Raw genomic sequence first — 988,993 nt, 5'->3', positions numbered from 1 at the left:
TGCTCCCTATGTACAAGAATATATCTACTATAATACTGCCCCTATGTACAAGAATATAACTACTGTAATACTGCTCCTATGTACAAGAATAGAACTACTATAATACTGACCCTATGTACAAGAATATAACTACTATAATACTGCTCCTATGTACATGAATATAACTGCTATAATATTGCTCCTATGTACAAGAATATAACTACTATAATACTGCCCCTATGTACAAGAATATAACTACTATATTACTGCTCCTATGTACAAGAATATAACTACTATAATACTGCCCCTATGTACAAGAATAGAACTGCTATAATACTGCCCCTATGTACAAGAATATAACTACTATAATACTGCTCCTATGTACAAGAATAGAACTACTATAATACTGCCCCTATGTACAAGAATATAACTACTATAATACTGCTCCTATGTACATGAATATAACTGCTATAATATTGCTCCTATGTACAAGAATATAACTACTATAATACTGCCCCTATGTACAAGAATATAACTACTATATTACTGCTCCTATGTACAAGAATATAACTACTATAATACTGCCCCTATGTACAAGAATATAACTACTGTAATACTGCTCCTATGTACAAGAATAGAACTACTATAATACTGCCCCTATGTACAAAAATATAACTATTATAATACTGCCCCTATGTACAAGAATATAACTGCTATAATACTGCCTCTATGTACAAGAATATAACTACTATAATACTGCTCCTATGTACATGAATATAACTACTATAATACTGCTCCTATGAACAAGAATATAACTACTATAATACTGCATCTATGTACAAGAATATAACTACTATAATACTGCTCCCTATGTACAAGAATATATCTACTATAATACTGCTCCTATGTACAAGAATATAACTACTATAATACTGCCCCTATGTACAAGAATATAACTACTGTAATACTGCTCCTATGTACAAGAATATAACTACTATAATACTGCCCCTATGTACAAGAATATAACTACTATAATACTGCCCCTATGTACAAGAATATAACTACTGTAATACTGCCCCTATGTACAAGAATATAACTACTATAATACTGCTCCTATGTACATGAATATAACTGCTATAATACTGCTCCTATGTACAAGAATATAATTACTATAATACTGCCCCTATGTACAAGAATATAACTACTATAATACTGCCCCTATGTACAAGAATATAACTACTGTAATACTGCTCCTATGTACAAGAATATAACTACTATAATACTGCCCCTATGTACAAGAATATAACTACTGTAATACTGCTCCTATGTACAAGAATAGAACTACTATAATACTGCCCCTATGTACAAGAATATAACTACTATAATACTGCTCCTATGTACATGAATATAACTGCTATAATACTGCCCCTATGTACAAGAATATAACTACTATAATACTGCTCCTATGTACAAGAATATAACTACTATAATACTGCTCCTATGTACAAGAATATAACTACTATAATACTGCTCCTATGTACAAGAATATAACTACTATAATACTGCACCTATGTACAAGAATATAACTACTATATTACTGCTCCTATGTACAAGAATATAACTACTATAATACTGCCCCTATGTACAAGAATATAACTACTATAATACTGCTCCTATGTACAAGAATATAACTACTATAATACTGCCCCTATGTACAAGAATATAACTACTATATTACTGCTCCTATGTACAAGAATATAACTACTATAATACTGCCCCTATGTACAAGAATATAACTACTGTAATACTGCTCCTATGTATAAGAATAGAACTACTATAATACTGCCCCTATGTACAAGAATATAACTACTATAATACTGCTCCTTTGTACATGAGTATAACTACTATAATACTGCTCCTATGTACAAGAATATAACTACTATAATACTGCCCCTATGTACAAGAATATAACTACTATAATACTGCTCCTATATACAAGAATATAACTACTATAATACTGCTCCTATGTACAAGAATATATCTACTATAATACTGCCCCTTATGTACAAGAATATAACTACTATAATACTGCTCCTATGTACATGAATATAACTACTATAATACTGCCCCTATGTACAAGAATATTACTACTATAATACTGCCCCTAGGTACAAGAATATAACTACTATAATACTGCCCCTATGTACAAGAATATAAATACTATAATACTGCCCCTATGTACAAGAATATAACTACTATAATACTGCTCCTATGTACATGAATATAACTGCTATAATACTGCCCCTATGTACATGAATATAACTGCTATAATACTGCCCCTATGTACAAGAATATAACTACTATAATACTGCCTCTATGTACAAGAATATAACTACTATAATACTGCTCCTATGTACATGAATATAACTACTATAATACTGCTCCTATGTACAAGAATATAACTACTATAATACTGCTCCTATATACAAGAATATAACTGCTATAATACTGCCCCTATGTACAGAATATAACTGCTATAATACTGCCCCTATGTGCAAGAATATAACTACTATAATACTGCTCCTATGTACAAGAATATAACTACTATAATACTTCCCCTATGTACAAGAATATAACTACTATAATACTGCCCCTATGTACAAGAATATAACTACTATAATACTGCTCCTATGTACATGAATATAACTGCTATAATACTGCCCCTATGTACATGAATATAACTGCTATAATACTGCCCCTATGTACAAGAATATAACTACTATAATACTGCCTCTATGTACAAGAATATAACTACCATAATACTGCTCCTATGTACATGAATATAACTACTATAATACTGCCCCTATGTACAAGAATATAACTACTATAATACTGCTCCTATGTACATGAATATAACTTCTATAATACTGCCCCTATGTACAAGAATATAACTACTATAATACTGCTCCTATGTACAAGAATATAACTACTATAATACTGCTCCTATGTACAAGAATATAACTACTATAATACTGCTCCTATGTACATGAATATAACTACTATAATACTGCCCCTATGTACAAGAATATAACTACTATAATACTGCTCCTATGTACGGGAATATAACTACTATAATACTGCCCCTATGTACAAGAATATAACTACTATAATACTGCTCCTATGTACAAGAATATAACTACTGTAATACTGCCCCTATGTACAAGAATATAACTACTATAATACTGCCCCTATGTATAAGAATATAACTACTATAATACTGCCCCTATGTACAAGAATATAACTACTATAATACTGCTCCTATGTACGGGAATATAACTACTATAATACTGCCCCTATGTACAAGAATATAACTACTATAATACTGCTCCTATGTACAAGAATATAACTACTGTAATACTGCCCCTATGTACAAGAATATAACTACTATAATACTGCCCCTATGTATAAGAATATAACTACTATAATACTGCTCCTATGTACATGAATATAACTGCTATAATACTGCCCCTATGTACATGAATATAACTGCTATAATACTGCCCCTATGTACAAGAATATAACTACTATAATACTGCCTCTAGGTACAAGAATATAACTACCATAATACTGCTCCTATGTACATGAATATAACTACTATAATACTGCCCCTATGTACAAGAATATAACTACTATAATACTGCTCCTATGTACATGAATATAACTTCTATAATACTGCCCCTATGTACAAGAATATAACTACTATAATACTGCTCCTATGTACAAGAATATAACTACTATAATACTGCCCCTATGTACAAGAATATAACTACTATAATACTGCCTCTATGTACAAAAATATAACTACTATAATACTCCTCCTATGTACAAGAATATAACTACTATAATACTGCCCCTTTGTACAAGAATATAACTACTATAATACTGCTCCTATGTACAAGAATATAACTACTATAATACTGCCCCTATGTACAGGAATATAACTACTATAATACTGCCCCCTATGGATATGATTAGTTGGTATGTATTTTGTTGAATTGTTTTTATGTTACAGAAGTTCTTTCAGTGATTGTCAGTAATCTGGACTTGTTCTGTTAAGCAGCAGACTAGAATTCTTGTCGTCTTTGTTCCATTAGTAAATATTAATAAGTATGCCAGGCATTAACTAGAGAGATTCCAATCACATCTGATGAAATCCGCATCTTGTTGACCCCGCTGAGGTGCCACCTTCCATTCAGCCTTTCTGTAGAAGCCTCTTGAATGTATGCTGCGCTGGAAGCCACATACGATGAGGAACGTGTGCCTAGCATTTTAATGGCACACTTATGTTCAATGACTTGTTTGTTCGGATTCATCTGTCTACGTACGGTGTCTGAGCAGAGGTCTCCAAGGAGAGAAACGAGGTAGATGGTAGTTGTGACAACCAGAAAATTGCATATAATGCTAAATAATATCCTGAGAAAAGGCTTCAAACCTGTCATGAATGTCATAAATAAAACATACCGTATGCGGGGCATACCGTGTGGTCAGGTTCTCCCTTGTGTCAGCATTGTGTCACTGTTATTAAAATGTTACTATCTGCTATTTTCTGGTGTCAACATTTTTCATCTACATTGTTAGTGGCCAACATTTAGGCCAAACAACAAAATGTAAACATCTCTAGTTCCTCATAGCAATAGTTAAAATGTGTCCTTCATATGTTGAAAGCTCAGTAACGTAACTTTTTAGGGTCCAAGCTCTATTTTTTCTTGAAGCAAATGACCCCTTGTAGGCCAGTGCCTACAACCAGCAATAACCCCCTGAGATCTACAGTTTTTGTAGGCTGAGGCTCAGAGTGCCAACATTTATCTTATTATTTTATGTTTATAGTAAGTCATTGTTTTTAGTAAAGATGATCCCCACTAAACAAAAAACTGTACAGTCTCAATTTTTTTTCATATATAAAGCCATACTGACAGGACTAATACAGCTAACCTGTGGGTCATGCTTCCCCTGCACACTTGTATGAGGGTTAGGAATGAGTTATCTACCCATCTGTAGATATCACAGACCATACTGCCACTGAGTAGCAGAAGTAATGTCTAAAGCATAAAAAGTTAACACACTGAGCTGCTGTGAAATGCTGAGTTTTGGGAACCGTACAGTTAGCAGTAGCATGTCTGCCCATGCCACCTTTGTGTCTAAAGAGATTGATAGAGAGTTCTGCTGTAGTTTTGCTCCAGCTAAGAAGGATTTGCAGACAAGCAGCAGGCAGAAACCATAAAGAAGCCCAGATCAAAAGCCAGCAAGTAAGGTGGGAATAATATTTTCCCATTGACGAGCCTGCCTAACGGACTACTTAGGGCCAAAGAAGAGCATGCAAGAAGCTCCATCCTGAACTGCAGTTTCTGTTGTTTGCCCAAGAAAGAAGAATTTATCATACCTGGATGATAGAGCCATCATTGCACAGCGTGAGGGAAAGATGTCATTACTTACGGGAAGCAAAGAGGCGTATTCCCGTGAGTGACGATTGTTTGCACCAACAGGGCAAAGATTAGCTGCCATAAGGGAAGTGTCAGACGGCCGTATAACTTGGACAGGGATCACAACGCAATGTTTGGACTGTCCAGTGGTTCTACCGACCCAAGCATGACAGCTGCATAGAAGTACATGCTATCTTGCTCGGGACGGGAGATCCACCTGACAGTCCAAGAGTAGCGATCCCTGTCCGAGTTATACGGCCATCTGTATCTTCTGTTTGAGTGAATGTTAGATACAGCAAATGGGAGTATAAAGGTTGTCACGGGGTCCTACTCCGGTATCACACAATCAACAGAGCGAGAGATGAGTGACCAGTCCCAAGAAACTTTATTACATGCAAACCAAGAGGTCCATAAAACAATCTCTGAGGATGAAATAGTCTAGGAACACGGATACAGTACAGTACCGGCATAAATGCTACGGAAGATGAGATCGATATGGACGTGCGGCTCCAGATACGTCTCTGTATAGGGCTCCTCCAGCAATATTTTCCAGTTAATCTTGGTTTCTCCAAGTCTCTCTGAGGTGCTGGCCTTAGCATCAGCATCCCACAAAGGATTGATCTTACTTGTCTATCTGCCTCCTCAGGCCCCCTCCTTATATTCAGGGGTAGGCAGACAGGTTGGATGGTTTCTACGTCACTCCATCATTGCTCCAATCCTTCTGTATGGTAGTGAGGTCTGGGGCCCAGTCTCATACCCAAACTGGTCAAAGTGGGACGCTGGACCGACAGAAATATTCCACCTAGAGTTCTGCAAGCATCTTCTCCAAGTCCATCGGAGCACATCAAATAGCGCCTGCCGAGCAGAGCTAAGCAGATTCCCACTACACATCGCAATAAAGAAGAAGGCACTGTCAATCAAGGCTCATCTACAAAGTAGCAGTCCCAGCTCCTACCATCACAAAGCCTTCCTACACCAGGAAGCCCCAGGAAGCCTCCCAAGAAAAAGTACCCAAAGCCAGTCTGACCAAGCCATCAACCTACATGGCCTGACAAAAGGTGAAATCCAGAAGACGGTACACAAAGTCAAAGAGGAATATCTCAGCATCTGGAGGAACGACATAAACAAATCCAAGAAACTGAAAATATACCAGAATCTACAGAGGGAGTACAAACTGGCCCCATATCTAGAGAAACTAGAAAACCCCAAAGATCGACAGATCCTGAGCCGATACAGACTGAGCGCCCACAGCCTACTCATTGAATCCGGGCGGCACCGACAGAACTACAAGCCCCGAGAGAGCAGACTCTGCCAGCAGTGCCCCCAGGAGACCGTGGAGGACGAGGCCCACTTCCTGCCGAGGTGCCCCAAATACTCCGCAGTGAGGGACACTCACTTCAAGAGACTGTCTGGTCTCCTCCCAGACCTCACCTCCATGGAGGAGGAAGAGAAACTGCCGATAATACTGGGGGAAGAGGAAAGTGCAGTGGCCGTAGCAGCGGAATATGTCAGTGCCTGCCACAGACTAGGCGGAGCCTGATATGTCATGGACTCCTGTACCCCACCCTGGACATGTCCCTATCCCCGACTAAAGAGCCTGATATGTCATGGACTCCTATACCCCACCCTGGAAACATCCCCTATCTTCTAAAAGGAGTCTGATATATCCTGGACCTCTATATGCCTCCCTCCCCCACCCCCGTATTTTTACCATATGCTTTGGCAATGCTAACGTGTACTTAGTCCTGCCAATAAAGCTCATTTGAATTTGAGGTCCCCTAGGCCTGGGAATGGTGATTCAGAGATCAAGGCACTATAGGGAGGTAGTGTTGAGCATTCCGATACCGCAAGTATCGGGTATCGGCCGATATTTGCTGTATCGGAATTCCGATACCGAGTTCCGATATTTTTGTGATATCGGAAATCGGAATCGGAAGTTCCCAGTGTATGGTTCCCAGGGTCTGGAGGAGAGGAGACTCTCCTTCAGGCCCTGGGATCCATATTCATGTAAAAAATAAAGAATTAAAATTAAAAATATGGATATACTCACCCCTCCGGCGGCCCCTGGACCTTACCGATGTAACCGGCAGCCTCCATTCCTAAGAATGAGGAGTTTAGGACCTGCGATGACGTCGTGGCTTGTGATTGGTCGCGTGAGCGGTCACATGAGCGGTCACGCGACCAATCACAAGCCGCGACGTCATCGAAGGTCCTAAACTCCTCATTCTTAGGAACGGAGGCTGCCGGTTACATCGGTAAGGTCCAGGGGCCGCCGGAGGGGTGAGTATATCCATATTTTTTATTTTAATTCTTTATTTTTTACATGAATATGGATCCCAGGGCCTGAAGGAGACTTTCCTCTCCTTCAGACCCTGGGAACCATCCAGGATAGCTTCCGATACTTGTGTCCCATTGACTTGCATTGGTATCGGGTATCGGTATCGGCGATATCCGATATTTTTTGGATATCGGCCGATCCCATCCGATACCGATACCTTTGAGTATCGGAAGGTATCGCTCAACACTATAGGGAGGTGATTTGCAGCATTTGGAGAGCAGAGGGGTCATGAGTAGACAGACAGGAAATGTCAGCTCAGCACAGGTTCATCAAGAGGCATGGGCACATTCAGGCTGCAGATGGTAACTGAGCTAATTCAATTATCGTACCTATTGTAAGGTAATTAAGACTCTAGAGAAGACGGGGAATGCACAGAATGATACAGCGGAACAAGACAACACTCCTAAAATCAGTACAAAATGAACATAGACAGAATGATACCCCACACACCATATCACAGCATCACAGAAGTTGTCACCACTGTTAGCTCATTATTATATATCAACTGCCTTCCTCTGTTCAAGACTGTTATATCTTAAAGTGGCTTCCGTAACCATCAAGCTCTTTGCCTCCCAGTGAGTAAAATTCATTGATTGTTGCTGGCGTCTTTCTGCATTGCTTTTGCCATGCCTGAGTTGGGAGACCACTTAGTCCAACAAGGGCGAGTGTAATGTAGGACTCACAAGCTTTTTTCAAAAGTGAGCAGGGAAAAATGGCTCCTAGCAACTTAAACACTTTTTTAAGTAAAAAACATAACTTACTCCTGGGCATGGTTTCTTCCCCTCTTACCTCCTGTACCATCCTGGAAGAAACACTTTTACTCTCCAGGAGGCTTCCTTTGGAGAAAAGGAGTATGCAAAGTGGATGACTTCTTATGGTTGGTTGTACGTAACTCATTGACTTGTGCATGATACTTAGAAGCTAGTGAGCCATTGTGCCAACGATGGAATTCAAGAGTCCAACACAACAATAATGACCAAAACCAACTGTACTTTGTAAGCAATGGGAGACATTTTTGTTCTATGTGGTTTTGGCTCCTTTTTCTTCAGATCAACTGGTCACATAAAAACAATCCACTCTAAAGTTAAATTTGGATGGTGTTGTCTTCTACTGGATCTAAATGGATTCTTCTGAGTCCTAACATTATAATTGACCATGAATGTATGTTTGGTGAGAGATCAACTTTCGGGACAAAAATAAAGTGACACGCACAGCAGCTCTTCTATTTGCATGGCTATAAGGCTTTAGGGTCGCACCTCCACCCAATCAAAGAGCGATTACCTTCTATCGGAAAAACCCATCAAGTGCTAATTTTTCGGCAACCCCTTCATGGTGCAGGACTTATTAATTGTGTCAGGACCAGGATCTTATTATGGACTGCTCCCATCCTGACTGGTAAATGAAACTCAATATCGGTGGATATTTTTTCCATTGTGGTGACAATTCTTGTTCATTCGTCAACTTACCAAGGTAAGAATTCCTATCTCTCTGTACAATACACACAACACTCTAAATTGCACGGTAAATAAAATGGACTCATCGAAATCAAATTAATTTCAGTTTCATTGCAAAATGCTAAAAAATTCATTGGAGCTCAGTTCCAGCCTCAGGTCGACAAGCGTATTACAGGGACAGGTGCCAGGAGTTGGCGAGACGCCTGGTTGCTGTATCTCTTTTTCCTGGACATTGAAATTATTTTTTTTTGTTTTCTTGCTTCCCGTCCTTTGTTGATGTGCCAACTGTCTAGGGACTCACATGACACCTGGTGCCAGAACAGATCAGCTGTATGACAATGCCATTCTGCTTAGTGTTTATTCTAGAGTTTGTTATTCATGAATTTTTCCATTCCAAAATAGTTTTTTTAAAATAAAACATTGACTTTTAGTGCACTCATGCCCATCTGTTGGCTCAAACTCAAAGCAAAAAGCTTATGTCAAGTTGTGACTAGACTTTCTTTCACTTGGGGCTCTGACCATGGAGAGTGGCTTGTTGGCTTCCCCTGTATTCAGGATTTGGATCACATGCCCTCCATTATTTTTAAATCCAAGTTGCTGAGATTGGTAGCTTTATTAATCACAAACAGAACTGTGATGATGCAAAGCTTTGCCATTTAGGACAAGAGGGGTTTCATCCCCCTTCATACTATTTTCAAGGCCCCTGGGATGTTTCCCAATAATCCTTATTTTCTAAAGAATAGTTTGGTTTTCTCTGCTTTTCCCACCTAAGCTAAGGATTTTTTATGAGGGTATGTCTTGGCAGCTAGTTTCCACCCAATTGCATAGAGAAAGGAGAGGAGGAAACCCTCATGTCTCTGTGCGCTGTGTATGGGAGACAATATAGTGGCTAGTCTCCATCCACTAACTTAGAGATATGATAGCAGAAGTCCCTCACCACTATGTGAGGTGTGTAGGGAGAGCAGAAATCTCTCATGTCTGGGTTTGCTGTGTACAGGAGACATCGTAGCAGTTAGTCCTCATCCATTATGTGAGCTGTGCACCAGAGGCATTATAGCAACTATTCTCCACCCACTAGTTTAGAGACATGATAGCAGGAGTCCCTCATGCTTATGTGAGGTGTGTAAGAGAGACATTATAGCAAATATTCTCTACCCACTAGCTTAGAGACAGGAGAACAAGAATCTCATGTCTGTGTGTGCTCTGTAGGAGAGACATTATAGCAGCTATTCTAATCTCCACTCACTAGCTTAGAGACAGGAGAGCATGAATCTCATGTCTGTGTGTGCTATGTAGGAGAGACATTACAGCAGCTATTCTAACCTCTACCCACTAGCTTAGAGACAGGAGTACAAGAATCTCATGTCTGTGTGTGCTCTGTAGGAGAGACATTATAGCAGCTATTCTAATCTCTACCCACTAGCTTAGAGACAGGAGAACAAGAATCATCTCATGTCTGTGTGTGCTCTGTAGGAGAGACATTATAGCAGCTATTCTAATCTCCACCCACTAGCTTAGAGACAGGAGTACAAGAATCTCATGTCTGTGTGTGCTCTGTAGGAGAGACATTACAGCAGCTATTCTAACCTCTACCCACTAGCTTAGAGACAGAAAAGCAGGAATCTCATGTCTGTGTGTGCTGTGTAGGAGAAACAATATAGCAGCTACTCTAATCTCCACCCACTAGCTTAGAGACAGGAGAGCAGGAATCATGTCTGTGTGTGCTGTGTAGGAGAAACAATATAGCAGCTACTCTAATCTCCACCCACTAGCTTAGAGACAGGAGTACAAGAATCTCATGTCTGTGTGTGCTCTGTAGGAGAGACATTATAGCAGCTATTCTAATCTCCACCCACTAGCTTAGAGACAGAAAAGCAGGAATCTCATGTCTGTGTGTGCTGTGTAGGAGAGACATTATTGCAGCTATTTTCCACCTAAGAACTTAGATATATGAGAGTCGGAATTCCTCCTGTGTAGGAGAGACATTATAGCAGTAAGATTATAGCAGTAAGTCTCCATTTACAAGCTTAGAAACAGGAGAGCAGGAATCCCTCATCCATGTATGAGGTGTTTAGGAAAGTTATTATAGCAGCTAGTCTACACCTCATAACTTAAAACTAGGAGGGCAGGAATCTCTCATGTCTGTGTGTTCTGTGTGTAGGTGACATTATAGTAACTATTCTCCACCCACCAGCTCAGAGATAGGAGAGTAGGAATCCCTTTTGTCTGTGTGTGCTGTGTTGAAGAGACCTTATGGCAGCGAGTCTCCACCTACTATCTTAGAAACAGGAGGACAAGAATCCCTCTTCTCTGTGTGAGGTGTGTAGGAGAGTCTTTAGAGCAGCTAGTCTCCACCTACTAACTTAAAGCTAGGTGAGCAGTAATTTTTCATATCTGTGTGTAACAGGCTGGGTGGTGGAACCTCCTTGCCGAAGATCAGGGATGATCTGGAGGGGCATGACTAGGAGCCTCACCCAATCTGACTACTGATATGCAGCAGGGTACGGCACCGAGATCCAAAGAGAGACAAGGGAGGTGATCCAGGGGCTACTCCAGGACTGACCTAGGGTAGATGGCAGCTGACCCCCTAGGAATGAGTAGCTGGGGCAGCCCAAGGGAATGTCCAATAGATGCAGGCAGGTGGAGTAAGATGACAGGTACCACAGATGCAGATGGGACCGGCTGGTGAGAAGATGGGCCCTGACAGGTGCAGACTGGATCGGTAGATAGGAAAGCTGGTGGGCACGGCTGGTAGACAGACTGGTGGGCACAGCTGATAGACAGGTTGGTATTCAGGAATACAAGCACTGGGACCGGAGAACTGATAGTAATGTTAAGAACACACTTACAACATTGCATGGGCAGCTCCAACCTGATGGAGGTGCCTTAAATAATAAGTACTCCCCAGCCATTGGCTGGGTACACTTTAAGATGGTATGTGCTATCCCATCATTAAGAAGCTGGGACTGCACATGCACACCCTAAGCACTGTGCCTGGGGATCTGTGAGCAGTGTGCAGACCCCAGGCAGCTGCAGGAGAAGGAGGACGAGGTGCAGGACCGTGACAGTGAGTATGTTGGCACCTCTGCTGGGGGAGGTAAGCGCAGAACAGAGGTGCCGGAGACTAGGCAGGAGGTGGAGCAGGAGGTGCATGGCTGTGGCGGTGAGAGCGCCAGTGTCTCTCCCATGAAAGGGAATGCAGAGACACCAACATTACACTGTGTATAGGAGACATTATAGTAGCTATTCTCCACCCATCAACTCAGAAACAGGAGAGCAGGAGTGTCCTATATATGTGTGTTCTGTGCAGGAGAGACATTATAGCAGCTATTCTTCACCTAACAACTTAGAGAGCAGGAATCCCTCTTGTCTATGTGCTGTGTTGGAGAGACGCTATGGCAGCTATTCTCACCCTACTAGTTTAGAAACAGGTGAGCAGGAATCCCTCATCTCTGTGTGAGTTGTATAGGAGAGTCTTTATAGCAGCTAGTCTCCACCTAACAACTTAGATCTAGGAGAACAGCAAACTCTCATGTTTGCGTATGCTGTGTATAGGAGACATTATTGCAGCTAGTTTCCACCCACTCTCTTCAAGACAGGAGAGAAGGAATCTCTCACTTCTGCGTGAGACATGTATGGGAGACATCATAGCTGGTAGTCTTCTAACAACTTACAAAAAGGAGAACAGGAATCCCTCATCTCTGTGTGTGCTATGCATAGGAGACAATATAGCAGTGCGTCTCTACCTACTAGCTCTGAGACAACTGAAAATTAGAAATAGAGATTGTAGAGGTAAAAACTGGAGAAAAATGCAAGTCATACAAAGGCCATAAATAGTGTTATTCCTCATGTACTGCTTATTCTGAACAGTCACCGAAAAATGTTGGTCTGTATGACATTGACTCATAATTTTATAGGTGAAATCCCCCTTTCATAAATGTCAGGAGACCAAGTTATGGGCATTACTACATATCTGTTATCACATGTTACAACTAAGTCCTGTATAATGATGGTAATAGAAGTTACATTACTTTTCTAAAGACTTCTTCATTTTGGCATGTGGCATGCTGTTGATTCCACCTTTCTAGAGGTGTAATATAACTAGAGCAGAACATAGAGTGGAAAAATTGCAGCTCTGTAAATTAATTCCACAGTCATTAGCACGTGAAAATTCACATAATTAATGCTCTTTTTGTATAGTATTAATTGCTGTAACTGGAAAAAAAATAGTGAGAACCAGCCGGGAATAGGTAAACGGTAGCATCGGCCCTAGTGTGCCTTTTATTACCATGGTATTTAAAGAAGTTGTCCAGGTTTGGGATAAAACTACGCAGTCACCCTATGTGACTGCAAACTGCAGAACCTTGGTGACAGCGAGGCAATATTTTATTTTATTGTTATCTAACTTTTTTATCCACTCTTTATATAGCGCTAACATATTCCGCAGCGCTTTACAGGTTGTACACATTATCGTCGCTGTCCCCGATGGGGCTCACAATCTAAATTCCCTATCAGTTTGTCTTTGGAATGTGGGAGGAAACCAGAGTACCTGGAAGAAACCCACGCGAACATGGGGAGAACATACAAACTCCTTGCAGATGTTGTCCTTGGTGGGATTTGAACCCAGGACTCCAGTACTGCAAGGCTGCAGTGCTATCCACTGAGCCACCGTGCTGCCCTAAGCTTGGTTCTGTTACATTATTTATTTATCATATGTACATTGTAAGCTTAGTTCTGTCACCATATCTATGTAGAAAGCTTTTTTCTGATACTTATCTATGTAGTAAGTTTGGCTCTGTTCCCGCATCTATGTAGCAAGCTTGATTCTGTTATTAAATCTATGTAGTCAGCTTGGATTGTTTCTGCATCTATATAGTTAGCTTCATTGAAGCATGGTATCTGCACAGTAATCTTGGTTCTGCTACTTTATCTATGTAGTAAGCTTGTTGTTGTTACAGTGTCTATGTATTAAGCTTGATTCCTGTTACTTGTATCCATGTAGTACGCTTGATATTGGTACTGTATTTTTATAGAAGGCTTTATTCAGGTACTGTAGTAAGCTTAGTTATGTTAACATTTCTGTGTAGTAAGCTTGGTTTTGTTGCTGCATCTATGTAGAAAGGTTGATTTTGTTACTGTATCCATGTAGTGAGTGTTACACCCGGTCTGTTTACTGTACCTCCAACAGGTCTCCATCGGGACTCTCGCTCTGTGCCGGCTTCACGCTGTCTGGACCCAGCCCCCATCCCTCCTTCCTCTCCTGCTTCCTGGCCTGCGGCCAGCAGGTTCCCTGGCAGGGTTCTTAGGTCGCACGCGCACTCGCTCCCGGTCTCTTAACCCCTTCCCGACCTGTGACACAGCGTATGCGTCATGAAAGTCGGTGCCAATCCGACCTGTGACGCATATGCTGTGTCACAGAATGATCGCGTCCCTGCAGATCGGGTGAAAGGTTTAACTCCAATTTCACCCGATCTGCAGGGACAGGGGGAGTGGTATTTTAGCCCAGGGGGTGGGGTGGCTTTGCCCCTACGTGGCTACGATCGCTCTGATTGGCTGTTGCACTTTCAACAGCCAATCAGAGCAATTTGTAATATTTCACCTATGAAAAGTAGTGAAATATTACAATCCAGCCATGGCCGATGCTGCAATATCATCGGCCATGGCTGGAAACCCTGATCTGCCCCCCCCCCCCCCCCACCGCCACCGATCTCCTCCCCAGTCCTCCGTTCTGTCCTGTACTCCCCTCCGTCCTCCTGTCTGCTCCCCCCATCCTCCTGTCCGCTCCCCTCATGCTCGGATCCACCCCCCGTGCTCCAATCCACCACTCCTGTGCTCCGATCCACCACCCCCGTGCTCCCCCCCACCCCTCATACTTACCGAGCCTCCCGGCATCCGTCCGTCTCCTCCATGGGCGACGCCATCTTCCAAAATGGCGGGGGCATGCGCAGTGCGCCCGCCGAAACTGCCAGCCGGCAGATTCGTTCCATGTACATTTTGATCACTGTGATAGGTTTTATCACAGTGATCAAAATTAAAAAAATAGTAAATTAACCCCCCCCCCTTTATCACCCCCATAGGTAGGGACAACAATAAAATAAAGAAAATATTTTTTTTTTTTTTTTTTTCCACTAGGGTTAGAACTAGGGTTAGAACTAGGGTTAGGGTACGTATTCTGGTCTTCCGGTCCTCTGCGGATTTTTCCGCAGCACATTTGATAAATCCGCAGTGCAAAACCTGTTGTGAATTTGGATTCTGGGCTCCCCCGGTGGCTACTGGTGGAATTGAACTGTGTCTTCATCTTCTCTGTTCACCTGTTCCCATCAAGATGTGGGAGTCGCTATATAACCTTGCTGCTCTGTTAGTTGCTTGCCGGTCAACAATGTTATCAGAAGCCTCTCTGTGCTTGTTCCTGCTCCTAGACAACTACTAGATAAGTTGGACTTTTGTCCATGTTTGTTTTTGCATTTTTGTTCCAGTTCACAGCTGTAGTTTCGTTACTGTGTCTGGAAAGCTCTTGTGAACAGGAATTGCCACTCTGGTGTTATGAGTTAATGCCAGAGTTTTAAAGTAATTTCTGGATGGTGTTTTGATAGGGTTTTCAGCTGACCATGAAAGTGTCCTTTCTGTCTTCTGCTATGTAGTAAGTGGACCTCAAATTTGCTAAATCTATTTTCATACTACGTTTGTTATTTCATCTTAATTCACCGCCAATACATGTGGGGGGCCTCTGTCTCCTTTCGGGGTATTTCTCTAGAGGTGAGCTAGGACTAATATTTTCCTCTGCTAGCATTATTTAGTCCTCCGGCTGGTGCTGGGCATCTAGAATCAACGTAGGCATGCTACCCGGCCACTGCTAGTTGTGCGTTAGGTTTAGTTCATGGTCAGCTCAGTTCCCATCTTCCAAGAGCTAGTTCCTATATATGCTGATGCTATGTTCTCTTGCCATTGAGAACATGACAGTTTGACCGGCCCACTAAAGGGTTAAAATCCTTGGCTGAGAAAGGAGAGAAATAGGAAGTCTGCTGAGATTTATTTTTTTTTTTTCCCTCCTTCTAATCTTTGAATGGCTCTGTGTCCACCTGTTTGTAATGGATCTTCAGAGTGTAACTGCAGGTTTGAATAATCTCGCCACGAAGGTACAAAATTTGCAAGACTTTGTTTATCATGCACCTGTATCTGAGCCGAGAATTCCTTTGCCGGAATTTTTCTCGGGGAATAGATCTGGGTTTCAGAATTTTCGAAATAATTGCAAATTATTTTTGTCCCTGAAATTTCGCTCTGCCGGAGATCCTGCACAGCAGGTCAGGATTGTGATTTCCTTGCTCCGGGGCGACCCTCAAGACTGGGCTTTCTCATTGACACCAGGGGATCCTGCGTTGCTCAATGTGGATGCGTTTTTTCTGGCCTTGGGGTTGCTTTATGACGAACCTCATTTGGAGCTTCAGGCAGAAAAAACTTTGATGTCCCTATCTCAGGGGCAAGATGAAGCGGAAATTTACTGCCAAAGATTCCGTAAATGGTCTGTGCTTACTCAGTGGAATGAGTGCGCCCTGGCGGCGACTTTCAGAGAGGGTCTCTCTGATGCCATTAAGGATGTTATGGTGGGGTTCCCTGTGCCTGCGGGTCTGAATGAGTCCATGACAATGGCTATTCAGATCGATAGGCGTTTGCGGGAGCGCAAACCAGTGCACCATCTGGCGGTGTCCACTGAGAAGTCGCCAGAGAGTATGCAGTGTGATAGAATTCTGTCCCGAAGCGAGCGGCAGAATTTTAGACGGAAAAATGGGTTGTGTTTCTATTGTGGTGATTCTACTCATGTTATATCAGCATGCTCTAAGCGCACTAAAAAGCTTGATAAATCTGTTTCCATTTGCACCTTACCGTCTAAGTTTATTCTATCTGTGACCCTGATTTGTTCTTTGTCATCTATTACCACGGACGCCTATGTCGACTCTGGCGCCGCTTTGAGTCTTATGGATTGGTCCTTTGCCAAACGCTGTGGGTATGATTTAGAGCCTTTGGGGACTCCTATTCCTCTGAAGGGGATTGACTCCACCCCATTGGCTAATAATAAACCACAATACTGGACACAAGTAACTATGCGTATTAATCCGGATCACCAGGAGATTATTCGCTTTCTGGTGCTGTATAATCTACATGATGATTTGGTGCTAGGATTGCCTTGGCTGCAATCTCACAACCCAGTCCTCGACTGGAGAGCTATGTCTGTGTTGAGCTGGGGATGTAAGGGGGCTCATGGGGATGTACCTGTGGTTTCCATTTCATCATCTATTCCCTCTGAAATTCCTGAGTTCCTGTCTGACTATCGTGACGTCTTTGAAGAATCCAAGCTTGGTTCGTTACCTCCGCACCGAGAGTGCGATTGTGCCATAGATTTAATCCCGGGTAGTAAATACCCAAAGGGTCGTTTGTTTAATCTGTCTGTGCCTGAACATGCTGCTATGCGAGAATATATAAAGGAGTCCTTGGAAAAGGGACATATTCGTCCATCGTCATCTCCCTTAGGAGCCGGTTTTTTCTTTGTGTCAAAAAAAGACGGCTCTTTGAGACCATGTATCGATTATCGGCTTTTGAACAGAATCACTGTTAAATATCAATACCCATTGCCGTTGCTGACTGATTTGTTTGCTCGCATAAAGGGGGCCAAGTGGTTCTCTAAGATTGACCTTCGTGGGGCGTATAATTTGGTGCGAATCAGGCAGGGGGATGAGTGGAAGACCGCATTTAATACGCCCGAGGGCCACTTTGAGTATTTAGTGATGCCTTTTGGTCTTTCTAATGCTCCGTCAGTTTTCCAGTCCTTTATGCATGATATTTTTCGCGATTATTTGGATAAATTTATGATTGTGTATCTGGATGATATTCTGATTTTTTCGGATGACTGGGACTCTCATGTCCAGCAAGTCAGGAGGGTTTTCCAGGTTTTGCGGTCTAATTCTTTGTGTGTGAAGGGTTCTAAGTGTGTTTTTGGGGTACAGAGGATTTCCTTTTTGGGATATATTTTTTCTCCCTCTTCCATTGAAATGGATCCTGTCAAGGTTCAAGCTATTTGTGATTGGACGCAGCCCTCTTCTCTTAAGAGTCTTCAGAAATTTTTGGGCTTTGCTAACTTTTATCGTCGATTTATTGCTGGTTTTTCGGATATTGCTAAGCCATTGACCGATTTGACTAAGAAGGGTGCTGATGTTGCTGATTGGTCTCCTGACGCTGTGGAGGCCTTTCGGGAGCTTAAGCGCCGTTTTTCCTCTGCCCCTGTGTTGCGTCAGCCTGATGTTGCTCTACCTTTTCAGGTTGAGGTCGACGCTTCTGAGATCGGAGCTGGGGCAGTGTTGTCGCAGAAAAGTTCTGACTGCTCCGTGATGAGGCCTTGTGCCTTCTTTTCCCGTAAATTTTCGCCCGCTGAGCGGAATTATGATGTTGGGAATCGGGAGCTTTTGGCCATGAAGTGGGCTTTTGAGGAGTGGCGCCATTGGCTTGAGGGGGCCAGACATCAGGTAGTGGTATTGACTGACCACAAAAATTTGATTTATCTTGAGACTGCCAGGCGCCTGAATCCTAGACAGGCGCGCTGGTCATTATTTTTCTCTCGGTTTAATTTTGTGGTGTCATACCTACCGGGTTCTAAGAATGTTAAGGCGGATGCCCTTTCTAGGAGTTTTGAGCCTGACTCGCCTGGTAACTCTGAGCCCACAGGTATCCTTAAGGATGGAGTGGTATTGTCAGCCGTTTCTCCAGACCTGCGGCGGGCCTTGCAGGAGTTTCAGGCGGATAGACCGGATCGTTGCCCACCTGATAAACTGTTTGTTCCTGATGATTGGACCAGTAGAGTCATCTCTGAGGTTCATTCTTCTGCGTTGGCAGGTCATCCTGGCATTTTTGGTACCAGGGATTTGGTGGCAAGGTCCTTCTGGTGGCCTTCCCTGTCACGAGATGTGCGAGGCTTTGTGCAGTCTTGTGACGTTTGTGCTCGGGCCAAGCCTTGTTGTTCTCGGGCTAGTGGATTGTTGTTGCCCTTGCCTATTCCTAAGAGGCCTTGGACGCACATCTCGATGGATTTTATTTCAGATCTGCCTGTTTCTCAGAAGATGTCTGTCATCTGGGTGGTGTGTGACCGTTTCTCTAAGATGGTCCATTTGGTTCCTCTGCCCAAGTTGCCTTCTTCTTCCGAGTTGGTTCCTCTGTTTTTTCAAAATGTTGTTCGTTTGCATGGTATTCCTGAGAATATCATTTCTGACAGAGGGACCCAATTTGTGTCTAGATTTTGGCGGGCATTCTGTGCTAGGATGGGCATAGATTTGTCTTTTTCGTCCGCTTTCCATCCTCAGACGAATGGCCAGACCGAGCGGACTAATCAGACCCTGGAGACATATCTGAGGTGTTTTGTGTCTGCTGACCAGGATGATTGGGTTGCTTTTTTGCCATTGGCAGAGTTCGCTCTCAATAATCGGGCCAGCTCTGCCACTTTGGTGTCCCCGTTTTTCTGTAATTCGGGGTTTCATCCTCGATTTTCCTCTGGTCAGGTGGAATCTTCGGATTGTCCTGGAGTGGATGCTGTGGTGGAGAGATTGCATCAGATCTGGGAGCAGGTGGTGGACAATTTGAGGTTGTCCCAGGAGAAGACTCAGCTTTTTGCCAACCGCCACCGTCGTGTTGGTCCTCGGCTTTGTGTTGGGGACTTGGTGTGGTTGTCTTCTCGTTTTGTCCCTATGAGGGTCTCTTCTCCTAAGTTTAAGCCTCGGTTCATCGGCCCGTATAAGATATTGGAGATTCTTAACCCTGTTTCCTTCCGTTTGGACCTCCCTGCATCCTTTTCTATTCATAACGTTTTTCATCGGTCATTATTGCGCAGGTATGAGGTACCGGTTGTGCCTTCCGTTGAGCCTCCTGCTCCGGTGTTGGTTGAGGGTGAGTTGGAGTACGTTGTGGAGAAAATCTTAGACTCTCGTGTTTCCAGACGGAGACTCCAGTATCTGGTCAAGTGGAAGGGATACGGCCAGGAGGATAATTCTTGGGTGAATGCATCTGATGTTCATGCCTCTGATTTGGTTCGTGCCTTTCATAGGGCCCATCCTGATCGCCCTGGTGGTTCTGGTGAGGGTTCGGTGCCCCCTCCTTGAGGGGGGGGTACTGTTGTGAATTTGGATTCTGGGCTCCCCCGGTGGCTACTGGTGGAATTGAACTGTGTCTTCATCTTCTCTGTTCACCTGTTCCCATCAAGATGTGGGAGTCGCTATATAACCTTGCTGCTCTGTTAGTTGCTTGCCGGTCAACAATGTTATCAGAAGCCTCTCTGTGCTTGTTCCTGCTCCTAGACAACTACTAGATAAGTTGGACTTTTGTCCATGTTTGTTTTTGCATTTTTGTTCCAGTTCACAGCTGTAGTTTCGTTACTGTGTCTGGAAAGCTCTTGTGAACAGGAATTGCCACTCTGGTGTTATGAGTTAATGCCAGAGTTTTAAAGTAATTTCTGGATGGTGTTTTGATAGGGTTTTAAGCTGACCATGAAAGTATCCTTTCTGTCTTCTGCTATGTAGTAAGTGGACCTCAAATTTGCTAAATCTATTTTCATACTACGTTTGTTATTTCATCTTAATTCACCGCCAATACATGTGGGGGGCCTCTGTCTCCTTTCGGGGTATTTCTCTAGAGGTGAGCTAGGACTAATATTTTCCTCTGCTAGCATTATTTAGTCCTCCGGCTGGTGCTGGGCATCTAGAATCAACGTAGGCATGCTACCCGGCCACTGCTAGTTGTGTGTTAGGATTAGTTCATGGTTAGCTCAGTTCCCATCTTCCAAGAGCTAGTTCCTATATATGCTGATGCTATGTTCTCTTGCCATTGAGAACATGACAAAAACCGCTGCGGATTTATCGCAGAGTCACTGTTTTTTCTGCGGATTTCACTATGGTTTTACAACTGCGGTTTTCTATTGGAGCAGTTGTAAAACCGCTGCGGAATCCGCAGAAAGAAGTGACATGCTGCGGAATGTAAACCGCTGCGTTTCCGCGCAGTTATTTCCGCAGCATGTGCACAGCGTTTTTTGTTTCCCATAGGTTTACATTTAACTATAAACTTGTGGGAAACTGCTGCGGACCCGCAGCTGCGGAAACGCTGCGGATCCGGAGCGTTTTCCACAGCGTGTGCACATAGCCTTACAATTAGGCTATGTGCACACGGTGCGGATTTGGCTGCAGATCCGCAGGGGATTGGCCGCTTCGGATTCGTAGCAGTTTTCCAACAGGTTTACAGTTCCATGTAAACCTATGGAAAACCATATCCGCTGTGCCCATGGTGCGGAAAATACAGCGCAGAAACGCTGCATTGTATTTTCCGCAGCATATCAATTCTTTGTGCGGATTCCGCAGCGTTTTACACCTGTTCCTCAATAGGAATCCGCAGGTGAAATCCGCACAAAAAACACTGGAAATCCGCGGTAAATCCGCAGGTAAAACGCAGTGCCTTTTACCTGCGGATTTTTCAAAAATGGTGCGGAAAAATCTCACACGAATCCGCAACCTGGGCACATAGCCTTAGGGTTAGGGTTGGAATTAGAGTTAGTGTTGGAATTAGGGTTAAGATTAGGCTTGTGGTTAGGGTTATGGTTAGGGGTGTGTTGGGGTTAGAGTTGTGGTTAGGGTTGGGATTAGGGTTAGGATTAGGGTTGGGATTAGGGTTAGGGTTGTGTTGGGGTTAGGGTTGTGGTTAGGGGTGTGTTGGGGTTAGGGTTGTGGTTAGGGTTATGGCTAGAGTTGGGATTAGGGTTAGGGGTGTGTTGGGGTTAGTGTTGGAGTTAGAATTGAGGGGTTTCCACTGTTTAGGCACATCAGGGGTCTCCAAACGCAACATGGCGCCACCATTGATTCCAGCCAATCTTGCGTTCAAAAAGTCAAATGGTGCTCCCTCCCTTCCGAGCCTCGACGTGCACCCAAACAGTTGTTTACCCCCACATATGGGGTACCAGCATACTCGGGAGAAACTGGGCAACAACTATTGGGGTCCAATTTCTCCTTTTACCCTTGTGAAAATAAAAAATTGCTTGCTAAAACATCATTTTTGAGGAAAGAAAAATGATTTTTTATTTTCATGGCTCCGCGTTGTAAACTTCTGTGAAGCACTTGGGGGTTCAAAGTGCTCACCACATATCTAGATAAGTTCCTTGGGGGATCTAGTTTCCAAAATGGGGTCACTTGTGGGGGGTTTCTACTGTATAGGCACATCAGGGGCTCTGCAAATGCAACGTGATGCCCACAGACCATTCCATCAAAGTCTGCATTTCAAAACTTCACTACTTCCCTTCCGAGCCCCGACGTGTGCCCAAACAGTGGTTCTCCCTCCACATATGGGGTATCAGCGTACTCAGGACATACTGGACAACAACTTTTTGGGTCCAATTTCTCCTGTTACTCTTGTGAAAATAAAAAATTGCGGGCTAAAAAATAATTTTTGAGGAAAGAAAAATGATTTTTTATTTTCACGGCTCTGCGTTATAAACTTCTGTGAAGCACTTGGGGGTTTAAAGTGGTCACCGCACATCTAGATTAGTTCCATGGGAGGTCTAGTTTCCAAAATGGGGTCACATGTGGGGGAGCTCCAATGTTTAGGCACACAGGGTCTCTCCAAACGCGACATGGTGTCCGCTAACGATTGGAGCTAATTTTTCATTCAAAAAGTCAAATGGCGCTCCTTCTCTCCCGAGCCCTGCCGTGTGCCCAAACAGTGGTTTACCCCCATATGTGAGGTATCACTGTACTCAGGAGAAATTGCCCAATAAATTTTAGGATCCATTTTATCCTGTTGTCCATGTGGAAATGAACAAATTGAGGATAAAAGTAATTTTTTGTGAAAAAAAAGTACTTTTTCATTTTTACGGATCAATTTGTGAAGCACCTGGGGGTTCAAAGTGCTCACTATGCATCTAGATAAGTTCATTGGGGGGTCTAGTTTCCAAAATGGGGTCACATGTGGGGGAGCTCCAATGTTTAGGCACTCAGGGGCTCTCCAAACGCGACATGGAGTCCGCTAAAGATTGGAGCCAATTTTTCATTGAAAAAGTCAAATGCCGCTCTTTCCCTTCCAAGCCCTGTCGTGCACTCAAACAGTAGTCCCCCCCCACATATGGGGTATCAGCGTACTCAGGACAAATTGTAAAATAACTTTTGGGGTCCAGTTTCTCTTTTTACCCTTGGGAAAATAAAAAAATTGTTGCTAAAAGATCATTTTTGTGACTAAAAAGTTAAATGTTCATTTTTTCCTTCCATGTTGCTTCTGCTGCTGTGAAGCACCTGAAGGGTTAATAAACTTCTTGAATGTGGTTTTGAGCACCTTGAGGGGTGCAGTTTTTAGAATGGTGTCACTTTTGGGTATTTTCACCCATATAGACCCCTCAAACTGACTTCAAATGTGAGGTGGTCCCTAAAAAAAATGGTTTTGTAAATTTTGCTGTAAAAATGAGAAATCGCTGGTCAAATTTTAACCCTTATAACTTCCTAGCAAAAAAAATTTTGTTTCCAAAATTGTGCTGATGTAAAGTAGATATGTGGGTAATGTTATTTATTAACTATTTTGTGTCACATAACTGTGTCGTTTAACAGAATAAAAATTCAAAATTTGAAAATTGCTAAATTTTCAAAATTTTAGCAAAATTTCCATTTTTTTTCACAAATAAACTCAAAAATTATCGACCTAAATTTACCACTAACATGAAGCCCAATATGTCACGGAAAAACAATCTCAGAACTGCTAGGATCCGTTGAAGCGTTCCTGAGTTATTACCTCATAAAGGGACACTGGTCAGAATTGCAAAAAAACGGCCAGGTCATTAAGGTCAAAATAGGCTGGGTCATGAAGGGGTTAAAGAGACAGCGTGCATTTTGCAAATGTTGCCTCTAACCAATGGCGTGGGTTTATCTAGTATTTCTAGCCCTTCCACCATAGGGAGGGCGCTGGAGCAACAAGTATCCACTGTTGCTAAACTTCCGGTTCCTGTTATCTTGCGCTTCTGTTTCTGAAGTATCTGCAAGGAACTCCGCTTACTCTGTCTGTCTCCACAGATCCTCTTCTACCAGTTACCCGGTTATTCTGGACTGCATCCGCAGTATCTATGCTGGACCCGTCTAGTCCTGCCAGGCCGCCAGCCTCAATTCCGGACCACGCCAGAACTCCCGGTACCAGCCTCTACTCATACACCCGGTATCCTCCAGTCAGCTCTGCAACACCCGCTAACCCTGTTGGTCCATCTGTTCCGCTGGGACAGCCGCCACGAGTACAGGGTCTAACTGAAGGTAGCACCCGTGTCCTCCAGGCATTCCATTCTGTCCCTGTTCGAGGGGACTTACTACGGCTGTCTGGGGCTCATGCAGTAACGCCCCCTTCGGAGCCCCCTGGACTGTGGTCTAGTGGTTCCACATCTAACCTTAATAAATACGAATGTGAACTTCTACATCTGTGCCTCCGTTTCCATTCGTTACAGTGAGTTTAGTTCTGTTACTGATTTTATATAGTAAGCTTATATCTGTTATTATAATCTCTGTTTAATAAACTTAGTTTGGTTTATGTATCTATGTGATAAGCTTGGCTTTAGCACCATATCTTGGTTCTTTTCCCGTATCTATGTGGTAAACTGGGTTCTGTTACTTTATTTATTTGTTATCATATGTAAGGATAACTAAAATCATCCAACTTCAGCTCATAAGTGATCAAAAAAGAAGCTGATTTCTTTGATACCATACACTATGTTCCAAATTATTATGCAAATAACATTTTTCTCGGATTTTCCTAAATGGTCGGTGCAAATGACAGTCAGTCTAATAAAAGTCATCACCGTTAGATTATACATCGAATTCTATTGCGAAACCTCCCAATGATAACAGTATAATCTCCAAAATCAATAAAGACTCAAAATGCACTGTTCCAAATTATTAGGCACAGTAGAATTTCTAAACATTTGATATGTTTTAAAGAACTGAAAATGCTCATTTGTGGAATTTGCAGCATTAGGAGGTCACATTCACTGAACAAAAAGCTATTTAACTCCAAAACATCCCAACAGGCCAAGTTACATGTTAACATAGGAACCCTTCTTTGATATCACCTTCACAATTCTTGCATCCATTGATCTTGTGAGTTTTTGGAGATTTTCTGCTTGTATTTCTTTGCATGAAGTCAGAATAAACTCCCAGAGCTGCTGTTTTGGTGTGAACTGCCTCCCACCCTCATAGATCTTTTGCTTGATGATAATCCAAAGGTTCTCGATAGGGTTGAGGTCAGGGGAAGATGGTGGCCACACCATGAGTTTATCTCCTTTTGCCCATAGCAGCCAATGACCCAGAGGTTTTCTTTGCAGCATGAGATGGGGCATTGTCAGCATGAAGATGATTTTGCTCCTGAAGGCACGTTTCTGCTTTTTATACCATGGAAGAAAGTTGTCAGTCAGATACTCTATATACTTTGCAGAGGTCATTTTCACACCTTCAGGAACCTTAAAGGGCCCTACCAGCTGCTTCCCCATGATTCCGGCCCAAAACATGACTCCTCCACCTCCTTGCTGATGTCGCAGCCTTGTTGGGACATGGTGGCCATCCACCAACCATCCACTACTCCACCATCTGGACCATCCAGGGTTGCTCGACACTCATCAGTAAACAAGACTGTTTGGAAATTAATCTTCATGTATGTCTGGGCTCACTGCAATCGTTTCTGCTTGTGAACACTGTTTAGGGGTGGCCGAATAGTAGGTTTATGCTCCACAGCAAGCCTTTGAAGGATCCTACACCTTAAGGTTCAAGGGACTCCAGAGGCACCAGCGGCTTCAAATATCTGTTTGCTGCTTTGTAATGGCTTTTCAGCAGCTGCTCTCTTAATCCGATGAACTTGCCTGGCAGAAATCTTCCTCATTATGCCTTTATCAGCATGAACACGTCTGTGCTCAGATTCAGCTACAAATCTCTTAACAGTACTATGATCACGCTTAAGTTTTCGGGAAATATCTAATGTTTTCATCTCTTGACCAAGGCATTGCACTATTTGATGCTTTTCAGCAGCAGAGAGATCCTTTTTATTTCCCATGTTACTTGAAAACTGTGACCTGCTTAATAATGTGGAACATCATTTTTAAGTAGTTTTCCTTTAATTAGAATCACCTGGAAAACCAATTATCACATGTGTTTAAGATTGATTTCAGTGATCCATTGAGCCCTGAGACACAATACCATCCACGAGTTAATTTGAAAAACAAAACAATTAAATCTTTATGACACTTAAATCCAATTTGCATAATAATTTGGAACACAGTGTATATTATGACCCTTCTTAAATTCACTTGTACCAATGATTGACATTGACCATTTATCATCCAATCCCGTAGGCAGGTGATGAATTTTAAAAGTGTGAACATGCAATAATATTACATATAACATCCAGATTTTTATTAATATTTTTATTTTTATTAATATGTAGCCATATTAATTGGTTTTATTCATCTCATTAGGTCTGTTATTATCTTATCTTGTGTTCCCAAGTAAAAACAAAAAAATAAACAAAATAAAAAATTGACATGAATTATTCAGGACTGGTAAGTGGGAAACATTACTGTTTTCGTACACTAAAACTGAATGAAAATAATGCAAATTAATAATGACAAATGCCTCATAACAAACCCAATAGAAATGAATGGGCTGCAACGACTGACAAAAATGATCTGAAGCATCCTTCAGCTAAAGCTTTTCATACAATTCTATAACCACAATGATTCTTACTAATTTTTGTTTTATTTTGCCTTTCATTTATGTTATTACAGAAAAATACAAAAATCTCCTGTCGCCTTTCCAATCTTATTATGCTTGTTTAATGAGCTTCAATGTATAAAGAGACTCAGCGCATAGACCCAGTACTATAAAAAAACTCAATATACTTTGCATTTCTGCTTTTATTAAGATTTCCTTTTTTTATTGCATTTATGTTTCTTTATTTTAGGCCTATAGGTTTTCTTCACCCTATTGTGCGCTGGCGCATTTTCTGCTTTTTCATTATTTTTATTTTATTTTTTCTTCAGATACATATCAGCATGTTGTTTTGCCATAGCAAAGAAACCCATACAACTAATTTCTCATTTCTAGCCTGCTACAATAATACAACTGTTCCTTTAATACTTTAATGTTTTCAAAGGCGGCCTGCTGTGCCGATGTATTTGAATTTGTGGATATAGGCGAGAAGGAGAAATCATTTTCTGCTTTTGGAAATTCTCATCTATTCCACCTGAAGCTTGCAGACTTGTTTTATAAAGAACACAGAAAGAACAAAGCTCGGCCTCGTCTTATTGAGCGTGTGGTTTTATTACACACATACAAATTTAGCTCAGCTGCCAGTCACTGACCCAATATCAGAATATATAAACGGGGGTCGAGATAGATTGCCATCCGGGAACATGGTGTCTCTTAAAGGCAAACACGTTCCATCTTGTTTACTTGTGGGCAGATGAGGTAGCGATATACAGAAAACTATGTGAACAGTACTGTGCAAAAGTTTCAGGTAGATGTGGAAAAAATGCTGCAAAAAATAATGCTTTAAAAAAAAAGTTTATTTTTAGAAACTATTAACAATGGACAGCAGTGTGAGCAGCCTCATCTTACCTCAGCACCCTGGTATCTCTAGTATGGCATCAGATAGACATGGTGGACAGCAGTGCAAGCAGCTGCCTCTTACTTCAGGAACCCTGATATCTACAGTATTAGATCAGATAGACAGGGTGGACAATAGTGTGAGCAGTCTCTTCTTACCCCAGCATCCGTGCTATCTCCAGTATTAGATCATATGTACACGGTGGACAGTAAAGTGAGCAGCCTCTTTTTAACTCAGTAATCCTGATATCTCCAGTATTAGAAAGACAGGGTGGACAGCAGTGTGAGCAGCCTCTCCTTACCTTCGCACTCTTGGCATCTCCAGTATTAGATCAGATAGACAGGGTGGACAGCAGTGTGAGCAGCCTCTTCCCTCAGCACCCCTGGTATCTCCAGTATTAGATAGACAGGGTGGACAGCAGTGTGAGCAGTCTCTCCTTACCTTCGCACTCTTGGCATCTCCAGTATTAGATCAGATAGACAGGGTGGACAGCAGTGTGAGCAGTCTCTTCCCTCAGCACCCCTGGTATCTCCAGTATTAGATAGACAGGGTGGACAGCAGTGTGAGCAGTCTCTTCCCTCAGCACCCCTGGTATCTCCAGTATTAGATAGACAGGGTGGACAGCAGTGTGAGCAGTCTCTCCTTATCTTCGCACTCTTGGCATCTCCAGTATTAGATCAGATGGACAGGGTGAACAGGTGTGTGAGCAGCCTCTTCTTACCGCTACACTCCTGGTATCTCCAGTATTAGACAGCGTGAACAGGAGTGTGAGCAGTCTCTTCTGACCTCTACAATCCTGGTATCTCCAGAATTATATTAAATAGGGTGGACAGAAGTGTTAGCAGCCTTTTCTTACCTCAAATGTCCTAGTATCTCTAGTACTAGATCTGAATATACCCAAGCAGTACATCTTCCTACACATGGGGGGACGAAACTTCCTACTGCACACGACCACAGACAACTGTCTTGACATTCTAGTGTAAAGGTACCTTCACACGAAACGACATCGCTAGCGATCCGTGACGTTGCAGCGTCCTGGATAGCGATATCGTTTCGTTAGACACGCAGCAGCGATCAGGATCCTGCTGTGATGTCGCTGGTCGCTGAATAAAGTCCAGAACTTTATTTGGTCGTCCGATCGCTGTGTATCGTTGTGTTTGAAAGCAAAAGCAATGATACCAGCGATGTTTTACACTGGTAACCAGGGTAAATATCAGGTTACCAACATACCTCCCAACCGTCCCGATTTCAGCGGGACAGTCCCGCTTTGGCACCGGGGTCCCGCTGTCCCGCTTCGGGCATTTAAAATCCCGAATTTGCGGCCGCCGGTGAAGCCCCGCCCACTTCCGGGACGTAGAGACGATTAGGACTAGTCCCGCACTCCGGGCGGGGTCAGTGACGTAAGCGGCCGGCATGATCACACTCTGCAGCCTTTGTTTAGTAAATCTGGGCCAGGAGATCGGGGAAGGAGGGACCAGCTGCGTGCGCGGCGCCGACTCCAGCCTGGTGTCTCCCCCACCACGCACCGCAACGCGCATGCGCGGGAATCTGTGGTACGTACCCGATGCTGAGGCGCAGAGTCTGGTCCTTGTGTCACTCGGAGGCGGCAGCGGCGTGTGAGGGGGAGGGAGGCGGTCATCATTACCGGCACACACCGGCATGCATTGTGTATGGCGGATAAGGGGCGGCAGGGAGAAGCCTGCAAACCAGATAGTGCAGTGTGTCCATGCACCTCTCCATCCACAGGTAGCACTGTAACACCTCTAACAGTGCCAGCCAGCACCCTCCTAGTGCCAACCTGGCTGTGGGTGTGTGTGTGTGATGGCTGGGTGTGTGTGTGATGGCTGGGTGTGTGTGTGTGTGATGGCTGGGTGTGTGTGTGTGTGTGATGGCTGGGTGTGTGTGTGTGATGGCTGCGTGTGTGTGATGGCTGGGTGTGTGTGTGTGATGGCTGCGTGTGTGTGTGTGATGGCTGCGTGTGTGTGTGTGTGTGATGGCTGCGTGTGTGTGTGTGATGACTGCGTGCGTGTGTGTGTGATGGGTGTGTGTGTGAAGGCTGCGTATGTGATGCATTTGTGTCAAAGCTGCATGTGTTTGTGAGCTGCGTTTGTGATGCTGCGTGTGTATGTGTGATACTGTGTGTGTGATGCTGCATGTGTGTGAGCTGCGTGCGTGTGTGAGCTGTGTGTGTGCTGCGTGTGTGTGGGCCGTGTGTGTGAGCTGTGTGCGTGTGCATGTGTGTGAGCGTGTGTGTGTGAGCTGCGTGCCTGTATGTCATTATACAGTATGGAGAACTGTGGCCATTATACAGTATGGAGCATCATGTGCGGTCATTATACAGTATGCAGCATCATGTGCGGTCATTATACAGTATGGAGCATCATGTGTGGTCATTATACAGTATGAAGCATCATGTGCACCCAGCATACAGTATGGAGCATCATGTGTGGTCATCATACAGTATGGAGCATCATGTGCGGTCATTATACAGTATGGAGCGTCATGTGCGGCCATTATACGGTATGGAGCATCATGTGGGGCCATTATACGGTATGCATGCCGTCATTATACAGTATGGAGCGTCATGTGTGTTCATTATACAGTATGGAGCGTCATGTGTGGCAATTATACAGTATGGGGCATCATGTGCGGTCATTATACAGTATGGAGCGTCATGTGTGGCAATTATACAGTATGGGGCATCATGTGCGGTCATTATACAGTATGGAGCATCATGTGCGGTCATTATACAGTATGGAGCATCATGTGCGGCCATTATACAGTATGGAGCATCATGTGCAGTCATTATACAATATGGAGCATCATGTGCAGCCAGTATACAGTATGCAGCATCATGTGCGGTCAATATACAATACGGAGCATCATGTGCGGTCATTATACAGTATGGAGCATCATGTGCGGCCATTATACAGTATGGAGCATCATGTGCGGTCATTATACAGTATGGAGCATCATGTGCGGCCATTATACAGTATGGAGCATCATGTGCGGTCATTATACAGTATGGAGCGTCATGTGTGGCCATTATACAGTATGGGGCATCATGTGCAGTCATTATACAATATGGAGCATCATGTGTGGCCATTATACAGTATGGAGCGTCATGTGTGGCCATTATACAGTATGGAGCGTCATGTGTGGCCATTATACAGTATGGAGCATCATGTGCGGCCATTATACAGTATGGAGCATCATGTGCAGTCATTATACAATATGGAGCATCATGTGCAGCCAGTATACAGTATGCAGCATCATGTGCGGTCAATATACAATACGGAGCATCATGTGCGGTCATTATACAGTATGGAGCATCATGTGCGGCCATTATACAGTATGGAGCATCATGTGCGGTCATTATACAGTATGGAGCATCATGTGCGGTCATTATACAGTATGGAGCATCATGTGCGGTCATTATACAGTATGGAGCATCATGTGCGGTCATTATACAGTATGGAGCGTCATGTGCGGCCATTATACAGTATGGAGCGTCATGTGCGGCCATTATACAGTATGGAGCGTCATGTGTGGCCATTATACAGTATGGAGCGTCATGTGTGGCCATTATACAGTATGGAGCGTCATGTGTGGCCATTATACAGTATGGAGCGTCATGTGCGGTCATTATACAGTATGGAGCACTGTGTGGCCATATTTTTTTGTTTATAACTATTGTATATGAAACAGTGTGATCAGCAGTGCTAAATGGGTGTAGTTGGGACGTGGATATGGGTGTGACTAATTATGAATGGGTGTGGTCAGAGGCGTGGCCTAAAATTTGCCGCGGCGCGCTTCGCGCGCCGCTAACTTTGTCCCTCTTTCCCATCTTCAAAAGTTGGGAGGTATGTTACCAAGCGAAGGCCCGCGCTTAGTAACCCGATGTTTACCCTGGTTACCAGCGTAAAAGTAAAAAAAAAAAACAGTACATGCTCACCTGCGCGTCCCCCAGCGTCTGCTTCCTGACACTTACTGAGCGCCGGCCCTAAAGTGAAAGTGAAAGCACAGCGGTGACGTCACCGCTGTGCTGTTAGGGCCGGAGCTCAGTCAGTGTCAGGAAGCAGACGCTGGGGGACGTGCAGGTGAGTATGTACTGTTTGTTTTTTTTACTTTTACGCTGGTAACCAGGGTAAACATCGGGTTACTAAGCGCGGCCCTGCGCTTAGCAACCCGATGGTTACCCTGGTTACCCGGGGACCTCGGCATCGTTAGTCGCTGGAGAGCGGTCTGTGTGACAGCTCTCCAGCGATCAAACAGCGACGCTGCAGCGATCGGCATCGTTGTCGCTATCGCTGCAGCGTCGCTTCGTGTGAAGGTACCTTTACTGTCGACATTTTAATCCTATAGTGATTATATAGACAATGCAGTTGTGATTTAGTGATTAAAAGTATTTAGGGATTTATTTATGAAGACAATTTCTTAATTAATTTTATTATTATTTCCAGAGAACCCATTTAAGAACTCCAATTTCTCAGAATACAAATTTAATACAACATTGCAATATGCTTGAAATTGTTGCCAGGCTTCAATTCATATAGCAAACATTGTTCGGCCACATATAGTATGAACATCTCCTATGTCAGTCGTTGAGCAGAGATTGACTGATAAGGTTTCTTTGTTAGGATCTCAGGTTTGGCATCAAGGAACCCTCTGCAAGTCTGAAACTGATTAATTAAAGAAAGTAATGAAAGAATACTATGGAGCTTGTCGATTGCTTCCCGTTGGTTCTGGTGTTCAGTTGAGCCTTTACTCAATTAGCAACTATCAAAACTTCTCTATCTAGTGGATAATTTAGGGTCATGCTCTGGTGCCTCCCTTGATGCTTTTCTTCGACAGTTTTCTAGTGTTTTCCAACATTGTTATATTGGTAAGTGTCCATCAGCTCGATTACTTACTCTTGAGGCTTTTCCTATCAACACACCAATGGTTGCTTTGTGTTCCTTCCAGGATAGAGGAGCTACTCTTACACCACCTCATCCTTTTCGTGTGTGGATCACTTCCGCTACCATTTATGCCTGGATCAATTCTAGAGAACTGCTCATGACGGTGGTAAGTTGTGGGTGAAATCGCCAATACATGAGAATTTTCTTTCTTCTTCATTGCTATTTTGACTTATTTATAAAAATTTTCTGCATTTTTTTTTACTTTGACCCCTTCTTTTCATTTACAGTTGATTATCCGATGGTAATTGCTGTCAATTTCCCTCAAATCTCCCCAAAAACAACAGATTTGAAAAGGAATATGTCGGCCGCCTTGGCTACTAGAGATGAGCGAATCCAAACTAGGTGTCTACAGCTGAACTCCGAACACGGAATTCTCCCGAGAAAGAGGGAGAGACGGATGGAGAGGGAGATTGATTCTGTGGGGGCACTCTGCTTTTTTGGCAGCTCCTTAGCCTTTTCTACGATCATTTTACAGCACCAAAATTTGAGTCCCCATTGATTTCTATGGGGTTCGGGTTCAGATTGAAGTTTTGAATCCCAGAGTTCTGGTACCCACACCAAACTTTGGACTTAAGTTCAGTTGAACCCGATGAACCCAAACACTTACATTTAGCATCATGACCACCTTCAGCCACCTTCTCAAGGTTTACAGTAAAGCCAATGTAAAATTGGAGTATAATTTGGTGCAATGACGAGAAAAACAAACAAAAACAAAGAGAAAATCGAAATCCAAACAAACTACACACCCAAGCATATCAAGCAGACAACTAAAATTAAAGACAACGTTGACACTTGGAGTTGTATAGTACAATTTAATGCTACTTTCCAAAAAAAAAAGGGAAAAAAAGAAAATTAAAAATTTTATTCATGAGATCTTCAGTTTTTAAAGGAAAAAAAATAGTTTGGGGGAGCAGATGAGGGGTAACTTAGTTATGATAAAATAAAACTCTGTTGACTTAAGATGAAGCAAATTTGCAATATATCGTGAAAGCTAAATTATATCTCATCTTGTAGAAATTGTCTCAGACAGACGTCAAGAAAAGGTTCGATGACCTGTTGAGGAATACAAGCACTTCAGATGCTTGGGAGGGGACACCAACTTAGGAGAGCCATGTCCTTCATGGTATGACGTTGTCCTTCAAGAGATGAATCCATCCATGATATTTACACATCTTCACCCCTACCAGCATCAAGAATGTAGAAAATAAGAGGCCATATAATGCAGAATACAGTTTCCCAATCTTTTATATACTTTTCTTTTCTCCTGCGTATTATAGGATTTAGGAACATCATCTCAACAATTTCATCCAAAAAAAGTTTTTTTGTAATTCACCCGAAGTTACGTTCATCAAAAATCTTGTCCTTGTGCTCTGTCGAGTCCCAGTAGACATTTGTGCATTATCTTAGATGCTCCTTGGGACCCCACAGGCACAGCTGGCACCAAGACTTCGCCAATATTCCAGACGAGTCCAGGGGACTGCCACCCGGCCTTCCAAAAACTGTCTGAAAATCAAGTCCGAGACTCAAAAAGACGTTTCCTTATTATTTCAAAAGACGATAAAAGAAAAGAAGGACTTTTAAGATTACCATGAACTAACATAAAAAAATAGAGAAGACACAGTTTTGTTTTTCTCCCAGAAATTTGTTTTCTGTTTTTTTTTTTTTCTCGTTTTTTGCTTTTAGTGTAAAATGAGACACTCTCAAACGTTTTCAGATAAAGATTTGAAAAAATAGAGTGAAGAGCAAGGAACATCCACCACCGATCAACTGGGAACTGGAAGATGGGCCGAGAGAATTGAAGACTTCAGACTTGATTTCGTTGGATCCTACCAGGAAGGGTTCCTCCTTTGAAACCTTAGGGAAAACATTTTTTAATTATTAACCATAGTGCTACTACTAATAATAATAGTAATACAAACTACTTTGTGACTTTTTTAAAGGGCCAGAATGAAAATCTTTTAGAAAAGGTGTTTCTTCTTGGATATTGGTTTTGGTCGTAGACCCAAACTTTGATTGAAATGGTTGTCCAATAGTGGAAAAAAACATATTTAAATACTTTATCAGGAAACACTGATGGGTCCCATCAGGAGGACACTTTATGATCAGATTACTGTCAAGGGACTTCTCTATTCTGGTAGGGTTTAACAACATAAAAATACTTATCTTTAATATGTTATCCCAACTTGACACATGCTTTTCCTACGCCATTTTAACCAATATAGACCTATAGGAGGAGTGAGTCTCCTGATTGGGCCCCCGCTCTTTGAAGAGTCACGTACATGGGTCCCTATTCAATTGGAACATAATATATGTATAGGAGGGTTTTCTACCTCTTTAAGTTTACATAAATAAGAAAAAGCCCATACTTATCGATCCCCTGCCAATTGACAGCTGCAGCCAATGATTGGCTGCAGCAGTCGCAAGCTGACCACGATTGAAAAGGACAGAAGATGGGAAGGGAATCAATAGGTGAGCTTGTGGTATTATTTTTTTTTACCACCCGGGGTCCATATGTAAACTTTAAATGGTTGGGTAAATGTAGGATAAATGTATGTCAGCCCGTTTCTCTCAATGGTATCTTCTGGAATAGCCTTCATGGATACCATGGGCCAGGACACCAATAATCTAGGATAGGATGGTCCAGAGGGGTTTGCATACTTACAGCCATTAGGAATGTGATCTCTTGCAATAAAGTAAAAAATAAGAAAAAAAAAAAACCAATGGTTTTGACTCAAATTCCATGCTTCTGTTATGTGTCTCCATGGTAACAGACTACAAACAAAACTGGTGTTGTCAGATCCTGCAGTCATGTCTTATAGAATCTACTTTTGCAAGTAAAATTAAAGGAATATAAAATGGAACAACTATTCAATTAGTTTTGATTAAAAAATGCCCCTTTTTTTTGCTACATCTCCTACACAGATCTTTATATGTCTCCATAGTAATCCTGGATATAGTCTGACGTGATAATCACTTCTCCCGTCCTCTCTTCAACTGGATACCAAGAAAAGAGAGTAGAGGGAGACAAACCACATGTGACTGTGGGTTCAGAGTTTTTGTTGCTTGTTACCACGGAGACACATTTCTGCGCATTGGAGCTGTATACACAAAACTATAGGTGATGAAAACTATTTATTTAAGTTGCCTGTTTTACTTTAAATGCATTCGAGATATATAAATCCACCACTAATCCTATGGAGTCTTACACCCATCCTCTTACCTTTGTGGGCTGGACGTAGACATTGACACTTTCCTTTACTGCAGGGATAGAGGCATTGGCATATTTTTCCTCCTTATGCCCAGGGGTTGTAGAGGCCATGGACGGATTTAATGCCAGATTTAGATTAGTTCCATTGCCAAAAGCATGAATAGAGTTTTCTATGAAGCAAAAACAAGTTAAAAAGTCATAATCGATTTACCGGTACAACAAGCTACAAAAGTTACAACTCTATACAGAATAACATACTCCACAAAAAACGAACGCAGCTCCCAGCCGAAGCGATACGAGCCAGTGTTTTATTCTGAGCCGTCATTAGCCAGCTCGTAGGGAAATCAGTTTTATGCGAGATCAGATGTTCAGCTGCGGCGGTGGATTGAGCGGCTCACCGGCGATGATTGCCCAAGTCAATAAAGAGGCCAATAATTGAATCAAAAAGGCAAATGCAGAACATTCATCATTACCTTCTCCAAACAGACCTGGAGTGCGGAGACCTCCACACAGCTGCTGCCCCATCTAATGTCTGAGCTCACCAAAGTTTTATCAAACTTTCCAGACTATCAAATCAATACGTTTGCCCACCAGCCACAACGGGGCGACCTTTCTTTGATTGGACCCAAACTTTTATTTTTTATTAGACGCACATCTGAGGATAGTGATTGTCTCCTTAGTTAGCACAGCTCTTCTCGCATAAGGTTGTTTTTAGCTAGAGCCGTATCCTACCAGCCCTTTATTTTTATAGGCTTCTGGCCCGGCAGAAGTAAGTCTGATAAAAAAAAAAAGGCTAGGAACCCATCAGAAGAAAGTTCGCCTTGTTGTAGCTGGTGGGCTCATACATATTGACCAAGCACATTAATTTTATAAGTATATTCTCTATGGCTTTATATTTCATTTATTCAATGTTTGTACATAACTACAAAACTTGCCGCACACAATGTGCTGCTGCACTTTTTGGTATATAGTATATACAGTATATAGACATATAGTCATGGACAAGACTGTTGGCACCCCTTAAATTGTTCCACACATGTTTATTCCCTTTGTGTGTATTGGAACAACACAAAAAAAATTGAGGGGAAAAAAGGCTAATTGGACATAATTTCACACAAAAGCCCCCAAAATGGGCTAGAAAAAATTGCTGCCACCCTCAACTTAATACTTGATCAGCCCCTTTGGAATAAATAACTACAATCAATCGCTCTCTATAACCATCAACAAGCGACTTCTCCCATTAGCAATTTTAAGATCTCTCCACAGGTGCTCAATGGGATTTAGATCCGGACTGATTGCTGCCACTCAAGACCTCCTCAGCGCTTTGTTTCCATCCATTTCTGGGTGCTTGTTTAAATATGTTTGGCGCCAGTGTCCTGCTAGAAATCCCATGACAAAGGACACAAACCTAGCTTTCTGACACTGGGCACTACATTGCAACCCAAAATTCTTGGGTAATCTTCAGATTTCATTATGCCTTGCACACAGTCAAGGTACCCAGTGCCAGAGGCAGCAAAACAATCCAAAAAACATCTTTGAACCTCCACCATATTTGACTGTAGGTGCTGTTTTCTTTTTGTTGCAGGCCTCATTCTCTTTAGTAGACAGTAGAATGATGTGCTTTACCATAAAGCTCTATCTTGGTCTCTTTTGTCCAAGACGCTTTTCCAGAACACTTTTGGCTTGCTGATATGCATTTTGGCAAACTGCAGCCTAGCTTTTTTATGCCTCTATGTCAGCAGTGGGGTCCTCCTTGGTTTCCTGCCATAGTGTTTCACTTCATTCAAATGTTAATGGATAGTTTGCGCTGACACTGATACACCCTGAGCCTGCAGGATAGCTTGAATTTCTTTAGAACTTGATTGGGGCGCTTATCCACCATCTGGACTATCTTGCATTGCAACTTTTCATCAACTTTTTTCTCTATCGTCCACATCCAGGGAGATTGGCTACAGTGCCATGGGTTGTAAACTTCTTGATTGTGTTGCTCACTGTGGACAAAGAAATATCAAGATCTCTGGAGATTATTAATCTTGTTTAACAATTTTGGTTCTCAAGTCTTCTGACACTTGTCTTCTCCTCTTTCTGTTCTCCATGCTTAGTGTGGCACACACAGACCCACAATGCAAAGATTGAGTCAACATATCTTCGTTTTATCTGGTTTCAGGTGTGATTCTCATATTACCCACACCTGTTACTTGCCACAGGTGAGTGTGAATGAGCATCACATGCTTGAAACAAAGTGGTTTACCCACAATTTTGGAAAAATGGCAACAATTTTGTCTGGCACATTTTGGTAGTTTTGTGTCAAATTATGTCCAATTTGCCTTTTTTTCTCAATTTTATTGTGTTGTTCCAATACTTAGTACAACTCCAACCTTGATTTACTTACATTTGCTAAGATAAAGGAAGCTGATTGTTGAGAACCTCATATTAAAACCCCCTTGACTAGACATCTGGAACTTTTCTGGAAACTTACGTAGACAGATGTTATTTGTGAAGAAGTGTAGGAAGTTCTCACACTCCTCCTGCCGGTTTCCACTTGTGTTACATGTGCACCAGGGGGCCACACTTGAAGATGAGTTGTCCACATAGTTGGGTGTGATAGGACTACCTGTAAATACATTTACAGACAAGGAAAACTGATGAGTACAATATTGTGACATTACGTATGCTAAGCATAACACATACTATATAGTGTTACTACAAGAGATACTACATCATTCACTCTCTATAGGACTGGTAGATATAGCGGAGTACAGTGCTCCAGTATCTTTGTCAATTCCTCATAAAATGAGTGGAGTCACCATGGCCAATGATCCATTCAAACTGCCAGTGAGCCCACCAGTGAACAGACACTTTCACCTGTCATTTAAGAAGTAAATGTACATTGGAAGTGTTGAAACAAGAGGAGTGGAGTGAAAGAGGAAGCAGAAGAGAAGAGGAATGAGAGGAGGTGTAGAGGAATGAGTGGGAAGTGAAAAAGGGACACTACAGGTGGAAGAATGAGCGGAGAAGTGGTGGAAGTAGAGGAGAAATGGAGTAACAAGGGGAAAGGTAAAAAAGTGAGAGGTGACATAGAGGAAAGAGAGAAGAGATGTAGGATTGAGAGGGAAAATGGAAGAGTAGAAGGAAACCAAGGAAAGGTAGAGGATTGGTGAAGAAATGAAAAAAAAGGGGGAAGAATGATAGGATAGGAGTAATTTAGTTAACTGAAGAGAAAGTTAAGAACAATTACAAAAGTGAAAGAGCGAAGTGGAGAAATGAGAGGGTAACTGAAGAACTGAGAAGTGAAGGAATGAGAGGAAAAATAGGGGAACTACAGAGAAGAAGCAAAGGAAAAGTAAAGTAATGAGGAGAAGTGGAAGAAAAAGAGTTGACGTGGAAAATAAGACAAGAGGTGAAGGAGAGAGAGAAGTTGAGAAACAAGAGGATAAATAAAGGAATGAGAAGAGGTGTGGAGGAATTAGAGGAGAAACTGAATAAGGACAGGAGAAATGGAGGGAAGAGAAGAGGGGGAAGACATACAAAGAAAGGAGAAATTGAAGAAAAGTGAAGGAACCTGAAGAAATATCCAGGAATGAAAGGAAAATGGAAATAGAGTAAAGAGAAGAGACACAGGAGAACTAAAAGGAGAACTAATGAAAAGGAGAACTGCAGAAATGAGGACAGAAGTGGAGAAACCAGAAAAGTGAAGAAAGCAAGGGGTAGATGGAGGAACAAGAGGATGTGTTGAAAAATTGGAAAAGATAAGTTGGAGAAATAGGAGAAAAAAGTGAAGAATTGAGAAGATCAAGAGGAACCAAGCAGCAGAGTTGATGATTGAATTGTACTACATGTTTGGAGAATGTTATACCAGTATTTAGGAGAGAGGATGAGAAATGGTAGACATATTTTGGATTTTTGTGGAAAAGCAGATGTTTTTATGTTGGAGAACATGATCAGTCCAGAACAGGCTCGGATAGTAGTGGTCAGTATGACCAACTGGTCACACAAATCAAGATCTTGTGTGACATTTCCTGAAGAAGGGGTCATTGAGACACCGGAAACGCGTTGAATAAACCACCATTACTACCTCATCAAGCTTTGCGCAGAAAATGTCCACACACCTCCAATACATTTTAATATATGGCCGGTTACCGTCCCGTGGATCTGCAGCAGCCGACAATCTGAGCGTGTGTTTCTCATCAACAAGGTGAGCCGTTTTATTGAAATATACTATCCTTAGTCTGAGGGATAAGATCCTATTGCGCTTTTTTTCTCCTTCTTGAAACACAAATCAAGATCTTCGGTATTCTTTTAGAGACCATAAAAAAAATCCTCTCTCTTACCCCCTGGATGAGGATGTGTCAGATACAATGATAATTTTGTAGCAGTACTGTGTCATCATATATTTCCTTATTATCTTTTTTTTCCTAAGCTATAAAAAATAAGGTTCAAGCTTGTCCCTCAACATCTACTGGAAATCAGCACCGAATACCTCATTACATTCAACAGGGTCTAAGTAATTCATGCATCGCCTCAAACTGCGTGCACCACTAGTGCCAGGGCCGAGTCTGACAGCAGCCGTTGTTTCCGGCCTGGGGTTGGACTAATGGGCCGCTCGTATCAGAGTAGATTATTAGCTCAGACACATCCATCCTGCAGGTGATTCTCAGTGTGGTGAGCATCGAGTCACCTACTTGACATCTTCTAGTCCCGAACAAGTAGTGAAAGTTTATCCTATGGAGCTGCATGATGAGAAAACTAGGCTGAAATACAGCAGTGGTCATTAAAGAAAGATGAAACCCACAGCAGGGGCAAACTAGGCGCCCATCTTGGTGCTATGTCACGTCAACGTGCCATCCTCGTAGCATTGAGGAAGGATTCTCTGCCACCCGGGAGATTTGCCAAGGCCGAACTGTCCAAACGCACATACAATGGGAACGTGGACAGGGCACAGTTATGCTTCACAGCTGAAATCATACATTCTCTGTGAATGTTTTTAAAAAAAAGTTTTAAAGTTGGAAGTTTGTGTATTCCTACCCATCTCTAGCAAAATGTGGCAAGCAAAATCGCACCCAAAAGTGGACATCTTAGGAGCCCTCCTGGGCTGACGTATTAGAGTTCACAATTTATGTGTGATAAATTTTGATAATTATTCAGGAAGTTGATGTTTCTCCTTATCCATCTATATATAATATATAATTGTCTAAGGGGTACTTCCATCTGTCCTTCTGTCTGTCTGTCATGGATATTCATTGGTCGCGGCCTCTGTCTGTCATGGAATCCAAGTCGCTGATTGGTCTCGCCAGCTGGCTGTCATGGCTGCCGCGACCAATCAGCGACAGCCACAGTCCGATTAGTCCCTGCCGTCAGTGCCCGGCGCCCGCTCCATACTCCCTGCAGTCACCGCTCACACAGGGTTAATGCCAGCGGTAATGGACTGAATTATGCCGCGGGTAACTCACTCCGTTACTGCCGCTATTAACCCTGTGTGACCAAGTTTTTACTATTGAGGCTGCCTATGCAGCTTCAATAGTAAAAACATCTAATGTTAAAAATAATAAAAAAAATAAAAAATCATTATATACTCGCCTTTCCCGCAACGCTCCGGTGACCACTCCATGCAAGCGGCAGGTTCTGGTGGCAAGGATCGTATGCGAGAAGGACCTTCCATGACGTCACGGTCATGTGACCGCGACGTCATCACAGGTCCTGCGCACCTGCGCAAGAAGGACCTGCCATGATGTGACGGTCATGTGACCGCGACGTCATCACACCCTGGGACCGGAAGCTGCCGCCTGCACCGCACACAGGCGACAGAACTACAAGGGGCCCTCGGAAGGTGAGTATATGTTTATTTTTTATTTTTTAACCTGTGACATACGTGGCTGGGCAATATACTACGTGACTGGCCAATATACTACGTGGCTGGGCAATATACTATGTGGCTCTGTGCTGTATACTACGTCGCTGTGCAATATACTATGTGGCTCTGTGCTGTATACTACGTTGCTGTGCAATATACTATGTGGCTCTGTGCTGTATACTACTTCACTGGGCAATATACTACGTAACTACGTAACTGGGCAATATACTACGTGGCTGGCCAATATACTACGTCACTGGGCAATATACTACGTAACTGGGCAATATACTACGTGGCTGGGCAATATACTACGTGGTTGGGCAAAATACTACGTGGCTGGCCAATATACTACGTGGCTGGCCAATATACTACGTGGCTGGCCAATATACTACGTGGACATGCATATTCTAGAATACCCGATGCGTTAGAATCGGGCCACCATCTAGTCCGTCTATAAGCATGGAATGACACGTTACCTATAATCCCCGTGTACGCCATCAAACAAGCGGCGTGGTTCTCCCGCGCACATCCGGTCACAGACTGCGCGGAGGGCTGGCAGTCCAGTTGGAAGGCAGCTAACCGGGATCTGAATGGAGAAAATAAGAATTATCAGAATTATGGGCTGTAAACATTTATTACTTATAGTCATAAAGATTTATTATTGCTTTCCCAATGTGTCAATAAAAATATTATCTGTCCGTGATTTTTTGATAATGTGTCCAGAAAAAATAAAAAGTTAACTTGGAAATCCTGGTCCAAGGAACCAAAAACATATAAAAATATTTGGGCCTTGTTTATCAAAACCGTCTAAAAAGAAAAACTATTTTGGTCACCCATGGCACCCAATCAGAGCCCAGCTTTCATTTATTAAACAGGTCTGATGAAATGAAAGCTGCGCTGTGATTGGTTGCTATGGGTAATTAAGATGGTTGTGCTTTTACACGGTTTCATAAATCGTCAGCAGCCAGGCCGGACGTCTGTCATCCTCACACGTCTTGTTCTGTAGAGTAATGTCGGCCCCAAAGACACATCCTAAACGCGATGCTGTATTTATAGAGCGTGGTGCTGATATATAGATCCAGCCAGGCGCCATACATAAACCACGGCCTGGGCTGTAATAGCAGATGCACAACGTCGACCACCGTGTCATAAAAATACATCTCCTCAAAAATGAACAAAATGAATGTGGTCCGCTCAAATTTATAAAAGATTCCAGTCAGCTGCTTCTCTAGCGATATATGACCACAATATGGCCGCCATCCCAGCTCTCCAAGAGTCCATGGGCGTTTAGTCATGCTGCGATACATCCTATGGCTGTTTTATGAGGTAGAGATGATACAAATGAATCTGCATTTGGCGTAGACATCATGTGGGCAGTGAACTAAGCAGCTCCATACAGCGCAGGGTGCCGACTGTGCCGTACAGCCGACACCTGAGTCTAAACGCTATGCATGATGATAGGTTAACCTGCCGCAATCAGAGCTCTTAGATGCTGCTGTCGTTCATGTCAATGGCCTCTAAGAGGCGCTAAAGGAAGGGGGAGATATCCCTTATGATGTCCATTGGACTCCTATCACAACATGACTGCTGCTATGGCATCTTGGAGGCCTACTGAAGAACCCCATGTCTGCCATGTTTGAACACCCATGAGGTTCAGCCTGCAGTATTGCAGTGTATTGTACAAGTGATCACCGGTGCAAGATCCCAAGACAAAGACAGGAAAAAAAATGTAAAAACATTATTAAAAAAATAAAATACTTCATGAGTGACAGTCTGAACTACTAAAATATCTAAATACAATGACTGCCAACATGGAAAAAAGAGAAAAAAGCATTGCTGTTTCATGGTCACTTTGCTTCCCCTGAAAAGCTGAATAGAAAGAGAGCTCAAAAATTACTCCTACAAATCAAGTGACCGACAAAAAAAAACAAACGTTATAGCTATTAAAAATTGAGGCAGTAAAATGGAAAGTAAAGAGGGGTCCAAGTGCCGACATGAACCTGGAACAGGCTCTGAAGCTGTGACTGGCCTGGGGCACGGGGCCGTATATCATTCTGTCTCTTCCTGAGGTAATTCCATGCACAAATAAGCTTTCCATATATTTTCATAGCTCCTGTAGACTACAATGGACAGAGATGAGAGCCAAGGAAGGAGGAGACCCCAATTCTTCTGATGGGAGTCCCTGAAGTAGAACCCCCGCCTATCAGACAATAGAGGCATGTATCTCCTATGCCATTAGACTGGGGCAAACTGGAGCAATCGGATAATGTGACCCTCGGAACGTTCTACCGTCCTAATTAACTATGAATCTTCCTCCTTTTAGAAATTAAAAAAAAAAAGAAAAGAAAAATCTACAACATTATAAACTTAATTAACATGTATGGTAAATTCCGGAAAGAAAACAAAAATCAAAACCCATGAATTGAAGTAATCTCGCATCCTATAAAAAACAGTACGCCACGAAAAATAAACAAGCCACCATACACCTCTATTTATGGAAAAATAAAAAAAGTTACGAGTCTGGCGACACAAATAAAATTGTCTACATTTTTTTTCACCACTAAAACATAAAACAAAAGTTTGGTATCGCTGCAATCGTCCAGGTCATTTTTACTGCAGAATGAATGCCATAAAAACAAAACCCAAAAAACAACATCAGAATAGCGTTTTTATGAACATCTCACCATACTTGGCATTTTTATCCTGTTTTTCAGTACAATGTATGATAAAAAATGAATAGTGTAACTCAAAACTACAACTCATCATTCATAAAAAAAAAATCATATGGCGGCGTTTAACGGAGGAAAAAACAAAAACGCAAAATTGGAAAATGGTCATGATAGGGAAGGGTTGATTAACTGCTCAAGCGATGTTGTTTATCATCTTTTGATTATGTCATGGGAGTTATACTTAATCAATATCTGTCAGAAAGATCAACTTACCTACAGTACAGACCAAAAGTTTGGACACACCTTCTCATTTAAAGATTTTTCTGTATTTTCATGACTATGAAAATTGTACATTCACTCTGAAGGCATCAAAACTATGAATTAACACATGTGGAATTATATACTTAACAAAAAAGTGTGAAACAACTGAAATTATGTCTTATATTCTAGGTTCTTCAAAGTAGCCACCTTTTGCTTTGATGACTGCTTTGCACACTCTTGGCATTCTCTTGATGAGCTTCAAGTGGTAGTCACCGGGAATGGTCTTCCAACAATCTTGAAGGAGTTCCCAGAGATGCTTAGCACTTGTTGGACCTTTTGCCTTCACTCTGCGGTTCAGCTCACCCCAAACCATCTCGATTGGGTTCAGGTCTGGTGACTGTGGAGGCCAGGTCATCTGGCGTAGCACCTCATCACTCTCCTTCTTGGTCAAATAGCCCTTACACAGCCTGGAGGTGGGTTTGGGGTCATTGTCCTGTTGAAAAATAAATGATGGTCCAACTAAACGCAAACTTGATGGAATAGCATGCCGCTGCAAGATGCTGTGGTAGCCATGCTGGGTCAGTATGCCTTCAATTTTTAATAAATCCCCAACAGTGTCACCAGCAAAGCACCCCCGCACCATCACACCTCCTCCTACATGCTTCACGGTGGGAACCAGGCATGTAGAGTCCATCCGTTCACCTTTTCTGCGTCGCACAAAGACACGGTGGTTGGAACCAAAGATCTCACATTTGGACTCATCAGACCAAAGCACAGATTTCCACTGGTCTAATGTCCATTCCTTGTGTTCTTTAGCCCAGACAAGTCTCTTCTGCTTGTTGCCTGTCCTTAGCAGTGGTTTCCTAGCAGCTATTTTACCATGAAGGCCTGCTGCACAAAGTCTCCTCTTAACAGTTGTTGTAGAGATGTGTCTGCTGCTAGAACTCTGTGTGGCATTGACCTGGTCTCTAATCTGAGCTGCTGTTAACCTGCGATTTCTGAGGCTGGTGACTCGGATAAACTTATCCTCAGAAGCAGAGGTGACTCTTGGTCTTCCTTTCCTGGGGCGGTCCTCATGTGAGCCAGTTTCTTTGTAGCGCTTGATGGTTTTTGCCACTGCACTTGGGGACACTTTCAAAGTTTTCTCAATTTTTCGGACTGACTGACCTTCATTTCTTAAAGCAATCATGGCCACTCATTTTTCTTTACTTAGCTGCTTTTTTCTTGCCATAATACAAATTCTAACAGTCTATTCAGTAGGACTATCAGCTGTGTATCCACCAGACTTCTGCACAACACAACTGATGGTCCCAACCCCATTTATAAGGCAAGAAATCCCACTTATTAAACATGACAGGGCACACCTGTGAAGTGAAAACCATTCCCGGTGACTACCTCTTGAAGCTCATCAAGAGAATGCCAAGAGTGTGCAAAGCAGTCATCAAAGCAAAAGGTGGCTACTTTGAAGAACCTAGAATGTAAGACATAATTTCAGCTGTTTCACACTTTTTTGTTAAGTATATAATTCCACATGTGTTAATTCATAGTTTTGATGCCTTCAGTGTGAATGTACAATTTTCATAGTCATGAAAATACAGAAAAATCTTTAAATGAGAAGGTGTGTCCAAACTTTTGGTCTGTACTGTACCAAATTGCAAATAAGAGCATGCAGATCTTAAAGTTAACTTCATCAACCTCTTTAAATTGTCTATCTGTTGCTGCATTCCCGAGAAATCAGTTGTTTAATTCATAAGACTTTAAGTGCTCTGGGTGTGACAGAGCACTTCCCGAGCCTCTGCCTCCCGAGGTCTTTTCCTCAACTAGCACTAACCTTTTTAGTTAAATTAATAACTCATTGTCTATATGAGCTTAGAGGATGTTAAGTAATCGGATTATGAGCTGATAATCAAACCAAAATGGCTGGTGCGTGACGGGCAAACAACCTTAGGAGGCAGTGGCTTGGGAAGTGCTCTGTCACACCCAGAGCACTTAAAGACTTATGAATTAAACAACTGATTTCTCAGTAATACAGCAACAGATAGAAGATTTAAAAAGGCTGATGAAGATAACTTTAAGATCTTCACGCTATTATTTGTAATTTGCAACCTTTGGGGGTTTTTTTACCTCAATATCAATGGTATCATAAGTGAAAATGAGCAACTTTGTAATATATCTTATCAGAGAAATCTGCTTCTTTCTCCTCCCAGATTGATCTTTATCTCTCAATTTATGAGTACAATTTGTAAAATCTGTTTTCAGAGAAGACACTTTCCTATTTCTGAGATATGAGATTACTATTGGTGCTCATAAGATTCTATGGAGGAAAGAGCTAGAGGCAGACAAGACACAGATGTTCTGTTGGACGTTCTCCTAAAGGGACAGTTACAGTTCTTCATAGAACTTTATGAGCACTAATCATCTCCTATCTCAGTAATGGGAAATTCACTGAATACAGATTTTACCCTTAAATTGAAGCTTTTGAGAATGACTGAACAGCCAAGGAGGAGAAAAAAACAGATTTCTCTGATAAGAAAGATTGCAATTTTTTTTTATTTTCACATGATGAAAACGACAATTACACTTTAAGTGCGCTGAGCACTTAGTGCCTCATTTGCATATTAATTTAAACACTGATTTTTCAGCACTGAGGAAACAGACAGCAGGTATAAAGGTGTCAATGGATTTAGCTTTTGGAGGGGAAAGGGAGGCTGCTCTTACTAACAAATTCCCTTTAACACATTTATTGTAAAAATTAAAATAACCTACATGACTTTTCTATTTTATTTGTCTTTGTTTTATCTAATGGGGGATTTTTTTTTGTCTAATCTCCACCATTAGAGCCTCAATATGGTTATACGTTGGAGATTGGAGCTTTGTCTGATCTTCAACATTAGAGCCTAAATATGATTACACGGTGAAGATCGGAGATTTGTCTGATCTCCACCATTAGAGCCTAAACATGGTTATATGGTGGAGATTGGAGCTTTGTCTGATCTCCACCGATAGAGCCTAAATATGGTTATATGTTGGAGATCAGAGCTTTATCTGATCTCCACGGTTAGAGCCTAAATATGGTTATATGGTGGAGATTGGAGCTTTGTTTGATCTCCACCATTAGAGCCTAAACATGGTTATATGGTACAGATCAGAGCTTTGTCTGATCTCCACTGTTAGAGCTTAAATATGGTTATACGGTGAAGATTGGAGCTTTGTTTGATCTTCACCGTGGAGATCACAGCTTTGTCTGATCTTCTACATTAGAGCCTAAACATGGTTATATGGTGGAGACCATAGCTTTGTCTGATCTCCACCAATAGAGCCTAAATATGGTTATATGGTGGAGATTGAAGCTTTGTCTGATCTCCTCCGTTAGAGCCTAAATATGGTTATATGGTAGAGATCAGAGCTTTGTCTGATCTCCACTGTTAGAGCTTAAATATGGTTATACGGTGAAGATTGGAGCTTTGCCTCATCTCCACCGTTAGAGCCTAAATATGGTTATACAGCGGAGATCAGAGCTTTATCTGATCTCCACGGTTAAAGTCTAAATATGGTTATACGGTGAAGATCGGAGCTTTGTTTGATCTCCACCGTTAGAGCCTAAATATGGTTATACGGCGGAGATCAGAGCTTTATCTGATCTCCACGGTTAAAGCCTAAATATGGTTATACGGTGAAGATTGGAGCTTTGTTTGATCTCCACCATTGCAGCCTAAATATAGTTATATGGTGGAGATCAGAGCTTTGTCTGATCTCCACCGTTAGGGCAGAACTGTATATCACTGCCGGTTTGATGCTCCTTTTTGCGCGACCACAGTAGCAGCAAAGCTTGCGTGGTTCAGCTACTGCCACAAACCTCTTCACTAAAATTCTAGTGGATAATGTGAAGGTTTTGCGAGTCTATTCCAGAGGACGGCAGGTTCACGCAATCACTCCAACCATCCCTGTGTATAAGCCCCCATCTGTACTGTGTTAGTCAATGCTACTCATGGACAAGAAAGGATAGCTACATTACGTCTCTTAGGTCTCTTCAAATCTACTGTCAAGAGATCTATGACATGTTCCACGATGGATATTGACTTGCTGCCTCCAGTACTCGCCTCACAATCACTCATGGTCGTTGCCATTATGAGTCTTGTAGCGTATCTAAGTCGAGGGTTTATTGGACTTTAACTCAAGGACCTTTAAAATCCCCTCGAGAATATTAAATGTCAGGAGCTAAGTGATAATTAAAAAGCATGGCTTTTCACTCCAGCTCACGTCTGTTGTTGTAGGACCGGGGTGTAGCTTTGCAGGCAGGACGTGCTGAGAGTTGTACTTATTGAGTTGTATAAATCTGATTATCAATATTAAGAAAAAGATATATAGATTTTACATTTAAGTTTTATGCAGTTTTACTGAACAATAGGAGAGAAGAGATAAAAGTTGATGTCTCATCACCAGAAACTCTTTTAATATGGCTTACTAGGACTTATGGGCATTCCCTGCCCGGGATCCCTCTCCATATGCCAGCGCAAACAACCCTTGGTGGTTGACCTTGTCCATCTACGTATGTCCAACTGAATACTACAGGGGAAAAGACCAGTTGAAACGTTTCACAAAATATTAGCTGTTCTCTGGTGGCTTAAAAAACAAAGCTTATCTTGGGGGCCATACTGTACAATCGGGCGGTATGAGGTAGAGTATTTATCTATGTATTCAGGTCCATAAAGTGAAACTATGGATTGTTTGAACATCTAAACTTATTTTTAGAAATATTTATGCAACGATAGCAAAGTAAATCTCTGTTCTGCCCCACTAGGTTGTACTGGCCTGAGAAAGGACCACAAGATTCCTACGTCAATTACCTATGAAGGAGCCCAAGCAGAAAAGAACTGATGACATGATGCAGTAGGTGGGTCCCCATCAAGATACCTTGGTCTGGTATGTCTGATCATTGGGACATTTGAGCAGCTTCTATCAGCGCACGAGTGGAAGTTGCCCACAGCCTCTGAGTCAGTCCTACTTATCCTAAGCTCCAGTCAAGGGACAACTGGATGATTTCCAATGTCATAGTTTCAAGGTTGAATGTAGACATAAGTCCCTCAAGTTTAACCCATACTCTAACAAATTGACCCAGAAGAAGTCAAAAAACCCAATGACACAGATGCTATTTGTTCTATATTATGGGAAAATTTCTTTCCCAACTCCACATACAGAATCAGACCAGTTCCCTGGATCAACGTTCCATCACAAAATCTAGTGCCCATAACCTGTAAAACTATATTTTCCAAGGAAGTCATCCAGGCCTCCTTGTACTTGTTTATTAAAGCTCAAACTAAGCTCAATGAATCACATAGAAGGTAGTGGATAGACAAAGATCAATATGGACCACAAACGACCCAAGGGCCTTGTGTTGATCTTCCCTTCCATGGTCTTTCCATACAATTTAGGACAATCACCCAATTTGCAATTGCTTAAAATGTAGTTCAGTTGGGGACAAGGGTCTCACCAACAGGTGTTGAACCAAACAAAGCTTGGCACCCTTTCTCCATGGGCCCCATACTAGATGTACATTCTGCTACTACTGTATGTATAACAATATAGACAACAATTTACAAAGAACCAAAGAACAAGACATTTTCTGGAATGAAGTAGCTTACCTACAAATGTAATCGCCCTTGCAAGCGTCTAGTGGGGCGAGGCAGTTGGGCTTCTCTTTTGACTCATAAGAACAAGCCGGAACGATGGTTTGCCGCCTCCGCTCCGCACAGGCAATGTCTTCACAAGGGCAGAAGAGCAGTTCGCTGGTATACTCAGCCGGGACTCGGTCAAAAAACTTCCTCAAGGCCTTGTGACACTTGGAACGGTTGCAAGAGTCAGTCCGTGGCATGGGACGTATGCACAGGCCTACATACTCTGTTCGTAACTTCTGGCAAGTGGGGTCCACGTTGCAGGCTTTTGCCGCATCAAGGCAACGATTCACTTGTGTGACTTCATTCTCAGACCCTGGAAAAAGTGATAACGTAGAAACTGAGAAATGGCGCAGTGAATGAATTACGAGAGCGTCAGTAATGCGGCCTCATGTCAAATTAGAAGATCTCAAAATGTGCACTTCACGTCTGGTCCACAAAACCCAGGTGTGACTTTCTTTCAAGGTAACCACCATTTAAGCGCATGAAACTTAAGTTGCTTTGCAGTATACTGCCTCTCCACATGACACAGACCTGACTTCCTCTCTAGATAACCACCATTCAAGCACATGAGGTTTGAACTGCTTTGCAGTATACTGCCTCTCCACATGACACAGACTTGACTTCCTCTAGATAACCACCATACAAGCAAATGATGTTTTAACTGCTTGGCAGTAGACTGCCTCTACACATGACACAGACTTGACTTCCTCTCTAGATAGCCACAATACAAGCAAATGATGTTTGAACTGCTTTGCAGTAGACTTCCTCTTCGCATGACACAGACTTGTCTTCCTTTCTAGATAACCACCATTAAAGCGCATGAATGAAGTTTGAGCTGCTTTTCAGTAGACTGCCTTTCCAGATTGCACAGACTTGATTTCCTGTCTAGGTGACCACCTTTTGAGCACATGAAGCTTGTAATAGACTGCCCCTTTTTTTCAAGGCGTACCTAGTAATTTGTCATTAAAATATTTTATTTTTTCCCACTAGAATACAATTATTTACGAAAATTCATCATGAGTGTACAGCCAAAAGGAAGAAAGGAAATAACAGCTTAATTGTATAGATGCGATTTTCCCATATTTGATATTTTATCTAACTTCCAAGCATTTGAAAAGTATGGGATCCCGATGTACAGTCATATTGGGTGGCGACTGCTGAAATCACCCCCCCCCCTTGTCCCATTAAAAATAAAACAATTTATAAAAAATAAAAATACACATATTTGGTATCACTGCATTAGTAAAAGTCTGATCAATCAAAATATAATATATATATACCGATCGGTAAATGGTGTAACAAAAAACAACAATAGAAATGGCAAAATTTCATTTTTTTTAGTCGCCAAAATATTGCAATAAAATGTAATAAGAGGCGATCAAAACATCATATCTACTTCAAAATGGTATCAGTAAAAACATCAGCTCGAGGTGCAAAATATAAGCCATAACTCAGCGCCATATCCCAAAAATGAAAACTTTACAGATTTTGATAAAATGGCGACACAAGCAAATTTCAATTTTTTTTTTTAAATAGATGCATGTTTGGTATCTGCGTAATTATACGGACCTTGGGAATCACATTGCCAAATCAGTTTTACCATACAGTGATCGTGGTCAATAAAAAACCCAAAAAACAATTGTGGAAGATTTGCATTTTTTTCAACACATTTGGAATTTTGTTTGTGCTTTCCACCTTTTTCCAACCACATGAAAAAATGAATGGAGTTATTCAAAAGTGCAACTCGTTCTGCTGAAAACAAGCCCACATATTGCTATGTGGATGGAAAAATAAAAAAGAAGAAAGGGAGGGAAAAAAAAAAAAAAAAAAACCCCTGAAGTTGGCCTCGGCGTTAAAGGGTTAACAGGTTCTTTGTTTTCCTGCATGTTAAACTATGATGTGGTCTGTGGTCATAAATCAACTGAGAAAAGTAAAAAAAGGAGAAAGATGAAAATAGTTACAAACTCTGTCATTAGACCTTCAGAACAAGATCACTGGAACACTGACAGATTCTCTTTTAACCTGTTCTGCAGTCAGCAATGGCTGCCTCAACAAAGAAGCTATAGGAGGCGAACGATGCAAAAATGTATAATGAAACCGAACTACAAGTGTAGTGAAATATGTATAGGTATGAATGTATGTCTAGCAGTAATTTAACATTTTAACATATGTCCTGAGACTGCAGGTCTCACAGGGGGTCACATCATATGTTATCCTGAGAAGGCAGTCTGCTGTCTCCAATCTCGCCAGGGGGTCTTGCTAAGAACCAGGAAGAAGGGGAAACGATTCACACCTTCTGGCCCTTTTAAAGAGAGATGTCAATTACAGCCTGACACTATCTATCTATGAGAAATGTTACACAAAGAGTTTCAGAGAAAATAATATATTCATTGGTGGAGCGGCCATGGTCCAGTCAAAATCCAGCAATTATAATATTAACCTGAGAGGCTGGTCTAGAAATTTGACCTCCAGGTTGACTCTATAAATTAGGCCTACACACAAAGAAAGATGTTCACATGTGAGGGCATCCTGGAAGCCGATGTGATCCATTCCATATTTCTCCCTCCCTCAGGGACAGAGAATCAGAATGCAAAGTTTGATATTTCTGTAAGTTTTCTCCCTTTATTTTTATAACTGTTTTTGCATATTTGTATGTCACTTTTCATTCCTATATTTTTATACCCTTTTTATTGTAAGCACTGTACCTTTTCTATTAAAGCTTAAAACTTTAATAAGTCTGAACATCGATGCTCTAAAGAATCCATAGCCTTAAAGTGTGTGAGCCGTATGATTGGCAGACAGTAGAAGTAATATTTCCGGGACTCATCCCCCGTGTGTTCGGTGACTGGTGGCAGCGTGTATGAGCGGGTGTGTGGCCTGGGTCGGTGTGTGATTTATGTTCCCATTACAGCATAGGACAGAGGTTGAATGCTGGACTGAGAGAGAAGGGATAGATTAACCCTTGCAGGCGCAACCCCAGTCACGTGCTGAGAAGCGGGTACGTGACAACAAGCAGCAGAAATCTTGAGAAGGTTATATACAGAACCACCATCAACATAAAAAAATGTAATAAAGTAGCTTGTCGTAGACAAAATTTAAAATCCAGTAAGACATCTCCGGAGAGGGGACATATCACCCTCACATTGAACATATGGGATTGATTATGGTTCGGGAGGTGAGAAAGAGCTGACACTTCAATCTCCATTGAATTAGGACTTATGGAATTAATTATATGAGGAAGAGAGAAACTAATTATAACTGGGGAAATGAGAGAACTGCTGAAGTAGGGGCCTCCTGCAGTGACCAGGTAACTACAATAGGAGATCTATTCTGGGGAAAAAAAGACACCTGGCCTGGGGATTCATTTATGGGTCTTAGAAGAAGGGGAAAAAAATGAAAATGCAAAAAAGGAAATTGGTCATGTCGGGAAGGGGATAAAATAAAAGGTGACATTGACAAGGGCGTTCATTGAGAGGAGCGAAGCAAATGGAGAAGTGGATGTCTGATTGGCCTGTATAAACGATCGGTGGAGGCAGCTAGTAGTTCCTTTTGTTATTGTGGTGTTGGTAGCAGGGGCTGACTGGCCCAGGTGGCAAAGAGGCAAATGCCCCCCGGGCCGCTCCCCCAGCTGCTGTTCAGGGCCGGCTGCCTGGTGGTGGCTACAGCCACACAGCAAATTGTGCGCAGCCATGTCTGCTGTACTGTGACGCGGCCGGCAGCAGACACAGCCGCATCACAGTCAGCGCACACGTCTGCGCTGGGGCCAGGAGCTATGCTTGGCTGTCACCTTGATGGCTGCGCAGCTACTGCTCCCTTCATGTTCTCTATACTTCCAGGTTAGGTGTTGGGCATGCGCGATGGCATCCTCACGCACTCGCCGACATGACCTGGATGCTAGAAGCAGAGAGGCACTGCAGGGGAGCGACTGGTGAGGTAAGTATGAAGAACTTTTTTGTTTTCTTTATAAAATAAATTTAATGGTGGGTAACTGCAAGTGATGAAGTGGGAGGTGTAAGGTGACTGCACATGATGGAATTTGGGGGTTAAAAGAGACTGCACATGATGGAGTGAGGGGGTAAGTGGGGCTGCACATGATGAAGGTTGAGTGGGGCTGTACATGATGGAGTGGGGCTGCACATGATAGTTTAGTGGATAAAGGAGACTGCACATGATAAAGTGGGGAGAGGGGCTGTATGATGGAATGGGGCTGCACATGATGATGTGGGGGTAAGGGGGATTGTGCATGATGAAGGGGATTGGGGCTGCACATAAAGTGGGGGGTAAGGGGGACTGCACATGATGAAGTGGGGGGTAAGGGGGACTGCACATGATGAAGTGGGGGTAAGGTGATCTGCACATGAAGTGGGGGGTAATGGGGACTGCACATGATAAAGTGGAGTGTAAGATGGACTGCACATGAAGGGGGGGGGTAAGGGGGGTAAGGGTGACTGCACATGATGAAGTGGGGGGTAAGGGGACTGCACAATCGAGAACGGGACTGCAGGACTGCACATGATGAAGTGTGCCTGATGTGGGACTGCTCATGATGAAATGGAAGAGGGATAGGGGGCTGCAAATGATGAAGGGGCACTGCAGATGAAGTGAGGGGGTGATAGGGGACTGCAATGAATGAAGTAAGGGGACTTCAAATTAAAGTGGGGGGACTGCAAAATGATAAATTCAGTGTGAGGGACAGGGGACAGCAATTTAATTGAAGGTGGGGGGTGGGGAGAGCAAATGATCTAGGGGAAGAACAAATAATTAATTTTAAGGGTGGGGGAGTAAATGATGTATTGAATGTGGGGTAGAGCAGTTGATAATGAATAGAGGGTGAGAGAGAAAGACATGACAATGAATTGGGGCGGGAGGGGCATGTAACTATAATGAATCGGGGTTAGGGTTAGAGTGGTAGGTACATAGTGGGGGGTGTTAAGGATGAAGTGACTGGTAATGAATTGGAGGAAAGAGTACAGGTGCGAATTAATTTATATATTAAATGGGGAAAGTGGCTATTTATAGTTAGTGGGTGCACAGTGGTGGATTATAATTTATATTTGGAATGGTCAGTTAATAATAATAGTTATAATAATTTTATTTCTATAGTGCCAACACTTTACATTTTAGAGGGGACTTGTACAGACAATGGACATTAAGCATAACAATAAACACATAGATCAACAGATACCAAAAGGAATGAGGGCCCTGCTCGCAAGCTTACAATCTATGAGGTTGCATAATAACCAATTATATATTGTTTGTGGGTGCACCTCTGTATTCAGATGTCTAGTGTACACCATGTTCCAAATTATTATGCAAATTGGATTTAAGTGTCATAAAGATTTAATTGTTTTGTTTTTCAAATAAACTCGTGGATGGTACTGTGTCCCAGGGCTCAATTTATCCCTAAAATCAATCTTAAACACATGTGATCATTAGTTTTCCAGGTGATTCTAATTAAAGGAAAACTACTTAAAAATGATGTTCCACATTATTAAGCAGACCACAGGTTTCAAGCAATATGGGAAATAAAAAGGATCTCTCTGCTGCTGAAAAGCATTAAATAGTGCAATGCCTTGGTCAAGGTATGAAAACATTACATATTTCATGAAAACTTAAGAGTGATCATCATACTGTGCAGAGATTTGTGACTGAAACAGAGCACAGACAGAGTTCATGCAGATAAAGGCATAATGAGGAAGGTTTCTACCAGACAAATTCATTGGATAAAGAGAGCAGCTGCCAAAATACCATTACAAAGTAGCAAACAGTTATTTGAAGCTGCTGGTGCCTCTGGAGTCCCTCGAACCTCAAGGTGTAGGATCCTTCAAAGGCTTGCTGTGGTGCATAAACCTACTATTCGGCCACCCCTAAACAGTGTTCACAAGCAGAAATGGTTGCAGTGGGCCCAGACACACATGAAGACTGATTTCCAAACAGTCTTGTTTACTGATGAGTGTCGAGCAACCCTGGGTGGTCCAGATGGATGGAGTAGTGGATGGTTGGTGGATGGCCACCATGTCCCAACAAGGCTGCAACGTCAGCAAGGAGATGGAGAAGTCATGTTTTGGGACAGAATCATGGGGAAACAGCTTGTAGGGCCCTTTAAGGTTCCTGAAGGTGTGAAAATGACCTCGGCAAAGTATATAGAGTTTCTGACTGACAACTTTCTTCTATGGTATAAAAATCAGAATTGTGCCTTCAGGAGCAAAATCATCTTCATGCATGACAATGCCCCATCTCATGCTGCAAAGAATATCTCTGAGTCATTGGCTGCTATGGGCATAAAAGGAGATAAACTCATGGTATTGCCACCATCTTCCCCTGACCTCAACCCTATACAGAACCTTTGGAGTATCATCAAGCAAAAGATCTATGAGGGTGGGAGGCAGTTCACATCAAAACAGCAGCTCTGGGAGGCTATTCTGACTTCATGCAAAGAAATACAAGCAGAAACTCTCCAAATACTCACAAGTTCAATGGAGGCGAGAATTGTGAAGGTGATAACAAAGAAGGGTTCCTATGGTAACATGTGACTTGGCCTGTTAGGATGTTTTGGTGTTAAATAGCTTTTTTGTTCAGTGAATGTGACCTCCTAATGCTGCAAATTCCACAAATGAGCATTTTCAGTTCTTTAAAACAGATCAAATGTTTAGAAATTCTACTGTGCCTAATAATTTGGAACAGTGCATTTTGAGTTTTTATTCATTTTCAAGATTATACTGTTATCATTGGGAGGTTTCTTCAATAAAATTAAATGTATAATCTAACGGGTGATGACTTTTATTAGACTGACTGTCATTTGCACCGATCATTTAGGAAAATCCGAGAAAAATATAATTTGCATAATAATTTGGAACATGGTGTAGAAGAAAGGGAAAAAGTGAGGAATGTGGTCTGGAGGCCGTGCTCTAGGTAACTGTGTTATTTTATGCAGAGATGAGTCCTGGCTGGAAGAAGTGATGGCAGTCTGTGCTGGATGAAAATGAAAAGCAAAGATGAAGGACTTCAGCTAGAGACGTCACTAGTGAGTCAGTGTATTACCTGTACACTGACACTACACTGTATACTATATACAAAGCTCCTGTGTATAATGTCACTGGCAGTGGTGATCACTGTATTACCTGTACACTGACACCTTATACAGATCTCCTGTGTATAATGTCACCAGTGATCACTGTAGTATCTTTACACTGACCGTAAATACAGAGTTCCTGTATACAATGGCACTTAGTATTGTGCTTTATTAAAATTAATGATCAGTATTGTAGTATACAAGAAGTAAAAGGTGTACACTCCCTGACAGAAGTAATGTCGCTTATCCATGTTATGTAAATAAAAGCTTATAACCTGATGTTAAATTCATCCATTGGTTGTATAAATTATTCTTTTGAAAGCTGAAACCTTCCAAAATGTGGTTTAGGTTAAGAAAATAAATTGACATCAATGCAGAAATATTGATTAGTTAATGGACACAGAATGGTCAGATTTTAGCAAGACAAAAGTTTTGTCGCCTGGTCATATAATGCACCCAATCCTAGTTTACATCCTCACCTGTGCTCAGTAAATGATTGGTTATTTAGTGCGTGTGTATAAAAAGAAACCCCGCTCCCCAGACCTTCACTTGAACTGCAACTTAAGCTCTGACAACATGCCAAAAATCCACCCTGCGACCAAAGCCTGAATTATCAAGAGGCTGAAGACCAGATCCACTGCAGAGGTGGCGGGCACCTTTAATGTGTCTCAGCGTCAAGTACAAAGAATTAAAAAAAAGATTTGAAGAGACTGGAGATGTGTTTGACTAGCCCAGGTCTGGCTGACCCCGCAAGACAACTCCTCAGGAGGAACGTTTGTTGGTTAGAAAATCCAAAGCAAGCTCCTCTTCCACAGCAGCAGAGCTCCAACAGGTCTGGTCACCTCAAGTCCCTGTGTCAACTAAAACAGTTTCTAGGATTCTGTCTCAAAATGGCCTCCATGGTCGAATCAGTGCCCAGAAGCCAGCACTAAACAAAAGGCAAATAAAAAAACTGTGTGGCATCTGCAAACTCCCACAGCCTGCTAAATAGATGGACCTGGAAAAGTGGCAGATGGTGGATTTCTCTTCAGTAGAATTACACCACAGCTGCCACAAACACTGCAGGAGACCTACTGGAGCCCGTATGGATCCAAAATACACCCAGAAGACAGTTACATTTGGTGGTGGAAAGATCATGGTCTGGGGTTACATTCAGTATGGGGGTGTGCAAAACATTTGCAAGGTGGAAGGCAATATCAATAGCCTAAAATATCAAGCAGTATTAGCTACCTCTTATATTCCAAATCATAAAAGAGGTCATTCTGCAGCAGGATGGTGCTCCATCTCATACATCCATCTCTACAACAAAGTTCCTCCAGGCAAAAAAGATCAAGGTGCTCAAGGACTGGCCAGCCCAGTCACCAGACATGAACATCATTGAGCATGTTTGGGGTAGGATGAAAGAGGAAGCTTGGAAGACAAAACCAAAGAATCTAGAGGAGCACCACAACTTCATTCACCAATGTTATGCAACATCTATTTGTATTTTAAGTTAATTATTTGTCTGTGGGCAACAAAAATTTTGTCTTGCCAAAATCTGACCATTCTGTGTCCATTAACTGATCAATATTTCTGCTTTAATAACAATTTATTTTCTTAACCTAAACCACATTTTGGAGGGTTTCAGCTTTCAAAAGAATAACTTATACAACTAATGGATGAATTTAACGTCAGGTTATAAGCTTTTATTTACATAACATGAATAAGCGACATAACTTGTGTCAGGGAGTGTATGGTGGCATCATTGGTCTTTGTATAGAGTGTAGTTTCATGTAGAGGTAATGGTGATATTATAATATTATGCAAAGGTGTCAAACTGCATTCCTCGAGGGCAGCTAACAGGTCATGTTTTCAGGATTTCCTTGTATTGCACAGGTGATAATTTAATCACCTGCACAGAATGATTCCAGCACCTTGTGGAATGCTAAGGAAATCCTGAAAACATGACCTGTTGGCGGCCCTCGAGGAATGCAGTTTGACACCTCTGATATTATGTATTCTCTGTGTAGTGGTGTTAGTACTAGGCACTGTGTAGCTGTATTGTTGTGTGTATGTTTGTAAGTAAGCTCCGTTATGGCACCATATCTAAGCAGTAAGCTTGGTTCTGGTACTCTATCAATGTAGTAATCTAGATTATGGTACTGTATGTATGTCGTAATCTCAGTTCTGCTCCAGTTTCTATGTAGCAGACTTGGTTCCATGTAGTAGACGTATTAAGCTCGGTTCTGCTCCTTTATCTCTGTAGTAAGCTCGGTTCTGCTCCCATATCTCTGCAGTAAGCTCGGTTCTGCTCCCATATCTCTGTAGTAAGCTCGGTTCTGCTCCCTTATCTCTCTAGTAAGCTCGGTCCTGCTCCCTTATCTCTGTAGTATGCTAGGTTCTGCTCCCATATCTCTGTAGTAAGTTTGGTTCTGCTCCCATATCTCTGTAGTAAGCTCGATTCTGTTCCCATATCTCTGCAGTAAGCTCGGTTCTGCTCCCATTTCTCTGCACTAAGCTCGGTTCTGCTTCCATATCTCTGTAGTAAGCTTGGTTCTGCTCCCATATCTTTGCAGTAAGCTCGGTTCTGCTCCCTTATCTCTGTACTAAGCTCGTTTCTGCTGCCATATCTCTGTAGTAAGCCCTGTTCTGCTCCCATATCTCTGCAGTAAGCTCGGTTCTGCTCCCATATCCTTGCAGTAAGCTCGGTTCTGCTCCCATATCTCTGTAGTAAGCTCGGTTCTGCTCCCATATCTTTGCAGTAAGCTCGGTTCCACTCCCATATCTCTGAATCTAGTAAGTTCGGTTCTGCTCCCATATCTCTATAGTAAGCTCTGTTCTGCTCCCATATCTCTGTAGTAAGCTCTGTTCTGCTCACATATCTCTGTAGTAAGCTCCGTTCTGTTCCCATATCTCTGGAGTAAGCTCGATTCTGCTCCTATATCTATGCAGCAAGCTCCGTTCAGTTCCCATATCTGTGTACTAGCCTGTTTTTAAAGCCTGTTATCACTGCTACTTTAATGCAGTGGCCAGATATAAGCAGGGAAAAGGAGGGCCACCGCAACTCGAGGGCCACTGCCTTGTGATTGCCCCCCAGGCTGAAAATTGCCAGCCAGCCCCTGGTTGGTAGTGACTGTACTGGGGTATATATATATGTCCCATGCGCTGGGATCAGAGGTTTATACATCATACGCTCACTGTGAGTTCCCCAATACCTGGCCTAGTAGTGTAAGGAGCCGGCGCCTCGTCTTTCAGACAATTGTGTAATTGCACTGACAATTGGAGGCAGCGGAATGGGGTCCCCTGACGAATTGGTGGCGGCGGTGGGATTTGTGTGGTCTCCCCCTGCTGTTATCCTTCACATAGCTGAAGACTCATAATAAGAGTCTATAATGCAAGTCTAGTCGGGTGATTGAGTTTATTAGCACGTTTTTTCTCTTGTGTTATTTCATAGCTCTTTATCACAGATTATTTAGATGGATCACACACACCACATAAATAAAACACAGATCTGCAGACAAACCGCAGTTATTTCATTCGGTGTGAAGAAACATTTCAGAAGGTGTTTCTGCAGCTTGCTTGGAGGGACTTTCATGAAGCTTCCACCAGGCAATCCTTCACGGTACCATATCTATCTTCAGCAATAAATGAATCTCGTTTTATATTTTGCAGGAAATAAGATGAAAACAATAGAAGTCATTCTCATTTAAAAAAATATCAACTGTGGCAAAAATGTGTCCCTTCCGTGTCATCCCTCCCGCAACTGTGCAGTCACTTCTTACATGCATCCAGCAAGCTGTCCTTCCCCACAATCCAAGATGGACGGGCATCTAATGCAGCGTAAGAGGGACCAGCTCGCATTTGTTGTATGACATGTCCGTAGGGGCAAGCATGGACAATATATAACTTCAGAACTTCTCTACTCCTCTTCTCGAACCTCCTTAAAAAGTTTCAGATAACTTTTGAGATGTCCTACAGATATGGCGATTTAGATAATAATATCTTCACAGATCACTTAATCGAAAAAAGCAAAGGTTTCGGACAGACACTGTCTTTCCTCATGCCTTTAAAAGGATATGGACACCTTTTTATTTGCCTATATGCAAGCATTTTGGACTACGAATAATTTTTGCAATTATGTGTTGCATTAAAATTTTTGCATCGTTTGCCTTCTATAGACTATTGTGTTAAACAGTCTATTGCTGGTTGCAGAATGAGTTAAGCAGCTTTTCCAGGCCTAAAAAAACAAGCCCAAAATTATCCCGGTAATGACTTCCTGTGTTACCTGTATTTTTGCTATTTTTTTTTAGCTCCCCTTCAGCCATTCTTGTGGTCTGTTATGGTCTATATTCTAAACTTCCTGCCAGCTATCCCTCTGTGCCTAGGTACATTTCCCAAGAGGCAGAGCTATTCTGTCCCACAGTCCAGATACTCCCATCCTCAGTGTCCGCCCATTCCATCGACAAAGCACCATCTTGAGACTCCTATACAGTCTCAAGATGGTTAAATTTCTGCCCACACAGTTTTTCCTATCCTGGTATACGGTACCCTAACACTCTCCTGCCATCTGTAATGTTCCAGATGCTGACACTGCGGCAACCCAGAACTCAAACAGCCTTAAAAGCCAAATGGTGCAACATTTTTAAGGAAACCTAATTGCAAAAAAAAATGTTTTGCCTTCCTCTAGTGTTAGGGTCGTGACCGACCCGTTTTAGGTTTTAAATGCATACAAATTCTACATACATTTCTTTATTGCATCAAGACTTTTTGACTTTTTCAGGAACTTATTTTAAAAGAAAATACAATAAAATAAAACTATTTTACTAAATTGTAAAATGCTCTTATTAAAATTATAACATTTGTGTTGTTGGGGTCAATTTCGACCCAGGTCTAATGTAAGAGTAAAAAAACAATAATAAGTACCAAAACTGAACTCATAAACACAATATAAACCAACAGCCCACAGCCAGCTCTACCTCCAACAACTTGAGTTAGGGACATGTCCAGGCATGTATGGCCAAATCAGCTTAGAGTTGGTACTTTGCAGAGTATACATCTCCAGTTTACACATGCAACAATGAGGAGAAGATTTGATGTAATCCAAATTCTGGATTATATCTTAGATGATAATGAATCAGAGGACACACAGCAGCAAACTGATACAGATGAACAGGTTTCTGAGGAGGAAGATGATGTGGAATATCAACCGGAAGACACAGACAGTTCTGATCAGACTGATGAGGAGGTCACTGGTGCTGAAGCTGCTCCTGCTGAAAGATTCAAATCCAAAAGTGGCAAGATCAGTTGGAGCTCAGTACCTCCAGATGTACATGGCAGGGCAGATGCTGCAAATGTCATAAAAATGACCCCTGGGATCACAAGGTTTGCTGTGACAAGAGTAAGTGACATCAAGACATGTTTTGATCTGTTTATGCCATTGTCAATAAAAAAAAGTCATTATTGCTATGACAAACCTTGAAGGAAAAAAAGTCCACGGCAACATGTGGAATGACCTTCATTATGATGTCCTGGATGCCTACATTGGTGTTCTTCTCCTTGCTGGAGTATACAAATCCTGCAAGGAGGCCACTGATAGTCTCTGGGATGCATCGACAGGCAGGAATATTATCCGGGCAACAATGTCACTTCAAAAGTTTAAAATGATATCAAGAGTCCTCAGATTTGACAACAGAGACACCAGAACAAAATCTGACAAACTTGCTCCCATCAGGGATGTTTGGAGAAATGGGTGCAGCTCCTTCCACTGATGTACAACCCAGGGCCAGAGGTGACAGTAGACGAACGTTTTCTCCCTTTCCGCGGAAAATGCCCCTTCCAGCAATACATGCCAAGTAAGCCAGGCAAATACGGCATAAAAATCTGGGCAGCCTGTGATGCAAAAACTAGCTATGCATGGAATCTACAGATTTACACAGGCAAGTCTGCAAGCGGCATCCCAGAAAAAAAACAAGGAAAACGAGTAGTCCTCGATATGACTACTGGACTGCAGGGTCACAACATTACTTGTGACAATTTTTTTTACCAGCTATGACCTTGGACAAGAACTTCTCAGGAGAAAAATCACCATGGTGGGCACAGTGAAAAAAAACAAACCTGAGCTGCCCGCTGAATTGTTGCAGATGAAGGTTAGGGCTCCACTTTCCTCAAAGTTTGTTTTTACAGACACCACCACTGCTGTTTTATACTGCCCCAAAAAACGACAGAATGTGGTACTGATGTCCACACTTCACAAAGATGCAGCTGTGTCATCAGGAAGTGACAAAAAGTCCAGAATCATCCTGGACTATAACAAAAACAAAGGAGGAGTGGACAACCTGGACAAGCTGACTGCCACCTACACTTGCCAGCGAATGACTAGGAGATGGCCAATGGTTGTATTTTACAACATCCTTGATGTCTCAGCATGCAATTCATTTGTGTTGTGGACCCACATTCACCAAGGATGGAATTCAAAGAAAAAAAACAAGTGGAGGATGTTTCTTGAGGAACTAGGAAGATCCCTTGTCAAGGCGCACATTGACCAAAGGGAACGAGTGCCCCGAGACCCAGCTGCTGCAGCCTTGGTCCGACAACTCCAGAGCTCAACAAGTGCTTCGTCCACACCCACAGCAACACAAAGAGCATCATCACCAGCATCCTCCTCAACCAGGCCTGCCTCAACATCAACCACAACAGCCACAACCCAAGTGAGACCACCTGATTCTAAAAGAAAGAGGTGTCAGGTCTGCCCTAGCAATAAGGACAGAAAGACAAACACATCGTGCTTCGCCTGCAAAAAATACCTCTGCAAAGAACACACAAAAAGTGTCACTTTTGGCCACACATGCATCTAAATACTAATGCATCTAAAAACTAGTACTTGATTTCTGTTGATTTGATTGCTTGATTGATTGTTGTTTGTTTATTTGACCTAGAAAAGCTACTTTTTAATATTATTGCTATTAATGTTAATATAATTTTCATCTTTTATTTGTATTAAAGTTCTATAAAAAAAAAAATCTGTTTTTTGCCTTTTTCATAAAGTAGTTAGATATGGGTCAAAATTGACCCGTAACACCATAGATGTTAATAATATAAAATATATATATGTATATGTTTTTTACATTTAAGAAATGTGTTCTAAAACCCTTCACTAATAGTCAGGTAATATAACAAACTTTTTTAAGTTTATATTATTCTCTTGAGGTTCATTTGACAATATTTTTATATTGAAAATGAAGGGTATGCTCTCAAATGAAAGGCCCAGGGGGCCACAACAAAAATATTAAAATCAATCCTTCCATGGATGAGAAACCCTAACAAGGTAACTAAGAGGTAAGAAACAAATTGGATCATAAATAACTGTTTTTAGGGTATCCTAGGGGTGATTTAAGGTAGGGGTCAAAACTGACCCGTTAACATAAGAAAGAGTAACAGAAAGCTAACACTAGGAAGGTTAAGCACTTAGTAAAACAAACAAACGTGTTTCCAAAGGTGTCCAGAAGATCTTCTCTTTTGTCTCTGCAGATGAAAGCGTTTTTGCCTCAATTTTAATGATAGGTGAGGGCTAAGCCCAAAGCTCCATATTTTAGTACTACAGACAGTGTAGTGTACCTTACTAAGGTGGAAGGGCAGCACCAAAACACTCCTCTTCAGGTTTCAAAACATGAAACATTTGGAGATAGCTCAATTTGTTTCTTAGTGTCACTGATCTGCTGTGGTAAGACATCGGAGGACTTCTACCGTAGATGTACACAACTTCTCCATTTGCTTCGCTCACTTCAATGAACATCCTTGCCAATGTCACCTCTTCGAAATTTTATTGAATATTTGATTTTATCCCCTTCCCGACATGACCCATTTCCGTTTTTGCGTTTTCGTTTTTTTCCCCTTCTTCTACGACCCATCATTTTTTGGTCCACATTGCCATATGAGGGACTTGTTTTTTTCGTGAGGAATAAGTTGCACTTTTGAATGACACCATTCATTTTACTACATAGTGCACCGGACAGTGGGAAGAAAGATCCCAGGGTGAGCAAAGTGCAAAACCCCTCCATAATTCTCACATTGTTTTCTGAGAATTGTTTCAATGGCAAACATTGTATGGTAAAAGTTACCTGACAATATGATTGTCCTTGTCAATACAATTAAAAGGATACGAAACGTGTCCAGTATTTTATTATTTTAGTAATGAAAAAAAAAAATCGGACATTTGTAAAAAAAAAACAAAAAATTACAAAAAAATACTTTGATTGTTTTGCCATTTTCCAAGACCCATAACATTTTTCATTTTTTGGCTGATCAGGGCTTATTTTTTGTGAAACGATACATCCTTTTCGTTGATACAATTTTGGGATAGATATGACATTTTGATTGCTTCTTACAGCATTTTTTGTGGTGTTGCAGTAAGAAAAAAACCCACAATTTTGACATTTTGATTTTTTTTCTGTTTACGGTCTATCTCTTAACTGATCAGGCAATTAATTTCATATTTAGATAGATAAAGCTTTTCTGGATGTGGTGAAACCACGTGTGTTTTTAATTTTTTTAATATATATATATATATATATATATATATATATATATATATTTATTTAATTAGGGAAAATAGGGGTCATTTAAACTTTATTTTTTTTTTATTTACCTTTTACTGTATTTTGTAGTCCCCTTGAGGGACTAGAACCTGTATTTGTCTGATCTCTTGTGCTATAGACATCAATATCACAGTATTGCTGAATATCTAAAAAATCATGCAGCTATCATCAACTTTTGCGTAAATCAACTTTTTGTGTTCAATCTACAGTGCTTTTGTAAACATTTTTGTCAATTTTATTCCATTACTATATTAAAAATAAAAAATAGAAGTCTTTAGACTCTAACCTATTGTTTAACGAAAAACACACGTACATTAGCTGCGATGAACAGACTCCGACCCTTTTGTCTTGATCCGTCTGATGAGCGTGTGCAAAGCTCATTGTGAAGGGAGAAGGAGGAGGTGAGCTGTGACATCTCCTCCTGTGATTGGTGGATCCTGTGTTATCAGCTGTATGTAGACGTGTTATCCATCATTATAATCCTGCCTCTGATGATAATGAAACTGCTGAAAACTCTTCCTGAACACAGCCCCAGTGGCCATTATGAAAATTGATACATCACTCACTAATTTTGTTTTTTAAATATAGATTGTGATATTAAAAAAAATGCTAAAAATGTGTAAAACAAAATAGATGTTACACACAAAAAAAGATACTTTCCTGATAATAGCTTAGTTTTTGGACCCCAATAACAAGAAAGTAAGGAACACCTAAAACATTTTGCAATTGGTCTGTTTTTCCCGCTATCGTTCTTTTTTTCACAGCCGCTCACTATTCAACATTTCAAGCTTTATTTTCTCAGGAGGTGTCAAAACTGTTGGGGTCAGTGTGACCCAGAGCTTAGCTGTTAACCCATTCTCAATCAAGTTTGGACAAGCTAAGCTCTTGTTTACTGCCAGACCACAGTAAATAGGCACAAGTCACGTTTCCTCTGTTTTCCTGCACCGTTTCGTCTCTGTTGCCTAGGGTACATTTAACAGGAAGAGCAGCAATTGAAGTCAAGCTATTTTGTGGGACGTCGAGCTCTGTAATTGAACTCCTAATGGTTTGAAGTAAGAAAAGAACATTAAAAAGGTTGGCAAAGTAGTAATCATAGTGGTTGTCAACAAAGTGTTCAGCGGAAACGATGGCTATTTTAACCCACTTCGAGTCCTGACCCGACGCACTACTATGTGCCATATTATACAGAGATCGTCTACATCAAACAGTTCTTAAACTGCGAGCACATCTTCCTCTTTAGTATGTAACATTCCAAGGGTTCTCATTCTGTCCTAATCAGTCCTCATTTGTAAATCGTTAACAGCAGACACTACCAACCACCGCTGCATATTCCGGGTTGTGCAGCAGAGGTTGCCAAACAACTTCCTTCTCTCTAACAAGATCGTCTTCCTGCTCTTCTCACCCCTGCACTTTTTACCTTAATTTTGGTAATTCTGAGGCCCCGCTACTCCCTTCTCCTGACGGGGTGACTATAATACTATCCCCTAAATTCAGGACATTGATGAGTAAGGAAACTAAGCTCCTATGATGCCAAAAGGAAATATCATTTGTCCGCTCAGCCCTGCGGTGTGCACCCACATCTGGCTTTCAGTTATTTAAGTAAATTGCTATGATAAGAGGTGAAAGAAACAATTGAATGCAAATCAAATATGTGTTTAATATTTAGGAACTTGCTGAAGCCGGTGAATTTGAACAATTTGTGATAGCCTGTTTATACACTGCAAAAAATTGCATTGCCCTGCATCATCTTGGGCAGTGTTCCCCATAATCCTTGCAGCTATCACATCACATGCTATAGCACAGCCAATCAGGAGGAGTTACCATAGCCTGTATAAAAGCTGCGACAGGGAATGCAGCAGCCAGATTGTGGTGAATCGGGATAATGAAAGGACATCACAGCTTAGCAATAGAGATACGCTCTGCTGTTCATCGTTTTTGGGAGTGTACACCCTACTGGAGGTGGTCATTCAGACGTAGAAGAATGCGTCTGAGTGTCTGCCTCCGGTAGGCATTTACGCCCCAAAATGATGAACAGCAGAGCGCACGTTCGCTCTGTCAGCACCATTATAGTTTATGGACTCGTCTGCGAATATGTCTGAATCTCGTTTTTCAGGGGGTTTGGACGTAAGCCCCACCGAGTCCACTGCTTAGTAATCAAAATAGGTAGTCACACTGCGAGCCGGCCACAAACTGGACAAAATACTTCCTGTCAAAGTTTTTCCAAAATGTTCTCCATGGGATAAAAGTATGTCTGCATCTTACAAACAGTACACCACTTTAGTGAAGGGATGACGCCACTTAAAGGGACTGCGCATTGTGTGGGGACCCCCCTACACTCCTCCAGGAAATATCTCTTACTACTATTTCCAGTCTTCCAGGAATCAGTCCAATGGTGAACATTGCTTGCAGAGTCCGTGGACATCTCGAGCCGTGGAGTATCGGACGGACATCTCGAGCCGTAGAGTATCGGACGGATGAGCTGGCGCGTGCAATCATTCTGTTTTTAGCATTGTATAAAATCATTTTTTACTAGAGCAATTTTTTTTTCCTGGAGCAAACCCTAAGAAAGCGCGGGACAGCTGGTCACCTAATATCTTCATCCATCATAAGAAGATTCCTTAGTGCCTGCTCTTCCATGTGTTGCCTGAAAGGCAGTGTTCGCAGGACATAAATCCTCAGCCTCCTGCATAAAGGGGGCTGCACATGGGGCTCCTAAGACCCCCCAGGGATGAGGGTTGATAATTGAAAGCATGTGGTACATAGGCAAGTGCTAGGAGGATCTTGGCTGACTTTGTACTTTAAGGTTGATGTCCTCCCAGTATTTGCTTCTCCAGCTCACTGGGTGGCTCGCAGAATGAATTTTCATAACTCTCCAGAGCCCAAATTGCCAGTGGTTCTGGCCTCCTACATGGTGGATTTATTGTTCTTCCTGTCAGAGCTGGGCCTGAGTCTGATTCTGACATCCCATAAGCACAGAATGAAATTAGATTATTCATGTCCTAACACAGCACGATATGGAGCATGCAGAAAACAGCCGTAGTATTTCCATAAAAGCCAAACATAGGCAATTCTACAAAAAACATCAAACTGTTCCAATTATACTTCCAAATGTATTAATATGAGAACATGCAGCACAGAAATCCTCACAGATACATTTTAGAGCCTAGCTCGCGGTAAGCTAATTTTTTGATAACAGGTAATAATAGATAATGATGTGGACTTGAAAAGAGCATGCTCAAAGTAAGACGATGATTGGAAGGTCATAGACAGAGAATAAATGTCTGAAACATGGTATATAAAAGCAGAGATAAAAGTACAAGCCTGCAACTGCTGTAATACTGCCCCAGTTGTACTCAAAAGTTTAGACACCGCGGCAGAATTTTTGCTTTCTTGGCCTTTTTTCAGAGAATATGAATGATAACACCAAAACTTTTCCTCCACTCATGGTTAGTGGTTGGGTGAAGCCATTTATTGTCAAACTACTGTGTTTTCTCTTTTTAAATCATAATGACAACCCAAAAGATCCAAATGACCCTATGAGCCCTATATACAAGAATATAACTGCTATTATACTCCTCCCTATGTACAAGAATATAACTACTATAATACTGCCCCTATGTACAAGAATATAACTGCTATAATACTGCCTCTATGTACAAGAATATAACTACTATAATACTGCTCCCTATGTACAAGAATATAACTACTATAATACTGTACCTTATGTAGTAGAATATAACTACTATAATACTGCCTCTATGTACAAGAATATAACTACTATAATACTGCTCCTATATACAAGAATATAACTACTATAATACTGCTCCTATGTACAAGAATATAACTACTATAATACTGCTCCTATGTACAAGAATATAACTACTATAATACTGCCCCCTATATATAAGAATATAACTGCTATAATGCTGCACCTTATGTAGAAGAATATAACTGCTATAATGCTGCACCTTATGTACAAGAATATAACTACTATAATACTGCTCCTATGTACAAGAATATAACTACTATAATACTGCCCCTATGTACAAGAATATAACTACTATAATACTGCTCCCTATGTACAAGAATATAACTACTGTAATACGGCTCCTATGTACAAGAATCTAATTACTATAATACTGCTCTGGTGTACAAGAATATAACTACTGTAATACTGCCCTTATTTACAAGAATATAACTACTTTAAAACTGATCATATTTACGAGAATATGATTAATATAATACTGCCCCTATGTACAATAATGTAACTTCTATAATACTGCTTCTATGTACAAGAATATAAATTCTATAATACTGCCCCCATGTACAAGAACATAACTACTATAATAATGCTCCTGTGTACAAGAATAAAGCTACTATAATACTGCCCCCTATGTACAAGAATATAACTATTATAATACTGCCCCTATGTAGAAGAATATAACTACTATAATACTACCCCTATGTACAAGAATATAACTACTATAATACTGTCTCATATGTATTAGAATATAACTACTATAATACTGCTCCTATGTACAAGAATACAACTACTATAATGCTGCTCCTATGAACAAGAATATAACTACTATAATACTGCCCCTATGTGCAAGAATATAACTACTACAATCCTGCTCCTATGTACAAGAATATAACTACTATAATACTGCCCCTATGTACAAGAATATAACTGCTATAATGCTGCTCCTATGTTCTAGAGTATAACTGCTATAATACTGCCTCCTATGCATAAAAATATAAATACTATAATATTGCCTCATATGTACAAGAATATAAGTACTATAATACTGCCCCATATGTACAAGAATATAACTACTATAATACTGCCCCCTATGTACAAGAATATAACTGCTATAATACTGCTCCTGTGTACAAAAATATAACTACTTTGATATTGCCCCCATGTACAAGAATATAACTACTATAATACTGCTCCTATATACAGGAATATAACTACTATAATACTGCTCCTATGTGCACAAGTATAACTAACTACTATAATACTGCCCCTATGCACAAGAATATAACTACTATAATACTGCCACAATGTGCAAGAAAATAACTACTATATTACTGCCCCTATGTTCAAGAATATAACTACTATAAAACTACCCCTATGTACAAAAATATAACTACTATAATACTGCTCCTATGTACATGTACAAGAATATAAACAACTATAATACTGCTCCTATGTACAAGAATAAAACTACTATAATACTGCCCCTATGTACAAGAATATAACTACTATAATACTGCCCCTATGTTCTAGAGTATAACTGGTATAATACTGCCTCCTATGCATAAGAATATAACTACTATAATACTGCCTCATATGTACAAGAAAATAACTACTATAATACTGCCCCTATGTACAAGAATATAACTACTATAATACTGCTCCCTATGTACAAGAATATAACTACTATAATCCTGCCCCTATGTACAAGAATATAACTACTATAATACTGTTCCTAAGTACAAGAATATAACTAGTATAATACTTCTCCCTATGGACAAGAATATAACTACTATAATACTGCGTTTATGTACATGATTATAACTACTATAATACTGCTCATATGTACAAGAATATAACTACTATAATACTGTCCCCTATGTACAAGAATATAACTACTATAATACTGCCCCTATGTACAAGAATATAACTACTATAATACTGCTCCTATGTACAGGAATATAACTACTATAATACTGCTCCTATGTACAAGAATATAGCTACTATAATACTGCTGCTATGTACAAGAATATAACTACTGTAATACTGTCCCTATGTACAAGGATATAACTACTATAATACTGCTCCCTATGTACAAGGATATAACTACTATAATACTGCCCCTATGTATAAGAATATATCTATGATAATACTGCTCCTATGTACAGGAATATAACTACTATAATACTGCTCCTATGTACAAGAATATAGCTACTATAATACTGCTGCTATGTACAAGAATATAACTACTGTAATACTGTCCCTATGTACAAGGATATAACTACTATAATACTGCTCCCTATGTACAAGGATATAACTACTATAATACTGCCCCTATGTATAAGAATATATCTATGATAATAATGCTCCTATGTGTAAGAATGTAACTACTATAATACTGCTCCTATGTACAAGAATATAACTACTATAATACTGCCCCCTATGTAATATAATATAATTACTATAATACAGCTCCTATGTACAAGCATAACTACTATATTACTGCCCCTATGTTCAAGAATATAACTACTATAATACTACTGCTATGTACAAGAATATAACTACTATAATACTGCACCTATGTACATGTACAAGAATATATCTACTATAATACTGCTCCTATGTACATGTACAAGAATGTAAACAACTATAATACTGCTCCTATGTACAAGAATAAAACTACTATAATACTGCCCCTATGTACAAGAATATAACTACTACAATACTGCCCCTATGTTCAAGAGTATAACTGGTATAATACTGCCTCCTATGCATAAGAATATAACTACTATAATACTGCCTCATATGTACAAGAATATAACTACTATAATACTGCCCCATATGTACAAGAATATAAGAATTATAATACTGCCCCTATGTACAAGAATATAACTACTATAATACTGCTCCCCTATGTACAAGAATATAACTACTATAATACTGCCCCTATGTACAAGAATGTAACTACTATAATACTGCCCCTATGTACAAGAATATAACTACTATAATACTGCTCCTATGTACAAGAATATAACTACTATAATACTGCCCCTATGTACAAGAATATAACTACTATAATACTGCTCCCCTGTGTACAAGAATATAACTACTATAATACAGCTCTTATGTACAAGAATATAACTACTATAATACTACACCCATGTGCAAGAATATAACTACTATAATACTACCCCTATCTACAAGAATATAACTGCTATAATACTGCCCCTATGTACAAGAATATAACTACTATAATACTGCTCCTATATACAAGAATATAACTACTATAATACTGCTCCTAAGTGCAAGAATCTATCTACTATAATACTGCTCCTATGTACAAGAATATAACTACTATAATACTGCCCACTATTTACAAGAATATAACTATTAGAATACTGCCCCATATGTACAAGAATATAAGAATTATAATACTGCCCCTATGTAGAAGAATATAACTACTATAATACTGCCCCTATGTACAAGAATATAACTACTATAATACTGCTCCCCTATGTACAAGAATATAACTACTATAATACTGCTCCTATGTACAAGAATATAACTACTATAATACTGCCCCCATGTGCAAGAATATAATTACTATAATACTACCCCTATGTACAAGAATATAACTACTATAATACTGCCCCTATGTACAAGAATATAACTACTATAATACTGCCCCTATGTAGAAGAATATAACTACTATAATTCTGCTCCTATATACAAGAATATAACTACTATAATACTGCCCAGTATGTACAAGAATATAACTACTATAATACTGCTCCCCTATGTACAAGAATATAACCCTCACCCACAGAACCTCACCGTAGTATGACCGCGCATGTTCCCCCCAGTAATGCCTGGAGCCGTGGTGCTCCATCCTTCACCTCTGGTGCCAACTATACTGGCCAGTCGTTTATACAGAGAAACATGGTGCATTTCTGGCACAGATGTGCCAAGGAGGATCTGCCGGACAGGAGGTTTGTGGTCAGGGAGCTCCTGTGCCGCCAGATGGAGTTTGCGGCAGTCAGCATCTTGGCAGTAATCAATCTGCCAGACAGGCAGGGCTATGACGTCACCTTTAAGCTCATGACTGACCTGGACAGATTCTTGTCTAACTTCCCCAAGTTTAGAGACACGGAGGGCTGGAGTAAGTTCAGCTTTACTTCCCTCTCTAAGCCAAACATGGTTACCGTAAATGTCATCTTCTGGAATGTCTGTTACCCCGCAGGATATTGCGGTGTGGCTCCAGAGGCATTGTGACCTGGTCTCTGACTTCACCAAAAGCAGAGACAATGATGTTATCTGGACAGGAGGTTGGAGGGTCTTGGTGAAGCTGCACCAGTGCAATAACGTCACTGCCCACTTACCCAACTCCTTCTTTATTGGGAGGGAGAGGGGTGTGTGTGTTTCTACCCCGGGCAGCCCCGTAAGTGCTTTAAATGTGGTGGGAAAGGTCACCTGGTGAATGCCTGTACTGTGGTGAAGTGCAGCCTGTGTGGGGAAGTCGGCCATGTAGCTGCAGACTGCCAGAACATCAGGTGCAAACTCTGTGGGAAGATCGGCCACCCTCACAGGGATTGTCCAGATGCTTGGCACAATATCTGTAAGGACTTTCCTGATGAGGATTTGTTGGCAGGGGCAGAGATTCTGGAGGAGGCAGCTTTACTGTCAGGGGAAATACTGACCAGACCGGAGGTCCACCAGGGGTCTACTCAGCTGACACCAGAGCAGCAACGTTCAGAGGGGAGTATGGAGGTTGTCCCTCAGGAGCAGCAGTCACAGGAAGGCATTACTTCAGTACTACCATCTGTGTCTGAAGGATATAGCAATAATCAGACTAAAAGGAAGAAAATGGACAAGACCTCCCGTAAACCTGAGAAGTATGATAATGGCCCAGAAGCCAGGAGGAAAGTCCAGAGTTCTGCAGGGGTAATGGTTGTATCCAATAGGTTTGATGTTCTGTCTGAGTCTGACGGTGATTTTGAAGATGACCTTAAAAGAATTTACGCAGAGTGTGATAGGGACGTAGAGAACTGTCCTCCGCCTAAGCTGAAGACCTTACCTGAGGGCACTCGGCAAGAGAACATAGCCTTAGGCTAGGTTCACATTGCGTTAATGTGTGCACGCTAACGGACAGCGTTGCACGGCGAAAATGTTGCAATTAACGCCGTGCAACAGGTCCGTTAGCGCACCCATTGACAGCAATGTGAAGTTTCCCTGTAGCGCATCGCTAGCGCCTGCCTTTTTCGGCTCGCGCTAGCGATGTGCCGTTCTTCTGTGGCGCACCTCGGACACTGCTTGCAGCATCCGCGGCGCGCCCGACGTCCGTTCCCCGCTCTCGCAGATCGGGGATCTGCGAGAGCGGGGACGTTAACGCAACCCCTAACGCGGCCCCTAAATAAACATTGCGTTAGCGCAATCCGCTAGCGCTAAACGGATTGCCCTAACGCAATGTGAACCTAGCCTTATACTGTCCTAATGTCACAGGTTGGAGAACTGTATATTTGTGTTCTTTGTGTTTGCAGCTTTCTTTTCCTCACCGTCCCCCCTCCCGCAGTGCAGTGGTATGGTCCAGGTTTGTTTTTGCTACATTGTATCATTATGTGATACACTGAATCCTCTGGTACGGCTGGATTATATGACGCTGGATGATATGGTCTTTGTGTGGATCATCTCCACATTTGGAGCAGGACGAGCTGTAGGATGAGGATATAATTACCTGCTGTGATGGACGCCAGCCTCACATAGTCAAAGCCCCTCACGAATGATTCGTACGGTGAACTCTCTAAGACACTTACACCTGAAAAAAAAAAAACAGAGAGAAGCCGAGTTACTGCCTTTTCCTATTGTCAGTCCCTTCTGGTATCGTCTCTTACAGTCTCATTATTTTCGCTTCCCACAAAGGTAACATTTGACCAGCAATTTCATGCGAAACCGACCCGACTGAATGATGCCCCGCGGAAGGGAACATTATGGCGGAAACTTGCAAAGTGCTCCCCGGCATCATTTCACTTTATGGGAAGTTTCTCCGCTCTTGACAGGAAAAAATATTTATTCAAAGCCAACTCTGAAAATGAAATGTTTCAATTTCCAATTTTTCATCTTTGATATTTGCGAGCTGTAATGCGGCGCGTGGCCTCAGACCTCGCACACAAACCGCCGTTCCCACCGCTATTATTTGGCAATAAAAAGTCATGAAAAATGTGCTCATTCAGCGCTGGAGCGGATGCCGACATCCATGCTCGTTTTTCTTTGTAACTTCACTCACGAGCCAAAAAAGTCCATGCGACTGTACGTAATGCAATATCCATCGTTCTCTTATGTCGCACCCAAAAGCCAAGCAAGGACAAGGGGAGGGGAAGAGTAGGCAGCTGCCTAAGGCACCATGGCGAAAAGAGGCATTTTATGAATTAATACAAAAAAAAGAGCTTAAAGAGAAATTATAGATCATGCTACATGGAATTGTGGTGCACATCAGCAGCTGCTCACATGTGAAGGGTGCGGGGCTGTAGGTAAATGGGGAGCATGTATGGTAGGGAATGGGGCAATTAAAGGGAATTTGTCAGCAAGATTTGACCACCAAAACTATATGCCCATGTCGCTCTTTTAAAGACAAGTCCAGCAACACCTTTACATGGCCAGTCCTTTACTCCGATACTGAAAAAATAGCATTAGAATTTATATAAAAATGAGGCTGAAGGACTATGGTAGATCTGAAGCCTGTGTCACTCCAGCTCTATTCCCACCGAGAGCAACTTCCTCCCGTTTTTCTTTTACTCTTCAACCTAAGGGATACCATGTTAATAACTAATGATCCCTGAGTTTTCTCCATCACAGGCAAGTTCAGGCAGAGTTTACATGAAAGGAGTATATCAAATAGCTCCCTTTATCTCAGCTTCTCAGAATCAAGGATGGTCAGGCCTGTGATTTAGGAAGCTGATGTCATGCTGCTGCAATGCAGGTAAGTGCAGGCTTCACTAGAAGGCAGTTAGAGGAAGCAGGTCTGCAGCTAAACAGAGCTAACCTGAAGGAGCAGTGAGGCTACCACAGGTGGCAGCAGAATAGTCAAACAAGCCGGGTCAAATCCTAGAGTGTAGTATAGTACCAAAGGAGTAAGCAAACTCGCGGTCTGAAACAAGCCAGGGGGTCCGTAATGGTAAGGAGTGGATAAGCCAAAAGACAAAGGACAGAAACAGGTCAGGATACAAGCCAAGTCAAAACCAGGGAGTCTGCACGCTAAAGGGAAACACTGAGTCAAGATGGGAATACGGGAAAACAGAGACATGGTTTCAGACAGCAAACGCAGCTGGACAAATCAGAGCAATCAGAGTCAGCTACAGCAGCACTAGGCAATAACTATAACTGGCATCGCCTGCAGGAAGCAGGGGCGATAAATAGCCAACCTGAGCCCAGACTGAGGCTGGAAAGGTTAACTCTTGACATGACCAGACCGGGAAAAAGGAAAAACAGGACTCAAAACCCGGTCTGGATCATGACAGCTGAGCTATATAGATCTTCTTAACCATTCCCAATCCATGACATATATATCTGCTATGGAGCAGGTGTAAGGTGAAGGCTCAGGAGTCAGGAGCTGAGCCTGCACCACACAGAACAGGTGCCGGCTGTGTTATACAGCTGCTGCTAACAGCAACTAATGTTCTGATCTCTACTGTTTAACCACTTAAATGTTGCAGTTAAGCTCTTAAGTGGCATAATACTGTTGGGGCATTCGTTCAAGTGTCCATTGCCCTCCTATGCAATAAATAAAATGATTTATCCCCAACAGCAAATGCCGTAAAGAAAAATAAAAAGCCAGAATTGCTGTTTTTTGTTTTTAACATTTCCATAAAATATGAAATAAAAAGTGATTGAAACGCCTTATATGCCTCAAATTGGTATCAACAAAAAAGTCAGCAAAAAAACAAGCAGCTCAAGTAGCTCCATCGACCAACACTAAAAAAGTTACGGGTATCAGAACATGTAGACAAAAATTTATACTTTTTTTTTTTTTTACAAAGTTCAAAAATTTTGTAGCCACTAAAATATTTTATAGAAAACTAAACAAGTCTGGTATCACCGTGATCACACTGATCTGGTGAATCATGGTGCTCAACAAATTATGTAAAGATAAAACCGGAAAAAAAACAATGACAGAACTGCTCATTTTTAGTTATTTGATCCCATAAATTAAATTTTTGCCTATATTTTTCTCACTTCACCAACTTAGAATGCTTAGTGCTGATTCATCACACACAAATTAGATTGCAAAAATATTTTGTAATGTAACAAAATAGTGAAAAAAGCCAAGGGGTGTGAATACTTTCGCAGAAAAGCCCGAGGTATACAGCTTGCTACAGCGTATCAGAGATTTCTCTTTTGTAGCAAAGTCTGCACCAGCGCCCATTGGATGCTGTGAAGGCAAGGTTTTATTGTCTGCATCTTGTAGATCGTGTCCTCACCTGACATACACGTGTCCGCTACTTCATTCCACCAGAGACTTTTTCCATAATTTGTGTCATATGGGGCTGGTAGCAAATAGCTCCGGAAAGCCGTGCATGTGTTTTTGGCTTCCATTATTATTGCTGCCATGGTCTATTACTTGTGATATTACAACAACAACATTTTTTTCGGAGCAGTTAAAATAGACAGAGAACAGCGCGTATTGATTACAGCGAGCAGCCGGCTACACAACAAATGATCGAAATAAATCATCGCTGCGGGAAGGGGGCACATTGATGGAGCGACAATGGCTGATTTAGAGGAAAATTTCCCTTTTTTTTTTTACGCTCCAATATTTTGGTCACCCAATGATACATAAAATGTCCATCCGGAGTTGTCTGCTACAGGGCGTCCGAGTGTTAGACTGGGGATTACCATCATTCCAGGCCGTTCTTGATGTGATGCCCCAGGGTCCTGATCGTCACAGTAGCATTGCTTTCCTCACATCTTACGCTTGAAGGCAAGAAGGGATAACTGTAACCAGGTAACCACAAGCATGCAACACATTCACACTCCAGGCCACCAAGAGGAGCTTTTGATCCTATTCACTAGGTGACTCCCTATACTGTATATATATGGTAGTCTGTAGGGAAAGTGAGAGAGTTCTTGCCAGGAAACAGACTGGATCAGTCTGAGGCAGAAGAGGGTTTACGGAGCTGTGTAGCCGCAGTGCAGCAGTTCCTGGAAAGAGACATTCAGAAAGCCGAATACATTGCAGTGAACATGCAGGAGAGCAAAGCACAGGAGAGGATACCAGGGGGAGACCAGCCCCAAGCAGACTGCCTCCTTCTGAGGCGCAGAAACCGGTAGCCGCAACACTGAGGATCGTAAGGCCCTCCACGTATAACATCAGAGACCGGCAGAACAGCTGAATTCCACGTTCCCTGTCCGCCTTAGTAACCAGGAGGCACGGTGACACCCTTAGAGGCTGTGGCGTGTGCTAGAGTCCCTATAAACCGCTTCAAGTCTCCAGTCATACGAGTCATGTCCTATCCTATATGGAGGACAGAGAGAACAATAGAACACCTGTGAGGACCTTACTTGAAGCCCTAGGCAGTAAGGGACTACAACACCACGTGCTAGAGGAAGGCTTTGATTTCCACCTGGCTAAGGGGACTCGTAACTTTCCTACAAGCCAGCCAGACCCTGCCTGCCCTGTGATCTGGTGCCCTGGACTGTGGCTGCCTGAAGACTTCAGTAAACCAGGTAAAGAGACTGCAAACCTGTGTCCTCGTTCTTCATTGCACCACTCACCATCTTCCATTTACACCCTGGGGAGACACTTCACCTGTGGGAAGTCATACCATCTAGCTGCCATAACATCACCCCAGAGGACCCCTTAAAGCAGCATCGGTCCCCACTGACCGAATACCACAGGTGGAGTCACGAACATAAACTTTATTCCCTTTAAAGACCTTCCCCTTTTACATGGGCACCCTGGGCCACGGACTGGGTCGCAGCCACCGTGACATCTCCCTGTGAAACTCAGGACCCGGTACCGAGTACCCCAAGGCCCAGGCGGGGCGACTCATTTCCATTATCCACAGTTGTAGATGCAATCAGTCCCATATATAAAGCGTCCAGGTCTGCAAACTATATTTTTAGGCTGGTTCAGTAATAATTATTCCATTCTGGACCGGCAGTGTACATTCTATCCAGTGCTATATAATATCAGACCTCACAACTTTGAAAGGCAGGAAAGAGGGACACATACCGCACCGTGCATGTACCGCGCCGCAACAATTTTAATTTTAAGTAGTCTCTTCCCTAGATTACTTGCTTTTGTTTGTTAGGTGGGGATTCACTTTTATAGGAGTGAGTGAGTGAGGGAGGGTGGATGAAAGGCAGGCGGCTGGGTGTTCACTGGTGAACTCTGTATTACATATACACTGACACTATATATAGAGCTGCTGTGTATAATGTCACTGGTGATCTCTGTATTACCTGTACACTGACACTATATACAGAGCTCCTGTGAATAATATCACTGGTGATCACCGTATTACCTGTACACTGACACTATATATAGAGCTCCTGTGAATAATATCACTGGTGATCACCGTATTACCTGTACACTGACACTATATACAGAGCTCCTGTGAATAATATCACTGGTGAACTCTGTATTACATATACACTGACACTATATATAGAGCTGCTGTGTATAATGTCACTGGTGATCTCTGTATTACCTGTATACTGACACTGTATACAGCGCTCATGTGTATAATGTCACTGGTGATCACTGCATTACCTGTACACTGACACTATATTCAGAGCTCCTGTGTATAATGTCACTGGTGATCTCTGTATTACCTGTACACTGACACTATATACAGAGCTCCTCTGAATAATATCACTGGTGATCACCGTATTACCTGCACACTGACACTATATATAGAGCTCCTGTGAATAATATCACTGGTGATCACCGTATTACCTGTACACTGACACTATATACAGAGCTCCTGTGAATAATATCACTGGTGAACTCTGTATTACCTGTACACTGACACTATATATAGAGCTGCTGTGTATAATGTCACTGGTGATCTCTGTATTACCTGTACACTGACACTGTATACAGCACTCATGTGTATAATGTCACAGGTGATCACTGCATTACCTGTACACTGACACTATATTCAGAGCTCCTGTGTATAATGTCATTGATGAGTCACTGTATTACCTGTGCTCTGACACTATACACCATACACTTTATACAGAGCTCCTGTGAATAATGTCACTGGTGATCACTGTATTACCTGTACACTGACACTATATACGGAGCTCCTGTGTATAATGGCACTGGTGAACTCTGTATTACCTGTACACTGACACTGTATACAGCGCTCGTGTGTATAATGTCACTGGTGATCACTGTAGTATCTGTACACTGACACTATATACAGCAGTCCTATGTATAATGTCACTGGTGATCCCTGTATTACCTGTACACTGATACTATGTACAGAGCTCCTGTGTATAATATCATTGGTGAGTAACTGTATTACCTGTACTCTGACACTATACACCGTATACTATGTACAGAGCTCCTGTGCATAATGGCACTTATGGTAATTAGTATTTTGTTTTTTTATTGATGATTAGTATTGTAGTATTCCGTCACTATATGGTGGTAATATGTGATCTGGTCATGGTGTGGTGGTATTTGTTCCCTGTATGTAGCATTATTCAGTCACTATGTGTTGGTAATATGTGGTTTGGTCATGGTGTGGCGGTATTTATTTATTCCCTGTTTGAGTCATTATTCAGTCACTATGTAGTGGTAATATGTGGTCTGGTCATGGTGTGAAAGTATTTGTCCCTTGTATGTTATTTATGGTATGTTATTATGTGATATTATTTAGTCACTATGTGGTGGTAATATGTGGTTTGGTCACGGTGTGAAAGTATTTGTACCTTGTGTGTTAGTTTTTGGTTACTAGATGATGGTAATATGTGGTTCAGCCGTGGTGTGCTGGTATTTGTCTCTTGCATGTGGCATTATTGGTAATTTTAAAAATGTATGTGAGACATTCCCTTAAAGAAAAATAAATAAAAATATATTCAAAAAGAGTACTGGATATTTTAAGAAATGTTTAATAGGTTAGAATAGAGCCCAGCCAAAAGAGTCTAGCTTGGCGTGGTGGTGGTTGAAAAATCTTTTGGCCAAAACAAAAGCTCCTGGCTGTGTATGTCATCTGATGTTCGATGGGAACTGTTAATGTGTGATTGACGAAGTGCAGAAGAGAAGTTTTTCAAGAGTGGGTGGTGGGATTGTGGACGGTTCAAGGGGTGGAGGCGGAGCTGGAGTGGAACCTGGGCAGAGTCTTAAGGGGACCCGTTTAGGACCCGTTGAAGCGCAGAGCGCGAAACGGCCGTTGTCTGCACTCTCCACATTGCTCCCGAGCCTATGCTTTTTTATCCATGAAATAAAGACTTCCACTTTTTTTTTGGTAACGGTGAGTGCCTTCCTTTTTCTGAATATTTTACCAGTATGGGGGCCTGAAATTCCTGGTGGAAGTCCTGCTTCTGTATCTTTCTATGGTGGTTTGTGCTCATTTGTAGTTTTGGGGCTGCACAGACTTCAGCCATTTGTTCTGTAATCTTCTGACCACTGTTAGTTTTCTATTCTGTTCTTATTTCTAGTGAAGTCATCACATTGTATTTCAGGCCCTCTGGTAAAGTAATATTGTTGCTAGTAACAACTCTGTTTTGGGTTTTAAGATTCTGTAATTTTTGCAAATATAACTGAATTCGGGAAAGAGGTCATGAAGCTGTGACATGACTTAATAAAGTGGGGACTAGATTTAATGCAGCATCGTACAGTATAAGAACAAGTGGACACTACAAGCAGTTTCATTAATGCTTTCCAGATGCCTGTGACCAAGAGGTCCACGATTTGCTTGGATACAGTCATTGTGTCCATGTCTGCACAAACTTACTTATCCTTAGCCATTACAAAAACAGATATCACCCACTTTCTGTCCAGGATAGCACACCTGTTACCTTTCAATCTTACAGAGAGTTTGTTAGCTGTAATACACTTTGCGGATTACAATCCTCCTTCTAGACTGGAAAACATACAACAATTTTGCAGATGATGCAAAGCTAGGAGGGATAGCGAACACTAGAGAAGACAGAGAAAGGATTCAGAAGGAATAATGGGCAGCGACTAATAGAATGGTATTTATCAAGGAGAAATGCAAGATTCCACATCTGGGCAAGAAAAATGAATACTACATCTATAGAATGGGAGGAATAGAATTAAGCAACAGCACGTGTGAAAAAGACTTGGGTATCCTAATAGATCACAGACTGCACATGAATCAACAGTGTGATGCAGCAGCAAAAAAGACAAATACAGTTCTAGGATGTATACAGCTCAAAAAAATAAAGGGAACACTTAAACAACAGAATCTAACTCCAAGTAAATCAAACTTCTGTGAAATCAAACTGTCCACTTAGGAAGCAGGACTGTTTGACAATCAATTTCACATGCTGTTGTGCAAATGGAATAGACAACAGATGGAAATTATTGGCAATTATCAAGACACTCAATAAAGGAGAGGTTCTGCAGGTGGGGACCTGTCATGATCTCTGCAGGCAGAGATCATAGCAAGCCTATAGAGGGACAAGCTCTCGGAAGATGGAACTATACTGACCATGAACTAAGCCTGCCGCGCAACTAGAAATAGCCAGGTAGCATTTCCTATTTATCGCTAGATGCCCAGCTCTGGCCTAAGACCTAAATAGCTAGCAGAGGGAAATATAAGACCTGGCTCACCTCTAGAGAAATATTCCAAAGAAGACAGTAGCCCCCCACATATAATGACGGTGAGTTCAGATGAAACAACAAACGCAGCAGGAAAATAGTCTTAGCAAATTTGAGGTCCGCTTACTAGATAGCAGAAGACAGATAGTATACTTTCATGGTCAGCAGAAAAACACTAACAAAACACCATCCAGAGATTACCTTAAACTCTGGCATTAACTCATAACGCCAGAGTAGCAATCCCTGATCAACGAGAGCTTTCCAGACACAGTAACAAAACTTCAGCTGTGAACTGGAACAAATAGGCAAAACAAAACATGGACAAAAGTCCAACTTATCTAGTAGTTGTCTAGAAGCAGGAACAAGCACTGAGAGGCATCAGATAACATTGTTGACCGGCAAGAAACCACCAGAGAAATGAGCTTAAATAGCGACACCCACTACTGATGGAATCAGGTGAAACAGGAAAGAGGATGACAAGTCCAATTCCACAAGCGGCCACCGGGGGAGCCCAGAATCCAAATTCACAACAGTACCCCCCCCTCAAGGAGGGGGCACCGAACCCTCACCAGATCCACCAGGGCGACCAGGATGAGCCCTATGGAAGGCACGAACAAGATCAGAAGCATGAACATCAGATGCATTGACCCAAGAATTATCCTCCTGGCCGTAACCCTTCCAGTTGACCAGATACTGGAGTTTCCGTCTGGAAACACGAGAGTCCAAAATTTTCTCCACAACGTACTCCAACTCACCCTCAACCAACACCGGAGCAGGAGGCTCAACTGAAGGTACAACAGGTACCTCATACCTGCGCAATAACGACCGATGAAAAACGTTATGAATGGAAAAGGACGCAGGGAGGTCCAAACGGAAAGAAACAGGATTAAGAATCTCCAATATTCTATAAGGGCCGATGAACCGAGGTTTAAACTTAGGAGAAGAGACCCTCATAGGGACAAAACGAGAAGACAACCACACTAAATCTCCAACACAAAGCCGAGAACCAACACGACGATGACGGTTGGCAAAACGCTGAGTCTTCTCCTGGGACAACTTCAAATTGTCCATAACCTGCCCCCAGATGTGATGCAATCTCTCCACCACCGCATCCACTCCAGGACAATCCGAGGATTCCACCTGACCGGAGGAAAATCGAGGGTGAAACCCCGAATTACAGAAAAACGGGGACACCAAGGTGGAAGAACTGGCCCGATTATTGAGGGCGAACTCTGCCAATGGCAAAAAAGCAACCCAATCATCCTGGTCAGCAGAGACAAAACACCTCAGATATGTCTCAAGGGTCTGATTAGTCCGCTCGGTCTGGCCATTAGTCTGAGGGTGAAAAGCAGATGAAAAAGACAAATCTATGCCCATCCTAGCACAGAATGCCCGCCAAAATCTAGACACAAATTGGGTACCTCTGTCAGAAACAATATTCTCAGGAATACCGTGCAATCGGACAACATTCTGAAAAAACAGAGGAACCAACTCAGAAGAAGAAGGCAACTTGGGCAGAGGAACCAAATGGACCATTTTAGAGAAACGGTCACAGACCACCCAGATGACAGACATCTTCTGGGAAACAGGCAGATCTGAAATAAAATCCATCGAGATGTGTGTCCAAGGCCTCTTAGGAATAGGCAAGGGCAACAGCAGTCCGCTAGCCCGAGAACTACAAGACTTGGCCCGAGCACAAACGTCACATGACTGCACAAAGACTCGCACATCTCGTGACAGGGAAGGCCACCAGAAGGATCTTGCCACCAAATCCCTGGTACCAAAAATTCCGGGATGACCTGCCAATGCAGAAGAATGTACCTCAGAGATGACTCTGCTGGTCCAATCATCCGGAACAAACAGTCTATCAGGCGGACAACGATCCGGTCTATCCGCCTGAAACTCTTGCAAGGACCGCCGCAGATCAGGAGAAACGGCCGACAAAATTACTCCCTCCCTAAGGATACCTGTGGGTTCAGAATTACCAGGAGAGTCCGGGTCAAAACTCCTAGAAAGGGCATCTGCCTTAACATTCTTAGAACCCGGTAGGTATGACACCACAAAATTAAAGCGAGAAAAAAATAAAGACCAGCGCGCCTGTCTAGGATTCAGGCGTCTGGCAGTCTCAAGATAAATCAAATTTTTGTGGTCAGTCAATACCACCACCTGATGCCTAGCCCCCTCGAGCCAATGGCGCCACTCCTCAAACGCCCACTTCATGGCCAAAAGCTCCCGATTCCCAACATCATAATTCCGCTCCGCGGGCGAAAATTTGCGAGAAAAGAAGGCACAAGGCCTAATGACGGAGCAGTCGGAACCTTTCTGCGACAACACTGCCCCAGCTCCGATCTCCGAAGCGTCAACCTCAACCTGAAAAGGCAGATTCACATCAGGCTGACGCAACACAGGGGCAGAGGCAAAACGGCGCTTAAGCTCCTGAAAGGCCTCTACAGCATGAGGGGACCAATTAGCAACATCAGCGCCTTGTCTGGTCAAATCAGTCAGTGGTTTAACGACATCCGAAAAACCAGCAATAAATCGGCGGTAAAAGTTGGCAAAGCCCAAAAATCTCTGAAGACCCTTAAGAGAGGAGGGCTGAGTCCAGTCACAAATAGCTTGCACCTTGACGGGATCCATCTCAATGGAAGAGGGAGAAAAAATATACCCCAAAAAGGAAATTTTCTGGACCCCAAAAACGCACTTAGACCCCTTCACACATAAAGAATTAGACCGCAGAACCTGAAAAACTCTCCTGACCTGCTGGACATGAGAGTCCCAGTCATCAGAAAAAAATCAGAATATCATCCAGATATATTATCATAAATTTATCCAGAAAATCGCGGAAAATATCATGCATAAAAGACTGGAAAACTGAAGGGGCATTAGAAAGACCAAAAGGCATGACCAAATACTCAAAGTGGCCCTCGGGCGTATTAAATGCGGTCTTCCACTCATCCCCCTGCCTGATCCGCACCAAATTATACGCCCCACGAAGATCAATTTTAGAGAACCACTTAGCACCCTCTATACGAGCAAACAAATCAGTAAGCAATGGCAATGGGTATTGATACTTAACAGTGATCTTATTCAGAAGCCGATAATCAATACATGGTCTCAAAGAGCCGTCTTTTTTTGAGACAAAGAAAAACCCAGCTCCCAAGGGAGAAGAAGATGGACGAATATGTCCCTTTTCCAAAGACTCCTTTATATATTCCCGCATAGCAGCATGTTCCGGCACAGACAAATTAAACAAACGACCCTTTGGATATTTACAACCCGGTATCAAATCTATGGCACAATCGCACTCACGGTGCGGAGGTAACGACCCAAGCTTGGGTTCGTCAAAGACGTCTTGATAATCAGAGAGGAACTCAGGGACTTCAGAGGGAATGGACGACGAAATAGAAACCAAAGGTACGTCCCCATGAATACCCTTACATCCCCAGCTCAACACAGACATTGCTCTCCAGTCCAAGACTGGGTTGTGAGACTGCAACCATGGCAATCCCAGTACCAAATCGTCATGTAAATTATACAGCACCAGGAAACGAATAATCTCCTGGTGATCCGGATTGATACGCATGGTTACTTGTGTCCAGTATTGTGGTTTATTATTAGCCAATGGGGTGGAGTCAATCCCCTTCAGAGGAATAAGAGTCTCCAAAGGCTCTAAATCAAAACCACAACGATTGGCAAAGGACCAATCCATAAGACTCAGAGCGGCGCCAGAGTCAACATAGGCGTCCGTGGCAATGGATGACAAAGAGCAAATCAGGGTTACAGACAAAATAAACTTAGACTGAATGGTGCCAATGGAAACAGACTTATCAAGCTTCTTTGTACGCCTAGAGCATGCCGATATAACATGAGTAGAATCCCCACAATAGAAACACAATCCATTCTTCCGTCTAAAATTCTGTCGCTCGCTCCTGGACAGAATTCTATCACACTGCATACTTTCTGGCGTCTTTTCCATAGACACCGCCAGATGGTGCACCGGTTTGCGCTCCCGCAGACGCCTATCAATCTGAATAGCCTTTGTCATGGACTCATTCAGACCTGCAGGCACAGGGAACCCCACCATAACATCCTTAACGGCATCAGAGAGACCTTCTCTGAAAGTTGCCGCCAAGGCGCACTCATTCCACTGAGTAAGCACAGACCATTTACGGAATTTTTGGCAGAAAACTTCAGCTTCGTCTTGCCCCTGAGATAGTGCCATCAAAGTTTTTTCTGCCTGAAGTTCCAAATGAGGTTCCTCATAAAGCAAGCCCAAGGCCAGAAAAAACGCATCCACATCGCGTAACGCAGGATCCCCTGCTGGCAATGAGAAGGCCCAATCTTGAGGGTCACCCCTGAGCAAGGAAATCACAATCCTAACCTGCTGAGCAGGGTCTCCAGCTGAACGAGACTTCAGGGACAAATAAAGCTTACAATTATTTCGGAAATTCTGGAAGCTAGCTCTATTCCCTGTGAAGAACTCCGGCAAAGGAATTCTCGGCTCAGATACCGGAGCATGTACCACAAAATCTTGTAAATTTTGTACTTTCGTGATGAGATTATTTAAACCCGCAGTTACACTCTGGAGATCCATTATTGTCAGGTGCACACAGAGCATACAGAGATTAGGAGGAGAGAGAGAAAAAAGACTGCAGCAAGGCAGACTGGAGGAAAAAAAAAAAAAAAAAAAATTCCAGCAGACTTCTTATAACTCTCCTTTCTCAACCAGGGTCTTTAACACTTTATTGGCCGGTCAAACTGTCATGATCTCTGCAGGCAGAGATCATAGCAAGCCTATAGAGGGACAAGCTCTCGGAAGATGGAACTATACTGACCATGAACTAAGCCTGCCGCGCAACTAGAAATAGCCAGGTAGCATTTCCTATTTATCGCTAGATGCCCAGCTCTGGCCTAAGACCTAAATAGCTAGCAGAGGGAAATATAAGACCTGGCTCACCTCTAGAGAAATATTCCAAAGAAGACAGTAGCCCCCCACATATAATGACGGTGAGTTCAGATGAAACAACAAACGCAGCAGGAAAATAGTCTTAGCAAATTTGAGGTCCGCTTACTAGATAGCAGAAGACAGATAGTATACTTTCATGGTCAGCAGAAAAACACTAACAAAACACCATCCAGAGATTACCTTAAACTCTGGCATTAACTCATAACGCCAGAGTAGCAATCCCTGATCAACGAGAGCTTTCCAGACACAGTAACAAAACTTCAGCTGTGAACTGGAACAAATAGGCAAAACAAAACATGGACAAAAGTCCAACTTATCTAGTAGTTGTCTAGAAGCAGGAACAAGCACTGAGAGGCATCAGATAACATTGTTGACCGGCAAGAAACCACCAGAGAAATGAGCTTAAATAGCGACACCCACTACTGATGGAATCAGGTGAAACAGGAAAGAGGATGACAAGTCCAATTCCACAAGCGGCCACCGGGGGAGCCCAGAATCCAAATTCACAACAGGGACCACAGACCACATCTCAGTACCAATGCTTCCTGGCTGATGTCCATCACTGCACAGAACACGTCCAGTGGTTGCAGCTTTACACCACTCCATCCGATGCTCGGCATTGTGCTTAGTAATGTACGACTGCATGCAGCTGCTTGGCCATAAAGCTCCCGGCAGGGACCCAGTGTTTGTGCTGATGTTATACCAGAGGAGGTCTGGACTCTACAGTTATAGGGGCAGCAGACCGTTGATGACTTTTCTGCCCTCTGCTCCTCAGCACTCGGCCCCCCGCTCTGTAACATTACGAGGTCTCCACCTCATGTAGCTCCTTCCACTTCTCACTAATATCACACTCAGGTGATGGGGCAAGAAATGTCATGAACAGACTTGTTCCCCCGGTGGCTCCTATTGCAGGACCACGTTGGTATCTGAGCTCTGCACCTCCGGCCGCTCTGTCACAGGTTAGTAACAGCAGACGAGGGGCCGGAGGTTATACACCAGGGGGACGTGGGGGCTAGAGGTTATACACCGGAGGGAACGTGGGGCTGGAGGTTATACACCGGGGGGACAAGGGGCCAGAGGTTATACACCAGGGGGATGAGGGGATGGAGGTTATACATCGAGGGGCTGGATGTTATACACCGGGAGGGAGGGGGTGATGAGAGGCTGGATGTTATACACCAGGGGGGTGAGGTGCTGGATGTTATATAACGGGGGGGCTAGGGGCTCTATGTTATACACCGGGGATGGGGGATGTTGGAGGCTGGAGGTTATACACCAGGGAAATGGCTATAGAAAAAAACAGAATTGCATGTTTAAGCCGTGTGGCGAGTACTTTTCTTCGTATAGTGTATATAATGTCCAGCGCTATATACAGAGCAGTGTTCAGGGGTTGTCCGGCTGTGGTACCCCCACCAATCAGGTAATGACAGCCTACCTTACACATAGGCCACCAGTGTATAGTCCTGGACATCCCCTTTAATACTCAGAGCAGCCTTAAATACACTCTCCCTGGTGGAGAACTGGGGTAAAACATCCACTTTGTGGCGCACAGTAGACATTTGCTTCTTTATCATCAGTTTACATAGATTCCGCTCTGCTCCGTCTGATAACCGAGGGCAGTGCCCCCCGTGATTTTTGTGGGGGTCTCGGCTGCACACTGACCTTCCATCAGGGTGTGGTGAATGCTCCAGTAGATGTTGAGGCAGTTCTTCTCCTTCTTCATCCCTCGCTTGCACTTGCAGCCGTGCAGCTGGCTGGACTGGAGCGCGTCCACGGTCCGCTTGCACTGGCTCTTGGCATTGGGTGCCAGCTTGTTGGCGCCGTTCCCAGCTATGCACTGGCGCAGTGTTCGTAGATTGAAGCTGCAGCTGGGGTTGTGCTTGCACGCTTCTCCGGCTTGTAGACAGTCTCTGCTGGAGGATGTGGCACCGGCTGTCTTGTCTGTGGGGGAACAGAAATAGAAATGAGCTGGAGCTATTATGCAAATATTAAGCTTTCTTCTTATAATAATTCAGCAGTAATACACCAGTGGGAACAACTGCGCATATAAAGCAGCCTTCAGATGCCCGTCTGCACAGTCATCAGGTTTTATATGCAGAATTTTCTATGGAATAAAGTCATTTAGGAAAATGTTAGCAAAATAATAGTAAAAAGTTCCCATTCCTTCTGCTGCCACCAGGGGGAGCTCATTGCATGTGGAAAAAATGATTTCAATTTGAGATGTATGCGGTGAGCACCCTCTAGTGGTGGCAGCTGGCAGACAGTATTTAAAGGGCGATTTCCTAAATAATAATTTATCCCTATTCACATAGGGGCCTCCGCTCCATTAATTGTCTATGGGATTGCTAGAGAAAGCAGAGTGCAGCATAGACAATGAATGTAGTGGAGGCCGAGCATGCGCTCCTCTGATGCAAAGACAAGATCTTGTGTTGCGGGACCTTCACTTAGGATCAGTGAGGTTCCCAGGAGTAAGATCCCAGCAATCAGCAGGTCATCACCTATTATACAGAGAGGGAGATGAGCTTTATTAAATACCCCTTTAATTATATAACTCATTTTTATTTTATATATGATCCACAGATTCTTTTGGCTTCAAAAGTGCCTCCGAAAATCTCAACAAAGCCTGTCTGTTCAACCGCACATTTATTATTAACTACTAAGCCACCAGGGACATTATTCATTGTCCACTAATCCACCAGGGATATTAGGTATTATCCACTAAACCACCAGGGATATTAGGTATTATCCACTAATCCACCAGGGATATTAGGTATTATCCACTAATCCACCAGGGATATTAGGTATTATCCACTAATCCACCAGGGATATTAGGTATTATCCACTAATCCACCAGGGATATTAGGTATTATCCACTAATCCACCAGGGATATTAGGTATTATCCACTATACCACCAGGGATATTAGGTATTATCCACTAATCCACCAGGGATATTAGGTATTATCCACTAATCCACCAGGGATATTAGGTATTATCCACTAAACCACCAGGGATATTAGGTATTATCCACTAATCCACCAGGGATATTAGGTATTATCCACTATACCACCAGGGATATTAGGTATTATCCACTAATCCACCAGGGATATTAGGTATTATCCACTAATCCACCAGTGATATTAGGTATTATCCACTGAACCACCAGGGATATTAGGTATTATCCACTGAACCACCAGGGATATTAGGTATTATCCACTAAACCACCAGGGATATTAGGTATTATTCACTAATCTACCATGGATATTAGGTATTATCCACTGAACCACCAGGGATATTAGGTATTATCCACTGAACCACCAGGGATATTAGGTATTATCCACTAAACCACCAGGGATATTAGGTATTATTCACTAATCTACCATGGATATTAGGTATTATCCACTAATCCACCAGGGATATTAGGTATTATCCACTATACCACCAGGGATATTAGGTATTATCCACTAATCCACCAGGGATATTAGGTATTATCCACTAATCCACCAGGGATATTAGGTATTATCCACTAAACCACCAGGGATATTAGGTATTATCCACTAATCCACCAGGGATATTAGGTATTATCCACTATACCACCAGGGATATTAGGTATTATCCACTAATCCACCAGGGATATTAGGTATTATCCACTAATCCACCAGTGATATTAGGTATTATCCACTGAACCACCAGGGATATTAGGTATTATCCACTGAACCACCAGGGATATTAGGTATTATCCACTAAACCACCAGGGATATTAGGTATTATTCACTAATCTACCATGGATATTAGGTATTATCCACTGAACCACCAGGGATATTAGGTATTATCCACTAATCCACCAGGGATATTAGGTATTATCCACTAATCCACCAGGGATATTAGGTATTATCCACTAATCCACCAGGGATATTAGGTATTATCCACTGAACGACCAGGGATATTAGGTATTATTCACTAATCCACCAGGGATATTAGGTATTATCCACTAATCCACCAGGGATATTAGGTATTATCCACTAATCCACCAGGGATATTAGGTATTATCCACTAATCCACCAGGGATATTAGGTATTATCCACTAATCCACCAGGGATATTAGGTATTATCCACTAATCCACCAGGGATATTAGGTATTATCCACTAATCCACCAGGGATATTAGGTATTATCCACTAATCCACCAGGGATATTAGGTATTATCCACTAATCCACCAGGGATATTAGGTATTATCCACTAAACCACCAGGGATATTAGGTATTATCCACTAATCCACCAGTGATATTAGGTATTATCCACTATACCACCAGGGATATTAGGTATTATCTATTAATCTACCAGGGATATTAGGTATTATCCACTAATCCACCAGGGATATTAGGTATTATCCACTAATCCACCAGGGATATTAGGTATTATCCACTAAACCACCAGGGATATTAGGTATTATCCACTAATCCACCAGGGATATTAGGTATTATCCACTATACCACCAGGGATATTAGGTATTATCTATTAATCTACCATGGATATTAGGTATTATCCACTGAACCACCAGGGATATTAGGTATTATCTATTAATCTACCAGGGATATTAGGTATTATCCACTAATCCACCAGGGATATTAGGTATTATCCACTATACCACCAGGGATATTAGGTATTATCCACTATACCACCAGGGATATTAGGTATTATCCACTAAACCACCAGGGATATTAGGTATTCTCCACTAATCCACCAGGGATATTAGGTATTATCCACTGAACGACCAGGGATATTAGGTATTATTCACTAATCCACCAGGGATATTAGGTATTATCCACTAATCCACAAGGGATATTGGGTATTATTCACTAAACCATCAGGGATATTATGTATTATCCACTAAACCAGCAGGGATATTGGGTATTATCCACTATACCACCAGGGATATTATGTATTATCCACTAAACCACCAGGGATATTAGGTATTCACCACTAAATTAGCAGGGATATTAGGAATTATCCACTATACCATCAGGGATATTATGTATTATCCACTAATCCACCAGGAATATTTGGTATTATCCACTAAACCACCAGGGATATTAGAAATTATCCACTATACCACCAGGGATATTATGTATTATCCACTAAACCACCAGGGATATTAGGTATTATCCACTAATCTACCAGGGAAATTAGGTATTATCCACTAATCTACCAGGGATATTAGGTATTATCCACTAATCCACCAGGGATATTAGGAATTATCCACTATACCACCAGGGATATTCTGTATTATCCACTAATCCACCAGGAATATTTGGTATTATCCACTAAACCACCAGGGATATTAGGTATTATCCACTAATCCACCAGGGATATTAGGTATTATTCACTAATCCACCAGGGATATTAGGTATTATTCACTAATCTACCAGGGATATTAGGTATTATCCACTAAACCACCAGGGATATTAGGTATTATCCACTATACCACCAGGGATATTAGGTATTATCCACTAATCCACCAGGGATATTAGGTATTATCCACTGAACCACCAGGGATATTAGGTATTATCCACTAATCCACCAGGGATATTAGGTATTATCCACTGAACCAGCAGGGATATTAGGTATTATCCACTGAACCACCAGGGATATTAGGTATTATTCACTAATCTACCATGGATATTAGGTATTATCCACTAATCCACCAGGGATATTAGGTATTATCCACTAAACCACCAGGGATATTAGGTATTATCCACTAATCTACCAGGGATATTAGGTATTATCCACTATACCACCAGGGATATTAGGTATTATCCACTGAACCACCAGGGATATTAGGTATTATCCACTAATCCACCAGGGATATTAGGTATTATCCACTAATCCACCAGGGATATTAGGTATTATCCACTAAACCACCAGGGATATTAGCTATTATCCACTAATCCACCAGGGATATTAGGTATTATCCACTATACCACCAGGGATATTAGGTATTATCTATTAATCTACCATGGATATTAGGTATTATCCACTGAACCACCAGGGATATTAGGTATTATCTATTAATCTACCAGAGATATTAGGTATTATCCACTAATCCACCAGGGATATTAGGTATTATCCACTATACCACCAGGGATATTAGGTATTATCCACTATACCACCAGGGATATTAGGTATTATCCACTAAACCACCAGGGATATTAGGTATTCTCCACTAATCCACCAGGGATATTAGGTATTATCCACTGAACGACCAGGGATATTAGGTATTATTCACTAATCCACCAGGGATATTAGGTATTATCCACTAATCCACAAGGGATATTGGGTATTATTCACTAAACCATCAGGGATATTATGTATTATCCACTAAACCAGCAGGGATATTAGGTATTATCCACTATACCACCAGGGATATTATGTATTATCCACTAAACCACCAGGGATATTAGGTATTCACCACTAAATTAGCAGGGATATTAGGAATTATCCACTATACCATCAGGGATATTATGTATTATCCACTAATCCACCAGGAATATTTGGTATTATCCACTAAACCACCAGGGATATTAGAAATTATCCACTATACCACCAGGGATATTATGTATTATCCACTAAACCACCAGGGATATTAGGTATTATCCACTAATCTACCAGGGATATTAGGTATTATCCACTAATCTACCAGGGATATTAGGTATTATCCACTAATCCACCAGGGATATTAGGAATTATCCACTATACCACCAGGGATATTCTGTATTATCCACTAATCCACCAGGAATATTTGGTATTATCCACTAAACCACCAGGGATATTAGGTATTATCCACTAATCCACCAGGGATATTAGGTATTATTCACTAATCCACCAGGGATATTAGGTATTATTCACTAATCTACCAGGGATATTAGGTATTATCCACTAAACCACCAGGGATATTAGGTATTATCCACTATACCACCAGGGATATTAGGTATTATCCACTAATCCACCAGGGATATTAGGTATTATCCACTGAACCACCAGGGATATTAGGTATTATCCACTAATCCACCAGGGATATTAGGTATTATCCACTGAACCAGCAGGGATATTAGGTATTATCCACTGAACCACCAGGGATATTAGGTATTATTCACTAATCTACCATGGATATTAGGTATTATCCACTAATCCACCAGGGATATTAGGTATTATCCACTAAACCACCAGGGATATTAGGTATTATCCACTAATCTACCAGGGATATTAGGTATTATCCACTATACCACCAGGGATATTAGGTATTATCCACTGAACCACCAGGGATATTAGGTATTATCCACTAATCCACCAGGGATATTAGGTATTATCCACTGAACCACCAGGGATATTAGGTATTATCCACTGAACCACCAGGGATATTAGGTATTATTCACTAATCTACCATGGATATTAGGTATTATCCACTATACCACCAGGGATATTAGGTATTATCCACTGAACCACCAGGGATATTAGGTATTATCCACTGAACCACCAGGGATATTAGGTATTATCCACTAATCCACCAGGGATATTAGGTATTATCCACTGAACCACCAGGGATATTAGGTAATATCCACTGAACCACCAGGGATATTAGGTATTATCCACTAATCCACCAGGGATATTAGGTATTATCCACTAATCCACCAGGGATATTAGGTATTATCCACTAATCCACCAGGGATATTAGGTATTATCCACTGAACCACCAGGGATATTAGGTATTATCCACTAATCCACCAGGGATATTAGGTATTATCCACTGAACCACCAGGGATATTAGGAATTATCCACTATACCACCAGGGATATTATGTATTATCCACTAATCCACCAGGAATATTTGGTATTATCCACTAAACCACCAGGGATATTAGGAATTATCCACTAAACCACCAGGTATATTAGGTATTATCCACTGAACCACCAGGGATATTAGGTATTATCCACTAATCCACCAGGGATATTAGGTATTATCCACTGAACCAACAGGGATATTAGGTATTATCCACTGAACCACCAGGGATATTAGGTATTATTCACTAATCTACCATGGATATTAGGTATTATCCACTAATCCACCAGGGATATTAGGTATTATCCACTAATCCACCAGGGATATTAGGTATTATCCACTAAACCACCAGGGATATTAGGTATTATCCACTATACCACCAGGGATATTAGGTATTATCCACTAATCCACCAGGGATATTAGGTATTATCCACTGAACCACCAGGGATATTAGGTATTATCCACTATACCACCAGGGGTATTAGGTATTATCCACTAAACCACCAGGGATATTAGGTATTATCCACTAAACCACCAGGGATATTAGGTATTATCCACTATACCACCAGGGATATTAGGTATTATCCACTAATCCACCAGGGATATTAGGTATTATCCACTGAACCACCAGGGATATTAGGTATTATCCACTATACCACCAGGGATATTAGGTATTAATCACTAATCTACCAGGGATATTAGGTATTATCCACTAAACCACCAGGGATATTAGGTATTATCCACTATACCACCAGGGATATTAGGTATTATCCACTAAACCACCAGGGATATTAGGTATTATCCACTGAACCACCAGGGATATTAGGTATTATCCACTAATCCACCAGGGATATTAGGTATTATCCACTATACCACCAGGGATATTAGGTATTATCCACTGAACCACCAGGGATATTAGGTATTATCCACTAATCCACCAGGGATATTAGGTATTATCCACTGAACCACCAGGGATATTAGGTATTATCCACTGAACCACCAGGGATATTAGGTATTATTCACTAATCTACCATGGATATTAGGTATTATCCACTATACCACCAGGGATATTAGGTATTATCCACTGAACCACCAGGGATATTAGGTATTATCCACTGAACCACCAAGGATATTAGGTATTATCCACTAATCCACCAGGGATATTAGGTATTATCCACTGAACCACCAGGGATATTAGGTATTATCCACTGAACCACCAGGGATATTAGGTATTATTCACTAATCTACCATGGATATTAGGTATTGTCCACTAAACCACCAGGGATATTAGGTATTATCCACTAATCCACCAGGGATATTAGGTATTCTCCACTAAACCAGCAGGGATATTAGGAAATATCCACTAAACCACCAGGGATATTAGGTATTATCCACTGAACCACCAGGGATATTAGGTATTATCCACTAATCCACCAGGGATATTAGGTATTATCCACTGAACCACCAGGGATATTAGGTATTATCCACTGAACCACCAGGGATATTAGGTATTATTCACTAATCTACCATGGATATTAGGTATTATCCACTAATCCACCAGGGATATTAGGTATTATCCACTAATCCACCAGGGATATTAGGTATTATCCACTAAACCACCAAGGATATTAGGTATTATCCACTAATCTACCAGGGTTATTAGGTATTATCCACTATACCACCAGGGATATTAGGTATTATCCACTGAACCACCAGGGATATTAGGTATTATCCACTAATCCACCAGGGATATTAGGTATTATCCACTGAACCACCAGGGATATTAGGTATTATCCACTGAACCACCAGGGATATTAGGTATTATTCACTAATCTACCATGGATATTAGGTATTATCCACTATACCACCAGGGATATTAGGTATTATCCACTGAACCACCAGGGATATTAGGTATTATCCACTGAACCACCAGGGATATTAGGTATTATCCACTAATCCACCAGGGATATTAGGTATTATCCACTGAACCACCAGGGATATTAGGTATTATCCACTGAACCACCAGGGATATTAGGTATTATCCACTAATCCACCAGGGATATTAGGTATTATCCACTAATCCACCAGGGATATTAGGTATTATCCACTAATCCACCAGGGATATTAGGTATTATCCACTGAACCACCAGGGATATTAGGTATTATCCACTAATCCACCAGGGATATTAGGTATTATCCACTGAACCACCAGGGATATTAGGAATTATCCACTATACCACCAGGGATATTATGTATTATCCACTAATCCACCAGGAATATTTGGTATTATCCACTAAACCACCAGGGATATTAGGAATTATCCACTAAACCACCAGGGATATTAGGTATTATCCACTGAACCAACAGGGATATTAGGTATTATCCACTGAACCACCAGGGATATTAGGTATTATTCACTAATCTACCATGGATATTAGGTATTATCCACTAATCCACCAGGGATATTAGGTATTATCCACTAATCCACCAGGGATATTAGGTATTATTCACTAATCCACCAGGGATATTAGGTATTATTCACTAATCTACCAGGGATATTAGGTATTATCCACTAAACCACCAGAGATATTAGGTATTATCCACTAATCCACCAGGGATATTAGGTATTATCCACTGAACCACCAGGGATATTAGGTATTATCCACTGAACCACCAGGGATATTAGGTATTATCCACTATACCACCAGGGATATTAGGTATAATCCACTAAACCACCAGGAATATTAGGTATTATCCACTAAACCACCAGGGATATTAGGTATTATCCACTATACCACCAGGGATATTAGGTATTATCCACTAATCCACCACGGATATTAGGTATTATCCACTGAACCACCAGGGATATTAGGTATTATCCACTATACCACCAGGGATATTAGGTATTAATCACTAATCTACCAGGGATATTAGGTATTATCCACTAAACCACCAGGGATATTAGGTATTATCCACTATACCACCAGGGATATTAGGTATTATCCACTAAACCACCAGGGATATTAGGTATTATCCACTAATCCACCAGGGATATTAGGTATTATCCACTAATCCACCAGGGATATTAGGTATTATCCACTATACCACCAGGGATATTAGGTATTATCCACTGAACCACCAGGGATATTAGGTATTATCCACTAATCCACCAGGGATATTAGGTATTATCCACTGAACCACCAGGGATATTAGGTATTATCCACTGAACCACCAGGGATATTAGGTATTATTCACTAATCTACCATGGATATTAGGTATTATCCACTATACCACCAGGGATATTAGGTATTATCCACTGAACCACCAGGGATATTAGGTATTATCCACTGAACAACCAGGGATATTAGGTATTATCCACTAATCCACCAGGGATATTAGGTATTATCCACGGAACCACCAGGGATATTAGGTATTATCCACTGAACCACCAGGGATATTAGGTATTATTCACTAATCTACCATGGATATTAGGTATTGTCCACTAAACCACCAGGGATATTAGGTATTATCCACTAATCCACCAGGGATATTAGGTATTCTCCACTAAACCAGCAGGGATATTAGGAATTATCCACTAAACCACCAGGGATATTAGGTATTATCCACTGAACCACCAGGGATATCAGGTATTATCCACTAATCCACCAGGGATATTAGGTATTATCCACTGAACCACCAGGGATATTAGGTATTATCCACTGAACCACCAGGGATATTAGGTATTATTCACTAATCTACCATGGATATTAGGTATTATCCACTAATCCACCAGGGATATTAGGTATTATCCACTAATCCACCAGGGATATTAGGTATTATCCACTAAACCACCAGGGATATTAGGTATTATCCACTAATCTACCAGGGTTATTAGGTATTATCCACTATACCACCAGGGATATTAGGTATTATCCACTGAACCACCAGGGATATTAGGTATTATCCACTAATCCACCAGGGATATTAGGTATTATCCACTGAACCACCAGGGATATTAGGTATTATCCACTGAACCACCAGGGATATTTGTTATTATTCACTAATCTACCATGGATATTAGGTATTATCCACTATACCACCAGGGATATTAGGTATTATCCACTGAACCACCAGGGATATTAGGTATTATCCACTGAACCACCAGGGATATTAGGTATTATCCACTAATCCACCAGGGATATTAGGTATTATCCACTGAACCACCAGGGATATTAGGTATTATCCACTGAACCACCAGGGATATTAGGTATTATCCACTAATCCACCAGGGATATTAGGTATTATCCACTAATCCACCAGGGATATTAGGTATTATCCACTAATCCACCAGGGATATTAGGTATTATCCACTGAACCACCAGGGATATTAGGTATTATCCACTGAACCACCAGGGATATTAGGTATTATTCACTAATCTACCATGGATATTAGGTATTATCCACTAATCCACCAGGGATATTAGGTATTATCCACTGAACCACCAGGGATATTAGGTATTATCCACTGAACCACCAGGGATATTAGGTATTATCCACTATACCACCAGGGATATTAGGTATAATCCACTAAACCACCAGGGATATTAGGTATTATCCACTAAACCACCAGGGATATTAGGTATTATCCACTATACCACCAGGGATATTAGGTATTATCCACTAATCCACCAGGGATATTAGGTATTATCCACTGAACCACCAGGGATATTAGGTATTATCCACTATACCACCAGGGATATTAGGTATTAATCACTAATCTACCAGGGATATTAGGTATTATCCACTAAACCACCAGGGATATTAGGTATTATCCACTATACCACCAGGGATATTAGGTATTATCCACTAAACCACCAGGGATATTAGGTATTATCCACTAATCCACCAGGGATATTAGGTATTATCCACTAATCCACCAGGGATATTAGGTATTATCCACTATACCACCAGGGATATTAGGTATTATCCACTGAACCACCAGGGATATTAGGTATTATCCACTAATCCACCAGGGATATTAGGTATTATCCACTGAACCACCAGGGATATTAGGTATTATCCACTGAACCACCAGGGATATTAGGTATTATTCACTAATCTACCATGGATATTAGGTATTATCCACTATACCACCAGGGATATTAGGTATTATCCACTGAACCACCAGGGATATTAGGTATTATCCACTGAACAACCAGGGATATTAGGTATTATCCACTAATCCACCAGGGATATTAGGTATTATCCACGGAACCACCAGGGATATTAGGTATTATCCACTGAACCACCAGGGATATTAGGTATTATTCACTAATCTACCATGGATATTAGGTATTGTCCACTAAACCACCAGGGATATTAGGTATTATCCACTAATCCACCAGGGATATTAGGTATTCTCCACTAAACCAGCAGGGATATTAGGAATTATCCACTAAACCACCAGGGATATTAGGTATTATCCACTGAACCACCAGGGATATTAGGTATTATCCACTAATCCACCAGGGATATTAGGTATTATCCACTGAACCACCAGGGATATTAGGTATTATCCACTGAACCACCAGGGATATTAGGTATTATTCACTAATCTACCATGGATATTAGGTATTATCCACTAATCCACCAGGGATATTAGGTATTATCCACTAATCCACCAGGGATATTAGGTATTATCCACTAAACCACCAGGGATATTAGGTATTATCCACTAATCTACCAGGGTTATTAGGTATTATCCACTATACCACCAGGGATATTAGGTATTATCCACTGAACCACCAGGGATATTAGGCATTATCCACTAATCCACCAGGGATATTAGGTATTATCCACTGAACCACCAGGGATATTAGGTATTATCCACTGAACCACCAGGGATATTTGTTATTATTCACTAATCTACCATAGATATTAGGTATTATCCACTATACCACCAGGGATATTAGGTATTATCCACTGAACCACCAGGGATATTAGGTATTATCCACTGAACCACCAGGGATATTAGGTATTATCCACTAATCCACCAGGGATATTAGGTATTATCCACTGAACCACCAGGGATATTAGGTATTATCCACTGAACCACCAGGGATATTAGGTATTATCCACTAATCCACCAGGGATATTAGGTATTATCCACTAATCCACCAGGGATATTAGGTATTATCCACTGAACCACCAAGGAAATTAGGTATTATCCACTAATCCACCAGGGATATTAGGTATTATCCACTGAACCACCAGGGATATTAGGTATTATCCACTGAACCACCAGGGATATTAGGTATTATTCACTAATCTACCAGGAATATTTGGTATTATCCACTATACCACCAGGGATATGAGGTACTATTTATATTATATATAATATGTATATTTTACAGATATAAAAATATATAGAATTAAAAAGAAAACCAAAATGACGAGTTCCTGTAATCTCCGGTGACTTTACCGCCATGCATGTAAATGAGGGCATGAATTATGCATGAGCCCAGTGCTGGCAATGTGGAGGGTGGAGGCAGATCCTAATCCTTGGATGGCAGCGCTGGGGTGTTGGCGCCTCGCTCATCCTGCCGCGCTCTGTCCACAGAACACACCGGCAGCGCTAACGTCTGACCACTTGTGACTGTGATGCATGAAAAATGTATTTTTCCCCCAAATTGAAGCGGCCGCTTCTCTCTGTAAAACTCTCCCGAACGATCCTCAATTATAAATCCGTGTTATTACTCGTCAGAGTCAGGCGTCTAATTGACCCCGATGGGATAAGATTACAGATGTAGGGAAGAGGAATAATAGAGGGAATTTATGGATCCAAAGCCTGGAGTCAAATATCAGAACTGCGGCCGAGCAATGAATCACATTGTACTGAACCGGCAGAGGATTAATCACAAGAAATAAAAAGAACTAAAATATATCCAAACTATACTGGATAATGAAGCCCCGCTGCGAAAGATATCAATCCACACTAATCAGAAATGCACAAACTCTCCTTATAACAGCAGTCTGCAGCCCCCCTATAACAGCAGTCTGGAGCCCCCCTATAACAGCAGTCTGGAGCCCCCTATAACAGCAGTCTGGAGCCCCCTATAACAGCAGTCTGGAGCCCCCCTATAGCAGCAGTCAGGAGCCCCCTATAACAGCAGTCTGCAGCCCCCTATAACATCAGTCTGGAGCCCCCTTATAACAGCAGTCTGGAGCCCCCTATAGCAGCAGTCTGGAGCCCCCTATAGCAGCAGTCAGGAGCCCCCTATAACAGCAGTCAGGAGCCCCCTATAACAGCAGTCTGCAGCCCCCTATAACAGCAGTCTGGAGCCCCCTATAACAGCATTCTGGAGCCCCCTATAACAGCAGTCTGGAGCCCCCTATAGCAGCAGTCTGGAGCCCCCTATAGCAGCAGTCTGGAGCCCCCTATAACAGCAGTCTGGAGCCCCCTATAACAGCAGTCTGGAGCCCCCTATAGCAGCAGTCTGGAGCCCCCTATAACAGCAGTCAGGAGCCCCCTATAACAGCAGTCTGCAGCCCCCTATAACAGCAGTCTGGAGCCCCCTATAACAGCAGTCTGGAGCCCCCTATAACAGCAGTCTGGAGCCCCCTATAGCAGCAGTCTGGAGCCCCCTATAACAGCAGTCTGGATCCCCCTATAACAGCAGTCTGGAGCCCCCTATAGCAGCAGTCTGGAGCCCCCTATAACAGCAGTCAGGAGCCCCCTATAACAGCAGTCTGCAGCCCCCTATAACAGCAGTCTGTAGCCCCCCTATAACAGCAGTCTGGAGCCCCCCTATAACAGCAGTCTGCAGCCCCCTATAACAGCAGTCTGCAGCCCCCTATAACAGCAGTCTGGAGCCCCCTATAACAGCAGTCTGGAGCCCCCTATAACAGCAGTCTGGAGCCCCCTATAGCAGCAGTCTGGAGCCCCCTATAGCAGCAGTCTGGAGCCCCCTATAACAGCAGTCTGGAGCCCCCTATAGCAGCAGTCTGGAGCCCCCTATAGCAGCAGTCTGGAGCCCCCTATAACAGCAGTCAGGAGCCCCCTATAACAGCAGTCTGCAGCCCCCTATAACAGCAGTCTGCAGCCTCCTATAACAGCAGTCTGCAGCCCCCTATTAACAGCAGTCTGGAGCCCCCTATAACAGCAGTCTGCAGCCCCCTATAACAGCAGTCTGCAGCCCCCTATAACAGCAGTCTGTAGCCCCCCTATAACAGCAGTCTGGAGCCCCCCTATAACAGCAGTCTGGAGCCCCCCTATAACAGCAGTCTGGAGCCCCCTATAACAGCAGTCTGGAGCCCCCTATAACAGCAGTCTGGAGCCCCCCTATAACAGCAGTCTGGAGCCCCCCTATAACAGCAGTCTGGAGCCCCCTATAACAGCAGTCTGGAGCCCCCCTATAACAGCAGTCTGGAGCCCCCTATTAACAGCAGTCTGTAGCCCCCTATAGCAGCAGTCTGGAGCCCCCTATAACAGCAGTCAGGAGCCCCCTATAACAGCAGTCTGCAGCCCCCTATAACAGCAGTCTGGAGCCTCCTATAACAGCAGTCTGCAGCCCCCTATAACAGCAGTCTGCAGCCCCCTATAACAGCAGTCTGGAGCCCCCTATAACAGCAGTCTGGAGCCCCCTATAACAGCAGTCTGGAGCCTCCTATAACAGCAGTCTGCAGCCCCCTATAACAGCAGTCTGCAGCCCCCTATAACAGCAGTCTGCAGCCCCCCATAACAGCAGTCTGCAGCCCCCTATAACAGCAGTCTGCAGCCCCCTATAACAGCAGTCTGGAGCCCCCTTTAACAGCAGTCTGCAGCCTCCTATAACAGCAGTCTGGAGCCTCCTATAACAGCAGTCTGCAGCCCCCTATAACAGCAGTCTGGAGCCCCCTATAACAGCAGTCTGGAGCCCCCTATAACAGCAGTCTGGAGCCCCCTATAACAGCAGTCTGGAGCCTCCTATAACAGCAGTCTGCAGCCCCCTATAACAGCAGTCTGCAGCCCCCTATAACAGCAGTCTGCAGCCCCCCATAACAGCAGTCTGCAGCCCCCTATAACAGCAGTCTGTAGCCCCCCTATAACAGCAGCCTGAAGCCCCTTATAGCAGCAGTCTGGAGCCCCCCTATAACAGCAGTCTGGAGCCCCCCTATAACAGCAGTCTGCAGCCCCCTATAACAGCAAACTGTAGCCCCCCTATAACAGCAGTCTGGAGCCCCCCTATAACAGCAGTCTGGAGCCCCCTGTCACGATATGGTAATAAATATCATAAGTTAGTTTTCTTGCTAGCATGCGGGGGCTAAACCCCCCCTCTCTCTGGTTCTCTTTCCTTCCCTGTGTTTCTATCTGTCTGTGTAGAAGAGCTTGCCTTGTGGGGGAGTTTTATTGACGGAAGGTATTTACGACGGTCATAGCTGCAAGGGAAATTTGTGTTAGCAGGAACTGTTAGAGAAACTTCTAGAATCATGAAAGTCTTTTGTTCCATTTTTGTAAGATATTACGCAAACCGTTTACGTTAAAAACACGAAAATAGATGTTCTTATTCTCTCTCGGTGGATCTATCAATGACTCTAATCACAGGCTTGTAGCTCCCTCTGGTGAAGAAGTAGGGATTGCTCTGTAAATAATAGGACATATTTGATCTCATAAGAAAGCTCATGTTAATACAAGCTGAATGCTGGGTGTGCTATGATTCTGATATGTACTGGAACGGAGTTATAAGCATTAGACCAATTTGTATTCAAAGTACTCAGACTGAAAGGTAGGAGGATCTGGAAAAGCCAGCCCTTTCTGTGATGTCACTAGCTGTAGGTCTTAAGTTTGTGGCCAGATCCCCAGCTCCTTCTTCTTGTCTTTTCCTGTGAGGCCTGAGCAGCACGACAAATGAGCTGGGATGTCTGGTTGCCTGCAATGCAATGATCTGAGAATATGTGAGTGTTATCTTTTCTTCATTTAATCCTTTTATTTTCATAATTACCTTGTACATATTTGCAATTGTCTCATTTGTAACATCTTTGTAAAATATTTTATAAACACTGCCTAAAAATCATTTATGGGGTATACTCTTTAATACTAGTTCGTTCTTCCTGCCCTAAACCGTACCCTGTCTCTGAAGGGAATTACGCTACTGTTTTGGGTTAGCAGCCGAACCCGTTTAATCGGCACTGGTGGCAGCTTACCGTGTGCCGGCTGTTGGGGGGTCACTGTAGCGACTGCGGCTTGATAATTATTGTTCCTGCCTGAGTGGGAGTAGTTATCGCGTTGCTGTAGTGCGCCCAATAGCCAGTACATAGCAGGCAGCCTTTCTGGCGACTAATCACCCTAGGTGCAGTACCTAATCTGACCTGAGAGAAAGGGGGGCGCCAGAGAGCTGCAAGGGTTAAGTGGAACTGCAAGCGGGATATACACAAATCCCTGCAGTTCATGGTATACTGAAGAGCAGTGGGATACCTAAAATAAGCCCCTGCTGTAAACAAGAGGTCAATAGCCTCGTGTGTGTTTTTTCATCACATTGTGGCAGTGGAGGGATAACTAGGATAAGCCCCCTGCACATGTGACAGCCGGCTGCTGGTCTAAAGTCACCCCGATCCGTGACATATTGTGGGCAGCGGCTAAGGGATCTTGACAGTCACGGTGTGAATCGTGACAAATTGGTGGCAGCGGTGGGATAATTTGTCACGATTCACACCGTGACTGTCAAGATCCCTTAGCCGCTGCCCACAATATGTCACGGATCGGGGTGACTTTAGACCAGCAGCCGGCTGTCACATGTGCAGGGGGCTTATCCTAGTTATCCCTCCACTGCCACAATGTGATGAAAAAACACACACGAGGCTATTGACCTCTTGTTTACAGCAGGGGCTTATTTTAGGTATCCCACTGCTCTTCAGTATACCATGAACTGCAGGGATTTGTGTATATCCCGCTTGCAGTTCCACTTAACCCTTGCAGCTCTCTGGCGCCCCCCTTTCTCTCAGGTCAGATTAGGTACTGCACCTAGGGTGATTAGTCGCCAGAAAGGCTGCCTGCTATGTACTGGCTATTGGGCGCACTACAGCAACGCGATAACTACTCCCACTCAGGCAGGAACAATAATTATCAAGCCGCAGTCGCTACAGTGACCCCCCAACAGCCGGCACACGGTAAGCTGCCACCAGCGCCGATTAAACGGGTTCGGCTGCTAACCCAAAACAGTAGCGTAATTCCCTTCAGAGACAGGGTACGGTTTAGGGCAGGAAGAACGAACTAGTATTAAAGAGTATACCCCATAAATGATTTTTAGGCAGTGTTTATAAAATATTTTACAAAGATGTTACAAATGAGACAATTGCAAATATGTACAAGGTAATTATGAAAATAAAAGGATTAAATGAAGAAAAGATAACACTCACATATTCTCAGATCATTGCATTGCAGGCAACCAGACATCCCAGCTCATTTGTCGTGCTGCTCAGGCCTCACAGGAAAAGACAAGAAGAAGGAGCTGGGGATCTGGCCACAAACTTAAGACCTACAGCTAGTGACATCACAGAAAGGGCTGGCTGTTCCAGATCCTCCTACCTTTCAGTCTGAGTACTTTGAATACAAATTGGTCTAATGCTTATAACTCCGTTCCAGTACATATCAGAATCATAGCACACCCAGCATTCAGCTTGTATTAACATGAGCTTTCTTATGAGATCAAATATGTCCTATTATTTACAGAGCAATCCCTACTTCTTCACCAGAGGGAGCTACAAGCCTGTGATTAGAGTCATTGATAGATCCACCGAGAGAGAATAAGAACATCTATTTTCGTGTTTTTAACGTAAACGGTTTGCGTAATATCTTACAAAAATGGAACAAAAGACTTTCATGATTCTAGAAGTTTCTCTAACAGTTCCTGCTAACACAAATTTCCCTTGCAGCTATGACCGTCGTAAATACCTTCCGTCAATAAAACTCCCCCACAAGGCAAGCTCTTCTACACAGACAGATAGAAACACAGGGAAGGAAAGAGAACCAGAGAGAGGGGGGGTTTAGCCCCCGCATGCTAGCAAGAAAACTAACTTATGATATTTATTACCATATCGTGACACCCCCTATAACAGCAGTCTGGAGCCCCCTATAACAGCAGTCTGCAGCCCCCTATAACAGCAGTCTGGAGCCCCCCTATAACAGCAGTCTGGAGCCCCCCTATAACAGCAGTCTGGAGCCCCCTATAACAGCAGTCTGGAGCCCCCTATAGCAGCAGTCTGGAGCCCCCTATAACAGCAGTCAGGAGCCCCCTATAACAGCAGTCTGCAGCCCCCTATAACAGCAGTCTGTAGCCCCCTATTAACAGCAGTCTGCAGCCCCCTATAACAGCAGTCTGCAGCCCCCTATAACAGCAGTCTGTAGCCCCCCTATAACAGCAGTCTGGAGCCCCCCTATAACAGCAGTCTGCAGCCCCCTATAACAGCAGTCTGGAGCCCCCTATAACAGCAGTCTGGAGCCCCCTATAACAGCAGTCTGCAGCCTCCTATAACAGCAGTCTGCAGCCCCCTATAACAGCAGTCTGGAGCCCCCTATAGCAGCAGTCTGGAGCCCCCTATAACAGCAGTCTGGAGCCCCCTATAACAGCAGTCTGGAGCCCCCCTATAACAGCAGTCTGGAGCCCCCTATAACAGCAGTCTGGAGCCCCCTATAACAGCAGTCTGCAGCCCCCTATAACAGCAGTCTGCAGCCCCCTATAACAGCAGTCTGGAGCCCCCTATAGCAGCAGTCTGGAGCCCCCTATAACAGCAGTCTGGAGCCCCCCTATAACAGCAGTCTGGAGCCCCCCTATAACAGCAGTCTGGAGCCCCCTATAACAGCAGTCTGGAGCCCCCTATAACAGCAGTCTGCAGCCCCCTATAACAGCAGTCTGCAGCCCCCTATAACAGCAGTCTGGAGCCCCCCTATAACAGCAGTCAGGAGCCCCCTATAACAGCAGTCTGCAGCCCCCTATAACAGCAGTCTGGAGCCCCCTATAACAGCAGTCTGGAGCCCCCTATAACAGCAGTCTGGAGCCCCCCTATAGCAGTAGTCAGGTCACAGGCAGTTGCGCCCTGCCACATATAGGCAGAAGTCGGTACTGCATCTCATCCCCATTCCTAGAATGGAGCGAGGCTGCAGTACCGCAGATATCCACAGACAGTGGGGGCGGTGTTTCTTGCACCCATTTGTGTCGGACCGTTCCTCTCACCCCATCAATCCCATCACAGGATGTACATGGCCGATGTGGCCGTCGCTTCCTTTAGTGACTGAATGAAAATAATCCACCATGATTTCTCCCACATCATGAACACCATTTAAACAAAAAAAGTCTAAATTGCAGGATTACTGCTTTATTGTTCCCTTTCACCCTCCTCCTCCCTCAGGAAGACTAAAAATTGTATGGAAGCAACAAAAACTGCAACTTATGCAAAAAAAAATGCAAAAAGTAAAAAAAAAAAAAAAAAAAAACCAGTTCAAAAAACAAAAGGGAACAACCGTCCGTACCCTGCGTGGTGGAATGTGGAGGCGCCTGTAATCCCGGGATGGCGCCATTCTTCAGATTCAGCCACAGAAATGCTCTAATGCAAAAAAAAGGGTCCAAACCTCCCAAAATAAGTGCTGAGAAGTGATTCCTGCGCATCCAGCTCTGCAGGAACGGAGGCGACGAGCAGGCAGAACGCGGAGCGGAGACATCCGATTATCAGCCTGGATCTGCCAGCTCAGCAGGGTCCATTAAATATGGAGGACTGCGCCGGCAGACAGCGCACACGAGCCCGCCAGCGCCACTCACACTCTTAATTATATATCTGTAGAATATTAATTATGTATACCTGTACACAACTTACTGAAGAGGAGCCTCCTGCGAGCACTGATGAGATCCGCGCTGTTTACTGTTATTACTGCCACCATAAGGTGTTCTCACAATATTTACACATTTAATTCACTTAGAAACTCTTGTTTTTTTCCTTTGGAAACATGACTCTTTAAAGCACCTTTAAGCACCACCCCTGCCTAACAGCCATGCTTAATCGATGCCCCCTACTAAAGAGCCGCACCTGCCTAAGAGACGTGCTTAATCAATGCCCTCTACTAAAGAGCCGCCCCTGCCTAAGAGACATGCTTAATCAATGCCCTCTACTAAAGAGCCGCCCCTGCCTAAGAGACATGCTTAATCAATGCCCTCTACTAAAGAGCCGCACCTGCCTAAGAGACATGCTTAATCGATGCCCCCTACTAAAGAGCCGCACCTGCCTAAGAGACATGCTTAATCAATGTCCTCTACTAAAGAGCCGCCCCTGCCTAAGAGACATGCTTAATCAATGCCCTCTACTAAAGAGCCGCCCCTGCCTAAGAGACATGCTTAATCGATGCCCCCTACTAAAGAGCCGCACCTGCCTAAGAGACATGCTTAATCGATGCCCCCTACTAAAGAGCCGCACCTGCCTAAGAGACATGCTTAATCAATGCCCTCTACTAAAGAGCCGCCCCTGCCTAACAGACATGCTTAATCAATGCCCTCTACTAAAGAGCCGCACCTGCCCAAGAGACATGCTTAATCAATGTCCCTACTAAAGTGCCACCCCTGCCTAACAGACATGCTTAATCAATGCCCTCTACTAAAGAGCCGCCCCTGCCTAAGAGACATGCTTAATCAATGTCCCTACTAAAGTGCCACCCCTGCCTAACAGACATGCTTAATCAATGCCCTCTACTAAAGAGCCGCCCCTGCCTAAGAGACATGCTTAATCAATGCCCTCTACTAAAGAGCCGCCCCTGCCTAAGAGACATGCTTAATCAATGTCCCTACTAAAGTGCCACCCCTGCCTAACAGACATGCTTAATCAATGTCCCTACTAAAGTGCCACCCCTGCCTAACAGACATGCTTAATCGATGCCCCCTACTAAAGAGCCGCACCTGCCTAAGAGACATGCTTAATCAATGTCCTCTACTAAAGAGCCGCCCCTGCCTAAGAGACATGCTTAATCAATGCCCTCTACTAAAGAGCCGCCCCTGCCTAAGAGACATGCTTAATCGATGCCCCCTACTAAAGAGCCGCACCTGCCTAAGAGACATGCTTAATCGATGCCCCCTACTAAAGAGCCGCACCTGCCTAAGAGACATGCTTAATCAATGCCCTCTACTAAAGAGCCGCCCCTGCCTAACAGACATGCTTAATCAATGCCCTCTACTAAAGAGCCGCACCTGCCTAAGAGACATGCTTAATCAATGTCCCTACTAAAGTGCCACCCCTGCCTAACAGACATGCTTAATCAATGCCCTCTACTAAAGAGCCGCCCCTGCCTAAGAGACATGCTTAATCAATGTCCCTACTAAAGTGCCACCCCTGCCTAACAGACATGCTTAATCAATGCCCTCTACTAAAGAGCCGCCCCTGCCTAAGAGACATGCTTAATCAATGCCCTCTACTAAAGAGCCGCCCCTGCCTAAGAGACATGCTTAATCAATGTCCCTACTAAAGTGCCACCCCTGCCTAACAGACATGCTTAATCAATGTCCCTACTAAAGTGCCACCCCTGCCTAACAGACATGCTTAATCAATGCCCTCTACTAAAGAGCCGCCCCTGCCTAAGAGACATGCTTAATCGATGCCCCCTACTAAAGAGCCGCCCCTGCCTAAGAGACATGCTTAATCGATGCCCCCTACTAAAGAGCCGCCCCTGCCTAAGAGCCATGCTTAATCAATGCCCCCTACTAAAGCGATGCCTCTGCCTAAGAGCCATGCTTAATCAATGCCCCCTACTAAAACACCACCCCTGCCTAAGAGCCATGCTTAATCAATGCCCCCTACTAAAGCGCCGCCTCTGCCTAAGAGACATGCTTAATCAATTCCCCCTACTAAAACACCACCCCTGCCTAAGAGACATGCTTAATCAATGCCCCCTACTAAAGCGCCGCCCCTGCCTAAGAGACATACTTAATGCCCCCTACTAAAGCACCGCCCCTGCCTAAGAGCCATGCTTAATCAATGCCTCCTACTAAAACACCACCCCTGCCTAAGAGACATGCCTAATCAATGGCCCCTACTAAAGCACCACCCCTGCTTAAGAGCCATGCTTAATCAATGCCCCCTACTAAAGCACCGCCCCTGCCTTAGAGCCATGCCTAATTAATGCCCCCTACTAAAGCACCGCCCCTGCCTAAGAGCCATGCTTAATCAATGCCCTCCACAAAAGCAACAACCCTGCTTAAAACCATGCTTACTCAACGCCCCCTGCTAAAGTACCACCCCTGCTTAATCAATGCCCCCTACTAAAGTACCACCCCTGCTTAAGAGCCAAACTTAATCAATGCCCCTTACTAAAGCACCACCCCTGATTAAGAGCCAAACTTAATCAATGTCCCCTACTAAAGCAACGTTACTGTTTAATCAATGCCCTATACTAAAGCACCGCCTCTTCTTTTGTGAATGGTGGATACTGTGTTATCTACTGTATATAGAGGTGTTATCAGTCATTGTACAGGAGGAGGAGGTGAGCTGTGACATCACCTATTGTGAATGGTGGATCCTGTGTTATCTACTGTATATAGAAGTGTTATCAGTCATTATACAGGAGGAGGTGAGCTGTGACATCACCTATTGTGAATGGTGGATCCTGTGTTATCTACTGTATGTAGAGGTGTTATCAGTTATTGTACAGGAGGAGGAGGAGGTGAGCTGTGACATTGCTTATTGTGAATGGTGGATCTTGTGTTATCTACTGTATATAGAGGTGTTATCAGTTATTGTACAGGAGGAGGTGAGCTGTGACATCACCTATTGTGGATGATGGACCTGTGTTATTTACTGTATATAGAGGTGTTATCAGTCATTGTATAGGAGGAGGAGGGGAGCTGTGACATCACCTATTGTGAATGGTGGATCCTGTGTTATCTACTGTATATAGAGGTGTTATCAGTTATTGTACAGGAGGAGGAGGTGAGCTGTGACATCACTTATTGTGAATTGTGGATACTGTGTTATCTACAGTATATAGAGGTGTTATCAGTCATTGTATAGAAGGAGGTGAGCTGTGACATCGCTTATTGTGAATGGTGGATCCTGTGTTATCTACTGTATATGGAGGTGTTATCAGTTATTGTACAGGAGGAGGTGAGCTGTGACATCACCTATTGTGAATGATGGATCCTGTGTTATTTACTGTATATAGAGGTGTTATCAGTCATTGTATAGGAGGAGGAGGGGAGCTGTGACATCACCTATTGTGAATGGTGGATCCTGTGTTATCTACTGTATATAGAGGTGTTATCAGTCATTGTACAGGAGGAGGAGGTGGGCTGTGACATCACCTATTGTGAATGGTGGATCCTGTGTTATCTGCTGTATATAGAGGTGTTATCAGCCATTATACAGGAGGAGGAGGAGGTGAGCTGTGATATCACCTATTGTGAATGGTGGATCCTGTGTTATCTACTGTATGTAGAAGTGTTATCAGTCATTGTACAGGAGGAGGAGGTGAGCTGTGACATCAGCTATTGTGAATGGTGGATCCTGTATTATCTACTGTATATAGAGGTGTTATCAGTCATTGTACAGGAGGAGGTGAGCAGTGACATCACCTATAGTGAATGGTGGAACCTGTGTTATCTGCTGTATATAGAGGTGTTATCAGTCATTGTACAGGAGGAGGAAGAGGTGGGCTGTGACATCACCTATTGTGAATGGTGGATCCTGTGTTATCTGCTGTATATAGAGGTGTTATCAGTCATTGTGCAGGAGGAGGAGGTGAGCTGTGACATCACCTATTGTGAATGGTGGATCCTGTGTTATCTACTGTATATAGAGATGTTATCAGTCATTATACAGGAGAAGGAGGTGAGCTGTGACATCACCTATTGTGAATGGTGGATCCTGTGTTATCTACTGTATATAGAGGTGTTATCAGTCATTGTACAGGAGGAGGAGGTGAGCTGTGACATCAGCTATTGTGAATGGTGGATCCTGTGTTATCTACTGTATATAGAGGTGTTATCTGTCATTGTACAAGAGGAGGAGGTGAGCTGTGACATCAGCTATTGTAAATGGTGGATCCTGTGTTATCTACTGTATGTAGAAGTGTCATCAGTCATTGTACAGGAGGAGGAGGTGAGCTGTGACATCAGCTATTGTAAATGGTGGATCCTGTGTTATCTACTGTATATAGAGGTGTTATCAGTCATTGTACAGGAGGAGGAGGTGAGCTGTGACATCACCTATTGTGAATGGTGGATCCTGTGTTATCTACTGTATATAGAGGAGTTATCAGTCATTGTACAGGAGGAGGAGGTGAGCTGTGACATCACCTGTTGTGAATGGTGGATCCTGTGTGATCTACTGTATATAGAGGTGTTATCAGTCATTGTACAGGAGGAGGTGAGATGTGACATCACCTATTGTGAATGGTGGATCCTGTGTTACCTACTGTATATAGAGGTGTTATCAGTCATTGTACAGGAGGAGGAGGTGAGCTGTGACATCACCTATTCTGAATGGTGGATCCTGTGTTATCTACTGTATATAGAGGAGTTATCAGTCATTGTACAGGAGGAGGTGAGCTGTGACATCACCTATTGTTATCAGCTGTGTATAGAGGAGTCCTGTCTCTGAGAATAATGAATATCAAAAGACTCACAGTCACTTCCAGAAAAGCAAACAGCTACAGTATGTACAGGTAATTACTAGGAGTCGCCATCTCTATATATGACCCGCTAATAAAGCTGCACTCTGTAGTGCTATAACACGCAAACATGAAACATATGAAATCTGAACTGCATTACTGCTATAGATAATAGGATACAATGTATGTGCTAGGTATTCTCAGTCTAGAGCAGTAATGCAGTTCAGATTTCATATGTTTCATGTTTGCGTGCTATAGTGCTACAGAGTGCAGCTTTATCTGATGATAATGAGCCTCCAACGTCTTCCTGGAAGTATGAAAAGAGAAGAGGGGTCGAAAAAAGTCTCAGTGGTCACTGTGAAAATGTCAAAACTTTACTTTTTTTTAATTAAAGATCATCATGACCTAAAAAATAATTATCAAAATAAAAAAATAAATTTTAAAAAAAACTAATTTAACCAACAGATCACGTTTTGATGATAGCTTCATCATGTCGGGAGATGTTTATGTTATACGTGTCTGTTTGTCACTACCTAGTGGTCGTTATTATGTGAACTGCAGCCTCAATATGGTTTAATTAAAATTTCCAGATAATGTATTATATCTCTAATGCGAGAAATTGCAGATTTTTTAACGAGATTTGCAGAAAGTGAAGGGTGCCAACCAGTATGGAGCCATATGGGGGCAGGATGGAGACATATGGGGAGGCATGATGGAGACATATGGGGGAAAGGATAGGAGGATATACTGTATAGGGGCAGGATGGAAACATATGGGGGGCAGGATGGAAACATATGAGGGAGAGGGATGGGAGGATATATGGGGGCAGGTTGGATGATATGGGTCAAGATGTAGACATATGAAGGGGCAGGATGGGAGGACATATGAGGAGTCAGGATAGGAGGACATGGGGGTGCAAGATGGAGACACATGGGGCCATGATTGGAAGATATATGGGGAGCTGGATGGAGACACATGGGGACATGAAGAGAGATCGCATGGGGGGTAGGATGGAGACACATGGGGCATGGTCTGGTCATGGTGTGATGGTATGTGTCCCTTGTATGTGCTATTACTTGGTCACTATGTGGTTATCATATGTGGTCTGGTCATGATGTGGCGGTATGTGTCCCTTGTATGTGGTATTATTTGGTCACTATGTAGTAGTAATATGTGATTTGGTCATGGTATGACAGTATTTGTCCCCATATGTGGTATTATTTAGTCGCAATGTGGTGGTAATATGTGGTCTGGTCATGGTGTGGTGATACTTGTCTCTGTATGTGGTATTATTCGGTAATTATGTGTTGGTAATATGTGGACCATTCATGGTATGATGGTATTTGTCCCTTGTATGTGGTATTATTCAGTCATTTTTTGCTGGTAAATATGTGGACCGAATATGGTGTGATGGGATTTGTCCTTTGTATGTAGTATTATTGGTCACTATGTGGTGGTAATAAGTGGTCTGGGTATGGTGTGGCAGTATTTGTCCCTTGTATGTGGCATTATTCAGCCACTATGTGGTGGTAATATGTGGTCTAGTCAGGATGTGGTTGAATTTCTCGCCTGTATGGTATTATTCAGTGACTCTGTGGTGGTAATATGTGATCATGGTGTGAGTATTGGATATTTAACAAATATTTAATAGGTTATAGTAGAGTAGGGCATGGCCAAAAGAGTCTACCTTGTCATGGTGGTGTCTGAAAAAATATTTTGGACAAAAGAAAAGCTGCTGACTATGTATGTCATCTGGTGATGGGAACTGTTATGACCCCAATGGCAGAGGGTCTCAGAATTTAGTACCAAGTCTGCAAACACAAAAAACCAGCTCATAGGGCAGTGGTAACTAAGCTGACCGTATACCTGAACCTAGCACCACAAATAGCAGCAGCCGGGGAACGTACCTACGTTGGTTCTAGACGTCTCGCGCCAGCCGGAGAACTGTTATGGTTCTCAATGGCAAGAGAACATAGCCCAGCATACATAGGAACTAGCTCTTGGAAGGATGGAAACTTAAACTGACCATGAACTAAACCTGCCGCACAACTAACAGTAGCCGGGTAGCGTAGCCTGCGTTTTATCCCTAGACGCCCAGCGCCGGCCGGAGGACTAACTAATCCTGGCAGAGGAAAATATAGTCCTGACTCACCTCTAGAGAAATTTCCCCGAAAGGCAGACAGAGGCCCCCACATATATTGGCGGTGATTTAAGATGAAAATGACAAACGTAGTATGAAAATAGGTTTAGCAAAATCGAGGTCCGCTTACTAGATAGCAGGAAGACAGAAAGGGTACTTTCATGGTCAGCTGAAAACCCTATCAATACACCATCCTGAAATTACTTTAAGACTCTAGTATTAACTCATAACATCAGAGTGGCAATTTCAGATCACAAGAGCTTTCCAGACACAGAAACGAAACTGCAGCTGTGAACTGGAACAAAATGCAAAAAACAAACAAGGACAAAAGTCCGACTTAGCTGGAAGTTGTCTGGTAGCAGGAACATGCACAGAAAGGCTTCTGATTACAATGTTGACCGGCATGGAAGTGACAGAGGAGCAAGGTTAAATAGCGACTCCCACATCCTGATGGGAACAGGTGAACAGAGGGGATGATGCACACAAGTTCAATTCCACCAGTGGCCACCGGGGGAGCCCAAAATCCAATTTCACAACAGTACCCCCCCCTCAAGGAGGGGGCACCGAACCCTCACCAGAACCACCAGGGCGATCAGGATGAGCCCTATGAAAGGCACGGACCAGATCGGAGGCATGAACATCAGAGGCAGTCACCCAAGAATTATCCTCCTGACCGTATCCCTTCCATTTGACCAGATACTGGAGTTTCCGTCTGGAAACACGGGAGTCCAAGATTTTTTCCACAACGTACTCCAACTCGCCCTCAACCAACACCGGAGCAGGAGGCTCAACGGAAGGCACAACCGGTACCTCATACCTGCGCAACAATGACCGATGAAAAACATTATGAATAGAAAAAGATGCAGGGAGGTCCAAACGGAAGGACACAGGGTTAAGAATCTCCAATATCTTGTACGGGCCGATGAACCGAGGCTTAAACTTAGGAGAAGAAACCCTCATAGGGACAAAACGAGAAGACAACCACACCAAGTCCCCGACACAAAGCCGAGGACCAACCCGATGCCGGCGGTTGGCAAAAAGCTGAGTCTTCTCCTGGGACAACTTCAAATTGTCCACCACCTGCCCCCAAATCTGATGCAACCTCTCCACCACAGCATCCACTCCAGGACAATCCGAAGATTCCACCTGACCGGAGGAAAATCGAGGATGAAACCCCGAATTACAGAAAAAAGGAGACACCAAGGTGGCAGAGCTGGCCCGATTATTGAGGGCAAACTCCGCTAAAGGCAAAAAAGCAACCCAATCATCCTGATCTGCAGACACAAAACACCTCAAATATGTCTCCAAAGTCTGATTCGTCCGCTCGGTCTGGCCATTAGTCTGAGGATGGAAAGCAGACGAGAAAGACAAATCTATGCCCATCCTAGCACAGAATGCCCGCCAAAATCTAGACACGAATTGGGTTCCTCTGTCAGAAACGATATTCTCCGAAATACCATGCAAACGAACCACATTTTGAAAAAACAGAGGAACCAACTCGGAAGAAGAAGGCAACTTAGGCAGGGGAACCAAATGGACCATCTTAGAGAAACGGTCACACACCACCCAGATGACAGACATCTTCTGAGAAACAGGAAGATCCGAAATAAAATCCATCGAGATGTGCGTCCAAGGCCTCTTCGGGATAGGCAAGGGCAACAACAATCCACTAGCCCGAGAACAACAAGGCTTGGCCCGAGCACAAACGTCACAAGACTGCACAAAGCCTCGTACATCTCGTGACAGGGAAGGCCACCAGAAGGACCTTGCCACCAAATCCCTGGTACCAAAGATTCCAGGATGACCTGCCAACGCAGAAGAATGAACCTCAGAAATGACTTTACTGGTCCAATCATCAGGAACAAACAGTCTACCAGGTGGGCAACGATCAGGTCTATCCGCCTGAAAATCCTGCAAGGCCCGCCGCAGGTCTGGAGAAACGGCAGACAATATCACTCCATCCTTAAGGATACCTGTAGGTTCAGAATTACCAGGGGAGTCAGGCTCAAAACTCCTAGAAAGGGCATCCGCCTTAACATTCTTAGAACCCGGTAGGTATGACACCACAAAATTAAACCGAGAGAAAAACAACGACCAGCGCGCCTGTCTAGGATTCAGGCGTCTGGCGGACTCAAGATAAATTAAATTTTTGTGGTCGGTCAATACCACCACCTGATGTCTAGCTCCCTCAAGCCAATGACGCCACTCCTCAAAAGCCCACTTCATGGCCAAAAGCTCCCGATTCCCAATATCATAATTCCGCTCGGCAGGCGAAAATTTACGAGAAAAAAAAGCACAAGGTTTCATCACGGAGCAGTCGGAACTTCTTTGCGACAAAACCGCCCCAGCTCCGATTTCAGAAGCGTCGACCTCAACCTGAAAAGGAAGAGCAACATCAGGCTGACGCAACACAGGGGCGGAAGAAAAGCGGCGCTTAAGCTCCCGAAAGGCCTCCACAGCAGCAGGGGACCAATCAGCAACATCAGCACCCTTCTTAGTCAAATCAGTCAATGGTTTAACAACATCAGAAAAACCAGCAATAAATCGACGATAAAAGTTAGCAAAGCCCAAAAATTTCTGAAGACTCTTAAGAGAAGAGGGTTGCGTCCAATCACAAATAGCCCGAACCTTGACAGGATCCATCTCGATGGAAGAGGGGGAAAAAATGTATCCCAAGAAGGAAATCTTTTGAACCCCAAAAACGCACTTAGAACCCTTCACACACAAGGAATTAGACCGCAAAACCTGAAAAACCCTCCTGACCTGCTGGACATGAGAGTCCCAGTCATCCGAAAAAATCAGAATATCATCCAGATACACGATCATAAATTTATCCAAATAATCACGGAAAATGTCATGCATAAAGGACTGAAAGACTGAAGGGGCATTTGAAAGGCCAAAAGGCATCACCAAATACTCAAAGTGGCCCTCGGGCGTATTAAATGCGGTTTTCCACTCATCCCCCTGCTTAATTCGCACCAAATTATACTCCCCACGGAGATCTATCTTAGAGAACCACTTGGCCCCCTTTATGCGAGCAAACAAATCAGTCAGCAGTGGCAACGGATATTGATATTTAACCGTGATTTTATTCAAAAGCCGATAATCAATACACGGCCTCAAAGAGCCATCTTTCTTAGACACAAAGAAAAAACCGGCTCCTAAGGGAGATGACGAAGGACGAATATGTCCCTTTTCCAAGGACTCCTTTATATATTCTCGCATAGCAGCATGTTCAGGCACAGACAGATTAAATAAACGACCCTTAGGGTATTTACTACCCGGAATCAAATCTATGGCACAATCGCACTCCCGGTGCGGAGGTAATGAACCAAGCTTAGGTTCTTCAAAAACGTCACGATAGTCAGACAAGAATTCAGGAATCTCAGAGGGAATAGATGACGAAATGGAAACCAAAGGTACGTCCCCATGCATCCCCTTACATCCCCAGCTTAACACAGACATAGCGTTCCAGTCGAGGACTGGGTTATGAGATTGCAGCCATGGCAATCCAAGCACCAACACATCATGTAGATTATACAGCACAAGAAAGCGAATAATCTCCTGATGATCCGGATTAATTCGCATAGTTACTTGTGTCCAGTATTGTGGTTTATTACTAGCCAATGGGGTGGAGTCAATCCCCTTCAGAGGTATAGGAGTTTCAAGAGGCTCTAAATCATACCCACAGCGTTTGGCAAAGGACCAATCCATAAGACTCAAAGCGGCGCCAGAGTCGACATAGGCATCCGCGGTAATAGATGATAAAGAACAAATCAGGGTCACAGATAGAATAAACTTAGACTGAAAAGTGCCAATTGAAACTGACTTATCAAGCTTCTTAGTACGCTTAGAGCATGCTGATATAACATGAGTTGAATCACCACAATAAAAGCACAACCCATTTTTTCGTCTAAAATTCTGCCGTTCGCTTCTGGACAGAATTCTATCACATTGCATATTCTCTGGCGTCTTCTCAGTAGACACCGCCAAATGGTGCACAGGTTTGCGCTCCCGCAGACGCCTATCGATCTGGATAGCCATTGTCATGGACTCATTCAGACCCGCAGGCACAGGGAACCCCACCATAACATCCTTAACGGCATCAGAGAGACCCTCTCTGAAATTCGCCGCCAGGGCGCACTCATTCCACTGAGTAAGCACAGACCATTTACGGAATTTTTGGCAGTATATTTCAACTTCATCTTGCCCCTGAGATAGGGACATCAAGGCTTTTTCCGCCTGAAGCTCTAAATGAGGTTCCTCATAAAGCAACCCCAAGGCCAGAAAAAACGCATCCACATTGAGCAACGCAGGATCCCCTGGAGCCAATGCAAAAGCCCAATCTTGAGGGTCGCCCCGGAGCAAGGAAATCACAATCCTGACCTGCTGAGCAGGATCTCCAGCAGAGCGAGATTTCAGGGACAAAAACAACTTGCAATTATTTTTGAAATTTTGAAAGCAAGATCTATTCCCCGAGAAAAATTCAGGCAAAGGAATTCTAGGTTCAGATATAGGAACATGAACAACAAAATCTTGTAAATTTTGAACTTTCGTGGTGAGATTATTCAAACCTGCAGCTAAACTCTGAATATCCATTTTAAACAGGTGAACACAGAGCCATTCCAGGATTAGAAGGAGAGAGAGAGAGGAAGGCTGCAATATAGGCAGACTTGCAAGTGATTCAATTGAAAGCACACTCAGAACTGAAGGGAAAAAAAAAATAAAAATTTTCAGCAGACTTCTTTTTTCTCTCCTTTATCTGCCAATTAATTTAACCCTTTGTTGGCCGGTCAAACTGCTATGGTTCTCAATGGCAAGAGAACATAGCCCAGCATACATAGGAACTAGCTCTTGGAAGGATGGAAACTTAAACTGACCATGAACTAAACCTGCCGCACAACTAACAGTAGCCGGGTAGCGTAGCCTGCGTTTTATCCCTAGACGCCCAGCGCCGGCCGGAGGACTAACTAATCCTGGCAGAGGAAAATATAGTCCTGACTCACCTCTAGAGAAATTTCCCCGAAAGGCAGACAGAGGCCCCCACATATATTGGCGGTGATTTAAGATGAAAATGACAAACGTAGTATGAAAATAGGTTTAGCAAAATCGAGGTCCGCTTACTAGATAGCAGGAAGACAGAAAGGGTACTTTCATGGTCAGCTGAAAACCCTATCAATACACCATCCTGAAATTACTTTAAGACTCTAGTATTAACTCATAACATCAGAGTGGCAATTTCAGATCACAAGAGCTTTCCAGACACAGAAACGAAACTGCAGCTGTGAACTGGAACAAAATGCAAAAAACAAACAAGGACAAAAGTCCGACTTAGCTGGAAGTTGTCTGGTAGCAGGAACATGCACAGAAAGGCTTCTGATTACAATGTTGACCGGCATGGAAGTGACAGAGGAGCAAGGTTAAATAGCGACTCCCACATCCTGATGGGAACAGGTGAACAGAGGGGATGATGCACACAAGTTCAATTCCACCAGTGGCCACCGGGGGAGCCCAAAATCCAATTTCACAACAGAGAACTAACTAACCCTAGAAGGGAAGAGATAGACCTTTCTTGCCTCCAGAGAAAAGACCCCAAAAGTTGGATACAAGCCCCCAACAAATAATAACGGTGAGGTAAGAAGAAAAGACAAACGTAAGGATGAACTAGGTTTTTAGCAAAGAGAGGCCCACTGACTAATAGCAGAATATAGGAAGATGACTTATACGGTCAGCAAAAACCCTATCAAAATTTCCACGCTGGATATTCAAGAACCCCCGAACCGTCTAACGGCACGGGGGGAGAATATCAGCCCCCTAGAGCTTCCAGCTATATCAGGAATCACATTTGGTACAAGCTGGACAGAAATAAGAGCAAATGCAAATAACCAAAAAATAAGGAAGCAGGACTTAGCTTATTTTGCAAGAACCAGGACCAGCAGACAGGAGCAAACAGAAAGGAACTGATTACAACGATGCCAGGCACCAGACTGAAAATCCAGGAAGCTTAAATAGCAACACCCCTGGACTAACGAGCCAGGTGGGTACCAAGCTAGAGAAAGAAGCCCAAAGTGTCATGTCGCTAGTGACCACAAGAGGGAGCCAAAAAGTCCAATTCACAACAGTATCCCCCCCTTAAGGAGGGGTCACCGAACCCTCACCAAGACCACCAGGACGATCAGGATGAGCAGCGTGAAAGGCACGAACTAAATCGGCCGCATGAACATCAGAGGCGACCACCCAGGAATTATCCTCCTGACCATAGCCCTTCCACTTGACCAGATACTGAAGCCTCCGTCTGGAGAGACGAGAATCCAAGATCTTCTCCACCACGTACTCCAACTCGCCCTCAACCAACACCGGAGCAGGAGGCTCAACAGAAGGAACCACAGGCACAACGTAGCGCCGCAACAAAGACCTATGGAACACGTTGTGAATGGCAAACGACACCGGAAGATCCAAGCGAAAGGACACTGGATTAAGGATTTCCAAAATCTTATAAGGACCGATGAAGCGAGGCTTAAATTTAGGAGAGGAGACCTTCATAGGAACAAACCGAGAAGACAGCCACACCAAATCCCCAACACGAAGTCGGGGACCCACACCGCGGCGGCGGTTGGCAAAACGCTGAGCCTTCTCCTGTGACAACTTTAGGTTGTCCACCACATGATTCCAGATCCGCTGCAACCTATCCACCACAGAATCTACCCCAGGACAGTCAGAGGGCTCAACATGTCCCGAGGAAAAACGAGGATGAAAACCAGAGTTGCAGAAAAATGGCGAAACCAAAGTAGCGGAACTAGCCCGATTATTAAGGGCAAACTCAGCCAATGGCAAGAAGGTCACCCAATCATCCTGATCTGCAGAAACAAAACACCTCAAATAAGCCTCTAGAGTCTGATTTGTTCGCTCCGTTTGGCCATTAGTCTGAGGATGAAAGGCAGACGAAAATGACAAATCAATGCCCATCTTAGCACAAAAGGATCGCCAGAACCTGGAAACAAACTGGGATCCTCTGTCAGACACGATATTCTCAGGAATGCCATGCAAGCGAACCACATTCTGAAAGAATAAAGGAACCAGATCGGAAGAGGAAGGCAGCTTAGCCAAAGACACCAAATGGACCATCTTGGAAAAGCGATCACATACCACCCAGATGACAGACATGCCCTGAGACACCGGAAGATCTGAAATGAAATCCATGGAAATGTGTGTCCAAGGCCTCTTCGGGACAGGCAAAGGCAAGAGCAACCCGCTGGCACGAGAACAGCAAGGCTTAGCTCGAGCACAAGTCCCACAGGACTGCACAAATGACCGCACATCCTGTGACAAGGAAGGCCACCAAAAGGACCTAGCCACCAAATCTCTGGTGCCAAAAATTCCCGGATGCCCTGCCAACACCGAGGAATGAACCTCGGAAATGACTCTGCTGGTCCATTTATCAGGAACAAACAGTCTGTCAGGTGGACAAGAGTCAGGTCTACCAGCCTGAAATCTCTGCAACACACGTCGCAAATCCGGAGAAATGGCTGACAAGATTACTCCCTCTTTATGAATACCAGCTGGCTCTGAAACTCCAGGAGAGTCAGGCACAAAGCTCCTTGAAAGAGCATCAGCCTTCACATTCTTTGAACCTGGTAGGTACGAGACCACAAAGTCAAAACGGGAGAAAAACAATGACCAACGGGCCTGTCTAGGATTCAGGCGTTTAGCAGACTCGAGATACATCAGATTCTTGTGATCAGTCAAGACCACCACACGATGCTTAGCACCCTCGAGCCAATGACGCCACTCCTCAAATGCCCACTTCATGGCCAACAACTCCCGATTGCCAACATCATAGTTCCGCTCAGCAGGCGAAAACTTCCTAGAAAAAAAAGCACATGGTCTCATTACAGAGCAACCAGGGCCTCTCTGCGACAAAACGGCCCCTGCCCCGATCTCAGAAGCATCCACTTCAACCTGAAAGGGAAGTGAGACATCAGGCTGGCACAAAACAGGTGCCGAAGTAAACCGGCGCTTCAGCTCTTGGAAAGCTTCCACGGCTGCAGGAGCCCAGTTAGCAACATCAGAACCTTTCTTGGTCATATCCGTCAAAGGTTTAACAACGCTAGAAAAGTTAGCGATAAAACGACGGTAGAAGTTAGCAAAACCCAAGAACTTCTGAAGACTCTTAACTGACGTGGGTTGAGTCCAATCATGAATAGCTCGGACCTTGACTGGGTCCATTTCCACAGCAGAAGGGGAAAAAATAAACCCCAAAAAGGGAACCTTCTGTACTCCAAAGAGACACTTTGAGCCCTTAACGAACAAAGCATTCTCACGCAAAACCTGAAACACCGTCCTGACCTGCTTAACATGGGAGTCCCAATCATCAGAAAAAAACAGAATATCATCCAGATAAACAATCATAAATTTATCCAGATACTTCCGGAAGATATCATGCATAAAGGACTGAAAAACTGAAGGAGCATTAGAGAGCCCAAAAGGCATCACCAAGTACTCAAAATGACCTTCGGGCGTATTAAATGCAGTTTTCCATTCATCTCCTTGCTTAATGCGCACAAGGTTGTACGCATCACGAAGATCTATCTTGGTGAACCACTTGGCACCCTTAATCCGGGCAAACAAGTCTGACAACAGAGGCAAAGGATACTGAAATTTAACAGTGATTTTATTCAGAAGCCGATAGTCTATACAAGGTCTCAAAGATCCGTCCTTCTTGGCCACAAAAAAGAATCCCGCACCAAGAGGGGAAGAGGATGGACGGATATGCCCCTTCTCCAGAGACTCCTTGATATACGAACGCATTGCGGTATGCTCAGGTACAGACAGATTAAATAATCTTCCCTTAGGAAATTTACTACCTAGAATCAAATCTATAGCGCAGTCACAGTCCCTATGAGGAGGAAGAGCACTGGATCTGGACTCACTGAATACATCCTGATAATCAGACAAATACTCAGGAACTTCTGAAGGAGTAGAGGAAGCAATAGACACCGGCGGGGAATCACCATGAATTCCCTGACAGCCCCAACTTGACACTGACATTGCCTTCCAATCCAAAACTGGATTATGGGTCTGTAACCATGGCAGACCCAAAACGACCAAATCATGCATTTTATGTAGAACAAGAAAACGAATCACCTCCCGATGTTCGGGAGTCATGCACATGGTAACCTGTGTCCAAAACTGCGGCTTATTTTCCGCCAATGGCGTAGCATCAATACCTCTAAGAGGGATAGGATTTACCAACGGCTCAAGTACAAAACCACAGCGCTTGGCAAATGACAGATCCATAAGACTCAGGGAAGCACCTGAATCCACAAACGCCATAGCAGGGTAGGAAGACAATGAGCAAATTAAAGTCACAGACAAAATAAATTTAGGTTGCAGATTACCAATGGCGACAGGACTAACAACCCTTGTTAGGCGTTTAGAGCATGCTGATATAACATGTGTAGAATCACCACAGTAAAAACACAACCCATTCAGACGTCTATGATTTTTCCGTTCATTTGTTGTCTGAATTCTACCACATTGCATTAAATCAGGTGTTTGTTCAGACAACACCACCAGAGGATTAGCGGCTTTGCGCTCCCGCAAACGCCGGTCAATCTGAATAGCCAGCGCCATGGAATCATTTAGACGTGAAGGAATGGAGAAACCCACCATCACATTCTTAATGGCTTCAGAAAGGCCATTTCTGAAATTTGCGGTCAGAGCACACTCATTCCACTGAGTAAGCACAGACCATTTCCGAAATTTTTGGCAATACACTTCAGCTTCATCCTGGCCCTGAGAAATAGCCAGCAAGGCTTTTTCTGCCTGAATTTCAAGATTGGGTTCCTCGTAAAGCAACCCGAGCGCCAGAAAAAATGCATCAATATTTGCCAATGCCGGATCTCCTGGCGCTAGCGAGAAAGCCCAATCCTGAGGGTCGCCCCGCAAGAAAGAGATAACAATTTTAACTTGCTGAGCTGAGTCTCCAGACGAACGAGGTCTCAGAGAAAGAAACAATTTACAATTATTCCTGAAATTCCTAAACCTAAATCGGTCTCCAGAAAACAGTTCAGGAATAGGTATTTTAGGTTCTGACATAGGACTACTGGTAACAAAATCTTGAATGCCCTGCACACGAGCAGCAAGCTGATCCACACTAGTAATCAAGGTCTGGACATTCATGTCTGCAGCAAGCTCAAGCCACTCTGAGGTAAAGGGGAGGAAGAAAGAAAAAAAAAAAAAAACTCAGAATTTCCTTTCTTATTATCCCACTTCTGCAATGCATTAAACATTCACCTTTGGCCTGGCATAATGTTATGACCCCAATGGCAGAGGGTCTCAGAATTTATTACCAAGTCTGCAAACACAAAAAACCAGCTCATAGGGCAGTGGTAACTAGGCTGACCGTATACCTGAACCTAGCACCACAAATAGCAGCAGCCGGGGAACGTACCTACGTTGGTTCTAGACGTCTCGCGCCAGCCGGAGAACTAACTAACCCTAGAAGGGAAGAGATAGACCTTTCTTGCCTCCAGAGAAAAGACCCCAAAAGTTGGATACAAGCCCCCAACAAATAATAACGGTGAGGTAAGAAGAAAAGACAAACGTAAGGATGAACTAGGTTTTTAGCAAAGAGAGGCCCACTGACTAATAGCAGAATATAGGAAGATGACTTATACGGTCAGCAAAAACCCTATCAAAATTTCCACGCTGTATATTCAAGAACCCCCGAACCGTCTAACGGCACGGGGGGAGAATATCAGCCCCCTAGAGCTTCCAGCTATATCAGGAATCACATTTGGTACAAGCTGGACAGAAATAAGAGCAAATGCAAATAACCAAAAAATAAGGAAGCAGGACTTAGCTTATTTTGCAAGAACCAGGACCAGCAGACAGGAGCAAACAGAAAGGAACTGATTACAACGATGCCAGGCACCAGACTGAAAATCCAGGAAGCTTAAATAGCAACACCCCTGGACTAACGAGCCAGGTGGGTACCAAGCAGAGAAAGAAGCTCAAAGTGTCATGTCGCTAGTGACCACAAGAGGGAGCCAAAAAGTCCAATTCACAACAGGGAACTGTTAATGTGTGGTTGGTGAGGATGTGGTGCAGAAAAGGAGTTTTTCCAAGAAAGAGCGGTGGGACTGCGGAAGGCTTGCGGGGTGGAGGAGGAGCTGGGGTGGAGCTTGGGCGGAGGCTCAAAGGGGCCTGAAAATGTTGCCGGTATGGTGCCACTTGGGTGTCTTTTATTTGAAGGGACGTGGTGTAATTCCCAACCTTCGCCTGTAGTGGCAGTGTAGATTGTAAGCTCCTGGGGACAGGGATGTGAGGTATGATGATCAGTACAGCACTGTGGAATAGGTTGGCGCTATGGTATATAATCACAGGTGGATAATGGCTGGAGTGGGTCTAATTGGCTTCATCGCGAGGACCCTAAGTGGAGCCGTCACAATGTCATCTCTCACCTCCCTTCTCTTTTTTTTTGGTGAGGTCCTGAAGGGACGTGGTAATTTCTCATTCGGGAAGTGCTATGTAGGCTGATAGTTTGTCTTTGTGGGGCGGCCGGCACCTCCGGGGCCATTCTGTCGTGCGGCTGGTCTGACATTCGGAGTTATAATTGGATCTGCTGTGCTCGGCTCGGGAACAATGAGAGGAACTCAGTCTGTAGCGATTGATAACATTGCTGGCGCCGGCGCTGTCACACAGGTACAGCACGTTCTGCTCATTTCAGAGCCTCACATTGAGAAGATAGAGGGCATGCTCAAAGAGAAACGCTCGGCCCTATGGAGGAATAGAAGAGCCGCCGCCAAGGTCCCTGGGGTCAAACTGGCCACATCTACAGGGGTGAAAAGCGTCCTGCGGGCGGGTGATGTAGGGACTTTGTCTGGGCTGGATATTAACCATGCAATGCCCAGAACTACCTCACCAGATCCTGTAGACCCAAACAGAGTTATACTATTATTATTATTTTTTATTATTATTATTCATTTTTATAGCGCCATTTATTCCATGGCGCTTTACATGTGAAATACGGGTCAAATATAGACAAATACATTAAACATGAGCAAAAAACAAGGCACACGGGTACATAAGGAGGGAGGACCCTGCCCGCGAGGGCTCACAATCTGCAGGGGATGGGTGATGATACACTAGGAGAGGGCAGAGCTGGTTGTGCGGCGGTTCAGTAGGTTCAGGATCACTGCAGGCTGTAGGCTTGTCGGAAGAGGTGAGTCTTCAGGTTCTTTTTGAAAGTTTCTATGGTAGGCGAGAGTCTGATGTGCTGGGATAGAGAGTTCCAGAGTATGGGGGAAGCACGGGAGAAGTCTTGGATGCGGTTGTGGGAAGAAGAGATGAGAGGGGAGTAGAGAAGGAGGTCTTGAGAGGATCGGAGGTTGCGTGTTGGTAGGTACCGGGAGATCATGTCACAGATGTATGGAGGAGATAGGTTGTGGATGGCTTTGTAGGTCATTGTGAGGGTTTTGAACTGGAGTCTCTGGGCAATAGGAAGCCAGTGAAGGGCTTGGCATAGGGGAGAGGCTGGGGAATAGCGGGGAGACAGGTAGATTAGTCGAGCAGCAGAGTGTAGGATGGATTGGAGTGGTGCCAGAGTGCTAGAGGGGAGTCCAGAGAGTAGGAGGTTGCAGTAGTCGAGGCGGGAGATGATAAGGGCATGCACTAGTGTTTTTGTGGTGTCACGGTCAAGGAATGCGCGGATCCGGGAAATGTTTTTGAGTTTGAGGCGGCAGGAGGAGGCAAGGGCTTGGATATGTGGCTTGAAAGAGAGGGCAGAGTCGAGGATCACCCCGAGGCACCGGGCGTGTGGCACTGGGGAAAGTGAGCAGCCATTGACATTGATGGATAGGTCTGGTGGAGGGGTAGAGTGAGATGGGGGAAAGATGATGAATTCTGTTTTGTCCATGTTCAGTTGTAGAAAGCGAGCAGAAAAGAAGGCTGAAATAGCAGACAGACAGTGCGGGATTTTGGTAAGTAAGGAGGTGAGGTCAGGTCCGGATAGGTAGATCTGCGTGTCATCAGCATAGAGATGGTACTGCATACCGTGGGATTCTGTGAGCTGTCCCAGACCGAAGGTGTAGATGGAGAAGAGTAGGGGTCCTAGAACAGAGCCTTGAGGAACACCGACTGACAAGGGGCGAGGTGAGGAGGTGGTGTGGCGGAGGGAGACACTGAAGGAAGGCTTGCGGGGTGGAGGAGGAGCTGGGGTGGAGCTTGGGCGGAGGCTCAAAGGGGCCTGAAAATGTTGCCGGTATGGTGCCACTTGGGTGTCTTTTATTTGAAGGGACGTGGTGTAATTCCCTACCTACTATATATATATACTGTATATATTATATATACTCCACAATACATGCCACATTTTGTCTTTCATTTACCTTCCCCCCATAAGCACAATAACTTCTAGGCAGGATACAAAGACTAACTACTATAAGTACACATCATTTTACTTTCTATTGCTCATCTCCTTCCTAAATATAAAGTTAAACAGCTTTCTGAATAGTCTTCATTAAACGTTTTCTACCATTTTTCCAATGTAGACTATCTGCAAGTCCTTAATCTGGCCTAGAATGTCATTATCCGATCCTTCAGTGCTCCAGGTTCTCTGTCTCTGCTCTCCATCTCCTTTTTCTCAGTATTTGAAATATCAGCAGGGACAAGGCTGTACACAGATCTCCAAATGCAGAGAGAGGAGAAAGCAGCTACAGTCTCAAGGAGGGTAGAGAAAACAGGCATTAAATAAGTATTGGAGAGGAGTAGAAGCTGTACTGATGTATGAACTAATGAAGACAGCAATACCCTGGATATACACAGCCCAGACATCCAGCCTATATTACTGGGAGAGACACAAAGATCTCACATTCCGCCTATATTACTGTGAGAGACACACAGACCTCACATCCAGCCTATATTACTGTGAGAGACACACAGAGCTCACATCCAGACTATATTAATGGGAGAGATACACAGACCTCACATCCAGCCTATATTACTGGGAGAGACACACAGACCTCACATCCAGACTTTATTACTGGGAGAGCCACACAGAGCTCACATCCAGCCTATATTACTGGGAGAGACACACAGACCTCACATCCAGCCTATATTACCGTGAGATACACACAGACCTCACATCCAGCCTATATTACTGGGAGAGACATACAGACCTCACATCCAGCCTATATTACTGGGAGAGATACACAGACCTCACATCCAGCCAATATTACTGTGAGAGACACACAGACCTCACATCCAGCCTATATTACTGTGAGAGACACATAGACCTCACATCCAGCCTATATTACTGGGAAGGACACACAGACCTCACATCCAGCCTATATTACTGGGAAGGACACACAGACCTCACATCCAGCCTATAGTACTGGGAGAGACACACAGACCTCACATCCAGCCTATATTACTGAGAGAGACACACAGACCTCACATCCAGACTATATTACTGAGAGAGACACACAGAGCTCACGTCCAGCCTATATTACTGGGAGAGACACACAGAGCTCACATCCAGCCTATATTACTGGGAGACACACAGAGCTCACATCCAGCCTATATTACTGAGAGAGACACACAGAGCTCACATCCAGTCTATATTACTGGGAGACACACAGAGCTCACATCCAGCCTATATTACTGGGAGACACACAGAGCTCACATCCAGCCTATATTACTGAGAGAGTCACAGAGAGCTCACATCCAGCCTATATTACTGTGAGAGACACACAGACCTCACATCCAGCCTATATTACTGGGAGAGACACACAGACCTCACATCCAGCCTATATTACTGTGAGAGACACACAGACCTCACATCCAGCCTATATTACTGTGAAAGACACACAGACCTCACATCCAGCCTATATTACTGGGAGAGACATACAGACCTCACATCCAGCCTATATTACTGTGAGAGACACACAGAGCTCACATCCAGCCTATATTACTGTGAGAGACACACAGACCTCACATCCAGCCTATAGTACTGGGAGAGACACACAGACCTCACATCCAGCCTATATTACTGGGAGAGACACACAGACCTCACATCCAGCCTATAGTACTGTGAGAGACACACAGACCTCACATCCAGCCTATATTACCGTGAGAGACACACAGACCTCACATCCAGCCTATATTACTGGGAGAGACATACAGACCTCACATCCAGCCTATATTACTGGGAGAGATACACAGACCTCACATCCAGCCTATATTACTGTGAGAGACACACAGACCTCACATCCAGCCTATAGTACTGGGAGAGACACACAGACCTCACATCCAGCCTATATTACTGGGAGAGACACACAGACCTCACATCCAGCCTATAGTACTGGGAGAGACACACAGACCTCACATCCAGCCTATATTACTGGGAGAGACACACAGACCTCACATCCAGCCTATAGTACTGGGAGAGACACACAGACCTCACATCCAGCCTATATTACTGGGAGAGACACACAGACCTCACATCCAGCCTATATTACTGTGAGAGACACACAGACCTCACATCCAGCCTATATTACTGTGAGAGACACATAGACCTCACATCCAGCCTATATTACTGGGAAGGACACACAGACCTCACATCCAGCCTATATTACTGTGAGAGACACACAGACCAAACATCCAGCCTATAGTACTGTGAGAGACACACAGACCTCACATCCAGCCTATATTACCGTGAGAGACACACAGACCTCACATCCAGCCTATATTACTGGGAGAGACATACAGACCTCACATCCAGCCTATATTACTGGGAGAGATACACAGACCTCACATCCAGCCTATATTACTGGGAGAGACATACAGACCTCACATCCAGCCTATATTACTGGGAGAGATACACAGACCTCACATCCAGCCAATATTACTGTGAGAGACACACAGACCTCACATCCAGCCTATATTACTGTGAGAGACACATAGACCTCACATCCAGCCTATATTACTGGGAAGGACACACAGACCTCACATCCAGCCTATATTACTGGGAAGGACACACAGACCTCACATCCAGCCTATAGTACTGGGAGAGACACACAGACCTCACATCCAGCCTATATTACTGAGAGAGACACACAGACCTCACATCCAGACTATATTACTGAGAGAGACACACAGAGCTCACGTCCAGCCTATATTACTGGGAGAGACACACAGAGCTCACATCCAGCCTATATTACTGGGAGACACACAGAGCTCACATCCAGCCTATATTACTGAGAGAGACACACAGAGCTCACATCCAGTCTATATTACTGGGAGACACACAGAGCTCACATCCAGCCTATATTACTGGGAGACACACAGAGCTCACATCCAGCCTATATTACTGAGAGAGTCACAGAGAGCTCACATCCAGCCTATATTACTGTGAGAGACACACAGACCTCACATCCAGCCTATATTACTGGGAGAGACACACAGACCTCACATCCAGCCTATATTACTGTGAGAGACACACAGACCTCACATCCAGCCTATATTACTGTGAAAGACACACAGACCTCACATCCAGCCTATATTACTGGGAAAGACATACAGACCTCACATCCAGCCTATATTACTGTGAGAGACACACAGAGCTCACATCCAGCCTATATTACTGTGAGAGACACACAGACCTCACATCCAGCCTATATTACTGGGAAGGACACACAGACCTCACATCCAGCCTATATTACTGGGAGAGACACACAGACCTCACATCCAGCCTATAGTACTGTGAGAGACACACAGACCTCACATCCAGCCTATATTACCGTGAGAGACACACAGACCTCACATCCAGCCTATATTACTGGGAAGGACACACAGACCTCACATCCAGCCTATATTACTGGGAGAGACACACAGACCTCACATCCAGCCTATATTACTGTGAGAGACACACAGACCTCACATCCAGCCTATATTACTGTGAGAGACACACAGACCTCACATCCAGCCTATATTACTGTGAGAGACACACAGACCTCACATCCAGCCTATATTACTGTGAGAGACACACAGACCTCACATCCAGCCTATAGTACTGGGAGAGACACACAGACCTCACATCCAGCCTATATTACTGGGAGACATACAGAGCTCACATCCAGCCTATATTACTGAGAGAGACACACAGAGCTCACATCCAGTCTATATTACTGGGAGACACACAGAGCTCACATCCAGCCTATATTACTGGGAGACACACAGAGCTCACATCCAGCCTATATTACTGAGAGAGTCACAGAGAGCTCACATCCAGTCTATATTACTGGGAGAGACACACAGAGCTCACATCCAGCCTATATTACTGTGAGAGACACACAGAGCTCACATCCAGCCTATATTACTGTGAGAGACACACAGACCTCACATCCAGCCTATATTACTGGGAAGGACACACAGACCTCACATCCAGCCTATATTACTGGGAGAGACACACAGACCTCACATCCAGCCTATATTACTGTGAGAGACACACAGACCTCACATCCAGCCTATATTACTGTGAAAGACACACAGACCTCACATCCAGCCTATATTACTGGGAGAGACATACAGACCTCACATCCAGCCTATATTACTGTGAGAGACACACAGAGCTCACATCCAGCCTATATTACTGTGAGAGACACACAGACCTCACATCCAGCCAATATTACTGGGAAGGACACACAGACCTCACATCCAGCCTATATTACTGGGAGAGACACACAGACCTCACATCCAGCCTATATTACCGTGAGAGACACACAGACCTCACATCCAGCCTATATTACCGTGAGAGACACACAGACCTCACATCCAGCCTATATTACTGGGAAGGACACACAGACCTCACATCCAGCCTATATTACTGGGAGAGACACACAGACCTCACATCCAGCCTATATTACTGTGAGAGACACACAGACCTCACATCCAGCCTATATTACTGTGAGAGACACACAGACCTCACATCCAGCCTATATTACTGTGAGAGACACACAGACCTCACATCCAGCCTATATTACTGTGAGAGACACACAGACCTCACATCCAGCCTATAGTACTGGGAGAGACACACAGACCTCACATCCAGCCTATATTACTGGGAGAGACACACAGACCTCACATCCAGCCTATAGTACTGTGAGAGACACACAGACCTCACATCCAGCCTATATTACCGTGAGAGACACACAGACCTCACATCCAGCCTATATTACTGGGAGAGACATACAGACCTCACATCCAGCCTATATTACTGGGAGAGATACACAGACCTCACATCCAGCCTATATTACTGTGAGAGACACACAGACCTCACATCCAGCCTATATTACTGGGAAGGACACACAGACCTCACATCCAGCCTATATTACTGGGAGAGACACACAGACCTCACATCCAGCCTATATTACTGTGAGAGACACACAGACCTCACATCCAGCCTATATTACTGGGAGAGACACACAGACCTCACATCCAGCCTATATTACTGTGAAAGACACACAGACCTCACATCCAGCCTATATTACTGGGAGAGACATACAGACCTCACATCCAGCCTATATTACTGTGAGAGACACACAGAGCTCACATCCAGCCTATATTACTGTGAGAGACACACAGACCTCACATCCAGCCTATATTACTGGGAAGGACACACAGACCTCACATCCAGCCTATATTACTGGGAGAGACACACAGACCTCACATCCAGCCTATATTACTGTGAGAGACACACAGACCTCACATCCAGCCTATATTACTGTGAGAGACACACAGACCTCACATCCAGCCTATATTACTGTGAGAGACACACAGACCTCACATCCAGCCTATAGTACTGGGAGAGACACACAGACCTCACATCCAGCCTATATTACTGGGAGAGACACACAGACCTCACATCCAGCCTATAGTACTGTGAGAGACACACAGACCTCACATCCAGCCTATATTACCGTGAGAGACACACAGACCTCACATCCAGCCTATATTACTGGGAGAGACATACAGACCTCACATCCAGCCTATATTACTGGGAGAGATACACAGACCTCACATCCAGCCTATATTACTGTGAGAGACACACAGACCTCACATCCAGCCTATAGTACTGGGAGAGACACACAGACCTCACATCCAGCCTATATTACTGGGAGAGACACACAGACCTCACATCCAGCCTATAGTACTGGGAGAGACACACAGACCTCACATCCAGCCTATATTACTGGGAGAGACACACAGACCTCACATCCAGCCTATAGTACTGGGAGAGACACACAGACCTCACATCCAGCCTATATTACTGGGAGAGACACACAGACCTCACATCCAGCCTATTGTACTGTGAGAGACACACAGACCTCACATCCAGCCTATATTACCGTGAGAGACACACAGACCTCACATCCAGCCTATATTACTGGGAGAGACATACAGACCTCACATCCAGCCTATATTACTGGGAGAGATACACAGACCTCATATCCAGCCTATATTACTGTGAGAGACGCACAGACCTCACATCCAGCCTATATTACTGTGAGAGACACACAGACCTCACATCCAGCCTATATTACTGGGAGAGACACACAGACCTCACATCCAGCCTATATTACTGGGAAGGACACACAGACCTCACATCCAGCCTATATTACTGGGAGAGACACACAGACCTCACATCCAGCCTATATTACTGTGAGAGACACACAGACCTCACATCCAGCCTATATTACTGGGAAGGACACACAGACCTCACATCCAGCCTATATTACTGGGAGAGACACACAGACCTCACTTCCAGCCTATATTACTGTGAGAGACACACAGACCTCACATCCAGCCTATATTACTGGGAGAGACACACAGACCTCACTATAAGCCTGTATTGCTAGGAGAAACACTCCCATAAGAGAAAAGTCTGAAACGTAGATCAAGATGAAAACTGTAGATCGTGGGGGTCTGAAAATTAATGAGGTAATGAAATAGCAGACTGAAATTTAGTACAACGGTTTACACTAACATGTAGAAAAAACGCAAAAACAACCCTTTTTTAGTCTCAAATTGTCTATAGTGTTTAATTCTTTTTCATCCTGACCATCATGGTTTATGAATAAAATGCCAAAAGAGCAGTAAAGACTGATAACGAGCAGTAAAAGAAGGAAGTGGCAATGTAGATGTATGTGGAATTCCTGCTCTTGGGCTAGATATGAGACAGGTAGATATGAGATAGATGGATAAAAGTGAGGCCCCATTCACACATGTTGATGTTTACGGTACTGGAAACACAAGTACCGGTATTTTCTTTGTGTCCATGTGTGTATGTGTGGGTCGTTCATATGCCACACTGCACTATACAAGTCCTGGTGACTGTGAAGAGTGGTGATGTCTGAGTGTATCATGAGCTGGATTTGGGGAACGTCGTGGTTGACTATGTAGGATCTGTGTGGGACCTTTTTTTTTTATAATAAATTGGTGAACGAGGGACGGTGTGTTGTTTTTATTTCACTCTTTTTATGTTTTTCAGGTTTCTTTTTGTGGACTATGTCAGATTCCCTATACTACATTCTAGTATTTTTTGTGTGTGTGCTTTTATTTTTAATTACTGTGTTAGTAATTGGGGTGTCTGATAGATGTAGGGCTCGATACCCTCTGTATTTTTGGACAATACACAGCTGACATCAACCCCAAGCCCCATAACCTCGAGTGCCACTGCAACAGGGCAAATAAGAAGAGAGAATGCCCCATTACCCCGAGTGCCACTGCAACAGGGCAAATAAGAAGAGAGAAGGCCCCATTACCCCGAGTGCCACTGCAACAGGGCAAATAAGAAGAGAGAAGGCCCCATTACCCCGAGTGCCACTGCAACAGGGCAAATAAGAAGAGAGAAGGCGAAGCGCCAGAATTGGAACATCTCATGTGAGGCACTAATTCTCAGGTGGCTGAGGGCTGGTATTTTTAGGCTGGGAAGGGCCAAATAACTAGAGACCTTCCCAGCCTGATAATATCAGCTCTCAGCTGTCTGCTTTACCTTTGCTGGTTAACAAAAGTAGGGGGGTCCCCATGTGACAACACAGCATTTTATCTTAATTAACCAGACATCTATTTTCAGTATGCCAGCAGAAATAGACTCATCTGCATGTTGACTTTTGAATTTATGTTTTCGATGAAAAGAAGAAATGTCAGCACTCACCCAGTCTGCAGGTAAAACAGTCCATGCCTATTTTCTTAAAGGGCACCTGTCACCCCGTTTTTTCGGTATGAGATAAAAATACTGTTAAATAGGGCCTGAGCTGTGCATTGCAATAGTGTAGTTTGTGGACCCCGATTCCCCACCTATGCTGCCGAAATATGTTACCAAAGTAGTCGTTTTCGCCTGTCAATCAGGCTGGTCTGGTCAAAAGGGCGTGGTGTCTTCCCCCAGATTTTGCTTAGTTTTCCGTTGGTGGCGTAGTGGTGTGCGCATGCCCAAGGTCCCGAATCCTCTGCCAGGGGATTGAAAAGAGCGCGATGTTCGTTAATTTCATTGGTGATTGGTGGGCACGGCCATCTTCCTTTGGCCGCGCGTGCGCAGAAGCGGCGCTCTGCTGGCCGCGGCTTCAAGAAAATGGCCACGGGATGCCGCGCGTGCGCAGATGGATATGGCGGCGGCCATTTTCCTGAAGCCGAGATGCGAACTCTGCTTCAGGAAAATGGCCGCCGCGATATCCATCTGCGCACGCGCGGCATCCCGCGGCCATTTTCCTGAAGCCGCGGCCAGCAGAGCGCCGCTTCTGCGCACGTGCGGCCAAAGGAAGATGGCCGCGCCCACCGATCACAATGAGAAACCGAACATCGCGCTCTTTTCACTCCCCTGGCAGAGGATTCGGGACCTTGGGCATGCGCACACCACTACGCCACCAACGGAAAACTAAGCAAAATCTGGGGGAAGACACCACGCCCTTTTGACCAGACCAGCCTGATTGACAGGCGAAAACGACTACTTTGGTAACGTATTTCGGCAGCATAGGTGGGGAATCGGGGTCCACAAACTACACTAGTGCAATGCACAGCTCAGGCCCTATTTAACAGTATTTTTATCTCATACCGAAAAAACGGGGTGACAGGTGCCCTTTAACATCCTGGACAATATCATAAAGTGTGGTAGTGCTAATATTGCAAATACAGGTGCAGGGATTTCAGAAGAAACCATGAGACATGGTGGACAATGACCCTTTCGCACTTCACTAGCACTTCTACAGGTCCATAAATGAACAAAACCTGCATTTGTTATATTAGATCTACCGCACTTTATGATATTGTCCAGGATGTTAAGAAAATAAAAATGGACTGATTTACCTGCAGACTGGGTGAGTGCTCATTTTCCTTCTTCTCCCTGAAAGCTTAATTTATGTTTTGGATCTTGCACCACCCTGAAAAGTTCTGTGCATGAGGTTGTGAAATGGCTATATGGGTCATTCAGACACTAAAAAAGCTTCAGAAATTGGTGCCTTGACATTCTTCTGTACATATTTTGAATTTATGTGTTTCTTTCTGGTTGGTCAAGAAAACACAGACTTTTTTTTGTTTAAACCTGTAACATTGACTTGAAAGTTGACATTTGATGTAACATATTGTACTGTTATCCTGGATGACCAGAGACGCAGGATAATTGAACATGATGTTTGCTAATATGTTGATTACACATTGTCCAGGCCAGCTAGCTTGCTGACTTGCAAAACAGAGGAGTAAAAACTATGCAAATACATTAAATAATTAAACAATATGGGTTGATCTCGTCACCATTCTTTCCTTTTACCTCTGGATGCTGGTTTGAAGGACAGTTATTAACTATAAAAAGAGGATATATGCACCTCTGTAACAGATACCACAAGATACAGAAATGCATCCAGACATCCAAAGAACCAGAGACTCTTTACTAGAGAGCAGCCAAGACATCATGGCTCCATCACGAGGGAAACAGATTTGTCATTCTACAGGATGTCAGCTTAGGGGACCATGGCCCCAGCTGAAAGAATACAGATCTGCTCCACTGACCATCACTGAACCATGGATACGTTAGATGTAGTTAGGATTTGGACCCACCAGTCACCTGAGCCCCATGGGTACATTTGTGAAAGCCAGGAATGGGACCTACTGGTCACCTGCCTCCATGGAGATGTTTGGAGAAGCCAGGTTGTGACCCTCATGGGGGGGGGAAGAGATTAGCTGGACTGGCTGGCATGAGACTCCTAGTCCTGTGATGATAATCTCCTGATGATAAAACACTCAATATATTGAAGGTACATCAAGCAGCCCAAGTAAGTGACACAACACTGGAATCAAGGTCTCTGTCTCTACAACAAGCTGCTCTCCGATTAAATAGTAAAGACCTGCTGACAGATTCCTTTTAAAAAGACTCAATTGCTAAATTAACTGAAAAAAACATACAAAAAACAAAGGAGAATATAAAAAAATACAAATAGACAAGTGAACACAAACAAAATAGATTTTAAAAAAGGGTCAATATTAAAAGGAGAATTAAAAACACCAAAAATGAGACAAAAAAGGTGCAAATGACCATAAAAAGTGACTTGGGAAGCTCAGTTATAGGCTGGGATCAGTTCCCGCAGCTGACGGAGGGTTTTGCCTGATTCCGTCCCGGCCGTGTCTCCGTCCGCGATCTCCAGGTACGTGGGTGATTTACGTCTGGGTTGTAATGGAGCGAATGACTTGTATTTAGAAGCGGCTGCTTACTCCAAGCTCAATAATCCAATGTGCAGATGAGGCTCGTCTCTTCTCTCCGGCGGAGGCCGAGCACGCGCCTTAGATCTATATTATGCATCACAATCGCTCAGCTACATAAAGAGAGAGGATCAATGTCGCGCCTTCATCCGCACACAACAAGCTCTTGGATCAATGTCGCGCCTTCATCCGCGCACAACAAGCTCTTCCCTCCAAGTGATATTCTTTGCTAAATACAGAGCCATTTTAAGTTCCATTACAGCTACCAGGAGACTCGGATTCGCCCAGTGAAATCGTCTCTGTCTTCCCCAGGACTGACAAGATAATGCGGGAATATCAGCCCATAATTCACCTATCGCCAATACACCGCCCGCTCTCCGGAGCCATGATCACATGATTGACTGTGTTACCGCCGGACTGCTGCAAAAACGCTGCCGAAAAATTACATTCAGGGGATTACTGCCAGGTAATGAGGAGTAATATATCGGCAGCGGAGCAGACTGCATGGCAAACACCCGAAACGCCATCTGTCTATATAAAAGTAGTGTCTGCCTGATGCAAAACTACAGCTATCAGCAGGACTGACTTCCTCTGACCGTAGTTTTGCAAAAGTTGGAGAGCTACAGAGGCACCGGTGATGAAGGGCTTTCTCCTGGAGACCACCCGCCCGCACGCCTTATCATGCTTATGAATATTGCAGGGTCACAAATCCTCCACATGAACTATGAATTCCGGCACCTGGGATCATCGAGACCTAGACCCAAAGCAATTAGAAATGGCAACCTTAGGGTGGGAGCTACATAAACTGCACCTACAGTAATTAGTGAAGTAGCTCCTGTAAAGCAATAATGTACAAAGTAATGTCTCAGTGTAAGGTGGATGGACACACAGTGATGTCACAGTACAGGGATAACACACACAGTAGTGTCACAGTACAGGGATAATACACACAGTGGTGTCACAGTACAGGGATAATACACACAGTGATGTCACAGTACAGAGATAATACACACAGTGATGTCACAGTACAGAGATAATACACACAGTGATGTCACAGTACAGAGATAATACACACAGTGATGTCACAGTACAGGGATAATACACACAGTGATGTCACAGTACAGAGATAATACACACAGTGATGTCACAGTACAGGCATAATACACACAGTGATGTCACAGTACAGGGATAATACACACAGTGGTGTCACAGTACAGGGATAATACACACAGTGATGTCACAGTACAGAGATAATACACACAGTGATGTCACAGTACAGGGATAATACACACAGTGATGTCACAGTACAGGGATAATACACACAGTGATGTCACAGTACAGAGATAATACACACAGTGATGTCACAGTACAGGGATAATACACACAGTGATGTCACAGTACAGGGATAATACACACAGTGGTGTCACAGTACAGGGATAATACACACAGTGATGTCACAGTACAGGGATAATACACACAGTGATGTCACAGTACAGGGATAATACACACAGTGATGTCACAGTACAGAGATAATACACACAGTGATGTCACAGTACAGGGATAATACACACAGTGATGTCACAGTACAGGGATAATACACACAGTGCTGTCACAGTACAGAGATAATACACACAGTGATGTCACAGTACAGGGATAATACACACAGAGATGTCACAGTACAGGGATAATACACACAGAGATGTCACAGTACAGAGATAATACACACAGTGATGTCACAGTACAGGGATAATACACACAGTGATGTCACAGTACAGAGATAATACACACAGTGATGTCACAGTACAGGGATAATACACACAGTGCTGTCACAGTACAGGGATAATACACACAGTGATGTCACAGTACAGAGATAATACACACAGTGATGTCACAGTACAGGGATAATACACACAGTGATGTCACAGTACAGGGATAATACACACAGTGGTGTCACAGTACAGGGATAATACACACAGTGATGTCACAGTACAGGGATAATACACACAGTGATGTCACAGTACAGGGATAATACACACAGTGATGTCACAGTACAGAGATAATACACACAGTGATGTCACAGTACAGGGATAATACACACAGTGATGTCACAGTACAGGGATAATACACACAGTGCTGTCACAGTACAGAGATAATCAAGTAAAAAAGGCAGCACACTGCAGCGCTAAGACATGCAAACATGAAACATGAAAACTGAACTGCAATACTGCACTAGAAATATGAAAAATGAGAGCGTTTAGCGCATAAAAATGGCCAATTTTATGTGTACCTGATAGCCCCTTTACGGCATCTCTCATATATCAGGTCCTACGCCTGCCTACCTCGCTGAGAATAAACGTCTCCATGTGAATAGGTACCTGTGAAAACCTCTTCCTACTTACTTGACTATATATGAGTTGGTTACTTTAGGTTCAGCACCTGTTCACACTTAGTCTATGTATGGATGTGACGGTCAGTTTTTTCAAATACAGTACAGAGATAATACACACAGTGATGTCACAGTACAGGGATAATACACACAGTGATGTCACAGTACAGGGATAATACACACAGTTATGTCACAGTAGAGATAATACACACAGTGATGTCACAGTACAGAGATAATACACACAGTGATGTCACAGTACAGGAATAATACACACAGTGATGTCACAGTACAGGGATAATACACACAGTGATGTCACAGTACAGAGATAATACACACAGTGATGTCACAGTACAGAGATAATACACACAGTGATGTCACAGTACAGGGATAATACACACAGTGATGTCACAGTACAGGGATAATACACACAGTGATGTCACAGTACAGAGATAATACACACAGTGATGTCACAGTACAGAGATAATACACACAGTGATGTCACAGTACAGAGATAATACACACAGTGATGTCACAGTACAGAGATAATACACACAGTGATGTCACAGTACAGAGATAATACACACAGTGATGTCACAGTACAGGAATAATACACACAGTGATGTCACAGTACAGGGATAATACACACAGTGATGTCACAGTACAGAGATAATACACACAGTGATGTCACAGTACAGGGATAATACACACAGTGATGTCACAGTACAGGGATAATACACACAGTTGTGTCACAGTAGAGATAATACACACAGTGATGTCACAGTACAGAGATAATACACACAGTGATGTCACAGTACAGGGATAATACACACAGTGATGTCACAGTACAGAGATAATACACACAGTGATGTCACAGTACAGAGATAATACACACAGTGATGTCACAGTACAGGGATAATACACACAGTGATGTCACAATACAGGGATAATACACACAGTGATGTCACAGTGCAGAGATAATACACACAGTGATGTCACAGTACAGAGATAATACACACAGTGATGTCACAGTACAGAGATAATACACACAGTGATGTCACAGTACAGAGATAATAAACACAGTGATGTCACAGTACAGGAATAATACACACAGTGATGTCACAGTACAGGGATAATACACACAGTGATGTCACAGTACAGAGATAATACACACAGTGATGTCACAGTACAGGGATAATACACACAGTGATGTCACAGTACAGGGATAATACACACAGTTATGTCACAGTAGAGATAATACACACAGTGATGTCACAGTACAGAGATAATACACACAGTGATGTCACAGTACAGGGATAATACACACAGTGATGTCACAGTACAGAGATAATACACACAGTGATGTCACAGTACAGAGATAATACACACAGTGATGTCACAGTACAGGGATAATACACACAGTGATGTCACAGTACAGGGATAATACACACAGTGATGTCACAGTACAGAGATAATACACACAGTGATGTCACAGTACAGAGATAATACACAGTGATGTCACAGTACAGAGATAATACACACAGTGATGTCACAGTACAGAGATAATACACACAGTGATGTCACAGTACAGAGATAATACACACAGTGATGTCACAGTACAGGAATAATACACACAGTGATGTCACAGTACAGGGATAATACACACAGTGATGTCACAGTACAGAGATAATACACACAGTGATGTCACAGTACAGGGATAATACACACAGTGATGTCACAGTACAGGGATAATACACACAGTTGTGTCACAGTAGAGATAATACACACAGTGATGTCACAGTACAGAGATAATACACACAGTGATGTCACAGTACAGGGATAATACACACAGTGATGTCACAGTACAGAGATAATACACACAGTGATGTCACAGTACAGAGATAATACACACAGTGATGTCACAGTACAGGGATAATACACACAGTGATGTCACAGTACAGGGATAATACACACAGTGATGTCACAGTACAGAGATAATACACACAGTGATGTCACAGTACAGAGATAATACACACAGTGATGTCACAGTACAGAGATAATACACACAGTGATGTCACAGTACAGAGATAATACACACAGTGATGTCACAGTACAGAGATAATACACACAGTGATGTCACAGTACAGGAATAATACACACAGTGATGTCACAGTACAGGGATAATACACACAGTGATGTCACAGTACAGAGATAATACACACAGTGATGTCACAGTACAGGGATAATACACACAGTGATGTCACAGTACAGGGATAATACACACAGTTATGTCACAGTAGAGATAATACACACAGTGATGTCACAGTACAGAGATAATACACACAGTGATGTCACAGTACAGGGATAATACACACAGTGATGTCACAGTACAGAGATAATACACACAGTGATGTCACAGTACAGAGATAATACACACAGTGATGTCACAGTACAGGGATAATACACACAGTGATGTCACAGTACAGGGATAATACACACAGTGATGTCACAGTACAGAGATAATACACACAGTGATGTCACAGTACAGAGATAATACACACAGTGATGTCACAGTACAGAGATAATACACACAGTGATGTCACAGTACAGAGATAATACACACAGTGATGTCACAGTACAGAGATAATACACACAGTGATGTCACAGTACAGGAATAATACACACAGTGATGTCACAGTACAGGGATAATACACACAGTGATGTCACAGTACAGAGATAATACACACAGTGATGTCACAGTACAGGGATGTCACGATTCACACCGTGACTGTCAAGATCCCTCAGCCGCTGCCCACAACATGTCACGGATTGGGGTGACTTTAAACCAACAGACGGCTATCACATGTGCAGGGGGCTTATCCCAGGTATCCCTCCACTGCCACAATGTGATGGAAAAACACACACGAGGCTATTGACCTCTTAGTTTACAGCAGGGGCTTATTCTAGGTATCCCACTGCTCTTCAATATACCATGAACTGCAGGGATTTGTGTCTATCCCGCTTACAGTTCCACTTAACACTTGCAGCTCTCTGGCGCCCCCCTTACTCTCAGGTCAGATTAGGTACTGCACCTGGGGTAATTAGTCGCCAGAAACGCTGCCTGCTATGTACTGGCTATTGGGAACACTGCAGCGATGCGATAACTACTCCCACTCAGGCAGGAACAATAATTATCAAGCCGCAGTCGCTACAGGGACCCCCAACAGCCGGCACACGGTCGCTGCCACCAGCTCCAATTGAAGGGGTCTGGAGCAAACCCCCAAAAACAGTAGCGTAATTCCCTTCAGAGACAGGGTACGGTTTAGGGCAGGAAGAACGAACTAGTATTAAATAATATACCCCATAAATGATTTTTAGGCAGTGTTTATAAAAATATTTTACAAAGATGTTACAAATGAGACAATTGCAAATATGTACAAGGTAATTATGAAAATAAAAGGATTAAAGGAAGAAAAAGATAACTCACATGTTCTCAGATCATTGCATTGCAGGCAACCACACGTCCCAGCTCATTGGCGTGCTCAGGTCTGTCCAGGAAAAACTCCAAATCTGCCTCCTGAAAGTCTCCCAGCAACTTAAAACCTGCAGGCTGTGACCTCACAGAAAGGGCTGGCTCTTCCAACCCCTCCTACCTCTTCAGTATCACTCACTGGGCATTAAATATATCTGATGCCCGTAACTTCGCCACAGAACATAAAATAATCGCACCATACCCATCACTCATCTCGCAGTACCGTGGGCACTCCGACGAGACCAAACAAGTCCTATTTGTCACGCACACTGACTGAGAAATCCCTACTTCTTCACCAGATGGAGCTACATGCCTGTGATTATAGTGATGCGTAGATCCTCCGAGTGTGATTATGACGATATATTTTGGTGTTCGTAACTTAAACGGTTTGCATAATATCTTTCAAAAACAGAACAAAGGATTTTCATGATTCTAGAAGTTTCTCTAACAGTTCCTGCTAACACAAATTTCTCTTGCAGCTATGCTAGTCGTAAATACCTTTCGTCAATAAAACTCCCCCACAAGGCAAGCTCTTCTACACAGACAGATAGAAACACAGGGAAGGAAAGAGAACCAGAGAGAGGGGGGGGGGTTTTAGCCCCCGCATGCTAGCAAGAAAACTAACTTATGATATTTCATACCATATCGTGACACCTCCCCCTTTTGGCGTGCGCTACGGCGGCAGGACCTCTCGGTATGCCTCCATGCGCACCTCCGTGGGTTCACCCTGGCGGGAGAGTCCATCTGCATTACCATGCTCTTTGCCCGCTTTGTGTTTAACGGTGAAGTCAAATTGCTGAAGGGCAAGGCTCCAGCGTAGCAACCTGCCATTGGTTCCACACATGGTGCTTAGCCAGCGCAGAGGGTTGTGGTCGGTCACCACGGTGAAGGTGCGACCGTACAAGTAGGGCTGCAAACGCTGCAGGGCCCAGACTATGGCCAGGCACTCCTTCTCGATGGTGGAGTAGGCCACTTCCCTCGGCAAAAGTTTCCGGCTCAGGTACAACACGGGGTGCTCTTGGTCCTCCGAGTCAACCTGGCTGAGCACAGCACCAAGGCCAAACTCACTGGCGTCAGTCTGTACCAAGAACGGTCGACTGCTGTCGACGGCTTTCAACACAGGGGCGTTGCACAGTGCTGTTTTCAACGCCTGGAAGGCCCCCTCACAGCCATCTGTCCAGTTGACGATGTGGGGTAGCTTCTTCCTGGTGAGGTCCGTCAAAGGTTTTGCCAGGCTACTATAGTGCTGCACGAAGCGCCTATAGTACCCTGCAGTGCCCAGGAAGGACATCACCTGTTTCTTGTTCCTGGGAGTGGGCCAGTTCACGATCACGCCCACTTTGTCAGGCTCCGGTTTTAGGGTGTTTCCGCCTACCCGGTGCCCCAGGTAGTGAACCTCCCTCATGCCCATCTGGCACTTTCCCGGCTTGATAGTCAGGCCTGCTTGGTGAATTCGCCCGAGCACCTCCTCGAGATGCTGCAGGTGTTCATCCCAGGAGGGACTGAAGATGGCAATGTCATCTAAGTACGCCACAGCGTACTTCTCCAGTCCCTGAAGCAGGAGATTGACCATCCGCTGGAAAGTGGCAGGGGCATTCTTCATGCCGAAGGGCATGACCGTGGACTCGTACAGTCCAAAGGGTGTGATAAAGGCGGACTTCTCCTGCGCCTCGGGGCTCAGGGGAATCTGCCAGTATCCGCGACTCAGATCCATTATTGTCAGGTATTCTGCGCCAGCTAACTTCTCAAGCAGCTCCTCGATGCGCGGCATTGGGTGCGCGTCAGAGGCTGTAATGGCGTTGAGCCCCCTGTAGTCCACGCAGAACCGGGTGGTCCGGTCCTTCTTTGGCACGAGAACTACAGGTGAGGCCCACGCGCTCTTTGACCGTCGAATCACCCCCAGCTGTAACATCTCATCGATCTCCTGGCGCATAATCTGCTGCACCTGGTCAGAGATTCGATAGGGTGTTCGCCGTAGTGGGGCGTGATTCCCGGTGTCCACCTCGTGGACGGCTAACTCAGTCCGTCCAGGCCGGTTGGAGAACACGACCCGGAAGGGTTCCAGCATGGTTTGCAACTGCAACCGCTGTGGTTCATCTAGCGAGGCGCTTACCTCCACGTCCTCAATGGACCCACGGGCCTTGGCTTGGGCCAGCATGTCCAGGAGGGTGTCTTCCTCCCCGTCTTCGGGTAAGCTGCAGACCGGTAGGACGAAAGGTTCACGTTCGTGATGAGCCTTCATCATGTTGACGTGAAAGGCCTTTCGCCTACCCCGAGTGTGGTCAAGCGTGACCACATAGGTGACCGGGTTGAGCTGTTGGTGGACGACGTACGGGCCCTCCCAGGCTGCCTGAAGCTTATCCGTTGGTACAGGAACCAGCACCCACACCTTTTGACCCACGTGGTAGGTCCGCTCCCGGGCGTTCTGGTCGTACCAGTGCTTCTGATCAGCCTGAGCCTGCGTCATGTTGTCATGCACCAACTGCGTCAAGGTCTGCATCTTGTCACGGAAGCGCATGACATACTCCACTATGGACACTTCAGAAGGGTTCGGCTCCTCTTCCCAGGATTCTCTTATCAACCCAAGGGGTCCCCGTACAGGAGCTCGAAGGGGGAGAACCCCGTCGAGGCCTGCGGAACCTCTCGGTAAGCAAATAGCAGGTGTGGGAGGTACCGCTCCCAGTCGCGCCCTTGTGTCTCAACCAGCATGCGTAGCATCTGTTTGAGGGTACCATTGAAGCGTTCACACAAGCCATTGGTCTGTGGGTGATATGCACTCGATACCAGGTGCTTCACCTGCATTTTCTTACAGACAGCCTCCATTAGGTGAGACATAAATTGGGTCCCTCGATCAGTAAGCATTTCCCTGGGAAATCCTACACGTGAAAAGATGGCCAACAGGGCATCCGCCACCTTATCTGCCCTAATTGACGACAGAGCTACTGCCTCTGGGTACCGGGTAGCGTAGTCTACCACAGTAAGAATATATTGCTTTCCAGAGCTGCTGGGGACGGCCAGCGGGCCCACAATGTCCACCGCAATCCTCTGGAAAGGCTCCTCTATCACTGGCAAAGGGATCAGGGGAGCCTTAAGAGCAGGCCCCGCCTTCCCCACTCTTTGACAGGTGACACAGGAGCGGCAGTAGTTTGACACATCTGTCCCCATCTTAGGCCAATAGAAGTGTTGAGACAGCCGGGCCTTAGTTTTGCTGATCCCCAAGTGTCCAGCTAGTGGGATCTCATGGGCAATCCGCAACAACTCACCCCGGAATTGCTGCGGGACGACCAGCTGTCTTTCCCTCAACCACTCCTTTTGTGATTCTCCGGGTACTGTCTCCTGGTACAACCTTCCTCCTTCCCAGAACACCTTCTCCTTATCAGTCTCGGAGAATGACGTCCCGGCGAGTTGTCTCAAACTCTCTAGGCTCGCATCTGTGTGCAGAGCGGCCTGAAACTCCTGGCTAGGGGAAGCCAGAAGCGACGTCAGGGTCCCTTGCCCACGGGAGCCCTCTGGGACCTGCACTGGGTCCACCTCTGGTTCAGTCACACTGATGACTGAGGAGGGTCCGGAAGGCAGACAGGTATCTGCGTTCCGGGCACTCTGACTGCGGGTGACAGCAGCTACGTAGGCTGTCTCCCCGGGGGTTTCTACAGACCCATCAGCCGACGCTGCTATGGGCTCTACCTCCCCATCCTCCCCCATTACCTCAGGAGCATTGCTACTTAGGGGCCAGTTACCTTCCTCGGTGGCACTGGTCAATTTCATGGCGTCACCTGTCTCACAGTTCCCATGTATCTCCCCATTTCTTGTAGCACCGACACTTGCCCCTGCTAGGGGTTCCTCAGCCGTCTCACTCCGCAGAGCAACGTGGCTGAGCACTCCTGTACCTATGGACACATCAACTTTTACAGAAACATCATTATCAGATACAGTTGGCACAGGTACAACATTTTCACCATCAATCCTAGGGAAAAATTGGTTAGCAGATGCATCACTACAAGATAAAGCATGGTCAGGTAACACATGCGATTTCCCATCATCATCATCATCATCATCATCATCAGGGTTAACGTTACCCTTATTAGCAGATTGGGGAGGGGTGTCAGGGACGTAGTATGCAAACAACCTCCCCAAATCAGTCCCCAACAAAACATCAGTGGGCAAATTATCAGACAGCCCCACTTCTTTCACCCCGCTCCCGGCACCCCAATCAATAAAAACCCGGGCCATCGGTAAGGGACAGCTGATGCCCCCAATCCCAGTGACAGTTAGGGTTTTCCCCGGAATGATTTCTTCAGGGGCCGCCAGTTCGGGTCGGATGAGGGTTCGTTCAGCCCCGGTGTCCTTGAGGCCGGTAGCAACACGACCTCCCACAGTGACGGGCTGTACGTTGTCACACACCCTCCCAACCACACCACCCACCAAAAGAACGGCTGCATTAGGCCCTGGGGCCTGGGATGAGGGGTTCTTCTGCTTGGCTTGACATTGGTGACTGAGGTGTCCAGTCTGCCTGCAGTGGTAACACTGGCGAAGTTCGGTGGTAGGCCTGGTGCTGTTGGCCACGGGGACAGGACCTCTGGTGTGTTGGCTGGCAGGCGTACCGGCGTTGGCTGCAGGCTTACCCCCTCTCCAGCTGGTGGTGACTGGCTTCCGCACTTCCGATCTACGGTTGGCCTCATAGGCATCGGCAATCTGCGCTGCTTTCGTCACATCGTTGGGTTCTCTGTCCATCACGAACTGTCGCACTTCAGTTGGGCAAAGACGGAAGAACTGGTCTTTGATCATCAGGTCTCGCAGCTGTGCAAAGGTGGTCACTGACAGTCCTTGGGTCCACTGGTCAAAGTGGGTCCCCAGTCTATGCACCACATCACTGTAACTGTCGTGTGGGCCACGTAGGAGGGTCCGAAACTTTTTACGGTACACCTCGGGTGTAAGCTGGTACTTGGCTATCAGAGCCTGCTTGATGGCCTCATAGTCACCATCTTGTTCTTGAGGGAGGACAGCAAACGCCTCCAGAGCTTTTCCTCTCAGCCCTGGTGTCAGGTACCGTGCCCATTCTTGTGTAGGCAGCTGGTACTGTCTGCAGGCCTTCTCAAAGGCCCGCAGAAACGTGTCCAAGTCCCCATCCTTTTCCATAACAGGAAAGTGGTCGGGCCGGGGCTTTGGTGTCTGAGCGCTGCTGGATTCACGGCTCTGGGACGACCCCTGCATTTGCAGTTGGGCCATCTGCAGCTGGTACTCCCGCTGCGCTTGGGCCTCTCGCTCGGCTCGCTGGGCCTGGGCCTCTCGCTCGGCTCTCTCAGCCTCTCGCTCGGCTCTCTCTTGGTATTGCTGGATCAGCTGCAGACGTCGGTCCAGGTCATCTGCGGGGCATTGTTGCAGAGCCAGCTGCAGGAGGAGGTCTGCACCCCCCTGGTTGCCAGTAGGGCCCGTATTCAGTGGTTGGACCTCTGCTGCAGCACCATGCTCGCTTGTGCCGGCTTCTGCGGCCTCTGGGCTCTGGGGCCTGGCTTGGTCTGCTTCACATTGCACCAGTTCAGCGACCATTTGAGCCTTGGTTTTGTTTGTACAGTCAATCTGCTGTGACATGCACAACGCCATAAGAGTGTCCTTGGACTGCTTCTTATAAAACGTTTCTCCCAGCACAACCATGGTTGCCAAATAAAAGATAGGATAGAAAAACGAAGAAAAAGGGAGGGGATAATTACCAGTACACAATTGTCTCACAACTAATAAACACTGAGTTCGTTCTCCAAACTTATTTGCGCAGAGTTCTCGCAAGAAGTTTCTGCAAGTTTTTAGTGAGAGGAATGATTGCTCAAACCAAATCACTAATGCTCTAATATCCCACCGCCTTGCCACCAATATGTCACGATTCACACCGTGACTGTCAAGATCCCTCAGCCGCTGCCCACAATATGTCACGGATTGGGGTGACTTTAAACCAACAGACGGCTATCACATGTGCAGGGGGCTTATCCCAGGTATCCCTCCACTGCCACAATGTGATGGAAAAACACACACGAGGCTATTGACCTCTTAGTTTACAGCAGGGGCTTATTCTAGGTATCCCACTGCTCTTCAATATACCATGAACTGCAGGGATTTGTGTCTATCCCGCTTACAGTTCCACTTAACACTTGCAGCTCTCTGGCGCCCCCCTTACTCTCAGGTCAGATTAGGTACTGCACCTGGGGTAATTAGTCGCCAGAAACGCTGCCTGCTATGTACTGGCTATTGGGAACACTGCAGCAATGCGATAACTACTCCCACTCAGGCAGGAACAATAATTATCAAGCCGCAGTCGCTACAGGGACCCCCAACAGCCGGCACACGGTCGCTGCCACCAGCTCCAATTGAAGGGGTCTGGAGCAAACCCCCAAAAACAGTAGCGTAATTCCCTTCAGAGACAGGGTACGGTTTAGGGCAGGAAGAACGAACTAGTATTAAATAATATACCCCATAAATGATTTTTAGGCAGTGTTTATAAAAATATTTTACAAAGATGTTACAAATGAGACAATTGCAAATATGTACAAGGTAATTATGAAAATAAAAGGATTAAAGGAAGAAAAAGATAACTCACATGTTCTCAGATCATTGCATTGCAGGCAACCACACGTCCCAGCTCATTGGCGTGCTCAGGTCTGTCCAGGAAAAACTCCAAATCTGCCTCCTGAAAGTCTCCCAGCAACTTAAAACCTGCAGGCTGTGACCTCACAGAAAGGGCTGGCTCTTCCAACCCCTCCTACCTCTTCAGTATCACTCACTGGGCATTAAATATATCTGATGCCCGTAACTTCGCCACAGAACATAAAATAATCGCACCATACCCATCACTCATCTCGCAGTACCGTGGGCACTCCGACGAGACCAAACAAGTCCTATTTGTCACGCACACTGACTGAGAAATCCCTACTTCTTCACCAGATGGAGCTACATGCCTGTGATTATAGTGATGCGTAGATCCTCCGAGTGTGATTATGACGATATATTTTGGTGTTCGTAACTTAAACGGTTTGCATAATATCTTTCAAAAACAGAACAAAGGATTTTCATGATTCTAGAAGTTTCTCTAACAGTTCCTGCTAACACAAATTTCTCTTGCAGCTATGCTAGTCGTAAATACCTTTCGTCAATAAAACTCCCCCACAAGGCAAGCTCTTCTACACAGACAGATAGAAACACAGGGAAGGAAAGAGAACCAGAGAGAGGGGGGGGGGTTTAGCCCCCGCATGCTAGCAAGAAAACTAACTTATGATATTTCATACCATATCGTGACAAGGGATAATACACACAGTGATGTCACAGTACAGGGATAATACACACAGTTATTTCACAGTAGAGATAATACACACAGTGATGTCACAGTACAGAGATAATACACACAGTGATGTCACAGTACAGGGATAATACACACAGTGATGTCACAGTACAGGGATAATACACACAGTGATGTCACAGTACAGGGATAATACACACAGTGATGTCACAGTACAGAGATAATACACACAGTGATGTCACAGTACAGGGATAATACACACAGTGATGTCACAGTACAGGGATAATACACACAGTGATGTCACAGTAGAGATAATACACACAGTGATGTCACAGTACAGAGATAATACACACAGTGATGTCACAGTAGAGGGATAATACACACAGTGATGTCACAGTACAGGGATAATACACACAGTGATGTCACAGTACAGAGATAATACACACAGTGATGTCACAGTACAGGGATAATCCACACAGTGATTTCACAGTGCAGGGATAATGCACACAGTAATGTCACAGTACAGGGATAATACACACAGTGATGTCACAGTACAGAGATAATACACACAGTGATGTCACAGTACAGGGATAATACACACAGTGATGTCACAGTACAGGGATAATACACACAGTGATGTCACCGTACAGAGATAATACACACAGTGATGTCACAGTACAGAGATAATACACACAGTGATGTCACAGTACAGAGATAATACACACAGTGATGTCACAGTACAGAGATAATACACACAGTGATGTCACAGTACAGGGATAATACACACAGTGATGTCACAGTACAGGGATAATACACACCGTGATGTCACAGTACAGAGATAATACACACAGTGATGTCACAGTACTGGGATAATACACACAGTGATATCACAGTACAGAGATAATACGCACAGTGATGTCACAGTACAGGGATAATACGCACAGTGATGTCACAGTACAGGGATAATACGCACAGTGATGTCACAGTGCAGGGATAATGCACACAGTGATGTCACAGTGCAGGGATAATGCACACAGTGATGTCACAGTACAGGGATAATCCACACAGTGATGTCACAGCGCAGGGATAATGCACACAGTAATGTCACAGTACAGGGATAATACACACAGTGATGTCACAGTACAGGGATAATACACACAGTGATGTCACAGTACAGGGATAATACACACAGTGATGTCACAGTACAGGGATAATACACACAGTGATGTCACAGTACTGGGATAATACACACAGTGATGTCACAGTACAGGGATAATACACACATTGATGTCACAGTACTGGGATAATACACACAGTGATGTCACAGTGCAGGGATAATGCACACAGTGATGTCACAGTACAGGGATAATACACACAGTGCTGTCACAGTACAGGGATAATACACAGTGATGTCACAGTACAGGGATAATACACACAGTGATGTCACAGTACAGGGATAATACACACAGTGCTGTCACAGTACTGGGATAATACACACAGTGATGTCACAGTACAGGGATAATACACACAGTGATGTCACAGTACAGGGATAATACACACAGTGCTGTCACAGTACTGGGATAATACACACAGTGATGTCACAGTACAGGGATAATACACACAGTGATGTCACAGTGCAGGGATAATGCACACAGTGATGTCACAGTACAGGGATAATACACACAGTGATGTCACAGTACTGGGATAATACGCACAGTGATGTCACAGTACATGGATAATAAACCCAATGATGTCACAGTACAGAGATAATACACACAGTGATGTCACAGTACAGAGATAATAAACACAGTGATATCACAGTACAGGGATAATACACACAGTGATGTCACAGTACAGGGATAATACACACAGTGATGTCACAGTACAGGGATAATACACACAGACAGTGATGTCACAGTACAGGGATAATACACAGAGTGATATCACAGTACAGAGATAATATACACAGTGATGTCACAGTACAGAGATAATACACACAGTTATGTCACAGTACAGAGATAATAAACACAGTGATATCACAGTACAGGGATAATACACACAGTGATGTCACAGTACAGGGATAATACACACAGACAGTGATGTCACAGTACAGGGATAATACACACAGTGATGTCACAGTACAGGGATAATACACACAGTGATGTCACAGTACAGGGATAATACACACAGACAGTGATGTCACAGTACAGGGATAATACACAGAGTGATATCACAGTACAGAGATAATATACACAGTGATGTCACAGTACAGAGATAATACACACAGTGATGTCACAGTACAGGGATAATACACACAGTGATGTCTCAGTACAGGGATAATACACACAGTGATGTCACAGTACAGGGATAATACACACAGTGATGTCACAGTACAGGGATAATACACACAGTGATGTCACAGTACAGGGATAATACACACAGTGATGTCACAGTACAGGGAAAATACACACAGTGATGTCACAGTACAGGGATAATACACACAGTGATGTCACAGTACAGGGATAATACACACAGTGATGTCACAGTACAGAGATAATAAACACAGTGATATCACAGTACAGGGATAATACACACAGTGATGTCACAGTACAGGGATAATACACACAGACAGTGATGTCACAGTACAGGGATAATACACACAGTGATGTCACAGTACAGGGATAATACACACAGTGATGTCACAGTACAGGGATAATACACACAGACAGTGATGTCACAGTACAGGGATAATACACAGAGTGATATCACAGTACAGAGATAATATACACAGTGATGTCACAGTACAGAGATAATACACACAGTGATGTCACAGTACAGAGATAATAAACACAGTGATATCACAGTACAGGGATAATACACACAGTGATGTCACAGTACAGGGATAATACACACAGACAGTGATGTCACAGTACAGGGATAATACACACAGTGATGTCACAGTACAGGGATAATACACACAGTGATGTCACAGTACAGGGATAATACACACAGACAGTGATGTCACAGTACAGGGATAATACACAGAGTGATATCACAGTACAGAGATAATATACACAGTGATGTCACAGTACAGAGATAATACACACAGTGATGTCACAGTACAGGGATAATACACACAGTGATGTCTCAGTACAGGGATAATACACACAGTGATGTCACAGTACAGGGATAATACACACAGTGATGTCACAGTACAGGGATAATACACACAGTGATGTCACAGTACAGGGATAATACACACAGTGATGTCACAGTACAGGGAAAATACACACAGTGATGTCACAGTACAGGGATAATACACACAGTGATGTCACAGTACAGGGATAATACACACAGTGATGTCACAGTACAGGGATAATACACACAGTGATGTCACAGTACTGGGATAATACACACAGTGATGTCACAGTACTGGGATAATACACACAGTGATGTCACAGTGCAGGGATAATGCACACAGTGATGTCACAGTACAGGGATAATACACACAGTGATGTCACAGTACAGGGATAATACACACAGTGATGTCACAGTACAGGGATAATACACACAGTGTTGTCACAGTACTGGGATAATACACACAGTGATGTCACAGTACTGGGATAATACACACAGTGATGTCACAGTGCAGGGATAATGCACACAGTGATGTCACAGTACAGGGATAATACACACAGTGATGTCACAGTACAGGGATAATACACACAGTGATGTCACAGTACAGGGATAATACACACAGTGATGTCACAGTGCAGGGATAATGCACACAGTGATGTCACAGCACAGGGATAATACACAGTGATGTCACAGTACTGGGATAATACACACAGTGATGTTACAGTACTGGGATAATACACACAGTGATGTCACAGTGCAGGGATAATGCACACAGTGATGTCACAGTACAGGGATAATACACACAGTGCTGTCACAGTACTGGGATAATACACACAGTGATGTCACAGTACAGAGATAATACACACAGTGCTGTCACAGTACAGGGATAATACACACAGTGATGTCACAGTACTGGGATAATGCACACAGTGATGTCACAGTACAGGGATAATACACACAGTGCTGTCACAGTACTGGGATAATACACACAGTGATGTCACAGTACAGGGATAATGCACACAGTGATGTCACAGCACAGGGATAATACACACAGTGATGTCACAGTACAGGGATAATACACACAGTGATGTCACAGTACAGGGATAATACACACAGTGATGTCACAGTACAGGTATAATACACACAGTGATGTCACAGTACTGGGATAATACACACATTGATGTCACAGTACAGAGATAATACACACAGTGATGTCACAGTACAGAGATAATACACACAGTGATGTCACAGTACAGAGATAATACACACAGTGATGTCACAGTACAGAGATAATACACACAGTGATGTCACAGTACAGGAATAATACACACAGTGATGTCACAGTACAGGGATAATACACACAGTGATGTCACAGTACAGAGATAATACACACAGTGATGTCACAGTACAGGGATAATACACACAGTGATGTCACAGTACAGGGATAATACACACAGTTATGTCACAGTAGAGATAATACACACAGTGATGTCACAGTACAGAGATAATACACACAGTGATGTCACAGTACAGGGATAATACACACAGTGATGTCACAGTACAGAGATAATACACACAGTGATGTCACAGTACAGAGATAATACACACAGTGATGTCACAGTACAGGGATAATACACACAGTGATGTCACAGTACAGGGATAATACACACAGTGATGTCACAGTACAGAGATAATACACACAGTGATGTCACAGTACAGAGATAATACACACAGTGATGTCACAGTACAGAGATAATACACACAGTGATGTCACAGTACAGAGATAATACACACAGTGATGTCACAGTACAGAGATAATACACACAGTGATGTCACAGTACAGGAATAATACACACAGTGATGTCACAGTACAGGGATAATACACACAGTGATGTCACAGTACAGAGATAATACACACAGTGATGTCACAGTACAGGGATAATACACACAGTGATGTCACAGTACAGGGATAATACACACAGTTATGTCACAGTAGAGATAATACACACAGTGATGTCACAGTACAGAGATAATACACACAGTGATGTCACAGTACAGGGATAATACACACAGTGATGTCACAGTACAGGAATAATACACACAGTGATGTCACAGTACAGGGATAATACACACAGTGATGTCACAGTACAGAGATAATACACACAGTGATGTCACAGTACAGGGATAATACACACAGTGATGTCACAGTACAGGGATAATACACACAGTGATGTCACAGTAGAGATAATACACACAGTGATGTCACAGTACAGAGATAATACACACAGTGATGTCACAGTACAGGGATAATACACACAGTGATGTCACAGTACAGGGATAATACACACAGTGATGTCACAGTACAGAGATAATACACACAGTGATGTCACAGTACAGGGATAATCCACACAGTGATTTCACAGTGCAGGGATAATGCACACAGTAATGTCACAGTACAGGGATAATACACACAGTGATGTCACAGTACAGAGATAATACACACAGTGATGTCACAGTACAGGGATAATACACACAGTGATGTCACAGTACAGGGATAATACACACAGTGATGTCACCGTACAGAGATAATACACACAGTGATGTCACAGTACAGAGATAATACACACAGTGATGTCACAGTACAGAGATAATACACACAGTGATGTCACAGTACAGAGATAATACACACAGTGATGTCACAGTACAGGGATAATACACACAGTGATGTCACAGTACAGGGATAATACACACCGTGATGTCACAGTACAGAGATAATACACACAGTGATGTCACAGTACTGGGATAATACACACAGTGATATCACAGTACAGAGATAATACGCACAGTGATGTCACAGTACAGGGATAATACGCACAGTGATGTCACAGTACAGGGATAATACGCACAGTGATGTCACAGTGCAGGGATAATGCACACAGTGATGTCACAGTGCAGGGATAATGCACACAGTGATGTCACAGTACAGGGATAATCCACACAGTGATGTTACAGCGCAGGGATAATGCACACAGTAATGTCACAGTACAGGGATAATACACACAGTGATGTCACAGTACAGGGATAATACACACAGTGATGTCACAGTACAGGGATAATACACACAGTGATGTCACAGTACAGGGATAATACACACAGTGATGTCACAGTACTGGGATAATACACACAGTGATGTCACAGTACAGGGATAATACACACATTGATGTCACAGTACTGGGATAATACACACAGTGATGTCACAGTGCAGGGATAATGCACACAGTGATGTCACAGTACAGGGATAATACACACAGTGCTGTCACAGTACAGGGATAATACACAGTGATGTCACAGTACAGGGATAATACACACAGTGATGTCACAGTACAGGGATAATACACACAGTGCTGTCACAGTACTGGGATAATACACACAGTGATGTCACAGTACAGGGATAATACACACAGTGATGTCACAGTACAGGGATAATACACACAGTGCTGTCACAGTACTGGGATAATACACACAGTGATGTCACAGTACAGGGATAATACACACAGTGATGTCACAGTGCAGGGATAATGCACACAGTGATGTCACAGTACAGGGATAATACACACAGTGATGTCACAGTACTGGGATAATACGCACAGTGATGTCACAGTACATGGATAATAAACCCAATGATGTCACAGTACAGAGATAATAAACACAGTGATATCACAGTACAGGGATAATACACACAGTGATGTCACAGTACAGGGATAATACACACAGTGATGTCACAGTACAGGGATAATACACACAGACAGTGATGTCACAGTACAGGGATAATACACAGAGTGATATCACAGTACAGAGATAATATACACAGTGATGTCACAGTACAGAGATAATACACACAGTGATGTCACAGTACAGAGATAATAAACACAGTGATATCACAGTACAGGGATAATACACACAGTGATGTCACAGTACAGGGATAATACACACAGACAGTGATGTCACAGTACAGGGATAATACACACAGTGATGTCACAGTACAGGGATAATACACACAGTGATGTCACAGTACAGGGATAATACACACAGACAGTGATGTCACAGTACAGGGATAATACACAGAGTGATATCACAGTACAGAGATAATATACACAGTGATGTCACAGTACAGAGATAATACACACAGTGATGTCACAGTACAGGGATAATACACACAGTGATGTCTCAGTACAGGGATAATACACACAGTGATGTCACAGTACAGGGATAATACACACAGTGATGTCACAGTACAGGGATAATACACACAGTGATGTCACAGTACAGGGATAATACACACAGTGATGTCACAGTACAGGGAAAATACACACAGTGATGTCACAGTACAGGGATAATACACACAGTGATGTCACAGTGCAGGGATAATACACACAGTGATGTCACAGTACAGAGATAATACACACAGTGATGTCACAGTACAGAGATAATAAACACAGTGATATCACAGTACAGGGATAATACACACAGTGATGTCACAGTACAGGGATAATACACACAGACAGTGATGTCACAGTACAGGGATAATACACACAGTGATGTCACAGTACAGGGATAATACACACAGTGATGTCACAGTACAGGGATAATACACACAGACAGTGATGTCACAGTACAGGGATAATACACAGAGTGATATCACAGTACAGAGATAATATACACAGTGATGTCACAGTACAGAGATAATACACACAGTGATGTCACAGTACAGGGATAATACACACAGTGATGTCTCAGTACAGGGATAATACACACAGTGATGTCACAGTACAGGGATAATACACACAGTGATGTCACAGTACAGGGATAATACACACAGTGATGTCACAGTACAGGGATAATACACACAGTGATGTCACAGTACAGGGAAAATACACACAGTGATGTCACAGTACAGGGATAATACACACAGTGATGTCACAGTACAGGGATAATACACACAGTGATGTCACAGTACAGGGATAATACACACAGTGATGTCACAGTACTGGGATAATACACACAGTGATGTCACAGTACTGGGATAATACACACAGTGATGTCACAGTGCAGGGATAATGCACACAGTGATGTCACAGTACAGGGATAATACACACAGTGATGTCACAGTACAGGGATAATACACACAGTGATGTCACAGTACAGGGATAATACACACAGTGTTGTCACAGTACTGGGATAATACACACAGTGATGTCACAGTACTGGGATAATACACACAGTGATGTCACAGTGCAGGGATAATGCACACAGTGATGTCACAGTACAGGGATAATACACACATTGATGTCACAGTACAGGGATAATACACACAGTGATGTCACAGTACAGGGATAATACACACAGTGATGTCACAGTGCAGGGATAATGCACACAGTGATGTCACAGCACAGGGATAATACACAGTGATGTCACAGTACTGGGATAATACACACAGTGATGTTACAGTACTGGGATAATACACACAGTGATGTCACAGTGCAGGGATAATGCACACAGTGATGTCACAGTACAGGGATAATACACACAGTGCTGTCACAGTACTGGGATAATACACACAGTGATGTCACAGTACAGAGATAATACACACAGTGCTGTCACAGTACAGGGATAATACACACAGTGATGTCACAGTACTGGGATAATGCACACAGTGATGTCACAGTACAGGGATAATACACACAGTGCTGTCACAGTACTGGGATAATACACACAGTGATGTCACAGTACAGGGATAATGCACACAGTGATGTCACAGCACAGGGATAATACACACAGTGATGTCACAGTACAGGGATAATACACACAGTGATGTCACAGTACAGGGATAATACACACAGTGATGTCACAGTACAGGTATAATACACACAGTGATGTCACAGTACTGGGATAATACACACAGTGATGTCACAGTACTGGGATAATACACACAGTGATGTCACAGTACAGGGATAACACACACAGTGCTGTCACAGTACTGGGATAATACACACAGTGATGTCACAGTACAGAGATAATACACACAGTGCTGTCACAATACAGGGATAATACACACAGTGATGTCACAGTACTGGGATAATGCACACAGTGATGTCACAGTACAGGGATAATACACACAGTGCTGTCACAGTACTGGGATAATACACACAGTGATGTCACAGTACAGGGATAATGCACACAGTGATGTCACAGTACAGAGATAATACACACAGTGATGTCACAGTGCAGGGATAATGCACACAGTGATGTCACAGTACAGGGATAATACACACAGTGATGTCACAGTACAGGGATAATACACACAGTGATGTCACAGTACAGGGATAATACACACAGTGATCTCACAGTACTGGGATAATACACACAGTGATGTCACAGTACTGGGATAATACACACAGTGATGTCACAGTGCAGGGATAATGCACACAGTGATGTCACAGTACAGGGATAATACACACAGTGATGTCACAGTACAGGGATAATACACACAGTGATGTCACAGTACAGGGATAATACACACAGTGATGTCACAGTACTGGGATAATACACACAGTGATGTCACAGTGCAAGGATAATGCACACAGTGATGTCACAGTACAGGGATAATACACACAGTGCTGTCACAGTACTGGGATAATACACACAGTGATGTCACAGTACAGGGATAATACACATAGTGCTGTCACAGTACAGGGATAATACACACAGTGATGTCACAGTACAGGGATAATAAACACAGTGATGTCACAGTGCAGGGATAATACACACAGTGATGTCACAGTACAGGGATAATACACACAGTGATGTCACAGTGCAGGGATAATGCACACAGTGATGTCACAGTACAGGGATAATACACACAGTGCTGTCACAGTACTGGGATAATACACACAGTGATGTCACAGTACAGGGATAATACACACAGTGCTGTCACAGTACAGGGATAATACACACAGTGATGTCACAGTACAGGGATAATAAACACAGTGATGTCACAGTGCAGGGATAATACACACAGTGATGTCACAGTACAGGGATAATACACACAGTGCTGTCACAGTACAGGGATAATACACACAGTGATATCACAGTGCAGGGATAATGCACACAGTGATGTCACAGTACAGGGATAATACACACAGTGCTGTCACAGTACTGGGATAATACACACAGTGCTGTCACAGTACTGGGATAATACACACAGTGATGTCACAGTGCAGGGATAATGCACACAGTGATGTCACAGTGCAGGGATAATACACACAGTGCTGTCACAGTACAGGGATAATACACACAGTGACGTCACAGTACAGGGATAATAAACACAGTGATGTCACAGTGCAGGGATAATGCACACAGTGATGTCACAGTGCAGGGATAATGCACACAGTGATGTCACAGTACAGGGATAATACACACAGTGCTGTCACAGTACTGGGATAATACACACAGTGATGTCACAGTGCAGGGATAATGCACACAGTGATGTCACAGTGCAGGGATAATACACACAGTGCTGTCACAGTACAGGGATAATACACACAGTGATGTCACAGTACAGGGATAATAAACACAGTGATGTCACAGTGCAGGGATAATACACACAGTGATGTCACAGTACAGGGATAATACACACAGTGATGTCACAGTGCAGGGATAATGCACACAGTGATGTCACAGTACAGGGATAATACACACAGTGCTGTCACAGTACTGGGATAATACACACAGTGATGTCACAGTGCAGGGATAATGCACACAGTGATGTCACAGTACAGGGATAATACACACAGTGCTGTCACAGTACTGGGATAATACACACAGTGATGTCACAGTGCAGGGATAATGCACACAGTGATGTCACAGTACAGGGATAATACACACAGTGATGTCACAGTACAGGGATAATACACACAGTGATGTCACAGTACAGGGATAATACACACAGTGCTGTCACAGTACAGGGATAATACACACAGTGATGTCACAGTGCAGGGATAATGCACACAGTGATGTCACAGTACAGGGATAATACACACAGTGTTGTCACAGTACAGGGATAATACACACAGTGATGTCACAGTACAGGGATAATAAACACAGTGATGTCACAGTGCAGGGATAATACACACAGTGATGTCACAGTACAGGGATAATACACACAGTGATGTCACAGTGCAGGGATAATGCACACAGTGATGTCACAGTACAGGGATAATACACACAATGCTGTCACAGTACAGGGATAATAAACACAGTGATGTCACAGTACAGGGATAATACACACAGTGATGTCACAGTACTGGGATAATACACACAGTGATGTCACAGTACAGGGATAATACACACAGTGCTGTCACAGTACAGGGATAATACACACAGTGATGTCACAGTACAGGGATAATACACACAGTGCTGTCACAGTACAGGGATAATAAACACAGTGATGTCACAGTGCAGGGATAATACACACAGTGATGTCACAGTACAGGGATAATACACACAGTGCTGTCACAGTGCAGGGATAATACACACAGTGATGTCACAGTACAGGGATAATACACAGTGCTGTCACAGTACAGGGATAATAAACACAGTGATGTCACAGTACAGGGATAATACACACAGTGCTGTCACAGTACAGGGATAATAAACACAGTGATGTCACAGTACAGGGATAATACACACAGTGCTGTCACAGTACAGGGATAATACACACAGTGATGTCACAGTGCAGGGATAATACACACAGTGCTGTCACAGTACAGGGATAATACACACAGTGATGTCACAGTACAGGGATAATACACACAGTGCTGTCACAGTACAGGGATAATAAACACAGTGATGTCACAGTACAGGGATAATACACACAGTGATGTCACAGTACAGGGATAATACACACAGTGCTGTCACAGTACTGGGATAATACACACAGTGATGTCACAGTACAGGGATAATACACACAGTGCTGTCACAGTACAGGGATAATACACACAGTGACGTCACAGTACAGGGATAATAAACACAGTGATGTCACAGTGCAGGGATAATACACACAGTGATGTCACAGTACAGGGATAATACACACAGTGATGTCATAGTGCAGGGATAATGCACACAGTGATGTCACAGTACAGGGATAATACACACAATGCTGTCACAGTACTGGGATAATACACACAGTGCTGTCACAGTACAGGGATAATACACACAGTGATGTCACAGTGCAGGGATAATGCACACAGTGATGTCACAGTACAGGGATAATACACACAGTGATGTCACAGTACTGGGATAATATACACAGTGATGTCACAGTACTGGGATAATACACACAGTGATGTCACAGTACAGGGATAATGCACACAGTGATGTCACAGCACAGGGATAATACACAGATTGATGTCACAGTACAGGGATAATGCACACAGTGATGTCACAGTACAGGGATAATACACACAGTGCTGTCACAGTACTGGGATAATACACACAGTGATGTCACAGTACAGGGATAATACACACAGTGCTGTCACAGTACAGGGATAATACACACAGTGATGTCACAGTACAGGGATAATAAACACAGTGATGTCACAGTACAGGGATAATACACACAGTGATGTCACAGTACAGGGATAATACACACAGTGATGTCACAATACAGGGATAATACACACAGTGCTGTCACAGTACAGGGATAATACACACAGTGATGTCACAGTGCAGGGATAATGCACACAGTGATGTCACAGCAAAGGGATAATACACAGATTGATGTCACAGCATTAGTATAATTAATAAACAATCATGTTTCAATCAAATCTGCTGCGTTGCCTGAATTATCACTTTGCACCAATATTGCTGCTCCCAAGAATGAAGAGGCCGGTATGACTGCGCAGGGCCAGGGAATGTAGGAGAAGCCGGCAGTCACACGGCTCAGAGGAAATCATTCCTTTCTCTACAAGCGGCGGTTGAATGAAGATATATTTCAGGAGGATAATCACTTGTAGTGGGCTAATCGCCCGTGTGCAACTGCGCTTCCTGCGAGAATTACCCCAGAGCGTTTCATAAATAAATATTGACTTTTACATCAGCAGGGAGACCCCAAACGGTCGTATGGACCTGACTCGTGCCATGTAATGGTCAGTGAACTATGACGGATCTGATCTCCGCTAGATGACTGTTCCCCGCCTGCTCGGCCTCCTGTCCCGGTGTTTTACATCTGCAGCAGAGGACGATGCTGAGAGCTGCTCCATCCACTGATTATATGGAGAAGCGTCCTTGGGAGAGATACGACGGACCATAACATTTCCGAAAGAATTCTAAGTCATGTTTGTAAGATCTGCTTCCGCCCTTATAGTCTTTATAGCTTCTTCTTAGGTAAACAGGGAACATTATGAGATTCCATAGGATTTTTTTGGCCTTTGTTTATTAAAGAAAATTCTGGAACAAAAAGTGCGAATTTGCATTTAATTCAAATAAACAAACTTTTCTACAGAGCTTTTTTCTTCGCCAACATTAACCTTAGAGTTTGAGATCCAGGCAATGAGGTTTCCATATGTATGTAGCACCCTAAGATGCCCCAATAGGTGCCAACAAAGCCATACATATCCCCTAGCATGCCAATGGAACGGATGGCACAGAAATTGCCCCATAAAGTGTCAAAGATGCCCACGAACAGTCAATAGTCTCAAAAGTCCCAAGTTTGCTCTAGAAAGGACTTTGGAGAGGTGTGTTACGCTAAAGTTCCCCAACATGGGTGGTTTTAATGTTTTTTTTTTTGATGTTCCTAGGCAGGTTGGTCCTAAGTCTTAAATTATTTTAAGCCAGTGCCTGCCACACAAGTTCTCCTGAGCATAGCCCAAGTTGTCCCAGTATGGACATCCAATGATCTCCAGTGTGGTAACTCATATAACAGGTTGATGAAGGTCCTAAATCATGAAGACCCAGCTAAAAAGACCCTCCAACTATGTACAATAGCTTTATTTTAATACTTATAAAAAAGGGGGCTTCTTACGTTAGGGATATAGTGAGGGTGAGTTAGGAAATCTAGGCCTATTCAGGTCTAAAACTTACCCTACCTTGCCGCGGAGGTAGGCAACCTAAGATTGCGATATGGCGCCCCCGCTCACCATCGGCTTGCCCTCAGTGACCCAAAATATAACGCACCAATAATACACCTAGAATATTGTGAAAACAAGAAAACAATATTCAACGGATCAAAACCTCACATATCAAAGGCCACTAAGATGACCACCAAATGGCATATCTTATTACTGGTATATATAAGAGCCATCAGAATATATAAATCAGCCAAATCCACATATAGGGGAGAACATAAACTGAAATGCCCAAGCTGATACATTGGGCAAGTGTCCATCCTACGATATTCAGACGCAGCTATCAGATGCCTATGCAGCGCCCCCACCCGCCGCAGGGCTGAAGGGGGGTACCCGGTACCGGGCCTCTGAGTCTCTCTGTTCTGGGGTTGTCACGGTGGCTAGACCCGGTCCGTGGCCCTGCCTGCGCGGGGGCGTTCAGTGAATGAATGGTGGTAAATGGTGGTGATGTTGCGGTGCAGTGTAGGTCGTAGTAAATAACGAGGACACCAGGTTGCAGTCTCTTTACCTCTTTACTGAAGGTTTTAGAGTCCTCAGTCCAGAGCGCTGTCAACAGGGCTGTCAGAGACCGGCCGGTCCAAAAGCACATCAGGAGTTCCCCTTACAGGTGGGAATCAGTGTCTACCTTCTAGCGCTGTGTGTTGTAGTCCTTCCCTGCTGAGCTCCCGGGATAGTCCTCACAACTGATTCTGTCTGTCTCTGATGGTCGTTCTCTCCGTCCCCCAGATGATATGGTAGGATGCACCCGTATGACGGGGTAGGCCTGGAGTTCTTCCGGGACCCTAGAGTCGCCCCTCTCCCACAGCTGCCTCCGTTGTCTGCTTAGGTGATTTGTGTGAGACAGCCAACCTATAATTGGCTGTCCGGCCATGGTTTGCAGTAGTACTTAGAGTCTCTTACTTGCTCGGCGTTCCGGCCACCGACTGTTTGCGCCTCAGAAGGATGTTGCATCGGTCTAACAGCACGACTCCTTCTGGTCCTAATTCCTCTTTACTGTATTCCCGTTGTTCACTGGTTAGTTCTGCTCTTAGGAGTCTGCCAGGATCCCATTCCTGACAGGTCCTCTCACTAGCTCTTCCCAGTTACTTCTCACCACTCTTCCTGTCCAACCCCCAGTTTTACCAGAGTGTGAGGAGTGGCCTACTAGATAGAACCACCCCCCCTGGTGGCCGGAGTGTGAAGTGTAGTGTGAGTGTTATCTGGTCAGAGAAACTCCTTTAGTGCAATCAGACGTAACATCATTCCCCTTAGTGGCAGAGCAACATTACTGCAACGACCAGGACTCTGGGGCGCTGCACTCCCCCCCGGTTAAATCCAGTACTACCGGACTGGGAAAACAAGAACAACAATACATGTTAACAGAAAACACACAAAATTTTGAAATAGCATATACAATTAAACATAACAGTGCTTCCCTTTATGGGAGGTGAGGACTCTTGAACGTTGCGAAAGTTAGGTCATGCACAGTTTATGACTCTCAGTTCAGTGGTTGAAACAGCGGGGACCCCGGGTAAACAAAGGGGTCCCCTTTAGAAGTTTTTGGAGCAATTCACCGTCCATTTTAAAACCTGTAACAAAAGATATACATACAAACATTTTCAACTAAATAGCAGCCCTCGCTAATACCTCCAAGTTTTGTAGCGGAGGGGAGTTTGATTTTGAGTGCTGCGTGTGGACCTTCGCAGCGCAGGGGTTGCTATTGGCCTAACAGGGCCCGCTATGCTTGCTACCGCTGGTGTAGTGCACTGTCTTCTAGCTACACTTCTAGTGAGTCTGGGTAGCACTGGCAGGCTGGAGCTCTCAGGGCTGCTGCTATCAACAGTGGGTACAGCAGATTCACTGATAGCAGAGGGAGGATTTGCCGGTTCAACGGTTGGCATGGCATCTTCAGGTAGGGCTTGTTGAGGTTGCGGGGCCGGATGATCTGGTACCACCATTGTTTTTGGCGGGTCCGGCTGTTGAAACGTTAGAACAGGTACCACGATGGCCTGATTTATCTGAGTCCAGGACTGGGGAAAGTCACCAAGGACGGTATGGATCATCTTCTCCTTTTCCACCGGCGGGGAGATTCCTGGGGCCGTGTCCCTCTCTCTCAACTTATCGGGGCAGACCTTAAGGTGATCCCGGGATACCGCTGTCGAGGTCTCCCCTCTGTCCTTGCTGATGAGACAGACCTTCGTGTTGTCGAAATCGGATGGCAGGATGGTATACGGTTCTGCTTCCCATTGGTCATCGAGCTTGTGTAGTCTCCTCTTTCGTTTAAGTACTTGCTCACCAGGTGACAGGGGAATCGCAGGAGCGTGCTGGTTGTAGTCCCTTTCTTGTTTTTGCCTAGCCTGGGCGAGACTTCTTTCCACGCACTCCTGTACTTTACGGTACCTTCGCTGCCTTTCTGCATCCCAATCTGCATCCGGCGAGGTATCTTCGGGGACTAGGACCCCCACGTCCAGATCAACGGGTAACTGGCTAGGCCTTCCCCTCATTAGGTACGCTGGAGTACAGTTGGTGGAATTTACTGGGATGTGATTGTAGATATCCACCAAGTCAGGCAACTTTGTCGGACACAGGTTCCGTTCCTCTATGGGCAAGGTCTTCAATAAGTCGATCACCACCTGGTTCATCTTTTCGCACATCCCATTGGTTTGAGGATGGTACGGCGTGGTTCGGATCTTCTTACACCCGTACAGTTGGCAGAACTCTTGGAACACTTCTGCTTCGAATGCTGGTCCCTGATCGGTCAGTACCTTCTCCGGGTAGCCATGGGGCCTACAAAAGTACTGCTGGAAGGCCTTGGCGGCAGTCCTGGCCGTTAGATCCTTGACAGGTATAACCACCAAAAATCTGGAGTAGTGATCTACGATGGTAAGAGCGTAGATATAGCCTGACCGGCTAGGTGTCAACTTCACATGATCCAGCGCGACCAGTTCGATCGGCCGTTTGGTGATGATAGGCTGCAGGGGAGCCCGTTGGCTGCCACGGTCCTTCCTGCGTAGGCTACATGGACCGCACTCCCAACACCACTTCTCAATGGCTCTCTTCATGCCAATCCAATAGAACCTCCCTCAGAGTAGCCTCTCTAGCTTCCTCCATCCGAAGTGTCCGGCTCCATCGTGATAGGCTCCCAGAACCATTGGCGCATCTCGCCTTGGCACCACTATCTGCCACACCAATTCATGAGTACGTGGGTCGATGCTCCTCCTGCACAGCTTGCCATCATGGATAAACAGTTTGCTTTTCCCCTTCCACAGCTGTTGGGTTTCCTGTGGATCATCTGGGCCGGGATGCAACCCTTCCTGCGTCAAGAGCTCTTTCACCCGACGGACCGCGGGGTCACCATCCTGAGTTTCCGCCCACCCGTGATGGGGCAGGGGATTCAGCGTGGCATCCGGTTGGTTCCTGTGCCTGTTCTTCACATGATGAGAGTTCTGAGTGGCTTTGGGGCGATGGAATGCAGGCAGCTCCACCTCTTCAAGTGCCTCCGGGTCTTCTCCCGTTTCTGGCAAATTGGGCATTCGGGACAAGGCATCGGCATTGGCATTCTTGTGTCCTGCCCGGTACTTGATGGTGAAATCGTAGTTGGACAGCCGGGCCATCCACCGCTGTTCCAAGGCCCCGAGTTTGGCAGTATCCAGATGCGTTAGCGGATTGTTATCCGTGAAGACGGTGAATTTCGCGTAGGCCAGGTAGTGTTTGAACCTCTCTGTCACTGCCCAGACGATGGCAAGGAATTCCAGCTTAAAGGAACTGTAGTTGTCAGGGTTTCTTTCCGTGGGACGGAGTTTCCTGCTGGCGTAAGCGATCACCCTTTCTTTGCCTTTCTGGACCTGGGACAGCACGGCTCCTAATCCCACATTGCTGGCATCTGTGTACAGTACAAACGGTTGGTCGTATTCGGGGTAAGCCAGTACCTCTTCTCCCATCAGTGCCGACTTCAAACAAGTGAAGGATCCCTCCAGCTCCTCGTTCCAATCAAAGGGGGTGTTCCTCCCCTTGGTCTTCTTTGGTTGGCCCACCAACAGGTTTTGCAAGGGTGCGGCCTTCTTGGTAAAGTCCTTAATGAACCTCCGGTAATAGCCTACCAGCCCGAGGAACTGCCGGACTTCATGAAGGTCACTGGGCTTTGGCCAGTCCTTGATCATCGTGACCTTGTCGGGGTCTGGGGCCACTCCTTCAGCGCTCACCACATGGCCCAGGTACTGCACTTTAGGTTTCAGCAGATGACACTTGGACGGTTTCACCTTTAAGCCAAAGTTGGACAGGGCTTCAAACACCTCGGCCAGGTGCTTCAGATGGTCTTCGTAGGTCTTAGAGAAGACAATGACATCATCCAAATACAGCAGCACGGTTTCGAAGTTCATGTGTCCCAGGCAGCACTCCATCATCCTCTGGAACGTCCCGGGAGCATTGCACAATCCGAAGGGCATGTAATTGAATTCGCAAAGACCCATTGGCGTCGTTAAGGCCGTCTTCTCTTTGTCCGCCTCCGCTACAGGAACCTGCCAGTACCCACTGGTGAGATCTAAGGTAGAGAAGTAATTAGCAGATTTTAAGGCAGCCAGAGACTCCTCTATCCTGGGCAGTGGGTATGCGTCCTTATGTGTAATGCGATTCAACTGCCTGTAATCAACACACATCCTCATTGTACCATCTTTCTTTTTAACAAGGACTAACGGAGCTGCCCAGGGGCTACAGCTGTCTCTCACCACCCCAGCCTCCTTCATTTCCCGCAACATGTCCTTGGCACACTGGTAATGAGCTGGGGGTACAGGGCGATATCTCTCTTTTATGGGTCGGTGATCTCCTGTGGGGATATGATGTTGGATCCCTTTCACCTGCCCAAAATCTAAGGTGTTGTGAACTATATTTCTTGGCTCCCTCTTGTGGTCACTAGCGATATGGCACTTGGATTGTCTTTCCCCAGATTGGTACTCACCTGGTTCGTTAGGCCTTGGGTGTTCCTATTTAGACTTCCTGGATCCTCAGTCTAGTGCCTGGAATCGATGTAATCAGTCCATGCCTGTTTTCTCCTGTCTACTGGTCTCCTGATTTTTGCAAGATAAGCTAAGTCCTGCTTTCTTATGTTTGTTTATTTGCTTTGCTCTCATTTTAGTCCAGCTTGTTCAAAATGTGATTCCTGATTTTGCTGGAAGCTCAAGGGGGCTGATATTCTCCCCCCACACCGTTAGTCGGTGTGGGGGTTCTTGGATATTCAGCGTGGATATTTTTGTAGGGTTTTTGCTGACCGTATAAGTCCGCTTCCTATTTTCTGCTATTAATTAGTGGGCCTCTCTTTGCTTAATCTAGTTCATTCTTACGTTTGTCTTTTCTTCTTACCTCACCGTTATTATTTGTTGGGGGCTTGTATTATAACTTTGGGGTACTTTTCTCTTGAGGCAAGTGAGGTCTTATTTTCTCTGAAAGGGTTAGTTAGTTCTCCGGCTGGTGCGAGACGTCTAGAATCAACGTAGGTACATTCCCCGGCTGCTTCTAGTTGTGGGCTAGGATCAGGTATACGGTCAGCCAAGTTACCACCTCACTATGAGCTGGTTTTTGTGTTTGCGGACTTAGCATAAACTCCTGAGATCCTCTACCACTAGGATCATAACAGTATTCCAGGCCTTAGTGAATATTTAATGCATTGCAGAAGCGGGATTAAAAGAAAAGAAGTTCTGAGTTTTTTTTTTTTTTCTTCTTCCCCTTTTTCTCTGAGTGGCTTGAAGCTCTGCTGCAGACATGAATGTTCAGACTCTGATTACTAGTGTGGATCAGCTTGCTGCACGAGTGCAGGGCATTCAGGATTTTGTTACTAGTAGTCCTATGTCAGATCCTAAGATACCTATTCCTGAGCTGTTCTCTGGAGATCGAGTCAAATTTAGGAATTTTAGGAATAATTGTAAATTGTTTCTATCTTTGAGACCTCGTTCGTCTGGAGACTCAGCTCAGCAAGTTAAAATTGTTATCTCCTTCTTGCGTGGCGACCCTCAGGATTGGGCTTTCTCATTGGCGCCAGGAGATCCGGCATTGGCAAATATTGATGCATTTTTTATGGCGCTCAGATTGCTTTATGAGGAGCCCAATCTTGAAATTCAGGCAGAAAAAGCTTTGCTGGCTATCTCTCAGGGCCAGGATGAAGCTGAAGTGTATTGCCAAAAATTTTGTAAATGGTCCGTGCTTACTCAATGGAATGAGTGTGCTCTGGCCGCAAATTTCAGAAATGGCCTTTCTGAAGCCATTAAGAATGTGATGGTGGGTTTTCCCATTCCTACAAGTCTGAATGATTCTATGGCTCTGGCCATTCAGATTGATCGGCGTTTGCGGGAGCGCAAATCCGCTAATCCTCTGGCGGTGTTGTCTGAACAGACACCTGACTTAATGCAATGTGATAGAATTCAGACTAGAGCCGAACGGCAAAATCATAGACGTCAGAATGGGTTGTGTTTTTACTGTGGTGATTCTACACATGTTATCTCAGCATGCTCTAAACGCCTAACAAAGGTTGTTAGTCCTGTCGCCATTGGTAATTTGCAGCCTAAGTTTATTTTGTCTGTGACTTTAATTTGCTCATTGTCTTCCTACCCTGTTATGGCATTTGCGGATTCAGGTGCTGCCCTGAGTCTTATGGATTTATCGTTTGCCAGGCGCTGTGGTTTTGTCCTGGAGCCTTTAGAAAATCCTATTCCTCTTAGAGGAATTGATGCTACGCCATTGGCGGAGAATAAACTGCAGTATTGGACACAAGTGACCATGTGCATGACTCCTGAACATCGGGAGGTGATTCGTTTTCTTGTTCTGCATAAAATGCATGATTTGGTCGTTTTAGGTCTGCCATGGTTACAGACCCATAATCCAGTTTTGGATTGGAAGGCTATGTCTGTGACAAGTTGGGGTTGTCTGGGAATTCATTGCGATTCCCCGTCGGTGTCTATTGCTTCTTCTACTCCTTCTGAAGTTCCTGAGTATTTGTTGGACTATCAGGATGTATTCAGTGAGTCCAGGTCCAGTGCTCTTCCTCCTCATAGGGACTGTGACTGCGCTATAGATTTGATTCCTGGTAGTAAATTTCCTAAGAGACGATTATTTAATCTGTCTGTACCTGAGCATGCCGCGATGCGTTCTTATATAAAGGAGTCTTTGGAGAAGGGACATATTCGTCCATCCTCTTCCCCTCTTGGTGCGGGATTCTTTTTTGTGGCCAAGAAAGACGGGTCTTTGAGACCTTGTATAGACTATCGGCTTCTGAATAAAATCACGGTTAAATTTCAGTATCCTTAGCCACTATTGTCGGACTTGTTTGCTCGGATTAAGGGTGCCAGTTGGTTCACCAAGATAGATCTTCGTGGTGCGTACAACCTTGTGCGCATTAAGCAGGGAGATGAATGGAAAACTGCGTTTAATACGCCCAAAGGTCATTTTGAGTACTTGGTGATGCCTTTTGGGCTCTCTAATGCTCCTTCAGTGTTTCAGTCCTTTATGCATGACATCTTCCGGAAGTTTCTAGATAAATTTATGATTGTTTATCTGGATGATATTCTGTTTTTTTCTGATGATTGGCATTCTCATGTAAAGCAGGTCAGGATGGTGTTTCAGGTTTTGCGTGATAATGCTTTGTTTGTGAAGGGCTCAAAGTGTCTCTTTGGAGTGCAGAAGGTTTCCTTTTTGGGTTTTATTTTCTCCCCTTCTACTGTGGAGATGGACCCAGTCAAGGTCCGAGCTATTCATGATTGGACTCAACCCATGTCTGTTAAGAGTCTCCAGAAGTTCTTGGGTTTTGCTAATTTCTACCGTCGTTTTATTGCTAACTTTTCTAGCGTTGTTAAACCTTTGACGGATATGACCAAGAAAGGTTCTGATGTTGCTAATTGGGCTCCTGCAGCCATGGAGGCCTTCCGGGAGCTGAAGCGCCGGTTTACTTCGGCGCCTGTTTTGTGCCAGCCTGATGTCTCACTTCCCTTTCAGGTTGAAGTGGATGCTTCTGAGATCGGTGCAGGGGCTGTTTTGTCGCAGAAAGGCTCTGGTTGCTCTGTGATGAGACCATGTGCTTTTTTTTCTAGGAAATTTTCGCCTGCTGAGCGGAACTATGATGTTGGTAATCGGGAGTTGTTGGCTATGAAGTGGGCATTTGAGGAGTGGCGTCATTGGCTCGAGGGAGCTAAGCATCGTGTGGTGGTCTTGACTGATCACAAAAATCTGATGTATCTCGAGTCTGCTAAGCGCCTGAATCCTAGACAGGCTCGTTGGTCATTGTTTTTCTCCCGTTTTGACTTTGTGGTCTCATACCTGCCTGGTTCGAAGAATGTGAAGGCTGATGCTCTTTCTAGGAGCTTTGTGCCTGACTCTCCTGGAGTCTCAGAGCCAGCTGGTATTCTGAAAGAGGGAGTGATCTTGTTGGCCATTTCTCCTGATTTGCGACGTGTGTTGCAGAGATTTCAGGCTGGTAGACCTGACCCTTGCCCACCTGATAGACTGTTTGTTCCTGATAAATGGACCAGCAGAGTTATTTCCAAGGTTTATTCCTTGGTGTTGGCGGGGCATCCTGGGATTTTTGGTACCAGAGATTTGGTGGCTAGGTCCTTTTGGTGGCCTTCCTTGTCGCGGGATGTGCGTTCTTTTGTGCAGTCCTGTGGGACTTGTGCTCGGGCTAAGCCTTGCTGTTCTCGTGCCAGCGGGTTGCTTTTGCCCTTGCCCGTCCCGAAGAGGCCTTGGACACACATTTCCATGGATTTCATTTCAGATCTTCCGGTGTCTCAAGGAATGTCTGTCATCTGGGTGGTGTGTGATCGTTTTTCCAAGATGGTCCATTTGGTGCCCTTGCCTAAGTTGCCTTCCTCTTCCGACCTGGTTCCTTTGTTCTTTCAGAATGTGGTTCGTTTGCACGGCATTCCTGAGAATATCGTGTCTGACAGAGGATCCCAGTTTGTGTCCAGATTCTGGCGATCTTTTTGTGCTAAGATGGGCATTGATTTGTCATTTTCATCTGCCTTGCATCCTCAGACTAATGGCCAAACGGAGCGAACTAATCAGACGCTGGAGGCTTATTTGAGATGTTTTGTTTCTGCGGATCAGGATGATTGGGTGACCTTCTTGCCATTGGCTGAGTTTGCCCTCAATAATCGGGCTAGTTCCGCTACTTTGGTTTCGCCATTTTTCTGCAACTCTGGTTTTCATCCTCGTTTTTCCTCGGGTCATGTTGAGCCTTCTGACTGTCATGGGGTGGATTCCGTGGTGGATAGGTTGCAGCGGATTTGGAATCATGTGGTGGACAACTTGAAGTTGTCACAGGAGAACGCTCATCGTTTTGCCAACCGCCGCCGCGGTGTGGGTCCCCGACTTCGTGTTGGGGATTTGGTTTGGTTGTCTTCTCGGTATGTCCCTCTGAAGGTTTCCTCTCCTAAGTTTAAGCCTCGCTTTATTGGTCCTTATAAAATTTTGGATTAACTTAATTAACCCGGTGTCTTTTCGTTTGGATCTTCCGGTGTCGTTTGCCATTCACAATGTGTTCCATAGGTCTTTGTTACGGCGGTACGTTGTGCCTGTGGTTCCTGCTGTTGAGCCTCCTGCTCCGGTGTTGGTTGAGGGCGAGTTGGAGTACGTGGTGGAGAAGATCTTGGATTCTCGTCTCTCTAGACGGAGGCTTCAGTATCTGGTCAAATGGAAGGGCTATGGTCAGGAGGATAATTCCTGGGTGGTCGCCTCTGATGTTCATGCGGCCGATTTGGTTCGTGCCTTTCACGCTGCTCATCCTGATCGCCCTGGTGGTCTTGGTGAGGGTTCGGTGACCCCTCCTTAAAGGGGGGGTACTGTTGTGAACTATATTTCTTGGCTCCCTCTTGTGGTCACTAGCAATATGGCACTTGGATTGTCTTTCCCAAGGTTGTTACTCACCTGGTTCGTTAGGCCTTGGGTGTTCCTATTTAGACTTCCTGGATCCTCAGTCTAGTGCCTGGAATCGATGTAATCAGTCCATGCCTGTTTTCTCCTGTCTACTGGTCTCCTGATTTTTGCAAGATAAGCTAAGTCCTGCTTTCTTATGTTTGTTTATTTGCTTTGCTCTCATTTTAGTCCAGCTTGTTCAAAATGTGATTCCTGATTTTGCTGGAAGCTCAAGGGGGCTGATATTCTCCCCCCACACCGTTAGTCGGTGCGGGGGTTCTTGGATATTCAGCGTGGATATTTTTGTAGGGTTTTTGCTGACCGTATAAGTCCGCTTCCTATTTTCTGCTATTAATTAGTGGGCCTCTCTTTGCTTAATCTAGTTCATTCTTACGTTTGTCTTTTCTTCTTACCTCACCGTTATTATTTGTTGGGGGCTTGTATTATAACTTTGGGGTACTTTTCTCTTGAGGCAAGTGAGGTCTTATTTTCTCTGAAAGGGTTAGTTAGTTCTCCGGCTGGTGCGAGACATCTAGAATTAACGTAGGTACGTTCCCCGGCTGCTTCTAGTTGTGGGCTAGGATCAGGTATACGGTCAGCCAAGTTACCACCTCCCTATGAGCTGGTTTTTGTGTTTGCGGACTTAGATTAAACTCCTGAGATCCTCTACCACTAGGATCATAACACTAAGGGGTGTTTGCTGAATACCTGCTCGTACTCGTGTACCACCCTGTAGGCCCCCTGTTTTTGGTGAGATGGGGTAGAGTCAGTGCCCACATGCAATTCCCGACACCAGTCTTTCGAGTGCTCTGCAGAACCGTTGTCCTCCGCCACGTTTGACGGGACCAAGGGTTCAGGTGTCTGTATCACACTATTATTAACAGTGAACAATTTGGCGAGCGTGGCATACTTAGTGAGGTGAACCTCTTCCTCCCCACAATTGAGGACACGTACGGGCACTCTCCCCTGGCGAACGTCGACCACCCCCCGGGCTGTCAGAATAGTAGGCCTATTGTCTGAATATATGGGTTCTACCAAGGCCTGGTAGTCCTTTCCCCTGAGGCCTATGGCTGCCCGACACCATATTAACATTTCACTCCTGGGGGGTATCGCGATGGGGTTTGAATCACTCACAGTGACACGACCAATCTCACCCCCAGTCAGCTCTACCTGCTGTCTCTGCATCAGAGCTCTGATTTCCTTCTGCAGGGCACGTTGCTCACTGTGGCCAGCGGTTTCTGCCACCTGTTGCAACAAAACAATAACTTCTGCAAGACAATTTTCTATAACATTAGTACCAAGAGTCATCATGGGATTACATTCTCGACGATCAATATCAACAATCACAATCCCTTGGGCTTTCAATTCCACCCGCCCCACCTTGATGGTGACCTCCTTATACCCCACTTGTGGCAACGGCTGACCATTACTGGCTATTATGGTGAAATCATCGTCAGGGCCACGAGTAATATCGGTGTCCTCCCAATACCGTTTATAAAGCACGTAAGGTATAGTCGTCACCTGAGAACCGGTGTCCAGCAAAGCGTTCAAGGGGATTCCATCAACCACTACAGGGAGAACTGGTCGTCCTCCAATGTATTTGGTTCTCCAATGCTGCGGGCCTGACCGTCCTACTCCTGGGGGTTGGCCCTTTGCCCCAGGGGTTGCTCGTTTAAAGGACAGTACCTTGCAAGGTGGCCCACCTGGTGACAGTGGCGGCAGATGGGTCGTCCGTCCTGGTGGAAGCGATCGTCGTTCCGGCCTATGGTTGGCGGAGTCCTCCTCTGTCGCATCCAAGGGACATCCTCTGGTCTGGAGGCCAACTGGATCTTCTCCTTGGGGGCCTCCTGTAGGGACTGCACCATCCGGGCCAGGGCAGCAAAGCTCTTGGTTAGCTCCTGCATCTGGAGGCGAAGTCCTGCAGGGGAGTCGTCCTCTAGGCTCTGGGCATCGGTCTCGGCGGCGACTGGGGCATCCGACGCCACCTCCTGGTGGTATGTGAAAGCGGGACGCCGGGGAGGTGCTGCACGGCTGGGCTGTCGCTCCTGCAATGCCTGGATAGCTTTATCTTTGAATTGCGCGAAAGTCAAGTCTGGATTTTGCATGGCCAGGAAGTGCAATTGGCCCCGCTGGTGACTGCACAGGAGCCCCTCAATGAACCGCTCCTTCAGGAGTTTATCCTCATCCTGCATGCTGCCGGGGTCACTCTGCTTAATGGCATGCATTGCCTCCTGGAGATTAAGGGCATAGTCCCGTAAGCTATCCTGCGGTCTCTGTTTGCATCCATAGAAAGTCAGTTTAATTTCTGTAGCAGTGCGAGTATCGAAGGTGGCTTTAAGCTTTGCAAAAATCTGTTGTGCAGTTCCCTTATCCTCGGCGGGCCAGGACTTCAATTCTCTCAGAGCCGCCCCAAAGAGTTGGCCGATTATCATATGAACATTCTGAGGCTCTGTCAGGGGATAGAACTCGAGCAGGCTGCAGAGCCCTTCCTTAAAGTCAGTGAATGTATGCGACTCCCCAGAGTATCGTGGGAGCCAGGCCGCTCCGGGCAGGTACGGCATAGAGAAGGGCATTATGGCTTTTGTGTTAGCGGCAGCGTCCGACTGGCTGAGGGGAACAGCGGGTTCTGCGGCAACCGGTGGTTGTATTAGGGCCGCGGCTTCGCCCGCTGCGGGGCCCGGAGGTGCCCCTGCGTCCCCGGCTGCGGCCTCTTCCTCCGCTCCTCCAGACTCGGACATGGCTGGCCTTTTCTCCACTAACCTGCTGGAGATCGGGGTTCCTCTTCCGGGATCGGCACGTTACCACGCTTTCTCGCTCCGCGCTTCTTTTGGCCGGTTCCGCCCACCAAGCTGAGGCTCCTCCCTCCGCACACTGCAATGGCGAATCGTGGCGGGAACTCCTGGCGGCAATTGTCAATGCACAGTCTTTGCAATAAGTTACAGTCCAAGCACAATAAATCACAGTTCCAAGGCACACATGACCCGATTCTTCAGGCTTAAGTAGATCCTGTTCGTGACGCCAAGTTTCTGCAGCGCCCCCACCCGCCGCAGGGCCGAAGGGGTTACCCGGTACCGGGCCTCTGAGTCTCTCTGTTCTGGGGTTGTCACGGTGGCTAGACCCGGTCCGTGGCCCTGCCTGCGCGGGGGCGTTCAGTGAATGAATGGTGGTAAATGGTGGTGATGTTGCGGTGCAGTGTAGGTCGTAGTAAATAACGGGGACACCAGGTTGCAGTCTCTTTACCTCTTTACTGAAGGTTTTAGAGTCCTCAGTCCAGAGCGCTGTCAACAGGGCTGTCAGAGACCGGCCGGTCCAAAGGCACATCAGGAGTTCCCCTTACAGGTGGGAATCAGTGTCTACCTTCTAGCGCTGTGTGTTGTAGTCCTTCCCTGCTGAGCTCCCGGGATAGTCCTCACAACTGATTCTGTCTGTCTCTGATGTTCGTTCTCTCCGTCCCCCAGATGATATGGTAGGACGCACCCGTATGACGGGGTAGGCCTGGAGTTCTTCCGGGACCCTAGAGTCGCCCCTCTCCCACAGCTGCCTCCGTTGTCTGCTTAGGTGATTTGTGTGAGACAGCCAACCTGTAATTGGCTGCCCTGCCGTGGTTTGCAGTAGTACTTAGAGTCTCTTACTTGCTCGGCGTTCCGGCCACCGACTGTTTGCGCCTCAGAAGGATGTTGCCTCGGTCTAACAGCACAACTCCTTCTGGTCCTAATTCCTCTTTACTGTATTCCCGTTGTTCACTGGTTAGTTCTGCTCTTAGGAGTCTGCCAGGATCCCATCCCTGACAGGTCCTCTCACTAGCTCTTCCCACTTACTTCTCACCACTCTTCCTGTCCAACCCCCAGTTTTACCAGAGTGTGAGGAGTGGCCTACTAGATAGAACCACCCCCCCTGGTGGCCGGAGTGTGAAGTGTAGTGTGAGTGTTACCTGGTCAGAGAAACTCCTTTAGTGCAATCAGACGTAACATCACTCCCCTTAGTGGCAGAGCGACATTACTGCAACGACCAGGACTCTGGGGCGCTGCACCTACATCCAGTGAAATCAGACACTTAGACCCTCAACGTTTGAGGGAACTCCTCAAGCATAATACTTATAGTCTATAGATAATACTTATCATGTGTATAATACTTATAATAAATCTAAAAGCATGTGGATGATACTTATGGTGCGTTCATGCTGCAATATACATTCCCAATTCCCATTATCTCCAGTGTGGTGCAGTAACTAGTGGTGTCTCCAACTTGATTGCATCAGTAGATGAGCGCCCCCCGAGGAAGCAATATTTGCGAAACGCGCGTCGGGGCTCCTCTTCCCGCATACTGCCACAGGGTGGGACTCTGCGTGTGCCTACAACTTTTTTACTCTTTGTAAGTATAATACGGCCCTACTTATGTATCTCTATGGGATTCTTTCCGGTATATCTGCACACGTGTTAAAGACTAACATAGGTATATGGGGTTCTTTTGCCACATATGTTTATGGGATTTTTTCCGGTATATTCGCACACATGTGTTGAGATTAATATAGATACATAGGGTTATTTTGCTACACTGTATTACGCTGAGACACTTTATTTTTATCTGTCTGCTACTTACATGCACACTCTCTGTCCCTTGTACCTGCTCTCCACCTGTGAGAGAATATCTCATTGCTGCTAGACCACTTATTGGATCTGTGTCACCATGAATACTTTATAGCATTATATTTATTTTCTTTTTATTTATTGGATACCTTGCTGTGGCACACCTCCTTCTTGTTCTTTCACTCTGTTATTTAGCAGGTTGCATTTGTATGCGGCACTAGTGTTGCCTCTCTTCTGTATTATTATTATTTTCTTATTATTTTGTCTCTTTATGTATTTCATTTATACAATTTGCTTATTGATGTAATGGTTTTCAATAAAATTGTTATTTTTAGCTTTGATGTCCATTTTTCTTTTGGTTTATTGCATCAGTAGATGGTGGAAAAATGCAGTTTAACCCGGGCGTTGGGTTAATCAGTTTTATTATCATAAAGGCAGTGAGCTTGGGAGTTTCATCACCCTCACAAGAAGAAACAGGGAGACATGAACAGATGTAGATAGCAGTGGGTTTACACATCTCAAAATTTCATGGTGTGCTGGCAATCTCCTCAGCTGCACTTCCTTCTCTCTGGTGTAGTCACTTTCTCAGCTCACACTCACAGTGATAATCACTTCTTATGGCAGCTTGTCTGGACCACTGAGCCTATTCGCATCCACTTCCTTTCAGTTAACCACCCAGTCCTTCACACATAGGAACCGGTCTGTGAGCCATCCCTGGCGTAGCACTTCTCTTCACACTTTTCCGGCAGCTTAGAGATTCCTCTAATATAGCTTGTGTATGCTCCTAATCCTTTTTGGTGGGTTTACACTGTACCTACTGTATCTGATTGATGTCTTCTTTAGCCACAATGCTGCCTGTGGTGTGGAAATCTTTGCTCCTATAAAGGAGGTAGTCTCACATGCAGGTTGGACTAGTCTCTTCCATCTGAGGAAAACAAAACCAACTGTAGATCAGGCTGAAGCTCCTTTATGCTCCTTTGTGGTCCTCAATAAGCTCTGGGCTAGTACAATGTACTATTGGAATATTTGAGTGCACCCAACAGGGTAAAGCATGGAGAATTTACAAGGGGTTGCCATGATAACATTCAGAGTCATGGCAACTAATCTCAGACCGACTTTATTTTTCCTGCCCGTAAAATCCGAGCTCTGATCATTTGCTGTGGGCCAAGCTTAAAGCATAAGGCCAATGTTGTCCTCTCTATTTTGTAGTGTATGACAGTATATGACAGTGTATGAGAGTATATGACAGTGTATGACACTATAATACATTGTATAGTACTATATTACTATATATGACAGTGTATGACACTATATGACAGTGTATGACGGTGTATGACAGTTGTGGTAGATCGGCTCACTCAGCGGCACTCGGAGGTAGACACAGGAAATGTTGTCTCTTTAGATCTCTCACTGGTTTATTAAGGGTGCTGCATAAGAATTGGCAAAAATAAACAAGGCCTTTCTGGCCTAAGGAAAAAGCAAAACATAACATACAGAACAGTCGTGTTGTTGCGAAGGTCGCTCGTTCAGGAAAAAAATCAACAAAGGTTTAGCTTTCCTTATCAGGACACATAGCACTGGAGTTCCCCTCTCCAGGATTACTGAACCCTGAATACCTCACCCTAGGGTGGAGATATTGTGGGCAGCTTCCCACCTGCTGTTTAGCTGTCCACAAAAAACTTATCCTTAAACATGGCTGATTAACCCCTCTCAGCATTTAGTCTGCTGGAGCAAAACTTCTAGGTTTGAAATCACTGAGGCTAATAGCCTCAGTGAAACATATTTCCACTCCAGTACGATGCCAGTGACTTTGTCTCATATCCTCAGCCCAAAGCCTGGGGTTGTGGCACCTTAACTAACTAAACAGGGAAGTCTGGACAGGACATCTGCATTACCATGTAGCTTTCCCTGGCCTGTGCTCGACATGAAAACTAAAGTCCTGGAGCGCTAAACACAAGGGCATTACTCCCCTTCCTATCCCTCATCTTTCCAGGGACACATGATCTGATACTAGTCTGAGCTTCCGGCCTAACAGGTGATACCTCAGCGTGTCAATTGCCCATTTGATAGCCAAGCACTCTTTCTCTACGATGGCATAGTTCTTTTCAGAGGAGGAGAGTTTCCTACTCAGGTATTGGACTGGATATTTGTTCCCATCTATTTCCTGGGACAACACAGCACCCAACCCAACCTCGGAGGTGTCCGTCTGGAGCACAAACTCCTTAGTGAAGTCGAGTGCGGCCAAGACTGGCTGTCTTCACAGGATGAGCTTTAACTCCTGGCATGCCATCTCTGCTTCATAGGACCATTTGGCCATCAACAAATTTGTGCCCTTAGGAAGATCAGTCAGGGGGGCGGCTGTCATGGCTCAGGAAAAAAAAATCAACATACAATGGTTTAGCTTTCCTTATCAGGACACATAGCTCTGGAGTTCCACTCTCCAGGCCTACTGAACTCTGAATGCCTCAGAAGGACAACTATTTATATCCTAAACCACACCCTGGGTTGCAGATATGGTGAACAGCCTCCCACCCACGTAATAGCTGTCCACAAAAAAACCCAGGCCTTTAACATGGCTGATTAACCACTCTCAGCACTTAGTGTGCTGGAAAAAAGCTTTGAGGTTTGAAATCACTAAAGCTTAGAGATGGGCAAACCCAAACAGTAAAGTTTAGCATCCATTCCTTACCAAACACCTAGTGTTCGGGCACGCATACCTAACACGATCTTCAACAGAAAGTTCATGTTACTGTTCGGTTTCAGCCCCATGAACACCGGGTGTTTTTCGCACTGTCATGTGCATGACAGTGCGGCAAACACTGCTTCTGATTGGTGGTAATAACATTAGTGCCATTAAGACAGCTGCGGTTCCCATGCTATCAAATGACAGCATGAGCAGGCAGCTGTGACCAGAGGTATAAAGTTTACTTCTGGTTACTGTTGTCGGCTGATGGGGCTACTGCTCCCAGCAGTCTACGCTTGCAGCCGCTAATAACAGCGACAGCAGGTGGTGGCTGATGGGAGTATTCATCAGCTGGCGCCTCTGCTGTAAATAAATAATTAAAAAAATAAAAAAACGGCGTTGGTTCCCAGCATTTATGATAACCAGTCAGGCAAAACTCACAGCTGGAGGCTACAACCCTCAGCCGTCAGCTTTGGCAAGGATGTTTATCAAGGTTAAAGGGGTCCCCAAGCCAAATTTCTCCCGGTGAACTCACCGCTACACCGTGAGACTTGTTCTCATTGTGCTAGCGGTGTTCACTGCAGTTCAGAGTCCTGCCTGGAAATGCAGCCTCAGTGACAGGCGGTAACCTTTATGACGTCATTGCTAGTCACTGATGCTGCGCTCGCAGCACTTCATTTATCAGTGGTTCTCAGCCTGGACGGTCGCATCTTGGCACTGTTCAGGTTGAAAACTGTTTATCCCCCAGACATGGATTACGGCATGGGACAGAATGATAGACAAGTGAAGGATATTGCTGGTTTTTTATTTTTGCTTTATTACAGTAAATGAGGGCTTCAATGAAATGTGCGTTAGGTGAGTATGGTTTAATTTAAAATCATTAAAGAAGCCTCTGTCATTCTTTCAATTAATAGACTTTATTCTAGCTGACGCCTCTATTGGCACCGGACAATATAAAGCTCAACCCCACAGATATGATGCGCCTTTTCTGGGCAGCTGCTGGCTGCTGTTTTTAGGCTGGGGGTCAATATCCATGCCTGAGAATTCCAGCCCCCAGTTGTCTGCTTTAGCTTGGCTGGTTGTCAAAGTGTGGGGGGGACCCAATGTCGTTTTTTAAAATTATTTATTAAAATAATTTAAAAAAAACAGCAAGGGGAACCCTCTATTCTTGATAACCAAACTTGCTGAAGCTGACAACTGAGGGTTGCAGCACCTGCTGTGAGTTTTGCCTGGCAGGTTATCAAAATTACAGGGGAGCCCACAACATTTTTTGTCTAAATTATTTATTTACAGTGCAGGCTTTGGCTGATAAATACTCCCATCAGCCGCTCATGCTCTCACTGTTATTAGCAGCAGCAGGTGCCGGCTGATGGGAGCTGTAGTCTTATCAGCTGACACCAGTGACTGGAGGTAAACTTTTTACCTCCGATCACAGCTGTGGGCTCACGCTGCCATTTTACAGTGTGGGAACTGCGGCTATCTGACTGGCAGTAATGATATTACTGCAGATCAGAAGCAGTGTGGCAAACACTGGATGTTCAGGCCCCCATTCAAATGAATGGGGCTCGGGTTCGGGTACTGTTATGGAACCCAAACCTGAACTTTTTGTAACTGTTTGGCTGAACCCACCGGGCTCGAACATCCAGGGGTCCGCCTATCTCTACTGAAGATAATAGCTTCAGTGAAACATATCTCCCCTCCAGTACTTTGCCAGTGATTTTGGCACACAGTGTATGATACTATATGACAGTGTATGATATTATATGACAGTATATGACAATGTATGATAATATATGACAGTGTATGACAGTTTATGACACTATATCACGCCATATGACAGTGTGTGACACTTATATTACATGTTTGGAGCTTAGCGACACTTGGATGTTGTAATTCTGGTTACCATGGTTACCTGCACATTTTTCTTCGCTCTGCAGCACTTATGATAATATTTTCTGTAAATTCTAATAGAAAACACATCATAGCAGTTCAGATCTATTACAAAAAGTAGCTGCCACCACCAATTGTTTATACAGGCTGATTGGACACTTGTTACAGGTGGTGTATGGCTTCATGGGTGCGGTTTATAGAGCAAGAGGAACAGAGATATTACATTTTATATATGTAATCTGGAAAGATAGTCAGTGTTTATAAAATATACACAAGATGATACAATTTGGGAACAAAACAGTATGATATATACAATTACATAAAATAAAAAAGAATGGTGTAAGAAATGTATTAAATCTGTATCTCGTAAATGGCTTAGAGGTTAGCAAAGGGAATCATTTTGATTGAGAAAATGGACAGAACCCACAGTGAACTATGTCTTCCAAAGACTGACAACTACCCAAACCTAAATGCTGCTTTTTATCAGCTCAAAGTTATGCCCACATACATCCCCTTGATGAGCTCATGTGGGGGCTGTTTGTGGGATGTGCTAGGCCCTTCAGAATTTTATGAGATCCTCAATTTACAGGATATCTTCACCCCTGGGGATTGCAGGTGATACATATTGTCATCATATTTTTTATCGTGATTTTATCTTTACATAGAGACCAAATATGAGCTGGGTAGCCTCAGCTATCGTACTGTTAATAAGTTGGATGGATTCTGGTGGACTTTCAGTGATGTGAGTGAATGTGCTCTAGTTGTCTTTTCCCCAGCTGATATCCTGTTTTAATCATGTGTCCCCGTCAAGAGGTCTCTGCTTCAAAGGAGATAGGAGTGTCAGTTATTTCCCTATTTCCCCTGTGTTAATTGCTTTCTCTGTTCCTAGGTCTAATTAAGGTACCTTCACACGAAACGACTTTGTAACGATATTGCTAGCGATCCGTGACGTTGCAGCGTCCTGGCTAGCGATATCGTTTAGTTTGACACGCAGCAGCGATCAGGATCCTGCTGTGATGTCGCTGGTCGCTGAATAAAGTTCAGAACTTTATTTGGTCGTCCGATCGCCGTGTATCGTTGTGTTTGACAGAAAAAGCAATGATACCAGCGATGTTTTACACTGGTAACCAGGGTAAACATCGGGTTACCAAGCGCAGGGCCGCGCTTAGTAACCCGATGTTTACCCTGGTTACCAGCGTAAAAGTAAAAAAACCAAACACTACATACTCACCTGCACGTCCCCCAGGGTCTGCTTCCTGACACTTACTGAGCCCTGCGCTTAGCAACCCGATGTTTACCCTGGTTACCCGGGGACCTCGGCATCGTTGGTCGCTGGAGAGCGGTCTGTGTGACAGCCAGGGCCGGACTGGCCATAGGGCACTTCTGGCAAATGCCAGAAGGGCCGGTGCCAGTGGTGGGCCGCTCAATCCGCCGCCCGCGCCATCGCATTCAACTATACCGGCGTATAGACGCCGGTACAGTTGAATGCAATGATGGAGGAGAGAGCGTCTACAGACGCTCCTCTCCCATCATTCCCCGCTCTGCCTCTGACACTGCGGGTGCGCGATGATGTCATATCATCGCGCACCTGCTGTGTCCCGGGCAGACTGCAGCTGCTGAGACAGGAGCAGGAACCAGGAAGCAATGCTGGGCACGAGGAGAGGTGAGGAGAGTTTTTTTTTTTTCTGGACTGTGGGGCCATTCTCGGAGGAGGTGAGGGGAGGAAGAGAAGAGATGTGGGCTGTATATAGTTCTCTGTGGGCTGTGCTCTGTGCTGTATACTGCTGTGGGCTGTATATAGCTCTCTGTGGGCTGTGCTCTGTGCTATATACTACTGTGGGCTGTATATAGCTCTCTGTGGGCTGTGCTCTGTGCTGTATACTGCTGTGGGCTGTATATAGTTCTCTGTGGGCTGTGCTCTGTGCTGTATACTGCTGTGGGCTGTATATAGCTCTCTGTGGGCTGTGCTCTGTGCTGTATACTACTGTGGGCTGTATATAGCTCTCTGTGGGCTGTGCTCTGTGCTGTATACTGCTGTGGGCTGTATATAGCTCTCTGTGGGCTGTGCTCTGTGCTGTATACTGCTGTGGGCTGTATATAGTTCTCTGTGGGCTGTGCTCTGTGCTGTATACTACTGTGGGCTGTATATAGTTCTCTGTGGGCTGTGCTCTGTGCTGTATACTACTGTGTGCTCTGTGCTATATATAGTTCTCTGTGGGCTGTGCTCTGTGCTGTATACTGCTGTGGGCTGTATATAGTTCTCTGTGGGCTGTGCTCTGCGCTGTATACTGCTGTGGGCTGCATATAGTTCTCTGTGGGCTGTGCTCTGTGCTGTATACTACTGTGGGCTGTATATAGTTCTCTGTGGGCTGTGCTCTGTGCTGTATACTGCTGTGGGCTGTATATAGCTCTCTGTGGGCTGTGCTCTGTGCTGTATACTGCTGTGGGCTGTATATAGCTCTGTGGGCTGTGCTCTGTGCTGTATACTACTGTGTGCTCTGTGCTATATATAGTTCTCTGTGGGCTGTGCTCTGTGCTGTATACTGCTGTGGGCTGTATATAGTTCTCTGTGGGCTGTGCTCTGCGCTGTATACTGCTGTGGGCTGCATATAGTTCTCTGTGGGCTGTGCTCTGTGCTGTATACTACTGTGGGCTGTATATAGTTCTCTGTGGGCTGTGCTCTGTGCTGTATACTGCTGTGGGATGTATATAGTTCTCTGTGGGCTGTGCTCTGTGCTGTATACTGCTGTGGGCTGTATATAGCTCTCTGTGGGCTGTGCTCTGTGCTGTATACTACTGTGTGCTCTGTGCTATATATAGTTCTCTGTGGGCTGTGCTCTGTGCTGTATACTACTGTGGGCTGTATATAGTTATCTGTGGGCTGTGCTCTGTGCTGTATACTGCTGTGGGCTGTATATAGTTCTCTGTGGGCTGTGCTCTGTGCTGTATACTGCTGTGGGCTGTATATAGTTCTCTGTGGGCTGTGCTCTGTGCTGTATACTGCTGTGGGCTGTATATAGTTCTATGTGGGCTGTGCTCTGTGCTGTATACTGCTGTGGGCTGTATATAGTTCTCTGTGGGCTGTGCTCTGTGCTGTATACTGCTGTGGGCTGTATATAGTTCTCTGTGGGCTGTGCTCTGTGCTGTATACTGCTGTGGGCTGTATATAGTTCTCTGTGGGCTGTGCTCTGTGCTGTATACTGCTGTGGGCTGTATATAGTTATCTGTGGGCTGTGCTCTGTGCTGTATACTGCTGTGGGCTGTATATAGTTCTCTGTGGGCTGTGCTCTGTGCTGTATACTGCTGTGGGCTGTATATAGTTCTCTGTGGGCTGTGCTCTGTGCTGTATACTGCTGTGGGCTGTATATAGTTCTCTGTGGGCTGTGCTCTGTGCTGTATACTGCTGTGGGCTGTATATAGTTCTCTGTGGGCTGTGCTCTGTGCTGTATACTGCTGTGAGCTGTATATAGTTCTCTGTGGGCTGTGCTCTGTGCTGTATACTGCTGTGGGCTGTATATAGTTCTCTGTGGGCTGTGCTCTGTGCTGTATACTACTGTGGGCTGTATATAGTTCTCTGTGGGCTGTGCTCTGTGCTGTATACTGCTGTGGGCTGTATATAGCTCTCTGTGGGCTGTGCTCTGTGCTGTATACTACTGTGGGCTGTATATAGTTCTCTGTGGGCTGTGCTCTGTGCTGTATACTACTGTGGGCTGTATATAGTTCTCTGTGGGCTGTGCTCTGTGCTGTATACTACTGTGTGCTGTATATAGTTCTCTGTGGGCTGTGCTGTATATAGTACTCTGTGGGCTGTGCTGTATATAGTACTCTGTGGGCTGTGCTGTATATAGTACTCTGTGGGCTGTGCTGTATATAGTACTCTGTGGGCTGTGCTGTGTATAGTACTCTGTGGGCTGTGCTGTATATAGTACTCTGTGGGCTGTGCTGTATATAGTACTCTGTGGGCTGTGCTGTATATAGTACTCTCTGGGCTGTGCTGTATATAATACTCTCTGGGCTGTGCTGTATATAGTACTCTCTGGGCTGTGCTTTATATAGTACTCTGGGCTGTGCTGTATATAGTACTCTGGGCTGTGCTTTATATAGTTCTCTGTGAGCTGTGCTGTATATAGTTCTCTGTGGGCTGTGCTGTATATAGTTCTCTGTGGGCTGTGCTGTATATATTACTTTGTGGGCTGTGCTGTATATATTACTTTGTGGGCTGTGCTGTATATATTACTCTGTGGGCTGTGCTGTATACTACTGTGTGGACTGTGCTGTATACTTCTACATGGGCTGTGCTGTATACTACTGTGTGGTCTGTGCTGTATACTACTGTGTGGTCTGTGCTGAATACTGCTGTGTGGGCTGTGTTATCTACTACGCGAGCTGTGCTATAGTATGCAGGCTGTGCTGTATACTATGCGGTTTGTGCTATATAATATGCGGGCTTTGCTATATACTATGGGGAGTATATTATATTCTATGGGGGAGGCCATGTTATGTACTATGTGGCTGTGTTATATACTATTGTGGGGGTATATTATATTCTATGGGGGAGGCTGCGTTATATACTATGGGGGGCTGCATTATATTCTATGGGGGGCTACATTATATATTATGGGGAGGTGGGCTGTATTATATTCTATGGGGGTTACATACTCTGGGGTGGCTGCATTATACTCTGTGGGGTGGCTGCATTATACTCTGGGGTGGCTGCATTATACTCTGGGGTGGCTGCATTATACTCTGGGGTGGCTGCATTATACTATATGTGGGCTGCATTATACTGTATCGAGGACTATGGGGAATACGTTATACTATATGAAGAACTATGGGGTGCATTATACTATGGGAAGTGAATTGTACTACATGGATGACTGTGGCGGTGCATTATACTATATGAGTGTAGGAGTGTATTATACTATGTGGAGGACTGAGCAGTGTATTTTAATATATGGAGGACTATAGGGAGTGTATTATACTATATGGAGGACTATGGAGCACATTATAATATATGGAGGACTATGGGGTGTATTTTACTAAACAAGTAAAATGCTGCATATTCGGATTGTTTTTGCTGGAACAAAAAGCCTTGTTGTCAGCAGCACATTGCCAGTGTAAACTGTAGATGTGCTGCTGAAAACATGATACTGTATGGTGATCTGTTAGTGATCGTTCTGTCTCATCATTATTCCTCAGCTGGTGGAAAGAGGCCGGGAAACAAGCGTTGAACAACTTCAGTATTGTCGATCAAACTCGTTTAGCGGCCTGAACTCAGCGCTTGTAAATACAACAGAAAGGCTTCTGTGTGATGTGCAATATGTTAGCATTTGGGGACCCATTTTAAACTTTGCCTAGGGCCCCACTTTGCCTAAAACCGGCCCTGCCTACAAGTGTACAAAGATATTATACAGTCACCATGTGACAAGTGGGCCTGTGTAACTTCAAATGCCAGGGCTGAATTTTAGTCCCAGTCCGGCCCTGGTGACAGCTCTCCAGCGATCAAACAGCGACGCTGCAGCGATCGGCATCGTTGTCGCTATCGCTGCAGCGTCGCTTCGTGTGAAGGTACCTTTAGTCCCACTTCAAAAAGGAGATCTTCTCCAGCTACAAGTAGTTTTCCTTCTTCCCATTTGTTGAATGTGAGGTAGAGGGGAAACATGTCCCCTCACTGGAGAATGTCTTACAGATTGTAATCTTTCTCTATGACAACCATCGTTTCTAAATGAAGCACTCCACTCTAGTTTCTTTGTTTTGCACATATTATATTGGCACAGCATCAATATTCTATTCTTGTCATATATTTAACCCCATGTCAGTTAAATCAAGGTGCCTGCCTACTCGTCTCTACTATGCACAGTCGACTTGGCTATTTCAAGGTGCCTGCCTATATCTTCATCTCCACTGAGCCATGTGCCATCCTGTATATCCAACTCTGCTGACCCACGTGCTATCTTGATCCACATGCCATCCTGTATATCCAGCTCTGATGATCAATGTGCCATCCTGTATATCCAGCTCTGCTGATCCATTGGCCACCCTGAATATCCAGCTCTGCTGATCCACTGGCCATCCTGCATATCCAGCTCTGCTGATCGATGCATTATCCTGCATATCCAGCACTGATGATCAATGTGCCATCCTGTATATCCAGCTCTGCTGATCCATGTGCCATCCTGCATATCCAGCGCTACTGATCCATGTGCCATCCTGTATATCCAGCTCTGCTGATCCTCGTGCCATCCTGTATATCCAGCTTTGCTGGCCCACGTGCCATCCCGATCCACATGCCATCCTGTATATCCAGCTCTGCTGATCCATGTGCCATCCTGCATATCCAGCGCTACTGATCCATGTGCCATCCTGTATATCCAGCTCTGCTGATCCTCGTGCCATCCTGTATATCCAGCTTTGCTGGCCCACGTGCCATCCCGATCCACATGCCATCCTCTATATCCAGCTCTGCTGATCCATGTGCCATCCTGCATATTCAACTCTACTGATCGATGCACTATCCTGCATATCCAACACTGATGATCAATGTGCCATCCTGTATATCCAGCTCTGCTGATCCATATGCCATCCTGTATATCCAGCTCTGCTGATCCATGTGCCATCCTGCATATCCAGCTCTTCTGATCCATGTGCCATCCTGTATATCCAGCGCTGCTGATCCATGTGCCATCCTGCATATCCAGCTCTGCTGATCCGTGTGCCATCCTGCATATCCAGCTCTGCTGATCTATGTGCCATCCTGAATATCCAGCTCGGCTGATCCACATACCATCCTGATTGACGTGCCATCCTGTATATCCATCTCTTCTCATCTATGCGCCATTTTGCATATCGAGATCTGCTGATCCAAGAGCCATCCCAAACCATGTACCATACTGTATAGCCAGCTCTGCTGATCCATGTGCTATCCTGCATATCCAGCTCTGCTGATCCACGTGCCATCCTGTATATCTAGCTCTGCTGATCCACATGCATTCCCTTTACATCCTGTAAATAGAGAGAGAAACTTTGGCCTAAAGTCTAGTCAGGTACCAGAACCCAAACTTCCAAGGGGCACTCATTCTTACTTATAAGTAAAAAAAAAGAGAAAAAAGCTAGAGTGCTTCTTTTAGTGAGGAGACTGTACACTTTTCGCAGAGGCCCTTTGCTCTCAGTGTCCGTCGTCAGTGATGTCTCCCATACACAGCACACACAGTTTTCCTGTCTCTATGTAGCATATTTTCAATTGTTGATCTGATTCTTGAAAGGAGGCAAGTACATAGAGCGTGTAGCTACATGGTGGTCACCCAGGTGGGAGGTCATGTGCTCACCAGGTAACCTGGATTCACATGTAAGAGGGTGGTGCTGTTATGGACAATAAGGAACATGATGTCACTTTAAGAGGCTGCACCCCCTTTTCTGGCGTGATGGAATGTTCTGCTTCTCCCCTGCAATAATCATTATATTGAACTAGTCCGTGTAGAGCCCAGGTGTGGATCTGGAGCAGTGTGTGTGAGCTGAGGCTGCTGCAGAGAGGACTTTTGTGCTGATAGCTGAAAGAGAGAAGAGCTGTGTCCTGATATAGTTGCAAAAGAGCCATGAAGATACAGAGAAAGGGATGTACAGTTTCCAGGGGCATCCCTAGGATCCAGAAGCAAGGAGAAGACCACGTTTCACAGAGCTGACAGAAAGCCGTGCGCACCACCGTATTAGACTGCTGGGGGCCCCCCTGGGACTGGACCTGATTCTCCAACATCACCGTGAGCCTGTTCCTGTTTGGTGCACCTGTTAAGGCCTAGTGTAGGCTTCAATAGTCAGTACACGGGAGCCGAGTGGCCTGCTTAGTAAAGGCCAGGGAGGTATACGTAGAGTAGCATCATCACTTGTTTGTTGTTTACATTTGCTTGTTAGACATATTTTGAGTCTGTAAGGCTATGTGCACACTTTGCGGTGTGCTCTGCGGGTTCTCCCGCAGCGGAATTGATAAATCTGCAGGGCAAAACCGCTGCGGTTATCCCTGCAGATTTATCGCGGCTTGTTCCGCGGTTTCCGCTGCGGGTTTCCGCCTATACTATTGATGCTGCATATGCAGCAATATGCAGCATCAATAGTATAATGTTAAAATAAAAAAATTGGTTATATACTCACCCTCTCTGACGTCCCAATCTCCTCGGCGCTGCACTCGGCGGTCCGCTTCCAAAGATGATGTGCGAGAAGGACCCTTCGTGACGTCACGGTCATGTGACCGCGGCGTCATCACGGTCATGTGACCGCGACGTCACCGCAGGTCCTGTTCGCAGATCAACCCAGACCGGACGCCGCGGGCAGCGCTGAGAGGTGAGTATAACATGATTTTTTATTTTAATTATTTTTTTTACACCCAAATATGGTTCCCAGGGCCTGGAGGAGAGTCTCCTCTCCTCCACCCCGGGTACCACCCACACATTAACCGCTTACTTCCCGCAACGTGGGCACAGGGCCATGTGGGAAGTAAGCGGTTCAATGCATTCCTATGGGTGCAGAATCGCAGTGATTCTGCACAAAGAAGTGACATGCTGCGGGTTGTAAACCGCTGCGTTTCTGCGCGTTTTTTCCCGCAGCATGTGCACTGCGGTTTGCGGTTTCCATAGGGTTTACATGTTAATGTAAACGCTATGGAAACTGCTGCGGACCCGCAGCATCAAAATCGCCAGGGATCCGCGGTAAAAACCGCAAAGTGTGAACATGGCCTAATAGCTGGAGCACTGTGCTATTTTACGGAAAAGATAAAGTTTATTACTCTTGTAAATTGTCTTTTGCCATTGTATACCCCTGTTTGCATCTTCCTCATCCAATTCATTCCTTGCCCTCCAATAAATCTACCCTTTGTTGTTTGCACCTAATCTTGTGTATAGTAGTCTTCCTGCACCGTGGTTGTCCCCGTCCATCGCTTCAAGTGGCGCTGTGAGCAGGGTACTGTCACCAAGATGGAGGCAGCAGACAGCAATGGCGGGAATGCTAACGTTAATGGAGATGCTGTGGGCATTGGTGGAACCCCTGCTGGTCCACCATATTTAGTGTGCTACCAAAGTTTGATGGCAAGAATATGCCACTGTCCGACTGGGTGTCCCGGCTGCAAAGCACCCTGAAGATTTATAACATCAGCCAAGACCTTGAAGTGACATTGCATTATCTGCCCTAGAGGGAGAAGCCCATAGAAATGTCTGCCTACAACCAGTACCCTGAAGGAGCTAGTGAAGTTCCTGGAAGAGATCTACGGTGAGACTGCTAGCGCCAGACACCTTCGCGCCAAATTTTTCTCTAGGCTGCAGCGGGAAGAAGGAATTTCTCAGTATGCAACAGCACTGCAAGAAGTGTTAGCAGAGGTGCAGAGAAAGGAGGCGGATGGATTTGACGGCATGGGCTCTAAAGACCGGATACTCCGGGAGCAATTAATTCTGGGACTGCACAGCACATCACATCCTTGAGGCGAGCACTGTCAGAACGGGTCCGGGCAGATCCGGCTCTTACGTTTTGTCAAATCCTGGTGGAAACAGTGGCCCGAAGTAAAGAAGAGAGCTATGCGTCTGGGGTGATGCGTGTCCAGGGCGCCAATACCAGAGGGGACCTAAACCATCAGGAGGTGCTGGTCCAGGTGGTGCAAGACTTGCAGCGGTCCCTTGTCAATGTGCAAGAGAAACTGACCCAGATGGAGCGAACAGTGGGAACTACAACAGTCTGACCCACCGTACTCATGCAACCATACTTCAGCCCGACCGATAAGGGATCAGTGGGAGTAAGCCCCCTCCCATCAGGCATCGGAGGCACGAGGACAGGCTCGAGGTACCCCCGGCGAGGAGGAGGCATCCAATGCTGGGAATGTGGAGGACGGGGGCACCTTGCCAGATACTGTTGGAACTATACTCAAGGCCAGCGGAAGCCGCCGTTAAACTACCAACCCCTGCAGTAGTGCGGCACTCTGCGGGGGAGGCGAGGAGAGAGGCCGCTCCATATCATAACGAACATTTGATTGCTGGGAGCCCCATCCTACGTGCTGAATTCGAATGAGTTCTAGTGGATTGCCTGATAGATACCGGGTCAAAAGTGACAACGATGCCAGAAGCGTATTTCAAGCAGCATTTCCAGGACCTGGCCAAGCCAGAAAAAGAGACATTGATCCGGTTGTTTGCTGCCAACCAACAACCGATCTCGGTCACAGGGGTCATGTGGATGAATATTCGAATCTGTGGCAAGAAGTTGGGATAAAAGGGATCCTGCTAGTCCCTGAGCCTATCAAGGAAGATGTGCCTGTAGAAACTATAGTATAGCTTCCAGTGGGGACTCACCACAACCTTGACGGGATGAAAGTGGTTGTTCAGCCTGTGGCAGGTGGAGGAGTGGACCAAGAAGTCATGATAGCTCGTACAATAGCTGTGGTCCAGAGAGGACATGTCCCCATAAGAGCTTTGAATGTGGGCCCCGGGGAGGTCACCTTGCCACGAGGGACAGATCTGGCCCTGGTGTACCTACATAAGGGTGAAGTGGGGAGTCAGAAGATGTCTTTATCACCGAAAGAAGGCATGGGGTGGACCCTAGCAGTTGCTGCTGGGGCCGAAGAGACGCCATCCCCGGAGTGGAGTTGACGGGTCATCTTTGATCAAATGGAAGTGGATGTGAAGGCTCTGGGCCCTGAGCATGTGCAAGCAATAGAAACTATGCTGTGGGAAAATCAGGCCGCACTTGGCCGTCACACCGAAGATTTCGGCTGTACTGAAGCCATCACACATGAGATACGGACTGGGGAAGCTCGTGCAATTCGAGAACGATATAGGCAGATCTCGCCTAAGATGTATCAAGAGGTGAAAACATTACTGAGGCAGATGCTGGATTCGGTAGTGGTGCAGAGTAGTCAGAGCCCTTGGGCAGCCCTGGTGGTGCTCGTCAAGAAAAAGGATGGGACCATCCGGTTCTGTGTAGATTACAGGAAACTCAATGCCTGCACTGTTCGAGACTCGTATCCGTTGCCCCGCATCGAGGAATCCTTGACAGCGTTGGGGAAAGCCAAGTACTTCTCCACCCTGGACCTAGCAAGCGGATACTGGCAAGTAGCCGTGGCAGAGAAAGACAAAGAGAAAACCGCCTTCATCCTCCCTATGGGGCTGTTCGAGTTTAACCGGATGCCCTTTGGGCTCTCCAATGCTCCAGGCACATTTCAACGGCTGATGGAAAAGTGTTTGGGAGACTTAAATTTTGAGGCTACCCTGATCTATCTGGATGACATCATTGTCTTTTCCGCCTTATTCGAAGAACACCTTGCCCGGCTTGGACAGGTACTCGGAAGACTGCGGGCTCATAACCTGAAGGTGAAGCCAAAGAAGTGCCACCTCTTCAAGAGAGAGATCGAGTACCTGGGCCACATAGTGTCACAAGATGGAGTTCTACCCTCACCAGAAAAAGTGGCTGCTATCCAGAAGTGGCCAGTCCCTCGAACATTGAGAGAACTCCAGGACTTCCTGGGACTCGCTGGGTACTACCGCCGGTTTGTTAAAGACTTTGCGAAGGTGGCGGGTCCTCTCAATGAGTTGCTGAGGGGGACCGCTGGAGTGCCGAAGACTCAGCGCATCCCCTGGGCACAGGGACAAGACGAGGCCTTCCAGGCTATAAAGAATGCCCTTACTTCAGCCCCGATTTTGGCCTACGCAGCCTTTGATCAACTGTTCCTGTTGTACACAGATGGTAGGCTTCATGGACTCGGTGCAGTACTTTCTCAGAGACAGGATGGACATGAGAGAGTCATCGGGTATGCCAGCAGGTCCCGGCGAGACAGCGAAAGAAACCCTCACAATTACAGCTCCTTCCGGTTAGAGCTCCTGGCCCTGGTGTGGGCCAAGACAGAAAAGTTTGCAGGCTTCCTGACAGGTACCAAGATTCAAGTTCGAACAGGCAATAATCCCCTGGCCCACCTTGAGACTGCTAAATTGGGGGCCTTAGAACAACGGTGGGTGGCTCGCCTAGCCAAGTTCGACTTTACCATCCGTTATCACTCTGCTACCGAAAACGCAAATGCTGATGGGCTGTCAAGTGTGACTGTGGAGACTCCAGTGGGGGATCTTGATGAGCAACTCGAAGAGGAGGAAACCCCAGACTTTCGCAAGTTTAAGCCCCCAATGGCTGCAGCCCAGTCAAGAAGGGAGGCCTGCTCATTACCCCGATCCCTGGGGAGAACCAATGAGGAATGGGGACACGTTCAGGATGAAGACAACGGGTTGAGACAGATGAAATGGTGGGTAACTCAAAAGCGGAATCCTGGCAAACAAGAGAAAGATGATCTGGACTCTAAAATCAGGAGTGTGTTACATCAGTGCTATATCGTAAGAGGCAACAGCCAAAAGATATGGAAGTAAGGTGGCAAGTTGTCATCCCAGGAAGAATGGCTCAAGAAGTAGCTAAAGAAGCCTACGAATTTGGAGCGCACTTCGGCCCCACAAAGACCTACCAATGGTTACAGCGGTATGTGTATTGCCCCCGGTTGGAGTTTGTGGTGGAAGAGGTTTGCCGGCAATGTCGAGTATGTGAACTCATTAAGAGTATTGAACAGTGGGCACCCATCCAGACCATACAAACTAAGGAACCACTAGAAGTCTTGATGATCGACTATCTCCTCGTGGGACAGCCGGCCCGGGGGCTGCAATACTGTTTGGTGATGACTGATCATTTCTCTAAGTTCGCAGTAGTCACTCCAACTAGAGATCAGACTGCGGAATCGGCGGCGCGAGCCATCTGTCAAGACTTTATCCAGGTGTATGGGTGCCCAATGTGCATCCACTCCGACCAAGGCGCATGTTTCCAAGGCAAGGTGATTGAAGAATTGTATCGTATGTATGGCATCGAGTGGTCCCGGACCACCCCTTACCACCCTCAAGGCAATGGAGCTTGTGAACACTTCAACCGAACCTTACTTCAAATGCTGAGAACGTTGGAGGAGGATAAGAAGGCGAGTTGGCCAGACTATCTGCCGGAATAGGTCTGGACCTACAACAATCGGGTCCACTCCACCACGGGTTATACACGCTATCTACTGTTGTTTGGAAGAGCTGGATGAGAGATCATTGAGCTGAATTTGGAACAGCCAGAGGAGCTGATGGAGCGAACTGTCACCTCATGGGTGAAAGAGCATCGGCAACGATTGCAAACGATACAGCAGTTGGCGGGTCAGCAGCTGCAAGAAAAAGAACATACGGGCCGCAAACCGACTCAAGAGTTACCGCTCCAACCTGGAGACCGAGTATTAGTCAGAGAGAAACGCCCCAAGGGAAAACTAAGTGAGAGATGGGAAGTACAGCCGTACAAAGTTATCGAGCGAGTGTATGCTAATGGCCCTGTCTACAAGGTACAGATTGAGACTGGGGCATCCGCCCCTAGAGTACTTCACAGAAATATGCTGCGGCCTTGCCGGTCTGAGGTCTGTTCTACACCATTGTCGCCTGAAGGCGCTACTCCACTTCCTGAATCTGTCATGCCTGATGGTGAAATCGATGATGAGTGCTGGACCGTCCCTGACACAGTAGGGGGTCCTCAGCCACACAGAGACGGTAATCCCATGGATGTACCAATACCGCCATGCGAGAATGAGACCAGACAAGAGCTCACAATGTCTCCTGCAACAAGTGTTCCTCTGGAAGATAGTCAAGCCTTGCCTGACAGCCAAGAGCTTCGGAGATCACAGAGATCTAATGCAGGGGTTCCACCAGTCCGATATGTAGAACAGTGTGCACTGTCTGTTTTTACACCTTTGTTGCCTCCTCTATAGGTGCTGTTTCTGCATTGCACGTTCCTCCATTACACTTTGACCCTGGTGCTGTGATGGCCGAGGACGACCATCATTAAGAAGGGAGGCATGTAAGAGGGTGTTGCTGTTATGGACAGTAAGGAACATGCTGTCACTTCAAGAGGCTGCACCCCCTTGTCTGGCGTGATGGAATGTTCTGCTTCTCCCCTGCAATAATCGTTATAATGAACTAGACTGTGCAGAGTGCAGGCGTGGCTCTGGAGCAGCGTGTGTGAGCTGAGGCTGCTGCAGAGAGGACTTTTGTGCTGAAAGAGAGAAGAACTGTGTCCTGATATAGCTGCAAGAGAGCCATGAAGATACAGAGAAAGGGATTTACAGTTTCCAGGAGCATCCCTAGGATCCAGAAGCAAGGAGAAGACCATGTTTCACAGAGCTGACAGAAAGCCATGTGCACCACCGTATTAGACTGCTGGGGGCCCCCCTGGGACTGGACCTGATTCTCCAACATCACCGTGAGTCTGTTCCTGTTTGGTGCACCTGTTAGGGCCTAGTGTAGGCTTCAATAGACAGTACACGGGAGCCGTGTGGCCTGCTTAGTAAAGGCCAGGGAGGTTATACGTAGAGTAGTATCATCACTTGTTTGTTGTTTACATTTGCTTGTTAGACATATTTTGAGTCTGTAATAGGTGGAGCACCGTGCTATTTTACGGAAAAGATAAAGTTTATTACTCTTGTGAATTGTCTTTTGCCATTGTGTACCCCTGTTTGCATCTTCCTCATCCAATTCATTCCATGCCCTCCAATAAATCTACCCTTTGTTGTTTGCACCTCATCTTGTGTACAGTAGTCTTCCTGCACCATGGTTGTCCCCCGGCCATTGCTTCACACACACCTTACAGAATATACAAAATAGCTGAGAAATATAATGGCTGCTGTGATATAAGAATGAAAGTGATGGATCCCACTTCTTTTTAGATAAACTGCTTTATTAAAAGTTTTCAGTTTTAACTTTCTTTTCATGACAAGGTCCTGCCGACCACGTCAATAAGTCCAGCGTCTTCATTAAGGGTCACTGCAGAAGACGATAGAGGAGTGGACGATGCGGATAATGAGCGCTGGTGTATTATATGCCCGACGGAGAATAATTATAATAATGAGGCTCGAATCCAACCCACAACTTCTGCTATGTAATGTAAAACACACTTCTGAAATCATCAGTCATTTGTGACTCCGCACACAATAAAAAAAAGCCTGAAAAAATGCAGAAAGGCAAAAAGTACCAAGAGCAGAGGATAAAATAATGTCTATAGCTACAGAGGTCGATATCTGTATAATGGCGAGAATAATGACAAGGATTACTACAGAGTAAAACAAAAATGATAATACATAGATATATAACAAATAGATAGATAAATAATAGATAATAGATCGATAAGAGATAGATAAACAGATAGATACAGTTGTGCTCAAAAGTTTACATACTCCGGCAGAATTTTTGCTTTCTTGGTCTTTTTTCAGAGAATATCAATGATAACACCAAAATTTGTTCTCCACTCATGGTTAGTGGTTGCATGAAGTCATTTATTGTCAAACTACTGTGTTTTCTCTTTTTAAATCATAATGACAACCCTAAACATCAAATTGACCCTGATCAAAAGTTCACATCCCCTGGTGATTTTGGCCTGATAACATGCACAGAAGTTGACACAAATGGGTTTGAATACTAAATACTAAAGGTAACATCCTCACCTGTGACCTGTTTGCTTGTAATCAGTGTGTGTGCATAAAAGCTGAGTGAATTTCTGGGATCCAGACAGACTCTTGCATCTTTCATCCAGCCACTGACGTTTCTGGATTGTGAGTCATGGGGGAAAGCAAAAGAATCGTTAACGGATCTACGGGAAAAGGTAGTTGTACTGATAAAACAGGAAAGGGATACAAAAAGATATCCAAGGAATTGATAATGCCAGTCAGCAGCGTTCACACTGTGATTAACAAATGGAAAATCAGAAACTCTGTAAAATCAAAACCACGGTCAGGTAGACCAACAAAAATGTCCACAACTGCCAGGAAAATTGTTTGGGATGCAAAGAAAAACCCACAAAAAACATAAGCTGAAATACAGGACTCTCTGAAAACTTGAAAACTATCGGTGTGGCTGTATCAAGATGCACAATAAGTAGGCACTTGAAGAAAAATGGACTGCATGGTCAAGTCTCCAGAAGAAAGCCATTACTGCGCAAATGCCACAAAGTATCTCACCTACAATATGCAAAACAGCACAGACACAAGCCTCAAAACTTCTGGAACAAGGTCATTTGGAGTGATGAGACCAAAATTGAACTTTTTGGCCACAACCATAAACGTTACATTCAACAAGGCCTGTGATGAAAGAAACACCATCCCTACTGTAAAACATGGAGGTGGATCACTGATGTTTTTGGGATGTGTGAGCTACAAAGGCACAGGAAACATGGCCAAAGTTGAAGGAAAGATGAATGCAGCACGTTATCAGCAAATACTGGAGGCAAATTTGCACTCATCTGCCTGGAAGCTTCACATAGGACATACTTGGACATTCCAACATGACAACTATCTAAAACACAAGGCCAAGTTGACCTGTCATTGGCTACAGAAGAACAAAGTGAAGGTTCTGGAGTGGCCATCTCAGTCTCCTGACCTCCGTATTATTGAGCTACTCTGGGGAGATCTCAAGTGTACAGTTCATGCTAGACAGCCCAGCAATTTACAGGAACTGGAGGCTTTTTGCCAAGAAGAGTGGGCATCTTTACCATTTGAGAAAATAAAGAACCTCATCCACAACAACCACAAAAGATGTCAAGCTGTCATTGATGTTAGAGGGGAGAATACACAGTATTAAGAAATGTGGTGTGTGAACTTTTGTAGATAATAGATAATAGATAGATAATAGATGATATATAGATAGATAATAGATTATAGATAGATTATAGATAGGTATTGATGGATGATAGATTATAGATAGATAATAGATTATAGATATAGATAGTGTGATGCAGTGACCCCTGTGGCAGCTAGGGGGCACTGTGTGTGCTCCTTGGGATATGCAAGGAGGCATATCTGTTGTTATAATGGGGGTGAAACAGTGATTAGCAGAATTGTGAGTGGCCGATATGTGTCGCAGAGGGAGTCTGCGTGGTAAGTCTGATGCAATGTTGTTGTTCTGGGACCTGTAGTCCCTCAAGAGTGTGTATTTGTATGGTGTAGTTGTAAGGGAGACGTACTAGGCTAGTTGTGTAAGATGGGCAGGACAAACTAGCCACACATCCACACTCCCATCCAGGGGAGTGGTTAAGGGTATATAATGTGACCAGGGTGTGGGTCACATGTTCCCGTGTGGTTCCAGTGGAAGGTCCTGGAGAGCCTATGTGTTGGATCTCCTGGGAGTAGGAATCCTGAAGAGCATGTGGTGGGGCTTTGGACCTGGTGGCCTGGGGTGTTGGACAGAGGTCCTGAATAGCACCTGGACAGGCCACATGCTTGTGTGTTGGGAGGCCCTGGGAGTAGGACCGGATCCCTGAATAGCACACTGGACAACCTGTGTTGGATTTCCTGGGAGTAGGAGTTCTGAAGAGCACATGGTGGGGCTTTGAACTTGCTAGTGGCCTGGGGTGTTGGTCTGACGTCCTGAATAGCACCTGGACAGGTTATATGCCTGGGGTGTTGGACGAGGTCTTGAATAGTACCTGGACAGATCATATGCCTGGGGTGTTGGACAAGGTCCTGAATAGCACCTGGACAGGTCACAGTGCGGTTCATGTGTTGAAAGTCCTGGAGTAAGAGTCCTGAGGAGTTCATGCTGGTGTGTTGGGAGGTTCTGTGAGTAGGACCGGATCCCTGAATAGCGCTCAGAAAGACTCTGATTCTGGATGGTCTATGTTGGGGAAGCTACCGTCCTTCGGTGGGTCTGGACTGACTAAGATATGCCGCCCAGGCAAGTTGGTGATCCCTGTGAGGCAGCTTTCCCAGGAGAGAGGACTGACGAGGAGTCAGCTGGTGGAGAATGTGCTCCAGTCAGGTACCTATACAGACTGTTGGTGCTTGTGATGTTCTATGAACTGTGTGGTGTCCCACGGCAACTGAACGGAGTGAGGTTCAGCGTGTTTAGAGACCACGACCCAGTGTCATATGCACTATATGTGACTTGGGACATTGGTGAACTGTACGGCGTACAGACACCCATGGTAACTGGGCAAAGTGAGAGGTCCAGCATGTTTAAATTCCGTGAGTCAAAGCCGTAAATGAAATGTTTAAGACAAAGCTGCAAGTTAATATCACCAGTTGGTGCCTGTTGTGTTTCATGAAAAGTATATAATGAACTGTGCATAACCCGGTTTATGACACTTTAATAAACCGCACAGACTGTGTTTAAGCGAAAAATCGTGCCTGACTACGTTAATCCCGTGCCAAGCGAGTGTCCCCCAATACACTCAGTGAGAGCAATCTTACAATAGGTATTGATGGATGATAGATTATAGATTGATAATAGATTATAGATAGATTATAGATTATATATAGATAATAGATAGGCATTGATGGATGATAGATTATAGATGGATTATAGATAGGTATTGATGGAGTGCTGTATCAGGTGACACTGTCTCCTCTGCAGCCTTTTGTTCAGGCCACGTAACATCTGCCCAGATAATTGCTTCGAGCTATTATGAAATAATTATACAAAATTCTCAGTTTACATCACACATTTTCTGCGCTCAGATGCAGGTTCTGTAATTGGCCCAAATCCCCCGAGTGCACAAACATGTGTAGGTTTCCAGTGCATTCCCCTAATTAGTCACAGTAGCTCCAAATCTAGCGGGTGTTAGTATTCCGAGATGCCGCGGAGCCTCCATTACAGATACCGCGCTGCGCTGACATACAGAGCTGAGCAGAATCACTAATGTCCACGCCACGCAGACCACGTGTGATAGGACCTGGGGATGAGCCACCATCGCTGACCCGTATAGTCCTGGAGCAGGAGATATCTCCACCATCACAGAATAGGAATAAGCTGAACGTGCAAATGACTGTATAGGGAAATTCTTGTAATCCGGCATTAATAGGACTAAGGGGGTGCTGAAATATCAGATCTACTCAAGATATTTTTGGAAATAATATAATATTAGTACGCCATGACAGGAGCCACATAGACATTAATCAGGGGCAGGTAATGTCCTTCTCAAAAATACATTGATCGAGCTGATATAGTATATTTATCTAGAAAATGCATGACATGAGAATAGTTTTTTTTACTGAACAATATATATATATATATATATGTGATGATAATTACACACTGCACTTCATGGGGGTCTACTTCATCCTCCTAGTGCAAGGGTGGGCAATTCATTTTTCCAATGGTGAGAGACCGTGACTGCTGTGAAGGGCTGAACCAATAGGCTGAAATTAATTCTACTCAATATTAATATATTATAATTATTATATAATTGATAATTATATTAATATTTATTGTATCACTTAATATTGAGCAGAATTTAGTATGCTGACATCCCTCTATTATCGTTTTAACCCGAGTACAGCCCCTTCTGTAAATCGTATGAGCCTCCCAAAGCCCCTTATATACTGTAAGAGCTCCCACACAGCCCCCCTATATACAGCATGAGCCCCACACAGCCTCCCCCATATACAGCATGAGCAGCGCGCCACGGCAAATTTTAGGCCATACCTCTGACCACACCCATTTCACAACTAGTCACACCCATATCCACACCCCAACCACACCCATTTAGCACTGCTGATCACACTGTTTCATAAACAATAATTATTAAAAAAAAATGGCCACACAGTGCTCCATACTGTATAATGGCCCCACATAATGCTTTGCACAGTATAATGGCCCCACATGATGCTGGGTACAGTATAATGGCCCCACATGATGCTGCGTAGAGTATAATGACTCCACATGATGCTCCATACTGTACAATGGGCCCACATGATGCTCCATACTGTATAATGGCCTCACATAATGCTTTGTACATTATAATGGCCCCACATGATGCTGGGTACAGTAAAATAGCCCCACATAATGTTGGGTACAGTATAATGGCCCCACATGATGCATAATGCTAGGCACAGTATAATGGCTACACATAGTTACCCCACCCCCATCATTGCCTTCTCCATCACCACACACACACCTACACACACACACACCTCACCCCGCTCCCTCGCAGCAGCCGGCAGCTTCTTCTCCCGCGGCGCTGAATATCAACCAGCCGCGCCACACTGCTAACTGCTCACGTCGCTGCAGCTTCGGTACACCACTGATAAAGACCTCTACATGTCTCCTGTGCCAGTCAGTGTCAGAGCGAGGGGCAATATCTGTTCCTATCCAATACAGTTAGCGATCACGCAAGCAGTTTAAAGCGGTGTTACATTTGGTCTGAGGCCATGTGGGAAAAGGAGGATCCCGGCCGGGACAGCGGGACAGAGTCTCAAAATTGGGACTGTTCCGCTGGATCCGGGACGGTTGGGAGTTATGCACACGCGACTCCGCTCTGCCCACATACACGGCTCCGCTCCGTACACCTCGTACACATGCGGCTCCGCTCCGTACACCTCGTACACATGCAGCTCCTCTCCGTACATCTTATACACCCTTTGCTCTGCTCCGTACACCTCGTACACACTGGGCTCCGTTCCGTACACCTCGTACACATGCGGCTCCACTCCGTACATACCGTACACTTCGCACTGTACACCTCATACACATGTGGCTCCACTCCGTACACCTTGTACACATGCGGCTCTGCTCTGTACACCTCGTACGCATGCGGCTCTGCTCCGAACACCTCGTACAAACCAGGCTCCGCTCTGTACACCTCATACACACGCAACACCGCTACGTACACCTCATGAACACATGGCTCAGCTCTGTACACGTCATGCACACCGGGCTCAGCTCTGTACACCTCGTACACATCCGACTCTACTCTGTACACCTCATACACACGCGCCTCCGCTTTGTACACCTCGTACAAACGTGGCTCCGCTCTGTACACCTCGTACACACAGGGCTCCGCTCCATACACCTCATACACACATGGCTGTTACATCAAAACTGTAAACCCCTCCTAACCCCACACATAAACTTACCCTCATCCAGCACCACGACAACCAGCACAGCAGAGTCCTGCATACACTGAGCCCCCTGATGTGTCCCCTGACTCCTCCCCTCCTGTGACCTCATCACAGGTCCTGTGCGCACAGAGCAATCATCCGAAGTTTCCCAACGTCTCTTAGCAACCAGTCGGTGAATGCATCACAGTCAGTGCAGTGCGAGAAAAGTAAGGTTCCGGCCGTGACCGCGGGGCAGACTCACAAAATCGTGACTGCCCCCCTGGATTCGGGACGGTTTGGAGGTCTGCTAATATTGAAACATTTAACACACACCAAAATATGGGCAAAAATGTGTGACTTCTTGTGATTTACAATGCTTTTGCCAGCTTTCAAAAGTGGTTGTGGTTAGCTGGGCAAATGAAGCTTAGCGGTCTGGTCAAGTTTATGAAGTGCAAGCAAAAAGTTACAAAGAAAAGTCACAAACTTTCTCCAGTATAAATAACAAGAATTTACATTTAATGAAAGCGTCAATTAACGGTGACACATCCACAAGGAGCAGAGGCATAAATCCGTGTGTATGGGATCCTCACATTACTGAGGGTCTCCCACTAGACACAGATCCCCCCAGATACAGGACATAGGAAGGGGCAGATACTCCCGACACCCGGTACTGGAGATGAGCGATATTACACATACGTGACTTGTGTCGGACGGCCATGATGCTGTCTCAGCGCCTGTTCTGTGGGATCTATCACTTTCTCATTAGTAGACGTGTAACAATTAAGCCACCATGACTTCTGCCTCCAGATAAATAAAAAAACTCTAGTGATGAATGGCGGAGGCGGGTGGATGCAGCATTAACAGACAGACTAGCGATATTAATATGTTTTATAAAGCGCCAGAACAGATGGCGGCATTGTGCGGTGGTTTAACGACAAAATCTCATTAACACTTTAGCCATAAATTAATTTCACAAATTCTATAGAAGGCGAAAACTTGTAAGCTGGTAGAAAGTTTATGTTTCCCTATTAAAACAATGGCCTAGGAGAAAATGAAATGGGCCGTTATTATTGTGTCCATATTTGCCACCTGGCAATTTTTCTCCCACTTTTTATGACCCTTGGGCCAGTTCCTTTCTCCTTGTTTGCTGACAATTCCTACAGTTCCTTTGAAAAATCAGAGATAGTGGATGGGACAACCGGTATAGGTCCCCTGACTCTAAGGGCCCCATAGCAGGTGCATATTATATACATCTTGACTCTTGACATATGTATTGTGGACATCCAATATAAAAAATATTTTCACAGCTTTAATCACTTGTGTACAAAAATGAACTGATTTCCTGATGGGCCTGTTCCAGTACCTATAGTGCTGGCAGAACACTAAAAAAAAAGATGATCTGTAGAGCAAGGCCATATTTGCAGCATAGAAGACACTGTAGGGCGAAATGGTGCAATATGGGACAACAATTGCACTAGAATTGCCAATTCAACCATTATCAATTTACCTATTTTTTATTTTAGTATTTTTTTGTATTTATTTTCAGGTTTTGCAAAAAAACATTTTTGGGAAAAGGAGGGATTGTAACCTTTATCAACATGTTATTCTTCACTCTTTTTCAGTTTTAGTTGCTGTTGGATAACACAGCTGATGAATCTTACTTTAGGATGTAACTGGAGAAACCACAAAACTTCAACCCAGAAAAGTTAACGTTTTGCAAAGTTACCCTTTAATAAACTGTAAAATGCTGTGAAAAGTTTCAAAAAGTTGTTTCCGATCCAGTTTGTAAGGATTGTTACCTGCACCAACCACACAAACTCCAGCCAGACTTGTGAAAGTCAATTACCCAACCACAGAGTTACAGCGTAGTGGTAGGAAAGCTCGATCCTGCTGCCCTCATCCCCTACAACAAGGAAAAACAGCTGTGTGCACCAGACTAATCTGTCCGGGATCCATCCTGATTCTGCTGCTCTGTAACTTGACATCCTCTCATTTTCCGTGGGAAGTTCTGTATTATCAGCACTCTGCATGCACTATAGGTACCGGAACTTCTTCTCATCCATCTCCCAGCATACACAGCTATTATTCAATTGGTTGCTTACACTGGAATTAAAACGTAACCGTCACTTTAACTTTTGTTTCATAAATCAATAGTACATGAAAATGAGCAACTTTGCATTAGGTCTTTGTAAGAGGATGGTGCTGTTATGGACAGTAACACGCTGCCACTTTAAGAGACAGCACCCCCTTTTCTGGTATGTGGAATGTCTTGCTTCCTCCTGCTATAGGCTGTGAAGATGAACTGCCCTAGTATTAGAGAAGGAGTTGAGCCTGAACTGTGTGTGTGAGCTGAAGCTGCTAAAGAGAACTTTGTGCTGTTTGCTACAAGGATGGTCACACAGCCTGGGACGGAGTGTACGTGTGAAATTTACAAGACTTTTCCGGGTACAGCAAAGGTGGCTGTTCTGTGCTAGCTCGTGAAGCCACAAAGATACTGAGAAAGGGACTTACAGCTTCCAGGAGCATCCCTAGGATCCAGAAGCAAGGAGAGGACCACGCTTCACAGAGCTGACAGAAAGCCGTGTGCACCACCATATTAGACTGCTGGGGGCCCCCCTGGGACTGGACCTGAGTCCCCAACATCACCGTGAGTCTGTTCCTGTTTTGTGCACATGTTAGGGCCTAGTATAGGCTTCAGTAGTCAGAACACGGGAGCCGTGTGGCCTGCTTAGTAAAGGCCAGGGAGGTTATATGTAGAGTAGCATCATTATTTATGTATTGTTTAAAGTTGCTTGTGAGACATATTCTGAGTCTGTAATAGTTGGAGTACCGTGCTATTTTACGGACAAGATAAAGTTTATAACTCTTGTAAAGTGTCTCTTGCCATTGCATACCCCTGTTTGCATCTTCCTCACCCACTTCATTCCTTGCCTCCCAATAAATCTACCCTTTGGTGTTTGCACCTCATCTTGTGGACAGTAGTCTTCCTGCACCGTGGTGGTCCCCCGGCCATCGCTTCAAGTGGCACTGCGAGCAGGGTACTGTCACCAAGATGGAGGCAGCAGACAGCAATGGTGGGTCAACAACCGCAAGAAAAAGAACATACGGGCCGCAAACCGACTCAGGAGTTACCGCTCCAACCTGGAGACCGAGTATTAGTCAGAGAGAAACGCCCTAAGGGAAAACTAAGTGAGAGATGGGAAGTACAGCCGTACAAGGTTATCGAGCGAGTGTATGCTAACGGTTCTGTCTACAAGGTACAGATTGAGAATGAGGCATCCGCCCCTAGAGTACTTCACAGAAATATGCTGCAGCCATGCCAGTCTGAGGTCTGTTCTACGCCATTGCTGCCTGAAGGCGCCACTCCACTTCCTGAATCTTTCATGCCTGATGGTGAAATCGATGATGAGTGGTGGACCGTCCCTGACACAGTAGGTGGTCCTCAGCCGCACAGAGACGGTAATCCCATGGATGTACCAATACCGCCATGCGAGGACGAGACCAGACAAGAGCTCACAATGTCTCCTGCAACAAGTGTTTCTCTGGAAGATTGTCAAGCCTTGCCTGACAGCCAAGAGCTTTGGAGATCCCAGAGGTCTAATGCAGGGGTTCCACCAGTCCGATATGTAGAACAGTGTGCTTTGTCTGTTTGTACATCTTTGTTGCCTCCTCTATAGGTGCTGTTCCGCATTGCACATTCCTTCATTACGCTTCAACCTTGATTCTGTGATGGTGGAGGACAACCATAATTAAGAAGGGAGTTATGTAAGAGGGTGGTGCTGTTATGGACAGTAATATGCTGCCGCTTTAAGAGACAGCACCCCCTTGTCTGGTGTGATGGAATGTCCTGCTTCCCCTGCTATAGGCTGTGAAGATGAACTGCCCTAGTATTAGGGGAGGGGTTGAGCCTGAACTGTGTGTGTAAGCTGAAGCTGCTAGAGAGAACTTTGTGCTGTTTGCTACAAGGAAGGTCGCACAGCCTGGGATGGAGTGTACGTGTGAAATTTGCAAGACTTTCTGGGTACAGCAAAGGTGGCTGTTCTGTGCTAGCTCGTGAAGCCACGAAGATACTGAGAAAGGGACTTACAGTTTCCAGGAGCATTCCTAGGATCCAGAAGCAAGGAGAGGACCACGCTTCACAGAGCTGACAGAAAGCCGTGAGCACCACCATATTAGACTTCTGGGGGCCCCCTGAGACTGGACCTGAGTCCCCAACATCACCGTGAGTCTGTTCCTGTTTGGTGCACCTGTTAGGGCCTAGTGTAGGCTTCAATTGTCAGTACACGGGAGCCGTGTGGCCTGCTTAGTAAAGGCCAGGGAGGTTATATGTAGAGTAATATCGTTATTTGTGTATTGTTTAAAGTTGCTTGTGAGACATATTCTGAGTCTGTAATAGTTGGAGTACCGTGCTATTTTACGGACAAGATAAAGTTAATAACTCATGTAAAGTGTCTCTTGCCATTGCATACCCCTGTTTGCATCTTCCTCACCCACTTCGTTCCTTGCCTCCCAATAAATCTACCCTTTGTTGTTTGTGGAGCGCCCCCACTGCCGCAGGGCCGAGGGGTACCCGGTACCGGGCCTCTGAGTCTCTGTTCTGGGGGGTGGTCACGGTGGCTAGACCCGGTCCGTGACCCTGCTGAGGGGCGTCCAGTGAAAGTGTGGTAGTGAGGTTGCGGTGTGGTGCAGGTCGCAGTAAATAACGAGGACACCAGGGTGCAGTCTCTTTACCCCTTTACTGAAGATCTCTGAGTCCTCAATCCGGAATACGGTTCACCAGGCTGCGCAAGTCCGGCCGGTCCGATGGCACCTCCAGAGTTCCCGTTGCAGGTGGAAATCTGTGCCTTCCTGCTTGCGCTATGTGTTGTGGTCCTCCCCTGCTGTGCTTACGGGATAGTCCCCACAACTGTTGTGTCTGTTTCTCGTGTTCCCTCACAACTCGATTAGATGATATTCTGCTAATCCGTCCCTCCCGGTGTTATGGTTTGGAGGCACCCGTATGACGGGTAGGCTCGGAGCTCTTCCGGGACCCTAGAGTCGCCCCTCTCCACAGGTTGCCCCCTATGTCTTCTTAGGTGATTTAGGTGAGACAGCCCGCCTGTGACTGACTGTCCTGCCGTTGGTTTGAAGTATTGCCAGAAGCTATATATAGAAATACTTCCTCGGCGTTCCGGCCGCCGGTTGTGCGCCTCAGTAGGATGTTGCCTCGGTCTTACAGCACGACTCCTACTGGTATTCTCCTTCTTGCTTTGATCTCGTTTCTCACTCAGCACAATATATCTCGCTTCTGATCCTTTCTTAGGGCACCGCCGCTATGCTGAGCAGGCACGGTCCCGTGACGTTCTCTCTCGTTGCCAGGCCTCTGTCAGGGTCCCAAACCTGACAGGGACCCTACCGAATCTTCCCCCACAACACCCTCTGCCACAAGGTGTTGCCTGGTTCCAACCCAGTCAGCTTTCTCCCTAACTTCCTGCCTGACCCCCAGTTTTACCCACCAGGTGAGGAGTGGCCTAATAAATAGCACCCTTAGCTCCCCCTGGAGGCCCGACTATGAAATGTATTGGTGTATGTGATACCTGGTCAGATGAACTCCTTCAGTGCCATCAGACGTACCATAGCCCCCCTTAGCGGCGGAGCATCAGTACTGCAACGACCAGGACTCTGGGGCGCTGCATTTGCTCCTCATCTTGTGCACAGTAGTCTTCCTGCACCGTGGTGGTCCCCCGGCCATCGCTTCATCTTATCAGAGAAATCTGCTTCTGTCTCTGCCAGAATGGATCAGTTATTATCAATATTCATGGACATGGCAGTTGCTCTGAATACAATTCTGTGCAGGAGGGAGAAGCTAGAGGCAGAGCTCCTCCCTCCTCCGCATAGCTAAATAGAATCTTATCAGTAGCAGCTGCCATGTCCTATCTCAGTAATGGGATAGGAGATAAAGACCCTCCCCCACTTCCTTCAGAGAGATAAAGACCCTCCCCCACTTACTGTAGAGAAACAAAGATCAGTCTTTAGCCCCTTCATGACCCAGCCTATTTTGGCCTTAATGACCTTGCCGTTTTTTGCAATTCTGACCAGTGTCCCTTTATGAGGTAATAACTCAGCAACGCTTCAACGGATCCTAGAGATTCTGAGAGTTTTTTTTCGTGACATATTGGGCTTTATGATAGAGGTAAATTTAGGTCGATAATTTCTGCGTTTATTTGTGAAAAAAACGGAAATTTGGCGAAAATTTTGAAAATTTCACAATTTTCACATTTTTAATTTTTATTCTGTTAAACCAGAGAGTTATGTGACACAAAATAGTTAATAAAAAACGTTTCCCACATGTCTACTTTACATCAGCACAATTTTGGAAACAACATTTTTTTTGCTAGGAAGTTATAACGGTTAAAATTTGACCAGTGATTTCTCATTTTTACAACAAAATTTACAAAACCATTTTTTTAGGGACCACCTCACATTTGAAGTCAGTTTCAGGGTTCTATATGGCTGAAAATACCCAAAAGTGACACCATTCTAAAAACTGCACCCCTCAAGGTGCTAAAAACCACATTCAAGAAGTTTATTAACCCTTCAGTTGTTTCACAGCAGCAGAAGCAACATGGAAGGAAAAAATGAACATTTAACTTTTTAGTCACAAAAATGATATTTAAGCAACAATTTTGTTATTTTCCCAAGGGTAAAAGGAGAAACTGGGCCACGAAAGTTTTTGTCCAATTTGTCCTGAGTATGATGATACCTCATATGTGGGGGTAAACCACTGATTGGGCACACGGCAGGGCTCGGAAGGGAAGGAGCGCCATTTGACTTTTTGAATGAAAAATTGGCTCCAATCTATAGCGGACACCATGTCGCGTTTGGAGAGCCCCCGTGTGCCTAAACATTGGAGTCCCCCCACAAATGACCCCATTTTGGGAACTAGACGCCCCAATAAACTTATCTAGATGCATAGTGAGCACTTTAAACCCCCAGGTGCTTCACAAATTGATCCGTAAAAATGAAAAAGTCCTTTTTTTTTCACAAAAAAATTCTTTTAGCCTCAATTTTTTGATTTTCACATGGGCAACAGGATAAAATGGATCCTAAAATTTGTTGGGCAATTTCTCCTGAGTACACCGATACCTCACATGTGGGGGTAAATTACTGTTTGGGCACATGGTAAGGCTCGGAAGGGAAGGAGCGCCATTTGACTTTTTGAATGAAAAATTATCTCCATCGTTAGCGGACACCATGTCGCGTTTGGAGAGCCCCTGTGTGCCTAAACATTGGAGCTCCTCCACAAGTTACCCCATTTTGGAAACTAGGCGCCCCAAGGAACTTATCTAGATGCATAGTGAGCACTTTAAACCCTCAGGTGTTTCACAAATTGATCCGTAAAAATGAAAAAGTACTCTTTTTTTAAAAAAAAAAAATTTTTAGCCTCAATTTTTTCATTTTCTCATAGGCAACAGGATAAAATGGATTGTAAAATTTGTTGGGCAATTTCTCCTGAGTACGCCAATACCTCATACAGTGGGGCAAAAAAGTATTTAGTCAGTCAGCAATAGTGCAAGTTCCACCACTTAAAAAGATGAGAGGCGTCTGTAATTTACATCATAGGTAGACCTCAACTATGGGAGACAAACTGAGAAAAAAAAATCCAGAAAATCACATTGTCTGTTTTTTTAACATTTAATTTGCATATTATGGTGGAAAATAAGTATTTGGTCAGAAACAAAATTTCATCTCAATACTTTGTAATATATCCTTTGTTGGCAATGACAGAGGTCAAACGTTTTCTGTAAGTCTTCACAAGGTTGCCACACACTGTTGTTGGTATGTTGGCCCATTCCTCCATGCAGATCTCCTCTAGAGCAGTGATGTTTTTGGCTTTTCGCTTGGCAACACGGACTTTCAACTCCCTCCAAAGGTTTTCTATAGGGTTGAGATCTGGAGACTGGCTAGGCCACTCCAGGACCTTGAAATGCTTCTTACGAAGCCACTCCTTCGTTGCCCTGGCGGTGTGCTTTGGATCATTGTCATGTTGAAAGACCCAGCCACGTTTCATCTTCAATGCCCTTGCTGATGGAAGGAGGTTTGCACTCAAAATCTCACGATACATGGCCCCATTCATTCTTTCATGTACCCGGATCAGTCGTCCTGGCCCCTTTGCAGAGAAACAGCCCCAAAGCATGATGTTTCCACCACCATGCTTTACAGTAGGTATGGTGTTTGATGGATGCAACTCAGTATTCTTTTTCCTCCAAACATGACAAGTTGTGTTTCTACCAAACAGTTCCAGTTTGGTTTCATCAGACCATAGGACAATCTCCCCAAACTCCTCTGGATCATCCAAATGCTCTCTAGCAAACTTCAGACGGGCCCGGACATGTACTGGCTTAAGCAGTGGGACACGTCTGGCACTGCAGGATCTGAGTCCATGGTGGCGTAGTGTGTTACTTATGGTAGGCCTTGTTACATTGGTCCCAGCTCTCTGCAGTTCATTCACTAGGTCCCCCGCGTGGTTCTGGGATTTTTGCTCACCGTTCTTGTGATCATTCTGACCCCACGGGGTGGGATTTTGCATGGAGCCCCAGATCGAGGGAGATTATCAGTGGTCTTGAATGTCTTCCATTTTCTAATTATTGCTCCCACTGTTGATTTCTTCACTCCAAGCTGGTTGGCTATTGCAGATTCAGTCTTCCCAGCCTGGTGCAGGGCTACAATTTTGTTTCTGGTGTCCTTTGACAGCTCTTTGGTCTTCACCATAGTGGAGTTTGGAGTCAGACTGTTTGAGGGTGTGCACAGGTGTCTTTTTATACTGATAACAAGTTTAAACAGGTGCCATTACTACAGGTAATGAGTGGAGGAAAGAGGAGACTCTTAAAGAAGAAGTTACAGGTCTGTGAGAGCCAGAAATCTTGATTGTTTGTTTCTGACCAAATACTTATTTTCCACCATAATATGCAAATAAAATGATAAAAAAAACAGACAATGTGATTTTCTGGATTTTTATTTCTCAGTTTGTCTCCCATAGTTGAGGTCTACCTATGATGTAAATTACAGATGCCTCTCATCTTTTTAAGTGGTGGAACTTGCACTATTGCTGAATGACTAAATACTTTTTTGCCCCACTGTATGTGGGGGTAAACCACTGTTTGGGCGCATGGCAAGGCTCGGAAGGGAAGGCGCGCCATTTGAGTTTTTGAATGGAAAATTTGCTCCAATCATTAGTGGACACTATGTCGCATTTGGAGAGCCCCTGTGTGCCTAAACATTGGAGCTCCCCCATAAAGGACCCCATTTTGGAAACTAGACCCCCCAAGGAACTTATCTAGATGAATAGTGAGCACTTTAAACCCCCAGGTGCTTCACAGAAGTTTATAACACAGAGCCGTGAAAATAAAAAATAATTCTTCTTTCCTCAAAAATGATTTTTTAGCCCGGAATTTTTTATTTTCCCAAGGGTAACAGGAGAAATTGGACCCCAAATGTTGGTGCCCAGTTTGTTCTGAGTATGCTGATACCCCATATGTGGGGGTAAACCACTGTTTGGGCGCACGGCAGGGCTTGGAAGGGAAGGCATGCCATTTGGCTTTTTGAATGGAAAATAAGCTCCAATCATTAGCGGACACCATGTCGCGTTTGGAGAGCCCCTGTGTGCCTAAACATTGGAGCTCCCCCACAAGTGACCCAATTTTGGAAACTAGACCTCCCAAGGAACTAATCTAGATGTGTGGTGAGCACATTGAACCCCCAAGTGCTTCACAGAAGTTTATAACGCAGAGCCATGAAAATAAAAAATAATTTTTCTTTTCTCAAAAATGTTTTAGCCCGCAATTTTTTATTTTCCCAAGGGTAACAGGAGAAATTTGACCCCAAACATTGTTGACCAGTTTCTCCTGAGTACGCTGATACCCCATATGTGGGGGTAAACCACTGTTTGGGCACACGTCGGGGTTCGGAAGGGAAGTAGTGACGTTTTGAAATGCAGACTTTGATGGAATGCTCTGCGGGCGTCACGTTGTGTTTGCAGAGCCCCTGATGTGCCTAAACAGTATAAACTCCTCACAAGTGACCCCATTTTGGAAACTAGACCCCCAAAGGAACTTATCTAGATGTGTGGTGAGCAGTTTGAACCCCCAAGTGCTTCACAGAAGTTTATAACGCAGAGCCGTGAAAATAATAAATACGTTTTCTTTCCTCAAAAATAATTTTTTAGCCCAGAATCTTTAAATTTTCTCAAGGGTAACAGGAGAAATTTGACCCCAAGAGTTGTTGTACAGTTTCTCCTGAGTACGCTGATACCCCATATGTGGGGGTAAACCACTGTTTTGGCACATTCCGGGGCTCTGAAGTGAAGTAGTGACGTTTTGAAATGCAGACGTTGATGGAATGCTCTGCATGCATCATGTTGCGTTTGCAGAGCCCCTGATGTGCCTAAACAGTAGAAACCCCCCACAAGTGACCCCATTTTGGAAACTAGACCTGCGAAGGAACTTATCTAGATGTGTGGTGAGCACTTTGAACCCCCAAGTGCTTCACAGAAGTTTATAACGCAGAGCCGTGAAAATAAAAAATCATTTTTCTTTCCTCAAAAATAATTTTTTAGCTCGCAAATTTTTATTTTCCCAAGAGTTACAGGAGAAATTGGACCCCAAAAGTTGTTGTCCAGTTTCTCCTGAGTACGCTGGTACCCCATATGTGGGGGTAAACGACTGTTTGGGCACACGTCAGGGCTCGGAAGGGAGATAGCACCATTTGACTTTTTCAATGCAAGATTGGCTGGAATCAATGGTGGTGCCATGTCGCGTTTGGAGACCCCCTGATGTGCCTAAACAGTGGAAACCCCTCAATTCTAACTCAAACATTGACCCCAACAAACCCCTAACCCTAATCCCAACCCTAACCACAACCCTAACCCCAACACACCCTAACCCTAGTCTTAACCCTAATTCCAACCCTAACTCTAATTCCAACCCTAACCCTAAGGCTATGTGCCCACGTTGCGGATTTGTGTGTGGATTTGTCGGCACCGTTTTTGAAAAATCTGCAGGTAAAACGCACTGCGCTTTACCTGCGGATTTACCTCGGATTTCCAGTGTTTTTTGTGTGGATTTCACCTGCGGATTCCTATTATGGAGGAGGTGTAAAACGCTGCGGAATCCACACAAAGAATTGACATGCTGCGGAAAATACAACGCAGCATTTCTGCGCTGTATTTTCCGCACCATGGGCACAGCGGATTTGGTTTTCCATAGGTTTATGTGGTACTGTAAATGTGATGGAAAACTGCTACCATTCCGCAGCGACCAATCCGCTGTGGATCCGCAGCCAAATCCGCACCGTGTGCACATAGCCTAATTCTAACCCTAATTCCAACCCTAGCCCTAATTGTAACCCTAACCCTAATTGCAACCCTAACCCTAATTCTAACCCTAACCCTAATTCTAACCCTAGCCCTAAGTGCAACCATAGCCCTAAGTGCAACCCTAACCAAAAGTGCAACCCTAAGTGCAACCCTAACCCTAAGTGCAACCCTAAGTGCAACCCTAGCCCTAAGTGCAACCCTAGCCCTAAGTGCAACCCTAAGTGCAACCCTATCCCTAAGTGCAACCCTAAGTGCAACTCTATCCCTAAGTGCAACCCTAACCCTAAGTGCAACCCTAAGTGCAACCCTAGCCCTAAGTGCAACCCTAACCCTAAGTGCAACCCTAACCCTAAGTGCAACCCTATCCCTAAGTGCAACCCTAAGTGCAACCCTAACCCTAAGTGCAACCCTAACCCTAAGTGCACCCCTAACCCTAAGTGCAACCCTAACCCTACCCCTAACCCTAACCCTACCCCTAATGGAAAAACAAAAATAAATATAATTTCTGTATTTTATTACTGTCCCTACCTATGGGGGTGATAAAGGGGGGGTTTATTTACTATTTTTTTTTATTTTGATCGCTGTGATAGAAGCTATCACAGCGATCAAAATGTGCAGGGAACGAATCTGCCGGCCGGCAGATTCGGCGGGCGCACTGCGCATGCGTCCGTTATTTTCCAAGATGGCGGCGCCCATGCGAGAAGACGGAGGACACCGGGAGGGATACCGGGACTAGATAAGTATGGGGGGGTGCGATCGGACAGCGGGGGGGCGTAGGGGAGGACGGGGGAGGGGCGGAGGGGAGAGGAAGGCGCTTAGGACCGGACAGAAGGGTAGGGAACACTGACGGCGGCTGCAGATCGCCGCCGCCAGTCGGTGGGGGGGGCCAGATCGGGGTCTCCAGCCATGGCCGATGCTATTGCAGCATGGGCCATGGCTGGATTGTAATATTTCACCAATTTGCATAGGTGAATTATTACAGGTTGCTCTGATTGGCTGTTTCACTTTCAACAGCCAATCAGAGCGATCGTAGCCACGGGGGGGTGAAGCCACCCCCCCTGGGCTGTAGCACCACTCCCCCTGTCCCTGCATGTCGGGTGAAATTGGAGGGTGAAATTGGAGTTAACCCTTTCACCCGGCCTGCAGGGACGCGATCCGGCCATGACGCATATGCTGCGTCACAGGTCGGATTGCCACTGGTTTTCATGACGCATACGCTGTGTCAAAGGTCGGGAAGGGATTAGAGTAGGAGGGCTGCCCCATTTCCTGTAGATAAAGACCCACCCCCACCCCTTGTAATTGGAGTATCTGTCCCTAGAGACTGAAATCACTTGACAACAGGCAATGGACAGCAAGTGAAATAGGGAGGGAGTTCATAGTCCTACACCTCGGACACTCAGAGTCGGCACGCAGACCCGCTCTATGCAATGCTTCCGGAGATTTGTAGACTCTGTGAAGCTCCAGGGACATTTAACCGATAATTACCCGAGAGCATCATGAATGTTAGCACTTCACCCTTTACCAGCAGGTGTCCAGAAATATTAGGCATTAAATACTCTGATACAGTAAGTGTAATGGGAGAACTTTGCACTTTTCTTCTGATTGCCCCCAATGCACATTAATCACCCTGCATGCCTCCTTGGAGTGACTGCAGCCGGTGTTAGGATCAGGGCTGCAGCTTTCCATCTTGCAGCCAATAGGGAAATCACATGTGTATATCTGGGGACGGTGAGCGGGGAAAGACGCGCCATTTATCACCATCTGCAGAAGTGAAACTTTTCCTTCTCCTTGTTATTTAATAGAACGCCTTGATTTGAAGTGATCTAATTTTACACCTCCTCCAGTGCAAATTCAAAGAGCTGCTAAACAATGGCCATTACGGGATGATTTATGGCACCACGACGCTCAGCAGATCCCGGGTGGAGGAACATATCAAATGCTTTTCTGATTTCAGGACCGAGGAAATGTGATTCAGTCGCAACAAATCAAATCTCAGCCGCCATGAAGCATCAGGGAATATACAGGATAGCTCAGTATATAGGATAGAGCAAATCTCTGCATCTATTGGCTGTGACCTCTCACCTCTGAGGTTAAGCTCAAGATCAAGCTAGATGAGGGTCCTCGGGTTAATCTTAAAAACGACGAGTCATTGGGTCAAAAGTGACCAGTTTTAGCTCCTATTCCCTAAGCTCCACAGAGTATTCTGTTTTTTGGTACCAGAGATACAGGTCAGTGTATTTTGTGCACATTTATATGGTCTTTTCGAAGAGGAAGTGGCTCACAGGCTCCTCTGGGGCGTGTCCTTAGGCTGCTCTGCATAAATTACCCTGTGAGCCACGTCTCCTTGCAACACACCATAAAAATAGCACTAAACGAAAAGGCCCATATCTTTAGAACCGTATGACGGTGTAAAAAACCCCAAAAAGACAGAATACTCAGCATTCACCTGGTGACCGCTCTTCTTTAACTTTCTTGAAGAGCACTCTTCATTGTGTATAGTTATTTTCTTATGAGAAAGGACAAACATCTGGAAAATAGAAAATAGAGACATCAAATTGGGACTGGTCTCCAGAAGTTGTAAGACCAAAAACCTCCCCTAACATTATACTTGTCAACTTTTACCATTGACTGTCTGGGAGATTTCCCCTTGTGGTGTGCCCATGGCACTTTTTATAGGCCCTGCTCTTCCACCCCAGTTCCATCCATTGGCCATCCATGTCCTCCACCGTGTCTCCCTTCCTGTCATCGTGCCCAAGAAACCTACCAAGAATCATTCATTTTTTGAAAGACTTGCACCTGAGTTATTTGTCAATTCTGTTTGAAGTTCTCCCATTATTCCATGTTTGGGGAGAGTTGCCGATAATGCTCAAAATGTAACCCAAGAAGGAACCAACTTGGACCTGCCAACATTGGAAGAGAAGCAGGAAGGAGATAAAATGCCACCCACCACCATCATAGCCAACGGGAGGTCTGCCACCTGTTCCTTTAGCTCTATGGTAGCGATGTGGTCTAGAACTCTTTGGAACAAATGTTAATGTGCTTGTCAATGCCTTGTAGGACAAATGGATGTCTAAGACAGGGGTCTCGAGACCCCACTCTATTGCCCAGAGCAGTAGCCATGGACCCACTGTGGAGTACTTAGTAATTCACAGTTTCCTCTCTTAATTTAATGGGTACAAGGTAATACTAAAAATTAAAAATGTGTGTCTGCCGATCTCTCTACAGTGATATCACCGGCCATATTCAGGTTCTGGACCCAGGGGGGTAATGCAATGCTGGGTTCATCAGAACAAACTAGTGACACTCTTCAATGCTGCTTTCTTCTGAAACATGGACGAGGGACGGCCACAGGATGAGGGGTACAGCAGCAATCAGCAGATACCCACAAAGATTAGATAGTGTAATGTGAATATTTACTAACCAGTTTATAGAACACAGGAAAAGATGGCAGAGAAAAAGTGTATACGTGACACAATGACAGCAGTAATTCTAAATAACACCGACTAAGACTATATGCATGTACACCTAACCAGAATTAACAATTGTATGTGAGCAAAATACAATGCAATTAACCCTTTCTATGCATAAATCAATAAAACGATAGTGTTGTGCCAGTACTTTAGTAATCACCTACTCGGAGCACTTTTCGGAGTGTCTCTTACAGAAGAGGCCTTTTCTCCTAACTAACTGGACACAGTTAGGGTTAGGGTTAAGGTTAGGGTTAAGGTTAGGGTTAGCGCACATATATACGTCCTGACACCAAGTCGAAGGGTCCATGCTGGGCTGAGTTCTGAATAATCAGTAACGCCGTCTTGAAGCTTTTAGGAAATGCAGCTCTTTCCAATGCAGGGCTTCCCTAAGTCCTTAGAGAAAAGTCCTTAGCCCAAGATGCTGTGTACTTGGTTGTCCTCACCGAGTCTTCTCATGTCAAGCCAAACAACGTGTCTCAGAGTCACCAACAACAGATCCAGAGTTGCACTGCCCTATTCAGACTTTCTCCAAGGATTACCAGTTTCATTACCACCCGGACTCTTGCTCCACTCCTCCCAACCACCCACCAATCGTCAATATCTCCCCCCGCGCTCCAACTCTGGACTCTCGCCGCTACCCTCTACTGGCCAGATCATATATTACATCACAAATTTCCAACAAAAACAGTAAACTGTGATTAACCCTTACATTTCTTCTATTAGATGAGGGTCTTAAAGGGGACCTTTCCCTTGCCACAAATATCTAACTTTTTACCTGGTGTAAATGCTGCTGTTCTCTTGAATCCGGCATTGTTTTTCTCTTGTTCCTGCGTCTCTCAGTTCATGAGATATGGCCCCTTCTTCCCTCTATATAGATCTAGTCTTGTTGGCCAAGTGGGTGTTGCCCTTAACTCGTCTCTGTAGGCATCTTCCTAAGGACCACGCCCACTTGGCTTACAAGACTAGATTTATTTTGAGGAAAGAAGGAGCCATTTCTCAGGAATGGAGGGGCGCAGGAACATAAGATAAACAACGGCGGATTCAGGAGAACAGAAAAATTACATATTTATGGTGACAGGTTCTTTTTACCTAGCCCCGTCAATAACATCTTCGAATCTACACAATTTCTTTATGTAAGTAATTTCATGCGATTTACCCTATGACATACCTAAGATGCACTGAAACCAGCTAACTGTGTGCATTCATAAATTATGCAAATTAATTTCCTTGCTGATTAATTATTTACCAGGCATTATTACTAATTCTAAGTTTCTGCAGTTAGTTCCAGAAGTAACTAAAAACAGAATATGGCGCGGAGGACGCGGCCGGAATGGATAAGGCGAGAGCCACAAATAATTTATTAAGTCTGGGTGTTTATTTCTAAATGATGATGTGATTTGTGTGGCGCCGCTGATTTTTGTTGCCTTGTTAGTAGCGGTTTTATAAGGAGTGCGGCATTAATATAAATGGCTTGTACTCCCAAGCTCGAGATGAGAGCTGTCAATCACGGCCTCCCCGGAGTTCGGTCTGCCAGGTTCCTATGTAATACAGATGTAGCGGGAGATCAATATTGATCATGGGAAGCAAACATGAATTAATCGCTCGTAGTAAAGAAGTCTGTTTAAAGTATAATGGGATTGTGCTTGTCACTTACAATATGTGTCATTATTACACTTGGCGAGATGAGACATTGTCGTCTCCGCGTCTGCCCGTCCCTTACGCCTTCTGATGTGTACAATGTAAGATATCTCATTTAATCCTCCCACCATGGCCCTGTGCATTGTACGGCCTTGGTATGTGCCCTCTTTAAATTACCTTCAGTCAACAGAGACTAGCTTCTGAACCACTTTCCACAATGGGATTCCTATGTTTTCTGAGCGGCTGAGTCACCTAGGACTGTGATTGTAAACTATCTATGTCATTTCTATGAAAGCGATGCTAAGTGTATATTATATACCTGATTTACTGTATGGTATGTCTCTTAACACTCCAAAGTCTCAGTGTGTATAGTATATACAGCAGTCTCGTCATATCTTGAGATGGATACAGCTGAGTCACAGTGTATCCTATATCATGTATACAGTAGAGTGTCGGTGCATCCTCTATGATGTATATACAGCAGTCTCGTCATATCTTGAGATGGATACAGCTGAGTCTCAGTGTATCCTATATCATGTATACAGTAGAGTGTCGGTGCATCCTCTATGATGTATATACAGCAGTCTCGTCATATCTTGAGATGTATACAGCTGAGTCTCAGTGTATCCTATATCATGTATACAGTAGAGTGTCGGTGTATCCTCTATGATGTATACACAGCAGTCTCATCATATCTTCAGATGTATACAGCTGAGTCTCAGTGTATCCTATATCATGTATACAGTAGAGTGTTGGTGTATCCTCTATGATGTATATACAGCAGTCTCATCATATCTTGAGATGTATACAGCTGAGTCTCAGTGTATCCTATATCATGTATACAGTAGAGTGTCGGTGTATCCTCTATGATGTATAAACAGCAGTCTCATATCTTGAGATGTATACAGCTGAGTCTCCGTCTATCCTATATGATGTATACATTAGAGTGTTGGTGTATCCTCTATGATGTATATACAGCAGTCTCGTCATATCTTGAGATGTATACAGCCGAGTCTCAGCGTATCCTATATGATGTATACAGTAGAGTGTCAATGTATCCTATGTGATGCAAATGTAGCAGTCTCTAAATCCCCTATGTGATGTATATATAGCAGTCTCAATGTATTCGTTGTTATGTACCGTATACCGCAGTCTTGTTGTATCTTGTTATGTATAAAACCAAGTCTCAGTGTATCCTATATCATGAATACAATATGTATCGAATACAATAGAAAAACAGAACTTAATATTTGGTGCAGAAACCTTTGTTTGCAATTACAGAGGTCAGCTGTTTACTGCAGTTCTTGACCAAGTTTGCACACACTGCAGCAGGGATTTTGGCTCCCTTCCTCCATACAGATCTTCTTCAGATCTTTCAGGTTTTGGGGCTCTCACTGGGCAACATTGAGTTTCAGCTCCTGACAAAGATTATCTATTGGGTTAAGATCTGTAGCCTGGCTAGGCCTCTCCAGGACCTTGAAATGCTTCTTACAGAGTCACTCATTAGGTGCCCTGGCTCTGTGTTTCTGGTCATCGTTATGCTGGAAAATCCAGCCACGACCCATCTTCAATGCTCTTACTGATGGAAGGAGGTTGTTGGCCCAAATCTCGCGATACATGACCCCATCCATCCTCCCTTCAATATTCATTCTCTCCTTTGCAGAAAAGCAACCAAAAGTATGATGATTCCCCCACCATGCTTCACGGTTGGGACGGTATTCTTTGGGTTGAACTCATTCTTCTTTTACCTCAAAACATGGTGAGTGGAGGTGATACGAAAAAGTTCTATTTTGGTCTCATCTGACCACATGATCTTCTCCCATGCCTCCTCTGGTCAATGGCGAACTTCAAATGGGCCTGGACATGTGCTGGCATGAGCTGGGGGACCTTGTAGCCCTGCAAGATTTTAATCCATGACAGTGTAGTGTGTTACTAATGGTAATATTTGAGACTGTGCTCACAGCTCTCTTCAGGTCATTGACCAGGTCCTCCCATGTAGTTCTGGGCCGATTCATGACCTTTCTCAGAATCATCCTTACCCCAGGAGGCGAGATCTTGCATGGAGCCCCAGACCGAGGAAGATTGACAGTCATCTTGTGTTTCTTCCATTTTCTAATAATTGTGCCAACAGTTGTGGCTTCTCACCAAGCTGTTTGCCTATTGTCCTGTAGCTCATCCCAGCTTTGTGCAGGTCTACAATTTTGTCCTTGGTGTTCTTAGACAGCTCTTTGGTCTTGGCCATGGTGGAGAGGTTGGAGTGTGATTTAGTGTGTGGACAGGTGTCTTTTATACAGGTAATGAGTTCAAACAGGTGCAATTAATATAGGTAGTAATTAGTGTTGAGCATTCCGATACCGCAAGTATCGGGTATCGGCCGATACTTGCGGGTATCGGAATTCCGATACCGAGATCCGATACTTTTGTGGTATCGGGTATCGGTATCGAAACAACATTAATGTGTAAAAGAAAGAATTAAAATAAAAAATATTGCTATACTCACCTCTCCGACGCAGCCTGGACCTCACCGAGGGAACCGGCAGCGTTGTTTGCTTAAAATGCGCGCTTTTCCTTCCTTCCGTGACGTCACGGCTTCTGATTGGTCGCGTGCCGCCCATGTGGCCGCGACGCGACCAATCACAGCAAGCCGTGACGTAATTTTAAAATACTGAATGCCTAGAAGGACCTGAAAATTACGTCACGGCTTGCTGTGATTGGTCGCGTCGCGGCCACATGGGCGGCACGCGACCAATCAGAAGCCGTGACGTCACGGAAGGAAGGAAAAGCGCGCATTTTAAGCAAACAACGCTGCCGGTTCCCTCGGTGAGGTGAGTATAGCAATATTTTTTATTTTAATTCTTTATTTTACACATTAATATGGTTCCCAGGGCCTGAAGGAGAGTTTTCTCTCCTTCAGACCCTGGGAACCATCAGGGATACCGTCCGATACTTGAGTCCCATTGACTTGTATTGGTATCGGGTATCGGTATCGGATTAGATCCGATACTTTGCCGGTATCGGCCGATACTTTCCGATACCGATACTTTCAAGTATCGGACGGTATCGCTCAACACTAGTAATAATAGTGCAGAGTAGGAGGCTTCTTACAGAAAAACTAACAGGTCTGTGAGATCCAGAATTCTCGCTGATTGGTCGGTGATCAAATACTTATTTCATGCAATAAAATGCAACTTAATTGTGTAAATATTATACAATGTGATTTTCTGGTTTCTATTTTTAGACTCTGTCTGTCACAGGTGAAGTGTACCTATGATAAAAATGACAGACATCTCCATTCTTTGTAGATGGGAAAACTTTAAAAAATCAGCAGTGTATCAAATACTTATTTTCCCCACTGTATGTACAGCAGCCCCAGTGTATCCTATGTGAAGAATACAGCAGTGTCAGTGAATCCTGTGTGATATATTTACAGTCTCTGTGACTTCTATGTGATGTATTTGCAGCAGATTCTCAATGTCTCCTCTGTTATGCATACACAGGAGAATCTCAGTGTGTCCTGAGATGCAGCTTCAGCCTGTATCCTCGCCTCCTGCTGGTGATAAGTTTCTCCTGCCAGTTCATAGTGTTGTGAATCTGCATCTCACCAATATACACTTTAGATTTGGCACGCAGCACTTACCTGCTAAATTGCTGCTCTCTTATATTATGTTTTATACAGTAGATATAAAATATATCCTTAAATATATATTGTATTACATTGTTTTAAAGCTAGCATAGATGGGCTTTGTATGTGCTGTAATGACCGGAGTATCAGTGCTTATTGCAACCTCGGTGTCTTCCTGTACTCACTTCCTACACCACTTTATTTTAGATGGAAAACAATTCTCGACAATGGCAAAGCCTCCCTCACTCTGCGCGGCAATTACTAATCTAATTACCAGATACAACAATACAATTTTATTTGGTTTCAGCTTGTAATACAGCAGCTTTATACGGTCAGAGAGACGGAGCATCTGTCAGTAATGCGGTAAAGCATTTACTTCGCAATTAGTAACACTTTCCTATCCAGGAACAGTATCATAGAGCAGGAGCTGTGCAGAGAACAAGACCAGACCTCCGGGTAACGCATTTAGGCTGAGGAGGAAGCCCCCTCTGCCACTCGGATTATACAAGTAAGTGATTTAATATATTGGGTCGCATAGTAATCTTTCACGTTGGGAACTTTTGGGGCTTTTTTCAAACTTTTTTCAATCCTCCTTAGATTAGGTTCATATATCATAAATGAAATGTCATAAATAAAATGATAAATATGAGAGGTGTAGCTAGATAAACTGCATGGGCATGAAGTGTGGCTGGTGGAGACCCCCAAGGTCCCCATCGTGTAGTGTAGAAAAGCCTTAGTCTGTCACCTTCCATGACTAGTAGTTGGAAGTGATAGGCTTTAGGACACACGTACAATGACCCATCGAAGGCCAACCATGGGGCACCGAATTTGACAAATGGTGCAATATTATGGACTGGCTGGTGGGAATTTTTAGACCTTCACGACGGGAGGGAGTATTTTACATCTTTTCGTTCCATTGCTAAACCCATCTTTAACACCAAGGAGAACTTGAACCAGGGTAGATATTGGTGTAAAACGATATTGTTGCTATTGGTGTAAAACGATATTGTTGGGTTCCATGTCAAAACCATTAAAATAGTAGACAGAGTAGATACATTACCTTGTAAGACTTGTGTTACTATGATTTTTTCTAGTATTGTACTTTGACTCTTGATGTGACCCACTTGGCTTGACATCTATCCTGCGCTCCTCTCAACTGTGTTACCCTTCTACCTTCTCCGACCCTTGGCCTAACCACGAACACTTAGGCCTTAAGTTCTGCTACTGCAACTGTAATGAAGTCCACCCAGTGTGGCCAGGAGATGTGGACCAACTTGGTGATAACGGATTTGGTTTAGGGCTGAAGGAACGTTGAGCTCTATACTCTTTATGTCCATGAGATGGAATGGACTTTCCCAAAGGTCTCCATTAGAACCAACGGGTAGCAAGTAAATGGAAAAAAAAACTACACTGTGGTGCAAAGGCTTGGGCAGTGCACAGGGAAAATGCATGCCAAACCAATGCCAAATTGAACAGGAATAACATAACCAAAAGAACAAGAACCGAATATAGCTTATTTCCTATAGCCAAAGATGACGGCGATAACTGTACACTGTAACTCAGGCAGAGTAGTGTTATACAAGAGGACATTGGTCAGTAGGGATTGGTGGAATAATGGCAACCATTATTGGTAACCATATCTTTTATGGTTCATTTTCATCCTTGTTTGACTTTATCCATGGAAGCCAGACCAGATCAAGGCATTTAGGACTAGATGAGTATCTCAAAGCTCTCCCAATCCTTAGTAACATTGGTGATTTGATGAATCTGTGCTGTCCAGTTAGTTCTTTTCCTAAGTATTGTAGGAATCATATCATTAGACATGTTGACATAAGAACCAAGCTCTTTATTAGCAGAAGTAAACATGTATACATTTCACAATATTAACTTTCTATGAGCCTATGAGATCTGTTCCTTAAAATTGTAATCCCGCCTCTGAGGAACGTCGAGCTTTAATAATGTCTAATTTTTTTGATCACCGACAATTAACGCGCTTTCATGTTTAAGTCATTTTCCATCACCCCATGAATTTATACAAGGTCCATAGAGCTGATACAATGTTTTATCGATGTCACCTGAGATTGCGAGAGTGCCACAATTAGATGAAGGTACACACCAATTTCACCGTCATTTCCAGAGAAGGGCTTGACTATTAGACGTCTCATTAAATGCCGATGGATGTGTCAGCGGTGTAATGGGTTATGACTAGAAAATTTATGAGGTGATGTCAATAGATCTGAAATCTCACTTGACAAAGAGTGAAGACTTGTTAACGTGGAGCTGACATTTTACGTCAAGGTTTTGTTTGAAGAATCAAATTGGTCAAATCTCTAAAAGATTAAATAGACGGCAACTATTGATCCTTATAAAAGGAGCTGTCATTGGAGGACAATCTGACATCTGATCTTCTAAAATCACGATTTTCAGGTTCCCGCTTGCACAAATTCGCGATATGAGGTGACAGATATCTCTCACATGAGTGACATGACGGAATGGCTGTCATGTATTCATTACTAAATACGCAGTTTCCAATTTCTCAAAATACAAAAGTAAAACCCTGACAGGATGCCATTGACATAGCAACGACTGAATGAACACCTATAGTATAAACGACTCTTGGATGAATATCGCAAAAACAATTTTTTATTCCAAGCCGATCATCTCAAGTGAATTATTTGGGACATGTCAAGCCCATAGCAAAGGTAAGAAAGCAATCATGATCTTCAAACTAGTGATGGTGTTGGAAGTTCTTCCATATCACAGAAGAACCATGAAATTAACTATGGATGCATATTTTTTTTATGAGGTGACATAACCCAATGATAACTGCTTTCTCGTACTCACAACTGAGTGAGTGCCACAAGGCCAACAGTCATTATTGACCAATTTTTAGGCAATACTCAAGTTTCGGAAGCAGATACACTGAGTGGCCACTCTTTTAGAGACACCTGCCCTTCATGATTGATGCTTTTCTGTAGGGAAATTAGACATGTGAACCCAGAGTGCAGCGTAACATCAAGTGATCAATTTTCATTGGATCATTTTCAGGGTAAAAACACATAAGAATGGAAAAATCAAGGGATCTGGGCAACATCGAATGACACTGGTCTAGGGCAGGGCCAGGATTATCATAAATTTCCAACCTCGTGAAGATTTCTCAAGCCGTGGTGTAAAGAGTATATCCAGAAAGGAAAAACAACCAGAGAAAGGGGATTCTCTGGACGGAAACAACTCATCAATGAAAAGGGTCAGGGAAGAATGTGAAGAATGGCTTTGATGAACATTTATGGGCACGGATAGGCAATAACTGCGGACAGCCAGGTTCATCCTTTCTAACGGAAACGTAAAGGAAAGACTGTATTGTGCAAACTAGCGCAAAAACTGAAGGATTCACCAATGGAATCCAGGCTGCACCTTACTGGTGGGAGGTCAGAATTTGGAGAATAATTAGTTCTATGAATGGTTAACCCATTACTGACAGGGAGAGGGAGTAATGGTGGAGGAATGGGTTCTCAGCATACCCTGGATCCTCTGATACCTGTGGATGGATGACCCCTTCCTGTAAGGCTAGTGGAAGTGAAGTGATGGTGAGGTAAGGTTTTCTTGGCACAACTTGGCTCCTACGATACCTGTGGTTGGATGACCCTTTACTGACAGGGAGATGGAGTAATGGTGGAGGAATGTGTTCTTGGTGTACCGTGGATCCTCCGACACATGTCTGGTTAGTGGAAATGAAGTGATGGTCAGGAAAGGAATCAATGTTGCACCTTGCAGGTGAGATGTCAGAATTTGGAGAATGGACTCTTTCTGTCAAATGTTTTCAGTTCTGTGAATGGTTGACTCATTCCTGACTGGGAGCTGGAGTAATGGTGGAGGAATGGGTTCTTGGCTCACCCTGGATACTCTGATTCCTGGGGATGGATGACCCATCCCATTGGGCTCTTGGAGTAGTGGTGTGGGGAATGTTTTCTTGGCACACCCTGGCTCCTCTGATCCCTGTGGATGGATGACCCATCCCAATGGGCTGTTGGAGTAGTGGTGTGGAGAATGTTTTCTTGGCACACCTTGGCTCCTCTGATCCCTGTGGATGGATGACCCATCCCAATGGGCTGTTGGAATAGTGGTTTGGGAAATGTTTTCTTGGCACACCCTGGCTCCTCTGATACCTGTGGATGGATGACCCATCCCAATGGGCTGTTGGAGTAGTGGTGTGGGAAATGTTTTCTTGGCACACCCTGGCTCCTCTGATCCCTGTGGATGGATGACCCATCCCAATGGGCTGTTGGAGTAGTGGTGTGGGGAATGTTTTCTTGGCACACCCTGGATACTCTGGTACCTGTGGATGGATGGCCCATCCCAATGGGCTGTTGGAGTAGTGGTGTGGGGAATGTTTTCTTGGCACACCCTGGCTCCTCTGATCCCTGTGGATGGATGACCCATCCCATTGGGCTGTTGGAGTAGTGGTGTGGGAAATGTTTTCTTGGCACACCCTGGCTCCTCTGATCCCTGTGGATGGATGACCCATCCCAATGGGCTGTTGGAGTAGTGGTGTGGGGAATGTTTTCTTGGCACACCTTGGCTCCTCTGATCCCTGTGGATTATTATTGGATAGTAGAGCTTATGGCTGACCAAGTATATCCCACCATGGCAGCGGTTTCCTATATGGCAGAAGAACAATTCACTATGCCAAAGGGCTGTATAGTCATGGATCATGGATTTTCCTTACGTTCTCGGCCTTTACAGTCCCCAGATCTTTATCCCAGAGTATCACTAGAGTTAGAAAGAGCTGTCCTGAGCCTGTCATACGTCCATCTGTTAGAAGCACGGTTATCCTCATGGGCGCCTATTCCTTCATTATCTAGTGCAACCTATGACATCATGAATGCAGATGTGAAGACCAAAGGAGGTCCAGTGCTCTACTAAACGGGGGTCTCAGATAAAGTGGCCATTCACTTTACATATCCACCAATCAAGTTTGCAATATATGTACAAGGCAATAACGACGACATACTAAACCTGGCTCTTAGGTTCAATCATACAATCCTTTTGCCTTAGAGGGACACAACACTTACCCCGTTACATATCTACTTCTTACACGCACTGTAAACTGTGAGGCTTTCGGGCTTTGTGGATGAAATACAGATAGTAACATGCAGCCAAGCTCTTTCCGCCTGCACGCAGCCATAACCAACCTTATTAGCATGACATGACCTTCAGATGCGGGAATGTTTGTATCTAATGACTTCAGGCATATTCTTCCTAACTTTTGCATTAATGCTACCTTGTTATCATCAGTTCTGCAAATAACTATGGACAACTTTTCTGTTATTTCACACTAAGGGCAGAAAGATTGGCCGTTGATGGTCTTAAGACCGTTCATTTATAGCTTTATTCTCAGAATTGTTTCTATAATCATAAGGTGAAATAATGCTATACACTATGATACATAGCAACTAATAATATTAAGAATGAAAATTATACAGTTTTTCATTTCAATCTCCCCAGATTTCAGAAGGTGAAGATTCTGAAGCAATTCTGTAAACTGTTCTGTGTCCAGCCATTAAACAAAGCAGCTCTCTCTTCCCCTCTCGCAGCAGTACGTAAAGCACCACCATAGTCCCAATCAAACCCGTATATACAGTATATATGTCACTTGAAAAGGACTGTTTAGATTGGCCAACAATTGGAAGACATGGTAAATCACAATTATCAGACGGTTTATACAGGCACACAAGCGCTCGACGAATAAGCAGGCGTAAAAATCATCGCAGCAAACCTTCCTGTGTAAACAGTGGATGGATTTTGTTGACTTTTATAAACAGGTCGTTAAAATGTAGTCACAGTGTATAACTGGAATGAAGCTGAAAATGTCCCGAAATGCTAGTCATTACCCCTCGCAAAACCTGCCGATATCATTGGGAGCAGCCGAAGGTCTAACATGAATGGAGACCTCCAAACTCTTCCCCCAACAGGTAATGTATGTGGCTAGATGTTGCAAATTTTTATTTTCAATGATTGATCTATTTGTTCTCCAAGACATAAGCCACTGATCGAGGACTCTAGAGGAGAATGAAGAGTCTGCAGGCAACAGAAGAGTCTGAAGGAGACTGAAGAGTCTGGAGGAGACAGAGGGGTCTGGACAAGAAAGAGAAGTCTGGAGGAGACAGAGGGGTCTGGAGGAGACAGAGGAGTCTGGGGGAGACAGGAGTCTGGAGGAGACAGATGAGCCTAGAGGAGACACAAAAGACTGGAGGAAGGAGACAGAGGAGTTTGGAGAAGACATAGGAATCTGGAAGAGACATAGGACTCTGGATGAGGCAGAGGGGTCTGGAGGAGACAGAGAGGTCTGGAGGAGACAGAGGAGTCTGGATGAGACTAGAGTCTGGAGGAGACAGAGGAGTCTGGAGGAGGCAGAGGAGTCTGGAGGAGACAGAGGGGTCAGGAGGAGACAGAGGGGTCTGGAGGAGATAGAGAGGTCTGGAGGAGACATAGGAATCTGGAGGAGACAGAGGAATCTAGAGGAAACACAGGAGTCTGGAGTAGACAGAGGAGTCTGGATGAGACTAAACAGTCTGGAGGAGACAGAGGGGTCTGGATGAGACTAAACAGTCTGGAGGAGACAGAGGGGTCTGGAGGAGACAGAGGGGTCTGGATGAGACTAAAGGAGTCTGGGGGAGACATAGGAGCCTGGAGGAGACAGAGGAGTCCAGAGGAGACAGAGGAGTCCGGAGGTGACAGAGGAGACTGGAGGAGACATAGGAGTCTGGAGGAGACAGAGGAGTCTGAATGAGACTGAAGAGTTTGAAGTAGACAGAGGAGGATGGAGGAGACATAGGGGTCTGGGTGAGATAAAATTGTATGGATGAGACAGAGGGGTCTGGAGAAGACATAGGAGTCTGGAGGAGACAGAGGGGTCTGGAGGAGACAGAGGAGTCTGGAGGAGACAGAGGGGCCTGGAGGAGACAGAGGGGCCTGGAGGAGACAGAGGGGTCTGAAGGAGACAGAGGGGTCTGAAGGAGACAGAGGGGTGTGGAGGGGACAGAGGGGTATGGAGGAGACAGAGGAGTGTGGAGGAGATAGAGTGGTCTGCAGGAGACAGAGGGGTCTAGAGAAGACAGAGGGGTCTGGAGGGGACAGAGGGGTCTTTAGGAGACAGAGTTGTCTGTCTCCTAAAGTTGAAAAGTCTGGTTGAAGAGTCTGAAGAACACAGAGGAGTCTGGACAAGATAGAGAAGTCTGGAGGAGACAAAATCGTCTGGAGAAGAGGGTTCAGGAGGAGACAGTGAGGTCTGGAGGAGACAGAGTGGTCTGCAGGAGACAGAAGGGTCTGGAGGAGACAAAGGGTTCTGTAGGAAACAGAGGGGCCTGGAGGAGACAGAGGAGTCTGGAGGAGACAAAGGAGTGTGGAGGAGACAGAGTGGTCTTCAGGAGACAGGGGTCTAGAGGAGACAGAGTGGTCTGCAGGAGACAGAGGGGTCTGGAGGAGACAGAGGGGACTTTAGGAGACAGAGTGGTCTGGAGGAGGTTGAAGAGTCTGAAGGACACAGAGGAGTCTGGACAAGATAGAGAGGTCTGGAGGAGACAGAATCCTCTGGTGGAGACAGGAATCTAGAGGAAACACAGGAGTCTGGAGGAGACAGAGGAGTCTGGATGAGACTAAAGAGTCTGGAGAAGACAGAGGGGTCTGGAGGAGATAGAGGATTCTGGAGGAGACAGAGGAGTCCGGAGGAGACAGAGAGTTCTGGCGGAGACAGAGGATTCTGGAGAAGATAGAGGAGTCTGGAGGAGACAGAGGGGTTTGGAGGAGACAGATGGGTCTGGAGGAGATAGAGGGTTCTGCAGGAGATGGAGTAGTCTGGAGGCGACAGAGGAGTCTGGAGGCGACAGAGGAGTCCGGAGGAGACACAGGAGTCTGGAGGAGACAGATGGGTCTGGAGGAGACAGAGGAGTTTGGCAGCTTATCTCTCATAGATAACACAGGAGTGGTTACCCGAGCTGAGTGTTCCTGTGTATGAGGGACGGTCGTTCAGGCCCTCTCCTATCTAGTATGTATGGGGGGCTTTAGGCCGTTAGTTGTAGCTAGGGCAGAAATAGTGTTTTTCGCAGTGATATATATGGGGCAGAGTTGTTTGTTGGTGCCCCCTTTTGTACTCAGCCCCCTTTGTACTCAGCCCCCTGTATCGGGGTGCACTGTCACCTGTGTCCTCCTTTCAGCTGTGAATAATCTTTAGTTTCTGTGTTCTGTCTACAGAATAAAAGCCGGCGCTGAACAGAACCCAGAATCGCCGGTGTGAATACATTTGCATCCTCTTTTGAAGCCCAAGGATCCTTCCTAAGTAACGCGTTGTATCGCAGCCATCATCCTCACTAGCTGCCAGCAATGAAGCTATAAAAGAAGCCCTGAATGCAGAGTATTGATCTGACAGGTGTGACGTCCTCCGGCACAATGCGGGAAGGTCTTCCCTAGGTCACGCAGTGAGGAGTCGCCTACGTGGCGGCACAATATGCGGCCTCCATGGCGGACACGCTTATTCATCATCAGTCTATTTGTACCGGTACAGAACAATGGTCGTTGTGAGAACAAGTGCAAGTGATACTGCGAGGACTACCTGAGCCGATCTGTAGATATACTATGAGAACAAAGTGCTGGAGGGTGGGAGGCAGCACTCGCACCTGGGGGGTCCAAAGACCACACGAAGGATAACAGTCATGTCCATTTACACAAAGCCTATAGAAAAGCATAATCTTGCAGCCCTCGTGCCATTGCATTCTGCCAGCACTATGGGTGCTGGAACTTCCTTCCCGAACTTTCTTTGGTCTTTAATAATAATCTTTATTTTTATATTTCACTAACATATTCCGCAGCGCTTTACAGGTTGCACACATTATCGTCTTTATTTAATTGCTTGTTGGCAACTGCAAACCCATCTTGAGGTTTCCAGTATTTACGGAGGCTCTGGTGATAACCTTTTACCTATAATTTGTAAACATATATACACTACACAGAGGCGAGAGCGAATCTTCCATATGCATGTATTCACGAGCGCAAGACAGCCCCTCAGGCCACCCTTAAAAATACCTTCCCCAAAATCCACTTCTGGCAACCCAGTGAGCGAGCGCTGCTCCGGAGAACTGCCTTCTGCATCCTCCATCTCCTTATGAATCAGTGTTAACCTTTTTTGTGCTGCAAATTTATGCACATTGCCGAAGCTAAATACAAAATGCTAAAAAAAAAAACAAGAAAAAAATATTAAAAAAAATATCAGATTAATGTATTCGCTGCCAGACAGGTGTCCTCACAGCAAATCTTTATTTGCACCTTTTAAATTATTCCTGTTGATTAACACATTTGAAAGATTTGAGATATATCTATATATTTTTTTTAAATGTTATTTTTTATTTTATTTTTTATTTAATTGAATGCATATAGGCTGAAACCTATATCTTTATCTGGAAAGGTGGCTGCTTATCTGCGCTTTCCAGGTTGCCTTGCTGAATTAGTAACTCGCCTGATTACCCCGCCAGGGAAGGCGCTATGGTGCTATTATAAATGTCACAGGAGACGGACGAGGATGGAGCGCGGACGGCCCCGGAGTCTCTTGACAGCAGCCAGATGGAAAGTAGTGCGGAATAATGATAAACCTATAGATTGGTGTGCGGCGCGCGTCGGTGCCTCCATTCACGACACATGTCGCAGAGATTACACCCTAATGCACTACAGAGATAATAGGTTTGCAGAAAGAAGTCATTATACTTTCTATTCACCGCGTCCTTCCATGGAAAACTCTTAACCATCATTATAACTACTAATTTTTCCTCCCCTCTATGAGTACAGCGAACGCGCGTCGCCTCCCAGATGCAAGACATTGATTTCCCTATTCACTCCAAACAATTGCAATTTTTTTGTTCTTAAAAAAGATACAATTCGTTAAATAAGATCCATAAAGAAAAAACCTTTTGTCTTTTGTCTGTTGCTGCTCGCTGAGACTTCGGAGGCCGTTTTTCTTCGGTTGCTCCTTTGGCCGCTGCTTGAAGCTGTAAAAAAACAAAAAAGAATAATATTTAGCAAAGCTACCTTTTTTTTTTACGAAGGGTCAGTTAGCTAATAATATGGATTGAAGCAGTGTAATTGTTGTCATCAGTGATACAAAAAAAAAAAATCATTTTTTTCTTTTTGCAAAAAAAAAGAAGGGAGGAAAACAAGAGTGCGGTCTTTATGTGACGAGACAAAGTGCTATTTGCAACCCAGCAGCACATTCAGGTATTGTATGGAGCTAAACGTATGGTTCCAGCGCTGAAAAGGATAAAATGCAGCTGAAATGTATATACTTTTGTCATTCGGCACTGCAGGGTTATATAGAAGCGCGCGCAGCGGGTCAGAAGTACAATGAGCCGCCGGACTGAAATACTCAGCACGGAGCACAGACGTATTCAATAAAATCACACATTTACATTTATGGCGATTAATTAAAATCGGGACGTGGACCGCATGGCCGAAGAGACAAGGTTTCTTGTGTTCACATATTAAAAAAAGTACAGATGAGCAATGTTTGTTCAGTCGCGTGTGTGTGTTCTGCGACTGTGAAGACAAAACAGAACTCAGGAATTGATACTTTGTCTCTCGTCATAAAACGGGAAACAAAACGCAATGCGTATCAAAACTCCGGCCAAAAAATGATGCGGGTGCTGGAAGTAAAATCCGGAAAAATTGGGGCAGCTTGAGAGAAGTTTTGTAGTAACGCGCAGGGAAAAAGGACGGAGAGGATTGGTAAGGAAGCCATTGTGGACGAGTGACTATAGGAAAGCAATGAGCGAAGGAAAGGAAGTAAAATCCAGAAAAAAGGGGCAGGAGAAAAGGGTAACAAAGCAATGCGGGGTGGCACAGTGGTTAGAACTGCAGCCTGGCAGCGCTGGGGTCTTGGGTTCAAATCCCACCAAGGACGACAGTTTGTATGTTCTCCCCGAGTTTGCGTAGGTTTCCTCCCACATTCCAAAGACATACTGATAGGGAATGTAGATTGTGAGCCCCAATGGGGACAGCGATGATAATGTGTGTAAAACGCTGTGGAATTAATGGCGCTATATAAGCAAAGGTAACAGGGCAGAGGTAACAGGGCCATACAGGGCAGAGGTAACAGGGCCATACAGGGCAGAGGTAACAGGGCCATACAGGGCAGAGGTAACAGGACCATACAGGGCAGAGATAACAGGACCATACAAGGCAGAGGTAACAGGACCATACAGGGCCGAGGTAACAGACAGGGCAGAGGTAACAGGGCCATACAGGGCAGAGGTAACAGACAGGGCAGAGGTAACAGGGCCATACAGGGCAGAGGTAACAGGACCATACAGGGCAGAGGTAACAGGACCATACAGGACAGAGGTAACAGGACCAAAAAGAGGCAGAGATAACAGGGCCATACAGGACAGAGGTAACAGGACCATACAGGACAGAGGTAACAGGGCCATACAGGACAGAGGTAACAGGACCATACAGGACAGAGGTAACAGGACCATACAGGGCAGAGGTAACAGGACCAAAAAGAGGCAGAGATAACAGGGCCATACAGGACAGAGGTAACAGGACCATACAGGACAGAGGTAACAGGACCATACAGGACAGAGGTAACAGGGCTATACAGGACAGAGGTAACAGGGCCATACAGGGCAGAGGTAACAGGACCATACAGGACAGAGGTAACAGGGCCATACAGGGCAGAGGTAACAGGACCATACAGGGCAGAGGTAACAGGACCAAAAAGAGGCAGAGATAACAGGACCATACAGGACAGAGGTAACAGGGCCATACAGGACAGAGGTAACAGGGCCATACAGGACAGAGGTAACAGGACCATACAGGACAGAGGTAACACGGCCATACAGGGCAGAGGTAACAGGACCATACAGGACAGAGGTAACAGGGCCATACAGGGCTGAGGTAACAGGACCAAAAAGAGGCAGAGGTAACAGGACCATATAGGACAGAGGTAACAGGGCCATACAGGACAGAGGTAACAGGACCAAAAAGAGGCAGAGATAACAGGACCATACAGGACAGAGGTAACAGGGCCATACAGGACAGAGGTAACAGGACCATACAGGACAGAGGTAACAGGACCATACAGGACAGAGGTAACAGGGCCATACAGGGCAGAGGTAACAGGACCATACAGGACAGAGGTAACAGGGCCATACAGGGCTGAGGTAACAGGACCAAAAAGAGGCAGAGGTAACAGGACCATATAGGACAGAGGTAACAGGACCATACAGGACAGAGGTAACAGGGCCATACAGGGCAGAGGTAACAGGGCCATACAGGGCAGAGGTAACAGGATCATGCAGGGCGGAGGTAACAGGGCCATACAGGGCAGAGGTAACAGGATCATGCAGGGCAGAGGTAACAGGGCCATACAGGACAGAGGTAACAGAGCCATACAGGGCAGAGGAAACAGGATCATGCAGGGCGGAGGTAACAGGGCCATACAGGGCAGAGGTAACAGGATCATGCAGGGCAGAGGTAACAGGGCCATACAGGACAGAGGTAACAGAGCCATACAGGGCAGAGGAAACAGGATCATGCAGGGCGGAGGTAACAGGGCCATACAGGGCAGAGGTAACAGGGCCATACAGGGCAGAGGTAACAGGGCCATACAGGGCAGAGGTAACAGGACCATACAGGGCAGAGGTCACAGGACCATACAGGGCAGAGGTCACAGGATCATACAGGGCAGAGGTAACAGGACCATACATGGCAGAGGTAACAGGACCATACAGGGCAGAGGTAACAGGGCCATACAGGACAGAGGTAACAGGACCATACAGGGCAGAGGTAACAGGACCATACAGGGCAGAGGTAACAGGACCATACAGGGCAGAGGTAACAGGACCACACAGGGCAGAGGTAACAGGACCACACAGGGCAGAGGTCACAGGACCACACAGGGCAGAGGTAACAGGACCATACAGGGCAGAGGTCACAGGACCATACAGGGCAGAGGTCACAGGATCATACAGGGCAGAGGTAACAGGACCATACATGGCAGAGGTAACAGGACCATACATGGCAGAGGTAACAGGGCCATACAGGACAGAGGTAACAGGACCATACAGGGCAGAGGTAACAGGACCATACAGGGCAGAGGTAACAGGACCATACAGGGCAGAGGTAACAGGGCCATACAGGACAGAGGTAACAGGACCATACAGGGCAGAGGTAACAGGACCATACAGGGCAGAGGTAACAGGACCACACAGGGCAGAGGTAACAGGACCACACAGGGCAGAGGTCACAGGACCACACAGGGCAGAGGTCACAGGATCATACAGGGCAGAGGTAACAGGACCATACATGGCAGAGGTAACAGGACCATACATGGCAGAGGTAACAGGGCCATACAGGACAGAGGTAACAGGACCATACAGGGCAGAGGTAACAGGACCATACAGGGCAGAGGTAACAGGACCATACAGGGCAGAGGTAACAGGACCACACAGGGCAGAGGTAACAGGACCACACAGGGCAGAGGTAACAGGACCATACATGGCAGAGGTAACAGGGCCATACAGGACAGAGGTAACAGGGCCATACAGGACAGAGGTAACAGGACCATACAGGGCAGAGGTAACAGGACCATACAGGGCAGAGGTAACAGGACCATACAGGGCAGAGGTAACAGGACCATACAGGGCAGAGGTCACAGGACCATACAGGGCAGAGGTAACAGGATCATACATGGCAGAGGTAACAGGACCATACAGGACAGAGGTAACAGGACCATACAGGGCAGAGGTAACAGGACCATACAGGGCAGAGGTAACAGGACCATACAGGGCAGAGGTAACAGGACCATACAGGGCAGAGGTAACAGGACCATACAGGGCAGAGGTAACAGGACCATACAGGGCAGAGGTAACAGGACCATACAGGGCAGAGGTCACAGGATCATACAGGGCAGAGGTAACAGGATCATACAGGGCAGAGGTAACAGGGCCATACAGGGCAGAGGTAACAGGGCCATACAGGGCAGAGGTAACAGGACCATACAGGGCAGAGGTAACAGGACCATACAGGGCAGAGGTAACAGGACCATACAGGGCAGAGGTAACAGGACCATACAGGGCAGAGGTAACAGGACCATACAGGGCAGAGGTAACAGGGCCATACAGAGCTCAGCTAACAGGACCATACAGGGCAGAGGTAACAGGACCATACAGGGCAGAGGTAACAGGACAGAGGTAACAGAACCATACAGGACAGAGGTAACAGAACCATACAGGACAGAGGTAACAGGACCATACAGGACAGAGGTAACAGAACCATACAGGACAGAGGTAACAGGACCATACAGGGCGGAGGTAACAGGACCATACAGGGCAGAGGTAACAGGGCCATACAGGGAAGAGGTTACAGGGCAGAGATAACAGGACCATACAGGGCAGAGGTAACAGGGCCATACAGGGCAGAGGTAACAGGACCATGCAAGGCAGAGGTAGCAGGACTATGCAGGGCAGAGGTAACAGGGCCATACAGGGCAGAGTTAACAGGACCATACAGGGCAGAGGTAACAGGGCCATACAGGCAGAAGTAACAGGACGGGGCGTTTGCCATCAATAACCTATGGAGTCTGCATCCTCGCCTCATGGGGGCAGTGATGGGGAAGTGACCAGTATTCCTAGGGCTCCAGACGCCCCCATATGTGCCCATACATCTCTGTATGCGCAGCCCTTGAGCTGTGATTTTGGCAGCGAGTCCTGGCCGGCGCGGATCACCTTGTTGGGTTATATATGGCCTCCTCGCTTAATAACCACAAACCGCGATTCTCCTCTGACGACGACTAAGCTGAAAGCCTCTGTCTGATATTGGAGTCACATCTCAGCTTCCCACAAATGTGACTTTCAGGCATGGCCGCTGCTGCCGCTCGCCTCCTCTCTATGCTCCATATAGTTTAGCTCCTGGTTTATGATTCCTCTTAGTCAACATGTCAGAGATAGGAGGACGGACGCATTACCGGCATTGATTGCCTTTCTGCAGATTCTTCCTAAAATTACCCTGCCCCAGCTGTTCCCGGTGCGGCCGGTGTACAATTTCACCGTCGTATGTTCAATAGGCAAAAGCAAAGGCCTTGGGTGTCAGTTTCCGATGACCTCTCTCTGCCTCTCATTACCGAGCAGCTCCCATTTTTTCGGCAGATTTTTCCAAGATTGAACTTGATGGACCTAGGTCTTTATTCAGCCTAGGTAACTATGTCATTGGGGGAATTTACAGGATTAGATTTGCATGGACTCAAAACGGCGAACGCGGTTCATGAATTTTGCAAAGTAAAAAATTGTCTTAAATTTTCTCTTTAACCTTTTTTTGTGTCACAAAGATATGAAGACAAAGATGGGAGAGAGTCAAATATGCTGTCCCTAAAAATAATGCCAAATACACAGTATAACCAAAAATTGTGCAACTCAGAGTCCCTAAAAAAGTGCCGTATATACAGTATCCAAAATACAGTAGTTAATGCGCAATCCACAAGAAGAGTGTTGTACACACAGTCCTTAAGAAAGTGCCAAAAGCATCACAAAAATAATGCCAAATACACAATATGCCAAAATATTGGCACACATACAAAACAGTGGCAAACACAGACCCTATAAGCAGTGCCATGTACATAGTCTTCCCATATGCCGTAATAAAGAAGCAATCACTAAAAATAGTGCCGTACACACTGTCCTTAAAAATAACATCAAACATACAGTATTACCAAAAATAGTGCAAAACACAGACCCTAAAAAGGTGCTGCACACAGTCCTCATAGTGCCGCACACACTGCCATTAAAAATAGTGCCAAACATACAGTATTGCCAAAAACAGTGCAAAACACAGACCCTAAAAGTGCTGTAAACAATCCTCATAAATAATGCCGTACACACTGCCATTAAAAATAGTGCCAAACATACAGTATTATCAAAAACAGTGCAAAACACAGTCCCTAAAAAAGTGCAGCAAACAATCCTCATAAATAATGCCGTACACACTGCCTTTAAAAATAATACCAAACATACAGCATTACCAAAAACAGTGCAAAACACAGTCCCTAAAAAAGTGCTGTACACAATCCTCATAGTGCCGCACACACTGCCATTAAAAATAGTGCCAAAAACAGTGCAAAACATAGTCCCTTAAAAAGTGCTGTAAACAATCCTCATAAATAATGCCGTACACACTGCTATTAAAAATAGTGTCAAACATACAGTATTACCAAAAACAGTGCAAAACACAGCCCCTAAAAGTGCTGTAAACAATCCTCATAAATAATGCCGTACACACTGCCATTAAAAATAATACCAAACATACAGTATTCCCCACAATAATGCTAAACACAGTGTTCCTAAAATAGTGACGAAAACAGTCCGAAATCGTGTCATACACATAGTAACCCCCAAAATGATATTCCCAAATATAGTGTTAAACACACAATCCTCATGTATAGTGCCGTACACACTGCCCCAAACTAAAGGAGCAACATTTTTGCGCAATTTTTGTTTTACGATATTTCAAGGTAATTTACGCCAGAATTAAACTGCTGTAACACTTAGGTGAATCAGCCCACTGCAGAAAGATGCTGCTGATGGCAACTGTGTTTTGTCACCCTCCGACATGTTCTGTGGTGGTCCACGGACTATGTGCACTAGCCCTCCCAGCAGGGTCGGACTGGGGCACCGGGACACCGGAGAATCCTCCGGTGGGCCCGCCCCCAGCCCCTGCCTCCCAGGTACTCATCATCCAACCTTACAAGTAGTTGGACATCAGTGTACTCAGTCTCTTCCACTTTTGGATCAGGGGCAGGTGGATGGGCCACAGAACCACAGCCAGTGGAGTCATCAAAAAGCAGAAAGGGCTGCTGCATGACCTGGGCTCAGACTGCTTGGCTGCATTGCAAGGGGCTGAGGTGGAAGCCAGGTGACCATGGTCCTGAGGTGCCAACTCGGCAGGACCTGGAGGACAATCTCACCCATCCAATCTAACACTGCCTCATCATGGTCTGATCTCACTATTCGTGTAGCGGTTCTCGGCCCTACGAATGGACGCAGAAGGTCCTGTCACCTGCGTGCTCCAGAGGAAGGTGTTTCATTTGTTCACATTGCAGGCACATGATGACCATGTCCTCTCCCTGCAGCAGCTACACCACCACTACCAGCAGCAGCTACATCACCAGCACCATGGCCATGTCCATGTTCCCTATTTGAAGCTCTCCTCATTTTTGGAAGTGGTTTTTAGGCACACTACTTGCACAGAGATGGTGACAGAGTAGAATTGTTTTTAGGCACAATACTCTAAAAGAGATGGTTGCAGAGGATAAATATTTTTTAGGCACACTACTCGTACAGACATAGCGATAGAGTATAATTAGATTTTTAGGCATGGACGCAACTTTCACATGCACAGTGGATGAGTATTTTTATATTTTTAAGCCCACTAATCATACAGACATGGCTGCAGAGTACACAGAAGCTTTTTGGCACAGTACTCCCACAGGCAGGGGTGCAGAGTACACACAAAGGGTTTGTGGCACAGTACTGTCACAGTCAGTTTTTCAGAGTACATACAGAACTTTTTGGCACAGTAGTCCCACAGGCAGGGGTGCAGAGTACATACAGAGGCTTTTTGGCACAGTACTCCCACAGGCAGGGGTGCAGAGTACACACAGAAGCTTTTTGGCACAGTACTCCCACAGGCAGGGGTGCAGAGTACACACAGAAGCTTTTTGGCACAGTACTCCCACAGGCAGGGGTGCAGAGTACACACAGAGGCTTTTTGGCACAGTACTCCCACAGGCAGGGGTGCAGAGTACACACAGAAGCTTTTTGGCACAATACTCCCACAGAGACGCGTGAAAACGGCACACACAGAGAATTTTTTGTGGAGTACACACACACACAAGCCCTAATACTTTCCCTCGCTCCAGCTGCTTCTTTTACCTACAGTAATCAGAGCAGAATGGTGGTGGGACCCGTGATACAACATTTAAACAGGCCAGGTCACATGGTGCGCTGACCAATCACAGCCGTGCCAATACTTGGCCTGACTATGCTGGCTCCAGAAGTGTCAACAACCCAAAGGCTTGTTGATTGGCTGCACTGCAGCCTTTCAACAAACTTTATTCGGCATCCGAACCCGAACAGTAAACCGTACATCAGGTAAAAAGTCAGTGTGCGGAGTTCAGTAACGGAACCGAACCCTGAACTTTACAGTTGGGGTTCACTCATCACTATCTAAATCCTCTTCCGATTCGGCTGTTTGGTTGTTGCAAGAATTTTCCGTATAATCCGTAAAGTTGGTGTTTAAATGTAAAAACAGCAATGATTAAGACTCCGGTGATTCTCAGCAGAAAGGACGGTGTTCAGTGTCCTAGAAATCTATTACGAGGATCTGCTGAATCAGGCTCGTCATCCCAGCGGAGGGAATCTAGAAAACAGCAGCGACCCCACAGAATAGATTGTAGACTAAAACGGATTTTTGCTATTGACTTTCATTAAAAATGTTGCTCCGTTTTTGTTCTATAGTCAGTGTTGCACTGTCGATTGCGGTCTTTACTTGTCTTTTTCGGCTGATTTATGACCAGAGACCACATCAAAGTTGAATGTCCAGTGATGCCAAGAGCCTGTAAAAACCAAATGTGCAACATTTATAATTAAACCCAATAGCAAAAATGATTTTTAGCCAGAAATACATATATTTAAGCCCCAAAAAAGCCTAATTACATTTTTTTCCGCTTTTTTTTCTGAGCACAGCTGATATGAAAGAATCAGCATCCTTTCTGCATTTCCTTCGCTCCTTTGGACACGTGATTATATATGTTTGTGGGACATGTACATAAAATAAATCCTTGACTGGAGGGCACCGGTGGCCGGGTCTCTCTCCCACATGAATCCCTTATAGGGCCGGGGGATGGGCAAGAATAGGTTAAACGCGGCTTTGTACCAGGCGCCATTTGCAGCTTATGAGCGGCTTCCCGGACATGTAGCGAGTTATTATCACCCGGACCAGCTTGCTAGAAAATTTTTTTTTCCAATCCTCCCCCTGAAATTGCCGGCTAACGAAGGACTTTCATAACTTGTATCAGCGGCACAATATTGGAGGGAGGATTAAAAAGAGGTAATCACATTCTTTGTTTTATACCTTCAAGATGAAGAATAATCTCCTGGAAGATTCGTCTGCCCAATTCTATACTTTCGGAAAAGCAGATTTCTCATTTCCACATTTGCATACTTTGATGCGGTTATCAGAAATGTAGAATTACAGGCGCAGCGAGCGGGAGGCCCAGCGTCACCACAGACGTGAGGAATTGGCCGAGAAGGCGCCTACCATCGAGGCCGGCTGCTCCAAATCACCTTCCCTATGGCTTATGGAGAGAAAGCCGAGGAATGACCAGAGGGGCATGTGCACATGGGAAAGGCCAGAAAATGGGCCCTGGGTGACAATTAATGCGATTTTCACATTAAACATATAAAACATCATAAATGAATGCTTATATTTCCACAAAATTCCCAGACAATACCGCCATTCACTGCTCAAATAATGTCACCATACAGTATATATACCGTATATATATAATACAACCATATAGTGCCCACAAATACTGCCACCAAATGCTTAGATAGAACTGCCTTATGTAGTGTCCAAATAATACTATTTCACAATGCCAGTATATACATAATACAACCATACAGTGACCATATAATACTGCCAACAAATGCTTCAGTAGAACTGCCTTAAAGTGTCCAAAAAACTACTATACAACTACTACATAATGCCAGTATATAAATAATGGAAAAATACAATGACCATATAATACTGCCAACAAATGTTTAGATAGATCTGCCTTACAGTGTCCAAATAAAACTACTATACAACTACTACACAATGCGAGTATATAAATAATGCAACCATACAGTGACCATATAATACTGCCAACAAATGTTTAGATAGATCTACCTTACAGTGCCAAAATATAACTACTATACAATGCCACATAACACCTACATACAATATATAAACAATAAAACCATACAGTGACCATATAATACTGACAACAAATGCTTCAGTAGAAATGCCTTAAAGTGTCAAAAAAAACGACTATACTCGTACAACTACTACACAATGCCAGTATATAAATTATAAATAATGCAAAAATACAATGACCATATAATACTGCCAACAAATGTTTAGATAGATCTGCCTTACAGTGTCCAAATAAAACTACTATACAATGCCAAATAATACCTACATGCAATATATAAATAATACAACCACACAGTGACCATATAATACAGCTAATAAATGTTTAAATAGAATTGCCTTAGTGTGCAAATAAAACTGTATACAACTACTGCAGAATGGAGTATATAAATAATACAACCATATAGTGTCCACATATACTGTTCATATAATACTCCAAACAAACATTTAAATAAAACTGCCTTTTTGTGTCCAAATAATACTACTATACTATTACAATTGATACCTACACACACTATATAAATAATACAACCATATAGTGCCTGTCATGGCACTGTTGCAGGATATCCCGGGGCTAGGGTTTCCTTGCCAATCCCTAATGCTAGGGGTGCCCTAGCTATCCCTGCTCAACAGATTATTTCTGATGGTGAAGACATCGGGGCCTCGTGCCTTGCTGAGCTCCTAAACCAGCCATTATCTGTCCTCTTCCCCACCCAAGAAAGTGGGGAATTGTAGTGTATAAGAATACACAAACAAGACTAACAAGGGAAGGTGTACAGGGATAAATGAAAATACCAATCATACAAATATGCACTCACAAACAACAAAAGTAAGTAAAGGAAAAAAACAAATAGGAAAGATGAGGATATGCACACAGACAAATCACCAAGCAAGTCTTCTGAACAACACTCCATACATCTCCTCAAACAACCAACACCTCCAACTACAGAACCAGATAGTATGAAACTAACACTGGCAAGTATATATAGCAGAAGAGAGTGGCCAACACTGAACAGCTGAGACCATTAAAGCAGGAAAGCTCCAGGAGCTCTCAACTGGACAGATTAACATTTGCAATGCTAGCAGAAACTTGCACTGTTTATTATGATGGTGAAGTGCTTCAAATCGGTCCAGGAGTAGAAGAAATCAGACTGCGTGGTCTTCTGGCCCCTCTCCATCGTGGTAAAGCCGTGACAGTGCCCACATAATACTAATGTTTGAATAATACTGCTATACCATACCAAGTAATTCCTCCACCCAGAATGTTAATAATAGTACCATAAAGTGGCCACAAGCTTGTTCTGATTGGCTACTGTTTAGAAGCAGAAACTCACAAGAATCAGGGAACAGATCCCTACTCTACTTGTTTTACCCAAGTGAATGCAAACTAAACTGATAGCGAGAAAAAGAAGACTAGCAGGTATCTGCTGTGCAAAAGTCGAGGAGGTGGTCAGGATGGAGTTCCCCTTTAAGTATCCCTAGAATTTGATGTTGGGTTCCCTTTTAGACCCACTTTCTCCAGCGTTTCCAACCTGCTCTTATTCTTCAGCTCCGGTGAGCACAACAACGTGGCAGTAGACGATATAAGCCAACAATGCACTCGCAGTGTTACACGGGCCGGCGCCTCTGTCTGCTGCCAGTCTGCGTTAAAAGAACACAAACAGCTAAAAATTTAATAAGGTGCTATACATTTAATTATTGAGCACTCACAGCCCTCGGCAATCTCTCCCTCCAGACCACAAGACATAAAATATTCTTCACCGGTTTGACCTCAGGTTTGCAAATGCAGACTAAATGCCAGCGTAATATATGAAGCAAATAATAAAATGGAAGATAAGGGTCCTGGCAAACCCAACTCCACCGATCCAGCTCACTACACCTTCAAGGAGTCCTCGGGGACCGATTACAGTCCTGGATTTACAGATACAATACTGGGGCTTATTACTGCTCTCCCAGGGCTATAATCTCTAACAATCAATATGGAGAAGTACGGGGTACGGGAGGGTGGTACAACCCCTATGGAGGCGAAGCAATGAGCCCCAGCTCAGGGGGGACTAAATGAGCCACACATATGGGCCATTGGGCACCAACCTTCATAGATGCCATGTGCCAATGATGGATTGTCCCTTTGGCTAGAGGAGAGGGGCCACAATCACAACGTATCATCCAATCTACTTTTGGGATTGGGAAGGGGAACAATGAATCAAGGACATTTCTGAAAATGGGGCAAAGTTAACAAAACTGTCTAATTACTTAGACAGTCCTAAATTACAGCAAATGTATCAGTGTCTAATTTTAAGACTTTCTTAGGGCACATGGAGACGTCCGTGCAACATGGTCAGATAATGGACCTGCCATGGGACTCAGCTTCATATAATTCCACGTTCCGTTCAGGGGACCCCCGACCAGCCCATGTGTTGCGATCCGTGGTCTGACCATGTTGCATGGACGTCTCCATAAACCCTACGTCTAAGTTTCCACCACTTATTAGTTGGCTTTCTTTGTGTCGCATGTCCTCTTTCTCCACTAGCCAGGTCCCTTTTTAGCTTGGCCACGTAAACTAGTTGGACAAGTCGTAAAAAGTGTCTAAAACACATCCAAAATATGGTACACATGGCATCAGTCACAAAAGACAATTTTTTTTGTTTGCCCAAAATATGTCTGGTGCATTGAACTTGATAAATATTCCCTGATATCTTACTGGTAGAGATACCATAATGTACGATACATTCGATTCGACTGCCAGGACCACCAGTGATCCCAAATACAAGGGATCTGAGAACAGGTGGTCATGCAGGATCACACTCCATGACAGTCTATGGGAGATATATATGTTGCTATAAAAGAAGGATGATGGACGCCGGTCTCAGCAATCAGACGTTTCCACTATATCCTGCCGATACATCTTCAAGGTCAAAAAATGCCACTTTGTCATTTTGGATTGTCTGTCAGTCTTTGGAATGTGGGTGGAAACCGGAGAACCCGGAGGAAACCCACCAAACACGGGGAGAACATACAAACTCCTTGCAGATGTCGTCCTCGGTGGGATTTGAAGCCTGGTGCTAACCACTGAGGCACCGTGCTGCCCATAGACCGATGCATATTTGGATAAATAGATAATTTGATATTAGATTTAAAGTTGATGGATAGACTAAATATTAGCGCGAATCTTTTGAAATATGAATTCGACAACTTCAGGAAATTTTTCCAAAATTTTTTACTTGCAATGAATCAATCTAACGATATGTGTCTCCCAGGACTGCATCCAACTCCTTTCAAAGCTCTTTAAAGCAAGCACAGCCTAAGTAATGTCCAAGCGACCTCCGAATATATGGCTATGGGTAAACGGATGGTAACTAGAGATGATCGATTGGAATCATAGGAATTCCGCAGCTGCTAGACGGGAACCTAGCGAAACGCCTTGCTCCTTCTTGAATCTTCGGGACCTTGTCTAATTTGTAAGTCTGGCGTGATGTCGTCATTGCCTATAATGTTGCGTTAGGCCCACAGGTAGGATGCGGTTCGCAGGCCCACAGAATACTGATGTCACCGCGGGAAAAGTTTCTCGTGAATCCAATCAATAATTTCCAATTACCGTCTCTTTACCCATAGTCAAATATATGGAGGTCATTGAGACATTACTAGGGCTGTGATTGCATTAAGGAGCTTGATAGGAATTGGATACAGTCCTAGGAGACTTCAGAGTGCTCTAGACATCTTTTCAGGGCAGTTGGAATACTTTCAATCGATTTGACAAACATTAAATTTCTTGGAAAAATGATTTGCTCATAATAGTAACCGTTCTTCATTGCTTGCTGTCAAACACTATCTGTACAGTTTGTTCAGTTTTTGTTATGACTTTCTTCACCTATTTCTATTACTGAGCTCTGACGTCCTCCCAGAATTCAAATTCACCCCTAGAGTGGCCGCTGCATTCCGTGCCTCGGCTTTTATACTGGCTGCGATAGCCATTTATCATGCGATACGATAGTTGCAAGGCATTATGTGGAAACCTAATCTGTAATATACCATAAACATACAAATATCTATAAATGTGGCTGTTATCGACTGTACACAACCAGCTGCTCTAGATAATGCGGATATCACCGTGGTAGCAATCTGATGGGATTTGCTCAGTAAAGTGTTCCCGTCCTCAGTCTCCAGACATGAAGGGCTTTTAAGCATCGTCCTCCGTCTAAAGTATGTGTAAATTATGCTTGTAATCACAGCCGCTCTATGCGTTGCTTTCATTGACTTAACCGCGCGCTCGTTCTTTACACGGAAGGTCTGTATTAAAAAGCAATTAGAAAGTGAGTGTAATGTATGTGGCCATATATTCCGGGGAGATTCACGACACCACTGCTTTTATGATTTCACGTTATTCTGACCCTGAAAACCTTTTTGCAGCCATCAATTCCGCGCTTCAAAGAGCCACCTCTGGATTACAGGATGAATGGCCAGATGAGAAAATCAATGCAGGCAGAACACAGCAAGGTGGATGGCACTAATCTTCCCAATGTGACACCCGCCTGACCTCACCCGTCCTCTACGGAGCCCACACACGCTACTGGCATCTGTTTCCTGTGGCAGTTCCTCAGGTGCAGGCCCAAATTCATGGGGAGTCTCAGGTGGTCATTTAGTGGGTTCCTGCAGTGGAAGCCTGTCATTTGTAGTTCTACAACCTAATCAATGCATAATGAGAAGTTCTGCAACTTTCTATCATACTTTGTGTCCATATTACACATACACATATTACACACATACCATACACACTGCACTGTACATATTACACATATAAAAACATACTATACATACTGTACTGTTCATATTACATACATACCATACATATTATATTGTAAATTTTACACATGTACATATTACACATACATACCATACATACTGCACTGTACATATCACACATATACATATTACACATACATATTCCAAAGACATACTGATAGGGATTTTAGATTGTGAGCCCCATTGGGGACAGTGATGATAATGTGTGTAAAGCACTGCGGAATATGTTAGCGCTATATAAAAATAAAGATTATTATTATTATTATTATTATACATACCATACATACTGTACTGTACATATTACACACATATATACACTGCTCAAAAAAAAAATAAAGGGAACACTAAAATCCCACATCCTAGATATCACTGAATGAAATATTCCAGTTGTAAATCTTTATTCATTACATAGTGGAATGTGTTGAAAACAATAAAACCTAAAAATGATCAATGTAAATCACAACTAATATCCCATCGTGGTCTGGATTTGGAATGATGCTCAAAATCAAAGTGAAAAATGAAGTTACAGGCTGATCCAACTTCAGTGGAAATGCCTCATGACAAGAAAATGATGCTCAGTAGTGTGTGTGGCCTCCACATGCTTGTATGACCTCCCTACAACGCCTGGGCATGCTCCTGATGAGGCGGCGGATGGTCTCCTGAGGGATCTCCTCCCAGACCTGGACTAAAGCATCCGCCAACTCCTAGACAGTCTGTGGTGCCAATAATTTCCCTCTGTTGTCTATTCCATTTGCACAACAGTATGTGAAATTGATTGTCAGTCAGTGCTGCTTCCTAAGTGGACAGTTTGATTTCACAGAAGTTTGATTTACTTGGAGTTAGATTCTGTTGTTTAAGTGTTCCCTTTATATTTTTGAGCAGTGTATACATATTACACATACATACCATACATAGTGTACCGTACATATTACACACATGCATATTACACATACATACCATACATATTGTACTGTAGCCGCTGGACGAGACCCAGAGGGTGGGAAGTAGGTGGACATGACCTGGGCAGGGAGCAAGTGATAATATGGGGAAAATTGGAAAAGCGGGGGGGTCAGAAACGAGGGAGGGGAAGGGAGGGGGGAAGGAAATGACATAGGGGAAATGACAAGGGAGAAGTGACATAGGCAGAGGGGGTGTCGGGGGGAACAAAAAGTATGCGGGAGGGGTCATAGTCCTTTGTTACCCAGGACGTCCGGACAGCACGTCCTGCCCACCCACCCCTGAGGAGGAGAGGAACGACCGGGTCGCAGTGGCCGCATCAACGATGTTAATAATGATGTTAATATTACCATATACATGTGGGGTTATTTTGGCAGTTACCTTTTAAGCCCAGGGGAAGGGCAATCCGTCGCCATGGTTCCCTGGAGGTTTTTCCTCTCCTGACTGGCGGCAGATGGCTCTTCGTGACACTCAACGTAATGATAATTTGAGCATTGGTGGGTCCTCCAAGCTGGCAAAAAATTTAAGGAATGGGGGATTCTTGCATTGCGGGGATCCCGTTTGTTGGATGGTTATGGGTTGTTGGTGGTCTGGTGAGACTTGGGTGATACCAGACGAGGCAAGTCAGGGTCACATTATTATGAGACCCGGGGGGCCACTCGACATTGGAGGTCGGGTGCCCGGTAACGATGGTTGGGTACCCGACAACGGTAGTCGGGTACAGGTCAACGATGTGGAGGCAACCTCTTCCATTGATTCATCGACCTTTCCAGAGTCATGTACATATTACACATACATACTATACACACTGTACTGTACATATTACGCACATACATATTACACATACAGTACAGACCAAAAGTTTGGATACACCTTCTCATTTAAAGATTTTTCTGTATTTTCATGACTATGAAAATTGTACATTCACACTAAAGGCACCAAAACTATGAATTATCACATGTGGAATTATATACTTAACAAAAAAGTGTGAAACAACTGAAATTACATCTTATATTCTAGGTTCTTCAAAGTAGCCACCTTTTGCTTTGATGACTACTTTGCACACTCTTGGCATTCTCTTGATGAACTTCAAGAGGTAGTCACCGGGAATGGTCTTTCAACAATCTTGCAGGAGTTCCCAGAGATGCTTAACACTTGTTGGCCCTTTTGCCTTCACTCTGCGGTCCAGCTCACCCCAGACCATCTCGATTGGGTTCAGGTCTGGTGACTGTGGAGGCCAGGTCATCTGGCGTAGCACCCCATCACTCTCCTTCTTGGTCAAATAGCCCTTACACAGCCTGGAGGTGTGTTTGGGGTCATTGTCCTGTTGAAAAATAAATGATGGTCCAACTAAACGCAAACCGGATGGAATAGCATGCCGCTGCAAGATGCTGTGGTAGCCATGCTGGTTCAGTATGCCTTCAGTTTTGAATAAATCCCCAACAGTGTCACCAGCAAAGCACCCCCACACCATCACACCTCCTCCTCCATGCTTCACGGTGGGAACCAGACATGTAGAGTCCATCCGTTCACCTTTTCTGCGTCGCACAAAGACACGGTGGTTGGAACCAAAGATCTCAAATTTGGACTCATCAGACCAAAGCACAGATTTCCACTGGTCTAATGTCCATTCCTTGTGTTCTTTAGCCCAAACAAGTCTCTTCTGCTTGTTTCCTGTCCTTAGCAGTGGTCTCCTAGCAGCTATTTTACCATGAAGGCCTGCTGCACAAAGTCTCCTCTTAACAGTTGTTGTAGAGATGTGTCTGCTGCTAGAACTCTGTGTGGCATTGACCTGGTCTCTAATCTGAGCTGCTGTTAACCTGCGATTTCTGAGGCTGGTGACTCGGATAAACTTATCCTCAGAAGCAGAGGTGACTCTTGGTCTTCCTTTCCTGGGGCGGTCCTCATGTGAGCCAGCTTTTTTGTAGCTCTTGATGGTTTTTGGAACTGCTCTTGGGGACACTTTCAAAGTTTTTTTTTGTTAAGTATATAATTCTACATGTGTTAATTCATAGTTTTGGTGCCTTCAGTGTGAATGTACAATTTTCATAGTTATGAAAATACAGAAAAATCTTTAAATGAGAAGGTGTGTCCGAACTTTTGGTCTTTACTGTACATACTATACACACTGTACTGTACATATTGCACATATACATATTATGCATACATACCATACATATTGTATTTTACATATTACACATACATATTACACATACATACTGTACTGTACATATTACACACATACACACTACACATACCGATTTCACATCCTTTACTGCACATGTGCCAGGCTGAGGTTTTGGCCATGAGAACCTGCCTACAATATATCTTGTGTGGGCGTCTTCATATGTAAAAGAAAACTTTTCACCGTAGCTCAGAAGCCGCACTCTAATTAGCAGGATTTCTGGTTGTGTAACGAGCCAATGATAAACAGTGACCTCAGCCATTGGCCCTCCTGTGACTTTAATGAAACCATTGCCATTCTCCATAGAGATAACCTTCCCCCCCACATATAAAGCACAGCGCTGATTATTAGCTGCCATTGCTTCGTCTCTTCCCACCCCACAACATGGCAGCAGGCGACCGTTCAGTGTGTGATCATCACACTCATCTTCCTTCAGGGCTTCTGATACCATGTGGCCAGTGTCATGTATATATGGTGTATAGGGGACATCTGGTCGCGATGTGGGTGGTCTGAGATCTGAGATGGATGGATTAGAGAAGTTCCTTCAAACTTTTTACAGACTTCCTTCAGAACTTTCTTTTGCAGACATATACATCTTGTGACACTTTCCTCTTGGACTCTACGCCTACGCCATTAGTTCCAGGATACATTAAACTCCTAAACCATCTCGTGAAGAGCGCTCTGCGGATATTTCCACCCATCCTATAGCCGCGCACATGCCGTGATTGAAGCGATGACAAACAGCTTAATGAGGCCTAATTAAGAGATGGATTCGCTTTGCGGTGGATGAAGCGCTCATCTCTGAAGATGCAATTAAAATGTCCCTTTTTTTTCTGTACAACCTTTCGCTCTTCAGTCAGACTCGGCGGACGCGATTATACATTGTCTCCATCTACTGCACCTCACCAAAGACAATCAAGGACTAAATTACCGCCAGTCCTAAATTGGGCCGTACAATTACATTTCATTTGCATCCCATTGAAGCCGTCCATATATGTTCTCTGGTCTCCTCGTCATATAATGGATGCGAGCGTGGAGTCTGCTCGTAGGATGAAGATCTCTTCACATGCCATTTCCTTAATAGCCACAAATGAGGAAGTTGTTTCTGGAGAGGAAAACTCAATGAGGCGGCGGCTAAGGACTGTTTTCTTCCTAATCTTAGCCAGACTGTGCGTGTCTCCGCCGTCCTCCTGCAGCCATCTTCCGTACGTGTGCGGACCGTCTTCCTGGTCTTCACTTTTATATCTCTTTTATGCTATCAGCTAAATAATTCCAATTGTGTCCGGAGTCTCCCGGCCCTCACCATCGACCTGCAATTACCATTCCTCGTGTTACGGCCGCCCTCCGCGACTCCTGAGTCTTCACCTACTTGGGATGTAATGTGGCGCCATGGTGTTCTCTTTCTTCTCTTCTTTTTTATTCTTCCATTTTTCTTCCTACTATTTTCTTCTCATATTTTCCCTTCCTTATCTTCTATTTGTTCTTGTCTCTTCTCTCTTTTATGTCCCTTTCCTTCCTTCTTCTCTATTCTTCCTTCTCTTCTCTCCCTTTATTCTCTTCTTTCTCATCTTGTCTTCTCATCTTTCTTCTCTTATTTTCACTTCTTTCTTATCTCTTTCTCTTTATCTCTTCTCTTATCTTTCTCTTCCTTTCCTTTGTTCTCATTTTGTCCTCCTATTCCTTTTAATCTTTTTCTCTCATCTCCTCTTCTCCTTATTTTCTATCTCTTCTCTCTGTTCTTTCTTTTCTTTCTCACCTTGTCTTTCCTTCTATTTTCTTCTCTTCCTTCCCTTCTCTTTTCACCCCTTCCTTCTCTTTTCTTTTCTCACCTTCCTTCTCTTCTCTTCCCTTTTCCTTCAATTCTCTATTCATCTCCTACATTCTCTTCCCTTCCTTCTCTTCTCTCTTCTTCCCTTCCATCACTTCTCTTCCCTTTTCCATTTTCTATTCATCCCGCCCATTCTCTTCTCTTCCCTTCCTTCTCTTCTCTCCCCTTCCTTCTATTCTCTCTCTTCTTTCTCAAGAAAGGCCGTACTGGGCCCCTGGCCCTCAAGGGAGGCCAGCATGACGGGGTCACAGGGGAGTGAATTATCCTAGGGAGATTTTAGGCATTTTAGGGGTTAATAAAAGTTGGTGCAGGCATCTTTTGAATATGGGGTGAGGGCGGGGTATAGAGGATGCTGGGTGACACGGGGGGCGGAGCATAGGTAGGGGAATCAGTGAAACCGCCATTTTGTGGCATTAACACTTACCTCCCCTTCGTGAGAGTGACCGAAGCTCCCACCCTCCCTTCTTTTTGTTTGTTGCTTGCATTAAGGTTATACTGGTTAGGGTGTAAGGTTGAGGAGGTAATTCTGTCATAGCAGGGAGGCGGGGAGGGAGGTCCTCGAAGTTGGTAAAAGGGGGAATGGCGGATTGTAGGGGGGGATCTCTAGTGGTCCTGGACTCCCCCTGAGTGGATTGCGAGTGGATGGGGTTGATCAGCCCGTGGAAGGGTTGATTAAGGGGCGTGGTAATCGGTTGGTTTGGCCGGGCTGGTCATTGTTTGCCGCCGAGCTGGTGTGTAGCAGATGGGGGTAAGACTAAGGGTACCGTCACACATTGAAATTTCCATCGCTACGACGTTACGATTCGTGACGTTCTAGCGATATCGTTACGATATCGCAGTGTCTGACACGCAGCAGCGATCAGGGATCCTGCTGAGAATCGTACGTCGTAGCAGATCGTATGGAACTTTCTTTCGTCGCTTGATCACCCGCTGACATCGCTGGATCATTGTGTGTGACAGCGATCCAGCGATGTGTTCGCTTGTAACCAGGGTAAACATCGGGTAACTAAGCGCAGGGCCGCGCTTAGTAACCCGATGTTTACCCTGGTTACCAGCGTAAACGTAAAAAAACAAACAGTACATACTCACCCGTCGGTGTCCTTCAGGTCCCTTGCCGTCTGCTTCCTGCTCTGAGTGCCGGCCGGAAAGTGAGAGCAGATCACAGCGGTGCTGCGCTCTGCTCACTGTACGGCTGCACTCAGAGCAGGAAGCAGACGGCAAGGGACCTGAAGGACACCGACGGGTGAGTATGTACTGTTTGTTTTTTTACGTTTACGCTGGTAACCAGGGTAAACATCGGGTTACTAAGCGCGGCCCTGCGCTTAGTTACCCGATGTTTACCCTGGTTACCCGGGGACTTCGGCATCGCTCCAGCGCCGTGATTGCAACGTGTGACCGCAGTCTACGACGCTGGAGCGATATTCATACGATCGCTGCGACGTCACGGATCGTGCCGTCGCAGCGATGAAAATTTCAATGTGTGACGGTACCCTAAGCCTGGAGGCCAAGGTAAAAAATAATTTGCTTATCTGCAATGTTTACCTTGATGCTTCGAGGACCACCACTCCCTGGGGGGGGGGGGGAGATATTGTTACGCTGTTGTATTTTAGGTTTAATAAAAGGCGGCTGTGGCCATTTAATCCAAATTTGGTTTTGTGTCTTTATTTGAGGTCTTATATCTCATCGAGGTGGGGCTTTCAGGTCAAAATATTTATCGTTTAAATACCAAAGGGGCATTTAGGTTGGGGAAGGCGATCACGAGTCACGTGTACCCCCTACGTCATGTAACCCCTTCTCTTCCTTCTTTTCTCAGAATGCCTGTCTGTATTACTATGCACAATGTATCTATGTATAATATTTGATTTATTTATTCATCCTTGGTTGGCACCACATAAAGGTCAATGTGACAGCCAGCAGCTCAGGCACCAGTGCCAACAACTACCTCTTTGCCCCTTATAGCTGCACTCCGCACAACCAATTCCCCAATTTACTGAATGATTCGTGACTGCTACAAGGAATGAGCAAACACCATAATTAAAAATTGGGAGACCACCAATCTGAATTGAAAAACAGCTCCCCCTGGTTCACAGGTCGTGCCTGGTATTGCATCTCAGCATTATTAAAGTGAATGGAGCTAAGCTGCAATATGCAATATCACCCACAACCTGAGGACAGGAGCGTCACTGTGAAACTGGCACGGTTTTCTAATTCAGGACAATCCCTTTAAATTCGAAGTGCTATTAAATCCCTTATATTGACTGTCCCAGTATTCTATCATGAGCAGCCATTAACACAAGGCTATGAGCGAAGGTAACAGAAAGTCTACTTAACCCTAACGTGGCCTCAATCTATAGAATGTAAGAAGGCAGCGCCGCGCTATTCATCACTGTCACCGGCCGCGCGCACCGTGCGGAGATATCTCTGATACTCGCCGTATAAACCGCCTGTTAGTTTTCCTTTATGCAGATGCCCCTGATTGGCGTACTGGTCCCGCTGCGCGGCTGGGAACGTTTCCATGTACCGCAGCTTGTTACAGGAGCAATCTTACAAGGCAGCGGCCACTCCCTGGGAATCATGGACCCGGCGGATCCGGAGATCAGATGTAACAGATGGCATCAGCGGTATCTGCGCGTCTCGCTGCGGTTTTTATAAATTACGACTCTTGGAAAAGAAATATAATCACAGAATGGGAATATTTTTGATAAATGCTGAATAAACGCCATCCACTGTAATAGATTATAGGGCTCTATTATACCGCGGGGGTTTAGCTTTGTAATCATGTCTCTCTCCTTATTGTCTGATTATAAGAAGTAATAATATAGCGGACACTGTGTGTAAATACAATATATATATATATATGTGTGTAAATACACATGAGCCCAGAAACGCAGCAGCATCCGGCGCATGTGCTCTACATGCGCACACTGCACATGCCCTCTACATGCGCACACTGCACATGCCCTCTACATGCGCACACTGCACATGCTCTCTACATGCGCACACTGCACATGCTCTCTACATGAGCACACTGCACATGCCCGCTACATGAGCACACTGCACATGCGCTCTACATGCGCACACTGCACATGCCCTCTACATGAGCACACTGCACATGCGCTCTACATGCGCACACTGCACATGCCCTCTACATGAGCACACTGCACATGCGCTCTACATGCGCACACTGCACATGCTCTCTACATGCGCACACTGCACATGCTCTCTACATGCGCACACTGCACATGCTCTCTACATGAGCACACTGCACATGCCCGCTACATGAGCACACTGCACATGCGCTCTACATGCGCACACTGCACATGCCCTCTACATGAGCACACTGCACATGCGCTCTACATGCGCACACTGCACATGCCCTCTACATGAGCACACTGCACATGCGCTCTACATGCGCACACTGCACATGCTCTCTACATGCGCACACTGCACATGCTCTCTACATGCGCACACTGCACATGCTCTCTACATGCGCACACTGCACATGCTCTCTACATGCGCACACTGCACATGCTCTCTACATGCGCACACTGCACATGCTCTCTACATGAGCACACTGCACATGCCCTCTACATGCGCACACTGCACATGCGCTCTACATGAGCACACTGCACATGCACTGGATACCTCTAGACTCATAGCAGAGTCTAGTAATTTACACGCACTTTTCAATAAAACACTATAAACCCACCATATAGTGCCAATATAACACTGCTCTATAGAACCTGTTTAATATGGTACCCAAATGGAACCTGTGTAACATTGCCATATGGTGCCCAAATATTAGGTCACATTCCAAGCGCTCTCAAGAAAATGTAGTTTTTACAAATATTTTCACCATATACTGCTGGATTGCTTTAGTTTTTTTCCTGAGTTTCTTGTCCTAAGGATTGTGCTGGGTAACAAAAGGATTTGAGCAGTTGCACAGCTTGCCACTCATGCAGAGATGTTTGAACGGTGCCAAAGTAAGAAATCGAGGGTTCTTATCAGCACCTGGCAAAGATGGGCAAACGCTGATGCCCCGTGGTACTGTTGTCTGCAGTTTCTACATGCTTTGTTTGGTTGGAGATGGGGGTCTTCTCTGCAAAATAACACTGCTCACTGCATGCTTCTATATACTGTTTATTTGTCAGCTTCTTTTTTATTTTTACTAAGCCTTAATCTCAGAACCTGCAGTATGGACGCTAGAAACACAAAGAAGGTCTTTGAAGGGTGGCCAGCTAGGTAATTACCCAAATCCTTTTGTTACTTAGCGCGATCCTGAGGACAAGAAATCCAGGAGAAAACTAAAGCCATAGTTGTGAATAATTTTGAGGATTTTCTCTGCCCGGAAAAATAAAATCTCAATAGTATTTTTTTTTACCCACAGGTATAAAATAAAAGTATATCCAGCTATAGCTTTTTATGTAAGTATGAGGAATAAATGAAAGCGAAAACACTAAATTTACTAAAAAATAACATTAAAAAGCAAAAAACAACACTTAAGTGTAACACATTTTAATAAATAAATTGTGTGGACAAAAACAAGCCCTTTTCAGATAATTAAAGGGTTTTTCCACCTCTAGGAACATTTTTTTTTACTTAAATGCATGGATTTTGGGCTAAAAATAATTTCAGTGAATGTGTTTCATGAAACATTTGTTTGCCTTCTATATCCCATGTGTTGCCGACCGCACCATGAGTTCCATGAAAACCTATCAGTGAGCTCATTCTGATGGGAAAAAGTGTAACTCTTGTATCTGTCTTTTTCTGAGCTCCTCTCAGCTTATCGATGAATATTGACCGCATCAAAGTTCAACGTGAAAAGAAACAAAGATTCTGTGAAACCCGAATGGTGCAACATTTTTAATGAAACCCAATCGCAAAAATTATTTCTGTTGAGACCTAAATACATTTTTTGAATAAACAAAAAATTTACCCCAAATGTGGACAACCCCTTTAAGGGCAGCGGCATTTAAAAACTAGGATGTGACTATTCTAAGAGATCGGACCCCAGAGCCTTGTCAGCACCCCTCTCCCCTTGAGTGACAGTCACCCCTTATGTCTACATGTAGGGAGAGACCTGTCAGTCAAGGGGAGAGGGGCGGGGAGAAGGTTCTGGGCTCTTGGATTAGTCATGATAATCGCATAGTCCTTGTCTGATGTTTTCTCAGAAACTTCTCTTCTTTTTTTTTATAAAAAAGTACAAAATACAGAATATTTAAGTGATTCCGGAAAAGGAGAAGAAATCTCTCCTTCCTAATACACAGATCTTCGGAAGTGTTTATATGTGGCTATTGTTACAGTATGATCTGTGCCACATTGTAAAGTTTGAGTGGGAGGGACCAGAACAAGTCTGTGCGGCCCAAAAAGGCAGTTTATTGTACAGCAAAACTTTCTTGTGGCCGCGTCTTTTGACGTGGAATTAAAAATGGGATAAGGCCGGCGTCACACTTGGCGTAAGACAATACGCCACGTATTATACGTCCGTACTACGGCCGTAATACGGAGAAATGTTCCCAAAATAGTGATCCGTAGTCAGGGTGTGTCAGCGTATTTTGCGCATGGCATCCTCCGTATGTAATCCGTATGGCATCCGTACTGCGAGATTTTCGCGCAGGCTTGCAAAACCGACATCTAATGGATTTATGTGCTCAAATGTTCGGGAAAACATATATACAGTATATATATATATATGTCATTGTGACACATATATATATATTCTGTATTTAGATTTCAATCAGCGCGATATCTGTGAACAGCCGGTAATTCAATTGCCGGCTTCTCATTTCTCCTTCACAAACCCGACAGGATATGAGACATGATTACATACAGTAAACCATCTCATATCCCCATTTTTTTTGCATATTCCACACTACTAATGTTAGTAGTGTGTATGTGCAAAATTTCAGCGCTGTAGCTGCTAAAATAAAGGGTTAAATGGCGGAAAAAATTGGCGTGGGCTCCCGCACAATTTTCTCCGCCAGAGCGGTAAAGCCAGTGACTGAGGGCAGATATTAATAGCCAGGAGAGGGTCCATGGTTATTGGCCCCCCCGTGGCTAAAAACATCTGCCCCCAGCCACCCCAGAAAAGGCACATCTGGAAGATGCGCCTATTCTGGCACTTGGCCACTCTCTTCCCACTCCCTGTAGCGGTGGGATATGGGGTAATGAAGGGTTAATGCCACCTTGCTATTGGAAGGTGACATTAAGCCAGATTAATGATGGAGAGGCGTCAATTATGTCACCTATCCATTATTAATCCAATTGTAGGAAAGGGTTAAAAAACACACACACATGATTGAAAAGTATTTTAATGAAATAAACACAGCGGTTGTTGTAATAATTTATTGTTCTCTCAAATCCATTTGCAGGCCCTCGCTTGGCAACATAATAAACGCACAAGATACATACCTTCTGATGTACTGTCAGGTCCAACGATGTAATCCATCTGAAGGGGTTAACTAATATTACAGGCAGGAGCCCTGCAAATGCAGCTGTGCTCGTGCTTGTAATTCCCCTGCGAATGAATGAAATGTAGGTCATTGACCTACATTTTATTCATTCGTGGTGAGGCGCCCCCTGGTGGATGTCCTCATATGACCTGGAGCGTGGGAAAAAGTTCCCAGGCTGCAGTTCATGAGAACATCCACCAGAGGGCGCCTCACCGCGAATGAATGAAATGTAGGTCAATGACCTACATTTCATTCATTCGCAGGGGAATTACAAGCACGGAGCACAGCTGCATTATAGCAGGGCTCCTGCCTGTAATATTAGTTAACCCCTTCAGATGGATTACATCGTTGGACCTGACAGTACATCAGAAGGTATGTATCTTGTGCGTTTATTATGTTGCCAAGCGAGGGCCTGCAAATGGATTTGAGAGAACAATAAATTATTACAACAACCACTGTGTTTATTTCATTAAAATACTTTTCAATCATGTGTGTGTGTTTTTTAACCCTTTCCTACAATTGGATTAATAATGGATAGGTGTCATAATTGACGCCTCTCCATCATTAATCTGGCTTAATGTCACCTTCCAATAGCAAGGTGGCATTAACCCTTCATTACCCCATAGCCCACCGCTACAGGGAGTGGGAAGAGAGTGGCCAAGTGCCAGAATAGGCGCATCTTCCAGATGTGCCTTTTCTGGGGTGGCTGGGGGCAGATGTTTTTAGCCACGGGGGGGCCAATAACCATGGACCCTCTCCTGGCTATTAATATCTGCCCTCAGTCACTGGCTTTACAATTCTGGCGGAGAAAATTGCGCGGGAGCCCACGCCAATTTTTTCCGCCATTTAACCCTTTATTTTAGCAGCTACAGCAACCAAATTTTGCACATACACACTACTAACATTAGTAGTGTGGAATATGCAAAAAAAAGGGGGATATGAGATGGTTTACTGTATGTAAACCATGTCTCATATCCTGTCGGGTTTGTGCAGGAGAAATGAAAAGCCGGCAATTGAATTACCGACTTTTCACGAACACCGCTGCGTATTTCTCGCAAGTCACACTGCTGGTCCGTGTGGAATCCGTATTTTTCTCGCCCCCATAGACTTTCATTGGCGATTTTTTTGCGCAGTACGCTGACAAACGCAGCATGCTGCGATTTTGTATGGCCGTAGAAAGCCGTATAATACTGAACCGTAATATACGGCTAATAGGAGCAGCCCCATTGAGAATAATTGTGCCGTATGTAATGCGAGTTTTACGGACGTAGTTTCTGCGCTCTTACGTCCGTAAAACTCGCCAGTGTGACGCCGGCCTAAATGAGTTATAAAGTCAAGTAATTGCTACAGTCACAAAAAAAGAAAGAGAGAAAAATAGAAAGAAAGAGATAAAGAAAGAAAAAGAAAGAAAGAGAGAAAGAAAAAAAAGAGAAAGAAAGAGACTAAAAAAGAAAGAGAGAACGAGAGAGACAAATAAAGAAAGAGAGAAAGAGAAAGTAAGAACTTGAAAGAAAGAGAGACAAAGAAAGAAAAAGTGAGAAAGAAAGGAAGAGAGAATGAAAAACAGACTAAGAAAGAAAGACAGAAAGAAAGAAAGAAGAAAGTGAGAGAAATAAAGAGAAAATGAAAGAAAGAAAAAAGAGAGAAAGAAAGAAAGAGAAAAGAAAGAAAGAAAGAATAAGAAAAGAAAGAAAGCCAAACCACACGAGTGACGGAGAGAATATCTGTCTGTCAGATCTTATGTAACGAGTTTATCTTGTAAGTAGGGACACTCTGCAGCGATGTTTCGCGGTAACATGAAGAAGGCGCCGGTACAGTGTGAATGGCGGCACTTGCCGGGTGGTTTTCTCCACATATTGCGGCACCGGAAAGTTTTGCATTTGAAAAACAATCTGCGCCCAGCACATATTTATGATGCAGGAGAGCAGCGTCCACCATTAATCTTCATTTGAAAAATACTAGTGTGACAGGCGGCTTATTGAGCCAATATATTAACCAGTCAGTGGCGATAAACCAGCCAGCAGGTAGAGAACACCGTACGTCACGCACACTCCCCATCTGACAGCCTCCTGCATTACAGCACTTATGTCCCTCTATGGCAAAGGACTATAAACATAATGCACAGAGGAGGCCAACATATACCGGAGAGGAGCACACAGCTCTTATTACATCAATGCATGCAATAGGCGAGTAAGAAAACTAAAACCTATATTAAATAATGACAGGAAAAATAATAATAAAAGCTTAAGTGATTCTCTGCATCAAGTGATTTTACAACTGGGAAAATTTAGGGTCATTCAGTTTTGGGCATCCTGTTCTCAGTAACACCCCTCTATAACCACATTACTCTATTAAATATTAATTACCATCCAGTGTTATACTGCGGTGGATCAGTAATGTCTGTACACAGTGACTGCACCAGCAGAATAGTGAGTGCAGCTCTGGGGTATAGTACAGGATGTAACTCAGGATCAGTAATGTAATGTATGTACACAGTGACTGCACCAGCAGAATAGTGAGTGCAGCTCTGGAGTATAATACAGGAGGTAACTCAGGATCAGTAATGTAATGTATGTACACAGTGACTGCACCAGCAGAATAGTGAGTGCAGCTCTGGAGTATAATACAGGATCTAACTCAGGATCAGTAATGTAATGTATGTACACAGTGACTGCACCAGCAGAATAGTGAGTGCAGCTCTGGAGTATAATACAGGATGTAACTCGGGATCAGTAATGTATGTACACAGTGACTGCACCAGCAGAATAGTGAGTGCAGCTCTGGAGTATAATACAGGATGTAACTCAGGATCAGTAATGTAATGTATGTACACAGTGACTGTACCAGCAGAATAGTGAGTGCAGCTCTGGGGTATAATACAGGATGTAACTCAGGATCAGTAATGTAATGTATGTACACAGTGACTGCACCAGCAGAATAGTGAGTGCAGCTCTGGAGTATGTAAATAAAGAGAAAAAAAAAAAAAAAGATAGACCTGACAGAGTGGGAGTCACCACCATATAGATGTAAAATATAAAAAATAACAACCTTTATTGAACACTTATGCAAAAGACAGCACATTTAAAAACATTTAAAAAGGGATCAAACATATCCCTGAACCAAACAGCCTATAATAAGGCCTAAGCACCGCACCTCCTAATGAAGGGTTAAATACACATGCCAAATACAGTGAACAACGAACGACCATATAACTAGCACAATTGCTACAGATAAACTGTCCCCATGGTCCAAATACTGGCTAACGGTGCCTGTCAAATAACAGAAGTGTCAGCACCCCATGATGGCATACAACCTGAAAAACAGCAGTAATAAACATAATCCATAAGATACAAACTATACAGAAATGCTGTGACCATACCAGGATTAAAATACCCACCAAAGCGGGAGAGACCGGTGACCCAAAGTGTAGGAGCAGGCAATGACCCGTAGAACCCAGTCCTGAGCACAATAGCATACAAGGGCATGTGTACCCTAACATAGGTGAGTGCGGGCAACAGACACCCAACGCGTGTCGCCACACAGCGGTGGCTTCGTCAGGGGTGATGTCTGTGTGTGCTGCCTTCTGCTTAAATAGCGTGGCTGCAATAACTTACCGAGTGGCAGCTGTGTGAGCGGGCGGACCGCATGGAGAAGCCAGAACGAAGTTCCTATCAGCCGGGCCCGGCTTGTATTTACTGCGCATGCGCCGGCGTCCCAGAGCGGAAGTGTGCACTCTGCTCTTGGTTGCCGTAGCAGCGCATAAACAATCTACAGCGCTTGCGCAGAGTGAGAAGAATGGTTGCCGTAGCAGCGCTTAAACAAAAATGCGATTGCGCACCGGTGACTTGTGGGCTTACCAAGGCTGCGCTGAACAATGGTGAACAGCGCTAGCACAGAAATGAAGAGATGGGAAAAAGGGGAAGGGGAGAGGAGGGGAGGGGAGGAAAAAGGAGGGGTGAACATCACCATGAGGAATATGCCATAATAATGGAAGCAATAAGCAAAGGCTGCTCCAAGCTGCAGAGTAATAATAATGATGCTGTGGCCAAAGTAAATACATGGAAGACCTAAATCATTAGCAGGAAACAGTACAAAACCTTATCATGCATTACTTGATACCTTGTGCTTAACTATTGCTAGTACTAAAGCCAAACTCTGTAGAGTAGGTAATCTATGGCTTTCAAAAAGGAAAAGCATGAACCCTATCCTATACTCATAAGGGGTTTACAGCTGTCAAGGGCATTTATGCCCTCAGCACACAATACAGTGGAGTGTAATGTACGATAGCCCTAACGCTGACATCCAAAAAAGACCAACGTTGACCCTGTCCTATATTTGAGAGAAATTTACAGAATCCAAAAGCATTAATGCTCAAAGCACCCAAAACAGTGGAATATGATATACACTGGCCCCAAAGGAAACACATCTCAAAATAACTAAAATAATTAAAAAAAAAAAAAAAAAAAAAAAAAAATATATATATATATATATATATATATATATAAATAAAATACAAAAATACACAAAAAGAGATGTATCCCTTAACATGGGCTATTAATCAAACATCCATGGATGCAAGGCATAAAGAAAAACCAAAGCTGTATATACAGCTAATTGTCCCTTTTACTGTTTGTAAAAACCAGTAAACAACAGGTCTTCATTGATACCAAATGGGACGACACTGTTTAGGTCAAAGATCCACTTGGATTCCCGTTTTAAAAGTTCAAGGGTAACATTTCCACCTCTCATATTCATATTCAATGCTTCAAGTCCTAGAACCTTCGTGCCAGCCCAGTGCGAATGATGTTCATCCAGATAATGTGTTGCCACTGACGTAAGGGTTTTCCCCTTAGCCTTGTCCCTTTGCGCTGTAGTTACATTGGATAGATGTTGTTGTGTACGTCTCCTGAGCTCCTGCGTGGTTTGGCCCACATAGATTTTTGGGCATGGGCAAACCAACGCATAAATCAAGTTCCGGGACCTGCAATTAAAATAAGTCTTGGTAGGGGTCTGTGAAGACAAAAAAGGCACCATAATTTTCTCATCACGAGTGGTAAAGGGGCAAATACTGCAGTTACCGCATGGGAAAGTACCCCTAAGCCTAACCCCTCTGCCCAATCTAGTGACAGGTCGTTGGAAATGGCTATGGCTCAACTGGTCCCTGAGGCTCCTGGCCCTCCTGGCCACCAAACTGGGTTGGGGGGCGATGTGGGGAAGAAGTTTGGACTCGCTTTGCAAAATGCCCCAATATTTAGACAGAATCCCTCGTAGGTCCTGCCACTGATTGTTAAAAGCCGTGATTATGCCAAGCGGTCTATCATTGGTCCTATGCCTACCTTGTAATAGACTGTCCCTATCGCTATTCTTGGCCTCCGAGAAAGCACGGGAAATTACCCGTTTAGGATAGCCCCTTTCACGGAACCGTGTGGTAAGTTCACGGGAATGTCTAGTAAACTCCCCCTGTTCACTACAATTCCTCCTGACTCTTAAAAATTGTCCCTTAGGGATACCAGTTTTTAGATGTATGGGGTGGAAACTGTCAAAATGGAGGAGGCTATTTGTAGCCGTGGGCTTCCGATAAAGGGTTGTCCGAATTTGCCAAAAACAACGTCATCAATATAACGGAACCACTTCATGACATGTTCTGCAAAGTGTTCAGCCTTTAGTTCTGTCCCTTAAGTCCTATGTCAAGGACTCTACATCCCTCATCCTACAACTTCAGGACCTCGAGATCCCACCAGGGGCATGGCTCGTCACACTTGATGTTGAGTCGTTGTACACCTGTATTGGACACGATTGGGGCGTTGGAGCTGTATCATATTTTCTGGACCTGAGGACCACGGGAGACAGAGGACATGAGTCATTCATCTTGGACCTATTACTGTTTGTCCTGGACCAAAACTACTTCACCTTTGATCGTGTCTACTACAGGCAAGTAAGGGGCACCGCCATGGGGGCACGTTGTGCCCCTGCGTATGCCAACCTCGCCTTGGGTTGGTGGGAAGCCACAAGGGTATACTGTTCGGAACACTTTGCAGAACATGTCATGAAGTGGTTCCGTTATATTGATGACGTTGTTTTTGTCTGGACAGGCACTCAGGAACTCTGTAAGGACTTTGTGAATACCCTTAATGACAATCCTTGGAATATCCGTCTCACATCTAACTATTCTCAAACGGAGATTGACTTCCTGGATTTGAAACTACAGGTGAGGGATCGGCAAATTCGGACAACCCTTTATCGGAAGCCCACGGCTACAAATAGCCTCCTCCATTTTGACAGTTTCCACCCCATACATCTAAAAACTGGTATCCCTAAGGGACAATTTTTAAGAGTCAGGAGGAATTGTAGTGAACAGGGGGAGTTTACTAGACATTCCCGTGAACTTACCACACGGTTCCGTGAAAGGGGCTATCCTAAACGGGTAATTTCCCGTGCTTTCTCGGAGGCCAAGAATAGCGATAGGGACAGTCTATTACAAGGTAGGCATAGGACCAATGATAGACCGCTTGGCATAATCACGGCTTTTAACAATCAGGACCTACGAGGGATTCTGTCTAAATATTGGGGCATTTTGCAAAGCGAGTCCAAACTTCTTCCCCACATCGCCCCCCAACCCAGTTTGGTGGCCAGGAGCCTCAGGGACCAGTTGAGCCATAGCCATTTCCAACGACCTGTCACTAGATTGGGCAGAGGGGTTAGGCTTAGGGGTACTTTCCCATGCGGTAACTGCAGTATTTGCCCCTTTACCACTCGTGATGAGAAAATTATGGTGCCTTTTTTGTCTTCACAGACCCCTACCAAGACTTATTTTAATTGCAGGTCCCGGAACTTGATTTATGCGTTGGTTTGCCCATGCCCAAAAATCTATGTGGGCCAAACCACGCAGGAGCTCAGGAGACGTACACAACAACATCTATCCAATGTAACTACAGCGCAAAGGGACAAGGCTAAGGGGAAAACCCTTACGTCAGTGGCAACACATTATCTGGATGAACATCATTCGCACTGGGCTGGCACGAAGGTTCTAGGACTTGAAGCATTGAATATGAATATGAGAGGTGGAAATGTTACCCTTGAACTTTTAAAACGGGAATCCAAGTGGATCTTTGACCTAAACAGTGTCGTCCCATTTGGTATCAATGAAGACCTGTTGTTTACTGGTTTTTACAAACAGTAAAAGGGACAATTAGCTGTATATACAGCTTTGGTTTTTCTTTATGCCTTGCATCCATGGATGTTTGATTAATAGCCCATGTTAAGGGATACATCTCTTTTTGTGTATTTTTGTATTTTATTTATATATATATTTTTTTTTTTTTTAATTATTTTAGTTATTTTGAGATGTGTTTCCTTTGGGGCCAGTGTATATCATATTCCACTGTTTTGGGTGCTTTGAGCATTAATGCTTTTGGATTCTGTAAATTTCTCTCAAATATAGGACAGGGTCAACGTTGGTCTTTTTTGGATGTCAGCGTTAGGGCTATCGTACATTACACTCCACTGTATTGTGTGCTGAGGGCATAAATGCCCTTGACAGCTGTAAACCCCTTATGAGTATAGGATAGGGTTCATGCTTTTCCTTTTTGAAAGCCATAGATTACCTACTCTACAGAGTTTGGCTTTAGTACTAGCAATAGTTAAGCACAAGGTATCAAGTAATGCATGATAAGGTTTTGTACTGTTTCCTGCTAATGATTTAGGTCTTCCATGTATTTACTTTGGCCACAGCATCATTATTATTACTCTGCAGCTTGGAGCAGCCTTTGCTTATTGCTTCCATTATTATGGCATATTCCTCATGGTGATGTTCACCCCTCCTTTTTCCTCCCCTCCCCTCCTCTCCCCTTCCCCTTTTTCCCATCTCTTCATTTCTGTGCTAGCGCTGTTCACCATTGTTCAGCGCAGCCTTGGTAAGCCCACAAGTCACCGGTGCGCAATCGCATTTTTGTTTAAGCGCTGCTACGGCAACCATTCTTCTCACTCTGCGCAAGCGCTGTAGATTGTTTATGCGCTGCTACGGCAACCAAGAGCGGAGTGCACACTTCCGCTCTGGGACGCCGGCGCATGCGCAGTAAATACAAGCCGGGCCCGGCTGATAGGAACTTCGTTCTGGCTTCTCCATGCGGTCCGCCCGCTCACACAGCTGCCACTCGGTAAGTTATTGCAGCCACGCTATTTAAGCAGAAGGCAGCACACACAGACATCACCCCTGACGAAGCCACCGCTGTGTGGCGACACGCGTTGGGTGTCTGTTGCCCGCACTCACCTATGTTAGGGTACACATGCCCTTGTATGCTATTGTGCTCAGGACTGGGTTCTACGGGTCATTGCCTGCTCCTACACTTTGGGTCACCGGTCTCTCCCGCTTTGGTGGGTATTTTAATCCTGGTATGGTCACAGCATTTCTGTATAGTTTGTATCTTATGGATTATGTTTATTACTGCTGTTTTTCAGGTTGTATGCCATCATGGGGTGCTGACACTTCTGTTATTTGACAGGCACCGTTAGCCAGTATTTGGACCATGGGGACAGTTTATCTGTAGCAATTGTGCTAGTTATATGGTCGTTCGTTGTTCACTGTATTTGGCATGTGTATTTAACCCTTCATTAGGAGGTGCGGTGCTTAGGCCTTATTATAGGCTGTTTGGTTCAGGGATATGTTTGATCCCTTTTTAAATGTTTTTAAATGTGCTGTCTTTTGCATAAGTGTTCAATAAAGGTTGTTATTTTTTATATTTTACATCTATATGGTGGTGACTCCCACTCTGTCAGGTCTATCTTTTTTTTTCTCTTTATTTACATGGTTCAGTTGTTATAGACCTGGGTTGAGTCCCACTGATCGTGGTGCCCCCACTGCTTTGTCTGATGTACAGCTCTGGAGTATAATACAGGATGTAACTCAGGATCAGTAATGTAATGTATGTACACAGTGACTGCACCAGCAGAATAGTGAGTACAGCTCTGGGGTATAATACAGGATGTAACTCAGGATCAGTAATGTAATGTATGTACACAGTGACTGCACCAGCAGAATAGTGAGTGCAGCTCTGGGGTATAATACAGGATGTAACTCAGGATCAGTAATGTAATGTATGTACACAGTGACTGCACCAGCAGAATAGTGAGTGCAGCTCTGGGGTATAATACAGGATGTAACTCAGGATCAGTAATGTAATGTATGTACACAGTGACTGCACCAGCAGAATAGTGAGTACAGCTCTGGAGTATAATACAGGATGTAACTCAGGATCAGTAATGTAATGTATGTACACAGTGACTGCGCCAGCAGAATAATGAGTGCAGCTCTGGGGTATAATACAGGATTTTACACAGAATATGTAAGGAGGTGAAATAACAAAATGACACAGATTTAGGATCCTCTCTAGAATGTGAGATTCCTTACACTTTCATTCCTCTTAGAATCCAATCTAAGTGAAGTCGTTAATAATCATGCACACAGCGGAGGTATGACGTGCGCTCTGAATCTGTGACCCTGTAACGGGCCGTATCCAGCTGAAGATTTCTATTTGTATAATGGCTCCTGGATTATTTGTTTTCTGCTCTGCATCTTGCGGTTGCACATAAGCAGCGTTATCTGCGGCACAAGAAGCCACGTAAACGTTCATTTTATAGACTTCTAAATACATGAAATGGCAAAAAAATTGCAATATTTAATTGCTGTTTGATTTTTTTTCCCAGCAGCATTAACATGAGGACGGGCAGAGCAATTTTCCAATTAGATGTCGTCTCTCCTTCTTCTAATGAAATTTCTGTAGGTGTCACAACATTTAATTAAAACAAGATGTAAAAGCCCCTGCAGGATTCTTATGGTGAATTGTAACATTATACCCAGAGTTCACGGAGCAATTTTGTCATGTTTTCTGCGGTGCGACGCTGATAAAGGGCTATAAACAAAACATGATTCTTACACCTCAGACAATAAATGCTGGGCCACTAATTTGTTATTCCCAGGTCTTTGGCTATTTGGGTCATGCATTACTTAATAGTCAAGTAATAAAACATTTATATCCTGCAAGTGTTGGGAAGATAGAAGAAAAAAGAACAGGCGTGGAAATTATGGGACGCTCAGGTGCCAGGGCAGAGACGCCTTTAGCTCCTCTGCTATACTAACGTCTATGAGCCTTTAGGCTCCTTACAGTATCAAGGTAGAGCGGCCTTTAGGCTCTTTCAGGTACCAGCCTAGAGAAACTTTTAGGTCCCTTTAAGTATCACGTTAGTGAAGTCTTTGGGCCCCCTGAGGTACCACGTCAGTTAGAGAGGTTTTCAGGCCTCCTCAGGTGCCAGAGTAGAGAATATTTTAGAACCTCTCAGGTACCAGGGTGGAGAGTCATTTAGGCCCTGTAATGACACAGCATTTCATCTTAATTATTCAGATGTCTATTTTCAATAAGCCAAGAGGCATAGACTTTTACCTTTATGTTTACTTTTCTTGTAGGTTGAATTGAAATTTGCAAATTGATAAATGGTTGCCATTTACCTCTTATATCAGCTCCTACAGTTTATTGCACTGTTATCTTTGCAAAACAGGGATGCAGAGTCACCGAACAATGATATTTGCTTACAGTATATGTTGATTACACATTATACCAGGCCATGCAGTTTGTTGACTTGCAAACTTTGAAAGGCAAACTAAATAATCAAACAATGTGAGTTAATTTCATCACCCCTTCCCTTTGACCTGTAAATAATGGCTTAAAGAAAAGTTGTGAACCAGAAAAAGGGGCTATGCCTCTGTAACAATGTACATCCAGACATCCAAAAGATCCAAAGAACCAGAGACTCTTTACAAAACCACAGCCAGGAACTCTACAGCATAGCTGCTAGATTATGGCTCCATCACGAAGGACACAGATTTGACATTCAGGATGCAAGTATAGGTGACCACGGCCCTGGCTTAAAGAATACAGATATGCTCCACTGACCATCTCTGAACCCATGGATACGTTTGGAGTAGTCAGGATTTGGACCCACCAATCAACTGACCAACATCGATACGTTCGAGAAAGCCATGATTGGGACCAACCGGTCTTCTGGCTGCATGGAGATGTTCGGAGAAGCCAGGTTGTGACCCTCCAGTCACCTGACCTAGTACCTCAATGGACTGTGAGGTTCCTAAGCTTGTGTTTACCTCCTCTCTGAGCATGCCGCAAGTGGGGGTAGTCGGTCCTGGAAGCTCTGAAGCAACAGCTGCTCTTATCTCAGCGAGTCAGCAGAATGGTAAGATTCTGTAATTTTGAACCATCTTGGGTATTTTGCTAGGACTGTTCTATGTGATATTTGCCTGTGTTGCGGTTCAATAAAGTATTACCATACTGTTTTACCTCTCACCCTGAGTAGTATGAGTAGCATTGCACCCACGGTAAAGGGAGAGTGGGATAATCCCGGTTCCATTCTGTTTCAGCTAGCGGACTAGAGCTCTGTTGACCCCCAAGTTTCCACAGGTCCCTTTAGGTATCAGTGTAGAGTATCCTTTAGGTGGGCACACTCATGTACTGGGGTAGAGAGCCCTTTAGATCCCTTTGGGTACCAGGATAGTGATGGCTTTTTGGCCCTCTCTGATATCAGCGTACAGAGTGATTTAGGCTGTTTAAATATCAGGGCCTTGAAGCCTTTGGCCCACCTCAGAAACTGGGGTACAGAGCCGTTTAGGACCCTTCAGCTGCCAGGATAGTGAATCTTTTAGGCCCTTTCAGGTAGCCTTGTGGAGAGTCATTCAGGCTGGTTTAGGTATCATGGTAATGATTCCTTTAGCCCCCCTTGGATACTTGGGTAGAGACCCCTTTAGACTCTCTCAGACATCAGTGTAGAGAAGCTTTTAGACCCTTTCAGGTTTAAGAATAATGATGCCTTGAGTGCCCCTCAGGTACCAGATTTGTGATCGCTTTATGGCCAATCAGGTCTTGGAGTTGAGACTCATTTAGGCCAGTTTAGTTATCAGGGTTGTGATGCCTTTAGGCCCCCTCATGTACCAGGGTAGTGATGCCTTTAGGCCCTGTCAGTTATTGGAGTAAAGAGCCCTTTAAACTCTCTCAGGTACCAGAGTAGAGAAGCCTTTTGGCCCTCTCGGGTATAAGGGAAGTGAAGCCTTTAGGGCCCTTCCAGTATCAGAGCTCTGAATCATTTAGGCCCCCCCAGGTACCAGGATAGTGATATGTTTAGGCTCCATAAGCTACCAGGACAGCAAGTCCTTTAGACTCGCTCAGGTGTCAGAGTAGAAAAGCCTTTTGGGCCTTTCATGTATTGGGGTATAGAGCCTTTAAGCCCTCTCAGGCGCTGAGGCAATGACACCTTTAGGGTCCCTCAAGTACCAGTGTTGAGAGTTATTTAGGTCTGTTTAGGTATCATGATAATGATGCTTTTAGGTCCCATCAGGTACCAGGGTAGAGAGAACTTCAGACTCTCTCATGTATGTGGGTAGAAAAGCTTGTAGACCCACTCAGGTACTGGGGTAGAGAGTCATTTAGGGCCATCTCAGGTACTTGGGTAGAGAGTCATTTAGGGCCATCTCAGGTACTTCGGTAGAGAGTCATTTAGGCCCCTTTAGGAATTAGAGTAGTGATGTTTTTAGGCCCCATCAGGAACCAGGTTAGAGAGCCCTTTAGACCCCCTCTGCTACCAGGGTAAAGAGCAAATATTGAACATCCATTTGAAACAATAACCACAAAATGTAAGAAGGCGAAGACGTGAGTGCAGATGAAGTACGGACCCTGAAAATAATTTAAAAATAATTTATCAGTCATTTGATCAAGAACCTTAGAAGAAATCTGAAGCAGTGAGCATACAAATACAGATGATGCCCCTGGTAAGATTTAAAATCCGAACCCAGTTCCAAATGGGAATTCTGCCAACCCGTAAACTCTTATACTACCCATGAAAGAAAGGGATTGTTAATATGAGCATACTTCTACATAGGCATGTTTCTAGAAAGGACTAAGGATTACAATGGGCTGAGCCTGAGCTGGGCTTGTACTTATGTACTGGAGCGCTGCTGTACAATGTGAGAACCAAAGCAAGAGACAGGAGGTGGATTTTGGACTACCGCAGGCTCCAGTGGGCAACACACCCAAACGGGAGTCACTTGGAAAGACTTATGATTTTGAAGACCACAAGTGGACGTTCTAAATTAAGACTGTGCTACGAGGTATCTTCATCACCCATCATGATGTAAGATATTTACTGGACCCATTTATAACTGGTGGATAATTTCGATGGAAGGTCAAAATTTTGTAAAAAATTGGAAACCCAAAATGAGTGTTGTCCAGTTATAGTTTATCCTGCTACCAGTCCATGGCCTAAATGACCACACATGGGGCAGGGGCCAGGACTGGTGCTGCACATTACACCCTTCTACCTCATTTTTCAGTGCATCATTCCCAGTAATAATAAATTCCTACAGAAATCCGTAATAAAAATAAATTAACCCCGGAAGGCGATAAGGAATATGTTGAAAATGGCTATTTTCTATTCCTGTTTTGTGAAGGAAGAGACGGATACGTAAGGCTCATTTTAGTTAATTCAGTCTGAAGACGGCGTGGAGAAGTGAGGTAACCCTTCAATACATCTTCTTTCTCAGCGTTTAATAAGCCGAGGAATTTCAGATTGGTTTTCTCGACCCAAAGTGCTTTGAAGTAAATATAATGTGATGCTATTTCGTAATATAGAAAGCAAGCAGAGCAATCAAAATAAATTTCTGGCAGAGAGCGCAAACCATTCCCGTTATCAAAGGACTTGTGAAATGAGTTTTCAAAGAGCCGTGCGGGGGATGGGGGGGTCCAGAAATTAAACTGCTAATCTCACTTGTCTCTCCGGTCGTAAGCATGTGTTTTAAGCGCAAATTGTTTTATTTAGCAATTTTACATTCCAAACAGTAGTAAAAATATGATTTACCACTTCTTATCCTTGCTACATCGAACTTGATTCAGTCGTCCCACCTAACATAACATATACTGTAATAGGGTGTAGAAGAAGGGCCTGCCTACAAAAGTCAGAGAACGTCCACCCAAGAACATAATGGATGGTGTTTGGTCCAGTATTGGACGCTGATTAATTTCTGAATATTAATGGATTTTTTTCTCACTCTATATTTATTCAAGATAATAAAATAAAATCTGAAAACATTTTTTATAAATATTCATGGGCAGCGTACTGAGTTGTTACTGATTTCAATCCATTACCAGTACATAATCAGCTCCTAAGCTCCCCGTAGTGGTGCCTCCAGATAGAATGTTCTAATTAAATCTGGCTTGTCCTAATTGCCAAAGTGGCCATTTTTTCTCTTATATTATTCCTGCGGCTCCACTGATTATTTTGTTTTTTGTCTTTTTAAAATCCGCCCTATGGTTCCAGAAATATGGGCCTATTTATTTCTTGCTAATTCCTATGGAATCTCGGGGGCGTGTCTTTGGGCTCCTCAGCATTGTTACCCTGTGGGCCACGCCCTCTTGTAAAGACTATAAAAATAGCATTAAATAAAAAGCCCTATATCTCTGGAATTGTATGTCAGATTTAAAAAAAAGAAAAACCCTAATACTCAGGGGAAGAGGGGGAAACACATAAAATCAAAAACTTGCTGATTTTTGACCTAGTGACAAGGCCCCTTTAAACTTGGAAATCAGCTCCCTGTCAAAGCTTGGGCTGGGCTTATGTTTATGCAGAGGACCCAATATGAACCAACAAAGCAAAATGATGCTTTAAAGTTTTTTTTACCAACAATGGCAAGCTATCCCCTCAAACCTCTGTGAAACCTGCAGAAATCAGTATCAGAAACTTATTCCCTCTCCTATGGATAGTGCTTCATTTGTGATTTGTGTCTCTGTATGAGACAAGTAGAGCTCTGCCTACTATAAAAATATAACATTAATAAATGCTCCTGGACAACTTCTTCCACGCCCCCAATGCACTTCTCACCTAATTTGCATATGTTTCTAATCTAAATTTCTCATGACTGGCATGTCAGATCTCTACAAAATAGGGGCTGCTGGTGAGAGACAATGAGACACAAATCTGAATGCCCCGTTGCCGCCATTCTTGATACTACTTTGATTAAATTGTGAGATGAAGACCACTGTGAGGATTAAAAAATGCAGTGAAAATAATTTACCGTATATATTTTTTATAATATTAAAAAAATAAAAAAATAAAGGAATTAAAATCTAATATATAAAGCTGAATGTGTGTGTGTATGTATGTATGTCTGGGATTGGCATCTGCACCGTCGCAGCTACAGCCACAAAATTTTGCACAGTCACACGTCTGGACCCAGAGAGCGTCATAGGCTATGTTGTGAGGCAAAATTTTAACCCCGCACGTTCCAATTCACCAAATAATTTTGCCCCTATCTACATAATGGGGAAAAAGTGAAAGGAAAAGTGTTGGGGGCAAATTGACAGCTGCCAGATGTGAACAAGGGGGACTTAAAGAGTGAGAGCGATGGCGCCAAAGAGTATATACCGTACAGTTGCTAAGGTGGGGCCCCAACATGGGATAATCACCACACCACCATGGGGATATGAACACACACACAAAATGCGCCACACACTACCACGTGCTTGAACACATATACCACCCTCAGCGCACATTTCACCACACATACACCAACCTCGCTACATGAAAGTCGAAACACAAAAGTCGCCGCTCAAAACTCGCCACGCGCAAAACTCGCCACATGCAAAACTAGGCTCACGCAAAACTCACCTCATGGAAAACTCGCCACAAGCAAAACTTGCACACGCGGAAAAATTGCCACATGCACAAAAGTTGCAACACATGCAAAAGTTGCCTCACACAAAACTTGCACATACTCAAAAAGTACCACAAATGTACCATATAGGAAATATGGCAGCTGTCAGTCACATGACCTGTCTATTACGTGTATGTGTGAGCTAATATATACTGCCAGGGGGGAGGGCTTCCTGTTGGCTGGGGATTTATCAGGCTGTGAATTTAGCTTACAAATAGTGAGGTAAAAATACTGAGCAAATAACTTGTGAATGAGGTCTAATACAGGAGGAGATGACATACAGGTATATACTATATACAGGAGGAGATGACACACAGGTATATACTATATACAGGAGGAGATGACATACAGGTATATACTATATACAGGAGCAGATGACACACAGGTATAAACTATATACAGGAGGAGATGACTTACAGGTATATACTACATACAGGAGGAGATGACTTACAGGTATATACTACATACAGGAGGAGATGACACAGGTATGTACTATATACAGGGGAGATGACACACAGGTATATACTATATACAGGAGCAGATGACACACAGGTATAAACTATATACAGGAGGAGATGACTTACAGTTATATACTACATACAGGAGATGACTTACAGGTATATACTACATACAGGAGGAGATGACACAGGTATATACTATATACAGGAGAAGATGACATACAGGTATATACTATATAAAAGAGGAGATGACATAAGTATATACAGGAGGAGATGACATACAGCAGGTATATACTATATATAGAGGAGATGACATACAGGCATATACTATATACAGGAGATGACATACAGGTATATACTATATACAGAAGAGATGACATACAGGTATATACTATATACAGGAGGAGATGACACATAGGTATATACAATATACAGGGGAGATGACATACAGGTATATACTATATACAGGAGGAGATGACACATAGGTATATACAATATACAGGAGGAGATAACATACAGCAGGTATATACTATTTACAGGGGAGATGACATACAGGCATATACTATATACAGGAGATGACATACAGGTGTATGCTATATATAAGGGAGATGACAAACATGTACATACTGAGGTGAAAATGAGAGGTGTGAGGTGAAAATGAGAGGTGTGAGGTGAAAGTGAGGGGTAAGGTGAAAATGAGAGGAGTGAGGGAAAATAGTGGAGTGATCGGAAAATGACAGATGTGAGGTCGAAATGACAAGTGTTAGGGGGGAATGAGAGGAGTGAGGGGGAAAATAAGAGAAGTGAGGTTGCTATAACTAACCACAGATATTTACTATGCCCAGGCAACGCCGGGCTCTTCAGATAGTAATAAATAAAAAAAAGTCTGATCAATTAAAATATGAAATTACCGAACCAGTAAAAATAAATGCTGTAAAGAAATTATAAATTGATGTGTTTTGGGTCACAGCACCCCTTTAAAAAATTACAATAAACAGAGATGAAACATCGTATGTGCCCAAAAAGTGATATAAAAAGTACAGCTCGGCACTCGGCAAAAATCACAAGCCCTCATTCAGCTCCACTGACTGAAAAATAAAGAGTTACAAATCTCCAAAAGTGGTGATACGACCAATTTGGTTTTTTTTACAAAATTCAGATTTTTTTCATGCCCAAAAATAATTAAAAAAAGTTCAACAATCATACTGACCTGGAGAATCGCATAACCAGGGTGTTTTCACTGCACAATGAAGGACATAAAGTCAAAACCCAAAAAACAAGGACTGCTCTGCATTTTCTATATTATTCACAGGGGGCGGAAAGGAAGGAGGCTGGCTTTTCAGACCCAGGCCGGACAAGGAACAGCAGCTCCTTGAAGACCTGGGCTTTGAAAAACCTTCACCCGACCATCTGCGTTGGAGAAAATGGAGATATCGAATAACCTAGAATAACCTAGAACAGTGCAAAAAGGGTGAAGGTCACAGGCAAAGAGGTCATTCAGGCTGTTATATGGAAATCAGGGAAGAACATTTCCATTGACACCAGAACCCATCTCCGTATGTCCCATGAGAGCGGCAGCCGCGTTACTTGTCCTTTATAGGACGTCACCTTTAACGAACAAAACACAACGAGATACAAAAATAAAACTGAATGATAAAGAGAAAGTCAATAAAAACCGCCAGAGGCAGATGAAATTATCCTGCTGACACTCACCAGTGACTACTAGCAGCTCGCACGATCAGGAGCTGTCAGGACCCCATCAGGAAGATTACAGCTGAGACAGCGCTTTCTGTGCACGTCCTGCCCTTGACGAGAGATGTTCTCATCAGTTCGGGTCCTGGGTGTAGAGCGCGCTAAATGGAGACTTAACTCAACTTCGTGCTGTCTTATTACTAACCATTTCTGCAGACGCCAACAAAAGTCGCGTCTTTAGTGCTCCATAGAGTAGCCATATAGCCACTTGGCCAGTGCCAGCATGGATGATGATAAGAGTGGTCGACAAAAAGAGAGTCTCTGGGCAGGGGCATAAATAGGAATCATGGGGCCCCAGGGCAGAAGCAATAAGAGGGTCACCTCCCACCACACAAAAATAATAATATGCAGCAGTGTCACAGAAGAACAAAGCACACAACATTGCAGCTCTTGCCAAGTCATTTTGTTCCTATGGAGGCCCCTTAGTGTTCCCGCGGACTAGGAAAACCCTTTTATGGCTCTCAAAGAGTATGATGCCAATAAAAGTACCGCCAAAAAACAGTAAGATACCCCCCACATGAACTCCTCCACAGTACCCTCCACATGCATAAAATGATAACCCTACAATACCCCACGAAAATATGAGACTCCCTCAGTGACTCCAACACAGTATGATGGCCCCCACAGTCTCCCACACATGGTATAATGCCCCAGAAATAGCCCTCCATACAGTTTGATTGCCTTGCATATAGCATAATGGCCCTCCAAATAATATAATGGTCCCAAACCCACCACAAAGTATGATGGTCCCCAGACACCATTCTACACAGTATGATGGCCCTCACACAACCCTCCACATAGAAAAATGGCCTCACACAGCCCTCCACACTGTATTATGGTACATACACAGTATAACTGGCCCCCATATAGCCTTCCTTAAAAGTATAATGACCCTTAAATAGACCTCCAAATAGTAAAATGGCTCCCACATAGCCCTCCAAACAGTATAATGGCCCTCACATAAACCTCCAAATAGTATAATGGTCCCCGCATAGCCCTCCAAACAGTATAATGTCCCTCAATTATACCTCCAAATAGTATAATGGCCCCGCATAGCCCTCCAAACAGTATAATGGCCCTCACATAGACGTCCAAATAGTATAATGTCCCCCACATAGCTCTCCAAACAGTATAGTGGCCTTCACATAGACCTCCAAATAGTATAATGGCCCCTACATAGCTCTCCAAACAGTATAATGACCATCATATAGACCTCCAAATAGTATAATGGCCCCACATAGCTCTCCAAACAGTATAATTGTCCTCACATAGTGCCCCAAAAAGTATAATGGCCCCACATAGCCCTCCAAACAGTATAATGGCCCTCACATAGACCTCCAAATAGTATAATGTCCCCCACATAGCTCTCCAAATAGTATAATGGCCCCCACATAGCCCTCCAAACAGTATAATGACCATCATATAGACCTCCAAATAGTATAATGGCCCTCACATAGCTCTCCAAACAGTATAATGGCCCTCACATATCGCCCCAAAAAGTATAATGGCCCCCACATAGCCCTCCAAACAGTATAATGACCATCACATAGACCTCCAAATAGCATAATTGCATTCAAATAGCCCTCCAAACAGTATAATGGCCCCCACATAGCCCTCCATAAGGACTGTTATTGATGATGGCACCAGCAGAATAGTGAGTGCAGCTCTGGAGTATAATACAGGATATAACTCAGGATCAGTACGGGATAAGGTTGCTTTGTTACTATCTTTGTACTTATCCTGTGTAACACATTGAATTCTCTGGTTTGAAGAGACCACGGGGAGGTGCAGAATAAATAACATAGACCTGCACTGGTATACTGCATTTTAGAGAACCCATCAGACCTTCTCCGCTTCTCGCCCCTTGAGGTGCGGTGACCCGGCCATCTGCTCAAGCTCTTGGCAAACACTTCGCTTTAGTGTATTTTGCGGTAGACGATAGATACGGCGACATGCTGGACATGTAAAGGCTTTTATTATTAATCAGAAAACAAATAAGCTAAAAGCTTTCTGGTCGCTTTGTAATAGTCCGAATTCAGTCACTTAATATGGACTGTATGTAAAAACGCTCCAATATTCCGGCAGGAATCTATTAACGGATAATGTTTTATTAGGCCAGCAAGAACAATGTATTCACCGCCGCTGTAACTTGTGCCATATTGTGTCTGCGTGGAAGAGCACTTAGTATGAACACGGATTAAAACATTTCAAAAGGGTTATTATCTGTAGAGGAAAACAACATGTAGTAAGGCCAGTGGTTCAGCGAGAACTGTATGGAAGATGGATTACTCGCACAATAAAAATGCTTTGAAAAAAAAGATGATATATTCTATTTTACTCTTCTCAGTAATATGTTGAGCTATTAAACATATGAAGCTTTCAATATGGTACACTAAAATCTGTAGAGCTTTATCTTACAAGACAATGTGTCCAGGACTGCCACAAGGAATTTCAGGGCCCCATACTTGCAACATTTTCGGGGCCCCCTTGAGACTCCGCCCAGGCTCCAGCCCAGCCCTGCCTCCACCCCTCGAACCTTCCACAGTCCCACTGCCCACTCACAGAAAAACTCCACATCTGCCCCACATTCTCACCAATCACACATTAACAGTTCCCATCACCAGATCACATATACATAGCCAGCAGATTTTGTTTTGGCCAAAAGATTTTTTAAGCCGCCACCATGACAAGGTAGACTCTTTTCACCGACCCTTGTCTACTCTAACCTATTAAACATTTGTTAAAATATGCAATACAATTTAGGTATATTTTTATTTATTTTTCAATTTTTAAAATGACCAATAATATCACATGCAAGGGACAAATATTACCACACCATGGCCAGACACCATATTACCACCACATAGTGACCTATAATACCACATACAAGGATCAAATACCACCATACCATGACCAAACCACATATTACCACCACATAGTGACCAAATAACAGCACATACAATGAACAAATACCGCCACACCATGGCCGGACAACATGTTATCACCATATTGTGACTGAATACTACAATACTGATCATTAATAAAAAACCACAATACTAATATTACCATAAGTGCCTTTATACACAGGAGATCTGTACTTAGTATGCAGTGTCCTGGTACAGGCAATACAGTGATTACCGGTGACATTATACACAGGAGCTCTGAATACACTATCAGTGTACAGGTTTTACAGTGATCAATAACATTATACACAGGAGCTCTGTATATAGTATACAGTGTATAGTGTCAGTGTACAGGTCTCTAGGTGAAGTCCTTCATCTTCACTTTTCATCTTCATCCAGCACAGACTGCTATCACTTCTTCCAGCCAGGGCTCGTCTCTGAAAATAACACAGTTATCTTGAGCTCCACTTGCAGAACACATTATTTATTTTTTTCCCAACTTCTACACTACACCAGATGAAGAAGAAAGGAGACAGTGTCGCTCTTCACAGTAACAGGACCACCGCCCATTTAAAACAGTATCCTCAAAAAATAAAATAAATACATCACTGCAGTAATAATATCCCTTAATTAGCCCCTATGGTAATAATATCCTCCATCCTGGCCCCCATGTGTCTCATTCCTGGCTTCAGCCATATGTTCTCCCATCCTACACTCATGAGTATTCATTCTGCCCCATTTGTTGTCCCATCCTGCCCCATTTATCCCATGATCCTGCCCCATCTGTCACATGATCCTGCCCCATCTGTCACATGATCCTGCCCCATCTGTCCCATGATCCTGCCTCATCTGTCTCCATCGTATCTTTGCTGACCCATGATCCTGAACCATGTGTCTCCATCCTGCCCCATGATCCTGCACCATGTATCTCCATCCTGCCCCCTGTGTCTCCATCCTGCCCCATATTCCTGCCCCATCTGTCTCCACCCTGTCCCATCTGTTTCCATCCTGCCCCTTGTCTCTATCCTGCCCCATGTCTCCATCCTGCCCCCCTGTGTCTCCATCCTGTCCCGTGTCTCCATCCTGCCTCATGTCTCCATTCTGCCCCCTATGTCTCCATACTGCCTTCGTGTCTCCGTCCTGCTCCAGGTGCCTCCATCCTGCCCCGTGTCTCCATCCTGCCCCCTTGTTTCCATCCTGCCCCCTGTGTTTCCATCCTGTCCCCGTGTCTCCATCCTGCCCCCTGTGTTTCCATCCTGCCCCCGTGCTTCCATCATGCCTCCGTGTCTCCATACTGCCCCCCCTGTCTCCATTCTGCCCCCATGTCTCAATCCTGCCCCCGTGTCTCCATCCTGCCCCGTGTCTCCATTCTGCCCCCGTGTCTCCATCCTGCTCCCGTGTCTCCATTCTGCCCCCATGTCTCAATCCTGCCCCTGTGTCTCCATCCTGCCCCTGTGTCTCCATCCTGCCCCATGTCTCCATCCTGCCCCCGTGTCTCCATCCTGCCCCCGTGTCTCCATCTTGACCCGTGTCTCCATCTTGACCCGTGTCTCCATCCTGCCCCCGTGTCTCCATCTTGCCCCGTGTCTCCATCCTGACCCGTGTCTCCATCCTGCCCCCGTGTCTCCATCTTGCCCCGTGTCTCCATCCTGCCCCCGTGTCTCCATCTTGCCCCGTGTCTCCATCTTGCCCCCGTGTCTCCATCCTGCCCCCGTGTCTCCATCTTGCCCCCGTGTCTCCATCCTGCCCCCGTGTCTCCATCTTGCCCCGTGTCTCCATCTTGCCCCGTGTCTCCATCCTGCCCCCGTGTCTCCATCTTGACCCGTGTCTCCATCCTGCCCCCGTGTCTCCATCTTGCCATGTGTCTCCATCCTGCCCTGTATCTCCATTCTGCTCCTTGTCTCACATTCTGCCCCGGGGCCTCATTCAACAAAAATAATAAAAAACCCTTTCTCCTTACCTGGCCACACTCCAGCGCTGACGTATTTCAGGTATTTGAAGCGCGTACTCGCTGGCAAATAGCAGTGACGTCATACGCCGGTAACCTGAGCGCTGATGTCAGCTGCCTGCCTCCGATTGACTGGCGGCTTTTAACTATTGCCGTGCGGGCAGCACAGCAATACAGATTAACCGAACCTGCGTCTCAGACACAGATTCAGTTGCACCAGCAGAAGCCTGCCGCTGGGGCCCGATGAGTGGAAGAGAGGGGGACCAATGCGGGACCCCTCTGTTCATTAAACCCCATATGCCAGTCAGAGCAATAATGCCCTGATGGAGGCCCTGAATGGATCTACTATAATACTGCACTTTATATACAAGAATAGAACTACTATAAGACCGGGGTCACACTAGCGTTGAATATGGACGAGTGCTATGAGAGAAAACATCGCATAGCACTGGGACCAGTGTTAAACTATGGGGCAGCTCACATCACAGCTTTTTTTCTCGGGCGTATTTAGCGTATCAGTGAAATCACAGCATCTTGCAATTGGACATGTATATCGCCCAAGTCTCGCCAATGCAAGTCTATGAGTGCGAGAAAAAAAAAAATCGGACACCACATGGAGCTTTCGTCTAGCTTGTGACAAATACGCACACATTTTCCTCATTTCAGCCCATTGAGCCATTAAATTCAATGGGGAAAAGCAGTGAGAAATGTAAAGTCATACGCATGTAAGACGGATAAATGGGTGCGAGAAAATCACATCATCGCATTGCAAACGCTTTACATACTGATGACACTCGTGCGACTCTCGGCCTAGAAAATCGGACCAATTTTTCATACGTTAAGTGTGACTCCGGCCTAATACTGCTCCTATGTACAAGAATATAACTACTATAATACTGTCCCTATGTACAAGAATATAACTACTATAATACTGTCCTCTATGTACAAGAATAAAACTAATATACTACTGCCCCTATGTACAAGAATATAACTACTATAATACTGCCCCCTATATACAAGAATATAACTACTATAATACTGCCCCTATGTACAAGAATATAACTACTATAATACTGTCCCTATGTACAAGAATATAACTACTATAATACTGCCCCCTATATACAAGAATATAACTACTATAATACTGCCCCTATGTACAGGAATATAACTACTATAATACTGTCCCTATGTACAAGAATATAACTACTATAATACTGTCCGCTATGTACAAGAATAAAACTAATATACTACTGCCCCCTATGTACAAGAATATAACTACTATAATACTGCCCCCTATATACAAGAATATAACTACTATAATACTGCCCCTATGTACAAGAATATAACTACTATAATACTGCTCCCTATGTACAGGAATATAACTACTATAATACTGCCCCTATGTACAAGAATATAACTACTATAATACTGTCCTCTATGTAAAAGAACATAAATCCTATAATACTGCTCCTATGTACGAGAATATAACTACTATAATACTGCCCCTATGTACAAGAATATAACTACTATAATACTGCTCCTATGTACAAGAATATAACTACTATAATACTGTCCCTATGTACAGGAATATAACTACTATAATACTGTCCTCTATGTAAAAGAACATAACTCCTATAATACTGCCCCTATGTACAAGAATATAACTACTATAATACTGCCCCTATGTACAAGAATATAACTACTGTAATACTGCTCCTATGTAAAAGACTATAACTACTATAATACTGCTCCTATGTAAAAGAATATAACTACTATAATACTGCTCCTATGTAAAAGACTATAACTACTATAATACTGCTCCTATGTACAAGAATATAACTACTATAATACTGCCCCTATGTACAAGAATATAACTACTATAATACTGCCCCTATGTACAAGAATATAACTACTATAATACTGCCCCTATGTACAAGAATATAACTACTATAATACTGCCCCTATGTACAAGAATATAACTACAATAATACTGCCCCCTATGTACAAGAATATAACAACTATAATACTGCTCCTATGTACAAGAATATAACTGCTATAATACTGCTCCCTATGTACAAGAATATAACTACTATAATACTGCTCCTATGTACAAGAATATAACTACTATAATACTGCTCCCTATGTACAAGAATATAACTACTATAATACTGCCCCTATGTACAAGAATATAACTACTATAATACTGCTCCCTATGTACAAGAATATAACTACTATAATACTGTCCATATGTACAAGAATATAAGTACTATAATACTGCCCCTATGTACAAGAATATAACTACTATAATACTACTCCCTATGTACAAGAATATAACTACTATAATACTGCCCCTATGTACAAGAATATAACTACTATAATACTGCCCCCTATGTACAAGAATATAACTACTATAATACTGCTCCTATGCACAAGAATATAACTACTATAATACTGCTCCTATGTACAAGAATATTACTACTATAATACTGTCCTCTATGTAAAAGAATATACCGGTAACTACTATAATACTGCCCCTATGTACAAGAATATAACTACTATAATTCTGTCCCTATGTACAAGAATATAACTACTATAATACTGTCCTCTATGTACAAGAATATAGCTACTATAATACTGTCCCTATGTAAAAGAATATAACTACTATAATACTGTCCTCTATGTAAAAGAACATAAATCCTATAATACTGCCCCTATGTACAAGAATATAACTACTATAATACTGTCCCTATGTACAAGAATATAACTACTATAATACTGTCCCTATGTACAAGAATATAATTACTATAATACTGCTCCCTATGTACAAGAATATAACTACTATAATACTGCTCCTATGTACAAGAATATAACTACTATAATACTACTCCCTATGTACAAGAATATAACTACTATAATACTGTCCTCTATGTAAAAGAATATACCGGTAACTACTATAATACTGCCCCTATGTACAAGAATATAACTACTATAATTCTGTCCCTATGTAAAAGAACATTACTCTTATAATACTGCCCCTATGTACAAGAATATAACTACTATAAAACTGCCCCTATGTACAAGAATATAACTACTATAAAACTGTCCTCTATGTAAAAGAACATTACTCCTATAATACTGCTCCTATGTACAAGAATATAACTACTATAATACTGCTCCCTATGTACAGGAATATAACTACTATAATACTGCCCCTATGTACAAGAATATAACTACTATAATACTGTCCTCTATGTAAAAGAACATAAATCCTATAATACTGCTCCTATGTACGAGAATATAACTACTATAATACTGCCCCTATGTACAAGAATATAACTACTATAATACTGCTCCTATGTACAAGAATATAACTACTATAATACTGTCCCTATGTACAGGAATATAACTACTATAATACTGTCCTCTATGTAAAAGAACATAACTCCTATAATACTGCCCCTATGTACAAGAATATAACTACTATAATACTGCCCCTATGTACAAGAATATAACTACTGTAATACTGCTCCTATGTAAAAGACTATAACTACTATAATACTGCTCCTATGTAAAAGAATATAACTACTATAATACTGCTCCTATGTAAAAGACTATAACTACTATAATACTGCTCCTATGTACAAGAATATAACTACTATAATACTGCCCCTATGTACAAGAATATAACTACTATAATACTGCCCCTATGTACAAGAATATAACTACTATAATACTGCCCCTATGTACAAGAATATAACTACTATAATACTGCCCCTATGTACAAGAATATAACTACTATAATACTGCCCCCTATGTACAAGAATATAACAACTATAATACTGCTCCTATGTACAAGAATATAACTGCTATAATACTGCTCCCTATGTACATGAATATAACTACTATAATACTGGTCCTATGTACAAGAATATAACTACTATAATACTGCTCCCTATGTACAAGAATATAACTACTATAATACTGCCCCTATGTACAAGAATATAACTACTATAATACTGCTCCCTATGTACAAGAATATAACTACTATAATACTGTCCATATGTACAAGAATATAAGTACTATAATACTGCCCCTATGTACAAGAATATAACTACTATAATACTACTCCCTATGTACAAGAATATAACTGCTATAATACTGCTCCCTATGTACAAGAATATAACTACTATAATACTGCTCCTATGTACAAGAATATAACTACTATAATACTGCCCCTATGTACAAGAATATAACTACTATAATACTGCTCCCTATGTACAAGAATATAACTACTATAATACTGTCCATATGTACAAGAATATAACTACTATAATACTGCCCCTATGTACAGGAATATAACTACTATAATACTGCCCCTATGTACAAGAATATAACTACTATAATACTGCCCCTATGTACAGGAATATAACTACTATAATACTGCCCCTATGTACAGGAATATAACTACTATAATACTGCTCCTATGTACAAGAATATAACTACTATAATACTGCCCCTATGTACAGGAATATAACTACTATAATACTGCCCCTATGTACAGGAATATAACTACTATAATACTGCCCCTATGTACAAGAATATAACTACTATAATACTGCTCCTATGTACAAGAATATAACTACTATAATACTGTCCATATGTACAAGAATATAACTACTATAATACTGCCCCTATGTACAGGAATATAACTACTATAATACTGCCCCTATGTACAAGAATATAACTACTATAATACTGCCCCTATGTACAGGAATATAACTACTATAATACTGCCCCTATGTACAGGAATATAACTACTATAATACTGCTCCTATGTACAAGAATATAACTACTATAATACTGCCCCTATGTACAGGAATATAACTACTATAATACTGCCCCTATGTACAGGAATATAACTACTATAATACTGCCCCTATGTACAAGAATATAACTACTATAATACTGCTCCTATGTACAAGAATATAACTACTATAATACTGCCCCTATGTACAGGAATATAACTACTATAATACTGCTCCTATGTACAAGAATATAACTACTATAATACTGCCCCTATGTACAGGAATATAACTACTATAATACTACCCCTATGTACAAGAATATAACTACTATAATACTGCCCCCTATGTACAAGAATATAACTACTATAATACTGCCCCCTATGTACAAGAATATAACTACTATAATACTAGCCTCACTGTTCTTGGATATAGTCAGTATAATTTTCTCCACTATGTGTAAGAAGTCTTACTTCCATGTTAATATGCCTGTGTGGACCAGATACAGTAGGAACGGGAGCTGTATCCTCTGATTGTTGGGGTTTGTGTTATCACATCGGTTTTTCTGTCCCTCGTCACTTTGTTGCAGGTCAAAAAGGAAATCCAATTTCCTTTTATAAATGTCTGATTTATTTTCTTGCAGCTGTCTTGCTTTGGTCTTGAACAACCTCTCCAGTAGATGAATGATTTGCAGGTGTCCTCCGCTCATCACGTACATATTGTAAGGTATTTTTCTTTTAGTGGGAACATTTTATATTTCCAGGACCTAATGTGTTTTCTTCTCTGTATGCAATGTCTTAGCGCATCAGCTTTACCATCTAGAATAAAATGTTTTCCTATATCTTAACCCATGGTCAGGTCAGCGTATGAACTACAGCTTCGTCTCCTGAATCTAGCTCAAGAACGCTCCTCGGATTGGTCGTATATGCTACTGCTTAGCACCCAATATATTGTATGGCAATTGTCTCCTACTCCTAGAAGCCACAGTAATATTTCTGCCCCTTCCACTGCTGTTGGTTATCATTTCTGGATCTTATTCAGGGATAGTTCTTAGTTTGGGAATGTTTTATGTGCAGTTTTAAGCTTTAGACCTTCATAGATTTAGAGAAACAAATAAACAATTTTTCACTATAATTGTAATGGAGATGAAATCATAATATATATATTATCCCAAAACAATCCAATTAATGGAAACTGGCATATAGCTTTCCTTAAAAATTTCCAGGCCAGTAATTTTGCCGTTGTAAAACCTGTGCAACTGCTTCACATAGCTGACTGTCCTGATGCTTCTGGTCAGATCTAACAACAAACTGCTCCCAGCTTTGATAGCGGCTGCCTTGTGTTCACTGGAGCTCCTGAAGGTGGAGTCAGGCTGGAGCTGCAGGTAGCCACCAGGAATTACTCCTGGGCAGTCCCCGCTACCGCAGATGTGGATACGAGGGATTTGTGCTCTGGACGGGGACACGGGAGCAGAGTCACAAACAGAAAGGATTCCGAGACTGACGGACAGGACTGACAACGTGGACTTCGGTGTTAGGGTCTTGGACAGACACAGGTCTCGGGAAACGGTTCAGGTACCTCCGACGGCTACATGGTTCAGGTACTGCCAGAGCTGCTGCAGGGTCATGTATACACTGCTCAAGACTACGGGGACAGTACAAGGACAGGGAAATAATTTACACTAAAGAAAGTCCCCTGTCGACATATAGTTGGACACAACAACTAGCACTAAATAACTATAGGGGGTTGCCCAGTCACCTCCTTATTGGGGAGGGTGCCTTTTATACAAGACGCCTCCCAGCTGTTGGCGAGTAGCGTGGGGATGCTGCCACGGCCGGGGTGGTGAGTACACTGGTGTCCCCACATGCAGGGAGGAGGGGGACCATACGATGGCGCCGGCAATGAGTGTTCCAGGGCACAGTATGTAGCGTGGTTTGGGCCCCTAGGGTCTTTTTATGGTTACAATCATGTTTGCTGATGACGCTTAAAATCAAAATTTCCAACATTAACAGACACCCAACACTTCTGTCAACAAGTATGATAATAAAATCGGACATGCTGCACACCATTATACTTTTTGGGAGTGAGCAGGTTTTTGGGCGCTGGAACAGCAGTGATTTCATATTGATATTCCTGATTCTTGCTCCCAACAAAAAGAGTGCGGCCTGGAAATGACAAGTGGCGGGAATTAAAGCCAATGTTACTTTCCTTTGCTTTGTCATCTAAGCCTCTTGAGGAACAGTAAAAGGTTTTAGAAGTTTGAGGCTCACTACCGCTGTGCCGTAAATTAGGCTGAGTGACGTTCAAACTGAGCATTTCAACTCAACACATTACCTTAAAAAAAGATTATTTTTTTTAAATTTTTTAAATCAAAATGACGTCAAATTGTCCTCAAATTCTTTCAATGACAGTTGTCAGTGCCAAAAGTGCGCACTCGATGGAAAGTAACACCATGTGCAATTTTGTGCGTTGCCTTTTTATTATACTTATAATAAGTGTGACTTTGTATTCCCTTGTATAGATTTTATTAATCTGCGGAACCGTCATCTGCTATCTACCAAACAGACATAACTATTAGATAAGTATAAAATAAGACTGAAAAACGTTACAGGGAGCAGGGACGTGTCGTTGATAGCAGGAGCTAGTCTATGTGAGCAGGGGTGTGTCTATGACAGTCGAGGCATGTCTATGTCAGCAGGGGCGTGTCTATGTGAGCAGGGGTGTGTCTATGTGAGCAGCGGTGTGTCTATGACAGCGGGGGGGCGTGTCTATGTCAGCAGGGGCATGTCTATGTGAGCAGGGGTGTGTCTATGACAGCGGGGGCATGTCTATGACCAGAGGAAAGTCTATATGAGTGGAGGTGTGTTTATGACAGTGGGGGCATGTCTATGTCAGCAGGGGCAAGTCTATTAGAGCAGGGAAGTGTCTATGACAGCAGGGGCTAGTCTATGTGAGCAGGGGTGTGTCTATGACAGCGGGGGCGTGTCTATGAGAGCAGGGGCAAGTCTACTAGACCAGGGGCAAGTTTATGAGCAGAGGAAAGTCTATGTGAGCAGGAGTATGTCTATAACAGCAGAGGCAAGTGTACAGTATGTAAGCTAGGACAGCAGAAGCAAGTTTATGTTAACTGGGCAGTGTCTATGAAAGCAGGGGTAAGAGTATGTAAGCAGGGGAGTATTTATAAAAGCAGGGGTAAGTGTATGTGAGCACGGTAGTATCTATGACAGCTGGGGTAAGAGTATGTGAGCAGGGGAGTATCTATGAAAGCAGGGGTAAGTGTATGTGAGCAAGGGAGTATCTATGAAAGCAGGGGTAAGTGTATGTGAGCAGGGGAGTATTCTCTGAAAGAAGGGGTAAGTGTATGTGAGCAAGGGAGTATCTATGAAAACAGGGGTAAGTGTATGTGAGCAGGGGAGTATTCTCTGAAAGAAGGGGTAAGTGTATGTGAGCAAGGGAGTATCTATGAAAACAGGGGTAAGTGTATGTGAGCAGGGGAGTATCTATGAAAGCAGTGGTAAGTGTATGTGAGCAGGGGAGTATCTATAAAAGCAGGGGTAAGTGTATGTGAGCAGGGGAGTATCTATGAAAGCAGTGGTAAGTGTATGTGAGCAGGGGAGTATTCTCTGAAAGCAGGGGTAAGTGTATGTGAGCAGGGGAGTATCTATAAAAGCAGGGGTAAGTGTATGTGAGCAGGGGAGTATCTATGAAAGCAGTGGTAAGTGTATGTGAGCAGGGGAGTATCTATAAAAGCAGGGGTAAGTGTATGTGAGCAGGGGAGTATCTATGAAAGCAGTGGTAAGTGTATGTGAGCAGGGGAGTATCTATAAAAGCAGGGGTAAGTGTATGTGAGCAGGGGAGTATCTATGAAAGCAGGGGTAAGTGTATGTGAGCAGGGGAGCATCTATAAAAGCAGGGGTAAGTGTATGTGAGCAGGGTAGTATCTATGACAGCTGGGGTAAGAGTATGTGAGCAGGGGAGTATCTATGAAAGCAGGGGTAAGTGTATGTGAGCAGGGGAGTATCTATGAAAGCAGGGGTAAGTGTATGTGAGCAGAGGAGTATCTATGACAGCTGGGGTAAGAGTATGTGAGCAGGGGAGTATCTATGAAAACAGGGGTAAGTGTATGTGAGCAGGGGAGTATCTATGAAAGCAGTGGTAAGTGTATGTGAGCAGGGGAGTATCTATGAAAGCAGGGGTAAGTGTATGTGAGCAGGGGAGTATCTATGAAAGCAGGGGTAAGTGTATGTGAGCAGGGGAGCATCTATGAAAGCAGGGGTAAGTGTATGTGAGCAGGGGAGTATCTATGAAAGCAGGGGTAAGTGTATGTGAGCAGGGGAGTATCTATGAAAGCAGGGGTAAGTGTATGTGAGCAGGGGAGTATCTATGAAAGCAGGGGTAAGTGTATGTGAGCAGAGGAGTATCTATAAAAGCAGTGGTAAGTGTATGTGAGCAGAGGAGTATTCTCTGAAAGAAAGCAGGGGTAAGTGTATGTGAGCAAGGGAGTATCTATGAAAGCAGGGGTAAGTGTATGTGAGCAGGGGAGTATCTATAAAAGCAGGGGTAAGAGTATGTGAGCAGGGGAGTATCTATGAAAGCAGGGGTAAGTGTATGTGAGCAGGGGAGTATCTATGAAAGCAGAGGTAAGTGTATGTGAGCAGGGGAGTATCTATGAAAGCAGGGGTAAGTGTATGTGAGCAGGGGAGTATCTATGAAAGCAGGGGTAAGTGTATGTGAGCAGGGGAGTATCTATAAAAGCAGGGGTAAGAGCATGTGAGCAGGTGAGTATCTATGAAAGCAGGGGTAAGTGTATGTGAGCAGAGGAGTATCTATGAAAGCAGGGGTAAGTGTATGTGAGCAGGGGAGTATCTATGAAAGCAGGGGTAAGTGTGTGTGAGCAGGGGAGTATTTATAAAAGCAGGGGTAAGTGTATGTGAGCAGGGTAGTATCTATGACAGCTGGGGTAAGAGTATTTGAGCAGGGGAGTATGTATGAAAGCAGGGGTAAGTGTATGTGAGCAGGGGAGTATCTATGAAAGCAGGGGTAAGTGTATGTGAGCAGAGGAGTATCTATGAAAGCAGGGGTAAGAGTATGTGAGCAGAGGAGTATCTATAAAAGCATGGTAAGTGTATGTGAGCAGGGGAGTATCTATGAAAGCAGGGGTAAGTGTATGTGAGCAGGGGAGTATCTATGAAAGCAGGGGTAAGTGTATGTGAGCAGGGGAGTATCTATGAAAGCAGGGGTAAGTGTATGTGAGCAGAGGAGTATCTATAAAAGCAGTGGTAAGAGTATGTGAGCAGGGGAGTATCTATGAAAGCAGGGGTAAGTGTGTGTGAGCAGAGGAGTATCTATAAAAGCAGGGGTAAGTGTATGTGAGCAGGGGAGTATCTATGAAAGCAGGGGTAAGTGTATGTGAGCAGAGGAGTATCTATAAAAGCAGTGGTAAGAGTATGTGAGCAGGGGAGTATCTATGAAAGCAGGGGTAAGTGTATGTGAGCAGGGGAGTATCTATGAAAGCAGGGGTAAGTGTATGTGAGCAGGGGAGTATCTATGAAAGCAGGGGTAAGTGTATGTGAGCAGGGGAGTATCTATGAAAGCAGGGGTAAGTGTATGTGAGCAGAGGAGTATCTATAAAAGCAGGGGTAAGTGTATGTGAGCAGGGGAGTATCTATGAAAGCAGGGGTAAGTGTATGTGAGCAGAGGAGTATCTATAAAAGCAGTGGTAAGAGTATGTGAGCAGGGGAGTATCTATGAAAGCAGGGGTAAGTGTATGTGAGCAGGGGAGTATCTATGAAAGCAGGGGTAAGTGTATGTGAGCAGGGGAGTATCTATGAAAGCAGGGGTAAGTGTATGTGAGCAGAGGAGTATCTATAAAAGCAGTGGTAAGAGTATGTGAGCAGGGGAGTATCTATGAAAGCAGGGGTAAGTGTATGTGAGCAGGGGAGTATCTATGAAAGCAGGGGTAAGTGTATGTGAGCAGAGGAGTATCTATGAAAGCAGGGGTAAGTGTATGTGAGCAGGGGAGTATTCTCTGAAAGCAGGGGTAAGTGTATGTGAGCAAGGGAGTATCTATGAAAGCAGGGGTAAGTGTATGTGAGCAGAGGAGTATCTATGAAAGCAGGGGTAAGTGTATGTGAGCAGGGGAGTATCTATGAAAGCAGGGGTAAGTGTATGTGAGCAGGGGAGTATCTATAAAAGCAGGGGTAAGAGTATGTGAGCAGGGGAGTATCTATGAAAGCAGGGGTAAGTGTATGTGAGCAGGGGAGTATCTATGAAAGCAGGGGTAAGTGTATGTGAGCAGGGGAGTATCTATACAAGCAGAGGTAAGAGCATGTGAGCAGGGGAGTATCTATGAAAGCAGGGGTAAGTGTATGTGAGCAGGGGAGTATCTATGAAAGCAGGGGTAAGTGTATGTGAGCAGGGGAGTATCTATGAAAGCAGGGGTAAGTGTATGTGAGCAGAGGAGTATCTATGAAAGCAGGGGTAAGTGTATGTGAGCAGGGGAGTATCTATGAAAGCAGGGGTAAGTGTATGTGAGCAGGGGAGTATCTATGAAAGCAGGGGTAAGTGTGTGTGAGCAGGGGAGTATTTATAAAAGCAGGGGTAAGTGTATGTGAGCAGGGTAGTATCTATGACAGCTGGGGTAAGAGTATTTGAGCAGGGGAGTATCTATGAAAGCAGGGGTAAGTGTATGTGAGCAAGGGAGTATCTATGAAAGCAGGGGTAAGTGTATGTGAGCAGAGGAGTATCTATGAAAGCAGGGGTAAGTGTATGTGAGCAGGGGAGTATCTATGAAAGCAGGGGTAAGTGTATGTGAGCAGGGGAGTATCTATGAAAGCAGGGGTAAGTGTATGTGAGCAGAGGAGTATCTATAAAAGCAGTGGTAAGAGTATGTGAGCAGGGGAGTATCTATGAAAGCAGGGGTAAGTGTATGTGAGCAGGGGAGTTTCTATGAAAGCAGGGGTAAGTGTATGTGAGCAGAGGAGTATCTATGAAAGCAGGGGTAAGTGTATGTGAGCAGGGGAGTATTCTCTGAAAGCAGGGGTAAGTGTATGTGAGCAAGGGAGTATCTATGAAAGCAGGGGTAAGTGTATGTGAGCAGAGGAGTATCTATGAAAGCAGGGGTAAGTGTATGTGAGCAGGGGAGTATCTATGAAAGCAGGGGTAAGTGTATGTGAGCAGGGGAGTATCTATAAAAGCAGGGGTAAGAGTATGTGAGCAGGGGAGTATCTATGAAAGCAGGGGTAAGTGTATGTGAGCAGGGGAGTATCTATGAAAGCAGGGGTAAGTGTATGTGAGCAGGGGAGTATTTATAAAAGCAGGGGTAAGTGTATGTGAGCAGGGTAGTATCTATGACAGCTGGGGTAAGAGTATTTGAGCAGGGGAGTATCTATGAAAGCAGGGGTAAGTGTATGTGAGCAAGGGAGTATCTATGAAAGCAGGGGTAAAAGTATGTGAGCAGGGGAGTATTCTCTGAAAGAAGGGGTAAGTGTATGTGAGCAAGGGAGTATCTATGAAAGCAGGGGTAAGTGTATGTGAGCAGGGGAGTATTCTCTGAAAGCAGTGGTAAGTGTATGTGAGCAAGGGAGTATCTATGAAAGCAGGGGTAAGTGTATGTGAGCAGAGGAGTGTCTATGAAAGCAGGGGTAAGTGTATGTGAGCAGGGGAGTATCTATGAAAGCAGTGGTAAGTGTATGTGAGCAGGGGAGCATCTATGAAAGCAGGGGTAAGAGTATGTGAGCAGGGGAGTATCTATGAAAGCAGGGGTAAGTGTATGTGAGCAGGGGAGTATCTATGAAAGCAGGGGTAAGTGTATGTGAGCAGGGGAGTATCTATGAAAGCAGGTGTAAGTGTATGTGAGCAGGGGAGTATCTATGAAAGCAGGGGTAAGTGTATGTGAGCAGGGGAGTATCTATGAAAGCAGGGGTAAGTGTATGTGAGCAGGGGAGTATCTATGAAAGCAGGGGTAAGTGTATGTGAGCAGGGGAGTATCTATGAAAGCAGGGGTAAGTGTATGTGAGCAGGGGAGTATCTATGAAAGCAGGGGTAAGTGTATGTGAGCAGGGGAGTATCTATGAAAGCAGGGGTAAATGTATGTGAGCACGGGAGTATCTATGAAAGCAGGGGTAAGTGTATGTGAGCAGAGGAGTATCTATGAAAGCAGGGGTAAGTGTATGTGAGCAGGGGAGTTTCTTTAAAAGCAGGGGTAAGTGTATGTGAGCAGAGGAGTATCTATGAAAGCAGGGGTAAGAGTATGTGAGCAGGGGAGTATCTATGAAAGCAGGGGTAAGTGTATGTGAGCAGAGGAGTATCTATGAAAGCAGGGGTAAGAGTATGTGAGCAGAGGAGTATCTATGAAAGCAGGGGTAAGAGTATGTGAGCAGGGGAGTATCTATGAAAGCAGGGGTAAGTGTATGTGAGCAGGGGAGTATCTATGAAAGCAGGGGTAAGTGTATGTGAGCAGAGGATTATCTATGAAAGCAGGGGTCAGAGTATGTGAGCAGGGGAGTATCTATGAAAGCAGAGGTAAGTATGTGAGCAGAGGATTATCTATGAAAGCAGGGGTAAGGGTATGTGAGCAGAGGAGTATCTATGAAAGCAGGGGTAAGTGTATGTGAGCAGGGGAGTATCTATGAATTCAGGGGTAAGAGTATGTGAGCAGGGGAGTATCTATGAAAGCAGGGGTAAGTGTATGTGAGCAGGGGAGTATCTATGAAAGCAGGGGTAAGAGTATGTGAGCAGAGGAGTATCTATGAAAGCAGGGGTAAGTGTATGTGAGCAGAGGATTATCTATGAAAGCAGGGGTCAGAGTATGTGGGTAGTGATATGTCTATTAAAGTAGAGTTAAGCGTATTCATGTAGAGATGTGTCTATGAATGCAGGTATGAGTGTATATGAGAAGGAGCATGTCTAAAAAAGTAGAGGTCAGTGTACGTGAGCAGGGGCGGGTCTATGATAGTAGGGTTAAGTATTCATGCAGAGGTGTGTCTATGAATGCACGTGTGAGTGTATGTAAGCTGGGGTGTGTCTAAGAAAGCAGGGGCAAGTGTATGTGAGCAGGGACGGGTCTATGAAAGTAGGGTTAGGTGTATTTATACAGAGATGTGTCTGAATGCATGAGTATGTGAGCAGGGATGTGTCTAAGAAAGCAGGGGAGAGTGTATGTGAGCAGGTGAGGTCTGTGTAAGTCATGCAGGGGTGTGGCTATGAGTGCAGGTGCGAAGGTAAATGAGCAGGGATGTGTCTAAGAAAGCAGGGGAGAGTGTATGTGAGAAAGGGTGCATCTATGATCTCAGCAGTGAGAGCACGTGAGCAGGGGAGTGTGTATGAACATGGACGAGTCTATATATCACTTATGGGTGACTGTGTAAAGCAGGACTATTGTCGCCAGACAGCAGCTGATTTAATCCTTATCTACTTGACAGCTATTGACCTCACAGCACTAAAAGTCAGAGTTACATATGTGTGGAGAGATAGTGTGGTTCTCTCACTGTACCTGATTGGTTTTTAGTTGACCTATTTACCTTTCTGTTGTCATCATCATTTATCTAGTGACTGTGTATCAAAACTTGGGTTTAGCCTTTTGTGGATTATTGATCTGTTCTTTAGACCAAAGGTCTACTTAATGTACCCTGATGAAACTGCCAGTTGCTGTAGAAACACAATGCAACTAGGATTTTTTGACATATGCACTCATACCTTTACGCGGACCTATTGGTATACATTTATCGTAGCTTTAGTTACATCATGCGCCTCTGAAGTAGGGTTTGGACCGAGTTTGTAGCTGCTTATGTCATGGGGAGCACTATGACTTAACTGAGATAGGAGTAGTACCCGATAGAGTAGAATAGTACCCCATAGAGTAGTAAGCTATAGAGTAGAGTAGTACCCCATAGAGTAGAATAGTACCCCATAGAGTAGAGTAGTAAGCCATAAGTAGAGTAGTAACCCATAGAGTACAGTTGTTTCAAACAGAGTAGAACCCCATAGAGTAGAGTGGCAACCCACAGAGAAGAGTGGTACCCCATAGAGTAGAGCAATATCCCATAGAGTACAATAGTAACCCATAGAGTAGAGTGGCAACCCATAGAGTAGAGTAGTACCCCATAGAGTAAAGTAGTACCCATAGGGTAAAGTAGTAGCCCATAGAGTAGCACCACATAGAGCAGAGTAGTAACACATAGAGTAGTAACACATAGGGTAGAATAGTACCCCATAGAGTAGATTAGTACCCCATAGAGTAGAGTAGTAAAACAGAGAGTAGAATAGTACCCCATAGAGTAGAATTGTACCCCATAGAGTACAGTAGTACCCCATAGAGTAGAGTGGCAACCCATAGAGTAGAGTAGCACACCATAGAGTAGTAAGCTATAGAGTAGAGTAGTACCCCATAGAGTAGAATAGTACCCCATAGAGTAGAGTAGTAACCATAAAGTAGAGTAGAACCTCATAAATTAGAGTAGTAGTAATAACACACAGAGTAGAACCCATAGAGTAAAATAGTACCCCATATAGCAGAGTAGTACCCCATAGAGTAGAATAGTACCCCATAGAGTAGAGTAGTAAGCCATAAGTAGAGTAGTAACCCATAGAGTACAGTAGTAACACACAGAGTAGTACCCCATAGAGTAGAGTAGTAATCCATAGGGTAAAGTAGTAGCCCATAGAGTAGCACCACATAGAGTAGAGTAGTAACCCATAGAGCAGAGTAGTAACACATAGAGTAGTAACACATAGGGTAGAATACTACCCCATAGAGTAGAGTAGTAAAACAGAGAGTAGAATAGTACCCCATAGAGTAGAATTGTACCCCATAGAGTACAGTAGTACCCCATAGAGTAGAGTGGCAACCCATAGAGTAGAGTAGTACACCATAGAGTAGAATAGTAACTCATAGAGTAGAGTACAACCCCATAGAGTAGAGTAGTACCCCAAAGAGTAGAGTTGTACCCCAAAGAGTAGTAGAACCCCATAGCGTAGAGTGGCAACCCATACAGTAGAATAGTACCCCATAGGGTAGAGTAGTACCCCATAGAGTAGAGTAGTACCCCATAGAGTAGAGTAGTACCCCATAGAGTAGAGTAGTACCCCACAGAGTAGAGTAGTACTCCATAGAGTAGAATAGTATCCAATAAAGTGATCTTATTTTAGGAATAGCAAAAGATTTGCCTATTATAATCTCATTGACTGTGGGTTTGGTTTTATTTGTTGACCAAAGAACCAGGAAAAGCTCTTCAGAGCTTTAAAATTGATAAGGATAGCTAAAAAAATTTCAAAAATGTGCTTAACATGGTTCCATAATTTCAACTACATTCTCCATTAAGGACTTGTCTTCCTTTATAAAAGTCGATGCCCCCACATTCCAGAGCCTCATAATTTATTCCTGTATCACCCCAGCTTTACTGTATACCTTATATTAAAAAAAATTTTTTGAATTTCTCAGACTCTGTTATGTAATGAGCTTCAAACTGTCCAAAGGGCGTCTCCGGCAGTGCTCCTCACCAACTCTCTACCTTGGAACACTGATCGTCCACGTGGTCTGATAATGTCTCACTAGAGCAAAAAGTCTGCGTTTGTGGAGGCTTGAGACCGTACTGGTGGTGCGAATGATGTAGAAGATGTTATTAATGTCAACCATGGGCGGAGAGGTGGATTAACAAGGCAGAAAGTTTGGCGACAAACATGGTCCATAGATAACCGTCAGACCGTTCAGTACTCATCATAATACCTCGTTGGCCAACTTCAAGGATTTTTTTTTTTTAACTTGTTCGGAATAGATTAAAAGACAAAAGAAAGAATTTTGTGCCCACCGATTTTAAAGGATAAACCTGACGATAGGTTCCTCTTAAATGTGTCCTGGATGACCATCTCATGCTATGAAGGTCCTGGTGCTGGGCACATCCTAGGAAGACCAAGATGAAGTTTTGATTTTTTTTTCCAATTTCTCTTAGGGACCAAGTACGTTTGAAAACATCCTCTACTGAACTATGTGCAACCAAAGATTGTATCACCCTCGTTGGCCTGCGGTGAAGCACCAAACTCTTGAGCTGCTGGACTCCTATATTTTTTGCAGGAGAACATGGAGCAATTACAACCCCCGAGGAACTCGTTTGTAATTTGGACGCAGTATTTGTGTAGACAACATTATTATAAAGTCCATTAGAGACATGATGGAAAATCCATTTACGTTGGTGACTCGTAAAAAAAAGTGATTTCTAGCCTTTTTTAAAAATAATTGTCCTCTCTATATTTTCGCGACCTTTAATTAGTTATACTAAAGTCATTACCAAGAAAGACCTGATGGCACTAAACCATCTATTGTTGTTTTTTTCTCCTCTCTCTCTTAGCAAAATTATACTTTATTAGCATACTGTGTCGAGCTGGGAATATAATAAAAAATGAATATACCTCCCCAGACTGCTGGGGATGCAAGATTTTTAACATCAGTAATATACGTCTCCTTGGAGAATGAACGGTGTATACTAAAAGTAATTTATAAACCCTCGAGAGGAAAGTGGGAGAAAATCTATCTCTATGGGTCCGAGCCAAGACACCCAAAAGAGATTAATCTATTGCGATGGGGATTTTTTTTTTCCTCTTATTTTTTTTTTCCTAGAATATAATAATCCCCAATAACCTGATTTATATACAACGCTATAACTCAAGTGGAGAATTCTGTTACCATCATAAAACATAAATGTGATACAAGCACTTACAGAAGCAGAATCTTGGAATTTAATTACATCCTTCGCATTTCATAGGGAACATACGTAATTATTTATAATGCAGCTAAATGATATTCATGGCTTTAATATTAAAAGAGTGTCTGCTGCAGAACAATTTCACATTTTAAATATGTTTTCGGCTCCTTTTTTTTTTGCTGTTTACTTTTATTTTTAATGGTTTTTTGCCTTTTTTTTGTGCACGGAAGCGCAAGGTCTATGGAGAAACGTAGGGTTGTGGAAGATATAAGATGTTTACTGCAAATTTTGCATTTTGCTGCTGCAGTCGTTGACCCCAGAGCCTTCACCTTGTGCCCTATCGTACGTTGGGGAGTGATGGGAAGTGGAAGACACACTCTTTGAATAAACTAATCCAGGAAAATGGAAGCAAGGTCAACCCAAGAAGACCATTTTCTTATTCAAACAAACTTTACATAAATCAAAAGTACCAGCGAATGTAAGAAACTTTGTAATATATCTTCTTTCTCCACTTATGAGCCCTTTTCTCCATCTTGGCTTTTAATCTCATCATTTACATTGAAAAAAAAAGCTAAAATTTAACTTGGTCAAAATAAAATGGCATGCCAGCTTCGTGAACGGTCAGGATTACAGCTGCCTACTAAAGAATACAGAGAGGGGAGGAGCAGAACGAGAAAGACAGAGGACTAGATATATAGTGCTGCATCTTCTAGTGTTTATCTCACACCAGACCTGAATTTACAGCTACACTGCTTAGTATTGCTGTATAATGTCCTATATGCTTCTGAATTCTCATTAGTACTTTATCTCAATTAAAAGCTGGATCAACAGTAATACTGGTCAGTACTGCTGTACAGTGTCCTTCAATCTACTGCCTTCTAGTACAGGTAAATATTTTATCTCACCTTGGTGATGGATTCACAGATACACTGCTCAATATTGTTGTAAAATATCCTTCATGCCTCTTCTTTTCTAGTAAGTATTTTATGTCACCCAAGTGCTTGATCCATATTACTAATACTTAGCACTGCTGTAAACTGTCCTCATTCTTTTATTGTACTATTTTATCTTATTTTATTTCACATAAGTGATGGATCCACAGTAATACTGCTCAGTACTGATGTACAATGTCCTCTATGCTTCTGTCTCTAGTACAGGTAAGTATTTTATCTCATCTTGGTGCTGGAATTGCAGCTACAGTGCTTAGTACTGCAATAAAATGTCCTTCATGCTTCTTCTTTTCTAGTAAGTAATTTATCTCGCACATGTGCTGGATCCACGGTAACACTGTTCAGAGCAGCTGTATATTGTCCTTCATGCTTCTGATTTCTAGTACACGTAAGTATTTTATCTAATCTTGGTGCTGGATTCAGAGCTACAATGCTCAGTGCTACTGGATAATGTCCTTCATGCTTCTTAACTAATAAGGGTTTTATCTTATCCAAGTGATGGATCCACAGTAATACTGCTCTGTACTGCTATATAATGTCCTCCATGCTTCTGATTTATAGTACAGGTAGAAATTATATCTCACATTGGTATTCGGTTTACAACTACACTGCTCAGTACTGCTTTATTATGTCCTCCATGCTTTTGCTTTCCAGTAAGTATTTTACATAATCTGAGTGGTAGATTCACAGCTCCACTGTTCAGTACTGCAGTATCATGTCCTCCATGCTTCAGCTTTCCAGTATTTTATATCATGTGAGAGCTAGATTAACAGCTACACTGCTTAGTACTGTCACATAAAGTCCATATAATGTCCTCCATTCTTCTGCTTTCCAGGAAGCATTTTATCTCATTCCAGTGCACGATTCACAACTACACTACTCAATATTGCTGTATAATGTCCTCCATGCTGCTGCAGTTTGTGAGCATGTGCTACCTAGAGACAGGAGAGCAGGAATCCCTCATGTCTGTGTGCTGCTTATGGGAGACATCATAGCAGCTATTCTACACACACTAGCTCACAGACAACTGAAAATCTATAATATAACGCTGGGAGCGTCACTCTGTCCGAAGCCTCTATAGACTGCGCAAGCGCCGGCGCAGTCTGGACCGCACAGAGCGACGCTCCCAGGAGATCGCGGTATGCGTAAGCGCTGAACGCACACCGCGATCTCCACCGGACAAGCAGGGACGAGCCAGGAGGCGGAGGGTGAGTATACTTACCTGACCCGTTCCACCGACGCGCTTCCGGGCCGTGACTGTCCCCCTGCTCCCGGAATCGGCGCCTGCGCAGTCCGCGCTTTCCGGCGCCATTTTCTTGAAGACACATTGCAGTGTCTTCAAGAAAATGGCGCCGGAAAGCGCGGACTGCGCAGGCGCCGACTCCGGGAGCAGGACCAAGAAAATGGCCGCACCCAGCACAGCCGCCGCGCCCAGCACAGCCACGCACAGCCGCCCACAGCCACGCACAGCCGCCGCACCCAGCACAGCTGCCCACAGCCACGCACAGCCACCCATAGCTACGCACAGCCGCCGCACCCAGCACAGCCGACCACAGCCACGCACAGCCGCTGCACCCAGCACAGCCGCCCACAGCCACGCACAGCCGCCGCACCCAGCACAGCCGCCGCACCCAGCACAGCCGCCCACAGCCACGCACAGCCGCCCACAGCCGCACCCAGCACAGCCGACCACAGCCACGCACAGCCGCCGCACCCAGCACAGCCGCCCACAGCCACGTACAGCCACCCATAGCCACGCACAGCCGCCGCACCCAGCACAGCCGACCACAGCCGCCGCACCCAGCACAGCCGCCCACAGCCACGCACAGCCCACAGCCACGCACAGCCGCCGCACCCAGCACAGCCACCCACAGCCGCCGCACCCAGCACAGCCGCCGCACCCAGCACATCCGCCGCACCCAGCACAGCCATGCACAGCCACGCACAGCCGCCTACAGCCACGCACAGCCTCCCACAGCCACGCACAGCCGCCCACAGCCACGGACAGCCGCCGCACCCAGCACAGCCGCCGCACCCAGCACAGCCGCCCACAGCCACGCACAGCCGCCCACAGCCACGCACAGCCGCCGCACCCAGCACAGCCACGCACAGCCGCCCACAGCCGCCGCACCCAGCACAGCCGCCCACAGCCACGCACAACCGCTGCACCCAGCACAGCCACCCACAGCCGCCGCACCCAGCACAGCCGCCGCACCCAGCACAACCGCCGCACCCAGCATAGCCACGCACAGCCGCCACAGCCATGCACAGCCTCCGCACCCAGCACAGCCACGCACAGCCGCCTACAGCCACGGACAGCCGCCGCACCCAGCACAGCCACCGCACCCAGCACAGCTGCCGCACCCAGCACAGCCGCCCACAGCCACGCACAGCCGCCGCACCCAGCACAGCCTCCCACAGCCACGCACAGCCGCCTACAGCCACGCACAGCCGCTGCACCCAGCACAGCCGCTGCACCCAGCACAGCCACCGCACCCAGCACAGCCGTCCACAGCTGCCGCACCCAGCACAGCCGCCCGCACCCAGCACAGCCACGTCACATACAGCCGCCCGCACTCAGCACAGCCACATACAGCCGCCCGCACTCAGCACAGCCGCCCGCACTCAGCACAGCCGCCCGCACTGATGGGGGCGCAGGATGGAGCAGCACGTGATAGGATGGGGGCGCAGGATGGGAGCACATGACAGGATGGGGATGAGGATGGAGCAGCACATGACACGGTGGAGCAGCACATGACAGGATGGGGATGCAGGATGGAGCAGCACATGACACGGTGGAGCAGCACATGACAGGATGGGGGCGCAGGATGGAGCAGCACATGACACGGTGGAGCAGCACATGACAGGATGGGGGCGCAGGATGGAGCAGCATATGACAGGATAGGAGCAGCACATACCAGGATGGAGACCATATTCCAATATAAATGCTCGCCACCCGGGCGTAGAACGGGTTCAATAGCTAGTTAGAAATATAAGCTGCAGAGTGGAAAACCGGTACACCATGCAGGAAACAAGACATATAAAGGGCAGAAATAGTGTAATTCCCCATTGCGGTGGATTGGCTCACTCGGCTGCTCACAGAGTAGGCACAGGAACGTTTCTTGCGCTCTACTGGTTTATTTAAAAGGAACAGCATAAACCAGTGCAAAGTTCAGCAAAATAAATACGACCCTTCTGGCATAATGGGAAAACAAAAGATAACATATAGCACAGTCCATGTGACTGTGGGGATCTGTTTACTCAGGGTAAACAACAAGGTTCAGCTCTCTTTCACATAAACATGGCACTGGAGCTTCGTCTACAGGTACACCGACCACTGAATGATTCAGAAGGCTGACTACCTTCTAAACCACACCCTGGGGAGGAGACATGGTGAACAGCCTCCCACTCTCTCTTCAGCTGTTCACTAAACCTAACCCTAACATGGACAATTAACCCCTCTCAGCACTTAGTGTGCTGGAACATTCACCTAGGTTTATATCACTGAAGCTAATAACCTCAGTGACACATATCTCCCCTCCAGTATTTTGCCAATGACTTTTGTCCCTCCAGGTACATGCACACGACAGCTTATTTTGAGTAAGCAAAATTTTTTAGGCCAAAACTAGACCCCTGTACCGGAGCGGAGCTCTGTGGTCACCCGCCATGGCGACAGTAACATTGCTAAGCATCCACCCAAACACATTTAATCAGTGATACATCGACGAGTCTCAAGCAGAATTACTTGGGGAAACTATTTGTGCTGGACATTTAACCCTTATATTTCCCTTGATTGTTAAGTCCATTGTTATGAGTCCCCCGCTATTCTTTCATTTTAACTTTAATATTTGCAAAAATGTAAATCCGAATCCTGAAAACATTATTAAAGAGCGTCTTGAATTAATCATTAAGGAGAATGAGATGAATCGGGGGCCCGCTACTCGAACACAAGTTGAGACGCCTCTTTCATGTGGAATCTCTGATAAACGCCATTGATCAGGTTACGCTCAACTTCTTTTGAGATGAAAATTCTAAAGAAGGTTCAATAGGCCTGAGAGCGTGGCATTCACTGGGGATAAAATGAATCAATCTGCACCGCCGAAGCTTATTTTCTGCTCCCCTCAGATTATATGAATCCTTTTAGAAACGCAGCCAACTGCAAGTCTCCATTCTACAGTGGTCTGAAGAACGGGAACGGGCGAACTCTTATCCCTCGCTGCGAAGAATGGAACCTCATCATCTCTCTTCTACATTTTCATTTCATCTTATTATTTCAACATATTTCTGCTTTTCCTGTTCCAACGCTGCGATGGTGCCCCCCACCTTAAGAAAAGTACTGTACCCTGCCAAGCATCGCCTTATGTCCTGCACTGCACTATTCACAGAAAAACACGACTTCCTAAGATCCCATAGCTTTTATAAAACTACAACTCCCAACATACTCTGACAATGATCGTTGAGAGGCACGCAATATCGGAGTGTGCACCGCACACCTGTAATACCTGACTGTGCACCGCACACCTGTAATACCTGACTGTGCACCGCACACCTGTAATACCTGACTGTGCACCGCACACCTGCAATGCCTGATTCTGCACCGCACACCTGTAATGCCTGACTGTGCACCGCACACCTGCAATGCCTGACTGTGCACCGCACACCTGTAATACCTGACTGTGCACCGCACACCTGCAATGCCTGACTGTGCACCACACACCTGTAATACCTGACTGTGCACCGCACACCTGCAATGTCTGACTGTGCACCACACACCTGTAATACCTGACTGTGCACCGCACACCTGCAATGCCTGACTGTGCACCGCACACCTGCAATGCCTGATTCTGCACCGCACACCTGTAATACCTGACTGTGCACCGCACACCTGTAATGCCTGACTGTGCACCGCACACCTGCAACGCCTGACTGTGCACCGCACACCTGCAATGCCTGATTGTGCACCACACCTGCAATACCTGATTCTGCACCGCACACCTGTAATACCTGACTGTGCACCGCACACCTGTAATGCCTGACTGTGCACCGCACACCTGCAATGCCTAACTGCACCGCACACCTGCAATGCCTGATTGTGCACCACACCTGCAATACCTGACTGTGCACCGCACACCTGTAATACCTGACTGTGCACCACACACCTGCAATACCTGACTGTGCACCGCACACCTGCAATGCCTAACTGCACCGCACACCTGCAATGCCTGATTGTACACCACACACCTGCAATACCTGACTGTGCACCGCACACCTGTAATACCTGACTGTGCACCGCCCACCTGCAATACCTGACTGTGCACCGCACACCTGTAATGCCTGACTGTGCACCGCACACCTGCAATGCCTGATTCTGCACCGCCCACCTGTAATGCCTGACTGTGCACCGCACACCTGCAATGCCTGACTGTGCACCACACACCTGTAATACCTGACTGTGCACCGCACACCAGCAATGCCTGACTGTGCACCGCACACCTGTAATACCTGACTGTGCACCGCACACCTGCAATGCCTGACTGTGCACCGCACACCTGCAATGCCTGATTGTGCACCACACACCTGCAATACCTGACTGTGCACCGCACACCTGTAATACCTGACTGTGCACCGCACACCCGTAATGCCTGACTGTGCACCGCACACCCGTAATACCTGACTGTGCACCGCACACCTGTAATACCTGACTGTGCACCGCACACCTGTAATGCCTGACTGTGCACCGCACACCTGCAATGCCTGATTCTGCACCGCACACCTGTAATGCCTGACTGTGCACCGCACACCTGCAATGCCTGACTGTGCACCGCACACCTGTAATACCTGACTGTGCACCGCACACCTGTAATACCTGACTGTGCACCGCACACCTGCAATGCCTGACTGTGCACCACACACCTGTAATACCTGACTGTGCACCGCAAACCTGCAATGCCTGACTGTGCACCGCACACCTGTAATACCTGACTGTGCACCGCAAACCTGCAATGCCTGACTGTGCACCGCACACCTGTAATACCTGACTGTGCACCGCACACCTGCAATGCCTGACTGTGCACCGCACACCTGCAATGCCTGATTGTGCACCACACACCTGCAATACCTGACTGTGCACCGCACACCTGTAATACCTGACTGTGCACCGCACACCCGTAATGCCTGACTGTGCACCGCACACCCGTAATACCTGACTGTGCACCGCACACCTGTAATACCTGACTGTGCACCGCACACCTGTAATGCCTGACTGTGCACCGCACACCTGCAATGCCTGATTCTGCACCGCACACCTGTAATGCCTGACTGTGCACCGCACACCTGCAATGCCTGACTGTGCACCGCACACCTGTAATACCTGACTGTGCACCGCACACCTGTAATACCTGACTGTGCACCGCACACCTGCAATGCCTGACTGTGCACCACACACCTGTAATACCTGACTGTGCACCGCAAACCTGCAATGCCTGACTGTGCACCACACACCTGTAATACCTGACTGTGCACCGCACACCTGCAATGCCTGACTGTGCACCGCACACCTGCAATGCCTGATTCTGCACCGCACACCTGTAATACCTGACTGTGCACCGCACACCTGTAATGCCTGACTGTGCAACGCACACCTGCAATGCCTGACTGTGCACCGCACACCTGCAATGCCTGATTGTGCACCACACCTGCAATACCTGATTCTGCACCGCACACCTGTAATACCTGACTGTGCACCGCACACCTGTAATGCCTGACTGTGCACCGCACACCTGCAATGCCTAACTGCACCGCACACCTGCAATGCCTGATTGTGCACCACACCTGCAATACCTGACTGTGCACCGCACACCTGTAATACCTGACTGTGCACCACACACCTGCAATACCTGACTGTGCACCGCACACCTGCAATGCCTAACTGCACCGCACACCTGCAATGCCTGATTGTACACCACACACCTGCAATACCTGACTGTGCACCGCACACCTGTAATACCTGACTGTGCACCGCCCACCTGCAATGCCTGACTGTGCACCGCACACCTGTAATACCTGACTGTGCACCGCACACCTGCAATGCCTGACTGTGCACCGCACACCTGTAATACCTGACTGTGCACCGCACACCTGCAATGCCTGACTGTGCACCGCACACCTGCAATGCCTGATTCTGCACCGCACACCTGTAATGCCTGACTGTGCACCGCACACCTGCAATGCCTGACTGTGCACCGCACACCTGCAATGCCTGATTGTGCACCACACACCTGCAATGCCTGACTGTGCACGGCACACCTGTAATACCTGACTGTGCACCACACACCTGCAATACCTGACTGTGCACCGCACACCTGCAATGCCTAACTGCACCGCACACCTGCAATGCCTGATTGTACACCACACACCTGCAATACCTGACTGTGCACCGCACACCTGTAATACCTGACTGTGCACCGCCCACCTGCAATGCCTGACTGTGCACCGCACACCTGTAATACCTGACTGTGCACCGCACACCTGCAATGCCTGACTGTGCACCGCACACCTGTAATACCTGACTGTGCACCGCACACCTGCAATGCCTGACTGTGCACCGCACACCTGCAATGCCTGATTCTGCACCGCACACCTGTAATGCCTGACTGTGCACCGCACACCTGCAATGCCTGACTGTGCACCGCACACCTGCAATGCCTGATTGTGCACCACACACCTGCAATGCCTGACTGTGCACGGCACACCTGTAATACCTGACTGTGCATCGCACACCCATAATATCTGACTGTGCACCACACACCTGCAATACCTGACTGTGCACCGCACACCTGCAATGCCTAACTGTGCACCGCACACCTGCAATGCCTGACTGTGCACCACACACCTGCAATACCTGACTGTGCACCACATACCTGTAATACCTGACTGTGCACCGCACACCTGTAATACCTGACTGTGCACCGCACACCTGTAATACCTGACTGTGCACCGCACACCTGTAATACCTGACTGTGCACCACATACCTGTAATACCTGACTGTGCACCGCACACCTGTAATACCTGACTGTGCACCACATACCTGTAATACCTGACTGTGCACCGCACACCTGTAATACCTGACTGTGCACCGCACACCTGTAATACCTGACTGTGCACCGCATACCTGCAATGCCTGACTGTTCACCGCACACCTGTAATACCTGACTGTGCACCACATACCTGTAATACCTGACTGTGCACCGCACACCTGTAATACCTGACTATTCACCGCACACCTGTAATACCTGACTGTGCATCGCACACCTGTAATACCTGACTGTTCACCGCACACCTGCAATGCCTGACTGTGCACCGCACACCTGTAATACCTGACTGTGCACCGCACACCTGTAATAACTGACTGTGCACCGCACACCTGTAATACCTGACTGTGCACCGCACACCTGTAATACCTGACTGTCCACCGCACACCTGCAATGCCCGACTGTTCACCTAACACCTGCAATATCTGACTGTGCATCGCACACCTGTAATGTCTAATTTTGCGCCGCACACCTGCAATGCCTGACTGTGCACCGACACCTGTAATACCTGACTGTGCACCGACACCTGTAATACCTTACTGTGCACCGCACACCTGCAATATCTGACTGTGCATCGCACACCTGTAATGCCTAATTTTGCGCCGCACACCTGCAATTCCTGACTGTGCACCCACACCTGTAATACCTGACTGTGCACCGACACCTGTAATACCTGACTGTGCACCGCACACCTGTAATACCTGACTGTGCACCGCACACCTGCAATGCCTGACTGCACCGCACACCTGTAATACCTGACTGTGCACCGCACACCTGTAATACCTGACTGTGCACCGCACACCTGCAATGCCTGACTGCACCGCACACCTGTAATACCTGACTGTGCACCGCACACCTGTAATACCTGACTGTGCACCGCACACCTGCAATGCCTGACTGCACCGCACACCTGTAATACCTGACTGTGCACCGCATACCTGTAATACCTGACTGTGCACCGCATACCTGTAATACCTGACTGTGCACCGCACACCTGTAATACCTGACTGTGCACCGCACACCTGTAATACCTGACTGTGCGCCACACACCTGCAATACCTGACTGTGCACCGCACACCTGTAATACCTGACTGTGCACCGCACACCTGTAATACCTGACTGTGCACCGCATACCTGTAATACCTGACTGCACCGCACACCTGCAATGCCTGACTGCACCGCACACCTGTAATACCTGACTGTGCACCGCATACCTGTAATACCTGACTGTGCACCGCATACCTGTAATACCTGACTGTGCACCGCATACCTGTAATACCTGACTGTGCACCGCACACCTGTAATACCTGACTGTGCACCGCACACCTGTAATACCTGACTGTGCGCCACACACCTGCAATACCTGACTGCACCGCACACCTGCAATGCCTGACTGTGCACCGCATACCTGTAATACCTGACTGTGCATCGCACACCTGTAATACCTGACTGTGCACCGCACACTTTTAGGGTTTACATTCTGTTCAATGAAGATTTGATCAGGAAGCTTTAAAAATCCAGCCCTGTAAATGGCAGCCAACATGTGCATGAATACACATCAGCCCTATCTGGTGACAGCAGTTATGTGCAACATTAATAAAAACATTGCTCTTCCAAACTTTTGCCCTCCATCACATATAGCGGCACAGATACACTGTATACTACCCGTAATAATACCTGTTATCATAAATGCAAAGTGGGGCTCGATGGCGGCTCAGTGTGGGGCCAGTTATATGTGCAGTAATAGCAGCTTCTACTGGTGACAATCACATGCCGCCATTGAGCAGAGTGATCATTTCTGAGATAAATGTGGAGATTCCTTACCACAGTGTCATCATTTCCTTCTTCTGCTCTTTGCTGCTTATTTATGGGGGGAAAAAAATCACTTTTGCTAAAGTTGGTTTAATAGAACAAGCAGAAATCGTGGCCACACGTAATAATGTGAAATGTGTCAATACTTAGTCCCTAATATCACCCAGTCCCAATCTGATCTTCAGTTGGTTTACAAAACCTTTTGAGCTCCTCTCTGGCGGCTGCGCATTACACAAACCGCCCACTGATTTAATTAGCAGCTGGGTAATACTTTCCTTTTACTCTGGGGCACTGCAGGGAAATGAAACACCTAGGGGCCGATACATCAATGTCTTTACAGCTGAAAACCGATATCAACCACTTTGAAGATTCACAAAATTTTGTGCAAAGAATCTGTGACTTTTGATGACAGCTTTGCCAAAATTGGTGGCGGTGGGGAAGAATTGGGGCAGAACTGTCAAATTCATGGAACATGGAGACATTTTTTACACCAGAAATGTTACACCAGTCTAACACCTTACAGAACCCACAGCATACTGGTAACACCCAACAAGACATGAGATACGCAGTATTCCCGTACACCAAACAGGAGAAGTGGACCTCGTGCTATCATGGGTGCCTCATCATGTGGTACTAGATGGGATGCTAGAAGGATATCATCTTCCTCGCATGCTGACTACTAGAGTCAGATAAGTACATTTTTGCCTGATTTAGTACTCCTGATGAACCTTAAAGTAAAGGCGAAACGCGTCGAGAAGTTATGGTAATTTCTATAAAAACAATGACGGCTTCATTTATGTATCTTGGATTTCTGACTGTATTGGAACTAGCCATGTATTATAATGTATGGGGAATGGCTTCTGATAGGACTAGGCTAAGACCTGGCTGTCTGACACATGGTATTGGCACTGTCTTTTCTATTACTTAATTTGTTTCAATACCGGGCACTTGGCACTTTCCTTTTAGTGTGATATGCTATCTCTGATGCTGTGATTTGTGCTTTACATGGATTTTTATCTGTTTATTGAGCCCTAACTCTCATTTGCGGCATTATAGGGCTCTATAGGGTGAGAAGGACGAGACGTCGCCTTGTGGGGGCGCCACATGCGCAGGTTTAGGGTGCCATACAAGGTAGGATAAGACAGTGTGTTGTCAGGATAAGGTGTTAGCCCCCTCTAATTCATGTCTATTCATGTTGTTAGCTTTTCTCAATATTTTTAATAGCAATAATTAAAGTTATATTTTTAAAATATTTGATAAGTGCATATTTTTCTGTGAATATTTAAGACTTGACATATACCGGGAAGACCCCATAAGACCTTCTGTATTCTGGTAACAGCCCACAAGACCTACCATGTGCTGGGAGCACCCCACAAGCCCCACAGTATACCGGTAGCACCCCAGCAGGTCCTGACATATACTGGGAGAACCCCACAAACCCCACAGTATACTAGTAACATCCAACAAGACATAACATATACCAAGAGCATCCAACAAGTCCCACAGTATACTGGAAACACCCTACAAGACCTACAGTATACTGGTAACACCCTACAAGACCCACAGTTTACTGGGAACACCCCACAAGGCCCACAGTTTACTGGGAACACTCCACAAGACCCACAGTATACTGGTAACACTCCACAAAACCCACAGTATACTGGTAACACCCCACAAGACCCACAGTTTACTGGAAACACCCTACAAGACCTACAGTATACTGGTAACACCCCACAAGACCCACAGTATACCGGTAGCACACCAGCAGGTCCTGACATATACTGGGAGTACCCCACAAGCCCCACAGTATACTAGTAACATCCAACAAGACATGACATATACCAAGAGCATCCAACAAGTCCCACAGTTTACTGGAAACACCCCACAAGGCCCACAGTTTACTGGGAACACTCCACAAGACCCACAGTATACTGGTAACACCCCACAAGACCCACAGTTTCCTGGGAACACTCCACAAGACCCACAGTATACTGGTAACACTCCACAAAACCCACAGTATACAGGTAACACCCCACATGACCCACACTATACTGGTAACACCCCACAAGCCCCACAGTATACTAGTAACACCCAACAAGACATGACATATACTAGGAGCATCCCACAAGTCCCACAGTATACTGGAAACACCCTACAAGACCTACAGTAGACTGGTAACACCCTACAAGACCCACAGTTTACTGGGAACACCCCACAAGACCCACAGTATACTGGTAACACCCCACAAGACCCACAGTTTACTGGTAACACCTCACAAAACCCACAGTATACTGGTAACACCCCACAAGACTCACAGTATACTGGTAACACCCCACAAAACCCACAGTATACTGGTAACACCCACAAGACGCACAGTTTACTGAGAACACCCCACCAGACCCACAGTATACTGGGAACACTTGACAAGACCCACACTATACTGGTAACACCCCACAAGACCCACAGTTTACTGGGAACACTCCACAAGACCCACACTATACTGGTAACACCCCACAAGACCCACAGTTTACTAGGAACACCCCACAATACCCACAGTATACTGCTAACACCCCACAAGACCCACAGTTTACTGGGAACACTCCACAAGACCCACACTATACTGGTAACACCCCACAAGACCCACAGTATACTGGTAACACCCCACAAGACCCACAGTTTACTGGGAACAACCCATAAGACCCACAGTTTACTGGGAACACCCCACAAGACCCACAGTTTCCTGGGAACACTCCACAAGACCCACAGTATACTGGTAACACTCCACAAAACCCACAGTATACAGGTAACACCCCACAAGACCCACAGTTTACTGGTAACAGCCCACATGACCCACACTATACTGGTAACACCCCACAAGCCCCACAGTATACTAGTAACACCCAACAAGACATGACATATACTAGGAGCATCCCACAAGTCCCACAGTATACTGGAAACACCCTACAAGACCTACAGTAGACTGGTAACACCCTACAAGACGCACAGTTTACTGGGAACACCCCACAAGACCCACAGTATACTGGTAACACCCCACAAGACCCACAGTTTACTGGTAACACCCCACAAAACCCACAGTATACTGGTAACACCCCACAAGACGCACAGTTTACTGGGAACACCCCACAAGACCCACAGTATACTGGTAACACCCCACAAAACCCACAGTATACTGGTAACACCCACAAGATGCACAGTTTACTGAGAACACCCCACAAGAACCACAGTATACTGGGAACACTTGACAAGACCCACACTATACTGGTAACACCCCACAAGACCCACAGTTTACTGGGAACACTCCACAAGACCCACACTATACTGGTAACACCCCACAAGTCCCACAGTTTACTAGGAACACCCCACAATACCCACAGTATACTGCTAACACCCCACAAGACCCACAGTTTACTGGGAACACTCCACAAGACCCACACTATACTGGTAACACCCCACAAGACCCACAGTTTACTGGGAACAACCCATAAGACCCACAGTTTACTGGGAACACCCCACAAGACCCACAGTATCCTGGGAACACTTGACAAGACTAACAGTATACTGGTAACACCCCACAAGATCCACAGTTTACTGGTAACAACCCACAAGTACTGGGAACACCTCACAAGATGCACAGTATACTGAGAACACGCAACAAGACCAGCTGTGTACCGGGAACACCCTTGGAGATGCTCAGCCTCTGACCCATTCATCCACATATCATAATTTAGTGCTGGTCACAATCGCTCTGATCCTCACTCTTGTCCATTTTTTTTGTTTCAATGCATCATCTTCAAGAACTGACTGATCACTTGCTGTCTATGTTTCAGACAGGAGCCGACAACAGATAATATTAAAGCCAGCTCTGAGAGAGTTTCAATGTTATGGATGATGAGGTGTACAGTATATTATGATGTATGTGAGAATTCCCTGCTGAGAAGGTTTCCTGTCTCCGTACTCATCAGGCAGAGGAGCAGATCCTCTAAACATGTGGATTTAACAAAAGGGAATGAGGGGATTGGAGGGTCGAGTGACTTCTCAGGAGTTTACGAGTCCATGCTTGAAATCGAATATTGGAGACTGTACGTTAGAAGCTGTCAATGAACGTTCCCTTGAGGGACCGACTTCAGTATTCGGCCTCACATTTTCTACGGTTCAAAGGCTTTTGGTGAGAATGTGTTTGATTTGATGTAACCTATGCTAATAAGCTGTGAGAATGGAGGGAGTGAGAGCGCTCCATCCCCGAGGTTATGGAGGAACGACGCCATGTCCATATTCTAAGGACTGTAGAACGTCAAGTTTAGTGAAAAGCTCAGCGAGCGTCATGATTATACGGTTACAAGCTTTTAAACGCCACACGATCCAATTGTGCCCGTTTTAGTCCTCTGCCTTTCATGTGGACTTTAAAGCTGCTTATATAATGTCTATCATATTACCAATTGATATAATAACTGCCTTGTGCCTTTGCAGATTTTTTTTTTCTTTCACATCAAAAAGGTGTCGAAGGCAGAGAAATTCACTAAGAAATACACAACCCCAGGCAATCACGTAATAAAAAGTATCTCACTGAGAATTGTTGGAATAAGCAACTTTTCTTTCTTTGTATCTGGTGGCAAAATAAAGGCATCAAACAATGAGTGCGGTCCCTGGTGGACCAAGAGCAAAGCTCAACTCCTGCATCAACTTCAACATTATCAGCTTATTTGAGAATTTTGGAGATTGAGCCAAGTCAGTGTCATCCTGTAACATAGATACTAAATTGTGCATAGTCCTACACTGACCGTACACAACCAATGAGGTACCATCACCTTCCAGGGCCAATCACAAGTACATTGACATTTTCCAAAAATGGTGGTTGATCATTGACTGTCGACCATGGGCATAGCGTCAGGCTCTTGGTCATTTATGGCGGTCTTCAATGGATTAGGGTATTTGCAGTCCTTTAGGGTCCAGGGACTGGGTGTGACTGCTTCCTCGGCATTCCCTTTAGTTATTCTCCTGGCAACTCCGATGATGCTTGTCCCATGGATGTATTTAAATGAGATGTAGCTGGTACTCACCAAACATGGCACCGGTAGTGTTGTCCCTTTTCATAACTAATTTCTGTTACACATATGTCCCGGCAATCTTGGTCTCTGCTTCCTTCTCCAAGGTTTGTTGCCCGGATCAAAAACATAATCTCTGTAGACCTACTTGAGGTCCATTTAGACACATACCTGTGTCTGGGGATTGAAACTCCACTGTTTCATGTTTGGTTTGCTCCATTATCTGTGCTTGTTGTGTTGTGAATATCCCTGCTGGGTTCCAATCCATCATGGTGTTCCTGAGATTCTTGTATGTGCCAAGTCCTTGCTGTCTACTTGCCTACCTGCTCTCTGCACCAATGCCTGGGGTCTGTGTGCCCACCCAGATCCACCTCACCCGGTGAGCCTAACAATTACTCATTTAAGACCTACTTCCTGAAAAGCATCTCTCACCAACAAAATATCCATTTCAGGAGTGGCTTTTCTAAGCTCGCCCCTATTGAGCCCGGTTTTGTGATACTATCCAAGCAAAATCGGGACTGTAATAAAGAATGCCTGTAGCCACCTCGGCTCTCCGTGAAATCATCCATTGTATCATGTTGGCCTGACCCTGATTAGTATCTCAAAGCTTTGCCGGTGGCGTTAACACTGGTGGCCAATTTAAACAGGAAGTCAACATCCAACCCTCACCAGCACATTGAATGGGGTTTCTGATTAAGATAAGTTACGTGATCATTTGGATAAGTGATAATTATCTGATCGGTGGATGCCCCACCACTAGGACTTGCACTAATCAGCAGGTAAGGCAGCTTTTACAGTATCCCTGGCTGGGAATTTTTATCCCCTGTACAAGATGGTTTGCAAAGATGCATTCCCGGAATGAATGGAGTGTAGGTCAAGCATACGCACTTCTACTCCTTTCACACAGGAATAAAAGTTTCCCATTCACCAATCAGTGCGAGTCCCAGTGGCCAGCCCCCACTAATCAACAAGTTATCCCCTATCCTTGATAACTTGTTTTATCTGGACAACCCCATTAAGCTACATGCCCATTTGTCCCACAAACCATGTTGCCAAGTGGAAAGAGGTTACTTGAAGTGTCCATGTATACTCTTAAAATGTTAGACACAACTTGTAGACCAAGAATGATTCTGTTTCTAAAAAAGAAGACTGTTTTTCCTAATCTCACATGTTCAGTATTTGTGTATGTGTTCGGGACACATGGCACATAAACATCACAACTCGCACCCCAACGCCCAAGTAGACAAAATGAACTTTATTCGTACTTGCAAGTTTGAAAGTTATTCCCTATCCATAGGATATGTGCCAACTAAATATTACTGAGTGTCTGCACTGTTCCCAATAACTGGGGCTCAGAAGATTCACATGGGAATAGGGCAGTGGTCAATCAAACTTGGCTCCACTCCTTTCATTCTTAATGGGACCACCGGTGAAAATATCCGAATGGTGGACTCAGCTGGCCCCATAAGAATGAAAGCACATGATCGACCACTGCTACATTCACACGGGCTCTTCAGTGCCTTGGTTCTCGGGATCTGTGGGAGTTCCAGAGCTCTGACCCCCAGCGATTAGGAAGTTAACTTCCATGGGCAAGGGATCACTTTCACCTTGAGAATACCTCTTTAAATATGATTCTATGGCATTTCCATGTCTTTCCTTTAGGAGCGATGTCTATCAGGGTGTAATAGATATTGTTCATTGTGTGTAGCCAAACTGTGTAGTCCTACAATGACCATAAAGAACTAATCACGAAAAGACAACCATTCTCAAAAATGGTCATTGATTGTTGAGGCTTGGTTACCAGGATATCCCTTACTGTCCCCCAATGCCACCGTGTTCACATTCTTATTTCCTGCACTTCTTCAAATTCTGTCCCTTTCCTTTCATACACATATAAATATTCCTCGTGGTCATATGCAATAAAAAAGCTGCTTCCTTCCTGTGTCGCCTCCTCATGTTTTCTGCTGCCACAGTGGGTGGGCCAAAACAAGTCTGTATATCGTGGAGAGGCAGTCTACTGTCCAGCAGAAACAACTTCCTGTGACTACTATAAGTAAAAAAAAATAGAGACTTCCCAGACAAACCTCGAATGGATGAAGGTAAACCTGGGAGACCTCCACAGAGGCTGAGATACCTTGAAAAATAAAGGTCTCACTCGAAGACCCTCCTCAACTGGAGAATGGCTGACGGCCCCTTCAAATCAGCACACAGGGGTCTTGGGAAGGGTGGAAATGAAAAAAATTGAAAACAAGAGGTTGTGCTCTTCAAGTAAGCTTCTTTTAGGACTAGAAGGACAACGTAAAGGAGGTTGCCATTTCCAGTGTTCTTATCGGGCAACAATTTTCCTGTTTGCCCTAAAGAAAAAATAGCCGGGGGTTACAAAGTGTTAGACTCCTAAATAGAAGCTTTTACCATTCTGCTCCTCATCAGGCTCACGTCGTCATCTTTTCCCCAGACAGGGGCACGTCATACATTTCAATCAAAATCTTCCCCCCACTCGTGCAAAGAAATCCAGAGTGTTGTCATCAGAAAGCTTTGTTACGTTAGGGGTTCTCCTCTGACCCTCCATTGGGTATTAGAGGGCAATTATTAATAATGTTGGCAGAGCTGACAAAGTTTGTTACTGGCGAAGCCGGTGAATGATCACACCGGGATTCCCATACTAAGCTGCGGGGACCAATATCACCGCCACACACTGTAACGCACACGTGGGAAATTACGAGAGGCAATTAGTTGAAACGTTGATGACAAAAAAAATTAGTCATTTACAAGGTTGCGTTTCCAATGCCCATGTGTCGTGTCAGGGTTAAATGTATCTGCATTAATAAAAAGTCTCTCATGTACAAGAGAAAGGGATGAGAAAGAAGGAAAATGTATAAAATAATTAATAATAAACTAATTTTCTTACTGAGATGAGATTAGAATTTAATCTGATGGAAGAACTATATAAGATAAATCTCTGTTTGTCTCATGCCCCTCGTTCCTCCTCCTGGCTGCAGCAGGAGCCTCCCCCCTTTCTGATCTTTGCGCAGTATCCATTTGCTAGGATACTCTGACACATGGACATTAAAAAAATGCAATAAAAATAAAGCATTTAGAATAATTAAAGTGCTTCTTAATACAACAGCTGAAAAGCTGGGACTGGCGTCTGGCAATGTCAGGCTCCTTCGCAGGTCACAGTGATAATATACCGCCATCGCACCATTTGGTAAATTGTTCGGAGACTTTGGGCCGTTCCGTTGAATAATACGCTGGATATTTTTCCTGCTTTATAGCTCGTCAGAAATTTCCATAGTGTGATTAGGAACTTATGAGAACGACTCTCAGTGGGAAATTGCGCACTTTGCCAATATGCTTCTTACTTACAGCTCGGATATTTATTCTAGTTTACATATAAATTAATTTTGTTGTGCTTTGGGTAAAAAAAACAACAGAGAAACAAACCATTTTTTTTCCAGCACAGAAGCTGAGCAATATTCCAACGTAACTAAGCGTGAGTACCGAGACGCCTGTCCTACTTAGCAATACCATCGCCTCCTGAAGCTCCCCGTCTGCACCACAGGTAGAACAACCTTCAGCTTCCAAGGGAGAAACCTTTTAAAGTACCACTAGATAGAACAACACGGGGAACAGCCTGAAAACTATTCATTGGGACAATTCTGAGATCCCCCGATGCCATCGTAATATATAAAGTATAAACGTTGCAAAATTTGACATTCAAAAATTTGTGCAAATCTGTACTGGAAAATATACAATAACTCCAAGTTTGGGCTGTCAAGTGGAGACAATTTTGGACCACGGGCAAATAAAGAAAAGAGCACCCTCTCGGTTGTGATCTTGGTGCCATCTCAGTAGGGGTCAGGACATTGCTTGCCCTTTCATACTTTTTGTGTCGTGATCCTGATGCTGATCATCCTTTTCCCTAATGTCATAGACCCAATGACAAAGAGTCGTTGACGTCACTCAAGGGAAGGAGATGGGTCCAGTCTAAACTAGGATGTACGTCTACAAGCCAAGAGTTTCTACACGCTAGTCATCTTTGGTACCCAGACTATTGGTTGGTTATTAATATCAGATCGGTAGGGGTCTGGACAACAGAAGGTCCATAATGCAGTCCATTTACCTGGTCTGTTGGGGTGTCCAGAATCAGACTCCAAAGAATAGACGAGTATAAAGGTACTGGATAACCATGTTTTGTGACAGTGACATCAAACTTGAGACGATCTCTATGACCCACTTACGGCATGATACACGGGCATCGTTCATACCCTTTAGGTAATACTTCCTTAGATTCATGTACCATAATATGACAAATTCTTAATTTTGGCACCAAGTCAACCATCAAATTGATGTTTGGTTCAGCAGAACCTCTGTAATCCTGTGTCTTCCGGTTATGATAAGGGTCTCTGAAACCAGCCTGTGGGTATCAGGTTGTGATCCAGATGTCCAAAGTTGGAGGAGGCATGATCAAGCATGATTTATTTTTTCCACTGTTGTTTTTTTTTGGGCCAAAGGAAGTATTAAAGGAGTTGTCTTTTGGTTATGAAGCAAAACTGACAATGAACTAAACACCACACATCCAGCTCCTTGAAAGCTCATACATTCCTCAGCAGTGATCACTACACTGGAAATGCTGTATTTCGTGTTGACTATTGAATGAATGGTCCTCAACATTGGCAGATACAGACAGAAGAGGTCCTTGTGGAAGAACAATATTTGGGCCCTTTGTAGCTCAAAATAATGCCCAATTCCACCTGCTTAGGATGTAGAAGTGGGCCGCTTACCTCTTCGGGCCCTGTGCAGCTGCTCAGGATGCATCAATGATATGTTTGCCCCTGGCCCTCAATATAATAAATGAATAGGCTGCCTATGCCTGCCAAAGTGGATGCCACCGATGCTGTATGACATCTGTATGTCCAAATAGACAATATGAAATGTTGCCATCTCATTGCGAGAGCCCCTTTAATAATAGCAGCACCCAGTTACAGGAAGCTGACTGAGATCTCGATGATGTGTTTATTATACACGGAGATGACTTTTCATTGCAATTTACAACGCTTATGACAAAGTCTAGCGCTCTCACAATTGAATGCAATGTCTTTTCTAATTAAAACTTTTCTGTTCCATTTACAGATTCCGAGTGCTAAAAGTGGGAAATGATGTTTTATTCACTATGAAATGAAGTGTTGCATGTGATTTGCACAATATAGTAACCTCATACAGCTAAATCTCCATCCAAATGTTAACCCCAACCTTTGAGAGCAAACTCTCCACAAACTATAAACAAAAGCAAAACTTTCCAGCCAAGTCTCAGACCAACTCTCCACCAACTCTCCATTCAGCCTTCAGCCTCTCTACTTAAGTTTTTACCCAACACAGCCCAAATCTTCATCAAACTCTCAATCCATGCAAAATTCAGTAAAGTTTTCCACCCAGTCTCAGCCCAATTTTCTAATATATTCCCCCATATTCTCCATGTAAGTTTCAGCCCAAGTTTTTACCCAACTGTCCATCCACGTTTTGGCACAACTCTGTACCCAACTTTCCACACAAGATTCAGCCCAACTCTTATTCTCCTTCCCTTTCTGAGTCCAACACTCCATCCAAGTATCAGCCCAATGCTACCAAGTTCTCCATAAAAGTCACAGCCCAGCTGTTTTCCCAACTCTTCAACCAAGTTTCAGTCCAACTCTGAACCTAACTTTCCACTCAAGTCTCTGCCCAATTCTGCATCTCAGTCTCAGTCCAACTCGTCACACATTTCTCTGTTCAACTCTCCATCCAAGTCTCAGGTCAACTCTACCAATTTCTCCATGTACAGTAAGGCTCAGCGACATGTATTCCCCTTAAAAAATAGCCTTTATTAATACAAGATGCTCTAAAAATACCAATTTCCCGGTGAAAAAAACAGAAAACCAAAAAAGATCCAAATTGTGCACCTAACCTAGCATGTAACCCTACGCTCTACTACTGTCGCTTCCTGGCAGTGGAGGTTGGCACCCTGATAGACAATTTTGGCGCCCCCACTCAACGGCGGCTGTCCCCAGCTCACCCTGTCAAATAACTAATACACTAAAGGTAGGAAAACAATGAGCATATAAAAGAGATGTCCAGATCTTTGCACTTTGTTTATGGTTAGACCCGGTGTTTCTGGAAATTATGGGGGCGGCTCCTCCACTGGTGGGTTTTCACTGGCCGGTGGTTTTTATTCTTTAGTATAAAGACCTTCCCCGTTTGGATCTAATCAGGTCTGCCCAGGCATCAGGGCACCTGCATCAATGCATCACTGGTTCTTATATTGCTGCCTCCTGATGAACCGTATTTCGGGGAACCGCGTCGAGGCGATTATTTGGAAGCTAAGTGTTTTATTTGGGGCCATCACCCTCTCTTTGCTATCCATGAAACCTGATATTGACATTTAGACTGTACATTGTTAATATTTTGCTATTGTCAGGTTGGTATCCTGCCTGAGGCTTACTAAGGCTGTTTTGTACAGTCTGGTATGTATTTTTTCATGAACCAGACTTTTAATAGTAGGTAATTTTTTATCTCCCTGTGTTACTATTGTCCTTTATGCATCTATCTGCATTCCCAGATAAGGTTGATTATACCTGTATACTTGGTGATTAGCAGATGGGATGCTTTGAGCTAAATTAGTTATATGTTTATAACAGTGCTCAGATGCAATATATGTATAACTATTGTTTGATATAGGACAATACATGGGGGTATATTTGTGCACCTAGTTTTGTTTCTCTACACGTTGCTTCATCTCTTTTATATGCTCATTGTTTTCCTACCTTTAGTGTATTAGTTATTTGACAGGGTGAGCTGGGGACAGCCGCCGTTGAGTGGGGGCGCCAAAATTGTCTATCAGGGTGCCAACATCCACTGCCAGGAAGGGACAGTAGTAGAGCGTAGGGTTACATGCTAGGTTAGGTGCACAATTTGGATCTTTTTTGGTTTTCTGTTTTTTTCACCGGGAAATTGGTATTTTTAGAGCATCTTGTATTAATAAAGGCTATTTTTTAAGGGGAATACATGTCACATAGTCTATAATTCTTCCCTACTTTAATCGGTATTTTCTAGAGGTTTTGAACAGTAAGGCTCAGCCCAACGGTTTACTCAACTCTCCATCCAAATCTCAACCTAACTTTTCATCAGCTCAGTCTCAACCCAATTTCCCACCAAAGCTTCAGCCTATTACTTCATCTAAGTCTTAGCCTTACTGTTAACCCAATCCTCCATCTACGTCACAGCCACCTTATTTAACCCAACTCTTTACATGTTCATTGGAGGCTATAGTCCTTGGTCGAATCCTCAGCCCAGCACTCCATCAATTCTCAACCCAACTGTCCACTCAAAACTAAGACCAACTCAATATAAATGTCTCCATTTTTGTCATCCCAATTCTCCATCCAAGTTTCAGCTCAACTCTCCACTCAGCGGCGGTGAGCCCACATCAAAGTCGCGACATGTCAGCTGTTTTGTACAGCTGACATGTGCGCGCAATGGCGCCAGGTGGAATCACGATCCACCCGCCGCTATTAACTAGTTAACTACCGCTTCCGGCCATCGGGCCGGAAATGGGTGCATCGCCAACCCCGTCATGTGATCGGGGGTCAGCAATCGGCATAACAACCAGAGGTCTCCTTGAGACCTCTATGGTTGTTGATGCCAGCTTGCTGTGAGCGCCACCCTGTGGTCAGCGTTCATAGCAAGCCTGTAATTCAGCTGCATAGGAGCGATCTGATGATCACTCCTATTTAGCAGAGCCGATCCAGTTGTGCCAGCTCCTAGCCTCCTATGGAGGCTATTGAAGCATGGCAAAAGTTTAAAAAAGTTTTAAAAATAAAACAATTAAAAAAATCAAACATACACATATTTGGTATCGCCGTGTTCAGAATTGCCAGATCTATCAATTAAAAAAAAGGATTAACCTAAACGGTATAGCGATAAAAAAATTCAAAAGGCCAGTATTACGTTTTTTTGGTCGCTGCGATATTGCATTAAAATGCAATAACGGGCGATCAAAAGAATGTATCTGCACAAATTGGTATCATTAAAAACGTCAGCTCGGCACACAAGAAATAAGCCCTCACCCGACCCGAGATCCCGAAAAATGGAGACGCTTCGGGTATCGGAAATGGAGCAATTATTTTATTTTTTTAAGCAAAGTTTGGAATTTTTTTCACCACTTAGATAAAAAATAACCTAGACATGTTTAGTATCTATGAACTCGTAGTGACCTGGAGAATCATAATGGCAGGTCAGTTATAGCATTTAGTGAACCTAGCAAAAAAGCCAAACAAAAAACAAGTGTGGGATTGCACTTTTTTTGCAATTTCACCGCACTTGGAATTTTTTTCCCGTTTTCTAGTATACAACATGGTAAAACCAATGATGTCGTTCAAAAGTACAACTCGTCCCGCAAAACATAAGCCCTCACATGGCCATATTGACGGAAAAATAAAAAAGTTATGGCTCAAAATGCCCCCCCATACGTTTACGTACACCTTCGGGCACTACATCCAACCCACAACAGATTACTCATATGTTCCAACACCAACTTAGGCAGTTATATAAGGTCTCTACCACTATAAACTCAGAAACGTTAGATGCTTTTTAAGATTCTACCCCCCCCTCCCAGCCCTTAGCTCTAACATGATCGAACTCCTAAATCAAGCCATTACTCCTAGTGAAATAGAACTAACTATTCAGCACCTGAAAATTAACAAAAAACCAGGTCCCGACGGATTTACGGCTATTATAAAAAATACGCATCGGTACTAATTCCCCACCTCACTAACTACTTTAACTCTTAAAGGGACGGTAACAAACCAGGAGGAGCCTCTTTAATGGCCGCTATATCCATGATACCAAAACCCAACTCAGACCACTTACTCTGGTCTAATTATAGACCAATATCCCTTATTAACGTAGACCTTAAAATCAGTGGCGTAACTACAAAGGTATGGGCTCCGGTGCGAACTTCCAAATGGGCCCCCCCCCCCTGCAGCCCTGCCATACAACTCAATGTAACCCCCATAGAATACAACGCAGCCCCCCTCATAGTATAATGTAGCCCCTCCATACAGGGGCAGTGAGAAAGACACAAGCAAATGGTGACGAGGGGGCAGGGGAGAGGGCACAAGGGGGCTAGGGGAGACAGGCACAAGGGTAACATAGGGGGGCTAGGGAGCAAGGAAGACGGGCACAAGGGGACACATGGGGGCTAGGAGGCAGGGGAGAAGGTTACAACGGGACTAGTGGGCAAGGGAGACTGATACAAAGGGACAAGGGAGACTGACACAAGGGGACTAGTGGGCAAGGAGCCTGACACACGGGGCACACGGGGACAAGTGGGCAAGGGAGACTGACACAAGGGGCACACAGGGACTAGTGGACAAGGGATATAAGCACAAGGGGACACGGACAAGTGGGAAAGGGAGACTGACACAAGCACAAGGGGACAAAGGAGACAGGCACATGGGGACACACAGGGACTAATGGGCAAGGGAGACTGGCACACGGGGACAAGGGACACAAGCATAAGAAGACAAGGGAGACAGGCTCAAGGGGACACACGGGCCCCTGACCTGCCAGGGCCGCTTACAGCGGCGACCGCTGCGAATGTGGTAATTACGTCCCTGCCTCACACACACACACACTACAGATATCACACACACACACTACAGATATCACACACACACACTACAGGTATCACACACACACTACAGATATCACACACACACTACAGATATCACACACACACACTACAGGTATCACACACACACACTACAGATATCACACACACACACACACACACACTACAGATATCACACACACACACTACAGATATCACACACACACTACAGGTATCACACACACACTACAGATATCACACACACACACACACTACAGATATCACACACACACACTACAGATATCACACACACACACTACAGATATCACACACACACACACACACTACAGATATCACACACACACTACAGATATCACACACACACACACACTACAGATATCACACACACACACACACACACACTACAGATATCACACACACACTACAGATATCACACACACACTACAGATATCACACACACACACACACACACACACACTACAGATATCACACACACACACACTACAGATATCACACACACACTACAGATATCACACACACACACACACTACAGATATCACACACACACACACACTACAGATATCACACACACACTACAGATATCACACACACACACACACACTACAGATATCACACACACACACTACAGATATCAAAAACACACTACAGATATCACACACACACACACACACACTACAGATATCACACACACACACTACAGATATCACACACACACTACAGATATCACACACACACACTACAGATATCACACACACACACTACAGATATCACACACACTACAGATATCACACACACACACACACACACACTACAGATATCACACACACACACACACACTACAGATATCACACACACTACAGATATCACACACACACACACACACACACACACACACACACTACAGATATCACACACACACACACACACCAGCTCATATACACAACTCACAATCCCCTCTCTGGTACAGGGGTGGCTGATGTAAATCAGCTGCAGCTTCTCCTGACTAATCGGCTCTGTCCCGCACCTCCCCCCTGCTCTCACCTTCTGTCCCGGGGCTGCAGAGCAGAAGCTGACAGTCTCACCATGATGACTGGAGCTGCTTCCTGTCTCTCACGTGCCCCGGCTGCCCCCTCCCCCTAGATACGCCTCGGACTGTTGCCGTGCAGGAGGAATCTCCTGCACTGCAACATGGTGTTGGGTGCTTCTGACCTGTCGGGCCCGGGCCCCTGACCTGCCGGGCCCGGTCACACTGGCGACCCCTGAGACTGCGGTAGTTACGCCCCTGCTTAAAATACTAGCTAAAAGTCTATCTCAGCGGTTGAACTCAGGTTTGGGAACTCTAATACATAGAGATCAGGTAGGCTTTGTTCCTTATAGACAAGCCTCAGACAACATACGGAGGGTCTCCCACCTGCTGCACCTCTGCAAACAGCGCAACATATCAAGCATGTTACTGTCACTGGATATTAAAAAAGCCTTTGACTCCATTTCTTGGCCTTATCTGTTTGCGGTCTTGCGGAAGTGGAAGTTCCCCGACCACTTTCTTTCTTGGATTCACGCTCTTTAAAGCTCCCTATCCGCTTACGTACGCTACAACGGCTTTTCCTCTGCGCTTTTCCCCATTAGTAGAGGCACTCGGCAGGGATGCCCTCTTTTGCCCTTATTATTCCTTTTGGCATTCGAACCATTGGCTATTCATCTTCGCCTCAACGCTAATATACAGGGTGTAAAAATAGCGTCAGTTTCTCACAAGCTCTGTTTGTTCGCAGATGACATGCTACTTCTTCTATCAACCCCTCAGACATCCTTGCCGGCCCTACTTCAAACCCTTAGTAATTTTGAATCTATCTCCGGTCTGCAGGTTAATTCTTCAAAATCTTATGCCATGAATATATCCCTCCCTTCACCTATTGTTTCCCAGCTCCAACACAACTTTCTATTTCAATGGGCCACTAACCACCTGGACTACCTAGAGGTGAAACTGACTGCCAGTTTAGACTCCCTTTATGCAGCCAATTATCCTCACATGCTCCGCAAACTCCGTCTATTACTTCAGTCATGGGAGAAGCTACATCTCTCCTGGCTCGGCCGGGTACGTGCACTAAAGATGACCATTCTCCCCAAATTACTTTACTTATTTCGTGTCTTGCCAGTCCCTGTCTCTTCACACTACCTCAAAATAGCCCAACGATTAGTGGATGCTTTTGTTTGGAGGGGTGGCCTCCCCAGGGTTAATAGAGCTACCCTCTACAGTCACCGTTTGAAAGGAGGCTTGGGAGTTCCCAATCTTTCTAAATATTACAATGCACCCCAATTGGGGCAACTGACCCTATACCACGCCTACTCTGAACCCCCACTGTGGCTATCTCTAGAGGCCCCTGAATTTCACTCAGGTACCCTCGGCACTCTACTATGGATTCTCCCAGCCCAGCGTAAACACATCTCGAATCCTATTATAACGCACTCTCTTAGGATTTGGGACTCGTTGAAATATTCCTCGTAGCCAATCTCACCATTTTTACCCCTCGCCCCCCTTTGGGGCAATCTCCAGTTTCCCCCAGGCATGGAATCCCTTAGGAACTTTTGTTTATGGGTCACTGCAGGGATAACCAGAGTCCACCATCTTCTTAACGTCAACGGGATTATTCCATTCTCAGTCCTGAGTGAAAAATATAATTTCCCCCCGGGAAAGGTATTTCGCTATCTACAACTTAAAAACTTTGTCAACTCGTTACTAAAAAATTCTACCCCTCCCTACTCCTTTACTCCCTTCGAACAAAAATGCCATCAAAATCCACATGCTCCAGGTACTATATCTCTCTCTCTCCTCTACTTGCATATCAACTCCTCCTCTCATAGGCGCTGCTTAAAATACACTTCTCGCGGGAGTCCGACACTGGTTCCACCTTGACAGATTCGGAGTGGTCCCAAATTTGGTCATCCTCTACTGGAGGAATATTAAATACCCTTATGCTGGAAACTAACTATAAGGTGTTAACCCGATGGTACCTGACCCCAGCCAGAGTGGCGAAGGCAGTCGCCAACTACTCTCCAAATTGCTTTAGAGGGTGCAATTCTGCAGGAGATATGTTCTATACATGGTGGCTATGGCCCTTTGTACATAGATTTTGGATCAGAATCTACCATTTGGTTTCCTCTATAACAAATATAAACCATAAAAAAAACCCTTGGGAGGCTTTACTTAACAAACGCATCCCCAATATCCCTAAACACACTCAAACCCTCATTGCATTCATATTCCTGGCAGCCAAACAAACCATAGCTTTGGCATGGAAAAAAACATTTAGATTTAGCTGCAGTTAAAAGACGCCTTTCTTGGTATTTGATCAACGAAAAATTATCTGCCATACTTACAGATAAAGTCGGTAAATTTGAGAAAATATGGCTTCCCTGGGCGGAGTACGCCAGCCACACCCCCTTTGCCACACCGGTATTTCATCTAACCAACCCAGATCCCCCTGATTCTGATTGAATCATTAACGATAATTGGACACAACATACCCCCCTCCTCGGGCTTCCCTCCTCCCCTCCCTTGCCTCCTACACTGTTGTTAGTTTGTTTGTTTGTCAACCGTTTACATGCTCTCTTATGCATATTGCAAATACAGTTCTGTATTGTGATTTGTTATCACCTTATTTGTAAAATGTAAACTTTCAATAAAAATGTATTGTTCAAAAAAAAGTTATGGCTCTGGGAAGGAGCGGAGCGAAAAACGAAAACGCAAAAACGAAAAAGCGCTGCGTCTTGAAGGGGTTAAGTCTCATCATTACTTTCCTTGTAATTATCAGCCCTGCTCTTTACTCAACTCTCTAGACAACTCTTAACTCAACTCCTTCCACAATCATTGGAGAGTTTAGCTCTTGGACCACTGTTCGAAACTCCTGGCATATCATAAGTTCTTTAAAACAATAATGTCAATGGCATTTCCTAAGAAATGCTTGAGGATTCCTTGTCATGAAAATTCTTGACTTGACCTAAGGGGGATCAGGTGTTAACTAAATGATATATCTTACTCTAGGCAATATACGGGAGGTCAAGGGAGGCCCAGATCTTTGGCCTGGTACTAGTTTTACAGGACCACTTTCACTTCAACAAGCAATTCCCTAACATTGGTCAAATTCTCCATCAAGGTTTCCAAGGAATTATTTTTACAGTAGGCATCTGTTATATGTAGGCAGGTTGTAGGAAGAGGGATCAACTCAAACACATGTTAGTAATTAGTAAGTCATTGAAATGTAGCAAAACAAAAAGAAAATCAGATTTTAGGACCAAAGAATGAGCATATAAATAGTAAATAATCCCATCATGTTCATTCACCTCTACGTCCCCCGCTACCTCCAGTGTACGGGTTAATACATGTGTTCTATATACTTCTTAGGTGGATTTAGTTTTCCACTTTGCTTTTTCCAATATATGTATAATTGCAATATATAAATGCAATAAAACTCTTCAGCAGTATGTAATTTCCAAGGGATCGTGAAGATAATTGTACCTTGCTTTCATATGCGTACAGGAGAGAGCTGCTTACGTTGTCTGTTTCTAGCATGCTGGGATATACAATTACCTCTCCGTAATTACACAGCATGATGTGCTACGTTGAGTATTTGCTCTTTTATTAAGTACTCCTAATTACATTGTGCATAATGGGCACTGTACATTTCCATGTGAACATTCACATTAGTTGTATGATTTTACCTGAGCTTAACATGGGAACGTGGAGGAATGGCAGAAGGAGGAGTTAGGCTCCTGTCATACTATGTTTCTGCCAAACGTTTGTGGCTCCATCAGAGGCTTGGGTCTGGGATTTGTTGGAACCCCTGAGGGAGACGGAGTCACTTTGTGCTCCATCTGGGCCCATGCAGTACAGATGTGGCACAAATCATGCTTGCGGACTGGGCATAGATGAAGGACCTCTGCACCCTCGCTTTCATATTGGATGTACCCTTCCCTTCTTTTAACCAGCTGTTTCACAACCGTAGGTCCACACCTGTCAGTCACCTGCCAGTAAATTAACAATCGGTATTTATTTGTTGAGATAGTGTGGCTGGAACACAGAATTAGCACAAAAGATTTAGAGTCTGAAATGTGGACCGATGTCTGGACCACACTATTAGCAGAAAGGATTTCGATTCTGAAATGTGGACTCTCCTCGCTGCACCACATGATTCGCACAAACGATTTAGATGCTGGAAGGTCGATTTCACACAAGATCCTATCTAGTTGATCATACTCACAATAAACCGCCTAGCTAACTATCTGACTACTTGCCGCAACAGGAGCAGTCTCTCTGCTCTGTTACACTGACAAAATGTCACAAAAACAAGATGTCCGCTTTTTATATGGAGTAGGATATGTGACTTCGGTACCCAGTGACAGAAGCCCTTGCGTCTGGACGTTGTGGATAATTGTGATTTGTTGCTTGAATCTCCACACATTATGTTAATAAAAAAATAGAGTCAACCTCTACTCTGACATGTCTCCACGTCCACCCCTCATCAAACAGGTCCCCCTGTCCCCCGGCTTATCATACATCACCACTATCCTAGCCAAAGTCCTGAGTGGAAACTCAATCATTTAACGAACTTTGGATGAATTTTGATGATTTTGAGGAAAATGCTCGGGAATCCAAATCCGAATCTGCCGAATTTGAGAGCGGCAAATGTTTTCCAGACAAGTTCACTCATCTTTACGCCCAACCCCTTGAAATAATCTGACTCACTAAAACAAACCCTTTGGACCTGTCTAGACTTGTACAAGATCGATCTTCCTACAGAGAGTTCATCCATCAAGTCACCATGGCTAGGGATTGAGAAGACCGTTAGAGGAAAATCGGCAACTTCAAATGAATGGTGGTCTACCTAATGCTTAGATGTACCAGGGGTGCTCTAACTCACTGTTCTGAGTAAAATGCCCCTATATGACGCCTTGATATGGAAGGGCATTTATTTGAAGGTTTATACTATATCGTCATGCATACCATGACGTCTCCATTTTGGACTTCTTTACCCAACATGGCAAGTCACCTGAGAAATAAAAGATATGTAGGAAGTACCTAGAAATGTTATCTTTTCCTCTATTACATAAAACATTGCCCATTTCGCTCCCCTTTACTTTCTGGGGATATATCACGACATTGCTACAAAATAAAGGCTTCAAAACAAAATCAAAGAAATCATAAATACTCCAAGAAAATAAAATAAAAAATCTTTTATATAACCGAGAAATTGCTTCTTCCTTGCTGTCATAGTTGCCGTTAGAAGCCTGTCAATCGCATTTGATCCACTCTGTTAGCTGGAAAACTTTATAGAATCTTCGGTTGTTGGGATTTTTTTTTTGCTTTGCATGAAAAGAAAAAATGAGATCAAATCTTAATATCAGTCTTTCTCCATCACTTTTTCAGACAATGATATATATTTTATTGGAATTATTTCCTGTCCTGCCATTTGTCAGAACTTGGGCATTTTGTGCTTCTGCACCACCGCTATGAATGAATAATAGATGTGCGCTTATAGTCCGATGGAGTTTAATAAATGCCATTATGCATGCAAAAAGGTCGGCATTACTGAAATATTCTTTACTTAAGAGTTGGCTTGCGAGGATCTCTGACCTTACTGCTGCTGTTTTACTGAAGTGTTCACTTTTTTTTATATTGCCTAAAAGCTTTACTTGGCTTGGTTTTTTGTTGCATTTATTCAAAACATTTTTATGTATTTTTTAGTTGTTTTGTTTGACTCATTTTGCATTTCATTTATAATATATTTTTTAAATCATTTTTAGTTATTTTGTTTTTACGTCTTATGCATATTTATTTATTGTATTCTTATTTTTTTAATTTAGCTTTACTCATTTTGAACTTCTTTACTTTATGCCTTTTTTATATCTTTTATTTATTTACGTGTAAAATATTTATTGCATTCATGTTTTTTATTTATGTCGTTTTACCCATTTTTTATTTAATTTGTTTGCAATATTTTATTTTTTATCATTTTTATTTTTATGTATCATGCACTTATAGTTATTTTTCTTTATTTTTCTTTATTGCATTTATGTTTTTATTTATAAAATTTAACTCATTTTTAATTGCATTTATTTGCAATAATCTTTTTTTATATTATTTAGTTATTTTTTTGTACTATTTATATTTAGCCTTTTTATTAATTGTATCCATGTTTTTTATTTATTTACTTTTACTCATTTTTATTGCATTTATTTACAATATATTTTTATTTTAATTTGTATGGGATTTTTGCCATGTTTGTAAATTATTGATCATTTATATAATTCATTTTTTTATGTATTTGGTTTTGCTATTTATTTTTTCATTAAATTCACTATAAATGTATTTACATTCTTTATGTATTACACATTTAAAATTACTACCTATTTTTCTATTCTATTAATTTTTTAAATGTAGTTATCTTCATTTTTAATTCAATTTACAGCTGGTGAAAAAAGTATTGAACACGTCAACAATTTTCTAAATAAACAGATTTCTAAAGGTGCTATTGATAAGAAATTCTCACCAGATGTCAGTAACAACCCATCCAATCCACACAGGCAAAGAAATCAAACCATAGATTTCAATAAATTATTTTTTAAAATACTTCATACAAAAGCCTTTGTTTGTGATGACAGCTTCAAAACGATTCCTGTATGGAGCAACTAGTCGCAGACATTGCTCAGGTTTTGCCCAAATTTTTTATTGTTTTTAATCTGTATGAATTTGTTTTTTTTTGCATTACTGAACTAAAATTTCACATTTTGGGATATGCCTGTTTAAGCATAGTTTATTTTCCTTTTTTTAAATACCTTAAAGTGAAAAGTTCTCACAGCTCTCTGGGTTCTCCGGCCGGCAGTCTATCACCCGTCTGATGAAACAGAGATTGTTACTCGGCATTTACCACATTCTGAGTTTTTTTCCACCTAGCACAGAAGCCATCACCCCATGTACTAAATCACCAGAGCTGCCAGATTGATTTGTGGTTTAATTAACCTTTAGTTACAGACCCCCCCCCATAAAAAGACTTTAATGAGCAAGAAAAAGACTTTTCCTTTAACTTTGTGAAGTTTTCTTCCAGTATTAGAGATTGACCTTTTGTCCTGCCCTTTGTGGCTTCTGCCGAGGTGACTTTGTGATGTATGTCCAATGTACAATTTCAAGACAAGTACAATGTCTTTCATTTATTTTTTTCCTCTCAAAGTTAAATGAAGTAAATTTTTTACTATACTAGAAGGGACACTAGTAGGAACAGAAGAAGGGCAGAGTTGGACTAATTTTAGTGCCTAGAAAATTTAATCAAATGACAAGACGGACTACACTAATGGGCCAAGGAAAATCTACGCAAACATGTAATAGGCTAGTCAAAGCAAGATGGGTTGACTATAGGCAACTTCCATAAAGAAACATAAGTGTCCACAAACATATTGGCTCCGGGTATTTGAAGAACATCTTCAGATGTAACGTTCCACCAAAGACTGTCTAATCAGTTTTGGGGCAGAAGCAAATATCAGATATCAATATATTGTACAGTATATTGATTTACCATGGTGGGTCTGGACAGGAAGTCTAAGTGTAGTGCCACTATCAATATGAAGGAAACTTGGGAAGATGCCAAGGTTCACTGAACTTTGGGGCCCAAGAAAACCTAAGTTGTTTGACTAAGGAAAACTATTATTAAGAAAGTCTGGTGCCCACTAACATACTGGTTATACAAATCTGAAGAACACTCAGAGATGCAAAGCTACACCCAACCTTGTGTTAACAATCTTGGGTAGAAAATATATTGTTGGGGCTAGCGGAACGCACCGAGTAAATAAAGATGTTTTTATTGATATTGGTGAGTTCGCAGCCCGGGGTCCACCGTGCAGGAGTACCTGCTGCTAGCAAACGGCGGCACTATATGGCGGTATGGACTAACTCAGTTAATTCACCGAGTAGCCGTGAAAGCAAAGCACTGTGCCCTGTTAGGCTTCACAGAGGCACAGGCTAACTGCCCAAACAGAGAGCAGTCAGTGGTCACACATGCACACAAAACTCCTCGCTGGAGGTGCCAGCATTCTAGGGGCTTATTTCAGCCGGGTCCCTGAACACACTCTCACGTGACCACACTGGCGCAAAGCACATAACAAAGAACAATACTAGCGCATGGCCGTGCGGCCATGCGAACCTTAAATAGTTGCAGCATGTACAGGACCTTCCTAGAAGGACCAATGAGAGGCTGCCACAGAGCGTGAGCACCTACAGGACCTTCCTGAAGGACCAATGGCCTTAGCTGCAGTATCTGATCATGTGACCCTCGATGTCCACTGAGAGATCTTACTCTGGGCATGCTCAGAACGAGAAAAGCAGGACTTAGTCCCAGAAGCGTCTGCTCGCCGCTGCCCTGCACTGACTTCAATGGCAGAAGCAGGAAAGGCAGCAGTAACTCTTTGTACAGTCAGACTGAGTGAGACGCTGGCACCGACGTCTCCGCTGAGCAGGCTCCACTGCGGCAGGAGAAGAATGGGAGACCGCAGCGGAGATGGCCCGAGATTCCCCCTGTGCAGAGGCAGGAACGCGACCCCTAACATATATGACATGTGTTTTACTTTTCTCATTTTAAGACATTTTTATGTTTTTAACCAAATTTTTCCCAAATTTTGGGGTATTTATAAGGAGTAACTAAATAGCTAGCTGGCAGAAGGTCAATCTGAGAATAATGAACTCCGTTAGTTGCAATGGACATGACTTGGAAAACTAGGAGTTGGACCTAAGTGTTGACTCTGTTGGTAACAGCCGACAGTTGGTATTATTAGAATTGTGAAATGTTTGGAGAAGCATCATCAAGGTAGAGTTAATTCACAATGAGATTAAAGCAGAAGGTCAGGACAGGCGGCAGAAAACAATCAGGATATGATACTAGCCAGCTCAGTAACAGCCAAAAGCTAACTACCTGAACATCACCCAGGATTTATCAGCAACTACAAGAGCCTTTTAGCTTAGGAGTGGAGTGATGGGAAAGGTTCTTTAGGAATTCTGAGTCAACAACTTATTAGATGAAGATGATGCCCAAGGTCTCACGATAACCCTTTAAGAAGATAGGAGTCAATGCATAAGTGCCCTAGCATCAGCAGTCAGGAGAAGCCAGCGACTAAATAAGAAGTGGCATCAGGAAGCAAGAAGAGGGTGAAAAGAAAGCTCACATATATACTGGGGAAAATAGGCAGCAGTGATGGCCAATGAGCATGGCCATAGCTACTCAAAAGTGACTACTTTTGGAAATTTATCCATGGGCATTGTAAAAGTTGAATGATTAAAGAATGTGTCCCATGTAAACTAGTAGATGCTGGCAAGTACGGACTGGGGCAGAAATTCAGCCCTCGCATTTGAAATCTCACAGGCCCATGCTAGCCCCGTCCCCAAGAACCAGATGGGAATATATGACTAATATTCCCCAGGATGGAAGAAAGTTAAATTTTCAACAAGACCAATATTTCTAATGATACCCGTGGCCTGCTGGGGTAAGTGACTGAGTCAGCGACTTTGTGCTCCGTCAAAACGCTTAACAGTATGGGGGCCTTGAGAACACAGATTCTGCTAACAATGTAGCAGACAAGGTGGCCCACAACCCGAAGGCCCTTCTGGCATTTGCCAGAATTGCCAGATAGCCAGTCTGGCCCTGGATGCAGGTGGTCTTCAGAAGGTGGCCTAAAGAAGAAGAATTCTTCAAAGATTTCCATAAATTGCATAAGTATCACAAGTGTGTCACGCCAACGTGGGAGATCTGGGTGGTAGAAGATCACTGCTTATTGTGGATTGCAGATCTTCCATTTAGCCTGTGTTTGGATCCCATATTAATTTAGTTTGGTTTCCTTTGGTGCTCAAAAGGTTAATGACCCTTTCTATGCTGGTCAGAAACATCCAACTCCATTTCATTTGTTTCTGATCAGGTCATTAACTCTTCCTATAAAACCTGGCCAGACCCTCTCTGTCTTTGTCCTGCCAGTGAAATGTCTGCTTCTTTGCTCTTAGGAGACGCTGTGTTGAATAGGAGATCGTTGTTGCTATTGTAGATTCACCTTCCTGTGCTGTGTGCTAAAGCTAAGTGTTTGGAGAGAACTTGTTGTGGAGTATTCTGTTGTATGTGTATGTTTATCTCTTGGTCCCTTTTCCTGTTTAGTCTATTCCTCCCTATCTCTTTCCTCCTTCCTATTGTTGGTTAGTGCTTTTGAATGATAGAGGGTTTCTTTTATCCCTGTTTTGTCTAGTGTGTCTTGTTCACATTACATTTCTGTCCCAGGCTCCAAGGAGTGAGGGAGGAGAAAGACCAGGGATTAACAGGATCACAGTGAGTTCAGAGACTCGGGCCTCTCCACCATCAAGAGTACCCCCGGGATAGGGATAGTTAGGTTCCCAGTTCCAGGGACAGTTTGAGGCCAACCTCTCCTAGCTAAGACCGTCATAGTGTGACAATAAGTTTTTGCATAAGTTCATCAACTGCAAAACATGATGATGAAGTCAAGTTGAACTATGGAGGAACTCTGTTCTTGGACCAGAAACAATTAAAACAAAGAAAGGATTCAAGAAAGTCTGGCATTGTGAAGAGGTAGATAACGTGGGACGAGTGGCCTCAGTGTTTCCTTACGCTCTGATCAGTAAAATAACCCCCTGTAGATTCATTGCTCAATGAGAAAATGATCAGGTTATTTCCACCATTGAGGTGAAAATCTCCTTAACACTTAAGATTTTTCGAACTGCTTTGTCGCAAACACTTATGTTGACCTCACATTGTCATTCTCCCAGCAGAATTATAATTTCTTACAGATCTTGACAATAGCGAAGGCTCAAAACAGTGTTGGAGAGATCTCGCCAAATGTCAAGATGTTAGTGCGTTATTCAGCAACATAAACTCATTATTATCCAGTATTTCTTCTCTACACACATGGCTTGTAGCCAAAAAGCTGAACACACGTCATACTGATATTATTAGACTGTGTCCATTGGGTTCTTACAACAATCATATTCTGAAGTGATGATAAGAATCATCAAAAGCATCAAAATCATCATCCATTTATTATGATACAGGCCAATTGTCCATTCATTACAGTACAGCAGTGGCTTGTGGTAAGGGAGAAGGTCATACAGCAGAGGTTTAGATCAGAGTCCTGTTATGTCTCAAGCTGAAAAAATCCCAGAGATTGGTATATGATGAAGATGACCATGTATGTGATATTGATGTATGATGGAGTTTACCACATGCCACAGATTGGTTTATTGAGGAGATGACTATGCACCACAGATTGGTGTATCACGTAGATGACCTTGTTCCAGAGTTTGGTGTATCATGGAGATGACCACGTGCCGGAGATTGGTGTATCATGGAGATGACTGTGTTCCAGAGATTGGTGTATCATGGAGATCACCGTGTGCCAGAGATTGGTGTATCATGGACATAACCATATGCTATTTATTGGTGTATCACCTTGTGCCAAAGATTGGTTTATCAAGGAGATGACCATGTGCCGGAGATTGGTGTATCATGGAGATGACTGTGTTCCAGAGACTGGTGTATCATGGAGATAACCATATGTTATTTATTGGTGTATCATGGAGATCACCTTGTGCCAGAGATTGGTTTATCAAGGAGATGACCATGTGCCGGAGATTGGTGTATCATGGAAATGACCATGCAAAAGAGATTGGTGTATCATGTAGATGACCATGTACCAGTGATTGGTGTATCATGGAGATGACCATGTGCCCGAGATTGGTGTATCATGGAGATGACTGTGTTCCAGAGATTGGTGTATCATGGAGATCACTGTGTGCCAGAGATTGGTGTATCATGGACAAAACCATATGCTATTTATTGGTGTATCATGGAGATCACCTTGTGCCAAAGATTGGTTTATCAAGGAGATGACCATGTGCCGGAGATTGGTGTATCATGGAAATGACCATGCAAAAGAGATTGGTGTATCATGTAGATGACCATGTACCAGTGATTGGTGTATCATGGAGATGACCATGTGCCCGAGATTGGTGTATCATGGAAATGACCACATGCTGGAGATTGGTGTATCATGAAGAGGACTATGTGACATGGATTGGTGTATCATGGAGATGACCGTGTTCCAGAGATTGGTGTATCATAGAGATCACCGTGTGCCAGAGATTGGTGTATATTGGAGATGACTGTGTGCCAGAGCTGGGTGTATCATGGAGATCACCGTGTGCTAGAGATTGGGGTATCATGGAGATCACCATGTGCCAGAGATTGGGGTATCATGGAGATCACCATGTGCCAGAAATTGGGGTATCATGGAGATGACCATGTACCAGAGATTGGGGTATCATGGAGATGACCATGTACCTGAGATTGTTGTATCATGGAGATGACCATGTACTTGAGATTGTTGTATCATGTAGATGACTATGTGCCCAGATTGGTGTGACATGAAGATGACCTTGCTACAGAGATTGGTGTATCTGAAAGATAAACATGTGACAGAGATTGGTGTATTATCAAGATGACCATGTCTCACAGATTAGTGTGTCATGGAGATGACCGTGTACCTTAGATTGGTGTATTATGGAGATGACCATGTGCCATAGATTGTTGTATCATGGAGATAACCATGTACCTGAGATTGTTGTATCATGGAGATTACCATGTTCCATAGATTGGTGTATCATGTAGATGCCCATATGCCCATATTGGTTTGTCATGAAGATGACCTTGTTACAGAGATTGGTGTATCACAAAGATAAACATATGACAGAGATTGTTGTATCATGAAGATGACCATGTCCCATAGATTGGTGTGTCATGGAGATGACCGTGTGCCTGAGATTGGTGTATTATGGAGATGACCATGTGCCGAAGATTGGTGTAGCATGGAGATGACCAAGTAATAGAGACTGGTATTTAATAGAGAGGACCATGGCCTTGTACCGGAGATTTGTAAATCATGGCGATAACCTGAGTTTGGGGTATATAAAGTGACTGTGTCTGTGGTCACCTGGCAGTGCTATATTTGGCTTCAATGAGTAGGCTTTGTGATAGTTACCTTGACTAATAGGACCCAGGTGAGCACTAATATTCACCCTTTTATCCCTGTACAGGAATGTGTTCCTACACTGAGGCCCCAAGCTTGAGTCCACAAAGTAGCTGCTGGCTGGTGGAGCAGGCTGTCAGGAAGCCCAAATAGCCGAATCACAACAAGGGGTACATATAAGATAAAATTGTCAATTAAAAGAAAAGTCAGTGAATGGGCCAAGGAGTGAAACAGAAATAAGCACTGGGTCTTCATGAGCAGAGCACATAAATGTGGAGCCAATGATCATCATTTATAACTGACAGCGAGAGACAGAGACTCAGGAGTTTAAATTAAGGACTAGGCACACAGCAGAGAGACCACACAAGACAATAAGAATTAACCCTCAAGCTCCCTTTCTGCATGGCACCATAAGTTTTAGGGGATAAAAAAAAGAACCGTTGCATTGTTGCCCTGCATCAACAGGCTACAGTACCATGGAGATTACCATATACCAAAGTTTGGTGCATCATGGAGAAGACCATGTACCAGAGATTGGCTTATTATGAAGAAGACCATGTTTCAGAGATTGGCGTATCATGGAGAAGACCATGTATCAGGGATTGGTGTATCAAAAAAGCCCTGTGCCGGGCATTGGTGTATGATGGAAATGACCATGTACAAAAGATTGATTTATCATGGAGATTATAGTGTACCGGAGATTGGTGAATTAGGAAGATGACCATGTACCGGAGATTGGCGCATCATCGAGATGACCATGTGCCAGAGTTTGGTGTATCATGTAGATAACTATGTAATGGAGATTGGTGCATCATGGAGATGATCATGTGCCAGAGTTTGGTGTATCATGGAGATGACCATGTACAGGAGATAGGTGTATCATGGAGATAACCATGTGCCAGAGTTTGATTTGATGTATTATGGAGATGACCATGAGCCAGAGTTTGGTGTATCATGCAGATGACCATGTGCCAGAATTTGGTGTATAATGCAAACAACCATGTTCAGGAGATTGTCGTATCATGGAGATGATCATGTGCCAGAGTTTGGTGTATCATGGAGATGACCATGTGCCAGAGTTTAGTGTATCATGGAGATGACCATGTGCCAGAGTTTGGCATGTCATGGAGATCACCATATGCCAGAGTTTGATGTATCATGGAGATCACCATGTGCCAGAGTTTGGCGTGTCATGGAGATCACCATATGCCAGAGTTTGGTGTATAATGCAGATGACCATGTGCCAGAGTTTGGTGTATCATGGAGATGACCATGTGCCAGAGTTTTGCGTGTCATGGAGATCACCATATGCCAGAGTTTGATGTATCATGGAGATCACCATATGCCAGAGCTTGATGTATCATGGAGATGACCATGTGCCAGAGTTTGGCGTGTCATGGAGATCACCATATGCCAGAGTTTGATGTATCATGGAGATCACCATGTGCCAGAGTTTGGCGTGTCATGGAGATCACCATATGCCAGAGTTTGGTGTATCATGGAGATGACCATGTGCCAGAGTTTGGTGTGTCATGGAGATCACCATATGCCAGAGTTTGGTGTATAATGCAGATGACCATGTGCCAGAGTTTGGTGTATCATGGAAATGACCATGTTTCAGAGTTTGATGTATCAGGGGATCATTATGTACCGCAGATGGGTAGACAATCAGGATTCTCATATCCCAGTTACCAGAGAGTAACGTATGATGGAGGTGTCCATGTACTGGGGAATAGCACACTATGGAGAGAACAGAGGCCATAGATTGCTGTGTTGTGGGTATTTCCTGGCTGGTGCCACCATGGATTTATCTAGACATTGCAGAGATAGAGGCTATAAAACTATGAAGACAATGAAACGCTGTGACAGAGTTGACATAATAATTGGTGCTGGAAAATCAGCACGGAAAACATAAGGAGCTTATCGGATTAACATTGCTGGAATATTTTTTTTTAGTAGACCATTTATATACTGTACCTCTGAGCATCTGCGAGAATAAACCGAGAACGTATCTACCCACAGGAACGAGCATGGCTGCCTGCGAGAGAGCACTCTATGGAGAAAGAGACTCATTACATAGTCACAGGAGACTACAGGACCACCAGACTGTCTGATCTCACCGTACCGGAAATCAGTCACCCGAACAACGAACGGCCATATCACCGAGCTGTGCCGCTGCAGCTCCGTAGTGTCTGTACACAGTGACTGCCCCAGCAGAATACTGAGGGCAGCTCTGGAGTATAATACAGTAGGTAACTCAGGATCAGTGATGTAATGTATGTACACAGTGACTGCACCAGCAGAATAGTGAGTGCAGCTCTGGAGTATAATACAGGATGTAACTCAGGATCAGTAATGTAATGTATGTACACAGTGACTGCACCAGCAGAATAGTGAGTGCAGCTCTGGAGTATAATACAGGATGTAACTCAGGATCAGTAATGTAATGTATGTACACAGTGACTGCACCAGCAGAATAGTGAGTGCAGCTCTGGAGTATAATACAGGATGTAACTCAGGATAAGTAATGTAATGTATGTACACAGTGACTGCACCAGCAGAATAGTGAGTGCAGCTCTGGGGTATAATACAGGATGTAACTCAAGATCAGTAATGTAATGTATGTACACAGTGACTGCACCAGCAGAATAGTGACTGTAGCTCTGGAGTATAATACAGGATGTAATTCAGGATCAGTAATGTAATGTATGTACACAGTGACTGCACCAGCAGAATAGTGAGTGCAGCTCTGGAGTATAATACAGGAGGTAACTCAGGATCAGTAATGTAATGTATGTACACAGTGACTGCACCAGCAGAATAGTGAGTGCAGCTCTGAGGTATAATACAGGAGGTAACTCATGATCAGTAATGTAATGTATGTACACAGTGACTGCACCAGCAGAATAGTGAGTGCAGCTCTGAGGTATAATACAGGAGGTAACTCATGATCAGTAATGTAATGTATGTACACAGTGACTGCACCAGCAGAATAGTGAGTGCAGCTCTGAGGTATAATACAGGAGGTAACTCAGGATCAGTAATGTAATGTATGTACACAGTGAGTGCACCAGCAGAATAGTGAGTGCAGCTCTGAGGTATAATACAGGAGGTAACTCATGATCAGTAATGTAATGTATGTACACAGTGACTGCACCAGCAGAATAGTGAGTGCAGCTCTGAGGTATAATACAGGATGTAACTCAGGATCAGTAATGTAATGTATGTACACAGTGACTGCACCAGCAGAATAGTGAGTGCAGCTCTGGGGTATAATACAGGATGTAACTCAGGATCAGTAATGTAATGTATGTACACAGTGACTGCACCAGCAGAATAGTGAGTGCAGCTCTGGGGTATAATACAGGATGTAACTCAGGATCAGTAATGTAATGTATGTACACAGTGACTGCACCAGCAGAATAGTGAGTGCAGCTCTGGAGTATACTATAGGATTAGTATAGGATAAGTAGTGTAACACATTCATAAAATAGCTCCTCGTCTTTATGATATAATATAAACATCTTGTGGTAATAATCCGTATTCCTTGTCTCCTGTATAATGCCGTTTGCTCCAGGTAATATCCGTATACAGGGCATCCTTGCTCCGCACACGCACTCTGTAATTAGCACATTAATAATCGTGCATATTTGGCTTTTTAGCGGAGTAATTAATGACCTGCGGAGCTGATGGCTGTACTTATGTAATGACGCTGCGGGATCCTGTGGAATATCGGTGGTGACCTGAGCGTAGACGCTCCATGTAACAGGACGGATTGAGGAAGGGTCCGTGCTACCAACATGACCCACAGGAATAATCATGGGTTCGGTGTGGACTTCATTAAAAAAAAATGGTATGATAGCGCAGAGTATTTAAGGAAATGTCTCTTTTCTGCTTTTTTTCCATTCCTATGCAATCATTTCTAATTTGGAGGCCCATGAATAGCACTAGTGGGAGGTTACAGACTGAGGCTGGATGGAGGCCCGTGCAGCACAGAGGATTTCAGGAGCAGACTATATGCTATATATTTTTGTTATTCCCAGTGTAGGAATGTCCCCGTGAAGACGGCACAATGTTGAGAAATGATTTAATCTTTGCTTCTGCGTAACATTTTGGGGAAAGTCAATAGTAGGAGAAGTCGTTCCACCGCCCCGTCCTCCAAGGCTTCATCACGGCATCGGCCCTGACTATGGCAATCAGCGAAAGGTTAGCGGCTGCAGACACATACGTCTCTGTCAGCGGCTGCCAGCACCGATGCATCACTCCCGGCCGCCGCCGCCGCGGCTCAGCTACATCGCTTATACGAGCCGGATTTCAGATTTGAGTCAGGTCCTAAGAAACACCTTGTGTCCGTCAGTGCTCTGCATCCTAAATACGCGGCTCAGCCTGGGCGCCATGACTTATGGCAGGGACCCCTGCCATCACTCATCACTGAGGACGCCGTACCGGGAAACTGCTTCACCCTGCGGTACGGGGATCATGGCTTCTGTAAGGCTCAGCCTTAATTGATAAAATAATCCTACAGAACTATCTACGTTACATTGTAGCGAATGGCAGCATTCCAAAATCATATTTTGACCAAAGGAAAGCAATCACATTATGAGCAGAGGAGATGGGTTCCTTACAGTCACAGCAATTACATTATGAGCATAGGAACAGGGTTCTCTACAGTCACAGCAATCACATTATGAGCAGAGGAATATGGTTCTTAACAGTTACAGCAATCACATTATGAACATAGGAGATGGGTTCTTTACAGTTACAGCAATTACATTATGAGCACAGGAGATGGGTTCTTTACAGTTACAGCAATCACATTGTGAGCTTTGGAATAGGGTTCTTTACAGTTACAGCAATCACGTTATGAGCATTGGAATAGGGTTCTTTACAGTTACAGCAATCACACTATGTGCATAGGAATAAGGTTCTTTACAGTTACAGAAATCACATTATGAGCAGAGGAATAGGGATCTTTACAGTCCAAGCAATCACATTATGAACAGAGGAATAGGGTTCTTTACAGTTACAGAAATCACATTATGAACATTGGAATATGGTTCTTTACAGTCACAGCAATCACATTATGAACAGAGGAATAGGGTTCTTTACAGTTACAGAAATCACATTATGAACATTGGAATATGGTTCTTTACAGTCACAGCAATCACATTATGAGCAGAGGAATAGGGTTCTTTACAATTACAGCAACCACATTATGAGCAGAGGAGATGGGTTCTTTGCAGTTACAGCAATCACATTATGAACTTTTGGAATAGGGTTCTTTACAGTCACAGCAATCACATTATGAGCATAGGAATAGGGTTCTTTACTGTCACAGCAATCACATTATGAGCATAGGAATAGGGTTCTTTACAGTTACAGCAGTCACATTATGAGCATAGGAATAGGGTTCTTTACAGTTACAGCAATCACATTATGAACATAGGAATAGGGTTCTTTACAGTCACAGCAATCACATTATGAACATAGGAATAGGGTTCTTTACAGTCACAGCAATCACATTATGAGTAAAGAAATAGGGTTCTTTACAGTTACAGCAATCACATTATGAGTAAAGAAATAGGGTTCTTTACAGTTACAGCAATCACATTATGAGCATAGGAATAGGGTTCTTTACAGTACAGCAGTCACATTATGAGCATAGGAATAGGGTTCTTTACAGTACAGCAGTCACATTATGAGCATAGGAATAGGGTTCTTTACTGTCACAGCAGTCACATTATGAGCAGAGGAATAGGGTTCTTTACAGTTACAGCAATCACATTAAGAACATAGGAATAGGGTTCTTTACAGTTACAGCAATCACATTATGCTCAGATGCAATATCAATACACAATCTGTGGATGGTCATGTATAAAGTACAAACGGAGTACACCACCGTCACACAGACGTCACCATAATAATGAGCCAACTTTGGCCAAGGCAGAGGTTCTTCCTTGTGCCACCCCTCTATAACACCACCTAGATATGCCCGCATTACAGAGATCTGCAGCAGGTGCCCCCACCTCTCAATTATTCTGAACAGTCTGCGGGGGCGCGCGCAGGACCACGGTCATGTACCGGGTCAATAGGTGGCGTTATTTACCGGGAGGATTATTATAGGACATGGTCATGGGCATGGTCATACGTGTCTTGGGGGTTTCTGAAGGCAACGCTTTCTTCTAAGAGGATTGCATGTGTATGATTGGGATCAGCACCATGGACAGTGCAGGAAAGAAGGGTTAGGCATGAGCAGGAAGCGCAGATCTACCAGAGCAAGGTGTGAACTGTCACTGGTGATCACCTGACATCACCGAGCGCATATGTAGGTGACTGAAATACGAACTATCAGGCAGAATAAGACCGGGCGAGGCCACACAAGAACATACAAGGCGATCAGTGCAAATCTGCGACCGATCCCTGCACAAGAATAACGCTGTCTGCAATCAGGAAAGTGCTTAGAGATTCCATATTGCCTGTGACATGCTACATGCACCTACACATGATGTGGGTCTATAGCCTCTCCTGTGCCTCACACTGGTATCTGTAGTTCTCCTGCGCCTCACACTGGTATCTGTAGTTCTCCTGTGCCTCACACTGGTACAGTATCTGTAGTTCTCCTGTGCCTCACACTGGAATCTGCTACTCCTGTGCCTCACGCTGGTATCTGTAGTTCTCCTGTGCCTCACGCTGGTATCTGCTACTCCTGTGCCCCACACTGGTATCTGTAGTTCTCCTGCGCCTCACGCTGGTATCTGCTACTCCTGTGCCTCACGCTGGTATCTGCTACTCCTGTGCCTCACACTGGAATCTGCTACTCCTGCGCCTCACACTGGAATCTGCTACTCCTGCGCCTCACACTGGAATCTGCTACTCCTGCGCCTCACACTGGAATCTGCTACTACTGTGCCTCACACTGGTATCTGCTACTCCTGTGCCTCATGCTGGTATCTGCTTTTCCTGTGCCTCACACTGGAATCTGCTATTCCTGTGCCTCACACTGGAATCTGCTACTCCTGCGCCTCACACTGGTATCTGCTACTCCTGCACCTCACACTGGAATCTGCTACTACTGTGCCTCACGCTGGAATCTGCAGCATCTCCTGTACCTCACATTGGAATCTGCTACTCCTGTGCCTCACATTAGTATCTGCAGAATCTCCTGTACCTCACATTGGAATCTCTATTTCTCCTGTGCCTCACACTGGTATCTGCTACTCCTGTGACTCATACTGGTATCTGCTACTCCTGTGCCTCACACTGGTATCTGCTACTCCTGTGCCTCACACTGGTATCTGCTACTCCTGTGACTCATACTGGTATCTGCTACTCCTGTGCCTCACACTGGTATCTGCTACTCCTGCGTCTCACACTGGAATCTGCTACTCCTGTGCCTCACGCCGGTATCTTCTACCCCTGTGCCTCACACTGGTATCTGCTACTACTGTGCCTCACGCTGGAAACTGCAGCATCTCCTGTACCTCACATTGGAATCTGCTACTCCTGTGCCTCACATTAGTATCTGCAGAATCTCCTGTACCTCACATTGCAATCTCCATTTCTCCTGTACCTCACATTGGTATCTTCTGCTCCTCTTTTTTATACTGGTATCTGCTACTCCTGTGCCTCACACTGGTATCTTCTGCTCCTATATTTTATACTGGTATCTGCTACTCCTGCGCCTCACACTGGTATCTGCTACTCCTGTGCCTTACGCTGGTTTCTGCTACTCCTGTGCCTCATGCTGGTATCAGCTACTCCTGTGCCTCACACTGGTATCTGCTACTCCTGCGCTTCACACTGGTATCTGCTACTCCTGTGCCCTACACTGGTATCTTCTGCTCCTATATTTTATACTGGTATCTGCTACTCCTGCGCCTCACACTGGTATCTGCTACTCCTGTGCCTTACGTTGGTTTCTGCATCTCTCACAAGTTGGAATGATCAATGTAATGACGTTTTCTGACACCATCTATCCACATCGTCCTCATCCAGTGTTTATGATGACATCATAATGATGTCACATCTCTAAGTTCATGTGTCTAAGTTCTTCTTTGTGACCAAGCCTTTTCTAATCTTCAGCCTACTTTAGTACTTTAATGATGTAACCATCTTAAAAGAGTTGTAAAGGAGGATAGGTCACAACTTTTCTGATTGTTTGGGGTCCGCCTCCTGGGAACCCTACCGATTCCGAGTAAGGGGCTCAGACATGCGTGTAAGCCTAGCAAACAGTTAGCAGCAACTGCTCCACTGAAGTGGTGGATTTCAGAGCCTGTTCTCAGGATTGGAGGGGGGCCACACAGTTATCCTGTGGAGAGGCGAGAACTTGGGTCAAACCCTTTAAAATAGCAAAGAACATAAAAAATGTACAAAAAAATAAACAAACATCCCAACTCTGACTCTTTTGACCTCTGCCTTTTCTTTAGATTCTTTTTGTCTTATTTTACAATTAGAACTGATAAATATATGGAGAAATCATCTGTATGCACTGCAGGAGCTCAGCTCTGTCCTCCCTCATCCCTACTGTCTAGTGTGTGGCTGTGAGACAACTGCCTGCAGCAGGAGCCTCCCCCTCTGTCCTGTGCCCAGCTGACAAGGGAATATATTGGTAATATCATTAACCCTGTGTTCTCTGAAGGATTTCTACAAGACGGTTACAAGAACATGCAGAAAACCCTTCCCATTCATCTATGTGTCGAGCGTGGTCGGATCATGTCCTGGTTACTTTATTAGGCTACGTTCACATTTGCGGTCGGCGCCGCAGCGTCGGGCGCCGAAGCGTCGCCGCATGCGTCATGCGCCCCTATATTTAACATGGGGGCGCATGGACATGTGTCGCACTTGCGTTTTGCGCCGCATGTGTCCCTGCGGCGCCCGCGTCCGGGCGCAGAGGACGCAGCAAGTTGCATTTTTGCTGCGTCCAAAATCAATGAAAAAAAGGACGCATGCGGCGCAAAACACAGCGTTGTGCATGCGTTTTGCTGCGTTTTTGTTTGCGTTGTGCGTTGCGGCGCCGACGCTGCGGCGCACAACACAAATGTGAACGTAGCCTTAGCCATTTCTAGTAACATTGTTACGGTACTGCTTAAAAGTTTGTGAACCCTTCAGAATTTTCCATATTTCTGAGTATATTTGACCTAAAACTACATCAGATTTTCACAAAATTCTTAACAGTAGATAAAGAACCAAATCTAGCAAAGGACTCAAAAATATTCGACTTTGTCAATTGGCTATTGAGGAAAATGATCCAATATCACAATGATGGCATGTAAACGTTTTTGGTAATTGTTGATTATTCCTGCACACTGTCATGATCCAGGCCGGGGTTTGTTTCTTGTTATTCTCTCCCTGGTCTGGTCATGTGGGGGTTAACCTCTGCCTCGTTTTGGGTTCTGTGTGGCTATTTCTGTCTGCTGTGGCCTGCAGACCAATGTCAGTGATAGTTCATGCTCCCAGGCTAGAGCAGCTGACCCCTTGATATCGTGTTTTGGTCCTCTGCCCGTTTACTCTGAACCTGTGATTTCCATTCCTGCCACCCTGTTATGATCCTTAGTGGTTGAGGATCACAAATACTCCAGCTAAGTAACATACATAGGACAAGCTCTAGGGAGGTGGCAAACTGGACTGACCGCAAATCTGAACCTATCCAAACAAACTAGAAGTAGCCGGTGAACTTGCCTAAAAATCCTAGACGTCTCGAGCCAGCCTGAGGAACTAACTACCCCTAGAGAGAAAGAAAGACCTCTCTTGCCTCCAGAGAAATAATCCCCAAAGAAATAGAAGCCCCCAACATATAATAACGGTGAGGTAAGAGGAAGGCACATACACAGGGGTGAAAACAGATTTAGCAAATGAGGCCCACTAATACTAGATAGCAGAAAATAGTAAAGGGGTCTGTGCGGTCAGTAAAAAACCATTACAAAATATCCACACTGAGATTTCAAGAACCCCCGCACCAACTAACGGTGTGGGGGGAAGAAACTCAGTCCCCTAGAGCAACCAGCAAGCGAGGAAATCACATTTTAGCGAGCTGGACTAAAAACATAATAAATGCTGATAATCAAAACATGATCAAACAAAAACTTAGCTTGTCTTGGAGAGACTGGGAGCAAGGTAGTCACAAGGAATCTGAAGAGCACTGAATACATTGAGAGCAGGCAAGGAACTGAGTATCCAGGTGAGCTAAATAGGAAACCAACCAAGGATAATGAACCAGCTGATGCTGCCAACCTGCAGAAAGACAACACTACACAGTACCGCTTGTGACCACTAGAGGGAGCCCAAAAACAGAGTTCACAACACCACCCCCCTTGTCTTAGTGTTCTCTCTCTGTTCTTGGACCTTTTGGTATGTGACCCGGCTTGTCTTCTGACCTAGTTTACTGTCTCTCATCTCAGCTATATCTGCCCCTGTCTGGTCCCGACTTCTGGCTTGTATTTGACCACGTGCATTGCTGTGACCTCTGGTACTTCTTGTCCTTACAGTTTCTGACTCGGCTCGTCTGGCCACTCTTTCGCCACTAGGTGTGCTGCTGCTCAATGGTGTTATGCTGTGTGTGCAACCTCTCTTCCCTCACCAGCATCCCCTGGTGGAGGTTGCGTTATACTGCACTGCAGCAGCATTACACACATCAGATGGAGGAATTTTAGCCTATTCCTCCCTACAAATTAGCTTCACCTGTGTTATTTTGGTGATTTTCTCTACGAACCATTCCCGGCACTGCTATAATTGTTAATTGGGGTCCAATTCTGATTAAAAACCTGATAGTAAGGGCGGGTGACATATCCACAACTGTCTGGATAGACGCACATATTTGTATACCACCTTTATGATATTTCCACCCCTACACACCTGTCTCAGTTCCATCGCCAGTCAATGTATTTTTTTTCCTGGTCACTAGCTCTTTCTGGTAAACCAGCACACACCTGTGATGTCACAATCCAGCTCAGGTGGCTGCAGTCTGCCTGAGTATTCAAGTAATACTGCACTCGGCCTAGACACAAGACAAACCCAGCATTGTATCGCTGGGCTCAGCTATAGCTAAAGGCTTATCTGCCAACTTGGCTTTGCTATTCCAAGGTGCTGTCTGCACAGTCGGTTCTGCTATATCAATGTACCTGTTCGGCAACATGGATCTTCTGTTCCAGAGTTTGCTATATAAAAGGTATTTTCTACCAGCTATTTCAAGATTCTGCCTGCACACTCGACTTCGCTATTCCAAGGTGCCTGTCTGCCAACAAGTGAGGCTGTGTGCACACGTTCCGGATTTCTCGTGTATAAAAATGCGATAAAACCGCGAAAAAAATACATCCATTAAGCATCCTATTAATAGAATGCAATCCGCAATTTTTGTGCATATGTTCGTATTTTTCCGTGAAAAATGCATCGTGGAAAAAAAAAGCAGCATGTTCATTAATTTTGCACATTTTTTGCGGATTTCCTGCTATTTAATGCATTGCGAAAAATCCGCAAAAAAACAAGCAAAAAACGAATGGGTATTTCCTGCGGAAAAAGTCCGGTTTTGTTCAGGAAATTTCTGCAAATAATCCTGACGTGGGCACATAGTTTAAATCTGTAGTTTGTATTTGAAAAAGGTCTTGGTGTGAGCCAGAAAGGTGCAATAAAACTGCCTTCATCTACCACTTCCTGCACCAGCATCTTTAATTTCTAATACCTATCCTCCTATCCACTATCCATTGTCTGCCAACTTGGCTTTTGCTATTATAAGGTGCATTCCATAAATCTGGCACAATTCAGGTCTGCTGTTCCAAGGTGCAATCTGCACACTCAGATCTGCCCTTCCAAGGTACCTGTCCACACATCCAGCTCTACTCATCCTCACTGTTCCCCCTGACCTATCTAGTTCCGCTGCATCGACGCCTCCGGTCTGTGCTGCTCTTCGTCACCTATGAATTAACAAATCCACCCGAACAGGTAAGCAATAACGCAAATTACATTAAAGACCCCAATTTTCTAGCAGTAGAAATTTGATACGGATGAATGGAGCATAAATAATGGATGACAGAGTTTAAAATTTTTTTTTCATAGCTTGGTCATCTCAAGCCTCCCAAAAAAACAGGTATGAAACCAAAGTCTATGGGTTTCTATCACCCCCGATGTATGTGGAAATCATTCCCGTAAAATGTTCCCAACTTCCAGAATAATGAATGATTCCGTCGTATCTATTGTGGCAGTAAATCAGTGAGTTCTGGATGGGGGATTCGTCTTCGCAGTCACTCGGCTCGTTAAATCGAGGGCTGTTCTGGAGGCTTTGCACGCAGACCCATCCATTGGGACTTCATTGTACAGCATGCAGAGCCGGTTCTGCGAGACGCCGCCGCGCGCGCTTCGGACGACACAAAGCAATATACTGTATCCCATCCTTCCACAGAGCAAACAATTCACCATATGTTCCGTAACAGCCGATAAGGCTCGACATTTCATAATGACGCTTGCCCTTGAAGTTTTAATTTTTAGTGGAGTGTGCGGAGCCTACGGGGAAGGAAACGGAAGCTCCGGGACACCACTGGAGCGCTCCTCCTCAATAACCTCTTCGCTATAAACGACGGCGCTCTCCACACTTTACAAACTGCCGGGAAAATTAGAAAAATAGGCTTTTTAAGATTCAATTTAGATTGGGACCGTCTGTAATATGTCGTAATAATGGGAAGATGATCCTTAACGGAGTTCATGGACACAGACGACACTGAGGGGAGCACCGTGCTCCGGTCCCCCTGTATGTGCCACAATGGAGAGCTGCTCATTAGCCGTGCCCTCTGCCGGGCCCAGCGAGTCCATGAATGACAAGACCATCCGTCCACAGCGGTCACAGCAGGGGCAATATACAAAGCTGCCCATGGTGACAGCTGAAGTCAGGGGGTCAGGACCTGCTCCTTCTCTCACCCGCTCTTCTTTATGCCACCCTCTTGGTGAGCATCCATGGGCTTATATATTGGCTTCTAAAGTCCCCTAGGGATCATGCACACAGTCATATTACAGGTTTTGCATGGAACCATAACAGGAGCCATATATAATTCATACAGTGTGGCACTGGCATGAACTATTATGCATGCTCCATACACTGCCATAGAGTCTCCATACACTGCCATACAAGATCCATACATTGTCGTACAGGCTCCATACACTGCGGTACAGGCTCCATATATTGCCGTACAGGCTCCACACACTGCCATACAAGATCCATACATTGTCGTACAGGCTCCATACATTGCCATACAGGCTCCACACACTGCCATACAAGATCCATACATTGTCGTACAGGCTCCATACACTGCCGTACAGGCTCCATACATTGCCGTACAGTCTCCATACACTGCCGTACAGTCTCCACACACTGCCATACAGTCTCCACACACTGCACTACAAGATCCATGCACTGCCACACAGGTTCCATGGACTGCCACACAGGCTCCATACACTGCGGTACAGGCTTCATACATTGCCGTACAGGCTCCATACACTACCGTACAGGCTCCATACACTGCCGTACAGGCGCCATACACTCTACACCCATCTTTTCAAGAAAGCCTACAGCCTGCAATAACCATTCTGCCGCCTCGCCATCACCAGAGCCGCCGCCTCACCATCGCCAGAGCCACCGCCTCACCCCCTACCTTCTGCCTCTTCCCCACTATCCCATATATATATATGGTGCTATATAAATAAATAATAATAATAATAATGCACTGCCATACAGGCTCCATACACGGCCTTACAAGTTCCATACCACACACTGCCATACAGGCTCCACACACTGCCATGCAAGAACATACATTGTCATACAGTCTCCATACACTGCTGTACAGGCTCCATATTCTGCGGTACAGGCTCCATACACTGCCATACAAGATCCATACATTGCCATACAGGCTCCATGCACTGCCACACAGGCTCCATACACTGCCATACAAGATCCATACCTTGCCATACAGGCTCCATACACTGATATACAGGCTCCATACATTACCGTACAGTCTCGAAACATTACCATACAGGCTCCATATATTGCCATACAGGCTCCATACACTGCCGTACAGGCTCCATACACTACCGTACAGGCTTCATACACTGCCGTACAGTCTAAATACACTACCGTACAGGCTTCATACACTGCCTACAGTCTCCATACACTACCGTACAGGCTCCATACACTGCTGTACAGGCTTTATACACTGCCATACAGGCCCTACACACTGCTGTACAGGCGCCATACACTGCCATTGAGGCTCCGTACACTGCCATACAGGTTCTATACACTGCCGTACACGCTCTAAACATTGCCTTACAGGCTCTGTACACTGCCGTATAGGCTCCATATGGAGCGCCCCCAGACGCAGAGCAGCGGGGTACTCGGTACCGGGTCTCTCAGTCTCGGTTCTGGGGATGTCACGGTGGCTTGACCCGGTCCGTGGCCCTGCGAAAGGGCGTCCAATTAAAGGTGTCGGTAGGAGTCTGTCAAGTGTTTGTGACGCCACCTGTGGTGTTCGGTCAGGATGACCGACGCTGCTGGGGGTCCGCTGGGGTGATGGAATGGCAGCTAGATGGTGTACCTTCCCACAGGTGAAGTATGTCCCCAGGGCTTCCCAGTAAGGTAGATGATGATGGTGTAGATCGCAGTAAATAACGAGGACACAGGGTTGCAGTCTCTTTACCTTTTACTGTAGACTTCGGCATCCACAATCCAGAGCACTGCAAACAGGGCTGGCTGAGACCGGCCGGTCCGAAGGCACATCCAGAGTTCCCTTTACAGGTGGAAATCAGTAGCCTTCCTACCAGCGCCTGTGTGTTGTAGTACTTTCCTGCTGAGCACCACGGGATAGTCCTCACAACCTTTTGTATCTGTTCCTGATGTTCTCTCTCTCCGTCCCCCAGTGTGGATAGGACGCACCCGTATGACGGGGGTAGGCCTGGAGCTTTTTTATAGGGACCCTAGAGACGCCCCTCTCCCACAATTTGCCTCCGTTGTCTGCTTAGGTGAATAGGTGAGACAGCCAACCTAGAGTTAACTGCCCTGCCGCGATCGGAGTAATGCGTAGAGCCAGTACTCCCTCGGTCTTCCGGCCACCGGCTACGCGCCTCAGAAGGATGTTGCCACGATCTTAGGGCACGACTCCTCCCGGTATTATCTCCTTAGTGCTGTGATCTCGTTTCTCACTTCTCCACAATATACTTCGCTTCTTGCCCTTTCTTAAGATGCCGCCGCAAGGTAGTGCAGGCGCGGCTCCGTAACGATCTGTCTCTTGCTAGGCCACTGTCAGGATCCCACCCCTGACAGGGACCCCCCTGAATCTCCCCAGCAACTCCCTCTCTCACAGGATGTTACCTGGGCAAAACCCAGTCAGCTTCTCCCTAACTTCCTATCCAACCCCCAGTTTTACCAGAGTGTGAGGAGTGGCCTAATACATAAAACCTTTTGCTCCCCCTGGTGGCCGGAGTGTGAAGTGTAGTGTGTGACTGTCATACCTGGTCAGGTGAACTCCTTTAGTGCAATCAGACGTACCATCACTCCCCTTAGTGGCAGAACGACATTACTGCAACGACCAGGACTCTGGGGCGCTGCACATACACTGCCATACAGGCTCCATACATTGCCGTACAGGTTCCATTCATTGCCATAGAGGCTCCATACACTGCCATACAGGCTTCATACACTGCCGTACATGTTCCATACCACACACTGCCATACAGGCTCCACACACTGCCATGCAAGATCCATACATTGTCATACAGGCTCCATTCACTGCCCTACAGGTTCCATACATTACCGTACACTCGCCATACACTGCCGTACAGTCTCCATACACTGTCACACAGACTCCACACACTGCCATACAGGCTTCATACACTGCCGTACAAGCTCCATACACTGCCTTCCATACAGTAACATCATAGATGAGCACATGATTTGCAGCTTTAGAAGGAACTAGAATCCAAGAAGCTTTCCCATCAAGAGAAGGGGACAAGATAAATCTTTGACACATCCATCACTGCAGACTTTAATATGAGAAGCTTCACTACTGCCCTTCCTGAGCCTTCCACACAGTGACATCAAAGCTGAGCAGATGATTTGACAAAGAACTAGAAGCTAAGCAGATTTTCTATTAATTGAAGGGGTCAAGAGAAATTATCAAGACTTTATTGGATGGGCATCAAATGGATTTTTGCATTGAGCTGGTTAAGAACTAGCAAGTGTCTAGTCCACACGGGCGTGTGTCCAACAATACAAGCGTTCAAGGAGCAGAAAATGAAGACTCCAGACGACAATCAGCGCCTTGTGGGGATATAAAACCGAGATGACTGTTTTTGTGTTGTAATGTAATTACCAAGATAAAGCTGCCGAAGAATCTGCTCATTAACTGGAACTTTACTGCCAATTAGAAGCCCGGAATATGTTCTATTAGACGTGCGGCGTCTCGGAGGCCGCGGCTGCTGCGTCTGGTGCGCTCCGATGTGGCTGTTGTGCAATGTGCGCCTCATATTGAGACAATCATCTCGCTCATAACGGCCCCGGTGACCCCAGAAGTCTGGACAGTTTTACAGTCGCCCGGACGAGTTTTGCACAGGACGGGCGAAACATCACTGCTCGGGGGCTAATTATACCAGCACTTTCCATAACTTTTCTATGCAGTGATGGCGTTTTTCTTTTTTCTTCTTGTTTCTGATGAACCCATTTAGGATAACAGCAGACAAGAGTTAATTTAAGTGATATTTCCATCCCTTATGATAGGTCATCAATAAACACACCAATGTCCTTTCCCTACGAGAGGTCATCAATAAACACACCATTGTCCTTCCCTTACGATAGGTCATCAATAAACATACCAATGTCCTTCCCTTACGATAGGTCATCATCAATAAACATACCAATGTCCTTTCCCTACGAGAGGTCATCAATAAACACACCAATGTCCATCCCTTACGATAGGTCATCAATAAACATACCAATGTCCTTCCCTTACGATAGATCATCAATAAACACACCAATGTCCTTTCCCTACGAGAGGTCATCAATAAACATACCAATGTCCTTTCCCTACGAGAGGTCATCAATAAACACACCAATGTCCTTTCCCTACGAGAGGTCATCAATAAACACACCAATGTCCTTCCCTTACGATAGATCATCAATAAACACACCAATGTCCTTCCCTTACGATAGATCATCAATAAACACACCAATGTCCCTTCCTTACGATAGGTCATCAATAAACACACCAATGTCCTTCCCTTACGATAGGTCATCAATAAACACACCAATGTCCTTCCCTTACGATAGGTCATCAATAAACACACCAATGTCCTTCCCTTACGATAGGTCATCAATAAACACACCAATGTCCCTTTCTTACGATAGATCATCGATAAACATACAAATGTTTTCCTTACGATAGGTCATCAATAAACATACCAATGTCCTTCCCTTACGATAGGTCATCAATAAACACACCAATATCCTTTCCCTACGAGAGGTCATCAATAAACACACCAATGTCCTTTCCCTACGAGAGGTCATCAATAAACACACCAATGTCCTTCCCTTACGATAGATCATCAATAAACATACCAATGTCCCTTCCTTACCATAGGTCATCAATAAACACACGAATGTCCCTTCCTTACGATGGGTCATCAATAAACACACCAATGTCCTTCCCTTACGATAGGTCATCAATAAACATACCAATGTCCCTTCCTTACGATAGGTAATCAATAAACATACCAATGTCCCTTCCTTACGATAGGTCATCAATAAACATACCAATGTCCTTCCCTTATGATAGATCATCAATAACAGATTGATTGTGGTCCGACACCTGGCACTCCACCAATCAGTAAGGATTAAAAACAGAACAGCACCAGACACTGTGCAGTGGTCATTCTCGGTACTGCAGCTCAGATCACAGTACAATGATAGCTGAGCTGCAGCACCATGTTTGGCCACTAGATAGCGTATGTCGCTGTGGTGCTGTAGCTCCATACCCCAGATATCTGCTGTGGGGGAGGGGGGGGGGTCGGACCCCCACTAATCAGGTAGATCTCTGACCTAAACAACCTTCCATTAATCCTTAAAATACAGCACAGATTTTGTAATCTCTTTACTCTAGGAGTCGTTTTGGCTCTTTGGAAACAAGTAATTTCCTTTACATCTGTTGAATGCTGAAAAAAGGTGTAAACATATTTAAAGGGGTTGTCCACCACTCAGACAACCCCTTTTCAATTACAATATTCCCCCAAAAAGAATTTAAAAAAACCCTTATACTAAACTCCGGCGACGGCGCCATTCCATCAATGTCGAGTGATGTTTTTGTGCCTTGTAGCCAATCAGCGGCCACTTCACTCTCACTTCCTTTGGACAAAACTGACATTTGATGGAAGTGGCTGCAGGGCTCATGTGACATAAAACGTCACTCAAGCCATGGGAAACCTGTTGTCGAAATTGCTGGAAGGACGGCAACCTCGGAGGTGAGTATAAGGCTTTGTCACGCTGCAGCACTGCAGGTAAATGCAAACTCCACTAAATGGCAGCAGAGTGGAGAGAGGTCTGGAAACCTGCTCAGAGCAGATCAGCAGAACTGCAGCCAGGCTACCACCAGGTAGTAGCAGAATAGTCAGGCAATCCGGGTCAATACCAGAGAGTAGCGTAATACCAAGGGGAATCCCAAACACAGAGTCAAAGCAGTGCCAAAAGGTCAGTAACGGTCCATAACAGAATTACCAGAGGGAAGAGACAGAATCAGGTCAGAGCCAAAGCAGAGTCGAGTACCGGGGAGTCCAAACACAAAGGGAAACACAGAGTCGGGGTGGGAAGAGAGGAATAAACAGATACAGGCAAAGACAGCCAAACTCAGCAGGACATTTAGGGTCTCACAAGAGCCAGCTACACTTGCCGTAGGCAGGAAATCTAACTAGCACTGCCTGCAGGATGCAGCGCAGAGAAATAGCAGACCTGACACCGGAACGAGGCAGAGAAAGTTAACCCCTGACATGACCAGACCGGGAAAGGAGAGACAAGACCCAAACCTGGTCTGGATCATGACAGCGTTTTCTTTTGGGGGGAGGGAATATTGTAATTACTAAAGGGTTATCCAAGCAGTGAACAACCCCTTTAAGACCACATTGGACAAGGCATTAATAAACCCACTAAAGAAGCTTAGTTTATCTATCAGCTTTCCTCTTATCTCTACTTATACCAAGATGACCGTTGAGACCTTTGATAGAAAACCCCATAATCTTATGATACTCTGTCGGGAGATGATTATGCTCTATGTGTCAGTATGTGGCCACCCAGTGGTTGTGATGATAATTGCGCTTTATCTGTCTTTTTTTAGCATGTCACTAATCATGTTTAGCATTTGTATCTTGAGAAATTAGAGTTCTATAAAAGGTGAGGATGGAGTCATTAGCATCTCAGGAACTTTTAGCCATTTTTCTAATTCCTACGTATTCGTCGAAGGTGGTTTCCAGATACATAAAGATCTCAAAGATCAACATTCGTGTTCAACTTTAGACGTACAGTAAGGAAACCAATCAATATGTTTTCCATTTCTCGATGAGAAGGAGCATCTGACCGCATTTACTTCTACGGAATCCAAACTTTCAGACCATGTGGTGTAAGCCACATCCAGAAATAGCCCCACTCTATCACCAGAGCCCCCCATATATAAATATAGAAGGTGACATTGGGAATCTGGAGATGTCTGAGCCGCAGGAATCCATTGACGATGCCAAAGAAACGAGGCAGCTCCTGACGAACGTCTCCGCGGCCCCCGCTGCATACATAATAGATCAATAAAAGCTTATTTACTTATGATAAACACACATCACATCAGTATTTTCCCCCCAGCGGTGGCAGTCTTGGAGTTGATGAGCCGTATGTTTTTCTGTTCTTTAATTTCCTGTCTTGGAGGATTTTTATGGTGACAGTGATGTGCCGCAATGAGATATATGGATGATTATTTAAGAAAATAAAGTATGCCATTACATTTTTGAGAGCCCTTCTAAGAAATATCAGCTGCTCCTCTCTCGCTGGGCCTACACTACCATCAATGGTTTCCTATGCTAAAAGCATTATCCTGCCCCCCTCTTTCCACACAACAAGGTAAAACTGGTTTTGGTGCACAAACCAGACTAATATGTCCAGGAACTATCCTGATTTTTATGCTCTTTTTAGTGGACAGTTCACCATTTATTCATCTGCATTCTGCCAGCATTATAGGCACTGTGACTTCCTTTTCCTAATCTTTTAGCATGTATTGCTCCTACCATTGTTCAAGAACTTACTGACCAGATACAATTTCTGATCTACAGGTTTGGGAGCATTTGGGAAGCAGTGACCATAACATGTTAATCTTCAATTTTATTTTTCAATCAGACATTCAAAAGGGGAAATGACAAAACCAAGAACTTTAGGAAAGCTGATTTTAACAAATTAAGAGAAAAGCTTCATCGTATAGACCTGGACAACGTCACGGTAACTGGGAATATCAAACATAAATGGGGCATGTTTAAGGATATACTACTAGAATCCTGTAGAAAACATACCCTCTGGTAATAAAATGTCCAGGAATAAAAAGAAACCATTATGGATAAATAAAACACTACTAAGTTTAGTAACACAAAAACAAAGAACATTCAAAATCCTGAAGGCCAAGAATACAGAAGTAGCATTTCAGGGATATAAAGATCTAAGTAAGAAATGTAAAAAAGAAATCAAAGTTATCTACAGAGAAACAAATCGCCAACGACATTAAAATAAATCCCCCAAATTTTTATAAATGCATCAATGCCAAAAAGGAAAAAATAGATGATATCGGCCCCTTAAAAGATGACAATAACAAGAGAATCACAGAGGACAAAGAAAAGGCTGAGATATTAAACAGGCACTTTTCATCAATGAACTGTCTGTTCCAGGGCTCATTCAACAAGGCAAAAATCAAAGTTCACCACCTGATATAACTAGTCTAACACAAGAAGAAGTACGCCTGCGTCTGAGCAAATTAAACATTGACAAATCCCCCGACACAGATGGCATTTATTCACGGATACTGAGGCAATTGAGCTCAATAATTGACAGACCACTGTATCTCATATTCTTAGACTCTCTTGTAACAGGCATGGTGCCAGAGGATTGGAGGAGGCTCACGTGGTACCAATATTTAAGAAAGGTAAGAAGGTGGATCCGGGCAACTACCGTCCGGTAAGCCTGACATCAGTAATGTGCAATGTTTTTGTGTGCATTATAAGAGATGACCTGCAGAGATATTTTGCAGAGAATAATATAATAACTGACAACCAGCATGGATTCATGAAGAATAAGTCGTGTCTAACTAACATGTTGGGTTCCTATGAGGAGGTGAGTGCAAGTCTGGATGTAGGTAACGCGACTGATGGGATTTATCTGGACTCTGCAAAGGCATTTGATTCAGTTCCACATAACAGCATTACACTGAAGCTACAGAGGCAAGGACTGGGGGAAACTATGCAGAGGGGTCAGGAATTGGCTAAATGACCAGAAACAAAGAGTTGTCATAAATGATACGTTCACTAAATGGGATATAGTCAGCAGTGGGGACCACAGGGATCTGTACTGGGAGCAGTGGGGACCGCAGGGATCTGTACTGGGAGCAGTGGGGACCTTAGGGATCTGTACTGGGAGCAGTGGGGATCGCAGGGATCTGTACTGGGAGCTTTGGAGACCGCAGGAATCTGTACTGGGAGCAGTGGGGACCGCAGGGATCTGTACTGGGAGCAGTGGGGACCACAGGGATCTGTACTGGGAGCAGTGGGGATCGCAGGGATCTGTACTGGGAGCTTTGGAGACCGCAGGAATCTGTACTGGGAGCAGTGGGGACTGCAGGGATCTGTACTGGGAGCAGTGGGGACCGCAGGGTTCTGTACTGGGAGCAGTGGGGACCGCAGGGTTCTGTACTGGGAGCAGTGGGGACCGCAGGGATCTGTACTGGGAGCAGTGGGGACTGCAGGGATCTGTACTGGGAGCAGTGGGGACCGCAGGGATCTGTACTGGGAGCAGTGGGGACTGCAGGAATCTGTACTGGGAGCAGTGGGGACTGCACGGATCTGTACTGGGAGCAGTGGGGACCACAGGGATCTGTACTGGGAGCATTGGAGACTGCAGGGATCTGTACTGGGGCAGTGGGGACAGCAGGGATCTGTACTGGGAGCAGTGGGGACTGCAGGGATCTGTACTGGGAGCAGTGGGGACCACAGGGATCTGTACTGGGAGCAGTGGGGACCGCAGGAATCTGTACTGGGAGCAGTGGGGACCGCAGGGATCTGTACTGGGAGCAGTGGTGACCACAGGGATCTGTACTGGGAGCATTGGAGACTGCAGGGATCTGTACTGGGGCAGTGGGGACAGCAGGGATCTGTACTGGGAGCATTGGAGACCACAGGGATCTATGTAGGACCGATTCTTTTCAAACTCTTTATTAATGACGTTGTGGATGGGATTGAGAGTACAGTATCAGTCTTTACTGACGACACCAAACCATGTAGGATATTAAAATCTCACCTTGACATTACAATACTGCTAAACGATCTGAATAAGATGTCTGATGGGAAACATGAATGAATATAAATGTAAAGTAATGCACCTGGGATGGAATAATCCTTTTGCTGCATATACATTAAATGGGAGCACACTTGGGACTACAGAACATGAGAAGGACGGGGGATTCTGGTTACAGGTAAGCTGAGCAGCAGTAATCAATGTCAGGCAGCAGCCGCAAAAGCAAACAAGATTTTAGGGTGTATAAAAAGAGAGCTAAAATCCTGCGATCCCAATGTATTATTACCCCTCTTTATAGGTCACTTGTGAGGCCACATCTAGAATACGGGATCCAGTTTTGGGCTCCACATTTAAAAAATTACATTCAGAAATTAGAGTCAGTTCAAAGGCAGCAACTAGATTATTACAAGGGATAGAGGTTTCTCATATGATGAGAGGTTGGAAAAGTTGGGTTTGTTTAGCTTAGAAAAAAGACGCCTCAGAGGGGATCTCATTTACATGCATAAATACACGTGTGGTCAGTACAAAGGACGGCACAGGACTTATTCCTTCCGAGTACCATACTAAGGTCCAGAGGGCACTCATTACGAGGGGAAAAAAGGTGATTCCGGCATCTAAATAGGAAAGGGTTCTTTACAGTTAGAGCAGTCAGTCTGTGGAGCAGTCAGTCTGTGGAATGCCGACCACAACAGGTAGTAATGGCCGACACTATAACAACTTCTAAAAAAGGGCTGGACGATTTCCTCAGTAGACATAACATTGCGGGTTATAGTTAATTTAGTGACAAAATGAACAATTGGTGGAGAAAAGTTGAACTTGATGGACCTAGGTCTTTTTTAATCTATGTAACTAAATGCACATTTCACTGATCTGCCTGTATTCAGTGTAACAGACAGGAGAGCAGGAGCATAGAGACAAACTCCTGCTTCATGTAGCAAGATAAAGACCAACCCCCACTTCCTGTAGAACGGCAGAGACCTGCCCCAATCCCTGTAGAGAGACGAGTACCCCTCCGCTTCCTGTAGAGAGACAAATACCCCCCTGGTTCCTGTAGAGAGACAAATACCCCCCGGTTCCTGTAGAGAGACGAATACCCCTCCGGTTCCTGTAGAGAGACGAATACCCCCCGGTTCCTGTAGATAGACGAATACCCCTCCAGTTCCTGTAGAGAGACGAATACCCCCCCGGTTCCTGTAGAGAGATGAATACCCCCCCAATTCCTGTAGAGTGACAAAGACCAACCCCAATCCCTGTAGAGAGACAAATACCCCCCGGTTCCCGTAGAGAGACGAATACCCCTCCGGTTCCTGTAGAGAGACGAATACCCCCCGGTTCCTGTAGAGAGACAAATACCCCTCCGGTTCCTGTAGAGAGACGAATACCCCCCGGTTCCTGTAGATAGACGAATACCCCTCCAGTTCCTGTAGAGAGACGAATACCCCCCGGGTTCCTGTAGAGAGACAAATACCCCCCCCCCGGTTCCTGTAGAGAGACGAATACCCCCCGATTCCTGTAGAGAGACGAATACCCCCCCCCGGCTCCTGTAGAGAGACTAATACCCCCCGGTTCCTGTAGAGTGACAAAAGACCTGCCCCAATCCCTGTAGAGACACTAACACCCCCTGGTTCCTGTAGAGTGACAAAGACCTGCCATAGTCTCCACAGAGAGACGAAGACCCGCCTCTGCTTCTTGTAGCAAAACAAAGATCTGCCCCAGTTCCTGTAGAGCAACAAAGACCCCCTCCGCTTCTTGTAGGGAGACAAAGACCTCCCCAATCCCTGTAGAGAGATGAATACCCACCCCTGCTTCCTGTACAGCAACAAAGACCCACCACAGTTCCCCTAGAGAGATGAAGACTCGCCTCCACTTCATGTAGTGAGACAAAGCACTGCCCCAATTCCTGTAGAGAGACAAAAACCCACCCCTGCTTCCTCTAGAGCGACAAAGACCTGCTCCAATCCCAGTAGAGAGACAAAGACCTGCCCCTGCTTCTTGTACAGAGACAAGGCCCTCTCCCACTTCCTGTAGAAAGACAACAACCCACATCCAATTCCTGTAGAGACAAACACCCACTCCTGCTTCCTGTAGATAAACCAAGACCCACTCCTGCTTCCTTAGAACAAAGATCAAAACAAATATCACAAAATGTCTAGGCCGAGAGGGACTAAATCCCTGCTCCCTACGTAGATGCATGTATGTGGCCAAAAAGACCATGGGTGTTAAACTCCCAAAATATATAAGCAACTAGAGAACATGGAGTGAAAAAAACACCAATAAATTGAAAAGATAAAAAACAATACTTTATTAATACATGTAAAATCTATAACACAGGCCCAAACATAGGGCAAAAATACAGAAGGGAAATGTCCGAGGAACCTGCTAGTCCAGCAGGTAGTCAGGACCAGTAATGTGTCATATGTAGATAAGTATGGCAAAATCTGGACCAAAGGAAAAAAGGGGGGAAGAAATAAAACAGGGGTAATCCTGAATGCTCCAACACCCGGGTTCTAAACAAGGGACTCCTACAGATGCTGCCAAGACCAATAAGATCCCAAACCCCCCTTAACAATCCCAGTGGACAGCCATCACTTACCCATAATAACTGGTAATAAAGGTCCTCCTGCTGACCTGCTTTCCACTCCTGCTTCCTGTAGATAGACCAAGACCCACTCCTGCTTCCCGTAGATAGACCAAGACCCACTCCTGCTTCCCACAGATAGACCAAGACCCACTCCTGCTTCCTGTAGATAGGCCAAGACTCACACCTGCTTTCTGTAGATAGACCAAGACTCACTCTTGCTTCCTGTAGATAGACCAAGACCCACTCCTGCTTCCTGTAGATAGACCAAGACTGTTGTGAATTAGACTTTTTTGGCTCCCTCTTGTGGTTACTAGTGATATGACTCTGGGATTTCCTTCCCTCAGTTTGCACCCAGCTGGGTCGTTACTTCAGGGGTGTTGCTATATAAACCTCCTGGAACCTTAGTCCAGTGCCTGGCATCGGTGTTATCAGACACATTCTGTTTGCTCCTGTTTGCTGGTCCTGGTTCGTGCAAAATTAAGCTAAGTCTTGCTTCCTTGTTTTTTGGGTTATTTGTTTGCTATCATTTTTGTCCAGCTTGTACTAAATGTGATTCCTGACCTTGCTGGAAGCTCTAGGGGGCTGGTGTTCTCCCCCCGGGCCGTTAGACGGTTCGGGGGTTCTTGAATTTCCAGTGTGGATATTTTTGATAGGATTTTTTGCTGACCATATAAGTTATCTTTCTATATTCTGCTATTAGCTAGTGGGCCTCTCTTTGCTAAATACCTAGCTCATTCTTATGTTTGTCTTTTCCTCTTACCTCACCGTTATTATTTGTGGGGGGCTTCTATCCAACTTTTGGGGTATTTCCTCTGGAGGCAAGAAAGGTCTTTCTTTTCCCTTCTAGGGGTAGTTAGCTCTCCGGCTGGCACGAGACGTCTAGGATCAACGTAGGAACGTTCCCCGGCTGCTGGTATTTGTGGTGCTAGGATTAGTTATATGGTCAGCCCAGTTACCACTGCCCTATGAGCTGGTTTTCTGTATTTACAGACTTAGCATTATTCCTGAGACCCTCTGCCATTGGGGTCATAACACAAGACCCACTCCTGCTTCCTGTAAATAGACCAAGACCCACTCCTGCTTCCTGTAGATAGACCAAGACCCACTCCTGCTTCCTGTAGATAAACCAAGACCCACACCTGCTTCCTGTAGATAGGCCAAGACCCACTCCAAGACCCACTCCTGCTTCCTGTAGATAGACCAAGACCCACTCCTGCTTCCTGTAGATAGACCAAGTCCCACTTCTGCTTCCTGTAGATAGACCAAGACTCATACTTGCTTCCTGTAGATAGACCAAGACCCACTCCTGCTTCCTGTAGATAGACCAAGACTCACACCTGCTTTCTGTAGATAGACCAAGACCCACTCCTTCCTGTAGATAGACCAAGACTCACACTTGCTTCCTGTAGATAGACCAAGACCCACTCCTGCTTCCTGTAGATAGACCAAGACCCCCTCCTGCTTTCTGTAGATAGACCAAGACCCCCTCCTGCTTTCTGTAGATAGACCAAGTCCCACTTCTGCTTCCTGTAGATAGACCAAGACTCATACTTGCTTCCTGTAGATAGACCAAGACCCACTCCTGCTTCCTGTAGATAGACCAAGACTCACACCTGCTTTCTGTAGATAGACCAAGACCCACTCCTTCCTGTAGATAGACCAAGACTCACACTTGCTTCCTGTAGATAGACCAAGACCCACTCCTGCTTCCTGTAGATAGACCAAGACCCCCTCCTGCTTTCTGTAGATAGACCAAGACCCCCTCCTGCTTTCTGTAGATAGACCAAGACTCACACTTGCTTCCTGTAGATAGACCAAGACTCACACTTGCTTCCTGTAGATAGACCAAGACCCACACCTGCTTCCTGTAGATAGACCAAGACCCACTCCTTCCTGTAGATAGACCAAGACCCACTCCTGCTTCCTGTAGATAGACCAAGACCCACTCCTTCTTCCTGTAGATAGACCAAGACCCACTCCTGCTTCCTGTAGATAGACCAAGACCCACTCCTGCTTCCTGTAGATAGACCAAGACCCACTCCTGCTTCCTGTAGATAAACCAAAACCACACCTGCTTCCTGTAGATAGGCCAAGACCCACTCCTGCTTCCTGTAGATGGACCAAGACCCACTCCTGCTTCCTGTAGATAGACCAAGTCCCACTTCTGCTTCCTGTAGATAGACCAAGACTCATACTTGCTTCCTGTAGATAGACCAAGACCCACTCCTTCTTCCTGTAGATAGACCAAGACTCACACTTGCTTCCTGTAGATAGACCAAGACCCACTCCTGCTTTCTGTAGATAGACCAAGACCCCCTCCTGCTTTCTGTAGATAGACCAAGACTCACACTTGCTTCCTGTAGATAGACCAAGACTCACACTTGCTTCCTGTAGATAGACCAAGACCCACACCTGCTTCCTGTAGATAGACCAAGACCCACACCTGCTTCCTGTAGATAGACCAAGACCCACACCTGCTTCCTGTAGATAGACCAAGACCCACACCTGCTTCCTGTAGATAGACCAAGACCCACACCTGCTTCCTGTAGATAGACCAAGACCCACTCCTGCTTCCTGTAGATAGACCAAGACCCACTCCTTCTTCCTGTAGATAGACCAAGACCCACTCCTGCTTCCTGTAGATAGACCAAGACCCACTCCTGCTTCCTGTAGATAGACCAAGACCCACTCCTGCTTCCTGTAGATAAACCAAAACCACACCTGCTTCCTGTAGATAGGCCAAGACCCACTCCTGCTTCCTGTAGATAGACCAAGACCCACTCCTGCTTCCTGTAGATAGACCAAGTCCCACTTCTGCTTCCTGTAGATAGACCAAGACTCATACTTGCTTCCTGTAGATAGACCAAGACCCACTCCTGCTTCCTGGAGATAGACCAAGACTCACACCTGCTTTCTGTAGATAGACCAAGACCCACTCCTTCTTCCTGTAGATAGACCAAGACTCACACTTGCTTCCTGTAGATAGACCAAGACCCACTCCTGCTTTCTGTAGATAGACCAAGACCCCCTCCTGCTTTCTGTAGATAGACCAAGACTCACACTTGCTTCCTGTAGATAGACCAAGACTCACACTTGCTTCCTGTAGATAGACCAAGACCCACACCTGCTTCCTGTAGATAGACCAAGACCCACACCTGCTTCCTGTAGATAGACCAAGACCCACACCTGCTTCCTGTAGATAGACCAAGACCCACTCCTGCTTCCTGTAGATAGACCAAGACCCACTCCTGCTTCCTGCTTCACTTATGTTAAAGAGATAATGAACGATCTCCACCTTATTGTAGAGAGACAAAGACTCACTCCTACTTCTTGTAGAGAGATATTTACCCATCCCCACTCCCTATAAAGAGACAAAGACCTTCAGCACCTTCCTGTAGAGGGACACCTTCTCTGCTGCTAGAGACCGATTACCCTTGGCAGCAGGCAGGTAACACCGATGAGAGTAGCCGGCAATTTGGACTGACTTTCCAGGGGTACGACAATATAATTGATATATAATGTGATTTACAGATTGGCTATTTATTAAATTATCTATGGAATGAGATCAACTTGTCTGATATTATTGAGACCATTGATCTAATATGAGCTGCCTCCATCGATGGTCTCCACAAAAGTTGTAATCACTTCCTTTGTGCTTAGTCTCCCCGATGTCTAGTCATTACCTAATATGAGCTTCCCCCATACTTACGTGACCCTACGGCAAAACGTTGCCTATATGGCATTTGTTGTGCTTATTTGATATACCCCATAATGGCTGTGATGGTCTCGCCGGTGGGGAGCACTAGAAGGAGGCTTTCATATAAATACTTTTCTCATGTATTTCCATTCTGCTCATGTACTACGCATTTACAAAAACTAAATGTATGAGCTAGTTATGCCATTGGCGAACCAAGCCAAGAAAATGGTCAGGCTTCAGCAGATTTTCATATCCCTGAATATAAAACTCTTCTTCCCCACAAACTGCATAAAGCAGCTAAATACACAACACGAATCTTCAAGTCTCCCAGCTCCTTCCTCGTGATTTAGGTCATGCATTTCATAACTGGAGGTTAAAATTTACATCTGTGCTCATGATGTTTCTAGGTGTCAGATGCGATGTCACAATACTCACTTGATTAACGCAATTTCTTTAATGAACATGGCCACAAGTAAAAAACATAATTCGTTATTTCAGCATTATTCTTTAGCGCACATCACGCCTGAGCGCTGACGAGCGGACGAAGCCGCATCAGCCTTAACTCTTTCTACCTAAAACGCACAGGCTGTACTGCACCAGGTCAGATGAGTTCAATAGCGCCAATGATAGTGCTAGTTGTACTGCCTCTCCGCATCGCCCCTAAATAAAGTGCAGATAATACAGTCTCTCACTGTAAATAAAGAAAAGGCACAGACAGTACTGCTTCCCTGTCTCTCCCTGTAAAAAAAACCCCATAAGTTACATTTAGTACTGCCTCTTCCTGTAAATAAAGAAAAGGTACAGATAATACTGCCTCCCTGCATCACCCCTAAATAAAGTGCAGATAATACAGTCTCTCACTGTAAATAAGGAAATGCACAGACAGTACTGCTTCCCTGTCTCTCCCTGTAAAAAACCCACAAGTTACATTTAGCACTGCCTCTTCCTGTACATAAAGAAAAGGTACAGATAATACTGCCTCCCTGCATCACCCCTAAATAAAGTGCAGATAACACAGTCTCACTGTAAATAAGGAAATGCACAGACAGTACTGCTTCCCTGTCTCACCCTGTAAAAAACCCACGTTACATTTAGTACTGCCTCTTCCTGTAAATAAAAAGGTACAGATAATACTGCCTCCCTGCATCACCCCTAAATAAAGTGCAGATAATACAGTCTCACTGTAAATAAGGAAATGCACAGACAGTACTGCTTCCCTGTCTCACCCTGTAAAAAACCCACGTTACATTTAGTACTGCCTCTTCCTGTAAATAAAAAGGTACAGATAATACTGCCTCCCTGCATCACCCCTAATAAAGTGCAGATAATACAGTCTCTCCCTGTAAATAAAGAAAATTCACAGATAGTACTGACTCCCTGACTTTCCCTGTAATTAAAGAACAAGTACAGATAATACTGCCTCCCTATAAAGAACAAGTACAGATAATACTGCCTCCGTATAAAGAACAAGTACAGATAATACTGCCTCCCTATAAAGAACAAGTACAGATAATACTGCCTCCCTATAAAGAACAAGTACAGATAATACTGCCTCCCTGCCTCTCCCTGTAATTAAAGAAAAGGTACAGATAGCACTGCCTCCCTATAAAGAAAAGGTACAGATAATACTGCCTCCCTGTATCGCTCCGAAATAAAGTGCAGATAATATTGTCTCTCCCTGGATAGTACTGCCTCTCTGCCTCTTCCAGTTATCAAAGAAAAGGTACAGACAGCACTGCTTCTCTGCATCTCCCTGTAAATAAACACAAGGTTCATATAGTACTGCCTCCCATTACATAAAGAAAAGGTACAAATAATACGGCCTCTTCCTGGATAGTACTGTCTCCCCCTGTAAACAAAGAAAAGGTACAGCTAGTACTGCTTCCCTGCCTCTCCCTGTAAACACAATGTACAAATAGTACTGCCTCTTCTTGTAAATAAAGAAATGGCCGGAGCAAGGCCGCCCAACCCCCTCACCCAAGGCCTGAAGCGGAGGCCAGCATGACAGTGGGTTGGAGGTGGGTATTTAGGGAAATTTAGGGGAGGGAACTATGGAGAAGGGTTTTATGGGTCAGTTGGGGGAGGGGCCTGGCAGTTCCCGCTCTCCGAACCCTGAAGCAGCAGCACGTACCATGTCGGCGGTCGATAGGGTGTTGGAGAGCCTCAGGGCTGCGGCCGCCTCGCACCCTGATGGCTGGTTGGAGGCACAGGTTTCCGGTATCCTCGGTGGGGGCGCAGTGGCGACGGCTGCTGCGGCTCCGGAGCGGCGGTCATGGCGATGCAGGCCCCCGGACAGGCTGTCACCTGATACGGCTCCCAGGGCCCTCCGCAGGCGCAGGAGCCCCTCAAGGGACCCTCCAGGCCGGGCGCCGGTGAGTAGCATGGCCAGCAGGCCCCGGCCTGGGAGGAATCCTACTGCCGGGCGGGCGCCGGCAGCGGCTGCTAGGCCTCTGCCTCGTGGTAGAAGGGGGGCGGAGCCAGCGCGCGCCGGACGACAAGCAAGGCCCAGCAGTGCGGGAGGCCGCAGCGGCGATGCTCCTGTCGCGCGGCCTGCCTCTCCAAGCCGGAGCATCGCGGGAGGCACAGTACGAGCGGACAGCTCAGGGCAGGCATGTCTTGGGCCGGTTCTGTCACCATCTGCAGGGATTTACCCTGCGCAGTTCAACGCCAGCGGCGGTACATCTGGGCTGGCATTGGGCGTTCAATGGCACTTGGCAGGTGCACCGGGATCGTCCAGCACTGCAGTGGGAAGTGGATTGGCAGCATTTTCTCCAGCGGCGGTACCAGACCGTTTGTCCGAGGGGCGAAGAGCGCAGCAGGTTTCGCTGAGGCCGGATGGCGCGTCGGAGAGACGTCTGGAGACCAGCAGTCCGGCTGGAGGGGTCACAGCCTCCTCGCAGCCTGGTGAGTGTTTGTCTGTGTTTACTCCTTGTTTGCAAAATGTTTCCGTACCGTTTGCTGGTGGTGCGGGGGATAGTGTGTCCGGTGTGGAGGCGGTTAGCGGGTCTGCGTTTGCGGAAGGTGCTATTGTGCGTGCAGTGCTAGATAACGTGCAGGCTTTGTTGGCTAGGTTGGATAGAGGCTTGTTTAAGCAGAGGCAGCTAGCGGCGTGGGTAGCCCCTTGCGGGCCCTCTGTGGGTATGGCAGCATCAGTGGCGGTGCCAGCGTCTCCGATTTCTGTGTCGGTTCAGACGGAAAAGGAGAAGGAATGCAGGGTTCATTTGGATGATAGGGCTCATGGTGAGGTTTTCGTCTGTTTTGAGGGTCTGTTGGGGGCCCATCTTAAGAAAGAGGTGAAAGAAAAGATTGGTAAGGATGAATATGTGGAGATATTTTCGTTGCTGCCACTAGAGAAATTTCATTTGGACAAGGGCAAGAAAGAGGACAGCAAAAAAGAGGAGGAAGAAAAACGGAGGTGGCGTTTGATACCGCAGACATTTTCCAATTGGCTTCAAGCGTTTGTGATATTTGCCAGTGTAATTGCTGAAAAGGCGCTAGAGAACAGCGCTGGTTTATTTTGTTATATGGATTCCATAGGTGAGGCCTATAGGGTGTATGGGGGGCAAGCGTGGCTCAGGTATGATGAGCAATTTAGACAGCGTAAGGCTATTCGGCCCGCCATCAGATGGGATCAGAAGGATATCGGTTTATGGTTGAGGGTCATGGCACAGTATAAATTTGGGCATTCCTTTCAAGGGGGATCCGGAACCTCTGCTCAGTCTAGCCAGGCCGGCGGGTCCGGTTCCTCGGCCCATTCGAGTAATTCAGGAGAGCGTAAGCCAGGACTGTGTTGGCAGTTTAATGAGGGTCAATGCAAATTCGGGGCCAACTGCAAGTTTAAGCATCTCTGCTCCCACTGCAGTGGTTCCTCCCATGGGGCCGCAAAGTGTTTTAAAAAAGGCAAGCCCAAGTCCGGGGCTGGTAATTCCCAAGGGGGTGACTCCGGTGAGTTTGTAAAAGATGGCCCCGTATCTAGGTAGATACCCCGATAAGGAAAAGGCTGAATTGATATTTGAAGGTTTTAGGGATGGTTTCGTGATTCCGGCGCCCAATTTTGTTATACCTCAAGGGGTTAAAAATTTACGTTCGGCTTTATTGCACAGTGCGGTGGTCACTGAGAAATTAAGCAAGGAAGTGTCATTGGGACGTATGGCAGGCCCGTTTGAGGTGGCTCCGTGGTCTGATTTGGTGGTATTGCCCCTGGGCGTCGTGCCCAAGAAAGAGCCTGGGAAATTTCGGCTTATTCATCATTTATCCTACCCGCGGGGGTTGTCCGTTAATGATGGTATTGGGAGCTTTGGCAGGTGGTATTCGAGACGCTGAGGGTTTGATTCGGTCGTTGCTGGCTCCTAGGACTTGGGAGGCTTATCAGGCAGTGTGGTTGTCTTGGGAGGGTGTATTGGCGGCAGGGCATTTCGGTTCGAGTGCTCAGGATCAGGTGGGAGCGTTGTTATCCTGGTTAAGTGTGGGGGCATCTGAAGGGTGGTTGGTTGCAAAGGTGTCTCGTACTATGGCGGCCTTAGCATTTGGTTTCAAATTAAGAGGGCAGAGGGATTTGTCCAAGGTCTTTTTGGTAAAACAGGCGGTAAAGGGTTTTCGTAGGTGTCGTGGTCTCGGGGATGCTAGGCGGCCGGTTTCTTTTGCTTTGTTGGAACAATTGGGAGGGGTTTTACCTTTGGTTTGTTTGTCAGATTTTGAATGCCGTTTATTCATGTTGGCTTTTTCGTTTGCCTTTTTTGGGGCTCTTAGGCTGGGGGAGCTGGTGTCACCCAGTAAACATGTTTTGGGGGGCATTTTAGCGAAGGACGTGCTGTTGTCTTCCGATCGGGTGGAATTTTGGTTACGGAAGTCAAAAACTGATCAGGAAGGTCGGGGCCGGAAGGTGGTTTTGGGCAAGGTAGCTTGTTCGGCAATGTGTCCGGTGAATTGTTTGGCTAGCTTTGTTAGCCTGGGGTCTAGTAGGGTGGGAGCTTTATTGTGTCATGCAGATGGTACCTTTTTGTCCAGATATCAATTTACGGCGGTCTTCAGGAAGGCAGTGCAATTACTGGGGTTGGACAGTTCGTGCTTTGCGTCCCACTCTTTTCGGATTGGGGCGGCAACCGAGGCCGCAGTGGGCGGTTTGGGGGCTGAGGACATTCGCCGTATTGGTCGGTGGCAGTCCAATAGGTACCGCAGTTATGTTCGGCCGCATCGGGTAACCGCTGAATGTTAATGCCTTTGTAACTGCTGGTACTTTTGTTTGTCGGTTTGCTGAAGTGTTTCTTATTTTCTTGTTTCAGGGTCTTCGCCGGTATTGGTGTGGATCTTCGGCCACTCGTTCGTTCATTGGGGAGCTTTGCGCGCCGACATGAGGAGAGAGGGTAGACAACTTGGTTTTGATCGAGCGGTGGCTGTGGTTCGGTGGCTTGGTTTCCGGGGAATGCTCTGGAACAGTGTTTTAAGGGAGGTGCACAACAGCGTGAGTTTGGACAGGGCACCGGATTTTTTGGTTTTGCATGCTGGGGGGAATGATCTGGGGATGCGGCCTTTCCGTGAGCTGGTGAGGGACATAAAGCAGGATTTGTTGCGGCTGTGGGTATTGTATCCCGGCATGACTGTTATTTGGTCGGAAATTGTGCCACGTACGCGTTGGCGGAATATGCGGTCTTGTGTGAAAATTAACAAGGCTAGGGTGAAGGTAAATAGGGCGGTGTCGTCCTTTGTGTCCCGGAATGGGGGAGTGGCCGTTCGGCATTTCGAACTGGAGAAGGGGGAAGGTGGTTTTTGGTTAGCTGACGGCGTGCATTTGAATGCGGTCGGTAGTGATCTTTGGGCTTTGGGCCTACAAGAGGGTGTCGAGAGGGCCATGGCTTTTCGGTTTGGTGGGGTCTTGGGCCTTTGAGGTGTTCATCGGCCCTCGTTGTGGCGGCTGGGGGGAGTCCTTGGAGTTGGTGGAAAATTGGTTCGGGGGATCCGTTGGCTTATCGGTCCCCTGTTTTTTCAGAGTTTAACTGGGTTCGGATCTGGTGAATTGTGGTGGGGACTTTCGGCTAGTGTGGCCGAATCCCCGGGTAGTTATCATGAACAGTTAAACCTTTGAGTTTATTGGTGCTCCCGAGCCAGGGTGGTAACGGCTGGGAGTAATTCTGTGTTTACTGTTATGTTCACAGTTATTGTATGGGTATTCGCCAGATTCTTTGTAGCTTCAAGGACTCCTCCTAGTAAAAGATAGTGTCTACATTGTGTGTAATTATTATTTATTTGTTGTGTTAAAATAAAAAGGCTGCTGTGGCCAAGTTATTCCAAAAGTAATTATTGTCATGTGTTCTTTGCGTGAGTTGGAGTGTGGATGGGGGCTGGGGTGGTAGATGGGGAGGTGGTGATAGGTGGGTTTTGGAGGGAGACAAGGGGGGTTCACCCGGGATACCCAAAGTATCGACAATGCCATTGTCATGAAAAGGTACAGATAGTACTGCCTTGCTGATTCTCCCTGTAATGAAGATTGGTATAAATAGTACTGCCACTCTATAAATAAGCTTGATACATATAGTACTACATCCCTGCCTCTCCCTGTAAAGAAATGGTGCAGATAATAAGGCCTCCCTGCTTCTCCCTGTAAATAAAGATAAGGCACAGATAGTACTGTCTCTCTGTCTCTTCCTATAATTTAATAAAAGGTACAGGTAGTACTGCCTGTAAATAATATTAGTGCAAGTATTACCGCCTCTCTATCTCTCCCTGTAAATAAGATTGACTCCACTGCCTCTCTGTAAATACAATTGGTACAGATTATGCTGTTTTTCTGCCTCTCCTTTTAAATAAGATAGGTACAGATAGTACTACCTCCCTGTCACTCCATATAAACAGAATAGTTTCAGGCCATGTGCACACGTTCAGGATTGTTAGCGTTTTTTTCGCGTTTTTTTCGCTATAAAAACGTGATAAAAACGCGAAAAAAACGCTAACATATGCCTCCTATTATTTACAAGGTATTCCGCATTTTTTGTGCAAATGTTGCGATTTTTTCCGCGAAAAAATCGCATAGCGGAAAAAAAAGCAACATGTTCATTAAAAATGCGGAATTGCGGGGATTCCGCACACCTAGGGGTCCATTGATCTGCTTACTTCCCGCACGGGGCTGTGCCCACGATGCGGGAAGTAAGCAGATTATGTGCGGTTGGTACCCAGGGTGGAGGAGAGGAAACTCTCCTCCACGCACTGGGCACCATATAATTGGTAAAAAAATAAGAAATAAAATAAAAAACAGTCCTATACTCACCCTCGATGTCCGGCGCTGTGTTCCCGCCTCTGTGCTGCACGCTGGCTGGTTCCTGTAGCTGGTGTGCGCTGAAGGACCTCGCCGAATGACGTCACTGTCCTGTGATTGGTCGTGAGCGGTCATGTGACCGCTCACGTGACCGGACCGTGACGTCACGGAAGGTCCTGTGCGCACACGCCAGCTAGAGAAAGAGGAACGGACGCCGCTGAGGAGATGTCTGGGTGAGTATAAGCATTTTTTTATTTTTTTTATTATTTTTAACATTCTATCTTTTACTATTGATGCTGCATAAGCTGCATCTATAGTAAAAAGTTGGTCACACTTGTCAAACGCTATGTTTGACAAGTGTGACCAACCTGTCAGTCAGTTTTCCAAGCGATGCTACAGATCGCTTGGAAAACTTTAGCATTCTGCAAGCTAATTACGCTTGCAGAATGCTAAAAAAACGCGAAAAAAACGGAAAAAAAACGCAAAAAAAAAAATGCGGATTTCTTGCAGAAAATTTCAGGTTTTCTTCAGGAATTTTCTGCAAGAAATCCGCAACGTGTGCACATACCCTCAGAGTTTGCTGCCGCCTTGTCTTTTTCCCCTCCCAATAAATGATATACAGAAGATAGATTGTACTGCTTAATTTCTTATCATTCCTTAAATTATGCAGGTACAGATAGTACTGCCTTTTCGTCTTCCCATGTAACTGATATAGGTACAGATAGTACTGCCTACCTGTTCTCTTCTAGTAATTGATACAGAATGGGTACAGAAAGCATTGTCTCCCTGTTCATCTTTGAAACTGATGTAGGGACAGATAGTTCTGCTTCCCTGTCTCTTCTTGTATATGATGTAGGTACAGATAGTACTTTGTCTTTGTCTCTCCATGTAAATGATAATGGTATAGATGGTACTGTTTTGTCTCTCTGTAAATGATGCAGATACAGATAGTACTGCATCCTTACCTCTCTCTATAAATGTAGAAATTATGTAGATACAGATAGTACTGCCTCCTAGCCTCTCACTATAAATGATGTAGCTACAGATAGTACTGCCCTCTTGCCTCTCCCTATAAATGATGTAGATACAGATAGTACTGCCTCCTTGCCACTTCCTATAAATGATGTAGATACAGATAGAACTGCCTCCTTGCCTCTCCCTATAAATGATGTAGCTACAGATAGTACTGCCCTCTTGCCTCTCCCTATAAATGATGCAGATACAGATAGTACTGCCTCCTTGCCTCTCCCTATAAATGATGTAGATACAGATAGTACTGCCTCCTTGCCTCTCCTTATAAATGATGTAAATACAGATAGTACTGCCTCCTTGCCTCTCCCTATAAATGATGTAGATACAGATAGAACTGCCTCCTTGCCTCTCCCTATAAATGATGTAGCTACAGATAGTACTGCCCTCTTGCCTCTCCCTATAAATGATGTAGCTACAGATAGTACTGCCCTCTTGCCTCTCCCTATAAATGATGCAGATACAGATAGTACTGCCTCCTTGCCTCTCCCTATAAATGATGTAGATACAGATAGTACTGCCTCCTTGCCTCTCCTTATAAATTATGTAGATACAGATAGTACTGCCCTCTTGCCTCTCCCTATAAATGATGTAGATACAGATAGTACTGCCTCCTTGCCTCTCCTTATAAATGATGTAAATACAGATAGTACTGCCTCCTTGCCTCTCCCTATAAATGATGTAGATACAGATAGTACTGCCTCCTTGTCTCTCCCTATAAATGATGTAGATACAGATAGAACTGCCTCCTTGCCTCTCCCTATAAATGATGTAGCTACAGATAGTACTGCCCTCTTGCCTCTCCCTATAAATGATGTAGCTACAGATAGTACTGCCCTCTTGCCTCTCCCTATAAATGATGCAGATACAGATAGTACTGCCTCCTTGCCTCTCCCTATAAATGATGTAGATACAGATAGTACTGCCTCCTTGCCTCTCCTTATAAATTATGTAGATACAGATAGTACTGCCCTCTTGCCTCTCCCTATAAATGATGTAGATACAGATAGTACTGCCTCCTTGCCTCTCCTTATAAATGATGTAAATACAGATAGTACTGCCTCCTTGCCTCTCCCTATAAATGATGTAGATACAGATAGTACTGCCCTCTTGCCTCTCCCTATAAATGATGTAAATACAGATAGTACTGCCTCCTTGCCACTTCCTATAAATGATGTAGATACAGATAGTACTGCCTCCTTGCCCCTTCCTATAAATGATGTAGATACAGATAGAACTGCCTTCTTGCCTTTTCTTATAAATGATGTAGATACAGATAGTACTGCCTCCTTGCTTCTCGCTATAAATGATGTAGATACAGATAGTACTACCTCCTTGCCTCTCCCTATAAATGATGTAGATACAGATAGTACTGCCTCCTTGCCTCTCCTTATAAATGATGTAGATACAGATAGTACTGCCTCCTTGCCTCTCCTTATAAAAGATGTAGATACAGATAGTACTGCCTCCTTGCCTCTCCTTATAAATGTAGATACAGATAGTACTGCCTCCTTGCCTCTCCTTACAAATGATGTAGATACGGATCGTTCTGCCTCCTTGCCTCTCCCTATAAATGATGTAAATACAGATAGTACTGCCTCCTTGCCTCTCCCTATAAATGATGCAGATACAGATAGTCCTGCCTCCTTGCCTCTCCCTATAAATGATGTAGATACGGATCGTTCTGCCTCCTTGCCTCTCCCTATAAATGATGTAGATACAGATAGTACTGCCTCCTTGCCTCTCCTTATAAATGATGTAAATACAGATAGTACTGCCTCCTTGCCTCTCCCTATAAATGATGTAGATACAGATAGTACTGCCTCCTTGCCTCTCCTTATAAATGATGTAAATACAGATAGTACTGCCTCCTTGCCTCTCCTTAAAAATGATGTAAATACAGATAGTACTGCCTCCTTGCCTCTCCTTATAAATGATGTAGATACAGATAGTACTGCCTCCTTGCCTCTCCCTATAAATGATGTAGATCCGGATCGTTCTGCCTCCTTGCCTCTCCTTATAAATGATGTAGATACAGATAGTACTGCCTCTTTGCCTCTCCCTATAAATGATGTAGATATAGATAGTACTGCCTCCTTGCCTCTCCCTATAAATGATGTAGATACAGATAGTACTGCCTCCTTGCCTCTCCTTATAAATGATGTAGATACAGAGAGTACTGCCTCCTAGTTTCTCCCTATAAATGATGTAGATACAGATAGTACTGCCTCCTAGCCTCTCCCTATAAATGATGTAGATACAGATAGTACTGCCTCCTTGCCTCTCCTTATAAATGATGTAGATACAGATAGTACTGCCTCCTTGCCTCTCCCTATAAATGATGTAGATACAGATAGTACTGCCTCCTAGCCTCTCCCTATAAATGATGTAGATACAGATAGTACTGCCTCCTTGCCTCTCCTTATAAATGATGTAGATACAGATAGTACTGCCTCTTTGCCTCTCCCTATAAATGATGTAGATACAGATAGTACTGCCCTCTTGCTTCTCCCTATAAATGATGCAGATACAGATAGTACTGCCTCCTTGCCTCTCCCTATAAATGATGTAGCTACAGATAGTACTGCCCTCTTGCCTCTCCCTATAAATGATGTAAATACAGATAGTACTGCCTCCTTGCCACTTCCTATAAATGATGTAGATACAGATAGTACTGCCTCCTTGCCCCTTCCTATAAATGATGTAGATACAGATAGAACTGCCTTCTTGCCTTTTCTTATAAATGATGTAGATACAGATAGTACTACCTCCTTGCCTCTCGCTATAAATGATGTAGATACAGATAGTACTGCCTCCTTGCCTCTCCTTATAAATGATGTAGATACAGATAGTACTGCCTCCTTGCCTCTCCTTATAAATGATGTAGATACAGATAGTACTGCCTCCTTGCCTCTCCTTATAAATGTAGATACAGATAGTACTGCCTCCTTGCCTCTCCTTACAAATGATGTAGATATGGATCGTTCTGCCTCCTTGCCTCTCCCTATAAATGATGTAAATACAGATAGTACTGCCTCCTTGCCTCTCCCTATAAATGATGCAGATAGTCCTGCCTCCTTGCCTCTCCCTATAAATGATGTAGATACGGATCGTTCTGCCTCTTTGCCTCTCCCTATAAATGATGTAGATATAGATAGTACTGCCTCCTTGCCTCTCCCTATAAATGATGTAGATACAGATAGTACTGCCTCCTTGCCTCTCCTTATAAATGATGTAAATACAGATAGTACTGCCTCCTTGCCTCTCCCTATAAATGATGTAGATACACATAGTACTGCCTCCTTGCCTCTCCTTATAAATGATGTAGATACAGATAGTACTGCCTCCTTGCCTCTCCCTATAAATGATGTAGATCCGGATCGTTCTGCCTCCTTGCCTCTCCTTATAAATGATGTAGATACAGATAGTACTGCCTCTTTGCCTCTCCCTATAAATGATGTAGATATAGATAGTACTGCCTCCTTGCCTCTCCCTATAAATGATGTAGATACAGATAGTACTGCCTCCTAGTTTCTCCCTATAAATGATGTAGATACAGATAGTTTTGCCTCCTAGCCTCTCCCTATAAATGATGTAGATACAGATAGTACTGCCTCCTTGCCTCTCCTTATAAATGATGTAGATACAGATAGTACTGCCTCCTTGCCTCTCCTTATAAATGATGTAGATACAGATAGTACTGCCTCCTTGCCTCTCCTTATAAATGTAGATACAGATAGTACTGCCTCCTTGCCTCTCCTTACAAATGATGTAGATATGGATCGTTCTGCCTCCTTGCCTCTCCCTATAAATGATGTAAATACAGATAGTACTGCCTCCTTGCCTCTCCCTATAAATGATGCAGATAGTCCTGCCTCCTTGCCTCTCCCTATAAATGATGTAGATACGGATCGTTCTGCCTCTTTGCCTCTCCCTATAAATGATGTAGATATAGATAGTACTGCCTCCTTGCCTCTCCCTATAAATGATGTAGATACAGATAGTACTGCCTCCTTGCCTCTCCTTATAAATGATGTAAATACAGATAGTACTGCCTCCTTGCCTCTCCCTATAAATGATGTAGATACACATAGTACTGCCTCCTTGCCTCTCCTTATAAATGATGTAGATACAGATAGTACTGCCTCCTTGCCTCTCCCTATAAATGATGTAGATCCGGATCGTTCTGCCTCCTTGCCTCTCCTTATAAATGATGTAGATACAGATAGTACTGCCTCTTTGCCTCTCCCTATAAATGATGTAGATATAGATAGTACTGCCTCCTTGCCTCTCCCTATAAATGATGTAGATACAGATAGTACTGCCTCCTAGTTTCTCCCTATAAATGATGTAGATACAGATAGTTTTGCCTCCTAGCCTCTCCCTATAAATGATGTAGATACAGATAGTACTGCCTCCTTGCCTCTCCTTATAAATGATGTAGATACAGATAGTACTGCCTCCTTGCCTCTCCCTATAAATGATGTAGATACAGATAGTACTGCCTCCTAGCCTCTCCCTATAAATGATGTAGATACAGATAGTACTGCCTCCTTGCCTCTCCTTATAAATGATGTAGATACAGATAGTACTGCCTCTTTGCCTCTCCCTATAAATGATGTAGATATAGATAGTACTGCCTCCTTGCCTCTCCCTATAAATGATGTAGATATAGATAGTACTGCCTCCTTGCCTCTCCTTATAAATGATGTAGATACAGATAGTACTGCCTCCTTGCCTCTCCCTATAAATGATGTAGATACAGATAGTACTGCCTCCTTGCCTCTCCTTATAAATGATGTAGATACAGATAGTACTGCCTCCTTGCCTCTCCTTATAAATGATGTAAATACAGATAGTACTGCCTCCTTGCCTCTCCCTATAAATGTAGATACAGATAGTACTGCCTCCTAGCCTCTCCCTATAAATGATGTAGATACAGATAACACTGCCTCCTTGCCTCTCCCTATAAATGATGTAGATATAGATAGTACTGCCTCCTTGCCTCTCCCTATAAATGATGTAGATACAGATAGTACTGCCTCCTTGCCTCTCCTTATAAATGATGTAGATACAGATAGTACTGCCTCCTTGCCTCTCCCTATAAATGATGTAGATACAGATAGTACTGCCTCCTTGCCTCTCCTTATAAATGATGTAGATACAGATAGTACTGCCTCTTTGCCTCTCCCTATAAATGATGTAGATATAGATAGTACTGCCTCCTTGCCTCTCCGTATAAATGATGTAGATACAGATAGTACTGCCTCCTTGCCTCTCCTTATAAATGATGTAGATACAGATAGTACTGCCTCCTTGTCTCTCCCTATAAATGATGTAGATACAGGTAGTACTGCCTCCTAGTTTCTCCCTATAAATGATGTAGATACAGATAGTACTGCCTCCTAGCCTCTCCCTATAAATGATGTAGATACAGATAGTACTGCCTCCTTGCCTCTCCTTATAAATGATGTAGATACAGATAGTACTGCCTCCTTGCCTCTCCCTATAAATGATGTAGATACAGATAGTACTGCCTCCTAGCCTCTCCCTATAAATGATGTAGATACAGATAGTACTGCCTCCTAGCCTCTCCCTATAAATGATGTAGATACAGATAGTACTGCCTCTTTGCCTCTCCCTATAAATGATGTAGATATAGATAGTACTGCCTCCTTGCCTCTCCCTATAAATGATGTAGATACAGATAGTACTGCCTCCTTGCCTCTCCTTATAAATGATGTAGATACAGATAGTACTGCCTCCTTGCCTCTCCCTATAAATGATGTAGATACAGATAGTACTGCCTCCTTGCCTCTCCTTATAAATGATGTAGATACAGATAGTACTGCCTCCTTGCCTCTCCTTATAAATGATGTAAATACAGATAGTACTGCCTCCTTGCCTCTCCCTATAAATGATGTAGATACAGATAGTACTGCCTCCTAGCCTCTCCCTATAAATGATGTAGATACAGATAGTACTGCCTCCTTGCCTCTCCCTATAAATGATGTAGATATAGATAGTACTGCCTCCTTGCCTCTCCCTATAAATGATGTAGATACAGACAGTACTGCCTCCTTGCCTCTCCCTATAAATGATGTAGATATAGATAGTACTGCCTCCTTGCCTCTCCCTATAAATGATGTAGATACAGATAGTACTGCCTCCTTGCCTCTCCTTATAAATGATGTAGATACAGATAGTACTGCCTCCTAGCCTCTCCCTATAAATGATGTAGATATAGATAGTACTGCCTCCTTGCCTCTCCCTATAAATGATGTAGATACAGATAGTACTGCCTCCTTGCCTCTCCCTATAAATGATGTAGATACAGATCGTACTGCCTCCTTGCCTCTCCTTATAAATGATGTAGATACAGATAGTACTGCCTCCTTGCCTCTCCCTATAAATGATGCAGATACAGATAGTACTGCCTCCTTGCCTCTCCCTATAAATGATGTAGATACAGATAGTACTGCCTCCTTGCCTCTCCTTATAAATGATGCAGATACAGATAGTACTGCCTCCTAGCCTCTCCTTATAAATGATGTAGATACAGATAGTACTGCCTCCTTGCCTCTCCCTATAAATGATGTAGATACAGATAGTACTGCCTCCTTGCCTCTCCTTATAAATGATGTAGATACAGATAGTACTGCCTCCTTGCCTCTCCCTATAAATGATGTATATACAGATAGTACTGCCTCCTTGCCTCTCCCTATAAATGATGTAGATACAGATCGTACTGCCTCCTTGCCTCTCCTTATAAATGATGTATATACAGATAGTACTGCCTCCTTGCCTCTCCCTATAAATGATGTAGATACAGATCGTACTGCCTCCTTGCCTCTCCTTATAAATGATGTATATACAGATCGTACTGCTCCTAGCCTCTCCCTATAAATGATGTAGATATAGATAGTACTGCCTCCTTGCCTCTCCCTATAAATGATGTAGATACAGATAGTACTGCCTCCTTGCCTCTCCCTATAAATGATGTAGCTACAGATAGTACTGCCCTCTTGCCTCTCCCTATAAATGATGTAGATACAGATCGTACTGCCTCCTTGACTCTCCCTATAAATGATGTATATACAGATCGTACTGCCTCCTTGCCTCTCCCTATAAATGATGTAGATACAGATAGTACTGCCTCCTTGCCTCTCCCTATAAATGATGTAGATACAGATAGTACTGCCTCCTTGCCTCTCCCTATAAATGATGTATATACAGATCGTACTGCCTCCTTGCCTCTCCCTATAAATGATGTAGATACAGATAGTACTGCCTCCTTGCCTCTCCCTATAAATGATGTAGATACAGATAGTACTGCCTCCTTGCCTCTCCCTATAAATGATGTAGCTACAGATAGTACTGCCCTCTTGCCTCTCCCTATAAATGATGTAGATACAGATAGTACTGCCTCTTTGCCTCTCCCTATAAATGATGTAGATACAGATAGTACTGCCCCCTTGCCTCTCCCTATAAATGATGTATATACAGATAGTACTGCCTCCTTGCCTCTCCCTATAAATGATGTAGATACAGATCGTACTGCCTCCTTGCCTCTCCCTATAAATGATGTAGATACAGATCGTACTGCCTCCTTGCCTCTCCCTATAAATGATGTAGATACAGATAGTACTGCCTCCTTGCCTCTCCCTATAAATGATGTAGATACAGATCGTACTGCCTCCTTGCCTCTCCCTATAAATGATGTAGATACAGATAGTACTGCCTCCTTGCCTCTCCCTATAAATGATGTAGATACAGATAGTACTGCCTCCTTGCCTCTCCCTATAAATGATGTAGATACAGATAGTACTGCCTCCTTGACTCTCCCCAGTAGCTTCTGTCCATGGTGACTTCACCAGCACTGGATGATCAGTCCTTTACTGTGACAGCAAACTAAATACTCAAATCCTTATCATTTAATTAAGGGCCGTGCGGTGACATCTGTCAAGCAACATGAAGATGACGGTGTTACACTGCGATGTCGCATCTCGTGATTGTCAATGACAGACATTAGGTCACATTAACCCATCACCTGCTGGGACCTCTGCACAAAATGCTGATAATAATGGGTCACCTGCGACTTTCCCCTGTAGACTTCAGGGTAAGTTGTGTGTGACCCATCTGTGATGTGTCTGCCATCGCTTCCGCATTAGTACCTAGGATCTAGAAATCCTAAATCTGACATTTTGCTTGAGACGGAGAATCCAATGTCATAAAAGGGTTAAACAAGAGGAAAAAAAAGAAGTCAATTCTGCTGCACCAGATACAAGTCTGTGCGGCCGGATCTATTCATGTATGATCCCTCCTGTGAAGTGTGGATCCTCGGCAGCACCTTCCCGCGGCCTAGGGCGCGCAGGTGGAGACAGATGTCAGCCCCAGTTCTGGCGCTCGGGCTCCGTCCATGTTTCTTTAATCTATTGTGTATCTCAGTGGTTCTTCTTCCTTTCTCCTCGAGGTCTCGGAGCGGTGACATGAAGCTTTCATACATGTGTGAGATCATTTACAAGTTCCCTCGCTGTGCGGTATTTATGAATCCAATTAATAGTGCATGAGATGCTGATAAACAAGATAGCGCCCTGATCTCACAGCAGCATCAGCACCGCATCAATCCATTATTAATGGCGCAATGGAAGATTACACACTCAATAAATGTCCGCCGCTCCCATCGTGTAGGAACAGGACTGCCGTGCCGCAAGTTATCTGATCCCCAAGCCTGCAGAGGAGCAGACATAGAAGACAGGGTAACGAAGCACGGGGTAACGAGGCACGGAGTAACGAGGCACAGGGTAATGAGGCACAGGGTAACGAGGCACAGGGTAATGAGGCACAGGATAACGAGGCACAGGATAACGAGGCACGGGGTAACAAGGCACAAGTCACAGGGTAACGAGGCACAGGGTAACGAGGCACGGAGTAACGAGGCACGGAGTAACGAGGCACAGGGTAACGAGGCACAGGGTAAAGAGGCACAGGGTAACGAGGCACGGGGTAATGAGGCACAGGGTAACGAGGCACGGGGTAACGAGGCACAGGGTAACGAGTCACAGGGTAATGAGGCACAGGGTAACGAGGCACGGAGTAACAAGGCACAGGGTAATGAGGCACAGGGTAATGAGGCACGGGGTAATGAGGCACGGGGTAACGAGGCACGGAGTAACAAGGCACAGGGTAAAGAGGCACAGGGGTAACGAGGCACGGGGTAACGAGGCACAGGATAACGAGGCACGGGGTAACAAGGCACAGGGTAACGAGTCACAGGGTAATGAGGCACAGGGTAACGAGGCACGGAGTAACAAGGCACAGGGTAATGAGGCACAGGGTAACGAGGCATGGGGTTACGAGGCACAGGATAATGAGGCACGGGGTAACAAGGCACAGGGTAACGAGTCACAGGGTAATGAGGCACAGAGTAACGAGGCACAGGGTAACGAGGCACAGGGTAACGAAGCAAGGGGTAACGAGGCACGGGGTAATGAGGCACAGGGTAACGAGTCACAGGGTAATGATGCACAGGGTAATGAGGCACAGGGTAACAAGGCATAGGATAATGAGTCACAGGGTAATGAGGCACAGAGTAACGAGGTACAGGATAACGAAGCAAGGGGTAACGAGGCACGGGGTAATGAGGCACAGGGTAACGAGTCACAGGGTAATGAGGCACAGGGTAACAAGGCACAGGGTAACGAGTCACAGGGTAATGAGGCACAGAGTAACGAGGCACAGGATAACGAAGCAAGGGGTAATGAGGCACGGGGTAATGAGGCACAGGGTAACGAGTCACAGGGTAATGAGGCACAGGGTAATGAGGCACAGGGTAACTAGGCACAGGATAACGAAGCACCCAGTAATGAGGCACGGGGTAACGAGGCACAGGGTAACAAGTCACAGGGTAATGAGGCACAGGGTAACGAGGCACAGGGTAACAAGGCACAGGATAACGAAGCACAGGATAACGAAGTATGGGGTAACGAGGCACGGGGTAACGAGGCACGGGGTAACTAGGCACAGGGTAAGGAAGCACAGGGTAATAAGGCACGGGGGCAACAAGGCACAGGGTAACGAGGCACAGAGTAATGAGGCACGGGGTAATGAGGCACAGGTAAGGAAGCACGGGGTAACGAGGCACAGGGTAACGAAGTACAGGGTAACGAGGCACAGGGTAAATAAGAACAGGGTAACGAGGCACAGGGCTATGAAGAACAGTGTAATGAGGCACAGGGTAATGAGGCACAGGGTAACGAGGCACAGGGTAACGAGGCACAGGGTAGCGAGGCACAGGGTAACGAGGCACAGGGTAATGAGGCACGGGGTAATGAGGCACAGGGTAACGAAGCACAGGGTAACGAGGCACAGGGTAAAGAAGCACGGGGTAATGAGGCACAGGGTAATGAAGAACAGGGTAATGAGGCACAGGGTAATGAGGCACACGGTATCGAGGCACAAGGTAATGAGGCACAGGGTAACGAGGCACAGGGTAATGAAGCACAGGGTAATGAAGCACAGAGTAATGAATCATAAGAAAGCACATTTTAAAGAAGCACAGGTACTGAAGAACACGGTAATGAAGCACAGGGTAAAGAAGCACAGAGTAATGAATCATATAAGAATGAACACATTGTAACGAAGCACACGTACTGAAGAACACGGTAATGAAGCACATGGTAATGAGGCACAGGGTAGTGAAGCACACGGTAATAAGCCTCATTTGCAATGAATCAGTCACTTTCTTTCACTAGGATGAACGCTCCTGACTCTGCAGACGAGGAGGGAAGCACTCAGTCATCAGCTGCACCCGGCTGGCTTCCACCAGTGTGCTTCCTACGCTGTAGTCACCTTCCTCATCATCTTACAGGGTTGTTCCCATCACAGACATTTATGGCATATCCACACAAGTGGTCCTGCTCCTAAGTGCCCAGTGGACATGCCATACATGTCTGTGGTGGAAATTCCTCTAAAGCGTATTCAGAAAAAATTCCATTTCCTCTTTTGTTGATTCTATGATTTCTTGTGCTGGACAAGCGTTTAGAGAAAATGGGCACTGGGTAACAAGAATACCAGCTTCTGCTCTGGACGTGGACCCTGGTAACAAACATAGCGGAGCAGAGAGCCAGGCTCCCAGCACCACCATTGTCCCAGTACGGCTGTAGGCTGTTTCTGATCTGCATAGCTGACATTCACATCTTCTTAAAAAAATTGCTCAATTGATCCAGTAGTATAAAAAAGGCACAAAAAATGGTTGAACCCAACAGCACAAAAATCAAATAGGCCGAAAAGAAATATCTGCTGCACTCCCAAGCTGCATGGTCTGTGGCTTCACAAAGGTCCATGCAGGTCTGAAACATGTTATCTGGGAGAGCAGAGGATATTTCTTTCCATCTTTGGTGTTCAACCATTTTTTGTGCCCTTTATACTTAATTCCTGGGCCGTCTTGCATCCTTTGCTATTTTGAGGTCTAACCACAGATTCTCAATGTTGCTCAGATCAGGGGACTGTGAGGGCCATTGTAAAACCTGTTGAGGCCATCTATTGTGGATTTTGACGTGTGTTTAGGATCATTCTCCATTTGTAGAAGCCATCATCTTCCTCTTCTCACCTGCCGCTTTTTTTACAGATAGTTTTAGGTTCACATGAAGAATTTGTTGAAATTTTGTTGAATCCATTCTTCCCTCTATCCATGAAATATTCCCCGTGCCATTAGCTGCAACACAATCACAAAGCATGATTGATCCTCCACCATGCTTAATGGTTGGTAAGATGCTCTTTTACTGAAATTCTGTGCCCTTTTTTTCTCCACTTTCAATCAGTGTGGCCAAAAATGTATATTTTACCCCCATCGGTCCACGGGACTTAGTTCAAAAATGCACCAGACTTGCTTGGATGTTCTTTTGCATACTTTTGACACTGAATTTTATGGTGAGAACGCATGAGAGGTTTTCTTCTGATGACTCTTCCATGAAGGTCATAGTTATGCAGCTGTCTCTGAACAGTAGAACAGTATATCGCAACTCCAGAGTCTGTTAAATCTTTCTGAAGGTCTTTGGCAGTCAAGCGGGGGTTCTGATTTTCCTCTGTAACAATCCTACGAGCAGCTCTCACTGAAATTTTGCTTGATCTTCCAGACCTTATCTTGACCTCCACAGTTTCTGATAACTACCATTTCCTAATTGAATTTCAAACTGAGGAAACAGCAACTTGAAAATGCTTTGCCATCATCTTATACCCTTCTCCTGCTTTGTGGGCCTCCACCATTTTTCATTTTCAGAGTGCTAGGCAGCTGCTTAGAAGAACTCATGGCTGCTGCATAAGGTTAGAGGAGCAGGGAAATTTGCATCACCTGGCCTTTCCTAACGATGATAGTAAGCAAGCCATAACTCTAACAGGCTAATTAAGGTCTGAAACCTTGGTTAGTTATTTGAGCACCCAAATCTCCAAGGGTGCGTAACCTTTTGCATCGGACCATTTTCCTTTTTGTAATTTTAAAAATGTAAAAGATGAGAATATATAGTTTTCCTAAAATATAAATGCATGTGTATGTGGCAGCCCTGCCTGTGGGATCTGTGGGGGGCATCATATTGTGTGTGTGTGTGAGCCCCAATACTGTGTGTGGGGGCCCTCATACTCTGTGTAGGCCTTCATAATGTGTATAGGGGGATGTGGGGTAATTATTCTACATATAGGGGAGCGGAGGAACCATCATACTGTGTTGGGGGCACGTTACAGGAGGTATTACACTGTGATGAGTGTTTGTGGCAGCATTATCAGTTTTTGAGGAGGCACTGTGGTGTCATCATACTGGGCATGAGCAGGGTGTCATCTTGGGTGGAACTCACTGGGGGTATCATGCAGTTCGGGGGCATTTTTCAGGGCATTATATAAAGGTGTATGTTAGTGGTGAACAAGTCTAGGGGCTTCGGGCATAATTAATGCACAATACGTGTCCCTCCACCAAATATTTTCTTTGCAGAGGGGGAGGAGAGGATGTTTGCGGAGGGGTCCCGTAACTTCTAAGAACACCACTGGATAGATACATATGCTGGTCCCACCTCACTAAAAGACCACCATCCGTATCCAGAGCAGATTGCTTGCTGTAGAGAGTCTATTCTATGATATTCTATGAGAAGACCACCCCTGGATGACCACCATATGGAGCCCTTTTCGATGGTGGTCTCTTGTGCTGATGAAGTCACGGGCGGCTGCTTTCTGCACCGCTCTCTCCGCTGCTCTCTCTGCACCGCTCTCTCCACCGCGCTCTCCGCACCGCTCTCTGCGCCGCTCTCTCTCCGCCGCTCTCTGCACCGCTCTCTCTGCACCACTCTCTGCGCCGCTCTCTCCGCCGCTCTCTCTCCGTGCCGCACTCTCTCCGCCGCTCTCTGCACCGCTCTCTCTGCACCACTCTCTGCACCGCTCTCTCTGTGCCGCTCTCTCTCCGCCGCTCTGTCTGCACCGCTCTCTCTCCGCCACTCTTTGCACCGCTCTCTCTGCACCGCTCTCTGCACCGCGCTCTCCGCCGCTCTGCACCGCGCTTTCTGCACCGCGCTCTGCACCACTCTCTGCGGTTCTCTACACCGCTCTGAGCCGCTCTCTGTGCCGCTCTCTCTCCGTCGGGCTCTCTCTGCCCCGCTCTCTCTCCGCCGCGCTCTCTCTGCGCCGCGCTCTCCCCCGCTCTCAATATTCCCTGTAAATTGTATGAGAATGCTGCTGGAAACAATGGAACCCAGGTAAGGCGGAGAGGAAATTGGAAGCAGGAGGGTAATATATTTTATTAACCCCTCCATTCATCTTGCTTCCTGTGCTTGTCGGCTCCGTGCAGCAGTTGCTCAGGCAGCGGATGAGGAGCGCGGCCGCTGACAGCAGCAATGCACCAGGGCATCAGCTATACTGAGCAGATATTAGACCCCGGGAACTGGAGCGGTCGATGCCAGGAGCAGCCGCCGGCCTCCGCACATCTTATCTCACACTCTCTGCTGCTTACAGTTTACACTTGGCCTCCGAGGGGAACGTTTCCCGACATCGCTCATTTTCTGCTAGATCTCGGCCGCGTTCACAGGTCCCGTCCAGATAACGAGTGACATCGCAGTGATCGGGCCGTGGAACCACCAATACTAGGAATCTAGGAACATCTCCTATCATTTCTTTAAGGCCGGGGTCACACTAGACCGTAATACGGACGAGTGCTATGCGATAAAAAATCACATAGCACTCGGCCCAATGTTAACCTATGGTGCAGCTCCCATCATCCGATTTTTTCTCCACCGTATTTCGGATCCGAGGGAACTCGCAGCATGCTGCGATTGTCAGCGTATCTCGGCCGAGACTCGCCAATGCAAGTCTATGGGGGCGAGAAAAAATCGGATTACACACGGACCATGCGTGTGCATTGCGAGAAATACACAGCGGTGTTAGTGAAAAGCCGGTAATTCAATTGCCGGCTTTTCATTTCTCCTGCACAAACCCGACAGGATATGAGACATGGTTTTCATACAGTAAACCATCTCATATCCCTTTTTTTTTTGCATATTCCACACTACTAATGTTAGTAGTGTGTATGTGCAAAATTTCAGCGCTGTAGCTACTAAAATAAAGGGTTAAATGGCGGAAAAAATTGGCGTGGGCTCCCGCGCAATTTTCTCCGCCAGAATGGTAAAGCCAGTGACTGAGGGCAGATATTAATAGCCAGGAGAGGGTCCATGGTTATTGGCCCCCCCTGGCTACAAACATCTGCCCCCAGCCACCCCAGAAAAGGCACATCTGGAAGATGCGCCTATTCTGGCACTTGGCCACTCTCTTCCCACTCCCTGTAGCGGTGGGATATGGGGTAATGAAGGGTTAATGCCACCTTGCTATTGTAAGGTGACATTAAGCCAGATTAATAATGGAGGGGCGTCAATTATGTCACCTATCCATTATTAATCCAATTGTCTGAAAGGGTTAAAAAAACACACACACACACACACATGATTTAAAAGGATTTTAATGAAATAAACACAGCGGTTGTTTTAATATTTTATTGTTCTCTCAATCCATTTGCTGACCCTCGCTTGGCAAAATAATAAACGCACAAGATACATACCCTCAGGTGAACCGTCACGTCCCACGCGGTAATCCATCTGAAGGGGTTAATTATTTTACAGGCAGGAGCTGCGCTAATGCACTCGCTCGTGGTTGTAATCCCCGGGTTAATGAAGGAAAGCTGAGTGATCTGTACTCACATTGAGTTGCGGTGAGGCGCCCTCTGGTGGATGAACTCATATGAACTCGAGCGTGGGAACTTTTCCAAGGCTGCAGTTCATGAGAACATCCACCAGAGGGCGCCTCACCGCAACTCAATGTGAGTACAGATCACTCAGCTTTCCTTCATTAACCCGGGGATTACAACCACGAGCGAGTGCATTAGCGCAGCTCCTGCCTGTAAAATAATTAACCCCTTCAGATGGATTACCGCATGGGACGTGACGGTTCACCTGAGGGTATGTATCTTGTGCTTTTATTATTTTATCCAAGCGAGGGCCTGCAAATGGATTGAGAGAACAATAAAATATTAAAACAACCGCTGTGTTTATTTCATTAAAATACTTTTAAATCATGTGTGTGTGTGTGTGTGTTTTTTAACCCTTTCAAACAATTGGATTAATAATGGATAGGTGTCATAATTGACGCCTCTCCATTATTAATCTGGCTTAATGTCACCTTACAATAGCAAGGTGGCATTAACCCTTTATTACCCCATATCCCACCGCTACAGGGAGTGGGAAGAGAGAGGCCAAGTGCCAGAATAGGCGCATCTTCCAGATGTGCCTTTTCTGGGGTGGCTGGGGGCAGATGTTTGTAGCCAGGGGGGGGCCAATAACCATGGACCCTCTCCTGGCTATTAATATCTGCCCTCAGTCACTGGCTTTACCATTCTGGCGGAGAAAATTGCGCGGGAGCCCACGCCAAATTTTTCCGCCATTTAACCCTTTATTTCAGCAGCTACAGCGCTGAAATTTTGCACATACACACTACTAACATTAGTAGTGTGGAATATGCAAAAAAAAGGGGGATATGAGATGGTTTACTGTATGTAATCATGTCTCATATCCTGTCGGGTTTGGGAAGGAGAAATGAAAAGCCGGCAATTGAATTACCGGCTTTTCACAGATATCGCGCTGAATGAAATATAAATACAGAATATATATATATGTGTCTCATTGACATATATATATATATATATATATATATATATATATATATATATATATATATACTGTATATATGTTTTCCCGAACATTTGAGCACATAAATCCATTAGATGTTGGTTTTGCAAGCTTGCGAGAAAATCTCGGCATACGGATGCCATACGCATGTCACACGGATGTCACACGGATCATTTGATGCGAGGAAATCGCATCCTCGCACTGCACACGGATCACTGTTTTTGAAACATTTGTGCGATTCTCGGCCGTGAAAAACGGACCGTTTTTTTATACGTTAAGTGTGTCCCCGGCCTAAGAAGGATTGTCAATTTTTCTTTTTACTTGCCCAATAATTTTGGCAGTTGGGTTTTAGTAAAATGTTTGCCCCATTTTTCTTCTCTAGCGTCTGCACTTTACTGTCTATTGCTGGCTGCAGATTGAGTTAACTGAGAATCCATCAGTGAGCTCCTTCTTATGGGAGAGTCCTTTTCTGAGCTCCTATCGGCTGATAATTACCCACTGAACACATCGAGGTTGAATGTGCCAGGAAACAAAGAGTCTGTAAATGTTGGGGCAAACTTTATAATGAAACTGAAAACTAATTTTTATCTTTATCTCCGAGCTCTAGGAAACCCTAGAACCTCAAGATCGGACCCGCAATAATTGCATGTGTGGCCTCGGCTCCATTCATTGACAAATAAAATAACTGAGTGCTGTGTGCAGCAGTACCATAGACAATGAATGGAGCGGAGGTTGCGAAAGCGAATCTCTCTGGTCCCTAAATCTCGGGATCGCTGGGGGTCTCAGCAGTCAGACCTTCAGTGATCATTATGTTTCCCCCTGGAGATTTTTCAGCTTTTCGGAGTTTACACTTTTTCTGACGCAGAGGATGATTATGGCCTTTTCAGAAAGCCATTCTTTTCTAGGTGAGAAATCGTGGCCACCAGATGATTGGTCCTAGTCAATTTGTCCAGGTCTAATCCATGGTGTCGGCTCATTCTCCGAGGACCATTATCTTCTCTTATTCTCTCCTTTTTGATATAAAAAAAAAATCCTGAACAAAAGACTGTGGATGAAAGGCTCCAATGACTTGTAGTAAAACTGACGTCTACCAGGGCTGAATAGGAGGTGTCAGCCATCGCTGCAGCTGGCGGCGCTCCGCCTGCCTCCTGACGGGGTGATCAGACATGAAAGCACTGGATCCATCAAGGGCCACCGGCTCCTGACGCCCCTTACAATCCCCTTCGTTCCCCGACCACCGTGTTTATAAAGAAGCACAAACCGGCGACGGCGGACGGCTCCTTTCTTCTGCCATCGCCTCCGATGCTCCTCTATGTAGTCAGGGCTCCTCCTCATCTTTCTCCTACAACAAAGCATCCCGAAAATCAAATGTTATCTGAAGACGCCACTTCTGCCTGGCACACCTAACTCCCACCCGCTGTCATCTCAGCCGCCGAAAATCACGGCACTCTGCCGGAGTACAAGGATAAAGGCAGATTAAATAGGCATCTCGGGGGGTCACCGGTGACATTACCAGCCCGGGCTCTGTGATATTCCTGGCCCTGCATCACAGGACTGTGCAGACACGGAAATCATACAGACGGAGGCGAGATGTGGAGAAGACCGGGGAGAAACCAGGGAATGTCAGAAAGGGGCAAAACCACGGCAGATAGCAGGACCGAAACCTCGGAAATACACAAGGACCGACTCAGGGGTCAATTACTATTTGTGACGGAATGATTTGCGATATCTCTCACCATCATCTCTATTTACAGTGGATATGGAAAGTATTCAGACCCCTTTAAAGGTTTCACTCTGTTTTATTGCAGCCATTTGGTAAATTCAAAAAAGTTCATTTTTTCTCATTAATGTACACTCTGCACCCCATCTTGACCAACTAAAAACAGAAATGTAGAAATTTTTGCAAATTTAATGAAAAAGAAAAACTTAAATCTCACATGGTCATAAGTATTCAGCCCCTTTGCTCAGTATTGAGTAGAAGCACCCTTTGAGCTAGTACAGCCATGAGTCTTCTTGGGAATGATGCAACAAGTTTTTCACACCTGGATTTGGGGATCTGCTGCCATTCTTCCTTGCAGATCCTCTCCAGTTCCGTCAGGTTGGATGGTGAACGTTGGTGGACAGCCATTTTCAGGTCTCTCCAGAGATGCTCAGTTGGGTTTAGGTCAGGGTTCAGGCTGGGCCGGTCAAGAATGGTCACAGAGTTGTTCTGAAACCACTCCTTTCTTATTTTAGCTGTGTGCTGAGGGTCGTTGTCTTGTTAACCACTTCCCGACATTTGACGTACTATCCCGTCGAGGTGGGGTGGGCCCCCATGACCGCCGACGGGATAGTACGTCATACGCGATCGGCCGCGCTCACGGGGGGAGCGCGGCCGATCGCGGCCGGGTGTCGGCTGCATATCGCAGCTGACATCCGGCACTATGTGCCAGGAGCGGTCACGGACCGCCCCCGGCACATTAACCCCCGGCACACCGCGATCAAACATGATCGCGGTGTACCGGCGGTACAGGGAAGCATCGCGCAGGGAGGGGGCTCCCTGCGGGCTTCCCTGAGACGATCGGTACAAGGTGATGTACTCACCTCGTACCGAACGTCTTCTCCCTGCAGGCCCCGGATCCAAAATGGCCGAGGGGCTGTATCCGGGTCCTGCAGGGAGCACTTCCGGGTCGGAGCAGGCTGCAGATGAAAGCTGCAGCCTGCTCCGATGAAAGTATGATCGCAGATCTGATAGAGTGCTGTGCACACTATCAGATCTGCGATCTGTGATGTCCCCCCCGGGACAAAGTAAAAAAGTAAAAAAAAAAAAATTCCACATGTGTAAAAAAAAAAAAAAAAAAATTCCTAAATAAATAATAATAAAAAAAAAAATATTATTCCCATAAATACATTTCTTTATCTAAAAAAAACAAACAAAAACAATAAAAGTACACATATTTAGTATCGCCGCGTCCGTAACGACCCAACCTATAAAACTGGCCCACTAGTTAACCCCTTCAGTAAACACCGTAAGAAAAAAAAAAAAAAAACGAGGCAAAAAACAACGCTTTATTACCATACCGCCGAACAAAAAGTGGAATAACACGCGATCAAAAAGACGGATATAAATAACCATGTTACCGCTGAAAACGTCATCTTGTCCCGCAAAAAACGAGCCGCCATACAGCATCATCAGCAAAAAAATAAAAAAGTTATAGTCCTCAGAATAAAGCGATGCCAAAATAATTATTTTTTCTATAAAATAGTTTTTATCGTATAAAAGCGTCAAAACATAAAAAAATGATATAAATGAGGTATCGCTGTAATCGTACTGACCTGACGAATAAAACTGCTTTATCAATTTTACCAAGCGCAGAACAGTATAAACGCCTCTCCCAAAAGAAATTCATGAATAGCTGTTTTTTGGTTATTCTGCCTCACAAAAATCGGAATAAAAAGTGATAAAAAATGGTCACGTGTCCGAAAATGTTACCAATAAAAACGTCAACTCGTCCCGCAAAAAACAAGACCTCACATGACTCTGTGGACCAAAATGTGGAAAAATTTTAGGTCTCAAAATGTGGAGACGCAAAAACTTTTTTGCTATAAAAAGCGTCTTTTAGTCTGGTTTCACACTTGCGTTTTTATCTGCATGCGTTTTTTAAAAAAACCGCATGTGTGAAAAAATGCATGTAAACGCGGTAAAACGCATGCGTTTTTATAGAAAAACACAAGAAAACAAGAAAAAAACAAAAAACCCTAACCCTACCCCTAACCCTACCCCTAACCTGAAATACGTGGCACTGAAATACGTGGCACTGAAATATACGTTTATATACGTATATACGTATATAAGTGCCACGATATTTCAGAGGCCACGTATTTAAGTGCCACGTATTTAAGTGCCACGTATTTAAGTGCCACGTATTTAAGTGCCACGTATTTCAGTGCCACGTATTTCAGTGCCACGTATTTACGTGCCACAAATACGTGGCACTGAAATACGTGGCACTGAAATATCGTGGCACTGAAATATCGTGGCACTGAAGTATTTACGTGCCACGTATTTTTCAGTGCCTGAAATACGTGGCACTGAAATACGTGGCACTGAAATACGTGGCACTGAAATACGTGGCACTGAAATATCGTGGCACTGAAATACGTGGCACTGAAATACGTGGCACTTAAATACGTGGCACTTAAATACGTGGCTCTTAAATACGTGGCTCTTAAATACGTGGCTCTTAAATACGTGGCACTTATATACGTGGCACTTATGACTGTCAGAAAATGTTCAGTAAACGGTTAGGGGTGAGGTTAGGGGTAGGGTTTCAGGTAGAATTGGGGAGTTTCCACTGTTCAGGCACATCAGGGGCTCTCCAAACGCGACATGGCGTCCAATCTCAATTCCAGCCAATTCTGCGTTGAAAAAGTAAAACAGTGCTCCTTCCCTTCCGAGCTCTCCCGTGCGTCCAAAAAGGGGTTTACCCCAAGATATGGGGTATCAACGTACTAGGGACAAATTGAACAACAACTTCTGGGGTCCAAGTTCTCTTGTTATCCTTGGGAAAATAAAAATTTGGGGGGCTAAAAATCATTTTTGTGGGAAAAAAAATATGTTTTATTTTCACGGCTCTGCGTTGTAAACTGTAGTGAAACACTTGGGGGTTCAAAGTTCTCACAACACATCTAGATAAGTTCCTTGGGAGGTCTAGTTTCCAATATGGGGTCACTTGTGGGGGGTTTGTACTATTTGGGTACATCAGGGGCTCTGCAAATGCAACGTGACGCCTGCAGACCAATCCATTTAAGTCTGCATTCCAAATGGCGCTCCTTCCCTTCCGAGCTCTGTCATGCGCCCAAACAGTGGTTCCCCCCCACATAGGGGGTATCAGCGTACTCAGGACAAATTGGACAACAACTTTTAGGGTCCAATTTATCCTGATACCCTTGTGAAAATACAAAACTGGGGGCTAAAAAATCATTTTTGTGAAAAAAAAAATTAATTTGTATTTTCACGGCTCTGCGTTATAAACTGTAGTGAAACACTTGGGGGTTCAAAGTTCTCACAACACATCTAGATAAGTTCCTTGGGGGGTCTAGTTTCCAATATGGGGTCACTTGTGGGGGGTTTGTACTGTTTGGGTACATCAGGGGCTCTGCAAATGCAACGTGACGCCTGCAGACCAATCCATTTAAGTCTGCATTCCAAATGGCGCTCCTTCCCTTCCGAGCTCTGTCATGCGCCCAAACAGTGATTCCCCCCCACATAGGGGGTATCAGCGTACTCAGGACAAATTGGACAACTTTTAGGGTCCAATTTATCCTGATACCCTTGTGAAAATACAAAACTGGGGGCTAAATTTCATTTTTGTGAAAAAAAAAAAAAAATTATTTTCACGGCTCTGCGTTATAAACTGTAGTGAAACACTTGGGGGTTCAAAGTTCTCACAACACATCTAGATAAGTTCCTTGGGGGGTCTAGTTTCCAATATGGGGTCACTTGTGGGGGGTTTGTACTGTTTGGGTACATCAGGGGCTCTGCAAATGCAACGTGACGCCTGCAGACCAATCCATTTAAGTCTGCATTCCAAATGGCGCTCCTTCCCTTCCGAGCTCTGTCATGCGCCCAAACAGTGGTCCCCCCCCACATATGGGGTATCAGCGTACTCCAGACAAATTGGACAACAACTTTTGGGGTCCAATTTATCCTGATACCCTTGTGAAAATACAAAACTGGGGGCTAAAAAAATCATTTTTGTGAAAAAAAAATAATAATTTTTATTTTCACGGCTCTGCGTTATAAACTGTAGTGAAACACTTGGGGGTTCAAAGCTCTCAAAACACATCTAGATAAGTTCCTTAGGGGGTCTACTTTCCAAAATGGTGTCACTTGTGGGGGGGTTTAATGTTTAGGCACATCAGGGGCTCTCCAAACGCAAAATGGCATCCCATCTTAATTCCAGTCAATTTTGCATTGAAAAGTAAAATAGCGCTTCTTCCCTTCTGAGCTCTGCTATGCGCCCAAACAATGGTTTACACCCACATATGGGGTATCATCGTACTCAGGACAAATTGCACAACAACTTTTGTGGTCTAATTTCTTCTCTTACCCTTGGGGAAATAAAAAAATGGGGGTGAAAAGATCATTTTTGTGAAAAAATATGATTTTTTATTTTTACGGCTCTGCATTATAAACTTCTGTGAAGCACTTGTTGGGTCAAAGTGCTCAACACACATCTAGATAAGTTCCTTAAGGGGTCTACTTTCCAAAATGGTGTCATTCGTGGGGGGTTTCAATGTTTAGGCACATTAGGGGCTCTCCAAACGCAACATGGCGTCCCATCTCAATTCCAGTCAATTTTGCATTGAAAAGTCAAATGGCGCTCCTTCCCATCTGAGCTCTGCCCTGCGCCCAAACAATGGTTTACACCCACATATGGGGTATCAGTGTACTCAGGACAAATTGCACAACAATTTTTGGGGTCCAATTTCTTCTCTTACCCTTGGGAAAATAAAAAATTGGGGGTGAAAAGATCATTTTTGTGAAAAAATATGATTTTTTATTTTTACGGCTCTGCATTATAAACTTCTGTAAAGCACTTGTTGGGTCAAAGTGCTCACCACACATCTAGATAAGTTCCTTAGGGGGTCTACTTTCCAAAATGGTGTCACTTGTTAGGGGTTTCAATGTTTAGGCACATCAAGGGCTCTCTAAATGCAACATGGCGTCCCATCTCAATTCCAGTCAATTTTGCATTGAAAAGTCAAATGGCGCTCCTTCCCTTCCGAGCTCTGCCCTGCGCCCAAACAATGGTTTACACCCACATATGGGGTATCGTCGTACTCAGGACAAATTGCACAACAATTTTTGGGGTCCAATTTCTTCTCTCACCCTTGGGAAAATAAAAAATTGGGGGTGAAAAGATCATTTTTGTGAAAAAATATGATTTTTTATTTTTACGGCTCTGCATTATAAACTTCTGTAAAGCACTTGTTGGGTCAAAGTGCTCACCACACATCTAGATAAGTTCCTTAGGGGGTCTACTTTCCAAAATGGTGTCACTTGTTAGGGGTTTCAATGTTTAGGCACATCAGGGGCTCTCCAAATGCAACATGGCGTCCCATCTCAATTCCAGTCAATTTTGCATTGAAAAGTCAAATGGCGCTCCTTTGCTTCCAAGCTCTGCCATGCGCCCAAACTGTGGTTTACCCCCACATATGGGGTATCAGCGTACTCAGGACAAATTGTACAACAACTTTTGGGGTCTATTTTCTCCTGTTACCCTTGGTAAAATAAAACAAATTGGAGCTGAAATAAATTTTGTGTGAAAAAAAGTTAAATGTTCATTTTTATTTAAACATTCCAAAAATTCCTGTGAAACACCTGAAGGGTTAGTAAACTTCTTGAAAGTGGTTTTGAGTACCTTGAGGGGTGCAGTTTTTAGAATGGTGTCACACTTGGGTATTTTCTATCATATAGACCCGTCAAAATGACTTCAAATGAGATGTGGTCCCTAAAAAAAAATGGTGTTGTAAAAATGAGAAATTGCAGGTCAACTTTTAACCCTTATAACTCCGTCACAAAAAAAATTTTGGTTCCAAAATTGTGCTGATGGAAAGTAGACATGTGGGAAATGTTATTTATTAAGTATTTTGTGTGACATATGTCTGTGATTTAAGGGCATAAAAATTCAAAGTTGGAAAATTGCAAAATTTTCAAAATTTTCGCCAAATATTCGTTTTTTTCACAAATAAACGCAAGTTATATCGAATAAATTTTACCACTAACATGAAGTACAATATGTCACGAGAAAACAATGTCAGAATCGCCAAGATCCGTCAAAGCGTTCCAGAGTTATAGCCTCATAAAGGGACAGTGGTCAGAATTGTAAAAATTGGCCCGGTCATTAACGTGCAAACCACCCTTGGGGGTAAAGGGGTTAAACTGTTAAACTGTAAAGCGCTGCGGAATATGTTGGCGCTATATAAATAAAGATTATTATTATTATTATTATTATTGTTGGAAGGTGAACCTTCGGCCAAGTCTGCGGTCCAGAGCACTCTGGAAGAGGTTTTCATCCAGGATATCTCTGTACTTGACCGCATTCATATTTCCTTCAATGACAACCAGTCGTCCTTTCCCTGCAGCTGAAAACATCCCCATGTTGATGCTGCATGATGCTGTCACCACCATGTTTCACTGTTGGGATTGTATTGGGCAGGTGATGAGCAGTGCCTGGTTTTCGCCATACATACCGCTTAGAATTATCACTAATAAGGTCTATCTTCATCTCATTAGACCAGAGAATCTTATTTCTCATAGTCTGGGTGTCCTTCATGTGTTTTTAGCAAACTATGCGGCTTTCATATGTCTTGCACTGAGGAGAGTCTTCCGTTGGGCCACTCTGCCATAAAGGCCTGACTGGTGGAGGGCTGCAGTGATAGTTGACTTTGTGGAACGTTCTCCCATCTCCCTACTGCATCTCTGGAGCTCAGACACAGTGATCTTGGGGTTCTTCTTTACTTCTCTTACCAAGGCTCTTCTCCCACGATTGCTCAGTTTGGCTGGACGTCCAGGTCTAGGAAGACTTCTGGTGGTCCCAAACTTCTTCCATTTAAGGATTATGGAGACCACTGTGCTCTTAGGAACCTTGAGTACTGCAGAAATTCTGTTGTAACCTTGGACAGATCTGTGCCTTGCCACAATTCTGTCTCTGAGCTCCTTGGCCAGTTCCTTTGGCCTCATGATTCTCATTTGATCTGACATGCACTGTGAGCTGTGAGGTCTTATATAGACAGGTGTGCGCCTTTCCAAATCAAGTCCTATCAGTTTAAAGGGAACCTGTCACCTGAATTTGGCGGGACCAGTTTTGGGTCATATGGGCGGGGTTTTTGGGTGTTTGATTCACCCTTTTCTTACCCGCTGGCTGCATGCTGGCCGCAATATTGGATTGAAGTTCATTCTCTGTCCTCCGGAGTACACGCCAGTGCAAGGCAATATTGCCTTGCGCAGGCGTGTACTCCGGAGGACAGAGAATGAACTTCAATCCAATATTGCGGCCAGCATGCAGCATGCAGCCAGCGGGTAAGGAAAGGGTGAATCAAGCACCCGAAAACCCCGCCCATATGACCCAAAACTGGTCCCGCCAAATTCAGGTGACAGGTTCCCTTTAATTAAACACAGCTGGCCTCCAAAGAAGGAGTAGAACCATCTCAAGGAGGATCACAAGGAAATGAACAGCAGGTGACTTAAATATGGGTGTATGAGCAAAGGGTCTGAATACTTATGACCATGTGATATTTCAGTTTTTTTAAAATAAATTTGCAAACATTTGTACATTTCAGTTTTTTTTCAGTCAAGATGGGGCAGAGTGCACATTAATGAGAAAAAATGAACTTTTGGCTGCAATGAAACAAAGAGTGAAAAATGTAAATTGGTCTGAATAATTTTTGTACCCACTGTATCTATCAACACCCATACTACAAAAAAGAGAAAGAAAAAGCAGCACTAGCAAGCAGTAAATAGAACACGGCTGCCAAGTCTTCCAATCATATACCAACCCTCCATATAATGGAGAAAAATGAAGACAACAATCCTCTTTAGAAAATTATGAAGATGATTTAAAAGCCCATAATGGCGTGTAGCACCATTTCGGCTCCAGGTGTGAGTCTTTCTCAGGCTCTCCTCCCAGTCTCTTGTATAGACTCCATGTCTGCTTTCCATCAGATAACCCACTTTAATCACCTGTTCACAGCAGGGTCGCAGCTTAACAAGGGTCATAGGCAGTGTTAGAGTGCTAGCTCTTGTTCCCTTCGATTTATGAAGCCGTGCTTCAATCTTGAATATGAGGGTGACACGTCCCCTCTCCAGAGACAGCTTTATAGATTAATACTTTCCTACCGTACATTTATGGCCGATAAAAATAATAACAAAAGACAAGTCTTCCTCCCTGTGGAGGAAACGTTCCAGTGGTTGATGTGTCACCGGTGATGTATCAGCTCCTTATCTTCTTATCGTATTATGTAGATGAAGATTTTCGCAGGATTTATGTGACTTGATGAGCACAAGCCCTTATCATCTTATTATAAATTCCTGCGCTCACGTGCCCCGGCTGAGCCTCCACTTATCTCACCTGGTGCTGCTGGAAACTGGGGTTTGGTCAACTCCATGGAGAATCAATTAAAACTAAAGATCAATATTATCTTTACATTTGTCCTAGAAGGATACATTTATGTTTTCCTGAAAATATGGAAAGAATCTACTTTATATTATCTGGGCATTATTGTGTAACTTTATACAGTTCTGTAGATGTAACCACATAACAAAACTAATAGGGTGAAATAAAGCCCCCAATATTCGCACCCCCGAACCATACATCCAATGGTTGTGGAAAAACCCCTGTAATCAGGGACAGCTTTACTCCTCCTGGCACAGTGAGAGCATGATACTTTGTATCTTTCCCAGTTACATTGTATAATGCCCACCACTATCAGCCCCCCAGTAATCATAATGCCCATCATTATTAGCCCCCAATAATCATAATGCCCACCATTATCAGCCCCCCAGTAATCATAATGCCCACCACTATCAGCCCCCTAATAATCATAATGCCCACCACCATCAGCCCCCAGTAATCATAATGCCCACCACTATCAGCCCACCAGTAATCATAATGCCCATCATTATTAGCCCCAATAATCATAATGCCCACCATTATCAGCCCCCCAGTAATCATAATGCCCACCACTATCAGCCCCCTAATAATCATAATGCCCACCACCATCAGCCCCCAGTAATCATAATGCCCACCACTATCAGCCCACCAGTAATCATAATGCCCACCACTATCAGCCCCCCAGTAATGATAATGCCCACCACTATCAGCCCCCAGTAATCATAATGCCCACCACTATCAGCCCCCCAGTAATGATAATGCCACCACTATCAACCCCCCTAGTAATCATAATGCCCACCACCATCAGCCCCCCAGTAATGATAATGCCACCACTATCAGCCCCCCAGTAATGATAATGCCACCACTATCAGCCCCCCAGTAATGATAATGCCCACCACCATCAGCCCCCCAGTAATCATAATGCCCACCACTATCAGCCCCCAGTAATCATAATGCCCACCACTATCAGCCCCCCAGTAATGATAATGCCACCACTATCAACCCCCCCAGTAATCATAATGCCCACCACTATCAGCCCCCAGTAATGATAATGCCCACCACTATCAGCCCCCAGTAATCATAATGCCCACCACTATCAGCCCCCTAGTAATCATAATGCCCATCATTATCAGCCCCCCAATAATCATAATGCCCACCACTATCAGCCCCCCAATAATCATAATGCCCACCACTATCAGCCCACCAGTAATCATAATGCCCACCACCATCAGCCCCCCAGTAATTATAATGCCCACCACTATCAGCCCCCCAGTAATTATAATGCCCACCACTATCAGCCCCCCAGTAATCATAATGCCCACCACTATCAGCCCCCCAGTAACCATAATGCCCACCACTATCAGCCCCCCAGTAACCATAATGCCCACCACTATCAGCCCCCCAGTAACCATAATGCCCACCACTATCAGCCCCCCAGTAACCATAATGCCCACCACTATCAGCCCCCCAGTAACCATAATGCCCACCAGTCCACATTCCTCGCCCTTATTTTTGTTTTTTCTTTAAATAAACGGGAGTTCCAATGTATCCTAACAAAATTAAAAAAAATACAAGAAGAAGAAAACAGAATATGTTATCAGCTCCACTGATAATTTTTATTTTATTTTTATTATTTTTATTTTTATTTTTTTTTACATTTTTCATAAAATGTTAAATAAAAAAATACTGGCAATATTCACAGTCTGATTTTAGACTCCTGTTTGCTGTTTTTCACATTTTCCTCAATAGATGGACTCAGAGGAGGCTCTAATCTGGGCAAAGGTCAATGTGAACGGACCCTGACATCACCTATTGTAAATGATGGATCCTGTGTTATCTACTGTATATAGAGATGTTATCAGTCATTGTACAGGAGGCGAAGGTGAGCTGTGACATCACCTATTGTGAATGGTGGATCCTGTGTTATCTACTGTATATAGAGGTGTAATCAGTCATTGTACAGGAGGAGGAGGTGAGCTGTGACATCACCTATTGTAAATGATGGATCCTGTGTTATCTACTGTATATAGAGATGTTATCAGTCATTGTACAGGAGGAGGAGGTGAGCTGTGACATCACCTATTGTGAATGGTGGATCCTGTGTTATCTACTGTATATAGAGATGTTATCAGTCATTGTACAGGAGGCGAAGGTGAGCTGTGACATCACCTATTGTGAATGGTGGATCCTGTTATCTACTGTATATAGGTGTTATCAGTCATTGTACAGGAGAAGGAGGTGAGCTGTGACATCACCTATTGTGAATGGTGGATCCTGTGTTATCTACTGTATATAGAGATGTTATCAGTCATTGTACAGGAGGAGGAGGTGAGCTGTGACATCACCTATTGTAAATGATGGATCCTGTGTTATCTACTGTATATAGAGATGTTATCAGTCATTGTACAGGAGGAGGAGGTGAGCTGTGACATCACCTATTGTAAATGATGGATCCTGTGTTATCTACTGTATATAGAGATGTTATCAGTCATTGTACAGGAGGAGGAGGTGAGCTGTGACATCACCTATTGTAAATGATGGATCCTGTGTTATCTACTGTATATAGAGGTGTTATCAGTCATTATACAGGAGGAGGAGGTGAGCTGTGACATCATCTATTGTGAATGATGGATCCTGTGTTATCTACTGTATATAGAGGTGTTATCAGTCATTGTACGGGAGGAGGAGGTGAGCTGTGATATCATCTATTGTGAATGGTGGATACTGTGTTATCTACTGTATATAGAGGTGTTATCAGTCATTGTACAGGAGGAGGAGGTGAGCTGTGACATCATCTATTGTGAATGGTGGATCCTGTGTTATCTACTGTATATAGAGTTGATATCAGTCATTGTACGGGATGAGGTGAGCTGTGATATCATCTATTGTGAATGGTGGATCCTGTGTTATCTACTGTATATAGAGGTGTTATCAGTCACTCTACATGAGGAGGAGGTGAGCTGTGATATCACCTATTGTGAATGGTGGATGGTGGATCCTGTGTTATCTACTGTATATAGAGGTGTTATCAGTCATTGTACAGGAGGAGGAGGTGAGCTGTGATATCATCTATTGTGAATGGTGGATCCTGTGTTATCTACTGTATATAGAGGTGTTATCAGTCATTGCACAGCCGGAGAAGGTGAGCTGTGACATCATCTATTGTGAATGGTGGATCCTGTGTTATCTACTGTATATAGAGGTGTTATCAGTCATTGCACAGGCGGAGGAGGTGAGCTGTGACATCTGCTATTGTGAATGGTGGATCCTGTGTTATCTACTGTATATAGAGGTGTTATCAGTCATTGCACAGGCGGAGGAGGTGAGCTGTGACATCACCTATTGTGAATGGCGGATCCTCTGTTATCTACTGTATATAGAGGTGTTATCAGTCACTGTACAGGAGGAGGAGGTGAGCTGTGACATCACCTATTGTGAATGGCGGATCCTGTGTTATCTACTGTATATAGAGGTGTTATCAGTCATTGTACAGGAGGAGGAGGTGAGCTGTGACATCACCCATTGTGAATGGTGGATCCTGTGTTATCTACTGTATATAGAGGTGTTATCAGTCATTGTACAGGAGGAGGAGGTGAGCTGTGACATCTACTGTATGTAGAGGTGTCAAAGACATGAACAGTCTACAATTTTAAGGGTAGGTTAATTTTAACATTGAGAGATAGAATATCAAGAATAACACCCAGAAAATCACATTGTATAAATTACGGCACGGAGCACGGGGGAAGTGATTTTCTCCATCCGGTGGACCAGAGATCCCAGCTGATTAGCTCTTTTCATGCAGTGTCAGCTGCTGGGCAGAGATGGGACCGGACAGAAACCCAGCGCCGCTCGCTTCCTTGGTCAGACAAGACAAACAACATCACTCCCATTATTTCTCAGTTTTTGTCATCTCTTACGGTCAGACGTGTTCTCTGTTTCCGCCATTGATATGAATTGATACTGTAAAGTCGGTCGTCTGCACTTCTAGCATTCGTGTACCACGTGGGCTGTTATGTGGACGCAGAAAAGACACGGAGGTGACTGTGGGAATAATAATCCAAAGACGGTCAGGGATGAAGAGATACAAGAGGGAAGTGTGTGACTGGGATGGGTGACCGGGTGACTTGTAAGTGCAGCAGGTGCCAATGATGCCGGACCGTCGTTCACGGGGGACCAAATGTCACGGTGGATCGACTGTCAAGGAGGACCAAATGTCAAGGAGGACCGGCTGTCATGGGGGACCGGCTGTCACGGGGGATCGGCTGCCATGGGGGACCGGCTGTCACGGAGGACCGGCTGTCATGGAAGACCGGCTGTCATGGAGGACCGGCTGTCATGGAGGACCGTTCTGTCACAGGGGACCAGCTGTCATGGGGGACCAGACTGGATGTCAGACCAAGGTAGCACAAACATTACTCAACTCTGGCAGCGTCCCATAGTCTTCAAAATGTCAGACTATGGATACAACTTTTTGTTCAAAAGGAAGAACAGCTCTGGAGCGCAAACTGCTGCTATTCTAAGAGACCATATACGTTGCATCATATCTAGCACTTTTGGGAAATTAATGACTTCTGCTGATTGCGTCATTGTGCAGAATCGTAGGGGAGGTGGTGTAGACATTGTGGAATACAGACAGTGACATGATGTGAGGAGGGAATGTAAAGAGTGAGATGTTGTGTTCCCAGCAGTGCAGAGGATTTCAGGAGAGGAGCGTGCTGACTGTTTAGGGGGCAGTGACCCGTCCTCTCATCTGATGATGTTAGTGAGGACAGTGCGGCTTGTGGCAGTGACATGATGAGAGGAGGGAATATAAAGAACGAGATGTTGTGTTCCCAGCAGTGCAGAGGATTTCAGGAGAGGAGCGTGCTGATTGTACAGGAGGCAGTGACCCGTCCTCTCATCTGATGTTAGTGGGAACAGGGCGGCTTGTAACTTAGACAGTGACATGATGTGAGGAGGGAATGTGTGACATGTGTGGGTACAAGGCGCCAGCAGCACAGAGTGTTTCAGGAGAGGGGTGCAGTGATTTTTCTGGGAAGAAATGAACCAGTTCCCTCACATGACGTAATTTAGCACAGGCTGGTTCTCACTGGGTTTAGTGAGGAGAATTCAGACGAGGGGATGATCCTAGCCCGACAACAGAATGAATGACAGATTCATGGTGGAAAGAGCAGCAGTCTCAGAAGTATAATTCCCAGCAGCACAAAGTATTTAAGTGTGCTAATCTTTAGAGAAGTAGCTACTTGTCTGCTGATGTAATGTTAGTGAGGACGAGGGGCTGTGGGTGACAGGAGCAGTGCTAGGACATTATAGAAGCAGGGCCCGCAGCAGCACAGAGTATTTCAGCAGAACAGTGTGCTGATCTTAGAGGAGACAGTGACCTGCCCATCCGTACAAGGGAATACTGATGGTAGGAGTAGCAAGGTAACCAGCAGCACAGAGTATTTCAGGACACACGCTCTCATCTTTTTGCTATATATTTTTATTAAAGAGGTAATCATGGCGGAATCCAGTGAGCGGACGGTACCGGGGAGAGGCCGTGGAGCAGACGGCGGTGTGTCGCCCACGTGTCACACACAAGACTGGGGGAACGAGGCGCAGTTTGTGTCATTTCACATGTCTTGAGTCCTTCAGAAAATCCCCGGCACCGGACCCCCATGTCATAATTCCTGCCTGACACCTATCTGCGCCGTCTGTCAGTATATATGGCCGCCGGGCTAATGTCCCTCATCATCAATATCCCGAGTGGGGCAGACGATGACCCTCGCAGGGAGAAGGACACAATCGCTTCCTCGTCTCTCCACAGTGACAAATGGCTCCTGAGACCACACATGGCCGAGTCTTCAGAAGACCCTGCCGCCATCACCGTTCCAGGGTCAGATCCAGCTGCTCCCGTATCTCCGCCATCTTCTCTCTATCAGGTCTCTTATTTCCTGAGGAACATGTCTGCTATCTGCGTGATGGATTATGGAGGTGGAGAACGAATCTAATCCAGAGCGGGGAGGAATGACACGGCGTCCCATCGCGTGTACACTGAGCCGCCACCGTGTCAGCACCAGTGATAGCAAAAAGGTGCAAACATACAAATGAATGCTGCAATACCAGACAAGGCCTGTGGGCCAGGGGGCGCTGTTTCTTAACAAAATTGAAGGTTCCTTAATTTAATATTCCGTTGCACAACCTATAAAGGAGATCACTGCAGACTAATGATTTGTGTAATTCTCGGCGAGACTTCTGCCCCCATCCTCAACAGGTATTTTGTCCGCTCCTTGTGATCAAAATGGGCTACAGCCCCGAAGACCTTACACTTCTGAATAACATATGCAGCTGTAGTAACAGGAGCGTCAGGCCGTGTGGACACGTCTTATACCCTTACCTGTTTACCTATCATTTCCTTTCTCTCTCCTCGGCTTTCTTTGCTCCATATTCAGTGTGGCGCACACCATGATCCCAAACAGCACAATGACTACTTTTCACCCTTTAAATTTGCAGACGGACTGATTACAAGACACACCTGGTATAACATGTCCTTAAGGTCAAATTATTTTTAGTCTATTCTACCAGTACCAGGAAATATTCATTAGATTTTCTTTTAGTTTTCTATCGAATTACAATTAAAAAGGATAGTCTGTGTCATTAGCTGATATTCAGCAAATGTAAAATGAAAAAGACCTCACTTTTGTTTCAAGTTATTTCAGTGACCATTGTGGGTTTTTCTCACTTTATCATAAGGTACCAACAATTTCAGACCCTGTACTGATCCCTGCATTACATCCTGTATTATACTCCAGAGCTGCACTCACTATTCTGCTGGTGCAGTCACTGTGTACATACATTACATTACTGATCCTGAGTTACATCCTGTATTATACTCCAGAGCTGCACTCACTATTCTGCAGGTGCAGTCACTGTGTGCATACATTACAGTACTGATCCTGTACTGATTCTGAGTTACATCCAGTATTATACCCAAGAGCTGCACTCACTATTCTGCTGGTGCAGTCACTGTGTACATACATTACATTACTGATCCTGAGTTACATCCTGTATTATACCCCAGAGCTGCACTCACTATTCTGCTGGTGCAGTCACTGTGTACATACATTACATTACTGATCCTGTACTGATTCTGAGTTACATCCAGTATTATACCCAAGAGCTGCACTCACTATTCTGCTGGTGCAGTCACTGTGTACACACATTACATTACTGATCCTGAGTTACATCCATTATTATAACAACCCAGAGCTGCACTCACTATTCTGCTGGTGCAGTCACTGTGTACATAGATTACATTACTGATCCTGAGTTACCTCCTGTATTATACCCCAGAGCTGCACTCACTAGTCTGCTGGTGCAGTCACTGTGTACATACATTATATTACTGATCCTGAGTTACATCCTGTATTATTCTCCAGAGCTGCACTCACTATTCTGCTGGTGCAGTCACTGTGTACATATATTACATTGCTGATCCTGAGTTACATCCTGTATTATACTCCAGAGCTGCACTCACTATTCTGCTGGTGCAGTCACTGTGTACATACATTACATTACTGATCCTGAGTTACATCCTGTATTATACTCCAGAGCTGCACTCACTATTCTGCTGGTGCAGTCACTGTGTACATACATTACATTGCTGATCCTGTACTGATTCTGAGTTACCTCCTGTATTATTGCAGCGCCCCAGAGTCCTGGTCATTGCAGTACTATGGCTCCGCCACTAAGGGGAGCTATGGTACGTCTGATGGCACTGAAGGAGTTCATCTGACCAGGTATCACAGACACCAATACATTTCACAGTCTGGCCACCAGGGGGAGCTAAGGGTTCTATGCATTAGGCCACTCCTCACATACTGGTAAAACTGGGGGTCAGGCAGGAAGTTAGATTAGAAAGCTGACTGGGTTGGAACCAGGCAACACCTTGTGGCAGAGGGTGTTGTGGGGGAAGATTCGGTAGGGTCCCTGTCAGGGGTGGGATCCTGACAGAGGCCTGGCAATTGGAGAGAACGTAACGGGACCGTGCCTGCTCAGCATAGCGGCGGTGCCCAAGGAAGGATTGGAAGCGAGATAGATTGTGCTGAGTGAGAAACGAGATCAAAGCAAGAAGGAGAATACCAGTAGGAGTCGTGCTGCAAGACCGAGGCAACATCCTACTGAGGCGCACAACCGGCGGCCGGAACGCCGAGGAAGTATTTCTATATCTAGCTCCAAGCAATACTTCAAACCAACGGCAGGACAGTCAGTCTCAGGCGGGCTGTCTCACCTAAATCACCTATGCAGACTTGGGGGGCAACCTGTGGAGAGGGGCGACTCTAGGGTCCCGGAAGAGCTCCGAGCCTACCCGTCATACGGGTGCCGTCCCAACCATAACACCGAGAGGGACGGAGGAGAAGAACATCATCCGAACGAGTTGTGAGGGAACATAAGAAACAGACACAACAGTTGTGGGGACTTTCCGTAAGCACAGCAGGGAAGGACCACAACACATAGCGCTAGCAGGAAGGCACCGATTTCCACCTGCAAAGGGAACTCTGGAGGTGCCATTGGACCGGCCGGACTTGCGCAGCCTGGTTATCCGGAATCCGGACTGAGGACTCAGAGATCTTCAGTAAAGAGGTAAAGAGACTGCAAACTGGTGTCCTCGTTATTTACTGCACCGCACCACCACAACCACCGTCCTCACCTATCATTCACTGTACGTCGCCTCCCCACCAGCAGGGTCACGGACCGGGCCTAGCCACCGTGACAACCCCAGAGCAGAGACTCAGAGGCCCGGTACCGGCTCCCCCTCGGCCCTGCGGCGGTGGGGGCGCTACATTATACTCCAGAGCTGCACTCAATATTCTGCTGGTGTAGTCACTGTGTACATACATTACATTACTGATTCTGAGTTACCTCCTGTATTATACTCCAGAGCTGCACTCACTATTCTGCTGGTGCAGACAGTGTGTACATACATTACATTACTGATCCTGAGTTACATCCTGTATTATACTCCAGAGCTGCACTCACTATTCTGCTGGTGCAGTCACTGTGTACATACATTACATTGCTGATCCTGATTTACATCCTGTATTATACCCCAGAGCTGCACTCACTATTCTGCTGGTGCAGTCACTGTGTACATACATTACATTACTTATCCTGAGTTACATCCTGTATTATACTCCAGAGCTGCACTCACTATTCTGCTGGTGCAGTCACTGTGTACATACATTACATTACTGATCCTGAGTTACATCCTGTATTATACCCCAGAGCTGCACTCACTATTCTGCTGGTGCAGTCACTGTGTACATACATTACATTACTGATCCTGAGTTACATCCTGTATTATACTCCAGAGCTGCTCTCACTATTCTGCAGGTGCAGTCACTGTGTGCATACATTACAGTACTGATCCTGTACTGATTCTGAGTTACATCCAGTATTATACCCAAGAGCTGCACTCACTATTCTGCTGGTGCAGTCACTGTGTACATACATTACATTACTGATCCTGAGTTACATCCTGTATTATACTCCAGAGCTGCTCTCACTATTCTGCAGGTGCAGTCACTGTGTGCATACATTACATTACTGATCCTGTACTGATTCTGAGTTACATCCAGTATTATACCCAAGAGCTGCACTCACTATTCTGCTGGTGAAGTCATTGTGTACATACATTACATTACTGATCCTGAGTTACATCCTGTATTATACTCCAGAGCTGCACTCACTATTCTGCTGGTGCAGTCATTGTGTACACACATTACACTACTGAACCTGAGTTACATCATGTACTATACTCCAGAGCTGCACTCACTATTCTGCTGGTGCAGTCACTGTGTACATATATTATATTACTGATCCTGAGTTACATCCTGTATTATACTCCAGAGCTGCACTCACTATTCTGCTGGTGAATTCATTGTGTACATACATTACATTACTTATCCTGTACTGAGCTTTTTTGTATACTGTGCATAGGCAGAAAGCTGCCAATCAGTGGAGTGGCAGAGTTACACAAAGCAGGAGGACTAACTGGCAGGAGACACCTTGTCTTTTAGTGAATCTCCATCATTGTTTTTACTGAAGCCATACTCTGCAGACCGGTAAGTGACACATTGCTGTAATCAGCATCTCTGCCCCTACGTCAGATTACATCACACAAACCTGCCGATAGATTCCCTTTAAAGGGCCAGTCTCTCTTAGGAGTAGACCAGTTTTTTCACCCCTCTTACTGCCTTCTGTTATTGGATATAAAGCTCCATCGCCCCAGCTTCACCTTCCCCCTTTCTTACCTCCACTTTTTTAGTTAGAACATATCCACACGTGCTCCCACCATCCTCCATGTGGCCATCACTCATCATCAACAGGTCCAATATTATCAACCACTTGGTTCAGGGTATTACTTTCCCCTTTGGGCAGACTTCTTATCTCCTGCCCAGGACCACATGTGACATCTTGATAACTCTGATCTGGGGCCATGACTCTTCTATTTTACTCCTCCCTTCTCCAAATCTATGACTCCCCCATCTTACAAGTCCAGTTCCTTGGATAAACCTTGATTTTTACCCGTTCTTCAGACCATACATCCAAGCCCCAATCACCAATTGACTTCTATTTCATCTCTTGATTCTGCCTTCTTTAACGCCAAGGTCAACAAAAATGGTAGAAGGAGAGTAGAAGCCCTCAAAGCGAGGTCCACAAACACATGGGATGACGAGTAATTTGAGTGGTTCAACCTCCATGGAACTTCGATTGCATCAGTCCTTCTCCCCAACATCAGTGCTGGACGGACCCCATAAATGCTCTTCCACCTTGGGATTGGAATATCCAACATGTCTATGTATCGTCGATGGTCATTGTTGAGGGCCACTTTGGTCAAGTCTTCAGTTCTTGGAGAAGGTGGTGGTGGTAAATAATGATGGAGCTACCAGGGTTGTAGTGTGCAGAGAACTCACAGACGGATCCTGGTGCCCAAAGGGGTCGCCATCTTCCCCCATATAGGTGGCCCACAGCAGATGGGTGGCCCCTTTACTGACTTCATACAAGGGCCCAGAACTTTCCAGATGTCCTACAAACACCAATCAGGCTGCAATGTTTTCATTCTTTGAAAAGTTAGAGTTTAGATTTTTAAAGATTTTTTTTCTTCTTAGAAATTAGTTTTAGGAAATGTCCTTTTCCCCTGATGGGAAATCTGAGCGCTATGACCTCCTGCGTGTGACCGGCCGCCAACGTTATGGCGTCTACCCTACAAACGCTGCCATGATGAAGGGGCTAAGAAGGAGCAGAATCCCGTCTCCAGCTGTGATCTGCACACATTTGTCTCATTTATTGCCGCCTCTCGGCCATTCTGAAGTAAATATAATCAGCGGAGAGATTTAAGGATTACAAATATTGAACAGGTCGCGCGATCTCACACAAGGCATCCCATAAAACGGGCCGGCGAAATGGGAATGGTAAGTAGCCGCGCGCCTTCTAAGGCCGGGGACGAAGATAAAACGGACGGTCAGCTCATTTACCACATGGAAATATGGAGATGGGATCATCAGAGAAAGGAGCAAACGTGACGTAAAGGGCACGGAGATGTGAGGATGACGAGGGCCGGGGGAAGGACGGCTGCACGGGAGGCAGAGGGGTTCTGGAGGCTGAATGCCTGGAAGCCATCGCTGCCTGCGAGAACAGAGACAACAATGCCGAGTTATCGTGTAATTATGTGTCATAGAAGGGGAAAGGGCTATGGGGGCTGCACAGGTACAGGAAAAGGGGATATAGGGGCTGCACAGGTACAGGAGAAGGGGCTATGGGGGCTGCACAGGTACAGGAGAAGGAGCTATGGGGGCTGCACAGGTACAGGAAAAGGGGATATGGGGGCTGCACAGGTACAGGAGAAGGGGCTATGGGGGCTGCACAGGTACAGGAGAAGGGGCTGCACAGGTACAGGAGAAGGGGCTATGGGGTCTGCACAGGTACAGGAGAAGGAGCTATGGGGGCTGCACAGGTACAGGAAAAGGGGATATGGGGGCTGCACAGGTACAGGAGAAGGGGATATGGGGGCTGCACAGGTACAGGAGAAGGGGCTATGGGGTCTGCACAGGTACAGGAGAAGGAGCTATGGGGGCTGCACAGGTACAGGAAAAGGGGATATGGGGGCTGCACAGGTACAGGAGAAGGGGATATGGGGTCTGCACAGGTACAGGAGAAGGGGATATGGAGGCTGCACAGGTACAGGAAAAGGGGATATGGAGGCTGCACAGGTACAGGAGAAGGGGCTATGGGGGCTGCACAGGTACAGGAGAAGGAGCTATGGGGGCTGCACAGGTACAGGAAAAGGGGATATGGGGGCTGCACAGGTACAGGAGAAGGGGATATGGGGGCTGCACAGGTACAGGAGAAGGGGCTATGGGGTCTGCACAGGTACAGGAGAAGGGGCTATGGGGTCTGCACAGATACAGGAGAAGGGGCTATGGGGGCTGCACAGGTACAGGAGAAGGGGCTATGGGGTCTGCACAGGTAAAGGAGAAGGGGCAATGGGGTCTGCACAGGTACAGGAGAAGGGGCTATGGGGGCTGCACAGGTACAGGAGAAGGGGCTATGGGGTCTGCACAGGTACAGGAGAAGGGGCAATGGGGTCTGCACAGGTACAGGAGAAGGGGTAACGGGGTCTGCACAGGTACAGGAGAAGGGGCTATGGGGTCTGCACAGGTACAGGAGAAGGGGCAATGGGGTCTGCACAGGTACAGGAGAAGGAGCTATGGGGGCTGCACAGGTACAGGAAAAGGGGATATGGGGGCTGCACAGGTACAGGAGAAGGGGATATGGGGGCTGCACAGGTACAGGAGAAGGGGCTATGGGGTCTGCACAGGTACAGGAGAAGGAGCTATGGGGGCTGCACAGGTACAGGAGAAGGGGCTATGGGGTCTGCACAGGTACAGGAGAAGGGGCAATGGGGTCTGCACAGGTACAGGAGAAGGGGCTATGGGGTCTGCACAGGTACAGGAGAAGGGGCAATGGGGTCTGCACAGGTACAGGAGAAGGGGTATCGGGGTCTGCACAGGTACAGGAGAAGGGGCTATGGGGTCTGCACAGGTACAGGAGAAGGGGCTATGGGGGCTGCACAGGTACAGGAGAAGGGGCAATGGGGGCTGCACAGGTACAGTGGAAGGGGCTATGGGGGCTGCACAGGTACAAGGGAAGGGTAAAGGGGTCTGCACAGGTACAGGAGAAGGGACTATGAGGTCTGCTCCATCCCCTCCTGTACAATGACTGATAACACCTCTATATACAGTACAGCAGATAACACAGGATCCACCATTCACAATAGGTGATGTCACAGCTCACCTCCTCCTCCTCCTCCTGTACAATGACTGATAACACCTCTATATACAGTAGATAACACAGGATCCACCATTCACAATAGGTGATGTCGCAGCTCACCTCCTCCTCCTCCTGTATAATGACTGATAACACCTCTATATACAGTAGATAACACAGGATCCACCATTCACAATAGGTGATGTCACAGCTCACCTCCTCCTCCTGTACAATGACTGATAACACCTCTATATACAGTAGATAACACTGGATCGACCATTCACAATAGGTGATGTCACAGCTCACCTCCTCCTCCTGTACAATGACTGATAACACCTCTATATACAGTAGATAACACTGGATCGACCATTCACAATAGGTGATATCACAGCTCACCTCCTCCTCCTGTACAATGACTGATAACACCTCTATATACAGTAGATAACACAGGATCCACCATTCACAATAGGTGATGTCACAGCTCACCTCCTCCTCCTCCTCCTGTACAATGACTGATAACACCTCTATATACAGTAGATAACACAGGATCCACCATTCACAATAGGTGATGTCGCAGCTCACCTCCTCCTGTACAATGACTGATAACACCTCTATATACAGTAGATAACACTGGATCGACCATTCACAATAGGTGATGTCACAGCTCACCTCCTCCTCCTGTACAATGACTGATAACACCTCTATATACAGTAGATAACACAGGATCCACCATTCACAATAGGTGATGTCACAGCTCACCTCCTCCTCCTGTACAATGACTGATAACACCTCTATATACAGTAGATAACACAGGATCCACCATTCACAATAGGTGATGTCACAGCTCACCTCCTCCTCCTGTATAATGACTGACAACACCTCTATATACAGCAGATAACACAGGATCCACCATTCACAATAGGTGATATCACAGCTCACCTCCTCCTCCTGTACAATGACTGATAACATCACTATATATAGCAGATAGCACAGGATCCATCAGTCACCATAGATGATATCACAGCTCACTTCCTCCCCTTCTCTGCTGCGCCTCATGCCCAAAAAATGTTCCCACAAAATAAAATACAGATTACGATATAATATCCAAAAGAGTCTATGTGATATATTCCCATGAGGATTCCGTCATTCACCGGTTATATAGTGATACAGCAGATAACAAGTCAGCACTAAAGTACTGAGAGTTAACCAAAATAAAAGTAATGATGTTCGTGGTATAGGAGGGTAGTGACGTGGGTGGAGTCCATGGGCTGCGACCACCGCTAATAACTACACAAAGGGGAATCTATCAGCAGCTCCATTTATACTGAAGGGAAGCTCCAGATGGAATTGTATGTTATTACTCTGATGAGGCTCCTCGGGGGTGTGGCTATGGGCGGAGCAGATTTGTCACGTGACCCAAGTGCTTAGTGTTAAGAAGATTTAAAATCCGTCCATGTCAGTATATGAAATCTTAAGACAATCCTGGCTGAGTAATGGCTACAAGGTCTGATGTAGGATCTCTCCCTATCACACATTTCCTGTAAGTGATCCCATCCCCCCCGTCCTAAACATATTAATTAGTTGAGGTCGGGACATAATTGAGCTACAGCAAATTAGCATGAAAGTTCCTAATCAATATCCATCCAACCTGTCAGACGCTATTGACTGGCGCCTCGGCCTTCAGCTAATTGTGGGACAACAAGCCGATAGCGGGACCTCGAGATGTTCCCCCTGGGGCGGGGAATGCCCCGCTGAGCCGGCAAAGTCCTGTACTGCGGCTCCATTCTGCCATCAAGCTTAATGGCAGTAACGATAAATTGTAAATGTATGTACGCCCTATCATGATGATGAATGGAGCCCCCGACAGGAGCCATAACTAATAAATCACCAATGGCGGCTAATACAAAAAAAGAACAGAATGTGGAGACGACATAAATAAAAAACTTATAGAAGTCATCGTCCATGTAGGAGAAACGCCCGTCTGGTACAGGATGGCTTGTATCAAAAGGGGGAAATAATTCACCCGCTCCTCAGTCTGGAAGGATTTCTGAAGCAATCTTCAAGAATTATGGCACAAACCGGACTCTCCTGATGGAGAATCGGACGGCCGTAGATCAAGTGGCTCACCTTTAATCTGCTTGATCTCCTTTAATAATAGGGTTTCTATACACCAGTATCAGACCATAACCTGCTCAGTAGTACCAGTAATAGTACTGTACAATGCATATGTAATACCGCCATATGTATGTGTATTATTACATCCAAATAGTATCGCAATAACCAGCACCATACAGTGCCCACATTATATTGTCATATGAAGTCTATATAAAAGTATTGTACGTTGCTACGTAACACTACAGAAAACGGTATTCTACTGTGCCTAGTTAATAATACCGCCATATTGTGTATTATTACATCCAAATAGTACTGCAATAACCAGCACCATACAGCGCCCACATTATATTGTCATATGAAGCCTATATAAAAAGTATTATACGGTGCTACGTAACACTACAGAAAACGGAACTCTACTGTGCCCAATTAATAATACTGCCGTATACTGCACACATAATATCACTACACAAAATATGACCACAAAGTGACAACAGAGAGCTGCCGTGTAAGCACATCATATCAGAATACAGACAATGACCATAAAGTAATCTCATATTCCTGCCTTATAGTGCACACCCTATATAGACCATTGCTGCGGCTGATTCTGCTACTAGGCCGGTTATTTGGGAACTAACAGTGAGCACATGGTGTATACCCCCTGATTCCAATGCATGAAATATGTGTATATACCCCGGTACGATCACTGCCAGCTCTGCAATAACAAAAGGAACTACTAGCTGCCACCACCAATCGTTTATACAGGCCGATCGGACACTCGTTACATGTACTATATGGCTTCAGGGGTGCGGTATACAGAACAAAAGGAACAGAGATATTATATTTTATATATTTTATCCAGAAATATAGGCAGTGTTCATAGAAATATACCAGATGATACAATATAGGAACCAAACAGTACAATATACAATTACATAAAATAAAAAGGGATAACCAAAGAAACTTACTAAACATTGGTCACAGAAATGGCTCAGAGCTTAGCGGAAGGAACCACTCTGATTGGGAAAATGGCCTGAACCCACAGCGAACTATGTCATCCAAGGACTGACAAAGACAGTGACCCAAATTTCACTTTTTTCAGCTCACTGTTACGCCTACATACCTCCCCTTGGTGACCTTACATGGGGGCTGTTTGTGGGATGTTCTCAGCGCTTCACACTTTTATGAGATCCCCAACTTACAGGATACCTCCGCCTCTGAAGGTCCAAGGCATTAGATATTGATGTCATATTTTTTACTGTGATTTTTACTTTTACATAGTGATCAAACATGGTCTGTTCACATCATCTATAAGAACGTTATTAAGTTGGAGGCGTTCTAATGGCCCCACGGCAATGTGAGTGAATGTGTCATGTCCATCCCTTCGAAGAAAATGTATCTCCCATAATTATCGGATCGATACAAACCCCAATATTCCTATCTGACCACTGGCGCAGAACCGTCTACCTGCGGATTTTTTTTTATAAAAGGCTGCTCCCTCCTTGCAACAAAGCAGGCCTCTGCAAATCTCTACCTTTGTGTCAACAAAGCTCAATCTGGCTGCCTTTTTCCTGAGCAGATATCCTGTTTTAATCACCTGTCCAAAGCAGGAGGTCTCTGCTTCAAAAGAGATATTTCAATTTTTATTCAATATTTCCCCTGTGTTAATTGTTTTCTCTGTTCCTAGGTCTAATTAATCCCACTTCAAACAGGAGATCTTCTGCAGCTACAAGCTGTTGTTAGGGATGATAAGTGCAATTGTTCTTTACTCAAGTTTTCCTAGGATGCTCGGGTATGCACCGAGTATCGCGGGTGCTCCAGTGGCATGTTCAAGTACCCACGGGGATTGCCTGACATACACTGGCTATCCCCACACATTTTGAGGCTGTCTAACAGCTGCAAAACATGTGGGTGCAGGTACTCAAACATGTCACTCGAGCACCCGCGATACTTGGTGCAAACCCGTGCACCCTAGGCAAACCTGAGAAATGAGCACGAGCGCTCATCACTACTAGTTTTCCCTCTTCCCATATGTTCTATGTGAGGGGGACTGGTCTTATGGATTTTGATTTTTGTCTTTGACACTCTTATATAGTGCACTCATAATATTAGTATGCACAGCATGACCATACTGTGCTCATATAATACTGCCTTATAGTGCACATATCTGTATACAGACAATGACCATACTGTGCTCATATAATACTGCCTTATAGTGCACATATCTGTATACAGACAATGATCATACTGTGCTCATATAATACTGCCTTATAGTGCACATATCTGTATACAGACAATGACCATACTGTACTCATATAATACTGCCTTATAGTGCACACATAATATCTGTATACAGACAATGACCATACTGTGCTCATATAATACTGACTTATAGTGCACACATAATATCTGTATACGGACCATGACCATACTGTGCTCATATAATACTGCCTTATAGTGCACACATAATATCTGTATACAGACCATGACCATACTGTACTCATATAATACCGCCTTATAGTGCACACATAATATCTGTATACAGACAATGACCATACTGTGCTCATATAATACTGCCTTATAGTGCACACATAATATCTGTATACGGACCATGACCATACTGTGCTCATATAATACTGCCTTATAGTGCACACATAATATCTGTATACAGACCATGACCATACTGTACTCATATAATACCGCCTTATAGTGCACACATAATATCTGTATACAGACAATGACCATACTGTGCTCATATAATACCGCCTTATAGTGCACACAAAATATCTGTATACAGACCATGACCATACTGTGCTCATATAATACTGCCTTATAGTGCACATGATATCTGTATACAGACAATGACCATACTGTACTCATATAATACTGCCTTATAGTGCACACATAATATCTGTATACAGACCATGACCATACTGTGCTCATATAATACTGCCTTATAGTGCACACATAATATCTGTATACAGACAATGACCATACTGTGCTCATATAATACTGCCTTATAGTGCACATGATATCTGTATACAGACAATGACCATACTGTGCTCATATAATACCGCCTTATAGTGCACACATAATATCTGTATACAGACCATGACCATACTGTGCTCATATAATACCGCCTTATAGTGCACATGATATCTGTATACCGACAATGACCATACTGTACTCATATAATACTGCCTTATAGTGCACACATAATATCTGTATACGGACCATGACCATACTGTGCTCATATAATACTGCCTTATAGTGCACACATAATATCTGTATACAGACCATGACCATACTGTACTCATATAATACCGCCTTATAGTGCACACATAATATCTGTATACAGACAATGACCATACTGTGCTCATATAATACCGCCTTATAGTGCACACAAAATATCTGTATACAGACCATGACCATACTGTGCTCATATAATACTGCCTTATAGTGCACATGATATCTGTATACAGACAATGACCATACTGTACTCATATAATACTGCCTTATAGTGCACACATAATATCTGTATACAGACCATGACCATACTGTGCTCATATAATACTGCCTTATAGTGCACACATAATATCTGTATACAGACAATGACCATACTGTGCTCATATAATACTGCCTTATAGTGCACATGATATCTGTATACAGACAATGACCATACTGTGCTCATATAATACCGCCTTATAGTGCACACAAAATATCTGTATACAGACCATGACCATACTGTGCTCATATAATACTGCCTTATAGTGCACATGATATCTATACAGACAATGACCATACTGTACTCTAATAATACTGCCTTATAGTGCACACATAATATCTGTATACAGACCATGACCATACTGTGCTCATATAATACTGCCTTATAGTGCACACATAATATCTGTATACAGACCATGACCATACTGTGCTCACATAATACTGCCTTATAGTGCACACATGATATCTGTATACAGACCATGACCATACTGTGCTCATATAATACTGCCTTATAGTGCACACATAATATCTGTATACAGACCATGACCATACTGTGCTCATATAATACTGCCTTATAGTGCACACATAATATCTGTATACAGACCATGACCATACTGTGCTCATATAATACTGCCTTATAGTGCACACATAATATCTGTATACAGACCATGACCATACTGTGCTCATATAATACTGCCTTATAGTGCACACATAATATCTGTATACGGACCATGACCATACTGTGCTCATATAATACCGCCTTATAGTGCACATGATATCTGTATACCGACAATGACCATACTGTACTCATATAATACTGCCTTATAGTGCACACATAATATCTGTATACGGACCATGACCATACTGTGCTCATATAATACTGCCTTATAGTGCACACATAATATCTGTATACAGACCATGACCATACTGTACTCATATAATACCGCCTTATAGTGCACACATAATATCTGTATACAATGACCATACTGTGCTCATATAATACCGCCTTATAGTGCACACAAAATATCTGTATACGGACCATGACCATACTGTGCTCATATAATACTGCCTTATAGTGCACATGATATCTGTATACAGACAATGACCATACTGTACTCATATAATACTGCCTTATAGTGCACACATAATATCTGTATACAGACCATGACCATACTGTGCTCATATAATACTGCCTTATAGTGCACACATAATACCTGTATACAGACCATGACCATACTGTGCTCATATAATACTGCCTTATAGTGCAGATAATATCTGTATACAGAGCATGACAATACTGTGCTCATATAATACTGCCTTATAGTGCAGATAATATCTGTATACAGAGCATGACAATACTGTGCTCATATAATACTGCCTTATAGTGTACACATAACATCAGAATACACACAATGACCATACTGTGCTCATAATACTGCCTTATAGTGCACACATAATATCTGTATACAGAGCATGACCATACTGTGCTCATATAATACTGCCTTATAGTGCACACATAATATCTGTATACAGACAATGACCCTACAGAGCTCATATAATACTGCCTTATAGTGCACATAATATCCATATACAGAGCATGACCCTACAATGCTCATATAATACATATATTATAGTGCACACATAATATCTGTATACAGACCATGACCATACTGTTATCATATAATACTGCCTTATAGTGCACACACACATAATATCTGATTACAGACCATGACTATACTGTGCTCATATAATACCGCCTTATAGTGCAAACATAATATCTGTATACAGACCATGACCATACTGTGCTCATATAATACCGCCTTATAGTGCACACATAATATCTGTATACAGACCGTGACAATACTGTGCTCATATAATACTGCCCTATAGTGCAAACTCAATATCTGTATACAGACCATGACCATACTGTGCTCATATAATACCGCCTTATAGTGCACACATAATAATATCTGTATACAGACCATGACCATACTGTGCTCATATAATACCGCCTAATAGTGCACACATAATATCTGTATACAGACCATGACAATACTGTGCTCATATAATACTGCCTTATAGTGCACACATAATATCTGTATACAGACCATGACCATACTGTGCTCACATAATACCGCCTTGTAGTGCACACATAATATCTGTATACAGACCATGACCATACTGTGCTCATATAATACTGCCTTATAGTGCACACATAATATCTGTATACAGACCATGAACATACTGTGGTCATATAATACCACCTTAAAGTGCACACATAATATCAGTATATAGACCATGACCATACTGTACTCATATAATACTGCCTTATAGTGCACATAATATCTGTATACAGACCATGACCATGCAGTGCTCATGTAATACTGCCTTATAGTGCACACATAATATCTGTATACAGACCATGACCATACTGTGCTCATATAATACTGCCTTATAGTGCACACATAATACCTGTATACAGACCATGACCATACTGTGCTCATATAATACTGCCTTATAGTGCAGATAATATCTGTATACAGAGCATGACAATACTGTGCTCATATAATACTGCCTTATAGTGTACACATAACATCAGAATACACACAATGACCATACTGTGCTCATAATACTGCCTTATAGTGCACACATAATATCTGTATACAGACCGTGACAATACTGTGCTCATATAATACTGCCCTATAGTGCAAACTCAATATCTGTATACAGACCATGACCATACTGTGCTCATATAATACCGCCTTATAGTGCACACATAATATCTGTATACAGACCGTGACAATACTGTGCTCATATAATACTGCCCTATAGTGCAAACTCAATATCTGTATACAGACCATGACCATACTGTGCTCATATAATACCGCCTTATAGTGCACACATAATAATATCTGTATACAGACCGTGACCATACTGTATTCATATAATACCACCTTACAGTGCACATGATATCCGTATACAGACCATGACCCTACAATGCTCATATAATACCGCCTTATAGTGCACACATAATATCTGTATACAGACCATGAACATACTGTGCTCATATAATACCGCCTTATAGTGCACACATAATATCTGTATACAGACCATGACCATACTGTGGTCATATAATACCGCCTTATAGTGCACATGATATCTGTATACAGACCATGACCATGCAGTGCTCATGTAATACTGCCTTATAGTGCACACATAATATCAGTATACAGACCATGACCATACTGTACTCATATAATACCGCCTAATAGTGCACACATAATATCTGTATACAGACCATGACCATACTGTACTCATATAATACTGCCTTATAGTGCACACATAATATCTGTATACAGACCATGAACATACTGTGGTCATATAATACCGCCTTATAGTGCACACATAATATCAGTATATAGACCATGACCATACTGTACTCATATAATACTGCCTTATAGTGCACATAATATCTGTATACAGACCATGACCATACTGTGCTCATATAATACTGCCTTATAGTGCACATAATATCTGTATACAGACCATGACCATACTGTGCTCATGTAATACCGCCCTATATTGCAGTTGTGTCACAGGACTTTATATGTTGTATTCTGTACAGTGTTACGGGGGGCAGATCTCTGTGACATGTCACATACATGTATCCGCCACACACGTGGGCAGCACAGGGATAGAGCAGAGGTGAGCGTCGGCTGATGATGGGTCTCGACATTGTGTGAAGCGAGACTTTAATCCCCAGTGATAGCAGTGATACAAAGCTATAAGGCGCCATAAATACCGCACTGTTTATTACACGTATTCTCATTATTCTCCGCCGCTGTGTACAGTGTATATCAACTCTCGCACATCGCAAATCACCACAAATTGCTGCCCTGACAGGTTCTCCGACTGATACTTAGATTAGACAAGCATGAAATTGCACAATATTAATATGTTTAGCAGCATAATAAAAAGCACAATCTTATAATACAAAAAAATAAATATTAATACAAAATAATGATAAAAATATAATAAACACAAGACAATAAAAAACACAATCATAATAAAAAGCACAGTCTTATAATAATAAAAAATACAAAACAAAAACCACAATCATAACAAAGAGCACAATGTTATAATAAAAACAACAACAACAATAATACAAAATATTAATGATAAAAATATAATAAACACAAAATAATAAAAAAGCACAGTCTTATAATAAAAAAAATAACAAAAACCACAGTCATAACAAAGAGCACAATGTTATAACAATAACAACAATAATATAAAATAATAATGATAAAAATAAAATAAACACAAAAAATAAAAAATACAATCATAATAAAAGGCACAATCTTATAATAATAAAAAATAATAATATAAAATAATAATAAACACAAAATAATCAAAAAGAGTCAGAATAAAAGGCACAATCTTATAATAATAAAAAATAATAATACAAAGTAATAATAAAAATATAACAAACACAAAATAATAAAAAATCTCAATAAAAAAATGACAATTTTATAATAAATAATATCAAATAATAATTTAAATATAATAAACTGAAAATAAAAAACGCAGCAATAATAAAAAGCACAATCTTATAATGATAAAAAATAATAAAAATATAATAAACCCAAATTAAAAAAGCATAATCTTAATAAAAAACACAATTTTATAGTAAAAATATAAAATAATAATACAAATGTAATAAACCGAAAATAACAAAAATATTATCATAATAAAAAATGTATTTGAAAACATATAATAATAATAATATAAACACAAAATAAAAAACACAATAATAATAAAAGGCACAATTATAATAAAATACAACATATTAATAAAAATATGATAAATGCAAAGTAATAAAAAAACTAATCATAATAAAAGACACAAAACGACATTAATGCAACTTTTTTAACTTACAATAATAATATAATAAACACAAACTTAACAAAAAAATAAAAACACAATATAATGAAAAAAGCACAAAATAATATTAAAAACAGTGTTATAATAAAAACCACACAAACTAATACATAACAACATGAAAACAAAACAAAAAAAAACAACAAACAAACAATATAATGAAAAGCACAATCTCATAATAGGAATCAATACATTATTGACTATTCTGACTCCATGAAGATCTGAACTAGACCAAATACAACTGTAGCAAACCCTCAGCTGTGGGAACTATTGAATATTCTGAGACTAAATAAAAGTTGCCCAACTTTTGTCTTTACTTTGTGTGTTTGCTTTTAACCAGCTCTGCACTGCAGAGTCTGCGCACTGTCTTCAGGGACTAAAAATCTGATACAAAAACTAGCACTTCTCACAGCTGAGGGTTTGTTTCATTGTATCAGATGTAGATTATCCTCTGTGATACAAGGTATCAGTGCTGAAAACAAAGGATCAGACTGTTCACTTCAGATGAGCATGGTCAACACTCTGCTGGATACACGTAAACAAAACCTCAGCTCTGAGAAGTATTGCTTCGTTTAGGGCTTGTTCACACATAGCGTTTTCAGCCAGTCCTCCTGTAAACTATACACATGATGAGCACTGTCCTCGTTACAATGTATCAGTGCTGGTAAAGTGCAGGTGCTAATAATGTGCATGATCACTGGAGATTTAGAGGACTGGATAAAGCTTTTATGGCATCTGGGGGACATTATACCAGGAAGGGGCCCAGGATGGGTGAAAATGTTATAGCATGGGGACCAGAATGGGGAAATTATTTCCATAATGGTCCCAGAATGGGGGAGATTTTACAAGAAGGAGCCAGGAAAGGGGACATTATTACTGGAAGGGGCGCAGAATCTGGTAGATTACTACAAGAAGGAGCCAGGATGGGGGGGGGCATCATTACTGGAAGAAGCCCAGAATATGGGAGATTATAACAAGAAGGAGCTAGGATGGGGGGCATTATTACATGGGGGGGTGAACACATAGGTCTTCACATAATTTAGAATGCTACAAGGGCCCATAAATCTGACAAACATGCAGGAGGAGCCCAAGATGGGGCATTATTACTGAGAAGGGCCCAGGATATGGGAGATTATTACAAGAAAGAGCCAGGACAGAGGGCATTATTACTTGAAGAGGCCCTGACCAGGGGAGATTATTACAAGAAGGAGCCAGGACAGGAAAAATTTATTATATTATAATAAGGAGCCAGGACCGGGGACAATATTACATGACAGTGAACACATGACTTAATAGGACCTAGAATGATATAAGGGCCCATAAATCGGACTAACATGAAGCTGAGGGCCCAGGATTGGGGGATTATTACTGGAAGGGGCCTAGAATGGGAGAGATTATTACAAGAAGGAGCCAGGTTGGGGGGCATTATTACTGGAAGGGGCCTAGAATATTGGAGATTACTACAAGAAGGAGCCAGGTTGGGGGGCATTATTACTGGAAAAGGTCCAGAATGAGAGAGATTACTACAAGAAGGAGCCAGGATGGGGGGCATTATTCCCGGAAGGAGCCCAGAATGAGAGAGGTTATTGCAAGAAGGAGCCAGGATGGGGGGGTATTATTACTGGAAGGGGCCCAGAATGAGAGAGATTATTACAAGAAGGAGCCAGGATGGGGGGCATTATTACCAGAAGGAGCCCAGAATGTAGGAAATTATTACAAGAAGTAGCCAGGATGGGGGGCATTATTACTGGGAGGAGTCCAGAATGTGGGAAATTATTACAAGAAGGAGCCAGGATGGGGGCACTATTACCGGAAGGAGCCCAGAATGAAAGAGATTATTACAAGAAGGAGCCAGGATGGGGGGGCATTATTACTGGAAGGGGCCCAGAATGAAAGAGATTATTACAAGAAGGAGCCAGGATGGGGGGCATTATTACCGGAAGGAGTCCGGAATGTGGGAAATTATTACAAGAAGGAGCCAGGTTGGGGGGCATTATTACTGGGAGGAGCCCAGAATGAGAGAGATTATTACAAGAAGGAGCCAGGATGGGGGGCATTATTACTGGGAGGAGCCCAGAATGTGGGAAATTATTATAAGAAGGAGCCAGGATGGGGGGCATTACTACCGGAAGGAGCCCAGAATGAGAGAGATTATTACAAGAAGGAGCCAGGTTGGGGGGCATTATTACTGGAAGGGGCCCAGAATATGAGAGATTATTATAAGAAGGAGCTAGGAAGGAGGACATTATTATATGGGGGTGAACGAGCATGTCTTTGTAGGATCTAGAATGCAACAAGGACCCATAAATCTGACCAACATGCAGGTGGGCCCCGAGGTCAAATTTTGCACTGAGGCCCATTGGACTCTAGTTACACCACTGGATAAAACTGTAGCAAAATCTCAGCTGTTTGAACCCCTGGAATTTCACAACGTTAATAACAGCAGAGGAAGTAAAACACAGAAAAATTGCAGACCATATGAGGCTTAAAATAAGTGTGACTTCTCACAGCTGAGGGTGTGCTGCATTTGCACCCAATCAAAACAAATCTCTGTAAGGCCGGTTTCACACGTCAGTGGCTCCGGTACGTGAGGTGACAGTTTCCTCACGTACCGGAGACACTGACACACGTAGACCCATAAAAATCAATGCATCTGTTCAGATGTCATTGATTTTTTGTGGACCGTGTCTCCGTGTGCCAAACACGGAGACATGTCAGTGTTCGTGGGAGCGCACGTATTACACGGACCCATTAAAGTCAATGGGTCCGTGTAAAACACGGACCTCACACGGACGTTCTCCGTCTGGGGTCCGTGTGCGTGCAGGAGACAGCGCTACAGTAAGCGCTGTCCCCCCCACATGGTGCTGAAGCCGCGATTCATATGTTCCCTGTAGCAGCGTTTGCTGCATAGAAGATATGAATAATAGTGTTTAAAATAAAGATCTATGTGTCCGCCGCCCCCCCACCCCCTGTGCGCCCCCCCGCTGTCCTGAAAATACTCACCCGGTCCCTCGTTGGCTGTCACTCCTTCCTCTCTGCCCCGCGCCTCCTACTGTATGCGGTCACGTGGGGCCGCTCATTTACAATCATGAATAGTCGGCTCCGCCCCTATGGGAGGTGGAGCCACATACTCATGACTGTAAATGATCGGCCCCACGTGACCGCATACACTAGAAGCCGCGGCCAGACCAGGAAGCAGCGAGGGAGGCGGGTAAGTATTTTCAGAACAGCGGGGGGGCGCACAGGGGGTGGGAGGGCGGCGGACACATAGATCTTTATTTTAAACACTGTTATTCATATTTTCTCTGCAGCAAACGCTGCTGCAGGGAACATATGAATCGCGGCTTCAGCACCCACCACACGTGTGCCGCACGTATGGCCTACGTGAGTTCCCAGGCACACGGACACGGATAACTCCGGTACCGATTTATTCCGGTACCGGAATTATCTGGACGTGTGGGACAGCCCTAAGCTAGCCAGCCTGGACTCCAACTGATACATGTGATACATGGTCGCAAAGTTTTGTATCACGCCATGAAAGATGAATACACTCTGCTCATGCCTGACTGGCTGAGCCGGAAAACCTTTGTGACAAACTCTCAGCTGTGAGAAGTACGAGTTAGGTCTTTGTAGAACTTTTCCATTCTATAACTTGATGTCAAACTTGCCCGGCATTAATATTTTAACCTTCTGTCTGCTGTGATACAGTAACATTCTGCATTCGTTCTAGGAGTCACTGATCCGGTCCCTAGCGGCATAATTATCTCGCTGTATGGAGAAGGTGTGGCGGCACTGATGGCGGGGGGCTCAGCGGTCGTCCGCATGGTTCACTGCCCGCCTGCCATGCTTACAGTCTTTAATTATGAGTCGGCTGAGAATTAACGTAACGAGTTGATGAATTAATCAGGAAGCGGAAAGCTCCGGGGTGAATGTTTGTTTGTTCATGTGTCATTCGCAAAAAGGCGGAAGCATTGACAAGGAGCCAAGGTCTGATAGTCCCCGTCCCCCTGGGTGCGGAGCATTGTTCTTAAAGGGAAACTTCCCCTCAATGTATAAATCTGCTGAGAAAACGTCCAGATAAAAAAAACATTCATGTGCGATTTTTCCGCCTTATTATCAAATCGCAGGAGCCGCAGCGATCAGCTGATCACGTTCCAGCCTCTCTTGCCCAGCCAAAATCCACTATGGTCAGTGTGCTGGGATGGTGGCGTCACATGATGGGTCGTTTGGACATGTTGTACAAGAAACAATGCAGAATGTGCTGTTTGTTAGTAAAAAAAAGTTTTGCAACTCCTGGGGAATTTACTGAGTGAGAACCAAAATTTATTAGGTCTCACACTGAAACAAAATGGTACGAAGCTGAAATGATATAAACCACTGGCACATGGGGCACTATTGGGTAGTGAAATGGGCGAACCCAGAAGCTGAAAGGCCAAGCTAGTCCTGGTGGTCCAGGAATCAGGGCAATAATTTGCATATAAAGGCTGATATATCATAGGTGGCCAGGGACAGAGAGGCAGTCTCACAAATAAATATGTCTGGACTGATCCAATGTAACAACACCTCAGCTCTGACTGTAATGCTCTTTTTTTGAAAGCAACAAAAAACATTATCTGGCCAGGAAAATGACCAAAACTTCAACAGAACAATGTAAACCCCAATACAAGTCAATGGAAGATGTCGGTCACCAGTTGAGTCCCTTGTATGATGGATGTGGTCCCGAGCCTAAGCTTCTGCTACATAAAGTAACCCTATTCACTGACAGCAAGCAGATATGGTTTGGAAAAATAGTCATTATATCTATACAGGAAGTGGTGTGGGCCTTTATTTCTATACAGGAAGTGGTGTGGGTCTTTATATCTATACAGGAAGTGGAGTGGGCCTTTATATCTATACAGGAAGTGGTGTGGGCCTTTATATCTATACAGGAAGTGGTGTGGGCCTTTATATCTATACAGGAAGAGGTTTGGGCCTTCATTTCTATACAGGAAGTGGTGTGGGCCTTTATTTCTATACAGGAAGTGGTGTGGACCTTTATTTCTATACAGGAAATGGTGTGGGCCTTTATTTCTATACAGGAAGTGGTGTGGGCCTTCATTTCTATACAGGAAGTGGTGTGGGCCTTTATATCTATACAGGAAGTGGTGTGGGCCTTTATTTCTATATAGGAAGTGGTGTGGGCCTTTATTTCTTTATAGGCAGTGGTGTGGGCCTTTATATCTATACAGGAAGTGGTGTGAGCCTTTATATCTATACAGGAAGAGGCCTTCATTTCTATACAGGAAGTGGTGTGGGCCTTTATTTCTATACAGGAAGTGGTGTGGGCCTTTATTTCTATATAGGAAGTGGTGTGGGCCTTTATATCTATACAGGAAGTGATGTGGGCCTTTATTTCTATATAGGAAGTGGTGTGGGCCTTTATATCTATACAAGAAGTGGTGTGGGCCTTTATATCTATACAGGAAGTGGTGCGGGCCTTTATACAGGAAGTGGTGTGGGCCTTTATATCTATACAAGAAGTGGTGTGGGCCTTTATATCTATACAGGAAGTGGTGTGGGCCTTTATATCTATACAAGAAGTGGTGTGGGCCTTTATTTCTATACAGGAAGTGGTGTGGGCCTTTATATCTACACAGGAAGTGGTGCGGGCCTTTATACAGGAAGTGGTGTGGGCCTTTATATCTATACAAGAAGTGGTGTGGGCCTTTATTTCTATACAGAAAGTGGTGTGGGCCTTTATATCTATACAGGAAGTGGTGTGGGCCTTTATACAGGAAGTGGTGTGGGCCTTTATATCTATACAAGAAGTGGTGTGGGCCTTTATTTCTATACAGGAAGTGGTGTGGGCCTTTATATCTACACAGGAAGTGGTGCGGGCCTTTATACAGGAAGTGGTGTGGGCCTTTATATCTATACAAGAAGTGGTGTGGGCCTTTATTTCTATACAGGAAGTGGTGTGGGCCTTTATATCTATACAGGAAGTGGTGTGGGCCTTTATTTCTACACAGGAAGTGGTGTGGGCCTTTATTTCTATACAGGAAGTGGTGTGAGCCTTCATTTCTATACAGGAAGTGGTGTGGGCCTTTATATCTATACAGGAAGTGGTGTGGGCCTTTATTTCTATATAGGAAGTGGTGTGGGCCTTTATTTCTATATAGGAAGTGGTGTGGGCCTTTATTTCTTTATAGGCAGTGGTGTGGGCCTTTATATCTATACAGGAAGTGGTGTGAGCCTTTATATCTATACAGGAAGAGGTTTGGGCCTTTATTTCTATACAGGAAGTGGTGTGGGCCTTTATTTCTATACAGGAAGTGGTGTGGACCTTTATTTCTATACAGGAAGTGGTGTGGGCCTTTATTTCTATATAGGAAGTGGTGTGGGCCTTTATATCTATACAGGAAGTGGTGTGGGCCTTTATATCTATACAGGAAGTGGTGCGGGCCTTTATTCAGGAAGTGGTGTGGGCCTTTATATCTATACAAGAAGTGGTGTGGGCCTTTATATCTATACAGGAAGTGGTGTGGGACTTTATATATATACAAGAAGTGGTGTGGGCGTTTATTTCTATATAGGAAGTGGTGTGGGCCTTTATTTCTATACAGGAAGTGGTGTGGGCCTTTATTTCTATACAGGAAGTGGTGTGGGCTTTTATTTCTATATAGGAAGTGGTGTGGGCCTTTATTTCTATACAGGAAGTGGTGTGGGCCTTTATTTCTATATAGGCAGTGGTGTGGGCCTTTATTTCTACACAGGAAGTGGTGTGGGCCTTTAATTCTACACAGGAAGTGGTGCGGGCCTTTATACAGGAAGTGGTGTGGGCCTTTATTTCTATACAGGAAGTGGTGTGGGCCTTTATATCTATACAGGAAGTGGTGTGGGCCTTTATTTCTACACAGGAAGTGGTGTGGGCCTTTAATTCTACACAGGAAGTGGTGTGAGCCTTTATTTCTATACAAGAAGTTGTGTGGGCCTTTATTTCTATACAGGAAGTGGTGTGGGCCTTTATTTCTATACAGGAAGTGGTGTGGGCCTCTATTTCTATACAGGAGGTGGTGTGGGCCTTTAATTCTATACAGGAAGTGGTGTGCGCCTTTAATTCTATACAGGAAGTGGTGTGGGCCTTTATTTCTACACAGGAAGTGGTGTGGGCCTTTATTTCTATACAGGAAGTGGTGTGGGCCTTTATTTCTATATAGGAAGTGGTGTGGGCCTTTATTTCTATACAGGAAGTGGTGTGGGCCTTTATTTCTATACAGGAAGTGGTGTGGGCCTTTATTTCTGGTAAAATGTTGATTAAGAAGAACTGCTTTCTTAATCACAGTAGATATCCAGTGGTTTGTGCACCATAGTAACCTATTAATACATGTAGGATTTCAGGTCACACAACAAAGACAACCAATAGATTTGTACTGTTTTTTGGTACATAAAGTTTCACGTAAAGTTTTGTGGGAATGAGGGCAGCAGCTTTATCCTAACCCTCGTTCCATCCTGAAAACCTCCTCCACTGTCGGCACAGGACTGCAGTGACAGAGCTTTCTGCACAGCATGGCGGTCCAGACCTGAGCCGTGCACACTCTGCATTATATCCATCCCCGGTAGAACATTTTCTCAGTTGGATGGAATGAGACATCAGTGAATGTTTTTCTTTCCAGCTGATTCATCAAACATTAAGATATTCCGGCGGTTTGATGAATCAGCTGCGCTGAATTACATAGCGTGAAACCTTGCAGAAAATTTTACTCTTTCATGGTTTGCCACAATGGAACGTTCTCTTAGTCACCCAGTGACAGATTACGCTGTGGATACGGGGTGCTTAATGACAAATTAGTGGGAGGCAAAAGAAATGTTTGATGATAAAATGCTCTGAATCACCAGAGAACATCAAAGTGTAGACGCCATCGTCTCCTCAGGTGCCCATACATCTCAGATCACTGTCAGCTGATCGCTCATCAGCCGAGGGCTACTTCTCTGGACTCCCACAGACACATGCAGGATCGGTTCAGCCGAATGTTTAACTGTTTCCAGTGGGAAGAACGGAGTAACTTCTCCCCAAAGACCAACGGTAAGGTGCCCTCACGGGCTCTGCAACCAATATGCAAAATATCACCCGAGAATCAGTTTGCAATGCATGCCATGCATCCAACCCAGTTGCCAAGATTTTCCAGTGCCGTCCTGATTATTCACAAGATGGATGCAAAGTATTCACAAATCAAGTGGGTAAAAAGCCACCCAAGTGATTTTCAGGTGCCCCCCTGGTTATCACTACAGTGGAACACATTGGGCTTTTAAAGTACTGGGTCATCTACATTGGCCATTTAACACCCAACTGATAAAAAATAAGAACAAAACCTACAATTGATCCTTGCCAAAAAGCCGACCAGGAATATAGTGCCGAAGCAGATATGGTATTTTTTGTGACTTTTAATAGTTAAAAAAAAAAAAAAGTGAAGAAGAATCATGAGGAAAATACGATGTCTCGATTTACAATTGGGAAATACTTTTGTGAATATCAACGGTAAAGAACATGAAGATCTTGACCCAACTAAACCAAAGTTTTTACTTGGATCACCAAGGTGAAATGTTCACTTATTCTTTACACATGAAGAAGCCATAGCGCTTGGAAGCGTACAGGATGACCCAAAAAAATGAGATGGATGGGACTATGACAAATACCGTTGAGAGCCAATACAGAAGAAAACAATTTTCCAAGGGTCCTCAGGGAAGACACTAACCGACTGCTAGAACTTCCAACAAGTATGATCTAACACCCGCACCATGTTACAGCAATTGAATGAATTTTTCCCTTCAGCAGAGGTGTGTGATTAGCAGCCAAGGTCCGGGTAACTATTGGTTCCAAGAGGGAGAAGGATTTCTGTTGTGAATTCCGCTCTTGGGCTCCCTCCGGTGGTTATAAGTAGCATTTTTGTGAATTCTGCTCTTGGGCTCCCTCCTGTGGTTTTGAGTGGTATGGCTGCTTCTTGGATTTAGCATTAGCAGCTGTTCTCACTGATCATCTTTCTGGCTCGGCTATATTAGTCTGGCCTTATCCCTAATTCAATGCCAGTTGTCAATTGTTGAGCTTGGAGTCATGGCTCTCTGAGGATTTCCCTGCCACTCTGACCATTTCAGCAAAGCTAAGTCCTTGCTTGTCTTTTTGCAGTTCACTTGTTGTGGACTTTGTTGTTTGGCAGTTTCTATGTTTTGCTCATTTGTCCAGCTTATCAGTATGTATCTAGTCAGCTAAGCTGGAAGCTCTGGGCAGCAGAGTTTGCCCTCCACACCTTTAGTCAGGTGTGGAGATTTTTGCATTTCTCTGCGGTGGACTTTTTCTAGTTTTTTACTGACCACACAGTTTTCTGTTCTGTACTAATTCTGTCTAGCTAGTAGTGGCCTCCTTTGCTAAATCTTGTTTCATACTACGTATGTCATTTCCTTCTCCTCTCACAGTCATTATTTGTGGGGGGCTGTCCTATCCTTTGGGGATTTTCTCTGAGGCAAGATAGCTTTCCTGTTTCTACCTTTAGGGGTAGCTAGATCTCCGGCTGTGACGAGGTGTCCAGGGAGTGACAGGAACATCCCACGGCTACTGCTAGTGTTGTGTTAAGATTAGGAACTGCGGTCGGTATAGTTACCACCTGCTCAGAGCTAGTCGCATGTCGCTCCTTAATCACCAGACCATAACAGATTTCGCTCTATAACAGAGATGCAAAAATCAAGAAGGTGCTTGAGCTAAATGCAAAGACCTTCTACAGCCGGATCCAGGATCACTGTCTGTCACACCTGACACACCAGTGACAATATGATTGCATCCTACACAGGTTCTCACCACCCAAAATGTGTGAATCTACCAGGTCTACAAGAGATTGGACCAACCAGGATGGTCCAGTGTCCAAGGACACCATAGTTTTTACATAGTCAATGTTTTTGGATGAGTCACCACCCAATAGTGATGTCCCAACATGTACAAGAATAAATTGGACAGATGGTCTTCTCTTTAATTGCCCCACACCAGTTACAGACAGACTTTATGGTTGAATCCTACACAGGTTCACACCACCCAAAACGTGTGGACCTACCAGGACTGCAAGATATCAGATCAGCCAGAGATGGTCCACTCTCCAAAGGAACCATAGCAGTTGCACAATCCATCTCTATAAGACTGCCTGGAGTATTTTTTTTAAAGAAAATGAAAAAAAAAAAAACTATAGCATTAACCCAATATTTGTTGAAATCATTAAAAAAAAACTAAACTACATTATGAGAAACCTCGTGGAGAACACACGTACAGACTCAGCCGATCTCTGCACTAACACATTTTAATATTATGGACACCTCTTGTTGAATTGCAATGGCCAAAAATGAAATACTGCCCCTTTTAATGTCACATTAGCATCAGAGCCTTGTAAATGTGCTAATGAGCTGAGACGAAGGCCTCCGTCCTGTTGTTAGATCGCCATTTACAAGCAGGAAAGATGTTGGAGGACACGCCGGTCATCCTTATAAATCTACATCTCAATTAATGGACCGGATTGGGTTTCTCTTTATCGCAGGCTGTTTTTGGTGCAGTTTTATTCGCTTCCTTCGGCCATCTGAGTGGTCTTTATGTGCAGACAAATTGTAATCAGCAGCTTTTCAGGCTTTGATTTAATCTTAACATTGCCGAATAAAATCAAGAATGCCGTGTAGTCCAGACACCTGCCCGGGATGCACCTGGACTGGAGCTGAAATGTACAAATGGAGTCTTCTTTATGTATCGATGTGGTAGCTTCATGCAAAGGTTAGCCACCTACATGAAGGGATAGCCGCTTACACCAAGAGACAGCCACTTACACCAATGGATAGCCACCTACATGAAGGGATAGCCACTTACACCAAGAGACAACCACTTACACCAATGGATAGCTGCTTACACCAAGGGATAGCTGCTTACACCAAGGGATAGCCGCTTACACCAAGGGATAGCTGCTTACACCAAGGGATAGCCACTTACACCAATGGATAGCCACCTACATGAAGGGATAGCCACTTACACCAATGGATAGCTGCTTACACCAATGGATAGCTGATTACACCAAGGGATAGCTGCTTACACCAAGAGACAGCCACTTACACCAATGGATAGCTGCTTACACCAAGGGATCGCTGCTTACACCAAGAGACAGCCACTTACACCAATGGATAGCTGCTTACACCAAGGGATCGCTGCTTACACCAAGAGACAGCCACTTACACCAATGGATCGCTGCTTACACCAAGGGATCGCTGCTTACACCAAGAGACAGCCACTTACACCAATGGATCGCTGCTTACACCAAGGGATCGCTGCTTACACCAAGAGACAGCCACTTACACCAATGGATAGCTGCTTACACCAAGGGATCGCTGCTTACACCAAGGGATCGCTGCTTACACCAAGGGATCGCTGCTTACACCAAGGGATAGCTGCTTACACCAAAGGAGGCCAACATCCTGAGTGACACATGTCACCCGTCCAGTATTTTGTCAGTGACCTGCTTACAATATATATATATCTCCATAGATCATTACAAAATCATTTGCCCATTTTGAACAATAAACATGATGTATGACAGCAGTCAGTCACCAGTCAATTGTACAGTGCATGTTAATAGCATCTGTAGGTACAGTACAGACCAAAAGTTTGGACACACCTTCTCATTTAAAGATTTTTCTGTATCTTCATGACTATGAAAATTGTACATTCACACTGAAGGCATCAAATCTGTGAATTAACACATGTGGAATTATATACTTAACAAAAAGTGTGAAACAACTGAAAATATGTCTTATATTCTAGGATCTTCAATGTAGCCACCTTTTGCTTTGATGACTGCTTTGCACACTCTTGGCATTCTCTTGATGAGCTTCAAGAGGTAGTCACCGGGAATGGTTTTCACTTCACATGTGTGCTCTGTCAGGTTTAATAAGTGGGATTTCTTGCCTTATAAATGGGGTTGGGACCATCAGTTGTGTTGTGCAGAAGTCTGGTGGATACACAGCTGATAGTCCTACTGAATAGACTGTTAGAATTTGTATTATGGCAAGAAAAAAGCAGCTAAGTAAAGAAAAACGAGTGGTCATCATTATTTTGAAAAATGAAGGTCAGTCAGCCCGAAAAATTGCTAAATCTTTGAAAGTGTCCCCAAGTGCAGTGGCAAAAAACATCAAGCGCTACAAAGAAACTGGCTCACCTGAGGACCGCCCCAGGAAAGGAAGACCAAGAGTCACCTCTGCTTCTGAGGATAAGTTTATCTGAGTCACCAGCCTCAGAAATCGCAGGTTAACAGCAGCTCAGATTAGAGACCAGGTCAATGCCACACAGAGTTCTAGCAGCAGACACATCTCTACAACAACTGTTAAGAGGAGACTTTGTGCAGTAGGCCTTCATGGTAAAATAGCTGCTAGGAAACCACTGCTAAGGACAGGCTACAAGCAGAAGAGACTTGTTTGGGCTAAAGAACACAAGGAATGGACATTAGACCAGTGGAAATCTGTGCTTTTGTCAGATGAGTCCAAATTTGAGATCTTTGGTTCCAACCACCGTGTCTTTGTGCGACACAGAAAAGGTGAACGGATGGACTCTACATGCCTGGTTCCCACCGTGAAGCATGGAGGAGGTGTGATGGTGTGGGGGTGCTTTGCTGGTGACACTGTTGGGAATTTATTCAAAACTGAAGGCATACTGAACCAGCATGGCTACCACAGCATCTTGCAGCGGCATGCTATTCCATCCGGTTTGCCTTTAGTTGGACCATCATTTATTTTTCAACAGGATAATGACCCCAAACACACCTCCAGGCTGTGTAAGGGCTATATGACCAAGGAGGAGAGTGATGGGGTGCTACACCAGATGACCTGGCCTCCACAGTCACCAGACCTGAACCCAATCGAGATGGTTTGGGGTGAGCTGGACCGCAGAGTGAAGGCAAAAGGGACAACAAGCGCTAAGCATCTCTGGGAACTCCTTCAAGATTGTTGGAAGACCATTTCCGGTGACTACCTCTTGAGGCTCATCAAGAGAATGCCAAAAGTGTGCAAAGCAGTCATCAAAGCAAAAGGTGGCTACTTTGAAGAACCTAGAATATAAGACATAATTTCAGTTGTTTCACACTTTTTTGTTAAGTATATAATTCCACATGTGTTAATTCATAGTTTTGATGCCTTCAGTGTGAATGTACAATTTTCATAGTCATAAAGATACAGAAAAATCTTTAAATGAGAAGGTGTCCAAACTTTTGGTCTGTACTGTATAACAGCAATTATCAACTATGGGGGCATTTTTTTTTACTTGAGTGCATTTGCCTTCTATAGCTCTTGTACTGCATCGTCTATTTCTGCTGCAGGATGAGTACGCTGAGAATCCGTCAGTGAGCTCAAGAGTTATAACTGTTTTCCTTTTTCTTCTGAGATTCTTGCAGCTGATTTATGACCAATGAAAGATCAGCTGAACTTTTTGATCAATCGATTGAGAGAAGCATAGAAGAAGGAAAATGAGAGTCATAAACGCTTGTGTGAGTGATTACTTTCTGATAGTTGGACAGATAACTCATTCTGTAGCAAGGAATAGACATTGCAACATGGAGGCTAAAGAAAGAAAATGGTGCAAAATGTACAATGAAACTCAACCCCCCAAAAAAATTAAAAGTAAATAATAAATAATATCCAAAACGAGGTCCATAACCTTTAATGCTCACAAATAAGCCACTTGACTTCCTTCCTCTCTACCCTCTTCCTTACTTCTTTCCACGTTTTTCCATTTTGTATCCATTTCCTTCTTTCTTATAACATTCCTTCCTTCTATTTTTCATACCTTCCTACTATTTACTTTCTCTCTTTATTCCTCTTACCTTCTTCCTTACTTTCCTTCATTCACTCTGCTTACTTCTTTATTAAGTTACTTGTCTTTATCACATTTCTTTCCATCTTTTTCCCTTCTTTCCTTATCTTTGATCCTTACTCCCTCCCTGCCTCACTGTCCTCCCCACTCTTCCACCATCTTTTCCTTTCGTTTCTTTACCTTACTTCCCTTTAATTTTCTTTCACTTTCTTTACTTTTTTCTTTCCTTCTTTCTTTCCTTCCTTTCATTCTTTCTAGTTTAATATTTTGCTTTAATTCTTTTCCTTCCTTCTTTATTACTTTGCTTCCTTACATTCTTTTCCTTCCTTCCTTCCTCTCATTCTTCCTTTAGTTTATCACTTTGCCTCCTTGCATTCTTTTCCTTCCTTCCTTCTTCCTTGCATTTATTACTTTGCTTCCTTACATTCTTTTCCTTCCTTCCTTCTTCCTTCCTTCCTGTGTTTATCACTTTGCTTCCTTACATTATTTTTCCTTCCTTCCGTCCGATTATCACTTTGCTTCCTTACATACTTTTCCTTCCTTCCTTCTTCCTTCCTTCCTTCCTTCCTTCCTTCCTTCCTTCCTTCCTGTGTTTATTACTTTGCTTCCTTACATTCTTTTCCTTCCTTCCTTCTTCCTTGCGTTTATTACTTTGCTTCCTTACATTCTTTTCCTTTCTTCCTTTTGCTTATCACTATGCTTCCTTATATTCTTTTCTTTCCTTCCTTCCTTTCTCTCATTTTGTTTTATGTTTAATAATTTGCTTCTTTACATTCTTCTCCTTCCTTCCTCTCATTCTTCCTTATATTTATCACTCTGCTTACTTACATTCTTTTCCTTTCTTCCTTTTGCTGATCACTCTGCTTCCTTATATTCTTTACCTTCCTTTCCTTCCTTCCATTCTGTGCACTTCCTTTCATTCTCCTATCCTGTAGGCCCTCGGGGGCGGCTCCTGCTGGGCAAACATTTGACAAACTGACCATTGATTGCTATAGCTGAGGAATGGGCTGACGAGGACATATTCCTGGGTGCTCCAACATACCACTGTTTGGCTAGCCGTTGACTAGAGCTAACTCTCTCCTTGCCCCGGGTGAGGACTACTTATGACCGTGCCCCGTTGAACGTCATTGGTCTCCTCATTATGTCCCATTCTACTGCTAACGTTTCCCAATGCCCATGGGCTTTCCTTCATGCACCTGAGTGTCCTGACCTGATTAAAACCATACACTAGGTGCCTACCATACACTTTTGGACATTTCGTATATGTGGTGTGTACGTGAACTTTACAAGGTGTCCTCCTATGTAACTTTTGTGCAGCGACTCTTAAAAGACATGTCTCTGAGTTTTTCGAGCTCTTAAATCTTTTATTGCATTAGCAATGAATCCTTCTACGGCTACGACTGTCAGCGCCTTGGCTGGAGGCCATAAACGCATGTCGAGGAAACGCTACTTCTGTTTGGATTTCATTCTCCATCAAACATGAAGCTTCATAGAAAAGTCATTTAATTACATGATGGAACATAAGATAGGGCCCCGCAGGCAGCCAACGCTACAAACTTACCCAAACACTTAATGGGATTTTTATTTTTGATGGGGCTATAGATTTCTGAAACACATCAATGTAGCTCGGAGGTGAGAGGAGCAACGACAGAACCTCGGAAACATATGAGGCAATTCACGAGAAGAAGTGAAGGAGAAGATACACGCTGAAGGTGGGAAAAGTCAGTTTTGGACTGATGTCTGGAGACTGGATGATAAAACTAAGGGACATTTCCAAAAATGAGAAGAACGGCATGAAGAAGTTCAGATTCGCCAACGTTTGCGATGACTTGTAAGATGTTTTGGAGATACTACAGCCTCAACTAATGGCCACCGTCGGACTGACTATAGGACTTGTCTTCACTTCACGGAACCAAAGCGTAAACCCTCATTGTTATGGAACAATAATAATTTTAGAACCCATTAAAAGTCAATAGAAAATTGGAAGAAGTCACTTGGGGCCAGTAATGAAGACAAGAGTCCCGGTGAAGAAAAGGACTTTTGGATCCAAGATAAGATGTTTATCCCTTTCATACCCAGTAATTCTCCACTTGCCACTTTCGTATTTTCCTCCCATTCTTCCAAAAGCCATTACTTTTTTAATCCTCCTGCCGTACGAGGTCTCATTTTCTTGGTGGGACGAGTTGTTTTTTTTAATGACACCAATACTACACAATATAGAAAAAACTGGAAAAAAAATCCAAATGCAATGAACTGGTGTAAAAAAAAGAAAATACAATGACGCCGTTGCTGATTTGCATTTGTTTTAAGATGTTCATTGTCGGGGTCACATGATTCTCCCGGTGGGTACGATTATGGCGATTCCAAACTTATAGGGGCTTTTATTTATGTTTTAGTGGTTAAGAAAACAAAGAGAACTTAGTAAAAACTCCAAAACAACTGGTTTGTGGCGGCATTTTATGAGACACGTAATGTGTTTTTTCTGTCCATTGAATTTTTTGTAGTCTTGTTTTTTTTTGTCTTTTTTTAATTGATTACATTTTGGGGCATTTACAACATTTTGATGACTTTCTATGGGATTTCTACTTTTTTCTTTACGGAATTTACCATACAGGGCAAATAATTCCAATAATTTTATAATTTGATGGATCGGGAGTCTCCACGTAGGTTTATAAGATAATTCCAATACTTATGTAGCCTATGTATATATTTTTTTTAAATTTACTTTTATTTTTTAGTCCCCTTAGGGGACTTCCCATCTCAAAGATCTTATCCCAATATGTAGCAGGGATAATAAAAATAATATTACCAAATACCTCATATTAGCAATGTAGTATAGTTCTTCTGATTAGCTATGTCTCTTTCCTCATGTGCATTCATTGCAGGACTTTAGGTATCCATGGTTATGACCACTGGAAACTCACTAATTCACTTTCTCAGTGTTCGTAACCGTGGATACCTAAGGTCCTGCACATGAGGAAAGAGACATAGCAAATCAGAAGAACTATACTACATTGCTAATTGCAGGTATTTGTATTATGAAATTAAATTACTAATCCAGGGTATCCATCAAATACGAAAATCATAATAGACCCTGTGGATGGTCTTCACAGGAGGACCAAGATGGCAGCAATGGGAGATTTTAGCCGGCCCCCATCTCCCATGGCATTCCCTGATGTTGTGACGTGGGAAGTAGAACGATAGATACCCAAAATGGCGTCACAACCAGATCGCGAACCTTGCAGAAACTGAGAGCAGCATTTAAGGAGGACTTGTTACTTGGTCAAAAGTGACACTTTTACTCCTATTTTATGCCTTATAGTTTTTTGTTTTTTTTAAATTCGCCATACGGTTTCAGATATATGAGCCTTTTCATTTAGCGCTCATTTTTATGGTCTTTCCAAATGGGTGTCACTCAAATAGAATAATATTTATATTAGGGTCATAATATTACATATCGTGCCTGTGCATTATCAAACCAGTGCACATTCTGTAGACAACAAAAAAATATATATTTTTATTACTGGGGTTTTAGTTTAACATTGTCCAGGTTTTCTCTGCACTTTAATCTGCTCTCAAAATGGTTAATAATTGATCAATATTCATCCCCATAATAAAGCATGATGGAAGCTCAGCTCTGCTTTATCTGATAGGTTTAATGATAAGCATGTTCACAGGTTCAAATAAAAACCAGCAGAATAGTGAGTGCAGCTCTGGGGTATAAGACAGGATGTAACTCAGGATCAGTAATGTAATGTATGTACATAGTGACTGCACCGGCAGAATAGTGAGTGCAGCTCTGAGGTATAATACAGGATGTAACTCAGGATCAGTAATGTAATGTATGTACATAGTGACTGCACCAGCAGAATAGTGAGTGCAGCTCTGGGGTATAATACAGGATGTAACTCAGGATCAGTAATGTAATGTATGTACACAGTGACTGCACCAGCAGAATAGTGAGTGCAGCTCTGGGGTATAATACAGGATGTAACTCAGGATCAGTAATGTAATGTATGTACATAGTGACTGCACCAGCAGAATAGTGAGTGCAGCTCTGAGGTATAATACAGGATGTAACTCAGGATCAGTAATGTAATGTATGTACACAGTGACTGCACCAGCAGAATAGTGAGTGCAGCTCTGGGGTATAAGACAGGATGTAACTCAGGATCAGTAATGTAATGTATGTACACAGTGACTGCACCAGCAGAATAGTGAGTGCAGCTCTGGGGTATAAGACAGGATGTAACTCAGGATCAGTAATGTAATGTATGTACACAGTGACTGCACCAGCAGAATAGTGAGTGCAGCTCTGGGGTATAATACAGGATGTAACTCAGGATCAGTAATGTAATGTATGTACATAGTGACTGCACCAGCAGAATAGTGAGTGCAGCTCTGGAGTATAATACAGGATGTAACTCAGGATCAGTAATGTAATGTATGTACACAGTGACTGCACCAGCAGAATAGTGAGTGCAGCTCTGGGGTATAATACAAGATGTAACTCAGGATCAGTAATGTAATGTATGTACACAGTGACTGCACCAGCAGAATAGCGAGTGCAGCTCTGGGGTATAATACAGGATGTAACTCAGGATCAGTAATGTAATGTATGTACACAGTGACTGCACCAGCAGAATAGTGAGTGCAGCTCTGGGGTATAATACAGGATGTAACTCAGGATCAGTAATGTAATGTATGTACACAGTGACTGCACCAGCAGAATAGCGAGTGCAGCTCTGGGGTATAATACAGGATGTAGCTGAGGATCAGTAATGTATGTACACAGTGACTGCACCAGCAGAATAGTGAGTGCAGCTCTGGGGTATAATACAGGATGTAACTCAGGATCAGTAATGTAATGTATGTACATAGTGACTGCACCAGCAGAATAGTGAGTGCAGCTCTGAGGTATAATACAGGATGTAACTCAGGATCAGTAATGTAATGTATGTACATAGTGACTGCACCAGCAGAATAGTGAGTGCAGCTCTGGGGTATAATACAGGATGTAACTCAGGATCAGTAATGTAATGTATGTACACAGTGACTGCACCAGCAGAATAGTGAGTGCAGCTCTGGGGTATAATACAGGATGTAACTCAGGATCAGTAATGTAATGTATGTACATAGTGACTGCACCAGCAGAATAGTGAGTGCAGCTCTGAGGTATAATACAGGATGTAACTCAGGATCAGTAATGTAATGTATGTACATAGTGACTGCACCAGCAGAATAGTGAGTGCAGCTCTGGGGTATAAGACAGGATGTAACTCAGGATCAGTAATGTAATGTATGTACACAGTGACTGCACCAGCAGAATAGTGAGTGCAGCTCTGGGGTATAAGACAGGATGTAACTCAGGATCAGTAATGTAATGTATGTACACAGTGACTGCACCAGCAGAATAGTGAGTGCAGCTCTGGGGTATAATACAGGATGTAACTCAGGATCAGTAATGTAATGTATGTACATAGTGACTGCACCAGCAGAATAGTGAGTGCAGCTCTGGAGTATAATACAGGATGTAACTCAGGATTAGTAATGTAATGTATGTACACAGTGACTGCACCAGCAGAATAGTGAGTGCAGCTCTGGGGTATAATACAAGATGTAACTCAGGATCAGTAATGTAATGTATGTACACAGTGACTGCACCAGCAGAATAGTGAGTGCAGCTCTGGGGTATAATACAGGATGTAACTCAGGATCAGTAATGTAATGTATGTACACAGTGACTGCACCAGCAGAATAGCGAGTGCAGCTCTGGGGTATAATACAGGATGTAGCTGAGGATCAGTAATTAATGTATGTACACAGTGACTGCACCAGCAGAATAGTGAGTGCAGCTCTGGAGTATAATATAGGAGGTAACTCAGGATCAGTAATGTAATGTATGTACACAGTGACTGCACCAGCAGAATAGTGAGTGCAGCTCTGGGGTATAATACAGGATGTAACTCAGGATCAGTAATGTAATGTATGTACACAGTGACTGCACCAGCAGAATAGTGAGTGCAGCTCTGGGGTATAATACAGGATGTAACTCAGGATCAGTAATGTAATGTATGTACACAGTGACTGCACCAGCAGAATAGTGAGTGCAGCTCTGGGGTATAATACAGGATGTAACTCAGGATCAGTAATGTAATGTATGTACATAGTGACTCCACCAGCAGAATAGTGAGTGCAGCTCTGGGGTATAATACAGGATGTAACTGAGGATCAGTAATGTAATGTGTGTACACAGTGACTGCACCAGCAGAATAGTGAGTGCAGCTCTGGAGTATAATACAGGATGTAACTGAGGATCAGTAATGTAATGTGTGTACACAGTGACTCCACCAGCAGAATAGTGAGTGCAGCTCTGGGGTATAATACAGGATGTAACTCAGGATCAGTAATGTATGTACACAGTGACTGCACCAGCAGAATAGTGAGTGCAGCTCTGGGGTATAATACAGGAGGTAACTCAGGATCAGTAATGTAATGTATGTACACAGTGACTGCACCAGCAGAATAGTGAGTGCAGCTCTGGAGTATAATACAGGATGTAACTCAGGATCAGTACAATATACTGTAAGTATGATATTTCTTGAATATACAGAATATGTCCTGTCCATGCCGTTGTGTTATTTGCAGTGTGATTGATAACACAGGTCAACAAAAAAAAAAAATGTTCCAGTGTCCAAAATATTTTAATGAATTTAGGGTATTTTTGGGGTGCTGATTCTGAATATGCTATCAGTTTTGCCAGATTGGCTGAAGTTTTTGACATTTTTGGTATCTTATTTATAGCACTTGTTGGTAAATGCGACGCATCATCTCATTAATTTCTTTGGATTAGTACTTGAACTGAGCAGTTCTCAATATAGTTTTGTGTTAATTAGTGTTCTAAAAGTTTGTTCATAGCTTGATTTTTGCACTAACTTTATGTTGTTGTCTGTTTTCCAGTGAAAAGCATGAACTCATCAAGAAGAAGTTGTCTTAACGATCCAGACTCATTCTGTTACATTTGTGGTGAATACACACTGCCAAAACATAGAAGAAACATAACAGACTTCGTAAAAAAAAGTGTATTTTGCCTATTTTGGGGTTATGCTTGGGGACCAAGACAAGTTTTGGGCACCACACATAGTGTGCAAAGCATGTATCGAATTATTACGAAAATGGAGCAAAGGACAAAGAAAAAGCTTCAAATTTGGTGTTCCAATGGTGTGGAGAGAGCCAAAAAATCATCATGATGACTGTTATTTCTGTGCAGTGCAAGTGCAAGGATTCAATAAGCATAAGAAACGAAAATGGGAGTAACATGGAATCTGCAAGAAGGCCTGTCCCTCATTGTGAAGATGTGCCTGTACCTGTGTTTACCATAAATAACAGTCTTCATGATGATTTCATGCTTTTCACTGGAAAACAGACAACAACATAAAGTTAGTGCAAAAATCAAGCTATGAACAAACTTTTAGAACACTAATTAACACAAAACTATATTGAGAACTGCTCAGTTCAAGTACTAATCCAAAGAAATTAATGAGATGATGCGTCGCATTTACCAACAAGTGCTATAAATAAGATACCAAAAATCTCAAAAACTTGAGCCAATCTGGCAAAACTGATGACATATTCAGAATCAGCACCCCAAAAATACCCCAAATTCGATGAAATATCTTTGGCACCAAAAATGCTGTTGACCAGTGTAATTTGTCTTCACCTCTTCGGTTTCCCAATCACATAGCTGCTTCCTGTATAATATATTGCCATGGTAAGGCTGTGGCATTGACTGCCCCTCTGCCTCCATATATCATTGGTTCCCATAATGCCACTCCAGGATGTGCCCGTATATCAGTCATCATTGGGGGACATTATGCCGCCATCAGACGCTTCCTATAAACCGCTGGCAGAAGAGTGTAAAAGGAAAGGTGCACTTGTTTATTATCCCATTCTGGGCATGCAGCTGCCTTTATGACCAGTAAAACCAGCGGCCATAAAAGAGATGGAAAGGCTTTGTCTTCAGACTCCGGACAGGTAAAAATGTCTGTATGGCGCTACATACCGGCAGCGGCTCCGTGCTGATAAAACTAATATCTTCAAGCAGACATTTACTACACCTGATAAGGTTGGAAAGAGCGCATCCATTAGATGCAATGACCCCCGGCCCTTTCTGCGCCTTTTTGCTTTTTGGTTGACTCCCCGCCTTTTAAGTAACACTTAAAGAGGATAAAAGCTCCCTTCAAAGCGCTGATGTACCTTCTACAAGATAAAACTCTTCTGCTGTGAAATTATAGGTTGTCAATTGTCGATGCAGACGAGGGAAGGCTAGAAATGACCTGTCACCGGCACATCTAATAGCCTCCATTGCAAATTATAACAAAAGTTGACAGCAGAAGCTGAATCTCTGCCCGTTACAAGGTGTCATTAGCCCGGAGCGAAGAGAGAAAGTTTTTCTTATCATCTTTGAGGGTTTTTTTTTATTTTTTTTTAGGTCACATTGGACCAAGTAATCTAGAAACAATGATTGTATTGAGCTGTAGAAATACAAGACCTCTTCAAGTACTGCTGTAAATAGGTGAAAAAAATGGCTGGGTCCATAAATTATATTAATAGACTATAGGTCAAGAGAAGAATGCTGCTCCGGAGGAGGAAACTTCGATGTGTGGCATCACCAATGAACCACTGTAGACTACGGACACATTGTAATGCTAGCAAGTCTTAAAAGGACTGCCCACGAATATTTGTTTAAACCCCTGCTGCAACTGATTGGCTGCAGTGGTTATGTATCACCCCAGCAGAAGAGGAAGTGAAGAAACAAGCAGGGAACGGAGGAATACAGAGGAACACCAAGGGATCAATGTGTGAAGAGACCGGTGGGGAACCTGTGCAGCAATACTGAGGAGCACCAAGGGATCAATGCTGAGAAGAGAAAGTGAAGAGACCAGAGGGGAACCTGTTCTCTTCAACATATTCATTAATGACCTGGTAGAAGGTTTACACAGTAAAATATTGATATTTGCAGATGATACAAAACTATGTAAAGCAGTTAATACAAGAGAAGATAGTATTCTGCTACAGATGGATCTGGATAAGTTGGAAACTTGGGCTGAAAGGTGGCAGATGAGGTTTAACAATGATAAATGTAAGGTTATACACATGGGAAGAAGGAATCAATGTCACCATTACACACTGAACGGGAAACCACTGGGTAAATCTGACAGGGAGAAGGACTTGGGGATCCTAGTTAATGATAAACTTACCTGGAGCAGCCAGTGCCAGGCAGCAGCTGCCAAGGCAAACAGGATCATGGGGTGCATTAAAAGAGGTCTGGATACACATGATGAGAGCATTATACTGCCTCTGTACAAATCCATAGTTAGACCGCACATAGAGTACTGTGTCCAGTTTTGGGCACCGGTGCTCAGGAAGGATATAATGGAACTAGAGAGAGTACAAAGGAGGGCAACAAAGTTAATAAAGGGGATGGGAGAACTACAATACCCAGATAGATTAGCGAAATTAGGATTATTTAGTCTAGAAAAAAGACGACTGAGGGGCGATCTAATAACCATGTATAAGTATATAAGGGGACAATACAAATATCTCGCCGAGGATCTGTTTATACCAAGGAAGGTGACGGGCACAAGGGGGCATTCTTTGCGTCTGGAGGAGAGAAGGTTTTTCCACCAACATAGAAGAGGATTCTTTACTGTTAGGGCGGTGAGAATCTGGAATTGCTTGCCTGAGGAGGTGGTGATTGCGAACTCAGTCGAGGGGTTCAAGAGAGGCCTGGATGTCTTCCTGGAGCAGAACAATATTGTATCATACAATTATTAGGTTCTGTAGAAGGACGTAGATCTGGGGATTTATTATGATGGAATATAGGAATATAGGCTGAACTGGATGGACAAATGTCTTTTTTCGGCCTTACTAACTATGTTACTATGTTACTATGTAATACTGAGGAACACCAAGGGATCAATGTGTGAAGAAACAGGTGGGGAACTTGAGCAACAACACTGAGGAGCACCAAGGGATCAATGTGTGCGAAGAGAAAGCAAAGAGACCGGCGGTAAACCTGAGCAGCAATACTGAGGAGCACCAAGGGATCAATGTGTGAGAAGAGAAAGTGAAGAAACCAGAGAGGAACCTGAGCAGCAATACTAAGGAGCACCAAGGGATCAATGTGTGAGAAGAGAAAGTGAAGAGACCAGCAGGGAACCTGTGCATCAATACAGAGGAGCACCAAGGGATCAATATGTCAGAAGAGAAAGCAAAGAGACAATAGGGGAACCTGAGCAGCAATACTGAGGAACACCAAGAGATCAATGTGTGAGAAGAGGAAGTTTAGAGACCGGCGGTAAACCTGAGCAGCAATACTGAGGATAACCAAGTGATCAATGTGTGAGAAGAGAAAGTGAAGAGACTGGTGGGGAACCTGAGCACCAATACTGAGGAGCACAAAGGGATCAATGCATAAGAAGAGGAAGTGAAGAGACCAGCAGGGAACCTGAGGAGCAATACACATGAACACCAAAGGATCAATATATGAAAAGAGGAGGAACCCGAGCAGTAATACTGAGGAGCACCAAAGGATCAATGCGTGTGAATATGCGAAGATACCGGCGGGGAACCTGAACAGCAATACAGAAAAGCACCAAAGGGATTAATGCAAGAGAAGAGAAAGTGAAAAGACCGGCGGTAAACCTGAGCAGCAATACAGAGGAGAACCAAGGGATAATGCGTGAGAAGAGGATACAAAGAGACAGGCGGGAAACCTGATCAGCAATACAGAGAAGCACCAAGGGATCAATGGGTGAGAAAAGGAAATGAACAAGTCAATGAGGAACCTGAGGAACCATACAAAGCAGCACCAACGGTTCAATGCATGAGAAGAGAAGGTCAATAAATTGATGAAGAACCTGAGCAGTAATAAAGAGCAGCAACAAGTCAGCAATGGATGAGAAGAGGAAACTTAGAGACCAATGGGGAACTTGAGCAGCAATACAGAGGAGCACCAAGAGAACAGTGCGTCAGAAGAGGAAGTGAAGAGACCGGTGGGGAACCTGAGCAGCAATATAGAGGAGCACCAAGGGATCATTTATAGTGTCCATGCACATAAGGACAATGTCAGCTCATCATCTAATAAGTATGGGAGGGATTAGACTTTCCACCTATGTCAGATGTCAGGAATAAAAATAGTTGGGTATCTTGAATTTCACTATTGCCAATCCTTTTATTGTCATGTGGGACAAGTCACCGTCAGACATGTCTGGCAGCAGCTTGTTCCCGTTTCCCTTGCTGAGGACACATGTTTGCTTGGCGGGGAGTTATGGCAATTTGCAGAATGAGTGTCTACAGCTAATCCCAACTGTAGAAATATCGAAAAAGACAAATCCAGATTGATAGAAGCAGTAGATATGCCAAGATGATTGCCTTGATATCTCTAAGACTTATTTGTGTTATTTTTCATGGCATTAACATTCGGCCATTTGGAGTGATGAGAGAGTCCACTCCCCACCCACCAGCATATAAACTGGCCCTTACGTCCAAAATTAAAAATGCTAAATTATCATCCTCTTAATATAGTGCACTGTGCACTTACAATTGATCATTTTGCCTTTCTACTCAGATAATTCTTCTCTTTTCTCTACTCTATGTAGAAACAGAAAGTCTCTTGTCCCTACATGAGTCATCCCTCTCTTCAGCTTCTGACCTGGCTGCTCCCTCCACCCTCTGCCAGGGACTTTTGCAGTGATGACTCATACAGGGAAAAAAAGACCTCCTGTTTCTACATAGAGCGTAGAATTCAGAAAGTAAGTTTTTAATCACATGATGTCACCTAATGGAAATGAGAACAATTAACTGGGTAAAAAGGCAAAATGAGCAATTGTAAGCACACAGTGCTTTATAGTATGATGATTGCATCATATTTAGAGGATAAAACCTTGATGGAAGTGTTTTTTTTAAACATGTCTTGAAATTACTTTTTAATCGAGTGGACCCAAGCTCACAGTATATAAAAATCCATAAAATTAAAAAGTCTCAAAAATGTCAAAAAAAATGTTCAAAATATTTTTTAAAGTCAAAACTATTACATATTCCAAAAATAGGTCGTTTCCAAGTATTCTCCAATGCGAAAAGAAACGTTTTGACTTTTCTTTGATAGCATCAACCGTGATACATTTCTTTGCTAAAGTTTACGATGAAGTCAGGACTCAAAGAAAATCAAAATCAAAATAAAACGCCTCAAAAAGTTAAGTTAAAAATATACTCATTTATTTTCATGTTGGGTGAAAACTGTCTTTTCTCAAAAGACTGGTTGAGTATGGAGTCTTACTGGCAATGCTCCTATCTTGGCAGTATAACCCATTGATAGCTAGCTTAAGTCAATGTCTATCCCTTTACCGAGCCTTGTACATGACCAAGGATATTAGATAAGCCAGACACCCTCTACAGACCGTTGTTTCGGATAGTTGTCCCACACCAGTCTAGGGCAGGATTTGGCTGCTTAAGTGAGGTTCCCTTGATATAGCTTTCAGAGGGACCGACTTACGAATACCAACTGAGAAGACCAACTTCTAATGAAAAAAAAAAGTTTTGGGAAAAACAACCAAATAATATCTTAAGAAGACCAACTGAAATAACAACCAAATCATATCTCTACTATAGAAGGAAAGAAACTTCAGCCGTTTTCAAAAATACCAAAGATTGAAATGTTTCTCCCACTTCACCAGTCCTTCAAATACATGCCCTTTAGGACACTCATCTTCAGTAAACACCATCACTACTGGCGGTCGATTCGACCTTGTTATTTACTAAGTAATAATCTAGAGATAATGGTGGCTCTTCATGCCTTTCCACCGATGGCGAAAAATACATAAAATGGATGGTTAGCATTGAAAAAAAATGATTGACTACACATACCCTCTCGATAAAAATCCTCTAACGCTCGAAAGCCAAAGTTACTCTACACGAGAGGCCATTTCACTGTTAACTTGACGACTCGGGATCAATGCCTCCAAGTTTCTTTATCTACATCAGAAACCAACTTTCAAGAGACGAAGAAGAGAGGTCAAAGGTTCGAAGCCTATCGTTTTCTCCTAAAAGCATATGGGCTACAAGCCCCGATTCAATCAACTCCCTCACAAAGGTCATATTAGTAATGGAATTACAACATGTCTTCGAGTCAACGCAGTGTGAGAAATGTGTCACATGGATTGTGTCGTTATAGCCTCCCGATCACCCTTTTAATGCTTTCAAGGTTATAAAAAGCTTTCATACTTATCATGTCACTTAAGAGGCAGAACCAACAATTTAGTTTAACTAAAGACTATGATCGGGGAAAAAAAAAAAAGAAGATGTCTACTGTTTAATACAGGAATCCAGTTCTGGTGGGAAAAATTGTAGCCGAGAGAAGACAGGGAAGCTGATTATGCCTTAGATATAGGGATGTGGGGACGGTATTATGTAAAGCTTGATTGACACTCGGAGGGTATTACGGAGAGGGGTCTAATGGAAGACAGAAAACTTGGCTCTGTTGTACTGAGGCAGTAGAAGAGTTCAAGACCAAACGAGCGTCGATCGATGAGACAACTATTAAATCGATGGCCGTTTAAAGACCCTTTTACATGGGCGAACACAAGCTATACAGGAGATTCTTTTATATATTTTTTTTCATTCCTTGTATCGTATGATATATTTATAATTATGTTGTTGACTTTTTTTTTTATTTTTTTACTAATTTTCCTCCCTAAAATATTTTTTCATATTTTCACATCACCTTTTATATATTTCTTTCAACGTGTATTAACTCCGTCTCAATATTTTGCCAATGCCACTTCAGTAATTATTTTTTTTTTACATTTTTCAAATTAACTGGAAAAATCAGCTGCCCCAATATTAATTTTTTTAATTTTTTTTTTTACTTTTTTATATTGATTGTTATAAGTAGGATAATGTCAAATATGTATTTTTTCTAACTCTCACATTTTATTTTATTTTTTGTAAGGGTAGGATCACTCGATGCAATCGATCTGTATTTTTGGGGCTCAAATTTTCTGAAATTATGGTTTAAACGCTACATTTTAGCAACGGTTTTTGAAAAGTGTGCTAAAATTTTAAGAAGTTTGAAACAAAGTGCTGCAAAAAAATTCACCGAGATCGTATTTTTGTGAACTTAGTATTTTTTTTTTTTAATTAAAATTTTTAAATCAATTCGATTTAGATATTTCTTTTTGTGTTCCATTAAGAGATCTGAATTTCACACCACTTCAATAATATACTGCAGAACTTCTGTATTACCTGCTGGTGTTCTACTAGAATGAGCAAGGTTTGACAACATGAGAAATGAGGGAATTTCAGATGAGCAAATTTGCCAAAATTCTAATTTACAAAATTGCACAAATTATCCTAGGAACCTTGATTCCCAGGAGAGTTGTTCAACGTGAATTGAATGTTCTTCTTCATGCCCTAGGGTCTCCAGAGACCCAAAAGCATAACAGACGTAAGATGAGAAAACCCCCCCCCCCCCACCATACTCACATCACCGCTCACCTGTCCGAACGATTCGCTGCTCCCCGGTTGTCTGGTTTTCCAAACCTCCGTCATGAAACATCTCTGACCCGATGTTCACTCTAGTTCAAGACTTTCCGCAAGACCCAGGAAATCCCAGCTCAGAATGAACACCAAGATGGAGGTATGGAGAAACAACACAGAGCAGGGAATAGCCAGAGTTGTGAGTGGTATGTTTATTGTTGCTTTTTTAAACTTTTGCTGGCCCTCCAGTGTTCAGAAAGATTTAGCCGAATTTGTGAGGATCAAATTACAAAAATAAATTTTCATTCTCCGGAATGGCGATTTTTGTCAAATTCAAGCAGAGTTCACTTCCACTTGAAGAAATCTATAGCAGGTACAAATTGACATATTGTCAGGGTAGACCTGAAAGCCTTTGTAAACTCTTTACACTATGTTCCAAATTATTATGCAAATGATATTTTTCTCGGATTTTCCTAAATGGTCGGTCCAAATGACAGTCAGTCTAATAAAAGTCATCACCCGTTAGAGTATACATCAAATTTTATTGAAGAAACCTCCCAATGATAACAGTATAATCTCCAAAATGAATAAAACCTCACAATGCACTGTTCCAAATTATTAGGCACAGTAGAATTTCTAAACATTTGATATGTTTTAAAGAACTGAAAATGCTCATTTGTGGAATTTGCAGCATTAGGAGGTCACATTCACTGAACAAAAAAGCTATTTAACTCCAAAACATCCTAACAGGCCAAGTTACATGTTAACATAGGACCCCTTCATTGATATCACCTTCACAATTCTTGCATCCATTGAACTTGTGAGTTTTTGGAGAGTTTCTGCTTGTATTTCTTTGCATGAAGTCAGAATCGCCTTCCAGAGCTGCTGTTTTGATGTGAACTGCCTCCCACCCTCATAGATCTTTTGCTTGATGATACTCCAAATTTTCTCTATGGGGTTGAGGTCGGGGGAAGATGGTGGCCACACCATGAGTTTATCTCCTTTTATGCCCATAGCAGCCAATGACTCAGAGGTATTCTTTGCAGCATGAGATGGGGCATTGTCAGCACGAAGATGATTTTACTCCTGAAGGCACGTTTCTGCTTTTTATACAATGGAAGAAAGTTGTTAGTCAGAAACTGTATATACTTTGCAGAGGTCATTTTCACATCCTCACGAACTTTGAAGGGCCCTACCAGCTGTTTCTCCATGATTCCATCCCAAAACATGACTCCTCCACATCCTTGCTGATGTTGCAGCCTTGTTGGGACATGGTGGCCATCCACCAACCATCCACTACTCCATCCATCTGGACCATCCAGGGTTGCTCGACACTCATCAGTAAACAAGACTGTTTTAAAATTAGTCTTCATGTATGTCTGGGCCCACTGCAACCATTTCTGCTTGTGAACTGTTTAGGGGTGGCAGAATAGTAGGTTTATGCACCACAGCAAACCTTTGAAGGATCCTACACCTTGAGGTTCGAGGGACTCCAGATGCACCAGCAGCTTCAAATAACTGTTTGCTGCTTTGTAATGGCTTTTTAGCAGCTGCTCTCTTTATCCGATGAACTTGCCTGGCAGAAACCTTCCTCATTATGCCTTTATCAGCACGAACACGACTGTGCTCAGATTCAGCCACAAATCTCTTAACAGTAAGATGATCACGCTTACATTTTCAAGAAATATCTAATGTTTTCATCCCTTGACCAAGGCATTGCACTATTTGATGCTTTTTGGCAGCGGAGAGATCCTTTTTCTTTCCCATGTTACTTGAAAACTGTGGCCTGCTTAATAATGTGGAACATCATTTTTAAGTAGTTTTCCTTTAATTAGAATCACCTGGAAAACTAATTATCACATGTGTTTAATATTGATTTCAGTAATCCATTGAGCCCTGAGACACAATGCCATCCATGAGTTTATTTGAAAAACAAAACAATTAAATCGTTTTGACACTTAAATCCAATTTGCATAATAACTTGGAACACATTGTAAGTGCCATGACCACCCATGGTTATGTTGTGGGAACCAATAGAGTGACACAGTAAACCTCATACTTCTGTCTAACCACTTAAGTGCAAAGAGTATTTCTGACCATGGCATCAGCAAGGCTATACACACATGATAAAAGTTAAAGCAGAATGCTGATCATCATTTAGAAACAATGACCATAATGTAATTGTGTGTGGGTTGGATGCACAGCTACACTGGTTATTACTGCTGTATAATGTCTCCCATACTGCTGCTGTTGCTTGTGAACATGTGAAACATAGAAAAAGGAGAGCTGGAATCATGTCTGCTTGTGTAGTGTTTGGGAGACATCATAGCAGTTACTCTCCACCCACTAGCCTAGAGACAGGAGAGCAGGATTCCCTCATGTCTGTGTGTGCTGTGTATGTAAGACATTATAGAAGTTATTATCCACCCTCTAGCTTAGGCATAGGAAAGCAGAAATCCCTCATGACTGTGTGCAGTGTTTGGGAGACATCATAACTTTTGCTCTCCACCCACTAGCTTAGAGACAAAAGAGCAGGAATCCCTCATGTCTGACGGTGAAGTATTTGGGACACAGGAGACATCATAGCAGTTACTCTCCACCCACTAGCTTAGAGGCAGGAGAGCAGAAATCCCTCATGTCTATGGGTGCAATGTTTGGGAGACATCATAGCAGTTACTCTACACTCACTAGCTTAGAGAAATGAGAGCATAAATCCCTCATGTCTATGGTGCAATGTTTGGGAGACATCATAGCAGTTACTCTCCACTCACTAGCTTAGAGAAAGCAGAGCAGGAATCCCTGGTGTCTGCGTGTGCAGTGTTTGGGAGAGATCATAGAAATTACTCTCCACCCACTAGCTTAGAGACAGGAGAGCAGTAATCCATCATGTCTGAGTGTGCAGTGTTTAGGAGACATCATAGCAGCTAGTCTCCACCCTCTAGCTTAGAGACAAGAGAGCAGGATTTCCTGATGTATGTAGGTGCAGTGTTAGGGACTCGAGAGACATCATACTCTCCACCCACTAGCTTAGAGGCAGGACAGCAGGAATCCCTTGTGTTTCTGTGTGCCATATATGGGAGACATCATAGCAGTTACTCTCCACCCACTGGCCCAGAGACAATTGAAAATTTGAGATAAAGTCTGCAGAGGGGAAATCTGGTGAAAATGATGTAGCCTACAATTCATACTATGGCCGGTCCTCATGTAATTCACAGCTTATACTGAAAAGTCACCTGAAATGACAGATACGTTTTAACTAAATGAAATGCTTGAAATACAGACTGCAGTAAATATCCTGATTTACATTCAGCTAAGTATCGACTCTGTAAAGGCCAAAAAAGAAAAAAGTAAAAAAAGAGACTTTTTCTTGAGACGCCAAAAGTCCAGCAAAAAGTATTAAATTATACACTAGAGATTGTAAGAGATTGGAGGAAAGTCAATAACTTCTTCATCTTTATGAACTTTTCAACATAAAAAGTGCTAAGCTCGGGGGATTGCAGCTGCACTATAACATGAACTTAGATGTGAATGTGTTTTGAGAGGATTGGATTTTTAATGATAGCCACAGAGTGTCTACAAAGTACACCGAGATTAGAAGAGCAGATCGAGTTTATCTGATTGTTGGCTCCAACCTACAGGTAAAATAAAGAACACAAAGATCCGGGAGAGACAAACTCAAGTTACAGTAATGCAAGATATTCACAATCTTTTTCTAGTAGCCATTAGGAAAAGGTTAAATCTTCTACTAGGGAATTAGTAGATAAGAGACCGTTCAATTATTTTTTTGGGCACCATATATTGCATTTTATTTAGGGTCATACTGCTGGGAACATTTGTGTCCTAGACTGCCCACATTACAGTTCATATCTGGAGGTTCCAGCAGGAATTTATTCTTTCGGAAGTTCCAGTTGACATTGCCGAAAACCTGTCGAGGATCAAGGCTAGACACATAGTATGGACTGCATTTTTCAGAAAACCAAACCTGCCCAAATAGTGTCATCCAGTGCCCAGATAAAGCCAAAAGGACTCTATGGGCATAGCGCTAAAAAGTACCAATGAAGGTCAAACATGAGTAAAACAATGCCCAAAGAATGCCATAATTTACTATATCCAATAATAAAAGGTTTGAGGCGCACCTATCATTTCAGATGACATTTCAAAATAAGATGTTCTGAGTGTACCTGAGGAATAACAATATTTCTTACCATTTCATGACTTATACTGCATTTTTCACCAGTTTTTCACTCTGCTGGTTCTTTAGCTAATTTTCAGATGTTTGAACTAGTTGGTCTAAACTATCTACATTGATTTCTCCCATACACAGAACACACAGTGATAAGCAACTCATACTCTCATGTCTCTACCTAGCACATGTTCAGAAGCAGTAGTAGCATGGAGGACTCTATATAACACTGAGCAGTGAAGATATGAATCCGCCTGAGCAGTGACAATGCTAGTACATTTGAGAAGTGAAGATGTGAATACATTGAGCATTGTAGATGTGAGTCCATCTGAGCAGTGTAGATGTGAATCCATCTGAGCACTGTAGATGTGAATCCATCTGAGCATTGTAAATGTGAATCCATCTGAGCAGTGAAGATGTGAATACATTGAGCACTGTAAATGTGAATCCGTCTGAGCAGTGACAATGCTAGTCCATTTTAGCAGTGAAGATGTGAATCCATTGAGCATTGTAGATGCGAATCCATCTGAGCAGTGTAGATGTGAGTCCATCTAAGCACTGTAGATATGAATCCATCTGAGCACTGTAAATGTGAATCCATCTGAGCACTGTAGATGTGAATCCATCTGTGCATTGTAAATGTGAATCCATCTGAGCAGTGAAGATGCGACTCCATTTGAGCAGTGAAGATGTGAATACATAGAGCATTGTAGATGTGAATCCATATGAGCAGTGAAGATGTGAGTCCATCTGAGCAGGGTAGATGTGAGTCCATAACTGATAAACGATTACAGGAAAGCTGCAGCATACTCTTTCAGTTCTCTCCCTCTGCTCTGCTCATCCTTTCTCTTCTCCTCAATAGGCAGCCATAACCTGATTCCTCAGTGAGCTACTAGGTTTACATTGTCTTAAGAAAGACAGATTTTAACAGTTTTTCAAAGACAATAATACGTTCAAGAGGCCGGGAACGTTAGGTGGCTCATAACTGGAAAGAGAAGCACATGTCTTTGAAAAGATATAACAAGTGTTCTTATATTCGCTAGTGCAATCTTTTATGATTAGTTTGCTGTAAACCATTTAGTGTCCTGTTAGTGACTTCTGGGGCAGGAGGAGCGAGGGACGGGATTGGGGATGGCGACATTAATGTTATTAGTGATGAACACCTTCCCAGCCCTAAGAAATATCTAGCACTATGAGCCGCAACTCCTCAAAAATATGGATTTAGAAGAACTCAATTTTTAGGGTGGAAATTTGTAACAAATTACGAATCGATTCTTCATTTTTATAGCTGAGCGCTAACATGAGATCCCGCAGCTATTTTTCTCGGAGAGCAGCCATGTTTGAGGGGAAAGTTCTTCGATTCGGATGATGCTCATATATTTCTTCAATGTCATCTGGAATCCTTCAAGATTTTTGAAGAAAAAAAAAAGAAATGGAGCGTGGTGTTTGCATTCATAAACAGCCTTTATTTTAAACGTTTTGCATTTCTAAGACTCGCCAATTTAAGACGCCCGGAGTAAGATTGTGATCTCACAGACGGCACAGAATGGTTATCAACGACGCACAGAAACATTGTATTTTGCCATAGGAGAACAGACATGCTTATCCTCTCCGCACAAGGCCTTGATTTTTTCTTCCTTTACTCGAGGAAGTTGATGTTCCCGCTGTAAAATAGATTTCCGAGCACCCGGGAATACGTGTTATCTTATGTCGTGCGGTGAAATAGACGGCATTAGGCGGAATTATTCTCTGTGAAATGTAGCTATAGATGCGGCTGATAATACATGGATGGGGATTTACGGACTGGCGAGCGTGATAAACTTGCACTTATTTCCTGAGGGCTGTTGGGTTTAGGAAGCGAATGTTTGATCACTGATGAGGTCATGTCCTATCTAACGACATCTGGGTTGGGTCTAATTCAGAATTGCCGACCGCGGCGTGTGACTTCATTATAGCGGCATAATTAAAGTTTATGTTGTATGTAGAGAAACAATTACTCAATTTATGGCTCTTAATAGTCAAAGTATTCAAGGGAATCTGTCATTAGGATGTCACCCCCAAAACAAGGCCAACAACACCTTTACATGGTCATTTTTACCTCCAAACACCTATGCACATGTAGCTCTTTCAAAGACAAGTCCAGCAATACCTTTACATGACCGGTCCTCCATTAATTTTTATGTAAATCGCCAAGTTTGATCTGAAGCCTCTGTCACTCCAGCTCTACTCCCCGCCCACAGCCGCTGCCTCCTGCTTCACTGATGACTCCTTTGCTTGAAGTCACACACAACAGAGGCTGACAGTCAAGCAGGAGGCAGCGGCTCTGGTCCAGCTCTACTCCCCGCCCAGAGCCGCTGCCTCCTGCTTGACTGATGACTCCTTTGCTTGAAGTCACACACACAACAGAGGCTGACAGTCAAGCAGGAGGCAGCGGCTCTGGGTGGGGAGTAGAGCTGGAGTGACAGAAGCTTCAGATCTAACATAGCGATTTACATATAAATTCAAACGCTGATTTCTCACTAATGGAGGAACGGACCAGCCATGTAAAGGTATTGCTAGACTTGTCTATGAAAGAGCTACATGTGCATATAAATAGCTTTGGGGGTGAAATCCAGCTAATAAATTCTCTGTATGGGTAATTTTTTTATGCTTCTTAATGGGAACCTGTCTGAAAGCAGTATAATGTAGAGTCTGAGACATTGATTTCGAAGATGTGTAATTTACTGTTCTACTTACTGTAGTTTTGATATAATCAGTGTTTTATCAGCAGGAAATTATCACTACAGGACTAGTAAACCTGCTGCCATGTATATTCATGAGCTCTGTATAACCACAACACCACCACCAAATTTGCACTCATTAGCCCGGAAGCTGTGCGTGGGATGTACTTGGACGTTCCAACATGACAAGGATCCAAAACACAAGGCGAAGCCGACCTGTCATTGGCTACAGCAGAACAAAGTGAAGGTTCTGGAGTGGCCATCTCAGTCTCCTGACCTCAATATCATTGAGCCGCTCTGGGGAGATCTCAAGCCCGCAGTTCATGCTAGACAGCCCAGGAATTTACAGGAACTGGAGGCTTTTTGCCAAGAAGAGTGGGCAGCTTTACTATCTGAGAAAATAAAGAACCTCATCCACAACTACCACAAAAGACTTCAAGACTTCAGGCTCTCATTGATGTTAGAGGGGGCAATACACGGTATTAAGAAATGGAGTATGGGAAGTTTTGATCAGGGTCATTGTGATGTTTTGGGTTGTCATTATGATTTAAAAAGAGAAAACACAGTAGTTTGACAATAAAATGGCTTCACCCAACTACTAACCATGAGTGGAGGAAATGTTTTGGTGTTATCACTCATATTCTCTGAAAAAAGGTAAAGAGCAATTTTTGCTGGGTATGTAAACTTTTGAGCACAACTGTACATGTTACATACGTAATATAATGCATCAGTCATTAAATCCATAAATACCTAAGCGCTATTTCTGGCACCTCACTGTCCTACGAGCAGATCTTTCATCTTTACGAGCATAACTGTAATTATCAGCTGCATTGAAAAGTAGACGTGCGTCTCAATATTAATTTCATGCTTTAATCAGTTTCATTAAAACATAAAATACATCACAAAAAGTTTTAATTCATATTCTAATTTATATTATCCCGTTATAACCCACATACAGTATTCCCGCCGAAGACATTATGTATGGAGGAATATATTCTAGGGCACTGGAGGGTGATGATTTTTATAGTAATGAGGGAAACTGCAGCGGATCTTCGCTTAACCCAATAAAGAGTTTAAAGTCTGCGAGAACATCACAAGAACTGCTACAAGGCGTAGTATATACATTTCACTATAAATCTACGTGACTGCAGACTTCTGAATCCTTTCAGTGCGTGCACCACACAATGTCAGGATTCCCCTGTATTGCCGGTGAGGCTGGGTACTCAAGCGACTGCAAGTATGCATGCATGCTGTCACTTGCAGACTAGACTTGCTCAGTCTTTATCTATTCACTTGCGTTGAGTGACGTCGAGCACGTCTAGTCGGAATGTGACTGGAAGTTTGCAAATCACATACTTGACCACTCGCTCTCACCGGCAACACCAGAGAAACCTGACAGCAATTTTTGCGCATGCTGAAAGAATTTAGAAGTCTGCAGTCACATAGTCTGCAGATATTTTAAGTAAAATAAACATATGTTTTAAGGTTTATCTGACCCCCTTCTTGGAAAAAGCCCATGAGAGATCTGTCCGAACTTTCAATTAGAAATTCCAAAATCTCTCACTAATTCTTGCTCTAGGCTACATATTGGCTTGCACATTTCCTAGAAATGAATCAATTTGATAAATGACGATAAAGACCGGGGTTCTTACTGTTCTTTTAAGAAATCTTTGAAGATTTCACCAAACCCAAAACTCCCCAAATGTTCTTTTTTTTGTCAAGTTGAGTGAACCTTGAGAGCATAATTCATTTCACTATTTCTAATCTGAAAAAAAAGTGGATTATTCTCGAACAAAGGCAGTCCATGCGGCTACTATGGGAACCTGGAGACAAGAGGTTTATTCCAGGTTAAACTTGTCCATCAGTAAAGCTTTTTTTTTTTGTTCATAGAAAAATGGAAACATATCAAATTGTAACACAACATAAAGGCTAAATAAAATGAAATAGTATTTTAGGGTTGACAGAACAGCCATTTTTAGACTGATATACGTCGAAAACATGAGGCTAAAGATCTGGTGAAGGGTCCAGATTCTTAAGTAAAATGGTTGGGGGAATGGACATGGTGGACAACATCACTGCTGCGAAGGATAGACTGGAAAGGACTCCAAAGTGGACAAGTTGGGAGAGAAGGCAAAACGGGGAAAGAAATAAAAATTAAGAAAAAGTTAGAGAAGGAGAAAAAGAGAAAGAAGAAGAAGAATGGATTTTGAAGGGACCTTGATAGATGGGTAAATCGCTTTGCTGCAGATCAAATTCACCTTGAATTTCACAAATAATTTGTATTAACGAGAATCCAATTTTTTGTAAAGTCCAGCAAAATGGACTTAAAGGGAACCTGTCACCACGTTTTTGGAAGATGGGATAAAAATAGCGTTAAATAGGGGCAGAGGTGGGCGTTACATTAGTGTGTGTGTTATGCGTTTATTACCCACCTAAGTTGCCGAAATAACTTTGCAAAGTCTCCGTTTTCGCCTGTCAATCAGGCTGGTCAGGTCACATGGGTGTGGTGTCTTCACCCAGATTTGGCGTAGTTTTCCGTTGGTGGCGTAGTGGTGTGCGCATGCCCAAAGTCCGGAATCCTCTTCCAGGGGATTTAAAATAGCGCGGTGTTCGTTATTGCATTGGTGATCGGTGGGCGCGGCCATCTTCCTTTGGCCGCGCGTGCGCAGAAGCGGCGCTCTGCTGGCCGCGGCTTCAGGAAAATGGCCGCGGGATGCCGCGCGTGCGCAGATGGATATCGCGGCGGCCATTTTCCTGAAGCCGCGGCCAGCAGAGCGCCGCTTCTGCGCACGCGCGGCCAAAGGAAGATGGCCGCGCCCACCGATCACCAATGCAATAACGAACACCGCGCTATTTTAAATCCCCTGGAAGAGGATTCCGGACTTTGGGCATGCGCACACCACTACGCCACCAACGGAAAACTACGCCAAATCTGGGGGAAGACAACGCCCATGCGACCTGACCAGCCTGATTGACAGGCGAAAACGGAGACTTTGCAAAGTTATTTCGGCAACTTAGGTGGGTAATAAACGCATAACACACACACTAATGTAACGCCCACCTCTGCCCCTATTTAACGCTATTTTTATCCCATCTTCCAAAAACGTGGTGACAGGTTCCCTTTAAAAATAAAGAAAATACTACATACCCAGCCATCAACTATTTTCTTCGGTCTGGTCACTAGTGTGGTCCTCATTGGCGACCTCCAGAGCCTGAAAAGTTTGGAGTCTGCACTCACTCAAAAACATCTTGCTACGTCATGACATGCATCACACAATGCCATAAAGCCCGGGGCCAATCGCCATATAAGATGCCGAAGATGCCGGGTGCTGGAGCATGCCAAAGATACCGGGTGGTGGAAGACACTGAAGATAGTCATGTGAAAATCATTTTAGTTTTCCACCCTAGGCTTATATTCGAGTCATTAAGTTTTCCCAGTTTTTTGTGGCAAAATTATGGGGGTCGGCTTATACTCGGGTCGGCTTATACTCGAGTATTTATGGTATGTCTTATATTCTAGGTGCTTCAAAGTAGCCACCTTTTGCTTTGATGACTGCTTTGCACACTCTTGGCATTCTCTTGATGAGCTTCAAGAGGTAATCACAGGGAATGGTTTTCACTTCACAGGTGTGCCCTGTCAGGTTTAATAAGTGGGATTTTTTTCCCTTATAAATGGGGTTGGGACCATCAGTTGTGTTGTGCAGAAGTCTGGTGGATACACTAGCTGATAGTCCTACTGAATAGACTGTTAGAATTTGTATTATGGCAAGAAAAAAGCAGCTAAGTAGAGAAAAACGAGTGGCCATCAACTGTTAAGAGGAGCAGGCCTTCATGGTAAAATAGCTGAGTGATGGGGTGCTACGCCAGATGACCTGGCCTCCAGAGTCACCAGACCTGAACCCAATCGAGATGGTTTGGGGTGAGCTGGACCGCAGAGTGAAGGCAAAAGGCCAACAAGTGCTAAGCATCTCTGGGAACTCCTGCAAGATTGTTGGAAGACTATTCCCGGTGGCTACCTCTTGCAGCTCATCAAGAGAATGCCAAGAGTGTGCAAAGCAGTCATCAAAGCAAAAGGTGGCTACTTTGAAGACATATAAGACATATTTTCATATAAGACATATTTTCAGTTGTTTCACACTTTTTTGTTAAGTATATAATTCCACATGTGTTCATTCATAATTTTGATGCCTTCAGTGTGAATGTACAATTTTCATAGTCATGAAAATTAAAAAAAAATCTTTAATTGAGAAGGTGTGTCCAAACTTTTGGTCTGTACTGTATGTTTATTGTGTATTGAATCTTCACAACATAATAAACTATTTTTTGATTCACATCAAATAATATAGATGCAAATCGAATTTCCTGGACAAATTTGAACAAACTGAATTTGAATTTTGGCAGATTTGCTCATAATTAAGGGTGACTGGACCCGTGGAAATTCAGATTCTGGTACCTGATACAAACGTTATTCCAAAGTTCAGGTCGGATACCAGAACTGTACAAGAACTTGAACTTTGAGCTGAAAAATTCTCTCTCTCCTCAGACTTCCACCGGAACTCGGAAAATTGCAACGGACTTCCAGCAAAAGTTCTTGTTCAGCAACGGCCTCTAACTATCCGATTCAAACCCCGAACTTTTAACTTTGGTTCTCTCATCTCTACTCATAATTAGTTATGATATAAAGCCAGGTCAAAGTCGAAGACAAAAGAGTAGATGAACAGGAGGATGGTTTCAGCTTATTCACAATAATTTAACCCCTTTCTGCCAGCTGACGGAATAGTACGTCAGCTGGCAGATCCCCTGCTTTGAGGTGGGCTCCGGCGGTGAGCCCACCTCAAAGCCGGGACATGTCAGCTGTTTTGTACAGCTGACATGTGCGTGCAATGAGCGCGAGCGAAATCGCGATCTGCCCGCGCCCATTAAGTAGTTAAATGCCACAGTCAAGCGCTGACAGCGGCATTCAACTAGCGCTCCCGGCCGCGTGGCTGGAAATGCTCGCACCGCTGACCCCCGTCACATGATCGGGGGTCAGCGGTGCATTGCCATAACAACCAGAGGTCTCCATGAGCACCACCCTGTGGTCGGCGTTCAAAGCAACCCTGCATTTCTGCTACATAAAGGTGATCTGTACTTCACCTCTATGTAGCAGAGCCAATCGTGTAGTGCATGCTTCTAGCCTCCTATGAAGGCTATTGAGGCATGCCAAAATTTTAAAAAAAAAGTGTTTCAAAATATAAAAAAATAAAAAATATATATATAAAAGTTCAAATCACCCCCTTTCGCCCCAATCAAAATAAAACAATTAAATAAATATCAAACCTACACATATTTGGTATCGCCGCGTTCAGAATCGTCCGATCTATCAATAAAAACAAAGGATTAACCTGACCGCTAAATGGCGTAGCGAGAAAAAAAATCAAACCGCCAATATTACGTTTTTTTGGTCGCCGCGACATTGCATTAAAATGCAATACCGGGCAATCAAAAGAACGTATCTGCACCAAAATGGTATCATTAAAAACGCCACCGTGGCATGCAGATCATGAAAATTGGAGACGCTACGGGTATCAGAAAATCGCACAATTTTTTTTTTTTTTTTTTTTTAGCAAACTTTGGAATTTTTTTTCACCACTTAGATAAAAAATAACCTAGTCATGTTAGGTGTCTATGAACTCGTAATGACCTGGAGAATCATAATGGCAGGTCAGTTTTAGCATTTGGTGAATCTAGCAAAAAAGCCAAATAAAAAACAAGTGTGGGACTGCACTTTTTTTGCAATTTCACCGCACTTGGAATTTTTTTTCCCTTTTTCTAGTACACAAAATGGTAAAACCAATGGTATCGTTCAAAAGTACAACTCGTCCTGCAAAAAAATAAGCCCTCACATGGCCATATTGACGGAAAAATAAAAAAAAGTTATGGCTCTGGGAAGGAGGGGAGCGAAAAACGAAAACGAAAAAAACTGAAAAAGCTCCGGGGGTGAAGGGGTTAATATGCCTTTCTTGGAGCGGTAGGGTCTTGCCCCTATTTTAATGGGTGGTAAGAGCCTACACAAGGACGTGGTCTTCACCGATGCTGCAATGTTCGCCAACAAGAAAGTGGAAATCTTCTCAATAGATGGTAGAATCGGGACCTGCTATGCTGGTGGCAGGTAGGTCCTAAAAGGGGGATGCCATTTTCATTTTTGCTAGTTAACTTTTCCCAGGAGCTTTTCTTTATGAAGGGCCCAAGGATGCCCAAAGATTAGGTCCATCGCACGTCGGCTGGCAATCAAGAAACTATTTTTGCATAATGTAACGTAGAACGCACAACAAATGAACCTTTATCTTTATTGAATGTTCCCTAGTCAAAGCCTCTGGAGCCATTAGTTAAATGAATCTCAGCTCGTTTCCAAATGTTTAATTCTCTAAGCTTCGCTAATTTGTTAGAACTTACATTCCAACACCTAAAATTAGATAAACACCAATTTCGTTTGCGCCGAAGCTAGAGTAAGATGTTATTGTCCATTAGCGTCGGACTTATCCACAAATAAGCTTAATACAAAAATGTTATGGTGTTTGATGTAACAATAAAATACACAACATAAGCCGATTATGCAAATTTCATGCAAATCTCTTATCTTGGTCATTTTATCTATTAGTCCCATTTAGAAGGAAGCCGAGGAATCAACATTGTGAAAGCATTTACCTAACGAGCCATCGATCACTCCCGTTGCAGCTTTCCGGCTAATAACTCTGCAGACGATAATTGACTAAAAACTAAATATAATTTCAAAAGGAAATTAAAAAAATAAAAATAAAAATTGTTTAAGTGCGGTTAAGTCACGAGCACACGGCAAATTAATGTACTAGTCAGGAAAATGTATGATCACAGGTAAAATGTGGAGGAATTTATGCAAATCTTTGGAAATGTTAAGAAAATCCAACAATATTGTGTGAACGTTAACGTCTAACCAAAGGATCGAGGCAATTTATTACATGAGACTGACGTCCATCAAATTTGGAGAAGACGGCGAAGCCTCGAGGAGACTGTGTCAGAGGACTTCATATCTTCTAGGGGACCGTGAAGGCTTGATAAACTGTAATGGACATTTGGAAAATACTTGCGATCATTGAAAATATCCAGGAAAGAATCAGTCCCCTCATACCCTGAGCGGTGACATCCGGCCAACCGGACAGATGGGGGTCACGTCTCTTTGGTGGAGACTGGCTGAAATGAGAAAGTTCGGCTGAAGTGTTCTGCAGTGCGGAGACCAGAGCGTCACGAATGGCGCATAGCAGGGACACCGTATGGCGCCATGGCACGCCGAACTAAGAGGCAGGCTATAGAAGAGAGATCCAAACGTTGCGGGAGCTGAGGAAGGTAAGGAGAATCTTTTTTTTTTTAAGGTGTTGGAAAAGAGAGCCAGTATGGACACTATGCCAAGAAGGGGCACAGGATGGGGGATATGATACAAGGAAAGAGCCCAGGATGGAGGCATTATACCAGAATGGGGACATTATACCAGGAAGGGGTCCAGGATGGAAAAGAGCGCCAGTATGGACATTATATTAGGAAGGGGACAAGCATGCAAAAGAGCACCAGTATGGACATTATATTAGGAAGGGGACATTATATAAGGAAGAGCCCAGGATGGGGGCATTTTACTAGAATGAGGGACATTATACAAGCAAAGAGCCCAGGATGGGGTTATTATACCAGGAAGGGGGACATTATAACATTAAGAGGCCCAGGAGAGGGGACACTATACCAAGAAGGGGCACAGGATGGTAACAATATACCAGGAAGGGGACTAGAATGAGGTATATTATTACAGAAAGGGGTCAGGGTAGGGAACATGAAATGATTACAGAAAGGGGCAAAGATAAGGGACATTGTTACAGAAAGGGGCCAAGATGGAGAACATTATTACAAGAAAGAGCCAAGATGGGGATTATTACTGTAAGGTGTCTGGATGGTGACATTATTACATGGAGGGTGAACACTGATGTCTTTATAGGATCATGAACACTGCAAAGGCCCATATTTCTGACCAACGTGGATGTAGGGGCCCAGCTCCAAATTTTGCACCAGGGCTCATGGAACTCTACGTGTAGAGCCCGGACTACAGCTTCATCCAACACCAATAACAGAGACTGTGAGCCCGGCCTCAGGATCTGACCTCACAAATACTCTATTTTATGAAGGAGGACAAATTTCCACAGATGCCTTCGGAATCTTACAGAGGTCCTTCCCAGAAGAGCGGAGCCATTATATCTGCAGAGGGGTCGACTTCATATTTTTGTCTATGGATGAAGGAAGCTCCTGGAGGGGAATGTGGAGGGGGCACATACTTTTCTCCATATAGTGTATGCTTGTGACTGGAACCCCAAACACCTTGGATTCTGATTTATAGATGATCTCTTGCAGACAATATACTGTATATATGGATGTGATTATGTCTGTATCTCATGGATGTGCCGATCCCAACATGTGCCATTCATGGCAATACAGTATAGCTATAAAAATGTAAAAAAAACCCCCAAAACATGCTTACAACATGGGGAAAACCTCAAACGTGTGTATGGGACAAGAACGCCGCTCGGTCCCCAGAATAACAGAATAATGTGGCCCGTAGGGACGGCAACGCTCATACTGAGCCCCGCAGACGGCTGCTGCCTCCATAGGGCCTTGTTATCCGTCATACTCTACATTTCTATTTATCGCTCGGGTCCACGCCTTCCGCTAGATTAGGAGGCTGCATTCTCTCCCCTTGTAAAGAACATTTCCCCATTATGAGCCAAGGAGAAGTGGAGGATAAGCTGCGCGGCACAGTGTATCTTATCTGCGGTGCGGAATTTGAAGCTAAACACGCTGACAACCTCCGGTGTTATCTGAGCGGAAAATAGGGAACAAACAAATAGTTCATACGATGCACCTGATTTGCCAGTTAATGAGATTTAGCTTGTTCACAAAAAAATCCTATTATTGCTGGAAGCAGCTGCGTCCAGTCTACGGAGAGGAGTCTGAGACCGGAGAGAACGTTCGTCTGGGTTTTGCCTCGACGCAGGTGGTGCAAAGATACAGAAGAAATTAGAATCCTAGAATGTTGGCGTTGGAAGGGACCTCCAGGGTCGTCGTGTCCAACCCCCGGCTCCATGCGGGATTCACTAAACCATCTCAGACAGATGTCTGTCCAGCCTCTGTTTGAAGACTTCCATTGAAGGAGAACTCACTACCTCTCGTGGTCGCCTGCTCCACTCATTGAACACCCTCACTGTTAAAATAGAATCCTAGAATGTTGGCGTTGGAAGGGACCTCCAGAGTCATCGTGTCCAACCCATGCAGGATTCACTAAACCATCTCAGACAGATGTCTGTCCAGCCTCTGTTTGAAGACTTCCATTGAAGGAGAACTCACCACCTCTCTTGGTCGCCTGTTCCACTCATTGATCTCCATCACTGTCAAAAAGGGTTTTCTAACTCACCATTTCTTTGATAGTAGCATATTTTGGCACATGGCATATTTGACCCCAAATTTGCAATTTTTTTTTTAACTTCTCTTGCAACTTTAGAAAATTGTTAAGAATATTTGGTAGAGTCAGGTCCGACAATTTACTAGTATCCTGGTCATTTTTTAAAATAAATTTATTTTCTTTTCCCTAGCGTAAACTCCTTTAAGGGAGTCGTCCAGGTTATCTTTATTTTAACAGATGTGTTGTGTTGGGGGTCATCATTTTGTGACAATTACTAATATATAAGTTTTAGGCTATGTTCAAATAAACCTTATTAATTTATTCAAAAGTAGAAATATTTTTGGAAGAGTTTTTCTTTTCTTCAAGAGTGGCTTTTTTTTTGCTAAAGTAATTTTTTAAGCATTTTCATTGGACAGTGTCTAATTTGGAAAACTTTTTTCAAAACTTTTTCGGGTAAAAAAAAACACAGCAAAATGGATTTCCTAAAAAAACCCCAAGTTTTTCATTTTCAATAATTTCAGCAGGAGGATTTTGGAGCGTATCCGTTTAAAAAAAAAAAAAAAAAATTCCTCCAAAAGTGCATACAAAGCTGAACAGGTTCTCCTCCCCCTTTGTGTTGGCACAACCGTCCTCTAAAGACGGCATAACTCTCCTGTTCAGTCCGGCTGCTTATGGAGGATCATGTGACCACACCTCCTCCAATTAAAAAACAGCTTTCTGTAATCTAGTGTTTTTCTATTGGAGGAGGCTGATAGACAGGTTTGGTCACATGATCTTTCATCAGCAGTGATAAATAAAAAAATTTTTATCCTCCACCTTTTCCTAGCTAAAAATAAAGAAATAATAATAAAAAAAAACATTTGGAATGGCAGTTTCTATATAAGCCAAATAAAATAGTTTTAAATCAACACAATAAATGCGATGAAAAAGTAAAAACGCCAGATATGTAATTTTTCAGATGTTGAACCTCTCTCAAGAAATTAAATAAAAACGCTTCCGACCCAAAGCAATAGCAATAATTATTAAAGAAAAAAAAATAGACCTCTGCTCCATCAACAGAAAAAGCATTAAAGTTATAGATCTCAGGAAACGTACATTTATTTATTTAAAACAAGTTCAATTTTTTTGGTAAAAACGAAAACAGAAATGAAAAAAAAAAAAAAATCATATATAACTGTCCACTTAGGAAGCGACACTGTTTGACAATCAGTTTCACATGTTGTTGTGCAAATGGAATAGACAACAGATGGAAATTATTGGCAATTATCAAGACACCCACAATAAAGGAGTGGTTCTGCAGGTGGGGACCACAGACCACATCTCAGTACCAATGCTTTCTGGCTGATGTTATGGTCACTTTTGAATGTTGGTTTTGCTTTCACACTCGTGGTAGCATGAGACGGAGTCTACAACCCACACAAGTGGCTCAGATAGTGCAGCTCATCCAGGATGGCACATCAATGCGAGCTGTGGCAAGAAGGTTTGCTGTGTCTGTCAGAGTAGTGTCCAGAGGCTGGAGGCGCTACCAGGAGACAGGCCAGTACACCAGGAGATGTGGAGGGAGCCGTAGGAGGGCAACAACCCAGCAGCAGGACCGCTACCTCCGCCTTTGTGCAAGGAGGAACAGGAGGAGCACTGCTAGAGCCCTGCAAAATGACCTCCAACAGGCCACAAATGTGCATGTGTCTGCAAAAACAGTTAGAAACCGACTCCATGAGGATGGTCTGAGTGCCCGACGTCCACAGATGGGGGTTGTGCTCATAGCCCAACACCGTGCAGGACACTTGGCATTTTCCACAGAATACCAGGATTGGCAAATTTGCCACTGGCGCCCTGTGCTCTGGAGATGCCGTGGAGAGCGATCTACTGCCTGCAACAGCCCTCCATGTGCTCGCCAGAGGTAGCCTGACTGCCATTAGGTACCGAGATGAGATCCTCAGACCCCTTGTGAGACCATATGCTGGTGCGGTTGGCCCTGGGTTCCTCCTAATGCAGGACAATGCCAGACCTCATGTGGCTGGAGTGTGTCAGCAGTTCCTGCAAGATGAAGGCATTGAAGCTATGGACTGGCCCGCCCGTTCCCCAGACCTGAATCCGATTGAGCACATCTGGGACATCATGTCTCGCACCATCCACCAACGTCACATTACACCACAGACTGTCCAGGAGTTGGCGGATGCTTTAGTCCAGGTCTGGGAGGAGATCCCTCAGGAGACCATCTGCCGCCTCATCAGGAGCATGCCCAGGCATTGTAGGGAGGTCAAACAGGCACGTGGAGGCCACACACACTACTGAGCATCACTTGCTTGTTTTCAAGCATTTCCACTGAAGTTGGACCAGTCTGTAATTTGATTTTCCACTTTGATTTTGAGCATTGTTCCAAATCCAGACCTCCATCGGTTAATAAATTTGATTTCCATTGATGATTTTTGTGTGATTTTGTTGTCAGGACATTCAACTTTGTACAGAACAAAGTATTCAATGAGAATATTTCATTCATTCAGATCTAGGATGTGTTATTTGAGTGTTCCCTTTATTTTTTTTTTGAGCAGTATATATATATTTTTATATATCAAGGCAATCATACTGATCTGGAGAATTATAATGCTAGGTCATTTTTACTGTATAATGAATCCCCTAAGTGTGAGATACAAAAAAAATATATTTTCTGATGAAAAATTTTACGGTGTTTGAAATTTTTTTCAAATTTTTGTATAATAAAAAATAAAATAAAAGTTATGATGGGGAGAAAAAACAAAAACGTAAAAAAACTATAATCTGCTTGTGGGGAAGGGGTTAAAGATAGAGAGTGTAATTGTATACATTGCATACCATCACTCCTACATAATGTAATTCCCAATGAGTAATTAGCGGAATCGTATTAATGCATCCGTATGAATAATTTTCTTACTGACGGATTCATTTGCGCTCCTTGTAGCGGCGGTGTAAGCCACTTTTACCTGGGGGTTCAGATCGAGTTTCAAGAATATTACAAACACAATCAGTTCTTGCCACAGCTCACAGCACAGCGCCCGAGGCACGCTCCGCACATCTGACTGGTACCCAAGAGAGAAGGACAAGATACACAAGCTGTACCATGCTTCAAGTAAACATGTTATCTGGAGATTTTTTTTTGTTTGATGAAATTCTAGGAAATTCCACTTAAAAAGGGGGAGCATCAGAACGATTCCACTACTGATACCAACGCTAAGGCTGTATAGTTCTTAAAGCAACGATAAAAATGATACCTGTCTTGTAGTAATCCGATATGGCAGCGCTGAGAAATCAAGCTTGGGCTGAAAGGTGGCAGATGAGGTTTAACAATGACAAATGTAAGGTTATACACATGGGAAGAAGGAATCAATGTCACCATTACACACTGAACGGGAAACCACTGGGTAAATCTGACAGGGAGAAGGACTTGGGGATCCTAGTTAATGATAAACTTACCTGGAGCAGCCAGTGCCAGGCAGCAGCTGCCAAGGCAAACAGGATCATGGGGTGCATTAAAAGAGGTCTGGATACACATGATGAGAGCATTATACTGCCTCTGTACAAATCCCTGGTTAGACCGCACATGGAGTACTGTGTACAGTTTTGGGCACCGCTGCTCAGGTAGGATATAATGGAACTAGAGAGAGTACAAAGGAGGGCAACAAAATTAATAAAGGGGATGGGAGAACTACAATACCCAGATAGATTAGCGAAATTAGGATTATTTAGTCTAGAAAAAAGACGACTGAGGGGCGATCTAATAACCATGTATAAGTATATAAGGGGACAATACAAATATCTCGCTGAGGATCTGTTTATACCAAGGAAGGTGACGGGCACCAGGGGGCATTCTTTGCGTCTGGAGGAGAGAAGGTTTTTCCACCAACATAGAAGAGGATTCTTTACTGTTAGGGCAGTGAGAATCTGGAATTGCTTGCCTGAGGAGGTGGTGATGGCGAACTCAGTCGAGGGGTTCAAGAGAGGCCTGGATGTCTTCCTGGAGCAGAACAATATTGTATCATACAATTATTAGGTTCTGTAGAAGGACGTACAGTACAGACCAAAAGTTTGGACACACCTTCTCAGTCAAAGATTTTTCTGTATTTTCATGACTATCAAAATTGCACATTCACACTGAAGGCATCAAAACTATGAATTAACACATGTGGAATTATATACTTAACATAAAAGTGTGAAACAACTGAAATTATGTCTTATATTCTAGGTTCTTCAAAGTAGCCACCTCTTACTTTGATGACTGCTTTGCACACTCTTGGCATTCTCTTGATGAGCTTCAAGAGATAGTCACCGGGAATGGTTTTCACTTCACAGGTGTGCCCTGTCAGGTTTAATAAGTGTAATTTCTTGCCTTATAAATGGGGTTGGGACCATCAGTTGTGTTGAGCAGAAGTCTGGTGGATACACAGCTGATAGTCCTACTGAATAGACTGTTAGAATTTGTATTATGGCAAGAAAAAAGCAGCTAAGTAAAGAAAAATGAGTGGCCATCATTACTTTAAGAAATGAAGGTCAGTCAGTCCGAAAAATTGGGAAAACTTTGAAAGTGTCCCCAAGTGCAGTTGCAAAAACCATCAAGCGCTACAAAGAAACTGGCTCACCTGAGGATCGCCCCAGGAAAGGAAGACCAAGAGTCACCTCTGCTTCTGAGGATAAGTTTATCCGAGTCACCAACCTCAGAAATCGCCGGTTAACAGCAGCTCAGATTAGAGACCAGGTCAATGCCACACAGAGTTCTAGCAGCAGACACATCTCTACAACAACTGTTAAGAGGAGACTTTGTGCAGCAGGCCTTCATGGTAAAATAGCTGCTAGGAAACCACTGCTAAGGACAGGCAACAAGCAGAAGAGACTTGTTTGGGCTAAAGAACACAAGGAATGGACATTAGACCAGTGGAAATCTGTGCTTTGGTCTGATGAGTCCAAATTTGAGATCTTTGGTTCCAACCACCGTGTCTGTGTGTGATGCAGAAAAGGTGAACGGATGGACTCTACATGCCTGGTTCCCACCGTGAAGCATGGAGGAGGAGGTGTGATGGTGTGGGGGTGCTTTGCTGGTGACACTGTTGGGGATTTATTCAAAACTGAAGGCATACTGAACCAGCATGGCTACCACAGCATCTTGCAGCGGCATGCTATTCCATCCTGTTTGCGTTTAGTTGGACCATCATTTATTTTTCAACAGGACAATGACCCCAAACACACCTCCAGACTGTGTAAGGGCTATTTGATTAAGAAAGAGAGTGATGGGGTGCTACGCCAGATGACCTGGCCTCCACAGTCACCAGACCTGAACCCAATCTAGATGGTTTGGGGTGAGCTGGACCGCAGAGTGAAGGCAAAAGGGCCAACAAGTGCTGAGCATCTCTGGGAACTCCTTCAAGATTGTTGGAAGACCATTTCCAGTGACTACCTCTTGAAGCTCATCAAGAGAATGCCAAGACTGTGCAAAGCAGTCATCAAAGCAAAAGGTGGCTACTTTGAAGAACCTAGAATATAAGACATATTTTCACTTGTTTCGCACTTTTTTGTTAAGTATATAATTCCACATGTGTTAATTTATAGTTTTGATGCCTTCAGTGTGAATGTACAATTTTCATAGTCATGAAAATACAGAAAAATCTTTGAATTAGAAGGTGTGTCCAAACTTTTGGTCTGTACTGTAGATCTGGGGATTTATTATGATGGAATATAGGCTGGACTGGATTTCGGCTTTACTAACTATGTTACTATGTTACTATGTAAGCTTTGAAGTTACATGTAAATTAGCCTGGAAGTGCGCGGGGGCGTGTCCATGACTCAGTGCATATTGACACGCCTTCACAATGCACTCCCAGGATCATTTTCCAACTGGCTTCAAAGCTTGATTTCTCAGTGCTGGAACATCGGATTACTAAAAGACAGGTATCATTTTTATTCTTGCTTTAAGACCTATACAGCCGTACCTCTGGTTTTAGTAGTGATATCATCTTGACAGGTTCCCTTAAAAAATGTAACATTCTTGAAAGCGAATGAGTTCCGACAATAACTGATCCCCTAACTTAAAGTTATGCAAATTTGGAAGGTATTCCTTGTCCCCAATCATTGGGGATCCAACCACTGAGACCTCCACTGATGGTGGTTGATCATGTGAACTGCCACTCCATTTTTAATGGACAGCTGGGATAGCTGATTGTTGTGCTCAGCTGGTCTTTGGCAATCCCATAAGAATGAATGGAGCCTCAAGTGCTCATGATCAATCACCATTCCATCCATATGGTGCTCTTCAGAGCCCAGGTTCCTGGCGGCGGAGGTTCCACCGGTTGGACCTCCAGCAATCATGAAGTTATTCCCTATCCAATGGATGCAAAATAACTTTCAAACTTAAGAATATTCCTTTAAGTATTTAGCAGAACCCTGAAGTTTCCAGCTGTGAAAATTCGTAGCATCGAATATCTCTAACGCTCACTCCTTACCAGATTCTTAAAGGGTTATTTCCATCTTATAAAGCGGTAGTATATCAATAGAATATATTCTAAATTGATGATAATCTTCTAACAATCCTGAGAATTATGCTTAGGTTTTGCAGATATTTTGGCCATGACCCAGGTTACACAGCCAAACATCACCGTATGGTGCTGTAGGGGAATAGGGTCGCAATACGATCCACAAGTTACATCACAAGCATGTCGCAAAAAGTTGAAGTTTTTACAAATTGTTTGTCAAGGTAGCACTACCTACAAGGTTGCTTTGTGATCCCCCGATTCATCTGCACTATGATAGATCTTTTGGTCGATTGACCTGTGTCATGGCCAAACTAGCCGCGTAGTCCTAGCCAAAAAAAGATGTAGCATTTGTTTAGCGCCGAGTTCTTAACCTAGAAGAACCTTGTAGTCACAGCTCCCATGCTGAGATTTCCCTGCACAGCAACCGTCATGAAGATGCCGCAACAGAGAGTGGTCTTCTCCATTTCACGCACAACTGAACTGCGATCTTCTGACCACTGAAATAGAGGAGACCACTCTCTGTTGTGGGACCCCCCCATGACACCAGAGCTCTGCAAAACCCAACTGTGCAGGAGACCTACAACATGGCTCCAATCGATACAATAGAACTTAGCCGCCGATTCCCATCACAGCGGTTGATTGGAGCACCGCTTCAACCAGTAAGACTATGAAGACTAAGACTAGGACTAATGATGAAGACTAAGACAAAGATGAAGACGAAGATGAAGACTAAAGACTATGATGAAGCAGCAGAACCGAGTCAGCTCAAGACCAATCTGTCCTTGATAGTTGACGAACATTTTTGAAACTCATAAGGATGAAAAAAAAAAAAGACCAAAGCCCTCGGATCTATTATTTTCCATCACACCCACCTAATTTTTCCCAAAAGAAAACTGCTTTTGTAGCTTTATAATAATGAAAAAAAAAGTTATAAAATTTCAGCCGTTTTCCAGAATCGTACATGTAACATAAAAGAGTCACCTTTTCATATGCTACTGGATCTGAAACGTTCATTTATGGTGACAGGAGCGCCTTTAAGGTATAACATGACCTAATATTTTCTCTTAATTTACATATGGTTTTATTCCTGTCCTACGAGGTTCTATAGGTCAAGCATTCCTGGTGGCAAAGTGCCCCCCCTTCCCGAAAGTCGTGTCCATTATATCCTAAGGGGGCCGAGAATCACTGAACGTTCCAAGATAAAGGGTCAAAGAAGAAGGAATTATGGGATGAAAAAAACTCAACATCGGGAAGGCTTTCATCGAAGGAACAAGAGCCATACACAATAAATGAGTATTGTAGTGATGGCGGCACTGATACATTGAGTTACCCACAATTTTCAGAGTAATTTTCTTCCCATACGGAACGGATGGAGCCTCCGATACAACAGTTAATAAAGTTATTATTCAAAGATGACACGTCTGCAGGCGGCTTGATTTATTTGTTGTCCTCCGTAATTTGACACACTTCCCTGGATATTCTCCCGTTGAAAAACATCTTTTCTTTTTTTTTCGTTCTTTTGAAAGGACGGGGAAGCATGTGCTCAGAATAGTGTTAAATTAATAGATAAGGAAAGGTAATATGTATTATTCTTAGGGAAGAGGCGCCATGCATGCTTATATTTCATGTGGCGCGTAAAAAAAAGGCTTCAGAAAATAAGGCGTGAAGAAAATAATACGCAGACTGTACAGTCAGTTTTTGGGTCAAGGGTGCAGGATGCACGGAATTTACCACCAACACATATGTGTCCACCCAATTTCAATACATTATAGCTACATGGAACTCAAATGATGACCACCAGATGATCACATAAAGATGCAGCAGAAACATCTCCTGAAAGATTAATTTCAAATCTATATTTTTCTGGTCATCTTGGCAGAAGTCAAACCAATCGGAAAGGTGAGGAAGGACGCATCTGTACAAACCACCTACTGTAGGACAACCGTACAGCTGCTCGATCATGGTTGGTCCTTTTTTTCCCCCACTTTGTTCTTTGGTGGTCAGAGTCTGTTCAGGACTTCCCTTTCTATAATGACTGCAAATGATGGGTAGAAAAATCAGCCCAAGGGTAATGAGAGGGGAATAAAACAGGAAACAATCCTCAGGAACTCTGACTTGGATGGCAAAACTCAACCATTTTGAGCTCTGCTATGGTGCCTTTTGTTTGACTGATAGTTATTCCCTTCTATTCCACATTCTGCTTGGTCAAATTTTCCTCTTTTTATCCAATGACGGGAGAGGTAAAAGTTGCTGCCACAGACAACAAATGGGAAACTACTTTCTTTGAGAACAAAGGATTGGACATATTGAAGAACAATCCTTTTTAAAACCTTTTGTTGGTGGACAATCGCACTCCACCATCCACATTAGATAGTCATCCAACAGTATTGAGGTTTTATGTTTAGTGTGAAGGGGGCACATATAAAAAATAGCATTGGTAAGTGGCCAATGATATCACTCAGCATCTTCAGAGGTGATTGATGGTGGACCACCACTACTTCTTCACCCTCGATTTTGAAGATAACTGTCTGTTACAGGATGAGCAGAAAGAAGGTACGATTTCTTTAATGGGACTTTATATTTAGTGTGATGGGGGCACATTTAAAAATAAGCATTTTTGAGTGACTGATGATGATGCAACTCAGCAATCTTCAAAGATGATTGATGGTGGACCAATATTACTTATTTTTTCTTGAGGATAGCTGTACATTACAGCTTGAGTAGAAGAAAAATAAGATTTCAGCACTTGTATAATTTGTGTTAAGGGGTTAATATAAAAAAGTGTTCAGAAGGTTCACAAAAAAGGAAGGTGTGTGACAAATGAAGTCACTCAACAGGTGAGAAGTGATCAATGGTGGACCATCATTACTTCTTCCTCAATCTTGACGACAGCTGTCGGTTACAGGATGAGTAGACGGTACGATTTCAGTACTGGTTTTTATATTTAATGTGAAGGGGCACATATATAGCGTAGCATTGGTGAGTGAACGATGATGTGACTCAACAATCTGTAGAGATGGTCTATGGTGGACCACCATTTATTCTCCTTTGATCATGAAGATAGGTGTTGGTTACAGGTGATTCGAAAGAAGTTAAAATGTTAGTATTGTGGATTTATTTTTTGTGTAGTAGAAGGAAGTGTTCATAAGGTTCACGATAAGAAAATGAAGGTGAGTGACCAATAAAGTAGCATCGGTGAATGACCGATGATGTGACTCAGCAATCTTCAGAGGCGATCGATGGTGGACCACCATTACTTCTCCTTCAATCTTGACGATAACTGTTATGTAGGAGTAGAAACAAGATACAATTTCAGGATAGGGGTCTTCTTTTTAGTGTCAATGGGGCACATAAAATAAGTAGCATTGGTCAGTGACCGTTGATCAGCAATCTTCAGTGGAGATCGATAATGAACCACCATTACTTCTACTTCCTCGATCGTGGGTGGCACAGTGGCTCAGTGTTTAGCACTGTTGCTTGGTCTTGGGTTCAAATCCCACCAGGGAAAACATCTACAAGGGGTTTGTATGTTCTCCCCATGCTTACGTGGTATTCCTCAAAGAGATATTGGTAGGAAATTTAGATTGTGAGCCCCGATGGGTCAGCGATGATCTTTGAAGATGGCTGTCAGTTACAGGATGAGTTGAAACAAGCTAAGATTTCAGTGATGGGTTTTAGATTTAACTCGCTGAGGATAAAATGAAGCATTGCTGTGACCAGAAATAAAATAGTTAACCTTTGAGGGACAATTTTATATGTGACGTCGGGGCCTCTGTTGTTCAATATAATGGACATGTAATGGACGCATTATTCTCAGAAAGCTTTTACATTTTTTTTTTAATGAAGACATCATTAGGGTCTGATTTTGGTGCAATTACAGGAAGCTTTTAATGTCTCGCTCCGACATATTGGTGAAATTGGCGAAGCTCTACGTGCATAATAAATTCAGCAGATCAGATCATTAAAAGGCGAAGGGAATTCAGAGAGACCATGACTTAAAAGCTTAATGTCCACCGGGTTGCTATGGATTTTATCACATGTCTGCTATTTCCAGGCTCTTATTAAATACGGCTTTCTGGTGTTTTCATAAAAAGAAAACAATTAGCAATTCAGTGAAATAGACGTAACTGTTACTTTCTTCTCTAATGCAGAGTTTGCTGCTAAGACTGGAAAATATTTACCAGCAAATCCCCTTAACCGAGGACAAAGAACGTTCAGATATTAGAGATTAACCTTCTCATGGCGAAGTGGAGGTCGTATGTTCATGGATATAATGGCACAAGTTGGGACACCATTGTCTCTCTAATCATATGTATGGAAGTTCCAAGGATTGACAAATCGACAATGTTTAGAACTCTCTTAGAAATTAATCGAGGAAGTTGCCACCTCTCTACTAATGACAGCATGCTACATTCATGTTTTCCATGGTCAGAGGTGAAGAATCCTCTGCCACAAACCTCTGTCACTGGCTTATATTCCCTGAAAGCAAAAAAAATGAAATCTCAACTATTTGATCCTTACTTCTCACCAACTTCATCTGCTAGGAGCCCAGGGGCAGATACGCCATTAGTGCACAAGGGCCCAAGAGGTAAGGGGCCACTACCACCTCCACAGCAGGTGGAATTATGCATTATGATGAATTATTGTACCGCAGTTGTCCCATATACTGATCTTCTGTCTGTGTCCGCCATTGGGTCAAAATTAGCCTTTCATGCAATGCGTGTGGTTGGGGGGTTTAAATAAAATAAGGCAAAATGGAGTGCTTTATCAAAATGTATTCTTCTCAAAAGAGATAGGTTTATTTGATCGCTATATTCAAGGGGAATAGCCATAGGGGGATGCACATACAGCAATAGGAACTGTGCCATGATGCCAAAGGGAGTCTCGTCATACGAGGAGGCCCCAGTCTTATGAATGGCAGCTGGATGGTGGGGGGGTCCGCTTACAGATTTTGCATTGGAGACAAGCCACTTCATGAGTTGTTTAATGCCAAGAACCAGGAAGGTTATTACTGGTCAGTTAGTCTTAGTATTCTCCAAAGGGGCTGTCCCAACACGCTTTTTCCTGGCGTCCCAATAGGAAGCCCTACAATGGGTTGTCCCAACATGCTTTTTCCTGGCATCCCAATAGGAAGCCCTACAATGGGCTGTCCCAACATGCTTTTTCCTGGCGTACCAATAGGAAGCCCTACAATGGGTTGTCCCAACATGCTTTTTCCTGGCATCCCAATAGGAAGCCCTACAATGGGCTGTCCCAACATGCTTTTTCCTGGCGTACCAATAGGAAGCCCTACAATGGGTTGTCCCAACATGCTTTTTCCTGGCGTACCAATAGGAAGCCCTACAATGGGCTGTCCCAACATGCTTTTTCCTGGCGTCCCAATAGGAAGCCCTACAATGGGCTGTCCCAACATGCTTTTTCCTGGCGTCCCAATAGGAAGCCCTACAATGGGTTGTCCCAACATGCTTTTTCCTGGCGTCCCAATAGGAAACCCTACAATGGGTTGTCCCAACATGCTTTTTCCTGGCGTCCCAATAGGAAGCCCTACAATGGGCTGTCCCAACATGCTTTTTCCTGGCGTCCCAATAGGAAGCCCTACAATGGGCTGTCCCAACACGCTTTTTCCTGGCGTCCCAATAGGAAGCCCTACAATGGGTTGTCCCAACATGCTTTTTCCTGGCGTCCCAATAGGAAACCCTACAATGGGTTGTCCCAACATGCTTTTTCCTGGCGTCCCAATAGGAAGCCCTACAATGGGTTGTCCCAACACGCTTTTTCCTGGCATCCCAATAGGAAACCCTACAATGGGCTGTCCCAACATGCTTTTTCCTGGCGTCCCAATAGGAAGCCCTACAATGGGTTGTCCCAACACGCTTTTTCCTGGCGTCCCAATAGGAAGCCCTACAATGGGCTGTCCCAACATGCTTTTTCCTGGCGTCCCAATAGGAAGCCCTACAATGGGTTGTCCCAACACGCTTTTTCCTGGCGTCCCAATAGGAAACCCTACAATGGGTTGTCCCAACATGCTTTTTCCTGGCATCCCAATAGGAAACCCTACAATGGGCTGTCCCAACATGCTTTTTCCTGGCGTCCCAATAGGAAACCCTACAATTCCATAATCTGAAGAAAAACAAAGTAATCGCTATTCATTGTCCATGGGACTGGGGAAATTACAGGCACGCAAGGCCACCACACAGGTCATTTCAGAGTCCGGTCCTCACGATTGGAGGAGATACCCATTGCCCCTCAGTAAATCAGCAAATATGACATCCTGTGGATAAATTCATAGTTTCCACACAAGATCTCTCCAAGGCCATGAGAGTCTTAAAAAGTGTGAATGTCATCCATAACCACAAAGCATCAGGGTCCTGATTTGTAGCGTTAAACATTTGCAGGACCCATTATTCTTCCAACCTTCCATCATTTTACTATGCGTCCACCTACTTCCCAGAAGGACCGCTTGCACCATCTGTGCCATATGCTGGTGCCGGCACATCCCTGTCCCCGAATCCTACACAGAGAATATTCAGGCAGCATCTGGCTCCCCCGCCAATATCTCTTTCCTGGTTTCTAAACAGCTCTGAGGTTCTCGAGGCCATTCAGAGGCAGATTAAGCCGCTAATGTTCTGAATCTCAGAGCTTCTTCTCCGAGCCAAACAGCCCTGGCCATGAATACAACTCACAATGAGACACTATCAGTTAAATATTGCGGAGCTTATAGGAAACCCACAGAGATGTTTTAATGAAGTGATTTATTTCCTGTCATTTGTAAAATACTCCCATACAAATCAACACCAGCAAGGCAAGCGAGCTGCCACAATATTCTCCTCCAGCCCCTCGTCCCTTCCTATTCATTTTCTTATCATTTTCGAAAGGAGGAGGAAAAATGATGATAGGAAATGAGACGTTAAGACAAGATTTGGAGTTGGGTTTAATAATATTTCATATGTTAGAATGGCTTAGTTTCCTTTACTTGATTTTATTAATTATATGTTTTTTTTTTCAGTTTCCTTTGGGTTATGGAAGCAAAGGTTATTATGGCAATTAGTTGGCTCTAGAGAAGTCATCTTCATGGTGGCCTGGAGGTCCACAAGACCTTCTCCTTTTTTCTCGCCTGAGGTTTTAAATTCCATATATAGTCATTGTAATTGAAATTGTTGGATAATGATGATGATCTGTACTTCCTTTCACCCAAGGCATAGATTCACTTTGGTACCCCATAAATTAATATATGTGAATCCCCATACTCTGTGCCCAATCAGTATAACCTCTTCTCTTTGGTCAAGGCTTTAGTAATCTGCCACAATGCAATGTGATAATTCAGAAAAAAATAGGAATCACTTTGGGTGCTTCTTCCGATGGAGGAAGACCACTGGAGATGCCAAGGGATAGTGCAGCGCCCCAGAGTCCTGGTCGTTGTAGTACTGTTGCTCCGCCACTAAGGGGAGTGATGGTACGTCTGATGGCACTGAAGGAGTTCATCTGACCAGGTATCACAGACACCAGTACACTTCACAGTCTGGCCTCCAGGGGGAGCTAAGGGTGCTATGTATTAGGCCACTCCTCACAATCTGGTAAAACTGGGGGTTAGATAGAAAGTTAGACAGAAAGCTGACTGGGTTGGAACCAGGCAACATCCTGTGGCAGAGGGTGTTGCAGGGGAAGATTCAGGGGGGTCCCTGTCAGGGGTGGGATCCTGACAGAGGCCTAGCGAACAGAAAGAACGTTACGGGACCGCGCCTGCACTTCATCGCGGCGGTACCCCAAGAAAGGACAAGAAGTGAGGTTTTTTGTGAAGAGTGAGAAACGAGATCAAAGCAACATGGAGAAAACACCAGTAGGAGTCGTGCTGTAAGATCGAGGCAACATCCTACTGAGGCGCGTAGCCGGTGGCCAGAAACGCCGAGGAAGTACTGGCTCCAAGCCCTACTTCAAACCAACGGCAGGACAGTCAGTTATAGGAGGGCTGTCTCACCTAAATCACCTAAGCAGACATAGGGGGCAACAGTGGGAGAGGGGCGACTCTAGGGTCCCGGAAGACCTCCAGGCCTACCCGTCATATGGGTGCGTCCTAGCCATATCATCTGGGGGACGGTGAAGAACATCAGAATCAGTTGTGAGGGAAAATCAGAAACAGACACAACAGTTGTGAGGACTATCCCGTGGTGCTCAGCAGGGAAGGACTACAACACACAAGCGCTAGAAGGAAGGCACAGATTTCCACCTGCAAAGGGAACTCTGGAGGTGCCATCGGACCGGCCGGTCTCAGACAGCCCTGTTAACCGTACTCTGGATTGAGGATCCTGAAGCCTTCAGTAAAGAGGTAAAGAGACTGCAACCCTGTGTCCTCGTTATTCATCGCACCTTGAACCACACATCATCACTCTCAACTTTCATTGGACGCACCTTAGCAGGGTCACGGACCGGGTCTAGCCACCGTGACAATCCCAGAACCGAGACAGAGAGGCCCGGTACCGGGTACCCCTCGGCCCTGCGACGGTGGGGGCGCTCCAATTACTTGGTTCTTTGTATTAAAAGTTCATACAAAGAGCATGACCTGCTCTTTTCTTAGACACAATGGTATGCATCCGCAATTAACATCCACATCCCTTTACCCAAAACCTAGTGTAAATCACGATCAGACACCGCTTTACTATACTTTCAACTGGTAATCCCAATAGGAAATCTTGGAAAAAAAAAAAAAAACAACTTGCCTTGTTAAGAAAACCCATTATTGATCACAATATTAGAGAATTTTGGATTATTAGAAGATGATCTCTAATTAAGGGTCTCGAGTTAATAACCTACAAAGAGAACCTCTAACTACAGAGAAATTGGAATATATACAACATTAATATGCAAACTTATTTCACCGTCATCCGATACCGGGCACGATCAGTCCAAAATTGATTACAATGCTTACATGAGGGCAAACACTCTGCACGCACCAGTTTTCTGATTTACCACTCAAGGACCATGTTTGGTGCAACCTACAGATGGTGATGTATGTGTCATCCGATCAATAAATGGACCAGGGGCAAGACTTAGAGAAGACTGATCAAGACACCTAAATGTTCTAGTCACAGCCAGAAAACATTAGTTCCTTCATTTACACTTTCAGTCCCTTTACTTTAACTAATGGCAATAACTTTAGAAGGATCATTTGAGGTTGGAAATGGTAGTGAGAACGGTTTATGGGGTGCTGCTCAATTTTGGCTTACTCTTCCCAAGAAAAAACACTTTGCACATGATCCACTTTTCAACTCCCGATCAACCATCAAGTTGTCAACCGTCTTACCAAAAATTCACCAGGACACTTACTCTGAATATGCCCAGTGGACACGAGTCCTTATTGGCATATGGCTTTGGACGTTTTTCATAGAACATGATTTTATGGATAAAACTATAGAAATATCTTTTCTGCTCACAAATGGCCAGGTAAAATCTTCCGAGCGGTTCCTTTTAAATACTTGGAGCTAGATTTCCCCATAGATGACCACTTTTGGTCTTAGTAACCGACCCCCTGAAATTATCTTATTGTTCTTCTAATAAGGGAGATTTTCCAAAGTGGACAACTCTTTTTTTTACTTATGTGAACCCTTCGTTTATGATTTTGGTCAATAATATACCCAAGGAGGCCATCCTTTCTCTGAATTGATGTGTCCTCCATACTCCCTGAACTGCGCTCTTGTGGTCCTCCTCTTCAGTCCTTTCTTTCAGCTACGTCTAGTACATATCTGCTCACCGGGGTGGATTAATCTTACGCACAATGGAGAGTCATCATATAAACAATGACTAAGTGCTCCCTTGCCTCCGTGAATTTATGAGTGCACCTCTGATGTGGTATAAAGATCAGCGAGGACCATATTGTGAAAACAACACTCTTCAATATGGTAATGAACATTTAATGTCGCATTAACTTTCACTCGAGTCCATTCGCAATATTTAGAAAATGCAGTTGGGAGATGAAAGCCACTTAGGAAGCAGAATACGCAGCGTGGTGACGGTGAAGAAGGCTTGTGCTGGATCCTATTTCATTATTGGGTTTATACTCTTCCGTAGAGAACAGAGCGGTTATCTCATGTGCAACAAAACATGTAAGTACCGGAGCAAAATATCCGAAGATGAACAATCCCGATGCAACCAACTAAGTGCAATCTATTCTTCGTGGACATCAAATATTAAATTACAGACAATCCTTGGTCGGGTGTACCAGTAACAAAATAAAACAATTGTACATAAGTACATGGATTTGTCTACTTTATTCCTATCGGAATGAATGAGAACATATTGTCAACTTTTCACAAATGTGATGTGGTAGAATTAGGAATTTGTTTGCCCCATTTTGAAGACCACACACCTTTGTTGGACTACTTCTCATTCCACACCCTATCCAGCCTTCCAATTATACATCTTGACATTGGAACTCAGAATGAAAGAAAAAGAAACGTTGTGGGAGGGTTACTCTGTGAAGCCCCTCCGGGAGGTGTCCTATTTGCTTCTGAACTTTCTGGACATTCCCGTAGAGCAGCATGTATGCGGAGGTCCTACTGTTTTTAAAGAACTGTTTTAAAAGAACAGGTATAAGCTCCCAACAATTGCATTAAAAAATTATACCACCTCATAGGTCTTTTTATGGCTGGAACACATTCATAAAAGAACCTTAGACCATCAGATGATCTTTCTTCTTTTGTGACCTTCTAAACTGTTTTGCTAGGTGTACGACACCCAGATGACTCATCAGCCCCTCTAGGAGGTGACCTCTTGTTTCTAAACCTTCTGGACATTCCCGTAGAGCTGCAGCTATTTTTACAGGACCGGTGTATGACCCCATTAATTTAATAAAAAAATACTCCACCCCATAAGATTTTTCATGGATGGAGCAGATAATCATACAAGAACCTTGGACCATTAGATGATCCAAGAGAGACCTTCTGGACTCCCGGAAGAGTTGGCAAACCTTCAGGGCATTGCAGAAGATTCTTGGGATATCCCACAAGGGAGATCTCATCGAACTTTCACCACTGCTAGGATGAGAGCCCTGGTATCTGGAGGCACACTAGAGGGGGTGGAAACAGGGATGGAATGGGGCATGACCTGCCCCCGAAGGGACATGGCTATAGAAACATAAAATGGCAGTGTTTATTTAACCTTTTGCCCCCACAGCCAAATTTGGCCTTTAGGAAGGGACAAAATCTGATGTAGAGTTCTTGAGGCTTGTTTTTTTTCGGTGGAACAAATTGTATTTTTCAATATCATTACTTGGGGGTACATATAAGGTATTGAAAAATTTTGCTGGTGAGGTATAAAAAACCCAGCAACTTATCACTCTCTTTGGGCTGGAATTTTTTGCCAACAGTGTTGGTGGTCATTTATGGCCCGAACTATCCCAACATTCATTTAATAGCAGCGTGATGCTGTGTGTTGTGTTACAAACCTATAAACAGAATGTTGACTTATGAAAACCTCATCGTTTATACAGAAGAAGTTGCCTTCCATGACATTTTCGATGCCGGCTCTGACTTGTTTGATCATTGCACTTCACAAGGATTTCCATTTCCTCCTGACACATTTGCATCAGATCAACTCTTTAGAAGAATTCACCGGCGACGACTGCCAACAGCTCTCATCCTTGATACACTGTGTCACCGACCACTCCACGGGTTTCATTAGTTTTTTTTTTTCATTCTCCCTTTTTGTAATTAAAATAAGGATAGTTTTCATGATGTGACCTTGAAGAGGCTTCTCTCTGAGTGTTTGATGCACAGTTAATCATGGTACAGTTTCAAGGTTAGCCATGAAATATCATTACAGAAGTATGGGAATGGATGTGCCTTGCAGCAATTCTGATTTTTCTGTCTAAAAAAAAAACATTTTTTTTCCAGGATTGACAAAAATGTGGTCAAAAGGAGCAAATAGTAAAAAGTAACAAAATAAGTATAAGTTACAACCCTAAGGTGGAGTTCACACACCCGTAATGTATGGTCTGTGCTTGGCTTGCACTAGGCCGCCCAACTGAGGGAGGAAGATCAAGACCAAATCCATGGTTTCTATTAAGGAGGACCTGTCACCAGCTCTAAAATAAATCAAGCTAAATAACTTGTAAAAATCCCCGTGTTCCCCTGATTCTGCAGTTTATTTTTAGTTTTGTGCTGCGTCGCTCCATTGCAGAGATATTCACATTTTGGTATTTAGCACAGTATGTGAAATCTCTGTTTGCAGACCAACTGGATGTTTCTTCAGAGTCTTCTCTAGGGGCATGCACTTACATCCCTCCCAGATGCCACCAATCCCAGCTCAGCAGCGTTTGAGACAGCTAGACTGTTTCATCATCTGACAAATTGTGACTGGTAGCATCTGGATGTAAAAGGTGAAAGCACAGGCCCTCAGAGAAGACTCTGAAGAAACATCCAGTTGGTCTGCAAGCAGAGATGTCACATACGGTGCTCCAAAACCAGAAATGTTAATATCTCTGCAATGCAGCAACGCAGCACAAAACGGAAAAAAGCTGCAGAATCTGGAGAACACAGGGAATTTTACAAATAATTGAATTCAGATTTTTAGAGCAGCAAGTGACCGGAACGCCTTCATGAAGATCATGGGTTTGGTCCGACTCCCCCTCCCTCCGGTTATAATTTTGTGATGAAAACAGTTATAAAATCTGTGTCATGTCTTCCTTTTTTTTTTTTTTAGAATCTTTAGAATCCTGAAGTGGTTAAAAAAATGATGAAAGGACTGCACATATGAACGGCGTCATTTTTACATAGAAATAACAAAATTCTTTCAAGTGTTTATTGAGCCTTTTTTGGGGGCATTTTTCGTAGCGGACTCGCTCAAAGAATTCCTGAAAAAAACAAAAACAAACACAGACACCTGACTATAAGACAACTGGCTGCAGCAGGATCCTCCCCCCTTTGCTCTTTCTATAGATTATTGAGAAGTTATCCCCAGTAAGCGCCGCACTCTTTGTGCTGCATTAACCCTTTGCATGCAGAATTTCTAGCTTCTTTCTGGACCATTCTGCAAGTTGACAAATATTCAGAAAAACGAAGTTTCGATCAAAATAAACGAATGGTAAGAAGCCAATCAGGATGATTTATTAGTCGGCACCCAGGTGTGGATTTCCGCTAGTCAGTCCCGCATTGGCATCTATTGCGGTACTCCGGGACATTACCGGCCATAGATGGGTTAACCCCATGCATTAAATATTCCGCCGTATATGTTTTATGCGCCCGTTGTTGGAGGTAACGCTTCCTCACCGAATACAGATGGAGGATGTAAAAGTGATTTAGGAGGACGGCCATTTCCCTGCCTCTCGGGCCGCGCGTTTGAAATACTACGGGTGACGCTCGCCTCGACGCGCGCTTCTTCACTCTCATCTCTGCAGATATAATAGGAACATGTCAGATTTAGCCAAAAATAAAAACCGTCATCCGGACTAATCCCTTATAATCACACATGGCTTTGTAACGACGGACGGTGCACACGGCGCCCCCTCGCTCCAGGCGTCCACTGTAAGTAATAGGAGCACTCGTTACCATCTGGGGGAATCGTGACCAGGAATGTTTTATCGCCATCTACATAAGGCAGATGTGTGCCGAGGATTACAAGCTTCTTATTCACCAAATCAGGGAGTTTCAATTCTGCAGACCACTCAGACCGGGGGGCGCCAGGAGGGCGACTGACAGCCGGGAGGAACATAAGGTTACAGATTGGCTTCATCTACACCAGGCTCTAGGTGAGGCGTCCGTCATAGCTAAAATAGGTCTTCTTAAAAAGGATCTGATTTGTAAAAAAAAAAAAAAAAAATGTCTACTCATAGCTCGTCTTGCTGAAAAAAACAACAACAAACTACTGTCTTTTATTTTTGGGGGGGGGAGAGAGAGAAAATTCGTTCCCAAGTTAGAGCATTTCAGAACAAGCGATGGGGGCGCCGTTGCATTGGCACTGATTGAAAATACATTTTAAAAGGCAAAGGTCAAACGTGGAACTGCAAGATGCAAATGCAAAAATGTAACGGTGAGGTTTTATATAATTCTATAAATGGGGGGGAAACTTGATCTTTTTGGGATTCAAATTTCTCACTTTGCAAAATTCAATGCACTGTCCTGATGTAAAGACAAAACGCTCAACAGACTGCAAAGTGCATCACGACCACTGGGTGGCGACATAGAGACACATATAGCATAAACCTCCCCTGGCGGAATGTCATAAAATGCAGAATATCTTGGGATAGAAGAAGAGAAAGGAAGGACGATGTAAATTCGCTGGGTTTTGTAATACTGACCCCTATTTATTTGTATTATATATTAACTTTTGGAGGCGCAGAGGCTGTACCTGGCCCCTGAGCTATATGGTGCTATTATTCATCCACTGGATGACTGTATTATTACTCACAATATGGCTGTATTATTCAGTCACTATATGGCGGGATTATTCAGTCACTACAAGGTGGTATCATTTATCCAATGGTTGACCATATTATTTAGTCACTATAAGGTGGTATTATTTATTCCGTGGATGGATTACTCACTGCATCGTGATATTATTCTTCCACTGGATCACTGTATTATTCAGTCACTATATGGTGGTATTATTTATTCCCTGGATTATCGTGTTATTCAGTCACTATATGGTGGTATTATTCATTCTCTGGATGACGGCAGATTTACTCACTATATGGTGGTATTATTCTTCCACTGGATCACTGTATTATTCAGTCACTATATGGCGGGATTATTCAGTCACTACAAGGTGGTATCATTTATCCAATGGTTGATGACCATATTATTTAGTCACTATATGGTAGTATTATTTATTCCCTGGATGACCATATTATTCAGTCACTATATGGTGGTATTATTCATTCTCTGGATGACGGGAAATTTACTCACTATATGGTGGTGTTATTCTTCCACTGGATCACTGTATTATTTAGTCACTATATGGTGGCATCATTTATCCAATGGTTGAGCATATTATTTAGTCACTACATGGTGGTATTATTCATTTTCTGGATGACTGCATTATTTCGTCACTTTATAGTGGTGTTATCCAATCATGGTATGACGGTATTTTTTATTGCCTGTATTTATTATTTTTTTGCGGTAATGCTAATCTATGTATATGAATTCCAGATTGTAACGCAGCATACGGGGCTCTACATTTCCCAATGAAGCACATGGGGATTCACAGTGCACTGGACACCAGGACCAAAAACTCAGAGCAGGCAGCGGCTATGAAGATCCAGTATGACGCCAGGGGGTCAGCACAGGTTGGCTGCATGTTTTATCTTAATGGCTGCTGAGAACTTGTACAAGGGTCTCCTCACCACAGACTCCACATCATTACCCAAGAAATGTGACTGGAATTATCCAAAGGATCAAGGAAAGGAAAACAAAGCAGGAGGAAATGCGGTCAACATCAAACGGGGCTCCTCAGATGTATGAGCCCCATTACAGAGATGACGAGGAAGACCTCATGAAGGCCAAAGAGAAAAAAAATGGGCTCCCCAACTTTACAGCTCTCTTTTAGCATCACTAGTACTAATATTACCCTTATCAGTGGTTATGCGGCTCAGGAAGGTTTCCAACGTTATATTCCAATTGACATTTTACATGAGATCTTCCTGCAGAACATTTCAGAATGGTCAGGGTGAAATATGAAGAGAATGATCTATAGATCTGCAGTTTCATCAAAGCGAGAGGATTCGGTGAGAGACGGGCAATAATATACTGTGTAAAAAAAACACTAATCAGGCACAAAGAAAGGATATCTGGGAACACTTCAATAAATGTGATCTATGGCGGCCAATTCACTCGTCTTCTGAATCACCAAAATAATTTATGGAATGTGACGGCTTTATCGGCTCGGCAGGCAAATGTTTCCAAAAGAGAATTTTAATCATCGTTATAAGTCAGAGCCGGGACTTGGAAACTACTACTTACAGATGCCAATCAAGCACAATGCTGAAACACTAGGAATATAATTATAGACAGTGAAGCAATACCTCAGGGGTTGGACTCCAATCAATCAGCATAAGAGGTCCCACCCACATAGTCCCCACCCCTGCGTTTCCTAATAGTATTCCACCAATCATGTATTCTTTCTTTTTCATTCTCCCAAAGCAAAACCTCAGAGGTTGGACTCCAACCAATCAGAATAGGAGGCCCCACCCCTGCGTATCCTAATATTATTCCACCAATCACGTATTCTCTCTTTTTCATTCTCCCAAAGCAATACCTCAGGAGTTGGATTCTAACCAATCAGCCTAGGAGGCCCTACCCCTGCATATCCTAATATTATTTCACCAATCACATATTCTATCTTTTTCATTCTCCCTATTGAGGGAAGTATTGTGCAATGACCCAAAACAATTATTCATATGCAAAAGTACCTTGTAATCATAGTATTATAGAAGTTTGAGGTTGAAAATGAAGAACACATGTATTGGTTGCCAATAGTCCGTGCTCAGAGCAGTGTTTTTTTTTTAAAGGTGTGAGGGCTTTTAGGCTTTTTTCGATTAAAAAAAAAAATCAAACTAAGTACCTAATGTTTTTTATACTCATAACTACTGGTTATTAACTTACTGCTTTTATCCTAGGTTTTAGCCAGCAGATAGCAGTAGTTACACATTACGGTAAACCCAAGCAGGGCCTGGCACTGAGGAGCCTTACCCTGAGGCACTGATATGAGAAGGATTCGCGGGCAGCAAGAAGAGACCTGCCCACAGGCCGACTTGTAGCTCAAACAGTCTACCTCTTTGATGAGGAACATGTTTGTGTTTTTGAGCGGCCTGTGGGCAGGTCTTTCCTTGGTCTTTCCTTGGTTTCTCTGGCTTAGAGAAGTAAGATAAGACTCTGCCTACAGTCCCGCCCCGGAGCACGAGCATATCATTAACTGAAAACTTCTAACACTGATTACACAAGAACCACAAGACAGATTTCTTCACCCTAGGTATCATTTTAATCAGTGCCGATTTAACAATGCCTGTAGTTTACTTAGCAAAACCCTATTGACAGGTTCACTTTAAGCCAAGAGATTCACAGGACACTGGTCCAGCAGCCACATCAATTATACCTGGCCTTTGAACCAGAGCCCTACAAACCTCCTAATACCTCCCTACATCTCTTTTGTTTATTAGCCTTGAAGCTACTCCATTGCTGTGCTGCAAGGCTAAGTTGCAAAGGATCTAATAATCAGGTAGGAAAATGATCACCACGTTATGGTCCAGCTTCCATAGACTACCAATGTGGCTGCTGGACCAGGGTCCTGCAAATCTTTTAACCGGACCCTAGTTGGCCATGTTGATTATTACGTCTGCTGACAACTTGCCCGTGGCCACTCTGCTATCACCAGAGGTGTGTGTATAGACACTATGACCAGAATGTGGCTCGCCATGTAGTGTAGCAATCCACCTCAGTCAAAGTCTGCCCTATAAAAATCCAAATGAACATTGGGTGGAAAACAAAAGGCTCGTGGTGCCAACGTTACGCCATGGCACACTTTTCATAGCATGAATACTACTGGGTCATGTAACTTAGCAGCCAAACCAGAAGACAGCAACGCAATGGTTTCTTTGGCATTTGCTACACGTGGCAGCCATCATGTTGATGCCTGTGGCAAGCGACAAGCCAACGATGGTCATGGCAAACAGGAAAAGTATCATATGATGTGTCGTTGGGCATTTGCCATGTCTTTTTGGACATGTACATAGCAGGGGATGACCGATCATCGTAGGATCACGTGATGCCTGGTAAGATCATTGTCTGGAAGATAACCATGGTCGGAGCGCCATCTTCACGTTCTGTATTTTCCCAGCATGCAGGATTTGGATGTATGCACACTCGTGCTCCGGCCGGTAAATGTGTCTGGTTGCCATGCCAACAAGTAGAGCGCTGTGTTCAGGACCCCACTAAGTCACCTGCAAAACATAACCTAGAGAAATTGTTGTTCCCAAGCCTAGAATCATAATTATGTCTTTATATATGGAATATGAAGGACTACAATTTCCTGTCCCTCGAGCACCAACAGCCTGATGTGATAAAACCGCAAACAGCTGGAAACGAAAAGTGCGCAGCTCAAAATAATAGAAAATAGAAGGGAAAAAAAAGTCCTAAAACTAAAGAGATTTAGCACATTACACTTTCCATTATTCTCAAACCGTTCCAGTCAGGATCAAGAATAAGGATGGATTAACTCTTCCAGTACTGCGTCTACAAACAATCCTGAAGCTCCAGAGCCCCCAACCACCACAGAAATATCAAGAATTAAGGGGGTTGTCCAGAACCCGAGAAAAATGCAGAAACACAGATACTAATGTCCATGGGGATTGTGGTATTACAGCACAGCTCCATTCAGGCGGGGGAACACACACAATAGAATGCCTCCATAGGACCGTCCCCTAGGGCGTATCATGCTCCATAGTGCCCCCCTAAATGATGCCATAAGGTGCCGTCTGCCCCCACTGTATGGTTACTCTCCAAAATACTCGCCTAGCCGCAGTCCCCCAATGAATGGAGCAGATCTACAGATCTCAGGGGAGCAGGTGCGATCTAGCTAGTTGAATACAGTGGTGGAGCAGGGAGCCATCAGCTCCCTGCTCCACCATCCTGGTCTGGGCTAGTGATGTGCGAACATGCTGGGATAAGGTGTTATGTGAGCACACTAGGGTGCTAACAGAGTGGCTTCGGCGTGCTCAAAAAATATGTTTGAGTCCCCACAGCTGCGTGACAGCCGCAACACATGCAGGGATTGCCTGTTTGTTAGCAGCCATGGGGACTCGAACACATTTTTCCAGCACGTAAAGACACTCAGTTAGCTCCCAAGCATGTTCCGATAACGCCTTATCCAAGCACATGAGCCCATCACTAGTACAGACCAGAATGGTGGAGCAGGGAGCTGATGGCGGCTCCCTGCTCCACCACTGTATACAACTGTACTGTATGTAGACATTGCCAGATCTGGAAAAGTCCCACTGGATCCAAGACACTTGGGAGGTACGTAATGTGCCATCATTTCACCTCTACAGCCCAGAAAACTGTTAAAAAATGACTTCATTCGTGTGCACATGGTGCCATATGTGTCCGATGGGAGGTCTCAGACCATCCTCATCGTCTTTACCGCTGATTGGATAGTGTCCCCTAACTTGGCTATGTTGCCCCCTTGTGAGAGCGTGAGGTGCCATCACAGGGAGTGAGGCTGTTCTACCAGGCTGGGAGGAGGCATCGCAGACGGTCCGATTCCTTCCATAGGACTGACTCTCATATAGGCCAGGACACGTTGTAAGTCATCTTTCTACAGTATTCCAGGCCATCGTAGGGACATAGGGGACATTTCGGCCAAGTTCACACATTTCTGCACAAATCCGAGAGAAATCCACAGATAGAATTTGTGTTACTTGTGGATTTTTTGGCGGATTTTAGCCTGTTTTATTAAAAACATTGAGTAGGTAAAATCCGCAAAGAATGATCTCTCTGTAGACTGGACACCTGCAACCGACCTTTTATTTTTGTGCCGATTTTTTCCCGCCAAGTGGAACATATTTTGGAAACCCGATGCAGAATCTGCACCAGCAAATCCTGAATGTGTGAACTTAGCCTTAGAAAGCTGTTTAGAGGGCAGCAGTTTAGGATGATGGGTGCCCTTTCAAGTCTCCGTTCACATTTTCACACTGACAGCGGCACGTGGGAGAGGGGCCATGCTGGCAGCACGGGCATGGGGGGCCATACTAGCACAGGGGAAGGGGGCCATGCCAGCGGCACTGGGGAGAGGGGCCATGCCAGCAGCACAGGGGAGGGGGCCATGCCAGCGGCACGGGGGAGGGGGCCATGCCAGCGGCACGGGGGAGGGGGCCATGCCAGCAGCACAGGGGAGGGGGCCATGCCAGCGGCACGGGGGAGGGGGCCATGCCAGCGGCACGGGGGAGGGGGCCATGCCAGCAGCACAGGGGAGGGGGCCATGCCAGCGGCACGGGGGAGGGGGCCATGCTCTTAACAGCTTTTTTTTTTCTTTTTGCATAATTTGGAAAGCGGCAAATGGTGCATGAGTGATGAAAGCGCCCGGCGCTGTCACATTAATGTGCGCCCAATATGTTGAGGGAGTAATGCTTATCTCAGCCCCAGAAAATAAATAGCCGGCGACAAGATCTTGATGAGAAATAGCCGTAATTAAGAGGGAGCCGGGATCTCGGACTATTGTGTCACCGATGAACAATTACAATTATTGTCAAACATCACGTCCTGTGACATTAACAGCATTAAATAACTACTGACATTTCCCAGTTAGGCAAATGGGAAGAAGACCAGCGGCGGCTCCGCACGGCAGCCTCCCTCTATAGCGCGCCGATGGGAGGCAGGCAGCTCCTCCATCTCCTGCCGTGTGTTCCAGAGACCAGCAAACTTTCCAGAGTCTTCCTCCCCGGTGACACCGTCTCGGAGACACTGAGATGAGCAGAGTCTTCGATGGATTGTACGATCAGACTTGGCCATGCCACCAGCCCACCGCTGCAAGCTTGGCCTCCAAGACCCCCGACAAACAGCTAAATCACCGGGGGAAGTTTTAGCCAGCCACTTTTCTAGTAGAGGACCACCCATGTGCACCAGTGCAGAAGTTGGGTGGTCCCGATTGGAGGTTCCACCCCTATGATGTCTATGACATATATGTACAGTGTACATACAGAACAACCACTAGGTGGCCTCACAGTGATAAATACAGTGTACGCACAGCACAACCACTAGGTGGCCTCACAGTGATAAATACAGTGTACGCACAGCACAACCACTAGGTGGCCTCACAGGGCCTCGTACAGTGTACGCACAGCACAACCACTAGGTGGCCTCACAGAGCCATGTACAGTGTACGCACAGCACAACCACTAGGTGGCCTCACAGGGCCTCGTACAGTGTACGCACAGCACAACCACTAGGTGGCCTCACAGTGATAAATACAGTGTACGCACAGCACAACCACTAGGTGGCCTCACAGGGCCTCGTACAGTGTACGCACAGCACAACCACTAGGTGGCCTCACAGTGATAAATACAGTGTACGCACAGCACAACCACTAGGTGGCCTCACAGGGCCTCGTACAGTGTACGCACAGCACAACCACTAGGTGGCCTCACAGAGCCATGTACAGTGTACGCACAGCACAACCACTAGGTGGCCTCACAGGGCCTCGTACAGTGTACGCACAGCACAACCACTAGGTGGCCTCACAGAGCCATGTACAGTGTACGCACAGCACAACCACTAGGTGGCCTCACAGGGCCTCGTACAGTGTACGCACAGCACAACCACTAGGTGGCCTCACAGTGATAAATACAGTGTACGCACAGCACAACCACTAGGTGGCCTCACAGGGCCTCGTACAGTGTACGCACAGCACAACCACTAGGTGGCCTCACAGGGCCATGTACAGTGTACGCACAGCACAACCACTAGGTGGCCTCACAGGGCCTCGTACAGTGTACGCACAGCACAACCACTAGGTGGCCTCACAGAGCCATGTACAGTGTACACACAGCACAACCACTAGGTGGCCTCACAGGGCCTCGTACAGTGTACGCACAGCACAACCACTAGGTGGCCTCACAGGGCCTCGTACAGTGTACGCACAGCACAACCACTAGGTGGCCTCACAGAGCCATGTACAGTGTATGCACAGCACAACCACTAGGTGGCCTCAAAGGGCCATGTACAGTGTCAGCCTCTCCTGGCAGAGTATCAGGTTTTTCTTATTCACATTATTCTGCTCACTTCTGGATGTTGGAACCAAGAGGGAAGAAAGTGTGGAGACATCTGTATGTTTTTTCGGATCCGCAGTCCCCAGGATAGGCCCCTAATGCCTGACAGATGCAGACTTTGGGGCTCTATAGTACGATCCTTGGTGACAAAGGGGTGGAGCCAAAGCACGTGCGGACCCCTCTTTACAAGGACCCCTAGCTCTGCCCTCAGGTGGTTGTCTCTACCGTGGCACGAATCCATCCGTAACGCTCTGCCGATAGCGGAGTCATTTGCGCTTTATCTTTACTTTCCGTTGAGCGTTACACCATCACATCCACATTAATTAATGTCTTAATTTCCAGGGAAGTGAAACATCTCAGAAAGTGACGGAAGAACAGCAGAATGCAATTACCAGAGCAAATACTCAGAATCGCCGGCTCATATATATTATGCTCCACTGCTCAGGGTACATGGAAACAAGCGGCAGGTGAGCCCCCCGCCAGCGCGGCCGCCCTCCTCCATCCCCCCAATTCACAAACCCTTTGATCTGGTAACACAGCATTATTCTCTCTCTACCAGCGAGATCTGACGCGGATCCGCAGCCAGGAGGAGACGCCGCTCACCGCCATCGCCGGCTCTACAAGGACCCTATATAAGACCCTATATAAGACCCTATACACACTGCGGGCGCAGCCTCGGCTCCAACTTTATATGGTCCCATGCTTCCTGTCACTGATTAGAAACATTACTGCTGACATGTAGGACGAGAAAACGCCTATAGAGGAATCCAATCCCCACAACCCGGAGACTGGACACCTGCACCACTGGTTATAGTCATCCTGCACTGATACATTGTAACAAACCCTGATTATAGTCATCCTGCACTGATAGTAACATAGTAACATAGTTAGTAAGGCCGAAAAAAGACATTTGTCCATCCAGTTCAGCCTATATTCCATCATAATAAATCCCCAGATCTACATCCTTCTACAGAACCTAATAATTGTATGATACAATATTGTTCTGCTCCAGGAAGACATCCAGGCCTCTCTTGAACCCCTCGACTGAGTTCGCCATCACCACCTCCTCAGGCAAGCAATTCCAGATTCTCACTGCCCTAACAGTAAAGAATCCTCTTCTATGTTGGTGGAAAAACCTTCTCTCCTCCAGACGCAAAGAATGCCCCCTTGTGCCCGTCACCTTCCTTGGTATAAACAGATCCTCAGCGAGATATTTGTATTGTCCCCTTATATACTTATACATGGTTATTAGATCGCCCCTCAGTCGTCTTTTTTCTAGACTAAATAATCCTAATTTCGCTAATCTATCTGGGTATTGTAGTTCTCCCATCCCCTTTATTAACTTTGTTGCCCTCCTTTGTACTCTCTCTAGTTCCATTATATCCTTCCTGAGCACCGGTGCCCAAAACTGGACACAGTACTCCATGTGCGGTCTAACTAGGGATTTGCACAGAGGCAGTATAATGCTCTCATCATGTGTATCCAGACATCTTTTAATGCACCCCATGATCCTGTTTCATTGTAACAAACCCCTGATTATATTTATCCAGGACTGATACATTGTAACAAACCTTGATTATAGTCATCCTGCACTGATACATTGTAACAAACCCTGATTATAGCCATCCTGCACTGATACATTGTAACAAACCCTGATTATAGTCATCCTGCACTGATACATTGTAAAAAACCCTGATTATATTTATCCAGCACTGATACATTGTAACAAACCACTGGAGTGGGCCGGATTGGGGGCTTCACTTGTACGATCTCTTCCTGTAGATACATGAATCCCCCCTCTGATCTATAATCCCCCCGAACTACACTTATTACCATGCAGTATTGAGGTCGGCTCCGATCAGCGATTATCTGCAGAATGTTCCTCAGATCCTGGAATAAGAAGCTGAACTGCACCCTGGTGACTCATGGTGGGATATTCCCAGCTTCGGGGCTTGTTCAGACGAGTGTATAACGGCCCTTGTGATGTCTTTGCGCCACGGACCACCCACAGAGAGCCCACGGCCAGTGTGATGTCTGTGAGCCACGGACCACCCACAGAGAGCCCACGGCCAGTGTGATGTCTGTGAGCCACGGACCACCCACAGAGAGCCCACGGCCAGTGTGATGTCTGTGCGCCACGGACCACCCACAGAGAGCCCACGGCCAGTGTGATGTCTGTGAGCCACGGACCACCCACAGAGAGCCCACGGCCAGTGTGATGTCTGTGCGCCACGGACCACCCACAGAGAGCCCACGGCCAGTGTGATGTCTGTGAGCCACGGACCACCCACAGAGAGCCCACGGCCAGTGTGATGTCTGTGCACCACGGACCACCCACAGAGAGCCCACGGCCAGTGTGATGTCTGTGAGCCACGGACCACCCACAGAGAGCCCACGGCCAGTGTGATGTCTGTGCACCACGGACCACCCACAGAGAGCCCACGGCCAGTGTGATGTCTGTGCACCACGGACCACCCACAGAGAGCCCACGGCTAGTGTGATGTCTGTGTACCACGGACCACCCACAGAGAGCCCACGGCCAGTGTGATGTCTGTGAGCCACGGACCACCCACAGAGAGCCCACGGCCCCTTATAGGCAGAAAGCACAGTGTGAAGTAGAGTACCTGGCTATAGACCAAATACTGCAATGTAAAGACAAAGAGGATGAGCACACGGAGGGACACACGGAGCTAGTCACATCCGAAATTTAGAGGCGCAACAGGCCTAATTTCTAATATGGCCGTATGAAGAAGTAACCAACCTTCTGTTTAACTCCAGCTGAACATGACCAACTATACAACTCTCTCACCAGCCCCACCAGACCCACCATCTCTCTCTAGCCCTACCAGACCCACCATCTCCCTCCAGCCCTACCAGCCCCACCATCTCCCGCCAGCCCTTCCAGACCCACCATCTCCCTCCAGTCCTACCAGCCCCACCATCTCCCTCCAGCCCTTCCAGACCCACAATCTCCCTCCAGCCCTACCAGACCCACCATCTCCCTCCAGCCCTACCAGACCCACCATCTCCCTCCAGCCCTACCAGACCCACCATCTCCCTCCAGCCCTACCAGATCCACCATCTACCTCCAGCCCTACCAGACCCACCATCTCCCTCCAGCCCTACCAGACCCACCATCCCCCTCCAGCCCTACCAGATCCACCATCTACCTCCAGCCCTACCAGACCCACCATCTCCCTCCAGCCCTACCAGCCCCACCATCTCCCTCCAGCCCTACCAGACCCACCATCTCCCTCCAGCCCTACCAGACCCACCATCTCCCTCCAGCCCTACCAGACCCACCATCTCCCTCCAGCCCTACGAGATCCACCATCTACCTCCAGCCCTACCAGACCCACCATCTCCCTTCAGCCCTACCAGACCCACCATCTCCCTCCAGCCCTACCAGATCCACCATCTACCTCCAGCCCTACCAGACCCACCATCTCCCTCCAGCCCTACCAGACCCACCATCTCCCTCCAGCCCTATCAGACCCACCATCTCCCTCCAGCCCTACCAGACCCACCATCTCCCTCCAGCCCTACGAGATCCACCATCTACCTCCATCCCTACCAGACCCACCATCTCCCTTCAGCCCTACCAGACCCACCATCTCCCTCCAGCCCTACCAGATCCACCATCTACCTCCAGCCCTACCAAACCCACCATCTCCCTCCAACCCTACCAGACTCACCATCTCTCTCCAGCCCTACCAGACCTATCATCTCCCTCCAGCCCTACCAGACCCACCATCTCCCTCCAGCCCTACCCGACCCACCATCTTCTTCCAGCCCTATCAGACCCACCATCTCACTCCAGCCCTACCAGACCCACCATCTCCCTCCAGCCCTACCAGACCCACCATCTCCCTCCAGCCCTACCAGACCCACCATCTCCCTCCAGCCCTACCAGCCCCACCATCTTCCTCCAGCCCTTCCAGACCCACCATCTCCCTCCAGTCCTACCAGCCCCACCATCTCCCTCCAGCCCTTCCAGACCCACCATCTCCCTCCAGCCCTACCAGACCCACCATCTCCCTCCAGCCCTACCAGACCCACCATCTCCCTCCAGCCCTACCAGACCCACCATCTCCCTCCAGCCCTACCAGATCCACCATCTACCTCCAGCCCTACCAGACCCACCATCTCCCTCCAGCCCTACCAGACCCACCATCTCCCTCCAGCCCTACCAGATCCACCATCTACCTCCAGCCCTACCAGACCCACCATCTCCCTCCAGCCCTTCCAGACCCACAATCTCTCTCCAGCCCTACCAGACCCACCATCTCCCTCCAGCCCTACCAGACCCACCATCTCCCTCCAGCCCTACCAGACCCACCATCTCCCTCCAGCCCTACGAGATCCACCATCTACCTCCAGCCCTACCAGACCCACCATCTCCCTTCAGCCCTACCAGACCCACCATCTCCCTCCAGCCCTACCAGATCCACCATCTCCCTCCAGCCCTACCAGACCCACCATCTCCCTCCAGCCCTACCAGACCCACCATCTCCCTCCAGCTCTATCAGACCCACCATCTCCCTCCAGCCCTACCAGACCCACCATCTCCCTCCAGCCCTACGAGATCCACCATCTACCTCCAGCCCTACCAGACCCACCATCTCCCTTCAGCCCTACCAGACCCACCATCTCCCTCCAGCCCTACCAGATCCACCATCTACCTCCAGTTCTACCAAACCCACCATCTCCCTCCAACCCTACCAGACCCACCATCTCTCTCCAGCCCTACCGCACCCACCATCTCCCTCCAGCCCTACCAGACCTATCATCTCCCTCCAGCCCTACCAGACCCACCATCTCCCTCCAGCCCTACCAGACCCACCATCTTCTTCCAGCCCTATCAGACCCACCATCTCGCTCCAGCCCTACCAGACCCACCATCTCCCTCCAGCCCTACCAGACCCACCATCTCCCTCCAGCCCTACCAGACCCACCATCTCCCTCCAGCCCTACCAGACCCACCATCTCCCTCCAGCCCTACCAGATCCACCATCTACCTCCAGCCCTACCAGACCCACCATCTCCCTCCAGCCCTACCAGACCCACCATCTCCCTCCAGCCCTACCAGATCCACCATCTACCTCCAGCCCTACCAGACCCACCATCTCCCTCCAGCCCTACCAGCCCCACCATCTCCCTCCAGCCCTTCCAGATCCACCATTTCCCTCCAGCCCTACCAGACCCACCATCTCCCTCCAGCCCTACCAGACCCACCATCTCCCTCCAGCCCTACCAGATCCACCATCTACCTCCAGCCCTACCAGACCCACCATCTCCCTCCAGCCCTACCAGACCCACCATCTCCCTCCAGCCCTATCAGACCCACCATCTCCCTCCAGCCCTACCAGACCCACCATATCCCTCCAACCCTACCAGACCCACCATCTCCCTCCAGCCCTACCGCACCCACCATCTCCCTCCAGCCCTACCAGACCTATCATCTCCCTCCAGCCCTACCAGACCCACCATCTCCCTCCAGCCCTACCAGACCCACCATCTTCTTCCAGCCCTATCAGACCCACCATCTCCCTCCAGCCCTACCCTATCCAGCATTCCCCTACCTGTCATTGCCACCAGACCTGCAGGACTGACTGGCCACCACACCGTATGTGTAGCAGGGTCCGCCAGCTCCTCCTTCTGCTCTTCTCATGACTGTCTTCCTTCCCCTTGCTGCCAACCTCTCTGAGGCTGCACTTTTAGTGGCAGTAACCATAGCCAAATCCATGAGTGGACGTCCACTTCTCATTCCCTTTTCATCCACTTCTGGATTTAATAAGAAAAATTCCATAAAAACTCCTTTTTTGTGTTCTCCACAGCAGTGCCCTAGGCAGCTGCCTACAATACCTAACCCTTGTTTTTTTTTTCCAAAAACAAATCTACAGAACAGAAATTGTAGAATTGTTGCAAAATCTTTATGCACCAACTTTCTATGAATTTTTAGGGACAAATATTCTACAAAAAAAATTGTGAAAAAATAATAAGTGTAATCATTCTAATAATCAAAACTACAAATATTTCACTTTTGTAACAGATGTCTGACATTTAATAATCAAATCCATTAATTTAAATTTTGAAAACGTTAAAAAAAAAAACCCTAATTTTTTGCAGTAATTTTTGTTTCTTATATAGTTTTTTTCATTTATTTTTTTCCCGGTCAGGTCCCTTTTAGTTCTTTGGTAAAGGAACACACACATACAGTGCATGTGAAACGCCCCCATTGTCTCTGCTCCACAGGCACGCAGCCGCACGCCCCGGGCCGTCACCCCTGACCCTAATTTGCTATGCAGAGAATGAGCACACAAATTGATTATCGGTTTCCTTCAGCATGAGGAGGGGATGACAAAGAATTGATTGTCAATGTCACTTTCCAGCCTTGTCCCTGACATCCATGCTGCTGCTGCTTTTTAACCGTTAAATCCCCAGACAATACTAGAAATTAGAATTGAGCAATTAAATTTGCCGGAGCCTGGACCATCATTAGGAGTTCATGGCCCCTGGACCAGATCCCTGTGTGACCTTCCAACTAATACCTGCGCCATCCCCGGAGCCTCTACTGATTAGTAGGCATAGCGCCATCCTGGACTTACTAATCAGTAGAGGCGCCAGAGAAGTCGGCAGGTAGGAGGAGGTTCGCAGCGTTCCCCTCCGGTGACCATGGACTACTGACCCAAGGTCCTGCAAATCGTTTTCCTCAACTCTTCTAAAAGTATAAGGAGTGGAAAATAAAATGATTTACCAATTAGGAGATTAGTTTATTTATTTTTTGCAGAATTCCTTTAATCCAGATTAATTAAAAATTCTGATATTGAGGCAGAAAAGAAAAAAAACTCTCGAGCAAGCATAAATAGTAAAAAGTGATGTTCATGTTTCATATGATACATGAAAAAATAAGTTTACAAACGTTTTGGAGTCTGTCCAATTATCCAGAACATTTCGTTATCTGGCATAAAAAGTTTTTAAAAAGGTTATCCAACTTGCTAAAAAAAAAAAACTAAAACAAACTTAATCTCTTCTTTTCCCTGAGATCCTGTACTAATAGTCCATCATGCCATCATGTAACTACTGCAGCCCAATCAGTGGCCACATTGGGTCATTGCTGTTAGTGGCCACATTGGGTCATTGCTGTTAGTGGAAACATTGGGTCAGTGCAGCCAATCAGTGGTCACATTGGGTCAGTGCAGCCAACCAGTGGCCATATTGAGTCAGTGCAGCCAATCAGTGGCCACATTGGGTCAGTGCAGCCAATCAGTGGCCACATTGGGTCAGTGCAGCCAATCAGTGGTCACATTGGGTCAGTGCAGTCAATTAGTGGCCGAATTGGGTCAGTGCAGCCAATCAGTGGCCACATTGGGTGGGTCAGTGAAGCCAATCAGTGGCCACATTGGGTCAGTGCAGTCAGTGGAAACATTGGATCAATTCAGTCAGTCAGTGGCCACATTGGGTCAGTGCAGTCAATGGAAACATTGGATCAATGCAGTTAGTCAGTGGCCACATTGGGTCAGTGCAGCCAATTAGTGGTCACATTGGGTCAGTGTAACCAATCAGTGGCCACAATGGGTCAGTGCAGCCAATCAGTGGCCACAATGGGTCAGTGCAGCCAATCAGTGGCCACAATGGGTCAGTGCAGCCAATCAGTGGTAGCATTGGGTCAGTGCAGCCAATCAGTGGCCACAATGGGTCAGTGCAGCCAATCAGTGGCCACAATGGGTCAGTGCAGCCAATCAGTGGTAGCAATGGGTCAGTGCAGCCAATCAGAGGCCACATTGCGACAGTGCACCCAATCAATGGCCACATTGGGTCAATGCAGCCAATCAGTGGTCACATTGGGTCAGTTCAGCCAATCAGCTGGCCAGATTGGGTCAGTGCAGCCAGTCAGTGGCCACACCTCTCAGCACTTATGATTGGCTGCAGCAGTCACATGTTGTCGGCTGGGAGGAGAGCTGGATCGGAAGAGCAAATACAGGTTGTATCATATACAGTCATTTGTAGATTTTTTTTAAATAAGTTTGATAACCCCTTAAATGCTGAATAAAATTAATTTTAAGGTGTCCTATATTTATTTTTTCTGACTTCCTACATAGTAAGGTAACATAAAGCTTTTTTGCCTACACATCTGCTTCCAGTATAGAGGTCAGGAAGGATATACATTATCCCGGGTCAATAATAGGATCTTAAAGGGTCAGAAGCCCTGAAAACCTTCCCCCTCCGATCCCCAGGGGGACGCTTTTCACATGGCTATAGAGTTAAAGCACAAAACGAGCTAGCCCTCCTAGTTGAGAATGCGTTAATACCATATGTTGCAGTGTCGGAGATACCGGTGGGATTTAGAGAGAAGAGTAAATTATTTGTGAGCAAAACCTTAAACTGGAAACCAGCAAAAAAATGCAAGTTTAGCAAAAAAATGAGCGTACTGAGGTTTACTCCGCTATTAAGATGAATTGCAGGCAGCAGAGGGGAAAATTGATTCTAATATTGTTAGACTCGGAAATAAAGACACTGACTGTGTAAGTAAAAAAAAAGGCTCAAAAGACATAAAAATCCCAAATATCATTGATCTATAAAGAGATTCCAGTAGAACAACCCCCCCCCCCATTCTGCACTTGGATTGTTAATTAATACAGGCTAATCACAGTGATAGACATCAGGACAATGAATTCATTTACATTCCAATCAGTGGCAATCGATGCGGCTCTTCACTGACCGAATGGCTGGAAGGAAATAACATTTTGCCATTTTTTTTAGGTGTAGTATTTTACATGGCTCTCATTAGATAAGTAAAGCAACCTCCTAGCTATTGAGATACATTGCCCAGAAAAGATGTGTAATGTTCTGAGGTCTCCAAGGGCTGGGCGGAATAATTCTGTATTTTGTATTGAATATTTACTGCTGAATTGCATCATATAAGATGCTACACCGCAGTGTATCAAAGATCAATCTGTTCCCATTCACACAGACTCTGAAGCTCCTGCACCTCTCCATGACTTGAATCTGTATATTACTGTATCACAGATCATTAATTTTACAGTCGCACTGACTCTGCAGCTCCTGCACCTCTCCATGACTTGCATCTGCATATTACTGTATCACAGATCGTTCTTTTTACAGTTGCACTGACTCTGCAGCTCCTGCACCTCTCCATGACTTGAATCTGGATATTACTGTATCACAGATCATTCTTTTTACAGTCGCGCTGACTCTGAAGCTCCTGTATCTTACTGTGACTTGAATCTGTATATTACTGTATCACAGATCATTCACTTTACAGTCGCACTGACTCTGAAGCTCCTGCACCTCTCCATGACTTGCATCTGTATATTACTATATCACAGATCACTTTTTACAGTCGCACTGACTCTGCAGCTCCTGCACCTCTCCATGATTTGAATCTGTATATTACTGTATCACAGATCATTCATTTTACAGTTGCACTGACTCTGCAGCTCCTGCACCTCTCCATGACTTGCATCTGTATATTACTATATCACAGATCACTTTTTACAGTCGCACTGACTCTGCAGGTCCTGCACCTCTCCATGACTTGAATCTGTATATTACTGTATCACAGATCATTCTTTTTACAGTCGCGCTGACTCTGAAGCTCCTGTATCTTACCATGATTTGAATCTGTATTATACTGTATCACAGATCATCGTATTTCCAGTTGCACTGACTCTATGGACACGGCATCTTACTATTACCGTATTTTGCGCATTATAAGACACACTGGATTATAAGACGCACCCCAAATTTGGAGGAAAAATAGGAAAAAAACTTTTTTTAATAAAATGGTGGTGCTTATAATCCATGCGTCTCATTGCTTACCGGGAGGCGGGGTGGCTGTGGTGAAGTGGGGTCCCAGGGTCAATGCTAGATGAAGCAAGAGTGGAGCGTTGCTGCAGGCCACTGGCTGGGATGAGGGGGTGTTCGCATGTGCGGGGTGCCGCTGCGGTTATTCGGTGCTGTGGAGGCTCTGCCTACATTTTGTGAAAGCCCAGAACCCCCACACTTACATGGTTTCCTATGCGGTGGACTCCGGGAAAATGGCTGCTGGGGGCGGCACATGCACAGATGGAGATCTTGGCACCAAGATCTCGGGAGATGAGATCTCAGCGCTGTAAGTGCAGGGGCTCTGGGCTTTCACAAAATGTCAGCAGAGCCCCCTGCAGCACCTAACACCCACAGTAGCACGCCGCACAACCGTACACCCCCTCATCCCAGCCTGCGGCCTGCAGCAATACTCCACTCTTGCCTCCACCAGCAGCGAACCTGGGACTCCGCTCCACTGCGTCCGGTAAGGTATATCCGCATTATAAGATGCACCCCCATTTTCCCCCACAATTTTCTGGGGAAAAAGTGTGCTTTATAATCCAAAAAATAGGGTACTTGAATTTGTCTGTTACAATATCATTCTATTTACAGTCACACTGACTCTGCAGCTACTGCACCATACTACTACTTGAATCTGTGTATTATTGTATCTTTTCACAGTCGCACAGACTCTGCATCTCCTGCATCCTACTATTACTTGGATCTGTCATCTATTGTATTACAGACCAATCTATTCATAGTCACATAGACTCTGCAGCTCTTGCACCTCCCCATCACTTGAATCTGTGTGTTACTGTATCATAAATCCATCTATTCACAGTTGCACAGACTCTGCAGCTCCTGCACCATGCGAGTATTGAATATGTGCAGTGTCGGACTGGGGAGCCAAGGACCCACCAGTAACCAACTCCAGAGCCCCACTTTTCAGCTACATGCAAATGTGACATTATCCTCAATCACAAAGTTATATAACAACCAAATGGGTAGATTGTTAAATGAATAAGATGCCGCCTTTGTCTGTACATAGTGGTTCAATAATATTGTTCCAAGTACTGCTCATATAAGAGGGTGGTGGCCTACTCTTGCAGAGGGGAGCACCATAGGATTCTCCTGTTTTCCTGTGGGCCAGTCCAAGCCTGAATGTGTGTATAATTATTCACACACCAAGACTACCACTCCCATTTTCTATGTCCTTTTGTGCTGCAGTTGTACACCACAATCAGATTTAGGCCTTTCTTTCCTCATCCGTAATGATGAAATGTTCGATCTGACCTCCTATGCCTAGGCTGTAAAATAATGCTAAAATGGCCACTGCTTTCCTTGATCTCAGCTTTTATAGTGGCTGTGACAGTCCACCATGATTGCTGTTATGACCCCAATGGCAGAGGGTCTCAGAAATAATTACTAAGTCTGCAAACACAAAAAACCAGCTCATAGGGCAGTGGTAACTGAGCTGACCATATATCTAATCCTAGCACCACAAATAGCAGCAGCCGGGGAACGTGCCTACGTTGGTTCTAGATGTCTCGCGCCAGCCGGAGAACTAACTAACCCTAGAAGGGAAAAGAAAGACCTTTCTTGCCTCCAGAAAAAAGACCCCAAAAAGTTGGATACAAGCCCCCAACAAATAATAAGGGTGAGGTAAGAGGAAAAGACAAACGTAAGAATGAGCTAGGTATTTAGCAAAGAGAGGCCCACTAGCTAATAGCAGAATATAGTAAGATGACTTATATGGTCAGCAAAAACCCTATCAAAATATCCACGCTGGATATTCAAGAACCCCCGAACCGTCTAACGGCCCGGGGGGAGAACACCAGCCCCCTAGAGCTTCCAGCAAAGTCAGGAATCACAATTAGTACAAGCTGGACAAAAAAAGAGCAAAGCAAATAACCAAAAAACAAAGAAGCAAGACTTAGCTTAATTTTGCACGAACCAGGACCAGCAGACAGGAGCAAACAGAAAGGATCTGATTACAACGATGCCAGGCACTGGACTAAGGATCCAGGAAGTTTATATAGCGACACCCCTGGACTAACGACCCAGGTGGGTGCCAAACTGAGGAAAGACAATCCCAGAGTCATATCACTAGTAACCACAAGAGGGAGCCAAAAAGTCTAATTCACAACAGTACCCCCCCCTTAAGGAGGGGTCACCGAACCCTCACCAAGACCACCAGGGCGATCAGGATGAGCAGCGTGAAAGGCACGAACTAAATCGGCCGCATGCACATCATAAGCAACCACCCAGGAATTATCCTCCTGACCATAGCCCTTCCACTTGACCAGATACTGAAGCCTCCGTCTGGAGAGACGAGAATCCAAGATCTTCTCCACCACGTACTCCAACTCGCCCTCAACCAACACCGGAGCAGGAGGCTCAACAGAAGGAACCACAGGTACAACGTACCGCCGCAACAAAGACCTATGGAACACGTTGTGAATGGCAAACGACACCGGAAGATCCAAGCGAAAGGACACAGGATTAAGGATTTCCAATATCTTGGAAGGACCGATGAAGCGAGGCTTAAACTTAGGAGAGGAGACCTTCATAGGAACAAATCGAGAAGACAGCCATACCAAATCCCCAACACGAAGTCGGGGACCCACACCGCGGCGGCGGTTGGCAAAACGCTGAGCCTTCTCCTGTGACAACTTTAAGTTGTCCACCACATGATTCCAGATCTGCTGCAACCTATCCACCACAGAATCTACCCCAGGACAGTCAGAAGGCTCCACATGTCCCGAGGAAAAACGAGGATGGAAACCAGAGTTGCAGAAAAATGGCGAAACCAAAGTAGCGGAACTAGCCCGATTATTAAGGGCAAACTCAGCCAACGGCAAGAAGGTCACCCAATCATCCTGATCTGCCGAAACAAAACACCTCAAATAAGCCTCCAGAGTCTGATTAGTTCGCTCCGTTTGTCCATTAGTCTGAGGATGAAAGGCAGACGAAAATGACAAATCAATGCCCATCCTAGCACAAAAGGATCGCCAGAACCTGGAAACAAACTGGGATCCTCTGTCAGACACAATATTCTCAGGAATGCCGTGTAAGCGAACCACATTCTGAAAGAACACAGGAACCAGATCGGAAGAGGAAGGCAGCTTAGGCAAAGGCACCAAATGGACCATTTTAGAAAAGCGATCACATACCACCCAGATGACAGACATGCCCTGAGACACCGGGAGATCTGAAATGAAATCCATGGAAATGTGTGTCCAAGGCCTCTTCGGGACAGGCAAGGGCAAGAGCAACCCGCTGGCACGAGAACAGCAAGGCTTAGCTCGAGCACAAGTCCCACAGGACTGCACAAATGACCGCACATCCCGTGACAAGGAAGGCCACCAAAAGGACCTAGCCACCAGATCTCTGGTGCCAAAAATTCCCGGATGCCCTGCCAACACCGAGGAATGAACCTCGGAAATGACTCTGCTGGTCCACTTATCAGGAACAAACAGTCTGTCAGGTGGACAAGAGTCAGGTCTACCAGCCTGAAATCTCTGCAACACACGTCGCAAATCAGGAGAAATGGCCGACAAGATAACTCCCTCTTTAAGAATACCAACTGGTTCTGCGACTCCAGGAGAGTCAGGCACAAAGCTCTTTGAAAGAGCATCAGCCTTCACATTCTTTGAACCTGGTAAATACGAGACCACAAAGTCAAAACGGGAGAAAAACAATGACCAGCGGGCCTGTCTAGGATTCAGGCGTTTAGCAGACTCGAGATACATCAAATTTTTGTGATCAGTCAAGACCACCACACGATGCTTAGCACACTCGAGCCAATGACGCCACTCCTCAAATGCCCACTTCATGGCCAGCAACTCCCGATTGCCAACATCATAATTCCGCTCAGCAGGCGAAAACTTCCTAGAGAAGAAAGCACATGGTCTCATTACCGAGCAACCAGGGCCTCTCTGCGACAAAACGGCCCCTGCCCCAATCTCAGAAGCATCCACTTCGACCTGAAAGGGAAGTGAGACATCAGGCTGGCACAAAACAGGCGCCGAAGTAAACCGGCGCTTCAACTCTTGGAACGCCTCCACAGCTGCAGGAGCCCAGTTAGCAACATCAGAACCTTTCTTGGTCATATCCGTCAAAGGTTTAACAACGCTAGAAAAATTAGCGATAAAACGACGGTAGAAGTTAGCAAAACCCAAGAACTTCTGAAGACTCTTAACTGACGTGGGTTGAGTCCAATCATGAATAGCTGGGTCCATCTCCACAGCAGAAGGGGAAAAAATAAACCCCAAAAAGGGAACCTTCTGTACTCCAAAGAGACACTTTGAGCCCTTAACAAACAAAGCATTCTCACGCAAAACCTGAAACACCATCCTGACCTGCTCCACATGTGAGTCCCAATCTTCAGAGAAAACCAGAATATCATCCAGATAAACAATCATAAATTTATCCAGATACTTCCGGAAAATATCATGCATAAAGGACTGAAACACTGAGGGAGCATTAGAGAGCCCAAAAGGCATCACCAAGTACTCAAAATGACCTTCGGGCGTATTAAATGCTGTCTTCCATTCATCTCCTTGCTTAATGCGCACCAGGTTGTACGCACCACGAAGATCTATCTTGGTGAACCACTTGGCACCTTTAATCCGGGCAAACAAGTCCGACAACAGAGGCAAAGGATACTGAAATTTAACAGTGATTTTATTCAGAAGCCGATAGTCAATACAAGGTCTCAAAGATCCGTCCTTCTTGGCCACAAAAAAGAATCCCGCACCAAGAGGGGAAGAGGATGGACGGATATGCCCCTTCTCCAGAGACTCCTTGATATACGAACGCATTGCGGCATGCTCAGGTACAGACAGATTAAATAGTCTTCCCTTAGGAAATTTACTACCTGGAATCAAATCTATGGCGCAGTCACAGTCCCTATGAGGAGGCAGAGCACTGGACCTGGACTCACTGAATACATCCTGGTAATCAGACAAATACTCAGGAACTTCCGAAGGAGTAGAGGAAGCAATAGACACCGGCGGGGAATCAGCATGAATTCCCTGACAGCCCCAACTTGACACAGACATTGCCTTCCAATCCAAGATTGGATTGTGGGTCTGTAACCATGGCAGACCCAAAACGACCAAATCATGCATTTTATGCAGAACAAGAAAACGAATCACCTCCCGATGTTCAGGAGTCATGCACATGGTTACCTGCATCCAAAACTGCAGTTTATTTTCCGCCAATGGCGTAGCATCAATACCTCTAAGAGGAATAGGATTTACCAACGGTTCAAGAACAAAACCACAGCGCTTGGCAAACGACAGATCCATAAGACTCAGGGCAGCACCTGAATCCACAAACGCCATAACAGGGTAAGAAGACAATGAGCAAATTAAAGTCACAGACAAAATAAATTTAGGTTGCAAATTACCAATGGCGACAGGACTAACAACCCTTGTTAGGCGTTTAGAGCATGCTGATATAACATGTGTAGAATCACCACAGTAAAAACACAACCCATTCTGACGTCTATGATTTTTCCGCTCATTTCTAGTCTGAATTCTATCACACTGCATTAAATCAGGTGTTTGTTCAGACAACACCACCAGAGGATTAGCGGTTTTGCGCTCCCGCAAACGCCGGTCAATTTGAATAGCCAGCGCCATGGAATCATTCAGACTTGTAGGAATGGGGAAACCCACCATCACATTCTTAATGGCTTCAGAAAGGCCATTTCTGAAATTTGCGGCCAGAGCACACTCATTCCACTGAGTAAGCACGGACCATTTCCGAAATTTTTGGCAATACACTTCAGCTTCATCCTGGCCCTGAGAAATAGCCAGCAAGGCTTTTTCTGCCTGAACTTCAAGATTGGGTTCCTCGTAAAGCAATCCGAGCGCCAGAAAAAACGCATCAATATTTGCCAATACCGGATCTCCTGGCGCTAGCGAAAAAGCCCAATCCTGAGGGTCGCCCCGTAAAAAAGAGATAACAATTTTAACTTGCTGAGCTGAATCTCCAGATGAACGGGGTCTCAGAGATAGAAACAATTTACAATTATTCCTGAAATTCCTAAACTTAAATCGGTCTCCAGAAAACAGTTCAGGAATAGGTATTTTAGGTTCAGACATTGGACTACTGGTAACAAAATCTTGTATGCCCTGCACACGAGCAGCAAGCTGGTCTACACTTGTAATCAAGGTCTGGACATTCATGTCTGCAGCAAGCACAAGCCACTCAGAGGTAAAGGGGAGGAAGAGAGGAAAAAAAAAACAAAAAACTTTCCTTTCTTATTATCCCACTTCTGCAATGCTTTAAACATTCAATGTTGGCCTGGCATACTGTTATGACCCCAATGGCAGAGGGTCTCAGAAATAATTACTAAGTCTGCAAACACAAAAAACCAGCTCATAGGGCAGTGGTAACTGAGCTGACCATATATCTAATCCTAGCACCACAAATAGCAGCAGGCGGGGAACGTGCCTACGTTGGTTCTAGACGTCTCGCGCCAGCCGGAGAACTAACTAACCCTAGAAGGGAAAAGAAAGACCTTTCTTGCCTCCAGAAAAAAGACCCCAAAAAGTTGGATACAAGCCCCCAACAAATAATAACGGTGAGGTAAGAGGAAAAGACAAACGTAAGAATGAGCTAGGTATTTAGCAAAGAGAGGCCCACTAGCTAATAGCAGAATATAGTAAGATGACTTATATGGTCAGCAAAAACCCTATCAAAATATCCACGCTGGATATTCAAGAACCCCCGAACCGTCTAACGGCCCGGGGGGAGAACACCAGCCCCCTAGAGTTTCCAGCAAAGTCAGGAATCACATTTAGTACAAGCTGGACAAAAAAAGAGCAAAGCAAATAACCAAAAAACAAAGAAGCAGGACTTAGCTTAATTTTGCACGAACCAGGACCAGCAGACAGGAGCAAACAGAAAGGATCTGATTACAACGATGCCAGGCACTGGACTAAGGATCCAGGAAGTTTATATAGTGACACCCCTGGACTAACGACCCAGGTGGGTGCCAAACTGAGGAAAGACAATCCCAGAGTCATATCACTAGTAACCACAAGAGGGAGCCAAAAAGTCTAATTCACAACAGATTGCCTGTGTTAGACTATGTGATGTGATAGCTACAAGGCAGCGTTGCTGCGTCTGACATCATGTGAGTCCACTGTCTGGTTGGTACAATCTTTGGCAATGTGTGAATTGGTGACAGGCACCTGTTTTAGAGATCTGACTGAATCAAAACGCAAATTGTTCGAATGCACCAGGATCTGTGAATTTCACGGAATCCATTAGCAGCAGATCGATTCGATCATTTCTAATCAATTTGGGATCCCACAGGGGCCTTTCTTGGACACTGTTCTTTTTAAAGCAAATCTGAGGTCAAGTTTTCCCTTCTCTAACCTTCTCTATAGCAACCCAGGATACTTTGGAAAAAAGTTAGAACTTGCCTTTGCAGTATGGTAACGAGCACTGAGCAGTCCAATGGGGGGTCTTCAGTCTCTGCTGAGGGCATCCTCTAGATCTGCTCTTGACTGACCCGCTGCCTCTGATGTGGATGACATCCCTTATGTCCTTCACACAACCTTTGAAGTTTCGCACCCACGCCTTTGGTCAGAACACTGGCTCATGCGCAGAGAATTAGCGCAAATCGCGCATGCGCTGGTCTTCTATTCGACCAAGGCGAGATTTAAAAAGCTGTGTGGATGTAATAGGGGACATCATCCACAGAGGTGAAGGGGCATCGATAGGAGGTACAGGAGGTACGTCAAGCAGGGTCAGACCCATCAGATACTTTTTTGGATGACATAGGAGATGTCATCTATTAAGACAGAGGCAAGGGGTCATCATTACCAGACATAGAGGGCTTTGTGCCTGGTCTGGAGATGCCCATGATGACAGGTTCCCTTTAGGTAGATTCTTGTAGACTGAAATATCAATTTTGCAAAAAAAATATTAAACTGTTTCTAACAAAAAAAACACAAAAACAATATTGTAATATGGAGGGATATGGATATTTTAGAGATACGCTGGAGGAGGCTTTCAACAGAAAACAGGATAATGTAAAATGATGTATTTAGAAAGAGAAAATAAATGCCACCATTGTGCACTAAGTGAAAATAAAATGGCTACAGCTGCCGCTGAAAACCAACTGAGGCTGTAAGTGGACAGAAAACTGAAAAATAGAAATCAGTGCCAGGCAGCTGCTGCTAAAGCATAAAGAGTCACGGGATGCATAAAAAAGGATAGATTCATCCACTTTATCCTATAAATTAGTGAACTGAGAGGATTTATTTGCCACTTCTGGTTGACTGTGTGTCCCAAAATCCAACAACATACAACGATCTAATAACTAACCAGTATGAAGGTGTCTTTGAATAGGTCATTAATATCAGATTGGTGGGGGTACAGCCCGGGGTACCCCATCGATCAGCACTTATCAGGTACTGCAGGATAGGAACTGATCTGCAGCTAATAACAGCTGATTGCTGAGGGTACCACTTTTCATACCCCCATTAATTTGATATTGATGGCCTATCATATGGATATGTCTCCAATATCCTATGAACAGACAATCCCTTTAAGACAGAGTATGATAAAGGCTGATAATGGGGTTTCAAAACTTGACAATTGCTGGAATTGCTTGCCTGAGGAGGTGGTGATGGCGAACTCAGTCGAGGGGTTCAAGAGAGGTCTGGATGTCTTCCTGGAGCAGAACAATATTGTATCATACAATTATTAGGTTCTGTAGAAGGACGTAGATCAGGGGATTTATTATGATGGAATATAGGAATATAGGCTGAACTGGATGGACAAATGTCTTTTTTCGGCCTTACTAACTATGTTACTATGTTACTATGTTACTATGACAATATAAGCCCTTTACATTTTATTAATCTCGAGCAGCTTTCAGGTGGAGAAATACCAACAAATCTTGAAGATCGTCTGCACTACATTTCTATAATGGGAAAAAAGGAAGGAAATCTAGGGCATAAAGCTTATTATAAAGGCTTTATGTTATGTGTGATGGGTCAAAAGTGCACAGTTTGCAGAGAAAGCGTGGGTATTTCCAGTAGTTTGCAGGCAGGGACTTGTTTTTACAGCACAACGTCTCTAGGTCCCGTGGTAATAGACCCTCTACATCAAGGATGACAAGTGGACTGGCTAATTTATATTTTCCTGTAAGGATCCATGGAGAGCACCAAGTCCAAACGCGAGGCATGATAACCTCCGAGACTCTGAATATTCATGGTAAACACTGGATTCCTTTAACAAGTTCAGCGCTCTATTCCCTCGATATTCCATCCACTTCTACTAATTTTCCTTCCTTGAATAATCGTGTTCCGGTAAAAGGAGACAATGTAGAGTAAATTAAAAAATATGTTATCAAGAAAGCTGAATTCAGAATCGCAAGGCTTATTTTTACAAAAACTGGAATAAAAAGATTTACAGACCAAAAATAATGGACGACCATCTTCACTCATCTCTGGGGGGAGCACTCATTCCTGATAAAGTGAGTCTCATATGCAATGTTCCATGGGAAATAAATGCAAATCAGTCACCTGCAGTATGAAGTCAACTGTCCCACCTATAAAGTCCCCGAAACAGCTGTCTACACATGGGTTTTTTGTTTGGGTACTCCTAGACTCGTCAGCTTCGTCAAAAGCCTCCATTGTCCTGTTAAGAACATTGCTACAGATGGTTTTATAGTTTTGTTAAAATTCCAAGCCATCGTGAAAAACCAGGAGAAACAGTACATCTGAGAGGAGCTACATCAAAGTCCTCCTCTGTTCTGGAGAGAACCCTGAAACAGCTGTCTACAGATGAGTCTATGGTTTCGATAAAATTCCAAGTCATGGTGAAAACCCAGGAGAAACAGTACATCTGAGAGGAGCTACCGGTATATCAAAGTCCTCCTCTGTTCTGGCGAGAACCCTGAAACAGCTGTCTACAGATGAGTCTATGGTTTCGGTAAAATTCCAAGTCATGGTGAAAAACCAGGAGGAACAGTACACCTGAGAGGAGGTGCATTACAGAACTCCTCTGTCCTGTCGAGAACCCTGAAACGGCTGTCTACAGATGAGTTTATCGTTTTGTTAAAATTCCAAGTCATGGTGAAAAACCAGGAGGAACAGTACACCTGAGAGGAGGTGCATTACAGAACTCCTCTGTCCTGTCGAGAACCCTGAAACGGCTGTCTACAGATGAGTTTATCGTTTTGTTAAAATTCCAAGTCATGGTGAAAAACCAGGAGGAACAGTACACCTGAGAGGAGGTGCATTACAGTACTCCTTTGTCCTGTCGAGAACCCTGAAACGGCTGTCTACAGACGAGTTTATGGTTTCGTCAAAATTCTAAGTCATGGTGAAAAAAAAATTAGAGGAACAGTACACCTGAGAGGAGGTGCATTACAGTACTCCTCTGTACTGATGTTAACCCTGAAACAGCTGTCTACAGATGAGTTTATGGTTTTATTAAAATTACAAGTCATGGTGAAAAAGCAGGAGAAATAGTACACCTGAAAGGCACAACATCAAATTCTTCTTCTGTCCTGGCGAGAACCCTGAAACCTCTGTCTACAGATGAGTTTATGGTTTCGTTAAAATTCTAAGTCATTATGAAAAACGGGATAAACAGTACATCTGAGAGGAGCTACATTAGAGTACTCCTCTATACTGACAAGAACACTGAAAATAACTGTCTACAGATGGGTTAATGGTTTTGTTAAAACCCCAAGCCACAGTGAAAACAAGAGAAACAGTACACCTGAATGGAGATACATCACAGTCCTCCTCTGTCTTGGTGAGAACCCTGAAACGGCTGTTTACAGATTTGCGTCTTTTGCATTTGGTGGAGACTGCAGTTTGGCCAATTTTCTAGTAGACATTGAATTATAGGTTAATCACCTCCACTAAAACGAAAACTTCCTTCCTGTAGGGAGCTAATTTATACACTTTTTTTTCCATTGCTTGTAGGAGTCTTTACTTAAACTATATCTCTTTGATTGGAGTCTGTCAACACAAAATGCCTATTCAAACCAAGCACATGCACTTGGTGCATCCTTGGAGTGACTGAGCAGATCAAGGCACCTTCACACCAACTTGTTTTCTATGTATCCAGATCTTCCTCTCCCTTGATTGACAGCTTTGACTTCAGAAGTTGCACTGATCTGCTTTGCCACACCAAGAGTGCACAGAGTACCTGTGCTTGGTATGAACGTTTGTTGATCGTTTTATACTGATAGACACACAGAACTGCACCACAAGTATTTCATCTTCTTAACAAACCCCTTCTCTGTACAGACAAGGGGCAAGTTAGTACCTGAAAAAGTTGTCTAAAGATGGGCTCCCATTTGGCTAATATTCTTACTCATGTTGGAAGGCCTGATAAAAAGTGTTATTGTCACATCGTGACGGTCTTCTGTAAGCAAGTGGAGCCTCACACTGTCCATGGAACTGGGACCCTAACTATTCCTAACCCGGGGGTACTCTTGAAGGTAGAGAGGCCTGAGTCTCCAACCTTACTATGCTCCTGTAAAACCTTGATCTGTCCCTTTTCCCAAGCCATGAGGTCTGGGACAGAAATCTAAGGTAAACAAGACACAAAGACAAAACAGGGATAACAGAAAGAAGGAAACATACAAACACTCACCAAAGGTAAAGATGTATATAGGGAAGATAGGAATATACCAACCAAATGGGAATAGGACAATGAGGAAAACATACACACAAAAACAGCACGCAACGATCTCCAGCATCTACAACCAACTCCTATTCAGAATGGTGTACAAAGGAGCTGTTAAGCAAAGGAAGAGAAGGTCTGTCCAGGTTTTACAAGGAGAAGTTATGACCATATCAGAAGAAGCTGAAAGTGGAGCTACAAGTTTATGACCAGCATAGAAAAGTTTGTTAGCCTCTTCAGCACTAAAGTAAACCAAATCCATTTAATATGGGACACAAACACAAAGGCTAAATGAAAGATCTGTGACTCACAATACGTAGTGATCTTCTGACCCCAGATCTCCTAGGAGGACATGACACACTTATGACACTTACATTGACTTTTAGTCTGGCTTCTTTCCAGTGGAGAGCTTTGCATACATTTTTCAGTTTTTGGTCTTTAGGACACGTTAAACAGACATATTTTTCATTATTTTTTACAAATGTTGTCCTACCTTGTGAATAGAAAGAGGTCGTAGCGCTCCTAGCTCTCTAGTGCCTCCCAGGTCATATTTGTGTTCCTCTTTAAGTGTACAAGGAAATGGGGCGACTATGAGGTTGCCTTCTGTCCTGACATCACATGGCTCTAGCTACTTATCAGTGGTATGCACCAAGAAGGGAACCCATCTTTGGCTAGAGGATTTTACTAATGGCCAGGACACAACAAAAACCTATGAAATCCAACAGTGGGAAGCCCCATATTCAGGTTATGGTTGAGATAGACAACGAATGGTGCAGTATTTGGGGTTGTCTAGCAGATATTTTTGTTATCAATGGGATCAAACTTGTTCCAAGCCTTACCCGGTCTCCACATTCTGGTCCTATCTAGTCACACCAGAAATGGCAGAAAATACCTCCTCAGCCAACCACTGGCAGCAGTGGCGAACTGTCTCGGCCTGTGATAGGACCAGGAACTGGACACCAGTGACCAGGCAAGTGTCGAAAGAGAAGGTGTCACCAATCACTATTTTTTTTTTTTTAAGCCAAACAACCTCCTAGGCATCCCCTTTAATATGTTTTGAGGGGTTATCAGAGGTGAGACTTGATACAAAACTTATAACAGAAGCCTACCTACCATCCACCATGTTTAATACTAGTGTCTTCTTATTTGGCAGTGGGGTCTTTGGGCTCCCTTAGGAACCAGAACTCAGCTCCCTCTGCACCCACTGCAGCTTCACCCCTGTGGCCTGAGAGAACTATGATAGCAATACAACACAGAACAGATCCTCAAAAATGTCATTTTACTGCATTTGCTCCTTTTTTGTATAATTTTTCATGTTTTTTTGGTCTGTTTTTCACTTGTGATTTATTTCTCCTTTTCAATTGCGCCTTTTTTAACATCTATTTTTTTTTGTGTTCTCTGATTTTTCTTTTTAATGTTCATCGTGGTGGGCGAAGGATTGGGTTTTCCAGATATTTTCAGCTGATTCATCAATTGCGATTTCTTAAAACTTTGCCAAATTTGTCACAACTGCACTATAGTACCGTCCCCACATCCCCCGGAGTAAAACTTTGGCACAAATTTGTACCATTTTTGAACCTGAGTTTTTTTTTTCTCTAAAAAGTTGAAAAACAGACAAAAGACAAAAATAAAGACCATTTTTGACTTTGTGCCAAAAACTTCTGAAATAATAATATAATAATAAAAACTATGAGAACATAATAATGTATCCAGAATTTACGCTATTTTATGATTTTTTTGCATGATAAAATATTGATGGTGATGACACCATTTCCCGGCACAGGCACACAGGGGTCTTAAACGTTCTGTATCTATTTCCGAGACCTCCGAGCTTTCTCTGTAACAGGACGCTGGCAAAATCTGATCCATTTGTGAATTTTTTAAGAGGCTGCGCTTAGAATTCACAGTCACGGGGCTGCATTATATCAGTCACACATCCGCATTTTTGGCCGATCTCCTGAATTGCAAACTGCTTAAATCTAAAAAATAAAATAAAAAAAAGTAATAAATAATATATAAAATATATATTTTTCGCGCCGCTATATGAATATATATGACAGAGAATAAATTCTTTATTATGCTGCAGTCGTAAGCCGACACTTCCCAGCTCTTCATAGCTGCAAGATGCTGCCCCGGTAATGGTAGTCACTAATGTCCGTGAGTGAATGTCCAGAGGAAAGGTCAAAGGGGCTTTTATGCTCTATTACATTTTTTATGTCCACCCAGATGGTCAGGGTAGGAAGTCCAAGTAATAAATTCTGATTGATTGGGCATGTTATAGCCTGGACGTGGGGGATGAGAAGCCACCATGGAGGTTTCTGGGGCAGTAGGGGGTCATTCATTTTGACTTTTCAGGATGCAAATGCAACCGTAGAGTTCTTAGAAAGCTCAAAACTCTTGGAAAAACTTTGGCTAAAGTTTTGGATTTGGTTCGACGTTCTACTAGGAGATGTTACCTAATGTGGAATACTCAACCATTAGCTTCAGCAATCCATGAAGGATAGAAGTGGCCCCGCACTTTCTTAGGTCATCACGGGGGCCAATCATTATTTTCCTACAGATCATGAAGAACTCAAGTATAGATGGTTCTGATATGGTAAGGGTGACACAGGCCGGCCATGCCACTGCTATGGCACCCCTGGAGCACCGCGGTCAGCAAGGAACTGAGCCGAATTATGTGGGGCAAAACTCATTGTAGCCGGAACATTGCCACATCATATGGGCTAATAAAATCCACTTTTTTTCATAACTAATTGGAGTGCTGCCTCCTTTATTGTTATCTATCTATTATCTATCTATCTACTATCTATCATCTATCATCTATCTATTATCTACATATTATCTATCATCTATATATTATCTAACCATCTATCTATTTACAGTGGCATGTAAAAAATTAGGAGCCGTGGGTTCTTCTAAGGAGCTGCCTAGCACTCTGAAGATGAAAATGATGGAGAACCACAAAGCAGGAGAAGGTTTTAAGAAAATAGCAAAGCGTTTTCAGGTTGCCTTTCCTCAGTTTGAAATGAAATGGAATTAAGAAATAGCAGTTACGAGGAACAGTGGAGATCAAGATAAGGTTTAGAAGACCAAGCAAAATTTCAGTGAGAGATGCTCATAGGATTACTAAAGAGGCAAATCAGAACCTCCCGCTTGACTGCAAAAGACCTTCAGAAAGATTAAGCAGACACTGGAGTTGTGATATATTGCTCTACTGTTCAGAGACACCTTCACAAATACGATCTTCATGGAAGAGTCATCAGAAGAAAACCTCTCCTGTGTCCTCACCATAAAATTCAGCATCAGAAGTATGCAGAAGAACATTTAAACAGGCCTGATGCATTTTGGAGACAAGTCCTGTGGACCGATGAGGGTAAAATAGAACTCTATGGCCACAATGGTCAAAGGTATGTGTGGAGAAAAAAGGCACGGAATTTCAGGAAAAGAACATTATTATCTATCTATTTATCTTTCTATCTATCAGCAATATATACACATTCTATATAGGTGCAGTGGGTCGGAGGGAGCACTTGAAGCTTTACAGCAGCTTCCTCCTGTCTATTACATTGCATATAAGGGTCTGAGCCAATAATCTCATGGCCTCAGGGTCTTTCCTTGCACAGGGTCCTGTGCTGTCCGTATCCAGCCCGTCTGCACAGTATATATGTATCTGCACTGGAGCCCAGCAGGTTACCAGATCCACTTTCCCCTTAAAAATCTCTTTCAGTCTCCAAGAATGAGAAACTTTCCTGCAGACGGGGATCTGTGTCTCCTGTAAGAGCAGAACAGCGAAGTCCCATAGACACAAAGAAGGATTATTCGCAGCCATCTAGTGTCTCCTACAGGCCGCCTCTGCCTCTTCTAGGTGGAGAACAAAGCAGCAGCTTTGACGCTCTATGGGCATCTGTCCGGATACCGATACATGCGGACCCTACAAGAGCCCAGCTCCAGCAACCGCAGGGTTAACCATGGGAAAAGTGAATGAAACGTGTCGTAATCCAGAACGAGTTTTATATTTAGCTAATTAAATAACCAGTAAACTTTTACAAGGACCTCAAACCACCACCACCACCACCATCATCAATCATCATCGTCATCATCATCATTCAGATTCTATTTTTTAAAAATTCTTTTATTATTTCTTTTTATAGTATTATATTTTGCACAATTATATTGTTGCTTATTTTTTTCCTTTTTATTATAGTTTTTATTTCCTTAAATAATTTTAGATTTTTCTCCTATTTTACTATTGGCCCCCAGAAAACACCAATAATAAAATAATAATCCTGCTTATCGCCCTGGGGGCTGTGAGTTTGACCATCCAGCCTCACTAATGATGGGACTATCCTCCTCTCAGACATCATCGTCCAATCTCCCGATCACGTAAAGGTGTAAAACGATGGAGAATAAATACAATTTCAATCTGCGCCAATTACAGGTGCGTTCACACGGGAGCCGATAATCCCTGCTCGCACTCTACAAACAAATCGCAATGGAAACTCATGTTAAAGTCTCATCCCAAGTCCCTTTCCTGTGTCCAGTATTCGGGAGGGGGCTGCGTACTTTGCATTTCTCCCTAATACTCATTTCTTTGCTAAAAAAAAAAAATAGCTGTTAAATAGATTGTGAATTTGCAATGTGTTGGTTGAGTAACCTCATCTTGTGGAAAAATGATTATACAGCAATGTGGAGGGAGCGGGAGAGAGAATAGGGGGAACAGCAGGGAGAAGCGGGGACGCAGGAGAGAGAAGAGGGGAACAGGAGGGAGAAGAGGGGACGCAGGAGAGAGAAGAGGGGGAACAGGAGGGAGAAGAGGGGGACAGGAGGGAGAAGAGGGGGAACAGGAGGGAGAAGAGGGGGAACAGGAGGGAGAAAAGGGGAGCAGGAGAGAGAAGAGGTTGTACAGGAGAAGAGGGGGAGCAGGAGGAAGAAAAGGAGAGCAGGAGAGGGAAAAGGGGGAACAGGAGAGGGAAAAAGGGAAGCAGGAGAGAAAAGAGGGGGAGCAGGAAAGAAAAAAGGGGGAGCAGGAGAGAGAAGAGGGGGAGCAGGAGAGAGAAGAGGGGGAGCAGGAAAGAAAAAAGGGGGAGCAGGAGAGAGAAGAGGGGGAGCAGGAGAGAGAAGAGAGGGAGCAGGAGAGAGAATAGGGGGAGAAGGAGAGAAAAAAGGGGGAGAAGGAGAGAGAAGAGGGGGAGCAGGAGAGAAAAAAGGGGGAGCAGGAGAGAGAAGAGGGGGAGCAAGAGAGGGAAAAGGGGCAAAGGAGAGAGAAGAGAGGGAGCAGGAAAGAAAAAAGGGGAGCAGGAGAGAGAAGAGGGGGAGCAGGAGAAGAAAAGGGGGAGCAGGAGAGAGAAGAGGGGAGCAGGAGAGGGAAAAAGGGGAGCAAGAGAGAGAAGAGGGGGAGCAGGAGAGAGAAGAGGGGGAGCAGGAGAGGGGAAAAGGGGAACAGGAGAGAGAAGAGGGGGAGCAGGAGAGAGAAAAGGAACAGGAGGCAGAAAAGGGGAGCAGAAGAGAGAAAACGGGGCAGGAGAGAGAAAATGGAGAGCACGAGAGGGAAAAAGGGAGCAGGAGAGAGAAGAGAGGGAGCAGGAGAGAAGAGGGGAGCAGTAAAGCGAAAAGGGGCAGCAGGAGAGAGAAAAGGGGAAGCAGGAGAAAAGGGGGAGCAGGAGAGAGAAGAGGAGGAGCAGGAAAAAAAGGGGCAAAGGAGAGAGACAAAAGGGGGAGAAGGAGAGAGAAGAGGGGGAGCAGGAGAGAAAAAGGGGGAGCAGGAGAGAAAGTGGGGGCAGGAGAGAGAAGAGGGGGAGCAGGGGAGAGACGAGGGGAGCAGGAAAGGGAACAGGGGGAGCAGGAGAGGGGAAAAAGGGAACAGGAGAGAGAAGAGGGGGAGCAGGAGAGAGAAAAGGAACAGGAGGCAGAAAAGGGGAGCAGAAGAGAGAAAAGGGGGCAGGAGAGAGAAAATGGGGAGCAGGAGAGGGAAAAAGGGAGCAGGAGAGAGAAGAGGGGAGCAGGAGAGAGAAGAGAGGGAGCAGGAGAGAAGAGGGGGAGCAGTAAAGAGAAAAGGGGGAGCAGGAGAGAGAAAAGGGGGAGCAAAAGAGAGAAGAGGGGGAGCAGGAGAGAGAAAAGGGGGAGCAGGAGAGAGAAGAGGAGGAGCAGGAGAGAGAAGAGGGGGAGCAGGAGAGAGAAGAGGGGGAGCAGGAGAGAGAAGAGGGGGAGCAGGAGAGAGAAAAGGGGGAGCAGGAGAGAGAAAAGGGGTAGCAGGAGAAAAGGGGGCAAAGGAGAGAGACAAGGGGGAACAGGAGGGAGAAGAAGGGGAGCAGGAGAGGGAAAAGTTGGAACTGTAGAGAGAGGAAGGGGGAGGAGGAGAGAGAAGAGGAAGGAGGAGGAGAGAGAAGATGGGGTGCAGGAGACAGAAATGAGGGAACAGGAGAGGGATGAGGGGGAGGAGGAGAGAGCAAAGGGGGGGACAGGAGAGAGAAGGGGGAGCAAGAGCAAGGTTTAAAGCTCAGGCTAGGGAGAAGGGGTTTCAGCTTGTAGAGGATCTTGGGGGGACGCTGCAAAATATATTATTGGCTGCTGTCAACCAGTGTCCACAGTGCTGAGCAGCTGTGTTACTCTTGATGCAGCAGAGTGGAGTTTGTCATCTGCTGTCCCTTTGTATTGTTTTTTATTTACTGCTGACAAATCTCTTGCATTGCAAAGTAGTATGTAAAAGGTGACTTCTACTATGTAATGGGGCAGGATACATTGTATCTAGCGGATAGGAACTTGTGTGCTGAAGTTGGGTATAAGGAGAAGACAACATGTGAGCGCAGAAGACCCCAGACCCACCGCCTTGATGAATTATCTAGATGTGCCTGCAGGCAGTGAGAGCAGCTCCATCCTCACACACTGGATCGCACACAGATGTAGCAGAGCTGGGGGGGCTGCAGCACCAAATATACAGATCTGTAGGAATCTCAGCTCTGCCAGATCTCTACCTATGTAATCAATACACTTGTGGTTAACCCCATCCAGTGCCACCCTGCCTCTAGAACCTCCTTCCTCTCCATTGCTGCTGAGAGCTGTGCCAGTGGCTGGCAATCCACCCAGACCTGCAGGCAGAGAGGCTGGCAGTGCCAGGCTACAGACATCCGAGCATGCATATCCCTGCAGGGTGCCACCATGGGATGCCAGCTGTGTGCACAGAGATAGGGGACTTACCCGAGAGGAGCAGGAGCAGGACACATCCACACAGCCTGGCTGAGAGCATGGTGATAGAGGACCCCCTGGCACAGGGACTGGCTCTGGCACTGCCGGGCACTCAGGCTTCAGCTCTGCAGGTGTTTAACTCACTCTCTTCCCAGCTCAGCTCTGCACCTTGTATGATACACATCCCCCTTTAGATCCAAGCTGCAAAAAAAAGCCTCAGCAATCCAAGAGGATGAAATGTGGGGATGAGAAGTTTGATGGCACCCCCTGCTGCAGAAACTTCAGCCTCAGATCCCCAGCTCAGGGCTTCATTCAGCGCTGGAACTTTAAAGGGCTCCCAAATCCTTAGATCAGGACAGTACCCACTCAGTGGGGGCAGCTGGTGCCCTGCTGGGGGCAGAGTGCCTCCTTAGATCCTTACAGCCAGGGATGCACTGTATCCTTCCAGGAGATGGAGCTTCCAGGTAGAGAATCCTGGGGGGTCACAATGGGGGGCTTCCTCTAATCCTCCAGAGGGGCTCCTGGCAGCACTTGGATGCCCCTATTGCAGCTGCTGGCTCCTCACTTGCGTCCTTCTTCTTGCTCTGCCCACATCCTCTGCTGCATGCTATGCCATGTAATGCAATCCCTCTGTGAGCTCCAGCATAGAGCAGAGCTGCTGTCACTGTGCTCAGCTCTGGAGTGTTTAAAGGGACAGAAAGAGTCATAAATTGTCTGGAGCAGCAGCAGCAGCAGCACCTCCCTCACTTACACATTGCCTGATGGGAAATGTGAGCATCACTATCAATCACAGGAGCTCTGCCTGCACTCAGCATCAGCCTATGTGCACAGGGCTGCAGCCATTAGATTGCGAGCTCTTAGGGCAGCTCTGCAGACTACAGAGGTGGATGAGCTGAGATTGTCTGATATAGCAGAGCTGAACATGCTAGTCTCCCAAATGCACAGACATAAGGAAGCTGTCCTAAATGCAACTTCAGCTCTGCTACATCTGAGATTATTTTTAAATTGTGGAAGGAAAGGAATATGTGAAAAATGCAACATATAGGCAGAAAGAACTGCAAACCTGCAGCAATGTGCTGAAAAAAGGGCATTTTATATACAGGAGCATGTAATGCCCTATCCACAGTGGTGACATTGGAGCATCTAATGCCCGATCCACAGCGATGATACTGGAGCATGTAACGAAATATCCACAGTTGTGACACTGGAGCATGTAATGCCATATCCAAAGTTGTGACACGAGTACAAAATGCCCTATTCACAATTGTGACACTAGAGAATGTAATACCTTATCCACAGCAATGACTCTGGAGCACGTAACGTCATACCCAATGTTGTGACACTGAAATATGTAATGCACTATCCACAGTGCTGACACTGAAGCATGGAATGCCCTATCCTCAGTGGTGACACTGGAGCATGTAATGCCCTATCCACAGTGGTGACACTGGAGCATGGAATGCCCTATCCACAATGGTGACACTGGAGCATGTAATGCCCTATCCTCAGTGGTGACACTGGAGCATGTAATGCCCTATCCACAGTGGTGACACTGGAGCATGGAATGCCCTATCCACAATGGTGACACTGGAGCATGGAATGCCCTATCCACAGTGGTGATACTGGAGCATGCAATGCCCTATCCACCGTGGTGACACTGGAGCATGTAATGCCCTATCCACAGTGGTGACAGTGGAGCATGTAATGCCCTATCCACAGTGGTGACACTGAAGCATGTAATGCCCTATCCACAGTGGTGACACCGGAGCATGTAATGCCCTATCCACAGTGGTGACACTGGAGCATGTAATGCCCTATCCTCAGTGGTGACACTGGAGCATGTAATGCCCTATCCACAGTGGTGACACTGGAGCATGGAATGCCCTATCCACAATGGTGACACTGGAGCATGGAATGCCCTATCCACAGTGGTGATACTGGAGCATGCAATGCCCTATCCACAGTGGTGACACTGGAGCATGTAATGCCCTATCCACAGTGGTGACAGTGGAGCATGGAATGCCCTATCCACAGTGGTGACACTGAAGCATGTAATGCCCTATCCACAGTGGTGACACCGGAGCATGGAATGCCCTATCCACAGTGGTGACACTGGAGCATGGAATGCCCTATCCACAATGGTGACACTGGAGCATCTAATGCCCTATCCACAGTGGTGACATTGGAGCATGTAATGCCTGATCCACAATGGTGACACTGGAGCATGTAATGCCCTATCCACAATAGTGACACTGGAGCATGTAATGCCCGATCCACAATGGTGACACTGGAGCATATAATGCCCTATTCACAGTGGTGACACTGGAGCATGGAGTGCCCTATCCACAGTGGTGACACTGCTGCATGTAATGCCCTATCCACAGTGGTGACACTGGAGCATGGAGTGCCCTATCCACAGTGGTGACACTGGAGCATGTAATGCCCTATCCACAGTGGTGACACTGGAGCATGGAATGCCCTAACCACAGTGGTGACACTGGAGCATGTAATGCCCTATCCACAGCGGTGACACTGGAGCATGTAATGTCCTATCCACAATGGTGACACTGCTGCATGTAATGTCCTATCCACAGTGCCGACACTGGAGCATGTAATGCCCGATCCACAATGGTGACACTGGAGCATGTAATGCCCTATCCACAATGGTGACACTGGAGCATGTAATGCCCGATCCACAATGATGACACTGGAGCATATAATGCCCTATTCACAGTGGTGACACTGGAGCATCTAATGCCCTATCCACAGTGGTGACACTGGAGCATGGAATGCCCTATCCACAGCGGTTACCCTAGAGCATGTAATGCCCTATCCACAGCAGTGATACTGGAGCAATTAACGCCCTATCCACAGTGGTGACGCTGGGGCATGTAATGCCCTATCCATAGTGGTGACACTGTAGCATGTAAGACTCTATCCACAGCGGTGACATTGGAACATGTAATGCCCTTTCGACAATGGTGACACTGGAGCATCTAATGCTCTATCCACAGTGGCGACACTGGAGCATGGAATGCCCTATCCACAATGGTGATGTAGCGCCCCCACTGCCGCAGGGTCGAGGGGTACCCGGTACCGGGCCTCTGAGTCTCGGTCCTGGGGTTGTCACGGTGGCTAGACCCGGTCCGTGACCCCGCTGAGGGGCGCCCAATGAAAGGTGTGGGTGGTGATGATGTAGTGGTGCGGTGTAGGTCGCAGTAAATAACGAGGACACCAGGTTGCAGTCTCTTTACCTCTTTACTGAAGGCCTCAGGATTCTCAGTCCGGAATACGGTTAACCGGGCTGTGGGAGTCCGGCCGGTCCGATGGCACCTCCAGAGTTCCCTTTGCAGGTGGAAATCTGTGCCTACCTTCTAGCGCTTGTGTGTTGTGGTCCTCCCCTGCTGTGCTTAAGGGATAGTCCCCACAACTGTTGTGTCTGTTTCTGAAGTTCCCTCACAACTCGATTATGATGTTCTGCTTCGTCCCCCAGATGATATGGCTAGGACGCACTCGTATGACGGGTAGGCTCGGAGCTCTTCCGGGACCCTAGTGTCGCCCATCTCCAGTTGTTGCCCCCTATGTCTTCTTAGGTGATTTGAGTGAGACAGCCCGCCTATAACTGACTGTCCTGCCGTAGGTTTGAAGTAAGGCCTGGAGCTCAATACTTCCTTGGCGTTCCGGCCACCGGCTACGCGCCTCAGTAGGATGTTGCCTCGTCTTACAGCACGACTCCTACTGGTGTTTCTCCTTGTTGCGTCGATCTCGTTTCTCACTCAGCACAATAAACCTCGCTTCTTGTCCTTTCTTGAGGTACCGCCGCGATGAAGTGCAGGCGCGGTCCCGTAACGTTCTCTCTGTTCGCTAGGCCTCTGTCAGGATCCCACCCCTGACAGGGACCCCCCTGAATCTTCCCCTGCAACACCCTCTGCCACAGGATGTTGCCTGGTTCCAACCCAGTCAGCTTCTCTCTAACTTCCTCTCTAACCCCCAGTTTTACCAGATTGTGAGGAGTGGCCTAATACATAGCGCCCTTAGCTCCCCCTGGAGGCCAGACTGTAAAGTGTATTGGTGACTGTGATACCTGGTCAGGTGAACTCCTTCAGTGCCATCAGACGTACCATAGCCCCCCTTAGCGGCGGAGCATCAGTACTGCAACGACCAGGACTCTGGGGCACTGCAGTGACACTGCTGCATGTAATGCCCTATCCACATCGGTGACACTGGAGCATCTAATGCCCTATTCACAATGGTGACACTGCTGCATGGAATGCCCTATCCACAGTGGTGACACTGGAGCATGGAATGCCCTATCCACATCGGTGACACTGGAGCATGTAATGCCCTATCCACATCGGTGACACTGGAGCATCTAATGCCCTATCCACAATGCGCCGCCCTACGCTTACACCCCCGACGTCTGCACTTTGTGCTCACTGCACAGACGCCGGATCCCTCCTCCAGTGCCCTCATACTGCGCATGCGCCGCTCCATGCCACCCTCACCATACGCAGACGCCGGTCTGCGTTTCAACCCTCCCTCCTGCGCTCCTTTACCACGCAGGCGCCACCCAGTACTTCCTGCACTGGCCCTTTAAAGTTCCCGTTTACCAATGTTGAGTCCTTATCAGTCCCCGGCTTACTGATGTAGAGAGATCCAAGTAATAACACACAGCACAAGAGATGTGTGATCATATGCAGGGATCGCCCAGGAGCTCATCTGGCCCCCCTGGTCTCTCACCCCTCTTTTTATATGGCAAAGAGATAAGCATTACAGACATGCGTACAAGCGCTCATATTCTCTAACAAAGAGTATCTATTCTACTAATAACGTTCAACTTCTGGAATGTAGGTTAAAGGTCACAATAACAAGAAGGAATGCGTCCATAAAAGGAAATGTCTATTTGCTCAAGTTTCTTCATATAAAGCCAGACGTCTCTGAATAGGAAGACAAAATGGATTCTTCAATCTGATCTCTACAATTCCCCCCTTTGACATATTCCTTTTATGATCTATCACAAATCCCCTTTAACATATCCATATTTTAGATTACCACAGGGCCAAAGACAAAGCCTTTATTTTTGGTATTACACATGTACACGCTTATATCATTAATAAGAGAATCAAATCTAGTATCAATTCTTCCGTTTAACTCTCACAACCTTTTCTTTGTTTTGCAATAAGTATACTAAAATATAAAAAAACAAAGATTAGTACAGTAATATTAATTAGAATCACTAGAGGATAACATAAGAATAAAGAAGAAAATTTATACTCTTGCATCTATTACACAAAATTTATCTGTGCATACTCAGATACTCTTGAGCACAATCTGGAATAGTACGTATATGACTACAATAATCATAACTATATGTATTATGCTCTGCATGATCCCAGCAACCCACCCACCGATTCCTCTGAACCAGTTGGCTGGGTTGAGAAAAGAGAAAGTATCAGACCACCAGCTATCCTTATTCTGGTCATTGTCTTTATCATACTGATCTCTGAGTCGTTGTACGTCCTTTAATTTAAATGTCATGTACTAATTTTCTATGATGTTGCACGAATCTATTATTCAAAGGGGTTAAAGAATTTAGTCTATCCCATGCCTCCGTTGAGGTTAATACTATTAACATCAATGTTATGAGTTTTATACTGCTCTTTTGCAATGGCTTGCATGTATCCATGATGCCTTTCCTTCAAGCTTGACTGATGTAGGTGTTGTCAACAGGACTTGGAAGGGTCCGTCAAATCTTGGTTCAAGAGCCTTTCTGGTGTGTCTTTTTACATAGACTTGATCACCTGGTTCCAACTTGTGACTTCCTTCAATGTTGTCAGGATCTGGAAGGGAAGCAAAAACTTGTGCATGCACCTTAGTTAATTGTTTCTGAAGATTTTGCACATAAGAAGTCAATGACTCAATATTTAACACAAGTTGCTGTGGAAAATAACATCCTAAATTGGCAGTCCTGCCAAACAAAATTTCATATGGAGACAGTTTAGTCTTACCCCTTGGGGTATTGCGTATTGAGTAAAGGGCCAGTGGAAGGCATTCTGTCCAAGGCTTTCCTGTTTCAGCCATGGCTTTCTGTATTTTTAATTTTAAAGTTCCATTCATGCGTTCCACCTTACCAGAACTTTGAGGATGGTACGGAGTGTGTAACTGACTTTCAACACCCAACATTTTCAGTACACTTTGAAATATTTCTCCAGTGAAATGAGTACCCCTATCTGACTCGATCACTTCAGGGAGACCGTAACGGGGTATCAGTTCGGCAACTAGCTTTACAGCAGTGTTTTTAGCTGAAGCCTTCCGAACTGGATAGGCCTCTGGCCACCCTGAGAACATGTCCACACACACCAACACATACTCATACCCATTACTTTTTGGCAGCTGGATAAAGTCTATTTGTAATCGCTGAAACGGATAGAGAGGTCGGACGTGGTGCTTCATAGGGGTCTTTGTTGTCTGTCCGGGATTATGTGCCAGGCATATAGCGCATGTTGCACAATAGTCTCTTGCGTAGTTGCCAAAACCTGGAGCCAACCAGACTTGCTTTGCCAGTAGTGTCATTGCATTTGCAGACACATGAGTAGGGTGGTGCAGTCCACCAACTACAATCGGGTACCAGGCTCTAGGTAGACATATTAGTCCATCTTTCTTCCAAATTCCTGCTTGTTCTTCTGCCCCTTCCTTTTTCCACCTGTCCCTCTCCTCTTCTCCTGCATCTTCCTGTGCTTGTCTCAGTCTATCTTCAGTATTTTCTGTGGGGTTTACAGTATGAACCTGCTGTAAGGGTTTGACCGCTGCTGCCTTGGCTGCTTTATCAGCCCTATCATTTCCCCTAGATTCCCTAGTGTCGAGTCTCACATGTGCAGCTACCTTAATTACTGCTACTTCTTTTGTTTCTTGTGCAGCCTCTAAGATCTGTTTGATCAGAGAAGCATGTTTTACAGGTTGGCCTGACGCTGTCATGTAACCTCTAGCTCTCCAGATTACTCCAAAGTCAAACACAATACCATGTGCATACCTAGAATCAGTGTATATATTAGCTGTCTGATTCTCAGCTATTTTTAGCGCTTCAATCAATGCTGTTAGTTCTGCTTCTTGTGCAGACTGTTTCGGTGGAAGAGGTTCTGCTTTGAGAGTTTCAGATTCTGACACAACTGCATACCCTGTATGGAAGTTACCTGTGTCATCTGCAAACCTACTACCATCTATAAACAGCTCTAAATCTGGATTTTGAAGTGGTGTTTCGGATACATTGGGTAAGCCTACCGTTTCTTGTAAAATGAGCTCTGTACAATCATGTGTGTCTGTAGGGAAAAAATTTGCGTGTGGATCAGTGTCCTTATTCCCCCCTTCAGACTCGAGAGGTAGCAGTGTAGCTAAATTGAGAGTCTGAAGCCTTGCAAATGTGATAGTAGAGGGGAGCAGCAAAGAACACTGTAGCCGCAAATGTCTGGCCATGGAAATGTGTTTTGGTTGGACCTGGTTTAATATCCCATAAACATCATGCGTAGTTTGAACTGTGAGTGGATGCTCTAGGACAATTTCTGATGCTTTGTCCAACAATAGTGAGACAGCAACAACTACACGTACACAGGTTGGCGCTGCTCTAGCTACTGGATCTAACCTTGCTGAAAGATATGCAATTGGTCTTTGTTTCCCTGCATGCTTCTGGGTAAGAACTCCTGTAGCATGGGAATCAACTTCTGCAGCCATAAGCTGAAATGGTTTGGTGTAGTCTGGTAGCCCTAACGCTGGAGCTGAAACAAGGGCATCTTTTAATTGTTGAAACGAAATCTGACCTTCTTTTGTCAACAAATAAGGTTCACTTTTTACACAGTCATACAGTGATTGCATTAGTTGACTGGCATGTATAATCCATTGTCTACAATGAGACACTATTCCTAAAAATGCTCGTAGCTGTTTATGATTTCTAGGCTCATTCATCTGTCTTATTGCTTCAGTTCTTTGAGGTGTAAGATGCTTTTTACCTTGAGAAATGCAATGACCTAGAAAGACCACTTTGATCTGACAAACTTGTAGCTTTTGTCTATTCACTTTACACCCTTCTTTTTCTAGAAAACATAGTAAACTCACAGTGGACCTTTCTGCAGTTTCTAGATCTGGGCAGCAAAGTAGTAGGTCATCCACATACTGTAAAATTACTACCTGTGTTTCAGGTCCAAACCTCTGGAGGACTGTTTGTAGGGCATTTGAATAAAGAGTAGGGGAGTGTATCATTCCCTGTGGAAGGCGTGTCCACGCCAACTGTTTGCCCTTAAATGTAAATGCAAACAAATGCCAACTATCTTGGTGTAAAGGAACCGAGAAAAATGCATTTGAAAGATCTATTACAGTAAACACTTGAGAACTGGCTGGTATCTGTGATAGTAACGTATGAGGATTGGGTACAACTGGGGTGATTGGATCTAGAACTTTGTTTATTTCTCTTAGATCATGTACCATACGATATTTGGGCATAGAACTCTTATCAAGAGTTCTCTTTTTGACTGGATACAGAGGAGTGTTAGCAGGTGATTGTATCTCTACCAAAACTCCTTTCTCTCTATATCCCTCTATCTGTTTTGTAATCGCTAATTCCTGCTGGGCACTCACAGGGTATTGTCTGAGCTGTGGGAGAACAGCTCCTGGTTGCACAGATAGTTTTACAGGAGAGATATGTAATAATCCCACATCAGTGTCACCCTGTGCCCACAGTGTTTCTGGGATCATTGAGAGGTCTAGATCTGTGGTGTACTCTTTTTCTTCAGCATAATCCTCAAAAGCCTGAATTCTGACATATTGTTCTAATGTTTCTGCATCATCAGGGATAGTCAACATAACTGTGCCATCTTCCCTAAAATTGATGTTAGCTTCTAATTTCTTTAGTACATTAGTTCCTAACAGACATGTTGGGGCACCTCTGGCATACAAAAATCTGGATGCAAAACATTTAGGTCCTAATGAGACCTCTAGGGGCACAGTATATGGCAGTGTTCGAATTACCCCATCATAACCCTCAGCAAAAGTTGTTTGTTCTGAAATATCTTCCGGATTTGGAAGAAAATCTTGATTCAAAATTGAGGAAGTTGCACCTGTATCTATCAAAAATGGAATCTCTCTCCCCCCCACATTCACCTGTATCATAGGTCTCCTAGCTGGTAGGGAAGTTTGTAACACATCGAGTCAATCTGAATCTGGTATGGGACCATCTATGATGGTAGATTTCTGCTGGTTGTCCGTTTGGGGAGGGTTATTTCTGGGAACAAATTTGCCTGACTTTATATCTGCCAACTTCTTCCTGCACTCTCTTTGGAAATGACCTGGCTTTTTACAGTAGTGGCAAAGAAAATTGTGTCTCACTCTTCCTCCTGTATTAGCTTGTGCTATTCTAACAGGCTTACGATTCTCTCTCATATCCATGGCTATTCCTAAACATCGTTGTTTCACAATATTTAGTTGTTCAATTGTTCTCCAATCTGGAGTAGAGGATTTAAATTTTTCTCTGATTTTCGGATCTAGCCCCTCTATTAATTGTTTTGTAAAAAGTCTCCTTACTGAAGCATCAGTCAAATCCAATCCTTCATCCCTAAAGCTATTTTCTAGTTCTTGACTATATTCTTCAATACTTTGCCCAAATTTCTGCATAATCACACCTGTAGACCCCCTTTCCCTCTGTTTTCCTCCTTCTGTTCTTCCAGATGGTACAAATGATTGGGCTTTTGGATCTAGGTAAGGTGGTGGGATTATATTACAACTTTTTCCCTTTCCCATGATCCATTTGGAAGTGTCTGGATCATACTTCCAATTCTCCTCTTTAGCTGTTTTTGAGACCTCTATCATACAGTGTATGATTTCTTCCCACCCATTGTCTTTAATAATTCCACCTCGTTCTTTACTCAGTCTTTCCCATTCTGTACTGAACATAAGTGCTTCTGAAATTCCCAATTTTTCCTCTCACTCTTCTAATCTGACTTCTGACTGCCTTTCCACATCTTTCCTGTATGATATCTGCTGCTTCCACTTGTCCTAAAACAGTTTTGGTCTGTTTATTTCTCATTTTAGCTATTTCTACCCCAGGTGACGTTTGGACAATCACTGTGGTGATGTCTCGTTGCCTTCTCTCCTAGGGAGCTAAAATATCCTTTCAATATTTGCTATTTCTACCCCAGGTGACGTTTGGACAACCACTTCCTCTGTTGGTGGCGTCTCGTTGCCTTCTCTCCTAGGGAGCTAAAATATTGAAGGGCTTGTCTGCTCCGTTTCTTCTAATATGCAGGACGTACTTAAGTGCTATTATGCACACAGACCCAGCAACACCATACAGATCACAAAACTTTCTGTGTCAGTTAGCATACTTGTCCCAGGCTCATGAAAACCGCGTCCTGGGCTCATTCTATCACACCTTATCCAGGGAATGTAGAAACAAGTTCTATAGGAGAGTCAAGCATGGGCGGAGGTCTCCCAGAAGGACGCTACCTCATAACCCAGTTAGGCTGACTTCACCAATAACCTTGTTCTAACAATCGTGGCTTATTGTTCTACGTACTTCTATTCTTCTTTCACAACATGTCACAACCTTCACACTGTTCACACACTGTTCACACACTGTTCACACACTGTTCACACACTGCCAGGGACTAGACTCATAAATCTATACAATATGGTAACCCGAGTTCTATAGGTATCTACTCACTACTAGACTAACCCAGCATGACACGGCTCATAGAGATCTTTCGGATAATACAGGGCAGATAAAAGAGAACTAATAATGTCTCTTACCTGGCCAGGTTTTTTTTCATTTGCCGTCCATTATCCCAGATCTCCGTTGTCCGTATCCGCAGGTAAATCTTGAGTAAATACTCTCACCTCGGGTCCCTGTTCGAGCGCCAGGAAATGTTGAGTCCTTATCAGTCCCCGGCTTACTGATGTAGAGAGATCCAAGTAATAACACACAGCACAAGAGATGTGTGATCATATGCAGGGATCGCCCAGGAGCTCATCTGGCCCCCCTGGTCTCTCACCCCTCTTTTTATATGGCAAAGAGATAAGCATTACAGACATGCGTACAAGCGCTCATATTCTCTAACAAAGAGTATCTATTCTACTAATAACGTTCAACTTCTGGAATGTAGGTTAAAGGTCACAATAACAAGAAGGAATGCGTCCATAAAAGGAAATGTCTATTTGCTCAAGTTTCTTCATATAAAGCCAGACGTCTCTGAATAGGAAGACAAAATGGATTCTTCAATCTGATCTCTACACCACCTATGCCTGCACACATCACCACAGGGACTCCAACAACCCGGACCCGCAGGTAAACCATGGCCCTCCCTCTTACTCTTCATGCCTTCTTTGTGGCCATACGTTCTGCTGCCTAACACTCCCCCATTGTTCATTCCATACAGTCCTGACTGGGATCGCTTCCCCTTCTCTGACCTCCAATTACTCCATGCATCGCCAAGTGGTATGTTATACCTGTACCTTCTATGACCTTTTCTTTGCCCTCATCCCCTTTTTTTCTTTTTTTTTTCTTTTCCCCCCCTTTTTTCTTTCTTTTTCTTCCCTTTACACGGTATGATTTCTTCTCCAAAGCCCTTCTTGGAGCCTGCTCTTCATAATTGTCTGTCCCATTTTTGCGGGGTCCTTTTCTACCATACCTTCTTCTATTATCTCTACAAGGTCAGTCTAGTGTTTTGCTATTGCTTCACTCTGCAAGCACGTACAGTGTAACTAGAGTATTTATGCATATTTTTGATGCCGTCCTCCTGCGCCTACGCCAATATTTACGCTTACATCATTGATTGCACGCCATCCTAACTATGCAATGGGCAACTTGTATTTATAGGTATATGTATATATTATATGTTTTGCATGTTCACCATGTGAAAAATTGTAACTGGGTATAGTCCCACACCCTTAAGGGACCTTATTGCTGTCCAGTCTACACTATTATATTTGTAATCGTTATATTTGTAATTTTTATATTTGTATTTGTTGTGCAGCACTCTCCTTTTTACAAAAATCTTCTCCCACAAACTAATATATTGTGATTTTCATTGTTTTTCTAGTGAGGTTTGACAAAGGCCCACTAAGTGGCCGAAACGTTACCTCAACTTCGCTATACTTCTGTGGTGAATACAATAAATTACTCCTTTTTTGTATTTGAAAAATTCCAAGAATTTATGTGCGGCTGTTTCTTATGAATTTACTATCCACAATGGTGACACAGGAGCATGTATTGCCCTATCCACAGTGGTGGCACTGGAGCATGTAATGCCCTATCCACAGTGGTGACACTGGAGCATGTATTGCCCTATCCACAGTGGTGGCACTGGAGCATGTAATGTCCTATCCACAGTGGTGGCACTGGAACATGTAATGCCCTATCCACAGTGGTGACACTGGAGCATGTAATGCCCTATCCACAGTGGTGACACTGGAGCATGTAATGCCCTATCCACCGTGGTGACACTGGAGCATGTATTGCCCTATCCACAGTGGTGGCACTGGAGCATGTATTGCCCTATCCACAGTGGTGGCACTGGAGCATGTAATGTCCTATCCACAGTGGTGGCACTGGAGCATGTAATGCCCTATCCACAATGGTGACACTGGAGCATGTAATGCCCTATCCACAGTGGTGACACTAGAGCATGTAATGCCCTATCCACAGTGGTGACACTGGAGCATGTAATGTCTTATCCAAAGTGGTGACACTGGAGCATGTAATGCCCTATCCACAGTGGTGACACTGGAGCATGTAATGCCCTATCCACAGTGGTGACACTGGAGCATGTAATGCCCCATCCACAGTGGTGACACTGGAGCATGTAATGCCCCATCTACAGTGGTGACACTGGAGCATGTAATGTCCTATCCTCAGTGGTGACACTAGAGCATGTAATGCCCTATCCACAGTGGTGACACCGGAGCATGTAATGTCTTATCCAAAGTGGTGACACTGGAGCATGTAATGCCCTATCCACAGTGGTGACACTAGAGCATGTAATGCCCTATCCACAGTGGTGACACCGGAGCATGTAATGTCTTATCCAAAGTGGTGACACTGGAGCATGTAATGCCCTATCCACAGTGGTGACACTGGAGCATGTAATGCCCCATCCACAGTGGTGACACTGGAGCATGTAATGCCCCATCCACAGTGGTGACACTGGAGCATGTAATGTCCTATCCTCAGTGGTGACACTGGAGCATGGAATGCCCTATCCACAGTGGTGACACCGGAGCATGTAATGTCTTATCCAAAGTGGTGACACTGGAGCATGTAATGCCCTATCCACAGTGGTGACACTAGAGCATGTAATGCCCTATCCACAGTGGTGACACCGGAGCATGTAATGTCTTATCCAAAGTGGTGACACTGGAGCATGTAATGCACTATCCACAGTGGTGACACTGGAGCATGTAATGCCCCATCCACAGTGGTGACACTCTAGCATGTAATGCCCCATCCACAGTGGTGACACTGGAGCATGGAATGCCCTATCCACAGTGGTGACACCGGAGCATGGAATGCCCTATCCACAGTGGTGATGCTGGAGCATGTAATGCCCTATCCACAGTGGTGACACTGGAGCATATAATGCCCTATCCACAGTGGTGACACTGGAACATGTAATGCCCTATCCACAGTGGTGACACTCTAGCATGTAATGCCCTATCCTCAGTGGTGACACTGGAGCATGTAATGCCCCATCCACAGTGGTGACGCTGGGGCATGTAATGCCCTATCCACAGTGGTGACGCTGGAGCATGTAATGCCCTATCCACAGTGGTGACACTCTAGCATGTAATGCCCTATCCTCAGTGGTGACACTGGAGCATGTAATGCCCCATCCACAGTGGTGACATTGGAGCATGTAATGTCCTATCCACAGTGGTGACACCGGAGCATGGAATGCCCTATCCACAGTGGTGACACTGGAGCATGGAATGCCCTATCCACAGTGGTGACGCTGGAGCATGTAATGCCCTATCCACAGTGGTGACGCTGGAGCATGTAATGCCCTATCCACAGTGGTGATGCTGGAGCATGTAATGCCCTATCCACAGTGGTGACGCTGGAGCATGTAATGCCCTATCCACAGTGGTGATGCTGGAGCATGTAATGCCCTATCAACAATGGTGACACTGGAGCATGTAATGCCCCATCCACAGTGGTGACATTGGAGCATGTAATGTCCTATCCACAGTGGTGACACCGGAGCATGGAATGCCCTATCCACAGTGGTGACACTGGAGCATGGAATGCCCTATCCACAGTGGTGATGCTGGAGCATGTAATGCCCTATCCACAGTGGTGACACTGGAGCATGGAATGCCCTATCCACAGTGGTGATGCTGGAGCATGTAATGCCCTATCCACAATGGTGACACTGGAGCATGGAATGCTCTATCCACAGCAGTGACACAGGAGCATGTTATCCCCCAGCCACGTAGACACTCGTTTCAAAGGAACCCAAATGCGAAAGTCAAGATTCCCTTTGTTTCACAGGTAAAATGTAATCTACTGTTCCCTACTGTCTGTCATTTCTGGCTCATAGATAAGTCTCATTCAGGAACATGACAGTAATCCTTCTATCTGAAGCCCACCATAACCACAGCTCCATGTTACATATCTCCGATGCATTTTCCATTTATAGGTGTTACCCATTGTAGAGCCTGCAGGATGTTTATTCCCATGTCAGAAATTTTTGCCACATACAGAGTCTGTTGAAGGTCTCATATGGTCCCTAACTTCAGTTCTGAGAGACAAGCTCCACATCCAGCCACCAACTGTGACCTCTTTGTAGAAATGGGGGTCAGACGACCTTTGTCTGGGATCCTCAACTTTCAGTGGCTTATATGCAATAACTAGTGATGAGCAAACACTAATATGCTCGGGTGCTCGTTGCTCGGGTCGAGCAGATTGGTATACTCGGGTACTGGCCAGAACAACGAGCCAGATGTAAGTCTATGGGAGACCCGAGTATTTTTACCGCGATCCCCCCCGGGGGTCCTTTTAAGATCTGAAAATGATGGAAACACTTTTCAAATGACACAGGAACATCATGGCGATCACCCCTAGAAGCATTCCTGACTCCTAGGTCACAGCTGTAAGCAATGTTGTCAGCGTTTCACACCATTTTTACAGGTGCATCATAAAACATACAAAAACGTAGCCAAAATGGATTTTACTGGGAAATCTGTTAAGGTACATCCTTTCCAGAGTAATGACTTGTATATAGGGCAAAATAATTAACTCCAGACCAAAATGTTCCTCCACCACTTGGGCTATGTTCACACGCAGCGTTTTTGAAGCGTTTTTCAACTTTAACATTGATTTCAACCACTACAAATGCATTCACTGGGAGATGTCATTGTAACATGTAACACCCCTAGCTGGCCATGTGGTGTGTGACACATAAGCAGACCCATCTTGTTTCATTTATGAAGGAGGGACTCTTAAAGTAACAAAGCCTATTTTTAGAGGGGCATCAGGCGGCATTAATCTTCTTAAAGGGCCATTATTAAACAGTGGGTCTCCTAAGCTGTTATTGCCTATGCAGTGAGTGGCTGGGCTGCCAAGAATTACGACGCACCCCAATACCCCTTTCACGAGAGGTACAGGAGGGCTTCCTGAAAAAATGTTGCATTGACTGCAAGGCCTGCCCTGCTATCAAATCATATGCACCCCAATAAGCCTTTGAACCCAGATACTGGAAGTCCACAGGAAAACGCACTTCACAGTCTTCAGTTGGTCCTGCCATACTGGTTCCTTATGCATTGAGTGCAAGGGCCACCTTGACCCAAATTTGCACGCACCCCAATCCCCCCTTGAAAGAAACATGGAGGAGAGCCTCCTAAACAAAACTGTCCAATTACAAAGGAGCGTGTCTCCTAGACTGGTACACTAAGTGCATGGGCTGACAAATATTTCCCCATAGGGGGTACATTTTTTAGAAATAGTTTATGAGGATCATAGACACTCTTGCCCGAAAATTGACTGGCTGTCACAGAAAGGAACTCTACTATTAGAAGTGGAAGGGAAGAACAAAGGCAAAAAAAATCTAAATAATAAAAATACTGGAGAAAGAGAAACCAGTCACAAACTAAAATTGGTTGCATGGGCAACAAACAAGGAGAATTGGAACTACTAACGCAGGAAAAGAAATCTGATGTCATTGGCATCACTGAGACTTGGTGGGACGATACACATGATTGGAATAGAAGGCTAGAAGGATACAACTTATTTGCAAGGAACAGACTTTATAAATGAGGAGGAGGAGGTGTCGCATTGTATGTTAGAAAAGCGTTTATCTGCACAGAGATTGAAGCTTCAGAGACTGGGAGTTCTGTGGAAACTGTTTGGGTAAGAATACAAGGAGAGAACAACGGAAAGGACACCATTGCAGGCATTTACTACAGGCCGCCTGTGCAAGCTGAAGATATGGATGAAATCTTTCTGCATCAAATGGCCAAGTTCTCCAAAAAATATGATATAGTTGTCATGGGAGATTTCAACTATCCAGACATTTGTTGGGAATCTCAGGCAAAGCTAACAGGTCAAGCAAATTCTTATCCTCTCTTGTTGACAATTTTATCTTCCAAAAGGTAGGAGAGAAAACAAGGGGATCTGCTACCTTGGATCTAATCCTCATAAACAGGGAGGAAATGGTTGAGGAGGTAAGAGTGGCCGGGACCCTAGGAAGTAGCGACCATGCTATTTTAGAATTTTGGATAACTAGAGGAGGAAGACCTGTGAAGACTTAGACTTCAAGGTTAGACTTCAGAAAGGCAGGTTTAAGGGACTCAGAATGAGAATTGGAGGGATCCAATGGCTAGATGATATCCTTAATGACAAAAATGTCCAGGAAAGATGGGAAATCTTGAAAAATTTGATTTTCAAAGCACAATTGATAACAATTCTGAAAAGAGGGAAGAATAGGAAGCATTTAAGGAAACCAGGATGGATGAACACAGAAGTTAAACGCATGCTAAAAAGGAAGAAAGAAATGTTTATCAAATGGAAAGAGGGAGGCATATCTAAAGAAGAATATAATGCTGTCTACAGAACCTGCAGGGCACAAATCAGATTATCTAAAGCTGACAATGAATTTAGGCTTGCAAGAGTCAAAAGTAAAAGAAAAGTCAAAGATGCTATAGGATTTTTACAGGATGAAAATTATGTAATGGTAAGAAAGGATGTTGAGAAGGCTGAACTTTTTATTTCCTATTTTGCATCTGTTTTCTCTCAGAAAACAAATGTAACATCAACTGATTTTCACTGTCCTATTAAGGGAATAAAAGAATCCAGGATATCTATAAACAGAAAGATAGTGAGGAAACACTTAGCTAACATAAATGAATTCAAGTCTCCGGGTCCAGATGAATTACACCCAGAGTACTGAAGGAGATAGCAGAAGAAATTTTTGAACCACTCTCCATAATCATTGAAAATTCTTGGAGAACAGGAGAAGTTCCAGAAGACTGGAGAAAAGAACAACATTTGCTCATCTTCAAAAAGGGCAAGAAGGTGGACCCAGGGAACTATAGGCCGGTAAGTCTGATGTCTATACCAGGAAAGATCTTTGAACAAATTATTAAACAACATGTATGTACTGTAAGTACCTAGATAAGAATGAAGTGATTAAACAGAGTCAGCATGGGTTTGTAACTAATAAGTCATGTCAGACTAACTTAATTTACTTCTATGACAGAATCACTGACTGGGTGGATCTGGGAAATGCTGTAGATATAGTATATCTTGACTTCAGCAAAGCATTTGACAAAGTATCTCACAAAATCCTTATTGAAAAAATGACTAAGTATGGAATGGACAAGGCAACTGTTAGGTGGATTCATAACTGGCTTAGTGATCGGACCAAAAGAGTGGTCTTAAATGGCTGCACATCCAGTTGGAAGAATGTCTCAGGTGAGGTACCACAGGGCTCTGTCCTGGGCCCTGTATTGTTCAACATCTTTATCAATGATTTAGATGAAGGAATTGTGGGTAAACTGATTAAATTTGTTGATGACTCAAAGCTAGGAGGGATAGCTAATACTAGAGAAGAGAGAGGGAGGATTCAAAAAGATATAAATAAACTTGAGCAGTGGGCAGCAACTAACACAATGATTTTTAGCAGGAAAAAATGCGAAGTACTACATCTGGGCAATAAAAATGAAAAAAGCATATACAGAATGGGAGGAATAGGGCTAAGCAACAGCACATGTGAAAAAGACTTGGGTATACTAATAGATCATAAACTGAACATGAGTCAACAGTGTGATGCTGCAGCAAAAAGGGCAAATACAATTCTGGGATGTAACAACAGAAGTATACAGTCTAGATCACGTGAAGTCATTATTGCCCTCTACTCCTCTTTGGTCACACCTCATCTGGAATACTGTGTCCAGTTTTGGGCACCACATTTTAAAAAAGACATCAACAAACTGGAGCAAGTTCAGAGAAGAGCGACCAGAATTGTGACTGGTCTGCAAACGATGTCCTATGAGGAATGTTTACAGGATTTGGGAATGTTTAGCTTGCAAAAAAGAAGACTGAGAGGAGACTTAATAGCTGTATACAAATATCTCAAGGGCTGTCACATTGTAGAAGGATCATCTTTAGTCTCACTTGCACAAGGACAGACTAGAAGTCTTTCTAGGGGTTAAACTAGATGGACTTAAAGTCTTCCTTCAACCTTAATAACTATGTAAACTATGTAGAAGTAATGGGATGAAACTGAATGGGAGGAGACAGATTGGATATTAGAAAAAACTTTTTGACAATAAGGGTGATCAATGAGTGGAACAGGCTTCCACGAGAGGTGGTGAGTTCTCCTTCAATTGAAGTCTTCAAACAGAGGCTGGACAGACACCTGGGGGTTGGACCAGATGACCCAGGAGGTCCCTTCCAACTCTAACATTCTATGATTCTATATGTTAACCATGGTGATCTAGTGGCGGAGAATGATGAGATGTGGAGGAAGGCTTCATTAAAAACTAGGTCCAATTTAAAGGAGCGGGTCTCCTAGACTTGTAATACTAATACACTAAGTGCATGGGCTGAGAAACATTTCTCCATGTGGGGTACATTTTTTTAAAATATTTTATGGGGATCATTGACACCCTTGCTCAAAAATTGACTGGCTCTAGCAGAAAGGAACACATTAACCCTGGTGATCTAGTGGTGGAAAATGATGAGATGTGGAGGAAGGCCTCATTAAAAACTAGGCCCAATGTAAAGGAGTGGGTCTCCTAGACTTTTAATGCCCATACACTAAGTGTATGAGCTGACAAACATTTCCCCCAGGGGAGTAAATTTTTTTTTTGTCAAATTAGTAAAGGGCGTCATAAAAACACCCTTGCACAAAAATTGAGTGACTTTTGCATCACGGAATACGTTCACCCTGGTGTTCTAGTGGTTGTGGATGATGAGGATGAGGATAAGGAGGAGGATAACACCAAACAGAACAAATCAGGAAGCGTATACCCATGTGTGGTTGTGAAGAGGTGCATGAGAATACATCTCCACAAAAAAGACAATGTATTTGAGGTTATTTTTTGCTGTTTTCATTCAGTGGTATACATAAGTCTTGCCCAATCCAGGCCTTGTTCATTTTTATAAGAGTCAGCCTGTCAGCATTTTCAGTTGACAGGTGGATGTGCTTATCTGTTATAATTCCCCAAGCAGCACTTAAAACCCGCTCTGACAGAACGCTAGCAGAAGGGCAGGCCAGGACCTCCAAGGCGCAGAGAGCCAGTTCATACCACGTGTCCAGCTTGGATACCCAATAATTAAAAGGCACAGAGGAATCACGGAGGATGTTTGTACGATCTGCAAGGTACTCCCTCAGCATCTTCCCAAACATTGCACTTCTTGTGACAGCACCCCTTGCCTCTGTGCCGGCATGATGGGAGGGTCTGAGAAAACTGTCCCAGAACTTTGCCATTGTTCCTTTGTCTGAGCTGGATTGTACTTCTGTCTCTCTTGCTTGGACTCCTTGGTTGTACAACAAACTCTGACGTCTGCTGCCTGCGTTCTCACATGGGATTTTTTTAGTAATTCCGCTACAAGGGCCCTCTGGTACTGCAACATTTTAGTATACATGTCTGCCTCTGAAAGAAGAGATTGAAATTTCTCCTTGTAGCGTTGTTCTGGAAGTGTCACCAAGCAGTAATGAGTGTCACCCAAAATTTTAATAATGCGAGGATCACGGGAAACTCAGAGCAACATAAAATCAACCATGCGTGCCAGACTGCTAACAGGCAAGACTTCTATGTCCTCAACAACAGGACGACTGACCATGCTGTCCTTCTCCTCCTCCCTGTCCTTGGGCCATCCACGCTGAACAGAAGATATGACAGCTGTGCTTGCAGTACAGTCTATAGCACATGAAAGTAGCTCCTGTTCTTCCTCCTCCTCCTCTTCCTCATTGTCTACCAATAATCCACGTTGGGACAATATGAGGCTGTGCTGAGTGTAATCACCCTGTATGGTTCCTTGCTCCATGTCCTCATGCTCCGCCTGCAATGCATCCTCTTTAATTGTGAGCAGAGAGGTTTTGAGAATGCTGAGAAGCGGGATGGTGATGCTAATTATGGCGTCATCACCGCTCACCATCTTGGTGCAGTTCTCAAAGTTTTTGAGGATGGTACACATGCCTGACATCCATGTCCACTCCTGAGGGTCTTATGTGTGGAGTCTGAACTGAATAACGATGGCCTTGTTGATGCTGGTAGTCAACAACTGCCCTCTTCTGCTCACAAATCCTTTCCAACATATGCAGTGTAGAGTTTCAATGCGTGGGGACATCACATACCAGTCAGTGAGCAGGAAGCTGCAATTGCTGCTGAAGCACGGCAAGGGCAGCTGAAGCTGTAGCTGACTTTCTAAATTGAGCAGACAGATGGCATATTTTCACAAGCAGATCCGGCAGCTCCAGGTAGCTTTTGAGAAATCGTTGAACAATGAGCTCACCTTGCCTCAGAGCCGCCACTAGGTTCCGGCCATTGTCACACACGACCATGCCTGGCTGTATGTTCAGCGGTGTCATCCAAAAATCTGACTGCTCTTTCAGCGCTGTCCACAACTCTTCAGCATTGTGCGGTTTGTCACCTAAGCAGATTAGCTTCAGCACAGCCTGTTGCCGCTTGGCTGACGCAGTGCTGCAGTGCTTCCAGCTTCTGACTGATGTGCTCATTTCAGAGATGGAGGCTGAAGAGGAGGAGGATGTGAAGGAGCTGTAGACTGTGGGGGCAACCCTGATTGACGTAGGGCCCGCTGTCATGGTTCCCAATGGCAAGGGAACGTAAAAAACATATAAGTAACGAACGAGCTCTCGGGTGATGGAAACTCGAGTTGACCGTGAGCTAAATCTACCACACAACTAACAGTAGCCAGGGAGCATACCTACGGCTTCCTATATGCCACGCGCCAGCCGGAGGACTAACTACGCCTGGTAGAGGAAGGAACAGACCTGGCTTACCTCTAGGGAAATACCCCAAAAGATGATAGCAGCCCCCCACATGTAATAACGGTGAATTAAGAGGAAAAGACATACACAGTATGAAAGTAGATTTAGCAAAGAGAGGTCCACTTACTAGATAGCAGAAGGATACAAAAGAGGACTTCACGGTCAACTGAAAACCCTTTGAAAAACCATCCTGAAATTACTTTAAGACTCCTGTGTCAACTCATGACACAGGAGTGGCAATTTCAGCCCGCAAGAGCTTCCAGCTACAGAGAATTACAAAAACTGCAAACTGGACAAAAGGTACAAAACAAAAGGACAAAGTCCACTTAGCTGATCAGCAGACTAGTAGCAGGAACATGCAACCGAAGGCTCTGGTTACAATGATGACCGGCAAGGAAAAGACTGGAGAGCAAGGCTAAATAGGAAACTCCCAAACACTGATGGAAGCAGGTGAACAGAAGCAACAAAGTGCAAACAAGTCACCAGTACCACCAGCAACCACCAGGGGAGCCCAAAAAGCGGATACACAACAGTACCCTCCCCTTAAGGAGGGGGCACCGAACCCTCACAAGAACCGCCAGGGCGATCTGGATGAGCCCTATGAAAGGCACGAACCAAATCCGAGGCATGAACATCAGAGGCAGTTACCCAAGAATTATCTTCCTGACCATAGCCTTTCCATTTAACCAGATATTGAAGTCTCCGTCTGGAAATACGGGAGTCCAAGATCTTCTCTACGACGTACTCCAATTCACCCTCCACCAGCACAGGAGCAGGAGGTTCAGTAGAAGGAACCACCGGTACCTCATATCTCCGCAACAACGACCGATGGAACACATTATGGATAGCGAAAGATGCCGGGAGGTCCAAACGAAAGGAAACAGGGTTAAGAATCTCCAAAATCCTATAAGAACCGATGAACCGAGGCTTAAATTTGGGAGAAGAAACCCTCATAGGGACAAAACGGGAAGACAACCACACCAAGTCCCCAACGCGAAGGTGGGGACCAACACGACGACGACGGTTAGCAAACTGCTGAGTCCTCTCCTGGGACAATTCCAAATTATCCACCACTTGTCCCCAAATCCGATGCAACCGATCCACCACCGCATCCACTCCAGGACAATCCGAAGATTCAACCTGACCAGATGAAAAACGCGGATGAAACCCTGAATTGCAAAAGAAAGGAGAAACCAAAGTGGCAGAACTAGCCCGATTATTAAGAGCAAACTCCGCCAACGGCAGAAAGGCAACCCAATCATCCTGATCCGCAGACACAAAACACCTCAAATAAGTCTCCAAAGTTTGATTAGTTCGCTCCGTCTGGCCATTGGTCTGAGGATGGAATGCAGACGAAAAGGACAAATCAATGCCCAACCTGGCACAGACTGCCCGCCAAAATCTAGACACGAACTGGGTACCCCTGTCAGAAACGATGTTTTCCGGAATACCATGCAAGCGAACCACATTTTGAAAAAACAGAGGGACCAACTCAGATGAGGAAGGCAACTTAGGCAATGGCACCAAATGAACCATTTTAGAAAAACGGTCACACACCACCCAGATGACAGACATCTTCTGAGAAACAGGGAGATCCGAGATAAAGTCCATAGAGATGTGCGTCCAAGGCCTCTTCGGAATAGGCAAGGGCAACAACAACCCACTAGCCCTAGAACAACAAGGCTTGGCCCGAGCACACACATCGCAAGACTGCACAAAAACACGCACATCTCGAGACAGGGAAGGCCACCAGAAGGATCTAGCCACCAAATCTCTGGTGCCAAAAATTCCCGGATGACCTGCCAGAGTAGAAGAATGAACTTCCGAGATGACTCTAGTGGTCCACTCGTCAGGAACAAACAGTCTACCAGACGGACAACGATCAGGTCTATCCGCCTGAAATTCTTGCAAAGCACGTCGCAAATCTGGAGAGACAGCAGACAAAACCACTCCATCCTTAAGGACACCAGCAGGTTCAAAATTCCCAGGAGAGTCAGGCTCAAAACTCCTAGAAAGAGCATCTGCTTTCACATTCCTAGAACCCGGTAAGTACGAGACCACAAAATTAAACCGGGAAAAGAACAACGACCAACGTGCCTGTCTAGGATTCAGGCGCCTGGCAGACTCCAAATAAATTAAATTCTTGTGATCAGTCAAAACTACCACCTGATGTCTGGCACCCTCAAGCCAATGACGCCACTCCTCAAATGCCCACTTCATGGCCAAAAGCTCCCGATTACCAACATCATAGTTTCGCTCGGCGGCTGAAAATTTTCGCGAAAAGAACGCACAAGGTCTCATCACTGAGCAGTCGGAACTTTTCTGCGACAAAACCGCCCCCGCTCCGATCTCGGAAGCATCGACCTCAACCTGAAAGGGAAGAGAAACATCAGGCTGGCGCAACACAGGGGCAGACAAAAAGCGGCACTTAAGCTCCCGAAAGGCCTCCACGGCAGCAGGGGACCAATTGGCAACATCAGCACCCTTTTTAGTCAAATCCGTCAGAGGTTTAGCAACGCCAGAAAAACCAGCTATAAATCGACGATAAAAATTAGCAAAGCCCAAGAATTTCTTGAGACTCTTCAGAGAAGTAGGCTGCGTCCAGTCATAAATAGCCCGAACCTTGACAGGGTCCATCTCAATAGAAGAAGGGGAAAAAATATACCCCAAAAATGAAATTTTTTGAACCCCAAAAACACACTTTGAACCCTTTACACACAAAGATTTCTCCGGCAAAACCTGAAAAACCCTCCTGACCTGCTGAACATGAGACTCCCAGTCATCAGAAAAAAATCAAAATATCATCCAAGTACACAATCATAAATTTATCCAAATATTCACGGAAAATATCATGCATCAAGGACTGAAAGACAGAAGGTGCATTAGAAAGGCCGAAAGGCATTACCAAATACTCAAAATGGCCCTCAGGCGTATTAAATGCGGTCTTCCACTCATCCCCCTTCTTAATTCGCACCAAATTATACGCCCCACGAAGATCAATCCTAGAGAACCACTTAGCCCCCCTTATGCGAGCAAACAAATCAGTCAGCAAAGGCAACGGATACTGATATTTGACTGTAATTTTATTCAGGAGACGATAATCAATACAAGGCCTCAGAGAGCCATCCTTTTTAGAGACAAAGAAAAAGCCAGCTCCTAAAGGAGATGAAGAAGGACGAATGTGTCCCTTTTCCAGGGACTCCTTAATATACTCGCGCATAGCAGCATGTTCAGGTACAGATAGGTTAAACAAACGACCCTTTGGAAATTTACTGCCAGGAATCAGATCTATGGCGCAATCACAATCCCTGTGAGGAGGGAGTGAACCAATCTTAGGCTCTTCAAAAATATCACGATAATCAGACAAAAATGCCGGAATCTCAGATGGAATAGATGACGAAATGGACACCATAGGAGTGTCCCCATGAGCCCCCCGACATCCCCAGCTTAACACAGACATAGCCTTCCAGTCAAGGACTGGGTTATGAGACTGTAACCATGGTAATCCAAGCACCAAAACATCATGTAAATTGTACAACACAAGGAAGCGAATCACCTCCTGATGGTCTGGAGTCATACGCATAGTCACTTGCGTCCAGAACTGTGGTTTATTACAAGCCAAAGGTGTAGAATCAATACCCTTCAGAGGTATAGGGACTTCCAGAGGCTCTAAATCAAACCCACAGCGCCTGGCAAAGGACCAGTCCATAAGACTCAGAGCGGCGCCAGAGTCCACATAGGCATCCACGGCAATAACTGACAATGAACAAATCAAGGTTACAGACAAAATAAACTTGGACTGTAAAGTGCCAATTGAAATGGACTTGTCAACCTTCCTAGTACGCTTAGAGCATGCCGATATAACATGAGCAGAATCACCACAATAGAAGCATAACCCATTTTTACGCCTATAATTCTGCCGCTCGCTTCTGGACATAACTCTGTCACATTGCATTTTCTCTGGCGTCTCTTCAGAAGATACCGCCAAATGGTGCACGGGTTTGCGCTCCCGCAAACGCCGATCAATCTGAATTGCCATTGTCATGGACTCATTCAGACCTGTAGGCGCAGGGAACCCGACCATAACATCTTTAACGGCATCAGAAAGGCCCTCTCTGAAATTTGCCGCTAAGGCGCACTCATTCCACTGAGTAAGCACAGACCACCTACGAAATTTTTGGCAGTATATCTCCGCTTCATCTTGCCCTTGAGATAGGGCTATCAAAGCTTTTTCAGCTTGAATCTCCAAATTAGGTTCCTCATAAAGCAACCCTAAAGCCAGGAAAAACGCATCCACATTGAGCAACGCAGGATCCCCTGGTGCCAATGAAAATGCCCAATTTTGAGGGTCACCTTGCAGCAAAGAGATTACAATCTTAACCTGCTGGACAGGATCTCCTGAGGAGTGAGGTCTGAGAGAAAGGAATAATTTACAATTATATTTGAAATTCAAAAACCGAGATCTATCTCCAGAAAACACCTCTGGTGTAGGAATTTTAGGTTCAGAAATAGAAGTATGCATAACAAAATCTTGTAAATTTTGAACCTTCGTAGCAAGATTATTTAAACCTGCAGCCAAACTCTGAGGATCCATCTTTAAACAGGTGAGATCAGAGCCATTCAAGGATTATAAGGAGAGAAAGGCAAAGGCAGTAATTAGAGCTGAAATACAACTGATCCAACTATGGAGCAAGCATAGGGAAAAGGAAAAAAATAAATAAATTTACAGACTTCTTTTTTCTCTCCTTTCTTCTGCCAATAAGTTTAACACAGGCCGGTCATACTGTCATGGTTCCCAATGGCAAGGGAACGTAAAAAACATAAGTAACGAACGAGCTCTCGGGTGATGGAAACTCGAGTTGACCGTGAGCTAAATCTACCATACAACTAACAGTAGCCAGGGAGCATACCTACGGCTTCCTATATGCCACGCGCCAGCCGGAGGACTAACTACGCCTGGTAGAGGAAGGAACAGACCTGGCTTACCTCTAGGGAAATACCCCAAAAGATGATAGCAGCCCCCCACATGTAATAACGGTGAATTAAGAGGAAAAGACATACACAGTATGAAAGTAGATTTAGCAAAGAGAGGTCCACTTACTAGATAGCAGAAGGATACAAAAGAGGACTTCACGGTCAACTGAAAACCCTTTGAAAAACCATCCTGAAATTACTTTAAGACTCCTGTGTCAACTCATGACACAGGAGTGGCAATTTCAGCCCGCAAGAGCTTCCAGCTACAGAGAATTACAAAAACTGCAAACTGGACAAAAGGTACAAAACAAAAGGACAAAGTCCACTTAGCTGATCAGCAGACTAGTAGCAGGAACATGCAACCGAAGGCTCTGGTTACAATGATGACCGGCAAGGAAAAGACTGGAGAGCAAGGCTAAATAGGAAACTCCCAAACACTGATGGAAGCAGGTGAACAGAAGCAACAAAGTGCAAACAAGTCACCAGTACCACCAGCAACCACCAGGGGAGCCCAAAAAGCGGATACACAACAGCCCGCAATTCTTGGTGGCGGGAGGATGTTTTCCACCCAAGGTCCGACTTTGTCCCGGCTTCCGCTATGTTAACCCAGTGTGCTATCAGAGAGATGTACCATCCCTGCACACAAGCACTAGTCCACAGCATTGTTGAGGGCACGGGAAATGTGGGACACGTGCTGGTGTAATGCCGCTACGGTACATCGGGAGAAATAGTGGAGACTGGGGACCGTTACCTTGGGATGACCGCCGTCATCAGGTTGCGGAAAGCTTCAGTCTCAATAAGCCTAAAAGGCAACATTTTGAGCGCAAGCAGACAAGAAATGTTAGAATTTAGTACTGTGGCCTGTAGGGCGTTGGCTGCGTATTTCCGCTTGCGTTCCAATGACTGGGGTATAGACAACTGAAGGCTGTGCTGGGACAAGGACGTGGATGGGCTTGATGATGATGCTGGTTGACTGTGGGCAACAGCAGGTGCAGGGCACGAGGCATCTTCACATGCACCGTGAACTGGGGATTGGCTTCTATGCAAAACAGTGGAGGAAGCAGAGGTATCACCTGCAGACAGTGTTCCTGGAGCCTGGGGTTCGTCCCACAAAGTCAGGTGCTTTACTGCCATGTGCCTGATCATGCTGGTGGTGGTCAGGCTGGTTGTTTTGCTACCCCTGCTGATGTGGACATGGCAGGTGCTGCAAATGACCTGTTTGGGGTTATCGGCAGAGGCTTTAAAAAATAACCAGACTCGGGAAGATTTAACAGTTGGAATGGCAACTTCCCTCATGTTGGTGTTACGGGGAACGGATGCACGCCTTCTGTCTGTGGCCACCACACTGCTTCTTCCTGGCTGTTGGGGTGATATGCCTCCTTCCCCATGTGTGCTGCTGCCCTTGCTCTGCATGTCCTCCTGAAGAAGGATAGCAAACAGACAAAAAAATAGAATGTATGCCTGAATAACAAGGATTTGGAGACCACAGATAGACCAGGCGTCTGACTGAGATAACAGACCATTTCAATATGTGGCCTGTATTTTTTAAAATTTTCTGAACCACAAAATACTGCATACACCAAGGGTAGCAGACAAAAAACTGGAATGTATGCCTGAAAAACAAGAATTTGGACACCACAGATACACAGTGCATCTGACAGAGATAACAGTGTTTCAATATGTGGCCTGGTTTTTTTTATTAATTTTTTTCAACCACAAAATACTGTATAGACCAAGGCTAGCAGACAAAAAAATGCAATATATGCCAGCAAAGTGAGGATTTGGACAGCACAGATACACCGGGCATCTGACGGAGATAACAGACTGTTTCAATATGTGGCCTGTTTTTATTTTTTTTATTTTAACCACAAAATACTGTATAGACCAAGGCTAGCAGACAAAAAAATGCAATGTATGCCTGTAAAACGAGGATTTGGACACCACAGATGCACCAGTCGTCTGAGGGAGATAACAGACTGTTTCAGTATGTGGCCTGTTTTTTAATTAATTATTTTAACCACAAAATACTGTATAGACCAAGGCTAGCAGACAAAAATGCAATGTATGCCTACAAAGCAAGGATTTGGACACCACAGATACACCAGGTATCTCACGGAGATATCAGACTGTTTCAATATGTGGCTTATTTTTTTTTATTTTGTAACCACAAAATACTGTATAGAACAAGGGTAGCAGACAGACAAAAAGTGGAATGTATGCCTGAAAAGCAAGAATTTGGAGACCACAGATAGACCATGCTTTAGACGGAGATAACAGACTGATCAAAATGTGGCCTTGATTTTTTGGCCTGCCAAAATTGTGTCAATAAGTAGGCTATGACACTAACAAAAAAAGTAAAATTGTAAAATATTTAGCGCAATGATAATTGATGCGTGTGGCGTACAAATCACAGTGATAAATATAAGAACTGTAGCTAAATGTTTTTGGGCCAGCTACAGATTTTTTGGGCAGCAAAATGGTGTTCAAAAATGTTGTAAGACACTCCAAAAAATCATATAGTATATAAAAAAAAGGCCAAAATTTTCTGTGCACTCACATCTGATGCCTGGGACAAAACTAAAAATGTTAAATTGTTAGATTTTCACGTTCCTGTATTGAAATGACCTGGCTGCAGTCTGCTGTGTGACCAAGCAAATAAATGTAGAAAACAGGAAGATATGGATTATTTTCTAATAAAATTAGCAGGTATAAGGTGCAAAAAAAAAAATAGCCACGGATAGCTGCAGCTACGTGTATATATATATATATATATATATATATATATATATATATATATATATATATATATATATATATATATAAAATATGCAGAAACAGACAGTAATGGAGCTTTTTGAGGTATGCAGTGAGATCTATATACTCACATACAGTGCCTGCATGCCTTGCACTGATGTGGATATGTGCACATAGACCCCCCTGCCTACCTAGCACTGCAATCTATGGACCCTCGAATTAGCCCTAAAAAGGACTGTTGGTTTTCCCAAAGAAGACACCAGTTGAATGTATGGCCCATAGTCGGTAGGGGCCCTCTTACACATATTGCATTGGTAAAGTTTAATTGAGTTCCTATGGTTCCATTGTGAGCCACCACGTTACCTCCGGGAGACTTAGACATTCCTATCACAACCTTATAGTCTCCATGCACATGCCATATTCATGAGCCTCAAGTCTCCTTACAAGTTGGCAACTTTTCCCTGTGGTTAAATAATTAATATTTCACTTATTGAAAAGTCTGGTCTCTGTTGTGGGCCCATTTACACACACAATTCATCTAAAGTAATCTCAGAGTAATCTGCTCCGTGCCCTCCAAATCCTGTTTTATAGAAATAAAGGGAGGAAAGGCACAGGCTGACTTTTTTTTTCATTCCCTTAATGTTATGCAAATTTAATCACAATTTACTGCTTAGATTGACTTGAATTGGTATTACTTTAATTGGTTTTCAAAAATGTCTTGATGATGTTAAATTCCTCAGAATGGCACATACAGCGGGTCGCTGTTGCATCGATGGATTGTCGTGTGAGTCGGCAATTTGGAAAGTTTCGGATTTCACTGAATTGACACTTTTTTTTTGCAAATTTACCCAGTTTACTGAAGCAAAAAGTGAATCTGAGGCAAAAATGAGACAAATTAAGGATAAAGGTGCTGATCTCAATAGAAGATGCTAAAGAATAACATGGGATTTTGTGACTCATGGAGTGGACCGAACAACCTAAAGGGGTTTTAGACAACTGATCAAGTCTATCTAAATCAAACTCTTTGGAATATTTATCTTTTGTTTTGGTCACTATAAAATGTAAATTTAATTCTACCGACATCGAGTTCCAGACTGTCTCTTCCGGTGAAGAAAATGTATGGTACGTGGTCAACATTCATCACATTCCCGTGTGCCAACTTTTGTGTGCCATCCTCAAAGCATGCTAGAGACTGACCCAGCATTATTGCACCCCGTATGCTCAGCCCATGGGTGATCATGGGCTTCCAACGCATCGGTGGCCATCAACTCCTCCAATGACATTTCTATAAACAGTTGGACTTGGGCAGATTGGAAGGTGGGCTCAGATTCATTGAAAGGAAGTGTTCAGGTTTCGTGAGCCATTGTAGTCAGTGATGACCAGGAATGACCTTGAAGGAAAGTGGCTGATGTCAGCAATGAGGTGTGCGGTGCCGATACCACAGAAATGGTATACAACTTAGAGGATAAAGTATTTGTTGTACAGTTGTTAAAGGGAATATTTATTGTCTGAGGAAAGTTTACAAAACATTTGATGGTGGAATATTGTAGTGCCATATGTTAGTAACAATGGAAGGAAAATATTCCAACAGGGTCAAAAATATATTGTGTGAGAGTACATCATAATGATCTGGCCACTTAAACAAGACGTGGTTCACCGATGCACCTTGGATAGGAAACTTTGGCATCTTGCCATTGGATCCACTGAGTCCCTCAGGGCAACTCATTTGTCTACCACTTCACCAGTGAACCACCAAAATTTCAGATGTTTTCTCATTGGGACACCAAGAAGAGTTCATGTTGACCGCATCAGCATTGTACTACTTCACCAGTGGACCACCAAAATTTCAGATGTTTTCTTATTGGGACACCAAGAAGAGTTCACGTTCACCACATATGCATTGTACCACTTCACCAGTGGATCACCAAAATTTCAGATGTTTTCTCATTTGGACACCAAGAAGAGTTCACGGTGACTGCATCAGCATTGTACCACTTCACCAGTGGACCACCAAAATTTCAGATGTTTTCTCATTTGGACACCAAGAAGAGTTCACGTTCACCACGTATGCATTGAACCACTTCACCAGTGGACCACCAAAATTTCAGATGTTTTCTCATTTGGACACCAAGAAGAGTTCACGATGACTGCATCAGCATTGTACCACTTCACCAGTGGATCACCAAAATTTCAGATGTTTTCTCATTGGGACACCAAGAAGAGTTCACGTTCACCACGTTCACGATGACTGCATCAGCATTGTACCACTTCACCAGTGGATCACCAAAATTTCAGATGTTTTCTCATTTGGACACCAAGAAGAGTTCACGGTGACTGCATCAGCATTGTACCACTTCACCAGTGGATCACCAAAATTTCAGATGTTTTCTCATTTGGACACCAAGAAGAGTTCACGTTGACTGTGTCAGCATTGTACCACTTCACCAGTGGATCACCAAAATTTCAGATGTTTACTCATTGGGACACCAAGAAGAGTTCACGATGACTGCATCAGCATTGTACCACTTCATCAGGGGACCACCAAAAAATAAGATGTTTTCTCATTGGGACACCAAGAAAAGTTCACATTGACCGCATCAGCATTGTAGTGCAGTTGATGAAAAACCCGTTTCAGGGTCAGCAGAGGTTTCTTCCTCTGCCTGCTTTTGAACCCACCCCACCGCAGATGTGCCAGCGCATCCTATACTTTTTATGTTTCTTCAGCCATCTCCATTAAGTAGGTTGTACAGGATTGGAAAAATATAGCTGCTTTCACCAAAAAAAGCGATACACCAATTCACAGGTTGTGTCTGGTATTGGTGTCCAATCAATTCACGTCAAGAGAGCTGAGCTGCAAAACCAAACACAACATTTGTACAAGTGTGGCACTGTTTCTGGAGGACGGCAAACCATATTTTTCGAATCCTTGCAACTTGGTCCAGAGCACCGGCCTCTGACATGCGTCTGATCAGTCATACTTCTTTCAGTGTCTTCTTACTGCTTCATCACACAAAGGACCCGGTTTCCTGAAGCTTCCATGCATTCACTTCAGAACTTTTTCCACCTTTAATCTCGTCCATAATCTGTACAAATGTATTTAGAAACGGACAGTAATCTTTTTGAGAGGGAAAAGAAAAACAGCAAAACTAGAATAATGTGGTTGCATAAGTGTGCACACCCTCTTATAATTAAGGATGTGGTTGTTTTCGGAATTAGCCATTCCCATTTAAACTCATGTTAAACAGTAGTCAGTGCATGGCTGCCGTCATTTACAGTGATTTTGTTTAAAGGGAATTTATCAGTAATCTCTATATGTAATCTGAGAGCAGCCTGATGTAGAGATAGAGTCCATGATATGTATCACTTATCCGGCTGTGTGTTGTTGTTTCAATAAAATCAGTGTTTTATTATCAGGAGATTATCACTACACGACTAGGTGTCCCGTGCCTCCTAGTCAATTTGCTGTACATAACCCGCCCCCACCACTGACTGGAAGCTTTCATCATTCAGTGAACTGGCAGATCTACAGCAGAGAAAAACTGTAATTACATTGTAACTACTGTACCCAGTAAAGTAAGTGATAAATCGCTGGATTTAGGGTCTCTGAATTTACATCATACTACTCTTGGATTACATAGCAACAACTTGCTGACATTCACTTTAACACCTGTTATGATGGGTGGTTTAGGAGCAACATGGGACGAGCTCTGGAGGAGGTGGTACCTGTACTAACCACAGTTCCTGAGCTTATCACAACACTAGAAGTAGCCGTGGGATGTTCCTGTCATTCCCTAGACACCTCGTCACAGCCGGAGGACTAACTACCCCTAAAGATGGAAACAGGAAAGCTATCTTGCCTCAGAGAAAATCACCAAAGGAAAGGCAGCCCCCCACAAATATTGACTGTGAGTGGAGAGGGAAATGACATACGCAGAATGAAATCAGAATGTAGCAAAGGAGGCCAGTCTAGCTATATAGCTAGAGCAGGACAGAATACTGTGCGGTCAGTATAAAAAAACTAGAAAAATCCACCACAGAGTTTACAAAAATCTCCACACCTGACTAAAGGTGTGGAGGGTAAATCTGCTTCCCAGAGCTTCCAGCTTAACTGAATAAATCCATATTGACAAGCTGGACAAGAAAAAACATAGAAAGAGCTGAACGATAAAGTCCACAATATGTGGACAGCAAAAGAACAAGCAAGGACTTATCTTTGCTGAACTGGTCAGAATATCAGGGAAATCCAAGCAGAGATGTGAATCCAACCAGGAAACATTGACAACTGGCCCAGGCTGAAGGATAGAGCCAGGATAAATAGCTGAGCCAGAAAGACGATCAGTGGAAGCAGCTGCGACTGCTAAATCCAAGGAGCAGCAGTTCCACTCAAAACCACCGGAGGGAGCCCAAGAGCAGAACTCACAAAAGTGCCACTTACAACCACCGGAGGGAGCCCAAGAGCGGAATTCACAACAGTACCCCCCCTTGAGGAGGGGTCACCGAACCCTCACCAGAGCCCCCAGGCCGATCAGGGCAAGCCAAGTGAAAGGCACGAACCAAATCGGTGGCATGGACATCGGAGGCAACAACCCAAGAATTATCCTCCTGGCCATAACCCTTCCACTTGACAAGATACTGAAGCCTCCGCCTCGAAAAACGAGAATCCAAAATTTTCTCCACCAAATATTCCAACTCCCCCTCAACCAACACCGGGGCAGGAGGATCAACCGAGGGAACAACGGGCACCACATATCTCCGCAACAAAGATCTATGGAAAACATTATGGATGGCAAAAGAGGCTGGAAGGGCCAAACGAAAAGACACCGGATTGATAATCTCAGAAATCTTATAAGGACCCATAAACCGAGGCTTGAACTTAGGGGAAGAAACCGTCATAGGAACATGACGAGAAGATAACCAGACTAAATCCCCCACCCGAAGCCGGGGACCAACAAACCGACGGCGGTTAGCAAAACGTTAAGCCTTTTCCTGAGACAACGTCAAATTGTCTACCACATGAGTCCAAATCTGCTGTAACCTGTCCACCACAGAATCCACACCAGGACAATCAGAAGGCTCAACCTGCCCCGAAGAAAAACGAGGATGAAAACCAAAATTACAAAAGAAAGGTGAAACCAAAGTAGCCGAACTAGCCCGATTATTAAGGGCAAACTCGGCCAACGGCATGAAAGCCACCCAATCATCCTGATCAGCAGACACAAAGCATCTCAAATAGGTTTCCAAGTTCTGATTAGTTCGCTCAGTTTGGCCATTTGTCTGAGGATGGAACGCCGAAGAAAAAGACAAATCAATGCCCATCCTAGCACAAAAGGCCCGCCAAAACCTAGAAACAAACTGGGAACCTCTGTCAGACACAATGTTCTCCGGAATGCCATGCAAATGAACCACATGCTGAAAAAACAATGGAACCAAATCAGAGGAGGAAGGCAATTTAGGCAAAGGTACCAAATGGACCATTTTAGAGAACCGGTCACAAACCACCCAGATAACAGACATCTTCTGGGAAACAGGAAGATCCGAAATAAAATCCATGGAAATATGCGTCCAGGGCCTCTCAGTGACCAGCAAAGGCAAAAGCAACCCACTAGCGCGGGAACAGCAAGGCTTGGCCCGGGCACAAGTCCCACAGGACTGCACAAAAGAACGCACATCCCGCGACAAGGAAGGCCACCAAAAGGACCTAGCAACCAAATCTCTGGTACCAAAAATCCCAGGATGACCAGCCAACACTGAAGAATGAACCTCAGAAATTACCTTACTAGTCCATCTATCAGGAACAAACAGCTTCCCCACTGGACAGCGGTCAGGTTTATCAGCCTGAAATTCCTGAAGCACCCGCCGCAAATCAGGGGAGATGGCAGAAAGAATCACCCCTTCCTTAAGAATGCCAACCGGCTCAAGGACTCCAAGAGAATCAGGCAAAAAACTCCTAGAGAGGGCATCAGCCTTAACATTCTTAGATCCCGGAAGATACGAGACCACAAAATCAAAACGGGAGAAAAACAGGGACCATCGAGCCTGTCTAGGGTTCAGCCGCTTGGCCGACTCGAGGTAAATCAGATTCTTATGATCGGTCAAGACCACAACGCGGTACTTGGCTCCCTCAAGCCAATGTCGCCACTCCTCAAATGCCCACTTCATAGCCAACAACTCCCGATTGACAACGTCATAATTGCGCTCCGAAGGCGAAAACTTTCTGGAAAAAAAGGCACACGGTTTCATCAAAGAACCATCAGAATTCCTCTGAGACAAAACGGCCCTTGCCCCAATCTCAGAAGCGTCAACCTCAACCTGAAAAGGAAGAGAAACATCCGGCTGACGCAACACAGGGGCAGAAGTAAATCGGCGTTTAAGCTCCTGAAAGGCCTCAACCGCCGCAGAGGACCAATTCGTCACATCAGCGCCTTTCCTCGTCAAATCGGTCAGGGGCTTAACCACACTGGAAAAGTTGGCAATGAAACGGCGATAAACATTAGCAAAGCCCAAAAATTTCTGAAGGCTCTTCACCGATGTGGGTTGAATCCAGTCATGAATGGCTTGGACCTTAACAGGATCCATTTCTATAGACGAGGGAGAAAAAATAAAACCCAAAAAAGAGACCTTCTGAACTCCAAATAGGCACTTAGACCCCTTCACAAATAAAGCATTATCACGAAGGATCTGGAATACCATCCTGACCTGCTTCACATGAGACTCCCAATCATCGGAAAAAAATCAAAATATCATCCAAATACACAATCATGAATTTATCAAGATAATTGCGGAAAATATCATGCATGAAGGACTGAAATACAGAAGGAGCATTAGAAAGCCCGAAAGGCATCACAAGGTATTCAAAATGGCCTTCGGGCGTATTAAATGCAGTTTTCCATTCGTCACCCTGTTTAATACAAACAAGATTATATGCCCCTCGAAGGTCAATCTTAGTAAACCAACTAGCCCCCTTAATCCGAGTAAACAAATCAGAAAGCAAAGGTAAAGGGTATTGGAATTTGACCGTGATCTTATTAAGAAGGCGATAATCAATACAGGGTCTCAAGGAGCCATCCTTCTTGGCAACAAAAAAGAATCCCGCTCCCAATGGTGATGAAGACGGCCGAATATGCCCCTTTTCCAAAGACTCCTTGACATAACTCCGCATGGCGGCATGCTCTGGCACAGACAGATTGAAAAGTCGGCCCTTAGGGAACTTACAGCCAGGAATCAAGTTAATAGCACAATCACATTCCTTATGTGGAGGAAGGGAACTGGACTTGGGCTCGTCAAATACATCCTGGAAATCCGACAAAAACTCAGGGACTTCAGAAGAGGGGGAAGAGGAAATTGACATCAAAAGAACGTCACAATGTACCCCTTGACAACCCCAACTAGTCACAGACATAGATTTCCAATCCAGCACCGGATTATGTTCCTGTAACCATGGAAAACCCAGTACAACAACATCATGCAAGTTATGCAACACCAGAAAACGGCAATCTTCCTGATGTGCTGGAGCCATACACATGGTCAGCTGAGTCCAATACTGAGGTTTATTCTTGGCCAATGGTGTAGCATCAATGCCCCTCAAAGGAATAGGGCTCTGCAAAGGCTGCAAGGAAAAACCACAGCGCCTGGCAAATTCCAAGTCCATTAAGTTCAGGGCAGCGCCTGAATCCACAAATGCCATGACAGAAAAGGACGATAATGAGCAAATCAGGGTCACAGATAAGAGAAATTTAGGCTGTACAGTACTGATGGTAACAGACCTAGCGACCCTCTTAGTACGCTTAGGGCAATCTGAAATAACATGAGCAGAATCACCACAGTAAAAACACAGCTTATTCTGAATCCCTGCCGTTCTGCTCTAGTCAAAATCCTATCACATTGCATAGGCTCAGGACTCCGCTCAGAGGACACTGACATATGGTGCACAACTTTGCGCTCGCACAGGCGCCGATCAATTACTGTTGTGAATTCCGCTCTTGGGCTCCCTCCGGTGGTTGTAAGTGGCACTTTTGTGAGTTCTGCTCTTGGGCTCCCTCCGGTGGTTTTGAGTGGAACTGCTGCTCCTTGGATTTAGCAGTCACAGCTGCTTCCACTGATCGTCTTTCTGGCTCAGCTATTTATCCTGGCTCTATCCTTCAGCCTGGGCCAGTTGTACTGTTATGATGGGTGGTTTAGGAGCAACATGGGACGAGCTCTGGAGGAGGTGGTACCTGTACTAACCGCAGTTCCTGAGCTTATCACAACACTAGAGGTAGCCGTGGAATGTTCCTGTCACTCCTTAGACACCTCGTCACAGCCGGAGGACTAACTACCCCTAAAGATGGAAACAGGAAAGCTATCTTGCCTCAGAGAAAATCCCCAAAGGAAAGGCAGCCCCCCACAAATATTGACTGTGAGTGGAGAGGGAAATGACATACGCAGAATGAAATCAGAATGTAGCAAAGGAGGCCAGTCTAGCTAGATAAATAGAACAGGACAGAATACTGTGCGATCAGTATAAAAAAACTAGAAAAATCCACCACAGAGTTTACAAAAATCTCCACACCTGACTAAAGGTGTGGAGGGTAAATCTGCTTCCCAGAGCTTCCAGCTTAACTGAATAAATCCATATTGACAAGCTGGACAAGAAAAAACATAGAAAGAGCACAATATGTGGACAGCAAAAGAACAAGCAAGGACTTATCTTTGCTGAACTGGTCAGAATATCAGGGAAATCCAAGCAGAGATGTGAATCCAACCAAGAACCATTGACAACTGGCCCAGGCTGAAGGATAGAGCCAGGATAAATAGCCGAGCCAGAAAGACGATCAGTGGAAGCAGCTGCGACTGCTAAATCCAAGGAGCAGCAGTTCTACTCAAAACCACCGGAGGGAGCCCAAGAGCAGAACTCACAAAAGTGCCACTTACAACCACCGGAGGGAGCCCAAGAGCGGAATTCACAACAAACACCATGTAAAGTTTCGCTTTTCTAGTAAAAATCTCCCGACATTTTCTTAGTTGCATTTTACAGCAAAATCCATAGTCTGTGAATAGCTGACAACACAGCAAAGGGATCTCATTGCTGAAAGTTATAAATCAGGAGAAGGATACAACTAACTTTTCTAGGCAATAGATCTACCATGGAGCACTCTGAACATGTCATAAAGAAGTGGCTTAAATTTGGTATAACAGTGACATTATCTAGCGTAACCCTATTTTCTATTGACCCTGCATGGTTCCCCTTCCCCCTCCACGCAGGGACGCCTGCATACTCACCAATGGCTGGCATGCATATAATATTACAGTACACCTGTTAGTTGGCCCCCAGCCAACAGCTGGTAGGCATCTTGTTTAAAAGGCACCGTCCCCAATAGACAGGTGCCAAGCAACCAAAGTTTCATTAGGCAGTGCGTAGTCTACTAGTGAAGTTGTGAGGTCCCCTGGTACTGGTGTGGCTAGTGTCCTGAACTAGAAGTTCCCTGTCCTTGTGTGGCCAGTCCTGATTCATAGTTCCTGGTCCTAGTGTGGTCAGAGCCCAAACCTCATCCTCTGGTCCTGTGCAGCCAGTCCCTGAATTTATATACGAGACCCATGTGTCTGGACTTGTGTCTTTCCGAGTATTCTATGTGTCCGGACTGTCCTATCAGCCCTGGCTGAGTCTCCATGTTAGTAACCGTTCTACCCGTGGATCCTAAACGTAGTAGTCTGATGGGAGCCTGAGTCTGTGTCAGTGTTAGTATCCGATCTGCAGACGATCCAGAACTTAGTAGTCTGGACGGAGCTAGAGTCCTATCCCTGTCTGTGAACCTGACCTCTGGGTGGCAGCTGCAGTACTAGGGACTGCCTAGGAGTGGTACCTGGAGGCTACCTGCAGCTCAAGCCTGACTCCACCATCAGGAGCTCCAGTAAACAGGTAGCCAATTAGCTACACCCCTCCTAGGCAAGCCTGGCACAGTGGGTCCATGAACTACATGCGTCACCTGCGGGCGTAACACCTAGAACTAGTCGTCCTTCAAAAATGTATGAAAAGTCATGAAGAAAACTGGTCAAGGGCTGCTATGTAGCCTTCAAAAACTTTAAAGAGCTGCAGCAATTTCTGGCAAGTACTGATTGTATGCTGTGTGTGACAACAATCTCCCGTATTCTTTATATGTCTGGCCTGTGAGGTAGGGTGGCAAGGCGGAAGACTTTTCTTAGAAAGAAAAACATCCAAGCCCGGCTATGTTTTGCCAAAGCCTCCATCAAGTCTGCCAAAAGTATGTGGGAAACGTGTTATGGTCTGATGAGACCAAAGTGGAACTTTTTGGCCATAATTTCAAAAGATGCAAAGTCAACACTGCGTATCACCAGAAGAACACCATCCCCACAGTGAAGCATGGTGAGAGCAGAATTGTGCTTTTTGGGCTGCTTTTTGACATCTGGAACTGGGGCTTTAGTCAAGGTTGATGGAATTATGAACATTTCCACATATCAGTGACTTTTGCAATAAAACTTTCAAGCCTCTGCTAAAAAGCTGGCGATAAAGAGGTATGTCACCTTTTCAGCGGGACAATGACTCTAAGCGACCTCCAAATCAGCAAAAGAACGGCTTCAGCAGGAGAAGATCTGAGTTTTGGACTGGCCCAACCAGAGCCCAGACCTGAAACCAAGTGACAAGCCGTGAGTGACCTGAAGATGACACTGTAAATAGAAGATGCCCCAGCAATCTGACAAGATCACCAATTCTAGACGAGTCATTCTGATTGACTCCGGCCCAAAAGAATGAATGCTGTCAGAAATTCAAAGTGAACTTCAGCAAAGTATTAGTGTAAGGCTGTGTAGATTATGCAACCAAATTATTTTATATTCCACCCTAAAAGATTTAAACTTTTATATAACTTGAATTATACAGATTATGGGCAACATTAAAACTGGAAAAAGTTCTGAAACAATTCTTCCTGATAAGATTTTTTTTACAGGACAACCACCGGGCTTGTTACCAGGGATGTGTAGACTTTTATATCCACTGTACACCCCTGGGGCATACCCAATCATACTATATTACAGAGTCTATGGACAGACCCTCTTGGAGAACCCATTATTGGAGAATATTTATAGCATCTTCTTTCCTTGTAAAATTGTCAATTGAAACGTATTTACGGTAATTGCAGACGAAGTTAGGATGATAAAAGAAAGCTCGTCGTCACCCCGGGCTCGGTCATAAAGGATGAAACCTGCAGAATTTTATGACGGTTAGAAAAATCATATTAGTTTTACAAGGGCATTTATTAGCGATACAGTTCTCCTTTGCCGCGATGTTTACTGCTCACATATCAAAGCAAATATTTGCGCCAAATCTGTTGTAAACAGAAGTATTTGTCTCCTGTAACTTCAGCATTGATGTCGCCGGCTCCGTATTGATCAGACGGAGAATGTGAGGAGTTATTCACTGTCTGCGGGAAATCTTACAGTTCTCTACTTCTATAGGGTTCAACGTGAGTTCATTACACGAGATGGAGGTATCACTTAGAGCTATGGGGCCCTAAATCAAAACTAATTCTAGGGCCCATGTGCCATTTATAATGCCAATGTCTTCCTATTAAAGTCTGAACTTGTAAAGCGTTCGGTTAGATCTTGACATGATCATTTTTGGGGTGACGTTATCTGAGAATGTCCCTTCTTAAATGTTCAAAATATCCCCTACAATGGGAACATTTGGAGATGGTTATGTTAAGCCTCGCACCATTAATACTTTGGGATAGTGGCTGCAATCTAGAGACTGTTAGCGAGTATTTTACTGCCACAAGGCTCACAAATAACCATATTATATAGTGCATAGTATGAGGCAGTGACCGGTGTCACAGGTAGGGGTCACTGTTTGTTCTCCCTAGGATGTGCACGGAGGTGTAGTGAGGCCATGAGGGGGCATTGCAGTTACAGGTGTAGCTGTGATTGCAATGGTGAAGCAGTGACTGATGTCCCAGGTAGGAGTCACTGTGTGTTCTCCCCAGGTTGTGCACAGAGGAGTATGAAGGCCATAGGAGTGCACGGGCGTAGCGGTGGCTGCAATGCAGACTAGAAATAATAAAAGTAAGTGTTAGTATTGGATATGCTAGTGTTCAAGGCAGATGTAGGGGAAACCTGCACTGGGATGTTGTGCTGTGGAACAGACTGCAGGATGATAGTCGTGCAGTCCGTTTCATTCCAAGCCCGGGTTTTCCATGTGGCTGAAGGCCACAGGATTCTTTGTTAAAAGCCCTGCAGTAAAGGGTCTGGGTGTGTCATGTGTGATGTCAGTGAGTCTGGTGTTCGACGAGAGTGCAGAGCAGAGGTCCTGCAGAGTACTGGCTGTGTGTGAAGCGACACAAGCAAGCAGAGCTGAACAGCCAAGTCAGCTGAAAGGTCTGGCACCCACAATGGGCAGACGCCCACTGCAACCAGTCAAAAGTGGACTGGCGTGTTTAGTGCCAGCAAACAGGAGGATTTGGTTCCCAACTGCAATCCAGAGGATATCATGGACTGTGTTATGCTGTGAATAAGAGACATTGACACGGTGGTGTAGTCACCGACGGTAACTGGTCAGAGGAAGACCGGCGTGTTTAGTGACTGCAAACTAAAGGATACCGTGTAGTTTGTAGTGCTGTGAAATGGACACTAATATCATATGTACTTGTGTGTGAATTGGACATTTAATGCCGTGAAGTAACACATTAAAAGAGTTTTGTGTTTGAACTTTGTGGGTCACTGCTTCATCACTGTGCAAGTGTGCTACCGCGGCACTATAATAGATATCAGTGATGCAGTGTGCAGTGCCCAAATGCCACTGCCAGGGTGGAGAACATTGAAATGTACTGGGATAAACAGAAATTATGGAACAGTGCCAACCCCAAAAAGCATTGTAAAAATACATAATGATCAAATAATACTGCCATATAACACTCTTCTAATACCATTGTACAGTGCTCAAATAAAATCGCCGTGCATGACCTAAATAATCCCGTCATACATTGATCAAATATTACTAATGTATAGAGCTCAAATAATATACCCATACAACTCTCAAATAATACCACCATACAGCGCTGAAAAAAATTCCACCATAGGGTGACCAAATAATACCAACTGAGAGAACTCAAATAATACTACTAGGATACAGTGGTCGTGTAATATAACCATCCAGTGCTCAAATAATGCTACGATATAGTTTTAAAATAATAACACCATACAGCACTGAAATAATTCCACCGTAGAGTGACCAAATAATTCCACTGTACAGGGCTCAAATAAAACACTCACATAATGATTAAATAAAACGACCATATAATAATCAAATAATGCTAGTGCAGAATCCTCAAATTATACCACCATACAGTGCTCAAATAATACCATCCAGAAGGACTGAAGTAATATCACTGTGTGGAATACTACCAAACAGTACTCAAATAATGCTATTGTACTATGCTTATTACCACCAAACTGTCACGATCCCGTCACTCACAGTGTTCTAGGGATGCAGTGAGTGACAGCTCAGCCACCCTATAGAATCGGGGGCGTACTGGAATGTCAGCAGGGTGAGTGACAAACCAACCACCCAATCTGGCCGGACTTGCTGGGTTTCTTCCAGGTGTCACCCCTTCTGGGTGATTGTCTGGCTATCTGACAATGGTCAGACCATTGCCATTCATAGCTTTGCTCAGTGGTGTCTGTACCTTTTGCTCTGTGTTCATTTATTCCGCTCTTTGTTGCCTGACCTTGGACTTTGCCTTTTGACCATTCTTTTTCCTTACCCTTTTGCCTTTGACGCGCTCTCCTGGTATCTCACCCCGGACTCCATAACTTCGTTATCTCACGACTTGTGTGTGAGAAGTGACTCAGCGTCACACAAACAACTCTCAAATAATACCACCATACTGTACTCAAGCAATACTACCGCCATACAGCATTTAAACAATACAGTGCTCAGATAATGCCACCTTATCAAATTATACCTAATAATCATTTTTAATCAACAAAATTTGCCAAGTTGGTTGAATTTTTTTTATCATAAATGAAATTGAGCGTTGAAAAAAAAGAGGCTATAAAATAATGCGGCAATCCACACACCTTGGCTTTAAAGCAGATATCGGGCTCCTCGTAGGCATTTCGTAGCTTAATTTTTGTATTAAAGAGACTTTTTGTAGTGTTACTGCTCAAATAATGGCTCTCAGCGTGCCCGCAGCCGCTCTGTGAGGAATACGGCTATTTATCTACTGCAAAAAAAGAAGGATTGTGTTATCTGTGAGCCACGCTAACCTTTCCGAGCTTCTAGAAAACTTTTAGATCAAGACGCATTCAAAAAATGACTTAAAGGCAGCATCATTTCCTGTGGTTCTCAGATCTGTCCTCGCCGGCCACGATGCAACTGCAATAAAGTCATAATTACGAGAAGAACAGAAGAGCCATTTGTTTCATCGCATACGACTGATCACACAAGTGTCTGTCGCTGGCACAGCTGCCGCTGACTCTTCACTTGTAGCTGATGAGGTCCAACAATATTTTATTTTATTAAACTCCTTTGCACTGATTTTTTTATTGTTTATTTTGCTTTCTAAAGGTAGAATTGAGCACATTTCTAAAAAAAAAAAATCTTCTTTACATTTTTTTTACAATTTGGCTGCTGTAGAGTTTATGCCACTTCATCACATAGACGGCTGCCCTTCTGCTGCTAACAGAATACAGCAACTCACTATTTTTGCTGAGCTTTATGTCACTTTCCCTTTCCTTAGAGTTAGAGATAACAGCAGGGAGGAGGAGAAGAGTTTATACTGCAGAAAAGAGCGTGGAGAGGGTGGAAAGCATCTAAGTCTTCATGGAGGGCGTAAAACCCAAGATATACTGTATTAGAATGTAAATAGGAAGGAAAGTACATTCAACAGTCTGCAGGGAAAGGACAGGGGGAAATCACGCAGGCTTTATATCTGAAATCTCATGGCAGAGTCTGCAGCGTAGAGGAAGGGGGAAGTCACTGCAGAATTAGTCTCTCTTAGTTATCACACGGTAGAAGAGATCCCTCATGAGATGTAGAAGGGAAATGCAGTTGAGGGATGAAGCTGTGCAGATACATAAGAGCTAGTGAAGCAACTTTCTAAACACACAGACCTCTCTTACGGACTTTATTACTGTGGGGACACGTTCACATGAGGAAAGTTTGTAACTGTGAGCAGGACGCAAGGTCCATATCAGGAGGTGTAGAAATAAAGACAATAATGGAGATTACAACTTTTTAATTCAAAATGTCCTCTAATATATGTAAAAAACATTTTTTGTCGATGGCAAAAGTGTCCATAGACGTTCAAATACTTGTGAAATTTTCGGATTTGGTAAAATGTAGATATCAGTTGATGGAACTTACCGGACTGTTCATATCCAGTCCTCAGTCCGGACAGCCAAGGGACTGGAACCAGTGTCATATTGCACCGCGCATCTCAGTGTCAATGGTAGCTGTATCCTTGGTGCGCAGGTACATTTTTCATACTATTATGGGATAATTGGAATAGGCTCCCTGTTCCTCCATTCAGAGTGTGCCTCGGAGCCTAAGGGCGCAGCTGAGGTGAGCAATATTTTGTCAGTCATTACTTATGCAGGGCACTGAGGGGCATCGTACTGATTGGGGGGCTGTGGTGGCATAATAACGCGTGTTAGGGACTGTGGGGTAATCTTACAGGGTGTGGAGCTGTGGGGTCATCATCACACTGTGTGTGGGGCTGTGAGCTCATCGTATCATGAGTGTGGGGCTGTGGGGTCATCATACTGTGTGTTGGGCTGTGGCGGCATCATACTCTGTCAATGGCTGTGTGCGTACATTGTGTGTAGGATCTGTGGGGTCATACTGTGTGTGGGGCTGTGGGCTCAACGTACAATGTCTGTGGGACTGTGGGGTCATCATATAATGTAGGGCTGTGAGGTCATCCTACAGTGTGAGGGGCTGTGAGGGCATCATACTGTGTCAAGGGCTGAATGAGCATACTGTGTGTAGGAGCTTTGGGGTCATACTGTGTGTGGGGCTGTGGGGGCATCATACTATGTGTAAGAGCTGTTGGGGTATCACACTGTGTACAGGTATCAGATTGGTCCGCCACCTGGCATCCTCACTGATCAGCTGTTACAGCTCCTGCTGTAGCTGGATGTACTCCTTGTACTCCTTTGTAGTGCTGACATTGAAGGACTCTGCACACTGTGTTGTGGCCACTCTGAGATCTGAGCTGCAGAACCCAAGAATGGCCTCTACAAGTCTATATCCGACTGGCTCAGGAGCTGCAAACAGCTGATCAGCGGTGGTGCCAGATGTTGGATCCCCACTGACCAGATACTGATGACCTATCTTATAAATAAGTCATCAAGTAATCAAACATTCAAGTCCAAGACATCTGCTTTAATTGTGACTGCCGGTGAGGTGATGCAACCAGTCCAATGATGACCCAATCTGGCAAACTTCGGATAAAACAGATTCGCTTGAATTTAACTTGGAAATTTGCATCTCTCCCAACCCTAAAGCTTAATAAATAGAGGGGTGGTAAGAGGTTAAATAAAGGACAATAAAATATCAGACTCTCTTCGGCCTTTATTGTCCTTGGCTCTGGTCTTCTCTTCACTACACCGGAGTTTTGGCCGCTTGGTAAACCTCAATGTATGAGGTCAAGTCGTTCTGTCAAGACGAGTGTTGAGGCTCATCGGTCGCCCCAAGTGCTGGCGAACAGTAAGGTGAAGAGCTGGAGAGGCTGCTTAGGTGAGCTGGTGAGGTGACTATGATATTTTATTGTTTTTTAACCATTTCAAGACTCGTGTGAATCCAATAGAATGGTGGCAGGCAAGCAAATTGAATTCTGAAAAATTAGGGAATATTGCCAAATTTTAAATGAAATTGATCAGTTTAGACCTGAAATTTCTCATCCTTTGGCATGTTACAAAATATTACAGAGTGCCTGAACTGGATAATTTACCTTTATCATATAATCCCCTTTCACTGTACAACATACTTCATGTTCGAAAACTGCCATATCCCAGGTTACTTTCTATCCCCTGTATAATCCTTTCTATCCCCTGTATGATTCTGGCCAACCCTGGCTGTCCATGTATTTAACATGGGCTTGTATGAAGAATGGCCAGTCATGCCTTCCCGCAGTGTCCATCAAGCCATTACGACATGTCCCATTAAAGGTCCCAGTCATTAACTGCTATGTCTTATAAATAGTGATGGCGGCTTTATAATTACCACGTAGGGGTCGTACTCTTCTGCACTTGAGGAATGGGACAGCCCAGCTTGTTAATGGCATATCATCATGGCCGCTGTACTGTGGGATAGGGTTGGTTGTGTACAGGTAAAGCCTCGTGTTTCCTGCTATTGATAAGGTTGTCTTATTTACTTATTAATAAATAACGTAGTAATGGAGTGTGTAATGAAATCCCATTACCAACACAATTTATCACCGTGCTCCATTGCACACAGGCTGGTCGTCCGGTCATACGTGCATACAATGAGCCGGCAATGATTATAAAGGGTGGTTATATACAGTTACAATCATATTATTCATCCCCCATTGCAACTTCTGTTTATTAGTAACATTTACAATTGTTTTGTTGTTGGCAATAAATCCACAATTTATAGACGTCTGTTACACCCAAAACGCAAACACTTTATAAATTCATATAAGAACTGTAGCCCCTAGAAAAACCATACCTACAGTACAGAATTCACTTATTACATTTTATATAACAACTACTTTATGTGTAAATGTGAGACCTGCGGAGCACTCGTCACAAGGCCAAGGGCTAGAGCACCGTTTAGCTCCCTCCATTACAATCCTCTGCACCTTCCCATATGTTAAGTCACAGGACTTACTTTGGAGTGCAGCCTGGATTTAATATTCAGTACTGCACACTCTGACACTGGAGAAGCAGAGAGCACACACTGTCAGTGCAGACTGCAGATGCAGATAGTGGGCGCAGCAGAGAGAAGGAGACGAGAGTGCGCCTACACTAACACCTTGAGTGCTCTATGCTTCTTTAATTTGAGTTTTGTGGGTGACAAACTATCTGTAAATCTCTCATTTTAGACAGTTGGAATGACGCATATGCTTAAAAACACCCTGCCCACAATGAAACATGGTGGTAGCTCTGTGAATCATACAGTGAAGTATACCAGTAGCTCAGTGATTTCTACAGTGAAACATGGAGGTGGCTTGGTGTTATTTGAAGAGAAGCATGGGGGGGGTGGCTCAGTGATGCCTAAAGTGAAGCATCACAGTGAAACATGAAATGCACTATGTTTCCCTCTATCCAAACTATCAATGTTGGGATGTACAGTGCAGTCACAGAGTTTATGTAGAGGGCTAGTCTGTGATGATGTCATGGTGGTAGCATGGTGCAGTCACACAGTTGATGTTGGTTTAGTCTGTGATTGGTGATGTCATAGTGGTAGCATGGTGCAGTCACATAGTTGATGTTGGGTTAGTCTGTGATTGGTGATGATGTCATAGTGGTAGCACGGTGCAGTCACACAGTTGATGTTGGTTTAGTCTGTGATCGGCGATGTCATAGTGGTAGCGCGGTGCAGTCACACAGTTGATGTTGGGTTAGTCTGTGATCGGTGATGATGTCATAGTGGTAGCGCAGTGCTGTCACACAGTTAATGTTGGGTTAGTCTGTGATTGGTGATGATGTCATAGTGGTAGCACGGTGCAGTCACACAGTTGATGTTGGGTTAGTCTGTGATCGGTGATGTCATAGTGGTAGCACGGTGCAGTCACACAGTTGATGTTGGGTTAGTCTGTGATTGGTGATGATGTCATAGTGGTAGCACGGTGCAGTCACACAGTTGATGTTGGTTTAGTCTGTGATTGGTGATGTCATAGTGGTAGCACGGTGCAGTCACATAGTTGATGTTGGGTTAGTCTGTGATTGGTGATGATGTCATAGTGGTAGCACGGTGCAGTCACACAGTTGATGTTGGGTTAGTCTGTGATTGGTGATGATGTCATAGTGGTAGCACGGTGCAGTCACACAGTTGATGTTGGGTTAGTCTGTGATTGGTGATGATGTCATAGTGGAGCACGGTGCAGTCACACAGTTGATGTTGGTTTAGTCTGTGATTGGTGATGTCATAGTGGTAGCACGGTGCAGTCACATAGTTGATGTTGGGTTAGTCTGTGATCGGTGATGATGTCATAGTGGTAGCACGGTGCAGTCACACAGTTGATGTTGGGTCAGTCTGTGATTGGTGATGATGTTATAGTGGTAGCGCAGTGCTGTCACACAGTTAATGTTGGGTTAGTCTGTGATTGGTGATGATGTCATAGTGGTAGCATGGTGCAGTCACACAGTTGATGTTGGGTTAGTCTGTGATTAATGATGCTGTCATAGTGGTAGCACGGTGCAGTCACACAGTTGATGTTGGGTTAGTCTGTGGTCGGTGATGATGTCATAGTGGTAGCACGGTGCAGTCACACAGTTGTTTTGAGTTAGTCTGTGGTTGGTGATGATGTCACAGTGGTAGCGCGGTGCAGTCACACAGTTGATGTTGGGTTAGTCTGTCATTGGTGATGCTGTCATAGTGGAGCACGATACAGTCACACAGTTGATGTTGGGTTAGTCTGTGGTTGGTGATGATGTCATAGTGGAGCACGGTGCAGTCACACAGTTGATGTTGGGTTAGTCTGTGATCGGTGATGATGTCATAGTGGAGCACGGTGCAGTCACACAGTTGATGTTGGGTTAGTCTGTGATCAGTGATGATGTCATAGTGGAGCACGGTGCAGTCACACAGTTGATGTTGGGTTAGTCTGTGATTGGTGATGATGTCATAGTGGTAGCGCAGTGAAGTCACACAGTTGATGTTGGGTTAGTCTGTGATCGGTGATGATGTCATAGTGGTAGCATGGTGCAGTCACACAGTTGATGTTGGGTTAGTCTTTGATCGGTGATGATGTCATAGTGGTAGCACGGTGCAGTCACACCGTTGATGTTGGGTTAGTCTGTGATTGGTGATGCTGTCATAGTGGAGCACGATACAGTCACACAGTTGATGTTGGGTTAGTCTGTGGTTGGTGATGATGTCATAGTGGTAGCACGGTGCAGTCACACAGTTGATGTTGGGTTAGTCTGTGATTGGTGATGCTGTCATAGTGGAGCACGGTGCAGTCACACAGTTGATGTTGGGCTAGTCTGTGATCTGTGATGATGTCATAGTGGAGCACGGTGCAGTCACACAGTTGATGTTGGGTTAGTCTGTGATCGGTGATGTCATAGTGGTAGCACGGTGCAGTCACACAGTTGATGTTAGGTTAGTCTGTGGTTGGTGATGATGTCATAGTGGTAGCGCGGTGCAGTCACACAGTTGATGTTGGGTTAGTCTGTGATTGGTGATGCTGTCATAGTGGAGCACGATACAGTCACACAGTTGATGTTGGGTTAGTCTGTGGTTGGTGATGATGTCATAGTGGAGCACGGTGCAGTCACACAGTTGATGTTGGGTTAGTCTGTGATCGGTGATGATGTCATAGTGGAGCACGGTGCAGTCACACAGTTGATGTTGGGTTAGTCTGTGATTGGTGATGATGTCATAGTGGTAGCGCAGTGCAGTCACACAGTTGATGTTGGGTTAGTCTGTGATCGGTGATTAGTGTTGAGCGATACCGTCCGATACTTGAAAGTATCGGTATCGGAAAGTATCGGCCGATACCGGCAAAGTATCGGATCTAATCCGATACCGATACCCGATACCAATACAAGTCAATGGGACTCAAGTATCGGACGGTATCCCTGATGGTTCCCAGGGTCTGAAGGAGAGGAAACTCTTCTTCAGGCCCTGGGATCCATATTAATGTGTAAAATAAAGAATTAAAATAAAAAATATTGATATACTTACCTCTCCGACGCAGCCTGCACCATACCGAGGGAACTGGCAGCCTTCTTTGCTTAAAATGCGCGCGTTTACTGCCTTCCGTGACGTCACGGCTTCTGATTGGTCGCGTGCCGCCCATGTGACCGCGACGAGACCAATCACAAGCCGTGACGTAATTTTCAGGTCCTGAATGCCTAGGCATTCAGGACCTGAAAATTACGTCACGGCTTGTGATTGGTCTCGTCGCGGTCACATGGGCGGCACGCGACCAATCACAAGCCGTGATGTAATTTTCAGGTCCTGAATGCCTAGAATTAGGCATTCAGGACCTGAAAATTACATCACGGCTTGTGATTGGTCGCGTCACGGTCACATGGGCAGCACGGGACCAATCAGAAGTCGTGACGTCACGGAAGGCAGTAAACGCGCGCATTTTAAGCAAAGAAGGCTGCCGGTTCCCTCGATAAGGTGCAGGCTGCGTCGGAGAGGTGAGTATATCAATATTTTTTATTTTAATTCTTTATTTTACACATTATATCGATCCCGATACCAATTCCTGATACAACAAAAGTATCGGATCTCGGTATCGGAATTCCGATATCGCAAATATCGTCCGATACCCGATACTTGCGGTATCGGAATGCTCAACACTAGTGATGATGTCATAGTGGTAGCGTGGTGCAGTCACACAGTTGATGTTGGGTTAGTCTGTGATCGGTGATGATGTCATAGTGGTAGCGCGGTGCAGTCACACCGTTGATGTTGGGTTAGTCTGTGATCGGTGATGTCATAGTGGTAGCACGGTGCAGTCACACAGTTGATGTTAGGTTAGTCTGTGATTGGTGATGATGTCATAGTGGAGCACGGTGCAGTCACACAGTTGATGTTGGGTTGGTCTGTGATCGGTGATGATGTCATAGTGGTAGCGTGGTGCAGTCACACAGTTGATGTTGGGTTAGTCTGTGATCGGTGATGATGTGATAGTGGTAGCATGGTGCAGTCACACCGCTGATGTTGGGTTAGTCTGTGATCGGTGATGTCATAGTGGTAGCACGGTGCAGTCACACAGTTGATGTTAGGTTAGTCTGTGATTGGTGATGCTGTCATAGTGGAGCACGGTGCAGTCACACAGTTGATGTTGGGTTAGTCTGTGATCGGTGATGATGTCATAGTGGAGCACGGTGCAGTCACACAGTTGATGTTGGGTTAGTCTGTGATCGGTGATGATGTCATAGTGGAGCACGGTGCAGTCACACAGTTGATGTTGGGTTAGTCTGTGATTGGTGATGATGTCATAGTGGTAGCGCGGTGCAGTCACACAGTTGATGTTGGGTTAGTCTGTGTCATAGTGGAGCACGGTGCAGTCACACAGTTGATGTTGGGTTAGTCTGTGATCGGTGATGATGTCATAGTGGAGCACGGTGCAGTCACACAGTTGATGTTGGGTTAGTCTGTGATCGGTGATGATGTCATAGTGGAGCACGGTGCAGTCACACAGTTGATGTTGGGTTAGTCTGTGATCGGTGATGATGTCATAGTGGAGCACGGTGCAGTCACACAGTTGATGTTGGGTTGGTCTGTGATCGGTGATGATGTCATAGTGGTAGCGCGGTGCAGTCACACAGTTGATGTTGGGTTAGTCTGTGATCGGCGATGTCATAGTGGTAGCGCGGTGCAGTCACACAGTTGATGTTGGGTTAGTCTGTGATTGGTGATGATGTCATAGTGGTAGCGCGGTGCAGTCACACAGTTGATGTTGGGTTAGTCTGTGTCATAGTGGAGCACGGTGCAGTCACACAGTTGATGTTGGGTTAGTCTGTGATCGGTGATGATGTCATAGTGGAGCACGGTGCAGTCACACAGTTGATGTTGGGTTAGTCTGTGATCGGTGATGATGTCATAGTGGAGCACGGTGCAGTCACACAGTTGATGTTGGGTTGGTCTGTGATCGGTGATGATGTCATAGTGGTAGCGCGGTGCAGTCACACAGTTGATGTTGGGTTAGTCTGTGATCGGCGATGTCATAGTGGTAGCGCGGTGCAGTCACACAGTTGATGTTGGGTTAGTCTGTGATTGGTGATGATGTCATAGTGGTAGCGCGGTGCAGTCAGCCGTTCAGTGCAGCTATTTGTAGTTGCCTTTGCTTTCTACTATATCAGAATTTGCTGAGACATTCTCGCTTTGTGTCAGCTAGATGCTAATAAATATGATTAATACCTTGGTAAATGCGGCATTTTCCTTCCCTTCCTGTAAATGGTTATTTGCAGAGTTTTCTTTGTGTTGTTTCTTTCTTTTCCGACAGTGTTATGTATATAGAATAATGTATACATTGTGTGTATTGTTCATTCGCAGTCACTTTTCATCTGAAGCCCTATGATTAATATGTCATTGTGCAGCTTTATTACATTACTAGCTGTACTACCCGGCTTCGCCCGGGTTAATGACTGCTGTTAGCAAAATAGAATGTGTTAACAAAAATTTATTCTGCACACAAAAACCACAAAACAAATAGATAGAAATGTAATTATTAAAAGGCAAAAACTAAGCAAATAGAAGCATTTCACAACATATATTAGCTTTGTTATACTGAGAATGTCTTTGTTGCCTATATTAACCAATCAGAGCTCAGGTTAATTAACTGTAGCAAAATAGAAGCTGAGCTGTGATTGGTTGCTATTGGCAGCCTGATAAATCCCCAGCCAACAGGAAGCCCTCCCCCCTGGCAGTATATATTAGCTCACACATACACATAATAGACAGGTCATGTGACTGACAGCTGCCGTATTTCCTATATGGTACATTTGTTGCTCTTGTAGTTTGCTTATTAATCAGATTTTTATTTTTGAAGGACAATACCAGACTTGTGTGTGTTTTAGGGCGAGTTTTATGTGTCAAGTTGTGTGTGTTGAGTTGCGTGTGGCGACATGCATGTAGCGACTTTTGTGAGATGAGTTTTGTGTGGCGACATGCGTGTAGCAACATTTTGTGTGTTGAGTTGCATGTGACAGGTTAGTGTAGCAAGTTGTGTGCAGCAAGATTTGTGCATGGCGAGTTTTGCGCGTGGCGAGTTTTATGTGTGGTGCATTTTGAGTATGTGCAAGTTTTGTGTGAGGCAACTTTTGCATGTGGTGCAACTTTTGTACATGTGGCAATTTTTCTGTGTGTGCAAGTTTTGCATGAGGTGAGTTTTCCATGAGGTGAGTTTTGCACGTGTGGCGAGTTTTGCGTGAGCCTAGTTTTGCATATGGCGAGTTTTGCATGTAGCGAGTTTTGAGTGGTGACTTTTGTGTTTCGACTTTTATGTGGCGAGGTTGGTGTGTGTGTGTGGTGAAATGTGTGCTGAGGGTGGTATATGTGTTCAAGCACGTGGTAGTGTGTGGCGCATTTTGTGTTTGTGTTCATATCCCCGTGTGTGGTGAGTATCCCATGTCGGGGCCCCACCTTAGCAACTGTACGGTATATACTCTTTGTCGCCATCGCTCTCATTCTTTAAGTCCTCATTGTTCACATCTGGCAGCTGTCAATTTTCCTCCAACACTTTTCCCTTCACTTTTTCCCCATTATGTAGATAGGAGCAAAATTGTTTGGTGAATTGGAACGCGCGGGGTTAAAATTTCACCTCACAACATAGCCTATGACGCTCTCGGGGTCCAGACGTGTGACTGTGCAAAATTTTGTGGCTGTAGCTGCGACGGTACAGATGCCAATCCCGGACATACACACATACATACATACACACATTCAGCTTTATATATTAGATATACCTGTATGTAATCTCCTGTATATAGTATATACCTGTGTGTCATCTCACCTATATATAGTATATATCTGTGTGTCATCTCCTGTATATAGTATATACCTGTATGTCATCTCCTCCTATACATAGCATATACCTGTGTCATCTCCTCCTGTATATACTATATACCTGTAGGTAATCTGCTCCTGTATATAGTATATACCTGTGTGTCATCTCCTCCTGTATATAGTATATACCTGTATGTCATCTCCTCCTGTATGTAGTATGTACCTGTATGTCATCTCCTCCTCTATATAGTATATACCTGTATGTCATCTCCTCCTGTATGTAGTATGTACCTGTATGTCATCTCCTCCTCTATATAGTATATACCTGTGTGTCATCTCTCCTGTATATAGTATATATCTGTGTGTCATCTCCTCCTGTATATAGTATATACCTGTGTGTCATCTCCCCTGTAAATAGTATATACCTGTGTGTCATCTCCTGTATATAGTATATAGCTGTATGCCATCTCCTCCTGTATTAGCCCTCGTTCACACGTTATTTGGTCAGTATTTTTACCTCAGTATTTGTAAGCTAAAATGGCAGCCTGATAAATCCCCAGCCAACAGTAAGCCCACCCCCTGGCAGTATATATTAGCTCACACATACACATAATAGACTGGTCATGTGACTGACAGCTGCCGGATTCCTATATGGTACATTTGTTGCTCTTGTAGTTTGTCTGCTTATTAATCAGATTTTTATTTTTGAAGGATACCAGACTTGTGTGTGTTTTAGGGCGAGTTTCGTGTGTCAAGTTGTGTGTGTTGAGTTGCGTGTGGCGACATGCATGTAGAGACTTTTGTGAGATGAGTTTTGTGTGGCGACATGCGTGTAGCAACTTTTTGTGTGTCGAGTTGCATGTGACAGGTTAGTGTAGCAAGTTGTGTGCAGCAAGTTTTGCGCATGGCGAGTTTTGCGCGTGGCGAGTTTTATGTGTGGTGCCTTTTGAGTATGTGCAAGTTTTGTGTGAGGCAACTTTTGCATGTGTTGCAACTTTTGTGCATGTGGCAATTTTTCTGCGTGTGGCAATTTTTCTGCGTGTGCAAGTTTTGCGTGTGGCGAGTTTTGCACGTGTGGCGAGTTTTGCATGTGGAGAGTTTTGCGCGTGGCGAGTTTTGAGCGGCGACTTTTGTGTTTCTACTTTTATGTGGCGAGGTTGGTGTATGTGTGGTGAAATGTGCACTGAGGGTGGTATATGTGTTCGAGCACGTGGTAGTGTGTGGCGCATTTTGTGTGTGTGTTCATATCCCCGTGGTGGTGTGATTATCCCATGTTGGGGCCCCACCTTAGCAACTGTACAGTATATACTCTTTGGTGCCATCGCTGTCATTCTTTAAGTCCCCCTTGTTCACATCTGGCAGCTGTTAATTTGCCTCCAACACTTTTCCTTTCATTTTTTCCCCATTATGTAGATAGGGGCAAAATTGTTTGGTGACTTGGAAAGCGCGGGGTTAAAATTTCACCTCACAATATAGCTTTGACGCTCTCAGGGTCCAGACGTGTGACTGTGCAAAATTTTGTGCCTGTAGCTGCGACGCCTCCAACACTTTTCCTTTCACTTTTTCCCCATTATGTAGATAGGGGCAAAATTGTTTGGTGAATTGGAAAGCGCGGGGTTAAAATTTCACCTCACAACATAGCCTATGACGCTCTCGGGGTCCAGACGTGTGACTGTGCAAAATTTTGTGGCTGTAGCTGCTACGGTTCAGATGCCAATCCCGGACATACATACATACATACATACATACACACACACACACATTCAGCTTTATATATTAGATAACAAAATAAAACTTGCTGCAGAGCCAAGAGGACCTGTCATATTTCTGTGTTTTGCAAGCATTGCAAGAATTCTGGGAATTCTGAGTTAAAGGGTTATTTCTCGAGATGATTGGAATCAACTTGGAGTCGAATTTCCTGGAAATTACAGGTTCAAGCAAATTTGACCAGTTTGTGGTTCGATTATGGCAAAATGGCCAAAAATAAAAATGTCATTTCTCACTCTGCCGAAGAGTCTCAGAGTGGATTAATGATGTCAGGCCCGGCCAGGAAGGTTTCCCAATAGTTCCTTGCAGCTATTTCATTACATGGTCTTGTGCAGTCAATCAGGGGTACTATCACAACCGGTGTAAAAGATGGTGGATGGCCAAGCAGCACCATTTTATGCTTTTCTTATGTAGAAATAGCAGGTCAGGGAGCATAGCGCCGTGAATAGTAATCCAAAGATTCAGGTGAGATAGGGAAGTGCCGGACCTGCAGAGTCAGTGCGACTGAGAATATATTGATCTGGGATGTCCTGAAGGAACAGCACCTTATAAAATCTTCACACATTGCAATTGCAAACCAGGAAAGAAATGTAATACCCAACTGTGTGTCCTAATTTTGCTAGCAAAGAAAAAAGGGAAGACATTTATATATACTAGATGGTGGCCTGATTCTAACGCATCAGGTATTCTAGAATATGCATGTCCACGTAGTATATTGCCCAGTGATGTAGTATATTGCCCAGTTACGTAGTATATTGCCCAGTGACATAGTATATTGCCCAGTGACGTAGTATATTGCCCAGCCACGTAGTATATTTCCCAGTGACGTAGTATACAGCACAGAGCCACGTAGAATATTGCCCAGCCACGTATGTCACAGGTTAAAAAATAAAAAATAAACATATACTCACCTTCCGAGGGCCCCTTGTAGTTCTGTCGCCTGTGTTCGGTTCAGGCGGCAGCTTCCGGTCTGAGGGTGGGATGACGTCGCGGTCACATGACTGTGACGTCATGGCAGGTCCTTCTCGCGCAGGGCCTGTGATGATGTCGCGGTCACATGACTGTGATGTCATGGCAGGTCCTTGTTGCACATCAACCTTAGCAACGGAACCTGCCGCTTGCATGGACCGGTCACTGGAGCGTCGGACAGGCGGCGGAAGGTGAGTATATAATGATTTCTTTTTTTTAAATTATTTTTAACATTAGATGTTTTTACTATTGACACTGCATAGGCAGCATCAATAGTAAAAACTTGGTCACACAGGGTTAATAGCGGCGGTAACGGAGTGAGTTACCTGCAGCATAACGCGGTCCGTTACCGCTGGCATTAACCCTGTGTGAGCCGTGACTGCGGGGAGTATGGAGCGAGCACTGACTGCGGGGAGTAGGGAGGGACTAATCGGACTGTGCCCGTCGCTAATTGGTCGCGGCAGCCATGACAGGCAGCTGGCGAGACCAATCAGCGAATGAATATCCGTCACGGAAGTTGCCGACAGAAAGACGGAAGTACCCTGTCAGGACTCTGAACATTTTTTACCTTTTGTGTATTACTGCCCTTTTCCAAGATGGCGTCTTTGGTCTCATGTGCACTGTGTCTTCCTGCTATAAAACTCCACCCCAGCCTTCAGTCTGTGCTAGAGTATTCTGCCTTGCATCCAGCTCCTGACCTCTGATTACTCCCTGGCTATATACCTGCTCTTGTGAACCTGTGGGGTTATCCTGCTACTCTGCTCTGAGTTCCTGCTGCATACACCAGTTCCAGTAATCCTCCTTCATCTGCTGCTCGTGTTTACTTCCATCTGCATTTGCTGGACATGTAAGCTGTTTCTGCTCTGCAAGAACCTGAGACTATTACCCAGACCTCCCTGGTTGAGCTAAGATATTGTTTGAACTGCCTTATAAGCTTATCTATCTGTGTTTGGACTAAGACAAGGACTTATTCGTGTCAAGTATCCTCAAGAATAACTGTGCTTCATAGACTTTCTGCTTGATTGCATTTTCCTCTGAAGTTTCCTATAGACTGCTAAGCTGCGTTTAATATTTACACCAAGTGTTGTGGACTTGAGTTTGTCTCTGCACCTGTTTGAATCACCGTGTGATAATATAGACTTTACCACTTCTAAAACTGTGTCCTGTAGTTGTCTTGTTCTACGCAAAGAGTCTCCTGAGTTATCCCCTATAACTATTACAGGATACTCTAGCCATAAAAAAAGGAGACTGTTGGAACAATGACTGCAGAAAGCAGATTATAGCAGGTATTTTCCATAATTAGATCACTGCAGAAAGATGTGGAAGAAGAAAGAAAAAGAAGTTTGGAAGCTTTGAACACAATCAACAAGTGTTTGGACAAACTTTGCAGGACTTAAGCAACCGCATGGCAGCCCAGGAAAACAAACTTGCTGGCATAGAGTCCCAGTATGGACGGGCTTTTCAGGACATAAGCACACAAATAACTGCACAAGTGACTTTACCCTCTGGGCAACCGCCACCAGCTAGCCCACCTAAGTTGCCCCCATTCAGAATTAATGGTGATCGCGACAATTTTCGTGGCTTTGTGAATCAATGTATGCTATATTTTGATGTGCATGCTGACCGTTTTCCTGAAAGATCCAAAGTATTGTGTGTAATAATGCTACTGACCTCACAAGCGCTCACCTGGGCGAATCCGATGATTGATGCTCGCGACCCACGGTTAAATAACTTGGATGATTTCTTGGCCGCTATGGCATTAATGTTTGATGACCCTAATCGCCGTGCAACGGCTGAATCTGCTTTGTTGTCTTTACGCCAGGCTAAACGTTCTGTTATTGAGTATGCCACTGAATTCAGATTAGTGGTAGATACCAATTGTGACAGTTATGCACAATTGCCTATTTTTAAAAGGGGTCTGTCTAGTATTATAAAAGATGAACTAGCTCGCTCTGAGTCACCACAAGAGCTAGAGACATTTATACAGCATTGTGTGCGCACAGACATTCGCCTTACTGAGTGTAGGCAGGAGAAGTTTGCTGCATATAACCATATTTCTAACTTTTCCCTTCCTTCCAAAGAGCCTGCAGGTAAAACCTCTCGGGAGGTGGAGGAGGTGCCCATGCAAATTGATTCCGTTCAGAGGCGCGAGATCAATGAGCGCCGGGAGCATCGCCTTCGTGAAAGTCTATGTTTCTACTGCGGCCAGTCTGACCACTTCATGATCAATTGTCCTAAGTGTCCTAGACGGCCTAACAAAGTGCTAGCAGCAGTAGGGGAGTATGACAACTGTGATGATGAATCTGACATCTCTGAATGTAGCCTGCCATTAAACGCTGCATTCCATTCACTTTCTATGACTTCACCCTCCAAGGAGCTGAAGGAGAAGAACTCTCAGTGTTCTCTCCCTATTAAGATCCTGTGTTCAGGACAGTGGATTTCCAGTGCAGCTATGATTGACTCAGGTGCAGGTGGCAATTTCATGGATATCGCATTTGTCAAGGAACATGGTATTGAAATTCAGGAAAGAGCCTCTCCAATTACCATGGAAACAGTGGATGGGTCACCTTTAATCTCTGGGCCTGTGGATCAGGAGACTGTACCCCTTGAAATTTTGTTGGAGCCTAATCATCAGGAGTAACTTTCTTTCTTGCTAATTTCTTCTCATTTTCCTGTGATTTTAGGCATTCCTTGGTTGCGTTCTCAGAACCCAATTATCAACTGGGAGACCAAGGAGATTATCTTTCCAACAAGGAGCAACTCAGCGTTAACAGAAGCTGTCCCTGAGTCCACGGCTACGGAACCACATTTACAGGTATTTTCTTTACCTCCAGCATATAAAGAGTTCTCTGACATCTGTGACAAGAAGAATGCAGATCAGCTTCCTCCACACAGGCATTATGACTGTCCTATTGAGCTGCTTCCTGGGGCAGCTATTCCTTTTGGTAACGTATACCCTTTGGCGGCACCTGAGCTTCAAGCCTTAAAGGAGTATATTAATGAAAATCTGGCCAAAGGCTTCATACGTCCTTCTTCCTCACTAATGTTGAGCGATACCGTCCGATACTTGAAAGTATCGGTATCGGATAGTATCGGCCGATACCCGAAAAGTATCGGATATTGCCGATACCGATATCCAATACCAATACAAGTCAATGGGACACCAAGTATCGGAAGGTATCCTGTATGGTTCCCAGGGTCTGAAGGAGAGGAAACTCTCCTTCAGGCCCTGGGATCCATATTAATGTGTAAAATAAAGAATAAAAATAAAAAATATTGATATACTCACCTCTCCGACGCAGCCTGGACCTTACCGATGTAACCGGCAGCTTCCGTTCCTAAGAATGAGCGCTTGAAAGACCTTAGATGACATCGCGGCTTGTGATTGGTCGCGTGAGCGGTCACGTGACCGCCACGCAACCAATCACAAGCTGCGACGTCATCTAAGGTCTTTCAAGCGCTTGAAAGACCTTAGATGCCCTTGGGGGTCTATATCAATGGACTTTATTGTGGAGCTGCCTACATCGGGGGGCATGAATACAATCATGGTGGTAGTTGATCGCCTGACTAAAGCTGCTCATTTTGTTCCATGCACCGGCCTCCCCTCAGCTAAAGATACAGTGAACTTGGTTATACAGAATGTATTTCGGTTGCATGGGGTTCCGGATGAGATCATCTCTGACCGTGGAGTGCAGTTCACTTCAAGATTCTGGAAGGGGTTTTGCTCTGCACTCAATATTAATGTCTGTCTCTCTTCCACTTACCATCCCCAGACAAATGGTCAGACTGAGCGTACCAACCAGACGCTGGAACAATATCTAAGATGCTATGTCAGCCATCTCCAGGATGATTGGTTGGAGTTGCTGCCGTTAGCCGAATTTTCACATAATAATTCTCAGAGCGCCTCTACTAAATTTACACCTTTCTTTGCCAATCTGGGTTATCATCCGTGTATTTTACCTAGGTCTCCAATTAATTCTCCGGTTCCGGCAGTGGAGGAAAGGCTGACTGCGATAAGGCAAAATCTGGAGGTTCTGAAGGAATCCCTGACCACAGCTCAAGAACGTTATAAGAGATCGGCTGATAGATTCTGTAAACCTGCACCATGTTCAAGGTAGGAGATTCCGTGTGGTTAGCAACTAAGAATCTGAAGTTAAACGTTCCTTCACAAAAACTTGGACAGAAATTCATTGGCCCTTTCAAGATCAACGGTATTGTAAGCTCTGTGGCCTGCCGACTGATACTGCCTAGGATTATGAAGGTACACCCAGTTTTTCATGTATCTTTACTAAAGCCGGTATCTCCTAATACCTTCCAGGGACGTGTTGTGCCACCTCCGCAGCCTGTGGTGATTGATGGGCAAGAACAATTTGTGGTGGAGGAAATTATTGATTCCAGGATTCGCAGGAATCGGCTCCAATATCTGATAAGATGGCAGGGATATCCCCCTGAGGAAGACTCTTGGGAACCTGTGGAAATCATCAATGCCCAACAGAAGATTTCTCATTTTCATCAGAGATTCTCTGAGAAACCAGGTCCAGGATCGTCCTGAGGCCGCTTCTAAGGAGGGAGTAATGTCAGGACTCTGAACATTTTGATTACCTTTTGTGCATTACTGCCCTTTTCCAAGATGGTGTCTTTGGTCTCATGTGCACTGTGTCTTCCTGCTATAAAACTCCACCCCAGCCTTCAGTCTGTGCTAGAGTATTCTGCCTTGAATCCAGCTCCTGACCCATGGTGACTCCCTGGCTATATACCTGCTCCTGTGAACCTGTGTGGTTATCCTGCTACTCTGCTCTGAGTTCCTGCTGCATACACAAGTTTCCAGTAATCCTCCTTCATCTGCTGCTTGTGTTTTCTCCATCTGCATTTGCTGGACATGTAAGCTGTTGCTGCTTTGCAAAAACCTGAGACTATTACCCAGGCCTCCCTGGTTGTGCTAAGATATTATTTGATCTGCCTTATAAGCATATCTATCTGTGTTTTGGACTAAGACAAGGATTTATTTGTGTCAAGTATCCTCAAGAATAACTGTGCTTCATAGACTTTCTGCGTGATTGCATTTTCCTCTAAAGTTTCCTATAGTCTGCTAAGCTGCGTTTATTATTTGCACCAAGTGTTGTGGACTTGAGTTTCTCTCTGCACCTGTTTGAATCACCGTGTGATAATATAGACTTTACCACTTATAAAACTGTGTCCTGTAGTTGTCTTCTTCCACGCAAAGAGTTATCCCCTATAATTATTTCATACGTTCGTGCCGAACGTTTTCCAAACAAGTCTCTTGTCTTGTTCTCTGGTCGCTGTCACCGTCAGTTCTGGAGTGGGACAGGTAAGGATACTTACACAAATATGGAGAGCCCATGAAAGTTGTTGCATTTTATAGGATGGTCTTGGTCACCGTACGGTAATTCCCTATTGTTACAATGACTATTACCTGACATTACTAACAGTGGGCTGGGCATTTGTTTGCCTGCATATTATGACTGTGGCCATTACTATATATTACACTACCTTATTAGAAGTACTGTATGTGAGTATGGCCCCAGCAGCTCAGAGAATATAACCTCCTCACATTCCTGACAAGCAAAAATATATATAAAAAAATATTTTACTCAGGAAACTTTAAATACCTTCCTATTATTTCTTGATTACTTGTCAAACTAATGTTCAAGTTGAGTAATTTGGTAAAATAATTAATTATCCACTAGGTGGCAGTATAAGGAGGTGAAGATGAACCAGGAGGCATGAACAGACTGATGATCACCTGGGTGAGATTACACGGAGATCCGGGGCCACGGGACATTATTATTATTATTATTATTATTATTACTATTACTATGTGTAAACGATTCTTATATAATCTCTTTACCAAGAAAGAAACTGAGTAAGACATTCCCTGCAGGAGGAGCAGTATTTATTGTAATATAGTGAACATGTCTTCTTACTGGGCACAACAACTGTACGGGAGCCCAGGGGAGAGCGAACGCCGACATAGCGGGAATGGCCCTGGCACAGGAGGTGAGTATAGGCTTTATTATTTTATTAGGGTCAAATACTTAGATCAAGAAGACGTTGTCCTAGTAGTGGACAACCCCTTTAAGGACAGAAAATGAAAATTTTCTTTACACTACATGTGGCATCGTTTCCTTAAGTGTCGTGGGGTTTAAGACTCGTACAAGAAGCGCATGTCCTCATAAATCTCCCCAAAGTCATCCAGCACCTTCATACAGTCATGGCCAAAATTATTGGCACCCTTGAAATTCTTCCAGAAAATTATTGCAATTACACGTTTTGCTCTATACATGATTATTTCCTTTGTGTGTATTGGAATAAAACAAAAAATGGTAAATTGGACATAATTTCTCACAAAACCCCAAAAATGGGTTCGACAAAATTGTTGGCACCCTCAACCTAATATTTGGTTGCACCCTTTGGAATAAGTAACTGCAATCAGTAGCTTCATAAAACCATCAACAAGCTTCTTACTCCTCTCAGCTGGAATGTTAGAGCACTTTTCTGACAAACCAGGTCTCTCATGTGAAGGCGCCTTCTCCCACCCGCGCTTTCTTTCCATCTGTTTCTGGGTGTTTTTTTTAAGTAGGTTTAGGGTAATTTTACTGCTGAAAAACCCATGGCCTAGGACACAAACCTAGCTTTCTGAAACTAGGCACTACATTGCGATCCAAAATCCTTTGGTAATCTTCAGATTTCATGATGCCTTGCACACAGTCAAGGCACCCAGTGCCAGAGGTAGCAAAACAACCATTAAACATCTTTGAACCTCCACCATATTTGACTGTAGGTACTGTGTTCTTTTCTTTATAGGCTTCATTCCATTTTCGGTAAACAGTAGAATGATGTGTTTGACCAAAAAGCTCTATCTTGGTGTCATCTGTCCACAAATCGCTTTTCCTCAAGGATTTTGAGTTACTCACGTAAATTTTGGCAAAATGCAGTCTAGCTTTTTAACCCTCTTTTTCAGCAGTGGGGTCCTCCTGGGTCTCCTGCCAAAGCGTTTCTTTTCAATCACATGTCGATGGATAGTTCACGCTTATGCTGATGCACCCTGAGCCTGCAGGACAGCTTGAATTTCTTTGCACATTGATTGGGGCTGCTTATCCACGATCCGGACTATCCTGCATTCCAACCTTTCATCAATTTTTCTCTGCCGTCCAGGGAGATTAGCTACAGTGCCATGGGTTGTACACTTCTTGGATATGTTGCTCACTGTAGACAAAGGAACATCAAGATCTCTGGAAATGGACCTGCAACCTTGAGATTGTTGAGATTATTCTACAATTTTGGTTCTCAAGTTCTCAGACAGTTCTCTTCTCCTCTTTCTGTTCTCCATGCTTAGCGTGGCACATACAGACACACAATGAAAAAGTTGAGGCAGCTTCTCCCCTTTTTATCTGGTTTTCGGTGTGACTTTCATATTGCTCACACCTGTTACTTGCCACAGGTAAGTCTGAACGAGCATAGCATGCTTGAAACAAATTTGTTTACCCACATTTTTGAAAAGGTGCCAACAAATTTGTCCTGCCAATTTGGGGGTTTTGTCTGAAATTATGTCCAATTTGCCTTTTTTGTGTTGTTCCAATACACACAAAGGAAATAAAAATGTGTAGCTGTAATCATTTTGTGGGGGCAATGTTTCATTTTCTGGAACAATTTCAAGGATGCCAACACTTTTGGCCATGACTGGGTATATGCAAGCGTAAATCTGCAAGGCAAAAGCAAATACACACAAACATGCAGCCACAGCCTATGGGCTCTACCACATGTGCAAATACAGTATCTTGAAAATGTATTCATACCCCATGATCTTTTCCACATTTTTTATGTTATACCCAAAAACAATACTGTAAATAGCAAGTATTTGTGACAAGTAAAAAAAAATGATACAGGGTTTTCTAAATAGTTAAAACAATTAAATTGTGAGATGCATTTGTAGTCAGTACATTGTATGACCACCTTTCTCTGCAGTTACTGCTGCAGTCTTTTGGGGTCTGTCTCTCCAGCTTTGCCACCCCTAGAGGTGACATTTTGCCCCTTCTTCTTTGCCTCCTCGCTCAGTGACACTGGATGGAGACGTCTGTGATCAGTAATTTTCACGTCTTGTCACAGATTCTTAGTGGGATTTCAGTCTGGACAGTGACTACGCCATCCACACACAGGAATATACTCTGATCTAAACCCTCCATTATAGCTCCTGCAAGGGTGCTTAGGGTCGTTGTCTTGCTGGAAGGTGAACCTACAGCCCTGTCTCAAGTCTTTCACAGCCTCTAACAGATTTTCCTCACCAATTACCCTGTATTTAACTCCTACCATCTTTTCATCACCTTTGACCAGCTTCCCTGCCCCTGCTGTATAAAAGTCTCCCCACAGCAGGATGCTGCCACTACCATTTGTGACGGTGGGGATGGTGTTTTCAGGGTGATGTGCAATGTTAGTTTTCCACCACACGCAGAGTTTTGCATTTAACTTAAAAAGGTTTGCTTTGGTTTAATCTGACCAGAGCACCTTCTTCCACATGCCATGTAGGGAACACACGTAGAAGAAGGTGCCCTTGTGAGAAGTACAAGGTTTTCAGCTTGAGTGACGGTGATAAGAAGATGCGACGAGCAGGGGGGCCAGAGAGATGAGTATAAGGATTAAAAAAAGAAAACTTTGAATGACCCTTTATGGTTCAAACTTCTAGTGGCCCCCTGCGATTATTATATATCTAAGCCAAATTGCCTAATTGGACTACAGCAAGAAGAGCTGACATTCTGCACAGGCCGGAATCACAAGTGTAGGACGAACGCAAAAAATCCTGCTTTGTATGAGTGCCGCCTGATGGCAATTAGGAAAATATGAGGTCCAAAAGTTAACAAAAACAGAAAATCCCCTCTCCTCTATAGATATTTGATGCCTCTAGTGCAGGGACATCCACCCAATATGTGACTCTTCCTACTGCCCAAGGGTCCATTAATCTTCTATTACATGAGCATATGCTGTATCCACCCAGAGAAGGTAAAAGGAAGCCCCCGAGGAGCTGTCAGCCCACTGATCCTTGAAGGAAAACTCCCTCCCTCTGCCTGTCACATCCTGACGGTCCATATCGTCTATCTGTCTGGTAGACACCGTTACACTCCGCTTTCTACTTTGCCGCAGCTCCTCACTTCTCTCTGCAGCAGCTAATATTTGTCCGGTGTCACACCTAGAAATAGTTATTTTCTCTTTTCTTACAGTGACATAAATTAGTCATGTGAAAATGAGCACAAATTAGTCATGTGACACTTAATATATTTTTCTAGAGAAAAAAGTGCTAACATTAATTAATATTTAGTGTAAAATCTTAAACCCGTCACCATATTCATCAGGCTACTGGTATGCCAGGGTTGGAATATTTTTATTTCGGACAATCCCTTGAAGGATTCCCTAGCATTAGATTGCAGTAGTCCAGTGCTGCTGGGAAAACGTAGCGATCAGTGATCGGCAGGCAACCTGGAGGCAATTGATGAATTTCCTGCAGTGCCACCACTGGCAACATGAAGCATTACATCACTGCTCCATACTCTGGATTTTGACTTGGGGCACTTGGCCCTGTATGCTGTGTCACCATCTCACCAGTAGGGGGCGCTTTGCTGCCTCTTTTTATAACCTGCCCTTAGAATGATACTTATGTGGCTCAGCTTTCAGGTGTCCACGCTCATGAATTGGTTCATAACTCAGTTAGTCAGTCGCTTCCTACAATTTCCACTAGGACACTGTCTTGCTGTTATCTTAAAAAACCAGAATACCATTTAGCAAAAAAAAGTGGAAACGGCACATTTGTTCATTTATTTTTGGTCCATCTATTTTTTTTCTTCTTTTGCAAAAATAAAGAGCGTGGTATATCGGACCCTGAAGACAAAAATGGTAGTGTGAATATTGAGTAATGTGTTATAGGTAATGTATTGGTAATGCCTAAGTTAACCTGGTACACTCAACTCAGGGGTAGGGAAATAGTAGAACATAGTTTAATTCTTAGTGATAGATAGGAACAGTAGGATAGATAAGGCAGTGGTGGGACTTTAGTGTACAGTAATAGGAATAGTATAGGATACAGTTAAATGTTTGGGACCAGTCCGGCATGGGACTGGGTTAGGTCATCTTAAAAGGGTAAACACTTCCTGGTTTAGTTAGTTAGAGAATGTGTGAGGTTGGTGTGAAGTTCAGGCTCAAGGTGCAGTGGGTTGGAGGAATGTGTGGAGTACATATTGTTTTAGCAGCATGAGATTGTACCAGATTTCCGAACTAATCCAGTGGCACGAACAAGTCACTAGGGGATGGTATTCTGTGGCATGCACCTTAGTCTCCACTGAAGAGGATTGATGGACGGGAGAAGTGACGCAGGCCATACGGCCTAAGGCAGCACCGCCTCTCAGGCAAGGGCCAGCATTCCTAGGCCACCAAGATCAGCTGTGCAACAGGCCGTGACAGAGCCCCAATTCGAGGGCCACCACACTCAAGCCACAAAGCCTCATGCAGCAGGAATCGGGAGAGAGGGTTTAGAGAAGTAGTGGGGAGTCCATCTCCAGTGACTGCTCTATGGGCAACATCATCTTCGTCTACCAGGGCTCGCGATCAGCCACCTAAGTTATCAAGGCTGAGGCCAGGGAAACGTACTGTAGGTATGACAGAGCCACAGTAAACTGAAACTAACATGGCAGCTGGAAGTTAAAGTGTCGACTGTAAGTGCTTGTTGCACATCAAACGGGACTGCTCTGCATCTCTGAAGGCAGGAAACCCTAAGGCTGGTTTCACACTTGCGTTTTGATCTGCAGCGTTTGTAAAAAAAACGCAGGTGGTGAAAAAAAGCATGTAAACGCGTGCAAACGCTGCATTTTTTAGACGCATGCGTTTTTGCATGCAGAAAAAAAATGCGGCGTTTTGACGCGTTTACATGCGTTTTTTCCTGCGTTTGCGTTTTTGAAACGCATGCTGAGAAGTGTGTGACAGCTGCCAATCATCAAAATCAACTAGAAAACCCACTATTAATAGAATTAGCTAGGGTTAGGGTTAGGGTCCCTAGGGTTAGGGTTAGGGTTAGTGTTAGGGGTAGGGTTAGGGTTTGGATCCCTAGGGTTAGGGTTAGGGGTAGCTTTTTATTAGAAGAATGTCCTGGTCACCAGGTCACTGATAAGCCACCCCCCACCATCAAGGTGATAAAGTGATCCAAACCCTAACCCTACCCCTAACCCTACCCCTAACCCTAACCCTAGGGATCCAAACCCTAACCCTACCCCTAACCCTACCCCTAACCCTAGGGATCCAAACCCTAACCCTACCCCTAACCCTACCCCTAACCGTAACCCTAACCCTAGGGATCCAAACCCTAACCCTAACCCAAGGGATCCTAGGGATCCATAAGGATTTGCTATTATGTTGACCTGGAGACCAGGACATTCTTCTAATAAAAAGCTTTGTTCAATGTGGACACCCCAAGATATACGATATTGCTATAGAGTACTAAAAATATAAACTCGGAGAGTATTCACTGTCATATTGTTAGGGTTAGGGGTGGGGTTAGGGGTAGGGTTAGGGGTAGGGTTAAGGTTAGGGTTTTGATCCCTAGGGTTAGGGTTAGGGTTAGGGGTAGGGTTAGGATCCCTTTATCACTCTGATGGTGGGGGGTGGCTTATCAGGGTGTATTCTTGTTTTTTTCTATAAAAACGCATGCGTATAAAACGCAAGCAAACGCATGTACGCAAAAACGCATGCGTTTCCATAGACATCAATGTATTTTTTGACGCAAATCAAACGCAAATGAACGCATGCGTTTTTTTTGCGGCAAAAAAAACGCCTCTGAAAATTACTACATGTTGCATTTCTGCAAAAGAACGCATGCAGCAAAAAAACGCATGCGTCGTAAAACACGGCCAAACGCGTACAAAAAAAAGCATGCGTTTTTAATGTTAAAATAGGGAAAAAAATGCATGCGTTTTTTTCGGTAAAAACGCTGCAGATCAAAACGCAGGTGTGAAACGAGCCTAAGTGTGCCGGTGGTGGCCAAATTTGGCCGTGCGTTTTGTGTCCCCCCTCCATGTTACTTTGCGCACAATTGCACACCTGTTGTGAACTCTGTTTTCGGGCTCCCTCTTGTGGTCACTGGTGGTATGGTGTGACTTTTGCTTTGGGCTCCCCCTGGTGGCTTTGTTTGTTATCCTGCTGGTCTCTGGCTATCAGCTGGTTCGTTATCCTCTGGGAGGTTCCTATATAGCTCTGTTTTACTTTCACTTGTTGCCGGCTGGCGATGTAATCAGTGCTACCCTGATTCCTTCTGACTACCTTGCTCCCAGTCCATCCAGGATAGCTAAGTTTTGTTTGCTCATTTTTTGATCAGCAGTGTTTATCATGTTTTCTGTTCCAGCTTGCTAAAATGTAATTCCCTCACTTGCTGGTTGCTCTAGTGGACTGAGTTTCTCCCCACACACCGTTAGTTGGTGTGTGGGTTCTTGAAATCTCAGGATGGATATTTTGTAAGGGTTTTTTATTGATCGCATAGACCCCTGCTCTATTTTCTGATTTCTAGTACTAGTGGGCCTCTTTTGCTGAATCTGATTTCATCCCTATGTATGTGCCTTCTTCTTACTTCACCGTTAATATTTGTTGGGGGCTTCTATATCTTTGGGGATTATTTCTCTGGAGGCAAGCGAGGTCTCTCTTTCTCTTTAGGGGTAGCTAGTTCCTCAGGCTGGCTCGAGACGTCTAAGAATTTTTTAGGCACGTTCACCGGCTACCTCTAGTTGTTTTGGGTAGGTTCAGATTTGCGATCAGTCCAGTTACCATCTCCCTAGAGCTCGTCCTTAGTTTAATCACTTGCTGATCTATTTGTGATCCTCCGCCACTAGGGATCATAACACACACCATCCTACTGGATTGCAGGACTGTGAACTCTTAAAAGGCCAGAAACCCTTGTGGCCCTATGAACTGTGTGCAACTGCCCCATGGACTCTGTCTCATTACTCCCATGGACTCTGCCCCTTTATTTTATGAACTTTCCCTCAATGACTGTTAGGCAGCACTGCATCTTGAAGGGGCTGTGGTTCACAAAAGGGGACACAAGGATCAAGCCAGGTGAGAACTTTCAGGACTGTATGAACTGTGCTCCTGGACTGTCGGCACTGTTATAGTGTTGGCCAGTGGTCCTTTATTTTCAAGAAAGTGGACACTGTGTCGGGTCCTCGCAGCAGTGGGACAAGGGTCATGTGAACCTGTGTTTACAGGTATATGGACATTCTGTGTTGGGCTTCCCAGAGCAGTTGGACGGGGGTCATGTTGACCCGAGAAGCAGCAGCTCGCTCAAAGCTGGTGATCTGTCTTGGTCTAATTATTGGAGATACATACAGGTGCATCTCACAAAATTAGAACATCATCAAAAAGTTAACAGAAAGTTAATGTATTTCCTTTCTTCAATACAAAAAGTGAAACTCACATATTATATAGAGTCATTACACACAGAGTGATCTATTTCAAGTGTTTATTTCTGTTAATGTTGATGATTATGGCTTACAGCCAATAAAAACCCAACAGTCATTATCTCAGTAAATTAGAATAATTAACCAAAAACACCTGTAAAGGCTTTCTAAGTGTTTATAAAGGTCCCTTAGTCTCTTTCAGTAGCTCCACAATCATGGGGAAGACTGTTGACTTGACAGATGTCCAGAAGGCAGTCATTGCCCACAATCATGGGGAAGACTGCTGACTTGACAGATGTCCAGAAGTCAGTCATTGACACACGCCACAAGGAGGGTAAGGCCGGCGTCACACTAGGCGTATGAAAATACGGTCCGTTTTCAATGCGAGGATGCGATTTTTACGCACAAATTTATCCGTTTGTCATCCGTATGGCATCCGTATGGCTTCCGTACTGCGATTTTTTCTCGCAGGCTTGCAAAATGGACAAATCATGGATCCATCGGCTCAAATACTCTTAAAAACATATATACAGTCATATATATATATATATATATATATATATATATATATCTATCAGTGAGACACATATATATATATTTAGATTTAATTCAGCGCTAGATAGCATAAAAGCCGCTAATTCAATTGCCGGCTTTTCCTATCTCCTTCACAAACCCGACATGATATGAGACATGGTTTACATACAGTAAACCATCTCATATCCCTTCTTTTATTACATATTCCTCTTCTTTACTAATGTAAGAAGTGTCTTTGTGTAAAATTTTGAAGCTCTAGCTATTAAATTAAAGGGTTAAATCGTGGAAAAAATTGCCGTGGGCTCCCGCGCAATTTTCTCCACCAGAGTGGGAAAGCCAGTGACTGAGGGCAGATATTAATAGCCTAGGGAGGTACCATGGTTATAGGACCCCCCTGGCTAAAAACATCTGCCCCCAGCCACCCCAGAAAAGGCACATCTGTAAAGATGCATCTATTCTGGCACTTAGCCTCTCTCTTCCCACTCCCCTGTAGCGGTGGGATATGGGGTAATGAAGGGTTAATGTCACCTTGCTATTGTAAGGTGACATTAAGCCAGATTAATAATGGAGAGGCATCAATTATGACACCTATCCATTATTAATACAATAATATGAAATGGTTAATAAAACACACACACATTATTAAAAAGTATGTATGGAATATTGTTGTTTGTTTTTTTGAACTTTATTTCAGGTGACAAGGGTCTTCAGGTGGATTAGGAGTAAAATAAAATATTAAAACACCCTGTGTCTTTATTTCATTAAAATACTTTGTAATAATGTGTGTGTGTTTTATTAACCATTTCGTACTATTGGATTAATAATGGATAGGTGTCTTATTGACGCCTCTCCATTATTAACCTGGCTTAATGTCACCTTACAATAGCAAGGTGATATTAACCCTTCATTACCCCATATCCCACCGCTACACGGGAATGGGAAGAGAGAGGCTAAGTGCCAGAATAGGTGCATCTTCCAGATATGCCTTTTCTGGGGTGGCTGGGGGCAGATGTTTTTAGCCAGGGGGGGCCAATAACCAAGGACCCTCTCTAGGCTATTAATATCTGCCCTCAGTCACTGGCTTTACCACTCTGGCGGAGAAAATTGCGCAGGAGCCCATGCCAATTTTTTCTGCGATTTAACACTTTATTTTAACAGAGCCCCAAAATTTTGCACACAGACACTTGAAACATTACTAATGAGGAATATGTAAAAAAATAAGGGATATGAAATGGTTTACTGTATGTAAACCATGTCTCATATCCTGTCGAGTTTGGGAAGGAGATAGCAAAAGCCGGCAATTGAATTACCGGCTTTTATGATATCCAGCGCTGAATTAAATATAAATATTTATATATATATATATATATATATATATATATATATATATATATATATATGTGTGTGTGTCTCACTGACATATATATACACTCACCGGCCACTTTATTAGGTACACCATGCTAGTAACGGGTTGGACCCCCTTTTGCCTTCAGAACTGCCTCAATTCTTCGTGGCATAGATTCAACAAGGTGCTGGAAGCATTCCTCAGAGATTTTGGTCCATATTGACATGATGGCATCACACAGTTGCCGCAGATTTGTCGGCTGCACATCCCAAAGATGCTCCATACAAGGCAGGATGGATCCATGCTTTCATGTTGTTTACGCCAAATTCTGACCCTACCATCCGAATGTCGCAGCAGAAATCGAGACTCATCAGACCAAGCAACGTTTTTCCAATCTTCTACTGTCCAATTTCGATGAGCTTGTACAAATTGTAGCCTCAGTTTCCTGTTCTTAGCTGAAAGGAGTGGTACCCGGTGTGGTCTTCTGCTGCTGTAGCCCATCTGCCTCAAAGTTCGACGCACTGTGCGTTCAGAGATGCTCTTAGGCCTACCTTGGTTGTAACGGGTGGTGATTTGAGTCACTGTTGCCTTTCTATCAGCTCGAACCAGTCTGCCCATTCTCCTCTGACCTCTGGCATCAACAAGGCATTTCCGCCCACAGAACTGCCGCTCACTGGATTTTTTTTCTTTTTCGGACCATTCTCTGTAAACCCTAGAGATGGTTGTGCGTGAAAATCCCAGTAGATCAGCAGTTTCTGAAATACTCAGACCAGCCCTTCTGGCACCAACAACCATGCCACGTTCAAAGGCACTCAAATCACCTTTCTTCCCCATACTGATGCTCGGTTTGAACTGCAGGAGATTGTCTTGACCATGTCTACATGCCTAAATGCACTGAGTTGCCGCCATGTGATTGGCTGATTAGAAATTAAGTGTTAACAAGAAGTTGGACAGGTGTACCTAATAAAGTGGCCAGTGAGTGTATATATATACCTATTCTATGTGTACACATTTATTCTATTCTATTCTGTCAGTGTGATTTTACTGAACACCGCGGTGAATTACCGGCTTTTCTATAGAACACCGCTGTGTATTTCTCGCAAGTCACACTGATGGTCCGTGTGTAATCCGTAATTTTCTCACCCCCATAGACTTTCATTGGCATAGTTTTGCGCAATACGCTGACAAACGCAGCATGCTGCGATTTTCTACGGCCGTACAAGACCGTATAATACGGATACGTAAAATACGGCAGATAGGAGCTGGGCCATAGAGAATCATTGTACCGTGTGCAATCCGTATTTTCTGCGCCTCTCATACATCCGTAAAACTCGCTAGTGTGACGCCGGCCTAAGCCACAAAAGGTCATTGCTAAAGAAGCCGGCTGTTCACAGAGTGCTGTATCCAAGCTTATTAATGGAAAGTTGAGTGGATGGAAAAAGTGTGGTAGAAAAAGGTGCACAAGCAACCGGGATAACTACAGCCTGGAAAGGATTGTTAAGAAAAGGCCATTCAAAAATTTGGGGTAGATTCACAAGGAGTGGACTGCTGCTGGAGTCATTGCTTCAAGATCCACCACACACAGACATGTCCAGGACATGGACTACAAGTGCCACATTAACTTTTTTATGATATTCTAATTTTGTGAGAAGCACCTGTGCATAGTCCCTTGGCCGCCTTTTTATAGTTTCCTGTCTCTGAAACGCTGCAGCAGTAAAACGTACCAGTGTGTAATAATGCAGCCAGGCTCTGATTGGTGCCGACTGTGGTTTTGGAGACATGAATCGGGTGACAGGTTCCCTTTAAACAAGTCTAATTTCCCTCACTGCTTGTTAGTTTGCAGCATTTTTTGGTCTTGTCTTAATCCTGCATATACTGTCATAATTCAGCATTCTGCAGTCACCTAGAGTTACTGCGCCAGAGAAGTCTCACTTATTATAAACTCAGCAGTTTACTTCCAGGAACCCAGAAAACTAAAATATATTCCAGCACATTCTCCCTTAAAGATTTCCCATCACCAGCTAAAAGGCAGACAGTTTTTGCTCTTACTTTATTTCCGCTGTTCCCCTGAGTTTTACGTTTTTTATTTCTTTTAAATCTGCCATACAGTTCCAGAGAAATCTAAACTTTTATTTAGTGATAAGTTTTATGGTCTTTTCCTAGAGGGTGGTGCTCCGAGGATGCTCAGGGGTGGGCCTTAAGGCTGCTCTGCATAATTACCCTGTGAGCCACGCCCACTTAGTAAAGACCATAAAACATAAAAAATCCCATATCGCTTGAACCGTATGGCGGATTTAAAAGAAACAAAAAGCGAAAAGCTCAGGGGAACAGCGGGAATAAAATAGAAGCAAAAAATGACTGCTTCTTACAGGTCTTTAAGGAATATATTTTAATTTTGTGGCTAATTGTTTGTGTTCTTTTAATAAAACTGCTGGCTTTACAATAAGTGAGACTCCTCTGGCGCCCCTGTTGCTCCCCGCACTACAGCTGCACATTCGAGAACCTACGCTTTGTGTCAAGTCGCTTTAATTGACTTCCCTCCATTTCCTCGCTGCGTAAAGTCCGCTTTTAAATATTAATGTTAGGACCATAAGTGCATTGAACACAGGTGAAGCAGCTAAACACACAAACAAAAAAAGTCCCCCCCCTCCCAACAGTCAGTGGCGTCTCCCTGCAGAATGTAATCAGCTGCGTCCGGAAAGTGCCATGTAATGAGGAGGTGGTTACACTTCATTACATTGGTTAAATACTTGTCAATACGAACACTGTAGATACAAATAAATAGACGCCGTGTGCATCCATTACCTGCGCTCCCCGGATGGCAGAAGTCACCCTTCACATACATCTTGTGTATTATCTACACTTGACCAACAAAGAAAACCCCCCGGGAAGAGAACGAGCCGAGCTCAGCGCTGGAATAACGGTTTTATATTATAAAATCGGAAGATTGCAGCATAAATCCACATTATATATTTAATGCCTGAACAGGAAGGAATAAATAAGTAAAAATACTCATCACACTCTTTAACCTCTTAAGGACCAGGCAATTTTTTTTTTCATTTTTGACGCTTTCATTATTTTTTAAATCTTTTTTAAGATCCATAATTTTTCTACTTTTCCATCGCCATAGCTTGTTTTTTTCGGTTCTTTAATGACACCGTTCATTTTAATATTCAATGTACTGAAAAACGGGTAAAAAATTCCAAGTATTGTAAAATGATTAAAAAAAATAGGAAAATCCGTTATTGTTTTTTTTGGTATTTTGCTTTTATGGCATTCATTTTTTGGGGGAGGTAAAAATGATTGTCCTGTTCAATACGATTACACAAATGCCAAACGTGTAAGATTTTTTAAAATATTTCAGTGATTATGAAAAATTTTGAATTTTTTTTTAAAATGGCATCATTAGCAAAATTTGTTTTTTGAGATCTGAATGTTTGTGCTTTTTTTTCCATCTACGGACCTGTGTGAGCTGCTTTTTTTTCTTGTATGTCGAGCTGACATTTTTATTTATACCATTTTGGGGTACCTGCTTTTTATTGCATATTTTTTAGGGGACGATCAATTCCGGCATTTCTCAATTTTTCTTTTTCGTTTTCAATTTGGCATTCATTTTATGGAATATAACCGCTGAGATCCAAATGAAGTGGAGACTTTCAGGTTCAATTAAAGATGTCGTACAAAAATATCCTGTGAAACCTTTAAGAATTGCAGCCATTTTCCTAAAAGCCTCCTCATTTTAGAGGTTGAGAAGTAATTTGACAAATTAGCTTTTCTATAAATAAAATGACCATTTTTAATACTTTGAAGAATAAGGATGTAAAACTCATATACACAGGGGGCCAAAATTAAAAACTTGGACAAAGCCGATCTCGATATTTATTTTAAAAAAATGTCTACGATTGAGGAAGCTTTTCATTACCATCAAATGTAATGATAACCCTTTTAGCATGGAAACAAACTTAGAGGGGTGTCCCAAGAGCAAAGTACATTTTAATTAATAGATCTTAGAATAAAATAAACATATAATCACAAATGGGGCAAGAGCATAAAAATGTATATGGCCCAAAGGCCTAAAGTAAATATGTAATAACAAAGGATAAAAACCCCTGAATTAATAAATAATACAGGTAATAAAGTATTATGCCAACAAAAGTGACCCCAAACACAGTAAAATACCCCCACAATGAATTCCTACACAGTACCCTCCACACGTATGTTACGATGACCCTTCGTCATGTCCAATGTCCTACTGTACTCCCGTTAACCCCCCCTGCAAAAATATGGTGACCTATCAGTGATCCCCACATAGTCCTCCATACAGTATAATTGGCCCCATGCAGTATAACTGGCCCCACATAGTCCTCCATACAGTATAATGGGCCCCACATAGCCCTCCATACAGAATAATGGGCCCCACATAGTCCTCCATGCAGTATAAATGGCCCCACATAGTTCTCTATGCAGCATAATGGGCCCCAATAGTCCTCCATGCAGTATAATTGGCCCCGCATAGTCCTCCATGCAGTATAATGGGCCCCACATAGCCCTCCATACAGTATAATTGGTCCGCATAGTCCTCCATGTAATACAATGGGCGAAACGTAGTCCTCCATACAGTATAATGGGCCCCACACAGTCCTCTATACAGTATAATAGGATTCACATTGCCTTACAGTATAATGGCTCCACACAGTCCTCCGTACAGAATAATCTGACCCTCATTTAAAAAAGATAATTAGACACATCCTTGTTCCTCCTATGCTTCGGTCTTGGCAGTGAGTGCTCTGAAGCTCTGCACTGCTCGGTACAGCGGATGCAAACTAGTGATGTCATTGTGCTCATTGTCCCAAGACAACAGACACAGAGGGAGAATTATGGGGTCAGGAGTGGTCGGCTCCCTCTTTCTCCATTGCTTACAACTGTAGTAACAGCCAAGATGCCGATACATTTGAAAGTGAGATCCCGGGAGGTGCCATCGTCATGTGTCAAATATATTCACCCTGTGTTGTAGAGAATCCTTTGCAGCAATAACAGCCTGAAGTTTGGAGGCCATTGCCATCACCATTGCTGGTGTCCTCCTGTGTGAGTCTTTACTGCAGATGACTTCAGTTCTCACTTGTTTGTGGATCTTTCTGACTCAAGTTTATCTTTAGCCTGTGAAATGCGGCTCCCTAGACTGAGATCTGGAGATGACTTGGCCATTGCAGAATATTCCACTTCTTTGCTTTCGCAGGATGTTTTGAGTAATTGTCCATCTGTTGTCAAAACTCAGGTGTCGGTTGACCCGGGACCAGGGGCTGCTTCCCTGTCCCTAACACTAGGGGGCGCCCTAGCTCGCCCTATTCCCCGGAGTACTTTTAAAGGTGAAAATGCCGGGGCCTCCACCCTTGCCTTATCTCCTGAGTTAGCCCTCCATCTGTTTTCTTCCCCCACCCAGGGAAGAGGGGCACTACTGTGCACCATAGTACACCAACCTGACAAACAAGGCAACATGGCAGTAAAACAAGCAGCGATCAAACATTCATCACCAATCCTGCGGTGTAGTGGAATCTCCCGCTTGGGTGGCGGGGTGTTGTGAATTTGCTTTTTGCTCCCTCTAGTGGTTACTAGTTTTTTGACTCTGGTTTTTCTGTCATTCCTTTTATCCGCACCTGGGTCGTTAGTTAGGGGTGTTGCTATATAAGCTCCCTAGACCTTCAGTTCAATGCCTGGCAACGTAGTTATCAGAGCTAGTCTGCTGTGCTCTTGTCTACTGATCCTGGTTCCAGTTATATCAGCTAAGTCTGCCTTTTGCTTTTTGCTATTTGTTTTGGTTTTGTATTTTTGTCCAGCTTGTTCCAAATCTATATCCTGACCTTTGCTGGAAGCTCTAGGGGGCTGGTGTTCTCCCCCCGGACCGTTAGACGGTTCGGGGGTTCTTGAATTTCCAGTGTGGATTTTGATAGGGTTTTTGTTGACCATATAAGTTACCTTTCTTTATTCTGCTATCAGTAAGCGGGCCTCTCTGTGCTAAACCTGGTTCATTTCTGTGTTTGTCATTTCCTCTTACCTCACCGTTATTATTTGTGGGGGGCTTCTATCCAGCTTTGGGGTCCCCTTCTCTGGAGGCAAGAAAGGTCTTTTGTTTTCCTCTACTAGGGGTAGCTAGATTCTCCGGCTGGAGCGTGTCATCTAGAATCAACGTAGGAATGATCCCCGGCTACTTCTAGTGTTGGCGTTAGGAGTAGATATATGGTCAACCCAGTTACCACTGCCCTATGAGCTGGATTTTTGTATTCTGCAGACTTCCACGTACCTCTGAGACCCTCGCCATTGGGGTCATAACAGTTTGCCAGGCCAGTATTAAATGTTTAATGCGTTGCAGAAGAGGGATTATAAGAAAGAAGATTCTGAGTTTTTTTTTTTTTTTCTTCTTCCCCTTTACCTCAGAGTGGCTATGCTTGCTGCAGACATGAATGTCCAGACCTTGATTACAAGTGTGGACCAGCTGGCTACTCGTGTGCAGGGCATACAAGACTATGTTATCAGAAATCCTAGGTCAGAACCTAAAATACCGATTCCTGAACTGTTTTCCGGAGACAGGTTTAAGTTTAGGAATTTTGTGAATAATTGTAAATTGTTTTTGTCCCTGAGACCCTGTTCATCTGGAGACTCTGCTCAGCAAGTAAAAATAGTTATTTCGTTCTTACGGGGCGACCCTCAGGATTGGGCTTTTTCGCTGGCGCCAGGAGATCCGGCATTGGCTGATATTGATGCGTTTTTTCTGGCGCTCGGTTTACTTTATGAGGAACCCAATCTTGAGATTCAGGCAGAAAAGGCCTTGCTGGCTATGTTTCAGGGGCAGGACGAGGCTGAAGTGTATTGCCAAAAATTTCGGAAATGGTCCGTGCTGACACATTGGAACGAGTGTGCACTGGCCGCTAATTTTAGAAATGGCCTATCTGAAGCCATTAAGAATGTTATGGTGGGTTTTCCCATTCCCACAGGTCTCAATGATACTATGGCACTGGCTATTCAAATTGACCGGCGGTTGCGGGAGCGCAAAACCGCAAATTCCCTCATGGTGTTGTCTGAACAGACACCTAATTCGGTGCAATGTGATAGAAAAACCGCAAATTCCCTCATGGTGTTGTCTGAACAGACACCTGATTTAATGCAATGTGATAGAATCCTGACTAGAAATGAGCGGAAAATTCATAGACGCCGGAATGGCTTGTGCTACTACTGTGGTGATTCTACACATGTTATCTCAGCATGCTCTAAACGTATAGCTAAGGTTGTTAGTCCTGTCACCGTTGGTAATTTGCAACCTAAATTTATTCTGTCTGTAACTTTGATTTGCTCACTGTCGTCTTATCCTGTCATGGCGTTTGTAGATTCAGGTGCTGCCCTGAGTCTCATGGATCTCTCATTTGCTAAGCACTGTGGTTTTACTCTTGAACCATTAGAAAATCCTATTCCTCTTAGGGGTATTGATGCTACGCCATTGGCAGCAAATAAACCGCAGTATTGGACACAGGTTATCATGTGCATGACTCCTGAACACCGCGAGGTGATACGTTTCCTGGTTTTACATAAAATGCATGATTTGGTTGTTTTAGGGCTGCCATGGTTACAGACCCATAATCCAGTCCTGGACTGGAAGGCTATGTCAGTCTCAAGTTGGGGCTGTCGTGGTATTCATGGGGATTCCCTGCCTGTGTCTATTGCTTCTTCTACGCCTTCGGAAGTTCCGGAGTATTTGTCTGATTATCAGGATGTCTTCAGTGAGTCTGAGTCCAGTGCACTGCCTCCTCATAGGGACTGTGACTGTGCTATAGATTTGATCCCAGGCAGTAAGTTTCCTAAGGGAAGACTGTTTAATCTGTCGGTACCTGAACATACCGCTATGCGTTCATATATCAAGGAGTCTCTGGAGAAAGGACATATTCGTCCGTCTTCTTCCCCCCTTGGTGCGGGATTCTTTTTTGTGGCAAAAAAGGACGGATCTTTGAAACCTTGTATTGATTATCGGCTTTTAAATAAGATCACTGTCAAATTTCAGTATCCTTTGCCTCTGTTGTCGGACTTGTTTGCCCGGATTTAAGGTGCCAAGTGGTTCACCAAGATAGACCTTCGTGGTGCGTACAACCTTGTGCGCATTAAGCAAGGTGATGAATGGAAAACCGCATTCAATACGCCCGAAGGTCATTTTGAGTACTTGGTGATGCCTTTTGGGCTCTCCAATGCGCCTTCAGTTTTTCAGTCCTTTATGCATGACATTTTCCGGAAGTATCTGGATAAATTTTTGATTGTTTATCTGGATGATATTTTGGTTTTTTCTGATGATTGGGATTCGCATGTGGAGCAGGTCAGGTTGGTCTTTAAAATTTTGCGTGAAAATTCTTTGTTTGTCAAGGGCTCAAAGTGTCTCTTTGGTGTACAGAAGGTTCCCTTTTTGGGGTTCATTTTTTCCCCTTCTGCTGTGGAGATGGACCCAGTCAAGGTCCGAGCTATTCTTGATTGGACTCAGCCCTCGTCGGTTAAGAGTCTTCAGAAGTTCTTGGGTTTCGCTAACTTCTACCGTCGTTTTATCGCTAATTTTTCTAGCATTGTGAAACCGTTGACGGATATGACCAAGAAGGGCTCCGATGTAGCTAACTGGGCTCCTGCTGCCGTGGAGGCTTTCCAGGAGTTGAAGCGCCGGTTTACTTCGGCGCCTGTTTTGTGCCAGCCCGATGTCTCACTTCCCTTTCAGGTTGAGGTGGATGCTTCAGAGATTGGAGCAGGGGCCGTTTTGTCGCAGAGAGGCCCTGGTTGCTCTGTTATGAAACCTTGTGCCTTTTTCTCCAGGAAGTTTTCGCCTGCCGAGCGAAATTATGATGTGGGCAATCGGGAGTTGTTGGCCATGAAATGGGCATTTGAGGAGTGGCGTCATTGGCTCGAGGGTGCTAAGCATCGTGTGGTGGTCTTGACTGATCACAAAAATCTGATGTATCTCGAGTCTGCTAAACGCCTTAATCCGAGACAGGCCCGCTGGTCATTGTTTTTCTCCCGCTTTGATTTTGTTGTCTCGTATTTACCAGGTTCAAAGAATGTGAAGGCCGATGCTCTTTCTAGGAGCTTTGTGCCTGATGCTCCTGGAGTCGCTGATCCTGTTGGTATTCTTAAAGATGGAGTTATCTTGTCAGCTATTTCTCCGGATCTGCGACGTGTGTTGCAGAGATTTCAGGCTGATAGGCCTGAGTCTTGTCCACCTGACAGACTGTTTGTCCCGGATAAATGGACCAGCAGAGTCATTTCCGAGGTTCATTCCTCGGTGTTGGCAGGTCACCCGGGAATTTTTGGCACCAGAGATCTGGTGGCCAGGTCCTTTTGGTGGCCTTCCTTGTCAAGGGATGTGCGGTCATTTGTGCAGTCCTGTGGGACTTGTGCTCGAGCTAAGCCTTGCTGTTCTCATGCCAGCGGTTTGCTCTTGCCCTTGCCTGTCCCGAAGAGACCTTGGACACATATCTCCATGGATTTCATTTCTGATCTTCCGCTATCTCAGGGCATGTCCGTTATCTGGGTGATATGTGATCGCTTCTCCAAGATGGTCCATTTGGTTCCTTTGCCTAAGCTGCCTTCCTCTTCCGATCTGGTTCCTGTGTTTTTCCAGAACGTGGTTCGTTTGCACGGCATCCCTGAGAATATTGTGTCAGACAGAGGATCCCAGTTCGTTTCTAGGTTCTGGCGATCCTTTTGTAGTAGGATGGGCATTGATTTGTCGTTTTCGTCTGCTTTCCATCCTCAGACTAATGGACAGACGGAGCGAACCAATCAGACTTTGGAGGCTTATTTGAGGTGTTTTGTCTCTGCTGATCAGGACGATTGGGTGACATTCTTGCCGTTGGCTGAGTTTGCCCTTAATAATCGGGCTAGTTCCGCCACCTTGGTTTCGCCTTTTTTCTGCAACTCTGGTTTCCATCCTCGCTTTTCTTCGGGTCATGTGGAGCCTTCTGACTGTCCTGGGGTGGATTCTGTGGTAGATAGGTTGCAGCGGATCTGGAATCATGTGGTGGACAACTTGAAGTTGTCACAGGAGAGGGCTCAGCGCTTTGCCAACCGCCGCCGCGGTGTGGGTCCCCGACTACGCGTTGGGGATTTGGTATGGCTTTCTTCCCGCTTTGTTCCTATGAAGGTCTCCTCTCCCAAATTTAAACCTCGTTTTATTGGGCCTTACAAGATATTGGAAATCCTTAATCCTGTATCTTTTCGTCTGGATCTTCCTGTGTCGTTTGCTATTCACAATGTATTTCATAGGTCCTTGTTGCGGCGGTACATTGTGCCTGTAGTTCCTTCTGCTGAGCCTCCTGCTCCGGTGTTGGTTGAGGGCGAGTTGGAATACGTGGTGGAGAAGATCTTGGATTCTCGCCTCTCCAGGCGGAGGCTTCAGTACCTGGTCAAGTGGAAGGGCTATGGTCAGGAGGATAATTCCTGGGTGGTCGCCTCTGATGTTCATGCGGCCGATTTAGTTTGTGCCTTTCATGCCGCTCATCCTGATCGCCCTGGTGGTCGTGGTGAGGGTTCGGTGACCCCTCACTAAGGGGGGGGTACTGTTGTGAATTTGCTTTTTGCTCCCTCTAGTGGTTACTAGTTTTTTGACTCTGGTTTTTCTGTCATTCCTTTTATCCGCACCTGGGTCGTTAGTTAGGGGTGTTGCTATATAAGCTCCCTAGACCTTCAGTTCAATGCCTGGCAACGTAGTTATCAGAGCTAGTCTGCTGTGCTCTTGTCTACTGATCCTGGTTCCAGTTATATCAGCTAAGTCTGCCTTTTGCTTTTTGCTATTTGTTTTGGTTTTGTATTTTTGTCCAGCTTGTTCCAAATCTATATCCTGACCTTTGCTGGAAGCTCTAGGGGGCTGGTGTTCTCCCCCCGGACCGTTAGACGGTTCGGGGGTTCTTGAATTTCCAGTGTGGATTTTGATAGGGTTTTTGTTGACCATATAAGTTACCTTTCTTTATTCTGCTATCAGTAAGCGGGCCTCTCTGTGCTAAACCTGGTTCATTTCTGTGTTTGTCATTTCCTCTTACCTCACCGTTATTATTTGTGGGGGGCTTCTATCCAGCTTTGGGGTCCCCTTCTCTGGAGGCAAGAAAGGTCTTTTGTTTTCCTCTACTAGGGGTAGCTAGATTCTCCGGCTGGAGCGTGTCATCTAGAATCAACGTAGGAATGATCCCCGGCTACTTCTAGTGTTGGCGTTAGGAGTAGATATATGGTCAACCCAGTTACCACTGCCCTATGAGCTGGATTTTTGTATTCTGCAGACTTCCACGTACCTCTGAGACCCTCGCCATTGGGGTCATAACAGCGGGGCACGACTGGATGACTTTAGTTCAGCATTTGCATTTGTATAAGTTGATGTGGATTTGTTTATTTGCAAGAACGGAGCTGACTAATCTGAGTATTTCTGCTGACACCTGCCCGGCCAGAACATGAATCCTCCTGGGTAGAATTCCATGTATATCATTCAGTTTAGATTCCATTCTCGGCATAAGCTCCTGAAGTTGACGGGTCTCTATTGGAGGGATGTGATTTGCACACACATGAAAGAGTTAATGTCACAGCGCATTACTCTAGGAGAAGGGCTTCTGATCATCCAGGGGTTTGATCATTCCGCTTTTACACTATAATATTATCAGTGCTGACGGGCTGTTTTTAGAAGTCTGGGACACAGCACAAAATCAGAAATCTACTGTCAGGAAGTATAATGAGAATGAATAAAACACAAGGTAAAGATATAAGTGTGCCCTGGATAAACGGCTCACAGATGTGGAGGGAGCTCAACATCTCACCTGTGCAACCCTGCTAACTTTGGAGCACTCACCCATCTCTGCTGACCTCGGACCGCTCACCCATCTCTGCTGACCTTGGTCCACTCACCAACCTCTGCTGACCTTGGTCTACTCACCCACCTCTGATGACCTTGGACCCCTCAACCATCTTGGCTGACCTTGGTCCACTTACCCACCTCTGATGACCTTAAAGTGCTCACCCACCTCTACTGATCTTGGAGCGATCACCTACCTTTGCTGACCTTGGACCGTTTACCCATCTTTGCTGACCTTGGTCCACTCACCCACCTCTGCTGACCTTGGTCTACTCACCCACCTCTGGTGACCTTGGACCCCTCACCCATCTTGGCTGACCTTGGTCCACTCACTCACCTCTGCTGACCTTGAAGCACTCACCCACCTCTGCTAATCTTGGAGCGCTCAAACATCTCTGCTAACTTTGGAGCGCTTATCTACCTTCGATTAACGTGGAGCGCTCACCCACCTCTGCTGACCTTGGAGTGCTCACCCACCTCTGCTGACCTTGGAGCGCTCACCCACCTATGCTGACCTCTTGGTCCGCTTACCCACCTCTGCTGACCTGGGAGTGCTCACCCACCTCTGCTGACCTTGAAGTGCTCACCCACCTCTTCAGACCATGGTAAGCTTACCCACCTCTGCTGACCTGGGAGTGCTCACCCACCTCTGCTCATCTTGTAGCGTTCACCCACCTCTGCTGACTTTTGAGCGCTCACCCACCTCTGCTGACCATGGAGTGCTCATCCACCTCTGCTGACCTTGGAGTGCTCACCCACCTCTGCTGACCTTGGAGCACTTGCCCACCTCTACTGACCACGGAGCGCTCACCCACCTCTGCTGACCTTAGAGCGCTTATCCACCTCTGCTGACCTTGGAGCACTCACCCACTTCTGCTGACCTTGGAGCACTCACCCACCTCTGCTGACCTTGGAGCACTCACCCACCTCTGCTGACCTTGGAGCTCTTATCCATCTCTGTGTAAGGACTCTGGATTCCTTGTTCATTTGTGATGTATTATTGCCATTTTCCAAGATGGCGTCTGCTGCCTCAAATCTGCTCATGTGATCTGACTTCCCTGTCTTTATAAGCCTGGCTTGCCTCCTACTCCTTGCTTGTGTATTCTGCCTGAATCCATGGCTTGTGCTGCAAGAGACTTCCCCTCTCCAGATACTCCGGCTCCGCCTATTCAGCAAACCTTCTCAGCTCTCAGAGGTTCTGCTGCTTTACTCTGCATTCTTCTCCTGCCTGCTGGGACATGTAAGCTCATCCTGCTACAGCTAATCTTGTTTGGTTTCCACTGCTAGTTTATCTGACTGTTTCTGGACTCGTAGCTCTGCACTGCTTCTGGACTCTGTGCTAGTACTGCCAGCCCTGGTTTGAACTGTGTCTTATCATCTGCATTTCCCCAGAAAGTGCTACGCCCATAAGACTTTGCCTGCAGCAGAGCTGAAAGGAACTTATCCTGTTTTCACCTTATTTGCTGTGTTTTGAACTTGCTCACACATTGCACCAGTGTTTGTTTTTTAATAATACAGACTTATCACTATACTTGGTTCTGCTGCTTATTTGTCTCAAGCCAAGAGATGCCTGGGTGTTCCACTATAATTGTTACACTCTGTTGACCTTGGAGCGCACACCCACTTCTGCTGACCTTGGAGCACTCACACATCTCTGCTGACCTTGGAGTGCTCACCCACCTCTGCTGACTATGGACCGCTCACCCATCTCCGATGAACTTGGAGTGCTCACCCACCTCTGCTGACTATGGACCGCTCACCCATCTCCGATGAACTTGGAGTGCTCACCCACCTCTGCTGACCTTTGTCTGCTTACCCACCTCTGCTGACCTGAGAGAGCTCACCCACCTCTGCTGATCTTGGAGCATTTACCCACCTCTGCTGACCTTGAAGCGCTCACCCACCTCAGCTGACCTTGGAGCGCTCACCCACCTCTGCTGACCTTGGAGCACTCACCACCTCTGCTGATCTTGAAGCGCTCACCCACCTTTGCTGACATTGGAGTGCTCACCCACCTCTGCTGACCTTGAAGTGCTCACCCACCTCTGCTGACATTGGAGTGCTCACCCACCTCTGCTGACCTTGAAGCGCTCACCCACCTCTGCTGACCTTGAAGCGCTCACCCACCTCAGCTGACATTGGAGTGCTCACCCACCTCTGCTGACCTTGAAGCGCCTATCCACCTCTGCTGACCTTAGAGCGCTCACCCACCTCTGCTGACCTTGAGGCGCCTATCCACCTCTGCTGACCTTGGAGCACTCACCCTCCTCTGCTGACCTTGGAGCACTCGCCCTCCTCTGCTGACCTTGGAGCACTCACCCACCTCTGCTGACCTTGGAGAACTCACCCACCTCTGCTGACCTTGAAGCGCTTATCCACCTTTGCTGACCTTGGAGCGCTCACCCACCTCTGCTGACCTTGGAGAACTCGCCCTCCTCTGCTGACCTTGGAGCACTCACCCACCTCAGCTGACCTTGGAGAACTCACCCACCTCTGCTGACCTTGAAGCGCTTATCCACCTTTGCTGACCTTGGAGCGCTCACCCACCTCTGCTGACCTTGGAGAACTCGCCCTCCTCTGCTGACCTTGGAGCACTCACCCACCTCTGCTGACCTTGGAGAACTCACCCACCTCTGCTGACCTTGAAGCGCTTATCCACCTTTGCTGACCTTGGAGCGCTCACCCACCTCTGCTGACCTTGGAGCGCTCTTTTGTTCCTGTAGACCTTGTACCACTCATACATCTCTGCTGACCTTAGTCCGCTCACCCACTTAACTGGTTTCAGAACTACAGTTGATTTTAAAAAACTTTTGACAAGTCAAATAAATTTGACAACTTTCAACCAATGGAGGTTCAGGTGCTACGACTGACACTTGTTGTTAAAATGAAGGATATACAAATATTCAACCAAGTGCTGCTCTCCTCCGAAAATGAGGAAGGACTTAAAGGGTTATTCCAATAATTGTACTATTTTTCACAAAGCACAGAAAATGCTTACTTGTTGATTTACAGATGAGTGGTCCTATTCTTACATTGCTAAATCTACATTTCACAGCAGTACTTGCTTATCCTCAGTGCTGCAGACACCTCCCTCTGTTTCCTGTGTGCTGCTGATTCGTGTCACCTCTGTTATCATTAGGCTAATCTAAGTGTAGAATTCACTTTATGCTTCTGTGCACCTGTCTGCTCCTGTACAGGACCCTGGCTGGACAATTTTATGTTCTGCCATCTACATCAGTAAAACTGTCTATGAAGTTTTACATTATTAGCTAGTTTCTCTCAGAGCTCAAGTCTCCTCCACTTGTCCACAATGAACTTGTAATATCTAGGAAGTGCAAAGTAGAACTGTTTCTTGTCTGCTACTGACAAATCAGTCATGTTAAACTCCAAATGATGCTCTGTTGATGCATATGGCATATGATTATCTTCTGTCATATGCATCAATAGAGCAGTATTTGGAGTTTCTCTCAGCAACAGGCAACACACACAGCTCAACTCTTCTCAGCCCCTCTATACACAGCTCTTTCCTGAAGTATATCACTCCTCTCAGCCCATCTGTACATCCTGCAGTATATCTCTTCTCAGCTCCTCTATACACCGCTCCATCCAGCAGTATATTACTCTTCTTAATGCTTCTATACACAGCCCTGTTCTCCAGTACATCACTCCTCTCCTATATACTCATCCCCATCCTGCAGCATATCACTCCTTTCGTCCCTTCTATAAAGAATCCTATCTGCAGTATATCACTTTTAGACCCTTTATATACATCCCAATCCAGCAGTATACCATGCATTTCAGCCTCTCTAAACACAGCCCCATCCTGCTGTATATCACTCTTAACTTCCTGTATACAGCCCCATCCTACAGATATCTTTCCTCTTAGCCCCTCTATATACAGTCCCATACTTCAGTTCATCACTCCTCTATGCCCCTTTATACACAGTTCTATCATGCAGTATGTTATTCCTCTCCTCTATACACATTTCCACCCTGCAGCATATCAGCACTTCTATAAACAATCTTATATTGCACTATATCACAATTCTCAGACTCTCTATATACAGCCCCATCCTGCTGTCTATCACTCTAACCTTCCTGTATAGAGCCCCAACACACATCTTTCCTCTCAGCCCCTCTATATACAGTACAGTCCCATTCTTTATCACTCCTCTCTGCCCCTTTATATACACCCATACCCTGCAGTAAATCATTCTTCTCCTGTACATACAGCCCCATCCCGGAGTACATTGATTGTCTTACTATCACACCCACTGACTTCATGACTTCAGCTTCCTAATTTAAATTGTCTGCACTCTAATGAAGGAGGCTCCATCTCTCCAAGTATAAACTCTGTTCTAGACCCTCGCAAAGCAGAGATATGCGGACAAGAAGCCAGCTGATAGGAACTGCACAGTGCATGATCTACCAGCAGCTATGGAGCTACAGCAGGACTATTCAAATAGTACCTAAATAGAGCCATTAGGGGCTCTTTTGGGGGTGATATTGTCAGAATTATGTTGTCATTCTGTGGATTGACCACTAGTGGCTGCTAATATTCACTTTGCTAAATTGTACTGCATTTCCACTCCTTACCACTGGAGGCTCTTATTTAGTCCTGCAATTGCCCTTTAGTAAGATGGCCAATGTTGAACTTGTGGAAGACATTTTGTTTCCTGTTTGGGCCTACCTGAAACCCCATGGATCCCTCACTCAGATTTTGAGTATTGAGTCTAGTTATTAGTGTAGTTCCAGTCTCCAGCTCCAGAACTGTCTTACCCAGACTGTTCCCGCCCCTCTGCGGATTGTTTCCACAACTCCCATTGCTACGTCCAAGGACTTCTACTAACACTTGCTGTTCCTTGCTCATGATCCCCCGACCTTTGGATTCCAGCTGTTTCCACCAGTATCATAACAGATATGAGCAAAATTGGGCAGATTTAAAACTGTGTTAAATCGGAACAAATGAGTAAATAAAAGAGCAATTTATTATACCAAACTGTGATTTTGTCTAAAAGCCGTCTTTAGTTTTGAAGGACATTGGCACTCATGTGGACTTTTACGCCTTGACTCGAGCGATCTTTGCAGTCTTAGCACCCAGACACCCACTGATAAAGGCTTCTGACATGTCTCTGGGACTTCTGAAATGTTTCCTGAAAGGACAGATACAGTATTATAGCAGTTATATTCTTGTACATAGGGACAGTATTATAGTAGTTATATTCTTGTACATAGGGGCAGTATTATAGTAGTTATATTCTTGCACATAGGGGGCAGTATTATAGTAGTTATATTCTTGTACATAGGGAGCAGTATTATAGTAGTTATATTCTTGTACATAGGGGCGGTATTATAGTAGTAATATTCTTGTATATAGGAGCAGTATTATAGTAGTTATATTCTTGTACATAGGGGCAGTATTATAGTAGTTATAGTCTTGTACATAGGAGCAGTATTATAGTAGTTATATTCTTTTACATAGGAGCAGTATTATAGTAGTTATATTCTTGTACATAGGGGCAGTATTATAGTAGTTATATTCTGGTACATAGGAGCAGTATTATAGTAGTTATATTCTTGTACATAGGAGCAGTATTATAGTAGTTATATTCTTGTACATAGGAGCAGTATTATAGTAGTTATATTATTGTACATAGGGGCAGTATTATAGTAGTTATATTCCTGTACATAGGGGCAGTATTATAGTAGTTATATTCTTGTACATAGGAGCAGTATTATAGTAGTTATATACTTGTATATAGGAGCAGTATTATAGTAGTTATATTCTTGTACATAGGGGCAGTATTATAGTAGTTATATTCTGGTACATAGGAGCAGTATTATAGTAGTTATATTCTTGTACATAGGAGCAGTATTATAGTAGTTATATTCTGGTACATAGGAGCAGTATTATAGTAGTTATATTCTTGTACATAGGAGCAGTATTATAGTAGTTATATTCTTGTACATAGGGGCAGTATTATAGTAGTTATATTCTGGTACATAGGAGCAGTATTATAGTAGTTATATTCTTGTACATAGAGGCAGTATTATAGTAGTTATATTCTTGTATATAGGTGGCAGTATTATAGTAGTTATATTCTTGTACATAGGGGCAGTATTATAGTAGTTATATTCTTGTACATAGGGGCAGTATTATAGTAGTTATATTCCTGTACATAGGAGCAGTATTATAGTAGTTATATTCTTGTACATAGGGGCAGTATTATAGTAGTTATATTCTGGTACATAGGAGCAGTATTATAGTAGTTATATTCTTGTACATAGGAGCAGTATTATAGTAGTTATATTCTTGTACATAGGAGCAGTATTATAGTAGTTATATTCTTGTACATAGGAGCAGTATTATAGTAGTTATATTATTGTACATAGGGGCAGTATTATAGTAGTTATATTCCTGTACATAGGGGCAGTATTATAGTAGTTATATTATTGTACATAGGGGCAGTATTATAGTAGTTATATTATTGTACATAGGGGCAGTATTATAGTAGTTATATTCCTGTACATAGGGGCAGTATTATAGTAGTTATATTCTTGTACATAGGAGCAGTATTATAGTAGTTATATTCTTGTATATAGGAGCAGTATTATAGTAGTTATATTCCTGTACATAGGGGCAGTATTATAGTAGTTATATTCTTGTACATAGGAGCAGTATTATAGTAGTTATATTGTTGTACATAGGGGCAGTATTATAGTAGTTATATACTTGTATATAGGAGCAGTATTATAGTAGTTATATTCTTGCACATAGGAGCAGTATTATAGTAGTTATATTCTTGTACATAGGGGCAGTATTATAGTAGTTATATTCTTGTACATAGAAGCAGTATTATAGTAGTTATATTCTTGTACATAGGAGCAGTATTATAGAAGTTATATTCTTGTACATAGGAGCAGTATTATAGTAGTTATATTCTTGTATATAGGAGCAGTATTATAGTAGTTATATTCCTGTACATAGGGGCAGTATTATAGTAGTTATATTCTTGTACATAGGAGCAGTATTATAGTAGTTATATTCTTGTACATAGGGGCAGTATTATAGTAGTTATATACTTGTATATAGGAGCAGTATTATAGTAGTTATATTCTTGCACAAAAGAGCAGTATTATAGTAGTTATATTCTTGTACATAGGGGCAGCATTATAGAAATTTTATTCATGCCCATATGGGCAGTAGTATAATAGTTTCAGTATGTTTTACAAGAAAGAAGTGTTCTAATACTAAATTTTATTATCTGTAAAAAAAATATATTATTTGGGTCTTTACGTAAAATCGTGGCTCAGTGTTGAATAATTTTAATCTTCATACTTGGAATGTGTCTCATTGTAGATGAAGGATTCTGAGGCAATACTATATACAGTAAGTGCTTTCTACTGACTAGATTCTGTGAAGGACTTTTCTTTTCTATGAAACTCCGAGTAATTCTCTAAATAAATACTGCCAGGCTGATATGATAGCCAATTTATGTCAATGAAGATTGACTACAATAGCCTCTTATTTTATGATCTTTCCCATAAATGAACTTCACTCAGAATCGTTGAAGAGACGTCCACACATTGTATTTCAAAGCATTAATTATTATTTTAATGTACAGTGGAAAGTAAATCCATAGTAATGAGTAACCCCTGCAATGCAGCCATTGATCAGAGCGATAATCCTGCAATGTATCAACCAGGCACTGACATCAGTGAGATTTTACGTGCGCTTTAAACAATATTCAGGCATTACGTGGCCACTGGATTAATGCTCAGAATTGACTGGAAAGGTCAGCTAGGAATGTAATAGATGAAATTGCTCACATTTAATGTCCAATGACTGATGGCATGAAAGCCTCAAGAAACGCAGCTGCCACAATGCTTTCATTGGTGCATGGTTGGTTAATGGTGGCATAAAGAGAACAAATATGAGATCTTAAAGCATGGGAGATAACAGCTGAAGGACACCAAGTGTGTAGGACAAGTGGATGTTACATGGTTCCTGTAGAGTCTCACTCTGCGTAGGTTAGCCTCTCCACCTTGCCCCAATACATCATGAGCTCCTACTATGCCACAAATGTACTGACTACCCCATAAGTTACAGTCCAGAATGGTACTACAAGGCTTCACCCAAGAACTACAGTTCAACCTGATTTCATTTTAGTTACTACTAGACCAAAGGGATCCTCCAAGTTCTTCTACAGGATGCAACTAACCTACACAAAGCCAATACCGGTTCGCTTACATGGATGTTAAGTCCCACAGCCCCATCATACTCTCCAGCCAATAAGTCAATAATATGGCACACATGCCGGCCTACCTCGTACATGGCACAACTCTATGTGTCCAAGACCACTACTGCTCATTTTGTTTGTTCCCAGCATTTATGGCAGTCACCCCAAGTCCCATTTTTCAAAGCAGTTGTTCTGCCCTCTCCTCAAGACATTACTCATTCATGACTGTTGCACTCAGCTCAACAAAGTCCTCCTCATCATTTCTACCAGCCATTAGTCTACCACCTACATGTACACAGCTTTTCAGTCTCATCCAAGATTGCTTTTTACAGGTATCCACAAATTAGAAAGTTAATAAGCCACTCCTTTAATGTTCAAAGATAGATATAATACTTTTCAACCTCATCTTATTCCAAGTAGAGTGAGCGTATCTTCTAAACTTCACAGGTATGAATGCCTACTCATGAATAAACCCTTAGAATTCAACTCTAGCACCACATGACTCATCTCACCAGTCTGCACCAGGAAACTTTTGGACAAAGCTAGTTCTCCGTACTTCCATAGTAGCTTTCACCCAGAAGATTCTAATTACTTTGCCCATTGGCAGTGCCACAAGGACCATGACCTTTCATCTAGCAGCCCTCCAACATAAAACATATATACAGTGCAACACAACTTATGTACATTTGACAAACAACTTGAAGTCCTTAAAGCAACAGGCAGAAATCCTGGATACTTGGGCAGTTGTTAGGTGGTGAAGAAATAAGGGCTTCTCAGTTCTCCCGATATGTGCAGGACAACCTTGGTGAATAATTAGAAATGCCACTGGTAAGTAGAAAGCTAACTTGTTTCTCACCTTTCCCATGCGTGTGTGAGCTTGGATTTGTTGGTCAGTCATTGTTTTTTTTCTCCTATTTTTATTCATTTTTCACTAAATATGTAAATTGAAATGATTGAAGGTAAGTTGTTAATACCCCTATGTGATAAGCGATCAACTCTTAATTCAAGATATCTTAGTGGTTCGACCAGTATACGATGTTCAGCCCAAGTTACCGTACTTGTTCTTCTGAACCCTGATAAGTCTTAGTGGTTCGATCAGTGGAAGACGTTCAGCCCAAGTTGCCATACTTGTTCTTCTGAACCCTGATAAGTCTTAGTGGTTCGACCAGTGGAAGACGTTCAGCCCAAGTTGCCGTATTTGTTCTTCTGAACCCTGATAAGTCTTAGCGATTCGACCAATGGAAGACATTCAGCCCAAGTTGCCGTACTTGTTTTGTTTTCAAAATATTTTATTGAATTTTTAACTTTAACAGGTAAGGGTAAATGAGGGAGGGGGGGGGGGGAGGATGTGGAATGAAGGAAGGAAAGGGACAACCCCCTGACAGGGGGGGGGAGGGAAATAGGCAATCATACAGTGGAGTAAGATAAACACAGTAAAATAACAAGCATTGTAGTAGTTTGAGGGGTCATTAAGTAAGTATCTAATACTATGGTGATTAACTGGTAGTTATTAACTAGTAGTTAGTAGTATATGAAGGCCTATTGTACCTTTTTTGCTTATTGTATGGTGTGTAGTAACTTAAATCAGGAGACATCAAAGATGGTCCTGCGACTATGTGGGCGGAAAAATATTTGGCTCAGGATTAAGGCTAATCTTTGGGGATTAATACACTTATTGGGTATAACGGTGTTGTGTAAGTAGGAGAAGATGTATATAGGGTAAAACTACATTTTATTCAGAACCATTGTATGCTTTACAGGATTTAAGGACACGTTGGCTGGACATACTCGGAGGATTGAGGCCATGATGCTGTAGAAAGGATAGGCCTTCCACTGGGTTTGTAACATGGACGCTACCCGACAAGAGTTTTATTGTAAGGGTGGAGGAGGGGGACCACGAATATGTAAAGTCTGCCCTACGTAGCTCTTGTGTAATGTGTGCAAAGTCTTTACGTTTTTTCATGGTGGCTCTAGATAAGTCTCTGAAAAAAGATAATTGACCATATGAGGAACGCTGGAAATTCTTGTCAGAGGGGAGATCGAATAATTTACTCCTGATCCATGCCGGGAAGAAGGAGACGATGATGTCCCTTGGTACACCCTGTGGGAGAAACGCAGGTCTTTTGATTCGAAAAGCTTTTTCAATAATGTTCGGTTCACTAGCCTCAGGGATGAATTTGTGGATAATTTTAAGAATATAGTTCTTCAGATGTGGCGGTTTAATAGATTCAGGAACTCCTCTTATTTTTACATTATTTCTCCTTCTGTGGTCCTCGAGATTCGCTATATTACTTTTTAGGGTGTCGAAGTCTTTTTGAAGAATATCCATTTTGGTTTCTAGTATAGAAGGGGCCCTCGAGGTGACCGAGTGTGTAAGATCTAGGCTCCTGGGTGGAAAATCTTCTTCGCTGGTGTCAGATGGATATTCGGAGGGCGAATGTGAGTCGTATATGGGCGATGAGCGGTCACTTTGGGAGGACCCAGAGGAAGGAGTCGATGAGGAGGAGTCAATGCTCTCTGCTATGTATGACAATGCGTCTCTTATGTAGGACTCAGACGCTGTCTCCATACCATCTGATTCTGTGTTTAATAATTTGAAAGAGGAAAGGTGTTTGCCAAAGTCAATACGTTGTTTCTCAAATCCCTCGTTTAGCATCTCACAGAGTTGTTCCAATATATGATAAAATTCCCTTTTAGAAAGAGGCCCTTTAGTTGCCGTTGTCTCCACTGAACCAATTGATGAACCTGGTGTGTTTAGTGTGGAGTCTTTCTTCTCATGGTCTAATTGATCACAGTGAGATTGAGGCTTCGTCTGTGAGTGGGGTCTGGTCTGCGGAGTGAATGAAGGGGCATCATACCTTAGTGTACGAGTTGCTGCTTGATTTTTAGTGTTGTTAGAAGCTGAGCAACTGTAGTCAGTGGGCGGAGTTGGGGGTGGGGTCTCATCCTGTCTCTCTCTTCCCCGTCCGAGTGATCTCCCCTGAGCCCCTCTGCACCCTTTCTCAGTCTCCGCCGGCAAGTACATGGTTAAAGAATCTGTGCCGCTGTGAGCTGCGGACCAGACTGATGTGCTTTTTACAGCCGAGACCCTGTCTTTGGTTCCCAGCGTGAATTCGCGGCAGGCCGTGGGCGGAGTAGTGGGCTGAGCTTCGGCGTTCCTTCTGTGATTCGGCCCCGCCTGTTCAGATGAAGCCGCGGCTCTGTGCCCCTTCCCGGCGGCAGCTCCAGACTGTGTGGTTGCGGCCAGGGGCTTCGGGGACTTCGGGGCAGCGATCGCAGGTGGAGGGTCCTTTGCTGCTTTGGAGCTCCGTGTCTCTGGAGCTGGGTCGCCGCGTGAGGTAGGCGGAGTTGTGGGCGGGGCCGCGGCGTCACTCTTACCTCTCGTCCCCGCCGGTACATGTAATGCCGCAGCTCTCGGTGAGGTCCCCGATGTTGTGCCTGCCCGGGAAAGCTGGGTATTGGGTCCTGTGTGTCTCCGGGCGGGAGTCGCCCTTGGTGCAAGTCTCCCCAGTGTTTTCGCTGCAGGTCTGGTAAGATTTTTGACCTCGGCCACTGGTCTGGCGTGCACTGTAGGCGGAGTCGTGGGCGGGGTTAAGGCTTCTCCTCCGTACCTCGGCTCCGTCGGCTTAGGAAAGGCCGCGGCTTCAGGCCTATGAATGGAGGTAGCTCCGGTCTGAGTAGCGGTAGCCACAGATGCCGCAGATTTTAGTGCAGCTGTTGCGGCGAGCTTCTCCGGTGGTCCTCCAGCATCTGATTCTGGGCTGTAGCCTGAGGGCTTAGTTAGATGAGGTTTTCTGGGCCTCTGAAAATGCGGGCCTGCAGCAAGGCCGCGGCTGGAGCTTAAGTGTCCTTTTGCTGTGTATACCATCATTAAAGTGGCTCTGCAAGCGTTATGTCCTGTTCTTGGTAGCTTCAGACAGTTTTCAGGCGTGTTTCGTCCCAAGAAGTAAGCTATTAGTAGCTAATTATACGGGATTTAGCAGGAGCTACCCAGACACAGGTCTGCTCCCTAGCCCGTGCAAGCCACGCCCCTGCCGTACTTGTTTTGAACCCTGATAAGTCTTAGTGGTTCGACCAATGGAAGACGTTCAGCCCAAGTTGCCGTACTTGTTTTGAACCCTGATAAGTCTTAGCGATTCGACCAATGGAAAATATTCAGCCCAAGTTGCCGTACTTGTTTTGAACCCTGATAAGTCTTAGCTGTTCGACAAATGGAAGGCGTTCAGCCCAAGTTGCTGTACTTGTTCTTCTGAACCTTATTAAGTTTTAGTGGTTCGATCAGGGGAAGACATTCAGCCCAAGTTGCCGTACTTGTTCTTCTGCACCCTGACAAATGACTACTGGTCTAAGGAACCCTTGCAGTCCCACATCTGTGCCTTTAATTGACCCACTAGGAGACAGATCAAGGCCATAAACCTTCCAAAAATGAATTCTTGGCTACAGTTTGTTATATAGGAGGAGACATATTTGAGCAATCACCATTAACAAAGTACAGCTTGTGATGATGAGACTTTGAATTTGACGTGCCCTCTACAACCGGTCCATCAACTCATAGTAGATAGAACCCAATAGATCATTTTTTTAAAAAAGGGTATTGGACAACATTTTAGTAGAAAGATGGCTGTACATAATATGTCAATGGCTCTTATATTAAAAAAATAATTATTCTGCTTGGGTTTTGTCACTCCGGATACATGAACCTTCTCCATAACCTATCCATAAACCATAAGCCTAAGTCCTAACCACTTCTTTTAGCTAAAAATGAACTTTCTTTGGAAAAAGAAGTCCAATGTGGTTTCCCATACCCACTATCAAATTGGAAGAAACCAATTATCTAGAGAACCCATATGGCAACTGTTCCCTAGTGGCCACGATTGCCCTAAGTTTTGCAGGACCCCAAACTTTAGACATACTTTCTATGTGCAATTGACTGTGGATGTCTCTTAATTGACAGGTTACGAAGACATTTTTGAAGAAGAGAGAGGTAATGACAAAGCCTAGCTGTTTGGCAGTTTCTGCATTTACAGCTCCTTTAAGATGACACCTGCTGTGCCTGGAGGTCAAGATGACTTTCTCCTGAGTGTTTCCAAATGTGTTAAAGCAGTCTTGCATCTTGAGAGTCAGTTGGTGGTCCTGACAGAGCCAGGCGGGTCTACAAAGTGCGCACTTCAGATTATTAAGAGCTGGCTGGAAGGAAATAGAAATCAGGCTGCATACAATTTGTAATTTAGCAGTCAAAACCCAGTGGAAACGAGAAATCTTGGCTTTGGTTTGTTTTCTGTTTTGGCATGCATGTAATTAAGAGATTAATCCGCTTAGGTTGGAGCAGAAACAGGAAAAATGCAACCTTGGTGGAGCAGAGGCTAGAAGCTTATAGACTAGGGGGGGAAGATGGAGATCAGTCCAGACGTTTTAGCAGGTTTATTAGAAACTGGCATTGCATTCTCTGGATGCCACACTCATAGCTGTCCGACTGGTGGTGGGTTGTATGGAGGCCAGCAATGTGTTTTTTTTTTCCTGATAACAGACTGTATATTAAACCTCTTAGGCGAGTAATTGAAAACAGGACAATCAAATGTGCAAGCGTAATGACTAATAGGCAATGCAAAACTGGAAGAGAGTTTAACCCCCAACCTCCTTTATGGCAAAGATTCAGCCCTATCCTATAGAATGGTCTAACAGACATTTATCCAAAAGTTACAGATTTTTGTAGAATCTTTATGGTAAAATGTAAAAGCTGGAATGAAGCAACAGCATTGAATCATTGATAAAAACCATGATTGATACAGAATGCCATGAGGACATCTCGCAAGAGTATCTCCCATGCTCTGGTATGCTCTTAAGATGTCTTGCCTGCTCTAGTGTACTCTGAGACCATCTCACCTGTTCTGAGGAAATCTTACATGTTCCGGTATGCTTTGAGCATGTCTTGACTTCCAGAGTGTGTGCAGAAGATGCCTTAGCTGCTTCTATATAGTGTATCACTATCTCACCAGGCCTGCTAAGCACTGTGGACATCTTGCTTGGTCTGGTATGCCCTGAAGATATATCTTCTGATTCATTATGCTTTGTTGATATATTTCTGGATCCAGTATGCCCTGAAGACATATCTTCTGCTTCCTAATGATTCTTGATCTTGAGGGCTTCAGTATGCTCTGGTGATATGTCACTTGCTCTGGTATGTTTGGGATGACTCACCTGTTCCAGGATGCTCGGAGACCTTCTCACTAGTTCCGATAAGCTCTAAGGACATCTTGCTTGCTCCAGTATAATTTGAAGACATCTCGCCTGCTCTGGAGATTTCTTGGAGTATGTTTTTAGGAAATCTTGCTGGTCCAGGATGCCCTGACATCTCGTTTGCTTTGGTATGCTCTGCGGCCTTCTTGCTGGCTCCATTACACTCTGAGGATATGATATCAGTTGCTCTTGTATACACTGTGAATGTCTCACCAGTTCCAGTATACACTCAGGCCTTCTTAGCTCTCAGAATTTTTTGCCTGCCCTCGTATACTGTTATGTTTTAAATAATTCTCACTTGTTCCAGTATGAACTACACCTACTCTGGTGAGGATGTCTCAAATACTCTGTTATGCTCTGATCCTTTGTCGGCTGGTCTAGTATGCTTGGAAAACACTTCCGATATGCTCGACTGCTCCAGTTTGAGGACATCTTGGAAGCTCCTGTATAAGGACATTGTGATTGCTCCAGTATAAGAATGTCTCACCTGTTCCAGTTTGAGAATTACTCATTTGCTCCAGTATAATGAAGCTGCTCATACTGGCTACTTCAGGATTGGGAAAATACACACGGCACTCGAGGTTCCTATGTGGTGCTCAAGTCGGGTTTCCAGCCCGTAAGTCCAATAATCAAAATAACTTGGCACTCAGGAGAATGTTTGCAAGATGATTATTCCATTTATTTGTGCATCCAGTTAAAGAATAAACGTTTTCGGTCCACACATCAGACCTTCATCAGAAATTCCTTCTTATCAAACTGGAAAAACTGCACGTAGGTGTATCAGTGCCAAATAGGCCTGCTTTGGGTGCCCCGGGACCAAACGGAGAGAGGCAAAAAACGCCTCTGTATTCCTGAGGAGGCTGTGCTGGGTGCTGGCGCCAAAACCGCCACTATGGATGGCGCTTATAATGCCAGCTATGTGGCGTGGATGCAGAGGTTCCCGGAGACCGCCGGGAAGGTCTGATGTGTGGACCGAAAACGTTTATTCTTTAACTGGATGCACAAATAAATGGAATAATCATCTTGCAAACATTCTCCTGAGTGCCAAGTTATTTTGATTATTATTACTTCAGGATTGGGACATCTCACCTCCACCAATATGAGGACATCACGTCTACTCCAGTACGAGAACACCTCGCCTGGTCCAGCATGAGGATCTCTCAACTGCTCCAGTATGAGGATATATCAAGTGCTCCAGTATCAGGTGTTTCAACTGCTCCAGTAAGAAAACATCTCAAATTTTCCAGTTCGATGTTATTTCACCTGCACTAGTATGAGGATGTCTCACCTGCTCCAGTATGAGCATGTCTTGTCTACTCCACCATGAGAGCGTCTCGCCTGCTCCAGTATGACAATGCCTGACCTGCTCAAATATGAGAATGTCTTGCTTGCTCCAGTGTGAGAAATTCTTGCCTGCTACAGTGGAAAGACATCTCGCCTGCTCCAGTATAAGTTCATCCCTCCTGCTCCAGTATAAAGACTTCTTGACTGCTCCAGTTTGAGGACATTACGATCGCTCCAGCATAAGAATGTCTCACATGCTCCAGTTTGAGAATGACTCATTTGTTCCAGTATAAAGAAGATGCTCTTACTGGTTACTCCAGGATGAGGACATCTCAATATGAGGTCATCTCACCTGCTTCAGTATAAAGGATATCTTGCCTGCTACAGTATGACAAAGTCTCACTTGCTCCAGCATAATGACGTCTTGGCTGCTCCAGTATGAGGATATCTCAGTTGCTCCAGTATAATGATGTCTTAACTTCTCCAGTATGACAACATCTCAATTGATCCAGTGTAAGGATGTCTCGGCTGCTCCAGCATGAGAACAACTTGGCTGCTCCAGTATGAGAATGTCTTGCTTGCTCAATTATAAGGATGTCTCGGATGCTCCAGTATGTGGATATCTTGCCTGCTCTAGCATGAGGACATCTCACCTGCTGCAGTATGAGCACATTTCAACAGTCCAGTACTTCTCGCCTACTCTAGTATGAAGACATTTCACCTCCTCCAGCATGAGGTAATTCTGTCTGCTCTAGTATGAGGACATAACACCTGTTCCAGTATAAGGAATAAGGATGTTTCGCCCGTCCAGTATGCAGGTTTCTCGTCTAGTCTAGTATGAAGATATTTCACCCCCTCCATCATGAGGACATCTCGCCTACTTCAGTATAAGGACATCTTGCCTGCTCCAGAATGAGGACATCTTCTTAGCTCCAGTATCAGGACATCTCTTTTCCCCAGTATAAGGATGTCTTAGCTGCTCCAGTATAAAGACTTATTGGCTTCTCCAGTGTAAGGACATCTTGCCTGCTCTAGTATGAGGACGTCTTGCCTTCTCCAGTATGAGGACATTTTGTCTGCTCCAGTTTGAGGATACCTCTTCTGTTCTAGTGTGAGGACATCTTGGCTGCTCCAGTATGAAGACATCTCGATTGCTCCAGAATGGGGAACATCTCGCCTGCTCCTTTTTGCTCTTCATACTATTCTACGCATCTATAATCGAAACAAAAAACAAGTACATCTGCTTTCAATAAAGGCAAATGGCGACATTGAAGGAAGAAGTGGTATCTGCATGATGACAATGACAGCGGCGAGACGACGGATACTTCCCTGTGATCAGTTACATCTGAATGCTTTATTAAACCAAGCAAGAAACATCACACAAATGTTACCATCTGTTGCTTATGATTTCTGTTTAGGGTTATCACGGTGTCTAAAAAACAAGCAGATTAAGCAGATTACTCCGGCAATATGCTACTTGGCTAAACACATGAATATATAAATCATTGATATGCTAATCCTGAGGAATTCATTATGGAAGTAACAGAGTATTACTAAAAAGTTAGATGTGGCAGAGGACACTGGTGACTGTCCTATCTGGAAGAAGATAGGAAGTGTGGAGATCCACTCTCTCAGGTAGGCGTTAGCACAGGTAATGCGGTTTGGTACAAATGTGCACTTTTATTGCTTTCATAAAACGCCAAAGTATTCAATACTAAAAAAAAAACAGCCTCTTCTGAGCAAAGCAAATAAACCGTACACTCAGCAGGCACATATAGGATAGTGCGGGCTCACCCGAACATATTAGTCTTTTCTCTCTGGGAAAATTTTACACACAGAAGAGGTACAGGCCTACCAGTCTCGGCATCACCTTTAGCCTAAGCTCCTGCAGCTTCCAGAAGAGTTGATCTCCATGCACAGTTCACACTGAACAGGCTGCAGCTTCCACAAATTACTCTGCAGCTCAAAACTGTCCAGTTTTCCTAGCTAACCCCTGCAGTCTCCTCTCAGAGAGAGACTCTGGCTTGTATGTCTCCCAGCTACAGCTCACGTTTTGGCTGGTCACTCACCAGCTTCAACATCCAGCAGACTGGCAGCTACTCTAGGTGAACCCATGCCCTGGTTCTTAGTCAAAGCTAACCAGGTGCGTCTAGTTAAGACCTGCAGTGCTAGGATTTAACCCTAGCCTACCTAACTAGAGTGTAATAGATAGATAGACAAATAGAAAAATCAAAGCAGCACGTTTCCTTGCAAAGAAGGATGTCTCCAAGGTTGTCATCAAGACCTCGTTTAGCTAATCTTTAGTTTTTGTACACAACATATGGAAGATGGGGGCACTAGCTGAATGTACTGTACGTCCCAGGCCATTTTTGCCACCATCACCAGTCCCTATTTAGGTTTGGAGCTCAATGGTTGGTGGATGTGCAGCGCCCCAGTGACCTGGTCGTTGCAGTAACATCGCTCCGCCGCTAACGGGGGTGATGGTACGTCTGATGGCACTGAAGGAGTTCACCTGACCAGGTATCACAGACACCAATACACTTCATAGTCTGGCCTCCAGGGGGAGCTAAGGGTGCTATGTATTAGGCCACTCCTCACAATCTGGTAAAACTGGGGGTTAGATAGGAAGTTAGAGAGAAAGCAGACTGGGTTGGAACCAGGCAACATCCTGTGGCAGAGGGTGTTGCAGGGGAAGATTCAGGGGGGTCCCTGTCAGGGGTGGGATCCTGACAGAGGCCTAGCGAACAGAAAGAACGTTACGGGACCGCGCCTGCACTTCATTGCGGCGGTACCCCAAGAAAGGACAAGAAGCGAGGTTTATTGTGAAGAGTGAGAAACGAGATCAACGCAACAAGGAGAAAACACCAGTAGGAGTCGTGCTGTAAGATCGAGGCAACATCCTACTGAGGCGCGTAGCCGGTGGCCGGAAACGCCGAGGAAGTACTGGCTCCAAGCCTCACTTCAAACCTACGGCAGGACAGTCAGTTATAGGCGGGCTGTCTCACCTAAATCACCTAAGCAGACATAGGGGGCAACAGTGGGAGAAGGTGGACTCTAGGGTCCCGGAAGATCTCCAGGCCTACCCGTCATACGGGTGCGTCCTATCCATATCATCTGGGGGACGAAGCAGAACATCAGAATCAGTTGTGAGGGAACATCAGAAACAGACACAACAGTTGTGAGGACTATCCCGTGGTGCTCAGCAGAGAAGGACTACAACACACAAGCGCTAGAAGGAAGGCACAGATTTCCACCTGCAAAGGGAACTCTGGAGGTGCCATCGGACCGGCCGGTCTCAGACAGCCCTGTTAACCGTACTCTGGATTGAGGATCCTGAAGCCTTCAGTAAAAAGGTAAAGAGACTGCAACCCTGTGTCCTCGTTATTCATCGCACCCTGCACCACACATCATCACTCTCAACTTTTACTGGACGCCCCTTAGCAGGGTCACGGACCGGGTCTAGCCACCGTGACAATCCCAGAACTGAGACAGAGAGGCCCGGTACCGGGTACCCCTCGGCCCTGCGACAGTGGGGGCGCTCCAGATGACCATATGCAATGGCTCCCAGTACGTACATATACCCTATACATCTGTATTTCAGCCCATGCCGCATGTTTCTTGTAGATATCCTCGAGATGCTTGGTGCATCCCATCGAATCCTTTATATAACGCTCTGTTGCCAGCTGCCAGCTGTAAGATGTGATAATAGGAGACATAGTCGGAGGCTGATCTCGGCATTCTGCTTTGTTTACATTCTCTCTAATTCTATTAATCTCGCAGCCATTCTTTCCCATTATCTTGGAGGAGGAAGAGCAACACTCAACACTTTTCCGCTTTATTATATTAGTCTAATTTGACAAGAAAGGACGCCTGCCGGCTGAATGAAGACACCGGTCCGAACAAGGGGAACGCTATCAGCTGTTATACGGCTCACTTCCCATACAGAAATCATCACGGATCCTGGAGACGGGAATCTTATAGCATTAGCTCAATGCGGTGACCAAAGTCGCTCCAACTGGAGATATTAAGTTATTATTATTATTTATTGCTATTATTATTGTTTTATAAATATATATATCGCACAGTATTTATTATTTGCATTACACGGTGCTATACTATAAAATCTAGTTACGTCATGAATCGCTGCATAGTGCAAATAAATCCCCTGGAAACTGGCAATAAATTCCGGATTCAGCACTGTTTGCCAGCTCCAGCGGACATTACCCAAGCGCTGGCATGCGATCTGCATACTTGTGGTCATGTACCAGGTGATGTATAAAATATACTTAAAAAAGGTAACCAGAGGTATCGACCCTGGGTGGTAGGGAGGTTCCCTCTAAGGCTATGTTCACCTGACTTACGTTGATTCTCTCTAAGCATGGCAAAAACGCAGCAAATCTATTGCTTTTTCAGAAAATCATGACGCAGAAAAATGAAAACGCATTGTGTGAGCCCCGCCTTATGGATGATAGAACAATAACAGTCCACGCAGTTTTCAGTTGAGAAACACGGAGGCAACACGCTTTATGGTTTCAGGAGTCCCACATGAGGCAACGGATGTAGACCCTTCACACGTCCCACATTCTGCTGGCAAGTACCTCAGCAGCTCTTTCTTCACTTCGCAACAGTCTCTGTGTCCCTATATCAGGAACTCACAAGATCACAGTGTCAGTCCAACCTCCTGGCATTGTCTTCTCTATGGCAATGTCTTTCAGTAGAGGCACATAGGCTGTCATCTCCAGACTTCTCTGACATGGCACTTCTCTCCAGCTTCCTCACCATTTACAGGTGGTCATCTCCTTGGCCATTAGAGGCAGTTGCCCCCCATCAGTCTCTGTCCTCCTGTTCTCTGCAACTGTCCTAGACATCTCAGTCTGGAACAGCTCAAGCAGTAGCTTTTCTTGTTCCTCTGCAAGCCTTTCTGAGTCTTGTGGGGCACCTTAACAGTGTTTGCCTCCTCCCTATTGCTAACTGCCTAGTGGTGATTGCATTTCTTGGGTACACCTTGCAACTTTTGAAGAGTGAAGCAGGAGGTGATTTTTCAACCAGGTGGATGACAGAGTCACGGTGTGCAAAAATTAAGAAAATGCTGTAAGCGTACGCCTGATTCCCGTTTTCTGGGGGTTAAGACATAACCATAAGTCCCTTTTATATATATATATATATATATATATATATATATACTTGTAAATATGCCACAATAACATCGGACAATAACATCTACTCTACTTGTTGATGGTTTCCCAATGGCAGATTATTATTTTTTTTCTTAACACAGAGGGAAAACGAACTGAAAAATGAGCGGAAAGATAAAAGCCAGTGAATGCGCAACTCAAAGGGACGGCCAGTTACTCTATAGAGCGAATTCCGGATTTTGATAAAAATAAGGACGAATCGTTGCATAAAGAACAGTGTGAGTGACCTGCGAGTTCTCAGAGAATCATTTTTATTCCTTGTGAATTCATTAGAGATGAATAACATCTGGCGTCATTAGTATCGGTGTAAACGCTGACGTGTGCCATTGTCAGCTGTGTCGGGCGAGTGTGCGGGAAGGTTTCCGAGAGTCTCTCTGCTTCTTCCAAATTCCATTTTCACTGAAGGTTTATTAGTAATTATAAAAGTCTGAAAATACTTCTAAAGAATTACTGGCCGTGACTATGCAGGAAGTTTCTGACCCATAGAGCTCACTAACAGCCACGATTAGTGTTGAGCATTCCGATACCGCAAGTATCGGGTATCGGCCGATACTTGCGGGTATCGGAATTCCGATACCGAGATCCGATACTTTTGTGATATCGGGAATCGGTATCGGGATTAATATCAATGTGTAAAAGAAGACATCCGCAGCTTCTGATTGGTCGCGTAGCGGTCGCGTGACCGCTACGCGACCAATCACAAAGCCGTGACGTCACCTAAGGTCTTTCAAGCGCTTGAAAGACTTTAGGTGACGTCACGGCTTTGTGATTGGACGCGTAGCGGTCACGCGACCGCTACGGACCAATCAGAGTGCCGTGACGTCATCTAAGGCCCTTCAAGCGCGCATTCTTAGGTACAACGGCTCCCGGTTACGGCGGTAAAGTCCAGGCTGCGTCGGAGGGGTGAGTATATCCCTATTTTTTATTTTAATTCTTTCTTTTACACATTGATATGGATCTCAGGGCCTGAAGGAGAGTTTCCTCTCCTTCAGACCCTGGGAACCATACAGGATACCGTCCGATACTTGAGTCCCATTGACTTGTATTGGTATCGGGTATCGGTATCGGATTAGATCCGATACTTTGCCAGTATCGGCCGATACTTTCCGATACCGATACTTTCAAGTATCGGACGGTATCGCTCAACACTAGCCACGATTAATCCTCTGCGAATACTTGGCTTTCAAGATTCCCCCTTGGAAATGTCTACAAGCGAAGCAGGAAATTCTACCATTTTCCCTGGAAACAACTGAACAATAAAAACAGACTTAAAGGCTATGTGTGATCAAAAAACGGCCGACTTCAAAATGGAGTCTGCATGCATTATTAGACAGATCTCTTAGACCTGATGAGGCTGGTGTACTTACTGTGAATATCCATATAAAAAGCTGTGTAATACCGATATAAGAATGAACATTTCATGAGTCTGCTAAGGAGTGAGAGAGTTCAAGTATATTCAGATTTTGTCCACCCAGCCTGACCGACAGCTGCAGCTTGTACTGAGCAGGGTGAGGTATCATCAGCTGCAGGGAGGAAGGACATTGAGGAGTGGATGGGGATGCGGGAGAAGAGCCACTGAGGAGCTGTCAATCAGACTAGGTAGAAGGAGAATCAGATTAGAATTTGATAATTATACAGCCTTTCATACATGGAATCAGGGGCATAACGACCGCGGTCTCAGAGCCACGACCAATACCAGGCCATGGGGGTGGTGTCCCACTGATGCCAATGCAAACTTCAACTGGATGCGCCTCCTCAGATGCACATTCAGCTGAATATAGTGGTTTATTTGTTTTCCTTGCATTGAAGAACAGCGGCAGAATGGGAGACATATACCAGGATTGGGGTTATATGTAACAGGATTGAGGAAATACCGTTGTGTGAAAATGTTTTTTGCCCCTTTCCTGATGTGCTATTCTTCGGCATGTTTGCCATAATTTAATTTTTCAGATCACCAAACAAATGTAAATATTAGACAAAGATAACACAAGTAGTCACAAGATGCAGTTTATAAATGAAGGTCTTTATTATTAAGGGAAAAAGAAATCCAAACCTACAGGGTCCTGTGTGAAAAAGTGATTGCCCCCTAAACCTAATAACTGGTTGGGCCGCCCTTAGCGGCAACAACTGCAATCAAGCAGTTTATTTATTTCCTCGAAGTGACCAGGGAGTCAGAGATGTGTCCAGGTGTCTTTCACATGCTGTTCTCAATCCATCTGAGTGCTATTTTCATCCATTTCAGCGATTTTCTTGTCCCTCAGCCCTCCTGTTAGGTCTTCGGAAAAATGTTTGAGTTTTCATTATACTCGTTACTCAAGTTGGGCCCATCCGAGCATCCGACCTGCTCGATTCGAGTACTGAACTCTCAAGCATTTCAGTACTAGATCATCACTAAAACTACGTTCTGTTTGTACAATGATTGCTCCTGTGGATCGATGGTTGGGACAACACTACATTATTCTGTTACAGCTAGCACCAAGCACCTCTACTTTCTATTCAATGGAGGCTTCAGCACTCTTAGGCAGCATGAGCCTAAATGCAGCAAATCTCCCACTTTGTGAATATGCTATAAATGTATGATGTCTGTATCAGCATCCCTGGTGATCTAGCGCAGTATGATTTTAGTATCAGCACCCTGGATGTCTACTGCATTATGGTGTGTGGTAGAGCGGCTCACTCAGCTACACAAGGAGGTAGACACGGGTACACTGAGGCTTTAAGAATTACCTTTAGTTTATTATAGGCAGCATAAACCAAGGTGAAGTAAAACAAATACAGCCCTCTGGGCAAAACAGGAAAACAAGATAAAATGGTGGCAGAACAAACAAGTCCTTCTGAGAGCGGGGTTCTTCCCTCTCACTGCTAGAGTCTAGTGCAATATGGTGTCAATATCAGCATTTCTGGTGGTCTAGCGCTTTGTTGGAGTTAATTTCGGCATTCTTGGTGGTTCCTAGTGCAGTAAATGGTTGCTTTCAGCATCCCTGATTGCGGAATGTGTTGGTGAATGAATTCCCTTAGTGGTTAATTACACCTGAAGTCTAGTAGGTCTGTCCTTAGACACCAGCAACATTATTATCATACAGTCAATCGCTGTCAGTCTACAAAAGAAGTCTCCCACCTGTCAATCTTCTCTCATCCTGCACCCAACACATTAGAAATATCGGCTGTGCCCACTATTATGGGGCCAATATTCTTGTAATCATTCTTTGGTAAGGAAATAGTTATGATGTCTCCAGTTGTGCCGTGACTGATCTGTGCTGTACAGCAGGAGTTGCGGGGTCAGTTCTCTCACCTGTGCGCTCCCGAGTCCCCACAACACCAATCAGGAAACTTTTTTTCAACCTGACAACTCATAAAAGTTAAAAAAATCTACAGTCACAGTGAGGCAGTGACCAGCAGACGGTTCGTCAGGTAGTAAATTATCAATGTGTGATTCTGCCGACATGGGGCTGATTTACTACAAAAGACTAAATTGGCTGCGGAGAACAATTAGCCGCAGAAAGTTTTGAGCAAATTCATTTCTAATCTGGTCTCTGCTGTGGCCGACTGTAGCAGTGTTCTAGGAAGGCACCGCTGGTGGGGATCGCAACTCATACAAATCTATTATGTTTTCTGATTAGCATTAATGAATGCGAGATTGTAATAAAGGGCTACAGAAAGCTGATTACATGACCAGTGCCACGTGGACGACCCCTGTCTAGATACCAGTCACGACACTCAATAGTTCCCTCCCTGAATACCCAGGTAAGAATGTACGCAGAGGACACTACAGAACTATCCACCCATATTTGCTCCAAATCACAAAATGTATTTATTTATTGAAGATCTTAATCTTCTGCCACATATCTCATTATATATTTGCACAAGAGAAAAGGAAAAAGTTTATCTGTATCTGAACAATGGAGTAGATAGAGCAGAAGTAACCCACGCTTAGAATACTAGGCAATCCTGTCATGTGTATGTATGGAAGGCACTACCTTAAAGGGGTGCTCTCAAGTGCTTGAATTATTTAGACAGTATGAAAATGAGCAAGTTTTCAATTGACTTGCTTTTTCTATCTGTTGTCATTTTCCTGCAAAAATAGATTTGATCATTTCCACGGAGCCCAGATTGCAGAGTAGTTACATTCCAGGAGAGGGGTTGACTCTTAACATTCTAGCCATCTTTCTCCAGCCCATTAACTTCTCTTCAGCAGTTTTTTTGCTTTTCTCACTCCTCCTCAAGAGATGTGGTTATAAATCACCAGCCTGCAGCTTTCACAACCAATAATCAACGCAGTCTGTCCAGAGCCGTCTGTTTGTTCAAATGTCCGGTTATCTCTACTGTACAGATCAAAAGTTTGGACACATCTTCTCATTTAAAGATTTTTCTGTATTTTCATGACTATGAAAATTGCACATTCACACTGAAGGCATCAAAACTATGAATTAACACATGTGGAATTATATACTTAACAAAAAAGTGTGAAACAACTGAAAATATGTCTTATATTCTAGGTTCTTCAAAGTAGCCACCATTTGCTTTGATGACTGCTTTGCACACTCTTGGCATTCTCTTGATGAGCTTCAAGAGGTAGTCACTGGGAATGGTCTTCCAACAATCTTGAAAGAGTTCCCAGAGTTGCTTAGCACTTGTTGGCCCTTTTGCCTTAACTCTGCAGTCCAGCTCACCCCAAACCATCTCGATTGGGTTCAGGTCGGGTGACTGTGGAGGCCAGGTGTTCTGGTGTAGCACCCCATCACTCTCCTTCTTGGTCAAATAGCCTGGAGGTGTGTTTGGGGTCATTGTCCTGTTGAAAAATAAATGATGGTCCAACTAAACGCAAACCGGATGGAATAGCATGCCGCTGCAAGATGCTGTGGTAGTGTCACGGGAGACCTATGTAGGAAAGAGCTAATAACCCGGGCCCCTGCGATTTCCCTCAGACTAGGGAAACCCTGACTGACCCTCTCCCAGAGTTTACACTGATGGTGTGCATGTCTGGGCCTCCACCCTCGCCCTATCTCCTGTTTCAACCCTAGGCTGAAACCACCACCCCCCCACCAGTGAAGAGACCACACTCCAAAACCCACAGTTAGCACAGACAAGGATAACGGAAAAATAAGCACCACACCGCAGTCACTCAGGAATACACTATAAGTGCACAGGGCAAAACAAATACAAATATAGGAAGGAGAAAATAAGACAAAGGGAAATACACCACCAGCAACGATACTCCAACTACTTAGCTCACCACTCCAGACCGAGATAACAACGCACAAGACAGAAGCTATAATCGGTGACGTCCAATGTTCAGGAGAACTATTTAAAGGCAGTGGGCATGGCCCAGCTTCCAATCCGAGCACCAGGTAAATTAACCCCGGACCAGCTAGATAAAATCTAGCCGACGCCAATGAGCAAATAGTGGTCAAAAACGGAATTACCGCTGTCTGTCGGACGACCTGGTCTGAACAGCGTCCGACATGACAGGTAGTCATGCAGGTTCAGTATGCCTTCAATTTTGAATAAATCCCCAACAGTGTCATCAGCAAAGCACCTTCACACCATCACACCTCCTCCTCCATGCTTCATACTTAGTCCCAGAAGCATCTGCTCGCCGCTGCCCAGCATTGACTTCCATGGCAGAAGCAGGAAAAGCAGCAGTAACTCTTTGTACAGAGTCAGACTGAGCGAGACGCTGGGACCGACTTCTCCACTGAGCAGGCTCCACTGCAGCAGAAGAAGAATGGGAGACCGCAGCGGAGATGGCCTGAGATTCCCCCTGTGCAGAGGCAGGAACAGACACGGTGGTTGAAACCAAAGATCTGAAATTTGAACTAATCAGAAAAAAGCACATATTTCCACTGGTCTAATGTCCATTCCTTGTGTTCTTTAGCCCAAACAAGTCTCTTCTGCTTGTAGCCTGTCCTTAGCAGTGGTTTCCTAGCAGCTATTTTACCATGAAGGCCTGCTGCACAAAGTCTCCTCTTAACGGTTGTTGTAGAGATGTGTCTGCTGCTAGAACTCTGTGTGGCATTGACCTGGTCTCTAATCTGAGCTGCGATTTCTGAGGCTGGTGACTCGGATAAACTTATCCTCAGAAGCAGAGGTGACTCTTGGTCTTCCTTTCCTGGGGCCGTCCTCATGTGAGCGAGTTTCTTTGTGGCACTTGATGGTTTTTGCCACTGCACTTGGGGACACTTTCAAAGTTTTCCCAATTTTTCGGACTGACTGACCTTCATTTCTTAAAGTAATGATGGCCAGTCGTTTTTCTTTACTTAGCTGCTTTTTTTTTGCCATAATACAAATTCTAACAGCCTATTCAGTAGGACTATCAGCTGTGTATCCACCAAACTTCTGCACAACACAACTGATGGTCTCAACCCATTTATAAGGCAAGAAATCCCACTTATTAAACCTGACAGGGCACACCTGTGAAGTGAAAACCATTCCTGGTGACTACCTCTTGAAGCTCATCAAGAGAATGCCAAGAGTGTACAAAGCAGTCATCAAAGCAAAAGGTGGCTACTTTGAAGAACCTAGAATATAAGACATAATTTCAGTTGTTTCACACTTTTTTGTTAAGTATATACTTCCACATGTGTTAATTCATAGTTTTGAAGCCTTCAGTGTGAATGTAGAATTTTCATAGTCATGAAAATAGAAAAAAAATCTTTAAATGAGAAGGTGTGTCCAAACTTTTGGTCTGTACTGTATGTGTAAATGCAGTGATTGTGGGGCAAACCACTAATAGCTGAATGTGTTACAGCAGAACTTGTGCTGAGCAGTTCTACTATTACTACAGCTCTGCTACTCACCAGACCTGTCACTCAAGGTGGAGAGCCCGCCCTGCTGGAGACCAGGAAGATGGAGACTTTAGGACTCCATAGCTCTGAGCTGCTCAAGAGACTGCTCAAAAATAACCCTTTAAGCTGGATGTACTCTCAATTCAATATTGATTTTTCTTTTTCTGAAACATAGTTCCAACCCCTCTGCATGGAAAAATTATGAGATTTTTTGCAGCAACCACCACTGGATGGAGTAAGAAGTCATGCAGGAAGCTCCTTAAGCTCCATCTTGCTATATTCACAGGAGCCAGATGTTATCATTTCATTCTTAGAGGAGATATCTAGGACATGAATATTTTATTATTATGAATATTTTATTAGTGTGCATTAATCCAAATTAGACATCTAATAAAGATGTTTTACTCACAAACCTTTTTTTTAATCATTTATCCTCCAGTACCATCCTCTGTGGGAAGCATGTTGGAGGAATTTACGGCTGCCAGAAGGTGGAGAAGACACCACATTCTCAACATAGAAAGTTTCACATATTTACATATTGTTGATTAATCCAAAAGTTAGACAGGACTGTGCACAAGGAAGAGGAGACTCACTGCTCCTGGATTGGGGCCTAAAAAGTCTTGATTTCCTCTTTAAATGGATACCTATTTTCCAGTGTTAAAGGGTTATTCCATTTTCAAGAAAAAATATATATATTCTACATTTTTTGTATCAATTCTTCATTGACTCCAAAACCTCAACTTGTTGTTAATTAATATTATCTTGCTGTCTTACTGGATATTATTACTAATCTGCCCTATTCGAATGGTGCACACACAGGTCCAGAGGTCTGTTTACGATATCCATGCAGTACATCAGAGATCTGTGCTTGAATAACAGCTAGAAGAGATCTCGAAAACTGTAAAGAAACTATATAAATGCTGCAACATAATTATATTATTTCTTGGCTGAAATGAGAATACCTTTGAAAGGGTTTGGCCAAGCCTGAAATTATTACGGTCTTCAGCTCGATAGTGAGCCATGGTGACTTGATGGATGAAAGATCTGTAGGAAGATCCATCTTGTGCAACCCTAAATAGGTCCACCAGGGTGTTCTCCGAAATTATCTTGATAGTATCAAGCGATAGTATTGCTGATCTTCCTCTTTGACTTGTTCCTTCTATTCTTCTGAAGATTAATTGCTCCCTTCCTATGATATGTCCAAAGTAGTCAAGTCATAGCTTGGTGATCCTTGCTCCGAGTGACAAGTCTGGCTTCATTATTTCCGAGATTGACAAGATTAATTTGTTGGTTCTTCTTGCCATTCATGATATTGATAACATCCAGGACCACATTTCAAATGTGTTGATTGCTCTTCTTTCTAGTTTCCTTATCGTCCCAGTTTAACATCTATATGTTACCCCAGAAAAGTCCAGACTATGTACCAGACATGTCTTCATCATCAGTGAAATGTTCCTTGATTTGAAGACCTTGTCCAGTGACTTCCTTGTTGATTTGCCCTTCACTATTCTCCAGTTGACATCTGATGTTGTCTCTGCATCTAGAGTTTTCGCAGATCCAAGTAGATTAAAGTCTTTACAACTTTCAGTTCATCGACGTCCATCTCAAATGGGTCCCGGTCATACCTGGCCAAGGTCAATGTCTTCTTGGCATGAGCTGGAGTCCAATGTTCGAAGCTTTCCATCTTGACCCTCCGTAATAAGTCCTTCATCCCATCCATTCTTGCTGCTATCGATGTTGTACCATCTGCGTTTTGCTGATCATTCATCCAGTAATTTTGATTCCTTCTTCTTTTTCGGCAAGTCCGGTGTTTCTGAAAATAGCTTCTGCATATAAATGGAACAAATGGTGATAGGATGAAGCCTTGCCTGACCCTCACTCTACTTTGAACCATGCCTTATCGTTGTTTTCCATTCGGTCTGTTGATTCTTGATTGGTGTTCCTAATGAGGTTGATCAGATGGTTGGACACAACCATATCCATCATGGTATTCCAACGTTTCTGGTGATCAACACAGTTGAAGGCTTTGAAGGAAAAATAGATCTCCTTGTTGTGTTCTTTGGCCTTTTCCAAGACTGAGATATTGGTGACCTATCCTTGGGGATCTGACACCTGGCTTTCCAACTCATCTGCTGATGCTTGGTACAGAGGCTTTCAGAAGTATGCAGAGTAGACAGATGGACACCTCACCTCCATACATTGTGTAGTGGCCATTCCCACGTTCTGCAGTTCACCTGTCAATGAAGGTCAGAACCATGATACTTGATAGCGGCCACTACACAAGGTGTTGAGCCGCGCTGTTCCATCTCCATACACTGCAAACTTTTTGCTGATGCAGCACCAGGTATCAGCTGCTGATCTGTGCCGGACCCCCATTAATATGTTCTGTTTCTCTGACGACCCCTTGAATTATAGCTTTCCGCTCATTTTTCAAATGATTCTTGCACCTGTTTTGCTTTTTTATTTTGTAAACCCTTCCACCCAGTAAATGTCAGTAGTCATGCTGGGATCTGAGCCGCGCGGTACATTAGATAAGAGACGGGCAGACAGGCTGCTGGATGGTTTGAGGATACCGTGTACGTAGCGCTCGCTGAATGCATCTGCCCACACCGCCTCCGGCACACCTGACTGCAAAGGTAACAATTATCCGGATGGGGGGAAAAAATAAATAAAAAAAATGTAAAAACAAGGAAGGCGGAAAAAGCGAGAATGTTTTTTTTTTTAATCTCCTTTTAAGAAGTAGAAATTTCGATAGATGTTCTCTCTTTTGTCACAAAGTCTGAGCTGCTGTACGTGCCGTCAGGAGAAAGCTCATTATTGTCACTCCAAATCGCAGAACAGGGAATTAAACCGTTTAATTGGTCAGCCGGGGAGCAAGAAGTTCTTTATTATTAGTGAAAGACTCTGCGTCAATCACTCTGATAATAGAAGAGAGCGGCAATCTGTAAGTGCTGAGATTCCGAATTAATCATGATTTACTGCCGTACCGGCTCCCGCCCAGCCAGGACTCTTCACAGCCCAACGTGGGACTGTGCGACATTATCTGATGAGAGTCCTTCTCCCTAGAGATCTCTGCTTGCTGCCAGTGAATGGAAACACTCTAATTCACAGCTGAAGCCTAAATCTCGAAACATCTGTTTTGTTTTAATAAGTTTATTGTACCCGATTTCAACAATCCTCTGTGAGCTAAACAGACTGAAAGCATTTTACTGCAGAAGCAATGATACAATGTAGCAAACTCTCTGCAGACAGGAGAAAATGTTGTGCCGATGTTGTTAAGGTTTGTCTAAACTATTTGTTACTGTAGCAAAACCTCAACTGTGAGTAGTATTTGATGGCCATTGTCTTTTCAACCATCTTCACATAAATTAATAATACAAGTGATTGTTAGAAATGTTATAATATATTTCCTATAAGAGAAATCTGCGTCTTTCTCCACTTATGAGCCATGTCTCCTGATTTCATGATGGATAAAATCCATCTTGGTCACAATAAGACAGACTACGACATCACCGAGGTATTAGGAGAGAGACAGAAAGAGAAAGAAAGAGGGAGAAAGAAACAGAGAGAAAAATAGAGAAAGAGTGAGTGGAGAGGGGAAAGAAAGAAAGAGGAAGAAGGAAACAGAGAAAGAGAGCGTACGTGAGAAAGAGAGGGAGAGAAAGAGAACTAAAGAGAGTGAAGAAGAGAAAGAGAAAGAAAGAGGGAAAGAGAAACAGAGAAAGAGGGAGAGCGTACGTGAGAAAGAGAGGGAGAGAAAGAGAAGTAAAGAGAGTGAAGAAGAGAGAGAAAGAAAGAGGGAAAGAGAAACAGAGAGAGCGTATGTGAGAAAGAGAGGGAGAGAAAGAGAGGTAAAGAGAGTGAAGAAGAGAAAGAGGAGAAAGAAACAGAGAGAAAGAGAAAGAATGTACACGAGAAAGAGAGGGGAAGAATGAGAGGTAAAGAGAGAAAAAGGGAGAGAAAGAGAGAGAGTGAGCGAGAAAGAGAGGGAGAGAGAGAATGAAAGGCAGAGAAAGAGATAGAGAGTAATCGAGAAAGAGAGGGAGAGAAAGAGAGATAATTAAAGAAAGAAATGGAGAGAAAGAGACTGCTTTCTAGATAGCGTTTATCTCACCCCTAGTGCTGGATTCACATTTACTCTGCTCAGTATTACAGAATAATGTTCTCCATTCTGCTGCTGCCCCTAACATGGAGAGTGGGAATGTAATGTGGTGCAGGGCGGTAGCCATGGGCAATTCATGCGTCTCTCATGCCCTGGCACGTTATATGAGAGTGGGGGTCCTGGTTGGGTGTGTGGACTTTGTCTAAAGGGGTGCTACACCCTTACAGACTGCATGATGCTGGTGACTTCGGCTGGCCATGATCAGATGTTAAATAGTTCAATGAGGGAGACCACTAGTCCAAAATAAACAGTCTTTTACTAAACAACCACTTGGCGGGAACTGTTATGATCTGGTGGCCTAAGAGCAGCATGGACGAGCTCTGGAGGAGGTGGCCTCTATACTGACCGCAGACCCTGAACTTAACACCGCAACTAGAAGTAGCCGTGGGATGTTCCTGTCACTCCCTAAACACCTCGTCACAGCCGGAGGACTAATTACCCCTAAAGAAAGAAACAGGAAAACTATCTTGCCTCAGAGAAAATCCCCAAAGGAAAGACAGCCCCCCACAAATATTGACTGTGAAAGGAGAGGGAAATTACAAACGCAGACTGAAAACAGAATTTAGCAAAGGAGGCCACGCTACCTAGAAAGAAAAGACAGGACAGAGTACTGTGCGGTCAGTATTAAAATACTACAAAAATCCACCACAGAGAATACAAAAATCTCCACACCTAACTAAAGGCATGGAGGGTAACTCTGCGACTCCAGAGCTTCCAGCTTGGCTGAATAAATCCTTACACAGACAAAGCTGGACAAGAAAAAACATAGCAATTCACTGAACTATAAAGTCCACCGCATGTGGACTGCAAAAACAAAGCCAGGACTTATCTTTGATGATTTGGACAATCCAGCGGGAGAAACCAAGCAGAGATGTGCCTCCTGAAAACAATGGACAACTGGCACTCACTAAAGGGTGAAGCCAGACTAAATAGCCCCGTCCAAAGTGGAAGCACCTGATGACTGCTGTGAAGGACAAACAGCAGCACTACCATTTATAACCACCGGAGGGAGCCCAAGAGCAGAACCCACAACAGAATTCACAACAGGGAACTGTGTGCAGTAGACAGTGGGTGCATAACTTCTCAAATATTTTCTTTCCAGCACAGAGCATTTTCACACACAGTCTCTTTACATTTTCCACATCTTTCACATTTACTTGTTTCGGCCTTGACTAGTCCTGTTTCGTTCACCACACCCCAGCACTACAGTCCAATTAGTGAGAGCCTTATTCTCTGACATCCTGACAGGAAACTTTCTGTCCCTTCACCTTAACCCCTTCCACTCTTGGCTAGTACCCATCATTATCTCTAACTCTCCCTACTGTCTGGAAGAACACAACGGTATCGCTATAACTCACGTCATAATAAACTTTACACATCAAAATACTTTTGCAACAATATACGTATCTTCAAGGTGGTTAGTCCATCTTCTTACATTCCCCCCTTCTTTAATGATGACCGTCCTCGACCTTCCAAAACCTAGAAGACACCAAAACATTTCACAGCACACACCATATACTAGACAATGCAAAGTTCCTTCCTTCTCCAAGAGCAACACAGACACAGTCCTAATTGGTTAGGACCCAGGAATTTGTTTGACCCTTCTTAGCAAGGGCCCTAAAGCCAACACAACATGGGAGAGACTATCACTTTAAGGGTAGCCCTATTACGCCAAGGGAACAGTTCATTGTTCCCCCATCAGTCCATGAGACAGGTACACAGTCCTTTGGGGGCAACATCCATCTTGGATTAGAATCAGTCCTTAGCTAAGGGTGTACGACCCTCCTGCTGCTTTAGGCTATGTGCAAACGTTGCGGAATTGTGTGCGTATTTTTTAGCACCGGTTTTGCAAAATCCGCAGGTAAAACGCACTGCGTTTTACCTGCAGATTTACCGTGGAATTCCTGTGGGTTTTGTGCGGATTCCACCTGCGGTTTGACACCTGCGGATTCCTATTGTAGTGCAGGTGTAAACCGATGCGGATTCCGCACAAAGAATTGACATGGTGCGGAGAATACAACGCAGCGTTTCCGCGCGGTGGTTTCCGCAGCATGTGCACAGCGGATTTGGTTTTCCATAGGTTAACAAATCCGCAGCGGTCAATCTGCTGCGGTACCGCAGCAAAATCTGCAACGTGTGCACATAGCCTTAATGTCTCTCAATAAAACAGGGGGAAGGAATGTCAACAAGCAGAACAAAACTGGGAGGATAACAAATTCAGCCATCCATGGTCAACATTGCAGGGAGTTCCAGACACATAGGTCATAGTCCCGCTGGGCCTTTAGCTCTCCCAGGAAGTTCGAAAATGTTCCGGACGTTAGGGTATAACAAGCTCAGCACGATGTCTTCCAGACTCTAACTGCGATTCTTCTCTCTTCAACTGGTCCTCTGCTAACCTCACTCAGACCAATGTTTTTCTCCTTGACCCAGTGTCATGATACTGTAAATGGATTTCCCAGGGCAATGGGCTCCTTCTCTATCCCTAACACTAGGGGAAGCCCTAGCTATTCCTGTTCCCCAGATTATCTCTGATGGTGAAGACGGTGGGCCCATGTGGCTTACTGATATCCTAAATGCACACAAAATGGTGGTGGGGTATTGGCCACTTTCTGTACATGTTAAGCACATCTAAGAGACTGGGTTAACACACTCCACAAACCTATTCAGGCCGCAGCCTTACACATGCTGGAACATGGTCATTGCCACGCTAAGGCCTTTCCCTGAGCTACGTAGCACTGCCTGTCACCTGAGTAATACACTCCACAGACCTCCTCACTCTCTGGGACATATCCTGGAATTACTCCACTGTTGCTCCAAGCCATGCAAGAGATCCATTCTGCCTGGTTGTGTAGTTTCCAGATGAAGTGCTTGGTCTTCTGCAGATTTGTCAATGGCACTCCTGTCTCTTTCCCTTGAGGAGCCTACTTCCAAGTAACATGAGGCTTGTACACGTTCCTGCCATAGATTTCAGGCCTGACAGACTGACCACAATACAGGCCCTCGCTTGTTACACTGTATTCACAATTTAATTCTAATGCTTTTGTCTGGTAGAATCCAATTTCCTGACATTGATCATACAGCTCCCCCAACTCCTGTATTATATTCAGTGGAGCTCACAAAAGAAGGTTTCATAGCACCTGCTGGCACTCTGCCAATTGTAAGTGATGGCCACATAATGACATGGCGGAGGACATGGTGGTGGCGGGCGAAGCCCAAAATTCAAATGGGCATGTTCTAAATGGCATTGTAAAGTGCTGGGGAATATATACCACTATCTGGGTAACTATTTGGCATGAGGGAAGGACCTCCCACACGTAGGAATGAGATCCCTCACAAATGTAAAAGGAAAAGCTAAAGCCAAAACGCTTGTGTGTGAACATATCCTATAATAATAATAATCTTTATTTTTATATAGCGCTAACATATTACGCAGCGCTTTACAGTTTGCACACATTAACATCGCTGTTCCCGATGGGGCTCACAATCTAAATTCCCTATCAGTATGTCTTTGGAATGTGGGAGGAAGCCGGAGTACACCCAACATGGAGAGAACATACAAACTCTTTGCAGATGTTGTCCATGGTGGGATTAGAACCCAGCACTCCAGCACTGCCAGGCTGCCGTGCTAACCACTGCGCCACCGTGCTGCCCTGCTATAGGGGAGACATAATTTTTTTATTTTTTTTTTTACTTAGCATTATATACATGTAATTATGAAGGAAAAAAATGTTTCTTAGCATTTTTCCTTTAAAAAACATTTTTGGTTTAATATGGTAGGTCTTTTTAAAAATACATAACCCCGGCGCAATAGTCTGACAACATTATTCCCAGATACCATATGTGAGTCAGAGAGGCATGCAGGCATCTTCTCCATGCTGTTCCCATTTAGTTTTAGCTCTTTCTCATCCATTTCAGCTTTTTTCTCCCCCAGACCTGTTTGTTAGGTCCAGCAGAAAAATGTTCGGCTTTCCCATTGACTTGCATTGGATCCGTTATTCGATACAAATACACAGATATTAGAAATAATTTGTGCCAATTTTCCCAAATCTGAATATTTCACTATTCGATCATCACTAATAATAGATAGATAATAGATAGATGGATAATAGATAATAGGTTGATAGATACCGTATTTTCCGGCTTATAAGACGACCTTTTAATGCCTGAAAATCTTCTTAAAAGTCGGGGGTCATCCTATACGCCGGGGCTCGTCTTATAGGGCGGGCGCATATGGTGGGTGGGGGGGGGAGTTGACCCGATGACAAAGAGAGGGGCAGTCTCACTGGGAAGGTGTAAGTGGAGTATCCCCCATTACCTCATTGTAGCAAAGCAGCGATGCTCTCTGTGCAGCATCTGGGCTTCGCTAGCATTTCCTCAAAGCCCAGAGGCACGGGCAGCTTCATTGTTGTGATGCAGTGGCCTCCGGGAAAATGGCTGCTGGGGGCGGCGCATGCTCAGATTCAGATCTCGTCCCGAGATGCTACAATATTGCTACAATATTAGGAGTGGCAAAATCTACAGTTTGGTACATCCTGAGAAAGAAAGAAAGCCCTGGTGAACTCATCAATGCAAAAAGACCTGGGCACCCACGGAAGACAACAGTGGTGGATGATGGCAGAATAATCTCCATGGTGAAAAGAAATCCCTTCACAACAGCCAACCAAGTGCACAACACTCTCCAGGAGGTCGGCGTATCAATATCCAAATCTACCATAAAGAGAAGACTGCATGAAAGTAACTACAGAGGGTTCACTGCACGGTGCAAGCCACTCATAAGCATCAAGAATAAAAAGGCTAGACTGGACTTTGCTAAAAAAAACATCTAAAAAGCCGGCACAGTTCTGGAAGAACATTCTTTGGACAGATGAAACCAAGATCAACCTCTACCAGAATGATGGAAAGAGAAAAGTATGGCGAAGGCGTGGTACAGCTCATGATCCAAAGCATACCACATCACCTGTAAAACATGGTGGAGGCAGTGTGATGGCTTGGGCATGCATGGCTGCCAGTGGCACTGGGTCACTAGTGTTTATGGATGATGTGACACAGGACAGAAGCAGCCGAATGAATTCTGAGGTATTCAGAGCCGCCATACTGTGTGCTCAGATCCAGCCAAATGCAGCAAACTGATTGGTCGTCGTTTCATACTACAGATGGACAATGACCCAAAACATAAAGCCAAAGCAACCCTGGAGTTTATTAAAGCAAAGAAGTGGAATATTCCTGAATGGCCAAGTCAGTCACCTGATCTCAACCCAATTGAGCAGCATCTCACTTGTTAAAGACTAAACTTCAGTCAGAAAGGCCCACAAACAAACAGCAACTGAAAACCACCGCAGTGAAGGCCTGGCAGAGCATCAAAAAGGAGGAAACACAGCGTCTGGGGATGTCCATGAGTTCAAGACTTCAGGCAGTCATTGCCAACAAAGGGTTTTCAACCAAGTACTAAAAATGAACATTTTATTTAAAATTATTGAATCTGTCCAATTACTTTTGGTCTCTTTAAAAACAGGGTGGCACATGTTAAGGAGCTGAAACTCCTAAACCCTTCATCCAATTTTAATGTGGATACCCTCAAATGAAAGCTGAAAGTCTGAACTTCAACTGCATCTGAATTGTTTTGCTTAAAATTCATTGTGGTAATGTCTATAACCAAAATTAGAAAAATGTTGTCCAAATATATATGGACCTAACTGTAATGTGACCAGGGCGTGGGTCACATGGTTCCTGTGGTCTCTGCAATGAATTCTGTAATGGTTCCTGTGCTCTCTGTAATGGAGAGTGTGTAGATCCATGGCTTATGTTTTGGGAGGTCCTGTGTGTGGACCGGATCCCTGAACAGCGCACTGAGAGGCCGTGGATCTGAAAGACTTGTGTGTTGGGAGATCTTGGGAGTAGGATTGGATCCCTGAATAGAGCACTCAAAGGTCTATGTGTGAGGAGAACCTGGGAGTAGGATCGGATCCCTGATAAAGCTCACTGAGAGACTTGTGTGTTGGACGGTCCCAGGTGGGGACGGACGTCCTGAACAGCACACGCAGTGGCCTGTGTTGGAAGTCCTGGGAGTAGGACTTCCTGAATAGCACAACTTGTGTTGGGCGTCCTGGGAGTAGGACTTCCTGAAGAGCACATGGGAAAGAGTGGATGCAGAGCCTGCAACGGCACTGCATTGGGGGAGCTGCAGCCCGTCTGAGTATCTGGACTAACTGATATGTGCCTGCCAGGCAAGTTGGTGATTCCAGTTCGGCAGTTTCCCTGGAGGAGAGAGGACTGACAGGAGTCAGCGTGTGGAGCAGGAGCTCCTGCTAAGAGGACGAAGTGAGGTCCAGCATGTTTAGAGACGGCGAACCAATGTCGTGTGCGCTATATGACTAGAGACATTGATACGCGTACGGACACCCCCGGGAACTAGTCAAGGAGGGCTGGCGGGTGTAGTGTCTGAACTGTGAGGTAAAGCCCTATAAGAAGTATCTAATTTAAGGCTGCAACTTAATGTCACCGGTTGGTGCCTATTGTGTTCCATGAAGTGTAATGGCCTGTGCATGACCCGGTTTATGATGCCATAATAAACCGCATGGACTGTTCTTGTGAGAAAAACGTGCCGGTGTGACTGAGTCCCGTTGCTTAGCGAGTGTCCCCCAACACATGCAGTAAGCGCTATCTCACAATAGATAATAGATAGAATGACATATAGATAGACAGATAGAAGATAATGGATCAGCACACAAGTATGAACAAGCTTACAAGGCTTTCTAAACAAAAATCCAATTGTATAATATATGAAAAAATAATAAAGAGAGGCCGCGCTCCAAAAATCCAAAGAATAAAATTGGACGTTAATTAGCCCATGTGGCAACCTGGCTTGAGAAGCTTTCTGTTATGGAACTGAGCTATTGCCACATGGGCATATAGAGTCCTTTATCCTTTGCACAATTAACCGGAGCGCTTCTTATTTTTCTATATTTATCTAATTGGACCTATGGGTATGTTTCCTCCCATACATGAGATTCTGGTGCTGCTTCATTATATCTGCTCGTTAGATCCCCACCACGCCTGTGATATCCTGTGAGCTCTGCTCCATCTGTATACTGGATGTACATGTATACTGAGGACAAACACAGGCTCGGTCATGTTTATATATATTACACCAGTGAAACTTTACAGGAAATGATCTAGATCTAACATAAACAGAGAGATATTACAACCCATCATAATATCCGACACAGCAAACATGCGGCAGATGGAGGGGAAGTGTCCTCCATGTGCATCTGATCCTTCGTATGAGTGCAGAGAATGGAGATGGGATTATCTGCATCTGCATGGTATCGACAAAGCGAGACCTCAACGTCATGGTATATTATGCTGCATAGGAAACAGTTATTAAGGCTGAGTCCAATAAATGCTCGATCATAATGCTCTAATATTAAAGAACTAAATACCTGGAAACCACGTTAGTGAGCTGATTGGGATACCAACATTTTAGATACCTTCAGGCAAGATGATGGAGATGGCTCCAGGCCAAATGATTGAGATACCACCATACCAGATGATTGGGACACCACCATACTAGATGATTGAGATACCTCAATGCCGAATGATGGAGATACTTCTATACTAGATGACTGAAATAGCTCAAGGATAAATAATCAGCATACCACCATACCAGATGATTGAGATACCTCCAGGACAGATAATGGAGATACCTCCATGCTAGATGACTGGGATAGCTCCAGGCCAAGTGATTGAAATACCACCATACCAGATGATTGGGACACCATCATACTAGATGATTGAGATACCTCAATGCCGAATGATGGAGATACCTCTAAGCTAGATGACTGAAATAGTTCCAGGCCAAATAATTGTGATCTTTCTCTGAAATGTCGCCACATGGGTTAATAAAGTCCACAAATTTTATAACTTGAGTGTGCTGGCTTCACTTGTTTATACTATAGATGTGAGGTATATAGATAGACACTCTTATGCCAGGTAATTGAAAAAAATTCAAACCATATAATTGAGATATCACTCTGTAAGATCATTGAGATACCACTATGTCATATGATTGAGATAGCCCCATGCCAGATGACTTAGATCCTACCATGCCAGATGATTGAGATATCACACTGTAATATCATTGAGATAGCAACAAGTCAGATGATTAAGATACCACCATGCTAGATTACTGAGAAACTTCCAGGGTAAATAACTGAGATACCACCATGCTACATGTTTGAGATAATCGAGGCCAGACACTAGAGGGACCACTATGCCAGATAATTCTTATACCACTATCAGATCATTGAGATACTGTCATGATCCAGGCCGGGTTTTGGTTTTGCCTTTCCTTTCCCGGTCTGATCATGTCAGGGGTAAACTTTTTCTGCCTCATTCCTGTGTCCGGTGTGCTTTATCTTGGTGGGGCTACCTGTGTGCAGTGTCAGTTATATTGCTTGCCTTCAGCATGCTAGCTAGCTCTGGTGAGTTCCTGATCTGTCCTTCTGCACTTCTCTGACCTGACCCATGTCTGTTTACCTTCCACCTACCCATTCCTCTACATTTTTCCCTTGTGTGTTTGGATTTCCCGGTATTGACTTTAGCTTGGCTCTGACCTGTTTCTGTCTCTCCCTTCTGGTATATCTGCTACTGACCGATACTGATCTTTTGCTCTTATCTGACTCTGCTTCTTGTTTTTCCCTTGATACTGCATTATCACCTGGTAATGACTCGACTCTCTTACTACTCCTCTGCCGCCTAGTGGTAGCTCCGCTGTATTAACGTAGGTCTGCTTCATAGCAGGATTTTCAACTCACTCTCCACTCTGTTGCCATTTAGTGCAGTCTGTGTTAATCAGCATTAACCCTCAGTACTTCAGCGTGACAGATACCACCATGTAAGATGACTGAGATACTGCCATGCCATTTGAGATGCCAGTGCAGCGCCCCAGAGTCCTGGTCGTTGCAGTAATGTCATTCTTCCACCAGGGGGAGTGATGTTACGTCTGAAGGCAATAAAGGAGATCTCTTTATCAGGTAACACAATGCATGCAACATGTTCACACTCCAGACCAGAAGGGGGAGCTCTAAGCCTGTTTAAGGTGAGCTCCCCTATAAAACATCCTGATCTGGAGGGAAAGGGGCTCAGAGTTCAGTTCCTGTCAGGAGGACAGAGGAAGGAGTGGAGTTCTGGAGCCTGAAGTGCTGCAGCACTTCCTGGAAGAAGACACTAAAGTGAGCATATTGCAGGGAGTGTGCAGGAAAGCAGAGCACAGGAGAGGAATATCAGAGGGAGATCAGCCAGGAACAAGCTGCTTCCCTCTGAGGCGCAAGAATCCGGTAGCCAGAATACCGAGGGAGTAAGAATCTCTACGCTTTACTTCAGAGACTGGCAGGATAGATAATTCCACATTACCTGCCCGACCCATACCCAGGAGGCACGGTGGCAACTTGTGGGGGCCGACGCGTGATAGAGTAAAAAGCCTCAGGCCACCAGTCATACGGGTTTGTCCTATCCATTCCATCCGGGGGACAGAGAGAAAGAGAAACAACATCTAAAACACCAACATCAGTTGTGAGGACCTTACCGAGAAGCTCAGCAGGGAGGTACTACAACACACAGGCACTAGTAAGAAGGCTACTGATTTCCACCTGGATAAGGGGACTCTGGATTTGCCTTCAGACCGGCCAGACTCTGCCTGCCCTGTGGTCGGTACCCTGGACTGTGGATGCTGAAGCCTTCAGTAAAGGTAAAGAGACTGCAACCTTGTGTCCTCGTTCTTCACTGCACCTCACACCATCCACCATCTATACTCTGGGAAGCCCTGGGGATACACTTCACCTGTGGGAAGGTATAACATCAAGCTGCCATTACATCACCCCAGCGGACCCCAAGCAGCGTCGGTCACCCTGACCAAATACCACAGGTGGTGTCACGAACATTATCCCTTTAAAGACCTTTCCCCCATTTACAACGGACGTCCCAAGGGCCACGGACCGGGTCAGCCACCGTGACATCCCCACCGAGAACCGAAGGACCCGGTACTGAGTACCCCATAGCCCTACTGGGGGCGCTCCACCACCATGCCAGATGCTTGTGATAACACTATGCCAGATGATTGTTTTACTTCCCTTTAAGATACGGTAATTGACATACACTCTGTCAGATCATTGAGGTAATACTTTGTAAAATCTTTGAGATAAAACTATAGAAGGTAATTGAGATACTGCTGCATACAAACTTTGTGATACCACCATGTCAGATGGTTGAGATCACACCATGCCAGATTACACTGGTCAGCAAAAAAAATTTTTTTTCAAGAGCTGTTTTGGTTATTCCACATAATCTTTATGTTTTTAAGCGCACTGAATCCGAAAATGACCTCCGTTTTGTCATAGGACATCACGTTTTCTGACAATTTAAGTAACTATGCTAAATAAGACAATACCTCAAAATAAATGAAAATAGACTCATAAAATTAATTTTTTATTACAAATGTTTCATGAGAATCATTTTTTCACTGCAATGAGCTCACTAACACACACTAAAATCGATTCTTCTTCCCTGTGAGGCTTCTCTTGGTACAGTTACCCTTGTGAGTAGCATCTGGAATGTCTCTCTGAAGCGTCCAACAGTAGTCTGCCATCCTTGTAATGCTCCATCTTCCCTGGTATCTTCTTTCCATCTCTTTAATGTCCTGGTGGAATCGTTCACCTTGCTCTTCACTCACAGCTCCCAAATTTTCAGGAAAGTTGTCAAGGTGGGAATGGTGGAAATGAACTTTCAAACTCATCAGGCAACCTAAAGCTTGAAATGCTTTCAGCATTCGTCAGACGATTTTTTTGTAGTCAGGGTCTTTGTTATTGCCCAAAAATTTCTCTACGACCTCTTTACATGCAAACCACTCTTCTTTTTGAGGATGCATCATGGTATTGATAAACTCTTGATCAGCTATAAGCCTTCTAATGTCTGGTCTGACGAACACACCTTCCTTCAATTTTGCCTCCGAGAGGCCTGGAAACTTGGTGACCAAGTATTTGAAGCATTCTCTATCTTTTGGAAGTGATTTTACAAATTGCTTCATCAATCCCAATTTTATGTGGAGAGGTGGTAGAAGAACTTTATGGGGAGGAACCAAAGTTTCTGAGAGGACATTTTTTTCACCAACTGTGAGCACCCTCGGCTGCCAAGTCTTCTTGGTCCAGTGATTTTGTCAGTCTCAACTGTCCCATAGACAAAGATAACAAGGGTATTTGGTATCCCCAGCTTGTTGCCCGAGCAGCATGCACAAGACTTTCAAATCCCCGCACACTTGCCAACCGTGGTCTTCATATTTAAGTTTACGAAGAACCAATTCCAAGTTCTCGTAGGTTTCCTTGAGGTGTACAAAATTACCTACAGGGATGGAAGCATAAAAACCACCATTGTGGAGTAAAACTGCTTTGAGACTTCTTTTTGAAGAAACTATAAAAAGACGCCATTGCGCTGAATCATATTGGATTTTGAATTGACCCATCAAACCTTCGACATCGATGCAATAGACCAACTTACCTTCCTGGACAAAGTAAGGAACGAACTCGTTTTCACGATGTCTGAACCATGAAAAAAACACTCCTGGCAACAATAAATTCTTGCTTTTGAGCCTTGATCCGAGTAACTCAGCGGCATCTTTGGGAAGATTCAAGTCTCTTACCAAATGATTCATCTCCTGGGAAAACAATTTTGATCTTGTATCATCTTCAAAGTCAGAACTTGATTCATCATCTGGTTCAGGTATGACTCCACCTTCATCGGAGCTAGTTATCTCTTCCAAGGTAGCAGGGGCCTTGGGTACTGGTATCTCTGTGCCATGGGGGATGGGACGAATTGCTGAGTGAATATTGGGGTATGAAATGGAATGCTTCCATTTTGAATTATACCCTTTCACATCGCATGAACAAAAGTAACAATCGTCACTATGGTCCTTTTGCTCTCGCCATACCATAGGAATCCCATAACGGAAAGCTTTTTTCTTACCCTTGAATCAATTCGCAGGTCCTCAACACACCGTTGCACACTTTATGAGGCGCCCAAGCTTTATCTTGATCTCCAAGCTTTAGTCCGAAATAAGCGAAGTATACTTTTTTCACAAAGTTTGTAATATTCAGCTGTTGCTTCAACACTGTATATTCACCACAAATGTAACAGAAACTGTCAGGTGAATTAATACACTTCCGCTGGGCCATAATGCTAATTTTGGGAAACACGGTTGAATATGACGAGCTAACACGAACTGAGATGAAAAAGTGTGAACAGGCGAGAACCAAGATAAATACTAGATAGATACTGCAATGGTAGATGATTGAGATTCCACCATAATAGATAAAGGTGATCTGTTGATGACAAATGATTGAAATACCTGTATATATGATATCTGAGATACATATTGCCAAGCCGAAGAATTGACCTACCACCATGCCAGAAAAATGAGATTCCAACATTGAAGATAATTGAGATATTGTGAGAAATGACAGTGACACCACCATGGCACACGATCCAGATGCCACTATAAACATATAGAGAAAACTGATGGTACCACCTGGTGGTTTACTTAGGCTTGATACATATTTACTCCAGGAATCTTCAGATTCACTTACTGTACATACAGGTCCTTCTCAAAAAATTAGCATATAGTGTTAAATTTCATTATTTACCATAATGTAATGATTACAATTAAACTTTCATATATTATAGATTCATTATCCACCAACTGAAATTTGTCAGGTCTTTTATTGTTTTAATACTGATGATTTTGGCCTACAACTCCTGAAAACCCCAAAAACCTGTCTCAATAAATTAGCATATTTCACCCGTCCAATCAAATAAAAGTGTTTTTTAATAACAAACAAAAAAACCATCAAATAATAATGTTCAGTTATGCACTCAATACTTGGTCGGGAATCCTTTGGCAGAAATGACTGCTTCAATGCGGCGTGGCATGGAGGCAATCAGCCTGTGACACTGCTGAGATGTTATGGAGGCCCAGGATGCTTCAATAGCGGCCTTAAGCTCATCCAGAGTGTTGGGTCTTGCGTCTCTCAACTTTCTCTTCACAATATCCCACAGATTCTCTATGGGGTTCAGGTCAGGAGAGTTGGCAGGCCAATTGAGCACAGTAATACCATGGTCAGTAAACCATTTACCAGTGGTTTTGGCACTGTGAGCAGGTGCCAGGTCGTGCTGAAAAATGAAATCTTCATCTCCATAAAGCATTTCAGCCGATGGAAGCATGAAGTGCTCCAAAATCTCCTGATAGCTAGCTGCATTGACCCTGCCCTTGATGAAACACAGTGAACCAACACCAGCAGCTGACATGGCACCCCACACCATCACTGACTGTGGGTACTTGACACTGGACTTCAGGCATTTTGGCATTTCCTTCTCCCCAGTCTTCCTCCAGACTCTGGCACCTTGATTTCCGAATGACATGCAAAATTTGCTTTCATCAGAAAAAAGTACTTGGGACCACTTAGCAACAGTCCAGTGCTGCTTCTCTGTAGCCCAGGTCAGGCGCTTCTGCCGCTGTTTATGGTTCAAAAGTGGCTTTACCTGGGGAATGCGGCACCTGTAGCCCATTTCCTGCACACGCCTGTGCACGGTGGCTCTGGATGTTTCCACACCAGACTCAGTCCACTGCTTCCTCAGGTTCCCCAAGGTCTGAAATCGGTCCTTCTCCACAATCTTCCTCAGGGTCCGGTCACCTCTTCTCGTTGTACAGCGTTTTCTGCCACATTGTTTCCTTCCAACAGACTTACCATTGAGGTTCCTTGATACAGCACTCTGGGAACAGCCTATTTGTTGAGAAATTTCTTTCTGGGTCTTACCCTCTTGCTTGAGGGTGTCAATGATGGCCTTCTTGACATCTGTCAGGTCGCTAGTCTTACCCATGATGGGGGTTTTGAGTAATGAACCAGGCAGGGAGTTAAAATCCTCAGGTATCTTTTGCATGTGTTTAGAGTTAATTAGTTGATTCAGAAGATTAGGGTAATAGGTCGTTTAGAGAACCTTTTCTTGATATGCTAATTTATTGAGACAGGTTTTTTGGGTTATCAGGAGTTGTATGCCAAAATCATCAGTATTAAAACAATAAAAGACCTGACAAATTTCAGTTGGTGGATAATGAATCTATAGTATATGAAAGTTTAATTGTAATCATTACATTATGGTAAATAATGAAATTTAACACTATATGCTAATTTTTTGAGAAGGACCTGTACATGTCTTTCCTGACCTTTCTACTTAGCTAAGCATTCTTCGGGATGAGTAGCGAGAGAGGATCAGTTTTGAAATCAGTTTCTGCTATGTGTCTATATGGGGCCACCAATTGGCAGCGACATGTGAAGTGAAGTTCATCCTTTCTAAGGTTTGCTTGCATTTTGTAAGAATGTATTGAATTAGTTTTGAGAATATGTATGGAAATCCTTGACCAAATTTGTGGAAAGTTTGATACCTTTTAGAAATATTTTACAATGCTTCAGGTCCTAAGTAATTGTTAGAAGCAGAACCCAAATGGATGGTGCTGGTCCATTGAGTGTTTTCTACATTGATCATCAGGATACAGTCCTTATCAGTGGGCACATAATTTTAGCATTACAATATTGAAATGGAGACAAAGTAAAGAATTCAGGCAGAGATCAAGCACTTGGGCTGGACATATATTGATCAGAATCCAGATTTCAATAGTTTATGGGTGGAACAAGGAGGAGTTGATGGATTTGTTGTAGAGGGGGGACTACATTTACTGAGCTCAGAAGTGGGTACTGTATGACACCATTGAAACACGGCCAGGTCTCTCAAAATTGTTGCTCTCGACGTCCGAAATGAAAAAAGTTAATTACCTTAAGTCATGATTTTTTTTCGAGCCTGGAGGTGTTATGACCCCAATGGCGAGGGTCTCAGAGGAACGTGGAAGTCTGCAGAATACAAAAATCCAGCTCATAGGGCAGTGGTAACTGGGTTGACCATATATCTACTCCTAACGCCAACACTAGAAGTAGCCGGGGATCATTCCTACGTTGATTCTAGATGACACGCGCCAGCCGGAGAATCTAGCTACCCCTAGTAGAGGAAAACAAAGACCTTTCTTGCCTCCAGAGAAGGGGACCCCAAAGCTGGATAGAAGCCCCCCACAAATAATGACGGTGAGGTAAGAGGAAATGACAAACACAGAAATGAACCAGGTTTAGCACAGAGAGGCCCGCTTACTGATAGCAGAATAAAGAAAGGTAACTTATATGGTCAACAAAAACCCTATCAAAATCCACACTGGAAATTCAAGAACCCCCGAACCGTCTAACGGTCCGGGGGGAGAACACCAGCCCCCTAGAGCTTCCAGCAAAGGTCAGGATATAGATTTGGAACAAGCTGGACAAAAATACAAAACCAAAACAAATAGCAAAAAGCAAAAGGCAGACTTAGCTGATATAACTGGAACCAGGATCAGTAGACAAGAGCACAGCAGACTAGCTCTGATAACTACGTTGCCAGGCATTGAACTGAAGGTCCAGGGAGCTTATATAGCAACACCCCTAACTAACGACCCAGGTGCGGATAAAAGGAATGACAGAAAAACCAGAGTCAAAAAACTAGTAACCACTAGAGGGAGCAAAAAGCAAATTCACAACAGTACCCCCCCCTTAGTGAGGGGTCACCGAACCCTCACCACGACCACCAGGGCGATCAGGATGAGCGGCATGAAAGGCACGAACTAAATCGGCCGCATGAACATCAGAGGCGACCACCCAGGAATTATCCTCCTGACCATAGCCCTTCCACTTGACCAGGTACTGAAGCCTCCGCCTGGAGAGGCGAGAATCCAAGATCTTCTCCACCACGTACTCCAACTCGCCCTCAACCAACACCGGAGCAGGAGGCTCAGCAGAAGGAACTACAGGCACAATGTACCGCCGCAACAAGGACCTATGAAATACATTGTGAATAGCAAACGACACAGGAAGATCCAGACGAAAAGATACAGGATTAAGGATTTCCAATATCTTGTAAGGCCCAATAAAACGAGGTTTAAATTTGGGAGAGGAGACCTTCATAGGAACAAAGCGGGAAGAAAGCCACACCAAATCCCCAACGCGTAGTCGGGGACCCACACCGCGGCGGCGGTTGGCAAAGCGCTGAGCCTTCTCCTGTGACAACTTCAAGTTGTCCACCACATGATTCCAGATCTGCTGCAACCTATCCACCACAGAATCCACCCCAGGACAGTCAGAAGGCTCCACATGACCCGAAGAAAAGCGAGGATGGAAACCAGAGTTGCAGAAAAAAGGCGAAACCAAGGTGGCGGAACTAGCCCGATTATTAAGGGCAAACTCAGCCAACGGCAAGAATGTCACCCAATCGTCCTGATCAGCAGAGACAAAACACCTCAAATAAGCCTCCAAAGTCTGATTGGTTCGCTCCGTCTGTCCATTAGTCTGAGGATGGAAAGCAGACGAAAACGACAAATCAATGCCCATCCTACTACAAAAGGATCGCCAGAACCTGGAAACGAACTGGGATCCTCTGTCTGACACAATATTCTCAGGGATGCCGTGCAAACGAACCACGTTCTGGAAAAACACAGGAACCAGATCGGAAGAGGAAGGCAGCTTAGGCAAAGGAACCAAATGGACCATCTTGGAGAAGCGATCACATATCACCCAGATAACGGACATGCCCTGAGATAGCGGAAGATCAGAAATGAAATCCATGGAGATATGTGTCCAAGGTCTCTTCGGGACAGGCAAGGGCAAGAGCAAACCGCTGGCACGAGAACAGCAAGGCTTAGCTCGAGCACAAGTCCCACAGGACTGCACAAATGACCGCACATCCCTTGACAAGGAAGGCCACCAAAAGGACCTGGCCACCAGATCTCTGGTGCCAAAAATTCCCGGGTGACCTGCCAACACCAAGGAATGAACCTCGGAAATGACTCTGCTGGTCCACTTATCCGGGACAAACAGTCTGTCAGGTGGACAAGACTCAGGCCTATCAGCCTGAAATCTCTGCAACACACGTCGCAGATCCGGAGAAATAGCTGACAAGATAACTCCATCTTTAAGAATACCAACAGGATCAGCGACTCCAGGAGCATCAGGCACAAAGCTCCTAGAAAGAGCATCGGCCTTCACATTCTTTGAACCTGGTAAATACGAGACAACAAAATCAAAGCGGGAGAAAAACAATGACCAGCGGGCCTGTCTCGGATTAAGGCGTTTAGCAGACTCGAGATACATCAGATTTTTGTGATCAGTCAAGACCACCACATGATGCTTAGCACCCTCGAGCCAATGACGCCACTCCTCAAATGCCCATTTCATGGCCAACAACTCCCGATTGCCCACATCATAATTTCGCTCGGCAGGCGAAAACTTCCTAGAGAAAAAGGCACAAGGTTTCATAACAGAGCAACCAGGGCCTCTCTGCGACAAAACGGCCCCTGCCCCAATCTCCGAAGCATCCACCTCAACCTGAAAGGGAAGTGAGACGTCAGGCTGGCACAAAACAGGCGCCGAAGTAAACCGGCATTTCAACTCCTGGAAAGCCTCCACGGCAGCAGGAGCCCAGTTAGCTACATCGGAGCCCTTCTTGGTCATATCCGTCAAAGGTTTCACAATGCTAGAAAAATTAGCGATAAAACGACGGTAGAAGTTAGTGAAGCCCAAGAACTTCTGAAGACTCTTAACTGACGAGGGCTGAGTCCAATCAAGAATAGCTCGGACCTTGACTGGGTCCATCTCCACCGCAGAAGGGGAAAAAATGAACCCCAAAAAGGGAACCTTCTGTACACCAAAGAGACACTTTGAGCCCTTGACAAACAAAGAATTTTCACGCAAAATTTTAAAGACCAACCTGACCTGCTCCACATGCGAATCCCAATTATCAGAAAAAACCAAAATATCATCCAGATAAACAATCAAAAATTTATCCAGATACTTCCGGAAAATGTCATGCATAAAGGACTGAAAAACTGAAGGCGCATTGGAGAGCCCAAAAGGCATCACCAAGTACTCAAAATGACCTTCGGGCGTATTGAATGCGGTTTTCCATTCATCACCTTGCTTAATGCGCACAAGGTTGTACGCACCACGAAGGTCTATCTTGGTGAACCACTTGGCACCCTTAATCCGGGCAAACAAGTCAGACAACAGCGGTAAAGGATACTGAAATTTGACAGTGATCTTATTCAAAAGCCGATAATCAATACAAGGTCTCAAAGATCCGTCCTTTTTTGCCACAAAAAAGAATCCCGCACCAAGAGGGGAAGAAGACGGACGAATATGTCCTTTTTCCAGAGACTCCTTGATATATGAACGCATAGCGGTATGTTCAGGTACCGACAGATTAAACAGTCTTCCTTTAGGAAATTTACTGCCTGGGATCAAATCTATAGCACAGTCACAGTCCCTATGAGGAGGCAGTGCACTGGACTCAGACTCACTGAAGACATCCTGATAATCAGACAAATACTCCGGAACTTCCGAAGGCGTAGAAGAAGCAATAGACACAGGCAGGGAATCCTCATGAATACCACGACAGCCCCAACTAGACACTGACATAGCCTTCCAGTCAAGGACTGGATTATGGGTCTGTAACCATGGCAGCCCCAAAACAACCAAATCATGCATTTTATGTAAAACCAGGAAACGTATCACCTCGCGGTGTTCAGGAGTCATGCACATGGTAACCTGAGTCCAATACTGCGGTTTATTTGCTGCCAATGGTGTAGCATCAATACCCCTAAGAGGAATAGGATTTTCTAATGGTTCAAGAGTAAATCCACAGCGCTTAGTAAATGAGAGATCCATGAGACTCAGGGCAGCACCTGAATCTACAAACGCCATGACAGGATAAGATGACAGTGAGCAAATCAAAGTTACAGACAGAATAAATTTAGGTTGCAAATTACCAACAGTGACAGGACTAACAACCTTAGCTATACGTTTAGAGCATGCTGAGATAACATGTGTAGAATCACCACAGTAGTAGCACAAGCCATTCCGGCGTCTATGAATTTTCCGCTCATTTCTAGTCAGGATTCTATCACATTGCATTAAATCAGGTGTCTGTTCAGACAACACCATGAGGGAATTTGCGGTTTTGCGCTCCCGCAACCGCCGGTCAATTTGAATAGCCAGTGCCATAGTATCATTCAGACCTGTGGGAATGGGAAAACCCACCATAACATTCTTAATGGCTTCAGAAAGGCCATTTCTAAAATTAGCGGCCAGTGCACACTCGTTCCAATGTGTCAGCACGGACCATTTCCGAAATTTTTGGCAATACACTTCAGCCTCGTCCTGCCCCTGAGACATAGCCAGCAAGGCCTTTTCAGCCTGAATCTCAAGATTGGGTTCCTCATAAAGTAAACCGAGCGCCAGAAAAAACGCATCAAGATCAGCCAATGCCGGATCTCCTGGCGCCAGCGAAAAAGCCCAATCCTGAGGGTCGCCCCGTAAGAACGAAATAACAATTTTTACTTGCTGAGCAGAATCTCCGGATGAACAGGGTCTCAGGGACAAAAACAATTTACAATTATTCACGAAATTCCTAAACTTAAACCTGTCTCCGGAAAACAGTTCAGGAATCGGTATTTTAGGTTCTGACCTAGGATTTCTGATAACATAGTCTTGTATGCCCTGCACACGAGTAGCCAGCTGGTCCACACTTGTAATCAAGGTCTGGACATTCATGTCTGCAGCAAGCATAGCCACTCTGAGGTAAAGGGGAAGGAGAAAGAAAAAAAAAAAAACTCAGAATCTTCTTTCTTATAATCCCTCTTCTGCAATGCATTAAACATTTAATACTGGCCTGGCAAACTGTTATGACCCCAATGGCGAGGGTCTCAGAGGAACGTGGAAGTCTGCAGAATACAAAAATCCAGCTCATAGGGCAGTGGTAACTGGGTTGACCATATAACTACTCCTAACGCCAACACTAGAAGTAGCCGGGGATCATTCCTACGTTGATTCTAGATGACACGCGCCAGCCGGAGAATCTAGCTACCCCTAGTAGAGGAAAACAAAGACCTTTCTTGCCTCCAGAGAAGGGGACCCCAAAGCTGGATAGAAGCCCCCCACAAATAATGACGGTGAGGTAAGAGGAAATGACAAACACAGAAATGAACCAGGTTTAGCACAGAGAGGCCCGCTTACTGATAGCAGAATAAAGAAAGGTAACTTATATGGTCAACAAAAACCCTATCAAAATCCACACTGGAAATTCAAGAACCCCCGAACCGTCTAACGGTCCGGGGGGAGAACACCAGCCCCCTAGAGCTTCCAGCAAAGGTCAGGATATAGATTTGGAACAAGCTGGACAAAAATACAAAACCAAAACAAATAGCAAAAAGCAAAAGGCAGACTTAGCTGATATAACTGGAACCAGGATCAGTAGACAAGAGCACAGCAGACTAGCTCTGATAACTACGTTGCCAGGCATTGAACTGAAGGTCCAGGGAGCTTATATAGCAACACCCCTAACTAACGACCCAGGTGCGGATAAAAGGAATGACAGAAAAACCAGAGTCAAAAAACTAGTAACCACTAGAGGGAGCAAAAAGCAAATTCACAACAGGAGGGTCCCAGCACCTGGACCTCATCATTATGAGCTTCTGATTTAATTGAATATGTGTGAAAAGTGCATGAACCCTTTAGTTCAATATTATTATGGAGAAAATAGTTTCATTGAGTTGGGCTTGGACATCAAACCATGGTTGTGTCCATGATTGATGACTCTTCTGTCCATCTGTAATGTTGTGGCTTTCTGTCATTGTTTGACTGGCAGCTCTAAAAATGGCTTCCCATAGGCAGACTTAGCACAAGCTACTCCGTTTACCAGATCCCAGGAGTTGCCCTGACTTTTACCCTTTAACATCTGTATCTGGGATCTAAACTTACACAAGGGCCCCTGGGTTGAGGCCATGGAGTCCGATGCTGGCTGATGGTCCAGGATGGCAGGAATGGTCAGGTATCTAGGTATGAATAAGAAGGGCAGCTAAGGTACAAAATCAGAAGGCAAAGGAATAATCAGGAAACTGGCCGCAGTCAGAAGAACTATCAGCAAACTAAACAGGACTGAATTGGAAGGACAGGACTGAACCAGAGATAAACGTGGAATTGGCAGTGGGAGTCAGAGGTTCAGGAGTTTAATTAGAAGACATCTCCATCCAGGTCTGACAGAAAGGAGCAGTTTAACAGCCAGGACTTAACCCAACAAGTCTCCCTGACTGAGTAACACTACAATTCCAAAGAATTACAAAAAATTGCTGCATCGCTGCCCTGCATCGCCAGCAAGGAAGGAGCAGAGCAGGCCAGCAACCAAATTGGAAACATGTGGGATAGGTACCAAATTGAATAGATGGAAAATAGGAGCAAATAAAGGAGACTTTGACATATGAAACATGCCTCTTTCTACACTTATTAAACATGTCTTCCCCACTCCTGAACTCATCATCATTTACTTTTAGTACAAACAGGCTTCAGCCTCACCATGGGATCTGATTACAGCCTGTTGAAGTCCATGGGGCGGGCTATGGGAGACAAGAGCATAGAAGAGTACAGTGAGCGGGAAAGAGATAGAGATTACCTTTGTTTCATCTAATCGCAGAGCTGGATTCACAGCTACACCGCTCAGTAGTGCTGCATAATGTCCTCCAAGCTGCTGTGGCTGTTCATGTGCTACATACAGACAGAAGATCAGGCATCCTTTACATCTTTGTGTGGATCACAGCAGCTAGTCGCTTCTCAAATAGGACAGAGATGCATGAAGATTAGAATTAGAGCCTGGAAAGGGGAAAACTGGTGAACAATTCATGATACAAGTCACATAGTAGCCAGGAATAGCACCATTCCTCATAGACACGTGAAAGCTTATTCTGAAAAGTCACCGGAGATTGCCGGCATGCCTGAAATAATCCCTAACCATGATATTTATAGAAACTCGTAAACTTAATAGGCTAAATGGCTTTAAATGAAAAAATAATAAAAAAATATATAAAAATAGAAAAATCAAAAGCGAGGAATTGTTTAATTAATTGGAGAAGATGGTGAAAGACTCACACATTAGCTTCTCTTACCCTCTAATGTATTACAGAGTAAAAAAAAAAATGACAATCCTGCAGTCTGCTTCAAAGACGGCATTCTGCTATTTATCACACAATGGTCTGCCCATCTTTTGATGATGCCTGCAAAGAAAAATCAAAAGCGGGAAGCGGAGAAATCTTTTGTCGAAGCTCAATCACTGTGCCGAGAAATGTGCTTCCACCATGAATAGATCTGACCTACAGGACGCGGAACAAGCTGAGATGTCATCCTAGTATGTTCTCCGAAGGATTCAAGCCAAAGTGGAAAACAAACTTCTCCACGCACCAGGCATGTGAGATCAGTGGGGCATTACTGCGGCTTGTGCTGCCGGTATGAGGACGAACCTTGTGCAATTAGGTTCTTTTTGTCAGTGGGTAATTTCACTGATGGAGGCGGAAGTTTACCGTACCTCTTCTCACTGTGAAAACCGATCATGTTTTCAAGTCTGTAATGAAATTTAGAAATAAGAAATAATCAATGGAAAAGAGGGGGAAGAGGGGGGATGCGGCTGCAGGGTCCGTGTCTCAGTGACTAAGTAACACTTATGCCTTTAGAGGGAAATTGGGAGGAGAAATGTTGTTACAATCTTATAGTGTAAACCCCTTCATGACCAGAGGTATTTTTGTTTGTTTTTTGCTCCCATTCTTCCCAGAGCCATAACTTTTTCATTTTTCGTCAATATGGAAAGAGGTTGTATTTTGCAGGACGAGTTGCACTTTTGAACGACACCATTGGTTTTAACATAACCTGTACTGTAAAACAGGAAAAAAGTTCCAAGTGCGGTGAAATTGCAAAAAAAGTGGAATTCAAAAGCTGTTGTTTTTTTTTAACCATATTCACTAAATGCTAAAACTGACCTGCCGTTATGATTCTCCAGGTCATTATGAGTTCATAGACACCAAACATGTCTAGGTTATTTTTTATTTTAGTGGTGTAGTGCAGCGGGTTGGTGAAGTGCAACAGACACGCAGGGACCACAAAGAAGTTCAAAGTAAATGTCTTTAATGTCCATAGAAACTCACAAATGGAAAGCAAATGGTATCCTCTGGCTGTGGTGTCAAGACAGTCCGTATCTGAGACCGGTTACCATGTACGACTGCACCACCGTGTCACGCTGAGAGGTGCCAGGCCTTTTGGCTTCACTTGGCTCCATGTTACTTCACACAGGCTGAACCTTGCAGAGGCACCTGCTCTGCAGTTTTCAAACTAAGACTGACATACCCAATCCTTTGCTGCAGGGTTTTTAAATGGAATCTGTGGCCATGGACCACTTCCAAGACCCGGCTAGAGGGAGCGAACCGATCCACTACCATCCTGTAGTTTGCTCCAAAAATAAAAGCCCTTAACAGGTTTTCCTTAACATTGCCTTGGCCAAATAACTTGAACAGGTCTACACTTACTTTTATTTTGCACTGCAACCATAGCTATGGTGTAGATATAATTTTTTGATCGCTCTTTATTGCATTTTATTGCAATGTTGCAGTGGCCAAAAACACGTAATTCTGTCATTTTGAATTTTTTTCTCGTTACGCCGTTTAGCGATCAGGTTAATTCATTTTTTATATCGATAGATCGGGCGATTCTGCACACAGAGATACCAAATATGTGTTTAATTGATTTTTTTTAAATTGTTTTATTTTGAATGGGGCGAAACGGGGGTGATTTGAACTTTCATATTTTTTTATTTTTTAAATATTTGTAAAAACATTTTGCTCATAGCAATCCGGCTTCTGGATGTCATGCCAACCCATGATCATATGACGGGGTCACCGATGGACGGGATTAGTGACGCGCTTCCGGTAAACGCAAGTTATATGCCCCTGTCAGAAATTGACAACTACATTTAACTAGTTAACAGCCGCGGGTGGATCACGATTCCATCCGTGGCTGTTGTGATTAGATCCGCTGTCATGTGGTCGGAAAGGTGCAGACTTGGCCCTGGAGCATGCACCAAACAGGGGGAGTCTGTATAAGTATGCAGTATATCACAAAAGTGAGTACACCCCTTACATTTTGGTAAATCTTTTTATTCTATCTTTTCAGGGGACAACACTGAAGATCTGACTCTTTGACGCAATTTAAAGAAGTCATTGTACGGCTTGTATAAATGTGTAAATGTGATGAGCCTTCTAAACAAATCAGAACACAGCCATTAATGTCTGGCAACAAAAGTGAGTACACCCCTAAGGGAAAATAGCCAACCTGAGGCAAAATAGCCATTTTCCTCTCCCTTGTGTCATGTGACTCACTAGCGTTACAATTTCTCAGGTGTGAATGGGGGGCACGTGTGTTAAATTTGCCATTATCTCTCTCGCACTCTCTCATACACTGGAAGTTCAACATGTCGCCTCATGGCAAAGAAATGTTCGGGGATCTGATAAAAAGAATTGTTTCTCTACAAGAAGATGGCCTAGACTATAAGAAGATTGCCAACGCCTTGAACTTGAGTTGAAGCATTGAGGCCAAGACCATACAGTGGTTTAACAAGACACGTTCCACTCAGAACAGGCCTCGCCATTAGGGTTGAGCGAAACGGGTCGATCATTTTCAAAAGTCGCCGACTTTTGGCTAAGTCGGCGTCTCATGAAACCCGATCCGACCCCTGTGCTTGTCGGCCATGCGGTACGCGACTTTCGCGCCAAAGTCGCGTTTCAATGACGCGAAAAGCGCCATTTCTCAGCCAATGAAGGTGAACGCAGAGTGTGGGCAGCGTGATGACATAGATCCTGGTCCCCACCATCTTAGAGAAGGGCATTGCAGTGATTGGCTTGCTGTCTGCGGCGTCACAGGGGCTATAAAGGGGCGTTCCCGCCGACCGCCATCTTACTGCTGCTGATCTGAGCTTAGGGACAGGTTGCTGCCGCTTCATCAGAAGCAGGGAGAGCGTTAGGCAGGGTCCACTAACCACCAAACCGCTTGTGCTGCAGCGATTTCCACTGTCCAACACCACCTTCGGTGTGCAGGGACTGTGGAAGCTATTTTTTTTTTTTTTTCCCCTCAGCGCTGTAGCTCATTGGGCTGCCCTAGAAGGCTCCGTGATAGCTGTATTGCTGTGTGTACGCCACTGTGGAAACCAACTGCTTTTTTCAAAGCACATATCCTCTTGTTCCTTCCTTTCTGCACAGCTATCTTTTCTGTTTGTCCACACTTTTTATTTAATTTGTGCATCAGTCCACTCCTATTGCTGCCTGCCATACCTGGCTTACATTACTGCAGGGAGATAGTAATTGTAGGACAGTTTTTTTTTTTTTTTTTTTTTTTTTTTGTGGGAGATTAAGATTGGCATTTCTGCTACAGTGCCATCCCTGTGTGTGCCATCTCTCACTGAGTGGGCCATAGAAAGCCTATTTATTTTTTCCGTGATTTGTGTTCTAAAATCTACCTCAACACAAAAACACTACATCAATCAGTGGGAGAAAAATATTGGCCTCAGTCAGGGCTTGTGTGCCACTGCTGTGTGTGCTATCTCTCATTCAGTGGGCTATAGCAAGCCTATTTTTTTTTTTTTTTTTAATATTATTTGGTTTCTAATTCTCCCTGAAAAAAAAAAAAAAAACCTAAAAAAACAGTGGGAGAATAATATTGCCCTTTCAGCTTGTGTGCCAGTCTTGACTCCTGGGTGTGCCACCTCTCTCCCTCTCATTCAGTGGGCCATAGAAAGCCTATTTATTTTTTTTTTTTAATATTATTGGGTTTCTAAAGTCTCCCTGAAAAAACAAAAAATACATAAAAAAACAGTGGGAGAGTAATATTGCCCTTTCAGCTTGTGTGCCAGTCTTGACTCCTGGGTGTGCCACCTCTCTCCCTTTCATTCAGTGGGCCATAGAAAGCCTATTTATTTTTTCCGTGATTTGTGTTCTAAAATCTACCTCAACACAAAAACACTACATCAATCAGTGGGAGAAAAATATTGGCCTCAGTCAGGGCTTGTGTGCCACTGCTGTGTGTGCTATCTCTCATTCAGTGGGCTATAGCAAGCCTATTTTTTTTTTTTTTTTTTTTTTTTTTAAATATTATTTGGTTTCTAAAGTCTCCCTGAAAAAAAAAAAAATACATAAAAAAACAGTGGGAGAGTAATATTGCCCTTTCAGCTTGTGTGCCAGTCTTGACTCCTGGGTGTGCCACCTCTCTCCCTTTCATTCAGTGGGCCATAGAAAGCCTATTTATTTTTTTTTTTTAATATTATTTGGTTTCTAATTCTCCCTGAAAAAAAAAAAAAAAACCTAAAAAAACAGTGGGAGAATAATATTGCCCTTTCAGCTTGTGTGCCAGTCTTGACTCCTGGGTGTGCCACCTCTCTCCCTCTCATTCAGTGGGCCATAGAAAGCCTATTTATTTTTTTTTTTAAATATTATTGGGTTTCTAAAGTCTCCCTGAAAAAACAAAAAATACATAAAAAAACAGTGGGAGAGTAATATTGCCCTTTCAGCTTGTGTGCCAGTCTTGACTCCTGGGTGTGCCACCTCTCTCCCTTTCATTCAGTGGGCCATAGAAAGCCTATTTATTTTTTTTTTTTAATATTATTTGGTTTCTAATTCTCCCTGAAAAAAAAAAAAAAAACCTAAAAAAACAGTGGGAGAATAATATTGCCCTTTCAGCTTGTGTGCCAGTCTTGACTCCTGGGTGTGCCACCTCTCTCCCTCTCATTCAGTGGGCCATAGAAAGCCTATTTATTTTTTTTTTTAAATATTATTGGGTTTCTAAAGTCTCCCTGAAAAAACAAAAAATACATAAAAAAACAGTGGGAGAGTAATATTGCCCTTTCAGCTTGTGTGCCAGTCTTGACTCCTGGGTGTGCCACCTCTCTCCCTTTCATTCAGTGGGCCATAGAAAGCCTATTTATTTTTTCCGTGATTTGTGTTCTAAAATCTACCTCAACACAAAAACACTACATCAATCAGTGGGAGAAAAATATTGGCCTCAGTCAGGGCTTGTGTGCCACTGCTGTGTGTGCTATCTCTCATTCAGTGGGCTATAGCAAGCCTATTTTTTTTTTTTTTTTTTTTTTTTTAATATTATTTGGTTTCTAAAGTCTCCCTGAAAAAAAAAAAAAACCTAAAAAAACAGTGGGAGAGTAATATTGCCCTTTCAGCTTGTGTGCCAGTCTTGACTCCTGGGTGTGCCACCTCTCTCCCTCTCATTCAGTGGGCCATAGAAAGCCTATTTATTTTTTTTTTTAAATATTATTGGGTTTCTAAAGTCTCCCTGAAAAAACAAAAAATACATAAAAAAACAGTGGGAGAGTAATATTGCCCTTTCAGCTTGTGTGCCAGTCTTGACTCCTGGGTGTGCCACCTCTCTCCCTTTCATTCAGTGGGCCATAGAAAGCCTATTTATTTTTTTTTTTTAATATTATTGGGTTTCTAATTCTCCCTGAAAAAAAAAAAAAAAACCTAAAAAAACAGTGGGAGAGTAATATTGCCCTTTCAGCTTGTGTGCCAGTCTTGACTCCTGGGTGTGCCACCTCTGTCCCTCTCATTCAGTGGGCCATAGAAAGCCTTGTTTTTTTTTTTTTTTTTAATATTATTTGGTTTCTAAAGTCTCCCTGAAAATAAAAAAAAAATACATAAAAAAACAGTGGGAGAGTAATATTGCCATTTCAGCTTGTGTGCCAGTCTTGACTCCTGGGTGTGCCACCTCTGTCCCTCTCATTCAGTGGGCCATAGAAAGCCTTGTTTTTTTGTTTTTTTTTTAATATTATTTGGTTTCTAAAGTCTCCCTGAAAATAAAAAAAAAAAAAACATAAAAAAACAGTGGGAGAGTAATATTGCCATTTCAGCTTGTGTGCCAGTCTTGACTCCTGGGTGTGCCACCTCTGTCCCTCTCATTCAGTGGGCCATAGAAAGCCTTGTTTTTTTGTTTTTTTTTTAATATTATTTGGTTTCTAAAGTCTCCCTGAAAATAAAAAAAAAAAAAACATAAAAAAACAGTGGGAGAGTAATATTGCCCTTTCAGCTTGTGTGCCAGTCTTGACTCCTGGGTGTGCCACCTCTGTCCCTCTCATTCAGTGGGCCATAGAAAGCCTTGTTTTTTTTTTTTTTTTTAATATTATTTGGTTTCTAAAGTCTCCCTGAAAATAAAAAAAAAATACATAAAAAAACAGTGGGAGAGTAATATTGCCATTTCAGCTTGTGTGCAAGTCTTGACTCCTGGGTGTGCCACCTCTGTCCCTCTCATTCAGTGGGCCATAGAAAGCCTTGTTTTTTTTTTAATATTATTTGGTTTCTAAAGTCTCCCTGAAAATAAAAAAAAAATACATAAAAAAACAGTGGGAGAGTAATATTGCCATTTCAGCTTGTGTGCCAGTCTTGACTCCTGGGTGTGCCACCTCTCTCTCTAATTGTGGGCCATAGAAAGCCTTTTTATTTTTTTCCTTCATTTGTGTTTTAAAATCAACCTCAACACAAAAACACTACATCAATCAGTGGGAGAAAAATATTGGCCTCAGTCAGGGCTTGTGTGCCACTCCTGTGCGTGCCATCTCTCATTCAGTGGGCCATAGAAAGCCTTGTTTTTTTGTTTTTTTTTAAATATTATTTGGTTTCTAAAGTCTCACAGAGAAAAAAAAAAAAAAAAATTAGGTGGGAGATTAATATTGACATTAGTGCTTGAGTGACAGTCCTGCGTGTGTGTCATCTCTGTGATTTGGTGTCACAGAAAACAGAGTGTGTAACATTGTGCCTGATTTTCCTTGTGGTCTCACCAACCTGTTAAGGGATATTGAAATCATACTGAAGTTATAGCTCACCGTGTAAGTTGTTTGACAGCAACAAATAAAGTTAGTTTGGTTACGATTTTTAAACAATGAGGAAGTCTGGTGCAAGAGGTCGTCGTGGGCGTTCATTGTCAGCTGGTAATGATGGTAGTGGTAGTGGAGCATCAGGTGGTCGTGGGGATAAAAATATTCCACCTAAGTCTGGAGCTGTGGAGCCAGTTTCGTCGTCAGGCTACACAAGGCCTCGAACGCTCTCTTTTCTGGGAGTAGGAAAACCGCTTTTAAAGGCTGAGCAGCAACAGCAAGTTTTGGCTTACATTGCAGACTCAGCCTCTAGCTCTTTTGCCTCCTCTTCCGAAACTGGTAAATGTAAAAGCAGCGCGTCGCTTGTGGATGTTCACGGTCAGGGACAAGTCGCTTCCTTGTCCTCCTCAGCAAAAACTACAACAAGAGAGAAGGATGCAGCAGGCGACACAACGGGTCACTCCATGGAGCTCTTTACACATACCGTCCCTGGCTTAGAAAGTGAAACATTTAACAGGCCATGCCCATTACAAGTAGATTCTGACATGGAGTGCACTGATGCACAGCCACAGCCAGAGTACTATGCTGCTCCTTTGACTCAGACCACCACATTGCCCTCTCAGGGTACAGATCCACAATCAGACCCTGATGAGACTATGTTGCCCCGCCACGAACGCTATACCACCGACCGACACAGTGACACAGACGAAGTTGCACACGAGCTCGAAGAGGAGGTAATAGATGACCCAGTTATTGACCCCGATTGGCAGCCATTGGGGGAACAGGGTGCAGGCGGCAGTAGTTCAGAAGCGGAGGTGGAGGAGGGGCCGCAGCAGGCATCAACATCGCAACAGGTTCCATCTGCCGGGCCCGTATCTGGCCCAAAACGCGTGTCAAAGCCAAAACCTGTTGGAGGACAGCGTGGCCATCCGGTTAAAGCTCAGTCTGCAATCCCTGAAAAGGGATCCGAGTCTAGGAAGAGTGCAGTCTGGCATTTTTTTAAACAACATCCAACTGATCAGCGCAAAGTCATCTGTCAAAAATGTTCAACTAGCTTAAGCAGAGGTCAGAATCTGAAAAGTCTAAATACTAGTTGCATGCATAGACACTTAACCACCATGCATTTTCAAGCCTGGACTAACTACCAAACGTCCCTTAAGGTTGTAGCACCCTCGGCCAATGAAGCTAGTCAGCAACGCAACATCCCTTCCGTCACTGTAAGGCCACCATTTTCCGCACCACCGGCAGTATCTGTGCAGGTTTCTTTGCCAGCCAAAAGCAGTCAGGGTCAGGGAATCACCAGTTTAGTAGGAGGAAATATTGCATCTAGGGCACCGGCGGAAACAATACCGTCTCCAACCGTCTCTCAGTCTGCCATGTACACCGGCACACCCGAAAGTTCCACGATCTCCTGCTCTCCAGTCCAGCTCACCCTACATGAGACTCTGGTTAGAAAAAGGAAGTACTTATCCTCGCATCCGCGTACACAGGGTTTTAACGCCCACATAGCTAGACTAATCTCGTTAGAGATGATGCCCTACCGTTTAGTTGAAAGCGAAGCTTTTAAAGCCCTGATGGAGTACGCTGAACCACGATACGAGCTACCTAGTCGACACTTTTTTTCCAGAAAAGCCATCCCAGCCCTGCACCAGCATGTTAAACAGCGCATCGTCCATGCACTTAGGCAATCTGTGAGTACAAAGGTGCACCTGACTACAGATGCATGGACCAGTAGGCATGGCCAGGGACGTTATGTGTCCATCACGGCACACTGGGTGAATGTGGTGGATGCAGGGTCCACAGGCGACATCAATTTAGGGACAGTTGTGCCTAGCCCACGGTCTAGGAAACAGTTGGCTGTAGGCGTTCGCACCCCCTCCTCCTCCTCCTCGTCCTCCTGCAGAAGCTACAGCTCTTCCACAGAACGCAGTCGGCCAACCACTCCATCGGCAGATGACACTGTTGCACACCAGTTGTCCCATTATGGGCCAGCTACTGCCAAGCGTCAGCAGGCTGTATTGGCTATGAAGTGTTTGGGCGACAACAGACACACCGCGGAAGTTCTGTCCGAGTTCTTGCAACAAGAAACGCAGTCGTGGCTGGGCACAGTAGATCTTGAGGCAGGCAAGGTAGTGAGTGATAACGGAAGGAATTTCATGGCTGCCATCTCCCTTTCCCAACTGAAACACATTCCTTGCCTGGCTCACACCTTAAACCTGGTGGTGCAGTGCTTATTGAAAACTTATCCTGGGTTCTCCGACCTGCTCCTCAAAGTGCGTGCACTTTGCTCACATATCCGACGTTCGCCTGTACACGCCAGCCGTATGCAGACCTATCAGCGGTCTTTGAACCTTCCCCAGCATCGCCTAATCATAGACGTTGCAACAAGGTGGAACTCAACACTGCACATGCTTCAGAGACTGTGCGAACAGAGGCGTGCTGTTATTTATTTGTGGGAGGATACACGGGCAGGCAGTAGGATGGCAGACATGGAGTTGTCAGGTGTGCAGTGGTCGAAGATACAAGACATGTGTCAAGTCCTTCAGTGTTTTGAGGAATGCACACGGCTGGTTAGTGCAGACAACGCCGTAATAAGCATGAGCATCCCCCTAATGCGTCTGCTGATGCAAAGTTTGACGCACATAAAGGAGCAGGCGTCTGCACCAGAGGAAGAGGGAAGCCTTGATGACAGTCAGCCATTGTCTGGTCAGGGCAGTGTACAGGACGAGGTAGCGGGCAAAGAGGAGGTGGAGGACGAGGAGGATGATGGGGATGAGTATATTTTTAATGCGGAAACTTTCACGGGGGCACAGGAAATTGGTTGCGTGTCACGGCCGGGTTCTGGTTTTTTGAGGGACACAAGTGACGTAGATTTGCCTGCAACTGCCCCTCAACCAATCACAACCGGAGATTTGACAACTGGAACTTTGGCCCACATGGCGGATTATGCCTTACGTATCCTAAAAAGGGACACACGCATTACGAAAATGATGAACGATGACGATTACTGGTTGGCCTGCCTCCTTGATCCACGCTATAAAGGCAAATTGCAAAATATTATGCCACATGAGAACTTGGAACTAATATTAGCAACCAAACAATCAACTCTTGTTGACCGTTTGCTTCAGGCATTCCCAGCACACAGCGCACGTGATCGTTCTCACACAAGCTCCAGGGGGCAGCAGACTAGGAGTGTTAGGGGTGCACACATCAGAAGTGGCGTTGGACAGAGGGGTTTTCTGACCAGGTTGTGGAGTGATTTTGCTATGACCGCAGACAGGACAGGTACTGCTGCATCAATTGAAAGTGACAGGAGACAACATTTGTCCAGTATGGTTACTAACTATTTTTCATCCCTTATCGATGTTCTCCCTCAACCGTCATTCCCATTTGATTACTGGGCCTCCAAATTAGACACCTGGCCAGAATTGGCAGAATATGCATTGCAGGAGCTTGCTTGCCCGGCAGCAAGTGTCCTATCAGAAAGAGTATTCAGTGCTGCAGGTTCAATATTAACCGAAAAAAGGACTCGTCTGGCTACCCAAAATGTTGACGATCTAACATTCATTAAAATGAACCACAACTGGATTTCGAAATCTTTTGCCCCACCTTGCCCGGCCGACACCTAGCTTTCCTATGAAAAGCTCTTGCCTGTGAATTACTTTTCTAATGTCTAATTTGCTGCAGCTGATTGTACAGCATACGACATGTTTACACCTCCCTAAATGGCAAAACTCCCCACACGGGGCCGTGGTATCGCGACTTGGCGCAAGCACCCGTGAGACTGCTGTTTGTCTGAAGAGGTGGGTGTGCTCGCTTTTGGTTGACGGCATTGCTACTGGGTACCTCATAGTACAATGTAGTGTCTCTGGCGGTGGTGGTGCGCACCCAACGTCAGACACACCGTTGTAACATGAGGGGCCCTGGGGCGGTCCCGCCGGCCTCAAGAGAGTTCCCCCCTACCCCAGCTCAAAATGTGCTCTACCACGTGCAAAATTATGTCGCACAGCTCCACCAATCTTTAGTCTATTCGCTGACATCATTCAATGTCTGGCACTGACAATACAAATTTGTAGACATCTATGATGCAACTTAAAGTAGTCTGTGTCTGTGTCCTATATTGGCACCATTAAATAGTTACTGCCAAATTACTATGTCAGAAACTCAGTAGATGAGCCCACCCCTGTACCTAAGTATGCCACCTTTTTTTTTTGTTTTGGTTGTTTTGCGAGACATTAACATCTATTTATATTTTGGGAGTACTGGGACAGACACTCCTTGCACTACTCCTCCACTCACCACCAAGCTGCCTGTGTATCCATGTAACCGCTGTAAAACTGCCATGAGCCTATTGTTTGTTATTTTAGGCCTTTGATAGCCTGTCTGCGGTCCCTACTTTAAATACTCCTCCACTGACCACCAAGCTGCCTGCCCGTGTATCCATGTAACCGCTGTGAAACTGCCATGAGCCTATTGTTTGTTATGTTAGGCCTTTGATAGCCTGTCTGCGGTCCCTACTTTAAATACTCCTCCACTGACCAGACCACTGCTGCCCGTGTACCCCTGGAACCAATTATAAAGTGCCTACAGCCAGCCCATTTTCTTATGTTAGGCCTTTGAAGCCTGTCTGCGGTCCCTACTTTAAATACTCCTCCACTGACCAGACCACTGCTGCCCGTGTACCCCTGGAACCAATTATAAAGTGCCTACAGCCAGCCCATTTTCTTATGTTAGGCCTTTGAAGCCTGTCTGCGGTCCCTACTTTAAATACTCCTCCACTCACCACCACCAAGCTGCCTGCCCGTGTATCCATGTAACCGCTGTGAAACTGCCATGAGCCTATTGTTTGTTATTTTAGGCCTTTGATAGCCTGTCTGCGGTCCCTACTTTAAATACTCCTCCACTCACCACCAAGCTGCCTGTGTATCCATGTAACCGCTGTAAAACTGCCATGAGCCTATTGTTTGTTATTTTAGGCCTTTGATAGCCTGTCTGCGGTCCCTACTTTAAATACTCCTCCACTGACCAGACCACTGCTGCCCGTGTACCCCTGGAACCAATTATAAAGTGCCTACAGCCAGCCCATTTTCTTATGTTAGGCCTTTGAAGCCTGTCTGCGGTCCCTACTTTAAATACTCCTCCACTGACCAGACCACTGCTGCCCGTGTACCCCTGGAACCAATTATAAAGTGCCTACAGCCAGCCCATTTTCTTATGTTAGGCCTTTGAAGCCTGTCTGCGGTCCCTACTTTAAATACTCCTCCACTGACCAGACCACTGCTGCCCGTGTACCCCTGGAACCAATTATAAAGTGCCTACAGCCAGCCCATTTTCTTATGTTAGGCCTTTGAAGCCTGTCTGCGGTCCCTACTTTAAATACTCCTCCACTGACCAGACCACTGCTGCCCGTGTACCCCTGGAACCAATTATAAAGTGCCTACAGCCAGCCCATTTTCTTATGTTAGGCCTTTGAAGCCTGTCTGCGGTCCCTACTTTAAATACTCCTCCACTCACCACCACCAAGCTGCCTGCCCGTGTATCCATGTAACCGCTGTGAAACTGCCATGAGCCTATTGTTTGTTATTTTAGGCCTTTGATAGCCTGTCTGCGGTCCCTACTTTAAATACTCCTCCACTCACCACCAAGCTGCCTGTGTATCCATGTAACCGCTGTAAAACTGCCATGAGCCTATTGTTTGTTATTTTAGGCCTTTGATAGCCTGTCTGCGGTCCCTACTTTAAATACTCCTCCACTGACCACCAAGCTGCCTGCCCGTGTATCCATGTAACCGCTGTGAAACTGCCATGAGCCTATTGTTTGTTATGTTAGGCCTTTGATAGCCTGTCTGCGGTCCCTACTTTAAATACTCCTCCACTGACCAGACCACTGCTGCCCGTGTACCCCTGGAACCAATTATAAAGTGCCTACAGCCAGCCCATTTTCTTATGTTAGGCCTTTGAAGCCTGTCTGCGGTCCCTACTTTAAATACTCCTCCACTCACCACCACCAAGCTGCCTGCCCGTGTATCCATGTAACCGCTGTGAAACTGCCATGAGCCTATTGTTTGTTATTTTAGGCCTTTGATAGCCTGTCTGCGGCCCCTACTTGCAATACTCCTCCACTGACCACAATGCTGCCTGGAGTGCCTGCCTGTGTATCCATGTAACCGATGTAAAACTGCCATGACTGCCTACTGTTTGTTATTTTAGGCCTTTGATAGCCTGTCTGCAGCCCCTACTTGCAATACTCCTCCACTGACCACACCAATGCTGCCCGTGTACCCCTGGAACCTATTTAAAAGTTCATAGAGCCTAGTTATATATTTTATTTACTATTAATAAGGCCATGATGGACTACGCTGTACCACGCTACAAGCTAACCAGTCGACACTTCTTTTGCGAGAAAAGCCATCCCAACCCTCCACCAGCATGTAGAAGACCGCATTGTCCATGCACTCTGGCAATCTGTGAGTACAAAGGTGCACCTGACAACAGACGCATGGACCTGTAGGCATGGCCACGGAAGATTACGTGTCCATTACGGCGCAATGGGTTAATGTGGTGGATGCATGGTCCACAGGGGACAGCCTACTAAGTCTGTCTGCAGTCCCTAATTCAAATTGTCCTCCACTGTCTAAATCGGAACTTCCACCTTCTGGCTTTCGGCCTATAGTATCAGAAATTAAACTGCATTTGGCCTTCAACTTTGGTTAGGGCCTACTAACGGCTTCTGCCCCTCCCTGGTGTTGTCCTCAACTAAATAAAGCTGAGCTTCAACCTTCCGGCTCTCATTATGTGGTTTTAAAAAAAAAAATGGTGGTTAGGGCCTACTAACGGCTTCTGCCCCTCCCTGGTGTTGTCCTCAACTAAATAAAGCTGAGCTTCAACCTTCCGGCTCTCATTAAGTGGTTTTAAAAAAAAAATGGTGGTTAGGGCCTACTAACGGCTTCTGCCCCTCCCTGGTGTTGTCCTCAACTAAATAAAGCTGAGCTTCAACCTTCCGGCTCTCATTAAGTGGTTTTAAAACAAAAATGGTGGTTAGGGCCTACTAACGGCTTCTGCCCCTCCCTGGTGTTGTCCTCAACTAAATAAAGCTGAGCTTCAACCTTCCGGCTCTCATTAAGTGGTTTTAAAACAAAAATGGTGGTTAGGGCCTACTAACGGCTTCTGCCCCTCCCTGGTGTTGTCCTCAACTAAATAAAGCTGAGCTTCAACCTTCCGGCTCTCATTATGTGGTTTTAAAAAAAAAAATGGTGGTTAGGGCCTACTAACGGCTTCTGCCCCTCCCTGGTGTTGTCCTCAACTAAATAAAGCTGAGCTTCAACCTTCCGGCTCTCATTAAGTGGTTTTAAAACAAAAATGGTGGTTAGGGCCTACTAACGGCTTCTGCCCCTCCCTGGTGTTGTCCTCAACTAAATAAAGCTGAGCTTCAACCTTCCGGCTCTCATTATGTGGTTTTAAAAAAAAAAATGGTGGTTAGGGCCTACTAACGGCTTCTGCCCCTCCCTGGTGTTGTCCTCAACTAAATAAAGCTGAGCTTCAACCTTCCGGCTCTCATTAAGTGGTTTTAAAACAAAAATGGTGGTTAGGGCCTACTAACGGCTTCTGCCCCTCCCTGGTGTTGTCCTCAACTAAATAAAGCTGAGCTTCAACCTTCCGGCTCTCATTATGTGGTTTTAAAAAAAAAAATGGTGGTTAGGGCCTACTAACGGCTTCTGCCCCTCCCTGGTGTTGTCCTCAACTAAATAAAGCTGAGCTTCAACCTTCCGGCTCTCATTATGTGGTTTTAAAAAAAAAAATGGTGGTTAGGGCCTACTAACGGCTTCTGCCCCTCCCTGGTGTTGTCCTCAACTAAATAAAGCTGAGCTTCAACCTTCCGGCTCTCATTATGTGGTTTTAAAAAAAAAAATGGTGGTTAGGGCCTACTAACGGCTTCTGCCCCTCCCTGGTGTTGTCCTCAACTAAATAAAGCTGAGCTTCAACCTTCCGGCTCTCATTAAGTGGTTTTAAAAAAAAAATGGTGGTTAGGGCCTACTAACGGCTTCTGCCCCTCCCTGGTGTTGCCCTCAACTAAATAAAGCTGAGCTTCAACCTTCTGCTCCAAATTACCATTTTAAAAAATGCAATAGGCTTTTCCGGCCTACTAAAGGTGTCTGCCACTCCCTGGTGTTGTCCTCAACTGAACAAAGCTGAGCTTCCACATTCTGGCTTTCGCCCTATACTATCAGATATTAAACTGCATTTGGCCTACTAGTGTGGTTAGGCCCTTGAAACAGTGTCTGCTGCTCTTGGGTTTGCTACTCCACTGAACAAAGCAATGCCGCCTGTTTAGTCCTGTTACCAATTTTGAACTGCATGTAGCCTACTTTATTCTTTGGCCCTATATCTGTTTCCTCCTCATCCTGCCCATTGCCCAGCCACTGCTAAATGAGTCTGCTGGTACATTGACCTAGACCACTACATTCCCCTTGTACTCTACACAGCCAGAATCTGTCCCTGCTGAAAGTAAGGTTCCCCTTCCCGCATGTTATACCACCTTACACAGGGACAAAGAGGAAGGTGCAGATGAAAGTGCAGGTTCCTTCATCAGGTGGGGGGGCATACTCGTTGGCGACGTCACTGGCACAGGGCCCCTCAGAGTACGCAAAAGTGTCGCTGCTGGTGGGAGGCGCCCCCGCCATGCAAACACACCGCCGTACTTTGAGGGGCCCTGTGCCAGTGGCAATGCGAACGAGTGGGCCCCCCCCCTGCTTGCTCAGGATCACAGCACTTGCAACTTTTAAATACTTACCTTTCCCTGCAACACCGCCGTGACGTAGTCCGCATTTCCTGGGCCCACGAAAAACTTGAGCCGGCCCTACTCCCCCCACAACTTTTGCCAAATGACCCCCAATTCCCTATGCCCAACTATTATTATAAAGTTAATTAAGATTGACAAGCTTCAGAAACAAGAATGGATGTTTTTGGCATTAAAATGGGCACTGTAGGTGTTTTCCTGGCCTCCACTCACTGCCGACTATGCTTCCCCATTGACTTGCATTGGGTTTCGTGTTTCGGTCGATCCCCGACTTTTAGCGATAATCGGCCGACTGCACTCGACTCGACTCTGGACAAAATCGGGTTTCCCAAAACCCTACTCGATCTTAAAAAAATGAAAGTCGCTCAACCCTACTCGCCATGGTCGACCAAAGAAGGTGAGTGCACGTGCTCAGCATCATATCCGGAGGCCGTCTTTACACAATAGACGTATGTGTGCTGCCACATTGCTGCGGTAGTACTTCAGACTACACGGCCCCTCAGATCTTCTGACACTCTATGTCGGTCTGCTCTCTTCTGTCTCTCTGACAATCTGCTCTCCTTTCTCTACAAACCACAATTTATACAGGGGAGTCACCTAGAAATAGGACCAAAAGCTCCGCCTTATGGCCTGGAGTGTGAACATGTTGTGTGTATGGTGGTTACCTGATAAAAGATATCCTTCATCGCTTCCAAACGTAACATCACCTTCCCCGTGAGGAAAACAATGCTACTGTGATGACCAGGATCCTGGGGCACCACATGTGCCAGGCTGCCCAGAGGCAACAAGCTGTCCTCGGAGGTGTATTGTCTGTGTCCTCTCTATTGCCTGTATCTCCCCAACCAAGCTCCAGTGATGCCCATGAGCTTCTTTGAGTGATACCCTGTTCCTCATCCTCCGAATATGTCACATGGCTGGACATTAGTGTAATTTTTCACTGTTGGTACAAGAATCCATCCTCAAAAACACAGTGAATCCACTAGCAGAACAGTGAGTTCAGCTCTTGAGTAAAATGCAAAGTGTAGCGCAGGATCAATACAGCATCAGTAATGTAATGTATGTACACAGTGATTGCACCAGCAGAATAGTGAGTGCAGCTCTGGGGTATAATACAGGATGTAACTCAGGATCAGTAATGTAATGTGTGTACACAGTGACTGCACCAGCAGAATAGTGAGTGCAGCTCTGGGGTATAGTACAGGATGTAACTCGGGATCAGTATTGTAATGTATGTACACAGTGATTGCACCAGCAGAAAAGTGAGTGCAGCTCTAGGGTATAATACAGGATGTAACTCGGGATCAGTGATGTAATGTATGTACACAGTGACTGCACCAGCAGAATAGTGAGTGCAGCTCTGGGGTATAGTATAGGATGTAACTCAGGATCAGTAATGTAATGTATGTACACAGTGACTGCACCAGCAGAATAGTGAGTGCAGCTCTGGGGTATAGTATAGGATGTAACTCGGGATCAGTATTGTAATGTGTGTACACAGTGACTGCACCAGCAGAATAGTGAGTGCAGCTCTGGGGTATAATACAGGATGTAACTCAGGATCAGTAATGTAATGTATGTACACAGTGACTGCACCAGCAGAATAGTGAGTGCAGCTCTGGAGTATAGTACAGGATGTAACTCAGGATCAGTAATGTAATGTATGTACACAGTGACTGCACCAGCAGAATAGTGAGTGCAGCTCTGGAGTATAATACAGGATGTAACTCAGGATCAGTAATGTAATATATGTACACAGTGACTGCACCAGCAGAATAGTGAGTGCAGCTCTGGAATATAATACAGGATGTAACTCAGGATCAGTAATGTAATGTATGTACACAGTGACTGCACCAGCAGAATAGTGAGTGCAGCTCTGGGGTATAATACAGGATATAACTCAGGATCAGTAATGTAATGTATGTACACAGTGACTGCACCAGCAGAATAGTGAGTGCAGCTCTGGGGTATAATACAGGATGTAACTCAGGGTCAGTAATGTAATGTATGTACACAGTGACTGCACCAGCAGAATAGTGAGTGCAGCTCTGGGGTATAATACAGGATGTAACTCAGGATCAGTAATGTAATGTATGTACACAGTGACTGCACCAGCAGAATAGTGAGTGCAGCTCTGGGGTATAATACAGGATGTAACTCAGGATCAGTAATGTAATGTATGTACACAGTGACTGCACCAGCAGAATAGTGAGTGCAGCTCTGGGGTATAATACAGGATGTAACTCAGGGTCAGTAATGTAATGTATGTACACAGTGACTGCACCAGCAGAATAGTGAGTGCAGCTCTGGGGTATAATACAGGATGTAACTTAGGGTCAGTAATGTAATGTATGTACACAGTGACTGCACCAGCAGAATAGTGAGTGCAGCTCTGGGGTATAATACAGGATGTAACTCAGGGTCAGTAATGTAATGTATGTACACAGTGACTGCACCAGCAGAATAGTGAGTGCAGCTCTGGGGTATAATACAGGATGTAACTCAGGATCAGTAATGTAATGTATGTACACAGTGACTGCACCAGCAGAATAGTGAGTGCAGCTCTGGGGTATAATACAGGATGTAACTCAGGGTCAGTAATGTAATGTATGTACACAGTGACTGCACCAGCAGAATAGTGAGTGCAGCTCTGGGGTATAATACAGGATGTAACTCAGGATCAGTAATGTAATGTATGTACACAGTGACTGCACCAGCAGAATAGTGAGTGCAGCTCTGGGGTATAATACAGGATGTAACTCAGGATCAGTAATGTAATGTATGTACACAGTGACTGCACCAGCAGAATAGTGAGTGCAGCTCTGGGGTATAATACAGGATGTAACTCAGGGTCAGTAATGTAATGTATGTACACAGTGACTGCACCAGCAGAATAGTGAGTGCAGCTCTGGGGTATAATACAGGATGTAACTTAGGGTCAGTAATGTAATGTATGTACACAGATATTTTTCTTTTTGTGTTGACTTCCTAATGAGTGTTTTGTTATGTAGGACAATATATAATAGCCATATAATAGCTTTATATACTGCACCTCATGGTCAATTTTGTCAATAAAGATCCATCTGTAAACTGACCTATGTATGATTTAGGGACAGTTAGAGATTAGTCTACAGGGATCCCTGGATTCTTCTGACTCAGATCCTATATATGAACATTAAGTTGCTATACTTCGGATCTAGAGGACCAGAAGTTTTTAATTTCCCCCCGGTTTGTTCCTACACCTGTCATTTACTCTCAACTTTTCTCGTAAAGAAACATATTTAGTAAAAGTCAGCAGTCAGCCTTCAACTCCTATCTGACATTTATCATGGTTTAAGAAATCAAATACCTCAAAGGAATAAATTCTTCTGTAAAATCACCTGATTAAGTTCAGTCTCTCGGAAAGGCAAAAACGATATCTGTGATTCTTTGAATACAATATTTTGTCTTTTAAAATATTTTCTGTGATTTATTCTCTAAAGTAATGGATGCTTAATGTTTTATGTGAGATAAGTTATCACAAACCGCTTGTTTTACTTCTTTAGAGATAGCAACAAATATAAATAGTGGCCGTAAATACAGCATCCAAGGACATATCCCAGTGTTAAGGTACCGTCACACATTGAAATTTCCATCGCTACGACGTTACGATTCGTGACGTTCTAGCGATATCGTTACGATATCGCTGTGTCTGACACGCTACTGCGATCAGGGACCCCGCTGAGAATCGTACGTCGTAGCAGATCGTTTGGAACTTTCTTTCGTCGCTTGATCACCCGCTGACATCGCTGGATCGTTGTGTGTGACACCGATCCAGCGATGTCTTCGCTTGTAACCAGGGTAAACATCGGGTAACTAAGCGCAGGGCCGCGCTTAGTAACCCGATGTTTACCCTGGTTACAAGCGTAAACGTAAAAAAACAAACCGTACATACTCACCCGTCGGTGTCCTTCAGGTCCCTTGCCGTCTACTTCCTGCTCTGAGTGCCGGCCAGAAAGTGAGAGCAGATCACAGCGGTGCTGCGATCTGCTCTCACTGTACGGCTGCACTCAGAGCAGGAAGCAGACGGCAAGGGACCTGAAGGACACCGACGGGTGAGTATGTACTGTTTGTTTTTTTACGTTTACGCTGGTAACCAGGGTAAACATCGGGTTACTAAGCGCGGCCCTGCGCTTAGTTACCTGATGTTTATCCTGGTTACCCGGGGACTTCGGCATCGCTCCAGCGCCGTGATTGCAACGTGTAACCGCAGTCTGCGACGCTGGAGCGATGATTATACGACGCTGCGACGTCACGAATCGTGCCGTCGCAGCGATGAAAATTTCAATGTGTGACGGTACCCTTAGTGTGCTCTTTGTTATTCTGCACTTGTGTTGTGAATTTACCTTTTGGCTCCCTCTAGTGGCTACTAGTGATTTGACTCTGGGTATGTCATTCATCCCTTGTATGCTCACCTGGGTCGTTAGGTCAGGGGTTTGGCTATATAAGCTCTCTGGACCTTCAGTTCAATGCCTGGCAACGTTGATATCAGAGCTAATCTGTAGTGCTCTTGTCTTCTGATCCTGGTTCCTGCGTGATTAAGCTAAGTCAGCTTTCTTGCTTTTTGCTATTTGTTTTTGTTTGCATTTTTGTCCAGCTTGTATATAATCTGTATCCTGACCTTGCTGGAAGCTCTAGGGTGGCTGGTGTTCTCCCCCCGGGCCGTTAGACGGTTCGGGGGTTCTTGAATCTCCAGTGTGGATTTTTGATAGGGTTTTTGTTGACCATATAAGTTATCTTACTACATTCTGCTATTAGTAGCGGGCCTCTCTTTGCTAAACCTAGTTCATCTCTGTGTTTGTCATTTCCTCTTACCTCACCGTTATTATTTGTGGGGGGCTTCTATCCGACTTTTGGGGTCTTTCCTCTGGAGGCAAGAGAGGTCTTTGTTTTCCTCTTCTAGGGGTAGTTAGCTCTCCGGCTGGTGCGTGACATCTAGCGACCAACGTAGGCATGTTCCCCGGCTACTTCTAGTGTTGGCGTTAGGAGTAGATATATGGTCAACCCAGTTACCACTGCCCTATGAGCTGGATTTTTGTACTTCGCAGACTTGCTGATATCTCTGAGACCCTCGCCATTGGGGTCATAACAGTTTGCCAGGCCAGTGTTAAATGCATTGCAGAAGCGGGATTATAAGAAAGAAAGTTCTGAGTTTTTTTTTTTCTCTCTCTAATTTTTTTTTTTTCTTTTCCCCTTAACCTCTGAGTGGCTTGTGTTTGCTGCAGACATGAATGTCCAGACCTTGATTACAAGTGTGGACCAGCTTGCTGCTCGTGTGCAGGGCATACAAGATTATGTTACCAGAAATCCTATGTCAGAACCTAAGATACCGATTCCTGAACTGTTTTCCGGAGATCGATTTAAGTTTAGAAATTTCAGGAATAATTGTAAATTGTTTTTGTCCCTGAGACCCTGTTCCTCTGGAGACTCCGCTCAGCAAGTGAAAATTGTTATTTCTTTTTTACGGGGCGACCCTCAGGATTGGGCTTTCTCGCTAGCGCCAGGAGATCCGGCATTGGCTGATATTGATGCGTTTTTTCTGGCGCTCGGTTTGCTTTATGAGGAACCCAATCTTGACATTCAGGCAGAAAAAGCCTTGCTGGCTATGTCTCAGGGTCAGGACGAGGCTGAAGTGTATTGCCAAAAATTTCGGAAATGGTCCGTGCTGACCCAGTGGAACGAGTGTGCATTGGCTGCAAATTTTAGAAATGGCCTTTCTGAAGCCATTAAGAATGTGATGGTGGGTTTTCCCATTCCCACAGGTCTGAATGATTCCATGGCCCTGGCAATTCAAATTGACCGGCGGTTGCGGGAGCGCAAAACCGCAAATTCCCTCATGGTGTTATCTGAACAGGCACCTGATTTAATGCAATGTGATAGAATCCTGACTAGAAATGAGCGGAAAATTCATAGACGCCAGAATGGCTTGTGCTACTACTGTGGTGATTCTACACATGTTATCTCAGCATGCTCTAAACGTATAGCTAAGGTTGTTAGTCCTGTCACCGTTGGTAATTTGCAACCTAAGTTTATTCTATCTGTAACTTTGATTTGCTCACTGTCATCGTATCCTGTCATGGCGTTTGTAGATTCAGGTGCTGCCCTGAGTCTTATGGATCTGTCATTTGCCAAGCGCTGCGGTTTTGTTCTTGAGCCATTAGAAAATCCTATCCCTCTTAGGGGTATTGATGCTACACCATTGGCAGAAAATAAACCGCAGTTTTGGACACAGGTTACCATGTGCATGACTCCTGAACATCGGGAGGTTATACGTTTTCTTGTTCTGCATAAGATGCATGATTTGGTTGTTTTGGGTTTGCCATGGTTACAGACCCATAATCCAGTCTTGGACTGGAAGGCTATGTCAGTGTCAAGTTGGGGCTGTCATGGAATTCAGGGTGATTCCCTGCCCGTGTCTATTACTTCTACGCCTTCGGAAGTTCCGGCGTATTTGTCTGATTATCAGGATGTCTTCAGCGAGTCTAGGTCAAGTGCATTGCCTCCCCATCGGGAATGTGACTGTGCAATAGATTTGATTCCAGGCAGTAAATTTCCTAAGGGGAGACTGTTTAATCTGTCGGTACCTGAACATACCGCAATGCGTTCATATATCAAGGAGTCTCTGGAGAAGGGGCATATCCGTCCTTCTTCTTCCCCTCTTGGTGCGGGATTCTTTTTTGTGGCCAAAAAGGACGGATCTTTGAGGCCTTGTATTGACTATCGGCTTTTAAATAAGATCACTGTCAAATTTCAGTATCCTTTGCTGCTGTTGTCAGACTTGTTTGCCCGGATTAAAGGTGCCAAGTGGTTCACCAAGATAGACCTTCGTGGTGCGTACAACCTTGTGCGCATTAAGCAAGGAGATGAATGGAAAACCGCATTCAATACGCCCGAAGGTCATTTTGAGTACTTGGTGATGCCATTTGGGCTCTCTAATGCACCTTCAGTTTTTCAGTCCTTTATGCATGACATTTTCCGGAAGTATCTGGATAAATTTTTGATCGTTTATCTGGATGATATTCTGGTCTTTTCTGATGATTGGGACTCGCATGTGGAGCAGGTCAGAATGGTTTTCAAGATTTTGCGTGAAAATTCTTTGTTTGTTAAAGGCTCAAAGTGTCTCTTTGGTGTACAGAAGGTTCCATTTTTAGGGTTCATTTTTTCCCCTTCTGCTGTGGAGATGGACCCAGTCAAGGTCCGAGCTATTCATGATTGGACTCAACCCTCGTCAGTTAAGAGTCTTCAGAAGTTCTTGGGTTTTGCTAACTTCTACCGTCGTTTTATCGCTAATTTTTCTAGCGTTGTTAAACCGTTGACGGATATGACCAAGAAAGGCTCTGATGTGGCTAACTGGGCTCCTGCTGCCGTGGAGGCTTTCCAGGAGTTGAAACGCCGGTTTACTTCGGCGCCTGTTTTGTGCCAGCCTGACATCTCACTTCCCTTTCAAGTTGAGGTGGATGCTTCGGAGATTGGGGCAGGGGCCGTTTTGTCGCAGAGAGGCCCTGGTTGCTCTACTATGAGACCTTGTGCCTTTTTCTCTAGGAAGTTTTCGCCGGCAGAGCGAAATTATGATGTGGGCAATCGGGAGTTGCTGGCCATGATGTGGGCATTTGAGGAGTGGCGTCATTGGCTCGAGGGTGCTAAGCATCGTGTGGTGGTCTTGACTGATCACAAAAATCTGATGTACCTCGAGTCTGCTAAACGCCTGAATCCTAGACAGGCCCGCTGGTCATTGTTTTTCTCCCGTTTTGACTTTGTGGTCTCGTATTTACCAGGGTCTAAGAATGTGAAGGCAGATGCTCTGTCTAGGAGCTTTGTGCCTGATGCTCCTGGAGTCGCTGAACCTGTGGGTATTCTTAAGGAAGGAGTTATCTTGTCAGCTATTTCTCCAGATCTGCGACGTGTGTTGCAGAGATTTCAGGCTGGTAGGCCTGACTCTTGTCCACCTGACAGATTGTTTGTGCCTGCTAAATGGACCAGCAGAGTCATTTCCGAGGTTCATTCCTCGGTGTTGGCAGGGCACCCGGGAATTTTTGGCACCAGGGATCTGGTGGCCAGGTCCTTTTGGTGGCCTTCCTTGTCAAGGGATGTGCGGTCATTTGTGCAGTCCTGTGGTATTTGTGCTCGAGCTAAGCCTTGCTGTTCTCGTGCCAGCGGGTTGCTCTTGCCCTTGCCTGTCCCGAAGAGACCTTGGACACACATCTCTATGGATTTCATTTCGGATCTTCCGGTGTCTCAGGGCATGTCTGTCATCTGGGTGATATGTGATCGTTTCTCCAAGATGGTCCATCTGGTTCCTTTGCCTAAGCTGCCTTCCTCTTCTGATCTGGTTCCTGTGTTCTTCCAGAACGTGGTTCGTTTGCACGGCATTCCTGAAAATATTGTGTCGGACAGAGGATCCCAGTTTGTTTCCAGGTTCTGGCGATCCTTTTGTGGTAGGATGGGCATTGATTTGTCGTTTTCGTCCGCTTTTCATCCACAGACTAACGGACAGACGGAACGAACTAATCAGACTCTGGAGGCGTATTTGAGGTGTTTTGTCTCTTCTGATCAGGATGATTGGGTGACCTTCTTGCCGTTGGCTGAATTTGCCCTTAATAATCGGGCTAGTTCTGCCACCTTGGTTTCGCCATTTTTCTGCAACTCTGGTTTCCATCCTCGCTTTTCCTCGGGGCATGTGGAGCCTTCTGACTGTCCTGGGGTGGATTCTGTGGTGGATAGGTTGCAGCGGATCTGGAATCATGTGGTGGACAACTTGAAGTTGTCACAGGAGAAGGCTCAGCGTTTTGCCAACCGCCGCCGCGGTGTGGGTCCCCGACTTCGCACTGGGGATTTGGTATGGCTGTCTTCTCGATTTGTTCCTATGAAGGTCTCCTCTCCCAAATTTAAGCCTCGCTTCATTGGTCCTTACAAGATATTGGAAATCATTAATCCTGTATCCTTTCGCCTGGATCTTCCTGTGTCGTTTGCCATTCACAACGTATTTCATAGGTCCTTGTTGCGGCGGTACGTTGTGCCTGTGGTTCCTTCTGCTGAGCCTCCTGCTCCGGTGTTGGTTGAGGGCGAGTTGGAGTACGTGGTGGAGAAGATCTTAGATTCTCGTCTCTCCAGGCGGAGGCTTCAGTACTTGGTCAAGTGGAAGGGCTATGGTCAGGAGGATAATTCCTGGGTGGTCGCCTCTGATGTGCATGCGGCTGATTTAGTTCGTGCCTTTCACGCCGCTCATCCTGATCGCCCTGGTGGTCTTGGTGAGGGTTCGGTGACCCCTCACTAAGGGGGGGGTACTGTTGTGAATTTACCTTTTGGCTCCCTCTAGTGGCTACTAGTGATTTGACTCTGGGTATGTCATTCATCCCTTGTATGCTCACCTGGGTCGTTAGGTCAGGGGTTTGGCTATATAAGCTCTCTGGACCTTCAGTTCAATGCCTGGCAACGTTGATATCAGAGCTAATCTGTAGTGCTCTTGTCTTCTGATCCTGGTTCCTGCGTGATTAAGCTAAGTCAGCTTTCTTGCTTTTTGCTATTTGTTTTTGTTTGCATTTTTGTCCAGCTTGTATATAATCTGTATCCTGACCTTGCTGGAAGCTCTAGGGTGGCTGGTGTTCTCCCCCCGGGCCGTTAGACGGTTCGGGGGTTCTTGAATCTCCAGTGTGGATTTTTGATAGGGTTTTTGTTGACCATATAAGTTATCTTACTACATTCTGCTATTAGTAGCGGGCCTCTCTTTGCTAAACCTAGTTCATCTCTGTGTTTGTCATTTCCTCTTACCTCACCGTTATTATTTGTGGGGGGCTTCTATCCGACTTTTGGGGTCTTTCCTCTGGAGGCAAGAGAGGTCTTTGTTTTCCTCTTCTAGGGGTAGTTAGCTCTCCGGCTGGCGCGTGACATCTAGCGACCAACGTAGGCATGTTCCCCGGCTACTTCTAGTGTTGGCGTTAGGAGTAGATATATGGTCAACCCAGTTACCACTGCCCTATGAGCTGGATTTTTGTACTTCGCAGACTTGCTGATATCTCTGAGACCCTCGCCATTGGGGTCATAACACACTTGCCCCTTCAACATCGGCTCATGCATGGTCCACTTCCTCTTCTGCATGCTCCACTTCTATAATGTCTACTACTTGGTACACTGCCTCTTCTGCATGGTCCATTTCTACAAAGTCTTCTACATGGTCTACTTCATCTTCTGCATAGTCCACTTCTATACAGTCTACTACATTGTCCACTTCCTCTTCTGCATAGTCCCCTTCTATACAGTCTACTACATGGTCCTCTTCCTCTTCTACATGGTCCACTTCTATAAAATCTACTACATGGTGTCAGGAAATAGGAAGAATTTCTTATTACTTTAATTACACATACGTTCTCAGCTGCAGTTTCCTCTGCCTGCATGTGCCTGCGTGCAATTTCACCTTTCCCCCTCCCTCCCCCTGCTATATAGCTGTAATGCGAGACCAGCGTGCCAGCAACCTTCATTGAGCAGTTTATGGCTTTACGCTGGGAAAGGCAGTGTCACGGGGAGACTAGGTGGGCAAGAGCTAATAACCCGGGCCCCTGCAATTTCCCTCAGACTAGGGAAATCCTGACTGACCCTCTACCTAGAGTTTACACTGATGGTGTGCATGTCCAGGCCTCGAACCTCACCCTGTCTCCTGTTTCAACCCTAGGCTGAAACCACCGCCCACCACCCAGTGAAAAGATCTTACACCAAAACCCATAGTTAGAACAGACAAGGATAACGGAAAATACACACCACACCACAGTCACTCAGGAATACACTATAAATGCGCAGGGCAAAATAAATACAAATATAGGAAGGAGTAAATAAGACAAAGGGAAATACACCACCAGCAACGATTCTCCAATTACTAGCTCACCACTCCAGACCGAGATAACAACGCACAAGACAGAAGCTATAATCGGCGACGCCCAATGTTCAGGAGAACTATTTAAAGGCAATGGGCATGGCCCAGCTTCCAATCCGAGCATCAGGTAAATTAACCCCGGACCAGCTAGATAAAATCTAGCCGACGCCAATGAGCACATAGTGGTCAAAAGCGGAATTACCGCTGTCTGTCGAACGACCTGGTCTGAACAGCCTCCGACATGACAGGCAGCCATAGTACCATCTCCTCTTTTGTTACTGTAGAAACTTAATAGTAAGGAATAACTCGACCCCAATTAGTGACAGACATATAAAAGTTATATATTTGGTATGTGCGACCATAGGGCTACACGCCGGTGCGTTTTCTGGGCGCAGCACCTCGCATGGAATGAGCGATGGATTGCAGTTTAAGCGGGTCATATATCTACCTTGTGTTTACACTTAATGGAACCCCCATGACGTGGGGAGCATCATGATCATTGTGTAGTCTTTCTACGAGATTCATAAGCCAAGATATGTGGGTTGATGGTTTTCATGTCCTCAAGAAAGAGGAGTGCATTCCATAGCTCTGCCCACCCCATGAGGTTATCCAGGGGGGAGACCCTTAGTTTTGGGCAAAGGTATAAAACTCAGAGGCCCACACAAGGGGGTGTCTTTTGCCGGGGGATTCAGCTACGACAGGCTGTGCAATCTGACCTGAAGATAAGTGGGGAAGGTCTCCTCCCCCGCCACCGCATGGCATACCATTGAATGATATGAAAGAACTGTAAGTGTTTTTTTCAACTTGAATCCCTTTTTATTTGTAATCGTCTGTATATACATACTCGTCTCATTTTATAATATTTTTTTACCATTTTGTAAACACTGCATATCTTTTGGAGTAAAATGTATAAAATTTCTAGCTTCGTTTCTCCTTGCTCTATAACGTACTGTCACGTCCTCTGAAGTGAATTTCGCTACTAATTTGGCTTAGCTCCAGACCCGTTATTAATTAAGGAATTGGAGCTGGTGGCAGCAGATTTGTGCTGTGTGTTTGGGAGACCTGATAGTGACAGACAGCATTGATAATTATTGTTCCCGTCTGAGTGGGAGCAGTTATATCGCCCTCGCTGCTGTGTGCCCATTAGCCAGTACAAAGTAAGGCAGCCTTTCTGGCGACTAATTATCCTAGGTGCAGTACCCTGTCTGACCTGAGGGTAAGGGGGGTGCCAGACAACTGCAAGTTCCAGACCGGAACTGGGAAATGGGATATAGATAAATCCCCTTCAGAAAGAACTGGACAACCGAACAACCCCGGTTGATGACCTACTATATGGTCCTCTTCTTCTTCTGCATGGTCCACTTCTACAAAGTCTACTACATGGTCCACTTCCTCTTCTGCGTAGTGTCCTTCTATAAAGTCTGCAACTTGGTCCACTTCCTCTTCTGCATGGTCCACTTCTACAAAGTCTACTTCTTGGTACACTTCCTATTCTGCATTGTCAACTTCTATAAAGTCTACTACTTGGTCTACTTTCTTTTCTGTATTGTACACTCCTACAAGGTCTACTACTTGGTTCACTTCCTGTTCTGCATGGGCCCCTTCTATAAAGTCTACTACTTGGTCCATTTCCTCTTCTGCACAGTCCACTTCCATACAGTCTACTACAAGGTCCACTCCCTGTTCTGCATGGTCTACCTCTACAAAGTCTATTAAATGGTCCACTCCCTCTTCTGCATGGTCCTCTTCTACAAAGCCTACTACTTGTTTGAATTCTGCTTAGTCTCTTCTGCACAATCCAGTTCTACATTTTCTACTGCACAGTCCACTTCTACACAGTCTCATAAACATGGTCTAATTCTGCTCACTCTCTCTTACATAGTCCACTTCTACATGGTCTATAATATTGTCCCTACACAGTCTCTACTACATGGTCTACTTCCACAGTCCACTTCTAAGTAATGGACTACACTAATTATGTACAGTCTCACTGTCTTTTCTACATAGTCTACTGCATGTTCTACTTCCACACAGTTCACTTTTACAAAGTGTACCACAAGAAACAGTTCTACTCAGTCTATTCTGCACAGTCTTTTTCTATGTAGTCTAATAGATGGTCTTATTCTAAAGCAGTGTCTTCTGCATAGTCTACTTCTTCACAGTCTACATCTACATCATCTTCTAAAAAAGGCAGGATCCACTTCCACAAGTTCCATTTCTATGTAGTCTATTTTAAAGACCAGTTCTGCACAGTCTCTCCTGAATGGTCAACTTCTACATAATCTATTACATGGTCCAATTCTACATGGTCTCTTCTGTACAGTCAACATCTACATGATCTACAGCATAACACATGATCCACTTCTACATGGTCTACAACATGGACCACTACTCCCACACAGACTCCAACACAGCCTACTTCTACAGTCCACTTCTGCATCGCCTAATACTGGTTGGTCTCCTTGCACATAGTCCACTTCTACATAGTGTGAGTCAGTGAGTAATCACAGTAATCACAGCCATGGCTATGGTTACCATGCAAAGTAAAAGTAAGTGTGCACTGGGTCAAGTTATTGGCCCAGGTCAGTTTAGGTAAATCTGTCTTGGTCTTTTATTTTTGGAGAGATTTGTAGGATGGTCGTGGGATGGATCTCTCACCCAAACTTTGGGTCTTACAAGTGGCCCATGGCCATGGATTTTATTTAAACCTGCAGTTAAGGTTTTGGGTGTGTCAGTTTTGTTGTTGGATTTCACATGTAGCAGAGCTGAAGGCGCTGTGGATGTATGCCTGGCTGTGTGAAGCTACCACAGACCGTGGGCAACCATGATAGCACCCGTGACCCGTATTGGGGTGCAAGTGCCAGTGGCACTGGACTTTATTTCCGTATTCTCGGCTGTGATCCAGAGGTGAGTGATTTCAGGTGTGCAGTGTCTGGACAATAAAGGATGTTTTAGTTAACTTGCCTGAGTCACTGCCTCGCTAAATTCAGTGGCGGAAACGCCACTGGCGTACAATAGTCTGCTACACAAACCACTTCTATATAATCTACATAGTCAACTTCCATAGAGCTTCTTCTATGCATCCTCTTCTACATAGTCTACCACCAGCTCCATTTCTAAACAGTCCACTATTACACAATCCAATTCTACATACAGAATTCTAATTAATGGTCCACTTCTACACAATTGACATCTACATTGCTGTGTACATTACTTTCATCTGGCCCCTGATGAAAAAGTTTTCAGCTGATGAGTGTCAGATACCCAGAATTAAACTGTGTGCAGAATTATTCAGCAGTGAGTATTGTAACCATACCATATTTTTTAGGCAGATTTATCACCTCCTTGTTTTTTAAACGTGAATGCTGATTGGAGGAAGCAGATCAGGGCACTATAAAATGGCTGCTGCATTCCCGGCCTTTGCTTTTATACTGGCAATGATAGTCTCTCCTGATGGACTGCGCTATAGTATGTGATGTAATAGCTGAAAGACATTATGGAGAAGCCCAAATGGCCGCATCTATGGTTATGTGAACCTTCCGTGACTGATGGCATATGGATATCATAGAGAGGGTTCAAAATGTGTCCGATTTGGGAGACCTGGATGTCCATGCCCTTACAGGGAGAGTAGAGTCACTTGAATGACCGCGGTAACTTACTGCTGTAACTTTGTAAGGAGTTAAAAGCACCAGAAGAGTCTGGGGGCGGTTACCTTCTCGGCTCTGTGCCCGGAACCTTTGAGCTGTGCCGCAGGTTCCCTAGGGGAGAGACTTGTAGACTGGGACAGGAGGGAAGCAGCCAGAGAGCGGGAAAGAGACGCATGCAGGAGAGAGAGCAGCTTGCAGAGCAGCGTGCAGAGCCGGGTGCAGCTGCGCTCCAGAAGAGAGAGAAAGAGACTGCCCAGAAAGACTGCATCTTGTAGAGACTGCCCAGAAAGACTGCATCCAGTGAGTACTTAAAGCGGACTCTGCTGTGACTTTAGGGGGGCGCTTTGAGACCCGTTGAGAGACTACTACACCCTGGCCCCTGACTCCTGGTACAGAGACTTAACAGTGCAGAGCCCCTTGTTTTCCTGGTACAGAGACTTAACAGTGCAGAGCCCCTTGTTTTCCTGGTACAGAGACAACCGTGCGGAGCCCTGATTTTCTGGCTGTGCTATAAAAGTTAAAGACTCAGAGCCTGTGCATACCACATTAACTCCCGAAACCCCAGGCAGCAGGCTCTCAGAGACTACTCTGCTCACGGACCCCAGAGGGACGACAAGTGCCACTGATTCTCGGCGCCTACGTTGGAGAAGACGACCCTATAGCTATAGATAGCTGTCTATATATATAGACAAGCAAGTCCTCATGAGACTGATAAGTGTTCTTTTCTCAAGAAATCATGCTTAATTCTGTTTTATTGTTTAACTCCCGTATTCTTGCATTGTTTTATTGCAGCACCCCAGAGTCCTGGTTGTTGCAGTACTGTGGCTCCGCCACTATGGGGAGCTATGGTACGTCTGATTGCACTAAGGAGTTTCTCTGATCAGGTACACTCACACCACACTTCACACTCCGGCCACCAGGGGGGGTGGTCCTATCTAGTAGGCCACTCCTCACAACTCTGGTAAAACTGGGGGTTGGACAGGAAGACAGAGAGAAGTAGCTGGGAAGAGCTAGTGAGAAGACCTGTCAGGGATGGGATCCTGGCAGACTCTTCAGAACAGAACTAACCAGCGCACAACGGGAATACAGTAAAGAAGTATTGGGACCAGAAGGAGTCGTGCTGTTAGACCGAGGCAACATCCTTCTGAGGCGCAAACAGTCGGTGGCCGGAACGCCGAGCAAGTAAGAGACTTTAAGTACACTGCAAACCACGGCCGGACAGCTAATTACAGGTTGGCTGTCTCACTTAACACCTAAGCAGACAACGGAGGCAGCTGTGGGAGAGGGGCGACTCTAGGGTCCCGGAAGAACTCCAGGCCTACCCCGTCATACGGGTGCGTCCTACCATATCACCTGGAGGACGAAGAGAACGAACAATAGAGACAGACAGAAACAGTTGTGAGGACTATCCCGGGAGCTCAGCAGGGAAGAACTACAACACCCAGCGCTAGCAGGTAGACACTGATTCCCACCTGTAAAGAGAACTCCTGATGTGCCTTTGGACCGGCCGGTCTCTGACAACCCAGTTAACAGCGCTCTGGACTGAGGTCTCCAAAAACCTTCAGTAAAGAGACTGCAACCTGGTGTCCTTGTTATTCAGCGCGACCTGCACCTCACAACTGCACCGTTACAACACCACTTATTGCACTGGACGTCCCCCACTGACAGACAGGGCCACGGACCGGGTCTAGCCACCGTGACAACCCCAGGACTGAGACCCAGAGGCCCGGCTCCGGGTACCCCTCGGCCCTGCGGCGGTGTGGGGGCGCTCCAAACTTGGCGTCACGAACAGGATTTACTTAAGCCTGAAGAATCAGGTCATGTGTGCCTTGGAACTGTGATTTATTGCACTTGAATTGTACTTTATTGAAAAGACTGTGTATTGCCATTTACCGCCAAAAATTCGCCATTGCCGCGCACGGAGGGAGGAGCCTTAGCTACGTGGGCGGAATCAGCCAAAAGAAGCGCGGAACGGAAAGCGCGGTAAGGCGCCAATCCCGGAAGAGGAACTCCGACCTCCAGCAGGTTCGTGGGAGGAAGGGACAGCCATGTCTGAGTCGGGAGGAGAGGAGCTGGCGGTCGCAGCCGCGGACGCAGGGGCAGCTCCGGTCCCCGCAGCGGACGGAGCCGCGGCCCTAATATCACCACCGGTAGCCGCAGAACCCGCTGTTCCTCCCAACCAGCCGGACGCTGCCGCTAACACAAAAGCCATAATGCCCTTCTCTATGCCGTACCTGCCCGGAGCGGCTTGGCTTCCGCGATACTCTGGGGAGTCGCATACGTTCACTGACTTTAAAGAGGGGCTCTGCAGCCTGCTCGAGTTCTATCCCCTAACCGAGCCTCAGAAGGTCCATATGATAGCCGGCCAACTCTTTGGGGCGGCTCTGAGAGAATTGAAATCCTGGCCCGCTGAGGATAAAGAAACTGCACAACAGATTTTTGCCAAGCTTAAAGCCACCTTTGATACTCGCACTGCTACAGAAATTAAACTGACTTTTTATGGATGCAAACAAAGGCCACAGGATAGCTTACGGGACTATGCCCTTAATCTCCAGGAAGCGATGCGGGCCATTAAGCAGAGTGACCCCGGCAGCATGCAGGATGAGGATAAAATCCTGAAGGAGCGGTTCATTGAGGGGCTCCTGTGCAGTCACCAGCGGGGCCAATTGCACTTTCTGGCCATGCAAAATCCAGACTTGACTTTTGCGCAGTTTAAAGATAAAGCTATCCAGGCATTGCAGGAGCGACAGCCCAGCCGCGCAGTACCACCCAGGCGCCCCGCTCTCACATACCACCAGGAGGTGGCATCGGATACCCCAGTTGCCACGGAGGCCGACGCCCAGAGCTTCGAAGACGACTCCCCTGCAGGACTCCGTCTCCAGATGCAAGAGCTAACCAAGAGCGTTGCTGCCCTGGCCCGGACGGTGCAGTCCCTACAGGAGGCCCCCAAAGAGAAGATCCAGTTGGCTTCCAGCCCGGAGGATGTCCCTTGGATGCGACAGAGGAGGACTCCGCCGACCAGGAGCCGGCCCGACGATCGCTTCCACCAGGATGGACGACCCATCTGCCGCCGCTGTCACCAGGTGGGCCATCTTGCAAGGTACTGTCCTTTAAACGAGCAACCCCTGGGGCAAAGGGCCAACCCCCAGGAGTAGGACGGTCAGGCCCGCAGCATTGGAGAACCAAGTATATTGGAGGACGACCAGTTCTCCCTGTAGTGATTGATGGAATCCCCTTGAATGCTTTGCTGGACACCGGTTCTCAGGTGACGACTATACCTTACGTGCTCTACAAAGGGTATTGGGAGGACGCTGATATTACTCGTGGCCCTGACGATGATTTCACCATAATCGCCAGTAATGGTCAGCCGTTGCCACAAGTGGGGTATAAGGAGGTCACCATCAAAGTGGGGCGGGTGGAATTGAAAGCCCAAGGGATTGTGATTGTTGATATTGATCGTCGAGAATGTAATCCCATGATGACTCTTGGTACTAATGTTATAGAAAATTGTCTTGCAGAAGTGATTGTTTTGTTGCAACAGGTGGCAGAAACTGCTGGCCACAGTGAGCAACGTGCCCTGCAGAAGGAAATCAGAGCTCTGATGCAGAGACAGCAGGTAGAGCTGACTGGTGGTGAGATTGGTCGTGTCACTGTGAGTGATTCAAACCCCATCGCGATACCCCCCAAGAGTGAAATGTTAATATGGTGTCGAGCAGCCATAGGCCTCAGGGGTAGGGACTACCAGGCCTTGGTAGAACCCGTATATTCAGACCATAGGCCTACTGTTCTGACAGCCCGGGGGGTGGTCGACGTCCGTCAGGGGAGAGTGCCCGTACGTGTCCTCAATTGTGGGGAGGAAGAGGTTCACCTCACCAAGTATACCACGCTCGCCAAATTGTTCACTGTCAATAATAATGTGATACAGACACCTGAACCCTTGGTCCCGTCAAACTTGGCGAAGAACAAAGGTTCTGCAGAGCCCTCGAAGGACTGGTGTCGGGAATTGCATGTGGGCACTGACTCTACCCCATCCCATCAAAAACAGGGGGCCTACAGGGTGGTACACGAGTACGAGCAGATATTCAGCAAACACCCCTCAGATTTTGGGCAGGTGAAAGGGATCCAACATCACATCCCCACGGGAGATCACCGACCCATAAAAGAGAGATATCGCCCTGTACCCCCAGCTCATTACCAGTGTGCCAAGGACATGTTGCGGGAAATGAAGGAGGCTGGGGTGGTGAGCGACAGCTGTAGCCCCTGGGCAGCTCCGTTAGTCCTTGTTAAAAAGAAAGATGGTACAATGAGGATGTGCGTTGATTACAGGCAGTTGAATCGCATTACACATAAGGACGCATACCCACTGCCTAGGATAGAGGAGTCTCTGGCTGCCTTAAAATCTGCTAATTACTTCTCTACCTTAGATCTCACCAGTGGGTACTGGCAGGTTCCTGTGGCGGAGGTGGACGAAGAGAAGACGGCCTTCACGACGCCAATGGGTCTCTGTGAGTTCAACTACATGCCCTTCGGATTGTGCAATGCTCCCGGAACGTTCCAGAGGATGATGGAGTGCTGCCTGGGACACCTGAACTTTGAAACCGTGCTGCTATATTTGGATGATGTCATTGTCTTCTCTAAGACCTACGAAGACCACCTGAAGCACCTGGCCGAGGTGTTTGAAGCCCTATCCAACTTCGGCTTAAAGGTGAAACCGTCCAAGTGTCATCTGCTGAAACCTAAAGTGCAGTACCTGGGCCATGTGGTGAGCGCTGAAGGAGTGGCCCCAGACCCCGACAAGGTCACAGTGATTAAGGACTGGCCAAAGCCCAGTGACCTCCACGAAGTCCGGCAGTTCCTCGGGCTGGTAGGCTATTACCGGAGGTTCATTAAGGACTTCACCAAGAAGGCCGCACCCTTGCAAAACCTGTTGGTGGGCCAACCAAAGAAGACCAAGGGGAGGAACACCGCCTTTGATTGGAACGAAGAGCTAGAGGAATCCTTCACCTGTTTGAAGTCGGCACTGACGGGAGAAGAGGTACTGGCTTACCCCGAATACGACCAACCGTTTGTGCTGTACACAGATGCCAGGAATGTGGGACTAGGAGCCGTGCTGTCTCAAGTCCAGAAAGGCTAGGAAAGAGTGATCGCTTACGCCAGCAGGAAACTCCGTCCCACGGAAAGAAACCCTGATAACTACAGTTCCTTCAAACTGGAATTCCTTGCCCTTGTCTGGGCAGTGACAGAGAGGTTTAAGCACTACCTGGCCTCCGCGAAGTTCACCGTCTTCACGAACAACAATCCGCTAACGCATCTGGGTACTGCCAAACTCGGGGCTTTGGAACAGCGGTGGATGGCCCGGCTGTCCAACTATGATTTCACCATCAAATACCGGGCAGGACACCAGAATGCCAATGCCGATGCTCTGTCCCGAATGCCCAATTTACCAGAAGTGGGAGAAGACCCAGAGGCACTTGAAGAGGTGGAGCTGCCTGCCTTCCATCACCCCAAAGCCCCTCAGAACTCTCACCATGTGAAGAACAGGCACAAGAACCAACCGGATGCCACGCTGAATCCCCTGCCCCACCACGGATGGGCAGAAACCCAGGATAGTGACCCCGCGGTCCGTCAGGTGAAGGAGCTCTTGACGCAGGCTGGGTTGCACCCTGGCCCAGATGATCCACAAGAAACCCAACAGCTGTGGAAGGGGAGAAGCAAGCTGTTTATCCATGATGGCAAACTGTGCAGGAGGAGCATCGACCCACGTACTCATGAATTGGTGTGGCAGATAGTGGTGCCAAGGCGAGATGCGCCCATGGTTCTGGGAGCCTACCATGATGGAGCCGGACACTTCGGATGGAAGAAGCTGGAGAAGCTACTCCGAGGGAGGTTCTATTGGATTGGCATGAAGAGAACCATTGAGAAGTGGTGTCGGGAGTGTGGTCCATGTAGTCTGCGCAGAAAGGACCGTGACAGTCAACGGGCTCCCCTGCGGCCTATCATCACCAAACGGCCGCTTGAACTGGTCGCGCTGGATCATGTGAAGCTGACACCTAGCCGGTCGGGCTATATCTACGCCCTTACCATCGTGGACCACTACTCCAGGTTTTTGGTGGTTGTACCTGTTAAAGATCTAACGGCCAGGACTGCCGCCAGGGCCTTCCAGCAGCACTTTTGTAGACCCCATGGCTACCCAGAGAAGGTACTGACCGACCAGGGACCTGCCTTTGAAGCAGAAGTGTTCCAAGAATTCTGCCAGCTGTACGGGTGTAAGAAGATCAGAACCACCCCGTACCACCCTCAAACCAACGGGATGTGCGAGAAGATGAACCAGGTAGTGATCGATTTATTGAAGACCTTGCCTGTGGAGGAACGGAACCTGTGGCCGACAAAGTTGCCTGACCTGGTGGATATGTACAACCACATCCCAGTAAGTTCCACCAACTGTACTCCAGCGTACCTGATGCAAGGAAGGTCTAGTCGGTTACCCGTTGATCTGGACATGGGGGTCCTAGTACCCGAAGATACCTCGCCGGAGGCAGATTGGGATACAGAAAGGCAGCAAAGATACCGCGAAGTACAGGAGTGTGTAGAGAGAAGTCTCGCCCAGGCTAGGCAGAAACAAGAAAAGGACTACAATCAACACGCTCCTGCGATTCCCCTGTCACCTGGTGAGCAAGTACTTAAACGAAAGAGGAGATTACATAAGCTCGATGACCAATGGGAAGCGGAACCGTATACCATCCTGCCATCCGACTTCGACAACACAAAGGTCTGTCTCATCAGCAAGGACAGAGGGGAGACCTCGACAGCGGTATCCAGGGATCACCTTAAGGTCTGCCCCGATAAGTTGAAAGAGAGGGGCACGGCCCCAGAAATCTCCCCGCCGGTGGAAAAGGAGAAAATGTTCCATACCGTCCTTGGTGACTTTCCCCAATCCTGGACTCAGATAAACCAAGCCATCGCGGTGCCTGTTCTAATGTTCCAACAGCCGGACCCACCAGAAACAATGGTGGTATCAGATCAGCCGGCCCCGCTACCTCAACAAGCCTTACCTGACGAAACAATGCCAACCGTTGAACCGGCAAATCCTCCCTCTGCTATCAGTGAATCTGCTGTACCCACTGTTGATAGCAGCAGCTCTGAGAGCCCTAACCTGCCAGTGCTACCCCGACTCACTAGAAGTGTAGCTAGAAGACGGTGTACTACACCAGCGGTAGCAAGCATAGCGGGCCCTGTTAGGCCAATAGCAACCCCTGTGCTGCGAAGGTCCACACGCAGCACTCAAAACCAAACTCCCCTCCGCTACAAACCTTGGAGGTATTAATAAGGGCTGCTCTTTAGTTAAGAATGTTTTTTTTGTGTATTTTTGTTACAGGTTTTAAATGGACAATAGAGTAATGGACGGTGAATTGCTCAAAAACTTTCATAAGGGGGGACCCCTTTGTTTACCCGGGGTCCCCGCGGTTTCAACCACTGAACTGAGAGTCATAAACTGTGCATGACCTAACTTTTGCAACGTTCAAGAATCCTCACCTCCCTTAAAGGGAAGCATTGTTATGTTCAATTGTTATGCTATTTCAAAAATTTGTGTGTTTTCTGTTAACATGTATTATTGTTCTTGTTTTCCCAGTCCCGGAGTACTGGATTTAACCGGGGGGGAGTGCAGCACCCCAGAGTCCTGGTTGTTGCAGTACTGTGGCTCCGCCACTATGGGGAGCTATGGTACGTCTGATTGCACTAAGGAGTTTCTCTGATCAGGTACACTCACACCACACTTCACACTCCGGCCACCAGGGGGGGTGGTCCTATCTAGTAGGCCACTCCTCACAACTCTGGTAAAACTGGGGGTTGGACAGGAAGACAGAGAGAAGTAGCTGGGAAGAGCTAGTGAGAAGACCTGTCAGGGATGGGATCCTGGCAGACTCTTCAGAACAGAACTAACCAGCGCACAACGGGAATACAGTAAAGAAGTATTGGGACCAGAAGGAGTCGTGCTGTTAGACCGAGGCAACATCCTTCTGAGGCGCAAACAGTCGGTGGCCGGAACGCCGAGCAAGTAAGAGACTTTAAGTACACTGCAAACCACGGCCGGACAGCTAATTACAGGTTGGCTGTCTCACTTAACACCTAAGCAGACAACGGAGGCAGCTGTGGGAGAGGGGCGACTCTAGGGTCCCGGAAGAACTCCAGGCCTACCCCGTCATACGGGTGCGTCCTACCATATCACCTGGAGGACGAAGAGAACGAACAATAGAGACAGACATAAACAGTTGTGAGGACTATCCCGGGAGCTCAGCAGGGAAGAACTACAACACCCAGCGCTAGCAGGTAGACACTGATTCCCACCTGTAAAGAGAACTCCTGATGTGCCTTTGGACCGGCCGGTCTCTGACAACCCAGTTAACAGCGCTCTGGACTGAGGTCTCCAAAAACCTTCAGTAAAGAGGTAAAGAGACTGCAACCTGGTGTCCTTGTTATTCAGCGCGACCTGCACCTCACAACTGCACCGTTACAACACCACTTATTGCACCGGACGTCCCCCACTGACAGACAGGGCCACGGACCGGGTCTAGCCACCGTGACAACCCCAGGACTGAGACCCAGAGGCCCGGCTCCGGGTACCCCTCGTGTCATGATTCTCAATGGCGAGAGAACATAGCCCAGCATATATGAGAACTAGCTCTTGGAAGATGGAAACTATACTGACCATGAACTAAACCTGCCGCACAACTAGAAGTGGCCGGGTAGCATGCCTACGTTTTTTTATCCCTAGATGCCCAGCGCCAGCCGGAGAACTACCTAATCCTAGCAGAGGAAAAGACAGTCCTGGCTCACCTCTAGAGAAATTTTCCCAAAAGGCAGACAGAGGCCCCCACATATATTGGCGGTGATTTAAGATGAAATGACAAACGTAGTATGAAAATAGGTTTAGCAAAATCGAGGTCCGCTTACTAGATAGCATGAAGACAGAAAGGGCACTTTCATGGTCAGCAGAAAACCCTATCAAAACACCATCCAGAAATTACTTTAAGACTCTAGCATTAACTCATAACACCAGAGTGGCAATTTCCGCTCACAAGAGCTTTCCAGACACAGTAACGAAACAGCAGCTGTGAACAGGAACAAAATGCAAAAACACACAAGGACAAAAGTCCAACTTAGCTGGGAGTTGTCTAGTAGCAGGAACATGCACAGAAAGGCTACTGATTACATTGTTGACCGGCATGAAACTGACAGAGGAGCAAGGTTATATAGCGACTCCCACATCCTGATAGGAGCAGGTGAACAGAGGGGATGATGCACACAAGTTAAACTCCACAAGTGGCCACCGGGGGAGCCCAGAATCCAATTTCACAACAGTACCCCCCCCTCAAGGAGGGGGCACCGAACCCTCACCAGAACCACCAGGGCGATCAGGATGAGCCCTATGAAAGGCACGGACAAGATCGGAGGCATGAACATCAGAGGCAGTGACCCAAGAATTATCCTCCTGACCGTATCCCTTCCATTTGACCAGATACTGGAGTTTCCGTCTGGAAACACGAGAGTCCAAGATCTTTTCCACAACGTACTCCAACTCACCCTCAACCAACACCGGAGCAGGAGGCTCAACGGAAGGCACAGCTGGTACCTCATACCTGCGCAACAATGACCGATGAAAAACATTATGAATCGAAAAGGATGCAGGGAGGTCCAAACGGAAGGACACAGGGTTAAGAATCTCCAATATCTTGTATGGGCCGATGAACCGAGGCTTAAACTTAGGAGAAGAAACCCTCATAGGGACAAAACGAGAAGACAACCACACCAAGTCCCCAACACAAAGCCGAGGACCAACACGACGACGGCGGTTGGCAAAAAGCTGAGTCTTCTCCTGGGACAACTTCAAATTGTCCACCACCTGCCCCCAAATCTGATGCAACCTCTCCACCACAGCATCCACTCCAGGACAATCCGAAGATTCCACTTGACCGGAGGAAAATCGAGGATGAAACCCCGAATTACAGAAAAACGGGGACACCAAGGTGGCAGAGCTGGCCCGATTATTGAGGGCGAACTCCGCCAAAGGCAAAAAAGCAACCCAATCATCCTGATCCGCAGACACAAAACACCTCAAATATGTCTCCAAGGTCTGATTAGTCCGCTCGGTCTGGCCATTAGTCTGAGGATGGAAAGCAGACGAAAAAGACAAATCTATGCCCATCCTAGCACAGAATGCCCGCCAAAATCTAGACACGAATTGGGTCCCTCTGTCAGAAACGATATTCTCCGGAATACCATGCAAACGAACAACATTTTGAAAAAACAGAGGAACCAACTCGGAAGAAGAAGGCAACTTAGGCAAGGGAACCAGATGGACCATCTTAGAGAAACGGTCACACACCACCCAGATGACAGACATCTTCTGAGAAACAGGCAGATCCGAAATAAAATCCATCGAAATGTGCGTCCAAGGCCTCTTCAGGATAGGCAAGGGTAACAACAATCCACTAGCCCGAGAACAACAAGGCTTGGCCCGACCACAAACGTCACAAGACTGCACAAAGCCTCGCACATCTCGTGACAGGGAAGGCCACCAGAAGGACCTTGCCACCAAATCCCTGGTACCAAAGATTCCAGGATGACCTGCCAACGCAGAAGAATGAACCTCAGAGATGACTCTACTGGTCCAATCATCAGGAACAAACAGTCTACCAGGTGGGCAACGATCAGGTCTATCCGCCTGAAACTCCTGCAAGGCCCGCCGCAGGTCTGGAGAAACGGCAGACAATATCACTCCATCTTTAAGGATACCTGTGGGCTCAGAATTACCAGGGGAGTCAGGCTCAAAACTCCTAGAAAGGGCATCCGCCCTAACATTCTTAGAACCCGGTAGGTAAGACACCACAAAATTAAACCGAGAGAAAAACAACGACCAGCGCGCTTGTCTAGGATTCAGGCGCCTGGCAGACTCAAGGTAAATTAAATTTTTGTGGTCAGTCAATACCACCACCTGATGTCTGGCCCCCTCAAGCCAGTGACGCCACTCCTCAAAAGCCCACTTCATGGCCAAAAGCTCCCGATTCCCAATATCATAATTCCGCTCGGCGGGCGAAAATTTACGGGAAAAAAAGCACAAGGTCTCATCACGGAGCAGTCGGAACTTCTCTGCGACAACACCGCCCCAGCTCCGATTTCAGAAGCGTCGACCTCAACCTGAAAAGGAAGAGCAACATCAGGCTGACGCAACACTGGGGCGGAAGAAAAGCGGCGCTTGAGCTCCCGAAAGGCCTCCACAGCATCAGGGGACCAATCAGCAACATCAGCACCCTTCTTAGTCAAATCAGTCAATGGTTTTACAACATCAGAAAAACCAGCAATAAATCGACGATAAAAGTTAGCAAAGCCCAAAAATTTCTGAAGACTCTTAAGAGAAGAGGGTTGCGTCCAATCACCAATAGCCTGAACCTTGACAGGATCCATCTCGATGGAAGAGGGGGAAAAAATGTATCCCAAGAAGGAAATCTTCTGAACCCCAAAAACACACTTAGAACCCTTCACACACAAGGAATTAGACCGCAAAACCTGAAAAACCCTCCTGACCTGCTGGACATGAGAGTCCCAGTCATCCGAAAAAATCAGAATATCATCCAGATACACAATCATAAATTTATCCAAATAATCGCGGAAAATGTCATGCATAAAGGACTGGAAGACTGAAGGGGCATTTGAAAGACCAAAAGGCATCACCAAATACTCAAAATGGCCCTCGGGTGTATTAAATGCGGTTTTCCACTCATCCCCCTGCTTGATTCGCACCAAATTATACGCCCCACGGAGATCAATCTTAGAGAACCACTTGGCCCCCTTTATACGAGCAAACAAATCAGTAAGCAGTGGCAACGGATATTGATATTTAACCGTGATTTTATTCAAAAGTCGATAATCAATACACGGCCTCAAAGAGCTGTCTTTCTTAGACACAAAGAAAAAACCGGCTCCTAAGGGAGATGACGAAGGACGAATATGTCCCTTTTCCAAGGACTCCTTTATATATTCTCGCATAGCAGCGTGTTCAGGCACAGACAGATTAAATAAACGACCCTTAGGGTATTTACTACCCGGGATCAAGTCTAAGGCACAATCGCACTCCCGGTGCGGAGGTAGTGAACCAACCTTGGGTTCTTCAAAAACGTCACGAAAGTCAGACAAGAATTCAGGAATCTCAGAGGGAATAGATGATGAAATGGAAACCAAAGGTACGTCCCCATGAGTTCCTTTACATCCCCAGCTTAACACAGACATAGCTCTCCAGTCGAGGACTGGGTTATGAGATTGCAGCCATGGCAATCCCAGCACCAAAACATCATGTAGATTATACAGCACCAGAAAGCGAATAACCTCCTGGTGATCCGGATTAACACGCATAGTCACTTGTGTCCAGTATTGTGGTTTATTACTAGCCAATGGGGTGGAGTCAATCCCTTTCAGAGGTATCGGAGCCTCCAATGGCTCCAAATCATACCCACAGCGTTTGGCAAAGGACCAATCCATAAGACTCAAAGCAGCGCCAGAGTCGACATAGGCGTCCGCGGTAATAGATGACAAAGAACAAATCAGGGTCACAGATAGAATAAACTTAGACTGTAAAGTGCTAATTGAAACAGACTTGTCAGGCTTCTTAGTACGCTTAAAGCATGCTGATATAACATGAGTTGAATCACCACAATAGAAGCACAACCCATTTTTTCGTCTAAAATTCTGCCGCTCGCTTCTGGACAGAATTCTATCACATTGCATATTTTCTGGCATTTTCTCAGTAGACACCGCCAAATGGTGCACAGGTTTGCGCTCCCGCAGACGCCTATCGATCTGAATAGCCATCGTCATGGACTCATTCAGACTCGCAGGCACAGGGAACCCCACCATAACATCCTTAATGGCATCAGAGAGACCTTCTCTGAAAATCGCCGCCAGGGCGCACTCATTCCACTGAGTAAGCACAGACCATTTGCGGAATTTTTGGCAGTATATTTCAGCTTCATCTTGCCCCTGAGACAAGGACATCAAGGCCTTTTCCGCCTGAAGCTCTAAATGAGGTTCCTCATAAAGCAACCCCAAGGCCAGAAAAAACGCATCCACATTGAGCAACGCAGGATCCCCTGGTGCCAATGCAAAAGCCCAGTCTTGAGGGTCGCCCCGGAGCAAGGAAATTACAATCCTGACCTGCTGTGCAGGGTCTCCGGCAGAGCGAGACTTCAGGGACAAAAACAATTTGCAATTATTTTTAAAATTTTGAAAGTGAGATCTATTCCCCGAGAAGAATTCAGGCAAAGGAATTCTAGGCTCAGACATAGGTGCATGAACAACAAAATCTTGCAAATTTTGTACCTTTGTGGCGAGATTATTCAAACCTGTAGCTACACTCTGAAGATCCATTTGAAACAGGTGAACACAGAGCCATTCAAGGATTAGAAGGAGAGGAAGAGAGGAAGGCTGCAGTATAGGCAGACTAGCAAGAGATTCAATTAAGAGCACACTCAGAACTAGAGGGAAAAAAAAAAAAAAAAAAAAATTGTAGCAGACTTCTTTTTTCTCTCCTTTCTCAGCCAGTAATTTAACCCTTTTTCTGGCCGGTCAAACTGTCATGATTCTCAATGGCGAGAGAACATAGCCCAGCATATATGAGAACTAGCTCTTGGAAGATGGAAACTATACTGACCATGAACTAAACCTGCCGCACAACTAGAAGTGGCCGGGTAGCATGCCTACGTTTTTTTATCCCTAGATGCCCAGCGCCAGCCGGAGAACTACCTAATCCTAGCAGAGGAAAAGACAGTCCTGGCTCACCTCTAGAGAAATTTTCCCAAAAGGCAGACAGAGGCCCCCACATATATTGGCGGTGATTTAAGATGAAATGACAAACGTAGTATGAAAATAGGTTTAGCAAAATCGAGGTCCGCTTACTAGATAGCATGAAGACAGAAAGGGCACTTTCATGGTCAGCAGAAAACCCTATCAAAACACCATCCAGAAATTACTTTAAGACTCTAGCATTAACTCATAACACCAGAGTGGCAATTTCCGCTCACAAGAGCTTTCCAGACACAGTAACGAAACAGCAGCTGTGAACAGGAACAAAATGCAAAAACACACAAGGACAAAAGTCCAACTTAGCTGGGAGCTGTCTAGTAGCAGGAACATGCACAGAAAGGCTACTGATTACATTGTTGACCGGCATGAAACTGACAGAGGAGCAAGGTTATATAGCGACTCCCACATCCTGATAGGAGCAGGTGAACAGAGGGGATGATGCACACAAGTTAAATTCCACAAGTGGCCACCGGGGGAGCCCAGAATCCAATTTCACAACACCCTCGGCCCTGCGGCGGTGTGGGGGCGCTCCATTATTGCTAGTTATTTTCCATTGCTTCCTCCCTGCGAGGAGAACCTAATTCCTGTTATTAAACCCCTCAACTGTTGGTCTGCCTGTTCCGTGGTGACATACTCAGTACCTGCACGTTATTACATTTGGCGTAGTCGGCAGGATGTCACACGGTAGTGCGGATAGGGCAGACCAAGCAGCGGGGGAAGTTCCCAGGTCTAGCATTTCCCTGGGAGCCATGTTGAATAATTTGCCAAGGTTCACTGGGAACAATGTAATGTTGTGGAGTTGGACAGAGCGTATCCGGGGAATGATGCGGATGCACCCCATGACACCAGCCCTGGAGGCAGAAATTGCATTGATGGCTCTGGAGGGGGAGGCGCGGGATTCTGTCATGCATAGGTCCCCCCGGGAGAGAGATACCCTGAACAAAGTGCTGCGCATACTTGAGGAAACGCATGGGGACCCCACTGACGTAGGGGAACTTCGCATGCGACTGTTTCACCGGGTACAACGGGAGGGGAGACCGTGACCCAATTCATGAACGCGCTACAAGAGCTTCACACTGCTATCAGACGAAAGGACGGTGTAGGAGTAGGGTCAGTTGATGTGGTGCTCAGAGATCAGCTAGTGACAGGACTGCGTGACGCAATGATGAAACAGGCACTGCGAGAGCGCATGCGAGTAAAGCCAGACATGACTTTCTCTGAGGTTGGCAGTGAGGCGCGTGTGCGAGAACAAGAACAGGGAGTGACGGGGCTGGTAGGAAGGGTGCAGAGCGGGGAGGTAACCACCACCGCAGGCAATATTCCCCAGTGGGTGGAGGACCTGAGAATGGAGATTAGACAGGTCCGTGAAGAAATGGCGGCCTCCAGAAGAACTCTGGCAGAGGGGCCCGGCCCTCTGGTGCAAGACAGAGAAGCTGCCCCCCGAAGGGAGGGTGAAACTACCAGGAGGAGAAGCCCTCTTACATGCTACACTTGTGGAGAGTCCGGCCACATTGCTCGATGGTGTCCCCGGCGGAGCCGACCATCCCCGCATCCTCCTTTAAACTAGGTGGCTCTGGGCTTGAGGGGCGCCGCTCAGAGCGTGAAGAACAGAGGAGGAGGAGTAAAAGTCCCCACAGCCTTGTTTCCATGTGCCCTCTGGTCTGGGCAGAAATCAATGGAAGAGCAGTGCGATGCTTGATAGACACCGGCTCACAAGTGACCACCATGCCTGAGAGATATTTCCGCCATCACTTCACAGAGTCGCTACGGCCCGAATGGGGTCCTGTGATCAAACTTATGGCGGCCAATCACTTGCCCATCCCGGTCGCAGGGGTGGTATGGATGAACATGGAGGTCTGCGGAAAAGACCTCGGGAGGAGAGGAGTGGTATTGGTGGATGGAGAGGTAGCTAAAGACCATACCGTGACCCTGGGCATGAATGTGTTAAAAGACCTCGGAAGCCTCGTTTTCAACGAGTCCCCGGAACAGTTCCTACAACAATGGAGCGACCAAACTCCCCAGAGAAGGGTCTTCCAACAACTGATACGGACCGCCCAGGTCCAGGAAGCATACAGCGACGGAAAGGAACTCGGCAAAGTCGTCGTCCCCGCCTCAGTCAATCGAGTGTTGCCCCCTGGGCAGACAGTGCTTCCCCTGCCTGTACGAGCTGGCATCCCGCTGGAGGGAGTCGAAGTCCAAATTGAGCCCAGCAGAGCCGACCAGTTGCCGTCAGGAATATTGGTCGCACGGTCCCTGGCTACCATGCGAGATGGAACTGTCCTTGTGCGCTGCATCAATTTGGGGGAGACAGATATAACTTTGCCCCCTAGAAGCAAAGTCGCTCAAGTCCTGGGCCTTCCAGACGAATTGGTCCCCACTGAGGCAGTACAGCTGACAGCAAGGCCAGAAGATCCGTGGCTGGTGACCGTCAAGGCGGAGGCAGCTCCGGACCCCAGGTTAATGCAAGAAGGGCGCCAGATACTGGAACGCATGAGGGCAGAGCTCTCGGAACTTACTCCGCAGCAGGTACCTCAGGTAGAAGCTGTATTGGGGAAATTTCAGGATGCGTTCGCCAAAGATGAAGATGACTTTGGATGTACCACGGCCATTACCCACGAGATACCCACCGGGGATGCGGCGCCAATCCGGGAACGGTACCGCCAAATACCTCCACAGATGTACCAGGAGGTGAAGGGAATGCTGTCACACATGCTGAAGAAGGGAGTTATACGTGAGAGTCAGAGCCCGTGGGCTGCCCCTATCGTCTTGGTGAGAAAGAAAGACGGGTCCCTGCGGTTCTGTGTGGACTATCGGCGGCTCAATGCTTGCACAGTGCGGGACTCGTACCCACTGCCCAGGATAGAGGAGTCCTTGACGGCACTAGGGAATGCCAGATATTTCTCCACGTTAGACTTGGCCAGCGGCTACTGGCAGGTGCCCATGTCTGAGCAAGACCGAGCCAAGACGGCCTTCATCCTTCCGATGGGACTGTATGAGTTTGACCGGATGCCCTTCGGCCTAGCAAACGCCCCAGGAACATTTCAGCGACTCATGGAGAGATGTCTGGGAGACCTGAACTTTGAAGCCACTTTGATCTACTTGGATGATATCATCGTCTTTGCCCCCACCTTTGAGGAGCATCTGCAGAGATTAGAGCAAGTTCTGAGTCGGCTACAGAAGTATGGCTTGAAAGTGAAACCCCAGAAATGTCACCTCTTCCGTACCGAGATTGAATACTTGGGACATGTTGTCTCCGCTGAAGGGGTGAGGCCTTCCCAGGAGAAGATCGCTGTGGTACAAGAGTGGCCAACTCCAAAAACGGCGAAAGATGTGCGTGCATTCCTGGGACTCACGGGATACTTCAGACGCTTTGTAAAAGACTTTACCCGCCTTGCTAATCCACTCCAAGAGTTGTTGAGGGGAGTGCCCTCTTGCGCCAAAAACAGGAACATACAGTGGGGGAAGCATCAGGAGGAGGCATTCTTGGCTTTGAAGAAGGCATTGACGGAGGCCCCCGTGCTGGCCTACGCTGACTTCACACAACCGTTCATCTTGCACACTGACGGGAGCCTGCAGGGCCTCGGGGCTGTACTGTCGCAGATGCAGGACGGGAAAGAGTGCGTCATCGCATACGCCAATCGGTCTCTGCATGACTCAGAAAGGAATCCAGAAAATTACAGTTCATTCAAGCTGGAGTTGTTGGCGCTGGTGTGGGCAATGACTGAGAAGTTCGCGGAATATCTGGCTGGCTCAGAAGTTCATGTACGCACCGATAACAATCCGTTGGCCCATCTCGAGAATGCCAAGTTAGGCGCCCTAGAACAACGTTGGGTAGCCCGAATGGCCAAGTTCCGATACAGAATTTCGTATAAAAGAGGAGCTGAGAATGTACATGCGGATGCCCTCTCTCGAGTAAACTATCGCAAACCAGCACCCAGCCAGGATGAAGAACTGGAAGATGTAGAGGTTCCAGGTTTTGGAAAGACTGCCAGGACGGTGGCAGCGGCGTGGGAAATTGAACAGGAAGAGGCCTGTGTGAATTTGCTGGAGCAGCCCCGCGATGAGTGGGTCCGAGTACAACAGGAGGATCCGGAGCTAGCTCAGTTGAGAAGGTGGGTCGTGTCTGAACAAATGCCCAATCGACGTGAGAGGAGGTCCATGTCACCTGAAGTACTGAAGATGCTACGCCAGTGGGAGAGGCTCGAGTTGCGGGATGGTATCCTGTACCGGAAGGTATTCCTGCAAACAGAACTCAGTCTTGTATGGCAGATAGTGATTCCCTCGTCCATGATAGACCAAGTGGCTAAGGAAGCACATGAGAAAGGAGCACACTTTGGGCCAGAAAAGACTTTCCAGTGGTTACAGCGCCTATTTTATCACCCCCACTTAAGGAACACTGTGGATAAAGTATGTCGGCAATGCAGAAGTTGTGAGCTGGTCAAACCACCAGAACAAAGAGCTCCCACAGAGACGGTGAGGTCTTCTGGCCCCATGGACCTACTAGCAATAGATTACTTGACAATTGGACCAGCACATCAAGGTTATGAGCATTGTTTAGTGATGATAGACCACTTTACTAAATTTGCCGTAGTGACGCCCACGCGGGACCAAACTGCCGAGTCTGCGGCTCACGCAATCTGCAAACACTTCATTCAGGTGTACGGGTGTCCCAAGCGCATCCATTCTGATCAAGGGGCCTGCTTTCTCGGAAGAGTGATGGAGGAGCTGCACCAGCTGTACAAAATAGATAAGTCCCGGACCACCCCTTATCATCCACAGGGGAATGGGGCTTGTGAAAGATTTAACCGCACTCTGATTCAAATGCTGAGGACTCTGGAGGAGGACCAGAAGGCGAAGTGGACTGAGTCCGTCCCTGAATTGGTGTGGGCATATAACAATCGTAAACACAGCACTACCGGATTCACCCCCTACTCTCTGTTCTTTGGCCGACCCGGGAAGGGACTGGCAGAGCTGGCGCTGGAACCCGAGGAGGACTACCCACGGACGGGGGTGTACTCCTGGGTTCAAGAACATCGTCGTCGGCTGCGGACAATTCAACGTCTAGTGCAGGACCGGCTACAAGAATTGGAGCATCCCCAGGTAGCTCCTAAAAAGGGGACAGCCCTGTGGCCTGGAGACCAAGTCTTAGTGAGGGAAAAGCGCCCACACAACAAACTGGAGTACTGATGGGAGAAAAGGCCGTACCGAGTGAAGCGGCGGCTCGGCAACGGGGGTCCCGTTTATGAGGTCCAGCCCGAAACGGAAGAAGGGACTCCCACCCGCACGCTGCACAGGAATATGTTGCGTCCATGTTTGTCTCGAGATCCTGAATCAGTCCAATTGGCTCCAGCACCCCCACCGGCTGCGCCAGTGATCAATGTAGATGTGGAAGATGAGGGAGACTTCGAATCTCCTCCAGTGAACCCAGGAACAGGGCTGGTGCCAGATTCTACCAACGTATCGGAGGAAGCCTCGACTCCTCCCACAGCACCTGACACCACCGCCCCTGCTGGTTTTAGACGCTCTGAACGTTCAACGGCTGGTGTACCCCCTATTCGCTACAATCAGGATGAGTTCATCTGGCAGCAGATTGTGCAAGGACTAGAAGATTGCCAACAGGAGCTCCTGAAGATCTCGCCCGTGGAATGGCGAGCAGAAAGAGGGGGGGAATGTAAGGAGTTAAAAGCACCAGAAGAGTCTGGGGGCGGTTACCTACTCGGCTCTGTGCCCGGAACCTTTGAGCTGTGCCGCAGGTTCCCTAGGGGAGAGACTTGTAGACTGGGACAGGAGGGAAGCAGCCAGAGAGCGGGAAAGAGACGCATGCAGGAGAGAGAGCAGCTTGCAGAGCAGCGTGCAGAGCCGGGTGCAGCTGCGCTCCAGAAGAGAGAGAGAAAGAGACTGCCCAGAAAGACTGCATCTTGTAGAGACTGCTCAGAAAGACTGCATCTTGTAGAGACTGCCCAGAAAGACTGCATCCAGTGAGTACTTAAAGCGGACTCTGCTGTGACTTTAGGGGGGCGCTTTGAGACCCGTTGAGAGACTACTACACCCTGGCCCCTGACTCCTGGTACAGAGACTTAACAGTGCAGAGCCCCTGTTTTCCTGGTACAGAGACTTAACAGCGCAGAGCCCCTTGTTTTCCTGGTACAGAGACAACCGTGCGGAGCCCTGATTTTCTGGCTGTGCTATAAAAGTTAAAGACTCAGAGCCTGTGCATACCACATTAACTCCCGAAACCCCAGGCAGCAGGCTCTCAGAGACTACTCTGCTCACGGACCACAGAGGGACGACAAGTGCCACTGATTCTCGGCGCCTACGTTGGAGAAGACGACCCTCCAAGCAAGTCCTCATGAGACTGATAAGTGTTCTTTTCTCAAGAAATCGTGCTTAATTCTGTTTTATTGTTTAACTCCCGTATTCTTGCATTGTTTTATTGCTAGTTATTTTCCATTGCTTCCTCCCTGCGAGGAGAACCTAATTCCTGTTATTAAACCCCTCAACTGTTGGTCTGCCTGTTCCGTGGTGACATACTCAGTACCTGCACGTTATTACAACTTTACCGATGATCACAAATGATTCCTGGTGGAGCCCCTTAGGACAACACTGGTGGAATTGCCTTCCAGTCATTAACGCTATGAAACCCCTAAATGCTCATGGTGCCACGTTCCTCCCAGGCCTCGGGTGTTAGACTGTTTCTTCAGGCATATTATTTCCTCTTTTATTAGTTGCCAATTGCTAAAAGTATTTTTAAAATGCCTAAAAAATCTACAGATGGGAACTGATGCAGAGTCTCTGCATAAATTATCACAGAATTTATCAAAACTGTGGATTTTATGCACAAAATATGGGAAAAGAGATGATTAAAAATATGCCACTCGCTGAAATTCTGTTCCAAACGACGTCATTGTTAATATTTACAGGTTAAGTTCCAAAATCTGGGAATAAAGAGCGCGGATCTGTGTGAAGCTAATCTTTATTTGCTTACAATGGGCAACGAGAGTGGATGGAACGGTAATAAAAATACATATTTGTATGTATATTTTAGGCATATTTTACTTTTACGGCACCACCGAGCACAGAACACTTTACACAATGTAACCGGAGGATCTAAAAACTTCACGGAGGGATGCAAAATCTAGGTGAGGAGACATTGTTCACTTTCGGGATCCTTTTACGTTCTTAAGTTGTTCCATTAACAAATAAATATTCAATACTTATACAAAGAGGACAATTGTCCTAAGAGTAAAGTATCCCGCGGTGTCAACGAAATGAAAATATATTGCCAAAATGTATCTTTGTAGGAAACCATGGTGCCTTTATTCTGAAGTATAGGCTGCATTATTTTGGTCACCACCATGCAGTCAATATTTCATGCAGATTTATTTAACTGTACACCTGGTGGGATGGATCCTCGAAGAGCTTGGTCCACCAGCTGTGACGCAGCACGGCCAGGTGATGCTGGTGCAGCAGAAAGATCCAGTTGGAACAGCGTAAGCTGGGGTGGCAGAACACAAGGAGCAAACAGGAATCACAGGATCTGATGAAGAGTTGAGAAACATGAAAGAGTTTTAGTCCACAAGGAAGCAGAGGAGACTCAACAATACGGAATAGGTGCACAAAAGCTGAGCTACAGGATTTTCTAAGGCTAGACCGATGAAATAGCAGAGCTCAGTTTGCAGAAGTTCAATGTAGATCTGGCAGCGAAACAGAATATTTAAAAGTTTCAGTCTGCAATCTTCATTCATTTTCACCCCCCCTTCCATATCCAGTTTGCAATTTCATCTAAGTTTCAGATTTTTCTCTTATGGGAATTTCCCTCTCAGTAATATAGGCTGAACGCGAGCTGTGTATATCCAGCGTGGTGCTGTCTTCATCAGCTCCTACATCAGCACAGCTTCTATCCTGCACGTAGGTCATCTCCTTGTGGTTTCCTCCTCGTTTATACCTTGTTTTCTCTTCCCTGATTGAAGCACTTTCTCTTGCATCCACTTTTTATGTGCACAATTCCCTAATCCCCACTTGCTTATGCCTCTATCCTGCACTGATGGCCTCTCCCTATGCCTTCCTCCTAGTCTATAGCCTCTTTTATCTGCACTGCCTGAAATACTTTCAACCTTGTCCTTTGCAGTTCTGCATACAATTCTCTCCACCTTCCATTCATTTATTTTCTCTCTGTGTGCTTTCCTCCTTGTTTATAGCCTGTTTTCTCTGCCCTCCCTGAAATACTTTCTCCCTTGTCCACTGCTGTTCTCACTCTCCATGCTGCCATCTCTAATATTAAAGATGATCTGGGACATTACTTACAGAGGCAACTACCTGTGTGTTGTACCTGGCACCGATCATTGACCGCTCCTGTCAGAGATTCAGCTGCTCACTGTCAACAGAGCCTCAGTTTCTCTTCCTGTTGATAGGGTGGGACAACTGGTGTCATGCTAATTGACAGACAGCTCCTGCTGCCTAATTGGAGGAAACTGGCTGTCAATCAGCATGACACCAGTAGTCCTGCCCTGTCAACAGGAAGAGTAACTGCTGCTCTGTTGACAGGGAGCAGCAGAATCTCTGGCAGGAGCGGTCAATGATTATAACAGACAGGTAGTTGCCTCTGTTAAGCAAATACATGCCTTTTTTTCAAAGTCACGGATATCACCTTTAAGAAGGGAGTGAGGAGCAAAGAGAACTATCAGGACCAGGAGCAGGATTTCTTTTGGATTTGTATCAGTTATCAGATCATTCAGCTAAAGGACTTACAGGAACTTTGCAGTAGCAAAATGGTAGAAAATGTGTAACAAAAAAAATTCAGAAAGTTGCTTAACTTTGCATTTATTGAGACAAAAAAAATTCTGTGTGAATGTGAACAAAGTCTTTAAATTAGAATTAATACCAAACTATTTCAACGTTCTTCCTCCAATTTTTCCTTTAATAAAGTCATTTATTTCTTTTCATTTACAATGTTCTTGTTTAGAAACTACAACAAACTATCGCCGTAAAATTGTGCTTTGTTCTGAGAATGATTCCCTAAACTTTTTTTTTATATATTTTTACTTTTTTTTAATGTTGTTTTACCTTTTTTTGCTGAACTGATGTTTATTGTGTTGTACAATGACGATAAAAAGAGATAGATACAATCTTTCCACAGATTGATTTTAATAAAATGACTTCATACCCGATACCTAATGGCTATAAATATTATTTAAGAGCTCGTAGCTTACGGTTATTGCCTAAAACATCTTTTGACAAAAAATGTTATTTGCTGTTTAGACGTTCGTGTAGTTACTTCACACACTGGGAGAAATATTAATGGTTTATAAACCAGAAGCAACATTAATATCTGTAAATGACGGCTCCATATTTCTGCAACGGAAATGTGATCAAGAACATGGCCGAATGGTAGTGATGTCAAGTGTGCAATTTTCAAGATCCCGAAGGGTTAGTGTTCTGGGTCCAAAGTTGAGGGGGTTCAGTCTCGATCCTTAACCCTATACAACTGGAGTTTTTGTACCACGGCCAGAGTATGAAAACAAAGGCCTAAGGGGTAACATTTCTCCTTGTGGAGAGTGACATGTCAAGCCTGGCATGTCAGAGTGAGGAGACATAACCTTCACCCCGAAGCCTGATCGGGCCAATTTTTACAATTCTGACCACTGTCAATTTATGAGGTCATAACTCAGGAACGCTTCAATGAATTCCACTGATTCTGAGATTATTTTCTCTTGAGATATTGTACTTTATTATATTGGTAAAATGTATTTGACTATGACTTGCTTTTACTTGTGGAAAAAACGGAAATTTGGCGAAAATTTAAAAAATTTCGCAATTTTCAAACTTTTAATATTTGTGCCCTGAAATCAGAGAGTCATATCGCACAAAACAGTTAATAAGTAACATTTCCCAAATGTCTACTTAACATCATCACAATTGTGGAACCATAATTTGTTTTTGTTAGGAAGTTATAAGGGTTAAAAGTCGACCAGCGATTTCTCATTTTTACAACAAAATTTGCAAAATCATTTTTTTTAGGGACCACCCCATATTTGAAATGACTTGTCTTTCAATTTCCCATTTGTGGACTACTTCAGATTCGGTGGATAACGTCAGAATCCCTGGACTGGATGTTTTTGTTTTTTTTATAAATTGGGAAACAGGGCTATAGTCGAGAGTGCATTTTAAAATTAAATATGTGTGTGTGTTTTTTCCATTAAATTACTGGATTACTAATGGGGGTGTCTGATATACAACTCTCCATTACTAACACCAGGGCTTGATTCCAGCGGACATTTAACAGCTGATATCAACTCCATTAAACATAACAGTTTACCATCACATCAGGGCAATCGGGAAGATTCGGGCCAAGCACTAGAATTGGCAGATCTTATGTGTTGGATCAATTCTGGGGAGGCTGAGGGCTTTTATTTTTAGGTTGGGAAGGGGCCAATAACCAGGGAGCTTCCCAGCCTGGTAATATAAGCCCACAGCTTTCTGCTATTCCTTCGCTTGTTATGAAAAGTGCTTCTTTCTCTGCCAGGACTGACTATTCATTTTCAAAATTCTCAATTTTGGGGGAAAAAAAAATCTGTATTCATTGAAGACCGATTGTTACAACGCTGAGATGGAAGATGACAGTTAGTTTGTATAAGATTCTATTTACACAAGATTTTCCTCCTTCCTCCTCTCTTCACTCTACAGAGAATCTGGTAAGCACCAACCATCATCTTCACTGAATACAGATTTTACCCATCATTTGAGAATAAATGATCAATCCTGAAGGAGAAAGAAGCGGATGTCACGATCCCACCAGGGGGTCGGTCAGCAGACGCCACGACACACACACACAATGGGATGGCATAGGGGAGAGGAAGGCCCTACCGATAGGGAATGATGGATGGGACACCTCCTGAGTACCAACCTGAGCCTGTCCCTGCACTCCCCTAATGCCCTAAGCGGGTCCTTCCTCCCCCTGCCACCATCACGAACATCATCCTTCGCTGTCACCTTGCACTGTCCTGGCTAGTGCACTAGCCGGCAAAGGCACTAGCCTCACCGCTGCAGATGGTACAACACAAGGAGTGGTGACAAACACGAGACAGACAAGGTATAAACATAACACTTAGCTTCCAGACTCCACTGCCAAGCTCAACACCATAGATGACACAGAAACAGGACTCCAAACTCCATAAGTAGTTGACACCAGAGAGCTGCAACTGCAAGGCTGTTCTCCATAGAGAATCTGTATCACCAACAGTCAGATGATGCATCAGGTGACAATTTAAAGCAGTGTTCGCCAACTCCTGTCCTCAAGAGCCACCAACAGGTCATGTTTTCAGGATTTTCTTAGTATTGCACAGGTGATAATTGCATCACCTGCACTTGCAATAATTCCATCACCTGGGCAATACAAAGGAAATCCTGAAAACATGACCTGTTGGTGGCTCTTGAGCACCGGAGTTGGGGAACACTGATTTAATGGATGGTGGGAGTGTCACCACCCACATCAGCTGACCTAGCAACTCTGCAGTTGCAGCATCCTGCCAGCAGGGGAAACACTAACATTAATCCCCGCTGGCCTGAAAGGAACAAAGCTACATTTAAAACATAGTGTAACCAGAGCTGCCACAAATCCAAAAATGGATCGTAACAGCAGACTTCGCTGAATATTTCAAAGTTTCCTATTTTCATGTGTACTAGTGATTTATTAAATAAAAACTAAAATGACGATTACTTTTCAACACACACAAAAAAAGATTTGAAATATAGGTTATTTAATTAGTTGGCTTGTTATTAAACTTGGCATAAACTTAAGACTTTTTTAATAGAATTTTCTTGAATGAATAAATGTTTTGAAGAAATTCAGTGAAGACATGTTTGCAAGGTAAAGCTAGTAATTACCGAAATAATTCGTCTTCGTTGAGGTTATACTCATACAAGTGTGTCATGCCTTATACATTATCTTATCGCACGTCTTGGAAAGCAGCCCAGTCGGCGGAAGTTCTTTCCTCAAGGCCTTAGGAGGATACAATGTTTTCTCAGTAGCAAGCAATTAATTATCAAGCATCCCCCCGTAGATATGTCGTATTGATTGCAAAACCATATTCCAATGTTGTGTGACAAGGCGGCTTTGATAAATGCTCTGTATAAAGTCTAATTGTTTTTCATAATGATTTGTTTTCTTAGGTTTTTTTTTATGTAATTGTGTATAATTAGGCATTTGTTGATAAACAGACATTATATAACTAAAAAAAAATACAAATAAGTGATTTACCAGACGTGACAAATAAAGCCTCAAACGGTGAGGATGACCTTTCCCATTCAGCTCGTAGCTTGTTATTATGTTGGTGGTGGGATGAAAGTGCAAACAGATTCTTCTTTGTGAGACAGGTACAAAGGACTAAACTTAGACTCAATAGGGAGTTATCACAATATTCACTTCCATGGCTTTTGGGAACATTACAAAATAATCAATAGTCTCAGGAGTAAGATAAAGCTTTGGCTTTTACTGAGAATCTCAGGCCAAAGAAGAAGGTTACTTAAGACAAGACCATATTTCATGTCATGGTTCCTGGGTTAATCTTCTATGAATGAATTAACAAGTCCTTAAGATAGCGGCTGACATAAGAAGACTCCTGCCATGATGGTTGGCGGGGGAAACGTGCATTTCGGAATAAAGTTGGGACAATTGTCTTTTGTTTAAGTTATCGACTTTAGTTTAAAGCAGGGGATCTGTGTTAGGAGTGAATGGGACTAATGACTGCCAAGGGAAAAACTCGGTATAGCGTTGTTATAGGCTCACCTAGGGAGATGGATCCTTTAAGCAATAATTCAAGGTGAGCATTAAGGACCAGAGGAGATAATGATGGAGAGCTGGACTTGCCAGACGGCATGTGGAACAGCGAGAGGTGTTATGGCAGAAAATGCATGATAGCAGGTAGATAAATAGAACTGGGAGCACTATAACCAGCAGGGACAAAAGTGCGGGCAGCACAGGAATTTCAGAGATGCTTAAGAAATCTGGCACCTTGTTACAAGAGTGAAGAAGCAGACAGGAACAGAAGCGTCGTACAGGCATTTTGGTATCTTGTTGCAGAAGTATGGTGGTGCCCAGTAATGACAGAGACTAGTTTGTTATCAGGAACCTTGATTTAGCATTATTGAAGGTGTGGACATCACAGGGACACCAAAGATGTGTAGGCAATCTGAAAATGCATTGCAGAAGTGAGGTAGCAGTCAGCAATTGTATAGGCAATGTATCTACAAAGGAATGACAAAGGCAATCTCATTATTGGGTACCCTGTTCAGTGGGGTTGAGGGTGTGGCAGCACTAGGAATAGGAGAGAGGAGGGTGCGGTAGAACCAGGAGGAAATATAGAACTGAGCTGGAGATAAAAGATAGATGTGGTCTAGCAGTCTGAATGAGCTGAACAGATGTTTAGACACTTGGATTTAGCAGAACCAAGTGGAAAGTTAAGGTTGGGCTTAGACGTGGCCTAGAGTTAGGGTTGGGTTTACTGTTAGGGTTGGGGTTAGGGTTATAATTGTAAGGTTGTACTTAGGGTTAGGGTTGGGTTTTAGCGTTTTTTCAAAGGTTAAAAAAATGATGATGATATGACGACTAGTGTTAAGCGCAAGTGGTCACTACTCCAGTTTGCATCGAGTATGCACTCAGTATCGCGGGTGCTCGATTGACTTGCTCGAGTCCAAGCCCTGCATTTTTTGCGGCTGTTAGATACCCAAAATTACCATGTGGGTATTGTCTGTGCCTTTGCGGGTACCTGTGTTTTCAAAATGCTTATTATACCCCTGGATAAAATCCTTGAGGGGTGTAACTTATAACATGGGGTCAGTTGTCAGCAGTTTCTGCTGTTTAGGTCCTGCAAATAAGACATGATTTCGTCAGACAAATTTGTGTTCCAAAATTCAAATATTGCTTCTTCCGCTCTGAGCTCAGCTGTTTGTCCAAACAAAACTTTTTGACTGCGTGTGGGCTATCGACGCACTTGTGGGTAACAAATTGTGCGGTCCACTTTTTGGGGTACCTCTTGCAAAACTAAGAATTTTGGGGCTAAAACAAGATTTTAGAGGCAAAATTTAAATTTATTTTTTTCATACCACTTGACATTAATTCCCGTGTAGCAATTGAAAGGTTGAAAAATATGCAGACAACAGTTTTAAAGTATTTGAGGGGTGCGGAAATGGCCTCACTTTTGGGGAGTTTCTAATATATAAGCCCCTAAACATTCAGTTAAATCTGAGTAGGTCCCTAAAGAAAAAGGTTTTGTAAATTTGTTGATGAAGACCGGTTCATAACTCGTAAACTTATCATTATCTCTGGTTATCTCACAGACTTTTCATGGTGATATCACAATAACACAGGAAAGTTTTATATTTCAGTCGCTCTCAACAACTGTTCACAAAAAAGTCATTCGGCCATTGTTCCGGTATAAAGAGTGAGAAGGGGCATGCTGGACTGGACACAGCGGCTGAGAATGAAGAATTTATTCCTAATGTTTTATTCCCTACCAGCATGGAGCTTTGAAAGACACATTGGGAGTCCACCAATTACTGGGGAAAGTGTTGAGGCTTATTCAGAGAATGGGCAGGATTTGGAAAGATTGGAACGCTTTTCTAAAAGCTTTTGTGTCTGTCTGTGTGCAGGATAAGGTTTTATCTATTTACATCGTTGTGGTCGTTGAGTCTTAAAAAATAAATTGGAATTTTTTTGACTAGGCCTATATGACCAGCTTTCGTCTTTCTATGCATAAATAAAGTCTACAAATGTCAGGAGAGACTTCGAAGATATAGATATTTCTGGGCTCGGCTCACCATTGGCACATTGTGCTCTAGTATATTTTTAATAGTATGAAAATACACAATAAAATCACAAGCTACCATAACTATCCTCACAGCCTACCACAACTATCCTGTGCCTCCTCACTCTTTTCTATTTTCCAATTGTTTGACCACTGCAAAAGTTCTAAAATGTTCATGGCATTCAGTAATCACATTAATTTTACTGCAACTAAAAAATTACCAATATCACCGTGTAGCAGGCTTGAACTGGACCATAGGGGAACAAGGGAATCCCCCGGTAGGCCTCTGTGCAGGTCTGGGCCCTCAAACTCACTGTATGGGCAGTATTTGGCATAATTCACTTGATTCACTCTGTACAGAAAAAAGCAGCATCTCATCATTCATAAACCAAACTACCAAGTTTATTATTATATAGAGATATATATATGTAAATTTATGAGCGAGGGTAGTGTAATATTTGCATGCAAGTGAAAAGTGGGCACCCTAAAATCAATGCCCTTGGCACTCCATTCCAACACTGCAGTGTAGCCATAATCTTATGGTTTTCCGTAGACTGATGAATCTTCAGAATTAGAGTAAAGTCTCCTTCAGATGAGCATACAAAATGTCAGCATGAAAAAAAAGCCTACAGTAGGAGCAATTTTATGCCACATCTCCACCTGGACCCACCAGAGGAAGGTCTGTTTCTGTCACCAACAAAAGGAAGTCTAGCACTCAACTTAAGTAAACTTGAACACAAATTTATTTGTAGCACTCGAAACGTTTCAGTCCTTTCTGGACTTTCATCAGTCACTACAATATCATAAAGGATAAAGTAAATAGTACAGCCAGTACCAAAAAAAAAAAATAAATAAAGTATATACAATAAACAAAACAAATATAACAGACATAACGGATATAAAGTTCACTTCAAGCTAAGGTCATAATATATTGCAGTGGTAGAAAGTAGCACATGCAGTGGAGGATAGCAAGTAGCCGAACTCAGTGGCTAAAAGAAAAAGGTGCTTATAGAACGCTGAATCATAACAAATTAGAGCAGCTCAAACATACCGTGCCAGTGTAGGCCAATGGGGCCAGGCAAGGATAGAACAAGAGGATGCAGGCACAGAGCCAAGATCTGTAGTAGAACGTAAAAGCCGAGAAAAATAACATTGTGGTAAGTCGGGCACTTAGGTGATAGGAGAATGGTGCTCTATATGTAGTACTTACACAGAAGAGGAATCCTCTATAGCACTAATGAGGAAGGTGGTAAACACTGTAAAACATGTATAGGGTAGTTGTACACTGAACCCATAGGGGAGATACATAGTAGTTCTATGAGAGTATACGTGGTGGTACCTTAATTATGGTGTGTCAATGGAACATGTTCTTCCAAGTTGTGGAACATAGAACGTAGCATCTATAAGCTATAAAGGTAATAAGGATATTTATAATGTCCGGTATAGAGAGAGGGCAAATATCGCTATAGTACCGCCAAATACAGGATTAAAAAGTCTTACCCAAATGGTGCCGATTAGAGGGAGAAGGGTCCTGCCTTCGGACACGGTATCCACCGCTTGTCTGAGGAGGCGTAGGGACCAAAGACAATATATACTCTTAGAATAATGAGCCGGGAGTGTGTGGGGCGGGACTGTTAAGACCGGAAGTGATGTCGCGGCTCAGAGCGCAAACCGGAAGAAGATGGCGATGCATATGTAACAAACGGTGTGCGTTCCACCGTATGTGTATGTCCACTAGGGGGAAGGAAAAGGGGGAGGAGAATGCGCACATACGCCGCGCAGTATGGGCCAGGCAAAGTGCCGTGTCCTGTGTTCAATGTAGCTAAAACAGGGTAGTAGAAAGAGCCGTATTGAGAGCCCTGTCATATGTGTGGAGAGCTGCGGAAAAAGAGCCATAATGGCAGGTGTGGATCTAGAGTACCATACTGGTGGAAAGGAAATACATGCCTGTAAGAGAAATACATAGTGAAACAGTGGTCACAGTCACATCAACACAAGATAGATGATGGTGTCCAAAATAGGATGTGGTGGAATATCCATAAGAGGTGACAGTTCCATAGTGGAGTGGCAGGATATCAGGTGGTAGTTTAAGCGTGCCCCTTCATTGTATCTAGTACAGCCGACTCTAAAGAGAATAAGAACATAAGTTAGAGAATAGAACGTACCCTGATAACAATATAATCAAATCTAAACAGTGTAAACAGTTATGCATATTCAAATGAAGGCAGACAGTTCATAATCTCTATTTAAGCCTTTTGGGGACAGTGTATCGAGGGTGTGGATCCAAAAGGCCTCACGTCTTTTGAGGGTGAGGATCCTATTCCCACCACGACGTGGGGGTGGCACTTGTTCCAATACCCTAAATTTAAGTTGAGATATATTGTGCCCTTGGGAAATAAAATGATGAGGTATTGGTAGTAAAAGGTTTTTGCAGCGTACCGTGGACTTATGTTTGGATATTCTGTCCCGAATTGGTTGGGATGTCTCTCCCACGTACAGGAGTCCACAGGGGCATTTAATAACATAGATCACGAATGTTGAATCGCATGTGAAATACCCATGGATTTTAAACTCCTTTCCAGAGTGAGGATGTGTCATTTTGTCGCCTTTGAGGACATTATTACATTGCGCACAATGTAAGCATGGGAAGGTTCCTTCCCTTGGATTATTAAGGAAGCGTTGACATGTAATTGTCTTGGGACCCATATCAGCTTTGACCAAGGTGTCTCTCAAACTTGGGGCGCGTTTGAAACACGGCATGAATGGTTGTTTAAATTCAGGGACCTCAGGATATGCAGTGGAGAGGAGTGGCCAATGTTTACGTATCGCCTTATGGATTATGTACGCGGAGGGATGGAATGTGTGAACAAAAGGGATCCGTTTGTTGGTATTTCTAATGGCTCTATCTGATACCGTCCTGGAATCATCCAGAAGTTTCTGTCACCAGGCGTCTCTGTATTAATGTTGTTGGCAATGTTGGTAATGGAGGAGATGTCATAACCAATAGCACCAATAGCACTGGGTGGTGTAGACATTGCCCAGTCAGAAATATCGATGTGACTAGGACATGTCGTGCCACCAAGTCGGGCAGAATGGTTGTATGTGCAATCCTGCATCTCGGCAGGAGTAATTAGTTCTCTGCTGTGGCCCACGGGGCAGTAACATAGTAAAAAAAAAGGGGAGAATCCAGCGCTGCTTGTGGTCAGAACGCAAAACATAAAGTGCACATGCACATATTGATTTCTGAGTTTCAAAAATGAGACATTTAGCAAACAATTGATCAATTCTTTGAGCCACCCCGCCACTTCACGGCATTCTCATAATAAGGCAGTCCTACTCTACGTTTTTTATATTCGCTGTGCCATTATGGCCTCTAAAAAGCAAGACCACATTAAATGCAAGCTGTACCTGAAGCTTTTCTGAATCACTCCCATGGCACCAGAGAGGGCAGCACAGGTAAAGGTTGACCAGGTCTGGACATAGACATTTCAGGTCCAACCTCCACTGTTGTGAACTCTATTTTTAGGCTCCCTCTAGTGGTCACAAGCGGTACTGTGTAGTGTTGTCTTCTGCAGGTTGGCTGCATCAGCTGGTTCGTTATCCTTGGTTCGTTTCCTATTTAACTCACCTGGATACTCAGTTCCTTGCCTGCTATCAATGTATTCAGTGCTCTTCAGATTCCTTGTGATTACCTTGCTCCCAGCCTCTCCAAGACAAGCTAAGTTTTTGTCCGTTCATTTTTTGATTATCAGCATTCATCATGTTTCTTGTCCAGCTTGCTAAGATGTGATCTCCTCGCTTGCTGGTTGCTCTAGGGGACTGAGTTTCTCCCCCCACACCGTTAGTTGGTGCGGGGGTTCTTGAAATCTCAGTGTGGATATTTTGTTAGGGTTTTTTACTGACCGCACAGACCCCTTACTATTTTCTGCTATCTAGTATTAGTGGGCCTCATTTGCTGAATCTGTTTTCACCCCTGTGTATGTGCCTTCCTCTTACCTCACCGTTATTATTTGTTGGAGGCTTCTATATCTTTGGGGATTATTTCTCTGGAGGCAAGAGAGGTCTTTCGTTCTCTCTAGGGGTGGTTGGTTCCTCAGGCTGGCTCAAGACGTCTAGGATTTTTAGGCACGTTCACCGGCTACTTCTAGTGTGTTTGGATAGGTTCAGATTTGCGGTTAGTCCAGTTTGCCACCTCCCTAGAGCTTGTTCTATGTTCGTTACTTAGCTGGAGTAATTCGTGATCCTCAACCACTAAGGATCATAACACTCCACACTGCCTAACCAGCACCACAGATGAAGGGTGAGACAGGCTTGGACACAGGTGCACAATTAAAGCCTAGGACAGGGCTGCTGTATGTGTGTACAGCAGCCTAGGTCAATCACGATTTTCGTGATTGACCTAGGCTGCTGTACACACATACAGCAGCCCTGCCCTGCCTTAGGCTTTGTTTGATTGTGCACCTGTGTCCAAGCCTGTCTCACCCTTCATCTGTGGTGTTGGTTAGGCAGTGTGGAGGCTGGACCTGAAATGTCTATGTCCAGACCTGGTCAACCTTTATCTGTGCTGTCCTATCTGGTGCCATGGGAGTGATTCAGAAATGCTTCAGGTACAGCTTGCATTTAATGTGGTCTTGCTTTTTAGAGGCCGTAATGGCACAGTGAATATAAAAAACGTAGAGTAGGACTGCCCCATTATGAGAATGTCGTGAAGTGGTGGGGTGGCTCAAAGAATTGATCAATTGCTAAATGTCTCATTTTTGAAACTCAGAAATCAATATGTGTATGTACACTTTATGTTTTGCGTTCTGACCACAAGCAGCGCTGGCTTCTCCCCCTTTGTAACTTGGGCAGTAACATACCCTAACAAACTCCCAGCATGTTGCTAGTCATGGCTGATTGTAATTTTTTGCAGACCCTGGTTTTATTTTCCTGTAGGTCTGCTCTGATCCTGCTTGGTAGGTGCCCACAGCTGGCCTCAGACTGACATAATCATCCATTTGCTTTAGGAATTTGTCTTAATGATTTTTTTTCCTAGTCAATTCTCCTGGTTTTGATCTCGGCTCTCTTGTGACTTCATTAATATCTATTGATATTGTCCTGTATCTACTTTTCTGGTTTTGACTCAGCTTTACATTTGTTTTTCCGCCAGCTCACTCCACCTGCAAGCAGCTACTCCATGTCGACAAGAAAGGGTACCCTGCTGTAAGTCCTGATCCCTGCATAGAGGTTAAATGTTGAAAGCCAAGGTTCCTCTGGAACCTGATAAATGGAGTAGCTTGTGCAAAGTTGGTCCTTGGAGGTCCTATAAAGAGCCTGAATGTTCCATTGTACAACTTACACTTGCAAAGAATCTCTACTGACCAACTAATGCTTTAGCCCACAGGACGCATGAGATGCCCATGAGATTGTTCAGATGACAGCCATACACAAAAGCGATTTTTCAGCCAAGTTCTCCTGTGTTCTCTATGAGAGCGAGGGAGAACAAATGAATCTGCAGTTCAAGATATGGCATGCTGGATAGATATCTTCCACAACAATGCATTTTTAGTATTTCCCATTTACATGAGTGTCGGCCAAACTTGTCATAGGCCAATATTACTCTAGTATGTATAGAGACCTTTAATTTTGCTCAAATCAATAAGGGAGTCAGCTGCTTAATTCACCACATAGCGAAAGACTTAAAGACAGTGCTATCTTTACCTAAACAAATTACTTAGTGAGACAGGACTACGTATATATACCTTTGAGGTATTGTCTCTCCTTGTGGAGAGTGACTTGCCTGACATGCCACTATAAGGAGACTTATAGGCCATGCAATGCTCCTCTGGGAAATTATAATATGCAAATTGTCTCTTCAGAAGACAACTTGAACTCTAGTACCACCAACTGGAAGTAGCAATCCTAAAAGTCAATATCGACTCTTTAACGAGCCTTGCCACATGACTACATCTACATCATTTACTTTACGACAGAGGGAGGCAGTTCTTTCTGTAGATTCTGTATTCTTCTGAGAGACATGAAATAATAGATTCTGTATCTTTATCATATACAATGAGATAAAGAAAGAAAACCACATCTATACATGCAGAGAGACTGAGAGGCAGTGTAATTTGTAGCTACATTATTTACAGAGACAAGGAGGTAGTAATATTCGTATGTACATCATTTACACAAAGAAATAGGAATCAGTACTATCTGTACCTAATTCCTTGACAGGGAAATACAGGGAGGCTGTGCTAAATGTACCTCTGTCAGTCACATAGGCAGTAAGGCAGTACTATCTGTGCCTACATCATTTACAGGAAGGCAGAGAGGCAATAATATCAGTCCCTAAACCATTAATAGAGAGATGGGCAGGCATTATCTAACTATATTGTTTACAGAAAAATACACTAAGGCAGTGCTAACTGTACCTGAGTCAGCATTATCTGCACCTTCACCATTTACAGGGAGAGACTAGGAGACAGTACTATATGAACCTACTTTATTTACAGAAAGATTCAGGGAGACATCACTATCTGTGCCTTTGTAGCTTGCAGAAAAAGGTTGGGGCAGTATTGTCTGTGCCTACACTATTTATATGGAGATACAAAAAGGAATTTAGGATCTATATTTATATGTGCAATATGTCTAACATAATTCACAAGTAAGGACAGATAGGTCGTGTTATCTATAGTTACATGATTTACATGTAAGGACAGAGGAGCAGAACAACCAGTGCATAAATCATTTGTAGTTACAGAAGGGGGAAGTAATTTACATAAAGAGTCAGGGAGTAAGTACTATCTGTAGCTATATAATTTATAGGGAGAGATGAAAGGCATCATTATCAATACATACATAATTTACAGAGAGGGAGGGAGGCAGTACTATCTGTGCTTACACAATTTACAGGAAGAGATAGACAGGAAGTAATATCAGTACTTAGATCATTTATATCTACAGACAGGGAGACAGTGCTGTCTGTACATACCTAGTTGTAGGGAGAGACAAGGAGGCAGTAATATATGTATCAAGATCATCTGTAGTTAAAGACAGGGAGACAGTGCTATTTGTACATACCTTATTTGCCGGGAAAAAACTAGGAGGAAGTGCTACTATCTGTGCATGGGTAATTTGCAAGGAGAGACAGGGAGGCAGTATTATCTGTGCATACATCATTTATAAGGTTAAGGTACCTTCACACGAAACGACTTTGTAACGATATCGCTAGCGATCCGTGACGTTGCAGCGTCCTGGCTAGCGATATCGTTTAGTTTGACACGCAGCAGCGATCAGGATCCTGCTGTGATGTCGCTGGTCGCTGAATAAAGTCCAGAACTTTATTTGGTCGTCCGATCGCCGTGTATCGTTGTGTTTGAAAGCAAAAGCAACGATACCAGCGATGTTTTACACTGGTAACCAGGATAAACATCGGGTTACCAAGCGCAGGGCCGCGCTTAGTAACCCGATGTTTACCCTGGTTACCAGCGTAAAAGTAAAAAAAACAAACAGTACATGCTCACCTGCGCGTCCCCCAGCGTCTGCTTCCTGACGCTGACTGAGCGCCGGCCCTAAAGTGAAAGTGAAAGCACAGCGGTGACGTCACCGCTCTGCTGTTAGGGCCGGAGCTCAGTCAGTGTCAGGAAGCAGACGCTGGGGGATGCGCAGGTGAGCATGTACTGTTTGTTTTTTTTACTTTTACGCTGGTAACCAGGGTAAACATCGGGTTACTAAGCGCGGCCCTGCGCTTAGCAACCCAATGTTTACCCTGGTTACCCGGGGACCTCGGCATCGTTGGTCGCTGGAGAGCTGACTGTGTGACAGCTCCCCAGCGATCAAACAGCGACGCTGCAGCGATCGGCATCGTTGTCGCTGTCGCTGCAGCTGCAGCGTCGCTTCGTGTGAAGGTACCTTTAGACTTGGAAGTAGTACTATTTATGCATTCATCTTTTACAGGGAGAAACTGGAACGCTGTACTATCTGTGCATACATAATTTACAAAAAGATACTGGGAGGCAATAATATCTGTGCATGCATCATTTAGAGGGAGAGACTTGGAAGAAGTACCATCTGTTAGGGGTCGAGTTCCTGTCTCTGCACAGAGGGAATCTCGGGCCAACTCCGCTACATTCTCCCATTCTTCTCCTGCCGCAGTGGAGTCTGCTCAGCGGAGACGTCAGTCCCAGAGTCTCGCTCAGTCTGACTCTGTACAAAGAGTTACTACTGCCTTTCCTGCTTCTGCCATTGAAGTCAGTGCAGGGCAGCGGCGAGCAGACGCTTCTGGGACTAAGTCCTGCTTTTCTCGTTCTGAGCATGCCCAGAGTAAGATCTCTCAGTGGAGATCGAGGGTCACATGGTCAGATACTGCAGCTAAGGCCATTGGTCCTTCAGGAAGGTCCTGTAGGTGCTCACGCTCTGTGGCAGCCTCTCATTGGTCCTTCTAGGAAGGTCCTGTACGTGCTGCAACTATTTAAGGCTCGCATGGCCGCACGGCCATGCGCTAGTATTGTTCTTTGTTATGTGCTTTGCGCCAGTGTGGTCACGTGAGAGTGTGTTCAGGGACCCGGCTGAAATAAGCCCCTAGAATGCTGGCACCTCCGGTGAGGAGTGTGTGTGTGTGTATTCAGGGACCCGGCTGAAATAAGCCCCTAGAATGCTGGCACCTCCGGCGAGGAGTTTGTGTTTGAATGTGTTCAGGGACCCGGCTGAAATAAGCCCCCCCCTAGAATGCTGGCACCTCCGGCGAGGAGTTTTGTGTGCATGTGTGACCACTGACTGCTCTCTGTTTTGGCAGTTAGCCTGTGCCTCTGTGAAGTCAAACAGGGCACAGTGCTTTGCTTTCATGGCTACTTGGTGAATTAACTGAGTTAGTCCATACCGCCATATAGTGCCTCCGTTTGCAAGCAGCAGGTACTCCTGCACAGTGCACCCCGGGCTGTGAACGCACCAATATCAATAAAAACATCTCTATTTACTCGGTGCGTTCCGCTAGCCCTAACACTATCTGTGCATAAATCATTTACTGGGAGACACAAGGGGATCATTTATAGTTAAAGACAAGGAGACAGTACTATCTGTACCTATATCATTTAAAGGAGAGACTGGGTGGCTGTACTATCTGTGCATATATCATTTAGAGGGAGAGACTGGGAGGCTGCACTATAAATGATATATGTATATATATATGTATACTGTATAATTTACTGGGAAACACAAGGGGATCATTTATAGTTAAAGACAAGGAGGCAGTACTATCTGTGCATATATCATTTAGAGGGAGAGACTGGGAGGCTGTACTATAAATGATATATGTATATATATATATATGTATACTGTATAATTTACTGTGAAACACAAGGGGATCATTTATAGTTAAAGACAAGGAGGCAGTACAATCTGTGCATAAATTAGTATGGGGGCACAGGTATATATGCATTGTTAGGATGTCTACCACATTACTGTAAAGCCTAAGTTGACCTGTGGTGATCACATCACTAGCGGCTCCTAATTAGAAGTGCATATTCCTACTATAAAAATAATAATGATGCATATAAGGCGGCACCATTCAGGAACGAGGAGACGGACTGGAGCATAATATGGAGATTACATGTTCTTTAATGCTGGCGATATCTTTAATAGACTGTTTTACTCTTTAGTGTCTCTCATTTACTGCGGCGCTTTCCTTTCGGTTTTTATAGCCTCTCGCACCGCACACAGGTCTATGAATCAGAGACTTTCCACATCTGACATTACCATAATATTTAATTACGAGGCATTGTTAACCTCATCCCAACAAGCCGTTTCCTCGTTAAGACCCTAAAATTCAATTTTTTATTTTTATTTTTAAACTATTCATTCCTTAACAAGCCTTTTGCTTAACTAACCTAAAAATCTCGGCTAATTAGCCCTTTTTATTTTTACAGATCAGATCTGAATAATTCAGGAGCTCCGTAGCCGAGTGCAACCCTGAAAAGTGAGAATTAAAAATAAATCAGCTCATTCCAGTGATTTGTAATGCCGGCGTGTAGGAGCGGTGAAATTGCGTATAGATTTTGGTAAGTTTTATGGGTTTATGGAGGAGTAAATGTAATACTGAACTAAACTCATCAGGCTTAAATAAAACCTATTATCTTCTTTACTTTGCTTTATTGTTCTCATTAATGGCCGGCGTTGATTTGAAGAACACAGAAAAACGAGAATTAATATTTTACAGCCATTGCAATATCCACAACATTTCTTAAAGGCATCTGCCCATCCCGTAATAATGTGGGAAATTGCCTGGAAAGACATTATCATTGGAGAAGTATCCGTGCATATTCAACTCAGCTCCAAAAATTGTCCAATGCCCATGATCAGCAATTCCCCATTCCTGACAGGGGGCGAAGAAACCCTGTCCTTGAAATAAATGTAGGTCCTAGTCATCAGCCACACCTATGAAGACACTATAAATGAGTGAATCGTATTGCAATTAATCAAATTTATTACATATTTTTGTAAAAATATGGATCACCATTTTCCTGGATTCTTTAAGAATCTAGAAAGTGGTAAAAAAAATATAAAATTTTATACTCACATTTTTTTCTCTCCTGTTCTTCCACAACCTCTGTTGCCATCTTTTCCATTCTTTCGCTTATCCATTCTTTCGATGACTGTTCTTATGCTGCCACCAAACACCATCGGTGAAGCTCCATGGTCTTCTAACCACATGGCTGATGTGGACCTCATGCAGTCACATATGGGTATTTTCATGCACTAGTCCGATTCGTAAATCGGAAGCAAAGTAATGCGTCATATGCAATATGTTTCCATGCAGATCGTTGGCCCATGATGAAAGTTGGCCATGTGCACGGGCACGTTGGATATAATGGGTGAGAGCACTCTCAGTATGTGGTCCGCAGCACACAAGGACAGCACATGTCCATATGATACGCCCATCTAAGAGTGCACTAAAGGTATCAAAGTCCAGCGCTTGTTCTACCTTCAAGTGACTAAGGTTGAGCGAAACGGATCGAACAATTTCAAAAGTCGCCGACTTTTGGCAAAGTCGGGTTTCGTGAAACCCAAACCGATCCCAGCGTGGGATCGGCCACGCGGTCGGCGACCTTCGCGCCAAAGTCGCGTTTCGTATGACGCTTTCAGTGCCTTTCCTCAGCCAATGAAGGTGGATGCAGAGTGTGGGCAGCGTGATGACATAGGTCTCGGTCCCCACCATCTTAGAGAAGGGAATGGCAGTGATTGGCTTGCTCTCTGCGGCGTCACAGGGGCTATAAAGGGGCGTGCACACCGACTGCCATCTTACTGCTGCCGAGCTGAGCATAGGGAGAGGTTGCTGCCGCTTCGTCAGAAGCAGGGATAGCGTTAGGCAGGGTAAATTAACCCCCAATACCGCTTGTGCTGTAGCGATTTCCACTGTCCAACACCACCTTTTCTTTGCAGGGACAGTGGAGGCTAGATTTTTCTTCATCAGCTCTGTAGCTTATAGGGCTGCCCTAGAAGGCTCCCTGATAGCTGCGTTGCTGTGTGTACGCCGCTGTGCAAACCAACTGCTTTTTTCAAAGCACAAATCCTGCTGCTCCTTCCTTTCTGCACAGCTATCTTGTTTGTTTGCCCACACTTTTTGTGTGCAGCCATCCCTTTAATTGCTGCCTGCCATACTTTTCTGAGATTATTGTTGGGAGATAGTAATTGTTTTTTTTTTTTTAAATATATCTTCAAGCCACTGTCTGCCCCTGAAACTGTGTAGTGTAAAACAGTGGGCCTGTATTTTTCTGCACTGTCCCACACCTAAAAAGGGAGATTTATATTGCCAATCAGTGCATCTGTGCCAGTCGTGTGGCACTATAGTGGGCCTCATTTATTCACTTGTCTCCCCCAAAAAATTAATTAAAAGAAAGGGAGAATAATATTGCCAAATCTGTGCATCTGTGCCAGTCGTGTCTGTGGTATCCCTGTCAGACATTTTGTGCCACAGAAACTATACTGTTATACAATGGGCCTGATTTATTCACTTGTCTCCCATATAAAAAAAAGAAAGGGAGAATAATATTGCCAAATCTGTGCATCTGTGCCAGTCGTGTCTGTGGTGTCTCTGTCAGTCATTTTCAGCCACAGAAACTATACTGTTATACAATGGGCCTGATTTGTTCAGCACTCACCCACACATAAAAAGGTAGATTTATATTCACAACAAGTTAACATACACCTTCTACCTTGTTTTTTCGTACCATATAACGGTTGTTAGTTTGGTTACATTTTCCCAAGAATGAGGAAGGCTGGTGGAAGAGGTCGTGGCCGTGGGCGGTCATTGCCATCTGGTAATGCTGATGGTGGTGGTGGTGGTGCTGGTGGAGCATCGGGTGGTAGAGGGAAAATCAAAATAGCACCTAAGTCTCAAGTTGTTGAGCCAGCGTCATCATCCGGCTACACAAGGCCTTGAAGGCTACCTTTTCTGGGAGTTGGAAAACCGCTGTTAAAGCCGGAGCAGCAGGAAAAAGTTTTGGCTTTCCTTGCTGACTCTGCCTCTAGCTCTTTCGCCTCCTCTTCGGATAGTTCAAAATTGAAAAGTAGCCAGTCGTCGGTGGCTGCTCTCGGTCAGGAACAAGTTGATTCCTTGTGTCTTTCCCTCAAGACAACAGTGAAGGATGCGTCAGGTGACACAACAGTTTACTCCATGGAGCTCTTTACACATACCATGCCTGGGTTAGAAAGGGAAATAGTTAACAGCCCACTAGAAGATGATTCGGACACGGAGTGCACAGATGCACAGCCACAGCTAGATTGTCATGCTGTTCCATCGACTCACATCACTACATTGCCCTCGCAGTGTACTGAGCCAGAAACTGACCCTGATGAGACGATGGTGCCCATTCCCGAACGTTATAGCACCTTACACGGTGACACAGAGATAGCTGAACATGAGATTGAAGAGGAGGTGATAGATGACCCAGTTGTTGACCCAGATTGGCAGCCATTGAGGGAAGAGGGTGCCGCTGGCAGTAGCTCAGAAGCGGAGGAGGAGGATCATCAGCAGCTATCTGCATCACACTTGCATTCATCTGGCAGGCCCGTCTCTGGCCAAAAAAGTTTGGCAAAACCAAAACCATTTTTCGGACAGCGTGGCCATCCGGTTAAAGTAGCACAGTGTGCAATGCCTGAAAAGGTATTCAATAGTAGGAAGAGTGCAATTTTTTAACCAAGATCCGAATGATCAGTGCAAGGTGATCTGTAAGAAATGCTCCAGGACATTTAGCAGAGGTCAGAATGTCAAAAGTTTAAATACAACTTGCATGCGTCGACATTTAACCACCATGCATTTGCAAGCCTGGACTAGCTGCCAAACGTCCCATAACGTTGTTGCACCCGCTCACAATGAAGCTAGTCAGCAACGCTACATTCCTTCCCTCACTGTAAGCCCACCGGTTAGAACAACAACAGCAGCAAATGTGGAGGTGTCGTCGCTAGGGAAAAGCAGTCAGGGAACCACAAGATTATTGGTAGGAAACACAGCATGTAGGCCTACATCGAGAATACCATCAAATTCACCACTCCTCTCTCAATCCGCCATGTCCACCACCACCATCACCACCGCAAGTCCCACCATATGCACCTCGCCGGTCCAGCTCACCCTCCAAGAGACTCTCATTAGGAAAAGAAAGTACTCACCCTCTCATCCGCGTACACAGGGTTTGAACGCCCACATTGCTAGACTTATATCGTTAGAGATGATGCCCTACCGCTTGGTTGAAAGAGAAGCTTTCAAAGCCTTGATGGCCTACGCAGTACCACGCTATGAGCTACTCAGTCGACACTTCTTTTCGAAAAAAGCCATCCCAGCCCTCCACCAGCATGTCAAAGACCGCATTCTCCATGCACTGAGGCAATCAGTCAGTAGAAAGGTGCACCACACAACAGATGCATGGACCAGTAGGCATGGTCAGGGACGTTACGTGTCCATCACGGCACACTGGGTTAATGTGGATGCAGGGTCCACAGGGGACAGCCATAGTGGGACAGTTCTGCCTAGCCCACAGTCTAGGAAACAGTTGGCAGTAGGCGTTCAACACCCCTCCTCCTCCTCCAGAAGCAAAACCTTGACCACAGAGCGCAGTCGCCCTACCACTCCATCCGCAGCTGCCAGTGTTGCACACGAGGTGTCCCATTATGGAACAGCTAGTGGTAAGCGTCAGCAGGCTGTGTTGGAAATGAAGTGTTTGGGCGACAACAGACACACCGCGGAAGTTCTGGCCGAGTTCTTGCAGCAAGAAACTCAGTCATGGCTGGGCAGTGTACATCTTGAGGTAGGCAAGGTAGTCAGTGATAACGGAAGGAATTTTATGGCCGCCAAAGCCCTTTCAGAACTGAAACACATTTCTTGCCTGGCTCACACCTTGAACCTGGTTGGTGGTGCAGTGCTTCCTGAAAAGTTATCCGGGGTTACCAGACCTGCTCCTCAAGGTGCGAAGACTTTGCTCGCACATCCGCCGGTCGCCCGTACACTCCAGCCGTATGCAGAACCATCAGCGATTGTTGAAGCTTCCCCAGCACTGCCTAATAATCGACGTTGCAAAAAGGTGGAACTCTACACTGCACATGCTTCAGAGGCTGTGCGAACAGAGGCGTGCTGTCATGTATTTGTGGGAGGATACACATACACGGGCAGGCAGTTGGATGGCAGACATGGAGTTGTCTGCTGTGCTTTGGTCGAAGCTCCAAGACCTCTGTCAAGTCCTTCAGTGTTTTGAGGAATGCACATGGCTGGTCAGTGCGGACGACGCCATCATAAGCATGAGCATTCCACTAATGCGTTTTCTGATGCAAAGTTTGACGCACATTAAGGAGCAGGCATCTGCAGCCGAGGAGGAGGGAAGCCTTGATGACAGTCAGCCATTGTCTGCTCAGGGAAGTCTCGGGGACGAGGTTGCGGATGAAGAGGAGGAGGAGGAAGATGGGGATGATTATTTATGTGAGGAGGAAGCTTCTCAGGGTGGAATAGAAAGTGTTGGTGGTGCAAGGTCAGGTACAGTTTTTTTGCGGGAGGCAAGTGATGTGGATTTGCAAGAAAGTGCTCCTCAACCCAGCACAAGCATTGATTTGACACCTGGAACATTGGCCCACATGGCTGATTATGCCTTGCGTATCCTTAAAAGGGACCCCCGCATTATCAAAATGATGACCGATGACGATTACTGGTTGGCCTGCCTCCTGGATCCACGCTATAAAGGGAAATTGCAAAATATCATGCCACATGAGAACCTTGAGCAAATATTGGCTACCAAACAAGCAACTCTTGTAGACCGTTTGGTTCAGGCATTCCCAGCACATGGTGGCGGTGATGGTTCTCACACGAGCTGCAAGGGGCAACATGGCAGAGGTGTTAGAGGGGCACAAATCAGAAGTGGCGTTGGACAGAGGGGTTTTATGACCAGGTTGTGGAGTGATTTCGCAATGACCGCAGACACGACAGGTACTGCAGCATCAATTTAAAGTGACAGGAGACAACATTTGTCCAGTATGGTTACTAACTATTTTTCCTCCCTTATCGATGTTCTCCCTCACACATCATTCCCATTTGATTACTGGGCATTCAAAATAGATACCTGGCCTGAATTGGCAGAATATGCATTACAGGAGCTCGCTTGCCCAGCTGCTAGTGTGCTATCAGAAAGAGTATTCAGTGCTGCAGGTTCAATACTGACAGAAAAAAGGACTCGTCTGGCTACCCAAAATGTGGATGATCTAACCTTCATTAAAATGAACCAATCATGAATTTCTAATTATTTTGCCCCACCTTCCCCTGCTGACACCTAGCTGTCCTGTAAAAATATCTTGCTTTTTGACTCATCTTAATGACTGCTCCAATTTCTCCATTTGCAACTGCTGTATGTCCAGCATGGGCCATTTTTACACCTCCCTAAATGGGCTGACCCCCCCCACGGGGCCGTGGGCACCACTTGGCGCAAGCACCCGTGCGAGTGCCGTTTGTCTGAACAGGTGGGTGTGCCCACTTTTGGGCGACGGCACTGGCACAGGGTCCCTCATAGTACAATGAAGTGTCTCTGGCGGTGGTGGTGCACACCCAACGTCAGACACACCGTCGTAACATAAGGGGCCCTGGGTCAGTACCGCTGCCCACGAGAGAGTGTTACCCCCCCAGCTCAAACAGTACTCTACCACTTGCAAAATTACCTCTCACTGCTCCACCACTGTTTAGTCTGTGCTGTTAAATCCTTCAATGGCACTGCCAATACCAATTTCTTGACATGATTGATGCTAGTTAAAATATTCATGTGCCCTGTCCTACATTTACACCAGTTAATACTTTGCGCCAACTACCACTGTCTGTAAGTCAGCAGAAGAGCCCACCCCTGTACCTAGGTATGCCACCAGTTTGTTTGTTAATTTTTTTTTTGCCAGACATTAACCTCACTTTATTATTTTGTCCTACTAACTGTGTCAGACACTCCTTACAGTTGTCCTCCACTGAACAAAACTAGGCCGCCTGCGTACTCCTGTAACCGATTTTTAACTGCATTTTGCCTATTCCTTTTTTGGCCCTACTAACTGTGTCTGCCCCTCGGTGCAATCGTCCTCCGCTGACCACACCAATGCTGCCTGTGTACCCCTGTAGCCTAATTTAAACTGCATAGAGCCTCCTTTTTTATTTTAGGCCTCGGTAGTCTGTCTGCGGTCCCTCCTTGCAATCGTCCTCCGCTGACCATACCAATGCTGCCTGTGTACCCCTGTAACCTATTTTAAACTGCATAGAACCTACTTTCTATTGTTGGCCTACTACATTGTGTCTGTCTCAGCCAGTCCACTCCTTACAGTTGTCCTCCACTGAACAAAGCTATGCCGACTGTGTACTCCTGTTACCAATTTTGAACTGCATTTAGCCTACTTACTTATTTGTGCCTAGTAACTGTGTAAGCCTCTCCTAACAGTTGTCCTCCCACGCTGAAACAAGCTAGGCCACCTGGTTAGTCCTGCTAGCAGTTTTGAACTGCGTTTAGCCACCTTTCTTAATTGTAGGCCTCTGTCTGTCTGTCTGTGCCACACATTACAACTGTCCCCCGCTGAAACGAGCTAGGCCGCCTGGTTTGTCCTGCTAGCAGTTTTGAACAGCATTTAGCCACCTTTTTTTATTGTAGGCCTCTGTCTGTCTGTCTGTCTGCACCACACATTACACTTACAACTGTCCCCTGCTGTAAAAAGCTAGGCGGCCTGTGTACACCTCTTACCAACTTAGAACAGCATTTAGCCAACTTACTTATTTGGGCCTAGTAACTGTGTCAGACTCTCACAACAGTTGTCCTCCACCGCTTAGCCCAGCTATGCCACCTGTGTACTCCTTTTACCAATTTTGAACTGAATATAGCCTTCCTTTTTATTTTAGGCCTACTTAGTGTGTCAGAGCCACTAATTACACATGCCCTCCTCCGCTGAACCACGCTATGCCGCCTGTGTACTCCACTTACCAATTTTGAACAGCATTTTGCCTAATTACTTATTTAGGCCTACTTATTATTTCTGTCTCCCATTACAGTTGTCCTCCACTGAATAAAGCTGAGCTTCAATCTTCAGGCTTTCGGCCTATGTTATCAGATATTAAACTGCATTTGGCCTACGTGTCTGGTTGGGCCCTATTAATGGTGTCTGCCGCTCCTGGGTTTTCTCCTGTTTGGTTTTCTTGAGCTTCAATCTTCAGGCTCTCATTAAGTAGTTGTTGTTAATATAACACTGCAGTTGGCCTACTAGTGGGGTTGGGGCCTACTAACGGTGTCTGCCGCTCCTTGGTGTTCTCCGCTGAACAGAGCTGAGCTTCAATCTTCAGGCTCTCATTAAGTTGTTGTTTATATAACACTGCAGTTGGCCTACTATTTTGGTTGGGGCCTACTAACGGTGTCTGCCACTACAAGGTGTTCTTGCCTGAGCTTCAATCTTCAGGCTCTCATTAAGTAGTTGTTGTTAATATAACACTGCAGTTGGCCTACTAGTGTGGTTGGGGCCTACTAACGGTGTCTGCCGCTCCAAGGTGTTCTCCAGGTTTACTTGCCTGAGCTTCTATCTTCAGGCTCTCATTAAGTATTTGTTTATCTAACACTGCTGTTGGCCTACTAGTGTGGTTGGGGCCTACTAACGGTGTCTGCCGCTCCCTGGTGTTGTCCTTCACTGTACAAAGCTGAACTTCAGTCTTCAGGCTTTCGACCTATATTATCAGATATTAAACTGCAGTTGGCATACTAGTGTGGTTGGGCCCTACTAACAGTGTCTGCCGCTCCTGGGTTTTCTCCTGTTTGGTTTTACTGAGCTTCAAGCTTCAGGCTTTCGGCCTACATTTTAAATATTAAACTGCAATTGGCCAACTCGTTTGGTTGGGCCCTAGTAACAGTGTCTGCTGCCCCTCGCTTGTCTCCTACACTGAATAAAGCTGAGCTTCAATCTTCAGGCTCTCATTAAGTAGTTTTTGTTAATATAACACTGCTGTTGGCCTACTAGTGTGGTTGGGGCCTACTAATGGTGTCTGCTGCTTCCTTGGTGTTCTCCACTGAACAGAGCTGAGCTTCAATCTTCAGGCTCTCATTAAGTTGTTGTTTATATTACACTGCAGTTGGCCTACTAGTGTGGTTGGGGCCTACTAACGGTGTCTGCTGCTCCTTGGTGTTCTCCGCTGAACAGAGCTGAGCTTCAATCTTCAGGCTCTCATTAAGTTGTTGTTTATGTAACACTGCAGTTGGCCTACTAGTTTTGTTGGGCCTACTAATGGTGTCTGCTGCTCCTTGGTGTTCTCCGCTGAACAGAGCTGAGCTTCAATCTTCAGGCTCTCATTAAGTTGTTGTTTATATAACACAGCAGTTGGCCTACTATTTTGGTTGGGGCCTACTAACGGTGTCTGCCGCTCCTTGGTGTTCTCCTCTGAACAGAGCTGATCTTCAATCTTCAGGCTCTCATTAAGTTGTTGTTTATATAACACTGCAGTTGGCCTACTAGTTTGGTTGGGGCCTACTAACGGTGTCTGCCGCACCTTGGTGTTCTCCGCTGAACAGAGCTGAGCTTCAATCTTCAGGCTCTCATTAAGTTGTTGTTTATATAACACTGCAGTTGGCCTACTAGTTTGGTTGGGGCCTACTAACGGTGTCTGCCGCTCCTTGGTGTTCTCCGCTGAACAGAGCTGAGATTCAATCTTCAGGCTCTCATTAAGTTGTTGTTTATATAACACTGCAGTTGGCCTACTATTTTGGTTGGGGCCCACTAACGGTGTTTGCCACTACAAGGTGTTCTCCAGGTTTACTTGCCTGAGCTTCAATCTTCAGGCTCTCATTAAGTAGTTGTTGTTAATATGACACTGCAGTTGGCCTACTAGTGTGGTTGGGGCCTACTAACGGTGTCTGCCGCTCCAAGGTGTTCTCCAGGTTTACTTGCCTGAGCTTCAATCTTCAGGCTCTCATTAATTATTTGTTTATCTAACACTGCTGTTGGCCTACTAGTGTGGCTGGGGCCTACTAACGGTGTCTGCCGCTTCCTTGGTGTTCTCCACTGAACAGAGCTGAGCTTCAATCTTCAGGCTCTCATTAAGTTGTTGATTATATAACACTGCAGTTGGCCTACTATTTTGGTTGGGCCTAGTAACGGTGTCTGCCGCACCTTGGTGTTGTCCTGTGTTATTTTCCAGAGCTTCAATGTTCAGGCTTTCGGCCTATATTTGTAATATTAAACTGCATTTTGCCTACTACTGTGGTTGGGCCCTTAAAACGGTGTCTGCCGCTCCTGGGTTTTCTCCTGTTTTGTTTTCCCGAGTTTCAATGTTCAGGCTTTCGGCCTACATTTTAAATATTAAACTGCATTTGGCCTAGTACTTTGGTTGGGCCTAGTAACGGTGTCTGCCGCACCTTGGTGTTGTCCTGTGTTATTTTCATGAGCTTCAATCTTCAGGCTTTCGGCCTATATTTGTAATATTAAACTGCATTGGGCCTACTAGTGTGGTTGGGCCCTTAAAACCGTGTCTGCCGCTCCTGGGTTTTCTACTCCACTGAACAAAACAATGCCGCCTGGTTAGTCCTGTTACCAATTTTGAACTGCATTTAGCCCACTTTATTATTTGGGCCTATATCTGTGTTTCCTCCTCATCCTGCCCATTGCCAAGCCAGTGCTAGATGAGTCTTGTGGTACATTGACCCAGACCACTACATTCCCCTTGCACGCTACACAGCCACAATCTGACCCTGCTGAAAGTCAGGTTCCCCTTCCCGCATACTATACCACCTTACACAGGGACAAAGAGGAAGGTGCAGATGAAAGTGCAGGTTCCTTCATCAGGTGGGGGGGCATACTCGTTGGCGACGTCACTGGCGCAGGGCCCCTCAGAGTACGCAAAAGTGTCGCTGCCGGTGGGAGGCGCCCCCGCCGTGCAAACACACCGCCGTACTTTACGGGGCCCTGTGCCAGTGCCAATGCCAACGAGTCGGCCCCCCTGCTTGCTCAGGATCACAGCACTTGCAAAGTTGAAATACTTACCTCTCACTGCTCCACCACCGTGACGTAGTCCACGTTTCCTGGGCCCACAAAAAAATTGAACCAGCCCTACCCCCCACAACTTTAGCCAAATGACCCCCAATTTCCAATGCCTAACTATTATTTTAAAGTAAATTAAGATTGACAAGCTTCAGTAACAAGAATGGATGTTTTGACCATTACAATGGGCACTGTAGGTGTTTTCCTGGCCTCCACTCACTGCCGACTATGCTTCCCCATTGACTTGCATTGGGTTTCGGGGTTCGGTCAATCCCCGACTTTTGGCGATAATCGGACGATTACACTCGACTCTACTTTTGACTAAGTCGGGTTTCGCGAAACCCGACTCGATCCTAAAAAAGTGAAAGTCGCTCAACCCTACAAGTGACCCTTTCTAATTTCTGGTACTGGTACTTTCTCTTGGGTTGTGTTGGTTGGCCCATAATATTTCGTCCAGTTGGCTTCTCATTACATACAGCACCTTTAAATATTAGGTAGAAATATTTAGCTTTTTACCATTTGGGCACTTAATATGGAATGTTAGGTCAAAAAATGTTCCATTATGCACCTCCTATGATATGCACGTGGACTTTTTCACTTCTAGGTCGGAACTGCTTTATATTGTGCTAGCGGAAAAGTTGCACAAAGAATGGAGCAGTTTTGACTTAGGTCCAAAAGAGCTAGATACCACAGGAAGTCTCCAGTGATATATTCCGTAGTGATGGGCGAGCAGCTCTATATTATAAGGCTGGGAAGGACCATGGTTATTGGCCCATTCCCAGACTAAAAGTTTCTCATGTTCTTGTTACTCGAATCGAGCTCAGGTGCTCATTTCGAGTTACAAGCACAATGGAAGTCAATGGAAAATCCAAGCATTTTTCTGGCAGACCCTACAAGGAGGTCTGGGGGGATTGGAAAATCTCTGAAATGGATGGAAACACAGCTGAAATGGCATGAAAACAGCATGGGGATGACACCGGGCGCTGACTCCCAGGTCGCTGCTGGGAACAATGTTGTCATAGTATTACTCCCCTTTTACAGACCGGCAATAAAACATACAAATTTGAAGATAAAATGGATTTACAAGAAAAAATGTTAAGAAACATTCTTTCCTGTAAAATGACTTGTATATTAAGCAAAATAAAAAAGAGAAGAAAAAAAAACCACCATCTATCACCGTATTTCCCTGTCGTTTTTAGCATTAAATAAATAAATAATTTAAAAAAATGATGTGGGACTCTCTCTATTTTTAATAACCAGCTAAGGCAAGGCAGACAGGTGCAGGTTGATATTATCAGGCTGTTAAGATTTATGGTTATTGGCCTCTCCACTGCCTAAAAATGCCAACCTGAAACCAAACCAGAACTGGCATATCACAATAGACGCGCAAATTCTGGTGCCCTGCCTCTTCCCAATTGCCCTGGTGTGGTAGCAATCGGTGTAATGGGATTTGGAGTTGATGAAAGCTGTGATTTGTCAAAAATTTGTCAAAAAAGTCCTTTATTTTAAGTAAAAAAAAACAGACACCCTCTTTAACCAATTTATTCCCCCCCCCCCCAAATCCCACGCCTGTTCTTTGTGGTCCAATGGATCCACCGTAATCCACATTGATGTCACATAATGAGCCCAGTCCAAAATTCCAGCATATGGAGTTCTGTTCAGAGAAGAGAATGGAGCTTCATAGGCTGTCACACCAACACACACTGCCAGATCTCACAACGCTCCGCGATAGCCGGCAGTGTCTGTGACTGGCAGAGACATCAGTAAGTTTACTGCCGGTCACAGATGCTGTTTCCCACGCTGTCACACGGTGACTGTGGCCGGTGGTAATCTTCCTGACGTCACCGATCTTAACAACGGCAGCTACAGCACCACAAGCTTCATTCTGTGAATGAGGCTTCATATGCTGCTGATGTCAGAGCAGCGATCACAGTGCTGTGGGCAACGTCAGACCTGCATACGACCTTTACTTTCTAATAAATTGGTAAATGAGGGGAATTGGAGGGGAGTGATTTTTTTAATAAAGGACTTTTGTGTGTGTTCATTGTTAAATTACACATTCATCAGTTAAGCAGATGTATATGATTAATGAATATTCACTCTTGGAGAGATGGGCAGGGGAAGCAGTCAATATTCATTTTATCCTGATTTCAGAGGTCAGTGGGCCGAGCATCGGGTCCCCGGGTCTTAGATAGACCCAATGAAGTGATGCGCCTGGCCAATCACAGTAATGCCAGGAGCCAACATGGCTACTGCATTACTGTGTATGGCTGTCAGAACTCTGAACATTTTTATTACCTTTTGTGCATTACTGCCCTTTTCCAAGATGGCGTCTTTGGTCTCATGTGCACTGTGTCTTCCTGCTATAAAACTCCACCCCAGCCTTCAGTCTGTGCTAGAGTATTCTGCCTTGCATCCAGCTCCTGACCCTGGTGACTCCCTGGCTATATACCTGCTCCTGTGAACCTGTGTGGTGATCCTGCTACTCTGCTCTGAGTTCCTGCTGCATACACCAGTTTCCAGTAATCCTCTTTCATCTGCTGCTCGTGTTTACTTCCATCTGCATTTGCTGGACATGTAAGCTGTTGCTGCTCTGCAAAAACCTGAGACTATTACCCAGGCCTCCCTGGTTGAGCTAAGATATTATTTGAACTGCCTTATAAGCATAGCTATCTGTGTTTGGACTAACAAGGACTTATTCGTGTCAAGTATCCTCAAGAGTAATTGTGCTTCATAGACTTTCTACGTGATTGCATTTCCCTCTGAAGTTTCCTACAGACTGCTGAGCTGCGTTTAATATTTACACCAAGTGTTGTGGACTTGAGTTTCTCTCTGCACCTGTTTGAATCACCGTGTGATAATATAGACTTTACCACTTATAAAACTGTGTCCTGTAGTTGTCTTGTTCCACGCAAACAGTCTCCTGAGTTATCCCCTATAATTATTACAATGGCAGGCAATCCCCTGCATGTTGATTGGCTGTCTAACAGCCTCAAAACATGCGGAATAGGGACACAAGTGTAGGGAGATGGACCAGAATAGTAGTGTCTCTTCGTGTCCGGGCCCGAACTGTCGGGACTGTCACCATTGTTGCCGGGGGAAGCTCTTTCTGACCGGAATAGACCTTTGCACCTGACTGCTGGGGGCAGGTGTGATATAAAAGGGACTGGGTGCACGGGAACAGGGCTTTTGGTGGAGACCCAGCTTGCGCTACAGGAGAAGGTTGACTCCCACTCCGCTGACCGATGCCAATTGGCAAGGCCACCTTGCAGCGCTCCATCCCCCATGCGGATATACTGTGTATTCCCCGAGACTAATTCCCTGTTACTCTCCGACCATAATAACACTAACCAGTCGGTACATCTGACGCCTTCTGTCCCTCCTTGCAGCGCTGGTCCGGCATTGCACGCGGTTCGTAGTGGTGAGACTGCGGCCTCCAGTCTGGGACTTTGTACATCTTTAGCCATGCAGCAAACCTTTCCCCGTTCAGCACCTCCTCCCAGGATCACAAGACCACAGGAAAGAAGAACAGGACGCTTCATCGCAGTACAGGGACAGTGCTACAATTTCCTTAATGACCGGCTCAGAGACTTCACTCACAACCTACGGCGCCATGGTGGGATTTTCCAGCCACCATCATCCAGGAACCAGAGACTGAGAAGTTAACCTGTTATTTCACCTGTTGTAGTTACTCTATTGATATATATACTTGTGGGCCTGGATATTTACACCCCCCTTACTCTCTGCAAGGAGTATTTACTGTTGAGACATTAAGCACCAACGATACTCAGCAGAGTAACGAGCGTGCCCGAGCACCCTAATGCTCAATTGAGTAACATCATGTTACTCACCCGTCTTGGTTCCAGTGCATAGAGGTTGTTGATTCATTCATTTCTCTTGTGTATCAGGTTGCTTAGGCATCCTGATGCACTCTGATGACAAGATAAACACTACAGGCTGTACAACTCCGTTATTTCAGACATCTTGGCTCCAGCACTATTCCATTAACCTCAGCTGCACAACTTTGCTATTGTGGTTCCAAAATTGATATATTAAGCTCTGCTGCACAACTGTTGGTTTGAGCCTCTATTGCAAACTCAGCTCCGCTGCACAGGTTCTATTTTATTAAGTCATCCTTGCTATATCACGGTTCCAGCTGTGCTATTTTTTACCTCCATTACAAACTTATATCTGTTGCACTATTTTGCTGAGTTAATCCCTCTACATTGTTGTGTCAATTGAGACTTTGTTGCAAACATTGCTCTGCTAAACCCGTTCCTTATTACCAGGCGACACGTCACATTGCTGGTGCAGGTAGTGCTGTTGTCGCTTCATTTCAGCTATTCTAGTTGCCAATATTCCAGTTCTGCCACATTTGCCTCCATGGTTCCAACTTTGCTTTTTGCTGCACCTGCGCCACACGTCTGTGCTCCTTTTCAACTACTCACCTGGACCAAAGGTTTCAAGGATTGATATCTTCAGATTAGAAGCAACTATTTTGTAGCTGTAATATCTGTGAAGAAGCCATGACAACAGTTCAGGATCCTTACCTCTTTCATCCATGGAAATAAGTAATAATAGTAACAATAAAAAGAAATAGCGCACCTGTACATTAACATGGGTATATGTCTACTAACATAGATGGATAGATAGAAAATCTAAAATTGTAACCTTTAAAAATAGTACAAAAGTATAAAACAAAAAGCAACAAATTAATGAAAACGTAAGACATTAATTAAAATGAAAATATAAAATGTTTTAAAACTAAAACAAAGAAAATCACATCACAGAGTAAATAAATATATAAAGCATCTGAATTCATTTTCGCACTTTTCACAGTCTTTCTTCTCGCTGTTTTCTACAGAAGGAGGAGGAAAAACTGTTCGTTTGGCGCATAAATCAGCCTTTTATTTTAGTCTTTCTTTTTGCCTTTTGGTTAGAGCTGTGAACGACGTAATCCTGTTAATTGTTGAATGGGCTGCTATGGAGAGATTTCTTCCAGCGCGGTGAACGGGAGATTTAAGCTCCGCTTGCTATAAGTAATAAATAATATAGTTTTGCTTAAAACGGAATTAGAGTGAGACGATAGATCAGCCGAGCTAAATGTGAGCCAGATTAACGGCCCAATTAGAACCATAACAGACTAGGTCAAACCGAACTTTCGGGAAATACATCATCTCCTGTCATTGGGAAAGGTTACACACTGAGTCACTGTCCCGACTATGCGGATAGAAAAAATACATTGGATTGGTTTTCAGCCACTAAACTAATTTATATGCACTTTGATACACCAGGCTGCGATATTTCCCACCTAATATCAATAAGTCATTGGCCTGATGTCCTCTTACTATTCCCGCAGTTCAACGGTCTTCAAAAATTGGGTGACAGCATGCAGTGTGCCCACTGTCAGGATTCTCCAGTATTGCCGGTATGAGTTGGGGGTCACGTGATTGCCTGTATGCGATTTTCATATTTCTGCTCACATTTCGAGTTCATAAAGCCAGTATGCTATTCACATTTCACATATTTCACATTTCCTTAGTTTTTAGCACAGACAAATGTGGCCATTGATCTATTTTTGTATTTGACTTTTTTTGGCTACAAATTATTTATATATATATATATATATATATATATATATATATATATATATATATATATATATATATATATATATATATATATATATATATATATATATATATACAGTGCCTACAAGTAGTATTCAACCCCCTGCAGATTTAGCAGGTTTACACATTTGGAATTAACTTGGCATTGTGACATTTGGACTGTAGATCAGCCTGGAAGTGTGAAATGCACTGCAGCAAAAAAGAATGTTATTTCTTTGTTTATTTTTTTTTTTAAATTGTGAAATGTTTTTTCAGAGGGTCATTTATTATTCAACCCCTCAACCCCCCAGAATTCTGTTTGGTTCCCCTAAAGTATTAAGAAGTAGTTCAGGCACAAAGAAGAATGAGCTTCACATGTTTGGATTAATTATCTCTTTTTCCAGCCTTTTCTGACTATTTAAGACCCTCCCCAAACTTGTGAACAGCACTCAAACATGGTCAACATGGGAAAGACAAAGGAGCATTCCAAGGCCATCAGAGACAAGATCGTGGAGGGTCACAAGGCTGGCAAGGGGTACAAAACCCTTTCCAAGGAGTTGGGCCTACCTGTCTCCACTGTTGGGAGCATCATCCGGAAGTGGAAGGCTTATGGAACTACTGTTAGCCTTCCACGGCCTGGACAGCCTTTGAAAGTTTCCTCCCGTGCCGAGGCCAGGCTTGTCCGAAGAGTCAAGGCTAACCCAAGGACAACAAGGAAGGAGCTTCGGGAAGATCTCATGGCAGTTGGGACATTGGTTTCAGTCAATACCATAAGTAACGTACTCCACCGCAATGGTCTCCGTTCCAGACGAGCCCGTAAGGTACCTTTACTTTCAAAGCGTCATGTCAAGGCTCGTCTACAGTTTGCTCATGATCACTTGGAGGACTCTGAGACTGACTGGTTCAAGGTTCTCTGGTCTGATGAGACCAAGATCGAGATCTTTGGTGCCAACCACACACGTGACGTTTGGAGACTGGATGGCACTGCATACGACCCCAAGAATACCATCCCTACAGTCAAGCATGGTGGTGGCAGCATCATGCTGTGGGGCTGTTTCTCAGCCAAGGGGCCTGGCCATCTGGTCCGCATCCATGGGAAGATGGATAGCACGGCCTACCTGGAGACTTTGGCCAAGAACCTCCGCTCCTCCATCAAGGATCTTAAGATGGGTCGTCATTTCATCTTCCAACAAGACAACGACCCAAAGCACACAGCCAAGAAAACCAAGGCCTGGTTCAAGAGGCAAAAAATCAAGGTGTTGCAGTGGCCTAGTCAGTCTCCTGACCTTAACCCAATTGAAAACTTGTGGAAGGAGCTCAAGATTAAAGTCCACATGAGACACCCAAAGAACCTAGATAACTTGGAGAAGATCTGCATGGAGGAGTGGGCCAAGATAACTCCAGAGACCTGTGCCGGCCTGATCAGGTCTTATAAAAGACGATTATTAGCTGTAATTGCAAACAAAGGTTATTCCACAAAATATTAAACCTAGGGGTTGAATAATAATTGACCCACACTTTTATGTTTAAAATTTATAAAAATTTAACTGAGCAACAAAACTTTTTGGTTTGTAAGATTTATGCATCTGTTAATAAATCCTGCTCTTGTTTGAAGTTTGAAGGCTCTAACTTATTTGCATCTTATTAAACCTGCTAAATCTGCAGGGGGTTGAATACTACTTGTAGGCACTGTATATATATATATATATATATATATATATATTGTTCGGTCAGTTGATCTATTTTGCTGGATAAGAGCCATCTGCATACCTTCTGACATACCTGACTCTTCTTTTTGACTGGACAAGAAGTCTGTGAATCTTCTTACTTCCCAGCATTCCTGATTCTTCCTTTTTGGCTGGATGGGAACTCTGCGATTCTCCTTACTTTTCGGCATTCCTGGCTCATTTTTTTTGTCTGGATGGGAACTCTGTGAATCTCCCTATTTCCCGCCATTGCTGACTAATCTCCTTACTTTATGGCATTCCTGACTCTTATTTTTGGCTGGTCAGGAACTCTGCGTATGTCCTTATGTAGCGCCCCCACTGCCGCAGGGCCGAGGGGTACCCGGTACCGGGCCTCTGAGTCTCTGCTCTGGGGTTGTCACGGTGGCTAGGCCCGGTCCGTGACCCTGCTGAGGGGCGTACAGTGATAGATATGATGGATGATGGTAGTGGTGGTGCTGTAGTGGTAAATAATGAGGACACCAGGTTGCAGTCTCTTTACCTCTTTACTGAAGGTTTTGGAGACCTCAGTCCAGAGCGCTGTCAACAGGGCTGTCTGAGACCGGCCGGTCCAAAGGCACATCTGGAGTTCTCTTTACAGGTGGGAATCAGTGTCAACCTTCTAGCGCTATGTGTTGTAGTCCTTCCCTGCTGAGCTCGCGGGATAGTCCTCACAACTGCTGTGTCTGTCTCTGATGTTCGTTCTCTCCGTCCCCCAGGTGATATGGTAGGACGCACCCGTATGACGGGGTAGGCCTGGAGTTCTTCCGGGACCCTAGAGTCGCCCCTCTCCCACAGCTGCCTCCGTTGTCTGCTTAGGTGTTAAGTGAGACAGCCAACCTTTAATTGGCTGTCCTGCCGTGGTTTGCAGTAGTACTTAAAATCTCTCTCTCTTACTTGCTCGGCGTTCCGGCCACCGACTGTTTGCGCCTCAGAAGGATGTTGCCTCGGTCTAACAGCACGACTCCTTCTGGTCCTAATTCCTCTTTACTGTATACCCGTTGTGCACTGGTTAGTTCTGCTCTGAGGAGTCTGCCAGGATCCCATCCCTGACAGGTCCTCTCACTATCTCTTCCCAGCTACTTCTCTCTGTCTTCCTGTCCAACCCCCAGTTTTACCAGAGTGTGAGGAGTGGCCTACTAGATAGGACCACCCCCCCTGGTGGCCGGAGTGTGAAGTGTAGTGAGGTGTTACCTGGTCAGAGAAACTCCTTTAGTGCCATCAGACGTACCATAGCTCCCCATAGTGGCGGAGCCACAGTACTGCAACGACCAGGACTCTGGGGCGCTGCACTCCCCCCAGGTTAAATCCAGTACTCCCGGACTGGGAAAACAAGAACAACAATACATGTTAACAGGAAACACACAAAATTTTTGAAATAGCATAACAATTAAACATAACAGTGCTTCCCTTTATGGGAGGTGAGAACTCTTGAACGTTGCGAAAGTTAGGTCATGCACAGTTTATGACTCTCAGTTCAGTGGTTGAAACAGCGGGGACCCCGGGTAAACAAAGGGGTCCCCCTTTTGAAAGTTTTTGAGCAATTCACCGTCCATTACTCTATTGTCCATTTTAAAACCTGTAACAAAAGATATGCACACAAACATTTTCAAGTAAATAGCAGCCCTCGCTAATACCTCCAAGTTTTGTAGTGGAGGGGAGTTTGGTTCTGAGTGCTGCGTGTGGACCTTCGCAGCGCAGGGGTTGCTGTTGGCCTAACAGGGCCCGCTATGCTTGCTACCGCTGGTGTAGTGTACTGTCTTCTAGCTACACTTCTAGTGAGTCTGGGTAGCACTGGCAGGTTGGGGCTCTCAGAGCTGCTGCTATCAACAGTGGGTACAGCAGATTCACTGATAGCAGAGGGAGGATTTGCCGGTTCAACGGTGGGCATAGCATCTGCAGGTAGGGCTTGTTGAGGTGGCGGGGCCGGATGATCTGGTACCACCATCGCTTCTGGTGGGTCCGGCTGTGGAAATGTTAGAACAGGTACCACGATGGCCTGATTTATCTGAGTCCAAGACTGGGGAAAGTCACCAAGGACGGTATGGATCATCTTCTCCTTTTCCACCGGCGGGGAGATTCTTGGGGCCGTGTCCCTCTCTCTCAACTTATCGGGGCAGACCTTAAGGTGATCCCTGGATACCGCTGTCGAGGTCTCCCCTCTGTCCTTGCTGATGAGACAGACCTTCGTGTTGTCGAAGTCGGATGGCAGGATGGTATACGGTTCCGCTTCCCATTGGTCATCGAGCTTGTGTAGTCTCCTCTTTCGTTTAAGTACTTGCTCACCAGGTGACAGGGGAATCGCAGGAGCGTGCTGGTTGTAGTCCCTTTCTTGTTTTTGCCTAGCCTGGGCGAGACTTCTTTCCACGCACTCCTGTACTTTGCGGTACCTTCGCTGCCTTTCTGCATCCCAGTCTGCATCCGGTGAGGTATCTTCGGGGACTAGGACCCCCATGTCCAGATCAACGGGTAACTGGCTAGGCCTCCCCCTCATTAGGTACGCTGGAGTACAGTTGGTGGAATTTACTGGGATGTGATTGTAGATATCCACCAAGTCAGGCAACTTTGTCGGCCACAGGTTCCGTTCCTCTACGGGCAAGGTCTTCAATAAGTCGATCACCACCTGGTTCATCTTTTCGCACATCCCATTGGTTTGAGGATGGTACGGTGTGGTTCGGATCTTCTTACACCGGTACAGTTGGCAGAACTCCTGGAACACTTCCGCTTCGAATGCTGGTCCCTGATCGGTCAGTACCTTCTCTGGGTAGCCATGGGGCCTACAAAAGTACTGCTGGAAGGCCTTGGCGGCAGTCCTGGCCGTTAGATCCTTGACAGGTACAACCACCAGAAATCTGGAGTAGTGATCTACGATGGTAAGGGCGTAGATATAGCCTGACCGGCTAGGTGTCAACTTCACATGATCCAGCGCGACCAGTTCGAGCGGCCGTTTGGTGATGATAGGCTGCAGGGGAGCCCGTTGGCTGCCACGGTCCTTACTGCGTAGGCTACATGGACCACACTCCCGACACCACTTCTCAATGGCTCTCTTCATGCCAATCCAATAGAACCTCCCTCAGAGTAGCCTCTCTAGCTTCCTCCATCCGAAGTGTCCGGCTCCATCGTGGTAGGCTCCCAGAACCATGGGCGCATCTCGCCTTGGCACCACTATCTGCCACACCAATTCATGAGTACGTGGGTCGATGCTCCTCCTGCACAGCTTGCCATCATGGATAAACAGTTTGCTTCTCCCCTTCCACAGCTGTTGGGTTTCCTGTGGATCATCTGGACCGGGATGCAACCCTGCCTGCGTCAAGAGCTCTTTCACCCGACGGACCGCGGGGTCACCATCCTGAGTTTCCGCCCATCCGTGATGGGGCAGGGGATTCAGCGTGGCATCCGGTTGGTTCCTGTGCCTGTTCTTCACATGATGAGAGTTCTGAGTGGCTTTGGGGCGATGGAATGCAGGCAGCTCCACCTCTTCAATTGCCTCCGGGTCTTCTCCCGTTTCTGGCAAATTGGGCATTCGGGACAAAGCATCGGCATTGGCATTCTTGTGTCCTGCCCGGTACTTGATGGTGAAATCGTAGTTGGACAGCCGGGCCATCCATCGCTGTTCCAAGGCCCCGAGTTTGGCAGTATCCAGATGCGTCAGTGGATTGTTATCCGTAAAGACGGTGAATTTCGCGGAGGCCAGGTAGTGTTTGAACCTCTCTGTCACTGCCCAGACGATGGCAAGGAATTCCAGCTTAAAGGAACTGTAGTTGTCAGGGTTCCTTTCCGTGGGACGGAGTTTCCTGCTGGCGTAAGCGATCACCCTTTCTTTGCCTTTCTGAACCTGGGACAGCACGGCTCCTAATCCCACATTGCTGGCATCTGTGTACAGCACAAACGGTTGATCGTATTCGGGGTAAGCCAGTACCTCTTCTCCCGTCAGTGCCGACTTCAAACAGGTGAAGGATTCCTCCAGCTCCTCGTTCCAATCAAAGGGGGTGTTCCTCCCCTTGGTCTTCTTTGGTTGGCCCACCAACAGGTTTTGCAAGGGTGCGGCCTTCTTGGTGAAGTCCTTAATGAACCTCCGGTAGTAGCCTACCAACCCGAGGAACTGCCGGACTTCGTGGAGGTCACTAGGCTTTGGCCAGTCCTTGATCACTGTGCCCTTGTCGGGGTCTGGGGCCACTCCTTCAGCGCTCACCACATGGCCCAGGTACTGCACTTTAGGTTTCAGCAGATGACACTTGGACGGTTTCACCTTTAAGCCGAAGTGGGACAGGGCTTCAAACACCTCAGCCAGGTGCTTCAAATGGTCTTCGTAGGTCTTAGAGAAGATAATGATGTCATCCAAATACAGCAGCACGGTTTCAAAGTTCATGTGTCCCAGGCAGCACTCCATCATCCTCTGGAACGTCCCGGGAGCATTGCACAATCCGAAGGGCATGTAGTTGAATTCGCAGAGACCCATTGGGGTCATGAAGGCTGTCTTCTCTTTGTCCGCCTCTGCCACAGGAACCTGCCAGTACCCACTGGTGAGATCTAAGGTAGAGAAGTAGTTAGCAGATTTTAAGGCAGCCAGAGACTCCTCTATCCTGGGCAGTGGGTATGCGTCTTTATGTGTCATGCGATTCAACTGCCTATAATCAACACACATCCTCATTGTACCATCTTTCTTTTTAACAAGGACTAACGAAGCTGCCCAGGGGCTACAGCTGTCTCTCACCACCCCAGCCTCCTTCATTTCCCGCAACATGTCCTTGGCACACTGATAATGAGCTGGGGGTACAGGGCGATATCTCTCTTTTATGGGTCGGTGATCTCCCGTGGGGATATGATGTTGGATCCCTTTCACCTGCCCAAAGTCTAAGGGGTGTTTGCTGAATACCTGCTCGTACTCGTGTACCACCCTGTAGGCCCCCTGTTTTTGATGGGATAGGGTAGAGTCAGTGCCCACATGCAATTCCCGACACCAATCTTTTGAGTGCTCTGCAGAACCCTTGTTCTCCGCCACGTTTGACAGGACCAAGTGTTCAGGTGTCTGTATCACACTATTATTAACAGTGAATAATTTGGCGAGCGTGGCATACTTGGTGAGGTGAACCTCTTCCTCCCCACAATTGAGGACACGTACAGGCACTCTCCCCTGGCGGACGTCGACCACCCCCCGGGCTGTCAGAACAGTAAGCCTATTATCTGAATATACGGGTTCTACCAAGGCCTGGTAGTCCTTACCCCTGAGGCCTATGGCTGCCCGACACCATATTAACATTTCACTCCTGGGGGGTATCGCGATGGGGTTTGAATCACTCACAGTGACACGACCAATCTCACCCCCAGTCAGCTCTACCTGCTGTCTCTGCATCAGAGCTCTGATTTCCTTCTGCAGGGCACGTTGCTCACTGTGGCCAGCGGTTTCCGCCACCTGTTGCAACAAAACAATAACTTCTGCAAGACAATTTTCTATAACATTAGTACCAAGAGTCATCATGGGATTACATTCTCGACGATCAATATCAACAATCACAATCCCTTGGGCTTTCAATTCCACCCGCCCCACCTTGATGGTGACCTCCTTATACCCCACTTGTGGCAACGGCTGACCATTACTGGCTATTATGGTGAAATCATCGTCAGGGCCACGAGTAATATCAGTGTCCTCCCAATACCGTTTATAAAGCACGTAAGGTATAGTCGTCACCTGAGAACCGGTGTCCAGCAGAGCGTTCAAGGGGATTCCATCAACCACTACAGGGAGAACTGGTCGTCCTCCAATATACTTGGTTCTCCAATGCTGCGGGCCTGACCACCCTACTCCTGGGGGTTGGCCCTTTGCCCCAGGGGTTGCTCGTTTAAAGGACAGTACCTTGCAAGGTGGCCCACCTGGTGACAGCGGCGGCAGATGGGTCGTCCGTCCTGATGGAAGCGATCGCTGTCCCGGCCTCTGGTCAGTGGGGTCCTCTTCTGTCGCGTCCAGGGGACATCTTCTGGTCTGGAGGCTAGCTGGATCTTTTCCTTGGGGGCCTCCTGTAGGGACTGCACCGTCCGGGCTAGGCCAGCAACGCTCTTGGTCAGCTCCTGCATCTGAAGACGGAGTCCTGCAGGGGAGTCGTCCTCGAAGCTCTGGGCGTCGGCCTCCGCGGCAACTGGGGTATCCGATGCCACCTCCTGGTGGTATGTGAGAGCGGGGCGCCTGGGTGGTACTGCGCGGCTGGGCTGTCGCTCCTGCAATGCCTGGATAGCTTTATCTTTGAATTGCGCAAAAGTCAAGTCTGGATTTTGCATGGCCAGGAAGTGCAATTGGCCCCGCTGGTGACTGCACAGGAGCCCCTCAATGAACCGCTCCTTCAGGAGTTTATCCTCATCCTGCATGCTGCTGGGGTCACTCTGCTTAATGGCCCGCATCGCCTCCTGGAGATTAAGGGCATAGTCCCGTAAGCTATCCTGCGGTCTCTGTTTGCATCCATAGAAAGTCAGTTTAATTTCTGTAGCAGTGCGAGTATCGAAGGTGGCTTTAAGCTTTGCAAAAATCTGCCATGCAGTTCCCTTATCCTCGGCGGGCCAGGACTTCACTTCTCTCAGAGCCGCCCCAAAGAGTTGGCCAGTTATCATATGAACCTTCTGCGGCTCTGTCAGGGGATAGAACTCGAGCAGGCTGCAGAGCCCTTCCTTAAAGTCAGTGAATGTACGCGACTCCCCAGAGTATCGTGGGAGCCAGGCCGCTCCGGGCAGGTACGGCATAGAGAAGGGCATTATGGCTTTTGTGTTAGCGGCAGCGTCCGACTGGCTGTGGGGAACAGCGGGTTCTGCGGCAACCGGTGGTGGTATTAGGGCCGCGGCTTCGCCCGCTGCGGGGACCGGAGCTGCCCCTGCGTCCGCGGCTGCGGCCGCCACCTCCTCTCCTCCCGACTCGGACATGGCTGTCCCTTCCTCCCACTAACCTGCTGGAGGTCGGAGTTCCTCTTCCGGGATTGGTGCCTTACCGCGCTTTTCGTTCCGCGCTTCTTTTGGCCGGTTCCGCCCACGAAGCTGAGGCTCCTCCCTCCGTGCGCGGCAATGGCGAATTTTGGCGGTAAATGGCAATACACAGTCCAAGCACAATAAATCGCAGTTCCAAAGCACACATGACCTGATTCTTCAGGCTTAAGTAGATCCTGTTCGTGACGCCAAGTTGTAGCGCCCCCACTGCCGCAGGGCCGAGGGGTACCCGGTACCGGGCCTCTGAGTCTCTGCTCTGGGGTTGTCACGGTGGCTAGGCCCGGTCCGTGACCCTGCTGAGGGGCGTACAGTGATAGATATGATGGATGATGGTAGTGGTGGTGCTGTAGTGGTAAATAATGAGGACACCAGGTTGCAGTCTCTTTACCTCTTTACTGAAGGTTTTAGAGTCCTCAGTCCAGAGCGCTGTCAACAGGGCTGTCTGAGACCGGCCGGTCCAAAGGCACATCTGGAGTTCTCTTTACAGGTGGGAATCAGTGTCTACCTTCTAGCGCTATGTGTTGTAGTCCTTCCCTGCTGAGCTCCCGGGATAGTCCTCACAACTGCTGTGTCTGTCTCTGATGTTCGTTCTCTCCGTCCCCCAGGTGATATGGTAGGACGCACCCGTATGACGGGGTAGGCCTGGAGTTCTTCCGGGACCCTAGAGTCGCCCCTCTCCCACAGCTGCCTCCGTTGTCTGCTTAGGTGTTAAGTGAGACAGCCAACCTTTAATTGGCTGTCCTGCCATGGTTTGCAGTAGTACTGAAAGTCTCTTACTTGCTCGGCGTTCCGGCCACCGACTGTTTGCGCCTCAGAAGGATGTTGCCTCGGTCTAACAGCACGTCTCCTTCTGGTCCTAATTCCTCTTTACTGTATTCCCGTTGTGCACTGGTTAGTTCTGCTCTGAGGAGTCTGCCAGGATCCCATCCCTGACAGGTCCTCTCACTATCTCTTCCCAGCTACTTCTCTCTGTCTTCCTGTCCAACCCCCAGTTTTACCAGAGTGTGAGGAGTGGCCTACTAGATAGGACCACCCCCCCTGGTGGCCGGAGTGTGAAGTGTAGTGAGGTGTTACCTGGTCAGAGAAACTCCTTTAGTGCCATCAGACGTACCATAGCTCCCCATAGTGGCGGAGCCACAGTACTGCAACGACCAGGACTCTGGGGCGCTGCACTTACTTCTCGACGTTCCTGGCCCTTTTTTTTGGCTGGACGGTACCTCTGCATTTGAATCTCCTGACTTCCCATCATTCCTGACTCTTCTTTTTGGCTGGACAGAAACTCTGCAAAACTCCTTACTTCTTGGCATTCCTGACTTTTCTTTTTGGCTGGATTGGAACTCTACGAATTTCCTGACTTCTCGGCATTGGACGGGATCTCTGCAAAACTCCTTATGCCCCAGCATTCCTAACTCTTCTTTTTGTCTGTGGAAGAATTCTGCAAATCTCTGTACTTTCCAGCATTCCTGGCTCTTCTTTGTGGTTGGACAGGAACTCTTCAAATCTCCTTACTTCCCAGCATTCTTGACTCTTCATTTAGACTGAACAGGAACTCTGTGAACCTTCCTGCTTCCCGGCGTTCCTGGCTCTTCTTTTAGTTAGCCAGGGTCGCATGATGTCATCTGTGTGTTCAGCTGCAATGATGATGTCATGCCTATCAAAAAAATATCCAGGAATGCCAGGAGGTAGGGAAATTTTCAGGGTTCCCAAACAGCAATCAGAAATTACGGACTGGGCCATTGGACAGGAGACCTGGGAATTGATCTTCCCATCTCCACTTTTGACCTGATTTTACCAATAAAGATTTCACTTGTAACCATATCTATGATGACTTCTATTGCTACGATTCATCAAAACTGTAGATCTGCATACTAGTTTTATGAAGAACAAGTTGGAGTAAGGCATGCGTCCCTTGATTAATTTGGTGCACTTTTCACCTGCCATGCACCACAGCAAGAAATGTTATTCTAGGCAATAAAATGGTCAGAAGCCACGCAAGCCATGTTTTGTCACATCCTCTTCCAGCTAAAATTTGCTCACTTTTTAAAAATTGGGTTTGGTGGAAAACCCCTAACAAATGACACTTTCAGTATCTACAACTTGCATAAACATTTGATAACATTTCATACAGTTTTACAGAGTATATTAATATTGTTAAATATATCTAGGATTGTAATATTCCGGCTCTATAGGCTATCACCAGGTATAAAGAAATTAAGGCAATGAGCATCAAGTAAAGGGACGTCATCAGTGAGCGGTTTTGGACAATCCAGATGTGTCCTTCCTATCCTTTCTTCTAGGCTTGATATCTCCGGAGATGAGTGGAGTGAGATGACAACTTTCAGAAAAAGATACGATTTTTCAACACTCAGTGGTTGTAATGAGACTTACTCCCTCTGGGTTTCGCCAAAATGTGGCAAATTTGCTTAGTGAGACATTGGATCTTTTATCCAAATTTAAGATAAGGTTATGAATAAAATTAATCTCTGCTACATAGGTAATTGGAAGAACCAACTGTATTTGGTCCATTCTAAAAAATACCCTCTTGGACTGACAGTTAAAAGACAAAAGCAAATAAAAAGGAAGAAGCTTACAGATAAATTCGAGGAATGATCGATGAGGCTTTGAACACTTATGGGATCTTGAAGTACATAAAATCCGGTCGCTCCTATAGAAAGCAGATTGTTATGTACATATTTTCATGTATCATATCGCCTGATAACTGCCGGAAAAGGTGATGTCATACAATTTATTAGCCGACCATAAAAGTGAATTTATAGACTTTCAGACCTCATCGGCTTGATTTGTACCTTATGAAAAATTGAGGCTCAAAAGCTTGTAAATTCAGGTTTATGTAAGTCTAATAAAATCCATAATACTACATATTCCATCTCTCTGCTCGCAATACTGGAGACGCCTGTGGAGGCCGGAAAGCTCTTTTTTTTTGCTCATATATCAAACGTTATGTGGTTGCATACTGTTCATGTTTGCCTTCGGCTGAAGCTATGCTTGTAGGATTAAGACAGGGTATAGAAGGGATATCAGGGATGATGGATCTGAAGATCATCGCTCCTTTGAAAATAATAAAGGAAGCCATGAAAATTATTTTTTAGACCCATTGATCACTCAAATCAATTTGCAGCAAATCTAATTTTGGGGAAAAATTCTGCAAATATGAAGAATTTGAATTTCACAAGATTTGCTCATATCTAGTATTTATGCTTTAGATCCTGATGTAATTTTGTATGAATTAAGCATTTATATTTTTGTTTAACTTTCTGATGTATTTTGGCTTGGATGTTTTATGTATCCTTACTTGGTCACCCCTAATGTAGTCTTTCACCTTTGGTCCATCATATTATTACAGGTCAAAGCAAATTTAGCCTAGCTTGTGACATGGGGTGCGACTGCAAGGGTTTAACTATCTCTCCTCAATAAATCTTGGTCTCAACCTCTGGTATAGGCTGAAAAATACAAATTACACCCCTACACAGTCTACACACCCCAAATATACAACATGCCATTGCTGCTACTCAAACGCACGGGGTAATGACTGACAGTCAAAAGGTCACCTACTCTTTGACAGACAATGGATTTTTTCGAGTGTACAAAGTACAACCTATTTTAAAAACAAAATGAGCATACACCCCACATCAAGAAGTTTTGTGATAGTATATGAAAATAACAGGGTGCTTGGTTAATGCTATTTTGATCAAATAAGTGTAAAAGTTATCCCACCGCAACAAAGTGTACCCATCGGGGTGGTCCTAACCTATCTCTAGTATCAAAATCTTACCAAACATCAAACAACGTCAATGTGAATAAGGGCTAAGCCGCACAGTATCCCGACCGAGACACGCATCCATGGGAAGCTATACAAATGAAATACTTAGCTCAGAAAGTGTTGCCTGATTGTACAAGGTACAAGCAATTATAGGAAAACCAAAGAAATGAGCCGGACTAGTAGCTGGTATGGCCTCCAATTCTGAGCTAAGTATTTCATCTGTATAGCTTCGCTTGGGTGGGTGTCTCAGTCGGGCCCTGTCCTGCTCGGATCTTGTCACATTAATGTTGATTGACACATGGTAAGGTTTTAATACTAGAGACAGGTTAGGATCATCTTGATGGGTACGCCTTGTCGTGCTGGGATGATTTTTACACTTTTAGTGATAATGAAGTACACTGTCATGATCCAGGTCGGGGTTTGCTTCTTACTTTTCCTTCCCCAGCCTTGTTATAGTGTGGGTTAACCTTTTCTGCCTATCTTTGGTTCATGGATGGCTATTTATTGGTTCCACTCCTGGTAGCATGTGTCAGTGATAGCTCCAGTCTCTGGCTTGAGCAGCTGACCCGTATACCCTAGTGATCCTTCTGCCTCTGGTTACCCGTATTTGTGCCTGACCCATTCCCTGTTCCTGACTTAGTGTGTGTTTGGTGGTTTCCTACAGTGTATGACTCGGCTTGTATTTTGAACCCTGCCTCCTGCTTTCCGTCTCTGTTACTATGTTTTCCGTCCGGCCTTGACTCTCTGGTTCGTTCCCCGACTGCGTCTTTTGTCTCACTATTTGGATCCCGCACTCCCATCTGGTTCAGTTTTCTGTCTTGTCTCTGACCTTGTGCATTGCTGTGACCTCTGGTACTTCATCTTCCTGTTTGTTGCTGACCGACCTGTCTGACTACTCTGCCGCCTCCTGGTGGCACTCCTCACTTTCCAGTGTGGTGCTACACTATGAGTGCTTCCTTTTCTCCCCCCTTACCTGCGCCCCCTGGTAGAAGTTACGTGCAACTGCCTTGCAGTTGCATTGCATTCGTTATGATATTTACATGTACTATTACTAAGCACTTACTGTATGGTATATGTTTATTTTTTTTTTATTTTCATGGGTTTTATCTGTGAAATACCAGCTTATAGTCCGGCTCTTGGTTTTACTATAATATAAAAGTTTGTGCTTACAAAAAAATGAATAAAAAGAGAAAAATATGGTGACACACAAATAGGAAAACAGTTCTAAAATACCTAAACAATTCCATCTATAATTTCTCTTCTTTACTCCATGAGGGTAGGGAAGGTTTATGGATTACACTCAGCTCAGGCTGACCCCCATCTTGTTAACAACTTTCCATTGGTTGACCCATCTTTTTATATGCCTAGTCCTGGGCTCTTATTTCCAAGATAGCCTATACTTTAATAAGGAAATTGCAGGTCTATAACTAGAACATGGGCAAATAAGGAGTCAAGTACATTGCTTATTAAATAGCTCATTTTCATCCAACCCCTCCTTTCCGATTATATATTGTGAATGTCCAGCATGGCTATACGGGACTGTCTGCCAATCCTTTGAAGCTTGGACTCAACTGATCGAAAAGTCACTTATGGCACCTTTGTATTACCAAAGATAACCTCCTTGGCTTTGAGTTCCCGTTAGGCTAGCCATAGACATTAGATGGTTGTCAGCCCAACGATGCTTCGGCCCATCATTCGGCCGGCAGCCATCTAAGCTGACTCTACCGTACAAAGGAGCATTCGACTGTCTGAGCTCTCCAGTGTCCTCTATCAGAAAGCTGACAACTGACCCTTTGGTCGGCGACCTGTTTGAAGGAGAGCAATGCAATTGGCAGTCCAAAATCAGACATGCATGATCAACATCTATCTCGACCATTAGTTGGCTGGCACCCCAATGAATTCGGCCAAATCCATCTATATGTGTATGGGGGACATTAGCTTCCTGACCGGCAACAAAAGTTCTTAGATTTGATGGCCCTTTGTGCAAAGTTGATCACGTGAATGTCGGACTCATCCTAATATGATATTTTCCCTTACAATTTACCTTTAGATACTTTACAACAATCGGTCCATGTTTTTCTTCTGTTTCCTTCATCATCTACTTATTTCATGGAACATCCTATCAAAAATGTAAATTCAAAAGTGCCAATTTTTAGACTTGTGTAAGTTTTTTTAAAAAGATAAAACTTATTGAAAACACAATAAACATCATTGATATTTATTAGTTAGGGCCGATCGTGTGTGAATAATTGCAGCTTTCTCACAGTTATATGCAGGATTATTTTTCTTCATTTTTCAGCATAGTTATTTATATCAAAAGCGTATTCCATTTCCTTCATACATACCGCCTCTAGAACATAAATAATTGAACAGTGAAATAGCCAAATGTTCCATCCATTACCAACTCTCCCCTCCCCCAATATTAATTAAATCCACATAGCAAGCAAAATAAATATTACATAAAGAGCAGTTGTGGCTGGTAACATTGATCAAAGCAGCATAAAGAAGATGAAACAAGTCCGGTTCGGTGCTGAAAAATATGCTACATTTCAAAGGTGATCTCTGGCTCGGGGGCAAAACTCTCTGAGTTCTTCCATTGCACTGGAAGAAAGACTGCGAGGAGCACCCAAATAAAAGGTCACATCCAGGAGAAAAGATTTTACTTTTGGAATCTATTGTCAGTTTTACTAGAAAACAAGATCAGGATGATGAGGAATAGACATGCGATAAGTGTGATTTTTTATGACTGTGATCACGTGATATGAGATTGTTAACAAGGGACAGGAGTGTTACTTGCTAACTATCTTTGGAACACAATGTAGAGCTCATGCAGGTCAGAATATCTACAATGTAAAAAAGGGGTAAGGGGAGTATTTTTCTGCCAAACAATTCTGGTTTGCAGCTTATTCCTTGATACCAAAAAAAAAGAATAGTGTGTTGAAATGTCACAATGTCAGGGATAGTGGCGAGCTCCCTATTCACGTACAATAGTAGCAATAGTGTGGAAATCAAAGAGTTTTGGCTGAGTTTGCTCTGTTGGGTATTGGTGCATTCACAATCTGATTTCTGTCATATCCACGGAAAGAACCAACTGGATGGTACAATTGTACCCACAGGATCATCTGTCTCACAAATTGTTTTAGTGTCAAGTATTGTAGCCAACATCTCCTGGCTGCATTCCATGAGCCGGATAAAAAAAATGGACCCATAGCTTGACCTTCCTTTTAAGAGGTCAATACTCCCTCACTGCCCATCATCAAGTCACTCAAATGTGTCATCAGGTACTGGAGTATTATGAAAACATGGGATTTGGCTGCACGTCAGGGACCACCAGCTCAATCGAGAGTCCGGGAGGTCTTTCCTTGTCTAATTCAGAATGGTAGCACACAAGCTCAGTGCCAGGCATGCCATTGGTCATAGAACCCTTACCTTACCCTTACCCTTACCTTGGCAAGTGTCCTTTTTAGCTCAAAAGTGCAGTCAGACACTTTACATAACTACATTCTGGTGACCACATCACACATCATGACTGCTGCCTCTTTTTATAATCTATACCGGCAAAACTTAGGAAAGGATTCTAAAAAGGCAAATGCAGGTAAGGATTCTAACAATTATAAATCTTAAATACGGTGTTGATACAACATTGATAGCAACAGTCTTAGATGGAATGAGAATGACGGACTTATTACGGAATGTCAAGATGGAAAGCTGGAACATGGGACAGCTACTCCACACAAAGAAGACAAAGATATTGACTGCTGCCAGGTACAACCCGGGCACAATTGAGATGGACGGCGATGAACTGGAAATTGCACTCAAGATGCAGCGACGACATCGGAAGTCAATAGGAGAATAGCTGTGAGCAAATCAACAATGAAGTCATTTTCCTGACCCCCTTTTACCCTGTACTTGTGTCTATCATTACTGGTATTTTTTGTGTGTTCCTACATGTTTCATACCTTAATTCCTTGATGCTAACACACTTGGCTTGATCTGTCCATTTGGGTCTGACTATTTCCTGATTGCATTTTCGCTTCTGACTCCTAATTCTCCCCTCCTGTGTCTGTGATCAGTCTACCTACCATCTCTCCCTCCTCATCACACCTGGCCTATTACATGTGCACTTAAAATGTTATAAATTCAGAGTCCCATGTCTAACTGACAGTGGTCTGGCTCCATAAGTATGTCTCTTTAAGTATGCAGCAGAAATATGCCAGAAATGGACCAGAAGAGAACAGAAGGTAGAACTAAGCAAATTTCTCTATCTCTTTCCCCCCACTTACTCTCACCATGCTGACATATGCCCTAACAGTTTTGGCTCCATTACTCCTCACTCTCTGGCACCCTCTAACCAAATAATAATCTCTCCTTCCCTCTTACCTCCTCACCTGACCTCCTCTGCTGACCTCCTTCTCAACATCACATTTCTCCTACTAAAACATAAAACAAGCCGCCCACTCTCCTTCTCCCACTTGCTCTTTCTCTGCTTCTCCTCACTGCTGGCAACATATCTTCCAATCATGGACCAACACAGATAATACCTCCCATTATTTCCCCCTCCTATCGCTCCCAACCTAATATAAACACCCAAAATCTCACCTACGTCAAACCTGTGCCCTTGATGCCCACCACCCTGCTCCCTCTCACTCTGGAATGCCCACTTCATCTGCAATAAACTCCATGTGATTCACGACCTCTTTACCTCTCGCAATTTTTCCTTCCTGGACCTCACCAAAACAAGGCTGACACCCTTCGACACAGCCTCCCCTGCTGCGCTATGTCACGGCGGCCTCTACTTCACCCACACTCCTCGCCCTGGCAACAGAGATGGATGAAGAGTGGGTATTCTTCTTTCTTTCAACTGTACCTTTAACCCAATCCCACCTCTACTCTCCCTTACCCTCCCCTCTTTTGAAGCCACTCTGTCCCTGCAACCTCCAAGTGGCTGTCACATACCAACCTCCTAGCCCTACCACTGCCTTTAGTGACCAGTTCTCCACTTGACTTCTTCACTTTCACTCTGCTGACATTCCCACCATCATCATGGGTGCCTTCAACATCCCCATTGACACCCACCAGTCGGCAGCCTCCAAACTCTTGTTGCTTTTGAACTTACTTGGTGGTATTTCTCAGCCACCCACACAGATGGACATACATTACACCTGGTCTTCACACATATCTGCTCTCTATCTAATTTCACAACCTCTCCTCTCCCTCCATTTGATCACCATCTACTCACCTTCTCATCACTATCCTCCTCGACTGTCACACTCTCTGACTCTATTCTACCACTGTCCTCCATATCTTCACTCCACAGCACAGACACTGCCACTAGTTTCTACAATACCACTCTTGCATCAGCTATAGACTTGGTCGCCCCTCTCATGAATAGCAGAGTGCGACAAATCAATAGACTATCCTGGCACAATAACATCACTAAAAAGCTTCGGCAGGTATCCAGAAATGCAGAGCGGCATTGGAAGAAAACGCATTCGCAAGATGACTTCACTACATTCAAACAAGCAACACTGGCATTCAAATCAGCAATCACTTCTGATAAACAGGCCTACTTTACATTCCTTATCATACCACCCTAAACAGTTGCTCAACACTTTTAACCTCCTCCTCCAACCACCACTGCCCCCTTTGACTTCCTTAATCTCTGCCGAGGACTTTGCCACACACTTCAAAAATAAGATAGACCAAACAAGGCAAGTCTTTATTTTCCAACCACCACAACCCTTTTGTATACCAAACCAATACCCTAAACCCATAACTTCCCTCTCCAAAATCACTGAAGGAGAGCTTACTCATCTCCTCTCCAAATCACATGTCACCACTTGTGTGCTTGACCCCATCCCATGCAGCCTCCTCCTAACCTCACCACCACACTTATCCCATCCCTAACCCATCTCTTCAACCTATCACTAACTTCTGGTACCGTCCCTTCTGCTTTCAAACATGCCACAATCACGCCTATCTTCAAAAAGCCATCCCTTGACCCAAGCGCTATGTCCAGCTTTCACCCCATATCGTTGCTCCCATTTACTTCCAAACTCCTTGAGCAGCATGTCCACATTGAAATTTCCTCTGACTTTGCATCTAACGCACTCTTCGACAACCTACAATCTGGCTTCCATCCCCACGATTCCACTGAGACTGCCCTGACCAAACTTACTAACGACTTACTTACAGCCAAAGCTAACAGACAATATTCTTCACTCCTTCTTTTTGACTTGTCTTCTGCCTTCGAAACAGTTGACCACTGCCACCTAGTACAGATCCTCTCTTCCTTTGGCATCAAAGACCTTGACCTATCCTGAATCTCCTCATTCCTTACCAACCACACATTTAGCATTATCTACTTCCACACTACCTCCTCATCCCACCCTCTCTCTGTTGGTGTCCTTCAAGGCTCTGTCATAGGACCTCTTTTCTTCTCCATCTATACCCTTGGCCTGGGACAACTCATAAAGTCCTATGGCTTCCAGTACCATTTATATGCTGATGGCACTCAGATCTACATCTTTGGCCCAGATGTCACCTCTCTGCTGTCCAGAATCCCAGAGTGTCTGTCAGCCATATCCTACTTCTTCTCCTCTCACTTCCTCAAATTCCATGTGGACAAATCTGAGCTAATTATCTTTCCTCCGTCTTGCATATCTTCCCTACCTGATCAATCTATCACAATAAATGACATCACACTTTCCCCTGTACCGGAAATCCGCTGACTCATAGTAACACTTGACTCTGCCTTGTCCTTCAAACCGCACATCCAAGCTCTCGCCACCTCCTGTCGCCTCCAGCTCAAAAAAATTTCCAGAATCCGTCCTTTCCACAACCCTCATTCTACCAAAATGCTTATGCATGCCCTAATCATCTCCCGCCTCGGCTACTACAACACCCTCCTCTGTGGCCTATCTTGTAACACTCTCGTACCTCTCCAGTCCGTCCTTAACTCTGCTGCTCGACTAATTAATCTCTCTCCTCCCTACACTCCTGCTTCCCAGCTTTGCAAATCCCTTCACTGGCTCCTAATTTCCCAGCGTATTCAGTTTCTACTACTAACACTGACCTACAAAGCCATCCATAACCTTTCTCCTACGTATATTTCCGAACTAATCTCCCAATATCTTCCCTCATGCAATCTTCGGTCCTCTCAAGACCTCATTCTCTCCTGCACACTTATTCGTTCCTGACCCAATCGCCTCCAAGACTTCTCCCGAATATCCCCCATCCTCTGGAATTCTGTGCCCCGACATGTAAAATTATCCACAACATTTGGATCTTTCAGACAGAACCTGAAAACTCATCTCTTCAAAAAAGCTTACAGCCTGCAATGATCACGCTGCCACCTCAACACCACCAGAGCTACTGCAACCCCCAACCTACTGTCTCCTTCCCCATAATCATGTAGAATGTAAGCCAGCAAGGGCGGGGTCCTCTTCCCTCTGTACCAGTCTGTCATTGTTAGTTTTGTTTACTGTAAGTGATATTTGTATTTGTATGTAACCCCTTCTCATGTACAGCACCATGGAATCAATTGTGCTATATAAATAAATAATTATAATAATAATACTAATAAAGTCTCTGGACATGATCTTCAAATTGCGGAACATTTCACTGACGATGAAGCCATGGCTCATACATAGTCTTGTCTTTTCTGTAGTAACATATGGATGGAAAACCTGGGCGATAAAGAAACAAGACAGAAGAAGAATCAAGTCTTTGGTGCTGGAGAAGGATGTCAATACCATGAATGGCAAGAAGAACAAGTAAATCAATTTTGAAAAAAATCAACCAGACATGTCTCTCGAAGCAAGGGAACCACCAATCTATGACTTGTCTAATTGCCTATACACTGTATGCAGAATTATTAGGCAAGTTGCATTTTGATCACATGATACTTTTTATACATGTTGTCCTACTCCAAGCTGTTCAGGTTTCAGAACCAACCACCAATTAAGTAAATCAGGTGATGTGCATCTCTGTAATGAGGAGGGGTGTTGTCTATTGACATCAAAACCCTATATAAGGTGTGCTTCATTATTAGGCAACTTCCTTTTCTTTGGCAAAATGGGGCAGAAGAGAGATTTGACGGGCTCTGAAAACTCCAAAATTGTGAAATGTCTTGCAGAGGGATGCAGCAGTCTTGAAATTGCCAAACTTTTGAAGCGTGATCACCGAACAATCAAGCGTTTCATGGCAAATAGCCAACAGGGTCGCAAGAAGCGTGTTGGGCAAAACGGCGCAAAATAACTGCCCATGAATTGAGGAAAATTAAGGGTGAACCTGCCAAGATGCCATTTGCCACCAATTTTGCCATATTTCAAAGCTGCAACGTTACTGCAGTAACAAAAAGCACAAGGTGTGCGATACTCAGGGACATGGCCAAGGTAAGGAAGGCTGAAAACCGACCACCTTTGAACAAGAAACATAAGATAAAACGTCAAGACTGGGCCAAGAAATATCTTAAGACTGACTTTCCAAAGGTTTTATGGACTGATGAAATGAGAGTGACTCTTGATGGGCCAGATGGATGGGCCAGAGGCTGGATATTGTGAATTCTGTTCTTGGGTTCCCTCCGGTGGTTGTTGGTGGTATTGCAGCTGTCCCTGGCTTGCAATCTTGGTCAGGTGTCCCTGCTGATTGCAGGCCTGACTGGGGTATTTAGGGCTGCTGGATTCATTAATCAGTGCCAGTTGTCCATTGTTCTTGGAGGGATTGCATCTCTCTCTGGTTCCTCATGCTCTGCTGCCAATTCAGCTAAGATAAGTGTCTGGTTTTTTGTCTCTGTGCACACATGCAGTGTGCTTTGTAATTCAGTGCAATTCATTGTGTTTTTGTCCAGCTTAGACTTCGTTTGGATTTTTCAGTCATGCTGGATTCTCAGGAGTTGCAGATATACTTGCTATGTCTTTAGTTAGGTGTAGTATATTTGTATTTTCTGCTGTGGATATTTTTAGGATTTTAATACTGACCGCTTAGAATTCTGTCCTATCCTTTTCTATTTAGCTAGAAGTGCCTCTTTGCTAAATTCTGTTTTTCTGCCTGCGTGTGTCTTTCCTCTTATACTCACAGTCAATATTTGTGGGGGGCTACCTATCATTTGGGGCTCTGCTCTGAGGCAAGATAGAATTCCCTTTTCCACCTATAGGGGTATTTAGTCCTCCGGCTGTGTCGAGGTGTCTAGGACGGGTCAGGCACACCCCACGGCTACTTCTAGTTGCGGTGTCAGCTTAGGGTTTACGGTCAGTACAGATACCACTTACGCCTGAGAAAGTCTCTCATGCGGCTCCTAAGTCACCGGATCATAACACTGGATCAGTAAAGGGCAGAGAGCTCCACTCTGACTCAGATGCCAGCAAGGTGGAGGTGAGGTGCTGGTATGGGCTGCTATCATCAAATATGATCTTGTGGGACCTTTTTGGGTTGAACATGGAGTGAAGCTCAACTCCCAGACCTACTGCCAGTTTCTGGAAGACAACTTCTTCGAGCAGTGGTACAGGAAGAAGTCGGTATCGTTCAAGAAAAACATGATTTTCATGCAGGACAATGCTCCATCACATGCCTCCAACTACTCCACAGCGTGGCTGGCCAGTAAAGGTCTCAAAGAAGAAAACATAATGACATGGCCCCCTTGTTCACCTGATCTGAACCCCATAGAGAACATGTGGTCCCTCATAAAATGTGAGATCTACAGGGAGGGAAAACAGTCCACCTCTCGAAACAGTGTCTGGGAGGCTGTGGTGGCTGCTGCACGCAATGTTGGTCGTAAACAGATCAAGCAACTGACAGAATCTATGGATGGAGGCTGCTGAGTGTCATCATAAAGAAAGGGGGCTATATTGGTCACTAATTTTGGGGGGTTTTGTTTTTGCATGTCAGAAATGTTTATTTCTAAATTTTGTGCAGTGATATTGGTTTACCTGGTCAAAATAAACAAGTGAGATGGGAATATATTTGGTTTTTATTAAGTTGCCTAAGGCTATACACTGTGTTCCAAATTATTATGCAAATAATATTTCCTCATATTTTCTCTACATTACCTATCTGAATTGCAGTCATTGTTATTTTCCAGTCATCTACTATTCTAGTATAATTGCAATGTTTTGGAACAAACTGTCTATGAAAACAGTATCTTTTAAAAAAAATAAACACTCAAAATGCATGTTCCAAATTATTATGCACAGCAGAGTTTTCAACCTTTTTTTTTTATTTTGAACAAAAAAATGGTAAATTGTGAAGTTATAAGCATTATCAGCTTATTACAAAATGAAATCAAACAGTTTTCAAGTGAAACTTTATTCTAGGTGATGTTACATTTGCACATAGGACCCCTTGTTCGAAAGAAGCTTCTGGACTCTCTCGTCCATTGAATTTGTCAGTTTTTGGATGGTTTCTGCTTCAATTGTTTTGCATGTGGACAGAATACCCTCCCAGAGCTGTTGCTTAGATGTGAACTGCCTCCCGCCATCATAGACACTCCTTTTTATGATGCTCCAGAGGTTCTCAATGGGGTTGAGGTCAGGGGAAGATGGTGGCCACACCATAAGTTTCTCCTCTTTTATGCCCATAGCAGCCAGAGATGCAGATGTGTTTTTTGCAGCATGAGACGGTGCATTATTATGCATGAAAATGATCTTGCTGCGGAAAGCACGGTTCTTCCTCTTGAACCATGGCAGGAAGTGTTTTTAGAAACTCCACATAGATTATGGAGTTCATCTTTACCCCTTCAGGGATCATAAAGGGGCCGACAATCTCTCTCCCCATGATTCCAGCCCAAACCATTACTCCACCTCCTCCTTGTTGGTGCCTTAGCCGTGTTTTCATGGGGTGTCCATCAACCAACCATCCTCCACTCCATCCATCTGGACCATCGAGCGTTGCATGGCACTAATCGGTGAACAAAACAGTTTGGAAGTCAGTCTTCATGTATCGATTGGCCCACTGGAGCTGTTTCTGCTTGTGTGCAGTGGATAGAGGTGGTCGCCAGGATGGCTTACGCACCTCTGAAGGACCCTGCATCTTGTTGTTCTGGGGACGTTGGAGGCACCAGCAGCTTCAAAAACTTGTCTGCTGCTATGACCAGGCATTTTTGCAGCTGCTCTTTTAACCTTACGCAATTGCCTGTTGGAAAGGGTCCTCAATTTTTCCTTATCAGCACGCACACGTGTGTGCTGGGAATCAGCTACATACTTCTTGATTGTGCGATGATCACGATGAAGTGTCTTGGCAATGTTGATTGTAGTCATGCCTTGACCTAAATACTCCACAATTTGTTGCTTCTCAGCAGCCGACACATCCTTTTTCTTTCCCATTTTGGCCAAAAATGTAGGCTGCTTAATAATGTGGAACAGCCTTCTTAAGTAGTCTTGCCTTTATTTGGACACACCTGCCAAACTAATTTGCACAGGTATCTGCAATTGCTTTCAGTGATATAAAGAGCCCTGACACACATCACCATCAATGAGTTTAAATGACAAACAGAAAAATTCTAACCTTATCACTCCTAAACTCTATGTGCATAATAATTTGGAACACAGTGTATGCACATGTAGGGAGGGTCCTCTGTGGGTTCTCCTGCAGCGGATTTGATAAATCTGCAGGTCAAAACCGCTGCGGTTATCCCTGCAGATTTATCGCGGTTTGTTTTGCGGTTTCCGCTGCGGGTTTACTCCTATACTATTGATGCTGCATATGCAGCAATATGCAGCATCAATAGTAATGTTAAAAATAATAAAAATTGGTTATATACTCACCCTCTGACGTCCCGATCTCGGCGCTGCACACGGCGGTCCGGTTCCTAAGATGCTGTGCGAGAAGGACCTTCGTGACGTCATGGTCATGTAACCGCGACGTCATCGCAGGTCCTGCTCGCACAGCAACCCTATGACCGGACGGCCGCGTGCAGCACTGAGAGGTGAGTATATCATTATTTTTTATTTTAATCCTTTTTTTTAACACAAATATGGTTCCCAGGGCCTGGAGGAGAGTCTCCTCTCCTCCACCCCGGGTACCATCTGCACATTATCCGCTTGCTTCCCGCATCGTGGGCATAGCCCCATGCGGGAAGTAAGCGGATCAATGCATTCCTATGTGTGCAGAATTGCCGCGATTCTTCACTAAAGAAGTGACATGCTGCGGAATGTAAACCGCTGCGCTTCTGCGCGGTTTTTCCCGCAGCATGTGCACAGCGGATTGCGGTTTCCATAGGGTTTACATGTAACTGTAAACGCAATGGAAACTGCTGCGGACCCACAGCTGCAGAAACGCTGCGGTTCCGCGGTAAAAACTGCTATGTGTGCACATAGCCTTATAGTTCTGCACAGTAATAGTTACCTGCACAAACAGATATCCTCCTAAGATAGCCAAATCTAAAAAAAAACAACAACTCCAACTTCCAAAAATATTAAGCTTTGATATTTATGAGTCTTTTGGGTTGATTGAGAACATAGCTGTCGATCAATAATAAAATCAATAATAAAAATAATCCTCTAAAATCACAACTTGCCTAATAATTCTGCACACAGTGTATGTATGTATTCAGATGTCTATGTATACATTTTTTATACAATTGTGTTTCCTTTCCCTTGGGATTCACTTTAGGCACATTTTTGCTGGGGCTACTTCCATTTTTAAAGTTCCAATTCATGTGTTTGTCTTTTTATTATGTTATGCTCTTGCATTATATTAATAATGACATCATCACCCAATTTACCTTTATCTATGAATGCATGTATGCACACACATACACACACACACACACACACACACATATATATATATCTATATATATAATCGTCTAAGGGTCACTTCCGTCTGTCTGTCTGTGTCTTTGTCTGTCTGTCACAGAAATCCCACGTCGCTGATTGGTCGCGGCCGGCAGGCTGCAACCATTCAACGACAGGCACAGTCCGGCCACGAATTCGCCCCTTCCTACTCTCTGTCAGTGCCCCCTCCAGTCAACGCTCACACAGAGTTAATGGCTGCATTACACCGCATTATGCCGCGGTGTAACGCAGTCCGTTAACGCTGCTATTAACCCTGTGTGACCAACTTTTTACTATTGATGCTGCCTATCCAGCATCAATAGTGAAAAGATCTAATGTTAAAAATAATAAAAAAAATAAAAAATCATTATATACTCACCTTCCGGCGCCTTTCCCGCTCCTCGCGACGCTCCGGGCCATGCATTGCGGTCTCGCGAGTTGATAAAGTAGCGGTCTCGTGAGACCGCACGTCATCATCTCGCGAGACTGCAATGCATTCTTGGGACCGGAGCGTCGCGAGGAGCATCGCTAAAAACCTCGCCAGGATCTGGGGGCTGACGGAAGGTGAGTATATAACTATTTTTTATTTTAATTCTTTTTTTTAACAGGGATATGGTGCCCACATTGCTATATACTATGTGGGCTATGTTATATACTACGTGGGCTATGCTATATACTAGTTCTCTGTGCTATATACTACGTGGGCTGTGCTACAGTATATACTACATCGCTGTGCTATATACTACGTGGGCTGTGTTATATACTGCGTGAGCTGTGTTATATACTGCGTCTCTGTGCTATATACTACGTGGGCTGTGCAATATATTACGTGGCTGGGCAATATACTATGTGGCTGTGTTATATACTGCATGAGCTGTGCTATATACTACGTGAGCTGTGCTATATACTATGTGAGCTGTGCTATATACTATGTAGCTATGCAATATATTATGTGGCTGGGCAATATACTACATGGCTGTGTTATATACTGCGTGAGCTGTGCTATATACTATGTGAGCTGTGCTATATACTACGTGGCTGTGTCATATACTATGTTGGCTGTGCTATATACTACGTAGCTGTGCAGTATACATGGCTGGGCAATATACTACTGTCATGAATCCCAATGGCTAGGGATAGCACAGGACAAGCAAGGTACAAATATATAACGGACGAGCTCTAGGGTGATGGAACCTAGGCTGACCGCTGCCCTACGCCTGACAAACGCAACTAGAGATAGCCAGGGAGCGTGCCTACGTTGGTTCTAGACGCCACGCACCAGCCTAAGAGCTAACTAGTACTGCAGAGAAAATAAAGACCTCACTTGCCTCCAGAGGAACGAACCCCAAAAGGTATAGTTGCCCCCCACATGTATTGACGGTGAAATGAGAGGAAGGCACACACATAGAGATGATATATATAGGTTTAGTAAATAGAGGCCCGCTGTAAACTAGAAAGCAGAACGATACAAAAGGGGTCTGAGCGGTCAGCAAAAAACCCTAATCAAAAAACCATCCTGAGATTACAAGAACCCATGTGCCAACTCATGGCACATGGGGAGAACCTCAGTCCACTAGAGCTACCAGCTAGCATAGAGACATAATAAGCAAGCTGGACAAAAAAACCAAACAACTGAAAATCAGCACTTAGCTTATCCTGAAAGATCTGGGAGCAGGTAGGCAGGAACAAAACAGAGCACATCTGAATACATTGATAGCCGGCAAGGAAATGACAGAAAGGCCAGGTAAAATAGGAAACACCCAGCCTCTGATGGACAGGTGGAAACCAAAGGCCGCAACCCACCAAAGTCACCCAGTACCAGCAGTAACCACCAGAGGGAGCCCACAAACAGAATCCACAACAGTACCCCCCCCTTGAGGAGGGGTCACCGAACCCTTACGAGAACCCCCAGGGCGATCAGGGTGAGCTCTATGGAAGGCGCGGACCAAATCAGTCGCATGAACATCGGAGGCGACCACCCAGGAATTATCCTCCTGACCATAACCATTCCACTTAACCAAATACTGGAGTTTGCGTCTGGAAACACGAGAATCCAAGATCTTCTCAACAACATACTCCAATTCTCCCTCCACCAGCACCGGAGCAGGAGGCTCAACCGAAGGAACAACGGGCACCTCATACCTCCGCAACAACGACCGATGGAACACATTATGAATAGCAAACGATGCTGGGAGATCCAAACGAAAAGATACAGGGTTAAGAATCTCTGAGATCCTATAAGGACCGATGAACCGAGGCTTGAACTTAGGAGAAGAGACCTTCATAGGGACAAAACGAGAAGACAACCACACCAAATCCCCAACAAGAAGTCGGGGACCCACGCGGCGACGGCGAATAGCAAACTGCTGAGTCTTCTCCTGAGATAACTTCAAATTGTCCACCACCTGATTCCAAATTTGATGTAGCCTGTCCACCACCACGTCCACTCCAGGACAATCCGAAGACTCCACCTGACCAGAGGAAAAACGAGGATGAAACCCCGAATTACAAAAAAAAGGAGAAACCAACGTGGCAGAACTAGCCCGATTATTAAGAGCAAATTCGGCCAGTGGCAAAAAAGCAACCCAGTCATCTTGGTCAGCAGAAACAAAACACCTCAAATAAGTTTCCAAGGTCTGATTAGTTCGCTCCGTCTGGCCATTCGTCTGAGGATGGAATGCAGACGAGAAAGACAAATCAATGCCCATCTTGGCACAAAATGTCCGCCAAAATCTAGACACAAACTGGGATCCCCTGTCAGAAACGATATTCTCCGGAATCCCATGCAAACGAACCACGTTCTGAAAAAATAAAGGGACCAACTCAGAGGAGGAAGGCAATTTAGGCAAGGGCACCAAATGAACCATCTTAGAAAAGCGGTCACACACAACCCAGATAACGGACATTTTCTGTGAAACCGGGAGATCAGAAATAAAATCCATGGAAATGTGCGTCCAAGGCCTCTTCGGGATGGGCAAGGATAACAACAACCCACTGGCCCGAGAACAGCAAGGCTTAGCTCGAGCACACACTTCACAAGACTGCACAAAGGTACGCACATCCCTAGACAAGGAAGGCCACCAAAAAGACCTGGCCACCAAGTCTCTAGTACCAAATATTCCAGGATGACCAGCCAACACAGAAGAATGGACCTCGGAGATGACTCTACTGGTCCAATCATCCGGAACAAACAGTCTTTCTGGTGGACAACGATCCGGTTTATCCACCTGAAACTCCTGCAATGCACGTCGCAAGTCTGGGGATACGGCGGACAATATTACCCCATCCCTAAGGATACCAGTAGGCCCAGAATCTCCAGGAGAGTCAGGCACAAAACTCCTGGAAAGAGCATCTGCCTTCACATTCTTTGAACCTGGCAGGTATGAAACCACGAAATTGAAACGAGAAAAAAACAACGACCAACGAGCCTGTCTAGGATTCAAACGCCTGGCAGACTCAAGGTAAATGAGATTCTTGTGATCAGTCAAGACCACCACACGATGTCTAGCACCCTCAAGCCAATGACGCCACTCCTCAAATGCCCACTTCATGGCCAAAAGCTCCCGATTACCCACATCATAATTGCGCTCGGCGGGCGAGAATTTTCTAGAGAAGAATGCACATGGCTTCATCACCGAGCCATCAGAACTTCTCTGTGACAAAACCGCCCCCGCTCCAATCTCGGAAGCATCAACCTCAACCTGAAAAGGAAGTGAAACATCTGGTTGACAATATATTTCCGCTTCATCATGCCCCTGAGAGAGGGCTAACAAAGCCTTTTCAGCCTGAATCTCCAGGTTGGGTTCCTCATAGAGCAATCCCAATGCCAGAAAAAACGCATCCACACTGAGCAATGCAGGATCCCCTGGTGCCAATGCAATTGCCCAATTCTGAGGGTCGCCCCGCAGGAAAGATATTACAATCCTGACCTGTTGAGCAGGGTCTCCAGAGGAGCGAGATTTTAAAGAAAGAAACAATTTACAATTGTTCCTGAAATTCAGGAAGGTAGATCTATCTCCAGAGAAGAACTCTGGAATAGGAATTCTAGGTTCAGACATGGGAGTGTGAACAACAAAGTCCTGTATGTTTTGAACTTTTGCCGCGAGATTACTCAGGCTGGAAGCCAAACTCTGGACATCCATGTTAAACAGCTAAGATCAGAGCCATTCAAGGGTTAAGAGGAGGTAAGAAGCAGCTAGACAGCAATTAAGGGCTAGGCAGCAAAACTCTGAAGGGAAAAAAAAAAAAAATTTCCCTTAAACACTTCTTATTCTCCTGCTTCAGCCCAAACAATTAACACTTTGTTGGCCGGCTATACTGTCATGAATCCCAATGGCTAGGGATAGCACAGGACAAGCAAGGTACAAATATATAACGGACGAGCTCTAGGGTGATGGAACCTAGGCTGACCGCTGCCCTACGCCTGACAAACGCAACTAGAGATAGCCAGGGAGCGTGCCTACGTTGGTTCTAGACGCCACGCACCAGCCTAAGAGCTAACTAGTACTGCAGAGAAAATAAAGACCTCACTTGCCTCCAGAGGAACGAACCCCAAAAGGTATAGTTGCCCCCCACATGTATTGACAGTGAAATGAGAGGAAGGCACACACATAGAGATGATATATTTAGGTTTAGTAAATAGAGGCCCGCTGTAAACTAGAAAGCAGTACGATACAAAAGGGGTCTGAGCGGTCAGCAAAAAACCCTAATCAAAAAACCATCCTGAGATTACAAGAACCCATGTGCCAACTCATGGCACATGGGAAGAACCTCAGTCCACTAGAGCTACCAGCTAGCATAGAGACATAATAAGCAAGCTGGACAAAAAAACCAAACAACTGAAAATCAGCACTTAGCTTATCCTGAAAGATCTGGGAGCAGGTAGGCAGGAACAAAACAGAGCACATCTGAATACATTGATAGCCGGCAAGGAAATGACAGAAAGGCCAGGTAAAATAGGAAACACCCAGCCTCTGATGGACAGGTGGAAACCAAAGGCCGCAACCCACCAAAGTCACCCAGTACCAGCAGTAACCACCAGAGGGAGCCCACAAACAGAATCCACAACATACTACATGGCTGTGCTATTTACTACGTGGCTGTGTTATATACTTTGTAACATGTGTTATATACTACGTGGGCTGTGTTATATACTACGTGGGCTGTGCTATATACTGTGTGGGCTGTGTTATACACTGCATGGGCTGTGGTATATACCACGTGGGCTGTTATACACTGCATGGGCTGTTATATACTACGTGGGCTGTGCTATATACTACGTGGGTTGTGCTATACACTGCGTGAGCTGTGCTATATACTATGTGGGCTGTGCTATATCCTATGTGGGCTGTGCTATATGCTACGTGGCAGTGCTATATGCTACGTGGGCTGTGCTATATGCTACATGGGCTGTGTTATATTCTACATGGCCTGTGCTATATACTATGTGGCCTGTGTTATATGCTACGTGGCTGTGCTATATGCTATGTGGCTGTGCTATATGCTACGTGGCTGTGCTATATGCTACGTGGCTGTGTTATATGCTACATGGGCTGTGTAATATACTACATGGGCTGTGCTATATACTATGAAGCTGTGCAGTATACATGGCTGGGCAATATACTACATGGCTGTGCTATTTACTACATGGCTGTGTTATATACTTTGCGGCATGTGTTATGTACTACGTGGACTGTGTTATATACTACATGGGCTGTGCTATATACTGCATGGGCTGTGTTGTACACTGCATGGGCTGTGCTATATGCAACGTGGGCTGTTATACACTGCGTGGGCTGTGTTATATACTACGTGGGCTGTGCTATATACTACATGGGTTGTGCTATACACTGCGTGGGCTGTGCAATATACTACGTGAGCTGTTTTATACACTGCATGGGCTGTGCTATATACTGCGTGGGCTGTGCTATATACTACGTGGGCTGTGCTATATACTATGTGGGCTGTGCTATATACTATGTGGGCTGTGCTATATGCTACGTGGCTGTGCTATATGCTACGTGGCTGTGTTTTATGCTACATGGCTGTCGTATATTTCTCTGCTGTATCTGTGCATCATGAATCGTGGTATATGTTAAAGAGGGGGGCCCACTGAGACTCTTTTGCCAGCCAGCCCTGGTTTCACTGATTGGTCACACCCGGCCGGCCGCAAACAATCAGTGACAGGTGCAGTCCGGCTGCGAATTGGCGCGGGATTTGAACTACGCTTCGCTAATGTTGTGAACTCTGTTTTCAGGCTCCCTCTTGTGGTCACAGATGGTATTGTGTGACTTTTGTTTTGGGCTCCCCCTGGTGGCATTGTTTGTTATCCTGCGGGTCTGTGGCTGATCAGCTGCCTCGTTATTCACTTGGGAGTTTCCTATTTAGCTCTGTTTCACTTCCACTTGTTGCCGGCTGTCAATGTACTCAGTGCTATTCTGATTACTCCTGATTATCTTCGGTTTCAGTCTCTTCAGGAGAAGCTAAGTTCTGTTTAATTATTTTTTGCTCATCAGTCTGCAATATGATTTCTGTGTATGATGAGTTTAGTCCAGCTTGCTAATATGTGATTTCTTCTGCTGGTTTGCTCTGGGGTACAGAGTTGCTTTCCCCGCACCGTTAGTTGGTGCGGGGGCTCGAGCGATCTCTGCGTGGATATTTTGAATAGGGTTTTTAATTGACCGCACAGTTCCCTTTCTATTTTCTGCTTTCTAGTGTTAGCGGGCCTCATTTGCTAAATCTAATTTCATCTCTGCGTTTGTGCTTTCCCCTTAACTCACCGTTAATATTTGTGGGGGGCTATTCTATATCTTTGGGGTCATTTCACTGAGGCAAGTGAGGACTTTCATTCCCTCTAGGAATAGTCAGTTTCTCAGGCCGTGAAGAGACGTCTAGGATTTTCAGGTAACGTTCCACGGCTGCCTATAGTTGTTTGCGGATAGGATCAGGTTGCGGTCAATTCAGTTACCACTTCCCCAGAGTTTGTAGTCGGTTTAGTTACTTAGCTAGTCCTACTTGCGATCCTTGCCACTAGGATCTTAACAGTACAGCTGGCCGGTAAAGTGTTAATTGCATGTCAGAAGCAGGAGAAAAGAAGCCTTGAGAATTTTTTTTTTTTTTTTGCCGTGTGTCTAGCTGCTGTGTGTCTAGCTGCTGTGTGTCTAGCTTCTCTCCTCCTCTTAATCTTGGTGTGGCTCTGAACTCAGCTGCTGATATGGATATTCAGAGTTTGGCCTCCAGTGTAGATCATCTTGCTGCAAGGGTACAAAGTATTCAGGATTTTGTTGTTCACAGTCCTATGTCAGAGACTAGAATACCTATTCCGGAGTTGTTTTCTGGAGATAGATCTAGGTTCCTGAATTTTAAGAACAATTGTAAATTGTTTCTTTCTTTGAAACCTCGTTCCTCTGGTGATTCCGTTCAGCAAGTTAAAATTATAATTTATTTCTTGCGTGGCGACCCTCAAGATTGGGCTTTCGCATTGGCTCCAGGGGATCCTGCATTGCTCAGTGTTGATGCATTTTTTCTGGCCCTTGGATTGCTCTATGAGGAACCTAATCTTGAGAACCAGGCTGAAAAAGCGTTGTTGGCCCTCTCTCAGGGGCAAGATGAAGCAGAGGTGTACTGCCAGAAATTTCAGAAATGGTCGGTGCTTACTCAGTGGAATGAATGTGCCCTGGCTGCAAATTTCAGAAAAGGTCTTTCTGAGGCCATTAAGAATGTCATGGTGGGGTTCCCTACGCCTGCAGGTCTGAATGAGTCAATGACTCTGGCCATTCAGCTTGATCGGCGTTTGCGGGAGCGCAAACCTGCGCACTATTTGGCGGTGTCTTCTGAACAGACACCTGAGTCTATGCAATGTGATAGAATTCTGACCAGAAGTGAACGGCAAAATTATAGACGGCAAAATGGGTTGTGCTTTTACTGTGGTGACTCAGCTCATGTTATCTCAGCATGCTCTAAGCGCAAAAAAAAGGTTGATAAATCTGTCACCATTGGTACTTTACAGCCTAAGTTCTTTTTGTCTGTTACCCTGATTTGTTCCTTGTCATCTTATCCGGTTATGGCTTTTGTAGATTCAGGTCCTGCCCTGAGTCTGATGGACTTGTCATTTGCCAGGCGCTGTGGTTTTGTTTTGGAGCCTTTAAAATTCCCTATTCCACTAAGGGGAATTGATGCTACGCCATTGGCTATGAATAAACCTCAGTACTGGACACAAGTGACCATGTGCATGACTCCTGTTCATCAGGAGGTGATTCGCTTTCTTGTGCTGCATAATTTGCATGATGTTGTCGTGTTGGGTCTGCCATGGTTGCAGACTCATAATCCAGTCCTGGATTGGAAAGCAATGTCTGTGTCAAGTTGGGGTTGTCAGGGAATTCATGGCGACGCTCCTGTGGTGTCAATTGCTTCATCCACTCCTTCTGAAGTCCCTGCGTTTTTGTCAGACTACCAGGATGTATTTGATGAGCCCAAACTCAGTTCTCTACCTCCTCATAGGGATTGTGATTGTGCTATAAATTTGATTCCTGGTAGTAAGTTTCCTAAGGGACAACTTTTCAATTTGTCAGTGCCGGAGCATGCTGCCATGCGGAGTTATATAAAGGAGTCTTTGGAGAAAGGACTTATTCGCCCTTCTTCCTCCCCTCTTGGTGCGGGGTTCTTTTTTGTGGCTAAGAAGGATGGTTCTCTGAGACCTTGTATTGATTATCGCCTTCTAAATAAAATCACGGTCAAATTTCAGTATCCTTTGCCATTGTTATCTGATCTGTTTGCTCGCATTAAGGGGTCTAGTTGGTTCACCAAGATAGATCTTCGTGGTGTGTATAACCTTGTGCGTATTAAGCAGGGTGATGAATGGAAAACTGCATTTAATACGCCCGAAGGCCATTTTGAGTACTTGGTGATGCCTTTTGGACTTTCTAACACTCCTTCTGTCTTTCAGTCTTTTATGCACGACATCTTCCGCGAATATCTGGATAAATTTATGATTGTGTATCTGGATGATATTCTGGTTTTTTCTGATGATTGGGAGTCCCATGTTAAGCAGGTCAGGATGGTGTTTCAGGTCCTGCGTGCCAATGCTTTATTTGTGAAGGGCTCAAAATGTCTTTTTGGAGTCCAGAAGGTTTCTTTTTTGGGTTTCATTTTTTCTCCTTCTACTATTGAGATGGACCCAGTCAAGGTTCAGGCTATTCATGACTGGACGCAGCCTACATCTGTTAAGAGTCTTCAGAAGTTCTTGGGTTTTGCTAATTTTTACCGTCGCTTCATTGCTACTTTTTCTGGTGTTGTTAAGCCTTTGACGGATTTGACCAAGAAAGGTTCTGATGTTACTAACTGGTCTCCTGCGGCTGTGGAGGCCTTTCAGGAAAAACTGGTTTTCTTCGGCTCCGGTCTTATGTCAGCCAGATGTCTCTCTTCCTTTCCAGGTCGAGGTTGATGCTTCCGAGATTGGAGCGGGGGCTGTTTTGTCGCAGAGAAGCGCCGATGGCTCTGTGATGAAGCCATGTGCTTTCTTTTCAAGAAAGTTTTCGCTTGCCGAGCGGAATTATGATGTCGGTAATCGGGAGTTGTTGGCTATGAAGTGGGCATTTGAGGAGTGGCGACATTGGCTCAAGGGAGCTAAGCATCGTGTGGTGGTCTTGACTGATTACAAGAATCTGATTTATCTCGAGTCGGCCAAGCGGCTGAATCCTAGACAGGCTCGTTGGTCGTTGTTTTTCTCTCGTTTTGATTTCGTGGTCTCGTACCTGCCTGGTTCGAAGAATGTAAAGGTTGATGCTCTTTCTAGGAGTTTTGTGCCTGACTCTCCTGGAGATTCAGAGCTGGCTGGTATTCTCAGAGAAGGGGTGATTTTGTCTGCCATCTCCCCAGATTTGCGACGAGTGCTGCAGGAGTTTCAGGCGGATAGACCTGACCGTTGTCCACCGGAGAGACTGTTTGTCCCGGATAGATGGACCAGCAGAGTTATTTCCGAGGTTCATTCTTCAGTGTTGGCGGGCCATCCTGGAATATTTGGTACCAGAGATTTGGTGGCCAAGTCCTTTTGGTGGCCTTCCTTGTCGAGGGATGTGCGTTCCTTTGTGCAGTCTTGTGGAATTTGTGCTCGGGCTAAGCCTTGCTGTTCTCGTGCCAGTGGTTTGCTGTTACCTTTGCCTGTCCCGAAGAGGCCTTGGACGCATGATTTTATTTCGGATCTCCCTGTCTCTCAGAGAATGTCTGTCATCTGGGTGGTGTGTGATCGTTTTTCTAAGATGGTCCATTTGGTGCCCTTGCCTAAGTTGCCTTCCTCCTCCGAGTTGGTTCCGCTGTTTTTTCGAAATGTGGTTCGTTTGCATGGGATCCCTGAAAATATTGTTTCCGACAGAGGATCCCAGTTTGTGTCTAGATTTTGGCGGACCTTTTGTGCTAAGATGGGCATTGATTTGTCTTTTTCGTCGGCCTTCCATCCTCAGATGAATGGCCAAACCGAACGAACTAATCAGACCTTGTAAACCTATTTGAGATGTTTTGTTTCTGCTGATCAGGATGACTGGGTGACTTTTTTGCCATTGGCCGAGTTTGCCCTTAATAATCGGGCTAGTTCTGCTACTTTGGTTTCTCCTTTTTTTTGTAATTCGGGGTTTCATCCTCGTTTTTCCTCGGGTCAGGTGGAGCCTTCTGACTGTCCTGGAGTGGATGTTGTGGTGGATAGGTTGCATCAGATTTGGAATCATGTTGTGGACAATTTGAAGCTGTCACAAGAGAAGGCTCAGCGCTTTGCCAACCGCCATCGCTGTGTGGGTCCCCGACTTCGCGTTGGGGACTTGGTGTGGTTGTCTTCTCGCTTTGTTCCTATGAAGGTCTCCTCTCCTAAGTTCAAGCCTCGGTTTATCGGTCCTTATAAGATTTTGGAAGTCCTTAACCCTGTGTCATTTCGTTTGGACCTCCCAGCATCGTTTGCTATTCATAATGTGTTTCATCGGTCGTTGTTGCGGAGGTATGTGGTGCCTGTGGGTCCTCCGGTTGAGCCTCCTGCCCCTGTGCTGGTTGAGGGAGAATTGGAATACGTGGTGGAGAAGATCTTGGATTCTCGTATTTCTAGATGGAGGCTTCAGTATTTGGTTAAATGGAAGGGCTATGGTCAGGAGGATAATTCCTGGGTTGTCGCCTCTGATGTTCATGCGGCCGATTTGGTTCGTGCCTTCCATGTGGCTCACCCTGATCACCCTGGGGGTTTAGATGAGGGTTCGGTGACCCCTCCTCAAGGGGGGAGTACTGTTGTGAACTCTGTTTTCAGGCTCCCTCTTGTGGTCACAGGTGGTATTGTGCGACTTTTGTTTTGGGCTCCCCCTGGTGGCTTTGTTTGTTATGCTGCGGGTCTGTGGCTGATCAGCTGCCTCGTTATTCACTTGGGAGTTTCCTATTTAGCTCTGTTTCACTTCCACTTGTTGCCGGCTGTCAATGTACTCAGTGCTATTCTGATTACTCCTGATTATCTTCGGTTTCAGTCTCTTCAGGAGAAGCTAAGTTCTGTTTAATTATTTTTTGCTCATCTGTCTGCAATATGATTTCAGTGTATGATGAGTTTAGTCCAGCTTGCTAATATGTGATTTCTTCTGCTGGTTTGCTCTGGGGTACAGAGTTGCTTTCCCCGCACCGTTAGTTGGTGCGGGGGCTCGAGCAATCTCTGCGTGGATATTTTGAATAGGGTTTTTAATTAACCGCACAGTTCCCTTTCTATTTTCTGCTTTCTAGTGTTAGCGGGCCTCATTTGCTAAATCTAATTTCATCTCTGCGTTTGTGCTTTCCCCTTAACTCACCGTTTATATTTGTGGGGGGCTATTCTATATCTTTGGGGTCATTTCACTGAGGCAAGTGAGGACTTTCGTTCCCTCTAGGAATAGTCAGTTTCTCAGGCCGTGAATAGACGTCTAGGATTTTAAGGTAACGTTCCACGGCTGCCTATAGTTGTTTGCGGATAGGATCAGGTTGCGGTCAATTCAGTTACCACTTCCCCAGAGTTTGTAGTCGGTTTAGTTACTTAGCTAGTCCTACTTGCGATCCTTGCCACTAGGATCATAACAGCTAATTGGTCGCACTCGGCCGGCCGAATCCTGTGTATAAATTGCATTATTCTGAAAACTTCATAAATTAACTACATACATATTCTAGAATACCCGATGCGTTAGAATCGGGCCACCATCTAGTGTATATATATGTGTGTAAATTACATATGTATAATCTTACATGTCCATTCTTCTTATCTCTTACACTTTCTTTGGTTGATTGTTTTTTCACTTGTTGATTAAAATGTATTTATCACACTTTTTCTGGTGTCGTGGTTCTTACTTTAGCAATCTATTTCATATATAGATGCACTCACCATTCGTTTATTTTGTATGTACAAGTATAGATGTGTGTGTGTGTGTGTGTGTGTGTGTGTGTGTGTGTGTGTGTGTGTGTGTGTGTGTGTGTGTGTGTGTGCGCACATATTTATGTGTATGAGAATCTTTATAAATGCTTATATATTTTTTATTTTTTACTTTTTTCAGTTTTATTGTTTGGCTTTGTGTTTTGTTTTTTTTAACTCATGTTCTGATCACTGTTCATGTACATGCATGTGGCTTATTATTATTATCTCTTAGATGTTTGATTATAACATGCATGTACATGCACATGCTCCCTGTCCTTTCTTTTCTTCACTCCTCTGTACTGTCTGATAATATCTGATATATGTCTGTACTTTACCATTCTTCTTGTATATTTTATATACTCCTTACTATTCTTCTTTTTAATCTTTGCCATTTTTCAATTAATAATTCATTGAGTTGTTATGGTTCCATTATTCCTTTAAGTTCTAATCTAATTTATTATTGCTTCCCGTAGGAATTACTTCTTGTTACCGGGATGTTTTTGTTTATATTTGCGGTGTACTGATTTATGGGAAAACATTTTCTTATATATTTCTTAGTGGCGGGCTTCTCTTATGGAAAATGATATGGTATTATTATTCTTTTCTCATGTATTTTACCTGTTGGTTTCGGATGATTGCAGTTGGACATGTGATTACATCACGTGATCACTAACTCGTGTATGCGCCGTTGTCGGGCATCACTGACGTCACGCTTCTATGCCGGACTATTAAGTTACATTTCGCTGACGGACATGTGACTACGTCACGTGACGGCTATTTTGTTCACATAATCTGATCACATTCTGTATCACTGGGAGGCATCTTTTGTGTACCAGGAAGCGTCACTTTGCTGCCGGATATGTGATCGCGTCACATGATAGTCTTTCTGTGATATCGTATCACATGATCTGGTCACATGTTAGTTCTCCTCTGCAAAATCAGCAAGTGTCTTACAAAGGACCGCACACACCGGTAAATAATTAGGAGAGGCAGTTCGCCTCTCTGTCATTGGCCAATGGATATTAAAATAGTTACTTCCCCAGCTGCCCATCAATCCGCGAAACGCGCGTCGGGTGTGGTGGGTCCCTAATCCCTTGCACTGCTGGTAATGTTATTTTCATTTTTACTGTTTGTTCAATGATGTCTGGATACTCTGGCTAATTTATATGCATGCTCTTTTTCGATCTCATACTTGGACATTTAATGTGACTAAAAGAGTCTAGCAGGATGTTTTCTATATTGAAATTTATTAAACCTTGTTGCAGCTCGTATCTGGTATTATACAGATGCACAATAGATTTACGAGTGTCACAATAGTCTCTGTATGTTATGATCCTATCATAATGTGTATTATGTGCAATTCCTCTTGTATTATTATCAGAGTTCTGAACAATCATGATTGAAGTATAATAGACTCTAGCAGTGCATCATGCGCTATTCATTTCCAGGTATACCCACCTTCGATTTTCTGTATTTGAATTCCCCATTCTCTTTACATATTTACTTTCCTTTACATTTTTTAATGTTTTGTAATAAAAGATTTGTTTTAGCCTTTTCTGAAAAAAAAGCCTAGTGTTTCAGTGTTTCTTCTATGTATGCTTTTTCTGACTTAACCATTTACGATTGAGGATATCGCTGTTGCAATACCATGAATGACAAGAACAACAAACAAAACAATTTTGAAACAATCAAGATGTCACTAGAAGCGAGGATCACCGAGCTACGACTTGCCTGCTTTGGACGTATCATGGGAATAGAGCGATCACCGGAGAAGGACATCATGGTCGGGAGAACAGAAGGAACAAGGCGAAGAGGAAGACCAGCAACCTGATGGCTTGATATTATCAAGATAACGGTGGAGAAGACCCTGGTGGACCTATTTAGGCTTGTACAAGATCGATCGTCCTACAGACCGTTCATTCATGAAGTCACCATGTCTTGAGATTGAGCCAAAGGATATTTAAAAAAAACCTTCAAAGCACAAAACTCTGCCTAACCTGTGACTGCAATCAGTCGGTGAATTCCCATATAATTCTTTATTATATATTCAGTCTTTCTCTGCAATGAAGAGGCTGCAAACACATAAACAGGTGCTTGTCACAAAATTAAAAAATCATCAAAAGTTAATTTATTTCAGTCCTTAAATACAAAAAAATGAAACTCATATATTATATATAGTGTCACTACAAACAGAGTGATCTATTTCACATGTTTATTTCTGTTAATGTCGATGATTATGGCTTGCAGCCAGTGAAAACCCAAAAGTCATTATCTCAGTAAATTAGAATAATTATCAAAAATCACCTGCAAAGGCTTCCTAAGCTTTTAGAAATGTCCCTTAGTCTGCTTCAGTAGGCTCCACTATCATGGGGAAGACTGCTGACCTGACAGATGTCCAGAAGGCGTCACTGACACACTCCACAAGGAGGGTAAGCCACAAAAGGTCATTGCTAAAAAAGCTGGATGTTCACAGAGTGCTGTATCCAAGCATATTAATGGAAGTTTGAGTGGAAGGAAAAAGTGTGGTAGAAAAAGGTGCACAAGCAACCGGGATTGCCACAGCCTGGAAAGGATTGTTAAGAAAAGGCCATTCAAAAATGTGGGGAGATTCACAAGAAGCGGACTGCTGCTGGAGTCATTGCTTCACCACACACAGACGTATCCAGGACATGGGCTACAAGTGTCACATTCCTTGTGTCAGCCACTCATGATCAATAGACAACACCAGAAGCGTCTTACCTGGGCCAAGGAGAAAAAGAACCGGACTGTTGTCAGTGGTCCAAGGTGTTGTTCTCAGATGAAAGTAAATTTTGCATTTCATTTGGAAATCAAGGTCCCAGAGTCTGGAGGAAGAGAGGAGGCCACAATCCAAGCTGCTGGAGGTCTAGTGTGAAGTCTCCACAATCAGTGATGGTTTGGGGAGCCATGTCATCCAAGACCAAAGTTTCCTTCTCTGTTGGACCACAGCCTGTATTGTATCTGTCCAACTGCTGATAACGCTCTTGTCTTTCTTTTTCTTTAGCTGCCTGAGCAGGTGTCATCACTATCTTGTTTGGTTTGCCCTATCACATCTTGGACCGGCTGTGTATACTCTCTTGGCACAAGCAGTCCTTGCCGGCTATATTCCAAGTCAAATGGGTGTTTGGAGTCACAGCTCCCGGGTTAAGGATTATATTGCTTTAGTTTTCTCTATTGCTTCCACTTCCCAGCACTCGTCCCATTTTTTTACATTTAGGGTCCGGGGGTTTCCACGTATATCAAAGGTTTTTTTGGGGTTCCTTTCTTTTTCTTTTGTATTTCATGTATACTGTGTGAACACATCCTTAACCCTGTGCCTCACCCTCTGTCTATGTGCGCTATGTTCTGTGGTTGTTTTGGGTTACACTCTGTGTATAGTTTAGGCTGCAGTTAATGGGTCAGCTGACGTTGAATGGGGGTTCCATTGTGTAATTTTAGGGTATCAACCTCCACAGTCAGGCAGAGACAAATCAGAGTCAAGCTAGGATTTGCATAGTCTACATAGGAACCAGTTGTGTGCAGTTTGACCATCTTCCCTGGTTTGCTCATCCTCGTGCGAGTGTCCTAACAGCATGTTACTATCTTCACAGCCCCATAGCACCTTGTTAAGCCCTACCCTTGATGCCAGGGTCTACCATCTCGGCTTGCTTTTTCTTGCTGGCCTACAACTCCAGCTTCTCTACAAGTATATTGTCCCCTGCTGCAGGTTTTCACCATCTAGATGACCACAGCTCACATCGATGCTGTCTTCTTGTCAGCTTTAGTTTACCCTCATCAATAAGCAGTCTCTTTTCTGCAGGCTGTGTCTCCTCTATAGGCTCCTCAAGAGCATCTAGTGGGATTTCTCTGTGTCCGACTTGCGAGACATCTGCTTCACACATACAGTACATCTCAGCCTTGGCATCAGGTGGGAGCCTCCTTCTACAGAATGACTTTGTGTTTGTGCATCTGCTTGTGTATATATTTCTGTGTATGTTTATGTAAAAATGTTTGAGTGTTTGTGTGTATGGATGTGTATGTTTGTGTACTGTATACATGCATATTACAGATGATCGAATTCATGGCATTAGGCTTAGCTCTACTATATCACACTATTACCCCCATACTGTATTCATCAAAAGAGGTAAGGAGCACTTTCAAAAGAAATATCATATTTTATTATGTATCAGACAAAATTCATAAACATAATAATGGAGTACCACACACCAAGCAGATCAAAAGGGGTAGAACCAGGTATAATAAATAGCAATCTACATAATTAAATATTATAAATATTGTAGTAAGAATCAACTTATAGATCGCTATTACATATAGACAGAAAGGCACAAAAGGTTTAATACAATTATGTAGATATAATGTGCAAAAGGTGCTGTATAGAGTAGGAAACCAATTGTGTCCAGCTGTTCAGAGACAAAAAGGAAGTTTTCTTTGTAAGAAGACGGCACATGTATTGTGAATCAAGCAGTCTACCTGAGTACTGATTACAGCAAACAGGACGTAATCTGCAAGTGCAGAGAAATTATAGACTCACTATGAGGTGCAACGTGCACCATGTGCAAAAGAGTTATATAAATATAAGACATGTGCCGGAGTATAACTTACTTAAGGAGGTGAACCTGGGCCCCTGCCTGCCGCCCCTACGCGCGTTTCGCCGTTCTTCTTCAGGAGGCGTGGCCTAAGGTTGTGCTCATATCTGTTGTGAACTCTGTTTTTGGGCTCCCTCTTGTGGTCACAACTGGTACTGTGTGAGTGCTGTCTTTGGGCTCCCTCTGGTGGCTCTTTGTGTCATTCTGCAGGTCTGAGGCTTGATCAGCTGTCTCGTTATCTGTTAGCTGGTTTCCTATTTAGTTCACCTGGACTCTCAGTTGTTGCCTGCTGTCAATGTCTTCAGTGCTATTTTGGAGCTCTCCTGCAGTCCTTCGTTATCAGTCTCTTCAAGAGAAGCTAAGTTTCTGTTTGTTCATTTTTTGATCATCAGTGTTCAATATGTTTCTTGGTTTTTTATCTGTCCTTGTCCAGCTTGCTAATATGTGATTTCCTCGCTTGCTGGTAGCTCTAGGGGGCTCAGTTTCTCCCCTCACACCGTTAGTTGGTGTGGGGGTTCTTGAATTCTCAGCGTGGATATTTTGTATAGGGTTTTCTACTGACCGTTTCCTATCTGTCTTCTGCTATCTAGTATTAGCGGGCCTCATTTGCTGAATCTGTTTCATTTCTACGTTTGTATTTTCCCCTTACCTCACCGTTATTATTTGTTGGGGGCTTTCTATATCTTTGGGGTTATTTCTCTGAGGCAAGTGAGGTCTTACTTTCTTTCTCTCTAGGGGTAGCTAGTTTCTCAGGCTGCGTCGAGACGTCTAGGAATTTAGGCACGTTCACCGGCTACCTTTAGTGTGTTTGGTTAGGATCAGGTTTTGCGGTCAGACCAGTTACCACCTCCCTAGAGCTCGTGTCTATGTTCATAAACTTAGCTAGTCCGTTTTGTGATCCTCAGCCACTAGGATCATAACAGTACAGCAGGCCGAAAAGTTTTTAATGCATCGCAGAAGTGGGATAAGAGAAGCCCTGAGTACAATTTTTTTTTTCCTCTCTATCTTTGCTGCAGTCTGTCCAGCTTCTCTCATCCCCTTAATCTCTGGGTGGTTTTGTGTTCAGCTGCAGACATGGATATTCAGAGTCTGACTTCTAGTGTGGATCATCTTGCTGCAAGGGTGCAAAGCATTCAGGATTTTGTTGTTCATAGCCCTATGTCAGAGCCTAAAATACCTATTCCTGAGTTGTTTTCTGGAGATAGATCTAGGTTTCTGAATTTTAAGAATAATTGTAAATTATTTCTATCTTTGAGACCTTGTTCCTCTGGTGATTCCGCTCAGCAAGTTAAAATTGTTATCTCCTTGTTACGTGGCGACCCTCAAGATTGGGCTTTCTCTCTGGTGCCAGGAGATCCTGCATTGCTCAGTGTGGATGCGTTTTTTCTGGCGCTTGGACTGCTTTATGAGGAACCTAATCTTGAGAACCAGGCAGTAAAGGCCTTGCTGGCTCTTTCTCAGGGCCAGGATGAAGCTGAGGTGTATTGTCAAAAATTTCGGAAATGGTCGGTGCTTACTCAATGGAATGAGTGTGCCCTGGCTGCAAATTTCAGAGAAGGTCTTTCTGAGGCCATTAAGAATGTTATGGTGGGGTTCCCCACGCCTGCAAGTCTGAATGACTCAATGGCTTTGGCCATTCAGATTGATCGGCGTTTGCGGGAGCGCAAATCTGCGCACCATCTGGCGGTGTTTTCTGAACAGAGACCTGAGTCTATGCAATGTGACCGAGTTCTGACCAGAATTGAGCGGCAAAATCATAAACGTCAACATGGGTTGTGCTTTTACTGTGGTGATTCAACTCATGTTATCTCAGCATGCTCTAAGCGCGTTAAAAAAATCGCTAAACCTGTCACCATTGGTACTATACAGCCTAAATTCATTTTGTCTGTTGCTTTAATTTGTTCTTTGTCATCCTACTTGGTTATGGCTTTTGTGGATTCAGGTGCTGCCCTGAATCTGATGGATTTGTCGTTTGCCAGGCGCTGTGGTTTTGTCCTGGAGCCTTTGGAATTCCCTATTCCACTGAGGGGAATTGATGCTACACCATTGGCTGAGAATAAGCCTCAATATTGGACTCAAGTGACCATGTGCATGACTCCTGTGCATCAGGAGGTGATTCGCTTTCTTGTGCTGCATAATTTGCATGATGTTGTCGTGTTGGGTCTGCCATGGCTGCAGGCCCATAATCCAGTTCTGGATTGGAAAGCTATGTCTGTGTCAAGTTGGGGTTGCCAGGGGATTCATGGCGATGCTCCTTTGGTATCAATTGCTTCTTCCACTCCTTCTGAGGTCCCTGAGTTTTTGTCGGACTACCAGGATGTATTTGATGAGCCCAGATCCGGTGCCCTGCCTCCTCACAGGGATTGTGATTGTGCTATAAATTTGATTCCTGGTAGTAAGTTCCCTAAGGGACGACTTTTTAATTTGTCTGTACCAGAACATGCCGCAATGCGGAGCTATATAAAGGAGTCTTTAGAGAAGGGACATATTCGCCCATCCTCCTCCCCTCTTGGTGCAGGATTCTTTTTTGTGGCCAAGAAGGATGGTTCTCTGAGACCTTGTATAGATTATCGTCTTCTAAATAAAATCACAGTCAAATTTCAGTATCCTTTGCCATTGTTGTCTGATCTGTTTGCTCGGATTAAGGGGTCCAGTTGGTTCACCAAGATAGATCTTCGTGGTGCGTATAACCTTGTGCGCATTAAGCAGGGGGATGAATGGAAAACAGCATTTAATACGCCCGAAGGCCATTTTGAGTACTTGGTGATGCTTTTTGGACTCTCTAATGCTCCTTCTGTGTTCCAGTCCTTCATGCATGACATCTTCCGAGAATATCTGGATAAATTTATGATTGTGTATCTGGATGACATTTTGGTCTTTTCTGAGGACTGGGAGTCCCATGTGAAGCAGGTCAGGATGGTATTTCAGGTCCTGCGTGCTAATGCCTTATTTGTGAAGGGCTCAAAATGCCTCTTCGGAGTACAGAAGGTTTCCTTTTTGGGTTTTATTTTTTCTCCTTCTACTATTGAGATGGACCCAGTCAAGGTCCAGGCTATTCATGACTGGACTCAGCCTACATCTGTTAAGAGTCTTCAGAAGTTCTTGGGTTTTGCTAATTTTTACCGTCGCTTCATTGGTAATTTTTCTGGCGTGGTTAAACCCTTGACAGATTTTACCAAGAAGGGTTCTGATGTGACTAATTGGTCTCCTGCGGCCGTGGAAGCCTTTCGGGAGCTGAAGCGCCGGTTTTCTTCGGCTCCAGTTTTGTGTCAGCCTGATGTCTCTCTTCCTTTTCAGGTCGAGGTTGATGCTTCTGAGATTGGAGCAGGGGCTGTTTTGTCGCAGAGAAGCTCTGATTGCTCTGTGATGAAGCCTTGTGCTTTCTTTTCAAGAAAGTTTTCGCCTGCCGAGCGGAATTATGATGTTGGTAATCGGGAGTTGTTGGCTATGAAGTGGGCATTTGAGGAGTGGCGACATTGGCTCGAGGGAGCTAAGCATCGTTTAGTGGTCTTAACTGATCACAAAAATCTGATTTATCTCGAGTCTGCCAAGCGGCTGAATCCTAGACAGGCTCGTTGGTTGTTGTTTTTCTCCCGTTTCGATTTCGTGGTCTCGTACCTGCCTGGTTCGAAGAACGTGAAGGCTGATGCTCTTTCTAGGAGTTTTGTGCCTGATTCTCCGGGAGTTTCAGAGCCGGCTGGTATCCTCAGAGAGGGAGTGATTTTGTCTGCCATTTCCCCAGATTTGCGACGAGTGCTGCAGAAATTTCAGGCGGATAGACCTGACCGTTGCCCACCAGAGAGAGACTGTTTGTCCCAGGTAGATGGACCAGCAGAGTTATTTCCGAGGTTCATTCTTCGGTGTTGGCAGGCCATCCTGGGATTTTTGGTACCAGAGATTTGGTGGCTAGGTCCTTCTGGTGGCCTTCCTTGTTGTGGGATGTGCGTTCCTTTGTGCAGTCCTGTGGGATTTGTGCTCGGGCTAAGCCTTGCTGTTCTCGTGCCAGCGGTTTGCTTTTGCCTTTGCCTGTCCTGAAGAGGCCTTGGACGCACATTTCCATGGATTTTATTTCGGATCTTCCAGTCTCTCAGAGAATGTCTGTCATCTGGGTGGTGTGTGATCGTTTTTCCAAAATGGTCCATTTGGTGCCCTTGCCTAAGTTGCCTTCCTCCTCCGATTTGGTTCCTCTATTTTTTCAGAATGTGGTTCGCTTGCACGGCATCCCTGAAAATATTGTGTCTGACAGAGGATCCCAGTTTGTGTCCAGATTTTGGCGGATCTTTTGTGCTAAGATGGGCATTGATTTGTCTTTTTCGTCGGCCTTCCATCCTCAGACGAATGACCAAACCGAGCGAACTAATCAGACCTTGGAAACTTATTTAAGATGTTTTGTTTCTGCTGATCAGGATGATTGGGTGACTTTTTTGCCATTGGCCGAGTTTGCCCTTAATAATCGGGCTAGTTCTGCTACTTTGGTTTCGCCTTTTTTCTGCAATTCTGGTTTTCATCCTATTTTTTCCTCGGGTCAGGTTGAGCCTTCTGACTGTCCTGGGGTGGATTCTGTGGTGGATAGGTTGCAACAGATTTGGAACCATGTGGTGGACAATTTGAAGTTGTCACAGGAGAAGGCTCAGCGCTTTGCCAACCTCCGTCGCGGTGTGGGTCCCCGACTTCTTGTTGGGGATTTGGTATGGCTGTCTTCTCGGTATGTTCCTATGAAGGTTTCCTCTCCTAAATTCAAGCCTCGCTTCATCGGTCCTTATAAGATTTTGGAAATCCTTAACCCGGTGTCATTTCGTTTGGACCTCCCAGCGTCGTTTGCCATTCATAACGTGTTCCATAGGTCTTTGTTGCGGAGGTATGTGGTGCCTGTGGTTCCTTCTGTTGAATTCCCTGCCCCGGTGCTGGTTGAGGGCGAATTGGAGTACGTGGTGGAGAAGATCTTGGATTCTCGTGTTTCCAGATGGAAGCTTCAGTATTTGGTTAAGTGGAAGGGCTATGGTCAGGAGGATAATTCCTGGGTTGTCGCCTCTGATGTTCATGCGGCCGATTTGGTTCATGCCTTCCATGTGGCTCATCCTGATCGCCCTGGGGGTTTTGATGAGGGTTCGGTGACCCCTCCTCAAGGGGGGGGTACTGTTGTGAACTCTGTTTTTGGGCTCCCTCTTGTGGTCACAACTGGTACTGTGTGAGTGCTGTGTTTGGGCTCCCTCTGGTGGCTCTTTGTGTCATTCTGCAGGTCTGAGGCTTGATCAGCTGTCTCGTTATCTGTTAGCTGGTTTCCTATTTAGTTCACCTGGACTCTCAGTTGTTGCCTGCTGTCAATGTCTTCAGTGCTATTTTGGAGCTCTCCTGCAGTCCTTCGTTATCAGTCTCTTCAAGAGAAGCTAAGTTTCTGTTTGTTCATTTTTTGATCATCAGTGTTCAATATGTTTCTTGGTTTTTTATCTGTCCTTGTCCAGCTTGCTAATATGTGATTTCCTCGCTTGCTGGTAGCTCTAGGGGGCTGAGTTTCTCCCCTCACACCATTAGTTGGTGTGGGGGTTCTTGAATTCTCAGCGTGGATATTTTGTATAGGGTTTTCTACTGACCGCACAGTTTCCTATCTGTCTTCTGCTATCTAGTATTAGCGGGCCTCATTTGCTGAATCTGTTTCATTTCTACGCTTGTATTTTCCCCTTACCTCACCGTTATTATTTGTTGGGGGCTTTCTATATCTTTGGGGTTATTTCTCTGAGGCAAGTGAGGTCTTACTTTCTTTCTCTCTAGGGGTAGCTAGTTTCTCAGGCTGCGTCGAGATGTCTAGGAATTTAGGCACGTTCACCGGCTACCTTTAGTGTGTTTGGTTAGGATCAGGTTTTGCGGTCAGTCCAGTTACCACCTCCCTAGAGCTCGTGTCTATGTTCATAAACTTAGCTAGTCCGTTTTGTGATCCTCAGCCACTAGGATCATAACACATATCCGTATATGTAGAGTTCACTAGCCAATAGAGAGGATCCATTCATTAGTGACGTCAGCCAATAGTCGGCACATGCGTGGATATTCCTAGACCACGTGGGGGGAACTTCCTCCTGCGCTCCCGGAACGCAAGCGATCCACCACTGCCAAGCACCAAGCGAGTGCATCGGGAAGGCCCAGGCCCGAGAATCCCCGAGCATGCGCACTGGCCGAAACCAAGAGGTATGTGGAGACAACGAAGTGCATAAGCAATTGTATATTGCGAACGCAAAAGACGATGCCAATGTGATACATATGGTGGGCGGGTAAGATTGGGTGCTGAAAATGTTTACAGCAATAAAATCGAATGTGCCATGGACTGGTATATTAGAATTAGAAAACAGCCACAAATTGGACCATGATGAACCATTATACACAGCACCGATCAGCACCATAGGACCAACAGTGAGATATCATACGGCTTCTAATATTAAAATATTGTGTTATAAATTTCCATTTTATATTAAGTGTATATATATTTATTAACAAAACAAAATCAATCCTAATAAAGTGCAACAATAAAATATAAATCATACATAATCAATATTACAATGAATAATGAGTGATAAATAGATAGGATTATGCATGCGTGCCATATGTATATGTACCCACATGCACATGCACATATAATTACTCAAATCGTGCAATTCATAAGAAAAAACAGATTATAATAAGGTAGACAAAAACAATGACTATCCATATTAAATCTTAAATCATCCATAATCAATAATGCAGTGAATAATAAATAGTGAAGAAATTCTGCATATGTGGCATATATATATGTACACACATGCTCACATACAAATGAATGCTCAAATTATGCAATTCATAAGAAAAAACACACTGTAATAAGATAAACCCGAAAAAGAACTATTACTGTCCATATAAAATCTTTAAAGATGCATCTTCAATGAAGGTCCAGCGTAGTCCAATATTCATATGTTAGTTCCATCCCACTGTAGAGATTAGACTGAAAGAATCCATTGTATCTTTCTCTTGAGACGTCTGGCTTATCAGGAAGAAACTTGAGCAAGTTGACATTTCCTTTTTATGCACGCATTCCTTCTGTTATTATAGCCTTTTACCTACATACTAGAGGTTGTAAATTTCACAGTATAGATAAGCTTTGTAAGAGAATGTGAAATAATGAGCGCTTGTGCGCATGTCTGCAAATGCATAACTCTTTTTCTTTATAAAGGAGGGGTAAAGCCCAGAGAGTCAGACGCGCTCCTGAGCTTCCCCTGTATATGATCACACAATACTTTGTTTGCGTGTCATTTACCTGGAAGCTTACCTCCAGTAAGCCAGGGACTGAGAAGGACTTAACATTTCTTTGGCGCATCGAACAGGGACCTGAGATAAGAGTATTTGCTCGAGATTTACCTGCGGATACGGACAACGGAGATCTGGGATAATGGACGGCAAATGAACTGAAAAACCTGGCCAGGTAAGAGACATTATTAGTTCTCTTTTATCTGCCCTGTATTATCCGAAAGATCTCTATGAGCCGTGTCACGCTGGGTTAGTCTAGTAGTGAGTAGATACCTATAAAACTCGGGTTACCATATTGTATAGACTTATGAGTCCTGTCCCTGGCAGTGTGTGAACAGTGTGAAGGTTGTGGTATGTTGTGAAAGAAGAGCAAAAGTGCGTAGAAAAATAAGCCTAAATAGTTGGGGTATAAGCCTTATACACGAAAGTCAGCCTAACTGGGTCATGTTGTTGCGTCCTTCTGGGAGACCTCCGCCCATGCTTGACTATTCATTAAGTGCTTAACCTCCTTCATTTCTGGATAAGGTTTGATAGAATGAGCCCAGGACGCGGAATCATGAGCCTGGGACAAGTATGCTAACTGACACAGAAAGTTTTGTGATCTGTATGGTGTTGATGGGTCTGTTTGCGTGCATAATAGCACTTAAGTACGTCCTGCATATTAGAAGAAATGGAGCAGACGAGCCCTTCAATATTTTAGCTCCCTAGGAGAGAAGGCAACGAGACGCCACCAACAGAGGAAGTGGTTGTCCAAACGTCACCTAGGGTAGTCATAGCTAATATTGAAAAGAAAAATGGGAAATAAACAGACCAAAACTGTCTTAGGACAAGTGGAAGCAGCAGATATCATACAGGAAAGATGTGGAAAGACAGTCAGAAGGCAGATTAGAAGGGTGAGAGAAAAATTGGGAATTTCAGAAGCACTTATGTTTAGTACAGAATGGGAAAGACTGAGTAAAGAACGAGGTGGAATTATCAAAGACAATGGGTGGGAAGAAATCATACATTGTATGATAGAGGTCTCATTAGGACCTAAATGTTTTGCATCCAGATTTTTGTATGCCAGAGGTGCCCCAACATGTCTGTTAGGAACTGATGTACTAAAGAAATTAGAAGCTAACATCAAATTTAGGGACGATGGCACAGTTATGCTGACTATCCCTGATGATGCAGAATCATTAGAACAATATGTCAGAATTCAGGCTTTTGAGGATTATACTGAAGAAAAAGAGTACACCACAGATCTAGACCTCTCAACGATCCCAGAAACACTGTGGGCACAGGGTGACACTGATGTGGGATTATTGCATATTTCTCCTGTAAAATTATCTGTGCAACCAGGAGCTGTTCTCCCACAGCTCAGACAATACCCTGTGAGTGCCCAGCAGGAATTAGCAATTACAAAACAGATAGAGGGATATAGAGAGAAAGGAGTTCTGGTAGAGATACAATCACCTGCTAACACTCCTCTGTATCCAGTCAAGAAGAGAACTCTTGATAAGAGTTCTATGCCCAAATACCGTATGGTACATGATCTAAGAGAAATAAACAAAGTTCTAGATCCAATCACCCCAGTTGTACCCAATCCTCATACGTTACTATCACAGATACCAGCCAGTTCTCAAGTGTTTACTGTAATAGATCTTTCAAATGCATTTTTCTCGGTTCCTTTACACCAAGATAGTTGGCATTTGTTTGCATTTACATTTAAGGGCAAACAGTTGGCGTGGACACGCCTTCCACAGGGAATGATACACTCCCCTACTCTTTATTCAAATGCCCTACAAACAGTCCTCCAGAGGTTTGAACCCGAATCACAGGTAGTAATTTTACAGTATGTGGATGACATACTACTTTGCTGCCCAGATCTAGAAACTGCAGAAAGGTCCACTGTGAGTTTACTATGTTTTCTAGAAAAAGAAGGGTGTAAAGTGAATAGACAAAAGTTACAAGTTTGTCAGATCAAAGTGGTCTTTCTAGGTCATTGCATTTCTCAAGGTAAAAAGCATCTTACACCTCAAAGAACTGAAGCAATAAGACAGATGAATGAGCCTAGAAATCATAAACAGCTACGAGCATTTTTAGGAATAGTGTCTCATTGTAGACAATGGATTATACATGCCAGTCAACTAATGCAATCACTGTATGACTGTGTAAAAAGTGAACCTTATTTGTTGACAAAAGAAGGTCAGATTTCGTTCCAACAATTAAAAGATGCCCTTGTTTCAGCTCCAGCGTTAGGGCTACCAGACTACACCAAACCATTTCAGCTTATGGCTGCAGAAGTTGATTCTCATGCTACAGGAGTTCTTACCCAGAAGCATGCAGGGAAACAAAGACCAATTGCATATCTTTCAGCAAGGTTAGATCCAGTAGCCAGGGCAGCGCCAACCTGTGTACGTGTGGTTGTTGCTGTCTCACTATTGTTGGACAAAGCATCAGAAATTGTCCTAGAGCATCCACTCACAGTTCAAACTACACATGATGTTTATGGGATATTAAACCAGGTCCAACCAAAACACATTTCCATGGCCAGACATTTGCGGCTACAGTGTTCTTTGCTGCTTCCCTCTACTATCACATTTGCAAGGCTTCAGACTCTCAATTTAGCTACACTGCTACCTCTCGAGTCTGAAGGGGGGAATAAGGACACTGATCCACACGCAAATTTTTTCCCTACAGACACACATGATTGTACAGAGCTCATTTTACAAGAAACAGCAGGCTTACCCAATGTATCCGAAACACCACTTCAAAATCCAGATTTAGAGCTGTTTATAGACGGTAGTAGGTTTGCAGATGACACAGGTAACTTCCATACAGGGTATGCAGTTGTGTCAGAATCTGAAACTCTCAAAGCAGAACCTCTTCCACCGAAACAGTCTGCACAAGAAGCAGAACTAACAGCATTGATTGAAGCGCTAAAAATAGCTGAGAATCAGACAGCTAATATATACACTGATTCTAGGTATGCACATGGTATTGAGTTTGACTTTGGAGTAATCTGGAGAGCTAGAGGTTACATGACAGCGTCAGGCCAACCTGTAAAACATGCTTCTCTGATCAAACAGATCTTAGAGGCTGCACAAGAAACAAAAGAAGTAGCAGTAATTAAGGTAGCTGCACATGTGAGACTCGACACTAGGGAATCTAGGGGAAATGATAGGGCTGATAAAGCAGCCAAGGCAGCAGCAGTCAAACCCTTACAGCAGGTTCATACTGTAAACCCCACAGAAAATACTGAAGATAGACTGAGACAAGCACAGGAAGATGCAGGAGAAGAGGAGAGGGACAGGTGGAAAAAGGAAGGGGCAGAAGAACAAGCAGGAATTTGGAAGAAAGATGGACTAATATGTCTACCTAGAGCCTGGTACCCGATTGTAGTTGGTGGACTGCACCACCCTACTCATGTGTCTGCAAATGCAATGACACTACTGGCAAAGCAAGTCTGGTTGGCTCCAGGTTTTGGCAACTACGCAAGAGACTATTGTGCTGCATGCGCTATATGCCTGGCACATAATCCCGGACAGACAACAAAGACCCATATGAAGCACCACGTCCGACCTCTCTATCCGTTTCAGTGATTACAAATAGACTTTATCCAGCTGCCAAAAAGTAATGGGTATGAGTATGTGTTGGTGTGTGTGGACATGTTCTCAGGGTGGCCAGAGGCCTATCCAGTTCGGAAGGCTTCAGCTAAAAACACTGCTGTAAAGCTAGTTGCCGAACTGATACCCCGTTACGGTCTCCCTGAAGTGATCGAGTCAGATAGGGGTACTCATTTTACTGGAGAAATATTTCAAAATGTACTGAAAATGTTGGGTGTTGAAAGTCAGTTACACACTCCATAACATCCTCAAAGTTCTGGTAAGGTGGAACGCATGAATGGAACTTTAAAATTAAAAATACAGAAAGCCATGGCTGAAACAGGAAAGCCTTGGACAGAATGCCTTCCACTGGCCCTTTACTCAATACGCAATACCCCAAGGGGTAAGACTAAACTGTCTCCATATGAAATTTTGTTTGGCAGGACTGCCAATTTAGGATGTTATTTTCCACAACAACTTGTGTTAAATATTGAGTCATTGACTTCTTATGTGCAAAACCTCCAGAAACAATTAACTAAGGTGCATGCACAAGTTTTTGCTTCTCTTCCAGATCCTGACAACACTGAAGGAAGTCACAAGTTGGAACCAGGTGATCAAGTCTATGTAAAAAGACACACCAGAAAGGCTCTTGAACCAAGATTTGACGGACCCTTCCAAGTCCTGTTGACAACACCTACATCAGTCAAGCTAGAAGGAAAGGCATCATGGATACATGCAAGCCACTGCAAAAAAGCAGTACAAAACTCATGATATTGATGTTAATAATGTTAACACAGATGTGGGATAAACTGGTTAGGGCCACAGACTATCTAGATGATCAAATTTGGGATATATTGGATATACTAAACACTAGTATAGCAGTACAGAATCAGCTTATAATAGTCATCAACCAACATACTCTGGTATTGGATTACCTAACTGCCTCACAAGGAGGTATGTGTCAAATCATCGGACCCACCTGCTGTCATTGTATAGACCCGAATAGTACTATGAGTATGACATTTAAATTAAAGGACGTACAACGACTCAGAGATCAGTATGACAAAGATAATGACCAGAATAAGGATAACTGGTGGTCAGATACCTTTTCTTTTCTCAACCCAGCCAACTGGTTCAGAGGGATTGGTGGGTGGGTTGCTGGGATCATGCAGAGCATAATACATATAGTTATGATTATTGTAGTCATATACGTACTATTCCAGATTGTGCTCAAGGGTATCTCAGTATGCACAGATAAACTTTGTGTAATAGATGCAAGAGTATAAAGTTTTTTTTCTTTCTCCTTTATTCTTATGTTATCCTCTAGTGATTCTAATTAATATTACTGTACTAATTTTTGTTTTTATATTTTAGTATACTGCTAAAGAAGAAAATAATTTGCAATAGAAGAATTAATACTAGATTTGATTCTCTTATTAATAATATAAGTGTGTGTATGTGTAATACCAAAAATAAAGGCTTTGTCTTTGGCCCTATGGTAATAAATAAAAGGAATATGTCAAAGGGGGGAATTGTAGAGATTAGACTGAAAGAATCCATTGTATCTTTCTCTTGAGACGTCTGGCTTATCAGCAAGAAACTTGAGCAAGTTGACATTTCCTTTTTATGCACGCATTCCTTCTGTTATTATAGCCTTTTACCTACATACTAGAGGTTGTAAATTTCACAGTATAGATAAGCTTTGTAAGAGAATGTGAAATAATGAGCGCTTGTGCGCATGTCTGCAAATGCATAACTCTTTTTCTGTATAAAGGAGGGGTAAAGCCCAGAGAGTCAGACGCGCTCCTGAGCTTCCCCTGTATATGATCACACAATACTTTGTTTGCGTGTCATTTACCTGGAAGCTTACCTCCAGTAAGCCAGGGACTGAGAAGGACTTAACACCACCATCCACATGCAAATATGGATCCCTCAGGATACACAAATCTCAAAAATAAAATATAAATACCAGCAATTAAAACAAAGGGTTAAAAGCATATACAAATATGATTTAAAATGACCCAGAGTGCACAATATTTCAAAGAAAAGATCCAAATCTATGGTTCTCATTTAATCCATATGAAACTAGAGCCTGTAAATCCAGCGGCTTTCCACTTGGGATAGGACTCTAAACAAATTCCCTCCCCTGATACCCAAGGTTACCTGATCAATAGCCATAAACCGAAGATTGCTGGCATCAGACTTGTGTACAGCTTGAAAATGCCTGGCAAGAGTCTTTAACTGTTGACCTTCCTTTGCATCCTTTGATTTCTCTATATCGCGTATATGTTCGTGTATCCTGATGCGGAACTCCCGCGTAGTCATACCGATGTATAGTTTATTACAAGGGCAATATGCCTGATAAACTACACCTTGGGAAGTGCAGGTAAGATATTTTTTAATTATAAATGTCCGAGACTGATCAGCGTTCTGAAAATCTTTGCTCTTGACGGTACTGGCACAAGCTTTACATTTTCTACAAGGAAAAAAGCCTTGTTCTTCCCCAAAGGGGTTCATTTGGATTGATTTCTTAGGGCCATAATGGCTCCTAACAAGTAAGTCAGGTAAGTTTTTGGACCTTCTGGCCGTTATAAGTGGTTTAGGAGTCAAAGTTCTTTTTAAAATGGGATCTGTATGATAGTCCAACGGTTATATATGATCTTAGTAAGTTAATCCCATTGACCATTAAATGTTGTAATCAATCTTGCTTTATCAGGCTTTAACTTTTTGTCCTTGTTCATGTATAAGAGCTGATTCCTTGTCATGCTCTGAGCCCTTTTGTAAGCATGTCTGATAGGTCGATGTCCATAGCCCCTTTCACGGAACCTGGAATAAAGTTCAGATGCTTGAGTCTGGAAGGCTTGTTCAGTAGAACAAATCCTTTTAGCCCTAAGAAATTGTCCCACAGGAATGGATCTAATGGTGGAAGGTAAGTGAGAGGATTCTGCATGTAGTATCGAATTTGTCGATGTTGGTTTTCTAAAAATAGTAGTGAGAATTGTACCATCCTGATTGACCGATATATCTATATCCAAGAATGTGACCTTACGTCCAAAGGAATACGTCAAGTGTATGTTTCGGTCATTGTTATTAAGATGTGTCATAAGGTTATTGAGTTCATCTTCGGTGCACTCCCAGACGAACATAATATCATCAATGTATCTTATCCAGTTTTGTATTTTCTCAATACCTGGAATTGAAGAGCACTGAAAAATATCCCTTTCCTAAAAACAGGTTCGCATATGAGGGGGCACACGCCGCCCCCATAGCAGTACCCTGCAATTGGAGAAACACCTGGTCCTTGAAAGTGAAGCAATTATGCATCAAAATGAATTCCAAAAGTGTCAGAAGAAATCCCACCAGCTCACTATCTAAATTGCTATTATGCAAAAACCAAGATATGGCTGCTAAACCCTGCGAGTGCCGAAAAGACGTATATAATGCCTCGACATCAGCTGTAACAAGAATCATATGATCTTCTAAATGTAGCTGGTCTAATCTCCTCAGGGCTGCCGTTGTGTCAAGAATATGTGAGGGTAGGCTTGAAACTAAAGGTTTTAGGTAATAATCAATAATTTTACATGCCAATTCATTAAGTCCCTCATTTCCTGACACAATAGGCCGACCCGGTGGATCACTAGAGTTTTTGTGTAGTTTAGGAAGAAGATAAAAGGTCGGCAATTTAGGTTAGAGTGTTTCAATGGATTCTAACAATTTTTTAGGGATAATTCCATCCACAAGGGCCTCTTAACATAAAATTAACAAGTTCCTTTTGGAATTCCTGTAAAGGGATGTAAGACAATTTTTTATAGCACCTAACATCATGAAGCATATCTCATATAAGTGGTTTGGCCAGATGACCAAATTACCACCTTTACCTGCCATTTTGAAGTTACATCTTTCCATCCCTGTAATTCTTGGATGATTTTTCTGTCCTTCAAATCAGATGGTCTAAAATAATGTTTACAATTCGCTTTTTCCAAATCATTAGTGACCATTTTAACAAATACATCTACAGCAGGACAAGTATTAATATTTGGAAACTTTTTTCATTTATTGAACAAAAATTGGGAAATTTGCTCACCATCTCCTGGGGGTTATTTTCTTCAGCTAATTATTCAAGAATGGCAAGTGCCTCAGATTCCTCTTCAGAATTAAGCGTCAACCGCATATTAGCTTTTTTGTGATATCTCTTTAAAATCAACTTCCTGTCGTGAAGAGGTCTATGGGTTGAGAAAGAGAAAAGGTTAGACCTTTCTGTAATAGAGATAAGTGGTGATCAGAGAGAACATGGGAGGATAAGATAATTACCGTATATGCTCGAGTATAAGCCGAGATATTCAGCCCTTTTTTTAGGTTGAAAGTCCCCCTCTTGGCTTATACTCAAGTCATACCCAGGGGTCAGCAGGGGAGGGGGAGCGGGGGCTGTCTAATTATACTCACCTACTTCTGGGGTGGTCCTTGCAGGTCCCTGCTTCCCCGACGCCACAGCTTCTTCCTGTACTGAGCGGTCACATGGTACCGCTCATTACAGTAATGAATATGCGGCTCCACCTCCCATAGGGGTGGAGCTGCACATTCATTACTGTAATGAGCGGTAACAGTGATCGCTCAATACAGAAAGAAGCTGCAGCGCCGGGGAAGCAGGGACCACGCCAGGAGTAGGTGAGTATAACGGGGAGGGTAGCGCAGTGCTGTGCGATATTCACCTGCTCCTCGTTCCTGCGTCGCTCCATCTTCAGCATCTTCTGCAGTGATGCTCAGGTCAGAGGGCACGGTGACGTGGTTAGTGCATGCCTGAACGTCAGTGCAGAAGATGCTGAAGATGGAGCAGCGCCGGAATTAAGTCAGGTGAATATTGAAAGTGCCTGAGCGACGGAGAGGTGAGTATGTGATTTTTTTTATCGCAGCCACAGCAAATTGGACGTGTCTGTATGGAGCATCCTATGGGGCCATAATCAACGTTTGTGCAGCACTATATGGCACAAATATCTTTATGTAGCATCTTATGGGGCCATAATTAAAGTTTGTGGAGCATTATATGGGGCAAGTGTCTGTATGGAGTATCTTATGGGTCCATATTCAAGGTTTGTGCAGCATTATATGGGGCAAATGTGTCTATGGAGCATCTTATGGGGCCATTATTAACTTTTATGCAGGATTATATGGGGCATATTTTAATATGGAGCATCTTATGGGGCCATCATAAACTTTATGGAGCATTATATGGGGCTCCTGATTCAATATGGATATTCAAAAACACTTTGGCTACTGATGTCTCAATTAATTTTACTTTTATTGGTATCTATTTTTACTTTTGACATTTACCGGTAGCTGCTGCATTTTCCACCCTAGGCTTATACTCGAGTCATTAAGTTTTCCCAGTTTTTTGTGGGAAAATTAGGGGGACCAGCTTATACTCGGGTCGGCTTATATTCGAGTATATATGGTACCTTTAATTGGTCCTGCCTCTTGTTGCCATAGTTTGATCCACATCTCCCGTGATGACCACCTCTCCCCCCAAAACGAGTCTTAATTTGCCTTTGATTACGATATTCCTGCTCTTGAGTAGAAGGAGCACTACTTGATAATGACGAAATAGAAGAGGCTGATGGACTCCTATTTTGGGGCCTAGATTTGCCACTCTCAGAAGATCTATTTTGCCAACGAAAGATCCTTTTTTGTTCAAAATCTTGTTTGTCACGCATGTATTTCTTCATTTTGGCGGTGCTAATTTGTTGTTCCCATTTCTCAATCTGTACAATTACATCCTGGATAAATTTACTTAGCTCATTTGCAATTAGTTTTGATGCCAAATCCTTATATATTTGATTAAGTTCAATATCAATTTCTTCCTGTAAGGATGTATTTTTGGCATTAATAATCTCCATAAAGGATAAAGAGCACAGTGAAGCAGCATCAATCCATTTAGTAGTTAACTCCACATCCTCCAACCCGAAGGTTGGATAGAGTTGTATTCTTGAACCCAAGTGCAAGTGCAGAGAAATTATAGACTCACTATGAGGTGCAACGTGTACCATGTGCAAAAGAGTTATATAAATATAAGACATGTGCCGGAGTATAACTTACTTAAGAAGGTGAACCTGGGCCCCTGCCTGCCACCCCTACGCGCGTTTCGCCGTTCTTCTTCAGGAGGCGTGGCCTAAGGTTGTGCTCATATCCACATATGTATAGTTCACTAGCCAATAGAGAGGATCCATTCATTAGTAACGTCAGCCAATAGTCGGCGCATGCGTGGATATTCCCAGACCACGTGGGGGGAACTTACTCCTGCACTCCAGAAACACAAGCGATCCACCACTGCCAAGCACCAAGCGAGCGCATCGGGAAGGCCCAGGCCCGAGAATCCCCGAGCATGCGCACTGGCCGAAACCAAGAGGTATGTGGAGACAACGAAGTGCATAAGCAATTGTATATTGCGAACGCAAAAGACGATGCCAATGTGATACATATGGTGGGCGGGTAACATTGGGTGCTGAAAATGTTTACAGCAATAAAATCGAATGTGCCATGGACTGGTATATTAGAATTAGAAAACAGCCACAAATTGGACCATGATGAACCATTATACACAGCACCGATCAGCACCATAGGACCAACAGTGAGATATCATACGGCTTCTAATATTAAAATATTGTGTTATAAATTTACATTTTATATTAAGTGTATATATTAATTAAGAAAACAAAATCAATCCTAATAAAGTGCAATAATAAAATATACATCATACATAATCAATATTACAATGAATAATGAGTGATAGATAGATAGGATTATGCATGCGTGCCATATGTATATGTACATATAATTACTCAAATCGTGCAATTCATAAGAAAAAACAGATTATAATAAGGTAGACAAAAACAATGACTATCCATATTAAATCTTAAATCATCCATAATCAATAATGCAGTGAATAATAAATAGTGAATAGAAGAATATACTATGTACAGTGCATACGACAACTATCTACACGGCCCCATGGCTGTCTCATTTAGAGATGAGCTGATCAATTAGCGGAGGATGGCGTTCGAGTAGAATTTCCTGAAATTTATGGTTTCACGCAAATTAAATGTTAAGATTTGCTTTTCAGTTTGGAAAAGAAAAACTTGCCTGCCACCAATTCCCACATTTCGGAAGCATCAAAGAGTGGGCAAACTTCATATAGCACTGTCGGCCGGCCTCCCCATAATGCCCTGCAGCTATGCTATCTAGTGGATTATCATACATTGTAAAATGGTGGCCAGTAGCAGTGGAACAGAGATTATATGGCAGAGTTGTTTTCCATCTCCAGAGACACTGGCTAAATCTATCTTTCCAGTAGAGTGTAAGCTCTTATGTCAGCGGGGTCCTCTCTCTCCTGTAGAGTGTAAGCTCTTATGTCAGCGGGGTCCTCTCTCTCCTGTAGAGTGTAAGCTCTTATGGTCAGTGGGGTCCTCTCTCTCCTGTAGAGTGTAAGCTCTTATGTCAGCGGGGTCCTCTCTCTCCTGTAGAGTGTAAGCTCTTATGGTCAGTGGGGTCTTCTCTCTCTCCTGTAGAGTGTAAGCTCTTATGGTCAGTGGGTTCCTCTCTCTCCTGTAGAGTGTAAGCTCTTATGGTCAGCAGGGTCCTCTCTCTCCTGTAGAGTGTAAGCTCTTATGATCAGTGGGGTCCTCTCTCTCCTGTAGAGTGTAAGCTCTTATGGTCAGTGGGGTCCTCTCTCTCTCCTGTAGAGTGTAAGCTCTTATGGTCAGTGGTGTCCTCTCCTGTAGAGTGTAAGCTCTTATGGTCAGTGGGGTCCTCTCTCTCCTGTAGAGTGTAAGCTCTTATGGTCAGTGGTGTCCTCTCCTGTAGAGTGTAAGCTCTTATGGTCAGTTGGGTCCTCTCCCTCCTGTAGAGTGTTAAGCTCTTATGGTCAGTGGGGTCCTCTCCCTCCTGTAGAGTGTAAGCTCTTATGGTCAGCGGGGTCCTCTCTCTACTGTAGAGTGTAAGCTCTTATGGTCAGTGGGGTCCTCTCCTGTAGAGTGTAAGCTCTTATGGTCAGTGGGGTCCTCTCTCTCCTGTAGTGTGTAAGCTCTTATGGTCAGTGGGGTCCTCTCTCTCTCCTGTAGAGTGTAAGCTCTTATGGTCAGTGGGGTCCTCTCTCTCCTGTAGAGTGTAAGCTCTTATGGTCAGTGGGGTCCTCTCTCTCTCCTGCAGTTTAAGCTCTTATGGTCAGTGGGGTCCTCTCTCTCTCCTGTAGTTTAAGCTCTTATGGTCAGTGGGGTCCTCTCTCTCCTGTAGAGTGTAAGCTCTTATAGTCAGTGGGGTCCTCTCTCTCTCCTGTAGAGTGTAAGCTCTTATGGTCAGTGGGGTCCTCTCTCTCCTGTAGAGTGTAAGCTCTTATGGTCAGTGGGGTCCTCTCTCTCTCCTGTAGTTTAAGCTCTTATGGTCAGTGGGGTCCTCTCTCTCCTGTAGAGTGTAAGCTCTTATAGTCAGTGGGGTCCTCTCTCTCTCCTGTAGAGTGTAAGCTCTTATGGTCAGTGGAGTCCTCTCTCTCCTGTAGCGTCTAAGCTCTTATGGTCAGCGGGGTCCTCTCTCTCTGCTGTAGAGTGTAAGCGCTTATGGTCAGTGGGGTCCTCTCTCTCTCCTGTAGGGTGTAAGCTCTTATGGTCAGTGGGGTCCTCTCTCTCTCCTGTAGAGTGTAAGCTCTTATGGTCAGTGGAGTCCTCTCTCTCCTGTAGCGTCTAAGCTCTTATGGTCAGCAGGGTCATCTCTCTCCTGTAGAGTGTCAGCTCTTATGGTCAGTGGGGTCCTCTCTCTCCTGTAGAGTGTAAGCGCTTATGGTCAGTGGGGTCCTCTCCCTCTCCTGTAGAGTGTAAGCTCTTATGGTCAGTGGAGTCCTCTCTCTCCTGTAGTGTCTAAGCTCTTATGGTCAGTGGTCAGCGGGGTCATCTCTCTCCTGTAGAGTGTAAGCTCTTATGGTCAGTGGGGTCCTCTCTCTCCTGTAGAGTGTAAGCTCTTATGGTCAGTGGGGTCCTCTCTCCTGTAGAGTGTAAGCTCTTATGGTCAGTGGGGTCCTCTCTCTCCTGTATAGTGTAATCTCTTATGGTCAGCAGGGTCCTCTCTCTCCTGTAGTGTCTAAGCTCTTATGGTCAGCGGGGTCCTCTCTCTCCTGTAGAGTGTAAGCTCTTATGGTCAGTGGGGTCCTCTCTCCCCTGTAGAGTGTAAGCTCTTATGGTCAGTGGGGTCTTCTCTCTCCTGTAGAGTGTAAGCTCTTATGGTCAGTGGGGTCCTCTCTCTCCTGTAGAGTGTAAGCTCTTATGGTCAGTGGGGTCCTCTCTCTTCCGTAGAGTGTAAGCTCTTATGGTCAGTGGGGTCCTCTCTCTTCTGTAGAGTGTAAGCTCTTATGGTCAGTGGGGTCCTCTCTCTCCTGTATAGTGTAAGCTCTTATGGTCAGTGGGGTCCTCTCTCTTCTGTAGAGTGTAAGCTCTTATGGTCAGTGGGGTCCTCTCTCTCCTGTATAGTGTAAGCTTTTATGGTCAGTGGGGTCCTCTCTCTTCTGTAGAGTGTAAGCTCTTATGGTCAGTGGGGTCCTCTCTCTCCTGTAGAGTGTAAGCTCTTATGGTCAGTGGGGTCCTCTCTCTTCTGTAGAGTGTAAGCTCTTATGGTCAGTGGGGTCCTCTCTCTCCTGTAGAGTGTAAGCTCTTATGGTCAGTGGGGTCCTCTCTCTTCTGTAGAGTGTAAGCTCTTATGGTCAGCGGGGTCCTCTCTCTCCTGTAGAGTGTAAGCTCTTATGGTCAGCGGGGTCCTCTCTCTCCTGTAGAGTGTAAGCTCTTATGGTCAGTGGTGTCCTTTCTCTCCTGTAGAGTGTAAGCTCTTATGGTTAGTGGGTTCCTCTCTCTCCTGTAGAGTGTAAGCTCTTACGGTCAGTGGGGTCCTCTCTCTCCTGTAGAGTGTAAGCTCTTATGGTCAGCGGATTCCTCTCTCTCTCCGGTAGAGTGTAAGCTCTTATGGTCAGTGGGGTTCTCTCTCTCTCCTGTAGAGTGTAAGCCCTTATGGTCAGCGAGGTCCTCTCTCTCCTGTAGAGTGTAAGCTCTTATGGTCAGTGGGGTCCTCGCTCTCCTGTAGAGTGTAAACTCTTATGGTCAGTGGGGTCCTCTCTCTCCTGTAGAGTGTAAGCTCTTATGGTCAGTGGGGTCCTCTCTCTCCTGTAGAGTGTAAGCTCTTATGGTCAGTGGGGTCCTCTCTCTATCTCCTGTAGAGTGTAAGCTATTATGGTCAGCAGGGTCCTCTCCCTCCTGTAGAGTGTAAGCTCTTATGGACAGTGGGGTCCTCTCTCTCCTGTAGAGTGTAAGCTCTTATGGTCAGTGGGGTCCTCTCTCTCCTGTAGAGTGTAAGCTCTTATGGTCAGCGGGGTCCTCTCTCTCTCCCCGGTAGAGTGTAAGCTCTTATGGTCAGTCGGGTCCTCTCTCTCTTGTAGAGTGTAAGCTCTTATGGACAGTGGGGTCCTCTCTCTCCTATAGAGTGTAAGCTCTTATGGTCAGTGGGGTCCTCTCTCTCCTGTAGAGAGTAAGCTGTTATGGACAGCGGGGTCCTCTCTCTCTCCGGTAGAGTGTAAGCTCTTATGGTCAGTGGGGTCCTCTTTCTTTCCTGTAGAGTGTAAGCTCTTATGGTCAGTGGGGTCTTCTCTCTCCTGTAGAGCGTAACCTCTTATGGTCAGTGGGGTCCTCTCTCTCCGGTAGAGTGTAAGCTCTTATGGTCAGTGGGGTCCTCTCTCTCCTGTAGAGTGTAAGCTCTTATGGTCAGCGGGGTCCTCTCTCTACTGTAGAGTGTAAGCTGTTATGGTCATCGGGGTCCTCTCTCTCTCCGGTAGAGTGTAAGCTCTTGTGATCAGTGGGGTCCTCTCTCTCTCAGGTAGAGAGTAAGCTCTTATGGTCAGTGGGGTCCTCTCTCTCCCATAGAGTGTAAGCTCTTATTGTCAGCAGGGTCCTCTCTCTCTCTCTCCTGTAGAGTGTAAGCTCTTATGGTTAGTGGGGTCCTCTCTCTCTGTAGAGTGTAAGCTCTTATGGTCAGTGGGCTCCTCTCTCTCCTGTAGAGTGTAAGCTCTTATGGTTAGTGGGGTCCTCTCTCTCTGTAGAGTGTAAGCTCTTATGGTCAGTGGGCTCCTCTCTCTCCTGTAGAGTGTAAGCTCTTATGGTCAGTGGGGTCCTCTCTCTCCTGTAGAGTGTAAGTTCTTATGTTCAGTGGGGTCCTCTCTCTCCTGTAGAGTGTAAGCTCTTATGGTTAGTGGGGTCCTCTCTCTCTGTAGAGTGTAAGCTCTTATGGTCAGTGGGCTCCTCTCTCTCCTGTAGAGTGTAAGCTCTTATGGTCAGTGGGGTCCTCTCTCTCCTGTAGAGTGTAAGTTCTTATGTTCAGTGGGGTCCTTTCTCTCCTGTAGAGTGTAAGGTCTTATGGTCAGTGGGGTCCTCTCTCTCCTGTAGAGTGTAAGCTCTTATGGTCAGTGGGGTCCTCTCTCTCTCTCCTGTAGAGTGTAAGCTCGTATGGTCAGTGGGGTCCTCTCTCTCCTGTAGAGTGTAAGCTCTTATGGTCAGCGGTGTCCTCTCTCTCTGCATGAAGATGAACAAGGAGTCCTGTACGTGATGATCAGCGCCCCTTAGAGCTCTAATCTCACATCATCCAGCCTGATTGGGGTCACAAGATCCGCACAAACCTCACACACAGAAGATCTGGAGTTAGTTCTCTAAGATGTTTGGAACAACCTCCTGCCTAGTTCCTTCAATACATATATGCAAGTGACAAGTGTATATAGAGGACCTGATGTTGTTTTGAAGGCAGAGGGTGATAATTCCATTTATTGATGGGATTTGCATTGTCTTTTATTCATTTACTTTGCTTTTTGTTGATCAATAAAAATAAAATATTAACACTTCAATTTTTTAAATTATTCTTACTTTACAGCATTTATTCCACACTTGCCTAAAACGTTATCGCAGTGCTGTATATGTGCGTATCTGTGTATAGTGTTTGTGTATATGAATGTGTATTGGAAGCAGCTTCCTCTTTATGGACTTCGATTTGCTAACTTTTTATTTTTGTTGCTTCACTACTTCATACAAGTGTTATTATAATCCATATTAACGAGACATGAGTTATTTGTGTACTTGTAGAAAATGAACAATTCTGCGCAGCCCGTCTGCAGTTAATAAGTCATCTATCCGTGTATAATAACCGTGCTTCTTCTCCCGGAGGAATCAACAAGTTCTTCTCTTCTGTAAAGTGTTTGTATAAAAGCGCAGTAATTTCAGTTCAGTTCAGTTTTCATACACATGGAAAAACCTAACCTGAAAGGCCCATTGTGCCGAGGCACAGAATGTGCAGTAACCAAAGTCGTAGACCATCTTTTATAGTGTGCTCCGGCTGTATCGCGGCTGCTTTCATAAAGTGGCTGATCACTGCTGATTAGTCAACGGTCAGGATTTTTCCAGATTTGGAGTCAGAAATACATTTTTTTCAGCATTAAAAATATATAATGAGGATTGCACCATTTCCTCTGCAATATAACAAGCTGCGTATTAATGTATATATTATAGTGGTAGACTTACTAGTTCGATGCCTTTCTTTGTATATCTTTGTAATAGACAGAGCTGAAACATAGCTCCAAATCCCCAGCATTTACATAGATCAAAATAAGAATATTCAGTCCGCTTGTAGTCACCACTAGGGGGAGCTCACTGCTGTAGTTCAATGTATGAGCAATATACAGTAATCTCCCTCTAGCGGTGGATATTATTTTCTATGCAGTTGTCCATGTTGATTTTTTTTTCAAAGAATGTGTTAAAAAAAATAAAATAAGTGATACTCACCTCAACAATCCCCTGTAGCTCTCAGTCAGTCCCCGCCTGTCTCTACCTCTTTCTTCAATGATGATGTCGTAAAAGAAAGACATGTGTCAACTTCAGCCAATCACTGGCTGAGTTGGGTAACCGCTGCAACCAATGATTGGCTGAACAGTTATTCCTTGTGTTGAAAGAGGAAATAGGGACCAGTGGAGAAATGGTGGTGGATCAGTCCATAGCGCTTACTTGTTTTTTATGCTGATTTCGACTTTAAAAAAAAATGCATTTTGCTTTAACTCTATGCAGAAAACTTGGAGTTCTGTAGTAGAAAAGTGAGGTCCTGAACCCTATTCACTTATATTACACCTCCCCACTGCAGCAAATTGTTATTTTGGGGCTTCTGCTTTTTTCTCCTCTTCTTCCAAGAGTCATAACTTTTTATGTTTTCCTTCAGCATACAATTTTGCCATTGTTTTTTGGGTTTTATTTTTACCGCACTCATTGTGTGGTAAAAATGATCGATTAACATGATTTTCCAGATCGGCATGGCATTAAGATTATATTGCTTCTCATGGCTGGGTGTCCATTATTCGGGGTCCCGGTCCTGCTCAGCCCTTATTCTTTACGTCATTTGAAGTATGGTGAGTTTTGATCACTATAAGTTAGGACTGTCTCGAGTAGGGTCACCTTGACATGGTGGGATGGCTTTTAGATATTTTTTATCAATTCAATGTTAAATAAGCACCATATGTTATTTTCATGCACTATTGCTATTTATTTACTTAATCCAGAGTATTTCTTTATTTTGCTTTTATCTTAGATTTTGTTTCTTTAGTGGCCAGTGTGAACATGCGCCTACACATTGCATGCATACCAATTTTTATTCCAGTTCACTTCTTTTGGTTTCACAGTGCTTAGAAGTCTACAATACCCATGAAAAGACATGTGACTTTGAGGACTATTGAGGCTATACCTTATTCCTTTAAAGCTTTTTATTCCAAACACAAAGTGACCTCCTCATAGAAATGGATTGTAACTAGGGTTGAGCGACTTTTACTTTTTTAGGATCGAGTGAGGTTTCGCGAAACCCGACTTTGTCAAAAGTCGAGTCGAGTAAAATCGGCCGATTATTGCGCAAAGTCGGGGAAACCCAATGTAAGTCAATGGGGAAGCAAAGTCGGCAGTGAGTGGAGGACAGGAAAACACCTACAGTGCCCAACATCAATTCGTGTCACTTAAGCTTGTGGATCTTAATTTACCTTATAATAATAGTTAGGCATTGAAAATTGGGGGTCATTTGGCTAAAGTTGTGGGGGGGTAGGGCTGGCTCAAGTTTTTCGTGGGCCCAGGAAACGTGGACTACGTCATGGCGGTGGAGCAGGGAGAGGTAAGTATTTAAACTTTGCAAGTGCTGTGATACTGAGCAAGCAGGGGGGTCCCACTCGTTCGCATTAACACTGGCACAGGGCCCCTCAAAGTACGGTGTTGTGTTTGACGGCGGGGGCTTCTCCCACCGGCAGAGACACTTTTGCGTACTATGAGGGGCCCTGTGCCAGTGACGTCGCCAACGAGTATGCCCCCCCACCTGATGAAGGAACCTGCACTTTCATATGCAACTTCCTCTTTGTCCCTGTGTAAGGTGGTATAGTATGCGGGAAGGGGGACCTGACTTTCAGCAGGGTCAGATTCTGGCTGTGTAGCGTGCAAGGGGAATGTAGCGGCCTGGGTCAATGTACCAGCAGACTCATCTAGCACTGGCTGGGCAATGGGCAGGATGCGGAGAAAACACAGATGTAGGCCCAAATAATAAAGTGTGCTAAATGCAGTTCAAAATTGGTAACAGGAGTAAACAGGCGGCATTGCTTTGTTCAGTGGAGGAGAACACCAAAGAGCGGCAGACACAGTTAGTAGTGCCCAACCAAACTAGTAGGCCAAATGCAGTTTCATATTAAAAATATAGGCCGAAAGCCTGAAGATTGAAGCTCAGCTTTTTTCCTTGGAGGACAACACCAAGGAGCGGCAGACACCGTTAGTAGGGCCAACCAAACAAGTAGACCAAATGCAGTTTCATATTAAAAATATAGGCCTAAAGCTTGAATATTGAAGCTCAGGATAAAAAACCAGGAGAACACCAAGGAGCGGCAGACACCGTTAGTAGGCCCAACCAATCTAGTAGCCCCAATGCAGTTTTCAAATTCCTGAAAACTGAAAACCTGACAATTGAAGCTCAGCTTTTTCAGAGGAGGACAGCTGTATTGAGTGGCGCAGACAGACACAGGTAGTAGGCCTTAACCAAAAAAGTTGGCTCAATGCAGTTTAAAAAAGGTTACAGGGGTACACCGGCAGCATTGGTGTGGTCAGCGGAGGACGATTGCAAGGAGGGACCGCAGACAGACTTACTAGGCCTAAAATAAAAAAGTAGGCTCTATGCAGTTTTAAATAGGTTACAGGGGTACACAGGCAGCATTGGTTTGGTCAGCGGAGGACGATTGCAAGGAGGGACCGCAGACAGACTTACTAGGCCTAAAATAAAAAAGTAGGCTCTATGCAGGTTTAAATAGGTTACAGGGGTACACAGGCAGCATTGGTGTGGTCAGCGGAGGACAATTGCACCGAGGGGCAGACATAGTAGGGCCAAAAAAGTAATAGGCAAAATGCAGTTAAAAATAGGTTACAGGAGTACGCAGGCGGCCTAGCTTTGTTCAGTGGAGGACAACTGTAAGGAGTGTCTGACACAGTTAGTAGGCCAAAATAATAAAGTGAGGTTAATGTCTGTCAAAAAAAAAATTTCACAAATAAACAGGTGGCATACCTAGGTACAGGGGTGGGCTCCTCTGCTGACTTGCAGACAGTGGTAGTTGGCGCAAAGTATTAAGTGGTGTAAATGTAGGACAGGGCCCCTGAATATTTTTACTAGCATCAATCATGTCAACAAATTGGTATTGGCAGTGCCATTGAAGGATTTAACCGCATAGACTACACAGTGGTGGAGCAGTGAGAGGTAATTTTGCAAGTGGTAGAGCACTGTTTGAGCTGGGGGGGACACTCTTTCGTGGGCGGCGGTACTGGCCCAGGGCCCCTCATGTTACGACCGTGTGTCTGACGTTGGGTGTGCACCACCACACTTCATTGTACTATGAGGGACCCTGTGCCAGTGTCGTCGCCCAAAAGTGGGCACACCCACCTGTTCAGTCAAACAGCACTCGCACGGGTGCTTGCGCCAAGTGGTGACCACGGCCCCGTGGGGGGAGTCAGCCCATTTAGGGAGGTGTAAAAATGGCCTATGGTGGACATACAGCAGCTGCAAATGGAGAAATTGGAGCAGCCAGTAAGACGAGTCCAAAAGCAAGACCTTTTTACAGGAAAGCTAGGTGTCAGCAGGGAAAGGTGGGGCAAAATAATTAGAAATCCATGATTGGTTCATTTTAATGAAGGTTAGATCATCAACATTTTGGGTAGCCAGACGAGTCCTTTTTTCGGTCAGTATTGAACCAGCAGCACTGAATACTCTTTGTGATAGCACACTAGCAGCTGGGCAAGCGCGCTCCTGTAATGCATATTCTGCCAATTCAGGCCAGGTGTCTATTTTGGATGCCCAGTAATCAAATGGGAATGACGTGTGAGGGAGAACATCGATAAGGGAGGAAAAATAGTTAGTAACCATACTGGACATATGTTGTCTCCTGTCATTTTGAATTGTTGCTGCAGTACCTGTCGTGTCTGCGGTCATTGCGAAATCACTCCACAACCTGGTCATAAAACCCCTCTGTCCAACGCCACTTCTGATTTGTGCTCCTCTAGCACCTCTGCCATGTTGCCCCCTACAGCTCGTGTGAGAACCATCACCGACGCTGTGTGCTGGGAATGCCTGAACGAAACGGTCTACAAGAGTTGCTTGTTTGGTAGCCAATATTAGCTCAAGGTTCTCATGTGGCATGATATTTTGCAATTTCCCTTTATAGCGTGGATCCAGGAGGCAGGCCAACCAGTAATCGTCATCGGTCATCATTTTGATAATGCGGGGGTCCCTTTTTAGGATACGCAAGGCATAATCCGCCATGTGGGCCAATGTTCCAGGTGTCAATTCACTGCTTGTTGCTGGGTTGAGGAGCACTTTCTGGCAAATCAACATCACTTGTCTCCCTCAAAAACCCTGCACCTGACCTTGCAATGCCACCAGTTTCTATTGCCCCCTGAGAAGCTTCCTCCTCCCATAAATATTCATCCCCATCATCCTCCTCATCCTCCTCCTCTTCGTCTGCCACCTCGTCCAGGAGACTTCCCTGAGCAGATAATGGCTGACTGTCATCAAGGCTTCCCTCGTCCTCGGCTGCAGACGCCTGCTCCTTTATGTGATTCAAACTTTGCATCAGCAGACGCATTAGGGGGATGCTCATGCTTACGATGGCGTCATCTGCACTAACCAGGCGTGTGCATTCCTCAAAACACTGAAGGACTTGACACAGGTCTTGTAGCTTCGACCACTGCACACCTGACAACTCCATGTCTGCCATCCAACTGCCTGCCCGTGTATGTGTATCCTCCCACAAATACATAACAGCACGCCTCTGTTCGCACAGCCTCTGAAGCACATGCAGTGTGGAGTTCCACCTTGTTGCAACGTCGATTATTAGGCGGTGCTGGGGAAGCTGCAAAGACTGCTGATGGTTCTGCATACGGCTGGAGTGTACGGGTGAATGGCGGATGTGCGAGCAAAGTCTTCGCACCTCCAGGAGCAGGGCGGGTAACCCCGGATAACTTTTCAGGAAGCACTGCACCACCAGGTTCAAGGTGTGAGCCAGGCAAGGAATGTGTTTGAGTTGTGAAAGGGCTATGGCAGCCATAAAATTCCTTCCGTTATCACTGACTACCTTGCCTGCCTCAAGATGTACACTGCCCAGCCATGACTGAGTTTCTTGCTGCAAGAACTCAGACAGAAATTCCGCGGTGTGTCTGTTGTCGCCCAAACACTTCATTTCCAACACAGCCTGCTGACTCTTACCACTAGCTGTTCCATAATGGGACAGCTCGTGTGCAACACTGGCAGCTGCGGATGGAGTGGTCGTGCGAGTGCGGTCTGTGGACGAGCTCTCGCTTCTGCTGGAGGACGAGGAGGAGGGGTGGCGAACGCCTACAGCCAACTGTTTCCTAGTCCGTGGGCTAGGCAGAACTGTCCCAATATGGCTGTCCCCTGTGGACCCTGCATCCACCACATTAACCCAGTGTGCCGTGATGGACACATAACGTCCCTGGCCATGCCTACTGGTCCATGCATCTGTTGTGAGGTGCACCTTTCTACTGACAGATTGCCTGAGTGCATGGACAATGCGGTCTTTGACATGCTGGTGGAGGGCTGGGATGGCTTTTCTCGCAAAGAAGTGTCGACTGGGTAGGTCATAGCGTGGTACTGCGTAGGCCATCAGGGCTTTGAAAGCTTTGCTTTCAACCAACCGGTAGGGCATCATCTCTAACGAGATTAGTCTAACAATGTGGGCGTTCAAACCCTGTGTACGCGGATGAGAGGACGAGTACTTCCTATTCCTAACGAGAGTCTCTTGTAGGGTGAGCTGGACTGGAGAGCTGCATATGGTGGAACTAGCGGGCGTGGTGGTGGACATGGCAGACTGAGAGAGTGTTGGTGATGGTATTCTTGCTGTTGGCCTACATACAGTGTTTCCTACCAAGAATCTGGTGATTCCCTGACTGCTTTGGCCTTGTGACGACACCTCCACAATTGCTGCAGGTGGGCTTACAGTGAGGGAAGGAATGTATGCTTCATTGTGAGCGGGTGCACCAACGTTACGAGACATTTGGTAGTTAATCCAGGCTTGCAAGTGCATGGTGGTTAAATGTCTACGCATGCAAGTTGTATTTAAATTTTTGACATTCTGACCTCTGCTAAAGGTCCTTGAGCATTTCTTACAGATCACTTTGCACTGATCATTCGGATCTTGGTTAAAAAATTGCCAGACTGCACTCTTCCTACTATCGAATACCTTTTCAGGCATTGCACACTGTGCTACTTTAACCGGATGGCCACGCTGTCCTACAACTGTTTTTGGTTTTGACACACGTTTTTGGCCAGATACGGGCCTGCCAGATGACAGCTGCTGCAATGTTGATGCCTGCTGCGGCTCCTCCTCCTCTGCTTCAGAGCTACTGCCAGTGGCACCCTGTTCCCCCAATGGCTGCCAATCGGGGTCAACAACTGGGTCATCTATCACCTCCTCTTCAATGTTCTGTGCACCGTCCTCTGTGTCACCGTGTAAGCCGGTGCTATAGCGTTCGGGACGGGGCACCATAGTCTCAACAGGGTCAGATTGTGGCTCAATACACTACGAGGACAATGTTGTGATCTGAGTCAATGGAACAGCATAATAATCTAGCTGTGGCTGTGCATCTGTGCACTCCATGTCCGATTCATCTTGTAATGGGCATGGCCTGTTAACAATTTCCCTCTCTAACCCAGGCACGGTATGTGTAAAGAGCTCCATGGAGTAACCTGTTGTGTCGCCTGACGCATCCTTCTCTGTTGTTCTGGGTGAAGGACACAAGGAAGCGACTTGTTCCTGACTAGGAGCATCCACTGACGACGCGCTGCTTTTAAGTTTTGCGCTTTCTGAAGAGGGGGCGAAAGAGCTAGAGGCAGAGGCAGCAAGGAAAGCCAACACTTTTTCATGCTGCTCCAGCTTTAAAAGCGGTTTTCCTACTCCCAGAAAAGAGAGCGTTTGAGGCCTTGTGTAGCCAGACGATGACGCTGGCTCAACAACTCGAGACTTAGGTGCTATTTTGCTTTTCCCATGACCACCTGATGCTCCACCACCACTACCATCATTACCAGCTGGCAATGACCGCCCATGGCCACGACCTCTTCCACCAGACTTCCTCATTCTTGGAAAAATGTAACCAAACTAACAACCGTTATATGGTACTGTAAAACCAGGTAGAAGGTGTACGTAAACTTGTTGTAAATTTAAGACTGTGGAGACCTGGTGTCGTAACCAGTGCCTTCCCCCCTCCCATCAATCCCGCAATGAAACACACATAGTCCTAGGTGGGTTGAACAGGTCGGTCACAGTTTATTAATTAAATAAGCTGAAAAGGGCAATTACATGTCGTAACGGCCGCTCGCGCCGAGCTCCTGTCCGTGATCGACAGGGTAATTGGACCAACGAGCGACTACGACCTTTGCCCTCCTCCGCTTCTTCCGCTGTGACTTAATAAAGGTTACCAGCATTAGTTATATCACGTACAAATATAATTTTTTTTTTTTTTTTTTTTTTTTTTCTAAAGTAAAATATTACAATAGCATTTACACATTTACATCATCCCGCAGGTTAGTCTCATCTTTAGCCTTTAAAAAGGGAGGGTGGGTGGGACAATGCTTCCAGGTGTCCGCCGGGAGGAAAAGAGAAAGTTCCCGGCCGGACACCTGGATTTAACCCCTGTAGGAGTGGCCGTAGGACCCCTCCCCTCCAGTGCCCACTGGCCGGCCAGGGGTCTTCCAATTAGTGCATCACTAAAGGGGAGTGATGCCAGGGGGGAACAGGCACCGACAACCTTTCTGTGCTGCTCTATCTAGGTGCTCCCCAGTCAGAGACGCGCACCTTATACAGTACCGCGTCTGCCAGACTGTGGAGACCTGGTGTCGTAACCAGTGCCTTCCCCCCTCCCATCAATCCCGCAATGAAACACACATAGTCCTAGGTGGGTTGAACAGGTCGGTCACAGTTTATTAATTAAATAAGCTGAAAAGGGCAATTACATGTCGTAACGGCCGCTCGCGCCGAGCTCCTGTCCGTGATCGACAGGGTAATTGGACCAACGAGCGACTACGACCTTTGCCCTCCTCCGCTTCTTCCGCCACGGAGGATCCCGTGTATTACCTACGCGGGACTCCGACCCCACCCATCACTTTTAGGGCCTGTTCAACCCCATCCTGTAAACCAGACAGAAAAATATCGAGGCCAATGTCCGTTAGGTGAACTCCGTCCGGTCGCAATTGTGGCGTGTTTTTCTTTTGTAGGTATTGGTGATGAATCACGATACCGCCTCTTCCTCTCACATATTTTCCGATTCGAGCGTTGAATTTCACCCTTGTCCGCTCTATGGCTCTCTTATCTCTTGCACCACGCCATTCGGCCCGTGGTGTTATCTCCGACCACACCAGTATCATGTTCCTGAACAGCCAGCTGAACCGTTCCATATCCGTTGTCACCCATTTGTACAACTCGGCCACCTTTTGTTTGCCCAGGTCATTGCCACCTGCGTGTAACACCAATATCACCGGGCGTTCCGCCATCCTTGCTATGCCCACCATCTCCTTGAACACCTGGTTCCACCGGAGGCCTCTGATACCCCTCCAGTTAACTTTTATTCCCGGGATGTAGAGATTTGTTCCTCCTGGCCGCAGTTTGGCCCTCTTTTCGGCCCAGTGTACGTAGGAATCTCCTACCACCCAAACATCAACCCCTGTAAGAGACAATACATGTTAATTAAGCAAGTCGGGCCTGATGTATCTGGCGAAGCATGCGGACTTCCAACGACCCATTCTCTGCACCTCAGCCTCTGACACTCCTGCCCTAGCTGCCTCTGTGGCCGCCCCTATCTGGAACGAATGTGTTCCGTACTCCTTTGGATTTGCGCCGGTTTCTTTCAAGCATCGCTTGAACATTGCCTGGAATTGGTACTTGGTCAGAGGGGACCCGTCTGTATGAGTGAAGAAAAATCTACCCTCGTGTCTTATTACGGCGTATCTTTTAACCATTTTTAGTGGGCAAGCTGGGCCCTCTGTAGCGTTAACCAGGACCCATGTGCCCCTACCGGTGGGATCGCATTTGGATTTTCTAACCCTGATGCGCAGGGCGCCGCTGCATATAACTATATCCTCATTAATTAAGCCTCCTTCCGATGCGGTTTTTGACCGCGGTAGCAATTCGCTAATACGCAGTGCTCCGAAAAAGACGGTCGCAAACGCTGCCGATATGAGGGCCGCCTCATATTGCGATGAGCAGACTGACGGGGATATCGCAATCAGGTCCTGCAATAGACTCAGAGAAATGGGGCGGCGACATTCTTGACTTGGCTGAAGCCTTTTCCAACCTTTTATGGCTTGTTTTATGCAGAAGGATTTAGTTACGTCAACCCATCCCAATAATTGAAAGAAAAATGCAAGCCCCGATAATTTCCGTTGTGCCGATGTGCCCGACGACCCGCTTTCCCTCATCCGTAAAAGGAAATCAGTTGTCACTGCGCTTCGCGCTCCGTTGCTTTCTTCCACCGGCCTACCCTGAATTAGGGAGCACCACTCCTCCCAAGCCTTACCATACACCTGCCAGGTAGCTGGCGAAACGGAGGCCCGGATTAAGGGCATCAATGATTGGCCACTGTGTCCCACAGGAACAGTGGACACAGAATACCACGGGGTTGCGAGTTGGGCTGCTGGATTCTGAAAGCCTGCCAATTAGAAAATAACAGTGGGTTAATGATATTATCATCTACTTCCGCCACCACAGTGGCTCTACACCAAATATTGTTTTCAAGGCAAATCAGCGCTAGTCGGCGCAAAAGAGCGAGTATGGGCAGGGATGAAGAAGACATGTGATTTAAACTCTTTGCCGTTTTCGTATTTTTTGTTTGGAAACGAATGTTCGTGTTTCTCAACTGATCGGCCCATATGTCTATCGCAGCAACAACCGCAAATAATTCCCATAGGGACGGGTCTTGACCCCATTTTGTTGTCGTCCATCTCTCTGGCCAACCTGATTTGCACCATTGGTTTTTAAAAATTGCTGCAAAACCCTCTTTTTTATTCCACCCTACTGTCAGCCCTAAATCCTTGCTTGCGATCTCTCTCGCCATAACGCACGTGTGACCGTTGTATGATTGCAGGAATGTTTTCCACACTAGCAGATCTGCTTTTAGCGAACGGGTGAGCCTAATTCTATGGCCGGGCTGAGAAGCGCCTTTTGTTGCCAAAGATAGTCTGCGCGAGAATGCTCTGCCGACCGGCATTACGCGACAAGCGAATGTCAGAAGGCCCAGTAATGCCTGCATTTGCTGGAGGGTTACCTTGTTCACTTCTAGAAAGCCTTTCAACATTTGTAGGGTTTTTAATATTTTATCCTCTGGTAAACGGAAAACCATTAACGTGGTATCTATTTCGATGCCCAAGAAAGGCAATACATTACATGGTCCCTCCGTTTTTTCGGGCGACAGTGGCACGCCGAATTTGAGTGCGATAGCTTTGAATGTTTCTAGCAGCTCGGAGCAAAGTTTAGAGTTTCTAGGGCCGACAAACAGGAAATCATCGAGGTAGTGAATTAGGGATTTACTGCCCGTTTCGTACCGAACTACCCAATCTAGGAAGGTGCTGAATAGCTCAAAATAGTGACATGAGATGGAACATCCCATCGGAAGGCACATGTCGAAGTAATAGAGCTGATCCACTTTGCAGCCCAGAAGGTGGAAACATTCGGGGTGCACGGGTAGTAAACGGAATGCCGATTCGATGTCAGATTTGGCTAGCAGGGCGCCGGGTCCGGCAGCCCGGACTAATTCCACCGCCTTATCGAAAGACGCGTATGAGACAGAGGCTTCTTCTGGGGAAATTGCGTCATTAACTGATTCGCCCTTTGGGTGAGATAAATGATGAATTAAGCGGTATTTACCGGGTTCTTTTTTTGGTATAATGCCTAGCGGTGATATTTTCATGTTTTTGAAGGGGAGCGACTGGAAGGGGCCTGCTATTCTACCCAATTCTACCTCCTTTTCAATTTTTTGTCTAAGTATTTCGGGGAATTCGCGAGCCGATTTTAGGTTATCGGATAGGGTTGGCGTTCTTGTTAGCCTAAAGGGAATAAAAAACCCGTCGGAGAATCCTGCTTGCAGCTGCTGAGCCGCTTTCTTATTGGGGTAGAGCTTTAGCCAGGGGGCCATCGCGGTTACGCTCACTGGGGTTCTGCCTTGTAGGTGCTTTGTAAGGCTGACGAGTGCACCTTGACGCTGGGTGTCCCCCCCCCCGCAAGCGGAGCAATCATGTCTGAATTTGCATAATGCGTGGAAGCGGCAGTTTCCCTCATTGAACAACCAGCAGGCCCCGGGTTTTCGCACGACCACTGAGTTTTGACCTGCGACTGCGGAGTAATTAGTGGTCGCGGCCGAAAAGGGGGGCTGCTTTTGGGACAGCATCAACCGCAACCATACGTCTGTTGCTTTAACTCCCCAGCCTAGCTCGGGCTGTAGGGCCAGACGCCTGCGGAACTCCTCATCATACCGCCGCCAGGCTGAACCGCCGTGCGACTTGTATGAACTATATATCATGTCCTGATATATAAACAATTCGGAGCAGCGTTCCGGATGTTTCTGGCCCATAATACAGCCCATTACTGCGAAGGCCTGGAGCCAATTATTCATGGTTAATGCAATTCTCGATCTCCCCCTATCGAAACCCCTCTCGTTAGGTTTATCCACCGTTTGTTGGTCCGCTGATAACAGCGACCATATATCAATATAATCGTTGCTCCAGATTTTCTGTCTCGTTTCCTGGTCTATATGGGCGCCTAGCGGGCTGATCCCGCAGAAGAAGGCGTCTTTGTGTAGATTAGCTGATTGTGGTGTTGCCTTGTTCACCACCTTTCCGCTCGAGTGTGATAGTTGTAAGATTAACTCCTTTACCGCTGAGGTTAGCTCCATTTCCTTTAAGTTAACACCGTAGCGTAACCCTTCCTCGCTACCCTTGTAACACTCACCGCTGTGTGACTCTGGACGAGTGTACTCCGATCCTGGAGGAACCCCTGCAGATGTAGACGGGGTGATGTCGCAGGACGGGGAAACTCTGGCTCCCGCTACAGCGTGGGACCGGCCGATGTGCTGGCCGATGCCCTGCGTATCGTGCGTTGGAGCCCGATTACAACCACATAGTGGCGGATTAATGGCTCTGTCTTCGGCGCCTGCACGGTTGTTGTTGTTGTGGCTGGAAGCCGTGGGGGATTGTTCTCCCCGGCTGAAAGCCCTAGAGGGTGCGCGTGATTTTGAAGTCTTGTCCCGTGCCCGATGACTCCTATCCGGGCTCTGCGATACATCGGACCCCTCGGATGTTGCTGATGGCAGCCATTCTGAGGCCCGCGATCTGCGGCGGCTCCTATGGGAGCTGCGTCTACGTTGGTAACGGGAGGGGCGTTTAGAGGGGTAGCCCGAATGGCGACGGGAGTTATTGGAGGAAGATTGGGAGGACGTGCGGCGTCTTCGCCTTCGTTCGCCCTTACTATGCGGTGTCATGGGAGGGATTCTTTCGGTAGCCGGAAGGGGATCATTGGCCGTAGACGGTCCTGTAGTGCTACTTAGGAGGGGGGGCGTTAGGAGGCCACCGTATTCGACTCCATTATTGGTATTTAACAGGGCGGCAGCGATTGGATAATTTTTATTGGGCATGTGGGCGCTGTGGGGTGGTATGAGTGTGTCCGTGATTGGTGCCGTTAACAAAAATTCACAGTAATTGTTATTGTGCAGCTGTTGAGCGCCTTGATCGGTCCTTGCGGACCGAACAATGCGCTCCTCAGCTGCCCTGTACCCTGTACTGCCCGACCCCTGATACCCCCGTGCAGGCACCAGTGCTGCGTCTGCCGGGGGTATGCTGGAGTTCCACCAGACTTCCTCATTCTTGGAAAAATGTAACCAAACTAACAACCGTTATATGGTACTGTAAAACCAGGTAGAAGGTGTACGTAAACTTGTTGTAAATTTAAATCTCCCTTTATATGTGTGGGAGACTGTTTGAAAAATCTGGCCCACTGTATTACACTACAGTTTCAGTGTCAGAAAGTGGCTGACAGATATGCCACAAACAGGACTGATGAAGATGCACTTAGTGGCAATAGAAATTTCCCTTTATAGGTGTGGGTGGGAGACTGCTGGGAAAATCAGGCCCACTGTATTACACTACACAGCTTCAGTGGCAGACAGTGGTTAGCAGATATATATATATATATAAAAAAGGGACTGTGCTACAATAACAATCTCCCTACAATGATCTCAGGACAAGTATGGCAGCCAGCAGTAAAAAGGACTGCTGCACACAAAAGTGTGGACAAACAAAGAAACAAGGGAACTGTGCAGAAAGAAGCAGCAGGATTTTTGCTTTGAAAAAAGCAGTTGGTTTGCACAGCGGCGTACAAACAGCAATGCAGCTATCAGGGAGCCTTATAAGCTACGGAGCTGATGCACAGAAACTGAGCCTCCACTGTCCCTGCAAAGAAAAGGTGGTGTTGGACAGTGGAAATCGCTACAGCACAAGTGGTTTGGGGGTTTATATTTCCTCCCTAACAATATCCCTGCTTCTGACGAAGCTGCAGCAACCTCTCCCTATGCTACGATCGGCAGAAGTAAGATGGCGGTCGGCGTGCACGCCCCTTTATAGCCCCTGTGACGCCGCTGAAAGCAAGCCAATCACTGTAATGCCCTTCTCTAAGATGGTGGGGACCGAGACCTATGTCATCACGCTGCCCACACTCTGCGTCCACCTTCATTGGCTGAGAAATGGTGCTGAACGCGTCATATGAAACGCGACTTTGGCGCAAAGATCACCGACCTCATGGCCAATCCCACACTGGGATCGGCTCGAGTTTCACGAAACCCGACTTTGCCGAAAGTCGGCGATTTATTAAATTGACCGATCCGTTTCGCTCAGCCCTAATTGTAACCCGTTAGCAACCAACAGCCAATCTAATTAAACAGACTTTTCATGTTTTTTTGTATTAAAAGATAATCCAAAAATGTTCCCTCTTCATCATTTCAATGCAGAAAACTGACTCAAACTGATGTAGTCACTGTCAGTGGTAACATTTTCCTGATGTAAGACGAATGATAAACTGACATAGTCGCTGTCAGAGGTAACATTTTCCTGATGTTAGATGAATGATGTGACAGTCACCCCTTTCTCCCCACTACGCTTGCCGGTGGAAAAGGACAACTGTAACCAGTAAACAGCCAGTGTCAGTGTTGGTGGTAGTGGTTCTTCTGCGGTGCTAGCGGCTTCAACATTCGTAGCCTTGGTACAGTTTTCTTATTTTCTTCAGACACTGCCATTGCCCCTATTTTTTCACACATTTTGTACATCACTATATTTACGTTTTGACAATCTTTTCAATCTCAATGATTCTACCCTTACCAAAACGGACATTACCATAAATGACAGGTAGGTAGGGTAATACATATACAGAACACAAAATATGGTAACAGGTTGCAGTATAGATGTGGCGTTTCTGATTATAAAATTGGACTGGCAAAATAGGCGTGCAACACAGAAAAGTACGGTTAAATGTACAGTGGGCGAAATAAATATCGAACACGTCACCAATTTTCTAAGTAAATATATTTTTAATGGTGCTCAGGACATGAAATTCTCACCAGATGTTGGTAACAATCCATCCAATCCACACAAACAAAGAAATCAAATCATAGATGTCCATAAATTAAGTTATGTGTAGTCATGAGAAATGTCACAGGGAAAAAATATTAAACATGCCCACTAAAATTTATTTAATACTGACCACCATGAGTAACCCTATTGATCTTCGCTCTCAGAACATTCCGAGACTCCATAGAGTTACTTGTGGTCAGCGGCCGGAATGAGAGCGAGGATTTCCGTGCCTGCCACTGAATGTGAGCGAACTATGAAGTCTCGTTCTGAAAAAAAAGTTCACAGAGCGATGCTCCTTAGGGTTTAATGGGCGTTGTGGCATATTTCACTATTAGATTACTGTTGGAACTTCCTGGATTTAGTTTTAATTAAGAAATGGGCAAACGATGGAGAGTGGGGGAGTCTGTATTCCAATAAAGCATTTTTTTCTGGGTGTTTATTTATTTTTTATACTAGATTAGTAATGGGATGTCTGACTGACACCTCTCCATTACTAACCCCTGGGCTTGATGTCAGACAGCTGCTGACATCAACCCAAAAACATTTACCCCAGTGCCACATCACTAGGGCAATCAGAAAGAGCCGAGGCTAAATGCCAGAATTCGCGTATCAAATATGATGCACCAGTTCTGGGGCGGCTGCAGGCTGATATTTGTAGGTTGGGAATGGCCCAATAACCAGGGGCATTCACAGCTTATTAATATCAGCCCCCAGCTGTCTGCTTTCTATTAGCTGCTTATATTATTACAAATAAAGAAATAAATAAATGAAAAATAATAAATAAGTAAATGAAAAAATCTACTTGGGTTCTTCTCTATTTTTAATAATGAGCCAAGGGAAAGCAGACAGCTGGGGGCTGATATTAATAGGCTGGGAAGGACCACGGATATTCTCCCCTTACTAGCCTAATAAGACTAGCCTTCAGCCACCCCAGATAGGGTGCATCCATTGCCCTGGTGCTGTGGCCATTGGGGTAATGGAATTGCGGGGTTGATGTCAACTGTATAATGTCCGCTTACATCAATCCCATAGGTTAGTAATGGAGAGGTGTCTATCAGATGGCCCTATTGCTAACCTAGTAAGTAAAAAGAAAAGAAAACAAACCAAAAAAAATCTGCATTTGAAAAACTCCCCAACAATTATCCTCATTCCCCCATTTATATAAAAAAAAATAATAAAAGTCCACAGTATCTGCTGTAGTCCAAATGGAGGTCCCACAATGATCCCAGTTTCCTTCATCCAGTCTATAAAGCCCCGTTCATAGAACGCAGCTCTATAGAATGGAGAAGTAGCCACTGCCGGATTTAGAGCTGCATTCCGCGAGACGCGGCTGCTGTGACCCGAGGTGATCAGTAAGGTTACAGGGGACAGTACTCATGAGGGCAGCGCCACTGTGAATGGAGGTGCCAGATTCATGGTTGCTCATTAGTCAAATTCAATCGCTGTGAACTGAGATAACCTTACTGACATCACCTGAGGTCACAACATCCAGATGCAGGTCAATGCGACACTCGGCTACTGCTTCAGTGTACGGAGCAGCGTTCTTTCTTTTTTTCTATAAATGAGGGAAAGATAACTAAAGATTTTTTTCTGTTTGTTTTTTTTTAATAATTTTTTTTAAAACAAATTTTTTTGGGTGTGTGTTTTCCTCTCTTTTCGCTTACTGGGTTAGTAATGGGGTTGTCTGATAGACACCTCCATTACTAACCCGTAGGCTTGAAGTCAGCAGATATTACACAGTTGACATCAACCCCACAATCCCATTACCCCGATTGACACCATGGGAGGTAATAGCTGTAAAAGCCATGATGGCTTTTACTTTTCTCAAACCGAATCGCAGTTCACCTGTGATTTTCAGAAGATTCGACTCCAATTTGATTAGCGTCGAATTGACTCTTTCTTCTCGACTGTCAGAGCTTTGGATCAGGATGACTAAAGCCACCATGTCCACATAGTCCTACCCGAATGCCGAACAATAGACGTCACCTACACGTCTTTACATACTCCTATTGTTCGCCTTCTTTAGCATCATGCCAAAAATGAGGACATTTATACATTTCTTTTTTTTTGCCGTGAATCTGGAAAATGATAAAAAAAATACCCAAATATGAAAGAGAGAGAGCGAGCGGCTAACTGAGAGTTCAGCCGATACCGAGCTTCTGACGGGAATATTTCATCATAAATCTAGCAGATATCATTTACAAACTCATCTGCAAGAGAAATGTTTTATTTAAATTTCGGCAGCGCAATCACTCCCGGCCCAACGTCGACTCTAAAAGAGACAGTGATGAAGATGAGGAGCGACAGTCAGTGCTGCAAATTAAATAAAGGAGCCGAACGAAGACAATCTCCACCATAAGCCGTTCTTCATATTCCTGGGGAGTGTAGGGAAAGATAATTCCATTTAATATTTTAACGTAGATCTATAAAAAAAAAATATTTATTTCCAACATCGTGAGATTATGACAACAAATAAAAACAGATGCTCTGGAGTGTTCCACCTGGTACCTTTGTAGTCTATGAACGGAGGAGGCGTATGAGTGAAGAATGTGTAAGCTATGTGTCTGACGGCGGCATTATCAACATGCCGGTAAGAGGACGCATTATTCTATGCCTCTAGTGGCTCCCGTGACATAATCACGGATCGACGATGGGTTGCTATAACAGCCAGAGGACTGTTCTTGTCATTAAGTAGCTCCCTTGAAACTCTGCCTGTGGCTGGGCTTCGAAGGAGATGGTGATTTTTACTATATGCAACAATGTTGTGGTTTTGCTGTATATAGGACAAGAGATCAGATGATCGCACCTTCAAGACCCCTAAGGGGACTAACAAGTACATTGAAAAAAATGTTTTAAAAAATATGAAAAACTCAAAAGAATATAAAAGTTCAAATCACCCCCTTAAAAATAAAGATAATTAAAAAAAATTAAAAAAATACACATGCGGTATCACCAAGTTCAGATCTACGAAAACGTAAAAATTATTAATCCGATAGGCAATCACCGTATACGCAAAAAAATTCAAGAATGTCAAAATTTTTGTTGTTGTAGTACCACAAGAAATACTGCAACAAGTGATTGAGATTCGAGACATCCTATCTATCCCAAAATGGTATTAATAATAAAAGTTGTATCACCCCGTAAAAATAAGCCATCACATAGCTTCATGCACCGAAAAATAAAAATTTTACGCGTCTCGGAAAATGGCAACGCAATCTCGCACCCGCATTTTTTTCAAAAAACTTCTGATTTGTTTTTTAACACTAAAATAATTTAAAAAATGGACATGTTTGGTATTGCCATAATTGTACTGATGAGGAGAATCATATTGCAAAGTAATTTTTGTATGCCGTGAAACCAATTCCCAAGAATCTATGTCAGAACTGATTTTTTTTCTTCCCAAATTCTTTCCAATTGGAATTATTTCCCACGTGGTAAAATGAATGGTGGCATTTAAAAGTTAAACTTTTCCCGCAAAAAAAAATCCCTTAAATTTCTTTGTGGAAAATTAAAAAAGTTATGGCTTTGGAAAGAAGATGGGAGATGATGAGAGCATGCACTATTCTTGGTTAAGGAATGTATGGATCCAGGAAATAGATTTAAGTTGGAGTCGACAGGAAGTAGAAAGGGCTTGGATGTGTGCATTGACTGACAGATTAGAGTCAAGGGTTCCCTAAGGTAGTGAGCTTGGGGAGAGCAGGCAGCCATTGACTTTGATGGATAGTTCTGTTGGGGCAGTGAGTGAGATGTGGGAAAGATGTCAAATTCAGTTTTTTCCAAGTTAAGTTTTGGAAATCGAGTAGGAAATAGGACAGACATTGTGGGATTCGGGTAAGTAATCAGATGATATTGGGTTCAGAGAGGTAGATCTGTGTGTCATCAGCATAGAGATGATACAGAAAGCCTTGGGACTCTTAGAGGTGTCCCAGTCCAGTGGTGTAGATGGAGAAGAGCAGGGGTCCTGGAAATGAACCTTGGGGACACCGACACGACAGATGAGGAGGTGGTGTGTGAGTGGGAGACGCTGAATGTCCTGTCTGTTAGCTATGAAGAAATCCAGGATAGGGCCAAGTCTGTGATGCCAAGAGATGAGAGAATCAATAGTAAGAAGGAATGATCCACTGTGTCGAAGCAGAGAACAGGTCCAGGATGAGGAGGAGGACAGAGTAGTGTAGCTTGGATTTGGCAGTTAGTAGGTCATTGGTGACTTTAGTTAGGGAAGTTTCAATTGAATAATGAGATCGGAAGCCAAATTGTAAGCGGTCAAAGAGGGAACAAGAGGAGAAGTGTGAGAACAGTTTAAGATGGACGTGTTGTTCCAGTAGTTTTGACACATAAAGAAGAAGTGGTACGGGATGATAGCTAGACACAGAGGATGGGTCAAGATGGAGTGCTGGCTATGCATGAGGACCAACATTCCATTAGTTGCTCAAAGGACTGGCAGAAAAAGACCACACATACAGACATCTATCTCCATCGGTCCCAAATGATAATGATTAGAGAGGTTTAGCTGCATCCGAGGGGACACTTTAGAGCCCCATTTTTGGAATAGATGGGGATCCCACTTGTTGATTGCCTTCTGATGACAAAGGTATCATCTGCCTATCCATTTACCATCCTTCATCATTTCCTACAGGTTTTCCAGATTTCTTCATCTATCATTTAGTAGGTAACAAACAACCTGGTAAAATTAAACTGAGAGCAACCTGGCCGGAGGGAAATAATCACTGTTTGTGTCTTATCACTATCACATTTGATGGTCGCCTACTGTTGTCATTTTTATTGTTGGAGGTAATTACCAGCACTGAGAGTGTCCCTCAGCCTCACAGACCAAGTCACAACGTTTCTATGCTTCTATGTAGCTGCTGGAACATAATTACTAATTCATATAATAGGTTGTGCTGGGAATTCCTGCTGGGAGAGGGAAGTGAGAACTTCATGGGCAGCCTGCACACAAAACTCTCCATGAATACTGACTAGGCTAGTCGCCATGCACTCTCCCACCTCTCCATCCTTAACTTTGCTGCCTGACTAATCCACTTCTTGCCTCACCACTCCTCCGCTTCTCTCCTCTGCAAATTCCTCCACTGACTTCCAATTCCCCAATGTATCCAGTACAAACCACTAAAATAGACCTACAAAGGCATCTATAAGCTGTCTCCACCAGGGGCGGGACAAGGTATTTTGGTGCCCTAGGCAGATGGGTCAGAGACCAAGGTAGCATTAGCCCTAACGCACCCTTCTTCCGTCTCTGATGGGTCAGGTAGGAAGCTAAGAGGACCACTACCACTAGAATTGTTACCTTTTTCATCAAAAAATACCAACAAAAGTAAAAACAAGTGATATACTTTAGAGGTGAGGCTCACTGGCCTTAAATTTCATGGCTCCGTCTTCTTTCCTTTTTTGAAGCTAGGAACAACATTTGCCCATCTCCAATCTTCTGGGACTTCTCCTGTCTGATCGCTTGTGCTATATACTGCTGTTCCACCACATTGCTGAATATAGCAGAAAACACCATCTACAATCAAGCTTGGCCACAGGCAGGGTTTAGAAGGAACTCCGTAATGACAAGCAAGAGGGTCTTCAGCAGACCCCCGACTGTCATACCAACCCATCAATGAATAGCGTGACGATGGGCGCATGGAATGACATACCCCTATCGCGGTGCGCTAACTGCCACTGTCAGAGTTTGAAAGCGGCATTTAACAGGTTAACAATCTAGTGTTAGAGGCTGGTCCGGTGAGCCCACTTCTGACCATCCATGTACTGCGGATGTTGTAAAATGGTTAAAAACTCAGGTCCATGAAGTCCAGGCTATAATCCCACCGTGTTTGTCCAGAGGATGACAAAATCTGTATGAGGTGGTGCCCACTGACCCATACTAGGGGGAATAAAATCCGTCATTATAACAGTACTGTAGATATTATAGCGAACTAGAGAAAACTAGAGTGGACCCTCTGGACCGTGGGGAGACCTAGCCCTGGGCGAGCGGCCTAAGGTGAGAAACGGCCCCTATACAGGGACCGCAAGGAGCAAGCCCAGAGGTCACTTAACCACGGTGAAGATACCAGGAGGGACGGCTCCAGGAAAAAGGGCAGAAAGGAGACTGGATACGGAAGGATGTTTCGGGTAACCGCTGAGGAAACAAACAAAACAATAGGTAAATAACAGGAGCAGGGAAATCAGCAAAGCAGGGTAATAACCAAGGACAGGCAGGAACGGGAGGGAACCGAGAGCACAGACAAAAATGGAACGTGAACACTGAGCAGGGAACCAACGGAGGGAGCCAGACGCAATAGCAGAAATGCTAAAACAATCAGGCACCAGGAAGCAGGGGAGCCTACCTCTTATAGAAGAGACAGGAACGGGATTGGATGAGAAGAGTGACCTAGTGACCTCAGGAAGAGGTAACAGAGAAACTGCGCCTGCGCCCCTGAGGAAACCTAGAGCGCCGGCGCAGAGAGAGAGTACCTGCCGAGGATCTGGACACCGGAAGTGCAGGAGAAGCACAGAAGCGCGCAGACCCGGAAATGGATTGCCGGGGACGCGCAGCAGCAGGGAAGGAGGATCCGGTGTTCACCGGAACAGGAGCAGGACAGACAGAAGGAGGCGCCGGGACTGAGCGGTGAGAGCGGCGGGGACCAGGCAGAGTGGCGGGGGAGCGGCGCCGCAGGAGAGTGGCATCGGTAACAGATATAGTGTAGAGTTGGTCATTCAACTTCTTTTTTCTTTCTGTGAAATTAGAAGAAATGTTTCCTTTTTTTTCTAAAAACAGCGCCACCCTTCTTCAAAGGCTAAGTCAGGTATTGCAGCTTGACGTTATTGAAGACTGAAATATACAACAAAGCTTATCCACAAAGGCAGAATCAATAATCTTCACACCAATATACAGCTTTTCCTGTATAGTAATATCCATCACTGGTCTGTTAATGCTTAATGCTCCATAAGGATATGAGCAACTGATTTCAGTTGTGCGTTAATCTCTTATTTCTCCTCCCAGACCTCTGACAAATGGCGCTTATGTTAAATAACACGTGCAAACTTTTCACCATAATCTGCGCCTCCTGTCTCTGAATAGAAGAGCGAAATTATTTTCCAGCCTACATTAAAGAGAACGTAGAGATTAGCTGTTTCTATAGTGCCGCAAATTCCAGGGTCCCGAATCCCTTGTCTGCGCCACAAAGAAAACATTTCTTGAATGTGACATTGAAGAGGTGTTTTATATTTATAAGCGACTTAAATCAGCATTTCCTGTAGATTAAATGTCACCGGGACGGGCGCGGAGAGAAAAGAATAGACGTCCTCTCCTCCGTGCAATCAATGGATATTATAAAAGAGTAAAATACAGATTTACAGGGCGCTACGCTACCATTAAGTGATGATGCAAATAATCATTTTCCATAGGCAAAAACATCCCCTCCGGTGATACCTATAATACACGGCTTTTAATTCTCCCCAACACTTGCGCATTCGGACTGTTTCATTTAGCTTAATATCCTATAATTTGTGCTGAGTGCAGAAATAATGTGTTAATAGGTAAAAGAATAAAAAATATCTATTGCCAAAAACATCTACTGTAATTCTGTGGCTCGAAAACAAACTCTAAATTCTTAAAGATACAATTTCTAACAACTGTAACTCTTCCTGGTAGCACTAGGGGGCGCAAAGGAGCAGCGGGAAAAAAGTACAGAGACGGTAAATGGAACATCAAAAGGTGCATGGTAGGTGGGGGGCTTAAGAAAGAATTATCGGATTTAGAAAACCTGTATATACTGTACTGTACGGAATCTGGAGATAAAGGGGTGTTCTCGACTTTCTCTTGAAAGTTATTTTCTATCCTTGGGATAGGGTGTCATTTTCCAATTGCTGGGGCTCCGACCATTGGGTTCCCCAACGATACCGAGAAATGTGAAAGATGGGATAGTCAGTCATGAGCACCTGCGCTCTAGTTATCCTTATAAGTTTGCGAAGACCAGTTGAGTTCCGAGTTCCTCAATCTCCATCATTAATGGATCGGTGATCAACCACTTCTTCATTCACATAGGACACTTCAGAGATCGGGGTTGTTGGGATGGGTGGGATCTCAGCCGTCTCACAAACAGGGGATCATTTCTAAACTTAAGAACAACCCTTTAAAAGAAGGGCTCCTCTGTCCAAGATCTTCATTTTCACGATAACATTTTGATAAAGAGCATCTCTCACTCTGGAGGTCTTGTCCTGTCCTGCGTTACACAGGCGGCCCATTCATTTGAATGGAAATGATGTAATACTTAGTTTCTCCCACGGGGGCAGTGCAGGAAAACTGAAAACTTACTGCAACAGATTAGAGCTGATCGTTGTAGGTATCAATAAGGGAATTTTTTTGGCTTAGCTTCCAAGAGGCCATTGTAACAAGTAGGGAGTGTTGAAAGTATATGATATTGTAGCCTTGTTTGGGATCATGGAAGAGTTAGTGGAGATGAAAAGGAGGAAAATTATGTTTAGTGTTGATACATTTAAAGTTACACCCCTTGTTAATTAAAAATGTGCATGAGATTAATTAACTACATAAGTCCCAATTGTACAATTCACATTAGAGGTGGATTTTGGAGTTATTATTAGTAACAGACTTAATTAAACCATTTAATGCCAGTCTGCTGCATGTAAAGCTCACACATTTCTAAAGAGAACCTGCTAAAAATTGTAATGAAAATTCTGCCAAAAGTTGGTGAGAACTTATTTTTTAGGTATTTTAGACCTTGTTGACAACAAGCTGTAAAGTTTTGAAAAACGTTGCAATGCAATGATGAGTGTCAATATTACAGATTTGTTTTTTGTAAATTTTGGCATTCTGTGACCCATTTGTTAATGTAGATAAAAAAAATGTCTAGCAAGTAAAAAATATATTTTTTTTACTTCGAATCATCACATTAATAATAAGCAGGTTAGGTTTTGGAGCCATTTCATAAAAATGATATCAGGAATCTGAAGAAAGTTCAAAGCAGGAAAACAAAGTGATCAGGAATTGTAAATTTGTCTCGACCAGATGATCCCATTTTTTAAAAAAAAACCATCGATTGGCTTGAATTCAACTTCAGTGGTTTCGATAAAATACAAGTTTTTCCTACAGTGGCCATTACTGGTGAAATGTGGTATTACATGATGTCAATTCAAACGAATAGGTGATCAAGTTAAAACGTCTGTAGGGAGTCCTCCAAAGAAGGAGTCAAACTTTCTGGCTAAAATAGGGCAGAGGATGACAGTCATGACAGTATACCCAATGAAAACTTATGCAAAAGAATTGAATTTTTGTTAAATTTAAATTTGCAATTGATGATCCTGAAAGGTGTAAATAGATTTGAGAAATGGTAGAGGAGGCCTTGCGAAACACAATGAACAGAGTTATTGGCGGTAGCGATATACTTTAGAACATCCTAGGGTTGATTGACTGTAAGTGGTCAGGAATTTCTGTCCTCCGTAATCTATACTGCTCATGATGTTTTTATCTTCTTCTACATGAACTGCAGTTCATCAGTATTATATATTGCATTTAATTTATGCCTTCTTGTAAATTCTTAATATTTACTGTATCATTAGTGCTCTTATCAACAGTCTCTGGAATTGTCCTTTATTTTGCTTCCTATATCTGACCTATCCTTGCATTGTAATACCGTAGTCAGGTCAAAGCGGCTATTCAACCTAGCATCTTACTAAATAGTCCCCTATACAAAGGCGACTTGAATGCCTGGATCTATCCAACACTGAACTTATGTTATGCCCAACCATCGTGCATGAGGATTTGAGGACCCAATGTGCCACAGGGCCGGGCCTACCTAGGAAGGGGTGTAAATAAGCGGCTACTTTGGTTTTCACTGGAGCCTCTAGTGGTGAGGTCAGGCTTATGCGGCGGGTAGCCAACAGGTACCACTCCTGGACAAAACCCGGTACTGCAGCTGTTGACCCCATGGGTTAGGTATGCTGACACTGGTTTAGGGCTTAGTTCAGACACGCCGGTCTAGTATACTGGATCAGAGTCTGGCCACCCATGGACTGGAGAATAATGTTCATGCACGGGCTGCACTGGGACCAGGAGTCTTCGGGAACAGGGCTGGCTGCACCAGGACCAGGTGACTTTGGGCACATGACTGGTCACATCAGGACCAGGGGCCAATGTTCAAGAACTGACCACTCACGAACCAAGGGATGAGGTTTAGGTTCTGGTGGCTCTGGGACAAGGGAACAAGGTCCAGGCTTTGGCCAATTTGAGACCAGGGAATGAGGTTCAGGCACCAGCTGCTCCGGGACTAGGGGATAAGGCACTAGCCGCTCCGGGACCAAGGGATGAGGTTAACGCACTGGTAACTCCAGGACCAGAGGAAAAGGCTCAGACACTGCCCACTCTGGGACCAGGTGACTAGGTTTAGAAACTGGCCACTAAGAGACCAGGGGACTTTAGATAGAGGACTGGCCACACTGTGATCAGGGGACTACGGACAAAGGACTGGCCACACCAGGACCAAGGATACAGATTTTGGACACTGGCCGCACTGGGACCAGGGGACCTCATAAGTTAAGAGTGTTACACCTTCCTAACTAATGACTTTACACATTGCTTGGCGACTCCCTATGAGAGAGAGAGTCTTTTAAACAAGATGCTTACAAGCTATCCCAACAAGCTGAGGGCATTTAGTATAGGTGCACGCTGCCCTTTTAAGAACAGGAGAGTGCACGCGTGTACTAGGCATGCCGCCGGAATTGCGGTGTGCACACAGGATCGGGAAGTGACAGGGAGCAGGAGCACTTTAGGGACCACGCCAAGGGTCGGGACGGTGACTAAGCCAACATCCCTGCATGGAGGGAGATGGGGACAACATGCCGGGTCGCCAGTAGCAGTGCTGCAACTTAAATGGGTTGTCTCCTGGGAGACAACCACTTTCAGAATGTTCCCAAAAAATGATTATTTGGTCAGCGTCTGACAGACATTTCTCCCACAGCCAATATAATTCAGTCTTACATGGACATCATTCAGATTTACAGCATGTCCTTCCTTGCGCTACAAAGATGTTCTCCAGAATGAGAGCTGTTTTCACAAAGTGTCTCTCCAATCTGTCTTATAGAGTGAGTCGTTAGTAGTGGCTCTTCTCTATAATGTTCACCTGTCTTTGACTTATGTAGATAACTTGAGTTCGTAAGAGCTGCATATCATAAAGTTTTTCTTGATATAGGGTCCCTCTCTGAGATGTCCATATGTCCTTCGTGAGACAACACCTTTGTGTTGCACCAGAGAGCATCAGCTGTGACTACTGGAGGAGCCACCATTGGACTTCACACCTGAGGTTGGCACCTTGACCCACACTCAATCCAGAAAAGTTTTGTAGATGCTTTATGAAAATGTTTGTATTATTTGGGCTCGCCATGAAGAGATGGGGGGTGACCGTAGAAGGAATTGTACAAGGAGCCCACAAAGGCTTGGCTTTGGATCTATCTCCTCTACATTCTTCTCGTTCTGAAATGGTTGATGTTTTTAGTTTTGTAGCCCTTGTGAATATTCATAGCTAATCAGCAACACAATAGCTTCTGGTCCTCGGCTGTATTAAACTGTCGGAAACCTTTCATAGTTCAGAATTACATAAATTACACAACCTTTATATTCTAATCTACTGCAGACCAGGATCTTGTAGCCTAACAACGTGGACAAAATTGATACAAATGTTTCTTGTGTTTGTGCATATCTTGCGTTGATATTAAAGTATTACATCACTTATACAATATACATTGTGTAACCGGATCCAATAAAAAGCTTCCAGAACATTTCATACATAATAACTGCAACAATGAATCAAAATCATAGTCCATTAAACAGATTTTATACCTATTCCAGCGAGGGTAGAGCTGGCAAGAGGCAGAATGAAGTGGCAATCTTTATAGCATTGTTGTAAAGGAGTAAAACAATTGATGGAGCTGTAAATCACTCCCGCAGAACATCAAGTACAGGTTATGTTATGTGTTTGTTATGGGATTTGTAAGAGTTATTTTCACTTTTGTAAAATCATTTTTGCATTGCGGAATGACAGTGTTTATCGGCATTGAGCGCTGCGGCTGCTAACACTTTCGATACGTAGACATCATCTAAAGATCCTTAAGAAGTGACCTGCAGGGTAGGACTAGAACAGGGCTATAAGATGCATTTTTTTTCCATTGCTGTAGAAATTGCAAAAACATTCCATAAAAGGAACAATACAGTTTAAACATTTCGGATAAACGAAAAGAAAAAGAGAAATTAAAAAAAAAGGGGCAAGGGTAAACATGAGGGTAAAAGGGGTAAGAATAAATTACGCATAGTTGTTATTGATGAATTATCACTTCGCAAGAGGAAAATGCTTGTATTTATATCAGGACCATACATCTTGGTTCAGATATGATAAATGGCAAAACTTGTAGTTGTTGAACACGTCCGGTTGTTAAGAATTTGATTTGGGACTAAACTGAGGAATGTTTAATTACTGAATTGCCAAAAGGCATATAGACCCTTAACTAAAGATTCTTAGATTATCACTTAACTTTTATTTGAAATTAATAATATTAAGTGCTCAATAAAATGACAGCATCTAACACAGTTGATTTTATTCAGTTATATATGAATTATTAGTCCCAAAATATAAGTGAATATATCAGCGGTAAAATACCTTGCTTGTATAGTTTAATATCTTCCCTTGGGGTAAGAATTGTTCAATATTCTCCCTTTCAGGGATGAAATTACAGTGGAGATTTCCACTGTTTAGCCTAACCACCGTGGGGATCCCTGAGGGTGAATAGTTAATCTTAGCGGTAAGTTAACCTTATTAATTGAGCTCTCTACTATCTTCCTTGGGGGTAAGTATTATTCAATTATGCCTCTTTCAAGGATAGAAGTACAGTGGATATTTGCCACTGCTTTACCGAACCGCCATGGGGATAGTTGTTAGGAGCTTCCCCTCTAACAGTCTGACAATCTAGTGACCAATTGTTTAGGTCATATGGGTCATTATTAAAGAGTGTAATTCAGCGTAGAGCGGCTGTGGACCTCTAATTAGCTTTTCCAACTGTGTAGATTACTGCTTTAAAAAATTTAACCAGCTACAACCCTAACATGTTTTGCCATTACTGACTTCTTCAGGGAATGAAGCTGTAGGGGAGTGGATACTAAAGCAACATTATACTTCCCAAAATGGTAAGACTTAAACCCAAACATGGGACCTCCTAGGATGACTCTCAAAAGTGATAAAGACAATGGATAACTTGGTGTTCAAACTTTGTTCCTACACAGGGAAGCAATCTCAGAGTAGCAGTCAATAGCAGCAGCGGACAGATGATAGGATCCAAGGCTTAGGACCACAAAGATCTATGAAACATAGTCAGACAAGTCAAAGTCAAATACAATAATTTACCAGAAGGTCAGGGCAGGCAGAGTTTGTTAACAATCATATGCTTGGAGGATATCAGGGCTGGCAGCAAACAAAAATTAAGGGTGTAGCTGGGTTCACAATGGAAGACAACATAGAATATCTCCTTTGAACAGGTTGGAACTTGACCAATGAAGGAGGATCACTTAAATATTCTCAGTTATGTGTCCTGGGTCAGCTGACCATTATTTGAAAAAGATGCTCTTGAGTGCACGCTCGGCCATTGATGGACCAGGAGTCAGTGTGTGTTGACCCTGGTGTCAGAGGTCTCTATGAGAAAGTATAGGCAGCCGTGTGACCACATTAGAGCAGGAGTACCGTAGGGAGGTGGAGACCACCTAGAGACAGGGGATTGACATCCACAGCTGTGGCAGAGTTGGTAAGGAGTTAAGGCACGGCACCACAGAAATTGATCATTTTGGTGTTTTTCAGGATTGGAAATGAAAGAGTCTTTTGATCTTCCAGACACAGGTCCATTTTTGTACATGTATGATGGTTAGTAGTGCAGAATTGGCACTGTATTTGGAAGAAAAAAAATGTTCTGTAAGTCCTTAGCTAAGATAATCAGCCCTATAATTTTTCTTCACAGCCATTTGAATGGATAAAAAAAGGAGAGGAGAGTTTTTGTTTTCATGCAAATCATGTTGAATCTTTTAGAAATCTCTTGAACCCTTCAAATTAGATAAAACTCAGGACCTGAGGAATGACCAGGAAGCCGAGTTAAGCTCTGCAGCTATCACATCACATGATATAGCACAGCCCATCAGGAGGAACTATTATAGCCAGTATAAAAGTAAAAGCAGGGAATAAAGCAGCCATTTGGAGGCGAAAGTGATAGGATGACACAACTCATAGCTTAGGCATACAGTCGGACATCAAAGCCAAAGAAATGGGCCACAGCATAATTTGGTATATATAAAATGTGTAAGAGCACATTTACAATATGGTCCAAAAAAAAAAAAAGAGCACGTAGCCTATAGTAAGTAAATAATTAAATAGTGATAGTGTATGTACAGTGGGGAAAAAAGTATTTAGTCCAGTAATTGGAATCATGGCTAGACCACAACTATGAAAGTCAAAATGAGAAAACAAATCCAGAAAATCAGCTCGTCCGATTTGGCAAGATTTATTTTTTAAAATTATGGTGGAAAATTAGAATTTGGTCATTGACAAAAGTTCATCTCAGTATTTTGTTATATATCCTTTGTTGGCAATGAAAGAGGTCTGCTCTCTGCTCATTCTCCTCGATCTTTCTGCAGCTTTCGACACTGTTGACCACCCTCTCCTACTCTCTAGGCTCTAGTCACTTGGCATTAAGGACACTGCTCTCTCCTGGTTCTCCTCCTATCTTTCTGAACGCTCCTTCAGTGTTCTGTTCTCCGGCTCCACTTCATCTCCTCTTCCTCTCACTGTTGGGGTACCCCAGGGCTCAGTCCTTGGCCCCCTTTTCTTCTCTCTCTACACGGCCCCAATTGGACAGACCATCAGCAGATTTGGCTTTCAGTACCATCTTTATGCTGATGACACACAACTATACACATCATCCCCTGACCTTACCCCCGCTGTACTACAGAACGCCACTGACTGTCTGTCCGCAGTCTCTGACATCATGTCCACTCTCTATCTGAAACTAAACCTCTCCAAAACTGAACTTCTTCTGCTCCCGCCTTCTACTAACCTACCTAAATCTGACATTTCCCTCTCCGTAGGTGGCACCATAATAACACCCCAGCAGCAGGTGCGCTATCTGGGTGTTATGTTTGACTCCGATCTCTTCTTCACATCCCATGTACAATCTCTTGCCTGTTCTTGCCATTTACACCTAAAGAACATCTCTAGAATCTGCCCTTTTCTCACCATGGAAACAACAAAAACTCTCACTGTTGCCCTGATCCACTCCCGCCTGGACTACTGTAACACTCTATTAATTGGCCGCTACTCGACTTTCCCCTCTTCAGTCCATCCTTAATGCAGCAGCCAGGGTCATCTACCTGGCTAATTGGTATTCAGATGCAGCCACTCTTCGCCAATCGTTACACTGGCTGCTCATTCATTATAGGATCCAATTCAAAGTACTTGTTCTCACCCACAAGACTGTAGTGTGTGGGAGCATGCTGACAGGCGCCATTATATATGTGGAGTGGCAGGAAGTGGAAGGAGTCAGAATGAGGCTTGGAATGCAGGAGCGACATTTGAGCATGCTCAGTGGTATGCAAGAAAAAAGGAGGCTTGGAATGCATGTTTGGTTGAGCGCTGTGTGCATAGGCGAGTTGCAAGTACTGGTATAAGGAAATAGTAGTGTATCAGGGAGAAGCATGCTTGTAATGAGTGAAGCTGGACAGATAGTCCTGAGTGGAGTGTGGGAAATAGCATAAAAGCAAGGTGACTGATGAAATTATTAAGGAATTCTGAGTGTGACTGTTTATCATTGGGATTACATTTTGTGGAATAACTCCACATTCAGTCAGCAACACCGTAGCAAGAGTGCGCGTCTTTTTCTTTTCTGCTTCACAAGGTTGGCACACACTGTTGGTGGTATGTTGGCCCATTCCTCCATGCAGATCTCCTCTAGAGCAGTGATGTTTTGGGCCTGTCGCTGGGCAACACGGACTTTTAACTCCCAACCAAAGGTTTTCTATGGGGTTGAGATCTGGAGACTGGCTAGACCACTCCAGGACCTTCTTATGCTTCATACAAAGCCACTTCTTTGTTGCCCTGGCGTTGTGCTTGGGATCATTATCATGCTGAAAGACCCATCCAAGTTTCATCTTTAATGCCCTTGATAATGGAAGGAGGTTTACACTCAAAATCTCACGATACATGGTCCCATTCATTCTTTCATGTGTTATGACCCCAATGGCAGGGGGTCTCAGAGACAATAGCGAAGTCTGCAAACATAAAACCCAGCTCATAGGGCAGTGGTAACTGGGCTGACCATATACCTGAACCTAGCACACAAATAACAGCAGCCGGGGAACATACCTACGTTGATTCTAGACGTCTCGCGCCAGCCGGAGAACTAACTAACCCTAGCAGGGAAAAGAAAGACCTTTCTTGCCTCCAGAGGAAATACCCCAAAAAGTTGGATACAAGCCCCCAACAAATAATAACGGTGAGGTAAGAAGAAAAGACAAACGCAAGAAATGAACTAGGTTTTAGCAAAGAGAGGCCCGCTAACTAATAGCAGAATATAGGAAGATGACTTATATGGTCAGCAAAAACCCTCACAAAAACTCCACGCGGAATATTCAAGAACCCCCGAACCGTCTAACGGCACGGGGGGAGAACATCCGCCCCCTAGAGCTTCCAGCAATATAAGGAATCACATTTAGTACAAGCTGGACAAAAATAAGAGCACAGAAAATAACCAAAAACAAGAAAGCAGAACTTAGCTTAATTTTGCAAAGAACCAGGACCAGCAGATAGGAGCTAACAGAAGGATCTGATTACAACGATGCCAGGCACCAGACTGAAAATCCAGGAAGTTCAAATAGCGACACCCCTGGACTAACGAGGCCAGGTGGATACCAAGCAAGGGAAGGAATATCAAAGTGTAATATCACTAGTGACCACAAGAGGGAGCCAAAAGGTCTAATTCACAACAGTACCCCCCCCTTAAGGAGGGGTCACCGAACCCTCACCAAGACCACCAGGGCGATCAAGATGAGCAGCGTGAAAGGCACGAACCAAATCGGCCACATGCACATCAGAGGCGACCACCCAGGAATTATCCTCCTGACCATAGACCTTCCACTTGACCAGATACTGAAGCCTCTGCCTGGAGAGACGAGAATCCAAGATCTTTTCCACCACGTACTCCAACTCGCCCCCAACCAACACCGGAGCAGGAGGATCAACAGAAGGAACCACAGGCACAACGTACCGCCGCAACAAAGACCTATGGAACACGTTGTGAATGGCAAACGACACAGGAAGTTCCAAGCGAAAGGACACTGGATTAAGAATTTCCAAAATCTTATAAGGACCGATGAAGCGAGGCTTAAATTTAGGAGAGGAGACCTTCATAGGAACAAAGCGAGAAGACAGCCACACCAAATCCCCAACGCGAAGTAGGGGACCCACACCGCGGCGGCGGTTGGCAAAACGCTGAGCCTTCTCCTGTGACAACTTCAAGTTGTCCACCACATGATCCCAAATCCACTGCAACCTATCCACCACAGAATCCACCCCAGGACAGTCAGACGGCTCCACATGTCCCGAGGAAAAACGAGGATGGAAACCAGAGTTGCAGAAAAATGGCGAAACCAAGGTAGCGGAACTAGCCCGATTATTAAGGGCAAACTCAGCCAACGGCAAGAAGGTCACCCAATCATCCTGATCTGCAGAAACAAAGCATCTCAAATAAGCCTCTAGAGTCTGATTTGTTCGCTCAGTTTGGCCATTAGTCTGAGGATGAAAGGCAGATGAAAACGACAAATCAATGCCCATCTTAGCACAAAAGGATCGCCAGAACCTGGAAACAAACTGGGATCCTCTGTCAGACACGATATTCTCAGGAATGCCGTGCAAACGAACCACATTCTGAAAGAATAACGGAACCAGATCAGAAGAGGAAGGCAGCTTAGGCAAGGGCACCAAATGGACCATCTTGGAAAAGCGATCACATACCACCCAGATGACAGACATGCCCCGAGACACTGGAAGATCCGAAATGAAATCCATGGAAATGTGTGTCCAAGGCCTCTTCGGGACAGGCAAGGGCAAAAGCAACCCGCTGGCACGAGAACAGCAAGGCTTAGCCCGAGCACAAGTCCCACAGGACTGCACAAATGACCGCACATCCCGTGACAAGGAAGGCCACCAAAAGGACCTAGCCACCAAATCTCTGGTGCCAAAAATACCCGGATGCCCTGACAACACCGAGGAGTGAACCTCGGAAATGACTCTACTGGTCCATTTATCAGGAACAAACAGTCTGTCAGGTGGACAAGAGTCAGGTCTATCAGCCTGAAATCTCTGCAACACACGTCACAAATCCGGAGAAATGGCCGACAAGATTACACCCTCTTTAAGAATACCAACTGGCTCTGAGGCTCCAGGAGAGTCAGGCACAAAGCTCCTAGAAAGAGCATCAGCCTTAACATTCTTTGAACCAGGCAGGTACGAGACCACGAAGTCAAAACGGGAGAAAAATAATGACCAACGGGCCTGTCTAGGATTCAGGCGTTTAGCAGACTCGAGATACATCAGATTTTTGTGATCAGTCAAAACCACCACACGATGCTTAGCACCCTCGAGCCAATGACGCCACTCCTCAAATGCCCACTTCATGGCCAACAACTCCCGATTGCCAACATCATAATTCCGCTCAGCAGGCGAAAATTTCCTAGAAAAAAAAGCACATGGTCTCATTACTGAGCAACCAGGGCTTCTCTGCGACAAAACGGCCCCTGCACCGATCTCAGAAGCATCCACTTCAACCTGAAAGGGAAGCGAGACATCAGGCTGACACAAAACAGGCGCCGAAGTAAACCGGCGCTTCAGCTCCTGAAAAGCCTCCATGGCTGCAGGAGCCCAGTTAGCAACATCAGAACCTTTCTTGGTCATATCCGTCAAAGGTTTAACAACGCTAGAAAAATTAGCGATAAAACGACGGTAGAAGTTAGCAAAACCCAAGAACTTCTGAAGACTCTTAACCGACGTGGGCTGAGTCCAATCATGAATAGCTCGGACCTTGACTGGGTCCATCTCCACAGCAGAAGGGGAGAAGATAAAACCCAAAAAGGGAACCTTCTGCACACCAAAGAGACACTTTGAGCCCTTAATAAACAAAGCATTCTCACGCAAAACCTGAAACACCATCCTGACCTGCCTTACATGGGAGTCCCAATCATCAGAAAAAAACAGAACATCATCCAGATAAACAATCATAAATTTATCCAGATACTTCCGGAAGATGTCATGCATAAAGGACTGAAACACTGAAGGAGCATTAGAGAGCCCAAAAGGCATCACCAAGTACTCAAAATGACCTTCGGGCGTATTAAATGCAGTTTTCCATTCATCTCCCTGCTTAATGCGCACAAGGTTGTACGCACCATGAAGGTCTATCTTGGTGAACCACTTGGCACCCTTAATCCGGGCAAACAAGTCCGACAACAGAGGCAAAGGATACTGAAATTTAACAGTGATTTTATTCAGAAGCCGATAGTCAATACAAGGTCTCAAAGATCCGTCCTTCTTGGCCACAAAGAAAAATCCCGCACCAAGAGGGGAAGAGGATGGACGAATATGTCCCTTCTCCAGAGACTCCTTAATATACGAACGCATTGCGGTATGCTCAGGTACAGACAGATTAAATAATCTTCCCTTAGGAAATTTACTACCTGGAATCAAATCTATAGCGCAGTCACAATCCCTATGAGGAGGAAGAGCACTGGACCTGGACTCGCTGAATACATCCTGATAATCAGACAAATACTCAGGAACATCCGAAGGAGTAGAGGAAGCAATAGACACCGGCGGGGAATCAGCATGAATTCCCTGACAGCCCCAACTTGACACAGACATTGCCTTCCAATCCAAAACTGGATTGTGAGTTTGTAACCATGGCAGACCCAAAACGACCAAATCATGCATTTTATGCAAAACAAGAAAACGAATCACCTCTCGATGTTCAGGAGACATGCACATGGTCACCTGTGTCCAAAACTGCGGCTTATTTTCCGCCAATGGCGTAGCATCAATACCTCTCAGAGGAATAGGATTAACCAAAGGCTCCAGAACAGAACCACAGCGCTTGGCAAACGACAGATCCATAAGACTCAGGGCAGCACCTGAATCCACAAACGCCATAACAGGATAGGAAGACAATGAGCAAATTAAAGTCACAGACAAAATAAATTTAGGTTGCAAATTACCAATGGCGACCGGACTAACCACCTTTGTTAAGCGTTTAGAGCATGCTGATATAACATGTGTAGAATCACCACAGTAGAAACACAACCCATTCTGACGTCTATGATTTTTCCGTTCAATTCTAGTCTGAACTCTATCACATTGCATTAACTCAGGTGTCTGTTCAGACAACACCACCAGAGGATTAGCGACTTTGCGCTCCCGTAAACGCTGGTCAATTTGAATAGCCAACGCCATGGAATCATTCAGACTTGTAGGAATGGAGAAACCCACCATCACATTCTTAATGGCTTCAGAAAGGCCATTTCTGAAATTTGCGGCCAGAGCACACTCATTCCACTGAGTAAGCACGGACCATTTCCGAAATTTTTGGCAATAAACTTCAGCTTCATCCTGGCCCTGAGAGATAGCCAGCAAAGCTTTTTCTGCCTGAATTTCAAGATTGGGCTCCTCGTATAGCAACCCAAGCGCCAGAAAAAACGCATCAACATCTGCCAAAGCCGGATCGCCTGACGCTAACGAGTAGGCCCAATCCTGAGGGTCGCCCCGTAAGAAAGAGATAACAATTTTTACTTGCTGAGCTGAGTCTCCAGACGAACGAGGTCTCAGAGATAGAAACAATTTACAATTATTCCTGAAATTTCTAAATTTAAATCGGTCTCCAGAGAACAATTCCGAAATAGGTATTTTAGGTTCTGACATAGGACTGCTAGTAACAAAATCTTGAATACTCTGCACACGAGCAGCAAGCTGATCCACACTAGTAATCAAGGTCTGGACATTCATGTCTGCAGCAAGGCTCCAGCCACTCTGAGATAAAGGGGAGGAAAGAAAGAAAAAAAAAAAAAAAAAACTCAGAATTTCCTTTCTTATAATCCCACTTCTGCAATGCATTAAATATTCACTTATGGCCTGGCATACTGTTATGACCCCAATGGCAGGGGGTCTCAGAGACAATAGCGAAGTCTGCAAACATAAAACCCAGCTCAGCTCATAGGGCAGTGGTAACTGGGCTGACCATATACCTGAACCTAGCACACAAATAACAGCAGCCGGGGAACGTACCTACGTTGATTCTAGACGTCTCACGCCAGCCGGAGAACTAACTAACTCTAGCAGGGAAAAGAAAGACCTTTCTTGCCTCCAGAGGAAATACCCCAAAAAGTTGGATACAAGCCCCCAACAAATAATAACGGTGAGGTAAGAAGAAAAGACAAATGCAAGAAATGAACTAGGTTTTAGCAAAGAGAGGCCCGCTAACTAATAGCAGAATATAGGAAGATGACTTATATGGTCAGCAAAAACCCTCACAAAAACTCCACGCGGAATATTCAAGAACCCCCGAACCGTCTAACGGCACGGGGGGAGAACATCCGCCCCCTAGAGCTTCCAGCAATATAAGGAATCACATTTAGTACAAGCTGGACAAAAATAAGAGCACAGAAAATAACCAAAAACAAGAAAGCAGAACTTAGCTTAATTTTGCAAAGAACCAGGACTAGCAGATAGGAGCAAACAGAAGGATCTGATTACAACGATGCCAGGCACCAGACTGAAAATCCAGGAAGTTCAAATAGCGACACCCCTGGACTAACGAGGCCAGGTGGATACCAAGCAAGGGAAGGAATATCAAAGTGTAATATAACTAGTGACCACAAGAGGGAGCCAAAAGGTCTAATTCACAACATTCATGTACACAGTTCAGTCGTCCTGGTCCCTTTGCAGAGAAACAGCCCCAAAGGATGACATTGCCACCCCCATGCTTCACAGTAGGTATGGTGTTCTTTGGATGCAACTCAGCATTCTGTCTCATCCAAACACGACGCGTTTTCTTTCTATCAAGCAGTTCTACTTTGGTTTCATCAGACCATATGACATTCTCCCAATACTCTTCTGGATAATCCAAGTGCTCTGTAGCAAACTTCAGACGGCCCGGACATATACTGGCTTAAGCAGGGGGACACGTCTGGCACTGCAGGATCTGAGTCCCTCGTGGCGTAGTGTGTTACTGATGGTAGCCTTTGTTATGATGGTCCCAGCTCTATGTAGGTCATTCACTAGGTCCTCCCGTGTGGTTCTGGGATTTTTGCTCACTGTTCTTGTGATCATTTTGACCCCACGGGTTGAGATCTTGCATGGTGCCCCAGACCTAGGGAGATTATCTGTTGTCTTGTCTGTCTTCCATTTTCTTATTATTGCTCCCACAGTTGATTTCATCACACCAAGCTACTTGCTGATGTGTGAGGAATATACTGTGTGGAATACACTGGGAAGAACATTGGAGAACAAGCAGAGCTCCAAATGAGTCAAGGACAAAGTTGCAGAGAAGTACAAGTCGGGTTGGGTTTAAAAAAAAAATCCCTAAAATATACACTAAAAATATACACTAAGGGGCTTTATTATGCACACTATTTCTTTGATAGTGCACAAAGGTGGGAGGAATGGGCAAAAGCCCATGTGCTGACCTACATATGGGCTGTCTGCTGCCTGGTATCTTCTCCTGGTATCTTTTTTTGGAGTTTGCTCAGTTCCTAGCATGCCAGATTTTCTGTAGCCAACCCTTGTCCTTTATAATAATAATTTACAATATTCATTGCTTGAATGGAAACCATAGAAAATATCACAATCCTCGCTGCCTGCCGAGCCCCATGCTTCATTGTCCATTGCTATCACTTGGCTCTAAAGTGAATCTATTGTGGCTGAAGCTTATAGGACAAGGACCATAGAGTCTTCATGTTGCTGTTTATCATTAGACAAAGAAAAAGACTTTAAACAGTTGAGTAATTCTTTTTTTTTTATTGGACCAGTAAAACAAATTATTTCTGAGTTCAAAAATTGCAATAAACTTAACTTTTGATGAACAGGCTGGAAAGTGAGCGTGCGGATGATATTAAGCATTTACTGCTGGTTCTGTTTACAGGCCATGAAATTATTACTTTATGGAGGGTTTTAACTCTCGACTTTGTTTCTTTATTCTCTACTCTGTGTTTGACTACAAAATAGTCATCCCTACAGAGTAATTCTATGGGATGCAAAGCTTTATTGGATTCATCTAGGTTTTTGTTCAAAAGCAATCTATGAACAAGTTTTGTAGAGCACAGGCAAGTGAGAGTATCAAGTGATTGTCTCGTGATATGAAGCTACCACTTTGGTTCCCTGTTCTGGCTCCTCACTGATTTTGCCCGAGTAGCTAACGGAATGCCAAGAAGTATGTACCAAGTTCTCCATACTATCATGTGAGGTCTCCCAGTATGACGTACATTTACCATAGTAGTGCACATGGACATAGGTTTGCATGCTTTTTTTTGGCACAAGCCCCTTGAGGTTCCATACAAACACCAAATTCTACAGAAACACCAAACACCACCCATTCACTTCTTTCAGTCCTTCATATAACTCAAATTTTATAAAGAATTGTTTTCTGTCTGATTGATCCTTACGATGACATATAATATTGTAGTATTATAAGTTTAACTTCTCCTAAAACATTGCTTTTAGAACACCAAATGGGGGCACCAGATGGAGAAAGCTCTATGCGAAACGCGCATCGGGGCAGTTCTGACAGAGCCCCACCAAGTCTCTTTCCTAAGTGGAAGCACCAGATGATGACACAGATCAGGAGCAGGAGACGCCAAAGATCCTGGGTGTTGGAGGAGACCAAAGAATCTGGGAGTTGGAGTAGACCAGATAATCTGTGAGTTGAAGGAGGCCAGAGATGCTGGGAGATGGAAGATGCAGAAGTTGCTGACTGGGTACCAGAAAAGCACTGATGATGGCCCAGTGTAGACTGAACCAATGACCAAAATGCAGAAGACAACTGGACCGGACCAGGGCTGCACAAAAAGAAAGTCTAGGTGAGATGAATCTTTTTTTTTCACATAATAATATACATTCAACTCACATCAAATAAATTTAAAGTAAATAGAATTTCTTGGCCAAATTCGAGGAAACGTTTGAATTAGAATTTTGGCAGAGTCGCTCATCAATTGCATCTCAAAGAACAAAAATATGGACAGACACGTCTGTACCCTAGCTCCAGTTCTCCTTTGGAAGTGGATTTAATGACTAAAAAGGAGTTGGGTAAGAGAAAAAAAAACTAAAGACAGGAATTTTCTCAACATAAGGAAAAAAGGTTGACCTTCGACCACTTTGGCACCTCTCTACTGGTGATCTCTGATGGTCCCTCACTAATAACTATGCACATGTGTCCATGCAGCCAATCACTGTGGTCTTGTGATGACTGAGCTACCATCACTGGTGAGGACAGTGGTTGGCTGCCATGGTCATGTGGACATGATCTGCACATTATGAGTCCATTTCATTTCAGTAGGGATGGACTAAGCAGCAGCACTGAAGCTGTAGAGGACGTAGCCGGTACGAGTTCATTTTTATTATAACAGTTAATATACTTATTTTAGCACATATCCTGCCATGTAGGAAAACTTTCTACATCTTGGACAATCATTAGTGCATTTGGTCAACCAGTTTTCAGAACTTTTTCGCATCGGTTAATATTACCTGGTAGAGCGAAAATATGTAATAATTCAATGAGGCGGAAAACATTTAATTATCATGTCCAACACTCGCCCTATCACTTGTAGAGTTTTTACAGCCCCCCCCATTAGCCTTCGCAGGTACATGCCTTTGTGTATTGTTCCGTCAGACCTTATGAATGCATATTTTTGTTTGCTGTAATTTCTATATCAAGAATTTCTCCCCGGAGAGACCTAAATGTGCTCTAACACTTTACTCTTTATTATGTTTTACTTACAGTGACACATTGTACTTTTTATTTCAATCTATTTTCTGTTTTGAAGAACGTCAGCTATACAATAGCTATCATCATTCTGAGTGTACGCTGCTATTAAACTTCAGTCAAACAAATCTACCTACACCGTATTACGCTTTTAATGGTTATTTCCTGCAATTATGAAAGTGAAGCTGTGGGGGTCATCTACAATAAATTGCTGGTGCCGAAACACATACACCACAAAGAAATAAGTTCCATATTTTCAATTTTTTTATGAGAAGTAAAAGCATGATCCGTATGGTTGACAACAGTTATACGTCCTTGGATAAGCTCTAGCCTTTGCTGAAGAAGACCCCAGTGCAGGGTTGAACCGTTATCTTTACTAAAATCCAATTAAATGTTTACTTCCCTTCTAAAACTCATTATTTTTTTAGGACAAATTATACTACCCTCTACCCCCTGTAAGGCAGCGACAGGTGTTATATGCAAGGGTCGCTATGTGTCCCCCAGGATGCGCACAGAAGCGTATTGAGGCTGCTGTAGTGCATTGCAGTTACAGGCAGGGCTGCTACTAGAAATTTCGGGGCCCCATATAGGCAAAATTTTCGGGGCCCCTTGAGACTCCGCCCAGGCTCCACCCCAGCCCCGCCTCCACGCTCCACCCCTCAAACTGTCCACAGTCCCACCGCTCTCTCTTGGAAAATCTCCACTTCTGACCTATCACACATTGACAGTTCCCATCAACAGATCACACATATAGCCGGCAGCTTTTGTTTTGGCCAAAAGATTTTTTAAGCCACCAAAATGACAAGGTAGACACTTTTGGCCAGGCCCTACTCTACTGTAACCTATTAAATATTTGTTAAAATATGCAATACAATTTAGGTATATTTCTATTTATTTTTCAATTTTTAAAATGACCTATAATACCACATACAAGGAACAAATACCACAGCACCATGACCAGATGACATATTACCACCACAGTGATCGAATAATATCACATACAAAGAACAAATACCACTACACCATGACCAGACCACATATTACCACCACATAGTGACTGAATACTACAATACTGATCAATAATAAAAAAAAACCCACAATACTATCACCATCAGTGCCATTATACACAGGAGATCTGTACTTAGTATGCAGTGTCTGTGTACAGGTAATACAGTGATCACCAGTGACATTATACACAGGAGCTCTGTATATAGTGTATAGGTAATACAGTGATCACTGGTGACATTATACACAGGAGCTCTGTATATAGTATACAGTGTATAGTGTCAGTGTATAGGTAACACACTGACTCACCAGTGACGTCTCTAGGTGAAGTCCTTCATCTTTCATCCAGCACAGACCGCCATCACTTCATCCAGCCAGGGCTCCTCTCTGCAGGAAATAACACCGTTATCTCGAGTTCTGTTTGCAGAACACATTACTTAATTTTCCCAACTTCTACATTACACCACATAAAGAAGGCGACATAGTATCAGTCTACACAGTAACAGGACCGCCACTCCATTTAAAACAGTATACTCAAAAAATAAAATAAATACATCACTGCAGTAATAATATCCCTTAATTAGCCCCTATGATAATAATATTCGCCATCCTAGCCCCCGTGTGTCTCATTCCTGGCGTCAGCCATATGTTCTCCCATCCTGCCCTAATGAGTATCCATTCTGCCCCATATGATCTCCCCATCCTGCCCCATCTGTCTCCATCATATCCATCCTCCCCCATGATCCTGCCCATCTGTCTCCAATCCTGCCTCCAGTGTCTCCAATCATGCCCGTATCACCATTCTGCCCCGTCTCCAATCATACCCCCATGTCTGCAATCATGCCCCCTGTGTCTCCATTCTGCCCCATCTGTTTCCAATCCTGCCCCATCTGTCTCCAGTCATGCCCCAGTGTCTCCAGTCATGCCGCCATGTCTGTCATCCTGCCCCCTGTGTCTCCAATCATGCCCCGTTTCTCCATTCTGCCCCGTGTCCAGCATTCTGCACCAGTGTCCAGCATTCTGCCCCTGTGTCCAGCAATCTGCCCGTGTCCAGCTTTCTGCCCCTGTGTCCAGCTTTCTGCCCCTGTGTCCAGCAATCTGCCCGTGTCCAGCATTCTGCCCCTGTGTCCACGTTCTGCCCTTGTGTCCTGCTTTCTGCCCCTGTGTCCAGCATTCTGCCCATGTCCGGCATTCTGCCCCAATGTCCAGCTTTCTGCATCAGTGTCCAGCTCTTTGCCCATGTCCAGTGTTCTGCCCCTGTGTCCAGCATTCTGCCTCTGGGTGCAGCTTTCTGCCCCTGTATCCAGCGTTCTGCCTCTGTGTCCAGCGTTCTGCCTCTGTGTCCAGCTTTGTGCCCCTGTGTCCAGCGTTCTGCCCCTGTGTCCAGCGTTCTGCCTCTGTGTCCAGCTTTGTGCCCCTGTGTCCAGCGTTCTGCCTGTGTCCAGCTTTGTGCCCCTGTGTCCAGCGTTCTGCCTCTGTGTCCAGCTTTGTGCCTGTGTCCAGCGTTCTGCCTCTGTGTCCAGCTTTGTGCCCCTGTGTCCAGCGTTCTGCCTGTGTCCAGCTTTGTGCCCCTGTGTCCAGCGTTCTGCCTCTGTGTCCAGCTTTCTGCCTCTGTGTCCAGCGTTCTGCCCATGTTCAGCTTTGTGCCTCTGTGTCCAGCGTTCTGCCTCTGTGTCCAGCGTTCTGCCCGTGCCAACATTCTGCCTCTGTGTCCAGCTTTGTGCCTCTGTGTCCAGCCTTGTGCCTCTGTGTCCAGCGTTCTGCCTCTGTGTCCAGTGTTCTGCCCCAATGTCCAGCATTCTGCCCCTGTGTCCAGCTTTCTGACCCTGTGTGCAACGTTCTGCCCCAATGTCCAGCATTCTGCCCCTGTGTGCAGCATTCTGCCCCTGTGTCCAGCGTTCTGCCCCTGTGTCCAGCGTTCTGCCCCTGTGTCCAGCGTTCTGCCCCTGTGTCCAGCTTTCTGCCCCTGTGTCCAGCTTTCTGCCCCTATGTCCATCTTTCTGCCCCTATGTCCAGCTTTCTGCCCTGGGCCCCCCGGATCACCGCTCTCAATAAAAAAAAAAAACAAACAAGTTCTGCTTACCTGGCCGTGCTCCTGCTTTCTCCACGCAGCTGAAGCGCGCACTCGCCGGCGACTGACAATGACGTCAGACGCCGGCGACATGCACGCTGCGACTGACGTCAGCTGCCAGCCTCAGATTGGGCACGGGCCCGCACGTCAATAGCATCAAACAGCTGCAGCACCGCTAAGGGCCCGGTTTAGCCTGCGGCTGCCGGTAGGGGCCCGGTGAGCAGATGAGACGGGGCTCAATGCGGGCCCCCTCTGCCCACCGGGCCCCATACGCCAGTCACGGCTGTAATGCCCTGATGGCGGCCCTGGTTACAGGCATAGCTGTGATTGCAGTGCAAAATAAAAGTAAATTTGGTCTTGGGCAAGCTATTTGCCCCAGGCAGATTTAAGAAAACCTGGCATGGGCTTTTAGTTTTTAAAATGTACTCCAGGATGGTAGTGGGGTGATCTGCTCCCTCCAGGCTGGGTCTTACAAGTGGCCCATGGCCACAGATTTTATTTAAAACCCTGCAGCAAAGGGTGTGTCAGTCTTGGTTTGCAAAGCTTTAGCCTATGAGAGGTAACACAGAGCCAAGTGAAGCCAAAAAGCCTGGCACCTCTCAGCGTAGCACGGTGGTGTAGTCGCCCATGGCAACTGGTCTCGGATACTGACTTTTTGGTTACCGGCTGCGATCCGGAGGATACCATGTGCTGTTTCTTTTGTGAGTTTTTGGACATTAAAAGACATTTATTTTGAACTTGCCTGTGGTCCATACCTATCTGTCACACTGCACCAGCCCCGCTGCACTGCACCCCATACAGCCATTTTGTCTTCTGGTCATGTGAATATATGGACATCACAGGAAATTCTTAGTATGATCTCTTGTCGGCTAGGTAGCACTTATTCTAAAGACATATCATTGAAATTTAAAGAGTAAATCCAAAGTGAGCAAAAAACACAAGTGAAAGCCAAAGGGAAACTCCATAATAATAGCTAATAAAGAAGAACCAGTAACGACCATTAACAGGTACCGAGAAGCAACCAAAACCCAACCGGGAAGCACTCACCAAACCACTATGCAAGGGAACTGAATAAACAGCACTGACCTGAAAAGAAAAAGGTCTTATAAAGAGAGTCCTAATTCAAGGGTAACAATCAGGTGATGAATTCCTCCCAGTCATGTCCAGGGAGCCAGTCCCTGCTCACCGGCACACATTCCCACCATTGCCTAACAGCGGGCAAAGCAGCGACCTGCATTGCTTGGCAACAAGGAGACAGCGTCCAATGTCTCCCAGGCCGCAAAAAAGAGGGAAGCACTTCGTCCGGTGTTCCCACATCACTCACCATTTCCACACATGAGGAACCACCGTGAGTAGTAGTAGGACAGATCGGCGGAGCAGTCTGGAAATTGTCGGAGGATGATTGCGTCCAAGGCAGGTATTCCTACTATTAAGCATGTAGAAAGTCTCCAGGAATAAATCCTATTTCGTTTACTTCTCGACAACTCGATTAACCTTTACATAGGAAGAAATGGCGACGCTATCAAGGTGAGAGTGTCCACATGCTCTTAGGACATGGTGCTTGTTGTTCCTCCTCTTACGCCTTGAAGACATCTTGCACAAGATGTGTCTGAAGGTGAGGCCATAGAAACATAGATTGATGGCAGAACGGAAAAACATATTCAGTCTAATTTGTCCGCACATAAGTTGCATTATTTCTGTTAAAAGGCCACAGTGTGAATGCGCACCTATGCATTGCACTTATACAGACGTGCTCCGGCTCATTTGTTTGGTTTTGCTTTAGCTTCCTGACTTGTACTTTCTGCAAACAGGAGCGTGGCTCCCTATTTTTGGGATGTGCGTTCTGCCCATATTGCTCTACATGAACAAGAGTTGCAAATGTCCAGTCTGTGTCCTGCTCTGTCTCTGCCTTGTTTAATCTGTATTTGCAGTTTTCAGTTAATGAGATTTTTGCGCTTCGGGGCGGCCTGTCGGGAAATTAGGTACCACACTGTACCCACTACATTAAATGAGCTCTTCATCTAAAGTCAGTGTTAAATGGAATATAAAACCAGATTTTTTTTCTTCCTATCTGAGAGGAGCATGCTGTAGGGGGCAGAGACCCTGCTTCCAGAAATATATATATACTAGCTGTACTACCCGGCTTCGCCCGGGTTAATAACTGCTGTTAGCAAAATAGAATGTGTTAACAAAAATTTATTCATGTCTGCAAGCCTTGCTTCCCTCTCCTCAGAAAGTTCATTGGCCCTTGAGGAAGCAGCTCTTCTTTTCATGTCTGCAAGCCTCACTGTTATGACCCCAATGGCGAGGGTCTCAGAGATATCAGCAAGTCTGCAAAGTACAAAAATCCAGCTCATAGGGCAGTGGTAACTGGGTTGACCATATATCTACTCCTAACGCCAACCCTAGAAGTAGCCGGGGAACATGCCTACGTTGGTCGCTAGATGTCTCGTGCCAGCCGGAGAGCTAACTACCCTAGAAGAGGAAAACAAAGACCTCTCTTGCCTCCAGAGAAAGGACCCCAAAAGTAGGATACAAGCCCCCCACAAATAATAATGGTGAGGTAAGAGGAAATGACAAACACAGAGATGAACTAGGTTTAGCACAGAGAGGCCCACTTACTAATAGCAGAATATAGTAAGATAACTTATATGGTCAACAAAAACCCTATCAAAAATCCACGCTGGAGATTCAAGAACCCCCGAACCGTCTAACGGCCCGGGGGGAGAACACCAGCCGCCCTGGAGCTTCCAGCAAGGTCAGGATACAGATAATATACAAGCTGGACAAAAAATGCAAACAAAAACGAATTGCAAAAAGCAAAAAAGCAGACTTAGCTTAATCAAGCAGGAACCAGGATCAGTAGACAAGAGCACTACAGATTAGCTCTGATATCAACATTGCCAGGCATTGAACTGAAGGTCCAGGGAGCTTATATAGCAACACCCCTGACCTAACGACCCAGGTGAGCATAAAAGGAATGACTGACAACCCCAGAGTCAAATCACTAGTAGCCACTAGAGGGAGCCAAAAAGTAAATTCACAACAGTACCCCCCCCTTAGTGAGGGGTCACCGAACCCTCACCAAGACCACCAGGGCGATCAGGATGAGCGGCGTGAAAGGCACAAACTAAATCGGCCGCATGCACATCAGAGGCGACCACCCAGGAATTATCCTCCTGACCATAGCCCTTCCACTTGACCAGGTACTGAAGCCTCCGCCTGGAGAGACGAGAATCTAAGATCTTCTCCACCACGTACTCCAACTCGCCCTCAACCAACACCGGAGCAGGAGGCTCAGCAGAAGGAACCACAGGCACAACGTACCGCCGCAACAAGGACCTATGAAATACGTTGTGAATGGCAAACGACACCGGAAGATCCAGGTGAAAGGATACAGGATTAAGGATCTCCAATATCTTGTAAGGACCAATGAATCGAGGCTTAAATTTGGGAGAGGAGACCTTCATAGGAACAAATCGAGAAGACAGCCATACCAAATCCCCAACACAAAGTCGGGGACCCACACCGCGGCGGCGGTTGGCAAAATGCTGAGCCTTCTCCTGTGACAACTTCAAGTTGTCCACCACATGATTCCAGATCCGCTGCAACCTATCCACCACAGAATCCACCCCAGGACAGTCAGAAGGCTCCACATGTCCCGAGGAAAAACGAGGGTGGAAACCAGAGTTGCAGAAAAATGGCGAAACCAAGGTGGCAGAACTAGCCCGATTATTAAGGGCAAATTCAGCCAACGGCAAGAAGGTCACCCAATCATCCTGATCAGAAGAGACAAAACATCTCAAATACGCCTCCAGAGTCTGATTAGTTTGTTCCGTTTGTCCGTTAGTCTGTGGATGAAAAGCGGACGAAAACGACAAATCTATGCCCATCCTACCACAAAAGGATCGCCAGAACCTGAAAACAAACTGGGATCCTCTGTCCGACACAATATTCTCAGGAATGCCGTGCAAACGAACCACGTTCTGGAAGAACACAGGAACCAGATCAGAAGAGGAAGGCAGTTTGGGCAAAGGAACCAGATGGACCATCTTGGAGAAACGATCACATATCACCCAGATGACAGACATGCCCCGAGACACCGGAAGATCCGAAATGAAATCCATAGAGATGTGTGTCCAAGGTCTCTTCGGGACAGGCAAGGGCAAGAGCAACCCGCTGGCACGAGAACAGCAAGGCTTAGCTCGAGCACAAGTACCACAGGACTGCACAAATGACCGCACATCTCTTGACAAGGAAGGCCACCAAAAGGACCTGGCCACCAGATCTCTGGTGCCAAAAATTCCCGGGTGCCCTGCCAACACTGAGGAATGAACCTCGGAAATGACTCTGCTGGTCCATTTAGCAGGCACAAACAATCTGTCAGGTGGACAAGAGTCAGGCCTACCAGCCTGAAATCTCTGCAACACACGTCGCAGATCTGGAGAAATAGCTGACAGGATAACTCCTTCCTTAAGAATACCCACAGGTTCAGCGACTCCAGGAGCATCAGGCACAAAGCTCCTAGACAGAGCATCGGCCTTCACATTCTTAGAACCTGGTAAATACGAAACCACAAAGTCAAAACGGGAGAAAAACAATGACCAGCGGGCCTGTCTAGGATTCAGGCGTTTAGCAGACTCGAGGTACATCAGATTTTTGTGATCAGTCAAGACCACCACACGATGCTTAGCACCCTCGAGCCAATGACGCCACTCCTCAAATGCCCACTTCATGGCCAACAACTCCCGATTGCCCACATCATAATTTCGCTCTGCCGGCGAAAACTTCCTAGAGAAAAAGGCACAAGGTCTTATAGTAGAGCAACCAGGGCCTCTCTTCGACAAAGCGGCCCCTGCCCCAATCTCCGAAGCATCCACTTCAACCTGAAAGGGAAGTGAGACATCAGGCTGGCACAAAACAGGCGCTGAAGTAAACCGGCGCTTCAACTCCTGGAAAGCCTCCACGGCAGCAGGAGCCCAGTTAGCCACATCAGAGCCTTTCTTGGTCATATCCGTCAACGGTTTAACAACGCTAGAAAAATTAGCGATAAAACGACGGTAGAAGTTAGCAAAACCCAAGAACTTCTGAAGACTCTTAACTGACAAGGGTTGAGTCCAATCATGAATAGCTCGAACCTTGACTGGGTCCATCTCCACAGCAGAAGGGGAAAAAATGAACCCTAAAAAGGGAACCTTCTGTACACCAAAGAGACACTGTGAGCCTTTAACAAACAAAGAATTTTCACGCAAAATCTTGAAAACCATCCTGACCTGTTCCACATGCGAGTCCCAATCATCAGAAAAAAACAGAATATCATCCAGATAAACGATCAAAAATTTATCCAGATACTTCCGGAAAATGTCATGCATAAAGGACTGAAAAACTGAAGGTGCATTAGAGAGCCCAAATGGCATCACCAAGTACTCAAAATGACCTTCGGGCGTATTGAATGCGGTTTTCCATTCATCTCCTTGCTTAATGCGCACAAGGTTGTACGCACCGCGAAGGTCTATCTTGGTGAACCACTTGGCACCTTTAATCCGGGCAAACAAGTCTGACAACAACGGCAAAGGATACTGAAATTTGACAGTGATCTTATTCAAAAGCCGATAGTCAATACAAGGCCTCAAAGATCCGTCCTTTTTAGCCACAAAAAAGAATCCCGCACCAAGAGGGGAAGAAGAAGGACGGATATGCCCCTTCTCCAGAGACTCCTTGATATATGAACGCATCGCGGTATGTTCAGGTACCGACAGATTAAACAGTCTTCCCTTAGGAAACTTACTGCCTGGAATCAAATCTATTGCACAGTCACATTCCCTATGAGGAGGCAATGCACTTGACCTAGACTCGCTGAAGACATCCTGATAATCAGACAAATACGCCGGAACTTCCGAAGGCGTAGAAGTAGCAATAGACACGGGCAGGGAATCTCCATGAATTCCATGACAGCCCCAACTTGACACTGACATTGCCTTCCAGTCCAAGACTGGATTATGGGTCTGTAACCATGGCAACCCCAAAACAACCAAATCATGCATCTTATGCAGAACAAGAAAACGTATCACCTCCCGATGTTCAGGAGTCATGCACATGGTAACCTGTGTCCAAAACTGCGGCTTATTTTCTGCCAATGGCGTAGCGTCAATACCCCTAAGAGGGATAGGATTTTCTAATGGCTCAAGAACAAAACCGCAACGCTTGGCAAATGACAGATCCATAAGACTCAGGGCAGCACCTGAATCTACAAACGCCACGACAGGATACGATGACAGTGAGCAAATCAAAGTTACAGATAGAATGAACTTAGGTTGCAAATTACCAATGGCGACAGGACTAACAACCTTAGTAAGACGTTTAGAGCATGCTGAGATAACATGTGCAGAATCACCACAGTAGTAACACAAGCCATTCTGGCGTCTATGAATTTTCCGCTCATTTCTAGTCAGGATTCTATCACATTGCATTAAATCAGGTGCCTGTTCAGATAACACCATGAGGGAATTTGCGGTTTTGCGCTCCCGCAACCGCCGGTCAATTTGAATCGCCAGGGCCATGGAATCATTCAGACCTGTGGGAATGGGAAAACCCACCATCACATTCTTAATGGCTTCAGAAAGGCCATTTCTAAAATTTGCAGCCAATGCACACTCGTTCCACTGGGTCAGCACGGACCATTTCCGAAATTTTTGGCAATACACCTCATCCTCGTCCTGGCCCTGAGACATAGCCAGCAAGGCTTTTTCCGCCTGAATCTCAAGATTGGGTTCCTCATAAAGCAAACCGAGCGCCAGAAAAAACGCATCAATATCAGCCAATGCCGGATCTCCTGGCGCCAGCGAGAAAGCCCAATCCTGAGGGTCGCCCCGTAAAAAAGAAATGACAATTTTCACTTGCTGAGCTGAGTCTCCAGAGGAACAGGGTCTCAGGGACAAAAACAATTTACAATTATTCCTGAAATTTCTAAACTTAAATCGGTCTCCGGAAAACAGTTCAGGAATCGGTATCTTAGGTTCTGACATAGGATTTCTGGTAACATAATCTTGTATGCCCTGCACACGAGCAGCAAGCTGGTCCACACTTGTAATCAAGGTCTGGACATTCATGTCTGCAGCAATCACAAGCCACTCAAAGGTAAAGGGGAAAAGAAAAAAAAATGAGAGAGAGAAAAAAAAACTCAGAACTTTCTTTCTTATAATTCCACTTCTGCAATGCATTTAACATTTAGTACTGGCCTGGCAAACTGTTATGACCCCAATGGCGAGGGTCTCAGAGATATCAGCAAGTCTGCAAAGTACAAAAATCCAGCTCATAGGGCAGTGGTAACTGGGTTGACCATATATCTACTCCTAACGCCAACCCTAGAAGTAGCCGGGGAACATGCCTACGTTGGTCGCTAGATGTCTCGTGCCAGCCGGAGAGCTAACTACCCTAGAAGAGGAAAACAAAGACCTCTCTTGCCTCCAGAGAAAGGATCCCAAAAGTAGGATACAAGCCCCCCACAAATAATAACGGTGAGGTAAGAGGAAATGACAAACACAGAGATGAACTAGGTTTAGCACAGAGAGGCCCACTTACTAATAGCAGAATATAGTAAGATAACTTATATGGTCAACAAAAACCCTATCAAAAATCCACGCTGGAGATTCAAGAACCCCCGAACCGTCTAACGGCCCGGGGGGAGAACACCAGCCGCCCTGGAGCTTCCAGCAAGGTCAGGATACAGATAATATACAAGCTGGACAAAAAATGCAAACAAAAACGAATTGCAAAAAGCAAAAAAGCAGACTTAGCTTAATCAAGCAGGAACCAGGATCAGTAGACAAGAGCACTACAGATTAGCTCTGATATCAACGTTGCCAGGCATTGAACTGAAGGTCCAGGGAGCTTATATAGCAACACCCCTGACCTAACGACCCAGGTGAGCATAAAAGGAATGACTGACAACCCCAGAGTCAAATCACTAGTAGCCACTAGAGGGAGCCAAAAAGTAAATTCACAACACCTCGCTTTCCTCTGCTCAGAAAGTTAATTGGCTCTTGAGGAAGCAGCTGCTGTTCTCATGTGTGTCAGCCTTGTTTCTCGGTCTTCACATTTTTCATTGGCCAGTAATGCAGCTTTTCTTTTCGCATCAGCTGACATTTGTGCCATGGAATTCCTTTTCTTATGAGGCATTATTGTGTATAGTCTGTAACTGGCAGTTTCTATATCCTCTCACATAGAGGTAATGTGACTGACATCAGCCTTTCCACCAACACACCCTAACTGACATGCTATTACCTCACACAAGCTTTGTTATACTGAGAATGTCCTTTGTTGCCTATATTAACCAATCAGAGCTCAGATTAATTAACTATAGCAAAATAGAAGCTGAGCTGTGATTGGTTGCTATTGGCAGCCTGATAAATCCCCAGCCAGCAGGAAGCCCTCCTCCCCTGGCAGTATATATTAGCTCACACATACACATAATAGACAGGTCATATGACTGACAGCTACCGTATTTCCTATATGGTACATTTGTTGCTCTTGTAGTTTGTCTGCTTATTAATCAGATTTTTATTTTTGAAGGACAATACCAGACTTGTGTGTGGTTTAGGGCGAGTTTCAAGTGTCAAGTTGTGTGTGTTGAGTTGCGTGTGATGACATGCGTGTTGCAACTTTTTGTGTTTCGAGTTGCATGTGACAGGTTAGTGTAGCAAGTTGTGTGCAGCAAGATTTGCGCATGGCGAGTTTTGCGTGTGGTGAGTTTTATGTGTGGTGCCTTTTGAGTATGTGCAAGTTTTGTGTGAGGCAACTTTTGCATGTGCTGCAACTTTTGTGCATGTTGCAATTTTTCCGCGTGTGCAAGTTTTGCGAGTGGCGAGTTTTCCATGAGGTGAGTTTTGCGTGAGCCTAGTTTTGCATGAGCCTAGTTTTGCATAGGGCGAGTTTTGAGCGGCAACTTTTGTGTTTTGACTTTTATGTGGCGAGGTTGGTGTATGTGTGGTGAAATGTGCGCTGAGGGTGGTATATGTGTGGCGCATTTTGTGTGTGTGTTCATATCCCCGTGGTGGTGATTATCCCATGTCGGGGCCCCACCTTAACAACTGTACGGTATATACTCTTTGGCGCCATCGCTCTCATTCTTTAAGTCCCCCTTGTTCACATCTGGCAGCTGTTAATTTGCCTCCAACACTTTTCCTTTCAATTTTTCACCATTATGTAGATAGGGGCAAAATTGTTTGTTGAATTGGAACGCGCGGGGCTAAAATTTCACCTCACAACATAGCCTATGACGCTCTCGGGGTCCAGACGTGTGACTGTGCAAAATATTGTGACTGTAGCTGTGACGGTGCAGATGCCAATCCCGGACATACACACACACACACACACACATACACACACACACACACACACACACACACACACACACACACACACACACACACACACACACATACATACATACACACATTCAGCTTCATATATTAGATATGCTATTTGCTGTAGTTTTGATAAAAAATTGTTTTATCTGCAGTAGATCCAGCTGAGCTCTGAACATTCTTATGCTCTAAGAAACAATTCTTTTAAAAAAATACTATTCCACATGGTCATCTTGGAACCTATTTCTTTCCTCAAGTCGGAATACCCCCTTTTAGGTTAAAAGCTTTATTATTTGCCAAGAAGTACGAGTACAATTACATATTTAATGAAGCAAATTGAAAATTGTTTTATTATAAATATTGTTTCAATACGGATGATCTTTACTTACCCCTGTCCCTACTCTCCACGTTTATCTGATCCAACCTTCTCCTATACCCTTTTCTTTTCTTCCCCTTCAACCTCTTCCTTTCCCAACTTTTCCTTCCACATTCTTTTCCTCTTGCATTAACGTTTTTTTCTCAGTTGACTCTTCTTTGTATATATCATCTTACTTGATTAATAGAACAAGTTTTACATCACTATGTTATGTTTTATTAATCACCTTATTGTCTATAACTATAATCCCCTTCCCATAAATTGTTACAAAAATCCCTCATTAAATAGAATATTGTTGCTAAATGCTGAGCCCTGTACAACCACGCCCACACCACTGATTGGTAGCTTTCTGGAAAGCTGCCAATCAGTAGTGGGGGTGTGGTCAGACTACATGGCAGCAGGCTTACTAGTCCTCTAGAGATAATCTCCTGCTGATAAAACATTGATGTAATCAAGGTCTCGGTCCTTACATTACTTTAAATCCTCCAGATCCAAAATGATTCTACTATAGCACATCAGGGTAGTGAAAAAAAACAAATAAAAAAACTTTAAACTAGAAATCTGGAATAATTATGGGAAATACATTCAAGCGTTGATGCAAAAAAAATCACAACCGTCGATAATGAGTCAATTCATAACTACTAAGCATCACATGAGATGATAACAATGGATTTGTTCTGACACTATGACTTTGACATTTTGAAGCAACATTGCTGAGAGTCTTGTGTCATTTTATTAGTTTCACAAATTGAACGGGCTTGTTAGACGAGCGGCGGAATAATTAGCGTCTAATAAAAGAGAGTGTTTTTCAATGTTAGTCTATTCCACATGTTGGTAAAATCAGTGTACTGTATAATGCAATGTCAGGAGAGATTTATTTCAAGGTAGAATGAATCAGGATTTCAGTGATGGTCGGGCGGTTCGGAGCCTGATCTGTGTACACAAAGGACGGACATTGGGACGGGTGTACTAATCTTTTCTAATACGTAGGCTGCATATTCTGTCACTGAACGGTCTGAAGGTACGGCAAGTTTATCACACGAGCTCAAAGCAGATGATACATTTGGTTCATCTTTAGACGCTTGTCTAACATTACACCATTCTTGGTTTTCTTACATTTTGTTTAGAACCAAAAGAAATCCAGTATTAAAAAATGACCTATTGTTAAACCCCTTAACCCTCAAGGGTGGTTTGCACGTTATGGACCGGGCCAATTTTTACAATTCTGACCACTGTCCATTTATGAGGTTATAACTCTGGAACGCTTCAACGGATCCTGATGATTCTGACAATGTTTTCTTGTGACATATTGTACTTCATGATAGTGGTAAAATTTCTTTGATATTACCTGCATTTATTTGTGAAAAAAATGGAAATTTGGCAAAAATTTTGAAAATTTTTTAGTTTTCCAACTTTGAAATTTTATGCCCTTAAATCACAGAGAAATGTCACACAAAATACTTAATAATTAACATTTCCCACATGTCTACTTTACATCAGCACAATTTTGGAACATCATTTTTTTTGTTAGGGAGTTATAAGGGTTAAAAGTTGACCAGCAATTTCTAATTTTTGCAACACCATTTTTTTTTAGGGACCACATCACATTTGAAGTCATTTTGAGGGGTCTAATATGATAGAAAATACCCAAGTGTGACACCATTCTAAAAACTGCACCCCTCAAGGTGCTCAAAACCACATTCAAGAAGTTTATTAACCCTTCAGGTGTTTCACAGGAATTTTTGGAATGTTTAGAAAAAAACAAACATTTAACTTTTTCACAAAAAATTTAATTCTGCTCCAATTTGTTTTATTTTCCCAAGGGTAACAGGAGAAAATGGACCCCAAAAGTTGTACAATTTATCCTGAGTACGCCGATACCCCATATGTGGGGGTAAACCACTGTTTGGGCGCATGGCAGAGCTCGGAAGGGAAGGAGCGCCATTTGACTTTTCAATGCAAAATTGACTGGAATTGAGATGGGACTCCAAGTTGCGTTTGGAGAGCCCCTGATGTGCCTAAACATTGAAACCCCATACAACTGACACCATTTTGGAAAGGAAACCCCCTAAGGACCTTATCTAGATGTGTAGTGCGCACTTTGACCCACCAAGTGCTTCACAGAAGTTTATAATGTAGAGCCGTAAAAATAAAAAATCTTATTTTTTCACAAAAATGATTTTTCACCCCCAATTTTTTATTTTCCCAAGAGTAAGAGAAGAAATTGGGCCCCAAAAGTTGTTGTGCAATTTGTCTTGAGTACGCCGATACCCTATATGTGGGGGTAAACCACTGTTTGGGCGCAAGGCAGAGCTTGGAAGGGAAGGAGTGCCGTTTGACTTTTCAATGCAAAATTGACTGGAATGGAGATGGGACACCATGTCGTGTTTCGAGAGCCCCTGATGTGCCTAAACATTGAAACCCCCCAAAAGTGGCACCATTTTGGAAAGTAGACCCCATAAGGAACTTATCTAGATGTGTTGTGAGAGCTTTGAACCCCCAAGTGTTTCACTACAGTTTATATTGCAGAGCCGTGAAAATAAAAATTCTTTTTTTTTACAAAAATTATTTTTTAGCCCCCAGTTTTGTATTTTTCCAAGGGTAAAAGGAGAAATTGGACCTCAAACGTTGTTGTCCAATTTGTCCTGAGTACGCTGATACCCCATATGTGGGGGGGAACCACCGTTTGGGTGAATGGCAGAGCTTGGAAGGGAAGGAATGCAGATTTTTGAATGCAGACTTAGATGGATTGGTCTGCAGGCGTCACAATGCATTTGCAGAGCCCCTGATGTACCCAAACAGTAGAAACCCCCCACAAGTGACCCCATATTGGAAACTAGTCTCCCCAAGGAACTTATCTAGATGTGTTGTGAGAACTTTGAACCACCAAGTGTTTCACTGCAGTTTATAACGCAGAGCCATGAAAATAAAAAATATTTTTTTCCCACAAAAAATGTTTTTTTAGCCCCCCGAAATTTTTATTTTCCCAAGGGTAACAAGAGAAATTGGACCAAAAAGGTTGTTGTCCAATTTGCTCTGAGTACGTTGATACCCCATATGTTAGGGTAAGCCCCTGTTTGGGCGCATGGGAGAGCTCGGAAGGGAAGGAGCACTGTTTTACTTTTTCAACGCAGAATTAGCTGGAATTGAGATCGGACGACATGTTGCATTTGGAGAGCCCCTGATGTGCCTAAACAGTGGAAACCCCCAATTCTAACTGAAACCCTAACCCAAACACACCCCTAACCCTAATCCCAACCCTACCCAGAACCCTAACCACACCCCTAACCCGAAAATGCCCCTAACCCCAACCACACCCCTAACCCCAACACACCCCTAACCCCCACAGACACCTAACCCTAATTCTAACCCTAACCACACCCCTATCTCCAACACACCCCTAATCCTAATCCCAACCATAACCCTAACCACACCACTTATCCTGACACACCCCTAACCCTAATCCCAAACATAAATGCAATCCAAACCCTAACCCTAACTTTAGCCCCAACCCTAACCCTAACTTTAGCCCCAACCCTAACCCTAACGTTAGCCCCAACACTAACTTTAGTCCCAACCCTAACCCTAATTTTAGCCCCAACCCAAACTGTAGCCCTAACCCCAACCCTAACCCTAGCCCCAACCTTAGCGTAACCCTAGCCCCAACCCTAAGCCTAACCCTAGCCCCAACCCTAACCCTAATCCTAGCCCCATCCCTAGCCCCAACCCTAAACCTAGCCCCAACCCTAACCCCAACCCTAAGCCTAACCCTAGCCCTGACCCTAACCCTAGCCCCATCCCTAGCCCCAACCCTAACCCTAACCCTAATGGGAAAATGGAAATAAAAACATTTTTTTTATTTTATTATTTTTCCCTAACTAAGGGGGTCATGAAGGGGGTTTGATTTACTTTTAAAGTGGGTTTTTTAGCGGTTTTTTTTATGATTGGCAGCCTTCACGCACTAAAAGACGCTTTTTATTGCAAGAAATAGTTTTTGCGTCTCCACATTTTGAGAGCTATAATTTTTCCATATTTTGGTCCACAGGGTCATGTGAGGTCTTGTTTTTTGTGGGACGAGTTGAATTTTTTTGGTAACATTTTCGGGCACGTGACATTTTTTGATCGCTTTTTATTCCTATTTTTGTGAGGCAGAATGACCAAAAACCAGCTATTCATGAGTCTCTTTTGGGGGAGGCGTTTATACCGTTCTGCGTTTGGTAAAATGGATAAAGCAGTTTTATTCTTCGGGTCAGTAGGATTACAGCGATACCTCATTTATATTTTTTATGTTTTGGCGCTTTTATACGATGAAAACTATTTTATAGAAAAAATAATTATTTTTGCATCGCTTTATTCTGAGGACTATAACTTTTTTATTTTTTCGCTGATGATGCTGCATGGCAAGTCGTTTTTTGCAGGACAAGATGACGTTTTCAGCGGTACTGTTGTTATTTATATCCGTACCGTATTTTTGATTGCGTGTTATTCTTTTTGTTCGGCGGTATGATAATAAAGCGTCGTTTTTTGCCTCTTTTTTTTTTTTACGGTGATCACTGAAGGGGTTAACTAGTGGGGACAGTTTTATAGGTCGGGTCATTACGGACCCAGCGATACTAAATATGTGTACTCTTATTGTTTTGGGGGTTTTTTAGATAAAGAAATGTATTTATGGGAACAATATTTTTTTTTTGTTTATTTAGGATTTTTTTTTTTTTTTACTTTATAACATTGCCCCAGTGTGGGTCATCAGTATATATTATCAGATCCGCGATCTGACAGGCACTGCAGGAGGCTTGCTGGCACCTGCTCTGAGCAGGCTCTGGCAAGCCACCTCCCTGCTGGACCCGGATGCAGCCCCTCGGCCATATTGGATCCAAGGCCTGCAGGGAGGAGGAGATAAGAGACCCTCGGAGCAACGCGATCACATCGCGTTGTTCTGAGGGTCTCAGGGAAGCACCCAGGGAGCCCCCTCCCTGTGCGATGCTTCCCTATGCTGCCGGAACACTGCGATAATGTTTGATCGCAGTGTGTGGGGGTTGATGTTCCAGGAGCAGTCCGTGACCGCTCCTGGCACATAGTGCCGTATGTCAGCTACGATAGTCAGCTGCGATAGTGAGCGCGGCCGATCGCATATGACGTACTATCCCGTCACTGGGAATTAAGTCCCAGGTCACCTCGATGGCATAGTACGTCATATGGGATAGAGGGGTTAAATCAGGTTTTTATTTTTTATTTTTGGCATTTTTCCAGATCACCATTTAAATTAAAAATAAAATGTACAAAACTTGCAATTTTCTCTCTGGCCACTAGGGCACTTTTTTTTCCACTGTAACTTCCTGTCCTTTCAGAAAATGGTCGGCAATGAACAAACTCTGATCCTTTTGTATTGAAGCATCTAATGAGCGTGTGTAAAGGTCTTTGTAAAGAAAAGGGTCAGCTGAGACATCACCTATTGAAAATGCTGCATTAGCCTCTGATGATAAGGAAACTGCTGAAAACTCTTCCTGAGTAGACACTTAGTACAAGTATAAAAAAAAGCCATCAGTGGCCGGTGTGAAAATTGCAAGATTACTAATTTTGCTTTTCAGGGCTGACAAAGGTGAAAATGTTAGATTTTGTTGTGTTTTTCCACAATTACTTACGTTTAACCCTTGCACAATGGTTCCCACCCATGATATTGCTTTATGCAGAAATTGGGGATGATTTTTCACAATCAAACTCTATTTTCTCTCCTCATTTTTTTCAAACTAAACTAAACGTTCACAGCATTTTTTAATATTATTGGGTTTTATGGGAGATTATTTTTTATATTATATACTGATCTAAGAGGATATAAAAATAAAGTGTAAATTAGAAAAAAAAGAAATTTTACTTCATTCAAAAATTAAGTTATAAAAAAATACACATGATCAAAAGATATTATGTAGCCCGAAATATTCCCAATAAAAATGACATCTCAGCGCGCAAAAATCACAAGTTCTCACACATCTCCATTGATGGAAAGTAAAAAAAAATACAGTTTTCTTAATATGGTGATAAAAAATTGTTTTACAAGTTCTGATTTTTTATTTCAATCACTAAAAAGAGAAAAAAATGTTTAAGTCATCTACTACCAATATTATACTGACCTGTTGAATCACATAGCAAGATCTCTTTTATTGAACAATGAACACTGGAAAAATAAACCCCCCAAAAGATGCCGGAATAGCCTTTTTTCACCATTTCACTCTACCTTTTTTTCATATTTTAATACATTATATGATAAAATTTATTCAAAACTACAACAAATGAGACCTCATATGGCTATGTGTGCGGGAAAAATATAAAAAGTGATATTTGTGAGGGGGGAAGGAAAAAACGAAAGAGCAAAAATGAAAAATCACTCTTGAAAGGATTCATTTATTTGTTTTATTAAACGTATACATAACGGCTATGCAAAAAAATATCAATAGCAAGGAAAGAATATTACATTGCCCTACAGGCAGGGCCGTATTTGCCACTAGGCACTTGAGGGCACGTGCCTAGGGTGGGACGATGCGGGGGGCGGCACCTTAGCAAGGTTTTTTTTGTAATCAAAGTCTGGGATCACCTCCCGACCGACCGCCCCCGATGCTCCCACCCCCCCGACCGCCCGCCCGCCTCCTTGAAGACGTCATACTCACATACTCCAGCGATGCCTGGCCTCTGCGTCGGCAGCTCGTCCTATGTGAGCGGTCATGTGGTACCGCTCATTAAGGTGATTAATATGGACGCATATTCGTGACCTTAATGAGCGGTACCACGTGACCGCTCACTCAGGAAGAAGGTGCTGCGACCGCGCTGGGATAGAGCAGGAGGAATGTTCTTCGCCGTGTGGAAAAGGTGAGTATGCCAGCCAGGGAGGACGGGGAGCCGAGCCATGCAAGATGGGAGCAGGGATCCGATGAGTCATGCATACAGGGAGGGGGGAGAGATGAGCCATGCAAGATGGGAGCGGGAAGCTGATGTGACAAGCATACAGGAGGGGGGAGATGAGCCATGCATACAGGAGGGGGAGATGAGCCATGCAAGATGGGAGCGGGGAGCCGATGAGCCATGCATACAGGGGGGGTGGAGATGAGCCATGCATACAGGGGGGGAGATGAGCCATGCATACAGGGAGGGGGGGAAATGAGCCATGCATACAGGGAGGGGGGAGAGATAAGCCATGCAAGATGGGAGCGGGGAGCCGATGAGCCATTCATAAAGGGAGGGGGGGAGAGATGAGCCATGCAAGATGGGAGCGGGGAGCCGATGAGCCATGCATACAGAGAGGGGGTGAGATGAGTCATGCATACAGGGAGGGGGGAGAGATGAGCCATGCATACAGGGAGGGGGGAGAGATGAGCCATGCATACAGGGAGGGGGGAGAGATGAGCCATGCAATATGGGAGTGGGGAGCCGATGAGCCATGCATACAGGGAGGGGGGGAAATGAGCCATGCATACAGGGAGGGGGGAGAGATGAGCCATGCATACAGGGAGGGGGGAGAGATGAGCCATGCAATATGGGAGTGGGGAGCCGATGAGCCATGCATACAGGGAGGGGGGGAGAGATGAGCCATGCATACAGGGGGTGGAGATGAGTTATGCATACAGGGGGGAGATGAGCCATGCATACAAGGAGGGGGGAGATGAGCCATGCATACAGGGAGGGGGAGATGAGCCATGCATACAAAGAGGATAGGGGAGATGAGCCATGCATACAGAGAGGGGGGAGATGAGCCATGCATACAGGGAGGGGGAGATGAGTCATGCATACAGGGAGGGGGAGATGAGCCATGCATACAGGGAGGGGGGAGATGAGCCATGCATACAGGGAGGGGGAGATGAGCCATGCATACAAGGAGGATGGGGGAGATGAGCCATGCATACAGAGAGGGGGTGAGATGAGTCATGCATACAGGGAGGGGGGAGAGATGAGCCATGCAGTATGGGAGTGGGGAGCCGATGAGCCATGCATACAGGGAGGGGGGGAGAAATGAGCCATGCATACAGGGAGGGGGGAGAGATGAGCCATGCAATATGGGAGTGGGGAGCCGATGAGCCATGCATACAGGGAGGGGGGGAGAGATGAGCCATGCATACAGGAGGTGGAGATGAGTCATGCATACAGGGGGAGATGAGTCATGCATACAGGGGGGGAGATGAGCCATGCATACAAGGAGGGGGGAGATGAGCCATGCATACAGGGAGGGGGAGATGAGCCATGCATACAAGGAGGATGGGGGAGATGAGCCATGCATACAGGGAGGGGGGAGATGAGCCATGCATACAGGGAGGGGGAGATGAGCCATGCATACAGGGAGGGGGAAGATGAGCCATGCATACGGGGAAGGGGGGTGGGCATTTATACAGTATGGAGCATCATATGTGGGGTCATTCTACAGTATGGAGCATCATGTGTGGCCATTATACAGTATGGAGCATCATGTGGGGCCATTATACAGTATGGAGCATCATGTGGGGCCATTATACAGTATGGAGCATCATGTGGGGCCATTATACAGTATGGAGCATCATGTGGTGCCATTATACAGTATGGAGCATCATGTGTGGCCGTTATACAGTATGGAGCATCATGTGCAGTCATTATACAGTATGGAGCATCATGTGCAGTCATTATACAGTATGGAGGATCATGTGTGGCCGTTATGCAGTATGGAGCTCTGTGTGGCCTTTTTTTTGTTTATAATTATTGTGTATGAAACAGTGTGATCAGCAGTGCTAAATGGGTGTGGTTGGAGCATGGATATGGGTGTGACTAGTTGTGAAATGGGTGTGGTTAGAGGTGTGGCCTAAAATTTGCCACGCGCTGCAAACCTTTAGCCCTCTTACACCTCCTTTACAAGTTGGGAGGTATGGTACTGCATTTGCCGGATCACAGCAAGTGCCGCAAATCCCATAGGGAATGAATGAAGCCAAACGCAGTGTTGCCATAAGTGATCTGTTACACGGCAGATGCGGAAAAACTGCCGGATCTGCTGCAAAAGGCTACTTTCACATCAGCGATTTTTGCCAAAAGTCACTGCCGATAGTGTCATGCTCACCAATGGGGGAGGCAGCACTAATAGTGCCTAGGGCAGCAGAAACTCTAAATACGGCCCTGCCTACAGGGACATACAATTGTGTCACTCTTTAAATTTCCTTTTCGTACAACATCTCCTGAAATGTTTGGAATGTGTTAATCAGCATTAAAGAAAACAAAACAAAGCATGATTTGTCAATACTCTGTTGGGAGATGATTATGCTAAACGTGTCTGTATGTGGCCACCCAGTGGATGGAATAGGGGCTGCATTCTGTTAAGGCTTCCGCTATAAAGTCTCAATAATGTATTTAATTAGTATTTGGAGAAACTAAAGTCCTTAATGAAGTTTTCGGAAAGGATAAGAATAATTCCGGAGCTTCGTCTATGTGTGCGTTCCGGTCATAAAGTCTTTGTCCTTTTAGGTTTATCTTCGCATTCGGAATGTTCCCCTTTAAACCTTTATTAATTTGCCTCTACATTTTCACACCTTGGTGATTTTCACATATCCCTAATGCTCCTTTAACAAAGTTTTCTGACTTTAATTGACTTTAAGAATATTCTAGCAATAAGAATAGAGGAATGATTGCGGCGTAATGTCCGTTATCTGCCGGTGTCTGGTGATGCATAAAGAATATGTATTACTTGGATAAAATAAAATGGAGATAATACGGCTACATTTGCTTAGGGTTTAATGTTCCTACATTATCCAATATAAATATTTAACTTCTCATTTGCATTCACCTCCAGAACAATTACAAAGGGAATGTGTGTTACGGATGAAAACTCTATCTTTCACTAATAACCTGCTTTGGAATTTTACCTGAGGTATCAAAAAAAGTGCACATATCTCCGGTATTAAACTGGATATTACTAATATTGCTAAAGCTGGATCTCCTGGGCAGATGCCGTACAGATAAAGCATTTCTAATCATTTAAATGGCAAATTTGAACTAGAATGTGTTCTCTCTGCTATGTTACAGACTGCCTCTCAGGATGCACAGACCTGTTTGAGGTCCCTCCCACAGTGAAACAGGAAATAGGTGGAGAATGGAAAGTAAATTAGGCAGTTTTATAAATACAAAAAAAGAGAGTACAGGGAGAAAGAAGGAAGGAAGTACAGGGAGAAAGAAGAGAGGAAGTACATGGAGAAAGAAGGGAGGAAATACAGGGAGAAAGAAGGGAAGAAGTACAGGGAGAAAGAAGGGAAGAAGTACATGGAGAAAGAAGGGAGGAAATACAGGGAGAAAGAAGGGAAGAAGTACAGGGAGAAAGAAGGGAAGAAGTACATGGAGAAAGAAGGGAGGAAGTAAAAGGAGAATGAAGGGAGAAAGTACAAGAGGAAGAAGGGAGAAAGAAGAGAGAAAGTATAGGGAGAAAGTACAAAGAAAAATAAGGGAGAAAGTACATGGAAATCGAGGGGAGAAAGTAAAGGGAGAATAAAAGGAGAAAGTACAGGGAAAAAATACAAGGAGAAAGAAGGTAAAAATAAGGGAGGAAGTACAGGGAGAAAGTACAAGGAGAAAGAAGGGAGGAAGTAAAGGGAGAAAGTAGGGAGAAAGCATGGGGAGGAAGAATGGAGAAAAGGGAGAAAGTACAGGGAGAAAGTACAGGGCGAAAGAGAGTAGAAAGAAGGGTGAAAGTACAGGGAGAAAGTACAGAGAGAATGAAGGGAGAAAGTAAAGGGAGGAAGAAAATAGAAAGTACAGGAATAAAGAAGGGAGAAAGTACAGAGAAAAAGTACAGTAAAAAAGAGGGGAGAAAGTACAGGTAGAAATAAGGGAGAAAATACAGGGAGAAAGTACAGGAAAATGAGGGGAGAAAGTAAAGGGAGAATAAAGGGAGAAAGTACAGAGGGAAAGTATAGGAAGAAAGTGCAGGGAGAAAGAAGGGTGAAAGTACAGGGAAAAAAGGGAGAAAGCACAAGGAGAAAATATAGGTATAAATTACAGGCAGAAAGAATGGAGGAAATACAGAAAGAAAGTACAGGGAGAAGACGAGAAGGTAAAATATTTGCTGTATTTGCTGTGGGAGAAGAGATATTACATAATGCAAAAACTAAATGTTGCAACAAAATAAAAAATACAGTTAATACATTAAAAGGAAATTCTCACCAGGTTTCTGTCACCCAATCTGAAAGCAACACGATGGGGCAGAGATCCTGATTCTAGTGATGTGTCACTTACTGGGATGCTTTCTGCAGTTTTGATAACATCACAGTAGTCCTTTATATTCATGAGGTCTGTATACCAACTCCCTCAACCACTGATTAGCAGCTTTCTGATTATGTACAGTGTATACAGTAAGCTGCCAATAAGTGGTGTGAGTGGGGTTATGCGGGGTTCTGCATTCAGAAAACTGACATACACGCAACAGATAAAACTGTGATTTGATCAAAATTGAAGCAAGCAGCCCAGTAAGTGATTTCTACCCAAAAATCATGCTACTCTCAAATGCGGTAGCAAAAACCTAGTGGCAATTTACCTTTAACACTTCATATCTTGAAATTGACTTATTAACCGCTTCACGAGAATTGGAAGTATGGTATGTCCTCGTGATTATGCGGGCACAGGAGCTGTGCCCTCAGAATTGTCTTCAGGGGCTCTGCTTAAGTGATAGGTTAGCCCCCACTAACACCGCCATGGGTCGTGTATCTGTAAGGGGTTTGCGGGAATTCCTTTTAACCTTTGTGCCTTCTTCAGTTTACAAACAGTATACTGTATATATATATATATATATATATATATATATATATGACGTCCTGTACTGTTACGGAGATGTATGTTTTAATACTGCCGAATGTATAAATATATATATATATATATCTATATATATAATTGTCTAAGGGTTTTTCCGTCTGTCTGTCTGTCTTTCTGTCTGTCTGTCCTGGAAATCCCGCGTCTCTGATTGGTCCAGGCCGCCAGGCCTCGACCAATCAGCGATGGGCACAGCATGGCGACGATGATGTCATAATGGAAATCCCGCGTCTGATTGGTCGAGGCCGCCAGGCCTCGACCAATCAGCGACGGGCACAGTATCGACGTAGATGTCATAATGGTTGCCATGGCGACGATGATGTCATAAAGGTTGCCTCGACCAATCAGCGACGGGCACAGTCTGCCGCGAATTCTGGAATCATCATTGTCCATATACTACGGGGACATGCATATTCTAGAATACCCGATGCGTTAGAATCGGGCCACAGTCTAGTATATATATATCTTTCTATAATGTATTTATTGTTCTTATATTTGCAATGTGTGTAGGGAAAGTGTAGTGTGGAAACTGGCCACTAGATAGGGCATTTCAGTGTAGATAGATACTGTAGGAGGGGTCACTGTGATAAGTATAGGAGAGCTTCCTGGTTGCAGTCAGAAGTGCCTGGGCGCCCATAAAGCTCAAAAGGGCTCAAGTGCCCAGCAACAATATAGTTGCCCCACAACTTTTGTGCCTAAGCATAGTGCCCAGCCATCCAGGACCCCATTACCAGCTGGCCAAACCATGGAAGCATCAGCAGCTTTTGGACGGAAGCTTAATTTAAAAGTAGGCACGGCAGGAAAGACGGGCAGGTCGCTGGCCATGTGGCAGATGTTTGCGTGGGGTGATGCCCTTAGAACCAGGGCGAAACGGCTGCTGAGGGAACACCCACAAATAAATCTGGACAGGGAGGATGCTAAACTGCTGTATGAGACGGTAGGACCCGGACTTGAGCTGTGTGAGGAGGAAAAGATTAAAGGGAAATCTGAAATGATGTACACTGTGAAACCTGATGTAACTGCTGTATTGGAACTGGATGAGCTGCGAAGAAATGCAAGTAAAGTGTTTTGTTTGAAGTTACACTTGGACTGTGTCTCAATTATTTCCAAAGGGACTGGAGCAGTCCAACTGGAGCTGAGTACAAGACCTGCCAGCGCAGAGAGTGGAGCAGCAGCTGAGCTAACAAAGGAACATGATTTTTATGCAGAGGGAGGTCAGCCATGACTATGGCCCTTGCCCACTTCTACATATCACCATTACTTAACTTTCTAAATGCCATGATCAATAGCCATGATAGCATTTAGAAGGCAGGGAGAAGGAGGGGGCTTCTGATTAGCACATATTGCGAGCTGCTGAACATTGTAATGGAAACTTGTGGATCTGCCATCTATGATGGCCTGGTAGACCATGCTAGCAGCAAAGTCTAAAAGGCGTTCTCTCACTGTTACACTGTCACCTATAATGCATTGCAATGTATGATATCGGTGATATAGTATTTTAAAAAAAGTTGAAGTCCCATAGAGGAAGTAAGTAAAAAAGTGAAAAAAAAGTTGTCGAAAATTGTAAAAATATAAAAAAATGACAAAATAAAGACCAAAAAATATTATACCACTAAATAGGTATATTTTTGTTAAAAAATAAAATTAAATAAATAATAACACATAATTGGTATAGCCGTAAATTATCAGGATCAGAGATAACTCCAATATCCGCCTTTGTCATTCTATCGATCACCCCACCACACATTTTGCAAAGTGGGACTCCTATTTGCTTCTATGAGAGTCATTACCTGTCAAGCTGCACAGACTGATTTTAGGTTCTTTCCACTTCAGTAAAGCTGACCGTAAGGACACAGACAGATGGCCATTTAAACTGTACTGAGATCGGAATGTAATGCTTGGTGTCACAATAATTTAAAAATGTCATGTTGTGAGTTTACTTTCAGAAAGTTACCTGGCTTTCCAGACACGTTGTGGGCCACTCCGACCCCCCCTCTTCTCTCTCTGCCTGCTGCTTGGGTGTGTGTGAATCCTGAACATGGTACTAGTTGAAACTGGTGTAGCCACCATGAGATTCTTTGTTCTATTAAAGTGACATATTCTGGCTCCGATCCGGGCTAGAGATATAAGAATTGTATATTCCGGATGTCTATCGATAGATCTATCACTCCCTGAAACCGCTATCAGCTAAACACAACAAGGACAAAGTGCGGATTTCTCAGTAAACGGTTCAGGTAATTGCTCCTTGCTTACACTTAAAAGAATCGCCCCGATGTGGTGCACCTCGGGAACCTGGTGTATTTTGTATATGAGATACATACAGCGAGATATAGGTAAAAATAGTTTTCATATTCTAAGTAAAGGGGAGGTGTCAGCCTCTAAGTGATGTCACCACAAGGGGAGTGCCTGGGTTTTAGGCTAAGAAACAAGTAGTGAAGTGAGCAGTCTTCTGAAGTCTTTATGTCCAGGGTCTAGCTGCTATATAGATGTGACATGCATCTAGATGTGTTTATCCTACAAAGCACACAGGCCAGGCAATATGATAAGAAAAAAACTGAACACACATATCCTTGTGGAAGTTGCAACATCTGCAAATTTACGGTACACAAGATGGGATTTCCATATCTACCTTGTTTTCCCAGATTTGCTGTAAGGCCTACTTTAACTACAGATCCCGTAACCTCTTTTATGCCATCGTATGTGATTGCCCCAAGCTATATGTTGGACAGACCACACAGGAATTGAGAAGAACTCAACAGCACCTCTCCAACAACTCCACAGCCAAAAAAGATTGCGAAAAGCATAAATCTATATCATCTGTGGCCTCACACTTTCTTGATATCCGCAGGACAACCGGTTTCAAGGTAATGGGGCTGGAGAGTGTCCAAACAAGCGTTAGGGGAGGGAGTATCACCATTCACTTTTTACGTTGGGACTGAGTGCAAATGGATCTATGATCTACAGAGTCTTTCCCCACATGGTTTCAACGAGGAACTTTTGTTCACAGGGTTTTATAAACAGCTTTAAATTGATTTTCTCATGATGCCTTCTTTTTCCATGTCCAGGTTCCAAAAGCTGTCACTGGTGAATTGGTTCCATTGCAGACTACTGAACTGGTCCCCTGTACAGACTACTTCCTACCATGCTGTGCTCTTGGAAATATTTTTGATTGCTGCTCTTATATACAGGTCCTTCTCAAAAAATTAGCATATAGTGTTAAATTTCATTATTTACCATAATGTAATGATTACAATTAAACTTTCATATATTATAGATTCATTATCCACCAACTGAAATTTGTCAGGTCTTTTATTGTTTTAATACTGATGATTTTGGCCTACAACTCCTGATAACCCAAAAAACCTGTCTCAATAAATTAGCATATTTCAACCGTCCAATCAAATAAAAGTGTTTTTTAATAACAAACAAAAAAACCATCAAATAATAATGTTCAGTTATGCACTCAATACTTGGTCGGGAATCCTTTGGCAGAAATGACTGCTTCAATGCGGCGTGGCATGGAGGCAATCAGCCTGTGACACTGCTGAGATGTTATGGAGGCCCAGGATGCTTCAATAGCGGCCTTAAGCTCATCCAGAGTGTTGGGTCTTGCGTCTTTCAACTTTCTCTTCACAATATCCCACAGATTCTCTATGGGGTTCAGGTCAGGAGAGTTGGCAGGCCAATTGAGCACAGTAATACCATGGTCAGTAAACCATTTACCAGTGGTTTTGGCACTGTGAGCAGGTGCCAGGAAGCATGAAGTGCTCCAAAATCTCCTGATAGCTAGCTGCATTGACCCTGCTCTTGATGAAACACAGTGGACCAACACCAGCAGCTGACATGGCACCCCACACCATCACTGACAGGGTACTTGACACTGGACTTCAGGCATTTTGGCATTTCCTTCTCCCCAGTCTTCCTCCAGACTCTGGCACCTTGATTTCCGAATGACATGCAAAATTTGCTTTCATCAGAAAAAAGTACTTGGGACCACTTAGCAACAGTCCAGTGCTGCTTCTCTGTAGCCCAGGTCAGGCGCTTCTGCCGCTGTTTATGGTTCAAAAGTGGCTTTACCTGGGGAATGCGGCACCTGTAGCCCATTTCCTGCACACGCCTGTGCACGGTGGCTCTGGATGTTTCCACACCAGACTCAGTCCACTGCTTCCTCAGGTTCCCCAAGGTCTGGAATCGGTCCTTCTCCACAATCTTCCTCAGGGTCCGGTCACCTCTTCTCGTTGTACAGCGTTTTCTGCCACATTGTTTCCTTCCAACAGACTTACCATTGAGGTGCCTTGATACAGCACTCTGGGAACAGCCTATTTGTTGAGAAATTTCTTTCTGGGTCTTACCCTCTTGCTTGAGGGTGTCAATGATGGCCTTCTTGACATCTGTCAGGTCGCTAGTCTTACCCATGATGGGGGTTTTGAGTAATGAACCAGGCAGGGAGTTTTTAAAAGCCTCAGGTATCTTTTGCATGTGTTTAGAGTTAATTAGTTGATTCAGAAGATTAGGGTAATAGGTCGTTTAGAGAACCTTTTCTTGATATGCTAATTTATTGAGACAGGTTTTTTGGGTTATCAGGAGTTGTAGGCCAAAATCATCAGTATTAAAACAATAAAAGACCTGACAAATTTCAGTTGGTGGATAATGAATCTATAATATATGAAAGTTTAATTGTAATCATTACATTATGGTAAATAATGAAATTTAACACTATATGCTAATTTTTTGAGAAGGACCTGTATTGCAATTTGTATATTCTTATTGCACTGTGTGTGTGATTACGGCTGCCATCCAGTATAAGACTATATGGTTTCTGCTGGGCTGAGTTATATTATAAATTGTTTTCTGTTTTTTTCCCAATTTTTCATTTTTTTCTTTTCTTTTGCCATATTTTAAATAAATCAATAACCCCACCCTGATAACACGTGTTTCTTTTTACCTTATAGGGTCACTCTTGATATATATTATTTTCGTGTTATAGTGTTTACTTTATCATTTTGACATTTCGCTACTGAACCATGTATGGTGACTTGGTCTACAATATAACTTGTCTGAATTGACAAGCATTTTATTTACCTGCTTCTTTAAGAAATTTCTAAGGGTCTGCATACCCTTCTGAAGCTTTATAGAGGTAAAGACAAGAATACTCTTTATAGATGCTACAGGTATTTCATGCAGACAGTGGTAGTGATGATGCCACGTTTCCATCTATACCTCTAAAATCCTTATTAACAGCCTGTCTGCAGTCTGCAACACCTTTTCGTAGGTCTCTTGCCTTATCTTGCCTATTGGTGGGGACTCAAGACATGCACACTCCTCTGGATGCCGAGATAATTTCCAGCGCATGCGCGTACTCGACAGCCTCCCACCACACGAGTGGCGTTGAGGTGCATGGGCTTTGCTTCTAAACATCACACTTCCTGTAAAGCAGTCATGACCTCTGGCGTTCCACATGACTCTGGAGCATTAAGCCCTACAGCTGATTCTGACTGACCAAATTACTTTGTGTGTATATATTAATATTGGTACAATAAAGCCTCACCACAGGCCCCTGAAGAAGCCACTTAGTGTGGTGGCACGTATTGGACTTACATGTGTCTGACCAGACCCCTGCACCTTGTGTCTTGAGGCACTCATTTCTCCTTATTTATTTCCAGGTCTTGCACATTGTGGTCTTTTTTTGACCCACTATCTCTCCCATGTTATTTCCTCCGTAAGTTTCTTTTTTTTTGCCTGCACTCGCTGCCCATAGCTCTGACACTATTGCATTATTTTCTTGCGTTTACCAAATGTACTCCATCATTATCTTATTCTTCAGTGTCTGATATTGTATGGCATTTTTACTGCTTTATTATATGGTCACATCCTTGTTATTATACATATAGAGACAGATTTTTCCTTACACGCTATAAGGTCTTTATACTGGGTGTCAACCATCTATCATTTTAGACCATTTTGTCAGAAGGCTCGATTATTGCTGTATTTTCATACATAGTATTGCTGTCATGGCTCATTTTTAGAGTCGTGACAGCTCTAGTTCTGATTTAAGTTAAACATGGTTTTTACTTTTGGGCCAGCAAGGGTTAATGTCAGTTTTCTTGCTGGCAGCTGCTGTGTTGCTGGTCAGCTGCAGTGGTTGGTGTCCACTTCCACCATCACATGATGCATCAGCTGACTGTTGGTAATAGAGTTTGTCTCTGAAGACCAGCCCAGGAGTTAGGAGCTCTCTGGTGCAAGCAGTGTATCAGCTGCTTCTGTGGAGTTAGAGGTCCTGGTTCCGTGTCCTCTGCTGTGGAGCTTTGCAGCAGAGGCTTGAGCTAAGTTTTCTGTTGTCCCTTTCTGTGTCTGTCTTGTGCTTGTCACTACCCCCTGTGTTGATAGCATCTGCAGTGGTGAGGCTAATGTCCTTGCCGGCCAGGGTTTAGTGAGGTGACAGCTAGGGACTAGGCACGTGACAGCAGCGGAGGGAAGTACCCGTATAGGGCATTAGGGGAGCTTAGGAATAGGCACAGGCTGTGTTAGGATGTGCCCCATCTCTCATTCCCTACTGTTTGGGCCTTCCTCTCCCTTTTTCCATCCCATTGTTGGTGTTTGCTGTGCTGTCTGCTGGACCAACCCTTGTGAGTCGTGACAATTGCATTCATAGGTATCAGTAGGTCCGGTTTGTTAATTCCCTTAGGTGGGCATGAACCAGTTTGGTGTTTTAAATTTATTTTAGACAGTGTTGGCTTTTTTGTAAATTAATAAAATATTGAATATTTCACGGTTATCCCTTGACAGGTAGCGCTTGAGATGAGACACAACATTGAATTTTGGGGATTCTGAATAAAGTACAGTTTGGGTTTTCATTACAACAAGCTGAGCTGGGAATCAAAATTTTTCTGAAAGGGGACAATCCCTTTAATAAACAATCAAAATAGGTTGGACAGTCTTTTTTTTTAAATCAGCTGACTCCTTATCTAATCAACTGTAAATAAATGTATTAAAATTGTAACAGGCAATTCTCTCTGCTGTTTACTAGACTGCCTCTCTGTGTGAACAGGCTTGTTTTAGATCCTCCTACGTTGTTGTAACTAATAAAATGTAAGAAGGATGCACAATAAATTTTGAGATTTCAGCTGTAAAAAAAAAAAAGATGGTCCAATAAGGTGACAGCAAGTTCTGTTATATAACAGACTGACTCTCAAGCTGCACAGACTTGTTATATTTCATTTCACCATAGAAAGAGAAAATTTAAAGAGACTGAGCAAGAAATTGTGGAAGCAAGAAACAGGAGAAAGGTTCAAGGACAAGATAAATTATATGTTATGTGGAATCTGGATGCTGACAAAAGAGCACTAATATATTAATGGCTATCATTCTGTAAGCAGACAAAGCACATGTTTCAAGGCAAGCTACAAAACTAATATATCTATAGCAAAATATGGTAAGGGGGGAGACGTTCTTCAGTATTTCATGACACAAATAAGGCTTCCCGAATATTTAGTACGGCCCTGAGGTTCGCACAGTGCTGCTACGGTCGACAATTATTAGAAAAGAAGCATTTATTTTCACTGATGACAATAAGGTATTCCTTGTGAAACCATTTATATAAAGGCCCTCACTTAAGTCACTTAACCTTCATCAGCCACACATCCAGAGAGGGACTGTTACTAAAGTGAGCTCTTTTTCTTTTCTAGCGATGCGGCATCTTATTCCCAAAGGTTGTGTGAATACAATAGAATATCTCTGACTTAGGCCGGCGTCACACTTGGCGTAAGACAATACGCCACGTATTATATGTCCGTACTACGGCCGTAATACGGAGAAATGTTCCCAAAATATTGATCCGTAGTCAGGGTGTGTCAGCGTATTTTGCTCATGGCATCCTCCGTATGTAATCCGTATGGCATCCGTACTGCGAGATTTTCGCGCAGGCTTGCAAAACCGACATCTAATGGATTTATGTGCTCAAATGTTCGGGAAAACATATATACAGTATATATATATATATATATATATATATGTCATTGAGACACATATATATATATATATTCTGTATTTAGATTTCATTCAGCGCGATATCTGTGAACAGTCGGTAATTCAATTGCCGGCTTTTCATTTCTCCTGCACAAACCCGACAGGATATGAGACATGGTTTTCATACAGTAAACCATCTCATATCCCCTTTTTTTTTGCATATTCCACACTACTAATGTTAGTAGTGTGTATGTGCAAAATTTGGGCGCTGTAGCTGCTAAAATAAAGGGTTAAATGGCAGAAAAAATTGGCGTGGGCTCCCGCGCAATTTTCTCCGCCAGAATGGTAAAGCCAGTGACTGAGGGCAGATATTAATAGCCAGGAGAGGGTCCATGGTTATTGCCCCCCCCCCCCGTGGCTAAAAACATCTGCCCCCAGCCACCCCAGAAAAGGCACATCTGGAAGATGAACCTATTCTGGCACTTGGCCACGCTCTTCCCACTCCCGTGTAGCGGTGGGATATGGGGTAATGAAGGGTTAATGCCACCTTGCTATTGTAAGGTGACATTAAGCCAGATTAATAATGGAGAGGCGTCAATTATGACACCTATCCATTATTAATCCAATTGTATGAAAGGGTTAAAAAACACACACACACATGATTTAAAAGTATTTTAATGAAATAAACACAGCGGTTGTTTTAATATTTTATTGCTCTCTCAATCCATTTGCAGGCCCTCGCTTGGCAAAATAATAAACGCACAAGATACATACCTTCTGATGTCCGATCACGTCCCACGAGGTAATCCATCAGAAGGGGTTAACTAATATTACAGGCAGGAGCTGCGATAAACCACTCGCTCGTGTCTGTAATCACCGGGTGCTGAAAGGAAAGCTGGATCTGTACTTACATTGAGTCGCGGTGATGCGCCCCTGCTGGATGTTCTCATGAACTGCAGCCTGGGAACTGTTTCCCACGCTCCAGGTCATATGAGGACATCCACCAGGGGGCGCATCACCGCGACTGAAGGAAATGTAGGTCAATGACCTACATTTCATTCATTTGCCGGGGAATTACAAGCACGAGCACAGCTGCATTAGCAGGGCTCCTGCTTGTAAATTATTTTAACCCATTCAGATGGATTACATCGTGGGACGTGACGGTTCAGTTGAGGGTATGTATCTTGTGCGTTTATTATTTTGCCAAGCGAGGGCCTGCAAATGGATTGAGAGAGCAATAAATTATTAAAACATGTGTGTGTGTGTGTTTTTTAACCCTTTCATACAATTGGATTAATAATGGATAGGTGTCATAATTGACGCCTCTCCATTATTAATCTGGCTTAATGTCACCTTACAATAGCAAGGTGGCATTAACCCTTCATTACCCCATATCCCACCGCTACAGGGAGTGGGAAGAGAGTGGCCAAGTGCCAGAATAGGCGCATCTTCCAGATGTGCCTTTTCTGGGGTGGCTGGGGGCAGATGTTTGTAGCCAGGGGGGGCCAATAACCATGGACCCTCTCTAGGCTATTAATATCTGCCCTCAGTCACTGGCTTTACCGCTTTGGCGGAGAAAATTGCGCGGGAGCCCAGGCAAATTTTTTCCGCCATTTAACCCTTTATTTTAGCAGCTACAGCGCTGAAATTTTGCACATACACACTACTAACATTAGTAGTGTGGAATATGCAAAAAAAAGGGGGATATGAGATGGTTTACTATATGTAATCATGTCTCATATCCTGTCGGGTTTGTGCAGGAGAAATGAAAAGCCGGCAATTGAATTACCGACTTTTCACTAACACCGCTGCGTATTTCTCGCAAGTCACACTGCTGGTCCGTGTGGAATCCGTATTTTTCTCGCCCCCATAGACTTTCATTGGCGATTTTTTTGCGCAATGCGCTGACAAACGCAGCATGCTGCGATTTTGTTCGGCCGTAGAAAGCCGTATAATACTGAACAGTAATATACGGCTGATAGGAGCAGCCCTATTGAGAATAATTGTGCCATTTATTTTGCGAGTTTTACGGACGTAATTTCTGCGCTCTTACATCCGTAAAACTCGCCAGTGTGACGCCGGCCTTACACTTCCCCAACTGATTCTCATGATTAAATCAATGCAAATCTAGCATGTGTCAAATTTTGTGAAAATCGCAGGTCGTTAAGAATTAGAATTAGATTTACGGAAATTGCACAAACACTGTCCTTTTATACATTGTAGAAGCTTGCATTTGTTTCGGAATGTTCACATGACTTGAGTTGTGACCACACCAGCTTCACATCACATGGTACAAAGCAGGAAATCAGTAGGGACATTTTTAGGCTGCATAAAAAGGGAGGCAGGGAATGCAGCGGCCATTGTTGGTGTGATGTAGGATAATAACAATACATCAGAGTTCACAGCTCAGCAACAGAGATAGGAAGAGGATGCGATAAACATTGGACAATTACTCGAGACAGTAATGTGTTGTGCAACTGCAAAGCTGGAGAAAAAAAGTTTAACACCGAGATTCAATCGATAAGAAGTGAAAGATAGGAGAGGTGCAAACAGCAGCACCAGACTCAGTGTGGCATCTGTCCTGATAAATTTGAATAACAATTATACTATACATATTTGTTTATTGTAATAAGATCAACCCTAAGGGTACCGTTACTCAAAACGATTTACCAACGATCACGACCAGCGATACGACCTGGCCGTGATCGTTGGTAAGTCGTTTTGTGTTCACTGGGGAGCTGTCACACAGACAGCTCTCCAGCGACCAAAGATGCTGGGGTCCCCGGGTAACCAGGGTAAACATCGGGTTACTAAGTGCAGGGCCGCGCTTAGTAACCCGATGTTTACCCTGGTTACCATCGTAAATGTAAAAAAAAAAAAACCGTACATACTCACATTCCCTAGCCGTCTGCTTCCCGCACTGACTGAGTGCCGGCCGTAAAGTGAAAGCAGAGCACAGCGGTGACGTCACCGCTGTGCTCTGCTTTTACTTTCCGGCCGGCGCTCACAGTCAGTGCGGGAAGCAGACGGCTAGGGACCTGACGGACACCAGAATGTGAGTATGTACGTTTTGGTTTTTTTTACATTTACGATGGTAACCAGGGTAAACATCGGGTTACTAATCGCGGCCCTGCGCTTAGTAACCCGATGTTTACCCTGGTCACAAGCGAACGCATCGCTGGATCGGTGTCACACACACCAATCCAGCGATGACAGCGGGAGATCCAGCGATGAAATAAAGTTCCAAATGATCTGCTACAACGTACGATTCTCAGCGGGTCCCTGATCGCTGCTGCGTGTCAGACACAGCGATATCGTATGGATATCGCTGGAACGTCACGGATCGTACCGTCGTAGCGACAAAAGTGCCACTGTGAGACGGTACCCTAAGCCTTCATTTTTCCAAACTGAATAACCCCAAGATTTATAACTAGTGATGAGCGAGCACTAAAATGCTCGGGTGCTCGTTGCTCGGGTCGAGCAGATTGGAATACTCGGGTACTCGGCCAGAACAACGAGCCCAATGTAAGTCTATGGGGGACCCGAGTATTTTTACCGCGATCCCCCCGGAGGTCCTTTTAAGGTCTAAAAACATCTGAAAATGATGGAAACACTGCTCAAATGACACAGGGACCTCATGGGGATCGCCCCTGGAAACATTCCTGACTTCTATTTCACAGCTTTAATCATTTTTTCCGAGATCCATGCCATTTTTCCGGTGCCACAAAAAACACATGAAAACGAAACCAAAACGGGTTTTGCTGGGAAATATGTCAAGGTACATCCTCTGCAGGTTAATGACTTGCATGTAAGGCCAAATGTTTAACCCCAGACCGAAAATTTCCTCCCCCACTTAGGCTTAGTTCAGACGCAGCGTTTTTGAAGCATTTTTCAACTTTAACTTTGCTTTCAACCACTACAAATGCATTCACTGGGAAATGTCATTGTAACATGTAACACCCCTAGCTGGCCACATGGTGTGTGACACATAAGCAGACCCATCTTGTTTCATTTATGAAGGAGGGACTCTTAAAAGTCACAGAGATTATTTTTACTGGTGCATCAGTGTCATGAATCCCAATGGCTAGGGATAGCACAGGACAAGCAAGGTACAAATATATAACGGACGAGCTCTAGGGTGATGTAACCTGGGCTGACCGCTGCCCTACGCCTGACAAACGCAACTAGAGATAGCCAGGGAGCGTGCCTACGTTGGTTCTAGACGCCACGCACCAGCCTAAGAGCTAACTAGTACTGCAGAGAAAATAAAGACCTCACTTGCCTCCAGAGGAATGAACCCCAAAAGGTATAGTTGCCCCCCACATGTATTGACGGTGAAATGAGAGGAAGGCACACACATAGAGATGATATATATAGGTTTAGCAAATAGAGGCCCGCTGTAAACTAGAAAGCAGAACGATACAAAAGGGGTCTGAGCGGTCAGCAAAAAACCCTAATCAAAAAACCATCCTGAGATTACAAGAACCCATGTGCCAACTCATGGCACATGGGGAGAACCTCAGTCCACTAGAGCTACCAGCTAGCATAGAGACATAATAAGCAAGCTGGACAAAAAAACCAAACAACTGAAAATCAGCACTTAGCTTATCCTGAAAGATCTGGGAGCAGGTAGGCAGGAACAAAACAGAGCACATCTGAATACATTGATAGCCGGCAAGGAAATGACAGAAAGGCCAGGTAAAATAGGAAACACCCAGCCTCTGATGGACAGGTGGAAACCAAAGGCCGCAACCCACCAAAGTCACCCAGTACCAGCAGTAACCACCAGAGGGAGCCCACAAACAGAATCCATAACAGTACCCCCCCTTGAGGAGGGGTCACCGAACCCTCACGAGAACCCCCAGGGCGATCAGGGTGAGCTCTATGGAAGGCGCGGACCAAATCAGTCGCATGAACATCGGAGGCGACCACCCAGGAATTATCCTCCTGACCATAACCCTTCCACTTAACCAAATACTGGAGTTTGCGTCTGGAAACACGAGAATCCAAGATCTTCTCAACAACATACTCCAATTCTCCCTCCACCAGCACCGGAGCAGGAGGCTCAACCGAAGGAACAACGGGCACCTCATACCTCCGCAACAATGACCGATGGAACACATTATGAATAGCAAACGATGCTGGGAGATCCAAATGAAAAGATACAGGGTTAAGAATCTCCGAGATCCTATAAGGACCGATGAACCGAGGCTTGAACTTAGGAGAAGAGACCTTCATAGGGACAAAACAAGAAGACAACCACACCAAATCCCCAACAAGAAGTCGGGGACCCACGCGGCGACGGCGATTAGCAAACTGCTGAGTCTTCTCCTGAGATAACTTCAAATTGTCCACCACCTGATTCCAAATTTGATGTAGCCTGTCTGTCATGATCTCAATGGCAAGAGAACATAGCATAAGCATATATAGGAACTAGCTCTTGGAAGATGGGAACTGAGCTGACCATGAACTAAACCTAACGCACAACTAGCAGTGGCCGGGTAGCATGCCTACGTTGATTCTAGATGCCCAGCACCAGCCGGAGAACTAAATAATGCTAGCAGAGGAAAATATCAGTCCTAGCTCACCTCTAGAGAAATACCCCGAAAGGAGACAGAGGCCCCCCACATGTATTGGCGGTGAATAAAGATGAAATAACAAACGTAGTATGAAAATAGGTTTAGCAAATTTGAGGTCCACTTACTACATAGCAGAAGACAGAAAGGACACTTTCATGGTCAGCTGAAAACCCTATCAAAACACCATCCAGAAATTACTTTAAAACTCTGGCATTAACTCATAACACCAGAGTGGCAATTCCTGTTCACAAGAGCTTTCCAGACACAGTAACGAAACTACAGCTGTGAACTGGAACAAAAATGCAAAAACAAACATGGACAAGAGTCCAACTTATCTAGTAGTTGTCTAGGAGCAGGAACAAGCACAGAGAGGCTTCTGATAACATTGTTGACCGGCAAGCAACTAACAGAGCAGCAAGGTTATATAGCGACTCCCACATCTAGATGGAAACAGGTGAACAGAGAAGATGAAGACACCAGTTCAATTCCACCAGTAGCCACCGGGGGAGCCCAGAATCCAAATTCACAACAGTACCCCCCCCTCAAGGAGGGGGCACCGAACCCTCACCAGAACCACCAGGGCGATCAGGATGGGCCCTATGAAAGGCATGAACCAGATCAGAGGCATGAACATCAGATGCATTCACCCAAGAATTATCCTCCTGGCCGTATCCCTTCCACTTGACCAGATACTGGAGTCTCCGTCTGGAAACACGAGAGTCCAAGATTTTCTCCACAACGTACTCCAACTCACCCTCAACCAACACCGGAGCAGGAGGCTCAACGGAAGGCACAACCGGTACCTCATACCTGCGCAATAATGACCGATGAAAAACGTTATGAATAGAAAAGGATGCAGGGAGGTCCAAACGGAAGGAAACAGGGTTAAGAATCTCCAATATCTTATACGGGCCGATGAACCGAGGCTTAAACTTAGGAGAAGAGACCCTCATAGGGACAAAACGAGAAGACAACCACACCAAATCCCCAACACAAAGCCGAGGACCAACACGACGGTGGCGGTTGGCAAAAAGCTGAGTCTTCTCCTGGGACAACCTCAAATTGTCCACCACCTGCCCCCAGATCTGATGCAATCTCTCCACCACAGCATCCACTCCAGGACAATCCGAAGATTCCACCTGACCAGAGGAAAATCGAGGATGAAACCCCGAATTACAGAAAAACGGGGACACCAAAGTGGCAGAGCTGGCCCGATTATTGAGAGCGAACTCCGCCAATGGCAAAAAAGCAACCCAATCATCCTGGTCAGCAGACACAAAACACCTCAGATATGTCTCCAGGGTCTGATTAATCCGCTCGGTCTGGCCATTCGTCTGAGGATGGAAAGCGGACGAAAAAGATAAATCTATGCCCATCCTAGCACAGAATGCCCGCCAAAATCTAGACACGAATTGGGTCCCTCTGTCAGAAACGATATTCTCAGGAATACCATGCAAACGAACAACATTTTGAAAAAACAGAGGAACCAACTCGGAAGAAGAAGGCAACTTGGGCAGAGGAACCAAATGGACCATCTTAGAGAAACGGTCACACACCACCCAGATGACAGACATCTTCTGAGAAACAGGCAGATCTGAAATAAAATCCATCGAGATGTGCGTCCAAGGCCTCTTAGGAATAGGCAAGGGCAACAATAATCCACTAGCCCGAGAACAACAAGGCTTGGCCCGAGCACAAACGTCACAAGACTGCACAAAGCCTCGCACATCTCGTGACAGGGAAGGCCACCAGAAGGACCTTGCCACCAAATCCCTGGTACCAAAAATGCCAGGATGACCTGCCAACGCAGAAGAATGAACCTCAGAGATGACTCTACTGGTCCAATCATCAGGAACAAACAGTTTATCAGGTGGGCAACGATCAGGTCTATCCGCCTGAAACTCCTGCAAGGCCCGCCGCAGGTCTGGAGAAACGGCTGACAATACCACTCCATCCTTAAGGATACCTGTGGGCTCAGAGTTACCAGGCGAGTCAGGCTCAAAACTCCTAGAAAGGGCATCCGCCTTAACATTCTTAGAACCCGGTAGGTATGACACCACAAAATTAAACCGAGAGAAAAATAATGACCAGCGCGCCTGTCTAGGATTCAGGCGCCTGGCGGTCTCAAGATAAATCAAATTTTTGTGGTCAGTCAATACCACCACCTGATGTCTGGCCCCCTCAAGCCAATGGCGCCACTCCTCAAAAGCCCACTTCATGGCCAAAAGCTCCCGATTCCCAACATCATAATTCTGCTCAGCGGGCGAAAATTTGCGGGAAAAGAAGGCACAAGGCCTCATCACGGAGCAGTCAGAACTTTTCTGCGACAACACTGCCCCAGCTCCGATCTCAGAAGCGTCGACCTCAACCTGAAAAGGTAGAGCAACATCAGGCTGACGCAACACAGGGGCAGAGGAAAAACGGCGCTTAAGCTCCCGAAAGGCCTCCACAGCATCAGGGGACCAATCAGCAACATCAGCACCCTTCTTAGTCAAATCGGTCAATGGCTTAGCAATATCCGAAAAACCAGCAATAAATCGACGATAAAAGTTAGCAAAGCCCAAAAATTTCTGAAGACTCTTAAGAGAAGAGGGCTGCGTCCAATCACAAATAGCTTGAACCTTGACAGGATCCATTTCAATGGAAGAGGGGGAAAAAATATATCCCAAAAAGGAAATCCTCTGTACCCCAAAAACACACTTAGAACCCTTCACACACAAAGAATTAGACCGCAAAACCTGAAAAACCCTCCTGACTTGCTGGACATGAGAGTCCCAGTCATCCGAAAAAATCAGAATATCATCCAGATACACAATCATAAATTTATCCAAATAATCACGAAAAATATCATGCATAAAGGACTGGAAAACTGACGGAGCATTTGAAAGACCAAAAGGCATCACTAAATACTCAAAGTGGCCCTCGGGCGTATTAAATGCGGTTTTCCACTCATCCCCCTGCCTGATTCGCACCAAATTATACGCCCCACGAAGGTCAATCTTAGAGAACCACTTGGCCCCCTTTATGCGAGCAAACAAATCAGTCAGCAACGGCAATGGGTATTGATATTTAACAGTGATTTTATTCAAAAGCCGATAATCAATACATGGTCTCAAAGAGCCGTCTTTTTTTGACACAAAGAAAAAACCGGCTCCTAAGGGAGATGACGATGGACGAATATGTCCCTTTTCCAAGGACTCCTTTATATATTCTCGCATAGCAGCATGTTCAGGCACAGACAGATTAAATAAACGACCCTTTGGGTATTTACTACCTGGGATTAAATCTATGGCACAATCGCACTCTCGGTGCGGAGGTAACGAACCAAGCTTGGATTCTTCAAAGACGTCACGATAGTCAGACAGGAACTCAGGAATTTCAGAGGGAATAGATGATGAAATGGAAACCACAGGTACATCCCCATGAGCCCCCTTACATCCCCAGCTCAACACAGACATAGCTCTCCAGTCGAGGACTGGGTTGTGAGATTGCAGCCAAGGCAATCCTAGCACCAAATCATCATGTAGATTATACAGCACCAGAAAGCGAATAATCTCCTGGTGATCCGGATTAATACGCATAGTTACTTGTGTCCAGTATTGTGGTTTTTTATTAGCCAATGGGGTGGAGTCAATCCCCTTCAGAGGAATAGGAGTCTCCAAAGGCTCTAAATCATACCCACAGCGTTTGGCAAAGGACCAATCCATAAGACTCAAAGCGGCGCCAGAGTCGACATAGGCGTCCGTGGTAATAGATGACAAAGAGCAAATCAGGGTCACAGATAGAATAAACTTAGACGGTAAGGTGCAAATGGAAACAGATTTACCAAGCTTTTTAGTGCGCTTAGAGCATGCTGATATAACATGAGTAGAATCACCACAATAGAAACACAACCCATTTTTCCGTCTAAAATTCTGCCGCTCGCTTCGGGACAGAATTCTATCACACTGCATACTCTCTGGCGACTTCTCAGTGGACACCGCCAGATGGTGCACTGGTTTGCGCTCCCGAAAACGCCTATCGATCTGAATAGCCATTGTCATGGACTCATTCAGACCCGCAGGCACAGGGAACCCCACCATAACATCCTTAATGGCATCAGAGAGACCCTCTCTGAAAGTCGCCGCCAGGGCGCACTCATTCCACTGAGTAAGCACAGACCATTTACGGAATCTTTGGCAGTAAATTTCCGCTTCATCTTGCCCCTGAGATAGGGACATCAAAGTTTTTTCTGCCTGAAGCTCCAAATGAGGTTCGTCATAAAGCAACCCCAAGGCCAGAAAAAACGCATCCACATTGAGCAACGCAGGATCCCCTGGTGTCAATGAAAAAGCCCAGTCTTGAGGGTCGCCCCGGAGCAAGGAAATCACAATCCTGACCTGCTGTGCAGGGTCTCCGGCAGAGCGAGATTTCAGGGACAAAAATAATTTGCAATTATTTCGAAAATTCTGAAACCCAGATCTATTCCCCGAGAAAAATTCCGGCAAAGGAATTCTCGGCTCAGATACAGGTGCATGACAAACAAAATCTTGCAAATTTTGTACCTTCGTGGCGAGATTATTCAAACCTGCAGTTACACTCTGAAGATCCATTACAAACAGGTGGACACAGAGCCATTCAAAGATTAGAAGGAGAGAAAAAAAAAAAAAAAAAAAAAAAAATTTCAGCAGACTACTTATTTCTCTCCTTTCTCAGCCAAGGATTTTAACCCTTTAGTGGGCCGGTCAAACTGTCATGATCTCAATGGCAAGAGAACATAGCATAAGCATATATAGGAACTAGCTCTTGGAAGATGGGAACTGAGCTGACCATGAACTAAACCTAACGCACAACTAGCAGTGGCCGGGTAGCATGCCTACGTTGATTCTAGATGCCCAGCACCAGCCGGAGGACTAAATAATGCTAGCAGAGGAAAATATCAGTCCTAGCTCACCTCTAGAGAAATACCCCGAAAGGAGACAGAGGCCCCCCACATGTATTGGCGGTGAATAAAGATGAAATAACAAACGTAGTATGAAAATAGGTTTAGCAAATTTGAGGTCCACTTACTACATAGCAGAAGACAGAAAGGACACTTTCATGGTCAGCTGAAAACCCTATCAAAACACCATCCAGAAATTACTTTAAAACTCTGGCATTAACTCATAACACCAGAGTGGCAATTCCTGTTCACAAGAGCTTTCCAGACACAGTAACGAAACTACAGCTGTGAACTGGAACAAAAATGCAAAAACAAACATGGACAAGAGTCCAACTTATCTAGTAGTTGTCTAGGAGCAGGAACAAGCACAGAGAGGCTTCTGATAACATTGTTGACCGGCAAGCAACTAACAGAGCAGCAAGGTTATATAGCGACTCCCACATCTAGATGGAAACAGGTGAACAGAGAAGATGAAGACACCAGTTCAATTCCACCAGTAGCCACCGGGGGAGCCCAGAATCCAAATTCACAACACCTGTCCACCACCACGTCCACTCCAGGACAATCCGAAGACTCCACCTGACCAGAGGAAAAACGAGGATGAAAGCCCGAATTACAAAAAAAAGGAGAGACCAACGTGGCAGAACTAGCCCGATTATTAAGAGCAAATTCGGCCAGTGGCAAAAAAGCAACCCAGTCATCTTGGTCAGCAGAAACAAAACACCTCAAATAAGTTTCCAAAGTCTGATTAGTTCGCTCCGTCTGGCCATTCGTCTGAGGATGGAATGCAGACGAGAAAGACAAATCAATGCCCATCTTGGCACAAAATGTCCGCCAAAATCTAGACACAAACTGGGATCCCCTGTCAGAAACGATATTCTCCGGAATCCCATGCAAACGAACCACGTTCTGAAAAAATAAAGGGACCAACTCAGAGGAGGAAGGCAACTTAGGCAAGGGCACCAAATGAACCATCTTAGAAAAGCGGTCACACACAACCCAGATAACGGACATTTTCTGTGAAACCGGGAGATCAGAAATAAAATCCATGGAAATGTGCGTCCAAGGCCTCTTCGGGATGGGCAAGGATAACAACAACCCACTGGCCCGAGAACAGCAAGGCTTAGCTCGAGCACACACTTCACAAGACTGCACAAAGGTACGCACATCCCTAGACAAGGAAGGCCACCAAAAAGACCTGGCCACCAAGTCTCTAGTACCAAATATTCCAGGATGACCAGCCAACACAGAAGAATGGACCTCGGAGATGACTCTACTGGTCCAATCATCCGGAACAAACAGTCTTTCTGGTGGACAACGATCCGGTTTATCCACCTGAAACTCCTGCAATGCACGTTGCAAGTCTGGGGATACGGCGGACAATATTACCCCATCCCTAAGGATACCAGTAGGCCCAGAATCTCCAGGAGAGTCAGGCACAAAACTCCTGGAAAGAGCATCTGCCTTCACATTCTTTGAACCTGGCAGGTATGAAACCACGAAATTGAAACGAGAAAAAAACAACGACCAACGAGCCTGTCTAGGATTCAAACGCCTGGCAGACTCAAGGTAAATGAGATTCTTGTGATCAGTCAAGACCACCACACGATGTTTAGCACCCTCAAGCCAATGACGCCACTCCTCAAATGCCCACTTCATGGCCAAAAGCTCCCGATTACCCACATCATAATTGCGCTCGGCGGGCGAGAATTTTCTAGAGAAGAATGCACATGGCTTCATCACCGAGCCATCAGAACTTCTCTGTGACAAAACCGCCCCCGCTCCAATCTCGGAAGCATCAACCTCAACCTGAAAAGGAAGTGAAACATCTGGTTGACACAACACAGGAGCAGAAGAAAACCGGCGCTTAAGTTCCTGAAAGGCCCCCACAGCCGCAGGAGACCAATTAGCAACATCAGCACCCTTTTTAGTCAAATCAGTCAAAGGTTTAACAATACTGGAAAAATTTGCAATGAACCGACGATAAAAATTAGCAAACCCCAAGAACTTCTGTAGGCTCTTAACAGATGTAGGTTGTGTCCAGTCACAAATTGCCTGAACCTTGACGGGATCCATCTCAATAGTAGAAGGAGAAAAAATGTACCCCAAAAAAGAAATCTTCTGGACTCCGAAGAGACACTTTGAGCCCTTCACAAACAGAGAATTGGCCCGCAGAACCTGAAACACCTTCCTGACCTGTAGAACATGAGACTCCCAGTCATCAGAAAACACCAAAATATCATCCAAATACACAATCATAAACTTATCCAGATATTCACGGAAAATATTGTGCATAAAGGACTGAAAGACTGACGGAGCATTGGAGAGTCCAAAAGGCATTACCAAATACTCAAAATGGCCCTCAGGCGTATTAAATGCGGTTTTCCACTCATCACCTTGTTTTATCCGCACCAGATTATACGCACCGCGAAGATCTATCTTAGTGAACCACCTAGCCCCCTTAATGCGAGCAAACAAGTCAGTCAATAATGGCAATGGATACTGATATTTGACTGTAATCTTATTCAGAAGGCGATAATCTATACAAGGCCTCAGGGAACCATCTTTTTTTGCCACGAAAAAAAACCCTGCTCCCAGAGGGGACGAAGATGGACGAATATGTCCCTTTTCCAAGGACTCCTTAATATAATTCCGCATAGCAGTATGCTCTGGCAGTGACAGATTAAATAAACGACCCTTAGGGAACTTACTGCCAGGAATCAATTCTATAGCACAGTCACAATCTCTATGAGGAGGGAGCGAATTGAGCTTAGGCTCCTCAAAAACATCCCTATAGTCAGACAAAAACTCAGGGATCTCAGAAGGAGTAGATGAAGCGATTGAAATCAGAGGTGCATCATCATGAACCCCCTGACATCCCCAGCTTAACACAGACATTGTTTTCCAGTCCAGGACAGGATTATGAGTTTGTAACCATGGCAGCCCCAGCACTAGTACATCATGTAAATTATACAGTACAAGGAAGCGAATCACCTCCTGATGAACGGGAGTCATGCGCATGGTCACTTGTGTCCAATACTGCGGTTTATTCATAGCCAATGGTGTAGAGTCAATTCCCTTCAGAGGAATAGGAACTTCTAGAGGCTCCAGACTAAAACCTGTTATGACCCCAATGGCGAGGGTCTCAGAGATATCAGCAAGTCTGCAAAGTACAAAAATCCAGCTCATAGGGCAGTGGTAACTGGGTTGACCATATATCTACTCCTAACGCCAACCCTAGAAGTAGCCGGGGAACATGCCTACGTTGGTCGCTAGATGTCTCGCGCCAGCCGGAGAGCTAACTACCCCTAGAAGAGGAAAACAAAGACCTCTCTTGCCTCCAGAGAAAGGACCCCAAAAGTAGGATACAAGCCCCCCACAAATAATAACGGTGAGGTAAGAGGAAATGACAAACACAGAGATGAACTAGGTTTAGCACAGAGAGGCCCACTTACTAATAGCAGAATATAGTAAGATAACTTATATGGTCAACAGAAACCCTATCAAAAATCCACGCTGGAGATTCAAGAACCCCCGAACCGTCTAACGGCCCGGGGGGAGAACACCAGCCGCCCTAGAGCTTCCAGCAAGGTAAGGATACAGATAATATACAAGCTGGACAAAAAATGCAAACAATAACGAAATGCACAAAGCAAAAAAGCAGACTTAGCTTAATGACGCAGGAACCAGGATCAGAAGACAAGAGCACTACAGATTAGCTCTGATATCAACATTGCCAGGCATTGAACTGAAGGTCCAGGGAGCTTATATAGCAAAACCCCTGACCTAACGACCCAGGTGAGCATAAAAGGAATGACTGACAAACCCAGAGTCAAATCACTAGTAGCCACTAGAGGGAGCCAAAAAGTAAATTCACAACAGTACCCCCCCCTTAGTGAGGGGTCACCGAACCCTCACCAAGACCACCAGGGCGATCAGGATGAGCGGCGTGAAAGGCACGAACTAAATCGGCCGCATGCACATCAGAGGCGACCACCCAGGAATTATCCTCCTGACCATAGCCCTTCCACTTGACCAGGTACTGAAGCCTCCGCCTGGAGAGACGAGAATCTAAGATCTTCTCCACCACGTACTCCAACTCGCCCTCAACCAACACCGGAGCAGGAGGCTCAGCAGAAGGAACCACAGGCACAACGTACCGCCGCAACAAGGACCTATGAAATACGTTGTGAATGGCAAACGACACCGGAAGATCCAGGCGAAAGGATACAGGATTAAGGATCTCCAATATCTTGTAAGGACCAATGAATCGAGGCTTAAATTTGGGAGAGGAGACCTTCATAGGAACAAATCGAGAAGACAGCCATACCAAATCCCCAACACGAAGTCGGGGACCCACACCGCGACGGCGGTTGGCAAAACGCTGAGCCTTCTCCTGTGACAACTTCAAGTTGTCCACTACATGATTCCAGATCCGCTGCAACCTATCCACCACAGAATCCACCCCAGGACAGTCAGAAGGCTCCACATGTCCCGAGGAAAAACGAGGGTGGAAATCAGAGTTGCAGAAAAATGGCGAAACCAAGGTGGCAGAACTAGCCCGATTATTAAGGGCAAATTCAGCCAACGGCAAGAAGGTCACCCAATCATCCTGATCAGAAGAGACAAAACACCTCAAATACGCCTCCAGAGTCTGATTAGTTCGTTCCGTTTGTCCGTTAGTCTGTGGATGAAAAGCGGACGAAAACGACAAATCTGTGCCCATCCTACCACAAAAGGATCGCCAGAACCTGGAAACAAACTGGGATCCTCTGTCCGACACAATATACTCAGGAATGCCGTGCAAACGAACCACGTTCTGGAAGAACACAGGAACCAGATCAGAAGAGGAAGGCAGTTTGGGCAAAGGAACCAGATGGACCATCTTGGAGAAACGATCACATATCACCCAGATGACAGACATGCCCTGAGACACCGGAAGATCCGAAATGAAATCCATAGAGATGTGTGTCCAAGGTCTCTTCGGGACAGGCAAGGGCAAGAGCAACCCGCTGGCACGAGAACAGCAAGGCTTAGCTCGAGCACAAGTACCACAGGACTGCACAAATGACCGCACATCTCTTGACAAGGAAGGCCACCAAAAGGACCTGGCCACCAGATCTCTGGTGCCAAAAATTCCCGGGTGCCCTGCCAACACTGAGGAATGAACCTCGGAAATGACTCTGCTGGTCCATTTAGCAGGCACAAACAATCTGTCAGGTGGACAAGAGTCAGGCCTACCAGCCTGAAATCTCTGCAACACACGTCGCAGATCTGGAGAAATAGCTGACAGGATAACTCCTTCCTTAAGAATACCCACAGGTTCAGCGACTCCAGGAGCATCAGGCACAAAGCTCCTAGACAGAGCATCGGCCTTCACATTCTTAGAACCTGGTAAATACGAAACCACAAAGTCAAAACGGGAGAAAAACAATGACCAGCGGGCCTGTCTAGGATTCAGGCGTTTAGCAGACTCGAGGTACATCAGATTTTTGTGATCAGTCAAGACCACCACACGATGCTTAGCACCCTCGAGCCAATGATGCCACTCCTCAAATGCCCACTTCATGGCCAACAACTCCCGATTGCCCACATCATAATTTCGCTCTGCCGGCGAAAACTTCCTAGAGAAAAAGGCACAAGGTCTCATAGTAGAGCAACCAGGGCCTCTCTGCGACAAAACGGCCCCTGCCCCAATCTCCGAAGCATCCACTTCAACCTGAAAGGGAAGTGAGACATCAGGCTGGCACAAAACAGGCGCCGAAGTAAACCGGCGCTTCAACTCCTGGAAAGCCTCCACGGCAGCAGGAGCCCAGTTAGCCACATCAGAGCCTTTCTTGGTCATATCCGTCAACGGTTTAACAACGCTAGAAAAATTAGCGATAAAACGACGGTAGAAGTTAGCAAAACCCAAGAACTTCTGAAGACTCTTAACTGAGGAGGGTTGAGTCCAATCATGAATAGCTCGAACCTTGACTGGGTCCATCTCCACAGCAGAAGGGGAAAAAATGAACCCTAAAAAGGGAACCTTCTGTACACCAAAGAGACACTTTGAGCCTTTAACAAACAAAGAATTTTCACGCAAAATCTTGAAAACCATCCTGACCTGTTCCACATGCGAGTCCCAATCATCAGAAAAAACCAGAATATCATCCAGATAAACGATCAAAAATTTATCCAGATACTTCCGGAAAATGTCATGCATAAAGGACTGAAAAACTGAAGGTGCATTAGAGAGCCCAAATGGCATCACCAAGTACTCAAAATGACCTTCGGGCGTATTGAATGCGGTTTTCCATTCATCTCCTTGCTTAATGCGCACAAGGTTGTACGCACCACGAAGGTCTATCTTGGTGAACCACTTGGCACCTTTAATCCGGGCAAACAAGTCTGACAACAACGGCAAAGGATACTGAAATTTGACAGTGATCTTATTTAAAAGCCGATAGTCAATACAAGGCCTCAAAGATCCGTCCTTTTTAGCCACAAAAAAGAATCCCGCACCAAGAGGGGAAGAAGAAGGACGGATATGCCCCTTCTCCAGAGATTCCTTGATATATGAACGCATCGCGGTATGTTCAGGTACCGACAGATTAAACAGTCTTCCCTTAGGAAGCTTACTGCCAGGAATCAAATCTATTGCACAGTCACATTCCCTATGAGGAGGCAGTGCACTTGACCTAGACTCGCTGAAGACATCCTGATAATCAGACAAATACGCCGGAACTTCCGAAGGTGTAGAAGTAGCAATAGACACGGGCAGGGAATCTCCATGAATTCCATGACAGCCCCAACTTGACACTGACATTGCCTTCCAGTCCAAGACTGGATTATGGGTCTGTAACCATGGCAACCCCAAAACAACCAAATCATGCATCTTATGCAGAACAAAAAAACGTATCACCTCCCAATGTTCAGGAGTCATGCACATGGTAACCTGTGTCCAAAACTGCGGCTTATTTTCTGCCAATGGCGTAGCGTCAATACCCCTAAGAGGGATAGGATTTTCTAATGGCTCAAGAACAAAACCGCAACGCTTGGCAAATGACAGATCCATAAGACTCAGGGCAGCACCTGAATCTACAAACGCCACGACAGGATACGATGACAGTGAGCAAATCAAAGTTACAGATAGAATGAACTTAGGTTGCAAATTACCAATGGCGACAGGACTAACAACCTTAGTAAGACGCTTAAAGCATGCTGAGATAACATGTGCAGAATCACCACAGTAGTAACACAAGCCATTCTGGCGTCTATGAATTTTCCGCTCATTTCTAGTCAGGATTCTATCACATTGCATTAAATCAGGTGCCTGCTCAGATAACACCATGAGGGAATTTGCGGTTTTGCGCTCCCGCAACCGCCGGTCAATTTGAATCGCCAGGGCCATGGAATCATTCAGACCTGTGGGAATGGGAAAACCCACCATCACATTCTTAATGGCTTCAGAAAGGCCATTTCTAAAATTTGCAGCCAATGCACACTCGTTCCACTGGGTCAGCACGGACCATTTCCGAAATTTTTGGCAATACCCCTCAGCCTCGTCCTGGCCCTGAGACATAGCCAGCAAGGCTTTTTCTGCCTGAATCTCAAGATTGGGTTCCTCATAAAGCAAACCGAGCGCCAGAAAAAAACGCATCAATATCAGCCAATGCCGGATCTCCTGGCGCCAGCGAGAAAGCCCAATCCTGAGGGTCGCCCCGTAAAAAAGAAATAACAATTTTCACTTGCTGAGCGGAGTCTCCAGAGGAACAGGGTCTCAGGGACAAAAACAATTTACAATTATTCCTGAAATTTCTAAACTTAAATCGGTCTCCGGAAAACAGTTCAGGAATCGGTATCTTAGGTTCTGACATAGGATTTCTGGTAAAATAATCTTGTATGCCCTGCACACGAGCAGCAAGCTGGTCCACACTTGTAATCAAGGTCTGGACATTCATGTCTGCAGCAATCACAAGCCACTCAAATGTAAAGGGGAAAAGAAAAAAAAAAAATGAGAGAGAGAAAAAAAAACTCAGAACTTTCTTTCTTATAATCCCACTTCTGCAATGCATTTAACATTTAGTACTGGCCTGGCAAACTGTTATGACCCCAATGGCGAGGGTCTCAGAGATATCAGCAAGTCTGCAAAGTACAAAAATCCAGCTCATAGGGCAGTGGTAACTGGGTTGACCATATATCTACTCCTAACGCCAACCCTAGAAGTAGCCGGGGAACATGCCTACGTTGGTCGCTAGATGTCTCGCGCCAGCCGGAGAGCTAACTACCCCTAGAAGAGGAAAACAAAGACCTCTCTTGCCTCCAGAGAAAGGACCCCAAAAGTAGGATACAAGCCCCCCACAAATAATAACGGTGAGGTAAGAGGAAATGACAAACACAGAGATGAACTAGGTTTAGCACAGAGAGGCCCACTTACTAATAGCAGAATATAGTAAGATAACTTATATGGTCAACAAAAACCCTATCAAAAATCCACGCTGGAGATTCAAGAACCCCCGAACCGTCTAACGGCCCGGGGGGAGAACACCAGCCGCCCTAGAGCTTCCAGCAAGGTAAGGATACAGATAATATACAAGCTGGACAAAAAATGCAAACAATAATGAAATGCACAAAGCAAAAAAGCAGACTTAGCTTAATGACGCAGGAACCAGGATCAGAAGACAAGAGCACTACAGATTAGCTCTGATATCAACGTTGCCAGGCATTGAACTGAAGGTCCAGGGAGCTTATATAGCAAAACCCCTGACCTAACGACCCAGGTGAGCATAAAAGGAATGACTGACAAACCCAGAGTCAAATCACTAGTAGCCACTAGAGGGAGCCAAAAAGTAAATTCACAACAAAAACCGCAGCGTTTAGCAAATGACCAATCCATAAGACTCAGGGCAGCGCCCGAATCCACATAGGCATCGACGGAAATGGAAGACAGTGAAAAAATCAGAGTCACAGACAAAATGAACTTAGGCTGCAGAGTACCAATGGCAAAAGATTTATCAAGCTTTTTTGTGCGTTTAGAGCATGCTGATATAACATGAGCTGAATCACCACAATAAAAACACAATCCATTTTTCCGCCTATAATTTTGCCGTTCACTTCTGGACTGAATTCTATCACATTGCATAGTCTCAGGTGCCTGTTCAGAAGACACCGCCAACTGGTGCACGGGTTTGCGCTCCCGCAAACGCCGATCAATCTGTATGGCCATAGCCATAGACTCATTCAGACCTGTAGGCGTAGGGAACCCCACCATAATATCCTTAATGGCCTCAGAAAGACCATTTCTGAAGTTTGCAGCCAGGGCGCACTCATTCCACTGAGTAAGCACCGACCATTTCCGAAATTTTTGACAATATATTTCCGCTTCATCATGCCCCTGAGAGAGGGCTAACAAAGCCTTTTCAGCCTGAATCTCCAGGTTGGGTTCCTCATAGAGCAATCCCAATGCCAGAAAAAACGCATCCACACTGAGCAATGCAGGATCCCCTGGTGCCAATGCAAATGCCCAATTCTGAGGGTCGCCCCGCAGGAAAGATATTACAATCCTGACCTGTTGAGAAGGGTCTCCAGAGGAGCGAGATTTTAAAGAAAGAAACAATTTACAATTGTTCCTGAAATTCAGGAAGGTAGATCTATCTCCAGAGAAGAACTCTGGAATAGGAATTCTAGGTTCAGACATGGGAGTGTGAACAACAAAATCCTGTATGTTTTGAACTTTTGCCGCGAGATTACTCAGGCTGGAAGCCAAACTCTGGACATCCATGTTAAACAGCTAAGATCAGAGCCATTCAAGGGTTAAGAGGAGGTAAGAAGCAGCTAGACAGCAATTAAGGGCTAGGCAGCAAAACTCTGAAGGGAAAAAAAAACAATTTCCCTTAAACACTTCTTATTCTCCTGCTTTAGCCCAAACAATTAACACTTTGTGGGCCGGCTATACTGTCATGAATCCCAATGGCTAGGGATAGCACAGGACAAGCAAGGTACAAATATATAACAGATGAGCTCTAGGGTGATGGAACCTGGGCTGACCGCTGCCCTACGCCTGACAAACGCAACTAGAGATAGCCAGGGAGCATGCCTACGTTGGTTCTAGACGCCACGCACCAGCCTAAGAGCTAACTAGTACTGCAGAGAAAATAAAGACCTCACTTGCCTCCAGAGGAATGAACCCCAAAAGGTATAGTTGCCCCCCACATGTATTGACGGTGAAATGAGAGGAAGGCACACACATAGAGATGATATATATAGGTTTAGCAAATAGAGGCCCGCTGTAAACTAGAAAGCAGAACGATACAAAAGGGGTCTGAGCGGTCAGCAAAAAACCCTAATCAAAAAACCATCCTGAGATTACAAGAACCCATGTGCCAACTCATGGCACATGGGGAGAACCTCAGTCCACTAGAGCTACCAGCTAGCATAGAGACATAATAAGCAAGCTGGACAAAAAAACCAAACAACTGAAAATCAGCACTTAGCTTATCCTGAAAGATCTGGGAGCAGGTAGGCAGGAACAAAACAGAGCACATCTGAATACATTGATAGCCGGCAAGGAAATGACAGAAAGGCCAGGTAAAATAGGAAACACCCAGCCTCTGATGGACAGGTGGAAACCAAAGGCCGCAACCCACCAAAGTCACCCAGTACCAGCAGTAACCACCAGAGGGAGCCCACAAACAGAATCCACAACACATCAGGCAGCATTAATCTTCTTAAAGGACCGTTATGAGACAGTGGGTCTCCTAAGCTGTTGTAGCCTATGCTGTGAGTGGATGGGCTGCCAAGAATTACGATGCACCACAATACCCCTGTCAAAAAAAAAAAAAATCAACTTCACAATATACATTTTGTGCTCCATACTCCTTTGTTTTATACATTGGCGACAAGGCCAGCCCTGCTGCATAGTCAGTCATATGCACCCCATTAGGCCTTGGAACCCACATACTGGATGGGCCCAAGAAAATCCACTCGTATTTTTCAATGATATGAGGGTTCCCTCTTTGCACATTATTTACAGAAGAATTTGGCAATTTTTTGACATGTTTTTAACACTATGGTTCAGATACAGCTTTAAAAAAGGCTAATACTTGCAATACAAGACACTTTTATTGCAAACTACAAAATTCAAGGAATAGTATGATTGAATAGTGTGTGTACACTTTTGTATATGTTAACATACACAGGATAATAACTACATATAAGGATTAAACAAATATAGTGATTACGTATATATGAAGATTAACTACATACAGTATACTTAGATCATCACCAAGAGGCTTTTAAACATCATCCGTCTGGAATATCAGAGAAGCAACACCAAGACAGAGAACCCCTGGGAGATTACCTACACTGCATGGGCATCCCCAATTATGCAGGTATCAGCACACTGTACATGTGCAGGTACCCCAGTTTTGGCTTCTGTCTTAGTCATGTTTCTCTGGTGATTTACACTATGTAGTAACTCTAGTTTCACCCACACCTTCAAGTGGCTACTTTTCAAGGTTGGATGAAACTGAGATATCATGGAGTCATCAGACGAGGGGCTATAAACCCCTACAAAATAAAAGCCACAAGGATTTAGATCAAACCACCACCGTCATTGTTTCAGTAAACATTAATGTTTTACAATGACAAATAACAAACATATAGAGGCTTAGAACTGTATGTGAAGTGAATAAACATTTATCAAGATTGTGTCACTATGAACATTGTCTGTCACATCTGTAAATGTTTTACAAGAAATGCAGCTATGTGATTGTCTGAATGCATTCGGTATACAGTATTTTAATCTTGGTAACAAATCGCCATTTGTATATTCGCCATTTCTACATTTGAGGCAGCCAAAATTATGGCTCTCAAGGAGAGAAACTAATATGGACAAAGCTCTATTTTTAATGAACTACTGAGCCAAACTAACAGCATTGCTTTATCAAATTTATGTGAAGTGTATTGTGTCCAATGTGAGCAACCAGGAAACACAAATAGGTGCTTTTTAAGGAAGCTCTTTAAGGTACACAAATGTTATCAAGTCTTTGCCAACAAGGATGTGATTTCACCAATGTGGCATACCTTTTTTTAAAAATAGACTAGTGCCATCGCAGGCCCCTTGCCCAAAATTCACCGGCCTATAACAGTACAAAGCACGTTCACCCTGGTGATCTAGTGGCAGTTAAACAAGAGACACTGCTGGAGACAGAGTTAAGAAGTAAGCCCAATGTAGTGGTGTGTGTCTCTGAGACTTGTAATGCAGTGCATAAGCGGCCAAACTATTCCCCAATGGGGGTACCCTTTTTAAAAATAGACTAGTGCCATCACAGCCCCCTTGCCCAAAATGCACCATACAGAGCACGTTCACCCTGGTGATTTAGTGGCAGTTAAAGGAGACATTGTTGGAGACAGAATGAAGAAGTAGGCCCAATGTAATGTCATGCCAATTCCCCAATGTGGGGTCCTTTTTTTAAAAAATGAAAGAGTGCCATCACAGCCCCCGTGCCCAAAAATTCACCGGCCTATAACAGTACAGAGCACATTCACTCTGGTCATCTAGTGGTTGTGGACGATGAGGATGAGGATAAGAAGGATGATAACAACAAACAGACCAAATGTGGAAGCATATACCCATGTGTGGTAGTGAAGAGGTGCATGAGAATACACCTCCCCAAAATAGAGAATGTATTTGAGGTTATGTTTCGCTGGTTTCACTTGGTGGTGTGCAGAAGTCTTTTCCAATCCAGCCCTTGTTCATTTTTAAAAGAGTCAGCCTGTCAGCATTTGCAGTTGACAGCCGGATGTGCTTATCTGTGATAATTCCACCAGCGGCACTAAAAACTCGCTCTGACAGAACGCTAGCAGCAGGGCAGGCAAGGACCCACAAGGCATAGAGAGCCAGTTCATGCCACATGTCCTGCTTGGATACCCAATAATTAAAAAGCACAGAGGAATCACGGAGGACGCTTGTACGATCTGCAAGGTACTCCCTCACCATCTTCATAAACATTGCACTTCTTGTGGCAGCACCCCTTGCCTCTGTGGCGTCACGATGGGAGGGTCTGAGAAAACTGTCCCAGAACTTTGCCATTGTTCCCCTGCCTGAGCTGGATTGTACTTCTGTCTCTCTCGCTTGGACTCCTTGGTTGTACAACAAACTCTGATGTCTGCTGCCAGCGTTCTCACATGGGAATTTTCTAAGTCTGAAACAACGGCCCTCAGGTACTTCAACATTTTAGTCCACCTCTCTGCCTCTGGTAGAAGAGATTGAAAGTTATCCTTGTAGCGTGGGTCTAGAAGTGTCACCAACCAGTAATGATTGTCACCCAAAATTTTTGTAATGCGAGGGTCACATGAAACGCAGCGCAACATAAAGTCAGCCATGCGTGCCAGACTGCTAACAGGCAAGACTTCCGTGTCCTCACCAACAGGATGACTGACCATGCTGTCCTCCTCCTCCTCCTCATCCTCCTCCTCCCTGTCCTCAGGCCATCCCCGCTGAACAGACGGTATGACAGCTGTTTGTTGTACTGTCTATAGCGCATGAAGGTAGCTCCTGTTCTTCCTCCCCCTCGTTGACTACCAATCCACGATAAGAAGACATGAGGCTGGGCTGAGTGTAATCCCCTTGTATGGTTCCTTGCTCCATGTCCTTGTGCTCTGCCTGCAATGCATCCTCTTTAATTGTGAGCAGAGAGGTTTTCAGAATGCTGAGAAGCGGGATGGCGAAGCTAATTATGGCGTCATCGCTGCTCACCATCTTGGTGCAGTCCTCAAAGTTTTGGAGGATGATACATATGTTGGACATCCATGTTCACTCCTGAGGTCTTATGTGTGGAGTCTGAACTGAATATTGATGGCCTTGTTGATGTTGGTAGTCAACAACAGCCTTCTTCTGCTCACAAAGCCTTTCCAACATAAGCAGCGTAGAGTTCCAGTGCGTGGGGACATCACACACCAGCAGGTGAGCTGGAAGCTGCAAACGCTGCTGAAGCATGGCAAGGGTGGCTGAAGCTGTAACTGACTTTCTAAAATGGGAAGACAGATGGCATACTTTCACTAGCAGATCCGGCAGCTCTGGGTAGATTTTCAGAAAATGTTGAACCACGAGGTTAAGCACATGGTCCAAGCAAGGTACGTGTGTGAGCTCACCTTGCCTCAGAGCTGCCACCAGGTTACGGCCATTGTCACACATGACCATGCCTGGCTGTAGGTTCAGCGGTGTCATCCAAATATCTGACTGCTCTTTCAGCGCTGTCCACAACTCTTCTGCATTGTGCAGTTTGTCACCTATGCAGATTAGCTTCAGCACAGCCTGTTTCCGCTTGGCTGAGGCAGTGCTGCAATGCTTCCAGCTTCTGACTGATATGTTGATTTCAGAGATGGAGGATGAAGAGGAGGAGGAGGAGGTGCAGGAGCTGTAGACTGTGGGGTCAACCCTGATTGACGTAGGGCCAGAAATCCATGGCATGTGGAGGATGTGTTCAATCCCAAGGTCCAACTGGGTCCCGGCTTCCACTATGTTATCCCAGTGTGTCGTCAGTGAGATGTTCCGTCCCTACCCAAAAGCACTTGTCCACGTGTCCATGGTTAGGTGGACTTTCCCTGTAACAGCATTGTTGAGGGCTCGGGTAATGTTGTGGGACACATGCTGGTGTAATGCCGGTATGGCACACCGTGATAAATAGTGGCAACTGGGGACTGAGTACCTTGGGAAGGCTGCCTCCATCAGGTTGTGGAAAGCTTCCGTCTCAACAAGCCTAAAAGACAGCATTTCTAGCGCAAACAGAAGAGAATTATTAGAATTGAGTACTGTGGCCTGTGGGGCATTGGCTGGGTATTTCCGCTTGCGTTCCAAAGACTGGGTTATAGACAACTGAACGCTGTGCTGGGACAAGGACGTGGATGGGCTTGCTGATGGTTCTTCTTGACTGTGGGCCACAACAGGTGCAGGGCTAGAGGCATCTTCACATGCACGGTGTACTGGGGATTGGCTTCTATGCAAAATAGTGGAAGAAGCAGTGGTGTGACCAGCAGGCAGTGGTCCTGGAACCTGGGGTTCGGCCCACAAAGTCGGGTGCTTTGTGCCTGATCATGCTGGTGGTAGTCAGGCTGGTTGTTTTGCTACCTCTGCTGATGCGGGCATAGCAGGTGCTGCAAATGGCCTGTTTGGGGTTATCGGCAGAGTCTAAAAAATAACCAGACCCGGGAAGATCTAACAGTTGGAATGGCTAATTCCCTCATGTTGTTGTTACCGGGAATGGATGCACGCCTTCTGTCTGTGGCCACCACACTGCTTCTTCCTGCCTGTTGGGGTAATATGCCTCCTTCCCCATGTGTGCTGCTGCCCTCACTCTGCATGTCCTCCTGCCAGGTTGGGTCAGTCACATAGTCATCCACCACTTCGTCTTCCACATCTGCACACTGCTCCCCTCTTTCTCGCAATTGTCTCATCATCATCCACCTCTTCTGACACTTTCCCACCATCACCTTCGTGTGACCAGGGCTGGTCAACGCTTTGGGCATGGCTACTGTTATGATCCTTAGTGGCTGAGGATCACAGAATGGACTAGCTAAGTTACTGAACATAGAACAAGCTCTAGGGAGGTGGTAACTGGACTGACCGCAAACCTGATCCTAACAAACACACTAAAGGTAGCCGGTGAACGTGCCTAAATTCCTGGACGTCTCGACGCAGCCTGAGAAACTTGCTACCCCTATAGAGAAAGTAAGACCTCACTTGCCTCAGAGAAATGACCCCAAAGATATAGTAAGCCCCCAACAAATATTAACGGTGAGGTAAGGGGAAAATACAAAACGTTGACCATTTCTTGCAGCCGTTGGTTACGTCCTTAAAATCGTACACCAGAGACTCTACCCATCTTCTACAACTAATCGAGGACGTTGAGATACCTGAAGGCACACTTCTCATCAGTATGGATGTGGAATCCTTATACACCAGCATTGCACATTCTGCAGGTATGCAAGCCGTGACTTATTTTTTGGCAAAATCCACAGGGGGTATCACAGAGCATGATAATTTGATCTTGAGGCTGCTATATTTCATCCTAGACAAAAATTATTTTGTCTTTGACAGAAAATTCTTTAGGCAACTGTCCAGAACTGCCATGGGTGCCCGCTGTGCTCCTTCCTATGCCAACCTCTTTCTTGGTTGGTGGGAGGAGACAACAGTATTTCGGCATCAACATTATAGCACCATGGTATATACCTGGCAACGGTATATAGATGATATTCTGATGATATGGACTGGTCCTGTAGAAAGCTGTAATCAATTTATCCAGGACCTCAATGTAAACAATCTTAACATCAAACTTACATCTGTGATTTCAGCCAACTCCATAGATTTCCTTGATTTGAGGCTTTCTGTGATTGATTCAAGGATCACAAGTGGACTATATCGAAAAACCACGGCCACTAAAAGCCTTCTTCATTTCACCAGCTTCCACCCACATCACCTTAAAAAGGGGATTCCGAAGGGCCAGTTTTTACGCCTAAGAAGGAACTGCAGCACGGATGATGAGTTCACGCATCAAGCAAGGGACCTTTCCAAACGTTTCAAACAAAGAGGATACCCACAAAGAGTCATTTCGGACTCATTCCATCATGCATCCCAACAAAATCGTAAACATCTGTTTGAGAAAAAGGTACGTGAATCTTCTCGACCTCTTGCACTCATAACCACCTATAACAACCAGTGGGCAGATGTACGGGACCTCCTAAGTCAGAACTGGGATATCTTATTGAGCGATAAGAGGATTCCCTCTATAATATCGAATTCACCATGTATGGTAGCCAGAAGGGCTAAAAATCTTAGGGAAGATCTCTGCCACAGTCATTACCAACGACCGGTGGCAAGACTGAATCGGGGCTCTAGGCTTTTTGACACCTACCCATGTGGCAATTGTAATGTCTGTCAGTATATGATCTCCCAAGACAGTTACTCTATCTCTACCTTATCTTCGCAGATTTGTCCGAAGGAATATTTCAACTGTAAATCGCGGAATCTGGTTTATGCAATTTTTTGCGACTGTCCTAAGATCTATGTTGGACAGACTACACAGGAACTTAGGAGGAGAATGCAGCAACACCTTTCAAATATCTCAATAGCTTCAAGAGACCGGGAGAAGAGCAAAACCCTATCTTCTGTTGCTGAACATTTTTTGGACCATCATCGTTGTAAAACCTCGAGCTTCAAGGTTATGGGACTTGAAGGCGTACACCTCAACATTAGGGGTGGAGATATCACTCATCGCCTTCTTCGTTGTGAAACCAAGTGGATTTTCAACCTAAAGAGTATGGCCCCTTTGGGCCTTAATGAAGAGATTTTATTCACGGGCTTCTACAAACAACTGTGATTCACCCGTCTCTATAGCTGGGGTCATTCCCGTTTCCTTGGGAATAATATTGTACTTTTGTTGGTATCTGTTATAATCCTGTCTTCTCCACTGGGGGACCTTGGATTAGCCCTCCTAGGCTTTTAGGGGAACTCCCACTTTGGTTCGCATACCCAAAATTATTTATTTATTGTTATGTCATTAATTGGGGTCTATCTATCTGCTGTATGGAATTAACAGCTCCCTCTACTTTTGTTTTATATTGTACGGGGCTGGTACATCAGCCCGTTTCTATGCTATTATGGGGCTATGGGTACTGTTGGTATCCACTTAGTGGAGCCAGTATAATTTTTAGTATCCATCCCTGTTTCTCCGTCTTATGTTCGTATTTAAGGCCTACCATTGTCTAATTCTACCGTATTTGGAATGGTCCGGTTACTACATGGTATCTCTGTTGGCACAAGTTTCACTTAAATTTATGTGGAATTAATTATATGGTACGTCTACCTGTACAACTGCTAAAGGAACATTCTGATCTGGTTTGAGCCTACGGGGATCTTTTTCTTCTTTTTTTTTTTTTTTTTCTCATCTCTATTATACTTACACTCTTGGGCCTCAATATTAACAATAATAATAATAATAATAATAAATAATATATTAAATATAAAAAAAGTTTACTCTTTGACTTTCTGTCTCTGGTTAGCTTGAACCATTCATATATGCCTCTTACGATCCCCTTGTTTACGGGTTTTGCTTTTCTCTCACGTTGTTTTGGGGGGCATTTTTGGTATCGATGTAGGTAGGGCAACCAATTTCCTATAGGCTCTGCACCTGTAACATATTCCTGTGCCCCTTCTAATCTGTAGCTTTAGATTTGTATAGTTAATCTGTTTTGCGGTATCCCTGATATGTATTCTACAGCTATAACCCCTTGTTTCCATCACTATTGAGCTTTACTCATGTGTAAGATTTTTTGCCTGCGGGCAAATTGACACTTGTAAGTCACAATTTTCATGTGCACCATCATCTGTTATTTATTGCGTTACGCAATTGGGTATCTAAACATTTATAGTGTCAACCTGTTGCAGTTTCCCTTACGTCTCTGCATTTATGCTGTGGAAATTTGCATTTGCGCTATGTACCTTTTTGCGGCTACACTTATATTTTCAAGCTGAAAGCAAAAACTCCTAGTATTTGGAGCCTGGCGCATGCGCAGTATGCCCGCCGTATCGTGAGATCGGTATGTTTCGGCTTTATTGTACATAATTTATAGCCATCTGTTTTTTATTTTATTTTATGGGGAAAATCGATATTGGGGTATCTGCAATAATTAACTTTTTGTAGTCTTTGCACTGTGGGATTTACCCTGTGCTCTTATCAGTCTGGGACCTCTTATATGTGCAGTCAAGGCGGTTATGGCTATATTGATATCTTCAAACTTGAATTCTGGTCTCCTTTCAATGTGGAGTTCAGAGAATGCGCCGTATGCCTGTCGGCAGTTATATCGGCCCTTTTTTTGAGTATAATCTGGGATACTTTTCTGCATTCATGTTACGCTACCTAGCTCAATTGGACCTTAGGTTATATGCATAAACTGCGCAGAGTTTACATCTTATGCGCTCCTTTTGTTTTTGGAGCCCTGCGCATGCGCTGTGAATCGCTCAGCGGCCATATTGGTACTCCTAATTTGGAAACATGTGCTCTCATCCACACAGAGCTTGGCGCCTGCGCAGTTCATCTTTTCACGCCCATATTGGTACTCCCAGCCTACGTTCCTCTTATGTATGGTCATTTCCGGCTTCCGGCACGCCGTGAACATGCTTCCTGCCTCCATGCCGGCCGTTTCTTCAGCTGCTGGGGATTTCTGTTGATAAGGTTAGCTTAACCTTCCCCTTTCTTGTGTATATATATATATATATATATATATATATATATATATATATATCGGCTAATAGCGAGCACAGACACCTGCTCCTGACGAAGCCACTTTGGTGGCGACACGCGTTGAGCTCCGTGCCCCCTGGATACTGTGGTGATGGGTATCTTGGTCATGTCCGTTCAGCAAGACTTATTTCCTGCAACTTGGTTGCCTGGGTTTTGTCTGTATTTTTCAGTACTAGGCCTAATCATTTCTGGGGCCTTCTTTCATAGGCACTTTAAGGCTTACTTAGTCTATATGTATTTTACATTCTATCTAATTATGGTACATATTTGTCTTAGGCGCACTTTTGTGTGCTAAGGGGCTAGATACAGTGTGGCCACATTATGGTATAGTGGGCTGCTCATATCCATCAACAGCTCGGGAGAGCTATTTATTTCCCCTTTTTGGGTGCTATATCTGTACATTGTTATATTCGTGCAGTATTAGACACTCTCTCCCTTTTGTGAGCATCACAATACATATATATTTATATATATCCTTCTGCTATATATTATGTTACATATGTTTTAGCAGCTGTAGCCCATATACATGTTATTTGTAAATATTCATTATTGTCATCTCATTGTGCCACTGTCATTTGTAAATATTTATTATTGTCATCTTATTGTGCCACTCATATCGCAATTTGTGCCAATTTTGTATATTCTACGGTGGTGTGTTCCTAGCCGCATCAGTGATTCGTCTATCTAGGACAAATATATTATTGTGATTAATACGTGTATCATTATAAGACCATCTGTACTTTTGGTTATCCTTGTACTTATTTTGTCCCATCGCACATGTCCAGTGGGGTAGGTTCCTGATATGGAACCCACGGCTCATTTTGGTTCTGGTTTTAATTGTTTTTAATAGAGTGGTGTTTCTGCTTTTCTAGTTGTTTAATAAAATTTATATTATTATATTTAAGTGGTGGTCCTCTTTACATAGCTTGATGCTTTTTCTCTTTTGCATGTGTAAATTCCTGGACGTCTCGACGCAGCCTGAGAAACTTGCTACCCCTATAGAGAAAGCAAGACCTCACTTGCCTCAGAGAAATGACCCCAAAGATATAGGAAGCCCCCAACAAATAATAACGGTGAGGTAAGGGGAAAATACAAAACGTAGAAATGAAAACAGATTCAGCAAATGAGGCCCACTAATACTAGATAGCAGAAGACAGGCAGGGAACTGTGCGGTCAGTAAAAAACCCTATACAAAATATCCACACTGAGAATTCAAGAACCCCCACACCAACTAACGGTGTGAGGGGAGAAACTCAGCCCCCTAGAGCTACCAGCAAGCAAGGAAATCACATATTAGCAAGCTGGACAAGGACAAGTAAATAACCAAGAGACATATTGAACACTGATGAGCAAAAAATAACCAAACAGAAAACTTAGCTTCTCTTGGAGAGACTGATAGCGAAGGAATTCAGGAGAGATCAAAATAGCACTGAATACATCGACAGCAGGCAAACACTGAAAGTCCAGGTGAGCTAAATAGGAAACCAGCTAACAGATAACGAGACAGCTGATCCAGCCTCAGACCTGCAGAATGACACAAAGAGCCACCAGAGGGAGCCCAAAGACAGCACTCACACAGTACCACTTGTGACCACAAGAGGGAGCCCAAAACAGAGTTCACAACAGTACCCCCCCTTGAGGAGGGGTCACCGAACCCTCATCAAAACCCCCAGGGCGATCAGGATGAGCCACATGGAAGGCATGAACCAAATCGGCCGCATGAACATCAGAGGCGACAACCCAGGAATTATCCTCCTGACCATAGCCCTTCCACTTAACCAAATACTGAAGCCTCCGTCTAGAAATACGAGAATCCAAGATCTTCTCCACCACGTACTCCAATTCGCCCTCAACCAGCACCGGGGCAGGGGGCTCAACAGAAGGAACCACAGGCACCACATACCTCCGCAACAAAGACCTATGGAACACGTAATGAATGGCAAACGACGCTGGGAGGTCCAAACGAAATTACACCGGGTTAAGGATTTCCAAAATCTTATAAGGACCGATGAAGCGAGGCTTGAATTTAGGAGAGGAGACCTTCATAGGAACATACCGAGAAGACAGCCATACCAAATCCCCAACACGAAGTCGGGGACCCACACCGCGACGGCGGTTGGCAAAGCGCTGAGCCTTCTCCTGTGACAACTTCAAATTGTCCACCACATGGTTCCAAATCTGCTGCAACCTATCCACCACAGAATCCACCCCAGGACAGTCAGAAGGCTCAACCTGACCCGAGGAAAAACGAGGATGAAACCAGAATTGCAGAAAAAAGACGAAACCAAAGTAGCAGAACTAGCCCGATTATTAAGGGCAAACTCGGCCAATGGCAAAAAAGTCACCCAATCATCCTGATCAGCAGAAACAAAACAACTTAAACAAGTTTCCAAGGTCTGATTAGTTCGCTCGGTTTGGCCATTCTTCTGAGAATGGAAGGCCGACGAAAAAGACAAATCAATGCCCATCTTAGCACAAAAGATCCGCCAAAATCTGGACACAAACTGGGATCCTCTGTCAGACACAATATTTTCAGGGATGCCATGCAAGCGAACCACATTCTGAAAAAATAGAGGAACCAAATCGGAGGAGGAAGGCAACTTAGGCAAGGGCACCAAATGGACCATTTTGGAAAAACGATCACACACCACCCAGATGACAGACATTCTCTGAGAGACTGGAAGATCCGAAATAAAATCCATGGAAATGTGCGTCCAAGGCCTCTTCGGGACAGGCAAAGGCAAAAGCAAATCGCTGGCACGAGAACAGCAAGGCTTAGCCCGAGCACAAATCCCACAGGACTGCACAAAGGAACGCACATCCCGCGACAAGGAAGGCCACCAGAAGGACCTATGTTGTGAATTCTGTTTGTGGGCTCCCCCGGTGGTGTTTTATGGTAGTGCCACTTATGTGCCTTCTTCTATCCCTGATCACCTGTTGCCACCCATTAGGGGAGTTTCCTATTTAAGGCTGCTTGGCTGTTAGTCCTATGCCGGCCAACAATGTATCAGTAGCATTCTGTTGCATTCTCCTGCCTCAAGTTCCTGTTCAGCTAAGTTGAATTTTGTTTCTAGTTAATGTATTTCTTGTCCAGCTTGCTGCTATGTGACTCTCTGTAGCTGGAAGCTCTTGTGGACTGAAATTGCCACTCCAGTGGCATGAGTTGTCACTGGAGTTTTAAAGTAATTTCAGGATGGTGTTTTTGAGTAGTGTTTTGAAGTTGACCGTGAAGTAACTCTTTCCTATCCTTCTGCTATCTAGAAAGCGGACCTCACTGTGCTAAATCTGCTGTTCATCCTACGTATGTAATTTCCTCTGAACTCACCGTCAATATCTGTGGGGGGCTGCTATCTCCTTTTGGGGTTCATCTCTGGAGGTAAGGCAGGCCTGTATATTCCTCTGATAGGGGTAGTTAGATCTCCGGCTGGCGCGTGGTGTCTAGGGCATCGTAGGAACACTCCCTGGCTACTTCCAGTGTTGTGTCAGGTTCAGGTCACGGTCAACTTTAGTTTCCATCACCCGAGAGCTAGTCCGTTTTGTTATTTTTATTTCCCTGCCATTGGGGTAATCATGACAGTTTGGCCGGCCCACATGTGTTAAAACTATGCACTAAAGCAGGAAAGGATGTGAAAAGGTTTTTTTTTCTGTGTTTGGAAAGTGCACCTTAGTTGCTCATTTGTACTCCTTGCTTAAACTGCAGTCTTCAGCCTTTTTTTTTTTTTTTTTTTTTTCCTCTCCTCTTAATCTCTGAATGGCTTTGGTTACACCTGTTTGAATCATGGATCCACAGAGTTTGGTTGCAGGTCTGAATAACCTGGCTACAAAGGTCCAGAACTTACAAGATTTTGTTATACGTGCTCCAATGTCTGAACCTAAGATCCCTATGCCTGAATTTTTTACCGGAGACAGATCCCGTTTTTTGAATTTCAGAGAGAATTGTAAATTGTTTTTGTCTCTGAGATCTCACTCTGCTGGTGATCCTGCACAACAGGTTAAAATTGTTATTTCTCTACTGCGGGGTGACCCACAAAGTTGGGCATTTGCATTGTCGCCAGGGGATCCTGCGTTATTAAATGTAGATGCATTTTTTCTGGCTTTGGGGTTGCTTTATGAAGAACCTAATTTAGAGATTTTGGCTGAGAAAGCCTTGATAGCTCTTTCCCAAGGGCAAGATGAAGTTGAGATATATTGCCAAAAATTTCGTAAATGGTCGGTGCTTACTAGATGGAATGAGTGCGCTCTAGCAGCTAATTTCAGAGAAGGTCTCTCTGATGCCGTGAAGGATGTCATGGTGGGGTTCCCTGTGCCTACAGGTCTGAATGATGCCATGAAATTGGCTATCCAGATTGATCGGCGTTTACGGGAGCGCAAATCTGTGCACCATATGGCGGTATCTTCTGAGCAAATACCTGTGCACCATATGGCGGTATCTTCTGAGCAAAAATCTGTGCACCATTTGGCGGTGACCTCTGAAAAGGCACCAGAGCATATGCAATGCGATAGTGTTTTGTCTAGAGGCGAACGACAGAATTACAGGCGCAAAAATGGGTTGTGCTTCTACTGTGGAGATCCAGCTCATGTTATATCAGCATGCTCTAAACGCATAAAAAAGGTTGATAAAAAGGTTGATAAATCTTTTTCTATGGGTACCTTGCAGTCTAAATTTCTTTTGTCCATGACATTGATTTGTACTTTATCATCAGTTACCGTGGATGCTTATGTGGATTCTGGCGCCGCTCTGAGTCTCATGGATTGGTCCTTTGCCAAGCGTTGTGGGTTTGATTTAGAGCCTCTGGAAGTTTCTATTCCCCTAAAGGGTATTGATTCTACACCTTTGGCTAGCAATAAACCACAATATTGGACACAAGTGACTATGCATCTTTCCCCAGACCATCAGGAGATTATTCGTTTCCTTGTGTTATACAATCTACATGACGTTTTAGTACTTGGATTACCATGGTTACAAATTCATAATCCAGTCTTGGACTGGAGATCAATGTCTGTGTTGAGCTGGGGATGTCGGGGGATTCATGGGGATGCACCTTTGGTTCCCATTTCTTCATCTACTCCCTCTGAGATCCCAGCATTTCTGTCAGATTTTTATGATGTCTTTCAGGAGCCTAAGATTGATTCTCTCCCTCCTCACAGAGAGTGTGACTGCGCTATTGAGTTGATTCCCGGTAGTAAATTTCCTAAGGGTCGCTTGTTTAATTTGTCTGTACCTGAACATACTGCTATGCGGGAGTATATCAGAGAATCTTTGGAAAAGGGTCATATTCGCCCCTCTTTGTCTCCACTAGGGGCAGGGTTTTTCTTTGTGGGTAAAAAGGATGGTTCATTGAGACCTTGTATCGACTATCGACTTCTGAATAAGATTACAGTTAAATACCAGTACCCGTTACCTTTACTGACTGATCTGTTTGCTCGCATAAAGGGGGCTAAGTGGTTTACTAAGATCGATCTACGTGGTGCGTATAATTTGGTGCGGATTAAGCAGGGGGATGAGTGGAAGACCGCATTTAATACGCCTGAAGGCCATTTTGAGTATTTGGTAATGCCTTTCGGTCTCGCGAATGCCCCTTCCGTTTTTCAGTCCTTTATGCACGATATTTTCCGTGAATATCTGGATAAATTTATGATTGTGTATTTGGATGATATTCTGATTTTTTCGGAGGACTGGGAATCTCATGTTCAACAGGTCAGGAGAGTTTTTCAGGTTTTGCGAGCTAATTCTCTTTTTGTGAAGGGCTCAAAGTGTATTTTTGGGGTTCAGAGAATTTCCTTTCTGGGATATATTTTTTCCCCTTCATCTATGGAGATGGACCCTGTTAAGGTTCAGGCTATTTGTGATTGGATACAACCTACTTCTCTAAAGAGTCTTCAGAAATTCTTGGGATTTGCTAATTTCTATCGCCGATTCATAGCGGGTTTTTCTGCCATTGCTAAACCTTTGACTGATTTGACCAAAAAGGGTGCTGATGTTGCTAATTGGTCCTCTGCGGCTGTGGAGGCCTTTCGGGAGCTTAAGCGCCACTTTTCTTCTGCTCCTGTGTTGCGCCAGCCTGATGTGTCGCTCCCTTTCCAGGTTGAAGTAGATGCTTCCGAGATCGGAGCAGGTGCAGTTTTGTCGCAGAAAGGTCCTGACTGCTCAGTGATGAGACCATGTGCGTTTTTTTCTCGAAAGTTTTCGCCCGCTGAGCGAAATTATGATGTTGGAAATCGGGAGCTCTTGGCCATGAAGTGGGCATTTGAGGAGTGGCGTCATTGGCTTGAGGGTGCTAGACACCAGGTGGTGGTCTTGACTGACCACAAGAATCTGATTTATCTTGAGTCAGCCAGGCGTCTGAATCCTAGACAGGCGCGCTGGTCGTTGTTTTTCTCCCGATTTAACTTTGTGGTTTCATATCTGCCTGGGTCTAGGAATGTGAGGGCGGATGCCCTCTCTAGGAGTTTTGAGCCTGACTCGCCTGGTGATTCCGAACCTACTGGCATCCTGAAGGATGGGGTGATATTGTCAGCTGTCTCCCCAGACCTGCGGCGCTCTTTGCAGGAGTTTCAGGTGGATAGGCCTGATCGCTGTCCGCCTGGTAGACTGTTTGTCCCTGATGACTGGACCAGTAGAGTTATCTCGGAGGTTCACTCTTCCGCGTTGGCAGGTCATCCTGGAATTTTTGGCACCAGGGATTTGGTGTCTAGGTCCTTCTGGTGGCCTTCCTTGTCTCGAGATGTGCGTATTTTTGTGCAGTCTTGTGATGTTTGTGCTCGGGCTAAGCCCTGCTGTTCTCGGGCCAGTGGGTTGTTGTTGCCCTTGCCTATTCCTAAGAGGCCTTGGACGCACATCTCTATGGACTTTATTTCTGACCTTCCTGTTTCTCGTAGGATGTCTGTCATCTGGGTGGTGTGTGACCGTTTTTCCAAGATGGTTCATTTGGTACCTTTGCCCAAATTGCCCTCCTCCTCTGAGCTGGTCCCTCTATTTTTTCAGAATGTGGTGCGTTTGCATGGTATTCCTGAGAATATAGTGTCTGACAGGGGTACTCAGTTTGTGTCTAGATTTTGGCGGGCGTTCTGTGCCAGGATGGGCATCGACTTGTCTTTTTCGTCTGCATTCCATCCTCAGACTAATGGCCAGACTGAGCGTACTAATCAGACTTTGGAGACTTACTTGAGGTGTTTTGTGTCCGCTGATCAGGACGATTGGCTTGATTTTTTGCCATTGGCAGAGTTTGCCCTTAACAATCGGGCCAGTTCTGCCACTTTGGTTTCTCCATTTTTTTGTAATTCAGGGTTTCACCCTCGCTTTTCGTCCGGTCAATTGGAGTCTTCGGATTGTCCTGGAGTAGATGCTGTGGTTGATAGGATGCATCAGATTTGGGGACAGGTTGTGGACAATCTGAAGTTGTCCCAGGAGAAGACTCAACAGTTCACTAATCGTCATCGGCGTGTTGGTCCTCGTCTTTGTGTTGGGGACCTGGTTTGGCTGTCTTCTCGATTTGTTCCTATGAAGGTCTCGTCTCCTAAGTTTAAGCCTCGGTTTATCGGCCCTTATAGGATTCTGGAGGTTCTCAATCCTGTGTCCTTTCGTTTGGACCTCCCAGCATCTTTTAATATTCATAATGTTTTTCATCGGTCATTATTGCGGAGGTATGAGGTACCGGTTGTTCCTTCTGCTGATCCTCCTGCTCCTGTGCTGGTTGAGGGTGAATTGGAGTATATGGTGGAAAAGATCTTGGACTCCCGTGTTTCCAGACGGAAACTTCAGTATCTGGTTAAGTGGAAAGGCTATGGTCAGGAGGACAATTCTTGGGTGACAGCATCTGATGTTCATGCTCCTGATTTGGTTCGTGCATTTCATAGTGCTCATCCAGATCGCCCTGGTGGTTCTGGTGAGGGTTCGGTGCCCTCTCCTTAAGGGGGGGGTACTGTTGTGAATTCTGTTTGTGGGCTCCCCCGGTGGTGTTTTATGGTAGTGCCACTTATGTGCCTTCTTCTATCCCTGATCACCTGTTGCCACCCATTAGGGGAGTTTCCTATTTAAGGCTGCTTGGCTGTTAGTCCTATGCCGGCCAACAATGTATCAGTAGCATTCTGTTGCATTCTCCTGCCTCAAGTTCCTGTTCAGCTAAGTTGAATTTTGTTTCTAGTTAATGTATTTCTTGTCCAGCTTGCTGCTATGTGACTCTCTGTAGCTGGAAGCTCTTGTGGACTGAAATTGCCACTCCAGTGGCATGAGTTGTCACTGGAGTTTTAAAGTAATTTCAGGATGGTGTTTTTGAGTAGTGTTTTGAAGTTGACCGTGAAGTAACTCTTTCCTATCCTTCTGCTATCTAGAAAGCGGACCTCACTGTGCTAAATCTGCTGTTCATCCTACGTATGTCATTTCCTCTGAACTCACCGTCAATATCTGTGGGGGGCTGCTATCTCCTTTTGGGGTTCATCTCTGGAGGTAAGGCAGGCCTGTATATTCCTCTGATAGGGGTAGTTAGATCTCCGGCTGGCGCGTGGTGTCTAGGGCATCGTAGGAACACTCCCTGGCTACTTCCAGTGTTGTGTCAGGTTCAGGTCACGGTCAACTTTAGTTTCCATCACCCGAGAGCTAGTCCGTTTTGTTATTTTTATTTTCCTGCCATTGGGGTAATCATGACAGACCTAGCCACCAAATCTCTGGTACCAAAAATCCCAGGATGGCCTGCCAACACCGAAGAATGAACCTCGGAAATAACTCTGCTGGTCCATCTATCTGGGACAAAGTCTCTCTGGTGGGCAACGGTCAGGTCTATCCGCCTGAAATTTCTGCAGCACTCGTCGCAAATCTGGGGAAATGGCAGACAAAATCACTCCCTCTCTGAGGATACCAGCCGGCTCTGAAACTTCCGGAGAGTCAGGCACAAAACTCCTAGAAAGAGCATCAGCCTTCATGTTCTTCGAACCAGGCAGGTACGAGACTACGAAATCGAAACGAGAGAAAAACAACGACCAACGAGCCTGTCTAGGATTCAGCCGCTTGGCAGACTCGAGATAAATCAGATTTTTGTGATCAGTCAAGACCACCACACGATGCTTAGCTCCCTCGAGCCAATGTCGCCACTCCTCAAATGCCCACTTCATAGCCAACAACTCCCGATTACCAACATCATAATTCCGCTCGGCAGGCGAAAACTTTCTTGAAAAAAAAGCACAAGGTTTCATCACAGAGCAATCAGAGCTTCTCTGCGACAAAACAGCCCCTGCTCCAATCTCAGAAGCATCAACCTCGACCTGAAAAGGAAGAGAGACATCAGGCTGACACAAAACTGGAGCCGAAGAAAACCGGCGCATCAGCTCCCGAAAGGCTTCCACGGCCGCAGGAGACCAATTAGTCACATCAGAACCCTTCTTGGTCAAATCCGTCAAGGGTTTAACCACGCCAGAAAAATTAGCAATGAAGCGACGGTAAAAATTAGCAAAACCCAAGAACTTCTGAAGACTCTTAACAGATGTAGGCTGAGTCCAGTCATGAATAGCCTGGACCTTGATTGGGTCCATCTCAATAGTAGAAGGAGAAAAAATAAAACCCAAAAAGGAAACCTTCTGTACTCCGAAGAGACATTTTGAGCCCTTCACAAATAAGGCATTAGCACGCAGGACCTGAAATACCATCCTGACCTGCTTCACATGGGACTCCCAGTCCTCAGAAAAGACCAAAATGTCATCCAGATACACAATCATAAATTTATCCAGATATTCTCGGAAGATGTCATGCATGGACTGGAACACAGAAGGAGCATTAGAGAGTCCAAAAGGCATCACCAAGTACTCAAAATGGCCTTCGGGCGTATTAAATGCTGTTTTCCATTCATCCCCCTGCTTAATACGCACAAGGTTATACGCACCACGAAGATCTATCTTGGTGAACCAACTGGACCCCTTAATCCGAGCAAACAGATCAGATAATAATGGCAAAGGATACTGAAATTTGACCGTGATTTTATTTAGAAGATGATAATCTATACAAGGTCTCAGAGAATCATCCTTTTTGGCCACAAAAAAGAATCCTGCACCAAGAGGGGAGGAGGACGGGCGAATATGTCCCTTCTCTAAAGACTCCTTTATATAACTCCGCATCGTGGCATGTTCTGGTACAGACAAATTAAAAAGTCATCCCTTAGGGAACTTACTACCGGGAATCAAATTTATAGCACAATCACAATCCCTGTGAGGAGGCAGGGCACCGGATCTGGGCTCATCAAATACATCCTGGTAGTCCGACAAAAACTCAGGGACCTCAGAAGGAGTGGAAGAAGCAATTGACACCAAAGGAGCATCGCCATGAATCCCCTGGCAACCCCAACTTGAAACAGACATAGCTTTCCAATCCAGAACTGGATTATGGGCCTGCAGCCATGGCAGACCCAAAACGACAACATCATGCAAATTATGCAGCACAAGAAAGCGAATCACCTCCTGATGTACAGGAGTCATGCACATGGTCACTTGAATCCAATACTGAGGCTTATTCTCAGCCAATGGTGTAGCATCAATTCCCCTCAGTGGAATAGGGAATTCTAAAGGCTCCAGAACAAAACCACAGCGCCTGGCAAACGACAAATCCATCAGGTTCAGGGCAGCACCTGAATCCACAAAAGCCATAACTGAGTAGGATGACAAAGAACAAATTAAAGTAACAGACAAAATGAATTTAGGCTGTATAGTACCAACGGTGACAGATTTAGCGATTTTTTTTACGCGCTTAGAGCATGCTGAGATAACATGAGTTGAATCACCACAGTAAAAGCACAACCCATTTTGACGTCTATGATTTTGCCGCTCAATTCTGGTCAGAATTCGGTCACATTGCATAGACTCAGGTCTCTGTTCAGAAAACACCGCCAGATGGTGCGCAGATTGGCGCTCCCGCAAACGCCGATCAATCTGAATGGCCAAAGCCATTGAGTCATTCAGACTTGCAGGCGTGGGGAACCCCACCATAACATTCTTAATGGCTTCAGAAAGACCTTCTCTGAAATTCGCAGTCAGGGCACACTCATTCCATTGAGTAAGCACCGACCATTTCCGAAATTTTTGACAATACACCTCAGCTTCATCCTGGCCCTGAGAGAGAGCCAGCAAGGCTTTTTCTGCCTGGTTCTCAAGATTAGGTTCCTCATAAAGCAATCCAAGCGCCAGAAAAAACGCATCCACATTCAGCAATGCAGGATCTCCTGGTGCCAGGGAGAAAGCCCAATCTTGAGGGTCGCCACGTAACAGGGAGATAACAATTCTAACTTGCTGAGCGGAATCACCAGAGGAACGAGGTCTCAAAGAAAGAAATAATTTACAATTATTCTTAAAATTCAGAAACCTAGATCTATCTCCAGAAAACAACTCAGGAATAGGTACTTTTGGCTCAGACATAGGACTGTGAACAACAAAATCCTGAATGCTTTGCACCCTTGCAGCAAGATGATCCACACTAGAAGTCAGACTCTGAATATCCATGTCTGCAGCTGAACTCAAAGCCACCCAGAGATTAAGGGGATGAGAGAAGCTGGACAGACTGCAGCAAAGGGAGAGGAAAAAAAAATTGTACTCAGGACTTCTCTTATCCCACTTCTGCGATGCATTAAACACTTTTAGGCCTACTGTACTGTTATGATCCTTAGTGGCTGAGTATCACAGAATGGACTAGCTAAGTTACTGAACATAGAACAAGCTCTAGGGAGGTGGTAACTGGACTGACCGCAAACCTGATCCTAACAAACACACTAAAGGTAGCCGGTGAATGTGCCTAAATTCCTGGATGTCTCGACGCAGCCTGATAAACTTGCTACCCCTATAGAGAAAGTAAGACCTCACTTGCCTCAGAGAAATGACCCCAAAGATATAGGAAGCCCCCAACAAATAATAACGGTGAGGTAAGGGGAAAATACAAAACGTAGAAATGAAAACAGATTCAGCAAATGAGGCCCACTAATACTAGATAGCAGAAGACAGGCAGGGAACTGTGCGGTCAGTAAAAAACCTATACAAAATATCCATGCTGAGAATTCAAGAACCCCCACACCAACTAACTGTGTGAGGGGAGAAACTCAGCCCCCTAGATCTACCAGCAAGCAAGGAAATCACATATTAGCAAGCTGTACAAGGACAAGTAAATAACCAAGAAACATATTGAACACTGATGAGCAAAAAATAACCAAACAGAAAACTTAGCTTCTCTTGGAGAGACTGATAGCGAAGGAATTCAGGAGAGATCAAAATAGCACTGAATACATCGACAGCAGGCAAACACTGAAAGTCCAGGTGAGCTAAATAGGAAACCAGCTAACAGATAACGAGACAGCTGATCCAGCCTCAGACCTGCAGAATGACACAAAGAGCCACCAGAGGGAGCCCAAAGACAGCACTCACACAGTACCACTTGTGACCAAAAGAGGGAGCCCAAAAACAGAGTTCACAACAGGCTACATGCGATCTCATGTTTCCACTTCAAGTTGACCGGCCGAGAGTCTGGAATCTTGAAATGGAAAACTGAACAGCTCTTCAGAGTGTCTAAGTGTGGGATCAGTTGTCTTAGGGCACTCGGCATGGTGGGAGGAAGGAGGATCAGGGTGAGGAATATCCGGGCCACACTCACAGCTACTCAGACTTGACCATGTGGAAGACATGGTGGTGGTGGTGGCTAAGTGACTTTGGAAGCATTATCCGCTATCCAACCAACAACCTTTTCACACTCCTCTGGCTTCAATAGTGATGTGCTGCAATCCCCTAGAAACTTGGACAGGAAGGTCAAGCGAGAAGATGTGGGTCTTTGTTGTTGCCCACTTTCACCTTGTCCACGGCCTAGTCGTCTGCATGCACCATCAGTATCACGTCCACTTCCCCGTCTCTTGCCCCTTGCCTTGCCCATTTTAAATGGACTACTGCACTATTTCAAATGTACAACACAAATGTAATTATTAGTAGCGAAATAATATCTGATCAGTATGCCTGTAAATCTACAATTTTTCAAACCCAAACACCAGGCAGGCCTCAGCCTGACATAACAGACTGTATTCAATTTTTGGGGGCTTTTTTGTGAAGTTAATTTATGCAGAATAGTGCTGTATATAAGTAGAGTAACATACAGCAAAAAAAAGTGGTCCACTGGCCTACAATGAGCAAACTTGGAGCATGCAGATATCTGAGGGCTGTCACGGAAATACCACACTGGCAAATATGTGGCCTTTTTTATATGCTAAATAGTGCTGTATAGAATTACAGTATCAGACAGCAAAATAAGGGGTCCACCAGCCTACCATGCCCAAAGTTGGAGCACGCAGATATATGAGGCCTTTTTCGGTGAATTTAAAACACACACAAAAAAATGTGGCACAAGGCTCGCACAAACAACTATGCTACGTATGCCTGACAAACTATGATTTTTCAACAGGCCTCAGTCTGACAGAACAGACTGTACATTTTTGCTTTTTTGGGGTGAATTTAAAAAAAAAAATCCAGCTAGGTACAGTATATAGTAAAGAAGCTGCAGCAGTTATGGAGATTTGGGAGGGATGCAGTGGGACCAATGGACACACATTCAGTGCCTGCAGGCCTTGCACTGACGTGGATATGCTGTGCCCTGCCTGCCTAGCTCTGCAATATCGGGACCCACGAATTAGCCCCAAAAAGGACTGTTGGTTTCTCAGGAGTTGTGGATGTAAGAGTTGCAGACCTACACTAAGGCTACGTTTACACGATCCGGATTTTGATCCGGATCCGTAGCGGATTTTCAGCTGCGGATCCGGATCAGTTTTCCATGTTGGTTACAGTACAATGTAACCCAATGGAAAACCAAAACCGCTGTGCTAACGATCCGTTTTTCCGCTGGAAAATCCGCGCGGATTTTCCAGCGGAAAAAAGAAGTAGCATGTCAATTCTTTCAGCGGATTCCGCACCGGTTTTCCAGCAGCTCCAATAGGAAACTGCTAGTGGAAACCCGCAGTGGAAAACGCTGAAGAAAAAGGATCAGAAAACGCAGCTCAAATTCACTGCGGAATTTAGCTGCCGTTTTCCAAAAACGGGCAGGAAAAAAAAAGGATGGAAATCCTGATCGTGTGAACGTAGCCTAACTCTAAAAACCACAATTCTGACCCTATTTCGGCACCAGCTCTTCCTACTCTCGCTGAAACAGGAACAGAATGAGGCGAGCAGGGCGGCACCAGGTTTCTTATACTCGGGATGATGCTGTGCAGCCAAGCCAATCACTGCACGACCACAACAAAGATGGCTGCGGCATTTCATGGCCTGGCAGAAAAACCCTGCACAGTGATTGGGTATCTAAAGTCCGCCAAAACTTCTGGGTGGAGGAGACACCAGTTACCGCCAAATAATACCAGAAATAGTACACCGAGTACACCGAGCATAGTGATACTCGGGCGAGTACCGAATAGTGGCGAGCACGTTCACTCATCACTATCTATAAGATATTTTGGTACTAGGGTCCACCTATTCCCTCAAAAACCTCAGTGCCTCTTCTCTGCACACACTCTAGTTCTGCTTTCTCCTTCTTGTACACTGTACTTGTACACTGTAGACAAAAATTGTACATGGTATTCTAAGTGTAGCCACACTTATGACCTGAATAGAAGCAAAACTGTGTTCACATCATGAGCTTCTGCGCCTCTTTTATTGCATCCCATTATTTTATTTGCCTTGACAGCAGCTGCCTGGCATTGGTCATTAAAGTTGATTTTGCTGTCCATCCACACACATTCAAGTCTTTTTCAGTGAGAGTTTTACCCATTGTTTTACAATTTAGTGCATTATTATGCATTGTATTTCCTCTGCATCTTACATTTATCTACTTCTATTGCCATTTCTCAGCCCAAGCCTGCAGCTTACATAAATCCATCTGCAATGTTAAATTATCCTGCAGTGTGTTGATTTCTTTGCAGAGATCAGTGTCATCTGCAAATATTGAAATTATTATTAATAATAATAATAACTGTGCCGCTAATTATAGACCTGTCTCTAATCTTCCCTTCATCTCTAAACTCCTGGAACACCTGGTCCACTCCCGTCTTACCCGCTATCTCTCAGATAACTCTCTTCTCGACCCTCTTCAATCTGGCTTCCGCTCTTTACATTCTACTGAAACTGCCCTCACTAAAGTCTCTAATGACCTACTAACAGCTAAATCTAATGGACACTACTCCATGCTAATTCTCTTGGATCTCTCCGCAGCATTCGACACTGTGGATCATCAGCTCCTCCTCACTATGCTCCGCTCCATCGGCATCAAGGACACCGTTCTCTCTTGGTTCTCCTCCTATCTCTCTGACCGATCCTTCACTGTATGTTTTGCTGGTTCCTCCTCCTCTCACCTTCCCCTTACTGTTGGGGTTCCTCAACGATCAGTCCTAGGCCCCCTCCTCTTCTCTTTGTATACTGCCCCTATTGGAAAAACAATCAGTAGATTTGGGTTCCAGTACCATCTCTATGCTGATGACACCCAATTATACACTTCTTCTCCTGCTTTCACTCCGACCTTCTTAGAAAACACCAGTGATTGTCTTACCGCTGTCTCTAACATCATGTCCTCCCTCCATCTGAAACTGAACCTGTCAAAAACTGAACTCCTCGTGTTCTCTCCCTCTACTAACCTACCTTTGCCTGACATTGCCATCTCCGTGTGCGGTTCCACCATTACTCCAAAGCAACATGCCCGCTGCCTTGGGGTCATCCTTGATTCCGAGCTTTCATTCACCCCCCACATCCGATCACTGGCTCGCTCTTCTTATCTGCATCTCAAAAACATTTCTAGAATTCGCCCTTTTCTTACTTTCGACTCTGCAAAAACTCTTACTGTTTCTCTTATTCATTCCCGTCTGGACTATTGTAACTCTCTACTAATCGGCCTCCCTCTTACCAAACTCTCCCCGCTCCAATCTGTCCTGAATGCTGCTGCCAGGATCATATTCCTCACCAACCGTTACACCGATGCCTCTACCTTGTGCCAGTCATTACACTGGCTACCCATCCACTCCAGAATCCAGTACAAAATTACTACCCTCATCCACAAAGCACTCCATGGCTCAGCACCACCCTACATCTCCTCTCTGGTCTCAGTCTACCACCCTACCCGTGCCCTCCGCTCCGCTAATGACCTCAGGTTAACATCCTCAATAATCAGAACCTCCCATTCCCGTCTCCAAGACTTTACACGTGCTGCGCCGATTCTTTGGAATGCACTACCTAGGTTAATACGATTAATCCCCAATCCCCACAGTTTTAAGCGTGCCCTAAAAACGCATTTGTTCAGACTGAACAATTTATAAATATAATTTTATTAGAAAAGTTCAAACATGAGGAGAACCAACTTCCTCAAAAACACAAAACATATCTAAAAACCTAATTGCCACATGTGTGTTCTAATGGTGAGCCAGCAGATAAAAAAGTGGCACCACTCTGAGTATAAATCTATCACAAAAGAGTGTACTAATTACACTGCAGCACTATATATTTAGATGCATGATCAATTGTCCGATACATGACACTAGGGGTGAAATTAACACCTTGTAAACCAACTATCAGAAAAGTTGAAATCAGAATCACTAAGTCCGTATGCGATCAAATGCAAATTCAGTCAGAAATGCTGCAGCAAACAAGTATATCAGATAATAAAACATTACATTACCAGAGATGCTCAGAGAGTGGTGCCACTACCCCAACGCGCGTTTCGGCAGCGTGCCTTCGTCAGACTTCCCCTGACGAAGGCACGCTGCCGAAACGCGCGTTGGGGTAGTGGCACCACTCTCTGAGCATCTCTGGTAATGTAATGTTTTATTATCTGATATACTTGTTTGCTGCAGCATTTCTGACTGAATTTGCATTTGATCGCATACGGACTTAGTGATTCTGATTTCAACTTTTCTGATAGTTGGTTTACAAGGTGTTAATTTCACCCCTAGTGTCATGTATCGGACAATTGATCATGCATCTAAATATATAGTGCTGCAGTGTAATTAGTACACTCTTTTGTGATAGATTTATACTCAGAGTGGTGCCACTTTTTTATCTGCTGGCTCACCATTAGAACACACATGTGGCAATTAGGTTTTTAGATATGTTTTGTGTTTTTGAGGAAGTTGGTTCTCCTCATGTTTGAACTTTTCTAATAAAATTATATTTATAAATTGTTCAGTATACGCAATTTTTTTATATGATTGAAAGTTTATAGCGTTGAACATATACGCATTTTTCCATAACCAAGGACATTTTATGTATTTGCTACTTATAGTTATACAATTTAATATGGGTATGTCCAATTCGCTTAAGGTAACCCTTTGATTCTCTATTTGTTCAGACTGGCCTACCGCCTCAATGCATTAACCTAACTATCCCTGTGTGGCCTATTAAAAATAGAAAAAAAAAAAAAAAAAACATAATCAGGTTCCTTGCATCATGTTCTCATACACTTTATACAGTTAATAGCCCTCTGTGTCTGTACTGCTACATACTTAGGCTGATAACTGGTTCATGCAGCTTTACATGAACACCCGAGCCTTACACTATGGCTGGTCGCAATAACTAAAGCAATTGTTACCATCCACCTCTCGTGTCTCCCCTTTTCCTCATAGTTTGTAAGCTTGCGAGCAGGGCCCTCATTCCTCCTGGTATCTATTTTGAACTGTGATTTCTGTTATGCTGCAATGTCTATTGTCTGTACAAGTCCCCTCTATAAGTTGTAAAGCGCTGCGGAATATGTTGGCGCTACATAAATAAAAATTATTATTATTATTATTATTATTTATTATTATAGCACCATTTGTTCCATGTCAGAAAAGGTGACTCTTCAGGTTCCTTTTGAAGGTTTCCACGGTAGGCGAGAGTCTGATATGTTGGGGTACAGAGTTCCAGAGTAGGGGGGATACATGGGAAAAATCTTGTATTCGATTGTGGGAAGAGGATATAAGAGGGGAGTAGAGAAGGAGATCTTGTGAGGATCGGAGGTTGCGTGCAGGAAAGTACCGGGAGACGAGGTCACAGATGTATGGAGGACACAGACTATGGATGGCTTTGTATGTCATGGCTAGGGTTTTGAACTGGAGTCTCTGGGTAATGGGGAGCCAGTGAAGGGATTGACAGAGGAGAGAGACCGGGGAATAGCAGAGTAGTTAGTGGATTAGTCAGGCAGCAGAGTTTAGGATAGTTTGGAGGGGAGCAAGACTGTTAGAAGTGAGGCCAAAAAGTAGGAGGTTGCAGGAGATTATGAGGGCAGTGCTTTTGCCGATTATTGGTTGAGGAATGTGCGGATCCAGGAAACAATTTTGAGTTGGAGTCAGCAGGAAGTGGAAGGGGCTTGAATATGTGGTTTGAAGGAGAGATCAGTGTCAAGATTTACCCCAAGACAGCGAGCTTGCGGCATCTGGGAGACTGGGCAGCCATTGAAATTTATGGATAGGTCTGTAAACCCACAAGAAGGTCATTCAATAACGTTAAAGGGAAGAGGGTCCAATACTGACCCCTGTAGTGCTCCACTGTCAATTATGGCCCATTCTGAATGTGTTCCATTAATAACCAGCCTTTGTTTCCTATCACTGATCCAGTTGTTAACTCACTTACAGATATTTTCCTCTAGTTCCGTTACTCTCATTTTCTGTATCACCCTTTTGTGTGGCACCATATCAAATGGCATTGAAAAGTCCATGGAGATAACATCCACTGTGTTCCCCTGTCCAATCTGAAGCTTACCTCCTTATGGAAGCTGATAAGATTAGTTTGACAGAACGGATGCCTCTTAAAGCCATGTTGATGCTGGGTCATGAGGTTATTTTTAATGACATACTCCAGGATAGCATCTCTTAGAAAACACTCCAAAATTTTACCCACACTAAAGGTTAAACCTATCGGCAATAATTTCCACACTCAGATTTTCTCCCCTTTTTTTAATATTGTTTCCACATTTGTGTTAAAGAGCTTAAACAGGACTGTATTAAATCCTAGGAGTCCTTATCGTGGAACATATATTTTTAAGACAGTTGGCGGCTTGCAGTATTGTGATTTATGTCAAATTAATTTGCTGCAAATTAAGATTTTGGTAAAAAAAAATTGAACTTTAATTTCAAAAGATTTCGATCATCTCTACTTGTAACATTTCTGACATTTTATATATAAGGCATCAGGTTTTAAGTTCCCTTAGATAACTGCATGATTCAATTTTTTGCTAACGACCCAAGTATCGAACCTCTTACATTATAGGCCTAGTACAGCAAAACCTCAAAGCCAGCTACACACGTGGTCAAAATTGTTGGTACCCCTCGTTTAATGACTGAAAAACACACAATGGTCACAGAAATAACTTGAGTAATAATAAACAATCTATGACAATGAACAAATGAAAGTCAGACATTGCTTTTCAACCATGCTTCCACTGAATTTTTTAAAAAGCAAAACTTATGAAATAGGCCTGGACAGAAATGATGGTTCCTTTAACTTAATATTTTGTTGCACAACCTTTTGAGACGGTTAATACAATCGAATGATTCTTGAACTGTCAATGAGACTTCTGCACCTCTCAACAGGTATTTTGGCCCACTCCTCAAGAGCAAACGGCATTTTCAGCTCTTTCCAAAGATGCTCAATAGGATATAGGTCAGGGCTCATAGAAGGCCACTTCAGAATAGTCCAATGCTTTCCTCTTAGCCATTCTTGGGTGTTTTTAGCTGTGTGTTTTTGGTCATTATCCTGTTGCAAGACCCATGACCTGCGGCTGAGACCAAGCTTTCTGACACTGGGCAGCACATTTCTCTATAGAATCCCGTGATAGTCTTGAGATTTCATTGTACCCTGCACAGATTCTAGACGACCCTGTGCCAGATGCAGCAAAGCAGCCCCAGAACATAACAGAGCCTCCTCCATGTTTCTCAGTAGGGACAGTGTTGATTTCTTGATATGCTTCATTTTTCTGTCTGTGAACATAGATCTGATGTGCTTTGCCAAAAAGTTCCATTTTTGTCTCATCTCTCCATAAGATATTCTCCCGGAAGCTTTGTGGCTTGTCAACATGTAGTTTGGCAAATTCCAGTCTGGCTTTTTTATGATTTTTTTTTTCAACATTGGTGTCCTCCTTGGTCGTCTCCCATGAAGTCCACTTTGGCTCATACAACGATGGATGGTGCGATCTGACACTGATGTTCCTTGAGCTTGAAGTTCACCTTTAATCTCTTTATCTCTTTAGTAGTGTTGAGCATTCCGATACCGTAAGTATCGGGTATCGGCCGATACTTGCGGTATCGGAATTCCGATACCGAGTTCCGATACTTTTGTGATATCGGAAATCGGAATCGGATCCATCTTCATGTAAAAAATAAAGAATTAAAATAAAAAATATGGATATACTCACCTCTCCGGCGGCCCCTGGACCTTACCAATGTAACCGGCAGCCTCCGTTCCTAAGAATGAGCATGTGAAGGGCCTTCGATGACGTCGCGGTTTCTGATTGGTCACGTGACCACTCATGTGATCGCTCACGCGACCAATCACAAGCCGCGACGTCATCGCAGGTCCTTCACGCGCTCATTCTTAGGAACGGAGGCTGCCGGTTACATCGGTAAGGTCCAGGGGCCGCCGGAGAGGTGAGTATATCCATATACTCACCTCTCCGGCGGCCCCTGAACCTTACAGCTGTAACCGGCAGCCTCCGTTCCTAAGAATGAGGAGTTTAGGACCTGCGATGACATCGCGGCTTGTGATTGGTCGCGTGAGCGGTCAAATGAGCGGCCACGCGACCAATCAGAAGCCGTGATGTCATCGAAGGCCCTTCATGCACTCATTCTTAGGAACGGAGGTTGCCGGTTAACAGCGGTAAGGTCCAGGGGCCGCCGGAGAGGTGAGTATATCCATATTTATTATTTTAATTCTTTATTTTTTACATTAATATGGATCCCAGGGCCTGAAGGAGAGTTTCCTCTCCTTCAGACCCTGGGAACCATCCAGGATACCTGCCGATACTTGAGTCCCATTGACTTGTATTGGTATCGGGTATCGGTATCGGCGATATCCAATATTTTTTGGGTATCGGCCGATACTATCCGAAGGTATCGCTCAACACTACTCTTTAGATGTTTTTCTGGGCTCTTTTGTTACCATTAGTGTTGAGCGATACCGTCCGATACTTGAAAGTATCGGTATCGGAAGGTATCGGCCGATACCGGCAAAGTATCGGATCTAATCCGATACCGATACCCGATACCAATACAAGTCAATGGGACACCAAGTATCGGACGGTATCCTGTATGGTTCCCAGGGTCTGAAGGAGAGGAAACTCTCCGTCAGGCCCTGGGATCCATATCAATGTGTAAAAGAAAGAATTAAAATAAAAAATTGGGATATACTCACCCTCTGACGCGCCCTGGACTTTACCGCCGTAACCGGGAGCCGTTGTACCTAAGAATGCGCGCTTGAAGGGCCTTAGATGACGTCACGGCGCTCTGATTGGTCTGTAGCGGTCGCGTGACCGCTACGCGACCAATCACAAAGCCGTGACGTCACCTAAGGTCTTTCAAGCGCTTGAAATATCTTAGAAGACATCCGCAGCTTCTGATTGGTCGCGTAGCGGTCGCGTGACCGCTACGCGACTAATCACAAAGCCGTGACATCACCTAAGGTCTTTCAAGCGCTTGAAAGACCTTAGGTGACGTCACGGCTTTGTGATTGGTCGCGTAGCGGTCACGCGACCGCTACGGACCAATCAGAGCGCCGTGACATCATCTAAGGCCCTTCAAGCGCGCATTCTTAGGTACAACGGCTCCCGGTTATGGCGGTAAAGTCCAGGGGCCGCCGGAGAGGTGAGTATATCCCTATTTTTTATTTTAATTCTTTCTTTTACACATTGATATTAATCCTGATACCGATTCCCGATACCACAAAAGTATCGGATCTCGGTATCGGAATTCCGATACCGCAAGTATCGGCCGATACCCGATACTTGCGTTATCGGAATGCTCAACACTAGTTACCATTCGTATTATCTGTCTCTGATTTGTCATCAATGTTCCTCCTGCGTCCACGTCCATGGAGGTCGGCTACAGTCCCATGGATCTTACATTTATTATTATTATTATTTATTGTTATAGCGCCATTTATTCCATGGCGCTTTACAAGTGAGGAGGGGTATACATAATAAAAACAAGTACAATAATCTTGAACAATACAAGTCATAACTGGTACAGGAGGAGTGAGGACCCTGCCCGCGAGGGCTCACAATCTACAAGGGATGGGTGAGAATACAGTAGGTGAGGATAGAGCTGATCGTGCAGCGGTTGGTTGATCGGTGGTTACTGCAGGTTGTAGGCTTGTCGGAAGAGGTGGGTCTTCAGACTCTTTTTGAAGGTTTCGATGGTGGGCGAGAGTCTGATGTGTTGTGGCAGAGGGTTCCAGAGTAGGGGTGATACGCGAGAGAAATCTTGTATACGATTGTGGGAAGAGGAGATAAGAGGGGAGTAGAGAAGGAGATCTTGTGAGGATCGGAGGTTGCGTGTAGGAAAGTACCGGGAGATGAGGTCACAGATGTAAGGAGGAGACAGGTTGTGGATGGCTTTGTACGTCATGGTTAGGGTTTTGTACTGGAGTCTCTGGGCAATGGGGAGCCAGTGAAGGGATTGACAGAGGGGAGAGGCCGGAGAATAGCGGGGGGACAGGTGGATTAGTCGGGCAGCAGAGTTTAGAATAGATTGGAGGGGTGCGAGAGTGTTTGAGGGGAGGCCACAGAGCAGGAGGTTGCAGTAGTCAAGACGAGAGATGATGAGGGCATGGACTAGGGTTTTTGCAGATTCTTGGTTGAGGAATGAACGGATTCGTGCAATATTTTTGAGTTGAAGTCGGCAGGAAGTGGAAAGGGCTTGGATATGTGGTTTGAAGGAGAGATCAGCGTCAAGGATAACCCCGAGGCAGCGAGCTTGTGGGACTGGGGAGAGTGGGCAGCCATTTACTGTAATGGATAGGTTCGTTGGGGGGGTCACGTGAGATGGGGGAAAGATGATGAATTCTGTTTTGTCCATGTTAAGTTTCAGAAATTTAGCGGAGAAGAAGGATGAAATAGTGGACAGACATTGAGGGATTCTGGTTAGTAGGGAGGTGATATCTGGTCCAGAGATGTAGATCTGTGTGTCATCAGCATAGAGGTGATACTGAAAGCCATGAGATTCTATGAGCTGTCCCAGGCCAAAGGTGTAAATGGAGAAGAGCAGGGGCCCAAGGACTGAACCTTGTGGGACTCCGACAGAGAGGGGGCGAGGTGAGGAGGTGGTGTGTGAGTGGGAGACGCTGAATGTCCGGTCTGTTAGGTATGATGAGATCCAGGATAGGGCCAAGTCTGTGATGCCAAGGGATGAGAGGGTCTGTAATAATAGGGAATGGTCCACTGTGTCAAAGGCAGCCGACAGGTCGAGGAGGAGGAGAACAGAGTAGTGTCGCTTGCTCTTGGCGGTTAAAAGGTCAGTGGTGACCTTAGTTAGGGCAGTTTCAGTGGAATGGTGTGACCGGAAGCCAGATTGTAAGCGGTCAAAGAGGGAGCAAGAAGAGAGATGGGAGGACAGTTCAAGGTAGACGTGTTGTTCCAGTAGTTTTGAGGCATAGGGGAGAAGTGATATAGGGCGATAGCTAGATACAGAGGATGGGTCAAGAGAGGGCTTTTTGAGGATAGGTGTGATGGAGGCATGTTTAAAGCTTGAGGGGAAAACACCAGTTGTTAGTGATAGGTTGAAGAGATGGGTTAGGGTTGGGATGAAGATTGTGGTGAGGTTTGGGATGAGGTGGGTTGGGAGCGGGTCAAGTGCACAGGTGGTGAGATGCGATCTTGAGAGTAGAGTGGCGAGTTGATCTTCTGTAATGGTGGAGTAGTTGGTTTTGGAGGTGGAGGGTAGGGAAGTTGGGAGGAAGGGCTCTGGGGCTTGTTGACCAAAACTGTCTCTGATGTTATCAATCTTCTGCTTGAAGAATGAGGCAAAGTCTTCAGCAGAGATAAGTGAGGAGGGAGGAGGTGCTGGGGGACGGAGGAGAGAATTGAAGGTGTTGAATAACTGTTTAGGGTTGTGAGACAGGGAGGATATGAGAGATGAGAAGTAGGTTTGTTTAGCTGTGGCGAGTGCGGAATAATTCTGCGGAATTTCTGAATAATATGTGCAACTGTAGTCACAGGAATATCAAGCTGCTTGGAGATGGTCTTGTAACTTTTACCTTTAATATGTTTGTCTATAATTTTCTTTCTAATCTGCTGAGACAACTCTTTCCTTCTGGTCCTCTGGACCATGTTGAGTGTGATACACATCATGTCACCACACAGCCCAGTGAGTATCTGCAGCCCTATATACCGGCCACTCACTGATTCCAAGACTGTAGACACCTGTGATGATGATAGTTAGTGGACACACCGCGATCTAACATGTCCCTTTTGTTACATTATTTTCAGGGCTACCGTCATTTCTGTCCAGGCCTTTTTCATGAGTTTTATTTATGTAAAAATTCTGTGGAAGCATTGTGGAAAAGCAATGTCTGACTTTCATTTATTCATTCTCATAGATCTTTTATTTATTATTACTTTTGTCAGATTCCAGTTATTTCTGTGACCATTGTGGGTTCTTCTGTCATTAAACGAGGGGAACCAACAATTTTGACCACGTGTGTAGGTGAAACTGTGACTGCTCTATGTGTGTTACATAGGTTATACCACTGTGTGTGTGTGTATATATATATATATATATATATATATATATATATATATATATATATATATATATATATATACACACACAGCGGCAGACCTGTGTAAACTGCAGATAAGCTGCTGATAACATGATACTGTATGGGGACAGATTGATCTCTTAGTGATATTTCTGTCCCCCAAATTCTTTGTCAACCAAGAAAGAAAACCACCATTCCACAATTAGACCTGCCAGCCTGAAGGAAGTTGTTTCCACATGGCACAGAATTTTTAGGTCGTGGCACCAAAATATTCAACAATTTGTATTGTACGCTTTGCTAAGAACAGTTGTAAATGAAGCAAAGCCAAGAACAGCCATGGATAACATATGGAGTCATCACAGACTGTCGAGCCATGAAGATGCTATAAACCAGAAAATGATGAGATGATTTAATCAGAAAATGGCACGTGGGTCAAAACTAGGAGGATTGACTACAAGTACCAGATAAAAAAAAAAAAGAATAATGCAACATGTAGTGGCAAGGCTAAGCAACACAGCCATGGTATTCTCATTCAATAGAGCTAGGATGAATGAGACGGACTCATGCTATTCTCATTCTCATGCCGTTAATTGGGTCGTCCAGGACTGTAATATTGATATCCTAATTACAAGACTCATGACTCCCATCCAATAAGTTATCAGCTTTTGCAGAGAATGGATGTAACAGTACAATGTGTGATGATCTTTCCAGCGTTCTGCAGCTCAGCTCGTTCTGAAGTGAACGGGAGCTGACCTTCCTGAAACAACCAATACTCAATGTATGTCGCCATGCTGTTACGGCTCTACATATGGTTAATAACTGACCACTGCTAGAATCTCATCAATCTAAAATTTATGATCTATCCTAAGGTCTAGAATATGTTAATCCTTTCCAACCCCTTTAAAACAAGGCTGATATGGGAAACGGAGAATGTCACAATTTAGAACGGGTGCTTAGCAATCTGGATACAATGAAAGCTCTTCAGCAGACCTCTTCTTCGAGAAAGCAACAGCCCTATTTCTGATTGGAAGTTTAGCGTCTCATTTTCATATTCATTACAGACTTTTTTATACTGTTTCAGATGGTCTTTATATTATTTTTTAGAGTCATTATTATTGCCCTATTTATTGTCATTTTGTGCTACGTAAAAGTTTAGGTGCCCTAAAAAAGACCTTAAGAACTCACCAGCTTCTGAAAACGCTTCCTTCTTCTCTGTGGTTCTCGGCCCTGAAGGGTATCTATTTGCATTCTAAGCATTTATCTGACATGCCCTCATTGTCGGCAATGTTACTTGTAAACTATGCTAATTACCGTTCTGATTTCCTCTCGAAATTCAGACACTTTAGTAAATGAGCAAAACTCCGGAATTTAATTCTATTTTTTTTTCAGAAGCAAATGCATACAACGTTCCATCACCCACTGTGATCCTAAAAGCGAAGAATTGAGGACCAAGCCTTATTTAAAAAAAAAATATTTGTTCAAGTAAAGACTTTTCAAATGTTTTAATAACAGATATTACGAGACTTTTTTCTGTGGATTTTGCCTGCTGGCTTTTCAAGCTGTGCCTATATTTATGGCACAGTAAAAAACAATGAAGTCAAGAATGCTCTGAATGCTAATGGTCTCCAGTTTATTACACCAAGGCTGAGTGCTTCATTTTAATTGCTTAGAACCATTTAATTTGTTAGATGAGGTGTCATGTCATTTTCCTCAGGCGCCACTAACTCATATCCACATTGGGACAATCTCACAACCTCCTGGTAGAATGGAAAGCAAATAGTAATTTTTCCTTTTCAGTTTTTTGTTAATAATTACTGGCGTTTAGCTGATCATGTAGTGGAACATTACAGAAATATGTTGGGTCAACCCAAGGAATTGACATAAGCCCTGACCACTTGGGAGGCTAGGACAGAAAAAAGAAAAAAACTTTTGTTCAACTGCCAGATGTAGAGGATATTTTTGTACTAGAGACCTGACACTAAGTCATTATAAGTTCCTTCCAATATTTATAGGGGAGAATGCTCTATAATATGGCATCTGATGGATTGTGTGCTGCCGATACAGAGCTATACAGAGGAACAGCATGAGCCCACAGACTCTACTGGATGTTGTATAATGGCTCCACACAATTCAAAGGCTGTACTGCATCATAATACATCCTTGTTCATGACCTACCCTCCAACCACGACCTAAATGTGGTCTTCAAGGACTTAGTTGAATGTCTTTAAAGTTTTTTATTGCAAATGCAATTGCCTCAGCAATGTCAAAGTACCCTCATTATATGGTAAAACCGGTAGTAACCAACAGCTTGTTTAACAACAAAAAATACTAATAGATTTTTCATGCTTTGTAAACTATCAAAGCAATTTAATCAGAATTCTGGGCTGAGTTGCTTTAAAACGTCACAGAATTTTGATGCAGCTTGAAGTTGCACAAAATTGTTGCCACTTTTGATGTTTTCAGGCCAAGTTTTTGTGATGATACCTTGATGTTCCCGGGGTTGGGCTTCTACAACTGGGATGCACAATGTGCGCATCACTGTTGTCTTGGGGAAAACCACTCTTAAGATTGTCTACAAGTGTGTTTCGATACTCCAGCATGCACGCATCCCTTTCCAGGGTGGGAAACATCTGCCTAAATTTACTCTTGCACCATGGATCTAACAGTGTAGCAACCCAGTAGTCAGCAGTATTACTAACCCTAAGAATACGTGCATCATGTTGAAGATAGTGCAGCAAGAAGGCGCTCATGTGTTGGGTGCTTCCATGAGGTCCAAGTCCATGGTGTGTTGGTGGTGGGGTAACACTCATGGTTGCTTCTTTGGTCCCCTCCCACCAACCATGGACAACAGAGAGGCGATCATTATCCTCTTCATCTCCTGACAGTTGCGTGTCCACCACCTCATCCTCCTTCATCTGTTCCTTGGCTCCTGCACCTTCACTAACAGTTTGTTTGGTACCTTAAGCCCTCCTTGATCACTGTAAGTCACCCTCCCATGACACCGGCCTGTGCGACAACAGTCTGGAAATTAGAGATATTGTTATCCGCATCCTCCTCTGCTACCACCTCTTCCTCTGGGACCACCACCTCCTCACGCAGACAATTCAAAACTGTGTAGAAGGGTGCAGAGGTCCTTTATCTGTCCTCACTCCACAAGCGTGATTTTCACCACATCCGGACTGCATTGGCTAAGGCTATGCAAAAGGACATACTGAATCAGGGTTTGTCGCTGCTGCCACAGCCACTACAACGTGTGCAGAGTAGAATGTCAGAACATTGCAAATCAAACTGTTTACCAATAGGCTGAAAGACTTCTGTAGCAATGCAAGTTGATGGCCTTGGGGGTGGAATTGGCAGAAGTGAGCATACAGAGACCTTGCTTTCTGCAGCAGTACATCCAGGCTTGGATGGTTGCAGAGAAATTGCTGTGCCACCAGGTTGAGGATGTGAGCCATGCAGGGCACATGTGTGAAGACACCAGGTTTGCACCATTATCACACACGATCTTTTGCTGGCTCCAGATTCAGTGAAGAGAGCCATTGCTCTAACTCGGTCTGGATAGCTGTCCACAACTCAAGCTGTGTGACTGTGATCTTCAAGGCACATTAATTTGAACACTGCATGATTGCGGTGAGACATGGCTGCATGGTACGGAGATGGGGGGATTCTATCTACACTGATGGTATGCGTGTCTGATTAGGGAAAGTTTGAGGGCACAGGAGGAGGCCCTAGAGGAGATGGAGGAGGTAGAAGCAGTGGAAGTGTTAGATACAGAGGTTTGTCTCGCAAGCCTTGGGGACTCAAATACTTGTGGAGCAACCCCTTCACTACCTGCCCCTACAGCCACCAGAGTCACCCAGTGCCCAGTAATTCAGTGAGATGTAATGCCCCTGCCCATTTTTGATCGTCCATGTGTCAGTGGTGAAATGCACCCTTGTATATGAGTCACCCGCCAGGGCCGTGGGGTACTCGGTACATGGTCCTGCGGTTCACAGGGGGATGTCACGGTGGCTGCAACCCGGTCCGTGGCCCTGGGTGCTCATGTAAAAGGGAAAGGTCTTTAAAGGGAATAAAGTTTGTGTTTGTGATGCCAATTGTGGTATTCGGTCAGTGGGGACCGACGCTGCTTTAAGGGGTCCTCTGGGGTGATGTTATGGCAGCTAGATGGTATAACTTCCCACAGGTGAAGTATGTCCCCAGGGCTCCCGGTGTGTAGATGAAAGATGGTGAGGAGTTTAGTAAAGATTGAGGACACAGGTTTGCAGTTTCTTTACCTTGGTTTACTGAAGACTTCAGCATCCGCAGTCCAGAGCACCAGATCACAGGGCAGACAGGATCTGGCCGACTTGAAGGCAAGTTAGGAGTCCCCTTACCCAGGTGGAAATCAAAAGCCTTCCTCTAGCGCCGTGGTGGTGTAGTTCCTTACGGCTTAAAGCTCCACAAAAGGTCCTCAAAGATGTTATCTCTCTCTGTCCCCCGGGTAGTATAGGACATAACCCGTATGACTGGTGGCTTGAGGCTGTTTATAGGGACTCTAGCATGCCCCGGCCTCTGAGGGGTACCACCGTGCCTCCTGGGTATTAGGTTGGGCAGGTAACATAGAGTTCAGCTGTCCTGCCGGTCTCTGATGTAAGCCATAGAGGTCCTTACACCCTTGGTGTCCCGGCTACCGGTCTCTGCGCCTCAGAAGGAGGCAGCCTGCTCGGCGCTGGTCTCCCCCTGGTATTCTCTCCTGTGCTTTGCTCTCCTGCACACTCTCTGCAATGTATTCGGCTTTCTCAATGTCTCTTTCCAGGAGCTGGAGTACTGCGACTACACAGCTCCACAAACCTTCTCTCCTCAGACTGGTCCAGTCCGTCTCCTGACTGGTCCTGCCTGGAACTGACTCACTTTCCCTACAGACTACCAGATATATATATATATATATATATATATATATATATATATATATATATATATAACTTCTTTGCCTTCCTTCTCCGATGTTGAGCTACTCAGCTGCATACCTCTGGGTTCACACCAAGTGGGTTCTAACATGTTATTATCATCCTCTCTGTTGTTGCACTCCTTACCCATAGGAGGACTCTATATTGTATAATGCACTCCCCATAGGCAGACTCTATATTGTATAATGCACTCCCATGAAAAAAAAACTCACATTTTCTCCCCATTCCCCCGCTGCTCCGAGCGCCCACACATCTCAGAACAGCAGGCGCCAAAATAAAAATAAATAGTGATTGATCATTTAGTGTCAGGTGACCGGCAGGTGTGGGCCTAAGGCTGTGAAACAGCAAGTTTCAAGAGGAGAAGGCTGCATACAACATGAGTGGGAAATAACAAGGTCAAGGAGGAAGGTGGAATAGGATTGGTGTTCGATGTGTACTTAGGTTAGGTGTCAATGTTAATGTTAATGTCAGTGCTAATAAAAGCTCAACTGAAAAAACGCCATTTCATCCTATCCAAAGACCAGAGAGAGGGTGACTCTCAGGGGGATGACCCAAAAAGTACATTTTGTTGAAATGAGCAAAATCTCCACCTGGTGTGTTGTCAGGTCTCGGGGTATGAGAAAAATGTAGGCCACCATATGACAGATCCTCAGCGACGGTAGTGTCCAACTCATGGATCCAGGTTTCAGTAAGAGCCAGAAGGTTAAGGAAATTTGAAAGGAAAAAAATCATGGATGTAGGAGAGTTTGTTATACGCTGACCATGAGTTCCAAAGGGCACAATTAGAAGAGACAGAAGGCATGTAAGAAATATTAATGAGAATAGCAGGGTTTCAGAGTGTAGCAGGGAAGGAGTTAGTCTTATACAAGAGTGGCCGGGATTAGCAGAGATATCTCCTGCAACTAGGAGGAGGATAGAGAGTGAGCAGATAGCTGAGCGATTTATTATAGCATCTCTTGTGTTGTATGGAGAGCAGGAGAGCTGTACATAGAGGCAGATAGGAGCTAGGGGTTGATATGGATAAAATGTCCAGAGTTTGTGAAAAGATGGTAGGTGTGAGTGTTTGCAGCAGCTAGAAGATAAATGGCACAATTATTTATAGTGAATACACTTTGCAAATCAGATAACCTAGAAGGAAGTTTGTGTTTTGCATGTCTTACCTGTCTCCTGCCCTGTCCATGTACCATGTTTAACTGCCCTGGCACTTGGAAAAATTGCACAAGTGCACCGTTGCACAAAGTGCCTTCCCATTGGCTAGGTCTTAATATATAAGGAAGTTTGTGCTTAGATCTAACACAAATTTAAATTGTTAGCAATCAAACAACTAGCTTAAGACAGCATGAGACAATAAACTACATGGACAAACACATAATCTTTCAGCTCAACATGGATCATAAACTGTTAAAGTAAGTGCGATGACCTTCCAGCCTCAATGATTAAACTCAGCAGATGAATAAAGTATATATGCTTAATATATGATGCACAGATTGAAATGAAGGTTCAGACTTTAAAAAAATGAAAGCAATCGATGAATGAAGTATATTCTTGTATGAAAAATAGAGAGATGAGTATTAAATTCATGCCATGTTTAACTGCCCTCACACTTAGAAAAATTGTACTTTGAAAAAATTTGCACAAGTGCACCCGTGCACAAAGTCAGGGGGAGGTTGAGGTGAATGGACTCCAGAGGACATTATGGCTGCCCTGCTTCATGATCCATCAAACCCAAGGTCACAAACAGGCACAATCAAGAGAGGGCCGAGAGTGTGGGGGTCACGTAGTGTAGGAAAGACTAAGTGCAACACGAAGGGTAAGGGAATGGAACCCAACACTAGGCAATAGGCTATAAAGGGACGTTAGGGCAGACAGGGTGATGTAGGATCTGCATAGGGGAGTGGAGACCCCTAGGCAGAGCCAACATCACCTTGTCTGCTCTAACATCCCTATATAGGTTCTGGACCTATTGCCGAGCAGCCATTTTAAAGCACCGAAGTTTGTGTCGCCATTGACTTCTATTGGGTTTGGGGTCAAGTTCAAGGTGCAGAACCTATATAGGGACGTTAGGGCAGACAGGGTGATGTTGGATCTGCCTAGGGGAGTGGAGACTCCTAGGCAGAGCCAACATCACCCTGTCTGCCCTAACATCTCTATATAGGTTCTGCACCTATTGCCGAGCAGCCATTTTAAAGCACCTAAGTTCGTGTCGCCATTGACTTCTTTTGGGTTTGGGGTCAAGTTCGAGGTCACGTTCGGATATCAAATTGAACTTTGAACTCTAGTTTGACCAAAAAATTAAACCTAAACATCCACAGGTTCGTTCATACCTAGTCATAAAGTGGAAGTCCACAAATTTATGTTTTTTTGTCATTTTTTTCTCTTACTCTAAGCACTATGTACTAGGTCCAATCTTGTGCAGGGTCTTATTGAAGGAATTCTCCCTGGTTGATGCTCAAAAAGTTAATTTCCTAGAAAATGAAAGAAAAGTTGAGATCAGGTGATTAGTTATCACCACTGGAAACCTGAGAGTGAAATTGGATTTGATTTGGGTTTCTACACAAGGTGGACAAAAGTGTTTCCTTGTCAGATATATCTGTGGAGAGCAGGAGGAAAAACACGGAATTAAAAAGATGAGGATGATGATTGTGATGCATAGACCAGGCACTAATTGAGGATGTGGCTTGGCTACTGGAAAGACAATTGACTTTAATGGTTCAATTTAATTCCATCACTTTAATATTCCGATTTTCTGCTCTTATTTAGTCCTCTGATACAAGGTAGACCAGGGAATACATGATATATAGGCAGCTCTTGGACAAAAACATTCTAAAGTGTTGATCTCAGGGTCTATTCTTAAGATCAGTCCAATGTTTAAGAACGGCTACAGCAACATAAGGGTCATGTCATAAGGTTTCAAGGTTATAAATGGTAGGGGTTACAAAGGATCGGAATCCATCTGAAAACTGCAACATGGAAAGTCTGTTCTCTTATACCTCTCCCTCAGATGTGAAGGTTGAGCAAAATATGAGTTTGTTGTTATTGTATGGTATGAGAGACGTTATGCATCTTTTCATCTGTTCTATGTTCTTTTTTCTTTAACACTACTACATAGATTTCCACTGCATATTTATATATACTGTGCATATATATTTGTAATATTATTTCTTTCATTATGAGTGGATCCATTTATCTTACATTTTCGAATCCATTATGAAAGAAGAGTCTGAGTTTTACTCACCTTGCTGGTCAATTTTATTTTTACACGAGAACAGTTAATGCACTGGGTATGTAGAAATCACAGGACTCCATAGCAGAAATCCTAGTTGACCTCCCTCCGAAAATAAAGTAAAAATATTCAGGGGGGTCACAACTTTGCAGCCTGCACCCATAGATTATGATGCAAGCAAATGTGCCCTCAAGCACAGTAAGATACGCCCCCAGTGATTCCTCCACAGACCCTACCCCCAACCCAGTATGATGACCCCTATAGGCCCCCACACAGTATGTTGGCCTCGACACAGCCCTATACACAACATGATGGTTCTCGCAAAGCCCTGCATGCAGTATGATTTCCATCCATACAGGATAGTGACTCTCCATACAGTATAGTAGCCCCCACACAACCCTCCACACTGTGCAATGGTCTGTAGACATAATGGCCCCCACTAACCCTTAAAAAAAATATAATGGTCCCTCACATGGCCCACCAGGCAGTATAATGGCTCCCACACAACCCTCCACTCAGTATAATGGACCCTGCACAACTCTATAAAAAGTAAAATGTATCACGCACAACCCTACACACAATAATGGAGCCCCAAAAGCCCTGCAAACTATAATATTGGCGCCCAAACAGGCTTCTAAACAGTATAATGGCTCCCACATAGTCCACAAATAGTATGATGGCCTGACAAACAGACCTCCAAATAGTATTGTGGCCTCACAACTAGATCTCAAAATAGTATCATGGCCCCACAAATAACCATCCAGATAGTATGATGGCCCCCATATATCCCTTTAACTAGCATTGTGGTCCTAAAAATAGCTCTCTAAATACTTTAATTGTATGGCCCCACAAATAGTAGTCCAAATGGTATGATGGCTCCCTTAGCACTGCCACTCATCAGTGCAGAGTGTGAGATCTGGTTTGGCTGGGTGAGTGGCGCCTGATAGGGATCCTTTGATTTGTCTTGATCATCCATTTGCCTAGCCCTTTTTTTCGTGATCCACTACCTTCTTGGAATTCTGACCATGTAGTGTTTAATGACTATGCCTTTGTCCATCCCTGTGTCGCTGACGAACACTCTTGGCTTTTGACCTAGGACCTCTTGACTATTCAGTCTCTCTATGTGTCCATGAGTGTGACTATCATCACATTTACTTACTGTTTTGTGATTTTTTTTGCAATAAAATAGCTAAAAAAAATTTTGGGGTGATTTTATTTTTGTGCCACTTTTTGGATAATTTTCTATTAATAATTTGGTCTATCATAATTTTTGTGTAAAATAGAAACATTAAGGTTTTAGGGGAAGAAAATCCCTCCATGGACAAAATTCAACTCTCATACATGGAGTACTGGTTTTTAGCCCTAAAAGATACCTGCTCATAGAAAAGGTAAAACCTCTTCCAATCAAAATTATTTTTTCATTCTTCGTTCTTTCTTTTTTTTCTTCCTCTTGTTCCAAATACCGTGCCTTTTTATTTTTCTGCCAACATATTTGTATGAGGGCTTATTTGTTATAGTGACAAGTTGTAGTTTTGAAAGACACCTATTATTGCCATATAATGAACTGAAAAATGGGAAATTAATTTCCAAATGTTTTGAAATGGTAAAAAATACCCCAAAATTTCACCATTACTTTGGGAGATTTGTTTCTAAGGCATTCATTGAGCAGTTAAAATTTCCTGGCAAAATGATTACGGTACTTCAGATCAATATGATTATGGAAATATCAAGCTTGTTTTTTTTTTATATTTTACTAGTTTAAAAAAAATTCAGAAATCCGTAAAAGAAACATTTTTTTCCATGAGCTGTTTGAGGGCTTGTATTCTGTATGGTAAACTATAATTTTTATTGATACCGTTTTAGTGCACATGCTATGTTTCTCTTGCTTTGTAATCCATTTCTGCCATTTTTACATTTTTCTTAACGCTACTTCTCTCATTTGGGTTAGATAACAATATACATTCACAGATTGGACTTTAGCAGACCTGGATATATGAAATATATCAAATTTGCTTATTTTTCAATTGTCTTTATTTCAGATTTGGAAAGGAGGCAGACTTAACGATTACGTTTTTTTATTTTTTAAATACTTTTGTACTTCTTTTTAACTACTTTTCACATAGTTTTATAGTCCTTCCATAACAGTGAAAACAGAAAAAGCCATAGCTTTTTCACAAACGGTAATGCAAAAACGATTCCTTTTTGGGGAGTATCAAGAGCTTTTATTCTTTCTAAATGAAGAAGTGAAGGTTTTTCACAAGGCATCCCAAAATATCCCTTTATTAAGGAAGCAAAACGGGTGTGCTCAGCACTTTTGAAAGAGAACAAGTCTTGTCTTCTCAACGGGTAGTAAAAAAAATTATACCATTTTTTGGAGGTTCACTATTCTTAGATATGAATGAACAATTGCAAAGGTTTCCTATCAAGCCTTTTAATCCTTTTTAGGGAAGCAGGGACAGGCTAACTGCTTTCAAAGTAAAGAAGCCATAGCTTGATGTTAATAATACATGAGAAAACCTTGTCTCATTTTGTGAACTGCTTGATGTTTGTGTGCCCTCAAGCGGATATGTTTCACATCAGTGGTAAAGTCTATCGCTATATAACACAGTGTGCAGCAAAGGATATGTGTGCGGCTGGTCTGGCTGCGCAGTGGCCAAAACTGCATGGCAGAGATTAAGGACGGGGCACGCAAAGAGATGTCTGGCAGCGTAGGTTCATCAATGGCAGCCTCGACAGCAGCATTACAGTCTAGCACTAAAAAACACAGTGGGCAGGCAGAAGATGTGTAGCTGGAATGACAGTGGCAGCAGAAGTCACAAAGTAGAGAATTTGGATGGGGCAAGGCAAAGAGATGTGTTTACGGTCAGGAATAGCAGCCTTCAGCTCGATCTTGAGCCATGATGACTTGATGGATGAACGTTTTATAAGAAGATCAATCTTGTGCAAGCCTAGATAGGACGACCAGGGTCTTCTCCACAGTTATCTTGACTGTATCAAGCCATCCGGTTGCTGATCTTCCTCTTTGCCTAGTTCCTTCTATTCTTACAACCATGATGTCCTTCTCCAGTGATTTTTTTGTATGATGTGGCCAAAGTAGGCAAGTCATAGCTTGGTCATCCTTGTTTTGAGGGACATGTCTGGCTTAATTTGTTCCAAAATTGATTTGTTTGTTCTTCTTGCCATCCATGGTATTGATAGCTTCATTCTCCAGCACCACATTTTGAAGGCGTTGATTCTTTTTCTGTCATGTTTCTTTATTGTCAAGGTTTCACATCCAAATGTTACTACAGAAAAAGACTGGACTATGTACAAGCCGTGTCTTTGTTGGCAGTGAAATGTTCCTCTATTTGAAGCCCTTGTCCAGTGACTTCAGTAATACAGTATAAGTGACATAATGGACTCATGGCTGAGTGTTGGCCATCAACACTGGCAACAACAGAACTGTGTAGAAAAATGGACTCACGGCTGAGTGTTGGCCATCAATACTGGTAACAACAGAACTGTATAGAAAAATGGACTCACGGCTGAGTGTTGGCCATCAACACTGGTAACAACAGAACTGTATAGAAAAATGGACTCACGGCTGAGTGTTGGCCATCAACACTGGTAACAACAGAACTGTATAGAAAAATGGACTCACGGCTGAGTGTTGGCCATCAACACTGGCAGCAACAGAACTGTAGAGGAAACAGAAAATGGATGGTCAGGCAAAAAGACATTACACATGGTGTAATCATTGGCATCAGTTGTAGGTGAATGACAGTGTGCCCATAGAAAACTGGGCAATTTCTTGCCAGTAGTCCAGTCTGTTGAGCCAGAAGTCCATGGGATTGAAGCTCAGAATATGTGCTGGATAAATGACGCATGGCACTGTTGACTCTGCAGCCTGATGTGCATTAGGTTGGTGCACCTACAGATAAAACATCTGCTCCATCATGTCATATATATTCCAATAACGTCTGCTTCCTTTGTTTGGGAAAAGTTAACTGGATAGTGGTCTCCTGGTCAGATATGCGATTGGCAGCTGTCTGCTGTACAAGAGATTCACCAAGAAGGAAACAAATATTATCTTTGTAATATACCATCACAAGCCCCAAAAAATTTATAACAATTTTGGAGAAAAAAAATGATAATTTTGTAAAAGAAAATTGAACTTATGGATTTCCAAAAAAATTTGTTGGATATTTTAAAACAATGTTGATTGTTTTTGTCCTGTGTGCCCAATCCTGTACACAGTGCTAATGAGGAAAATTACCCAAGAGAGCGGCACAGAAATGTTTATTTCACCAAAAAATAGAAAGGTGACTTCGTTGTATGTTGTGTATAGAAAGATTGTTTAAAATATTTAGCATTTTGTGCCCAAACCTGGCAAGGATGACTTTTGAGCACCATACCAGTGCAATCTAGTCGGCCTATCATCAATAAAAACATCAACTCATCCCACAAAAAACAAGCCATCACATGACCCTGTTGGTCAAAACACGATGTGCAATAAAAAGCATTTTTTATAACAAAAACCCGATTTAAATAAGGTATCTCTGTAATTGCACCAATATCAAGAATAAAGCCGTCTAATCACTTATACCACACGAAGAACGGCTTAAAAAATAAATAAAACCAATTCTTCACATGCTGTTAATTTTTGAATTCTGCCTCCCACAGATTGCAGTAAGGCTCGGCTCACATTTAACCTGCACTCTACGCTGAGCGCTTATACTGGGTTTCCTTTTAATGAGGCTCTTGAGTCTCTCTGTACGGCTAAGCTGAATTGTACATGCCATTTTGTTGGCATTTTTACAAATTTCCCAGTGTTAAAATGTATAAATTTGGGGAAAAAACAAAATTTTGGTGAAAGAAATGTCATCATTGTTTCTTTACTGCACGATAGTATAAAATTCTGTAACATACCTGTGGTGTTAGTATGATCACTGTACCAATAGGTGAATTCATTGAGTGGTGCAGTCTGTAAAATGGGGTCACTTATGAGGGGTTCTGCTGTTCTGTCACTTCAAGGGCTCTGCCAATGTGACATGGCACCCTCAAACCAGTCTAACAAAATCTGAACTCTAATATGGAGCTTCTTCCCTTTTGAGCTTTGCACTGTACCTCAAACTTAGTTTTTGACCACATATGGAATATTGGTGTACATAAAAGATATTGCACAACAAATATTGATTTCCATTTTCCCGTTAACCTTGTGAAAATAAAAAAAAAATTGGGGTTAAAAAATATGATTTTTTTATTTTCACGGCTCAATGTCATAAACTTCTGTGCAGCACCTGAGGGTTCAAGGTGCTCACCACACAACTAGGCAAATTCCTTGCGGGGTCTAATTTCCCACTTGTGTGGGGTAGGGTTGAGCGAAACCTGTGTGGGGTCGGCCATGAGGTCGGCGATCTTCTGAATCTGGTATCGGAATTCCGATACCGAGTTCCGATATGTTTGTGATATCGGGAATCGGTATCGGAATCCATATTTAAGTGTAAAATAAAGAATAAAAATAAAAAATATTAATATACTCACCTCTCCGACGCAGCCCGATGTAACCGGCAGCTTCGGTACCTCAGAATGAGAGCTTGAAAGTCCTTAGATGACGTCGCGGCCTGTGATTGGTCACAGAGCGGTCACGTGACCGCAACGCGACCAATCACAAGCCGTGACGTTCATCTAAGGTCTTTCAAGCACTTGAAAGACCTTAGATGAACGTCACGGCTTCTGATTGGTCGCGTGCCGCTCATGTGACCGCCACGCGACCAATCACAAGCCGCGACGTCATTCTCAGGTCCTAAATTCCTAATTTAAACCCGACCCGATCCTATAAAAATAAAAGTCGCTCAACCCTAGTGTGGGGGTCTCCGCTATTTAGGCACAACAGTGACATGACACAAGCAGAACATTCAATCAAAATCTGGGTTCCAAAAGGTTACTCCATCCATCTTTTCTGAGCCCTGCAGTGCACACGCACTGTGGTTTTCCCGCCACATATGGGGTATCTTTGCACTCAGAAGAAATTGGACAACCAATTTTGGGGTCCATTTTCTCTGTTACTCCTGTGAAAATAAACAATTTGGGGCTAAAAAATATTTTTTTTGTTGTGAAAATGTGATTTTTTTTCATTTTCACCAATCAATATTATAAAGTTCTATGAAGCACCTGGGGTTCAAAGTACGCACCACACATCTAGATAAGTTCCCTGAGGGGTCTAGTTTCTAAAATGGTGTCACTTGTAGAGGGGTTTCCACTCTTTAGGTACATCAAGGGCTCTCTAAACACGGCATGTGGTTCGCTAATGATTCCATCAATTATTGCATTCAAAAAGTCAAATGGCGAAACAGTAGTTTTCCCCACATATGGAGAAACGGCGTAATCAGGAGAAATTGAAACAAAAATTGAATGGTGCAATTTCTCCTGTTACCCTTGAGAAAAGGCAAAATGTAGGGCTAAAAAACATATTTGTGAAGCACCTGGGGGATTAAGATTCTCAACACATATCTATGTAAGTTCATTGAGGGGCCTAGTTCCAAAATGGTGTCATTTGTGAACAATTTCCACTGTTTAGGCACCTCAAGGGCTCTCCAAAAGCGACATGATGACAACTAATTATTCCAGCAAATTTTATATTCAAAAAGTCAAATGGTGCTCCTTACCTTCTGAGCTCCGCTGTGTGCCAAAACATAAGTTTCCCCCACATATGAGGTACTGGCCTTCTTACGAGTAATTGCGCAACAAATTTTGGGGTCCATGTTTGTTGCTATCCTTGTGAAAATAAAAAAATGGGTGTAAATTAATATTTGGGTGAAAAAAGTTAAATTTTCATTTTTTTCCTTCCACATTTCAAAAATTCTTGTGACGCACCTTGACTGTGGTTTTTAACTCCTTGAGGGGGTTAAGTTTCTAAAATGTTGTCACTTTTGGGTATTTTCTGCCATGTAGGCCCCTCAAAGTCACTCAAATGTGATGAGGTCTCTAAAAAATGGTTTTGCAAATTTTATTGGAAAAATAAAAAATCGCTGGTCAACGTTTAACCCTTCTAACTTTCTAACAAAAAAAAAATCATGTTTCAAGAATTGTGGTAATGTAAAGTAGGCATGTGGAAAATGTTATTTATTAACTATTTTGTGTGACATTATTCTCTGGTTAAAGGGACTAAAAATTGAAAGTTTGAAAATTGCAAAATTTTCCTATATTTTCACAAATAAATGCAAGTCATATCAAACAAATCTCGGAATCGGTGGGATCTGTTGAAGTGTTCCAGAGTTATTACCTCATAAAGTGACAGTGGTCTGAATTGTAAAATTTTGCATGGTAAAAAAGGTGAAAACAGGCTCGGGGGTGAAGGGGTTCATGCTGCTTAAGGCATGTAAATAGATTAAGCAAAAACAAGAGTTTTTTAAGCCACTTGGATGCAATTTTATAAATGAATGAAGAGAGATCCTCTAATAGAGTGATGTACAAATTTTAATAACTTTACACATGGGCCAAAATTATTTGTAAAAAATTTTTTAGTTGATCTTGAGGTTTAGCTGTTTCTTTAGTAGAAATCATATTTTTTTCAAAGTTTCAACTTATAACTAGTGTTGAGCGATACCGTCCGATACTTGAAAGTATCGGTATCGGAAAGTATCGGCCGATACCGGCAAAGTATCGGATCTCGCCGATACCGATACCCGATACCAATACAAGTCAATGGGACTCAAGTATCGGAAGGTATCCCTGATGGTTCCCGGGGTCTGAAGGAGAGGAAACTCTCCTTCAGGCCCTGGGATCCATATGAATGTGTAAAATAAAGATTTAAAATAAAAAATATTGATATACTCACCTCTCCGACGCAGCCTGGACATCACCGCTGTGAACCGGCAGCCTTCTTTGCTTAAAATGAGCGGGTTCAGTACCTTCCATGACGTCACGGCTTCTGATTGGTCGCGTGCCGCTCATGTGACCGCCACGCGACCAATCAGAAGCCGCGACGTCATCCCTCAGGTCCTAAATTCCTAGAAGGGAATTTAAGGTGCTGAACGCGCTCATTTTAAGCAAAGCAGGCTGCCGGTTACTACCAGGGCGCGTCCGAGGGTGAGTATATCCCTATTTTTTATTTTAATTCTTTATTTTTTACATGGATATGGATCCCAGGGCCTGAAGGAGAGTTTCCTCTCCTTTAGACCCTGGGAACCATACACTGGGAACTTCCGATTCCGATTCCCGATACCACAAAAGTATCGGATCTCGGTATCGGAATTCCGATACCGCAAGTATCGGCCGATACCCGATACTTGCGGTATCGGAATGCTCAACACTACAAGTTATAACTATAGACGATTGATTTCAATTGGAAGTAAAATGCTGGAATTTCACATATAACCACAGGTATGGTCACACATGTTTAATTAATGCCAATTATAAGTCTCAGAGTAGGTGGTCTCCTTCCTGCAGACAATTATATTCTTTCTCAGTCTATCCTCCAGATGTGATCTATCACATGGAAGACACAGGAACAATTATAATTTCTAAAATTAGTTCTAGATTAAAAAACCTTAGTTTATAGCATGTTAATTTATCCTAATGTGGCACCTTTTTCAGAAATGTTGTAATGATTATATTGTCAAAGAGGGAAAAAAACGAAATGTTTGTAATTAGGTTGAAGTCTCATTAATGAATTGGCATCTATTTAATAACAAGACATGGAGTTGCCTTATATTACACTGGGGAACAATTTGAAAAAATGTTTCTGTTGCGTTAGGTTTTTGAGCTGATTTATACTAAAATTGGCATGCTGATTCCAAAAATGTAGTCAGTTTTTTTACTAGCACGTCAAGTTTTTCCTCCACAACTTACCTGCCAGAGAAGCACAATTGCACTGATATCTGTAATAAGACTTGTTATCTGATTACAATTCGACTCATATAGAGCTACGTGGCAACTTGTAAGAGTAGTCACAACTGAGACAGTGTGGTGAGAGGTGTGTGCAGCTCCCAATATGTCATACATGTGCCCGCAATAGCGGGGGGTGAAATCGCGATTCACCCACCGCTATTAACTAGTTAAATGCAGCTGTCAAACGCAGACAGCGGCATTTAACTACCGCATCCGGCCGGGCGGCCGGATATGAGCGCATCGCTGACCCCCGTCACATGATCGGAGGTCGGCGATGCTTCTCCATTGTAACCATAGAGGTCCTTGAGACCTCTATGGTTACTGATCCCCGGCAGCTGTGAGCGCCCCCCTGTGGACGGCGCTCACAGCACACCTGATTTTCTACTACATAGCAGCGAACAGCAGATCGCTGCTATGTAGCAGAGGCGATCGTGCTGTGCCTGCTTCTAGCCTCCCATGGAGGCTATTGAAGCATGGCAAAAGTTAAAAAAAAAAGTTAAAAACAATGTGAAAAAAATAAAAAAAATATAAAAGTTTAATTCACCCCCCTTTCGCCCCAATCAAAATAAATCAATAAAAAAAAAATCAAACCTACACATATTTGGTATCGCCACATTCAGAATCGCCCGATCTATCAATAAAAAACAGGGATTAACCTGATCGCTAAACGGCGTAACGAGAAAAAAAATCAAAATGCCATAATTACGTTTTTTGGTCGCCGCGACATTTCATTAAAATGCAATAACGGGTGATAAAAAGAACGTATCTGCACCGAATTGGAATCATTAAAAACACCAGCTCAGCACGCAAAAAATAAGCCCTCAACCAACCTCAGATCATGAAAAATGGAGACGCTACGAGTATCGGAAAATGGCGCAATTTTTTATTTATTTTTTTTAGCAAAGTTTGGAATTTTTTTTCACCACTTAGGTAAAAAATAACGTAGTCATGTTAGGTGTCTATAAACTCATACTGGCATGGAGAATCATAACGGCAGGTCAGTTTTAGCATTTAGTGAACCTAGCAAAAAAGCCAAGCAAAAAACAATTGTGGGATTGCACTTTTTTTGCAATTTTACTGCACTTGGAATTTTTTTCCTGTTTTCTAGTACACGATGGAAAATCCCAAGGTCATGAAGGGGTTAAACTACATTTTCTGCATTGCCATCTTGCCAACTTTCCGGAAAATCTTGGTGCTTTTAGCAATGAGCAAAGTGAACGATTTCACCAAGATTTGAAGGTTATGGAAGACCGTTACCAGGGTAGATGGGATGTATATATGATGGCTGACTATTGCTGGAGCATCAAACGTGATTGTCCTCAAGTTAAACACTCCAGAAAAAGCTATAAATGTACATTTTTACCTTAAATACTTGTATATATATATATATATATATATATATATATATATATATATATATATATATAAATCCTTTGTAAAAAACTTGATAGTGTTAAAAAACATATTTGTCATGCCTATTTCTTATATATTTAATTTTTTGTTCATATTTGTACTATTTAAAAAAACAAAACACTTTTTAGGTACAGTAGTTTACATATTTTTGAGAAGACAAAAATCCTATAGTTCAAAAACTTGACGTGATAGAGAAAAACTGAGATCATTTCTGGATTCAGCATCCAAAAATTAATTAAGAACAGTTGTCTGACCTAACTCTTAAAAAATTGTGTTCCCCAGTGTTATATTAGTGTTACCGACTAGTGCTGAGCATTCCGATACCGCAAGTATCGGGTATCGGCCGATACTTGCGGGTATCCGAATTCCGATACCGAGATCCGATACTTTTGTGGTATCGGGTATCGGTATCGAAACAACATTAATGTAAAAATGTGTAAAAGAGAGAATTAAAATAAAAAATATTGCTATACTCACCTCTCCGACGCAGCCTGCACCTTACCGAGGGAAGCGGCAGCGTTCTTTGTTTAAAATTCGCGCTTTTCTTTCCTTACGTGAAGTCCCGGCTTGTGATTGGTCGCGTGCCGCCCATGTGGCGGCAACGCAACCAATCACAGCAAGCCGTGACGTAATTTCAGGTCATTCAGTATTTTAAAATTACGCTCCGGCTTTGTGATTGGTTGCGTCGCAGTCACATGGGCGACGCAACCAATCACAAGCCGTGACGTCACGGGAGGCTGGACACGCGCGCATTTTAAAATGCGCGCGTGTCCAGCCTCCCATGACGTCACGGCTTGTGATTGGTTGCGTCGCAGTCACATGGGCGACGCAACCAATCACAAGCCGTGATGTCACGGGAGGCTGGACTCGTGGGCATTTTAAAATGCGCGCGTGTCCAGCCTCCCGTGACGTCACGGCTTGTGATTGGTTGCGTCGCCCATGTGACTGCGACGCAACCAATCACAAAGCCGGAGCGTAATTTTAAAATACTGAATGACCTGAAATTACGTCACGGCTTGCTGTGATTGGTTGCGTCGCCGCCACATGGGCGGCACGCGACCAATCACAAGCCGGGACTTCACGTAAGGAAAGAAAAGCGCAAATTTTAAACAAAGAACGCTGCCGCTTCCCGCGCTGAGGTTCAGGCTGCGTCGGAGAGGTGAGTATAGCAATATTTTTTATTTTAATTCTTTCTTTTACACATTAATATGGATCCCAGGGCCTGAAGGAGAGTTTCCTCTCCTTCAGACCCTGAGAACCATCAGGAATACCGTCCGATACTTGAGTCCCATTGACTTGTATTGGTATCGGGTATCGGTATCGGATTGGATCCGATACTTTGCCGGTATCGGCCGATACTTTCCGATACCGATACTTTCAAGTATCGGACGGTATCGCTCAACACTATTACCGACAGATAAGGTTGAAGTTTAACATACTGTATTTTTTTTACTATAAGATGTACTTTTTCCCCAAATATTTTAGGTGGAAAATGGGGAGTGTGTTTCATAGTTCGAATGTAGCTTATCAGGGGGTTGCGGCAGTGGTGAAGTGGGATCACAGGAGGCAGAATCCATTACTACGGCAGCGGCAGAAGCGGTGTGATGTTGCGGGACCGGTGTTGCCGGTTAGGCAGAATGGAGTACATTGCTTTCCGGAGGCCATTTCCCTGAAGCCTGTGGGTGTAAGTCAATGGGAATCTTGAGCATTTTCCCAGCGGACCTTCGAAGGACGTCTGGAGCAGTCTAAAATTTGCTAAAAATGGCATAGGAACAGCTGAAGGAAGCGTCTCTGAATCCCAAATCGCTGCTGGAAACAATGTTGTCAGAGTATTGTCACAGTATTACACCACTTTTACACCACTTTTACAGACTGACAAAAAAACATTGTAAACTGTAGATAAAATGGATTTTGCTGGAAAAATGTGAAGAAACATTCTTTCTAGAATAATGACTGATATATAAGCCAAAATAAATAAGAGAACAAAAAATGCTTCTCCACACTTTTCACATAGTGTTTGTGGAAAAAACACTCACCAGGAAATTTAATTTTAACATTTGATTACCTTATCTGGTTTGTGAGACATGGTCAGACACATCCTGTTTAATTTATGAAGAAGGGACTCTGGAAGTCCTAAAAAAAATTTTCAGGGCCATCAGGCGGCCCTCACTACAGTCAAATATGGTTGGATGTTCAAAGGTATTATGGGGTTGTTTTGAAAAGATTTTTTCTTGCATTGGCAGTAACAAACTCTAGTGTTCCTCTGCCTCTGCTGCATCTCATGTGTCTCTCCCTTGTCTCTACTCCTTGGTTTTCCACGGAACTGTGACCTTTGCAGCCAACATTGTCAAATGGGAATTTTTTCAAAAAATTTCTTCAACTAGGGCCTTCTGATACTGCAACATATTATTAGATCTCCCCGCCATGGGAAGGAGAGATGGAAAGTGACCAACCAGTAATTTGTGTTGGCCAAATTGCATTCAACGTGAGGGTCAAGGGAAAGGCAGTGGAACATAAACTCAGCAATGTGTGCCAGACTGCCAACAGCCAAGACTTCCCTGTCCCCACTAAGAGGATTACTGTCCATCTTCTCCTCCTCATCCTCATCCTCCCTCTCCTCGTCATCAGGCCGTCCATGCTGAACAGACAGGATGAGGGTGGTGTGGTTAGCACCGTCTGTAGTGCGGGCATCCAGCTCCTGTTTCTGATCCTCCTCCTCATTACCACCCAATCCATATTGAGAAGATAAAATGAGGCTGTGCTGTCTAGCATCACCCAGTATAGTTTCATTCTCTGTCTCAACTAGATCCACATGCAATGCCTCCTCTTTAATTGTGAACACTGAGCGTTTCAGTAAACTGATTAGCACTATGGTTACTCTGATTATGGCATCATTGCCGCTGACCATCTTGGTCGAGTCCTCAAAGTTTTGGAGAACCACACAGATGTCAGACATACATGACCACTCAACAGCTCTTACTTGCGGAGGCTGATTGGAATACTGAGGAGCAGGTTGTAGCTGGTATTCCATTACTGCTCTCTGCTGCTCAAAAAGCCTTGCCAACATATGTAACACGTAAGGTACCTTCACACGAAACGACTTTGTAACGATATCGCTAGCGATCCGTGACGTTGCAGCGTCCTCGCTAGCGATATCGTTTAGTTTGACACGCAGCAGCGATCAGGATCCTGCTGTGATGTCGCTGGTCGCTGAATAAAGTCCAGAACTTTATTTGGTCGTCCGATCGCCGTGTATCGTTGTGTTTGAAAGCAAAAGCAACGATACCAGCGATGTTTTACACTGGTAACCAGGGTAAACATCGGGTTACCAAGCGCAGGGCCGCGCTTAGTAACCCGATGTTTACCCTGGTTACCAGTGTAAAAGTAAAAAAAACAAACAGTACATGCTCACCTGCGCGTCCCCTGCCGTCTGCTTCCTGACACTTACTGAGCGCCGGCCCTAAAGTGAAAGTGAAAGCACAGCGGTGACGTCACCGCTGTGCTGTTAGGGCCGGAGCTCAGTCAGTGTCAGGAAGCAGACGCTGGGGGACGCGCAGGTGAGTATGTACTGTTTGTTTTTTTTACTTTTACGCTGGTAACCAGGGTAAACATCGGGTTACTAAGCGTGGCCCTGCGCTTAGCAACCCGATGTTTACCCTGGTTACCCGGGGACCTCGGCATCGTTGGTCGCTGGAGAGCGGTCTGTGTGACAGCTCTCCAGCGATCAAACAGCGACGCTGCAGCGATCGGCATCGTTGTCGCTATCGCTGCAGCGTCGCTTCGTGTGAAGGTACCTTAAGTTCCAATGTGTGTTGACATAGCACACCGGTCGGTGAGCTGGAAGTTGGAAACACTGCTGAAGCACAGCTAGGGCAGCAGCAGCTGTAGCTGACTTGCAGAACTGGGCACACATGTGGCATGCTTTCACAAGTAGCTCAGGTAGATTTAGGTAGGTTTTGAGAAACAGCTGAATCACTAAGTTGAGCACGTGGGCCAGGCATGATACCTTTTTCAAGAATACTAAGCTTCAGAGCTGCCATCAATTTACAGCCATATGACCATGCCTTGTTATAGGTTCATGGGTGAGAGCCCCAGATCAGTCTGGTTTGTTAGACCTAACAACTCTGTGGCGGTTTGCCACCTAAGTATATTAGATTCAGCAGAGCCTGTTGTCACAGGCCAAGGCAGTGCTGCAGTGCTTCTAGCTTGCCACTGATGTTGATGTTTTGGAGATGGATGGTGAGGAGAAGGAGATTCACGAACTGCTGCAGAAGGTGGGGAAAACCCTGATTGGACCAGGGCCTGCAATTGTAACCAGTGTGTCACACGAACCTGAGAGTAGAAGATCTTCCATTTAGCCTGTGTGTTTGGATCCCATCATGAATGAATTTGGTTTCCTTTGGTGTTGAAGAGGTTAACAACACTTTCTGTGCTGATCAAAAACATGCAGCTCCATTTCAGCTGCTTCTGATCTGGCTGTTAACTCTTTCTATAAAACCTTGTCAGACCCGCTCTGTCTTGCCAGTGAAAGCTCTGGCTCCTTGCTCTTAGGAAACCCTGTGCTGAATGGGAGGGATGGGAGATTTGTATTCCTGTGCTGTGTGCTAAAGCTAAGTGCTTTGGAGAGAAGCTGTTATACAGGTGTTCTGTAGAGATGAGCGAACTTGTTTGGAAAAAGTTCACCAATCTCAAATTCAGCACGAAAGTTGCACATTCGGATTCATGTTCAGATTCTCAAGCATTTCCCTCAAAATCGGCATAATTCGTCCAAACTTCGGTAAATGAACAAGTTTTGTTAGGACTTTGGCTAGGATAGTGGTGTTGTATGGTGAGCAGGGGGGAAGTGTTTTTTTTCTTGAACAACCTATACTCAGGAGGCACGGTGGCAACTTGTGGAGGCTGGGGTGTGCTAGATTCCCTGTAAAAAGCCTCAGGCCACCAGTCATACGGGTTCGTCTTATCCATCCGGGGGACAGAGAGAGACACAACAACTAGAACATCTACAACAGATGTGAGGACCTTATGAGAAGCTTAGCAGTAAGGTACTACAACACACGGCACTAGAAAAAGGCTACTGATTTCCACCTGGATAAGGGGACTCTGGATTTGCCTTCAGACTGGCTGGACTCTGTCTGCCCTGTGATCTGGTGCTCTGGACTGTGGATGCTGAACCCTTCAGTAAAAAGGTAAAGAGACTGCAACCTTGTGTCCTCGTTCTTCACTGCGCCTTTCACCATTCACCATCTACACTCTGGGAATCCCTGGGGACATACTTCACCTGTGGGAAGGTATACCATCTAGCTGCCATAACATCACCCCGCGGAACACTTAAAGCAGAGTCAGTCACCCTGACCGAATACCACAGGTGGCGTCACGAACATTTTCCCTTTAAAGACCTTTCCCCCATTTACAAAGGGCCTACCGAGGGCCATGGACCAGGTCAGCCACCGTGACATCCCCCTTGAGAACCGAAGGGCCTGGTATCGAGTACCCCACAGCCCTTGGGGGTGCTCCAAATTGGCGTCACGAACAGGATCTACTTAAGCCTGAAAATCGGGTCATGTGTTCCTAAGAACTGTTCCAGAATTATATTTGAGCTGTTTTGTGCTAAAAGACTGTGTATACAGTAGATAACACTTTTAAATAGTTTGTACCTTCTTAAAGGTGCCCCTTACTGGTTTTACAAGAAGGAGAGCTTTGTGAAGAGACTGTTCCTGAATACAGCACAGAAGCTCTTGCCTTTAACGGACTTGCAGATAGAGAGTCTGCACTACCTCAAAGAGACTTGGTTCCCTCTTAAAGGGAATGTTCACTTGTTGCACTTGAGTATAATGTTACCTTAAGAACGTTGAATGGTAATAATGTTTTACATAGGATTAGTATGTAGTTAGATAGTTATAGAAAATGTTTAATGATGTTAGGCTGGTTTCACACTTGCGTTTTGATCTGCAGCGTTTTAAAAAAAAACGCAGGTGGTGAAAAAACGCATGTAAACGCGTGCAAACGCTGCGTTTTTTAGACGCATGCATTTTTGCATGTGGAAAAAAATGCGGCGTTTTTAAGCGCTTACATGCGTTTTTTCTTGTGTTTGCGTTTTTGAAACGCATGCTGAGAAGTGTGTGACAGCTGCCAATCATCAAAGTCAACTAGAAAACCCACTAGAAATAGAAATAGCTAGGGTTAGGATTAGGGTTAGGGTTAGGGATAGGGTTAGGGTTAGGATCCCTAAGGTTAGGGGTAGCTTTTTATTAGAAGAATGTCCTGGTCACCAGGTCACTGATAAACCACCCCCCACCATCAAGGTGATAAAGGGATCCAAACCCTAACCCTAACCCTGACAAGCCACCCCCCACCATCAAGGTGATAAAGGGATCCTAACCCTAACCCTACCCCTAACCCTAACCCTGACAAGCCACCCCCCACCATCAAGGTGATAAAGGGATCCAAACCCTAACCCTAACCCTAACCCTACCCCTAACCCTAACCCTAACCCTGACAAGCCACCCCCACCATCAAGGTGATAAAGGGATCCAAACTCTAACCCTAACCCTACCCCTAACCCTGACAAGCCACCCCCCACCATCAAGGTGATAAAGGGATCCAAACCCTAACCCTACCCCTAACCTTACCCCTAACCCTACCTCTAACCCTAACCCTAACCCTAGGGATCCTAGGGATCCATAGGAATTGGCTATTATGTTGACCTGGTGACCAGGACATTCTTCTAATAAAAAGCTTTGTTCAATGTGGACACCCCAAGATATACGGTATTGCTATAGAGTACTAAAAATATAAACTCGTAGAGTATTGACTGTTATAGTGTTAGGGTTAGGGGTAGGGTTAGGGTTTGGATCCCTTTATCACCTTGATGGTGGGGGGTGGCTTGTCAGGGTTAGGGTTAGGGGTAGAGTTAGGGTTAGGGTTTGGATCCCTTTATCACCTTGATGGTGGGGGGTGGCTTGTCAGGGTTAGGGTTAGGTTTAGGGTTAGGGTTTGGATCCCTTTATCACCTTGATGGTGGGGGGTGGATTGTCAGGGTTAGGATTAGGGGTAGGGTTAGGGTTTGGATCCCTTTATCACCCTGATGGTGGGGGGTGGCTTGTCAGTGTGTATTCTTTTTTCTTTTATTCTTCTTTCTTTTTTTTGTATTTTTTTTCTATAAAAACGCATGCGTTTTTAACACAAGCAAACACATGTGCTTAAAAACACATGCGTTTACATAGACAGCAATGCATTTTTTTGCGGCAAAAAAAGTCTCTAGAAATTACTACATGTTGCATTTCCGCCAAAAAATGCAAGCATAGAAAAAACGCATGCGTTGTCAAACGCAGCAAAACGCATGCAAAAAAAAGCATGCGTTTTTAATGTTAAACATAGGAAAAAAAAACGCATGCATTTTTTTGGGTAAGAACGCTGCAGATCAAAACGCAAGTGTGAAACCAGCCTCACTAGGGATTGAGGACGGGGAAGAGTTGAAAGCCGAATTTCAATAAAGTGAACTCGTGGGGGTTGGTTAGTGAGTCCTCCTGAGAGCCATAGAGAGATGGTTAATTGATCCTGTACTAAGAAAGGAGGCAGTAGGCCTGGGCAGATAGACAGGCGGTCCTGCATATGAGAAATCAGAGAGTAAAAAGAAAAATGTTGCACTTAGAAAAGAGAAATAAAGAAAAGTTAATTTATATATTAGAGTTTTATCATAGGCCTTTAGTGGGTTCAGCCTATACGCCCTTAAAGGAAAAGTTTAATTATTGTTCAGAATTTGCACTTAGTAGAATACCCGGCTGGGTAATAAAAGTTATTTATAGTCAGAAAATTAGTATGTTATTTAAAATATTTAACCATGTTTATGTTTGTAACGTTCAAGAGTCCTCACCTCCTATAAAGGGAAGCACTGTTAAATTTACTTGTTTATTGCATTTCAAAATTTTGTATGTCTTTTGCTAACATGTATTGTTGTTTTTCTTCCCAGTCCGGGAGTATTGGATTTAACCGGGGGGAGTGCAGCGCCCCAGAGACCTGGTCGCTGCAGTAATGTCGCTCTGCCACTAAGGGGAGTGATGTTACGTCTGATTGCATGGAAAGAGTTCACCTGACCAGGTATCACAGTCACACATTACACGTCACACTCCGGCCACCAGGGGGAGCAAAGGGTTCTATCTATTAGGCCAATCCTCACACTTGGGTAAAATTGGGGGCTGGATAGGAAGTTAGAGAGAAGCTGACTGGGTTGGATCCAGTCAACATCCTGTGGCAGAGGGTGTTGCGGGGGAAGATTCTGGGGGTCTCTGTCCGGGGTGGGATCCTGACAGTGGCCTAGCGAACAGGACAGATTGTTACGGAGCCGCGCCTGCACTCGAATGCGGTGGCATCCTAAGAAAGGATACGAAGAGAAGTTTATTGTGGAGAAGTGAGAAACGAGATCGCAGCAAAAAGGAGATAAAGCCAGTAGGAGTCGTGCCGTAAGATCGAGGCAACATCCTACTGAGGCGCGTAACATATAGAAATAACCAGCAATGTACAATCTTTTCCCCCATATACTAACTCGGTTGTAGCATTGATTAATTCAGGAGAACTAGAGTTTTTTGTATAAAAATACCATTTATTAAATATAAAACATCAAAGAAAAAAAATATATACATATATTATATATTAGCATAGACAAAAATGGAAAATAGTGTGATCCCAATGGGTACAAACGCAAGGCGGTCGCTGTCCTGGGCTGATTTAGACAGCAATGAACAATTTAACTTCTAAATGGCCATAATTATCGGCATGAAATAAACTAGTCCTCTACTACACATGTGCTGACAAGGGAAGAAGTTTCCTCCCTTATACGGATTCAGGTAATTTCAGCCGGAAATGCCACACATAATGTACCAACAATTGCTACCCGAAAGAATAATAAAATAAAAGGTTAATTACCCATGATATGTTGGATTTAGTCCAGGGAACGACCGCTCTCCCCTCTCAACATCGGAGGAATCGCAGTCCGGGCTGCAGCCGATTCCAGTGTCCTCGTCAACGGAACAGATCGACATCGATGGAATCACATCAGACGCAGGTATGGAAAGCGTCCCTGCTCCCCCAACCGATCCTGCTCCCGCGACCGCTCCCCAGCCCGACAATAACCGAGTTTTCACCGCTGAGCTGGTAGTGCTAACCCCAGGTACCATGGAGAAGCTGGTGCCTCCGTTACCAACAACGATGGGGAAACCGCTAGATGTGAGCTCAGAGGGGGTGATCTTCCAGTGGGACACCCCACGGATCGGGCCGGATGGGGCCAGGCAGGAGGGCCTCAGCATTGCTGCGCTCACCTGGGAACAGTATAAGCAATGCTTAATTCTACAATGGCAAAACCAAAAAGAGACAGAACCAAATGACCCACCAAAAGTACAAAGACCAAAGACTGAACACAACAGGAGGAACTCGGTAAGGCAGGGGACTGTACTAGCCTTTTACCCGAAGCGGGGTTGGGGCTCTATACAAGAACCGGGACTGCCGACTGAAATCTTCTTTACCAGCTACAATGTGAAAACCCCCTCCCGCAATAGATGTGGCAATCAGCTACCATGTAAAGGGGACCAGGTGACCTACACTCGCCACCGGAGTGCACAGGGGTGGTGCGCTCGAGACGTCCAACGATGCGAGCCGGCAGTGGCGCCACCTGTTGTCCCGACTACGACTAACCCGGATTTGACCAACGCCATTACTGTCGCCACGATGTGTATTATCGCCGCTACCAGGGCCGGACTGGGACTAAAATTCAGCCCTGGCATTTGAAGTCACACAGGCCCACTTGTCGCATGGTGACTGTATAATATCTTTGTACACTTGTAGGCTACAAGAAGTGATGGGAGTGTAACACAACTATATAACATATAATTACAGCTGTATCCAGCATTACAGCTCAGCCCCCATAGACTATAATACAGCTCAGCCCCCATAGAATGTAATGCAGCACAGCCCCATAGAATGTAATGCAGCACAGCCCCCATAGAATGTAATGCAGCACAGCCCCCATAGAATGTAATGCAGCACAGCCCCCCATAGAATGTAATGCAGCACAGCCCCCATAGAATGTAATGCAGCACAGTCCCCATAGAATGTAATGCAGCACAGTCCCTATAGAATGTAATACAGCACAACCCCCATAGAATGTAATACAGCACAGCCCCATAGAATGTAATACAGCTCAGCCCCCATAGACTATAATACAGCACAGCCCCATAGAATGTAATACAGCACAGCACCCATAGAATGCAATGCAGCCCAGTCCCATAGAATGTAATACAGCACAGCCCCCATAGAATGTAATGCAGCACAGCCCCCATAGAATGTAATACAGCACAGCCCCCATAGAATGTAATGCAGCCAGCCCCATAGAATTTAATGCAGCACAGCCCCCATAGAATGTAATGCAGCACAGCCCCCATAGACTATAATACAGCACAGCCCCCATAGAATGTAATACAGCACAGCCCCCATAGAATGTAATACAGCACAGCCCCCATAGAATGTAATGCAGCACAGCCCCCATAGAATGTAATACAGCACAGCCCCCATAGAATGTAATGCAGCCAGCCCCATAGAATTTAATGCAGCACAGCCCCCATAGAATGCAATGCAGCACAGCCCCATAGAATATAATGCAGCACAACCCCATAGAATATAATGCAGCACAGCTCCCATAGAATGGAATGCAGCCAGCCCCATAGAATATAATGCAGCACAGGCCCATAGAATGGAATGCAGCCAGCCCCATAGAATATAATGCAGCACAGGCCCATGGAATGGAATGCAGCCAGCCCCATAGAATATAATTCAGCACAGCCCCATAGAATTTAATGCAGCACAGCCCCCATAGAATATAATGCAGCACAGCCCCATAGAATATAATGCAGCACAGCTCCCATAGAATGGAATGCAGCCAGCCCCCTAGAATATAATGCAGCACATGCCCATGGAATGGAATGCAGCCAGCCCCATAGAATATAATGCAGGCAGCTACCATACAATATAATGCAGCACAGCCCCATAGAATGTAATGCAGCACAGCCCCATAGAATGCAATGCAGCACAGCCCCATAGAATATAATGCAGCACAGCCCCATAGAATATAATGCAGCACAGCTCCAATAGAATGGAATGCAGCCAACCCCATAGAATATAATGCAGCACAGGCCCATAGAATGGAATGCAGCCAGCCCCATAGAATATAATGCAGCACAGGCCCATGGAATGGAATGCAGCCAGCCTCATAGAATATAATGCAGCACATGCCCATGGAATGGAATGCAGCCAGCCCCATAGAATATAATGCAGCCAGCCCCATAGAATGTAATGCGGGCAGCCACCATACAATATAATGCAGCACAGCCCCCATAGAATGTAACGCAGGCAGCCCCCACAGAATGTACTGCAGGCAGGCAGCCCCCATAGAATGTACTGCAGGCAGGCAGCCCCCATAGAATGGAATGCAGGCAGGCAGCCCCCATAGAATGGAATGCAGGCAGGCAGCCCCCATAGAATGGAATGCAGGCAGGCAGCCCCCATAGAATGGAATGCAGGCAGGCAGCCCCCATAGAATGTACTGCAGGCAGGCAGCCCCCATAGAATGGAATGCAGGCAGGCAGCCCCCATAGAATGGAATGCAGGCAGGCAGCCCCCATAGAATGGAATGCAGGCAGGCAGCCCCCATAGAATGGAATGCAGGCAGGCAGCCCCCATAGAATGGAATGCAGGCAGGCAGCCCCCATAGAATGTACTGCAGGCAGGCAGCCCCCATAGAATGGAATGCAGGCAGGCAGCCCCCATAGAATGGAATGCAGGCAGGCAGCCCCCATAGAATGGAATGCAGGCAGGCAGCCCCCATAGAATGGAATGCAGGCAGGCAGCCCCCATAGAATGGAATGCAGGCAGGCAGCCCCCATAGAATGGAATGCAGGCAGGCAGACCCCATAGAATGGAATGCAGGCAGGCAGCCCCCATAGAATGGAATGCAGGCAGGCAGCCCCCATAGAATGGAATGCAGGCAGGCAGCCCCCATAGAATGGAATGCAGGCAGCCACCATACAATATAATGCAGCACAGCCCCCATAGAATGTAATGCAGGCAGCCCCCACAGAATGTACTGCAGGCAGGCAGCCCCCATAGAATGTACTGCAGGCAGGCAGCCCCCATAGAATGGAATGCAGGCAGTCAGCCCCCATAGAATGGAATGCAGGCAGGCAGCCCCCATAGAATGGAATGCAGGCAGGCAGCCCCCATAGAATGTACTGCAGGCAGGCAGCCCCCATAGAATGGAATGCAGGCAGGCAGCCCCCATAGAATGGAATGCAGGCAGGCAGCCCCCATAGAATGGAATGCAGGCAGGCAGCCCCCATAGAATGGAATGCAGGCAGGCAGCCCCATAGAATGGAATGCAGGCAGGCAGCCCCCATAGAATGGAATGCAGGCAGGCAGCCCCCATAGAATGGAATGCAGGCAGGCAGACCCCATAGAATGGAATGCAGGCAGGCAGCCCCATAGAATGGAATGCAGGCAGGCAGCCCCCATAGAATGGAATGCAGGCAGGCAGCCCCCATAGAATGGAATGCAGGCAGGCAGACCCCATAGAATGGAATGCAGGCAGGCAGCCCCCATAGAATGGAATGCAGGCAGGCAGCCCCCATAGAATGGAATGCAGGCAGGCAGCCCCCATAGAATGGAATGCAGGCAGCCACCATACAATATAATGCAGCACAGCCCCCATAGAATGTAATGCAGGCAGCCCCCACAGAATGTACTGCAGGCAGGCAGCCCCCATAGAATGTACTGCAGGCAGGCAGCCCCCATAGAATGGAATGCAGGCAGGCAGCCCCCATAGAATGGAATGCAGGCAGGCAGCCCCCATAGAATGGAATGCAGGCAGGCAGCCCCCATAGAATGGAATGCAGGCAGGCAGCCCCCATAGAATGTACTGCAGGCAGGCAGCCCCCATAGAATGGAATGCAGGCAGGCAGCCCCCATAGAATGGAATGCAGGCAGGCAGCCCCCATAGAATGTACTGCAGGCAGGCAGCCCCCATAGAATGGAATGCAGGCAGGCAGCCCCCATAGAATGGAATGCAGGCAGGCAGCCCCCATAGAATGGAATGCAGGCAGGCAGCCCCCATAGAATGTACTGCAGGCAGGCAGCCCCCATAGAATGGAATGCAGGCAGGCAGCCCCCATAGAATGGAATGCAGGCAGGCAGCCCCCATAGAATGGAATGCAGGCAGGCAGCCCCCATAGAATGGAATGCAGGCAGGCAGCCCCATAGAATGGAATGCAGGCAGGCAGCCCCCATAGAATGGAATGCAGGCAGGCAGCCCCCATAGAATGGAATGCAGGCAGGCAGACCCCATAGAATGGAATGCAGGCAGGCAGCCCCCATAGAATGGAATGCAGGCAGGCAGCCCCCATAGAATGGAATGCAGGCAGGCAGCCCCCATAGAATGGAATGCAGGCAGCCACCATACAATATAATGCAGCACAGCCCCCATAGAATGTAATGCAGGCAGCCCCCACAGAATGTACTGCAGGCAGGCAGCCCCCATAGAATGTACTGCAGGCAGGCAGCCCCCATAGAATGGAATGCAGGCAGGCAGCCCCCATAGAATGGAATGCAGGCAGGCAGCCCCCATAGAATGGAATGCAGGCAGGCAGCCCCCATAGAATGGAATGCAGGCAGGCAGCCCCCATAGAATGTACTGCAGGCAGGCAGCCCCCATAGAATGGAATGCAGGCAGGCAGCCCCCATAGAATGGAATGCAGGCAGGCAGCCCCCATAGAATGGAATGCAGGCAGGCAGCCCCCATAGAATGGAATGCAGGCAGGCAGCCCCATAGAATGGAATGCAGGCAGGCAGCCCCCATAGAATGGAATGCAGGCAGGCAGCCCCCATAGAATGGAATGCAGGCAGGCAGACCCCATAGAATGGAATGCAGGCAGGCAGCCCCCATAGAATGGAATGCAGGCAGGCAGCCCCCATAGAATGGAATGCAGGCAGGCAGCCCCCATGATAACACCTCTATATAGAGTAGATAACACAGGATCCATCATTCACAATAAGTGATGTCACAGCTCACCTCCACCTCCTGTACAATGAATGATAACAACTCTATATACAGTAGATAACACAGGATCCACTATTCACAATAGGTGATGTCACAGCTCACCTTCTCTTCCTGTACAATGACTGATAACACCTCTATATACAGTAGATATCACAGGATCCACCATTCACAATAAGTGATGTCACAGCTCACCTCCTCCTCCTGTACAATGACTGATAACACCTCTATATACAATAGATAACACAGGATCCACCATTCACAATAAGTGATGTCACAGCTCACCTCCTCCTCCTGTACAATGACTGATAACACCTCTATATACAGTAGATAACACAGGATCCACCATTCACAATAGGGGATGTCACAGCTCACCTCCTCCTCCTGTACAATGACTGATAACACCTCTATATACAGTAGATAACACATGATCCACCATTCACAATAGGGGATGTCACAGCTCACCTCCTCCTGTACAATGACTGATAACACCTCTATATACAGTAGATAACACAGGATCCACCATTCACAATAGGGGATGTCACAGCTCACCTCCTCCTCCTGTACAATGACTGATAACACCTCTATATACAGTAGATAACACAGGATCCACCATTCACAATAGGGGATGTCACAGCTCACCTCCTCCTCCTGTACAATGACTGATAACACCTCTATATACAATAGATAACACAGGATCCACCATTTACAATAAGTGATGTCACAGCTCACCTCCTCCTGTACAATGACTGATAACACCTCTATATACAGTAGATAACACAGGATCCACCATTCACAATAGGGGATGTCACAGCTCACCTCCTCCTCCTGTACAATGACTGATAACACCTCTATATACAGTAGATAACACATGATCCACCATTCACAATAGGGGATGTCACAGCTCACCTCCTCCTGTACAATGACTGATAACACCTCTATATACAGTAGATAACACAGGATCCACTATTCACAATAGGGGATGTCACAGCTCACCTCCTCCTCCTGTACAATGACTGATAACACCTCTATATACAGTAGATAACACAGGATCCACCATTCACAATAGGGGATGTCACAGCTCACCTCCTCCTCCTGTACAATGACTGATAACACCACTATATACAGTAGATAACACAGGATCCACCATTCACAATAGGGGATGTCACAGCTCACCTCCTCCTCCTGTACAATGACTGATAACACCTCTATATACAGTAGATAACACAGGATCCACCATTCACAATAGGGGATGTCACAGCTCACCTCCTCCTCCTGTACAATGACTGATAACACCTCTATATACAGTAGATAACACAGGATCCACCATTCACAATAAGTGGTGTCACAGCTCACTTCCTCCCACTTTCTAGTTATTGATAACACCTCTATATATAGTAGATAACAGAGGGTTTTCCTAAAATAAATATAGAAAAAATACGTGTAAAATCCTGATGTAAACAATAGGCAATTTTCTGATGACATTCCATTTAACCCTTGCAGTGCTTAGGGTAAATTGCATGCAATGTAAATATGGTGCTGAAGGCACAGAGAAATCTACATGTTAGCACACTTCTGGACTAATCCTTATATTGTAACATGAAACCATTTACTGTCCCAATGACATGAGCTGCTGCTACAACCTGGTCATTTGTCTATTAAGTCATTTTCAGGACATTCCAAAGATTTTTTGTAATAATTGATTTTCATTTATTCATTAAAGAAAAAATAGCTATTTCGTAGAAATCCTGGCATGTAGCAATTAGAAAACATCACTAGCAATTTATGTGACTGGAGGAGTTTTGAAGAGATTTTCAACACATGAATGTGGCAAAGATCCACAAATGTTTTTTTTTTCTTTCGTGAAACATTGTGTCTGGGCTGAAGCCTTGGCATCATTCGTTACTGAAAAACATATATATAAAAAAAATAATTTATATCATAGATTTTAGCAATAAAATGAACAAGTATGTCATTTTTTCGTTCCAAAAATTTTTATTAAACATTTTGAACTTTATCTCAATTGGGGAAGTAGGGGTGGGATGAGGGAGGGGGAAAAGGATATATGGAGAGGGAAAGAGGGACAGGTATAGTATAAATAGGTATAACATCGATTACTTAGTATCTATACCTGAAAAGAAAAAAGGACCCCCATACAATGGGGGAAGGACAGGGATACAGGCATACATACATCTTGAAGTGAACCTATATCACTAAGACATGTAATTAAATGTCCGCTTCATAAAAATGTCCGCTTCACAACTTAAACAGCCGTAGAGTATGAGAAGTATAGCCCGTAAATTACGATAAACCTGTCCGGTCTGGGATCACTTGTGTGACCTGTTGGAGGGCAATCTCCGGTTCAAACTCAGTAAAAAGGATAAGTGGAATTTTGTAACTTTTTCAAGTAAGATATATATCCGGTGTGACCGGAAAGGAAGCACCAGTTGGAGCTGTCTAATGGAAAAAAAGTTGCACAAAAATGGAAATGGAATAACAGGAGATGAAAAATCAAAAGAGGCGGCTGGAGTTCTTATACCTATGTTTGAAATGAGAAGTCAAGAAAAGGAATTCAAGTAGGATATACTTTTGGTACATAGGATGTAGATGAAGAGGAGGTATCAGATGAAGCTGTAGAAGATGTCAGTCCCGTTTTTTCCAGAAAGTTAGTTCCTTCCTCCGGAGACGTGAAAATGAACATTTTTGAAGCAAATTTCACCTGTAGATTTGAAGTCTTTGTCCATTGGTAGGGTATTCTGGCTTGTAGAAGTTCCCGAGTGGTTTGGAAGAATGATCTTCGTTTTAGCAGGGTACCTTTAGACAAGTCCTTGAAAAAAGAAAGGTTGTTGTACGGAGATGGAAGGTGTTTTGAGTCTCTTGTCAACATAAGGAGATCGTTCTTTATCCCTGTAGGATAGAAGGACACGATGACGTCTCGGGCAATGTTTGTAGGGAGAGAGGGTGATCTTTGAATTCTGTAAACTTTTTCGATCAGATTTCTCCTTTTGTTTTGGGGTAATAATTGAGAGATCATTGAAGAAATATACTTTTTTAACTGTGAAGGTTGGACCGACTCCGGTATTCCTCTGATTTTGATATTATCTTTCCTTTTGAAGTCTTCATAGTTAGCTAAGTAGTCTCTAAAAAAAAGTGATGTCTTTTTTGGATTCTCTCTAGGGAGTCCGAGAGTACATGTGGATCATGAGTATAGATAGAAGGCGAGATCCGAAATTTTTTGTCTAGAGAGTCTGTGATTTTTGAGTCTTGAGGAGGTACATCGAGGACCTTAGTAGAGTTTACGGTAGATTCTTTTAATATGATAAGCAATGCGTCTTTGAAAAGCTTCTTGATAAATGACTCAGAGGCTTTCATTGCGCCTGACTGCTGTAGAGCGGGTGTACCAGGTTTATGTCCAAGTAGATTATTATCTTTACCCAAATGTTTGCTGATGCTAAAAAGGCTCTGCAGATATTAATCATAAAGCTTTCAGATGGGTAGACGTCCGAAGCTGGTATATTATCTAATAAAGAAACGTTAGGGATATGGTTTCTGGGAACCGTATCAATTTTTTCTTGACCCATATTATTTTTATTTAGCTGAGGAAAGGGATTTTCTCTAAGCTCATAAATCTCATGATCAGAAGAACTCCCTGAGATGGATATTTGGGATGAGGTTTCTTCAGACTCAATAGGATTAGTAAAGTCATTGTCTCCATAATCAGAGGTATCGGACATTTTGGTAAAATCTTCTGAATGGACACTTTTCCCTTCCGATGAATTAGAAGAAATGTCTATATCATGGTTTAAACCAGCTGTGATTTTTGATCTATTGTGTCGTAATTGCTTTTAATGGCTGAGTCTGTAATAGGGGTAACATTGGGAGGCATTATTTTAATTAATTCTTTAAAGCTTTTAATGCAAAGAAGCTTGGTTTCTTCAAATATGGATTTTTGTTCTGATCGAAATTGTTCAAAAAGGTCACTTTCTGATGTATCAGAGGATTTATCACAGCCACTCCAATTTGTTAAAACAAGCCCTTTAACAGATGGGCTTCTACATGGCAGCTCCTTGTCAGGGTTTTCATGGATTTCCATTGTGACCTTTGGTGTGTCAAGAAAAGGATTGAGGGTAGTGGAGCGCCCCCACACCGCCGCAGGGCCGAGGGGCACCCGGAGCCGGGCCTCTGAGAGTCTCTGTCCAATTCTGGGGTTGTCACGGTGGCTAGACCCGGTCCGTGGCCCTGTGTGTCAGTGGGGGACGTCCAGTACAATAAGTGGTGTTGTAACGGTGCAGTTGTGGGGTGCAGGTCGCGGTAAATAACGAGGACACCAGGTTGCAGTCTCTTTACCTCTTTACTGAAGGTTTTGGAGACCTCAGTCCAGAGCGCTGTTAACTGGGTTGTCAGAGACCGGCCGGCCCAAAGGCACATCAGAAGTTCTCTTTACAGGTGGGAATCAGTGTCTACCTTCTAGCGCTGGGTGTTGTAGTTCTTCCCTGCTGAGCTCCCGGGATAGTCCTCACAACTGTTTCTGTCTGTCTCTATTTGTTCGTTCTCTTCGTCCTCCAGGTGATATGGTAGGACGCACCCGTATGACGGGGTAGGCCTGGAGTTCTTCCGGGACCCTAGAGTCGCCCCTCTCCCACAGCTGCCTCCGTTGTCTGCTTAGGTGTTAAGTGAGACAGCCAACCTGTAATTAGCTGTCCGGCCGTGGTTTGCAGTGTACTTAAAGTCTCTTACTTGCTCGGCGTTCCGGCCACCGACTGTTTGCGCCTCAGAAGGATGTTGCCTCGGTCTAACAGCACGACTCCTTCTGGTCCCAATACTTCTTTACTGTATTCCCGTTGTGCACTGGTTAGTTCTGCTCTGAGGAGTCTGCCAGGATCCCATCCCTGACAGGTCCTCTCACTAGCTCTTCCCAGCTACTTCTCCCTGTCTTCCTGTCCAACCCCCAGTTTTACCAGAGTGTGAGGAGTGGCCTAGTAGATAGGACCACCCCCCCCTGGTGGCCGGAGTGTGAAGTGTAGTGAGGTGTTACCTGGTCAGAGAAACTCCTTTAGTGCAATCAGACGTACCATAGCTCACCATAGTGGCGGAGCCACAGTACTGCAACGACCAGGACTCTGGGGCGCTGCACTCCCCCCCGGTTAAATCCAGTACTCCGGGACTGGGAAAAACAAGAACAACAATACATGTTAACAGGAAACACACAACATTTTGAAATAGCATAACAATTGAACATAACAGAGCTTCCCTTTATGGGAGGTGAGAATTCTTGAACGTTGCGAAAGTTAGGTCATGCACAGTTTATGACTCTCAGTTCAGTGGTTAAAACAGCGGGGACCCCGGGTAAACAAAGGGGCCCCCCTTTTTTGAAAGTTTTTGAGCAATTCACCGTCCATTACCCTATTGTCCATTTTAAAACCTGTAACAAAAGATATATACAAGAAAAACATTTTCAACTAAAGAGCAGCCCTTATTAATACCTCCAAGTTTTGTAGCGGAGGGGAGTTTGATTTTGAGTGCTGCGTGTGGACCTTCGCAGCGCAGGGGTTGCTATTGGCCTAACAGGGCCCGCTATGCTTGCTACCGCTGGTGTAGTGTACTGTCTTCTAGCTACACTTCTAGTGAGTCTGGGTAGCACTGGCAGGTTGGGGCTCTCAGAGCTGCTGCTATCAACAGTGGGTACAGCAGATTCACTGACAGCAGAGGGAGGATTTGCCGATTCAACGGTTGGCATGGCTTCATCAGGTAAGGCCTGTTGAGGTAGCGGGGCCGGATGATCTGGTATCACCATTGTTTCTGGTGGGTCTGGCTGTTGAAACATTAGAACAGGCACCACGATGGCTTGGTTTATCTGAGTCCAGGACTGGGGAAAGTCACCAAGGACGGTGTGGAACATCTTCTCCCTTTCTACCGGCGGGGAGATTTCTGGGGCCGTGCCCCTCTCTTTCAACTTATCGGGGCAGACCTTAAGGTGATCCCTGGATACCGCTGTTGAGGTCTCCCCTCTGTCTTTGCTGATGAGACAGACTTTTGTGTTGTCGAAGTTGGATGGCAGGATGGTGTACGGTTCCGCTTCCCATTGGTCATCGAGCTTGTGTAATCTCCTCTTTCGTTTAAGTACTTGCTCGCCAGGTGACAGGGGAATCGCAGGAGCGTGTTGGTTGTAATCTCTTTCCTGTTTCTGCCTAGCCTGGGCGAGACTTCTTTCTACACACTCCTGTACTTCGCGGTACCTTCGCTGCCTTTCTGCATCCCAATCTGCATCCGGCGAGGTATCTTCGGGTACTAGGACCCCCATGTCCAGATCAACGGGTAACCGACTAGATCTTCCTCGCATCAGGTACGCTGGAGTACAGTTGGTGGAACTTACTGGGATGTGATTGTACATATCCACCAGGTCAGGCAACTTTGTCGGCCACAGGTTCCGTTCCTCCATGGGTAAGGTCTTCAATAAATCAATTACCACTTGGTTCATCTTCTCGCACATCCCGTTGGTTTGAGGATGGTACGGTGTGGTTCTGATCTTCTTACACCCGTACAGTTGGCAGAATTCTTGAAACACTTCCGCTTCGAATGCAGGTCCCTGATCGGTCAGTACCTTCTCTGGGTAGCCATGGGGCCTACAAAAGTGCTGCTGGAAGGCCCTGGCGGCAGTCCTGGCCGTTAGATCCTTGACAGGCACAACCACCAAAAACCTGGAGTAGTGGTCCACGATGGTAAGGGCGTAGATATAGCCCGACCGGCTAGGTGTCAGCTTCACATGATCCAGCGCGACCAGTTCCAGCGGCCGTTTGGTGATGATAGGCCGCAGGGGAGCCCGTTGACTGTCACGGTCCTTCCTGCGCAGGCTACATGGACCACACTCCCGACACCACTTCTCAATGGTTCTCTTCATGCCAATCCAATAGAACCTCCCTCGGAGCAGCTTCTCTAGCTTCCTCCATCCGAAGTGTCCGGCTCCATCATGGTAGGCTCCCAGAACCATGGGCGCATCTCGCCTTGGCACCACTATCTGCCACACCAATTCATGAGTACGTGGGTCGATGCTCCTCCTGCACAACTTGCCATCATGGATAAACAGTTTGCTTCTCCCCTTCCACAGCTGTTGGGTTTCTTGTGGATCATCTGGGCCAGGGTGCAACCCAGCCTGCGTCAAGAGCTCCTTCACCTGACGGACCGCGGGGTCACTATCCTGGGTTTCTGCCCATCCGTGGTGGGGCAGGGGATTGAGCGTGGCATCCAGTTGGTTCTTGTGCCTATTCTTCACCTGATGAGAGTTTTGGGTGGCTTTGGGGTGATGGAATGCAGGCAGCTCCACCTCTTCAAGTGCCTCCAGGTCTTCTCCCGCTTCTGGCAAATTGGGCATTCAGGACAAGGCATCGGCATTGGCATTCTTGTGTCCTGCCCGGTACTTGATGGTGAAATTGTAGTTGGATAGCCGGGCCATCCACCGCTGCTCCAAGGCCCCGAGTTTGGCATTATCCAGATGCGTTAGCGGATTGTTGTCCGTGAAGACGGTGAATTTCGCGGAGGCCAGGTAGTGTTTGAACCTCTCTGTCACTGCCCAGACAATGGCAAGGAATTCCAGCTTAAAGGAACTGTAGTTGTCAGGGTT

The 988,993-nt window shown here is 44.6% G+C and overlaps 2 protein-coding genes across 2 annotated transcripts; both read right to left on the bottom strand.

The window, feature by feature from the left end:
• Nucleotides 1-33,646: 33,646 nt before the first annotated feature.
• GFRA4 (GDNF family receptor alpha 4) lies at nt 33,647-534,515 on the bottom strand. Its single transcript, XM_077280305.1, has 9 exons — nt 533,756-534,515; nt 238,469-238,549; nt 90,335-90,613; nt 75,649-75,729; nt 50,480-50,825; nt 42,384-42,493; nt 38,536-38,670; nt 36,069-36,226; nt 33,647-34,702 (listed from the first exon to the last, which is right to left on the bottom strand). Exons 1-9 carry the CDS (start codon nt 533,802-533,804, stop codon nt 34,559-34,561), a joined length of 1,383 nt encoding a protein of 460 aa, XP_077136420.1. The 5' UTR covers nt 533,805-534,515; the 3' UTR covers nt 33,647-34,558.
• Nucleotides 534,516-829,289: 294,774 nt separating this feature from the next.
• On the bottom strand, nt 829,290-834,721 carry LOC143800456 (uncharacterized). Its single transcript, XM_077281190.1, has 2 exons — nt 834,040-834,721; nt 829,290-830,761 (listed from the first exon to the last, which is right to left on the bottom strand). Exons 1-2 carry the CDS (start codon nt 834,719-834,721, stop codon nt 830,172-830,174), a joined length of 1,272 nt encoding a protein of 423 aa, XP_077137305.1. The 3' UTR covers nt 829,290-830,171.
• Nucleotides 834,722-988,993: the final 154,272 nt, after the last annotated feature.

The sequence above is a fragment of the Ranitomeya variabilis genome, chromosome 1 (assembly GCF_051348905.1).
Source record: "Ranitomeya variabilis isolate aRanVar5 chromosome 1, aRanVar5.hap1, whole genome shotgun sequence".
NCBI lineage: Eukaryota > Metazoa > Chordata > Amphibia > Anura > Dendrobatidae > Ranitomeya > Ranitomeya variabilis.
Note: the sequence above shows the minus strand (reverse complement) of the source record. Positions and strands in the feature narration are given on the sequence as shown.

Excerpts from the sequence above, each read along its gene's own strand:
- GFRA4 (XM_077280305.1), bottom strand. The coding sequence starts at position 533,804 with ATGCTCTCAGCCAGGCTGTGTGGATGTGTCCTGCTCCTGCTCCTCTCG. Across the intron at positions 90,614-238,468 it reads CAACAGACAAAAGACAAAAG|ACAAGACAGCCGGTGCCACA; the intron begins GTTTTTTCTTTA and ends GTTCCCCCACAG. Across the intron at positions 34,703-36,068 it reads TCTACGTCCAGCCCACAAAG|GTTTCAAAGGAGGAACCCTT; the intron begins GTAAGAGGATGG and ends GTTTTCCCTAAG.
- LOC143800456 (XM_077281190.1), bottom strand. The coding sequence starts at position 834,721 with ATGCCCAATAAAAATTATCCAATCGCTGCCGCCCTGTTAAATACCAAT. Across the intron at positions 830,762-834,039 it reads TCGTCCAGAGTCACACAGCG|GGGTTGATGTTTGGGTGGTA; the intron begins GTGAGTGTTACA and ends TGTCTCTTACAG.